Genomic DNA, 1,153,433 nt, shown 5'->3' with positions numbered 1-1,153,433 from the left:
CTCACTATGTCTTCAAGACTTGAGGAAAGGTGTCTCAGTGAGATGAGAGGGGTGAGGTACGGGTTGGGAGACCTCAACAGGGCCTGGTCCCTAACAGCAGCCAGCACATCAGCAAGATGCTCAGGAGGAAAGGGTGCCTCCCCTCCCAGCCCCGGCCTAGGAGCAGCTGGGCTTGACTGGCAAAGGGAGAACCCAGCCTCATGGCCCCCTGCCTGCCCTCTTTCCCTGCTGTGGATTTTAGCCGTCTTGTGTCTTTGAAACACAATCAAAAGCTTGGAAAGTGTAACGTTCGTATCTTCTTTTTATTGATGAGGAAACACCCTGAAAGATGATAAACTTTAAAAAGTCAAGCCAGGAGAAGCCCTGAATGTGGCATTCACTCCTAAAAATGGCCTGAGGAAATAACTTTAAGCAAAACTTAACTTTGTTTAAGAAATCACTTTCTTCCAAGAATACCTGTTGAAGATAAAAATTTCAACGTGATTAAGTCAACATTACTGTTAGGTGCAGGGCTTTGGATTAGGCAGACGGGCTCAGTGAAAAAAACCAGACACAGCCTTTGCCTTCTGATTCGAAGGAAGATGCCTTCTAATTGGTAGAAACTTGGGAACCACATTTCTCTCAGCTCCTGTAGGGGAATATTATATTTCTAAGTAAAGATTTTGTCCTTCCTTTGAGATGAGGCCTGACTTGCTTGGGAAAAGAACTCACTTTTACACTAGGAGAGAAACATGGGTGCCCAGTGAGTTTGGGTTAACCATGAGATGAATAATTGCCTGTTGATCTGTGGGCAGATCAATGCCCATAAAAAGTCACCGAACAGAAATTCCGGGGCCAACTGACATCTGCCTTTAGTCCCACTCCTTGGAACACCACCGTTCAAGGTGGCTGTCTGTCAACACGCTGCTGTGCTGTTTATGCTCCATTTCCTCGTTCAGTGCTTTTACTGCAGGAGCACGGACCCAAGGACCCTCCTGGAGACACAAGGGGACCTGCCCCTCTGATCTGGTCATTTTGGTCAATTGACCCAGTCAAATGACTGGCCTTGAAGAGCACTGCAGACTGATGTAGGCAAAGCTGTCAGAATCATTTGCAATGATTGTCCCTTCGAATGCCCGGTTTATTCACTCACTCCGTCTAGACTACAATTTCCAGAGTCTTTAGTGACTCATTTTTCAAGAAAATGCAAGTAATTTCACTTTGCTTTGCCTTAAGCACTATATAACCTAATATTTAATGTGCACAAGTAATACTACGTGTACCCCAGCAAAAAGCAGTCTGCAGATATCCCAGAATATCCTAATTACCCATTAACCCGTTCACGGAAATCTTGGTCTTGTGAAACCTCGTCTTAGAACCCTACTCAAAGCTACAGCACTGACCTGAATACAGCAATGCCTTTAATATCTCATATTTGGTTTACAATGTCTTAAAATGCCATAATTTGACTTTAGGTTGCCTTTGAGGTAAACGCTGTCTGTTCCTCTAAAACTTAACATGCTGTCTTGAAAGACTAGAACAGTCAAACCGTAATGAGTGATGGTTCAGGGTGCCTTAAATGATCAAAATGCAGAGCCTGTAGGAAAATGCTGGGGATTATTCTAAAAGGAGCCAACTATGAGCACATAGGCCATCCGGGGATTTGATGACTACGTCATGCTTCAAACAAGCATATGTGGGTATAGGAGCAAAAACCCTTGTTTGAGATTCTGTATCTCTGGGGCTCTTGGGAGAAAAGTCTATCCTTTTTCTGCCTACAATTATCAGAGAACTGGAGTCAGGGGCAGAAAACATTCAGTGGAGTCACTTTGTTGAGCCCATTGTAGTGTTGGGGTTACATACAATGTAACAATGTTAATCTTCATTGTGGAACACTACTTAATGGACTAATAGGGTGTAATTTCAAAATGATTTCCTGAGATAATGCTTCAAGACTGTTATTTCTGCTTATTCTATACAATCATTTGACACATGTCTGCCCTGACTTGGAATTTACCTTTTCACATACATGTTTCCTGTTATCTAACCAGAATTTTCTTAATATTTTTTCTCATAAACCAATCTTTTCAATATACTGTTTTCTGTCAAGTTCCTCATTTCTACTCATTTCTTACTTTTTTTAAAATAATTATTTCAGTGCATGCTTATTGAGAGTCCTTTATGAGCCAGATATTTCTTTATATTCATTATATATGTTTATATATAAATATGTATTTACTTACATATATTATAAGCAAATATTTTAAATAAATTATATCTTTTGGACAAAAGCATGGCAATGCATGAAACAAAGTCCCCGTTCTCGTGGAGTTTATAGACTAGGGGATAATAATAGCTACAATCATCAAATGCTAATACCCATCACCTCCTTGAATTCTCTTGTTAGTTTTATAAGGCAGGCATTATTATCCTCATTTTGCAGGTGAGAAGAGTAAAGCTCTAAACAGTGAAAAGAGCTGAATCTTGACCTGCTTCTGCATCCAGCCTACTGTGGCGGGTTACCAACATCTAAGGGGAGAGCCCTGCCTTACTTCTTCTCGAGTATCTGCACTCATGCGTGCACGTGGGCCTTCTCCTCTCCTTCTGCTAACAATCACTCATGTCAACTGCTTTCCTTTATCATCTCTGGGTCTCCTCGGCCGTTCCCGTTCATACCAAACAACTACTGTATCTATATTCGTGATTACTTTCACCACATGATCACCAAATGGGAAAACATCTGTAACATTACGGGTTTCCTTCCTCTCTTAATTATGGGTTTAGCAATCAGAGGAACTTTAATATTTAATAGCTAAGCAAAACACTTAATGATTACAAAGTGATGTTCCACTTTTGATGTCAAATCAGAGTTAAAGTGAACTCTAAGCAAATCGACTCTGTGTGCCCGACACACAGGCAGGCCAGCGGCTGGAAGAAAAGAATGCATTTAAACTCATTACCAATGACCCGCACAACCAACACAGGCCTCCGCTCGGGTTCCTGCTTTGCTTTTTGCTCATGAATTATACAGGCAATTTAAATCACGAAGAAAAGCAAGGCCTTGCATTGTCAATACCCTTCCACATAACCATGATACAGATGAGTTGATAAACAGGCTGCTAACGATATTAGCATTTTGCAAGGTATGATTCAGTGTTGTTCGCCATAGAAAGATCCTCCTTTTCTTAGAATATTTACCTTCTTCCCTGATCTTGCTTTGCCGCGGGTAAGTTTTGGAGGACCGCCAAAATTATTCTCCTATGATAGGTGACAGATTTCAGGAATTATCAGAGTATATCACTAAGTGATCTTTTTTACATTAAAATGAAATACTGGGCCTGCCTAACAGATAATTCCTTTTCATAATAAATTATCAGAAAGATCCCTGCTTATAAATATTTATAGAGGGTCACTGACAGTAGTTTGACGCTGCCAAACCTCTTTTAAAATGAGCCACCTAAGGGTTGATTGGGTTCAGATTTTGCTGGGGCCATAAGCATGTATTGGGGGCGGGGTGGGTTTCAAGATTTCTGGTTAGCTTCTGGAGGATTACTCAGGGCAATAGAAGATAGTAGAGCCAGAAAACCCCCACACCTCTTCAAAAGACAATGTCAAATAAAAATGATGACAAACTCCAGGTTTCATGCAAGGGAAGAAAGGAGATCACAGGCTCTAAGGCTGGAGGCTGCAAAGGCAGCTTCAGATGAAGGGTTCGAACCAACGCACATTGGGGCACATTTTTACACATTGCTGGCATAATTGGGCAAAGCCCCATAACTTTACCTCGGCACAACAATGGAATTTATTTACTTTTCACTGGGTGCCAGGAGACTTGGTTTAGAATATTGGTTCTTTAACTAACTAGGTGGCCTTAGATTAACAAATTAACCTTTCTAAGTATGTCTTCTACCACTTACATGTTAGAATTGTTCAAGGATCAAGTATGATGTGATTTATCTTCTTGTTCATGGAGATGCCCACATGTAGGTTTTATTATTCACTTATAATTTATTATTACTGGTGTTATTATTATTGTCACTAATACTTATTTTCTGAGGCGAGGTAGTTTATATGAGTTTTCTTAATTGTTCTCTTCCCTCCCTTTGGGAAGATTGTATTTCTTTGCCCCGTTTGACACTAGGCTTGGCCATGTGAATTCTTTTAGCCCATGAAATGTAAGAGAAAGTGATTTGTGCCCCTTTAGGATGGAAGCTTATATAGTCATTACATAACAGTTTCATGACTCTTTTTCTACTGTCCAAGGTCAGAGTTTCCCAGACAGGCTGAATCTTTCAAAGGTCCCACAAGGAAGACACATAGAGCAGAGATATGGTTGACCTACACCTGCCATGTAAGGTGAGTTAAAACTAAACATGTGTTGTAAGTCACTAAGAGTTATTTATTACTGCGGCACAACCAAGCAGAAGTGAGTAACACATGGGGTTTCCAGCACGGGGGTCATGGGAAAGTCGCCAAGTTTTCAGTCACGATCCCATCTACCTCTAAAGATTCTATTCCAGCCTTCCAGTGATACCAATAGCGGTTCCAAATGTTGAGGATGCCATCATGGTACAACAATAGAATTTCTCTGGTGCATAAACAATGAATTCTGGAACACTGAAAAAAAATAAATAAATAGAATTTATTCCCAAACTGTTTTTATTTCTCGGTCACTTCCCATTACCCACTGTTCACCCCGCGCTGAACGCACCATCCATTCTTTGTATACAACATCTAACCAGGACAATCTTGCATGCCGTGATGAATTCATATTAAGAATTATTAAGAAAATGGTTGAGAAAGCAGAAAGCATCCCAAGAAAGATCTGTGGTAAATGTATAGGAGAAGACTGTATGGTATTTGTCTCCAGTGAGCAACCTGCAAACCCTTGTCAGGCTCCTACCATGGTAGCAGTTGTAGAAAATCTAAATGTGATTAAGACATACACCTTGTCCTCCATGAAGCTATGGGTGAAGGATGATGAGATACCGCATGAGTAACCACAACTGAAAGAGAATGTGATAAATCCCACAGAGAGGTGCTAACTTCTACAATATGCTGTGAGATCACAGAGGAGTAAGAGAGGGCAACTGGCTGGGGTCAGAGATAACTCATCAAAGTAGCTGGTCTTTGACTTGCACTTCTGCAAGTGAGCTAGTGTCTAGAGGGGCAGATATGGAGGTGACAAAGCATTCCAGGGGGTGACAGGACAACAGCAGAACAAAAGCATAAAAGTAGGAAATTAAAGTTAGTTTCAGGAAATTGTGAGCAATTCAATTTGATGGGAGCATAGAGTACATGAAGAAATAGTGGGAAGCAAGGCTATAGTTCATCTGTTTGGTACTGAAGAACAAGGAAAGGGTGAAGACCTTCTTGGGAAGACATTCCATGCCTTTGAAACGGGATTGAATGATCAGAACTGTATTCATTCTAATTTCTACACAAGCAAAAGAAAGGTGAAAGTTTTGACTGGTGAGTAAGGATTGAAATGGAAAGATCAAGACTTTCCAGATGGTGACCCAAGTACTTACTTGTATTTCACTCCCTTCACACCCAAAGAAGCACAAATCTATCAACCAGCCAGAGACTTTGATAAATTTTCACAAGATGGAAATTTAACAAGATCATATTTGTAGACAAAGAGAATGTAGAAAGTCCTCACTCAGCATCAAAAGTTGTAAACACTCTTTGTGGTAAACTCAGGAGAAGCTCGAACCTCCAGACTGAGTGAGGAAGAAGGGGATGGAAACTAAATCAAAATTCTGGTGGTTACTGAAGGTCTATGAGTCAACCTTGTCAATATGTACCCCTACCACTTCTCAAGCACTTACCATGGGGTATTTACCTCCAAGCGAAATCTGGGAAACTCCTCTCTAAATAGGTGATAACCCACCGAAGGAGGGCTGAGGCTCCTAGCCTTTGGGTTGTAAAGGCCCTCCTCACTTGAGTGGAATGGAATGTAAGTGAACGAAGCCATATTTTCTCTCCTAATGAGTGTCTGGGGGTACCGTCTGAAGTCGATGGATGACGAAAGGTGTGAGCACAGTATTTAGAGCTACAGACGTAAGCAAAACAAAATCCAAATTTTATAACAAAAAGGGAGAAGTGGGAGAAGTGGAGAGATGCTCAGGTAGGCTGGATTTCTCATCTTTCACAAGGGGATGGTACCGGGTACATTTACTATTTTTTCAGCACCCAAAGAAGTATTGCTACAATCACATGATTTAGATGTGCAGAGGTAGCCACTGGAAGAACCAAAATACAGTGTCTTGGGGCGCCTGGGTGGCTCAGTGGGTTGGGGCCTCTGCCTTCGGCTCGGGTCATGGTCCCAGGGTTCTGGGATCGAGCCCCACATCGGGTTCTCTGTTCAGCGGGGAGCCTGCTTCCTCCCCTCTCTCTCTCTCTCTCTGTGATCTCTGTCTGTCAAATCAATAAATAAAATAAAATGAAATAAAATAAAAAACTGTGTCTTCAGGGGCACCCAGGTGGTTCAATTAAGCGTCTGCCTTCAATTCAGATCATGATCCCAGGATCCTGGGAACAAGCCCCACATTAGGCTCAGCATGGAGTCTGTTTCTCCCTCTCCCTCTGCCTGCCGCTCTACCTACTTGTGATCTCTCTCTATCTCCCTATCAAATGAATAAATAAAATATTTACAAAAAGCAAAAAACAAAACAAACAAACAACAACAACGACAAAAACCTGCGTCTTCAGAGAACTGAAACTTGGATCAGGTAGAAGAATGAAAGGACTGGGGGAGGAGTATTTATTTTATTTTACATCCTTCTATTCTTTTTGAATGTTTTTAACCATGCACGAATATTTTCTGTTGCAACTTTAAAATGGGAAAAGAGATCATTTGACTTTTATTTGATGCACAGATGATAAACATTACCAGTAAGTTCTTTTTTGACCCTAAGAATTCATGGGAAAACTACAAGTATCAAAAGTCCACTATGAAATTCTCGTCCTTTTCATGTTTATGAACTGGCATTAGGAGATTCTGTTGTTGTTATTCTCCTGTCTTACATGGTTTCCTTCTCTTAGAAATAAAACAGTGTTCTCTTTCTGCTGAGTGATCCCTACACTTGGACTTTAACATGTCAATTTATTAGCAATGTCTGGTTTTATGGTCTCCAGGAACCATGAGCTCCAAAACAGCATTGCAAGAGCTCTGGGTGTTGTTGGACCAATTATCAGGAATCCAAAGGAAAAAAAAAAAGACAGATATTCAGTGTTAAATGTGTAGTTGTATGTAAAAAATACTATAGAATATACCTAAAAATAAAAAATAGTTTAATTTAGACATACTTAATCGTTTCAATTTTCTCTAGCCTGCCTGACTGTACACTGAAATTTGCATGAGAGGGGCTATGAGGAAAGATTTAAATGAAGTTATTTTCCTAATAAGATTTCAAGTAGGCAGATGTTTGCCCCAAGGAGCTGTTCAAACAACAGAACTTACAGAAGAACATCATGAAAGCCAGAAAAAAAGTGCATTTCAGTTCTCCAGTTTTTGCATCATTTTAAAGACAGATCATGGTCCATTTGAATTTCCAATGTACAGTTTCTGAACCGGCAAAATTAACCTTTGTCCAGTGATACATTTTCCAGTGAAAAGACCTGGAAAACTCTAAATGTTTATCCTGAAAATTCTCCTGAGAATAACATAGCTTTAAAAAATGTTAATTTATACAGATATGAACTACTCAATTAGGCTCATGCTCAGAACAGACTTCCCTGACGAGAGCCGCCTACCATCTGTTAAGTCAACTATTCCCATTTCCAGTGATCCCAAGTTCATCATTTTAGCTGCTGGGATTGAAATTCTCAGTCAGTCATAAATATCATCTGTTCTATCCCTCCAACCTCCTCCTGCGTTCACTTAGGTCATTATTTTTTTCCTTCCTTTTTAATCAACAAATTTGAAGGCAACACCACAGAAAGGATGTATAAACAATTTCATTTTCTTGGGCGATGGCTTTGAAATGACCACTAACTCAGTCTGATGGTCCAGAAGGCTGTGTGTTTTCCGATTCGCTAGAAAGAAACAAGTAACAGGTGGAATAGAAATCCAGAGTCCAGGGAGGATTGGAGGAAGACCTCATTTCCCATACCCTTCTCCAGACTGAGTCACTTCGCACCAGCACGTAGTTAACTTTTCCATTCTAGAAGCTCTGACAAAGTTGGAGATCCCATCAAAACTAGCAGTTAGGGGGCACGTGGCTGACTCAGTGGGTTGAGCCTCTGCCTTCAGCTCGGGTCGTGATCTCTCATCTCAGGGTCCTGGGATCAAGCCCCATGTGGCACTCTCTGCTCAGGAGGGAGCCTGCTTCCCCCTCTCTGTCTGCCTGCCTCTCTGCCTACTTGTGATCTGTCTGTCAAATAAATAAAATATTAAACACACACACAAACTAGCAGTTAGTTACTGGAGTGGGTAGCATTTTTATTGCCACTCCTTAGTCTAGAATTTTTTAATCTGGGAAGCTTCCAACAAACCCCTAAAGAGTTGTCACCCTAGCCAAATCTCTCTTGTGTCCCTTCAAAGCCCTTTTGTTCTCTTCTCTTTGCTGGGGAACCCTAATAGTTAAGGTGAAGTCCTCCTTTTCATGTACTCCATTCCCTGTGCTCCATGTCATAGAACTTTGTTCTATGGAAGGAAGGGCCAAAAAAGGTCATTTGGTCCATTCACCTAACTTCAAACAAATGAGGTAAAGATTCATATTGAAAAAGACCTCTCAGGCGCCTGGGTGGCTCAGTGGGTTAAGCCTCTGCCCTCGGCTCAGGTCATGATCCCAGGGTCCTGTGATCGAGCGACGCATCAGGCTGTCTGCTCCGAGGGGAGCCTGCTTTCTCCTCTCTCTCTGCCTGCCTCTCTGCCTGCTTGTGATCTCTGTCTGTCAAATAAATAAATAAAATCTTTAAAAAAAAAAAAAAAAGACCTCTCTCCTGAAGCTTCTCCTGAACTGTACAAAATTGGATCAGATGCCTTTCTTCTACACCCTGAGGCCCCAGAACGTGCCTTTGTCATAGAGATTACATCATAACCACAATATCTGCTTCCTTGTCTGACTCTCCAAACAAACTTTATGTGCTTTGAAGTTAGAAGTTCCAGAGTCTTCCTTGTACCCATGTCATATGCCCAACATATGTGGCTCCCAATAAGTATGTTCATCCTATATATAATCCCATGTGTATATGGGCCCACACTGCAGGTGTTCTGGGCATGGCTCTTGTTAGACAGATATAAGGATCCTTCTCTTCTCTTGCTGACCCTTGGCTTCTGTAAGTTTCCTCTTGTCCAATAAAACCAATTTCTTAATCTACACTCTGTGCTGCTGTTAGAATTCATCAGACCCTTGGTGCAGGACAAATGGTAAAGCAAATGTGACTCACTTTTTACACAAAGTTACACATTTGATATCTCTGACACTGCATGTTTTTAATAGAAAGTACTTTTTTAGGCCAGCTCAGCCTCCTTTTATTAACTGCTTAATACCTCCTGCCTGGTCGTTATAAGATCCTTTAAAAAATGCATATATCCAAAAAAAAAATGCATAGAGCTTTTATACTCCTAGAAGGCCAATTATCATAGTACTTAAGCTCAAGGACTTGGATCAGATAGGCCTGGATTTGAGTTTTTGCTCCACCACTTTCTAGTCATGTAAAATAATCACCCCGTCTGTAAAATGGGTATAATAAGAGTGCCCATTTCACAGGCAGTCTGAAAATTAAATCAGCTAGGCCACAGCGCTGGCATGTGATGAAACTTCATTAATATTGATACTGTGTTGGGGTGCCTGAGTGGCCCAGTTGGTGGGGCACCCAGCTCGTGATTTCAGCTCAGATCACGATCTTGGGGTTGTGAGATCTAGCCTTGTGTCAGGCCCTGTGCAATGCATGGAGCCTGCTTGGGCTTCTCTCTCTCCCTCTATACCCTGCCCCCATGGGTTCTCTCTCACTCTCTCTCTAATAAATAAATAAATAAATAAATAAATAAATAAAATTGATTCTTTATCATAATTAGTGTTTCTGGTCAGTGTCTTTCTTGACCTTTGCGTGTTCACCCCTCTTGGGGACACTGACCCAGGAGTTGCCTTTCAAACTGCTTGTTTGTTATTGACGATTATGCCAATTCTCTGCTGTAATATTATCTTGTACTTCATCATCCATTCCTTTAAAGCATGGCTTGCATTTTATTGTTTCCTCAATGAACACCCCAAACATTTCATTTCTTAATGTTTCTCCTGTCTCTGTTTGTCTCCTGAGAGAAGGGCTGCCATTTCCCCGGCTCTCTTCCCACGAGCAACAAGTGCGACATGTTTTATCAGTATCACCATTCCCACCATAAAGACATCACTACATCTAATGAGAGGACCTTCTTCTCCTTTTTCTTTTAAAATTTTTATTCCTTTTCTTAAATCATGAAAGTATGAGGCTCAGAGGGTTAAGCTCCTGCCTTCAGCCCAGGTTATGATCTCAGGGTCCCAGGATCTAGCCCCGCATCGGGCTCTCTGCTCAGCAGGGAGGCGGCTGCTTCCCCACCTCTCTCTGCCTGCCTTTCTGCCTACTTCTACTTGTGATCTCTTTCTCCCTGTCAAATAAATAAATAAAATCTTTAAAAAGAAAGAAAGAAAGAAAATATAAATGGGTTAGACAGGAGATTGGTGCTAACAAGGATATGGAGAGAAAAGAATCCTTGCGGGCTGTGGGTGGGAATGTAAATTGGTGCAGCTACTGAGGAGAACAGTTCAGAGGTTTCTCGAAAAGATTAAAAATAGAACTACCATAGGATCCAGCAGGTCCAGTTTGGGGCATATATACAAAGGAAATGAAAACAGGATCTCAAAGAGCTATCTGTATCCCCATGTTCACTGCAGCACTATTCACAATAGCCAAAACATGGAAACAATCCAGGTGTCTGTCAATGGATGAATGGACAGAGATGTGGTATGTGTATGTGTATGCACACATGCACACAATCAGATATTATTCAGCTATGAGGAAGAAGGAAATCCTGCTGTTTACAACAACATGGAAGAAATGTGAAGGCATTATCCTAAGTGAAATAAGTCAGAGAAAGACAAATACTGTATGGTCTCACTTATATGTGGAATCTGAAAAGTACTGAACTCATAGAAACAGAGAATGGAATGGTGGTTACCAGAGCCTGAGGGATGGGGGAAACGAGGAGATACTGATAAGAGGGTATAAACTTCCAGTTATAAGGTTAACAGGTTCTGGGTATCTAACGTACAGCATGGTAAGCATAACTAATAGTACTATATTATATACTTGGAAGTTGCTATGAGAGTAGATCTTAAATGTTCTCACCACACACGCACACACCCACACACAAGGGTGATTATGTGAAGGGATGGAGGTTGTTAGCTAATGCTATGGTAGTAATAATCTTGCAATATATAAGTGGCTTCACTTAAGTGTTTTATACCTTAAACTTACACAATATTATATCTCAATTATATCTCAATAAAACTATGGAAGAAAGTATGAATGTAATCTTTGAAACTAGTTAAATTATTCAAAAATGTATAAAGAAAAATTTACTAACCATTCCTCCATCCATTACCACCCCAACTCCCAACCTGAAATACCCAATATTAATAATCCATATCTTATGATACTTTTGTGTTATACACACAAACACACACACGCACATGCACACAGACATCTATATAAATATATACACAGAAGGACAGATGAGGTGTTACTCTTGTTTTTCTCCTTTCTCTTGATTTTATCAAAATTGGATTATACTATATAGTACATTATTTTGCAACCTGTTTTCCTTGTATAAATATAGCATAGATATTGTTTTTTTAAAGATTTTATTTATTTATTTGACAGACAGAGATCACAGGTAGGCAGAGAGGCAGGCAGAGAGAGAGGAGGAAGCAGGCTCCCTGCGGAGCAGACAGCCCGATGTGGGGCTCAATCCCAGGACCCTGGGATAATGACCTGAGCCGAAGACAGAGGCTTTAACCCACTGAGCCACCCAGACACCCCAGATATTGTTTGTAATAGCCTAACAGAAATACATGGAATTGATGTACTATATTTATTTGAACTTCACATTATTGATAGACATTAAGATTGTCACTAATTTCTATTCTACTACAAATAATGCTGCGGTAAATAGCATGTAAAGATGTAAATGATAAATAAATGTAATGATAAATAAATAAATGATAATAAATTTAATATTATAATATTTATAATATTACATTATAATTTATTATAATAAATAAATAAATGATAAATAAATGTAAAGATACATTACACATGTATCTTTTAAGCACTAGAACCCTTAATCCTTGTTTCTCTTACTCTTTATTCCTTCCTAGAAGTGGGGCTGTAGTCAGAAGGTATGTGCAATGGGGGAGGATTTGCTAGGAAGCTAACAAACTTGAACTTCAAAGCCCTGGTTGCACATGTCCCTTAAATGCTCCCAGACTTAGTCTTGAGCTTGCAATGTTCCATTACTTTTCTTAAAGAATAATGAATAAAAAGCTAAATGAATGAAGGTAATGTAATGTAAGCTTTGGCCCCACGAATCCCAGACCCTCCCTAAATATGTATGTATTTCATTTCAACAAATACTGGCAGATTCTTTTCCCAAAGTGTAGCAGCAATTCCTGCATACACCAGCAATCTAGGAGAGAGCCCCCTGGTTCACATACCCAATAGCACTGGATAGCATTGCATTTCAACCTTCTTGCCAGTTTGATGGGTAAGCGTGGGGTATTTTATTCCTTTACTGTATATTTTCTTTACTTCTGCAAGTATAAGCACTTGCCATATATTTATTTGACCACTTAGATTTTTTTCTGTGAGTTTTTTAGGCATTTTTCCATTGTATTTTAATATTTTTCTCATCAGCTTATAAAAGCTACTATATTCAGGGCACTTCTGTAGATAAGGGATAGAGCCATGAACAAAATCCCTGAGTTCACTGAAATGTACTGCTTAGTGAAGAGAGACAATCTAACATCAAATAAACAAGAGTAGGAGAAATATGTCAAAGTACCAAAGAGAAAAGAAAACAATGGGAAGGGAGAGCCCAGATGACGAAGGCAGCTCTGTTTTGTAGGTTGTTCAGGAAATAGATAACAGCACAGCAAAGATCTTAAGCAAAGATCTTCAGGTGGAACCAAGGGAACACCTTTGGGAAGAGCATCCCAAGGGAAGGGATCAGCAGGAGGGCAAGGCTCTGAAATAGCAACAGACACTGTATGTCCACGGAACAGAAAGGAACCAATATGGCGGGGCCCAAGTAGGCAAAAGCAGGGGCCTAGAGGCGGGTGATGAAGGCAGGAAGTCTCTGCCCATCAGATTATGCTGGGCCTCCTCAGCTATGGCTGTTACTCAGCAAAATGGTGAGCCAGGGAGAGTTTTCATCAAAAGACTGACATGATTGAATTTATAAAGATCTTTCTGCGGCTAGATAGCAAATGTACTGGTTATACTGTTGTCTATCACATCTATAACCAATGCAAATATTTCCCTTAGTCTAGTATTTGTCCTTTAAATCCATGTTGGGTTCTATTGAGTATTAAAAAATGAAAATTTTATAGTACATGTTTTAATATACATTAAACATAAATTAAATTTATAAGAAATGGAATCTCTTCTTAAATTTCTTATAAAAAAAAACTCTTCAAAATAAAAGCTGTAGACAATTCTTAGTTTTCTTTAACATTTTTAATATTTCCCGTCATTTAAGTTATAAATACAGGTGCTAGAGATTCAGAATCTAACAACACAAAATACTATCCCTTTTCTCTATGTCAGATGGTTTAGAATCACACTTAAATACACATTTAATGCTTCAATTTGTTTAATTATTGGGAACTTCTGAGATACAAAACTATTTTATTGTTCAGAAAAGGAAGATGGGGGGCGAGGAGTCAAGATGGCGGAGAAGTGGCAGGCTAAGACTACTTCAGCTAGCAGGAGATCAGCTAGATAGCTTATCTAAAGATTGCAAACACCTGCAAATCCATCGGCAGATCGAAGAGAAGAACAGCAATTCTAGAAACAGAAAAACAACCACTTTCTGAAAGGTAGGACTGGCGGAGAAGTGAATCCAAAGCGACAGGAAGATAGACCCCGGGGGCGGGGAGGGGCCGGCTCCCGGCAAACGGCGGAGCAACAGAGCACAAAATTGGGACTTTTAAAAGTCTGTTCCGCTGAAGGACATCGCTCCAGAGGCTAAACCAGGGCGAAGCCTACACGGGGTCAGCGTGGCCTCAGGTCCTGCTGGGTCACAGAAAGATCGGGAGTGTCTGAGTGTTGCAGAGCTTGTGGGTATTGGAACGGGGAAGCCGGCTACAGAGACAGAGCCGACAGTGAGCTCGCAGCTTGGGGTTACCTTGAACCGGTCACAGGCTCGGTGAGCTTGGAGCATGGCTGGAGGTCAGACAGACGTGAGTAACTGGGCGCTGTTCTCTGAGGGCGCACTGAGGAGTGGGGCCCCAGGCTCTTGGCTCCTCTGGGCTGGAGACCAGGAGGCCGCCATTTGTATTCCCGTCCTCTGGAACACTACAGAAAGCGCTCAGGGAACAAAAGCTCCTGAAAGCAAACCCGAGCGGATTACTCAGCCCGGCCCCTGATAGGGGCGGTGCAATTCCGCCTGGGGCAAAGACCCTTGAGAATCACTACACCAGGCCCCTTCCCCAGAAGAACAACAAGAAATCCAGCCAAAACCAAGTTCACCTACCAAGGTGTGCGGTTTCAATACCAAAGAGAGCAGCAGAATTCCGGAGGAGGAGAAAGCAAAGCACGGAACGCATGGCTTTCTCCCTGTGATTTTTTAGTCTTGCAGTTAAACTAATTTTTTTCTTTTTCATTTTTTTTCTCTTTTCTTGCTAAAAATTTGTTTAACTTTTACCCTTGTCCTTTTTAACGTTTTTTAACTAGTTTATCTAATATATATATATTTTCTTTTTGTTACTTTTCTTTATTCTTTTTCTTTTTTTAATTCTTTTCTATTTTTTTTTCCTTTCTTTCTTTTTGAACCTCTTTTTATCCCCTTTCTCCCCTCACGATTTAGGATCTCACTGATTTGGTTAAAGCATATTTTCCTGGGGTTGTTGCCACCCTTTTAGTATTTTACTTGCTCCTTCATATACTCTTATCTGGACAAAATGACAAGGCGGAAAAATTCACCACAAAAAAAAAAGAACAAGAGGCAGTACCGAAGGCTAGGAACCTAATCAATACAGACATTGGTAATATGTCAGATCTAGAGTTCAGAATGACAATTCTCAAGGTTCTAGCCGGGCTCGAAAAAGGCATGGAAGATATTAGAGAAACCCTCTCCGGAGATATAAAAGCCCTTTCTGGAGAAATAAAAGAACTAAAATCTAACCAAGTTGAAATCAAAAAAGCTATTAATGAGGTGCAATCAAAAATGGAGGCTCTCACTGCTAGGATAAATGAGGCAGAAGAAAGAATTAGCGATATAGAAGACCAAATGACAGAGAATAAAGAAGCTGAGCAAAAGAGGGACAAACAGTTACTGGACCACGAGGGGAGAATTCGAGAGATAAGTGACACCATAAAATGAAACAACATTAGAATAATTGGGATTCCAGAAGAAGAAGAAAGAGAGAGGGGAGCAGAAGGTATACTGGAGATAATTACTGGGGAGAATATCCCCAATATGGCAAAGGGAATGAGCATCAAAATTCAGGAGGTTCAGGGAACGCCCCTCAAAATCAATAAGAATAGGCCCACACCCCGTCACCTAATAGTAAAATTCACAAGTCTTAGTGACAAAGAGAAAATCCTGAAAGCAGCCCGGGAAAAGAAGTCTGTAACATACAATGGTAAAAATATTAGATTGGCAGCTGACTTATCCACAGAGACCTGGCAGGCCAGAAAGAGCTGGCATGATATTTTCAGAGCACTAAATGAGAAAAACATGCAGCCAAGAATACTATATCCAGCTAGGCTATCATTGAAAATAGAAGGAGAGATTAAAAGCTTCCAGGAAAAACAAAAACTGAAAGAATTTGCAAACACCAAACCAGCTCTACAGGAAATATTGAAAGGGGTCCTCTAAGCAAAGAGAGAGCCTACAAATGGTAGATCAGAAAGGAACAGAGACCATATACAGTAACAGTCACCTTACAGGCAATACAATGGCACTAAATTCATATCTCTCAATAGTTACCCTGAATGTTAATGGGCTAAATGCCCCTGTCAAAAGACACAGGGTATCAGAATGGATAAAAAAACAAAACCCATCTATATGTTGCCTCCAAAAAACTCATTTTAAGCCCGAAGACACCTCCAGATTTAAAGTGAGGGGGTGGAAAAGAATTTACCATGCTAATGGACATCAGAAGAAAGCAGGAGTGGCAATCCTTGTATCAGATCAATTAGATTTTAAGCCAAAGACTATAATAAGAGATGAGGAAGGACACTATATCATACTCAAAGGGTCTATCCAACAAGAAGATCTAACAATTTTAAATATCTATGCCCCTAACGTGGGAGCAGCCAACTATATAAACCAATTAATAACAAAAATCAAAGAAACACATCAACAATAATACAATAATAGTAGGGGACTTTAACACTCTCCTCACTGAAATGGACAGATCATCCAAGCAAAAGATCAACAAGGAAATAAAGGCCTTAAACGACACACTGGACCAGATGGAAATCACAGATATATTCAGAACATTTCATCCCAAAGCAACAGAATACACATTCTTCTCTAGTGCACATGGAACATTCTCCAGAATAGATCACATCCTCAGTCCTAAATCAGGATTCAACAGGTATCAAAAGATTGGGATCACTCCCTGCATATTTTCAGACCACAATGCTCTGAAGCTAGAACTCAACCACAAGAGGAAGTTTGGAAAGAACCCAAATACATGGAGCCTAAACAGCATCCTTCTAAAGAATGAATGGGTCAACCGGGAAATTAAAGAAGAATTGAAAAAAATCATGGAAACAAATGATAATGAAAATACAATGGTTCAAAATCTGTGAGACACAACAAAGGCAGTCCTGAGAGGAAAATATATAGCGGTACAAGCCTTTCTCAAGAAACAAGAAAGGTCGCAGGTACACAACCTAACCCTACACCTAAAGGAGCTGGAGAAAGAACAAGAAAGAAACCCTAAGCCCAGCAGGAGAAGAGAAATCATAAAGATCAGAGCAGAAATCAATGAAATAGAAACCAAAAAAACAATAGAACAAATCAACGAAACTAGGAGCTGGTTCTTTGAAAGAATAAATAAAATTGATAAACCCCTGGCCAGACTTATCAAAAAGAAAAGAGAAAGGACCCAAATAAATAAAATCATGAATGAAAGAGGAGAGATCACAACTAACACCAAAGAAATACAAACTATTATAAGAACATACTATGAGCAACTCTACACCAACAAATTTGACAATCTGGAAGAAATGGATGCATTCCTAGAAATATATAAACTACCACAACTGAACCAGGAAGAAATAGAAAGCCTGAACAGACCCATAACCATTAAGGAGATTGAAACAGTCATTAAAAATCTCCAATCAAACAAAAGCCCAGGGCCAGACGGCTTCCCGGGGGAATTCTACCAAACATTTAAAGAAGAACTAATTCTTATTCTCCTGAAACTCTTCCAAAAAATAGAAATGGAAGGAAAACTTCCAAACTCATTTTATGAGGCCAGCATCACCTTGATCCCAAAACCAGACAAGGATCCCATCAAAAAAGAGAGCTATAGACCAATATCCTTGATGAACACAGATGCGAAAATTCTCACCAAAATACTAGCCAATAGGATTCAACAGTACATTAAAAGGATTATTCACCACGACCAAGTGGGATTTATTCCAGGGCTGCAAGGTTGGTTCAACATCCGCAAATCAGTCAATGTGATACAACACATCAATAAAAGAAAGAACAAGAACCATATGATACTCTCAGTAGATGCTGAAAAAGCATTTGACAAAGTACAGCATCCCTTCCTGATCAAAACTCTTCAGAGTGTAGGGATAGAGGGCACATACCTCAATATCATCAAAGCCATCTATGAAAAACCCACCGCAAACATCATTCTCAATGGAGAAAAACTAAAAGCTTTTCCGCTAAGGTCAGGAACACGGCAGGGATGTCCATTATCACCACTGCTATTCAACATAGTACTAGAAGTCCTAGCCTCAGCAATCAGACAACAAAAGGAAATTAAAGGCATCCAAATCAGCAAAGAAGAAGTCAAATTATCACTCTTCGCAGATGATGTGATACTATATGTGGAAAACCCAAAAGACTCCACTCCAAAACTGCTAGAACTTGTACAGGAATTCAGTAAAATGTCAGGATATAAAATCAATGCACAGAAATCAGTTGCATTTCTGTCTTGTTAGAAGAAAGAGAAATTAAGGAGTCAATCCCATTTACAATTGCACCCCAAACCATAAGATACCTAGGAATAAACCTAACCAAAGAGGCACAGAATCTATACTCAGAAAACTATAAAGTACTCATGAAAGAAATTGAGGAAGACACAAAAAAAGGGAAAAATGGTCCATGCTCATGGATCGGAAGAAGAAATATTGTGAAAATGTCTATGCTACCTAAAGCAATCTACACATTTAATGCAATTCCTATCAAAGTACCATCCATCTTTTTCAAAGAAATGGAACAAATAATTCTAAAATTTATATGGAACCAGAAAAGACCTCGAATAGCCAAAGGGATACTGAAAAAGAAAGCCAAAGTTGGTGGCATCACAATTCCGGACTTCAAGCTCTATTACAAAGCTGTCATCATCAAGACAGCATAGTACTGGCACAAAAACAGACACATAGATCAATGGAACAGAATAGAGAGCCCAGAAATAGACCCTCAACTCTATGGTCAACTAATCTTCGACAAAGCAGGAAAGAATGTCCAATGGAAAAAAGACAGCCTCTTCAATAAATGGTGCTGGGAAAATTGGACAGCCACATGCAGAAAAATGAAATTGAACCATTTCCTTACACCACACACAAAAATAGACTCAAAATGGATGAAGGACCTCAATGTGAGAAAGGAATCCATCAAAATCCTTGAGGAGAACACAGGCAGCAACCTCTTCGACCTCAGCCGCAGCAACATCTTCCTAGGAACATCGCCAAAGGCAAGGGAAGCAAGGGCAAAAATGAACTATTGGGATTTCATCAAGATCAAAAGCTTTTGCACAGCAAAGGAAACAGTTAACAAAATCAAAAGACAACTGACAGAATGGGAGAAGATATTTGCAAAGGACATATCAGATAAATGACTAGTGTCCAAAATCTATAAAGAAGTTAGCAAACTCAACACCCAAAGAACAAATAATCCAATCAAGAAATGGGCAGAGGACATGAACAGACATTTCTGCAAAGAAGACATCCAGATGGCCAACAGACACATGAAAAAGTGCTCCATATCACTCGGCATCAGCGAAATACAAATCAAAACCACAGTGAGATATCACCTCACACCAGTCAGAATGGTTAAAATCAACAAGTCAGGTAATGACAGCAGCTGACGAGGATGCGGAGAAAGGGGAACCCTCCTACACTGTTGGTAGGAATGCAAGCTGGTGTAACCACTCTGGAAAACAGCATGGAGGTTCCTCAAAATGTTGAAAATAGAACTGCCCTATGACCCAGCAATTGCACTACTGGGGATTTACCCTAAAGATATAAACGTAGTGATCCAAAGGGGCACGTGCACCCGAATGTTTATAGCAGCAATGTCCACAATAACCAAACTACGGAAAGAACCTAGATGTCCATCAACAGATGAATGGATCAAGAAGATGTGGTATATATACACAATGGAATACTATGCAGCCATCAAAAGAAATGAAATCTTGCCATTTGCGACAACATGGATGGAACTAGAGCCTTTCATGCTTAGCGAAATAAGTCAAGCAGAGAAAGACAACTATCATATGATCTCCCTGATATGAGGAAGTGGGGATGCAACATGGGGGCTTAAGTGGGTAGGAGAAAAATAAATGAAACAAGATGGGATTGGGAGGGAGACAAACCATAAGTGACTCTTAATCTCACAAAACAAACTGAGGGTTGCTGGGGGGAGGGGGGTTGGGAGAAGGGGGTGGGGTTATGGACATTGAGGGGGGTATGTGCTTTGGTGAGCGCTGTGAAGTGTGTAAACCTGGCGATTCACAGACCTGTACCCCTGGGGATAAAAATATATGTTTATAAAAAATTAAAAATTTTTTAAAAAAAAGAAAAGAAAAGGAAGATGGAAAGTTAAAAAAACTCTGACTCAGTACCCTTTACTCTGCTTCTCACGAACATCAAATGACAAGAGTTCATCACAATGAAATCTTGCTATCTATAATAACAATAATTTTCTCATTTCAGGACTGCGCATGAACATATAAAGGTAAATATATCAGAACTCATGTTCTTTAAAAGATTAAACTATGTGTACTATAAATAAGTGAGTTAAAGACAATACTAATATTTAGAGAAAGGAGAAGGAAAAAGCTTATTTATCACCTGAACAACAACAGTAAAAAGTTTTTTACTAACATTGGAGTCTGTAGTTATTTACGCTTTCAATTATGTATATAAGTTTGACTTTGTATTGAAATATTAAAATTAATGCTTCAATATGAACCTGAAATTGTCATACAAATTAATACTGAATATATAAAACCATAGCCATAACAAATATGATTATGGGATTTATCATTCTGGCTTATTTATTCAAATAATGTATGAATACCAGAAGATTAGACAGCTCCCTATTATCTTGGATTTCACTGACCTATTTTCTGACCTTTAACATACACAGTTTGCAAAAAATTTGGTTGTAGGACTTAGTAAATTTCAGTCTGACCCAATTCTTCTATATTTATGTAGGCAGAGTCTAAATCATAATAGATATAGCATCAGATGTAACTATGGTCGATGTCCTTACTAATAGAGGGGAGCAATGGCCTGGATAATGCAATAAAGCATGTAATGCCCTGCTCTCTCGATTGTCTCAGGTTGAATGGAGATGACAGCTGTCAGAGTGAAATAGGTGAGTGGGTAGGATGTGTGCCAGTCCTATGGTCTCTGCCCTGGGCTGAATATCCTCCCCTGAATAGTCCTGGACACATCCAGACTTAAATGTCTATACCATTGCTCTCTTCTGTCTTATTTTCTTTTCAACTCCATCTTCCATGCATCCTGCAGAGGAGAGAGCTTCCCCTGCTCTTCCCCATAACCTTTGATTGCCTGCTCTAGGGACATCAGAGCCACACCACCACCCAACAGCGTCCTATCAGGGCGATGGTAGGGGAAACTGTGGCTTTTGCCACCGTAAAGAGTGTGAAAGGAAAATGATGGGGAAGGAAGATCACATTTCCTTCCAATCACAGCTTACGGGACAACTACGAAAGGCACTTACCACCAGAAGTTTCATAAACACCCATAAGTGAGTTCTTGCCCCCTTGTAGTGCTGACAGCTGTTCTTGAGCCGACTGACATATAGTGCTCACTTGGGAACCACGCAAGTATGTCCTTCCATAGGTAAGCCCTAGGGCCACCCGAATTTGCTTTTTCTTTTACCTTGTCGTGGTTGTGACTTGCTCTTCTTTTCTCTTCACTTTGTAACCCACTGGACAACTCCCTATCCCACCCCCGCCACTGCCCCAACACACACACGACAAGCAACTCAAAGGGCTGTAGTTCCCACAGTTTCCTCCCTCCTTATGGCTCCAAAGTCAAGCACCCAGGCTCCTTCTGTTTTCAGACTTTTAGTCTAATTACTTGAGAAAAAAAATCATTGAGAAATTAGTAATGTCACAGAACCTTCCAGAATGCTTACCTTTCTGGTCTCCAGGCTGTTGATCCTGCTTCCATTCTATCACAACAGCAAGGAGGCCAGGTCAGGCCATCTTTCTGCTCCTACATATGAGCTTTCTCAGAACCCCCTCTGTGTGCTTTCAGGTGAAGTTATTTCTTCCCCCAAGCTCTTCTTCCAGGATCTTCCTTGATTTCCTTTAGGCTAAAATAAATACCTCTGACCCACATACGAAACATACTTTTGGATATCACCTCAGACTTTCCCTGAGCTCTAACTGGGCAAGGAGAAGAGGTCACCAGCATAAATCGCACTGTGATTTTTTTAAAGTATTCTTTGACATATGTCTCTTTGATACACACTTTGCGTATTTTGGAGAAATGAGAAAAAATAAACTTGGCAAAACTGGGAGGGACCTGGCAACAAGTCCAGTCCTGAGCATATTCTCTGTTCAGAATCAGACTCAAGAAACTACCCTAATGGAGTAGAGGAGACCCAAATGGGAACTCTAGCCGCTTGGCAGGACCTGAATTATTGAGCCATGAGAGTAAGGTTTGGTGGGAGATCGGGCTGTCAGGTGCACTAGCAATCTTCATGCAGGAAGGGCAATTTACCCCCAGAGTCATCCTCCTAAGGAAAGTCCCCATCCCACCTAAGGGAAGCGCCACCTCTGAGAGAGGCTGGGTATCACTGAGGCTGACAGGCTGGAGGTGGGGGTGGTTTAAGCCACAATCATATGAGGAAAGGCTGGTTCAGAGTAGGAGCCCTCTGTACCACCACTCCTCTGCTCAGACCAAGCAGACATGCCTGTCACCAATTCTGAAGATAAACCATAGAAGAGCCTGGAATCCAGAGGGATTGGTGTCTGTCTCTGTCATTTGCTTGCTAATTTCTACCCCATCTTTCCCTTTAACAATCCTTATTCTAAAGGGAATATGAAAATCCTATTTTAAAGGTTTCATAAGTCATTTGATAATAAAAGTGAATAGTAATATCTAACATTTACTGAGTACTTATTATGGGTCAGGTGTTTTTCTAAATGTTTTACCAATGTTACCAATGTCACATCATTCTTCAAAAATCCTAAGAGGTAAGTGCTATTATTACTCCTGTTTATAGATAAAATGTTTAGCTCAAATTGCAAAAGTTCCCTTTCTTCCCCAATGAGCTATATTCCTTCATTCAGAGAACAAGTTATATATTCAGCATCTACAGGGTATAAGGCCATGTTCTAGGCAGGGGTGCAAAATAGATAAAAGACAATCCCCTTACCACTAAAAGTTGTTAATAGCCTAATGGGGGTTTACTGATAAGGACAAATTTTTAAATTTTGAATTCAATATGATAGATGGCAGTGTAGGGGCTATGATAGAAAAGAGGAGGTTCACCAACCCGAGATGAGGGTAAGACCCAGTATTAGGGGACATGTGAGATGGATCAGGGAGGATCTGCCAGAGAAGGGGATAAAGGCCGAGCTGAGTCATCCAGGACAGGGAAGGGCCAAGCAGTAGAGGTCTGGACCAAGCAAAATGACAAGCCAGAGAAATGAGCTGGGACCCATATCCTGAAAAATAGATATATCATGCTAACAAACTGGGTTTTTAATTCTAAAATTAATGGAAGGCCCCAGAGTGATTTTTTAAATTGTAAAATACACACAGCGTAACATTTGCCATTGTAATCATTTTTAGGTTCGGTGGCAGTGTTCAGTTCAGGGATGTTAAGTACATTTACATGGTTGGACAACCATCACCACCACCATCCATCTCCAGAATCTTTTTCATCTTCCAGAGCTAAAATTCTCTAGTCATTCAACAGTTGTCCCCATCACCCACCCCCATCCCCTGGCAACCACCACTTGACTTTCTGTCTCTATAAGTTTAACTATCTAGGCCCTCATAGAGGTGGAATCGCCCAATGTTAGTCCTTTCAGGACTGGTTTCATTTCACTTAGCATAATGTCCTCAAGGTTCAACGCATGTTATAGCACATGTCAGAATTTCCTTCCTTTTTAAGTTTGAATACTGTTCCATTGTTTTCGTGTACCATATTTTGTTTATCCACTCATCCATGCACTGTACTTAGGCTGTTTCCACCTTTTGACTATTGTGAATAAATGTTGCGATGAACATGGGACTCGAAACCTCACTGAGTCCCTGCTTGCAGTTCTCTGGGGCATATACCCAGAAGGGAAATTGCTGGATCAAGCGGCAATTATATGTTTACTTTTTTTTAAAAGATTGTATTTATTTATTTGACAGACAGAGATCACAAGGAGGCAGAGAGGCAAGCAGAGAGAGAGGAAGGGAAGCAGGCCTTCGTCCGAGCAGAGAGCCCAACGCAGGGCTCAATCCCAGGACCCTGAGATCATGCCCTGAGCTGAAGGCAGAGGCTTAACCCACTGAGCCACCCAGGCACCCCTGTTTAATTTTTTTTTGAGGAACAGCTGAGGCATTTTATGTTCCCACCACCAGTGCACAAGGGTTCCACGTTCTCCACATCCTCATCAATGCTCAATGTCTTCTGCTAGTTGTTGTTTTAATAATAGTCATCCTAATGGGTATGACGTGCCATCTTATTGTGGGTTTGATTTCTAGTTCCCTAATGACTGCAGTGGTAAACATCTTTTCATGTGATTACTGTACATTTTCTTTGGAGAAATTTCTATTCAAGTCTATTGCTCATTTAAAATGATTTCAAAGCAGGGGTGATATGATCTGATTTGCATTTCAGAAAGAGGTCTCCAGTGTAGAAAGAACCATGCATGGCTCAGAGAGTGAGAGGCTGGAGTTCATCCAGGAATGACATGATGAGGCCAGAACTGCACTGGTGGTGAGGACAGTGAGGAGAGGATGCACCTGGGATGTACTAAGAGCATAAAATTAGCGGGAGTTGGCAGTGGGATGAATGGGAAGAGGGAAGAGTCAGGACTCGTCCTGCAGGGAGCTAGGCTTAAGGGAGCAGTCCTGAGACCTCTCTCTGCACAGGGTTTTACCGCATTCTATGAAGCACCTGGCCGGAGTCTCTCCAGTCTTCCCCTTCTGAATTCTCTAAGGTTCTTCTCCTTCTTCCTAACAGATCCCCCAAACCATTTCCCTCCCTCTTTCTCCTTACCTGGTCATGAATCCAGTCCCCACAGTTCTGCTGCTTCTAGGCTCATCTATCTCTATCACCACTCTATATCCCTTTAAATCTATTATTGCCTCTTTTCTGGCTTTGCAGGGGAAATCAACCCCTTGATGTACTTCAGGCTGGAGAAACGGAGGAGGCAGAAGGAAACCAACAGCTCTGAGGCCACAACAGGAGAAAACAAAGAAATAAGCATTTCTGTCTTTCTTTTGACTTCATAAATCCTAATTCTCTCTTCTTCAATGAACCAATAACATCTCTCACACTCTATTGTAATTATTGGCTTGCTTACCTGTCTTCTCAGGAAATTTGAAACTGAAACATATTTATAAATAATATTTATATTATATTAATAATTTACAAAGAATGATATCAAATCCAATCTAAGCTGATCAGGGCCAAAATATATGCTGAAGCCATGAGAAAGAAAAGATTTTATACTTCTTCCTGACATATGCTTTTTAATTTTCCAAAAAGGAAATTTTAACAAATATTATAATAAAATAAAACCAAGATATCAAAGACAAACAGTGAGGAAAATGTAACGGGAAGTGCTCAGGTTTTGTGGTAATTCACACTGAGGAACAATGTTCTAACCCCATTAATGTATCTAAATACAGGGAACAGCACTAAATACTGTGCTGAAATGACTGTCACTTTTTTTTTTTAAGATTTTATTTATTTACTTGACGGACAGAGATCACAAGTAGGCAGAGAGGCAGGCAGAGAGAGGAGGAAGCAGGCTTCCTGCTAAGCAGAGAGCCCAATGTGGGGCTCGATCCCAGGACCCTGGGATCATGACCTGAGCCGAAGACAGAGGCTTTAACCCACTGAGCCACCCAGGTGCCCCAAGACTGTCACTTTTTAAACCCCTTTTTAGATTATAAATTACTAGGTGGGGTCAAGAAAGTAATAACAGAGATATATTTTATTAGAAAATTATATGTCACCTGTGATATGGGTTATCATAGTGAAATTAGCAAGTCTTTGTCAGCAATTAGGATTTTCATCAGAAGAAGAAAAGTAGAGCTGAGATATTTTTGGCTTTTCATAAACATTTTAACTGAGTAAGCTTTTTCATTCCTCTCTCCAACCTCCCCACTCCTCCGCCCCCTCCCTGGCTTCTCCTCCTTCTTTAGATTGAGATTTACCATACAGCAATAAAATCCACTGCCAAGTTTACTCAGTCAATAAAAGTAGGTTTTGAAAGTAGAGATTTTGTAGACTGGTGTTTAGAAGTTGTCTCCCTCTCTCTCATCCCTGAGAAATGATCTAACATCAAAATATGAGGAAACAACCTTTTGAGTAAGAGCTGACAAGGTGTTATGCTGCTATTCTGGAAAAAAAAGAAAATCAACCTTACCTTCAGAAAACAGAATGTGTTTTTTCTAGTTTAAATAAAGTTGCAAGTGGGCAGATGACAGTTTATGGGAAGAACGAGTGTTTCGAACCCTCCAGCAGGATTTTACATGGAATAAATGCCTTAAATAAAAATCACATCTGTAAACTACAATGTCACATAATGAACAGGACACAAATTTTCTTCGTGAAGTTAAATCAGTTAATCAGTGGGCAAAGCTGAAGATGCATGTTTGAGCTTTTAGTGTTAAACTCACTGCCTGACCCGCCAGTTTTACAGAAAAGTTGATCTGAGGTTTTGATTTCAGAAGCCAAATCAGTTGCTTTTAGATAAGAAAAAACTATTGTGTGGTTAGTTTGGAATCAGAGGAGTTGACAGTCTCAAGGTTATATTTGTGATACACCAGTAGGTCCTAAAATACCTAACGGTGCAACACGACTTATTATAATCACTGATTTTGAAAAATAGAAGGCTAAAATCAATAAGGAAAAAAAAAAACTAAAATGCTGATTAAAAAAATAGGGAAGGGACAGGAATATCAGTTCACTAGAGAAATGAAAATGATCAAGAGCATATGAAAAAATAATATTCAACCTCCCAAAAGTGAAATTTAAAAAATTCTAATATAACAATATAAGAGCTTATTAAATTAGTAACTATGATAAGAAATAATGATACCCTAGTTTGGCAGGGTTCTTGGCAATACAAATTAGTATAACCTTTCTGAAAACCAGCTTGATATATATATATCAGGAGTCCTTAAAAAATGCATCCATTTAAGGTCCATAATACCCCTGCTAGGAAACCAACTCAAAGAAATAGAAAATTGGTCAAGTATTTACTTACCAACAACATAAACAACCAGGCTTTTAAAAAAAGAAAAATGGAAATAGTCTAGGTGCCCTTGTGGCTTAGTTATTAAGCATCTGCCTTTGGCTGGAGTCAAGATCCTAGTGTCCTGGGATCCCTGCTCAGTGGGAAGCCTTCTCCCTCTCTCACTCCCCTGTTTGTGTTCCCTCTCCCACTGTCTCTCTCTCTCTCTGTCAAATAAATAAATAAATTCTTTTAAAAAATGGAAACAGCCTAAATGTCCAAAAATAATGGAAAAGTTAAATCAATGATCATTTATATGTACTAGGAATATCATTCCACTATTAAAAACCATATTAATGAAATAGGGAAATGGTCATGACACAATGTTAGGTGAGAGCAAGGATATAAAAGTATTATAATTTAACATTATATTTGTGTGTGTGTGTGTATGTGTGTGTGTGTTTATGTCCATATGTTAAAAACATATATCCATACATGTAAAAATAACCCTGAATTGACTAAAATTTTTATGTCTATGCAGTGATAAAAAAAGAATGGAAAAATACATCAAAATTGTAACCAAAGTTACCTCTGCTTATGTATCAACAAAATAATAGAAAATAAATACATCAAAATTGAATCAGAAGTGATTATAATTTTTTTGCACTTTCCTATGTTTTCCAATTTTCCTGTGGTGAGCAATATATGTCTTAGGTTTATTTGCCACAGCTCAACCCAACTAACTTAAGAAATAAAGAAAATTTATTGGCTTTCATAATACAGTGGTTCTGAAATAAGCATTGCCTCAAGGGTGGCTAAATACAGGAGCTCAAAGTAGTTTATCAGGATTCTATTTCTCTTGTCCTAAATTATATTTTCTGTGTTGACTGCTTCTCAGAAAGGAGTTCTTGGGGTCCCAGTTCTAGGAGTTAAATATTTTAAGTTCAAGTCCACCTGCACAGCAAAACTTCTAAGATCCATTCTGATTGGTCTGTCTTAAGTCATGTGCTCAAAATAAACCAATTGCCTGTCGGGAGAATGCCGCGTGCTGATCAACCCGGTCTCTGTGCTCTGTCCTAAGTCTCTGTTGGAGCCATACCCATACCAAATGGAATGAAAATTGGAAGACACAGATTCCCAAATAAAAATCGAAGCTGCTGTCAAAAAAGGGAGATAAATAGTGAATGCTGAATACAAACATGTATTCCTTTTACAAGGGAAAAAACGTAACTCCTAACTTTTTTTCAAACCCCAGTGCCCTGGGACACCTGGATGGCTAAGTGGGTTAAAGCCTTTGCCTTTGGGGACTTTGGGGTCCTGGGATCAAGCCGCGCATCGGGATCTCTGCTCAACAGGGAGTCTGCTTCCCTCTCTCTCTCTACTTGCCTCTCTGCCTACTTGTGATCTCTGTCAAATAAATAAAATCTTTTAAAAAATAACATTATACACAGCTAAAAACAAACAAAAAACAACCCAGTGCCCCTCCTCTTTTCCATTAATTCTGAATCCGTTCTCCTTTCTCACCAGTAACGATTGTTGGTCTGTTAACATCTTCACAGGACAGAAATGTTTTCAGTTTGCCGATGGGAATGTACTGCTCGTACACTTAATAATTGCAAGTGCTATTTCTCATGAATATTTAGAAAGAATGACAAGGTAAAAGTCATGTTTCCTGTTGAGACTTCCAAGTAAAATTTTTAGTGATGAATTAAATACTATTATTGTCAATTCCTCATTCTATGTCTTTCCCACTGTTCCATCAGGCCATTCTGTATAAAACGACTCTGTCATGTTGCAGGGTTGTTTTGCAGCATCATGAGAGAGAAAGAAAGAACGATAGACAGAAGAGGGAAGGAGAAAGACACTAGGACCTGAGCTTCATCTCACCTAATACTACTTCGCCTCAGCTGATGATGTTGGTAATGTTTGCCAATTTGGTAAAACAGCTTTCACTGGGTGAATTTTGAGATGTATTTCAAATATATTCTTCTAACTGAATCATTGTTCATTTTTCAGGAGCAGTACTTTTTGAAATATAATGCAGACTTTTCTTTTAAACCTTTCTTCATTTGCCTAAGTGAATTTGGTGAGTACATCTTTCTCTGCTTCATGAAGATAATTTATTCTGGAAAAGTCACTTGTTAAATGAATTCTCATAGGTAAAAAACATAATTACCATGAACTTTTATGAACAGCGATTTACACTAAGACAACACCAAAGCCCATAAAATTCAGCCCAATTACTTCAACAGTTTAACATTAGTTAAACAACCTAACAAGACCTTTTGCTTCATTAATTACACCAAATTATGACTGCTTACCTATTCTCATTAAGTTCTTGCACAGCAATCATGTAACATATACTTACGATTATTCTTACAAGTAAAACCCATTGGGCACTCAATGTTTATATAACTCAGTCTTTATTGCAAAATAATAATCATAATCATAACAGAAAAAAATCGCTGGAAACAGGGCAAATTATTTCACACTCACCAAATTATCTGACATCCTTAAGACATGAGATTACCAAGGCCATAAACCACAAAACACTAAGCCTCTGAGAGAGTTGAATGTATCACATTCCATCAATGACTATGAATGGGGCTACAGGATGCTTCTGGTCTGGCAAGGTTCAGCTGCCCATGTGATATTAAAATCCAAATCTATCCTTATAAATGCAATGAAATGACCCGTTCACCAAAGCGGGTGTACCTAGGGCACCTGGGTGCCTCAGTAGGTTAATCATCTGCCTTCAGCTCAGGTCATGATAACCAGAGTCCTGGGATTGAAACCCACAATGGCTCCCTGCTCAGGAGGGAGCCTGCTTCTCCCTCTTCCTCTGTGCTCTCTCACTCTCTCTCTCAAATAAATAAATAAAATCTTAAAAAAAAAAAAAAAAAGCAGAGGTACCTAATGAAACTTTGAAAAATAAAAATCAAATTCATGGCACTGTATTCCATGTCACATGCCCACTCAGTAACATCCTACAGTCTAAGTTTCAGACTACTTACATAATAATCACAGCAAGCAGCGAGCATTATCAATATCTTTTTAAAATAGTGGGGGAGCTTTGGGGTTTTTTAAATGGTTTTTACTTATTTGAGAGAGAGAGTGAGAGAGAGAGCATGAGCTGGGGGTAGGGGCAGAGGGACACGGAGAAGCAGACTCCCCACTGAACAGGGATCCTGTCATCTCTGGGCTCAAACCCAGGACTCCTGGATCATGACCTGAGCTGAAGCAGATCCTCAATGGATTGAGCTGCCCAGGTGGCCCTAAATAGTGGGGGTTTTTTCTTTTTTTTCTCTTTTTCTTTTTTTTTTTTTTAATGTTTCATTTACTTGAACTAGTTGAAGAGATTTGTTTTTAATTACTCAACTAAGTATCTCAATTTCCCACCCCATGTTTAATCAGTAAAAACACATTAATGACATGTCATCACAATCATTATTCTCTCTAGGGAATTTGCTGAACTTGATTGTCTACAAAGGCAACTGTATAGCAGCTTCTATAATCATTCTGCCCCAGGCACCTACCTTCACTACAAAGGTGACAGAAAACCAAGCTCTGGAGAACTCTCACTCCATCTGTACCTCCCAGTCCTTTTCTTCACAACTGTAAATGAGTTCTCAGTTCTTTGCCCAGCTTTGTGACTGAGGATACTATCCTGAGAAAATGCAGCCCAAGGACAAAGAGCAACTCTAAAATAGCAGTATAACCAACAACACTTGAATCTCGTTTCTCTTTTCAAAGAAGCATGTAAAACAGGAAATGAGCCTTAGCCTTTACTTTTGCCTGTCTTGGGAGAAGTTTATGAAGTATGAAGTAAGAAGAAATGAAAATGAAGAAAATAAAGTATGCTTCAGATTGCAAAGGTAACGAAAAGAGAGGGAGGGTGTCTAACACTGCAGAAGCAGCTTCAGCCACGCTGAAGTATTTCAAAGACACACACCACAACAGCGGTGACCACTCCATGTTTGGTTCAGCCCATCTACAGTGCGTCAACAGGCTTTTTTCTAAAAGTGTGTGGACACAGTACTTTGAGCTGAGATCTGTAGCTTTAGCCTTCTAAAGATGATATCTACAGGTTGTCATGGTAACTCACAGGGCACCATCTTTAAAAACATTAAATTCTGAGGAAAAAATACACACAGAGAAATTTCAGCCTTAAAAGCCATTCCCCCAGACAAATTGTCCATTAGCCTACATATCTCTATCCTTTTAAAGCTTTGCTTTGATTTTTATTTTCATTCCACAGTCAATGAATACAGAACCCTGAAACAAGTGAAAAAAAAAAAAGTTTGAATTCTTTTATTACAGATTTTCCATAATAAACTCTACATTAGCTTTAAACTGAATGAGCACCACCTCTACCGCCCACACTTTTCTTCCTTTCAATTGCTTTTTTTTTCTATATGAGCTTTCCCCTTTTAGCAATAGGCACAACCTTTGTTCTCTTAATATTGTCCTGTACCCGATATTAAAGCAAGGGACTTCTTCCTTACTTTGAAACCTCAAGGTCTGGATGTCAATCCATTTGTCAATAGTTTGGGGACACAGTGAGTTTCCCTCCTCACCCATAACACTTATTTTTGTGTCAGTCATGTAGGATTTAGCAAGTTTGGCCTTGAATCTTGCTGTACCTTCACATTAGTACCTGCTAATCCTCCAGCTGGATTATGACGTTTTGGCAGAATACAGAGGTCTCTTACAGCTCATTATATCTTTAGAGATAGAAGCACTGTACACAGGCACACAGTAAATATTTTATGGCTTAGAACCCAACTTTAAGGTAAAGGCACTGAAAGGATCATCTAGATCATCAAATCTACCCCCTATTTTCATAAATTAAGAAAGTGAAACAAGGAGAGGTAAAGTATTTAAGTCCAAAGTTATGACTAGTTAAAAACATGTACTTTTGATGTTAGCAAAGGGAATTCCAATCCCCATTCTACCAGTATGGGGAAAGCAAAAGGAGGTAAAACTAAGATTCTTTATTCACAAAACAAAATTGCTAATAGCCATTCCTGGATTACATACCTAATTAGACTGTTGTTTTGAGGGTTCCAATTCAGTAATACTCTATTCCGGAGGGAATGTGTTAAGCATTATCTAAATATGAGGTGCTTTTAAAAAAGATTTTATTCATTTATTTGACAGAGAGAGAGAGGGAGCGAGAGAAAGAATACAAGCAGGGGGAGTGGGAGAGGGAGAAGCAGGCTTTCCGCCAAGCAGGAAGCCCAATGCAGGGCTTGATCCCAAGACCCTGGGATCATGACCCGAGCCGAAGGCAGATGCTTAACAACTGAGCCAACCAGGCGCCCAGTATATGGCATTATTAAGAAAAAGTGTAAAAATAAATAAAGCATGTGAAGAAAGATGAATGTAAAAATAAAAAATTAAATAATTGTTAATATTGAGCATCCTTTTATTCTTAATTCAGAGGCAATGTCATTGGGAAAAATACTAAGATTTTAGACTAACGCATCTAGAAACTGGGGTTAAAATAACCAGCATAAGACAGTGGGCTAATAAGAAATCTAGACTAGACACAGAGAGTATTTCAGAGCAGGTTCACCTTCTTCTCCAAATTTCTTTGTGGTTAAGCTTTGTTGGGAAGCCCTTCCAGATAGAATCTCATGTGTGTATGTGCCAGGAAATCCTTATGTTCTGTTAGTTCATTTGTATCTGTACTAGAAACAATGAAAGGAAATTATTAATGGGAGGGCAATGCAGGTAATTAGGAAAGGACCTAATAAAAAACATGTAGAGATTACAATGGTGTGTGTGTGTGTGTGTGTGTGTGCGCGCGCACGTGTGTGTGTGTGATTTAAATTCCTCCTACATTAATTAAAAGGAAAGTTGACTAATAACAACTTACATTTATATAAAGCCCTTGCAGTTTACAAAATTCACATTTAGCAAAGAAGAGCTTCCATAAATCTCAGAGGGCTGGAGGAACAGGTGTTCTTGTTCCTGTTTATTGATGGGGCTCAGAGTGGTTAAGTGATTTATACAAGGTCACATGCTGAGTTCTGACACCAAATCCAGGGCCTGCATATTTTAGAGAAAGACTGTTTTGCTTCTCCATTACTTTTGTGGGTCCCATTCAAGCCTATGTCACTTCCCAAAGACTGCGTCCTAAAGATTGAGCAGATGTGAGGAAAGGAAGTAAAACAGTTGTTTCAAAATCAGTTACTGGGTTTGGAAAGGAGGTTTGAGGGTTTAAAGTGAAGTTTCAATCAATGAATCACTACCCTACACGTCTCCTGTTACAAAAGATCACCCCTGATTAGTTAGAGCTTCTACCAAAAAAACTACATTAAAGAAGAAATGACTGGTACATCTAGACCAAACTGTTTCAGGGGCCATGTTACTATTAATTTTACTAGTGCAATGGTAACCATGATCCTTGATCATAACTCAGAGCAAAGTTAAGAATAACAATTACCCTTATAAACACATTGCCAATGATCAGTAATGATTAGAGGATGGTAATTTAGCAATTGTACTTATGCTAATAACCAGTCATGGGAGTTTGGGGGAAAAAATTAATGAATGGATTTTCAGAGACCTCCTAGAAACATGATTTAGCATATGGATCCTTGACATTGAAATCTGACTGGAAAAGAATGAATGACAAGCTGGGGACTAGCTTGAACAAGGCTCAGGAGAGTCCTAGAGCTCAGTTGTATCCCAGCACTCACCAAGCATTGGTTAATAGATTCAAGCAGGACTGAATAGATTCTGACACTGTTGAAAGTCAGATGGGAAAACTGTCATCTATAGAATGATAAATAATTGAAATGAAAGGAGCTAAGAAAGCTTGTTGGGGGACGCCTGGGTGGCTCAGTGGGTTAAGCCGCTGCCTTCAGTTCAGTTCATGATCTCAGGGTCCTGGGATCGAGTCCCACATCAGGCTCTCTGCTCAGCAGGGGGCCTGCTTCCCTTCCTCTCTCTCTGCCTGCCTCTCTGCCTACTTGTGATCTCTCTCTGTCAAATAAATAAATAAAATCTTTTAAAAAGAAAGAAAGAAAGAAAGAAAGCTTCTTGGATCTCTTTTAAAAAGATAGCAATAGGATCTGGGGCTTAGAGATCTTACAATCAGTTCCTAATGTATCTTTTGCAGTCTAGTTCAGTGCTGGCCAGTACAGATGGGTAGTGTAGCCATGACATTCTCATGCAGGATGCAGACACCTGCAGGTTTGGGTTTAGATGTATGTAAACCTGTGGGTAATACTATGAGATTAAAAAAGCCTGCTGCAGGGACTCCTGGGAGGCTCAGATGGTTAAGCATCTGCCTTCGGCTCAGGTCATGATCTCCAGGTCTTGGGATTGAGCCCCACATTGTGCAGCAGGAAGCTGCTTCTCCCTCTCCCTCTGCCTTTCCCCCTGTTTGTCCTCTGTGTCTCTTCCTCTCCGAAATGAATTAAGAAGAAGAAGAGGAGGAGGAGGAAGAGGAGGGGGAGGAGGGGGAGGAGGAGGAGGAAGAAGAAAAATTCTTTAGAGGTGTGTGGATGGCTCAGAGGGTTAAGCTTCTGCCTCAGCTCCGCTCATGATCTCAGGGTCTTGCGATCCAGTCCCATATCCTATCAGGCCCTCTGCTCAGCAGGGAGCCTACTTTCCCCTCTCTCTGCCTTGTCTCTCTGCCTACTTGTGATCTCTCTCTCTCTCTGTGTCAAATAAATAAATAAAATCTTTTAAAAAAAATCTTTAAATCATCTGCTGCAAATAACTATTTAGACTTTTATGGGATTTCTTCTTTTTTCTCTTCCATTAACTTTTACAGTTTGAGAGAACATTGACTTTTTGTTTTACATTATCCTCTCCATTCTACATTGGTGGCATTTCTCAGGTTGAATGAAAATGGTGAGAAATGAAAATATACATTAAGAATAAATAAAGTGGGGCACCTGGGTGGCTCAGTGGGTTAAGCCGCTACCTTCTGCTCAGGTCATGATCTCAGAGTCCTGGGGTCGAGTCCCGCATCGGGTTCTCTGCTCAGCGGGGAGCCTGCTTCCCTCTCTCTCTCTCTCTCTCTCTCTGCCTGCCTCTCTGCCTACTTGTGATCTATCTCTGTCAAATAAATAAATAAAATCTTAAAAAAAAAAGAATGAATAAAGTCACAGTTTAATTTATGGAACCCACACCATGGTCCAGTAATGTACTAAAGCACTTCATCCTGAAGGGGTTCAGAACGTGCCAAGACCAAATCTGTCACTTTGCCATATGGATTATTTTGAGTTGAGAGAAACCAAGACCCAATAGACCAAGGAAAAGCTCTTATCTCCCCTTTAACTGCCTAAAAGAAAGTATAAATGTCCCCATTTGTGGGGGAAATATATATTTATAAAGGAAATTTCACTTGGAAAGAACACCTGTTCCAGGAAGAGCTACTACTAGAGATTAAGATCTTCTTCCTCCTGAGTGACTTTATCTGCATAACAAGGCAACCTTTGTTTACCATACATTTCCTCCTTTTAACCTCCCTCAAATTACTTCCTCCCTCTAAAAGCCCTAAACCCCCAACACTTTCCCTAGCTCAGGATGGTATATAAATCTCCATCATTTGGATGCCTTTTGAAGTCTCATATCTTTGTGAAACTCCCATGTATATGTACTTAATTAAATTTATGTTTTTTCTTCTGTTTCTCAGTGTCAGTTTAGTTCTTACACCAGCCATAGAATCTAGGAGGGTAGAAAGGAAGCTTTTTCCTCCCTACAGTACATATTGTCTTCTATAATCTTCGTATCAAACTTAACAGGTGGGTAGGATCACTTTCACATCATTAATGAAGAAATCCAAGCTTCATACAGTCAAATTAATTGTAGTCAAATTAAATCGTTAAATTGGAATTTAAACAAAGTCTGTGTTCTGGTTTTGTTTATTTGTTTGTTTTTATAATTTTTTATTTTTTTATAAACATATAATGTATTATTAGCCCCAGGGGTACAGGTCTGTGAACTGCCAGGTTTATACACTTCAAAGCACTCACCATAACACATACCCTCCCCAATGTCCATAACCCCACCACCCTCCCCCTCCCCCTGGCAACCCTCAGTTTGTTTTATGAGATTAAGAGTCTCTTATGGTTTGTCTCCCTCCCAATCCCATCTTGTTTCATTTATTCTTTTCCCACCCCCCAAACCCCTCACGTTGCATCTCCACTTCCTCATATCAGGGAGATCATATGATAGTTGTCTCTCTCCGATTGATTTATTTCACTAAGCATAACACCCTCTAGTTCCATCCACGTTGTCGCAAATGGCAAGATTTTATTTCTTTTGATGGCTGTATAGTATTCCATTGTGTATATATACCACATCTTCTTTATCCATTCATCTGTTTATGGACATCTAGGTTCTTTCCATAGTTTGGCTATTGTGGACACTGCTGCTATAAACTTTTGGGTGCATCTGCCCCTTCGAATCACTACATTTGTATCTTTAGGGTAAATACCCACTAGTGCAATTTCTGGGTTGTAGAGTAGCTCTATTATCAAGTTTTTGAGGAACCTCCACGCTGTTTTCCAGAGTGGTTGCGCCAGCTTGCATTCCCACCAACAGTGTAGGAGGGTTCCCCTTTCTTTGCATCCTTGCCAGCATCTGTCATTTCCTGCCTTGTTAATTTTAGCCATTCTGACTGGTGTGAGGTGATATCTTATTGTGGTTTTGATTTGTATTTCCCTGATCCTGAGTGATGTGGAGCACTTTTTCATGTGTCTGTGTTCTGTTTTAATGTCTGACCTATACTCCCCAGCAGTAGGAAGCAGAGACAAACCAGTGTCTTCGTATGTCAAGAGGCTAGACCTGTTCAAAGGGCACATGGTTAGAATTTGCTCATTCCTTTTATCTGGAAATGGCCTATAGATGTGAGAAAACGGGGTTTGCCCCAGGGCCCACAGAGTTTGTCTCTGCCTGCCTTAGTGATAAGGGAAAAACTGTACTCTAAGATGGCCGACCAAACCAGCAAGAGAATTCCAGTCCCAGTCTCAAAGCCCTTCTGGGTGCTTCTTCCCTGCCCTGTTTCCCACGTGTACCAAAAGTACAAAGTATGCAAAAGTAGAAGGGTATATATTACCCTTCCTGCTTGTGCTCAGGGCTCAGACCTTTGGAGAACACTCTCCTCTGAGCCCACTCGTGTTAAATAAATCTCCCATCCTCCAAAGTCTCCTTGTGCTGCTTAGTTCTTCCATCACGACCCAGTCCGGGTTCCATAACATTAGTATAGACAGGGCCTTTAAACACGGTCTCATTTATAAACAACAGAATATTTCAAGCAATGGACAGAAAGTCTAGGATTCAGCTGGGTTTCCTAGGTGAAGGTAATAGGCTTAGAGTTTGAATCTGAAAAAGGACCTCTAAGCAGATCTAATCAGTTTAATCAGAGGACAGATATTCTTCATGTATCCATGATTTCTCCTGTGCTGACCTTGAAGTTTATAGTCTGAAGAACCCTGGGCTCCTGTTTTGTTTTGTTTTGTTTTTGTTTGTTTGTTTTTTGTTCATTGTCTTGTTTTGTTTTATTTTGTTTTGTTTTGCAGTTTCATTCTCCTCTACTCAGGTGAAGACATATTGGGTCCTCCAGGCTTCAGGTGTTCTTTCTTCTGACTCTATGTTCTCCCTCCTGGAAATCTGACCCAACTATCAGCACCTACATATAGAAACTAATACCTCCCAAATGGGTATCATTGGGCTGCACCCCTCCTCAGAAGATCAGACCCATATACGCTTACTTGAATTCTCCTCAAACATGTCTCAGAGAAATCTCAATCACATTATGACCAACATTAGTTAAGTGATCTTCATGGAAAGTCCTGATTCTTTTCCAGTGTCCCCCAGTCTCAATGAATGGCACCATAACAAGCATTTCAGGCAATGAAACCAGAAGTCACCCTGATGCCTCATTTTTCCTCACTGCTCTATCTGATCCATCTCCAAGACCAGTGCTCTTCCCCTGTCTTAACCACCCTCTGTTCCAAGCTATCATTAACTTCTCAGCTCTTCGCCTGACTTCTCCTATGTCCATTCTCAAAGACAAATCAGTTCATTTGAGAGACCCCCACTTAAAGTCCTTCCTTCAATTGCCATTTTTCTCTGGAAAATGTATATCTCTTCATGTGGCCTGAAGGACCCATGTGATATATAGTGCCTCCCCCCTTCCCCGGCCCTCCACACACACACACACACCCCTGCAGCATCATCTGCCCCATGGTCCACCATGCTCTTTCCATTCACTTTCTTTCTAACATCTTCCCTTGCTGGGATTTTACACATGCTATTTTCTATATCTGGATGTCTTCTCTTTCTTCTTTGCCTAGTCAACACCCAATTATTCTTCAGATTTCAGTGAAGCCTTCCCTCCCTTCCCTAGCTAGATCAAATCCATTTATTACAGGCTCACTTAAATTCTGTAGCTATTTTTTAGTTGTAATTAAGCATTTATTTGTGTATTCATTACATCAATATCTTTCTCCCCAATAAGATGACAAGTTTTATGATGGCAGTCTATGTTTTGTTTGTTTGTTTATTTTTTTAGCTCACCAGTGTACCTCCAGTATCTATTTACTAATGCTTAATTTGTTTAAAATCTAACTGAATGACAACTGAATAAATAAATGAATGAGTTATGTTGTGGATGTGTTAAAATTCTGTAACTCACTATAATCCTAAAATATTAAAATCTCCTTTTAGAATCAAGTTTTGTCTCATGTCCTTTTTTGAATCTCACCTTCTCAATGAGACTTACCCAACAATATTATTTAACACTGCAATCTATTTTTATGCCACCCACCAGCACTCCCTAAGCCCCAAGACCAGCTCTAAGTTTTTTTCTTTTTTCTGTAGCTTCATTTATCATCTTACAACACACTGGATAATTCTGCTTATTTATCATTGTTCTGTATTTTCTTAGATTCTGTATTTGTCTACTTGTCACCCATTCATCACGGGGGCAATCAGGGTACATATATTTTCTTATTTTCTTTATTCTTTTTTTTAAGGTTTATTTATTTGAGAGAGCTTGAGCAGCAGTGGGGAGGGAAGCGGGGGAAGGGGAGAAGGTCAGAAGAAGAGGGTGAGAGAGCATCTCTAGCAGACTCAGTGCTGTGGACAGAGCCTGATGCAGGACTCTATCTCAGGACCTGGAGATCATGAGGTAAGCCAAACCAAGTCACTTAACTAACTGATCCACCCAGGTGCCTCTTATTTTCTTGATGATCTGGCATTTGTGGCCTCACTGACCTGAACGTAACGTTCCTCCCATGTTTAGACAATTCTAGAGCTAGCCAAGTCTTTGCCCGGGGCATATCTCTCATATGCAAACTAGTTAGTCCGGAGCCCACATCCTAGCCATCTCCTTGAACTCAGGCACCAAACAATATTCTTCAGCCCTAGATCAACTGAGGGCAAGGTCCCGGACAACCAAAAAAGCCGCTGTGTCCCCAAACCTGCTGGAATTATTCAAAGTAGCCAAACCCTGTCCTGCCTTGAGTTTTCTACCGAAAACACAACAAAGGCCCTGCCTATGCTTTTCCCACACTCCTTTTCCACCTCGTGGCTAGCGTTTTTTGCTTTCACATATGCCTGCATGGCAGGGTGGGGTCCTTCTTCTCAGGAAATGCCAGTAACAAAAATTTTCTTTCAATGACATTAGCCTCATCATGTCATCGCTCACTCACCTCCCTACATTAAAATCCCACAAAGTGGCATCTGGGTGGCTCAGTGGGTTAGGCCTCTGCCTTTGGCTCAGGTCATGATCTCAGGGTCCTGGGATGGAGCCCTGCATCAAGCTCTCTGCTCAACATGGAGCCCGTTCCCCCACCCTGCACACCCCCTCCCCCCCGCCACTGCCTGCCTCTCTGGCTACTTGTGATTTCTGTCTCTGTCAAATAAATAGATAAAAATCTTTTTTAAAGTATTAAATAAATAAAAATAAAATAAAATAAAATCCCACAGATAAAATTGAGGCAATTATATTATTATTTATTAACCTGGTTCCTTCTTTCACTAATGGAAAGCAAACTTAATAAAGTTATGGACCTATGTCTGTTTTGTTCCTGCTTCTAGTGCCCAGAGCAATTCCTGCTACATAGTAGAACTTCAATAAATACATGTTGAATGACTGAGTGAGTGAATGAGCTAATTAATTAATGCTTCTGATCCACTTCTGATACAATGCTACTTCAGACTTTGAGCTCCCCTAGGACAGGAATTTTATCCTACTCCCCTTCATGTGACCGGGCCCTTTCTCAGGATCCAGCAATTGGTTAAAATCTCAGTAACGATTTGTTCTAATTCATGTAGATACTGCATTCTGTTTAAGTTTTGATGGTCCCAGAGCTCTGAGAGTGACCCTTCATGTTCTGTGACCACCAACGGCTCCTGTCCTCATGAGCAAGGAATCTTCTTTCTTATACCTTTTAAGGGGTTTCGCAACCACAGAGTTGTATGAGTTGTGATCAACAGAACTTGTGAGAACAGAGTCCTACTCAGCCTCTAAACCCTAGGTGTCCTTGAGCAACTGAGTTGATCATTATGCAAAGCGTCTAGTACTATCTTCCCGAATATACAAGTATGGGAAAGATGAAGACACAGCATTTAATGTCTTCAATATGGATTACATTAGTACCCAACTAAAGGACTTCTCAGGATTTCTGTGAGCTTTATGAGTTCATGGTCCATCTATGGTTGCCAAACACAACTGCAATTTTTCAGTCTCATTTCATTTCCCAATACCCCTTCCAAATGATAAGGCAACTTTCTGTGCTTAATCTTTACCTTTGAGGTATGTAAACAGATGCCAGGCTGTACAACACCAATGTTTAGATTACATTGGTTCAACTTCTGTTTACATTACTGTATTCTTTAAAATGGTCTAAGTCCAAATCTTATAAATTCACTTACACAAAGGCAGTCTTGGAATTCCAGCATTCTCTCTGTAAATCTAAGAAGGTTTTGCTCCGATAATAGCTGACATTATTGAGCACTACATGTCTCGTCTTTAACAAATGAGGAAAAGAGGTACAGAGCAGTTAAGTCATTTGATCTAGGTCACACAGCCAGTAGGCAGTAAGAGGAGGATTCAAACCAAGGTAGCTGTCTCCAGAGACTATGCACTTGGTCTCCTACCCACACTGCCTTTGCGGGTTAACTGAACTCCATGACTGAATTCTTACTGACTTGAATCTATTCCCGTTTCTAATTATATATCATACCAATACATTATGTTTATGGCACATGCTAAACTTTTCCTGAGTCACATATTGTTGATAAGTGAATATAATCATCCTAATTATAGATCAGAAAACAGACATAGATAGAGCTATAGTGGCATTGAGGGAGCCAGTGGCCAAAGTAGGGTTAAAACTCATGGGTCTGGCCTCCTGGTATTTTTATCTATCCTTTGATATTTAAATTCTACTTGATTTTTTTAATTTCATGGAGGTACTCAGGGGCTGAAGGCAGAACCAGAGTTCTCTTCTGGATAAAAGTAGTAGCTTTTAAGGCAAATTCCTTTCCAGACGTTTTAGTATCCTGAAAGAGCAGGCATGTTTCAGGATTCTGGGCTCTTTCCATTAGCATGCAGAAATACTATCAGCTGCCTAAATTATTTTCTAATAAACCAGGTCTTCATTATGTCCCAATTGCCCCAAGTGTGTACTTTGTCAGACTCAGATTTTTAAAAGCAGGTCAGTCTTGAGTCACTTTAGCTAACATGGATTTCTCCCTCCCTATTCATTTGCAGCCCTCCTTTCTGGGGCTCTATCTCTCTTTTTCAATATTTTGGAAAAGCTTTTATTCCTTTTAATCCCTTCAGCTCTTTTTAGCACAGTCAGCAATTTTGCAGACCTTCCTTCCTTGCTCTTGGCTCCAACCCTCTGTTGTTTGCACTTCCCCAGTTTATTGGCAGCATGTTTTTTTGACAAAGCCGTCTTGAAATTGAATGGAATGCTTCTTGTTTTAAATTTTCTTTCTCTGAGGAACCTAGGTGGCCAGATCTCTAGCACTGCCCTTTTCATTAACCTCCTATCTGCATTCCTACTGTAGTGTAACGTAGTTATACATTCAACATGTGCAAATCAATATGGGTTGAATTAAATTAAGAGAAAATATTTTGAGAATAGTTGATCTTTGAACAACACATGGTTGAACTATGTAGATCCACTTATGCAGAATTTTTTTTTTACAATACAGTACTATAAATGGTAAATGTATTTTTTCTTATGATTTTCTTACTAACATTTCTCTGGCTTACTTTATTATAAGATCAGAGTATGTAATACATAGAACATACAAAATACGTGTTAATATTTTTGTTATTGGGAGAGATTCAGTCAACAGTAGGCGATCAGCAGTTAAGTTTTTGGGATTTGGGATTTGGGGATTTGGGGATTTGGGAAAGTTAAACGGATTTTTGACTGCATGGGGAATCTGCCCCCCTCACCCCCTTGTTGGTTGAGGGTCACCTGTATAATAACATGTGGAGAAAAATGTGCCACTAAAAGGCAATCCCCTTAGACTACAGTCCACAAAAAGCATTATCACAACTTTCTAATAACCTTCCTGGGGCACACATATGTTACTTTCGGTTCCAATAAATTTTCCAAGTGTAAAGGAATAAAAAAAAATCAAAAAGTCAAAAAGAAAAGAGAGAAAATATTTTGGTATGCCGATATATCATCCTGATTCAAACAAAGCAGAAAAGAAATTATTTTCTATTCAAATTCCAAATTGAGTGTAACTTTAAACAATAAAGTATTTCCAAAACTGACAGTTATTGATAGTTAATATTATATTATTTTTCAGATATGCACTGGAGTTCTACTTTTCTTTGATTTAATTATGTTGTACCCCAGACTTTAACAGTGTCTTTTTTTAAAGTAACAAGAGCTCCTGTAATTCGATGCCATACTTTTATTCAGCTCAAAGACATCTTATCTCCCAGAAAAATCTGACTGCTTTGTAAATAAGGAATGAAAGACCAAAAAATGGACAAATCAGACTTCATTATTTTCATTTTGGTGTTTACTGTTTATTTCATGGCAATAGTAAGTGTTGGAGCCATTTTATTTTATTCTAAGCTTTTATTTATTCATTTGAGAGAGAGAGCACAGAGGGAAAGAGAGAAGCAGCCTCTCCACTAAGCAGAGAGCCCCAGGCAGGGCTCAATGCCACGACCTTGAGATCATGACCTGAGCCAAAGGCAGATGCTTAACTGACTGAGCCATCCAGTAGCCCCATTTGGAGCCATTCTAAATATCAGTGTACTCCTAGCTGTACATCTAGAATAAAGTGCATAGAAATGATCTTGGAAAATCATAATTTCTCTTTTATTTAGTGTATTTATTTAATAAACCCTGGAAATAAACATAGAAAATATTGTGCTTCATCCAGTGGGGGATATAAACATTGCTCAGCTATTGCCAGAGGAATCTTTCAGAGCTACATCAGGTCTTGTCTCATTCAAGGGGAGAGGCAAAGATGAAAAAACTGAGCCTTGTAGAAACTGACCTTTGGCTCAGCATTAGAGTTAGGAATGCTCTGCTAGAATGATTCCCTTATACCCAGATGTTCTTGCGTGCTAAATGACTCAGCTCCCTCCTGGCCCTCCGCTTCCATGTTCCCACCCTCTTCTTACAGTCACAGGGGCTTCCCTAGCCTTCTCTGAAAATGCCAGCCAGGCTCCTGCCTCAGGACCTTGGTCATTTCTGTCTTTGTTTCCCCAGCACGTTCCACATGGCTCAACTCAGCTAGTTCTCTCCCTCTGCCAAATATTAGGAAGACCTCCCCTGAATACCCAAAGTAAAACAGTATCTCCCAGCCCTGCACTCCGCATCTGCTTTGCCCTACCTTATCTTCCTGCGGAGCATTTATGAGCACCCCATAGTATGTATTTGCATGTAACTTACAGGCAAGCTCCACGTGGTCTTGACTGCCACGTTTGCCATGGGACCCTCAAACCTAGAAGAGGGTCGGGCATTTTCCAGGCACTCGGGAAATGGTTACTGGATTAGTGAATGATGTTACCCTCCTTGACCTCCCAAGTCAGATAAATTATGAAGGCAACTATGTACAAGTAACGCAAGCATTGGACCGTGTGCAGTGGAGTGACAGAGACAAGAGCTGAGCTTGGGCTCAGTATGAAACCAGACAACCTTCGTGTTAGAAGCTGAAATGACAAAAGGTCTTCCAAGTGTCAGTGGCTCGATTTGGATTCCTGCTCCAAAACAGGGTCAGGACAGAAGGCTGGATGCACGTTTAAACATCCCTCCCCCATCGAATGAGGGGTGGGAAGGCGCTTTCAGCAGCACCTGCTGCTGTCTGAGACAGCCATCATCTCAAACATGCTAGACATTTGCACTGCGAAGTCCAGAACGGCCTGAATGGATTTATGCCAATCAGAAGACATCTACTTTTAATATATTATAATGGAAGCAGACTTCTCTAGGCATGCTGCTGAGACAAACTTTCAAAACGGATTTATAGACACCTAGAAAAGTGTATGCATGAGAAGAACTAGGATTCAGATAGATCTCTGGCGCTTGGCCTCCCAAGGTTAAGAAGGACAGCTGGCAAAGCCCTTGGCCCATTCAGTCTCCTTATGAGATTCAAAAAAATGTATTCCTTTCTCCTGGGGACTATGCAGCATGTGCCCAGGAAATGGATCCCTTGTTCAATCTCTGTTACACAGGGGTCAGTTCTTTGTGGTGGCCCTAGACATAGCAGGATGTCTCAGACAAATTAATTTTACTGCAGCCACTCAGGATTTCCTTCCAGAAGCCATGGATGGCCTCTGGGGCTCCAGCTTTCTGAGTTCCCCAGCCAAAATGAAGGGCTCTAAAATGGCAAGGTCCTTCTCTCTTAGGTCCTCCCACATTGCCCGGATGACTTGGAGATGGATGTCTAATCAGAGCACCTGGTAGAGAGGATCTTCTTTTCCACTTCATGCTGTCCTCATCTGTCTCCAAGGGTCTTCGTCTATCTATGAAAACGTTTTTGGGGTGTTTGGGGGGCTCAGTGGGTGGTTAAGAGGCTGCCTTTGACCTCAGGTCATGATCCTGGGGTCCTGGGATCAAGTTCTGCGGGGAGTCCACTTCTCCCTCTCCCTGGGCCCCTCCCCCTGCTCATGCTCTCTCTCACTCTCTCAAATAAATAGATAAAATTTTTTTTTTAAAGTTTCTGTGCAAACCAAGGCCACAGAGCATCTAGTATAAAAGCATAAGGACTCGGGCTCAGATCTGACTTCCAGGTTGGCTCATGTCACTGAGAAAAATTTCTTAATTTTCATAAACCTCAATTTCTTTACCTTTAAAATGGGAGATGTTTGTTTAAACTTAAAATTATAAAATGCATTTATAAAGTGGGGAGAAGATAATACTAGTTATTATCATTGTCTGTTAGCTATTATTATTAATATTAGTATATTTGACCATAATTCATGTCCAGTTGTAATCATGAAAAAATAAGATTTTTGCTCGGAAAAATGGCAATTCCACACCAGTGTAATAAAAACTTTTATTCCAAATGTAACTTACATAGGCTTATAACTGTAACTGACCTCATAACATTTTACATACATTTTACACCTTGGTGTGTATGGTTTTTCTTTCCCTGATATCAATATAAACCTATCAACTTGCTTTTAATTTACTATTTGCTCAGTATTACCTTTTTTTACTTTTTTTCCACCATTTCTGAGCCCTTTTGTTGAGTATGTCTCTTTAAATAGTATATCCTAGGTTTTTGAAATCTGAACTAAAAATCTTTATTTTCCAATTGTAAATTTAAGCCATCTGCATTTATTTTATTTAAAAGCTGTAACTGGGATTAGTTTCTACAACCTTATTTAGTGCTTTCAACTTACCGTATTGTTTGTTTTCATATCTTCTTTTCTACCTTCTATCAATTATGTTTTTTTTCATCTTTTTTACTCTCTCCTGGCTTAGAAATTATATGATCTACTTATTGACGATTACCTTTAAATGTTTAGTTTGCATACTCGGCCTAACAGAGTCTAAATTTGATTGGTCTCTTCCTCCAGAACACACCTTTTCCTCCCCATACAGCCAATGTTTACTTACACCAGCTTCTTGCCTCATGGTTGGTTCTTGTCTAGCAGCGATTCCTCTGGATACAATTTTCTTCTTTATGGAGTCCATTCTTCAGTAGTTCACTCCTGATCCTTTTGGCATTAAAGTCCTTTGTTGCCAAGACCAGCACCATCACCCAGAGGAGCTACAGCATCAGCTCATGAGCTTATGGCTATGGTCTCTCAATCCATCTCTGATCTTGGCAACTGGAGAATTTCATTTCTGTCTTGCAAGCTCAGCTATGCATTTAAAAGAATGTTATATCATTTTCTGCATTTCGAGGTATTTATAACTGGAGTCTAGTTTAATGAGATCAGAAGTCACTGTTTATATACTGTGTCCTGGCTGGTAGGTGCTAAGTGTCAGAGATGGAAAGATGGAAACAGTTTGGTCCTCAAGGAGCTTACAATCTAAAAGAGGTAGTAATGAATTAGGTATGTGCACTAAAGTTTTTTAGGCCTTACACATGCTATAATTATGAGATCCCACACTAGACTGAGCTTCTTAAGAATAAATATGTTGTCTTATCTTCCCATCCCTAGTATCTAGGGAAGTATTAGCAGATAGAAGGTGTTCAATAAATGTTGCCTGAGTATGTGAATAAATTATAGAAATCAACAAATCTTTTCACCGTTGCTTATTCCCACTTTTTAATTTATAAAAAATAAGATGTTTATCATTTTCTAATGACAAATGAAATTTTTATGGAGGTTTATTTGAAAGATGTTTAATTTGTATTGTACAACTAACAACTGAGTCCTCACTCTCTATCAGGCATTAGTCTCAAAACCGTCCAAGCACTAACTTATTTGGACCTGAAAATAACCCTATGAGGTAGGAATTTTGTGACCACGCCTGAGTGGCACATTTGAAGCTACATTGTGATCTAATTTAAATTAGTCTGACTATAGCTTCTTCTCTTTGGTTCTATGTATGTATACATTTGTCAGACTACAATTTAAGTGGTAATTTCTAACTAGTGATTATCCTTGTTTTTACAACTATGGTCTATGTTTGCAGAGTTTAGCACATTTACAACTTGATTACTGTCTTACTGATTGATTAATTACCACTGGACTAGAAGACCTACCTCATTTCCGATGACTCTACATGAGGCTGATTTTTACAGCAGTTATGTTGCTCTTAAAGTGCACAGCTAGATCTGCCTTAGATCCATGTCCCATCTCTTATCCAACCATCTTGTAGCTAGGAATGGCACAGGAGAACTACAGCAATTAGCATCCCCAAGCACTTACCAAAAAACCACTTAATAATAATTGAGAATTCTAGAATTTAGCTGGGAACCAGATTTCAGTATGTTGCTTGGTAGAATTTACTTTTAAGAATTGGGCCGATATTAGCCAATACATTTTCCTGTCAGCTTTATTATTCTCCATGAGTTCTCAAAAAATCGTTGATAGTCGATGTGGAATTTCTTCTGAAATTAATTTCAGTACCCAAATATATCATGTTTCAATAGTCAAAAATATTGAAATTGTTCCAAGGGGCTAGATGTTATTTTATTCTCATGACCTTAAATGTCCTTTATTGATAATTGTTCTACCTTTCCTGGCTTGAATTTTGTCTCTCTGACAGAGAAAATGTAAACAAAACAAGAATTGAACAGCTTTGCAAAGGCACAATCTATGACTGCCATCCTCAGAGTAATAGTATTTTATGTTCACTCAGCAAATATTTACCCAGCACCCACTATGTTCCAGGCAATATTCCAGGGACCAAAGATAGAATTATAGACAAATGGACACAAATTCCAGATTTCATGGTGCCTACAGCCTGGTGGTATGTGACATGAATCTTTTTCTACTCCGAACTCTCAAGGACCCCAGCAAACCTTTCTAGTCCATTCCCACCTGCTCTTGCCATCTCTGTCACTACCACCAGCAGACATACAGACATAGACACACATGACCCTAAGACACACCAGACTACGGTCTATCAATGGTTCTGGATCCAATCACCCATGTTCCTGCCTCTATGCCTTTAGGGTAGGCATCATCTCTACCAGAAGGGACTTCAACTTCAGTCCTACCAGTAATGCAAAACTGTTCATGATTTTTATCTCTAGGCTGTCTTTACTCATCCTAATGATGAAGGAGTGTTGGAAGAAAGGCAGGCAGGGACAAGGGTCACCCCCCCCCATAGGAAACTACTTTTAAAAGGATTTTATACCACCCTGGAAGGAGCCCTCTACCCTTTCCCTTATGATAGGTAGATGATAAAAATCTGATTGAATGACAGGGGCATGAAGGGTTAATCAAACTAAAATGCCACCAATAGGCCCATATAACCCCCTAGACTTAGAAGCTCCATGGCAACTCCATCAGGTCCCCTCCTTTTTCGGGAGCTTTGTACTATTGCTCAATAAACTTCACTTTGCTGCCCACTACTATTCATCTGGTGTACCTCTCCATCCTTCAAAGTGTAATGATCAAGAACCATGGGCACTAAAGAAAAAGAAGTCCTGTAATATAAATACAAACACACGTCTTCCTTTATGCTACCTCATTATATTTTGGAGGATAATGATAGCATCTTTTACAATCTGCCTTGGATTTGGTTACTTGTATATGGAGATATACCCCTACTGGACTGTGAGAAATAGTCAACATTTGTGGGTAACAGACTCTTTTCCCTTTTCCATCTTCAAATTCCATATGAAGCCTGAGCAGCACTCTACACAGAATATGTTGTCAATAAAACTCAGTAATTGTACAATTATGCCATCTTTTCTGTTATATAACTTAATTTTCACTTTTTCCCAGTTACTTATTCTTGCATTCAAAGATATTTAGTTAGTACCTACTAGATGCCAATCATTCTCTCAAGAATTTGGGGATACATGAGTAAGAAAACCAAACAATAATATTTTTAGCTTAGTTTTGGAAGTATTTAAGTTGGAATCCATGAAAAATCACCTGTCTCTAAGGACTGATAAGACACTGGGGTATATTATTAAAGGAAGTGCAGGGTTTCTTACAGAGACTGTTAAGTGCAGTTAACTTTCGGTCTTGAGGTATCTGAATGAAATGTTCCCTGGGGGCAGCGGAGTGAGGGTTTATTTCATAATGATCCCCCTTCAGTTTTATGAAAACCCCCGTTTGGTTTTATGAATTAATATGCGTGAGGGCAAACAACCCAGTGAGGCTGTTCTCCCCCCTCACCCGTCATTATTCATTCGAACAATGATGCCTGTGAAAGGCTTCTAGAACAATCATTAATTGTGGGAACTGTAGTAGGTTTAAGACTTCCATCAGCCCTTTAGACCTCATCTAAAGTAATCTATTTTTCCAGGAGCTGAAAGAGTTTAACAACCTGGAAAGGTCAGTTCTCTAAAAGGATCTCAACAATATCTGGATTGCAAGCATTTTGTGACAAGGGAAGATACAAGATGATTTTATAAGGGGGTAAAAGAAAATCCTTGAATAGCAGAAAACTCCGATTAGCTTTTTATCCCCTACAGAATAGTGCCCCGAGAATGTCAGAAGGCTTGGCCAAACTGTAAATGCACAAAACAGACCAGAAGAGAGCCTGGAATCATAAAATGGTCACTCCTCAAAACCCGTGCCGGGAAAGAGGTGGTTGGATTTTCTGCAGCCCTGCTAAATAGAATCTGCTTCTCCCATGCATGCCCTTTAAAACCTTTGGTGCTAAGACACCATAGAGATGAACAAAGACTAAATCGCCAAATAAAGGACTCAACATTGAAGATCTTTGTGCATCAACAACCAAGTTCAGATGCCTTCTGCCATCTCATCCTCTCCTTCCCCCACCCCCCACCTCCACTTACTTGCCTCCTCCAACCCCATGCAGGGGTGCCTAGGAGCAGGTCTCCAGAAAGACCGTTTCTTAAGCTGACCTGATCATTTGCAGTAATTACAGTCCTAGAATTTCACCATTCATACTTCTGTACTCTCTCTTGAACCCCAGCGTTATTTTTTCAACTGAATGACTTTAAATGGCCTTTGTCTCTGCGTTGCTGAAGTCAGAGGAATTAGTTGCTTCTGATCACTGTTTTATGCCAGGCAGATGCCTAAGTGAAATGCTGAACAGAATGATCTTTCTGTCATTATCACTCAGAGAATCCGGAAAGTCAGTCCTGACCGGGAAAAGAAATATAAAAGTGAGTTAATAAAATTGTGTATCTCTGAGCCACTGAAGAGTGACTGCATAATTGGAGAAGCTCAAGCATTCTCCGGATTCCAGGAAGACCTGCTCCTTCCCCAGGCTGTGTAAGGATCTCCCTTGCTTTATTCAGACATATTGTTGGGATGTGGAAATGCCTCTCCACCTCCACATCAAGCACAGACTGTCATTCTCCCGGAAGATCGAGCAGCTAGAAGGTCAAAGCCATCCCAGAACAAAATATTCCACTCGAGTTTCTGCCTTTATCTGGGCCATTGGCAGTCAGCCCAGCCATGAAAGGAATGTAGCTGGCCTGGGATGAGGCAAGGAATTCCATCAAAATGGATTATAGGAGAAATGAGCTATGGGGGATAGATTATGGTTTAGGGCTTCTGGCAGAAAGAGGAAAGAGGCCTAGAAATGAGAAGAGCTGCCACCCCCCGAAGCCTTCAGACTTTCATTTATTTTAATAGGATTTCGGGGGAGGCTGACCCTCATCTTAGGTTGGTTTATCACTTAGGATAACCTATTCTTCACCATAAATTCAAACATTTCCCTTAGATTCACTGACATTTGGGGAACATGATTTTACACTCCATTCATTTAACAACACTTCTCTAAGACTCACAGCACCACAGGCAGTATCTACTCTGGGCTCCAAGCTTCTTCCTTCCAGAGAGACTGACAGACACCTGTCTCACACGCAGCTTTGCATTCTGGGGGCGGGGGGGGCATCAAGAAGAAACAACGAAAGATATTAATAAGGTGATCTCATATTTTTCATGGATAAAGAAAATAACATAGGGCTATGCGATAGATATATGTGACTTCTTTTGTTGTTTGCATTTTTCTTTTTTTTTTAAGAGATGGGAGATTGGGACTGGTTCTGCTGAGATGTCTTTGAACGTGGATGTCAACAGTAGGAACAGCCAGCAGCAGATACCCCGGGCAGGAGTCTATAATGGAGGTTACAAGAAGTAGAATATCTAAAATGGAACCAAAACTTGAAATTTAAATATGAAGAAAAACTAGATTTGTTAAAATGGACAGAAAACCCTGACATTTCATAAAAACGGCCACTCAAAAAAAGTAAACTATTCTAGAAGCAAAATAATACAAATTTAAAATTTTATAGGTACCAAGTCCATGATTTTCATGTATACTATGGATATATTACATGTACATCTCATATGCATGTATATCTCAAAGTAAAATCCATTTTACCAAAAATGATATGTATTTTTTTAAGAAATAGAATTAATTCTATTTCATAACTCACTTCTGTTTTCAGGTTAAAAATATCATAACAGAGACGCCTGGGTGGCTCAGTGGGTTAAAGCCTCTGCCTTCGGCTGAGGTCATGATCCCAGGGTCCTGGGATCGAGCCCAGCATCGGGCTCTCTGCTTGGCGGGGAGCCTGCTTCCCTCTTTCTCTCTACCTGCCTCTCTGCCTACTTGTGATCTCTGTCTGTCAAAAAAAAAAAAAAAAAATCATAACAATGAAGAGATACTAGTCACCAAATTTAAAAACCTGAGATGATTTTGTCTATGCCAGGACACTGGCTACAACAGTCAACTCCCAGAAGTCAGCAGATCTTTACAAAGGCAAATACAACCTTTTCCCTAAAGGAGTTCAAATTTTGTCAAGTTGTTTGTATTCTCATAAAAAGATATCATTAAGGAGGGGCCTGGGTGGCCCAATCAGTTAAGGGTCCAATTCCTGACCTCAGCTCAGGTTGTGAGTTCAAGTCCCTCATTGGGCTCCACCCTACACATGGAGCCTACATTAATAATAATAATAATAATAATAATAATAGGATATAACAGCTATGTGTGAGGCATAAATGAAGTTTCCTGAAAGCATTAGGATGTAGTAATTCATTCCAAAAGAATTTGACAAAGATATATAAAAGGTATTTAATAGGGTATAAACCCATGGAGAATGACCTCACTGAAAACTGTAATTCTGTTTTTCTGGTAAAACATTAGGAAAGCTGACCACAATCATTTCTAAATTATTTACTTTTCATCTTAACCAACTGATTGGCTTAAAGGTAGCATTCAATCCAGAATCTGTGCGTGGACAACATAGCATCCGAATTTCCTTTTGATGCTCTGATTCCAAAAATATTTCTAGCAAAATTTTTTTCTATTTTGACATTTAAAGATGGATTTTAAATTTTTATTTATAAAATAAATCCAGTACACATAATAAAGTTGATTTTTTTATTGTACATGTCATTTTGTTCATTCAATGTATGTTTATTGAGAATCTGTTAGTATTCATTCAGTAATACACAAGAAGGATGTAACTGTTCTTTAGCTTGTTTCTGGTGTATCTGGGAAGACAAAGCAAATGCTATATATGAAGGACTTGGAAGAAGAAACACTGTGGGTCAATGACAAATGAATGATACACATCAAGGTTCACTCCAAGTTTTTAAATTGTGAACCATGAGATGAAGAGTGAAGTTTAATCAATGGCAGCTTACATAGTTAATTTGACACCAATTTGATGAGACGCATAATATTTTGCTACATGGTAAAAAGACATGAGTATTAGTTACTTAACACTAACCACAGAAATGACTGTTCTCCATATTTTTTATGCAAAACAAATATTTATTTTATACACTTTTTAAATTATTTTATGTATTTGTTTATTTTATACATATTTATTTTATTTATATTTATTTTATACAAGCAAATAAAACTTTTTTTAATCAGTTTTCTCTTCTAACTTTTGAAACTCTACAACATCTGTAATCAGTGTTGACAGCTTCCCTGATAAAGTGTAAGCTTGACCACACAGACACCCTAAAACCTCACGAGTTCTATCACAAACTGTATTGCCAACATTGGAGAAACTCTTCCCTTCGGAGTTCTCTTCTTCACTGTGACCTTAGGGCGCAGTTTGCTCGGAACTCTCTCCACCCCCAGCCCTAGCAGCAGATCCAGCACCATTCTCTCAGGCTCCTTTCCTGCTATTGAAATGCAGAGGGACAGTGGGGACAGTGGCCACTTCACTGTGCATGGAATGTGGGTCAGAGTAGACTTGAGCTTCAGTAATGCCCAGTGTCCTACTGCTGAACTTGAATGAGGCCAGGTCTACCCAAGCAGGAACAATGCAGTCCTCAGCAGCTGAAGATGCTGACAGATGCCACAGAACCAGATTTCCCAGCCCTGGGGAGAGGCTAACACAGGCTTGACCTCTGTGTTAGTCTGCCTGGGCTGCTGTCACCAAATGCCTCCAAATGGAGAAATTTATTTCTCGTAGTTCTGGAGGCTAGGAGACCAACATACAGGTCTAGCAGGTTTTGGGTGCTACTGAGAGTCCTCTCCCTGGCTTGTAGACTCCTGCCTTTCATTGCAGTACCTGCTGGCCTATCCTCTGAGCATAGCTAAGAGAAAGAGGAAAAGAGAGTGAGTGAGAGAAAGAGAGAGGCCATCAACTTATAAGGCTATCAACTCTATAGGATTAGACCCACTCTCCCTTACGGTCTTATTTAACCTTAATTACCTGCTCAAGTCCTATCTCCAAATAGTCACATTGAGGATTGGGGCTTCAACATACATATTTGGGGAATGCAGGGCACAATCCAGTCCTTGGGTGGCCTATATTTCAAGAAAAATTCATGCCCCCTTTTGCTTTCCTTTCCTGCATGACCGTCCACACCATCTATGCTCTGTGTGCCTGAGACTCTGTTTACAAACTGCACTGGTCAAAGTGATAAATCAGTAGGAATGAGTTGAAGTCCCAATTCCTCCAGGTTTTATTAAGGAAGAAAAGAATAAATCAGAAATAGGGATGCCCGAACTGAAACACACACCACTAAGTCATGAAAAACGTAAATAGAATAGGCTAGGGGCTTGGGGTTTTGTTGTTGTTGTTGTTGTTGTTTTTAAGATTTTATTTATTTATTTGACACAGAGAGAGAGAGATCAAAGTAGGCAGAGAGGTAGGCGGGGGGTCGGGGGGGAGCAGGCTCCCCGCCGAGCAGAAAGCCCAACACAGGGCTCAATCCCAGGACCCTGAGACCATTACCTGAGCTGAAGGCAGAGGCTTAACCCACTAAGCCACCCAGGTACCCTAGGCGAGGGGTTTTTAAGACAATTTTCTGTACTTCCCGCTGAAGTGCAGTTCCCACCTGTTTCACACCTGTCATGTATAAACAAGCAGGCACTGAGGCCGTGGGCATTGTGTGGTGCTTGTTTACCCTGAGATATAGCCAACAGAGATAAATATCTTTAGGGAAAAGTTTCACCCGCTCTGAGGTCCCTGAATCCTGGATTCACCGCAGGGAACTGATTCTTACAGAGAAGGAAGAGCATCTCCCAAGTGTGCTCTGCAGAGCTGTAGACCCTGCATGAGGAAAATTTATGTAAGTATAGGAAAGACAGGCGGTCTGTAGTATTTCTATTTTGGTCATTCTTAACAATGTCAGTGGACTGAGAATTCATAGCATGAGGAGACTTGGAGAATTTTGGTCAACACGGTGTTCTCCAAACTTACGTGACCAGTCTTCTTTTTGTTATCTCTGTGGTAGGCATTATTCATGATCACCAACATCCAGCTGCCCCCTTGCTTCTTCCTAGGCACACCTTGCAGTCGGGCAAGGTTAGGTGACTGGTTCTGGACAATGGGTTGTGAGCGGAAAGGGCATGAGAGCAGGTCTGAATTCTCCACTGACCTCACTTCACCCCTTCACAGAGAGATCAGAGGCTGTGAAGGCTGAAAACTGAGATAGCAGAACAAGATAAAAAAGGTCTGGGTTGAGGCACCTGGATTGGGGCATCTCAGCTGGTTGAGACTCAGACTCTTGACTTTGGCTCAGGTCACGATGTCATAGGTCATGGGATCAAGTCCTACATCAGGCTCTGTGCTCAGTGGGGAGTCTGCTTCTCTCCTTCTCCCTCTGCCCTTCTGCTCTCTCCATATGTAAGATAAATAAATAAATATTTTTTTTTAAAAAAAAGGACCTGGATTTCGGAGTACCCCCACAGAGGACAAGCACTGTGGAGAAATATCCTACCAGCTGCAACCTTTGCGTGAGCTCTACAAGTTAAGCCCTGAAATCAGAGGTAAATTTTGTTACGAGCCAAAAAATTTCAAATTGTTTGCTATCACAAGTTAGCTTAGCCTATCCTGATTAATAAAGACCTAGAAGACTCAGCGGGATGATACATTTCTGATAATGATGTAATAAGGAAAAAAATCCAATTTGGGAGAGACTATTTTATGCTTCAGTGCAGAAATATCAGATTCTATGAAAAAGTGACAGAAGACCATAAAGGAAAATAATATATCAAGATAACTAGATGAGAAAAATAGGAAACATGCTGACATAAGAAAGGATTACAATAAAATTTAAATTACATACTGGAATTTAAATTCAACACGCTCTCCCATAAAGCAGGGGAATAATGAACAAAGAGACAAATAAACAAAAAGAGAGCCAACGTGGTAAAAATTAAAACCAAGGAAGAAAGAATAAAGGAACAGAGCCAATAACCAGAAACATAACTGAAGAAAATGTGTCTCAGTTGAAATTTTTGAAAGTTTGCAAATTGAAAGCATTTGACAAGTGATGATGCATTTAGATATATCTCAAAATATTCTAAATAAAAGGATTAAAAAACACCATAAGATGTGGACCTGTCTCCAAACTGTGCTCTGGCTAGAAATGAAGAACCATAAAGTTTATTGCTAAAAGGTTTACACCCCTACCAGAAAGGGTAGTTTTAGGTAACCATATGTGGTTCTCCCTCTTCCCTAATAACTAATCAATGCAACTGAACAGCTTCCACTCAAGAGTTCTTGTCTCTGTTTTCTTTTCTTTTTTTAATATTTTATTTATTTATGTGTCAGAAGGCAGAGCGAAAAACAGGTTCCCCGCTGGGCAAGGAGCCCCTATGCGGGACTCGATAGCGTCCTAAGAGATCTTGCCTCTGGACTGATCTGGCAGAGACTCGATGACAATGTAGAGGTTAGATGCTCTACAAGGTAGAGCATCTGACCTATACAGTTCCTTCTTTATCTACTTCCCCTCCCCTCAGCCTTCTCCACCTCCCACTCTATTCCTAGCACTTCCCCTGTTCCACTTAAACATCCTTCTCTTTTTGGTATAGGGTATCTGGCCTCAGTTTTGTAGTTACTTTATTGTGTATCATTATTTCTCATTGTGTATAATTATTTTTTCATTGTAAGCAATAGAATCATCTAGAACACTTATCTCCCAGGAATAGAACTGTTCTGGGTGGTTGGCTTTCTTCTCGGGACACTGCTAGTTTATCATTGAGCAATGTAATGCTGGGTCTCCTTGTACCTGATTATCATGCATGACCATCAATCTCCGTTCGGTTCTTTCTTCACATGGTATGGTTTCTACACTTTTCTGAAACTCTGGTTTATTCCCAGTGCCTTACAGCCAACCTTTATTATTTATATGGTAGGAAAAATATCTGTACTGTATAGGAAAGCTTATGTTTAAGAGATAAACAGAAGCATGATACATGTCAACAAAATTATGCAAATGGTAAAAAATTAAATGGGCCTCAGAGCCCTCAGTGGCCATATGATATGCTAGCTGGGAACAGAGCAATACATGTGCGACCACTGAGAGGAAAATGTCATGAGCCAAGACTCTTACATTCAGCCAAATTATTCATGTGCAAAAAGTCTTTGTCATAAAACTTTCTAAAGAAAGCTGTTTAATATCATTCATCTGACAAAAAAAAAAAAAAAAAAAAGGTACAAAAACTTAAGAATCCCAAATGGGAAATATCCTACAAGCTATAAATTGGCTAACATCCAGTCTCAATAATTTCTGTAAATATGGATAGTAGTTATAAAGCAAAATGTAAACATAAAAATTCCTCCCTGAGTAAAATACGTGGTACGAAATGTAACCTTAGGTTCAATGCCCAGATTAGGTTAGCAGAGACGGAGCAGTGGCTGGGGTGGAGACCATGTGTTTTACATTTTGTGCCTAGGGACCCAAAAGATACCATTTCTTCTTGACTTTTCATAATCAGAAAAATAGAAGGGTACATTGTTGGACTGTGCTTATTAGTAGTAAGATTAAAAACACTGACTTAAATTGCATATGGAAACTTAGAAAGAACAGAAGTGATATGTAAAGGGATATTGATCTGAAATCAAATTCTTCTAACTTCTGGGAATTTCTCATCTCACCCTAATCTCCATTAGGAGATCTCCTCATCTGCACCCTCACCCCATCCCTATCTCAGAACAACTCCTTCCTCCTAAATCTTCCAGCTTTCAGTATATATCCACAAAATCAACCTCACTCTGTATTTTTTTCTTCAGTCACCTGGGAAAATAACTTTTCTGCCTACACAGCCCTACCTCTACCCTAAGCTTCGCGGTTGACAATCTTCCTCATATTGTTTGCGTTAACAGGTTGTCTACCTGTCCTTCTAGAATACAAGGCACACAGCACCCAGTGAAATTGCCCCTCTCTCCCAGGCACTGAATCCAGAGCAGTAATAAGCAATATTCCACTCACCTGTTTCTGTATCTGTTTCCTATTTCTCCCAAGCTGCTTTGGTATCTAGCTAGTTCCTGATATAATACATCCTTAGAAGGGATCCTTCCAACAATTAATGCTCCCCATCTCACCTCCTCACACTAATAAAAGCAAAAAACAGAATAATGTTAATGGTGAATAATAACAGCCAAAGGAAACCCAAAGCAGCATGCTGGTCATATTTTCTATTTGGATTATAGTGTCTATTTGCCTAGACCGTTATTTCTCCCAGGCCTAATGCCTGGAGGTATGTGCTAATTTGCCAAGCTGCTTTAATATTTAGTGAGGAGCCACAGCCGACCAATAATTTTTAATAGCTTGTCCTCTATTGATTTCAACCCACACATTAAAGCGCCTAATAAAAATTTTAAAAGGATAGGTGAAGGGACATAAGGACAACAGAAAGTTAATAGCTTTGTCCACCTCCATTTGAAGAGAAGATGATTATTTCAACTTCTATGCAGAGTTTGTGTAATAAGACAACTGCTGCCTACAAACATCTTTCAGCCATGTTTTTTTTTAGATGAGCTTAGACAATACGTAAGTTCTTTAACTGACATGGTTGTATTCCTTAGCAAGCTCTAAAATAAGTAATTTCTGATGAGGTATAGGTGGGTTTGTTTTATAAATCAAAAACCCTTGTGGGCAGAGCCATGAAATTTAGAAAGAAGAAAAATTTCCCAACAAATGAATGACACTTCAGGTGTTGACTCCATGGCCACCACTGCTGTCACCACCACTGCCACCACCGCTATAACTATCTGACTGAACAGGAGCTACAGAAGGTGAAGCAAAAGATGGAGCCTTAGGGGTGCCTGGGTGGCTCATCTGGTTAAGAATCTGCCTTTGGCCCAGGTCTTGAGCCCAGGGTCCTGGAATCAAGTCCCTCACTGGGCTTCTGGCTCAGCAGGGAGCTGGCTTCTTCTCACTCTGCCTGCTGCTCTCTCTGCTTGTGTGTTCTCTCTCTGTCAAATAAATAAATGAAATCTTTAATTTTTTTTTTTTTTTTAAGATGGAGCCTTAAAACTGGAGGAATATATTTGTAGTTCCAGCAAAGTTACTGAAGCTCAGGCCTGAGGCTTCAAGAAAGATGGCACTCTTCTCTGGCATGCACTTGGGAAGAAGTAACAGAGCTAGCCAGTACACATCATTTTAGAAAGGAAGGTTTCACTCTGAAGCAGCCCTCAAATTTAGTAGAAATAACAAGTGCCATATTTCTTTTGGATTATAGATATGGAAGCTTACCCCAACATGGACATAGAATAAGTCCTCTTTCAAGGAAGAAACTCTCTGTAAATTCCCCATCAGCAAGGACAGGTCCTGTCTTTCATAAATCCGTAGGCCTGGGCTTCAGGGATCAAGCAGAGGCACTGCACACAGATGGCTCAAAGTTGAAATGAAACTTCTTCTACAACTGCCCCTGGACAAGTTAATTAAAACCACTCTTCGTATTTTTTTTTCTTAGCTAAAAAATTGATTTAATAGATTATAAATTAAAGTAAGGATAGCCTTTTCAGGCATCTTAGACATAGGAACATTTTATTATGGCGTATACTATGTGCTGAAGCAGTGCTTTACACAGGAAAGTCTTAACAGATTTTATAGGGAAGTAGTCACTGTAGTTTGGGATGGAAGAGGAAAGATCCATAAGTAGAGTGACCATATTATTTCTCTGCCCAAACGGAACACTTTTGAATGACAAAAAGGAAACTCTTGCTAAATATACTGAGACAACAGGCATAAACTGTGCATATTTCAGACCAACCTGTGTTTGTATGGTCAGTAAACACTTGATTTAAGGTTTGAAGAAGAGTGGAAATGAAATGCCAGAAGTGTCATGAGATGCAAAGGCTGGGTGCCACGTGGGTTTTTGTTGTTGTTGTTTTTTTAAGATTTTATTTATTTGACACAGAGAGAGAGATCACAAGCAGGCAGAGAGGCAGGCAGAGAGAGAGAGAGAGGGAAGCAGGCTCCCTGCCAAGCAGAGAGCCCAATGTGGGGCTCGATCCCAGGACCCTGAGATCATGACCTGAGCCAAAGGCAGAGGCTTTAACCCACTGAGCCACCCAGGCACCCCCAATGTGGGGTTTTTATGAATTGTAGTAAAGAAGCCTGATCAGGGTGCCTCAGTTATTTAAGCATCGGATTCTTGGTTTCTGCTCACGTCAGATCTCAGGGTCGTGAGATTGAGCCCCACATCAGGTTCTGCAGTGTGCGTGGAGTCTGCTTAAGATTCTCTCTCCCTCATCCTCTGCCTTTCCCCCACTCACACTCTATCTCTCAAGAAGGAGGAGGAGGAGAAAAGCGGAAGAAGAAGCAGCAGCAACAGCAGCCTGATCCATCCTTGATAAAGAATTCTTTTGAAAGCATAGTGTATGATAAGGATAGAGGTAGACAGAAGGATTTGGGTTGCAAAATACTTTAAATGCCCAAATAGCAACTTTGTTTTATCTCTTAGACCATAAAGAGTCATTGGAAGTATTTGAGGAGAAGAGAAAAATGCAAAAGTAGTATATTCAGATCAGTTTAGCAGATTGGAATATAGAATCTAAATGGGTAGGTATGATCTGGGACAGAAAAGAAATGCCTGCAGTAAAAAATATTTGGAAGAAAATTTGAGAGGACTTAGTCCTAACTTATTGTGAAAAAGTAAGAGGGAATTGAACATCATTTCATGAGTTGAAAGCTATTCAATAGAAAAAGCCAAGACTAGTGATAAAAATTGATGATACATTATATGTCACATGATTTTCAAAAGTGTCTCAACATGAAAACAAAATACAGAAGATATTCCTTTCTTGCTAATTTGTATCCACTGGGAAGTTCTCAGCAGGTGATAATACCATCACAAATGAAGATGCTTTATAAGATGCATCCCTGGGACCTTGACTTTAATCTACATTGAATGACAGTTGGAGAAGTGAGCTTGTGCCAGAGTTAGGCCCAGTAGTCCGATTGGTCAGGAATGGTCCGAGACCATGCATCAAGACCAACAAAGCCAGATAAGAAAGAGAAAGTTAAGTTTAATTATGGATACAAGTAGGCTAGGAAGGGTAAGATTCTATCTGGGAAAATGGATAATAGAAATGAGGGACCCAGACAAGGACTTTGGGGAAAAGTTCTCTGGGCCAAGAGTGAAAATATGTGGAGGATATGCCAACCCAAAATATGCCACTTTGTCATAAGGATTATTTTGAACTGAAGGCAGTTGAGAATTAATAGAGAAAGAGTTCTCTGCTCTCTCCTTATCTGCCTAAATTCAGGGCATAAATTTCCCTTTAAGGGAGGTGCCTCCCTCTCTAGCCCTCCTCACTAGAGAGGAACAACTCTTATCATTGAAGATGGGGAGTTGACATCAAGATGAGTTTACATAGGGACGCCTGGGTGGCTCAGTTGGTTAAGCAGCTGCCTTTGGCTCAGGTCATGATCCCAGCTTCCTGGGATCGAGTCCCACATCGGGGTCCTTGCTTGGCAGGGAGTCTGCTTCTCCCTCTGCCTCTGCCTGTGTTCGCTCTCTCTCCCTCTCTCTCTCTCTCTGACAAATAAATAAAAAATCTTTAAAAAAAAATAAAAAAGATGAGTTTGCATAAACAGACCTCACTAAAATAATTTTTATCTTCCATTAGTTCCCCGAAATACTTCCTAGTTATTCCCCACAATCCATTGTCTCCTGAAGCCCGAATCTTCCTTCTGCTAAAAGGTATATAAACATCGGAATCTAACTTTTTTTTTTTTTTTGAGTTACATTTCTTTTCTGTAACTCCTGGGCATGAAAAACTGTAAGATGTATGGTCCTTTCTTTTTTAATTTGCAGTCCCCAGGTAGAGAACTAAGAGGGTAGAAAAAATATTTTTCCTCCTCAATACTCATTTTAACCATGAGAAAATCAAGGAAATCCCAATTTACCTAACTGCAAATCTCTTGTCCTTCCCAATAAGATATACTGGAGCTTCCTCTCTATCACACCTCCTGGCACAGGCAGGGAATGGTTTCAGAGAATGGATGTCCTTGGAGTCACAGGAGACAAAGGGCTCGAAAGGCTGGCTGGGAGGGAAATAGGTGGAGAACAAGGCCCTTTCTGACTCTAGCAGGATTATTTTAAAGCAATTTGCCACATAATTTCTCCACAGCTAAAATCCTTGAGGACCAACAAATTAGCTGAGAAAGAGATAACTGGACCTATTAATTCTTTCTTTTTATTATTATCTTAATTGTGTCCTTTCTCTTCGCTAGCACATTGGTGTGATATACACACAAAAAAAGCCAGAAATATCACATCTTCTACTCTTAGATCAACTGAATATAAAGTAATATTGAATGAAGAAGTCATAATGAAATATGTTGAAATGATGTCCTGTCCTACTCATCTTCTCTTGCCAAAAAATGTATAAATAAATAAATAAAATAAAATAAATTAAACTCTGAAGGAATTGATGACCAGTGACAGTCTCTACAGAGCGCTGTAAAAATCAATTAAACAGAAGCGGAAAAATGCCTCAGAGTGTAATTGATAATATGATGAGACAGGAAAAAAATTACAAATATGAAGTTAAATCCAAAAATTCTTACTTAGAGAAAATGCAGAGGCTTCTCATATCCCACAGGACCAATCTGGAAAACTATTAGTGTTTGGAGAGGCGAGAACCAGAGAATAATTATTGTTGTTTGTTTATTCTTGACAGTTTTAAAGGACAATTTCTCTTGGGGGAAAATTTCTGTTCCCTACTTAGAAGTTCTTTCTAAACCCAAGAATGTTCCAGGAAAGTTTTTTGGCTCTTTCTTGAACTTTGGAAATGGATTTTGCATAAACTTGCATAATCTGTTTACCAAATTGTTTCAGTAGATTATCATTCCCCAAATTCAGAGGTTTAAAAATATCACTGGATATGAAGCACCATCAGAAAAGGAAAAAAAAAAAATCAATGTTACAAAGATTATGTGCCAGACCCATGAATGAAAGGCCAGGATTTTGTCCATGGTGGTCTCTGAATTGGACAGCTGCCATTTTCAGTATTGAAACCAACTCATTGTTGATGTGATTTTTCATAAAATGTTAAAATGGTCCAAATACTTTCTTGAAATATAGCCCAGTCAATTTAGGCACTTAGATCTAGTTAAGCACTGGTTGCCAGGTTTTCCTAGGGTATTATCCACTAAGCCACACACACTGCTAAGAAAACCTTAATTCCTATGACACTTTTTAAAGTTGGTCAAAAGAATTTATTTTTTGCATAAGACCACAGTTGTCTGTTGTTTCACTTTCACTATTAAGGTTTAATGATCTTTGATGATTTCTATCATGAGAATTAAAATATTAATGTATTTGGTACTAACACTATACAGTATTTCAATTCTTAAAGAACTTTTCTGAATCATAAGGTTATTTCAGGGAAGATAACTCAGGAAAATCAGATACCTGAGATGTATTTCTCTAAAATTAAGGTAAAATTATTGTACCCCATTAAAATTTGTAATCTCTTGTTAATGAAGTTTAAAAAGACAGCACATTTATCCCAGGGAAGCCAGGGGAAAGGAAGTAGTAATTATCAGAATATATGCACCAAATCATTATTCTACCTCATTCCTTATGCATTTAAACTGTCTCTCTCTACCACACAAGTCTTTTGTAATAAAAGCAGTAGATTTTGATAGCCTACTTAATGTAAATTTAGATGCAACCCACAGCTTGTTTTAAAAGAAGAAAAATCTTAAATTTTATTACCAGAGTTGCCAGATTAATTAATGGCAGGAGGGTTAAAATTCCAGATACATGTTGGTCTTGTTAACACGTAATTGATTCCAACTCCTCAAAGACAGTTCCACCTTTTTATGCCAGACATCTAGGATGTAAAATAAGGTACGGTTCATGAGAAATACAGCATAGCAAGATGTGTCTATTCAGGCTTTGTTCATTGATACCTTTCAAAAGTTATTTTTAATCATAATAAGAACAACAGATACTTGAGTGCCTATGTGCCAAGCACTCTATAAGCACTGTCTTCTGTAAACCTGACAGCAATTCTATGTGATATGAATGAACATGTTCCTTATTATACAAATAAAAATCTTGTGACCCAAAAAAGTTAAGTAACTTGTTCAGTGTAAGTCAGCTGGTAAATGGCATACCTTGGATTTGAATCGATACAGATGACACTCAAGTCTGTGATTTATCACTGAACAAGGCAGTAGTCATCAAATCATCTGATACATTTCTTCTGCAAAGTCAGAAAACTTTTTAAATTGGACAAGATATTTCACTAGCATTTTTCTTTCATTACTCTCTAGGAATGATGAACCTGCCAGCCAAACGAGGCAAAAGCTTATCAGCTGCTCCACTTTGAGGAGAATGAGGCTCTCAAAATACATCTATATATTTAAAGTCTTGTATCATTTCCTTATCATGCCCATCGCAGTTTTATGATCTGTATGAGAAAACATGTCCCATCTCTCCCCTCTGGCTGGCGGGCCAATCCATAGTGTCCTACCACAGTTAGATCCCTATCTGGAAAAGCACAAAGACCGAAAGACATTTCAAAGACCCCTTCTCTGAAGCCTTCCTTAGTTCTCCCAAACAAAATGAGGCAGTTCCACCCCTGTGCTTTCTTATCACTCAGTTCTTACCCCAATCAGAGTACAAACCACAGCGCATTCTGAATGATCTGCGGGTGAATCATCTTTGACGCTAGACCACACTCCAGGACTGTCTCTCAGGTTTCAGTGAATCTGTTGGTGAACACAGGAAATCTATTTTTCAGTCTTCTGTTTTCCTAAAGCATATTGCAATCATGGATTATTATTGCAATTTTCTCCTCAAGAGCCTGTCCAAATTATTATTCTAAGAAACAAACAAACAGAAACAGTGCTCTTAGCTTTGTACATGGGAAAACCAAAGATTAGCCCCAAGCAATTGATCACAAAGTCACAAATTGTCCGAAGCCTCCTTCAGGAAAGAGTCCTGAATAATAGAGAATTCACAAGACTGCATGGTGTTCCATTTCATACTATTCTGTACCATAAATGTTCCAAGGAACCCTAATGACTGTGAAAATGCAAAATTAGTACTTAGTCTTTTGGAAACTAATTTTGTGAATAATTTTATTTTAATAGCCTAAAACTATGGTTATGAATGAGGAACCACTTTAGAAATTAATAGTTTGGTTGCTGAAACAAAAAAGTGATTAACTCTATATCATTAATTAAATTGCATGGTACCACTATATCACTTTCAGACAGATTAAACAATGAATACCTTGAAAACTGTAAATTATATACATCCTGTAGACCCTAAAATAAAAAGGAAATTAAAGACTACTTGGCAAAAGCAAACTCAGTTTCCCCTTAAGGAAAAACATAAAGAATTTTTAAAAGATGAAAGATTCTCATTTGTGCTTCCTGATAATTTCTACAAATAATTCAGTCTTACTGAAATGCACCGTTCCTACTTAACATTAATAGAACATTTTCGTGTGTGTGTGTATTTTTGTTTTTTGTAGCATCAACGCAACCAGAGCTTTAAGCTTTGTTATATTAAAAACAAATTATTTGAGATTTTAGCCAGCTCCTATTCTGCCTGGAGCCATGAAATAAAAAGTAGAGGCAGACAAGATGTAGATACTCCAGACATGGAAGGCTCACTGTAGTACACTATAGTCAGAAAATTCCAGAAATTTGAACCTAATCTAATGATGTTCTCAGAGAAATCCTCAAGATGCAAGATGCCTATTTCCTACCTAAGCAATTTCCAAGGTGCGAAATCCCAAACTGGATGAACACTCAGCTACCACAGATGCTACCAGGAAATTGTTTCAGTAGGGAGTTTCTTTTTGCCCCTGTAATGATGTCTCTGGTGGGTTTATATCTTCATGTGTAGACACGTGCACAGTACAGGTTTAAGTGCTTAAGTATTGTTCACAGGTAAGGGAAGAAGGAAAAATATGCAAGCAATTGTATGAATGTAATATCAGTGTATGGTCAGTAGCTGAACCAAATGGACAACAGGGGACAAGCAGAAGAGGGGGAAGCAGACTAAAGTGACTGAGTGGTTTACTAATGACCTGCATTCTGTCTTTTGGAATGCACAAGTCATTATTTCTTTGGAATGCATGACTCAAAGAAATCCTTTTTTTCAACACCAGAAGCAATAATATTTGCAATAGGCAGAACAAATGACCCCCTAAAGATTTCCATGCCCTAATTCCCAGAACCTGTAAGTGTCATCTGACATAGCAAAACGGACTCAGCAGATGTACTTGTGTAAGAGATTGAAGAAGGGGGATTACCTTGGATTATCTGGGTGAGACGAATGTAATCACAAGTTAAGCAGCAAGGGTAGGATAGAGAAGGAGATGTGATGACGGAAGCGCAGGTCGAATGGATGCGGCCATGAGCCAAGGAATGTGGGCTGCCTTGTAAATCTAAGAAAGGTGAAGAACGGAACAAGCCTCTTCCAGTAACTTTATGTTAGTTCTGCAAGTCCTATGTTTGAATTCTGGCCTCCAGAACAATCCGAGAATAAATTTCTGTTGTTTTAAGGCATTAAGTTTGTGCCAATTTGTGACAGTGGCCATTGAAAATGGATATAGGGTCTTTGCTGATTTTTTTTATTGTGGTTTCCATTGCTCTCTTTAAGACAAACATGCATTTTCTTCCTATACAGAATGTTCTTTGTTAGTGCCCTATTTTGTACCATAATGTAGAAAATATTTGTAAATTAGTTTCATAATATGCTCTTATACCTCAGGGTTTCCTTCAACTTAAAAAGTAAGAAGTATTAAAAAGACCTGAAGAGTCATTCAGGAAGTGCTATATGCAGATCAGGACCCCTGATCACAAAGTCTGCACCAGACAATTAATGTTAATATTCCCTATCCATGGGCTCTTCCAGCAATGTGTCAGGGATTTTTCTTAGCATTATCATCATTGGTGATAGTCCCCATGGAGAAATGGGACAAAAGAAAAGGTAAATAAATGATCTGAAAGGTCAAGCAGAATTCTGGTACCTATCAGGAGCATAGTGACATTTTTTTTTCCTGCCCCCTTCTCCAAAAAGAGGTCTCTCCACTGGGATTTCTAACTCTAGGGAAAAAGAATGGATCCTGTTACAGGTTGAAAGGGTACTTCCTGACAGTCAGTAATAGTGCCTGTGTTTCAGAAGTCAGAACAACAGGGCCAAAGAACATGCTGGATTGTCTGTGCAGCATATGGTTTCAGATGGAGAAGAAACTCTGTGTAGTTTATCACCAATTATATTCCTTGAGGTGGCTGAGTCTATTACAGGGAACTCGCAGTTACTTGAACAGCTGGAAATTATCTGTTATAGGTCCTTTTATGTGTCATGTACTCTGTTTATATTGGAGATACAGACATGATTAGGACACAGCCCTCCACAGACCAAGATAAGGAGAGTTACCATGTCCTAAGTTGGAATCTTGGCTCCATCTCAGAGTAGGTGTGAGAATTTGAGCAAGTTCCAGTGTTTCCTTCCGATTATTTTTAAAGCAAAAATATTAAAATCCCCATCATCTGATTAGGGTAGTTGGATGTTGCTTCCATTGAGTAGCTTAGAATTCAGTGGGGAGATAGACAGACACACAGATGCCTAAACGCTCCTAGCGAGGTATATGCGTGTACATGGAAGCACAGAGGACTTAGCTGGAGGAGGCCTTGAAAAAAAAATTTGTAGGACATGGTGGAAGGGTTTGCAATCAAGACAGAACACTGATGTATCAGATTTAGGGACTAAGGCTCCTCTAGGCCCATTTTAGCCAGACCAGTCCTAATAGAGCATCCCATCTATTCAGCCTAAAGGGACAGGCTGACCTTCCGTGGTGCTCTTTCTTGTTTGCAAGTAAATTGGAGCTAGTAAAATAACATACACTTATTCATTTATTCATTTATTCACTCAGCTATTATTTGTACAGAGAAGTAACAAGCTTCAGCCAAGCTGAGGATTTTACCAAAATGCTAACGCTAAGGCAGGAGTACAGCTGCCCCTTATTCCAGGCTTTGATTGAGCCCAATTGAATTGATTAGCATAGATTCCTTTCTCCTTCCTCCACATAAACCTGCTAGTGTAGATTCAATGTTAATCAAAATATACCTCAAACAATGAAATCGGACCAACTTAAATTAAGTGGAGAAGCTATGAAATAATTCCTGTAATTATAATAACATTGCAATCTATTCAAGAAATTTAAATTACATTGGGATTCCCTAACTGGATGTCCTTTGTTGGCCATTTTATTAGATGGCATAATTCAATCTGTATTAGTAGACCTCCATATATCAAATGAGAAGCTGACCGGCAGATCAGTTTATTTTATATTCATGGAGCAGCATTCCTTACTGAATTGTCCTGGTCTTTTGTACAATTTGAGTGATATTCAGGGTGTATGACTTATTGGAATAGAGTAATTGTTTTAAGGTCTTTTAGAATCCTTAAATCCTTATATTCAAGCAACAATTGCATTGAGGTCCGTTTCTCCACTCTACCTGATTGTACTTTTCTCACTTCTTTACACTGCATCTCCCAAGAGCATTGTCCAGTACATACTCTGCAAGCAACTGCACATCTCAAAGTCTGTTTCTAGGTAACCCAACCTAGCTCATGATTGTCAGTCAAAATGGCCCCTGTGGGAAGCTTTACACAAATTTTAATCATTCTGTCCTTGCTCAGAACCTACTGAGAATTCCAACTGAAGATCTGTTTTTAGAACTAGAAGCGTATTTTGTAGGAGATCTACCCCAACGTACCAAATCTTTACTATCTTATGCATATATTTTTTGGAAACAGCCAAAAGTTATTCTAAGCTGAGTCTGAAAAATAAGTTTTGTGATTAAGCTAGAGTCTACTATTTAGGACACAAAATTAAGTGCAGCTAAAATGTCTTGGGGATAATTTGCCTAAATGGCAATCAAATTGGTTTGAAAACAATATCTAAAAAGATGTTAAAAAGTGTTTTTAGTAAGAAGAACATCGGTGAAACAGATACGTAGACTCCCAAGAGAATTACTTAGAATGAGTAATCTCATGTCCCTGTGTAGCCTCCACCATTCTTATTAAAAATGCCAGTTCCATCATTTTATAGTTATGAGGTTGCAGCCATAAAACACTAGTTTTTAGTCTATTATTCCCCCCTGTAATCATACTTTAAGAACTAAAGAGCTCCAAGGAAAAATGGGACTGACTTTAGGACCTGGCTTGGAGGTTCCAAAGAAATGAGGAAGTTTAAGGAGCATTTGGTATTTTTCCTAAGGCAAGATTTTGAGCATATTTATAGGTTAATTGCAGGAATTGTGTTTTATCCGTCTATCTATCCCAAGCTACCTATCCCAGTGCCCCTTGCAAACTGTTGTGCAAGTAACTCAAATATTCAATAACAAGAGAAATTCTAGAGACGAGGAAGCTTTCTGGGCCCCAGCTAGTAAAAAATATTGGAAATTATAAATAAAATATTATAAGCATAATAATTTATTATTATACTTGTGTAGCTTTTTTGTCTATGTAGCATCCCTTGTATTCTCTCACAACTTCATATTACCTTTAGTTATTAGCTGAACCCTAAAAATTTAAAGGAACCATCTGCTTGTTTGTACTATATGAGGGGCTAACTCCTCAAGTAAATCTTAGTAGTAGAAGAACCCAAGAAATAAAGACAGTAGAGGTTATTGCAAAGAGTAAAGAAAGGCTGAGTTCTCCCTAGGGTCTGGGAGTGGAAGAAGGGAAACAGAAGGAGACACCTCAGCCTGAAAACAGGCCCCAGGCTTCTCAAAGTAGAAAATTCTCATGGCTCACCAAACATGAAGCACTGATGTAGCTATTACTGATGGCATATGGTGAAGTGTCAAAAAGAATAGAGTCGACAATTTGTGCTATGCAAAACAGGAAGGCCAGAGGTCAATATACACGGGGAAAATCTTCAGGAGGCAAAATGAGAAAAAAGCTATGGTTGGAAAGGAAGCATCAGATCATTTAGGACCATAAAGGATGTGTTGAGGGAGGAAGCATTCCCAGGAGGAAATGAAGGCTCAGAGACAGAAAGGGCCTTGACATCCATGACTGCCCTATGGCCACCCTGTAGCCGCCCCACTGTAGTCAGATCCTAGTCACAAGTTGTTGTTAGAAGGTATGTGGGCCAGACCCAGGCCGGGCACTGGGAAAGATACAGATGTGCATAGATGAGCATACCCTCCAGAGCTTCCATAGCAGGGCTGCGGAGAGAAAACCATGAATCTGAGAAAGCCTCCTGGAGGAAAACCTCAAGAGAAGCCTTGAGAGGTGGTCAGGATTTTGATAGGCTGCTCTGAGCAGAAAGAGCACCAGGGGCATCAAAAGTAAGCATGATTTGTGTTCTGTGGGACAGAAGAGACACACTGGATAGTATGAGAAAGCATGACCAAATACATAAACACCGGGGCCAAACTGAGACAATCAACAAGCCCAGATGCACCCAGGACACTCTCTGGTGGTGGTTGTCACTTTTCTTGCAGAACAACCTGTTGGCTGCCAGTTGCTTTTTCTCACAGAGCAAAGCACCGACAGATATGCAAGGCTAGACCCTTCAAACCAGTCTACAACAAGGTGGCTGCGAAATTAGACTTTTCACTGACCTTTATCCTCATTATTAAAATACATGCCCTCTGGGGTTCCCAGCTCAACCGATAGCCGGCTTCTCCTTCTTCCTCTGCCTGCTACTCTGGTATTTGTGCTTTCTCTCTGTCAAGTAAAATAAATAAAATCTTTTAAAAAATAAAATAAAATAAAATAATACATACATTCATACATAAATACAATACAATACAATATGTGCCCAAAATTGGAGACCTAACGTGCAAATGTTTGAAACACATAGATGAAGCAGCACGTTGTGTTAACTGCACCTGCGCACCCAATTCCTGGTATGTCCCCACCCCTACGTGCTTAAACGTGGCTCCTTTCCCACCTGGGTTCCTTTAAAACTTTCTCTGATGCTGTTCAGGGAGTCGGTCTGATACCTTTGTCGTCACTGTGTATCCCTTCAGCTGCAGCTGTTGCCCCAGTAAAACCTTGCTGTGTCTGTCCTGCCTCATTTCTACCATTGCAGGGTCCAAGGACCCGAGTCTGGAAACAAAATGACAGGCCTTCAAGAGAATAAGAGGACTTGGATTTGAGGTCGAGGATGAGGAAGCTTGTCATGGAGGGGCTGCAGTCGGGAGACACTAAAGACAGAGCCAGCCACCTGCAAGCAGCTACGATTGCCCAAATCAAAACGTTGAAGGCCTAGTCTAGGCAGCGGAAATGGGAACAGGAAAAGGGAGATTCTAACAAAACGTTTCAGAAAGTCCAACGAGATAATAAATTAACTAAGGGGGTGGAAATAGAGATGAATCCAAAATGATGCTGCTCACGGAAACTGGATTATTAGGAAGGGAACTCAATCTAGGATGTATATACGTCCTAGATTGAGTTCCCTTGCTAATGTATTTTAAACCAAACTTATATATATATAAGTTTGGTTTAAAATACATTAAATCGGGGCACCTGAGTGGCTCAGTGGGTTAAGCCTCTGCCTTCAGCTCAGGTCATGGTCCCAGGGTCCTGGGATCGAGCCCCACATTGGGCTCTCTGCTCAGCGGGAAGCCTGCTTCTCCCTCTCTCTCTCTCTCTCTCTCAAATAAATAAAGAAAATTAAAAATAAATAAATAAATAAATTTAAAAATACATTAAATCTGGCAAGGGCATGGTCTGTGGAGTGGAAGTTCTTACCTGCTTATTTCAATCAGAGGCTCAGCTGCCTCAGAGCCTCATGGAGATCTGTCTCCAGCACCTTTCTCACTGAAACTCAACTACTCTGATCTGCCATTCAGCAGCTCTGGCGAACTCCCCAGGCTTGTACAGCAAGCCAGGAAGGGAGCTGGCAAGATAGACTCTCCCTTAGTGTGGATGAGGCAGAATTTTGTCAAAGTTTATGCATTCTTTGTTTTTTCTTGTTCAGATCATATGTAGTAAATAATCTGGAAATACTGTTAGGTTCATTACAGCACATTTACTGTGAATTGTTAGGTTCATTACAGTGCATATACTATGTTCTAAGTATTGTTAATTGTTAGGTTCACTACAGCACATCTACTATGTTCCAAGTATTGACCTAGACTCCTTTCCTATCAAATCTCACCTAATCACTAATCCGATGTCAAAGATCTCATTAACCCAATTGTTTGTTCACCGATCTGTGACAAAAAAATAAAACAACCTTAAGTTCAGGGAAGTTGAATTCCAAATTCATGAAACTATTGAAAGTAGAGCAAGAATTCTGGGGCACCTGGGTGGCTCGGTGGGTTAAGCTTCTGCCTTCAGCTCAGGTCATGATCTCAGGGTCCTAGGATCGAGCCCCACATCAGGCTCTCTGCTCAGCAGGGAGCCTGCTTCCTCCTCTCTCTCTGCCTGCCTCTCTGCCTACTTGTGATCTCTGTCAGATAAATAAATAAAATATTTTTTTAAAAAAAGAATTCTAACCTAGCTCTTTTTGAATCCAAAACCTATGCTCTTTCACTCAGATACACACACAGAGAGTGCTGGTTAAAATACAGTTAAGAATAATTGCATATGGCGTAGTTCAAAATATAGTCTGGGAACACAGATGAGAGTGAACAATTGATTGGTCAGAAGTTCTATAAACTCACTTCTGAGAACTACCAAAACTAGAATGGCTGCCATCTAGTTTTAAGGATTCATTGACACCTAAATTTTTAGATTTAGAACATCTGTATTTATCACTATTTATCATTAACCATTTTAACAACATTAATGTGTGTTTCAAAAGATAATTTAGGAATTAGCCCTCATTACATCTTCATCAGTAAAATCAATACAGATAGCCCAATACAGATGGGCAAAGGACATTTTTTAAAGGAAAAATACAAATGACCAAAAACTTAATGAATACATTTCTAACATCATCAATAGCAAAAAATTAAAATTAAGGGAGATACCATTTCTTATCTCCCAAATAGCCCAGAATTCTTTTTAGAATCCAACTGATGAGAATGAGTGAAAATTATCACTCTCATATACTGTTGATTAAAATACAAATTGATACCGTCTTTCTAAAAGACAAGTTGCAAGTCAAAATCATCAGAATGTACAAATCCTTTGACCCAGAAATTTCTTAAGTACAAGCACATTCATCACGATGTGACTTAAAGCAGCAAAAAATTTTAAACAGCCTAATATCCAGAAATAATTAATGATCAAACAAAGTTGGAGGTAGCATATAAGAGAGTGCACTGCAGTTATTAAAAATCACATTATGTAAGAATATAAAATGACCTGGAAAAATGATTATAGCTCATCATTTAATAAAGAAAAGCAGGTCTCAAAATAATGTTACACTATAATTCAATTTTGTTGATCTGAGCTGGAGCTTCTTCCTAGATCTTAAGAAAGTTTTGTTTTTCATTTTTTAGTAATGAGATAATATTTCATTCCTTGTGCTTTTCTATGACTTCAAAATTTTCTATAATAAATATATATGGTATTTATGGTATTTAATTCTCAGATAAAGTAATTTAAAAATCTGATTTTGTTAAATTATCTATTATAGATTAACAGGGAAGCCAGGCACCAATTCCTCCCCTCTGGCAGGACATTTGCTCCCTCTCTCCTCAAACTCTCTCTACTCTCTTCCTTTGCATTCCACTCCTCTCCTTCTGAGAAGTGCCCAGCTTGTTTTAGCCATTGTCCTGATCCCAAATCTTTCCATAAGAATGCCATGCCTTGAGTCATATTTTCTTCTTCTCCATCCTTCTTAACCCATTCATTCATTTGTGAATTTGGCAAACGGTTATTGAATATTTACTCTGTGCTGGACAATATGCTAGATGCCCATGACACAAAGTGAAATAGGACATTTTCTATTAGAGTCAGATGTGAATACATCATATACACTAGGACTGGAGTTTAATGGGCACACAAAGGAGGAAGTTCAAAATCAGATTCAAGAGGTAAAGAAAATCAGGGAGGTATGCTCAGAGGCAGTGATACTCGTCCTGAGGTGGGCGGGGTGGGGGGGAAAGATAGGAGCTAATTAGATCAATGACTCGGGAAGATACTCAAGGCAGAGGGAATGTCTGTATAAGGTGCATAGGTAAGAAAAAAGCATATTTTCTGGGAACTTCAAGAATCTCCATTTTGCTGGACTACAGTGTGCAAGGGCAAGTATCAGGAAATAAGGTCAAAGAAGATGTTCCAAATTGGGTTACATGGATTATCAGAAGTTAGCCTTGGGAAAAAAAGGATTCCTTGACCAAACAAGTTGAGGAAACACTGTATGGTTATAAACTGTAGCCACCTCTGGTAGACTGAGAGTGCACGTTAACATACTAAAAGGTGGGAAAACAGAACCCCTGTCTCTCTTTCCCCCAGTATGCCTAGAAATACACTTTGGAAACATTGCACAAAGAGAAGAGCCTAGGACACAAAGGCCTTGTGTATTAAACCAAGGGATTGGCTCTTTATGCTGAAACCTCTGTAGAAGACTGGGAACCTCTCCAGCTTTCCAGCAAAGGAGTCCCACAAGCAGCGTTGTGATTCAGAACACACTGCTATGGCTGCAGGAAAGATATTGCAGTAGAGGGAGGGAGTAAAAGAAGGGCAGAAACCAGTTCTCAGAAAAGGGTTACAGTGATCAAGAAGAGAAGGAATATGGTCCTGAAACTAAGACTAAGCCAATGGTGATAATCAACAAAGAGATGGTGCTTTAGAGAGAATCTGGTCTACCACAGAATAAAGGAATCTCTAACAGATGGGAAACATGGTGGAATCAGGATCAATGAGGAAAACGTCTAGGACGTTTTCAGTTGTGTCTTGGTTTCTTCCTAGGGTCACTGGAGGACTTAAAATTAAGTTTGGAGCAGGGCACTAGAGGTGCAAAGTCAGTTAAGCATCCGACTCTTGGTTTCAGGTCAGGTCATGATCTCAGGGTTGTGAGATCAAGCCCTGCATCAGGCTCTTCCCTCACCATGGCGTCTGCTTGAGATTCTGTCTCTCCCTCTCCCTCTGCCCCTCCCACTCATGCTCTCTCTCTCTCTCCAAAATAAATAAATCTTTAAAAAACAAGGTTTGGAGAAAAATGTAATAAATTAAGTCTTGGACACGTCTCACACGTTACAGGAAATATGAGTGGAGGATGGCAGAAAGATCTATGAACAATATGGTTTAGGGGACCATCAGAATATCAGTCATAGATGAAGCCATGAGCTTTGGTGGGAAACACTTACAAGGAGGAGAGGGCACTTTCAAAGACATAAGCCGGGAGAACACCAAAGCTTGGTCAACAATAATAAATCTATAAAGCGGGTAAGGAGAGACCAGCGAGGAAGCATGCAAACTTTCAGATGGATATGCCAGATGACCCAACAAAGGCAAGTTTTTAACTAGAAATTGTGATCACTAGGATCTAGTGTCAGAGAGAGCTAGTGAGATATGAACTGGGAATGGTCTGCTGGCTTTCATGAATGTTGATAATCAGAGGCCTGTGTCAGAGCCTTCTCCTAGTGGGAGGGATTACAAGTCAGAGCAGGGTCAGAGTGAAATAAGATTACAGGGTCAGAGTGAAGTAAGAGACAGAGTGAGACGGGCTTGTCCTTCAAAGCGCTGATCGAGAGGGTATTAAGGGTTTAATAACATGTGGGTGTTTTGGCTCTCCCATGAGAGATAATTGAGTATATGTCCTATGCTAAGAGTTTGGGGACACAGGAAAGGGGTGTCAGAACAAAGGGAGTTTAAAGAAAAAAGAAGGGTGGTTGATGGGGGAGTTTCTGGGGAAGTGGAGGGCATGAATTCACAGTGTAGCCACTGGGGAGTAGGAGAGCCTCTGCTTCTTTGAATTCAGAAGGAGGGAGAGCTTCTAGGTAACAGGGGAGGAATTAAAAAATATGCTCATCCCGTGACTTCCATTTATGCAAAGCAAAATTTTGCAAAAGGTGTTTAGAAAGCAAGAAAGGGCTTGACTGAAGAAAGTTGGGTTTCAGAGAATAATAATCAGTTCATCACCCAGAATCACAACAAAAGGAAGAATCCAGCAATGCCAAATCCATTTTTAAGCTTCTGAGATTGCAATCAACTCAATATTTTAAAAGTTGACATTAGTTTTTAAACATAGGAGCACAGGTATCAAGGCAAAATTCCTCAGATGTATGTGCGATTTATGCCATTTATATGCTTTTTGGTACACATTTTTAAATAGGAACATTTTCTTAACTATATAGACTGAGAAATGTAAACGTCAGAACCTGCTGAACTTTCCTTTTGCTTTTCCCTCCCCCAAATCTGGGATCATTTAAGGTTTAAGAAAACCACAAATAATGCAGAGATTCTACTTTTCATTTACTACTCTTGTTCATGGAATTTTCAAATTTCCATATAATAGAGTGACGTGTTATCAATTATTAGAGTAATGTTTCTTCATTTTCACCATTGATTTCCTTTTAAAGTCTCTCTCTAAGATAATTTAAAAATTAAGATATTGACTAGGTGGGTACAGGGAAGGATACATTCCATCTGACATTGCAGCAGAAATCTAAACAACCAGGTGGATTCTTACACCATGGCCTGAAGACAGAAAACAACAAGAACTCCACACCTGGAGTAAAAATGCTAAGAACTATTTTTGGTTCCCTGATTATAGTGAAATATCATTAAGTACATTTTTGCAAAGAGAAATAAAATGCACACAGAATAAAGGCAAACCAAGAAAGACGGGGCTTCTAAAATGGACTATAAACTCCACTCCCACCACTTCTTCGACCCCATCCTTAGATAAAGCAATGCTTCGGTCTAGGGACTACATGGTGTTGTCAACTCAATTGGAGAGGTTCAGACCCAGGAATCCAAGCAAGAGAGGGAAGACCTCAAGAGCAGTTGTTTTGAGAAGATCGGGAGCTTCAGAAGAGCTTCAAGTTTCCGCAATTCAGATCCGCTCATACTCCCTACAAATTCAGATTTTGACATACTCTAAGAAACGCCATTGCAGCCCTACATATATTTTTTTTTTATTTCCAGCATAACAGTATTCATTATTTTTGCACCACACCCCGTGCTCCATGCAATCCGTGCCCTCTATAATACCCACCACCTGGTACCCCAACCTCCCACCCCCCGTCCCTTCAAAACCCTCAGATTGTTTTTCAGAGTCCATAGTCTCTCATGGTTCACCTCCCCTTCCAATTTCCCCCAACTCCCTTCTCCACTCTAAGTCCCCATGTCCTCCATGCTATTTGTTATGCTCCACAAATAAGTGAAACCATATGATAATTGACTCTCTCTGCTTGACTTATTTCACTCAGCATAATCTCTTCCAGTCCCGTCCATGTTGCTACAAAAGTTGGGTATTCATCCTTTCTGATGGAGGCATAATACTCTATCCCCAGGGGTACAGGTCTGTGAATCACCAGGTTTACACACTTCACAGCACTCACCAAAGCACATACCCTCCCCAATGTCCATAATCCCACCCCCTTCTCCCAAACCCCCTCCCCCCAGCAACCCTCAGTTTGTTTTGTGAGATTAAAAGTCACTTATGGTTTGTCTCCCTCCCAATCCCATCTTGTTTCCTTTATTCTTCTCCTACCCACTTAAGCCCCCATGTTGCATCACCACTTCCTCATATCAAGGAGATCATATGATAGTTGTCTTTCTCTGCTTGACTTATTTTGCTAAGCATGATACGCTCTAGTTCCATCCATGTTGTCGCAAATGGCAAGATTTCATTTCTTTTGATGGCTGCATAGTATATATTTTTTTCTTTTTTACATTTTTCTTAGGTGTTTTCCCTTTTTTTTTAATTCTTTTCTTTTTTCTTTTTTCTTTTTTTTTCTTTCTTCCTTTTTGAACCTCTTTTTATCCCCTTTCTCCCCCCTCACGATTTTGGATCTCTTCTAATTTGGATAAAGCATTTTCTCCTGGGGTTGTTGCCACCCTTTTAGTATTTTACTTGCCCCTTCATATACTCTTATCTGGACAAAATGACAAGACGGAAAAATTCAACACAAAAAAAAGAACAAGAGGCAGTACCGAAGGCTAGGGACCTAATCAATACAGACATTGGTAATATGTCAGATCTAGAGTTCAGAATGACAATTCTCAAGGTTCTAGCCGGGCTCGAAAAAGGCATGGAAGATATTAGAGAAACCCTCTCGAGAGATATAAAAGCCCTTTCTGGAGAAATAAAAGAACTAAAATCTAACCAAGTTGAAATCAAAAAAGCTATTAATGAAGTGCAATCAAAAATGGAGGCTCTCACTGCTAGGATAAATGAGGCAGAAGAAAGAATTAGTGATATAGAAGACCAAATGACAGAGAATAAAGAAGCTGAGCAAAAGAGGGACAAACAGCTACTGGACCACGAGAGGAGAATTCGAGAGATAAGTGACACCATAAGACGAAACAACATTAGAATAATTGGGATTCCAGAAGAAGAAGAAAGAGAGAGGGGAGCAGAAGGTATACTGGAGAGAATTATTGGGGAGAATTTCCCCAATATGGCAAAGGGAACGAGCATCAAAATTCAGGAGGTTCAGAGAACGCCCCTCAAAATCAATAGGAATAGGCCCACACCCCGTCACCTAATAGTAAAATTTACAAGTCTCAGTGACAAAGAGAAAATCCTGAAAGCAGCCCGGGAAAAGAAGTCTGTAACATACAATGGAAATCTTGCCCTACATATTTTTTAACTAATTTTTTTTAACCAACTATGTCCTCTTGTGGCCTATTATGATAGCTATATTTACTTAATTTATTGTTTACACATCCCTTAAGTTATTCAGAATCCATAAGGGAGTTCAAAAATTTACAAAAAACCTTTAGGACAAAAGTAATGCTATTTAATTCTTTAGGTTTGTAAATCTACATTTTCACTTACATTATTAAGGTTGTTTAAAAGAGGTTTATTTGTCATTATAAGTGCATGGGAGCCAGGTACCATATTTTCTCATTTAATTTTGATTAATGTCATTTGATTTGTACTAAAACTTTTTGGAAGACCCTCTTCTTCCAATATTAATGAGAAGCTTTTAAAATCAGGTTTGAAGTAGACAGAACAGTGAAAGATCATGGTGCACCATCATCACAGGCATGGGTGCTGCTACCACAGAACCCTGCAACTTAACCAAGAGCCCCATAGCTCTCCCCACAGCAAGATTTTCAAGTCATTCCCACATATTTACATTATATGTTCTGGATTCAGTACCCTAGTGGGGACATTGGATGGACCAGGCATGATCACTTGTTCCCCCTTCTAGCAGCCAAGGAGCAGGAAAAGCTAATATCTGCCTCCATTCAGCTTCTATGGGATTCCCTCTGGGTAGAAAAGCTAGATGGTGCTGGGCAGCTAATCCTAACAAATATCCGCTATCAGGTACTGCTTTGTACCTGGTAAGTGTGTCTAAAAACTGTTCTTGGGGATGACATAGAAATGTGGTTTTTGTTTTGTTTTGTTTTGTTTGTGTGTGTGTGTGTGTGTGTGTGTGTGTGTGTTTACATTTAAAAATTGGGTAGGTGGGCGCCTGGGTGGCTCAGTGGGTTAAGCCTCTGCCTTCAGCTCAGATCATGATCTCAGGGTCATGGGATCGAGTCTCGCATCCGGCTCTCTGCTTGGCAGGGAGCCTGCTTCCCCGCCCCCACCCTCTCTCTGCCTGCCTCTCTGCCTACTTGTGATCTCCCTCTGTCAAATAAATAAATAAAATCTTTAAAAATTGGGTAGGGATATGGTGCCTGGATGGCTCAGATGGCTAAGTGTCCAACTCTTGATCTCAACTCGGGTTTTAATCTCAGGGCTGTGAGTTCAAGCCCTGTATTGTGTTCCATGCTGGGCAATGGAGCCTACTTAAAAATGAAATAAAAATTAAAATGGGTAGGGATTTTGTTCCAGAAAATATGTGAGAAATAATGCTAGTTCTCTTTGCTTTTTAATGCCTCAAATGTATTTCCAAATAACATTGCAAAGACATGTTGATTGTATGGAAACATTTTGGAAAAGAAAAAAAAATGCCAATTTCCGCGTTCTGAGTAATCTTTATAATTTGCACATTAAGGAGAAAATAAAAGCATAGTAGCTATTAGAATAAAAGCTTTCATGAGCTAATTTATAATAAATTAGCCCCTGTGGAGCCTAAAGAGAGAGGATGGAGTAGCTGAGACATTCCCCGTTCTACTCTTATGTCTTGGAAGCTTTAAGGCCTAAGGCAGACTTCCACGGAAAGGACACTCAGAAGTACTCAACCTGACCTGCCCCAGTAGAGGATAAAGGAGGAACGATGTTCTCACATTCAGTGGGAGAGACGTTCTGTCTCCTCTATGGTCCCTGCATCTGCCAGTTCATTTTCTCATTCACTCACTCAGTGACACACACTAAATGTGATCTCCATGGATGAGCACGGTAGACCGAATGCTTCTTTTCCCTCTGGCTGGTTTCCTTTTGGAGATGCCTGGCCTCCTCCTCCAGATACTGATGTGTATTTCTTTGGCCGTGCTTCCGGTATGCTCTTAGGCAGTGAGTACAGATGAAGCAGAAGGTCTGTACATCGATAGATTTGGATCAGGAGAACGGTCAGTTCAGTCTTGAAGAATAGTGTCACTTGACATAATCTTTAAAAGCTCTTTTCTCACCTCATCGGGGGTAAACTTACACATCAGATCAGGGAGACAGAAACCACTTTTGCAATTCAAGTTGTTTATATGAACCATCCTTTTACCCTTGGCAGTTTGCGTGGGTTAAGAGAATAAGTAGTCCAGTCAGGTCAGAACATTCAGTCCCATCTCTCATAATTAAGTTCCCCCTTCTGCAGTCTCCGTATGCTGATAACCCTGGATTACAGTAACAATTTGAGCATGTGTTGAAGGTAGTGTGAGGCATCAGTAGTTCCTTTCTTCTTTAGAATCTTTCTTATTAAAGAACTATCATATTTGACTGATTCTTCATAAATGTCCTCAGGGGCTTTGTCCTGTGCTAGACACTAATCAAAACACATTAGTCATCAAACCACAGAACTCACATTCAAAAGTAGTCTGCACCAATATAGACTGGCTACAAAAAAGGTTGGCAACATATACAAACTAGAAAGAACTGATCTATAAATACAGCTGCTCAGTAATGGGAAAGAACTGACCTATCAGGCAAAACTAAGGTAACTAACCAGTAATCACGATGATAATGACAACTGATAATGTTTACTCAGTGCCTCCTACATCCTTACATTACTCTAAGCTCCTGTGTCATATAATTCCATCCTCACTGCTACCCTATCAAGTATGAAGTCAAAGTATTCAGCGCCCTGTCTTCCATTTGTTGGGGCTGGAGGGCTGGACCACGTTGAGTCTCCATCTGACCACAGAACTAGTGGAGAAAGTGGTATTTTATTTTTATTTTTCTTAAGATTTTATTTATTTATTTGACAGACAGAGATCACAAGTAGGCAGAGAGGCAGGCAGAGAGAGAGGAAGAGAAGCAGGCTCCCTGCTGAGCAGAGAGCTCAAGGCAGGGCTCTATCCCAGGACCCTGGGATCATGACCTAAGCCGAAGGCAGAGGCTTTAAACCACTGAGCCATCCAAGCACCCCAGAAAGTGTTATTTTAGCCAATGTTGATGGGCTTAGAGGCTGCTGTGTCAGTCCCCAAGATGGAGAAGGCAGGTAAGCCAGAAAATGTGACTCCTGAGATGCAATGACTGAAAAGAAAGAGAGGCACTGTGACATTAGAAAAACTAGGCAAGGGGCACCTGGGTGGCTCAGTGGGTTAAGCCGCTGCCTTCAGCTCAGGTCATGGTCTCAGGGTCCTGGGATCGAGCCCCACATCAGGCTCTTTGCTCAGCAGGGAGCTTGCTTCCCCTTCTCTCTCTGCCTGCTTCTCTGCCTACCTGTGATCTTCCTCTGTCAAATAAATAAATAAAATCTTTAAAAAAAAAAAAAAAGAAAAACTAGGCAAGATAGTGTTCCCAAATCCCAAGAAAGGGGCTCAATGGTGCCTTGAGGGAAAGGTAGAAGAGAAAGGCCCATGGAGAAAATGATAGCGATTCAGCATCTGGACTGAAGCAGCAAAGAGACCAACAAGACCGGTGAAGAGAGATCTGTGGTTGGTGTGTTTGCTGGGGAGGCTTGATGCTGCACGTGAGGAGTTGGAGTTTTGTAGGCCAGGTGGGGGGATCAGAGCCTAAGCATGGATGGAACTGATCAGATGGGAAAAGAATAGACACAGGGATGTGCTGGGATCAGCAGGCTAGTGTGATGGATTAGATGTGGGCAAAACTGGGAAAAGGGACTTTGGTGTCCACAGGAATATGTCCACAGAGCTGTCCTTTCTCTGTCCATGACTCTTGTTAATCTGGACCTGAGCCAACAGCAACCACCTGAATTTTCAACATGTCCTAGCACCTTCTTCCATGTATTCTGATCCTTTCATTGCTGGCATGTCTCAGCTGTCAGATACATCAGCTGCTGTCATTACTGTCATTCCCTGCCCAGTGTTACTTACATCAAGCCCCGACATTCAAGGGTCATTCAGCCAGATTCTCCCCTCCATGGAAGAGAAGAAGGCCAAGAGTGGTTCATATGGCTACAGAGTTCACTGTGAGAGAAATTTGCAGCCCAAGGGGCCACATGTATCTTGGCAGTGTCTAGATAATCAAAAGGACCATCTGGGAAGGACCAGAGAACTGAGAGGCCAAAAGGCTTGTGGTGGGCTGATTAACTATCCCCAAAGACATCCATGTCCAGATTTCTGGAATTCGTGATTATCTTATATGGCAAAAAGAACCTTCCAAGTGTGATAAAATTAAGTATCTGGAGATGGAGAGCTTGTCCTGATCTTCCCTAAATGTAATGATAGGTGTCCTTGTAAGAGAAAGAGAGAGAGATTTGAGTGCAGAAAAGAAGGCAAAGTGACAGACCAGAGATTGGATTGATGTAGCCAGAAGTCAGGGAAGGCTGGCAGTCACAAGAAGCTGGAAGAGGCAAAGTGACAGACCAGAGATTGGAGTGATGTAGCCAGAAGTCAGGGAAGGCTGGCAGCCACAAGAAGCTGAAGAGGCCAGGACCCGATTCTTCCTTGGAGCCTCTGGAAGTTAACCAGCCCTGCTGGCACCTGGGCAAGAGAATCCTAAGATCATTCTGGGCCTCTATCATCTGCCACCGTAAGAAAATAAATATCTGTTCGTCTAGTAATTTGTTACTGCTGCCATAAGAAACTAGTATTGGGCTCTTCCCTCAACTGGTGAGAGAGAGAGGGAAGCCCAATTATTCAAGAAAAAAATATCCCTCTGCTGGGCCAGCTTTCTAATATTGGAGAAATAGCTTTCATATTTTCCTCCCAAACCCAAAGTAATACACATATGCATCTATTTCCAACAGGACATTTTTAATCCCACATGATTTCCTTTGGTCCGTACCTACTCTCCCACCCCAAGCACTCAACTAGCTCACGTTGCTTTCCTGCATACACTGCCTGGTCTTCCACTACACCCCCAAGTCTGCTCAGGCAGGAACACCCACTGGAACTGTCCTGTCCTTTGTTCTCCATCTCTCTCTCTCCCTCTCGCTCTCTATCTATTTTAGAGATGGGGGAGGAGCAGAAGGAGAAGGAGAGAGAATCTTAGTTTTCATTAATTTTTTAAAAGACTTTATTTTTTTATTTGAGAGAGAGAGAGAGAGCCAGCGCACACATCTGGGGGAGGGGCAAAGGGAGAGGGAGAAGCAGACTCCCCACTGAGCCGGAGGCAAATGTGGGGCTCCATCCCGGGGTACCAGGATCATGACCTGAGCCTAACACAGATGTTTAACTGACTGAGCCACCCAGGCGCCTCTGTTCATTTTGAAAATGCCTATCCATCCTTTAAGACAGCAGAAAGTTCCTTTCCAATCTGTCATATCTACAAAATAAGTTCCTCTCTCCTTTGCCTTCCCAGACTTAAGAACATTGAACACTAATCCTATTTTATTTATAATTGACTTACCAGAAGATGAGCTCTTGGATGATGGAGACTTTGTATCCTCCTTCCCAGCAACACACTGGCTATATGTTGGGTGTTGAAGGGGGTGGGGGTGGTTGTAATTGACACATAATTGAATGAAGACCTGAGCCTGTCTGCTCTTCCTTAGGCCCACATTCCAAGCTCTGCTTTTATCTCTTACTCTCCCCCACTTTAAAAAATCATATTCATATGCCCTATGGGCATCTTTAAGTTAAATGGAAAACTATTTCTTTAAATTTAGTTATAAAATTCATACCACAAGAAAAATGAGTAACTTCAGTGGACAGCATGTTAGGATAAACCAAAGCAGTGGACATTTCTGTCCTTTTGAAAACCTCCTCTAAGACTGAGTTTTGTTTCAGATGAAATTTGATCCTTCTGGTCAGGACAATCCCAAACCACTGCCTCTTTCTATTCTTAGTAGTTCTATTTAGTAGGATAACTAGACCGAGGCATAAATAAATAAGTAAGTAACTCCGCAGCTTTCCATACTGTGCATTAGATCTGCGCCCTGTATCTAGTACATGGAATCAGATTGAGGGATTTATGCCATTTATGGGTAGATGCATTTGTGAATCCAGATTAAACAGTGAAGGAAGCATGGGTTTAATTTATTGTCCTGTCATTTATGCATTGCATGACCTTAGGTAAATTCTTCAGAGTGAGGTTCAGTTTCTACCACTGTAAAATGGGATTAAATAGCTACATTTTTCATCCATTATAAGAAGGATCAAAGAATGCAAATAGGAGTTTTCACTAACTGATAACTATTATTAATATTTCCTCCTAAATGTCCACTATATTCAGAATTATGTGTCTATAACAACAATACCTTATGCATGTCCTCAAAGTAAATGTGTTACTTGTGAAACGATCATTAAGTAGATATGCCAGAGTTTTCAGTCCCTTTTCGTGCCTCTGACTCAACTGGACACCTATCCAATGAGATTCAGCCGCGTGTTTCAACCTTTGCCTAAGTAATTTCAGGTCCAATCTTTCCCACTGTCATTCTGATTATGAATCCCGTATTTGCATCACACTGTAAGTGATTCAAAAGTGCCTAGATATTTTAAGATGTATTTATCCTCCAAGAATTTAAATCTGGAAAGGTCACAGTGATGTGATGGACTATTTTACTGGGGTCAGAAAAGTGGGGCTCATCAAAAACTAGAGGATCGATGCAGGTGAACATAAAAGACAAGAAGCTGAGCCAGAGCCAAGACTCACTAATGAGCACTGCCTTCTTCCCCAACCTCGCTCCTACTAACAAGGCTGGTCCAGGTCCAGGCCCTAGATCTTTCTGATGTAGGATCTGGATGGTGTGCTGGGAGGGGACGGAACAGGAGATGGAGAAGACACCTGTAGGAATACTTGTGAGTTTTCACAATATGCACAATAAAGGGTTCCAGCAGGGGAAGCAGAGGGAAGAAAGCCCTCTCGGACTGATCAGTGAGAGAAGTTAGGAGTTTGTATTGAGAAAGGCTGCAGGGTCTGGGAAAACTGAAAAGGAACAGCCAATGTAGAATCGGACCCCCTTGAAAGTTCTTTAATAGAGGCAGGTAAAAAATGGATTTCCTTTTCATTTATATGCTAACAGTAATTGAGCTTCTCCAACTTGACCTTGTTAAGAAAACAGAAGCCCCTGGTTTTGTTAGGGTTACATAAGAAAACAGAAAACGCATTAATTAGTACTTTGTGCAAGCAAAGCAGTGCAAGAAACTTGCACGGCTCCAACACGTTCCCACCAAAACTGGATGCCAGCAAACAGCCAGTGTGGACCCTGGGGAGTTTATCTCTTTCACGGTCAATACCCTGACATTTTCCTCTTAAACAGCATGAAACCTAGTTTCCTGATTTAATTCTGCAGTTCCAAATTCTTAGCCCCAGCCTTGAGTCCTAACTACAGCCTTTAAACTCCATTCAAGTGTGACTCTCCTCCTTTTCATAAACTGACCTCTGGTTTCCTTGCCCCTTTGGCTCTCATTCCTGTGCTTTCAACTGCTCAGGATTGAGCTAGACGCAGTCCCGAGATTCTTCCTCAGATCGATGAAGTTTAGATAATGTAGATGTTTTAATTAATCAAGGAAGGCCTCATGGAGGGGGAAGAATCTCACAAGCTGTTTGAATAAGGGCTTGGAAATGGTGAAGAGATGAGGACACAACTTTAAAACAGTTGCATTTATCGGAGTTTGAATTTACATGGGTGCTAGCGGGGAAAATGGGTTGATGATGAGGTTTTCTGCAAACTTGCCTCAGTGCAGAAGTGAAAGCTACTGAAAAGGAAATACTAAGAAAGATTCACATTCTGGTCTCTTTGGAAGTGGTTATTTTCCTCGACTGATATGTATCCTACTCCTCTTTGGGAACTTTGCTCGTTGGTGAAGAGAGCACCGTAGGTGAGCCCCATTTTCCTCCACCATCAAAACCAGCAAGAGATTAATTAAACTAAAAGCTGGATGGTCTTTGGGACTGGTTGAAAGAGATAGAAGGCTGGAAAAATGCAGCAGCTGTCTCCAGTTTTCTACAGAACTCTAGCGGGAACAATTTTTCCCCTTTCTTTTCATTTAAAATTCTTTGCCAAAAGGCTCCTGCTCTGTCTGCCCATCTTTTAGCCAGGCATTTTGTGTGGGAGTGATTGAAGTGGGCAATTACATTCTCCTCTTAGCAGCTCTTCATTTTCCTTGGGTAGATATTTATTTCTTCCTGGTACAAAAAAATAAAATAAAATAAAATAAAATAAAATAGGGATTTTTGAACAAGGAGGTAAAAACCTCATCTCATTTTATCCTATTTGGATTCAGTAGACATCATGACGATGTGTGTTTCCTGATACAGTGATGATTTTTGAGAGGAAAATAGCGGAACTTTTGATTAGTGAATATGAGAGAAAAAAATACGAATATTTTTCTCAGTCTTCTGTCCACCTTCCAGGCTTCTACTACTCTCAACTGTTCTGCCTCACGTAGTCTACCAGTGAAACAGAAAAATGTTCAAAACTACTTGTTTCCAAATATCCTAGTTATAGGCTTTCTACATTGAATTCTCAGCTGAATGTAAATACCACATCAACGTATTCATCCATTCATCCCTGACTTTGTCAATAATTATGCCAAAATGTAAATTACATCTCTACCCTCACCACAGGTGCAGAACTGCCTACTCAATGTTCTTCCCTCAAACTCCAAATTTGATCACTCCTCTTCCTCTGTCCACCACGAACGAACTCACTCCTCCGAAAGGTGAGAATGGTGTACTCTTGGTGGATACAGCCCCGGTTTACTCATTGAAACTGGATCGCACCAGCTCCCAAAGCACCCTGGCATCTGAAAACAACCTGCCCAGACTTCAGAAGCTTTCCTGTGGAGACCAAAACATAATTCATGAGCTTGCTCCGGCTCTGTCACCCTTCATTTCCCAAATCACCTTGGGGAACCAAAAAACGAGACCTAAATTAAAATACAATAAATAGATATTCCCATCTCAAATTACATCAGGGCCAGTTGAAGGAAATCAGAGAAGAGATGCATTGCTGTTTCTCAGCTGTTGTTGTCTTCGCAGAGTTGACTGGTCATGCCCTCCTCCATTTCCTGATCACATGAAGAAGTGGGTGATCCCGCTAAGTCATCAAGTCATCCTTCCAGTATCTGATGTCCCCTATAGACTCACACTGTGTAAGTATCTGTATTCTGTGCCCTGTATCCTCTCTGAGGCCATTGGAGACAACTGATCAAAGGTCATCACTGCAGCCTGCATGGAGAGATGGGGCTCAGTCACATGGAAATGTCCTTTAGGTTCTCTCTGCCTAGAAGTACGTCTCATGAAGTGCTAAAAATATACATTAAGAAAGAAATTTCTTTCTTTCTGGGAAGTCATCATTTTACAAATGAAATTATACACAGACTATTGATGGAGTGAATTTCTAATCTCAGCCTGACTCCTCTGTTACCACTCCATCCTGGGCTGCCCCATCTTCTCACATCAGTCACTCCATTTAAGGAATGTAAGCCAATTTAAATAGAAGTCCAAACTAATCAATTGCTAGGATATATCTGTTGCCACAATTATCCCTGAAACAACCCCCAACATAAGGCTTTGCCTGGAAGATTTTCGAGGAAGGTGGATTGGATCAGCAAACATTTTTAAAATAAATGAACATTAATGATTTTTGCATCCATCCACAGTTTGTGTTATCTGTCATATTAGATAATGTTCACTATTTCTCCCTTCTATTGGTTAGGTAATTGAAAATGTTCTATAATCTGAGTTGCCCTAAGAGCACACAAAATGGGAATCAGAATGTCAGGAAGGAAAATGGATTAACTGCTTCACAAAATCTGTGTTTTACTTACAGGGCTCTCTGTTTTATGTTCACATGCAAGGTTAGATAACCTTAGAGGGCAATCAGCTGTAATATTCGGGATTTCTTGTAACTTTAACTGGTTCTAATTTTAAAAAGATAGGAAGGAAATAACATTTATTCAATACCTACAACATACTTTTGCTTTCACATACATTAGCTCACTTAATACTCAGCCCAATTCTGGGAAGTAGGTAATATCATTTCCATTTTAAAAATAAATGAACTGAGACTCAGAAAAGCTGTTGAGTCTCTATTAGCTCATTCAAGCTTCAAAACAACTCTGTGAGCTAAGTACTCTAACCACCCCCATTTTACAGATTCAGAAAACGGATTTTGCACTTGGTGGCTTACCTAAAACCACATGGGATGTCCGTGGGATGGTATGAATAGAAATTAAGGGTTGGAAAAATTGATCTAAGAGAAAAATAAGAAGCAAAGATCCTTGGCTATGAAAAGAATATGAAAGGGCTGGGGCCATGTCTGGCTGTGTTAACTATTTGATCCCAGGGCCTGGCTCTACTACAAAGAGCAGTAGATGCTCAGTCAAAACTTGTTGAATGAAAGAATGAATGAACACATAGTTACAGCTTCAGTCTATAATACAGAAGACTGTAGCCAGTTGTCCTTCATCTTCCCTAAGAACAGCCTGGGAGATTTAGATAAGATGAAAAAACTTGACACTAAAATTTGTTTCTGGAGGATATTAAAATTTATATTCGGAAAGTATGTCAGAAAAAGATTTCTCCTGATCAAAATGCAATGAGTTTGATATGCTCCCACCTATAGAATAAGGGATGGGTTCAGTTCATCTCTCATCCCTCTGAGATAATCATTCATTCTTAAATGTGAAAGACCCTATCCTAGCATATAAGGAAATGGCAGGCATTCCTGAACAAAAGCAGTTTTTGAAAAGAAATTCTTGTCAAATATATTTCACTAAGAGGGTGAGTCACAAAGAGGGCACATGTGTTCCCTAATTGCAGGTCTGTTGATTAGGAAGGTTAGAGCAAATCATTTGGGGGTTATTCAAAACTATGAATTTCACAACTCCTTTAGATGCATTTCTGAAGTTGGTTGAGCTAAAAAAAAAATCCATGGTCTCCATCTAGTTTTAATGCGAGGATCACACGTTTTGTGATCCTCAAACAATAATGTGGTCATTTACTAATACAGTTGGCCCTTGAGCCACGTGGGTTTGAACTGTGCAGGTCTACTTACACATGGATTATTTTTTTCAATAAACATGGCAGAGCAGTGTAAATGTATTTTCTCTTCCTTATGCTTTTCTTAACATTTTTTTCTCTTGCTCATTTTGTTGTAAGAACACAGTACAGAACCCATGCAACATACACAGTATGTGTTAATTGACTGTTCACATTATTGGTAGGGCAGTCAACAGTAAGCAATTAGCAGTTAAGTTTTTGGGAACCCAAAAGTTATATGCAGATTTTCAGCTGCACAGGAGGTCAACACCTTTACCCCTATATTGCTGAAGGATCAACTGTGGTGATTTGGAAAATGTAATGAGTGCTTTAAAGGAAATGTGAATGTAAGGTGCTCTTACCAGAGCTAGCACCTTCTAAGTGAGTGTGGTTCAGGCATCGTTCATCCCACTGGTCTTTGGTGCTTTCAGAGCAGGGATCGTATCTGTCCTAATAGTGATACATTCCCAAGGCTCGCATGGCACCTCCAGGGGGCAGAGCTTTAACAAACTCTACTGAAATGAATGAATGAACGCATGAACTCTGAGATGGTCAAATACATTAAATTCATTTTGATTTTTTTTTTCCAGTAAGAAATTTGAGTCCAGGGCAAATTAAGATTTTGCCCACAGCCACCAAGCTAGATAATAACAGAATACTAAGTATAAAAAGGAATAAAATCTCCAGAAATGGCCCATACCACTAGCTTCTAAATCTGCCCTTCTGTGGGGAGTTTTCCAATCAGCCAAGGCTGAGTCAGGAAACAGCGCTTGAGGTATTTCAATGACTTGACAATTGAATATGGATTTCACAGGTAGTAGAAAAGCCAAGAAGCCTATCTGGCGGTGGCGAAAAGACTAGAAAGGGCAAGACGCGTGAAGAGAGAAGATGGTGTTCACCGAGCCAAGGAGCTGGGCTGCCTGGAGGAAGTGGGTGTACCCGGCAGGACTTGGAGCTGCTTGGGAGCCTCAGCAGGTGCCTAGTGGAGCAAATGCTCCTCCAAGAAGGGAAACCGGAAGAGAGACGGTGATTTATTCCCTCACATTGTCCTTCGCTTTTCCACCGTGCCTCCCCACTGGCCTCCTTGGGAGCCAGGAGACAAGGCAGCCTTGGAACTATTGGGAATAGTGCTCCCCAAGTCAGGGTGCAAGGCAGAGAAGCAGAAAATGCATCTGAGAGAAAATGGGCAAACAACCCATATGACTTCTCTCTCACCTTCCGACAGTTAGCATCTCCCTCCTATGCATCCTTACAGCACATTAGGCAGAGAATTATTAGAACATACATCCTATTGTTATGCTTTGTTTACATATCTGCCTCAGCTTCTGTCTTTTGATCCCTCTAGCACTAGCTCTGGGACCTTGCAATTTTTGAATAAAAGATTTTTTGAATGAAGGGATAAATGATTGATTTCATTCAACTTCAGCAAATGTTTATGGAGCATCTCCACGAGGCCACAAAGTTCCATTGGATTCCACCTAGGTCATCTCATCCACATAATGTTCTGAAGGCATACTGACCTCTCACCTTCTCCCTGTCCCAAACTATCAAGTCTCACCATTCCAACTATTGGTTGGCAGTGTGTATGATGACAAATCAGCATGGATAGCTTATTTCCATGGTTATGAATATTAAAATCCAACACATAGGAAGCCTGACATTACACATTACATTTGGTGCTATGTGGTTACAAGGGTGAGAAACCATGCACTGGTCCACAAGGAGACATTATTCTGCCAGAGGCATGGAGGGACCATCAAGAGATTGTTTTGATGACTTTATGAAGTTAGAGTTAGCAAAGATGCGCTGGAGTCAGAATTGGCATTTTATCGAGCCTGGAAATTCAGGGAAGCTTCTGGAATTTTGAAAGGTGAGTAAGATTGAATCAGGTGCAAATAGAAAGAGAATAGTAAGACCACAAGCAGAGTTGTAAAATTGGCTTCTGCACGCTGCTCTGTGTGACTAGAGACGAGTGTGGGTGTTGAGGCTGGGACTAGTCACGAAAAGTATTGCAGACAGCCTCCAGGCAATGGGGAGACACTGAAGAGATGCTCACATCACATGGCTCGCTCTGGCTGCAGCGTGAGAGAGAGATTTAAAGTAAGACTTGATGCAGTAAAGGGTCAGACATATCCTACAGAATCAGGCAGACAAGTACTCTGGGCCTCTGTACAGGAATGCTTTCACCTCAGCATTGCTTCTGATCACACAAACCTGAAAATGAATGCAAGGTCCACTTTTTTAAAAGTTCTTGTTAAAAACTTAAAAACTTATTTTGGACTTTCAGAATATTATGTCCAAACGTAATTTTGTATTTGTGTGTGTGTGTGTGTGTGTGTGTGTGTGTGTGTGTGCTTTCTATACACTTCTTGTCACATTTCACAATTTAAGCTAGGATGGATTCAAGGTCTACAATGTCCTAGGTGCTGGATATGAAAGTCAAATCTCAAGGCTGTGAGGGAGACAGACAACTGGGTGTGGTGCCTCACCCAGCCTGGGACAGCTCATGACATGAGTCTTTTAACATCCTATGCTTCTCTCTGGTAACAGAACTGAAACTCTTTTTTCCCCTGAGCTTTAGAACACATGCTTTCTCAAAGTGTTGAGAAGTGTCTGATTGTACCGGCCATGGCTTCTCTCATAAATCATCTTGCAGTGATATGGTCATTTTCTACAAAGTTCTCACTAATTCCCCATATAATGGGAAGTAACTTATTTTCTTACTTTCAGGCAATAGGAGTTGAATCCACACTCACAGTTGCACTGTTCCTTCTATGTACTGAGAGAGACATTTTTTCAGCCAAAATAAAATCAAGCATTTATTAGATATTCTGGAGATGGTGACTATCTTGTCAATTTCGTATCTCCAGTGATTTGCATGGCATCTGGCCCATAGTATGTGGCCAGTAAATGGTAAGTGAATTTGATAAATCAAGTTGTATTTTAAAAATCCAATTTCTTAACTGAATAGGCGACCTCTCTGTTTCCAACCACTCTGTTTCTCACATTTATGCTAATTTTGTATTTTAAAGGAATTTTAAAAATCTATTATTATTACCCTCCACCGAGCTAGACATGCTGTCCTATATGCCACAATGATTCCAATATGCTTATGAGCAAACATGGGTTGAATTGGGTCTCCCAGAAAGAATGCTGAAGTCCTATACCCCCAGGCCCTCTGAATGTGGCCTTATTCAGAAAGAAGGTCTTTGTGGACTGATAACATTACAAAAAGGAGAAATTTGGACACAGACACATTCACAGGAAGACTGCCATGTGAAAAATGAAGGTAGATACCAGCGATGTTTCTATAAGCCTAAAGACATCAAAAATTGCCAGCTCACCACCAGAAGCTGGGAGAGAGTCAAGGAATAGGTTCTCCCTCATAGACCCTAGAAAGAACCAACTTTGCCCATACCTTGATCTCGAACTTCCAGGCTCCAGAACTTTGAGACAAAAAATGTCTGTTGTTTAAGCCCCCAGTGCATGGACAGTGTTAAGGCATCTCCAGGAAACGAATATGTGGCTCCTGGGGCATATCATTTATAGTTCTTATCTATACTTCCTACTTCAGTTAAATACTTGTGTATCCATATCCACATATGATTATAAAGTCTTTGATATCAAACACCATATCTTAGTCCTCTTCATATCTTGATATCTCCTGTACATGCTCATTACTCATTTGAATTAATCATGTTCTTGATTTACCCTGCTATACCCCCATCCATATCAAATGTATTTCCTTGGAACACTGTGTGGTCTTCTATTATCTTGGTTCACTGAATCATGGTAGTAGCTATGAGATAAGTTCTGCTTCCTTGTATTAACATTTCAAGGTCCTTTTGTTTGAATCTCTCATTGTTCTGCATGGACATATATACACGTTCAGCCACGAGTTGCTGCTCCTGGCAGTTCTCCTGCTGTTTTCTCATGAGCATCATTGGACACCTCTCACCCTTCAGTTTGTTGTCTTTGTTAAGCTTTTGGTTTTGCTCTTACCTATTCTCATTTATAGAATTGTGATTTGTGGTTACATTTGTTTAGTACTTTCTTTCTACTTCTTAAAGCTTCTTAATTTTAAGTCCCTGATATGTGCAAAGCATTGTACTGGACGCTGGAGATGCGTAGATGGATAAAATATGGTCCTTGCTCTCAAGAGTTTCAGCTGGTTACTTTCCTCAACAACTTTTCTTCCTAGTTCTCCGCTACTTATCATTTTATTCTCATAAGCCACATGCTAGAGAACCTAATTCTTTTATTTTCTTACTTACATTCTACTATCCAATTATGTCCTGTATCTTTCCCTCCTCTCAAAATCACGACTTTGGAAGAAGAAATAACATACTATGCCTAGAAGTCCATTTAGCCTTCTATTCAGATCTTCCAAATCACTAGAAATATATCTTAGGTTTATTTTTGCAGAAAATTCCCAGCTAGGTATGATGAAAGCAAATGCATTAGGTAGCTAAAAATAGGAGGGACATTGGGTTTCAGGCAGCTTTTCATTCTCCACTTATGACCCACGTATTTCTTGGTATTGAGTCATCAACCATCACCTGTCACTGTGTGTGTGTGTGTGTGTGTGTGTGTGTGTGTGTGTGTGTGTGTTTGGGTGGTGAGTGAGAGAATGTGGGCCACTTTCTCCTGAGGTTCTAGCAGGATTCTGCTCACTGGCTAATACTTAGAAATTCTTCTTAATATTCCTAGAAAAAGAGCATATCATTTCCTCTTCAAGCAGAGTTTTAAATCATGCTATAATGTTGATAATTTTCCCCCTTGGCTTTTTCTCCCAATGTCACATTCATTCATTCCTGTACCTTGCAACACTAGTATTGATTTTCCTGGTACTCCCTTGTACTTCTTTAGAATATATTTTTATTTTTAGCAAGCTTTCTGAATTATTTTCTTTTCATCCTCTCTAGGGATTTTTCATTCTCCTTAATAAGCTAGAGCACAGAGGTACATTCCTGACATCCTTTAACCTTTTTCTAAAAGAAAGATTAGTATGCATTTAGAGTACACATAAATGATGACTATCTCAGCAGAGAAGACAAACACAGCACATATTCTACAGGTCACTGGAACAGGACTCTTAGTTTCCACACTTCCTGGATTCATTGGCTAAAATATAATCAGAGAAGGCCAACTTTCAAGGCTCCTACATAAAGAGATCTCAGAGTGCCCACGTTAAAATAGAAATACATCTGCTCATCTCAATACCCATGGCGGGGAATTTCCAAGTAGATACTGTCATACTCTATCCTGCAGAAAGACCGTACCTGAGAAAGCTATTTTCAAATAATGCCATCTCAAAGTCAGGATTTGATTAGAGAGATGGATTTATAACCCCAGAAGTTTGCCTGAAGAGTTCTAACATTTTTACCATTACAATGTTCTTTTCTCAGAGAAAGGAGATATTTACTATTTATAATGCCTTTCATATGAAAGATAATGTCCAGATTCCTTTCCTTGTGTTTCAAGCATTTGTCCTTCAGCGCCCTGATTACTTAACTTCTTTTGATCACAAATACTTTCTAGCCCTCCTTCAACACTCAGCTGGCCTCCCAGTTCCCAGCTCCCCACTTTTCCAAACTCAGCCATTGCCTGCATATGTGTCCCCAAATCATCTTTTTGAACAGAAAGCTCCTGAGACTCCAATAGTCTATGATACCTTTTCTTGTTGTTCGACATGAACAAAGGAATGACACTTTCTGTGCTAATTAGTCAGGATTGGACTCCAAGTATCTGAATTTTTTCTACTCTTCACTTTTCATTGTCTTTAACATTGTGAAGCCCATTATAGTAGACCTACTTCCAATGCTGTTTTCTTGTTTATTCATGCCCTTTTATGTTTAATATGGGCAATTACACATTATATTATAAGCTCTTAGAAAATGAGGGCAGCAACACCCCAAAGATCTTCTCTACTAATATACACCATGACCCACACAAAATAAATTGTTGGAAGTAATGATGCCTCCTGTGTGTAGGAATGAGAGGATCCTTCTCATACGGACAAATGTGTTTTTAAAGACCTTTGTAAAAAACTGCCTTGTATTCTCCCAACTGTATAGTTTCCAATCCTTCTCCACAATTATGCATAGGTGCCTTTTAAGCTAAATTTGATCCTCTATAAATTGTCCATTATTTGTTTGGTGTTCACAGGGTCCCAACAGTATATTTGGAAAATGAGATCAATCAATCAATCAATCAAACAAACATATGATTATGTAAGGAACTTACATTAAGAGACTTTATCTTGAGCGCCAAACCCACTGGGAATCTCTCTGCTATGGCCCCCAAATACCTCAGATTGAACACAGTCATAAAGTATGCATGTCTTGTCAGTGTGGTTTCCCTGGCCTGCCATATATTATCCTCTCTCTTTGTCCAGGTCCACTACGGAGCTCTTATTTACTCCTATACTGTTGAGACATCATCTCCTTTGTTAATTTTTTCCTGACCTTCCCTATCCCTCCTAAACACATGGGGACTGGTCCATCATTTGTGCTCTATAAGTTTGTTTTTGTTTGTTTTTTTATGAATGCCTCTGATGGTTTGCTTCTCTGCCCCCATTTGTCCATGTTCTTTTTGAACACAGGCATTATGTCTATTCATCCCATCCGCTCATTTATTCAGTTAACAATTTCTTTAGCACTTAACCATGTTCAGACACTGTGTCCCATAGGAAGGATTCAGTAGGCAGCAAGAAAGTCATTGGCCCTCCTAAAAGAGCTTGCAATCTACTGGGGAAGGCAAATGATAAAGAAGAAATAATACCAAAGTGTATGATATACTCAAAACCTGGCAATATAGGATCTCAAAAAATGTTGGTAAAATAACTTATTTTTTTTCTAAAATCAATAACCACTCATAAACATAGGACAGAAGGTACTACATAAAGTCGATAGTCACATAAAGTAAATATTTTATCATGGGGCCTGATGGGTATGAAGTTATAAGAAAGTGGTGATGGCTTCTTGGCACATCCCCTATTTGGTCTCAGGCAGAGAAAGGTAGATAATCAATTGTCGAATGCTTCATTCATATTTTTGCTGTTGTTGTTACCCAACCAATGGTATTTTCCACCAAAATTTAGCAACGTCAACACGCAGCACTGGCTGCAACCAAAGACAGAACTACAGCCAGAGAAAAAGAAAGACTCTGAGCCAAACACAAAAACACTTTAATTAGTTGTTTCATTTCAAGATGTTGAAACAGCTCCAACTCAAGGAAACGAAGGCCTTTAGAGTCAAGACTGCTTCAAGAAAAGGAAAAAGATATCTCATTTATTTAGGAGTTTGATCTGAATCCAATTTGGAAAGAAAAACCTAAAACCTTTTAGAATAATAAACCTGGAGATAATATTTTGAGAAGACTTGGGCTTTGCATGAAATCTATTTTAAGATCTTTGAAATTTTACAATCAGGATAGGTGATTAAATTGTTATAGTAAATGGTTTAGCTAATACTCAGCATTGCTTCCTGTGACATAAAGTAAGCTGTTTGCATGCTCTTTATTAAAGCTTGATTTTAAAAATCTTGGGGATGAATAATTTTCTACTGGCAGATAGTTCTGAAATAAAGAATGTATCTGATAGAATTTGGAATCAGTTTTCATTTTTTTTTTAATACCAACAAAACGTGATTGAGGGAAACTTTTAATTCTTAGATTGCGAGAATGAATTGACATTAATCTAAATAGAAACTTAGAAAGAGGGTGTTTAAACATGATCTCCTTCCATGTGAAACCCCAAAGTCTTACCTTGAAAACTAAAAGATGATAAATATTGATCTTTATTATGCTTGAATCTGGAGAAGAAAGGAAGAAAAGAAGAAGAAAAAAGAATAGGCCTGTTCATAGAGGATGTTTTTGGGTTGCTCAAAAACCTGAAAGCAATTCATAAGAAATTTAGATGATTATAATTATTTCATCTATACCCCAGCAGGTATAAGATTTCAAAATTAATTATAAAATCCAAATGGATAACTATCTTATCTACATTATCTATTATCCAATTAATTTAAATTAAAGGAAATTACATCACATACTTCACTCATAATGTCTCTCCTTGCATAGTCAACATCTCTCTCCATGCCAAAAGGAAGACTCTGGGGAATGAAACTGCCTCCTGATAGATTTTCATCTTTCTTCACTCATTCATGACCATCTTCCAAATACTTGCATTTTTCCAAATATGCCATGTTTTTAATGCCTGCCTACTTTGCCATATGTTGTCCCATCTGTCTGGCTCATACTAACTCTTCCTTCAATGGTCCTTCTTCTAGAAAACCTTCCTGATATTTCTTCTTCCTCCGTGCTCTCACAGCAGCTTATAATAACCTTTCCTGATAATTTATCAGGTTTGGTTCATTTACATGACCATTTCTTCTAGTAGACTCCGAAGAGCATAGACTGTGTTCCTTTCATGCTTCTATTTCCAAACCCTTGTGGGATCCTGTAACTGAATGAATAAATTGAGAAGAAATAAACATGGAACTGGGAACATCAGACCTTCAGCAGTATTTTCACCTTGTAAGCTGAGCTATATAACTTGTTGGCCACAAACACTTTCTCTACAGAAGACCTCTACATGTTTGCAACAAAAAAGGGAAAGGCATATTTGGGTAGAATCCAACACATTTCTTGTACATACATTCAATGCACAGAATTAATGGAAATAGTATCAAAGAATATTAGTTTATACTTTTCTGAGGTAGAAATTACTCCAAGTAAGTATAGACTTACTAATTGTCAGATTTTTGAGAGAAAGAGCGCACACACGAGCACAAGTGGGACAGGGGCAGCAGGAGAGGGAGAAGCAGACTCCCCACTGAGCAGGGACCCCCCCAACACGGGTTTGATCCCACGACCCAGGATCATGACCTGAGCTGAAGGCAGACACTGAACCAACTGAACCACCCTGGAGCCCCCATCCCATCAGATTTTTAAAGAATAAATTCTTGTTTTTTTTTTTTTAAGATTTTATTTATTTATTTGACAGACAGAGATCACAAGGAGGCAGAGAGAGAGAGAAGAGTAAGCAGGCTCCCTGCTGAGCAGAGAGCCCGATGCGGGGCTTGATTCCAGGACCCTGAGATCATGACCTGAGCCAAAGGCAGAGACTTAACCCACTGAGCCACCCAGGCACCCCTAAAGAATGAATTCTTTTCATCTATTCATCAATTAGAAAATCACTTTTTAGAACATTAAAACACCCTTGAAAAACTTTATGAACATGACAAAAATTATCTCCAAGACACAAACCGATACAATTTGTACCTTACAAACACATCAGAGAGTAATATAAAATGATGCCATGACAAGTAAGGTATAAAATCAGTATTATCATTTTCAATCACATAGTAATTCATAATGGCCAGTAAATCTTCGGCAAAGCTGCATTTTGCTATCTGTACTTGTTTGTTTGTAAAATAAGAGTGGGGGTTGGGAGGAGTTGTATTAACACAGCCCTGCATACATTTTAAAAACATGTTCTCAAAAGCAAAAAAACCTTTATACTCAAATAAAGCAATTCTGTTGGGAAATTACATGTAAATGTGGAAGCTGAGCTTTGAAGCCCCACATCTCATTTTTATTTTTGAGTTTTGCTGGTCTCATATCTCACCATGCTCTCATGCCGCCACTCACATAGCTAGCCTCAGTTGGCCGCCATTAGTCTCCTGCCTCAGATGTCCTACAGTATCAATTGCTTGGCTTCTGGTACCAGCAATGTTGCCTTCTCTGTGGTTCACACCACCCCTAGTCTTCTGCCACTCCCCAGCCCCTCAACTGTCCACCCCATGTTGACATGCACAAACTTCTACAGGAAGGAACCTCCTGAGCTCCTCAGCTCCCCCAATCTATTCTCTCCTCTGCAGCAAGAGTGATCACTTAAAAATACAAACCTGACTGTATCCATGCGTAAAGCCTTTTAATGACTTACCTGGGATGTTTAGATAAAAACTAGAGTCTTCAATGATCTTGCAAGCTTCAATAGGACTCTTCCCTGCCCATCTCTATCACCATATCCTACTCCAAGCCTTCCTCACTCTCTATCTCCAGACACTCTGGGGCTCTTTGTTCCTTGGAGGAGCCATGCCCCTTACTGTGACAGAGTCTATACATGTGCCCCCTCCTCTGCCTGGAAATCTCACCCCCACCACTATACCACACGTAGTTAACTATTTTTTCCTCCCTCAGATCTCAGCTTGAACTTCACACCCTAACACTACCAGATGATGATAGGGCCTATGGATACACGCTCTGCTCTCCTAATGCCCTATGTTTGTCTTATCAGAATTATCACATTTTTGTAATTTTGCATTGACCTATATGTTTATAACCTATCTTTCCCTCTAGCCTATAAGACAGGGACTGTGGCTATCTTTACTCCCCATTTGATCACCAATACCCAAAAGGGCTTGCCGTATAGGTAATAACCAGGAAAAATGTGCTGAATGAGTAACTGGACTTCTCGAAGTAAATATATCAAATCCAGCAGGCAAAAGGGTATGAGACGCCCAAGCAAATTCATCACTCAAAACCAGATATGGTTGATTCTTGTGATTTGCAAGAGTCATTTTCTAGAAAGTTATCCTAAAGAGTGGATTAGTGAATATTGAGCCATCATTCCTAAAAGAAATACAAGTTAGGTTCCCAGGAGCCTCTGGTCATTTTCACCAGCCAATCAATAAATAACCTTGTTTTACACGCATTTAAGGCACCTTATTAAATATATATAGTTGATTCATTAATGTTGAACTCACAGACAATAGCCATATAACTCAGGCCTGAACCAAGCTTATTTACCTCTTGTCTTTTCTCTGAAGGCCCATCCCAGCCTCCCTCTGCTTGGAATGCTAGAGAGTACTTCATATCTGGGGCCTAATAAACATCAAGGTCACCAAGGGTGAAAAACGGGACACTGACTACCTGTGAAAAGGATACTTGTCTATAGCACAGGAGCTCAAACTAGAAAGCAGGGCATCACCTTGTTTGACCTCAACGGGGAATGTGCCCTCCCAGTGACACAAATGTTTGCAAATGACAGGAAATGTACTGCAAATAAAGATTTGGGGGCTGCAAATAAATCCTCATGAGCAGGTGAATTTGCAAGCAAATACAGGATCCTTAAGTAATGAGGACAGACTATATTTGTTAAAAGACGGATTGCCTGTGTGGAGCATGGTTGTATGTGTGGGCATACATATGTTCTGGAGAGCAGAGAACTGACAATAATGTATCAGTTTATTCTATGCAGTTTACAGCTCCCTATAGGAGTACAACAAATATTAAATTATTATCTCCAATTGGAGAGGATTAAGCCAAGACTCTTATTCAACTGATTCAACCACTTAATAAGGTACTGCTGTATCCAGTTATGGGAAAACACTATAATATTTGATTCTTACAAAGAATATGTAAGATGTGAAAGTCTGCCAACAGATCATTAATTATATACATCTTCTTTGTAAGAATTTAAATGTTTTCTGATCACACAATGTTCTAGAAATAAATGAATTCCTGAACAGTTTCGAAATAACAAAACCAACTCTGAATTCATTTGGTAAGTCAACAATCATGCCAACAGATCATATGTAAATAAATCTTAAGCCTAAAGGACATTTTTAACACCCTGGTTACTCTTAAAGTAAATCCACGTGAGAATTTTAGTATCTACAGTGAAAATGGCGAGTTCTGGGCTTTTTGCCACATTTCATCTTGAGTGTGAAATTTCTGACTTGCAATCTGAAATTCTTGGAATCTTATAAGCAAAATTTTTTTTGCAGTTGCGAATGGTTTTCGCATCCACAAAATTACCTATTTCCTTACTTAACATTTATGGAGGAGCAAATTTACACACATGAGGACCTTCTGAGAATCAGGACTTCAACCCACTCCAGCCCCATGCCCCTCTCCTCATCACTGCTGGCTACCCCTTCAGTGCAGAAGGCACTCCATGGCTTAGGGAATGTCACAGCACATAACAAGATAGGAAGCCAGGGCCCCCAAATCCTAATCCCAGAATATTTGAGGTAAAGAGAGAAATGGCCACCAGAGAAATGGACAAAACCTACTCCTTTTCTCTTCTTCCTTCCTTTGAGGGTAATCATACAGGTCCTTCTTCCAGAAGTTTCATGACCTCCTTCAAACTTCTTGCCTAAGCAACCTCCTAATGTCATTTTTATTTTTCAATTCACGGTGTTTTTACCCATGTATCTGAAGAACAAAAGAATAACATGTCGTAGAAGGAATATTATTTGTCATTCCTTTACCTAGGAAAGGAGGGGAGGAAGGAGCACCCAGCTTCTCCCTCACCTTGAAGAGCATGGCCTACATCCCCTCTAATTTCAAAGCATAGGAACCAACACCCTATTCTCCTTTGAAGAAGCTGCAGAGGACCGGGAAGAGCCTGACTTGTGCCCGCAAGCAGGGGAGGAGACCAGGTGCTGCACTTGAAACTGATGATGAGGGAGCAAAAGGCAAGCTGAGGGCAAAGCAAGAGCTGACATCTGGCAACCCCTCCCCACACACTCCCTGCACTCCTGGCTGCCCTAGAACTAAGGGAAGGAAAAAACAAATGGTTAACTGATAGAGATCACAGTCTAGCTGGACAGGAGTCTCCATTGGTTTACAAATGTCTTAGTGATTTGCAAGAAAAAAACAATCTTATCAATAGCAACTTCCAGAAACCCATAGACTCAATTTCCAGGAGCCCTAATATCACCCTCCCCTCCATAGTGATGTGGAAACAAAGGTAGAAGGGAACGTAAATAAAATTAAATTTCCTTATAACCTGCACCCCATTGACAAATACTTGGGATAGGTAGAGTGGAACATTCCTCCAGGAAACTCTCAACAGTCTTAATGCTTTGCTAAAGGGAAAAACCACCTTAGCTTGACAATAGCCAGGCGTCCAGGATCCTGAGAATCTTCTTTAGCATATGAAAGTCCTTTTGGACACCTCTCTACATCCCTACCTTCCCTACTCCAAAGTAAATAATCAGTCACAACCCCAGTGTCCCTCTTTCTGCCCACGGGTCCAAAGACGTCTCAAGAATTCTTTCTTGGTCATTGACTCCTGACCTCAACATTACTCCAAACCACATCCACTGAGGCACCATGGCCCACACCCTATGCCATGCCAGGGAGGGGCCATATAGAAAAAACGAAGTTGGTGTCAGTGTAAGTACTCAGGTCCTGTCCCAGCCAATAGAGCTGCCTGGAGAGGCAAGGAGATGTTTAGAGAAAGAGGCTGATTGATGATGGGGGTCCAACTAATGTCACCAAGCTGAGGAAGGAGCCACAAGTGGCCACCCAGGGTAGAAACTCATTCTTTCTTAAGGCAATTCAGGTGAGAGGGCCAAACCTGAAAGAGACTAAAAGACAGGGCCAAACCTGAAAGAGACTAAAAGACAGAAACACACATAGCCATCTGTGAGGCTATTTTTAGAAAAGAATGTTCCGAAGTTCTCAAATCTGTGTCTCTACTCAGACTTCTCTGAACTTAAGCCTTGTATCTTTCATCCTAAATGGCCCACAGGCTTCTTTTTGCTGGAGCTTGTTCAAAGAGGAACACCCCCCACCTCAAACCAATCTCCCTCCAGGGCTCCATACTTAGTTAGGTTCTTGCCCTAGCTTTCCTATTCATACTTTTAATAATAAATAGGAAATGCATAAAGAGCACTTAGTATTTTGCTGGGCACAGAGTGTGATTATCATTATTGGGAGCTGCTCAAGGGAAGGGAGGAAGGATGGAAGGGAGCACAGAAGGGAGGATGGAAGGAAAAGGAGATGAAAGAGGGAGGGAGGGAAGGAGAGACAGGGAAGTGGGGGAGGGAGGAACTGAAGACAGACCCCATCATACATATAGGTGTGTGTCGGCCCATGTCCGTGCTCACAGGCAAAGATCTTCAGGTTGACCGCACATAAGGGCCTGTGATTTAGTCTCTGCAGCTCACTCTATGAAGAGGTACTTCATCTCCTCTAATGGAATCTGGTCTTCCCCTTAGTAAGAAAATACCGGGGGCAAGCAGGTGGCAGGTGGGTTATGGGGTTGAGGAGAGAGCATTGGTAGAACGTTTGAAACTTAGATGAGCCACTTGCAACCTGGGGCATTGGAGTGACTTGTTTAATCTCAATGGGATGAACAGTCATAACTCTGGCTACCTCACTGGAAGGTACAGATGATGAAGTTCTAGAACCTAGGTGAGGTTCGGTGGGCTGAGGTCCAGAGCCGATGACCAAGAAAGAATTCTTGAGACATCTTTGGTGCAAAATGGTGGTTTATTAAAGCACAGGGACAGGACCCGTGGGCAGGAAGAGCTGCTGCCCTGGGTTGGGAGGGATGGCAGGTTATGTACCCTGCGGTTGGGGGAAGGTGAGGGAAGGGAGGTTTCAATGGAGTTTTCATATGCTAAAGAGGGCCTACAAGGTGCCGGGCCTTGCCCTTGGGGCTTGATCAATGTTGTCTTTAGACCAGCCCTTAACATTAAGACAGCTGGGAGACTTTTTGGTGGGGTGTCACAATCCTGCTATCAATCGTCTTTGTTAGTGAGATTTAGGATATTTGTAAGCCAAGGGAGACTCCTGTCTTGCAGGATTGTGATCCCTGCAATCTAACTATTTGCTTATTGTTCATGGCAGTCAGGGCTGCCTGAGGGATGCTACACATAGGACTGAGGGGGAGCGGATGGAGAGGGGGTGCAAGGTGCCAGCTTTTGCTTCGTCTTCAGCCAGCCTCATGCTCCCTTATCACAGATACAGATGTAGTGGATACTGGTCCAGACACCCCTGAAATGACCAGCAGCTCATCCCCTCAGAAGTGTGGACTGCTGATGTGCCTCTGGGGAATTGCCCTTAGCTTTCCCAAGCTCTGCCTCTCAGGGCCAGCCTACTGCAATAGCTTATTGATCCACCTTCAAAATATCTCCAGATCCAACTCCATTGCTCCACCTTCACCATTTCTAGCATAAGCCATTCCTTCATCATCTCTCATCTAGATTCTTGCAATAATTTTATCATGTATCTCTCTCATTCGATACCTTACAGCCTGAGTGATTTCTTTAAAACATACCTTGTCACATCCTCCATTACTTCCCAATACCGTACATAAAAACCAAAGTCCCTGTGATTGGCTACCAAGCCCATGCCATGTTTCAGCACTGGCTCTCCCTTCTCTGGGAACCTCCAAATCTCAAGATAACCACTCTCCCTCTTGTTCACATCACTGCAGCCATGTCCTTCTTGCTTTTGCTCAAATCATGCTGGGCATGCTCCAGACTTAAGGCTTATGATTCTCTCTGCCTAGAATACTCTTACCCAAAACGGCTCATTACGTCACTCCCCTCAAGTCTTTGTGCAAATGACTCGGATCACAGAAGTCTTCTCTGGCTACCCTATCTAAAATTGCAATACCCTGTCCCCTTTAACTGCTTTAGTTCCTCTTTAACATACATTACCAACAACATATCATATATTTACTTATATATTTGTTTGTCATCTGTCTCCTCCCACTAGAATATGAGCTACATGGGGGTAAGAATTTTTGTTTTGTTTTGTTCACAGCTATATCCTGAGCACCTAAAACAGTGTCAGACACATGGTGAGTGCTCAAGAAGTATTTATTGATGCAATGAATAAATTAATGAAAGATTAAGCATTTCCCTAACAAACAATATTTTCTTTGATTCAATGTTCAACAGAATCCTGACCTATATGTATCTGAATACATACCAACAAATGTGAATACAGTAGAAGAAATTGAACACACTGCCATGATATTATATGTCCAAAGACAAACGAAAATATCTGTTGTTAATCAAACAGCAACAATGCATTCTGAGAACTGACTTTATCAGCATCTAACTCCTAGTTCATCTCATTTTGTGAGATAGAGCCAAAGAATGACACATTTAAATTATTGTGACATCTTTTCTTTTTTGTCAAAGAAACCAATGAAGAAAGACTGAAATCTTATGGACAGATGCTACCATATATATTTTTTTATCTCTACCATTTCTGAAAGCACTAGGGTTTCTTGAGCATCCAATCATATCATTGTTTTTCATAATCAACCCTAAGCCTGGGTTTCCTTTCCAAAAGACAATTAATGATGGAAACAAATCCTCTGCTTTCTGCAATTTCCCTGGACTCGCTGTCCCTGTTCCAGGTCTGGCTTCTCAGGATTTAGATTAGACTTTTCACCTAGTTGACAAAAGGCTTTGCTGGATTCATTAGCAGAGGCATCTCCAGCTTTCGCTATTAGCCAACAATTTGTTGTGCTGCATTTGCCAATGATTACTTTGCCCTACCAAATTGTTGGAGTTCACATAGTTGGCAGTGGTTTGAAGGGGATGGATCTCCCAGCAACACCTGACAGGAAAACAAATACACCCAGAAACTCTGAGTGCACAGTGGCACTCAGTCTCTCCTGCTTTGCCAAGGCTCTCTGTCTGCTGGCCAGTCACTCTTTGAAAAGGGACAGTGAGTAGGAGACAAGAAGGAATCATACTCGTAAACTTCTAGGCATTTTAAGAAAAGTGAGTGGACCATCACAAGTCTTGCTGGGGCTTTTGCACAGATTCCTGAGATCATCTCCCTGTGGGCATGCAAGACAGGTTTGATTCAGACACTGTCAATGGAAGGCACTCCCTGATTATCCTCATAAGGTCATCACTCAAAAAGGGGTCGCTAAAAAGGGGATTCAGTGATTTGAATACTAAGAAACCTCACGCTTGAGCATTTGAGGGTATAGAGTTCTAGGAAAAAAACAAAAAATTCTAATGCTAGTACAGAAGAAGGCAAGGCAATGGAAAAGCATATTCAGTTGCCCCTAAAGCAGGTATAACACTGTGGTGTAGTAATTGCGTAGCATTAGGAAGCTCTTCAGAAACTTATTGGAAACTTGCAGAAGCAAGTTTTCATGTTGGAGTCCCTCTCTATAATTTCACAGGGCTCACAAAGAATCTGGTCTTTCTAAACTTGGCAGAACTTCAGTGGGGAGTCAGTCCTGTCTCCTCCAGCTCTGGACACACAGGTTGCTTGGGTGCTATTTATGTGTTGATTAACAAGTATACACTCTGTCGGAGAAGTAGAGAAGCATCGTTTGCAATGATGCTTCAAAGGAGCAGCTGTCTGGAAAGATGAATCAATGCCAGGATAGTTCAAGAGCCAATCCAAATACCAGTAACCGAAGTAAACACTAACAGATGACACGAACACTTGAAAGAGGAGACTGACTCTAGGAGTCCACAGCGCAGTAAAGATAGACATTGTGATATATATTTCTTCTTATTTGTTTCTCATTAAGAAATCATCCAACCAAGAATGATCACCTGAAAGAATTACCTTGGTTTCCATTATATAGACCCATCATATTGTTTTCAAAATTAGGAAGAAGAATGTTCACTCACTTTCCCATTTTCTTAAATTCTTTAGCATGGCATTCAATGCCTTTAGTGATTTTGTAGCATATGCTTCCACATTCCATCCAGTGCCACTCTCCATCATCCATACACACTATCTAGTAAAATCTGAGTGCCTATCATTCCCTAAGCTTGCATAAATATTTGCTTATTCCTTTCCTTTTGTCTGGAATTTGCTTTCCTGCAACCACTCTGGATAAAACCTTAATCATTGTTCAAAGCTCGGCTTAATTGACATCTTTGGGGAAAACCCTCCCAGATGTCTTCCTAAGCAGAATTTATTCCTTAAAGTACAATCCTCTAGCATATTGTAATAGCCCTACCTACAGCATTTGCCATACTATCTAAGCATCCCATTGTTCTTCGGCTTCTCTCTTCTACTCCACTAAGATATTTTTTGGTGGGCTTATTTCTCTCACTCATACCTCTTGCTGCCTCATTAAATGTTTGATGCAAGAATGTGTGAAAGAAAAAAGCTAGTATTTTTCTCTTTGCTCTCCTGTTTTCTTACTCTTTCATTTTACAGAAGAGAAAAACAATACGGTCCAGAGAGATTCAGAGTCCTGACCTAGGTAAAAATATCAAAGCTGAAAATACAGAATTAAATCAAAAGATCCCTGATGGACCCATGAATATGTCTAACATTAGGGCAACTATAGTGTGCTTTTTACCATTGACAAGAATCAAGTATATAGTGGAGAAGAACCACAAGCAGTATAAAGACTGAAGAAAGCAATAATATTTACTAAGATTATGCAAATTCAGTTTTAAATCTCCAGTGAAAACTCCTACACACTTTGAAAAATATATCAGTCTCCAGCAAAAAGGAGTATTCCTCTGGATCTGACCTCTTCTTTCCCCAAACTGCCAGTATACTCAACCAACTAGTCACCACCAAACCCAAGTGCTGGCCATGTGTGAATGGTAATGAAACCATCAGAGGGAAGTCATGGTGTCAGTTTTCAGGAGTGAGAGCATCACCTCAATAGTGGTTTCTGGGACTGGGGGGGTTGAAGACAGAGATTTTGACTCTGCTTTTCTCTATTTCTGCATTATAATCCTTCAAGTCCATGTGAGTGATCAAAACAATCTTTAATAAAGGAAACTTCATCTGAGAAAAAAGGAATACTCTGATGTTAATAATTTATGTAAATTCAATGAGTATAAGAATCTTGAAAGATTCTAATAATACGTTGCTCATGCCACTCCCTGAATTAGCAGAAACAAAGATGAGGCAAAGATTATTACCCATTGGGCTCCAATCCCTCCAGCTTCCAAGGCCCCAGACATTGCAGGGAATGGTAAGCAAGGAATTTTACTTTAGCTTAGGAAGCATCCCCCCTGTGAGTGACTTTCTGGAAGCTACAGAAAGTGAGAAAGTGTAATTTCATCATTATCATTATCACATCAACAAGCCCACTGATGTGTTTATAATGTACAGGAGTATTCCTAAAACATTTGGCCATAATTGCTGGGTCTATTCACAGGGCACTCAAGATTCTCCAAGAGTGCCATGGAACAGGATGCTAATGGCATGTAGCAGTGATAGAATGTCAAAATGATGATAGTGTAAGATATGTGAGATATCAACAAGGTTGATAGCAAAAGAGAATTTGGAACATTGTCTCTGTAGGAAAAGAGAAAGGCTTAGTTTAGCTAAAATGGCATTTTATTCCATAATCATCATCATCATCATCATTCTGTCCCTAAGTAGTCATTATCAGGATTCACAGGGTCAGGGTTTCATCACACACACAGGCATGTTCACACACACACAAATGGATTTAAGCAATCTCAGACTCTGCTCTGCCCGGCTCCTGTTTGGTTTTGAGTAGGTGGGTGTAGAAGTACAACTGACCCTTGAGCAACATGAGTTTGAACTCCATGGGTCCACCTACATATAGTTATTTTTCCAATAAATACAGTACATTACTGTAAATGTATTTTCTCTTCCTTATAATTTTCTTTTTCTTCCTTATAATTTTCTTAATAACATTTTTTCAACTTATTTTATTATAAGGCTACAATATATAACACATATAGCATACAAAATTTGTGTTGTTTATGTTATTGATTAGTAAGGCTTCCAGTCAACAGTAGGCTATTAGTAGTTAAGTTTCAGGGGAGACAAAAGTTATATGTGGATTTGCAATGGCTCAGGAGGTTGATGCCCCTCCACCCACATTGTTCAAGGGTCAACAGTAACTAGAAATATATATATTTAGTCTTGGCCATGAAATTAGGGATACCAACAAGAGTGATAATGGGTACACAAGGGTAAAATAATTTGTACAGGTACACCAGGTAAAGGGAATCTCTTCTTCATCATACATAAAGTCTTAAAAAGCATCAGCTCATTTCCCCTTAAGCTTTGCATGTTCTGGCTCCTATTGTCTTTTCATTTACATCCTTTACTCTAGTGTCTCAGCCATTTCTATGACTTCTGTATATTGATGAGATCTTAAAATCTGAGGTCTAGACTCAATTCTAATTGCCTATTGGGATTGAATATTGGTGTTCTGCAGATACCTCAAATTCAACACATTCAAAATCACAGGACGACAGTGAATCAAAGATTGGTAGTTTTGTTTTTAGTGAAGAGATTATATGATAATGTCCAATGACAACAAATTCAGGATACTGTTTCTCAAACTTCCAGTACCCATGAGCTAACTAGTTCATTGATATACAAAGACCAGTAATTTTTACATTTCTTAAGGGATTCATCACAATTTTAAACAATTAAAAATAAAACATTTTAAAGAAATATTAATGTTTTTAAAGATTTACTTATTTATTTGAAAGAGAGAGAGAGCGAAGGGAGGGGGAAAAGGGAGAGGGAGAGAGAGAAATTCAAGCAGATTGTGTGCTGAGTGTGGAGCCCAATGCTGGGCTCAATGCCAAACTCTGAGATCACAACCTGCGCCAAAACAAAGAGTTAGTCCTTTTAAGTGACTGTGACACTTAGGCACCCCAAAAATGTTTCTTAAATCAAAAAGAGGGATGAAACTCTTTCAAATTTATAATAGGTTATAAAAAGAATTTTTTTGTCTGTTTCACCTGAGGCCACAAGACAATAGCCAGTATGCTTTTATTCTGAAACGAGGTGCTAAACTATTTACAAATATGTTTATTAAGGGTAGGAAGGAGATCAGAGTTTGAAAAGAAAATCATACTGGAAAATACTATTGAAGTGTTGTGACATTTTCCTTCTTATCCACAAAAGGAAATGGAGAGATGTTCTATGTACCTCACTTCAAAGAGAAAGAGAAAGGAGATAACTCATGGAACTTGATATGTGATTAGAGTTAGTGGAATAAAGTAAACTTGTGTCTGATTCACAACACAAAAATTTAAAGGAAAGAAGGCTAAGGGAAGTAGAATGAGGATTGTAATTACACACTTCAATTTCCATCTATGGTGGATCAAGTGTATATGTTTCCAGCAGACAATACTTTAACTTTAAAAAACAAAACAACCCAGGCATGCAAGAAAATCAAATAACCAAGAACCAAGAGGGAGGAAAAAACAGAAGATCCAAATATGCAAGAAGATCAAATGACCAAAAAATAAGAGAAGTTTAAAAAACAAACAAACAAACAAAAAACCACTGTAACTCTTAGGTGACTAGAAATCAGTTATCAGACATGAATTTTAGAATATAAGTGATTATTATTTAAAGAAACAGGTAGCAAGATAGTGAGTTTCACCAGATAACACAATCTATAAGAAAAATCAAATGGGAATTACAGAAATGAAAAATATAAATAACTAAATAAAAATTTTGATAAATGGGTTAAGCAATATATTTAATAGGGTACAAGGAAGAGTTGGTGAACTGGAAGTGGATCAATAGAAAATACCTGCACTGAAATCACAAAGAGAAAGAAGAGAAAAATCTGCCAGAAACATATGAGACCACGTAAAAAACAAAACCAAAAACAAAATCCCACCAACCTGATAAGTATTAGTGTCAGAAGGAAAGGGGAGAAATAATGGGTCAGAAGCAATATGTGAAGACAGGCTAGCTGTGAATTTTGCAAAACTGACAAATGACATAAAAGAGTAGCAACATAAAGATTTTGAGGTTCTACCAATGTCAAGGAGTATGAATACAGAGAACCACACCAGGTACATCATAGGGAAACTGCTGAGACTCAAGTCAGGGAGACAAGGCTCATTACCTTCCAAGAGCAATAATAAGACTGATGGCTGACTTTTTGACAGAAGCTATGCATTGTCCAGAAGGCAATGAAATTACATTTTTAAAGTGCTGAAAGAAAAATCTGCTGAAGTAGAATCCTATAGCTACAGAAAATAGACTTCCAAAATGAAATTAAAAAAAAAAAAGATAAATTCTAAGTGGATTGCAAACCTAAATGAAAATTAAAAAAAAAAAAAAAAAAAGAGGAAGAAGGGAGGGAGGGAGCGAGAGAGGGAGGAGAAAAGGCAAGGATACAGACAGGTAGAAAGGAAATTAACTTCTAAAAATGAGTTTAAGAGAATACCTTCATGACATTCAGGGTGGGAATATTTTCTTATACAGGACAGAGGTTACTAACTATAAAAGAAAAGACTGAAAAATTAGGTTCATAAAATTAGACTTCATAAAACTGGGAAATTTGCTCATCAAAAACATCAGTAAGAGATGTGAAAAGAGAAACCCCAGACAAGAAGACATTCGTAATCCATACGTGTGACTCTGGATTCATTTCTACAACCCATAAAGAACTCCTACAAAACACTGAGAAAAAGCCCCAAAGACCAGTTTTTAAGTAGTAGTCAGAAGACTTATTTAGGTATTTAGAAAAGATTATATCCAAATGATTAGTAGGTTTGAAAAGGTACTCAGTATCACTAGCTATCAAGGAAATTGCAATTGGAAATAATAATAAGATATAAGCACTAGAATGGCAAAAAATGAAAAAGGTAGAAAAACATCAGATGTTATAAGGATAAGGAACAACTGGAATCCTCAGTGCATTTAAATGAATTCAATGAATTTGAAAACTGGCGGGATCTCCTAAAGCTCAACACATAAACATTCCATCACCCAGAAATTCCACTTCTAGATATAAACTCAACAGAAATCCATACCAGCCGACATGTAAGGAATGATTATAGTAGCACAACTTGTAATGGCTAAAAAATAGAAAAGTCCAAACGTCCCACACCTCATCTCCTCTGCTCTAGCAGACAGGTATTTCTGCATCTGTCCCCACCCCTCTCCATCCGCATGAGACATTGATTGCCAGCCAGAGGGAGATGCCACACTGCACAAAGAGATCAAGGATGGATTCTTCAGAAGAGATCTAAGCTGTCTAAATGAAGGGTCAAGGGACGCCTGGGTGGCTCAGTGGGTTAAGCCGCTGCCTTCGGCTCAGGTCATGATCTCAGGGTCCTGGGATCGAGTCCCGCATCGGGCTCTCTGCTCAGCAGGGAGCCTGCTTCCCTCTCCTCTCTGCCTGCCTCTCTGCCTGCGTCTCTGTCTACTGTGATCTCTCTCTGTCAAATAAATAAATAAAATCTTTAAAAAAAAAAAATGAAGGGTCAAAATTAAAAGCCTCTTGAAACACCCATATTCTCACTGACCACCTAACAGACTCTATGGTAATGTAGCTGTGGGAACCTTCTGGTTAGGTTGAAAAGAAGGGGCTCTACATCTTTAAAGAACTGATGTGTATCTATGAAGAGGTTATCTGGGAAGTGTGGCTTTCCAGTGATAATTACACAGTAGATAGAATATGTTTACCAAACATTTCTGTAACAAGCATACAAATTGTAGGAGAAGCACTGTCCATTACTCAGTTTATTAATAGACAGGAGTTAATGAATATAGGAAAAAAATTCACATTGTAATATGTAAAGAAGCAGAATTTTTCTCTTTTTATTCTATATAGCCTTTTTGGATATAAGGTTTAATGCATAGACCCATTATTAAGCATTGACATGATGTTCTTACTGTTCTGTTTTTAAAATACAACTGAGTAACATATCTCAAATACAAGCTTCTCTCCCCACTTGACTTTTGCTCAGCACTTATTGGATGCAGATCCTACAGAGAGAGTGGCATCCATACCTCCACCCTTCATAGTTACACAAGTCTTCTCTGAAGCATAGAAAAGGTCCCTAAATCACAGGGAGCTCGAAAGCTCACAGTGACCGAACTTGGAATTCAGACCAAATCTTCATATATCCCTTGCAATTCTCAAAAGCCTTTTCCAAAGTGCACATGGATGATGACCCAGAAGGTCATTCCTGATTCTCCCCAAGCAGGAGACATTGCAAGTTGTCTTCCATCTGCCCCACCAGGGGAAGGACTTTTGCACATACAGCCTGAGGGTAACATTCCAACAGAGGCTTGAAGCAGAGGCCAAGGCCAGGTAGATCAAGAACTTGGTGAAATCTCAATGAAACCTCCTTCAAACCTCATGCCACTCTTTCTAATTATGGAAGCTTGCACAAGGAAATGCCTAAGTTTCAGGAGTTCTCACCTGTCTAAAGGGGACAAAAAAAAAATCTGGCTTTGAGAGATTGCTGTGGGAATTAAATGAGAAAATATTTAGCTTCATAGGGCCTGGTACAGAGTAAGCACTGAATATCTATTAGGCTTATTATATTTATTGGTTTTATTGTTGTTGCTATCATAGTAATAATTAATATCATTTTATGATCTCAGACACCTAAACATAATTTCTATACTAGGGCACAGCAGTTTAGATAGAAATAGGTTTCCTGTATTCTACAGCTTTTTGGATTCATTTATTAAGTCACTGTGAATTTGTTTTGTTTCTCTTATTACAATGTTCATTGGATCAGAAATACATATTGAATGAATAAAAATAATGGTAATTAACATATACCAAGTGAGCCAGGAATACATCTGAGAGCTTTACATGCCTTACCTCACAACCTCCTCACAATATGGGTACACTTGCTATCCCTACATGATAAATTCACTGAAAGAATTCCACCGTATTTCTTCTGTCTACCGTCTGGTCCAAAGTTTGTTGTTTGCCACCAGGAAGGGAAATCCCTTTATATTGCTCTGCTGATGGGGTACACAAGATATATAGATGACCTGCAGGACAGGGTGCCCAGCAATGACTCTAGAGGCCAGTGAAGGAGTCCCACAGGACATGGACCAGGCCTTAAAGTATGATTAAAGAGTGACCAAGTAGAGTCAAATCAGAAAAAGCCAGGGAAACATAAGTCCTGTAAAGACTAGAAATATTGCAGAGGCTAGAGCTGAGGGAATGACAAAGGGGGAAAGGCAGTCTGGGAGATGAAAGGGCAGCCAGGGTCAACTATGAAAGACCAACATACCCAGTGAGAGTGTTGGCAATTGACATTGTAGGGATTATGGCAATGAGGAACACGGAAAGGACTTAAGCTGCGGCATTAAGTGCTCTCTTCCCAAACCCTTCCTTAGACCTGCCACCACAGGCACTGTGAAGGTTTATAATACTAGACACCAAAATAAACTGAATACAGAACACAGGGAATACAGATTATATGAAAAATGAGAAGGTCTTGCAGGAAGTCCATGATAGTGGAGCTGGAAAAATGAGACTAATATGGAGAGAAGATGTAGAATGGGCAAGGTTTAGTGGCTAATGGGATGTGGCTGGTGAATAGGAGGGGAGAGAGCAGCAAGATTTCCAGGCTGAGGGGCTCCTGGGTGGCTCAGTCAGTTAAGCATCTGTCTTCTGCTCACATGGTGATCCTAGGTCCTGGGATCAAACCCTGCATCAGGCTCTCAGCTGAGTGCGGAGTCTGCTTCTCCCTCTCTCTGTGCCCCTCCCCTTCTCCTGTGCTCTCTCTCAAATAAATAAAGTCTTAAAAAAAAAAAAAAAAAAGATTTTCAGTCTCAATGACCAATGGATGATGATGACAATAAACAAAATGAGAACACAGGACAAGGAAATACGATTTTTCTTTTCTTTTTGGTTAGTGAGGAAGATAATGGTTTCATTATTGGGCATGTTGAGAGGGAGAGAAGAATTATAAGAATTTGCAAAATTCTTAATTACCAAGTTGGCAAATATTTAAAGATTAAAAAAAAATGTGGAGGGGTTCTCTGTGAGACTACAGAAGAGTCTCCTAGTGGTTGGAACTTTGCGTTGGGTTGGACATCTTGGGTTTATGTCCCGCTGCTGTCACTACAAGCCACACAGGGTTGTGTAGAATTGTGGGTAAAATGTTAAATACCTAGACATGTTGACTATAGACTCCTACTTCTGGGAATTTAACTAAGGCAAATAATCAGGAAGGCTCAGGATATGTGGGCATTCAATATAGCATTGTTTATAGCAGCAAAAAATGGAATTAAATATACAAAAATAAGAGAGAAGTCATGGCAAAACTATATGGTAGAACACTACGAAGCCAGTAAAATGATGCTTGGTTCTGTCTGTTTACTGGAAAGATGCCCACCATTCTGAGGAAAAGGTGGGTGTTCATCTGTGTGACCAGAGTGATACCATCTCTTTCCTCCTCCCCTCAGCCACTCTCTACAGAGACCACCTCTCTGACAAGACTTCTCTGAGCCTACCTCCCACGTCACTATCATTTCACTCAGTTTATATCCTTATTATTCCCCAAGCTTCTTAAGTATCTCTATACCTACCATCAAAGAGCAATCTTGTGGGCATCATCATGGTGATATTTAAATGAGTTAATTTGTATTAAATGAGATAGCACTTAAATACATAAATATACCTGGTGTAAAATTAGTACTCAATAATTTCCAACTGTAATTAATGCTTATTCTCCCTTGCTAATAACTCTGTGTTGATTATTTGTTTTTCTCTTCCTGATGTCACTTTGAGATCTTCCAGAAGTCCCCTGTAAATGCTAGATAACACTTATGGTTGAAAATAATGAAATATATACCAACATTTGAGAAAACCAGATGGTTTATTACTGTGACAAGGAAATGGGCTTTTAAAAATCCCTTTCTGGGATGCCTGGGTGGCTCAGTGGGTTAAGCCTCTGCCATTGGCTCAGGTCATGGTCCTGGGATCGATCCCTGCATCAGGCTCTCTGCTCAGCAGGGGGCCTGCTTTCCCCTCCCTGTCTGCCTGCCTCTCCGCCTACTTGTGATCTCTGTCAAATAAATAAATAAAACCTTTAAAAAAATAAAAATTAAAAAACTAAAATCCCTTCCTATGATGAACATATTATTTATCATACATATGCATATATACATATAATGAATATATTAGTAGTTCCTTAAAAATAAGATGAGTAACAGGGTTTTCCTGTATTTAAATATTTAGAAGTTTATCAATCCTTAAAAGAGGAATTGAATAACACTAACTAGTGTTTTGAAATTAATATGTAACATATTATCTTTTGGTAAAGAAAAGAACTCGATCAGACATTCTGAAAGTTTGAAAAATACATGCCCATCCCCAAACTTAACTTACCATTCTTATGGGTCATGGGTGCTTTACTAGCGAATGTAACATGGTTTCTGAAGCAAATGCACATGGAACCACACACAGCCTGTAATCTGCTATTTAATGCAAGTCTAAATACATGATCTTTAAAATCTACCCCCAAAACTAAAGATGAATACACACACACACACACACACACACAACTTATAAATACACTCATGCCCTCCCACACACATACAATTCATGCAAAAAAAAAAAAAAATAGACCAAATATCCAGTGTCCACCCCAAACATTTTTCTTTTCTTTTTAATTAGAGAGAGAGAGACAGAAAGAGAGAATGCCCATCAGAGGCTTAACCGGCTGTGCCACCCAGGCACCCCATCCCATACTTGTAACACATAATGAAGTAGCCCAAGAGTCCCCAGGCTGGCTTAGCCTCATGGCAACAGCTAGCTTCTCAGAGGACAAGAAAATGAAATAGCATTTGAATGCCATATTTGGGAATCTGAATTTTTCAAACCAATTACTGGAAGTAGAATCTTTTCATACATTCCTCCTCTCTCCCTCCTTCCCAGTAGCCTTAGAGCCACTTATCTTGACTTCCGTTTGAAATATTACATTGTTAACGAAGTGATGGGGATCGGAGCTGGGGAGCAGGTGTGGCTGTGTGGGCTGCTGAGCTGGCAAGAATAAAATCTTACCATGATAATCTTAATAAGAAAAAATCTCTTGCACATTGGGGAAAATTAGCTCTTCTATCTTAATTGTGCTTTATTTACATGACCCCAATTTGCTTATTTCACAGTATTTTTAAAAACATTCACTAAAAATTTCAAATCCTATATTTTCATACAGAAGAGGTCTTGTCATTTCAACATAAAAAGATAAAATTAAGTAGGTTTCTGAAAGATGCTGGACCAGGACACAAAGCAAACAGTGCTAAGTAGCCAAATAATGAGAAGTAAAACAATCATAAAGCACATGCACGCACACACACACACACACACACACACACACACTCACTGATGTTAGTTAATAAAGTGGGAAATGTTACTACTTGACATAATGCAAAAAAAAGAAGAGGATTTGCTCTGTGATACTCATGACTCCTTCACAGATTGATTTTTCATTGCTTCTTCCTTTTATGAGGTCTTAGTTATATAAAGACCAGTATTATTCAAATTAATGATTTTGAATAACACACATTCCTTTTCCTGTATTTTTCCTCTCTCATCTCCTTTGTGACTCTCATAGTTTTGTGTATCGCCTCTATTGTAATGAGATGAATACCTAATTGTTCTCCCATAAGAGAAATGACATGTTAATGAGAGTATGCTAAATATAAAAGTACGCGTGTACAAGTGTTCTTTCTGTGGAATTTGGGGAGTCAGAAGGGCAGTCCCTGTAAAGTGCCGAGGAGAAATTCTGATTCTGGTTTCAGGAGAGAGACACTTGTGTTTTCATTCCCATGAAATCTATCAGAAGCCATTTTTGCATGGCCAGAGCAAGGCCGCTTGATAAGGCTGCAGTTGAAAATGCACTTCTTTGGCAAAATTTCTGATACCATAGGACAATGGAGCAGTCTTCACACTTCACGGCATGATATTTAGGGAGGAATTGGCAGTCACGTGTGTACCTAAGAAAGTCCATCCTAATTTGAGGACAGGTTTTGTTAATAAACCAGGACATAAAGGTTTATCTTCCCCTTCCAAAATAAAAAAATAACTGCAATGTCAATAAAATGCTTTTGGTTAAGCTCTGCTTGCATGAAAGTATTGCCCACAGCACCATATCTTTTATGCTGGTGGATAGCTATGCTTCAACTCCTCAAGATCTTAAGCAACATACATTTAACAGCATGACACGTTAAAGGGAGAACAAATTTCTTTTCTTCACACCAGATGGGAATAAGGAACGTGAGTGTTGTGCACAATGAAACACTATCTATAAATCTAGCATTTTATCATCCCATTTCAGACTATAAAATTAGAAGATTCATCAGTTACACCTCCACTCATGAAATATACCTGCTGAGGTATGGGGTCCCCCTGGGAAGACTGATATGGAGAACACATTCAGAGGGGTGAAGTCATACATCAGTGAGCGTGATGGGTTAGCCGGAGCTGTGACCCTGGTAGCCAGATGCATTTGCGTTATGCTGCAGGATGTCAGGAGCGTGCCAGGAAATGGAATTATTAGGAATCCGCTTATTACCGACTCTATACCTCACGGGCCTTCTGGAGATCTGATTTCATATTTTCTCTACATACAAAGACATCCACAAACAATAATATTAAGATAACATACAAAAAATATTTTGATAACATTCAAAACTAAAAAAATATTTTCCTCTTGTTAGGATCCCATTATATTAAGAAGAAGCTGTTTTTCACCTATTTCTTCTCCCTCTCCCTCCCTTCTCTTTCCCAGATTTGCTTTTTTTAAACAATTTTTTTTTAAGATTTTATTTATTTATTTGACAGAGAGAAATCACAAGTAGACGGAGAGGCAGGCAGAGAGAGAGAGAGGGAAGCAGGCTCCCTGCTGAGCAGAGAGCCCGATGCGGGACTCAATCCCAGGACCCTGAGATCATGACCTGAGCCGAAGGCAGCGGCTTAACCCACTGAGCCACCCAGGCGCCCCTCCCAGTTTCCAGTTCTAATCCACATCCAGAATCTTTGTCCTCATGTTGGTAACAGTGACAGGTGGAATTTGTATGGTGTGAAAAACGTTTAGAGCACTTCCCCCTTCGTTATCTCATGCCTGTGGCCACCTGGAGAGATTGGGGCATAAATGGCTTAATGATGACCAACAGCTGGGAGGAAAACGTAGCTATTCCCAATACTTTGCCAGTGTTGGTTTTTTTCCCCTCTCTTGAGGCACACTTAATGTGCAGGTGATATTAATAAAATGGGTAAAATAACATGTCAGAGATTCTTTGCTTTTTGAATTCTTTTTTCTTTTTCTTCTTGACAGAATATCTGTAGAACCCAAGGAAAACATCTCTGGCCACTTTCCTCACTGAGTCATATTAGATGGGCTTCTTGGCTACTTCATGCCTAGAAAGTTTACCCCGATTTAACTGATTTGAGAAATTAACCATACATAATAAACCACTCCAAAATGTAGTAGTTTAAAAAAACCATAAGCACATGTTGCTTTGGTAGCTCACTGGCTTAGGAATTTGGGAGCAACTTAGCTCAGCGGTTGGACTTGAAGAAGTCATTCATGAAATCCCAGTGCGATATCCGCCATATCTGCAATTATCAGAAGACAAGAGTATCAGCTTCCAAGATGGCCCACTCACATGACCAGCAATTGGTCTGGCTGCTGGTAGGAGGCCTCTGGTTCTGTCCACATGAACTTCTCCCAGGGCTGTTTGAGTGTCTTCAGAAGTAGAGCAAGTAACCCACAAGAGCATTTATGACCCAACTTCCAAAGCTACACCATCATCTCCACTGGGTTCTATTTATTACACAGGCCAGCCTAGATTCAATCTGTGGAAACACCTCATGTGGGAGGTCTTAGAGGCTGGTATGATTACCATGGATTTCCCTGTATGAGCCACTGAACATTCCATTGCTCCCAAGAACCCAGAATGTCTTGAGGAGTGCACATGCTGACAGAGGGGTCATGCCATTTTGCTGTCCAAGTGGTATTTTCATTCAACATCACCCTCATTCTTACTTTCCCTGGGGGGAACTATCCTTCCAACCCCTGGTTACCATGGGTTTTACCATGTAAAACCATCCTGGATTTACATGTCCCTGACTCCCTAATCATGGTTTGTTGGTTCGGGAGTAGGTAACTGATCCAAGAGGTAGGGGGACATTGAAAATACCATCCCCATGGCTACCACTGATTTGTCCAAGTGGGACATCTGACTCAAACTAGATCCATACAGTCCCTCCCTAGGATTTTGAACTCAAGATCAAAATAAATGTGAAGGATGTCTCTCTTCTTCTAATGGTTGAAGTATAAAATACAAAACTGCTTCACATGAAGGAGCTGGTGAGAAAGACCAGAAGAGAGCAAAGCAGAGATCAGTGAAGAAGACAGAAAGCTGGGCTCCTACCAATCTAAATTTTGTCTGGTCTTAGTGGGGAGAAAATGTACTTGACTTTGTCTAATCTGCTCATTGTCTCCTTTATCTTCAAGCCTCTCTTCTAGTGGTACTGGGTTGAATAAAGGAAAGAGCTCACATGGCCTTGTGGCTCTGGAACACAGAGGTTCTTAGAGCTCTCTGACTCCTCTGACCACTCGTTGGTGGCCTCTTACCCATCTGATCACTGCTTACCCTGACAACATTCACAGCTGTGGGTCCTGGATTGTGAAACTCATGATTTCATCTCTCTGCCGGCACTCCTAGCAATGACTCCCCTTTGCTGGCCAATGACAAGGCCTGCCTCTAGCTCTTATTGGCTGTGGAAAATACAGTGCCTCTGCAGCATCTCCCTGAGACCTCAGGATCATGGGATCTTTCCACAGCCCTTGGAGCCTCCTGGGATATCAAACAGAAAACCTTTGTCCTCAGCACTTTCTTCCCCTCACCTAACAGGCCTAAGCCCTGCCTATCTCACCTCTCCTTTCCAGTGTGGACCCGAGTCAGGAGGGGATGGTTTCTCTCTCTTCTACTTGAGGCTTCCCTTACATAAAATTCTAAGATCTCTCTCAAGCCTGAACTTCAAGCTTGTTATGCCACCACAATAGTGACAAATCACCTTTCTCTAATCCTGGGAAAATAAAGGAAGGCTTTAAGGGGAACAAGGACTTGAGAGGAACATTTAAAATAAGCTTACAGTTTTGGGACGCCTGGGTGGCTCAGTTGGTTAAGCGGCTGCCTTCGGCTCAGGTCATGATCCCAGCGTCCTGGGATCGAGTCCCACATCGGGCTCCTTGCTTGGCAGGGAGCCTACTTCTCCCTCTGCCTCTGCCTGCCACTCTGTCTGCCTGTGCTTGCTCTCGCTTCTCTATGACAAATAAATAAAATAAAATCTTTAAAAAAAAAAATAAGCTTACAGTTTTAAGGGTACCTGGGTGTATCAGTTGGTGAGGCGTCCGACAATTGGTTTCATCCTGGGTAGTGATCCCATGGGTTATGAGATTCAGCCACCTCAGGGTCCACACTCAGCAGGGAGTCTGCTTGAAGAGTCTGCTCCTCCCCCAACTCATGCTTGCTTACTCTCTCTCTAAGATAAATACAGAAATCTGTAAAAAATAAGTAAGTTTACTTTTAAAAAAAATAACTTCTTTAAGCAATTTGAGTTTTCTAACTAAACCCAGATTCCTAACTAATGCCATCAGGTGGGCAAAACAGCCTAGTGACATTCATTCAGTCACTCAGTCAATTAGTCAACAATCTAGGAACTTTGAGTATGACCTATCACCCACCATTAAGTTACTCATGATCTAGAAAAAGAAACAGATATTTTTAAAAAAAGGAAAAGAAAAATACAATTAATTCATTATGATCCCTAAGAGAAGGGTGATCAAAAGCCACCCACAGACAGGCAGGTGGTTAATTCTGTCAGAGAGGAGTGACATTGCCTTCCCAGTATTGAGAGACAATGGATCAGCTCTGTAACCTGTAGAGCTATTCCTTCCCTAGGTTGCTGATACAATGTATTAAATTTAAATATTTGCTTCATAAGCCAGAATCCTAAGTGGGACAGAGATCATAAAAGATTTTATCATGCCTTATGTTTGGACTATGCAGGCATACAAACACACAGTACAGTTCTGCCCATGATCCAAGCTTTTGTTTAGTTTAATATAAAATGCAAGCAAAATAATAGGATGTGGTAGCAAGGACTCAGAGATACAGGCACACCCACACACTGCTCTGGGATGCTGGTATGATTCTTCTTCTAGAAGTTCCCGTCGCCTCTGGGCTTCCCCTTGTGTGACTTGCAGCACTGCTGGCTACATCTGTAATGGCCGTCACTATAAGAATATGATTCATGTCGGGGCGCCTGGTGGCTCAGTGGATTGGGCTGCTGCCTTCGGCTCGGGTCATGATCTCGGGGTCCTGGGATCGAGTCCCGCATCGGGCTCTCTGCTCGGCAGGGAGCCTGCTTCCCTCTATCTCCCTCTCTGCCTGCCTCTCCGTCTGCTTGTGATCTCTCTCTGTCAAATAAATAAATAAAATCTTAAAAAAAAAAAAAGAATATGATTCATGTCATCTTATTCACTGCTTACGTGTCCATTTCATAGCATGATCTTGGCCATAGACTGAATGCGCAGTTAGTAAATGTGTGTTGAATGAAGGATGAATGGACACAACTTTTTACAATGGCAATTTGGTTACATGTGTCAGAAGTTCTTAAAGTCCTTAGAGATTTAACCCAAGGAATTCGTAATGGATATATGCATGCAATTGTTACAGAAATGTTCAGGGCAGTGTGGTTTATGCTAGGAGAAAGTTAGAAAGAGTTGAAATGTACAAAACTGAGTTCTGTTTGAAAAAATTTTGGCATTGTCTCAGAAAGGGCTACTATGCAACCATTAAAGATGACAATATTTATAATAAAATCACATTTTGGTAAATCTGTGTTTACTGTGTGTGTGTATAAGTGTACATGCCAAAAAGATCAGAAGAATGGGCAATCGTATGTTAATTGTGGTTATCTTTAGATGGAAAATTTTCAGTCTACTCTTGTCATTTTATTTTTGTTTATCCTTATTTCCTCAATGTTCTAATAAAATGACATGTATTTCTGTTGTCATAAGAGTAAAGCAACAATACCAAAAAATGGGTTGACGATCTCATAGCATGACCCCCAGGAGGCCAGCTAAACGAATTCATCATCAGTATCCCCATTTTCAATAAGGGCCTCCCCCAGTCTCCTTGAGAAAGTTATATCCATGTGCTTGTCCAAGGTACTTACAACATGATTTACACTTGTCTACTCTCCAATCCTCCTGCTCTCCAGCAGATGGGTTGGGCAGCAGTATATTAGGTTAGGTACAAACTAGTCTTCAGTGAAGCATTCGTTTATTGATGCCAATACTGATCTGGGCTAAGACAACCCTAAGACCCTTTGTGCATGCAACCACCAAAATTCAAAGAGGCTTCCCTGCTGAGAGGAATCCCAAAGAAATATAAACCAGCACTAGGACGTTAGACCTCTTAGCTCTTCCCACTGGTGTGTCACTGCTCAGCAGGTGTGTTGATTTGGGACAGGGCTCATTCTTCCTAAGCCATTTCAAGGTGGGTCGACAGCCTTAGATCCTAGGGACTCCCAGAAGATCTGTATCCAGGCATTTGGTACATGGACTAAGAGAACAGAGGGTCTTCTAATGACAAAAACATGAATTACCAGACTGTTCTTCCTGATTGCATGGGGGGAGATATGGGACAAAGGAAGAGAAGTTGATAACAGCATTTCCTCAGCAGAAGGGGTAATTGCCTCAGGTACAGCCACTGATAAGGGAAGCACCACGTCTAGTCCCTTGGAGCCCAGTTTGAACGTCTCCTGCACCTGCGCCACGGCCACTGCTACTCTCCCCAGCCTCGTTTCTCTGCATATTCCACCTCACCCTGTCCTCACTGAGTTCTTACTTGGGCACTCATTTTTTGGAACTGTGCCTTCTTCTCTGAAAACAGTTTTAACTCATCTTTTTCTAAAGGATTCATTTTTAGAAAATGAAATTAGGGATTAAATTCCTAATGAAATGATTACTTCTGTAAGTGACAGAAATGAAATGCCCTGACAAACCTTGCAAGATAATTGTTCCTTCGGTAATGTTTACCATCATTACCTAGCCTGAATTTCAGACTTTTCAGCTTTCACCCCCAAAACAGAGCAACACAATTAATCTGATTAAAAAGGAACCATTTATAGTTACAAATTGCCTTTCATCTTGGTTTGATCAAAGCACTCCACTGATGATAACTTGTTATAATTTACTATAATTTTTATATTGCTCGTTACTATCAAACCAAGAGCTTTAATCCTTATAGTTATGTGGGGGTTGTTTTTTTTTAAACTGAATTACAAATTGAGGTGTCACACAAAAGTTACTTAAGAATTTTTTTCTTTTTCCACTCAGCTTCCAAGTAGTTAATCCAATTTTCCAGGGTTCTAATTACAATTCTCTTGCTGGGGCCCGAGCTCATGAAAACTTGTACAAAGATAATATACCGTGGTTTAGGAAGTGAGGGGAGCAGGAAAGAAGAGGAGGTTACTAAATTAAAATTTGTATGAATGCCTTAGATATGAGTTCTGAGTCTTTTTAATAGAAATGACTGAGTCCCCTGCACAGACCCTAAGAAGATGCCTTCTCAAACTAAAAGACAAAAACACAAAAATTTTCTCCCAACTTTACTTTACATGCTCTTTTATCCTTGCAAACTCATCTGATGCATGCTTGCTGGGCTGCTGTCTCGTGCAAATTATGCCGTATCAACTGCATAAGAAAGGGCTCATGACTTTCTGTGTATTCAGTCTACCCCATAATGCTCTCAGGGCAATGACCAGTTCTCTAGGAGCTTGACTAAATAAACATTTAGTCAAAATGTTTGAAAAGTATAGACCAGAAAAATTACTTCTATCCAATGCAAATAAAAATAAGCATCTAGATGCATTTTTTTCTGCATCTTATGAAGCCCAAGGTGATTCCTTTTTTCTAAATAAAACCACATTTTCTTATTTTTTAGCAGATTTTATTTATTTATTTGACAGACAGAGATCCCAAGTAGGCAGAGAGGCAGGCAGAGGGGGGCAGGGAAGCAGGCTCCCCACTGAGCCCCAAAGCAGGGCTTGATCCCAGGACCCTGGATTCATTACCTGAGCTGAAGGCAGAGGCTTTAACCCACTGAGCCACCCAGGTGCCCCTAAAACCACATTTTCATCCCATGACTCAGATTTTTTCTTAGAAATTGACTGCCAAATCGGCTACATTTGGGGATTCGGACTGGTAAGAAGGGAACCGAATTATCTTTCTAGAGTGGAAGATAGCTGTTGGTATGGGCACAGAACAAAGGTCCTTTTTCCTTCCTTCCGGGTTTCCTGACACAGCCTAGAACATGACCAGATCTAGAAAATGCCTCAGTTTCCACCACATCTTGTTATTAAATGAGCCCAGGGTGAGAAATTCCCTTTTGACACATTGATTATTGGAATCATAGCAAAATCTCCATGGCTTTTTGGGTACTTTTTGCATCTGCTCAATTCCCCAAGTCTCAAATTCCCTCAGATTCAATGTGTTGAAGGACAGTAGCTATTAATATTATTTGAGTAATAATTTTATATTTACATAGTGACTTAAAGTTTTAAAATATTTGCAAAGACATTGTATCAGTTTGTTAGGGTTACCATAATAAAGCTTAACAGACTGGGTGGCTTAAACGAAGGAAACTGATTTTCTCACAATTCTGTGTGCTAGACATCTAAGAACAAGGGGCTAGCATAGCTGGTTTCTCCTAAGGTTTCTCTCCTTGGCTTGTAGATGGTTATCTTGCCACGTGTCTTCACAAGGTCTTCCCTTTATGTGTATCTCTGTTCTAATTTTCTCCCCTTTTAAGGACAATAGTCATATTAGATAACAGACACCCATAGGACTTCATGTCACCTTGACAACCTTTTTTTTTTTTTTTTTAAGATTTATTTATTTTAGAGAGAGAGAAAGAGCACGCACCTGCCCAAGCTGGGGTCAGGGAGAGGGGCAGAGGGAGAGAGATAATCCCCAAGTAGACTCCCCACTGAGCACGGAACCCCATAAGGGGCTCCATCTCACAACCCTGGGATCACAACCTGAACTGAAACTGAGTCAGACCTTAACCGACTGAGCCACCCAGGCACCCCTTAACTTGATTACCTTTTAAAAGACACTATCTTCATATACAGTCACATTTTGAAGTGCTGGGGACTAGGACTTCAACATGTGAATTAGGGGAGGAGGAGATACAACTCAGTCCATAACAGGCATGATTTCATTTCATAGCCTTCATTAGGCTAAGAACTTAAAATTTAAAAAACAAAACCATGTTACCAAGCCCATCCAAACATTAGGTAGTATAGCTAAAATTGGGCCCCTGGGGCTCAGATTCCAAAATACCGTGCTCTATCTACTACAATCTTCTGCCACTCAAACCAGTAGCTTATGTTTAACTGTCCGACATTCAAATACAATACCGGTATCTCACAGAATCTTCTCAGGACCGAGAATTATACATCACCCAAGGAACCATTTGGCCATCCTTTATACATCTCTACTTTGAAAGGCCTGAGGGGTAGGAGAGAAGGTTCTAAAATTCTCCAGCAGCCTACTCTTTACCCACAACCTTTCAGTAGGGACCTTGGCACTGTGGATGCAATAAAGAATCATCTGACCAAAGTTTGACTCTCAAGGGGCACCTGGGTGGCTCAGTTGGTTAAGCAACTGCCTTCGGCTCAGGTCATGGTCCCAGAGTCCTGGGATCAAGTCCCATATTGGACTCCCAGCTCCATGGGGAGTCTGCTTCACCCTCTGACCTCCTCTCTCATGCTCTCTCTCACTTTGTCTCTCTCTCTCAAAATAAATAAATAAATAAATCTTAAAAAAAAAAAAAAAAAAAGTTTGACTCTCAAAAGTGTCCCAAATTTTGGCTGTGACTGAGAGGCAAGTGTGTCCAAAGGAGCAGGATGAGAATTCATCACTAATGTTGATCCCAACTCAGGTACCAGTTAAATTTGAGAGCAGACAGAGGAATCTAAGGGTAAGGGACTACCAGGGTGAGCAGGTGTTCCTGAGTCCCTTGCAGAGTCAGGCCAAGAAGAAAGCATCTGCTCCCATCATTCCAAAGTACCTGTGTGGTTCTTATATTTTAAATACCAAGAGTACTATTTGTTTGGAAAATTTAAAAATGTAAACAAAGATATTTGAATGCCCATTGACAGTTACTGCTAAAAACAAAAATAAAAACAAAATTATGCTGAGTGAAATAAGTCAAGCAGAGAGAGTCAGGTATCATATGGTTTTGCTTATGTGTGAAGCATAAGGAATAACATGGAGGACATGGGGAGATGGAGAGGAGAAGTGAGTTGGGGGAAACCGGAGTGGGAGACAAACCATGAGAGCCTGTGGACTCTGAGAAACAAACTCAGGGTTTTGGAGGGGAGCAGGGTGGGGGGTTGGGTAAGCCTGGTGGTGGGTATTAAGGAGGGCATATATTACATGGAGCACTGGGTGTGGTGCATAAACAATGAATTTTGGAACACTGAAAAAAATTTTAAATAAAATTTTAAATTTAAAATAATCAAATGTGTGATGCAAATGATTGTGTTTGGTGCATGTAAAACTTTTTCTACGTGTCCTTATACAGAAGTCAGGAGACCTTAATTCAAGTGCCTGGTAGTGTCTGTAAGAAAATCAGTAGATCTCACTGGATTTCAATTCCCTCACTTATAAAATACAGACTGGAGGATATGATTTTTAAGGTTCTTTATAGCCCCAACTTTTTCTGCATGAATTCAACTTTGGACTTTTTTTCAGTTTCACCTTCACCAATTCCTCAAAGATGGAGCTGGTACAAAATGCAAAAGCTACAATGTCTTTTTTCAGTCCTAAGTCAATATTATCCTCCCATTCTCGTGAATTTCTCATGGCATTCACTGAGGCACAGGGACTGACCTAGCAGTGTAGGAAAAGAGATGAGATCCATTGGCAACACGGGCTAAGACAGCAAGTGCTCACACAAAACACGGAGAGAAAAGGTGGCTGAAGCAGACCCTAAACAGGGAGCTGATACCCAGTTTAGGAAGGACACAAATCTAGGAAAAGCCAGGAGCCACAGCTTCCAGATTTGGATCCTCAAATTCATAACTGGAAATCTGCAAACAACTCAAAGCAGGTTGGGATCAAAAGGGCAAGGGGCAGAAGAGGCCAAGTATAGAGAGTGTCTAGCTGAGGGGAGAGGAAGTGACACACAAAAGACATGCCACTTTTTTTTTTTCTTTTATCTGGCCATCTGTGCCGGAGTTTACTTCCCAGAGATAGATAGAGTATCTTCTGTTCCAGTGTTCCTCTAGAAATTCGATACTCCATCAAGAAATGGGTTCTATTTCTTCTTCCTTGAAATTTGGGCAGGTATAGGCCTTACTGGTAAGCAGTAGGATGTGGGAGAACTGACGGTGATTTCTGACACTAAGTTATAAACATTGACATTTTTTGCTTGCTCACGAGGGCACTGACTTTAGACCCCCGAAGCCGCCATATACGTGCCTAACTGCTCTGAAACTGCTATGCGTATGGAAGCCCAAGCTAGCCCATGGCAACAGAGCCCATGGGAAAGAACAGCAACTGCGCCATGGGAGATGGCCAGCCACGGCTCCGGCTGCTCCAGCCCTGTTTCCATCACTGTTTGGGGTCTAACCACTGCCTGGCTGCAATTGCGGGAGAGATCCCAAGCCAGTAGCACCCAGCCAAGTCCTTCCTGAATTTCCAGCTCCCACAAGTTATGAGAGATTTTAAAACAATTGTTGTTTAAGTCACTAAGTTGTGGGGTGAGTCATATCAAAACAACAAATAATCTATAAAGCATCCTTTATTATTTCCCACCTCCCCTCCCCAGTTCTGCTTCCAGTCTGAATTCGTCAAGCTCCGTCTACACATTCAGTCCTTTTCTTTCAATATAAACATTATACTATAAACTGAAACAACCGCACAAGCTGATCGCAAGGTCTCGGTGTCATTTTCTGCTCTCTTCATCAAGAAATAAATAACCCTAGTACAGCCATTTCTCTTCCTGTTTATATACAAATATTTTAAGCACTGAGCTGTCCCAGTTGTTTATATTCACATCCATATTATCCCAAAACAATTCGAAATTCAAAACATGTAATAAATCAGTGATTTATTTGTCTCAAATTTCTCTTCTCCCAGAATCCATTTATTTAACCAACCATATTTTATTGAGTTTCTCATTTGGAGGAGTGTGTGGTTTGTCTTGTTTTTATCCTTTCCTTGGTTCTTATCTTGGCTATTAAATAGGATTATTTGCCAAATTGATATCTAAAGGCACTTCATTCATTAGGAAAATAAAATAATAATGGTTCATCAGTCTAGGAAAAATGCAAAGGAGAAAAGATCAAATTTTATATTATGATTGATGTAGGTAGTTGAGTTGGATGTGTTTATCAAATCTCTGAATATAGATAAATGCTCTTAAAAGCTAACTTTCAGATGAAAAAATTGTTACTTATCCTAACTGCTGTTAAGAAAGTGACTGCATTTGTTCAGTACGAAGAAGTGGGAGTGGGTTTGCAGTTATTCCTCCCTATGACATCCCAACCCATTTTTAGTAAAATCAACCAAAATCATAGGAAGGAAAACAGCATGCCATTTAAACCTGTCCACATTAGCTCTTCATAAGTCAGAGAAGCACAATCATTTAGTGTAGTATTTTTAGCATCAAAAAAAAAAAAAATCCCCATCCTCAAAAAAATGTTCATTTATCCTTGAAATTGTTTTTGCTGTCACCACATGATGAATTCTGAAGAAAGGCTTAAATATATTGTTGAATCAGTGTTGATTTAAACATAGATCGACCTCCCACATAGCCACCATCTCTGAGGTGCTGCTAGAACGGAAAGAAGCTAGAAAGAAATGATCAAAATTCCCCAAAATGAACCAATCCTCCCTCCGCCCAAAATGCCCTTCTATGGAAAACCGCAGTCCCTCCTCCACAGAATGTGAAGGACTTTGGTCTACAGTGACACATAAAAGGTATTGCTAAGGGAACATGTTCTAATTTTTAGAAATCTTTTTCGCTGCTATCAAAAGCATCTTTCTACAATAAGAAAAAGACCAGAGTTACGCCTTACACTACTCAGGATCTTTCTCCCTTGGCCTCAGCATTTGGGGCTGGAGATACTATTTGTGGAATGAGGCTGAGGAAATGAGCCAAAATGAATTTCAGGCTTGCCAGAGCTTACAATCTTAATGCAAATTCAACAATTAGCAATGCCTCAGCTGTGAAAGCTGGAAAAAATTCCACACATCAGATGGTGAGAGAGGCTGGTTGGGAAAATCACTTCCATTTTACTGTTGTCATTCTGTCATCTCGTAACTCAACTCGTAACCTTGACAGCGGACCTTGTCCCTGTGAGTTAAAAACTCCAGAAAGGTAACCTTCCTATTAATCTAAGCTAGAACTATATAAATGTAACAAGAGCCTGAGTGGGGAAAGAGTTTTAAAATATGACATGAGTTTTAAAATATAAAACAGGACTGTATCATCAGTTTCAAAAACAGCCTAGGTTAATGGATATCATCGAATGCCAAGAGGATCCAACTAAATTAAGATGCTTATAAGAATAAACAGCTCTACTGTATCCTTGTCAACTTAAACTATAGAGCATGTGTTATGTATAAAGGCATTTTTGTTTGTTTCTTGAGATTTTTGAAGCAAGCAGACAACACACACACACACACACACACACACAGCACACTCTATGGTCCTTTAGCCCTGAGTATGTTAGGATCTCTTTGCTTTCACTTTCCCACCTTGGTCTTTTCTTAGAAAGAAGGAAAAAAATGTAGCTATGGATGAATATGTGACTATGTTCCCCCACTCTTGTACGGAAGAATGACAAGCTGATATGACAAGCTGAGGGGAAACACCTGGAATCCTAAGGACTTCACATGCTAAACACATTTATTCCTTGTGGGGTTTCTCCCCAGATCTTTTCTTCCTAGTTCCCTTGTCAATCATTTCAGGTGATGTCAACTCTGTGACTGTCCCCAAAGCTGACAGCCACATTCCACCCCAATCTTCCATTCAATGACACATCACAACCAGTCTGGGAGTAAATCTTGCTATTTCCCTCAAAAACATTCCTCTTTGTAACCTTCCCTCATTGTCTTCCATCAAAATATCCTCAGTTCCCATTAGAAACTGTGCTTCAAAATGCAAATTTCAAAAATATCAATTTTTTTATTCAGGTATAATTATGTTATATTAGTTTATTATATTTAGTATTATACTATTATATTTTATTCAGGTATAACATTGTATTATATTAGTTTCAGATGTACAATATGATGATTCAATCATTCTATACATTTCAAAAAAACCCATTATTTTTAAGTAACACCACCCCGCTATTTTTCTTTGTCCAACATCTATTCAGCATATATCTTAGTTTGGATTCTCCCTAGTGCAGAGTTTAAGAAAAAATCTGGATACAAGTAGTTTATTCAGGAAGTGATCCAAAGACTCAGAGTACAGCTCTGGGGAAGCGAGGCAAGGAAAAGAAAAAGGCACATGAAGAGCCTTTAAGCAAGCAGGTTACCGCCGTGGGCAACAGCACCTCACTCCAGCTGGTGACCTCCTGAAACGCTGCATTTCACACCCATCCCAGAACTGTCCCACCAAGGAACAGTTATCCACTTACTCGTATCCCTTCCTGTTTGAGTCTTATGTCTGAGATTTTCTGAACTCCCCAGAACTTCTGGCCTGGCAGGTACACAGGTCGGATGATAGCCAGAGAACATCCTCTGGCAGAAAGACCCAGACACTTGAGAGAGAAAGTCCTTGGTATGGTTGGGAACTGCCCGCCAAAGCTGCAGGTGATTTTCTGAGAAGTCAAGGGGCTACAGACGGGGCGCCTACGATGGTATCCACTGCAGCATACCCCAAACGCTCAGTTAGGCACACAGTAGGTAGTTGCATTCACCAAGTAGGTTTCCAAATACTCTTTCCTCTTTTATGCTCTATTGAATTATGATCTCTCCTTGTATCTTTACTGGGATACAACCTTTAACCCAATCATTCATTTACACATTTTTTAATCTGTGCAAAAAGCTTCCCGTCTCCATTCTGCAAACACTTGTTTTGAACCCAATTATCTCAGTGCTCTTCTCTCTCTTATGCACTGTCAAGGCAATTTACTTCAAATGAGCAAATAGCTCCAGCTCATGGCCTTGCTTTTGAATCTTGGAAAAAGAAACTCAGATATCTTTCCCAACCATGGGTCTATACTACGGGTGTGTGTGTGTGTGTGTGTGTGTGTGTGTGTTTCCAGAAATCTAAAAAGTGTTTTAATTATTTCAGATTCACAGTATTTTCTACATCTTCTATTTACATAAGAAAAAAAGAAACATATTCTTTTATACATTAGCCTCTTATTCAATCAGCAAATAAGGGGGCAAAAAATTTCATCACAGCAAATTCTGTTGGTTTTATATTTAAATCACAATTGCCACTTTGTGAAAGAGCTTATGGTGAAGTCCAGGCAGAACTAGAAAAAAAAAAGTCAAACATTTACCCAAAATCTGAGCTACCATCTAGAAACTCATTTTACCTCTCATATTAGATATCACCTATCGACTTTTCTTTTTCCTATTATATCACCCTCGTCTTATAACCCAGGATTGTTTATTTTTTTTTAACTTTTTTTTTTTTTAAGATTTTATTTATTTATTTGACAGAGAGACATCACAAGTAGGCAGAGAGGCAGGCAGAGAGAGCGAGAGAGAGGAGGAAGCAGGCTCCCTGCTGAGCAGAGAGCCCGATGCGGGACTCGATCCCAGGACTCTGAGATCATGACCTGAGCCGAAGGCAGCAGATTAACCCACTGAGCCACCCAGGTGCCCCAACCCAGGATTGTTTATTAAACCCAGGTTTTGGAGACTGTACCACTTCATTAATCTTCAAAAAATTTTTCCACTGACAGTGACTCTTTCAATGTAACTATTATATCTAAGAATTTTGGAGGCATAAACATGTGTTAAGGACTCAGAGACACTGTTTCTCACCTTCTGGTATGGCCAAAGTATTTCTTCTTCTCAAAGTTTGGAGAGATAACCTGAAGGCTATGGATGGGAATATACTGTGGTGTCTCCTGTCTGACTCATATTTGCAATGAACCTGCTTTTGGTTTGTTGGTAATAAACAGGACATAATCCTTAAGCAGGTGTCAGAGAAGCTCTACTAATTTATGTGGCAGGACCCAATCTCATGTGAAGGTTTAATGAGACCCTCACCTGGTATAAAGTGAGCCTGACATCTGTTATAGAAGATGGCTCAGAGAAAAGCAGAGAAATGCGTTATGTGAAGAACATATATCCTGACTTTTGTTTTAACTGACAAGGATGACCCTAATACAGAACGAGGGGGTAAGAAAGGAACAATCACAAAAGACTAGTGTGGCAAGTATTGATCTATTATATACTTTCTAGTCATTGTAATAGCCTCCAAACATTCCCCAAAAGGAAAGCGTGACATGGATAATTTACGTGCCCATTGAAAGTAATCTTCCAAGCATGAATGGCTGAAGGATTATAATTTCTTTTCCCCCACAATCATCATAGGTCTCCCAGAGGTCATACAAATAACCAGCATCCTTTCATCCTAAACACTACTAAGCCAAGGTTGAGATATGAGCCTATTAAAATCTGGTTTAAAAAGAATTTTATTTTGCCGATGATCTCATTTATTAATTGCTGACTGCCTTTTAAAACCTTCAGTGGAAGACAAAGAGACCTTCAAATCCTTTCTCGGAAAATTAAAGCTTTCATTTAAGGACTCCAGATGGGCTGTACTTTAAGTATTAAAGTTCAAATGCTTTAACCACCAACAGATGAAAAGAAATTCTACCCAGTTTTGTTCCACAATTGCCACCCAGTCGTTCTTCAATCCTGGCCAAATTAAGCATCAATTTAAATTAGATTTACTCACGGGACCCTCGACAATCACAATCAACACAAGATATTAGGGAGTTTAGGAAATGGGTCTATTAAATGACAATTAAAGCTGTCAGCCTTCCAGAGCTTATTTTCAGTTAATTTGATCCCTAGTAGACAGTCGTATTTGACTGCTGTAAACAAAGAGGTCTGCTAGAACATACACGCCGAGAGCCCGAGCTGATGGCTTGAGCCCTGGCGATGGCATGCCTCGCTTTCACATTGAGGGGGCTTCAGCTGCTCCGCGGAATAAGTGCCTTCAAAATCACCTCCTGTCACCTGCTTAAGTCCCTCCTGAAAGTCCTAACATTCACCCAAAAAGGAACTTAGCTTGTTCCTTTCAGAAAAGTGAGCAAAGAGGTCCTAGGGAATGAGCCCAGCTTTTCATTTTTGTGTGAGGTCTCCTGGAAATTCTTTAGGACCAGGTGCTTCCAATCTGACACATGGTCAACAGCGCTTTTCATCTAGAATAGGCTCAAAATGGGGTATCAAAAGTCTTAGATTATCCATACCCTTTGATAGGGTATTTCTACTTCCAGGGATTTATCCCAAAGAAAACAGATCCCTGCACAGAGATTGATGAACACGCATGTTTGCTGCACCAGGAGGCATGGGCAAAACGTAAAGCAAGTTTGTTGTTGCCATTCCCCCCACACCATTCTCCTTAACCTTCCCCATGGGCCAGGCCAGCTTTCCCTCCTTGAAAAAAGCCTTCAGTGCCACTTCCTCTCAGACATCTACCTCAGGATCTGTGCCCTCCACAGGACCAGAATTTCCAAGACCCGGACTTTTCTTCATCGAGACCTGCTTGTTTGTCCCCTTGCCTGTAAGTTCATGCTCTCTGCCATCCTCCGGGCTAGAAAATCAGCTGCATTTCTCATTCTGAGGTATTAATGGATTAATGTTACCCTCTACTGTGTAGTCTTTCATGTTTTAAAATGAGACCCTTCTGAACACAATGCTTTCAACCAAAAATGGGATTATAGTGGGAATTTCAGGCTCCACATAAACTCAGCAGTTAGGATGGTTTAAAATCCTCTTTAAAATATATTTTCAGCATGTGTGTATGTATGTGTTTGTTTGTGTGTGTGTGTGTGTGTGTGTCTTAGTTTATTCATTATGTTCATTATGGAAAGATATTTGAGCTTATTATAGGAAATGTTGGAAATAAGAAAGAGCAAAAGGAAGACAAATTCATCCATATTCCCTACTGTGCAGAAATGACATTTTTAACATTCTATTGTGTTTCTTCCCAGTCATAGTAATATGCACAAATTTGTTTCTTTTCTGGAGTCATAATTACAGTATGTGCAACTTCTGCATTCTTTTCTCACTTTGCACTTGTATTTAAGAATGTCAGAACAGGGGGCGCCTGGGTAGCTCATCAGTTAAGTATCTGCCTTGTGCTCAGGTCATAATCTCAGGATCTTGAGATGGAGTCCTGCATCGGGCTCCCTGCTCAGTGGGGAGTCTGCCTCTCCCTCTTCTTCTGTTCCACCACACAGCTTATTCTCTCTCTCTCAAATAAAGAAATAAAATCTTAGAGGAAAAAAAAAAAGTCCATAGTTCTACCCTGAAAAGGCCTTCAATGAGGCCCAGCTTTACAATAGTATATACCCTTTCCTTTACTCACCATTTTTCCTGCTGTGAATATTTCTTTCACGTAGTCTTTCTGGACGTCTCATTTCAATCTCCAGATTAAACTGGAAGCCTTCACCATATTTGGCTGGTAAATAAACTTCCCCAAATAAGAGCACTCAAACCCACTTCTAGAACAGGTATGTATTAAAACAAGGTGGATGCAGCGGATGTAGGACACGGCCAGGAAGTCACGGTCAGAGCCTGCAGTAGCACCAAGAGCCACCCTGCCATAGCTCCCCTCCCATGGCTGCTTAAGGAAGTGGGCCACTGCCCTCACAAGACCCAGCCTCCACAACCCAGTTCTTTTAAACATCTTTGGCAGCACCTGTGGTAAGCCCAAGGGGAACAGAAACTGTTCTCGTGTGTCCCAAGGAAGGCTCATTCCTACCACCAAAAAAAGTATCTTCTCTCTACTTCTTTGCCCCTCTCTTCACTCACGGGCTTCAACTCTGCTTAGCCACACCCACTTCCTTGGCTCACAAACAAAATGTGTAGGGTCGAGTTGGGGGCTTCTTATGTTTGTTGATGATCTGGTGAGCACATTCCCATTTCTATCTGGGCTATATCTTTCTAGTGTTGCCACTGACCATGTAGGTAATCCAAGCATTTACCTTGTAAAATCCTACTTGGTAACCAATAATCATTTTTCTTGCAGCTTCGGATTAAATTTTTAAAGTACAGCCAAATGTTTCCTAAGGAAACAAGATGAAAAGATTTAACATTATTAGAATCAAACCAATTAGTCATATGTTTTGAATAGTGTTCAAAAAAGACATTACAAGGAGAATGGATGAGAAGGGATGAGGAGAATTATTAGATCGCAGTTGATCTGAGTATTTTATTTGTAAATAGCATGTCATTTTACTAATGGAGTTGAATTACATTTAACTTTCCTATAAATGTTGGTTTGTATTAAGCTGAAACATGTTGTAAAGAGCTTTTTACTGTTTTTGAGCAAGCAAGACTGCCTATTAATAAATGCTTATAAGGAGTATCAGATTTCCAATAACTAAAAACAATATTATCTACTCAGAGACTTGGAAGGAAGTAAATTCTCAATGTCTGATGATTGGCATGCTTTCTATATTTTTCATGGGATACTAAGCACATAGCATGGTGAAACAGTGGGGGGAAAGAGCTGCTTTTCCCCATCCAGTAACTGCTAACCTGCCTCAGCAGCAAGTGGGGTGCCCTGAGCTGCCTTGTGAAGAAAAGCCTGCTTCTCAAAGGGGATGCAGAGAGCTGGGGATAATGGGATTCACAGGAAGTCAGAGCTTTTTTCATGAAGCCTTGGCAGTGACATCTATGTGAGTCATTGAACTGGCCATCATTATTCTTATTGATCTCCAGTCCAGCTCTATTCAACCTTCTAATAAAAACAGCTGAAGGGGATGATCAAATCAGGATAAAGAGGCAGAGGGAGCTGAAATGGCCACGAATATGTATTATTATCCCCATAATGACCTAATGGATGTGTAACTCGGTAGAGTAAAATGAATGGTATATTTCCTTTTTCCATTCTTATATGGTCAGAAGAAATCCAGGAAATGGTATAGGATCTCTATTTTCAAAACAAATACTTATTATTCCATTCCATTTTTTACAGCTATCCTTATTTTTTTTCCTTTTTCTATAAGCTTTTTCTCCAAGAAGAGTTCCCTGTTAGAAATATTACTGCACATCTATCTAATGAAAGTATCATTTAGCTTTTTCATTATTCATTATTTTATGGGATGAATTGACCTTTTCAGTTGTTGTAAAAGTGATGCACTTATATATTTTACCACAATAAAAAAAAATTAATGATGCTCTGAAAATGCGTGAAGAAATGCCTGAAATTCTTTTTAGAAATTCTGGGAAATGAGGGATTTGGAGGAATTATTTAAATCACAAATGGTAAAAAGACTCATCATTTACTGGTTAAAAGTTGGCATGCTTTAAAAATCTCACAAAGTTTACAGGTTATGAGACCCTTTCCCTGGCCTTTTTTAAAGGCATAAAGTATGCTCAAGACTTGCCCTTTCCCAAATGATTTAGGATTAAGTAGAGAAGAGCAGGCCTTAATCACGGTTAGACGACAAAGAGGGTCATCTTTTGGCTTCTTCCTCGGCACTGGTTCCCAGCAAGCAGCCATACTGGGGATTTTTCAGTGTCTCTCAAAGGACACCCACTCAATCACATTCATGTTCAGTGCACTGGAAATTTTTCTTTGTAGATACTGGTAACTATTCGCTTTTATCCTGAACCACACAGCAGCAAAATGCAGCAAGGCAAGAGAGACGAATCTGAGTCCCCCTTATTAAGTGTTGGTTCTGTCAAATTTCAATCTTTGTACTGATCTGTCCTCAATCCTTGATAATACTTACAACACCGCACCTTGATTTTCACTTTGTGGTTTCAGGATAAAGAGGTCTTAGGCCAAACCCAGCCAGCCAACACTCCCAGCACATGATCTAAATATTATGCCATCCTGTTATCCCTAACATAGCACTGTCTTGAGATCAGGACTATGTTTAATTCACTTTTTTCTACCTGTGCCTGGCATATAGTAAGCTTCAATAAGTGTTATGACAGAAGGAAGAGATTGGATCTAGCCATATAGAATAAGTCAATGTGCTTCATCCAGTGAATTTTTGAAACAGCATCCTTGTTCATGTATCATATGTTGGATTCTTTTTTCACCCAAAAAAAGATTCTAAGAAAGTGCCAAAGACCATAGACTGAGTACAGCACTCATGTCGGTAGAACAAAGACCCACAGTAACAATATTCTGGCGATATTTTTGCCAAAGGTGCATAGTCTGAATTTGACTTGAAGAAAACACAGATAGTCTCAAATTGAGGGAGATTTTACAAAATAACTGACTGGTATTATTCAAAAGTATTAAGGTCACAAAAGATAAAGAAAAACTAGGGAATTGTCCCAGATTAGAGGAGACTAAGAAGTCAGGACAATTAAATGCAATACACAACCTTGGATTGTATTCTAGATCAGAAGAAAGAGATTAGTGGGACATTTGGAAAAATTTTTAATAAGACCTATAGATGGGTTGTGGTAGCCTATGTTAATTTCCTGGCTTGGATCATTATACTAAGATTATGTAAGATGTTAACATTTGGGGAAGCTGGGTGAAGGGCATATTGGATTGTTTTATACTATTTTGTTACTTATTTTGTATATCTGGAAGTATTCCAAGTAGACAAAGAATTTTAAATTAAAAGTTCTAAAGATCGAGATACTGGATTTCAGTGAATATTTGTGAGCATTTAATGCATTTCTGAGAAAAAAGAAATAAAGATCACAAAGTTGCTTGCATTTACTTTAGATCAATGGGTAACTTGAACAGTTTGCCATTTTAATTAAAGAGAGAACAAGACACAGAGTGGCAGAAAGACAGACAGTGAAAGACATCCTAAGTTGTTATGTCTGAATTGATGAAGTGTTTCAAACAGAGCCAAAGCTTCATCTTGGAGCCACACCAAAGAGGTCATTGCTGTCCCTGTCACAGCCACATCTATGCTACCAGAATCAAAGGGAAGCTTTTCTCTGATTGGTTGGGTCAGGCTGCTAATGAGGTGAAGGTCATGGATTGGATCTGCTGTCACAGCCTGCCCAGTACCGCTCTGTCTCTGGGCGTTCTGCTGATCACAAGGGAGCCAGGTAAGGAAGCTTGACGGCACCGGTGCAAGGCTAGCTCTACTGCAGAGACATAATTAAAACATACGCCCTCCCTATGGTTACCTTTAAATATAATGGACACACTTGAATAGAATCCCTGTCATCTAAAAATATGCCTCTAAAAATAACTGCACTGGGAAAGGGATCCCTCATTAGATTCACTTTTCCCTGTCGAACTTATAATTAGGGGACCTGGAAGAGTAACGCTGATTAGCCTACTACGTAATCCACAGACACACAGAAATTCTTGAGAGCCCTGTTACTTTAGTGGAAGGATGTGATAGCTTTGAAGGCATGCTCTCTGATTTATTATCTGTTAGGTAGACACCAAAGTACTTAAAGAAAGAAGCTTGCTCCTGACAGTTACACATCCTTCAACTTTCATGTTCCAAAAAAAGTTATTGAGTGGGGGCTTCTTTCAACATGATTTTCCCTAAGCCTCCTGTTTACTAGGAGAGCTTCCCCGTAGTACTTAGGATTTACAACTTGGAAGGAACCACCAGCTGGAAATTCACAATTCCAAATATCAGTCCATTTTGGAGCCAAATGCAGCTACAGAAGTAGAATAGGTTAAACCATATGATTATCTTTGGAAACATAAACAAACACAGCAATTTCAAAGTACATTTACTTACACGGTCAAGTTAAAAAAACAAAGTTAGTGGGCTTCACTCACTTCCACACGCCATTAGAGGAATTCCATCTATTTTATTTAAAGAGTTATTACTTTGAGAGTTTTTAATGTGAGGATTTGTGAACTTCACAGGGCCAGGTGACAGGGAAGCGCATCTGAGTGACAATGCTGCCCCTCTGTTTTCTCCACTGAATGGAGGATTTTCAGGTCCTCCTGGCACTTACTAGGCAAGGTGAAGTTTAGAAAAAAGCAAATAAAAAAACAGTATGTGTTTAATCCATTCTTCTTCTCCTGATATCAGTGTACTCAGCAGATCTCAGGGAAATCACCTGGTTCACTAGGGTAAGACTTGTTGGTAGTGCCTGTTGATAACAGAGATAATACAAAAACTAGAAGCATATTCTCCACCTAACATTTGTGAACCCATGGTCAAACCACTGCTCTGAGCAAAGCTGAGGATAGCTACAGAAATCAGTGTTAGAAACCAACAACTGTGGAATAGAAAAAAAGTAAAATCCTTCAAGACTCCAGAACCACTGAGTTGTAAATATTCCTAAACCCAGGCTTAAAAAAACAAAGATGCCAGACCATATTATACTAAAATGGTTGTGTCATTTTTAGATGAAGCAATTCACATTCAACCACTCCATCTTGATCTATGTTTTCCCATGGGTGGACTTGAATAGACATCTCTATGTTCCTTCTTACAGACTTTTAGTGTCCAAAGAATGGACTAATTTTGTATTTCTATCACCTAGTTCCTTTACCAGCTATTTCAAACATAGGAACAAGTAGTCTGAATTATTTTCCTCTCTGGAAATAGTTATAAGTTTATTTCACTACACATATATACAGTTTTTAAGGAGAAGTGGGGGGGGAATATTACATGTAATGAATTGGTCCATGAAATAAGATATAACACTGTTGTCTCTGAGAAAAACATAGAATATGCTAAAGGAAAATTTATTCATGACATTTGTTAAAGAATGTTTAGACAAACTTAATTCAAGACCTTGCAATAGGTGCAGGGATCACAGAAATGGATTTTATAGTAAGAGAGAGGGCTTAGGGTCAAGTCAGAATACAGCAAGGAAAAGTAGAAATTTTATAGCGAAGGAACTAGGTGGAAGGCAGGGGGGGTCAGTGGATGAAAAATTACTAAGTGGGTAGGGTAATTCTTGATAACCTGGCCTAACAGGATACTTGCTAAAGGCAGGCCAGGGTGCTCAGTTATTATGTGGGAGGTAGTTAGGGGCGAGAACCCAATTAGATATGGAGGGTGATCCAATCTTAAGGATAGGGGATTGGCTAAACCAACTTAGCAAGATTCTTGCTAAAAGACAAACATGGAAACCTTAAATTTAAGGCATGGTTGAGAAGAAGATTCAGATTCAGAGGAACCTGACAGAAGTTTAAGAATAGACTGTGTCAAATATAACAGGAAGGTACCCACTGGTGAGGACCCATTCTCCCTGTCCTGCAGGCTAAGCCCACGAGGGCACAGGTGGAATTACATTTATTTTTTGAAAGACAGAAGATCAGTGAGGACCTCCATGCAGGGACTGAACAAACTTACTCGACCTTTTTTTCCCCATGCTTGTATTTGGGAATCATGAAGAATGTCTTTTCACAGTTTATTCAGCACATTTGCACACATTATTTCCTTTATTTTATTTTTTTCAGATTTATTTATTTGTTTATTTGTGAAAGAGAGAACAGTGGAGGGGTAGAGGGAGAAGAAAAGAGAGAATCTTGAGCAGGCTCCATGCTCAGCGAGGAGCTCGACACAGGGTTTAATCTCACCACCCCGAGATCATGACCTGAGGTGAAATCAAGAGTCAGATGCTTAAATGACTGAGCCACCCTGGCACCCCACATATTATTTCAGTTTTTTAAAGATTTCATCTATTTACTTGTCAGAGAGAGAGGGGGAGAGCACAAGCAGGGAAAGTGGTAGGCAGAAGGAGAAGCAGACTCTCTGCTGAGCAAGGGGCATGATGCAGGACTCAATCCCAGGACCCTGGGATCATGACCCTGAGCCAAAGGCAGTATCTTAACCAACGGAGCCACCCAGGTGTCCCAAGAATATTTTATTTAAAGTAAAGAGTATGATTATCATTTTAGAGACGAGAAAGTTGAGACTCAGAGGCTATGGTAACCATGGGGACATAGCAAGGACCCACCCAACTCAGAACTGTGCCTCCACTTTCTTGCCCCCCAGGTGAGAGTCTGTTTCTGACAAGCATCCACACAATCATGGCTATGCCTTTTCTGCTAGATCATTCGGCTAGATCATTCCATTTTTCCTCTCAAAATCCACAAAAATAGACATTTGCTCAAGGAGTCCCTCTCAGTCATATTAAAATATCACCTCAAACTGAGCACAAAGTATCCTTTGCTTCCCAATGATCAACTTAATAATATAATGGCCTTTGATGGAGATAGAAGTGATTTTACAACGTAAGGTTGTAAAGGCCATGGGACCTTTTAACCATGGGACCAACCAACCAGGAACTCACATATAGATGCAAGTACATGGCATTCAAGCTTTGAGAAAACTGAGGAAGCATCGCGATGACCTAATAAATTCTGAGTCTGAGTGGACAAATCCCATGAGGTCCAAAACATCAAGGGAGCCACAGTGCCAACAGATTCAGGCGTCTGTGTGCAAAGAGTACTCCAAGAGGCAGTGCTTATTCCCTCCTGGAGTAGCACACCTACAGATACTTTTTTGTAAGTGCAGATCATAGACCCTTTGCCTCAAGTCCTCAAATACACCCAGACCCATAGAGCCAAATTTGCAGGGCAAGCTTCCGAAAATCTATAGTATTATAAAACTCCCTGGGAGTGGGGAGGGCTTCCGATGCCTGCATCCAGTGACAGAATTTCCCCCACAGTAAGAGAGAGCCCGGGGAGAAATGCTCTGTCCCATAATGCCTACTTATAGCTCCAAATGCATGCCGGGCCCCTGTTGCCATGAGACACAGAGACGTAAAAGGGACCAAGAAAACCCACCAAAATGGCATAAAGACTACTTCAAAATGAAAACACCTGCACAAACAAGTAAGGGGGGGGGAAAAAACACCTTTAAACTTCCCTCGTTTCAACAGAATTTTCTGAAAATTCAGCCTCCGGGGGGGGGGGGGGGGAAGCCTAATCCTTAGCACCTAGAAAATGTTAGGATTCTGCAGCCATAAATCCTCCTCCAAGGAGCTTCCAGCCAGGAAGGAGAATGACCACCCACACAAGTACCTAGATGAGAGAATGTATAAATGTGTAGCGAGCCTTATCAGAACCTCCCATACTTCCCTACTGAAACTCTAACTACCAACACCTGGCCATTATGCTGATCTATAAAGTTTTACCCCTGGCGACTTGGAGCACTAGTCTTTCTGGAATGCTGCTGCATGCATGTGTAATACAATTTTCTCCTGTCGATTAAAATTAAACTTGATTAAAATTTCAGACTGCCCATTGATTCACTCGGACCCTGGTTGGTAGAAAAGTTTTCCTGACAGACCTCCAACATCACCAAGTCATGGAACTGACCTTACTCATCAGCAAGATTTCCTATTATAAGAGAAAAATAAACCCCAATTTGTTTAAGTCACTAGTAGCTGGATTTTCAGCAACTTAAAGCAGAAAAGAGAGCTGTCAATTCACCCTGCTCATTCGTGTGAGCCCAGGCACAAGATAACTGCATCCTCCCGCCCCCAACCAACGTAACAGGAAAAGTCATAGTTCTGACTTGGACCTCAGAAGGATTACACAAGAAAGCACAGCAGCATCTCCTCTGATCTGTTTCAACTCTTAACATATTTCACTCCATGAACTAATGCAGGTTAGTTTCTTATACTTGCTCCTTGAACAACCCACAGCAATGCTGATTGATCTGAAAAAATAGACAAGTGTAAAACACTGCCACGGTTTGAAAAAACTCCTTTATCCAGCAATGCCTGACTGCCTTCGGCTCAGGTCATGATCCTGGGGACCTGGGATCAAGCCCTGTGTTGGGCTCCCCAATTAGAGGGGAGTCTGCTCCTCCTTCTCCCTCTGCTCCTTCCTCCTTTTGTACTCTCTCTCCCTCTCTCAAATAAATAAAAATCTTTAAAAAAAAAAAAAAAAAAGCCCTCCTTTCTCTAACTGTTCCTATTATGAAAGAAAATGTTCAGATAAGGCGGGGGGAGCTATGTGTTTTCATGATTAAATGGCACTGTCCACCACAAAGTCTTCAGTGTGTTGGGGAAAGTTCAGAGCTAGGGGATGGTAAAGGGTGGATGGAAAAGCTAAAAGGAGTCTTTGGGCTGAATGGAGGTTTCTTCCAGAGTCCACAGGAGAGGAGGAGGCAAAGGTGGGAGTAGGCTGAGTTCTCAGTAAGTGGGTTGAAAGAAGCAGGATGAAAGGATGGGAAACAATGAGCACCACCCCCAGACCTGTATCCAAGTGGGAAGGGTTCATGAACTTCGAGAAATTAAACGGGAACTTGAACTACAAAGCCCAAACCTTTAAATTAACCTGGCAGTTGGCAAGACTAAAAGAATATTTTCGCATTATAGAAGCTGTGTGGAAATTATTTGAATCTTGGTATCTTCATCCACAGAGTAAAAGAATGGAAATAAGTGGGTTTTAAGATTCTCTTAGCTCTGAGATCTCCTAATTCTATAATTTGTCTTCGCAAGAGGATTCTGACCACAGCTGTTCAAGTTAAATCCGTATCCCTTCCTCCAGCCTGAAAAAGAAAGTCCACAAGTTTGAAAAGGTAATTCTCAAATTATTCCCCCACAGAATAGCTAGTGCATTCATTTCTAGCCCAGTAATTGAGCCTCATAAATCAACAGGTTTAGTAATTCACTCTGTAACTTTTTTTTAAAAGCAAACTCTTTTTTTTTTTTTAAAGATTTTATTTATTCATTTGACAGAAATCACAAGTAGGCAGAGAGGCAGGCAGAGAGAGAGAGAGGAGGAAGCAGGCTCCCTGCTGAGCAGAGAGCCCGATGCGGGACTTGATCCCAGGACCCTGAGATCATGACCTGAGCCGAAGGCAGCGGCTTAACCACTGAGCCACCCAGGCGCCCTGTAACTTTTTTTTAAAGCACTCGCCACATATCAGACATCGGGGGTGCATTCAAGATGCAAAGAGAGATCAGATACAACATCTGTTCTCAAGTTACTCAGTTAGCTCAAGCCAACACATTTTCCAAAATCTATTCCAAGTATTGTTAAATAAATGAACGAATAATTATTGTAACTCTGTAATAATTATTCTAAGAGAAATAGTCTCCCCTCTTACCAGCACCCTCTAAGGTTGGTATTGTAAAGAAAAGCATTCTTGTCATTTCTCTGGTTGGGTGTTCCCATCTTGGCACCCAGTTGCCAACAGTGAGAGTGTGGGCCAATATTTGATGACTATCAGAGCAGGGCACACCTACCCTTTCTCGATGCTTTCTTGCCCCAATATAAGACTAAACAATAATAAAGGTTTAGGTAGTTCTCTTTGTTAAAGGGTTCAGGAAATATTTCCAAAACCTGACACAGTAGAGGAGTAATGGTGATGAATGGGATCAATTACTATACCACTGGCCACCTCACTCTCTTGAACTCCCAAAAGGAAGTGGCTCCTCTCCTAGTCCATTCAGAGATGTCCTGCATGGATGGTTCATATTCTTTTCCAACTCTGTTTCTTCCTGCTGTTTTCACCTTTAAAGTTGCATCCCTAACTAGGGACCTAGAGTTATAGTCTGACCCCCTTCCCCAGGGTATCCCATACATCCTGACAAATAAATAAGTTCCAGGACTCTGATCAATTTCTGTTTCTGGCAGATTTCACAATCTTAGGCACCCAATAAATAGCAAATTCTTTCTCCCAGGCATAATTTCTGCTGCTATACAAGTGAAAAAATGGTTTGCTAGCTCCATTCTAGGAAATGATGAGCTTGTGACCTTTGGACTTAGGTAGGCAGTAAAGGTAGGGAATCAGTAAACTTTCCTTGTCTTAAAGTATCCATATATAACAGTAACAATAACCCCCCAAAAAAGAAATACAGTGGGCTAATTTCCTTCTATTGGCAGTGTGCATTTTTCCTTCTAACATTACTTTAAGAGTTAGTGCTTGTGTTTTCCACTACACTAAGAATAGAGATGTACAATCTGATGTACAATCAGATATTGATAAACAGCCTGAGAAAAGAGTGACTCCCCTTGGTGAGATCAAGAAAGTCTTCATAAACAATGTGATATTTAACTTGACATTTGAAGGAAGTTCACCAGGAACAGAGGTGGTATAAGGGTAGAAAAGCTTGAGGTCCTATTTCAGGCAAGGGGAAAATATGAGCAAGGCACAGAGGAGTGAATCTGCCTGGTGCGTTGAAGACACTAGTAAAAGCTCGCCATTCTTAAGCGCTTTGGGGGAATCTTAGACTTGTTTCTCCTCCAGTCACTACTCTAGGAAAGAATTCTGAAGGCCTATACTACTTTTTTTTTAATTATTATTATTTTTTTATTTGACAGACGGAGATCACAAGCAGACAGAGAGGCAGGCAGAGAGAGAGAGGGAAGCAGGCTCCCGGCTGAGCAGAGAGCCTGATGTGGGGCTCGATCCCAGGACCCTGGGATCATGACCTGAGCTGAAGGCAAAGGCTTTAACCCACTGAGCCACCCAGGTGCCCAGGCCTATACTACTTTTGAGAAATAGCAATAGGAGATGCTGAGCTGATCCCCAACTAACTTTATAAACATCCTCCTAGTGTTAAAGCTGTCTAGGGGATAACAGATGCAGAGTCAGGAAGAAAAGAACAAAGCCATGTGCAACACTCTTTCTGCATTCTATGTCCCAGATGAAAAACATAAAATCCAATTCCATCTGTCATTCCATGGCTTCTTAAAGCAAGTAATTCAATCTGATCCTTTTTTTCCCCCCTCCAAAACACATTTAAATTGAAAAAAAGAAAGAAAGAAGAAAAGAAGGAAGGAAGGGAGGAAGGAAGAAAGAAAACAAGGGAGGGAGAGGGGGTTACTCTGTAGGAAGGACAAGATCAAAGAGGCTACAACACAGCAAGATGGACGTAGAAGAGAGACTATGAGAAGTACCATAAGAAAAGTATAATCTAAGAAATGAGGGATAGTATCTAAATAGAGGAATCAGTGAAGGCCTCCTGAAGGAAGTAGCAAGCAAGGTCATGAAGGTTGGGTAGGAGTCTAGCAGGTGATAATGTGAGGAGAAGGCAAATAGAGCAGAAGGAGTAGGATGCAGTGGGAAAACCCAAGGCATGTGTAGAGTTGTCCAGTAAAACTTTCTGGGATGATGGAAATGCTCCATATCTATACTGTCCAGTATGGTAACCATTAGCCACATGAGGCCACTGAGTGCTTGAAACTTGGCTAGTGCAACTGAAGGACTGAACTTCTAATTTTATGTAATTTTAATTATTTGAAGTTTAAGTAGCCAGTGTGGGAATAAGCAAAGTCCATCAAATGATAACAGTCCAAGGCTATTTACTCAGTGTCTGCTCTAACAAGGAAGTCAGCCACTATCAATTGTTCTGGCAGAGATTCAAAGGCAGGCAGAGGAAACTTTATAATCAAAGAAAGGGAAGGCTCCCAGTATGCCCTGAATGGAGGCTATTGGCACAGTGAAGCTGTAGGAAAACTAATTACAAGTGTGGCATCCTTTGTGATTGGTTAGTGATACATCTTTGGCTTTCTGTGATTGGTCCTAAGTTAGAAGTGGGGGCAAAACTCAGAGAAGCTGTCAGCTATGAGTCAAGTCCCGGCCATTTGCAGGGATTATTACGGCCTTATTGTCTGACTTCCTGTAGTGTTGCCAGTGATAGTGGTCTGACTTCCTAGAAGTTTCACTTATAGATAGCAGGCTAGCTTCTTGGGTTGGTGACTGTAGATCATAGGTTGGCTTTCTAGGCTTTTGTTGCAGATTGTGGGGCTTGAGTTCTACTTTAATAAATGGTCCATCCATTATCTGTATATTTGCTCTCTCATTGCTAGTGGCTAGTGGCTACTGCATTGGACAGTGCAGTTCTATAGACAAAAGAAATCCAGTTTGGTGGAACACAGGATGTGTTTCAGAAGACAGTAAGAAATAAAGCTAACAGAGGTAAGACCAGAATATGGAAACCAAGTGTGCAAACATTAGGAATTTTTATTGGTTTCAATATGAGTAAAGTATCATGGAAAATTTGAGAGTGGGAAGCTACATGATCACAGCTTTGCTTTATCAGGATTAATCCAATTTTTATATGTAAAATAAAACTAAGAGGGAAACTTAGAAACAGAGGGACCAGGTCAGCATCCTGTAATAGTTCAGAGAAGGGAAAATGGCATTGCAGGATGCAGGGAAGGTAGATGGAAAATAACAGAGGTGAAAATAATCTGAATGTATAATATGAAGTTCTTGAAATCTGATTGGATATAAGGAATTAAAAAAAAAAAAAAGATTTCCAAAGGACTTTGGAGCCCAGAGTAGAAGATTAGAGCTCTTTTAAGGACTAAGGAAGTAAGGAAATAGCGAGGTCGGAGGATGGAGCACAGGGAGGGTAAATAATGAGCATGGGTTTCAGACTAGTAAACCTCAGCAGACTGAAAACGAAGAAAAAATAGGGAAAACAAATCAGAAGGAACCAAAAGAAAATATGCCTTCAAACAAGAGAGAAAACCCAAGAAAGATTAATAAAAGGATATGCCAATCCTAAATTATTTCATTAAGTAAATAATTATGCATTCACTTCAAATCCATAAGTTATGCTTGAGAGACAGTTTTCAGATGATCACAGTTATATTGGAAGAATTCTGTTCAACATAAGCAATAATAACAGATGTCATTTTTTTTTAAAGAAAAAAAAAACCTGATTTTGCTCTCTGCTCTGCTGGAGCTCTATTAGTTAATTAAAATAAATGAATTTAACAAAGGTCCTTAGTAACATGCCACATTATTGATTAATAAAGTCTTTATAAAAAGAGGTTGCACACTCTTTTCAAGAGATTTTAATTAAAGAAATATGCACTGGCTTCACAAAAGGAAAGATCGACTGCTCATCAAGGCTTCGGGATCAACTAGCACCTCCCCTTCTTGGTTAATTAGTCCAACTTGGTTCACAGCAACTTTCTTTTCTCATTTCATTGTATTCTTTATCTTGGTACTTTTTTTTTTTTTTAAAGAATTATTTATTTATCTATTTATTTGACCTAAAGAGAGATCATAAGCAGGGGGAGCAGGAGAGGAAGAAGCAGACTCCCCACTGAGCAGGGAGCTGGACATGGGCCTCAATCCCAGGACCCTGGGATCATGATCTGAGCCAAAGGTAGATGCTTAACCGACTGAGCCACCCAGGCACCACATATCTTGGTACTTCTGTTTCAAAAGGTTCACATTCAAGTGTATCAGCTCCCTGTTTAGCTGACACCCAAGCAATCGGGACCCTTCCTACTGCTGTCCCCCACCCCACCACCAACAGCCATAGCTATCGTCTTTCCAACACCTTCCAACATCTCAAGTGGAAACTGATCAATGACAAACCAGATTGCTCTAAGACAACTGGTAAGATTGAGAAAGATGTCCCATTCCAAGTGGCCGTTCTTGTGTGAGATGGCACAAGGCAGAGACTCTTGCTTGATTCAGTGCTACCTATGAGGTTCCTGATACAGTGTGTTCCCTCAAACCACTTTTGCTTAATGAACTACTACAAAGAAACAGAAAGAAAAAAAAGCCTATAAAACAGGGTGAAAAACCCATGTAGGCTACAGATCCTCAAAGATCATTGCCTTGTTCAGTTATTCAAGTATTTGCTGGGTACCCACACAGGTCAGAGAGTATGCGATATCCAGGTGCCTGATATACAGTGATGAATATTCTCTAGCCCCACCCTCCATAAATGCATTAATTTAAAGTCTGTGTCATCTAAGCAAAATTGACGATATATCATGCTTAATTCCTGTGCTGCTTAATGCATAGCACTGCCTCAATAAAGTATTTAAAAATCTTTATTGGAAATAAATAGTGCTGAAGGATACCACTGTCATTTCCCAAAAATGTCTGACCCTTCCTGTTTTCCAGATCTCTCACTCAGTGGTTTTTACAAGATTTGATCAAAAAGGTGATATCACAGGTCAGATATTTTATAATCAGAAAGTAAAGGCACCAGTTTAGAGAACATGTCTTCCAATAGGCTCATAACAAAATCCAAACAAGCTAAAAATCGAATGGAAATTCCTCTTCTCGCTAATCCTCCAAGTGAATCTTTGGAGACCAGACATATAATTTCACTAATATTAAGTTTTCCAGCATGATTTCCTCCAACTTCTCTCCTTAAGTCAAGATCCTCTCCAAAAACAAACCAAAAGAAAAATTGAATATTTAATCAATTGTTATCAAAAACACATACTTCAAGAGAAATAATTAAGATATCCTGATAATAAATGCAGAATAATAAAATTGGGGTCATTTATCTTTGGTTGCTTTTCTTTCTACATTCTGAATAATTCACTGATAGCAAAGCACTCATAAACAGGATTTGGTTTGAATCTGTCACCACACATTTTCTGAGCAATTTCAGTTATCCCTGGGTATAATATATGCTAATCTGGAGTTGAATACAGCCTCAGGTATTATAACATTTGTGTTCTCAGCCTGAAGGAAAGGCATTAATTAACCACAGTTCTGATTCTCCAAGCCAAAATAGAATATCACTGCTGTGGCGATCCCGAAAACAGTAGTCCTATCTGAACATTTTCAAACTTCCAAAGGAGGTTCTAAAATTGGATACCATTATGAAGGCAATGACCCACAACCTTCCTCAGTGGTAAATTCTCTCCCTGGGATTTTTGCCAGCCTGGCAAAAAAGATCAATACAATATTCAGATAGATTTATTTCCAATAGACAAATAACTCACATATGGGAAAGTCACTTAATGCAATTCTGAGCTTTCAGACTCCTCCACATCATTCTGCTCCCATGATTGCATTTCTTGGAAGCAGGACAGGACTTAAGGGAAGTCTCCGAAGCCCTTGGATGCCCCTTCTATGCTCTGATCTACCCTTCTCAGTGCTCTGTGTCAACCCTCCTTGAAATCCCATCATATGAATGGATGCTTATCTATCCCCCTGGGAATGAGGTCAGCACTTTCAGGAAGGAGGAGGCCTGGTAAGGCCAAGAGAAGTGGATGTTGGGTTCCTTCTCATTTCAAAGAGACTATCTATCAGGCGGTTTTTGGCAAGCAAAACAACCCAACTCGGATAATATAGGGAGAAAGGAGATTTAATCAAAACACTCCACAGGACTGAGGAGACCAGAAAACCAGGCCTGGAAGAGATACAAATAGAAAATACAACCTTTCTTGCATAGGAATGAATCATCATGAAAATAGCAATGAGGGTATTGGAGAAGCAGCCCTCCACACTCCCCACACTCCCCACCACCGTTACAGGCTCCTAATATGGGCCCTGATTCCTCTTGGCTACACTCAGTATTGTGATCCCAAGCCATGAGGGCTCTCATACCCGGAAGTCCCAGAGAAGCAGGACAGTGACAGCATATGAGCCCAAGGTGAGGCACAGGAGAGCCATTCCACAGGCATAAAATGAAAACAGACATAATGACAAGAATAGAATTGATGCTGTCAAAAATCAAATTAAGTCCAAGACACAGTGAACAAAGGCTGTTTATTCACAAGTTTGCAGCAAAGGAACCAGCTCTGTCCTCATTGTTTTGTCTCAGTAAGGGTAAAAGAGCATCTGAAGGAGAGTAGGCTTTATCAAGTGAAAATAACAAATACTGAGAGCATGTTCAATTGGGAAGCATTCTCTTAAGGTGGGATTTTTGGAAGTGGGGAGATTTTCTAGTTGGTCTTCAGGCACATGTGATGGTCTTTGGTTGGCTGCAAGGGGACCATGGACATTTAAAAAAAAAAAAAAAAGGGATTGTCCAATGTCAGGATCAGAGAGTTTTCTGTGCTGACTTTTAAGAAACAAGAGTGGGTCCAGGGAATCAAGGGGGTGCTTTGAACGCAATGGTCCTCGTGACAAGGTGACTGCCAGAACAGGCAGTTTCTCAAAGTTTCAGAAAGAAACTGGGTCAGGAACCAAGGGTGTCCTCATGTAGCACAAACAGAACTAGAGGAAGCAGGTGCTGGGCGACACTGACAATTATTTTATGGCAGCTGTCTGCCACCTCAGCTGGATCTTACTCCAGCCATAGAGGCAGCAGTTCTCCTCAGAAAAATATCTTTATCCTCTGTGTCTTGCCTTGGTTTCCATATACTCCTACTACAAGAGTCTTATCACTTGGGATCATGGGCCTTGTCCTTATGTTTTCCTCAATGCAGTCAGATGCTAAGAACACTTTGACATGGAAGTAAGGATGCTACACAAAACATGGGTTAGAGACTGTGTGTTTGTATCTTCCCCCTCCAAAAAAAAAAAAAATTCTTAGGTTGAAACCCTAACCCCAGTGGGATGGTATTAAGAGGCATAACTTTGGGACATAATTAGGATTAGATGAGTTCACCTTAAAAGAGTCATGAGAGCCTGCTTCCTCTTTGCACTCTGCCAAGTGAGGACACAGGGAGATGTCAACAGTCTGTGAGTCTGGAAGAGGGGTCTCACCAGAGCTCAACCACACTGCACCCAGACCTTGGACTTCCAGTCTCCAGAACTGTGCAAAATAAATTTCTGTTGTTTGCAAGCCACGCAGTCTATGGTATTTCTGTTACAGCATCCCAGATGGACAAAGACAACATATTTGGACTAACACATCACTAAAGCTACCACTAAAAGGATAAAAGACACCAGGCGGTCCCTGCTACTGATCCAATTATACAAAATTACAGAATTGTTCTTCAAAATGGCCCAGGGAGACTAAAATCTTTCAAGGTAATAGTTGACCCTCTATCATCTCTTCCAGTACTACTATATGTGTATGTGTGTTATATATGCATGCACACACACACACACAGAAGTTGAGGATCAAGTTTGGAAGGGGTAGAAAGAAAGAAAAAAATAAATAAATAACTGGAAAAAAAGGCTGTGCTGTCTACATAGCCTGATGAAAATTTTATGTAAATATACATACTTGGTTCCTATTTAGCTTTCAGTAATGACCATTACCTTTAACATTCCATTAGCTTTTTGCCATATTCCTTAAGAAATTTCCCAGTCAACATTCTCATGCATAATTTATCTTGAATGCTGACACCAACCTCTTTGATTAAGTGTCTCCTACAAATACAAAAAAAAAAAAAAGATACGTAAAATTGTTCAATCTGTCTGCTTCTGTAAATTAATTTAAGCTTCTTGAGAAAAGAAGTATCCTAATACAATGCTTATCACACTGAGAGTTTTAAATAAATATGAAATATCACTGTGTATGAGACACCCACATGTTTGAGAGAAAGCACCAACAAAACCGCCTATCAATTCAGAAGGATTTAACATACAGTTTGAATGGCATGTATGTATTTTCTCTGATATTTTCTGAAAATGTAGAAGAGAGTGTTAATTTTTCCAAATACGTTTTCTTTTGCTTCCCAGCAAAAGTGAGCTTGAACAAAGCAGCTTTCCATCTTCTCCTTTATTAAATTCACATCTGTACCCAAATTGTCCTTCTCATTTGGAGTTTCGGTGTTCCGATTATTGTTGCCTTTTCTTTGTTGTTTTGCAATTGCATAATGTGGTGGTTGCCTTGGTAATAGAAAAGTGGGCTCAAACCTTTTCAAATCATAACCATCTCTATTCCATGTTATTTATTGGATTTTTTTCAGGTATATTCTCCTTTCTATTTTTTTTTCTCTTTATGAATTTAAAGTTACTCCTTCCTTTGTCATCCTGATTTCCATTTCCTAAATACCTCTCAAACTGCCAGTATTTCTTACCTATTCTATTCAAATGGAAAATCAAGCTCATGATTTTATATGCAATTGAAAAATAGACATTTGCATTCGCATTTCAATCAGTATTGTGACTGAGCACCACATTCCACGTCACGTGTGTGCACACAGCCATTCACAGGTACCTTGTCTGTGAGTTACCCTGCTGCACGGTCTATGGTCTGGGGTGGAGGGCAATTGAGAATGGAGGAGTTGGGGAACACTTGTTACAGAATTCCATGGAGTCCTCAGCCAGCTTCCTTCTGTAAGTAGGCAAGGTTGCTGAAAGCCACAGACCTCTGCTCTTAGCTGCTGTGTGACTGGAAGAAAGACTCCTGCAGTGGCTATTCAAAGCTCTCTTTTTCTCATGGGTGGCTGTGGAAAGAGGCTGCACCTTAAATAGAAAGCAGTAAAGTCCCTCAAGTGTAAAGAGACACCGGGTTCTGATCTGCAGCCCCAGCTTGAGCACTTAAGAGCAGGAATGGCCCAGAAGCACACTAATGATTCGTGATTATCAGCATACCACACCTATGGAATTATAAAATTTCAATGAAGAAGACACTTGGGGAAATTTTGTCCAAGACTTCTGTCCGTAGATCCCCAAATTTCCATACAGTAACTGGGAACTGGGCTAATGGATCACTCCAATCTTATGTGAAATGCAGGCTGCATGTATGTGTTTTTCTGAAGAGAGAAGCTGGGGCTTTTTTCACATTCTTATAGAGGCCTGTGATAAGCATAGCATATGCCACAGCTTGCATAGGACAGTCACGTTTATGCCCATGTCCTGGCATAATTATTAATAATGTTCCATTTCACTTTCAAAAAATAGTTGAAAAATTGTATGGTCTCTCCACTAATTTGGTCCAACCTTCCACTTCTGCACAAAAATTCTGGTACTATTATATACTTGAAAGTTGCTGTGAGAACGAATCTTTAAATTTCTGACCGCACACACATGATAACTGTGTGAGGTGATGGATGTTAACTAGCCTCATCATGGTGATCATTGTGCAATTATGGGTGTATCAAATCATTGCATTGTCCATTTTAATCCTACACAATGTTGTTGTCAATTATATCTCAGTAAAACTAGGGGAAAAGTGATTAATTCTGAGAAATAATCATTTCCACTAGCAGAGTATATTCTGAATCAAATTTCCCTGCTGATGTCAAGAATTGGCTTTGGTTATGGTTACTAATGTATTTTGAAAAGGAAATCTCATCTGTATACCATCTTGGATATTTCCTAGTACTTTCTCAAGATTTCTGGAAAAAATCAGCTATCCAATGATGTCATTCCCCTACTTCAAATCTTTCACTTGTTCTCCAAAGTTTAGGAAGTTAACTCTAAATTCCCTTTTTAAATACGAAGGCCCTTTATGACCTCTCCAGCTTCATTTCTTGCCGTTCCTGACCCACACTCTTCAAGGCAGTCATTCCCAACACAGGATTTCCCAACCACACTGCTCTCCCAGGCCTCTCTTGCTTACAAAGGATGTCACTGCTATTCTGAGTCCCCTTCTTCCTCTTTTTCTTTCATCACAAGTGTCCCCTCCTCTAGTGAACTCTCCTCTACTCTCCAGTGAATGAGCTACTTCATTTTTATATTTGAATAGCACTTCTCACAGAAAATCATCATGTTTACTATTATAACCATCAGTTACTTGTCTGTCTTGATAAAATAGACTATAAATTTCTGGGGAAACTGTTCCTTGTGATATTCCCAGCATCTAAGACATTGCTCTTAAATGTGAGTTGAAAAAGTGAATGTATATATTTTGACCAAACAGATTAAGAGGAATGCAGGGAAACTGTGAGGAATAACAGGGGAAGCAACCCAGGTATGAGACAAGATGGACTGTGGAGATAGGACAGGAGAACGCTAAGAATTTCTATTCTAGGAAAGATAGGATATGAGCTAGCCCATTTTCACATATATCACACATGATCACAATTATAAGGAGGCATATTTTTTTTTAATTTTTTTATTTTTTATAAACATATATTTTTATCCCCAGGGGTACAGGTCTGTGAATCACCAGGTTTACACACTTCACAGCACTCACCAAAGCACATACCCTTCCCAATGTCCATAATCCCACCCCCTTCTCCCAAACCCCCTGCCCCTAGCAACCCTCAGTTTGTTTTGTGAGATTAAGAATAAGGAGGCATATTTGAAGGGATATGCTAGAATTCTGTCAGAAGAGTATCCTTGAACAACACAAAGAAATATTTTTGCCATAATGGTGACTCTACAAAGACTTCCTTAATACATTTTTTAAATGTTATCCCTAGAAATTTTAAAAATTAGATGAAAAACCATCTTGTTCGGGAGTTTGGGTAAATGTGTGAGATGGTCTTATAGGGTCTCACAGAATTTAGAGTTGCAAATATCAGTGAGTCCACCTACCTGAGTGAGGACAACACAATGGTGAAGAGTCCAGACTTTGGGTCTTAGAGAGCTGTTTAATCCTAGTTTCACTACTTATTTCTTACTTACTACTTTAATACTTACTAGCTATACGGCTTTTGCTATCATCAGCATTACTGTCTCATGTATAAGGAAGCTGTGGTCCTGAGAGACACAGTGACATAGCTAGGGTCATATAACCAGGAAGTAGTCAAGCTAGGACTAGAATCAGATATTCGGATGTGCAATCCACTCTGTCTATGACATGGGGGCTAGGAACTAAATGAACCAAATACTGCCTAGTTCTTATACGGATGGTATGGCAGCACATAGAATGAAAAACTGCATTAGGAATTCAAAAACTGGAGTCATGTAAACCTGTAACTTTTATTAATGAAAGGATTAAAGTTTCATTTTTGTTAGCCTAAACTTTAATTACAAAAACTAAACACTTTTCTTGCGGTAGGCTATTTGAAGCCCTCCTTTGTAGCCCCCAAAGTTTTCACGTTGCTTTCTTATTTAAAGTTGGGACTTTTAGGGGTGCCTCGGTGACACAGTCATTTGGACAACTGACTTGTGGTTTCCAGTTGGGTTGTGATCACAGGGTGGCGGGATCTCAGGATCGAGCCCGGCGTCAGGCTCCATGATCTAGTAGGCATCTGCCTCTCCCTCTGCTTCTGCCCCTTCCTCCACTCATGCTCTCTTTCCCTCTCTCTCAAGCACTCTAAAATAAATAGACAAATCTTAAAAAAAAAAAAAAAAAAAAAAAAGTTAAGACTTTTTAAGGCAATTGAAAATTTGGCATTACAACCTCCAAAAAAGAACTGAAAAATTTTTGGCTTTCCAAAGTTTATTGCCTGCAAAAAGCTTTATATCTATTATTTAGAAAAAGCTGATTGATGGAGTGTTTTCGCTTCCACCTAGACGCTTGATGTCAAATAGATCGAGGGAAAGCCATGTGACTATAGTTCGCACACTATGCTTAGGAGATATGTATGTTTTGTTAGACAGCTGGAGGCCCAGAGCTAGAAGGTTTAATGTTTAATATTTTTCTTTTGCTGAATACATTTGGGAAGTGATTTTTAGCCATCTTTCCCAATCTCATTTTTTTACTTTGTAAATTTTTTTCTAGAATAAAATGTAGCTAAAATTTTGTTATAAGATGGAAACTCAAAAGATTATAAATAAAAAATCATAAGGGTTCATGGACTCATCACTCCATTTATATTTATAGAATTCATATGTCTCTAGCATTTTTTCAATGATTATTTCATAGCAAGGGAGGTCGTTTTCTCTCAGTAATCTCTGTCCTCTAAAATTCAATTCACAATAATCTTTTTCTTACTACGTTGAATGGATTGTCTTCTTCTCCAGTGTGAAGAATATTTTTAAAAACTTAATGACTAGGTGATTGCAAATCTTTCTGCTGCTATTAGAAATAATGCCTCATTTTGGGCTGAATATTAAGAATCTTCACTGTGCTTGCTGTTTAAAATGTCTTTTAAATGTCCACAATTGAATTACAGCCTTATGTTCAATCATGAACCATGAAATTAGTTGGTATAACCAATGTTCTGCAACTCAGGGCCTGAAAAAAAAAAAGGCTATAATTCAAAATTACCAAAAAGTGTCTCAATTAAAACTGAGCTCTTATACTTTCTAAAGACATTGATATACATCGGTTACTCTACCAAAAGGTAAAACAAAACGTAAAATATTTCCACCCATATGCATGATTATTTTATAAAAACAAGCAAACTTTTAAACCAGATAAAGTAGATTTTAGTGACAGAGAATATCATAAACTTAAGTTTCTTCATTTCGATGTGTTTTTTAAAGATTATTTATATATTTATTTGAGAAAGAGAGAGCACAAGCTGGGGGGAGGGGAAAGGGGAGAGAAAAGCACACTCCCGTTGAACAGGGAGCCCCACTCGGGCTTTGATCCCAGGACCCTGAGATCATGATTTGATCAGAAGGCAGATAATTAACCAACTGAATCACCCAGCTGCCCTCTTTATTTCTGTTTTTCTAGTGAGAGTTGGCATATGTTTACACATTAATACTTGTTTATATTTTGGGTGGATTTCTGATTCATTCAGTTAAGTGCTCATCATGTCACACCAACTCAGGATATTATACAATGATCAAGCAGACTACTCTAAGATCTGAATTGACTAAAGTCAGCCCATTCCTATAGCATGGGTTCTTAGGCAAAGACACTCCCACTATGTGACAAAAGCAGTTACCAGGATCTGGATCTTTGCTACTCAGCAGAGGTCTACAGAATGCAGTGTAGACACTGCCTGGGAGTGTGCTAGAGAGGCAGAATCTCAGACCTTATCCTGGAGCACAATCCACACTTTAACAAGATCTCAGGTAAATCAAATGCATGTTAAGCTTTGAGAAGCAATGGTATAGTTTATTGGCCCAAAAGTGTAAATTTCTCCCTTAATTGCCCAAAATAATACCTAGGAAGAAAATTAAGCAAGTTTTAGGAGAAAAAAAGTTTATGGCACCTACGATGTGCAACTTTAGACTTTACCTCATTTAATCTTCATTAAAAACCCTGCAAGGTAGTTTATCACCATTTTTATAGGGGATGAACTAAGTACCTTGTTAAAGATTACACAGCTAATAAATGTTGGAACAAAGGTCCAAAACAAGGTCAGTCAGGCTCCAACACTTCCTATATCTTTTCCATTAATAACACACCACCCCTTATCTTGCTCATTTTTTATACCACTAAAACCATTAAATGTGTTCAATATGGGCCTTAGATTGAACTTTATCATCAAAATCCATTTATTATATTCACTTGGTTTGTCACTTACATTTTCACATTTTGTGTCCAAGGCTATCCTGCCTTGGTTATATCCTCAACACAGCAAACTGAGCTGTTTGTCATACTGCCAAGGTCCATTGATGGCACATCCTTTTCCCTTGACCTCAGAATTTATCTTTTCAATAATTTATGGATGCAAATATTTTCAAGGCTTATTGAAGACAAAATGGTCTCAAAATCTTATTGTCAAACATCATGGCTAAAAATTACATACAAATCCTGCAAATTGTGTCCCACTAGCTACATGATTGAGAATTATCAATCTTTCCTTTTGGCAGGGAAGAGAATGACATATAAAAAGTTCCACCCTGGTCACCTGTCACACCATTGCCCCTCACCACCTAGAGATACACTGTAATTCAGTCATCCACCACATTAGATTCTGGATCTGGTTTTCAAAAATCAGTGGCATGTAAGATTTCTAATCCAATGGCACATAAGGATTTCTTCTAGGAAATCATAGATGTCTGGTGACTAGGCTGCATCTTGAATTAAAATGTCAACTTTTTTTTTTTCCTTCAGAGAAAGAGTCAAGTTCACCAGTGAATGAACTTAGAAGCAACCAATCAAACCTATTATACTCTTTATTCATAATAAAATATTCTATGGCAACAAATGCATGGTCACTCAAAGATTTACCTTCTTTCCACAGATACTTGATTACAAGAGGGAACAGGTGGAAATTAAAGTAATTATTTTGTCATATATGCCATGGACTTTTAATGCCTCCTCTCTTTACCAATGGAAACGAGGACATCATTGCCTTTAAATCTGATCTGAGATCAATCTGATCTCAGAACCATTTCAGAGGCCTGTCTTTTCAAAATCAGTTCTTGTGGAACCACTTCTAGTACTAATTTCTGTGTCATTTCAAAAAATGTATAGATTATTCTTCTAAATTGGGTTCTTAAACTACTTCATTCCTCTGTCACTAAGCTACTCATATGAATAGATGGGTATTATTCCTGGACAACTTTTTGTACCTTCTCTAGACGTAACATGTGTTGGCTAAACCTATTTAAACTTTCCTTTCTTTAATTATATTCATTAATATAATAAATATATGTATCTCAAGTATCAATTTTGGAGTGATTTATTTAGAATCATATTTTGACCAAATCTTTCATTCCTAGTAACTTGAAGTCAAAGTTTTTCATTTATGAAATGAAACAGCTATATTTTATCTTCAGCTATAATCACTGCCTATAGATTAATTTGGGGTAGTAACATTAATAACAATTAAATTTTGTATAGGACATTGCTATTTACAAAGAAATTTCATGTGTTTTAGATGTTACTTCAGATGGTTCAAAGTAAGTATATCAAGATGTTTATAAGTGACTATATCAAGAAATATTTTCCACTTCAGTTTCCACATCTTAGAAATCTGAATGAATCTAAAAAGATAAAAATATGGAGCCACTCTAGCTGAATGCTCACTTGTGCACATGACAGTCTCCTTAATAAACAGTTATTGCTGCGGAACAGTGAAGTGCTACAATTGCCTTGTTTATTCAAAGCAACACAGATTTCTATTTTTGGTCTCATTCAAAGTGAACTCAGAAATGCAAATAGAGAGTTAAGCAATCAGAAGTGCTTCCTGTTACCACTAGAAAAGTTGAGTTCATGATGAAAGCTGCTAGGTCAAGTCTCTACACCAAGTAGAAGCTAATGATTCCATAAATATCTAGTTAGCTTCAAGTACAACAGATCCCTACGAATTTTGAAGTTCTATATTTAACTTTGGATTTCTAGAGCCCTTGCAAACCATCACTTAGAATCACTTACTTTTCCACTCATGGACAAGAGCTCATCTTATGTGAAGAAAAAAGATCACTCATGCACCGTTGGTGGCAATGCAAGGTAGTACAGCCATGATGTATGAAGGAAAACAGTATGGAGGTTCCTAAAAAAATTAAAATAGAATTACCATATGATCCAGTAATTACATTACTAAGTATTTGCCAAAGAAAATAAAAACACACTAATTTAAACAGATACATGAACCCCTATGCTTGTTGCAGCATTATTTATAGTAGCCAAGATATGGAAGTAACCCAGCTGTCCATCTCTAAATGAACGGATAAAAGAGATATAGTATTTATATACATACAATAGAATATTACTCAGTCATAAAGAAGAATGAAATCTTGCCCTTTGCAACAATATGGATGGATCTAGAGGGTATAATGCTAAGTGAAATAAATGAGTCAGAGAAAGATAAACACCATATGATTTCATTCATGAGGAAATTAAAAAACAAAACAAAGAAAAAAAGAAAGAAAAGAGAGAGAGAGAAAAAAAAAAAAACCAGACCCTTAAATATAGAGACTAAGTTGGTAATTGCCAGAAGGGAGATGAGTGGGGAGATGGGTAAAATAAGTAAAAAGGATTAAAGAGTACACTTAACTTGATGAGCACCAAGTAACATATAGAATTGTTGAACCATTATTTGTACACCAGAAATTAATATAACACTGTATCTTAATTATACTTGAATTAAAAATAATAATAAAAATACAAATAAAAAAGAATGCATTTTAAATATACACATTTATGGGGCCCCTGGGTGGCTCAGTGGGTTAAGGCCTCTGCCTTCGGCTCAGATGTCATGATCCCAGGGTCCTGGGATTGAGCCCTGCATTGGGCTTTCTGCTCAGTAGGGAGCCTGCTTCCTCTTCTCTCTCTGCCTACTTCTCTGCCTACTTGTGATCTCTGTGTGTCAAATAAATAAATAAAAATCATATATATATATATATATATATATATATATATATATACACACACACACACACACATTTATGATGAGAGAGCACCTTTTATTTGCCTATGTATTACACTAAAAAGGCAAATACTAACCTACTAAACACTGAAGAACTTCAACTCTCCTCATAAACACAAGAAAAGTGCTCTTCAAAAGACAAAAACATAAGATGAAATACTGATTTAAAGAAATAAGTGGTGAAAAGTGACAGCCCAGTCTCCAGAATCACAAACGGTGCTCTGACATGGTAGAAATTTCGTAGAAAGCCCAGGGACTACCTTTGTTAAAGCTATCCTCAAAAATATTTTTTTCACAGATGCTATTGGTGCCCATCCACAGGTGCTTTTTTGGTGAGGTCCACTCATTTCCCAGCTGTGTGAGTGTTGGCTGCTTGTGGCTCACACTTCATTCTGCTCCACAGACTGCCTTTCACTGGAGGAAGCCTCTTGACCTGGAGATTTCTAAGAGATGACATCCTCCCTGCAGAGGTGGTCCATAGCCAATCACAACTGACGTGAGGTGTAACAGTCCAGCTTCTGAAGCAAAACTATGTCTGTGGTACAATTTATGCTCCAGAGCCCCCTGTGGAATTAGGCTGATGCTAAACTCCTCCCAAAGCCATGTTTTTGCCTAGCCTCTTTTACTGCTCTATTCTGTTTCCCTTAGTTTCTTACAGGTTACTCCTGAGAGCTCACCCTTGATAATTCATTTACATAAAAACCCTGATCTCAAACCTCTCCTCTAAGGAAGCCTACAAAGAAACTATTTCATACTCTTAAATTTTCATTGTTGATGACAATAAAAACCGGCACTAAAATGTAACATGGCACAAATAGATCAATGAGACAGAATAAGGGGACTAGAAATAGATCTATACCCCTATGACGAATTGAATTTTAACAGCATCATCAGAGCAATTCAGTAGGGCAAGAAAAATCTTATCTAAAAAATGTACTAGAACAACTGAATAGTCCTATGGAAAAGAAGTGGACCTTAACCCTTAACTCACAACACATACAAAAATTAATCTGAGATGATTAATAGACCCAAACTTTCAAATTAAAGCTATAAAACACTTAGAAAAATTTTATAAAAATACTATCTAAAAACCTATTAAAATAATAATCAGGAAGGGGAAAGGAAGGAAGCACAGATGAAACAAGACTGGCAGGGTGCTGATAGTTATTGAGCTGGCTGATGGGTGGTTGGGGCTCATAATTCTATTCTGCTTATACATGTACATGCATATGTATAAACCCATACATGGTGAATTGATTTTCTACAAAGGTGCCAAGGGGAGTGAATAAGTTTTTCAATAAATAGTAACAGAAAAAACAGATAGCCATGTTTAAAAAAAATAAACAACAACCCTCACTGACTCACTAATCCTACAAGAATTATTTCTAAATCGTTCTCAGACCTAAACATAAACCCTCACACTATAAAACTTCTAGAACAAAATATAGGAGAGAATTTATGTAACTTCTGCATCACAAGACTTCTTACATAGAATACAAAAACATGAACCATAAAAAAATCTTGATAAGTTGAATATTAACAAAATAAAAAACTTCTGCTCTTCAAAAGACTCTGTTAACAAAATGACAAGGAATCCCAAGAACAGGAAAAAAGTATTCTCAGTACATATTTCTAACAGAGAAATATCTAGACTATATAAAAAAACTTCATGATATGAAGGCCAAAAACCCAATATAATCATAGGTAAATGACATGAACAGTTACTTCACCAAAAAAAGATATTTGAGTGCCCAAAAAGAACACGAACAGATATTCAACATTATTATCATCAGAGAAATGCAAGTTAGACCATGAAAGAACAATATAACCGTGAGAATGACTAATATTAAAAACGCCTAGGGGCCCCTCAGTGGCATAGTCAGTTAAGTGGCCAACTCTTGGTCTTGGCTCTGGTTGTGATCTCAGGGTCCTGGGATAGAGTCCCACTTCGCAGAGCCTACTGCAGGATTCTCTCTCTCCCTCTGCTCCTGCCCCCACTTGTTCACAGGCTCTATAAAATAAATAAATGCATCTTTTAAAAAAACAGAGAAAAAATAAAATAAAATAAAATAATAAAATAAAATAAACAGAGAGAGAGGGGCACCTAGGTGGCTCCATGGATTAAGCTTCTGCCTTTAGCTCAGGTCATGGTCTCAGGGTCCTGGGATGGAGCCCCACATCAGGCTCTCTGCTCAGTAGGAAGCCTGTCTCCCCCACTCTCTGCCTGCTTCTCTGCTTACTTGGATCTCTCTCTTTCAAATAAATAAATAAAATCTTTAAAAAAATAAAAATTAAAAAACAGAGAGACAATACCTAATATCTCCAAGTGCTGATGAGGGTATGGAGAAACTGGAACTCCTTCGTGTTGCAGTGGGCATATAAAATAGTCCAACCATTCTGGGACAAGATCTGATAGTTTCTTACAAACCTAAACCTACACTTACCATACTCAAAAACTCCACTAGTAGGTTTTTATCCCAGAAAAATGAAAATATATCATTTAAAAAAAATTATATGAAAAAGTACAGCAGCTTTATTCATCACAGGCAAACTGGAAATAGTTCAAAGGCCCAGCAGTAGGGAACTGAATGAACACTACCTGTGTGCAGTCAAACAATGGGGCAACAGAGTGGAGCAAAGAAGAAACACCACTGGCAAAGAGCTGATAGTTGTTGAAGCTGGCTAATAGAAAGATGGGAGTTCATTATACTATTCTGTTTACTTTAGTGTATGTTTGAAAGTTTCCATATAAGTATTTTCAAAATCATTTTCCAAAAATTATTAAAAGCATCTATTCATTGAGTTTATAATTCCTCTTCTGAAAAACTTACTCTAGAAAACAGTCAAAAAGAGGAAATAAGCTACATGTGTGCAAATATTCATCTGATCTGATTTACAGTGTTGGAAAAGTTGGAAAGAACCTAAACAGACAAAAACAAAGAAATGTTAAAGAAATCATACTTTATAGAATATTATGCAGATGTTATAAACCGTTAATATAAATGATAGCTAATATTTATTGTGTACTTTTGATGTGGTAGGCCCTATTTGAGCAGTTAACCTATCTAACATGAATAATATGTAAGAAAAATAGGTCTTTTAACAAATTTTATCTGCTACACACCACGAACTGTGCTAGGCACTGGGAATACAACAGTGACTGAGAATATGCTATCTTTAGTCTCATGGAGCTTTGAAAAGCTTGTCAGAAGATACGGATAATTTAAAAAATAATGACAAAAAAGAAAGAAACAATTACAATACAATGCAATAAATGCATCAAGAGGAAAAAATAAAATGTTAATCTTTTGATTTAAGCAGCAAAGTGAATGGGTAAGTGCAGTTCCTCTGTGGCAGCTATGTAAGGGGACAAGCAGTAAAGGACAAGTATTTGACTTCTCCAGGTGATGTAATTACAAAATTAATTTTAATATGGAATTCCGTTCATGTTGCTACAATATTTTCACTGTCATAGAATTAAATCACATTTATATCAGTCAGCATAGTCATGAGTAGGATTTGTTGCATGGTAATTTTATCATCTTTTTTTCAATCAAACTAGTTTGTCAAATCTTTCTTGGGCTCTTCCTACTAATCAGTGTTAACAGAAAAGGGATTCATTGGTCCTGATTCACCATATACTGAAAGTTTGACCTAGTTAGTCTACTTAGAGGAGTTCTCAACCTGGCTGCACATTAAAGTCACCACAGGAGCTTTCAAAACCTAATGATTGATGTCTGGACCCCACCCCAAGCCAATTAAATCTGATCTCTGAGGGAATGGCATGTTGATCTACCAGAAGAGCCATGGGTCACTTTTTCCATTTTTCCCTAGGTCTTTGTTGAGCTCTTTCCCTTCAGGAAGTTGATTTCCATAATTACTCTATTTTTGGCTGGAAAGATAATTAAATGTACTGATGGAGACACGTTGAAAAGTGATTAAACAAAATATAGGCTTTCTATTCATTTATCCATATTCTAAACTCTTCTGCTCTGAGCAGCACACATTTTAGATGGCTTAACCACCCGCAACAACGCAATAGGGCACCAAGCACAACTGAGAAAGCAGAGTAGGTTATTTTCATCAACCAGGATTTTCATCATTTCTCAAAACACAGAAAAGACAGTGTACGCAGACAGTGGAGAAAGCATGTGACCTAAAATAACATCAGAGCTCAGAGAGGTGGACACAACAGGCTAAAATGTGGAAATGTGGATAGTCCTGTTGCAAGTAAAATGGCAAAAAAAAAAAAACCCAAAACAAAAAAACAAAACCCAATAATTCTCCTGGTCCCTTTTCCCCATCTGTCCTCCCAAACATCCCATGTGCCAACTCATGCTCCACACAAAGAAATGAGATGACTCAAAAAGAGCTTATTCAGGGGGGTGAATAATGCCCATGTCTCTTCATTCTTCTTCTTCTTCTTCTTTTTTTTTTTTTTAATTTTTATTTATTTATTCAAGAGAGAGTGATAGCAACAGAGAGCACAAGTAGAGGGAGCAGATGAGGGAGAAGCAGGCTCCCTGCTTCAACTCAGGGCTTAACCCCAGGACCCTGGGACTGAGTCGAAGGCAGACTGAGCCACCCAGGTGCCCCTTATCAACTCCTCATTCTTTGTGAGCTACTTTCTCTTCTTTGTTTTTCCTCCCTGGCTGCATGGAGGTGGGGCGTGCAGCGGCTGACCCTCTTCTATGTTTTTGCAGGTGGTGGTTGTACATTTTGGGGAGTTCTCGTGTGCAAGGCAGGGATAATAGCAATTTAACTTGCTTGATACAGTACTTAGCACAGTAGCACATGGCTGTGGATACCTAATAAGCCATGGAGTAAAATTAGCCTAATTCTGTTCAGATTCCTTGTTTCATCAGCCTTTGGGGAGACAATGATAATTAGTTGAAATAGCTGGAGAATAACACTTAATCATAGAAAACCAATGCAGAAAAATTACCAAAAACAAATTGTCTTTGCCTAAGGTACATTTCTGTCTGTGAAAAAGAGCAAAAGTAAGCAACCTTGAAGTCCTCCAAACCTTAATGTGCCAAAATGTTGGGATTTTTGTTCCCCTTGCATTTTAGTATAATCACTCTGGGCAGACATTTAACTCAAATTCTCAGATGGGTCATGCTTTCCTCTGACCTTATCAAATAATTAATGTGAGATTTTTGTAGAAACCTCCACAGCTTATTTTACTCATTAATACAAAATATAATTAAATGCACAGCAATGACTCTCAATTAATTGCTCAATTCTTTCAAGTTTAGAGATAATCACTTTTTCTTAAATACATACAGACTGATACCATTTTTGATACACTGACTCGCATAATGTTCAACAAGGTAATTAAAAACAACAAAAAAGCAAGCGTTGTCTAAAATAATGAAACTGTTTTAGCTCCTTGATTTCAAATTGAGCACCCTTCTGAAATTGAAAAGTATGATTAAATAAGAGTAGGGTTATAAAGTGTGGGTGGGTAGATACAAGCTGTCCTTTTTCCAACCTGGACAGCCATTTAAGGCTTGTCGAATATCATTAAGGTATCAGTAATGGAAAATTGCCTTCGTAGCAAAACTCAACACTCAAGGTAGGGAAACTTCATACACTTCAACCATATAGTAATACGAATGCACAAACCCAACAAATATTAGCTGCAATGCATTTATTTTTTTTTTTAATTTCCATGCTGTCATTTTGTAACGATGCAACCCCACATTCCCACACTACATAGGTATGGGACCTCTGGGTTGCTTCTGCCTGCCAGCTTCCTCTATCCTAGGGCTGCGGCTCACTTCTTAAACAGACTCAGGGCCTGCATGGCTTGACTTGGGCTCTTATTTGCTTTTACTTTTGGAGAACATCAGCAAGATTAATGACAGCTTTAGCTTAATGGCTATGCAAAATTATAACTTTGGTTCTGCCTCCCTATTTCCACCTTATATGCTCTTTAATAAAGTCATATATTGCAAACACCAAGCCAAGGAAGGCAAGCAGCCTGTGTTTGTGGAGCACCTGTTACTGCACACCTCCAGGGTGAGAAAAACAGGAGTAGGAGGCACACCCACAGGATTGCTAATGCTAGTGAGCCAGAGATGCTGAAAATGAAATCTATGCCAGGGAGCCATCTGCCTTTGACAAAGAACTTGCAACCGTGTCAGCAGTGAAAATCATTTCAGAGGCCCAGGCTGAAAAATCAGCTCTGACCTCTCAAGAACAAAGATCAGCATTGCCTCTTCTGCTACAGCTGGTTTAATGTAACACCGCCCCTGCCCCCCAGGTAATGTTTTCAGAGTTCTAGCTTCTTTTTGACTTCACACATCCTTTTTGCCTCTGGAATATGAAATACACTGGACTTTCTGAAGCCTGGCTTTTAAAGGAATGGATCTGAAGTTCTTTCTCTCCCTCCACTGTGTCTTGAAGTTTAAAGGCAGACACGCTTGGCTGCTGGGGGATGGCTATGGGGTGTTGTGCTTGGTACTTAAGGCATTGATTGTATGAATGAGCAATGCCTTGAACTACACTTGATAGTTGTCAGTGAAGGTGGAGCTAAAACCCAGAGCCTAACATAGTGGGATTAGTTCAGCAGAGTTTGCATAGTCTCTGCACAGAGTAGCTGTCCAAAAAAATTTGTTAAGAATGAATGAAAAATTGAATGGACTTGGACCAATGCGTGAAATGGTGCAATCATTCACCACCTACCATTTCTACATGTCTGGGGTTTAGCTTCTCTACACCTGCTTCAGGCCAGCTTTTCTTTCCTTCTATATCTTTACAGTAGAACCCCAGAACCTCTTGTGTTTCGGGCCTGCAGTTTCCCCCTGACTTTTCCAGAAATTCTTCTATGCCCTTCTCCCCCTCCTTCTTCAAGGCCATGGCTCCTTCCCCTGAACCTGCCCCAGTCTACCTCACATAATGCCTCCAAAGGGACTATCTGAAGAACTGATAAACCCTTGGTTTATGTGATTGAAATTAACCTAAACAAAGTCAATTGTAAATCAGAGTCCCAGTCCATGTCATTTTTATTCCTAACAAATTTATTCCTAACAGGCTTCTCATATTACCCCATTTTAAACTACTTTAGGTTGCTTGTATGAAATAATTGATTATTTTTAAGGAAATAACGGCAACATTTATCTTTATAAAATCCATAGTCTATGTAGCTGTTATTTTATCTCCATTTTTAAGAATGCTGTTGTTCATCTTTTCCTATAGTGTGGCTCCCGAGGGGCCCTTTCCTGTGGGTATGCCTCTGTGGGGGGCTCCACGGAGTGTTTGGAAAATAGAAGCACAGAGTATTCAGTGGAAGAGACAGACCTATGACAAGACAATTTCGAAAAGCTGCACCTGAACTATCTTGTAAGTAATGCATTGAGCAGCATGCCTCACTTTGATTGAACAAGTGTGCTTTGAGAAAAAGTTTTTTTAAATGTCAAGCACCAAATTCTTTAAACAATTCTACACTTCCTTGATTCTGGTTCTAATTTTCATCCAGAAATCAAACAGAAGAGTCTATTTCAAGGCAATATCTGTTGCCTCAAACAGATATGATCAGAAAATGATATCCAACAACTGTATCATTTATATTTTGTAGTTGATGATGATTCCATAGAGGTGAGCCATTGAAAAAAGAAGAAACCAGACTCCTATGCTGAGCACAAACATGGCTTGTTCAGTCAGTTAGTAGCATTATATCTGAATCTTAGCTCTCACTTTGACCTTCATGTTTTTAGTTGTTTCTCTTATTGGTAGCAGGGAAGGTCCCAGCTCAAGTAAAAATACAATTCAGACATGCACTAGCAAGCCTAGGGTTAGAGAGGTGCTACCAGGGGTTACTTGCATGAAGATCTGAGGAGACTCAAGCCAGAGAGGCAACAACTAATATTTGGGGGAAATGGAGACAAGGTGAGAGGGACAGAAATCCGATTTCCAAGATAAGAGGCCAGTCATTGGACTGATGGGAAGCACAGTGTGATAGCCTACAAGCTCAATTTCCCAGGGGCTCAGTCAAAGGATTATGACAGAGTACCAATGAAAACCAAAGGTTCTTTTTTTAACTATAATTTAAATTGGCATGAAAAGGGCAAGGTTGTCCCCCATATTTGTGCCAGGAGCTGCCACTTGCTTTTCTCGGCCAGAAATTAATCAAAAATCTCCTGTAAAATAAGAATGACAAGAAAAAAATACTATTTTTGCTGCACTTATCTGGCTTTAGGCAGTGAGCTAATGCTTTATGTACATTGTGTTCATCAAAATATCAGCAATCTCAACTTCAAGAATATTCAATTTAAGCTCAGGCACCAAGTACAACATCTAAACATTGCTCTGGTCTATATGAGAAGCCCCAGTAGCTCACATCTTCAGTGAGCATCTATGCCTAGATGCTGAATTTTATATCTATAGTAGCTGGCCTCCAAGATAGCCCCAATGATCTCTCCTTCCTGGTATTTATGTCCTCATATAATTCCCCCTCCTTGCTGAATAGGATTAAACCATGCAACCAGTAGAATATTACAGTAATGTTAGTGTTTGACTTCTCAGATAGGTCATAAAAGACATTGCAGCTATACATTTTTCACCTCTCTTGGATCACTTGTTCTGTGAAAAGTCAGCTGTCATGAAAACTCAAACAGCCCTATAGATAGGATACATAGTGAAGAACAGAGAGCTCCTGCCAAAAAGCCAGTGACAAGTTGAGGCTTCCTGCCAACAACCTTTTAAGTGAGCCATCTGGGAAGCAGATCTTCCTGCCCCAGTCGAGGCTTCAGTTGACTTCATCCCAAGCCAAAAATTTAACTTCGCCTCATTAGTGATCTCAAGCCAGAACCAACCAGCTTAGCTACTCTGAATTCCTGACCAATAAAAACAGTGAAATAATATATGTTTATTAATTTAGGCTACTAAGTTTTGGAACAACTCATTACATAACAATTGACAACCAATACCGATTTTGGTACTTTCATACTTGAAAATGAGGTACCAGAGTAACAAGCAACAAAAAGTATGGATGTGGCTTTGGAAAAGGCAGTGGGCAGAAGCTGCCTAGACTCTAGGGAGAGTACTAGTGACAGCCTCAAGTGTAGTGAACAGCCTGCTGATTGAAGTCAGACTAACTTTGAAGAAGGGATGAGCGGGGGACTAAAGGAAATAGAAAAACATATTGGAAACTGGAGAAAAGGGATGCTCATTATATAATGTTAGGAAGTTTAGTGACACGATTTTATGCAGTATGGGGAAAGGAGAGAGTGTGCCATGTGACAGGGATGACCTAACAAAGGAGATTTCAAAGCAGAGTGCTAAAGGTGCCACTTGGGTGCATCTGGCTTCTTAGAGCAAAATGCAAGCAGAGAGACATAAGCTTAAAAGAATGACTTTTAAACAAAAAAGAACCAAGGACTTTCTGGTTTTAAAGAGTCTCAGCCTCTCAAGATGACTAACAGTGCTAAAATTCAGAATAGCTTCCAGGCAAAGATGAAGCCCAGGACATTACTAGAAAAATAAGGTCTTGTGATAAGTCAAGGGTGTGGCTATAAACGCCTTTGTTAAAACCTCATCTAGATCTAACATGGTGCCTCAGACAACTGTTCAAACAATAGGGCTTCTAAGAAGCTTAAGGATGAATTTCTTGAACAATCTCAGCAGAAGCCCAAGTTAGAGGACTGAACTCAAAAAGATTTGCAGACATCGTTTTTGCCTAAGAAGAGTATGTCAACATTTTTAAGACTACTGTACTGGCAGAAACACTATTAGCTTGGACAGAAAGGAACACAAACAGCACAAAATGAAAACAAGGACTTCAGACTCCCCAAATTCAACTTCCAGCAAGCAGACTTGAAAGCTACCCAGCTACAAACCTGACTTACCTTTCTTGGAAAAGAAGGAGTGACTCAGAGAGCAGAACCAAGAGTCAGAGAGCAGATCCAAGAACCACGGAGAAGTAGAACTGCATCCTAATTAACTTCCAGAATATACCTACTTTGATTTGAGACCACCAACACTTAGGCATTTCCTGTTTTCCATATTTGTAAACAGACACGACTAGTGTAGTTCTTTTGCACCTATCCCACCACTGTCCTTCGGGAGCATTATGGGGAAATAGCTTGCACCTTTAGGTTCACAGGTGTTCAGATCAAGAGCAACTGTATTCAAGGAGCTGTATTTCAAAAACTGCCTGAGAAGCTGCATCTGTGTCTGAACCTGATTTAGGTGATGGGCTTCTGGACTTCAAGTGGAGGTTGTAAAAGAAAGAGACTTCAGGAAGTGCAGCATGAATATATTTTGCATGTGAGACAGTCATGAGTCGTTGGGGGCCACTAGGTAGACTGTGGTAATCCCCCTTCCAAATGGTCCCCAATGTTCCCTGACTCCTAGAATTTATATCCTGTGTAATTTCCCCAACACTGAATAGAGCTTACCTATGTAGCCACTAACATATTGCTGAAATGACAGTGTGTGACTTCCAAGGCTGGATCATCAAGACCTTGAAACATCTACTTGGATCACTGCCTCAAAGGAAGTCAGCTTCCATATTATGAGGACATTCAAGTAGCCTTACAGGGAGGATATTTGGATGAGAAAGTCAGTAATGTGCTCATGGGCTAATAAACATCTTCCATTCCAAAAATAATCGTGTGTGTATGTGTGTGTCTGTGTGTGTGTGTGTGTGTGTGTGTAATTTTACCATTATAAAGAATGTGTAGAACACAATTTATACTTTCTAAAGTCTAAATAATCAATAAAACAATAATTCAAGTTCCGATTTGTAGTGTTTGCTGATATCCAAGTATAAATATTCCCACCTGACTGATTTCAAGCCACCAAAATAGTATCACTGAATGCAGAGATAGGATAAGATTAAGATGTGCAATAGGACACAACCACATAATACTTCTGCCATCAGATACAAAAGACATAAATAATCACAGGAGCATCAAATAAAGGACAAATGTGGTAAAACCATCAGGAAGTCATGAGTTTTGAGTATTCATTACCCTTTGATTTAATGTAGTTTATTTAAGTTTACATAATTTAATTTCTTTTTTTTTTCATAATTTAATTTCTAATAATAGTTATATTTAACCATTGGCTTGCAAAACTCCTAAAATTTAACAATTAACTCTTAAGAGCAGATCTGAAGCATCTTCAGTACCCCATTTAGCTGAAACTTCCTGTCAACAGCTCTGTAAGTGAACATCACGGAAGGAGACCTTCTAGCCCCAGTCAAGTCTTCCAATTCCTATAGCTCCTAGTAACAGTGTAAAAGACCCTGAGCCAGAAGACCCAGCTGAGTCACCTCTGAATTACTGACCCAGAGGTTCAGTCAGATAACAAAGGTTTATTGTTTAATCCACAAGCTATTGAGGTGAATTGTGGCTTAGCAACAGATAATAACATAGTGGCAGCTTCTCCAGACATAGGAGACATTGCCACATTGAGGCAGAGAAAAAGGGAAACCCTTAGGAAGGTAAGAGCAAAATTGTATGGGATACCCTTGGCACTTCTGCAAACACCCCTAGAATTACTGGGGGGGGTGGGATTCAAGAAGAAATTTAAGTGTTTCAAGGGGTGTTTTTATTTCCATCTGTTTCCAGAGAGCATAACTAACTATTAGTTTTAGCATAACTAAAATCACACAGCCAATAAGCCAGTGAGAAGTAAAACCCAAACCCTGGTGGTTTGAGCCCAGATCTCAGGGAGGTTGCAACAAGATCTTTAAATTTTAGAACACTTTATTATTTATGAAAAATTTGATTCCCACAACAATCTGGTGAGGGAAAAGGAATAGTTATTTCTACTTTATAAATTAAAAAATTGATTTTGTACATCTATTACCAGAGCTGAAATTAAAAAGCATTTGAACCTTAGTGCACTATACCCAAAAAAGACAAAAAATAAAAGTTAATATGAGTATAAAATATAATCATGTTTAATTGTTAAATTTTGTAGTATAGAAAATAAAAATTCAGAATTCAATAGCCTTTTATGTTACTAGTTTTTCTATTTACACTGCGAAGAAAAGAAATAGGTAACAAACTAAACTTCTTTTTTTTTTTTTTTTTTTTTAAAGATTTTATTTTTATTTATTTGACAGAGAGAGATCACAAGTAGGCAGAGAGGCAGGCAGAGAGAGAGAGGAGGAAGCAGGCTCCCCACGGAGCAGAGAGAGCCCGATGCGGGACTCGATCCCAGGACCCTGAGATCATGACCTGAGCCGAAGGCAGCAGCTTAACCCACTGAGCCACCCAGGCGCCCACAAACTAAACTTCTATGGCCAATAAATATAGATAATATATTTTTTAATTTATTAAAATTTCACTTACTAAAAATAGAATTTCTTTTGGGTCTTATCCAATTTGATCCAGGACCAGTGGGTTCCTATTAATTTGCATGATTGCCTCATATAGTATTAATATATTTCCAAGCTCCTCAATTTATTCACTTTAACAGCTTTCCATAAGCACTTCAAATGAATAGTAACACAGTTTTGTTTTCCAGATGTCATTTCATGGGTCTGAATAATTCTACCAGACTTTTATGATTACATCAGTTCAGAATAGTGAAGAACAAACACCAAATTTAACTTGAAACACTTTTAACAAATTCCATATTCGTTTTTCTTCTTAAGATCTTACTATTTATGTATTTGGTACAATAAATGCAATGATGGAGGTTCCATTAAAAAGGCCTAGAATTTGAAAGCCTGGGATGTTCTCTGAGACTAAGTTTGGAAATAGGAACCAAATGGCCCACCCTGAGAGATGGACTGTGAACGTGATGATTCAAAGAAATAGGTTGTATCTAAAATCCAATCAGAAATACTAGAATGTGGCTGCAATCCAATCAAACTGATTAGGGTAGGTAGATTAAGGCCTGAAGATGATTGTGCCCAAAAGAAACTGCATCTAATCAATTGCACTGTAATTTGTAGAAGAAAAAAGCGTCAAGGAGCTAGGATGGTCTTCATAAGAGTCTGGAAAAGGGGGAACAAATATGCAGGGAATCAGGTGAAATATGTTAAGCTGCACGTTCATTGGTAGGAGCCACTGAAAAAGTTACAGAAAGGGAGTATACACCCTTACTGAGCACTTAAATATTCCAAGTTCCATGTTGAATACTTTTCACAATATGCCATTCATGCCCATCACAAGACTGTGAGATCGGTCTTGTAATCTTCCTTTTAGAGATGGACAAATGGAAGGGTTAAGACATTGCACAGGTTCATACTGGTATGTAACAAAGCTGGAATTTGTACCTTTTAATAATCATAATTACAATAACACATAGCAATTGATTACTATTGTAAGTGGGTCAAGACATTTCTCTAAATACCTAGCTGTATTATTTCTTTCTAATGGCAATTCTGTAAGGTAGATACTATAATTAATTTCCCAATTTTATTTGAGGAAACTGAGGCACAAATAGATTGAGTGAAATGCGCAAGATCACACGTATTGGTGGAGACTGAATTGGTTGAATCCAGACAGTCTGACTCCAGAACCCAGGCTCTTCAGCCCTCCCTTCTGCTACTTCTATCAGTCTTGCTCATTCTCAAAGCTGTGCTGTTACTCTCTTATGTACTGACTCCTAGAAGCCTCCTAAAGAAAGACCTCACAGACAGGCCCTGTTTCCCAACTTCAGAGTACAAGCCAAGGCTAATCACATACAATAAGATCATCTTCATAACATAAATGTATATAAATATTGTAGCAGTAAATATTTAGGAGGAGATACAATAAATACCCATATGTTCTAAGGAACAAACTTAATAGAACCACCGTAGATTAATTTTATGAAAGTATTAAAGAATAAAAGGTAATTACAGCCTGACCAAATCCTAGAATCTTAGAATTATAAAGAAGTGTGGTTACAATGTAATTAGAAGGGCAAATGGACTATGAACAGAGAGAATATTTGGCCCTGTGTTGAGCTTTAGGCTACCTCCACATTATGAAGCAAGGAATTGGGCTCAATAGAAATGATTTCAGGGCACTCTACATTACCTGTTTCAGAAGTAGAGGCAGGCTATTGGCAGTTTTTCAACAACCATTCACCTCCTTGTGTACTCTAATTGAAGCCAGTTATAAAGCTGCTTAAATTTGTATTTAAAAAAATGACATCACTGTTGAGACAGAACTTCAACAATGAATTTTACAAATACAGAATTTTTTAGAGTATGACTGAAGTCATTCCTTTTTAAAAAAAATATTTATTTATTTATTTGAGAGAGAGAGAGAGAAAGAGAGAGAGAGAAGGAGTGTGCACATGAGTTGAGGGGAGAGGCATAGGGAGAGAAACTTGAAGCAGACTCCCCACTGAGCATGGAGCCTGATCTCGGAACCTAAGAGATCATGACCCCAACCAAAACCAAAGAGCTGGACACATAACCAACTGAACCACCCAGGTGCCCCTATTCTTAAAGATATAATTAGTATATTATACTTTGTTTTCATCTATATGCCTGTTTATTTACCCATCTACCAAACCTGATTATTTAGCGTTCTGAACTTTTGCTGAATTAAACTTCATTTCCATTGGTAATGTTTTTTACTTAAGTTCTTTTACAGACATTTGGGTAGAAAGATGAACTAAGAAGTAATTCCTTTGATATTCTTTGATAATTTCATAATGGAAGAAATTTGGAATCTGAGTGATTTTCAACTAAAAAAAAAAAGTCCCAGTCAGAACTGGTTAAACCCTTCCTGACCTTCTAGACATCTGAATACTCTTCTTCCAACTTAACTCACTTTGTCCTAACCAGATCCAGACTTCACTTCAGAATTGATCAGGAGAGTTTCTGCTCCACTAGACTGATTGTAATACTATCCACATATAGTTGTAAAAACAAAACCTGTTTCCCTCTCCCTCTCTACTCCTCCCTCTCCCTCTCCCCTCTCTCTCTCTCTCTGTCTCTCTCATCTCTCTCCTCTCTCTCTGTCTCTCATTGTCTCTCTCTGTCTCTTCCTGTCCCCCTCACCATCCCTTTCTGTGTCCCTTCCTCCCTCTCTCCCTTGATCTCCTCAGCAGTTCAGATATTCTCTTCTAATGATCAATTTGGTTTCTGGTTATAAAAATGTTCTATTCCTATTTGGAGAGAGAAGCTAGAAGGAGAAGGCTATCTTGGATTTAGCTGAGCCTAACTGATTCAACAGCTTTCTTATTATAAGCCATGCTCAAAAGTTCTTTAAAAATGATTTTTTGAAAGATTTTATTTATTTGTTTGACACAGAGAGAGGCAACAAGAGAAGGAACACAAGCAGGGAGAGTAGGAAAGGGAGAAGCAGGCTTCCCACCAAGCAGAGGGAAGTCCAGGGTTCCATCCCAGGACTCTGGGATCATGACCTGAGCAGAAAGCAGACACTTAATCATTGAGCCACCCGGGCACCCTTAAAAATGACTTTTAAGTAACAAAGACATTTAAAAACAGTGTATGGTAATTCAGGCCATATTTTTTACTGGTTCTGTTTTAGGCTGATCCAGATATGGCCAGTGAGTGCAGGAAAGTTAAAAAAAAAAAAACAAAACAAAAAAAAAAAACACTAAACATTGACATGAAGTTCTAAAAACTAATCAACACATTATGCATCGTACATGTGTATATGTGTGTGTGTTAGGCAGTCAATGGCATATAAAACATTGGGGAGCATGAACAACAGAATTCAGCATGCAGATCATATAGGGAATGTACATTTCAAAATTTAAAACTAAGTTTGGTTGTGTAATTAATTATCCAAACAGCAACAGCTGATAGACCCAGAATAGAAAGAGTTCAAAAGAACTAGGATAAACATGTAAGGGTTTATAAATAACATCCATCTGTTATTAGTTATATCTCATAGATGCAGCAAATCAACACGTGTTCCTCATATCAGTTACTGTTTGTCCCAAAATATCGCTCTTGCCAAAGCACCTTGGTGCACAGTGATTGAAGTAAATAGGCAGAGAGAGTACTCTTCAATTTTTAGTTTGTAACATTTCTAGATGATGGTACATTTCCTTTCCATCCTCCTTTTATACTGGGCTAGATATGTTATCTTTATTTGTAACCACAGTGCCAACACCAAAAACTGAAATGATGGATGTAATGGGTCAGAGTCAAGCATTTTTCAGTCTGTTGTGTGACACTGCTGCGGGCAACTTGGTTGCTAGAATTCTACGGGGCAGGTTAGGAACAGAAGAGCCTTCCAAAGAGCCAGAGGACTCAGCAGTAGAAGAGGCTATCATGGACTTCCAGGGAACTCATGGGTGAAATGGTTTTAAAAACATTGACTTAATAGATTCTATTCTAAATCAAGGTCTTGCCTCAGCTTCTGCTAAGTTTTATGTCCATGATCAAATTATTTTCCTCCACTGGTTTCACTCAAAGTGAAATAAAATTAGTAGTATCAGTTTCCTCACAGAGCATTGTTTAGAATAGTTGCCACTTACGGAAAATTTTAAGCTTTTGTGAGTGATCAGAATGAATGAATGAATGAATGAAGTGATTCAGAAAATAGATGCAATGTGAGAACACTGCAGGAGGACTGCACTAATCAGGAAGGAGTCTTAATGCTGATGAGCCTCCAACGAACCTTGAGGTGTGGTTGACTTTAAACAGGAAAGCTGAAGATGGGAAAACATTCCAGGTAAGGGAAGTAGCAGGACCAAGGAGGGGAGAAAATGATCTCTAAGACATGCTAGAGGACCTAGTAAGACCAACTAAGGTTTGCTCTGACAGCCTTCCACTTTTGGGGCCAAATAAATTTTTCAAGAGAGGATAATATTGAGTTTTCCTTCCTAGCTTTCTGATTGGTAACTTTTTGACACTGAAAACTGTGATCACTGAATCTCATGAATCGCTTTACAGACAGAAGTGCAGAAGATACCTCTGAGATCATAAGCACCAACACCTAGAGTACCTGTAACACTAAACAGGGAAAATTGTACTTACTATAGTAAGGTCCCTGTGCTTTTTATGCAGCACAGAAATATATTGTCAGTTGCTAAAGGAGACCATTAGTTTAAAAAAAAATCTTGCCAAAAATGAGTTTAAGAAAACATTAATGAATGTTAATGAACTGTTTTTATGGTACCTATTATCTAATGATTAATACTTTATCAATGAAATATTTCTCATCTCATTTAGCCCCCTAATTTATTTAGATACAAAATAAAGGAAAATTGTATACCTATGTTGAAATTTTTTCCTCTTGGAAATTGCTGTTTAATGGTGAGATGAGTGCTCAGAAGCCTCTCCATTGATCCCTCCCTTTTCAGGGTACACAGAGTCCTTCTATAATCAGCACCAGATGCCACAGAAGATGTGATGTAACACTGACCTGTGGCCTCATAGCATAGACCCTGGTGTCTTAGGGGAAGTGACTTGTTCCAACTCCAGGGTATTCACCATATTTTAAATTTGATTAGTTCTGCTCTTCACTGTTTTTGTGTGTGGGTGAAATATACATAACATGAAATTAACCATTTTAACCATTTTTAAGTTCAGGGGCATTAAGTACATTCACACTGTTGTGAGGCCATTACCGCCATCCAATTCCAGAAGTTTTTCACCCTCTCAAAGTGAAACTCTATACTTATTAAACCATAACTCCCCTTTTCCCCTCTCCCAAAACCCTGATGACCACAATCCTACTATCTGTATGAATTTGACTATTCCAGGTACTTCATCTAAGTGGAATCACATAATAGTTGCCTTCTTTGTGCTTATTTCACAGAGTTTAATGTTTTGAAGGTTCACCCATTGCCTTTCACTGCTTTATCCATTAAGAAAGCCATGTTCTTTCTTAACCTTGTGCGATTTGTTTATATCTTTATGTGAGATTATATGGACTTTCACCTCCTATCAATACGGAGCATACGAGGACATTATAGCCTCCTATAATATAAATAAATAATACTGTATATTTTGTCCTTGAAATAGAAACAGAGAAAGAGAGCTGGTCAGTTGACATTGCCTCCAAGGATGTGGGCAAGGAACCTAGTAATGGAATCCAGAAATAGTAAGCAGGAGCTGGAGGTGAGGGGGATTATGGGTGTTTCCCCTGGTCCATCCAACTTTACCTTTCTGTTTCTCAATGAGGAAGAAAATCTAGACTTGATTTTCTGCTGGTATAAAGCTATTATTACAACTAAGGAGAAGAGAGTGACAGAGAAGTACACATTTCTTAACTGCCTTGTCAGGAAGTGATTTTCATCTTTTCTGCTTACAGTCCATTGGCCCAAACCAAGTGCAAAGCAGTCTGGGAAATGCAGGAAAACATGGATATTCACTGATTACCAAGATAACCATGATATTATCCATGGGATTGCTTAAGGGGAAAAAGATTGTACTTTCCTTTTGGTATTATGGTCTATACATATCATGTTCTTATATTTGAATACACACAGGATGACAGCAAAACCCATGACAAATACAAAACACGTGCCTCCAGTTTTGTTTTGTTTTTTAAGATTTTATTTATTTATTTGACAGACAGAGATCACAAGTAGGCAGAGAGGCAGGCAGAGAGAGAAGAGGAAGCAGGCTCCCCGCTGAGCAGAGAGCCCGATATGGGGCTCAATCCCAGGACCCTGGGACCACGACCTGAGCTGAAGGTAGAGGCTTTAACACACTGAGCCACCCAGGCACCCCATGCCTCCAGTTTTTATCTGCAATTCCAGGTTCCCAAAAACTCTAGGCACCAAGGGTTCTATCAATAACTAGTTTGAAGGGAAAAAACCTGACCTGACCAAAAGTGAGGCAATTTATAAAAATATCTGGACCTAAGGTTTTATTTAAAGAGTTGCAAGCCTGAATAAAACATATATGAATTCGAAGAAAGAATAGAGACTAAATTGGAGTAGCAGTTTAGATATATTCAATTTGTCCCTAAGCTTTTAGTCATTTGCCATGTAAATCTATTAGCTAACATTTATTATTTCCTGTGCAGAAGCATTGTTCTAAGTGCTTTGCATTTATTAGGCCATTTGAGGTTCTCAGAAACCCTTTGGTGTGCTATTAGTGTCTTCATTTACCAGACATGGAAACAAAGTCCCAGTAAGTATAGGTAAGGTCACCCAGCTACAAAGGCAGTTAGGGATAAATGCCAGGTAGCCTTCCTCCAGAAGCCCTTACTTACTACCTTACATGGCTCCCATATCATATTTAAAACCATATGAAGAAAATCTCTTCCCACAGTAACATCATTACAATGGTAGTGTAGTAGTTTTCTGCCATCTCTGCCACCCTCCACCCCGCCCGCAAAGAACAGGGATTTTGACCACCACTCACAGGCAAGGCCTTTATGGAAGTCTGGGAGTTCAGTGGAGAAGTCCCAGAACATCACTGGAGCTAAACGAAACCCAAGATCAGGCACACTGAAGAAGTAAGAGCAACACTCTCTCTTTACCTGTTTTATCCCTCCCCCTAGGCAATAGAGCTCAATGCAAGAGACCTCCTCTGCCCATGTTTTCTACCGCAAGGGAAAAGGAGGGTGTGTGCATGAGCCTCTTGCTTTCCCAGCTGTGCCAGACAGTGCCAAGGATGTTCATTTCTTACCCCCCACTCCAGAATAGTGAATGGCAAACTGTGTTAGTGGGGGATAGTGAGTAGCTGGGAGGATAGCAGCCAGGGCTCAGCATGCAACATATCAAAAGGACACGTATCCTACGTATAGACTCCACCAGGAAGCCTGCCTAGGAGCCACTAGCAATGCCTCACTGGCTGGCCTCCCCCAACTGGATTATGGGCACCCCAATGCTCTGAGAACCCACCTTCATGACCCTCCCACCCTATAGCCAGCTCTATATACATCTTCCTGAGGGCAAGAGTGGCAAGAGAGAGAGCCTTTGCAGACAACTAGCAAACATATCCTAAGAGTTGTCCCAAATCTGCAGAATGGGTAGAAAGCACCAACCTGAGCATTCAGTATCACCCTAGGGAAATAAAATAAGAGGCTATCAGGGTCCGGCCGGGCTGTACATTTAGGGAAGGCAAATAATCTTAAGAGGTCCCCCTCCAAGTGGGACTAAGAAGTGTGACACAGGTATCCATTGAAACGGTCTGAGAAAGCCTCAGAATCCTTAACACAGAAGATTTCTGAAACCAGTCAGTAAAGACTGAAGGAGGTAACTACTTTTATAATGCCAAGACAGCAATGCAAGTCTTCAAGGAACATGAAATACCAGGAAAACGTGATGCCACCAGAGGAATACAGTAATTTTCCAGTAACCAACCCCACAGAAATAGAGAATTCAAAACAGTTGTTTTAAGGAAGCTCAGTAAACCACAAGAAAACACAGAAAGATAGTTCAACAAAATCAGGAAAATAGTAATGAACAAAATGAGAAGTTTAAAAAAGAGACAGAAGTCATAAAAAAGAACCAAACATAAATTCTGGAGTTCAAGAATACAATGAATAGAATGAAAAATGCACCAAACAGCATCATCATCAGACTGGACCAACCAAGGGAAATAATCTGTGAAGTAGAAGACAGGTCAATTGAAAGTATCCAGTTAGTGGGGGGAAAAAAAAGAAAAGAAAAGAAAAGAAAAAAAGACTGAAATTGAGTAAGGAAAACCTGTAAGATATAGGATTCCAGTAAGAAAACAATCTACCCATCTCTGCATCACTGGAGTCCCAGAAGAAAAGAGGGGAGGGAACAGAAAGTTCATTTAAAGAAATAATGGCTATGAATTTCCCAAATCTGAGGACAGATTCGGACAGCCAAGTTCATGAGGCTCATAGGTCCCTCCAAAATTTCAACCTCAAACTATTTTCTGCAAGACACCACTGTCACAAAGCTGTCTAAAATCAAAGACAAAGTGAGATTTTTTAAAGCAGCAAGAGGGGGAGAAACATCCTCACATAAAAAGGAACCCTAATAAAGCTATTAATGGGTTTCTCAGCAGAAACAGGAGACAGTGGCCAGGCCAGGGGAGAATGGGATGATCTATTCAATGTATTGAGAGAAAAAACTGCCTTCAAGAATACTTCATCCAGAAAAGCTGTCCTTCAGAAATGAAGGAGAGATTAAAGATAAACGCAAGCTGAGGGAGTAAATCACCACTAGATCTTCCCTACAAGAAATGCTGGGGTTTCTAAAGCTGAAAAGAAAGAACACTGATGAGTACCATGGAAACTTGAAAACTTATGAGACAAATCATCACATTGTATACTTTAAGTATATTACAATGTTATTTATCAATTACACCTCAGTAAAACTGAGGGGGGAAAGAAAAAACAAAAAACTTTCCTGACGTCCCATGGCATCTTTACTTCCCCTGCCATGGCACTCACTTCGTTGCTAGTCTTCGTCTAACAAACACCTCCTGAGCATCAATCACATTTCAGTCTCTATTGAAAGGATGGGAGTAAAGCACTAAACAAAACAGTTTCCATGGTTTGGATGGCCTACTACTTATTTGTGACTTTCCATAGGACTTGAAGTTCTAGGATGGCAGAAATACAATCCATCCTACTTGGAAGGTTTAACATATCATAGGCTCTTCATAAGTATTTGTTCAATGAATATTGTTGAGTGACAAAAGCATATCACTTTAGCATAAATCTCACATCCTCAATTAAAAATGCTTTTCTTTAGTTAAATTCTGCTATTGTTAAATAAGCCAGTGACCACTGAAAACACCTGAGTGTTCCCTTGTAACAAAAATTCAGACATCTTTGGTGTCATATGGACATAGGTGCTACATCAAAGCAAAAAGAAAAAAATAAATATGAGGAATATAGTTAGAGAAAATGCACTTTTTATCTCCCATTCTTTGCCCCTTCTGAGAAATAAGCCTTGTGGCAGACATCACACAGATAAAAAGGATGTCCAAAAAAAAAAAAAAAAAAAAACCTTTCTTTGAATATGAATTACGAGACGCCTCATAGCAATACTTTTCTGTACCCCAGTCTACATGACAAAGGAGAGTGTTAACATAGAAATATGCTTCAGAATCTGGGTGATTCATCATCAGGTAGATTTTAGGCCCCAATCTTCCTATAGTTGTTCCTCCCAGGATGAAGGTGGAAACTACCCCAAAGTCACCCAGCCGGTGTTCTGCAATAAATGGAGCCAAACAGCACACTTTACTGGTAACCAGAATTCTACTTAGCACCAGTTAAGTTCCTTCCCTCTGGGAACCTGTTTGCAAATTCCACTTGATAAAGATAATCAGAGACCATGCTACATACCCGTGAACCAGGCACGCACAAAGGCTCACCCAAACGTTCCTCATTTTTTACTTTAACTCTGGCTTTCACTTTTTATTTTTCCCTATTTCTCTTCTCCCATTTTTGTTTAATGGACCCCCTGTGAGCTATTCATGGAAATTCTTAAAACTAGGAGGAAAACTGATTACTAAGATTTATGAGGTTGTGATGATTTATTCACCTCTCAAGGAAAGAGGCAATCCATCACATTTTGAAAGGCCGGACAACAAGTTCTGCCTATATTTATATGACATCATAAAGCTGTTTTCTTGAAGAACGACTAAGCTACCAACTATAAGATGAGGCTGCCTTGTTCCGGCACAGATTCTGAATAAGAATAGTTTAGAAACTGATGTATTTGTTTGCCACTGAGGACATTTTCAGCGGAAAAGAAACTCAATAGTATGATTACTTGGACTCAATGTTACTTAACTTTAAAATTTTTTTTATTTAAATCCAATTTAATTGACATACACTGTATTATTAGTTTCAGAGGTAGAATTTAGTTATTTGTCAGTTGTATAAAATACCCAGTGCTCATTATTACTTCAAGTTCCTTCCTTAATGCCCATCATCCAGTTTCCCTTTCTCCCCACTCCTCTGGCAACCCTCAGTTTGTTTTCTATAGTTAAGAGTCCCTTACAATTTGCTTTCCTCTCTGTTTTCCTCTTATTTTATTTTTCCTTCCCTTCCCCATTTTTCTTAAATTTCAAATATGAGGGGTGGCTGGGTGGTTCAGTAGTTGAGCGTCTGCCTTCATCTCAGGTCGTGAACACAGGGTCCTGGGATCAAGCATCGGGTTCCCTGCTCAGTGGGAAGCCTGTTTCTTCCTTTTCCACTCCTACTGCTTGTTTTCCCTCTCTCACTGCATCTCTATCAAATAAATAAAATCTTAAAAAAAGAATTTCACATATGAGTGAAATCATACGGTATTTTTCTTTCTCTGACTTCTTTCACTTAGCTTAACACCCTCTAGTCCCATCTACATCACTGCAAATGGCAAGATTTCATTCTTTCTGATAGCTGAGTAATATATTCCATTATATATTAGCATATTGGCTAATATAGACATATTGGCTATTGTGGATATTGTTGCTATAAACATTGAGGTACATTCAATGTTACCTAATTTTTAAATAAATTCTTTTAGGCCAGCATCTTCCCCTTGACCCTACCATGGGCCAGCGTCAGCCTCACTCAGGAATGGGGAAGGTGGAGAGGCCAACTGCCACCAGGGTATTGTTTTTTTCTAGGGGTCCTTCCCCTTTTCTTTTGGAGGTGGTTCTAAACACCTCTTAAATCAAGGTCAACATCCAGAGGTCAGCTCACCTTTCCTTCTGCTTGGAAAGTCTGAGGTTCTCCTTCTCAAAGCTTCCCTGTCTCTTCTGGCTCTTATGGCTGAGCTTTCTGGGCCAGATCTCCAGAATAAAAAGTGGTAGGTGGTATGGCTTTTGCCAGGAGAACAGGAAGAAGGAATGGTCCCTCCAACTCTTATACGTAAGGTTAAACTCCAGTGAGACCCACCTGTCGAAGGCATTGGCATCTACTCAGGAAGAGTCCCTGTTGGCTTCGGATCCTTCTTCCATTACCCCCTTTCTTTGCAATGCCCCATGTAGAGAGCCCATAGCAAGAGGAACAGAAGCCAGACTCTGCTCCCAACTTAGTTCCTGGTCAGAATGGTCCAGCCATACTAAGATGTTTACCAGAGGAATAAAGTCCTGTTTGTTCTCTCTCTCTCTCTCTCTCACACACACACACACAGAAGTTCTTGTTTTTCCACCCTTTTCAGTCTAACAGGTTACAAACTTAATATTTATATTTAATGCATCTTAGAAGGTTGCCTATTTCCTAACCTACTTTCTTGTTTACTATCTATATTTAAAATACCCCATGAATTTTGCCTCTATCTTAAAAGCTACCATTTTGTCCATCTACAATTTTTATCCATCCTGCTCTTCTTTCCAGAAGAATTGAGTATTTTCAAATACGTATTAAATAAAGCAGAGATACAGAAAACATACCACTCAAGGTACAGAGCAATGAGAAACCTATGGAATTAAATGGGCTATAAACACTTCAGTGATGACTGACTTACTATCATAGATCCTATCTTATTATAGATCTATATGTCACAGCATCTTGTAGTCATTTTATTAAAATGGCTCTACCAGGGGTGCCTGGGTGGCTCAGTAGGTTAAAGCCTCTGCCTTTGGCTCAGGTCATGATCCCGGGGTTTTGGGATCGAGCCCCGCATCAGTCTCTCTACTCAGCAGGGAGCCTGCTTCCCCCCCTCTCTCTGCCTGCCTCTCTGCCTACTTGTGATCTCTGTCTGTGAAATAAATAAATAAAATCTTTAAAAAAAAAAATGGCTCTACCAGACTGATATTTGCTGCCCAATATTTGCTTCTTCAATAGTCTGAGCCACTTTAGTTGCATTCTGGGTAGAGCCACCAGCATAATATTGGACTGATTTTTTTTAAAAGTTCATCAAACAGTTCCTAGTGTTTGTCTTCAGTCAAGATTTGATCATTTGGTTTAAGAGAATACTTGTTGAAGAAATTCTTATTCACTATAGCAGTGATGTCAAGGAGTGGATTTCTCCCAGTACAAAAAGACTATTTTAACTAATGGGCATCATAATATCAACTACCTGTCCCAAACAATGGCACCTGCCTCTGATGCTCTGTATTCATGTGAGCAGAAACAGATACCATGGCAAATCCGTGTCTGCTCCAGCACCCAGTGACAGAAAGTGTATCCTCATACACACCTTTCTACTAAACATCTACTGTGGGCTATGTTCTATACTAGATGTTGCAGATTCCTTACCAGCCAGGGGCTCATGGAAGCTCACAGTACAGTAGGGAGACAGAGAAGTAAATACATAATTATAACAAAGTGTTAATTACTAAAAACGAAGTTGAACCTTGCCCAAACTGAGAAGTTCAAAATCTGGCTACATGAAACGAAAAGCCTGAGTTATGTCCATTTCTGGCTGTTAGCATTAAAGGACTTTCAATCTTTTACAGAAGCAAAGTGATATTGTAGGAAACTCCAAATATGAATAAAAGAGCTATTTTCAGTACATAAATTGTAGGTATAAAATGTGAGGCTACTGGTCAACCTTTTCTCTTGTGCTCTTTTGAAAGCTTTCCGCTTGTATATACTAGTCCATCTCAGCCATCTAGTTTATACTAGAAAACAGTCTGATAAGTGAAACCCTAAGATGTTAATGGCTGGTCATCTAAAACATCATCATACCAGAGGATCTGCATACTAATAGTTTTAGAAATAAAAGCCATAATGCACTACTATGAATTACTAACTTTAGATTAGCAAGGAATATAGAGCTTTATCTCTAAATCTGAATATTCTGCCCTGATTTGTTCATAGCGAAATATGCAGGCATTCATCAGTCTATCCAGATGATACACTGGCCCAAGCCACATGCATTCAGAAGAAAATCATTTGGTCGATTACAGTTTTTAATCTAAACATTTGTGATACAGAATTCACGGTGACAAAAACAAAATGATCACTTTATGTGAAACTACTACCACCAGAAATTATGGCAATCATGGGGAAATCAGTTATATTTTTTTAATGTCCTGAACCATATTTATGTTTTCTGTTTTTCCTTTTCACAAGAAAACTCAGGGCTCTGATAAGGCAACTTTTAAAGAAATATCTTAATATATGCACATCCTTAAGTAAGGATATATTTATACCCCTCAACTAAGTATAACCTTTGCATGTGGTGAGATTTCAACCTTTAAACAGCAAAACCCCAGACGAGTAGCAAGCAGACAGTCTGTAATTCAAGCAGCTGCTGCTAAGAAAAAATGCAATAAATACACTCAAGAAGAAACTAATGGAGTAAAAAACATCTTTTGACTTAGAAAGCAGAGTTCTCCAAGTACCTCTCAGATCGGAAGCTGTACTAGCAGAAGTTTTTATAGGTCACTCAAAGCCAAGGTTATCCAGAAATCCCCTTCTAAAATAAAGTGAAAGAAGCTGTCCAATTTTATCCTTGGAATATGCAAACCCCAGTCATACCTGTGCTGGGATTTTGGGAGCTGAGCCCAAGGGTGAGTGGGTAAGTCAGAGTCCTCAAAACAGGAACATAAAAGAGATCAAAAACAACTTCCTAGGAAAGCCAGAATTTTAAGTCTAAATCAAATGTCTGACCAAAGGCTTAGGCATAGAGGTGAAAACTGTACAAGACATTGGGATGGTCCTTCAAGCACAGAGACAGGGGCAGGGAAGATGTGTTGGAAGAAAAACTGAAACTCCCTGACTTGACTCTTCCTAATGCTCTGTAACTTCACTGTGAGGAGGAAAGAAAGCAAAGACAGGGCAGATTTAAACCGAGGAAGGCCCTCCAGTCAGAAGCTTCACAGCATACATTTTAAGAGAAAATGTCCCCAAATGAAGACAGGGTTGGGCACTACTGGGTAAAGCTCAGAAACCCCAAAGAGACAGAAAGAGTATCACATTTCCTTCAACCCCATTCAACACATTTCCCACAGTGCTGTATTGTTTTGGTTTCACTAAACTTAATCCCAAATGCAAAGCTTCAGCTCATTAAAATAGCAACACCTAATGCTCTCTGAGGCTAATTCAGATGATTTCAAACCTTCAGCAAAACCCTTTTAATAGTTTCAAGCAAATTACACATCAAAACTGGTATTGGGGCTGCCTAGCAACAAAGCTAATTGCATAAGATAAATTCATTGCAAACCTTTGGAAAAGCAGAACTTCATTCAAATATGAAAGCCCCCCTCACAACCCACACACATAAAAAAAATTTTTTTTTAAGATTTTATTTATTCATTTGACAGACGGAGATCACAAGCAGGCAGTGAGAGAGGAGGAAGCAGGCTCCCTGCTGAGCAAAGAGCTCGATGCAGGGCTAGATCCCAGGGCCCTGGGATCATGACCCAAGCCAAAGGCAGAGGTTTTAACCCACTGAGCCACCCAGGCGTCCCCACACATAAAATTTTAATGTATAGTGTGGAAACACCAGACAGAATATCTTATTGGACTACTATATTTAATACACTGATTTATGTGAAAAATCGATTTCCCTCTGCAAATTGCATGTTCAGCACAACTAACACTTAACAAATCTCTTTGTTTACCTTTTCCCACCCCCTCCATGTCATAACATGTATTCTGATTTGTGAACTGGAGTTGATTTCTTTTGAAACCATAAATATTTCTTTATGGCATCATCCATGGCAGTTATCTGCCCTGCTGGTTAAACCACTAGCCCATTTATGGCACTGACTTTAATGGAAAGCCTTCAGATAAGCCAGGACAGAATTCATTCCTTCTGACTTGTTCTTCTAAGGATGAAGAGCATAGTCTTATTTATTCTGCAAAAGTATTTGCTTACATGCTAACAAATCTACGGTAAAAAAATCAAGAATATCCATAGCCAGTGCCACTGGCTGTTTTTTACAAAAGTAAGATAAATCCTAAAATCTCATTCATTTTACTATCATTAATATTAATAGAACATCCTATGGTAGTGATTGTGCCTTCATAAATATCAAATATATCTCAATGGAATGTTCTCTAACATGAAAACAACATAAAAGTAAAAATAAAATTTTATTATAGCCTGATACCGGTTTTATTTGGAAACTTTGAGGATTAGGCATTTTCCCCACCAATCTAGAAGTCTGGAGATGTGATGATAAGTAATTAATGCCCTATTACATCCCTATGCAAGAATTCATTAGTATTCAATAAATACTCATTAATAATAGTTCTTCTCCTCCTCAGGATATATTAGCACCTATTAGTTTTCCTTTATTCTTTATTACTCACTTGAAAAAAGATTCTAAACAAGCTTATTTTATTCTTTCCAGCTTCAAGTACATAAAAAACACTTCAGTGGAAAACAAACTGCTTTCTCGTCTTTTGAAAGTAAGATTGAATTGAATGTCCCAGATGTTGCAAACCCTACATGTTGACCTGTGGAGCTGTTCATTCTGCCTACCACCATTTAATTATTTTTTAAATCAGCATAGAAGCTTCTCACTATAGTGTTTTAATTTATTACACCAATATGTACTAAAGATTTATAAGATAGCCTCACCCTTCCCATTCTGTCATGAGTGATAAAAGCTTAAAATTATCTATTAGGGAAAGGCAGCACTAGACACCTGAGTAATGTTCCACATTCTAGAGACATTTTTGAATTACAGATTTCAGAAAACAAGATGTTAATCATCCTTATGACATTTCAGAAATCCCCAGTAAGTTACAACATTTTCTACTTGGTAAACTGGACAAGGCACATAAGAAACAATCACCATACACCCTGATGAGACTCTGAAGAGCTAATCTTACCAAGGATAGACAGACTACTTCTGGCAAAACTTTAGGGAACTGTTTTCGACCACAACAGTGGGAAAATAACTGGACTTGGTGAGCAAATTGGAATTGGCATAATATTTCAGAGGAGTCCCATTCAGGAGTACTTTGATGAACACAGCCAGAGCATTAAAAGGCTGTAGAATTTAAAATTGAAAAGCCAACATAATTATCTTTACCATTCTCTGAGGTTGTGACAAAACAGTCTGAAATACTCTTAAAGTTGAAATAAATATAAGCCTATTTCTACCCTCAGAAGAGGCCCTTTCTGACATATATTAAAACTGGACCTCCTGAGGGCCTCCTGTAGCAACTGCTGACCTACCTTATAAATGTCAAGATCAGCTATGCATTCCAAAATATCCATGTCTCTTCTGTAGCGTCCTTCATGAACAATCCCCGTTTTCAACCCACTACCAAAAACAACAGTGTGCAACGCTGGAAGAAAATTGTGCAGTGGTGTAAAGACCAGCAGCACAAACTGAACAAGAAGCTGACTTTGTTAACCCCTGGAGAATTAGTGAGAAAGGGGATTTTTTAAATCAAGAAAGAATGATTCTGGTTTTTGTTTCAGTCACTGTTGTGTTTCTTCCTGTCACATTCCTTTCTGCCCTGTGCATTTCCTTCTGAATGCATCTGATGAGGTCAGTGACACTGGAAGGAGGGAGCTCTCCAGAGTAAGATAGTTTAGGTTTTCTTTCTATAGATTTTGGTAAGATGATTTAGGTTTTCTTTCTATAACATTTTGGAACAGGGTACGTTCAAGATCCTCTTGTGTAGAATGGGGATAGCTAACACTATCTTGTAACTGCATTGTGAAAATTGAGAGAGAGCACATAAAATTTTCGGCACAGGGGCTGGCACATAATCAGGGCCCCCAAAATGGTAACTGTTACTACTTTACACATGTTGATGCCCAGTTGGTGCTAATTGGATGGACAGATGAATGCATTGTTGAAATAAAAGAAAAGTCAGCGTCTACAGACAAATAGCTCAGTTGATGTAGACATAAGCCTTCTAGTCAACCTGTTCACCATCATTTATCCATCTGGGAAGACTATGAATACCAGAAATGTTGAACCAGAAAATACCCAGAAAAACACCAGCCCAGCCGACCATCATAAGAGAACTGGAATCATCCAGCAGTTCAGTCTTTCCAGCTCTGGGTCTAATTTCCTAAAATTTTGAATTCCTACAGAGTTTTGAAAAGTCATCCCATAGAAATTCCTCCACTCAGGGGCACTCGGGTGGCTCAGTCAGTTAAGCATCTGCCTTCGACTCAGGTCATGATCCCAGAGTCCCAGGATGGAGTCCTGTATCAGTGGGCTACCTGCTGCACAGTGGGGAGTGGGGGGAGGGTCTGCTTCTCCCTCTGCCTGCTGCTCCCCCTGCTTTTGTGCTCTCTCTTCCTCTCTCTATCTCTCAAAAAATAAATAAAATCTTTAAAAAGAAAAAAAAGAAATTCCTCCATTCAGGGGAGCCTCCTCTTAGCCTTTCTAGTATTGGAGATTTAAAACTATCTAAAAATCCATTAGGCTAATAATGATATAGGTCTCATTTTTATCACAAAGCACTGGCAGAGAGGTATTATTATCTCTAATTTATAAATTAAACTGAGAAAAAGTTCTGATAACTTGTCCCAATCATATATCTAGCAAATGGTAGAGCCAGGATGCAAACTCGGGTCTTAAATCATATTTTTTGGTATGGTTTCACCATTATTTCAACAAAAATATTTTCAATACCAACTGTATGTCAAGCACTATTTAGGTACTATGGATATAAATCTAAATATTACAACATGACTCTATCGAAATGTTTACAATTTAGAGGTGCTTGGGTAGCTCAGTTGGGTTAAATGGCCCAACTCTTTATTTTGGCTCAAATCATGATCTCAGGGTCGTGAGACTGAGCCCCATTTTGGGTTCTGCACTGAATATGGAGTCTGCTTGAGATTCTCTGTCTCTCTCTGCCTCCTCCCCTGCTCATTCTCATTCTCTTTCTAATATAAACAAAAGAAGATGCTTTAAAAATGTGTATTATTTAGTATAAAAAACAGAAAACAACACTCAAAATCCTTCTTCCATGTTCCAAGTAGCTTATGAAAAATGTAGATCTCTGGGTCCCACTCCAGAGCTCAGATTCAGTAAGTCTGGGTTATAGGCCAGGAATCTGTACTTTTACCCAGCCTTCCTGGGGTAATTCAGGCCACAAGAGACAGGTTATAATGGAGATATGTCCAAAAACAGAAAGGAGGACACCCTTGGAAAGTGTGTCCCTACACTGGGGATTAAAGGACCCACTGGAGTTCCTAAGGAGGAAGAGGGGGATTGGAGAGAGAACTATTCCCATGGAAAAACAGACCTGACCCACCTTTTGAAAGATGAAATTCACTGATGAAAAGGTGGCAGTTCACTGTAACTAAACTAAGGGAGTAGAGGGGAAAGGGTTCAGAGGAAGTAACTCTAGAGTAAGTCTAGATGGACCCAGAAAGTAAGTCTAGATGGGCCCAGGAAGTCAGTCTAGATGGGCCCAGATCCCTAGAGACCTTGTGGGCTAGGCCCAGAGCTGAATAACACACAGAGCCCAGGGCAGCTGGGGTGGACCAGGTGGAGTCAAAGGAGCAGGTGGCCTCAGATCTTTAGTTTGTGCTATCTACAGAATTGTGGAAATTTATCCCTGAATAATTAGATTTCCATTGGAATGGCCTGTTTCTGTTAAAATGGGTCTCTAAGGAGGATTTGAACCAACCCAGGAGCAGACTTTGACATACAAAACACATATTTTAAGATGAAATGGTGAATCTTCAAATTGCTTTTAAGTCAATACAACCTACAAAGCTAATGAAAGCACAGCAAAGGCGAGACCCAATTAGTGGCTCTTAATCTTCTACACTTTACCTCATGGATCTGAAGTTCTTTCCCTCAGGTATGCTGAGCACATGTAAAATCCTTATACCAAAGACCTTGTGCTGCTTAGAGGCCTCCTTAATCTAAATCGCTATTGATATTCCCCAGGCTCTGAGCAGAAAGAGCCTGCTTCTTACACCATGTGTCCTCCATTTCAGTCATGGGGAATGACATCTGGGCTCGATAGTCTTTGGTTTGAGGAAAGTGAAAATAAAGGAATAAACTTATCTAGATAGAGAGGAAAAAGACCCCAAAACGTGCAAACTTGTAACACAGCATAGTTTTTGATGGTTAGACAAAGACAGATGGCTGACCTTGGAGTCAGAGAGATGGAATGGCTCCATTCAAGCCGTCTGTGAGACCAGGAAACAGCAAGGTTGGGTTCTCTGTCAACCAGCCAGGGGAATCCTGTCATGGTCCCTCTGTCAGGGCCAAGATAGGAGGCTCCAGGAAGCAGGAGACATTACCTCACAAGTAGCAGTCCTGTGTCTCATGATGTTTCTCAGTAGGACACTACAGACTTTTTTTTTTTTTTTCATTTTTTCTGGACAATTGTTTCTCTTGTAAGACTTTACCATTTACTCTAAAATATTAGTCATTTCTGGTGCTTGCATATTAAATACCAAAAGTGGCATCCAGTCATTATGGCAACCTAAAAGCACTTCCTATGTTTCCAAACTCTCCTGGTGGCAGTAGCATCCCCCTGTGAAGAACCACTGAGTAGAACTTAAGATCCCTAGCAGGGACCTTCAGCGTCATCATGGTTCCACACCCCCATCTTGTAGACAGAGAAAGTGAAATCTTCTGCAGACTTTTTTAAGAAGGAACAGGCCCAGAACCCAATTTTCATGGCTCTTAGGCAGACATCCCCCAAATCTCAATGCTGTCAAACTCTAAAAAGAGTCTCCAACTTCCCTCTGGTATCTCTCATTCATACCCTCCAAAGACTCTCTCTTGATTACAAAGCAAGTGTAAATCTCTAGGGACTTCTTCCTTTGGCAATATGTATCAGCCCACTTTTTCTCAAACTTAAGTTACTGGCTGGTGGTGAAGCCAATAGGCAAAATTCTGTGCTTGGAGCTAGAAGAAAACCCAGGCATCTTCAGAGGGAGAGTGTGGGCAAGATTAAAAGGTGCAGGAAATAAATAAATAAATAAATATGTATGTGTGTGTGTATTTAATATTATATATAACTATATATTATATATTATATTTAATATTCTATATATAACAATTATATATGTATAAAATATATGTATATATTTGTATATGATGAGAGAGAGAGACTTAGTCTCATGAAGTTTCAGAATGCCAAGGATAAAACAATAACTTAAAAGCTTCTAGAAAGGTAGAACAAATTTCTTCAAAGGAATAATGATCAGATTGACATCATAATTCTCATCAGAAACACTGAATTTGAGTACCAATGGTACAAGTAAATATCACTGCCCAGTAGGTAAACAAAATCTTCAGCATTATCTGAGGAAAAAAATTTAGAAATTAAAATTCTATATCACTCAAATGAGAAGATAAAATAAAATGCCTAAGTGTATGTATATATGAATGTGTACATACACATATATGCAATAAAAAAGTTTATCTGCTATACAAAAAATACTCTAAGATGCATTCCACAAAAAAAAAAAATAAAGAAGAAGAAAGAAAAAAAGTCCTAGAAAGACTTTGATTTCACAATATAATGAAATAAGCACAGGAGTTCAATAAAAAGAAATGTAAATCCTGCATACCAGCCATACAGCACACCTAGAAATCCACTGAACTTGTTGCTTCCAGGATGTTTTAGGACTCAGGGTGGGCCGTCACTCCCAGGTGAAGCAGAGGGAGTGTTTCTCTGGCTTTGGCCTCTTGTTCACAGAGGGTTTCCAATTCCTCCTCTACAGCAGGTTATGTGATCATAGAGATGCACTGAAGAGGTCAAACTCTTAAAATTTTTTTGACAATTTGAGCTTCCTTCACAGAAAACTTAGTGGCTTAAATAATATAGGAATTACTCATGAAATTTAAAAAATCCTGAGGTTGGCAACCCCTAAGGCTGGCCAGTGTAGCAGCTCAAAGGACTCCAGGACAAGAACTCCAGGAAAGCCAAGCCTTCTCTTATGAACTTGCTAAGGTCTTTGTGCAACGTATTAGGCAAGAAGCATGGGCATGAGAGAAGGGTCAAAGGGCAGATGCCAACTGTGTTTACTCTGCCTTTAAGAACTGTGCCCAAATTTCCTCCAGATGATTTCCACATATATCGCATTGAGCAGGCCTCTCTCTCAAGTAAACCTGGTCTACATCAGAAGCTAGGTAATGTCATTTTTTAAAACTAGGTATAGTGTCATGCCAACAGAATTATAATTCTACTAGTAAGAAAAATGTATGTAAATAATCCAAATTGGGTATTCATTCACTTTTTAAAATAGGCTTTAATATTTAGAGCAGTTTTAGGTTTATAGAAAAATTGAACAGAAAATACAAAGGTCCAATATATGCTTTCCACCAACACACACACACACACACACACTCACTTAATTTCCCTTATTATGAGCATTACTGTGGTTCACTTATCACAACTGATGAATCAAACTGATACACTATTATTAACTAAAGTCCAAGTTTGCATTAGAGTTCACTCTTTGTGTTATGGGTTTGACAAATGTATAGTGTCAAATATCCAACAATTTTTTAAATATATCAGACCCTCAAAAAAGTGGAAGTGGCCCTAAGTTTTCTTGACCTCAATTAGACTCTGCTAAGAAGACTATCTTCTAAAAAGATTTTTCGTTTCAACAAACAGTATGGTAAGCAAGTTACACAGTGTCTGTAAAAGACACACACACACACACACACAAACCTTTGTGTTACAATGAAAGAATGACAAACATTTGTGTAAAGGGTCTGACAATAAATATATACATATGTATTTAAGATTTATTTATTTACTAGAGAGAGAGTGAGAGAGAAGATCACTCTTCAAGATCTTGATTTCAGGGGAGGAGTCAAGATGGCCGGAGAAGTAGCAGGCTGAGACTACTTCAGCTAGTAGGAGATCAGCTAGATAGCTTATCTAAAGATTGCAAACACCTGCAAATCCATCGGCAGATCGAAGAGAAGAAGAACAGCAATTCTGGAAACAGAAAAACAACCACTTTCTGAAAGGTAGGACTGGCGGAGAAATGAATCCAAAGCGACAGGAAGATAGACCCCGGGAGGAGGGGCCAGCTCCTGGCAAGCGGTGGAGCAACGGAGCACGAAATCAGGACTTTTAAAAGTCTGTTCCGCTGAGGGACATCGCTCCAGAGGCTAAACCGGGGTGAAGCCCATGCGGGGTCAGCGTGGCCTCAGGTCCCGCAGGGTCACAGAAGGATCGGGGGGGGGGGGGGGGGGGGGGGGGGGGTCTGAGTGTCGCAGAGATTGCGGGTATTGGAACGGGAAAACCAGCTACAGAGACAGAGCCGACAGTAAGCTCACAGCTCGGGGTTACCTTGAACCGGTCGCAGGCTCGGTGAGCTCGGAGCGCGGCCGGAGGTCAGAAAAACGGGAGTTACTAGGCGCAGTTCTCTGAGGGCGCACTGAGGAGTGGGGCCCTGGGCTCTCGGCTCCTCCGGCCGAAGACCAGGAGGCCGCCATTTGTATTCCAGTCCTCTGGAACTCTACGGAAAGCACTCAGGGAACAAAAGCTCCTGAAAGCAAATCCGAGAGCATTACTCAGCCCGGCCCCTGGTAAGGGCAGTGCAATTCCGCCTGGGGCAAAGACACTTGAGAATCACTACAACAGGCCCCTCCCCCAGAAGATCAACAAGAAATCCAGCCAAGACCAAGTTCACCTACCAAGGAGTGCGGTTTCAATACCAAGGAGAGCAGCAGAATTCCAGAGGAGAGGAAAGCAAAGCACAGAACTCATGGCTTTCTCCCTGTGATTTTTTAGTCTTGCAGTTAAAGTAATTTTTTTTTCATTTTTTTTCTCTTCTTTTGCTAAAATTTTTTTTAACTTTTACCCTTTTCCTTTTTAACGTTTTTTAACTAGTTTATCTAATATATATATTTTTTCTTATTGTTACTTTTCTTTATTCTTTTTCCTTTTTTAATTCTTTTCTTTTTTTTTTTTTTTTTTCCTTTCTTTCTTTTTGAACCTCTTTTTATCCCCTTTCTCCCCCCTCACGATTTGGGATCTCTTCTGATTTGGTTAAAGCATATTTTCTTGGGGTTGTTGCCACCCTTTTAGTATTTTACTTGCTCCTTCATATACTCTTATCTGGACAAAATGACAAGACGGAAAAATTCACCACAAAAAAAAGAACAAGAGGCAGTACCGAAGGCTAGGGACCTAATCAATACAGACATTGGTAATATGTCAGATCTAGAGTTCAGAATGACAATTCTCAAGGTTCTAGCCGGGCTCGAAAAAGGCATGGAAGATATTAGAGAAACCCTCTCCGGAGATATAAAAGCCCTTTCTGGAGAAATAAAAGAACTAAAATCTAACCAAGTTGAAATCAAAAAAGCTATTAATGAGGTGCAATCAAAAATGGAGGCTCTCACTGCTAGGATAAATGAGGCAGAAGAAAGAATTAGCGATATAGAAGACCAAATGACAGAGAATAAAGAAGCTGAGCAAAAGAGGGACAAACACCTACTGGACCACGAGGGGAGAATTCGAGAGATAAGTGACACCATAAGAAGAAACAACATTAGAATAATTGGGATTCCAGAAGAAGAAGAAAGAGAGAGGGGAGCAGAAGGTATACTGGAATTTCCCCAATATGGCAAAGGGAATGAGCATCAAAATTCAGGAGGTTCAGGGAACGCCCCTCAAAATCAATAAGAATAGGACCACACCCTGTCACCTAATAGTAAAATTTACAAGTCTTAGTGACAAAGAGAAAATCCTGAAAGCAGCCCGGGAAAAGAAGTCTGTAACATACAATGGTAAAAATATTAGATTGGCAGCTGACTTATCCACAGAGACCTGGCAGGCCAGAAAGAGCTGGCATGATATTTTCAGAGCACTAAACGAGAAAAACATGCAGCCAAGAATACTATATCCAGCTAGGCTATCATTGAAAATAGAAGGAGAGATTAAAAGCTTCCAGGACAAACAAAAACTGAAAGAATTTGCAAACACCAAACCAGCTCTACAGGAAATATATTGAAAGCGGTCCTCTAAGCAAAGAGAGAGCCTACAAGTGGTAGATTAGTAAGGAACAGAGACAATGTACAGTAACAGTCACGTTATAGGCAATACAATGGCACTAAATTCATATCTCTCAATAGTTACCCTGAATGTTAATGGGCTAAATGCCCCAATCAAAAGACACAGGGTATCAAAATGGATAAAAAAACAAAACCCATCTATATGTTGCCTCCAAGAAAATCATTTTAAGCCTAAAGACACCTCCAGATTTAAAGTGAGGGGGTGGAAAAGAATTTACCATGCTAATGGAAATCAGAAGAAAGCAGGAGTGGCAATCCTTATATCAGATCAATTGGATTTTAAGCCAAAGACTATAATAAGAGATGAGGAAGGACACTATATCATACTCAAAGGGTCTGTCCAACAAGAAGATCTAACAATTTTAAATATCTATGCCCCCAACGTGGGAGCAGCCAACTATATAAACCAATTAATAACAAAATCAAAGAAACACATCAACAATAATACAATAATAGTAGGGGACTTTAACACTCCCCTCACTGAAAATGGACAGATCATCCAAGCAAAAGATCAGCAAGGAAATAAAGGCCTTAAACGACACACTGGACCAGATGGACATCACAGATATATTCAGAATATTTCATCCCAAAGCAACAGAATACACATTCTTCTCTAGTGCACATGGAACATTCTCCAGAATAGATCACATCCTCGGTCCTAAATCAGGACTCAACCGGTATCAAAAGATTGGGATCATTCCCTGCATATTTTCAGACCACAATGCTCTGAAGCTAGAACTCAACCACAAGAGGAAGTTTGGAAAGAACCCAAATACATGGAGACTAAACAGCATCCTTCTAAAGAATGAATGGGTCAACCGGGAAATTAAAGAAGAATTGAAAAAAATCATGGAAACAAATGATAATGAAAATACAACGGTTCAAAATCTGTGGGACACAACAAAGGCAGTCCTGAGAGGAAAATATATAGCGGTACAAGCCTTTCTCAAGAAACAAGAAAGGTATCAGGTACACAACCTAACCCTCCACCTAAAGGAGCTGGAGAAAGAACAAGAAAGAAACCGTAAGCCCACAGGAGAAGAGAAATCATAAAGATCAGAGCAGAAATCAATGAAATAGAAACCAAAAAAAACAATAGAACAAATCGACGAAACTAGGAGCTGGTTCTTTGAAAGAATTAATAAAATTGATAAGCCCCTGGCCAGACTTATCAAAAAGAAAAGAGACGGGCGCCTGGGTGGCTCAGTGGGTTAAGCTGCTGCCTTTGGCTCAGGTCATGATCTCAGGGTCCTCTGATCGAGTCCTGCATCGGGCTCTCTGCTCAGCAGGGAGCCTGCTTCCTCCTCTCTCTCTCTGCCTGCCTCTCTGCCTACTTGTAATCTGTCTCTGTCAAATAAATAAATAAAATCTTTAAAAAAAAAAAAAAAAGAAAGAAAGAAAAGAGAAAGGACCCAAATAAATAGAATCATGAATGAAAGAGGAGAGATCACAACTAACACCAAAGAAATACAAACTATTATAAGAACATACTATGAGCAACTCTATGCCAACAAATTTGACAATCTGGAAGAAATGGATGCATTCCTAGAAACATATAAACTACCACAACTGAACCAGGAAGAAATAGAAAGCCTGAACAGACCCATAACCAGTAAGGAGATTGAAACAGTCATTAAAAATCTCCAAACAAACAAAAGCCCAGTGCCAGACGGCTTCCTGGGGGAATTCTACCAAACATTTAAAGAAGAACTAATTCCTATTCTCCTGAAACTGTTCCCAAAAAATAGAAATGGAAGGAAAACTTCCAAACTCATTTTATGAGGCCAACATCATCATGATCCCCAAACCAGACAAGGATCCCATCAAAAAAGAGAGCTATAGACCAATATCCTTGATGAACACAGATGCGAAAATTCTTACCAACATACTAGCCAATAGGATTCAACTGTCCATTAAAAGGATTATTCACCACGACCAAGTGGGATTTATTCCAGGGCTGCAAGGTTGGTTCAACATCCGCAAATCAGTCAATGTGATACAACACATCAATAAAAGAAAGAACAAGAACCATATGATACTCTCAATAGATGCTGAAAAAGCATTTGACAAAGTACAGCATCCCCTCCTGATCAAAACTCTTCAAAGTGTAGGGATAGAGGGTAAATAACTCAATATCATCAAAGCCATCTATGAAAAACCCACCGCAAATATCATCCTCAATGGAGAAAAACTGAAAGTTTCTCTACCAAGGTCAGGAACACGGCAGGGATGTCCATTATCACCACTGCTATTCAACATAGTACTAGAAGTCCTAGCCTTAGCAATCAGACAACAAAAGGAAATTAAAGGCATCCAAATCGGCAAAGAAGAAGTCAAATTATCACTCTTCGCAGATGATGTGATACTATATGTGGAAAACCCAAAAGACTCTACTCCAAAACTGCTAGAAATTGTACAGGAATTCAGTAAAGTGTCAGGATATAAAATCAATGCACAGAAATCAGTTGCATTTCCCTACACCAACAACAAGACAGAAGAAAGAGAAATTAAGGAGTCCATCCCATTTACAATTGCACCCCAAACCGTAAGATATCTAGGAATAAACCTAACCAAAGAGGCACAGAATCTATACTCACAAAACTATAAATTACTCATGAAAGAAATGGAGAAAGACACAAAGAAATGGAAAAATGTTCCATGCTCATGGATCGGAAGAAGAAATATTGTGAAAATGTCTATGCTACCTAAAGCAATCTACACATTTAATGCAATTCCTATCAAAGTACCATCCATCTTTTTCAAAGAAATGGAACAAATAATTCTAAAATTTATATGGAACCAGAAAAGACCTCGAATAGCCAAAGGGATATTGAAAAAGAAAGCCAAAGTTGGTGGCATCACAATTCCGGACTTCAAGCTCTATTACAAAGCTGTCATCATCAAGACAGCATGGTACTGGCACAAAAACAGACACATAGATCAATGGAACAGAATACAGAGCCCAGAAATAGACCCTCAACTCTATGGTCAATTAATCTTCAACAAAGCAGGAAAGAATGTCCAATGGAAAAAAGACAGCCTCTTCAATAAATGGTGCTGGGAAAATTGGACAGCCACATGCAGAAAAATGAAATTGGACCATTTCCTTACACCACACACAAAAATAGACTCAAAATGGATGAAGGACCTCAATGTGCGAAAGGAATCCATCAAAATCCTTGAGGAGAACACAGGCAGCAACCTCTTCAACCTCAGCCACAGCAACATCTTCCTAAGTACATTGCCAAAGGCAAGGGAAGCAAGGGCAAAAATGAACTATTGGGATTTCATCAAGATCAAAAGCTTTTGCACAGCAAAGGAAACAGTTAACAAAATCAAAAGACAACTGACAGAATGGGAGAAGATATTTGCAAACGACATATCAGATAAAGGACTAGTGTCCAGAATCTATAAAGAACTTAGCAAACTCAACACCCAAAGAACAAATAATCCAATCAAGAAATGGGCAGAGGACATGAACAGACATTTCTGCAAAGAAGACATCCAGATGGCCAACAGACACATGAAAAAGTGCTCCATATCACTCGGCATCAGGGAAATACAAATCAAAACCACAATGAGATATCACCTCACACCAGTCAGAATGGCTAAAATCAACAAGTCAGGAAATGACAGATGCTGGCGAGGATATGGAGAAAGGGGAACCCTCCTACACTGTTGGTGGGAATGCAAGCTGGTGCAACCACTCTGGAAAACAGCATGGAGGTTCCTCAAAATGTTGAAAATAGAACTGCCCTATGACCCAGCAATTGCACTACTGGGGATTTACCCTAAAGATACAAACGTAGTGATCCAAAGGGGCACGTGCACCCGAATGTTTCTAGCAGCAATGTCCACAATAGCCAAACTATGGAAAGAACCTAGATGTCCATCAACAGATGAATGGATCAAGAAGATGTGGTATATATACACAATGGAATACTATGCAGCCATCAAAAGAAATGAAATCTTGCCATTTGTGACAACATGGATGGAACTAGAGCATATCATGCTTAGCGAAATAAGTCAATTGGAGAAAGACAACTATCATATGATCTCCCTGATATGAGGAAGTGGGGATGCAACATGGGAGCTTAAGTGGGTAGGAGAAGAATCAATGAAACAAGATGGGATTGGGAGGGAGACAAACCATAAGTGACTCTTAATCTCACAAAACAAACTGAGGGCTGCTGGGAGGAGGGGGGATGGGAGAAGGGGGGTGGGGTTATGAACATTGGGGAGGGTATGTGCTTTGGTGAGTACTGTGAAGTGTGTAAACCTGGCGGTTCACAGACCTGTACCCCTGAGGATAAAAATATATGTTTATAAAAAATTAAAAAATTAAAAAAAAAAAAGATCTTGATTTCACTTTCTTAGTATATATACCCATCACTAGGTTGCTGGATCAGATGGTGGTTCTATTTTAATTTTTTGAGAAACCTCTATACTGTTTTCCATCGAGGCTGTACCAATTTACATTCCCAACAGTGCTCAAGAGTCCCCTTTTCTCCACATCTTTGCCAACATCTCTTCTCTCTTGTCTTTTTGACTAGAACATTCTATCGGAGGTGAGGTGATATCTCATTGTGGTTTTGATAATGGATAAATGGATAAAGATAGGATATATCCATTATATCATATATGTGATTTTATACATATATATATACATATATATATGATGTATAATACACACACACAATGAATATTATTCAGCCACAATAAAGAAGGAAATCCTGACCTTTGTGACAACATGAACGGGACTTCAGGTCAAATACACTCAGGCAGACAAAAAAAAGACAAATACTGTATAGTTTCACTTATATATGAAATCCACAAAAGCCAAAATCATAGAAACAGAGAGTAGAATGGTGATAAACAGGGATTGAGGGGTGGGAGATACTGGGAGATGTTTGTCAAAAGGTACAAACTTCCGGTTATAAGATGAATAAGTTTCAGGATCTAATGTACAGCACAATGATTATAATTAATAGTACTGTTTTAGATACTTGAAAGGTGCTAAGAGAGTAAACCTTAAAAGCTCTCACCACAAAAAAGAAATGGTAATTTTGTGGGTTTTTTAAAAAATATTTTATTTATTTATTTGACAGAGAGAGAGATCACAAGTAGACAGAGAGGCAGGCAGAGAAGGGGGGTGTAAAGTAGGCTGCCCGTTGAGCAGAAAGCCGGATGTGGGGCTGGATCCCAGGACCCTGAGATCATGACCCGAGCTGAAGGCAGAGACTTAACCCATTGAGCCCCAAGAAATGGTAATTTTGTGACATAAAGGTGTTAAGTAATGCTACTGTGGGGTTCATCTCTCAATATACATGTATCAAAATAACACATGTATACCTTAAACTTAACAGTGTTATGTGTCGATTATGTCTCTTTACTACTGAGCCTAGAAATTCCTAAAGGGGGAGGGGGGAGGGTGACATAAACAGCATGGGACAAATAATCAGTCTTCACAGAAGAGATTACAATAGCCAGTCGAGGCCTGGGAGCCTGGGACCAGCGATTATACCACTACTGTAAGAGACTTGTAAATCTAGCTGAGGAGCAGGCTCCTGGCAGATAAACCAAATAGTACTCCTACACATCAATAATACTACTATTTTTCAAATGTACTAGACTTTATTGTAATTAAATTTTTATTTATTTAAAAGTATTACTAAATTCATTTATAGAACCTTATATTTTCTCAATTAGTATTAGAAGCGAATTCCTCCATATTTAGAAGTATACAGTCTTTTTAATTGTGAAAATGAGATTCTCATACTTAAAAAGTTAGGAACTACTGTGTTAATAAGTATTAGAGGCTCCATTCCCTGACCATGGTGTATTAAACAAAAGGAGAAGGGAGGCAGGGAGAATGGAGCAGTCCAGGCACACCATAGAAAACCAAAAAAATTCTTCTAAATAATACTTCTATTAAAGAAAAAAATCAAATAAACATTTTATAAAAATGAGCAAGAAAGTTACATATTAAAACTTCTAAACTTAATATCAATTCTGATGGTTTGTAATTTTTGGAAGAGACCCTTGATTTTTTTTTTTTTTAAAGATTTTATTTATTTGACAGACAGAGATCACAAGTAGGCAGAGAGGCAGGCAGAGACAGAGGAGGAAGCAGGCTCCCTGCTGAGCAGAGAGCCTGATGTGGGGCTCGATCCCAGGACCCTGAGATCATGACCTGAGCTGAAAGCAGTGGCTTTAACCCACTGAGCCACCCAGGCTCCCCGAGACCCTTGATTTTAAGTGAAATAGAAAATATAAAGTTATCAAGACTGATTTTAAAAGAAATAGAAAAGCTGAATGTTCTTTAAACATATGCAATATTGAAAAAGATGATAAATAGCCACATTCTTACAGAGCTCTCCCTTCAAGAACAGATAATTCCTATCAAATTTAAACTATTCCAGAGACTTGAGAGATACAATTTTCTAAGTAGTTTTTCAAGACTAGCATAATGCAAATCCACAAACTGGGACAGAAACAAAAAATATTTAAGAAAATCATAGGCTAACATGATTTACAAATACAGTGCAAAAACATAGTACTTTTGACAATAATAATTTCATCTTTCTATTAAATAATAATATAATGGTTAAGTGGGGCTTATTCTAGGAAGTTTTATTTTATTTTTTTAAAGGTTTTGTTTATTTATTTGTCAGAGAGAGAGAGCACGCATAAAAGCAGGGGGAGTGGCAGGCAGAGGGAGAAGCAGGCTCCTCACGGAGCAAGGAGCCCAATGCTGAACTTGATCCCAGGACTCTGGGATCATGAACCAAGCTGAAGGCAGACACTTAAGTGACTGAGCCACCCAGGCGTCTGTCCCTAGGATGTTCTATTAGAAAAATCTACATGAGCAGATTAAAGGAAAAAAACTCAGGTTATTTCGAAAGATTAAAAAAAAATTAATAAATTTCACCTCACTTTCATGATGGAGGAATTATATCTTAATACCAAATGATTGAGCAAATATAGGAGAAGACACCATAAATGAATTCGATAATACTTTTAAATGAATTTGACTTTCCTTAATCACAAAAGCTAATTTGATAATGGGTGACAAGCAAAAGACTTCAACAAATGACTGAGTGAAACAGTAGAAGGATGTTATTAACTTAATAAATTCTGTGTACCCCAGGTTATGCTGAAATAACAGAAAAGACCCCAAAATCTCATTTTTTTAAAATAAGAACATAGGTGTATTGTTCTCATCTCATGACAATTGCTTGTTAAACCTGGCTTTGCTCCACATCATATTTTTGGCTCAAATATTCCACTCCCTTGTTCTTTGTCACACAAGCACATAGATATCTGTATGAAGATGTTCGTTGAAGCATTATCTGTAATAAAATTTGGAATAACTTAAAATCTATAATCAGGGGAATAATTTTAAAAATTTGGTAAACTCCTACTTATGGATAAAGGAAGTTTATCTTTAGGAATTGATAAGATCTATGAATGCTAAGAAAAAGTTCTGGAAGGATACATAGAAAATAATGGAAGTCATTCTGGGCAAGTTGTAGACTTGGAGAAGGGTGATGCCAGTGTTCTCTTGCTTTACACTTCAATATTGTTTAAACTTGTTGTACAGTGAACATATTACATTTTACTTGAAATTAAAAATAAGAATTTTGAATATTTTATGTCTTTGTATTTTCCTGTCTTCTTAATTTGATGTATACTTCTGTATACTCAGTTTGCTTTATCAAGTTCTTCTGCTTCTAGGAGATTTTATATGTTTTCTGCTGTATTGTTTATTACATAAAAGTTTAAAATGGTGGTAACAATTTGTCTTTATAGATTATATACTTTATCCAGATATTATCACTTTCTATATCTCTGATTCTTTGAAATTTGAATTCTACTTTTTAGAAATGTGTGCTGTCATTCCTGCTTTTGTTTGTACTTGTTGAGTGTATGTAGCCTCTCACTTTATTTGTACCCCTTTCCTAGTTACCTCAGTGCTTCTCCCAGATACTATATAGCATTGATTTTAAAAGTACAACTGAAACTTCAGAGTTTTAACAAAATCTTGAAACAATGAATTATGGTTCAAATTTGGTTCTTTGAGAAGGAAAATGCTTAGTTAGCCATTATGTCTTATTCGACAAGGAAAATGTTACTGAAATTTTACATACTCATTATCCTAAAATTTAAAATAAATATACACATATTCTTTAACTTGTTATTATAAAGTTGAATTTCTGTATCAGCCTATTTGCTCACAAGAGAAAAGAACTTTCCTAAAACATAAGAGTTTGTTTTAATTATTCTAAGAACTGTTAATTTGTAACCCTGATGCAAAACTGTTTTCTATAGTAAACTATTTATTTAAACTTATTTTGGTAATAAAAGGAAAAAAAATAAACTGTGTGTTTTATTATGTGGTAAACCACATTTGTCATAGGAGATGAATTTTAACTACTAATATATATGTAACTATGATGTCACCAAACTGGTGCTAATTACTTCTCTAAGGGACTGTACAGGTTTTCTAAAAAAAAAAAAAAAAAAAAAAAGATTTAAAAATTAATTTTGGGGGGCACCTGGGTGGCTCAGTGGGTTAAGACTCTGCCTTCGCCTCAGGTCATGATCCTAGGGTCCTGGGATCAAGCCCTGCATCAGGCTTTCTACTCAGCAGGGAGCCTGCTTACCTGCCTCTCTCTATGCCTGTCTCTCTGCTACTTGTGATCTCTGTCAAATAAATGAATAAAATATTTTTTAAAAAAATGAATTTTGGAACACTTGAAATAAAATAAAATGAAAAACATTTTTCTTCTGGTATAAACTACTTTAAAATAAAACACAAGTGATTCTAACAGACTAAAACACTAGGCAGAGCCTCAATTCGCCATGTCAATAATACTAGTATGATGAAAAACAATGATTTAATAAGGTTATCTTATGGGTTATTTTCAAAGAAACTGAAAAGGATGATGAATGGAAAAATGGAAATCCAGGAAAAGAAAAGAAAAAAAAACATGACTAGATCTAGTCCTCTATCACATTAGGATTCACACCTGCTGACAGGGTAGCTAAATTGGAAGAAGTTTAAGTACTATCCAACACATTCTACCAAAAATCTTTGCCCTCCAGCAAATCAAGGCCTTGTGATCATGTCTGCGTTTGTGTCCAAGAGAAGGAATAAATAGTGAACTAATCCTCTATCAAAGCCCAGGCACTGTGAAAGATACTAGAATAAAGGAGGATACCTGTAAACCCCACCCTACTGAGCTTACAGTTTAATATACTTGCCTATTATCCGGGTCTGCACTGTCCAATATGGTAGCATCAGCCAAATAGAGCTACTGAAATTTAAACAAAATTTGAAATTCAGTTTGTCAGTCACACTAACTGTATCTGACATGCTAAATAGCCAAATGTGACTAGTGGTTACTTTTAAGGCAGTGCAGACAGAGAACACTGCCATCATTGCAGAAGTTCTATTGGGCAGTGTTGCTCTAGATGTGTGGTACATATGACTCGGACAGCGTTTTGAAAAGGATAGGTCATTATATATGGTGACAAAAGCTGTTACATGATGAAAGGAACCTGGTTCCTGACTAAATCTCCATGCAACCAAATTTCCCATAAACCTGGACCTCGGAATCTTACGTGAAAGAGAAATAAACTTACTTCTTGAACCACTGTATTTTGGAGGTCTATCTGTCATAGCAAGTTTAAAATTAAGTTTTATCTCAGTTGTCAGCAACCCTGCTTTCATATGCCCTTACCTTAATTAAAGCAACCTGTGCCCTTATATCAGCTCATCCCTTCAACAAGAGGATAGTCATCCATAAAAATAATTCACACTATTGTGTTAATGACTGAATTCCAAAAGCTAGCATATATTGTGTTAATCTTTCTTGGAATCATTTTTTTTTATTAAGAGAGATGCCAGAAAAAGGGGTGGGAAGGAATCTCTGATGGAGAAAATTTAAATATTAACAACTCAACAGAAGAGAGATGTGTTGGAGTCTGAAACTTTCTTGTCCTCTCTCCATATATTCACAAGTGAGTTCTCTATATATAAAGGGCAGCATTCAAAATCAGGATTTAATTGCAAAATTTACTTATAAGGAAAAAATAAGGGAAGAGAAAAATCCTTTTCTGTGCTGTTTCTTTGTAAATTAATACTGGAAGGGGTAATCCAATGCTTCTCAAGCATCGCAATTCTGTGGCTGTAAATGAGGCTGTGTTACATTTATGGCCTTGTTAGCGCCATGAAGGAATCTGGCAAGAATTTCAGTACTTTTAAAAGCATAACACCTTGCATACAAGATCTACTCAATAAATATTTGTTTAGACAGTCCCCATTAGGTGACTTACACCCTTGAATTAGTCCAGTCAGCCAGTAACTTCTTTTGTTCTGAGTCAAGATGCTCTCTCTAACTAGCATTTTTCTCTGCAAGATCTACTTGCCAAGGACATAGCTGTGGCTCATCTCTATAACCACAACAGCCAATACAAAATGAGGGGAAGCTTCCTTTCCTCTGTGTTATAGTTAGGTAAGGTGGAGGGGTCCAGACAGCAGGGTTGCTGGGTTCTCTCCATTGACCCAGATGCCTTATTACAAACCTGAGTCTGGTTACATTGGCCAGATCTTATGGGGGAGCTCTCTCACAGGGATTTCATCGTCCCTTCCTGCAATGTGATTTCTACTGCTCAACTCCCATGCTCATCCCCCAGCTCCCTTCCTTGGGCTCAAGTGGATGTGGTTCAAATTTTGTTTTTCTCCAGGAGGCTACTTGGCCCCAACCTAAGTCTTACATTTATTGTGTCTTACAGTAGCTGTTGGTCAATCATGTTGTAGCTGTGCCTTACAATCTGGGTCAGAGTTGTTCATATTTTGTCACTTCAGTTAAGTGATATGTACTGCTCTATAAGCATATTGAGCTGAATTGCCATTTAGAGTGTCTTCAAGAAGATTATTCTATGATTCAGCTTTGATATGAAATGCTACTGTATACAAAGAAAGGAACAGAAAAAGAAATGGGACATAAATATGATTTTAGTAAAGCAAAGTTCGTCATTGGTGGATGACTGAAATTCATATTTCCTTCCAAAGACAACAACAAAATGCTTTGTAGGAATGCAGAAAGGAAGATGCCCGCAAATAAATGAAACTATGTTATATTTTGTTACTATAATATGTGGGAAAGAATTGACAATCACACTCAAGCAACGCATGTGAAGGCAGGAGAAATGGTCAAAACCATCAGAATGGAAGAAGAAAATTTTAAAGCAATGAGAGGCCAATATGTATGAAGCATGCATCCAGTAGGACTAGGATTAAAGTATCAAAATTAGTTTGTCAGACAATTCCTTCTGAGTTTGAACATGAACTACTTAACTTCCAATACAAGTAATTTAATTGAGAAAAATATGAAATGGAATTTAACCAAACAGGACACCCTAATGAAACCCAGCGTGCTTTGAAATTACATTATCAATGTCATGAAATCAAGAAATCAAAATCATGAATTTAGGTAACAAAAGGGGCTTATTACTGTAATACTGTACAAGACTACCAATGGCCAAATGTTCGGCTCCATATTTAATTATACATCACAAAAATCTAAGAATAAGAGATTTCCCCCAAAGAACAATAATTCCTTTAAAAAAATGCATAGCAGCTGAGCAGATGGAGGACAGGAGACTAAATTCCGCTAGGAAGGACCAGTAGCACTAAGTAACCCATCAAGTGTGTTTAGTTCTAAATGTTTTTAATACGTGTGTGAACAATTATAGCAAGGACAGAAGGACAGTATCAAACTTATTAGTGGATTGGCAGAAAATCCCAGAGGAAATAGCAGAGCATTCTTTAAGAAACGACGCATCATCAAGGCTCTTAAGGGCATAGTGAATGACACTTTAAAGAAAAACACAGGCATTGATACTCTGAGTTGAAAGTTGGAAATCGTTTGGAAGAGTCAAATCCAGAATAAGAAGAGTTTTAGAAATAATTTAACCAATCCATTTCATTTTCTTTTCCTTCATAAAGGAAAGAGTGATACATGATTTTTTTAAACTACGTTAAATAAGTCTAAAAGTCTCTTCAGTATCTTTAAGTATAAAATAAATTTTCAAAAATCACACAGAAGCATTGTGTCATGGTTTAACTTAAAATGTTTTATCCTTTTTAGTAGTAATAAGATAATGGTGCATCTCTGAATCAGTGGCACCTTCAATTCCATGAAATATAACACACTTTTTGGCTCCTTGCATTTCTGGTTAGTTGTAACAGGTTAGGCAACCTCAAGTACATATCTTAATTTTTTTTTTTTTAGATTTTATTTATTTATTTGACAATCAGAGATCACAAGTAGGCACAGAGGCAGGCAGAGAGAGAGAGGAGAAAGCAGGCTTACTGCCGAGCAGAGAGCCCGATGCGGGGCTCAATCCCAGGACCCTGGGATCATGACCTGAGCCGAAGGCAGAGGCTTTAACACACTGAGCCACCCAGGCGCCCCTCAAGTACCTATGTTAAGTATGGCCATTTGCAGTAGTGAAAATTAAACTCCAAACTCTAACTTTGGGGAGACTGTCTGGCTTCTCCAGGAGTTGTGTATACACACTCCGCTGGGCAGTTGATCTCCTTCAGCACCAAACCATGGGCTCCTTATGGGGTTCTCCTTAAAGAATGAGAATATCTGGTGACAAATTTATAAAATAGCCCTTTACATTTGCCACAAACACCAAAATAACTGACATTTTTTCACCATTCAATAAGCATTTTATACTATGCTCTAAATATGACACTAGCCAGCTCTCATTTGAAGCAAACTTAACTTTTGGTATGGTCTTGCTATTTTTGCCCTAACTCATCATTAGCCAAAATATTAAACCTCAAGGTGTTTAATTAGGGAGGCATATTTTCATAGTTTCATAATCTGTGTAAGAAATAGAGTCAGGTGAAGGCATAACAAATTGTAGTCACTCTTCCATCGAATGTCATAGTGCTCACAGAAGCAGCCTGCTGACAAGCAGGATAAGGCTATTTTTAGCACATCACCTTTTTAGAACATTTGTGATTGTTAATTATGACCATTTGGAGCTCACAGATGGCATATGAAATCGTAACATTCTGCTTTAGATAATGAGGATGGTGGTATAATAAATAAATCATTGTGAAATCAAAGGACATTGTTGGTGCACAGCATGGTGTATTTGGTTATTTACTGCACATAGCACCTTGGTTGTTAATAGTGCTTTATACCTGATTTCTAGCCACCACTGCATCTGCCACTCTGGTCTCCCTTTGACACCGTTTCCATCATGTCACCTCTCTACTTATAACCTATGGTGTCTCCTTTCTGCTGCCCCATCAATCCTGAGATCCTCAGTTTGGATTTAAAGACTCCATAATCAGACACGATTTTGACAGCTGAAACATTTTTCCATGGTTCCCAACAGGCAACTCTCCCCCAGTTAGTACATTCTTCACCCTGGTTCCCTATGCCTTCTGCTCATTGCCAGTCATATTTTCACTGATGATCTCCTCACATAAAATGCCTATTTTCCTTCCTTCTGCCCATCAAAACTCTCCCAGTTCTTAGCATAGAACCATGCTATCACAAAACAAGTGTTTACTTTACCAAGTATCATCATTTTCTCCCCTGAATTCCAACTGCACAGGAAGTACCACATAGTTTTACATTAATTGTCCCATGATTATGTCACCATATAGCTCTTAGCTCAAAAGAAGGCAATGTTCCAAGTAGAAAACCTGGCATGTTCTTACATGGCTTTCTCACTACACCAAATGAAAATGCTGGTGAGAGGAGGAAGAGTAGATGATTAATAGATACCTGTTGAGTATCTGATTCAGAAATAATCTTTAGCAAAACATCAAAAGATTAGGCTTTACAGGTTCATTCTCTCTCTTTTTTTTTTTTTAAGATTTTATTTATTTATTTAACAGACAGAGACCACAAGTAGGCAGAGAGGCAGGCAGAGAGAGAGGAGGAAGCAGGCTCCCCACTGAGCAGAGAGCCCCTGAGATCATGACCTGAGCTGAAGGCAGAGGCTTAACCCACTGAGCCACCCAGGCACCCCTACAGGTTCATTCTCTTAAAAGAGAGGAAGCTGAGTGCAGCAAGTGGTGTAGAATGTTGACTCTAATCATATAATAAATCATTGTTCAGAAATTAACCTTTCTGTAAACTGCCAAGCACCTCTCCAAGCTTCATGTCACAGCAATCTAAAGTTCCAGGGTTCAAATAACCAATTTAATATCTGAGGCTTTCCAAGGCTAAGGAAGACTGTGCGACCAAAGAAAGGGATTTATTATTTAGAAACCATTAGCTCTTGGGGCACCTGGGTGGTTCAGTTGATTAGGCATCTCCCTTCAGCTCGGGTCATGATCCCGAGGTCCTAGGATCAAGCCCTACATCGGGGTCCCTGCTCAGTGGGGAGCCTGCTTCTCCCTCCCCTCCCTGCTTACGTTCTCTTTCACTATCTCTGTCACTGTCACTGTCTGTCTCTCAAATAAATAAATAAAGTCTTTAAGAAAAAAAAGAAGAAACCATTAGCTTTTTGTTAAAATATTCAGTGCCGCATTTCACATTGACACAAGTATTTGGCACAGTGTTTCAGTTATTATTATTCACTTAACACTTTGGTGTTCCTACCACTGAGATGAATAAAAATCACATTCACACAGGGAGTTATCAAATGTTACTTGAAAGCAAAGAATGAGGAGATTTGATTAGCTACAAAGTGATTTATATTTGGAAAACTTAAATTTTCAAAACAAAAGTTTACAATGAACTGATATAAACAAAAAGAGAGAGGAGATAAAGAATCCAAGCTAAAAGAGGTTCAGGAAACTCAGCGAGATAGACGGTAACTTACAAATTAACTTGAGCATCCATTTGTCACATCAGGTCTTGATAAGCTATGTCTCAATGGCCTTAATTTTGTTGATGTAGAAAGGATGTAGTCTTCGTAGGGTGTGTGTGCATTCTTGCTGAGCAAATTGGAAGTGTAAAATGCATACTCTGTGGGCGACTGTTTGCTTGAGAGAAATTAATAAATTGTGTGTTGACGAAAAAGCAGAGAGACCAATCTATTGAAAATCTAATTACTTATTAACATTCCCTACTCAAAATTTATCCTATGACACCAATTTATTTGATAACTTTGATATTTTCCACCTCAGAGATTTCAGATAATTAGATACATTGGATTTTAAGGTAGGTAGAATTTATTTTATTCCATTAATCCCCTGACTCTTCTTTTTTCTTCATATTAATTTTTTCTATAACTATTCACACAAATTTTGGGTGACTCTTTTCAACAATATTTTTACTCAGCCTTTAAGAAATACTAGATGAAAACCTATGCTGTGGGCTCTGAGGATACTAATTAATAAAATACAGAAAAAATAATTTCTTTATATATGAAGTGAGAGTGTTTGTATGCAATTGAATAAAGTTAGAACTGTTGTTAGAGGAAACTAACTTGTGCAAAAGAATTATATACCAGTTAACCCATCAGTGATTGCTGTGGGGAGGACTAATCTTAAGCCTATGTAATGAATTCAATTGCTATTGTTGGTAATGGATCCACATTCCTATAATGCTCCCCCATATAGTTATTTATTCTTGAATTTCCTTCAATAAAAGATGGTTTTCATTTCTACACTCTTGTTAAAATACAAATAGTTGGGGCACCTGGGTGGCTCAGTGGTTTAAGTCTCTGCCTTTAGCTCGGGTCATAATCTCGGGGTCCTGGGATCGAGCCCCGCATCAGGCTCTTTGATCGGCGGGGAGTCTGCTTTCCTCCGCCTCTCTCTCTCTGCCTGCCGCTCTGCTTACTTGTGATTTCTTTCTGTGTCAAATAAATAAAACTTAAAAAAAAAAAACTTTAAAAAGTACAAATAGTTCTGGGAGAGATAATATGCAGATCTAAATTCACACAAAAGTAAAAATATCTAATATCAACTGATATCAACTCTTTCCTGAGAAAATTTATTCCATTGCACAGCTGATCTAAGAACTTGGAGGAACCCATCATGAAAGAAGGAAAGGATGCAAATAATCTGGGATATGCCAAACACAAATTTCTCCTTATTTGCAATCTTACCTGTATTCCCACTGTCTGGGACGTTAGCAGAATTACTCTTAAAAGTTTTCAATCTTAAACCCCATGCACTGTCAGTTACTTGAGTCCCAGGAAAAGAGGTTTGCAACTAGAACCTAAATTACATGCATAATCAAATCTTTACATCTTTAAACATATGTATATGTACATATGTTTCAATTAAGTGTGGAGGCACCTGGATAGTTCAGTCAGTTAAGCATCGCACTGGATTTCAGCTCAAGTCATGATCTCAGGGTCATGAGATGGTGCCGAGCATTGGGCTCTATGCTCAGTGTGGAGTCTGCTTGGGATTATCTCTCTCCTTCTGCCCCTCCCCTTCCTCGAGCTAAATAAATAAATAAATAAATAAAGTCTTAAAAATTAATTAATTAGTTAATTGCTTAGTGAAGTTTCTGAAGTTCAATCCATGATGTAAATTCAACCCAATCACTTTTTTGATAAACTTGGGGGTGGGGAAGCAACTAAGCCTCCTCAGATGGTCTTGAATTTCACTGACATTGTCTGAGTTCTCCAAGCTATGGAGAATGAACAAATGAATAAGTGAAAGAACAGAGAAACCAAAGGGCATGAAAATGAGTAGAAGCAACCTGGTAAGTAAACAGTCTGATTATAGTAAAATCATTCTCCGTAAGTGACTGCTCAATAGCTATAGGCTTTATTTTATTTTATTTTTAAAGATTTTTTTTTTCTTTTTAATTTGAGAGACAGATCAGGAGCAGAAGGGAAGGGTGGAGGGAGAAGCAATGCAGGACTTGATCCCAGGACCCCGGGATCATGGCCCCAGCCAAAGGCAGATGCTCAACCAGCTGAGCCACCCAGGTACCCTAGGTTTTAAATATAACTAAAGGTCCTCTGGGTCAGACCCTTCACTTGGTAAGATATACCATGACATCTGGAAAGCCTAGGAAGAGTGATGACAGTTGCATTAAAAAGTAGCACTTTCTAATCCATTTCTTCCAATGGAGGTGAGTATACCCATAGCACAGCTGCTTGGGGTTTCAGCCTTCTTGCTCATCACACTGAGAAGGTCTGAGACTGATGGGGAATGATCGTGTGGTGGTGTAAGACATTATCTGAAAAGCCCTTGTCCTTCATTGTGTTTGCTTTTACTGGCTTGTGGAAAGTGAAAAGATTCCTATTATGTGCCGCTCTGTGGTAAAACCTCTCATTTCACAAGATATACATGTGTGGGTTTCGACCCAAGTTGTTCCAGCTACCCAAGAGGTAACTACTCCATATGCCTTAACCTCTGATTTATCACAGAAGAAATAAACACACTCTTAATAATGGGAAATTTGACAGAATCAGAGCCAGAATATTTAAACAAAATAATTACTTGTCTGAATTATTCAGGATAAGAAATTTCTCCCCTTAAATAATGGCTTAACCAGGCCCATTTAAATAGCCCTATCAGTGCTACTAAGTGAGACCTTATTTTAATAAGTCTAAAAGATTTAAGGAAAAGAGGGTTCATTTTAAAATTGTTGAAAAGATAACTAGTTAACTAAAAACAATGACATAAAATGTTGAAATACACTTACATAGCAAAAAAAAATGCTAACTGAAGATATGGATCTTTCAGTAGGAAGCAACATAAAATTCTTTTGGGCCCTAATTTACCTGAAGAATCTTTTGCCATCACTTAAAAGACTTTCATGTAGTCAAAATCAATTTCTCACACTCCCTGGGACTATTTTGTTGATTTTTGACATCCCACATATGCAAAATCATTTACTCAAAGTGACTAGAGAAGTGGAAAAATTAGAGTTTCATGGTTTACGAATTGGAATTTATACAGATTTTACAGCTTTGCCTTTAAAGAAAGGGAAATGTTTTTTGCAGTTAAGAAATCACTCCAACAGATGGGCCTATCTCCTCTATTTTTATTTCTAGTTGGCTTACGGGTGAATTACCCTGGACATAGTTATAAATTTGAAATTATAGGAACTGCTGAGGGGTGATTTTTTTTTTCCTGGCTATAAAATACAATGAGGACACAGCTGCAGCATCTAGAAAGTGAGGAAAGCTAAAACCATAAAAATAATACTACTTCCTCTTCCTTGTTTTGGATGCAAGCTCTGAAACAAGAATGAGCTTATCTGGTTTCCCATTATTTATAATGATTAATCTGAGGCCACATTCCCAGAAGAGTAATTAGCCAGTCAATTACTTCAGTGTGAATCCAGCATTTCTGATTAAGTGTAACTTTACAATTAGAAGTTACCAAACATCCAATAAAACATAGTACAGGATATCTTTTAAAATGAGGTGGGAAGGGTGTGGAAAGAAGTAAAATATGAAAGCAATCACTGGTTGATTTAACTCCACTGCAAAGAGATCTCGGGACAATTGTGAATCACCTATTGAATATGAGTCAGCACTGAAATTCTATCTACTTATCTTTCTACATATGTGTTTGTTGGGTTTTTATATGTGTTCTTCCTGCTCTGTGCTCAGACTGTAACTATCTACTTTGTACGTTTTCATTAAAAGCTGATTCTTCTGACATTCGATTCATTTCAGGACCACTTTCCCCAGTATCTCCCGATTACCTCCTATATACTGGTGTCAGGGGCAGGGCTCTGAATAACCATTTTCTTCCGCCCCCCCCTTTTTTTTTAATTCAAGTATGATTAACTTACAGTATTATATTAGTTCCAGGTTTATTATGATGATTTCCAATTGTACACATTACTCAGTGCTCATAAGTGTGCTCTTAAGCTTCTTCACCTGTTTCACCTATCGTCCACCACCTCCCCTCTGGCAAAACCACCAGTTTATTCTTACATTTAAGAGTTTGTTTTATTTTTTTCCTCTTTAATTCCATATATGAGTGAAATCATATGGTATTTGTCTTGTCTTTCTCTGACTGACTAATTTCACTTAGTATTATACCCTTTATATCCAGCCATGTTGCAAATGGCAAGATTCTATCTTTCTAATGGCTGAGTAATATTCCTGTGTGTGTGTGAGAGAGAGAGAGTGTGTGTGTGTACACAACACACCACATCTTCTTTATCCATTCATCTATGGGTGGACACTTGGGTTGGTTCCATATCTTGCCTATTGTAAGTAATGCTGCAATGAACATAGGGGTGCAGATATCTTTTCAAACCAGTGTTTTCATTTTCTTTGGTAAATATCCAGTAGTGGAATTACTGGATATTTCTTGGTAACTTTCTTTTTAATTTTTTTGAGTGTCTTCTATACTGGTTTCCACAGGGACTGTACCAATTTACACTTCTAACAAGGGTGCCCAAGGATTCCTTTCTCTCTACATCCTCACCAACACTTGTTACTTCTTGCGTTTTTTATTTTAGCCATTCTGACAGGTATTATCTCAGAGTTTGTATCTCATCATGGTTTTGAACTTGTATTTCCCTGATGATGAGGGATGTTGAGCATCTTTTCATGTGTTTGTTGGCCATTTGTATGTCTTCTTTGGAATAATGTTTATTCAAGTCCTCTGCCCATTTTTGATTGGACACTTAAGATTTTTTTGTGATATTGATTGTATAAGTTCTTTATGTATTTTGGATACTAACCTCTTATCAGATATACCCTGGGCACTTTCATCTCTCATTCGGTAGGTTGTCTTTTTTGTTTTGTCAATGGTTTCTTTCCCTATGCAAAAGCTTTTAATTTTGACGTAAGCCCAATAGTTTAATTTTGCTTTTGTATCCCTTGCCAAAGGAGACATTTCTAGAATACTTCTATGGCTAATTTCAAAGAAATCACTGACTATATTTTCTATGGTGTTAGGTCTCACATTTACGTCCATTAATCCATTTTTAGTTTATTTTTTTGTATGCTATTAGAAAGTGGTCCAGTTTCCTTCTTTTGTAGCTGTCCAGTTTTCCCAACACTAACTCCATTTGTTGAAGAGACTCTCTTTTTCCCATTGTATATTCTTGCCTCCTTTGTCACAGATTAACTGACCATATAAGCATAGGTTTATTTCTGGGCTCTCTATTCTGTTCCATTGATCTATGTGTCTTTTTTTGTGCCAGTACCATACTGCTATGATTGCTACAGCTTTGTCGTATATCTTCAAATCTGAAATTGTGATACCTCCAGTTTTGTTCTTTTTTTTTTTCAAGATTTCTTTGGCTATTTGGAGTCTTGTGTCGTTCCATGCAAATTTTAGGATTATTTGCTCTAGTTCTGTGAAAAATGTTGTTTTGTGTCCTGTGACTTTACTGAGTTCATTTATCAGTTCCAGTAGTTTTTTGGCGGGGTCTTTAGGATTTTCTATATATAGTATCATGTCATCTGCATATAGTGAGAGTTTTACCTCTTCTTCACCATTTTAGATGATTTTATTACTTTCTCTTGTCTGATCGGTATGGCTAGGACTGCCAGTACTATGTTGAACAAAAGTGGTGAGAGTGGACAACTTCATCTTATTCCTAATCTTGGAGAAAAAGCTCTCAGTTTTTCATCATTGAATATTATATTAGCTGCGGGTTTTTCATATACCGTTTTTATTATGTTGAGGTATGACTCCCTCTAAACCTACTTTGTTGAGACTTTTTATCATAGTGTTTGTTATACTTTGTCAAATGCTTTTTCTGCATCTATTGAGAAGAGATGATCATATAGTTGTTTTTTGTGTGTGTGTGTTTTTTTTTATCAACCCTTGTTAATGCGATATATCACATTGATTGATTTGTAAATACTGAACCACACGTGCCTCCCTGAAATAAATCCCACTTGGTTTTGGTGAATTATTTTTAATGTATTATTGAATTTGATTTGCTGATATTTTGCTGAGGATTTTTGCGTCTATATTCATCAGTGATATTGGCCTATAGTTCTCTTTTTTGTAGTGCCTTTATACAGTTTTGGTATCAGAGCAATGCTGGCTTCAGAAAATACATTTGGAAGCTTTCTTTCCTCTTCTATTTTTTGGAATAGTTTGAGTAGCAACATTGACTCTTTAAATATTTAAATATTTGGTAGAATATTCCTGTGAAGTTGTTTGGTCCTGGTCTTTTATTTTTTATTGAATTCAACTTTCTTGCAAGTAATTGATCGGTTCAAATTTTCTATATCCTCCTTATTCAGTCTTGGGAGGTTATACGTTTCTAGGAATGTATCTATTTCTTCTAGGTTGTTGGTATATGATTTTTCATAATATTCTCTTATAACCCTTTGCATATCTATGGTGCTGGTTATTTCTCCTCTCCAATTTTTTTTAAAAGATTTTATTTATTTATTAGAGAGAGAGCGAGTGAAAGAAAGAGCACAAACTAAGAGGAAGAAACAGACTCCCCACTGAGCAGGGAGCCCAATGTAGGGCTTGATCCCAGGACCCTAAGACCATGACCTGAGCTGAAAGCAGACCCCTAACCAATTAAGCCCCCCAGGTGCCCTTCTCTTTCCATTTCTGATTTTCATTAGAGGACTTTTTTTTTTTTTTAAGAGTCTGGCTGAAGGTTTCTCAATTTTCAACTTTCTTGATCTTTTCAAAGAAGCAGCTCCTGGTTTCATGTTCTGTTGGGTTTTTTTAGTTTCTATTTCATCTATTCTGTTTTATTCTTTATTATTTCCTTTCTTCTATTACCCTTGTGCTTTATTTGTTCTTCTTTGTTTAGGTCCTTTAGTTGTAAGCTTAGGTTATTTATTTGAGATTTTTCCTGCTTCTTGAGGTAGATCTATATTGTTATAATCTTCCCTTTTAGAACAGTTTTTGCTGCATCCCAAAATGTTGGACAGTAGTGTTTTCATTTTCATTTGTCTCCGTGTATTTTTTTTATTTCCTCTTTGATTTCTTGGTTGACTCATTCATTGCTTAATAGCATGATATTTAACCTACATGTATTTGTGTTCTTTCTAGATTTTTTTTCTTGTGATTTCTAATTTCATACCATTGTGGTCAGAAAAAAATGCATGATATGATTTTGAATTTGTTGAGACTTGTTTTGTGACTTAACATGGTTTATTCTGGAGAATGTTCCATGTGCACTTGAAAAGAATGTGTATTCTGCTGTTTTAAGATGGAATGTTCTGAATATATCTGTTAGATCCATCTGGTGCAATGTGTCATTTAAAGCCACTGCTTCCTTGTTGATTTTCTGCCTGGATGAACTATCCATTCTGAGTGGGGTGTTAAAGTTTCCTACTATTGTTGTATTACTATCAATTTCTTCCTTTATGTTTGTTAATAGTTGCTTTATGTATCTGGGTACTCCCATGTTGGCTACATAAATGTTTGCACTTGTTAGATCTTGTTGGATGGTTCCCTTTATGAATATGTAGTCTTATTCTTTGTCTCTTATTACAGTCTGTTTTAAAGTCTATTTTGTCTGTTGTAAGTATTACTACCCCAACTTCTTCTTTTTGCTCCATTTGCATGATAAATGTTTTCCATCCTTTCCCTCTTAATCTACATGTGTCCTTAGGTCTGAAATGAGTCTCTTACAGGCGGCATATAAATGGGTCTTCTTTTTTATCCATTCAGTCACCCTGTGTCTTTTGATTGAAGTATTTAGCCTATTTACATGCAAAGTAATTATTGATAGGCCTGTACTTATTGCCATTTTGTTACTTGCTTTACAGTTGATTTTGTAGTTTCTCCCTGTTCCTTTCTTCTTTTGTTCTTTTCCCTGTGGTTTGATGATTTTTTCTAGTGATATGCTTGGATTCATTTCACTTTATTTTGGCACATCTATTACAGGTTATTGATTTGTGGCTACCATTAAGTTTGCATATAACATGCTATGCATATAGCAGTCTATATTGAGATGATGATTGCTTAAGTTTGAATCCATTCTAAAAATACCAAGTTTTTACTATTGCCTTCCACATTTTATGCATATGATGTCATACCTTACATCCTTACATTCTGTGAATCCCTTGACTTATTTTTATAGATATAACTGATTTCACTTGCTTCTGTGCTCTAATCTCCATACTGATTTTATACGCGATTAATCTACTATTTTATTATGTTTGTGTGTACCTGTGAAAATTTTTTCTTTCCTAATTTTCTTATTCCTGATTATGGCCTTTTCTTTCCACTCAAAGAACCCCTTTTAACATTTCTCATAAGGCTTAGGTTTAACAGTGAGAAATTCTTTAAACTTTTACTTGTCTGGGAAATTTTAATCTCTCCTTCTGTTCTGAATGTTAGCCTCAGTAGATAGAGTGACCAATAGAAATGCAAGGAGAAATGAACAAATTCACAATTATAGTCAAGTATTTCAATACCATTGTCAATAACTGAGAACAAGGAGAAAGAAAATTACATCATCAACCAAATGACCTAATTGACATATTTACAGTACACTATTCAAAAACAATAGGATACACATTCAGAGCACATGGAAATTTTGCCAAAATAGACCATATTCTGAGTATTAAAACAAATAATTCCCAGTAGACTCATAAGTACCCAAGTCATGCAAAGTATGTCCCCTGGATAAAATGAAATAAAATTAGATATCAATAATAGAAATATCTCTAGAATATTCCAAATATTTGGAAAGAAAATAACACACTTCTAAATAACCAAGTGGTCAGAGAATAAATCAAAGGGACAATTGGAAGTATTTTTGAACTGAATAGAAAGGAAACCACAAATCAGACTTTGTGGGTTGCCACAAAAAGGAAAATGAATAGCATGAAAATTTTATATTAGAAATGCAGAAAGATCTTCAGTCAATGATTTCAACTTCTACCTTAAGAAACTGGAGGAACAAAAGATGCCCAAAGTAAGCAGAGAAATGGAAATAATAAAAGAGTGGTAATCAATGAAATAAAACAGGAAAAAATTGTTTTTGAGACCAATAAAATTAATAAATCTCTAGTCAGGCTGATTAGAAGAAAAAGCGTGAAGACCCAAATTACCATTGTCATGAATATGACACTGCTAATTTCATAGAGGTTAAAATAAGAAAATATTATAAAAATAATTTGAATTAAATGGACAAAGTCTTTGAAAGACACAGAATATCAAAGCTCACTTAAGAATAGATAATCTGAGGAGTGCCGGGGTGGCTCTGTCAGTTAAGCATCTCCCTTCGGCTCAGATCCCAGGGTCCTGGAATAGAGCCCTGCATCAGGATGCCTGCTCAGAGGGAAACCTATTTCTCCCTCTCCCTCTCCCATTCCCCCTGCTTGTTCTTTCCTCTCTTGCTGTCTCTCTGTCAAATAAATAAATAAAATCTTTTTAAAAAAAATAATAATCTGAATAGTCCGGTCTTCTTTTTTCAATTTTTTTATTGTAGTAAAATACACATAACATAAAATTTACCATTTAACCATTTTTAAGTGTATAGTTCAGTGGTATTAAAATACTCATAACAGTGTGTGATAATCACCACCATCTATCTCAAGAACATTTTACACCTTGCAAAACTAAAGATTTGTACTAATTAAATAACAACTATCCATTCCATCTTTCCCCCTATCTCCTGACAACCACCATTCTATTTTCCATCTTCATAATTTTGAGTATTCTAAGTACTTCATATAGATGGAATCATCCAACATTTGTCTTTTCGTGACTGGTTTATTTTACTTACATAATGTCCTTAAGTTTCACTCATGCTGTAGCATACATTAGAATTTCCTTCATTTTTAAAGCTAAGTAATAGTTTATTTATGTATATACCAGATTATCTTATCCATTCATCCATTGATGGACTCTTGGTGTGCTTTCACATTTAACCTATTGCGAATAATACTTCTACAAATATGGATATACAAATATTTCCTTGGGAACCTGACATTGATTATTTGGGGTATATACTGAGAAGTGGAATTATTGGATCATATGTTAATTCTATTTTTAACATTCTAAAAATACACAATGCTGTTTTCAAGTGTCTGTACTTTCTCTAATTCTCATCAATACTGCATAAATATTCCTTCTCAAAATCCTTGTCAACACTTGCTATTTCCTGGGGTTTTTTGATAGTTAGCCATACTAATGGGTGAGAGGTAGTATTTCATTGGAGTTTTAATTTGCATTTCCCCAATTATTAATAATGCTACCTATCCTTTTATGTGCTTACTGGCCATTTGTATGCCTTCTTTGGAGAAACGTCTATCCAAGTGCTTTGCTTGTTTTTGAATTAAGTTGTTTGCTTTTTTGTTAGTGAGTTTAAGAGTTCTGTATACATTCTAGATATTAATCCTACATCAGCCATATGATTTGCAAATATTTTCCCCCTTTAGGTGGATTATTTGTTTTGTTTTGTTGATTTTGATGGACAGGCTTTTTTAGTTTTCATGAAGTCCAATTTGTGTATTTTTTCTTCTGTTGTCTCTGCCTTTAGTGTCGCATCTAAAAAATGATTGCCAAAGCCTTAAAAATCTTGAAATCCATAAAATTCTTGCCCTCTATTTTCTTGTAAGAGTTTTATAGTTTTAGGTCTTACATTTGAGTTTTTGATCCATTTTAAATTCATTTTTATATGGTATTAGATAAGATCCTAACCTGATTTTTTTGCATATGGATAACCAGTTTCCCCAGAACTATTTGTTGAAAAGATTCTCCTTTGCCCATTGAATGGTCTTAACCTGCCTGTCAAAAATCATTTGACTAGCTATGTAAGGGCTTATTTCTGGACTCTATTATATTCCACTGGTCTAATTTGTCTGCCTTTATGCCAGTACTACATTGTTTTGATTACTGTAGCTTTGTAGTAAATATTTAGATCAGGAAATGTGAGTCCTCCAGCTCTGTTCTTCTTTTTTTTTTTCTGTATAAACTGCATTGGCTATTCAGAGTCCCCTTGAGATTTTATATGAATTTTAGGATAGTTTTTTTTTTTTGTATCTGCAAAGAAAAGACATTAAAATTTTTGATAAGAATTTCATTAAATCTGTACATTGCTTTGGGCTAACATTATTAAGTCTTTCTATCCATGAGCATGGAATCTGTTTCTTTTTTTTTTTTTTAAAGATTTTATTTATTTATTTGACAGACAGAGATCACAAGTAGGCAGAAAGGCAGGCAGAAAGAGAGAGAGAGGAGGAAGCAGGCTTTCTGCGGAGCAGACAGCCCGATGTGGGGCTCGATCCCAGGACACTGGGATTCTGACCTGAGCCAAAGGCAGAGGCTTCAACCCACTGGAGCTATCCAGGTGCCCCAGAATATGTTTCCATTATAAATGTCCTCTTTAATTTCTCTCAGAATTTTTTTTTTTAGTTTTCATTGTATTCCCCTCTTTCATTCCTCTCTTTGGTTATTTCCTAATATTCTATACTTTTTAACACTATTATAAACGAAATTGTTTTTGTAATTTCTTTTCAGATTTATTGTAAGTGTATAGAAATGCAACTAATGTTTACTTTGCAATGTTTTTAATGCAACTAGTGTTTACTTTCTATCCTGCTACTTGGCTGAATTCATTTATTAGTTCTAGTAGTTTTTGTGGTTTTTTAAGGCTTTCTATATATAAGATTATATTATCTATGAATAGAAATCATTTTGCTTCTTTTTCAATTTGGATTACTTTTATTTCTTTTTTGTGCCTAATTGTTCTGGCTGGAACTTCTTGTACTATGTTAAGCAGAATTGGTGAAAGTGAATATCCTTGTATTATTCCTGATCTCGGGGAAGGTCTTTAATCATTGCATATGATGTTTACTGTAAGTTAGTCATATATACGACTTTTATTATGCTGAAGTAGTTTTCTTCTATTCCTAGTTTGTTGAGGGGTTTTATTATAAAAGAGAGCTGAATTTTGTCAAAAGCTCTTTCTACATCAATTGAGATGATCCTGTGGGTTTTTTCTTTTATTCAATTAACATGGTGTATTACATTTGATTTTTACATGTTGAAACATTGCATTTTAGGAATAAATCCCACTCAGTTATGGTGTATGAGCCTTTTAATGTGTGTTGAATTCAGTTCATTAGCATCTCATTGAAAGGTTTTTCATCAATGTTTATAATGTATATTTGTCTGTAGTTTTCTTATAGTGTCCTGGTATGACTTTGGTATCAGGGTAATGCTGGCCTCACAGAATGAGTTAAGAAGTGTTTCTTTTCATGTTTTTGGAAAAGTTTGAGAAGGCTTGGTATTAGTCGTTCTTTACATATTTCATGGAATCCATTAGTGAGACATTAATTTAAAACCTCTTCTTTATTAGGAGATTTTTTTATTTTTGATCCAATCTTATTACCACTTATTGGTCAATTCAGAGTTTCTATTTCTACATGATATAATATTGGTAGGTTTTGTGTTTCTAGGAATTTCTCTATTTCATCTAGGTTATCCAATTTATCTCATAGTATTTTCTTACAATAATTTTTTATTTTTGTAGAATCAGTAGTAATGTCCCCATTTTCATTTCTGATTTTAGTAATTTGAGCCTTCTCTCTTGTTTCCATAGTCCATCTAGCTAAAGGTTTGTAAATTTTGTTGGCCTTTTCAAAGAACCAACTTAAGTTTTCATTGTTTCTAGATTGTCTTTCTAGTCTCTATTTTGTTATTCATTGTTTACTCTACTATTTCCTTTATTCTGCTAGATTTGGGTTTAATTATTTTTCTTTTTCTAGTTCCTTAAATTCTAAAGTTGCCTATGTCTTTTAAATAAACTGCATTTGTATGTAAAAAGTTTCTGACAAAGCCAGGCCTAGATGGCTTCAGTGGTGAATTCTACCAAACATTTAAAGAAGAAGTAATACAAAGTATACATGATCTCTTCCAGAAAATTAGAGAAGAGAGAATAACTCCCAATTAATATAGGAGACTAATATTATTCCAACACCCAAGGTGGACAAAAATCTTAAAAGAAAAATAAACTACACGACCAATATTTCTCTTGAACTTGCAAAAATTGAAAAAAAAAAAAAAGTTGGAAATTGAATCCAATAATGTATTAACAATCACAACCAAGTAGCTAACTTTTGAATATCAAACATGTAATTCACCATAACATTAAAAAATATATAATTTATAGATTCATTTGTCCAACCCAACATCTATCATAACAAAAATACTCTCAGCAAACAAATAATTGAAGAGGATTCCTTCAACTTGGTAAAAGATGACTATAAAAAACCTAGTTAACATTACACTCAATTGTAAAAACTGAATGTTTTCCCCCCTAAAATCAAAAGTAAGACAAGAATATCCATGGTCACCACTTCTTTTCAACAATATATAGAGGTTCAAACCAGTGCAATAAGACAAGAGAAAAATATAAGTTATCTAGACTGGAAAAGTGGAAGTAAAATTATCTTTATGTATAGACATCATGATCATCTATGTAAAAAGATGGAGTTTCAAAAATCCTATTAAAATCAGCAAGTTTAGCAAACATTGCTGGATACAAAATCAATATACAAAAATGATTGTATTTTTAAATCTATCTACAATCAGAAATTACTATCCAAGAATAATAATATCATTTATATTTGTAAAAGTTACAATTACTTAGAAATAAATCTGATAAAATGTGTAAAACTATACACTGAGAACCATAAAATATTGCTGAGGGAATTTAAAGAAGATTTAAATAATTGGAGAGATATACTTGTAAAGTCAAAAGTGTCAATAGTGTTAAGACTTTAATTCTCCCAACAATAACTTGAAGATTTACTATAATCTCGATCAAAGTCAAAGCAGAATTTTGTGTTAAAATTGATGAGATCATCTAAAATTCATATTGAAATGCCTAAAACTTAATAGCCATAACAACTTTGAAAAAGAAACAAGTTGGAAGACTACCTGAATTTAAGACTTACCGTAAAGCTAAGGTTATTAAGACAGCATGGTTTAGGATAAAGATGTACAACAAATTAATGAAAAAATATAGAATTCACAAGTAGACATATGCATAGAAATGGACAACTGATTTTTTACCAAGGAGCAAAGACAAGTCAGTGGAGAAAGATAGTTTTCAAGAAATTGTGCTAGCTACTGGGTATTTTCTCCAAAGATACAGATGTAGTGAAAAGAAGGACCATCTGTACCCCCAATGTTCATAGCAGCGATGGCCACAGTCGCCAAAAGGTGGAAAGAGCCAAGATGCCTTTCAACAGACGAATGGATAGAGAAGATATGGTCCATATATACAATGGAGTATTGTGCCTCCATCAGAAAGAATGAATACCCAACTTTTGTATCAACACGGATGGGACTGGAGGTGATTATGCTGAGTGAAATAAGTCAAGCAGAGAGAGTCAATTATCGTATGGTTTCACTTACTTGTGGAGCATTAGGAATAACATGGAGGGCATTGAGAGATGGAGAGGAGAAGTGAGTTGGGGGACTCTGTGGACTCTGAGAAAACAACTGAGGGTTTTGGAGGAGAGGGTGGTAGGGGGTTGGGTGCCTGATGGTTGGTATTAAGAAGGGTACATATTGCTGGAGCACTGGGTGTGATGCATAAAATTAAATTAAATTAATAAAATAAAATTCTAAAAAAAAGAAAAATGGTGCTGGGACCATTGAAAATCCACATGCAAAAAACACAAATTTTAATCCAAATTTCACACCATGTACAAAAATTAACTCGAAATGGATCATAGACATAAAATAACACTATAAACTTCTAGAAAAGAACACAGGAGAAAACCTTTGCTTACCTTAGATTCGGCAAGAATTTCTTAGATTTGACACCATAACCATTATTTATGAAAGAAAAGATGATATACTGGATTTTATCAACATTGACGATGTATGCTCTTCCAAAGACACTGCTAAGAAAATACAGACAGACCACTATCTTGGAAAAACTAGTTGAAAATTCATAGAACTAAAAAAGAGTTGTATCCATAATACATATTTAAAAATCTCAAATTCAGTAAGTAAACAAAACCCAATTTATATATTTTATTTTTTAAGATTTCATTTATTCATTTGAGACAGAGAGATAGACAGAACATGGGCAGGAGGAGAGATGGAGGGAGACTGAGAAGCAGACTCCCTGCTGAGCTCAGAGCCCTATCTATGTGGGGCTCAATCCCATGACCTGGAGATCACAACCTGAGTTGAAGTCAGATGCTCAACCATCTGAGCCACCCAGATGCCCCAACAAAACCCAATTTAAAATGAGTTAAAAATTTGTACAGTTCTCCAAAGGAGATGTATGGCTAGCAAATAAATACATGAAAGGTGTTTTAAAAAAAAAAAAAAACAACTTTAATAATAAAATCCAAACACCTTAAAAAATAAAAGAAGTTCAACACCATTAGTCTTTAGGGACAGGCAAATTAAAACCACAACAAAACTATACTTTAAATTGAAAAGTAGATGATACAAATATCAGAAAGAGGAACTAGAGGAACTAGAGGAACTAGTTGAGGAACTAGAACTTTTGTACATGCTTGGAGGATGTAAAATGCTAAAATCACTTTGGGAAAACAGTTTGAAAGTTTCTTTAATAGTTAACACATATACCTAATCCATGATCATACACAGGTATTTACAAAAGAAAAATGGAAGCAAAAATCCACATAAACACTTGTATACAAATATTCACAAAAGTTTTATTTACAATAGCCCCAAACTAGAAACAACCCAAATGTCTAACAACAGGTGAATGAATAAACAAATTTTGATACAATCACATACATCCTGCTCAGGAACAAAAAGAAATGAACTGCATATATTGAAACAACACAAAAGAATCTCAAAATAATTATGCAGGTAAAAGAAGCCAGACAAAAGGGAGTATATACTATATGATTCCATTTATATAAAATCCTAGAAAAATCAAACTTATTTTTAGTCATGTTAAACAGCTGAGTGGTTGATTGAGGGAAGACAGGGAAGAGGAGGAGGGAGAAATTACAAAAGAGTCCAAGAAAACTTTTGAGGATGATAGACATGATTTTATCTTGATTGTGGTTATAGTCACACAGATAGATATAAATATATGTAAAAGCTGATCAAATTGCCGAATTTAAATATGTGCAGTTTATTGTTAACCATACTTCCAAAAAGCTGTAAAAATTACAGCTTATTTTAATAAATCAACAGGTTAGTAAGGGTAAGATTTTAACAGTACTTGAAACCATCACTATTTATCATATACATGAAAGCAATCTCTCACTTTGTTTTTCAAACAGGTGACACACTCTAAGTTATTTTGAATTTGCTACATTAGATGAACATGTTATTAACAAATTTAAAATAATACATCATGATTTTTAGAGACAAATGAAATTTAAAATGTAAATTTAAGTATACTTGCAACTCAAAATATACCACAAAAAATGTTTTGTTTAGAATATTTGGGATCTTTATAGTTGGAAAAAAATAATCAACTGGCTTATTTTTATACATATTATGTTCTATTTCTAAACATAAATACAAGAGTGACTGAGTGACTAAGTCATGAGTTCTATTATCCAAATATATTCAGAATCTCACTGTTTCTCACCACCTCCATTGTTCCCACTCTAGACAAACACCCTCATCTGTCCTCTGGATTATTACAATACTTTTCCACCTGTTCTCCCTCTTTCCCTTACCCTTTCTCTAGCCTATTCTTAATGCAGCCCCCAAGTACCTTATGGCAGTCCTTTGTTCAAGTCTAGCCAATGGCTTCCTCATAGAAGTGAGAATTCTTACAGTGCCCTTCAGGGCATTATTAGTCATACTCCAGTTATGCTGGCCTTTCTCCTACTCAGACATGCCCACCACATTTCTACTTCAGGTCCTTTGACTTGCTCTGCCTGAACATCTTATAGCTTGTCTCCTTTTCTTCTTCAGAGATTTCCCAAACATCACCGACCTTTACTCCCTACCTCATTCTCTGCCTTGTTTTGCTAAATAACATCAACATTATCTGATATACTGTATCAGATTTATTTAGTGTATTGTATTTAGTGTATTGTATTAATTGTACTGATTAAGTGTATTTAGTGTATTGTATTATTTAGTGTATGGTATTAATTGTACTGATAATCCTAATTATTGGCCTTTAAGTATTTTGCACATTTAGTAGATCCTCCCAAAAAAGGAGGAAGAATCCATATTCACCCCCCTCAAACCTGGGCTGGCACCCCTCAAATTCCATTTTGAAACGGACAAGACTTAAATAATAACTTCTTGCTTGATTTTTTTAAAACTGAATTTGCATCAGATGCCATTATTGTCCTTTGATAATGTGAGTCCTCAAGGACTCCCAACATTAGATTTCCTTGCATGCCCAAGATTTTAGAGCAAGTATTTAATTCAAGGGTGATCAGAGAAGACAGTGTGATTTAAAAGAATGGAGTAGAATTTCTTACCAAAATTTTTTTCTCTTATGATAACAAAACTTTCATTATCAGTCATCTCGTTTGGTTCAAAAGCTCTGTTTTTAAGAGTCATCAATTTCATCAGCTAAGAATCCCTAATTATCAAATTACAGCTAAATTGAAAGCATTATAAGAATTAAAAATATGTTGGGGGCACCTTAGAGGCTCAGTCAGTTGAGCATCTGCCTTCAGCTCGCATCATGATCTTGGGGTTCTGGGACTGAGCCCCACATTAAGCTCCCTCCTCAGCAGGGAGTCTCCTTCTCCCTCCCCCTTGCCCCTCCCCTCTGCTTGTGTTCTCTGTCTCTCTGTGTCTCAAATAGATAAAATCTTTTAAAAAAAGAATTAAAAATATGTTCTCATCCCTGCCCTCAAAAGCTAAGAATTCAGTTGCCATAAAATATTAGTAATCCCAGAGGCGCCTGGATAGCTCAGTGGGTTAAGCCTCTGCCTTCAGCTCAGGTCGATTCCAGGTCCTGGGGTTAAGCCCCGCATCGGGCTCTCTGCTCAGCAGGGAGCCTGCTTCCCCCTCTCTCTCTGCCTGCCTCTCTGCCTCCTTGTGATCTCTCTCTGTCAAATAAATAAATAAAAATCTTTAAAATATATATACATATGTATGTGTATATATATATATACACATATATATATAATCCCAAGAGGAAAGGAGAGCCCCTAAGTGATCTTCAGCAAAGCAATCTCTTTTTGCCTAAGAAAATAAATGGCTAAAATAGTTACTAAATATATATATCTTATATATATTTTAAAATAATTCTTCCATATCTCTACTCTTATTTGAATCATGACAAGAGAAAAGACATTCTCCGAAATAATATTCCCATTTCATTGACTCTTCTGGCAGGAGCAGCAGGCTACCTGTCACCACCATTCTCATGAGCTCACATCAGCTAGATTATGATTGGTCCACTATTACAATTGTTACACAGAATGCCAAGAGAGTCAGCAACATCACTAAGATAAACAAGTGAAAAATAGAAAAAGTATCTAAACCAATGCTTGTCCATGAAAAAAAAAAAATGATAACACACCTCATTACAACTGGATAATTGTGAGGCCACCAATGCACAGACATGTAAATTGACTGTTCTGATCAAATAAGCTAGTCATGGTGGAAACATCATGTAGATATGTCAACTCCCTCTGAACAAAGCTGGCATATAGTCATTACAAGAAAAGATCCTGTGCAACTAAGGTTTATGATCCCCAACTATGAAGTCCACGTTAGTAGGATATAAAGGGCAGGGACATGACCAGATGAGAAGGGAGTGAGGCAGAGAGATGGAAGTTACCATTACCAAAGGTGCCCTGTCTTAGACACACACACACACACACACACACACACAATGTCTTTTCGAAAATCAGGAAATGGAGAGAAAAAAAATCACATATTCGGTGGACAAATTTCTCTTAGGAGGATAGACTGCCCCCAAAGGACTACTCTATTTATTTAAATTGTGTAGAATCATTAAAATCCTGATTGATAGAGCAAATATGGAGAGCTACACTCGCTTCCATATGACTTTCTAATGAGACTGACATTAGCCCAAAAAAGCACTTACTCCATGAAACAATCATACAAGTACCTTCTCTTTAATTGAACCCTGCCATTCTTACCTCAATAGAGGAGATTTTTTTTCTTACATTTTTTAAAGAATCTATCTTAACACTTCCAGACAGAAAGAATCCATTTCTTGAGTGAGAGTAAAATAAGGAAGTAAGCTCATTATCTGTGTAAGTGAAGCAAAATTAAAACAACTTTACATCAATTATCTGACCAAGATAATAATCTTCATCCTCTGCTTCACTTCACACATGTCGTATGTCTGTTTTCCAAGATGTAAAATTTTAGAAATAATAGAATACTAAAAATGCCTACCTCCTAGGAGTTTAGAAAAATTAATGGAATTTAAGTTAGGAGGAATGCAATTATCTTGCCTGGAATTTGGCTAGTCCAGCTAAATTAATGCCAGAGCTTTTTCAAAAATGTGCCACGAGACCCGTAAGATTAAGGAATACAATAGCTACTCATGACCTCAAGTACAAATCGCCTCAAGAAAAGGTCCTCTCAAGTCAGGTGTGACCCCTTGTCTAATGCACATGACCAGTCACCAGCTACAGGCTAGTGGAAAGAATAGTCTCCACCTCATTTACCAAAAATTCCTTTAGCGATAAATCAGCAAAAATGTACTAAGTGCCAATGTGAAGGCAACCTGATCTCCTGCTGGAGGGTCTGCTCACAGGGGATTGTTAAACTCAGCATTGCAACCTGCTTAAAAACCCTGATTTTAAGCTCTGTGTTCAGAAACTCTGTAACCCTTAATATTTGGATCAATCAGAATTTCTAAAAGCCTCTGCTCCCTCTAACAACTTTGTCCTACAAATTACTGCTTCTTATTAACCTACATATTACAGCATAAAAACTAGTAACGTTACAAAATTATCCGTGGTTGGATTAATGAAAGCATTCATACAGCTCTCTGATTGCTGTCTTTGGACCATGAGCTTGGAAATTTTTCCATGTACTTCTATGTTTAAGAGCGAATTGGATACTTGTCTCAATTCTGCATTTGAAAAGCTTGTCTTTGATTCTTAACCAGGGTCTTTTCTCCTGGGGTTTTCTAGATATCCATTAACCCCTGACATTTTAAACAATATTTGGAGTAAAGGATAATAAAGGATTTGTCTCACTTCACTTTGGGTTCTTAACATGTAGCTTTTGAAACTCAGAATGTCTGGAGTGATAGGAGTGTCTTTATTATTCATGAGCCCTTTAGATCACACCTGAGTTTCTACTAATGAGATGAATCAAGATAGAGGCTGTTACCAGAAAACAAAACAAAACAAAAAAACAACCATGTGACTGAAGGCTAGGGGTCTTGACCCAGCCCAGGTTCTGGGGGTAGGAGGAGAGCTACAGACTGAGTTCTGCCCTATAGCCAATGATTCAGTCAATCATGCCCATGTAATGAAACACCAATTAAAAACTCCAGACACCGAGATGTAGGTGAGTTTCCCAGTTGTTAAACACATTGATAGACTGATGTGGAGGAGGTGATTCATTCAGACTCTGTAGAGAGAAGAAAATGGAAACTCAGTGTTTAAAATTCTCTCAGATCTTGCCCTCAGAGTCTTCGTTTAGCTGGTCCTCATTTGTATCCTCTATAATACAACTGTGCTTGTAATTACACTTTCCTGAATTCTATTAGTTGTTTTAGTCTAGTGAATTCTCAAAATCCCTTAATTTGTAGCTGGTTGGTCAGAAGTATGAGTGGCCTGGGGACCCTGAACTTGCAGTGGGCATCTGAAGTAAGGAAGCTTTGTGGGGAAGGTGCTATTAACCCTGTGGAGTCTGACACTAACTCTGCATGGTTAACTAACTCAGACTTGTATTATAACACACTGAGAATCCATATCTGTTGTCCGATTTTCAAAGGGCTCTTTGACCAAAAACTTACATTACAAACCATTGCTCTCAGAGTCCTAAGCGAAGAGTTTTCCAAATGGATGAAGTGTTCTTCAAGAAGAAGTAAGAAGCCTCATTAGCTATGGAAAAGAGTCGGGTGGCTTCTAAAACTTACAAAAGATGGCTATTAAGTTATCAGAAATCCTGCAGCTGTTTAAAAGCCTGAGTGTCTTAAATCCTCTTCTACCCTAAACCTTCCAAATGAAGAAAATAAAAAATGAAAGTAGAACACAGGGTTTCCGAACACAGAAACTCAATACCCAGCTCTTAATCTTTTCTACCCACCACTTCCTTCTCACTCTGCTTTCTAAACTCCACCCTATCACCTGCTCCCTTCCCCGTCTTTCCCCATCTCAGCAAAGAAAACATTCATCGTTCAGGCCATCAACCCTGGAATCCTCCTCGTCTCCTGTATTTTTCTCATACCCCACATCTTCAAATCCTTCAAGAGATATTCAACAGCAGACAATATCTCATCTTCTACTGCAGCAGTTCTCAAATCGTGGTCCGTCGATTCCTAGGAGTCCTCAAGATAAATATGGGGGGTCAACAACATGTCCACTAAAGGGACAGTCCAAAAGAGTGAGCCCATCACTTGAAGGGAAAATTTTTCATAACACTCAAATATTATTTGTCTTTTTCACTGAATCGATACTTGCAGTGATGGTGTAAAAACAATGGTGTATAAAACTGTTGGTGCCGTAGCACAAATCAAACCAGTGGCACCAAGTGGTATTAGTATTCCTCACTGCCATGAGCTCACAAGAAAAAGGAAAGAAAGGAAGAGGCCCTCAGTTTCATTTAAGAATGCCCTTAATGAGGGTGCCCTTTAGTTAGACACTCAACCAATAAAGCCACCCAGGCACCCCATCAATAATGAGTCTGGAAAGTGTCTGCCTTTGGCTCGGGTCATTATCCCAGGGTCCTGGGATTAAGCCATGCTTCGGGCTCCCTGCTCCTTTGGGGGTCTGCTTCTCCCTCTCCCTCTGCCAACTGTTTTGTCTGCTTGTATTCTCTCTCTCTCTGTCAAATAAATAAATAAAATCTTTAAAAAAAAGAATGCCTTAATGAAACTATCAATTTTTTATTTTAATTGTATTAAGTATCAACACCTAAATACATGCTAGATGATAAAATGGAAAATATACACCAAGCACTTTGTTACACGCTGAAATACACTTGTGCAATTATTTGTTGCAAGCTGAGCTAACCACTTTTTTTTTTTTTTTTTTTTTTTTTTTATTTCCAGCATAACAGTATTCATTATTTTTGCACCACACCCCGTGCTCCATGCAATCCGTGCCCTCTATAATACCCACCACCTGGTACCCCAACCTCCCACCCCCCGTCCCTTCAAAACCCTCAGATTGTTTTTCAGAGTCCATAGTCTCTCATGGTTCACCTCCCCTTCCAATTTCCCCCAACTCCCTTCTCCACTCTAAGTCCCCATGTCCTCCATGCTATTTGTTATGCTCCACAAATAAGTGAAACCATATGATACCCAACTTTTGTAGCAACATGGACGGGACTGGAAGAGATTATGCTAACCACTTTTTTTAATAGAACACCACTTTGACTTGAGAGCTACTGATAAACTGTCACTCACATTGATTATTTGCAGATATTTTCTTGAAAAATGAACAAAGTGGGCTTGTCATTTCAAGGAAAAGAAACCACAGAAATTAGTGCTAACGTAGAATTGAGATTTCAGAGGGAAATTAGAATTTTTTGAAAACTTATATCCACCAGTGTGGGCTTAAATCTTCCCAATACTTAAAAATGTTTTTGATGAGATCATGATATTACTAGCAAATGTGATTTTTATGTTGTACAATAAAAAAGTCCATCAACATTTAGAAAATCTGCATAACTCAATATTCAGTGTTTTCCAAATGACCAGTTCATGATGCTATCCAATTAAGCATATGTAAAGATTTATTCACAGTCTGAAACAGACCAATGGATTTTAAGGTAACTGAGTACAAAAACTTCATTGATTTGGTTTCAATGAAACTAAACTGCGTATTGAAGCTAAACTTGAAGAACTATTACTTATAAATTTTGCTAGAATATCATGGAATATCCACTGTTAACTGAAAACTCTTCTGTTTTCCAAGTACATATCTCTGTAAAAGTAGATTTTCTTCATATACTTCAACTAGTACAATATATCATAATAGATTGAATGCAGTAGCAAATATGAGACTCTAGGTGTCTTCTATGAAGCCAAACATTAAAGAGATTTGCAAAAGTCTAAGGCAATGCCAATAATCTCACAAATTTCTTTTTCTTTTGGAAAATACATTTATTTTTCATAATAATGTTAACATATTATAGATTTATTACTGCCATTTTTACATGAATCAATAATTTTTTTTTTTTTTAAGAGAGAGAGCAAGTGCATGGGTTGGAGGGGAAGGGCAGAGGGAGAGAGAGACTCTCATGCAGGCTCCACACTCAGTGCAGAGCCCAATATGGGGCTTGATCTCAGGATCCTGAGATCATGACCTGAGCCAAAATCAAGCCACCCAGGCACCCCATCAATAAATGCATTTTTAACGTCCTCGGTTTTAGTTTCTAACATGGTAAATATTGATAGATAGAATCCACATCAACTAAAACTTTTTGAGGTCTTCAGTAATTCTTAGAAGTGAATATAAACAGCCTCTGAGACCAAAATGTTTGAGAAATATTGCCTCACTGTTGCCACTCTGTTCCAAGCCATTATCATCACCCTCTGAATCTTTGTACTAATCTCTTACAGATCTCCCTGCTCCCATCTTGTTTCTTTGCATAATATTCCCAAACCACATCCAGATTCTTTTTAAATGTAAATCAGGTCATGTCATTTCCCTGATCAAAATCCTCCACAGGCTTCCTTCCAAAATCATTTAAGGAAAAAGGTGAAGTCCTTATTGGCCTACTAACATTAGAAGTGATCTTTACTGATGTTCTGCCATCACACCCTCCTCACAGCTGCTTGCTGTTCCTGGAACAAGCGAGGGGAACAACACCCAGCTCTTTCCTCAGGTGAGAACTCATTTCCCTCATGTATCTACAACAGACTGCCTCTTTGCCTGCTGTAGGTCTCTGCACACCTTTTATTTCCTTGAGGTATTTCAAGATCAGTGTGCCTTCTATGACTGCTTAAAATCACAATTTTCCCGGCCCCCTCTCCTACTATCTTTTTCTCCATATTACTTTATTACCCTTTGATACACTGTACAGTCTACCAATTCTTTTTTCTGTTAATTGTCTGTTTCCCTCCACAAGGAGATAGGAATTTTGCCTGTTTTCTTCCTATGTTATCCCTGGCACATAAAGGACACTCAATGTATTTTTGGTAAATGAGTAAAGGAGTGAGAGAATGAATGATAGCATATGGGAAGAGCAAAACGTCTCCAAAAGTTCTGAAGAAATGTCTCCAAAAGTTCCAAAGAATTTAGTCTAATCCAAAAGTGGTCTCAAGGAGTAGTCTAATCTTTTTTCTGTCTTACCTTGAACCAAGACTAGATAAAATTAGGGAGTAAGCAAAGTCAGGACCCTCTCTGAGTCATATATTAATGCATCCAGCCCGATGACCATCCCATCCTCTAGAAGCTTCTCTTGCACCCAGTTCCTCGGTTTTGCTCATAGCTTTGTCAATGAATTCTCCCAGCAATGATCTGTGATGTGTCCACCCTGGCTTTGGCCTCTGGGTGCACAGTCCTCCCTCAGGCTAGATATTAGATGTGCCTTCAGAATCATAAGTTGGGGATGACAATGAGGTTGTCATGCTATGTTAGCTTCCAGGTACTCTGACAGCTGGCCCTAGCATGCCTCAGAACCCTGGTGAACAGGTTGCAACACTCACAGGTTGTTTGTTGTGATAGCTACCTGCCCACCTGGACCATCTGGAGGACTTCTTACACTGCTTCTGCTTATATAAATATCCAAACTTTGGCCTTGGTTAGATTATAATGTCAATAATACTGTATCTCACCTGTCTTTTCTTTTTTTTTTTTTTTAAGATTTTATTTTTTTATTTGACAGATAGAGATCACACGTAGGCAGAGAGAGAGAGAAGAGGAAGCAGGCTTCCCGCTGAGCAGAGAGCCCCATGTGGGGCTCAATCCCAGGACCCTGGGATCACAACCCAAGCCAAAGGCAGAGCCTTAACCCACCCAGCCACTCAGGCGCCCCGACCTGTCTTTTCTTTTTAAAGGGTCTCCTGATTCACATTACTCTATGCTCTATGACTCCTTATATCGGTCCCTAGAGCAGTGTTGTCCAATAGAACTGCCTCAAGTGATAGACCTGGTCATCTCTGCATGGTCCAATACAATACCTACTCACCAAATAGGTCTACTGAGCACTGAAAATGAAGCTACTACAACTGAATTTTAAATTTAATTTAATTTTAATTAATTTAAATTTGAATAGTCACATCTAGCCAGTGGCTACTGTATTAGACACTGCAGAGCTAAAATTACAGGCCAGCCTCATGCTTTAGACTCTTCAGAATTTCTAGTGTGGGACCACGGAGGTCTTTCTCTACCAGCCTTAAGTCACCGAAGGCATTAACATAGGCTTTACAATGCAAAGACCATCTGCATTTTTAAACAGTGGCCTCTTAAATACCTTCACTGTTTCAGGGATGAAGGGAAGAGGAACCTTACACTAAACAAACCAAAAAAAGTGAAATATTTCCAAATACATGTGAGGCTAGAATTGTCATCTGGAAATAAAAACTTTTATTAACTTCCTCCATGACTTCCTTCCTCTCTGAATTTGTGTTTGCATCAGCTTATTGATCACTATGCACACCAGAAAAAGTATTTGGTTTATTACTCTTCTAAATCACTCTTGTCTTTTTGTAAGCAACCGACCCTTGCTTCTAGTATTGACGTTTTAATGGATGAATTATTACCACTTTTCCAAAGTTAAAGAAAATTGATCCAAACATTTTAAATGTAAAAATCTATATGTACAACCGTTGGACTGGAGAGATGAAATGTCTATACAAATGAAACAATTAAAAGTGACTTTACTAGAGGTCATCTGAAACCTTATTTGGATATTCAGATCAAATCCAAGGACAAATCTATACAAAGAATTTAAGTCACACTCCAAAAAGTTATTCTCTGTCCATTTAAGATTTGTGCATATTCATATATATACATATACATATACATTATATGATGTGTGTATATATATATACACATATATATGTATATGTACATTTGTGCATGTACATATATGTGTGTGTATATATATATGAGGATAAACCAAAACAAAGAATTCTGAAAGTTCTTTATGCTGAATAATATAAAAATAAATAAAAATCATGACATGAGGGGGCCAGATATCTTACGTACACACACACATACACACACACACACACACACTGAAGCTGGTTGTGTTCATGGAAATAGTGATGATAGTAAAATAGCATACTATCTTTACCCTTTGATTGTTGAATTTGCCAGTTGTGCAAACATCCAAAATGGTGAGTGATGTCATCCAGTCACTTGTCTATCCCACTGTTTCACTGCAAATTTCCTACTGCTGTAGCTAACTATTACCATTTTCACTGGGAACTCTCTTATGACCCCTAAGCTCTGTGACTCTAAACTCCCCTGAAACTAAACTTTAGAGTCAATTTATGAATCTGCACGCTCTCTGGAAGCAATAGGTGGAAATAAGGGAATATATCAGGAAGGAAAAAGTTCAGATAGCGTTTTCAATTGCTGGGTTGCTGTCTAGCAGAGGACTTTCCCCAAATGAGGAAACTTTGAGATACATCTGCAGGAAGCAAGCCCTGGGCACAGCAGCCAGATGTGTGTTCATATTTCCTTATCACTTGTCCATCAGCTTCACTACTTTTTATTGAGCATTTTTATGGGGGGAGGGAGCTCTACCTAATGTCTTATTAACCTCACAAAAACCCAAGGAGGTAGTATTAGTTATATTCATTTTACAGAAAGATGTGGAGTCTAAGCAATAGGCCTAGAGCCCCTAGGCTAGTAAAGGGTTGAGTTAGTTCACAGAGCCTGTCGAGTGACCTGGAAATTGCTTTCTTCCTCTATGCAGATTATTTCATCACACAGATAATGTTCATGAAGGTCATTAGGGGTCATCTAAATATCTCGCTTCATTTCCTCCTGTCTCATAGTCTGACTGAGTGAAGAGAGGAAACAGCTGGGTTAATTCCTAGGCGGCAACACCCAGGAGAGCTTTCAACAGAAGTCTAATTTTATTTGAAAATGCTACAAGATCACTTACGGCAGAGACATCCCCCAAATGAATCTATCTTAAAGTGAACACATCAGCAAATTATATTCATGTTTAAGGAAAGAGGTCTTGTAAAGACACACCCATAAAATATGCCGTTGCATTTCTTTGGAGTGTTTTCAGGAGGTGAAAATAGCTAAAGAAATTGGCCAGCGTTCCCTATCACACGATATTCCCCACCATCTGCTGCATGTGCTCATGAAGACGGTACTCGGTGCTTAAAATTCTCATCAAAGAAAATGTGAATAACCAGTTTACAACCTGTGAGAAAAAGGGAAAAGGATGCCTCCTTCCCACTGCCGCAAGTTCAGATTTACAGCTAACACGTGTAGCTGTGGGTGGCTGTGCTTGTTTCTTAAAAGAAGATAATTGCACACACCACCAAATAACAAAACAAAAGGGGAAAATGTGTGTGGGAGGTGGGAGTGAGATGTTAGAATAATTTAATTACTGTCAGGTGGTTTTCAAGCTGCACTAGGGGAAAAAAAAAAAAAAAGAAGAAGAAAAAGCTCTGAAACAAGATCTATTACCCAGAAAACAATCTAAGCTTCCATCTCAGCTCATTTTTACTAAACAATCCCAAAGTTTTCAAGAATTTGACAAACTTTAGGTTGTATATGAGGCAGTTGCCTTGTGCTCCTGAGCATAAAGCTAATGAGGTTAAAGTCTCAAGTTCATTTAAGGCCCTCAAGGCTAATAACTTTCACTCTATTCTAGGACTACTAACTGCATATTACACACTGGTGAACACCGAGACCACCATTTATAAAAGCAACTTTCTAGCCTCCTACAAACAGTATGTTTGGCCCAGGGTTCAGAGAAAGACTGGAAATTAACCAAGTATTTGCATGAGGCCCAAAAAGGAGGCAACTCATCCTACAGTGGTGATGAGGAAAGTGTAAGTAGTCACTGCAACAACAGAAAGGAGAGGCTTTTAAAAGAAAGAGAGAAAAGACATGCGTCCTTGAAGTCTAGCTAGGACCTCTGGTCCATGCGGCACTTAAAGGGCTTGGGCTTTAAGGATGGCATTACAAGGTTACCACGGGTATAGCAAGTGGCAGGCTCAATCTGTGCCCTGCACTAAAGAGATACAACAGTGAGCAAGATACCTAGGGTACCTTCTGGGGCCCCAAAATTGTGAGGCCTCAGAGGCCAAAAGAGGAAGAAGACCTGGAGGAGAGGTCCCTGTGTGTTGGAGGCATGCACCGCCATGAGCCCTGCAAAGACGGAATTCCATGTCCTGGGACTGGCTGGGAGCTGGAGTCCGTAGGGATGTGGCTGTTCCACAAAATTGACAAAAGTTGTAGCAGCGGCAATGGTCTGGTGAGCTCAAGAACTGAGAGTCCTGGAATAGCAAGAAGCTGTCATGGACAGAGGTGACCAGGTCATTCGGGACAGGCCTCAGCTAAGGAGCATGGTACATTGATTCAATCATCTTCAGAATGTCTGCAGGCTGAAATAGAAGCCAGCTGAAAGAGGTCCTGACTCTGAAGAGTACTGGCTTGAGGGACAACCCACCTCTACTCCCCACGATCCACCACAGCCATCTCCAAATCCCACACTCAGCTTTGCCTCAGAACTTGAAACCAGTTGAAGATAACTACAGACATGAATACACATACACACATGCATACTCTGTGCCTTGTAATAAATATACCCATCACTGCTCCCCGTCAACATGGTCACAAATGTTGGCATTGGCAATCAAAGTGTTAAAAGAGTATCACAAACTAGCCATGAAACTGAGGTCTGTGGGCATCTCTGAATGAACAGAAAGTCACAACTGTCATCTTGACACACTACAGAGTTAATTACACACTAATAAAAGTCAACAATGGTTATACCATTACGGCTACTGAAATCCAAATGGCATTGTTTGTTTGTGAATTATTGGATTAAAGATATTAGGGCCAGTGAATTAATCCTTCCATTCCTTTTCTTACACACAGTGCAGCGAAGTGCTTGTTTACTTGGCAGGCTCCCTATTAGTCAGGGAGAAGCGCTTGGGCTGAGCCGAGTTCCTTGGTTACAAGTACGTCATGTGCCACACTTACACCAGGAAATACAGGGCTCTCAGGAAGTGCATTTGATAATGAAGCACTGAGAGCCAAAATTAGCCAATAATCGGCATTACTCTTCATCCTGAAATGATGCAATCTTTTTTTTTTTTTTTTTTTTTTTTTTTTAACAAGGTAGTTAAGTGATGGAGATCAGCCTGCTGGACATATTAGATATGTTTCCTAGTGTTGTCGCTGGCTGGCTGATTTGAAACAACCAGGTTTTAATGACTTCCCAAGGTTTCAGCTTCTCTTTTTCAAAATATTAGATAGAACCATTGGTTTTAGAAGTTCATATGGTGGTGAATATTTTGGACGATAAACTCTTTAATGCTAGGGACAATGTTTTTATTCTGCTTTATATCTATGGAGCACAATGCTTAATCTTCAATTAATGTTTGCTAAATTATTAACAGTGAGAAAATAAACAAGCCCTATGAGTCACTAGATGATTGGGCAGGTTTTCTTCTTGCCCACTAGCATTATTAAGCACAGAGAACAGGACTACCTCAGTAACACACCCTCTCCTCCTCCCAACATGAAGAGAAAAACAGCTTAGAATATCAGGATTCTAAGACCTACTTGTTTCTGATTACTTGTTTTTGGCAGGCACTGCATAAATACCAAAGAAACAGTGCTGAAACTGAGGAGATTTTTCATCTCCATTCCTAGAAAATTCATAGGAATTATTATGTCTTGTGGTAGATGAGTACAGCTGTAATTCTCTCTACCCTAGAGGGCACACAGCAAATATACAGAGGCACCACTCCCGGGGAGCAACAGAATCCGATTTCTGCCCTCTAGTGATTTATAATCTAACACTTGAGTGACTCTTGGCATTAAGAAACCATTAATGAGCATGGAGGGTTGCACAGGCTCGGAAGTGAAAAGAACTGGGATTGAGATCTGTCACTTACTAGCTGTGTGACATTGGGCAAATCACTTAACTTCTCTGGGCTTTGGTTGTTGTAACTATTTCCATCTTTCAGCTTTCCTCTAAGACACAGATAAAATCAGGCATATTCTGAGAGGCTCAGTAAACCATAACACAAATTATACATGTTATTCATTATTGTTTTATAGATGTTTCTTTTTGTTAATCTAGAAGGTAGAGATCTCAACTGCAGGAAAATGTCCAACTTAAAAAGCAGTAATTCTGAAAGATATAACTGCAAATTGGTGTGAATGCCAGTACAATAGAGTGAGTCAAAATCAAATTCTGGATTTACCAGGTGTCCGGAGCTAACAGTGCACACCAGAAAGATAATGACATCTTTTGCACAAGTGTGTTTTGAAAACGAAAGTGTTCAGCTCTTAGTTCTGGTGTCTCGAATATCAGAGTGATTTTTTGACACCCAGAAATGATAACAATTGGCATTTACACAATGTTGATCTCATGTACTTGTGTTTTTTCTTTAAATTTCAACACTATTATCTATTCCATAGGCAAGTTTAGCTTTTCATATAGGTCTAAAAATCTAATGACAAAACTGTGCTGATGGGCTTGCATGAAAAGTACTACTGTGGGTAGCAACAAAAAAAGGCTGGAAAGTGCAAAGTGCGAGACCCCCCATAACACTGGGCTCTTGGCAAATTTATGCTTTCTTATAAACCTGGGTGCCTCCTCTGTAAAATAAGCAATTTTTGTGGCATTTTTAATGACCCAGTTCCTCCAGTAATTAAGAAACAAATTCTTTATGCATTTTAGTACTTTTCTATTCAGAATAATTGTGTGTTTTACGGGGAAATATATACACAGTTGCCATATATTTCGCAGGTGTCTAGTTAACCTTTCCCTTGCACAGTTGGACTGCTGGTGTCTGTTCATTGGAAACCCTTTCATTCTCTTATCTTATCTTCTATCCCTCTCTCTCCTTCCCTCTGGGTCCTCCTGACAATTGCCGCGCCTCTCCTGACACGGAAGCACCATGGAAAACAGATGGTGCCCCATCTCTCCTCTCCAGGCTTTGTTGAGTTACATCCGCAGAAATACATGGGGGTAGAAATGTAGGTCCTAAACACATTTTGCTTGTCTTAAGAAGAGATAACTGCCCCTTTCTGCACTGTGATCAAAGGGAAGCTGTTCCACAGAGGGTCCGGTGAGGCATGCCTCTGGATACTGTTCACGGTTCCTTCCTCCAAGCAGTCTGTCTCCATGGAGACAGACAGGCAACAGAAGAATCAGGCCAGGGCCAGGTGGGGACCAGGAGCAGCAGGGGAGATGCCAAGAGTCAACAGATGGGAAAAAACAAGAAACACTAAATGGGAGACTCAATTGTTTGGGTGGAAGAATTTACCTTCTAGCTGATTTTTAAAATATTTCCTCATCTTAAAACAAGAAAACAAACAAGATGGTCCGTAGGTGAGTAAAACTAAAGCTTTAGCTGTTCATTCCATATAATTTCCTGAGGGTCAGAATATTCTATAATCATTTCAATGTTTATCATGGTAGATCTGCTTGATTTTCATTAAGCAGCATTAGTGAGAAAAGTAGATGATCATGAAAACTGTTGCGTTCACTTGGCACATGATCATATCCCCACTTAAAGCCCTCATCAAGCTGCACACATGATATGATCTATAAAGCTCTTGGCTTTCTCTAGCATCTCATTAATTTCAGAGAGTGATTTCTAACGATCGCAGAAATTGTCAGAAATGTTTTTCTTCCTTTGTTGCTTGTCGCCAAGTGAGAACAATGGTTGTAATGACACCACACGTTTCAACATGTCTTTTCCTAATGAGTCTTTAGGGGGAAATTCAACTTAAGAGAATTAAGAAAACAGTCTGCTACTTCCCAGAGCATCAAAACCATAGGAACATGGCTTTGCATGCATAATACCACATGACTGTAATGTCTGTAAGGGGGCTTATATTCCACACAGAATATGAGCTACCATTGCTACACAGTACAAGTATAGTATTGTTTGCACATGCCAATATAAAGTCTTCAATAACATATAATTTGCTACCATTGCTAAGAACTAAGAATAAAAGGGAACTGTAAAAGATCAAAGCACAAAGTCTCAGCTTTCCTTCTGAACAGTTCTGTGACATGTCACATGTCACAGAAAGCAAATGTGCTCAATAGTACAACTTTTAAAAGGCAGGAGTGTGTTCCCTTTGCTCCAGCACCACTCAGGATTAACCTTAGCCATTTGTCTTATGGTCAAAATAAAATAGTGAATAATAATTGGTGCAGAAAAAATAAGGTAGTAAACGAGGCCCCTTTATGTAAAACCTTCTGTCCTCTAAGACCAAGAGTGACGTACCACATGGGACTTGAGGAGCCACTGTGACAGCCAATGTCACGGTAGTGAAAAGGGAAATGAGAGTGAGAGTCCCAACCACATTCCCAAGGTGATGCTTTTTAAAGAGATGCCCTTGAGTTTATGTCAGTGACATAACACCTATTTTATCATATTGCAATTCTGTTCTGTTACATTGTAAAGACTCTGGATATGGCATAAACCTCTGATATTTTAAAAGACCTAATAATTCACTAACTTAGGAAATACTCTAACAACCAAGACATGAAAAAAAAATAACTTTTTGTGCTCAGTGTTAGAGTTTAGTTTAATTTGTGATAATCAAAGTCAGTCCTTCTGTAGGATTTGAGTCAAGTGGAAAGATCTATATGCTCCAAATATAAGTCCTATTAGAGTCAATTGTAGATTCTGACATTATTTCCAGAAGAACACTATTAAACTTAAAATTCTAGAGATGTGGGCCACCTGAGTGGTTCAGTGGGTTAAGCGTCTGCCTTCGGCTCAAGTCGTGATCCCAGTGTCCTGAAGCTGAGCCCCACATTGGGCTCTCTGCTCAGTGGGGAGCCTGCATCCCCCTCTCTCTCTCTGTCTTCCTTTCTGCCTACTTGTGATCTCTGTCTGTCAAATAAATAAATAAAATCTTTTGGAAAAAAAAACATTCTGGAGACACCTGGGTGGCTCAGTTAGTTGAGTGCCCAACTCTTGGTTCTGGCTCGGGTCATGATCTCACGGGTCATGAGATCCAGCCCCCTGTCAGGCTCTGCACTCAGTGGGGAGTAGTCCGCTTGAAGATTCTCTCCCTCTGCCCCTCTCCCTGCTCATGCTCATGCTCTCTCCCTCTTCCGTACCCTCCCTCAAATAAATAAATAAATCTTTAAACAATTCTTAAAATTCCATCACCAAGAATTAAATTATAGTAGTAAAAATCAAAAACAAAATGGTTAGCTAAATGAAGATCCTTCAGGCAATATGACCAGAACAAATAACACAGGTAGAGATAATGAGATTGAGGTTAAGGGACGGAGAAAGAGTGACATTTTATTGAATGCCTGCCATGCACACAGACTTGAGCACTTTCCATGCATTAAACTCTTTAATCCTCAGAACAAATTATTATTGCTCCCATACAACATAGTAGTTCACACAGCCAATGAGGAGCAGAGCCTGAAATCCAGCTATACTGATGAGAGAATTGGGGTAGTTGGTGGGTGTGGAGAAAAGTCTGGAGAAGGTCCAGTGCATGAAGAGGTCCCGGGACAGCCAGGACAGTAGTAGGCTAGGTGTCAGAGGAAAAACCTCCAAGGCAAATTACACTGAAGGGATGACTCAAATGGAATCCCAGCAGTGGCTCTACTTTATTTCATGATCATGTTGAAAACTTTGAAAGAACAGAGTGGAGAGTGATCCATATAGTGGAAACTACAAGTGTGCTTCGATCTTCAGATACTTCAAAACCAGTAGTAAAATGCTATTGGAGGGTTATTGTAAAAATTAAGTGGGGTAGTACTTGTAAGTGTGATGAGCGTATGTATAGAAGTGTGATGTGTGTGTATATGCATGCACGTGGGAGTGTACGATGCATGTGAAGGAGTGTGGCATGTCTGGGTGTGCAGGGTAAAGCCCATTTAGCATATCATTGCTTTATGATCCTCTATTCACTTACCTGGAAGAACAATCAATTACACTTAAAACTATCTACCAACTCTGAGGCTGCCCCTTAGAAAATAAACACAGCTGTGCTAACTGGGCTCCTTTTAAATTCAAAATGGGCTATCAAAACAAAACAAAAACAAACAAACAAACAAACAAAAAAACGCCCAGCAAATCTTATAAGTCTTTTAGAAGCAAGTTTTCCCCAGAAGTTCCATTTAACAACTTTTCATATATTTTCTGACCTCCAATATTCCCTATAACCCACTCTAACTTTTAACTGCTGATTTCAGTTCATATTTCACTGACAAGCTAGCCACAATTATACAGGAATTCTCACTTTTTCCATCATCACCTCTACCTGCATCTGTACCCAAATGCTCTGCCTTTCTTCCTGCTACAGTTTTTGTTCCCATCAAAGGCAAACACATGGATGTTTCCCATCCTCTCTCTCCTTCTCAAGGATTTCTGCAACTCTTTTGATTCATTAGTCTTTCTCACTTCTATCAGCATGCAAGCATGCTCTAAAATTCCCCATCTTTAACAAATGTCCCTGTGATCTTGCATCCCTCCCCAAAGAGTGCTCATATTTCTCTGCTCCACATTACAACGAAACTTATAAAAGTAGTTGTCTAATATTTATTGCCTATGTTTTCACTTCTAGTCATCTCTTTGGCCCCTTCTGTAGGGCTTCTGTCTTCCCTTCCAACCCAATACCACTGTTCATAAACAACCATCAACAACTTCTATAATACCAAGGAAAACCTTCACTTCTTTGACCTCATTTTACTTTCAACATTAGTCTTTGGAGTTGCACTCTCTTCTTGAAAAATGTTAATCTTTTAACTTCCATGAAACCAGCTCTTTAGGTTTCTTTCTATCTCATCACCCATTCTTTCTTAGTTCCTTTGATGGCCAAAACCCAAACATATCAAAACACAAAAACACAATATATCAAGACTTATGGCAGGCTGAGAAAGCAGTGCTCAGAGGGAGACTTATAGCTTTAAGTACCTATATTAAAGAAGAGAAAATCTCAAATTAATAACCTGACATTATAGAAATAAAAGGACTATAAAAGCATACTATGAAAAATTATTTGTCAACAGTTTGATAACTTAGATAAAATAGAAAAGTCTCTAGAAAGACTTTCTCAAAACCTACTCAAGAAGAAATGAAAACTCTAAGTGGACTTATAACAAATAAACACACAGAAATAGTAACATAAAACTTACCACAGGGGCGCTTAGGTGGCTCAGTGGGTTAAAGCCTCTGCCATTAGCTCGGGTCATGATCCCAGGGTCCTGGGATTGAGCCCCACATCCGGATCTTTGCTCAGCAGGGAACCTGCTTCCCCCTCTCTCTCTGCCTGCCTCTCTGCCTACTTGTGATCTCTGTCTGTCAAATAAATAAATAAAATCTTTTTTACCACAAAGAAATGCCTAGGCTCAGATGGCTTCACTGATGAATTCTGCTAAATATTTTAAAGAAGAAAACCAATCCTTCACAAACTCACTCAAAAATACAAGAAAACACTTCTCAATTAATTCTGTACAGTCATTATTTCACTTTTGCCAAAACCAGAAAAAGACGATGTAATAAAATGAAATTATATCCCAATGTCTTTTATGAATATAGATGCAAAAATCCCCAACAAAATTTTAGCAAACTAAATTCAGCAACATATAAAAGGATCACACACCATACCAAGTGGGATTCATCCCAAGAATGCAAAGCTGGTTCAAGATAGGAAATTTATTTTAATAAAATAGGGGGAAAAACAACATAATCAACTCAACAGAGGTGGAAAAAGCAGCCAACAAAATCCAACACCCTTTCATGATAGAAACACTCAACAAGCTAGGAATAGAAATGAACCTCTTCAAGCTGATAAAGAACATCAATGAAAAAACCCACACCTAAAGTCATACTTAATAGTGAAAAACTGGTTTCTCTCTAAAATCAGAATCATAACAGAGATTTTTTTTTCTGATTTTGCCCCTTTTATTCCATGTTGTACTAGAGGTAGTATCCAGGGAAATTAGGCATGAAAAAGAAACACCAGGTATCCATATTAGAAAGGAAGAAATAAAATTATTTGTATATAATGTATAAATAATGACAGCAAAGTTGCAAGATACATGATCAATATACAAAAAGTCAGTTATTTCTGTATATGAACAATGAGGAATTTGAAAATGAAATTAAATAATTCCATGTAAAATACTGTGAAAAAAAATAAAATTCTTAGATATAAATTTAACAAAAGAAATTTAAGACTTCTACATTGAAATCTATAAAATATTACTGAAAGAAGTTAGAGAGGATCTAACATCAGGTCTAATCTGATGTTCAGATTCATTGTGATTCTTAAAATACTGGTTTTTTCACAGGAATTGTCAAGCTGATCTTAAAATTCATATGAAATCCAAAGGACCCAGAATAAGCAATTTTGGAAAAGAAGAAAAAAGTTGGAATACTCAAACTTCCAAATTTCACAAGTTACCACAAAGATAGAGTAATCAAAAGAATGTGGTATGGCATAAGAACAGATATATACATCAATTCAATAGAACTGAAAGTCCAGAAATAAACTTATGTTTTTGTGGTCAACAGTATTTCAACAAAACTGCCAAGATAATTAAAAGGGGAAGGAGTAGTCTTTCAATGACACTAAGACAACTAGATAAACACATGCAAAGTAATGAATTTGGACTATCTCACTTATACACAAATGAGCTCAAAATGGATCAAAAATCTAAATGAATGAGCTACAAATATAAAACTCTTAGAAGAAAACACAGAGAAATAAATCTTCAGGTCATTGGATTAGTCAATGGTTTCTTAAATGTGACACCAAAACACAAGAAAGAAAGGATGAAAAAAATAGGTAAATAGAACTACATAAAGCTAAATCCATTGTACTGCAAGTGCTACTAGAAAGAAAGTAAAAATACAACTCACAGATTGGGAGAAAAGATTTGTAAATAATATATAACCACCTTCAAAAACAATAAACAAACAAATAAACAAAAAAACCACACACAGAGACCATATCAAATGCTGATGAGAAAACAGAAAAACTGAAATCCTTCTTCTTTGTGGGTAGAAATGTAAAATAATACAGTCACTTTGGAAATCTGTTCACATTCCTCAAATTGTTACAAAGGAACATTATTTAACAATTAAAAAGTGATACACTGATACATGCTATACAGAACAGATGAATTTTTTTTTTTAAGATTTTATTTGATGGAAAGAGAAAGCTAGAGAGGGAACACAAGCAGGGTAGCAGGAGAGGAAGAAACAGACTCCCCACTAGCAGGGAAACTGACTCTAGGCTTGATCCCAGTATACCCTGAGATCATGACCTGAGCCGAAGGCAGATGTTTAACCGACTGAGCCACCCAGGCACCCCAAGACAAGATGAATTTTGACAACATACTAAGTGAAAGAAGCCAATCACAAAAGACCACATAAGGTATGGTCCTATTTATATTAAATGTTTAGAGTAGGCAAATGTATAGAGACAGAAAGCATATTATTATTTGCCAAGGATTGGGAAAGGGGCGAAGGGTAATGGCTTGTAATGTATGTGAGATTTTTGGTGGAAAGGTAGTGATAAAAGGTTCTAAAATTTTATTTTGGTTGTGGTCACACAACTCTGTGAATATACTAAAAATTGAATTGTATATTTTAAGTGAGCAGATTTTATAGCATGTAAATTATATCTTAATAAAGGTGAGAAAAAGGGAGCCTGGATGGCTCAGTTGGTTAAGCATCTGCTATTGCCTGGGATCAAGCCCTGCATTGGGCTCCCTGCACAGCGGGGAGCCTGCTTCTCCCTCTGCCTCTGCCCCCCACCCCCGCTTGTGTACTCTCTCTCTCTCTCAAACAAATAAATAAAATCTTCAAATAAATAAATAAAAGTGAAAAAAACAACCTGGGAACCAAATGCCACATATTTAAAGGGAAGAGACACAAGTTTCCAGGATAAGATGCAGAGAGAGAAATACATGTCACTTAAAAATATTTGATCTGTTGGCAGCAAGGACTGTAAGAGTACCTTAATTTTAATTTGAAATATACTGGGAATTCCTACATAGAAAATAACTCATAAATTATATGAGAGAGCTATGTATTTATGGACCCCCATCTTGAAAGATTTGTAGGTAGAATGAAAATGAATTCAGATTGTGACAACACTCAAACCCTTCCCCTAGGGCTTTGCACTACATCCTCAAGAAACATAAAGATTACACCATAATAAAGATGATTATAAAAGTAGAGGGAAGGTCTGGCTGAGGATTACATCTAAATTTCCTCAAAACAGCAATTCCAGGTTACTGCCAAAATATCTATGAAGATATAGCACTTTGGGCAAAATACAGATTTCCTAATAAGATTTTTTTTATGTACAGGGAATTTCATCCATTTGTTTTGATTTTTTAAAATAGACTTTATTTTTTAGGGCACTTTTAGATTCACAGCAAAATTAAGCAGGTATAGAGATTTCCACATTTGTACAGCCTTCCCCACTACTAACCCCCTGCATGGCAGGGGACATACATTAACACATCATCTCTACCTGAAGTCGGTAGTTAAAATTTGGGTTCAAGCTTGGTGTTATATATTCTTTGTTTTATTTTGTTTTGGTTTTTGTTTTATATCTTGCTATTTCTGCCCAAGGATTTGTCATGGACATTTTTTTCATATCCATATACATATATCTACTTCTTAAAAAACCAAATCACTTCTTAAAACACAAATCCATAGTATCCCATGCATTGGTAGGTATGGATGTACTTTAAGTAACTGTTTCCCTACTGATATTTGAGTACTCTCTAATTTTATGGTATTATTCTAAGAATATTCTGGTAGACAAATTTGTGTTTTTCTCTTTTAAAAATTTTTTTAATTAACATATAGTGTATTATTTGTTTCAGGGGTACAGGTCTGTGAATCATTAGTCTTTCACAACACCCAGCACTCACCACAACACATACCCTCCCCAACGTCCAACACCCAACCACTCCATCCCCCTAGCCCCCCTCCCCTCCAGCAACCCTCAGTTTGTTTCCTAAGATTAAAAGTTTCTTATGGTTTGTCTCCTTCTCCAGTTTTGTCTTTTTCATCAACAGATGAATGGATAAAGAAGATGTGGTGTATACATACACGAGAGAACATTACACAGCCATCAAAAAATAAAATCTTGCCATTTGCAATGACATGGATGGAACTAGAGAGTATTATGCTAATAAATACGTCATTTGGTCTTGTATATTCTATGGATTTGGAGAAACGTATAATGGCATAGATCCACTATTGTACTATCATACATGACAGTTTCATTGCCCTAAAAATCCTCTGTGTTCTGCCTATTCCTCCTTCCCTCCCCACAAACCCTAGCAATCACTGATCCTTTACTATCTTCACAGTTTTCCCCTTCCTAGAATGTCATATAATTAGAATCATATAATGCATAGTTTTTTCAGATCTGCTTCTTTCCCCTTTAAGCTTCCTCCATGTCTTTTCAGAGCTTGATAGCTCACTTCTTTTTAGCACTAAATAATATTCCATTATCTGTATGTACCAGAGTTTATTTATCCATTGACCTTGCTTCCAACTTTTGGCAGCTAAGAATGAAGTTGCTATAAACATCGTGCAGGTTTTTGTGTAGATGTAAGTTTTCAGGTCATTTGGGGGAAATACCAAAGAGTGGGGAAATACCAAAGAGATCTATTGCCACCCAGGGTCCTGGGATTGATCCCCGATCCCAGCAGGGAGCCTGCTTCTCCCTCGGCCTCTGTCCCTCCACCCCGCTAGTGTTCTCTCTTACTCTCTCAAATAAATGAATTTTAAAAATCTTTTAAAAAAAACTGTAAGATTGAGTCATAAAAATAAATGTACCTAAAGAGGAAACATCTATTCTAAATCACATTGTCGTTTGACAAGGACTCAAGTGCTAGGAGAGGTTTAAGAAAGGAAATTGTAACTTTGGACTTTTCTATACTAGTGTTATTGGTCATTTATGAAAGTGGAAGACAAATATTCTCTCAGAGACACAAGAGCTCTGACAAGCTGTTACCCAGGTAACCTTCTTTCAAAACCTACTTGAACTCTAAGATAAAGCAAATTAAGAATTCAGGCATGCAGAAATTATTGTGTAAGAAGAGGGGTGATAAATATAATTTTTTCCTACCCTCCCTGATTAGAACATAATCTCCCACTATAGGTCTCTAGAACTCTGTACTTTCTGGATGACATATGTCACAGTTGCTGGCGTATACATGTTGCTGTAACTGCTTGATCTATGTCTGTCACCCCCACTATACTGTGTGGTCCTTGCAAACAGGCGGTATGTGCTATTGCTCACCTTTACAGGTATTCCTGCCAACAACAGGATGCTGTTACTTCTTTGTGAAGAAAAAGAACCTGGCACTTCTTCTGTTGTTATGTCTTCACTCAAATGTAATTTATCTGTGACCTGTGTCTCCTTTGTTAATGTCTCAAGTACCAGGACAAAGCTGCATTTATTCCTGCACAGTGCCCAAGCTAAAGAGTCACTCAATTCATATTTGCTAAATTATTGAACACAATTCCCTGCCACACCCTCTCCCCCACCTTACATCCCTGCCACACTCTACAATCAAAGGCCATATGCTTTTTCACACTTCCATGCCATTCTTTCTTTCTTTCTTTCTTTCTTTTAATTTTATTTATTTGAGAGAAAGAAAGGGCAAGAGAGTACAAGCAGGAGTGGCAGAGGGGGAGAGAGAAACAAGCTCCCCACTGAGCAGGGAGCCTGATGTGGGACTCAATCCCATGACCTGAGCCAAAGGACCTGAACCAAAGGCAGACACTTTAACCAACTGAGCCAGCCAGGTGCCCCCATTCCATGCCTTTATATATAATGTTTTTGCCTCTGATTTCTTGCCCATCTTTTCTGCTTCATGAAGTCTCAGAGTCTTTCAGCCAGCTCCAGCCTTGTTTCCTCTGTCAATACTTGGGCAGAATTTGCTGCTTCCACAGCAATTGAACTATGTCATACTGAAATTATTTGCTCATTTGTTTGTCTAGCACATGAAATGGTGGGCTTCTGAGGGCTATGATTTTTACTTTCCCAGCTTTAGGTACCATGTATCCTAACTCATAGTAAATGCTCATTAAATATTTGTTTTTTAAAAAATGAACCTACTGATGGAGCCTCATGGGCATGTAAGTAGTTGTTTATCTATTCAGAAAGGTTTCATTGGGCCAAATTTGAATTAGCAAAACAAAAATAGATACCGTGCATTGAAAGAGAGTGTGCAAATGATAAGGAGGCATTTCCGAATTTACTTGAGCTTGGTTTCAGTATGAAGGAGGATTTTGTCCTCCCTGTGTGTCAGAGGACACAGAACTTTCCAGGTCTGGTAAATGCAGCTAAGCTCAAGATTTAGGTCCATCACACTGAAATTATTTTCTATCTTTTGGTTACAGTCATGAAGTTTTACTGCTTTTAGGCTCTTCCCTCAACATTGAAAGATGAAAAGAGGAAAATTCTTCAGTGTCTCAAGCATTTTAATTAATAGTTAAATCAAGAAATGCCCCTTATCAAAATTTCCCTTGATCTGTTGTACTAGGCTAATTTTCTCTGTCATGTGAAAAGTGCCATAATTTTTGGTACTTAATGGACTTGAAGTTTAATGGGAAGATTTAGTTAATCTTTTAAAATCTAATTTTAGTTAATATATACTTTCTTAGCTATAGACACTATAGTTAGATTTGCCTGGTCTATAATTGGTCTCACTTTTTTTAACTTATTTTTGCTGAGGTTTTTTTTTGTTTTTTTTTTTTTTCCCTGCTCTTCAAAGAATGAGATAATCTAACTCCACCTGCCTATTGATGAGAGTTTTCATGTTTCATGTAGAGTCGCCTTTTAAGTAGCACTCCTGCTGAGAAACTGTTTGCACATAAGGAGAACCGAAGTGTACAGCCTTGCCTGAGAGAACGCAAACAATCTGGGTTGGACAAAGGGATCTGAATAAACTGAGAAGCAACATAACCTAATAGACCCATAGGTCAAAATATGCTAAAAAGAATTCAAATTGCTATTATAAATTCATCTGGAAAATGTCCTACAAAAGTCAGTACTTTCAATCTCACATAAACGCATCCTATTAAAACAGGAAACGCTAAGGTATTACAAGAACAGCTTCACCATTCTTTTAACATAACGGAAATATGAATGTCCTAGAAAGCAGTCTTCAAATCTTATCTTTCACAATGCATATCCCTTTTATAAAATTTGGAAAGTTCTAGAAGCAGCCAAACAGGGAAGCAGCCAAACAGGGGAGCCAAACAGGGGAGCAGCCAAACATGCTGGCGACACTATTTCTTTTACATAAGAAAAGGTGAGGTATGTTGGTTCTTGCCTACATTGTTAATCAATCAACTCAATTACCACCACAAATATTGCTGATGTTTAATTACTCTTCTTACTTCTGATTTGATCTCTGCAAAGAAAAGGTACTAGAATAGGACTCAGGGTTTCAGGAGTCTAGTTTCAATGCTGCTATATGCCCCTGGGTAAATCCTTTCATCTTTTTGGGTTCCAATTTCTCTATTTATAAAATTAAGAGGTTGAATACAGTTATTTCAACTTTGGTTTTGTAACTAAAGTCAGTTATATAAAACTGAGATTTAATCATGATCTGGAAATAAGATGAAAATGACAAAACTCAAGAGGATATTTGACTTAAAAGACAAAAAACAACATTTAATTCATAATTTGCCATGTCACCATATATAGATAAGACTGGTGTCAAAGGCCCAAAAAGAAAAATGGTAAAACTTTAAGCCAAGAAAGGCAAATAAATTGCTGATGGCATGCCAACACTACCTGATTGGTAGAGGCTGTCTAGAGAAGGATATAGAGGGTTTTAAGGCCAAGTCTGAGTTCAGTGGGAAAGAATGCTGTGATTTATTAGTACTGTCTACTGTGGGCTCAGAAGAGAAGAGTAGTAGCGTATGCAGGATATTTGCCACATAAAACAATATTCTAACCATGCATAGTAGATTCCTGTTATTTGTGTCTGAAGACTTAGAACGGCCTCTATTCTCAATGCAACAGCCTATCATTTGTCACATGAAATACAGCAAAATGGAACTTTAAAATGGAAGTAACTTCTTTCTGGCTCTTAATTATTGTGTAAATATAAGATTCAAGCAGAAAAGCTAGCTGCAGCTCCATTCATCTTTTGTGTAGCAGTAGTAGAGGATCTAGAAATTTATGGGGCACACAGCTGCCCAGAATAAGTACTCCACCTTCAGCCTCTCTTGCAGATAGATGGGGCTATTTGACTAAGAGCTAACCAATGAGATATCAGAAGAAGTGATGTGAGCAGCTTCCAGGTTGTGCTCTTTCCCCTTCCTGCTGGTTCCAAGGCCAACTGGGTGAAGGGGAGCCACGAGGGAATGATGGTAGGGTAACACCTGGAGTCACTATATTAGCCGTATCCTGCTGACACAAGGAAAGTTAGTCTGATGCTCAAACCACTATAATTTCAAGTCTCTCTTAGAGACACGTACCTCACCTAATAAAATAGTTAGTTTGGGGTATGGAAATGTGCACAAGAAGCACATGTCTTCTTACAGGAAATGTGATTCAGGAGAAAGTCATTCCCATTTTATGGATATTCCCAGGCAGTTAGCATTCCCAGGCACCAGGTAGCAGTTCAGCTGCCAGGCAGAACTTGCACATGTTTATTTCTTATACTGGGCTACATGGGTCAAAGCCAGCCAACCATGTGTTTATAAATAAAGTTGTTGTTTTCTTTTTTTTTAAGATTTTATTTATTTATTTATTTATTTGACAGACAGATCACAAGTAGGCAGAGAGGCAGACAGAGAGAGAGAGAGAAGGAAGCAGGCTCCCTGCTGAACAGAGAGCCCGATGCGGGACTCGATCCCAGGACCTGAGATCATGACCTGAGCCGAAGGTAGAGGCTTTAACCCGTTGAGCCACCTAGGCGCCCCTATAAATAAAGTTTTGTTGGAACACAACCATATTCGTTTGTATGTTGTCTATGTCTGCTTTCTGAGCTACAATAGCAGACTTGAGTAGTTCTGACAAAGACCATATAGTGCACAAAGACTAAACTATTTACTATATGGACCTTTATAGAAAAAGCTTATTGGTCCCTGATTTAAAAGATGAAAGCCTTGGACACCTGGGTGGCTCAGTAGTTTAAGTGTCTGCCTTCAGCTCAGATCATGATCTCAGGGTCCTGGGATGGAGCCCCACATTGGCTTCCTTGCTCACTCAGCCAGGGAGCATGCTTCTCCCTCTGCCTCTGCTGCCACTCCTCCTGCTTGTACTCGCTCTCTTTCTGGCTGTCAAATAAATAAAAAAATCTTACAAAAAAAAAAAAAATTGAAACCTCTCAGCCACAGGAACTCTGAACTAATTTCAGATATCACTTTGTTTTTAATTTCTTTATGGCAATTTGTCACATCTCTGTGTCAATATTCCATATCCTACTTTCAATTTATCCAAATTCTATATTTTTTATCAAAGAACCACTTAAAACCTTGTAATCTTTCCTCACTTCTCTCCCTAGTAGTAATTGCACTTGAGTGCCACTTAACCCAGTGGCTATTATTCACAAAAAGATACTATCTCTTCCCCAAGAATTAGAGCATTACAAAGGGGAGCTGGGAAAACTAGGAGAGTGAGGCACAATCTCCTGGCTGCTATGTGGTTTAGTGACAGATTTCCATACCTAGTCTCACAACCAGTGAAGTACAGGTTCACTCTGAATTCAAAGGTCACTGAGAAACAGTGCCTTTCCAACACTGTGAAAGAACATGTATTTACAAGTGGAGAAAACAAGACTTCATGTCAAATCCAAGAATGTTATGGGTCTATTCTAGCAGAAGTTTTAGGAGATAATCCAGACTGAGTCTTCAAAGGTGAATTTGAATTGAAAGGAATTTTAAATAGAAAGAAAAGTGAGACTAATGAAGAATAGCCTGCATTTATCTCAATAGCAGTCAAATAATCAAGGGAAAAGCAAATGTGTTTCTAAATGTAAATTAAAAACCACACATGTCAGAAATGGACATCCAACTAACAGTGAAAAGTTCAAAACGTTGTCTCTAAAATTACTGGGCTCTTGAATTCATTCTTTCAATATGTTTAAAAAGAAACATTAAGAATTCTAAGCTATTAAGAGGTGATGAAGTCTTTGCAAAAATAGCTATAGATCAAAATTAAGAAAAGACAAACTCAGTTGATATATGTGGATAAATCTACACATAAAAAAGCTGTGCCTGTATTTTAATACGTTTTAAATTAAATTTATTTCATATAACCATCATCTATAACATGTCTTAGTACCTATGAGACTTCAAAATCTAATTAAAAACAAAATATTCAAGTTCAGAAAATCCAACATTGTTGGAAATAGGAAATGTTTTAAAATTATATATAGCCATGTAGATATGCAGAATATGCACTAATTTTATTATACTTACCATCCTTCAGAGCTGAGCTATCTAATATGGTAGCTACTAACCACATGTGGTTTTGAAATGTGGCTAGTCCAAATTTAGATAGCAGAAAATACACACTGAATACTGAAGACTTAGTGCAATAAAAAGTGTAAAATATCTCCATCTTATACATTTTGATTACATATTGAAATGATAATATTTTAGATACATTGGATTAAATAAAACACACTATTAAAATGCATCCTTTTTCAGCTTTTTAAATGTAATTACTAGAAGACTTTAAATTACGTGTGAGGTTGGCATTGTATCTCTGTTGGACAGTGCTAGTCTTGAGTATCGCAGAGTACACTCTCGCTCAGAGAAACTTACCACCACAACACTGGTACTCAGTAAATGTAAACTGTGCTGGATAGCTCAATGAGATTAAAAATCATTCTGTCTACGCTCAATGAATCTAGCAAATTTAAAGTCTCTAACCAGAAATTCAGAAATAAAAGGTTCCGATCCCACTGTTCTCCTTGCTTTTTCCATCTGAATTTTATTGATTCCAAAGGGAAGATCTTCTATGTGTGCAGAGCAAGATGGGGTATTAGTTATAAGCTGGGTGGGAAAGAGATGGCCCCAAATAGCACAATCAACAAGAGAATGGTATCCATGTGGGACACAATAACTACACTTGGGATAAAATTTGATCCAAATAACCCCTTTAAAGGACAAATATTTAGTCCCTTAAATTATTTCTTTAGGTGAAAACTTTTTCTAGTGTTTTACCTTCACAATCAGCTGAGGGTATAGCTTGGTATAGAAATCAATGAAAAAAGGCTTCTACAGAAAAACACTCATTGCTTCCTAAGGGTCTTCACTGATAGGCTCTCCACAAATAACCAAGATAATATTGCTTAGAATATGAACTCTAAATCATCATATTACAAAGTACTTATTTTACTGTAGCAGTTCTGAAAGGCTGACTTGGTTTCCTGGCCATCTAATTTTACCCTAATGAACTATTTTATTCAATGAATCACTATTCTTGTAAATTCTTCTACTTAACAGAACAGAAGGTGACAGCTAACAGCATGTGCCGGCTGACAGTGCCGGCTTGCCTCTAGCCCTGTTGCTCTGAATGATTTACTCAGGATAGAGATATTTGACCCTGCAGAAAGGCAGTCCTTTGGATTTCCTCCTAAGGCCCACTTGAAAGTTATCTCCCACTGCTCTTTTGGTGTCAGGCCTTGCCAAGAATAAAAGTGCTGTGTCACTCACGCCACTGGTTCTTTGTCCCTAAACAGATGAAAAGTCCTTGTTTTCACTTCTAAGATGTCAGAGAATGAAAAGAGAGAAAAGTAATTTCAGTGCCCAGAAGTAGGGATGCCTGTGTGATCATTTCCAAACAATACCAGTCACTCTGAGATCAATAGGAGAATATGAAGGCTGATGCTTCTGTTTCTAATTCACAGGTAAAGAAATACTTAACTTGTCAAAAAAAAAAAAAATCCATACTTAATTACTATTTTTTAATTTAATGAGAGACCAAAGGCAAAAAGAAGTTGTGTTACATGTTCAGAACATGGTTTCAGGGGCACCTGGGTGGCTGCATCGTTAAGGCTCTGCCTTCGGCTCAGGTCATGATCCCAGGTCCTGGGATCAAGCCCCACATTGGGCTGCCTGCTTAGCAGAGAGCCTGCTTCTCCCACTCTCCCTACCCCTGCTTGTGTTGCCTCTCTCGCTGTGTCTCTCTCTGTCAAACAAATAAAATCTTTAAGGAAAACAAAACAAAACAAAACAAAACATGGTTTCATTCATTAACAGGGATCGTGATCATGGAAATGACAACACTACCTCCTACCTCCAACTTAACCAACCTGCAGCAGGATCACCCAGCTATACCTAACATACAATTAATTGCTTGGAGGTTTTTAATACTTGGATAGAGGTGAGCAGTGATGTGCATGGCAGCTTTTAGTTCTTGGACTGACGAAGGTTGAGAAGGGTTTACACAGGGGCCTTGGGGAAAAAAAAGTTGGGAAAGACAGACAGAAAGAAAGGATAAAATGGTATCTAATCCCAACCAGCCTGAGACTAGGTCGAACCTTCCCAAGAAAGGAAAGGAAAGGCCATTAGGATGCGGGAACTTTTAAGATTCTGGATATAAGCTTGAAAATGAGAAGGACAGAGAGTAGCTCCAACAGTGTCCAGAGGTGTGAGCAGGCTAAGATGCAGTGAGGCAAGCCAGGGGCAGCCTGGTGTGGGGCTGATGGATCTCTCATCAACGGCGGCTGAAGGAGTGAGCACACATATGGGAAGTACCACATTTATCGATTTCCTCTGTCTGTATCAGTGTCTTGCCATCAATTTCTTCCTCATTTTCCTGCCATCCCAGTCTTAACAGCCACAATGTCAACACAATACCTTTTTTTAAAAGCCATTCATTAATAGTTTTGGAGAATGTGATGGATGGGAATCACTGTTCGTTACAACCTCTGTGCAGCAGCAGCGAGCTGTAGGACTAGCAATGGACACAGCAGCAAAAAGAGTGTTGCGTTCCCACCCCAGCACAGCAAAGTTCTCACAAGTCCCACCTACAGGCATTGCAGCCTGGAGCTTCCTGGGGGGAAGATTCCTGGGGTGCACAGAGAGGCAAAAGATTAGAGGTCTTGATCAAGAACAAAAGTGAAACAAAGTTGAAGAGACTTTGAAGAGGGGCTGAGGTCAGCCACCACTTTCACGTGTCCTCCTTCATACACGAAGCCTGGAGAGGCCGACGTGCATTCAGATCTCATGCGACTTTTCCACCAGAGAATGCAGCAGGAGTCAGTAGGAAGAAAGAATCCCCAATCTAGGAGTGAATATATAACATATTAGTACATAATATATGTATAAAATAGAATAAAAAAAAGAATAGAATAAAAAATAGAATAAATAAAAATAATAAATAAAATAGAATAGAATAAAAAAATAGAATAAATAAGATAGAAAATAGAACATACTACTACATAAAAAAGAAGAGCAAGAATAAAGCTGGTTCCATACATTAGATGGGAATTTTTCATTAGCGTATACATTTCAATATTAATCTCATATTACCCAGTAGATGTATTCATGAACATAATAGTAAATTTTTTTGAAAATTAAATTATCTTTTAAATTCTCTGGGAAAGATATTACAAGGAATTTGTCGTAACACCCCTCATTAAAACATCGCCCATTAAATGCATCTATTTTGTGTAATTGGATTTTTACATCCCATTTTCTCAAAATGAAATGTAATTTATATTAAATTCACCATATTTTATCAGGTACTTAATATGTGCCATGCTTTGAGCTAGGTCCTAGGGATTCAAAGATGAATAAAACATAGTTTTTAACCTTAAAGAGGTCATGGATTATCAGAGACAATATTTATGATAACATGTAGAACAAAGCATTAAAAAAGAAGCGATTAATTCAGCACTAGTTGGAAGAAAGCTGGGAAAGTTTCATGACTCTGAAGCTGGATATTAAAAGATGACGAAAAATATGCCAGGTAATTCAGAAAGAAAGGGATGTTCCAAACATAAAGAGAATATGTACCTGGTTGAGGAATTATTTATAATAGCCAAATTGTGGAAGCAGCCCGAGTGTCCATCAATAGATGAATGGATAAAGAAGAAGTGGCATATATATATACAAAGAAATATTATTCAGCCATAAAAAAGAATGAAATCTTCCCATTAATAACATGGATGGAACTAGAGAGTATTTTGCTAAAAAGTGAAATAAGTCAGTCAGAGAGACAAATATGATCTCACTCATATGTGGAATTTAAGAAACAAAACAAACGAGCAAAGGGAAAAAAAGAGAAAGAGATAAACCAAGAAACAGACTCTTAACTATAGAGAACAAACTGATGGTTGTCAGAAGAGCGATTTTAGGGGGATAGGTGAAATAGATGATGGAGATTAAAGAGTGCACTTATCATGATGACCACTGAATAACATATAGAAGAGTTGAGTCACTATATTGTATACCCGAAACTAATCAAACATTATATATTAACTATACTGGAATTTAAAAACTTAGATTCAAAAAAAAAATCTACCCGGTAGAAACTAGATAAAGGATACAGAAGACCTCTCTATGTCATTTAATCAAGTATCTACGAATCTATATTTCAAAATTAAACATTTTAATATGCTAATTATCACATGTATTAATATGCATGGTAATTAGGAAAAATAGCACAAGTTATCCTGGGTGAGGGATAGGGATGGGAGGATGTTGGGCTCAGTTTGTACTGCAGAAAAATAATGCCAGCAGCAAGTAAAAAATTCTTGAAAGAGTGGAAAATAGAAGGTAAAAAACTGAAAGAGGTATTTTTGAGGGAAGACAAGCAAAAGTCTTCCATGATTCTGATAGAAGAGATAAAGAGAATTTTAAGATTGGGGTAGAAATGCATGCTGTTAATCATTATAACATAACTAAGGAAGTTTTTATAGTGAAAGATGTAACTATTGAAATTGAGTATCAATACCCAAGTGTGACATGGTATTGGAATTCAAGAACAAGGTCTTATAATGTGAACTTCCTTTGTTGTTTGAGAATTTTCAATTCTGCAATAGAAGGCAGAAAAACAAACAGGATGGACCGAACACATAAGAAATGTTAAGCATGGTATAAATTTTAGTAGGTGAAACTCATAGGATATGTTGTTTTGTGCACATAATGAGTAAGAAAGTAATTTGTGAGATACAAGTAGAATTCATGTGATATGTTAAATTTTGACATTGTTAAGGTAGTTATAGGTTAAGGTAGTAACCTATAACACATGTCAACAATCAGTGGAACAAATAAAAAGCAATAGTGCTGTTTAGAAAATGAAGGGCATAAAAAGACGAAATCAAGCCACCCCTGAATTGACAGCTATATCACCCTCAAAATCAGTCACTCAGGAGTGACATCCAGGATGGCCTCAGGCTGACCCAATGTACACTCTACCCAAAAAACACACATAAGACCTATGGCTATTTAGCAGGCTAATTGACAAGCCACAGCTATGTACAGATGTTCTTGTCCCTGAGTGGCTCCTATAGAGCAAGTACGTATCATTGGCCCAGGACCCCTTCTTTCTGTGAACCCATATGTCCAACCTCACCTCTGGTCCTCATAAGCAGAACTTCAGCAGGGAGAACTAAGATGGCAGAGAGAGACAGAGAAGCTATGTGAGCCTTCTAAACCCCAGTCTCAGGTTTCATAGTCCTTTCCTCTGCTACTACACTAATCCAGGAATGTTAATTTACCCCATCTCTTTGCCCTTGTTTGTTATTATATGTCTCAAATTGATTTAATAAGCCATGTGATTCCAGAACTGTAATTTGGTCTATGAGCCTTTTTGCCCTTTGACTTCCCAGATAACATGCCTCATAACATACTTGGAATACACAAAGTAGTTCTCCATCTGACAGGTCTGGACTAGAAGATTATAATCACTCAGGTAGTTGAGATAATCCAGCTAGGCCCCAATTATCTTGGTTTAACATGATTAGTTTTTTGGTGTATGCAAGCTTTCAACAAATGTAAAACCCCATGGGTTATAATCAAGGCCCCTCCTTTGAAAAAGTACAAGCTACCTCTCTATATCTATATCTAAAACCACAAAGCAAACCTTTTCCGGACAAAAACCATGCCCTATTCTTCACTGTATCTCCACACCTTTCCTATCACCAGCCACAGGGTACATACCTACTGCATTTTGCTGAAATGAAGACTAAGTTTCAAATGAAATTGAAGCCATGATGGATAAATTAGGGTTTGCTCATACAACAGAATATTTTGCAGATTTTTAAAAAGAGATGAAAAACAATTTACAAACTGCTATGGAACAATGTACCAGATTCACTATCAAGAAAAAAAAAAAATCAGTATGAGGAGCAGTTTGTATAGCTGTTAATATTTTTTATTTTTAAAAAATGTAGACAGATATTTGTAAATGTATACAATTTGTGGAAGGATACATGGTACATTGATTTTAGTGGTTGACTCTAGGAAGGGGAACTGGCAATTGAAACATGTAGCAGAAAGAGGACTTGCTTTTGTTTTTATGTTTTTAAAATTTGTGGAAGTTTGCATTCATGACATTTCCTGAAAATAAAGATGAAGTAAAATTATTAAAGATACATTTTTAATGTCAGATTTTTTTCTAAAATGCTCTTTCATCATAAATATGTAAAATAATACAGTAAACAAATATATTTCAATTCATATTTATATCTATAGTGTACTGTCCTCCACTGTTAAATGGAAGATTTTTCATTGGAGATTTGTTGTAATTCCCAAAATAAAAGGCTGTAGATTCTAACTATGTTGTATATTTGGTTTTATATTTAGAACAGTTTTCTTTCAAGCTAGTATGTCACAAGAAGCCCTTAGCCCACTGAACCCTGTTCAATTCTAGAGTTTAGTTAAACTCCAGGTTAGTCATTTGCACAAATCTCACAAACCAAAAAAACTTTTCTTCTTTTATCCTTTCATTCTGGGAGGTAGTACTTCGGAGATTAAGACCCAAATTACGAATTTTACCCTTCAGAAACAAGACTGAGAAGAAAATGAAAGAAATACACCTTAGTTTTCTCATCTCTAAAATGTAAATAATAAGAGTAACCAGCTTGATAATACATATAAAACCCACAAAAGTGGTAATTGTAACTAACACAGCTTAAAGGTCGAATGAAGATATGCTAGTTCTATGTAAATATTTATGTCTAGAAAACTTAAGTTTATTGTCTTATTTAAGTAGAACTATAAATGCCTAATGATGCTTGGTGGTGACTGTTATCTTCCTATCACAGTTTGGCACACATCTCTCCCAAATATCTATGATTACTTCTTTGAATTGGAAGTGGCTCATCTCCTAGTGTATTCACAATTAACTGTTTCCAATGGCTTTGGTAAACAAAATTAACAAAATTATTGTTTAAATTTCTTGCACAGTTGTAAAGTTCTAATCCAAATCTAAGAATTTAAAACAGCTTTTTAAATACTGGTTTTAAAAAAAAAGAAAGAAATGGGACGCCTGGGTGGCTCAGTTGGTTAAGCGGCTGCCTTCAGCTCAGGTCATGATCTCAGTGTCCTGGGATCAAGTCCCACACTGGGCTTCTTGCTCGGCGGGGAACCTGCTTCTCTCTCTCTCTCTTTCTCTCTGCCTGCCCTGTCTGTGCTCGTGCGCTCGCTCTCTCTGACAAATAAATAAATAAAATCTTAAAAAAAAAAAAAAAAGAAAGAAAGAAAAAGAGGCATGCTATATATTAATCTTTGAGCATTGAAAAACTTGGACTAAGATCTTTAAGAGAACAAGAATACACATTTGGGAGGAAGAGCATTAAATCCATCTTCCTAAGGACTGATATAAAGATGAATTATAAAATTTTAAATTTTTTAAATTCATCTGATTTGGTTAAAATGACCAAGTAATCACCTATAGTCCTTTTTTTACTACTTTTATAAACACAGGCAGGATGTCATTTATTTAGAGCCTTCGCAAAGAATCACGTTGGTGTCTTAAACATTCCAAAGAGGTTTCTACTTCAATGACTAGTCCTTGAGAATAAAAATAAACCAGACTAAGTCACCTTCAGGTTTACATGCTGTGAACCAACAATTATCTAATCATTTATTTTAGTGATGACTATAACACCAACTACTTACTTTGAAAGTGGATATGCATGGTAGTTTGTGAACATTCAGATCTATGATCCTACCAGGCAGGGAAAAACAGATGGATAGAAGAAAAGATTGAAGATGCACAATTGGACAAGAAGGTCGGGTGTAGCATAAAAAACACAACAGGGCCAGTCATTGGAGAGCAACTACCCTGCAAACCCAGACCTTGACTGATGCTCATTCTCAAGCCCACTCACCACCACAAAGGGACAGAACTAGCTGCCGCTTCAAGAGGCTGCTCTTTACCTAGCAGTGACCTGCCTAGAAGTAAAATGTGGGGGTGTGAGTGTGGGTAGGTGTGACAAAGCAGAATGCTTACACAGATCTCCTGTTACATAAAAGGGGAGGGGGAGAGGCCAGGGAGTGGGGAGGATAAAAGACATATCTGGAGGAGCATGGGTGAAGGACCACCATTGGGAGGAGATCTTTATTCTATGACTCAGATAGGGAAAGAATCAGGATGATTTTCAAATTCAATTATTTCTGAGACCTAGCTGATTTTTAGTCCACTAAATTCCACAGCTGGAGTAAATAAACTATGAAATCTGTTCAGGTTAACAATGAAATAGTATCAAAACACATGCTTTAAAAAAAAAAAAAAAAGAAAGAAAGAAAGAAAAGAAAAGAGAAAAGAAAAAACAAAACCCAGAAAACTCAACAAGTCCTCTGTAGCCTAAAAAATAATAAGAGAACACGTGTGTTTGAAATGAGGAAAATTATTCACAACCATCTTTACATCATGTAACACTCCCTAAAAATGTTTATTTTATATATCCACTAAATCACTCATTTAATGTTTTCCATAGAAGAAGTACATTTCATGTGATAAAAGCCTTGTTCCAAGCTGGGATTGAAGAAGAAACAAGCAGCTAGGGAAGCCCAGGCCTTCCTTTCTTCATGAAGATGTTAGCCAAAGCCTGAGGAGACCAAGAATGCATACCACCATTGTCAGGAAGAAAGCAAGAGTCAAGACTCGAAGAACAGAGAATTTCTAGCCACCTCATGAACAAGGCTAGTCACTCCTTCTTCCTGTGAGGAGAGAGTGAGAGAGTTCACATTTGGAGGCTACAAGCATCTAGTGGGTAGAGGCCCTGGATGCTACATACCCAATACATTCCTGAGAAGGTAGAAATGTTGGCAAAATCCCTGTTTTACAAAAGTAACATGAAGAGTGTGTTTCCCTTCATAAGCTTACATTCTAATTAATATGTGTTCCTCACTGTCCCCATGAATCTCCCACAAACTTGTAGCCTGGTCCCTAGAACATACCAGGCACTTTCACACCTTGAGGTCTTCATTCATCCTGTGCCTTTTCCCTGAGTTCATTCTCTTCATTCCCACCCATCTTGTCTTCCCCAACTGTTGCAATCCTTTTCATCTTTGAGGTGATCTGCAGGATCCTCTCCCTTTAAAGTCTTTCCCCAACTCCGCATCCCCATGGGGAAACTAATTCTGGCACTCTCAGTTGCTTTATCACCTTGGGCAATTGAGTCTCACTTTCCCATCTCTAAAGCAGGAACTTACCTCCTCAGGGCTAGTGTAAGGATGAAAGCATGCATTCATACCTGGTTGCTAACTGGTGTGTAATAAATGTCCCCTTCCCGTCTGCACTCTGAGACTGAAACTGAACTAATTTCCTGTCTCTTTGTTAAATAAGCTGGGACCAAGCATATATTCCTGTGACGATATTAAAAAATACTGAGACAAGCAAAAATAACTTAGCTATTTGCTCTAGGAAATACTTGTTCCTGGAAGATATGACCGTGAGCCAACTAAAATAGTTTACATATCAAGAGAGAGTTTACTCATCAAGACTCATTTCGATCCCCTTGCCTCACCGTGCTTACCAATCCAAAACTATTATGTCACACTGCTGGTTTGACTCCGTTTGTAAACCTAGCTTTGCTTAATCAACACATCGTTTCAGAGATTTGACAGCTGACACCTCTTTGCCTTAATTGAGATTCAATAGCACTTTGCTTAAACTTCTGTTATAGCACAGGGCCATAACTTTGTTATTGGTGATAAGCCAATTATCTTCCTTCCTCTATAAAGCGGTTAGCTTCCAGAAAGCGAGATTGTGTCTTTTTGTCTGTGATTCCAGCGTTCATCTTCAGTTTGCCAACAGTTGAGCCAGAAGATAAAACAACACATTTTTCCTTGAGTGAATGAATGAACGGTCATCCTTGAGGTCACAAATCTACTTCTAATCCACCAACCTAGTGGTTTCACGGAGTCTGATCCCCACAGAACACTTGGCACGTTTCAAAACATTTTTTTATTGCTGTGAGGCGGGGAAGGGGGCACTGCAGTCATCTGGCGGATAGAGGCCCGGGGATGCTGCTGGATCTCCTACAGTGCACAGGGCAATTCACACACAAAGAATTAGCCAGCCAAAATGCCAAAACGGCCAAGGTTGAAAAATCCTGCCTTAACCTGGCATATAGGCTGAGAAATCCTGTCCTATCCTGGCACTTTCTCCATTCTGCTTTGCTCTGGTGAGGCTTATCTGGAATGCAATGTACCAGCTCCCTGCCCTCCCTCCACCTCTGGTCAGATTCAGCCAGTGGGAAGTACCAGCAAGGGATCAGAATATAGCAAGGGAACAGGGACCAGGCACTTAGTTCCCCAGCGCCCTGCCTGGCAGACCACAGGTGCTAGGGGGCGCTTCTCTTTCTTGGGTTCCTCTACGAAAGCCACCATCCCTCCCCAGAGGCCTCTCTGACAAGCTACAGCTCTCCCCAGGTTCTAATAACTGTCCCCATCCCTTTGCCCCATGGGCTTTGTCTTGGTAAGTGCTTCTTCTGTTGATAACATTCACCATCCTTAGCTGGTTTCCCTAATCCTGCTTACACCCAGGTAATTAGCCTCTTCCTTAAATGTTCCTCCATTACTCTACTTGGGTGTGCAATCTGTTTTGCAAGGAATCCTGACTAATACCCCTACTAGGGGTAGACACCAGGTAAAAAGATGGCAGAACACCTCGAACACCTCTGCGTCTGGCTGGTAAGTCTCATGGCACAGGAGTAGCAAATCTGATTCAACATATATTAACAGAGTGTCAGGGCTCCTTAGAAAGGACATTTGTGCCTCTGAAAAGGCTGTTTTCATTTATATCTGTTGGGAACTGATGTGGTCCCTAACCACGGAAACTCAAGGGTGCATTTTTAAAGTTGTTCCTGAGGGAAAAGGAGAGAGAAAAAAAAAAAAAAGCAGCTTCACTTCTAAGCCTTAGTAAAGTGGTTTTAGGGTGGTAAAAACCCATTATACTTTAGCAAAAACAACCATATCAAACTATAATATGTATACTGAATGGTGAACACCATTCCAGTAGCCTCTCTAGCATGTGGGAATTGTGAAAGAAAAACGGTGAAATAAAATTTTTGATCTACTTACCTCAATTCAGAAATCGTTGAAATTTAGAAACTTGTAAACAAAGTAGGAAAAACCCAACAGAACAAACAAACTTTTCTCAAAGACCAAAAGAACCTATGATTACACTGATTTTTAACTTAATTTAATATGTGTTGCAATATTTACTGAGGCCCTTCTATACAACTAATATTCAGAAAAGAGACGGTATTTGAAATGGGAAAAAAGCAGCCTAACATTTTTACTAGTATATGGAACCACAAGTCCAGGTATAAATCTTTTAAGCACTGTCAAACCTGGAAAGGGAGAATTATATAATAGAATATACAAGAGCAGGGCTGGAGGTCCTTATGCAGATGCAAGCTGATTAAAATTAGCACTTCATGAAATTGCTTTCTTTCTTTTTTTTTTTTTTTAGATGAAAAGTGATTCTAAGTGGGACACAGCTATAAAAGTAAAAAGTCCTCATTTTTCAATCTATGCTAAAGGTTCTTTCCACGTGTGACCTTATTTGGGGATTTAACGTACGATTACAAATATGCAAAGGACTTTTAAAATTGTTTTTCCTCTTGCTTGTTTGGTTTTAATGAAAAACTGCCAAGATTACGTGAAGGCAGAGTAACTAGCATGACAGAGAATTCAAATAGTAAGTTGAGGACTTTGAAAGCAGCCTAGCTTTGGAAAACGACTGAACTTTGGGAGCCATGAGTTTATCTTTGAGTCCTGAAATTGCTGAGGGGATTAGGGGAGAGGACGCATGTGCCCAGAGCACCTCTCAGTGCCTGGCGCTCAGGAGCCGTTTATTCGTCATTAGTGTCCGAGAGTGACCCCTCATTTAGCGACAGCGCTGTTATTCCATTCAGCAAACCCCGGGTGCACACCTGTGATGCACTAGGTGCCGCCCAGGTGCCTGCAAGGGGTTTCTAATTGTGTAAGTACAAAAATAGCCTGAGTCAATTGGAGTTGAAGAAGAGAGAGGGTAAGGTCCAGCAGGAATTTTAATTGAAATTGAAATTCCCCTTGGATTGCTGATTCAGATCCATTACTACCATCACACTGCAGAGGCTGTGACCTGGTACTCCTGAAAAATCATACTGAGAGACAAAAAGGAGGGTCTGTCTGAAGACTGCTTTATTCCATTAGGATTTCTAAGATAATACACTCTTCTGAGATATCTTCTGCACACGATCAAGCTAATTGGTGCACTGCCCTACTAACTTTGTCTATTACTCCCGTGTATCTTCCATCCTGTGCTGGGGTTGTTTCTGTTTAAGCCTGCCTTGTTCTGCTGACTCACCAGCATCAGAAGTACATGCTGCCTATCACTGACACTTCTCAGAGACACACAAATTGGACTGAAGCACTGGCAATTAATATTTCCACTTTTCTCAGCGTGACATATACAATATTATAAATGGTACTCTAAGTGTAGAAATGAAATGAAATTATGGGACAAGACGGGGTTTTTGGAGACCAAAATCAATGACAGGTGCACTTTACTTCCAGGCAGGCTTATAAAGGAGAGGAAAAGACTAAGGCATAATGTAGGATAAGGCGCATTTTTTTAAAATCACCCCTCTTTTCCTCCCAAAAGAGCTTGAAGCAGGAGGTAGAATAGCATCCATGCCATTATATCATTTTAAAAATCCCTAAAAGAATATGATGATTATTTTATCATTTAAATGTTTTTATCATATACAATCAAATATAATTTATGATTCAAAAGTCTTTTTTATAATTTATTTTTTAAATCACATTTTTAATGTGAGTTCCCAACCTATCAGTCACTAACCAAGCCCCAATTTTACAAAACCTCTTTAGAACCATACAATGGAGTTTATGTATAGTTACTGTATTATATGTAGCCACATAATGGTTATTATAATGACGGTAATAAATCCAGAGCTCTCAAAAGGCATCCAGGCCCACACCTGGCTATTAGGAGTTGACCTCTCCACACCCTCCTCTCCCTTGTTTCCAGAACTCAGCAGGGGTCTGAAGCACAACAATGGCTTCTTCCCCACCTCACCTTGCACCAGGCATCCTACCTCTCACCTCCTCCAGCTCTTTACTCAAATGTCCCTTGCGTGAGTGTTTTCTTGGTTGCCTTTCCTAGAAATCCTAACACTCCCCACTCCCCTGCCTGCTTGATTTTTCCCCTTAGCACTCTCCATCACTTAACATATTATAACATATCATCAACATCCCTTTTCTCCAACGAATATGTAAACATAGCTTGCTTATTAATCTACCTCCCTCTACTAGAATGTCAGAACCACAGGGGGATTTTACTTTTGCTTTGTTCATTATATAGCTCCAGGGTCTAGTGCAGTGCCTGGTACCTAATAAATGCCAGATATTTTTGTTGAATAAATGAAAGAAACCTTCCCCTCCTGAATTTGGAAGTCCACATTTCCTTGCAAGTTCGCTGGGGTGAACTACAAAAGCATTTTACATTAAGAAAATTAACAAAATCTTGGAAATAAAGGATATCTGCTTATCCTGATTTAATGTCATATTGAATCATTGTCTGATAGATCCATTCAGACATTGTTTAATTCTCCAGGGGAATGTATCTTGATTTGTCATATCATTTACTATTGATTAGGGTCCAGACTCTATCAAGTTACATGGTGACTATCAGATTTTTGTCTGCTAGAGATTAAATAAATCTGTACAGAGAAACAATAACCCCAAATGTCATATTTTTATTGCATCGTTGGACCTAAACCGTTTTGTATCTAACCTAGCAATCTTTTCTTCCTTGCCTCAAATGCATTTTGAACCAGCTCTACCACCATGCTGGTTCTCTCGTCAAGGAGTTAAATAAGTCTTTAACATGTGCTTAGTCTATATTTGTAGAATTGTCATGTTTTAACTTTTTTCTTTTCTTTTCTTATTTTTTTCGGGTTGGGGTTGGTTAAGGGGAAGGGGGGGGAGTGCAGAGGGAGAAGGAGAGATAAAATCTTAAGCAGACTCCCCACCCAGTACCAAGTCCAAGATGTTGCTCAATCTCAAGACCCTGAGGTCATGACCTGAGTGGAAATCAAGATGCTTAATGGACTAAGCTATGCAGGTGCCCCCATATTTTAACACTTTAGAGATAGTATTTTAGCAGCTTTGAGGACCACACCACCGAGATGTCCCAGTAAATGATGAAGCTCAAGTTAAGAAAGGCAATATTTAGGTTGTTATTATTTTTGTTTGATTGTTGGACTATTTGTGAGCTCAAATCAATTTTTTAAATGTGCCCACTGTAAGAGAGAGCAACTCTGAGATCTGGGCCACTCACATTTTGTGATTCTGAGTTTACTTGGCTAATGCAATAGTAGTGAAGTGTCAAGCTATTGTCCAGGTGTTTGGAGATGAGAAAACCCTATTCCTCTTGGTGTGTGAGTTTAAAATATTTTACTACACCTGTGTGTATTAATAAAGTAAATTATAAAGCTTTGTAAAGGAGCTCTGTTCTGATTGTGTTATAGATACTAACAAGGCCTTACATAAATCTAATATCACCAAAATCCCTGGAAAATAAACTAAATTTCTAATACTTCAAACGTACTATCACCCCTTCCCCAAATTGATGAACAAACCACTAGTGAACTCAGAAACTGCTAGCTCAGAATGCTTTTTATAGGAAGCCCCAAGTTCCTATAATCAAAGTGATTCCTGGGACATATGAGACTTGTTTAATCACTTTGGTTTAAAAGCAGCTGTATATCTGCTCCCTTGTTTTCTCTATGTAGAGTACACTATGAGAAAACATGTCATAATAGATCCCTATTTGTTTTCTCATGAATAGACTATTTAATCTCAATTCCCCAAAAGCCTTATATTGGTTTACTGATCAGAGAAGCCAACATATTTCCATATAAGGTTTTGGGTTATGAAAACTATAACATGATGTATTCAAGTAAGCAGTTATAATTCTGATAAATTTTTACTTTGGCAGTGTTTATGTTTTATAGTGCATCTTACACATAACTTTCAAGACCTTTAGTTAACATTAAGAACCGAATACACTGGTAAGTTGAGTTAATGAATAATCTTTGGCTATCTGGATAATTTCTAATAGGACAGAATACTATAAGATTGGCCAGAAAACATATACATTGTGTATGTATTTACATATACATGTAAATAATACAAGTATACATACCTATATACCCACACAGGTTTGCTTCCTATTACAATATGTTGTAACATGGCTCTACCTTGAGGTTATGTTAAGCAGGGTTTCTCAACGAAGGTACTACTGGAATTTTGGACCCATAATTCTTTGTTGTGAAGCACTATCCTATGTACTGGATAATATTATATACATCCCTGCCCTCTACCCACAAGACACCATCAGCACAGCCCACTGCCCTCCATGTCATAATAATCAAAAATGTCTCCAAAATTGGCAAATATCCCTTGGAAGAAAAACTGAGAACTACTTCATTAATGAAGGTGTTCATTTTTGCCACATTAACAATGTGGTAAAATGATCCCTGTGACTACTGGAAGTCATGCTGGATTTACTCTGACTTTCTAAAATGCTCAAATGCAACATATCTACTCCCCATCCTCCCACTCTGCTCTCTCTGTAAAGTGGAAGTTAGTTAATTCAGTTAAGAGTTAAAATTAAAATGGGTGATTAAGACGGTAGGGACTAGAGTGGCAGAGAAATTACACTGTGTTTAAAAGGTAACGGAGAGTTTATTAAGCGAAAAGTATTTTGTCCTAAAATTAAGTCTGCTGTTCTGGAATATGAATGACAATAATGAAGGTTCAAACTTGAATGGCTAGATAACATGTAGAAGGACTGAAGGTTCAAAGTTGAATGGATAGATTACATGGTAAAAGGAATGCAGAAAATGGTTTTGTTGCCTTGGTTTGTAATAAATATGAATAATGAGCCTAAATGTAAGCAATGACTTATGTTCACAATTTGGCAAAGTTGGCACAGTTTTGATAAAATAATTCACATTTAGAAAAAAAGAAAGAATTCTGTTAATCCTTCATGGCCAAACGTTATGTTAGCACAGAATTAGAATTTGTCTTTCTTTCCATTAAAATTGATCTTTCCTTTAAAATTGGAGTATTTGATCTACTCTTAACAAGGAGTTAAAATTGGAGTATTTGATCTACTCTTAACAAGGTTATTATGTATCATCTATGTACTCTGTTCAGATACCAGAGATTCTATGTCTCACCAGAATAACTTATTGTGCTTTGGCTGATTTAGTCATGTCCTTGATTGTTGTTTTTTTTTTTTTTTTTTTTTTTTTTTAATCCTCACTGAAGGAGCTAACATCCTGATAACTTCTTCTGTACTTAATTTAATACACTCCATTTTCATTTTGATTAATAAGTAGTTTAGCTAAAACTATCCATGTACTCAGGCATCTGATTCTTTTAAGGAATGGCCCATCTTCCTCTCTTTTCATTTTTGTTTTTTCAATATTAGATTCTAAAATTAGGTAACAAGGGGTGCCTGGGTGGCTCGGTGGGTTAAAGCCTCTGCCTTCGGGCTCAGGTCGTGGTCCCAGGGTCCTGGGATCGAGCCCCACATCAGGCTCTCTGCTCAGCAGGGAGCCCGCTTCCCTCTCTCTCTGCCTGGTTCTCTGCCTACTTGTGATCTGCGTCTGTCAAATAAATAAATAAAATCTTTAAAAAAAATAAAAATAAAATAAAATTAGGTAACAAAATGTCAGGTGTCTTTTTTTAACTGAGGTGTAACTGACATACAATACTAATTTAGTTCAGGTGTACACCATGATTGTGACTTGTGTATACATTGCAAAATGATCACCACAATAAGTCGAGTTACCATCTGGCACCTTATAAAGTTTATAAAATGTTATTGACTCTATTTTCCATGTCGTACATTATATCCCCATGACTATTTATTTTACAACTGGAAGTTCGTTTTTCTTAATCCCCTTTGCCCCTTCACTTCCCCTAACCACCTTCTGTTCAGGCAACCAGCAATCTGTTCTCTGTATTTGAGTCTTGGTTTTGCTTTGTTTTGTTTTGTTTGTTTATTGTTTTGTTTTTTAGATTTTACATCTAAGTGAAATCATGTAATAATCATCTTTCTCTGTCTGACTTATTTCACCTAGTGTAATAACTTCAAGGTCCACCTGTGTTGTCACAAAGGGTAAAATAACATTTTTTTTTTTTAATGCTCAGCAGTATATATAAACCACATCTCCTTTATCCACTTATCCATCAGTGAACACTTAGGTTTTTCCAGATCTTGGCTATTAAAAAATGCTGCAAGGAACATAATGGTGCGTATATCTTTTCAAATTCTTGTTTTTATTTTCTTTGGGAATATACCCAGTAATGGAATTGTTGGATCATATGGTATATCTAGTTTTAGCTTTTTGAGTAATCTCCATACTGTTTTCTATAGTCACTACAACAGTTTACATTCCCACCAATAGTGCATGAGGATTTTTTTTCTCCACATTCTCACTGACATTTGTTATTTCTTGTATTTATGATACTAACCATTCTGACAGGTATAGTAGGGGTGATATCTCACTGTGGTTTTGACTTCCATTTCCCTGATGATGAGTGATGTTGAGCATCGTTTCATATGTCTGTTGGCCACCTGAATGTCTTCTTTGGAAAAATGTCTATTCAAATCCTTTGCTTATTTTTTAATCAGATTGTTTGGGTTTATTTTGTTGTTGTTGTTGTTATTGTTATTGAGTTGTATGAGTTCTTTATATATTTTGGGTATTAACCATTTAAGAGATCCATGATTTGCAAATACCTTCTCATTTCAGTAAGCTGCACTTTTTTGTTGTGGTTGACAGATTTCCTTCACTCTGTAAAAGCTTTTTAGTTTAATGTAGTTCCATTTGTTTTGCTATGAAGTCAGGAAGCCCTGACTTTCCAGTGTCAGCAGATGCTACAGCCCCTGGCCCCCACCTGTTCCAGGAAGGTGGTGGGAAGGTTCTGCCTCTGAGCCTACCCACCTCTGCCAGGAGGTCATATAGAGAGTGCAACAATAGCATCAGTCCATGCCTCCATCTCTGGGGGGGCATCTCACCCAGCTTCTCCCCCTCCAGCCAATGCCACAGCTCAGCAAATGAATCACCTTCACATATAATTTAGGTGCTTTTCAAACTGCTGGGGTTTTTGCTGGGTCTCAGGGTGAGTGACACTGCATATAATCTCTTCAAGAGGAGAATCTCAGTTTCCTATAGCACTTTGGGATTCCTCCCCTGCACATCAGCTCCATTGGTTTTCCAGGCCAATCATTCTGGGAGCTCATCTTTCTGGTGCAGATCTTAGGGCCGGGGTGCCTGAAGTAGGCACTGACCCCTTGGGCCTGCTGTCTGTTGAAATTCCTTCCTAATGTGTTGGTGTGCTAGAGATGGGGGTTTTTTGGTCAGACCTTATCCCAGGTCTCCAACCCATCTCAGTGTGGTCTTTTTATCCTTTGTTGTGGAGAAGAGTTCATCTAGTTTTCCATCTTTTTCAGAGGGAAATGATCTATATATAGCTATAAATTTGGTGTGTACGTGGGAGGAGGTGAGTTCAGGGTCTTCCAACACCACCATCTTGGACACCCCCTCTCAAAGTGTCTTTTATACCTAAACTACCTTTAGGATCTTCCAAAGGACTCCTGAGAAATCACAAAATTTGGGGTTTTATTTAACTAATGTATTAATGTCCTGTTGCCACTGTAACAAATCAGTGCAAACTTAGCGACTTAAAATAACACAGATGTACTCCTTTACAGTTCTTAGGATCAGAAGCCGAAAATGAGTTTCAGTAGGCTAAAATCAAGATATTGGAAGGTATGTTTCTTTCTGGAGGCTCTGAGGGAAGAATCCATTTTCTTACTTTTCTCAGCTGCTAGTGGCCACCTATCTTGCTTGGCGTGTGGCTTCTTCTTTCATCTGCAAAGCCCATCACCAATCCCATCATTCCATTACATTCTCTTCTCTTATCTCTTATAATCCTAATGATCATATTGGGCAGACCTGGAATAATCTCCCAGTTCCTTAATTGAATCATGTCTGTGAAGTACCTTTTTTCATGTAAAGTAACATATTCAAAGACTCCAGGGATTAGGACATGAAGATCTTTGGTGGACATGTTATTCAGTCTGTCACACCTTATTTAAAACAGAGTATAAGAGGGGAGTCTGTCTGGCTTGGCTGATGGACTCTTGATCTCGGGATTGTGAGTTTGAGGCCCATGGTGGGTTTAGAGATTACTTTAAAAAATAAAATCTTTAAAAAAAAAAAAAAAAAAAGATGGGGCACCTCAGTGGTACAAGCAGTTAAGCCTGCAAATCTTGGTTTCAACCCAGATTGTGATCTCTCTCTCTCAAGTAAATAAATGAATCTTTAAAAAAAAAATTTAAAAAAAAGAGTACGAAAAATAGTTACGTTTTCTGGTAAACTCCATATTTCTTGAGTAGCACTATATCAATATAAAAGTTATAGGGAAAAGTTGTCAAAGAAGGTCAGCTTTCCCTGGGTTAATTTTGTACAAGTAAAACATTACTAAAATAAATAATTTTGTATATGTAACAAATCCACTGGATGGCATCTAAAACAAACAGGTCAGGTAAGTTTTTTAATGATTCATAGAACCCATGATATTACAATGTGGCACAACCATGCAACTATTCAGTCAACTTTCAATCTGATGTTTAAATCATAAAATACAGGTTTATAAAATAACAATAAACAATATCTAAGGGTAAATAGCATTTCTCAAAAAAACAGGCATGATGCAAGTGTATATCAATGTAGCTCAGGTAAAATGTATTTATATGTCATCTCCCTTTTATGTTCCAGTTCACTAAACAAAGTCTTACTTACTAAAGTCTTCTGTTCTACCTGGAGTACATTACTACATATTAGAATATGATATGTTCTTTTTACTTAAGAGCATTTATCTCTAAATTTCACATGCTTTTTTTCTATTTATTTTTTTCATTTTAACAGTATTAGCATTAGTGTTAAGAATATTCTCTCTTTATCCAGATTTGCACTTTTCAAAGGCAGATTGAAAGATTTTGAAGATTTGTCAATGACTCTGCTACCCATATATGTTCTTATACCAGAGGGAACACTGGTGAAATCCTTATGGAAGAATTATGTAATATATATAATCCAACAGAGAACTTCACTCCCCTTTATTCTGTGTATTGGTTATTGAAACAAATTAGCTACATTCATTCAGCCTTACCATCAACTTGTGGTTTTTGCTTTTCCTTCTTTGTCTGAAGACTAATTAAGACTCCAGACAGAAATTAACTCTGAAAAACCCAGTCTTAGAGCCTTATAGAAAGAACTGAACCAGGTACTGTTCACTGTAATCACTACTGATATTTCTTTCTTTAACTATTGATATTTCAAGACATATACTCATGGGAACAGGCTTTGGAGCTTCACTTAACATTACTTAGTCAACCATGAAACTGTCCTGGAGAACTGATCCGGGGCATCTTAGATGCTTTTGAGTTCAGAAGCAAATGACTCCCAGGAAAATCATTCTGCCGAACCAATATCCAGTAGAAAAAGACTTAAGTAAAAGTAGGATGTGCTAAACTAATGAAGGAAATGTCATGTGGCATTTTGGGGGGTGAATATTTTTGGAATTACATTAGTCTACATGTTCTATTTTCTCATACATATATAAGGAAGTTCTTTATCGTTAAAAATCTATAATTCTCAAATTACGTTTTTGTAAACTGAAATTGAAATTTAATATTCTTTAAGTAGTATCTGGTTCTCACAATTCTAAATTTTAAAATTCTGGTCTTCAGAATTCAGGAACAAATACTTTAATTGAATCTCCTTTTCATAGCAATGTAGGTTTTTGCATAAAGCCAGTACAAATTTATCCTTCTTTGTACACAAAAAAATCATTTAACAAATATTTATGAGTCCATACCTAGAGTATCATACTTGAGAATAAAGCACATTTAGTGAGCTTTGACAAGCCCATCATTAAGGAACAAGCATTGTACTTCATGTGTGGAACCAGTGCCCACAAATCTTTCTTAGGAAATGGTCTGGTACCTGTCCTATGGCTGTCAGGTTCCTAGATTTAATAGCAATGAAGATCAGGAATCTCAGCAGTTTGTGGGGACTTTAAGGAGACAAGAATTTAGCCTAATGTATAGATACTACAGGAGAAAACTGTGGACATTAATTTCTTAGGCTTGGTTTTCTAGAGTCAAAACACAAGAACCAATAAGAATTTTTGCTGAATAATTGGAATAATTGAAAATGCCACCTGAGATTCCTTCTAAAACTTCTAGACTGAAGATAATTCTCTGGGCTTGTCATCCATCGTTTAGCACCTGTAAGACTAGGTTCACTAATACACTCAGAGGCTCATATCTTTAATTAAGACTTCTTACTAAAGCTATGTAAATTAATCAGGCCAGAACACAAAGTGATAGCCTCTTTTTTGTGTGATCAAAAATAATCCTTAGAGACTTAATGATAACTTGAAAACTTCCCTGTCCTGTATATCGTTTGTTCTGGTATTTTTTTTTTTGAAAGGTAAAATCATAACCCTCATACAAATATGAAATGAATACATAGCAATATTTATTTAATGTATGAGAGAATAACAACATATTCCAATAGTGTCAAAGAAAAATTCAAAGACCAACATATATGTAGACAAGAAGGACGCTGACATAGAGTTACAAATAAATGCAAATTGGCTTCTTTTGGTAGAGGGGTTGGTGAGGGGAAATCAATTGTCTCTCCACAAGACAGAATTCATTTGCATGTTTATAGATAGAGTCATTTGCATTGCTAGTTATTAAAACTAACGGAGTTGTAAATAGCTCAAAGTCAATGAAAGGTAGAGATAAACCTGAAGGGTGCACTAGAATGGATACTTAATCATCACTGATTTATATATTTAGCCCATTTCAAGTCTTTCAGAATTTTTTCTGACACCTATGACATCCCATTTTCCCTCTTTTTGTAGAGGGCTTCTGAGCTCACTTATGGAGTGTGGATTGGTTCCTCCTCCCTTTCCTCTGAAAAGACTTCCTTAACCATATTAGTCCTAAGAAATCCCAATAGGAGTACTTCCTTCCCACTAATTTCTTCACAGCTGAGCACAGTTCCCCAGGGACTACCTCGACAGTCTCACATACCCTTCCTCTGAGGCTCCAGTTGGCTGGCTCCTTGGGGAACGCTGAGCCTCAAAAGAAAATATTGACATGAACTAATAAACGCTTTAAAGGCAGCTTATGTCTCCATTGGTGAAAAAGAATGAAACTCAGTGTTATTTTAATAATTTAGCCCCATCCAAGGGCTATCCAATTAGACAAGCACCCTAAGAGCTGGGCCACTCAAAAGTACATGGTGTGCAGGCTGGGGAGAGAGGAAGACCCTGGCAGCTCAGGAGCCTGGCCTTTTCTCCAAGCTTTCCCTAAGAAAAGAACCTTCTGTCTCCGCCCTAAGGCACTTCCTTTTGTTCTCTGTAAACTATTTCAAGAGCTACCATCTATTTCAGTGATGTTAGGCTCTAAAGGGAAGGTTTGAAGTCAAGGCATCTTGGTTAGAGTCACTCCTTAAAGGCATCACATAGATATATGCAAATATATGCAAATAGGCCACACAATGGATTAATTAAAGTAAAATCTAGTAGTCTTAAATAGACACCAAATAATAGTCCTAAGAGAGGCAATTAAATCTATTGTTTACAACCACTCTTTTGTTAGCTGATTTTTTTTTTCCCAAAATTAAGAGGCAAATCATTTTCTTTCCTACTCTGATAGAAAGGCAAAAAACATTGCATTTATTATCTCCATCATTGTTGTCCAGAAAAATATAGTTGAACAATGTCCATTAACAAGAGGAAAAAATAATTCGGAAATGGGGTCACGGCTAAGAAGACTTTCAGAGTCTGACCACTCACCAATTCAACCTCATCTCCTCCCTCAACTCCCCCACTCCCCCACCCATACCAAATGTCAGCTCCCCATATACTGAACTTCTGGCAGTCCCACCATCCCATCATCTCCCAATCCCCCCCACAGGGCTTCCATGCTATTCCCTCTGCTAGGAGAAAGAACACAGAGCCTGCCTTCAGGAACACCCAACGCAGTCAGGGGAAACGACAACCAGCAGGCAATTATGTAACCCAGCATGCTCAGTGCAGCAATGGAAATGTGAACAGAGCATGATAGGAGCATGAACAGGAGCACCTATGGCAGGCGGGTGGGTGGTCAGAGAAGATCCTAAAAGATATCACACTTGAGCTGAGGACTAAAGGAAGTATAATTGCTAGAAAGGACACCTAAAGTAGAAGATTTTATAATCTGTATTTGGAAGAGCTACAGGGAGTTTTGGGTGTGAATGGAGTGAGATGAAGGGCTGGGTTGGCCATTGTTATAAGATAAACTGAGGCATGTTAAACTTTTAAGAGTCTATCTGAGCAATTCCAATCAGGCAGCAACAAACTGGAAGCAGTTAAGAGCACACTCCACCTACAGAAGCTCAGGCAGAGACTTTTATAGAAAAAAGGCAGAAGTGAAGTAAGGAAATTATTGATAACTTATTGCATAAAGCCTAGTTGGCTGTTTGTGACTGGTTATCCTTGGGTTTTGATTGCATAACCTTGAGGCATTTATAGGCTTAAATTTTTGTTTTCTTACATAGACCACAACGTCTTTAGTGCCACCTCAATCTAATGGCCTGTTTGTGTAATTAGCCTAACACCATAATACGGAGGTTGCACTTATTTCATCCACTAGGGAGAAGGGAGCCACTGAAGAGCTTTCACTGGGTGATAGGATAAACTTCTCTTCTAGGATCCAGCCTCCTGTCCGCATCTTCACAGAAGGAGAAAGAGCAATGTGTTAAGAAAATGATACCAAGTTCAAAGGCTGTTATAGTAATACTTGGGAGAGACTGTGGTGGCTTTCATTAAGGCAGTTGCTGTGGTCAAGAGAGGGGGGCACATTTTAAAGATATTAAGGATGGAGAGATTTAACTGGACTGATGATTAATTAGAATATGAACAGTGCTAGGATAAGAAAGAACTAGAAGTTAACTCCCAGGTTTTGTGCTTGGAAGTTCTGTAGATATCGGTGTTCTGCACTGAAGTAGAGGTAGAGGAGGGGAAGATATTGAGCAGTATAGTAAATGTATTGAGAAATAAGGACTTGATGTCCAAGAAGCAGATGGAGTGTGAGCTTAGTAATAGTGGAAACATAAGAGATTAGTTGCCAACACAGGAAAAAAAAAATAATGGTGGCCAAAGTAGGGCAGTGACAGCAAAGATTTAGAAGCGATATATTCTAGATATATTTAGGAAACAAATTCTTTTTCTCCCTTCATTCTCTAACCATTCAAATACTAGTCACTGGCCCAAGACTATGTTAATTGTCTTTATGAAATGAGTAATCACAAGCCCCAAAATTTTGGATGCTGAAGACTTTGGCTTGTATTATCAATATCTTTTTCAATTCTCATATCTAGAGCTTTCTTAAAGTTCTTACAAGAAATAGATCAAAGCCCTCCCATTTCATGGGCACAATGGGGTGATTTACCCAAATTGCATTACCAGTTGGCAGCAGACCTACAATCAGATGCCCTTCTAATACTGTACCTTTCCACCACACTCTGCTACTGCTGAACTTTCAACCTGGTGTTTACTTCTAAGTATTTAACACAGCCTTCTAAAAGTATACAGAACATCAAGAAGCCACACTTGAAGACATCCAACCTTATCCCCCAAGGTACATTAGAGCTCAGATCATGAAATGAATAGTTACTTACTTATGCAGAATCAATATATTCCCTGGCTAAGATGAGTGATTGTTTTTGGAAAGAACATAAAAGAGATCTAGAGTGAGTGCCACTGACAGATAGAAAAGCAAAGCTGGGGAAGGGGACACCTACAGTAGAACAGAGAGAAAAGGCCGGCTTCAGTCAGGCCAATCCCTCAAATTCACAGCATGGCTCACCCCAGGGAAGAGTGGAGACATGGAATTAATATAAGACCTTGAGACTAATAACCTGGAGATGGAAATATTCAGGAAACCCCAATTTCTAATCTGGGTCCCCACATTCTAAGTGTCCTCTGAGTTTGGATCAACATCTTCATCAAACAATTTTTAATTAATTAAAATTATATTTATGTCCCAAGTTGGGAGTTGACATCCACCCAAGAACCTGATATTCCAATGGAAAACTTATAATCAAAAGGGTAATGTGGTCTTAGATTAGGGTAAAAACCACATAATGTGTATAGTTTATCCAAATCCCTAAAGTGGGTCAGGTTTATTCAAATTATTTTATCATGAAGTGAGAAAATGAAACAGCCGTATGAATATAATGAATCTAAATTGAAACGCTGTATTCTTTATGAGCCACTTCTCCTTTCAAACTATGTCAAGAACAAGTGTTCGCTAAATGCATTCCTTTTAGAAGCTGTCTTAATGTGGAAGTGAAATACTGTATATACTCGCTATTTCCATGGTAACTATTTTCTTACTAAATGGAAATAGCATAATCAACATTTAAAACTTTCTATTTCCTGAAGCATTCCTCTTGTGTGAATGTGTTTTATACATAAGTTACATGCAGTGTCTCCCCCTTTTCTTTTTCCTTTTTTTTTTTTTGAGAGTGAGAGAGAGAGAGAGAGAGAGCGCGAGCAGGGCTCGATCTCACTACCCTGAGATCATGACCTGAGCGGAAATCAAGAGTCGGACAATTAATCAACTGAGCCATCCAGGCACCCCTATTTTCTCCTTTTAATTAAAAGTAATTTTGTTAAATTTGGCAGCTATGTATAGGAAGAATGATATAGTATATTTGTTGCTCGGTTGTTTATGAGATATATTGCTTTCAGATTTAAATATTTTGCTATAATAACTGACATATTTCTTTTCTAAAAGTGTTAGAATTCAGAGCTTTGAAAAAGATAATCCAGTTAGTATATGTCCTAGATGCATTTGGTAAACACTACAAGAAATGCTTCATCTGTGCTAAAAAAAAATAATTTTTAGAAAAAGATTAAATCCTATCTCTCATACAGATAAGAAAATGAATATGTGTTTAAAAATTTTATTTCACTTATTATAAAAGAAGTAGGTCATAAAGGTTCTCTCTGTGAACAAACCTTGGTCAAGTTCCTCTGAGCCCTGAGCTCAACTAGGCCTCAGCCTCAGGCCTTAGTCCATCATGCCCCAGTGTCTTCTAGTTCCCAGTGTTGGCAGGGGAACAATTGTACCTTCTAGTTCTCTTTGTCTTTTGCAGCCAGTTAGGCATCAGCTCTCTCTGCTCTGCAAAGTCCGTTATCACCTGTCCATCTGTTTCCTGACCTTCAGAATTTGATTCATGTCTCCAATCAGCAGTCTACTTTCCTGTTCTTTTTGTCCTTGTAGTTCATTCCTACACATTCCTTTACTGTCATTCAAAGGAGCTTTGAGAAGAAATAGAGACAAATGTCTGTATTTAATTTATATGTTTAAACAGCTTTTTGATGATTGATCAGTACTCTTTATATTTTTAAGACCTCAATTTTTTTCTGTCCCACATTTTGCGAATTTTCCCTCAATTTGATATTCACTTTCTAATACTGAATATAATGTTTTTTGATGTACAGAACTTTTCTGTTAATGTAGCAACACCTACCAGTCTTCACAGTAACACTTTAAAAAGCCCTCTGCACACAAAAGCCAGACAAACATTTAGAGTGATTTCTAGTTCACCTAAAATTCAATTGGTTTGTTTTTGACTTACCTAGTGTTAGGTTCTGGGTGAGTTATTTCAGAATGGTTATTTGTGTCTTGCTTTGTTTTGTTTGAACTTGCAGTGTACTACAATTTTAAGTTGCTGGGCACATTTTTATACTTAAAAATCACTTTCAATACAAATAACACCCCTCCAAACACGGAACACTTTCCAGAACATGTAGCCTGAAGAAATTTTAAGACTCATGCCTTGTCCTACCCCAACTCTCATATCCAAAGAAAATGCCAAACTATTGCTAAGTGTACTTAAAATAAGCTAGTTTTTCTTGCGATGAATGCATTAATATTTTTCTTTAACTTCCAAAGTTACCAACTAAAGTAACTTTACAGCCTCAAAGGTCACTTTCAGTTCAAAGAAAGAACTAAATCCCAGCCCTAAAATACTTCATAGTCATCATGAGTAGAATGGGCAGTTCACAGTTGCCAGAAACAATTCTGTCACCCAACTTGTTTTAGAAAGGAGCACTAAATGAATCCATTGAGTATAAGATTAAATTGTTGTTAGATAATGACATCCCTCCAATAGCTGACAGAATGTGAAGGAAAATTTGTTTTCTCTATTCACAATATTCTGACACCAAATGTGTGGGGTTTTCCCTCACATTAAGTAATTTCCCAACTGGACACCCAGGGGGTATCCTACAATCCAATTCTGACACTAACTACACACCTAGAGTTAAAGCAGACCCCACAAGTTAAGGGCTCAGTTCCAAAAGATGACTCTACTTCAGACACCAGTCGCAAATCCTAATTGCCAACTGTACTGCTGACCAATTGGCTATAAATTGAAGATTCCCTACATCCCCTCCTCATATTGAATAATACGCTGTAACTGCTCACAGAATGCAGGAAAATATTTTTTTATGTTCCTTTTTATTATAAAACATACAGATGAACAGCTAGATAGAGATACCTAGGGAGAGGACTAGAAAAATTATGAGTTTGAGAGTTTCTGTCCCATGCAGTTTCAGTGCTTCACCTGCCTGGCCCAGGGATGCCATCACCAAACCAGGAATTCTACAACCCTTATTTTTTAGGAGTTTTGGGGAGGTTTCATTACATATGCATGATTGAGGAAACAATTGGCCATTGATGATTAAATCAATCCCCAACCCCTCTCCAGGTCCAGGAGGCTGGTGGATGGGGCTGAAAAATTCTAATTACTTGGTGGGTTCCTTTGGCAGCCTGCCCTCATCCTCCAAGAGTCACTTCAATAGCATAAACTTACGTATAATTGAAAGGTTTTTACTGTGAATAACAAAAGATACTCCTCTCATCCCTGTCTCTCAGAAAATTACAAGGGTTTGGGGAACTCTGTGCCAGGAACCAGGGAGAAGACCAAATATATAGCTCATTATATCACAATATCCTGGGATGTGAAACAAACACTTAGTTGAAACAATTTTAAGAGGTAGAATGAAAACATGTCAGAGACTACTTCAAATAAGGACAGTTGACATACTTAATGACTCATGCATGAATGAAACAAGCCCTTCACATCTTTTCTCCAGGCATAATCCCTTAATGATCTGATTGGGGACTATTAAATCATTAGAGATAGGATGACAAGCATGCTTCACATCCCTTTGAAACATTCCAGCACTATGCATGCACTCTGAAGTGTCTACGGACAGTAAAATAAAGGGAGGAAAGCACTAGTTTTCCCAAGACAATGGAAAGATTTGGGTGCTGATCAGGCAGTACATCTACAAGAGAGTCCAAAGGTAACAGGGCAAGAGATACCAATGCTAGGATACTGCTCCCTCAAATCACCAATTTACTCCTTGCGCTAAAACCTAGCAATCCAGTGAAGTAACACTGAGCAGGAAGACCACAGGGATTGACATGCAAATAAGCACTCCTGGCAACCCACACGGAATCCTGCCCCGGGAGGAATGTTTCGAGTGCTCATTTGCATGTCAGTTACCAGAAAGTATTTTCAGTTCACAGCCATTTTAAAGCCCTCCTTGTCAGAGCCTGGGAACAAGCTGAAGTGTCTGAACCAAAGTGACCAGGCAATGAGTTCCCTTCTGTAACTCATAGGAATACAGTATGTCTTCTTTGGAAACAAATATTCTCTCTCGATGTTTACCATGCAAATGGAGCAGAGTCTACCCACTAGTGTGTAATATCTCTTGTTGAAGAAAAGATCTCTGACCACATCAACCTCTTTTCTGCCTTAATCTCTGAATTCTGAGGTCATGGAGCATCCAAATGAGCTCCTCTTCTCGGAAAGAGTAATATCTCACTCTTCTGTTGTGGCATCTGCTTCCTATTTATAAAGGGTACACTTTGAGAAAAGAAATGTTTCTTTCTTTAATCCACAGCAGTATTTATTGCTTCAGGGGAATTCCAGTCTTATCCTTTGGCAAGCTCACAGCTCTCAATTTAAACAAGCAAATCAAATGCATTTTCTCTCCTTCTTATGAAAAGGCTATTGTTAGCAGGACTTTGTCTCTCAAGGATAGCCATTTCAATTATTTTAAAACAAAAAAAATTAAACAAACAAACAAAAAAAGATAATCTTAAAGTCCTGGATCTACCCTAGAAATTTCTTTCCCACAGCATCTTTGTAATCAGCACAATTCAATCAACTTCCACTATCGTTGTTCTTTAAGTGACCACTCTGGGTGAGCTGTACTAGTTGTGAAGACTATTTACGTCTAGACTCCAGCCTCTGAGAAAAAAATAAAAGGTGGGTCCATATGATAATGTACATTAAACACTTTCTAATACAATCTCATAAATAGGATACAGATTTCTCCTTAAGGACAGAGCACCAGGAGAACTATAGGTTGTATGATGGTGAATAGAGATGTAATTTAGGATGGTGTGCTTATTAAAAACAAACAAACAAACAAACAACAACAAAAAACAGGGGCAATGACTCTTTTCTCTGTACTAAGGGAATGCTTTATAAAACTGGACAGATTTGGCAATGAATACAGATGAACTAGGAGCCTCCAACTGTTTGTGCCTCTTTGGTATGTACAAGGCTAGTTGTTCAGAAATGCGTTCTTAAAGAGTGGCATAATTATTTTAGATATGCTGGTATAATGGACTTCATCAGTCTCTTTCACAAAACTCATTTCAATGTGCATCTATTACCAGCTATACTCAGAGGATCCTCTAATGTTCAATTCCAGCCACTTTTACCAGTGACACTCAAAAGGTTTCTCAACCTCACAATCAAGGACTATGCAAAGAAAATACCTAGATCACACAATGATTGTTTATGTACAATAAACTTCAAATACCACCTCCTTAAGGAATGTCTAGGTATGTATCTATTGCTTTTAATCCCAACTAACTCATTTCAGTTTATTAGTTCGGCTCCACACAAGAGCAATGCAAATATTTTTTTAAGCATGCAAACAGTAAATCACATCTTCCCCCACTCATACAAGCCAGTGCAAATATTTAACATTTATCTTATGTTTCTTACTATCAAAGCACCTTCTATCATGTGAGAGATATACATTTTACTTCTACTCACTATATAAATGAAAACATAGAGATACAAAGAGAAAAATAACTTGGACTATACATACGGTCTATGACATCGCTGACGTCTGAATTCAGAATTTCTAAGGTACAGTCTCAAAAATGAAGGTATAGGACATACATGTCTTGGCCAATTAGAGCCAGAGAATGGGAATTGCTTGTTCAGTGGAAAGTGTGTACCTTATAAATATCTTATAAGTATCTTTTCCCAGAAGTCATTTGTTTCCATATTCTTCACCAAACGGTCTGAATAAAATAATTAATGACCTAATTATTTAAGATCTTTGAAGATCAGTTAAAGAGAATCTAATGAATGGATTAAAAATTTTGTCCTTTTTATGAGTATTATTATTACAAATCTGGTTATATATGGAGTTTTTTGAGCATTATTAATCATTCTTATGTGCTAAGAGAGAAGATTTAGACTTTCCTTTTAAAAAGTTATCTCTTAATGTTTACCAGGCCACAAAAAAACCCTACTAAAATATTCATTATATTTGTAATTACTTAGTAACCATCAACGTATTGAGCTATTTGAAATCATATTTCCTGGAGACCAGTTGTTTTCCAAAAGAAAATCTTATTCTAGATAATGATCATTTCATTTTAGTATGAAATCAACTGCCTTCTTAAGGCAAAATCCTGCCCAAAGCCACTGTGATTTTGAACTCTAGAGAGAAATCAATCCCAACTGAAAACTGCCCTCTTCCACACAATCTTATTTTATAGGGAATACAGCTTCAAAACATGGTGTTTCCCAAATACTGGGGATAGATAGATACTATAATCAAAATAAGACAAAAAGATGGGGTTTACTATCATATATTAAATAAATGGTGGACCTTGGCTACTTTTTTTTCCTAATTCAAAAATTTAAACACATTTCAGTGCAATATTGACTGAAATAACATAAGGATTTTTCCTCTCATTTTATTTTGGCTCCCTCTCATTGCCAATATTTCTTGGTCTGCCATGAAACAGGACTTCAGAGGCAAATTACAGAAGAAATAGGATAGTTGTGAATCCCAAAGAAAGGAATAGAGTTGAATGGCATGAATACATGGGGTTGGGAGAGAAACAAAGTGAACTAAACGAAGGGAAATGTCCTAATCAGAACACATCTAGAAATGTAAATCTAGTCAAGGCAGCTCAAATAGAGGTGTCACAGGATCTAGGGAACAAAAAATTCACTGGGAATGGAATATGGGCACCAAGATTGCTCTTTATTTCTCAAAGCCACATGGCTTCCCTCAATTCTACCTCTTTGCTCTGACCTCTAGTTTTCCAACTTTCTCTTCAAAACTGTTGTTTCTTCTTTCCTGAATCATTAACAGGTAGGTGGCTCTGGTTCTGCCTGGTACACATTTCCACCCTAGGTCGATAAGACTAATTATTTCAATATGAAACATTTCCTTCATTTTGATTGGCCCCATGTAGATCAAGCCTCCATCCCTTTGCAGTCAGCTCTGGTCAAGGGCAGAATCATATGGCAATAAGGTTGCCCCTTCTGGACTATATATGAAACAAGATATTTGAAATGAGGCTGTAAGAAGGTACAAAATGATAAGTGTCTATATATTCTGCAATGGAATAAACCTTGCGGATTAATACAGAAATAGCTACTTATTTATCAGGCTTAATTGTTATCTTGTGAGGCTGAATTTGAGACCAGGCAGTGAAGAATGAAAATGAGACTGATGTTATAAAGTAATGAAATACGTTTCTATAAGAAATCAAACTCTCCTGAACAACCAATACGTCAAAGAACATACTGGAACTTATGGGATGCAGCAAAATCAATTTTCAATAGCCAAGTTCATAGCAATGAATGCCTACATTAAGATCAAGAAAGATTCCAAATAAAAACCTAACTCTATGCCTTAAGGAACTAAAAAGAGAAGAATAAATCAAGCCCAAAGTTAGCAGAAGCAAGGAAATAATAAACAAAATTGACAATCCTTTAGCTAGACTAATCAAGAGGGGAAAAAGAAAGGATGCAAATCAACAAAATTATAAATGAAAACAACAACAACAACAACATTACAACTGATACCCCAGAAATTCAAAAGATCATTAGAGGCTACTTTGAACAACTGGGTGGCAATAAACTGGACAACCAAGAAGAAATGTAAAAATTCTTAAAAACATACAGTTTACCAAGATTGAATCAGGAAGAAATAGGAAATCTGAATGGACAAATTACTAGTAATGAGAGTGAATCAGGTATCAAAAATCTGCCAATGAATAAAAGCCCAAGACCAGATGGCTTCACTGGTGAATTTTACCAAACACTTAAAGAATTAACACCAGCCTTTCTTAAATTCTTCCAAACAAATGGAAGAGGGAACAATCCCAAACTCATTTTATGAGTCCATCATTGTCCTGATACCAAAACCAGAAAAGGAAATGATTAGAAAAGAAAGCTACAGGCAGCCAATATCTCTAGGCCAATGTAAATGCAACCATTCTCAATAAAATATTAGTAAACTGAATTCAGCAGCATATTAAAAGATCATTCAACATGATCAAGTGGGATTTATTCCTGAGATTTAAAGATGGTTCAACAGGGACGCCTGGGTGGCTCAGTTGGTTGGACGACTGCCCTCGGCTCGGGTCATGATCCCGGAGTCCCGGGATCAAGTCCTGCATCGGGCTCCCAGCTCCACGGGGAGTCTGCTTCTCTCTCTGACCTTCTCCTTGCTCATGTTCTCTCTCACTGTCTCTCTCTCAAATAAATAAATAAAATCTTAAATAAAATCTTTAAAAAAATAAATAAATAAAGATGGTTCAACATATGCAAATTATCCAATGTGTTATACCGCATTAACAGAATGAAAAAAAAATCATATAATCATCTCATAGACACAGAAAAAGCATTAAACAAAATCCAACATCCATTCATGATAAAAGTGCTTAACAAATTAGGCATAGAAGGAATATATCTGTCTATAATAAAGGCTCAATGGTGAAAGGCTGAATGTTTTTCCTCTATGATCAGGAATAAGACAGGGTGCCCATTTTCAGCACGCCTATGCAATATAGTACTGAAAATTCTAGCTAGAGTAATAAGGTAAGAAAAAGAAATAAAATATATCTAAATCAGAAAGGAAGAAGCAAAACCACCTATTTGTAGATGAATTTTATATATAGCAAAATGCTAAAGACTCAACTAAAAAATTATTGTATCTAATTAATGAATTCAATAAAGTGGCCATATATAAAATTAACATACAAAAATCAATAGCGTTTCTATACATTAACTGAAATTTCTGAAAAAGAAATAAAGATCTCATTTACAATGGCATCAGAAACAACAAAATACGTAAGAATAAATTTAAATAAGGAGGTGAAAAATCTCTATACTGAAAACTACAAAACACTGATGAAAGAAATCAAAGAAGACATAAATAAATGGAAAGGTATCCTGTGTTCATGGATTGGAGGAATTAATATTCTTAAAATGTCAATACTGCTGAAAGCCATTTATAGATTAAATGCAATCCCTATCAAGATTCCAAAGACATTTTTATAGAACTAGAGAAAATACTGTTAAAACTTATATGAAAATGCAAAAGACCTTGCATAGCCAAAGAAACCCAATAAAGAACAAACTAGGAGGTATTACATTTCCTGATTTCAAGTTATATTATAAAGCTAGTCATCAAAGCAGTATGATACTGGCATAAAAATAGACAAATAGGCCAAGAGAACAGAACTGAGAGCCCAGAAATAAACCCAAGCATATATGGTCAACTAATATTTGACAAGGGAGCCAATAATAACCAATGGAGAAAAGACAATCTCTTTAATAAATGGTGCTAGGACAACTAGATATTCACATGTGGAAGAATCATACTAGACCCATATTTTATACCACTCACAAAAATTAATTCAAAATAGATTAAAGACTTAATTATGAAAGGACTAGAAGAAAAGAAAGGGCTAGAAGAAATCATAGGAACATAGTTCCTTGACATGGGTCTTGACAATGATTTTTGAAGATGTCACCTAAAGTACAAAATAAAAAATAAACCAATGGGATTACATCAAACCAAAAACTCCTGCACAACAGAAGAAATGACCAGCAAAGTAAAAAGACAACCTACAGAATGGGAAAACATATTTTCAAACCATATATTTGATAAGTGATTAATATCCAAACATGCAAAGAACTCATATACTTTAATAGCAAAAAAATAAATAACCAAATTAAAAAATGGGCAAAAAACCTAAGTAGATATTTCTCCAAAGAAGATATACAAAAGGCCAATAGGTACATGAAAAGAAACTCAACATCACCAGTCATTAGGAAAATGCAAATTAAAACCACAATAAATATCACCTCACGCCTATTGGTATGGCCAATCATCAAAGAGAAAAAAAGATTCAAAAGCTGGCATGGATGTGAAGAATGTGAAAACCTCTGCACTATTAATGGGATTGTGAATTGACACAGCCATAATGCATAACAGTATAGGGGACCCTCAAAAAGTTAAAAATAAAGCTACCATGTGATTTCACAATTCTACTACTGGGAATATATCCAAAGGTAACGAAAACACTCAAAAGATATCTGCACTCCCATGTTTATAGCAGCATCATGTACAACAGTCAAGACATGGAAACAACCTAAGTATCCATCAATAAATGAAATAATAAAGAATCTGTATATATATATATATATATATATATATATATATATATATATATATATACACATATACATATACACAGAATGGAATATTAACCATAAAAAATGAGGAAATCCTAACATTTACAACAACATCACTGGGCCTTGAGGGCATTATGCTAAATGAAAGTCTGACAGGTGGTGCCTGGGTGGCTCAGTCCTGTAAGTGTCTGCCTTTGGCTCAGGTCATGATCCCAGGACCCTGGGATTGAGCCCTGCACTGGGCTCCCTGCTCAGCGGGGAGCCTGCTTCTCCTTCTCCCTCTGCCTCTCCGCCTTGCTTGTGCTCTCTCTCACTCTTTCTCTCTCAAATAAATAAACTCTATCTCAAATAAGCTCTATCTCAAATAAATAAAATCTTTTTGAAAAAAAGGCAGATATAGAAAGACAAATACTGTATGATCTTACTTATATGTGGGCTCTAAAAACAATCAAACTCATAGGGAAAAAAAAGATCATATTTGTGATTAGCAGAGGTGTGTGGTGGGGGGGGGGGAGTTGGAGGAAGGTGGTCAAAAGTTACAAACTTCCAGTTATAAGACTGATAAGTCCTAGGGATGTACTCTACAACATATACAACAAAATAACTATAGCTAATGCTCCTGGAACTTGTTAAAGGAGTAAATCCTAAGAGTTCTCATCATAAGGAAAAAAAAACTTTATTCCTTTTTTTTTTCTTCTTTCTTTTTATTGTGAATATATGAGTCTATGGATGTTGGTCAGATCTGTAGTGATAATCATTTCACAATATATATAAATCAAACCATCATGCTTTCTGCCTTACACTTATACAGTGATGTATGCCAATTATTTCTCAATAAACTGGGGAAAACCATTCAGTTAATGAAGCAGCATGACAGCATTCAAAATCAAAAGCAGGATTCTCTGGAGAATGGGCATAGTGATACGGATAGGAAGACATGCATATTATCTGTTTAGAACAGAACATTAATTATAGCTTTGTTTTTTATATAAGGTAGAAATGAAGAAGAATGCCCATGGTTACACCTTGAAGACAATAATGCCCATATGCTATGCTAAAGAAATAACTCTTTACAAAATACCATAAATAAAATAAATAATACTATTTCTATTTAAAATGATTAATCATGGGTCAGAATGAAGGCATTCTTAATGGGTATCCACAGATCACAAACGCAGCTATCCTCAGATACAAAAACAGAAGTATAAATCTCTGATCTCTTCCAGATTACGATAATGTACTTATGAAGATGAATGAATCCATTTCTTCTATTTGATATGAAACTCCTTAAAGGTAAGAGGAAATACAGTAGGCCCCTCTCCCTTGTACCCATGGTTTTGTTTTCTAAGGTTTCAGTTACCTGCAGTCTAGAAGCAGTGACCTGCCTTCTGACTGTCCTCAGAAGTAACCTCACACTATGTCACAATACCTACTTCATTCAACTCACTTTATCTCATCGAGTGAACATATCACCATCTCACATCATCACAGGAAAACCAAGGGGGAGTGTAGGACAATAATAAAGGTTTGAGGGGCGCTTTGGTGGCTCACTCAGTTAAGCGTCTGCTTTCAGCTCAGGTCATGATCCCACGGTTCTGGGATCAAGCCCCACATCTAGCTTTCTGCTTAGTGGGAGCCTGCTTCTCTCTCTCCCTGCCGTTCCTCCTGCTTGTGCTCTCTCTCTGTGTCAAATAAGTAAATAAAACCTTAAAAAAAAAAAAAAAGAAAAGCTTAAAAAAAATTTTTTGAAAGAGAAACAAAGACCACATTCACATAACTTTTATTACAGTTTATTATTTTGTTACAATTATTTCATTTTATTATTGTTGTTAATCTCTTACAATGGATAATTTATAAATTAAACTTTGTCATAGGTATGTATGCATAGGGAAAATACATAGTATATATAGGGTTTGATACTATCTGTGGTTTCAGACTTTTACCAGGAGTCTGGGAATATATACCCCACAGATAAGGGGTGACTACGTAAAATTCTTTGTAAGCAACAAAATTAGTAAATTCCAAGATGTTAAGTAACCTTTATTTAATATTTCAAATATATATTTTACCAAACCAAGAGTACTCACATTTTGTTTTACCCAGAACTCATTCAAAGCAAAAATTTTTAACTAATTCTCCATCCCAACAGTTACAATATTTTCCAATGTGCTTTAAGCAATAATAATTAACTTGGAATTGGTATGCTAATGGAAGACTTGAAGGGAACTTTTAGAATGCCTTTTTCCAGATCTATGGCTTTGAAATTGCCTTGACATTTCACATATTGACCTAGGATGTACATAAATAAGTTTACATATATTTATGCTTACATACACATGATATGCATATATGCAATACTACATATATATATTAGGTATGCATATATATGAAATAAAAGTTTTACAAAACAGTACTTATTCTTCCTATACACAATATTCTCTCCTATTTTGCTACATTCAATTATATTTCCTCTTTTAAATTACGTTGATCACAACCTATTTAATTGATTTCAAAGCCGTTAATAAGTTGCAATCTATAGTTTGAAAAACACTGCTCTCAGACAATTAAACATTGTACTTTACAATTAGTTTGATACACATATGGACAGACTGTTTCACTTAGGAGGTGATAGCCAAAACCAATATATGACTTATATTGGGTCTATAAACTCATAAATGTTCTTCCTAGTAACCCATGAAGGCTTTCTCTATAAATTAGTGTGGTTGGTATCATTGTAAATCTTATAGGCATTTCCTTTATCTGCAGAAAGTATCTATTTTCAAATGGAGAAAAGAATCCCCACTAAAAAGCAAACTAAATCACACAGTAAATCTAATAGAAAGTGATTAATGGGATTGGTTGTCAGCATAGTCCAGCTTCCTTCCCTCAAGAAGTGTGAATAGGACCTCAAATCCATCTTCATTAATATGTTACCACTTAGTGTGGTGTTCTAGAGATACATTTGCTAGTTAAAAATTAATCAGAAGAGTCTTTACTAATAGTGGAAGAAGGGATAATGCATGGGTAGATCTGCCCTGCATAGAGAAAGATTTCCAACAATGACACCACAGTATCATGCCTTTAAGATATAAGAACAATGGCCTTTATGAAATCTGGATAGCATGATAGATTTTTAAGAGTGCAAATCTTCTTTAGAAAAACAAGTTTTAGTCTTACTACATGAATAATACCCAGTACCTCCCTTCTGGTCCATATAACCTTAAATCTTCCCTATCATAAAATGCCCTGTGCTTGCCCTTCAGAATGTTCATCATGACTGTAATTAGTTACTTGATCATCATTCATTTTATGTCTGCTATCCCACCTAGTTGGATAATTAATTCTCTGTGGAATGCACAGTGCCTAGCTGAGTGCTACCACATCAACCATTTTCAATAAACACTTGCTGACTGAAGGAGTGAATGGAGGAATGAAAGTGAATAAACATATTAGAAGGTTGATGATCATGCATTTTCTCTTCCTTCTTCTAGGAATATCCTTCCCACTTTCTTTACCTGAGACACTTCCATTCATTCTTTTTTTTTTTTTTTTAAGATTTTATTTATTTATTTGAGAGAGAGAGATCACAAGTAGGCAGAGAGGCAGGCAGAGAGAGAGGGGGAACAGGCTCCCCGCTGAACAGAGAGCCCGACGCGGGGCTCGATCCCAGGACCCCGAGATCATGACCCGAGCTGAAGGCAGAGGCTTAACCCACTGAGCCACCCAGGCACCCCTCCATTCATTCTTAAGGATACAGTGCAAATGCTACCCTTTCTATGAAACTTTCCCTGATCCAGTTACTATTCTTGACCAGTCACCTTACTAGACCATTGTTCATTTTCTTTGCTCCTATTTCACTGTGTATTACTCATCTCTAAGAGTGTCTGTTGAATTGTACTGTTACCATTTCTTTGCATGCCTATTTTTGGCTTCCTCCACAAGACTGCAAAGCCCTTTCAGAATGAACATTCATGAACCAAAAATTAGAAGTTGGGCATAAATTTATTACCTTATCTATAGTACTTTGCACAGATGTTGACCATAATGAACTGTGTCTGTCAAAACCGATAGTTTCTGGAAATGTAATGTCATTTAGCTAGTCTACGCCAAAACGGAATTATTACAAGGTATTAGGCAGCTAACAAAATGTCTAGAAGAGGCAGGCTGTGTAGCTTGGGAGCTACTCAACCAACAATACTCAGTTGAACTGAGTAGAACACTCAGTTTCTCTATGATCCTGTTCTAGCTGAAACCTCACTGCTGGCCAATGACAGGATCTGTAGTTCCTTTGTCAAAGTTTCCCCAGAAGAACCAAACATTTCACTACCAAACTTGCCAGAATATTCAGTCTCCTGCATATTTACACCAACCACTTACCACTCACTTCTTCTTTCCAAATCTCAACTACAAAAAGGAGAACATGCACCACTCCAGAAGGTTCCATCATAGCACAGAAAGCCTGTAAGCCATATACTGAGGCACAATTCACACAAGTTACATATGGCTGAGGAAGCATAGCTCATATGTGAAATCTTAACCTTAGAGGAGTCTAAGAAATGTAATTTAACCTTCCTGCCTCAGTGGTTCAGGAAGCCATAGTAAAAGGGGCAGGAGTGGGTGATGAGTGAGCCACTCTGCAGTTCCTCTCACATACATGCCTAATAAAAGTCAAGGAGGGAAGGAACACATAGAAGGTTGAAACATGAAGATCATCTTTTCTCCTCCATATTCTGCTATTTAAGGTTTTCAAATTTAGCTTTTGAGTAACAAAACGTATCATTATTCCTTCAAAAATATTATTTATGTTCTTCTTTTCAGGCAATTATTTCCTTTGTTCTGTCTTTAGCATATCACCTTTTTCTAAATGTTTCTAATGCTCATACCATCTACGTACTTTTTCAGTTTGGCATGTGATTTGACATATATTGCATTCCTTTTCATTTGTGTAAGAACATGAACCCTCTGATTATAACACATAATGACTCTGACTAACAACAACAACAAAAGATCCTCTCAAATGTAAAATCATAATTCTAAGTTATTTCCATCAGAACAAATAAATTGGACATAATTTCAATTTCTTCTTCTGTACTTGATACCTTTATAGCACATTAGAGACAACAATTAAGTTATCTAATTTTAGTATATTAAGTATAGCACTCTTTTGTCAAAATTCGTAAGCCAAAATAAATTAATTTTTACATGGGTTTTAGTTTTTGACCCCCAAAGATCCAGCCCCAAATTATAGTGAATTTCCAACTCATGGCTTTTATGCACCCAGACTGCATTTCCAAGGATAGAAGTATGCTCAGGGATAGGACTTATTCTATCCCTATTCAGACGCTGACTTCTTGAGTGATACAAGTGAGATATATAAGATATAGTACTCTAACTAAGTGTAATAAATAAACTATAGGAAGTGTTAGAAACTCACCCACAGGACACCCTCCCACAATAAAATTATTTGATCCAAAACTTCAATAGTGTTGTTGTTGAGAAACCTTGATAAGCTGAGACCTGGTATATGACTAAAATTTTGCTTGGTGGAAGGATAAGGGGAAGATAGAGCAGGGATCAGGGAATGACAGAAGACAATGTTCCAGGAAGTGAGAACCATTTACATGAAGAACCTCCACACTCCCTGATTCACCAATTTCTCTTTTATTGTTGTAAAATACACACAACATAAAATTTACCATTTTAACCACTTTTAAGTATATAGTTCAGTGGCATGAAGTACTTTCACATTGTTGTGCAATGTGCACGTTGTTATGAACAAGGGTGTATAAGTATCTGTTTCAGTTCCCAAATTCAATTCTTTTGGATATATACCCCAAAGTCATTCATCAATTATTTTTATGTCTCAGCTAATTTCCTGGCATCACTGCAGTACTTGGTCTATGATAAGAACAACACCCACAATCCTTCCCATCATGACACTTACATTCTAGTGAAGGAAAACAATACATGAATAAGATCATTTCAAGAGAGTTCTATAAAGAAAATAAAAGGAGGTGATGTGGTTGAATATTCCAGTTGAATATGACTGGAACTTAGAGTGCTAAGAAGGGAGCCATAAGTAGGAAAGGTAGGAGAAGCCAGGTAAGAACCCTACATATTTATGGGCAATGAAAAGTTCAAGGGAGCTAAATGAATTACTCAATGTCACACAGCTAATAAATTCTACAGGCCAGGCCAGAACTCAGTAGCTCTACCTATCCTTACTCTATAGATTTTCTTTAGAACAGCAAAGTTGGATGAGGGCACATGTTTCTCAAACACAGCAACCTGCACCCTACCTCTCACACATCTGATCTTTTCCATCTGCTCTCATGATTCCTCCAGAATCAACACTGTGAACGGTAAGAGGACATTTTAATTTTCTGCTCACCCACATTTATTCTATACCCAGCTTTGCTGCTGGTATTCCTCTTTGCTTATTTACAGAAACCTTTCACAAGTAGAAGATAAAATAGTATATTGATTCTAAAAAGAAATGTCACATTTCTCCATAGTCCAGCTTTAAAATAAACAAATTCTAGTCTGTTAAAAAAAAAAAATCACGTATGACCTGAGTAAGTAATATCTGACAAAATAGTGAAGCATTCTGTCGAACAATAAGAACACTGTTTCTTCTAACCCTTGCTTTCATTCAAGGTCATGTGCAACTTACATAAATATTACATGAAACCTGTTTTGCAAGAAATCACTGTCTATGACGATTTATAGAGACAGAAATACATTGGCAGAGTCTACCCTTTCAAATGCTATGGGCTTTTAATTTCTACCAAGAGGAAGAAAATGATCCTTTTTCACTAGGTAAACAGAGATATTTTTTCATGTAGGATTAAGACCTTAACACAGCTAATGTGTGCAGCCAAGATTTATCAAAGGTTCTTTACGAAAGAATGTGTCAAGGGACAAGATGTGTTGTAATTCATTTCAAAATCCAAACCTCATTGGTTGGATAAGCAAGAATAAGTTATAACACAAGTTTATATCAAGACAAATATATAAGATATTTTTCTTCTTTATTCTCATTTAATCTTTTGCTGTAATGTGAGCTGTTATAGAATTATATAGCAAGTAGTTATTCTTGGCTTTAAAAGCGCTTTATAAAAGGAGGCCAATTTTGCTGAATATATTTGCTCCATCAACAATTAGTTGCTGAACAACTATTATATGTAAAGCACTTTAATAGGTGCTATTAAAATTGTTATATGTCATTGTGAAGCAAAACATTTTCCTACATATATTAGGTGATTGGTCTAGTATAATAAAGAAAAATACCCTGTATGAAAAGATTTAACATGCTTTAAAGAAGTTTTACATTATTATCAAAAATCCCATAATTACTGCCAAGAGACCTCTTATTTTTATCATTTAGAATCAACCTCAGATACAGCACTTTACAAATACACTGTTTAATGTAATACTACAACAAATAAAAAAGGGCTTTTCATTGCCTTTTCCCTCTCTTACAGTTCTGCAGCCTCCTTTTTGCTTATTCAACGCTCCACTCCTTTTTATGAAGTGCTGGGCACTGTGGATATCTTGAGGATACAAAGGTGAATAAGAAAGACAAGGTTGCTCTTTCGTTAAGTTGGCAGTCTGGTTGGAGTGACAAACAAATGACATGAAGTTCACAGACACTGTGACAGGGAAAGTAGATGTTACCATTGGGGCACATAGCTGGAACGCTGAAACCAGCACAGGATGGAAAGAAGGAAACGGGGAAATGACAGGGAAAGCATTCCAGAGGAAGACACAAGTATTTCACCCATCATGAGCTTCTCCATAGTCTCACAATTACCACAGGGAGAACCCAGATTTTGAACTGAGGTTTTGAACCCCATTCCATGTGACTCTTCTGTAGCATACTGCTAACTTCCTCCTCATCCCCAATTGGCTCACTCTTGAGTTGGTCTTGCTTTCTTAAATCTCTTACCTAATGAGCCTAAGGGGGCCCAAGGGATTGTGCTTCCCAATATATAATGTTACCTCCATTACTCTTAATTTTTTGCTGTCTTAGTGTTAGGAGTGAATTTCAATCTCTAGAGAGACTGGAGAATTCTTCTGAATCCCGGCAGGTTTGCCCAGGTCCCTGACTTTCTGTCTAGTCCTTGCCAAATTCTCCCAATCTCATCCCTACCCTTCCCAGGGATCAAGTGTCCAGTGCCCGATAACTTTCATTATGGGATAGGCCCAGAAAAATCTATCCAGTTGAGCCTCAAGGAAACAAATATCATTTCATGAGAAAAGTAGCCATATCCCCATGAACACTGTAATACAGGAGACACTGCTAAGCGTCCCTCCCTCGGGGTGGGATGTGTATCTGTAAGTGTAACAAATACAAGTCATTTCAAGCTTCCTTAATTAAAAAAATAATAATAATAATACTTGGAAAGAAGTTGTGTAGCTCAAAGTGAAGTGAAAATCCAAAACACCGAAGTCCAGAAAGACCAGAAACCAGAGCTGTTCTGGGTACTGTGGTTGCAGGAATAAGAGCACCAAAACCTTGGGGCGCCTGGGTGGCTCAGTGGGTTAAGCCGCTGCCTTCGGCTCAGGTCATGATCTCAGGGTCCTGGGATCGAGTCCCGCATCGGGCTCTCTGCTGAGTGGAGAGCCTGCTTTCCTCTCTCTCTCTCTCTCTCTCTCTGCCTGTCTCTCTGTCTACTTGTGCTCTCTCTCTGTCAAATAAATAAATAAAATCTTTAAAAAAAAAAAAATACCTAACCACTAGACCACCAGGGATGCTGGTAGCAGGAATGAAAGAACAGTCTCTTCAGGAGGCCACTGCTAGGACAAATACATTCCCCAGTGTATTCCCCAATATTTATACTACTTTGAATACAATGGGGAATGTATTGAAATTGAATATTTGAATACATTCAATTTGAATTCAATTTAATTCCTTCAATTGACTATTCATTCATTTTCCTTCAATTCTAGGGAGAAGGCATCAGGTTGGCTAAGCTTAGGCCATGTGTCCACCATTGGCCAGAGGAAGATAGGTACCACTATTGACTATATCCTGTAAAAAAGAAGTGTTTATCCAAACCACATTTGGAATGCTGTGATCACAAAAAGGGAGAAAAGATACTGAGCTGCCAAAATAAAATTGTCCACTATAGGAGTCAGTCTTCTTGCTGGATGAGTTCTCAGAGTCCCAGTCTTGTGGATTCCTAGTCTATACCTTTCTCTGTGCTTAACTGAATGAAGTTTCAGCATGCCTTCTAATTGGTTCCACATGGTTTCCAAAGCTCTCAATATATGAATACCAGGAGTCTTTGAAATATAATTCTCCAATAAGAAGTAAGCATAAATAATGGAAAAGAATCTATTTTTCTCCAGAATGGTAGATTTTTAGATACTAGAAATGTAAATAACAATGAGAACCCACAAAGAAACCTCTTTTTTATTTAAAAAAAAAAAAAAAACCACAACCCTGTATAGTCATATCATTTAGAGCAACACCTTAAGGAAAAAAAGTCATGCCCTGTGCCTTTCCCAGCACTTAACAGTTAGCCAAAATATTAACTAATAATCCCTCTGCCTCTATTGAGCTCAGAATCATTTTTTTTATATTTTATCATTTTACAGTGATAAATATTTGTTTTATTTAAAATTATAAATACAGGGGTGCCTAGGTGGCTCAGTCAGTTAAGCATCTGCCTTCAGCTCAGGTCATGATCCCAAGGTCCTGGGATCAAGTCCCACATCAGGCTCCCTGCTCAGAGGGGAGTCTGCTTTTCCCTCTCCCTCTGTCCTTGCCCCCAACTTGAGCTCTCTCACTCTCGCTCTCACTTTCCCTCAAATAAATAAATAAAATCTTTAAAAAACAAAATAATATAAAATAAAATTACAAATACAGAACACCAGGTAATTTTACAAAGATTAGAACTCTGATTTCTAATTTCCATTATTCTCCTCTGTATATTTAAAATTTATAAATATGTATTGGCTGTAGAAGATTTTTTTTAAAAAAACTAATACTCAACACACTATCTCTTAATATTTACATTACATATTGATCTATTTTCCTATTTAACCATTTAGAACTCCTAAATTTGTTCAGAAAATTAACTCTCACAATTACTGTTAATTGTTCTTGCATTTTACTTTTGCATTGATAAATATTATGTATACTTCAATCGTTTTTTGTTAAAATTGCAACTTTCTTTAAGTTTTTATTTTAATTCCAGTATAGTTAAATACAGTGTTGTATTAGTTTCAGATATATAATGTAGTAGTTCAACTATTCTGTACAGTATTCAGAGCTCATCATGTTAAGCATACTCTTTAATCCCCATCACCTATTTAATCCACCTTCCACATATCTCCCCTCTGGCAACCATCAGTTTGTTCTCTATTGTTAAGAATCTGTGGGCCCCTGGCTGGTTCAGTCAGTAGAGCAGGTGACTCTTGATCTCAGGGTTGTGAGTTCAAGTCCCACAATGAGTTTAGAGATTACTTACAATCTTACAAAAAAAAAAAAAAAAGACTTTCTTGATTTATCTTTTTTCCCTTTTATTCCTTTTTTAAATTTTTCCTTTATTATCTTTTTATTATTTCTTTTTTATTTCTTAAATCCAATGAGTGACACCATATAGTATTCATCTTTCTCTGCCTGAGTTTTTCACTTAGCATTATACTCTCTAGCTCTATCCATAATATTCCAAGTAAATATATACCATCTCTTCTTTATCCATTCATCTATTGATGGACACTTGGGCTTGTTTCCTTAGCTTGACTATTGTAAATAATGCTGCAATAAACATAGGGGTGCATGTATTCCTTTGAATTAGTGTTTATATATTTTTTGGGTAAATACCCATTAGTGTGATTACTGGATGATAATGTAGTTCTATTTCTAACTTTTTGAGGAATAGCCATACTATTTTCCACATTGTCTGCACCAAGTCCCACCAACAGTACACAAGGGTCCTTTTTTCTCCAGATTTTCAACACTTGTTGTTTCTTGTGTTTTTTGTTTTAGCCATTCTGACAGATGCAAGGTGATTTTGATTTTCATTTCCCTGGTGATGAGTATTGTTGAGCATCTTTTCATGTGTCTGTTGGCCATCTTTGGAGAAATGTCTGTTCATGTCTTCTGCCCATTTTTAATTGGATTATTTGGTTTCTGTGTGTGTTGAATTGCATAAGTTCTTTAAATTTTGAATAAAAACCCTTCATCAGATATGTTGTTTGCAAATATCTTTCCTCATTCAGTAGGCTGTCTTTAGTTTTGTTGATCATTTTCTTTGCTGTACAAAAAATTTTTACTTTGAGGTAGTCCCAATAGTTTATTTTTGCTTTTGTTTATCTTGCCTCAGGTGTCATATCTAGAAAGAGGTTGCTATGGCCAGGTAAGAATTATTTTTATTGAGGTATAATTGACATACAATATTGTATTAGTTTCAGGTATTCAATATTGTGATTTGATATTTGTATATATTACAAAATGATCACCATGATAACTCTAGTTAACACTTATTACCATACATAATTACAGATTTTTTTATGATGAAATTTTTAAGATCTACTCTCTCAGCAACCCTTAAATATGCAATATGGTATTATTAATTATAGTAGCCATGTGGCACAATAAGCCAAAATTTTTTAGCTGTTTTACTATTGCATTTATTATGATTCCTCCAAATAAACTGCTATGAAGACAACACTTAAAATAACATCTTTTCTTTTGGGTCCTCCATGAAAGCACAGATATCTTGAGGTATTAGCTCATTCTGTCTTCCCATGTATTTCTTTAAAGAATATCCACAAAAAAGACAGAAAATACTATCCATTTTTTGTTTTTGTTTTTGTTTTTTTTAATTCTCCTTATCCTTGAGTGCCTAAATGCTGGTCCTTGTGACACTCTCTAGAGTGAATTTCCTAAGACTTGAAATGGGAAGCCCTGATATCTATTACTATGACAAAGCTTAGTAGGGATGAGCCTGAAGAAGAGAGGGATAATGATGGCAATAATTATACTCAACCATGCACATTGAGCCCTTACTGGACACCGGTTGTGTTCTATGACCTCTGTATGCTATTGGGAATGATCTAAGACAGAGTCATAATTACAGGAGAGAAAAGAAATAATTACTAGAGTCAAGTCCTTGAGTAGATGGAAAGGGATGGGAGCATGGGATCTAGGGTTCAAGTGGAGAAGTTGGCCTTAAGTAGGAAAGGGGTTGTCCATCCATAATAACATTGCTAAGAGAGATTGATGGATTTGGTTTTAGAAAGATGAAAGATCCTCTGATGATGGCTGCTATTTCTCAGAGAGATCAGAAGAAAAGAGAGAAGGGTATGTAGCTGTTGGAGATAAGAGGAAAATGACAGGCAACAGGGCTGCCACTATTACCTTTTGCAGATATAGAAGACCTTGTCACTAGAATCTAGGGAAGAGGGGAAAGCTATAAATCCCATACGGAATTGGGAAGATTTCTAAAGATACCCTTTCCAAGATACCCTTGAGGCTGTCCAGAACCCTTAGGGGATGACTGCAAGTTCTCAAAAAGCAGACTGGGGCAGGACAAGGAGGAGTATTTTCTAATATTATGACCCTAAGTATATACTCCACCCCAGTAGATAGACCTTCTTTCTTTCTTTCTTTCTTTTTTAAAGACTTTATTTATTTGATGGAGAAAGAGAGATCACAAGCAGGCGGGGGGGGGGGGGGGGGGACAGGCTACCTGCTGAGCAGAGAGCCTGATGCGGGGCTCGATTCCAGGACTCTGAGATCATAACCTGAGCCGAAGGCAGAGGCTTAACCCACTGAGCCACCCAGGCACCCTGTAGCACCCCCCCTACCGCCCAGTAGAAACTTCATAATATTTTTTGCTTCAATCCTGGGACTACACACTTCTTAAGGTAGGGTATATCTATGCTGTATCTTCAATAGTAGGCACAAAGCCTGGAATGGAGAAGATGTTTGCCAAATATTCTATGGATAAACTGGTGAATAGATAGATGGAATGATGAATAAAAATTTATGAGATTTTTTTATATTATTTATATATTTCTGATTTGCCTTATAGAATTCTGTGTCACACATGTGTGATAGTATCATACTTGGCTTTTGACCAAGCTCCTACTCAAAAACCAAAGATCTCCCAGACTTTTCAGAAGGATATTTTCACTAGGCCTAGAATGATACAAATTTTCTGTATTATCTACACACACTTATAACCATCTGATCTATCCTTCCTTATCACTTACTGGCTTGGTATGAGATATATTCTAATACTAAGTTCTTCCTTGAGCCCAAAGTCTGCTGGCGTGGTCACTTCAAAATATGTTCTACTCTCTTTGATCTAAGAAGTTACCTTAGTTGAGATGTCAATTCAGGTCACATGACTAATGTCCTCTGTTTACCTGATTCAGCATCTTCAACCAGCAGGTATTCTTTTTTGGACCATGAGGGTACCTACTATACCTCTTGGTAGGCCAAAAGGTTCCAATTTTGACTTTTCATTTATCAAAAATCCTACCTATGCAACCCAGAGGCCATAGCATTGTTATTTCAGAAAAGCAATGTCTTCTTTTAATGCCTTAAATTCGTCTCTTCCAGATAATCTTAGGCACACAAAGAAACTCATTCTTAGAGAAAGAGCTTGTGTCTGATTTAATATCCTCAGCACTTAGCATGGTATCTATTGAAGGACTGAACACATGACTGACTAATGAATAAACACTGAATTATTCTAATGAATGACCCACTCTGGTCTTTGGAATTCAATCTCTGTTCCATGCTGTAGGAAAGGCAGCAACACAGAATCTTTATCTCAATAACTGACCTAACTTTCAACCATAGAGTTTAATGGTCTTTCCTCCAAGAATTAACCACACATGATTATCCTTCCAGTCCAATTTACTCCCACCCAGTAGGGGGAAAAAAAAAAATCAAACCACTTAGGGATTCTCAGTGTCTAGCATTGGCTGTTCTCAACTAAGAGAGGGCAAAATACATTCACTGCTTCTTCCAAACTCTACAATCTCTAAAAGGCAGCTACTTTCAATTTTCCTGGAGCTGTTCTTTAGTTATAACTTAATAGCATCTCCTGTACATGATTCCTCTTTCTAACACTTTCTTCTATAGCCTACATTAAGTTTGAAATGCTTTTAATGAAGTGCCTGGGGAAGTGGGTGGGTACAAGCCCTAGAAATTATGTCAAGCACTACTTCCTTGTGATAGTTACAGATTTTCTTTTTGTTAAATATCAAAATCAAAATAAGCACTACCCAGCCCAACACTGTGAAATAATTACAATGATCTACTTTCCCATTTAGCTCAAACATAAGCCAAATTCAATATTTTTCCTATAGAGGCAAAGTATAAGAAATTGTAAAAGCAAAGAACACCAGATTATAAGTCAACGAAGAGAGATTCTGTTCTAATATTCAATTTGCCTTGATCTGGGGAAAAGCATGTAACTTCTTTCACAGCTTTCTCCATATTGAAAATAAGGCATTTGCTTCCTACTGATAAAGAATTGTAGTGATATGATAATTGCTCATAAACCTCGTGAATCTTAATAACAGTGAGTATCACTTTACTTAACCAGTAATAGCTTCTTGGCATCTCCTGCACACGATTGCTCTTTCAAACATTTTCTTCTGTAGAGTCTACATTAAGGATGAAAAGCTTTTAACTAAGTGCACAGAAAAGAGAGGCAGCCTTTTTAATCATTCATAGAAAGGAATTAATAACAAACATTTTTAAAACATCTATAATTAAAACAAGTTATGCTTTAGGGGGAAAAAAAATCCATTACTTTCCCAGGGAAAGAGAGGCAATGAGCCAGTGCTGAGTCAATTTCTATGAGCCAGGCCTTCTCCCAGGTTTTGTCCACTGCTCTTCTTATCTGAATCCTCACAACAGCCCTTCAATGCAGTTTTGTTAGCCCCTTCGTGATATAGAGAAGATGCTAAGTCATTAAGACACCCAGCATGTATTTTAATAAAATACACCCAGCACATATTTTAATAAAATACAATTAAGTATTTGTAACACTATTGCTTTCAAATATAGTATAATAAGATTTTTGGATCTCCTATAACCAGAACTCTGGCTTCTCTCCCAGATTTCTATCTGACGGATAAATGAAGGGTAAGCCCATCTCAAGGAAGCAGGGAACTGGAGGTCAACACAAAGACTTAATACACCGAACCACCATAAAGATTTCCACTCAGAGGGAAGAAACCTAAACATTTACCTACAAGCAACAGCCTTTTCAATCATTTATAAAATGAATTAATAACAAACGGTTTTTAAAAATCCATAATTAAAAAATCTGTGCTCCCGACACAGAGCCACCACCCTATACACGATATCCAATGAAACGCTGAGAAATCACTATGGTAAGTTTAAGTCTTTCTCTGCAATGCTGTAGTGTTCTGATGTTGATTAGATCTGTTTTAGGAAGTAAAATGTTTAGGAACCAATTACATTTTCTTTGCACATCTCAGTCATAGTGTGAGTCAATATTCAGGCCAACTACAAAATGATTACAAAGTCAGCCAATGCTGAGGGCATGAAGTCTATGAATCAAAGAGACCACCTGGAGATTTTCCTTCTATCAACCAAGATCATTGGCCTCAAACAACTAAGTTAAAGCCAAAAATGAATACACTCTCACTGCTTTCCTGCAGTGTGGTTTTGGGTGATAAAACATTCATTTTCAGTTGTATGGTCTTAACACGCTCAGAAATTAGACTTTACCATTGAGAATATTTTCCTTTAGATCACATTCTAGACAGCCAACTTTTCACATGTGTGCCACCAAATTTGGCCATTGAGTAAACTTTTCTAGTCGAAGTGCTTTATATAAAATAAAATGTCGAGTTAAAAGGATTGTAAGGCAATGCAAATAGATTGGACTGAAAAGATAAAACTTGCTATGAATAAAGAGATAATATCATCCAATCATGATTAAAGAAAAGGTGTGTATTTATTAAAACAGGTGGGAATTTTGCTAAAATTTAAACAGGACAGGAAATTGCTCTACTCAAATTGTGACACAGACCTGAAAAGCAAACAGGTCCAATGAAATAAATAGATATTTTTGTAAGCCCTAAGAGACATCACTCATTTATTCATTTGGCAAATATTTACTGAGCCCCCACTATGTTCCAGGTACTTCCCTAGGTACTAGCAATGCATAGGTATAGATATAGAAAGCACCTTCCCTCAAGGAATTTATATTTTGGTTAAGAAAACAATAAATAACTAAACCAAATATAGGTCAGAGAGTTATAAGTACTATGAAGAAAAATCAAAATAAAGCAAGGTAAGAGGAATTAGGCAGGGGACAGGAATTTTATATAGAGTGACAGGGAAATCCTCTCTGATAAATTAATATTTGGGTAGGAATTTATATTAACGGAAGAAGAGATTTCATGAAATTACCTGAGGAAAAGAACATTTTATGCAGAAGAAACAGTAAAGCTCTGAGGTAGACACAACTTTGGAATGTTTGGAGAATAGCTAATAGGCCAGTATGGCTTGAACAGAATAAATAAAAGGGGTGACAGAAGATAAAGTTGGAAAGTCGCCAAAGGTCAGTCCATGTGTGACCCTATAGGACAAATTAAGACACTGGGTTATATTCAAAGTGGGACAGGAACTCATCGAAAGTTCTGAGCAAGAGAATCACTAGACTGTATCTCTGTTTTTAAAAAAAGCTCCAACTGCTGTGTGGAAAATAGACTAAATGAACTGGATTTTTACCTAACTATATACAAAAATAAATTCCAGATGCACTAAAATCCTAGATGTGAAATATAAAGTTTAACTCTTCTAGGATAAATCGTGAGAATATACTTATGATTTTAAGATACAGTAGAATTTCTGAAACTAAGCACATCAAAGGAAAAAAGAGGGAGAGAGGGAAGCAGACACACACAAACACACACACAAAGAGAAAGAGAGACATGGAGAGAGAAAGAAATATAAAGGAAAAGATTGAATGTTTGACTACTTTAAATTTTTAAACTTCTGTTATTCAAAGGATGTCATAAACAAAGTGAAAAGACAGTCACAGCCCAGAATAATGTATTTTCAATGAATGTAACTAATAATATCCTGAGTATATCAAGAACTCCAATGTCAATAAGAAAAACAACATAGTAGAAAAATGGGCAAAAGCTTTAAATAAATATTTCAATGAAGAGGACAGGAAAAAGGCCAGGAAACATATAATAAGATGCTCTACCTCACTAGTAATCAGGAAAATGCACATTAAAACCATATTAAGAGGGGCGCCTGGGTGGCTCAGTGGGTTAAGCCGCTGCCTTCGGCTCAGGTCATGATCTCAGGGTCCTGGGATCGAGTCCCACATCAGGCTCTCTGCTCAGCAGGGGGCCTGCTTCCCTTCCTCTCCCTCTGCCTGCCTCTCTGCCTACTTGTGATCTCTCTCTGTCAAATAAATAAATAAATAAAATCTTTAAAAAAAAAAAAACCATATTAAGATAACTTCACCCATCATATTAGCAAAAACCAAAAAATATGACATTATCAAGAAATGACAAGAAGGTAGAGAAGCAAGAACATTTCATTCACTGCTTGTAGGAGTGAAAAATTGAAACAACTGCTTTGGAGAGAATCTGACAATATTTAGTCAAGTCAAAGATGTGCATACAGTATGACTCAGAATTTAACACCTATATATCCCAAAGAAACTCTTACAGGAGTGTACAATGGATACAATGCAGACACACAAAATAATGCTCACTGTAACTTACAATAACCAAAAGTTAGAACAACATAGTTGTACCTTAACAGGAGAATGAATAAATCATAACATATTTAGATAATAAATATTAATATAGCAGTAAAAATGAATTGTGAGCTACATATTTCAACATAGATAAATTCTAAACAAATGTCCCTGTGCAGAAAAAGAGCAAGTTACAAAAAAACTATGCACAAAGTTTAATGACATAAAAAGAATATGAATATGTAAAGAGAGACAGAGAGACACAAAAATAATGAATACCGAAATCAGGACGAGGACGTGTCTGTGTTTACTTTGGGTCTCGCCCACCCGCCATCTCCCCAACCACCCAAGCAGCATATACCAAGTTGGGATTAGATGGTAAGAAACTTTTTAGGGAAAATGGCTGTGAAGGATAAAAGGGAAGGAGGAGGAGTAGGCAGGACACGTCACACCAAAAGCCAGAGTTGATACCTATGAAAGGAGACAGGGAAAGAAGGATTGGGTGGGAAGAGCTCAGAGCAGTAGCATTTAAGAATACTGTAGCCAGGGGAAGGAAGGGAAAAAGAAAACAGGAAAGGGAGATAAACCATAAGAGACTCTTCATCACAGGAAACAAACTGAGGACTGCGGGAGGGGAGGAGGGTGGTATGGAATAACTGGGTGGTGGACACTAAGAAGAGCACTTGGTGGAATGATCAGTGGGTGTTATATAAGATTAATGAATCACTGAACTCTACCTCCAAAACTAATAATACAATATGTTAATTAATTGAATTAAAAAAAAAAATGTCATGGCCAGGCCAGTGAGGAGTCCTTAAGTTAGTGATCTAACTCACACATGAATGGGCCTGAACCTGTATTCCACTGAGCTCAGTCATTGCTGGGAGCAGCCTGGAAGAACCGAAGACAGTGGTTAATTCGGAGGAGAATCATCTGGGATCATCATCACTATGGTTTTCCAGCTGGGGATGTGGGTGGTCTAGTTTTCACAGGTGTCATATTCGTTCTCTCTGAGCGAGAGTATAAGGGAGGAGGATGTGATCCAGGGGAGATATAAAAGAGCTCTAAATGTATTTGTGATATTCTACTTCTGAATCTGGAGAGTGGGGATGTAGATGTATACTTTGTTTAGTCTCTTTATTTCAGGCTGAGGGTGGGAAAATGGGAGGTTAATAGGTTAATAACATTGGACAAGGTTTTCCTGATGTTTTGCTGTAATGTGGAGCACAGCAACAGGATCGAGGGAGCCTTCTTGGTCCTGATTTAGTTTATGGGTAAATCTGATACATGAAAAGGAGGGAAAGATGTAAGAGTGAAGTCCTTAAGTGCTAAGAGAGGATGGGTTCCATGCACCGGAGGAAGGAGTTGCCGCTAGGTCAGAACAGGTAAGTTTATCCACCCTTGAGAAATCAGGCTGGACTTGCGGGAGAGATGCAGGAAAAATAGATTTTGTGGTGGGAAGATGAAGACATTCCTTAATGACTGCTTTTATTTTCTCAGTAAAAGAAGCAGCCAAATGATCAGCTGATTGTAAGGCAGAGGAAAGTGGTTTTGGAGGTTTGAGGAGAGTTCAACTGCCAAGGAGTCCCAAGGGCTCACTTGAGGTTTGTGGTCAGAGATTCAAAATGAAACCAGTTGGCATGGTTGTGTGCTTTCTACCAGCCATAAGCAGGTGCTAAGATGTAGGCTCGAGGTTGGCCCAGAGGGCGGAGGATTGGATTTAACCAAAGCAGGCTTTGCCAGGTGAGTACAATGAAGAAAGGAAAGGTAGAGGGATTTGGGGGTACAGGGAAAGGCAGTATCACAGTGATGGACTATGGGAAGGGAACATAAGGCATCTTTTAACTTTTTCCTTTACTTTGTATTTTCTGAAAGATGGAAGTTACAGCTAAGAACTTGATAAATTTCAGTTAAGCATTTTCGGCAAGATTACTTTGTAGGCAATGCTGTGAATTTTGTATTACAACACATCAGGAGGCACAGAATGTCTGGCCATCCTACTAGTTTGACGCTATAATTGATCTCCATGAGAACAATAAATAACAGGGGTAATACTTTGCAAATATGCCAGCTCAAATATATGAATCTCTTAACTGTGTGTCCAAAAAAAAGTTTAGTACCCAAAAGTATGATGCAAACACAAAAACTTAGAGACCTGCTGTTTCAGAAGGTTATAGCATTTTTGACACTGAAGAACCCACAAACCAGAGTGAGTTTTAGAGTCACGGTTATTGAAAGTGCAGGATCCCAGAGTGGGGGAGAATCATGGAGAATAGGAGGAAGCTATACCTCATTTTATCCCTTTCCTCACTTTACGCCTGAAACTAAATAAATCCACTTTCCAAATCTAAAGGTTCTACCTCTTTGTGGCTTTTGTCACTACATGGTGAGATACCTCTTTCATTTATATTCCAGAACTCTGGGCAATAGGTGGTCTCTTTTTCAGTTCATCTAGCAAGTTTATAATTTTGGAAATTATGAGGGGGCGGGGCTATACTCTGAAAATCTTCTTCTGTGATCTTATTGTATCCCCTTGAGTATTTGCATTATTTATTTTTTTTTAATTTTTTTTTTTTTAAGTACAGTTTTTTCCAATCCTCTATTAGCTCCTGTGACATGGTGACTGAGCTTGGACATCCTCCATCAGGCTACTGTAGCTTCTTAAGGAGGGTATAATTTTCCTTTGTGTTTTCTACTTCCAAAATATACTGTAAATTACAATCACTTCTTACTGTCCCCACTACTAACACCCCAGTCCAATTCTTCATGTCTTGCCTGGATTTCAGCCACAGCTTCTGAATGGACTGGTCTCCAGCTTCTACATCTTCCCCACCCTCACCACAGCACCCTGAAGGATCCTTTTAAATTCCAAGTCAGATCCTGTTACTTCTCTTCTCCTTTTCCTTGAAGGGTTTTCCAGTTCACTAGGCATAAAAGTCAAAGCTCTTACAATGGCCGACAAAAGCCTTACAAGATATGGCCTTACTCCTACTCTTTGGGTAGGAGTTGCTCCTACTCTTTCTCTGCTTGGGCTATTCCTATTCTTTCTCTGCCTCTGTCCTATGCTGGCAAAGGAAGTGATAGGTCTTGTTTATCTGAAAGATGCTAGGTGTGCTCCCATGTTGGGGTCTCCGCCCTGGCTGTTTCATCATCCTACAGGACTCCTTCATCTTGGCTTACCTTCCTGACTTCAATTCTTTGCTCGGTTGTCATTATCTCAATAAAGCCTTCCCTAACTACTCTATTTAAAACTATAACATTTCTGGGGCACCTGGGTGGCTCAGTGGGTTAAGCCTCTGCCTTCAGCCCAGGTCCTGATCTCAGGGTCCTGGGATCAAGCCCTGCATCGGGCTCTCTGCTCAGCAGGGAGGCTGCTTTTCCCCTCTCTCCCTCAGCCAGCCTCTCTGCCTACCTGTGATCTCTCTGTCAAATAAGTAAAATTTAAAAAACAAAAACAAAAAACTATAACATTTTTGCCTGCTCAGGACTTTTGTTTTTTTATATCGCTTTATGGGTTCTATTTTCATCTTTACCATCCTACCTAAATTACATATTTATTGTGTTTATTACTTATGTACTGTTTGCCCCTCCTGCTAGACTATAAGACCCATGTGCCAGAGATGTTTCTTTTTACTCACTGATGTGTCTCAAGTGCTTACAATAGTATCTAGAAGACAGTGGGTATTTAACAAACATTTCTTGAATGAATATGGAATAAATCTTTTTTTTTTAAGATTTTATTTATTTATTTGACACAGAGAGAGATCACAAGTAGGCAGAGGCAGGCAGAGAGAGGGGGGAAGCAGGCTCCCTGCCAAGCAGAGAGCCCAACGCAGGGCACAATCCCAGGACACCGAGATCACCACCTGAGCCAAAGGCAGAGGCCCAACCCACTGAGCTACCCAGGCACCCTGGAATAAATGATTCTTAAAATTATCCTTTATCCAAGATTTGTCTGTTTCTCTTTTGGCCACTTTGTTTTTACTGTTTCTCCTCTGTGCTGTTTATTTCTTCAAATATCTGGCAGTCCTGAGATACCCATTTATATTTATGAATGAAGGCAGCTATGATGCTGTATCTCTGCAAGTACAAAGGTCTGTTTCTGTTATGCTATGTTATTTATTTATTTTAAAGTCTGTTTCCATTAATGGGGGGCTGGTGACAAGCAAGCTTTCACCCAACCCTACCAACCCACACAGCCCCGTCATCAGGCTGAACTGATAAGGGCTATATCCTGTTTGCCTATACCAATTCCACACCACAACAGAGCAATTTAGCCTGAGAGTAAACAGAGGAGGCCAGGAACTCTGTGTATTAATAACGGAGAGAACAGGAAGGAAGGTAGAGAAGGCACATCTGTTCAGAAGATATCCCTTCAAGGAGTCATTTCGGTGGGTCCGTCCTTCACCTTTCTTTCTGACTATACCATGTCTCCAAGACTCTGCATGAGGACCTCTTCTTTCTCTCAAGGGATAATTCTCTGCTTTAGGCTTCAGCACATATTTGGCATGAAGAGCTCTCCAGTCTAGTTTATTTCACTGCGTAACCCCATCATTTTTCAGTCTTCTAGAAATTTTCTACCAAATGGACTAGACTGTTGCCCAACCTATATCATGTTTTTCTGTACCTATGATGACTCTATTCCCTTTTATATGTTTTAACTAGGGTCGTCATGGAATTTACGGAAAAACATGTAAAAATAAATCATTAGTCCTCTATCTTGACCAGAGACAGAAGAATCTCTGAGGACACAGTAGCACTTGTGGAGAAAAAGAGAAAACCATTTATCTGAAGAAAAGAAAACTCATAAGTTTCACTTCAGTTTCTTTTTCTTTTTTTAAATTCAAGTAAAATCACACTTCATATGTTGAATTTTAATTTAATGCTTTTAAACATCCAAGCAGAAACTTCCTCTGTGAACACCAGAGAATGTAGATATTCTCATATAGCAGAACATGGTCTTCATCCATACCATCATCAAAATGATGGATGGAAAGGAATGAGAGGTGATTAAAGACATCAAATATTTCTACCATTCAACCACAAAACCCCACAGACCGATATCTGGTGTATACGTCATACAAATTCATGTATCTGCTTTATTTTAGAATTCTTTATAAAGATTATATAAATCCCTTACTTCAATATGGTCTTTGTATTTGCAATACCCAAAAGACAATGGCAAAACTGATTTTATAGCACACTCTGCCATTTAAAAATACAATGTATTTTATCCTTGGTAATAACCACAAAATGATAAACTGACAGTTTGTAAATGTATGTCAAATTTCTTTTGTTATCACCAAATTGAAAAATATTTCTAAATGCATTCCCTGGTGATGACTTTGGTATCCTCAAATCTTTGATTCAACTATGTTAGGAATCTAAAGAAATATACTTTAGAATAAATTTCTTGAAGATGGAAAATTTCTTATAGATTTAATTCATTCTAATGGTTAAACTGTTCCTTGTTTCCCCAAGTTAATTGTAAAATAGAATAAACATGAACTGGATTACATTACAACAAAAGTGATACAGGAGACTATGATGTTATACATAAATTGTCACTACAGGCACAGTCTCTAGAAAAAGCAAAGGTTGTTACAATGAAGATAGGTGCTGTTCTTTGAAGAGAATGCAAAGCTCTCCAAGGGGTCATTTACAATGTTTCTTCAAGGCACTGATCTAAATTATTCTTACCTTAAAACCAATGAAACAGCAACAGTCATTAACAAAGTAGGTGGCAGCCTACCTGGCTTAATTGGAAGGTTTCCTCCAGCTCTCTCTTTTAATGGAATGTCATAGTGCCATCCACAAAATCTGACCCATTCTTTGAGCCTTTCAGGAGGAGCCTAGTAAATAATGAGAAGGTTCTGGGCAAAAAGATGGAGCTTACAGCTAGAAGGGAGCCTAACAGTCATGTATATTTGATTTTTACCTCCAATTATTATCTATGTGACCTCTACCAATAAATTCTTTCATTTAAGGCTCTTATAAATCAAAAATCACTCAAACTCTCTTAAGTAAGAAAGAGAATCTATTTCAGATTTAGTGAAGCTTCATAGGAAACCAAAAAGAAAAAAGAAAAAAAAAGCAAAAAAAAAAAAAAAAGGGCAGGCCAAAGATGGGTAGAATTCAAGGTAACTTTGGGAGTGACCACTTTCTGACTTCCGTTTGTCTCAGCATATCTGTGCTTCTTGGAACATGTCTGTCATTTTCTTTTGGGTTGTTCAGATTCCTCTGCTTACTCGTCTTAAGCCTGACCATAAATGGCAGCATCCTCATTAGGCCTATAGATCCTTAAGTCAGTGACTTACTGCCGGATATTTTTTATTTTTTGGTTCCACATCCAGAGAGGAAAAACCAGATTGTGGTAGATAATCCCTTCCTACCAGACCGATCTACTGGATTCCTACATCACTGGCAAGCAATAAAGACCAATTCTAACCAAGGTATTTACACTGGCCCAATATCTGCAGCCAGGGAGAGAGTGATCACACAGGAAGTAGGTCTATCCAGAGGGGCCAGGCAGCAGTGAGGTAGCAGGACATGAAAGGCTCTAGTAAACTTTCTTCATTTCATTTCCAAATCTGCAAAACCTGGGCAAGCAATCTGCTTCACAAATTTTGGGGGCAATTGAGTATTTTTGTTGACTTTTTACTAAATAGACTTAAAATGGTGTATTGCTCTTTTGGTGCTTTTTGGCAAACACTATCACTTTATTTACTTGATATAGTTGACATCACTGATGGTGATTATGTTGACATTTGATCTTCATTGCAAAATTAGCATACATGAGTATTGGCTCCAGAGTACATAAACATTGCCTGGAATTTCAGAACATCTCACTGAAACAAACATATTTGACAATGCACGTTTGCAAAACATTTTATAGTTTACAAAGTGCTCCACATGGAGACCATCATTTCATGTGGTAATCTGCAGTGGCCACATACGTTGCATAGGCTTCCCTTCCAAAGTCTTATGTTCCTATTTCTTTTGTTTTGAGGCCAGAGCTCTGTTCAGTGGCCTCAGATATGCTGGTGCTGTTTCTTTAAGAACGAAGGCTGCCAAACACTTAATTCATGATTCAGTTTAGGGTTTTAAAACAATAAAAATAAATCCATAGGTGAGCCCAGTGTTCACTGGCGGAAAACACTCAGAACGGAAAAGCTCTGGGAAGTCGGGGAGTTGGAGAAGCCATGGCCTAATTTTAAAGTAAAGCAGAAAACTTAAGAGATTAACACAGTTTAGTTCAGAAATTATCTTGAGTTTCTTGATTATCCAAATATCAAAGTGTTACCTTTTACTCTTGCTTATCCAAGGAAGGTATTTTTTACTAATTTAAAATTAGTAATTTTAAAAATAATTTTTAAAATTAGTAAATTTTTAAAATTTAAATATCTTGGATAATGGGGTACCTGGGTGTCTCAGTCGGTTGAACGTGTGACTCTTGACTTCAGCTAAGGTCATGATCTCAGGGTGGTGAGATGGAGCCCATCAGGATCTGTGCTCAGTAATAAGTCTGTTTGGGGATTCTCTCTCTTCCTCACCCCTGCTGCTGCCCCCACTTGCACTTGCACACATGAATGTGCTCTCTCTCTCTAAACAAATAAAATCCTTTTAAAAATATTGTATAATAACGACCATATTTGCGTGACTTCAGAGGTGAAAAAGTAGCCTACAGTCTTCTTACAATTATCTTAAAGAATCAGGTGCCCTGGTGACTGTCTTAAAGCCCCATCCACAAATTATTGCTATACTCCTCTGTGGGTTCTTCCTATTTACAAAAAAATACTGCATGTAATTGCACTAGTGAATTGTATCCAGGATTCACGTTTAAGTATGATTTTTAGGGATACAGTATAAAAGCAATCTAATAGCAACTTGTGTTGGATGTGTTTCTTATCAGCTTCTCAGTTTCCAAACTCATCAAATATTGAAGTTCTTGGAGCCAAAACCAACCCTCCAACACCTGAAACATTTATTTGGAACTACACTTAGAATATAAAGAGCTAGGACAGGAAAGAAAAACAAGTCAATACAACCACAGTGTTCTGTTTTTCCCAGAATGTGTGTTCTGAAAGAAATATTGAGATGCAGTCAAAGACTGAGAGTCATGTCTGTTGTTCTCCAGTTCTTCCGACCACCCCTGCCCCCGAGCAAGTGGTAGCAAGTGCTGCATTACCACCCACTGCAGGAAGTCCCTCTCTGGAAGCATGAGTACTGGGAGCCACATCCTAGATCACTGTGTGGCTTAGCTTCTTGATCTGCCTATCTTAGAATGGCATCATAGAGTAATGTCTGACTCACTTACTTCAGCCGGCTGTCTAAAGTATAAAAGAGAATCACCTAAGTGAAACTATTTTGAAGAGCTGAAAACTGCTGTACAAAATCAGGAATGAAGTGAAGGTAGGCTATTTTTGCTCAGAACACAAACATTGTTTCTGCTCTTTGCCACTGAAGAGAATCCTCAAACTAAGTAATTTTCTTTTCTTGGATATAAACGCTTTGGGAAAGAATGTTCTTACTGTGATATATTCCCTCACCTCCATCCCACTAGGCCTTTCAGAATGCTGTTGACATTTTTCTCGACATATTTGAGGATTTTGCTGACATTTTCCTCAGGGCCCTTGCAGCTTCTGACTACAGCACAGTGCCAGAACCAGACCACACGTCTTAAGGTTTTGTTATGGCGGCACCCACATCTAGGTACCAAAACCCAATCCCTTTATCCAACATAGTCTTAAAAAACCACTCCAAAAGTTAGTGGCTTAAAATAATAGCACACATTAATTTTGCTCACAAATTTTCAGTTGGGGCAGGGCTTAGAAGGAATCGCTCCTCTTTACTTCACAGCATCATTTGTGGCTGCCTGACTAGAATCTGGAAGACTAACTTTCAAGATGACAAATGGGTGCTAACCACTACCTAAGGGCTCATTGCAGGACTGTCTGTGTGGGCCTCCTGGAGATGCATTTGGCTTAGGCTTTCTGATGGCATAATGGCTAGGTACCAAGAGCACACAGCCAAGAGACAGGAAGAGGAAGTTGTTAGTTTCTTAAGACTTGTGTCTGGAAACTGTCATAGCATCCTTTCTACCATATTCTCACTTTCTCTTGTCTTATTGCATTGGTAGAACCATCCAGAACCATGATATATAATAATATTGATTCTGTGAAGATTTTTTAGTTTATTCCTAACTTGAATGGTAATGATTCTAGTGTTCTCAATTAACTGCAATGATGGAGTTACCACTGACACATGCATTTTTTATGATGCTAAAGATACTTCTTTAGCATTTTATTTCTATTTTACCAGAACATTCTACTAAAATAACACTGAATTTTTATCAAATGTCTTTCAGCATCAGTGAAGACATATTTTTTTTCTCTTTTGATATACTAATCCCATGAATTAAATTAAGATATTTTCAATTACTGAATTCTCTTGAATTCCTGGCATAACCTGATTTGGTAATGGTGACTTATTTTTTAATATTACTGTATTTATCTTATATTTTATGAGTCTGTCTTTCACACACCAAATTAAAAAGTCCTTGAAGTCAGAAGATATTTTGCTATTTATTATTGTTTTCCCCAGACCAAATAAAGTGACTAGTAACTAATAGGTCCTTAGAAATATTTGTTGAATGAATTAAATAAATTATAGGAGTACAATAACTATTTTTTGAAGTCTTCTTAATCCCATTTCTAAAGAAAACATTGCAACCACGAATAGCATAGTCTTGATCACTTCCTTCTCTCTGTTGTGTACATTAGTTAATCAAGGTTAATGTATATGCAGCCACAATGCATATACATTATGACAGGATGCTATGTCCTAAGAAATCTGTTTATAGGAGTCAAACCATAGCATATGACCCCCCCCTACACACACACACACACACAAACTGGCAGATTATAATATAGCCCTTTTGAGATAGCTAAAAGGACCACTTACAGTGATGGTCAGTAGCTCCTAATTATTGCTGCTAAAAAAATGTTCTTTAATGTTTTCATTCCTGATGGTATACCTCCCTGAGTACTAAAGGTTCTGAATCTTTTATTTTGTTCTTCATGCCTTAGTAGCCTAACAGTAAGGAACCAAATTCAAATTTTAAATACATTGGCCAAAATTTAGTGTGTTTCTATGGCTGAAAATATGCTGCTGGATCTAAAAAGTAGTAGTAGTCATAAACAGTCATCTTAACCATTTAGAAAAGACATGACCGCTGTTACTATCTTAAAAATCAATACATCGGGCGCCTGGGTGGCTCAGTGGGTTAAGCCGCTGCCTTCGGCTCAGGTCATGATCTCAGGGTCCTGGGATCGAGCCCCACATCGGGCTCTTTGCTCAGCAGGGAGCCTGCTTCCCTTCCTCTCTCTCTTTCTGCCTCTCTGCCTACTTGTGATTTCTGTCTGTCAAATAAATAAATAAAATATTAAAAAAAAAATCAATACATCTTTCAATATAAATAAGGCAAATGAAAGCCAAATAGCCAAATTCAAGCCCTGATTCCAGATCTCTATTCATGAACTAATATGTAAGTGTTCAATACCACTTGAATTCCATTGCAGATTATTTTTAAACACTTAATAAAACTCCAAACAGAAACTAAGAATAAGAAATTTAGAACTTAATAATACAAGCTTTTAGGGGGAAAAAAAAGTCTATCTGTAAATCCTAATAGAATTCTTCAGAGGTCATTTAAATTACAAAATTTAGAGCTGATGACCTAACTTCTAAGCATGATAAATATTAAAACCTAATTAACGTCATCATCTGGAGAAGTTAGAGCCTCTACAAACATGTTTCTTCCACATGGCAGACTCTACATAACTAAACAATCTTAGGATTGGAAGGGAATTGGAAGATCACTTAAGTATTAAATGGGATAGTATAGGTGAAATGGGCATATGAGAGCCTAATATAGGACCTGGCATTTTGTAAGCACCCAATAAATATTTGAATTAAGTCTATTCCCATTGTCAGTGATTAAAAATAATTATTTCAGATAAAGTCTCTACAATAAGAAACATTGTTTGCCACAACTCAGAGAATACAGATAAGCAAGTACATACATTAAACACACATAACAGTTTTGTACAAGTAGACAGAAAGCAGCACTGAATTTCAAGTCAGAAAAACTAAATACGAATCCCAGTTTTACCACTAACCAGTTATCTGAAGTTGGAAACTTCATTTAACTCATCCAAATATCCATTTTCTGACTTGTAAGAATGGGAGTAATCATCTCAATCACATACTGTGCGAGTTATTATAAGCACAAAGTCAAGTAAGATAATTCATTGGAAAGAACAACATAAATCTAGGATATTAATGTAATTGCTGTGATTATATTAGTATGGTTTCTCTCTCTGGACACTGAAGAGTAGGTTTGGAAAATGACATACAAATTCATCTGTAACATTACAGGAAATTTTAAGAGAGCTATGGAAATTAATACATTTTTGGAAAGTAGTTTTCCAAGGATATACTCTATTGTAAAAACAATAAATCACTACAAATCAGATACAACAGATAAATTTTACACTTAACACAGTGAATGCTTCAGGGTCGGTGCAGTTTTCCTCAAAGTTCAACTTAGGGTTTATAATCAAACAGCTCCACAGCAGCAAGTAGAAAGGAATATATCAACCATCTTAAAGCCATCCAGTGACTCACTAGAGAGGTTCCTCAATTCTGGAACAGTTTTGCAAATATTTTTAAAATACCAGACAAATTGGCTAAGATGTAAAATATAAATCAGCTTTGGGGAGGCTGATATAAATAATGTTGAAAAGAAATTAAATATGTGCTCTTAATTCATCATAAAATAACTTCCAGAAAAACATGATAGGCTTTAAACATAACAGGCTAAATCACACATCAAGGTACCTTAGCAATAATTGGACATTTTATTCTTCACAATAAAATGCTAAACTATGAAGCATGGTTTCCTAGTAACAGCAGTAATACTAGGTAAATAAAATAGAATTCAGGTTACAGCAATCAGCAACCATTCAGCTTCCAATGAGAGGTTGAAATCATTTGGATACTTACTTTTTCATTTCCATTATCATAAAAATGAAACAAAAAGAAATTGACTTTCCAAGTATAGAATTATATTTTCAAAATTTGGAGTATGCATTGAAGTGGTGCCCCTATATTCTCTGGACAATCTGGCCCTTCTTGGCCACTGCATAATCATCCCCAACTAGGTTGTTCTTACCCAGTGAGTGAAGGAGAAGGCTTCCTACCTGACATAAATTTGACGGGCTGAGACCAACCTCAACTCTACTCACTGATGTGTGAAATACCACACTTAAAGTGCTTTTTTTTTTGTTCACTTGTGGTTCTTTGTTTTGTTTTGTTCTTGCCTTTTATGTAAGTCTTTCTGGTCCCAAATCTCAAAAATGCAAATGTTCCAATATGCACACTCATGTCTCCAGCATAAACCCTTCAACCAAATTAAATCCTGGACCTGTACAAGAATTGTACTAGGAAAAAGAAGCAGAAACTGATAATGTAAGAGATGGTTTGTGTAAATAACTCAGCTGGTAGCTACTACTGAAATGCAATGGGCCTGTATTGCTCCATAATATCAAAGGAATGTAATGCTAAAATCATGAGAAAATGAAGAATATAGATAGGATTTTTCTACTATACTTTTAAAACATCTTTGATACTCATAGCCAGTCATTTACAACCAATCACTAGCAGACAACAGAATGGTAAATAAAAAAATAATAGTGGAAATACTCAGACATATGCTCCCCTATAAATTTTATATGTATTGCTTTAGACATGTAGAGATAGGCAGAAATATCATATTTTATAGAAAAATTACTATTCCTGGAAAGTAATAATGTAACGTATGTTGTTTTGCAAAACACATCATGTTATATAAGAGGTGCACCATATGTTCATGTTTTGGAACATGCTATGCCATAGGCATAGCAATCTGTCTTGGTTATCTACCAAAAATCCACTCCCCTAATCTTCCTTCCTAAAGATCCCTCTTTTGTTTTGTTTTGTTTTGTTTTACTGGCCTATATCTTATTAGGAAGAATATTCTAAATCCTAGCTGAGGAGTAAAGGCTCATTAGTCTATTCCAATCATGGTAATCCTTTGCCATGAAATGACTGGCTTAGAAATAAGCATGTAGTGCAATTCTGATCAATGACACAAAACAGAAGTCCACTGTAGAGCCTTCTTTACTGATTAAAAATAAAAAGACAGGGGAATCTGTGTGGCTCAGTTGGTTAGGCATCTGAGTCTTCATCTCAGGGTCATGAGTTCCAGCCCCAAAGATTAGGCTCCATGCTCAGTGTAGACCCTACTTAAAACATTTTTTTTTAAGACACAGAAAAAACTGCTCTCATCTACTCAACAGTGTTTTGTCTAGGTGCAATGCCTGGAACTAATGCAGCTATTTTGCAACCACTAATAATGGATGATCCAGTATCCTCTGGATGGCAGAACATAGTAATGGAAAAAACGCAGGTCCTTTACCTCACTGAGCAGCTAGATTAACCAATCCTGGAGCTCTTTTGCCTCTGGACTTCTTATTATGTAAGATAATACATATTAGTTAAGACCAATGAATTGGGCTTTTTTGTAGCCAAAAGTATTCTAACTACTACAGAATATATATTTATCACAGCAAAGCATTTGAAAGGTCTCTTGCGTATCCCTGTATATTCAATGAAGACATGTGGATTGAACAAAGGTTTAATTGGGCAGATTAATAGATGGTTACATAATGGAGGGAAGTCTTTGGTAGTCTGTCTCAGTTCTTTTTGCCTTTAGCTTCTTCTGCCAAACTTTTTTGTAATCAACAATGAATAACTATACAGAAGACATAGCATATGTAGATAATTTAGCAGAGAGCAATAATGTGCTAGATGACAGAATCAGAACTGAAGATGTTTCTTCCTAAGGAATGATATGAATGCCCGATGTTTCTATCCTACCTCAAGATTCTTTTCAGCTCTTATCCACCTCAGCTTATCTGTGAAGTTTTTCCTTATCTCCCACTCATAGGCACAGTTTAACACACATATCCAATCCCAGTCCAGGCCCTTGTCTCTACCACTATCATAGCTTTCACTGCACCTTAATATATATTTGTTTACTTATCTATGCATGTGAGCTCCCGGAAAACAGAAACCATGCTTTATTTATCTTTGTACCTTCAGTCTCCCATTTGGTGCCATTGGCAGAATAAATGCCTACATGAATACATAAGTGAATGAATGAACAAATAAATGAATTGATTGTAAAGAAACAGTTTTCTTTACGTGAAGCTGAAGGACAAGAAGAAAAGAAACAAAATTGAATAGTTAATGGAAACTACTGAAGAACAGGAACAATCTGAATTTAGACTCTATATAACACCTTATTCAAAAATATTTTAGGAGGCTCTTCTTTCACCTGACTGAGCCTTCCTTTCTTTCATTTGTGACTTGTCCCCATGTGTGTGTACACATGCATGAACATACAATATAACATTATAGGTAGCCACAATTTTTCACAAAGACCATCTTTGCAAATGCACTAAATAGACTGAATTATGCTTTAAACAACAATCACTGTGCATTTGCAGTTATTATAGAAATCATTGGTAGCCTAGACAGAGTAATTTGTGCTTCAGGCCCTGGAAAGTCCTGTGCCTTGATGGTGGTGATGTAGAATACTTGGAATTAAAATCTAATCCCCACATAATTTCCTATTCTTTCAAAGGGTGCTGAAAATGTTTACTTCCCACTGTCTTCTCCAATGCTGCTCCAAGTTCCCTTCCAAATACATATAAACCTGAGATATAAGATTTATGCTACTTCTTTATGATACACAACTAAATATATGTTTCCTAGAAAACCTAGCAATTCAAAATAAAACATATGTATATGTTAAGAATCAAAAGCTTATATCTGAAGAGGAAATAGAGATGTGTTATTTTCAGAGTACAGCAAGAAAGCCAAAGGAATGATATACCAATACTTAGTTGGAACTCAAAGGCACAGCCACTAGAAATCAAAAATAGGCCAACAAAACTACTGACCAAATCATAAAAGCAAATTAATAACAGAGTTTCATTTCATTATCAAAACAAGGTTCCAAGTTAACCCCTGAACATGGAATGAGCTCTTGCTAAACATACTTGATCATCCTCATTTAGAGTGTGTTGTGAAATCAAACTGAGAGTTGGCAGGAAAACTGAACACCTGAAAATTCATGTATGAGCCTTCAAGAAGACAAGTTTAAATTGTCACCTGAAATTTACAAAATGTGACTATAAGGTACTTGAGTAGTTATTTTTGCCTAAACTTAATCCAGTCAAGAAGTTACCAGCCTCTATTTTCTCAGACTATGGTAACCACCACTTACTTCAGCTCCAAGTGAAAATTATTTGTTAGACATATAGTATTGGGAGATAGCCAGGATAATAGCATCTCTATGTCATGTCTTCTACCATTGTACAATTTTGAGAGATTTGAGCTTTGTTACAGGGTATTAAATAAAGAAAAGGGAAGAATGAACATTACACTAACTTACGTGTGTGTGTGTGTGTGTGTGTGTGATAGAACATAGAAGTTCAAATATTAAATTTTTAAACTCAATTCAGTAATCACTAACTGAGCTCACACTCTATGTACTGTTATATATTTTATGCTTTGCTGTGTATTGGTTTTTTTAAAAATCACATTTATAAGAGTCTTGCACTCAAAAAATCTTATCCTCTTAAGGAAAGTATAACCGAATGATGAAGTGTTTCTCAATGTATTTTCAACCACAAAAACACTCACTGTGAACTAGTCACATCATGATCCCATGGACCTTGGGTCTTAGCCTGATGTCAAATGCAGTAAGACATTTGGGGAGCCTGGAAGTGAAAGACTATTTTGCATAAGGCAGTTAGGCTAGAAGGCACAGGGCAACCTCTGGAGGTTTTATAATACTGCCTCCAAATTTTTTGACATGTCTCGTGTCAAGAAGTGGGGTCTTCATCTCTACCCCATGATTCTGAGTAGGCTTGCAACTGCTTCAGTCAAGATGAATAGAGCAAAAGTGATCCTGACTTCTGAGGCTAGAACAGAAAAGAACAGATACTGATTCTCTTTTTAAATTCCTGCTTTCCAGATGCCTCCTTTGAGGAAACTCTAAGACCCCAAGGGCCATGTAATGAGAAGCCCAAATCCAGGGAGAGGCAACACATAGGTCCTCTTATTGACAGGTCCCAAATGACTCCTCCTTTTGAGTCATCCTAGCTGAGATGCATATATATGAGGGAAGAATCCTCTGGTTCTGTGGTTCTCAAATATTAGCATGCATTAGAGTCACCTAAGGGCTTATTAAAAACATAGGTTGAGTCCAACTGCTAACGTTTCTAATACAGCATATCTGGGATGGGACTAGATAATTTAATTACGTCTACATTTCCCGATGATTCAAGATGCACTGCTGTAGATGATCAAGTTACCATCCATTGATGAAACTCTAACATCATGGAGCAGAGAGAAGCCATCCCTGTTCTGCCATGTCTGGATTCCTGACCCACAGAATCTATTTACAGAATTACTCCACCTTTTCCCATTCAAGAAGGTATATTAGAATGAAGATTAGTAAAATGACATTATAGGACACTTTTAATTCACTCTAATTGATTTCAAAGCACAACATTCACAAAGTTTCATGCTTTAATTATTACTGTGATAGAACACAGTTTACACGTGATTGCAAAACATCACTGCTTACTCCTCACATCTGGAAGATTACCCTATTTAAGAGCATGAGCTTTGAAATCAGTGGAGCTGGTTTTGAATCTCACCTCTGCTACTTAAATGCTAGCTCAGCAACTGACAGAGAAGGAGAGAAGCCTAAGGGGTTTGTGTGCCTGGGTTTAAATCCAGGTCTAGCACCTTCCAGATGTGTGTGATCTGAAACAAGATACTTAATCTGTGTAAGCCTCTGTTGCTCCAATCCTAGAATGGACTGAGAAGATTGTTGTGGTCATTAAATGAGATAATGCTTTTAAAACAGTTCGTGGGACTGAGATGTCAGCCCATAACTATCTTATGAAATGGTGTGTGTGGCCTTTTAACACTCTGAGAATTAGCACTTCCTCTACAAAACCATGATAACAATCAATATCAAACTCATAAAGTGATCATTAGGATTAAATAATAAACAATACTTGCCCAATAAAAGGCAGATGATGATGATGATGATGATATTGCTATGAAAGAGGACATTACCAGGGACAGAAAGAATGAATGAGCAAGTTCTATTCCAATAAAATAGAGCTTGCCTGTGTGGGTGTGGTGACAGCAATACATAGACTGTTTTAGCCCAGCACTAATCAGAGAGTAAAGGAGTATGTGGTATTAACATTTCCATGATAGAATCAAAGGGATTCCTGATTATCTATTCATTTACACTCTCAAGCTAAAGTAAGAACTGCAATAAATCATCATATATTTTGGCCACTGTCTTGTTAGCAACAGATCTTGGGAGTTGTGAACCAAGCCCCATTCCAGCAGTTGTGAATCAAGCATTTCTCAATCTCCAGCATCTATTCCTCTTTCTTCCCTCAGTACCCAAAGCACAGGTTTGAGGTGCCATTTTTACTAGACATTGTGCTACTGAATTATTAGATGGGCAGAAAATCCAAAAGAATATTAATCAGTAGTGAGTATGTTAGCTAAAAACTCAGTAATGAAGAGGGACTTTTAAAAACAAAGAATCTGGGGCACCTGGGTGGCTCAGTGGGTTAAAGCCTCTGCCTTCGGCTCAGGTCATGATCCCAGGGTCCTGGGATGGAGCCCCACATCGGGCTCTCTACTCTATGGAGAGCCTGCTTCCTCCTCTCTCTCTCTTTGCCTGCCTCTCTGCCTACTTGTGATCTGTCTGTCAAATAAATAAATTAAAAAATCTTTTTAAAAAATATATAAATAAAATAAAAAAATAAATAAAAACAAAGAGTATTCAGGGCCCTACGAAATAAATCTATAGTAATGTAATGATGGGTGAGGAGATTGCAATTTTGATGCAAGATTTTTTCAGTTAAGTTAAACCACAGCTCACAGGAGATCCCTTCTTCTAAGGGTGGTCTGGTGATTACAGATTTTACAAGACATAGATATGGCTTCCTTTAAAAATCATTTCTTACTCATGATGTGTTTCATTCTTTGTGTAACTAGAAGAATGCTGAAAGAAAATTTAGGTAAATATTTTCCTTCTCTTGGGATGGGGAAGAATTTTCTAAGCATAAAGAAGTAAAAGGGGTCACAAAGGAAAAGATAGATTTGACTACATAAGAATTGAAACCTTCCATATGTTAGGAAATGCCAAGCTAAATGAAAACTGAGAAATACCATCATCCACAAAGCATTCATGTACATAATATACAAACCAATAATAAAACTCTTAGCATCTCAGTAGAAATATGGTCTAGAACTAGACATAGATAATTTATGTTATTAGTGGAAAAAGAATTGCAAACTTAAACTACATACATTTTTCCCCTAATAAATTAGCAAAGATTTTGAAATATGTTAATATTTTATGTTGGTGAAGGATGTTAAGACCAAGATTCTAATAGCCTTCTCAGAAAAGTGATCCAATTTTTTTGGAAAGCAATTTGGCTAAATGAGAAGTAATAAAAATGCTTTCAGTCCTTGGTCCTGTGAACCCACTCCTAAGTAAACTTGGAAAATTTTCCTGTGAAATAACCAGAGTTTCAGACAAAATCTGAAGCATAACTATATGTACCAAGGCTTTCTTTATAAAAACAAAATTTATAGAATAGCTTATACTTGACATTATGGTTAAATAGTCTTCTATTTCTTATGAATATAATGCAGTAATATAAAAAATATTAAATTCTAGTGATTTGAGAAAGCTCATACCAAAAAATTAATGGAAAAAATCAAGATATAGAACAGGATTCACTGGAGATAGCTTCTGAAATTTTTTGGTATTGGCTTTTTGGAGTGCTGCATTGAAGTATATTCTGACACAGCATCTGGGCTCAGCAGGAAAGAAGGCTGTGATCAGTAATATCTGCCATCTGCATAACAGGTAGGAAATAGCAGCACACATGCATTATATCTGCCATCCTTAGTAGTACATGCAACATAGTCCTAATCACTCATCAGCATATCAGTCATGTGTGCATGTGCCTGCTCATGCGTGTACGTGTAGGTGTGAAACCACTCCATTTAACTGTGATTATCTTTAGCCTGTGCTATTAGGATGATTTGGTTTTAAAATGCTTTTTTAAAATTTACTGTATTGAACACATATTGATTTTATATTATTATTTTTTTAGATCTTCAAATTGTTCAAATGATTTTTTAAAGATTTTATTTATTCATTTGAGAGAGAATGGGAGAGATTTATTTGTTTGAGAGAGAGAGCACAGGCAGTGGGGAGAGGGAGAAGCAGGCTCCCCACTGAGCAAGGAGCCTGACTTGGAACTCCATCCCAGAACCCTGAGATCATGACCTGAACCGAAGGCAAACATTTAACTGACTGAGCCACCCAGGCAAGCCGTTCAAGTGATTTATTTTATTTTTTTAATTTTATTTATTTATCAGAGAGAGAGAGGGGGAGAGAGTGAGCACAGGCAGACAGAATGGCAGGCAGAGGCAGAGGGAGAAGCAGGCTCCCCGCTGAGCTAGGAGCCCGATGTGGGACTCGATCCCAGGACGCTGGGATCATGACCTGAGTCGAAGGCAGCTGCTTAACCAACTGAGCCACCCAGGCGTCCCGTGATTTATTTTTTTAAGCAAGATACTACATTCATTCTGGGGAAGGTGACAGGAGTAAGGGACAAAAACATAGGTAGAGAGATTTTGTAGGGGTGTGTGTGTGTGTGTGTGTGTGTGTGTGTGTGTGTTGTGTTTGTGTTTGTTTTTGTTTTCCAGGAAGTAAATGTGTTATTAGAGTTAGGAATATCTTTCCCAGTACAGGTTCCTTCAAAATTTCTTCAAATCTGCTTATGAATAAGAATGTGACCTTTTGTCTCCTATGGAAATCCAAGCACTTGAAGGAAGATTTCTGTGAATGAGCTAAAAAAAGAATCAATTTTTGTCCGTATAAATAGCCAAAGGTCCTAAAACTAATAAGACCACCTTTGAAAAGGCCAGTCTTATGCTAAGCTTTTAAAATTTTTAAACAATTAATGCCGCTTTTCTTTTTCTTTACTAATTTGTATACTTCTCAGTCATCCTCACTCTCGAAGCTGATTTTGATATTTTTAAGTTCTGATTTCTTAGCAGAGAGTAATTACTAGGTGAAGAAGGAAGCAGGTATGGTTTCTTGGCTGAATTTCTTCCACCTTATGAGGCTGTCTCAGAATTGGAAGCCATAAGCTTCAGGGAGTCAGAGACAAAGGGCCCAGATGCAGCTCTCCCTTTAATTAGCTCTGTGACATGAGACAAGTCATTTTCTCTGTTCCCTCTCAGAATTTCCACATTGGTAATATGAAAATACAGTGTTACTGTCCTCCAGGGCAGGATACGTGAGGATAAATTGAGTAAAAGATGCAAGGTGTATAAGTTGACAGGAGGCCATCCTTCCTACTGGGTCTCTCTCCCCCATGGCAGCGTACAAATCCCTCCTAAGGTGTTAACTGATAATTAGGATGTTAACTAGCAGCCAAGGAGTCAGGGATTTTTGAGTTGTTAAAAGTAAATTAAGTGGGATTGTCTCCAATTTCAGAAATGGACAGTGTTGGCAAGATGTCCAGTGCTGACCCCAGGGAGTTTGTGGGGAGGATGTCTGGCTATAATTTCCCAAATCCTCGCCCAATTCTCTTAAAACAAAATCCATTATGACAATCATATATTGCCTTTTATTAAGTCCTTTTCGACTATAGTTGAGTGAATTTGTCACCTTGCTCAAAGATGATGTTTGCATTCCTCTGCCCCTTCATTGTATACCTATGTTCCTAGGAACATCCAGATAAGTGTTAAGGTACTGTTAACCAAACTGAGAATAGAAACAAACTGTGTGAAGTCATTACTGGATAGGCTCCCGATAACTGGTGCCTTCTTGGGGAAAATTTAAATATGCAAAGGATACTCCCAAATCAGAGTGAGGACTCTCACTGCATCAATGCATAGGCCCCTTTCTCTTGCCTTCCATACCATGTCTATATCCGTTGCAAGCTGAACAAATGCTTCCTCTGTGGAGGCACCACACCATACCTCCCTAGTCATTGGTGGATAAAAGAACAACATGCCAAGAGTTTTCATGGGCTGCATTACATCAATTTGGGAAATACTTATGTTTCCAAATTATGGAATTGCAAAACAATTATCTAAGCTCAAATATTGAAATATGAAGAGTCTTGCTTTGCATTTATTTAAATTTTTGGTGAAATATATAAGCTAGATCTTATGCTTTATATATAAAACATCATAATTGCATTAAAACTACATTCTAGGGGCACCTGGGTGGCTCATTCATTAAGTGTCTGCCTTTGGCTGAGATCACGATCCCAGGGTCTTGGGATCAAGTTCTGCATCGGGCTCCCTGCTCGGCAGGAAGCCTGCTTTTCTCTCTCCCACTCCACCTGTTTGTGTCCCTTCTTTTGCTGTGTGTCTCTCTCTGTCAAATAAAAAATAATATCTTTTAAAAAACCTACATTCTATTTTTCCTTATTATGGAGGTACAGGAAGACCCCAAATTCACCTCCCATGGATACACAGAATCTACAATTATATAGAGAGCAAATCCTCCAGAAGAACTGAGGGCTGACTGAACAGCTTCAGCACAACAAAGGGTATCAGGACCACATAGGTAAGGGTAGAAAAGATGGAGACACAGTAATGAGGGGAACCTCACTCCCTATGAGACAACATGCAGTGGAGAGAGATATCACCAGAGGGATAGCTTCACCTGCCCTGGGGCACAGCAAAGAAACTGTAGTTTAAAGGACAACTAAACTATAAGTAAAGGAAATCCACTTACTCTAACCCTACAGCATCCACCTGTCTGCACCCCCGGCACAGTTCAGTGTGGCAAATTTCATTGTTGTCTTATTTTAAGAAATTGCCCCTGCCACCCTGATCTTTGGCAACCACGACCCTGATCAGTTGGGAGCCATCAACACTCCGGCAAGGCCTTCCAGCAGCAAAAAGATCATAACATGCTGATAGCTCAGATAATGTACTTTTTAGCAGTATAATATTTTTATTTTTATTTTTAAGATTTTATTTATTTATTTGACAGAAAGAGAGAGAGATCACAAGTAGGCAGAGAAGCAGACAGAGAGAGAGGGAGAAGCAGGCTCCCTGCTGAGCAGAGAGTTCAATGCGGAGCCCGATCCCAGGACCCTGGGATCATGACCTGAGACGAAGGCAGAGGCTTTAACCCACTGAGCCACCCAGGCACCTCAGCAGTATAATATTTTTAATCAAGATACATATATTTTTTTAGACATAATGCTATTATACACTTACCAGACCACCACTAAACATAACTTTTGCATGCATTTGGGAAAACAAAAACTTCATTTGACTTGCTTTAGTGCAACATGTGTCTTATGGCAACTGTTTAGAACTGAACCCACAATCTCTCCAAAGTAAGCCTATATTGAAAATTGCGAAGATAACGGAAGCAACCCAAATGCCCACCAACAGATGAATGAATAAAGAAGATGAATATACACAATAGAATACTACTCAGTCATAAAAGAGAATGAAGTCTTTCCATTAATAGCAACATGGATGAACCTAGGGGACATTATGCCAAGTGAAATAAGTCAGACAGAAAAACACAAAGCCATATTGTCTCAAGATCATTGACCGCTAGTCAAGAAAAAATTCTTGAGACTTTTCACTGTGCAATTTAGTAAGTTTTTTCAAGTAGCATAGGGACAGGGCCCACAGGCAGAAAGAGTTGTACTCTTGCAGTATGAAGCTGGTGATTACATGCTTAGTGCTCAAGGGCGGTTCGGGGGGGCAATTATGCAGGGAGTATGAGATCATAAATGTCTTCCTCGAAAATTCTACACATAAAACTATTTTTTGCAAGATTTCTCTGGTGTTTATTTCAGCTCGATATTAGCTATCAATGAGATTTACACGCAGTCATGAGACCCTTTAAGAATATACCAACCAGCACTTATTCAATCCTTATCAAAACTCTGCAGGCTATCAGTGAGCCTTCTGGGCTAAAGGTGAACATTTGTCTGCTTCTATCCCTCATCAGTGTGATTTCACTTGGATATGGAATCTAAAAAACAAAACAAGAGAACAAAAGAAAACAGACTCACAAATACAAGAAACAAACTGTTAGTTACCAGATGGCAGAATAGGTGAAGGGGATGAAGGGTTACCAACTTCCAGTTATAAAATAAAATAAGTCATGGGAACGTAATGAACAGCATAGGGAATAGTGTCAGTAATACTGTAATAACTTTGCATGATGACAGATGCAAACTAGACTCACGGGGATCATTTCATAATGTAGAAAAATATCTAATCACTCTGATACACACCTGGAACTAATAGCATATTGTTTGTCAATTATATTTCAGTGGGAAAAAAAGTTTAGTCTGCATAAAAATAATACTTAACCTGGCTGGTGGGGGGATAAATTATGTCCAACATTCTGGAAAGCAATTCAGCCAAATACATTGGAGCTTTAAGGGTTCTCATGCCATTTGATCCAGTATACTTTCAGGAGTTTTTCTGAATTCAATGATCATGTATGTAGACAACTGTTATTATCTAAATAAATTCATACATATTATTTATAATAAGAAAGGCAGCAACTAAATGTCCATAAAATAGAGGAAACTGTGTAAATGGTGGCACATTGTGCACTATTATGGATATTATGCATAACAATGCAGCCATTAAAATGATAATTACATACATTTTAAATAAGAAAACATGCAGACATAATCATAATTACTATAAGGTTATAAAACTATATACATAGAATAATCCCAAACTGGTTAATATTCAATATATGCTTAACAAAAGAAAGGACTGAAAGAAAACACACAAAAAATGTTAACAAGGTTATTTCTGGGTTTGGGTGAATTTTGTGTTTTAAAATTTTTTTCACATTTTTCTAAAAATTTAAATAATGATCATATAATATCTTTCAAATAAAAAATTTCTCCACCTCCTCCAAATGAGATTTTCTCTGAAAGATTACAATTTTTTAATACAATATCCACCCAAAATGTATGCATGTAAAAAAAAGTGTCACATAGCATTTTATGTAAAATTAAAGATATTTCTTGATAAAAATGTCATTGTGGGGGCACCTGGGTGGCTCAGTGGGTTAAAGCCTCTGCCTTCAGCTCAGGTCATGATCCCGGAATCCTGGGATCGAGCCCCACATCGGGATTTTTGCTCATCGGGGAGCCTGGTTCCCCCTCTCTCTCTGCCTGCCTCTCTGCCTGTTTATGATCTCTCACTGCTAAATAAATAATAAATTAAAAATCTGAAAAAAAAAATGTCATTGTGGAGCCTTGAAAAGAAAAGCTTATCCAAAATAAAGAACGTATTAAGAATGCTTAAATGTTGTCTGTGTATAACTTTAAAAATAAATACTTATTTCTACTAGAATCGATTTATTAATATTTATATTTTGCCTGACAGAAGTGATGTGTTTCCAGTTATTCAGTCTTCTCACCAGTGGACATCATTCTCCAAAACAGGAATAGTAAAGCTAAAATTTCCCCCTTTTATTTTTTCTGTTTACTTCTAGGCATTACTATGATTTACTAGGGGAAAAAAAATCTTAAATCATCTTCTTAAGATCAAGTCACAACTGATTCAGAAATTGTTTGATTTACATTGGTCCCATAGTATCATCTCAGTGATGCTTGCAATGAAATAGGTGATCAATCCTGCATATGGCCAACCAGACACAGGGTTAAACACTTCAGTCCATGTTGCCTTGGAACTGCTGCCAATAGGCACCAATTAAGCTTAATGGAACCATAGGAAGATGAGCATAATGGTAGCATGCTTTGGAGTCCCCAGAAGATGCAGGGGTACAAACTAGCATCACAGACATAAATTAAACAAATAGAAGTGGGGCGAGAAGGTACAGACAGATGTGAGGGTCAGCCTGGGCTTTGGTGCATGAGTTCTCTATGTCAATGGCTTAATCTGGTGGAAACTTCCATCCCAGTCTGGACTGGCAGCATCTCAGCTGAAGTGGGATAGTGTGTGACCCCTGGTATGTTATCTAAAGCAATAGAGATATGCTTTTTCTTCCTACGTGGCCAGGTGACCATACTTGATAACAGACCTCTTTCATAGTGGACTTGGACTCCAGAAAAGCAGATTGAGATCATTCTCCACCCCCCCACCATGCCCTGATTTTTACTCTTTTTGTCCCATTCCCTGCTCTGATCAGACCCAACTTTTCTGGGTGAATATAAAGGGAAACAAACAACAGTATAAATACCTTGCTGAATAAGTTTGACAAATTTGAAGAGCACAGTCAATGTTGAGGAAATAGGGTTAATGTCCTTAAGTTTTAAGACAGTATGGAGATAAGTCACATATTATTCCCTTACTTCTTACATCTATATACTTATGTTTACATCTATATCTATCTATATCTTTCAAAACAAACATTTATTGAACATCTACTACACACCAGGCCCTATCTAAGCTACAAGGCATTTGATTTGGTAGAAGACACAGACATGTTAATAAAAAAGGGTATTTCTGGGGCACCTGGGTGGCTCAGTGGGTTAAGCTGCTGCCTTCAGCTCAGGTCATGATCTCAGGGTCCTGGGATCGAGCCCTGCATTGGGCTCTCTGCTCAGCAGAGAGCCTGCTTCCCTCTCTCTCTCTCTCTCTCTCTCTCTCTGCCTGCCTCTCTGCCTACTTGTGATCTCTGTCTGTCAAATAAATAAATAAAATCTTTAAAAAAAAAAAGTTTAAAAAAAGGGTATTTCCACAGTGTATTGGTATTGTATCAATACTGTGTATTGTATTAATCAATATTGTATCAATATTGTATCATTACCAAGTTACAAGCTGAACACACCAAGACAGGAATAATTAGGTCTAACCAGGACGTGTGGGAATGGTCCTCAGTGTGATCTTTGGGCTAAGCTCTTTAGGTTAAACAGAGTTTGCCCTGAAGGTAAGGGTAGAAGGGAACTAGAGACAGAGAAAAGGTATTCAAAGGTGCAGATGAATGGACCAATAATGATGTACTCAGGAACTCCAAGTAGTTCACATAGACAATAGGGTGCAATGTGGGTAGAAGAGGTAGCGAAGGACTGTGTTTGCCAATCTAAGCCTCTACACTTCTTCCTGTAAGTAAAGAATAGCTGTTGAAGTATTTAACAAGGATCCAATCTGCAGATCAAAGTGAGTATTCTAGAAGCAAAGGCGGGGGGGTAGATTGAATGGGATGTACACTGGGAGGCCAGTTAAGCAGGCAATTGTTAAAGCTCCTATGGGAAATGTCAGAGGCCTGACTGACTTTAGACTAAAAGAGGGTAGTTTCAAAAAGAAAAGAAGAAAAGCATTAGATGTTTAAATTTCAAAATCTGTTGTACTAAAGCTGAGGGCAACATGGGGATTAGAGAAACTGAGAAATGGACTAGGGAGGCCAGGATGCAGCCTTCATAAGGAGAAAAGAGAGGAGAGGGGGTGAGGGTGGGATCTATATGCACAGGCATGTGTTATATTGCATCTAATTGGAAATAATGCCCTTTACCTGGAACTAAAACCTATTACCATGGCTTGACTGGAAATAAATGTAGCAATACATTCTGATGTTGCAGAAAAAGAAATAGGAAGAAAAGAGAAAAACTCATTTTGTATAGATTAATCTTCTATCACTGGGGCTTGGGTCCTGCTGTTTAGTAGCAGGACTAAATCTCTCTGTTCCCAGATCTCTTTTGCTGCAAAGGCTCACACTTGGTTGGTCTCAGAGGCAAGGAGGATTCAAATCACCTGTTCAGCCTTCCTATAATTCCTCCAGGGACCAGAATGAACATCAGATCCTTTTAGAAATTCACAGTCTACCCTGCCCTTGACCTCAGGAATTCCAAGTCATTGTGTTCTGATCTTCCTCCTCTTGGCTCCAGCCTTATATGCCCAAATGGAAAGAACTCCTGTGTTAACTCTTTCCATTTGGACCTGAAAGACCCAGCTAGGTCCTCAGCTACTTGCTGGTCCCCTCAGGATGGTATTTTAGGAAGGTCATTCTGGATACTGAATGACAATGAATTTGAGAGAAACAAGAGCAACAAGCAGGTGGTGATTGCCTGGACTAGATGGTGGCTACACTGAGGAAGAGAAAAATACAGATTTGAGAGATATTTGCCAGAATTTCAGGGGCCGATTCAAAGGGGGTGACGAAGGAAAAAGAAGAGTCAAGGAAAACTTTCAGGTTTTGATCTAAACAATTAGGTAGATGGTGGTTTCATTCATCAAACTAGAGTACATAGGATATAGGATGTTCAGTTGTAGACCTTGTGAAGTTGAGGTACTTATTTGGCCTCTAAGTGGAGAAGTCTGGTAGTCTGGAAATCCACACTGGGAGGTCAGGAGAAAAATCTGAACAGGATAAATAATTCTGGTATCATCAGCATATAGATCACAAAGTTAGTATCTCCCTAGGAGAATGAATAGAGCACAAATAACCAGAACCCAGAGGAAGATCCAGATTTTAAAAAAATTAGAGAACAAAGGAGACTTTGGAAAAGAAAAAGAAAGTTTACTTGAAGGGACAAGACCAACCAGGAGAGTAAAATGTATTAAAAAAAAGTACAAGGAGCAGGGTGTGGCTAACACTTAAAACACTGCTGAAAAATGAAATAAGATCATTGCTGAAGTGTTCATTCATTTGAGAGACATGGAGGCTAGTGGTGACCTTGGAGAGAGCAGCTACAGTGAAGCAGTAAGAATACAAATAGAGATAAAAATTGGAGAGGAGAAAAAATGGGAAGAGAGAGACCAAGTATAGAAACATGTTCACTAAGTTTGCCTGTCAAAGAAAAAGCACAGTGGAGAGGGACATGTAATGAAGATAGGGTATAACTGAGAAGATGAGGCATCATCATAATAATTGGAGAGCAATTCTAAGGCAGCCATGCAAAACTAAACGTGAACAAATGTGGAACAGACCATAACAGTAGGGCGTGGAAGAAATCGGAGGAAGAGAGCAAATGTTATGAACCTGGGTGATTGCAGAGCAAGTACCAACAAGACACGGAAATCAAGAGAGCTGGGTTCAAATTCTTGCTCTGGCACTTGCTAATGTCTCCTCATGCATAAAATGGTGGATAATCCTTACCTTTTTCAGATAATCTGCAAAAAAAGTATACTTGCCACATAGTAAAAACTTGGCACACCTTAGTTTCTTTCTTTCCTTTTTTTTTTTTCATTTGCAGGTTAAAGCAAAGGAGCAAGAAGACTTTAATAGTAGGATATATGTACGTAAAATATAGAAACCTCGCATAAAAAAGAATTTTTGTATTTTCATATTTAAAGTACACTAAGGTGAAGTCCTACAGTAATGTCCATACCTTGTATTTCACACCACTTTAAAATGTGTCCTGTCATCTCATTTTAGTCACAAAACAAGTCTATGAGGGAAGTAGGACAAGTATTCTTATCCCTTGTTAAAGATGCAGAAACTGGGGCATGCTGAGGTTAGGGAACAACCCATCCTCGGTTGTTAGCAGTGGAGGCTGGGCTCAAACTGGTCCCCAGAGTTCAGTGCTTTGTTTAGGAGCCCATAATATGCAGATAAAAGCTAACTGCAGTCTCAGTAGCACATCTAGAACAATGTTAAGTCAGAAATTATTTGGTACTTACTCCTCAGTTTTTAGAAATGAGTATGTTAAAGTTTCACTCAGCTGCATTTCATATCATCACTACAACAATTAATTCTCTGGTATTGAATTCTCCTTGCCTCTGAGACTAACCAACTATTTTCCTTTAAACTAAGGAGACAGGGAAGCAGAGAAGTTTAGTACCCCAGCAGCAGAACCTGAGCCCCAGTGATAGTGTGAAGAAAACAACACACCTATCCAATGATGACACAGTAACCATAGAGAGGAATTTTGGTTAAAATATCCAGAAAAGGAGCACCTTGGTGGCTCAGTGGGTTAAAGGCTTTGCCTTTGGCTCAGGTCATGATCCCAGGGTCCTGGGATCAAGCCCCACATGGGGCTCCCTGCTCAGTAGGGAGCCTGCTTCCACCCCAACCCTCTCTGCTTGCCTCTCTGCCTATTTGTGGTCTCTGTCAGTTAAATAAATAAAATCTTTTTTTTTTTAAGATTTTATTTATTTATTTGACAGACAGAGATCACAAGTAGATGGAGAGGCAGGCAGAGAGAAAGAGAAGGAAGCAGACTCCCCACTGAGCAGAGAGCCCGATGCGGGGCTCGATCCCAGGACCCTAGGATCATGACCTGAGCCGAAGGCAGAGGCTTTAACCCACTGAGCCACCCAGGCGCCCCATAAATAAAATCTTTTAAAAAAAAAATAAAGTAAAATATCCAGAAGAGAGCATTTCTAGTAAAATGGAACTGCAAATGAAGACAGAGATCAACCCAAGCCATACTATTTCTACTACTGCTATTATTAGATATGCATCTACTAGATACATATAGATGTGTAACTATGGATATATGGAGATAGATGATAGAGAGATAAGTAAATAGGCAACAGCAGAAGTAATAGCACTACCAGTAATAGCAGTACATGGGAGAAGTCAATTTCATCATTTCTTCTACTCCCCAAAAAAGACATAACACAAATTTATGATTTTCAAACTTTAAAAAATGAGACCCAAATGAGTAACCTGGAAGATCAAGTGGAAGGAATTGCTGGAAAATTTCTATTCAAAGGGCTACTACAAATTATGAAAAAAAGAAAAATTAGATGAGGTGGGCAGACTTAAGGTACATAACACAAAAATGATAGGAATTCCAGGAAAAAAGTTGCAGATTGAGGATAGATTCTAATTAAGCACAGAAAACTAATGTCCCTGAGTTGATGGAAGAGAATAGATTTGAAGGGCTTGCTGAGTTCCTCATCTACACATAACAGAGGAAACCAGAAAATAATAGATTACTATCACCTAATCTAGAAAGAAAAGTACAGCAACCCAAGAATCCTAAAGACCTCCAAGATACCACTTACAAGCCAGGTTAAAGGAAAGGTATTTGCCAAAAAGCCAGAATTCAGATAGTTCCCACTGAAAATAGTACTCCATACATACCAATAACCAAACAGCAAATTAGTAAGAAGAAAGACCTTAATAAGAAGAAAGAAGAAAGAAAAAAGGAAAGATGAAGACAGAAGGGAACAGCAGTGATTTTAACTTTGCAATATACATACTTAAATTTAAATAGATAATAACTGTGTATAAAATACATCCTAAATAAAGATCATCAGGGGAAAAAACAGTTATGCTACACGTGAAAATCCTATAGTTTGGAAAGTAAAAAATTATCTCAACAAAACCAAGGAAGTAGGGTGGTAAAGAAGAAAGAAGTAAGGTAAAAGTTTTCTGGATGTCACATTTATATGGGGGAGACTAGTATGAGAAAAGTAAAAACATTCTATAACTGCCTGTTAGATTGGGGCAAGTCTCAGGGTAATTGGGGAAAACGGTTTCTTATTATCATGCAATAATATATAAACAGGGATTTATGAGTGTTGGGAGAAGGATAACTACTAGTTGAATGGAATACTGCAGAAGAACTTCTAAATTAATGCAAGGGGCAGGAGCAAAAGGCAAATAATGGTATCAAGTCACAAAAAATTAAGAAAAAACACTAAAGAAATCTTAGAGTAAAACTAATAGGTACCACAATGAAATTAAAGAATAAAACATGATAATGATGATACAAAACTCTGAAGAAAAATATAAAACATGATTTGTAATGCAAAAATTCTTATTAAAATATTAACATATAGGGGCGCCTGGGTGGCTCAGTTGGTTGAGCGACTGCCTTCGGCTCGGGTCATGATCCTGGAGTCCTGGGATCAAGTCCCACATCGGACTCCCTTCTCAGCGGGGAGTCTGCTTCTCCTGCTGACCTCTCTCCTCTCATGCTTGCTCTCTCTCTCTCTCTCTCAAATAAATAAATAAAATCATTTAAAAAAAATATTAACATATAGACTTCTGCATTTTATCAAAAGAAAGTAATTCCCTCTGATCAAGTAGTATTTACTCTGGGATTTCAAGAATTTTTCAAAATCAAAAAGTTTTAGTAAAATAGCAAGAAAAAGAAACAACTTGAATATGGTAAAACAACTTACCAACGCTTATCGTAAAATATTTCAAAATTATGAAACAATAAAGACTTTCTCATTAAATTCAGATATGGATGCTTGATAACACCATTACCATTCAACATTGTTTTAAGACCCTAGAAAATGCAATAAGACAAGAAAATGAAATACGCTGTATAAATTGGAAAAGATTAAAACTTAGTTTATATTTACTGATGACATTACTGTATACCTAAGGAATCCAAGAGACCCCAATGAAACATCACTAGAATTTAGTAAGACATATAGTAAGATGGCTGAATGCATAATAAATGAAAGAAAGGTTGAATCCATAATAAATGTACTAGATAATAAATGTTACTAACATATACTAGTTTTTTCCTCCATTTTCACTAGCTACTGAAAATATTCCACTCACAGTGCTAATGAAAATGATTAAAACAAGAACATAAGACCTGCATGAACAAAATAATAATATCTTATTGAATGATTTTATATCCATAGATAGGAACACAGTATGATTAAAATGTCAAATCTCTTCAAATAAATATATACAGGAAATTCTGAAGGGATAAAGAGTTTGGGTAATATAATATTAAAGTCAGTATAGATGAATTAATGTCCAAGAATAATGGGGAAAAGTTATTTATAAGAAAAATGAAGACGAGGGTTTGCCTAACTGGGTATAAAAATATATACTAAAGCCACTATAATTAAACAATACAGTACTGACACAGCAATGAACAAAGTAGATCACTGGAACAGAAGAAAAAAACCCTGAAATACACACCAATATATAAGGAATTTAATCTATTGTAAAGACAGAACTTCCATTCTATGAAAAAAGTATAACTTAAACATTAATAATGTAACACTGACAATCCATCTGAAAGAAATAAACTAAGACCTCTATCCCCTACAATGCTGACATGGAATCTAAAATGGATAAAAGACTTACATGTAAAAATAATATAATAATTATTTTATAAAAGGAAATTTAAGGGTTGGGAAGATGTTTTAAACCAAATAGCCCAAAGCTCTAAAAGTCAAGAAAGATATAGCTAAATAAGTGTGATGTTTAATTTTATGTGTCAACTTGACTGAGCCAAGAGATGCCCAGATAGCTGGTAAACCATTATTTCTGCGTGTGCCTGTGAGAATGGTTCTCGAAGTGATTAGCATTTGAATTCATTACACTAAAGATCTGCCCTCACCAATACTCGAGGGTGTGATCCAGTTCTTGAGGGCCAAAATAAAACAAAAAGTGAGAGGCAGGGCAATTCCCTCTCTGTTCTTAAGCTGGCATGTCACCTTCTACTACTCTTAGATTTTTGGACCTCCTGGCCTTCAGGCTCAAACTCTATTATACCACTGGCTTTCCTGCAGACAGCAGATCATGGGACTTCTCAGTCTCCATAACATGTGAGCCAATTCCTGATGAATCTCCTCTTATATCTATCTATCTATCTATCATCTATCCTATTGGTTCTATGTCTCTGGGGAACTCTGCACATTTATAACAGATTAATATCTTCATTAAACAAAGATCTCATAGAAAATCATAAAAACATAATGGAATATGACAACTCTCAGAAAGGCAAATAAAATCATTAGTACACATATGAAAGGAGGTTTAACCTCCAAAGAAGTCAGGAATAAATAACTAAAGTAACAATCACTTAATTAACAGTAATTTAAAATGATGATGATATCTGTTGCTGTTAAAGATCCCATATAGGAGCACCTGGATGGCTCAGTGGGTTAAGGCCTCTGCCTTTGGCTCAGGTCATGATCCTAGGTCCTGGGATCAAGCTCTGCATCGGGCTCTCAGCTCGGCGGGGAGCCTGCTTCCTCCTCTCTTTCCGCCTGCCTCTCTGCCTACTTGTGATCTCTGTCTGTCAAATAAATAAGCATAATCTTTAAAAAAAAAAAAATCCCATATAAAATTACCTACAAACAAATTGGTAAAAATACAAACTGTTATAGTATTTTGGGAAAACAAGTGGTATGTCTATTAAAATTTAAAATACACATGTTTTGGCCCAGTAGCAATAGTCCTAGAAAATAAACATTTCCAGTATATATAAGAATATGATATTTATGTAACATTGTTTTAGTGGCAAAGATGGAAACAAAGAAAGACCGATCCATTCAGGAATAACTGAAAAAACTGCAGTGCATCTACAATATGTAACACCATGAAAACCATTAAAAGAATGAATTAGATCTTCACTAACTGATTTGGAGGGATTTCCAATACGTATAGTTAAATGAGGAAGGCATAGTGAAACTGTATATGATAGAGTATCATTTTCTTAAAATGAAAATGACTCTCCTAAAACCCTGGTTACTATATACTGTGTGTGTGTGTGTGTGTGTGTGTGTGTGTGTGTTTCTTACAGTTCCTCTACCCTCTGCACATGACACTCCCTGCTTAGAATGCTCTTCCCTCTGATTGTCTCCTTCCCATCCCCACTATCAGGCCACTTTCTCAGGCCACTAGGCTTCCCTAGTCCCCAAGCTGAGTTTAGGTCCCCTTCTTATTTGGCTCCTTACATCTTCTCCCTCGATCACAGATCTCTTGACATGTTATAGTGCATGTATGACCAAGGAATATCCATCTTGTTTACCCTCAGCTTCTGGCATAGCTTCTAACACATACTAGGGGCTCAAAGTTCAATCAATATCAATTGAATGAACAAACAATTCCCTTGTAAGATTCTCAAGGATACAGCCAACATCATTTACTTCATATATTATCTTCCTCCACTTCTGAGATTGGAGTCAGGTTCTACTGCAAGGACTACTTATTGAGTATATGGAACATGATAGGAAGTATCATAGTTATGATATGAAAAAGAACTAGATAGAGCAGACTTAGAGAATATTCAAGATGATAGGTCGTCTATGGTGTTTAAGAGAATAGGAGAACTTTTAAGGACTAGAATATGTCATACTTAAGTCTGATTTGAGACAATTTTCCTCTGTAAACCACTTTAGTGTTGAGGGATGAATATACTTATAATTAGAGCTACTGCTGAAGAGATTGGTTTCCACAATCCTATATAGCCTGTGACAACCCATCCCCCTGACCCCCAATCTATAAATCAGGCATGGACACCAGATCTAAACATGTCTAATTTTATTTTCTTTCCTAAATTTGAAATTGGGAAACTGAGAGACTCTAGGGCCAAAGAATATACAAAATCAGGGCCCAATCATTGCTGTAGCAGGACAAAGCGAATGACAAGCCATAACTTGAGAGAACAGAAGGGCCCATGCATAGCACAAAGAAGCAGATAAATGAAGCAAGTATGCAGAGCTGACAGATTATCTAGTACCATAAGATATGAAGAGGGCAGCCTCATTTATCTATGTATCCATTCAAATATTTCCTGAGGATTCAAGAGCAAATAGGACAATGAAAGTCATTGCTTTCATAGGGCTTTAAGTCCTATAAAAAGGACCAATTGAAACTGATTATGGATGGGGGCACCTGGGTGGCTCAGTGGATTGGGCCTCTGCCTTCAGCTCAGGTCATGGTCTCAGGGTCCTGGGATCGAGCCCCACATCGGCTCTATGCTCGGCGGGGAGCCTGCTTCCCTCTCTCACTCTCTGCCTGCCTCTCTGCCTACTTATGATCTCTGTCTGTCAAATAAAAAAAATTTTTTTAAAAAGAAAGAAACTGATTATGATGAAGTTTCATCAATGTTACAATAGGGAAAGTTCAGAATACTATGGGAACATAAAACTGGGGAACCCAACCTGATGGAGCCCTTGGACTTTCCAGATCCAATCCTTTTGTGGTCCAGTTGTATCTTATTTCTTGTCCTTTGGCATCTATGAGATTCCTCTTTATCTCTTCAAGAATAAGCTCTATTTTCACTTGAACCAGCACACTAGATACCTGATACATTTTGTCTGCCCTATAATCTTTTTAACGCTGTCATTTTAGGAACTGTCCTTTCTTGTCCAGGTGACTCAGAATCATTTTTGTGGGGACTGATAGAAGAGAATGGAGAGAGAGAGCCTCTGTCCTTCCAGGATCTCAAGCACAAAAGACCTTTTAAGGCTGGAGCTGCTGGGACCACCCTTGCCACACTTGGAGAGGGCTTGCCTGAGCATGAAGACAGCACAGAGGACGGCAGAGAAGAGAGATTCAGAAAGAGACAAAGATGCCTGATGACATCTTTTTAAGTATCTCTAAGGCTTTCTAGTTACACAAGCCAATATTCATTTTGTTTCTGAAGTTAAATGAGTTGCTTTCAGTCACAACTAAGAGCATCCTTATTAATACAGCTATTTCTGAATAAATTTCTGTTCTGTGCACAAATTATCTCTGACCCAAATGGCTTAGTGTGTTTGGGGACAGGGAGGACAAAACTGACTTGTCCTTGTCCTATCTTTCCCTACTCTTTCCTACAACAAATGGGTTGTAGTAACTCATTTGCATAATACTTATTGTGACAGTTCCTCACATGGTTTCCTGTGGCCTTCCTACAATTTCTGTAAAGCGGGTATTATTACCGCCATTTTGTAGTGGTGTTCCAAGGTTGATTAGCTACAAAGTGACTGATTTAGTACCTGGAAAGGCATTCTTGCACCATTCCACATCTCGGATTCCTACTCCCTCTAGATTCTGTCCCCTCCCATGCCAGTGCCACTATAATCAGCCTCCAGCTCCAGCCCTACTCCCTTGAGGTATCAAGTGGAAAATGCCCACAGGAAAATTATGAATCTATTTAATTATCTTTTACAAAGAATTAGAATCATAGCATAAATTTTATTACTCAGCTACAGTTTAATTTTAATATGCAATTTTTTTGATAAGTTAATATTATAATCAGATTTTTTAAGAACCTTAAATCATGCCAAGTTTTTTTTTTAATGAGTTAATTTCCTCATCTCTTTTTTTTTTTTTTTAAGATTTTATTTATTTATTTGACAGAGAGAAATCACAAGTAGGCAGAGAGGCAGGCAGAGAGAGAGGAAGGGAAGCAGGCTCCCCCGCCGAGCAGGGAGCCCGATGCGGGACTCAATCCCAGGACCCTGAGATCATGACCTGAGCCGAAGGCAGCGGCTTAACCCACTGAGCCACCCAGGCGCCCCCAAGTTTTTTTTTAATGTAGTGAATAAATGCATATTTTTTGAAACTCGGCAAAAATATCTGAAAATAGTTACGGCAATAACACACATAGGTATTCATCAGATGACAGACAGAAATATTATTTTATCCAGATTCCTTCTCTTAAGAATACAGAAGTCCTGAGCAAAAAAATAAAACAAAGAAAACTGAAACTATTTATTTTGAAATGAAAAATTTCCTGTTCTACTGAGAGATTGGTCCTTAAAGCTGTAGGATTTAGGGAACAGAATAATTTTTTGCTTCATTACTCTAAAATATGCCAAAGAAATAATAAATTTGGATTGGAACATTTAAACAATTATTTATTTTAAAATTTCACTGATGATTAAATTTATGTTAAAATTCACTGCACTTTATTTTCTTGACAACCTAATAAAATGAAACTCTCTCTTTCATATTCCATTATATTTTAGTCCCCTAGAATTCCATTTGGATAGTCTTTTGTTTTCTTGTGTCCATCTTTGAAGAATGATATCATCAGTTTTGCAAATGCAAGCCCTCCACTAAGTCACCTGCTAAATAAGCCAGACATCATCACCACTTAATTCATTTTTACTTTGATGAGCTATTAATTAAAGCTTTATTTCAAAGTATAAATATTACTATTTGTTGCCCATAAGATATCCTGGTATCATTTGTTAAATCTTCGTATGTGCTCATGAACCACAATTTCTTCATTAAAATATCAGTGTATGAAGCAAAAGAAACAAATCTAGAAATTTTTTTTAAAAGATTTTTATTTATTTATTTGATAGAGAGAGCGCACAAGTAGGCAGAGAGGCAGGCAGAGAAAGAGGAGGAAGCAGGCTCCCCGCTGAGCAGGGAGCCCCATGCGGGGCTTGATCCCAGGACCCTGAGATCATGACCTGAGCCGAAGGCAGAGGCTTAACCCACTGAGCCACCCAGGCGCTCCAAATCTAGAAATTTTTACTAAATCCATTCTGAACACCCTCCCCTTTTTTTTTGGTTAATTTAAGCTAAATCTATCTAAGAATTTTTCTGAATTTATTTCCATCTCACTTACCCAAAGCTTAAACGTGAAAAAACATACAGAGACAGTAGACTCAATTCTGTGTGCAAAGTATTGTCAATGCAACAGGATTTTGAAGATTCCTCATCTCTCAAAATTTAAATCACTTAATACTGTTGAGAGCCGGCACTTTTGTACCTCTTTGCATTACCACTGTCAAATGCTAACATCTGGTCATGGATTAACAAAGCCGATTTCCTGTTAGCGTGAATCACTAAAGGAATGGAACAGTGAATCAATGTGTTTTGGTAGGAAAGTGGAGAGGCAGGAAGAAAGTTCAAAATGACCCTGTGGAGCTTTTGAGCAGCCAGGGAGCATCAGGAAAGCTCTGAGCCACTAGCCTCAGAGTAGGAAGGGGCTACAAGGTGGGGCAGGTAGAAGGACCTTAAAAGAAACCCACAAAAAATTTCACCAACCTCACATTTTAGACAGCATTAATTCTATTTAGTGACATTTTCAAAATGTATATGAGGATCCAGAAGACATTGAGAACTATGTGGGGGAGGTAGATTATTCTCTTAATTAAGCTCATGGAGATAGCTGGCTGACTTCAGCAATGAAATGTAATTTATTCTTTTCTCCATTCTCTCCTATGCACACTCTGTTACACCTTCCTGAACAAGCTGAAAATTCAATAAATAAATACATTCATTAATGATTTAGTGTAACCCAAAAGGAGAGGAAAGCTGCCGGAGCCACTCCACAGGTCTCCCACTTTGCCAGTACCGATTACAGTGGTGCAGGACTGACAGCACGAACCCGCCTGTGGGGGCTCGGGGCTGCTGTGGCCACCGCTGCTCTTTGCAGCTGCTGTGGCTGGAGCCATCCTAGAGGAGCTGCCTCTTTGGCCTTAAAATTGGCACACCCATGGTGCCTGAGAAAAGAGAAATTTAAATGTATTCACGTTAAGTTCTTCCTTCTTCCCTGTCATTATGCAATAAGAGATGTTCTAGTAAAATTCAAGACATCAGCTTAGAATATGTTAATGCTCATAAATTAAATTGCTCACAGAAGGTGATCAATTTTTAATGTTTACACTCAAGATGTTCTTTTTAATTAACACTTAGCTACATTTGTACTCTCTGTTCACCTCAAAAAATGTCTGAACTTGCAGAGAACTGCAATAAGTTGTAAGACATCAAACTGCAGTCCTTTTCAAAGTAGCACCCTTCAACTAAAGAGAAAGGGCTGAGCTTCAGAGACTGACATCATAGAGACCTAACTTACTCTTAGGAAATAGTGGAAAGCTACTTCAAGTGGGTAGATATTTTTGGAAAGTCACCCATATTTGTCACATGAAGATGGAAACTGCCCATCCGTAAAAGCCAATGATACATTCTGAGACATATACATGAAAATTAAAACTGATTTCCAAATCAAATGAGAAAAATCTCATTATATAGGAATCCACTGATTTATACATAACATTAATTGATCACTTGTTAGCCATATAGGACTATAAAAAGCATTGTTTACTAGCTGTGTTACTTTTAGAAATTCATCTACTCATCACTAAAAATGGGAATAATACCCACATGATGGTTTCCCATGATGATTAAATAACTTATGAGGAGTGCTTATCAGCGCTTTGTGTATATTACATACTAAATAAATATTTATTTCTTGTGTATCTTACTGTACTTATTTGCATTGTGCTTCTTGGTACTTTCTCTCTAACGGTGAGAGTAAGAGTATGTCAGAAAATACGTACTTATCTCACTGTGGAGAATATTGATTCTGATACAGTCTAGGGTCCTGCTCCAAGATAGGGACAAATGAGGGAAGCAGAACCAGGGCTTTGAAGTATTCTGAAAAGGAAAAGTATAATGTGTCATTTTTAAAGAAAAGCGAGTCTCAGTAAAAAACAGAAATTCATGGGCCATGAGGGTCAGAATAGCTTTCATGGTGGTGCTTCTGCCAATTCAATTCTATAGAAAGTAAGAGCAGAAGAACATAAAGAGGGAATAAAAGAATAATTTTCAAAAATATGATAGAGTCTTCTCATCCTTATATTCTCTCTGTCTGAATTGCAAGTTTTTAAGGATCTGTAAGAGTATCTCTCCTGGAGGGATCTCCATGTTTGTCCTAGTTTTCTGCGAGAAGAAATTTCAGGCTTCGAGATGATAGTAACAAAGAAGAGTTGGCACCAAAAAGGGTGGGTGGGGCCAAAATAGAATTTGCAGACTGAGGAAAGTGTGATTTGGGTAAAATGGATGGAAATTTTTATCTCTGCATATGCTCAAACTAGCTGTTGGGTTGGTAACATATTAAATTATAAATGTATAATTTTTGTACTGGTGCACTAACCTGCCTAGGAAGTTTTCAGGATCTATATTTGGAAAAAACATCTGAAAGTGTGAGTTTTTCCATCTATAAATAACTTCTATGTGTAATTCCAATAATTTACACAAGTCTTACTTTCAGATGCCTTTGGAAAATTTTGGCTAATGACTTATTTAAATTATTATTATTTAAACCCATAAAAAATCAGTTGTCCACTAGACAGGTCAATGAAATCATACACCCTTATAATACTTAAAACCAAAGCTATAAGAGAGCTTCCTGATCCCCTGTTTCTTGGATAGCCATTATAATGTGCCACATGTTGAACCAGAAAAAATCATTTTATCTAATCACAATCCATCTACTTGTATTTTACCCAATTTCCCAAATACTTTCTAAGTATTGCAATGTGAAAAAAAAAATTCTGACAGCAGGACAGACTATAGCCATGTGAAGTTTTATCTTCTGAAGTAGGGTAGTTTGAGACTGGTAGGAAAGTAAACCCCCCCTCCAAAAAAAAATTAGTCTTCAGTGACTTTTTTGTTAGTCTAACAATGCATTTTAAATCTGGATTTGTGGAGGAAATGATGGTATTTTATAAATAAGAATCTTAGACCAGCAAGAATTCTTTTAGTTTAGGATTTTCACCCAATTGGAATTAACACCTAACATTCCTTGAAATTTTTATTTTTCATTGTGTTGAGCTATTTCAGATTTCCTTTCTATCACATCCAAGTCACACTGGGTAGTTACACCATCTAACCTGTAGAAGAACAAGAGTTGAAGTGTAAAATAAGAACCCTGATCAATGTTTTGTAACTTGCTGCACAATAGATCTAGCTGAGTAACTTTCAGAAACATGCAATACCCATGTCCTGTGCAGGTCAGGTCCTAGTATTAGTAATTTTACTAACTCTACCCAGATGACTTTAATGTGCAGACAGAATTCAAAGCAACTGCTTCTGCTACAACTTTTTTTTTTTTTTTTTTTAAAGTAAAGAGCCTTTCAAGGGCATTGTTCACTGTTGTTGTTGTTCACTGTTCCCTGAATATGAAGAGTGGTCAATAAGTTAGATTCTCAACTGTTTCAACCCATTGGGGGTTGGCAGACTTCTTCTGTAATAGGCCAAATATCTCAGGGTTTGCAGGTCATAAGGTCTCTACCACAATTACTTAATTCTGCTGGGCTCCATTACAACTACTGGATCCTGTCATTGTATGCATAACCAGCCAGAGACCAGATGAAACATACAGGCCTGGCTATGTTCCGATAAAACTTTATTTACAGAAACAGGTGGCGGATGGGTTTGGCTGCTGGCTACTAGTCATAATTTGCTAAATCTTTCAGTATATCACCCTGCAATTCAACTCCTGCAGCCTTTTGCAATTTTATTGTTGTAGTCTTATTTTATAGTTTCAAAACATTATTTAATGCAAAAATATTGCCATGGACTAAATAACTAAGTAACTATTATATATGATTATTAAAGAAACTGCGTAAATAAGAATGACCTAAATAATAACCTATGCACTTTTGATGAGATTACCATCTGTAATGATGTCAGTTATTAGGGGATTTAATTACACTTTATCTAGGCAGGCTAATATAACTTTATAAAGTATGCCTACTAGGTACAAAGTGATTAAATAGAAATTCCCTAGTGCTACAACTACTACAGTAGAAGAACTGTTTAATTGTTTTTGTAGAAAGTACCATGGTCAACGGGAGGAAATACTTGGTATATACAGGGCCCTCTTCCTTTCTAGGAAAGACATTGCCAATCAGTTATAGCTAAGACTAGATGCGGCTTTGCAATATTTCCTGATATTGCTCAAGGCAGTCACTACAAATCAGAGTTAGCAGACAAGATGAAATCTATGTGAGGTTCTTAGCCCACTAGGAGATGTTTTTTTCCAGCTCAGACAACAAGCAGGAAATTATTCTTCTCTCCAGGGGTATAAACACCCTTCCCATCACCGCAGCGAAGAGTTAGCTGATCTCACAGAGGGAACATTAAGCCATGTGTGCATGTCAGAGATTCAGGGAACTACAACAAGCCATGTCTTATCCAAAGCATGGGGTCGGCATTCCACATAGCATATTGGGATGAGAGCCAAGATTCCCAAAGAAATCAATCAATAAAATTCTGTAATTAAAGACTAATTTAAGTGCATGCCAAAGGAAATAGAAAAAACCTTTCTACCATTTATAGAAAACAAAGCCTGAAGCAGAGAGTTTGGGCAGCTGCTATGGGACTAGGGAAATGAGGGGCACACAAAAAGTGATCCGGATTGGACCACAACTTTTTCCTTAGCCACACTCTGATGACTGATGGTTAGCACTATCACCCGGGCCACCTTGGTTCTCCTCCATGTGGTTTCTCATCCCCCAGGATACTAGACCAGTTTCCTTACATGGTGGTCTTTGTAGATATTCCAAGACCGCAAAACCTAAACCCACAAGCCCTTTGAGGCTGAAACAGAACTTACACCCCTCTTTACCTACATTCCACTGATCAAAGTAAGATTTAAGGGGTAGGAAAGAAGACTCTATTTCTTGATGGACAGCTCTGCAAGATATTGGGGACATCTTTTCAATCTGCCACTCTTGATGGAGTTGTAGCTTTATTTAATACATTCTTCTGTTCTTTCACAAAATCCTGAGTTAAGCTCTTCAAACTATTATGAATAGCAGGACCAGATGGTCTCTCTGACACCCACAGTGGCCACAATGGATAAGAAGTTGGTTTAATATAATTCTCACACTGAAGCTTATTTCTAAGGGTGCATCTCACACATTTGCCCTCCTTTTATATTTGATTTTGTACAACCCTAATATTAAAAAGAAGAAAGGATCAAATCCCTCATGGAGTCCCTTGCTAGGTAGAGAGCCTGCTTCTCCTTCTGCCTGATGCTCTCCCTGCTTGTGCGCTCTCTTGCTCTCTCTCTCTCTGACAAGTAAATGAATAAAATCTTTAAAAAATAAAAATAAGAAAGGATTTTAGATCTCATTTAATTCCAGAATAAGCCCGGCTAGCTCAATTGGTAGAGCATGAGACTCTTAATTCCAGAATAAGCAGGGTTTCAATTCAGGGGGGGAAAAAAAAGTGACTTTTACTTCATTAAAATAAGAGATTAAGACCCATGGGGAGAGAACTATATTTTTCTACAACAATGCTATGTTTGATTTTGGGGTTTTTTGGGGGGAACATTTACTATCTGGTTATAATTACTAATCTGGTTATAATTAAGAAGAAAGTTAGACAAGCAACATGACCAATTCCCTGATTTCCTATATGAGAAACAGAAATAGGGAAGTCAAGGCTCAAGGTTACAGAGCCAGCTAATGGCAGAACTGATGGCAAAAGACAAAACTTCACAGTTCCAAAACAGTGTTTTTCTCATTGCTCCATTGTCACAGTTACCTGGATTTAGGAAAAGTACACTAGTTTTTATCCATAGGCCTTGCTGCTCTGGCAAGATCAGGAGTCAGCACATTTTTTTCCATAAAGGCCAGATAATAATTATTTTAGGCTCTTCAGGTCATACAACATTTTGTCACAACTACTCTATTCTGTTGTTGCACAAAAGCAGACACCATTAATACATTAAAAAATAAACATGCCTGTATTCCAATAAAACTTTATTTTAAAAAAAGCTGTTAGTAGGCCAGGTTTGGCCCATGGGTCATAGTTTGTCAACCCCTCTGCCTGGTTTAAAGTTTAGACTATTAAGAGCATGCCCCATTCTTCACCCCTTCCTACATTCATACCCTTGCCATGACATCATTGTGGGAGGTTGTATAATCCCTACATCATGACTTACACTGTGGCCTATCCACCCCCTCCAAAAAAATTCATATGTTGAAGTCTTAACCCCCAATATGTCAGAATGTGACTTTATTTGGAGAAGGGTCTTTACAGAGGTAATCTAGTTCAAATGACTGGGTAAGCCCTAGTCTAATGTGATTGGCATCCTTATAAAAAACAGAAATTTGAAGACAGACATGCGTACAGGGAGAGTATGAATACAGCCATCTACCAGCCAAGGACAGAAGCCTGGAAAAATCTTCCCCTCACAGCCTTCAGAAGAAATCAACCCAGGTAACACCTTGATTTTGGACTTTGGGCCCCCCAGAACTGGGGGACAATAAATTTCCATGCACCACCTAGTCCATGGTACTTCGTCAGAGCAGCCCTAACAAACTAATACTGCCTGTGACTCGCTCTGCCCAGTGATGCATGGCTGGAAGCAGTTGTGCGCAGGTCCCCAGCCTAGGCCTTAAAACACTTCACACTTTTCCACTTGCCCTCTTACAGCTCTTGACTGACATGAGAACAATTTCCTGCTGGTTTAAGGAGCATGAAAGACATTGGAAGCAGAGCCACTCCAGCCAAGCTCAGCCTCCAGCTGACCCGCAGATATAAGCAACAATATGTTGTTTTTGTTAAGCCACTAATAGTGAATTGATTTGAACATTAAATCTAACATTAGATCCATTCCCCAAATAGGGCTGTTAATATCCAGTATAAGACTATGACTTTTTTTTTCCTGCATCTTCTTTGCTTATTCCACTGAAAATTTGAAGTCAATGACTAAAAAACATTGCTCACTGCCTTTACTCCCACCCTCATTCCTTTTTCCTCCAGTGAAAATAGCAATGAATGAGCACTTGAATGGATTAAGAATCTACTTGCCTGATTTCTTTTAACACAGGGGAGGCGAATCGCCCTGCAATCCTACTCCTTATGACAGTTGTAAAATTTGCACTGCTATCAGCAGTCTTAACTTCATCCACCAGGCTGTTCCTTTTTTTTCCCCCAGTTTCATTGATGTATAACTGACAAATAAAACTTGCATACATTTAAGGTGTACAACAAACTGATTTGATAAAGTGTGGTTTTGTTTTGTTTTTTAAGATTTTATTTATTAATTTGAGAGAGGGCATGAGTGGGGGGAACAGCAGAGAGAGAGAGAGAAGCAGATTCTCAGCTGAGCAGGGAATCCAATAGCGTCTCCATCCCAGGACTCTGGGATCATGACCTGAACTGAGGCTTAAGGAAGAGGCTTAACGGACTGAGCCACCCAGGTGCCCAATAAAGGCTGTTTCTTAAGAGACGTATCCTTAAAGAGGTATTTTGTTGTTGCTGACTGAATAATGCAATCCATTTAAAACACATGGAATTACAAAATATTCTTTGAACAGAGATACAGCAAATTCTTAACCTCTTTAGTACTTTCAGTCTTCAGAAACTGACCTGATCGCCTAAATGGGCACCTGGGTGGCTCGGTCAGTTAAGCTTCTGCCTTCAACTCAGATCATAATCCTGGGGTTCTGGGATCAATCTCTGGTCAGACTCCCTGCTCACCTAGGGAGTCTGCTTCTCCCTCTCAGTCTGCCCTTCCTCCAGCTTTTGTGCGTGAGCGCTGTCTCTCTCTCTCTTTCTTTCAAATAATAGTAAAAGGAAGGAATGGAGGAAAGGAAGGAAAGATGGAGGGAGAGGGAGGGAGGGAAGGAGGGAGAAATTAAGAAATAAAGAAAGAGGAGCTGCTGCGTGTGGGGCGGGGGAGGCGGGAGGGGAGCGGAGCCGAGCAGGGGGAGGGGTGGCCAAAAAAAAAAAAAAAAAAAAAAAAAGAAATAAAGAAAGAGCAAGCGAGCGAGCGGGCCTAACATTTTTGGTCTTGGTTTTTGCTCAACAGGACGAACTGAGACTGATGGGTGTAATTAGTTTTCTAGGGTAGCATGGTACCACAAATTGGGTCACCTAAGACAACAAAAATGTATTGTCACACAGTCCAGAAGGTTAGAAGTGCAAAGTCAAGTTGCCAGGGGGGCCATGCTCCTTCTGAAACTCATAGAGGAGAATCTGTCCTTGCCTCTTCTGGCTTCCGTTGGCTTGCAGCTGCTTCAATCTCTGTCTCTGTTTTCCTTCACAGAGCTGCCTTCACCCTGTGATTTCTCTCCCCTTCCTGTAAGGACACCAGTCATATTGGATGAAGGGTCCACTACATACTGCCTTCTGCAGTATGACCTCATCTAACCTTTTACCCAGAAGTATCAGTCAGAAAATTGTTTAAAACAAAACTGCTCTGGGGGCACCTGGGTGGCTCAGTCAGTTGAGTGTCTGCCTTCCGCCTGGGCCATGATCTCAGAGTCCTGGAATTGAGCCCTGTGTCTGGCTCCCTGCTCAGTGGAGAGCCTGCTTCTTCTCTACTTGCTGTTCCCCCTGCTTGTGCTCTCTCTCTCTCTCTCCCTCTCTCTCTCATTCTATCTCAAATGAATAAATAAAATTAAAAAAAAAAACTGCTCTGACTGAAGAAATGGTAGGCAGGTTTTGCAAGCCTTTCTACAAATCACTGAATGTGAGGGTGGTCTTGGGGACCCCTGAAGACATAACTCCTTGTGCAAATATACCTCATTGGAAAATGTCAGATTGTGATCAGTCATTTCTCCACAGAGTATACATGTGATCAATCTATAGTACTATGCTCTATATTACATTTGCTTGTGTGTAATACGTATGTGAAAAGTTCTCAAGCCCACATATAAGTGGACAAGTCATAAAAACTGGTAAGACCTTAAGCCAGGACCCCCATTTTTGATGAAAGGATATCAATGTTACCATTGGCTCAATCAGTCTTTACAGGGCATGGACCTGTCCTTAACCAGTCACAAAGAAAACTTGTTCTCCAAGCTCTTGCAAAACCAGAGTTCACAATGCCAGCTGAAGCCTTTGTAATTTTAAGACTCTGAGAAAATCTCATAACCTCTGAACCTTGGTTTCCTTTTTGCAAGCAGAAAAACAATAAATATCACACTGAATTATTATAAAGCTAAATGAAGATAATATACATGTGATTGAATAAAAATACCAAAGTATGGCTCTTTGCCACTAGACTTGCTGAAGAGGATCCTGTCTTTCTATCTCATCTTCTTTCCTTTCCTTGTCTTCCAAGGACAATTCTGCCTATGCCTGGTTCATTATTTGGAATCTGATGGTGCAGAATAAGAAAAGACAGAAAGCACAGAAAGAAAAGAGTACATAAACAAGGCTGGGGAACACATTTTTCAGGAAGACTTTGAGAAAGGTAAGTCTGACAACCCCTGCAGAAGAAGAGAAAGTACATTGGTGACAGAGGGGGGAATTTTTTAAAAATTATTTTTATTAACATAAAATGTATAGGGCAGGGATTTTAAGAAGTGCTGAATCCTCTTCATAATATTTGCAGATCACCAGTATAGATCTGAGCAACCTCAAACAGTTTGCTGCCCAATTTCTGTCAAAACCCTACTTGAGAGAAATGATACAGAAGAGTGCCTGAAGAATAGACTTTCTATTTTCCTATAGATTAGGCCAAATCAGAACAGAAAACTTCATAAGCTCGTATTTGTCTTGCTCCCCAGAAATTCTTTCACTGAGTTTCACTTGAGCTGTATGTCCTTAACTTATATCAAGGGAATAATAGACTAAAAATGTATTGTACTCAGGGATACTTTTTCAGTGTGATGTTAATACTCCAGAAATTTCCCTCAGAACCTAATACCAGAAAGATCTGTTTCTCTAAAGAGCTAATATGTCTCTCCCTTCTGCACACTGATAAGCACATAATTACAGCTATCATTAAGATCAGAGTCAAATTTCTAGTCCAACTTTTGTAATGACCTAACCTTTAAGTTTTATCTATTTGCATCTGGACTGCCTTCTTCACCCCTGCATGATGACCAAATCAGGCCATTAGGAGCAGAGGGGGATAAAACTACCAGACAGGAAATTTTGAGTTTGTTGGGAGAAGACAAGGAAGTTAACAGACTTCCTTTATGCATGTGCAGGAGACAACATCAGTGGAAGTAGCCTTAAGACAGGCAAAAGTAAATCAACATGAATTTAGGAACTCCAGTAAGCCAACAAGAATAGGGGAGTTTGATGAAGCTTTAAGAGTCAAGGCTAAATGAAAGAAGCTTTTTATGAAACTTGACCCAGCTTAAAAGAGCTGAGCAATAAAAACAAACATAGTGTTATGGTTTTAGGATCTATGCAAAGAATTCAATTCATAATCAGGTGGCTGCAAAGTGTACAGTTTTGATTTTTAAATACCAGGGGATTGAACCTTGGAGTCCCACCAGAAAAGACTAAGTGTGCTTAAGGATTTAGAGAGGTTTAACCAGCTGGGGGTGAAAAAGTTTGCAACCGAAAAATCTAGGCAGTTATGTTAAGTACTGTGCCATGGAGAGTACCCATAATTTATCTCTGTGATTATAAAATCAACCCTAGACCTTAATTTTTTAAAAAGAATATTCTCAAACCATTATTGACTCCAGGAAGCAGTACAATGAGACTTCTTTTTGAGGGTCTTTTTATTGGTTTCATGAATAAAGGCAAGAATGTTTGTGTCAGCTCAGGTTTATTTATTAATCAAATAAACTAAAGACACACAGAATCACACCTAAGAAGAACCTTAGAAATGATCTAGTCCTGCTCCCTCATTTTTTTGGCTTAACTAAAATTCACAAAAGCCAGAATCATATAGTTCAGCTAACAGCAAAATGCTGAAGCCTTTGGATTCCAGCATAAGCTACCTGTTCTGCCCAAAACATTACCAATGCAACTTCTACAGATGAATTTGAAGCTGCTTCGGTGCAGAAACCAAGACTCACAGCTCAACTATTCCTCATACAGAACAACAGTTCACATTTGCCTTTTTTTTTTTTTCAGATAAATTATTCCCATTTTAACTCTTTTAGCTTTCAAATTCCAGTATAATTTGCATACTCCATAAAATTCCCAAGTGACTTCCTTGAGTGTATGTGTTGACAGTACAGACAATTTCATCTTATGACTTGTTACAGCATGTCTTTATGAATCTCCTCTGTCTTTTATAACTCAAGATTGCCTTTTATAACTCAAGATTGCCTTTTAAATCTCCTTGGACCAATATTTCTCTATTTTCACTAAGGTTTGGTTAGCTCTTTAAAATTCAAAAATGTAATCTGTAACTATAAATATTTTCCTCAGCAGGATAATCATACTTTGCAGTTCCTTGGTAACTTACTTTATCCTTTCAGCTTCTTCCATCCCCGGATATTTGCAGAAAGTCTTATTTGTCTTTATTTTCATTTCATAACTATCTCTTCTACCTATGGAACATCTTCAATTCAAGGAAAGATGCAAAAGAGAATCAAAGTTGTCTTAAAGTATAGCAGATACATTTTTAGGATCATTACGAATCCTTGTTTTGCTTAGAAATTTTGTGTACTATTTTATCTTTTTAAAGATAATGATAATGCAAAATCATCATTAACATATTTTTTATTTTTCCTATGGTTATATGGTCTATTGTTTTCTCTCTTTTTTTTTTTTAGATTTATTTATTTGAGAGAGAGCACAGCTCACATGAGCGAGTAGAGGGCAGGGACAGAGAGAGGGTGAAAGAGAATCCCAAGCGGACTCCATGCTGAGCTCAGAGCCCACCACAGGGCTCCATCTCCCAAACCTGAGATCTTGACCTGAGCTGAAACCAAGAGTTGGACGCTTAACTAACTGAGCCACCCAGGTGCCCCTTCCCTTATTTTTTAAAAATGGTACTTTTGCTGTGTTCTGTATAACTGAAACAGAAATAAATTCACAAAGAACGATTAATATTGTTTTGCAATGAAGAGTTAGACAAAACAAGTAACTGATTTTCTCAGTCAAACTCTAAAATAATGGAAGACCTTTTGTAAATTAAATTCACCAAGTCTTAGATGAACTTCTGTCTGCAAACTTTGAGCAGATACAGTCAGAGTAATGACTAGGAATTCCTCAGAACGGCTCTTATCTTTTCCATACATTAGGCTCGCTCTATGAAATTGACTATAATATATGAAGCTATTAGATTCAATTTTGTTGTTTCAACCCCTGTTCTACAAATTAGTCACCATTCAGAATTCACTTAAACTAAAATGTGGATTACTCCTTTAACACCAAAAAGTTTCTATATCTTCTACCATCTATAAAATCCGTTCACAAGCCTTAGAAAAGATGAATTTCATCATTATGGTAAATTACAAGGGCATGATTTTAAGCTGTCTTCAGAGTTCTTCCTGGAGCATTTCAGGGACACTTGCCTCGGGGGAACACTTTCTGACATCCAGCCAGTGTAGCCACAGCCCAAACTTTTAGTGCTCTGTGATATTTGCATTCCCGTCCTTTTTCCTCTTCCTGTAGTATCACTTTCATTATTATAACTCATGCATAAAGGAACAGGGTGCCAGGGGAAAATATTACTAGAGTAGGACCAAAAAGGTTGTGAAAACGTTGTTGCTTACTTATTTCTCTAATCAGAAAACATCTCTTTCTCCATGTATGTATATACATACACACATATGAATATATATACCCATATATGAATTAAAAACTTATATGTAATTAAATTACATTTTCATGTTGCTGTATTCTTCTGAATATCAATACATACATACATAAGCTTTTAAAATAATGAACTTTAATTTATTGCTAACTTCATTAAACCTTAAAACTTTTAATGTGCATATGAATAGTTAACAAACTGTTCACCTGGGCCACATGGGTGGCTCAGTCGGTTAAGCCTCTGCATTCAGCTCAGGTCATGAACCCAGGGTCCTGGGATGGAGCCCCACATCAGGCTCTCTGCTCAGCAGGGAGCCTGTTTCTCCTTCTCCCTCTTCCACTCCCCTGCTTATACTCTCTGGCTCTATATCTCTGTCAAATAAATAAATAAAATCTTAAAAAAAAAAAAAAAGCTATTCACTTTTTTCTCACATACAGAATATATGCAATTTTACAAATACAGTATCATATCTTTTATCAGGCCTGGCAGCACTGTCTAGCACTGTGCGCTCAAACACCAATCACTATTACAATGATTTATTCCTACCCAGACTGGGAGAGATGTTGATTAGCATGATAGCATCAGTGGCTTACATTTTTCGAATGTTTGTTATATGCCAGGATGAATTTTACAGATGAGTAGGTTGAAACTGAGATAAAGAAGATCACCCATCCAGGGTCACCACAGTAGAAAGCAATCTGCCACTGAAACCCTTGAAGGGTGTTCTGCTAATGCTTAGTTGTTCTTGAGTGAAAACCAGATATTCTTTGCCTTTTATTTATTTATTTTTTCTGGCCCACACCATTCACAAATACAACCCATTTCCTTTACAATGTCCTCTCACTGCACATCATGAATATTTTGAAAAATCTTCTGTCTTAAACTTTCCCTCTCCCACCTTGGGTTTCTGTGTCTTCCACATGCAAAAAAAGGAGCATACCATTACTCTTTGAGAAGTTAAGATTCTAAAATCTCTTTCCCCTCTTGACAATTTCTCACATGGATTCTAAATATTCATCATCTCACATATAAAAATGGCAAAAAATTATTTTTTAAGTAAAAGCTCATATCAGTTCTATGAAGCACAGTTTAAGTTTTGGTTAGTCTTCTTTTAATAATTATTTTACTCTATTTCAGCAAATATATCCAAATATATCATTATTGTCTTTGATGATATTTTCAAGTCGTCCAGGTACTCCTTCCAGTTCAAGAAAAATTCCAGTTTTTCCTCAAATGAGACGTCCTATGTTATAGAACTTTTAAATCTCATCAGCCACCTATAATGATCTCATCAGCTGGGTACCTGGGTGGCTCAGTGGGTTAAAGCCTCTGCCTTCTGCTCGGGTGCTGATCCCAGGGTCCTGGGATTGAGCCCCACATTGGGCTCTCTGCTCCATGGGGAGCCTCCTTCCTCCTCTCTCTCTGCCTGCCTCTCTGTCAAATAAATAAATAAAATAATTTTTTAAAAAATCTCATCAGCCACCTATAATATTTGTAAATGTTTAACTGTTTTCTAGGCCTGTTGTATTCTCCCATGTCATTGTAATTACATATTTTATCCATGATGGGACACACTGTTCTGGACAGTTTCTCTTAGTTGCTTTATTACTGCTCTTCACATCCTCCAGAAATATGTTGGGTTTATCTGTAGTATTCACTGGTTTAGAACTTGTCTTTCATTGTCGTAGCTAATTACTTCTCTGCGATCCTGGTTTTTGCTTGCATTATTTCTCAAAAATATTGAGTCAATGTTCAGGTCAGTGTTCAGTAATTATTTTAGGCATCATGTTTTCCATCTCTTTTCCACTTTGATGTTGCAATACTCACTTGTTCACAGAGCATGGAATTTTGAACATGCTTCTTTGTTTGGGAACTTAAATTCTTGAATTCTGCTATTTTTCTCTTTTTAGCTGACACATTTTTTTTAACTGATGCTATGATGCTATTTCCTCCACTGTACCACCTTTCTAGAATGTCATGTGCCACTTAATACAGTGATTTCTTTTTATAGTCATGCTTGATTTTTTCTTGTTAACCTCTTATGATGATCATTGCACAATGTATTAAAATAGATCAACACATCATTTTAAAAGTATTTTCTAGTCCTCCAACAGGATTTGCCTGGTGCTTCAGGTTTGAACACTAAATGATAATGACCAAAAACAGAAGATAATTCACATTCATAGATATCTGCAAGTAGAATTTCCAAGTAAATGAGAGAAAATCTTTTTCAACATACCAACTTTTCTTAGCTAGAGCACAGTATAGTTGTCACCCCCTTACCTTGATGCTGGGAGTTGTAGTTACTGGACATTCCCGAACCAGGTAGAGCTCAGCCTTGAAGCCTACCGATGCTGCAGCTTCAAACCTCAGTTACCTGGCCACGTAAGCAGGAAAGCTGAAATTTCCTTTCTTACCAACTGTCTTTCTTCTTTACTCAAACTACAGAGAACAGGTAGGGCAAATATAAAATATAGACCCTGCTCTAGAGGTTAAAATGGGCCAGTACTATGGTCCAATTTGTTTTGAAATGGTTTTTCTCTCACAAAGAGACCTCCTGCGTCTTTCTCCTTCAAGCAAAGAAAGTGACAAATATGCCCCAGACCACTGTGCCCTTCCACATGGTCCTTCCCAAAGCAATGCAAGCTCCTTTGACCACCATCTCTCTTTTACAGGCTTTTCTTTATATTTGCATAACTTCGAAGTGTCTGTCTGCATAATAAACAGCTTGGAGGCTATATTGGAGTTTCCATCTCTCACCCAATAAAATCTTCTAGTTTTGAAATAATGAAATTTGAGATATTAGGGAGATTATACTCTGTAATCCTGCCCCTAGCTTTCTTTAAAATTCAGGGGGTCTAGGAAACCAGATACAATTTCTCATAGTCCTCAAGACCTAGTGCTCTGCATCACTGCACCCACGTGCTTTCCACCCCGATTCCACCAACGTTTGTTGAGTAATTTCTCTGTATGTGGCTCTGTCTGGGATACAGCTATGAAAAACCAAGACAAAAACTCCTCCGCTCATCCAGTGATGGAAGGAACACCTACCCTAAACAAGATGATTGAGTTAAATATTTACGATAGACAGTTAAAAGTGTTAGGGGAAAAAACTAAGGAGGAAAGGGAGATGGGGAGGTGACATGGCTATGGCTCTGAGGCGTCACTCAAAGCCTTAAGGAAGGAAAGAGAGTTGCAGGTAAAGCGAACAGCAAACTCGGGCCTTGAGAGAGAGCAAGGGGCCTAGAAATAAAAACCCAGCATCTATAGCACTTAGATCTCCCATGGCTAATATTTTCCTCAAATCAAGAAAAATATGATATAAAGTTAAAGTATAAAAGTTCATATTTTCTTAAGCTTTCCTGACCCTTATTGTATCTGGTATCACTGAGCTGTCTTAAGAACTTCTGAGCACACAGAGGGCCTTAAAAGCTTTCTTCCACTTTACCTGCAGCTTAGGCCAGTTATTCTAAAAGCAACCATTTTAGATCTACTTCTTCTGAATGTGTAGACCATAATAAAACACTTTTTGGATCTATTTGGGTTTTCTTAGCCCCCCCCCTCCACCCCCTCCTGTGATCTTAATTGCTCAGAGGTGACATCTCACTGACAGCTGCAAGGCCGCAGACCCCATGCCAATCTCGCCAAAATGAAATCATTCAGCACCCTGAGGGTATCTTGGCCTTCTGGATTCTTCAGTTCAGGCTGAGAAATGCGTGCCCTACTTGGACGACCTGAACCACAGGGAAAGAAGCTAACCTAAAGGAGTTTCTATTGCTCTCTTTCTACACTTCTGAAGTTGCCTTGGCACCATGAAGGGCAGGCAGATCCTGCCCCCTGACTACTGAGCCTGAAAATTCTGTGAGATGAAACAGCACTAAGGGACAGGGGACTTAGAGTCACAGTACAACAAAGTGGAGGTGTACATGCAAAGTTCAGCATGCAAATGAGCCCAACTGGATGGGTGGAATCCACAACAAATTTGTGAGCTTAAATACTTTAGGAAAGAGTCAATTCTCAGATCTAGACAGTTGCTGACATGTGGCAAAAAACGCTTAATGATGCCAAATTGGATTTTTAAAGAAAAGACAGAAATCCAAGTATTTTGTATGAAATTTCCTGACCCTTGAATGTTGGCAACTAGTAATTCAAAAAAGAAAAAAAAATGCAGAAGAATAATCTTTGATCTCATCAATCATTTCCTATTTCATGGTGTTCATGGTCAACTGAAATTCAAAAACAAGAGAAGGAGTAAGGATAGCAAATAATTTCTAAATTGCATGCCAACTCTGATTTATTAGTTATGGTTACCCTGAGCATTGTGTTTAGGATTCAGAGGCTAGTTCTGGGTCAGCCGAAAAAGTACCGTGTTGCATTATTAGTTCTGAATGATGGCACGTAACACATGTATTGGCCATTCTTCAGGCACACTCTCCCCGTGACGGTTATGATTGGTGATAGAATAAATGTTTTCAGCTACTCTTACTTCTTTAACTCTTCAATTTGGTGTTTTTCTCTCAAGTTCTCCAGAACCTGGGAAAATAGAGTGCTGTTTTTCAATAAATACGAGAGCCCTGCCAACAATCAGGTGTCTTTGCTTGTAATTGATGATGCACAAATCAAGCTAACACATTCAGCACTAAGATGAAGGGGAGATAATCAATTTGATTTATCATTCAAATACCTATGATATAATTTATTCAGAGTTCTGGTGATGTAAAACTATCAGAGCAGAATTTTACTACCGTAGACCAATCAGGTGTCAGATCATTAAATATTTTAATCTGTGTTGATAATCTAGCTATTCAGTTTATTACCAAAATAAATTAGCTATTAAACGATTTACCAAAATGAGTTGTTCTTTAGAATTAGAAGGCACTTTAATATAAAGACTAGATATTTTTATTTTAAAGTGAAACAAATAAAATCCAACACTGGAAAGCAACCCAAAGACAATTACTTTTTGGTGTTTTAATTCTTGACTGGGAGAACGAAACCAACAAAATAATTGAAAAATATTATCCTCCATGAGGTAAGGGCATTCAAGTGTCTAGAAATATATTTTAAAACACACATCCATTTATTTTTAACTCCAGAAGGAATTTCTTTCTAGAAAAATAGTAGCAAAATCTATCATATTGGTTCTTTCTGTTAATTCACTCGGTTTTCCTTCAAATAACTCCTCTACCAAAATTCTATTCAAAATAAGGAAAGGTCCACAAATTCCATTTCCAATAGTAGCTAGCTCAGTACTAACATAAACTCTTAGAGAAAATTGGGTAGCTGGTAATGGCCTATATGGTGAAGGAGTTTGATATAACAAATCCTCTTCCTAACCCCCAAATTTCTTTCCCATTAACATGCTGTCAAGGCCTCAAATTCATTGATCACAATCTTTCTGAATATATTTTAACAACTTCTTATTACAATATCATTAAATGTGGAGTATTAGAATTTTTAAATTTCCGTGTTTTTGAGACTGTAAGGAAAAATTTGCATTTCCTTAGAAAATTATGCGTTGTCTATAGCATGCTCTTTCACTTACTTGATTCTGACTCTATAGGAGATTTATTTCCAATTCTATAAGCTGCAGGCAGCTGATAGCACTGCAAAATATTTCTTGTCTGTAGACATGCAAGTAAACTCTGACTGATGGAGAGACCCACACTCCTACCTATGGAAAGACACAGTCTGTTTCCATTGGTATATTCATTTCAATAGTTCTCATCTAGAAATATATCTGTTCTTTTGGATTCTTCTCTGAATTGCTTATAACATCTGTTTTATCACTGATCAATGAGTTAGTTCAGATAGCTAATCAATGTTTCTTTTATATTTATATGAGTTGTGATTTTCCCTATTTTTGAAAATTATCTTTTAGTAGTTTACTTATTAGATTAATGTAAATACAATTCTTAATAAGTAATATCAATATCTATCCACATTTATAAAAAAATTAAGCCTCCAATTCTGATTAATGAGGTTTTTTTGTGATTTTATTTATCCTATCAGAACTTCCATTGAAAAATCTGTTTCTGAAGAGTTTATTTTGCAACTGGGCAGATTTCCACTCTTTTTTATACTTAAAATCTTATTTCACTTCATGGTTTAAACAAAGCAACAAAAAATATAAACAATTTGTAGGGGGGAAACTATGCAACAATTATTGAGAGTTGCTCTATTATAGTTTTATTCATTGTTATAGGCTAGCTGTGGACCCTCCCCCTCACCCCAATTAATACATTGAATTTCCAATCCCTAACACTTAAGAACGTAACTGTATTTAGAGTTGAGGTCTTTAAAGAAGGGATTCAATTAAATGAAACCATTATGGTGGGGCCCTAATCCAATAACTGATATCACTATGAGAAGAAACATCAGAGGTACAACGCATGCGCAGAGAGACAATCATGTGAAGAGGCAGAAAAGACAGTGCTCATCTGCAAGCCAAAGAGAGAGGCCTGTAAAGATCCTTTACTTATGGCCCTTAGAGGGAACCAACCCTGAGAGCACCATGATATGGATCTCCAGCCAGGACTATGAAAAATACATTTCTATTGTTTAAGCCATCCAGTGTGCAGTATTTCATTATGGTAGTCCTAGTATACTAACAGATTCATATATCAGGCCAAGGGATCTGGTGTGTGCCTCACTATTGAAGATCTCTTTTTAAACGCCATCCAAGAACAAATTCACCTCTATGATATTGACCATCCCATGCAAAGTTAGTCAGTCAAAGCTCATACTCTAAATCCTCGAAGAGTTTCTCCCATGTAACATCAATGTTAACAGGGTCACATGACCAGTGTCCCAAGCTGCTTTGGTAAACGTGCCGTCCAATTCAGCTGAACCTTCAGTCTCTCAACATCAGCCCTCTACTCTCATTCGGTTCCAGATGATGGAGAAATCCATGGTGTGGTGAAGGAAGTGGGTTGAAATGATGTATGAGTGAAAGTAGAGGTGAAGACCATCAATTGACTAGCCACAGAGCAATCAAAATTCCCCAGAATAAAGAGGAGGAGAGGAAGACCTAGAGCCAGAGGCCAGAATACTTTCATGAATGTGGGAGAATAACTTGAAGGTTGAGATTAGCAAGATGATAGCACTCCTGCCCTAAAAGTACTATAGTCATGAAGGAGACATACCAGCAAACAGATAACTAAAACATATGATCTGCACAAGATCAAAGCATGCTAAGGGAGCCCATAAGAGATATATGCATTCCAGTCTGGGTCAGTGCAGAGCATAAAGAAAGGTAGCATTAAGGGAGACCTGAAGAGTGTTTATTCAGCAGGATCCAAAGAGAAGCACCAAATGTGGCCAAGATGAACTTTCCAGTCACTGGATAAGTACCTCTGTAAGTGGAGAAGAGATGATTGATCAGGCCCGTCATAAACTAATGAAATCTTTCCTGGTGCTCACTAATCAATACTCTTGATTATCAGTTTATCTCTCTGAGTACCCTAATTCCAGCACAGGAACACCCCAGACAGAGAATGCATGCATTCCAGCAACTAGAATTGAATCTCTCACACTAAATCGCTTAGGTCTCTTGTGAGTAGATTCCCATGAATCATCTTCCCTAGGCTTATTGGCTCAGAAAAACTGACACGGCTGAGGGCCAGACCGGGTGCCTTGCTAAATTCACCAAAGGTAATATCTCCCATGAGGCTTCTTGAAAAACTTGTAGCATTCTCCTGGAAGGACCCTAACCTTCTCTGTAGCCCCTTTGCAGTTTTTAACAGTGGGCATTGCAAGTATGAATTGGATGTCACCAATCAGTCCTGTGGAAACATAAACTCGTTTTATTCTTATGACTACACATACTTTTCTTTGACAAGCCCTGTTGCTGCTCAGTACCAGAAAAACTGAATTTGGTTCAGTCAGAAAACTTAACCCAAACTGTAAATTTTCTAGTTGCTTCTGATTTAAAACTGAGATCTCTCAGGTAAATATTCAATCAGATGCAACTATAATTATGAATGATCATTGTCCAGTTCAGTGTTCTCTCTCTGCCTATAATCCTCCTCCTCTGCTATGGACTGCATGTCTGTGTCCCCCCAAATTCATCTGTTAAAATTCTCACCTGAAAATGACAGTATTAGAAGGTGGGTCTTTGGGATACTATTAGGTCCTGAGGGTAGAGCATTGTGAATGGGATTAGTGCTCTTATAAAAGAGATGCCCCCCCCCCCAACCAGAGCTCCCTAGAACCTTCCCCTTTATGAGCATACAGTGAAAGGTTGACCATTTATGACCCACGAAGCAGGCCCTCACCAGACACAGATCTGACCATAACCATGTGGGCACCCTGACTTCAGGCTTCCAGCTTCCATACCATAAAAAATAAATGTGTGTTGTTTGTAAACCACCCAGTCTATGGCATGTGGTTATAATAGCCAAATAGACTGAGACAGTGTTTATTCATCTAACTCTCAGGAACCTGTAAGGGGCTCCTGGTCTATCAACCCTGTGGTGTAATACCTAAAATTAAGACCCAATATTACATGCTCCTTTACCATATGATAAAATTGGAAGGGCCTCAAACCACCTAATCCCCAAATTCTCTTCCTTACTCTGCTCCATGTATAAGGTCCCCCAGCTGAAAACCCGCCTTACCAAGGGGACTAGGCACAGCAGCTGCTTATCCCTGAGCAGTGGATTTCTGTTCCCTGCCCACCCCCAGAAGTATTCAAAGCCAATCACATCCTCCCACAGGAACCAGGGGCCCCTCCTTCCCTTGATACTACAAGAGTTAGCTCCCACCACCCGATCATTTCCTCTAGTCCTAGTGCAGCCAATGCAGCTTTGCGAGACAGGCTGTATCCTCCTTCCCTGGGCTGTGAGTACGTGTAACTAATTAGCTACGGGCATTTCAGCTGTCCAGTGTCAGGTATCCTGTGTTTGACTGTCCCTATAACTCTAAAGCAGGAATCCTCTTACCAACAGGACCAATAAGAGATTAAAACACCCAGCAGCAGCAGCAGCAGCAGCCAAGGAGGAAAGGAGATTCGGTTACATGACTGACTGCATTTTGTACTGGGACCTTTCTTTAGCACGATATGGCTGTTAAGTCCTTACTTCGTCTGCTCACTGACACCAGAGTTTCAATACTCCAGCTTCTTTGGAGTGGTCCTTTAGATGGTCTACAGCAGTTCTGAAAGAAAGGCCTTAGGGCAGCTTCCTGGTTGGGCAATACCCAATGAGTGGTCTATACCACAGTCTTAGTATATAAGGCGTTGTCCACCCTGGGAACCTTCTTGTTCCCAGGAAGGGAATTGCAGCATTAGCTGGGTAGCCCGCCAAGATCTCAGCTACCTTCCCTAGCTGACCCCAAACCAACAGGAAACCTCCAAATTTGCCCAGCCTGAATTTGGCTCCAGAAGAAGCTAAAGGTGACTTCTGTTTCTCTTAATTCACATTGCTGTCTTATCAGGACCCTTCTCGCTCCAAAGGCAACAGAAGGTCCTGCAGATTCTGTTGCTCAGAAAACTTTAGAAATGGTATGCCAATTCTTTACTTATTTGCCTTCAGCTGCAAACTTAAAAGTGAGGATTTAGAATATGTTCCCCATGTACAGACGTGTGGTCAGAATAAATCTGCGCTCAAATGCCCTCTTTTTCTCCTTTGCATTCCCTCTTGCAGCTTTCCTTCCCTACAAAACTTCCCAGTGAGTGGTTCTGTGCTCACTTTCTTTACTTCCCCCCTCACATTCACCCTTTGTTGCAGTTTGATTCCAATCCCTGAAACTCCTCTCTGTAAACTCACATTTATCTTCAAATTGTCAAATTCAATGATAGTTTATGTCTTCGTCCTATTTGACCTCATGGTGGCATTTGACACCGTGCCCACTCCCTCCTTAAAACTCACCTTAGCATAAGTGATACCACCCATATCTACTTGTCCACCTCCTTCTCTGACCATTTTTCATCTCTTGCATGCAGGATCTCATCATCCAATGATGCCTCAGCGATGCTGCCATCACTGTTCAGAGCCTGATTCTTTGTTCTATGCTCTTCCAGGAACATATGTCCTCACCGACTGGCCATGTTTAAGTCTCTGCTTTCCTTCAGTGACCACTTATGACCCAGTGCCTCTGACTCCTTGTTTTCAGCTCAGACATCACTGCTGGGCTTTGGACCCGCAAATTCTGTTCTGTATTTGGCATTTCTACCTGAACATTGCCTACTCACTCCATATTCAACCTGAATTAAGATCCCTAGTCCCTCTGTATTCTCCTAGTTGAAAGCATAATGGTTCAAACAATGACTTAGCATTTCAGGCATTCTAGACTCTGTCCCTTCTGTCTTCATCTTCTGAGAGTTTGATTTCCTTCCTACATATATCTTGAGCTATCTTCTTCTCCTCGTGCACTGCCAATTTCAGGCCCTTGTCTTTTTTTTTTTTTTTTTTTTTTTTTTTTTTTTTTTTTTTTTTTTTGCCTGATTATTGCTCTCTCGGCCTCTAGATTACACAAACCCTTTTTTCCTTCCCAAGCACAAGAGTGATTTTCTAAAACTGTCAATCTGTTGTTCATGGGAGGTCATTTTCCTGCTTAAAGCCCTTCAGGCTCCCATGACTTTCAGGATGAAGGTCAAATCCCTCAGTCTACCACACAAGACCCATCATGATCCAATGGAGAGAGTTTAATACTCTGGCATCATACTTCTCTTGTTAGAGGTGAGAATGAAGACATGTTACTTAACCTTCCTATGCCTCAGTTTCCTCCATGAGAATAGAGCTAGAAGATTATTGGGAGAATTGAGTGAGTTGAGACATATGAAGTACTTAAGGCAGTGCCCAGCACATAATAGGCAACTCGTTTTTTTGCAGGTATTATTACTACCACCTTTCTAAGCTTTTTCTTCCTTTCTCTTTGGCCATACTGGTCTACTTGACATTTGTGAAAACAGCTTGTGATTTTATTGTTTTGGCTTTCTCACGGTGCTGTTGCCTTTGCTTAGAATGCCTTATCCTCCATCCTTTATCTAGCTAACACACACTCGGTTTAAAAACCGTTCTCATGTCCCTTCTTCCAGGAAGACTTCCTTAATGTTTCCACTTCAATCTCATTTAATTTGCACTGTGCTTTCATAGCCCTTCCTAGATACATTTATCTCAGCACTCAGTACCCTGCATTAGACTTGATTAAGTGTCTGTCTCCTGTGTAAGACTGTGTGATTCTTAATGATAGGATACAACTTTCTGGTAGCAGTTCCAAGAATAACGTGTAACACTGTTGAGCTGGGGTTCAATAAATGATTGCTGGGTGAATTAAAAAAACAAACTTCTTTTCATCTGGTGCTCAGAGACACCAGGCCAACTTTGCTTCCCAAAAAACCTTCAAAATTATTCTTATCTCATTCCTTCCTCTATTAAAAATCCCAATTTCTAAGCAGTGCTATTAGCTATCAATGATGAAACTGAGCAAGTCAACTGATAATTACAGTTCAGTATACATCTAAAGGATATTTGTAATTTCAAATACAGCACTTGTTAAGACAATGAAATGAACTTTTACTGATGAGACTTAAAGAAGTATAGCAGTAGGAAGAAGTGTAGCATGATAAAGTTGGGAGGACAAATTACTAAGATTTCTTAGCAATCTTCAAGTAACATTAAATGGGCGTCCAGCATCTATACGTAAGGAAAACTGAGGGCTACGGTATGAGGCATTCAACCAGGAAAGCATCAATAAACTTTATAATTACTCTAGCTGCTGAGATACTTGAGTAATATCAGTAATAAAAAAACAACACGACCATAGAAAGGAAAAAAATCTTGATATATGCTATAACATGCTAAGTGGAAAAAAGCCAGATACAAAAGGTCATATAATATATAATTCTATTTATATGAAGTGTCCAGAATAGGCAAAACCACAGCTACAGAAAGTAGATTAATGGTGGCCAGTAGCCAGAAAAATAGAAAGTGACTTCTAATGAATACAGGTTTCTTTTGGGGCTGATAAAAATGTAGTGATGATGGGGGCACAACCTTGTGAATATACTAAAAGCCACTGATTGTACCACTTTGGATGGGTCAATTTTACAGTATGTGAATTATACTGCAATAAAAATCTGTAAGAAAAAAAGTGATACACCAAAAATTATTACCAACAGGAAAAAACAGTGTGAGTTATTTATCATTGCTATTAGAGGGTTCACAAATAAAATCACATTTTCTAAATATGACGGATTATGTAGCCAGCCATTTTAATAGCTTATATAAAGCATTTTTACATTTCTCTTCCTCCAGTTTCCCAGAAGTCTTCTGCTATATTGTAACCATTCGTTCACAGACTCTAAAAACTATAATTGTCAGTTAGTTGGTGTTTTTATTTCTGCTTTAAACTTCAATTTTCTTTAAATAATTTCTATTAGTTTATAATGCTCAATTTAGCTCATTCAATAAAAATTAAAACCTGCAGTATTTTAAGTAAAATTCAAAGGTTCCTTTTGACCACTAGTTTCACTTTTAAGATAGACATTTTAACTACTCACTCTGATGCCATGATATGCTGTAATTAATAACATTTAATAACATTTTATTAATTAATTAATAACATTTTATATTTCTCTTTATTTTCACAGTAACATAATTGATTATTATTGTGCACTATAAATGTCAATTGTACCAAGGCATATACTGAAACATTCTTCAGGTAACACAAAAGATACATTGATGCTTTGCTGGTAATCACCAACCACTTAGATAATGCAAAGTTGAAAGAGCACTAAATCAAATATTTGTTAAATGTCCACTACGTAAAGCTATGGCTCTCAACATTTTTTGTGCTTGAGGGGAATACTTTGAAAACCAGCTATTTTAAGCAACACACTTGAAGAGATTAAACATATCCCCCAAATTATACTGCAATCCCAAAATATAATGTCTCATAGTATCTATGAAAGTGTACAGTCATTATCACCTTATACCAATAGGATGGTAGTCATCAAAAGAATAAAAAAACAAGTGTTGGCAAGGATGTGGAGAAAAGGAAATCCTTGTGCACTCTTTGTGGGAATGTAAATTGGGGCACGTGCTATGGAAAACAGTATAGAGCTTCCTCAAAAAAAAAAAAAAAAGAAAGAAAGAAAAAAAAAGAAAAGAATTACCATGTGACCCAGCAATTCCATTTCCAGGCATATCTCTGAAGGAAATGAAATCATTATCTCAAATAGATATTCATACCCCATATTCATTACAGCATTATTTACAATAGCTAAGACATGGAAACACCTAAATGTCCAACAATGGGCAAATGGATAAAGAAAATTATATACAGTATAATATATAATATACAGTATAATATATAATATACAGTATAATATATAATATATATAATACACACACAAAGGAATATTACTCTGCCATAAATTAGAAAGAAATATTGACACTTGTGACAACATGGATGGAACTTGAGGGCACGATGCTAAATGAAGTAAGTCAGAGAAAGACAAATACTGTATGACCTCATTTATATGTGGAATCTAAGAAAACTGAATTCAGAGATATAGAAAACACATTAGGGGGTGCCAAAGTTGGGGCTTGTGGGGGTGAGAGGGTGTAAAAATGGGTGAAGAGGATCAAAAGGTACAAACTTCCCATTTTAAGACAAATTAATCCTATGGATGTATAGATTGCATGGTGACTATAGTTAACAATACTGTATTGTATATTTGAAAGATATTGAGAGTACGTCTTAAAATTTCTTATCACAAGGGAAAAAACTGTAACTATGTGACATGAATGTTGACTAAAATTATTGTGGCAACCATGTCACAATATGTACATTATCAAATCCTTACTTGTACACTTAAAACTAACACTAAACTAATAGGCGTACAAACAGTAACTTCAGTGCACGTAAAACTATTAAGATAATTATATCTCAGTAAACCTGGAAGGAAGTATATAGTCATCACAGCGTTCAGAATAACAATGTTCATATTTCTACCTACTGTTCATGGCAAAACGTCAGCTATTTTTTAGCATGCGCCTCTAAACTCCTCCAGCCTCTCTACACCCTCCCCACGTCCAAGCAAGCCCTCTTGAACCTCTTTAGCTGTTCACAGCAGCACTCCATCTCCCAGTACCAAAATCATAATTCTATGATTATACAAAAATATTATACATGTATTATTTATTATAAATTAGCACTCACGATTTTGGAAGCCAAGGAGTCCCAAGATCTGTGGTCCGCAAGCTGGGGTCCCAGCAGAGCTGATGGGGAATTCCGATGCGAAAGCGAGCAGACTCAAGACCCAGGCAGAGCCAGCACTTCAGCTGGGAGTCCGAAAGCAGGAGAAGCCGAACGTCCCGACTCAGGACAGGCCGGCAGGGGGAGCCCCACCTACTCTCAGGCCGGTCAGCCTTCCCGTTGCATTCGCGCCTTTAACTGATTAGATAAGGGCCATCCCCAAGGGAGAGCAATCTGCTTTCCTCAGTCTACGCCTCCAATGTTCATCTCGGCCAAAAACACCTCACAGACACACCCAGAATACCATTGGACCAAATACTGGGCGCCACGGAACTCCATGGACACGCAGAATTCACCACAGCTTCTCAAGCGGAGGGAACGTCCCACAAGGAGTCGGTCACAAAACTGAGGGTAGAGCTGACGAAGCAAATTCGGAAAGAGGCGTTCACCCGTGGAGGCAAGAACAAAGGGGGATCTCGTGTCCCACGGAAACCACGCCCCTGTGGCGCTGAGGCTTCTGGGAGCTGCTGCGGCCGCCGCGGCTCTTCCGCTCTGCTGCTTCCACCCAGCAGAGAGCCGGGCGCCTGCATTCCCACTGAAACCGCGGGAGCACGGAGGCCGGGAGATGCTCGTTGTTGCTCTGCAGCTGAAGCCAGCGCCCACACGTGATCTGTTGCTGAAAGCACTGCCTGGGCAGGAACCCGGGACCCTAAATCTGCCTGCTTACTGCTGCTTCTCTACACAAGTGCTGCCACAAGCAGGGAAAAAAGGACTTCTTCCCCCTTCCGCCCTTCGTCCATTCTCCCACCCAATGCCTTGGGTGGGCCATGGGCAGGACTTTCGTATAAGCTCTAAGGCAAAGAATCTGGGAAATATCGTTTGCCATCTTTGGATCCGCTGCGGTTCAAAGGAGTTAGGAATGGGGCAGAGAGCCAACAGCCACATAACCAGAACAGCCCCTATGATTACTTTCTTTTTTTCATATAATTTGTCCCTCATGGAGAACCAGCTTTACTCTTTTTATTCCCCAAATCTCACTAAAAGCAAGCTGTTGTGTGCAGCACACTTTTTGGAAGGTTTTGTGTAATTTACATAATAACAGGGGAGAAAAATCTCAAAATTAGGTACTAATTGTGACTGTTCCCACAAACCAAGGGGAAAAATACATGTAAACACTTTCATAGGGGTTCTCTTTTGGTCACACTCCAGGTTCCAGCCTTGTTTGTTTTCCCATGCACAAAGTCTATCCAGCTCTGTTTCCGGCAGCCCATCTCCTCTTCCCCAGATTACATCCCATACTCTTTGCCTCTCTCTGTCTCCCAGTTCACTTCTACCTCCTGGAAGATTGTGGATCGGTCTTCACTTGACAGAGCAGTCCAGCTTCCTTGTTTTCTCACCCTTACCCATCAAAGTACTTTTAAAACTATAATATCCATCTATTCCAGAAATGAATTTTGCCAACTGCTCTAGATGGAAAAAGCAATTGCAGTCCATTTTTGTTTTAAATGGTCATTTCTTCTTTCAGTTATTCAAATGATTTTTCTTTGATGCAGTTTTCATAACGTCAAGCCTCTTCTCATTTGCTGCAAATGATACCTTGCCTTTTACTGTAGGGTCCCAAGCACTCAACTATTTCATTACAGCAGACATTGATTGCTGTAACCATATGCATCCTTAGTTACACAGTAACGTAATTTTTACATGTTGTTGAAGATTTGGTGGCATACCAGTGAAAGTTGTCATCTGAAGTAGCAGATGACCACAAGCATGGTAGCAACTACTGTGAATAACACGTTAGCGCTTACTTTCGAGAAATTCCCAATCCCTGTCAGGAAAATAAGACCTATATACAAAACTATAAAATGAAGCAAAACATTTCGAGATCTGTGATTTAGAAAAAAGCAAAGAACCATGGGAGTTTGGAAATGGCTTTTGTAGGAAGTGGCCTCAGAGCTAAACTTTGGAGGATAGGTTTGGACAGATAGTGAGAGGGAGGGAAAGGCAAGTGCAGGTGGAAGGGGGCCATAAGAGGGGACTTGGAAGCACAAGAATGCAACCACCTCTGAGAAACTGTATGATTTGCAAGTATCTTCTCCCATTCAATAGTTTGCCATTACGTTTGGTTGATGGTTTCCTTCACTACACAATTTTTTTTTTTTTTTTTTTTTTTTTTGGTTTGAGGTAATTCCATTTGTTTATTTTAGCTTTTTTTGATCCTTGCCTGAGAATACTTGTCCAAAAACCATTGCTAAGATCAATATTAAAGAACTAACTGCCGGTGTTTTCTTCCAGGAATTTTATGATTTGGTGGGAATGCAAATTAGTGTAACCACTATGAAAAATAGTGTGAAAGTTCCTCAAAAAAATTAAAAATAGAACTACCATATGATCCAGCAATTCCACTTCTGGATATTTATCCGAAGAAAATGAAAATACCAATTCAAAAAGATATATGCACCCCTATGTTCATTCCAGCATTACTTACAATAGCCAAAATATGAAAGAAACCTAAGTATCCATTGATAGATGAATGGATAAAGAAGATATGGGATCTATATATAATAGAATGTTACTTAGCCGTAAAAATGAAATCTTGCCATTTTTGACCATATGGATGGATCTAGAGGGTTTTATGCTAAGTGAAAGAAGTCAGACAGAGAAAGATAAATGCTGTCTGATTTCACTTATGTGTGGAATTTAAAAAACAAAATGAGCAAAACAGAAACAGACTAATAGGTTCAGGAAACAAACTGCTGATTACCAGATAGGGGCAGGTGACATAGAAGAAGGGGATTAAGAGATACAAACTTTCAGTTATAAAATAAATGTCATGAGGATATAATGTACGGAAGAGGGAATATAGTCAATAATATAATAACTTTGTATGGTGACGATAGTGGCTAGACTTGGGATCATTTCGTAATGTGTAAAAATACTGAATCACTATGATGCACATCTGAAGCAAATAGGATATTGCATGTCGATTATATTTCAACAAAAAAGGAGCTGTGAGTAGTTAACTCAAGAAAGTCTTGAAATTCTAATTGATCTAAATGACTTTTATTCCTACCTTCATTTGTTTCTAGAGGGTTAACAATCTCTACCTTAGTGATAAGCCACAAATTTAGATGGATTGCTTTATTCTCATCTATCTCCTTCAGATTTAAGAGGTGGAAGGTTAAACCCTTGTTCATATAGATGCAGACTATTTGCAAAATACCTGGGAATCCTCTGGGGGGAAATAAGGGTGCTAAAGCAAACAGGGTTCACCTATGAATCTGGGTCAGGTTAAAGAGGAAAAACCCTGGGATACTTAAGATGCTTCATTTCTCCTTAGTGTTCGTAATTAGTTCATCTTAACTCGTTTTGGGACCTATAAATCATCCTTACCGTCTTTCATTAACTTCCGATCTTCCTAAAATTGATTAGGTGGACTCTGCTTTCTTCTGTGTTTCCAGCCTTATTTTTTTTTTAATTTGATAATTTGTTTGATAACATATCCTGATATCCATTTCTCATCTAACATGCTGTTTCCAAATAAAGCCTGAAACTCTAAAGCAGATTCATGACTGCTTTCCTCCTCTTAGTAGTTCTTAATGCTGGGAGGTATTACCCCCCACAGAAGGTATACGGAAATGGAAATGTGTAGTCGTTTGTGTAGTCACAATGACTGCAGGGTAGCAATAGCATTTGGTGGGGGTGGGGAGCAGGGCCAGGAATGCTAAAATTTCTACAACTTGGGGGATATTATCACAGAATAGATTTCTCATCTAAGAAGCTAATAGTCCACTTGCTTCCTTTGATATCTTTTTTTTGAAGATTTTATTTATTTATTTGACAGAAGAAAAATCACAAGTAGGCAGAGAGAAAGGGGGAAGCAAGCTCCCTGCTGAGCAGAGAGCCCAGTGCTATGCGGGGCTGGATTCCAGGACCCTGAGATCAAGACCTGAGCCAAAGGCAGAGGCTTAACCCACTGAGCCACCCAGGCACCCCTTGATGTCTTTATTTGTAAGTGTATTACAGAACCCCAAGCACTTCAGCTGAATGGACCAAATTATTTCCCTTAGCAGTTTACCATCATGCCTTGTGTGGGTTTTTTTGTTTTTGTTTTTGTTTTTGTTTGTTTGTTTTTTTTTTTAATGAGGAGCTGAGAGGAGCTTGTTGATATAGTAACAGATTTATTGTTCTGGTCCAGGAAGGCAGAAATTCAGACCTAGATCCCCAATAAATCACTCCCTGCTCACATGTTGTTCCCTCCCATAAGGTAATAGGAATTATGCAAATTGTCTTTATCCATCATCACCCTGCCCCCTCCCTGTCCCCTTACCCCTTGAAGTCAGAGATACACAGAAAGAACCATAACAAAATGGAGGCCAAAATAGCACTTCATAAATGGCTGAACAAACGCCTGATATATCAAGGAGAGTTTTTATTAAAAGTTCAGATTGAGGAGCACCTGGTTGGCTCAGTGGGTTAAAACCTCTGCCTTCAGCTCAGGTCATGATCCCAGGGTCCTGGGATCGAGCACCGCATTGGGCTCTCTGCTCAGCGGGGAGCCTGCTTTCTCCTCTCTCTCTCTGCCTGCCTCTTTGCCTACTTGTGATCTCTGTCTGTCAAATAAATAAAATCTTTTAAAAAAAAAGTTCAGATTGACGATTAAAGTTTATATGCAGCGGCCTATGCTCAGCTTTCTACTCCTATTCCACTCCCATAAACAAAGACAAAACTTTCCAAGGGGCTGACTTGAGGAAGAAAGGGAAAGAAGCAGAGATATTGGCTATGTAGCTAAGGTAAGTTTCACTTTAATTTATTAAGTTGGTCTCATTTATCAGCCTGAGACAAATGTAGAAGGAATCAGAAATGGAAAAAGAAGGAAATCCGAAATCAGAAAGAAATCTGGCAGCCCAGAGACACGGGTCCCATCCAGTCTACATCCTAGAGAGAGATGAGAGAGAAAGAATATACAAGAAGGTAAACAAGGCTGAATTCCTAGTTGTAAGAGTAGAGCTTCCTAACACTGTAGTAATTCTGCTCAGTAGGAAACCATGATCTAAAGAATGAATTTGTTTCTTGAGATTTCATTTTATTTCTTCTTTCTGGGAGACAGAGAACCAAGAAGAGGGTTGGCAGAAATAGGCCTCAGAAGATGAATGGAAGAATTTTCATGCCCTATATCTTAAGCCTTTATGTACTTTTTGGTCAAAGGCAGTCATATATAGTGTTATAGTGAATCTTGAACTGAAATTTGGCTTGAAGGTGTGAAATGCATTCTGGGGCAAAAAATGAATCCATATGGAAAATTACAAAGGATGGGTATAGTGAAGAAGAGAAAGGTTGACGATCTAGGTATAGAATTGGCAATATTTGGTTACAAAGCAGTTGCAGAAACTGGGAAGAGGAGGGAGTCGAGCTGATTACCATTTTTCAGAGCAACTGTTCACTAAAATGCAAAAGATAGGGTGGGGCATGTTTGGGGCAAGGAAATTTCTTTCTGGTAGCATCTTAAATCTGGATGAAGTGAGGTATCTGGATGGAGTGAGGTATCCTGATGAAGATAACCAGGAGGCCGTTGGTGTATGGGTCAGGTACTCAGTAAAGAAATCTACACCATTTATTTTCTTGTAACAGTAAGCTCCTGTTTATTCTTCAGGGCCCAACTCAAATGTTTGCTTTTACTAACCCATATAAGGCAGAATCCCATGTAATTGCTCCCAACACACTGTATACACATTTGACAAAGCATTTATCAGATTTTTTCAGTCCTAATCATTCTCCAGTTACATAAAATCCTAGATCATTATTTTTACATATTTACATCACCAATACTTTGCACAACCTAAATAATGCTCATTGAAATAAAATTAATATTTTTTTACATGGTTGAGACTGTTCTGTGATATTTGGTATATGCATGATTCTTGAGACAACTGGTAGGTTAGTAAACTAGTCAGTACTCTAGTCATTGGCCTTCCTTTAGTTCTTTGAACAAACCAGACTGACTCTTATTTTAGATCTTGCACTAACTGTTCCCTCTGCCTGGTATGCCATTACAACAGTTCTTCCTATTGCTATTCCTTATTTCCATAGGCTCTCCTCAGAGAGACACTCCAGTCTAAAGGAACGTCAACTCATACACAACCATTTAGCCTGTTACTATGTTTCTCTTTCTTCATTGCACCTATCACTGTCTGATATATTTATTTGCTCATTGTCTGCTCCCATAGACTGTTAGGTCCATGAAAGCACAGAACTCCTCTGTCCTATGCACCACTAGACACCTAGTGCCTAGAACAATAGACCTCCAATAAATATTTATTGAGTGAATAAAGGAAGGGGGTCAGCACCAAGGGACACAAAAGAGGTTGCAATAAACATTTGTAAAAATAATAATAATAATAAAAACAAAACAAAACACACACACACACACACACACCTTTGAATTTACTCTAATTTCATTTGCACATGGGGAAATACAGACTCATGTGGTAAGTGACCACATCTTTGTGGATTTTTTTTTCTCTACTTAGTTTTCTCACTTTAGCGAATCCTGAAGCAAAAACTTAAAGATCCCGCTGTCCTTTATTTTCACAGACGAGTTGCTTTGGTGACAACTTCAGTGGTGACAGACGGGATTCTTTCTAGCAGCTCTTTGTTGAAGATTTTATCTTATTTAGTGCTGGGCATGAATATGAACAAAAAACCAGGCATGCCATGATTGTGGTTCAAGAATCCCCTCTACAGTAACACAAAAACAGAACATCTGAAAGAACCATATGTGGTACAATCCTTGCTGCCTGCAGAAAGATGTGACCAAGACTCTGTAACACCCTGACTGCACAGTTTGTAAATTGCCTAGTTAAGTCTGGACTCAAACTGTGTTACCCACTTTTAAACTGTGTTAAATTTCTTAATACTTTAGAGTTGCTAGGGTGAGCCCATTTACTGTGACAAAAGGATTACCTTTAAGTTGGTCTTTTACTTTAAGTAAGTAATATTTCTTCTTTAATGATTCTAACAAAAGAGGGCTATAGTTTATTACCTATGAACGAGAAAAAGAGGACTCTAAGGCATACTGGATTCTGAGAGGAGACACCAAGAGTTCACATGCCTTACAGCCATAGCAGGTCGGGAGGTGGAGATCATTAGGATGATGAGAGCTTAGAAACACCCATGTCAGATCGTGAACACCTATTCATAAGTTGATCCAAACGTTTCCTATGGCATCTTTAAAAGGATCAATATTTCTCCTAATTTGCATTATTAAAGAAAGATTTACCTTTTTGAATAATCATTTTAAAATCAGTAATAATTCACTGATTATTAGTGATTAAAATCACTAATAATTCTGCATTAGTTTAAGAACCAGAAAATAGGGGCGCCTGGGTGGCTCAGTGGATTAAGCCGCTGCCTTCGGCTCAGGTCATGATCTCAGTGTCCTGGGATCGAGCCCCGCATCGGGCTCTTTGCTCAGCGGGAGCCTGCTTCTCTCTTTCTCTCCTTGCCTGACTCTCCGCTGACTTGTGATCTCTCTGTCAAATAAATTAAAAAAAAAAAAAAAAAAAAAAGAACCAGAAAATAGCAAATAAATAAGGTGTGGCCTTTGATATAGACTACAGGTCTCCCTAGTTCTGTAAATTCGTATCTGTAACCCAAATAGTTAGAAAAGTTCTTCAAAAACCTCTTGTATGTCAATCAGTACTTTTAAACCATGTGTGTTAATACATGGTTTATTTAAAAAAAAAAACTACCATAGGGCGTAATAATGATTAATAATGATTAATAATTAATAATTCCCCATCAAAGGGTTTCACAATCATGGCATTAGCTATTAAAGAGTGATTTTTTTTTAAAGATTTTATTTATTTATTTGACAGAGATCACAAGTAGGCAGAGAGGAAGGCAGAGAGAGAGAGAGAGAGGAGGAAGGAAGCAGGCTCCCTGCTGAGCAGAGAGCCCAATGTGGAGCTTGATCCCAGGACCCTGGGAACATGACCTGAGCCGAAGGCAGAGGCTTTAACCCACTGAGCCACCCAGGCGTCCCTAAAGAGTGATTTTTAAAAGTACCAAAAGGATATTTCTTTTCCAATTGCATCCATTTTTATTCATTTGCACATGTTTAAAGGTCTTTCTTTAACATTTTCTCATATTCTTTTTGCCAATAGGGACTAACATTTTCTCCTGTCTTTTGAGTGTGTGTATGTGTGTGTGTGTGTATGCTATTTCATCCCCATCTTCTTCTGGAAGGTCAGGTCTACAACAGCAACAATTCTTGAAATTTGTCTCCATCTCCCACATTTCATTCTTCAAGGATCTCTTGAGATTTTTGGCATCTTTGCTCCACTTAATTTTGTTTTAGAATCTTTAACTAGTGGCCGAGTCCCAAAAGACCCATCAGACTTCACATGTCTTTACTGACAAATAGACATTGGATTTCTCATTGATTTTAGTGATCTCTTGGGAGGTGTGCTCCCTGAAGGCAGCACTTTACTTTTGCTGAAAAAGGCACAATAAGGGGATATGGAAAGGTATATCTGAGTTTTAAAACTAGCCACAAAACTGACATTGGGTCAGTACTCTTCGTAGAAATGATTCCACTTTATATCCAAAGTGGCATTATTTTATTCTTTACAATAATATCCAAGAGAATTTTGCTGTTATTTACATTCGGTCTTCTGTCATAAAGACAAATAATTCGTGCAGGAGGGGTTCTTGGAAAAGAACTTCCTTTGTATCCTATGGATAGAAATCCTATAGATAGGGTTTCTTTGGGGGCTCTATAATTACTTCTTTGGAGGTCTTCAGTTACATCTCCTTAAAAAGCATCAGGGAAGACAATAGGCAACTACAAAATCATTTTGTTCTGTTTTGGGTGGGGTTTTTTTGTTTGTTTTTGTTTGTTTGTTTGTTGTCCCCCCCCCCCAAACTGCCAGCTACTTATCCTTTGCATTTTCTTATCCCCACACCTCTCTGGGCCTTACTTCTGAATCAAACTCCTTTCCCAAACCTTTCCACTGTGACATCTGAAAACCTCTTTGCAGGACAGTCGCTCCATTTTGTTATTTTAATTAAAAATCAATTTCCTCTATGGACACAGTGCTTCCCTTGACATGCACTCAAGTGGAGGCTGACCATTTTTCCAAAAGCTAGGTTACCACAGAATTTAAAAATGGGCTTGCACGCTTTTAGTTCAACATTGCCTATTCCAAATCATTTCAAGTCATTGCTCCTCAGGTTTGTGTGAAGACCTTCCTTGAGGATCTTTCCATCTACCTGTAGTCATAACCACTACCACATTAATTTCCAGGACTTCCTCTCTTCCCAAATACCCATCATTGTTTTATTTGCCTTCCCTTCAATGCCCATGTGATTAACTCATCTAACATCTTAACCTCATATGTTCTTGATTCCCTAGGCTTTGACAACCTGTACTTCTTGAATTCGCCCTCCACCACCTGTATCCTAGAAATTTTTATCATCCCAACTGCTCTATCTCAAAATTCATAAGCTTTAGTATCCTTACTCTCTGATTCTTATTTTGATCCTTGAAAATATCTTATTCCTTACTTCTATTTAACTTCCTCTCTGAGCTGAGAATGATCTTTTTCCTATTTTCCAAATTTATCAACTGTTCCTGTCTTAACTTTCTTATTTGACTAAATTGCATGATATGTGATACAATACCTGATACAACCATGCTTAAGCTAAGATCTTTAGCTTTCTTTATCATCTGACGTGGAATGCCTGGAAGAGTCTTAATCCTGCATCGATACATTGTCAATGTTTCCCCTCCTATACTCAAGCTGTCGGATACTGCTGGGGAACATCTAGCAACCAAGAAACCGATGCTAACTGCAAATATACAAACTCTGATCTCAGCGGCATCCTCAGGAATGACAATAATCTTTGCATGTGACCCTATTCTGCTTCTTTTCCCACCCCCATTCTCTCTTTAAAAAAAAAAATTTTTTTTTGAAAGATTTTATTTATTGATTGTTAGAGAGACAGTGCAAGCTCACACAAATGAACTTGCAAACCAGGAAGTAAATGATTATGTGCTCTCAACTTCCTAGTTTTACCTTCAGTCCAGAATAATACTTACTCCAAAAAGGTAATGGGAATCTTGGCGTGAGAGTTCTCTGTTCTGTGAGATTCTTCCCAGGGACTTTTTTTCACTTTCTTTTAATAGATGCTTAATTAAGCCAGTCATATTAATTACAAGAAACAGCTTTCACTGATATGTTATATGTTTAACAGTATGTTCTCAAGATGGAAGTTTGTTTCTTTTTCAATTAATGGGAACGTAATGGATAGTTTCAGAAAACAGCAGAATCTTACTGAAAAAACCATGATTGGGAGCTTCATAAGAATTTTGCTTCTAAACCTGTGCTCTTACTGTATACTTACTGTTTGGCTCTTCAGAGGACCTGTTATTCATTTTCCAAATAATTCATATTTTAATGTATTTACATAGGTAGTTTACATAAAGGTATTTCTAGAAATCATGATCATTTTCAACCTGTCACATGATTCTCTATGGTTTAATTTCTGTGAAAAACAATTAAGCCAGTCTGGAACCCAGCTATAATGACCTCTAATTTTGTAGATCTCTGACTTGTTCACATTTTCTATGGTTTTTCATCTATGGCATCTTCTAATATTTGTTTGGGTTCAAGAGCCCACAAATACACAGGGTTTGGAATGTACAATAAACAAGTATGAAACAAGGAGGGTGGCAGTTGACACAAGAAGTTGTAACACATAGTGTTCTCAAACACACCATCTTGGTTGCCTTCTCGCACTACTTTTATATCTCATAATTCAAAATTCTGGGGAACTGTCTCTGGCATGTCTCTTCTCATCATAAATACATATAACCAATATATCAGGCAATACCAAATATTTTTTAAAATGAAATAATGAATGTCCTCAGAATTGTGGCAGCTTCAACTTACTTGATGATTATATATATAAAAATATACATTATAGGGACGCCTGGGTGGCTCAGTTGGTTGGATGACTGCCTTCGGCTCAGGTCATGATCCTGGAGTCCTGGGATCGAGTCCCGCATCGGACTCCCAGCTCCACGGGGAGTCTGCTTCTCTCTCTGACCTTCTCCTCGTTCATGCTCTCTCTCACTGTCTCTCTCTCAAGTAAATAAATAAAATATTTAAAAATATATATATATACATTATATATATTTATCTATAAACATACATTATATGTATACATAAATATACATTATATATGTCTATAAATAAATATATATTTTTATCCCAAGGCTATACGTTTATGAATTGATTTTTTTTAATTACATAATTTTTTAATGTTACACTAGTCTGTGATCACTTGTTTTATTTATATAAAATCTGAGTCATGTTCAAAAAGACTGCTCAGTTTTAATTTTTTAATATGGAAGGAAAAGTTTTAAATATTAGGTGAAAAAACACAATGCATATCTGGAGTTTCTTTTCTTTGCCAGTTGTTACTTCTTAATTACACTAATTTGCAGGCCATAAGATGCAAAAAGGTTTCATTTAATCATGCCATGAAGTACGGAACATTCAGTTGTTCATTCATCCATTTCACACATTTCACAAGTGCCTACCAGGCACTGCAAGTGAGAAGAACAACTACCATCCAGGTTCCAAGCACTGCAGTGGAAGGAGGGAGGGAAGAGATGAATGCATTTTTGTTGTGTCCTGCTTACTATGGCTGATGTGACTCATAAAACTAACTAATTTAATTCTTATAACAATTTCCTGGAAAAAGTATTATTAATTCCCAAAAAACCCACTAAAATCCAGATTGATTAAGTGACTCTCCAAGTCACAAAACCAATATGCAACAGATCCATAAATCCAAATCGGGCTTGTCTCACATCAGAGTTGCATCCTATCCACCACACCCAGTGACCTCCCTGGGCTTTGCAAGGTGCCACAGGTACCAAGACCGTAACTCTGCTGAAGGAGACAGAGACACTTCCATAAAAATGGGACAGCTGGAGTCAAGTCTTGTGGCATAAGCATTAGTCATACGGGTAGATACAGTTGTGAAAAGCTTTCCAGATGATGGGAGGAGCATGTGAAAGACATAAAGACTTACGATAAATGTCAAATTTAAGGAACTGCAAGTACTTTAGCACAAAAAAGTCACTGTAGACTCTAGAGGCAGGCTGTGTAGAATCAAACCTCAGCTACTACACTTCTTAGATGTAGAACTTTGGCAAGTATTTAACCTCTCTTTTCTTAACTATAAAATATGGATAATAATAAGACCTACCTAATAAAGTTGCTGAGATTAAATGACATAATATATATGAAGTATTTTATGCAGTGGCTGAAACCCAGGGAGAGCTCCATGAATATTACATGTTCTGAAATAACTGGAATTATAATGTGCAAGGGAAATAGTGATAGAAGATATGTTTAGAGTTGAAAGGTCAAGGCCAGATCATGAAGTGCCTCCTATTACATATAATTGGGAACATCATAGAGGATCTAAAGTTTGTGTTTAGGTGTGTATTTGTTTTATATAAAACTAGTTCTAATTTATTTAAAAAATCTTTGTGATGTCAGTGTGAAAAAAAATTAGGAGAAATGAGATCTGAATGAAGGAGGTTGACTCTCTAATTGATGCAATAAACTAGGGAAGATACCATAAGGATCTGAATGAACTTACTCAGTGGTGATGAAGAGGAACAATAGGCCTAAAAAATACTTAAGAAATAGAATCATCAGGACTTGACTCACAGAAAACAGAAGTAGGCTGGAGGGGTTGGTGGTACCAATCAGAAAGACATGGAATATAGGAGGAGAAGCAGGCTTTGGAGAAGGAGTTTTTATAGCAAAGCACCTCATGTCTTATTAAAACAGTTAAAGAAGTTAATTTATTCAGTTGTAAAATACAGGTACTATTCTATCTGAAAGAGTGACCTGGAAAATTGTGCTTGAGGTTTAAAGTTAAAAAAAGAATACTCCTGTTATCAACTAATTTAGTCATGGAGAAAAAAAAAAAACACACCTAAGCTAACATCTTATTGGATAAAACTAACAACTGGTTTGATGTCATTCACATTCAACTTATATTTTATACCTTTCCCAACACAATCATTTTTAGATAAGGTATAAATTAACAAAAAGAGAATACACACAGAGATTAGATCATATTTATTATTTTATTAGTCAAGAATGCAAAATTGGGTGTTCATATCAAGCAGGAGTAACTGCTGCATATCCCAGAATAGAGTCCCTTGTCTCCAAAAGTCCCCATGTGACCATATAAATGCTGATGACACTGTCTGACCAAGATAGGGTCTCATTAGACCTATAATGTTCTATTCTTGCTTTGTCAATGACTTATACTTACTCTGGGTTTACCTATCTAAGGAGGAATTACACTAACACTTTTTATACTTCTATTTTTGGAAATATATAAAGGCATAGCTATCTCCTGACCCTTACTCCGAATCAACAAAACAATTCTCTTAGGGGAAGCACATTTTCACCATACTTCTAAATCATTATAAGCATTGAACAAGTGGTAACTACCTATAGTCAAGAGGACTATTACACACTTAGAGAATTTGATTGTAGGTATTTATTTTTAAAACAAATCCTTTAATTCTGATGCATTAAGTCAACTGCTAGTTATCACTATCAAGGTCAGCTTTTTGGTGGGTAGTAATACGTTTTGGAACATTTATAGACTTCATGTTTCTTCTGGAACATTTATAGACCTTAATGCCTGTGTACTAAAATTTTTTGAACTGTTATCTTATAGAAAAAATTTCCAATAATATAGTAAGAGTAAGTAGAAGATTAAATATTAATCTCATAATCATTAATCAAGATGTTAATGTATGAAAATTAATATTCTATTAAGGTATTAACGTTTATCCTTCAAAATTTCAATTAAAGAGTATGACTAGGAGAAAGCTGTTACATTGTTCAATCACAAGGACTGCACAGAGCAATTTCAGCACCAGGGATAGTAATCCTATTGGATAACACTGAAAGCCATAATACAGATGAATAAAGGCTAAGGGTCTATGGGGTTATGGACATTAGGGAGAGTATGTGCTTTGGTGAGTGCTGTGAAGTGTGTAAACCTGGCGATTCACAGACCTGTACCCCAGGGGATAAAAATATATTATATGTTTATAAAAAAAAAAGTTAAAAAAAAAATCTAAGGGTCTAAATTCAAATTACTTGCAAGGTTTATATGAGTCAGTATGACATGATAGTTAAGAGCATAAGCACAGGGAAAGATTCCATAAAATTTTTTTGTTGTTTGTGCTATTATTTTTGTTACGTGTGAAGCTGATGCAATAAAAAGATAGTTAAATTTCTTCTTAGTTATAGACACCAATAAAATATGAAAAATTAATGACCTTAAATATTTCTTGTCTCATACATGTTAATTTAAAATACAGCACAATTGATCACCATTTCTTGATATTAGCAAAATATAAGAAAGAAAAACATTAAAAATTATTAATTAAAATTCGATTTGCAATTGCAAATTTGCAATTGCACTGCAGAGGGGAAAAAAAAAAAGCACAAAATTTTAAAGAAATATTATCTTCCCAAACATAGGCATAAGTTTCCTGTATATTATAAATGTTCACAAATTTTCATTGGTATATTTTCCCTGTGTGCTCTGAAGAATAAAGCAATTAGTGAACTGTTGATTAACTATAATATATATATTTAATATTATAAGCATTTTTAAATTAGAGTAAAAAAAACCACCAAAAGCTCTAGAAAGTTAAAGTATATTAGTAATTCACATAGATTATCAAAAGGTGTAAATGCCAATCCCACGAATAACTGTAAATTCATGCAATTTTTAAGATATAATTGTTCCAAAAAAGTTGGTCAATTTGGAAAAAAGCCATTAATATATAAATAGGTATATTTAAATTAGTACATATTCATCATTAGAAGCTAAGTAATCTGGGTTTAGGACAATTTTGCACGTGGCCATTTATTTGTTTATATGCCAACAACAATTTAAAAAAAATTTTGAGGCCACCAACACCCAACATATTTGTAATGGATGGATTCACATCTATGTTGATGTATCATGGTTATTATGTCAATTTATAGTTAATTGGCATCTAAGATTGATACTGGACCTGGGAAATTAGTACTCAAAAACCCAGTTACCAGGAGTACATAATGGAATGGCCAGAATTCAGTAAACACACAGGTGTATAAACCAAAGTTTCATTAACCCAACAGCCTAGAAAATCTCCCACAAACTGAGGGGCACAAAGTTTTGGGGAGAACAAGTGTACAATATTTGCAGAAACAACTTGAAACTGAGCCTGACCCCTTCCTGGCATGCGATTTCTCCAACATGATGAGAACCAATCCTCAATAGGTCTGGCCTGAAGTTCATTGGTGATCATGTCAAACATCTAACTAGTCACAGTGGTTGGTCACTATTGAATGCAGAGATAGAGATACCTGATGTCAGTAATTTGTCCTTATACACAAGGGGACAAGAGTTTTGCCTAGCATTCACAAACACAGTGTTACATTGTAATTTATCTATTAACTACCTTTTGCCAATAAGTTAGTAAACTTGGGACATGGAAAATGAGAAGAATCAGCAAGTTCAATTTGAAATGAAATTGTACATATTGAGCATCTAGTAATGAATGCATGAATCACTAATTTATAGGGTTGTTTTCCTTTCAAAATATTTTGTAGTATCATGAAAACATGATGCAAATCCCAAAGGAAATTTATTTAGAGATTTGACAAAGCTTTACCTTACTGTTCAATTAGAAAATGGATGATAGGAAAGAGTCTTCTAGTTGGTTAAAGATATTTATTGACAAAATTATCTGCAGAGAAACTGGCTGTTTGGCTCCACCAATATTCCCTACCTCAGCCATTTACTCCTGAATATCCATTCCTGAGGGACTTTCCTCCAAAGGAAATGTATAAATGCATTGAAACTGAGGCATAAGGGGCGCCTGGGTGGCTCAGTGGGTTAAGCCGCTGCCTTCGGCTCGGGTCATGATCTTGGGGTCCTGGGATCGAGTCCCGCGTCGGGCTCTCTGCTCAGCGGGGAGCCTGCTTCCCTCTCTCTCTCTCTGCCTGCCTCTCTGTCTACTTGTGATTTCTGTCAAATAAATAACTAAAAAAAAAAAAAGAAAAAAAAAAGAAACTGAGGCATAAGAGTTGTTTTAAGGTATTTTGAGTATCTCAATTTTGGTTTCATGTTTTCAGACTCTTGACTGTTTGCCCAATTTTGCACTGCCTTCTTGATGTGTTCTTGAAGATTTGTGGTTGCTTTGACTCTCCTTTTCAAGTTGCCTCAACTGTAGCTTGTCTCACCAGTTTTGATTCCTAATCATTTGATTCCTGAATACTAGCTCTGGGCATTGAACCTCTCTATCCTCCTTTTAACTCTCCCCACAGTTTGTCAGATACTTTATTAACATCAGTTTCCTGCTCTGAGTCCACAGTCATGACTCACTACTTCCTGCATTACCAGAACTGAAAGAGTAGTATTCATTCCAGATAGCTGCCAGAATGAATGCTATTATTTTCTCTGTAATACTCTACTTTTCAAAGCATGATCACGATTTATCTCATTTGCTCTTACAACAGTGTTACTGTAGAACAAGAGTTATTCATTCCCATTTTATTGGTAAGGAAACTGAGACTTGAAGAGCCCAAATAGTTTGCTTAATACTAAATAGTGAATATTCAATAATGTGAATGCTAATTTTAAGGAATTTAACCTTCCTCAAAATTCATATCTTAAGGAATTTAACAGCCATATAGAGGAATGATTTCATTCTGATTTAAAGTCTTTGATCTTCTTTCTTTAAGTGTTGAGATAAGCAATTATTGTATTGGGTTGTTGAATTTATTGAATTATTAAATTTCTGCCTTTTCTTTCCTCCTTTCCTTTATCTAAACATTTATTGAGTACTTACCATGTATCAGCCAATAATCACAGTACACTGCTGAAGATTTAAAGAAAAGATGAAGTCCCTGCCTTCAAGTATCTACCAACCGAATGAGGAAAAAACACATAAGAGAGTGCATGGGTGGCTCAGCCTGTTAAGCATCTGCCTTTGGCTCAGGTCATGATCCAAAAGTCCTGGGATCCAGTCCAGCAAAGGGCTCCCTGCTCAGCAGGAAGCCTGCTTCTCCCTCTCCCTCTGCCTGCCCATCTGCCTGCTTATGCTCCCTTTCTCAGTCTCAATCAAAAACAAAAAACAAAAAACAAACAAAAACCCACATAATAAATGACCACACCATCATATATTTTTAACATGAAAATAATTACTGTATTAAAATATCATCTTATGTTAAAATAGCATATTAACGTAAATTTTGCTAATTTATTATCTGTGTTCTTTATTAGAATGTAAGCACCATGAGGACAGGGACTTTGTCTTATTCATTACTATATTTCTGGTGCCTTGGAACTATCCATGGCTTGGAGAACACAATAGATATGTGTAGTAAGGAAGAAGATGTTTCTTTTCTTTTAGGCCTTAAAAAAATAATTAATCATATTATGTTTCTAGGGATTGAAGACTACTAAATACACAAATTCAATGTATTTCTCCTAAAGTTTTGGTTCTTTAAAGTAGAATTTCTTTTTTAAGTTTTCTGTCTTTATCAAACAGGCCATTTGAGTTATATTATTTAATAGATTATACAATCTTTTATTTTTTAATTATTTTAAAAATATTTTATTTATTTATTTGACAGAGAGAGAGACAGAGATCACAAGTAGGCAGAGAGACAGGCAGAGAGAGGGGAAGCAGGCTCCCCACTGAGCAGAGAGCCCAATGTGGAGCTCGATCCCAGGACCCTAAGACCATGACCTGAGCCAAAGGCAGAGGCATTAACCCACTGAGCCACCCAGGCGCCCCTAGATATACAATCTTTTAAATATAGACTACCTTTCATTTATTTAATGAGAAATACGTACTGCTAGAAATATATAATGTCTCCTTGAAGTCGTCCTATTTCATGCTTTCATTATTTGAGACTCTTTAGAATGCTTTTAAGTGAATTTGTAATGAAATTACAGAGTTGTTACTTGTTTATGTAATAATATTGGAGAATTAAGTTCTTATCCAATTATTAGTCTATATGACATTTCATTTTCTGTTAATGTTTATTGAGTAGTAGATGGCCAAAAAGCTCAAAGGATTGATGTTTCAATTATATTCACTATTTTACGTTTATAGTTGTGGTGTTCTAACTTCCACTACATTTCTGCTCTGTGTTCTGTTTTATAGGTGATTGTATTTCCTTTGGCATTTCCCTTATTTAAACGTCAAATAGATTACATTTTACAATTCCAGAGTACTGAAGCCATGTCTCCCTAGTAAGCTTTCAAAATAATTAACAGGATTGTTTACTTGAGAAAAGCTAATATATGTTTTATGTTGATTCAATATAACACATTTTCAGTTTAGGCATTAGTGGAGGTATTGAGACAATAAAAGACATTTTGAATTTTATAAATATTCTGAGTTAGGACAATTCCAAAGGACTAATAGATAAGAAAAAGAAAGTAGAATTATAGAAATATCCAGTCAATTTACATTTTAATACCTGGAAGCTATATGGAAAACCTTAGTAATAGCTAAGTTTACAGCATATGGGATGCCTGGATGGCTCAAATGGTTAGGAGTCTGCCTTTGGCTCAGGTCATGATCTTGGGGTCCTGGGATCGAGCCCTAACAGACTCCCTGCTCAGTGGGGAGCCTGCTTCTCTTTCTGCCTCTCTCTCTCTCTGTCTGTCTCTCATAAATAAATAAAATCTTTTAAAAAATAAAAAATTAAAAAATTTTAAAAAGAAGTAGTTTATGGCATATGCATAATGCCAGTAGTGGTGTGGGTTCCTGTCAATGTTAAAACTAAACACACACACCTGAGAAATAATTTGTAAAATTTAACCCCATGAAGTTCCACTGTCTCTTAAAAAAATAAAAATAAGGAAGAAACTCTGTCTTGGCCGGAACTTAAAGTACTAAACTTTATTCACAAAAAAATCAATAACACAAAAGTTCAATGAAAATGAAAGGTAGAGAAAATCAGATATCGAAACAACAGAACAAAAGTGTAGTTTATATCCTCAGATGCATTTTGGTCAACTTCTGGTCAACTTTCTAGTCAACTGTTTTCTATGGATTAGTAAATTTTAAAGGATTATTTTGCTATTATTATTTGCTTATTCCTTTGACTTTTTTACTTTTATAAGGGTTCAGAGAAAAAAATCCTATTTTGTAATATGTCTCCTCTAGTATGGAGTGAAAAAAACCCTGAAAAACGAAGAAAAAATACATAGCTAATTCGGCTTAATGTTTTTAGCAGAGATAAAAAACTCAAGTTTGAGACACAAAATTCTTAAAAGCCTTACAAAGCAAGCAAATATAGTATATATATATTCTATATATCTTTCTGTGTGTGTATGCATATATATATTTATCTATTAAAAAAAAAAACTAAAGAAGATAATGTTGTCCTTTCCCTCTCTGAAGAAAGGGGAATCAGATCAATGAATAAAGAGATACAAGTGGGGGCGCCTGGGTGGCTCAGTGGGTTAAGCCGCTGCCTTCGGCTCAGGTCATGATCTCAGGGTCCTGGGATCGAGCCCCGCGTCGGGCTCTCTGCTCAGCAGGGAGCCTGCTTCCCTCTCTCTCTCTCTCTCTGCCTGCCTCTCCATCTACTTGTGATTTCTCTCTGTAAAATAAATAAATAAAATCTTAAAAAAAAAAAAAAAGAGAGAGATACAAGTGGATATTAGTGTACTGAATTATATAATCTGAACACTCACAAAATGCTACTGTCTTTTTGTGTTAACAGAGAAGCACAACTTCTATCATCTGTTGAGTACTTATTACAGACATTGCTTTAAATGGTTTATATGTTTTATCTCTTTAAATCTTCCAGGCAATGCATATGTGACTGATTTTACAGGTGCAGAAATGGGTTCAAAAGCAATTTGTCTGGATTTGAACCCAATCTATCTGATTTCAAGACCATTCCTTTAGCCACTATCCCATACTGCAAAGGATTACTTGGGATTAGGGTGGGAATGGTGAAACAATAAACAATGTTTGGGAGAAATGCTGTATTATACAAGGTAACCATGGGAGCCTTCTGTTGTGCTTACGAAAGAAAAATAGAGCGATATGAATTATGAGGGCAAATCATGTGGCCATGACCCTAATGTGCTTGCTGAATGTGACTAGCCCTGAAACCTGCTGTTATATCTTCTTGCTGCTGCTAAATAAATCAGACTGAGTCTGTTTTTATTAAACAAAGACACTAGCGATAAAGCTGTGGCCAACATATGGCACTCCATCTACTTCTCACAAGCATAGATTAGCAAAGAGAAAGTTTAATATATATATTCATGCACACTTAACAGATATTCAAATGCTAAATATGATTAAGCTTCTGGATCACTTAATATGTCCTTTAACCTTATGATTATGTGATTTAATAATTGTTTTCACATCAAAAACCAAGAGGCTATATACAATATATATCTCAAATTCTGTAAGATTAAACTCTCAAGAAGTGAAAGGAAATAAACGATAGTCCCAGGAAATCAAACATAAATCTGAGCTTGTCTCAATGTACTACCTGCTAATTGACCATTGAGGTAGTTGTTTCAAGCCATTCTTCCACTGGTTACTCCACAGTTGCTGGCACCAATACAGAAAGGCTGTAATCCAAAGTTTCATGCACTAGTACTGGGGTCTGAAATCGATTATATACCCCATCTCCTGTTGAGCTAAAGTTTCCTAAAAATCTCTGACTTTGAAGAGATTCTATTAATGAGATAAATTCTAAAGGACTCTTGGACATTTACTCATAACATTCTTTTCCTGCTTCTACCCAGAGTATATGTTTTTCATTATAATTATATAGACATATGATAATACTTTCAATAGAGACTAGGAGATTGAGACTGAGACACATAACAAATCCTTTGCCAGAAAAGCATAATAAGGAGTGATATATTAATGGACTATGAAATTAAGTTTAGGTTAATCTTAATGAATACAATTAAAAACAATTTATTCACCCTAAGCAATTTTTGTCTAGAATTAAAGTGATTCCCAAGAAACAGAAAGGCTAATGGAGTTTTTGTTTTTGTTTTTGTTTTTTAACCTTCATAGACATAGAGATATAAAACCAGACTGACTCTGGAGATTACCTCTCGGTGAGTAGCTTTCACCAAAACATGCAAAAACGTGATGACTTTGTTCTTTTAAAATAAACTCTCCAATCTCATTATCTTTCATTTGGTAAATTTGGTAGAAAGGAACTATTGGCCTCAGTCCAGGTCCCAATATAAGCCATGTGGGTTAGTGAAAAGACCTGAAGCCTTGGCCAGCTATACCCTAGGGGATCAAATCCCAGTTTTGTCACTTGAAGTATGACCTTGCACAACTGACAAACTCTTTTCATATTAGCTTCCTCATTTGAAAAATGGGAACAATAAGACCTTACTTGCAGGACTATAGTAAGGAATAGAAATAGTACATGTAGAAGTACATAGGATAAGAAATGAACAGTCTATGACAGCTATAATGGTTGACAACAATCAACCATAAACTCCATCTTTAATGTACGTTCAGTGTTTATTAGTATGAAAATAATTATATGTGTTCTTTAAAATTTTTTTTTTCAGTAAAGGGAGTATAGGTGGCTATATATATTGTCATGTGAATTTCTTATCTTTGGAAAATGACACAGAAGACAGAAACTATTAATTTATTAAATGAAAATTTGTCAACCTAGGCTACTTGAAAACAACAGTAAAAAAGCCAGAATCTTTTTTTTTTTTTTAAATGCTAGAAATGGGTACCAATTTCAGGTCACTTTCACCTAGGTGGTATTTTGAAATGTATTCATGAAGGTGGCATTTAAGCTGGAAGGAATTTCAATAGGAGGGGAGAGGAGGACAGAGCTATAGATAGGAGGAAGGACACGAGTAAGTCACCAAAATAGGAAAGCACAATTTATTAATTGGAAACAGAGTGATTCAGTTTGGCTAAGCATTGTTTCCCAACCTGGGGACCTAAGAAAGTGATCCATGAATACTTATATGGCTTATATACACCAGATATTGTTTATGGACAAACACCAAACACATTTATGTTACATGTATGTATATTAGTTTCATAGGGCTGCTGTAACTTTTGTTACCATAGAGGTGGCTGAAAATAACAGAAATTTATTCTCTCACAGTTCTGGAATCTAGAAGTCCAAAATCAAGGTATCAACCTGGTCATGCTTTTCCTGAAGGCTCTAGAAAAGAATATTGCCTCTTTTTGTCTATGACTTACTTCACTTAGCATAATACCCTTTAGGTCCATCCATGTGGTCACAAATAGCAAGATTTCTTTATTTTTTAGAGTAGAGTAATATTCTATTAGATAGACAGACAGATATCATACTTTCTTTATCTGTTCATCTATTGATGGATGCTTGTATTGCTTCCATATCCTGGCTTTGTAAATAATTCCACAATAAACATAGGGGTGCATATATCTTTTTGAATGTGTTTTTGTTTTCTTTGAGTAAATTCCCAGAAGTAGAACTAGATCATATAGCATTTCCATTTTTAATTTTTTAAGGAATCTCCATACTGTTTTCCATATCTGGGAAAGACAAATTATCATTTGATTTTACTTATATGTGGACTCTAAAAAACAAAACAAAGGAACAACCAAACAAAACCAACAGACTTAAATACAGAAAACAAACTGTGGTTGCCAGATGGGAGGTAGATGGGGAAATGGGTGAAATAAGTGAAGGGGATTAAGAGGTTCAAACTTCGAGTTATAAAATAAGTAAGTCACAGAGATGAAAAGTACAGCATAGAGAATATAGTCAATAATACTGTAATAATGTTGTATGGTGAAAGATGGTGACTACACTTTCTATGGTAGCAGAGTAATGTATAAAATTGTCAAATTGCTCTGTGTATACCTGAAACAGATATAACAAAGTATGTCAAGTACACTTCAATTAAAAAAAAAAAAAAAAGTCCTTCATTGTCTCTTCCTAGCTTCTGGTGGTTGCCAGCAGTCCTCAGATTTCCTAGGCTCAGAGTAGCATAACTTCAATCTCTGCCTCTGTCTTTTCATGGCCTTCTTTCCTGTGTCTGTCTTCACATCATCATCCTTCTGTGTGCCTGTTTGGCTGTGTATCTCTTCCCCTTTTTTTATAAGAATACCAGTCATATTTGGTTAAGGGCCTACCTAATCCCAGTAGATCCTCATGTGAATTAGATAGGATCTACAAAGGCCTTACTTCCAAACAAGGTCACATGCCCAGATCCCAGGCAGGACTTGAACATATTTTGTCGGAGGGAGGAGGACACAATTCAAACCATAACACAGTGTGTGTGTGTGTGTGTGTGTGTGTGTGTGTGTGTGTGTATTCAAATATATATAATTATTATGATTTTTAAAAAGCAGAAATTATTTAAATAGCATTATTGAATTAAATATATCTTTTTAATACCATATTTTTCTCAATGGATATTCAAATAATAAATCTCTCCGGGAAGAGTCCAGGAGTCCACAGTTTTTTTTCTTGATACAAAGAGTTGTACTTAAAAATGTTGAGAGTTATTGTTGTAAGTTTCCTGTCCAGAACAGAATGAGGTAAACTAGAAAGTAAGTTTAGGTATGGAGAGCCTTTGGTACTAAGTAAGATAAGGACTCTGGGCTTCCTTTATTTGGTAAAGCGAATTATGGGTGACTTTTTGAGCAGATGACACATACGCACATAGATGTTATTGTGATTAATATATTAAAAATTCTTACCACACTACTCTGTGCACCAAAGTGGAGCTTTAGGAAAATTACCATGTACAGGATGGACTGAAGAAGAGTGAATGTGGAGACAAGGAGAGCGTAGGAAGTGAGTAGGATCTCATTGAGGATAAAAAGAACAAGACACATGCTGGGCATATTGCCAAGGAAGAAGGGACAGAGGTCTGACCAATCTGATGGTGAACATGTATATGTGTGTGCATTCGTACATATGTTTATGTGGATATTTGAGGGTATATGTATGCAGTATGATGTTTGCGTGCTTTTGAAATTCAACAGTACCTATTATTTCTGTACCACTCATTTGTTACTTTTAATGTTTTGACTTGCTAATTACATGGAAAACAATTTATTTCAGCTAGTCTACTTTCCTGTACACAGTAGGCCATCAAATATTTGTTGGCTGGTAACCATCAACATTTTAGCCATTCCAAATCCAGGTCCAATTTGTTAACAAATATTGAATTTCTATTTTGTGTGTGTGTTTTCTGTTCAGGACAAAAACTAGTCAGGTGAAAAAGATAGAAATAAGTAGTTGGAGGAAAGTTGAAATTAAAATTTGGTGAAGAAACTGTAAAAAGGCACTTAGCTAGTCTACATGATTTCAAGTTCCCAAGGCAGGGCAAATTATATACATTGGTCCTGACAGAATCTGAAAACTAGATCATGTTGAACAACTCTCAGTGGTCTTGAAGAAGTCTTGGAGAAGTGCTGGAGGATTAAAGTGCCAAAGGGGAGAAAAAGGAGATAAATTCTTGAAAAACCACAGCAGGTAGCTGAATATTATCTACAAGTAAGATTACAGAACGGTCTGTTCATTAGAAAAGGAAGCAGTAAGTCGTGTCATCACATTAAACACATTTTCTTGTTTATGATGTAGTTATTGGAAAAACTGATAATAATTCCTATCTCTTTATAGTTTTTACTTAAATTTCTCCCAGACACAGAGACAGTGAATCTGGATTTCAGCTCGCCAGTTGTCACGTTCCCTTATGATACTCTTCTGCACAAGTTACAGTAACATGAGCTAGTTGTTAGCATAAGGTGGTAACTATTTCATAGTTGAAGGATTATATAAAACAGGTACTTATAAACAACTTAAATCAGTGATCTTCAAACTTTTGGTTATGACTTACAGTCAAAGACTCATTTTACATGATTATCTAGTGAGCACACATGTACATATCTATGTGCATATACGTGTATCTATGTGTATGTAATTTAAAAAATAGATATTTTACATTCTGTTTGATACTTTACATTCTGTTTCACTAAACTGCTGGTTGCAACCTTCTAATTCTATTTCACTATTCACTAATGGGTTGAGGTCTATAGTTTGAAAAATGTAAATTGATTTCAATCAGAATGTTTCTAGTGACAAAACAGCTGTTTGTATCCTGTTTCATCAAATATTTGGATGAAGATATATAAGGTTTGTGCTAAAGTTTGCAGATAATATAATAATAAGACAAATTTTTGCATGATAAAAATAGGATTAAGAAATTCCCAGCAAATTAAATTTACATGGAAAATTAAACAGAAAAATGGAATAAGATAGAAATAGAATTAAATTAAATTTAAATATGTACATACAATTCTGCACTTTATATCTCAAAATCTATATGTGAGTGTTGCTGCTTAGCAGCAGCATGTCTACAACAAAACAAAACAATAACAATGAAACAAAAATCTTGGTGTTTCATTTGATAAGAATTTTAAAATGAGGGGAAGGGAACTGAAATTATTTGGGAATCTACAATATGCCAAACAGGAATCATTGGTGCATTAAATGAATCATTAGTGTCACATTGCTGTAAAACCTAGAGCCAAACTAAACAGAATTGATCTGGGGTTACATTAACAGGAATTATATTTCTAAAGGTTGAGGTTTGTTTAAGAGTTACTTTCTATATTATACTGGTCCAAACCTATTTACCTGAACACCTTTTCAGATGAAGTTTAGAGGATAGCTAGAAACCTGTTCTTTAAAGAATATGTTAAGGGAATGGGGATATTTAGCCTGGAGAATTGCTGTTTTCATTCATTCATTTTTTTTTTTAACACCTTTATTCAATGGAAATTATAAGCCAGCCATGTTAGCAGCTGAAGACACAAAGAAAACCACAACATTGTGTTTTCCCACAGCCAATGAATGAAAACATTATTTACTGACCCTTGTTATTGCATTAATACCTTAAAGGTATTAGTTCCTTTCATCCTTTAATCCTATGAATCTCTACTTTGGGTTGGATAAACTATGGCTTTGAAGATAAGTCATTTGTCCAAGATTACACAGGTAAGTGGCTCAGAAACTGGAATCCAAACTCAGGTTCTACTATACCAAGCATGTATTCTCAACCACTATGCAATATTGCTTCTTGATATGTTATTTGCAATACCAAATCACTATATTGTACCCCCTGAAACTAATCTAACACTGTGTGTTAACTGTACTGGAATTAAAATTAAAAAAATATTGCTCCTTAGAACTCAGATGCATGGGCTTCTTATCTTTGAAAAACTGCCCTTTGAAAATAGAGGTATGCATCTATTCAAGTAAAAATGTACACAAAATTAATATTCACCACATACAATGGCTTTAATCTGGAGAGTTTAAAAAAAGAACATTTTAGGTAGGTTCTATTATTATGTAACTGCTTTTATTTCAAAAATATTGTTAATGCAAACACTAAGCTATTTGTACATTTACCGGGAAATAGGCTTTATAGGCTAAAAAGAAACATACCTGCTGTCTTTTCTAAACTTTATGCTTTTGGGGATAGTATTGAAAACACATAACTGTGTAATTATAAAGACTTGTATGTGGTTATAATTGGTTTTACATGTGTTTATAGGTCATTCAACACATATTGTGCCTGTATACTAAAGGTACAAGGCCACATTTACTATGTGCTGGCAGCTGAGTTCAAGTGATTCATTGAATTCTCACTTCCTTATGGGGTAGGTATTCTAGGAGCTAGGAGACTAGCTTGATAAATTGAGTAGACTGTGCAGGTGGTAAGTTTTGAGAATTATTCCAATGCTTGTGCATTTTCCACACTACCATACTGCCTTCAAGGAGCTGACAGCATGCTGGAGAGTATTTTTTAATTGGTAAGCTCTTTTAAATATTTCTGATATTGAATTAAGTATGCAACAGAAGTAGGGTCTTCCTACTTTGAAAAGGTTATATCCTTTTAACCCACTCCCTGTCTCCACTAAAGGAAAATGAACAAATACAAAATGAATAAGAAAAACAAAACCAAAGTGCACACACATACTGCTTAAGAAACAAAACAGAGAAAATTAAAATGAAAATATTAAGATGATGTTAAGCTATTCATTTGGAAAGGAAATAGAAAGTTCAGGTTGTCACTGTCTCTCAAAGCACTCATGCAAGAAGTCTAAAAATAGCAAGAGGTAGAACCTGCTGCCATATTTTTTTATACACAGCAGGGTGAAAAAAAAGCTAGTGTGATGATCTTTCAGTCTGGATTTACATATTGAAGTTATATCATTTTTGATTTACAAATGAAAATTGTGCTCATAAAAGTAGATAACACTATAAATAAAAGACTCTATAGGCAGTTATATATGTTGCAGGGTTTTTAAATTATAGCTTATCTAAGTCACACTATTAAAAGTTACTGGTTTTGCAAGTTTTTCATAGTTTCAATCATTTAAGCATTTTATAATTCAATTGCTATTTAATATAAATGGACATACCAATTACCACTTCTTTCAAAAAGATTTTTTTTTTGCTAATAATTCAACTCAATTTGCTAATTCAACCAATTCAGCGCAAATTTAAAACAACTAAAAACTAATTGTAAGTGCTGGTTTTGAGGAGCTTTGTTATACATAACCTATAGTACCTTAGAATTTTACCATGTTCCAATATCCTGAAAGTTAACTTGACTAGTTGGCCCAGTTAAATATGAGTAATAACTGGGTTATGATAGATTTGTATATTGACTCTGTTTATTTGAGATGACAATTAGAATGACTTGAACATACCTCCAGATACCAACTATTTCTGGTGGCTTGTAATATATCTTTATTGAAAAGGGCATACTTCATGAAATATTAAAGAAAATTAATCCTTCATTTCAAAGGAGAAAACAGCAGTCATGCCTGTTTAGTTTTAATTCAGGACTAGCAGCAAGATTACTGTATACAGTTTAATTTTCTTAAGCAATAATATTTTTGTTTTATATTTATATTTATACAGGTATAGTAATCTACTTTGTTTTGCACATTAAGACTGGTGATGAGGATTACCTGTATTTTTAGATACTTTCAAAAACCTCTGAACTGTACATGACTAAGGAAAAGGGAGGCATCATTAGTTGGCATCATACCTGAAGATCTCAAGAGATTTCTGAAATATGGGATATGTAGCTCCCACCAAACGACCATATAGTGTCACTCAGTGCAGCCTTTTTAGGCTGATAGGTGAGTTCAAGAGCTGTTTGTTGTTCAGAGCTCCATCCAGAGCGGATCACTGTTTGACAAGTTCTATTTTAAGTCGTGCCTGTGTGTGCAGGTGTCAGCCTCTTTCATAGCTGTAGAAAAAGACCCATTACACTCCATCTGTAGCCTTCCCCGACAATGCAAGATCTTTCCCCGTGGTGCGTTTGTTTCTGCTTTGCCAGCCACTTTTTATTTGGGAAATTGGGGGATGGGGGGCGCTAGGCGGGTAGTACTGCGAGGAAGGACGAAGAGGGGCAGAAAGAGGTCGTCTGCCACTCCCCTACCTTACAAGGCACGTGGCACTGGCAGTGGCAGCTGCTAGATGCAATGATGAAGACGAAGATGATGAACCTCCTCTTAGCAAAAGGATATTGAAGGAAGGAGGAGGAGGCAGCGAAGGCAAGACACACACTCACTGTGTCCTTCCCTACAGGGAGAATCCACCCTCTAGGGAAAAAGTACAAGGAAGCCACTACCTGTCCCGCCTCTACCAGCTTGCCCCAGGGTCTGGCATTGGTCCCCATGCACCTGCTCACCTGTCTATCCGCTCAGGGTGGTTGGGGGAGGGACGAGGGGTGTCGGGGTGGGTGGGTGGAAAAGAGAAGGAGGGCAGGGCAAAAGAGGGGGTGCACCAAGGGCTCCACCCCCGGAGACTCTGCGCAGGCGCAGTGGCCGCTACCGCAGGCAGGGGGCGGCAACATGGCGGAGTGAGCGGCGGCGTCGGGGCTTCACAACAACAGTGGCGCCCGTAGCAGCAGTAGCAGCAGCGTCAGTAGCGTCGGCCACAGCCTGAGCTTCAGCACCGGCCAGCGTCGTGGCCAGCTGCTCGCCCCTCAGGGCTTTTCGGAGCGGCGGCCGCATCTCCGCGGGGGGCGGGCCGGGCCGGACGGACCGGGAGGGGGAGAGAGAGGAGGCAGCGGTAGCGGCGGCGACAGCGGTATAGCTGCTGGGCGGGCACTGCCGCTCGCCGGGCAGCGGTTAGCGGCGCAGCCACCGCCGGGAATAAGCCTGGGAATAACCCACCGCCTCCGCCGGGGAGGGCGCCGGAGCGGGCCGGGCTGACGCGCAGGCGGGAGCGGGCCCGGCGCCGCGGCGCTGGTGGATGCTGGGGCTCCGAGGCGACGGCCGGGGGGCGGGGGCCGAGGCAGGTATAACGGTACCGGCGGAGGCAGCGCCTCTGCTCTTCCCTTCTACCCAGGAGGGGGGCAAATGGCGAGCGAGAAGCCGGGCCCGGGCCCGGGGCTCGAGCCTCAGCCCGTGGGGCTCATCGCCGTCGGGGCAGGAGGCGGAGGCGGCGGGGGCAGCGGCGGTGGCAGCAGCGGGGGCAGTGGGATGGGAGAGCTGAGGGGGGCGTCCGGCTCCGGCTCGGTGGTGCTGCCCGCGGGGATGATTAACCCTTCGGTGCCGATCCGCAACATCCGGATGAAATTCGCAGTGTTGATTGGACTCATACAGGTCGGAGAGGTCAGCAACAGGGACATCGTGGAGACGGTGCTCAACCTGGTAAGGGAAAAGGCGTGCTCTCCATCTGCCTCCCAGCCCCCCATAGCTTGCCTCCCCAGCCTCTTGCTCCCACCCACCTCCACCCCCAGGGTCGCACACGCTGCGCGTCCCTGGGAGCCCCGATCGTCGGGCGGGTATTGCCCAGCGGGTGACCTGCCTGCGCGCAGCCTTAGCCACGCCACCTCCCAGCTCTCCTCTGGTCCTCTCCTGCCTCCTGAGTGCGGTGCCCAACTTAACACCGCTTATTATCACTTCTCCTGACTATGAGCAGAAATTATTCCTTGCCGTGCAGGTTTTGGGTTGACTTGAGAGTTTAGTTAGGGGGGAGAGGAGGCCTCCTTTTCTCTGGGGTTCTTTCTTCTACACTCTTAATTGTCTGTGGTGTCGCTCTCCGAGGATGAAAGCCTTGCCCCTGGAGCCTAAATTCCCCCGTGCTACCGAAATGTGAGAAGCGCATTAGCTCTAACTTGAGCAGCTGGGGTGTGATGTTTTCAAATGAGGAAAATGATGCAGTTTTGCATCTGCCTTTAAATATATTCAGAGGCTGTGATGGAGAGTGTTGTGGCTGTATTTTGCATGCCCCCCCCCCCTTTCCCGCCCCATCTCTTTTTAGGCAGCCTTCTTTCTTTGTAATATTGCCCTGGGTATGCTGACCTCTTAGTCATTTTTTTTTTTTTTTAAATGCACACAAGGTGTTAAAATGTGAGGGCACCCAATCATACAGGTTGGTTTCTATGGTTGCCTTCCGAGAGCGTGGCATGTGGATAAAGACTAAAGGCAAGGTGTTAAATGAAGCCGTAGGTTTTGGTTTCTTTCATGATAAGAAAGAGTTACTGCAGAACTGTGTATGACTTAATGTTTTGCGCTATCTACAGAGAGGCTAAGAAGCGTTCAAGATGTCAGGGGAAGAAATGAGAAGAAATAAAGAAAGCAGAATCATAAATTGCGGATAATTAAGAGTAGTTCATTTTTAATGTTTTGCAAATGCAGTTTTGCTGCAGCAAAGCTTTTAAAGCAGTTTCCTCTGCAATATCTAGTCTTTGATACACTGTTAAGGTAGGGTTTTGGAAGACAAGGCTTAAATCAGGAGCGGATCAGTTGACTTGTGTTTGGTGTGGAGTCACAGAAATGTAAAAATATGTTTACAAGGAGATTTTATAACACCTTTATAGTCTGATTTTTCAGCCAAGCAATTATTTTTATTTCATCTATTGGAAAACTGAAAGAAAGCTGCAAATACAGCAGTGGTGCCCTGAGACGTGGATTAATGTCTGTGGTCTTATGAACCTTTTAAATTCACAGAAAAGTTAAAGCTGCTTTTTCCCCCTTTTTTGCTAGTATGTCAAGTCAAAGAATATGTGTTTGCTTTGTTATATTATTACTTTTTACATAGAATACACCTCTTTCTACTCTACCTGTCAAATAAATCACCAAAAAAGTCATTGTAAGTTTGGGAGAATGTCACCTGGATATAACCAAATTCTTTTCAAAACAATGACAGAAATATTGTTTCTTTTAACCAGCTGCAAATAGGAGATCAGTACTTGCCTTTTTAAAAAACAAGCAAGATGAAATCTCAAAATATATTAGTATGTTAGCAGGTACTGTATTTCTGTAAATTTAAAAGAACCCATATAAAGTTTTTTTTCCCAGTTTTTACCTAACCAATACCATTTTTTAACCTTAGGTGATGTGATATTAGGTTATTTTAATAAGTGTTTGTATGCTTAGTACATTTTAACATGATAAGAGGCAATAGAGCTCTCACAAGCTGGAAACTGATTTGAATGTGTAACCAGTTTGGACTCTGCAGCAGTAGTGATGTATGCCAGATCAGTTCTTAACAGATGGGGTTCTATACATATACAGTTAGGTTAAGAAAGGAAGTGAAATACTTCTTTTGAGATAGAAAAGAAATTTAACTCTCTTAGAGTGCAGTAAAAATCTGGCGTGAAGTCTCAGTATGCAAACATTATGTTAGAGATTAGCTTTACTGTTAAGCTTAATTGGAGTAATCAGAAATAAGGTAATACTGAAATGTTATATCCCAAATCCACATAAGACCTTGTAACTCATTGATTTTGGAATAAAAAAGGTTAGGTTTAAAATTTCTTTGTACATATTTAAAGGATGCAGTAGTTCTTGAAACATTTGGGGAAGAGAATATATGACAAAGGGAGCTATTTGCTATTAAGTTGTTAATTATATTGATTTTAGAATACAAATTGATCACTTGAAGGGTAATATTTCTTGAGCTGTAGGTTTAGGGCTTTATCTTTCTAATATACTCATGAAAAAAATGTCATGCTTAAGCTGATTCTGAAAATACTTGGAAATCATAGGCATTTAGAAAATAATTATCAAAACAATTCTGTTTACTTAATAAGTAAATCAGTAAAATCCATTTAGGGAGCTTAGTGACTAGTTAGAAGTTAGAAGCTTCTAATATTATCTCTAAAGTGAGTTTTTTCAATTTTCAATCTTAATTTAAAATATTAAATTAAAAAAGTAGGTAGAAATAGTGAAATCTCTATCACAGTGCCATTTATGACAGAAAAGAAAGGAGGGAAACTGATGAAACTTCAAAACAAAACAGTTTCTACTTAAACAGTCTTAATCAGTCACTTTTGCCAAAATATTTATCTATTTTTCATGTACATTCTATATCTCTAGATAAAATGGGAATACTAATACTTGATTTTCAGGTGTTATTTTTCTCTTGCCTTGCCCAAAGAATTAAAAGTTTTGCTGAGTGAAGTTTAAGTATGCAGTAAAATATAGGGTTTCTACACAGTCATAGCTGTAATTTTTCTGCTTTTGTTTGCCAAGGTAGAGCTGTTTCCATTAATCATGTGGGTTATGAATTTGTCGAAGAATCACAGATGTAAAGAGAAATAAAGTGATTAATTTCAATTGTAGATGGATATATTTTGTATAATGATAGTGATAACTTGAAATGTTAAAATATAGCACCCAATATTTATATTTACAGAATCAGGAAGATGAGTAAATTAATTTATAAATAATGTTACAATGATATTATAGTGTCAAGAATTTTGCAGTGTAGCTGTGAAAGAAGCTGATCATCAACAAACTTTGACTTTAGGAAGAATTATTTAATGTAGCAGTACAAGAGAGTCCTAACTCTAGATAAGGAATTTGGTTGCCTGTTTCAGTTATAAAACAGGCATACTGCTTAATCGAGTGCTTCTTTTGTAAACACCTTTAACATATGTTTGTATAAGGTTTTTCTTTCCTTGAAGTAAATGCTATGTAAATATCATGTGTTCTTTGTTTATAAATGAAAGTTTCTTTTTATCAAAGATTTTAATATAAACATAGTTTTAGAAAAGATAAAATAGAGGATTGATATTTACTTAGTGGAAGAATTCAGGTTTGAATAGTTGTCTTAGGTAGTATAATTCTATAGCATTTGATTAAAAATTTTTTTCCCCAAATTACAGTGCTATATCAGTGTATCTTGTAAAAAAAAAACTTCCTCTGATAATTTCATTTTTTTACATGTGAATGGCATATTATATTGAAAACAATATAAGATACTTACCCTGGATTTTGTGGGCAAAGTTCCTCTCTTCTCTTGCATATGAATTATAGTATTTTTGTTAATAGGGAATTTTTAAGTGATTCTCTTGTGATTGAATGGGACAGTAGCTTTTCTTAGAATTTTTTCCTTTGTAGTTTGAAAATCAGAATCATTTTCCCTTTAAAGATACATAGAATTTCACAAACAAAAGGTATATTCTGCATTTGAACTAAATTTATTTTAAAAATATGTAGTTGCATCTTGGAATCATGGACGTTCGTAATATTAACAAAATTACATTTACCTATATTAAAAGAGAATTTCCTGCATTTTAGTTTACATTGGCATGTAAGTCATTTCATATTAACTTGAATTATTTTATTTTTGCTATTGAGTATTGCAAGTTAAATTAAGAATCCATTTGTAAGCATTGGAAGTTACACCATCAAGAGTTCTGAGATTTTCCACAGAAAGATTCATTTAGTCATGGAATGACACCAAAGCAGTATGGATAAGCCCTGAGAAATGTATAGAATTGTTGAATCATTATACTGATGTAACACTGTATGTTAATTATAGTTGAATAAAAAAAGAGCAAAGTGCAAATACTCTATAGCCAGATTATGATCAAGGCATATTAATTTTAAATAAGTATTTTGTATATTGCTAGTCAGTTTTTGGCAAATACTATGCTGTTGAATAAATGTATCTCAAGGTTCTGTCTTCGCTATGCTTTCCCCAAACACAGTATAGAGAAATTCATTGGAATTTATTCAATTGGAATAAAAAAAGTTAGGTTTAAAATTTCTTTGTACATTTAAAGATGCAGTAGGTCTTTAAATGGAAACTTTTGGGGAAAAGATTATATGACAAAAGGAGCTATTTGTCTTATCCCCCCGCCCTCCATTTTGGATCACTGATGTGCTACTGTATCCTAAAATTGAATCATCCACATTTTTGACTGTTTATTTAAATATTATTTTGCATCAGTTTTATAGGCTTCTAATTTTTTGCCTGAACTTTTCATATTTCATGCATTGTCAGCATACAGGTATCCCCTGCTTTCCAAAAGTTGATGTTTTGCCATTTCACTTTTCTGAAAGACCTATGTTTTTTTTTTTTAAAGATTTTATTTATTTATTTGACAGAGAGAGATTACAAGTAGTCAGAGAGGCAGGCAGAGAGAAAGAGGAGGAAGTAGGCCTCCCGCTGAGCAGAGAGTCCGATGCGGGACTCGATCCCAGGCCCCTGAGATCATGACCTGAGCCAAAGGCAGCGGCTTAACCCACTGAGCCACCCAGGCGCCCCAGAAAGACCTATGTTAATACCTGTTTTTGTTAACCAAAAAAAATCTGAAGAAGATTTTTGCTTTTACAAAAAAAACCATTACTGTACCAGTAGTAGGTCTTTTGTCTTTTTTTTTTTTTAAAGATTTTATTGATTTATTTGACAGACAGAGATCAGAAGTAGGCAGAGAGGCAGGCAGAGAGAGAGGGAGGAAGCAGGCTCCCCGCCGAGCAGAGAGCCCGATGCGGGGCTCGATCCCAGGACCCTGAGACCATGACCTGAGCCGAAAGCAGAGCCTTTAACCCACTGAGCCACAAGAGGGGCACCTGGGTGGCTCAGTCAGTTAAGAGTACAACCCTTTTTTTTTTTTTTTTTAAAGATTTTATTTAGAAATAGGTCTTTTGTAAAAGTGAAGTAGCATATTGCCAACTTAAGGAGAGTGGGAGATACTCTTCATTTTATGCATTTCGGCTTTTGAAAGGTTTCACAGAACACTCTACTTTTGGGTGGTGGGGGAACCAGTATCTCCTTCTCCAGAGATACACCTACCACTCTCAAATATTTTTATTTATTTATTTTTCTACTGTTGTTATTTATGTGTGTTACCCCTCCTATGCTGTGAACTCCACAAGGGCAGGAGGCTGTTTTATGCATACAGATGGTCCTTGACTTAACTGATGGCTCAGTAATTTTTAGACTTTACAATGGTCCAAAACTAAAACACACTCATTAAAAACCATACTTAGAATTTGACCTTTTCCTCGGTTAGTGATATGTAGTATGATACTCTCTCGTGATGCTAGGCAGCAAGTCACCTCCCTATTAGCCACTGGATCATGAGGGTGGACAACTGATATACTCAGCCATTCTGTACCCATGCAACCATTCTGTTTTTCTCTACTTTCAGTGTGTAGTATTCAATAAATTACAGGAGATAATTCAACACTTTATTATAAAATAGGCTTTATGTTACCTTTATGTTAGCCTACCCAATTGTAGGCTACTGTAAGTGTTCTGAAAATGTTTAAGGTGGGCTAGGCCAAGCAATGATGTTCAGAATGTTAGATGTATTAAATGCATTTTTGACTTTTGATATTTTCAACTTACAATGGGTTTATCAGAACATAACATCATAAGTTGAAGATACATATTTATCTTTTATGTTTTGGCTCTTGGGTAAGTTAAATGCATTTTGAGTAGGAAGGACCCTATTATTAGGCAGTAGAAGACCAGTTTCTCAACAGTCAACAGTAACGTCCAGACCCAAGATCCTGAAATAAACGAGACTCATTTAATGTATTGCCTAGTTTCGTAACTAGAAATGTGTGTTAAATATGTATGCATTATGTAGACCTTACTATATAGGTAAATGTTATTTTTAAACTGACACATCGGAAGAAGTAAGTATCTGATAAGAACTTTTCGTTTCAATAAACCTATGTATATATCAAATGTATAAGCACATGACAAAGATTATGTTCTTATTAGCAAAGAATACATATAATGCTTTGAATAGAAATTAAAAAGTTATTGGGACACCTGGGTGGCTCAGTCAGTTAAGTGTCTGTCTGCCTTTGGCTCAGATCATGATCCCAGTGTCCTGGAATCAAGTCCTGTATCAGGCTCCTTGCTCAGTGGGTAGCCTGCTTCTCCCTCTGACTGCCCCTCCCCCTGCTTGTGCCTGTGCTCATGTGCACTCTCTCTCTCTCTCTCTCTTTCTCTGACAAATAAGTAAATAAAATCTTAAAAAAAATTAAAGTGTTTTTGCAGTATGTCATATTGCCAGGAATAGTGGACATCTTTTGTTTTTGTCTCTCTGGCATACATTTCCCTTTTTGATAAGGGCACTGTAGTTGCCTTTGAGGAAGCACTTACCTGCCATTTTTAGTTCAGCTGGTTTAGGTGGGCTGGGTATCTAACCCAGGCATGGCCAGAATCACTGTGATTGGCTCAGGGTTGAACATTTAACTCAAGGGGAGTCATAGGGTCAGTCATAGGACTTGTGCTGAAACTCATTCTTTTGGGGATGCTAAATTGGTATCATCCTATAGTTGTGGGAGCCTGTATTAGAATTTGACTTAGTATAGGGAGAGAGAGAAATATGTCCTTTTTAAAAAAACAAAACAAAACATTTATTTGAGAGAATGTTTGTGCATGAGTGTTTGCGCATGTGCATGAGCAGGGGAAGGGGCAGAGGGACAAGGAGAACCTGGAACAGACTTCCTGCTGAGCATGGAGCCCAATGGTGGGCTCCAAGCTGGGCTCAATCCTAGGACCTCGAGATCATGACCTGAGCTGAAATCAAGAGTGGATGCTTAACTGACAGCCACTCAGGTGCCCCAAGAGAGAGAGAAATACATTCTTGATTCTGCTTGAACCTCTGGCTTTGTCTGTGCCTATGGAGATTATTTTCTAGCCATTAAATTCTCTTTTAAAGTTTATTATTGTTGTTAGCTTCAAGTCATTTTAAATTGGGGCTCTGTCACTTGTTAATGGAAAGAATCCTTCCTAGCATAGACTTTAGTAAATGGAAATGGTATGTTGTAAGGAATAGACTTTAAATGTCGAAATGGAGTAGAAGGCAATGAGGACTTTGCTTTCCCCTAGCAATTCCTTTTAAGGAATTACAGAACAGCTGCTTTAAATTGTCACCTGGGTATCTTTGCCCATGGAATTACTGAGTTGGTAACTTTAGGGGGATACTTTAGTTTTTGGTCACTTTTTTGTGGCCTTTGATAATGTTTTAGAGGAGGGCAGCTAGCTTTGGTGCAAGCTGGCATGGTTGAAAGACAGGAAAGAAAATACTGGGAGACTGAATGTTGTTAGGATATTGAAAAGATGGAAATCTGGATTAAGCTATATCTTGACAAGATTTCTGGCTCTGATGCTAATTCAACCAGTTGACTGAAGGTAATTGACCAAAAATTTGTTAGGTTTGAGAAAACTACTTTGAGAAGGGCACGTGGGCGGCTCAGTTGGTTAAATGACTGCCTTCGGCTCAGGTCATGATCCTAGAGTCCTAGGATCGAGTCCCGCCTTGAGCTCCCAGCTCCATGGGGAGTCTGCTTCTCCCTCTGACCTTCTCCTCTCTCATGCTGTCTCTCTCAATCTCTCTCTCTCTCAAATAAATAAATAAAATCTTAAAAAAAAAAAAAGACTTCAAGAATAACTTCAAGTCTGGGAAACAAAGATCTGTTTTCCTTTCCTTCTAAGGCAGTTCTGAGCTTTAGTAAGAGGAAGTTGGCTGCTAAAGCAGCATAGCTGCTGGATGGAAAATCTAAGCTATGAAGGTGAGCAGACAAGTGAGGTCTTCTGAGTTAGTAGGAATGAGTACATCTGAATTGGTTGAACAAGCAACTGCATTGCCAGGATAAGAAATTCTTGCTACTCTAACCAGTAGTGTACCATGTGTGCTTCAAATTAGTGACCATGGTTTACCTTTGCCACTCTTCTAAGTGCAAATTATTATTTATGTTCTTTACCATCCTATATTAAGTATCAGGGAGGTAGTTAAATTTATTGTATAACTACATGTTGTCAGATAATGAGGTACCACCAAAAAGAATGCACATTTGGACTTGACCAATTCATAACATAAAGTTTTATTAGACTTGTAGCTTGATGCATTAACTTGACATTGTCTTTGTCTCTTCCTCACTCCCTGCTCACCCCACACCTCCATGAGGTGATGAGTATGTTTCCTATTGTGGCTATGGTAGTAACATCTTTTTCTTCTAAAGATTTTATTTATTTATATATTTTAAGATTTTATTTATTTATCAGAGAGAGAGAGGGGGAGAGAGCGAGCACAGGCAGACAGAATGGCAGGCAGAGGCAGAGGGAGAAGCAGGCTCCCTGCCGAGCAAGGAGCCCGATGTGGGACTCGATCCCAGGATGCTGGGATCATGACCTGAGCTGAAGGCAGCTGCCCAACCAACTGAGCCACCCAGGCGTCCCAAGATTTTATTTATTTATTTGACAGACACAGTAAGAGAGGTAACATAAGCAGGGGGATTGGGAGAGGGAGAAGCAGTCTTCCTGCTGAGCAGGGTGTGGGGCTCCATAGGACCCTGGGATCACAGCCCAAGCCTACGGCAGACACCTAACAACTGAGCCACCCAGGTGTCCAGTAGTAACATTGTTAAACATGGGTATTAAAGAATTATGTATATATGGAGAAATGAATATATACATGGAAAATTATGTATACATACCTTATGGGCAGCCAAGGGCTAGAATGTTACAATTTTCTGACATTTTGGCTGTATAACATCCATTTTTTCTGCTGCTAACAGTTCTAGATTTTTTGAGACTCCTCGGGAGTCATCCCTTCTTGATTCTTTGTTTATATGGTTTGGGGTTTCTGTGGATTCCTTTCTGCTTTCCTGAATCAGAAGCAGAAACTGGACCTGGCTCATCAATAAAACTTTTGGTTAAAATTCTAGCTGCACATCTGAATAGCTTGGTAACTTCTTTAATTCTGTCAGAGAAAGATATTGACCGTTAGTGTTGACAAAATGTTAGAATATAAGTTTGTATTTGACTGGCAGTCTGTCACCATGAATCAGGGTATGCTTGAGAATGGACCTATCACAGAGGCACCTAGAATGAGGAGATAGATTACCAACAACATCTTTGGAACCGTTCAGGTCAGTTGTATCCCCTGACCTTTCAATGCATTAAGCTAATAAATTTCCTGTTTTGCTTGAGCCAGTTTGAGTTGCACCCCACTGACTCCTGACCAGTATTCTAAATAAAAAAAACAAAAAACCCAAAAAATCCCCAAAACCTTAGGTATTAAGTATTATAGGACGAGTCCTAAGAAAAATATTAACTTGGCAAAGGACTGGGTATATTTCAAGAAAGAAGTATTAAGTATTTAGTATTAATATTAAGTATTAGGTATTATAGGACGAGTCCTAAGAAAAATATTAACTTGGCAAAGGACTTGGTATATTTCAAGAATACATATTGCTCATTGATATAGAAATTTATTTTCACTAATAACATAATAATGTACAATGAAAAACAAGTGATTAAAAAATTACCATTGTTTCCTAGGCATGCTAAAATAATCATTTTTAAAAGATTATTTATTTATTTGAGAGAGAGTGGGTGCGAGTGAGTAAGCATGAGCCAGGGGAGGGGCAGAGGGAAAGGGAGAAGAAGACTCCCTGCTGAGCAAGGAGTCTGACCCCAAAGCTGGATCCCAGGACCCCAAGATCATGACCTGAGCTGAAGGCAGACACTTAAGACCCACTGAGCCACCGAGGTGCCTGGATAAAGTAGTCTTAAATGATGTTGTAGGGTATGTAAAATGTTAACAGCTGCTCTGAATGACATTTTAACCCTATGTATCAAGAGATTTAAAGATGTTCTTGTCATTAATTCTTAGTTCTTTAGGCTGAGGAAGAATTACCTGGGGACAGGTATGAGGGATAAATGTAGTTTTATGATATAAGAAAAAATTGGCAACAACCTAAAAGTTCAACAGTAGGAAAAGGTTAAATGAATTATTTTACATCCATATTATGGGATATCACACAGCCGTTAAAACTTTATGTGCCTCAATTTCCTTATGGGTAAAAGGGGATATTTACCTCAAGGCTGTTGGGCAGATTAAATGAAATAGTGTATGTAAAGCCTTTGGTACACAGTTTATTTAGGGCTTACTATTATTAACATTATTCTTATCTTGAGCCTGAGGATCATCTGATCATAGAAAAAAGACAATGATCTAAATAAAACTGAGCTGTTCTCTTTTAGTTTGGAGTACCTGACCCTGATGAACCTGTCAGAGAAAGGATCATAGGTACTTACAGATCAGGCTCTTCTGGTGAAACACAGGAGGTCTGTTCTCCAGCATCCTGCATTGTCTGTATTAGTGCCTGAGGTAGTTTTTCCTAATTACCTACTTTGAGTAAGGTAGATGGAAAACTGGGGAAGGAAATAGATAGGAGGTAACACAAGTTTCTTTGCCTAGAATCAGTTCTATCTCTTCCTTTCCTCACATGGCTGAATTTTACATTTAGATGTAGTAGGACATGATTGGTGATCCTAGTAAATAATTCCTCCCTCTGGAAGTATTAGCTTAAATATTTAGAAGACTTCTTGAGTAACAAGCCAAAGGGGGAAGTTAGGGGATTAAAAACTATTTTGTGATCTGTTGTTTTGGAAAACAATATTAGCCTATAGGTTAACAGCTCTTAACTGTTTAAAATCCATTTGTGAAATTGTACTGTGTTAACTAGTCCTCAGAATAACTTCTTGTTCGGATACCACTCTATAGATGTGGATACTAAGGCTGCAGGAAATGTGTGTGAGGTAGTTAGATAAGACTGTCTAGGTATTAAGTAGTAGAGGTGGGACTCAGGCCTTCAGATTCAAAAAAGCTAGAGTCCTTTTCATTATTAAACAAAGTGAAGCTGCTTAGAAATCATCCCAAAGGCCAGCACTATATGGAGAGTGATGTTGGTAGGGAGGGTCCAGCCAGTCTCAGTGAGCTGGTGCTATGGTAGGGAATGCTGCCCTTGGAGGACTCAGGACTAGCTGTTTACAGGAAATCAAAATGAATGTAGGACAGTTAGATGGATTTGTATACAAAAAAGATTTTAGCAAAAGTTATTGTGAACTATTTATTTTTGAGTTTTTGGGAATAATTGATTATACAGTGTTATAAATGGTAACTAATTTTGAATTGTTGACCTTTTCTTAGGCTACTTTGAACCAAAATAGTAGCATACATTAATATATTTATCTTATATAGAGAAAGTGGATATGTGATATGTTAGTATTAATTATATGGACCACCACATATATCATATTTGCATGGATAAAACAAATGAGTTATAGAAGGAATTATTCTAGGGTCTAGGTAATATAAGTTCCAGTAATTGTGATTCCTTTTTCAGTTTAAGAAAGTAAAGAAAACATTGATTAATAGCAAATTTTATGGAAGTGTAAATGTCTAGATACATTTATCTTTAGCAAATACCTTCATATTCTGAGAGATATAACCTGCAGCTGGTTTAAAGATGGAATACATGTATTTCTACAGTTATCTTAAAATTTTTTACTTGTGGGGAGGGATTGGCATTTATAGATTGGGTTTGGTTTCATACTTTATGTTTTTAATATTCTCTCCCAACCCCATTGAAGTAAATGTGGGTTTACTTTAATATAATAAGTCAACTGTGGCTGAAGTTAAGTGGCTTGTCCAAGTTTGCAAAGCAGTTTAGTTGGAGAAATGAGACTAAAAGCTAGAGATCCCATTTCCAGGTTCATTGCTGTTTAAAATATATAGAAACCTTTGGGGCGCCTGGGTGGCTCGGTGGGTTGAGGCCTCTGCATTCGGCTCAGGTCATGATCCCAGGGTCCTGGGATCAAGCCCCGCGTCAGGCTCTCTGCTCAGCGGGGAGCCTGCTTCCTCCTCTCTCTGCCTGCCTCTCTGCCTGCTTGTGATCCCTGTCTGTCAAATAAATTTAAAAAAAAATTAAAAAAAATATATAGAAACCTTTAATGATGATGATGACAGTGATAGCAGCTTACACTTATTAAATCCATACATGCCAAGCAGTATGTTAAGCATATGATATGCCTTATCTCATTTTACCATCTTGTTGTTAAATGTAAAATCTTCAGTGAAATAAAAATAGTCTTCTAAGTTACACTAAGTCTGATATCTTAAAAGAGAAGTGTTTTGAGCTTCAGTTAAGCAATATTTTATTATAAAATGTCATAAAACTATTTTACTTGATTTGTACTAATTTTGTATAATTTAATTACCCTTTTGAAGTCCTTGAATTTAAATTATTTAAAAAATCTTATGAGATAGGAGTCATCACTGGAAAAGTGTTCCTTATATTATATTGACTGTTACTTGCTAAATAATTACTGCATTTCTTAAGTCATCATATTTTTCCAACTTTCTCTAAAAAACACCTACTTGTGTTTCAAGATTTAGTTCTCATCCCCTACTTAGGCCATACCTTCCTGGAGCTCCCCCTAAAAGCTCTTCCTCCAATCTTGTGCTTTCCCATATCATTTTGTACATACCTCAGAGTCAGCACTTGCACATTCTATTTTAAATATTTGTTTACTTGTCAGACTACCCTAGAGACTCTGAATCCCTTGAGATCAGAACATTGTGTTATTCACCTTGGTTTCATGAGTACTTATCGTAGAATCTGGAATTTTGTGCTGCTTATTGAACTTGGTTTTGGAATGAGGATTTTTTTTTTCACCTTTGATATTGTGTGCTTGTTTTTGACACTTTTGATTTGGGTATAAATCTTGTCTTCGCAAGCTTTTATGGTTCTTTCAATTTCTATGTTTGCCTCATTTGTAACATTTCAATTTTTATTTTTCTTGGGGCGGGGGAAGATAAAGATTTTTAGGTGTGTACATGCATGGTTTTTATGTTTAAAAGAAAGTTTAAATTTGAAATGGGTTATAGGGTTTTCAGATCTGGGCAAAAGTCTAACTCTATCTCTTACCTAGGCGAGGAAAGAGAATCAGGTAGATTAAGATCCTGTGGTCTTTCACAGACTAGGAATTAACACCTAGATTCCCTGACTCTTCATCCAGTGCTTTATCCATTTTATCTTGGTGCCTACAGTTCCGCTTTGCCCCAGCTCATATCAAATAGAAGCATGCTTTTTGTTTGTTTACTTGTTTGTTTTTTGTTTTTGTTTTTTCACTCAGGCAAGCTCAGGATACTTAAATGACCATTCAAGAAATTACTGAGTAATCCTAACCTAGTGTTCTATTGTCAGAGTAAAGATACTCATTGGGCATATAAAAAAGAATTTTTTACGTAGTCCCTCCCTTCAGTAACTGGAGGTTTAGCACCAGGAAATAGAATAAGCAGATACATTACAATGGTAAATAGTGATATTATAAAGATTTACATAAAATGCCATAGAGACAATGGACCCACTAACTTTCTGTGGAGGATTCCAGGAAGGTCACCTTGTTAGGTGACTTTTGAACTGGATTTTGAAGGACAAGCAACTGTTTCCCAGGATATAAAGGGCAAGAATGGAAAAGCTTTCTATAAAGAGGAGGTAGCTTGCACAGGTCATGAGGAAGTGTTTCCATGGTTTTGTTTTCTACTGTTAACTATAATCTACTGTTAGATCAACTTCATTTCTTTTTATAGAAATCCCTCTATTTTTATTCCATGAGTATTCACATTTTTTTCCCCCCTCTCAGGCTTCTCAGGGGAGGTATAAAATTTATTAGAGTCCAATTCAGTTAATTATTTCAGGAGCTCAATGTATATAGATAGGAATCTTACTTAAACTTACCCAAACTTCTGATAAATTGGCTCTTTGACATAGAGGGGCTTATCTTTTTCCTGTCAACTTTTCCTTTCTTCTGACTGTTATACTATTGTGTAATAATTATGTACACATAGTAGGCATTCAATAAAAACCGGGTGAATAACCAGAACTTCTTAACTATTCCTAAATTGGAACTCTGTACCTATTAAATAGTAACTCCCCAGTCCTTTTCCCTCAGGCCCTGGGGACCATCATTATACTTTTCTGTCCCTATGAATTTGACTATTCTGGGTACTTCATGTAAGTGTAATCATACAGTATTTGTCTTTCTGAGTCTGGCTTATTTCACTTACCATATGTCTTCAAAGAGTAAGAGTTTTTATTCAAACCAGTCTCCATTGGCAACACAGATAAGATACTCTGGAGACTATATTTGTATGTTACATTTATAAATTCATGATCTGCATGATCAGTCTCTTTGTTGATCGAACCAAAAGAACGTAGTCCCCAATAAGAAAAAGTAATTTCTATATGACTCAGGTTCTTTACTCCTATTTCTTGAATATTACGTGGAATAGAGATATATAGACTATAGTAGTAGTAGTAGTAGTTCTTTAAAAATTTACTCCCATAGTATAACTGTTCTTGATCCTTTTATTTTGGAACTTGTCAGAAAATCAGCATAGAGTTCTTACCCTGTAAATTCTTAGTATTTCTCTTTCTTCTCTTTATATTACAAAGCCTAAAATAATTTACATTTACACTGGTAAGACAGTCTCAGAGGGTGAGGGAAGGGAAGAGACTCAGCAGGCCAAGCCAGAATTCTCTTTGAGTAGGCACAGGGAAAGACAGACCAGGGACATTCGCATATGAATAATTCTTGTCACCTAAAAAATTAATTAATTATGGAAGATGGCAGCTAATTTGTTACAGTGATTTCAGTTTTTTATGGAATACTCAGTAGTGATTTTTACCTCAATTCCTCCTTCATTTAAAAAAAAACAACAACCTGTAATTTATTTTTCCTTGAGAATTTTTTTTTTTTTTTTAAATGTGCTTCTATTAAAAAAATCTGTTTGGGTGCCTGGGTGGCTCCATGGGTTAAAGCCTCTGCCTTCGGCTCAGGTCATGATCTCTTGGGGTCCTGGGATCGAGTCCTGCGTTGGGCTCTTTGCTCAGTGGGGAGCCTGCTTCCCCCTCTCTCTGCCTGCCTCTCTGCCTTTTTGTGATGTCTGTCTGTCAAATAAATAAATTATTTAAAAAATCTGTTCAATTTTTCTTATCTCTAAAATTTTTCTGTCATGTTATGTACCTAGTTACAAGCTTCTAGAGAGCATGCCCATATCTGTTTGAAGTCATTTTATATAATATACAGCTTCTGAAGATGACTTTATTTTTAACCCCTTTTCCCTTTGTTTTTAACAAATAACATAATTTAGCTATTTTCTTTTATACTGTTTCAGTATAGGTCTAGCTTATCTTTCTATTTCCAAAGATTTTATTTTTTTGAGAGTGAGACAGCAAGCTTTTGTGTGTGTTTTGTGGGGAGGTTATGGGGAGGCAAGCCAACTCCATGTTGAGCACAGAGCCCAATGCCGGGCTAGATCTTAAGATCCTGAGATCGTGACCTGAGCTGAAATCAAGAGTCTGGTGCTTAACTGACTGAGCCATGCAAACACCCCTAGGCCTAGCTTATCTTAAATAACTTACTAAAGGTTTATCAATCATGACTATATTTATGCTATTTTAAAGATTTTGTTTATTTGACAGAGATCACAAGTAGGCAGAGAGGCAGGCAGAGAGAGAGAGGGAAGCAGGTGCCCTGCTGAGCAGAGAGCCTGATGTGGTGCTCAATCCCAGGACAATGGGATCATGACCTCAGCCTAAGGCAAAGGGTTTAACCCACTGAGCCACCCAGGTGCCCCTATTTATGCTATTTTAAAGTCTAATGAAAACTATGACTCATTGTATAAGCTTGTCTTTTCATATATTTACTACTTGTTTTGAAGTGCTATCTCTTTTTGCTTGTCTGTAGCTATACTATACAGTGTAGAAGCCACTCCATTTTGGGACTATTGAGCACTTCTTAAAATGTGGCTAGTAAGAATATAGATGTGCTTTAAGTTTAAAATACACACCGATTTTTAAGACTTAGTTTGGGGAAAAAAAATATATAAACTCTTATTCTTAATTTTTATATTGGTTACATGTTGAAATGAAAGTTTTAGTTATATTGCCTGTTGGGTTATTTTATTATAAATAAGTTATATATATATAAATATACAGATATTTATATATATATGTTACCCTCACTTGTTTAATTTTACTTGTTCTAATGTGGCTATTAGATAATTTTTTAATTATATATGTGGCTGACATTATATTTCTCTTATTTTTTTGTCTATAGCTAATTTAAATATTGGGTATGCAACTAACTCAGTAATTAGGTCCTGTAGGTTTTAAATTGAAAACTTTGGGAAGTAAATTATACTTTGCATGATTTTCTAAATTTTCATATAAGTTACTTACCCTTTATCTTTGGAGAAAAAAAGATTCATGCTTAACACTGCTATTAGAGTATGTTCATCAGTAAGAAGGAGATGATAGATTCACATTTTTAAGCTCTCATTGAGGGAAGGGATATGAGAAGAGATTCCTGATGCCTGGTGATGGGTCTGATACACTGTAAGCATTCAATGAATATTAATTTAAAATAATGTTTAGGTTGAGATTTGAAAAGGTAGTTGATGATAGGATATATGACACCTATATTTTATTGAGTAAAGCTGTAGCTTAAATATACCTGTGTAAATTTGTGCCCTGTGGAGAGAGAAGGTGAGTTTGGTTTTCAGTGCCTACCTACTGTCTTGAGGGGGAGGAGCTAGATCTCTCTGGGCATTTGTAGTTCATGAATAAGAGAGAAGGTGGAGGAAGAGATGAAAGGAACGGTACTGCAGGTGTTGGAAGTTATTTTGAATTTTTTCAGTCTCATAAAAACAGAATTCTAAAAATTACAATATTTTATCAAAGTAGAGTTAATGGTTTTCTGAAATGTAGAGGAAAATTCAAACTGGCTTGAGAGAGTTCAGTATCAGGATCACCATAAATAAGGCTTTTCCTTTAACTGGCTTGGTCTTAGTACTATATTGAACTTTTCTTCCTCTGAGGAAATTCTGTTCCCTCCCACCACTGAAAGGATGCCGGTTTTTCCTTTCTGCACATCAAATTATAGTTTTTCATTTACCAGCATTTCAGAATTGAAAGAATGTTCCAAACCCCCCCCCCCCAAAACTGTTAGCAGCTAGGTCAAGTATTAGTATATGTAATAATGCACCAGCTATTTATAAGGCAGCATATTTACTTGTCTTGGTTTTTAAGAGTTGAGATTTAATGATTCATCTTTACAAAGGCATGACTTTTCACAATGTAGTTTTCTTTGGAGTATCTGTACCTATGAATAAAATATGCTAAGTTGTGAATTTTCTCCCTAGCTGTTAATCTGTTCATATTTACTTGCTTGTTTCATTGCTATTATTGTTGAAGTCCTCCACCTGGCAGACAGCAGGCCCTAACTGGGTGGGATTGTAGGTTCAATCTTTTAACCATTGACTATACTAAGGTTAGATTCAAATGGAAATGTAATCCATTTTCTTAGTCTCATTAGTATCACACAGAGACTGAGTGAACTAAGTGGTCACAGTTCAACAGATTGCCTGAATGGTCATGGAATTGTTTTTGAACTATTAACATTTTCTCATCTGGGCTTTAGAATCAAGAACATTCATTTTTGGGATAATTGACTTATTTTGGGGATGGTTTGAGAAGCTGTAGAAGAAGCATTTTTCTCTGTGAAAATACTATTTAGCTACTTTTTTAGGAATTATGTTGAGCAAATTTATGTTAGTCAAATTTGCTGATTTTTAAAATTAATTATATTGGGCTTTTTAATTCTAGAGATAACATTCAACCTGATTAGTGATTGCACTCTGAAAGGTAAAGTATTTTAGTTACTGCATGACAAACTGTCATTCAGAATGACAGCTGAACCCACTTACATTGAACAATTGTGTTGCCAAACTGAAATAAATTGAAGATGACCTGCTTAGAAAATATGGGATATAGACATTTACAACATAGATTACAGTTCCAGAGAGAGAGTGGTTGAGGTTTTGGATCAATATGATAATGTATTTCGTATCTTAGAGCCTTAATTTATTATCTTCGTATGTAAAAGGAATAAAGATCTATTAATGGGGAGGTAGTTTATGGGAATACAATTTAATAATTAGATGTATCATATTTGTGATATATGTTGCTACTTGTTAAAAAGGGACTCTGTTAATGAAGTTTATTCCTGAAGAAACACCAGAGATCTTATAAATGCTTTGCTTTGTATTATGATACTCAGTAATGTTTAATATATACTGTTATCGAATTATAGCATTCTATAGTTGACTTTATTTTCTGATTGATTAAATTATTCAAGTTAGAGTACAGTATTTAATTTGTAGTTTATCTAGTTCTTTTGTTTGCCCTTTCTCCCTTCCCTATTTAAATATTGGTCTATGGTATCTGACTGTATATACTCATTTTTAGCCTAGCCTCCATCTCTGACTGTATATCCATTTTGTTCAAACAAATATTTATTGAATATTTGTATTCATGTATGTAATGTATGTATGTAATGCTAGGCACTGAGGATACAGTGAGGATACAGTGATCAAGACAACACCCTACCCTGGAGTTTTTCATACTGTATCAGGTGATAAATACAGGCAATTAAATGTTTAAATTCCTATAATAGAAATAAATGAGGGTATAGTGTGCCACACTGAAGAGAGTGACTTACTGATGAAGTCAGGGGAGGGCTTCATACAAGCGGTGGTGCTTGAGTTGAGGTTTGAAATATGGCTAGGTCTGTCTAGAGCTGTGTAGTCTTTTGGTAGCCACCAGCCACATGTGGTTAGTGACCACAAGAAATGTTCTGAAAGCATAAAATGCACACTTGATTTTGAAGACTTGGTATAAAAAATGTAAAATTAGTAATTGAAAAATATTTGTTACATGTTGAAATGTTACTTTAGATATATTGGGTTAAAAAATGTAATTTAATTTCTCATGTTTACATTTTCTTACAATAGGATCAATAAAATTTAAAACTACGTATGTGGCTTACATTTTTACTGGGCAGCCCTAGTTTAAAGGGGAGCATCTCAAAAATAAATGAACCATTGGGAATACAGAAATAAACTAATATGCTAGTATGTTTTCTTTCTTCATATGTATGGATATGTATATACATAGGTGTCTGTGTATACCTATATAACATATACTTGTACATACAGATGCATATCTATAATCTTATATTGTTTGAGCCACTCATATTTTGGGTATTCCTGTTATGTGTCAGTATACCACCTCCTAACTAATGCATTGACTTAATAGCAACAATTTAAAAACCACATATCATTGAGGAAAACCTTGTTCTCCCTACTCTGGTAAAAATTGCCTAAATAATTCATGGAGATCAATATGGCAACAAATTAAAATGCATTTTATTGTCAGCAAATACTTTGGAAGGCAAATTGTAAACATTGCTTCAGAGTTGAAGAAACAATTACAATAAAATGTAGGAATTTGTTTTGTAGGAGTTGGATGAAAGTGCTGTTACTTCTAATGTGTTTTGCTAGATATTTGCTTATATTATTTGCTAGACTATTTCTTAATAAAATAAATGACTGCTTTTTGTGAATTACTATTTTAAAATATATGTGAAAATATACTTTCTGGAAATCATGTTTGTTCTATTTACCAAAATCAGAAATCAAGAAGTAATCTTACTTTTACCTGAAAAATAGGATATACAGTTTGTTATTTACTTGATTTATCAGAATCAGGGTCGCCTATTGTATTTAGATCGCTAATTTTAGTATTAATTATCAGGACTTCAAAGATTATCTGGTTTTTAGCTATAGAAACTTAGGCACAGGGAAGTTACTGATCTAATCTTAGCTTCACAGTTTTTAAATTGCCATACCTTAGAACTAGATTTCAGGTCTCTGAATTTCTAGACTAGCAATTACTCCTTCTATTATATTCAACTTGAGGTTGTTGGATTTGGCTGGTGTATTAGTTTGCTAGAGCTGCTGTAACAAATGCCACAAAGTGGATAGCTTGAACAACAGAAATTTATTTTCTTTTTTTTTTTAAAGATTTTATTTATTTATTTGACAGAGAGAGAGATCACAAGTAGGCAGAGAGGCAGGCAGAGAGAGAGAGAAGGAAGCAGGCTCCCTGCCGAGCAGAGAGCCCGATGCGGGACTCGATCCCAGGACCCTGAGATCATGACCTGAGCCGAAGGCAGCGGCCCAACCCACTGAGCCACCCAGGTGCCCCCAGAAATTTATTTTCTCACATCCTTGTGAAGGAATAGCCAGGGGAAGAGCATTGTCTAGTTTACCAGGTGATTAGTTGGCAAACACTTGACACCCTCTAGATCAAATTAATACTGGAACAAAATTGGGACCAACAGGTGCTAGAAATCGTGGATTGGCAAAGAACTGTTGTGAGAGGCTTCATGGTGATTCACAGCAGTGTCCAGAGTAGAGAACCCATCATAGCAGTGTTCTAGGGCTGACTTGGCTAAAGGCTAGCACTGTCAATTTGGGTAATTGTCTAGTTCTTGAGAGTTGGTGGTGTGTGTTGTGGTCTTTCATTATAATTTTAGAATATACTTCAGCAACATTTTTGGATGCTTTTAACCTTGAAGGAGGAGATGAACTAAATATTTTTATTTCTTGGGACCTAAATTGGCCCATATCTAGGATAGTATAGTCAAATCTGGGATAGAATGGGATTGGAAAGATGTTTCATTTCGTCAAATTCTGAAAAGAGAGACCCATGTATAAATTAAAAAGTAGTAAGTAATGTGATCAGGCCTTTGTGGTTTGACTAATCAGAATTCAGATCCTGGGGTTCTTTTATTTCTTTTATTTCTCCTATGATCTTGACTCAAAATGTGTCTTAGAATACAAATCATAGAAGAGAAAGTGACAAACTATTTGCAAAAGTCAGGAAAAATTTTAAGGTGGAGGATCCTTTTGAGATTGACTTTGAAGGGTGAGCAGGAGTTTGCTGAGTGGATAGAGTGGAGTGAGAGCATTCTCCGTCTGGAAATTTGAATCAACATAGTATGTTTAAAGTAGTACCTTCTTTTTTTTTTTTTTTTTTTAAAGATTTTATTTATTTACTTGAGAGAGAGACAGTGAGAGAGAGCATGAATGAGGAGAAGGTCAGAGAGAGAAGCAGTCTCCCCATGGAGCTGGGAGTCCGATGCGGGACTCGATCCCGGGACTCCAGGATCATGACCTGAGCCGAAGGCAGTCGTCCAACCAACTGAGCCACCCAGGCATCCCTAAAGTAGTACCTTCTTTCTAGGAGTATTTTTCTCTCCTTGCAAATTACTGCCTATCCTTTAGAACTTAGCTTAAGCTTCCATGTCTACTGGATTCTTCTCTGACTCAATTAGTTCAGTAACTCCATGACATAGGCACTTCTGTACCCTTTCTACACATGAGATAAGTGAAGCTGGGTGAATTTGAAGCTAAGGCCTTTGGGCAATGTGGAGGAAGAAGTTTTGGCAAGAGAGTGAAAAGAGCAAAGCAATCCATACATTCCCTGTAAATTGATTTGGTGAGATAGAATAGTGTTGTCTTATTCTTTCAGTACTTCTTGTTTCTCTCCTGAAACAACTGGATCGGTGAGAGAAGCTGACTTGTTCAGTGGGGAAGTGTATATAAATAGTGTTTCTTCTAGCTCCATTGTGTACCAGCTCATTTTAGGCCTTTTATACCTATGAGCTGATGTATCTGACTATATTTAGATTTATGAATTAATGTGTAAATGCTGTTTGAGTCAAGTCTGTTTTTGTATCCTGGTTTTCTGTAAAGAGCTTGCTTGGCCTTTGTGGTAAGACTAATCTGAATTCAAATCCTGACTCTGCCTTTTCTTTGCTTTGTGACCTTAAGGCAAGTATTGTATCTCTCTGAGCTTCTGTTTCTCTTTCTCTTTATGTTTGTAACTACATTGCATATGTGTGTGTGTGTGTGTGTGTGTGTGTGTATGAAAATCCATAAATACGAAACGAAATAGGTTATTTTCCTTCTTATTCCTTTCAAGTGGGAACTGTGTATGTGAATTCTATATATGACTGATCATTATATTATTAACAGTTTCTGCTTCTGTACCAAATGTTTATTTAATACGTTGCTATGGAAAATGTGGCCCCCAAAACAGGTTTGTGTATTTGTAAAATGTTTCTTGGTCTAAGAGGAGATAAGGAGCTTGTGCCAGAATAGAAATCAACTTTGTAGGTACATTGTTTATTTCAAATAATTGTTTCTTTTTCCATAACAAAGCTTGCTTTTGAAAGAAGCCGAACATTGATTCATGTTCTGATTCAGTCTCTTCATTCATGGCTGGTACTCTGAGTAGCATGAATGGAGAGCACTTTTGGATGGGATATTTTTTTTTTTTTTAAAGATTTTATTTATTCATTTGACACAGAGAGATCACAAGTAGACAGAGAGGCAGGCAGAGAGAGAGAGAGAGGAGGAAGCAGGCTCCCCGCGGAGCAGAGAACCCGATGCGGGACTCGATCCCAGGACCCTGAGATCATGACCTGAGCCGAAGGCAGCGGCTTAACCCACTGAGCCACCCAGGCGCCCATTGGATGGGATATTTTGAATAAAGTTTAGTTATGTTGTTATTCTTTTCTCACTTGTGAAAAAGGTTTGCTATTGTTAGTGAAAAGATTATTGATTTTCGACTTGGAGTCTAATCTTTTTTTTTTTTAATTAATTAATTTATTTAATAGATCTCTCTAGAGAGAGAGATCACAAGTAGGCAGAGAGGCAGGTAGAGAAAGAGGAGGAAGCAGGCTCCCCACTGAGCAGAAAGCCCTCCTCGGGGCTCGATCCCAGGACCCTCAGACCATGACCCAAGCTGAAGGCAGAGGCTCAACCCACTGAGCCACCCAGGTGTCCCTTGTTACTAACTAGTTGGGCAATTCATGTAAGTGTCCTAGACTTTATTTTGCCTAACTGAAAATAAAAACTGAGTTAGATAATGTTTGTGGTCCTCTCAGCCTTAAGCATGCTAATAATCCATCATCTTTCAATTTTTTTTTCTTTTAGAATCAGAACATAGGACTGATATTAATGTAGGAAATAAAGTATACTGAGATAGAAACATGCTTTAGGAAGTTTTTTCCCCCCCCTGAAATCAGTATTTTTATTAAGCTCCTGTCAACTGTATGCCAAAAAGTTGGTCTTAAAGATAAAATGATAATAAAACTTTATTTTGTTCATAAGTAGTAATATCCTGGAGGAGATAGACAAATATATAATATAATAGGTAATATGTTAGTGATCTGTACCCAAAATGTTAAAACAGGAGGCAAACATTTTATATAAAGATCCAGGCATTTTAGGCTTTGTGGGCCATATTGTGTCTATTGCAGCTACTCAACTTGTTGTAGTGGAAAGTCAGCATCATTAATTCTCTGACCTCAACTAGGTGTCCTGTGATTCAGTTCAATTCTGACTAACAACTTAGAGTTAGTACAAACAATATAAACTAAGGACTTGGTCCCATAAGTCTCCATTTCAGATGCTAGCTACAAGTGGGGCTACCGACATTTCTGCCTTGCTGAGTACATCCCCACCCTCAAGTTCAGTAATTTGCTAGAATGACTCACAGACTCAGGAGAGCACCATACTTACAATTAGTTTCATAACAACTCAGGAATAGCAAGATGGAAGAGATGTAGAGGGCAAGGTGTTAGAGGTGGGGAGTGGGTGCACAGAGCTTCTGTCCCCTTTCTCAGCACCGTTTCAGCGCATCATGTGTTCATCAACCTGGAAGCTTCCTGAATCTCATTGTTCAGGAGTTTTTATGGAGTCTTCATTATGTAGGCATGATTGATTTAATTATTGACCACATAATTGAACTCAATCTCTAGCTCTCTGGTCACATGCTTGGTCTTTTACAGCTAGCCCCTCTTTTTAAACTATCTAGGGACTGACTATGAGTCGCCTTGTTAGCATAACCTTAGGTATAATAAAAAGGAACTAATAATGGATAACAGAAGACACCTATGAAATGCCAAGGGTTTTGAAGGTATGTTCCAGAAACTGGGGGCAAAGACCAAATACATATTTTTAATTATACTGTAGTCAGTCTTAAATAATATGTCCATGAACAGACATGGCTCTGTGTTTCAATAAAATCTTACTTACAAAAAAGCAGCAAGCTAGAATTGATCTGGTGGCAGTAGTTTGTAGACCCTTGCTCTAGGAAAATGGGAATGACTTCTCCAAGAAGATGACATTTGAACCGTATTTTCTCTTTCTTCAAAATTTTTTTGTTGATGTTACACTAATTTTATAGAATTTATAAAAAAGATCTTATTTATTTGTTTGAGAGAGAGAGAGAAATCACAGGTGAGGGGAGCAGAGGGGAAAGAAGAAAGAACCTGAAGCAGAATCTATACTAAGCATGAGCAGAAACCAGGAGTCGGATACTTAACTGACTGAATGACCCACAGCACCCCTAATTTGTAGAATTTTAAAAATTATATGTTACAACATTAGTGGTGTAATTTTAATGAAAAGTTCAGTACTACAGTGGTACTACCCATAGAGAAATTCTTGTTTGAGGATGCTTGGTGGGTGACCAAGGAAATTTTTCCACACATTTATCCTGATTACTAATGTGTTTTAGTATTCTTTGAGGAAGACTTCAGTTCTCAGACATTAATTCCTTTTCACTCCTATAATTAAGAAGGCTTTGAATATTGTCTACCAGATAACAACTGGTAGGTAGGTGTTATTCTGCTGAGTGACCATGATTTTTATCATATTTCCTGATTAGTAATATTTTGTCTAATCTGTTATCATTAGGATGTTGTTTCCCATCTATTTTATGTTGAATCCCACTTTTTTGGTTTTTTTTAATAAAAAGATTTGGAGACTTTCATTTGAGTTTTATCCCTTTGACTAAGGGAGGCTGTTTGAGTTCCACATTATGAGAGCTATGCAATAAGAGAATAGAAAATTGGCATTTACTGCTGAATAATGGAGATTAAGACATGAATATTTAAGAACTTTTGGTTTTTGCCTCTTTTTTTCTTTCTTCCAGTGTATGAATCATATACTTTGGTTGCATGAAGGTTTCACATGGAAAGAATGATCATGCTGATAATTTATCAATTTATCTTGTTAATTTTATGTCTTAGTATGTCTGGAGTTTCAAATGTGCATAAAGATAAGCATTTGGAAGGCCTCTAAACAAGGAATATTGGAAATGGGCTATAACTGACTGTTTTAACAGGGATGGCAAGGGGAGGGTTTGGGTTTACTGTTATCCAGGTGTTTGGGTGATGTGCCCACAAGCTTAGGGTAGGGAATGAAGAGAATTGCCCTTAGAAATTATGATGAAAATGAGGGTAATGGGAAAAAATCTAATCTTTTTGGGATAAAATAAAAGCAAAGTTCAGAAGAACCAACGTGAAGCTCATTTTTTTTTTGTGAGTAACCACAGATGATTTACTAGGATCATCCTTAAACTGAAGGGGCAGTTCCTTAAGTATGTTTCTGTATATGGGCCACAGCAATAGTCTATCAATCAGTAACACATGAATAGCTTATTCACTTGCTATTTCAACTGAAATATTTTTTAAAAAATTGAATACCTATTAAATATTGTTGGTACTGAATTAGGCTTATATGGAGTTAATAATAGAATAATAATAATTTTTATCCAGTACTTTATGCAGAAGGCTAAGCGTAATAATCCTATGAGATGAAAGTCCTGTTACCTACAATTTAGATACAAGGAAACAAGATTAAGTAATTTATCTTAGGTCACACAGGTAGAGTTGGCTTCCTAATGCCCAATCCTTTAAACAGTTTTTTCTTTCCTAGTAGATATAAATTTCTTAAGTCTTATAAGAGAAATACAAAGAATTAATGGAATTTCTGAGGAGGGGTGGGTAATGTCTTTGGGGAGTGGGGCCTCAGGGAAAGCTTTATAAAGGAGAGACATGCAAGGTAAAATGAAAATATAAGGTGAGTCTTGGGTAAGGAGGGCATAGGATATTAGGTCACGATATGGAAAGTTATCTGAGACATAAAGTTGATCTATTTGTTCATTGTGGCCTTTTGCGAACTCTTCATGCTGCTTTTTTCTCTGGAGAAAATGTTTGGATTTTTGAGGCTTTGTAGTTGTGGTATTTTACTTTTAGGAAACTTCTTTACTTCTGCTCTACTTGTTTGTATGCCTATCAATATGTTTTTAAGCATAAATATGAATGGATGTAGATTATACTTGATTATCTTAAGCAGAATAGGTGGTAATATTAACTGCTACTTTAAGATTATTTATTTATTTATTTATTTATTTATTTATTTATTTATTTAACAGAGAGAGATCACAAGTAGGCACAGAGGCAGGCAGAGAGAGAGAGAGGGGAGGAAGCAGGCTCCCTGCTGAGCAGAGAGCCTGATGCGGGACTCGATCCCAGGACCCTGAGATCATGACCTGAGCCGAAGGCAGTGGCTTAACCCACTGAGCCACCCAGGTGCCCCATTAACTGCTACTTTAAAGGAACTGTAATCCATCTTGATAACTGGGAGGCATTTAGCTTTCCAGATCAAGGTTCATGAAGGTCAGGATTTCCTGTGCCTGTCATTCTACCACTTAGATTCTACTGTTCACATTTTCTATAACTTGTTTTATCACATATGTATCCATCCATCAGTCCATCTTGGCTTTTTGTTGTTGTTGTTGTTGTTGTTTTTTATATATACATTTCAAATTAGGTTGTAGCCGTACATATGTATCTATTAAATCAGTTGTGGTCTCCCTATACACTCCCTCCCCCAAATTACATATGATGAAAACATCAATCTTAAGTATAATATTTAATGAGTTTTGACAAATGCTTATATGAGGATAACCCAAACCCCTGTCAAGATAAAGAATATTATGGTCACCTCAGAAAGTTTCGGCCTATCCTCTACCAGTTAATCTCTACCCCATATCCCCCTGGGCATCTACTCTTGAGTTTTTTCCCACCACAGATTACTGTCATAGAATTTGTTTAAATGGGATCTGACCATAGGAATGAACCCTTCTTATTAAAGCTTTCTTCATTAAACATAGTACTTTTGCATTTTTTCATGTTGTTTCTCAGAAGTTTGTTACTTTTAATTGCTGAGACTGTCATGTAAGCATACCATCCTTTATCCACGCTTGTGTTGTTGGAACTCTGGGCGTTTCCAGTTTGGGACCATTATGGATAAAGCTTCCTTGAACATTCTTATACAAGTCATTTGGGGATTTGCAGTTTATTTACTTAGGGTAAATTGTTAAGAAGGTAATTGCTGGGTCAGAGAGGTGATGTATATTTGGTTTAACAAGAACCTGCTAGACCTTTTTCCAAATGGTTGAAGTCTTTTGTACTTCCAACACTATGTGAGAGTGCCTGCTCTTACCAGCATTTTATGTGGTCAGTACTTTTAGTGATTCTCATGGATGTATGTTATTTCATTGTGGTTTTAATTTGAACTTCTGTGGTAGCTAATGATGGTTAACAATTTTTCATGGTGATTTGTACATATTTTTTTGAAGAGCCATTCAAATCTTTTGCCATTTTTAAATTTAAAAAAAAATTTAGGAGTTCTTTATTCTTAGATACCATTCCTTTGTCAGATTTGTTTTTTGAAAAATTTTCACAGTCTTGGAATTTTTTTATCTGTAACTGTCTTCATGAGCAAAGACTTTTAAATTTTGATTAAATCTAATTCATCAATTTTTTTTATGGTTTTTGCTTTCTGTGTCTTTAAGAAAATTTTGTGCTCACTACAGATGATGCACATATTCTTTTGTGTTTTCTTTTAGAAGCTTTATAGTTTTAATTCTTTTGTTTACTCTATAATCTATATAAAATTTCTTGTTTGTGATATGAGTTATGGATTCAGGTTTTATATCTTCCTCATATTGATCATCCATTTGTTTCATTATTACTTGTGGAAAAGACTTACTTTTCTCTTTTGGATTGCTGTAGCACCTTTGTAGAAAATTGAGTGATGTGTAAGTGTGATTCTGTCTTGTTCCAGTGATCTATTTGTCAGTCTATGCCAGTACTATGATATTTTGATTACCAGAGCTTTACGATAAATTTCGAAATGGGTAGTTTGTACATTCTCTACTTTTCTTTTTCCAAGATAGTTTTGAATTAACTTTTGTTAATTTTTTCTTTTTCCAAGATGTTTTTGCTGCTGTTATGGTTTCATTTATATAAACTTTTTAGGATCCATTGTCAGTCTGCAAGGAGACCCAGAGGATGTATTACACATAGGTCTGCAGGAATGTATAGCTTCATTTGGTGGGTTGGGGAGAGTTGACTTCTTAAAAATACTGAGTTTCCTGATTCATTAACATGGTGTATCTCTTATTTGCTTGGGTCTTTTAAAAATTTCTCCCAGCAGTGTTTTAGGGTTTATAATTTAGTGGCATTATATATTTTTTGTTACATCTATTTCTAAGTGATTTATTGATGTTACCTGCTATTATAAATAGAATTTTAAAATTTCATTTTTTAATTTGTACTCACAAATAAATCGATTTTTATATATTATAGTCTCTTACTTCACTAAAATCACATATTTGTTTAAATAGTTGTTTTGTAGATCACTTAAGATATTCTCTGTAAACAGTCAAGTCTATATGTATCTAGCAATGACAGTTGTACTTTTCCTTTTCTGATCATTATCCTTTTTTTCTTGCCTTACTATACAAGCTAGGATCTTTAGTACATTGTAGACTATGTGAAGAGAGTGGGCATCCTTTAATTTTTCAGGATATTAGGAGGAAAATATTCATTATTTGAAGATTAAGTGCATTCACCAATACTGTGTTAGTCAAAGGTTTTTCTAAAAACCATTTCTCTGGTTGAAGAAATTCCTTTTATTCCTATTTTATAAAGAGTTTTTATCATGAGTGGGCAGATTTTGTTAATTTTTTTGTGTTGAATGATACTCTCATCTGGTTTTTCTTCTTTGTTGTATTAGTATGGTAATAATTATTTTTTAAAACAACTTTCATAAGCTATAATTTACTTACCATAAAATGAATCTATTTTTTGCATAAAAGTCAATGACATTATTTTTCCATGGTCATTCTCAGCATAACCATAATGTACTTTTATTACATTTCTATCACCCCCCAAAAGAAAGCTCAAGTGCACTTATATATTCACACCTCCAGCCTCCAGCAATCCCTAATTTATTCTTTCTATATTTACCTTTTCTGAATATTTCATAAAAAGAGAGTCATACAGCATGTCATCTTTTATATGTTTGACTTTTGCCATTTATCTTATGAGGTTTACTCATGTTCCTTTTTATTGCCAAATACTCATCCATTGTGTTTTCTTTACATCTGATTATCGCTTTACCAGTTCATGGACATTTGAATTATTGTTGCCATTTTAGTTTTATTAATAATACTCTTTTATATAATTGTGTACAAGTCTATGTGGACATCTATTTCTGTAGATATGTAGGAGTGGAATGCTAGGTCATATGGTAAATGTGTGTTCAACTTTTTAAGAACTGCCAAATTGTTTCCCAGAATGATTGTACCATGTTACATTCCCAGTGGCAATGCTAAATTGATTTTTTAAGTGTTAAAACAACTTTACATTCTTAGGATAACTCTGCTGTATTTTCCATCTTATATATTGCTGGATCTGGCTTGCTTACAATATTTAAGGATTTCTATGGCTGTGTTCATGAGAGAATTTGGTCCATAATTTTATTTTCTTGTAACGTCCTTGTTGGGTTTTGCTACCGGGATTATCATAAAATAGGTTGAAGAGTGTCCCTTTCTCCTGTACTATGAATAAGTTTCATAGAATTCACCAATGAAAACATCTAGGTCTGTACTTTTATTTACTGGAAGGCTTTTTGATAATGAACTTAACTTTTTGATAAATATGGGCTATTTGGATTTTCATTTATCTCGTGTCAGTTTGGAAAGTTGTGTTTTGCAAAGGATTTGTCTGTTTTATCTAAGTAATCAAATTTGTTGACATAGTGTCATTCATAAACATTTCTGTAATTGCTTTTAATGTCTGTAGGGTTTGTAGTGATAATCCATTCCAGACGTTGACAATTTGCATTTTTTTCTTTCTCATTTATTTGAGTTAGTGGTTTATCAATTTTATCAATTCATTTCAAAGAAAAAATTTGGCTTTGATAATTTTTCTTTTGTTTTTTATTTCATTGAATTCTGTGCTGTATTTCTACTCTTCTACTTGTTCTGTTCTTCTTTAAATGCATAAAATGAAACTTTAGGTAAAGGAGAGCTTTTTCTTTTCTAACGATATATAATTCTCTTTAAGAACTGTTTTAGCTCATCTCACAACATACAGGATTTTGATCAGAGACATTAGGTGTATTGTTTTTGGAGGCATTTCTAAAGTTTTTACTGTTATTGGTTTCTTTTCTTTCTTTCTTTTTTTTAAAGATTTATTTATTTTAGAGAGAATGAGCATGCAAGCAGGGGGAGGGACAGAGAGAGAGGGAAAGAAGCAGATTCCCTGCTAATGGAGGATCACAATGGGGAGCTCAATCCCAGGAGCCTGAGATCATGGCCTGAGCACTTGAGGTGCCTGGGTGGCTCAGTGGGTTAAAGCCTCTGCCTTCAGCTCAGGTCATGATCCCAGGGTCCTGGGATTGAGTGCCCCATCAGTCTCTCTGCTCAGCCGGGAGTCTGCTTCCCCCTCACTCTCTGCCTGCCTCTCTGCCTACTTGTGATCTCTCTGTCAAATAAATAAATAAATAAATTAAAAGGAAAAAAAAGAGTTGGAGTTAACTGACTGAGCCACTCAGGAGCCCCTTATTGATTTCTATAAATATTTTTACTTTTCTATTCTAGTCCTCTTTTTTTTAATTGGTACTGCATTTACAATTATATTAGATCTTTGATTTTGTCCTACAGGCCTCTGAGTTTCTATTTGTTTTCTCCCTCTCCTTTTTCTTTAGATTAGATAAATTGATTTATCCTTAATTTCACTGACTTTTTTATCTAATATGCGTTTAGCTCGTCTTGTGAACATTTTTCTTTAAGTATCATAGCTTTCTGTTCTAGATTTTGTATTTGGAGCTTTGTAGTTTGTACTTCTCTGTTATGATTTCCAATCTTTTCATTCATTATGAGATTTTTTTTTAAACTTCCATGAAGACATTTATAATAGTTGATTTAAAATCTTTATCTGCGGGACGCCTGGGTGGCTCAGTTGGTTGGACGACTGCCTTCGGCTCAGGTCATGATCCCGGAGTCCCGGGATCGAGTCCCACATCGGGCTCCCAGCTACATGGGGAGTCTGCTTCTCCCTCTGACCTTCTCCTCGCTCATGCTCTCTCTCACTCTCTCTCTCTCAAATAAATAAATAAATAAAATCTTTAAAAAAAAAAAAATCTTTATCTGCAAAAAATGAACAGATGGAACACTATATCAAAAACTAATGAAGTATTCTATGATGGCTAACATAACATAATAAAAAAATAAAATCTTTATCTGCTAATTCAGGATCTGGGTCATCTCTGTGTTGATTTCTATTGATTGTGCTTTATCTTATGAATTTTCCTGGTTATTTGTATGTTAAATAATTTTGGATTGTATCCTGAACACTGTGAATAATGCTGTGTAGAGATTCTCATTTTGTTACGCTCTTCTGAATTTTGTTGGAAAAATTTTAAGGTGTGTGTTTACTTGGATAAACTCAAACTGCAGAACTCAGTGGTTGGCAACAGTTGAAATTTCATGAATGCGAGTAGTTATTGGTTCAGCCAGATATTTATCCAGAATTTATTTTGAGGGCTTCTTTTCTCTAGTGCTTTTGTTTCAAGAATTGTTTCTGTTACGTTCAAACTGCTGGGTTTGTCCCTAATAGAAGCCTGTTAATTCATGATGTAGATTAGGGCTTTCCCTAAATAAAAACTTGTAAGAAACAGGGAATTTTATATAATACCATTACTGTTTTATACCTATAAACTCCATTTCTGTTCTTTTACATGTCTGCCTTTGGTTGCTCTTCAGCACCTTCAGAAAGCTGTTTTTAAATAATTTGTCCAGAGTTTATAGTTCTGATCTGTGCTGTCTTAAGAACCAGGTCATTATTAGCAGATTCTGCTTCTATCCTAAATTAAAATAAAAGACAAAACTTAATGTGCCTACTAGTTCACCCAACGATTATAGAGTCTCTTATGTGTGCTTGACAACATAGACCCCTCCTCTCAGGGTTTTCACATGTCCATAGGAGAAATAAATATAAACAAGTGTGAGAAATACAGTAATAGAAATACCTGCTTGGAAAGACAATAGTGGAGAAAGTGATTGATTCTCACTGGGCTAGGCAATATGGACACACTGGCAGAGAGTTTAAGGGATGAATTCTGAAGGAATATTATATCTTGCTTAGAGTTTGAAACGTTAATAGGTGTTTTTAGGCAAACAGGGAGGGAGGATGGATGTACTATGCTTTTAAGTTTCAATATAAGGATGTTATAAAGAGGCGATGTAAAACGTAGAGCTAAGTTCAGCTGGAAATTTTAACTTCTCTTGCCTTTCTTCCTTCTGTTATGTCTGACTTTAAGATTTCCTCCACTTAAATCATTGGGTGACTGCTCTCCTGATTTACTAAATTCAAATGTGACCTGACCAGTTTTCTCTGTGTTCTACAAATATTTAACATTAGCCCTTTAACTGGGAAGAGTTGAGAGCTAGAACATAAAAAAGAACCCCTAGGTTTTTAGCCTGGTCCTGAAATTCTTCAGCATTTCAAATAGCTGAGGCAACAAATGGGCCTTGATCACAGTGGTAAGCTCCTGGTAGGAATTAATTATTGTTTAAGAATTGATCAGTGGGGACACCTGGGTGGATCAGTGGGTTAAAGCCTCTGCCTTTGGCTCAGGTCATGGTCCCAGGGTCCTGGATCGAGCCCCACATCTGGCCCTCTGCTCAGCGGGAAGCCTGCTCTTCTCTGCCTGTTTCTCTGTGATCTCCGTCTGTCAAATAAATAAATAAAATCTTAAAAAAAAAAAAAAGAATTGATCAATGAACAGTGTTAAGTCCCCCTATCAGCTAGTCTATTTTAAAGTATTTATTTGGGGGCGCCTGGGTGGCTCAGTGGGTTAAGCCACTGCCTTCGGCTCAGGTCATGATCTCAGGGTCCTGGGATCGAGCCCCGCATCAGGCTCTCTGCTCTGTGGGGAGCCTGCTTCCTCCTCTCTGCCTGCCTCTCTGCCTACTTCTGATCTCTGTCTGTCAAATAAATAAATAAAATCTTAAAAAAAAATAAAGTATTTATTTGTGTCAGGGATCTTTGCTCTATTTGTATAAGAATTTTAATAGATGCACATTAGAAGCCTATTAATTCATTTTACTTTTACTAATAGTTCCAGGCTCATCTTAATGTCTAGATTAACTGTCCAAGTTTGTAGTTGCTGAGTCCCTTAGAACATTGGCACTAAGAACCAAGAAAATCTTAACCATCCGTCTGGGGAAGGGGTTAGCTTCAAATAATTTTGAAACCTGGAGTCCCTTAATTGGGAGAAAAGGAACTAAGATGAAATGAACAAATCAGCAAGTGTTAAATTTTTGATGTGGTTAACAGATATTGGAGAAAGGAATAGCATCCTTCAGTGGTTACCAGTTACTCTTAAGGTAAAGCTGAAAATTCTTCATATGACCTGTAAGCCCCTACATGATCTAATACCAGCAGAGCTCACTTGTCTCATCTCTTGCTACTCTTCCATTCATTTTTCCTTCCTCTTCCCCCTTGTTCTCTGCACTCCAGCCACACTGGTATTCTTTTATTATCTTTAATTAGAGGTTCTTATTATCCTAGGGCTTTGGTAAACCTTATTATCTCTGCCTCAGATTCTTTTCTTCATTTCCCTCTTCTCTCCTCCTAGTTACTTTCTCCTCTCCCAAATTAATTTTTCAGATATTTCATGGCCTCTCCAAATAAGTTAAAATGCATTAATAATCTCACTGTGTTAGAATATAAGCATTATGGCACCAGGAGTTTTCATCTTAACTACTATATTTTGAATACCTAACCTAGACCTTTGCATATGGTGTGTGATTAGTAAATATTTGAATGAATAAATGAATGAATAAATCCAGAGATGAATGGATTATTCAGAATCCCATTTAGTTAATTTTCAGCGAGAAATAAATCTGCCAAAAATTAGTGTGAAGAATTTATTCCTACCACTTCCTATTAAAGTGAGGAAGTAAATCTTCAGAAATAAATAACCAGTTGCTTTTAGAGATTTATGGTCTCATTGTTTGAGTATGATCCCTAGTTATAATGAGTAATGCCTCGCAATCTGTAGTACTTGTTATATAGATGAAGCCCAGTGCATACACTAAATTGAACTATAATAAATAATGCTATGTCTGGCTTTTCACTCAGACTGTTACAAAGATAGTTATGTGTAAGAAGCATTGTAATTCTTTCAACACTCTACATTAGTTAGATTTTTAAAAAATTATGTTTTTCCTTAGGGGTTTGAGCAGCATTTTGATTATCGTCCTTCCAAAGAGATATGCAGAAACCAGTAAAGGTTCATACAGTTAAAGCTATTAAAAATATGTTAGATGAAGTTTGATAGTTTATATGAAATACTTTGAAGGGGTACCTATATTAAACTAAAATGATTTTTACTGACTTTAATGAAAAAATGAGAAAAGTTAGCCCTTAATAGGAAAGATTTATTTCAGATGAAAGAAAAAACGTTTTGAGGACTAAGAGTGAGACAGACGTAGAAATATTCTAGGAAGTGAGGATGTTGACAGTTCATCCTTGAAGACCTTTTAAAAAGAAAATTAGAAAATATTAGTTGCAAAAATATTTCATTGAATAAAGACAACTAGCTTGGACAAGATCTCCTACTTATTTCCAGTTGTGATTATGTGATTGTCTAGTTTCATTTATTGTACTTATTTTCAATGGGCCACATAGAATTATTGCAATGTTCAATCACTGTTTTTTTTAAGAATGAGATTTAATTTTTATTTTTAGTTGTTTTTTTTTTTTAAGATTTACTTTTTAAGTAAGACTTGCTTTTATTTGGAATTTGAGATAAAATACCACATTTTATCTGAAGTCTTTAAAACTTTCACATGATTTTGGGGTGCATGGGTGGCTCAGTCTGACTCTTGGTTTTGGGTCAGGTCATGATCTCATGGGTTGTGGGATTGAGCCCTGTGTCTGGCTCCCTGCTCAGCAGGGAGTTTGCTTGAAAGATTCTCTCCCTCTGCCTGTATGTCCCTTATGCTTCATCAAGTAAGTACATCTTTGAAAAAAGGAGAAGAACTTCCACGTGATTTTTATTCTCCTTAGAGAGTCATAGCAGCAGAGGGACACTTATGACTTTGAGACTCATTTCTCAAAGAAGAGCCTCTGCTAGAAGATATTAATAGTTAGGAATAGATTGGGGTTAGAAACCAGTGAAATCACAATTTAATTAAAAATATTTTCTGATTTAAAAAATATGTTCCCTTAATGAAAAATTCAGTTTATCAGAAGTAATAGTCATCCATAATAGTGTCATCAAAAGTCTATATTTATAACTTGATATAAGTTCCTTCTGAGTTTTTGTTTGTTCATTTGTTTGTTTTGGCTTTGGTAGGCACTAGGCAAAGTAAATACCTCATCCATGTTGGTTTGTATTTGTGATGTTGAAACCATGTTGTTATGGGTGGAATTTACTGCCATCTCCCCAACAACCATAACAAAAAGGTATGTTGGAGTCTTAACCTCCAGTAATATAGAATATGACCTTGCAGTTGGGTCTTTACAGTTAAAATGTAGTCAGTAGGGAGGGTCCTAATCCTGTATGACTGTTATCCCTATAAAAGAGGAAATCTGGACACAGACATACATAGAGAGAAGCTGATGTGAAGGGACACAGGGAAGATGATACAAAGATGGTCATCTATATGCCAAGGAGGGTGGCATAGAACGGATCCCCTCTCATACACCCCTCCCAAGGAAACAACCCTGTTGACACCTTGGTTCAGACTTTCAGACTGTGAAAAAATAAATTTGTTGGTTAAGCCACCTAGTTTGTAGTATGTTGTTAGTACAACCGTAGCAAACTAATACATACATATAAAATTGCCTTACAGCAATTTTATAATTACCTTATATCTTGATTTTTGAAGTTTTCTTATATTTGTTTCTTTGCTTATGTTGGGTATAATCCAACTAAATTATGCATTACTTGAGATCTGATTAATATTTCTCTATCCTTTCCCTATAGCATTTTGTATAAGATGTAAAAGATGTTTGTGTGATACAAATAGGCATGCTTTTGATTAAAAGAAATTATGTAGAAGCAGCACTTTGTCCAATATGGAATTGGGGAGAAAGTATTTAATTTTAGGCTTTTTTTTTTTTTTTTTTTTTTTAGCTGGATGAACTTGGTTATTTTATGATCTTGGAATTTGATATATATATGTATAATATTTATGTAATATATAATGTTTATATATAAAAGATTTGTGGTTGGATTATGTAATTAGAATTTTTATATTAAAATTAACATAACCATATTATAAGATAATTAGTATAAGAAGAAAACAAGATTACTTATTGTTCCACCACCGAAACACTATAACTACTATTATTTTTATTATTTTTCTTTTAGATTTTCACCTATACAGAGAACTGGTCTATTTGTTTAATCATAGTCATGTGTGTTTTTGTATATAAATTTAAGATTTTTAGCTAATATGTTACAAAAATTTACTTCTTACATAGCTTTGTCAACTAATTTAGAATGGATGTATTATATCCTATTTGTGTATATAATGCATTTTTGTAACTTTCCTATTTTTGGATATTTAGGTTGTTTCCAGTTGTTGACCATGACAGTCATGCTACAGAGAACACTTTTGTGCATAAATATGTTTCCACCATTAGGATTATTTAGAGTAATGAAATGTCTTTCAAGGCTCTTCATACTGTGTTTTACAAAAGAGTTGTACAGTTTTCAAAGGAATTATTTCTTACATATTCTTTTTTTTTTTTTTAAAGATTTTATTTATTTATTTGCCAGAGAGAGAGAGAGAGAGAGAGAGAAAGAGCATAGGCAGGCAGAGTGGCAGCAGAGGCAGAGGGAGAAGCAGGCTCCTCGCTGAGCAAGGAGCCTGATGTGGGACTCGATCCCAGGACGCTGGGATCATGACCTGAGCGGAAGGCAGCTGCTTAACCAACTAAGCCACCCACGCGTCCCTTTCTTACATATTCTAATTTGGAACCCAATTTGCAGTACTTATTGTTACTTGTTTTGATGTGCATAATTTTAATAGTGGTGGTTCAGCTGCAGCTTACCCATCTTTTTGTTAATAATTTTTTTAATCCCATGATTTTAGAAAAACCCTCCTTTTACCATTAAAAAAGTGTGAAAAAGACATATTATATATAACATACATATTAACATATATGTAAAATTTGCATTACTTAAAGTTTTGACCATCAGATATTTCATTGATTAGTTGTTATAGGAAGGGACCTTGTGCAACAGGGAAATCAACTGAAACTGTAAGGTAGGAATTTAGACTCTTGGCAGATGGGTGAAAGTTCAAATCACTGTATTTATTTCTGGTGCATTTGAGATGGTTTTGGGTAGTATGGGCAAATGATAATGTTTATATTTGATAGTTGATAATGTAATGCTTATAAAAAAGAATTATTATACACTGAAACAGAAGTTCAGTCAGTGGCTAGAGATGAATGCACACATCCAGAGATGAGGACTTTCGTGAGCTTGTTAGGTGTTGGGGACCTCAGCTGTAGGTTTTCTCTGCCCCTGACCTTCTGGCAGTGAAACCAGAGTTAGCTCAGGAAACCAACAGAGAATCCTGTTTTTGAAACCAGATAAACTCAGTGAGCATTACGTTTTAAAAGTTTATTCCCCAGAATATCTGAATTAGAGCACAAAGCAGAAAGACTATTTCTCAGTCTTACCTGCTACTGGAAGTTAGCAGGACCTGAGTCCTTAATACTCTGCTAGGCTTGAGGCTGAGACTTTATTACTTGAGGCTCTTGGGGTTTGGAAAAGCAGGGATTCAACCTTAGATAAGTCACTTGCCCAAGATCGTATTTTCCATTTGAGCTGGTGTTAGAATTGTGATCTACATCTTAATGCTCTCTTCTTTTCTAATCTAGTGCTTTTGGCTGTATAACATCATCTTGAATGTTAAGATTAAGTGTAACCTCATAGTTACTTCACAAAGTGTGATTATTGCTATAAAATCTAAAAGATAACCACAACTTGGAGAAACATTTTTGAATAGATGAATCTTGATATTATACAAATATGCAGTTGCATTAAATAAAAAATTTGGTATGGTTTTATTATTTATTTTACTTTAATTTTCATCCCATGGGAATTAGCTTGCCCCATTTTATTGAATTTCTAGCAATGTTAGGGTTAAGTGTTGAATGGATGCTGATAACCTGAAATGGTAGTCAGAAGAGTTGGGCCTCTTAAAGTTGTATATCTGTATAATCTTGACCATGATGGAATTTATATTCTAGTGAAGATCAGCTTGGTTTTCGAAGTGATCTGTGGCAGACTTAACTTTTACAGTTGCACTTTTGAGTTGTTACAGTAATAATTACTGAAATAAGAGAGAGAACTTAACAGTTGTCCTTAATTTTATAAATGAGGAAACATACCCAGAGGTTATCAGAATAGAATGATAGGGGCACACTGGAAAATCATGCTTTTAGATTTGTATATTTAACAGATTTGGTTTTAGAAAAGTTTACTCTTAAGTGTTTATAAGAATGTGTGTGTGTGTTTTCTGATTATAATAGCATATATGCTCATTGAAGATCATTTTGAAAGTTTATGTGCAGGAAGAAATTAAAAATTAACAGTAATCTCTTCACTCTATATTAATCACTGTAAATACTTCAGTATATTTGTTAATACCATCATATAGTTACTATTCAAAATGATGTGGAATCAAGACTGCAAATAAGGAAACATGTATATTCTGCTGGTCCATTACCTTAGTTGTTGGCCTTGGTTGTAGGGTTTATTACCATTTTTTTAAATTAAAGATTTTATTTGTTTATTTGACAGAGATCACAAGTAGGCAGAGAGGCAGGCAGAGGCAGAGAGAGGGGGGAAGCAGGCTCTCTGCTGAGCAGAGAACCCGATGTGGGGCTCGATCCCAGGACCCTAGGATCATGACCTGAGCCGAATGCAGAGGCTTTAACCCACTGAGCCACCCAGGCGCCCCCCATTTTTTTTTTTAAATCATGAAAGATCCCTTTTCTTACCCTTTCTTCTTTCCAAATTTCTACTAAATTATTTTTAATAAGTAAATATTACTTTGATTTATAAGGGGATAGTTTAACAATAATTCATTTATCTACACTCAGTGAAGAACAAAGGAAGATGATGTTTAGGTTAGCTAATATACTTTTAATTCTGGGGTACCTAGTATATTAGACTTTTTGTAGTATTAAAAATGGATTGAGCATTGCCCATTTGACTCTATAAAGGCCTAGGGTCTCCATGAAGGGAATAGTTGGAGTAGATGCACTGTAGTAAAACCCTTTAAGGTTTAAAATGCTGATACCCTGATTCCATTGCACGTTGGTATGAACTCTTTCTTCCTTATTATTATTATTCCCCAAATGATAATTATTTTGCTTTCTAGACCAGTAAACTAATATATCAAAAACTTGCATGTGAACATAGTTATTTTACTGTGAATAATTTGAGTTGCAGACATGATATCACTCAAAGTTACCATATTCTTTTGCCTAATATCCATTTTATGAGAAACTGAAAGTAAATATATTCTTTGTATTTTTACCAATCTTATCCTAATCAAATATTACTGAAGCTGTTGTCAAAAAATGTGTTTACATTTTAAGGTTCTCACTTTGAGGCAGAGTATTATGAAGCTGTTTTTCAAAGTTGCATTCATTGTTGTAATTTTTGGCAACATATCCATCAGTTTCTATTATCTGAAGCTTGTATGTGGTAATACCAGTTGCAAATACCAACAAAAGGATTTTCTGGTATCTTACAGGTTTTATATTTACTTGTTTGGTGCAGCTCCAGCTGACCTTATTATTATAATGAAACCAATGAGATACATAATAGCTTTTTCAGAGTGTTGTTTGGCTTACTTTCACTTCTTTTATGTAGACACACCTCCAGTTTCATCCTTATCAGATATTTTTCAGTGTAGACTTGATAAAATCATGTAACTAAAAACAGCATGTCTCTTACCTTACTGTAGTATTAGAGAAATATTGTAAATGCTTATTCTGATAAAAACCAAATAAAACTGAGGTAAAATTTAGTTCTGCATTTATTCTTTAATAGTTTCTTTGTAAGAATAATACTAAAAGTTTTTTTTGATTAATATATTTATTTAATCTATTTGTGTCCTCACTGACTCAGGGATGACAAAGCTATATAAAAAGGGGGCATAGAAATTAAGTTAATGATTTTAGCAATTTTAATTGATACTTGAATAATAAAATAACATTTTAATTAATACTTTTGATACCTTTATTATTATCATTTTTTATTATTAGTTTTGGTTAAGCACAACTTTTTAGAATGTGATTTCAGATTTGAGAATTAAAATACATTTAGTAATTAAAATGAGTTGTATTCACTTTGACAGAAATGCTATTCTACTGGTAACACTAGATACCTTGAGGTTATTTCTAAGCCAGGTTCTTCTTGTAGTTCTGCACGGCATTCTTCCTTGGGCATTGCTCAACATACAAACCTCTGTGAACAAGTTTTCTCGCCTGTCAACTCAGTATGGTGCAGTGATTCTGTATGTGGTCACCAGATTGCATACTTATTTGCCAGGCACTGTGATGGGAAATAGCAAGTAAATACTTGGCTTTTGGGTACCTGGGTGGCTCTGTTGGTTAAGTGAGTTCTGGGATCGTGCCCCCCTTCGGGCTCCCTGCTCAGCGGAGAGCCTGCTTCTCCTTCTCCCTCTGCTGCTCCCCCTGCTGTTTTTTTTTTCTCTCTCTCTCAAATAAAGAAATAAATAAAGTCATAAAACAAACAAACAAAAAAGCAAACAAAACCCACTTAGGTCACATTAATCTAGTTATAGACAGAAATTGAAAAATAACAATTATGCATAGATAAATGCTTTCATAAAGATAAGCACAAGGTATACTGCTTAGGAAATGGCACTGAATTGGGGGATGGGTTAGAAAATGTTTTTCTTTAAGAAATAACTCCTGAGTGGAATCTTGTTACCCGGATCTAGGGAATTAAAAAGGGCATTTCAGGCATGTGCAGAAGCTTAGGGATGTGAGAAAACATAACCTTTTCTTTTTTTGTCCCGTTTCTCCGTCATGGGATCTTTTCCCATAAAAACCTTTCTTTGTATTCTCACCCTTTCCCTCCAGTTCTTTTACGTCCTTACCTGAAATCTATTAAGTGCTTTTTCTTTTTCCAAGTTCCGGTGTGCCTCAAGATCAGCAGAGAATCTGGCGTTCTCCATATATTTTGCTTCTAGATCACTTTTTAAAAGTTACCCTTTTCTAGCAATCCCTTTGTACTTTGCAATCTGTGCTTTACCTGCCATATCATCCTTGTTACATTATCTATTAACCTGTAGAATATTCCTCAAGGACTTTTGTCACCATTTTCCTTTGTGGCCTATCTTCTAGGAGTCATGGATAATTTCACCTCATAGGTAAAAGTTTCCTGCAGAGTATGCCTCTCAGTTCATTTCTGTTCTGACAACTTACATTTTCATACCACTCTAGCAACTGGCCAGCCAGACATCAAACTTCAGAATCACCAGAGCTGTTGTTTTAAAAATCTTAAATGCTATAATTATTTATTCTGATATCAGTATATCTTTTATGTTTTCATTTCCAATAACCTGACTTTTGCCCTGATATCTAGTTTCTTAAATCTCTTTCCTTCATTCTTCTTTCTGCCAAATTCAGATGCAATTGAATATTGTTACAGATATGCACATACGTGAGAGTCTTTAGCTTATTTGACCTTGCCACTCTTATTTTTTGATAATCCCATAAAAATACATACATGTGTGTTCTGTATGTTAGTTGTAAGTTAGCTTGGCAATGCGGGGGAGAAAAATCCCATAATTATCTTGATTGGTATAGTAGAAACTCATGTTTTTAAATACTTCTGACTTCTTGGTGTCTCCCAATAATTTTTTTAATGGTTCTAGTTTTAGTATGTGTGCTGTCAGTCTTTTTCCAGTGCATATGAAGACTGGTGATCAGGTGTGCTGCAATAAGGTAAATTCAGATATTGTGCATTTGGTAATTATCTGCTGTTTCTCATCTAGTCCCCATTCTCAATAATAAAATAATACTTGTGAGTCACTCTCCAACTTGTGATCTAGAATAATACCAGTATTGTTGAAGCCCCATGTATCTTACTTCCCAATCCTGTCTTCCTCAGAATAACTCATTTTGATTATTACATTTATACTTACCATTCTCTTCCCTTTCATATGGTTTTAAAAACATGTATATGTATATATGAGTACATCAGCTGTTTGTTGCTTAGCTATGATTTTTAAAAAATAAGCTTTATAAAATGGAAGCCTATATGTGATTTTCTGAAAAAAGTTTTTTTTGTTCTTTTGTTTTTTGTCTTTTGTTTTTTTAGACTCAACATCATGGGTTTGAATTCATTCATTTGACTATCTTAAACCTCTGCACAATGCTATGAGATAGATACTATTTTTATCCAGACCTTACGGATGTGGAAGCTGAGCACAGATGTATATTTAAGTGACTTGCGTGAGGTTATGCCTGCAGTTAGTTTCACTGTCTAGTTTTTAACCCAGGAAGTGTATCTCAATGTCCAGACTCTTAACCATTACATGGTCTTTACATTCACTGCTAATCAGAGATATATTTATTTTCTTTTTGTCTCTCTCTCTGTATTTACTGTATTTAAAATACCAACAGATACCTACAGGCAATTAAGAATCAGATGGACAGTACATTTCTTTCTTTTCTTAAAAAATTATTTATTTATTTATTTATTTATTCGTTTGTTTATTTATTTAACAGACAGAGATCACAAGTAGGTGGAGAGGCAGGCAGAGAGAGGGGGGGAAGCAGGCTCCCTGCTCAGCAGAGAGCCCCATGCGGGGCTCGATCCCAGGACCCTGGGACCATGACCTGAGCCGAAGGCAGAGGCTTAACCCACTGAGCCACCCAGGCGCCCCTGGACAGTACATTTCTTTATCAGCAATGTCAGATTCCCTAAGATAGTACACTGATAAAATGACTAAGGGGAAGTAACTTTGAATGTACCAATGTCTTATCCATACATATTAACATTTTAGAATAAGATAGAGATAAAGACAGTTTCAGGCATACAGGGATCAGAAACTGTCCTGTCTGTTGATTATTGCTGAAAGAATTACTAATGATGTATTCTAGCAAGAAGAGCAGTGACCTGATATAAAATAGTGGGATACAGGATGTAATGATGCACAAAGAAAGCTGTAAAACATATTATTAAATCTAAATAGAATTGAAAAAGTTACATAGGAGTTGGAAGAGAAAGAAGTATAGAAAAAACAAAATAGTAAGCTATATTTCTTGTCCTTTTTGGGGGGAAGGATAGATACACTTGCTAATGTCAGATTCGGCTAGGAAAAAATAACTAATGATAATCTTCATTTCACTAAGCATTTAGCATATAGTAGATATTTTGTAAAAATTTTACAGGGATTATAAGATATACATATATTTTGAATATGAGTACATACTTGTGAAGGTGTGTAAGTCAGTCCTTCCTGCCTTTGTTTTCCTCTCTTTTAGACAACCAGTGTTTTAATTGTGCATTCCAGTATCAAACTGTTACTCTGAGGAGGATATCTCTCTGCCCATTATTAGACGTTAGGAGCTGTAATGTGTGTTTTCCTTGGTCTGAAGAAATGACCATCAGCTCTTCAAGCTGGTGCAATATCATCTGTTCTGGTTCTTTTATAGTACTCAGAGCATTTGCATCTATCCCTGGGTAAGCAAAGCCCAGTCCAGAGGCAGTGTCTATTCCTATTAAGACCTCCCTTTGTAGCCTCCAGTACTACTAGCATCAGTCTGATCTGCCACCAGTTAGGGCCTTCCCACTAGGGAATCTGCCACATAGTCATCTGTAGTCTCTGTCTCATTGACTGGCAGAACAGTTTTTATTGTCATTTATTGTCATTGTACCCTTCAGAGGGTACAAGAGTAACACGTTTAGATTTAGACCAACTCTGCATTGCTATAGTGCCCCCATGTCTACTCATTTCATGGGTCCAGATGGCCAACATAAGTGAGTACACAGTGATATCTGCTTATTGATTCCAGTCATCTTCTAAATCTGAAAGAGTTCTTCTGATGGCCTTCAACGTGTCCTATGCTAATGCATTTCTGATATTCTGATAATGACTTCCATAGGGCCATGCCCAATGTGAACATCCCTTGTATAGGCCAAGTTTCCATTGCCCTCATGCCTAAGCATAGGGGCAGGCCACTGGCCATTGCCTATGAGTCAGTAAATACCCAAACATAGTGGCTTTTCTCAGTGTTCAATTCTTCCATCACTACTAGGAAAAATGCAGTTCGGCATACCAAGCTGATCTGTTTTTACCTTTTCTTCACTCAGAGTGATAATCTTCCAAACAGGATGTTGTCCATTCACCTTGGAACTGCTAATACAAATCAAGGACGTCTTTGTTGGTTAGTCAAGAACTGCTTATATAGCATTGTCCAAGTAGCAATAAAATCCAGTTTTTTCTCACACATTTGCAGAGTCAGCCCTAGGGGAAAAGAAACTCCCGGCTCCTGAGAACCCCCTCTTTGCATTTCCCAGGCAGCATGATCCTGTATAAACCATATTCATTTCATTTTGTTACTCTTCTGTATACTGCCATCCCCATTAGTGTGTTTCTCTGACATCATCCTCGCTGTTATGGCTATTTCAGGTTCCAAGATCATTTTATGTCCTTCAATCATAGGGGTGACTTCAGTAAGTAATGTCCAATAGCAAGGTACTGAATGCCCCTCAAATGGAAATTCTTTAGTCCAGCGTTCTAGTAGTCATTGCTGGGAGGCACTCACAGGCTCTTGCCCTAAGCCCTTGTCTGTGCTCCACATGGGGCTATTACACAGAGAATTTGCGGCTACCAGCACTCCAGCTTCTATTCCACGATGTGTGGACTCAGGCAATCTTATTGGTTCCTATTTAGCATGTCCAATTAATATTGCTTGGAGGGCAAGATTTACATGCCTTGTGGTTTTTCAAGGGAAGTGTTTCCTAGTCAGATATAATGTCTATCTCCATAATACAGTTCGATAAAAAAGATGCAACCACTTCACATAAAGCCTGTTCAGACATACCAGCTCTGCTACAGACCCTTATCTTAATTCCATCAACTCTTATATTCCCAATGTAGCTTCTGTTAGGACTTTATCCATAGGTTTTAGTTTTTGTAATGTTAGATAAGGAAAGGTGTTCCCCAGCCAGACATAATATCCATTCCTATTAAACGTTCAGGTAAAGTTGATGCAACTTTTTTACCTCATAACTGCTTAAACATTTCAACTTTCATATCATGTTATATCATGTCATCCATTACATTTTTATGTTCTCTTAATCTAATTTTAGCCCAGGTCAGGGCATTATCTGTTGGTTTTAGTATCACCATTTATAGGATTTCTGTATAAAGGAGTTCTGGAAACTTCTCTTTTTTACCCTCTTATCATTTTATCCACTCTAGTGTGAAAGTCTTTGGGTTCCCAGCAAGGGATTGATCCAAGGGACCCTGCCGTTTTGTCAATCTTTATTTTGATTCATCTGCCTAACAACTGTCCCAGGGTATTGCAGATAAAGTTTCTCATTGTAATCTCTGCCTTCTGACTTTTAAAATTTTTTCAAAATGTGGTAAATTGGGGTGGATTTGTTTGGGTCTCTATAATGTTGGCAGACTGACAGAGGATGTGTTTGGCCCACCCAGCTTTTGGTAGTGCTGTATTAAAACCTGTTTTTTGTTTTTTTTTTAAGATTTTATTACTCATTAGAGAGATAGAGACCACAAGTAAGCAGAGCAGCAGGCAGAGGAAGAGAGAGACGCAGGCTCTCCGCTGAACAGGGAGCCTGATGTGGGGTTCGATTCCAGGACTCTGGGATCACGACCTGAGCCGGAGGCAGCTGCCCAACCAACTGAGCCACCCAGGTGCCCCTTAAAACCTGTATTTTAACCTCATCACTGTCCATTTTATTTATCCCACATTTTAATAACCATCTAAAGATTTCCACCCTCTTAGTTTGAATCCTCTGACTCTTCCCTTTAGGATGATTCTTTGTTTTATCTCTATCAGTACTTGCTTTATTCATCTTATTTCTTAATACCTGCTTAAAATTTCCAGCTTGTTGGGAGAAGTCCCTTGACTCTCCCTTTAGCCTCTTCCCATTCTCTAATTAACCTAATGTTTTTATTAGCATCTGTAAAACCCATAAGGGAAAGCTGAGTCACCAAATTTAATAAAGCTTCTAGAACTGTTTTTCATTTTTGCAGTAATCATGTTATATGAGGTGGCCATGTGAAAGAGCCCCCCTTACCTGCATTTCCACAACCTGGGTAATGGGTGTATTCAGTGTTGAGTGTCCTGGTCATCATAAAGCTAGTCTAGTATAGTTTGTATGTCAAGCATATTGGCTGCTTCATCTGGGGTGTTCCACTTAGCATTTATGGGGAGTGGCAGGCTGTCTTTCTGAGGGTAAACAGGCTTTATAGTGGCTTTTATCCAGTCTTCATGCTAGCTGTTCCCTCAAGAATAACTTCCTGTGGGTATGTCTGGATTACCGATAGCCATTGGTGATTCTTCCGTGGTGAGCTATGCATCCAATATCAGCCTACATACGCTCTTCCAACTCTGCATCATTCAAGACCAGATACTCCTAAATTAGTCATTTTCATAATTTTATTAAATGTTCTTCAGGACACTAATGATACCAGCTTACAAAATGAAACAAGTTCACACTATTTCCATTACTTTCCTGGTTTTGTCCTCCCTCCATGTGGACTACCTTCTTCATGACCAAAGTTCTTAGAAGTACTCTCTATTGTTTCTGCATAATTTTTCCTTTGAGAAGTGAATTTGAGGCTAGTGACTTAAGCCCAGACTGACTGAAATTTGAGTTTGGTCTCTCATCAAGGTCTGACTCAACACTTTTTACTAATGTTATTTTAGCTATTACAGGTAACAGTAACCAAGAGATTGTATATTTTGTCTTTTTCTTATTAGTTTGCATTTCTTTACGCATCCAGGGAACCAGTTCTCAGGGAGTTGGATTTACCTGTATATTCCTTTGTTAACTTTTCCCTTTAGCAACTGAGCACAGCATAACTGCTGTTCCATACAATGGGTGACATATGGCCTCCTAGTAATCAAAGGTTCTTCCCCACCCCTCCCCTTTCATCCTTTCCTGAACCACAGGTTTCTGTGAGCCAAGCCCATTCTAGTACGTTTCATTTCTCTGCCACCAATTATAATTCTGACACCGATTCAGATTTCTGATTCAATTTCGGATGTATGTTTTTCCATATACCACAAAGCAGTTGACTCAGTTTGGACATTGTCTACTTGGAGATAGTGTCAGATCCCACAGATTAAGGGCTCAGTCTCACAAGACTGCTTTCTCCCCAACCCCAGAAGCCAATTTTAAGTCTAGGTTGACACCTTTGCTTCTCAACAACTGGCTATAGATTGGAGGCTCCAACAACCCTTTCTTGGGTTCAATTAATTTGCTAGAGTGGCTCACAGTACTCAAAACAGTTTACCTGCTAGATTACCAGTTTATTACAAAAGGACATAACTTAGGAGTGACCAAATGGAAGAGATATACAGGGCAAAATATGGGGAAAAAGGCATGGAGCTTGTGTGGTCTCTAAGTGTGCCATTTTCCCTGAATCTCTGAGTGTTCACCAACCCAGAAATTCCATGAACCCCAGCCTTTTGGGGTTTTATGGAGGCTTTATTACATAGACATGATTGGTGAAGTCTTTGGCCGTTAGTAGTGATTGAACTCCGTCTCTAACCCTTCTTATTTCCTCAGACCTGTACTTGGGAATGGATGCGAGATCTAAACTGAAATTTCTAACCCTTTAGTCCCAAGGTTGGTTCCCTGGCAACCAGTCCTCAATATTAGGTTACCTAGAGGCTTCCTCAGAGTCATTTCATTAAAATGACAAAAGATACCTTTATTTCTCTCTTCTGTTAGGAAATTTTAAGGAGCCTATGCCAAAAATGGGAACAAAGTACAAATAAATAAATATATATATTGTTTATACATATATATCTATTATTATAAATCACATTATCACTTCAGGTCAGCTCTCAGAATAGAAACTGTAGTTTCTACAAGGTCAGAGACAGACACATTCAAGGTCAGAGACAGACACATAAATTCAAGAGTTAGACACATAAATTCAACACAGACACATAAATTCAAGAGACAGACACATAAATAATTGGAGATTTTAACACTTCCCTCTCCATCCAAGGAAGATTACATTCATGAAATTTAGCAAGGGTATTGAGTACCTTAAAATATAATCAAGAATGGATCCTATTTGTATCAGACTCTAAACCCTCACATTAGTAGACTGTAGCTTCTTTTTTTTTTTTAAACTTTTTTTTTTTTTTTAAGATTTTATTTATTTATTTGACAGACAGAGATCCCAAGTAGGCAGAGAGGCAGGCAGAGACAGAGGAGGAAGCAGGCTCCCCGCTGAGCAGAGAGCCTGGGATCTAAGTAGATCCAGGACCCTGGGATCATGACCTGAGCCGAAGGCAGAGGCTTTAACACACTGAGCCACCCAGGCGCCCCCCGTATCTTCTTTTTAAGTGCACATTAAACAATAATGAACATTGAACATGTTAAAAGCCAACAAAAACAAATCTCAATGAATTCCAAAGAAGGGAAATAATAAAAACAGCATTCTCTGATCACAATGCAAAATGTTGAGAATGAACATACTCATTCCAAAAACAGCAAGGAGTAAAATGATTCACAGAAAACCCTGGATAAGTACCATCAAATGACAGAACTAAAATAATTTAGTAATGAGTTTGATGTCCTTTATTCAAAGGAAACAATCCATGAATTGGGTGAGTAAAGAACCTCACAAGCAGGGGAACACACTTCCTGAGGAGTTTTGTTTAAGAAGGATTTTTATAAAGGATTAATACTTGCATTTTGGAAATGGCATTATTGCCTGAGTTGCATGTCTGAGCTTATTTTGAAAAATTAAGGAGCAAGGAAATGAGCATAGAGCCCAGAATTGGCTTGGCATTTGGGGATGGGATGACTGGATATATTGTATTTCCAGTCAAGAGTAGCATTTACAGGAATAACAAAAGTTCAGTTTGCTGAAGTGTAGTGTTCTGGGCAGAGATGCCTAGAAATTTCTTTTTTATTTTTTAAATATTTATTTGAGAGAGAGGGAGAAAATTCATAAGGGGGGCAGAGGGAGAGGGAAGAGCAGACTCCCTGCTTCTCAATCCCAGGACCCTGAGATCATGACCTGAGCTAAAGGCAGATGCTCAACCAACTAAGCCATCGAGGTATCCCTAGAAATTTATTTCATCTTGGGCCTAGGAATTTATTTCAACAACAGAAAACACAGATGATAGAGAAAACTTGATATATTAGTGATCAAAGTAAGTGACAGTACTGTGTGTGTGTGTGTGTGTGTGTGTGTGTGAGTGTATAACTACATGATTGAAATTATATATGGGGAAGAAAATAAAATTCTGTGTATGCTTTTTTACAAGAGATTATAAGTGGTAAAAGGACAGCAAATGAACCAGGTAATTAGCAATCCTCATTCTCCCTCTTCCTACCTCCCCCAAATACCAATTTATTAAAAATACACAAATATGACTTTCAGATAAAAAGGATTAAGACAGTCATCAACTGATTACATTTTCATTTATTCATGTGGAAAGAATGTAAGTAATTTTAATTCCACCAAGTATGTGATTGTATGTTCCCTTATAGTTATACTATGAAATTTTCATCCATGTACATTTTTTTCCTTAACTTGAATTTTGGTCTAATTTAGAGTTAGTTAGGTTGCTTTATCTTCTAATCAAGAGCTAAAGGCTGTGTTCCTAACTTCTGTGAATTGCAGGATGTTTGGAATGTTTGCTGTGATGAGAAAGGAAATTAAAGGAAAAAAACAACAATGGGCAGTTAGACCAGTGGTGTATGTCACTACCACTGACAAGCTTTGTCATTTCCTCTTGAGAAGTTACTCGTTTCATTAATGCTCTTTAAGGCCCTCTTGTGCCTTTTGGGAAGCAATTCTTGTAGGTTAGGGATATCTCCATATTTTGCCTCTATAGAAAATATCAGTGCACTATTTGATCTACACACTAGCTTATTTATTTCGGTAAGTCTACCATTGAATAAAATAGTCATGGTATTTCCAGTGGGTGCATATCATGATAAAGATCCTAGCTGATTAAAGATCCAAATAAAGAGAATTTAGAATATACAGTGTTTGCCTAGACCTTAGAAATTACTCATTTAAAAAGAGAGTAATAGAATAAAGTATGTGAATTTACAAAGGTGAGACAATGCAATTATGCACACGATAGAATCAAAATAGAGCTATTTAAAGAATCTTAAGAGAATTAAAAGTGATTCAGTGTTTTATCATGATGCTTATTGTCTATAATACTATAGTCTATATAGTATTATATGTCTATAATACTATAGTCTAATACTTATTGCCTATAATACTACAGTAGAATGCATAGTATTCTGCTAATGTTGATTACCATTTATGTGCCAGGCATTGTGCTAAGTGTTACAGGTGAAATGGTGAAATGTATTTTGGGGCAATTCTCCTTTTTTTAAAAAAAATTTATCAGGATTTGTTCTTGAGTGGCAATAATTCTTTAAAAAAATTTTTTTTTTTTAATTAGGATTTGTTCTTAAGTATCTTTTCAAGGATTTTTATATAGGAAATAGTCTTGAAAGAGATATTTAGGGGATAGGGCAGACTTATTTTTTTTTTTTTACCATAATAATAAAGGTATCTCTGTCTAAGGCAAAAACGTGTCAGGCTTGCCACAGCCCCTTTAAAAGATTGGAGTTTTTATATGTGCACCATCACTTGGGCTTCCTGTGCATCAGCCCTGTGGACTTTGGAGGACAGAGGGAACCAATGGAGGTGGGAAGCTTATATAAGCGGTTGTGCTTGAATAATAAAATCTTTTGTCTGTGACCTGGGAATCACCTATTTTGCCAGCATTTATAAAACTAGCTAATTGGTTACCTTGCAAGTAGGAGAAGGTCTCAGAACTTTCACGGTTCTGGACCCAGTAGAGACTGGGTTTTGATCTTACAAGATTTGTTTTCTAGTGGAGGGAATAGTCAAACAGTTACTTACTATATACTGTAATAATTGTTATGATGAAGAAGCACAGTTTGTATGGAATTACCTAGCAGGAGCACTTAACCCTGTTAACCTGGTTAGGGAGAGTAAGGAAAGCTTTCTGGAGGAAGTAACATGATAAGAACTGGAGGATAAGCATAAGCTACCCAGGGAAAAGACAGGGTTGGGAAAACGTTTATACTTCTTAAGATATATGTATAATTGCTTTAGGCTTTTCTTTGTTTTGTGTTTATGAGTTACCTTGCTATCATATGTTAAACTCCTGAAAGACGGGCCCCATTTCATATCCCCCACAGGTTTCATTCTGTACTGGATCCTCATGTAAAGGTATATTTCTTTATTTCTTGTAAGCTGCATTTAGTTGAGGGATTTTTGTTTTTGTTTTTGTTTTTTGTCTTAAAAAATATATGCAGTTTGACAATCCTTGTTTTTAAATTGGAGTGTTTAATTTCTTTACATGTGATATAATGATTGATATGTTTGGATTTATACTTACCGTGTTTGTCGTGTCCGTTCAGTATGTTTTTCCTTACCTTTCTTGACTTCTTTTGGATTTAAATAGTTTTCATAATTATTCAACACCCCTATTAACTTTTAGGAATATATTCTTTTGCTATTCTTTTTTTTTTTTTTTTTTTTTAAAGATTTTATTTATTTATTTGTCAGAGAGAGAGCAAGTGAGAGAGCACAGGCAGACAGAGTGGAAGGCAGAGTCAGAGGAAGAAGCAGGCTCCCTGCGGAGCAAGGAGCCCGATGCGGGACTCGATCCCAGGACGCTGGGATCATGACCTGAGCCGAAGGCAGCTGCTTAACCAACTGAGCCACCCAGGCGTCCCTCTTTTGCTATTCTTTTAGTGGTTACCCTGGATATTATAACATACATCTTTGATTAATTGAAGGGTAAAATAGATCCATTCTTTTTATCCCTCTCCCCCATTTAGTGCTGTTGTTTTCATTTATCTTAATATCTTATATCTTGGCATTGTCATTATTGATATACACAGTAAACAATTGTTTGGATTTACCTGTATAATTTTACTGACTTTTATTTCTTTCTGCATCTCTAAGCATCCATCTGGGATTATTTATTTTTTGCCTAAAAATACATTTTAGTATTTTCTTTATTGAAGGTCTCCTCGTTATAATCTGAAAGCTTAATTTTTTTTTAAATAGCTTTGAAATTTCTTTACTGTTATACATTCAGATAGTGTTCCTGCTTCATTTCTTCCCCCTGTCCTTCTGGAGGTCTACTTATACATATGATAGACCTATTCATTGTATTCTACATCCTTTCTTCCCCTCTGCTTTCACCCTTACTTTACTATTTGCGTATGTCTTTTAATACATGTTCTAGCTCACTAATTCTTTTTCCAGCTGTATGTAATCTGCTGTCAGACTTATTGAATTTCTGAATTCAGTTATTTTTCAGTACTCTTATGGTTTCCTGTTAGGTGCTGAAATCCTCAATCTTGTTTTTTTTTTTAAATTCCTGGAACGTATTAGTTATAATTTTATGCCTGATAACTCCATTATCTTTTCATCTGTGTGTTGAAGTGTACATATCTAGTCACCTAATACATCTTTTCTTTTACTTGGCTTTCATTCCCATCTTATATTTTAGTAGTGTGTCTGGCTGTTTTTTATTGAGGCTTGAATAAAGTACATCAAAAAGTTGTAGAGCTAATTTGAGACTTTGGGTGCTGTTATCTTCCTCCAGAGATGATGACTTTTTGTTCACACTGGCATCTAGGCCTGAGACCCTAGCAGTCTTAGATTGCTGAGATGATTTGAATTGATAATTGGTCTCTGTAAGGGCTTGTCTGTTTTTTTCTTTTTAACAGATATAAAATTCACATTATTTATAATTCATTGTAGCCATTTTAAAGGGTATGGATTCAGTACGATTCAAACATCAGTACAATATGGTGTTTAGTATATTTATAATGTTGTGTAGCCATTAGGACTTTCTAGTTTCAGAATATTTCCATATTCTTGTATCTCTGAATTCCTGATTTTCCCATCCTCTAGCAACTACTCATTTACATCACAATCATACAATATGTAGTTTTTTTTTGTGACTGGCTTCTTTAATTTAGCATGTTTGGGTTATTTTCTTTTCCACCTTTACTCTAGGGAATAGCTCTTCAAGGTTGCAAGCAAAAAGCTTGTGGTGTTTGAAAGGGTTCTTCCGTTGTAAGTCTTTAAACCAGTTTTTCCATGGATATGTCAGTATTTATATTCAGGTTCTCAGCCTTTCCACTGTTGCTTTTGTACTGGGCATTTGCCTTGAAGGGAAAAATACATTTAATTCTGGGCTGGGCTTATTTCTATGGACTTTCTTTCTCTATGGATCTGGCTTTGCAGTTCTTCTATCTTGGCAGCTATCTGATGTCTTCGAATATTGTTTTTATATTTTGTCTACCTTTTAAAATTCTGCTTGAGAGCACAATGAGATTGGGTTTTAGAAATTTTGGTGAAGGACTAAATTCCTTTATTCAATTAGTATTTATTGAATGGCAGATATATACTAGGTACTGGAGATAATAGCAAACATCAAAACAGGTAAGAGTCTCTGCTCCCATGGAGGTGGCAGTTTAGGGAGAGGCTGTAGGAAATAAACACACACCTAAAATACGTACATAGTATGTCAGATGGTGAGACTTTATGGAGAAAAATAATGTGGTTAAGGATAGATTTCTGGAGTATTCACGATCTTAAGTAAAGTAATTTAGGGAAGAACTCTTTAATGAGGTAACATCCAAAGAGAGACTTGAGGGGAGAGCCAGGTGGATACCAGGGGGAGACCACAACAGGCAGAGAGAACAGCAAGTAGACACAAATGAATGGAGAGTGTCAAGATTGTGGCTGAAGCAGAGTGAAGTTGATGGATTAGATCTGAGAGGTGAAGGATGGGGCAGATCATGTAAAGTGCTGTATAAGTTTGGGTTTTATTGGATTGGGAAGCCATTGCAATGCTTTGAGCAGAAGAGAGATATTATTTGTTTAGGATCACATCTGTTTAGGATTGCATTGATCCTGTTAAAACTTGTATTGAGAATAAGGCCTGGGTGATGAGGGTAGATGAGAGAAACCCATGAGGAGATTCTTTCAGTAACCCAGACAAACGATAGATATTGTTTCAGATTATGGTGGTACCAATACAGTAGTAAAAATTGATTAGATTCTAGATGTCTTTTTTTTTTTAAGATTTTATTTATTTATTTGATAGACAGAGATTACAAGTAGTCAGAGAGGCAGGCAGGGGGAGAGGAGGAAGCAGGCTCTCTGCTGAGCAGAGAGCCCGATGTGGGGCTCGATCCCAGGACCCTGAGACCATGACCTGAGTTGAAGGCAGAGGCTTTAACCCACTGAGCAACCCAGGCGCCCTCTAGATGTCTTTTGAAGGAAGAGCTAACTGGATTTGCTGGCTTTTTGGAATTGGGCATGTATGAAAAAGAGGAGTCAAGGATGACTGAAACTTTTGTACTAATTGGAAGGATGAAGAGTTTATCGTTGACTGAGACTGGGAAGTTTGTTAGAAGATATAATATGGGGGTGGGATGGCGAGAAGATCAGGAATTTGTTCTTGAACCTGTTAAATAGATGTCCATTTCCCATATAAGAGAAGATGACAAGAAATTTTTTGATAGATGAGGCTGCAAATAGTTGAGCTAAAGATACACATTAGTGGGACACCTGGGTGGCTCAGTTGGTTAAGCCGCTGCCTTCGGCTCAGGTCATGATCCCAGCATCCTGGGATCGAGTCCCACATCGGGCTCCTTGCTCGGCAGGGAGCTTGCTTCTCCCTCTGCCTCTGCCTGTCACTCTGTCTGTCTGTGCTCACTCTCGCTCCTCTCTCTCTCTCTCTGACAAATAAGTAAAATCTAAAAAAAAAAAAAAAGATACACATTAGTGAGGCAATAGTATCTACTTGGTTCTAAAAGCTATGAGAATGAATGACATTATCTAGGAATGAGTATGGACAGAGAAGTGATGCAAGTACTGGCACCAAGGACAATTCAGCTTTTGTAAGTTCCAGGGATGAAGAGGATTCAATAACAAAAAGTAGAAAAATAGGTTGGTAGGTTGAAGGATGAGGTGGAGTCAATGATTAAGATGGGTTAGATTTTAGTAGATTTGCATGCTGATGAGACTGATCCGGTAGAGGGAATGATCCAGCCCCTGATGAGGCAGGGATACAGATGTCAAGAACAGTTCTTAGAGCTATTTACTTGAGAAAGAGAATGGGCATGGAGTATAGAAGGCACAGATGGAAGCATTAGCTGTTAAGAAGTTGGAGAAGGAAGAGTAAAATATCCCTCAAATGAGATCAGAAAAATGAAGTGGGCAACTCCATATAGTTTACACAGAGTTTTATTCAGGGTAAATAACTGACAGGGGAATCAGGTAGATGGCAATCCATGGTAGTTGCGTAGTTATTCTCTGTGTAGTTGTTCTCCACAAAGTCTGGACCTTAGTTGACAGATTTTATAGAGTGAGGGCACAATAGAGGGCATTATAGTGAATCAAAGGATTAGTTGACAGCTAACCTTTAATTAGATCTTGTGACACCACCTGGAATGACTGTGTTATCTTCCAGTCCTGACCTTGGAGGGTTCTAAAGTATGTATATTACTCTCCCAGGGGCCAGAAAATGTAGTAGAAGATTCCTGAGAGAAGTCATGGAGCCAGCGTGAAGAGATGAAAGTATAGAGATGGAGTCAGTGGTATTAGCACTCCTACAGTTAGGTTTATATAGGAGTCTGGATAGTTCATCCCTAAGAAGAAATGAGAAGGGAGATGATATGGGTATATTTGCACAGTTAATGTGATAAAGATGACAGTTATTTCCTGATTGATTTTATGTTGTTAGTGCAAAAGGAAGCTAGCTATCACTAGAGTAAGGATGGGGAAGGAGGTCTTAGAAGTTTAAACAGAGAAGAGAAGCTATAATATGGTTATATAGGAAAGTAAATAGTCTTGGGAAGTGTAGGGTGGAAGAAGAGCACTGAGATAATGTTACTTTCTCATATATAAATTGAAAAAGTTTAGATCCAACTCTAAAGTTTTTATGATATTGTTGGGGAGGGAAAATTTTCTTTCTACTCACTAAGGTTCTAGCCCCAAGTTGATTGTGAAATTAACTGACAAACAAGATTAACAGGAGAAAACAAATACACAATTTATTGGTATTTTTACATGCATGATTCACAGAAATGAGGTGAAACTCAAAGAGAGATTATTACCCTTCTTGAGGAAGGAAAGAGGGTATGGAATTCAAGGGACATTACACTGTGGGGAAGTGACTAGGAAATACATGGGCGAGCTAATGGAAGATAAAGGTTATTTTGGTAAAGTTTGTTTATGCAGACTCATTTTGGTGTGGGCTTTCCATCTTCAGGGATAAGAGTTGCTCTTCTCATCCTAGCATAGGAGAGGTGGGATATTTATACCACTTTCACAAAGATATATTTATGCCTTGCTTTTAGACAGATTGTGGGAGAGCAGAATACTCTTCCTATATTTTTTGCTTATTAATTGCCATCAATTTAAAATAATTCTTATGCCAGAGTGGCATATTTTGGGTGACACTTCCTGACCCCCTTCAGTATGAATAAGTGTTGACTACCGCACCCCGAATCTATATAGATTATTGCTTTTATTTGCTGTGGCTTACTTTCCAAACAGTAAAATCAACTCTTTGATATTGATATAATATTAAACTAAATTGTGGGTAAATGTAATATTAATTGATATAAATGTGACATAAAACGCAAACTTTGTTTCTGGCAAACCTTATTTTGATATTGATTTCTGTATACAGCTTAAGTTATATATTAAGGAAGTTGATTGCCTAGTGGGACTTCCTATGTGAAGTATAGACTGACCTTAATACTTGTAGGAATTTCTAAGAAATATTTACAGAAGCTTAGCTTAAGTCTGTATCTTCATTTCAGGAATTACTCATTTTAGTTTAGTTGATGTTTAACTTGTGCTTAATTCTTCATGGTTATAATATTGTAGTTATAAGTAAAATTACTAATTTTTATGCCTGTGTGTATAATGTGTGTTTATGTTTTCTAAGATCAAACATGGGCACCTAGATGGCCCAGTCAGTTGAGCATCCAACTCTTGATTTTTGGCTCAGGTCATTACTTCAGGGTCATGAGATCGAACCACTTGTGGGGCTCTGCACCAGGCATAGAGCCTCCTTAAGATTCTCTCTCTCCCTCTCTTCTCTTTCCCTAAAAAAAAAAATAAATAAACAGATAAATAAATAAATAAATAAAAACACAAAGCAAAGACTTTGTGATTTTTTAAACCATCTCAAGGTTTTTGTTTTTTAAATTAATATTCTTCTGATATTTAGTAATATTAACATCTTGTCAACCGATGTATTGATCAGCACGTAGTGCTAATGAAGTTAAAGTCATGGATATTACTCCTTTCTGTGCTGCTAAGTATTCCTCTTTATTTTATTTCTTTTTTGGCTCTCCATCCTATACTGGAAAAAGAAGGTAAACTTAACATGTATTGAGTACCTAGACTAAGCTATTTACTGTTGCATACTTTACATAAAATAGCTTCTTTAATGATCCATCATCCCTGTGAGATAGGTGGTATTATCTCTTAACTGAGAAGTTACCTGTCAAGTCATGAATTCAATAAGTAGCAGAATTGGGATTTGAATCCAAGTTAGCCTATCTCCAGAGATTGTGCATTAATTAATTGTGGGTCAGTAAAAAGCATTTTTTTACATAATATTGAATAATAAGTGATGGTTTATTCACTAGCCTTATGCTAGTGAATTGTTTCTCCTCATCTTTTCAAGTGTCTTTTTAATCAGTATCTTCCTGGGTTCTGTCACCTTTCTTTAATTTTTCATTTTATTTTCTGATTGGGAATTTGATAAACTTCCATGTTTTAGATTTCTAATGAAGGGAGTACTTAGGATCTTATGGAATGGAATTAGAGATGGAAAGTTTAATGACACTAGGTTCACTCTGGATTCTGTACCTAAGAGATAGGTTGTTTTTGTAGAAGAATTGGCAGAAGTTCTTTTATCAAATAGGCTGTAGGGCTAGAAGTTTGAAAACTCTAAAAATACACATTATTTAAATCCACTTTTAAAATACTGGTATCCCCATAACTATGTTAAATACTTGTTTAATAGATATAAGATGTTTTCAGATATTTCAGTGCATACTATATAGTTGTTGCTCATGGATTGGTCAATAGGACAAATGTGGGTCCTATCATTTGGCAGTTTATAGTCTAGTGTTTATATATAACCCCTGAATCTGAGAATTATTATACCCTCCTAAATATAAGTTCAAGAGGGTAGAATATAATTGATAATAAAATTTAAAAAGTTCTTTTAAAAAAATTCATAGAATTGGAAAATATGTAAAGATAAAAAAATTTATAACCCCTAACTCAGAGCTACACTTTGAGAAACAATTTTGATTTAGTTCCTTTTCTCTATAAATTTAGTAGTACAGATTGAACATATGTCTCATGAGATGAAAGATCTACTTGCTATATTTCGCTTTTATTTTCAGTCTTTTCTCTCGTTGTCTGAGGGTTGTATATATTATTCATTTTCTGGCTATAAATCACATTGTGGATTTTTTAACCAAATGTACAATTTTAAAATTTTCTAACCCATGAAATTCTGCTTTAACAATTAAAATTTCTTTCTGCGTAAATATTTCAGGCTTGCTTTTTAAAACTCTTTTCCCAATTTCTTGAGTTAAATGCTTGATTCATTCATTTTTCTTTGTTGCTTCCTAATGAAAGCCTTTTACGGTAGGAATGCCTTCTCATTGGGATATAAACAGTTATTTGACAATTCAGATTCTTGTCCTGGTTGTTAGTACTGATAGAAGTCATCTCAAGTAGCTTTGTGAACTCTAGGAATCAGAGAGTAATGTTTTATTGTTCTAGCCACATATTTTTTATTTCTTTCAAACAAACTGGTTGAACTGGTGAATCTTCCTCTCTGTATTTACCTCATCAGGTAATCCTGGCAGTTTATCCCGTGCCTTATTTATAGTCTTTTAAATGTTACTTTATCCTCCTCGGGTCTTTGGATTATACATTCTGCTCTTGCTTTGTAACACCACAGTTTTTGCATACGTCACAGCTGTCTTCTCAGTAGGGATTGTACAACTTTGTATTCCAGAGCCAGAAGATCTTAGAGATCAGATAATTTTGCTCTATTCTTTTATATATAGTGATGTGGAAACTGGGGCTCAGAGGAGAAATAAAATGATGTACCTGGCATATTAAACTAATCTATTTCTACTCAGAGGTTTTAGCAGAGCTTTGATTTAAAAGCAGGGGTCTCTCCTTTCATTTTATCCCTTTGGGCTTGATCAGTACTTCTGTGAGAAGCTATTGTAGGATTTCATATGGTGGATTCAGATAATTTAGATATTCAGATAATAAATAAGTAAAAATTCATCTTGTAAAAAGGTTATTGAGAAACAGTGTTATGAGCTAAATGTTTTTTAGGAAGATGAATTTGGCAGTGATATTCACTGGTGACTTGAAGTAGTGAGATACTGTAAGGATGCAAAGTAAGAATTTTGAAACTCTTCGGTGTGGTAGCTAGGGAAAATGAAGGGTTGAATGTGAGATATTTGAACAAGGAAGAAAATGAAGGATTGAATCTGAGATATTGGAGCAAGGAAGAAAGGAAGTAGGGCTTGACAATTGGAATAGAGAAAAACGCAGACAAGTCAAAGGTAATATAAAAGTATCAAGTTTGTATGAAGAGGGAAGATTAGGTTTGCTCTTCAAGAAAGTAGTTTTATTTTGGGGAGATAGGTTTTTTTTTTCCCCCTTTTTATTCACTATGTATTGCAGAATGGATGGTAGTCATTTTCCAAAAAGTTGAAATTTTGAGGAGTGTGTTCTGTTTATGTATGTGTAAATGTATGTCCATACATTACACACACGCACGCATGTGTATATAAATGCATTCTGTATAGGTAAAAATCAGCTCTTAAGTTCAGTTAAAACTTTTTTTGTTCTTGTTTTAATTTTTCATTCAGAATATAGATTTTATGTTATTTCTATGGGAAAAAAATTGTAAAGAAAGGAGTGGGATTGGTGAGGCCTGTGAAACCTTGAGCAGTTCAAGAAGATTATTTTATTAAGGGTATTTTACATAGTAGTTGACTACCAGTAACCCATGATTTGTATTAATCCATCTTAATAACTTTATTTTTTATAAAATGAACCCAGTAGCACATGTAACTAGTGATTTTTTAAAAAATTTCTGAGTTCTAGAGTTCTAAGATAATTTAATCATGTAAGACATTAAGAAAGTGATAATGAAACATTAAATAAGAGTAGAAATATTTTTTTTAATTTTCCTTTCACAAACTAAAGCTTTATTACACTCATACATATGCAGAATTTACTTTAAGTGTCTGACTCTTGGTTTCAGCTTTGATCATGATTTCAGGGTTCCAGCCCTACATCTGGTTCCATGCTCAGCAGGGAGTTTGCTCATCCCTCTCCTTCTGCCCTTCTGCTCCTATCCCTGCTCTCTAGCTCAAACAGTCTCTTTCTCTTTCTTTAAAATAAATAAATAAAATCTTTAAAATAAAAATATAAAAAATACATAAAAATGTATTTATTGTTATAAATGATTTCAGCTGTTCTTGTAATATGTTGCTTCTGTATTTGATCCCAAGAATGTTTAGAAAACAAATACCAAAAGCCAACAGAGTATAGAACTACTTTTTACTCTTTTTCAGTATTAGTATTTTAGTTTTCTTTTATGTGAACTATTGCATTATGTCACAAGTAATGTCGTTAAGGGATGTGTAATAAATGCTAATTAATTCAAGTCATGTGGCCTGCAAAAACCAAAAATCATGAGAAAATAAGCCTTAAGAAAGATAAAAGAAGATTGGCTCAGGTTTAAGAAAGATCTTCTTATGAAGATAAAGAATAGTTCTAATTGTAAAAATACTTTATTTTTTCTAATTTCTAATTTTATACATATTTTAAAACTTAAATTCTACATTTTAAGACTTCATATGTATAAGAGTAAGACTCAATTTTATGTGCTCTGTGAGAGAACTTACATAATACTTATTTGACTATGTATAACAGATTTATGTATGCAACTTTTATTTGTCTCCTCACAGAGTTCAGGTATATTGATGATTGGATTGTGATAGAATGTAGATGTTTTTCTTTTTATATAATCTTTGAGATTGGAATGGAATGTAAATGTTTTTCTTTTTATATAATCTTTGTAGATGTTTTTCTTTTTATATAATCTTTGGTTGACCTTTATTCATCAGTGTAAAATTCATCAGTCATTTTACAGTTACATTTAAATTGAAGCAAGTAACTAGAATAAAGTTATATTTTTATATCAAATAAACAACTCTTAAAACTCAAAACAACTCAGATTTCAAGTATTATTTACAATTAGAACTTAAAATTTAGAAATGAAATGCATTATGCTCTCATATAACTTTTGTGCATTAGACTTTGATGTGATTTTCTATACAATTTTCTTGTAAATAGATACTACTGCGTATGTTTGTGTGTACATGTACATAAACACAATAAAATATATAATGAAGATTATTTTGAAGAGGTTTTTATGTTTTGTGGTAAAAAATGGAATTTATTACTTTGCATTAGAATCTATTAATATATTCAGTTTGGAAATATACATTTTAGGTGATTGATTCATTAGCTACTTGAATTTCTTGGGCCTCTTGCATGAAAGTTAGAACATTATGTACCAGGCACTGAGGAGGACACTAAGAGATACAGTAGAGAGCAATGCTAGGACTCTGTCTTATAGAAGTTTATATTTTTTATGGGAGACAGATAACATACACATAAAATACAGACTGTAATTAGTGTTGTGAGTGAAGCAATGTTTCTTGATACAGAATAACGAAGACATATTTTAGGCATAGTAGCCAGTGAAAGAGCACTGCAATCAGAGGAAATGGTGAGCAAAAGACCCAGGAATTGGGTTGGAAACAAGGCCTATCTAGGAACTGTTCAAATCTGAGTGATTGAAGCCTGTAATGAGCAAAGGAGAGAGCAATGTGAGATGAAATTTGTGAGGCAGACGTGAAAATTTATTCAGGTTTTACAGATTATTGGAAATAGCTTGGATTCCGTTAAAAGAGCAGTGGGAAGCCATTGAAAGGCTTTCAGTTCCAGGAGTGATGCATGTGTTGTGAAAGGGTCATCTGACTGCAGTGGAAAGATATAGGAGTAAAGGAAGTGATACCTGATGTAGTATTCTGTTCACTATAGCTACACAGTGATTTTTTTTTTTAATTCCTAAAGTGATGAAACTAGAATTAAGCAGGAGGTTTGTTTCTTGCTGTTTCCAATAACTTTGTTTCCATTTGTAGAGTATTAGTAAAAATGGGTGAACCTAGGTTTTCATTTACCTTGGGTAAATATCTAAGAGTAGAATTACCCGGATATATAGGTATATGTATATTTAACATAATGAAAAACTTAGCAAATTGTTTTTCAAAGTGGTTATGTCATTTTGTATTAACACAAGAGACATGTGGGAGTTCCAATTATTTCATATCCTCTTCAGCATTTGGTATTATTAGTCTGTTTTTATTTGATTTTAGTGGGTGTATACGAGTAACTTACAATGGTTTATTTTGTATTTTCTTAATGTCAAATGATGTACCAAGGATCTTTTTTCATGGGCTTATAGAACATTTTAAAAAAGATTTTATTTATTTATTTTAAAGAGATAGAAAGATAACATGGGCAGTGGGAGGGGCAGAGGGGAAGAGAGAGGCAGAGAAGCACAAGCAGATTCCATATTCAGCTTGCTCTCATGACCCCCAGATCATGACCTGAGCTGAAAACCAAGAGTGAGACGCTTAACCAACTGAGCTACCCAGGTACCCATTTAAAAAGAAGTGGGTTGTCTTTTTATTATCAAAATGTAAGAGTGCCTTATATATTATATATTCTGGATAGTCTTTAATCAGATATGTGATTTACAAATATTTCTTCTGGGGCTGTGGTTTTTCTTTTCATTTTCTTAATAGTATATTAATTTGTAGAAGTCCAAATTATCAATTTTTTAATGTAGCTTGTCCTTTTGTGTGCTGTTTAAAAAATATTTGCCTAATCTGAAGTCAAGAAGTTTCTTTCGTAGATGTTTTATAAGTTTAACCCTTACGTTTATGAATAGTATAAAGAGACAAGTTTTACTTATTGGCATATGGATGTCCAGCAGTTCCTCACTATTTATAAATACTGTTCTTTCTCCCATTATTTATTTTGACACCTTTGTCTATATTCAGTGGATCATGTATTGATTTTGTTTTCTGATTTGTTTGGTTCTATGTTTGAACTTTCTGTTATGTTCTGTTAATGCATATATTTATTCTAATGGCAATACCGTATTGTCTTGATTTATGTGGCTTTGTAGTAAGTTATGAAGTCTCTCAAGTTTATTCTTCTTTTTCAGATTGTTTTGGTTATCATATGCTTCTTTACTTTCCAGATACATTTTAGAATCTATGAATTCCTAACAAAACGACAGCCACAACTGTGGCCTTGATTGTATAAAAATAGGGATGGAATTGACATCTTCCAGTCCTTGAATATGGTACATTTCTATATCTGCTTAGGTTTTTTTCCCCTCTCTCTTTTAAAAAACAACAACAACAACCAAAACCAACATAGCCGTGTTTTGTATTTTTTAAAATTTATTTTACAGAGAGAGAAATTCAGTGTGTGCAAGCTCGTGAGGGGGAAGGGCAGAGGGAGAAAGAGAGAGAGAGAGAGAGAGAGAGAGAATGAATCTCAGGTAGACTTCCTGCTGAGTTTAGAGCCTGACCTGAGGCTCCATCCATGACTCTTGAGATCATGATCTGAGCTGAAGTCAAGAATTGGACACTTAGGGCACCTGGGTGGCTCAGTGGGTTAAGCCGCTGCCTTTGGCTCAGGTTATGATCTCAGGGTCCTGGGATCGAGTCCCGCATCGGGCACTCTGCTCAGCAGGGAGCCTGCTTCTTCCTCTCTCTCTCTCTGCCTGCCTCTATGCCTACTTGTGATCTCTCTTTGTCAAATAAATAAATAAAATCTTTAAAAAAAAAAAAAAAAAAAAAGAATTGGACACTTAACCAACTGAGCCACCCAGGTGCCCCATGTAGTTTTGACTGTACAGACCTTACACATATTTAGGTAAAATTTTATCTTGAGTATTTCATATTTTGTACTATTTTATTGGTTTTGGTTTTAATTTATTCTGATTATTCTTTGTTAATACAGAGAAATTTAATAGATTTATGTGTACAGAATCTTAAATCCTGAGACTAGTAAAATTCTTTATTAATTTGAGAAGTTTTAAGTAGATTTCTTAGTAGTTTCTAGGTAAATGATTCTCAGGTTTGTGAATAAATATAATTTTACTTTTTCCTTCCCAATATGTATGTCTTATATATTTACTTTTCCTGGCATTTTGCATTGCTTTGAACATCCAGGATAATGCTGAATAGAAGTGGTTGGAGAGGGGAATATCCTTGCCTTATTTCTGGGAAACATGCAGTCATTTAGCCTTAAGTATGATGTTAGCTGTAAGTTTTCATAGATGACTTTTATAGGTTTGTGGATGTTCCTTTTATATTCCTAGTTTGCTGCAAGTTTTCATAATGACCACTTTTGAATTTTGTCAAATGATTTTTGTTTACCTTTTGAGATGATCAGATGGCTTTTGTTTTTTAGTCTTTTGATATGGTGAATTACATTGTTTGATATTATGATTGGTAAGTTCACCTGTATTCCTGGAATAAAATGTCCTTGGTCATTTTTGTTGTTGTTAACATGTTGCTGTATTTGAATTCCTGTATATTTTGTTAAGGTGTTTTGTGTCTATTTTCATGAAGATTATTTGCCTTTAGTTTTCTTTCTCTGATAGTTTCTTTGGTTTTATTGTCATGGTACTGTTGGCTTATAAAATAAATTTGTTAGTGTTCCTTCTTATAAGATTTTCTGGGAGAGATCACATATAATTCATGGTAATTCTTTGTTAAATAAATTGTCTGGATCTGAGGTGTTGGGGTTTTTTTGTTTGTTTGTTTTGGGGAGTTATTTATTTATTTATTTGACAGAGAGAGAGAGAGAGAGCGAGCGCCACCAAGTGTGTGTGTGCCCTTGCGCATAAGCAGGGGGAGTGGCAGAAAAGAGAGGGAAAAGCAGCCTTTCCACTGAGCAGGGAGCCCCATATGGGGCTCGATTCCCAGGACCCTGAGATCATGACCTGAGCTGAAGGCAGCTTCTTAACTGAATGAGCCAACCAGGTACCCCTCTGAGAAACTTGGTAACTACAGATTTCTCTAATAGACATAGGACTGTTTAGATGATCTCTTTCTTCTTAAAGTAACCTTTGGCAGTTTGCATCCAAATAATTTGTGTTTTACATTTAAGTCATCAAATTGGTAGACATAAAATTATTTAGAAGAATTGCTTATTATCCTTTTAGTGTATGTGGGATCTATAGTGGTGACTTTTCTTTGTGTCAGTGCTAATTTGTATTCCACTCTAGCCTTTCCCAGAGCTCTCTGCGACCCCCACTTTTGGTTCATCTCCTAAATAAGTTGAAGAACCATTTGGTTTCATTATTCTCTCTTGTTTTGGCTGGTTTTTGTATCTTTAATTTTTCTTTTGTTGTGGTTATATTTTTTTATTTGACTTACTTTATGTGTAATTTACTCCTTGTAGCTTCTAAATGTAGAAACTGAGGTGACTGATTTGAAATCTTTCTTCTTCAGTAAATGGATATTTAATATTGTAAATTTTCCTGAAGCACCTTTTAGCTGCATCCCATAAATTTTGGGATATGTTTTCATTTTATTCAGTTAAATTTTTTTTTCTGCTTTCACCAGTGATGTCTTCTTTGATCAACAGGTTATTAAGAATAAGTTGCAAAATACTTTAGTATTTTTTCCCTGATGTATATTTAGTGATTTTAATTTTATTTTGATCAGAATTTTAAACTTTATTGAGATTCCTTTTGTAGTCCAAGTTAGTCTCATCTTGGTGAACATTTGATATGCACTTTAAAACAATGTTTTTTCTGCTCTTTCTGGATGGCATGTTTTATATGCCTCCCTAACAACTAGATCAAGCTGATTAATGTTATTTAAAACTTCTATATCTTTACTGATTTTGGGGGGTCTGTTTGTTCTCCCAACTACTGAGAGAGGAGTATTAAAATTTACAACAAAATTGTAGATTTGTTTTTTCTCTTTTGTTCACTTATTAGATTCATTCATAGTTGGGATTGCTGTCATTTTGATGAATTAGCCCCTTCCTCCTTATGAAAGTTTCTATTTTTCTTTTATAAAGTCTGCTTTGTTTGATACCAATATCACTACAACATTTTCTTTTTTATTGTATTTACATAGTGTATCTTTATTTTTTTATTTTTTATTTTTTTTAAAGATTTTATTTATTTATTTGACAGAGAGAGATCACAGTAGGAGAGAGGAAGGGAAGAGATCACAGAGAGAGAGGAAGGGAAGCAGGCCCCCTGCTGAGCAGAGAGCCTGATGTGGGACTCCATCCCAGGACCCTGAGATCATGACCTGAGCCGAAGGCAGCGGCCCAACCCACTGAGCCACCCAGGCGCCCCAGTGTATCTTTATTTTTAAAGATTTTATTTATTTATTTGATAGACAGATCGCAAGTAGGCAGAGAGGCAGGCAGAGAGAGAGGGGGAAGCAGGCTCCCTGCTGAGCAGAGAGCCCAATGTGGAGCTTTATCCCAGAACCCTGAGACCATGATCTGAGCCAAAGGCAGAGGCCTTAACACACTGAGCCACCCAGGCGCCCCTACATAGTGTATCTTTTTAAATCCTTTTCTTTTTAAACTATTTCTGTTTTAATTCTGGGGTCAGCAAACTATTGCTTATGTGCTAGCCACCTGATTTTATAAACTTTTTTGTTGGAACACAACCATACTATATTATTTAGGTGGCTGTCTTCAAATTACAAATTCAGAGTTAAGTAGTAATGATAGAGACCATAAGGTCCTGGAAGTCTAAAATCTTTATTGTCTAGCTCTTCAAGAAGACATTTGCTGACCTCCATATATATATATATACATATATATGTGTGGGCACATACATATGTATATATATATGTGTGTGTGCCCACGCATATATATATATGTATATATATGGAGGTATATATACACATACATATATATATATATATAGTATATGGAATATAATTTGGTCTTGCTACATTTTATACATTCTTATAATCTCTGTATTTTAAGTGGTGGTTTTATATTATTTACATTTAATGTAATCATTATGGCAACATTTCAGTCTGCTGTTTTTGCTGTTTAATATTCACATCTTTTTTTGGTTTTTCTTTTTCCTATTTCATGTCTAGTTTTGGATTAACTGAATATTATGATTCCATTCTATATTACTATTGATTTATTAACTATACCTATCTTTTCTTTAAAATAGTTCTTTTAAATTAAGACTTTAGCATTTTAGAGCAGTTTTAGATTCACAGCAAAATTGAGGGAAAGGTACAGAGGTTTTCCACATATCCCCTGATCCCACACATGCATATTCTCTCCACTTACCAACATCTTCCACCAGAGTGGACATGTATTAACAATAGATGAACCTACCTGGATACATCATAATCATTTAAAGTCCAGTGGTTTACACTGTGGCTCACTCTTGGTTTTAAACATTTAAAAGTCTAGTGGTTTACACTGTGGCTCACTCTTGGTTTTAAACACTCTTGGATGTGACAGTGTATAAAGACAAATATCCATCATATATACAATGTAAAGTATTTTTACTGCTCTAAAAATCCTCTGTGCTCCACCCATTCATCTGTCCTTTCACCAACCCCTGGCAATCACTGATCTTTTTATTGTCTCCATAGTTTTGCCTTTTCCAGAGTGTCATATAGTTGGAATCATACAATATACAGTGTTTTCAGATTGGCTTCTTTCACTTAGTGAAATGCAATTAAGATTCTTCTGTATCTTATCGTAACTTGATAGCTCATTTCTTTTTAGTGCTCAATAATAGTCCATTGTCTGGATGTACCACAATTTTATCCATTTACTTACTGAAGGACATCTTGGTTTCTTCTAAGTTTTGGTAGTTATTAAAAGCAAATTATTAAATTATTAATTTCATCTAATAAAATTTTAAGTTAATTATTAAATTAATTATTACAAATACTATAGACATCTGTGTGCAGATATTTGCATGAACCTGAGTTGTCAGCTCCTTTGAGTGCATACCAGTGAGTGCAGTATGGTAAGAATATGTTTAGTTTTGTTAGAAACCACCGAACTGTCTTCCAAAGTGGCTGTACTGTTTTGTATTCCCATCAGCAATGAGTAAGAGTTCCTGTTGCTGCACATCCTTGCCGCATTTGGTATTGTTAGTGTGTACTGGATTTTGGCCATTCTAATAGTTGTGTAGTGACCTTTTTTTCTTTTCTTTTCTTTTTTTTAGGTAATTCTATAACCTTTTGCTTTTTTTTTTTTTTAAGACTTTATTTATTTATTTGACAGACAGCACAAGTAGGCAGAGAGGCAGGCAAAGAGAGAGGAGGAAGCAGGCTCCCTGCTGAGCAGAGAGCCTGATGTGGGGCTCAATCCCAGGACCCTGGGATCATGACCTGAGCTGAAGGCAGAGGCTTTAACCCACTGAGCCACCCAGGTACCCTGATATTGTTTCTTTTTCACATTCAGTGTTTCCTAGAGTTTACAATATACGTTATTAACTTATTCTCCATCTTCAAATGATATATCACTTCAAGTATATGGTTGGAACCTTTTAAATGTATACTTATATTTCTTCCTCTGCTGTCCTTTGTGCTATTGCAGTCATTGCTTTTACTTCTGTATGTTTATAAGTCCCTTAATACATCATTGTTAGTTTTCCCAGTTATTTTTTAAAGAGTTTCAAAATGAGAAAACAAGTCTTTTGTATTTAACAACAAACTTAACAATTTCAGAATTCTTTCATTTTTTGTTATTTCATATTTCCATCTGGTTTATTTTCCTTCTGCTGAAAGAATTTACTTTAGCAATTCTTTTTTTTTTTTTTTTTTTTTTTTTTACTTTAGCAATTCTTGTAGTAAAAGTCTGCTGGCAATGAATTCTCTCAGCTTTTATTTGTCTGTAGAAGTTTTTATTTTGCTTTTATTTATGAGATGGATTGGGGTTTTTAGTATTAGCCTTAGAGTTACAATTTGAAAGTATATAGTGGTTTGGCAGTTAAGATTTCTAATTTTTACTTTTTTTTTTACTCATTGGATGACTGCTAGCATCTAAGTGTACTTATCATCTGTTTTAATCTTATTAAGTAATTATAAAAGTGGTTATACCACTTTTGATAAAACTTCATGTTGTTTTAAATATATTTTACTTTATTATTATTATTTTTTAAAGATTTTATTTATTTATTTGACAGAAAGAAAGATCACAAGCAGGCAGAGAGGGAGGCAGACAGAGAGAGGGAGAAGCAGGCCCCCCACTCAGCAGAGAGCCCGATGCGGGGCTCAATCCCAGGACGCTGACATCAGGACCTGAGCTGAAGGCAGAGGCTTAACCCATTGGGCCACCCAGGTGCCCCTATTTTAAATATATTTTGAGAAGGCTAGTTATTATATGAAAGTCACTCACTGTGCTGTGAAGTGTGTAAACCCGGCGATTCACAGACCTGTATCCCTGGGGCTAATAATACATTATATGTTAATAAAAAAGAAAAAAAAAATCATAAAAATAAATAAATAAATAAGTAGAATAGAACATATCACCTTTTGGTCAAAAATAAAGCATTAAAATATTTAATGTTGAAGTTAGAGCAATAAAGGCATTCTTTCCCTCAAAACATTATCCTGCTAAACAGTAATTGAGGGATGCCTGGGTGGCTCAGATAGTTAAGCATCTGCCTTTGGCTCAGGTCATGATCCCATGGTCCTGGGATTGAGCTCCGCATCAGGCTCCCTGCTCTGCGGGAAGCCTGCTTTTTCCTATCTCGCTCCCCCTGCCTGTTATCCCTCTCTTGCTATGTCTATCTCTGTCAAATAAATAAATAAAATCTTTTAAGATTAAAAAAAATAAAAAGAAAGTCACTCACTTTGTTTTCTCCTTCAAGCCTTAGAATTTTTATGGACTATATTTATAGTATTTGCTATATTCCTGGGTATAGTTATTTCTATACCATAGAAGGATTACCAATATGAATTACTTTTAAAATAATTTTTTTAAGGACTATCGTGAAAGAAATAGGAAACAAGTAATTTTCTCTTTTTCTCACTTGAGTTTGTCAGCTGGGTTTAAGATCATTAGCTTTTATTATGTTCATATCCAAATTATAAAATATTTTCCTGTTACATACTAAAAATTTATCTGAAAGTCATTTATGATACGTGTATCAGATCTTGAAGATTCAATGACTGGTGGAGGTATGTATTTATGTGTGGGGGATGGTCTCTTTAGTTTTGGTATACTTCTTAATTCTATATTAAATTGACAAGACTAGACAAATTCTGATGCTGACACTAGCTTTGGGACCTTGGGCTGGTTACTTAACTTATGCTAACCTCAGTTTCCTTGATTGAGATGCTATTTTACAAAATTGTGGTGAATTAAATGAGATGATACACACAAATTATTCAGCATATCAATGGTCACGGAGTGGTCATTTTAAATATCATGTTTCCACTTTCTTTGTAAAATTATAGATAAGTTTATCTCAAAGATTCCTTTTTTAGAGGTTAATAACTCAATACTTTTAAATTTAGATTGTATCTGTTTCTAAAGTAATTTGATTGGCTTATAGGAAAAGACATCTGTGTAGTAAGAGGAAGAAAATAAAATGTAAGCAGGAGGACAGAGTAGAGGAAGGAAATGATAACAAATGTAGTTATCAAAGTTTGAACATTATATTAATATTTTCTCTTTAGATGGACCATACTTTTGTTTCTTTGTATGTCTCATAATTTTTTTGTTGAAGAATGGACATTTTGAATATTGTCATATGGAAAGGCTGGAAATCATATTCTTTCTTTTTCCTTGTATTTGTTGTTGCTGTTTTGGGTTGTTGGCTTAGTGATTTTCTAAAATATGTTTCTAAATCTGTACTCTCTGTTGTGTATAGCCATTGAAGTTCTGTTTGTTTGGTGGTGCTGATACATTAGTTTTTTTGGAATTTTTTTTTTTTTTTGAGAGAGAGAGAGAATGAGAGAAAGAGAAAGCATGAGCAGGGGAAGGGGCAGGGGGAGAAGGAGAATCAGACTCCCTATGGAGCAGGCAGCCCAATGCAGGGCTTGATCCTAGGATCCTGGGATCATGACCTGAGCCAAAGGCAGACACTTGACCTGCTGAGCTACCGAGGTGCCCCTCAGCTGATGTTTTGACACAGTTATCTTCAATGTCTTGAGCCAAGGAAAGAAAAAATGAAAAATCAAAAAATACTCTTCCTGCCTTTGTAGATTTGCTCTTGGGGCACTCCTGCAATGCTTAGTCAGGCTATTTGCAGCTCTCTTTTAGCATTTACTTCCTACTTGTGTAGAATCTAAAGGCCAGTTCCAAGTGAAGGCTTAGGGTCTTTTTAGGCTTTTAGGCTTTTTCTGAATGTGCAGGCTGCCCAGGAGATATCTAGGTCTTTATGCCCACACATACCTTCTTTCTGCACATATTCTTTCCCAGACTTCCAGGTATGTTTTTTGTGTATTCCAAGTGTTGTCTCTAGCTCAGGCTGCTGCAGCTAATATCTGTGCCTTTACATGCTTTTAGCAGCATGCTTTCAGCAGGTCAGGTGTCCCCTACCTGGAGGTGTTCTAAGTTTGGTGAAATAAAGACAGTTCTTTGCACCTGTCCTTGAGGGAGCTGCCAGATTGGTTGAGACCCATAAGCTTGAATATAAGGTTCTTGCTACTTCTCTGGAACTAGAAAGCAGTTCCCCTGGAACTTGTACAGGATGCTGCCCTCATGACTATTGCCCTCCAGGGTTTGGGGGATTATAGGTGGGACAAAGAACAATAGCTTCTTCTTCACTACATCTTCCCCTGGCTGGTGTACATTTTTGTCTTGACTCCAGAATTTTTCAGAAGTTGATTTTGACAGTTTTTGCCAGCTTATTAGTTTTTTAGGGAGAACATAGCCTTAAAGTTTCCAATTCTGCCATTTTTTGGTGGTGGTGTTATTTTTCAAAGGAAGATGTTTTAAACTGATTTCACTTGAAAATAGAAACTGGAAGTGGAAATACGATTAAGCCTGATTTTAACAACTAAAAATTGTATGTAGTATACTTAGTGCTTTACTAAGTCAAGTGTACAAGTCTTCTAAATTTTACTTATTAATCCTTATATATTTTCCAAGTAATAGAAGGAAAATTAAGGCAGCTGAAGACATAATCAGGAAAGAGAAAGTTATCTCTGGCTTTGTAATCCCCAGTGGAACATTTAAAAAGTTATGTGGCAGTAAGGGCAGTTCATTACTGAAGGGGAAAAACTTGAATAATCTCGCTTAAAACTTGATGATTGGCCATGAATCAGACCCTCTTGCTCCACCCTCCTGAACTCCCATCTTGCCATCTTCCCATTCCTTGTTAAACACTGAATAATTTTCATTGGCTTGTCACTGTGCTTATGTGAAGATGCAGGGGTAGTTAGAAATGGTCCTTACCCTAACAAAGTTTACTAATGTGGGGGATAGAAAGATACCTGTGAACATCTATAGTATTATGTCATGGTTGCTATGGTGTGCGTGGGTGTTACTGGGAATTCAGAAAAAGGCAAACTGTGGGTTCTGGGAAGGCTTTCTGGATTAAGTGCTATCTAAACTGGTATTTGGAGGCTTTCTGGATGTTAACAATGTTAACAAATGTAAAGGTTGGAAGAGAACTCTGTGTCACGTATAGGGAATAACATATATGAAAAGTTTTAGATGAAGTTAGATGCAGTGCAGAAATATTCCTATGACTGTAGCTAGTAAATGGGAAGTAGAGGAAGCTGGAACTGAGGCGTTAAATTGTGACTTTATAGGCAGTGTTATCTAGTTTAGAATTTATCCAGAAAGATAAGTTGCAAAGAAATCCAAATGGTTACTAATTGATCTAATTAATGAAGAAGAATTATCTCATATGATTCTAATAATCTAAGATTTCAAAATAAAGGCATTTAAAAACTCTATATTTAAAAAGATAAAAGATACTTAAATTGCTAGTAATTACAAACTTAGTCCTTTCAGAAGGTATTTTCCAAGTCAGTTAGATTTTATATTCTAACTTTCTATATAGTAAATTTTACTTCTTTATGTAAATAAGAGTAACTTCATTTAAAAAGCTCAGCTATGGTATTTATTTTATATAAATTCCTCTATGACCAATTCTTGGGTAGGAAGCACCATTGTGGACCTCTTTTCTTATAGTGGCAATACCTTTTAGAATTTTTTTTTTAAAATTTTATGATAGTGCTTTATGAAACCAAAAGCAAAATAGAAAAACTACAGTGTGAGTAAAAAAAAAAAATCTTAATTTTAATCAACTTTGCTTATTCCATCATCTTCCACCCGTTTTTTTTACTCTTGGTTCATCTTTTCCTTCTTCCCATAGATAGATTTTGATTTGGAGGTTACAGTTACAAAGTTTTGATTTTCAGACTGTAACAACATCAAACATTGTGGATGTATTCATACTAAATTATATGCTTACACATGGTTAAAATGATACATATTATGTTATGTGTATTTCACCACAGTTTTTTTTTTTATTAACATATAATATTTGTTTTAGGGGTATAGGTCTGTGATTCATCAGTCTTTCTTACACAATTCACAGCACTCACCATCCTTTTAGAATTTTAAGAAAAAGGCCTAGAAGAAAAGAACTCTCTTAACTGTACAAATAGAGTATTGCAGTGACATGTTCATAATTACAGGAAGTCTTAATTGATTTATAAATCTCTTTTATACTAGGGTAACAGTGATTTTAACTTCTTTTGGTTTATGTTTTTCAGCTTTGTTGTGTAGTGTTTATTGCTAATTTTCCTATAATTGAGCCTTCAAAGTCTTCTACTTTCTTGCTGAAATAACCTTAAATAAATTAGTTTTTTTTAAATTTATTTTCAGAAAAACAGTATTCATTATTTTTTCACCACACCCAATGCTCCATGCAATCTGTGCCCTCTATAATACCTACCACCTGGTACCCTGACCTCCCACCCCCCCCGCCACTTCAAACCCCTCAGATTGTTTTTGAGTCCATAGTCTCTCATGAATTAGTTTTTTTTTTTTTGTTTATTTATTTATTTATTTATTTTTAAAGATTTTATTTATTTATTTGATAGAAATAGACACAGCGAGAGAGGGAACACAAGCAGAGGGATTAGGAAAGGGAGAAGCAAGCTTCCTGCTGAGCAGGGAGCCCGATGCGGGGCTCGATCCCAGAACCCTGGGATCATGACCTGAGCCGAAGGCAAACGCTTAACGACTGAGCCACCCAGGCGCCCCTGAATTAGTTGTTTTTTAAAAATTTTATTTACTTACCCATAGAAATTATTTTCTCTTCTTTTATTCCACATACAGTTCATACAACACTGATTTCTTTGTAGATCTACTATGATACGCCTTGTGTTTTTTATTTATTTAAAGTCTATACTTCTAACTTCATAGGAAGGTATTTAGGTTCATTTCTCATCTAGATTAGACTCCTGGATCTGTCATTTTACTTATATGTGACCTTGTTCGTGCTGTTTAACCTCACTTATTTTCACTTTTATGAAGACAATTATGCATTTTCCTCAAAGGATTGTTAGAGAATAGTTTAAATAATGAAAGCCAGTTATTTCTACTTTTTCTTACATGCTTTAGTTGGTAAATGTGGAACCACTCATTTACAAGTAGGGAATAAATATTTCTCTAATCTTGGAATGATAGTTTTGTAAGTATTTAACCTTATTAACACTAAAGTATTAAAAATTACAGTGAGGTTAGAAAGAACATCTGAAAATACAGGTCACTTTACAACATCTACAATAAATATTTTTACAGCTTCTGGCAGAGAAGTCAGAGATCCAAACTGTACTCTTTTGTAATTAAATGAAGCATAGAAAGGAGCATTGTTTTTTTAACTGTGAAAGATGAAACCGTAAGCTTCCTAAAACAGAGGACTCATTGTTAGAGTTATACATATTAATTGTTGATTCCTTTAAAAGCAGACTTTTTTTTTCCTTCTAACTGAACCCATCTCTGTTATTTACACATTACATAATGGTTGTTGGTTATGCCAGACTCTATGGAAGCACTTACAGTTCATTTAGGAGATTAGTCTAAAAAATTCTTCAATATTCTCCCATTTTAGTATATACTAATTCTTATGCACATTTATTCAGAGATATGTAGGCTTAAACCTTAGTTATCTCCTTCTATTAGTTCAGTTAGTAGTAAGTGTCCACATCATTGATTTTCAAACCTGTTTGTTTTTTTCCTCCCGCTCTATATGGTTCCCTTTTAGAGCATCTCTTCTGAGTTATTAACCATTGGTCTACAAGGGTCTTAAGTAGTGACCCAAGTCAATTGGACATATAATAGTAGAAAAGTCACCAGTTCTTTGATAAGACCATGGTATGGTGAAAAGATGTTTGAGTTGGTTCTTATAAATCTACAATTAATATCTAAGAGAGTACATGTTCCACAATAGTTTAACTTGCTGGAAACATAAGGCTCAAGCTATTAATTTTGTGGTACTTCAGACATACGTGATTATATGACCACTTTTTTTGTTGTTGTTGTTGAAGTTAGGGTCATAAGAGAACTGCTAATAGCTAATCTCAACTGAATGTTAGCTACATGGCTAATTTTGTTCCTAAGCACTAAACACCATTACTTTATTTAATCCTCATAACTACAACACTGTTAGATAGGAACTTTTATTCCCATATTTAGATAAAGTAACTGAGACTTAGAGAAGTAGAGTCATTAACGTCACACAGTAAGTGGTACAGCTAAAATCTGAATCCAGGAAGTCTGAATTCAGAAACAATCTCTTAACCATTCTAGTAGCTCTTTTTGTTAATAAGACCGAAATAGTAAGAGGAGTTGAAGTTGTTTCATACACAGAGGTAAAACCAACCTTTAACCCAAGAGAATATCTAGGTCAGTTAAAAAAAAAAAGAAAAAGAAAAAAAGAAAAAAAGTCAGAGTTAGGATGAGGGTTGGTTTCTCATATAGTTGAGTTTTACAGCTTTTACAGAGAAAAATACCGAGTATAATTTTAAAATTTGAGAATATTTTGTTTTTAAATTCTTAAATTTAAAGACTTTAAAAATATTCTTAAATGAGATTATTGCTTGTATGGACTTGTTTGAAGATGGACTTACTGGGTTTTGATCCTGGATCCTCTGTCTACTAGTTTTGTGATCTTTTCCAAGTTAAATTTTCTGTGCCTATTCTTCCTTATCTGTAAAATGAAGATAATAATAGGTCCTGTCTCATAAGTTGTTAATAATTATTTAATATATGAAAAGCCCTTAGAATAGTGCTAAGTGGTATGTAAGCTTACTTTATGGTATTATTATTATTATTATTATTAATTATATTTATCCCATATATCTACCCTTATAATGAACATTTTTCTTTGATAAAAAATTCTATTTCGTGAACCTAATTTCTGGTACCTATCTGCCCCTAATTTTATTTCCCCCTTATTTCCATTTTCCTGACTACTTTATATCTTCTTTTATGCTTTCTGTAACTTATGAACCAATTTCAACTTTTGGGGGAATAAGGTAGAGTGTGTGTCTATATATATATATATATATATATATATATATATATATATATAGACACACACATATATACATACATACATATATACATACATACATATATACATACATACACATATGTGTGTATGTGTGTGTGTGTGTACACGCACACACATCTTTATTTCTGGAACTTAACACTATTAGCACATGGGGTTTTTCTTGTCCATAGATATATCCCTAGTTCCTTGAACAGTAATTTCTAATTTTTAATAAATAAAATATTAACTGAATGAATGAATAATGCATGTATGATTTCAAATTTATTAGGTATTTTGTATGTGGCTATTATTTTCTTTCTAAATTTTCTTCTATAGACCAGAAAGATACCTAGTTTTTCAATGTTCTTCATTAAGAATAGTACTTATAACAATATAATTAATATGTCATGTGTGATTTGAACAATAGAGAATAAGAATGTCATTACATCTTTTATTCTATGTATTCTATGAGTATTTATCTATCACTGTACTTAAAGTAGGAAAGAGTAATACTTTTTTAAAAGTTTTTATTTAAGTTTACTATTGAAGTAGAGTTGACATACAGTGTTTATTGGTTGCAGGTATTCAACATGGTGATTCGACAATTCTGTGCATTTCTCAATGCTAACCACACATGTAGTCACCACCTGTAACCACGCAATATCTTGACAATATTATTGGCTATTGACTATTGTATTGTTCGTTTCCATGACTTACTTATTTTATGACTGGAAGTTTGTACCTCTAAATACCCTTTATCTATTTTGCCTATCTCCTTGCTCACCATCTGTCTGGCAACTAAAGTCAGATGTGAAATAAACGAAAAACAAAGGAACAAACAAACCGAACTCTTAGATACAGAGGACAGTAATACTTTTGACTCACTTGTTGTAATGCCACAAGCCAAATACATTGCTGTTAAATCATCTTTGTATATCAATTCACAATTTTTAAAGTAAAATATTATGATAGTAGGTATATTTTAAACATTTTAAACATTGATTCTATCATTTGAATTTTTACTCTAAGTTTGCTAGTATCAGTCTTATTTCTTTATCTTCTGTACATGGTGATTAGGCCCTTTGTTTCTTTTCTGTTACATCTCATTTGTTAGTCTAGTAATATCACAAAAGAAAATGAACTTCATGTCTTAAAATTTATCCTTTGTGAGTTCTGCATTTTCTAATGATTATCACTTTTTGGAGCCAAATTCTTTTTTATAGGAATTTGTCCTGAATCCTATCCAGTAGTCCTCTGCACCATTTTGCTCCATTTGATTTGAAATTACCCTTTTCCATTTTTAAAACTAGACATTGCTAGTTTTCATTCTTACAGCACCCTTAATCTGTAGCTTTCAAATTTTTATTAAAAGTAGTGTTAGACTAGAAAACTTGAAATGTTTTAGAGTAGCTATGCTATCATGCAGGTTGAATTATTATTTTTATTTTATTGTTATAAATAATCTCTCATGTTATCATTAGTTATTGTTTCTTTTTGTTTATTTTCAGCTGGTTGGTGGAGAATTTGACTTGGAGATGAACTTTATTATCCAGGATGCTGAGAGTATAACATGCATGACAGAGCTTTTGGAGCACTGTGATGTAACATGTCAAGCAGAAATATGGAGCATGTTTACAGCCATTTTACGAAAAAGTGTTCGGAATTTACAGACTAGCACAGAAGTTGGGCTAATTGAACAAGTATTGCTGAAAATGAGTGCTGTAGATGACATGATAGCAGGTATGAGGTTATCTGACAGGATAATATACTTAAAGTGTTTATCAAGAGTCACATACTTCTCTTTAAATTCTATTGGTAATATAGATTTGTTGGAGCTAACTTGATTTAAAATAGATAGTAGAAATGTATGGAAAATTTGCCGTGTATATTAAGGGAAAACTTGAAGAATGGAAAATACCTTTTTCTTTATTAGACAAGCATAATTCTGATTTTGCTTTTCCAGGTTTTAGAAAATCTCATTACATGGAATAAATAACCACGAAATCTATCAGAAAAATAAACAGTACCTTTTAACATAGTACTTAGTTAAATTTTACATAATTAAAATTTTACAATATGTATTACAATTCTGTATATGTGCACTTTACCAACTTCAAGCTCCACGCTTTTCAGTTTTGCATATATGGAACTATGACAGGAGGAACTAATGTCCTTAGGATAAGCATGGTGAATTTTTGGAAAGTATCTCCATTTTACTTTGATATTCTTTAGAGAAACTTTTGTATTAAACAGATATAGAATACAGCATGAAATTTGCCTGGATAAGATAAAAATACTAATTTTCGTCCTTGTTATGTGTTACTTCAAATATGAAGTCTATGATTATTCATTGCCAATCCTTTATCTCCCTGCAAGTTCATTCTCCTTTATTGTTAGATGCACTTCAATAGAAATGTTTTGAAAGATATGGTCTCAGAGCAACATTATTCCCAGAAAATAAGCTTAGTGTTTAAAATGTTCATTCTTTTAAGCCACGAATCTTCAGCATATGTCTCTTCTGATATAAAAGAGTTTTCATAATTTTAAAAGTGCTAATATAATTCCTCACAATCTCGTATCTGATTCTTAACAAGTAGTTCAGATACTGGAGAATCCTCTATCGTATTTTGATTTATGCATAATTAATTTTAATATTAGTAGAACAAAACATTAAGAAGTAATGGAGTGAAGAATTAGTTAAAGATGAATGTCTCTTAAACAATATTTAAACATTTTTGTTTTTTTATAGACTATATTAAAATAATTTCTGATTGCTTTCAAGGTGGTATCTATCTCTAGAGTGATTTAGCATTCTCTATATTGGTTATTAATGGTTAACTTGATGAAAAATGAAGTTCAAACTTAAAACCTTTTAATGATGATATGTACCATCTGTAAACCATTCTGTAAATTCTAGCATTGTTTAACAGGAATTTATTTGCATAAGCTTTTATGTTTGGTGCTTACATGTTGTATAGAATATCATGTGATCTCTGAGTCCTCATATCAGGGTTTAATCCCTGAAGTTTTTTTGTTTGCCTGTTTGTTTTTTGAAATAAAGTGGCTACCACTTTATAAAGTGCACTTTAGAAAATGAGCCACAATTACATACATGGTAATTTACTGGTACATAATTCATGAGCTTTGAGATATAAGATGATAGTAAGCTTGATTAGTACTGCAAAAGTTCGTATGTTCATGTTTTCTATTATATAAAGCTTCTTAATTCTCTTATCTTTGCTTTTCAGTAATAATACTGGTAACACAAACTTTCACTTTTTGTTATTTTATCATTGAATAAATGCCAAATAAATACCTCTACCTTACTTTTCAGTAGAGAAAATAAAATTTATATAACCATAGTAATGAAGTACCAAAAACCATGACTAAGTTTTCACTCTTGATATTTATACCGTGTCACGTTCAAAGAGGTACTTACAGGCTTTACTAGAGGGTAGTAAATATCTGTATATACTAAATTGATAAGAGAATTTCATAGCTGAGTATTTTTTCTTCTTTAAAAATTTCGTTCAGAAAAAAAACCTGTTATAAAAAAAATTAAACTGAGCTACTTGTTACGTTATATATACAATAAGTAAGAAATTTAATAACTGTGTAATTAAATATGAATTTAATAGGCTACTTTTTGTGACCCACATATAAGATGGGATAACGTTTTAGAAAAAGAAGTATAATTTTTTAGGAAAGTATTTGTAGGTAAATGTTAAGATATCTATGAATTTGCCATTGCAGCTAATTGCCTGAAACTGCTTCTTACTAACTTAGGGCTTTAAGGTGCTTGATCTCTAGGTAGATTTTTTTCTTAAAAAATCTTCTGACTGATATGTAGTAACTATAAACTTTTTTACTGAATGGTGAAACACTTTATTTCATTAAAAGATCTCTCAAAAATGGCATATCAAAAGTGACAGTTTAATCATAGGGATTGCTTCCTTATTGTGGCATTAACCAAGATTATTCAATTATTTATTGATGAAAATAACCATTTGAAATTTCTATTTTGAAATGGGTACATAATAAATACTTTAAACTTTCAAATTCCAGGTATTAATTTGTGATACTAATCAGTAACTAATTATTTAAACTTATCCTAACTCACTTTTTAAATTAATTAATGATACGTTATTTAGAATATATATGTGTATTGATTATAATACTTTATATAGTATTTCTAATCCTTAGGAAGAGCTTTAGAGTAAGAAAATGAAGTATAAATATTCAGATATTTAGTTTATTACAAAGAATGATTGATAGAAGTACTACTCACAATGTCTAGATGAGAAAGAAATCAAGGACAATAGATTAAATGTATAATTTTCTTATTATCTGGTGAGCTGGTGTGTCTCTTATATGCACATAAACACATGAGCAGAATGGATACCACTAGTAATGTGTTTAAGTGGTACTTTGATTTAGAGACTAGTCTCTGGAGCCATACAGCCTAGGCTTTAATCCTGACCCAGCCACTTAGTAGAGTGTGTTCTTGGAAAAGGTGATTAGGTTATTTATGTCTCACTTTCCCCATTTTAGGAGGTGGCTAATAATAGTACTTATTCATAGGCCTGTTACAAAGATTTGTGTACTTAATAACTGTAAACTACTTGGAATAATGCCAGGCAAGGAATTGTTAATGGGGCAAGGAATATTTCAAGAATATATTTTATTAAGAATAGATAAATCTAAAATAAAATATGGTCGACTCTCACTTTTTTATTGAAAACAACTAATTTACAACGTTAAATCATTGTACCTTTGTGTATTTTTGCTTTCCTTTCCCTGCATATAGCAGGTGTGTGTGTGTGTATGTGTGTGTGTATTGTGGGAATTTATAAAATCTATTTTATATATTTTCTAATGAAACAATTGTAATGGTAAATCTGATGGGGAGAAAATCCTAAAATTCGAATACAGTGTGTTTGGCTATCTGAGGACCTAAAAATTGTTAATTAGAATGACTATTCATGAGGACCTTTAGATAAATATGTTTGTAGAAATGAGAATTGATAACTTTTGTCTTTCAAAAAGTGTATTACCTTGACAGATGGCAGCTCATGACTAGAGTTCAGAATAACTTTATTTTCCTTTGAAGATCTTCTAGTTGATATGTTGGGGGTTCTTGCCAGCTACAGCATCACTGTCAAGGAGTTGAAGCTTTTGTTCAGCATGCTTCGAGGAGAAAGTGGAATCTGGGTAAGCTGTGGTCAGAGGGAAAAGTACTCAGTATTAGTGCATTAATACTTAATGCTCAACAATTTGTCTCTAGAGAGCTATAAACTTGAATTTGTAATGGAAATTGTTCTCCTTAAAGAGTTTAGTAAATGATGTAAAATTAATTTCTCTCTAGTTAGAAAACAGTCTAGTGTCTAACATGATATATTGGGTATTTTTGCCTAATTTGTACAGTGACATTTCTTTTTCTTGTTTCTTTAGCCAAGACATGCAGTAAAATTATTATCAGTTCTTAATCAGATGCCACAAAGACATGGTCCTGATACTTTTTTCAATTTCCCTGGTTGTAGTGCTGCGGTGAGTTTTAAATACATGTGTTTATTTTTAATTTAGTTCTGTTAAGATATAATTCACATAAAATTCACTCATCTAAAAGTAATTTAAAGTTTATAATTATAATCACAGTCGTGATTTTGAACAATTACATCACTTTCTGAGGTTCCCTTGTGTGTCTTTGACCAGTCCCTTCTCCAGCTTCTGTTCTTTGCAACTTCCAATTTATTTTGTGCTTTTATGATTTTGCCTTTTCTAGAATTTCAAATAAATAAATAATTTTTTCTGTCAGCCTTCTTTCACTTACTGTAATGCTTTTGAGGTTGCCCATGTTATAGCTTCCAAGTAGTTTATTCTGTTCCTTCTTATTCTTAGTTGGTTACATTTTATGGATGTGCCACAGTTTATCCATTCACTAGTTTATCCAACTCACTACTTGAGTTTTCAGTTTTTGGCTATTTTAAATAAAACTGCTATGCTCATTTGAACATAGATCTTCTGTGGGCATATTTTCTCATCTCTTAAGTAAAAACACAAGTGAAATTGCCTCAAAAAATTAAAAATAGAGCTATCCTATGACCCAGCAATTGCACCTCTGGGTATTTACCCCAAAGACACAGATGTCGTGAAAAGAAGGGCCATATGCACCCCAATGTTCATAGCAGCAATTGTCCACCATAGCCAAAATGTGGAAAAAACAAGGTGCCCTTCAACAGATGAATGAATAAAGAAGACGTGGTCCATATACACAATGGAATATTACTCAGCCATCAGAAAGGATGAATACCCAACTTTTGCATCAAGATGGATGGGACTGGAGGAGATTATGCTGAGTGAAATAAGTCAAACAGGGAAAGTCAATTATCATATGGTTTCACTTATTTGTGAAACATAAGGACTAGCATGGAGGACATTAGGAGATGGGAAAAATGAAGGGGAAGAATCTGGAGTGCGAGATAAACCATGAGAGACTATGGACTCCAGGAACAGAGTTTTAGAATGGGTGAGCCTGGTGATGGGTATCAAGGAGGACACAGATTGCATGGAGCACTGGGTGTTATATGCAAACAATGAATCATGGAACATGACATCAAAAACTAATAGTATATTGTGTGGTGACTAACATAACAGAATAAAAAAAATAAAACAAAATGAAACAAAGCAAAATTGCTGGGTTTTATGCTAAGTGTTTGCTTCATTTCATGAAAAAGGGCAGATTGCTTTCCATAGTGGAAAATTTTGCATTCTCATCAATAGTGTATGAGAATCCCAGTTGATCTGCATCCTGGACAATGTCCATCTTTTTAATGTGAGGCATTTAAATGGTTATGTAATGGTGTATCATTGTAGTTATAATTTTTATATTGCCCTAATGACTGATGCTATTGAGCATTTTTTCATGTTTATTAGTTGTTTTTACATCTTTTGTGATATTTGTGTTCAAATCTTTGTTCAGATAAAAAAGTTGGTTGTTTTATTATTTTAAGTGTTCATTATGTATTTGGTATATAACTTAATTTGTCAGATGGATAATTATCAAATATCTTTGCGCAGTCTGGCTTTTCTCTTACTTTCTTAACAGTATTTCCTTTTTTAAAAAGATTTTATTTATTTATTTGATAGACAGAGATTACAAGTAGTCAGAGAGGCAGGCAGGGAGAGAGGAGGAAGCAGGCTCCCTGCTGAGCAGAGAGCCCGACTTGGGGCTCGATCCCAGGACCCTGAGACCATGACCTGAGCTGAAGGCAGAGGCTTTAACCCACTCAGCCACCGAGGCACCCCTCTTAACAGTATTTCTTAAAGTAAATAGATTTTATTTTATTTTATTATATTTTTTAAAATTTATTTTTATTTATTTGTCAGAGAGAGAGAGAGAGTGAGCACAGGCAGAGTGGCAGGCAGAGGCAGAGGGAGAAGCAGGCTCCCCGCTGAGCACAGAGCCCATATGGGACTCGATCCTGGGATGCCGGGATCATGACCTGAGCTGAAGGCAGCCAGCCGCTTAACCAACTGAGCCACCCAGGCGTCCCGAAGCAAATAGATTTTAATTTTGGTGAAGTTCAGTTAAACTTTTTTTTTTTTTTAAATTTTATTTATTTATTTGACAGAGAGAAATCACAAGTAGATGGAGAGGCAGGCAGAGAGAGAGAGAGAGAGAGGGAAGCAGGCTCCCTGCCGAGCAGAGAGCCGGATGCGGGACTCGATCCCAGGACCCTGAGATAATGACCTGAGCGAAGGCAGCGGCTTAACCCACTGAGCCACCCAGGCGCCCCTCAGTTAAACTTTTTTAAATGGCATATGCTTTTGTAATCCAAGAAATTAGTATAAACCAAGGTCATGACCTTTTTTTCTTATGCTTTCTACCAAGAGTTCTTTTGTTTTAGCTCTTATATTTAGGTCTGTGTTTCTCTTCATGTGAATTTTTAAAATATGATACGACAGAAGGTTGAAGGTTAAAATTTTGTTTGTTTTGCATAAGAATATTGAATTGTTTTCTTGACCATTTGTTAAAGAGAGAGTCCTTTGACATTGGATTACCTTGGCACCTTTCTTGAAAATTATCTGGTTAGGGGGTATGTGGATTTGTTCCTGAACTCTGGTTCCTTTGTCTTCTGTTTCTGCTTTTATGCCAATATCAGATTGTCTTTATTTTTGTAGCTGTATAGTAAGTGGTTCTTGAAATCAGGTTGTGTGAATACTCCAAATCTGGTCTTTATTTTAAAATAACTTTGGCTATTCTAGATAGCATTTTAATACATGTGAATAGACTTGTCAACTTTTGTAAAATGCTTACCGTGATTTAGATTTTTTTATGTTAAATCTATAGAACAATTTGGAGAGATTATTGAGTCTTCTAGTTCATGAACATAGTATATCTCTACCTTTATTTGTTTTCTATGATTTTTCAGTGTTTTGCAGTTTTTAGCGTTAAGTTTTAAATATCTTCTGTTTCTCTTCCTATGTGTACGGGGAGGTTTTTTAATCATCAATGTGTTGATACTAGTGTTGAATTCTGTCCAATGCTTTTTCTGATTTTATTGAAGTGAACATATGAATTTTCTTCTTAATCTTTATTAATATTGTGAGTTACAATGATTGATATTTCAGTGTTAAACCAACCTTTGTGTTCCTGGGATCAAAACTAGTTGGTAGCTATGTTTTAATATTTTTGTCCAACACTGGATTTGATTTGCTAATGTAATGCTAAGAAATTTCGCAATTATTTTTATGAGTGATTTGGGGGTGTAGTTTTCTACTATAATATCTTTTTCTGGTTTGGTGTTAGGGTAATTCCTCATATGATGAGTTTGGAATTATTTCTTTCTTTCTATTAAAGAATTTATGTAGATTTGATATTACTTATTCTTAAATGTATGCTAGAATTCACTATTGTAGCTGTTTGGGCCTGGAGTTTTCTTTGTGGGAAGGTTTTAAACTATGAACTTAATTTCTTTAATAGACATAGGGAGGTTTTCTATTTTCTTTTGAGTGAGCTTTGGTAGTTTGTGTCTTCCAAGTAATTTTTCCAGTTAATCTGAGTTGTTGACTTTATTGGTATAAGTTTATCATCATATCCTTCTTATCCTTTTAATGTCTGTAGGATATTTAGTGATGCCTCCTCCTTCATTCTTTTTTTTTTAAAGATTTTATTTATTTATTTGATAGACAGAAATCACAAGTAGACAGAGAGGCAGGCAGGGAGAGAGAAGAGAAAGTAGGCTCCCTACTGAGCAAAGAGCCCAGTGTGGGGCTCGATCCCAGGACCCTGGGATCATGACCTGAGCTGAAGGCAGAGGCTTTAAACCACTGAGACACCCAGCTGCCCAACTCCTCCTTCATTCTTGACACTGGATTTTTTTTATTGATTAATCTAGCTGGAAGTTTATCCATTTTGTTGTTCTTTTCAAAGAATTCACATTCTCAGTCTACTTGATTTCATCGTTTTTATCTAACATTGTAGCATTGTAGAGAGTATGTCTAACTTTTGACTAGAAAACTGGTTTTGATTTCAGAATCCTCTACTTCATTACTGTGGAGGACTAGTGCCTTAATGTTTCTTGGCTTACCTTCATGTAAAATGTTAGTACTTTCTCATGGAAGAGTGTTAATGTGAGCCTGTAATGAAATAATACACTTTTTCCATATTTAAGTACTATATAAGTTGTACAGATCATGTAAATATTTCTTGCTCTTCGGTTATTAGTGCATAAGTATCCTTGTAGTCTCTCAGTTCATCAACCATTCCCTTAGCTTTTTTTTCCTTAATATTTTGTTACTAACCCTTTTTTTTAGGTTATATTTTTCCATTGTAACAAAATTGTGAAACAAAAATAGGAAAATTAAAAATTTTGAAACAAAAATAATAAAGTTAAAAATCTCTTTCCAGATGAAAGTTAATAATTTTACATATCAGATTGTTAGAGTGGAGCACATATCAAATGTACATTGTGGTGCTTAGCAGGGAAAACAGTGTCACTGTCCCTAAGAAGGTATCAGTTTTCTCAGATTTATGTAATAGTTCTATTTGCATACATACATATATTTTGATATATGTTATAAAAGTGTTCTTGATCTGACATCTAGTAGATAGCAGTTTAAGGAGTGAGAAGAGCCAAGTGTTTTAATAGAAATATTAATCAAGTTACTGTCTTACTGATAGAATCAACAAAACTAGCTAAAACAATGTTTAAACTGTTTTAATAAATGATTTGAATTTCTTCAATAGGGTTGCACGTCATCCTGTTTTTAGATATTTGATCCATTTACCAGAAGTCTGTGAATATTTTCTATTAGTATGTAATGCATTTTACACATACATGCATGCACACACACAGAGAGAATTTTACTTATATGTTTCTAGGGGTGTATGGTTGAGTTATTTTCATTCAGGGAATTTTGATGGACTTAGACTATCTACTCCATCTTTCTTGGTTTTCCCTGTATCACTCATTTTCATGAAGGGTATTATCAATTAGGAATATAGTCTATGTAGTAAAGGAAGCAAAGAAGGAACTAGAACTTTTACAACTCTTATTTCATTTGGGTCATAAAAGCTATGTATAAGATAAATGATATTATTGCTATTAAATTTGTTGTGGAAAGAGCCTCAGCAGTGTTACATGGTTCAGGGTCATAAAGCAGAGTCACAGCCTGAATTAAAATTTGCTTGACCTTAAATCCAGTGTTTTGTTTTGTTTTTTAGCAATGGACTGGCTTATTTCCAGGTGTGTTATCTTTGGTACTGAACTACTGAAAAATTCAGATAGGAACTGACTTTAAAATCCTTACCATTACAGTGTTTTTGCTAATTTACTTCTGGATGAACATGATACTGGAAGTCCACAATGAAACTGAGACAAATGCTATTCTAGAGCCTCTCAAGTGTGTGTTTTGTACCAGTTGTAGCAAGATCAACAAAAATTAGTATTATTTCATTATCACTTAAGATTATATTTTTCTTTTGTAAGACTTTTTTTTTTTTCCTGTTGTAATTTGGTTCACTAGTGTTTGCAACTCTATGTGATTTGGGGCTCTTTCAGTCCTACTATGGAGGTAATAACAAATGATCTGTTGGACTGCCTGTCTTTTTCTTAGTGGAAGAGTGGTAGGTCTAAAAAACTTGAAGGGCAGCTTGACTCAAATTCTTTCCTCTATCTCTTAGGTTAGTGCAATCTTTAAGTTCTGATTTAGGGTTTAGTGGACTGGATGTTGAAACTGGTGATACAAAAAGTGTACTGGTTGGGGATAAGTCCATGATTTTCTGATATTTATACCTTCCTTGTTTTTTGATCTGTAAAGGCTATGTTTGGCCTTGGTTACTATCACATTTTCTTAAGCTGATACTTTTCTTTTTTCATTGCCTTGTAGGCAATTGCATTGCCTCCTATTGCAAAGTGGCCTTATCAGAATGGCTTCACCCTAAATACTTGGTTTCGTATGGATCCATTAAATAACATTAATGTTGATAAGGATAAACCTTATCTTTATTGGTAAGTAATGTATTTAATTTTCATACTTTCATCTTAAGTATTTCAGTTTTGTAAATATGTAACAGTTTCAAGGCAACATATCAAATAGAATGTATATGTGTTTGTGTGTGTGTGTGTGTATATTAAAATATATATAAAAATATATATATTTGTATATGTTAAAACTATAAAGACATATGTCAGTTTATTCATTTTTTGCTATTGGTTTTAGGCAACCTGTGTCACTATTTTTTTCCTTTATTTTTAATTAATTAATTAATTTTTAATTTTTTATTTTTTATAAACATATATTTTTATCCCCAGGGTACAGGTCTGTGAATCGCCAGGTTTACACACTTCACAGCACTCACCAAAGCACATACCCTCCCCAATGGCCATAACCCCACCCCCCCTTCTCCCCCCCCCCCCCCAGCAACTTTCAGTTTGTTCTGTGAGATTAAGAGTCACTTATGGTTTGTCTCCCTCCCAATCTCATCTTGTTTCATTGATTCTTCTCCTACCCACTTAAGCCCCCATGTTGCATCACCACATATGATAGTTGTCTTTCTCTGCTTGACTTATTTCGCTAAGCGTGATACGCTCTAGTTTCATCCACGTTGTCGCAAATGACAAAATTTCATTTCTTTTGATGGCTGCATAGTATTCCATTGTGTATATATACCACATCTTCTTTATCCATTCATCTGTTGATTGACATCTAGGTTCTTTCCATAGTTTGGCTATTGTGGACATTGCTGCTATAAACATTTGGGTGCACGTGCCCCTTCGGATCAATACGTTTGTATCTTTAGGGTAAATACCCAGTAGTGCAATTGCTGGGTCATAGGATAGCTCTATTTTCAACTTCTTGAGGAACCTCCATGCTGTTTTCTAGAGTAGTTGCACCAGCTTGCATTCCCACCAACAGTGTAGGAGCGTTCCCCTTTCTCCGCATCCTCGCCAGCATCTGTCATTTCCTGACTTGTTGATTATTTTATTTATTTTTATTTATTTATTTTTCATTATTTTTTTCTAATGGTAACATTAGAAAGTCAATATTTACAAGCCTCTTTTTCCAGTCCACATCAATATAGATTAGTAAGGGGATTGTTAGTGGACAAGCAAGTCCCCAACCCAGGGGAGGAAAAAAAAAACCGAACTCCTTCTAGATTTCATTACTTTGCCTTTTTACTTTCTTTGTTCTATGAACATAATTAAGATATGCTTTAAAAATATTAGTGATAACTACAGTGCAAGAAAATAACAAATAATAAAAGTAATTATTTGATAGATAACTAACAGAATAGGTTGATAAACCCAGATAGGTTGACCTGTAAGGACCAAGAGCTTGATTGTTTTAGTTTACCAATAATGCACAGTAATGAGAACATCAAACTTTCATTGACTGCCTTACCATACACTAGGCCTTGTAAATGTTTACATGTATTACCTCATTTAATGTTTGCAATGCTTTGAAATAAGACTGCCTGGGATTAAGTCTTCACTACATATTGATCCTGTGCTTTGGTGCCTTCAACTGTAAAGTGAAGATAACAGTAGTACCTGTCACATCAGATTTAATGAGAGAATTATTAAACGCTTTTGAACATTGACTGCTTCAGAAATGTGAGTGCAGAAAAATTTGAGCTATTAACAGATCGTAAGCTCTATTATAAAAGATTATGTAAGGATAGTAGGGAGAGGGAGTTCTAAACAAACGTCTGAACTTCCAAACATAAATGGGTTGAATTTCAGAATGGTCATTTTGGCAGATCATACATATATTTTAATAATACCATTATTTTGCAGAGCATTTACAATTTTTATAATACTGTGCTTAAATTCACAGCTAGGAGGAGTGCTCCCTTAGAAGAAAATAACTGTATTTCATAGACATGTTCTCTTTCTTAAATGTACTCCTTTATTTGATTACCTACATCATTTATCAAACTTGGCTCTAACTTTTTTTTTTTTTTTGTAATTTTTAAGCTATTTTAAAAGATAAAATAGAATTGGAATTAAGTTGTTTTGAAAAGAGTAGCTGTGTAAATGGTGTCTGTATTTGCTAATTTCAGGGGTCCTGGAAGGTAAATGAAGTCTACTTGGTAGGCTTTCATTGGCCATTAATCTGTTTTTATGTATTTGTGATATTTTACCTTGAAATTTCAGGAGGTTTTTGATCTATAGTCTATTTTCTCAATTTAAAGTTCTTCTTTAGTTGTTCTAAACCTTTTATGGTTTAATCTTTCTTTGGTACATGTAATACTCTTCTACTCTATGGGGAAATGAGTTTCATTTTTATAATAGTGTTTTATATTTTATTTATTTAATAATTTTTAGAAATATAGTTCTTTGTATCAGAGGATATTATACTATTCTCAGTTTTCTTTACAGCTTTCGTACTAGCAAAGGAGTTGGTTACTCTGCTCACTTCGTTGGCAACTGTCTAATAGTCACATCACTGAAGTCTAAAGGAAAAGGTTTTCAGCACTGTGTGAAATATGATTTTCAACCACGTAAGGTAGGTATAAGTAAATGTTTCTATTGAGAATGACACAATTCACCATTTCCCCATCTTAAAATTCACCTTTTATGACTTCTGTAATATTCTCTTTCATTGGTTTTTCTTATGACTCATAGTGCTTTTCTCTTCTCCTTGTCTGCATTTTCTTTTTATTTTTATGTCTAACTATTCACATAAAAAGTCTCTTGACCTCTCACAGTGTCTGTCTCACTTACTTGCTCGCTGGGATCTATTCTATGGCATTCTTATAGTAAATACTTACTGTGTACTTACTGAGTTCCAGACATTGTTGTAGGCACTAGAAAGAAGACAGTGAACAAAACAGATAACATTCCTGCTTTTGTGGAGGATATAATTTTTTGAAAATTTTTATTCAGTTTCATGATAAGCTTTCCACTATTATTCTTACCTCCAAGCTCTGTTCTTATATCTTACAGCTCTGTTATATCTTATAGCTCTGTTCTTATATCTACCAAAGATACTGCCATGTAAATGTCTTTCTGGCCCCTCATTTATTTACAGAAAATGTAACACTGAATTTACATTTCCAGTCCCATATTCAGTATGTTCTTAAGTCCCCTGTTTTGATTAAGCTGCTTAATCAAAGCCAAAGACTACCATCTTCATGGTAATGGGGACTTGAATCATCTTTGTTCTTCACCCCCTTTTTGATCATGGTATCAGTGCAACTTTCCACTCCTTTACTGTGTATCTCTGTAATATATGTCTTTAAGAAAATTCCTTAGTTGTTGCTTAAATTCTTCATATTGTTCTCTCCTTATCTTGGATCCTTTGTCTCTTCCTCTCCCAAACTATTTATATACTAATATCTGATTTATGGTCATGATCATATTATTCCACTGCTCAAACCAGTCATTTGCTTCTCACTAACTATAGAATAACTTCACCTTCTTAGCCTAGTCCTTCATGATTTGGATTTCACTTTTAGCTTTTTACTTATCCTCTTTACTCTGTCAAAACTGAACTACTCTACGTGTTTCAGTTTTTATCTTTTCCTTTTCAAATGTTCAGTCTCTGGTGTGAAAACATTTACGTGTCTCCTCATTTATGGCTATTGGTCTTCAAATCCCACCTTATTGTTAGGTTCCATTCCATATAACACCATTTCCGTGGAATCTTTCCTTGATTTCCTTGCTTTCCAATATAATCTCTCTCATTGCATATTATTTCAGTATTTCTTATAGCAATTATTTCTCTTAAATCTTTATTACTCATATGTGCATTATTTAGTAACTGTTGAAACTAAGCTATGTGTTAGATTCATCTTTGTATTCCTTCATAAACTTGCCACAGAATTCTGATCTTGGTGGATTGCTAATAATATATGTTGGATAAGTGAATAAAATATGCTTTAACAACCAAAGAGAACCCTTTGTTTCCTGAAGGAGTAGGTTCTATTTATCTGGACAGCTAATTTCTGTTGAGCAGTTTATTTTCTAGTGGTGTAAAATAAATGAGGTGTTACTGTTGATAAAGTGAGAAAGGAGGCCTGGGTGTTGTTGTGGTCATTGCTCTTTCTGGGGCAGTATGCCAAGGACCTTTTCCATGTGGCAGGAGTAAGAAAGGTAGTCATGGCAATAAAGGCCAAGTAATGTGGTTGTTACTATGTGATACATTTTTAAAATCGAAAGTTCACCAGCCTTTCTTGTTGTTCTAGCACAGTAATGTACACTGCAAAAACTAAGTTAATTATTGGATTTATAGAGAATTAGAGTATTATCCATGAGCATTAAGAGAGATTTTATGCTTTTTGACAAGGTGTTTTACACAGGTTTAATGGAAAATACAGTCACTTAGAATCCTAACTACTGACACATTCTTATATCTTTATTTAGATCCTAAAATTTTGGTACATAATTTTGTATATGTCATATATAATAATTTATGGAATATATAAATTTGCTGTATGTTATATAGAAATAATACAGTGTCTTTTCAGTTTTCAGCATGTTTATGAAAACAGTATTAAAGAGTTTTAACAATTACATTATTAATTCAAAGTTTATTCAAAGGCAAACTTATATATGAACTTTGTTATTTAATGATAGTTTTGAGGAATTGTGTATGAAGAGCATTTGCAGAAATTTTGCTTTAATTACCCTTCTATCTTATTCTTCTTCTTCCTTTGCTTTTCTCCTCCTCAATATTCTCTTGTCCCTCTTTTGCCTCTAATTCCTCTTGTTCATCCTTTTCATCTTCCCCTAAGTTTCCCCTTCTTTTTCCCTTTTCCCTCCTCCTCCTTTTTCTTGTTCTTCTTCCCTCTTCTTCCTCTGACTTCATTTGATTTAGATATTAGAACCAGTTTTTAGACTGGAGATTCAGACTTCACAGTAGTTTTTATATGTGTACATATCATGCACTATGGATTTATAGATATTTAGCTCTTTCAAAAGGTCAGGTGTTAAACCTCTAGATTTGGTAATACAGAGAGATTTTTCTTGAGGGAGTTTTAGTTAATTCTGGTAGTCCTGAATCGTGTTTCCTGAGATTGAAGGTTGCAGTGATTTCTGCTTCTTCAGTAATGCTGACTTCAAGGAGGGAATGTTGCTCTACAGCTAATGTTTTGGCCCATTAAATATACCTTTGCCTAATACCTAGTAGAATATGGATCTTCAGAGACCAGGTTGAAATGCACTTTTAAAAGCCTAGTCTGAACATAAAAAATAACAAGAGAAAATGCAGAGAAATGTGTAACTGTGTAACTAGATTTATGAGATATAATTTGCTATTACCTGGGGTTTTTCTAGAGAAATGTTCCATTTTATATATGTGTGTGTGTGTGTGTGTGTGTATAAAATATTTTAATGGACTCCATCTTTGTGTAAGAGTAACTAACTATTTGAAACTTCTCAATCTTAAAAAAAAAGGACAGAAATAATAGGAGTTCCTATTTCCACATGTTTAAGGCCAGTTACCCCTTCCAGGTTCAAGGGTCTTTTGGATATATGACAGTGAGATTGTCTACCTTCTTTAGGGCACACTCTACATTTTACCCACGGGAATATTTATCCACAGGAACAACCATAACAGAGATGATGAGCCCACGTATAGCAGAGGGATGCCATTTCTTTTTCTTTCTTTTCATTTGTTTTCTTGTTTGCTTATGATCCCATGTGTGTTTTGCCATGTATTGATGAAATTATGATTTAGGATGGGGTTTTCAAATACACATTTAAAAATTTTACCTGAGTCTAATAAAAATATTTGCTTTATGTTTAAGCAATAGTAATAGCTATTTTTATTAAAGAATATCAGTGTAACAATCATTCATTAATATATACTTGGAAAATAGCTTAAAAAGCAGTGATTCAAAATAAATTTTTATATTAGATCGGAGGTTCTTTTTTCCTTGATACAAATCACAGTTAGTTCCTATAACTTCAGTTGTCCCTCCACCAGAAATTCTGACTTATTAGATTTGAGATGACACCCAGGAGGGTTTGCCAAATGTGCCAAACTATTTTGAATTTCCTCAGGAATTTGTAATAAATACAGCTTCTTAGAATTAGAATTTTCGTATTAGGAATATGTTTTTAACAAATGCTCTAGGTGATTTTTTTTTCATCAGATAAGTTTAGATAACAGTGGTTTGAAGAGTATAAATAAGGAAAGTTAGGGTGAAGTTAAGAACCAAATAAAATTGTCATTAACCAATAAAAGCAATTTAACCCATTTGTTCTCTCTGTTTTTGTTTCTACGCTATTTCCTTATGAGAGATACATTCCCATTTGTAGCAGCTCTATATACATTGATTCTAAGGAGTCTTGGCTGGTGCAAGGCCATAGAGTGATAGAGGTTTTGAAAAACCTGTTAAGATTCTCAGAAACCTTGAAAACCATAGTATTTTATTTTATTGTTTCATTATTCAAGATAAATACATTCTTTTTTTTCCTTATTTTTCCAGAAGATGCCCTAGCTAAATTGTTATCGTTTAATAAGGTATTTAACTGACCTTTCAAAAAGAAATGTTTATATTAAAACTTTCGCTTCCTTACCTGTACCACTTACAGATGTTTGACCTTGTGTTAATACCTATGTGTTAGCTACTGTTGGTGTTTGTATAATTATCATGTTATATTTTCCTGTGAATTCTTTTTTTTTTTTTAAGATTTTATTTATTTATTTGACAGATAGAGATAATGAGTAGGCAGAGAGGCAGGCAGAGAGAGGAAGGGAAGCAGGATCCCTGCCGAGCAGAGCCCTATGTGGGGCTGGATCCTAGGACCCCGGGATCATGACCTGAGCCGAAGGCAGAGGCTTTAACCCACTGAGCCACCCAGGCGCCCCTTTCCTGTGAATTCTTATTACAGGTTTTTTTCTTGTTCTTCTTTTATAGATCTATTTTTGAGTCTTAATTAAATGGAGACCTTAGTAGATGTACAGACTATCATATGATACACAGTTTCCAGCTTTCCTCCCATTTCTTTAAAAACATTGGTCAAAACTATCAAGTCAAAGGTTGAGCTCTTTGGAATTGAAAAAGCATTTGTCTATTTTATATAAAGGATATATTGATATACCAAGAAAAGAGAACAGAAAAGTTAATTTTCCTGAAACTACGTTGATCTTCACTGAGATCAGTTCATTCACTCAACTCTGCATTCATTTATTCATTCATCAGTTTTATCAAATATCAGTGTTATGACCAAAAGCAAACTCTGTTATTCCACATCTTGTTATCTGGCTAATTAAGTGGCTAACTGTATTAATTATCTCAAGTTAATGGTACCGCAACCAAATTAAGTAAAAAATTGGAAACTAGCTTACATTTGCCTTTTTTGTATCAGCACTTTCAGTCAGTTCTGTTAATTAGTCCCTATCCCCCTTCTTTTAATTACAAATACCTTTATCTTTTTTTTTTTTTTTTCCCAGCATAACAGTATTCATTATTTTTGCATCACACCCCGTGCTCCATGCAATCCGTGCCCTCTATAATACCCACCACCTGGTACCCCAACCACCCACCCCCCGTCCCTTCAAAACCCTCAGATTGTTTTTCAGAGTCCATAGTCTCTCATGGTTCACCTCCGCTTCCAATTTCCCCCAACTCCCTTCTCCACTCTAAGTCCCTATGTCCTCCATGCTATTTGTTATGCTCCACAAATAAGTGAAACCATATGATAATTGACTCTCTCTGCTTGACTTATTTCACTCAGCATAATCTCTTCCAGTCCCGTCCATGTTGCTACACAAGTTGGGTATTCATCCTTTCTGATGGAGGCATAATACTCTATCCCCAGGGGTACAGGTCTGTGAATCACCAGGTTTACACACTTCAAAGCACTCACCAAAGCACATACCCTCCCCAATGTCCATAATCCCACCCCCTTCTCCCAAACCCCCTCCCCCCAGCAACCCTCAGTTTGTTTTGTGAGATTGAAAGTCACTTATGGTTTGTCTCCCTCCCAATCCCATCTTGTTTCATTTATTCTTCTCCTACCCACTTAAGCCCCCATGTTGCATCACCACTTCCTCATATCAGGGAGATCATATGATAGTTGTCTTTCTCTGCTTGACTTATTTCGCTAAGCATGATACGCTCTAGTTCCATCCATGTTGTCGCAAATGGCAAGATTTCATTTCTTTTGATGGCTGCATAGTATTCCATTGTGTATATATACCACATCTTCTTGATCCATTCATCTGTTGATGGACATCTAGGTTCTTTCCTTAGTTTGGCTATTGTGGACATTGCTGCTATAAACATTCGGGTGCATGTGCCCCTTTGGATCACTACGTTTGTATCCTTAGGGTAAATACCCAATAGTGCAATTGCTGGGTCATAGGGCAGTTCTATTTTCAACATTTTGAGGAACCTCCATGCTGTTTTCCAGAGTGGCTGCACCAGCTTGCATTCCCACCAACAGTGTAGGAGGGTTCCCCTTTCTCCGCATCCTCGCCAGCATCTGTCATTTCCTGACTTGTTGATTTTAGCCATTCTGACTGGTGTGAGGTGATATCTCATTGTGGTTTTGATTTGTATTTCCCTGATGCCGAGTGATATGGAGCACTTTTTCATGTGTCTGTTGGCCATCTGGATGTCTTCTTTGCAGAAATGTCTGTTCATGTCCTCTGCCCATTTCTTGATTGGATTATTTGTTCTTTGGGTGTTGAGTTTGCTAAGTTCTTTATAGATTCTGGACATTAGTCCTTTATCTGATATGTCATTTGCAAATATCTTCTCCCATTCTGTCAGTTGTCTTTTGATTTTGTTAACTGTTTCCTTTGCTGTGCAAAAGCTTTTGATCTTGATGAAATCCCAATAGTTCATTTTTGCCCTTGCTTCCCTTGCCTTTTGCGTTGTTCCTAGGAAGATGTTGCTGCGGTTGAGGTCAAAGAGGTTGCTGCCTGTGTTCTCCTCAAGGATTTTGATGGATTCCTTTCGCACATTGAGGTCCTTCATCCATTTTGAGTCTATTTTTGTGTGTGGTGTAAGGAAATGGTCCAATTTCATTTTTCTGCATGTGGCTGTCCAATTTTCCCAGCACCATTTATTGAAGAGGCTGTCTTTTTTCCATTGGACATTCTTTCCTGCTTTGTCGAAGATTAGTTGACCATAGAGTTGAGGGTCTATTTCTGGGCTCTCTATTCTGTTCCATTGATCTATGTGTCTGTTTTTGTGCCAGTACCATGCTGTCTTGATGACGACAGCTTTGTAATAGAGCTTGAAGTCCGAAATTGTGATGCCACCAACGTTGGCTTTCTTTTTCAATATCCCTTTGGCTATTCGAGGTCTTTTCTGGTTCCATATAAATTTTAGCATTATTTGTTCCATTTCTTTGAAAAAGATGGATGGTACTTTGATAGGAATTGCATTAAATGTGTAGATTGCTTTAGGTAGCATAGACATTTTCACAATATTTATTCTTCCAATCCAGGATCATGGAACATTTTTCCATTTCTTTGTGTCTTCCTCAATTTCTTTCATGAGTACTTTATAGTTTTCTGAGTATAGATTCTGTGTCTCTTTGGTTAGGTTTATTCCTAGGTATCTTATGGTTTTGGGTGCAATTGTAAATGGGATTGACTCCTTAATTTCTCTTTCTTCTGTCTTGCTGTTGGTGTAGAGAAATGCAACTGATTTCTGTGCATTGATTTTATATCCTGACACTTTACTGAATTCCTGTATAAGTTCTAGCAGTTTTGGAGTGGAGTCTTTTGGGTTTTCCACATATAGTATCATATCATCTGCGAAGAGTGATAATTTGACTTCTTCTTTGCCGATTTGGATGCCTTTAATTTCCTTTTGTTGTCTGATTGCTGAGGCTAGGACCTCTAGTACTATGTTGAATAGCAGTGGTGATAATGGACATCCCTGCCTTGTTCCTGACCTTAGCGGAAAAGCTTTCAGTTTTTCTCCATTGAGAATGATATTTGCGGTGGGTTTTTCATAGATGGCTTTGATGATATTGAGGTATGTGCCCTCTATCCCTACACTTTGAAGAGTTTTGATCAGGAAGGGATGCTGTACTTTGTCAAATGCTTTTTCAGCATCTATTGAGAGTATCATATGGTTCTTGTTCTTTCTTTTATTGATGTGTTGTATCACATTGACTGATTTGCGGATGTTGAACCAACCTTGCAGCCCTGGAATAAATCCCACTTGGTCGTGGTGAATAATCTTTTTAATGTACTGTTGAATCCTATTGGCTAGTATTTTGTTGAGTATTTTCGCATCTGTGTTCATCAAGGATATCGGTCTATAGCTCTCTTTTTTGGTGGGATCCTTGTCTGGTTTTTGGGATCAAGGTGATGCTGGCCTCATAAAATGAGTTTGGAAGTTTTCCTTCCATTTCTATTTTTTGGAACAGTTTCAGGAGAATAGGAATTAGTTCTTCTTTAAATGTTTGGTAGAATTCCCCCGGGAAGCCGTCTGGCCCTGGGCTTTTGTTTGTTTGGAGATTTTTAATGACTGTTTCAATCTCCTTACTGGTTATGGGTCTGTTCAGGCTTTCTATTTCTTCCTGGTTCAGTTGTGGTAGTTTATATGTTTCTAGGAATGCATCCATTTCTTCCAGATTGTCAAATTTATTGGCGTAGAGTTGCTCATAGTATGTTCTTATAATAGTTTGTATTTCTTTGGTGTTAGTTGTGATCTCTCCTCTTTCATTCATGATTTTATTTATTTGGGTCCTTTCTCTTTTCTTTTTGATAAGTCGGGCCAGGGGTTTATCAATTTTATTAATTCTTTCAAAGAACCAGCTCCTAGTTTCGTTGATTTGTTCTATTGTTTTTTTGGTTTCTATTTCATTGATTTCTGCTCTGATCTTTATGATTTCTCTTCTCCTGCTGGGCTTAGGGTTTCTTTCTTGTTCTTTCTCCAGCTCCTTTAGGTGTAGGGTTAGGTTGTGTACCTGAGACCTTTCTTGTTTCTTGAGAAAGGCTTGTACCGCTATATATTTTCCTCTCTGGACTGCCTTTGTTGTGTCCCACAGATTTTGAACCGTTGTATTTTCATTATCATTTGTTTCCATGATTTTTTTCAATTCTTCTTTAATTTCCCGGTTGACCCATTCATTCTTTAGAAGGATGCTGTTTAGTCTCCATGTATTTGGGTTCTTTCCAAACTTCCTTTTGTGGTTGAGTTCTAGCTTTAGAGCATTGTGGTCTGAAAATATGCAGGGAATGATCCCAATCTTTTGATACCGGTTGAGTCCTGATTTAGGACCGAGGATGTGATCTATTCTGGAGAATGTTCCATGTGCACTAGAGAAGAATGTGTATTCTGTTGCTTTGGGATGAAATATTCTGAATATATCTGTGATGTCCATCTGGTCCAGTGTGTCGTTTAAGGCCTTTATTTCCTTGCTGATCTTTTGTTTGGATGATCTGTCCATTTCAGTGAGGGGAGTGTTAAAGTCCCCTACTATTATTGTATTATTGTTGATGTGTTTCTTTGATTTTGTTATTAATTGGTTTATATAGTTGGCTGCTCCCACGTTGGGGGCATAGATATTTAAAATTGTTAAATCTTCTTGTTGGACAGACCCTTTGAGTATGATATAGTGTCCTTCCTCATCTCTTATTATAGTCTTTGGCTTAAAATCTAATTGATCTGATATAAGGATTGCCACTCCTGCTTTCTTCTGATGTCCATTAGCATGGTAAATTCTTTTCCACCCCCTCACTTTAAATCTGGAGGTGTCTTCGGGCTTAAAATGAGTTTCTTGGAGGCAACATATAGATGGGTTTTGTTTTTTTATCCATTCTGATACCCTGTGTCTTTTGACAGGGGCATTTAGCCCATTAACATTCAGGGTAACTATTGAGAGATATGAATTTAGTGCCATTGTATTGCCTGTAAGTTGACTGTTACTGTATATGGTCTCTGTTCCTTTCTGATCTACCACTTGTAGGCTCTCTCTTTGCTTAGAGGACCCCTTTCAATATTTCCTGTAGAGCTGGTTTGGTATTTGCAAATTCTTTCAGTTTTTGTTTGTCCTGGAAGCTTTTAATCTCTCCTTCTATTTTCAATGATAGCCTAGCTGGATATAGTATTCTTGGCTGCATGTTTTTCTCGTTTAGTGCTCTGAAAATATCATGCCAGCTCTTTCTGGCCTGCCAGGTCTCTGTGGATAAGTCAGCTGCCAATCTAATATTTTTACCATTGTATGTTACAGACTTCTTTTCCCGGGCTGCTTTCAGGATTTTCTCTTTGTCACTGAGACTTGTAAATTTTACTATTAGGTGACGGGGTGTGGGCCTATTCCTATTGATTTTGAGGGGCGTTCTCTGAACCTCCTGAATTTTGATGCTCGTTCCCTTTGCCATATTGGGGAAATTCTCCCCAATAATTCTCTCCAGTATACCTTCTGCTCCCCTCTCTCTTTCTTCTTCTTCTGGAATCCCAATTATTCTAATGTTGTTTCGTCTTATGGTGTCACTTATCTCTCGAATTCTCCCCTCGTGGTCCAGTAGCTGTTTGTCCCTCTTTTGCTCAGCTTCTTTATTCTCTGTCATTTGGTCTTCTATATCACTAATTCTTTCTTCTGCCTCATTTATCCTAGCAGTTAGAGCCTCCATTTTTGATTGCACTTCATTAATAGCTTTTTTTATTTCAACTTGGTTAGATTTTAGTTCTTTTATTTCTCCAGAAAGGGCTTTTATATCTCTCGAGAGGGTTTCTCTAATATCTTCCATGCCTTTTTCGAGCCCGGCTAGAACCTTGAGAATTGTCATTCTGAACTCTAGATCTGACATATTACCAATGTCTGTATTGATTAGGTCCCTAGCCTTCGGTACTGCCTCTTGTTCTTTTTTTTGTGTTGAATTTTTCCGTCTTGTCATTTTGTCCAGATAAGAGTATATGAAGGGGCAAGTAAAATACTAAAAGGGTGGCAACAACCCCAGGAAAAAATGCTTTAACCAAATTAGAAGAGATCCAAAATCGTGAGGGGGGAGAAAGGGGATAAAAAGAGGTTCAAAAAGGAAGAAAGAAAAAAAGAAAAAAAAAGAAAAAAAAAGAAAAAAAAAAAAGAATTAAAAAAAAAAAAGGAAAACACCTAAGAAAAATGTAAAAAAGAAAAAATATATATATTAGATAAACTTTCAGAAAGTGGTTGTTTTTCTGTTTTCAGAATTGCTGTTCTTCTTCTCTTCGATCTGCCGATGGATTTTCAGGTGTTTGCAATCTTTAGATAAGCTATCTAGCTGATCTCCGGCTAGCTGAAGCAGTCTCAGCCTGCTACTTCTCCGCCATCTTGACTCCTCCTCACAAATACCTTTATCTTAATTTAGGCTTTTATAGTTCTCTTACCTGAACCTTTGCAATAGTTTTCAGCTTTATCTTTAACCACATTTTCCTAACTAACCCACTCACTCACTATAGCTGGTTATTTCCTAAATTGTGAAGATGATCATTTCACTTTCCTGCTTAAAATTCCTAGTGGTACCACATTATGCAGAAACAAAGTTCAATTACTAAAGGTGTCTACACTTCTCTTTACAAGCTGGCCTTTGTTATTGCAGCTAAATCTAAACACAGAGAAAAATTTTATCAGGACTCTGTGTTATAATGTGAAGTATTAGGCTTCTTCTGCCTGGAATGTTTCTTTCCCTCCTTTTTCCGCAACAGTTTGTATTCATCCTTTAAGCTATATCTTAAGTTTCATTTTACTCTTTTAGTGACTTCTTTGTTAGCCTTCCTTCTCCATTTGTCTTGTCTTTGCCCTATGCCTTCAGTTAGTCATTACTTCTTTTGCTCCAAATCTGTGTTTTAGATATTTGTGATGGTTTTATAGTTGTTTTTATGTTTGTTTTTCTGGTGAAACCTCCTTAAGGGTTTATATGTTATCTTCGTAAGTACGCAATCTGGGTGATACTTGGCATGAAAAAGATGCTCAGTAAATTTTTTAAATGAGGGAATGACCCTGAGGAGTAAATAGTGTTAATTCCAGCAGAAAAAAATCTCATTTGGGGACATAGTGCATAAAAAAATGAATATATATTTAGTTAATGCTATCTTATTTATATGGGTGCCAAATATGTATTAAGAACTGTCCCTTATAATTTTCATATGTTGTCTATTATGTGTAATATTCACAGTCATTCCATAAAGCAGGCATTATTATTCCTCCTTTTTTAGACATGGAAGTTTTTTCAGAGAGGCTAAATAATTTGCCAGAAGCCATAGAGCTGGTAACCTGGGAACTCAGTTTATATCTGTATGAATTTGCAGTTTGTATTTTCCAGCCCAGTACACTAAATTATCTGGTACACAGGAAAAAGAGCTCAATAAATATTTATTAAATAAGTACTTTTCTATATTAGGTATCTCAGTAACTATAATAATACACCTAATATTATTTATCTTAAACTTGTCTTTGGATAGCAGGAAGTCCTCTTCTATTTAAAGACATTTTTTTATGTGTATTCTGCTTAGAAATTTGAAATTTCTAAAAATTTTTCTCCAAAATATAAAGATTGTATTTCCTGTGTTACCTAGATGGCATTCTGATGGAACATTTTCAAACTCAGTGAGGGTAACATAGGTAAATTTGACTTCTGACGCATGTAAACTGTAAGATTTTTCTTAAATTTATTTAAAGCTTCATTTTCATGGCTTTTGCCTGATAATTTCATAGTATTTAGAAATACAAGTTGTTAAATGACTGACTTTAAAGATTTTTTTCTGCTTTTAGTCAGGACAAACATATATATTGGTTTCTGATCCAGTGAAGGTTCAGTTTGTGATAATTGGAGTTAAGGATTACCTAAAATGAAAACAACTTTTAAAAAGGCCCATGTTTTAGGGGTTCAGCAGTTTGACCTGACATTTTGTTTCTATAATTGAGGAACAGTGTTGTTTGTGTTATTGTCTTCCATGACGTTTGAGTGCACAATTTTTATTTTCTAAATCAAAATGAAAGAAATTGAATTTTGTTCAAAGTTTTTCAGACACCTTGAAATAACTAATATTTTAGTGGTTGGGAATTATTACTATAGGTTTATGTTTTTGAAAATATGCTATATGAAATAATTGAATAGTATTTCTAAGAAATTTGGGAAATAAAGTGTGTATTATATATTTTTATTTTGGGGGAGGAAACTAAATCTAATTTTCCCTCCTTAACCACTGAAGGCATACTTGTTCAAGTATCTGTAAATTTTTGAATTTTTTTAATATTTTAGAAAAATATTGCTGTATTCTCAGCCTTAGAGTAAGGGTTGGAGCCACAAATTGTTACAGAACTTAAACCATTCTGTATCAAAGTGTACACTTAAAATGCTTTTGGTTGAACTTAGGAGCTATAAAGTTAGAACTTAATATAAACTCATTCCTAGATTCTTAATGCATAGTCACACATTATCAGGTTAAAAATATATAATTATACTTGGACCTAATAAATCTAAATTGTGGAATTGAAATTTCCTAAATTTCATTATAAATGTTAAAATGTTGTTCCTCTGACAGGTCTTTCCTGACCATACAATCCAAAGTAGAATCCTAGGTTATTCTTTCTCAGTTTACAGTGGTTTTGTTTTTCCCCCTTTGTAGAGTTCATTTTTCATCATTTTATATATCTTTATATATCTAATCTGTGTCTCTTTCATTATACCATGAATTTCAGGAGAGTTGGACCTATGCTCTGTCTGGCCAAAATTGGGCATTTGTGGTGCCTGGCAGAATATACATGTTATTAAATGAATGAACACAAATATATTGTATTTCCATAATATTTGGACCTTAGTATAATGGAAGGAGTATCATTCCGGAGTTCAAGGTGTTCTAGGTCTGTCTTCATCACAGATTTATTCTTTATGAGTCACTTCTTCCATCTGCAAAATGAGAAATAAGGGGGAACTTGAAATAGTAAGGTGTAATTGTTATTATATCAAGCATTTTTTGTATTGTGTATGAATGTTATGATTGCTTTTTTAGACAATAACTAAACATGACATATTAAGGTCTTTAAAATTTTTTTTATTTAAGTGGTACATGATCAGCATTGTCCACATTTATAATCGATGGAGGAACAGTGAAATTCGGTGTTATGTTAATGGGCAGCTGGTATCCTATGGTGATATGGCTTGGCATGTTAACACAAATGATGTAAGTTTTTTGTTTTTTGTTTTTAATCTGTGCTTTAATGTTTTTGAGTGTGTGATCTGTCATTGTTCATAACATGAATTGTATAAAAAATAGTTTGGAAGGAACTTAATAGTTATACTTTGAAAGTTATTTTCTTTTAAGTGAATTTTTAGGTCTTTAATATAATTAAGTTGCTAAAATAGACAATTAGTGGTAAAAAGAAAAGAAAATTGCTCAATAAATTAAGTATTAGGTCAAAAACATCTATGCAGTATTCTATTCTTTCCAAAATTTCAGTCAGTTAAAAACTGGGTCTTGTACCTTATTTGGATGTGATAAGAAGATTTTAACTACAAAATGAATAAATATAACATTTAGTCAGTATGATAAATGCTGTGGAAAAAATTTTAGTGGGACTAGGTATAGAAATTATAGGTGTAGGGAAGTGGGAAGCCAGATGGTATGAGATGATTTTAGAAGAGTTGAGGGAGCAAGTCATGTGAATATTGAGGAGAAATATCCCATTTGCTGGAAGCAGTGAGTGCAGTCTTTGAGACAGAACTGAGAAGTTAATTGAAGAAAAAAGCAATCACTTTGTCTAGAACAGAGGGAGGAATGGACAGAATAATGTTTAAGAGATAAGGTTAGGTAGACAGCAGGGAGTGAAATCATGCAGGGCCTTATGTGCAGACACAATACCTGGACTTTCCCATCCTACCCAACATTAAAAATCTTTGGAAGGTTTTGAGCAGACGAGTGATGTAATGCTGGTGCATATGTTAAAAATATCAGTCAGGCTGCAGTATTGAGAATATTTTGAAGGAAAAAAAAATGACAGAAGTAGGGAGATCAATTAAGTGATTTATTTTGTAAATAACAAACAATACTAGTTTTGACTTGCCTGTTAACAGTGAGGGAGGTAACACAGTTGGATTCCGGATAGAGAATATCTAGAGTTAAAACCTCAAGAGTTCTGTTCTCGGCTTTCCCCTGTCATTATCCTGGCCTGTTAGAACCAAAGGAAAATATGTTTTCTAGTGCCAAAAGTACTTCCAAACCCAATAATATACGAGCATTCCAGCATGCCTGGTTTTACAAAAACTTATATCTTTTTAACAAAATTCACTTCGTAGTATTGTCTGTATCTCTCCAGACTTTAATTTACTCAAGAGCAGTGTCTCTTGTTCTCTCTGGTTTTCTTCCACATACTGCTGTATGCACAGTCCATTGCTTTTGCCCTAAGTCAAGAGTACCCCCGAAGACCATATCTGAACCTTGACCTGTTTTTGCATGACCTAAGAATCTTTGTGGGTTTTTTTTTTTTTCATTTTTAGAGGTTTTTCTTTTTCTTTTTTTTTTAATATTGAGACAAACAAAAATCAAAAAAGATTATATGGTAGAAACCACATGTGGCTTGAAAAGTTTAAAATATTTATTGTCTATTCATTTATAGAACAAGTTTGCTCTTTCTGCCCTAGAAACTCATAGTGGGGCCAGAAACAGTCAATTTTTGAGAATGATTTTGCAGAGTTAGAATACATAGATGCAATTCTACTTCATATCTGCCTTCCAAAGGGGAGACTTTTTAATTATAGAGTGGAAGAAACCCAAGAGATTTTGATGACTTTCACTAACTCTACAGTTGTATTTAAAAAGGAAGGAAGGAAGGAAAGAATGAAGGAGGGAGAAAGGAAGGAGGGAAAGAAAGAAAAGAAAAAAAAGACTTAGATTTTTAAATTATTTGCAGTGGTGTACCAAGAAATGGAGAGGTCTGGGCAATAACACATATGTGCACATAACATTATGCAACAAATTCTTCAGTTTCTATAGTTTTAATTACAGATTGGGTATCTGTTGATGAGTTTCTGTCTTCATAATTCATTCACAGATATTTTGTCATTTTATTGAGGCACCAAAGGAAAACCGTATATATTTAATGTCTTGCTTACTAGTGCTAAGGAGTGTAATATCCTGTGAGGATGGGGGAAGGAAACCAGAGCCTAATATTTGGTGAGATTTTAAGAAGCAGAGATGGGAAGGGTCTTCATAAATGTGGCTTCTTAAGGTCTTGAACTCTTCCGATGGAGAGCACCATACCACGTGCTTTAGGTGGCAAATTTTGGTGATCAATATTGATTTGGTTCTGCATAATGCCTACTCATGGAAGAGAGGGAAGTGATTTTTGTTGTGTCCTTGACTTAGTGTGGAGAGATAGAGGAATATATATCCCTGGGGGAGACATTAGATTCAAAAATTAGGGCTTATGTGTTTATGGTTAACATATGGAATAATCATTCTCTGATTTAGATGAATCTCTCTATATATGGACAATTGTTAAATGATTAGAGTTTTAAAATTAGTTTTACTTTTGTAAATAAAATTATAAGCCCTTTTGCCTTTAAGATAACATTTCTATAGTGGTTAAGTGATTATTGAATAGATGATTTGTTTTGTTTTGCTTTTGTATAGATATAAAATATTTAACTGATACACTTTTTCTAAAAGTCTTTAGCTGGTCTTTATTACTTAAATACTCCATAAAGTCTTAAGTGATGCTTTCTTCTGTTGTTATTGTTATATTTTAAGGTATTCATGACAGTGAAGGCAGTTGTCTTTAAATATTTTATCATTACAAAATAATACATTGATTTTTTTTTTGTGACTTTTTAAAAAATAGAGCTATGACAAGTGCTTTCTCGGATCTTCAGAAACTGCTGATGCAAATAGGGTGTTCTGTGGTCAACTTGGTGCCGTGTATGTATTCAGTGAAGCGCTCAACCCTGCACAGATATTTGCAATTCATCAGTTAGGACCTGGATATAAGGTAGTAATAAGTATCTTGTTATAAATTCTGTGGAAAGTTTTATGTGAACTCTATGTGAAATGTGATACTATATAATATATAGCAATAATCTTCCTTCAAGGTGGTTTCAGAGTTATCTCTGCTGTTTGGAACTCAGCTGTTATTACAGGTTTCATTTTGTTTCCAAGGTGCTTTTTCTCTTTTTCACTATTTTCATGAAGTTTTAAAATTCTTTTTATTTTTTTTATTTTTTTAAAATTTTTTTAAAAAGATTTTATTTATTTATTTGACAGAGAGAGATCACAAGTAGGCAGAGAGGCAGGCAGAGAGAGAGGGGAGGAAGCAGGCTCCCTGCCAAGCAGAGAGCCCGATGCGGGACTCGATCCCAGGACCCTGAGATCATGACCTGAGCCGAAGGCAGCGGCTTAACCCACTGAGCCACCCAGGCGCCCCGAAGTATTAAAATTCTTCAGAATATTTTCTAATATTAAAGCCATGGCTTTTGTTAACATAATTCTGAAATATGCTTTTATATCTTATAAAAGCATATTGCTTAATGTGGAATTTAAAATCTCAAATTTTGAAATATAGATGAACACATGAAATGACCATTATTGTTCAAATTAGAGATAATTTGGAAAGAATAAAGATTTAAGAGGAAAATGGTGTAAAATTACATGTGACTGAAATTAATTCAGTTTTAGTTTTTACTTTTGCTCGTCCTTTACAATAGGTGGAGAAGGTCAGTATAGTAGTGAGTATCTGAGTTTTGCAAAATCAATTATTTAATATGATTTATCATATTCTTCCTGTTTTTTAACTTTCAAAACAAAGACTGAATTAGGCAAGATACTGCATTCACATATATAAATTAGTTTTTAATGTACAGTATACCTGTAATAATAAGAAATAAGAGTTTTATTTAAATCACATTAGAAGCTGCTAAACATTTAGGAGCTGAGAGAAAATTATGGGGTGTAAGTCAAAGTATTTATAAGTTTATGTCTTGCATGGAAGAGCTGTTTTCTTAAAAACAGTGTTCAAATAATCAGTATGAAGACTATATTATGAAAACAGGGGTACAAAAATAAGTCTGTTCCCGGTATATATAAAATAATCAGAATAATATTAAATGACAATAATGCTGTTATTTTTGTGTCAACGTGAAAATATTTGCTACGATCTATTTTCCATATCATTAATTTTACTATCCCTAGAAACGACTTTGTGCTTATACAGCACTTTTTATTCTGTCATTCCTTTAGTTTCGTTTGGGTCATGGTTCTGCCATGTGTTGGCTTTGCATGGGAATGTTTCTGTAATTCAGATTTTTATGAGACTGACACGCTATCTACTGCACTAACGAGGCACCTTGTAATTCAGATTTTTAGATTAATGTACTTTCTTTTGTTTTTTTTTTTTTTTAAGATTATTTATTTATTTATTTGACACAGAGAGAGAGAGATCACAAGTAGATGGAGAGGCAGGCAGAGAGAGAGAGAGAGAGAGAGAGAGAAGCAGGCTCCCTCCTGAGCAGAGAGCCCGATGTGGGACTTGATCCCAGGACCCTGAGACCATGACCTGAGCCGAAGGCAGTGGCTTTAACCCACTGAGCCACCCAGGCACCCGATTAGTGTACTTTCTGCCTCCTTTTGTTATACTTTGGCTTGGCTTAAAATATTTGAAGTGGTTTTTTTCAAGTACTGCCAGAATGATATTATGTGAATCAAATCAATGATGCATAATTAAGAAAGAAATAAAAAAAAAACCCCAGTTTTGTAAGCTATAAATCCAATATGATGATTATAGTGAAATTTTAGAAATGGTGGGAGCTTCCTGGCAGGAAAAAGGAAAAGGACTAAATATAAACAAGTTATGTAATTCTCTTATTTGGAAAGGAGCAAACATTGTCTTGAACCACTTTTCAGACTTAGTAATTTGTAACATGGCTCTTTTTCATCATAGTCTTTTACAACAGAAGTGGAAATGAGTAGTAACCCTGTGTCACTATGTTCTGTATACAAATAGTCAAGTGGTAGAGAATGTATTCCAAGCATCCTAATAACATAGACAATAGAGTACCTATATCAAATCAGGACTTTCAAAAGAAAGTACCTTGAAATTTTGGGCATTGCATAAAAAAGTATTTCATTAAGCTTTGAAATTTCCCAACCTATGGGTATAGCCCACTGAACCCCTTGGTTTGGTTTGGTTTGGTTTGGTTTTTAAAGATTTATTTATTTTAGGGGCACCTGGGTGGCTCAGTGGGTTAAAGCTTCTGCCTTCGGCTCAGGTCATGACTCCCAGAGTTCTGGGATCGAGCCCCATATCGGGCTCTTTGCTCGGCAGGGAGCCTGCTTCCCTCTGTCTCTCTGCCTATTTGTGATCTCTGTCTGTCAAATAAATAAATAAAATCTTAAAAAAAAAAAGGTTTATTTATTTTAGGGGGGGTTTTGAGAGAGGCAGAGGGAGAGAGAGTCCCGGGCCAAGACCTTGCTGAGCATGGAGCCCATGGGGCTCAATCTCACAACTCTGAGATCACGACCTGAATCGAAACCAAGAGTTGATGCTCATCTGACTCTGCCACCTAGGTGCCCCCTGAGCCCCATGTTATTAATGGAAATAGACTGTATAAATCCATGGGTGTATATGTATTTTCTCAATTTGTAAATACTAAAGTAGAATTACAATCAGGAAAAGCATCTATAAAAATTTTTGAAATTGAAGTTGTTTTCTAGAAATTCAGAGAATGAAAGGAAAGAGGAGAGGATACAAATGAAGATCAGATTGTGTTATGACAAAGAGAAAGCTGAAGTGGTTCACAAATAATGATCTCAATTTTCTTGGGTAAAATAGGAGGCAAAGTCACTTCCTATGAGTTGAAGGGTAGAAAGTTGCAGTGGAATTTTTATGGTGTTTAGGATATAGTAATCAGTTGACATTTGGCTTAAATCACAAATGAAGCTAGAATTATTGTTATATAATAATGTATTTATATTCATTGATGCAGGTTATTTGGAGCTTCTAATAAGTATGATTGTCAGTTGGTATTCTCTGTGGTTCTGGGCTTAATGTCGATAGCATGTCAACATCTGGGCTCTGAGATAAAATAAATCCCCCCAAAATAATGTCCTCAAACTATACATACTGTACAGCCTGTCCCACGTAATTTTGACTTGTTGACCGTTGGAATATTAGGTAACTTTCTTTCTGTGAAATGTCTGGTTTTGAGCAATATAGCTTGTCAGTGAATATTTTGCACTTAGTTATTTTAGGTAAACAGTAAATAAAAGGAGGGTATTACTAATCAGACAAAGCATTAGATTTGGTAATAATTTGTAAAACAAAAAAATTTCTCACTGTAATTTTTTCTAGTATGGAAAAATTTACTGTGAGTTAAGCTCTATTTGATGTGGTTATTCAGTGGCTACAAGTATCTTATACAGTGGCTTTTTGACATGAGTTTGCAAAACAGATTTTAAAGTTCTGATATTTTATAATTGTTATTGTACATTTCCTAATTATTAAGCACTTTGTCTGCATTGCTAAATTTTTCAGTACTAAAATTTTGCTTTGTGTTTTGTCCTCCCTTCAATAAAATGATAGCATAGTGATTCTTTACCAGTTTATTATATTATGATAAAGATCTAACTGATATAGAAAAAATATACAGAGTTAGTTAGTTAGTTAAAAATCACTTTGGAGGAGTGCCTGAGTGGCTCAGTTGGTTAAGTGTCTGCCTTCGGCTCAGGTCATGATCCCAGGGTCCTGGGATCGAGCCCCACATCATTGGGCTCCCTGCTCAGCAGGGAGTCTGCTTCTCCTCTTCCTTCTGATTCTCCCCCTGCTTATGTGTGCATTCTCTCTCTTTCTCTTTCTCTCTGTCTCTCACTCTCTCAGATAAATAAATAAAAATCATTAAAAAAATCATTTTGGAGGGTTTCTGATATTTGCTTGAATAGGCAAACTCCTAAGAAAGTAATATTCCCACAATAACCACTTTCTGCATGTTATATAAAGAACTATGTGAGGCTCTAAAAACTGAGTAAATGCAGCCAGGTTTTAGAGAGGTGTTAAAACATGAAACAGGTGATCAGAATGGGCTGAATTCCCTACTTTTTACTTTGATAGAGAAACTTTGTGGCCAGAAAAATTAAGGTTAAAAAGTACTTGGCCAATCAACATCACATGGATTAATGGGCGACCCCAGAAAATAGTCAGAGAAGAATCTGAATTCTGTATTTAAAAAACTTAGCTTGAATCTCTAGCCAACCCCTGAAACTGATGATCATGACATACTGATAATAGATTATAAATAAGGCTTCAAGAACGGAACTGAGACCTGAGATACCACACATAGGAGGTATGACAGTCTGTAATTGTATCTAGGCAGGAAAATGATCTGACAAAACAAAAACAGAAATACTTTTCAGAACAATATGGTCTCTACGGAATAATTTTCACCATGTCCAGCATATATATAATCCAAAATTTCTCATCCTATGAAAGGCCAGGAAAATGTGATGTATTCTCAAGGAAAGGGAAAATCAGCACACACCAAATACCAGGTAACCCAGAATCATGGAATTATTACATGAGCACTTTTAGGGAGCCATTATAACTAGTGAGGTTAAAATAATTTTGCTTGTAAGGAACTAGGAATTATCAGCCACAAAATTTTTAAGAAGTGGAAATTTTAGAACTGAAAATACATCTGAAGTTAAGAAAAATTCACTGTATAGGTTCATTATTAGCAAAATTAATATGATAGAGAAATAAACTTGGATATAGGTTGACAGAACCATTAGAAGAAAATGAAAAGATTAGGGGGGAAAGAAGAAGACCATAGAGATGAATGGTTTAGAAATGTCATATGCAATGTATAAGAAAAAATATAGGAGGAAATAATGGTAAAAAACTTACCAAATTTCATTAAAAACAAAGACAAAAACAAAAACAAACATATTTATAGATTGAAGGAACTTTGTAAACTCCAAGGAAAATAAAGTCAGGGAAACCACAAAGTGGGAGCAGAACCTGTCAACCCAGTCACTGGGCATCTGCCTTGGGCTCAGGTCATGATCCCCGGTCCTGGGATCAACTCCCACATTGGACTTCTTGCTCGGCAAGGGAGTCTGTTTCTTCCTCTCCCACTCTGCCTGCTTGTGTTCCCTCTCTCTCTGTGTCTCTCTCTGTCAAATAAATAAATAAAATCTTAAAAAAAATAGTATCTTACTTGATAGATTGTAACAAACACTGATTGTGTTTTACTGTGACTAGGATAGAGGGGTTTAGACAAGGCTGATAGCAACAGAAAGTAATGGAACTTGTTTGGAGTTTTGATAAGCCATACCTAAAATAATACTGTAAGAGGTCGGCTTTTGCATAAAATGAGGTAAATCCAGGAGGATTTTCTGTTCCTGTGAATATGGACTAAAGGTGCAAGAAGAGATTCAGAGGTGACCCAATTATTTTTGCCTGAACAACTGAATTGATGGGCTTTTTATTTACTGAGATAGGAAAGATTTGGAAAGACTAAATTTTGGGGAGAAAAGTCCAGGTTTGTTTATAGATATATGATGTTTGAGATGCCAGTTAGACATCTAAATGGAGAAGTGATGTAAGCCTGGAGTTTGGGGAGGAGTCTAGGTTGGAGATGGAACTTTAGCATTGGTAGGGTATAGACAGGATTTAAAGCTCTGAGACTGGATTTTGATACCAATGAAATGAGTTCAGAGATAAAAGATGACTGAGTAATGGGTCTTTGGAAAAGCCAAAGTTTGCAGGTTGTGGAGATGAGAAGGACCTAGTAAGGGGAAATTAGAAGGAGAGCAAGGGAGTAAGAGGAAAATGCAGGAGAGTGGTGTCCTGGATGTTTTTAAAAGAAGAAGAGGTGATTAATTATCAAATGCTGCTGCCAGGTTGAGTAAATTCAGGACTGAGAAATGGCTATTGCATCTAGCAGCACGGAAGTCATGGGTGATCTTGATTATCACACTTATGTTAGCTGAAGTGGGTGAAAGTACTTTCATTTAATGAAGACAGTAGTATTTTTTCAGAATTGAAAGAGAAACATTAGTTTATGATTGAAAGTATAGTTATTTAGTTTTGCTTGTATCATTCTAATACATTGTGTGAGAAGGCTTTACCTCTCTGCCTCTGTAATATTCTGTAACTCCCATTTCCATCATTTTGTCCTTTTGAAGAATTGTTTATATGTAGCTGTTTTCTCTGGTCTCCTGGTTATTTGCTTTTATTGTACTATACATTTATTTATGTTCAATATATTTGTAAATAAAAATTTTATAGGAAATCATCTGAGTAATATGTACTCATGTGCATATGAATATGGTTACGTACCTTCTCTGCAAAATAGTGAAGCTTTATTTTCATTTTAGTCACTATCTTTAGGGTGATACGAACATATTCAATGTATGCTACCATTTCTCAAGTTAGTTGCAGTTCTTTTGGAATTGCTTTTGAAAGGTCAGTTTTTAAGTGACACAAAAAAACAGTTCTCATTACTTTAGAGCTACGCTATATTTTTGATAATAGATGGTTTTGTGATACCTATTAATTCATCAGACATGGCTTCAAGTTGCTCTTCCTTTTCCAAAAATTAAATCTATCCCTTGAGGATGACAGTTTGCTTTCAAAAATAAAATTTAAAATGCTGTCATGTTCGATTGATAGTGGAGTGGAGATTGGGAGTGGAGAGCAGATCTCAGAGAGCCCTGAGTAGCTCTCCTTCCACTTTCTCCCCTTCAGGAACCACCACTGCTGCTTCTGGCCCCACTCACCATCACTGCAACCTTAGCAGTGAGGCCAAGATCTAGCCTCTAAGTGAGCGGCAACAAGGGCAGCCTCATATTGGCAGTGCCTGAAGGGTCAAGTTCATCACAAGGAAGTTTTTGGGAACAATAAAATGGTTCAGTGAAAGAAACAGATAAGATTAAATCAACAGGAATGATACCAGAGAATATGTATTTGTACACCAGGAAGTACCTTTGCAGTGTAGAAGATAAAAAGTCTGTCGAGTTTGATATCGTTGAAAGGATAAAAAGGGTGCAGAGGCAGCAAATGTTACAGGTCCTGGTAGATTTCCAGTGAAAGGCAATAAACGTGTGGCAGACTGTAACCTGCTAAATTATAGACACTATCCACATTGCAGGGGCCTCCACGCAATTACCAGTAGAATTTCTAGAATAGTGAGAATGGGGAAAAGAATGCAGGATCAGAAAGTACTCCTGAAGACCAGGACCTAATTCAGGCCACGGTGCCTACTTTACTACATGGGGAGACCTTATGTCTGTTGATCACAGTATTCCAACCTTCCTGTATGGGAAGAAGTGATGGAGGGTGCTGACAACCAGGATGCAGGAGAGCAGGGTTGACCAGTGAGACAGAATATGCATTGGGGTTATAAAGGACCATTCCACAGGGGCTCTCCTTGCCGAAGACGGACTAAAGAGGATGGCAGTGAAAGAGATAAGGAGAATCAAGGAGATGAGACCCAAGGTCAGCAGCCATCTCAACATTCTGTACTACTACAACTTCAACTACCAGAACACAGAAGCCCAGAAAGCCCTAAGTGACAAGAATGCAAGGAGACAAAGCTGCTGGCCCACCAGTGGAGAATTAGTCCCCTTACCAAGGCTGTACAGGGTAGGGCGGAGTAACTGCAAGCTTACTATCTCTGCCATCATCCCACCATTGGTTTGATCATCCAAAAAGAGGATGTGAATATGACGTTTCTACAATGAAAAATAACAGAAGGTTGGAGCTAAGATGCTTGATTTTTGTTCATTGACCAGATAGTTAAACTTTCTCCATTATCTCTGCAGACTGGAATTTTTATTATCTTTACCTCAAGATGTCTCTTTTTTGGTAATGGCAATTTTTTTTTTTTAAAGCCTGGTTTTCTTCACTATAGTTACAAAGGTTTTTAAATTGTCTCATGTCGGAAAAAGTTGAGATTTTTAAGAACCCCATTTTTAATTTATAATAAATGTTTACAACTTTTTTTTCCAAAAAACTGAACAAACTGCAAACACCTTTTAATAAAGTTCTTTAAAAATGTTGTAGATTTTGAAAATGTTTTTAAAAATTCTAGATAAAAGGCGGGGTGCCTGGGTGGCTCAGTGGGTTAAAGCCTCTGCCTTCACCTCAGGGCATGATCTCAGGGTCCTGGGATTGAGCCCCTCTTCGGTCTCTCTCTTCTTCGGGGAGCCTGTTTCACCCCCTCTCTCTCTGCCTGCCTCTTTGCCTACTTGTGATCTCTGTCTGTCAAATAAATAAATAAAACCTTAAAAAAATCCTAGATAAAAGGAATGTTTTGAGCAATAGACATTCTATTATGTGTATTTCTAAGGTAATTCTTTTGGAAAATATACGACTTGTGATCATATTGTTTAGTAATATTTGCTTTACAGTATCAGGGGTGGGGTGTTTGGGTGGCTCAGTTGGTTAAGCATATGCCTTCAGCTTAGGTCATGAACCCAGGGCCCTGGGGTTGAGCCCGGCCTTGCACTCCCTGCTCAGTGGGAGTCTGCTTATCCCTCTCATATGCACTCTCTCTTTCTCTCTCAAGTCCTCTCTTTTTCTCAAATAAATAAATAAATAAATAAATAAAATCTTAAAATATATCAGGTATATTACCTTAAAGCCATACTATACTTAAAATACTAGAATATCAATGAATGGTGAGAAAAGTGTTTTCCAGTGACCTAGTCCTATCTCACCTCACTAATGTAATGCCTTTAGACTTATTTTATTATCCAGTTCAAATAATTTTTACTTACTGGTCCTAAATTTAAATCTGTAATTCCTACAATGTTCGTATTCAATTATTGGATCATTTTGTGTATACTAACATGTTTTTACTCTACCAACTCAATCGAATAATGCTTCCTAGTGGTCAGGAGGGGAAATGTATAACCCAATGCCATTTTTTCATTTTCAAAGATCTTGAATTAACTGTTTTTAAAATTTCATTATATACTTATAGATTTAAATATATTTGAAATATTTTAATCTATATTAGTTATTGTCCTTTTTGAAATTAAAATTGTCCCACCTTTAAGTGATGATTGTCTGTTCTGGTTGGTTCCTTAGTCCTTTGACCTGACCCTGTAGTCTTCAATAGATTCCTTGCTATTTCCCATGACAAGATTTCAGACTCATCTTGAACATTTTGTTGTTTTCAATCCTGGAATCAGCCATTATTCCATGAATCCTTAGTTTCTATTAGTGTGAAATTGAGGACTTTGCTGTGTTTTAATTGACCTTCTCTAAGTTAAATCTATATCGCTTTTCTATATTGAGAATACAAGTTGTCAAATGTACAGAGGGTAATAGGATTAGGAAAGCCCATAGTTACACATATAACAGTCTCTGAATAGCACTACCAGTATTACTCTACTGACATTATTACTGAAAATGGTTTTTTTTTTGGGGGGGGCATATGTTCTCTTCATTCTCCTTGCCATTTCTTAATAGTTTAAATCTATTATAGGCTGAGTTGTATTTCCCTCAAATTTTTATTCTGAAGTCCTAGATCCTAGTAGCTTAGAATGTGATATTTGGAGATAGGGTCTTTAAAGAGGTAATTAAACTTAAGTGAGGCTATTAAAGTGGGTCTTAATTTAATATAAATGATATCCGTATAAGAGGAAATTAAGATACAAACATGCACAGAGGGAAAAGTATATGAAGATACAGGGAAGAGAAGAGGTTCCAGAAGGAACCAAGTCTGTTGATATCTTGATTTTAGATTTCTAGCCCCCAGAATTGTAAGGAAATAAATTTTTGTTGCTTAAATTACCTGACTTTGGTACTTTGTTGTGGGAACTCTACCTAGCAGACTAATACAGGTATGATCTACACTGTGAGTATATGTAGTTATTACATAACTATTCTCAATTTTAAACATTCTTTAATTGTAGTCCTATGAGTATTTACATATTTAAGCTTCATCATACTGCTTATATTGATGCATTTTGGCTATCTGAAGCTTATTCTGTAGTGTGTTTCTCTAGAAGGGCTTATGGGAATAGTATTTCTTTTCTTTTTTTTTCCCTGATTTTATTTATTTATTTATTTATTTGACAGAGAGAGATCACAAGTAGGCAGAGAGGCAGTCCCAGGACCCTGAGATTTTGACCTGAGCTGAAGGGAGAGGCTTAATCCACTGAGCCACCCAGGCACCCCAGGGAATAGTATTTCTTAAGAACTGCATTTCATTATTAGTTTGTTAGGGGTATTTACACTTGAAAGGCATTTGCCTCTTATAAAATTCTTGACTAACCTTTCTTTGAATGTCTTAAATATGTTACTGATTTTCTTCTGGATTAAAATGTTTTGTTGAAAGTCTGATGACAGTTTTAATATCCTTTCTGTTATAGGACACTTGTTCTTTTTGCCTATGTGTTCAAAGGATTTTTTTTTCTTTATATCTAGTCATTTTTCTAGATATGTCTTAGTCATTTGGAGTTGATTTCTCAGATGAGTGGTGTGTACTTTCAGTATGTAGTTTTGCATCTTTTTATATTTCAAATTTTTTTTCTTACATTGTTTAGTATTTGTGTTTCCTTACTTTGGTTTTCCTTTTCAGAGACCTGATTATACATGTTTGATTTACTTATCTTTAATATTTGTCATTCTGTGTGTGTGTGTGTGTGTGTGTGTGTGTGTGTGTGGTCAAATTATTTTTCGGGTTTCTTTTCATTTGAAGGACTCTGTTATTTTTTGTAGGGTGAGTCAGCAACAAATTATCTGAGTTTTTATTTTTTTGTGAATATATTTCATTTTGCTTTCACATAGCTTTTCTGGATATAAATTCTTGGTTGAAAGGTTTTTCTTTGAGCACTTTGAATGTTTTATTTCACTGTGTTCCAGCCTCCATTTTTTTTTAGGTGAGAAGGCAAACCGCCCCCCCCCCCCATTTATTTATTTAACAGACAGAGATCACAAGTAGGCAGAGAGGCAGGCAGAGAGTCAGGCAGAGAGAGAGGAGGAAGCAGGCTCTCCGCTGAGCAGAGAGCCTGACTCAGGGCTCCATCCCAGGACCCTGGGACCATGACCTGAGCCAAAGGCAGAGACTTTAATCCACTGAGTCACCCAGGTGCCCCGAGAAGTCAACTTTTGATCTTATAGGTGAAGAGTCATTTTTCTCATGCTGCTGTTAAGATTGTCTCCCTGTCTTTGGCTTCCAGCACTTTTACTATGATTTTTCTGTTTGTAGATTTCTTTGCTTTTATTTTTCTTTGAGTCCATGGGCTTCCTGAATATGCAAATTAGAGTTTTCCAAAAATTGGGGAAGTTCTCAGTTCATCAAGTTTTGAATATTTTTCTCTTTTCTCTTTCTTCTCTACTTCTGCTATTCCCATTCTGCATATGTTGGTATATTTAGTTGTTTCCCACATTTCTCTGAGGCTCCAGTAATTTTTCTTTACTCTTTTTTTCTTTTTGGTTTTTGGATTACATAATCTTTATTAATTTATTTTCATGTGTGCTAATTCTGTCATTTGCTTGTTCAGATCTTTTGTTGAGCATCTATAGAACAATTTTCAATTCAATTACACTTTTCAGCTCTAGAATTTCCATTTGGATTCTTTTTATAGTATTACTCTCTTAATTGATACTCTCTATTTAATAACTTTTTCAAAGATTTATTTACTTATTTCAGTGAATGAGTGAGAGAGAGAGAGGGAGTGAGAGTAGGGGCAGAGGCAAAGAAAGAGAAACTCAAGCAGAGTCCATGCTGAGCCCCGTATGGGGCTTGATCTCTAGACCCTGAGATCAGACCTGAGCCAAAACCAGGAGTCAGACGCATAACTGACTGGGCCACCCAGGCTCCCTGATAGTCTCTATTTAATATGACATTGTCACCATACCTACGTTTACTTCTCTAATTACAGTTTCCTTTTAGTTTTTAGAATGTATTTTTATTGGCTTCTTTGGAGTCTTTTTCTGTTAAATCTGACATCTGTTTGCTCTCACTGGCAGTTTTTGTTGCCTGCTTTTTCCCATATGTATGGGTTATATTTTCCTGTCCCATTCCATGTCTCTCAGTGTCTGGTTGGAAAATGTCCCTACTCTCTTTTTTCTTTTAAAAAATTATAATAACTTTATTGAAATGCAATTTACATATCATATAATTCACTCCTTTAAGTATACAAGTAAATTATTTTAAGTAACTTATGGAGTTGTACAGACATCACCACAATCCAGTTTTAGAACATTTCTGTCACCCAAAATGCCTATTGGCAGTCACTCCTCATTCTCATCCCCATCCTACTCATACCATTTTATATAACAATTGTGCTTCTGAAAATCCTTCAAGGAATAATTTAGTGAGTAATGATATTTATGCATAAGCATTCTTATTATGCCTTAATATATAATTTTGAAATGCTGGAGGTAATCTAAATACCAAAAATGGAGTAAATATAAGAAAATTATCATATTTTAATAATAGATTATCTTTATAGTCATTTAAATTGCATCATAATTGAAAAAAACTAAAAATGTTATATTTAATTAAATATGATGTAAGGTTGTTTTGCTTCTACAAACCAAAGTAGGGAATATGTTTTTTGCATTGTAAACTGAGAAACTTAAGGCCAGTCATTATTTAAATAAGAATATGTTTTATTAGACTTACTACATTATATTTCCCAAAAAGATTTTATGATTTCCCAGAGAATATATTAAACATCATTTATTCCATTGTAAGTAATAGGAACAAAATGAAAATAAAGGTTTTGTTCCAGACAGTAGAATGTACATACATTTTAGAATTGTTAAAATGCCAATGTGGAAAAGCTAATTACAATATTTAACAATACATTTGTCAGTATTTCAATCATTATTTTTAGAAAGCAGGTATTCTGAGTTCTTAAGCAAGATAGACATATAAAAAAAATAGGAAGAATTAACTATCTGTTTCAGACATTGCTTTAAAAATAATAGTAACCATGAGCCAAACAGAGTGATATCTTCAATGTTTTCTAGTACTTTTCACTTAAATTCATTGAAGGTTTTAAGAACGCATTATATTAGTAATTACTGGTATAAGACTTTCAGCTGAAAAAAGATTTTACTGCTTAAGTTCAGTGTGTGGTGAATAACACTGGTGATTTCATAGTCATATTTAATGGTTGCTGTGTTTCTCAAAGCAACCAACTCTTTTATACATGTTGTTAAGTAAAGGAAAGGGCACAAAAAAGCAGAAAGAAGCAAAAAAGAGCCAAAGAAAGATATTTAAAGAAATAAGAACTGAGAAGTGGTAGGTTTTAAGCAATGGTAGAAAACAAAAGTTTTGTGATTGAATTGAATCCAGAAAGAAGACCAAAATCAAGGAAGAAATATGGGTAATATATTTTTAGTCTTAAAAGTATGAGTGCAATTAAATATAAAGAGGATGTATTTTGTCAAAAAGAGATTAGAAAATAAAAATGCCAAAGTGTTAAAAAAAAGAGGAATGGATAATTTTATTTTAAATTCTGAATTTTCCCTGAATAAGGAAAAGTCATTTAAAGTAGCTTTAAAATGACTAAAGGAAAAACTGAAAGGATTCTATTTGGATGAATTTCCTTATAAAATTTTAAAATTCAGAGAACATTTGTTAAGGCATTCCTATGCATGGAGCACTGTTATAGGCATTATGGAACATGCAAAGCTGTAAATTACCTTTAAGGAACTTTTAACCATATAAGGAAGAAAAACATACAAAAAGTTAAAAAGTAAAGTTGGTTGAATTTATAGTCATGATATAATCTGAGAACAGTAAGTCCAATGGGATCATGGAAAAGGATTCTGATTGTAGGAACTGAGAAATGCTTCATAGAGAAAGCTTTAAAGCCAGTTCAGTCAGGCTCGTTAAGCTTCTAATCTTTGATTTTTTTTTCCTGTGGGGATGACGATTAGAATTTGCAAAACAATCTTTTAAAACCAATCTAATTACAAAATTCCTTAATTAAAATTTTGAGTAGAGTTGACACAATGTTACATACATTTTAGGTGTATAGCATAGTGATTTGACAAGTTTATACATTATGCTATGTTCAATACAACTGTAGCTTTTTGTCACCATATATCACTATTATAATATCATTGACTATATTCATTTTTTAAAAAAAGATTTTATTTATTTATTTGTCAGGCAGAGAGGCAGGCAGAGAGAGAGGGAAAAGCAGGCTCCCTCCTGAGCAGAGAGCCCGATGTGGGGTTTGATCCCAGGACCCTGGGACCATGACCTGAGCCAAAGGCAGAGGCTTTAAACCACTGAGCCACCCAGGTGCTCCTCATTGACTATATTCTTAATGTAGTGCCTTTTGTTCCTGTGACTTATTCATTCCACAACTGGAAGCTTGTATCTGCAGTCCCCTTTACCCATTTTGCCCATTCCTCTATTCTGCTCCCCTCTAGCAACCATTATCTTCCATATCTTGGCTGTTATAAATAATGCTCAGTAAACATAGGGGGTGCATATATCATTCCAAATTAGTGTTTTCATTTTCTTTAGATAGATGTCCAGTAGTGAGATTACTAGATTATGGGGTATTTCTATTTTTAATGTTTTGAGGACCCTCCATATTTGTTTTCTACAGTGGCTGAAAATAAACTTAAAAACTCAAATTGGAGTAAGGACCTAAATGTGAGACCTGAAAACCATAAAAATCCTTGGAAAGTACACAAGCAGTATTTTCTCTGACATTGGTGTTATAACATTTTTGTAGATATGTCTCCTAAGGCAAAGGAAACAAAAGCAAAAAAATAACTATTAGGACTGCATCAAAATAGAAAGTTTTTGCACAATGTAGGAAGGAAACCACTCACGAAATGAAAAGGTAACCTATTGAACAAGAGGAGATACTCACAAATGATATCACCGATAAGAGATTAATATCCAAAATATATAAGGAACTCATGCAACTGTACTCTAAAAAAAAAGAAAAAAAAAGTCCAATTAAAAAATGGGCAGAGGACCTGAATAGACTTTTTTTTCAAAGAAGACATCCAGATGGCCAACAGACACGTGAGAAAATTTTCAACATCACTAATCATTAGGGAAATGCAAATCAAAACCACAATTAGATATCACTTTACACCTATGGCTAAAATAAAAAAACAAGAAAACTGTGTTAGCTTAATTAATTTCAGAAAATAGTCAATCTGATTTCTGATTTTGTCAGTGTTGGAATACTGGTACTGAATGTGTTGGACTACTGTAAATAATTATAAAAATGGGCAAAATATACAAAGCATCTGTTTTTGACACTTGTCAATACCAGCACAGGCTTGAGATCATTGAGAGAAGGAGTATATTTAATGAGCTTGGTATTCACCCTTGAGATCTGACTGGAACCAATAAAAATACTTCCACATATTTTAGCTGTGGAGGTAGCTGAGCTGAGGATGTTGAGATCAGAAATTCAGGGCAGCTTGAAACAGCTAGAATATGTGGAACGGGGCAAAAGGAGCAGGCTGTTGGGGTAGGGACAAAAGTCTTTCTGAGGATTGCCTGTGCATTCTTTGCCAGGTGTAGAGCTGTACATTAACAGCGGGGGGTGGGTGGGTGGGTGGGTGGGGGTGGGGGTGGTGGTGGTTCCATGAACCTTAGCAGAAAGCAGGTGTTCCCTAGTAGCAGAAGAGAGGTAGGAGAGGTCACACAATTGTTTGAGACTGTGGAGGATCACCCCGATGAGGGAAGGTTTATTTCTAAATCCTTTGGTGGGCAGTAATTATTATAAGAATAAGTGACAGTAGTGACACAGAAGTTTTGGAGTTTTACTCTGCTGGATTATAATTACTTAAACATGTGTCCAACCAGATCATTTCTACAAAGTGTATCTTTTATGATTATGTAATATTGATTGCTTTTGCAATTTTTAAAATTTCTAGCCTTTCAAAATATCCATTCTTCTGTGCAACTGCATGCATGTAAAAAACTTTTATTCATATTAGAAGAATGAGTTACATGAAATTGCTTAATATTGGCAAATGATTACTTAATTTGATATAAGTAGTTTCTCAGTACCATTGTTAAATATTTCTTTTGCATATTGGTTGGTATCAGTGAAATGTTTCCTTCTAATATTTGAAATATTGTACTTATAGAGCTCATTCTTGGTATTTCTGCCATTATCATAATTTCTAAAGATTTGATTTGGTGGGGGCACCTGGGTGGCTGAGTCAGTTAAGTGTCTGATCACGTCATGATCTCAGGGTCCTGGGATTAAGCCTCATGTCGCAGGCTCTGCACTCAGTGCTGGAGTCAGCTCTCTCTCCCTCTGCTCCTCCCCCTGGTTGTATGCTCTTGGTCTCTCTCTCTCTCTCTCTCTCAAATAAATAAATCTTTAAAAAGAAGACTTGATTGGGTGAACAGTTATCCATTGTGTTGAAGTACTAATTTCACGCACTGAAGTTTTCTGTGCTGATCTAGTTGCCATTTGTTGACATATGTTTGTGACTATAATCTTTTCTTTACATTCTTGTTAAGAGGTGGTTGTAATTAATGATTGTAGGAAATGCAATTAAACAAAATTCATTAGTATATCAAATATTTATTATATTCAAGGAACTGTCCTAAACTTTTAGGATTAAAAATGATCATGGTTATACTTTTTATGGGAATATCCCTAAATGTTTATGATTGAAAGTTGTTATGTGTACCCGAAAGGAAATATAGTGCAAATGCTATTAAAGTTCTGTGGAAGGATGATTAATTTCAGCTACAAAGGCTTTAGGAACTCTGTGGAAAAGTTTTCTAGGGGATGCCTGAGTGGTTCAGTCAGTTAAGCATCTGCCTTTGGCTCAGGTCATGATCCCAGTCTCCTGGGATCAAGCCCTACACTCTGCTCCCTGCTCAGGGAGCCTGCTTCCTCTGCCTGCTTCTTCCTCTGCCTGCTGCTTCCTCTGCTTGTGTGTGCTTTCTTTCTCTCTCTCTCTCTCACACAAATAAGTGAATAAAATCTTTAAAAAAAAGTTTTTTATGGTTCTTGAAAAATACCTGAATTTCAGAGGATGAGCAGGATGTGATGATAGAATGAGACAGCAGGCATGCTTATAGGGATAGAAGCAAGGAAGTGTTTATGGATTAACCGATTAACCCATTAAGCCATTAATCCATAATCAGGCATGGCTTCCTGGCAGAATATAGAGTAGGTATGCTGAGTGGTTTATGGTGGAATGTGAGGATGATTATGATAGGTTGAAACCAAGTTATTGAGCATTTTGAATATCAAAATCCTCAATGACTTAGTTTCTAGTCATTTGGAATTATAAAAAAAAATTGTAGCAGAAGAAAAGATTAATCATACTTATGTACTTTCCTAGAGAAGTTTGGAAATTTAGATACTAGAGTCCGAATTATTTTTAATGAGTTCAGTTGGGTTATTCATTTTGAAGGGAAAATTCTACCATGCACAGGTAGCAACATTCTCTTAGTTATACATCAGGAAATATAATTCATAGAATGTTGCAGTGTCTTTCCCTATTAAAATCAGCAACACTTGTGACATAGAGATCCTGAAAGAGCAATAGGTATTGCCATATATATGTTATTCTTACATAATTTCAATTGAAAATGGCTATATTCTTGGCATTGATGAAGTTTTCAGATGTTAGTATTAGAAAATAACAAGTCTCTGCTCTTGTAGTAATCAGATAAACATAGTTTGGTTGAGTTTCACAGTATTTTGAATATGTTCTGATATTCTTGTTAAGTAATTCCAGTTTAGGTGATTTGGGTTCTACCCAATGAGACTTTGCCTCATTAGCAACTATGTTACAGATATCTGAATGTTCACTAAGATAAGTGTAATATGCCATTACATAAAATTTATAGTGAATGTTTTATGAGTGACATTTATGAAAAAAATATTGAACCTAGAAAAATTTGTATAATACCAAGTAGAAAAGGACACAGTAATAGCAGCTACTATTTTGAGTTGCTTTTTTAAAGGTCCTTTTATTGTTCAAAGTACTCTACTTACTATTTTACCTGTTAAGTGTGTAACAGATGAGAGCTGGATAACTTGTAGATGGATGCACATCCGGTCAGTGATAGAGTTAGGATTCAGACTTAAGTCTAACTGATTTTGAACCTAATGGTTTTGCACTGTATAAAACCGACAATACAGTCATTTTTACTTTTTTAAATTTCAAAGCTTTTATTCAAGTTATACTGAGATATAATTGACACTTAACATTGTATTAGTTTAAAGCATACAATGTAATGGATTGATGTATGTATATATTGTGAAATGATGACAATTGACACATATAGCAACTCACATAATTATAATTTTTAGTGTGTACTGAGAACTTTTAAATCTACTCTTTTAGCAATTTACATATATAAAATAAAGTATCTAATCAACATTTTGTATATTTTATCTTCAGAACTTACTCATCTTCAAAGTAGAGGTTTATACTCTTGTCTACCCTCACCAATTTATCTACCCCCAACCTCCATCTCTGATCATTCTTTGTATCTATGAGTTCTTTGTTTGAGGTTCCACATACATGTAAGGTCCTATAGTATTGGTTTTTCTCTGACTTATTTCACCTAACATAATACTCTTAAAGTCTATATGTTGTTGCAAATGGCATGATTTAATTTTTTTTAATGGCTGAATAACATCCCTTTGTGTGTGTGTGTGTGTGTGTGTGTGTGTGTGTACACACACACCATATTTTCTTTATCCATTATTATAAATAATGCTGCAATGAACATGGGGATACATATATCTTTTTGAATTAATGTTTTTGGGGTTTTTGGCTAAATATCAAGAAGTGGAATTACTAGGTTATATGGTAGGTAGTTCTATCTTTAAGTTTTTTATAAACTTTTTAAAGTTTTTAAAATTTTATTTGAGAGAGAGAGTGAACAATCATACGCACGTGCATGCCTGTATGTGTTTGTGTGAGGGGGACAGGGGAGGAGCGGAGGGAAAGGGAGCGAATCCCAAGCAGACTCCACTTGAGTGCGGAACACAAGGTGGGGCTCAATCCCAGACCCCAAATCCATAACCTGAGCCAAAACCAAGAATCGGACTCTGAACAGACTGAGCCACCCAGGTGCCCCTCTTTTTTTTAAGTTTTAGAGAATATGTCATACTGTTTTCCATAGTTGTTGCACTTACATACCCACCGACAGTGCAAAAGGATTCTCTTTCTTCCATATCCTTGACAACACTTGTTATATATTTTGTCTTTTTGGTAGTAGTCAATAATAGCTATTCCAGCAGGTGTGAGGTTAGGGTTAGGGTTGTGGTTTTGATTTGCATTTCCCTAATTAGTGATCCTGAGCATTTTTCATGTGCCAGTCGGCCATCGATGTGTCTTTTGTTTTGAAAAATGACTATTAGATCCTCTGCCCATTTTTAAATCAGATTTTTTTTGATGTGAGTTATATGAGTTTTTTATATATTTTGGATAGTAACCCCTTATCAGGTATATGATTTGCAGATATTTTCTCCTATTTGATAGCTTGCTTTTTCATTTTGTTGGTGGTTTCCTTCACTGTGCAGAAGCTTTTTAGTTTGATGTAGTCCATTGGTCCACTGGTTTATTTTTGCTTTTGTTACCTTTGTTTTTGTCAAATCCAAAATATTCCTTCATATAAGGTCACTTTACGGGCTAGAGTCTGTGTTCCTCTTCCTGCAGTTGCTATTCCCATCATTTACACATTGCTTTTCTCAGTATGATGTCATCAGCATAAGGAAGCACCACTACTTTACATGATTAAACTAGAATCTCCCCTTGGGTCATCCAACTCCTTGACTCTCCTCTTCCTTATTTAGTCTTCTTCTCTAGTGCTTTATTTTTAAAAAGATTTATTTATTTATTTATTTGACAGACAGAGATCACAAAGAGGCTGAGAGGCAGGCAGAGAGAGGGGAGGGGGGAAGCAGGCTCCCTTCTGAGCAGAGAGCCCGATGTGGGGCTCAATCCCAGGACCCCAGGATCATGACCCAAGCTGAAGGCAGAGGCTTTAACCCACTGAGCCACCCACGTGCCCCCTTTTCTATAGTGTTTTAATGTCATATCAACTCTTCTCCCAAATTCCCGCAATTAAATACTTTTATTTCTACAAACTAACTGCTGTGTTTTACTCCTTCAAGATAATTAAATCTTTCTTTTGATCTGTGCTTTGCAACATAAGTAAATAATCAAATTTTATTTGTGAAATTTTACTTCAAAATTACTGGATTAGAAACATAAATATTAAACATTTTGAGTATGTATAATTCTACCTAAATGCCTATTAAAATATTTATTTTTTTAATACCAAGGCAACCAGTGAAGAAGGCAAATTAAATTGGTTTTATGTTGCCAATATTACTATCTAATATAGTTTACTCATAATTTCATTCAGATATTACTTTTTAAAAAAATCTTTTTTTATTGTTGCCTATTTCTTTAGTACAGGAGAGACTGAAATACAATCTTTATTTTAAACCAGAACATGTGTTAAGCCCAACTGTTACCTCTAGATTAGGAAGTAAGAATCTGTGAGTTACATAAACAGATTAAATTTTGAAACTCTGAGGTGGCAGATAAAGTTCTATATTCCATTTAATTGGGAAGAGAAGGCAAGGTTCAATCCAAAGTACTGTAATTTTGTTAGCTTATTTCTTATATCAAAATATGTAAATGTGCTTACATTTAAAGGACAAAAAGTATCAGCCATAACCAAATATATATAAATTTTCATTTATTATGTTGCTCTTATATTGGTAGATGCTTAGTAAGTGGTTTGTGTCCAAGTTCAAGGAAGGGAGGCTCTCTGATACTAGTTTAAAAGTAGAAAATGGGCTAAATTTGGCCTGACATGTTTGGTCTGCACAGTGTTTTTGAACATTTGCATTAAATTACAAATTAGGTGATATTTTATAAAGATGTCCAGAGTTCATGTTTCTTTTGAAAAATACTGAAGAACTGACAACATGGTACAAAAATGGATTTGAGCTGAGCATTGAGGAGCACTTTTAGACAGGATATACATTGTCTAGACTGAAGAAATCTCCATGTAATCTGCTTCATTTATACACGTATTTGTTTGCCTCCTGTAAGAGTCCGAGTTTGGAACATTCAGTTTACACTTACTGTAACATTAGAGTAATGAAATGGGGGCACATTGGTTATATGATTTCTTTGACACTTATTAAATAAAGGTGCAGAGATAATCAGTGATAGAGTCTGGATTATAATCCAGATCACTTCAGCATTAATCCATTAATACTATGAGAGAGAAGACTTGACATTGTGTCGTGGCACTATCCCTTCCAGATCTTAATCTAACATTCAGTTTTCATAGTTGTAAGTTGAAAATAATCATAATAACATCATGTGATTTTTGCAAAGGTTAAATATTATTTGTGTTTGTCAGGTTTATATCTGCAGAGAAATTCTGACCATTTCTAACAATAGTATGTTTCTTTTTTTAAAGATTTTCTTTATTTGATAGAGAGCACAAGAGTAGGGTGAGGGGCAGAGGGAGAAACAGACTCCCCATTGAGCTGGGAGCCCAGTGTGGTACTCTATCCCAGGACTTGGGGATCAGGACCTGAGCTGAAGCCAGAAGCTTAACTGACTGAGCCACCCAGGCGCCCTAACAGTACCTTTCTGATTACAACTAGTACATCTTTGTTATTTCTTTATAAAGCAGTGACGTATTTTAATGAAGTTTTCTTCTGGGTTTCACATGACTATCTGATACTTTTGTGGATAGTGTTGTTACTCAATATGTTGATATAATTTTTATAGTAGAGGTATAAATATTTTTGCTTATAAACTTTTTCCATAGTCTTAAATTGTTTTTCTATATAAGTGATTTCTATACCAGGTGCTGTTTATTCATGTAAATACTTTTGAATGTGTTAAGCAGGAAAATTAAATTTATGTTTAAATAAATATTATTTAAATATTTAGTAATAATATTTATTATTTAAATATTAAATAGTATTAAATCAAAATCCTTTTACTACAGATTTAATAGCATCTGGCTTTATATTTTTTCTAATAAAATTATTTTAAAAATATAAACCAAAATATGCAGATGAGTTGTGTTTAATAACATGATGAGTAAAATTTAACTCCTTGAATTGAAGTAAGAATAACAAAATAATACCACTGACTAATGCCTGACGCTTGGAAGGGTCAAACAAATTGTCTATTATCTTAAATGTTTCTCTGCTTTAAAACTTTAGAGTTTTATTGTGTTACATTTAAAAAGAGTATTTAGTTTAGTTTTATTTTTTCAGAGCACCTTCAAATTTAAATCTGAGAGTGACATTCATTTGGCAGAACATCATAAACAGGTTCTGTATGATGGGAAACTTGCGAGTAGTATTGCGTTTACATATAATGCTAAGGCCACTGACGCTCAGCTATGCCTGGAATCATCACCAAAGGAAAATGCATCAATTTTTGTTCATTCCCCACATGCTCTAATGCTCCAGGTAGGTGAATAGTGGCTTAGTGTAATATTCTCATTAAGCATTAACAGTATGTATTTTACATATTAAATCTTGCTAATCTGTAGATCTATAGTTGCTTTTCTTTTTTTTTTTTTGTTTTCTAGTTCTTTGAATGACATTTTTTCTTTCTCCCTTATTTTCTTACTTTATTTTATTTTATTTTTTGGCAATATACTTTACCCTGGACTAGTCAGTCTTCTTAGTAGGGAATCTGTCATCTCGGTTACCTTGTCTGTTCCATAACCTTTGAAATAAAATTGGTTGATTAGCTCAACAGAAAATTGCTAGACACAAATATATACTTTGCTTTAAAAATGTACTAGTATAACACCCCAAATAAAAATTACTTGAAAATCTTTAAATCTACTAATAATATTTCTTATTCTAAATTGATTTTTGATTTATAGCTTCACATTTTCCATATAAAAATCTCAACTTCAAATTCAAATTGAAAGTGGTTGACAAAGATTTCAAGTTTTTATTTTATATGTGTATCAAAAATTTTGTAATTGAGGGATTTAAAATGTCTATGTTTTTAAATTTTTTCACAGAGTTACTTAGAACAAGGAAATAGTGATAACTTTATGCTTCAGAAGTTAATACACATTTTTGTTTTTGAACATAGGATGTGAAAGCTATAGTAACACATTCAATTCATAGTGCAATTCATTCAATTGGAGGGATTCAAGTACTTTTTCCACTTTTTGCCCAACTGGACAATCGGCAGCTCAATGACAGTCAAGTGGAAACAACTGTCTGGTAAGTTTTCTTTAAATGTGTAATTTCTTGTAATTTTTACCTGCTTAGATTATGCGTGGCATAGTCAATGCTGTGTAAATGTGTTACAATATTTGGTTTTTATCCCTGAAGTGCTAATAAAAGTATCTTTAGGACTAAGGCAGATATATATTTACATAATATTAAAACTTGACACTTAAAATCATAAAGGAATGACTTCCTTGATAATAAATCAAAACTTCTTACCAGATGTAGCATGATTTTAATACAAATTGAGGAGAAATACTAGTCCCAGCTTTAACCTTTAGAAATGCTTTATGGTTTGGATCATCCATGAAATCCTCTTAACTTATATAAAATTACTAGGGTAAAGTTCATTCCGAAAAAATGTATTTGATAACAGTCACATAATTTATAAATTATATATTAGTATTATTTTGTACTTATGTTATCATAATATTAGGATAATATTAATTGACATTAGCTTTCTTTTATATATGATTCATATATGAGAATCTAAATCTACCCAGTAGTATATCTGTGTTTATATAAAAATTCAGTTATTTTCTAATTAGGCTTATTTCATGTGCAATTCTGTAGCTTCTCTGCTTTTTATAAAAACATACCTAATGCATCAAATGCTGATTTAATTTTATAACAATCATTTCTATAAGAAGTTAAATGTGAATTTTTAACTATTTTTACTCCATACATTGGTATGTTTGGAGAATTTCAAGAAAAAAATATATAGGTAAACATTCATTTTTACTCCAGAAACAATATAGGAATGCTTCCCTAATATGCACATATATACTGAAGTTCTTCATGGGTTATCCAATTTTGAATTGTTGGAAAACCTAGGGAATAAAGCAAAGATGGGAAAATAAATTAAAAGTCCATTGGAATGTAACATGATTTTTTCTTACTTATTATCTAAATAAGCTATTAACAAAATTCTATTTTAATTTCTAATAATACTGTCCCTGTATTGAGACCACCTTTATGTGCAGTATAAACATGAATATAAATGGGACCTGTACATTTACAACATTCAGCTCCTGTTGATGGGTCATTCTTTCTTTTATATCAGTGTAAAGGTTGGAGTCTTGAAGTAAAAAGCTTTGAGGTAAAAAAGGAACCCTGAGATCAAGCCCTGCTGTGATACTATTTTGCTATAAGATCTTAAATAATTTCACTGGGATGGGGGTGGATTTCAACCTGGTGGAAAAATAAAACTTTAAATTTCAGTCCGGGGTCTAAATTCAAATGTTTTGCTCTTTATCATCTAAGTGAATCATCAATATACATTGTGATCAGTAATTAAAAACTTAGTAAGTTCTATGAAAAGAAGTTGGGGATGAAGTAGTCTGTAGCAAACTCCCATGTGTAATTTAAATATTCCTTATGAATTAATATTGTCTATAATCATTTTAACCTGACATGGAATTTGTTGTTTGTGAAGAAAAATTAGAAAGATTATATAGTTTGAAAATGTTATAACTAAAACTATCACAATAATTTATATCTACATGAATATCTATTATAAAATCTTAGGGCTAAAATCATATTTTAACAGTTTATCTGGTCCATTCATCCAGGGCACATGGATATTTTTCATTGCCTGTCTTCAAAACTCATTTAAATGTTTATATTTTGATATTTAAACTGTATTTATTTCATCATGGAGGTAGAAGACAATATAAGGGGACAGTATTATGATTTTCATTTTCATTTGTTTTTAGTTTTTTATATCATTCATCTTAATTTTTCTCTGTAATAAAGAACTTCCAACTTTTGCAGTGATATACATGTTCTTAGTTTAAATCCAACAGAAAACATATAATAAGAAAAGTATCACTGTGCTCTTTGTAATAACAGATACCCAATTCCAAGCTACCCTGCATTCAGTTATGTGCTATTTTGAATTCTTATCTAATACTTTTGCATTAATTATGTCAAAGCCCTTGATGTCTGAGGTTGGCTCTTTTGCGGAAAATTGTGTCTATCAGTAATAAGGTCTTTTGTTATTTCAAGTTTTGAAGGGGGCCGTTACAGATAAGTGTGTACATGAGTGGTGCAGTCTTTTGGTTTTTAAAATGTTAAAACCAAGTTATTAAATGGGACTTCTGTCTCTACTTGAAGAACCCGGGTTCTTAGTTGCAAGGCCAGAGTTGATAGAGTTTCTTGTTTTCTGGCTGTATCATAAATTCATATAGATGAATGAAATCTTGAAATAGGATATATCATCTTATTTTTATTTATTATTGTTCTAGATGAATGAGAACCTATTTGAAGTTTTTAAATTTCCAGAGAAAATTAGATATATTCTTTTTTTGAAAATCTGTTTGCATAAAAACTTACGCCAGCAATAACTAATATTTCATTACTTTTTGGAGAAATTGAACTAAGCTATATAATCAGTTACTTCTCTGTCTTCTGTGTTTTAAGGTGAAGCATTTAGTTACCATGTTTCCCCCCCACTCAGTAGGCCTTTTTTATGAAACTTTATTGTTTCTCTGGTGGCACTATTCTACTTTTCTTAGAAATCTTGATGAGTTTTACTCTACCTAGGGAGCTTAGTATTAAAATAATTTACTGAAGGAATAATTTTTTTTCTGGAGTCTTTATAAATAAGCTCTGTGTATAATTTTGTGGCTTTTTTTTTATCATTGAAGGGTATGTATTATGGTTGTTATATGTGTGGACTTTCAAGTCAGATAGTCTTGGGTTCAAATTCCGAGTTTACTGTATTATTAGTGCACCTTTGAATATGTTAACAATTTTGTGCTTCTGTTTCCACTGTTACAAAATTGCAATAAAAATAGCACATTGGATTATTTAGTTTAAATGTTATAAAATATGCAGATCATTATAGTAAGCACTCAGTACATGTTGGGTTTTGTTAGCATGACAATGGGCTAGGTGATCTATAAGAGCCTCTCTAATACCATGGCTTTATATTTAAAAAATTATATATCATTAATCTTGGAAATTGGTTGTTATAATATGGGCTGTATTACTTTATATTTGAACTTCTTTTTATCAATGTTCGTATTTACAATAGAGACTTAAGTAATTAATTAGGACATATTTTGAATTTTAGTTGTAGTGATGAAAACTGGTTTTTGAACTATCCATTTTTTAGATATGGTGGCTTAATATAGAGGATGTGTAAATGTGTATATTGGTTCTGAAGTCAATACCAAGATAATAAAAGCCTAGAAGGGTTTAAAGATTTTTCTTTAGCTTGGTTTTGGGTTTTACATAGCATCCCCTTTAGTACTTAAATTTCCAGGAATAACACATTTTGTCACCTTTTCTTTTAACATTTAGTTTTAGCTTTTATCATGGCACAAAAATATTCACCAACAAAATGAGTAGATAAATATTACTGAACTGAGTTAAATAGCCTGTGGCATCACAAACAGTATTTTTGATGTTACCTATTTTTGACAAGTAAATTAGGCCAATATGTAGTTACCATTGTGATTTCTTCTATTCATAATGATTCTTAAGCTCTAAGATCACCTTGAGTAATTCTGCCAAGTGATCAAAGCTGTTTGGATGTTTTGTCTTTCCTCAGGAACTATTTTATATTGGACTCATCAGTCTCAGTCTAGTGACTATTGACAGCAATAACTAAACAAATTGCCTTTCATTAGACACTTAATAAATAGTTAATGACTAAAAGAATAAACAAATAATTAATAAATTATTTCAAGAAGTACAACTCTAATCGTGAAATAATCTTTTTTTTTTGGTATTTTGTATCTCAGAATGACTTAGTAAATTAGAAATTTCATTTTCCTTTGATTTGGATGATCAGATACATTGTAATGACAGATCTTTTTCATTTGGTCCACCCTCCTTTTTTTCAGAACATATGTTATTTAATTCTTTATGTGATACGAAATAAATCTTCCTTATTGTGTAATATGGGAAGAATCTGCTTTGAAAAAAAATACGTTTTCTGGTGCAAGGTATAAATGGACTTTCGTATATCAAATAGCTAAAAATGCACTAATCAAAAAATTCTCTTTAGAGACAGTGTGATGCAATGAGCAAGACTTCCTTTATGTCAGACAGATTAAGACTCAAATCACTGTACTGTACTATCTGATCTTGGGTGATGGGGATTGTTCAGTTCAAGGGTGTGTAGTAGTAGTAGGTAGTAGTAGTACATGGCATTTACTGAGTACTTACTATGTGCCAGTCTCTGTAACTACAGTATCTCATCTAATACTATCTACTGATGAGGGAGAGAAAAACTGAGTTACTTCCTTAAGGCACAAGACTTAAGTGGAAGATTAGAACCAGAATCCTAATCCTGAAAGCCTGACTCCAGAGCCCTCACTCTAAACCATTGTGGGCAACTCTGAGAATCACTTTTGCCAGCTGTGGAATGGTTTTTTAGAAATGCCAATTTTATCTGACTGCAAAATGAATTAATCTAAGATAGTATATGTGAAATATCCATCACAGTGTCTGGTACATAATAGACATTGAATGTATTTTCTCTCTTTCCTCAGTAAATACTAGTCTATAGGTGTGATATAATTTTGTATTACTAAAATTTATTTCTGATGCTGTTTTAACTCTGAAAAATTTTACAAACTAAAATTCAATTTTGAGTGATAGTTTAAATGAATTCTTTTAAATATATAAATATTTTTCTCAGAAAACTGTTCTTTTTGTTTTTAGTTATGACACAAGTTGTTTGGTAGACTGTTTGTTGAAACGTGAGATACAAAAAATTAGAGAATCCATAAGGAATTTATGTCAGTGATCTGTCATTAAGAATCTTCTTGTAATGTGATGTTAATGATGCATTAATTTGTTTAGTGAACTTAACTGAAGATGCTTTTCCTTTTTTTTTCCTGAGTGAGGGAAAGGAATGGGGTGGGAAGGGGCAGAAGGTGAGGGAGAGAGAGAGAATCCCAAGCGGGCTCCAGCCCAGAGTGGAGCCTGACACTGGTTTGGATCTTACAACCCTGAAATCATGATCTGAGCCAAAATGAAGAGTTAGATGCTTAACTGATTGAGCCACTCAGGCTCCCCAAACATTTCTTTTTCTTAAAATGTATTTTGCTCATCAGTTATTTCAATGATTATCTTGAATTTTGTAACCCTCTGAATAATTAAGCCATTCCTTTAATTAAAAATTTTATTGTGAGTCATTGTAAAGTCCTGGTTAGCACTGCTGCCATGTGTAAACCAACAGAATTGCCTGGAAATTTCAGTATTTCAGTGAGTACCTAAACCAGATTTTCCCTTACACTTTGAAGTTATCTAAAAATCCTTTGTTCAACCATGTTTTCTGATTGTTAGTTCAGGGAAAATTACCTATTACACATACAGTGTCAAAATTTTATTGTATAGTTTTAATGCAACTGACAAAAAAATGAAATGTGATTGATTTCAGTAGGCAAAAGAAGTGAATCAGTACCTGTTGGTAATGACTGTCTCTCTTATAAAAATTGTTAATATATGTAGAATATAATATTTTTGTTTCCAAAAGCATTTAAGTATTTTCAAATATACACCTATCAAATTATATTCCCTTTATATTTTTTCAGAAAGAATGTATGTCACTTCTTATATTTGCTAGTTTGCCTTTTTTTAGTTTACTGAATTATTGATGAAAAATTCTTTAAGTAAAACAGATACAAGAAGTATAATTGATGTACATTATTACTACTAATAGAGGAGGAAAAAAGCAAAGAAATAATTTATTTGGTAAGATTAAATCCAGTAAAGTGGAATTTATATTGAATTTACTGTGAAAATTAATTTTTAAGAAGTAAAAAATAAAATACAGAATTCTGCCTGAAACATAAGGAAACTAATTAAATGTTCAGATAACTTCTTCTTGTCAGGCAAGTCCTTTATACTCTATGGAGTCTCTATAAAACTCCTAGTATATCTAGAAATTTAATAAATTTGTCAGCTGTCAACAAGAATGGATGTTTTGTTTTATTCTAGATTTATGACTTATGATTTATTGACTTTTCAAATAAGCTGGTGCTTTATTGTCCATTTTAAAGTGTGTGTGTTTTTTTTTTTTAATAAGGAGTGATTGCCTTCACAATGATTCTTTCTTAAAAAGTTCCCTTTAAATTTAGTGAAATGCGTTTTTTTTTTTTTTTTTTTTTGGATTTTTTTTTTAAATTTATTTATTTATTTATTTATTTATTTCTATTTCCAGCATAACAGTATTCATTATTTTTGCATCACACCCCGTGCTCCATGCAATCCGTGCCCTCTATAATACCCACCACCTGGTACCCCAACCTCCCACCACCCGTCCCTTCAAAACCCTCAGATTGTTTTTCAGAGTCCATAGTCTCTCATGGTTCACCTCCCCTTCCAATTTCCCCCAACTCCCTTCTCCACTCTAAGTCCCCATGTCCTCCATGCTATTTGTTATGCTCCACAAATAAGTGAAACCATATGATAGTTGACTCTCTCTGCTTGACTTATTTCACTCAGCATAATCTCTTCCAGTCCCGTCCATGTTGCTACACAAGTTGGGTATTCATCCTTTCTGATGGAGGCATAATACTCTATCCCCAGGGGTACAGGTCTGTGAATCACCAGTGAAATGCGTTTTTAATGCTGTGTTAGTGAGTGTTATTTCATTTTAGTACCTTTTTTTGCTCTGTAGAGGTCAAGGCTTTTGCTTTATCTTTGCTACCCCCACCCCAAAAAAATAATTGCTTTGTCAAAAGGGTAACTGCAAATTATTTGTTGCATAAATTTTGGCAACTATAAGCACATCTTTACTGAATTAGTTGCCTTAATTTTCCTCTAGTTTGTATATCCATGTAATTTCTCCTTTGATATTTCAATCAGTCTTACACAATCTTGTTATTTTTCGCATTAAATAGCATTCATTTCTTCTAACTTTTCTCTCTTTGTATTCCTTTTAGAAATAAGAAAAATTCTTCATTCATTTTGGTTTTGTGATAATCAGAGTCTAAAGCTAAAATAAATATTATTTGCTTTTACAAGAACTATTGTCACATGCTGATCTCTTCACTTTCAGAAGCCCAGATTTTCTGATGAAAAGTGGGTATAATACCAAGAGTGTCCCCATTGTTGAGGTTCTTTTTCCTTACTCTTCCCTGGTGTGATGACCAATACGTGCACTGAGTTGAATCTTTAAGAAAAGAATTAATAAGTCATCATCAGGAGATTCTAGTCAGTTTAGTATTGTAATTATATTTGTTTTTACTTTATTTTGTTTCTAGGTCCACAGTCTTATACCTATGCTGACAACTCCCAAACTTCTTTTCTAGTTATCTTCTATTTAGGTCCCTATACCCAAACCATGTAGAAAGTATCTCAAAATCCACATGCCTTAAATAAAAACCCAAAACTTTCTTCTCTGCATAGTTTCTTTTGCTTTTGATATTCTTTTTATTTTTAAATTTTAGAATTTGTTTTAAAATTTTTTAAGATTTTAAAATTTATTTGACAGAGAGACAGACGGAGAGGGAACACAGGGGGAGTGGGAGAGGGAGAAGCATGCTTCCCCTGGAACAGGGAACCCAACCCGGGGCTCATCCCGGGACCCTAGGATCATGACCTGAACTGAAGGCAGACACTTAATGACGGAGCTATCCAGGCGCCCCAAAATTTGTGTTAACTTTTTTAGAGACTTCATTGTTTTAGAGCAGTTTTAGGCTTACAATAAAATCAAGATAGTACTGCGATTTCCCTACACTCCCTTTCCCCACAAATAGATACCCTCTCCCTTAGTCAATGTCACTCACCAGAATGACTTTTTTTTTTTTTTAAACCAAGAATGAAACTAAATTATTACAGTATAATCATTCGAAGTCTGTAGCATCTCAGAATTCACTCTTGGTGTTTTACGTTCTGTGGGTTTGGACAAAAGTATAATGACATGTATCTATCATATAATAACATAAAAAGTATTTTTACTTCCCTAAAAATTCTTTGTGCTCCACTTATTCATCCTTTTGCTGCTCATACTCTCTACCTGGAAACCATTGGTCTTTTTATTGTCTCTTGTTTTGTATTTTCCACAGTGCCATAGTTGAAATAATATAATAAGTAACCTTTTCAGATTGTCTTCTTTCACATAGTAATATGCAGTTAGGATCCCTCCATGGCTTTTCATGATTCAGTGTTCATGTCTTCTTAGCACTGAATATATACATTCCTTTGTATGTAGCAGTTTATTTATTTATTCACCTATTGAAGGACATGTTGGTTGTTTCCAAGTTTGGGCAATTATGACTAAAGCTGCAAACACTTTACAGGTTTTTCGGTGGATTTAAATTTTCAACTCCTTTGGGTAGATATCGCGGAGCGTGATTACTGGTTCATATGATAAATGTATGTTTAGTTTTGTAAGAAACCTCTCAGCTGTCTTCCAGAGTAGCCATACCATTTTCTGCATTCCACCAGCAGTGAATGTGAGTTCCTGTGGCTCTTTAACCTCATTAGCATTTGGTGTTGTCAGTGTTCTGGAATCTGGCCATTGTAGAAGCTGTGTAGTGGTATCTCAATGTTTTAATTTGCATTTCCCTGATGACGGGATGTGATGCATCTTTTTTATATGCATCATCTTTTTGATGATGACGTGACGTATCTTTTTATATCTTTATTTGTCATCTGTATATCTACTTCAGTGAGGTGTCTGTTCAGGCTTGAGGTTCATTTTTTAGTCATCTTATTTGTTTCTTACGGTTCAGTTTTAAGAGTTCTTTTTATATTTTGAATAATAATCCTTCATCAGATATGTCTTTGGCAAATATTTTCTCCCAATCTGTGGTTTGTCTTTTAATTCTCTTTATAGTGTCTTTCCTGGAGAAGATTTTAAACTTAATGAAGTCCAACTTACCAGTTATTTCTTCATGGATTGTGTCTTTGGTGTTGTATCTAAAAAGTCATCCCCATACTCAAGGTCTTGTATGTTTTTTTTCTTATGTTATCTTCTAGGAGTTACTTAGTTTTGCATTTCATATTTAGGGTTGTGATCCATTTCAAGTAAATTTTTGTGAAGCATGTAAGGTCTGTTTTCTGGATTTACTTTTTTCTGGATTTACCTTTTTACTTTACTTTTTCATGTGGTTGATCAGTTTTTCCAGCAGCATTATTGAAGACACTTTGTTCCATTTGTCAGAGATCAGCCGACTATTTATTGGTGTCTATTTCTGGGCTCTCTCTTCTGTTCTATCCATTGATCTATTTTTTGTTCTTCCACCAATACCACACTATTTTGATGACCATAGCTTTATAGTAAGTCTTGAGGTTGGTAGTGTCAGTCCTCCAACTTTGTTCTTTAGTACTTTGTTGGCTATTTTTTGACTCTTCATATAAACTTTGGAATACATTATGACTATCCATAAAATAACTTACTGGGTTTTGGCTAGTATTGCACTGAACCTGTAGATCAATTTGGAATGACTGACATCTTAACAGTATTTATTCCTCCTATTCATCTACTGGACTGTCCATTTATTTAGTTCATTTTTTATATCATTCTGGAGTTTTATAATTTTTATCACTTAGATCTTGTATATATTTTGTTAGATTTACACTTAAGTATTTTTGGGGGGTTTGCTAAAGTAAATAATACTAAAGGTTTAATTTCAAATTTCACTTGTTTATAGGAAAATAATTGACTTTTTAAATTAATCTATATCCTGCAAGCTTGCTGTAATTTCTTATTAGTTCCAAGAGGACTTTTGTATATTCTTTTGGATTTTTCTATACAGATAATCATACCACCTAAAAAACAAAGACAGTGTCATGTCTTCCTTGCCAATTTGTATATGTTTTCTTTTTTTATCACAATAGCAAGGACTCCTGGTATGATGTGGAGAAGGAGTGATGAGAGGAGACATCATTGCCTTATGTCTGATCTTAGAGGGAAATCTTTGTGGCTTTCATCATTAAGTATGATGTTAGCTGTAGGTTTTTGTTTTTAGGATTTTATTTATTAGAGAGAGAGTAGGAGAGAGAGAGCGAGCTTGAGCATGGGAGCATGTGGGATGGGGAGGAGAACGTGGAGGGAGAGGGAGAAGCAGGACCCCTGCTGAGTGGCGAGCCCATCACAGGGCTCATCACAGGGCTCAATCCCAGGATCCTGGGATTATGAATTGAGCCGAAGGCAGGTGCTTAACTGACTAAGGCTGAGTGGCGAGCCCATCACAGGGCTCATCGCAGGGCTCAATCCCAGGATCCTGGGATTATGAATTGAGCCGAAGGCAGGTGCTTAACTGACTAAGGCACCCAGCTGCCCCTAGCTATAGGGTTACTAAGCATTTTTTTTTTTTTATCATGAATGGTTGTTGAATTGTGTCAAATGCTTTTTCTGCATTTATTGATATGAGCACATCATTTTTGTTTTTCAGCTGTTGATGTGATAGATTATATTAATTGATTTTTGAATCTTTAACTAGCCTTGCATACTGTGGATAAATCCCACGTGGTTGTGTTGTATAATTCTTTTTATGCTTTTTTGGATACAATTTATTATATTATGTTGAGGTATTTTGTATTTAAGTTTGTGGGAGGTACTGGTCCATAGTTTTCTTAAAATCTTTTTGTCTGGTTTTGGTATTAGAGTGATGTTGGGCTCAAAGAATGAGTTAGGAAGTAATTACTCTGCTTCGACCCTCTGAAAGATATTGTAGAGAATTGGTATAATTTCTTTCCATTTAAATTGTTTGATAGAATTCACTAGTGAACCCATCTGGGCCTGGTGCTTTCTGTTTTGGAACATTGTTAATTATTGAGTCAGTTTCTTTAATAGATCTAGATCTGTTCAGAATGTCTTTCTTTTTGTGTGAGCTTTGACAGGTTGTGTCTTCAGGTTACTGGTCCTTTTCATTAGGTTATCAAATCTGTGGGCATAGAATTGTTCCTAGTATTCCTTTTTGTCCTTTTAATTTCCACAGGATCTGTAGTTACATCTCTTCTTTCATTTCTGATATTAGTATTTTGTGTCCTCTCTCTTTTTTTTCTTAGGCTGGCTTGACGCTTAATCAATTTTATTGATCTTTTCAGTGAATCAGCTTTTTGTTTCATTGATTTTCTCTATTGATTTGCTCTTTCCAGTTGCTTTCATTTATACCTTAATTCTTACTATTTCTTCTCTTATGCTTACTTTGGATTTAGTTTACTCTTCTTTTTCTAGTTTTGAAAGGTGGAAATGTAGATAGTTATTTTAGATCTTTCTTCTTTTTTGGGGTGCATAATAGAGGTCTGAACTCAGGATTCTTGTGTGTGTGGAGAGGTGGTTCCCTATACCACTGCCATCACCAAACAATTCTCTATAACATTAGCTGGTTGTCCTACAATTTAATTCAATTCTTTTTTTTTTTTTTTAAAGATTTGATTTATTATTTGACAGAGAGAGATACACAGAGAGAGGGAATACAAGCAGGGAGAATGGGAGAGGGAGAAGCAGGCTTCCTGCCAAGCAGGGAGCCCAATGTGGGGCTTGTTCCTAGAACCCTGGGATCGTGACCTGAGCGGAAGGCATACTTAATGACTGAGCCACGCAGGTGCCCCTAATTCAGTTCTAATACTGTCTACTTGGAGATAGTGTCAGATCCCACATGTTAAGGGCCCAGTCATAGAAGATTGCTGCTATGACTTTAGGACACCACTCACAAGCCCAGATTATCACCTGTGCTTTTGACCAACTGACTATAGACTGGAAATTTGATCGACCCCCCTCCTTGGTCTTCTGATGCCAGGTGTTACCTGGACATGTAACAGACTAACTATCAATCAGAGGTTCCTACCACCACCGCTTTCAGTTGAATTAATTTGCTAGAGTGTCTCACAGAGCTCAGGGAAATATTTTAATTACTGGCTTTCTGGTTTGTGATAAAAAGATATGATGAAAGATACAGAAGAATGGTTCAATGAACATCCAGATGGAGGAAATGCATAGGGCAATGTATGGGGAAAGGGCACAGAGCTTCCATGTCCTCTCCAGACATGCCACTCTGCCACCATCTCCATGTGCTAACAGACCAGCTCTCTGAACCCTGTCCTTTTGGGATTTTATGGAGATTTTGTTATATAGGTATGATTGATTCAGTCATTGGCTCTTGGTGATTGAACTTGATCTCCAGGTTCTCTCCTTTCCTGAAAGACTGGGTGGGGCAAGTGGAACTGAAAGTTCCAATCTTCTAATCACATGGTTGGCTTCACTGGCAACTAGGTCTTGTCCTTAGCTGAATTTCAAAAGTCATCTCATTAACATGACAAAAGACACCTTTCTCACACTCATCACTTAGGAAATTTCAAGGGTTTTAGGAGCTTTGTGCCAGAAAGAGGAATGAAGACCAAATATGTATACTGATATTATAAATCCAGTATCACGACATTCGGTGCTGTAAATTTCCTTGTAAGCATTGCTTTCACTCCGTTCCAAAAATTACACTAAGTTGTGTTTTCATTTCTTTCAAAATATTTTTACTATATCTTAAGATTTCTTTGACTCATGTTATTTAGAAATGTGCTTTTAATCTTCACATGTTATGGGATTTTCCAGTTATCTTTCTGGTTTTGATTTCTAATTATTAATTTTATTGTGATCTGAGAATAGACATATATGATTTTTTATTCTCTTTAATAAATAAAGAGAAAATTTAATTTGTAAGATGCCATTTTCAGCCCTGAATATGATCTTACTTAGCGAATGTTCCATGTGAGCTTCAGAGAAATGTGTATTCAGCTGTTGTCAGATGAAGTCATGTATAGATATCAGTTATCTCCAGTTATTTGTTGGTGTTGTTGAGTTGAGTGATGTCCTAACTGATTTTCTGCCTGCTGTATTTGTCAATTTCTGAGAGAGGGGTGTTGAAGTCTCCAAGGGTGACAGTAGATTCATGTGTTTCTTCTTGTAGTTTTAGTGGTATTTGCCTCACTAGTTTGATGCTCTGTTGTTAGGCACTTACACTTTAAGAAATGTAATGCCTTTTGAAGAATTGACACCTTTATCATTATATAATGCCCTTCTTAATCTCTGATTACTTTTCTTGCTTTGAAGACTCCCCTATACGAAGTTAATGTAGGTACGTCTACTTTTTTTGATTGTTGTTAACATGGTATATTTTTTCCTATATATATTTTAAATCTGTATGTGTCTTTATATTTAAACTAGGTCTCTTTTAGACAACATATAGATGGATTGTGTTTTTCACTTTATCCTGACAGTTTTTGACCTTTAATTGATGCATTTAGATATTGACATTCAAGTTGATTATTTTTGTATTTGAATTAATAGCTGCCATGTTTATTACTGTTTTATATTTGTTCTCTTGTTCTTTGTTCCTGCTTTCATCTTCTACTGTTTTTCTGCCTTTTTGATTTTAAGTAAGCATTTTATATAATTCTGTTTTGACTCCTTTCTTAGGAGCACATCAGTTAAAATTACTTTATTAACCTTTTTAAATTGTTGCCACAGAGTCTGCAACTAATTCTACTATCAACAATATACAACTGCATGGGTATTGTGTGTACTTCATATCAACAAAATAATCATTCCTCCTTATTCCTAGTATCATTCATATATCATTAATTTCATATAGAAGCATACATAGGTATATATACATATGTATAAGTATACATGATGAAATACAGTGTTGCTGTTACTATTTTGAAGAAACTGTTGTATATTAGATCATTTAGAATTTTAAAAAAGTTTAAAAAAAAATAGAAGTTTTCATTTTACCTTCACTATTCCTTCTTTAGTGCTCTTGGTTTTCTTTATATAGATCCAAGTTTCTGAACTTTATTATTTTCCTTCTTGCTAAAGAAATTTTGCTAACATTTTTTTGCATGCTAGGTCTACTAGCAACAGATACCCTCAGTTTTTGTCTGAGAAAGTCTTTATTTTTCCTTCACTTTTGAAAGATAATTTTTCAGAGTAGAGAACTTGAGGTTGCTGGGTTCCTCCCCTCCCCTACTCCATCACTTTAAATTTTTTACTCCATTCTCTTGCATGGTTTCTGAGGAAAAACCAGATGTAATTCTTATCTTACTTCCATTCTTGGTATTGTGTTTTTTCCCTTTGGTTTCTTATACGAATTTTTTGTTATATTTGATTTTCTTTAATTTGAAAATGATATACCTAGGTATAGTTTATTTTGACTTTTATCTTGATTGGTGTTCTCTGAGTTTTCTGAATATGTGGTTTGGTTTCTGATAAAAATTTGGGGGGAAATTCTTAATCATTGTTTTTAAAAAATATTTCTTCTGTTCCTTTCTAGTATTCTTCTCCTTCTGGTATTCCCATTATGTGTACGTTACACATTTTGTAGTTGTCCCACAGCCCTTGGTATTCTTTTTCTTTTTTTAGTTTTTGTTCTCTTTGGTTTTGGGTTTTTGAGGACTCTGTTGATATATACTTGAGATTACAGATTTTTCCTCACCCATGTTCAGTCTACTAATATTCCCATCAAACACACTTCTCATTTCTTTCGCAGTATTTTTTACTGATAGCATTTCTTTTTTGTTCTTAGGAATTCCATCTCTCTGCTTTTACATTGTCCATTTGTTCTTTTATGATGTCTCTTTTATCCATTAGAGCCCTTACCATAAGGGCTTAGCATAATTTTTTCTTGAGAGTCAGACACCATGGACTTGGTAAAAGGAACTGCTGTAAATAGGCCTGTCGGAATGTGGTGGTGAGGTGTTGGGGAGAGAAAGCATCCTTAGCCTTGTGATTAAATACTGTTTTTTTGTTTGTTAGTTTGTTTGCTTTTAGTCAGTTTATGCCACTGAACTATAAACTTCACAAGTGTTTCTCAGGGTTTTTTTCAGCCCCATTGGGTGGGAAAAGATGACTGTAGTTGGCTATAGTTAGATATTTCCCTTCTCTCAGTCAGTTGGGCTCTTAAAATACCTCAGCAGGTTAGGATTGGTTAACTAGTTTCTCCTGAGGGCAGGCCTTGTTAACAGATTGCTCTGGTATATTTCAAATTCATTTTCCTTTCCCCTGGAAAGCCTGGGAGGATTTTTCTGTTGCTTATTAAGAAAATCTGGTTGATCTCCTGGAAATAAATCATACTACAAATGTAGAGTCCTCTCTATGGAGCGGCTGAAACCACTGAGATTCCGGCAGTTTGTCAATTATAGTTCAGTTTTCCCTACCTGGGCACTGTTTGCCACAGTGATTTCCACTTGTGTGTCTCTGCTCCAATAATCCATGACTCCCTATAGTTTGCTCTTTGTCTCCCAAATTTTTAGGGCATCGGTTTGCCTTGTTCTTCTCCTCTCTTATTGGATCCTAGAAGAGCTGTTGATATTTATCAGTTTGTTTAGCTTTTTACTTGATAGAATGCATGGACTTTTTTGGATTCCAGGATTTTTACTTTCAGAACCAGAAACCTCTATGTTGCTTTGTTTCATCTCTCTTTTACTACTGGTTTGCCCTGAATTTGAACAGCATTATGGAAGTGTGCAGCACAGTGAGGAAATTGAAGGACTAGCGTTTTGACAGCAGAAATGAAAAGAAGGGCCCCACAACCAGAAATTATTGGGGAAATCATGGAAAGGGAAGAACCGGGGAAGTTGCTCAATAACATTATGTATGAATTCAGCTCTGAGCCGTACCTTTGTGATTTTGATCCAAATTAGAGGTCTAACCATTACAGTAAAGCAAGATAAAGAATCAAAAGTCATTCAGGCTGGAAAGGAAAAGAATCGAACTGTCCCTTTTACAGATGACATGATTGTCTATGTAAAAAATTCTTAAGGATTAATACACTCAAAATTCTAGTAAGCAAATTCAGAAAATTTGCAAGAGACAAGTTTTTCATACAAAAATAAATTTTATTTCTGTGCATTAACAATGTATAGTAGGATACCAAGTGAAAAATACCTTTAACAGTAGCTTCAGAAATTGAAGTAAGTTAAGTATTGAAAATATCAATGTCCAAAACATGTAAGGATCTGTGTGCTGAAATCTATAAATCGCTGATGAAAGAAATGAAAGTATTAATTAAATGATGAGATGTATTGTGCTCATGTATAGGAAGACACAAAATAGTAAAGATGTCATTGAAGAGACCTGTAGATTCAACACAATACCAATTAAGATCCTGGCTAGCTTTGTTGGTTGATATACGCAAGGCGATTCTAAAATTTATATGAAAAGATAAAGTAACAAGAATAGCTGAAATGACTTTGAAGAAGAATAAAGTTGAGGGAATAATACTTACTGGCTTTAAGATGTACTATAAAGCTCTAAGAAAGAATATAGTATATGATATCAGCAAGGTGATAGACACATGTATCTATACAACAGAATAGAGTCTAGAAATAGTCTTGCACATATATGGACAATTGATTTGTAGCAAAGGTGCAAAATCAGTCTAAGGGAGGAAGGATAGTTATATGCCAAAAAATGATTCCTGACCTAACCTCACACCTTAAAAAAATTAACTCAAAATTAACTCTAAATCTAAAATATAAAACTATTAAACATGTAGAAGAAAACATATAGGGCAGAATCTTTGTGATCTAAACTAGGCAACATCATTTTAGACATGATAATAGAAGGATGTACATAAAAGACAAAAATTGATAAATTTGACTTGGACTTCATTAAAGTTAAAATCTTTTAGTTTTCCAAAGATGCAACAAAAAGACATGTTACAGACTGGAGGAATATGGTAGAAAAATTTTTACTTGACAAAAGACTATATCAAAAATATGTAAAGAAGTCCCTTAAGCTTTAATAGTGGGAAAACATAAAATTCAATTTAAAAAATGGGCTTAAACTTGAACAGACACTTGACCCAAGAGGATATAAGGATGTCAAAATAGCACATGAAAAGATGTTCAGCATCATTAATCAATAGGGTAATGTATATTAAAACTAGTTTAAGATATAGCTACACACTTACTAGAATAGCCAAAATAGATAATAGATTGCCAAGTGCTAGCAAGGATGAGAAGCAACTGGAATAGATTACTGGTGCTATTGCCAAGTGGTACAGCCACTCTGGTAGTTTGGCAGTTTATTACAAAGTTAAACATATACAGTTACCTTTTATTCAGCCTCTCTCCTCATAGGTTTGTATTTATGAGAAATGAGTGAAAACTTGTGTTCCCACAGCAGCCTTTATATGAATTTTTATAATAGTCCTATTCATAATTGTTAACTAGATACAACTCAGATGTACACAAACTGTGGTAATCCATTTGTAAAATGAAATACTAGTCGGCAATTAGAGGAACAAACTCTTGGACATACACAACTACTTGGGATGCGTCTCAAAGGCAATATATTGAGGTCAGAAAGACAGACTCAGAAGGTTGCATACTGTATGATTCAAGTTATAGGAATTGTTCAAATGTCAGAACTGTAGTGATAGATAAGAGATGAGTAGTTATTCAAGATGATGGGAGTTGGAAGGATGTGATTATAAAGCTGAGAAGGGATAGGATAAATGAAGGTTTTTCTTGGTGTGATGGAACTGATCTATCTTAATTGTGGTGCAGTTATACAAATCTACAATTCTGTCATTTTTAGAATTGTATACACAAACACAAAAGAAAAGAAAGAATAAAAAAAAAGTCAGGCTTTTTTTGCCTGATTATTTAAAAGATAATTAAAAACAACAGAAAATTCCTATAAAGCCTGAATACGAAATAATTATTTCAGCTTTTTGTGCAGTCAGCTGTTACTGTTTTCCTTATTGGATAATTTTAGCACCTCCAGGGTGTACTTTTTAACCCTGCTTCTGTGAAATAGGCTGGGCTTGGCTGAAAATGGAGCTAGCACCAGGATAAAGGACTGGCCATTTGGCCTCCCTGCTGTGGCATATTTTGATCTTGAATGGCATTGGAGGATGCATGCATAGTTAAGGTCACACATGTGTTATTATGACCTCTCTGTCTCACTTTTGAAATTTTGAGCTACTTGGGTGTTAGGAGGTTACATCATGAAATTTCTGAAGTATTCATGTATCCAATGGATTACACATTATTGTAGTATGTTTACTCAATTTTCATAAAGGGACAAGCACATTTAGAGTATTATAAGTGGTCATTTTTCAGTGGGAATTAAATTGAAAATAGTAGGCTTTGAGAGTTATTTCTGCTACAATAGAGCCTTTTTAGTAAGTATCTTTTGGCTTTTTAGAGTTATGAATGGAGCTGATCAAAAGGCTATTTTGTTCTCAAACTATGTAGATACTGTATAATAACATACAACTATGTCATAAGAGGTTTAGAATAAGTTCCTTTAGAAGTAAAAATTTTAAAATTTTGTTTCCTACATAAGAAAGATTTTGAGATATTTCAGTTATAAGTTTATAAACTTAGACTTTTTGGCTATATTTGGTCAGAAATAACATAGCAGATGAAACATAAAGTCATAATCTGTTACCAGAAGAAGGTAAAAATGTGTAATAGCCTGATTAAAATAGGGCCTTTAAAGAATACTCTTAAAGAGCCATGACAGTATTAGCAATTCCAATTTATAAGGCTGCCTGTTTCCTTATCAGGCTGTAAGAAAAGGTAGAAATTACTGAGATATTTCATGGCTAAAGGCAGGCTTAGTGATTTCATGTGCTACCAGTGTGTTCCATCTGTCCTTACATTTTACTGTGCTGCATTTCACTGTTTTCCTTATTTGACTCTGCAGATAAATGTATTTTACTTATTTCAGCATGTATCTCCACTTGATGTCCGAACTGATGAATGTGACAGTTTGCGTATCAGGTTCATTGCATTCATAGGCAGGTAGGCAGTGTTCTTTCAAGAGCGCATCTTCAGGAATACATTGTCTAAAAGTGACCATTAGATGTACCTGTAATTAGAAATTTTGGTTTAGAGCTTTCTGATTTTGAACTGTGAAGGAATTTAACTCTTCTAACTTTTGTGAGGCTTATTTTTCCCTGTGTGTCACTAGAAATTAATTGCGTTGAGTGAGAAATTATCTTGAGTATGGACTTGAGTTGATTTCTTTTACAGTTTTGTTCCTGCTGTGATCACTCTCATCTCAGAAAAGTTTTCTAGTCAAAAACATAGCATAGAAACAATGGTATTAGATATTTTGTATAATTTTAATCATCCTTTGCAAGATTTCAATGTATCTTAATAACAAATTAGGCTACATGAAAGATGAAACCTTAGAAAAAGTCAAGAGTTACCCTTACTGGGACCTTAATCTCAAAGGAACTTAATCTGCTTCTGAGTTTGTTATGGCAATTACTTAGTCCATAGTGTTTCTTAAGATATTAAAAACACCCTTTTAAAAGGGAAAGAGGTGTTGGATCTTGGGCAGTCTTTAATTTTTTACATTATATACATTATTTACATTATATCAGTATATTTAAGCAGTTCATCTAACTGAGGTACTTGGCTTGTTTCAGTACAAAGCAGATTGAAAAGTCAGTTTTCTATATTCTAAGAACTTGTCTTTGAACTGAACTTAGGTTACATATTCAATCTTAATAATTTCTGTTATATATTAGGTCTCTCCTTAGGATATATTACATCTTTAAATAATGAAATATATCAAAGATAATAAAACTTTTAGGATCACATGACATGAGTTGTCCACACTAGTTACTTTCAAAAAATAAATAATGGACAAACTGAAACAGATAAAGTTACATTAAAATCAAATCCAAATCTATATATAAATTTTAATGGAACCTAAATATAATACATATTTTTCATTAGAAACAGAAATTAGTCATGTTCATGCATAGTTATTAAATATTCTCAGGTATTTGTGGGCGAAAACTATGTGGGATTCTTTAATAATATGGACCAGAAAGCTCTAGAGAGATAATAAATATGCTGTCGTTAGAGGTATTATTATACTATTTTCTTCATTTTTCCTAAGGCCTAGCACTTTATGTTACTTGAAATGAATACTATTGTCTAATTTAATGGGAGCTTTCTAAGAACTGGAAGATGGTAATTATATTTTAAAAATAACAGTATAGATTGTTAGTGTCGTTTTCCTTAAAGGGAGACAGGATTATTAAACACCCTTAACTATTCCTGAAGTAGAATTGCTACGTATAGAACGTGATATGTTATAGCACTGTCTATTGAAAAGTTTAGCAATTTTATTTTATGAGCTAAAAGTTACTATGCTTTTTTTTTTGTCAAGTAAAAGATTCCATGAAAATCTGTTTCTAGGTATTGCTATACTTTTCAAGAGAATCTTCTATGTTGTGTATACTAGTCTTGGCTGACACAGATACTTGGTTTTGGGTTATCCTATATACTTAGATCCTCTGCAGATGAACTGATGTGTCTAGACAGGAAGTGGTATGTAGGAGATATAGGAATGGGCTGAAGTATCCTTTATATTTGCCTTTGTATCTAGGGGAGTTGGAAATAGGCAAGAATGGAGAGAAATTTTGTATGGCAGTACACAGAATTTTGCAAGTTTATTGTGAGCCCCGCAGCAATCCGATGCATTTTAGTTACTGGTAAGTTTGTTAAATTATGTTTGAAAATGTAACTCTTCGAAGATGGCCATCTATTTACTATTACATCCACCATGTCAAATATACCTATTTTAAAGATTTTTTTTTTTTTTTAAAGATGTGGTATTGCTATTGCATTCAGTTTTAGGTATAAATGTAAAATACTTTTGCTAGTGAATGCATTTGACTTTTCAATTGTAGCTAAAACTGAAGTGAAATTAACTTTATATGGGTTAGCATAGTCATGTGTTAAGATTTGGGAATAAAATTAATATTTCCGATTTTGTAATGGAACTCCACTGTGAAGAGAAGTCTGAGCTTATTCCTTAGATGTTTGAGAAAGAGTAGTGCTTCTGATAGAAAAGAATAAGAAAATCCATGGTAATTTTATATAGAGGGTGATTTATTATAAAAAATATTTTTTTGCATTTTTTTTTAATGGACCATAGGAACCATAGGCATTTCTTTTTGGCAGTGCTGGTTTTTAGGAATTTTAGTCATCTTTCCCCCTACATCATTAAGTTAAGTGTAGATAAGAATTCCATGAAAAGATTAGGACATTGTGTAATCTCTGTGCAGTAGCTTATTTATTCTTCTCAAACATTTAGGTAGAAGTATTTTGTGCAGTAGTACCTGTGCAGTTATTTGTGAAGTGGCTTTTATCATTGATACAATTCATTAAAAATGAATAGATTGCCTAATAGCTGTTCTTCCTTACAGAAACATTAAAAAATTCCCAGAGATTCTTTGGTAGTTGTGGTTTATTTGTAAATGTCTAACTTTAGGACAAGGTAAAAGGACATCTTTGACTTGTGATACCAGTTAACTTTTTTTGTGTGGTTTAAAGAAATAGAGCCAATCAATGTAATTCAATTTTAATTTCCTGTAATGAAGTACTTTATTTCCAGATATACTCCAGTTTTTTCTGACTGATGTCATGTAACCCATTAAACTATTAGTTTTTATAATAACAATAATTTTGCTATTGATTCTTTCAATGAGAATATTTCTGATTTGAACAAGAATAGCCACATTATCGGAGAAATGTGTTGTCAATTCTATTGAAACCAGAAGAGAGTAACTTGAGAGAATAAAATCACTTTTGGACTTTAGTTTTTTCAAGTTTCCTCTTTAACAGATTTTCTTAATTCCTTGCAGTAATGAGTACTGGTGAATTTAAAATATATTTAGAAATTTGTGGTTTTACTCTTTCTTGTGAATATAAATAGGTAATTTAGGGTACATTACAAAACACAGCAAATAGATATTTTAATTGCTGATGAAGTTTGGCTTGTCACTTACTATAAACTACAATAACCATATACAATGAAGGAATATATATTTTCTTAATTAGGAATGCCTCGTGTATTAATGCTGCCAGTTGAAAAATTCTCAGTATAACTTTGTAAAGTAATATATTATCAAAGCTTAATTCAATGCAGTCATTATTTTTCTTTTGTTTTCTTCTTTCATTCAACAGACACATTAAGGGCTTTATCTTTGGGCACTTATCTTTGTGTGCTTTTGTGTGTTTGTGTATACATTGTGTAATTAACTGCCACTTTCATTTCAATATTATACAGATCATTTGTTTTTCTGTTCCTGTGAGCTTTCCTGAGGGCATATATGGACATATTAAATAACATGTTGCATTTTTCTCTGGATATTTTCTAAAAAAAAAATAAGATTTTTTGAAAAATAGGTCTAAATGAAAAGTTTATTTTAAAAACAGGTGTGTTTTTCCAAAGCAATATCACATATGTATTTAAAATTCTCTAAGATAGTATGTTCTTTAAAAGAATATTATGATGAAAGTCTTTATTGTGGAGAATTGATGTATTTGTGCGCATGTTTCTTATGTTAGATTTACTTGAAGCAGGTAATGTACATATGTGCGGATGACCTTCAGTGTTTGACTATGGAATATAAAAAAAATGCATTTATGTTTTGATTTATGATTCTTAATTTTAAAGAGATGAGACTAGTTTTCTCATGCTTGTGAGAAAATATATTCCTATACAATATAAAATATAATAATCTTTGTCAGCAAAATTAGATTAGATTTGAATTTGGTTGTTATCTTTTGGCATAATAAAATTCTGAAATGGAACACTGTGTTTATAATCAGCATTTGATGATTACATAATGAAATTATTTGTACTTTACATGCAGTGCTACTCTTTTGGCATTCCTGGTTGAACTACTTAAAAGTTCAGTAGCCATGCAAGAACAGATGCTGGGTGGAAAAGGCTTTTTAGTCATTGGCTACTTACTTGAAAAGGTAAGTGATATGTGTTGATGGTTTTATTGTGTTATGTTCATAGCTGAACTGACAACCCCTAACTATATTTTCTCTATACTTTCTCTTTTCATGTACTACTCATTATTGTTGGCTCATTCACAAATATTTACTTTTATATTTTGCAGTGAGACTTAAGTGTAGACATTGAATTAAATTGGGAGCAGGGAATCTATATAAATAAGGAATTTTGAAACTAAAGAAATCTTTTTTCCTCTGTCTTTATTTCAAAGTTACAAGTATTTCCCCTTAATTCTTTTATCTAGTTGTTTCTTTGCTATTTTTACATTCAAACTAGGTTTCTTAGAAAAGTTTTGTCCATTTTATTTTACATGGATTTTCTAAATTTTTATTTTACATGGATTTCCTTAATTGTTCAGTTATAAAGTGAACAATCTTTCTTTTGTAATAAGCAAAACATTAGTTTGTGATTTGTCTCTGCTTTTCATATATCTGATTATTTAAGGTAGCTTTTCTCTAATCACTACATAATATAAGCAATACAAATTAGATGGACTTAATTTTCCTCATTTTGTGCCATTTTTGTCTTTTTTTTGTCTTTTTTTTTTTTTTAATGACCTTTGCTTTAGTCACAACTGTACTAATTCTGGTAATGAATCCTGGGTTTCTGATTATGGTCTCATAAGAATCTGGTTGTATCATGTGATTTCTTTTCAAAATTAAAGGGGAAGGTCATGAATACAAGTATTGGCCTTTTTCTTTCCTAAGGATAATCTGTCATCCACATTAGTTCTCTCAAATCTGTTCTATCAGTTAACTCTAACACCGAGCTGCTCTGAAAATGAACTATTTGAGAAATAATAGAGGTGAGGTCTCAAGTTAGAGGAATAAAATTATTTTTCCCTTCAGAAATAATATTGAGAAGACTTTTGGAGATAGTTTTTTCAACTCAGATTGCTCTGCCTTTGAAATCCTATAACCTATCTTTGCTTCTAAGTAAGTATTCTTTGTCGAAGGACTAGTGATTGAGGAGTGGTATGTTATTAAATAGATCAGTCATTGGCAGCATTTCTTTACTGAAATAATTTTTTAGGGAAAATTAAGCTTCTCATTAGGATGTTTGGTTTTATGGACAACTATTATTTTCTATCTAGAGTATTAAGAATTGTTTAGAAGATTTTATGTTGAAATATGTTTTACATGAATTAGGTATTATGAAATGCCTTTGTGATATTACTGTGTATGACAAGATCAGTAACAGGAGCTACCCCTTGAATATACTTTTCATCTATTTGCTGTGAGTTTACCAGTATAATTCTAAAGTGAGCATTCCTTTATAGTTAAAACTTAGCTTAAATTAAGAAATTCAGTGAGGGGTACCTGGTTAGCTCCATCAGTAGAGCATGTGACTCTTGATGTCAGGGTTCCAGGTTTGAGCCTCAACTTAGACATAGATATTACTTAAAAATAAAATCTTAAAAAAATTTTAAAAATTAGAAATTCAGTAAAAGGACTTTAAAAAAAGACATTATAATCAGTTCTTCTTCTTTCTCAAAATTAATATCCTTAAAATTATATTGTCAAGTTTGGTATAAAATATTATTTCATTGTGGTTTTAATTTTTATTTTTGGAAAATTTGGGTAAGCTGGGACATATTATCATATTACTTATTGTACATCCACTTTTTCTTTTTTGTGGAGTAATTATTTATGTCTTTTGCCAGTTTGCCCAATTTCCTTTGAAGACCTCCCCACTCCTAGGCTACCTGAAATCTACTTTGGACTCTGATTTGGTGTTCTCTAGATATTTCATAAAAGTGAGATCATATATTTGTCTTTTTGTATCTCATTTCATGTGCCATAATGTGTATAACTTTGATCCATGTTGTAGCATGTATCAATACTTTCATCCTTTTAATTTATATTAATTGTTGTATATGACACATTTTGTTTATAAATCCAAATGTCAATAGACATTGTGTTTTTCCCACCTTGGATGTTATGAATAAAGCTGCTGTGAATGTTCATGTACAAGTTTTTGTGTGGACATATATTTTTATTTCTCTTTGGTAGATACCTATCTGTGAATTGATTTGCTGGGTCCTATCGTTACTCAATGTTTAAACACTTGAGAAACTGCCAGATTGTTTTCCAAAGTGGCTCCATCATTTTACGTTTTCATCAGCAGTGTGTTAGGTTTCTAGTTTTTTTCACATCCTTGCCAACATTTGTTAATTGTCTTTTTTTATTCTAGCTTGTCCTAGTGGGTGTGAAATGACGTATCATTTTTTATCTGCGGTTCTGTGATGTCTAATCATGTTTAGTATCTTTTCATGTGCTTATTGGCTATTTGTATATTTTCTTTAGAGAAATGTCTTTTTAAAATTTTTGCCCATTAAAAACATTGTATTTTCTTTTCATTATTGAATTGTAGCAATTTTTTATTCTGTACACCAATCTTTGATATATGATTTGCAAAGATAGTCTTATATTCTATAGATCAAATTATGTTTTAATTTGCATTCCCCTGATGATAAATTAAGTTGAACATTTTCATACATTGTCTTTTGGTAGTTATCCTTTTTTGGTAAACACCTGTTCAGAGTGTTTGCCCTTTTTCATTTGAATTGTCTATCATTTTTTTATTGATTTGTGGAAATTCTGTTTTTATGACAGATATGAGACCTTTGTTGGGTATGTATCATGAATATTACTTTCTTGTCGCTTGCTTTTCCATTCTGTTAATGACGTTTTGGTGAATGGAAGTCCTTAATTATAATAGATGTCATGTTTCATTTTCTTTTATGATTATCCCATTTTGGACCCTAATGTATCCCAAAGCCACAAGACTATTCTATGTTTTCTTCCTAAAGTTTTGTTTTACTTTTCACATTTCTATTTACAGTCCATCTAGAATTAAATTTTGTGTAGGGCATGAGGCATAAGGTCAGATTTCTCTTTTAACCTCAAGTATGTAGTAGCTAGCTGGCCTGGTACTGTTTATTGAAGTTGACTTCCCACTGTATCACAATTTAATTTTTGCTATGAATCTGATGACCATTATATAAATGGGATCATTTCCAGAATTGATCTGTTATGGGTTTTCCTATTTGAGGCAGTACAGCACTATCATAATTTGTATGCCTTTTTAGTGTATTTTGATATCTCATACTATTTGATATCTCATAGTGTGTCATCTAGTTTTATTGGTCTTCGAGATTGCTTTGGCTATTCTTGGGTTTTTGCTTTTATGCACACACAAATATAAATGTAAATTTATATATATATATAAATGTATATAAATACACATACACACACATATATATATTCCTTTCAATTTCCATCAAAAATGCTAGAATTTTCGTTGTATTATACTGATATCTTAATATTAAACCATCCAGTTCATACATTTAGTGATTTCTTCTATTTATTTAGATCTCTTTGGTAGTTTTCTGTGTAGAAAATCTTTTTCTGGATTTATTTCTAGATAACTTGAGGTTTTTCAAACGTTGGTTTTTTAATTTGTCCCAGAAATATAGAAATATAATTGGTATTTATATCAACCTTTATATACTCTTCTTTTATATTGCTCTTCTTCTATTAATTCTAATAGTTCATTGATTTCTCAGAAGCATTTGTTTATAGAAAATCTCGTCATTGGAGAATGGCAGTTTTATTTTTTTCTTTCCAGTATTTATTCTTTTATGTTTTTCCCTTGATATTGTACTAAGACTTCCAGTAGAGTGCTGAACAGAAGTTGTAATAGTGAGCATCCCTATCTTATTTCAGATCTCATGTGCAAAGCTTTCAATAATCATCCACTAAGTATGGCTTATGCTGTAGGTTACTTTTGTAGATTCTTAAATCAAATTAAGAAGCTCTCTACTACAAGTTTGCTAAGAGTTTTTTTTTTAATCATAAATAGGTGCTAAGTTTTATCAAACACCTTTTTTGCATTATTTGAGATAATTATGATGTTTCTTCAATTTTTTCTTAGTTTAGTGAACTACATTAATTGCTTTTCATATGTTAATCCATCCTTATATTCCTAGAGCCCTATTTAGTTTTAGATCTACCCCATTCCATTCAGTATTTTTTCCTTAAAATGGCTCATGTCAGTGTCACCAGTAGTCTTACATTCTTACATCTAAAGATTCTCAGTTTTCATCTTATTTGACCTATTAACATTTCCGTTCTAAAAGTCTTTCCTTTTTGAAATGCTCTTTTCACTTGTATTTTGTGACAGCATTCTTTCTTTGTTTTCTTCCTACTTCCTTGGTCTCCTGTTTTATTCTTTCCTACTAGTGCCTCTTCTTTCTAAATTTTAAAGACTGATTTTCCTCTCAAATGTTTCATTCCTCAGTTTTCTCTTACTTAATAGCATTGCCATTCACCAAGTAGTTCAGACCAAAAATTTTAATCTTTTTGACTCTTTTCACACACTAAGTTCATACCCTCCTAATTATGTTGTCTTGGTATCAAAGCATACCCAGAATGAGTGACTGCTTCCTACTTAAAACCCTACTCCTTTCTGTATCACATTGATATCATCGTATTTCAAACAGTCATCTTTTCTTTCACTTTGGTTATCCACAATCTGTTTTTCACTTGCAGTCAGACTAGTCTTCCTAAAATGACTCAGACCTTACTGCTCCATCCTTCTGAGGGTAAATTAACAATTCTCTTACCTCTGACATCATCTCTTATCATGCCCCTTCTTACTTTGTTGCAGACACACTGGCCATGCAAAGGCCTCTCTCTTTCCCTTAAAAACTAAAGTGTAAGCATGAGTCCATCTCAGGACTTTTGCATTTTCCCATTGCTTTCATTATTCTTTTTGTAGATATCCAAAATGGATTGGTTCTACACTTCATTTAAGATTTTGCTAATGATACCTTATCAGAGAAGTCTTCCCTGATCACTCTAAATAGAATACCACCCCTTCTTACATAACCATCAGTAACTGTCTCCCTCCTCTGCTAATTTTTTTACATCATGATTCTGACTTCTTTTTTTACTTGCTTATTTTCTGCCTCTTTTCACTGGAATGTAAGCTTCAGCTTAATGAAAGCAGGGACAGTATCACTTTTGTTCTCACCTTATTGCCACGTCTTCGGCACCTAAAGAAAGAGTGCCTGCCTTAATAAATATTTGTTGGATTTAATTGAATAAGTGAAAACATTTGCATCCTTGTCTGAATACTTCAAAGAATATGTTTTTTACCTTCCCAGATGAACAGTCACTCACACTTCTTTATTTTTAAAGATCAGTTGCGGGGCACCTAAGTACCTTAGTGGGTTAAGCCTTTGCCTTCGGTTGAGGTCATGATCCCAGAGTTCTGGGATCCAGCCCTGCATGGGGCTTTCTGCTCAGCAGGGAGCGTGCTTCCTCCTCTCTCTCTGCCTGCTTCTCTGCCTACTTGTGATCTCCGTCTATCAAGTAAATAAATAAAATCTTTTAAAAAAATATAAAGTTCAGTTGCTGGGTTAATAGTATAGATAATAAAGATTCCATTTTTATTTTATCATCAACTAATAATTAGCTAATGATTAACCGTCCCTTAGCTTTATCTCCTTGTCTCAGAAGGTATAATTTAGTTATCAAGGAAGGTAGTCTAATGATGAGAGGCTTTCTTATTCATTACATTTAGACTATTTCATAAACAAATTTTGAGGTACTTTGTTTTCTTTTGCCAAAATATGAGTTTGAAGGACACTTAGAGGTTATCTGATGTATTCAATATTTTTGTTGTTGTTAATTAAAAAAAAATGATTCAAAGTAGCTTAAACATTTAGCAATTACGCTTGCTAATGAAACTGGAAGTCTAGTGACAGGTAACTTATCACTTATAGTCCCAGCAGGAAACAGCACACTCAGACTTGGTTATGGAAAAGAGTTTAAGGCAAGGCTCTTTAAAATGTTGTGAGCCTTGTTAAGGGAGATCAGCGAGGTTTGCAGAAGTGAGAGGAGTGAGTGTTTATCATAACTCAAAAAGAAAGTTACTATAGTTGTGGGAGAAATTGTACCTGACCAGAGTGTGGTCTTCAGTAAAAGAATATAGTATATTGGCCTGAAGGAGTAAAGCCAGGGTCCCTCCAACTTCATTTTCTTCTTGTCCTTTAATTTCCTGCTGGTGTCTCTAACAGTCCAACCCAACAGAAGCCAATAGCCAAGGGAGTTCCCAAGCACAGAAATAGGATGGGGAAAGTTGGGGAGTAGATCAGTATAGCCAGTAAAACATGTCCATTAAGTTGGACTTTAGAATTTTGTTGCCTGAGTCTCAATTACGTCATCAAGGACCCACGGTTTTTCCTGTATGTCTGCTCAGCTACCCATACTCGTGATTTTATTTGCTGCTGTAGCTACTATTCTTTGTGGTCCTAAGAAGGTTGCCAGGTCAGTTTAGTGCTATAGGCTCTCATATCCAGGTTGAGGATAGACAGAAGAGCTCCTTTCTCTCAATTACTTAACAACATCCTTTCCTCCAATTTGATTGCTCAGGTTAAGTCTTGACCTACTTTCAATTATTTGCTGCCATGAAATTTTGATGAATCATTGTCTACCTTTCTCCCCTCAAAAACAGCAACAGCAACAACAACAACAACAACAACAACACATAAGTTATTCATGTTGGATTAGGTTTTTGGAGCCCAATTTTGGGATCCTGAAATGAATGAAATAGATGTTGAGGATCACCTACTTTATGATGTGCCTCTACTATTTAAAACAATTTCCCAAAATTTACTTAATAATATAATGTATGTCGTGTGTGTATGTGTGTGTACGTGTGTGTATACACACACTGATTTCTGCAATAAAAACGAACATTTCTGGTGATCCCTTCCATTGTGGGCTGTTCTAAATGTGTGAAAGACCTCTTTTTACTGAATAGCAACTTGTCCCTATAACATCCATTGCTCCTGTTTGATTTAGTTACTTCTGAAGTGGATGTTATTTTTTCCAGGCTTCTGAAATTCTATTTCCAGATATGTTCCATCACAATTCATATAGCTCTTATCATAACTTATATCTTCAGTTATCACACAGAAGTAATGTCATATAGTTTTAATTTCAGAGCATGCATTTTACAGATTTGTAACTATCAATTAGACAAATAAAACTTTTTTTTTAAAAAAGATTTTATTTATTTATTTGTCAGAGAGAGAGAGCGAGAGCGAGCACAGGCAGACAGAGTGGAAGGCAGAGTCAGAAGGAGAAGCAGGCTCCCTGCGGAGCAAGGAGCCTGATGTGGGACTCGATCCCAGGACGCCGGGATCATGACCTGAGCTGAAGGCAGCTGCTTAACCAAATGAGCCACCCAGGCATCCCCAAATATAACTTTTTAAAATAGCTTTATTTGATAAATGAAAGCAAATATCAAAATAAAAAAAATTTAAAGCAATTTTGTGAACTAAACACATTAAAACAGAGTTGGACATCTTTTATCTTCTCCTAATCAGTGTTTTGTCTTATCTGTCCTATTCTTACTCTGTTCTTAAATTTAACATGAATTCAGTTAAATATCTGCTGAGGATTATGGCAGGTACCAGACAGAAAAAAAGATGAATAAGATATATCATCTTTTATTACAAGAAAGAAAGATATATGAATAATTAACAGTAATGGAAGGCAGAAGGAAGAAGTACTACTTATGGTAAAGATAACATGCTATTGGAGAGAACTTTAATTTTCTGCCTGATTGGATTTTTGAGTAGGCCAATAAGAAACAACAAGTTTGGAAAGGTATTTCCTAAAGATCAATTTTAGAATAAGAACTACCACCTAAGAGTTTAATTGCTATGAAAAAAAACTGATACTTTTTTATTAATGTGGAAGGAAGACCTCATGTGATGCTTCCAGCATATCCTTTTATAAACACAGCAAGTTAAAAACTTGTTTTCAAATTATGAATTACTTCCTCAAATGAATATATTTATAATGGCCAATCTGATTTTATATTGCTTTAGTATTCTTTATAAACACAACAATATTATTTTTTTATTTTTATTTTTTAAGCATTTATTTATTTGACAGCAAGAGGAGAGAGAGAGAGCGAGCTCGGGAGCACAAGCAGTGGGAGTGGCAGCCAGAGGGAGAGGGAGAGGCTGGTTCCCTGCTGAGTAAGGAGCCCAATGCAGGGCTTCCACAATTCTGGGATCATGACCTGAGTTTAAGACGCCTAATGGACTGAGCTACCCAGGCACCCCAACACATGATAATTTTATAGGATAAAATCTAATCTCCAAAAATGTTTATCTAGGAACATGATCTGACTGTTTTATTTCAGAGTTTTAAGCATAAAAGTAGAATTTATCAGATAATGTTCTTAAAGTCATTATTACTGAATAAAAAGACATTTATAATCATTGTAATTATAAACTTTGTCAAATTATACCTAGTAAAGGAGGGGCTAAAGCTTTATATAACTGTTGATCTCTTGTTTTAATTTTCTTCACCTACAAATAAAATGTTTTAGAATTTTAAAGTATTGTATTTTTATTAAAGTTTCTTTAAAGTGAGTGTTCAAGCTTTGATTTTTCTCTTTACTTAAATATTTATTTGCTTTTGTCTTCCATCCCCTGCTTTAATGATTCAGCTCATTGTTAGGATCATTTTTCTATCTTCTTATTAAATTTTCATGTAAAGTTATGCTTCTAGGCTTGGTTTGAATTTTGTGGGACTATTGCTTATCTACTTACCACTGGTATTTTGTCAAACATACAAGTATAATATAAAAAATCATTACTAGCCTTATCATACTTAAAACTAATTGGTCCCTACTCAGTAAATCCTTTTCCTAGTAACTCTTCCACAAATTTGCTATCCTCTGTGTTTTTTCGTGCACTTACTGACGTCTAACTTGTTACATATTTTACTTTTTTATGTAATACTAGGTCCCTGTCCTCTCCTCCCTTAGAATTTGAGTTCTGTAAGGGCAGGAGTTTTTCAGTTTTGTTAACTATTCTTTCCACAGTGCCAAGGAGAGTCCCTGGCAAATAGTAAGTACTCAACTTGCATATTTTCCATATGACTAAATGAAAAGTCCTGACTCTGCCTTTAAGTAAAGGAAATGGATGCAAGGGTTTTACAAGTTGAGGGAACATAGTAGAGAAAGCAGATGAAGCAAACTGCTGTTGTGCAAGCAAAATTTACCCAAAGAAATACTTTGTTTGGCTCACTGAAAAGTTTTCTAGTTACGAATTTTTAAAGAAATTTTTATTTTATTTTTTTTCTAGTTATGAATTTTATTTCCTTTAGGTACTTCGGGCAGTTCTCACTACTGTTTATTGTCTCCTACCGTAAAGGCATACACTGTTAACTATTTGAATATTGTGATCATATGAGTTTGTGATACCTTGTGTAGAAGTGTGAAATGCATAGCATGCTTATGAGAAAGTTATTGAGCTGCCCTTGTTAAGTAAACCTATGGGAAGTAAAATTGGTAAGACAATTTAAACTCTTTTAGACCTTAATTATCCTATAGTGATACTTGGACTTTAGTCGCTGGATAGTGGAGAGAAAGTGTGATGTGACCTGAGCTCTGGGGTTGAGTGGTAGATGGTTCTTTATCCTAGGGAGTATCAAAAAGGATCACTAGATGAGGAAGAAAACATTTCTGTAGTAAAATATATTTTTGACAGTCAAATCAGGATTATTGGCTTTTAAAGAACAGCATTTCCTCTATAATATTTTTTCATCTGAAATTATACTTGAAGGTGGTATTTTCCATTCAAAATATAATGCAAGCCTCATGTGTTATTTAAAAAGTTCTAGTAAAACATAACCAGTGAAATTAATTTTAATAATGTATATAATTTAACCTTATATATCCTAAATATTATAACTTCAACATATACTCAGTTAAAAAATTATAAAGGATATTTTGCTTTATTTTTTTTTCTGAATCTTCAAGTCTGCACGTGTTTATCACACTTACCACCTAGGACTGGCCACATTACAAGGCTCAGTAGCTATACATGGCTAGTGGCTTCTCTATTGGACAATGCAACTTTTAGGTTTGGTTTTAATTTTGGGAGGTCTGTCATTTATCTAAATAGCATTGGTAGTAGGTTGCTTACTGGCAGTTGAAAATCATGTTGGGGGTGTTTAGCAAAGAGATATGCTATATGAAGCTGTGGAAACATAAAATATCATTGAGAGAGAATGATTTTATGGGAAGAGAAACCAAATAAATAAGTTTCAGCAGTTCCCATCTTTGAACCAAAGGGCAATGGGGAGGAATTTGAGGATCATGAAAGCCAAAGGGGCAGTATTTCCAGGAAAGTAAGATGTACTTTTCATACCATGGCTAGGTTGAAAGGTTTATGCTAAGTAAGATGCATTGCATTTATCCGTGTGCAACTCATTTGTGACTTTATGAAGAAATGATTCAGTGGAATGGTGGAGTCAATTTATTTACCCATTGTTTTGGATCTTGTGAAAGCACTTCTCTTTCCTAGTATCTTGTGGGGTGTGTGTGTGTGTGTGTGTGTGTGTGTGTGTGTGTATGTATTATCATTATAATAAGTTTTATACCATTTCAGTTTCCTTTGAGATCTCTCCTTTAGTCAATTTATATAAAAATGGGCTGAAACCATTTTTATTCATAACATTTTATTTCTTTAGTTTGTGTTGAGAGTGGAATTATTTAACCTGAGTTACTTATCTGCAGTTATTCTGGAAAGGGCTTCAGGTAACAAATTGTCATTCAGAAAATTATCTTAAAAGCTAATGTTTCTGAATTTCATTAAGTTTTGAATAGCAAAAGAAATATATGGTATGTTTAAATTATTAGGTATGGCATTATGAAAAATTCATATGTATTTATTATGTCAGCAGTCTTAAAATTTGATATTCTGAGTATTTTTAGCTTGAAAATCTTTTCTTTTCCTTTAGTCATCAAGAGTTCATATAACTAGAGCTGTCCTGGAGCAATTTTTATCCTTTGCAAAATACCTTGATGGTTTATCTCATGGAGCACCTTTGCTAAAGCAGCTTTGTGATCATATTTTATTCAACCCAGCCATCTGGATACATACACCTGCAAAGGTATAAATTTCATTCTCATTCATTTTATTTTAGTGTAATATTAATAACATGATCTAAACTATGCAGTAGAAAGCATTTGGATTTTTTCAGCGTATCGTATAGTCAACCTGAAACAGTTGTGTTACTAGAATCAGCAACCAAAATATTAAATATATAAATATTAAAATAACTGAAAATTATTATATTGATACAATAACTGCATTCTGAAGTTAGTGGTTGTATTTCATATCTTTCCAAGAAAGAATTTGGTACACTGATTATTAAGACTAAGAAAAGAGAATGTAATAGGCAACTAATTATATAATGATAATTACAATCATTGTGACTGAAAATTGCTTATATTGTGAATACAGAGTTTATATCATGATTGTAAATTTCTTTGTTTTAAAATAAACATATACATTGTTTTTTATATATCAACATAATTTTTTTTGAATTTTGCATACCTAAATTTAACCCTGTTATACTCTAGTGGAAATCAGTAATGGAGTGATATTCTTCATGAGAGTGGGCTGCCTTTTATGGTTTTCAGATTCCACATAACTTTGCTTAATTTATAAAGGGTCTGACTTTTATTATTGTTCAGCATGTTAGTTGTGATGCTAAGCTCAAACTTTACGTTTGTTCACTTTTTAAACAAGTTGTTAGACTTATCTCTCTACTTACATGGTTAGATTCTGATACTTTGACAATGGGTTAAGAAAATTTGGAATTATATTAACTCTTAGGATATATGATTGTGTATATTTTTTCCAAATGTGATATAGCTGACTCATGTTAGTTCTGTACCTTTGAGCTGCTGAAATATATTTTGATTAAGGGCTTTAGGTTAGGTAACTTTTAAAATAATTTAATCTTCCTATCAGTTACTTTTGATCTATTAACTCATTTAAAATTATTTCATTGTTAATAGCTGCAGATTATCTTTATTAAAATAAGTTTTCTTAGAATGTGTTGGCTGCATATTATTTTTGTTTAAAAACATAAATACTATTTAATAAATAGTTATTTTTAACCTCATAATAAATGGTTCTTTCTTGGCCTTTACTAATTTGCATTTAAATTAGAATGTATGTATATAATATAAACTCTTGAGGCATTTTAAATTTATTTTAATGCTTTGTTAATATTCTGTATTAGGTTCAGCTTTCCCTATACACTTACTTGTCGGCTGAATTTATTGGAACTGCTACCATTTACACCACCATACGCAGAGTAGGAACAGTATTACAGCTAATGCACACATTGAAATATTATTACTGGGTCATTAATCCTGCTGACAGTAGTGGCATTACACCTAAAGGATTAGGTAAGTATAATACTACCACTCATTCATTGTACTAATACTGTTCTATATCCTGAGTACTATTATAGGCACCAGAAGTGCACAGTTATGAAAATATCACTGAACTACTGTCTTTCTTAATGTAACCTTGTATATTGAGAATTTTTTGTGGTAGAGAACTTTGTTTATAGTTCTGAAATATTACGTTATTTTTAGAATAAAGGCGGGTAAAAAATAATATTCTACCTTTTAGCTGATTGCTTTTTGTGCTCAGGAAAATATATTTGTAATATTAAAATTAGCTGAAGTTGATTATGGCCAGATGTTCTAATACTGCTGTTTCAACCCTTTGAGATAGTTACCTTTCTTTATGTTTTTCCCCCAAACTTTACCCTTTAATGTAAGTGTAGTAGAAACTAATTTAATACTTCATTGTATTGTTTAAAAAATATTGCCAGGGTGCCTGTGTAGCTCAGTAGGGCATCGGACTCTTGGTTTTAGCTCAAGCTATGGTCTTGAGGTCTTGAGATGGGGCTCTGCCTTTGGCTCCATGCTCAGTGCAGAGTCTGCTTGGGGGTCTCTGCTTCTCTCTGTGCCATGCTCATGTACATGTGCATGGGTGTGCTCACTTTCTCTTTCCCTAAAATAAAATAAGTAAAATCTTAAAAAATAAAAATAAAAAAAATCACCAGTTTCCTAATTATATAAAAATACATACTCATCATAGAAAATAAAATGATGGAGAAAAAAAATATACATAACCCAACCCCGGACATAAGAACTGTTACAAGCTTGGTGTATGTTCTTACACTGTTTTTCATTGTATTAAATATGTGAAATATTTAAACTCTTACAGAACTGAGATTTTCTTGATCTTTTTCTGTTTTCTTCTTGACTGTACATAGTAATCTAAAAGAATGTACCATTTACATATTTCTAAAATTTTGATCCTATAAATAACAGTGATCTATTCCTTTGTATATAATCATTTACTTCCATCTTTGATTTGTTTAAAATTACTGAGAGAATAACTATGTAGTATGGGAGAGTGCTTTTCTAAGCTTAATAACAATAGTGTTGAAAAGTATTGTTTCATAAAAATCTTTTTAATAAGGGAAAATAACATTTCACTACTTTAATTTTCATTTATTAGCTTATGTTATGCCTTTTATTGATAGGACTTTAAAAATTGTGTGATTTGCAATCTGGTATATTATTCTGTCATTCATGACTTTTTTGTTGCTTTTAGTCTTGATAATGCCTTAAAATTTACTGAATGTTCACCATGAGTTTGAATCTACACTAAATATCCTGTTTATTTTGTGTAGTCATTTATATATAATGTAATTATATATGCATAGACATGTTTACCTCATACACATTGGACTATGTACTAAATTGTCAGTATCACTGTTATGTCTTCAGTTTGGAAACTGAAAGCTGGTACAAAGTAACAGAACTAAAATTTGAATCATATCTCTGTGATTCAACACCTTTTTAAAACACTGTATTCTAATAGTTTCTTTACCCCAAACAGATCATATATTAATACATATTCATTTCTGCTTCAGAAAATGAATTTCTAATTTATAGAAAGTTGCAAGAGTTATACAGAGAATTACCATATTCCCACCGTGTTTTCCAGTATTTTATATTTTACCACGTAGACTTTCTCATTCTCCATTTTTATGTAATATAGTCATATATACATGCATATATTTTTTCTGAATCAGTTGAGAATAAATTATAGATGTGATACTGCATTACCTTAAATAGTTTACAGTTTGTGTTCTAAAAGGCATAGTCTTAGATAACCAAGGGCAACCATTAAAATGAGGTAATTAACATTAATACAATGCAATCATCTAATCCAAAGATCGCATTTAAATTTTACCAATTATTCCAATAATATCCTTAATCTTTTTTTTTTTCCTCTGAATCCTAGTCAAGGATTGTATATTGCATTAGTTGCCTTGTCACTTTAATATTCTTCAATATAGAATAGTTTTTTGTTAGTATTTCTTTGTCTTCCATGACTTTGATATTTTCGAAGAACACAGACAAATTACTTTTTAGAATGTCCCTTAATTTGGATTTGTTTGATATTTGCTCATGGTGATCCAGGTTTTTCATTTTTGGTTGGAGTCACTTAGAAGTCATACCAGTTCTGCCGCATCATATCATGTCAAGATGACATGATATGTCATGTCACCGAGTTGTCTTATTACTGGGGATATTGATTTTGCTCATTTGATTAGTGTGGTGTTTGCCAGGGTTCTTCATTATAAAATTAACTACTTTCTCTTTTGGAATAATAAGTATTTGGTAGAGAAATACATTGAGACTGTGTAAATATCCTGTTCTTCAACAAACCTTTGCCTCCTGGTTTTTGTTCATCAGTGACTCTTGCCATAATTGATCTTTATTATGATTGCTGCTAAATGGCAATATTTTCTAAGACATTTATTTGTTTGAATTCTATAAGAAGGAACGTATTTTTTCCTCTTCCATTTATTTGTTCATTTTATATCAACACAAATTTTATGGATTTGTTTTATTCTGTGTATTATATTGATAGTTGGCACGTTTTCTCAGCAAAGGGCCACACAGAAATATTTTAGGCTTGGGAAGTCATAGAGGCTTTGTTACAGGTAGTCAACTCTGCCAGTGTATAGCAAAAATAGACATAGTCAGTATGTAAATGAATAGATATGGTTTGTTTTAGTGAAACTTGAGAAATGTTAAGGCTTAATGGATTTAGCCCAGCAACTATCCCGTGGATTTTATCATTATTTATTGGTTAAGGTTGTCCCACATTTGGCTTGTAGGAGACCTTCACATGAGATTTTGGTTCTTTATGACAGATGTTTATAATTATATAGTACTAGCTCTCTGCCGCAAGATGTTTTTGCTTCATTTTGTATTTACCCAGTCCTGGAATCAACCATTTCTCCAAAGAGCCCTGGTTTGTTGTGGTAGATGTGGGTTTTGGAAACCAAGATTTAGGTATTTGGTGGGCTTGTTGTACTTACTGCTCTTTGAGTGGCATTGCTTCTAGGGATTCTGCGTGGATCTAGGAAATACAGGTTTATACATAGAAACCTTCCTTTCCAGTTTAAAAACACATGGTTCAAGGAAGCCTTAAGCTTATTATATTTATAGCTTTCTTCTTTCAATAGTGAAAAAAATCTGCCTTAGGTGATCTTTAATAATTTATTTATATATTTGCTTATTCTAGTTTATGAAGCAGTTTTTTGACATGTGCGCCATCACCTTCTCAGATTAGACATTGCCAGTCAGTCCTGACCATCCCCTCACCTCTAACTCTGGCTGATCCTTGTCACCTCTTTAGACCTGATTATTTCTTCGCTGCTGACCACACTAGTAGCCCATTTTGTCTCCTCACTCTGACCCTGAAGTTCCTGCCAGACTTAGTTGCCTCTTCAGCCCTGCCAGCATCTGGTGTTTCCTTGTCCTCTGCTTTTTTCTCCCATCCCTAGACCCTCAAGCCTGGCTGGCTCTGGCTTCTTCAAGGAGAGGGGAGGGAAGAAACCAAATACATATATTTTAAAGAAAAGTTACAAGAACCTGGAAGGGAATTTCTTTTTCTTTATGGGTTATTCTTTTTTTTTTTTTTTTTTTTTTTTTTTTTTTAGGATTTTATTTATTTATTTGACAGACAGAGATCTCAAGTAGGCAGAGAGGCAGGCAGAGAGACAGAGAAGCAGGCTCCCCCGTGAGCAGAGAGCCCAATGAGGGGCTCGATCACAGAACCCTGGGATCATGACCTGAGCCAAAGCAGAGGCTTTAACCCACTGAGCCACCCAGGCGCCCCTGAGTTATTCTATTTTAATGCATCTTTTTATTTATTATTTTTAATGTATCTTTTTAATCTATCTGAAATTAACTTCGATATTTAGTGAAATGTGAGGATTTTACTTGAAACACAGCTTTCTACATAACAACTTTTTTCAATACCATTTTGAACTGAAATGCTTTCTTTTTCTTTTAAGGACACTGTAAAGATAATTTGTACACACTAGCTTTTCATAATAATAATTCATTTGCAGGCACTGACTTGAGAAGTAGGGTCTTTTGGCTTTAGCTCTTATTTAACACTTTTAAAATTATTATTCTGTCAGGTGCATTATAAAAAACTTATTTATATTAATACGGTACCATAGTAATATATGATCTTAGTTAACAAGTAGAATAATAAAAAGGTTTATAAATAAAAACTTACTTATCTCCCAAGGAACCATTAGGACCAGTCTTACATTCATCTACCTCTTTTTCTCTGTTCATACAAACACCAACTTACACATGCCTACATGTAGATGCTTCAAATTATAGGAGTTTCAAAGTTCTATTTTGAATACATCATAAATGCAAATATGTAAATATGTAATAAACCTCATATGGGTCTCACCAAACTTGAAAGGATATTACCGTAAACCTGTATTTACCTATCTTTGGTCATTATCTTCCTCCCATTCCCAGCCACAGAGATAACACTATGCTCAATTTTGTTTCATGTTTTCTTTTATGTTTATTATGCCTTTCCTTACTTGAATGCTTATTACTTTTTAGTGTGCTTTACTACTTTGCTATTTATATGTGTATTCCTAAGCAATTGACTGTTTAGCCTTCTGTACTTTACATAAATAGTATCATTTGTGATTTATGTCACTTTTATATTTGTAAAATATCTGTTTATTCTATTTTATAAAATAAGGATTCGTATTATGTATATAAATAAGACTCACACATATGTGTGTATTCTTCTGCAATATCCTCTTTACATTGTACCATGTCTGAAAATAGTAATTATAGCTAACATTTATTGAATACTTATAATTAAAATGGACCAGGCACCATTCTAATTCCTTTAACATGTATTGCTTTGTTTAGTTCTTATAAAATACTCTGTGACATAAGCACTATTATTACTCTCATCCTTACAATTAAAAAAAATGCTCACTAAGATAATATAAAACTTGTCCAATTTCATTAAATGAAAGTAAGAAAATTATTACTAAGATAATGGCTGTCTCTAATGGGATGGAATGGAGCTGAAGCATGTGATCAAGGTATGGCTCAGAGCTGAGGACTGGTGTAGGGTGAGGACTTTAGTATGCTGGAACAAGCCGGTGCATAGCCAATTATTAAATATTTAGGGATTTTACAACCTGGTTTTTAAAACCATTGGTAGCCTGAGCTTGAATTCAGTCATAGTGGGAATATTTATATAACAAAAATCACAAGTCTGCCGTTATTTAATCTGATTCAAGTCAGGACCTCACCCCTTCACTCGTGTAGTTCCTTTATCTGCACACCAATCGTTAATGGATTTCTTTGCCAGGTTACTGTGAGTGTTCAGTATCTTGACCTAATACACGTGTTCATTTTATACTAATTCATTAAGTTTTACATTTACATCTTCTGTATTCATTTCACAATGAAAAACAGGTTTGTTTGTGTTTTTGAGATGAAGATCATGAGCAGATAGGGAGGGGCAGAGAGAGAGAAAGGGAGAGACAATCTTAAGTAGGCTCTCTGCTCAGTGCAGAGTTGGATGTGGGACTTGATCTCATAACCCTGAGATAATAACCTGAACCAAAATCAAAAGTCAGACACTTAACCAACTGAGCTATCCAGGCTCCCCCACAAAAAATATTATTTTTAAGAAATTAATACCGAATGTTGGTAAGGAAGGAAACAGTATTTTGTACACTGTTGGCAGCAGTGGAGCAAAAAATGTTGAGGGCGGTCTGGGAAATGAGAAAGAGATTTCTTTCTCAAGAATAAATGGAATGGATGGTTTGAGTAATAACTTGTATGTAAATATTTGTTGAGTGAATAAAAGATGTTATAAATTATACATATGGGGATTTTTATTTTAAAACTTATGAAGAAGCTATATAAATCCTTATTGCTTCAAGAAAGGCTTGATATTTAAGGGCTTTCATGGTTCTAGCTAAATAGTTAAAGATATAATTTAATTATTATATACTTTGTAAGTTACATATATCATTGAATAATCTCATTTATTGGTAAGTAAATATTTTCAGTTAATTACTTTGAAATTTAGATGTTATGATGGAATTGATAGATACACTAACTGTTGACATTCATTTTCATTTATTGACTCATGAGCATTTTTTGAGTGTCCATTATGATATGTATTTGGTATATACAGGTAACATGGGGGGAAAAAGCTGCAAAGCAAATAATTACAATAAAGTGTCACTTTTTCTGTGCTTTGTTATATACTGTGTGGTGTGAAATTGGAGATAGTCTTTAAATGAAGAAAGGTTTAATTGAAGATGAAAGAAATGTTGAGAAAACTTGGATTTGGGGGAAAAGGGAACCTATTAAATTAATAAAAGTAGAAAAATTTATGTAAACACTTGATGATTATACATTATGAATGAATGGTAATATATTATAATTTTTTAAGAAATAATTCTTTCCCCCAAATCTGACATTTGGTGAATAATTTGAAATTGCCAAAATCTGAAAATTAACATTTGGACCCTTTGATATAACTGAAGTGATATAGTATTAATACTAACAAATACTATAATCCTAATAAATGCAATTTGAAAAGAATTCCATAGTATTCTAACATAATTGCATTAAACTTATTTAATATCATGACGTTACCCCTCCCTTTTTTCTTTTCTTTATGTTTTCTGTTTTATTCTAGATGGTCCCCGGCCGTCACAAAAAGAAATTATATCACTACGGGCATTTATGCTACTTTTCCTGAAACAGCTCATACTAAAGGTAAAATAATTTTACATAATTTAGAATTGTAGTATATTAAATAAAGAGGAATTTTTGGCATTGTTTAAAATCAATACTGTTAAATTCGCAGTAATTACTTTAAATTTATGAGTAGCTTTCAAAATCCTAAAGTAAATCTTAGTGTTAACTTTTGTTAAACTTCACTTTTTGCTGATCTTCTTTGAGATCATCCATTCTAAGGGATATAAGAAATGGACAAAGAACATATGCATAAGAAATGAGCATATAGTTTTTATTCTAGAAAATGAACTGTGTGTCAGTTTGAGAAGACAGACTTACATTATGTATTTTATCACAGTAGGATTTTTAAAAGATTAAGATAAAGAGAAATGGAAAATAAAAGTAAAATATACATCAGTTGGTCCTATAAAGTTTTGTATTATTTTAAGAAAAGAATAAATGGTTAGAAAATAATAATAAGAATACAGTTAGGTGAGCAAAATACGAACTTTTGATAGTGATGGTCAGGCAAATATTAGCAACTTTAAAAGACTAGGGGCACTGGGGTGGCTCAGTGGGTTAAAGCCCCTGCCTTCGGCTCCGGTCATGATCCCAGGGTCCTGGGATCGAGCCCCACATCGGGCTCTCTGCTCAGCGGGGAGCCTGCTTCCTCCTCTCTCTCTCTCTGCCTGCCTCTCCACCTACTTGTGATCTCTGTCAAATAAATAAATAAAAAAAAAAATTTTTTTTTAAAAGACTAGGTACAGTTTTCCAAATATTTACTTAATTATGTGGAAAAAGATAGTTTATGAATTATGGCATATTTAAAGATTTAATGAAAACATCACTACTTGCAAGTTGTTCTTATTTTCTTTTAAAAATTTTCTTTTAATTTTTCTGATCATTTGATGTCTATCTTTATGGTATTAATTTTAGATTTAAATAATATACATATTTTTTAAAATTAGGATCGAGGGGTCAAGGAAGATGAACTTCAGAGTATATTAAATTACCTTCTTACCATGCATGAGGTAGGACATGGTCTGAGTCTTCTATTTTAATTATTTTATGTAAAGTACTAGAATAAAATATTAACTAAAGAATATTGGTGATCCTTATTATGCAGGATGAAAATATTCATGATGTGTTACAGTTACTAGTGGCTTTAATGTCAGAACACCCAGCCTCAATGATACCAGCATTTGATCAAAGAAATGGAATAAGGTATGATTATAATAATGGTATTACTAGCAAACTTTAATTGAGTACAGTTGTGCTTTCTAGAATATCTCCTTCTCTAGGAACTTTTGAATAAATATGGCAAAATCTCACTAAGAAAGGAATAAATGGAGAAAACTAGTATTAATCTTCTAATACTCAAACTGATGAAGTATTTAAAGAATGGGTCTTGGTCTCAAGAAGAGTAATTTATTGATGCTATAGTAAAGATTTCAAGTAGTGTGAAGAACAATTTTCTTTTTTTTTTCAGGAAGACAAGAGATCATGGTATATTTCAGCAAAAGAGAGCACAAGAAAATTATATGAATTTAGGCTGAAGAACTAGATAGTGGCCAAATTTGGAAGATACATAATAGAAAGAAGTTAAGATTTTATTTTGCTGGTGATGAAATAAAGTATTTTGAATGGGGTACCAGTTTGCTCAGATTTCCATTTTGTTAGATTTATAGTCAGCAATGTGGAAAATGAACTAGAGAGGGATAAAATTGATATAGCAAAATCAGTAGATTATTTTATTCATCAGTATTAGGGATGATGAGTTGGGAAGTGGCAATGTAATTGGAACTAGAGGACAAAACCAAGAGAGTTTGAAGTTTAGTTATAATGATTTTAATTAATTATTACTTGATTAGTATTCTTACAAACGTTGGCCTATAACGTAGCCCTTTAGGGATTCTCCTTTTAATTTTTCTGAAGTCTAAATTATTAGAACAAAGAGGAAATCTAAGTTAGACATGTGAAACTCAGTGAACTTCTCCAGGTTGTAGAAGAATTTGAAAAAAATACACCTGCCAAGGCATTTTAGTAGTGCTTCTTTTACTTGGCCATTTATATCAACAAATGACAGTTTTCTAGATTTTAAGGACTCCTTTCCAAGTCAGAGAAGCAATCACATCATTTCTATTGGATGTCCTGTTTGAGTTATCACTGTGACCTTTGAGTTTACAAGCCATGGAGTTTCTACTTTATTTGAAGAAGAGGATTACACATCTAATTATTAAGAACTATAAACATTTTCTTACTATGAGTTGAACTCTATGAATTTGCTGATACTTAACTGTTTACTAAATAATAACAGTTTCATATGGTTCAACCTGATCATATAATAAAGTTATTCTTCTTAAATTATATTTAGACTGAACAATTAGTATCTTTGACCTTAGATGCTAGTATGTCTTTTGTTTATTATATTGACTGATAAGTGAATCAATTAAAAATGTCCTTATCCTTGTGAATGATACCAACCTTAGATTGGTTAGTATGAAATACAGACAAAATTCTGTGTTATTTTGACACAGTGAAAATATGATCTTACAAAGGAAAATGATATTTGGTTAGATTTTTAGGGGACTGAAATAGTAATTAATATGTGTAGTATGAGTAGAATGATTAGACACAATGAATACCAAAGCCTGGTTGCTCATGACTGACACCTGTTAAACATGTCCTCTTGTTACCATTGTGTTCAAAACAGTGACAAAGATGCACATTTCAAAAAAATGTGAAGAATGTAGGCTTTGACTAGAGATATTGAAAAAATAGGCTTTTTAAATGGAACACTTACAGGTCTGCATCTTAGGTACTCAAGGATAACAGTTATATGTATGTATAGCTATTGTATGTATAACTTTATATATAAAATTTATATATTTTATAAAAATACTTAGTATTTAATATTTATATTATATTTTTAAAATATAAAATATAAAATATTTTATATATAAAATTACCCAGAATTTTCTGAGGAAAAATTCTGATTAATTATTTACTAATACTTATATACTATATACTAATAATTACTATATATATAGTAATTATTATATATTATATTATATTATATAGTATATAGTATATTATAGACTATATACTAATAATTACTGAGCACAAAGAATGAACTTAATTGTGGTGATATTTTAAGCGGCCTTAAGAAAGACCATGTAAGGGACGCCTGGGTGGCTCAATTGGTTGGACGACTGCCTTCGGCTCAGGTCATGATCCCGGAGTCCCGGGATCGAGTCCCGCATCTGGCTCCCAGCTCCATGAGGAGTCTGCTTCTCCCTCTGACCTTCTCCTCGCTCATGCTCTCTCTCTCTCTCTCAAATGAATAAATAAAATCTTTAAAAAAAAAAAAAAAAGAAAGAAAGACCATGTAATAGTACAACCTTAAACTCAGCAGCTAAAAATATGATATATTTATATCTGAAAATCTTTGAAGAAAAGAATATGTTAAGTACTTGTCTCAAGTAATTTAGATCATTTGCTGGCTTAATATAGTAAGCTCAAACTGATGAATTAGGATTCACATAACTATCTTATTATATTTCAGGTGAACATTCATTAACTGATTTGTCAGTAAATTTCCCATTCACACTATATTGTAATCCTGTGTTCATATCTTGTTTTGTTAATGAACAACTGTCTAGTTGTAAAGAAAATCCTATGTAATGTGCTTGAGTAAGGACCCCGGATGTTTTTATGTTTCAGTTGTTAATCATAATTTCTGATACTCCTGGGTAGATTTTAAACCTTTCTTATCCCTACAGTTTAAAGTTATTTCTAGAAAACAGGAATTCTGTTGGAGTTTCTGATTCCATATCTGAGTATAGTCATGTTTTTAGACTGTGAGCTTTTACTTTGGTTTTCCAGATTATTTTTACTGTTGAATGTTCTTTCTTATGATTTCCTGAATAGTCCTTTATCTTATATGCATAACTTTTCTAGTCTTACGCTTGGGTTTTTTTTTTTTTTCTTTTTTTTCATTACTGATCTTGGTTCATAAAAGTTCTGAAAATAGATTTCAATGTAAATACATATTCAGGAACTTGAGGCTTTTAGAAAAAATTCATCTTCTAAAAGAAATAGTAACTCTAATGTTTACCTCAATCTGTTCTTCAGTAGAGTAACACACAAATAAGAAACAGTATCAACAATATATTATCTTCTAATAGTATAAGCCACTGTTAAAACAGATGTGACTAGCTTTAAGTAATGTGTTCTCTTTTCTTAATGTTACTGAAACGATATAAAAATTATACTCTATCTTCTAATACCAACTTTCTGTTTAGCCTAGATGACTCCATCTTAAAAACATAAAACGACACTTTATTTTTTAAATAGAATTTAATACAATAAAGCACATCCTAATTTTATCATTACCACCACCAAGTTCAAAGAACTTTCTTAAATTCTAGAATTAGTTGCAAAACAATTAGTTATTATTGTCCCCTACTACCTTATGGAAAAAATGTTTACTTTTATGTTTTGGAAAAAGTTTAAAATTTTTAAATATTTATGAAAATTATAGTGGATATAGCCTTGTTCTTATGTCATGTTCAAAATGACTATATTTGTTAAATTAGGCTATATGTTAGTAGAGACTTCTTTGCTCAAAGTACCAGAAGACTTCTCAAGCCAATTTAAGTAAAAACAGAATGATGTGTTTGTTATAGAAATCTCATTAGGGTAAGAATAAGGAATTGGAAAGGTATAAGGAAACAACTTTACTTTCTCTGCTACTTCCTATATGGTTGCTTTATTCTTCCTTTTGTGTACAGACTCATGTCTGCAAACAAAACAAGGCTGCTTATAGTTTCTGTTTTAAATAATTTTCTAATTCAGGAGCCCAAAAAGTACTAGATATTGTTTCTCAGATCTTGCTCCAAGTGCTCAGAAAAGAGAAATAATTGGGCAAGTATCTATCCATGGTCCAATTAGCGATAAGCAAGAAAAAAAGGTCATCAAGTAGAAATGTCAGGGGCAGTTCTAATAGAAGGGGACATATAGCCTAACTAAGCATGTATCTTACTTAAGATAGATTTTTTTTTTCATTGTGCTAGAAGGCAATACTTAGGAGCAATGAATCACTTTGAACTTTTGAGTATTTATTTGCAGGCCAAATTAAAAAAAAATAGTAAAATTCGTTAGTTTTTAAATTTTTCTGAAGAATTTAAAATCCTGAGAGGAACTTTAGATTTTTTATATTTATAGTTCATTGTAAAGTACATAGTGCTTATATTTTTAATATTTGTAATTGCTTAAAAAGTCATTTATTTTTGTATTTTTTTAGAGTAATCTACAAATTATTGGCTTCTAAAAGTGAAAGTATTTGGGTTCAAGCTCTGAAGGTTCTGGGATACTTTCTGAAGCATTTAGGTCACAAGTAAGTTGATGTTTTTCAAAATAATGAATTGTGGAAATACCCGTTGAAATTGTATTTTTATAGTTTCATATATAATGGAACATGAAAATTGACTTTAATAATCTTACAGCAGAAAATAATAGCTTCCTATTGATTGGGGGGGAGACAAACCATAAGTGACTCTTAAAGTTGTAAAACTGTTTTATGAAAGAATGTTTATTAACAATAGGTTATAGAAAAATTTATAATTTAAGTAATATAGTTTCTTTTTATTTGTTTGCTGGGAAATACTGTTCATTTAAAGGATGTAAGAAAATATTTCATCAACTAAAACAAAAACACTTTTGGTTATGATTTTGATCAAAACTTTCCTAACAGGGAATACCATGTATATGAGAGTTGCTCTTTTGCTTACATGCTAAGTCAGTATTTTATTATTTGTACTTTTTTGTAGCATTGAGGCTTATAATGTTTTTGATTTAAAGATCTAGAATATTTCTTTTTTCCCCAAAGCCCCGAATTTAGATACTTTCAAATGTCACTTTCTGATATAAGGAATGTTTTTCGTATTATGTTATCCAGTACAAAATTATTCTTTTTAAAATTCATTTTCTATACAAATGAACCCAAGAAAGTATCATTTAATTATCGCTAGATGGGGTTCCTCTCAAAACCTCACTGTTGCCATTTCTTTTTGGTGCTTAGATTTACGAAGAGTTTATTGATAACACTGATGAAAACTACACAAGATCTAGATAGACATCTGTAACATGCTAAATAGTTTGAAAGAGTAGATATGCTTTTTATTTTGGTTCCAAATCAATAGTCAAGTAAGGGAGAATAGACATACTACAAATATAGGAAATACCTCCCTTGTAGGAAAAAATTATGCATATGTGAGGATCTGTAAATGTACTGGTTGTTTGATTACTGAGTGAGAAGCACATGTACTTTCAAAATTAAGAGAGAGGGATTACTCATGTAACTTTGGTTAAGTAAAAGAAATTGACTTGGAGAAATTAAATAAAGGATTCTAGTCCCAGATGCAAAAACTATTAAGAAAGTACATTTAAAAATATAGCAGTGTGGAAAAGATAAGCCTAACTAACCTGCAGATAAAAACATTCACTGGAAAAATACTGTTACAGAGTACATAATAATTGCAATTAGAAATTTTACTGTAAGTTTAAAATGTAAGGAATGAATTGCTTCTGAGGAAGGATTACTACTAAGCAGATGGTATAACACAGAAGCATTGGATCATGGACTAACAAAACTTTGGAGGGAAGTTTCTATTTTTGTTGAAGAAAAAAAAAATCTATACAAATAAAAATGAAATCAGAGGAAGCCTAAAGGAAGATAAATTGTGTGGTTGGCAGAGTGAGATACACAGAAGATAGAAATAAAAACAAAACGATTAAATATGTATGGTTGGAAATATAAGAGTTCAGAAGGATCAAAGAGAAAATGATTGATATTGAAGACACAGAAATTCCAATAATGGTATAAATTGAGTTTCCAAATAAAAGCAGAACAATGGGACTAAACAAATACTTAAAGCTATAATTCTGCAACGTCCTAATAAAAGATTTTGCCATCCATATTAAAAACGTCATGTTGTGTACCAGAGAGAATTTTCCTAGAATGGTCAGTTCAAAATTAAACTATTGTGTTTAAATGTAAGTCAAGAATCTTTTATTCAGCAGTGTGGAAATAAGAAGAAAATTTGAGTTGGGCATTGGACTTTTCTATAACATTTTTCAATAAAGGAAACATAGAGCAACACCCATAGGATATTGAAGTGAAGAAAATGGGAGCCAAAGTATCATTTTAGTAAAAGGAATGCTGCCAAACAGGGGCGCCTGGGTGGCTCAGTGAGTTAAAGCCTCTGCCTTCGGCTCAGGTCATGATCCCAGGGTCCTGGGATCAAGCCCCGCACCAGGCTCTCTGCTCAGCAGGGAGCCTGCTTCCACCTCTCTCTCTATTTGCCTGCCTCTCTACCTACTTGTGATACCTGCCTGTCAAATAAATAAATAAAATATTAAAAAAAAATAATGCTGCCAAATAATCTTTAACCATACAAGGAATTATTTTTCTGAATAATTATTGAGAAAATTTCTGGGGACAAAGTTCAGCCAATCAGGATGACTGGGAAGACTATAGCTAAGTACTACTGGTGAACACTGAATGAATTTAACAGTAAAACTAAGCCTGAAACAAACATTTGAATTAGAGTGACAGACCAGAATTTACTTTTATATATCTTAGTAATGTAGAAATGCTACAGTTACAATGAAGTGGGAAAGGACTAAGGAAAGACAGAAAGTAGAGTAAATCCAAAGAGTAAGAGGTTATCCATAAGAAGTTGACAAATGATGTATTAGAAACACAGGCTTACTGACTAAGATTTGATGGCACAGGGGAGATGAAAAATTAAGAGTAAATATATTGAATTTATCGTTCCTCATAATGGGAAAATACACTTGCTAAACACATAGAAGACTTCTTATTCCTTTATAGCTACAGAGTAAGAAATTTGGCAAAATTATAATGCTTTCAAGATATTAATAAGTATAAATAAATCAAAGAATAATACATGTAATGGAATCTTTAAAAAATCTATGAAAGTTGGAAGCATAATGTAAAATATGACTCTAACGCCAAACATCTGCCATGAAGATAAATGCAAAAGTTTTTCTAAGTCACCTATTTTAAGAAAAAAGAAAAACAGTTCATCACAGTAATAAAATGCAGATCTATATGCAAGAAACATACCGAAATAAAGTGATTTAGAAAGGCTGAAAATTAAAGGATATTTAAATGTTATACCACATGTATACAAATGAAAAAAGCAGGAATCATAATCTTAGCATTGGACAAATTAAAAGTCAAATCAGAAAGCAAAAAATACCATAAAGAAGGACACATAGTGTTAAAGGGTGAAACTTTCATGAAAAGGAATTTTAGGTGAATTAGTACAATTACCATTAATTTAAAACATTAAAGCAAATTTTAGTTCACCTTCATTCATAAAAATCAAAGGGGAAAGTAATATAAATAATAAGATAAATCTGATTAATATATTTGAAGTCTGTATCATGTTAATAAAATAGCTCAGTGCCATGGAATATTTATGGAAATTTGACATGGCATTGTAGACATCAAAGAAAAATTCTAAAATGTAAAAATAAAACAGAGAAGGTTCTCTTATTAACATACAGTAAAGTTAGAAAATAGGAACAAAATTAGAAACCAAAATTTCTTCTACCTAGAAAGTTAAAATTAATTGAATAACTTTTGTGTCAAAGAGAAGATGCACACAATTTTACAGAATTTTTTTCAGGATTTTATTTTATTTTTCATCCTGGTAAGTGTACACTTATTCCCATCCCCTATTTTCCCCATCCCCACTCATCCACCATCCCTCTGGTAACTATCAGTTTATCTACTGTAGTGTATAGTCTTGGTTTGTCTCTTTCTCTCTCTCTCTCTTTTTTCCCCCTTTGCTTGTTTGTTTCTTAAGTTCCACATATAAGTGAGATCATACGGTATTTGTCTTTCTCTTACTTATTTGCTTTGCATTATACTCTCTAGCTCTATCCATGTTATTGCAAATAGCAAGATTTCATTTTTTAATGGCCAAATAATATTCCTTTGTGTGTGTCTATAAAGATAAATATTTTTGTCCATTAATCTATCAGTGGACTCTGCACTGCTTCCATCGTTTGTCTATTGTAAATAATGAACATAAAGGTGCATGCATCCCTCTGAATTCATGTTTTGTATTTTGGGGGTAAATACCCAGCAGTGCAATTCCTGGATTGTAGTATAGTTCTGTTCTTAATTTTTTGAGGAACTTCCATGCTGTTGTCTACAGTGACTGCACCAGTTTGCATTCCCATCACATTGCAAGAGCGTTCCTTTTTCCTCCACATTCTCACCAACACTTGTTTCTTATGTTTTGATTTTCACCTTCTGATAGATGTGAGGAGATACCTCATTATAGTTTTGATTTGCATTTCCCTGATAATGAGTGATATTAACATTTTTTCAAGTGTGTGTTGGCCATCTGCATGTCTTCTTTAGAGAATTGTCCGTTTATATCTTCTGCCCATTTTTTAAAAAAGATTTTATTTTTTTATTTGACAGGCAGACATCACAAGTAGGCAGAGTGGCAAGCAGAGAGAGGGGCGGGGGAAAGCAGATGCCCTGCTGAGCAGAGAGCCCAGTGCAGGGTTCAATCCCAGGACTCTGAGATCATAACCTGAGCCCAACGCAGAAGCTTAACCCACTGAGCCACCCAGATGCCCACTTCTGCCCATTTTTAATTGGATTAGTTGTTTTTTAGGTTGAGTTGTATCAGTTCTTTATATATTTTTGATACTAACCCTTTATCGGGTATGTCATTTGCAAATATCTTCTCCCATTCTTTGGGTTGCCTTTTAATTTTGTTGATTGTTTTCTTTGCTGTGCAGAAACTTTGGATTTTGATGTGGTCCCCATGGTTTATTTTTGCTTTTATTTCCCTTGCCTCAGGAGACATATCTAGAAAAATGTTATTATGGCTGATGTCAGAGAGATTATTATCTGTGCTCTCTTCTATCAATTTCATGGTTTCATGTCTCACACTTAGGTCTTTAATCAATTTCAACTTTGTTTTTGTGTATGATGAAAAAGTGGTCCAGTTTCATTCTTTTGCCTATGGCTGTCCAGTTTTTCTAACACCGTTTGTTGAAAAAGCTGTCAATTTCCCATTGTATATTCAGTCCTCCTTTGTTGATTACAGAATCAATGTAAAGAAATTTGTTGCATTCCTATGCATTAAGAATGAAGTAGCAAAAAGTGAAATTAACAAAGCAATTCCATTTACAAATTTTTTTCTGGATGCAGAACTGTGAAATTTTATTTAATATTATCCTGAATCTGTATTTGGAATATTTTTTCCATTCTCTGTTGGTGGTTCAAGTTACTTTATTTTTTTAAATTTTTTTATTGTGTTATATTAGTCACGATACAGTACATCATTAGTTTTTTTTTTTTTTTAAAGATTTTATTTATTTATTTGACAGAGAGAGATCACAAGTTAGGCAGAGAGGCAGGCAGAGAGAGAGAGAGGGAAGCAGGCTCCCTGCTGAGCAGAGAGCCCAATGCGGGACTCGATCCCAGGACCCTGAGGTCATGACCTGAGCCGAAGGCAGCGGCTCAACCCCCTGAGCCACCCAGGCGCCCCAACATCATTAGTTTTTGATGTAGTGCACCATGATTCATTGTTAGCATATAATTTACAGTTGCACCAGAAACAATAAAGTATCTAGGAATAAAACTTAACTGGAGAGATGAAAGACCTGCTACCCTGAAAACTATAAAACACTGATGAAAGAAATTCAAGAATATGAAAAGAAATGGGAACACATTCCATACTCACGAGTTGGGAAAACAATATTGTTAAAATGTCTGTACTACCCCAGGATACCTGGGTGGCTCAGTCCGTTAAGCCGCTGCCTTCAGCTCAGGTCATCATCCCAGCGTCCTGGGATCGAGTCCTGCATCGGGCTCCTTGCTCAGCAGGGAGCCTGCTTCTCTCTCCACCTCTGTCTGCTACTCTGCCTGGCTTGCGCATACTCTCTCTCTCTGACAAATAAATAAATAAATAAAATATTTAAAAAATATATTAACAAAATGTCTGTATTACCCAAAGCAATCTACAGATTTAATGTAATCCCTATCAAAATACCAAAAGCATTTTTCGCAGAAGTAGAACAAATAATCCTAAAATTTATATGGAATCACAAAAGATTAGACCCCAGATGGACAAAGCCGTCTTGAAAAATTATTAAATTCCAGATTTAAGTTCGATTACAAGGTAGTAGTAATTAAACCTGTGTAATACTGGCATGAAAATAGATACACAGATCAGTATAACACAATGTAAAGCTCAAAAAAAGCTCAAAAATGATGAGGACACACTGCAGAATTAAAACAAAAACAAAAACAAAAACAAAAAAACCTTCAAAAACCTATGAGCTAGAGCCAAAGAAGTGTCTAAGGGAAATATCCATAGTTATAGAGCAATAAAAAGAAAACACAGAAAAAAATAATCAAAATGTGTAAGTTAGGAAATGAATAACCAAATAAATGGAAGGTAGGAATTAATGATTCAGGACACAAAAAATCATTTAAAAAACTGTTTTTTTTTTTAAACTCCCGATATAGATGGATAAGTCATCATTAATCAACTCAAGAAAGGGCAAAAGTGTGAATGTACAAAATTATAATTTCCATAATTAATATACAAACAGAAAATTAAAAGAATTTTACATAATAATTTTGCCCAGCTTTTCCTAGAAATTGATAAGCTAACCTAGTAGAAACAAGGAAAAGAATATGAATGAATGATCAGCTCATAGAGGAGAATGCATGGCACATAAACATTAGAAAGGAATGGAGTCCTACTAGTAATAAGAGAAATAAAGGGACACTAGTTCCTCAGTTGGTTAAGCACCTGCTTCAGGCAAGGTCAGGATTCCAGAGTCCTGGGATCCAGTCCCCCATCTAGCTCTTTGCTCAGCAAGGAGCCTGCTTCTCCCTCTGCCTGCTGCTTCTCCTGCTTGTGCTCTTTCTCTCTCTGACAAATAAATAAAATCTTAAGAAAAAAGGGAAATCTAATCTGAAACTAAATTAAGTTTAGTTTACATCAACCTAAACTTTTGATTAGTTTAGTTTCAACTAAACTAAATCAATTAGTTGATTGACATCAATATATTAGATTGGATGTGGGGGGAGCAAGCATTCTTATACATTGCTAACTGGAGCATAAGTTACTATAGTACTATTTGGAATGCCGTGTTAATTTTGATCAGTGTCTGTCAAAAATACAAATACATATACTTTTTAACCCAGCAATTTATTGCTTATACCCATTTGAAAACATGACCCTTCAGAGTTATTCATTGTTCTGCTGTTTAAAATTGGAAAGGTTAGGAGAAATCTTAAATTTCTATTAATAGAGAATTTGTTAAATCATGTATCGTTCATTCATTAAATAGAATGTCAGCAGTTGTAAAACAAAACTATTGAGATAAGTCTTAGTTATGTTGATATCACAATTACATTGTTGCATGATTAAAAACAAATAGTATATATAGATGAATATGTACTGGGTGTAGTTTTGTATAAAAGAGAGGATATAAAAATATAGTACTTCCTATATTACATTAAAATCTAGAAGCATATGTAAGAAACAAACTTAAGAACAGTGGCTCCTAGGGGCGCCTAGGTAGCTCAGTTGGTTAAGCCTTTGCCTTTGATTCAGGTCATGATGCCAGGGTCCTGAGATGGATCCCCACTTTGGGTTCGTTCCCCAGCAGGGAGTCTGCTTCTCCCTCTCCCTTTATTGTTCACTCTGCTTGTGCTCTCTCACTCTCTGATAAATAAATAAAATCTTAACAAAACAAAACAAAACAAAAAAACCAGTGGTTCCTAATGGGGAGTTGGTAGAAATGATGGTGAATGTGGATCAATTTAATCTTTTAGGCATGCAAATATTAATAACATTGTTTAGGAAAAAAACATGCAAATATTTAAAATAACAAGCAACTTAAAATCTTGGGAGAATTTTCATTCATTATTTTATTGATGGAGTTGAACTGAATAAAAATCAATGACTGATTAGTTTAAATGAGTTGTTCTTGATTGGTGCAATCATGGAGTAAAAGGACTAAGGTAACACTGAAATTAAGTGTTTTCTTAACTACTTAGCTACACAGGGAATTAAGTCCAAATGATTTCTATCAATATGATTATAAAATTAAATCTTATTGTAAAATATAATATTTAAAACAAAGCATGTATTATTTGATGGTTAATAGAGATAATGGTTAGTAAAATACATGTAATTCATTACCTTTCTATTTAGACTGCATAGGTTTGGATCCTGGCTTAGTCACACATTTTCTGAATAGTTTTTAAAACATTCTTGAGCTTCAGTTTTTATCCCATAAATGAGTAAAACCATATTGCTTCCCGCACTGAGTTTTAACGATAAATGATAAAGTAGACATAAAATGGTTAATCACAGTATATTGCAATGTGATAATTTAAATTGTTAGCAAAAATGTAATAGGTACAATTTAACATGTAATTCTGATAAAAGCAGAACATACCCTCAATAAGATATTTATCTTTAATATAAAATTTAAGTATGACATACTAGCAGCATTCAGATCAGTGAGATAAGTTTTTCTACTAAAATTATTACTATTATTGTTCAAGATTTGAAAAAAAAATTAGGGAAGAGGAAATAGGTAGTATTTATGAAGGGTTTGATTAAATACCTAAGAGCTTAAGAAAATCATCTCTAAAATTTAAGAAATGAGATATCACCCAAACTTAGTGTCTCATTTGTGTATAGAGCAATTATCTGGCAGGAAATCTTAGATGAGTCCACAGATGAAGCTACACTGAAGTCTGGTGGATTGGTCCCTCGTAACACCTAGTTTATAATTTCTATCAAGTGTCTGGAATATAGGTTGTTAAATCCGTACACTTTGTCAGCTGAACTAGAGATAGGTTTGAAATCTGTCACTAAAATTGAGAAGTCTGTTCCAAATAGTATATACAGCCGCTCTTCCCTCCTGGGGCTGGAACTTAAATCTCCTCTACGGAAGTGTGAGATGGACTTACTCACTTGCTTCCAAGGATAGTGAAACCTGGCAGTGATTTTCAATATTAATTAGGGCTAGCATCAACAGTCATACAGCATCCTGAGGTGATGTATTTCCTGATACGATGTGATGAAAAAGACACTTCATCTCTGTGGTATTATTTTATAAGAAAAATAACTCAAGCCTAGTCCAGAGAAAGCATCATACATCCCAGATTGAGGGATATTGTACAAAACACTTGACCAGTACCCTTCAAAACTGTTGAAGGGCATGAAAAACAGTGGGAAACTGCTACACACCAGAGGAGTTTAAGGAGAGATGATGACTAAATTTGAGGTAGTATTCTGGATTGGATCCTGAACAGAAAAAGGACATTAGGAGAAACTAGTAAAATATGAACAAAAAGGGTAAGCCTGGTGGGTGGTATTATGGAGGGCACATATAGCATGGAGCACTGGGTGTGTTGCATAAACAGTGAATTCTGGAACACTGAAAAGAAATAAAATTAAATTTAAGAAAAAGTCTATAGTATAGTCAATAATACTGTACCTGTGTTGATTCTTAATTTTGACATATGTCTCATGACATATGAGATAATATATTAACACATAGGGAAGAGATAATATATCTCTTCCCAATGAGAAGAGATATATTATGATGAGATAATATATTAACACAAAGGGAAGCTGGGTGAGTAATATAGGAGAACTATCTGTACTATATTTTTAACTTTTCTGTAAATCTTAAAAACTTCCAAAATAAAAAGGTACATAAAAATGAGAAACATAGGTTACCTGGGTGGCTCAGTTGGTTAAGCATTCCAACTCTTGATTTCAGCTCAGGTCATGATCTCAGGGTCATGAAAACAAGCCCCACATCAGGCTCTATGCTCAGCAGGGAGTCTGCTTAAGATTCTCTCTCTCCCTCTGCCCCCATCCCAAAAGATGGAGAACCATAACTTGGATGTATGCTTGAGGAGAAAGCCAAACTGTTCTTTCATGGAAGTAGTATTACAGTTATCCTCAGAACAGAATCTAACAAATGATTCAGATAGATGATCAAAATGCCTAAATGGCTGTACTGTAATACAGTTATGATCATTTTAGCTTCTATAAATTTTTTATTAACATATAATGTAGTATTTGTTTCAGGGATACAGGTCTATGATTCATCAGTTTTACACAATTCATAATGCTCCCCATAGCACATACACTCCCCAGTGTCTGTCACCCCCACTCCATTCCACTCCACTCCACTCCAGCAACCCTCAGTTTGTTTCCTGAGATTAAGAGTTACTTATAGTTTTTTTCCCATCTGGTTTTGTCTTGTTTCATTTTTCCCTCTCTTCCCCTATGATCCTCTGCCTTGTTTTTCAAATTATACATATCAATGGGATCATATAATAATTGTCTTTCTCTGATTGACTTATTTTGCTTAGCATAATATTCTTTAGTTCCAACCACGTCATTGCAAATGGCAAGATTTTGGTGTTTTTTGATGGCTGCGTAATATTCCATTGTAGGTATATGTGTGTATGCATCTATATACCTATGTACGTATATACATACATGTTTATATATACACAGATATATGCACACATACATATACACACACCAACACACATTCCAACACACACACGCACACCACATCTTCTTTATCCATTCATCTGTTGATGGACATCTAGGCTCTTTCCATAGTTTGGCTATTGTGGACATTGCTGCTATAAACATTGGGTTGCAGGTGCCACTTCGGATCACTACATTTGAATCTTTGGGGTAAATATCTAGTAGTACTCTTGCTGGGTTATAGTATAGCTCTATTTTCAACTTTTTGAGAAACCTTCATACTGTTTTCCACAGTGACTGCACCAGCTTGCATTCCCACCAACAGTGTAGGAGGGTTCCCCTTTCTCTGCATCCTCACCAATATCTGTCATTTCCTGGCTTGTTAATTTTAGCCATTCTGACTTGTGTGAGGTGGTACTCACTGTAGTTTTTTTTTTTTTTTGTATTTTCCTGATGCTGAGTGATGTGGAGCATTTTTTCATGTGTATAATGGCCATTGTACACATGTTTGGTTTTGATCTCTCCTCTTTCCTTCATGATTTTATTAATTTAGGTTCTTTCTCTTTTCTTTTTGATAAGTCTAGCCAAGGATTTATCAATCTTATTAATTCTTTCAGAGAACCAGCTTCTAGTTTAATTATTCTTTGCAGAAATCTCTGTGTCTTCTACCCATTTCTTGATTGGATTGATTGCTCCTTGGGTATTGAGTTTAACAAGTTCTTTATAGATTTTAGATACTAGCCCTTTATCTGATATGTCATTTGCAAATATTATCTCCCATTCTGTCAGTTGTCTTTTGGTTTTGTTGACTGTTTCCTTTGCTGTGCAAAAGCTTTTGATCTTGAAGTCCTAAGAGTTCATTTTTGGCCTTTGCTTCCTTGCCCATGGTGATGTTTCTAGAAAGAAGTTGTTGTGGTTGAGGTCAAAGAGGTTGCTGCCTGTGTTTTCCTCTAGGATTTTGATGGTTTCCTGTCTCACATTTAGGTCTTTCATCTATTTTGAGTCTATTTTTGTATGTGGTATAAGGAAATGGTCCAGTTTCATTCTTTTGCATGTGGCCGCCAATTTTTTCCAACACCATTTGTTGAAGAGTCTATCTTTTGTCCATTGGGTGTTCTTTTCCTGCTTTGTCAAATATTAATTTACCGTGGACTTCCATTTCTGGTCATTCTATTCTGTTCTATTGATCTGTGTGTCTGTTTTTATGCCAGAAACATACTGTCTTGATGATTACAGCTTTGTAATAGAGCATGAAATCTGGAATTGTGATACCACCAGCTTTGATTTTCTTTTTAAACATTCCTCTGGCTATTTTGGGTATTTTCTGGTTGCACACAAATTTTAGGATTATTTGTTCCATTTCTTTGAAAAAAATTGATGGTATTTTGATAGGGAGTGCATTAAATGTGTAGATTGCTTTAGGTAGCACAGACATTTTCACAATATTTGTTCTTCCAATCCATGAACACTGAACATTTTTCCATTTCTTTGTGTCTTCCTCAATTTCTTTCATGAGTACTTTATAGTTCTCTGAGTACAGATTCTTTGCCTCTTTGGTTAGGTTTATTCCTAGGTATCTTATGCTTTGGGGTGCAGTTGTAAATGGGATTGACTTCTTAATTTCTCTTTCTTCTGTCTCGCTGTTGGTGTATAGAAATGCAACTGATTTCTGTACATTGATTTTATATCCTGACACTTTCCTGAATTCCTGTATGAGTTCTAGCAGATTTGGAGTAGAGTCTTTTGGCTTTTCCACATAAAGTATCATATCATCTGCAAATACTGAGAGTTTGACTTCTTTGCTGATTCGAATGCCTTCTGTTTCTTTTTGTTGTCTGATTGCTGAGGGTAGGACTTCTAGTACTATGTTGAATAGCAATGGTGATAGTGGACATCCCTGCCTTGTTCCTGACCTTAGGGGAAAAGCTCCCAGTTTTTCCCCATTGAGAATGATATTCGCTGTGGGTTTTTCATAGTTGGCTTTGATGATATTGAGGTATGTACCCTCTATCCCTACACTTTGAAGAGTTTTGATCAGAAAAGGATGCTGAACTTTGTTACATGCTTTTTCAACATCTGTTGAGAATATCATGTGGTTCTTGTTCTTTCTTTTATTAATGTATTGTATCATATGGATTGATTTGCAGATGTTGAACCAAGCTTGCAGCCCAGGAATAAATCCCACTTGGTTATGGTGAATAATCCTTTTAATGTACTGTAGGATCCTATTGGCTAGTATTTTGGTGAGAATTTTCGCATCTGTGTTCATCAAGGATATTGGTCTGTAATTCTCTTGATGGGATCTTTGTCTCATTTGGAGGTCAAGGTAATGCTGGCCTCATAAAATGAGTTTGGAAGATTTCCCTCCATTTCTATTTATTTTGGAATAGTTTCAGGAGAATAGGTATTAATTCTTCTTTAAAAATGTTTGGTAGAATTCCCCTGGGAAGCTGTCTTGCCCTGGTCTCTTGTTTGTTGGGAGATTTTTGATGATTGCTCAATCTCCTTACTGGTTATGGGTCTGTTCAGGTTTTCTATTTCTTCCTGGTTCAGTTTTGGTAGCTTATATGTCTCTAGGAATGCATCCTTTTCTTCCAGATTGTCAAATTTGCTGGCTTATATTTGTGCATAATATGTTTCTATAATTGGTTGTATTTCTTTAGTATTGGTTTTGATCTCACCTCTTTCATTCATGATTTTATTAATTTAGGTCCTTTCTCTTTTCTTTTTGATAAGTTTAGCCAAGGATTTATCAATCTTATTAATTCTTTCAGAGAACCAGCTTCTAGTTTAATTGATCTGTTCTACTGTTCTTTTGATTTCTATTTCATTGCTTTCTGCTCTGATTTTTGTTACTTCTCTTCTCCTGCTGGGTTTAGGCTTTCTTTGCTGTTCTCTCTCCAGCTCCTTTAGGTGTAGGGTTAAGTTATGTATTTGAGACCTTTCTTTTTTCTTGAGAAAGGCTTGTATTGCTATATACTTTCCTCTCAGGTGCCTTTGCTGCACCTCCAAAATTTTGAACAATTTATGTTCTCATTTTCATTTGTTTCCATGAATTTTCTAATTCTTTAACTTTCTGGTTGACCTGTTCATTCTTTAGTAGGATGCCCTTTAGTCTCCATGTATTTGTGTTCTTTCCAATTTTCCTCTTGTGGTTGAGTTCTAGTTTCAAAGTATTGGGGTCTGAAAAAATGCAGAGAATTATTCCATCTTTTGGTACTGGTTGAGAACTGATTTGTGACCCAGGATATGAATCTGTTCTGGAGAATATTCCATGTACACTGGAAAAGAATGTGTATTCTCTTGCTTTGGGATAGAATGTTCTGAATGTGTCCGTGATGTCCATCTGTTCCAGTGTGTCATGTAAAGCCTTTTAAGGTCTTTATTTCCTTTTTGATCTTTTGCTTAGATGATCTATCCATTTCAAGTGAAGGGGGTTTTAAAGTCCCCTACTATTATTGTTGATGTGTTTCTTTGATTTTGTTATTGTTTTATATATTTGGCTACTCCCATTTTAGGGGCATAGATATTAAAAATTGTCATATATTCTTGTTGTACAGACCCTTTTAATATAGATATAGTGTCCTTCCTCACATCTTATTATAGTCTTTGGCTTAAAAACAAATTTTCTGATATAAGGATTGCCACCACAGCTTTCTTTTGATGACCATTAGCTAGTAAATTGTTTTCCCTCACCTCACTTTAAATATAGAGGTGTCTTTGTGTCTAAAATGTCTTCTGCAGCATATTGATGGGTCTTGTTTTTTTTTTTTTTAATCCATTTTTATCCATTTTTTATCAATTTTTATCCATTCTGATACCCTGTGTCTTTTGATTGGAGCATTTAGCCCATTTACATTTAGTGAAGCTATCAAAAGATATGAACTTAGTGCCATTGTATTTGCTGTGATGTGATTGCTACTGCATATTGTCTCTGTTCCTTTCTGGACTACGTTACTTTTAGGCTCTCTCTTTGCTTAGAGGACCCCTTTCAGTATTTCCTGTAGGGCTCATTTGGTGTCTGCAAATTCTTAGTTTTTGCTTGTCCTGGAAGATTTTTAAAATTTCTCCTTCTATTTTCAGTTGACAGCCTAGCTGGATATAGTATTCTTGGCTGCATATCTTCCTTGTTTAGTGCTCTGAATATATCATGCCAGTCCTTTCTGATCTGCCACGTCCCTGTGGATAGGTCTGTTGCTAGTCTAATACATCTGCCATTGTAGGTTACAGATTTTTTTGTCCCGAGCTGGTTTCAGGACTTTCTCTTTGTCTCTGAGGCATTGGTAAGTTTTACGATTAGATGACAGGTATTTACCTATTTTTATTGATTTTAAGGGAGGTTCTCTGTGCTTCCTGGATTTTGATGCTTGTTTCCTTCCCCAAATTAGGGAAGTTCTCTGTTATAATTTGCCCCAATATACCTTCTGCCCCCCTTCTTCTTCTTCTGCAATCCTAATTATTCTAATATTGTTTCATCTTATGGTATCACTTATCTCTTGAATTCTCCCCACTTGATCCAGTAGTTATTTATCTCTCTTTTTCTCAGCTCCTTTATTCTCCATCATTTGGTCTTCTTTATCACTAATTCTGTATTCTGCCTCATTTATCCTAGCAGTTAGAGCCTCCATTTTTTAGTGCACCACATTAGTAGCCTTTTTGATTTTGACTTGGTTAGATTTTAATTATTTTATTTCTCCAGAAAGGGATTCTCTAGTATCTTCTATGCTTTTTTCAAGCCCACTTAGTATCTTTATAATCTTCATTCTGAACTCTTTTTCCGTCATCTTACTAATGTCTGTACTGATTACATCCCAGGCAGTTGGTACTGCCTCTTGTTCTTTTTTTGAGGTGAGTTTTTCTGTTTTGTCATTTTGTCCAGAGAAGAGTAAATGAATGAGAGAACAAAATGCTAACAGGGTAACAATGACCTCTGAGAAATATACAGCAAATAAATCAGAAGAGACCTGAAACCGGGAAAAAAGAAAGCGGGGGCGGGGGAGCGGAGTATGGTCAGGCTGGTGAACAGAAGAGAGCCATACACTAGATTTTGGGTGTATTTTGGTCTGTTTAGAAGAAACTGCCTCCCCAAATTTTAAAGAAAGAAAACTTATATATACACAAAAATAAGGGTCAGTATGATGAAGGGATGGAATATGACTGTAAAGATGAAAATTTAAAAAGATTTTAAAAAATCAGTAAGTTGCTTGATAAAAGAATCATATTAAAAAGGTGGGGGAGAAAAAGAAGGAGAGAATGTGATCGAGGAGGAGACTAGAACACTAGATTTAGGGTATATTTTGGTCTGTTAGAAGAAACTTTATTCCAAGATTTTAAACAAAGAAAAAAAAATATATATATATATAAAATTTTAAATACAAATGAAGGGATAGACTTTAAAAAGGAATTGGTAAGATGTTGTTTGAAAAAAGCAAGAAGAAAGATACAGAAAAAGAAAAAAAAATTTTTTTTAAAATTTCTTTTCAGCATAACAGAATTCATTGTTTTTGCACCACACCCAGTGCTCCATGCAATACATGCCCTCCTTAATACCCACCACCTGGCTCTCCTACCTTCCCACCCCTTGCCCCTTCAAAACCCTCAGATTGTTTTCCACAGTCCATAGTCTCTCATGGTTTACCTCCCCCTCCTATACCCCTCAACTCCCATCTCCTCTCCATCTCCCTATGTCCTCCATGTTATTTGTTATGCTCCACAAATAAGTGAAACCATATGATAATTGACTCTCTCTGCTTGACTTATTTCACTCAGCATAATCTCCTCCAGTCCTGTCCATGTTGATACAAATGTTGGGTATTCATCTTTTCTGATGGAGGCATAATACTCCATAGTGTATATGGACCACATCTTCCTTATCCATTCGTCCGTTGAAGGGCATCTTTGTTCTTTCCACAGTTTGGCGACTGTGGCCATTGCTGCTATGAACATTGGGGTACAGATGGCCCTTCTTTTCACTACATCTGTATCTTCGGGGTAAATACCCAGTAGTGCAATTGCAGGGTCATAGGGAAGCTCTGTTTTTAATTTCTTGAGGAATCTCCACACTGTTCTCCAAAGTGGCTGTACCAACTTGCATTCCCACCAACAGTGTAAGAGGGTTCTCCTTTCTCCACATCCTCTCCAACACACGTTGTTTCCTGTCTTGTTAATTTTGGCCATTCTAACTGGTGTAAGGTGGTATCAATGTGGTTTTAATTTGAATCTCCCTGATGGCTAGTGATGATGAACATTTTTTCATTTGTCTGTTAGCCATTTGTATGTCTTTATTGGAGAAGTGTCTGTTCATATCTTCTGCCCATTTTTTGATATGATTACCTGTTTTGTGTGTGTTGAGTTTGAGAAGTTCTTTATAGATCCTGGATATCAACCTTTTGTCTTTGAAAGATAAAAGAATCGTAGGAAAAAAGCCATAAATTCTATGTGATTTATGCCCCTAGCACTAGAGTTTTGTAGTTCTCATTGATCAGTAAACTTGGTCTTGGCTGGATGTTCTTTCTGATCTTCTGGGGAAGGGCCTGTTGCTGTGATTCTCAAATGTCTTTGCCTGAGGTGGAATTGCACAGCCCTTGCCAGGGGCCAAGATAATTAATCTGCTGGGTTTGCTTCTCAGTAGCTTTTGTTCCCTGAAAGATTTCCTGACAGGTTTGGAGGACAAGAATGAAAATGGCAGCTTCCCAATCTCTGGCCCTGGAAGACCAGAGAACTTGGGGCCCGATTTCTCAGTGAGCCCTTAGAGAAAAGCAGTCACTCCTTTTTCCCTCGTCTCTGGCCACACTCTATGCTCACCTGGCCTGTGACTTAGTGTTTCTGTCTCTGGTACATGACCCTATTGGGAGTGTCCAAACCCAGCAGATTCCTGCGGTGTGCTCCTGTGGCACTCCTTGGGTGGGAGGGAAAGAAAGGGAGTCTTCCATATCTGCCTCTTGTTGGGTCCTTGCTTGAAGAGTAGCGGCCCAACTGGGCTGCGGATCATGGTTTATGGTATTCGTGAGCTGTGAACCCACTCCTTGGCTCCATCTTTGCAGCTGGCTTTCCTGCTCGGATACTTGGGGGCTCTGCCACATTCAGGTACCCCTGGTTTTTCTGTAATGCTGAGGGTCCTGAGACCACACTGTCCCACTGAGTCTTCCAAGCCACTGGAGTGACATCCCTCAGCAGAGCAAACTTCTCAAAGTTCTGATTTTGTGTTCTGTTGCTCCATCACTTGCTGGTAGCCAGCTGATGGAGGCTTCTTCCCATAGTGGTCTATCTTCCCATATATCACCTCAGATTCACTTCTCCACATGTCCTACTTTCCAGACAGTGGTCACTTCTCTGTTCATAGAATTGCTGCTATTTTTTTTCTTGTAGGTGTTCAGAATGGTTTGATAAGTATCTAGCTGAATTCTTGGGATCAGACAAAATTTGGGTCTCCTACTCCTCTGCCATCTTGCGGAGGAAATTTTAAAACAGTTGTTATTGAATGTTCACTGGTTCTCAACCAAGTATATTTTTTTGATATCTTAACTTCAAACCCTGTAACTTCTGAGTGACTTCTTCATTGTTCACACTGTAAATAGATCAACTTACTCTCTATGATGTTGGCTTGTTATACATTGACCGTTGTTTAACCTAATGGTTTGGTTCTTTTTGGACTGGTTGAACTAGTCCAGTTTTTCTGGCAAAACCAGTTATCTGTTATCAAAAAGTAGTGATATAGGTTCTGGGAGTATGAGAGTTAGAAAAAAGTTTCCTTTCCATCTATTCTCAACTCTAAGCTATTTGGCTTTCTTCAGGTGAATGTTGGCTCTTGTGTGTATCTGGAGTAGGAATAGAGATAATAAGATAACTGGTGCCAGGTTTTTTCTCCCATGGGAATACCAAGCAGGTGAAGAACTATGTTAGAAGCCTAAGGAAAAGACTAAGAAGCAGCAAATCTTGAGGGATCGCTTTGCTATGAAAGTTCTCTGCCTCTTATTCTCTCTCCTCTGCACCTCCCTCCCTCTGAGTAATGTTAACATTGACTTCTATGTGGGTTACCACCAGAAGGCGAAAAGTTACCTGAAATGATAGAATGATTCTTCTTCTCTGCTCTTCCAGGGCCAGAGATTGGGAAGCTGCCATTTTCATTCTTGTCCTCCAAACCTGTCAGGATAGAATGTCCTTGAACTTGTGGAAGTATGGGAATGCAGGAGTGCCATGATGGTGGCCTAGGACTTACAGCAAGCTAAGTTTTGTACTACAGATTAGTATATTTAAAAGTTCTTCTGCGTTACACCACCTGCAAGGATTCCATCATGTAAATTCACAGCAGTGACATCTGACCTCAACTGTGTAAAAGTGAAATATAACAACTCATTAAAGGCTAATAGCCAGAGACAGAAGATAAGAGAAACATCAAACTGTGTACTCATTGAAAGAGAACTAGTGGTGCCGGCTGTGGTGGAACCATTGAATTTTATTTTTAGAAAAAGCAATTGAGATTCAAGTAGAGCACCAAAATTGATAATCTGCCTTGTTAGCTCGTGATTTATTTTCCAGTTTAATCAAATTAGTGGACTGGAAGTTCCCAAAGCATGGTCCAACAATATAAGGTGAAAGAAAAGATAACGACATAGGCAATAAGAAACAAAATGTAAATAAGAATTCTTGGAGGAGAAAAATAATGGGTATAACAGGATATCCTGAAACAATTTATAAATTTTACCTAAAAATTTCTAAATTTTAGGTAAAATAATACAAAAATTCTTTCAGACATACAGGTGAGCACACAAAAGTAGGTAAATTCTTATGTGCTAAAAATGAAAAGAACAATAGAAGAAATTGTTCTTAAGAAGCAAGATAATATTAAACCATGCAGCTTGTAATCAAAAATAACTTATGGAAATGAAAAGGCAGTAAGTAAAATTAACAATTCCATGGTCATATTAAACAGATTAGATAAAACATAAGAATTGGTGGGGTACGGAGTGGCTCCTTTGGTTGGGTGCCTGACTCTTGATCTCAGGGTCATGAGTTCGGGCCACATGTTGGGCTCCATGCCAAATGTTTAGCCTACTTAAAAAAAAAAAAAAAAAAAAAAAAGACAAGAATGGTGAGCTGGAAAGTCAAAATGAAGAAATTACACAGAATGTAGCATCAAGAATAAAGATGACAGAGTAAAGATAGGAGGTTAAGAGGTTAAGAGATGAAAAAAAAAAAATGAATGAAAGTTTTCATAGAATAAAATGCCCAGGAATAAATTTAACCAGGGAGATAAAAGATCTATAAACTGAAAGCTGTAAAACATTGATGAAAAAATTAAGAAATAAGATATTATTCTATGAACACATATTGGAAGAATTGATGTTGTTAAATGTCCATATTATCCAAAGCAATCTATAGATTCAGTGCAGCCCTTATCAAAATTCCAATGGCATCTTTTCACAGAAATACAACAAATAGTCCTAAAATTTATGTGCAACCACAAAAGACCTCAAGATACCCAAAGCATACCCTCTTATGAAGAAGAGGTCATTTAATGTCTAGGTCCTCGTACTTTAGGGAATATCTCTGGTTTGTGCTACTTGCTCTCCATTGTTGTGTCTTGGCTGCTCTGTTCTTCAGGCTAGTAATCTGCAGAGGCTTTGCTCCTTGTTTGCTGTGGGCAGTGTTTGGTCTCTGGCCAGAATGTGGTGAATTTTTACTAGTTGTGCTCTGATTTGATTGTAAAATGAGACCTGACACCATCTCCACCAGAACTGAGGCTCACAGAACTCACACGTTGGGAGATATATTGTGGGCAGACACTTGTGCTGGTCTTCTGAGGGAGAGGCCTGCCTCACTGGGACTGGAGTAAGATTGACTGAGAAGGGCTCAAGTGTCCATCAACGGAAAAATGGACAAAGAAGATTTGGTATGTATATGTACACACACACACACACACACACACACACACACACGTACGTATATACAACGGAATATTATTCAGCCATGAAAAGAGTAAAATCTTGCCGTTTGCAGTGACCTGGATATACTAGACAGTGTTATGCTAAGCAATGTAAGTCAGTTGGAGAAAGACATATATGATTTCACTCATGTGGAATTTAAGAGACCAAAAAAATGACAAAGGTGGAAAAAGAAACTATCACAAAGCTATAATAATCAAACAGTATGATTCTGGCTTAAAAACAGATGTAGGTTAAGGGAACAGAGTAGAGAATCCAGAAATAAACCTGCATATATGTGCTCAATTATGACAAAGGAGCTGAGAATCTACGATGGGAAAAGGACAGTCTCTTCAATAAATGTCGGCGAAACTGGATAGCCAAAAGCAAAAGAATGAAATTGGACTCCTGTTTTACATTATATGCAAAAGTCAGTTCAAAAGGGATTTAAGACTTGAAACTACAACACTCTTAGAAGAAAGCATAGCAGTAAGCTCCTAGACATTGGTCTTAGCGATGAGTTTTTGGATTTGACACCCAAAGCAAAGCAACAAAAGCAAAAATAAATAATCAAGACTACAGCAAATTAAAAGGCTTCTGTACAGCAAAGAAAATGATCAATAAATGAAAAATCAGCCTACAGAATGAAAAAAAAGTATTTGCAGTTATGTATCTGATGAAGGGTTAATACACAGAAGATTTTAAAAATTCATGCAAATCATTTGAAAATAAACAATTTGATTTAAAAGTCATGGGGAGAAGATCTGAAGTTCCAAAGAAGACATACAAATGACCAATTGGTAAATGAAAAGGTGCTTAGCATCACTAATCATCAAGAAAATGCAAATCTAAACCACAGTAGATAGATATCACCTCACACCTTTCAGATGGCTATCATCAAAAATGCAAGAGATAACAAATGTTGCTAAGGATATGGAAAGAAAAGAACTTTTGTGTACTGTTGGTATGAATATAAATTAGTTACAGCCACTATGGAAAACAATATGGGGTGTCCTCACAAAATTAAAAATAGAACTGTCCTGTGATCCAGGCATTCTTTTGGGTAGATATCCAAAGTAAGCAAAAGCATTATCTCAAAGAGATATGTACCCCTGTGTTCATTTCAACATTATTTACAAAGAGCCAAGACATGGAAACAACCTATATATCCACATTTTCTTTTCTCATTCATCTGTTGATGGACACATAGGTTGTTATGCATATATATTAACATATATATGTAATGGAATGTTGTTCAACCATAAAAGGGAGGAAATTCTGCCCTTTTCAACAACATGGGTGGATCCTGAGGGCATTACGTTGAGAGAAATACATCAGAGAAAAACAAATACTGTATGATCTCATGTATAGAAACTAGAGAAACCAATCTCATAGAAACAGAGCATTGAGGTGGAAGCAGGGAATATGGGGAATGGTTGAATGTACTCAAAAGGCACAAACTTGGCGTTATAAGACAGATAAGTTTTAGGGACTTAATGTATAGCATGGTGACTGTAGTTAACTATTATATATTTGAGTGTTGCTGAGAGATTAGATCTTTGAAGTTCTCATCACAGAAAAAAAATTTTTTTTTTTAAGATTTTGTTTATTTATTTGAGAGAGAGAGAGAGAAAGAGATCACAAGTAGGCAGAGAGTTAGGCAGAGAGAGGGGGAAGCAGGCTCCCGCCGAGCAGAGCCCCATGCGGGGCTCAATCCCAGGACCCTGAGATCATGACCTGAGCCGAAGGCAGAGGCTTAACCTACTGAGCCACCCAGGTACCCTGCAGGAAAAATATTTTGTGCCTTTGTAGGTGTGGGATGTTAACTCACCTTATAATGGTAATCATTTTGCAATTTATACCTATATCAAATCATTATGTTGTACACCATGAACTACTTAAAACTTAAGCATGTATGTTAATCGTAGCTCAATAAAACTGGGGGTTGAATCAAGGTGATAGTTATAAGAAATGTACCACTCTGTGGGTGAATGTTGGTAGTTAGAGGAAACCACGAGTACATGACATATATGGAGTAGGGAATATATGGGAACTCTTTCTACTTTCTGCTCAATTTTGCTGTATGCCTAAAACTGCCCTTATAAAATCCATTTAAGAGTATGAGTGGTGGATAAACTGAGAGGGAAATAAGAAACGGAAAAATGTTTACATGTATTTTGGGAGTGGAGACTGTGAATGATGGTATGAGTTGGATGTGAAACTTTTCTATATCTTTATATGTTATTATTTTTAACAATATAAAAGTGTTATTTGTTTTTAAAGCTAAATGATAAAAATTGCTAGATCAGTATTTAAGTAAAATTACATAAGCTTTAACACAAAAAAGTTGATGAGGCTAAAGAGCAGTACCATGTAAGGAAAAAGGTACAATTCACCAGGAAGAGAAAACAATTTCAAATGCATTTGTACATAACCGCATAGAAGAGGTATAGAAAGCAAAATTGACTAAATTTGAAATAGAAATCAAAATGGTTTAGAAATTTTAACATATTCTTTTTTTTAAAAGAGCAATTCCAAAATAACTTCACAGTATAAATTTGAACAAAAAATCCACTGGCTCGATTCACATACACATTCTTTTCAAACACATATAACACTGTAAAAATTGTCACTTGAAGCCATAAAATTGTCTAAAAACTTAAATTGTCATAAAGATGACTTCTCACCCATAGTGCAATTATGCAAGAAATCAACGATAAAAATCAAGCTAAGACAATGGAAATGTACATATTTTAAATAATTCATAACAAGAAATCATTGTACACATTATGAAATGCTTAGAATTAAAAATTTTGAAAATTTTGTACATTTACACTTCTGAGAGTTGGCCTAAGTGATAGTGGAGGTAACTTATAGCCATAAATATTATTGTATTGTATTTATTTATTAATTTTATTGTTTTGTTTTGTTTTTAAAGAGAAAGAGCACACACACCAGCAAGGGGAGGAGCAGGGGAGAGGGAGGGAGACCCTCAAGTAGACCCTGCTGAGTTCAGAGTCTGATGTAGGGCTCCATCTCAAAACCTTGAGATCATCACCTGAGCTGAAATCAAGAGTTGGACACTTGACTGGGCCACTGTGGCATCCCTAGCCATAAATATTTATATTAAAAAAAAGAAAGATTGTTTTCCTCCAGGTTTATTTTTATGATGAAGGTAAGGATAGCTTAATATCAGAATAAAGAATAGCTATATAATTATACTAATAGATACAGAAAATTTGGGTAAAATTCAGTACCTAATAAGAATTCTTGGGAAATCAGGAACAGATGATTTCTTTAACCTGATAAGGTATATCTACTGGAAAATTACCATAGTCCTATTTAATAGTAAAATATTAGAAGCATTCCCTTTCAATAACTAATAATTAATGAAAGCCTGTTCTTCCCTCTCTGTTCAAGATCATAATTAAACAATTTATTGACATTCATAGAATAGTCCACATGAAGCTGGCAAATTGTTTTCTAGTATAAATGGATTATGTACTGGACTATAAAACATAAGATAAGTTTCAATAAATTTAAAAGAATTGAGATCAAACAAAATATTTTCTTGGACCACAACAAAATTAAATTAGGAATCAATTGCAGAAAGAGAGTTGATAAATTGCTTGATATTTGGAAAATAAACAACACATTTCTAAGAACCCCCTAGGTCAAAAAAGAATCACAAAGAAAAACAGATAATGGCTTGATTTGAATAAAACCACAGCATATAACATAAAACCAGAACATGTAACAACTTCCTGAATTCCCATGCATTGTTGATAGAAATGTAAAATACTCCAGCCATGTTCCAGAAGAATTTTCAAATTTCTTAAAAAATGTAACACTTACTGCATACCCTAGCATTTCCATGCTTGGGTATCTACTCAAGAGAAATGACACCATATGTTCACACTTGTAACTGTGCAAGGATGTTCTTAATACCATTATCCATGATAGTTCAAAACTGGAAATAATCTAAAATTCCATGGTTTGGTGAATGGATGAGGTATCATATGTCCATAAAATGAAACACTAGTGCACAATTAAAAGGAAACAAACTGCTGATGCATACTATGACATTAATGAGTCCTAAAAATCATTATTATGGTAAATGAAAGAGGCCTGATGTAGAAGACTACATATTAAATGATTACATTTATATGAAATATCCAGGATACAGATTAATGATTACATTGGGGTAGTGATGGGAGTGGGGTGACCACAAATAGGCACAAGGGAACTTTTTAGGGTAATGAAAATATTCAAAACTGGAAATTGATGATGACTGCATTACTCTGTAAAGTTTTCAAAAAACCAGTAAATTATATACTTACAAAATATGAATTTTATGTTTACATTGGTGAGTGGAGCTGCTGGTAAATTGTGTTTATGTTTTGATGGTGGAAGTATGAATATACATATTTTTGGAGGTCATAAATTGCAAAGTCTCATAAAATTAAATATAAAAGCTTTTAACACCCATCATTCCAGTTACAAGAATTTGTTCTAAGGAAATAGTCATGGATATGCTCAAAGATTTACCTACAAGGGCAAAATTCTGTTGATGGTAGAAAGAAATTGGAAATACCATATGTGCCAACAGTAATGAGTGCATATATTATGCTGTGTACTTATTATATTTAATAACTGAATATTCAAGATAGCATATATTCTTGATTTAAAGGAAAAAAGAGCTATATATTACCTTATATAGAATTATTTTCATTGCATTGATACCATCTGTATTTGTCATCTATATTTATATACATAATAATTCATCTAGCAGAACCTAAACTGATACTTCATAATGATTTTCTATGTGTTATGGAGTTATGGGTCTCTTTTATTTTTTCTTCCTCCAACATATGGTCTGAGTTTGTTACAAGAAATATTTTTTGACCATCCAGAAGAAAAGCTAGTTTGTTTTGGGAAGAGGAAAATTGGAGTCTATATTCATTGCAATGTTCAGTAAACTAATAAATGTGTAATTTGTATGAGATTAAAAGTTTACCCTTTGTTTAAAAAAAAAAAAAGAAAGAAAGAAAAAAAAAAAGAAGACTTCAGGGTGCCTGGGTGGCTCAGTGCATTAAGCCTCTGCCTTTGGCTCAGGTCATGGGATCTCAGGGTCCTGGAATCGAGTTCCGCATCGGGCTCTCTGCTCAGCAGGGATTCTGCGTCTCTCTCTCTTTCTCTCTCTCTCTGCCTACTTGTGATCTCTCTCTGTCAAAGAAGTAAATAAAATCTTTTTTTAAAAAAAGATTTCATTCTTAATCTAAGTGGACAGAAATTGCATAAAATTCAGAGGTGGATAAATAGGCCTGAAGTCTGTTTAGGTCTTAAAGTTAAGTAGGGTCAGGATGTTAGTTTCTCTCATATATGCCCTATTGAACTTTTCAGAGCTGAATGCATAGGGATTCTGTGGGAAAAAAAATCATGTGATAGCACACCCACACTCTGTCCAAGATAATGGATGGCATTTTTTGCTATCTTTTGACTGCCGTGCAACAAAATTTACTGGTAAACATCGTTTTAAAGCAAACTGCAGGAGGAAGCTGACCCATCTCTTCTCTGGTATATGCAGAGCATTCTTCAGGTCTCCCCACCCCTACCCCCACCCTGCAAGGCCTAGAATATAGCTGTTCTGTAAACATTTACGCTGTGGGAGATAATCCGGAGGGCATGGATTTCTTTAGTAACTGACACTGTCCTTGTGCAGGTAAGAGATTACTGTAAATTCTTAATTAGGCTATTCCACATAGCCTAATTTGGGTAACTTTTACCAGCTTCATATATCAGAGAGATATATTAAAGAACACTCTTTGGCTTTTTTTTTTTTTTTTTCCTTTCTGGATTAGGAGCAAATGAAAGTTTCAGTTCTCCTTGCCTTGGGTGTAGCTTGAATTAGAAGAGAAATAAAACCTTCCCCTCTATAATCCTATAGTATTCATTAGTCCTGGTATATTTTTTTTATGACCAGTTGACTTTTTAAATCTTACTTATTAAGTGTTTTGCAAACACAGCCACAAGACAAATGCCTAAGCTTTGGGTTTAGGTTATTTTGCTGTTTCCCTTCCTGAACTGAGGAGGATTAGGTGAGGGGAGACAGTTGCCTTGCGTCTTTTGTTGTGCAGCGTGGAGCTTGGAGACTGATCTTAGAAGAGGGGATTTCCAGGTGAGTCATATCCAGATATATGGTTGATTATTTTATTTCTGTATTAATTAAGGTAACAATGGCTACTCTAACAGACGAACAATGAAATGTTAGTTACTTATCACACTAGTAGTTTCTTTCTTGTTCACTGAAAATCTAAATGAGTATTACTTAGCAGGCAATTTTCTTGCAAGCTGTAATTTAGAGACCCAGGCTACTGCTTCCATCTTGCGCCTCGCTGTCTTCATCATGTGACTCCTGTGTTTCTGCCTTGGAGAAAGAGCATGGAAGACATGCATGAGTGCTATTCTATTGACCAGGCCTGAAAATGGTTCATGACTTTTCTGTTCATATTCCATTGGCTAAAGCTCAGTTAAATGGTCACACCTGGCTGTAAGAGAGGCTGAAATTAGTAGTACAATTTTGGACTCAGGAAGAAAGGAATAAGAATTGGTGAATACTAGGCAGCTTATGTCGTAGTTGCCAGATCTGAACAGGGAACAATAGAAAAATCAAGGTAATAAATGAAATATCTCGGGTTGAGAGCCAAAAAGATCAGATCTTGGATTCTGTGACAGTAATACAAATGAGAGGCATATAGCAATTCCCTGAACTAGAGCCAAGTGTTGCAGAAAGCCTCTAGTAGAGCCTTCTATCCTATTTATGGATTTAGTGGGGGTTGGGGATGGGGGGGAGACAGTTAAATGAACCAACAGTAAGTAACTAAGAAAGTTTTTTGGTGTTTTTCTCTTTGTTTGGTTTTAAATCCAATGGCAGGCCACAAATACAAGCAAGAATGAGTCCCCTTTACTTCTGTTGAATTACTTTGCTGTGTAATCCCAACATCAAGCTGCAGTACTCATTTTTAGCCGTAATTTTAAATTCTTGATATTAAAACTTATCACAGATTATTTTATAGACTTTATATTTAGACGGAAAGGATTTAAAAATTCTTTGGTCTCTGTTAGGGGAAACCAGTAGTTTTAACCTAATAAAAATAACTCATAAATGGTTAATAAGAAATCTGAAAATAATAGCTGTCAACATTTGTATAATTTATAATTTGAATATTTTACATTTTATTTAAGAAGTGTCTAAATAGTATTTTTATAACTTTACAAGATAGCTGTGGTATAAACTGGTTTGTTTTTGGTAGATGGAAGTTACTAAAAATAATTACCTGTATGATTCTATATCTGCTTAATGGATAGTACTTTTATCCCAAAGTCATGTGATTAGAAAATCCAATGTATTTCATAGTTTTTTTGTGGTTTTTTTCCCCCTTTTTCTCCAGGAGAAAAGTGGAAATTATGCATACTCATAGTCTTTTCACTCTTCTTGGAGAAAGGCTGATGTTGCATACAAACACTGTGACTGTCACCACATACAACACACTTTATGAGGTAAAATTTTTAAAAAATGTGTGATGATAATTTAAAATGTTTTTATTGGAGGGGCACCTGGGTGGCTCAGTGTGTTAAGCCTCTGCCTTCGGCTAAGGTCATGATCTCAGGATCCTGGGATCAAGCCCGCATTGGGCTGTCTGCTCGGTAGGGAGCCTGCTTCCCGCGCCCCCCCCCCCCCCCCCCCGCCTGATGCTCTGCCTACTTGTGATCTCTCTTTCAAATAAATAAATAAAATATTTGAAAAGAAAATATAAAATGTATTTAGTGGAAACCTTCTATGTAATTGGGATCACATTGTTGGTCGGTTAATCAAAAAGCCAGTAACTTTTTTTTTTAAATGAACACATGACATTTAAAATTTTTATTTTAAAACATATTCATACACATTTATTTGCCAATATTTTTGTGTTGGTCCAAGGACTTTTCTTTGAGTGTGAGTTGGCTGATGATTGACTTTGTGCAGATCTTTTCTCACATGAATCACACCCATTATGTATTACATGTTAGTTCTCTCCCTTGCCCTCTGCTGATTCTTTTCATCTCTCTCTCCTTTGCAATTACCAACATTAACCTTGAGTTGATAGTGGGTTACACTGTAGGTAAAAATGATTTGTAAAAAGCACTATCTGGAAGGAAGCTATAGATCTCATCATTTCAATTCAGAAATCCTTTTCTCACCTTTTCTAAGATATGGCCATATAACTTGAGCTCAGTATTTTCTATGAAATACAGAAAGCCAAATGTTTATCATAGGTGGGGACAGTGACCTTTTCTGGTAAAGGGCCAGATAATAGATATTTTAGGCTTTGTGGTAGTCTTAGTTTGTCTTGGTTATAACAGAATACTATACACTGGGTGGCTTATAGGCAACAGAAGTTTCTATCTCACAGTTCTGAGGCTAACAGGTCCAGTTAGCAAGGCGGTGGCAGATTTGGTGTCTGGTGAGGACTCACTTCATGGTTCACAAACCATCTTTTCACTAAGTCCTCACATAGCAGAAGTGTCAGGGGAGTTCTTAGGTTTCCTAATAAGGGCTCTGTGGCCCTACACACCTCCTAAAAGGCCCCACATCTTTTAATACCATCACACCAGAGATTAGATTTCAACAGAGGAATTTGTGGGGATACAAACTTGCAGTCTGTAGCAGCAGGCTATGTGGTGTCTGTGGAACTACTCATCTCTGCAGTTGGTGCTCAGAAGCAGCCATAGACAATATGAACCAAATGAGCGTGCTGTCCAATAAAACTGCACTGTATCTGTTTACAAAAACAGATGATATCCAGAATAGTATTTTGACCCCAGATCTGCCACATTGCTTCACTTTTATTTCACCTTTTTTCTGTTTTCTATTATTATCAGTGAATTTAAGAGTGGCTGCCTTTTAGATAAATTATAAAACTCTTTTGGCTACTGATTTCTAAGCTTAATATTGTAACTCTATGTCTGTTATTCCTCTGATTACATGATTTATAAACTCTCATCCTCTAGAACCCAGCTTTTGTAAGTAATAATAGTTTTTTAGTATTGCTCCAATATTTGGCCTACAGAACTGAATAGAAATGCCTACCCTATGCAAAGCATCTTGATTCTGATATATTTCCCTAATGACAGTAACTGTTTTGAGGGGTATATTTCCTGTGACAGTCACTCTGGTGTAAATACTTTATATACATCATCTCAGATCCCTACACAACCCTCTGAAACTGGGTTGTTTTTCTTGCCTTTTTAACAGACAAATTGAGAACCACAGGGTAAATAATTTTCTCTGTCTCACCACTAGTAAATTGTCATAAAATAAACACAGTTCATACTATAAGGCCAAAAACGACAGTGTCTACCTTTAGTGGGCAACATTAAAGTCCTCTGAATCAAAACCTTGCTACAGTATCAGATTAGAGCTGTATCTGTGTTTCTATCTTGGTTTTCTTAGACAAATCCCTTGGTTAATGATTCGTGTACATGTTTTTTAAATCATTTTTTTGTCTACATTTTTGATCCTCTGCTTGTTTTGACCAATTAGTATCAATAGAGCAGAAAGTCTTTGTAGTCAGTGAAAACTTATATTAATAGGAATGTAGCATAACAATATGATATGTCAAATTTGAAAACATTATGTACTCTTAACCTTAAGTAAAATGTCCTGTGTGTGTGTGTGTGTACACACGTATTTCTATTAGTCTTGCTGAAAGTGGCTCAACAGCAAGTGCAGCAGCATTTTTACCTACCATCTATACTCATGTGCACTCTCTTAGTGTCCAGATTTTAGTCTCTAATGATATTATACAAAGCCAAACTGCTGCTAATTCCATGTCTTAGTTGGAGAAATCTGGATAAGTTTGGATCTCCTGATACTGGTTGTTAGGTGATGCAGGTGAAGGAACTGACTTACAAGGTCTCTGACCAATTTGGCAATATATACTTTTAAAGTAGAAAAATAATCATGGTTAATTGGAAAGATGGACTAAATTATGATACTCCAAAAAGAAAAATTAACATAAGTATACAAAAAATAACAAAGAAAGATGATTTTGATATGATTGGGTAGCAATGTTGATCCCATTAAAAAGTGGAAAGGGTCTTCAACATAAACTTTACTACCACTAACAAACCAAATTGTGTTATCAGACAGGATAGTGGATGACTAATTCTAGATCACAAAGTTAAAAGACTGCACCGTTTTGGACGGTGGCCTCTGGTTGCAGGAAATTAACACTTGTGATAGGTTTGAACTTCATTCATTAACATAGTAAGTGAAATTTAACTATCAAAAGAATACTCAGCCTCAAAACCTACAGCCTGAAATGAGTTTGATTCCCCTTGTGAGCATCAGCCAGGACTTGCAGCCCGGCAAGAAGCATTTGGTTGATAATCTTGAGTTTGAAAGCTCTTTTTACTTTCATTTTCTGTCTTGGTTTGGGGAAATGACCTTAACCCCAAACAATGTGTCAAAATACGGATCACTCCAACAATAGAAAAACATAAAATCAAGTACAGAAATAATAGAGAACTATGTCAAACCCATGGTTTTGATAATGATATTTTAGAATGTGAGGTTTTTGCAAAGTTTTTAGAAGGTCATTAAGACAAGTTCAGTGTCACTGTGGACTTTAAAATTCTACATTTGATAATACCTATAGTAGAATAAATGACAATATTAAAGGACAAAGTGAGTTATACCTTTTGGCAGTATATAACAGACAACACTGTATAAAAGATGTAAAGATGGTTGTGTAACACTTAAAATGTGGCTAATGTGAATTGAGATGTGCTCTGAGGGATTTCATGTCCATATGTGGCTCTGTCTATTTTGTACTATTTTGTTTTTTTAGGGGCTGGGGTTACTTCCTATGTATATCTCTAATCAATACCGGTCAAACCTCCGTGGCCCATCTTTTAGTCATACCCTTTCATTAAAATGTTTATTTATATCTTCTTATCTATATCTCATTATTTCCCTCTCCCTTTTAAAAACTCACATAGGTTCTTAATGACAGTCTATCATGTTTTATTATTTAACAGGAGCATACATTTTTGCCTTTCTCTGGAGTATTAATTAATTGATTCTTGAAATACAGTCCTACGTAGCAACTACGATTCTCATTCCAAACATGTAGCAGAGTGTGGACACATAAAGGGCTCTTTTAAATACATGCTGGATTGAGTTTCTAAATATGTTTTGGTAATTTAAAAAAGCTCTTATGTGAATATGTGGTAGTATTCAAAATACTTTTCACATGTAGAGCCTTACTTATTTGATCTTCCTAGCAGTTTTATATTAGATAGGCAAGACAATTACCCTCATCTTTAGAAGATCAAATAGGAACTTAAAAAGGAAAATGTAAGGGGTGCCTGGGTGGCTCAGTGGGTTAAGCCGCTGCCTTCGGCTCAGGTCATGATCCCACGGTCCTGGGATCGAGCCCCGCATCGGGCTCTCTGCTCAGCAGGGAGCCTGCTTCCTCCTCTCCCTCTCTGCCTGCCTCTCTGCCTGGTGGTCATCTCTCTCTGTCAAATAAATAAATAAATAATCTTTAAAAAATTTTTTTTAAAAAAAAGAAAGGAAAATGTAAAACTGTAGATTCCTTGAGATAAGTTTTGTTTTCTGTATAATGAGGTTTCATCTTTTTGGGGTGAGGAAGTTTTGACTGTTCTCTATCATGGAAGAGTATGGCCTAGTCTTTTCCAAGCTTGTCTACAGTTATTTTTTATCTATTTATAACCAGAATTTTAGGGATTTTGTCTGCTCAGCTGTAGGTCCCCACCAGTGCTTTTTTGGGCAGATCAATGGGAAAACCTTGTAAGCATATACCAACCACTGAATGTTCTTTGGCATTTTCAGATTCTTTGGGTTTTCAAAGAAATTTCTGTCCCATGTGTCAGTTCAATCTAATTAGTAGTGCATGTCTATAGTGCTCTGTTGAGAAAATTCTGAGGCCCAATTTGGTATTAAGTGTTTCATGAGAGTGAAGGAGGTCCTTGTGGTCTATATTTATCATTTTAGTAATAGGTTAGTTTTTATTTCAAGTCAATACTTTTTTGATAGACATCTCTGATATGTAATAAGTCAGTTTCTTATCTTCTTCCTTTTCTTCTTTTTTCTCAAGTCTGAGCGGAAAGGTCAGAAAAATGCCACTGTTGTTATGGTCTTTTTCTAATCAGATGGGATCATCTCTGGCTCATTTACTTTTCTGCATCCCCAACTTTTACAAAATAGTTAGGTACAACTAGGCTCTCAACTAACTTTTATGGTTTATGCACAGATTTTTTTACCTTGCCTTGGGGTGAACCAAAAGTTTCATTCAGAACTTAATATGTTAAGTTAAACAGGAAATTAAATCACTAATATAAAATTACATCTTTATTAAGTATAGTCCCATTAGATTTTTTTATATATGCAGGAATAGAGGTATGTACAAGATAAAGCCTAAAATACAGTGAAGAGTCACATATTCATTATATATATATATATATAATTCAGTTATCCATGCTTAAATTTCATAAATGTTTGAGTACTGGCACTGTGTCAGGCACTGTGCTGATTGCTAGGAACATAATAGTAAAAAAGATGTATAAGAATGCAACACTTATAGAGAATGCATTTTAGTGGAAAAATTTAAAAAATGTTTTAGAATTTTATTTTTGATTTGGTCAACTTTTTGTCATTTTGTTTTTGAGAAAAGTTTAAAGAAAAATTCATGGGTAAGTGGCAATGAGCCACATTTTTAATAAAGATTTTTCCCCTCCCACACTTCATTTTGATGTTAGGATCCAGGCTCATACATTATTTTTTTAATTTACTTATTTTCTAAGTTTTTTTTAAATTAATGATGACATAAAGAGTCAAATGTTTACAACTCATAGTTTAAGTATATTAAGGAAGTACACTGTGAAGGTATTTCAAACAGAATAAATTTTGGATTTCCTAATTAATCCTTCCTATTATAGATATTGGTTCTTTTTTGTCTTTATCCATAATAAACAATTTGGAAACTAAAGAGTTAAAGAGTTTAGAAGATGTGGAATGACTGGAAGACACTTTAGAAGAAGATTTCATTTGATTTTGACAGAATTAACATTTCTTGCAGATTCTTTGTATATTTTGAAATAATGATTTTAAATTATTTTCTCAATGAAATTCAAATTCTTCATCTTTCAGATTTTGACAGAGCAAGTATGTACTCAAGTTGTACACAAACCACATCCAGAGCCAGATTCTACAGTGAAAATTCAGAATCCAAGTGAGCAAACAACATTTTTTTTTCTTATATTTCCTATGTTGTACTTTTCATCCCTGTGACTTATTTTGTAACTGGAAGTATGCAGCTTAATTCCCTTCACCTCTCATTTGCCCATCTCCCTACCCTCCTCTCAACTGACAACCACCAGTTTGTTTTGTATATTTATGAATCCATTTCTGTTTGTTGTTTTTTTAGATTCCACACATAATTGAAATCATATGGTACTTGGCATTTTTCACTTAGCATAGTACCCTGTAAGTCCATCCATGTTGTTGAAAGGCAAGATCTCATTCTTTTTAATGACTAATATTCTATTGTGTGTATATATATCTTTTTTGTCTGCTGATGGGCATTTAGATTGGTTCCATATCTTGACTATTATAAATAATATTGTAATGAACAGGGGTACATGCATCTTTTAGAATTAGTGTTTTCATCTTCTTTGGGTCAGTACCCAGTAGTGGAATCATTGGATCATAAGATAATTCCATTTTTAATTTTTTGAGGACCCTTCATACTGTGTTTCACAGTGGCTGCACCAAGTTACATTCTCACCAACAGTGCATGAGAGTTCCCTTTTCTCCACATCCCTCACCAAAACTTATTTCTTATTTTTTGATACTAGCCAAATGTTCTTTATTGTAATTATTATTTTTTGAAGCTAGCCAAACATTCTTTATTGTAATGCAATAGTAACATGGTAACACGGAAAACTAAATCAAAACTTTGCATAACTGGTGATTGCCATAGTTCATGATACTTATAACTCACTTATCATAAGGCTAAGTTGAAAATGAGTAAAACTTTTTAAGGGGAAGTTATGGTGCAGTTATAAATCTTGACTTCTTTTTTTGTTGTTATTGTTCATTCACAGTGATTCTTAAGGTGGTGGCAACTCTGTTAAAAAATTCCACACCAAGTCCAGAACTGATGGAAGTTCGTCGTTTATTTTTATCTGACATGATAAAACTTTTCAGTAACAGCCGTGAAAATAGAAGGTAAGCAGTTTCAATACCATAACAAAACTTTGTTCTGTAATGATATTCTCTCCTTTATTTTTAGTCTTTCAAAAAATGTTTTCAAATTTTTCCCATATTGCTAAATAATTATAATGATCAGAAAAGGCATTTTATGTTTCTTTGATATAATCAACATTCATTATATTTATATTCATTATTATATTTTTATGTGATTATGTGGGTATTATATTTTAATTGTGTCTGTAAATATACATTTTCACAAACCCTTTTTTAAAATTCACCATTCCTTTTGGTGATACCTATCTATTGTAATCAAGTTGGATTTGCTCATATTCATCTATGCTTCTCTCAATTTTTGTCTGATAACTGTTGTCATGCATTTTTGAGCTGGTTAGCTAAGACATGGGGTACAAACTAAGGCTATGGTGGCTTCATGAGTCTTTAATTTCACGAATACTTATTGAATAGTATGTATAAAGCACTGTGCTGCACAGGTTACCTTAGTATATAGTCTTGGTACAAGTTAGTGGGGAAGATAATAAAATAGTGATTAATATATAATGTATTAAGTGCATTGTGAGTGGTACATGTGATGGGGAGTAGAGAAACAGTAGCTAAATCTGACTGGGAGTGTTAGGAAACCAATTTGAAATGATAATTTGGATTTTTCCAGGTAGAAAAATGGGAGGAAATCTTTCCAGGTATAGAAAATAGAATGTGCAGAATGACTGTGCACCTTACTTTATCTAGGTCAGATTATATTTTCACTATCTAAATTTCAAAATAGTAAATTCTAATATAAATTAGATGTTTTTAATGAGTTTTTTCCCCACTAGATGCTTATTGCAGTGTTCAGTATGGCAAGATTGGATGTTTTCTCTTGGCTATATCAATCCTAAAAATTCTGAGGAACAGAAGATTACCGAGATGGTCTACAATATCTTCCGAATTCTGTTGTATCATGCAATAAAATATGAATGGGGAGGATGGAGAGTCTGGGTGGATACGCTCTCAATAGCCCATTCCAAGGTAACAAGAGATTCAGTATTTTATATCATCTGTGTTTCAGCGCAGTTTGAATGTCTGTAAACACTCTCCTGGTGCCATCTTGTGGACAATTTACCTCATGGCCCATTCCTTTATCTCACCTTTCTTTCTTGTTTTTGGTTTTATTTTCTCTCTGTTTATAAACTGTTAGAGCATGAAATGTTTTGTAGATAATTTAACTGAAACCCCAGGTTTATGAATTAGGAATTTTAGACCCCACAAATTACCCCACCTTTATTTTATAGCTTGAGTCTTAGTCAATAGCTCTTTTACCTAAAACATACCTATTGGTTCTTAAAAGAATATTTAATGAAATATACTCTGAAATATATGTTTTAAGACTTTTAAAAAGTAGTCAAAATTGCCTTTATTTCCAAGTGAATCATAATTCAGTATTTAAGCTTAATGGTATTTTTAATGGCATTATCTTTTCTTTTTAATTCTAAGAATTTGTATATCTATATTTTAAACGTTATCTGATCTTGGTACGAAAGAGTAGTGGCTTACAATAAACAATTATGTGCACTTTATATTCTATAACATTGCTCATTATGTGGCGCCATAGAAAAAGCATGGGTGTTAGAAGTTTGGCTTTTACTCTAAGTCTATGCCACAGTTCAGTTTTGTGACTTTAGAAAATGCATTTAGTCCTTTTGTGCAAGGATTAGAAAAAATTTTTTTTAATGTTTTTAAGATGTACAGATAGTAAATATCTTAGGTTTTGGGAGCTGTACAGCCTCTGAAGCAACTGTTTAACTCTGACGTGTAGTGTGAAAATAGCCATAAGCAGTATGTAGAAAACTGAGTATGGCTGTGTTCTCATAAAACTTTACTTACTGACCAGGTAATAAGCAGATCTGGTTCATGGGTCATAGTTTGTCAGCCCCCACTTTGGGACTTGATTTCCTCTTTTGTAAAGTAAAGGGGGTTTGGTTTCAAGATAATCTCCAAAGGAAGATCCCTCTCAACCTAAAATCCTATTCTCATTTAAATATAAGTCAGTATAATGTGTACCTATAAGGAAAGATTTTGAACTTTTTTTCTTTATTTTTAAGTTTTTAAAAACTTACTTATTTGAGAGTGAGCGAGAGAGAGAAAGAATGAACATGCATGCACAAGCATGAACAGGGGTAGGGACAGAGGAGAGGGGAAAGCAGACTCCCTGCTGAGCAGGGAGCCTGCATAGGGGCTAGAGCTCTTGAGTCCAGGATCATGACCTGAGGCTGGAGGCTGACTGAGCTGCCCAGGCACCCCTATTGTTTTCAGTTTTAGAAGAGCTTTTTTATTTCTGTTAAAACTTACATATTACAATATATTGGCACCTTTTATCATTACATTAACAAAGTTTAAAGTAGTATTTTATAAGAAAAAACATTGCATTTTTGTGAAAAAATATATATCGTAATTATTTTTTTTTTATCGTAATTATTTTTAAACAAGTCTATGTAAAGTAACCAATTAAAGTAGCTTATATAAAGATAAAATTGTGATGTTTTAACATTTTAAAATGTATATATTTATAGATATGTGATTTAAAAAAAATCTTAGTTGTTGGAGATAGACACATGTGAGTAAAAGATGCTGAAAATTGATATAGCAATAGTACTTTGGATATTATATATTATTAGCTGATTTTCTGTTTTAGCTGAACTCAAATATGTAGGAGTTCAACTGACATACTAGGTTAGAGTAACATTGGTTAGGTAACATTTAAAGACTTAATCTAGAAGAAAAGATTGTTGTACTTAAAAGTTTAATGTTGCTAGTTTACAGGTCATATAATAAGTCATATCTATTTTTGATGATATTTCCAATTATTTAATGGAACTTATCTTAAAATTAATATGTACTACATTTGAAATATTAAAATTTTGATACTTTTTCTATTATCATAACTTTATTTCTACTTTTTTTTTTCTTCTCAGTATGTATATAAAATGCCTTAATTTTTTCACTTATTCCTAAGGTCACTTATGAAGCACATAAGGAATACCTAGCCAAAATGTATGAAGAATATCAGAGACAAGAAGAGGAAAACATTAAAAAGGGGAAAAAAGGGAATGTGAGCACCATCTCTGGTCTTTCATCACAGACTACAGGAGCAAAAGGTGGAATGGAAATTCGAGAGATAGAAGATCTTTCGCAAAGCCAGAGTCCAGAAAGTGAGACAGATTACCCTGTCAGCACAGATACTAGAGACTTGCTCATGTCAACAAAAGTGCCAGATGATATTCTTGGAAATTCAGATAGACCAGGAAGTGGTGTACACGTGGAAGTGCATGATCTTTTAGTTGATATAAAAGCAGAGAAAGTAGAAGCAACAGAAGTAAAACTTGATGATATGGATTTATCACCGGAAACTTTAGTCGGTGGAGAAAATGGTGCCCTTGTGGAGGTTGAATCCTTGCTGGATAATGTGTATAGTGCTGCTGTTGAAAAACTCCAGAACAATGTACATGGAAGTGTTGGTATCATTAAAAAAAATGAAGAAAAGGATAATGGTCCATTGATAACATTAGCAGATGAGAAAGATGAACTTCCTAATAGTAGTACGTCATTTCTCTTTGATAAAATACCCAAACAGGAGGAGAAACTTCTTCCTGAACTTTCTAGCAATCACATTATTCCAAATATCCAGGATACACAAGTACATCTGGGTGTTAGTGATGATCTTGGATTGCTTGCTCATATGACTGGTAGTGTAGATTTAAGCTGTACATCAAGTATAATAGAAGAAAAAGAGTTCAAAATCCATACAACTTCAGATGGAATGAGCAGTATTTCTGAAAGAGACTTAGCATCTTCCTCTAAAGGGTTAGAGTATGCTGAAATGACTGCTACAACTCTGGAAACTGAGTCATCTGGTAGCAAAATTGTACCAAATATTGATGCTGGAAGTATAATTTCAGACACTGAGAGATCTGACGATGGCAAGGAATCAGGAAAGGAAATTCGAAAAATCCAGACCACTGCTACAACGCAAGTGAGTTATTCTACATGAGTTCTAAAAATGCATCGAACAGGTAACAAGTTGTTAACATTACAGCAGTAAGAGTCATTTCTTACCAGTTACACCATGTTTATACTTAATTATGGTATTGTAGTAATATATGGAGTCAAATAGTACGGTAGAGACATTTAAGATACCTGAATTGTATTTCGAGCTCTGCCATGTTTTGTCTGTGTAACTTGGTTGAAACTCTCTGGGCCTGCATTTCCTTATACAGTACAAGAGGTTGTACTCTATTAAAATATGACCTTTTAGGGCTTTACCTATTCTGATATCTTATGACTCTGTGACTAAATTTACACATTTTGTACTCAAGATCTTCATTCTGAATACTTGATTAATTTTAACCTTTTAAGCTTCAGGCCCAACCTTGTTCTGAAAAGAGGACTTGGAGCCCAGATTGAACTGATAAATGAAGGGGAAGGGAAAAGGGAACTGTTATTTAGCAAATGCCTACTATGTTCCAGGCACTGTGCTTGCTGTATGTTTTCAGATTTAATCCTCACAACCATCCTGTGAGGTAGGTAATAGGCTGAGAAAATTTGTGTTATTAGCAGTGAGAATTTTCTTTACAACGACATGGCTAGGAATCTGTTATGAGAAAACTAAAGACTCTTAGGTCTGGCAGTGAGGAAATGTTAGTGCTGCAGTTCTGGCCTCACCAGAATAAAGCTAAAAATAGATGATGTTTTCTGATACAAATTTTAATTGTGGAACTCTGAGTTTTAAGACTACTTCCTTATTTTCTAGACTAAATTACCTTACAGTTAAGAGTTGAAACATACTTTAACCCTTAATGATTTGTTTTTTGGTGGTTTTCCAGGTTTTCCACTCACCTTTAATGTCCTCAAAGACAAAATTAACATGTTTCCATTAGAATTATAAAGAGTAAACCATACCTTTCTTTGTACTCTAATGATAGTATTATATTCTGTGTTTGGAAAATAAAAACAGAAACAAACAAAAAATATCTTCTGTGTATGGGAAGGGTATTTTAATTTTTTTTTTTTGAATGCTGTTTTCCATTTTTTGTGGCAGTTGTACCACAGTGATAACTGAAAGGGAGTGAAAATACTGCATTAGGAGACTTTAAAGAAAGGAAAGCATGGTGCATTGTTTTCAACATGATAATCACTAGGCTTGCCTGGTTTTCATGTAGAGTTTGTAGGCATTTTCTGGTTTTCTAACTTATCAAATAGATGTACTGTTTTTCTAAATTGAAGTATTGTGAATGAAATAGACTTTGAATTACCTTGAAATCGGTTCAAGTAATATTTTTTTTAATCTTGTGTTTCCAGTTATAGTTAGTTGATGACATATATCCAGTACATTTCAATTTGAGTTATATGCTTTCTTTCCTAAGGAAGAAATGTGGTCTAATATGAAGACTCCATAAATAGGAGTAAAGAGGACTTGGTTTTCAATGTGAACCTTGGTGTTGGAACTGAGGTCTTTGAATGCCTTGCCTAATTTCTGAAACAGCAAAATAAAAATAATCGAAGTGGCCTCTTCGGCTCAAAAAGGTTTCTGTCTATGGACTCACCAGATGACTAATATATGTAAAATATATTAACTTACAAAAGTAATATGCAAATCTTTATTCACTCACTCACTTGACTATACTTGCTGTTTTCTTTTTGAGACGAGACATTTTTTTCGCAGTCTACAAAAGTTCACCTTGTCTTTCTCTAGGCTGTTCAGGGCCGGTCTATTACACAGCAGGACAGAGATCTCCGTGTCGATTTAGGATTTCGAGGAATGCCTATGACTGAGGAACAGCGGCGCCAGTTCAGCCCAGGCCCACGCACTACAATGTTCCGTATTCCTGAGTTTAAATGGTCTCCAATGCACCAGCGACTTCTCACCGACTTACTATTTGCATTAGAAACAGATGTACATGTTTGGAGGAGGTAGAAATATTTCTTTTCTTAAATAAGGCAGCTTTCACTTAAGAAAATGAATATTTTAAATTAGTGACATCAGTTGATCCATAAGGGAATTATATCACTGAATAATCTCAAAAATTGAACTTATTAAAAATCCAACATTGAAATTTTATATAGAAACATGAATATTTTCACAAAGGTTATAAGGCCTTGGGCTCATATCAAAAGGTACCCAAGAATTTAGGCTTTAGACAATTAAAAAGCAAAATTTTGAAATCTGGTATTGCCTATTCTCTATATAGAAGAGACTTAACAGGGCACCTGGGTGGCTCAGTGGGTTAAAGCCTCTGCCTTCAGCTCAGGTCATGATCCCAGGGTCCTGGGATCAAGCCCCACATCAGGCTCTCTGCTCAGCAGGGAGCCTGTTTTCCCCAGCTCTCTCTCTGCCTGCCTTTCTGCCTACTTGCGATCTCTGTCAAATAAATAAATAAAATCTTAAAAAAACAACAAACACAATCATTAAAAAAAGATTTAACAATAACAGTAGAAAGGTTCAGTTTTTGTTATAAGCTGTTTCCACATTTTTATTCTTTTTCTGTTAAAATTAGTACCATATACTAAATATATTCTTGGCAATAAGATTATAACATATAGTGTTAAAATAAAATCTAGATCACCTTATGGCATCTATTTTTAGAGCCTTTACCCTTAAAGTAGTTAGTATCACTTCATATATAATCACTTAAAGAGTCTACATAAATTAAATCATCATTTAAGGAAAACAAAGTCTGCGTAAGTTAAATCATTACCTTGCCTCACTTTCTGTTAATTTTCTAATAGCAAATATGCAACAAATTAAGCAGTTATGAGAGTACATCATTTGTATGTGCATGCACATAAATTAGGAAGTTGACAGCTGTTACAATACTCCACTGTCATTGACTTAAACAGTCAGTAGCATGGTCTTCTCTGGACTGAAGGATGCTTCTCTCCTTCTCTTAATTTTACTTCTGAGTTTCAAGGTGGCTAATTCATCTTCCAGCACCAGTTCAACATAGGAAACTTGCCCAAACTAGAAGGCAGGGGCTCTTCTTCTTCCTCCTTCATCCCTTTCTTCATTCCTCCTCTTCCTTTTTCCCTCTCCCTCTTCCACCTCTGTCTCCTCTTTTTTCTTCTCCCCATTTTCTTTTCCTTCTTCTCTATTCTTTCCTCCTCTACTTTTTCCCTTTCCCACTCCTTACTTCCCCTCTTCTTCTTTTCTAAAAGAAGCTCCTCAAGAAATCTCCCCCTTAGCTCTCATGTGCCAACAAAGGGGAATCACCAGCAAAGGGGAAATGAGGTTATAATGACTTGTTTATATAGAGCAATACTGGTTAGTAACCTACTAACTAGAGAAAGACCAACCTTTCCTGTACCTGATCTAGCTCAACAGTAGAACAAAATCTAGATTGTGTTAGTAGGGAAGAAGGAATAATTATTATCGAAAACAATCAGTGTCTGCCATAGAATGTTTTTACTTCTAAATTTTATTAGTTTGTCCTTAGTCTGCTTATGTGAGAAAAACAATGGTCTTTCCATTGCTAATTGCTGTTATATGCTAAATTACCTGGGGATACTAAGTAAAGAAACTGGAATACAATGAAATACATTACTATTAATATGATTATCAGTGGAGATGTATACTATAACTTACTAATTAACAATATTAGTAGTCCCCAAATGAGAGCTAGTCCACTTTCCTTCCTTTAACATAGGATGGAAACATAACATGCACACAGATACCATGTGTGTCTGTTCTCTTTCATGAGCTCTCATAAAATTCCCCAAACAGAACTTTACTTAATTTTTTAAAAGATTTTATTTTTATTTATTTGAGAGAGAGAGAGCATGTGCACAGTCAGGTACAGGGAGGGGCAGAGGGGGAAGGAGAAAAGCGGACTCCCCACTGAGCGGGGAGCCTGATGCAGGGCTCCATCCCAGGACCCTGAGATCATAACCTGAGCTGAAGGCAAATGCTTAACGAACTGAACCACCCAGGTGCCCCTAATTATTATTATTTTTTAAAGATAGCACTTGTTTTTAGGATTGGGCAAACATCTTGACACCTAAGATGTCATAGATGATAGTTTATAATTGGAAGGAGTGAGAATCAATTGACTTAATTGATCATGCTGAAGATTGAGTATCAGCTACACTAAAGATGAACTTATATCTGGCATTCCATTCAGTTGCTACATAACACAATTCACCTCATTTCCCAAATGGTAGACAACATCATTATTGCTTGTGGAGGAATTTTACCTTTGCTCTCTGCGGCTACATCTTTGTCTTCAGAGAATTTATCCTTAACCAAACCCAAACCAAGCATCCTTAGACAAGCATGTTCTCTCATCTTGCCACTATCCTGTATATGAAAAGAAGAATGACTGATTATTTTTGCTGTCAGTAAGATGCATCATGAGCAATGGAAGGCCTTTTACTTATTGCAAATACTGTGAACATTACTTGACTTCACACACAGGGAGAAGAAAGTGGCCACACCCCTCCTGGTGAACTAATGCTGAGTTGTTGGAGTGAATGAGGCCTCAGTTGGTTTCACTGTCTTCTTGACTGGATCTGTCACAGTGTTTTAAGTCCTATAGCACTTTGCCCTGTTTCCAACATTGGAGTAGCCACTGCATACCAGATACCACTGATTTCCTATAAAAATAGGGTGATGAGCTTTCTTTTCAGTCTTTCCTAAAACTGAACCTTTTGGTTGACGGGACTGGCTGTTGGCATCAGTACAGAAACCTACTGGCAGCTTTCCTTGACGAACCCTTTGACACATGGACACCATTTCACGTCTACAGCTGTTTGTGGGATGTTGGGGAAAAAGTGAAACTTCAAAATTGGAAAATAGACCAAATTTGAGAAAATTGAACAAAAAAGAACAACTGATCATGGAGTAATCTCTTTTTTTCCATTAGAAAATAGTTTATATTCTTGACAGACATCAAACTAAAACAGTGTATTTTTCTGGGTATCTAAGTTGCATGTTTTGTATGGAAAAGCTGCACTGCTGACCTTTAAGATCTTTTTCATTTTTTTATTCAGTAAGTTCTTGAATTTTTACTGATTTATTTGTATTTCCCTAACATGTCACTTCTCTGACTAGCAGTACATATTTTCAGTATGGCTGGTCTCAGGTGGGGCTACAATCTGGTGATAAACAGAAACTCCCTGAAAGGTAAACTTGGGGTTAACTATCCAGTTGTTCTAGATTACTTGAGGATGGTAAATAAGGAAAACTGATTTAAACATAAAATAACCAGCTTTTGTGAAAATAAACTTTAGCTAATTTAAATCCATTGACCTAAGTCTGGTCAACACACTTATTTTTAAAGCAGAAACTCCCATTAATGAGTTAATATATTTGGACACAAAGAAACTCTGCAAGGATGAATGTTAAGTTTTGGGTAATATGCTATCTCAATTGTAAATTATTTTCTTTTCTAATAATTCCATTTTAAATTTGCCTAGCTTTTCAATATTTTTCACTTTATAAATGTTATAGTTAACTTCTTAAGCTAAGAAAATGTTCATTTATGTTTTGTTTTTCTGCTCTTTTAGCCATTCCACAAAGTCTGTAATGGATTTTGTCAATAGCAATGAAAATATTATTTTTGTACATAACACAATTCACCTCATTTCCCAAATGGTAGACAACATCATTATTGCTTGTGGAGGAATTTTACCTTTGCTCTCTGCGGCTACATCACCAACTGTAAGTACTTTGCTTCCATCTAGTGGTGTATTTTGTAATTACCTGGCTAGAGCCTGTCCGTGTTTTCTGCTGTAAATGGATAGATTTTAAGGAGACATATTCACCTAAGGCAACTTCTCCCCGTTTCTTTTTGTCAGTATTGGGTTTCAGCTATGTGTGTTTATGGAAACAGTTCTCTGGTGATTTGATGAATACTTTTGAAGAAGAGCCATAACTATAAGTGACCTACTTTATTTTCTATATATTGCCTATTTCTTCAAATACGTATTATGGTGAACTTAAAATTTTTATTCTGTTACTCTTGAAATTCTAAATACAAGCACACGGTTATTGTGTAAGTAGAGTCATAATTCTAAATTTAGAAAAAGTCGTTAGATATGCAATACCTCATGTGAATTGAAATATTATTTCTAAACTTAGTATTATTTTAAACTATATGTGGAACTTTACATTCTAATTCTCTGAGATTTAATCTTGAAGCTAGCAAATGGCTTCCAAAAGAGAGCCAAATTAATGAATTCTTATTTAAAACTTAGGCATCTCAGAAAAAAATGTAAATAACATACCATTTTTATGCTATCTGAACAATTTTCATCCTCAAAAAACTCAACTTTTTATGGACATATGGACTGTAATAACATTTACATCTGACTTTATCTAGTTCATCGTTTATTTAAAAAGTATAGCTCTTTCTAGATAAAACATGGAAATATATTAATAAGTTTGAAAGGCATTTAACATTAATTATATATGTTTAAAATATAGTAGGTAAATGTTAACTTTATATTTTAGTTGTAGTTCAAAAAAATTTCTGATTTATATATTTATTAAAAAAAGACTCCATACTGCTTGCTCAGATAGGAAAGAATGCAGAACTCTGTTTAGCGTATTGATTGTGTTCCTGCCACTATACTGGAAACTAATCCATGAGCCCAAAAAGTACTCTCTCCTGAGAAACTGGCCCTTTTGTTAAGATATCTTTTACTTGGCGCAGCAGTGTTTCCAAATTAATCTCTAGTTTTATTACATTATTAACCAGCTTATCTTACATGATTCCTTTTCTCTCTATAGTTTTTTCAATGCCATCATCCCCAAAGTATCACTGAAATTTAAAGATTGGCCACAAAAGATTGCATGCCCAACATCTTTCCCTCCTCACAGGCACATACACTTTCATTTCACCCATGAATTTATTCAAAAAGTTGACAAAGTCAACATCATTATTAGTGCCTTAATGAAATTAGCAGCTAAGCAAGGAAATGAGCCTGGAAGAAAAATAGTTGATGGTATGTGAAGAATGTAGATATCCTGTGAGATTAATGTACCTACCATGCCTTCTCTTCAGTCTCTGATTTCTCCTGGTGATTTATCCCAAATTCAGGTAAATCGAGAGTTGTTGTCAAAATGCATTCTAACATTAAAACAGGGGAGGGTCTTTTTCCCTTCTACATATTAAAAACTGAAAAAAATCATTTTTTTCTCCTGACATTTTTCTTCATTGTATAAAAATTTTTAATATTTTCTAAATAATTATTTGTTATCAAGAAATTTTAAAAGGTTGAATTGAAATAATTTTACAATATTGTTTTAAAATTTAGTGCAGAACTGAAAATGACTCCTATATAAAATTAGTAGTATTAAAATTTGTATAGGCTTAAAATATTCATATTACTAAATAATCTTACAATTTTTTAAGCTAAAAGATCTCCATCAAGATAGAGATAATAGGAAATTACCAAAATAAATTGTTCATAAATGTTATGATTTACATACTATTTCACTGCACAAATTTACTTATTTTTTATTTTGTAATGAATATATAATAAAGATACTGACATTTTGAGGTTTGACTTCGAAAATTATTACCTTTACAGTTTAGACCACTGTATTTTACAGTTTGAAACTACTTGTTGCTTAGAATATTCCTTTTTTAAAAAGATTTTATTTATTTACTCAAGAGCGAGGGAGAGCATGAGGTGGGGCGGGGAGAGGGAGAAACAGGCTCTCCACTGAGCAGGGAGCCCTCCATGGGGCTCAATCCCAGGAACCTGGGATCATGACCTGAGCTTATGGCGGACATTTAACTGACTGAGCCACCTAGGCACCCTTGCCTAGAATATTCTTAACAGATTTAGGAATTCAGGTATAGAAATTTGTTTTCATTTCTATCTCTGTATTTCTGTCATTTTGGTTCATTAACTGGTTGTACCTATGCCTGGTTATACAACAGCTGGTTATGTTCCTTGAATAAGTTGCTTCCTTAAAAGAAACACCCAGACGTTTTGTCCTATTTCATACTAGTAGAACCATGACTATTGCTGATTGCTGAGCATTGTTTTTCTTTACTTAATTGTGTAATATTTGTGCTAAAAATTGTAATGTAGTAGAGGGAGAAAGTTGGGAAAGATGAGATCAAATAAAGAAGAAAATTAGAACTGAATATATAAAGAACGTTTGGTTTAGATTTAACCCGTAAAAATCCAAACGTGAAAAAGGAAGCATACAGGTTAACAAAAGGAAACACTGTAATGTAGATGCTATTAGAATTTCAATCCTAGAAACATTTGATACTGATGTTTGAGTGATCTCATGATTTTGTTTAGGTTTGTGTAGTTTTAAAAATATTTATGCATTATGAATAATGCAGAGGTGTATTTAATGAATAAATATGAATAATGATGGATGGCTGTGAGTGGCAAACTTTTTCTGTATGTGTCAGATGATAACTATTTTCAGTTATGTGGGCTATAATGGTATCTGTCTCAACTACTCAACTCTGCTTTTTTGCAAAAACAACCATAGACAGTTATATAACAGAATGTGTGGATTTGTCTCAATAAAGCTTTATTTATAAAAACAGGCAGTGGGGTAGGGTGACTTCTGGGTCATAGTTTACTGACCTCTGACGTAGAGCATAATCCTCAGATAAAATGCAAATATCATAGTATAATGTTTTAGTGGGAAAGCTATTATTTACTGACCATTGAAAATTCAATAGTTAGGGCTTAAGATAAACTCATTATTTCCTATTAAACAAGAACTTGAATTTTTAGAATTTTAGAAATTTAGAATTTTAATTTTAGAACAATTTCATTGAACATTGTGGTCATTATGTTCTATTAGAAGATATGTAACTTTTCACATTCAGCCATGCTAATTTTTTGTAGCATTTGACATGTCTAGTGTTGAAATTGTATTAATTTTGAGAGGGTAAGTAGAATGCTAGGTAGTCATCTTTCTCCATTTTACCAAGGTGAACAACAACATTAGTTGTATTTATTTATACTAGCAATGAACATGTGTACAGAGGTATTTAAAATATGGTACCATATGTAATCGCTCAATATGAAATATTTAGTTGTAAATATAACAATAAATATATGATATTTGTATTCCAAAAACTGCAAAAGATGGGTAAAAGCAATCAAAAATGGTCTAAATAAATGGAGACTATACCATGTTTATGGGTTGGAGACTCAACGTAATAAAGGTAACACTTGCCCCCAAATTGATACTTAGATGTATCACAGTTTCTCTCAAAATCCTACCAAAACTTTTTGTAGTTATAAAAACTATTTTTAAAAAAATTCACAAGGGATACTTAGAACACTTTTGAAAGAATCATTATATATTACACACAGTAACCATGACTCTGTGGTATCTTAGAGAGGCTTAGTTGATGAAACAGAACAAAAACACAGAAATGGATCCCCCCCAAAATACACGATTTTTTTCCCCCACATATGTCATAAGCAGTTCACATAAACAGGGTAATGCTAGGTTTTCTTTATAGTTCTCTGTTGAAAAAAATTATGATACAAAGCTCGACTTAGGAATATGTCCTTCCCATTTCTCAGTATAAGTATAGATCACAGGTAAGTGTGGAAATCTCATTTTCATCAAAACAAACATGTTTCCCATCACCAGTCAGATTCAGACATAATCTTTTTGGAGTTAGGATTCAATATTAAAGTATATGGATTTTGGCACAAGATAAATCTGTATTTTAATCTGGGTTCTACCACTTACTAGATAGGACCTCACAATTTCTTCATTATGAAAAGGTGTTAATTATGCTTATTTAACAGGGAGTTTGTGAAAACTAGGATAAGTAATAAGTGTAAAGCTCATTAGATGGAGAAGAGGCTCTTGATGTTTCCTTCATTTAGTTCTTTTTGAAACTGTTTATTCAGAACTGTGTCATGATAGAGTAATTTTCCCATTTATAAAATAATCTGCCATATTCAGAATTCTAAAATAGGATATTTGAGGCAAATTTATTTATAATGGGTGATTTATTTTGATGGCAAAGATTTACATGGTATAGTCGTTTTGTCTGCAATCCCAGTGGGATTGGCATAGTGGTGGTCTGTTTTCTGCTCTGAGATCTCATATGAATATACTAATTCCCATTAGGAGTAACATTTGTGTATTGCTGTTGTAGTATTGTCATGCAAGAAAAGTTTAGATTAGTAGACAACTATCATATGTTCTCCCTGATACGAGGAAGTGGAGATGCAACGTGGGCGGTTTGTGGTAGGAGAAGAATAAATGAAACAAGGTGGGATCGGGAGGGAGACAAATCATAAGTGACTCTTAATCTCACAAAACAAACTGAGGGTTGCTGGGGGGAGGAGGGGTTGGGAGAGGGTGGTGGGATTATGGATATTGGGGAGGATATGTGCTATGGTGAGCACTGTGAAGCGTGTAAACCTGGCAATTCACAGACCTGTAACCTTGGGGCTAATAATACATTATATGTTTATTAAAATATTTTAAAAATTATTTTAAAAATAAATAAATAAACTAAAAAAAAGAGAAAAGTTTAGATTATTGTAAGTAACATTTCAGTGGACACTTTAAGGAAAAATGTATACACATGCAATATTAGTGAACACCTTGAATTTAATATTCATTGAAGAGGCAGGACTTTTTGGAATTTTAGCTTTGCCTGGACTATTTAAAGTCTTATGTGGCATAGAAAATAAATTACAAAATAATTTCTATAAATTAGAACAATGGTTTTAACTTTAGTACCCAGGGAAGAAATTTAAACTTCTTAGTATTCAGTTTGATCAATCTTTGGTTTTGGAAAGAGGAATTATTTTTGTTGTTGTTGATTTTTTAGAGTTAGTGTTTCTATGACTAGTCAGTTGAACCCTTTCTTTTATTCTCTATATATTATATAAGTTGGTCTTTAGTGAAAGCAGGAGTTGTAGGAAAAAAAATGAAGAGAGGCAGAGAACATGGATCCAGCTACAAATTGCATAATCACTTTGTGATTTTAAGTTGATCATTTTGGTCAACCATCCAAAACAGTTTGTTTAGAATTTAATTCAGGGTCAGGTATGGTTTCATTTGTCTGTTAAGAAAAATAGTAGTGACTGATATGTCTGGCTTTCCTCATAGTTTCATAATCATGAAAGAAGAGCAATATTTTCTGTCAAAAATGATGATAAAGTCTTAATTTTAGTTTATATTTCCTTACCATTATCAGAATGTGGAGTTAATGGACTTGGAAAAATTAATTTTTCCTTTGTCTCATACTACTGAACATACTCTAGTATTCTGAGGAGGCTTTTATGTATTTTCCTATACAGTGTACCAAGAAAATGGTGTGGGTTTTTTTTTTTTTTTTTGAAATTTACACTCACTTATATTTGTTGTCAAAAATCAGAGTAGGAAAATTGATGACTTTTATTGTGAAATTTAATTCTAGCCAAACTTCTGAATATATTGAACATAATTCTTAGTTGAGACTCTGAAATTTAGTGTAATATCTATGTAATTAGCTTAGTTCACATGCAAGCCTGATTAGTGTATCAGTAAGTTCTATTCTAGCAAAGAAAAATGTTTTTTAAGTTATAATCACTACAGTATTTTATTTTATTCTTTGATTCCAGATATTTTAGAAAACAAATTATAATGTGATTCCTAAATGAAAATTCTGGAAGTTTGGTATAAATAGTTTATTTCCTTAAGTCATTTCTGCTCAAACCAGTACTGAGTTAGGGCTTTTACAGAGAAATCTTACCAGTTTTTTATTAAAATGTTTCCTTAGGCATCTGCTAGGAATATATATTTATTTTATAAAGTAGAATATGCATAATTTCTAGTGTATGAAATATATACACACATACATACATATATATCTATGTATGTATGTATATATATATTATTTGGGCAGAGTTACCCTAATGAAAAAAATAAACATTAGTCTAAATATTTGATATTTAATCTTAATCATATGTAATTTATAAAAGGAATACCTCTTCTAAGAACTTGGCTTCTAATAAAATAATTAAATAAAAATTTTAAATATATTATTTTGTGTTTCAATTTTACATTGTATTTTCATTTAATTTTAATAATTTCCTTTTCTTGTACTTTTTTGATCTGTTGTCTGTTTTGTCTAATGCATGTCCAGGGTTCTAAGGTTAGTATTACTACTTAAGTAATTTTCAGGTTTTCAGTTTTAAGTTTTATTTTTGCTTATTTATAAAATTTTTGACTTGGTTATATTTTGAGTTTCCATACCATCTTTAGGATTAGACATATCTTTGGTATATTTAAAATGTTCATTAAAAAGATTTTTCTCTCAATGCATTGATGAATTATCTTATTCACAATAACCTTTAGACTAAACTATTGTAATATAATGAAAACAAATTTCAGTCATACATACAGCCAGATGTTAATTGATTCCAATGAAAGAAAATTGGATGGGATGTATATTATTTTAAGATTTAATAATAATCTTATGTGAGTGATCTTTATTGTTAAATATATGTTATAATGTTTATATAACACTTCATAAAAATATAAATTACTTTTATATGGAATTAATTAAGAACTCCCTTTTTGGTTTTTGTGTTAAGAATGCTTTTTATTTTAAAATTTTATTTTGTTTAGTCAAAAATAACAGTTTGGCTAATTACATGGCTGATTAATAATTTTGTTAGTAATTTCTGCTATAATTCAGTCATTTTAAAAATGAAAGCATATTTTGAAGGTTAGACCTAGTAGACCACAAAAGACATGAAAATAAGTCTGTTAACTAATAAAGTGATAACTAATAAATCTTATAATTTGAGTAATTCAAATGATTAATTTCTTTGAGAATACATCTACAGATATTCTAGAATTCTAGTATTTTTGAAAATTTGTTGAGAATATTTGATACACCTAAGCAATGGCCAGATCTTCCAGTCCATTATGAGACAATTTTATTAACTGAGACTTAAAAGAGTTTTTGTGTTTTTTTTTTTTTTGCTTTTTAATATAAACTATTGTGTTGTGATCACAGATTTTTAATTTGTGCTATGAAATAATGCTGTATATCAATGAGGTGCTAGGAAATAAGGAATCTGTAGTTAAGAAATCCAAGTAACGAATTACTTCGTTAGACCATGGATACTGAATCAGCATAATATAAATCAACAGTTGAAAACAAGTTTTTGTCTGTTTTCAAGCTCATTTTAGAGAGAATGGTTTTAACACTATTTGCTGTTAAATAGAAGGAAGAAAGGTTGTTACATTTTATACTCCATTTAAAATTGAGTTTAGTTATATAGTGCTTGCAGTAGTCACCTATCATTTTTATTACCCATCTTGAGCTCAAGAAGTGTTTTAAGAAGTGTTTTGTTGTTGTTGTTTTTCAGTCAGTGTTTTCTGCTGACATTTCCATTTTAATGGGAGCCAGGAATATGTTTAGATAGAATGATGGGCATAAACAATATCAAAATGGAACATTAAATAGGAATTGATACCTATAATATATGCTTACCTTATAGTTGAATTTATCATTGGGTGAAGAAATAAGATTAATCAATATGGCTAGTGTGCCGATTTTCAGAAAAATTTAAGCAGTAGTATTTTTTATTTATAAAGCACTTCTTAATTTTCTCTGCCCCTTGTGGCATTGAGAAAAGAGGCCTAGTTATAATGAATGAAAATAATCAAAATGTTGTATAATACAGAATGAAAATTAATATGAGAAATGTTGCTGTTGCTTATAAAATACAAAGTTACACATCCCCAGAAATACTTTCTAATATTTCCTTTGAAAGCAAGAAATTATATTTTATCATGAACAATACTTTAGTGAAAGTATAGTTGTACCTAACTAAATTGTTACTGATTCTTCTTGTTGCTAGTGTCTTAAAGGTCACAAATTACTATCTTTAGAGGAATTAATGTCTTGGTTATTTTTACCCTAGTATTATTGTATATATGAGATACCTAGTGGCTTAGTTTATTCTGAAATGGGTAAGAAATTATGTATTCTCATTTGACAATCATCTCATTTTGATGCTGATTGGAAGTGCCATATATCTTTACTATTACTCATCATGCATTTATACTAAAGAGAAATTAAAGCATGTCTTTTAATAAATGAGAGTGAAAATTTTAGCAAAGTATCAATTTTATCTCTTTATTAATAAAATAAGACAAAAGTAGTACAAATAAAGCTATATAATTATTCCTAGATGTTTTTGTGAAATGACCTTAAGTTTGGAATATAGCTTTTACAAATGATAACATTTAAATTTAACCTTCATCTTAAAAATGGACTTTTCCTTTTTTCAAGGATAATTCATAGGTAAACTGGTTAAATTTGACAACCAGCTCTTTTGATATGTAGAATTAGCTTATAATTTATTTTGTTTAGAAAATATACTAGATATGCTGAACTACTGTTTACCTATAGCATGTATGTGTATGTATTATATTTCCAAATTTTAAGCAAGACTTAAATCTTCTACTTTTTTAAAGACGGAATTGGAAAATATTGAAGTGACACAAGGCATGTCAGCTGAGACAGCAGTAACTTTCCTCAGCCGATTGATGGCAATGGTTGATGTACTTGTATTTGCCAGCTCTCTAAATTTTAGTGAGATTGAAGCTGAAAAAAACATGTCTTCTGGAGGTTTAATGAGACAGTGCCTGAGGCTAGGTAAGTTTGTTAAGAATAACGGTGCATATTAAATAATTACTACAATTAGTTTTTGATGTTCTTTGGTGTGTAAATTATTGATGAAACAAGTTAATGATTAAGAGATTACCTTGTAATTCTTGACGATTACTAACTTAAAAATATTGTGGCATCATCACATTGGGGATTTCATGAGATGGATCATCTTTAATGGATTATAATTTGAAATGAAGTCAAATATATATTGAATTGTTTCAAAATCAAAAGTGCTATAACATTTTTTCATTGACATGATTTTAATGTAAATCCACTTAGGACTCCTGTTTTGGGACTAATGTAGTGTACCATAGTTGATAGTTGTCCTGACCCACAAATATGTCAGAAGACCAGTGGCATAGTTTTTATACACAGAATGCCAAAGGATAAAACTGACTATGCCAGTGTCACTGTTTTTCAGAGTAAGCAGTTAACACTAGCAAACATTACTATACCTATACTGTTCATTTACGATCCCATGTCACAAAGAAAAGTTAGCACTGAAAACTCTTAGTAAATTTAATCCATCTCTTTACATCCATTCTTCTATAGCCTACCTTTCTTAAAGGAGAAATTTTTGTATACTACTTAGACTTTATAAGGGACCAGAAAGCAATTGTTTTTATCCTAGCCTTGGAGCAGGAGTAGGACACAAGAAAGTAAGGCATTAAATAGGAAGGACATTTCTAATGTGTACTCTTTTTAAACATAACTTTTAAAATTATATACGAATCTACACATGTATAGTTTCAGATAAATTGTTCTGATCCAAGGTAGGAATAATAACTTGCTTTAAGAATGATGGAATGAAACCTACTTGTTTTCTTTTGCATTTTTTAAAGTCGGGCAGGTTAAGTGGAATCATTTCATACTCACTATAATGGAGAGACTGATCACATTGAGATCTCTCTGACAACCAGTAGGTGTGGGGTAATTTACTGTGGCCAGTATGGACATATCCTTTGATAATTAACAATAGCTGACAGTGAACTCTGAAACAGAGAAATGTTTAAAATACCTCAGTATCTTAAAACTAGCATTTATTTGGTTATTCTGAGCTTTTATTTCTGAATATATTTCAAAGCTGTAATTTCATTTTTATCCCAATATTTCCTAGCTGATTTGCTTTTTTGTCATCTACAGGAAAGTTTTATAAGTGAATAATAATGAAGCAATAATGTATCAATATGTGCTGTCTACTGTTTTAAGCACTTTATAAAAATATCAGTTCCATAAATCCCCACAGCAATCCCGTAAGGAGGTTACTATGTTTATATTCATTTTATTTATGAGGAAACTGAGGCACACGTAGCTTAAGCTGCTGGCCCAAGATCACACAGCTCATAAGGGTCAGGGCCAAGAGTAAAATTCAGGTGGTCAGATTCCAGAACTTGTAATGTTTATTACTATATGAATAGGACTTCTTAAAATAAGTAAATAAGTGAAAAGCTTATATGTATGGAATGCTTATTGACAAGGCTGTCGACTTTCCCATCATGCAGAAAGGTGGGTTAGAACTTGTGAGATGGACTGCATTGTGGTGTTCTGTCACTTCCTGAAATAGGGAGCTGTGCTCGTAGAGTCACCAAGTAGTCATGTTACTAAAGAAGTCTTACCAATCAAAACAGTTTATCAGATGTGAATATGAAGTTTCAAAAAATTTTTGTTGATCTGTGAAATTCAGAATTTTAAATGATGGAGGGAGATAGAATAAGGAAGGCATATATTGGGAGCTTCAGTAATATTTTGTTCCTGCGATTGATTGGTAGTGTATGGGTATGTTGTTTTTGTTTTTGTTTTTTCACTACACATGTTTTAAATGTAATTTTCATTACTGTATTTCATAATTTAAAAAATATTTTATCTAGGAATAATGAATGGAGAAAATGGAAAGAAAGAAAAAAAACGTTAGCAACTCTTTTCAACATGTCAGAGTCAAGCATTTATATTAATAATATGTTTTTGGTTTTTAAATAGTTTGTTGTGTTGCTGTGAGAAACTGTTTAGAATGTCGGCAGAGACAGAGAGACAGGGGAAGCAAATCTTCCCACGGCAGTAGTAAACCTCAGGAAGCTCCCCAAAGTGTGACCGCCACAGCAGCTTCAAAGGTAATTAAGCATTTTCTATGTTAAATATCATGTACTCTAAAATTTGTTTAAGTATGAGAGAAAAGTAACATGGTATTTGTAATAAAAGAGCAAACATTTAGTAATTGGACAGCTGTAGGCTTCTTCGATGCTGGCTTTTCTGCTTCATAATTGTGTTACCAAGATTATTTAACCTCTCTGAGACTTGCATTCTTTATTAAATGAAGGTACTAGTAACTTCTACTTAATAGGGTTTTTTATAAGGATATCAGTGTACATAGTTCTGAAAGTTCTTAGTTATTACTATTTTTCATAGTTAAATGTATTTTCACAGAGCTCAATATGTGGATTATGCTTTTTAAGTGGATATGTTTTTGGTGATGGATACTCCCATAATATTAAACACATATATTGAATGCCCAGGAAATGAGTGAATAGTCTATTTTGGAACATACCAGTAATTCTCATTTTAAATTAGCTCTTTATCACAAGTTTAATTAACCCTTTGCATCAGATCCAGAGTTTTATCATGACTTTTTTAACATGACTTTTATGGTCCTCCATGACTGACGCTGGCTTACTTCTCCAACTGCAACTTGTATTCCCTTTCCCTTTTTTTTTGCCATTTTAGTCACATGATAGACTTTATTTAGTTCATCAGAAGTTTTTTTTGTTTTTGGTTTTGGTTTTTTTTGCCTTCAGACTTTTTCATAGTTTCCCTTTACTTGAAGGGTCCATCCTTACTTTTCATCCAGTTAAATTTCATTCAGCTCTTGGCTTCAGCTTAAGTGCTACTTTTTGGGAAAATGTTTTCAGATAGCCTTATAACCACCCCAATCTAAGGTTTCCTCTATTTGATATTTTCATAAAACTCTGTGTGTATCATATCACACACTACACTTGTAATTAGATGTTTGATACTGAGAAACGTTTTTTTCTGCTCAGTAAGCGAAGACATGAAATATAAGTTTAAATCATTTAAATATTTCTATGGCTTCAAACTTCTGTAACTTTCAAACAGAACAACCACATATTTAATATATCTATATTGTAGCCTCTTTTTCACATCTATCAGAAAACATTTCTACAATAATCAGACCATATTTTATTGTTAACAAGTCTCCAAAGGGTTCTCCATTGCTTAGAAAATGAAATATGAACACTTCAGCAAGAATGCCTCATGTTATGTGTAGGCGTAGTAGATTGTAAGTTACTTGAGGGCATGTGCATATCTTCCACATCTTTGGAATTCCAGAGCATGTATGTACAGCACTGGCAGTACTTTGTTAAGAGAGCACTAACTCTAGAATCAAACAAGTCTGAATTTTTATGCTGGCTCTACCCCATAACTAGTTTTGTGACCCAAAACAAATTCCTTAGTCTCCTGTGCCTCAGTTTTCCAGTCTTTAAAATGGATGCAAATATTAATTTACAAGGTGTTTATATGAACTAAATGAAAAACAGTAATTAAAGTTCTTAGTTAATTCCTGACACACAGTGAACTTTCAATTAATACTAATTTTCCTCTATTGGGTCTATATACTCATGAAATGAATAAATAAATTAGTATTTTTGAGAACTTTGATCTTAAGGGAATCTGTAGCTAATTCACTAGATAATAGGGAACTTTTCAACACTGTCAAACCAACTATTTTTCTGATTACAGAACATGGAGAGAAAGTCCAACATGAAGGAATTTTGTGGTAATTTAGTTGAGCTAGTCACTGTCTCTTTAGAAAGAACCTTGGCAACAAGAAATGGTTAATAAGTGATAGATACAGAAATATTAGAGGAAAAGTGGACTTTGTAAGAAAACACATTTCAAGAAAGGGAGTCAGTGGACCTTTTATCTCCCTGTGTTTATGCATTTTTATGTGACTTTAGTAAGTAAACCATGGATAATTTTGATGTAATACTAATCCGTGTAGACTTGTAAGAGTCATACATCTTCACTGGGCCCCACTTTCTATACTTTATAAAAAGGAGTAATAATACAAGCTTTACCCTAAATTCAATTATGGTTGTAAAAACACTTTATAAAATGTAAAATGATACATATAAGTTAAAGTATTCATATATTTCTTCATCTAAGCTGTAAAATGTGTTCTTTTCATCTCTGCTGTAAACAATGTGTTATTTTCTTTAATCATCCTGTGATAAATATTATTAACTTATCATTTAAATCATATAGCTGATGTCCAGAGAGGTTAATATCTCACCTAAAGTCATATGGCTGGTAAGTTGTGGAATTATAATGGAAACCAAATAACTTAGCCATGTTCTTTTCACTATCCTGTGCTGCAGAGGAATCAAACATCTTATTAAGAGTGAAATATCATAATTGAAGTGTGTAGAAGATTTAAAAGGAAGCTTATTTATTTTTATTAGGGTAACAAGTTACTCTGTTTGCAGGAATTGTATTTGGTACTCTATACGACCTAATTTAATCCAAACAATTCTTAAAATATTGTATAAGTAATGAAGTACTAGACTGAATTTCAGGGAGCCTGGCTCTTTGACCAGTTTGCTGTGTGATACATTACTTAAAATTTGTCAGTTTTTGTATCTTCAGCTTTAAAAAGGATTTTTGGTGGTTATGATCTTTTATGTTTTTCAGCTTTAATATTAAAGCTTGATTTTTGTTTGCCTTTTTTAGCTTTTCATAGATATAACATATTTATATGTATAAAATCTCATGTAGTATAATATAGTAATCTCATATGTTGTAAAGGCATGATGGATAAATCAATCAAGTGACTCAAAGAGATCTATTAAGTAGATATTGGAAAAGTGAGGCTCAGAAAATTTTAGTGACAAGTCCAAGGCTACACAGCAGAGTTTAAGCTCAAACTCTCAGAAGTCCAAGATCCTTCTCTTTTCCACCTCAGTCTACTTTTCTGAGTCTGTTGTGGTAGCTGTGGTGTTGAAAAACAAGAACCCTACAAGTAAGTGAAACTGTGACAAGAGTAGAGAGGAGAACAGAAAAAGTGTCTTGTAATAGAATGCTATTGTCAATAAATGTTACTCGGTGATAGGGAGGTAAAGACCGTGGCTCATGAAATACCTGAAGATACTAGAAATTACTCTCCTTTCTGCATTATGCTATTTTCTTTTTAACAATTCTCTTTCTTTTTTAAGACCCCATTAGAAAGTGTTCCAGGTAACCTTTCTCCTATTAAAGATCCTGATAGACTTCTTCAGGATGTTGATATTAATCGTCTTCGTGCCGTCGTCTTTCGGGATGTGGTAAGTTATACCTGCTTGATTTCCCAGGGAAAAAATCTTCCACTGTCATTTGTGTAAAATAATTTAAATTTTATAAGAAAGCTGAAATTACAGGGGAGCCTGGGTGGCTCAGTGGGTTAAAACCTCTGCCTTCAGTTCAGGTCATGAACGCAGGATCCTAGGATTGAGCCTCGCAACAGGCTCTCTGCTCAGCAGGGAGTCCGCTTCCTCCTCTCTCTCTTCCTGCCTCTCTGCCTACTTGTGATTTCTGTCTCTCAAATAAATAAATAAAATCTTTAAAAAAAAAAAAGAAAGCTGAAATTACAACTAAATGTCCTAATGTCAGGAATTATAGGTTTAGAACATACTTCTGATTGTAGAATGATTGAGTTTTTGCTTTCCCTGAAAGCTCGTTGATAGATCTCATTTTTTTTAGATGATGTGAAATTTTGATTTAGTTCTGTGTATACTAAGATTAGGGATAACCTTGAAAAATTATGATTCACTTTGTGTTGAATCACCTACATTTTTTCTTTTGTATTCCTTGCTCCATTTCTAGGTACTATTTTGTTATTATCAATGTGCCTTGTAGTATCGATGAAAGGGAATAATTCACTAAGGTTTTACTGGCAATTACTTTTTTGAGGTGCAGCAATTACTTTTGAAAGAAGATCTACATTTTAAAAATAATAGGTATTTATGAGAATTTGAGTTACAAAAGTAGATTTGTAAAGCTTAAGGAAAAGATAGCTTATGGAAATGGTTTCTTGGAACACCCAGCTATATGATCACTTATTCAAGTGAAGATAAGATTGGACTTTTCACAAATCATGTAGAGATGTATATAGTATTTCGTAGCAGATTCAATATTGACATTATTCCTTAACATAGTTATTATTTTCCAGCTACTTTGCATTCTGTTTTTCTTATTTTAATTGATGATTTATGAAACAGAAGAAAGTTTATTTAATTATTTTAAGTATGTTCCATGCCCAATATGGGGCTTGAATTCATGAACCTGAGATCAAGAGTAAGAAAGTCTGTATTTTAAATTTATATTTAACAATAAATTGGATGAGTACTTTGTACTTTAGAAAGTAGCTAAAGCATATGTAAGTCACACAGCATAATACTGCATGGTAAGTAGATGCAACAAAAAATTTTCACTCTCTTTAATATGTATCTGTTCTTATAAATTACTAGAAAAATTATAAACATACCAACAGAAAATTAGATAGTGGGCATAAACTATAAAAGATAAGGTAACAAATAAATGATGAAGTCAGGATTACTAATAGTCAAACGAATGCAAATTAAAATAAGTGAGATATTTTTAGTATTAGATAAATAAAAAATTTTAAATAATAATACCCAGCATTGCAAGGGTGCATTGAAACATGTTCTGTTATATAGCACTGGTAGATGTTTAAATTGGATAAACTTTCTAAATAGTTAGTTAGCATTATGTGTTAAAACTCTTACAAATATTGACACCCTGTGAGATGTCCTATGACCTTTTGGTTCTACCCAGAAGTAATTTGACTTCTTGTGCTCATCAAAGATGCCTACAGGAAGGTTGGCAATGTTGCAAATACCTCACAGAGTTTCAGCTTAGTAGATCATAGTATATTCATTGTGTGGGACACTATGCAGCCATAAAACAGTATTTGCGAGGGAAATTTTGTGGCATAGAGAAATGGTCATGATATATTTTAAGGGAAAGCATCAGTACACAAAAGTTACTTATATTACACAAATACTACATTTTTATGTTGAGTGTATGTACATGTACATGTGTGCCTTTAAAAATAGAAGACTAGAGGGGCGCCTGAGTGGCTCAGTTGTTAAGCATCTGCCTTCAGCTCAGGTCATGATCCCAGCGTCCTGGGATTGAGTCCCATATCAGGTTCCCTGTTCTGCAGAGATCCTGCTTCTCCCTCTGCAGCATCTCTGTGCTTGTGTTCCCTCTCTCCCTCTCTCTGTCATGAATGAATGAAATCTTAAAAAAAAAAAAAAAGACTAGAAAAAATATACCAAGTGCTACTAATGATTATCTCCAGGTAAAAAATTTTTATTTTGTACCTTAGTCTTTTTACTTTTTTGTGTTTTCAAAACTTCTGTTGTAAACCCATATTTCTTTTGTAATTAATAAATAATATAGTAGTTTTTAAAAAATGGAAATAAAATGCATGACAGTATAAAAATCATGATGTGAGAGTCTTAGAACAATCTGGACTCTAATCCAGACTTGGGAAAAAAAATCACTAACAGGTCTATCGTTTAGAAATTATAATTATTCATCCTGAAACAATATGCCGTAGAAAGAATGTTTTTCAAATGAAGAATGATTAAAACATGGAGCATATCCTCATCTCCAAGAGGCACACTCAGATCTAACATAGAAGGGGTTTATGTTAAGTGTAACATTATGTTTAAATTGTTAGTGAATTCTGCATTGGTTATTATGGTAGATTATGATAATATTTTCTAAGACTTTTGGATGTTAAATATGTTGGATAACTCAGCAATGGTGCCTAGCTTTCTTCCTGAAGGATGGAAATTAAGTGTTCCCAGAGGTACCTTCCAAATACCATTAAGGTAATATAACTTGTGTTCCTTGAGTTTATAATGTGTTTTAGACAATTAACATGTATTATCATAAGCTTCCATTTAAGAGTTAAGAGAAACTTAAGACTCAGAAATGTTAAGATCACCCAGGTAGTATGAGGTGGTGAGAACTTTAAGGTAGACCTTTCCAAAGTATTCTCTTTTTCACCACCATATTTCATAGATTCTGAAATACCTTTTTCACTTTTGTTTATTTATTATTTATTTATTTTTTAAGTTTTTGTTTAGATTCTTAGTTTAATATTAGTTTCAGGTGTACAATATAGTGATCCAACACTTCTCTACAGCACCCAGTAGAGTGCACAATGAGTGCACTCCTCCCATCACCTGTTGGCTTTTGACAGTTGATATATTTTAGAGTCAATTGCAGATATCATGCTAAGAATTCTACTTGACTTTTGAAAATTTTGTGAATCATCAGTCATTTTTAATTGCCTTGATTTTACAAACAAATGAGATCAAAAATTAGGTTTTTAAGGAAAAATATGTGTACATTTTATATATACATGCCTATAATATGTAATAAATGACTATATATCTTGCTTTTGTTTATTTTCTGTTTTGAAGACATTTGCTGACTTAAACTCACATGAACTGCGTTTAAATCTAGGCCAAAGCTTTACATGGCAAAATTTGCTATGTGTAAGAAATAAAATTAGACTTATCATCATTGTTAAATAAAATAAAATAAAAATCAACATTGTTTTCAGTCTTTCCCAGTAAACTAAAATTTGAAAGCAAATACATTATTCTTCTATACTTGTGGTCCCTTAAATACAAAATTATATAAACAAATAATTTTAACCCTTAAAATTTGAAAAAAAAGTTTTTAACATCCTAGTTGAAGTTTAAAAAATTTTTTTTAAAGATTTTATTTATTGGAGCTCCTGGGTGGGTCAGTGGGTTAAAGCCTCTGCCTTTGGCTCAGGTCATGATCCCAGGGTCCTGGGATTGAGCCCCACATCGGGCTCTCTGCTCAGCGGGAAGCCTGCTTCTCCCTCTCTCTCTCTGCCTGCCTCTCTGCCTGCTTGTGATCTCTGTCTGTCAAATAAATAAATAAAATCTTTAAAAAAAAAGTTTTACTTATTCATTTGACAATAAAATCTTTAAAAAAAGATTTTATTTATTTATTTGACAATAAAGTCTTAAAAATTTTATTTATTTATTTATTTGACAGACAGAGATCACAAGTAGGCAGAGAGGCAGGCAGAGAGTGAGGGGGAAGCAGGCTCCCAGCTGAGCAGAGAGCCCGATGGGGGGCTCGATCCCAGGACCCTGGGATCATGAGATGAGCCGAAGGCAGAGGCTTTAATCCACTGAGCCACCCAGGCGCCCAAAGCTTTAAAATTTTTAAAGGATTTAAGAGTTAATTATATTATTGATTCAAGATTGAATAGTGGAGGGACCCGTTTCTTTAGCAGATGGGAGAAACATAAGAGTTTATGTCTTCATAATAATAAAATATGTAGGCAAGCAATTAATTTGTATAAAAATTTAGTTCTCCAGATGTTGTACTTCATTTTTAAAGAAAGAGCTGGGAATAAGCAGCACAATTGGTTTGCAGATCTGGATTTGAAAAGAAAAGGCAGCTGTTTTCATGTCATACATATGGGAGATTTTAGCTTGGCTAGGACACTTCACAATATCTGTTGTTTGCAACTCGGCAGCTTTGTAGTTAACATGCATTCATTCCACACATGCTTTTTAATTGCCTCGCATTGAGTTTCCAGTGGTAGAAATGTAAATGTTGTAGAATATCACAGTCTATCACAGTTTGAGCTGTGTTTGAATTTATTCCTGGTCAGTATCTTTGTTGATAGGATTGCGCTTCATTTTCCTTTATAATAAATAATTAAAGTATTTTATTTTGTCCCTTCTCTGTATATTTATCCCATCAGCATTATAGTGAACAGAGTATGCATTTCAAACACTTTATAAGAAACTATAGGAAAGCTGTCACCCTCAGAATATGAAATACTAAATTTATAATATTTTAGAACAAATTTAATCTGTTTTGGTATTTTTCTGTACTAATACCATTTCACAGTATTAAATTATTACTATATATTTCTTGTTTGCTTTCTTTTCTGACAAAAGACAAAAGGCACATACATTCTGAATCTTGTTTGCATTTTACTAAATGAAGTAAAAATATAAAGTGCCTTTAATGGAGTTGCTACACTTTAATGCATATTCGCGTTCCATATTCATATCATACTATTTTTTATCTGTTATCTGGGGGACACAGTAATGACTTGTAGTTCTGGTTTGAAGGATCTACCTTTACCTAGCTTAGAAAAAGGGTATTATAACCATTTACATTTGATGCCTTCGATCCAGGCTAGTTTCAAAGTAGTATTAGAGGTTATAAGTTTGCTTCTTTATCAATTTTTCCCTTACGATATAGTTATCTAGGCTTTCAAGGTTGCATACAACTCTTTATAGTTTACAAAGCTTACTTAGAGAGTTATTTTTTCTGCTAGACTGCAGTCTGCTTTTCTTTTCTTTTTTTTCTTTCTTTCTTTCTTTTTTTTTTTAAGATTTATTAGAGAAAGAAAGAGAAGGGGTGTGGGTGGGGGCAAAGGAAGAGGGCCAAAGAGAATCTCAGGTAGACTCCCCTGTGAGGGTGGAGTCCAAGACCCTGAGACCATGACTGAGCTGAAATTAAGAGTCAGACGTTCAACCAGCTGAGCCATCCAGGTGCCCCTGCATTCTGCTTTTTTGAAACTATTCTTTCTGTATCCTAACTTCACCAATTGTTTTCATACATTTTACCAATTTGTTGCACTGGAAAAACTCCCATTTTGTCATGAGCTTTTGAAGTTCAAGTCTCAACTATTGGCAGTGTTTTAGAGGTCATTTTCCCAGTGTGGGCCTGTCACTTATTTTTATCTATTTAAGTAGTCAGAAGTTGGATTAGCATTTCTTAAGCTGCCATATCACACTTCCAGCTCCTATTGAGCTTGTATAAAGTTTATGTTTTCTGTTCCCCCATTGTTTGTTTCCCCTATTTTGTACTTGTACAGTATTTTAAGGTAGTAATATGTTAGAATTGTACATGTATCTCAATTATAATTTTATTCTATTCATTTTTAAAATTATAACATTTAGAACTATTGATTTTTATCCAGATATTATTCTTTCAGCCTTCTGCTTTCTGTATATTTTATAAAAATACCTACTCTATTGTTATGGACGCAACAGACAGTGATGGTGACAAGAACAAAGAATAAATTTTTGTGGCATATTCAGCAAAATTTTAACATTCTCATTTTTTGAAATTAAATTTCAATCTGTGACTCATGATATATTTCTGGAATTTTATATTTATACCTATAAGATACTAATTAAATAACAATGTATACTTAAAAGTTTTAGTAAAAGTTAAATGTCATGTTTTGCCTCCATAAAGAAAATGAAATAGTAGTTTCTTGTACACTGATAACTTTAAAAATTTGAATGTCAGAACTGCCTTTTTATTTTACACAGGATGATAGCAAGCAGGCACAGTTCTTAGCGCTAGCTGTTGTTTACTTCATTTCGGTTCTGATGGTTTCCAAGTACCGTGACATATTAGAACCCCAGCGAGAGACTGCAAGAACTGGAAGCCAACAAGGTAGAAACATCAGACAAGAAATAAATTCGCCAACAAGTACAGGTACTATTTTTTTCTTAGTTATTTGAATTTTTATCATCATTCATCTCCTTTTTGTTTTATTTTTACACCCAGTTTTAAACTAGTCCTACTGATGATCACCTTAAGTATTTATAAGTAGGTGGTATGTAAATGCCAATTTAATACTATTTAATTCCACAAAAATGTGTGAATTTCTACGATATTTGCTATATTCTCATTTTATCAGTGCTGTTTGGGTTTTAGTGTTTTCCATATGTTAATACAAATCATTTACTATTAAGATGCAAATAACTGATACATTTTAAATATACTACTTTTTAATTATTATGAACATGAAAGTAGGAGATTCTTATACAGTAGTTCAAGACCAAGAATAAGCCAAAATATAAATTGTTACCGCCAAGTTTAAAGATAGCTACTTTCTTGCTGGCTTATTCTCTCTCTCTCTCTCTCTCTCTCTCTCTTTCTCTGTATTTCTTTTGCTGTTTATAGTTATTTAAATATCTAAATATTCTGTCAGAGATTCATAATAAGCCAACATACATTCTAAACTTTATACCAAAGTTCCTTTAAATAAAATTAAAGACTTAAAGACAACAATGAACCATCTTGGATCATATTATCTCTCTTATTTAGAGAAGGTGTTCATGTTGTGGGAGTTCTTGCATTATCAGCTTTGCCTACTCTGCTTGAAAATAATAAATACATTTTCTGGTAGCTAGTATTTTAATATCACAGGGTGCCTTCTATCAGTTGCATTTCCTGCCATGTGTTTATATCAAGATTGTTTCTTGGTTGTTTGCAATGTATCCTTGGTAACCTAGTGGTTATTTCATATGCCACTGGACAAATTTGTAGCTGAAATTGTCTTTCCTAAATAAATGCATATGATATATAAGTAAAATGGATATTTTAAAAAGTGAGTAGAAATTAGTGGTCAAATCTCTGCATCTTGTTTTCCCTGAGCATATCATATCTCCTTTACCTTGCTTTTGTGGAAATATGGATTATGTTTTAACTATAATACTTTATTGTTGCATGCAGTATTTACTTTGAACACATAAACATGATGTTACTTCATCGTAGTATACTTTTAACTTTATTCTTCAAATTAAACATTATCCTACCATTCCAGTTTATGTCTTAAAACACCACTTAAAACACTAAGGCTCTATTATGTTAATCAACTTTTGCTTCATTTTTAATGCATTCGTATCAGCTTTATATGTATAAAACAAGCAATAATGTAGTCAGCCTTCCAGTTCTGATTTTGTATGTGTATGTCTTCCTGTATGTTGCTAAAATTACTCTACTTAACAAGTGTCTGATTTCTCCTTTCTCTTAATACATAGCCTCTTTCCTTTCCCCAGAGATGCAGTCTTTATTGCTAGTACTGTTTGCATGTTGCAATAATACAGAGTTGTCATGGATCTCCAGTGGACCATGTTGCAGGTTGTTACATGCTGGCTCAAATTTGATTCCATGATTTTCTCTACAGTTGTGGTCATACCATCTATCCCTCATCCAAGTTTGAACCATGGATTCCTTGCCAAGTTAATTCCTGAGCAGAGCTTTGCCCACTCATTTTACAAAGGTAATATTGACCTCATCTCCTGACCTGTTTGGGTATTTGTATTTCATTAATTGTTCTACAATAAATATCCATAATGTAATTGTTTATAAACAAGTATTCACTTCAGGTTTCATGGAGATATGATATGTTGTATTTACATTTGGCTCTTGAAAGCTAAATACAGTTTTTATATTTGTATTTCTTTACATTTCTTTAAGTATCATCTGCAAATTAAGGATATTTAATTATATTTTTAAGAATATTCACAGTGGTGGCATTCACTAGAGATTGCAGAAGAGTCACACCTTAGTAGTGGGACTAAAATAGCCCTGAAAGGAAGGCTGCTGTAGACTCACAAGAAAAAAAAACTTAAAAACAAGCCTTGAAAATATTAAATTGATCTCTAAGTTACTTTACTTTGTCAGAGCAAAGTTCTACCTCTCTTTAAAGGACTACATAAAGTTTTTCAACAAACAACATAAAATTCAATGTTAAGCATTCAATAAAAAAATATTAAACATGAGAAGAATCAGGAAAATGTGATATATAAGCAAGGGGAAAAAATAATTCAATAGAAACAGATTCAGAAATTACAGAGATGGCAGACTTGCCAGATAAGAACATTAAAACAGCTATTATAAGTATGTTTAAAATGTTTTTAAGTTGAAAAGAAATAGTGAATGTAATGAGGGAAAAAAAAGGAATTTTTTTTTAAAAGAATCAGTTGGAGTTTATAGAGATAAAAAATAAAATAGCTGATATGATGTCTCTGGGTAAGGGTGACGTAGGATTATTCTCTGCAAAACTTCTGCTCTCCCTGTGCCATACCACCCAAGATTTTCCCGTGTACACACCCTGCATGATTCCTGGGAATATCTTACTCCTGTGACTATGTTGTATTACATGGCACAGTTGCTTTAGAAAGTTTTAAGTTTTAAGTTTAGAAAGTTTTAAGTTTTAAGAGAAACTGATTGTCCATATCCATGACCTAATAACATGAGACCATAAAGGCAGAGCGTTTTCTCTTACTGGTTACGGAAAAGGAAGTCAGAGAGACTGAGAGTGTGAAAGTGATTTGACTTGAAGTAAGTCCTTTGTTGCTGAGATGAAGGTGACTGCAGTTCAGAGACCTAAAATCACCTCGTAGGAGCTTGAGAGCGCTGCGTGGCTGGCAGTCAGCAAGTAAGTGGGGGGACTTAGCCCACAGCAACAAAGAACGGAATTCCTCCAGTAACTTGAATGAGTTTAAAGAGGACCCTGCACTCCGGATGATACCCTAGTTCAGTGTTTTCTATATATTGGCTAATGATATGGAAGACCAATTTATAGAACACAGCAGTGAACTATTTTTTGTTACATCTTGGTGAAGGCACAGATTTTTTTCAATAAATGTGCAACATTTGAACATCATGATGAAATAAAGGAAAAATTCTTTTCAGCTTTATTGCTTACAAACATCTAACTATGAACTAAGAAGAAGATTAAATTAGATTAGATTAAAAATCTGGAGGGTTTTGTATGTGTGTGTGTAGAGGTGTTCCAAAGACTTAGCTGTAGTGCCTGGAAAATATTCTAGAATAGTTACCCAGATTAAGGAGCCTGTATCAGAATATCAATGTACTTCTTTCTTTATCAAGGAAATCTTGTTGAAAACAACATTAGCTCAACTGCACAGTGTTCTTACTGGCATAATAAAATTTTGAATTACTTTAAGACTGTTGTGGTGAATTTGCTATTTTCTTTCCTGTGTAGTAATGTGGAAGCTGATTATAAATAACTGGTACGGTGTTCTATGTGATGGGTATTGAAAGGCAAAAAATCTTGTTGATGATATTGGAACAAGAGTCAACTCTTGGTGTTTACTCTTACTGAGTAAGAATCCAGTTTGATTTCGTTCTTTAAAGACTAGTAGAACTGGCTTCTTGGTCAGACCTGTAAAATATTTTTAATGAATTCAGTAGTTATAAATGGGGAATGATTGCAACATGTTTTTTTAGTAGCAGAAAAGCTCAAAGGACAAAAAGTTAGAATCTTAGAAGTGTACAATTTCTATAACTTTTTATTACTTAAAAATTATTATTTAATATAATTATCAAGAAATTATCTTGATCTGTAAGGATGATTTTGATTTTGATCATCCTTGAAAATTTATCTTCTGATATTTTATGTATTTGATAGAATGTTTTGTGTTTAATTTTCCACCAGAAGAAAATTCATACGTAAGAGATTCACGAAACTGGAATTCATTGCTTTCATTGAAATATAATTTGTATTTGATTATAACAGTACAAGATAAGTTACTGGAATTGGGCATTGATGAGCATTGAGGAAAATTTTGAAGACACAGCATTTCTATTTTCATTTTGGATAAAAGCTTAAAATGAATATTCTGAGTTTTCTGAGTTTTCATTCCATGAACATACCTCTGTGACACTATTTCCTCTACTCTGCACGATATTAAAATAAAACAAAAACAGCTTAGCTATATGTTATTCCCATGAGTGACATTATTGCCAGTTCAACTTGGATTAGATAAGTTAACAAGCAAAAAGCTCTCACTGTCACATTATCAGCCTTAAATATTTATATTCCTAGTGTTTGTATAAAACATTTATATAGGAGTCTATTTTAGAGAATCACTCTTCTGCTTAAAACTTTGTTTGTTTATGATTTGTGATGGGAAAAAGTCACAAGTATAATAACATTTGTATATATTGGTCACCTGTACACACACTTTCAGTGAACAGCATGATGAACAGTTTTATAATTATTTTCTTTTCCCAATGTTATCTTTGTTCTGATCAAATTGAAATTTATTTCTTTCTAGAGAGGCAAATAAAAACATTTGGGCTTTTGTTTTGTGTACTTAATTTTTAAAATTATTTTAAATTCATTTTCAGAATGTCAGTCAGTGATGGATTTTTAAAAAGGTGAATTTTCGCAGATAGTTTGAGAAGCACTGATTTGGACTACTCTTCAACTCCTTCACTTTTTACTTTCTCCTTTCAGCTCATTATTGAGCTTTTTAGAAAGTTCTTAACTAGCTCTCGGGCCTCTCTCTCTTTCTCTCTTTTTTTTTTTTAAATCTTTGATAGTTCCTCAGTTCAAAGTCTCTTCTCTTTTTGAAGCATTACCATAGTTTCTTCTTTGGCTTTCTTTTCTTTAGTCATTTAGTCTGTAACTGATGACAGTAAAAAGTAACACTAATGTATATAATAAAATAATGAAACATACTTTATATTTAATATTATACATTCTTATAATAAATACTTTATAATATACAATATAACAAATATAATAAAGCAGTGTTTCTTTCTAAAAATTTCTAAAGGCTTCTTATAATTTAGAGAACAAAATTAAAATGTCTTACAGTGGCATACTACTTTAGTTCTAATTTACCTGGATTATACAATTTCTTCCAAAGTAGTTACGTCTTTTTTTACTGATCTTTATTTGATTTATTGCAATTTTGCTAAAATTTGTTTAAAAATGTAAGTGATATTGGTACTTTTTTTTTTAAATTTTTTGGTAGCATTTAGAGTAAAAATATCACATAGACTTCTCCATTCCTTAATAATTAATTACAAGCACTGTCCTGCCTCTTGATCTTTGTATTTTGTTTCTGGTTTTTAGTTTGCTTTCTTCCCTATTTTTTGCACGACTGGTGCATTTTCATCCTTCAGGTGTCTCCCTGAAGGCGCCCACCTCACAGAGGTCTTCCCTGATTTCTGTAGCTGAGTAGCTTCCTCCACATGACCAGCCTGTTCTCTACCACTACATCTTCATTTCCTTTTTTGCACTGACACAATTTATGTATTTGTTTAGTTGCTTATTGAATGTGTACTTCAAGAGCATAGTCCCTGAGACCTAGCATGGTGCTCAGAACTTAATATATCAAATATTTGTTAGTAAATGAGTAAGCCAGTGAGAAAGCTAACCAGTTTTTTAAAAATAAAATGTATTTTATGATAGCCATAAAATGTATTTTATTATCAAACTTTTTAAAAATAGGAACAAGAAACTTTTATTGATAACTTAATCTAGAAGCTGTAGAAGCTTTCTGTTAATCATTTCAATTTAGGTTTAATAAGAATAAAGTTAATATTTAGGTGAACTTAAAAATAAGTATGTTGGTTTTCATCTAACAATTTGTTATTAGGGAAAAGAATTAACACTGTAAATAAAATAGTTAAAATAATATAGTACTGTTAAAAGAATCTGTACCCCTGGGGATAAAAATATATGTTTATAAAAAATAAAAATTAAAAAAAAAAAGAGGCGTATGGCATGATTGGTCTCTAAATAAGCTGGAATTTGTATGAATGTTTCTTATAGTATATTACATATAGTATCCTATATATTAGTATATAGTACTGTAAATGTTATATAGTATATTATAAATGCAACTTTTCTAGTCAAATGGAAGTATCATTTGGCAAATGGTATCTAGTTTACCAAGTGGGCAACCATTTGAAAAAGTTAATTTATATCCTTATCTATTATGCCAGATCTACTTCACATGCATTAAATTTAAAGGTAAAAATGAAACTGACTGTAATTCATGACAATTAAAGTTAATATTTGTATAAAAAGGTATTTTAAATTGTAACATCAAAAACTAAAGTTTAAAGTAGAAGATATGACTAAATCAAAGTTTTATATATTTCCATGTCTGAAAATATCAACCAAATTTAAAACAAATGCTAACAAGAGAACTTTTATATGTATGTGATGAAAGTTAATAGCCTTAATGAAGAGAAAGCTCTTAAAGATCAATTAAAAGAATGTATCACACTAAGGGGAACATGTAGAAAGCATCAAAACAGTTAACACAAGAAAATCATTGTATAGTACAGATAAGGAAAATATATTTAAATCTAATAACCAAATTTATATTGAAGGAAGAATATACTTTGATCCTGTGTGGCTCAGTCAGTTAAACATCCAACTCTTGATTTCTGGCTCAGGTCATCATATCAAGGTCGTGAAGTAGAGCTCCACATTAGACTACCCTGCTGGAGATTCTGTCTGCCCATCTTCCTCCCCTCCGTGTGTGTGTGTGTGTGGGTGTGTGTGTAATAAAACTTCAAATATATATATATATATATATGTGTATATATATATATATATATAATAATTTGTAATTTGGGCAAAATTCTGAAGGGTTAGAATGCAAAGATATGCTCTTTACATAGCATAAAAATATTTATAACCCTTACACTAGTAATTTTACATTTAGAATTGTATCTTAAGGAAACAATTAAGGTTATGCCAATAATTTGTATAGAAATATATTTACCATTAAGTTTTTATTGTATGTTTAGAAATAAAGTTAATATTTATTAAGTAAATTATTACATTCATATCAATTGCAGACTTTTTCAATATTAGAAATTTATTTTCTCTTGCTTTTGAAATCATTTTTAATGTATCTATTGTAATCCATTATGTGGATGCATTATAATTTATAAGTACTCTAAAACACTATCATCATAATACTTATAGAGCTTTTATTGGTACTGATGTTGCATAATATATATTGTATTTATTTATAGGTAAAAATCATGCACAGGTATTCCTAGCAAATATTTCTTAGTTTTACATCAACTTTTTGAAATAAGTGTCTGTTTTTGGTATTAATATATGTACCAACAAAAGCCTCTCCCTCCTCTTTCTTCCTTTTCTTCCATCCCTAATTTACTCTTTCTTTCTTTATGATTCCTTTATTATATATTTGTTGAATAAATGAATGGTTTCCTATTACATCCTAGTTGCTGGGAATATATAATAGTGAACAAAGAGTCCATGTCTTTATGAAACTAATATTCTTGCAAGGTAGATACATTTATAGAAACCACACACTTAAACATATAATTGCAAGTTGCTGCATTCTATGAATAAAATTACCGACTGTTATAAGAAACTACAAAATAAGAAACCTAATTTGATTTGTGGGTTGGGGATGACTTTTCACAGAAGAGACATTTAAACCAGCAACAAAAAGATGAGTTCAGGGACATCTGGGTGGCTCGGTCAGTCAAGTATCTGCCTTAAGGCTCAGATCATGATCCCAGGGTCCTGGAATCGAGTCTCCTATCAGGTTTCTTGCTCAGTGGGGAGCCTGCTTCTCCCTTTTCCTGCTGCTCTCCCTGCTTGTGCTCTGTTTCTCTGACAAATAAATAAAATCTTCGTTTTAAGTCTAATACGGATTTGGCCAGGCTAAAATCAAGGCTCCCCCAATACTTCATGCCTCTCTGGAGGCTGTTGAGAAGAATCCATTTTCTTCGCCTTTTAGCTTCTAGAGACCACCCATAATCCTTGACCCCTGGCTTTCTTGCTTCTCCCTCCATCCTTAAAATCTGGAACAATGTATCTTTTAGACTGTTTTTCTGTAGTGACATCCTCCTCTGAGCACAGCGAGGAAGAGTTTTCTTCCTCTGAGCACAGCAAGGAAGGGTTTTCTTCCTCTGTGGACTCATCAGATTAGATTGAGCCCACCTGGATTATCCAGGATGGTCTTCCCTTTGCAAAGCCCTTCCATTTAATGTCCTTCTTGCTGTATAAGGTGACAGTCATAGGTTATGTGAGTTAGGGCATGGACATCTTTAAGGGGAGTGTTCACTATTTTGTCTACTGTAAGTATCATAATCTGCTTACAATTTTACAAGAGCATTTTGGGTATAATGAGGGAATAGATTAAAGAGGGCAATGAGGGAATCTGTATAAACCAATTGGAGGCTGTTGCTCTTTAGGTAAGTGATGCTATTGCTTAGCACAAAGATGTGGTGGCAGTGGAGGTTGAAGAGGAAGATAAATTAGACATACCTTGGAAGTAAAAGTGAAAGTATCTGGTAATAGATTGGATGTGGGGCATAGGGTATACCAAGTTTTCAAAGATAGTGCCTGGCTATCTGTCTGAAGTTCTACCAAATGGCCATTTATCAAAGCAAACAATACTGTTAAGAAAGGTCGAATAGAATGACACTTCTGTTCTCTGCATGTTTTTACATCTAAAGCTAGTCTCTTGTAAGCAGCATATAGATTCTGCAACTAAAGGCAACTTTTAGGCATATATGTTGGCATTTTATTATTAGTGTTAATGATTGCCTCCATAATACTACAGAAATACATGATGTATTTTAATAGGAAAGTAGTGTTTTGATTTGTTTTGTTTTTGTTTTTTAAGAGAAGTGATAAAGAATACTACAGCAAGCTAGGTCAAAGGAAAGGCAAAATTTGTATGTATGAATATTTGATAATTGATACTCTACTCAAAATGTACAAGTTGGAATTGTAAACATCCCTCAGAGGTAGGACTTCTGAAAGAATGCAGTAAGGATCGCCAAAGAACTGCTCCTCCAAAAAACAATGAGAACACTAGCAAAAATTGTCAAAATCACTTTTCCCATTCACTGGAAAGTAACCAAAGGCTTGCAACAATCCAGAGAGCGCTAATATAAGAAAAACTATAGAAATCTTTATGAGAATAGCAGGCTTTTTGTGATTTAGCTTGCTGTGTTAGTATCCAGTTCTCCTCAGCTCTGTGGTGTCCTTGAAAATCCATATCCAGAAAACTGTGGTAGCTGTGAAAACCAGCAGCATAGCAGCACTGGAAGGAGGTTAGAAAGTCCACTGAGCACTGTATCAGACCTGTCTGGAAGCTCCCTGGTAAAGCTTCGTTCACAGAGCTTGTCATTATTTAACCTGATCAGAGCTTGCCTAATAAGAGAAGTCCTGGATATTTTTTGAAATAATCAGCAGCATCTTTAAAAAAAATATTGGAACTGCCCAAGGTGGCAGTACCAGTTGGGCTAAGTAGGAACCTTACCAAAAGCCTAAAGGAAAACCTGAGAATGAGATGTCCATACTCTGGGCTGTATTCAGGTCCAGGAAAGACCTGAGAAAGCCCCAGTCACTCATCTCTGGATAACCTTGAAGGCTCTGTTCAAGCAAGAAATGAAGGCTGAGGGAGAGTATTGAAAGCATGCCCTACTGCACATCCAAAGCCTCTGGCAAAGAGTGGAAGATTTTGTTTGTGCAAGATAAGTAAAGCAGTCTCTATCTAGTCATTAGCTGATGACTAAGCTAACTAAACAGAAACTTCTGTGGCTGCAGGTGTTATGGGAATATCAAGAAATATCAAACAAAATTCTATAAAATTTTATGGTAGAATTTTATAGAATTTGTTTGGAAAAGTCAATAAATAAGCAGAACAACAATGAGCCCTGTGGAAGGGTCTGATTTCCAAGATATCCACATTATATTTAAAATTTTTCAACAAAAATTTTCTGACGCTTGTAAAGAAAGAGGAAAGGATGGCCAATTCACAGGGGGAAAAAAACAGTCCTTAGAAACTGCCCCTGAGGAAGCCCTGATGTTGGACTGACTAGATAAATATTTTAAACCAGCTGTTGTAGAAATGCTCAAGTAATTAAAGGAACACTTTTCTAAAGAATTAAAAATATGAGGGTAATGTCTCACCAAAGAGTATCAGTAAAGAAATATAGAAAAGAATTCAATAGCAATCTGGAGTTGAAAATTACAATAAATAAGAATTCATTAGAGGGGTTCAACAGAATATTTGAGTTGGCACAAGAAGGAATCAACTTGAAGACAGGTCAATTGCTGTTATCTTACTCTGAGGAACAGAATGAAGAGAAGAATGAAGAAAAGTGGAATGAGAAAAGGGGAGAGCCTCAGGGACATGTAAGACACCATCAAGTGAACCAACATGCAAATAATGGGAGGCTAAGAGAAGACAAGAGGCAGAAATGGGAAGAAAGAATTTTTGAAGAAAAAGTGGCCTGATAACTTTCCAAATTTGATGAAAATCATTAGTATGCACATCCAAAAGCATGTATTCCAACTAAGATAAACTCAAACAGATCTATACATTATAATAAGAACTAATTAGAAATACCTTTTGGCTCCTAATTGTTTCTCCTGAATTATAATTTTGTCTGTTATGGGTATATTCATTGAAAATACCGAATTCCTGAAGTTGTATTCTTATACTTTTAATGTAACAAACAAAATTAAATCATATATAAATAATTGCAAAAAACTACTCAGTGCTTTTGCAGTCTTTGTTGTGTAAAATGAATAGTAACAATTTTAAATCTTACATATGGCAGCTTTTTCTTTCTTGGAATTCAGGTTAATTTTTGTGTAACTTGGCATTTTGGGATTTAATATAAAAAATACAAGTTACATATAGTTTTTTATATTTTAAATTACTCTAAGGTGATTTAATTTGCTTAGTATTACTACTTGAGCAAATAATAAGATTTTTAGTGATATACAAAAAGGAGCTGTATGTTCTTTTAATGTTATTTCTTAAGTAGTTTGGAAAATAGCAATTTGAATAATTTAATAGGTAAGACATTGAAACACTTTATACATCACTGTAAAACAAGATTTTTCAAAAAATATTGTGATAAATGAGGTCCCATACAGAAATCATTTCATCTGCTGCAGTTAACGCTATACGTTTCCTAAAATATATTAGATGTACTCATTAGGTTCAATGAAAATCAGTAAGAAAAAGAGGCATCTGGCATCCAGCTCCATGTTTCTTATAAGGTTAAGAACACTCAGACCAGTCATGTTTCTGCTTTGTGTACTAACGTGCCTCTTGCTGTAGAAACTGATGAAGAATGATCAAAAAATTACAAATCCATTGTCATTGATATAACTGGCACAGCTGCAATCATTTGTACTTTCTTGTTCATGCTTAACATCCTATTGAAGTCACTTGGGTTAAATCCTCAGAGTACTTTACTGTCCCAGAGAAGCAGTCTGGAAATGCAATATAAGTTATTCAAACTGAAGTTGATGCTATCAACTATGAGCATAAAATATTAATGCATGATGGGAAGTTAAAGTAGGCTTTTGAACTACTGATCTCTTTTTTATTTGCAATTACTATTATAAAATTTTCCAATGGTGTTTATTTCTACATAATATCATAAATTATGCTTTGCAGAGTTTATTGATTTGAATAGAATTCTTATTGAAATATCAAAAACTGCTTCATTTTGAAATCATTGATTTACCAGCCTCAGTAAACATAAAATTAGAATTATATTACTGTGTAAATATTTTAATGAGTCATTTGAAAATATTCCAATATTCAATTTTAACAAACTTAATTGCATTTTATAATTAAGAGGTCAGCATTTATATTGGAGTTTCAAGTATCTAGTAGTGAGTTATAGATTGTCGTTGTTCCCTGAGAGTTCATTGAATGGAAAAGCAAAAAAGTATGTAGTTGATGGAAAAATCTTATTATATGGTACCTTGTGGACACTAAATCAAGGATTTTATTTTAGATATTCTGTTTTTAGCAAAATTCTTATATTTCAGGTTCCTATACTACTTATATTTTTGTGTAGTTCTTAATGTAAAACATGCCATAAATAAAGACACTGAAACATCACATTAGGTTAAAGTGAAACCCTTGGCCAAATCTGTAAATCAGCCAAGTTCAGACTAGGTGCTAGATTTGACTGTATGCCTTTTGAGAATTAAATTCTGAAAGAAAATTTAGCCCATGCTGGTAACCATGCCACTGTGATTTCTTGTTAGAGTTCTTATTTTGTTTCTGCATTTACATTTTCTGTCCTATTGTTGTAGAAGGTATTTAATTTCTATTTAATTTTCTACTGATTTTCTACCACAACTGATTTTTCTCCCCAAATATATAATATATAAATGCAAACGTGCATTAAATAAATTCAGTAATACCTCCAATAGGGGCAGTAACTGCCTTAGCAATTGTTCTCATTCTTTATTCCCAACTTACTTTATCAACTTTTGAAGTATCAATTATCATCTCAATTTGAATAATCCCAAAATACATGGCTGTATTTCTTTTGACTCAACAGCTATAAATATTTCAGAGATTCTGCACTCAATTAATTTCAAAATTTAACTCATTGTATTTCTGAACAGGAGCACCTGGATGGCTCAGTTGGTTGAGTATCAGTCTCTTGGTTTCAGCTCAGGTCTTGATCTCAGGGTTGTGAGATCAAGCCCCATGTAGGGCTCAATGCTCAGTGGGGAATCTGCTTGAGATTCTCTCCCTCTGCCCCACCCCCATTCTCACATACACATGTGTGCTTTCTCTCTCTCAAATATATAAATAAATCTTTTTTAAAATTTTCTTTTCTTTTTTTTTTAGATTTATTTATTTTAGAGTGAGTAAGCAGGAGGACAGAACAAGAGAGAGGGAGGGAATGAGAAGGAAAGAATCTCAAGCAGACTCCCCACTGAGCATGGAGCCCTGCTCGGGGCTTGATCTCAAAACCCTGAATCATGACCCAAACCAAAACCAAGAATTTGATGCTCAACTGACTGAACCAACCAGGCACTCCCCCCCCCCAATAATATTTCTGAACAAAGTTTCTTATCTTTTGCTTTCTTCCTCACTTAGTGGCATGTCTCCATTGTTTTTCTTAAGCTAGATATTCCAGGAACATCTTCATTCTTTTCCTTCCTTTTTTATCCCAAATGCTATTATTCAAAGTCTTAATTTTCTGTCACAAGGTTTTATAAAAAATCTGAAACTATTACCTTACCTCTTACCTTTTCCTTCTCCAGTGCTTTGCCAGGAGTATTATTAAAATTATCTGTCTTCTCAAAACTTTCATGTAGTTATCTTAATTTTTAGTCTTGGAACAATTAGGTTTCTAATATGTCTACCTGTTTTTCTTGTTGGTCATCTGGTGTTTGAATATTATTGTCTTGTTCTACTGATTAATCTTTCCTGTTAATTCTAACATCCTTGAGCAAACAAATACAACTATTTAAGGAAAATGACAATAAAACACTTAGTTGTGAGAGATGTATATTTTTAGCCAATTTAAATGGATATTGTATATTAAGTTGAATAATATGAAAATGTTATTTTTTTAAAGTAATGTATGTATCTAATACAGTTTGAATCAAAAGGAAAGGAGAATTGAAAGAAAACTTTCTTTTGGAACTTGACAGAATTATTCTGAAATCTGGAAAAATTAATAAATTCACATACTAAGTAAATTTGGATGTCATGACATTACTCTACATTTAAGAAATTAACAAAACTGTCATAGAGTCTAAGAGTCAAGCCCTGTTGCTAAAGAAATTCCCTCCACATTATGTTTAATCCTTCAGCATGTGTGTATAAAACTTTGAAAAAATTATGATCCTACCCCAAAAATAGTATTACCAAAACAACATTTCTCTGTGTTTTTATTAGAGACTTGACCAAAGGTTTTATGAGATGTTTTGCTGAATCAAAATAGCCTATTTCCTGTTGGACAGTCTTCTGATTTCCTGTCCTAAAAACATTTCAAAAGAAAGAAACAACCAAAGTAACAAAAATCTAAGGGCCGTTTTATAGAACTTACAGATGTTCATTTTGAAGAGATTTTAGAAATAACTTACTCTGCGCTTCTTGTTTTACAAAGGATAAACTTAAATATAAATCAGAGTAAATCAAGTACCTAACATTGACTAAGTATCTACTTCATATTGGACTTGCAAGTAATTTACCTATAGTATCTTATTTTCTTCTTCCACATCACTTTATTAAGAGCTGTTATCCCTATTATACCTAGATTACATCAATTTTCAAGGTCATGATTTAGAATTTGATAACATTTTATTATATAGGGAACTTCATTGTATTAACGTTTGTATAATGAGAATGATAGGCATATAACATTTTAAAGATGTCTTTCTGTTTTAATGGATAATGTATGTGTATTTCATATCTGTATATATTTTATCTGCTTCAGTTTTCACAAATTGAAATTTATATTTATTCACAAAGAATGAATATTCCAAAATAATTGTTCTTAAAGGCACATATAGGGGTGCCTGGGTGGCTCAGTGGATTAAGCCGCTGCCTTCGGCTCAGGTCATGATCTCAGGGTCCTGAGATTGAGCCCCGCATTGGGCTCTCTGCTCAACAGGGAGCCTGCTTCCTCCTCTCTCTCTGCCTGACCCTCTGCCTACTTATGATCTCTCTCTTTCTGTCAAATAAATAAATAAAATCTTAAAAAAAAAAGGCACATATAAGCTAAATTCTTGAGGAACATTATTTTCTTATTAAAGTATTTATTCTTTTGAAATAATCATTTGGCATGCTTTTTGCTATTAACACTTCAGAATTTTAGGTGTAATATTATGTGATTTTAAAATAATATTTTTAACTAGTTTAAGTATTTTAACTATATATTATATTAATGGTTATTGAAATACCAAAAAAGGTATAAATCGACTTTATATTTTTAAGGTAATATTAGAGAAGTATAATAATTTCTCTTACATGTTTGGTAACTGACAAAGGATAAAGGGGAACTTCATATAATAATTATTTGTAAGCTGTTATAAGAAATTGTTGTGAGTACTATTTCTCCACACTTTTAAAGACATCAGTTTTGAAATGCCACATGGCTTTTAAAAGAAATAGGGTTCTGTTGAGGCTTCCCGAACAAAGTGGCAGATGTACATGGATGATATGTTTCAATCCAGTTGTGTTGTTATGCACATCCACTTAGCAGATTTTTCTTTGTTTCCCACAGGTCTTATTTTCTTTATTCCAATATGTGAGAATATTTTATTAATAATACTGAATTTTCACTTGTGAAGCTTTTTGTTTAAACCAGTTTCTTTTATTACAGAAACTCCTGCTACATTTCCAGACACTATAAAGGAAAAAGAAACACCAACGCCCGGTGAAGATATTCAGCTAGAAAGTTCCATTCCACATACAGATTCAGGAATTGGAGAGGAGCAAGTGGCTAGCATCCTGAATGGGGCAGAATTGGAGACGGGCACAGGCCCTGATGCCATGAGTGAACTGTTATCCACTTTGTCATCTGAAGTGAAAAAATCACAGGAAAGCTTAACTGAGAACCCCAGTGAACTGTTGAAACCTGCACCATCCATATCTAGCATTAGTCAAACCAAAGGCATCAATGTCAAGGAGATCTTGAAAAGTCTTGTGGCTGCCCCAGTTGAAATTGCAGAATGTGGACCTGAACCTATTCCATACCCAGACCCAACATTGAAGAGAGAAGCGCAAGCTATTCTTCCTATGCAGTTTCATTCCTTTGACAGGTGGGTACCAAACTTATTATTCATAGTGCTCTAAACACAGAAGGAAAACTAGAGTTTATTTTTAAAAATATTAGAAGGAGCTCAAAAACCTTATATTTAGTAATATAAGTATTACTAAAATACAAAATTACTAAAATGCTAAAATACAAAGAATATCAAATATCAATTTATATCAATATATATCAATTTATATCAATATAAAAACCAGATCTCATAGTAAAGCACTTAAATAATACATCTCAAAAAAGATGTTTCAATATGGTATGCAAGACAGCACGTTAAATTCAGAATAGGGAAATGCAGATTCTGATTATAATCCATCATCAGTGACTACACTACCTTGAGGAAGTACTTTTATCTTTTTGGATTTAATTGTTTCATGGATAAAATGGGGGAGGGATAGGTCCTATCTCTCTGGTCTAATCTGGCTCTAAAGTTCCTATATCATAATACTAAAAACTGTAATAACTGCTGGAGACCAAAGAAGCTTCCTTTAAGTAATAAAATTCAAATTCGAGTATTAAATCCAAGGATGGGAAAAATTTGAAAATGTGCATTATCATCTGAATATATGTGTGGAATTTTCAAAATCAATGTAAAAGCCATATTTTGAGGCATGTGTTTGAAAGTAAATATTGTTGAAAGGCATTTTAGGTTTCTAAACTATAAGGTGGCTCATATATCTGCATTCAAATGTTAAATCATACAAGGGTTTTAAGTTGAGGACCACCAGACTTTATTCTGTTCCATTATATATGCCATAAAAATGATAGTCCACAGAAGCAGGATAAAACATTTTAGAACCTAAGAATTTGTTCATGTAATTTATCCTACTATTTAAAAACTTATACAGCATTTGAAACATTATTTGAGGTTAGTCATAATTACTAATAGTACTTAACATTGATACTGGGACTAATATTTACATATTAGCATGTAAACTAAAGAATGTGTTTACCATCTGAATTAAATTGTGATTGAAGTTAAAAACACTTTACCCACCCAAAATTTATATGTGTGTGTAAGATGATTGGTAAACAATTGTTTTTTAGAGAGAAAAATTCAAGTTAGAAAATCAAATGGTTCTTAAACCGGAGTGTCAAAAATAAACACATAATCAAAATGTACTAGCTATTCTGTTTTACTTTTCCAAGACAGCCATACTGCTTTGTACAATTTTTAGTATTAAGGGTTAGAGGTATGGCAGTAAAGGCATTTTCAGTTAGGCAGATTATCTTTTTTATATATAGATATTAATTAAACTTTTACCTTTAAAGATTTTAACACCTGTCCTACACATACTTCTTGAACATTTTATTGTGAAAATATAAATAGCATCAGTCATCATCATTTTATCCATCTTTTGATATAAAGATGGATAAAAACAGTGTTTTCTACATTGAACTTAGAGAGTGGTAAATGGAGATGAAATGTTTGCAAAAAATTGTCACACAAGTTAAAATGTGTGAAGTCTCAGAATTTTAAAAAACTGAAAAAAGGAGGGTTAAAATGTAGGAAAATATTTTTTCTAACAGTTTGTGTTAATATTATATTTGGATATTCATTCATATAATTTCTTGGATGTTGCTTATGTCATCTCAGATTGATGTCCTCTATTTCACGTATTCAGTTTATGTCTCCTGGATATATGTGCATGTGTCTTTATAAGTGTATGTAAACATGTGTATGTAAGTATCTGTAATTGTATATATTTATAAAAATGTTATAGTAATTTAACTTAGGATCATAAAAATTTTGTGTTCCACTTACTTTTCAATTATATATTTAAATTTTGTTAGAATACAAAACAAATAAATACAGAGAATTATTCTGATTTGCATAAGAGAATCCAGTGAAATAAAAATTCAACATTTTTTAATTTGAATTATTCTTAGAACAATTTTTTCATTAAAACAACAAAAGTGCCAATATTCTCAGTTACTCAAAGTTTATTACACTTTTGTGAATATTGCTTTAAAAAAAATAGAACTTTCCATTTGTTCCTTGTAGCATTTGTGCAAAGTGCAGTGGGAGTGGGATCATTATTCTAAATTGCGTAAGTAGAAATGAAATCGAGGCACACAAAGCATACTTCAGTTCTTTTTAGGAAAAGGGTCTCTAGTGTAGTTAATATATGCAGTAGCTCAAGTACTATCAAATGTAAATGATGAGGTGATATTGATGAAAGGAGGGGATTGAGGTCTCAGGGGGCGCTGATGACGGATTGAACAGAAGCGGCCTTGCACTGCACGTAACTCAAGTCTGTCGTCTTCACTGCTCAAAGCCATAATGGGAGGTGGCAGTCTGAAATGAGTTGCCACGGCAAAGAGTATTATTTTTGAAATGCTTTCACACAAATCACTAGGCCCTGCATACAACTTAGTTTCATGCTTTAATGTCATCAGGAGGCACAAATTGGTGTGTCTAATTGTTTGCCACCTGCCAGCAAAATGAGCTGCCAGCCAGCCAGACGGGTTTGATTGTCTGTCAGCCATTCAATAGATTGAGAGTGACAACATCAAAAATTTAACTTCAAACTCTAGAGCTTTGAGCAGCTTTTCAGAGGCATCATCCCCACAAGTGCTTCTGGACAACTGCATTTTTCAATTATACTTCCAATATATTGCTATCATTTGCCTTATCTGTCTTAAGGTAGCTATAATTACATTATGAAGTATATAAACATATTTCTGAAGCACTAAAATCTGAAATCCAAGTTATGACATGTCTTTTAACATCAGATTGAATTCCTTGAAAATAGGATCCAAGATGACAGGACTCAGAAACAAAGTCCTGATGACTACCAGTTTCAAACACAGAATTATCATGGGTCTTACTCTACCAATAATATATTTTTCATTTTTACCTTTAGTTGAAAAATAGCTACAGTCTTAGTTGCTCATTTCTCTGTAACCAAATCATGCTTCCTGATAATAGTGCTCAATCCCAATGGAGATCACCTAGGATTTTACTTTTGTTAACCAACAGTTTATTGGTTTTATTCTAAGCCTGCTAACAATGTATTCTTTATACTCATTCTATACAGCAAATTTGAAAATAGCTTCCTAAAACAACTGATGTAATTTGAGTTATGTTAACTTGTGTTCCACATAGGGTGTTTCTCCCCACTTGGGATGGAGCATTTATGAATTTCAGTTGTGAGATTTATAATATTTTCTTTAGTTAAATTACAATCTCAATTTTAGAAACATTTAGACTTACCTAAAATAAAACTTTTCTTTCAGTATTATTTTCTCACAATGTATTATGAAATACTGTATAAATAGTCTTATTAACATATCTGGAAAGTACTGATGCTTTTTCCCCCATTTCTTCCAGTCATCACCTGTGCAGATTTTCATAAATGTCTGATTACACTGAGTGGCCCTAACAAATTCGTTTTTATGATTGCAAAGCGCTGAAAATGCTAGCAATTCACTGGTACTGTTCTATAGGTAGGAAACACTGTATATAGAGAAAATAGAGTTAGGAAATGATAACATTATCATGGTTTTATTTTGGAGAGAAGTGCTTAATAATCTCATCATAGAACACATAAGCCAAATTGCGAAGTTCCCCAACAATGCAATCTCTTTTGATAGATTTAAATATAGATTTATAATTTATAAAATACTCAGGCTGAGCTATATTTTTTATACATTAGTACCTGAGTAACTTTTAGGTTGGTGTAATGCTTTTCTCTAAAACCACCAATTAAGTTTTATCCTATCTTTTATGTTAAGATTGTAGTCTTATATGTCCACATGATTTTATTTTTGGAGATTTTGGTATATATTTGTGATTTAGGTCAGTCTTAATTCCCCAGGGATTTCTAAGCTATTTCTCCGCACCTCCCCCCCCACGCCTTAGTTTGGACAAAAGATGGAGGGGTGGAGAGGGCAATATGCTTCTTCCTTTTAACTGTTACTGTGTTTTAGAAAATTATTTTATGTCTGGGATATAACAAAAAAATCACAATTGTGTTGCTTCTCTGGATAATAAACATTGATCTTACATGATTTATATTTCATCTCTTTTGATTTTACAATCCCACTTACATTTGAATCACTGGGTTTGATAAGTTCAGGCAGAATGTTCTGTATATTTTTCCATTCAAACCTAATTTCCTCACTTTCAAGTGTTTTATTCTCTGAATAAGAAAATCTCTAAAATAAAATTTGTAAATATTATAGGACTAAAAAAGCAATATAGATAGCCTTTATATTATTAAACTTAAGGGATAAGATTCGGGTAGCTATTTTCTCTCTAGCTTTTTAATATTAACATTTTTAACATTAATGCTAAGGATGACAATTTAGGGAAAAAATAACAAAGAAATGTTTGATATACGTGATGGAATCTTCCTACATTGATTAAAGATTATTAAAAATTATAATTACTGCTGAGGACTTCCATTTCTCTTCCTTTACTAATTTTTGTGAAGTGTTTTGCTTGTATCACTTAAAGGATGAACAAGTAATTGTAAGCCAAACTGATTAAAAGTCTGCCAACCTTTACATTTCAAGGTATCTATGAAGTCTAGGCACTGAAATTCTAGCTTTCATTATGCTCCCAAGTGTCCTGGGTATAGTATTTTAAGGCCAGTTGCCGGAAGATGCAGTTTTGACTAAGCATGATGGTATCCTAATGTCCCTAATGTTGCCTTTGTCTCTCCTGGCATTTTCACAGACAAGTCAGTGAGCTGAAAAAGTATCTCTCTTTAAGGAGTAGATGAATGAAATACTCAATTATTTCTTATACATATTTTTCATTGGTATTCTAAATATTTTACAAAATAAAGACATATAAAACATGAAAATGTCATAGCAGTAGCCTTGTGATATCTGATGAGCTGCAATAAATTGTAGTGTCAGCCTAAAGTCAGTAGCATTGTTTCTTTCCTAAGCTTCAATTTTTTCCTTCCAGATAAATGTTTAGCATTTATATAAGCCTTGCTAGGGAAGAGTGTTAATCTGGAAATTAGGAGAATTGGTCATTAATAATGGATCTCAATAATAATAATAATGGATTACAAAATTAGTTGTGTGATATTACTTTTATTCTCTTTGGCTTTGTCAGCATATAAAATAATGCATTATTCCTTAAAAGTCCCATAAAGTTCCAAACCCTATCATAAGTGAAATGATCTTGTAATGAGTCTTTAAAAAGTAGCAGATAGCTATTTTTGAACTTGGTTAAAAGACCTGAGTTCCAGAAAAGATAGGACATGTCCATTCCCAAAGCTATCAGCTCACTTTAGGACAAAGAATCTCAAGTGGATTCTTTGTCTTATCTCCTAATTGGCCTCACTATTTCCAGGTCTCCACCACCCCAGCCAGTGTATCTTCCACATTTCTGCCAGAGTTATTTTTCTTAAATGCAAAACTGATAAAAATTCTGAAATAATTTTTGCTTTTTACAAAATATATTACAAAACAAAAGATGATGGACTTCTTAGTTTGAAACGTCCTTACCTTTTATCAGTGATAAGGATGTATTTTCAGTTCCTTCAATCTACTATGTTTTTTCCTATCTCTTTGCCTCACTAGGGCTTTATTACTGAACTTTTTCTCCTCTTGGCTAATTCCTATTGTGCTACTTTTAGATTCAGCTCACTGTTCCCAGATAATGCACATCCATTGTGTTCCTGAAAGATCCTGTGCATAACTTTGATCAAAGCAGTTATTGAAATATATTGCACAGTTGATTTGTTGGTTTCTTGTATTTCCTTCAGGTATCTCTAAGACATGGGTTATATCTTACTTTCTTTTTATCCCTCAAACTTGTCAGGGAAGTTGTATTCCTTTAACCTGTCAGTGCTCAATAAGTGTTACAGAAAAGAGAGAGGGAGCAGAAAGAAGAAAGGGATTCTTTTAGGGTGTCACAAACAATTACAAAACTCACTTACCTTGATGAGTCACTATTGAAAAACCCTTATCTTCACTATCTTACTTTATACATAGGCCAAACCTTGAATATACAGATAAATTAAGAATCTTTTTATAAGAGCCACAGAAATAATTAATGGACTCTCCAGGACTCTGTCCTTGAACCACTCTCCTATCCACTTGCACTCACTTCTTCGGTGATTTCATCCAATTTCCTGCCATTAAGTAGCATTTCCGTTGATGATTCCCAAATTTATGTCTCAGCCCAGTCCTCTCTCCTCAATTAGAGATTCCTCTATCCAATAGTTTTTTTCAATATATTTGGATGATTAATAACTGCTCCAACCATGTTCGCCCCTATCTTAGTTAATGGCAGCTCTGCCCTTCATGGTGCTTAAGGCAAAAATCTTTACATCTTCTTTGACTTTACTCTCACACTCACATCCAGTCTTCTGCAAATGCTGTTTTCTCTGCCTTCTTAATATAGTCAAAATATTGACTACATTTTGCCATTCCGATCCAAACTACATCATTTCTTGCTTGGTTTATTACACTAAACTCCTACTACTTTCCCTTCCCCCATTAAGTGTATCCTTAATACAACTGCCAGAATGGTCCTGCTTAACCTGAGATCAAATTCCTCCCTTGTTCATGAGGTTTTAGTAGCTTCTGATCCACTGTGAGAAAAAGCCAACGTCTTTACAATGGACTATAACAACCTATGATCAGAACCCCGCTTACCTTGGTCTCACCTCTTACAAGCCTCCACATCTTCTAGACTCAACACTAGCCTTCTTCCTGGTCCCACTACCTGTGACACTCTTTTTTTGTTTTGTTTTGTTTTTTGCTTTTGCTTTTGCTTTTGCATTTTTTTAATTTTATTATGTTATTCACCATACATTACATCATTAATTTTTGATGTTCCATGTGTTCCATGTGTTCCATGATTCACTGTTTGCATGTAACACCCAGTGCTCCATGCAATGCATGCCCTCCTTAATACCCAAGTCTGGGCTAGCCCATCTCCCCCGCCTGAAACCTTCAGTTTGTTTCCCATAGTCCATAGTCTTTCATGGTTTGTTAAGCCCTTACCAGTTTAGCCAGTTAGAATGGCCAAAATTGACAAGGCAAGAAACAACATATGTTGGAAAGGATATCAGGAAAGGGGAACTCTATTACACTGTTAGTGAGAATGCAAGCTGGTGCAGCCACATTGGAAAACAGTGTGGAGATTCTTAAAAAAAAAATTAAAAATAGAACTATCTAAAGACCCAGCAATTGCACTGCTGGGGATTTACCCCAAAGACACAGATGTGGTAAAAAGAAGGGCCATTGGTGCCCCAATAGCAGCAACGTCCACAAGAGCTAAACTGTGGAAAGAGCCAAGATACCCCCTTCAACAGGCAAATGGATAAAGAAGATGTGGTCCATATACACAATGGAATATTACTCAGCCTTCAGAAAAGATGAAAGCCCAACTTTTGCATACCATGGATGGAACTAGAGGAGATTATGCTGAATGAAATAAGTTAAGCAGAGAAAAACAATTTTCATGTGGTTTCATTTATAATTTGTGCAACAGAAGGAATAGCATGGATGACATTAGGAGAAGGAAACAAACCATGCCTGTGACAGTCTTACACTCTTTCCTGGATATCTTCTAGCTTGCTCCTCCTACACCTTCCAGTGTTTCCTCAAATACTACTATTTTTAGTTAAGTCTTCTCTAAGCAATTCTCCTTATTCTTGTCTGTGCTTTATTTTTCTCATAGCACTTTCCATCTCATATACTCTATTAACCCATTCATGTTATTGTATCTTGTGTCTCTCCATATTGGAATATAAGTTCCATGAAGGCAGAGGTTTTGTTTGTTCTATATATTTCTATATGTCAGAATTTAGAACCACACCTCACCTTACTGTCAGAGGCTCAGTAAGTATTTGTTGAATAAATGAACAAATGAATCTCAGATTACAGCCCAAATTTCTGGTTTTGAGATAGGATAAATTCAGTGATGGAAAATTTACACTTATGTGTATTATATATCGCTCACTCTATCACAAAACATAGTTAATCACTGAATGGAACATTTTGTTGATGTGAGTTAGATTGAATAATTTCTTGACTTGTGCTGTTTTGATGATAACCTTCACAACCTTAGAGTATGCATGAGTTTTATGTAGTACAGAGGAATCATCTACTTATTTATAGTTTGCTGTCTTAAGGTTATGGAGCAGAATTGTGAAATTGTGTGGGAAAACATGGAAACAATGTTCTTGAGATAGAAAAATGCAGTTGGTAATGTGTGTGTAGTATAGAGGATTCTATGTACGCAACTGTATGAATAGCAGATCTAGAAGGAGAGTGGAATATGTTAATAGTCTATATTGGTGGGTCTTAACTTTTTTGTGGCTGTATTTTTGAAACCCAGATAATTATTTGCTCACCCTAGAAAAAGTGTATGCACTTCAGAATTTTATGTATACTTTAGCATATTTATGGAATCGAAATGGGTACCCACAATAGTTATGAAGACTCCTAGGTAAGATTAAGCCTTTTGGTACGGATAGAATAAGTTACCAAGTAGAACATGTTGAGTCACTGAAAGAAGATCTTGTAAGAGCTAAAAGTTCAGTTTTCACATAATATGTTAATCAATGCATATTAATAAATGTAAACTTGTGGATTATTTATAAAGTAGATTGTTAGGAAACAGAATGTTTTGATGTGTTAGGGAATGGGCAGTGTTGAAGGAATGATATTAAGGAACAGAATGTACTGTACTCTGATTCTGTAAACCATCTGGCCATTATACTCAAAGAAGAAAGAGTAGGCTGCATGAAGTTGTAGACTGAGACAGGATCTGAGAAGTCAGTCAAAGCCAGCTTCCCACCTCTCTCAACCCAGCTCTGGTGACATGATTATCCCAGTCATTTGAACACATCAGTAGTTGGAAACTGGAACTCATAAAAGTTACTAGAGAACCTTCTTCCTGTTGGTTTTAATTTGATAGGGAGATATATAGTTTCTTCTTCTTTCCTTTTCATATACCTTCAGATTTAAAAAAAAGTTGTTTTTTTGTTTGTTTTGTTTGTTTGTTTGTTTGTTTGTTTAACTATAATTTTCTGGTCTCTCAGCCTTCCCTCCCATGAATTTTTCTTTTATGGGCATGATGCTGTTTGTCATTATTCTTGAAATCTTATGCCTAAAACTGCACACAAGATTTTGTTTATGAGGTCTGACAATCAAAAAGGATGTCAGGATTATCACTTCTTTCAAAACTGTGTAGTGTTGCTGGTGCAGACCTAGGTTGCATCAGCACTTTTGGAAGCCATAGCAGTCCTAACAATTGCTATAGATCACATGATATTCCAGGCAAAGTGCTAAACATTTTATATGTATTATATACTACATCTTTCTAAAAATCTTATAAGCTACAAACTGTTATGAGTCTCATTTTAAAGGTGAGGAGAATGGAACTTAGAGAGATTTACTTACCTAATACCACACAGCTAGAAATTGTGGAAGGTAGAATTCTAACTCTGATCCATCTGTCATTGAAAACTGGGTTTTTTAGCCACTGTTTTACTATATTTAAACGCCATTTTGCACTACCAGATTTGCTGTGTTCGCTGTCAATGAAGTGTCTGAAGACTTTCACATTAATTGCTATTGAACCAGATGCTTTCCGTTCTTAAGTAGACTGGCATTTAATGTTGTTTGTATTTATTTACAAGCTGTTGTTACAGGTTGTTGAGATAAAATTTTTTTCTCTCATTAATATAACTGTTTTTCATAATATATTTTGCATAGCCTCAGCACTTGACAAGATGCTGTAGTAGTCCGTTAATAAAAATTTCTGCCCAAATTTGGTGATGACCTGTTAATTAGGAATTTTGGGTGATAGTTCTCCTACAATATATAAATCTGTCTCACAGCACTATAAACCAGCCCGTATTTCTTATTTTATCCACAGGGATTTTAATGAGTTGTTTAAAAAAAAGTGTTATAGATTACTAATAACTTTTTTTCAGATTGAGAGTTGATAATTTTGTCTTCTTGCTGGATAGCCAGGAAAATAGTGCATCTCAACAGTTTAGAAGTTTAGAGAAGAGTTTTGACGATAAACCCAAAATACTAGTTTTTTTTTCTTTTGATAGATCAGTATAACCACCTACCTTAAATGATGTAGGCAGAGAATTATTTCACTTTACACAGTGGTAATAATAACATTTATAAGACAGCTTATGCTAAAAAAAAAAACCCTTTTAAATACAATCTCATTTAATTTCTCCAGTTATATGTGAAGTATATGGCATACATCTTGCCATATTTGCAATGAAGAACTGAAATTTAAAATCACACAACTTGAGAGTGATTTAGGTCTCAAGATTTAGTCTTCTAGCTCCATGTCCTGTATTCTTTCCATAATGTCACATGGCTTCTCAATGTAATAAATGAAGGCATTGGATGAGGAATGGCCAATTAAAGGGTTGAAAGCATAAAGTGTACTTTTGGAAATTAGATAAGATAGTTAAGAGTTCAAGATTGAGTCTAATGAATTAGATTCCACCTATAAAGAGTAAAGAAGAAAATATCCAGAAAGAGATAATGTAGAAATTTTTTGGCATGACTAAAATTATTTAAGACTGCAATACATTTGGTCACAAAAAAAGTTTTAAGTATTCCTTAAATTGAGAGTAATTATTCTTATAAATTTAGCTTTTTGATATTGAAGAAATCATTGAAGACAGCAACATAAGTGTTTCTAGGAAAAACAATGTTATTAAGGAAGCTTAAGCTATAGACTTACTTGAGGATAAGCCACTAATATGATTTTAAGTAAAGCTTTTTAATGGGACAGTTAAAATTTTTAAAATGTGTATAGGCATATTTACGAGAACTAGTTTAGTTTGGAGAGTTTTGTACTGTCAGTCATTAGTTTTCAAGCATTACATTTGAGCTTATAGCATCTCATACATCTACTCTCTAGATGAAAAAGCTCAATGATGGTTGAGTAACACTGGTAAATACTTTTTCTATGAAGTTTCAGTCTGTATACTTTGAGAAGAATGAAGCTTCACTACTTTATTTAGAAATAAAGATACTTATTATTTTAGATAAATAGTTTATCTTTTAAAATTATACTCACTTTAAAAATTTTTATATTTACTTCAGGTTAACACAATGACAAATTCAGAACTTTTTAGTGTGAAATTCATCTATGTTAAAGTAACATGGGAAACACCTGTGTTCAAAATGTCAAGTCTTGAAAGCTAAGTAGATCTTTAACTGAGTATCGAGTGTATCATTGAGTTCTTTTTCATTATAACAACTATGAAAAATAACTAAATTTTTTTTTCAGAAAAATAAACTGTAACCTTATTATGCCATTAGATGTTATTCAGTAGTCCTTGGTTAATTTTTAGCTTTACTATGAAGAAGCTTCAGAATCTGGCTTTTGGAATGGTTTTTATGTTATGATTATTTTACAAATGGAGAATATAATATGGGTAAGAAGGACATTTTATGCATATTTTGCCAAAAAACTATGCACATGCAAAATATTCTAACTTGAGCACACATTTTCCCAGTTTTTCCAGAATCATGATTATAGCCTACAAGCCATCTTAAGAAAGGTGTGCAAACTCCACATTCTACTTAAACATTTACCAAATGAATAAAAGTGAACACATTTCACAATATATCCTAATGTCCATATCCCCTTCACCAATGAAATTGGACTCAGAAATAAAAAGAAAGAAAGAAAGAGAGAGAAAGAAAAAGAAAGGACAATTAAATGTTGACTGAATATGTCGTAGCAGGGTTGGATTTCATCTTAAACCTTGTGTTGGTTATTTTCCATCACTTCTTACTTTCCAGGAGTGTTGTGGTACCTGTTAAGAAGCCACCTCCAGGTAGTTTGGCTGTAACCACTGTGGGAGCCACTGCTGCTGGAAGTGGGCTGCCAACTGGCAGTACTTCTAATATATTTGCTGCTACTGGAGCTACACCAAAAAGTATGATTAATACAACAGGTATTGTCCTTATATATTTTTGTGATACCTCATCTTTTTCTTTCTGTTTTCTTTATCTTCATTTTTCTGCTTATTTGATCTTAAAAATTAAATTTCTCTGATCATTTGGGATTGTCATAATCTTTAAGAAGGTTCTACTTTATGTTACCACCTTTTAGAATTTATCTGTACTTCTAAGACATTTTTAGTGGTCATTTTAGAGGACACTATTGTTTTTGTTTTGAGTCCTCTCAAAACACAGTGCTGTTTACTTTCAGAGTTAAATCAGATTGCTGAAAGTTATTTGGGGAGGAAGACCAAAAGATAATTTAAACATTGGAGTTTGATATATAAAAATTAGTAAACAGTATCAAGAATATCACAAAATATGTTAGTGATAGAAAATAGATTTAGTGACATTTACTGGTTGAATCCTAATGTATATTTTTTGCAAAATTCTCTAAGGAAAGGCAGAGCTCCCCTAAGAACCTGAATGGTTTGCAAGAGCCTCAAGGTGATGGGGGAAAAAATGCATGTGAATAAGAACCATTATTTGACATTGAATTAATTTATGTACTTAGATTACAGTTGTATCTAATTCATTGTCCAACATTTTCCTAATGATACTAGGAACAGAAAATTCCAAATCACTACAGATTTTAAAAGCCTGCCTAAAATAACCTTTATTTATGTAAATTTCCAGAAATGTTCCTTTTGATTATTAGCTAAATAAATCCTTACCCAAATCTTTGTGATTCCGTTTTAGGTATTTATACAACGCAAGATGATCCCTGACTTTTCTTCCCTGACTATAGTAGCCTTCTCTTCTCCAAACTGTATAGCCTTGAACTTTTCCATCTATTATCATTACTTAGATTCTTCCCATTTTTATGAATTTCATAGCTCTTCTATGTGCTTTCTGTATCTATCTTGTTTATCATACCACCTGAGTCTGACATATCATGACCAACACATTTATGGGGTTTTAGTAAGTAGAATATACTCTATCAAGCATATTTATATTAGCAAATAAACATTAGTAATAGCATTGTGTTAAAGAACATAACACCCTTAGTTTATCTATATTATAAATAAATATATCCACCTTGTCTGAAGACTTCAAAGTTTTTCTATATAGTTTATAATCTCATTCTATATATTCATTCTGCTTTCTAGAAATAGGAAGAAAAATACTGTTTTACCAAAATATATATCAAAAAACATGTTAAGATTTTGAAGATATGCCAGTATAGTTGAAAGAAGTCTACATTTAGTGTCTAATGAATAATTCCTAATTTTTGAGAGAGAGGTTAAAGGAAAATTATATTACCTCTTTTTTATCTTTATATGAAACAAGTTATATTTCCTTATAATTTCTATTTTATGAATTAATAATAGATATAGAAAGTGATGGTAGCAAGAAATATAATGATAGTATAAAGTACATAATATTACAGTGGAAAATAAAATGTAAGTAATTAAATGTCCTCCTCAGAAATATGTACAGACACACCTACACACACACACACACACACACATTTTTTATACCTACACTTAAACTGGGCCCATTGTCCAGTTTAGTTTTTGGCAGTTGTGTTTAGTGTTTTGGCAGTTTGGGCAGGTTAGTGTTGCAGCAGAATCCCAGTAGCAGTTCAGTTTTATGAGAAATAGTGTGAGATAAGATAATATTCAGGAACACTAGATGTCCCTCAACTCCACAGCTCTTTAATATATTTACATGGTGTATTATAGAAAAGTCTGTTCCAAAGTGTCATCTTGATATCGTTGAGGAGAACTCATTATTTTAAAAGCAGGTACAATTATATTCATTATAGCCCTTCTTAAAACAATCATTTTATCAAAATAAGCATTTGATGCTTCAGGGCCACAGATTTATGCTCAGTTTGTTGTAAATTATATCTTAGATGGTGAAAATTAAAATATTACAATATAACAATAAAAATAAATTTTTCATTTCTAAATTTGAATTGTTTATCGGCCTCATTTTATCTAAAATTATTTTCATTTGTTGATGTCTTTTATTTATACCCCATTTGTAATAATGTACTTCTGTTAGAATATTATAAGTAAATCAACTGGATTTTAGTGCAACAGCTATTATTTGTAATTATGAAGAGTTATTAGGGCATAATGGCCAAATGATTTTTTAATTGTTGAATTCTGTTTTGAAATTCAGATGACTAAATCTTCAAAATCAGATAGTAATGATATAATGAAAATTATTTTGTTAAATATGCTTAAGGCTAAAAATTATTATTTTGGGAACAGGTGCCGTGGATTCAGGGTCCTCCTCCTCTTCCTCCTCTTCTAGTTTTGTGAACGGTGCTACCAGCAAAAACCTTCCAGCTGTACAAACTGTTGCTCCAATGCCAGAAGACTCAGCTGAAAACATGAGGTATACATAACTATCTTTTATACTCATTTTCCAACTCCATCTTCAAACATAGTGAAACAGTACACAGTAAATACAAAGGTATAATTAAGAATTCTTGAGAAGAGCTAATTATGAATTTTGTGCTATATTGCATAATTGTATTGTTCTGGCATTTTTAAAAGTCACTCACTATATTTCAGGGCCTAAACAGAGGTGGTGACTGATGTTCAGTGACCGTGTTGGATTTGTCATCCATTGTCATATAGCATGTTACTATTTCTGTTACAGTAAAAACATGCACAAATGGTAACATGATAACATTGTGCATCTTTGCAGTGGTGATGAAAAGTTTAAAATACAGACTTTCAAAATAAATCTGCAAAATTATATATAATACATGTAACTGAATAAATGAGCATTATCTTTTTCTTCATGCTGAATAGATAAAAATTTATGGTAGCACATCACAGAGCATTCCTGGAAGATTAGTCCACAGTCTTAGAGTTAAATCACACACACATATGTGTGTGTGTGTGTGTGTGTGTGTGTGTGTATTCATGTTTTACACTTGATCTTAGCCAAAAGGCTGAGAAGTGATATGTATTCATGTTTTAAATTCAAGAATTACACAAATGCAGAGTATAAAAGCTCAGTGAAACAGTGAAGACACTCATGTTACCATCACCCAACTCAGGAAATACAATGTTCCAAGTACCCCAAAAGTCTCCACCTTGTGTTCCTTTTCCTATCAGTAATCTTGCTCCTCATTTATAATCCTGACTTTTAATATGAGGGCATCTTTGTATTTTTTTGAATTTTATGTAAATGAAATTGCACAGTATATGTTCTTTTGTTTTGGAGTGTCTTTTGTTCAGCTTTGTTTATGAGATTCATCTATGTTGCATGTAGTAATAGTTTTATTTTTATTCCTTTGTGGTTGGATACTATAATTCACTAGTCTTTTTTACTGATGATGGGCATTTTAGAATTTTCTAGGTTTAGACTATTAAAAATAATGATGCTTTTTATGCAGTGATGCTGCTTGACATTACTCTTGAGTGTGCCACACATTTGCTTGCGTGCATGTATGTGGGTTAAATAACAAGGAGTAGAATTGCTGATTCACGTGACTGTGCGTGTTCAGTTTTACTAGATAATCCCAAACAATTTCCCGGAGTGCTTATGAAAGTTTACTAATTCTGCAATGGCGTATGAGAGTTCCTGTTTCTTCATAACTTCAATGGTACTTAGTACGGTCATTCTTAAATTTTAGCCCTTTTGGTGGAAGTATTTCATCGTATTTGTAGTTTGCATTTTCCTGTGGTTAATGGATGAGCATCTTCTTACATATTTATTGGTCTTTTGGTTTTATTCTTTTGTGATTTGCCTATTGAAATCTCTTTCCCATTTTTAAAAATTGAGTTGTTTTTCTTCTTGTTAGTAATTTGTAAGGTTCTTTATGTATTTGAAAATGGCTCATTTGAAGATTATATGTTTTATATATATCTTCTCCCATTCTGTGTCTTCTCTATGCATTTATATGCTCTGTTTGGGTTCACAGAAGTTGTAATATTACTGAAACTCAATTTGTCAAGTCTTAATGCTTTTTCTATTATAGATGAAATTTTTGCCTACGTTTTCCCCACCTTATCTCCTGGCTGCTTTATTATCTTTTATATTTATACATACAGTCCATTTAGAATTGAGTTCTGTAAATTTAATGGAGGTAGAGTAATATGAATGTCAGGATGACCCATCATCATTTACTTAAAAAACTCTTCCTTCCTCCTATCTCTGCCACTCTGTTACAGATCAAGTGCCCCTAAATGCTGGATATGGCTTGCCACTCAGTTCTGCCCCATTTGCCTGTGTATCCTTGTGCCATACTGTCATAATTAGCTTTAGGTTTAGTAAAGGTCAGTATCTGGTTTAGTAAGATCTTTCTACTTTGTCCACTTCTTTTTCAATTAAGTCCAAAATATTCTTGATACTTAGCATTTCTATTTAAATTTTAGAATCAGTTTGTCAGTATCCATATTTAAAAAATCTTGATGGAGTTTGGCTATGCATGGAATTCATGGATCTAGTACAACTAAAATCTATATTGCATGTATAGATCTCCTTCAGTATTGAAATTTTCAACCTATGAGCATCATATATTCTTCGCATTTCTTCATTTTGTTTCTGAATTTTTCCTAGTAACAATATTTAGTTTTCTAGGCAGAAATTTACACGTTTGTATTTCATTTATTCTTAGGATTTTAATATTTTGTATTTATTGTTTTTCTCTAGTTAGTTTTCAAATCAATATTATAGAGACCATTTATTTATATTGTTTGAACTCAATAAAAATACTCCTTTCGAGTATACTTTTGAAACAACAGACTCTATCATTTTAATGAGTTTTGATCAGTTTATATACCTATAAAACCACCCATTACCCCAGAAAGCTCCCTTTTGCTCCATATGTAATTCATCCATCTTTGCCTCAGGCAAACACTTATGTACTTTTTTAAAATTTATTTTTATTTTTGTAATTTCTTTTCAGTGTACCAGAATTCATTGTTTATGCACCACACTCAGTGCTCCATGCAGTACATGCCCTCCTTAATACCCACCACCAGGCTCACCCAACTTCCCACCCCTGCCCCTTCAAAACCCTCACATTGTTTTTCAGAGTCCATAGTCTCTCATGATTCATCTCCACCTCCAATTTCCCCCAACTCCCTTCTCCTCTCCATCTCCCCATGTCCTCCATGTTATTTCTTTTGCTCCACAAATAAGTGAAACCATATGTAATTGACTCTCTCTGCTTGATTTATTTCACTCAGCATAATCTCTTCCACTCCCATCCATGTTGATAGAAAAGTTAGGTATTCATTCATCCTTTCTGATGGAGGCATAATACTCCATAGTGTATATGGACCACATCTTCCTTATCCATTCGTCTGTTGAAGGGCATCTTGGTTCTTTCCACAGTTTGGCGACCATGGCCATTGCTGCTATGAACATTGGGGTACAGATGGCCCTTCTTTTCACTACATCTTTATCTTTGGGGTAAATACCCAGTAGTGCAATTGCAGGGTCATAGGGACTTATGTACTTTTTAATAGTGTAACTTAAATTTGACTTTTCTAGGGTTTCATGTAGATGGAATCATACAGAATGTATTTTTGTTGTGTGTCTCTATCTTCTTCCACTCAGTTTTTCAGATTCTGAGATTTATCCCTATCTTTTTGTTTTCTGTGGACATTTAATATTCTGTGGGCATTTGAGTATAAGGCTTGTCTTGGACATACATTCTTGGGTAAATAACTTAGAGTAAAACTGCTGGTTGTATAGTAAGTATATGCTTCTCCTTATAAGAAACTGCTATTTTGCAAAGTGGTTGTATCGTATTATATTCCTGTCAACAATGTGTAAAAGTGCCAATTTGTTCTCCATTGTTGTCAACACTGGTATTGTTAATCTTTTTAATTTAAGGCTTTATAATGCCTAGGTAAGCATATTTCATTTTCAGTTTTCCTAATGATTAATGGTGAGAAGGTTTGTTTTTTTGTATGTGTTATGGGCCAGTGAAATCTTCTGCTGTTTAAAAAAAAATTGGATTGTTTTTCTCATTGATTTGTAAGAGTTCGTTATATATTCTGAATATATGTCCTCTGTTAGATTGCATAATTTTTCTGTTCACTTTTATATTTTTATTTTGTTAAAAGTGTTTAGAATAGGAACTTTCTAATTTTGATAAAGTCCATTGTTTCAAAAGTCTTTTCTGTGGTGATATGTGTCTTAGTGTCCTAAGAAATCTTTACCCAAAAGTCATGAATATATTCTTACATTTTCTTTTAAAATTGTGGTTTTCAGCTTTTATAATTAGGTCTGTGATCCATTCACTTAATTTCTATCTATATGGTGAGGAAAATGTTGGGGTTTGTTTTTATTCATTTTCATATCAGTTTTTCAGCACCATTATGTTATCTTGGCACACTGGTTTAAAATCAGTTGACCACCTATGTGTGGATCTATTTCTAGATTCCATACTGTTCTATGACCTATATGGCTATTCTTATGCCAGTACTTTACTGTCTTCTTCACTGCAACTTTATAGTAAATCTTCAAAGCAGGTAGTACAAGTTTTCTAACTCTCTACCCTTCTACAGTTGCTTGACTGTCCTAGGTTATAGGCATTTTCATATAAATTTTAGAATTTGCTTGTACTTGACAGTTTCTAAAAGAAAACTGCTGCAGTTTTAATTAGGATTTTGATGAATCTTTAAATTTAAGGAGAATTAATGTCTTAATAATATTGAGTCTTCCGGGCGCCTGGGTGGCTCAGTGGGTTAAAGCCTCTGCCTTCAGCTCAGGTCATGATCCCAGGGTCCTGGGATCGAGCCCCACATCGGGCTCTCTGCTCAGCAGGGAGCCTGCTTCCTCCTCTCTCTCTGCCTGCCTCTCTGCCTACTTGTGATGTCTGTCTGTCAAATAAATAAATAAAATCTTTTAAAAAAAAATAATATTGAGTCTTCCAACCTTTGGACATTGTCTATATCCATTCACTGAGATCTTTACTTTCAGCAACTTAATGTAGTTTTCATTGTAAAGGTCTTATGCTTACTTTTTTCATTTTTATTATTTTTACTTGTCTTTGATGATATTCTAATTAAAATTTTTACTTTAAATTTCCAATTTTGAATTAGAAGGCAAACAGAAAAGAGCCAATACTGTATGTCTCCATTTATACAAAATACAAATAAATTTATCTTAACACAGAGTAAATTGATGACTGCCTGTGTCAATTATACCTCAGTAGAGCAGAGAAAAATGAAACATGTTAACTGGATGTTTATTATGTATAGAAAGACAATTCGGGGTGCCTGGGTGGCTCAGTGGGTTAAAGCCTCTGCCTTCGGCTCAGGTCATAATCTCAGCGTCCTGGGATCGAGCCCTGCATCAGGCTCTTTGCTCAGCAGGGAGCCTGCTTCCCTTCCTCTCTCTGTGCCTGCCTCTCTGATTACTTGTGATCTCTGTCTGTCAAATAAATAAATTTTTAAAATCTTTAAAAAAAAGATAATTTATTTTTGCATATTTGACTTTATATTCTGTAGCTTTGCTTAATCCACATAATTTTAGTAGATGTGGTAGTTTAGAACTATTCTTAACTCAATAATTATATTATCTGTAGTTTCCTTATTATTTTCAAGGTAGTGTTACTTGTAGTTTTAGTGATATTTATCCTTAAGCGTTTGAAAATTCACCAGTGGCGCCAAATCAAAATGAAATTTTCTTTATGGGAGAGTTTTAAATTACAAATTAAGTTTCTTTAATGGATCAGGGACTATTCATATTTTGCTTATTGGCAAAAATATGCTTATTTGCAAACCTGATTCACATCAGCTTTGGTCATTGATGACTTCTTTTTTTTTTAATTTTTGTTTTTTATAAAGATATAATATATTTTTATCCCCAGGGGTACAGGTCTGTGAATCGCCAGGTTTACACATTTTGGTCATTGATGACTTCTAAAAATTTAGCCATCTTACCTAAATTGTTGGATTAATTGCCATAAAGTTTTTATATTTTATTATTTAAAAATATTTGTAGGGTGCCTGGGTGGCTCAGTTGGTTAAGCATCTTCCTTCACCTCAGGTTGTGATTCCAGGTTCTTGGGCTCCCTGCTCAGTGGGGAGTCTGCTTCTCCCTCTCCCTCTGTGCCTCCTTCAGCTCGTGTTCTCTCCCTCTCTCTCACTCACTCTCTCTCTCGCAAATAAATTCATTCTTTTAAAAAATACAATAAAATATTTATAGGATCTCTAGTGATGTTCTCTCCTTCATTCCAGATTTTGTTAATTAATATCTTTTTCTCATTTTATCAGTATTAGAATAGCTATTGATTTTTCAATATTAGATTTTTTCTAGAAATTAGCTATTAGCTTCTTTCAATTTTTTTGTGTGTGTGTTTTCTATTAAACTGAATTCTGCTCTTACTGATTCCTTTTCATTATTTGAGGCTTACTTTTTTTTGCTCTTTCTAGAGTCTTTGGATGGGAACTTATAATAGGAGTCTAAGCTATGGCCCATGAGTTAAATCTGCCTCCCACCAGTTTATATCAAAAATAAACTTTTATTGGTATATAGTCATATAATTTGTTTATATACTGCTTGTGATTGTTTTCACATTACAATGGCAAAGTTAAGTTGTTGTAACCTCTCTATAGTATTGTCTAAAAGCTTAAAATATTTACTGTACCCTTTAGAGAAAACATTTACTGACCCCTTGCTTAGACCATTGATTTTAGATCTTCTTTTCTAATATGAGCTTTTATTTATTTTTTTTTTTAAAGATTTTATTTATTCATTTGACACAGAGAGATCACAAGTAGGCAGAGAGGCAGGCAGAGAGAGAGAGAGGAGGAAGCAGGCTCCCCGCGGAGCAGAGAACCCGATGCGGGACTCGATCCCAGGACCCTGAGATCATGACCTGAGCCGAAGGCAGCGGCTTAACCCACTGAGCCACCCAGGCGCCCTAATATGAGCTTTTAAAGCCACAACTTTTCCTTAAAGGACTGTTTTACCTATGTTTAACAAATTTCATTGTAATATTTTAATTTTCATTATTTTTTCTAAATTTCCCTATAATTTTTTTTTTGACTCATAGGTGTTTTAGAGGTGCATTTTGAAAATGACCTTTTCTCATTTAAATGCAAAACTGTGAGATCCATCCAACTTGTTCAATAGGTCCTTCCATTTGTATTTCTTAGTGGTATTCTGTGGTATGGATATATGACAGTTCGTTCAACCATTCACTCATTAAAGGCCATTCGTTTTTTTCTAGTTTTTGGCTTTTATGAAAAAAGCTGTAGTGAATAATTGTTTTTTGTAAACATAAGTTTTCATTTCTCTAGTATAAGTGCTCAAGAGTGAGATTACTGGGTTTTATGATAAGTACCTTATTAGTTTTATTTAAAAAAACTTCTACCAGCAATGTATACATAATCCAGTTTCTCTTCATTTTTACTGACATTTGGTGGTGTCTTTTTTTTTTTTTTTTTAAGTCATTCTGGTAGGTATGTACTGATACCTCACTGTGCTCCTAATTTGTCATGTTCCTAGTAGATGATTCTGAACATCTTCTTGTGCGCTTTTTGTCATCAATATTAAAATTTCTCTTCATTGTAATATCTGTTCATATTTTTTGCCCATTTCATAATTGGATTGCTTTCTTATTTTTAAGCCTTCAGAGTTCATCATATTTTCTAAATACTAGGCCTTTCTCAGAAATGTGGTTTGCAGTTGTTTTCTTCCAGACTGTGGCTTCTTTTTTCATCCTTTTAATAGGGTCTTTGGCAAAGGAACACTAAATTTTTGTTGTAGTCTGACTTACCATGCTGTCATGTCTAAGAATTCTTACCCCCACTGAGTCCTAAAAATTTTCTCATATGTTTTCCATAAAGTTCCATGGCTTCATAAACAGTTTCACTTTTAAGTCTGTGACCCATCTTGAGCTAATTTTTGTATAAGGTGTGAGGTTTATATTGAGGTTTGTATTTTTGTCTATGATTGTTCAGTTGCTCCAGCACTATTTATTCAAAATGCTATGCCTCCATATGAGGCATGCTTTTAAGGTATTTTAAGGCAAGTCCAGAGTGGCCTTTATTCCTGGGCTAATTTTGTTACACTAAGAAAGTGTGCTGGGATTTCTCCTGAATGTTCAATATATTTAATGAGGTCTTTTCATTTGGTGGGAGGGAACACAGACATTTCTCAGCCCTTTGTGAGCTATAGGAAATGTTTGTGTTATAGCTCTTTCATAATTGTTCTTCCCTCAGAATTTGTCCTAATTCTAACCTTGGGAGCTTTCAGATGTCACATACATAGATTGTTATTCAAGTGAAAACTCCAGTTATTGGGATTATTTCTCTTTATAACTTTTTCCTCTTGGGTGTTCTGTCCTTCAAATTCTATTCACCTTGGCCTGCCTGAACTGTGGTTTTAGTCTTTTCAACCCAGAATGGTTGCTGGGTTCTGTATTTGCCCTAATAAGGGAAATACCTCCACGCAAGAAACCTGAATGATGGTGGAAATCAATTCATTTTTTTTCTTTCCTTAGGGTTTATGGTCTTATGCTACTTTTGTTGCCTGAAAGCAGCTGTCCTCTGTATTTTGTACCTATTTCTAGTTAATAGTGTGGGAGGTAATTCTAAACTATCTTATTCCTTCAAGGTGAAAAATGGAATTTATATTTTATATTGTAAATTATTTCCTTTATAAATTTCATTTTTAATTGTTTGCTGGCATATATAATCCATTTTGGTATATTGAACTAACTTTTAACTACTTATTATTCCTAATTATTTATCTATAATTCTTTCTAAATAAATATGTATATATACAGTCATTTCATCTGAGAATATTGGTAGTTTTATCCCCTATTGTAATCTTTGCACCCTTTTTTTTCTTGTCTTATAGTACTACCTAGTACCTCCAATGCAATTTTCTGTAAAAGTGGTTAGAAAAAGCATTTTCTTCATCTTAGATGGAAAGCTTTGAGCATGATTAATTATGATGCCTCCTCTCTATTTACTAAAGATACTCTATCAAATATAAGACATCTCTTGTGTTTATAATTAACAAAGGTGGTATGATTATGTGTATTGAATTTTATTGTACTCACAAATTCCAAGGATTATGGTTTAGACACATTTGAGCAGCCATTATTTGGCCTACTGCATTTCTGCTTCTAGTATTGTAATGACAGACTGTTTGATACTCTTAAATAGTTCTTCATTTCACTTGCAAACACACTCCCTTCTCTCTCTCTTTTTACATATTCTTTTATTCTCTTTTTGTTTATTTAATTGGCCTATCTTTAAATCCACTAATTCGCCTTTAACCTTATTGAGTCTATTGATAAGCCTATTGAAGGCATTATTATCTCTTTTACTGTATTTTTTAATTTCTAACATTTTTATAGTTTCTTACTTTGTTTTAAAATTCCCCATCAGTTTATACATTGTGGACTTATCTTTTCAACTATTAACTCTTAATATATTAATAATAGTTATTTTAAATTCTTTGATAGTTCTAACACATGGTTTATCTGTGATTCTCGTTCTGTTAGTTTGTGAATCTGTCAGTTTTCCTTCTTCGTATGTCTTGTGCTTTTTGATTGAAAGCTGGACATTATATAGAGGATGGTAATAACTGACATTCATAGTATTTATTCTGGAAATGGGCTTGCCTCTTATGCTGGGCCTTTAATGTTGTAGGTTAAGTCATTCTACCCAGCAACTGAGATACTGTGTTTTCTTGTTTTAGTTACTCTCAGTGCACCACATGCCTTAAATTCTTTTATATGTACCTTGTCTTTATCTGGGGGCTGGTCTGTCAGAATGTTTACCCTATTCTACCCTGATTTTTAGGCTTTCCTTTAAGCCTACATTTTAACGAAGTCCTCTACACTGTGGTGCCTTCTACAGTAGTAGGCTTCTGTTATTTGTATTGAGCACTTGCAAGCCTGGTTTTCGGTGGACATGGAGTTGTTTCCTGTTTTTCTGGTTCAGACTTGGTTTTAGGCAGGTATTGCCCTGGGTTTTGGAAGTGGGATTTTCCACTGATCCTGCCCATTTCCAAGTAGTTGGGGAATCTCTAATTATTAGAACTTGGGAATTTTTCTTGCCATCCATTAGAATAGAGTTTTTTACTGTTCCTTTCTCCAGCTTCAAACGAGTCTCTCTGCTACCCTGGAAGGGGCAGGGTTTGCTGTTCTTTTCTAAGATGTATAAGACCTTTGTTCCATAGAGGTTATGGGGAAGAAGGTGCAGGCAGGGCTTTGTGTCTTTTCTGCAACAGTTATGTTTTATTGGACTAGTTGACTGGAAAGGAGGAATTTATCCATTTGTTTGTTTTGTTTTTTTCTGTCTAAAACACATGTAGTTAACAATTTCCAACATGCACTTCATAAAAAGCTTTTATACTTATCTAAAGACATTCCAGCATTACATTTCCTAAAACTTGAAAAGTATGTATTTGGAATTTAGTTTACCATATAGAGTAAACCTCTTGCATGCAGAAGAATTCTATTTAGGTTTAGTTTTCTGTTTTTAGTTTAAGTTCATCTATTTTCTTCACCTGTACTCATGCACTTAAAAATGTATGTGATTCTTTCAAAAAAGAATAAGGAGAAAATGTTGGTTTTTAGTTTAAAAGATCATGAGGAAGTAAAGTAAGCAAGCATTTTTTCACCTTCATGTTTTGATTAGGGTAACCATAAAAAGTTATAGTGAGAAAAACTGTTTAGCAGTAGGTCATAGGGTTATAGAATCTGAGATTCAGGATGCATTTACTCATCAGCTATCTAATGTTAAATTATATTTTAGAGATGCCTGGGTGGCTGAATTCATTGAGCGTCACTCTTTTTTTTTTTTTTTAAGATTTTTATTTATTTATTTGACAGATAGAGATCACAAGTAGGCAGAGAGGCAGGCAGAGAGAGAGGAAAGGAAGCAGACCTTCGGCTGAGCAGAGAGCCCGATGCAGGGCTTGATCCCAAGACCCTGGGATCATGACCTGAGCCGAAGGCAGAGGCTTTAACCCACTGAGCCACCCAGGCTCCCCAAGCATCTGACTCTAGATTTCAGCTCAGGTTGTGATCTCAGGGTCGTGAGATTGATCCCCTGGTCAGGCTCCCTGATAAGCATGGAGACTGCTTAAGATTCTTTCTCCCTCTCCCTGTGCCTCTCCCCTCTACTCGTGCTTGCTCTCTCTTAAATATATGTATATATATTTCACATTAGAAGCTTAGTGAAAGCCAAACAAAGTATTTTAAGTCAGTGTTTGTCATTTCCTGGTCATGGTATATAGCCAGTCAAGAATTCAACTTTACAATTTACAGTTTTGCTGTCATTAATATTCTCCTAATCTTTTCTTTTTATCTGATTTTACTTAAGCAAATCACTTCATTTACCTATGCTCATATTTCCTAACTTACCCAGGAACATTTAATTAATGAAATCTATTATGGAATTCACTAGTGTAATAATTTCCTTTATATCTAAGCTCTCTTATTATGTACAGTACTTAAAGTTACATAATTATTTTCATTCTAGATTTTATTATTATATATAACCATTTTATATGATTTAAGGAATGAAGAAATTTAAGAACTTTAATGTACAAAATTAAATTAAGTATTTGTTATATTTATGATATGTTAAGGACCTAGGAGAATACAAAAAGTTAAAACCAAAAGTAAGAATTATAAATGTATTAAGTGGCGTAAGTGTAAAGGAGCTTATTAAAATAGTACTCACAACATAAGCAGTGTCCTAAATGAAAGTAAAGTTACTGTGTTTTTCTAGAATTCTAAAGCATATAACATTTGAAAATAATCAATACTTTGTAGTGAAACATGTTTGTAAGGAGATTGATTTAGAAAGTGAGACAAAAATCTTACCTTTTTCTGCTGATTAAGTTAGTTAGTCGCCTTAGCTTTTGTATGTTCTGAGGTCATTTGTTGGCAAGATTCGATGGATTTTCACACATTTTTTTCCTATCATGAAACAATTATATCTTTATTCATAAAATTTCTTAGAATCTATAAATCTCTGTAAATGAGATTTTCTTAATGTAAGTAAAAACCAATACATTATTTTGTTTTTTAAAACCATAAGAATAAAACTCTTGTGTTTTAAGTCATGCTATCTTAATCCAGGCATTGATGCTTTAACATTTCATCTAAAGCATTATTATTTTCTTTGAATATTTTGTTTTTGTAGTTGTAAAATTTGTGAGAGTGGTTGATAAATTACCCAACTTGCAACAGTAGTTTTCTTCATGGAAATCAGTAATTCTCCCTCTTTAAAGAATTTGCGCTTAGCTATCAAGAAAAATAGCCAATGTCAAAATAACATCATAAGCATCATTAATGTGACTGAAGGGAATAAAAAAAAATTGAGTAGGAGGAGAAAAATGAGAAGCTCGAGAGAATGCATTTCAGCCTGGAGTTGGCCCAAGAACTTTCCTAAATACTAAGAAGTTGCTAGAGTGTTAAGATTATAAATCTCACTCAAGACTGTACAGGGCAAATTACCCATGTCCTGAAAGTTCAGATTTTTTTGTGCATAAGGTATCTTTTACTAAATTAATGTTTCTTGAATAAATGAAAGTAAGCTTTCAAATGAAACTGAAAAATTATTAATCTTTTCCCTAAATCAAGTAAAATATGCCAATTTTTCTTACAAAATAATTTGCCAAAAAACTTCATTTTCTGGTAGTTATTACATGTACTGTTTAAAAAAATTATATTCAAAATGAAGAGAATAACTCATTTATTTTGATAGGACATAAGGCCAAGGAATTCTCTAGTGTTAACTTTTTTTTTTTTTTTACATGTTAACATAAATTTTTCAGCTATGTCTTGAGAAAAGGAAGTTCTACATTATGTACTTTTCTCAGATGAGAAATGAAATATCAGTTTTTTGTTTTTTGGGTTTTTTTTGGTGATTGGTGTTCTTTGCCTGGTGATAGAGGAGGGTATTAAGCTGATCTATATTTATATCATGTTTTTTGAAAATTTAAATTGTGTAAAGATGAGGATCACATACTTTATCTGATGTTTACTTTCCTTTAAAATACATTGTGTGGAATCTATAAATATTAATGACAACAACTAAAACTTGTCCATTTTTTTCACTGTAAAAAAGTGATGGTGCAACTTTTCCACTTAGAATAGGCTGTTGTTTGATAGCTAAATCTGGCAGTATAATTTGATGATGATTTTCTGTACTTAAAACCTTTGATTTCTTGCTGGGTAAAATGTTACATTGTTCTCCATTAGAATATTAAAATTATGGTTACAGAATGATATGTAAGAGCATCATTTAATATTCTATTGAGTTTTATACTATTGTAGGGATTCTTTTTTATCCCTTACCCTTAAGTCATTAATACACATGTATGCACACACTTATGTGATTAGTTATTAAATTAATTGAGGTTTCTATTTGATATGTATCCCAGAACAGTACTTTTGAAACACTAATTTTGAAGCCTGTAAGTCTTATAGAAACCCATAAATTATGGAAAAAAGTCATAACCTGGGGAAGAAATATACCTGAATTTAATTAGATAATAATATATTACAATAGATAACTATGATGTGAATCTTTATACATCTAAGAATTTTCTAAATTTAATTTCATTCTTATTAATTATTCTTAAATAAAAGTATTCATGCTTCACTGAGAATTTAGGTACAGAAACAAATAATAACATCTAGATTTATCCCCTGTTCATAGGTTTGCTCTTAACATTCTTACTCATCTTTCCTTAGAGGAGGGGATTATGTTACCTGGGAAGTTATGGGACATGATCTTGGAGATTAGAAGGAATGTATTAATTAATAGATATAAAAAAGGAGTTCTGTCTGTATTCACTAAAATCAGAGATAAGTTGTTATGATTATTTTATGACTTCAGGCAGCCTTCCCTTTGCAGCTTTATTACAATTTACTAGTAGTAAGTACTCTCATTAAAACAGCTATTTTCAAAGTGAGTTTCCTGGATCAGCAGTAGCAAACCACCTGAGAATTTGTTAGAAGTGCAGATTCTCACAGTACACCCAGACCTGCTGAATCAGAAGTTTTGGGGATGGGGTTCTAGGAAACTGTGTTTGAACAGCATTACCAGTGATTAATGATGTACTACATGTTGACTAATTAAACATGATAAAAAAATAAAGAAGGTGCTGACTTAGTTCAGGAATAACAGAGTAAGGGAGAATACTGAGAATTCTCTATATCTTCAGCATGTCTTCAAAGCCTTACCCAGTTCCCTTTTTCTTGCTCAAATTTTTCCTCTGGAATATTCTCTTGAGGTATTTGTGGAAGTGCCACACCAGTTTCCTCTCTAAGTTCTTTCTCTAAAGCTTTGACCCAGGTAAGAGGAGACAAAGTCAGATAGAAGTGCTAATGGTGACGCTTTGAGTGCTTAAATGATTCAGATTCCATGATTCCAAGTTGGGAAAGAAGGACTCCTAGATTATTCCCTCACCTCTATTTAATCGCCAACAATGCAGTACTTTAGTTTCAAATATTAGTAGTATATTGAAAATTATCCCATGATTAATTACCTTTTTGTCATTTAAGTTTTCCTCGCATATAGCAAAGTGTTACACAGCTTTGTGGTGGAATTTTTATTATTTTGAAGCATTGTTTAGTTTTTTGCTGTACATGTCTTCTGTGTAGAACAGTGTATGTTCCTCTAACATTATATTATTATATTGATTTTGTTTTTTAATCAGAGCTACATTTTCTAAGAGTAAATATAGATTTGTTTTTTTCAAAGTAGCTATTATAAGAGCTGCCATTATTGACATCTCACTGTGTGTGCCCAGTAGCTTTCTCTGCGCTCTATGTGCCTTAGTGCATTTAACTCTCACCAGTAGGCATCATGGTTATTTCCATTTTATAGGCAAAGGAAGTCTAATGCCCCAAGCTCACCTAGGTAGCATAAGAGAGAACTAGCATTTCAGTCTATGCAGTCTTATTTCAAAGCATTTATTTTCTAAGAGAGATAGTTAGATGTTAACGGATTATTTATTTGCTTGAGCAGAATTAGTCTTTACTAATTTTTTTTACATATACTATTTTTTTACATATATTACTTGAAGTATTTTCAAGACTGTCAAATAGTGCTTATGTGAGGCCATATAACTCAAAATTTAACAGTGAACGAATATAAATGATAATGTAGGAATTAGTAAAAAATAGTAATAGAAATAAAAAATGCCTACCTGAGCAACAGCAATTTAATTTTATTACACTGAATTCTATTTATCCCCTTATTTATCCAGCTTTTCAGGGAATTTTTAGGCAACTCTAGAGAACAAAGTTTAATTCTTTGTAACTGACACAATGATCCATGCAGTAGGTGTTCAAAACAGTTTTCTTTCATAGATAGAAGGATAGTCATGGAAGAGAATAGAACCAGGAGCAGAGTCTGTGGCCTGTGAAGGTTAAAGAATCCCAGTTGCCTTTCACAGAATATTCTACTTTTTTTTTTTTTTCTTTTAAGATTTGCTTATTTATTTTAGAGAGCATGGCAGGGAGGGGCAAACGGAGAAGGAGAGAGGGAATATCATGCAGACTCCCCACTGAACACAGGGAGGGCTTGATCTCATGACTTTGAGATCATGACCAGAGCCCAGTTTGAGAGTCCTGGGCTTAACCCACTGAGCCACCAGGCACCCCTGCTCATTCTACTTTGGCTGCAGTCTTTAGAGTAGCCTTATGATTGATGTGAAACTCTACAGGGTGTCCCCTCTACTGAAGCTGTTATTATTCCATGAGTTAGAATTGTACTTTTATGATTTTTCAAGATTTTAATTTGGAAGTTAACTTTATTTGACTTTTGTATTGAATTATATTTACTAGTGTTTATGTCTTAATTTCAACAGCATCACTGCAAAACTTGAAAGAGCTTTAGAAAAAGTTGCTCCTCTTCTTCGTGAAATTTTTGTAGACTTTGCCCCATTCCTATCTCGTACACTTCTTGGCAGTCATGGACAAGAGCTATTGATAGAAGGTATGATTTCTCTCTCTATTCTAATTATTTTAGTTTCCTATAATGTATCTATTACTCATGATATAATCTGTACTTCTGGAGGAATATTTATTGCCAAAAGAATATAAAGACATTGCTTCCACAAATTCTAATAAGATATTCATACATGCTTTCTTCTTATTTATTTTTAAAAATAACATGTTCTCATAACAGAATGGAGAATTTTGAAAAAGTATTGGACGAGGAGACTCTAGCTCTTATAATCCTAGTCTACCAGGGTTGCAGTGTATCCTTCATGAGAATGGTATGTTTACTAAACAATATGCTCTAAAATTTACTTCAAATCTAAGAGCCCTGCTTCTATAAGTGATTTCTTATTCTTATAATATTTGTAATATGAAAATTCTTAACTGAAAAAAATGTAAAGAAATATTTACCTGGAATTGATGAAGTTACTGTCTTTTTTACTCAACAGCTGCTTAAATGGAATAAGAAAGGAAAGCAGATAAATTAATTATTATGTATCAATATTAGGAGAGCAGCTTTTAAAAATACGGTTCTCTGAAGTCTTATTTCTTTAAAAAGTTCATTTTATAAATATTCAAGAACTTCAGAAAGGGGTAATCCATATCTAGATGATCCTGTGCGTAAATAATGGCTATAGGTACTATTCCTTGAATTTAGCAGCCTTATGTATGTTTTTTTGCTTTTCACTTTCTATTTACTGTCATTTTCCTATGATTATTCTATCATTGTCTCAATTGCTTTTACACCATCTCTTTCTGTTAGGTGAGACAGTAATAGTTAATAGTCAGACTGGGTTTAAATCCTTGTTCTACTACTTCCTGGGCTCTCTGAACTTTTTGAATTATTTAGCCATTTTGTAACTTAACATTCTTTCTATAAAATATAATCAGTGATAGCACCTCTTTCCCAGGGTTCTTGTGAAGATTAAATTATATAATGCATATAAAGTTCTTAGAACAGGGACACACAGGTGAGCTATTCTTTTTTTTTTTTTTTTAAACACTGAATTCTTGTTCTAGGCCAAGCATTGTCTTAGGTACTTTAGAATATATTAGTATATATAAGACAAAGATGTAGAATCTAAAAAAAGGAAACAAATGAAAAAACAAAAACAGAAACAGACTCATAAATAGAACAAGCTGGTGGTGGACAGAGAAGAGGAGGATGGGGGCTGGATAAAATGGGTGAAGGGGAGTGGCAGATAAGGTTCTGGTTATGGAATGAGTAAGTCACAGAGATGAAAGATTACAGTATAGGGGAATACGGTGAGTAGTATTATAATAGCATTGTACAGTAACAGTTGGAAGCTACATTTGTGGTGAGCATAGTAGAACATATAAAATTACTGAATCACTGTGTTGTACACCTGAAGCTAATGTAACACTGTGTGTCAGCTCTACTTTATAAAACAAACAAACAAACAAACAAAAAAAAAAAACTTATTTAAAAAAAAAGAAAAAATCCCAGGGCGCCTGGGTGGCTCAGTGGGTTAAAGCCTCTGCCTTCGGCTCAGGTCATGGTCCCAGGGTCCTGGGATAGAGCCCCGCGTCGGGCTCTCTGCTCAGCGGGAAGCCTGCTTCCCTTCCTCTCTCTCTGCATGCCTCTCTGCCTTCTTGTGTCTACTACTACTGTCTGTCCAATGGATAAATAAAATCTTTAAAAAAAAAAAAAATCCCTGCTTTGTGGAGCTTATATTTCAGCAAGGACAAGACATTTAGGTAAGTACTGAACATAATAAATAAATTATAGAACATGATAGAAGATGGTCAATGCTATGTTAAAGGATAAGTCCAACAGAGGGGTTTGGGATTCTAAAAATGACAGGGTCGGGTTGCAGTTTATTTAATAAATCACTCTCCTTAAAACTGCAGCCCATCTCTGCCATTTTTAAAATCCCAAACCGCTGTGTTGAACTTATCCTTTAACATAGCATTTACCATCTTCTAACATGCTCTATAATTTTAAGTAGACCAATGGTAAAAATTACATTTAAGCAAAGACTGAAAGGAGGTGAGTCATATAGCTTACTAGAAAAGTGTTCTAGACTGAGAGAATATTTAGTAAAATGACCTCATAATATGTTACTTTACCATAAGAAAAAAAATTAATAAACATTATTGAAAAAATAAATCTTAAATGTTTTTTTCATTCAGTATAAATCTTTTATTTTTCCTGTATATATTTTCCTAAAATGATTTGACAAATTTATATAAGTAAATATAAATAGTGGTCCAAGACATGCTAAAATAAACAGAGAACAAATTTAGAAATGTTAATAACGGGTCCTTATAGTGCTATTAAAACTGGGACACAAATCAGCAGTAAGTTTTCTGGCAGCCAAAGCTAAGGAAGGAATTATTTTAAGTTATAAGAACCACATTCCTGGTTCCTCAGTGACAGTTTGTGACAATTTGAAGCTCTAAGGAATTACTATCAGATAACACTTAACTGCTCTTTGTTGGTTAGGCAAGACCCCACACAGGTAGCCCCTTTCCAGAATTTGCTATGACCAGGCATCTGTAGACTTTCTTATTTCTTCCCAGAACCGCAGTAAGAAGGTAGGAGAAAAAGCTGGGTAGGTAATTGACAGCAGTTTTTCTCGGGCTTCCCTAAGTTTATGTAAAATATTTTGAGTTGAGTTGAAAGACTTAAGAACATATCTCTTGGATTTTTAAAAAAGTGACTACGCTAAAAATGAAACATTGGAACATGTTAAGAGTTGAAAGTTCATTTTGTGTTCATCTGGCAGAATACAATTTTATGTTGTAACTTTTCTGCATCCAAAGAGTTTAATATATCCCATTTTTAAAACTATGTGGATATAATGTTGGTATCCCTTTTTTGTGTTCAATTTATTGTGCTTAATAAAATGATGATAGTAAATGGCAGAATTTTAGATTTTGAGTTGGATTTTTAAAATTAATTAATTTATTTTCAGCCTAATAGTATTCATTATTTTTTCACCACACCCAGTGCTCCATGCAATCCGTGCCCTCTATAATACCCACCACCTGGTACCCCAACCTCCCACCCCCCGCCCCTTCAAACCCCTCAGATTGTTTTTCAGAGTCCACATTTTTTAAATAGAAGGTTGACACAGTATGTCCTCAAATTTCTGCTGATCAATACAATCTAAAAGTCTAGAAACATCTGCTGTATAACAGAACAGCGTTCTATATCCCTCACAATTTAGTTATAACTTTCCTTTTCAGACTCAACTAGTCTCTGTCCTCTTGTATGGAAGACATTAATTAAACATGAAAAAAAGTTACTCAGTATTACATTTCCTTGTTTTTGTACAACTCTTCTGGATTGGATCTTTTTTTCTTTTTTCTCTCCCCCAAATTATTCCCATCCTTTGAATTCTGTTTCAGATTCCTTAAGTCTAATTAATGTCTTCTCTTCTTTGATCCTGTGCCATTTTATTTATACAATTTTGATAAAATTATTCATCACTTATAAATAAGAAATATCTTATTGTTTATATTGTATTGTCTAGCTTAATTTGGTATGTAATAGTATTTTTTTCCTTTTATACTTGACTAGAGAATTATTTTTGTTACTGATATTGGTAGAGGTAAGTTTTAAAATGAGGTGGTCAGACAAGTAAAATGTTGGGTTCTTTGGCAAGAATTCCCAGTTTTGATCAGTCATCCACAACTGTGAACTGACTGCTTTGCTCATCCAACGTCTATTCTTGCTCTCTAACCCAGCCTCCGGAAATACATGTCCTTTCATGTTCCCATTCTTGAACATGTATTCTTGGTCCTTCTTTCTTTTTCCTCCTCTTCCATTTTCCTCCTTTTTCTCATTTGAAACACTGTTGTTCTCCTCTGAGAAGAAAAACTGTCAAACTATTATAAAAGATTCAGGAGATGTAATGATAAAAATATTTTTTGTTAGCCATTGAGTATTTAAAAATAATGCTTATGATGAATATATCCCACTGCTTTTGACTTCATCATGTATATCTAAATGTTAAGAACAAAGCTGGATTTGGATAACTGAAGATATTTTATGTCTTAAGAAAAGAGAAGGCAATTATTCTTAGTTTCAAGTAACCATAAAGTATATTTGAATTGCATCTTTATTTGTTTTATATTCATTTGTTCTTAATTTATACTTGTACTCATGTAGTTTTTTTTATAAAGTAATCATTGATATTTTGTATTGTCTACGTCCTTTAAAATACAAGCTAAAAAGGTATCCTTTCATTTTCTTAATTTGTCTGTCACTTTTATTAGTCAATCTGTGTTGATTATTATTGTATGATTCTAGAGTACTTAATTTAATATAGTTCTTAACATTTTAAGGTCATTCATTGACAGTACCTATTTTTATATGCCTTTTGATGTGTACGTGTTTTCTCGTGGCAATAATTAAGGATTTTTGGAGACAGTGGTTATTTGGAGATTGGTGAACTTTCTCTAAGAAAATCCTAGCTTTCAAAGGTGCAAACTAAAGCATAAAAATTAAAGTCGCTATGTATGCAAGTATCAAAACCCACCAGCCCAACATGACAAAACAACCCTTGGTCCAACAGTTATATTTGCTTGGTTTTCTGCAGCAATGGAGGTTGTGCTGAAGGGGTCCAGTTGGAGATTGGAGGCTGTCAGGAAGCAGATTAGATCTTGCTAATTTTTATTCAAGAGTCCTAAGGAATACAGTGAACCCAGAGTTATCATTAGTAATAAAGAATCAGTAGTCACTTAAGTTAATTAGAAGAGAAAATGTTTAGGGGTGTGTGTGTCTTAATCTCATGTCCTTTACTCTGTCTTATTCCACCACAGCAGATTGGCCCTGAGAAATCACTGTTTATATTCTGTGAGCATTATTTATGTTTGATTAAGAACTCACAAGAGTATTGAAGGTAGCTTAATTATGATGAGGATACAGCAGAAAGTCTTACAGCTACCAAAGACAGGAAATGAAAAAACAGGTAGATGTAAAGCAGCCTTGAAATGGGAGAGGAGAGTCAGTATCCTACTCCCTTTGACTCTCAAGGCAACTTTATAAAGCTTTCTATCTTGGCTTCTCTCTGTGTATTAACTCAATTTTTTACTTCTTTCTCAGACTAACCTCACATTTTTAGTCATCAGAACATGACCCAGTATAGTACCCCACCCTGACTCCAAATGTGCTTTTAATGTAAATGTCTTTCATCAGTTGACTATAGTCACTGTTTATAAAGAGAGGATCTGAGGGGCTCAGCCTTGGCTTTGGTATCTACCTCAGTTACAATCAGCTAATATTGGGGTAGATGGGAAGGGTGAAGTTGGATGTAATATATAGTCTGACTCTTTTAGAAGCTATACATTTAAGTTAAACATCTTGGAAAGGGATGGTGGCAGTGCAGGAAATACTATACTAAAGTGTCTATTATACTTTTGGTGACACTAATAAATGTTTTATTGAAGTTATATAATACTCAAGAATATTTAAGTTTCCAAGACTAGCATTTCTTTATTTTTATTTTTTAAAGATTTATTTATTTATTTATTTGTCAGCGAGAACAAGAGAGCCCAAGCAGGGGGAATGGTGGAGGGAGAAGGGGAAGCAAGCTCCCCACTGAGCAAGGAGCCCGATTCAGGGCTCTTCAGAACCCTGGGATCATGACCTGAGCTGAAAGCAGATGTTTAACCAACTGAGCCACCCAGGTGTCCCTAGCATTTTTTATATAATAGCATGGAATTTCCACTCAACCAAAAGAACATCATTGAAATGTTATTATAAAAAGAATGACCCTAATCAAGAAGTCCAGTTCACCTTTGGATGATTCATAGTAACAGTATAGCTACATAATTAGAAAAACTTGAATATGTTTATTTTAATTAAAAAATTATAGATTGAAATGTATTTTCAGAAGTTATTAAAATAACAATAATACCAAAAAAATGTACGTGGAAGATTCAGTATAGACGGTAACGAGGGGCATACTTTTTAAATAATCCCGAATTCCTCCATGAAAATCAGAACAGTAGATGTTGAAACAAAAACTACAGCAACAACAAATGAAGGTTACAATTAAACTAGGTGACAAGGTATCCCATCAATCCTCCAAAATATGACTGTGTTGAGATATAAGAGCTACAAGATAACTCATGGGTTAGTAGAAGGGAGGGAGAAAGTTGTGGAAAGCAAGATGGCTCTGAGGAAAATAGTCTATAAGTACTTACTGGTAAACCCAGAGGGTCAGTTTGAAAACAGCAGCTTAAATAGAGAGGGTTTTTGCACACTATAATAGCAGATGATTCCAAGGGTTCCATGGTAAGAGATGGGGCTAAGCCATCCAGGCCCCATAAGTAATTAACCAAGTAGAGTTCTCCCAAGACAAAGGTCCACATTGGGAAGAAACTAATATGAAAAGAATCCAAACTGAGCAACAGAAGTGCAAGAGAGTCAAAGAGAAAGTCCACATAAAACTGGGTTGTGAACACAGGTAGAGCTGATAGTTCTCAGAAAATAGGTTGTCATATTTTTGAAAACTATATGAAAACAGAAGAGGGATCTCTAGAACCTGAAGAAAGAAGGAAAAGGGCTATCCTGTAAGTTTGGGTAAATTAATTTAACATAAAACAATAAGTAACAAAAAGGATCATAATCCCACATTTTACGTAAGAAAAATGAGAATAAGTAGAATATACCCCCTCAAACCATGAAGGCAGGCCAGAAAAAAAGGCAAAATTATGTAAATGAGCTGAAAAGACATTAGAAAAGATACAGGATATGAAAGAACAATTTATATCAGAATTTAGAGAATATCACAAATGTGGTGATAGAACTTAGGAAATAATTGAAAATAAAGAGAAAACTATTTTAGAAATGAAAACTAAGTTAGAAGAAATAAAGAAGTATGTAAACTCAACAGATAAGGCTATAAAAGACATAGAAGGTAAAAAAAAATGATAAATTTTTTAAAATGACTAAAGAGACTAGAAAATCTAGGACAGATTTAGAATATTGAACATATGTATGAGTTTCCAAAAAAGAAAATCAAAGAAAAGAACTCTAAAATAATAGGATCAGTCATTCAAGGAAACTCCTGGAATTTGGCAGGGCGCTGGGGTTGTGGGGGGGGGGGGGGCGGAATTGGAGTGGGAGAAGAACCATGGAGACTATGGACTCCGGGAAACAAATGGAGAGTTTTAGAAGGAAGAGGGTTGGGTGGTTTGAATGAGCCTGATGATGGGTATTAAGGAAGGCATGTATTGCATGGAGCACTGGGTGTTACAAGCAGACAGTGAATCATGGAACACTACATCAAAAAGTAACGATGTACTGTATGATGATTAACACAACACAATAAAAAAATAAAAATAAAAGATTTTTTAAAAATATATATATAAAAAGCACACTGAATGAAAAAATTACTCAGGCAACCAACATTGAGACATATCTAATACAATTAATAAACTTTAAAGGAAAAGAAAACCCATAGCATCTAGATTAAAATGCAAATTAACTTATAGGAGAAAGAGAATCAAATTGTCATCATACTTTTTTGACAGATGTATTTTCTGCCAGAAGAAAATGGAGTAGGATATTTAAGATAGTCAAGGAATGAAAATGATGGCAAAACTGGCTTTTGTGTATAGAGACTGCAGATAAACTATTAAAATGCAAGAATTCGGGGAATATTATTCCTATGAGTTCTCCTGAGGAATCTACTGTAGAGTAAGTGTCAGACAACTGAAGCAACTACAGAGTGTAAACACAGGGACTCATGATAACCCTCAAATATACATGTATTTTGGAGAACTAACCCTTTAGTTAGTTATGTGAGAGAGAATGTGGTGTATAATGGCTATGTGCTCTGAAAACTGAAAAAGGTAGAACAGTAATTATATTTGTAGCGCCATTATTGATATTTTTATAAAACTGTTGCATGTTTTATAAAACAATTAGTAATTATTGATATTCTAATTATTTTATTTTGACAATCAGGATTCTCATTAAATAAAGGAAATCCAGATATAAAATACAGTTTAAGCAAAATCATTCTGTTTTGAATTTGAATGAGACATTATAAGAGCTAAATTATTATGTGCACACACACAACACACATACACACGCTCACACTCACATATGTACTGCAGTCCTATGTACTGTTTCACCTAGGAGCAATGACCAAGTTAGTAGCAGTTGAGTATATCTAGAGTCCAGATTGCAGACTTGAATTATTATTTGCTGTTGAAAGAAGCCAGTTTCTTGGAGAAATGGGTGATTTCAAAGCTGTAAGTGCTCTTGATTTGCCTGCAAGATTTGGTGATACCAAAACCAAGGAAGATACCAAACACTATCAAAAAGACTGAGGAACTGACTTGAAGACAATCTTCTTGGCCAAAGATGGGGCATTTTGAGCATCAGTAAATTAATAACTGCAATGTATCAAAATGCATGGGTATGTTTAAATATGTAAGTCATAAGAATGATTTTTAAAATGACTTAGTTGAATTTAGAATATAAGGAACCAGCTCATTATTTTAAAAACTGATCAGTGGGGTGCGTGGGTGGCTCAGTGGGTTAAGCCGCTGCCTTTGGCTCAGGTCATGATCTCAGGGTCCTGGGATCGAGTCCCGCATCGGGCTCTCTGCTCAGCAGGGAGCCTGCTTCCTCCTCTCTCTCTCTGCCTGCCTCTCTGCCTACTTGTAATCTCTCTCTGTCAAATAAATGGATAAAATCTTTAAAAAGAAAATAAATAAATAAATAAATAAAAACTGATCAATAAAAGGAAAAATTTATCCTGTTATTCCTATGTAAGTTACTTATGTTATCAAATCACTAATGAGGAAAGTCTTCTTTTTATAGAAAAATAAATGTATCTGATAAGTGATGGATATTTAGTTTAGGTCATTAACATCTATTAATCAGGAATTAATAGATCATAGATAGCATCAATTGCTGTTAACATCACAGAGGAGAAACATATAGACAACCAGATGGAAAAAACACTATCACCCATCAAGACTAACCACCTGACCTAATTAGTTAATTAATTAAAGCTGAATCTGATCAATTCTATATATCTAACATGTTAAATAAACTCTGCTGTGAGAATCCTATCATCAAAATTAACACTGGTGGGGCTCCTGGGTGGCTCAGTGGGTTAAGCCGCTGCCTTTGGCTCAGGTCATGATCTCAGGGTCCTGGGATCGAGTCCCGCATCGGGCTCTCTGCTCAGCAGGGAGCCTGCTTCCTCCTCTCTCTCTCTGACTGCCTTTCTGCCTACATGTGATCTCTCTCTGTCAAATGAATAAATAAAAAAATCTTTAAAAAACAAAAATTAACACTGGTGGAAATTTTGCACTACAAATGTCTTGGTTTCTTCAAAATAATTTATATAGCAAAAGAAGAGATGAGGGGATCTGTAGCTTAAAACAGCTCTAAAAGATATCTCAAAAAATCAGTAAAATTGAGTTGTTTATACATATAATTCTGTCATTTTGGTGATGAGCTTTTAAAAAAAACAAAGTGAAGGATGCCTGGGTGGCTCAGTCAGTTAAGTGTCTACCTTTGGCTCAGGTCATGATCCCAGGGTCCTGGGTCAGGTCAGCTTCAGAGTCCCAGGATCTCTCTCTGTCAGAATAAATAAATAAATTCTTTAAAAAAAAACAAAACCAACAACCCTGAAGTGATTATCATAAAACTAGATAATAGTTTGTTGAAAGTGAGGAGAATAGTGCAAGACACAAGGAGAGGAGACTTTTTGGGAAATTTGGCAAAAGTCTGTTTCTTCAACTTAATGTAATGGTTTTAAGGGTGTTCGTTCTAAAATAATTCATTAGCTGTTTTATGCATTTAACTTATCTGTGTTATATTTTACAGAAGTATTTTAATGTTCTCTAAGAAGAAAGTTATAAAAAGCTTTTAATGACATTAAAAACAAGTAATGGTGAACTATATCATGTTCATGGTAGGAAGACGATCTCACAAAGAAGTAATTTCTGTCCATGATTATCCATCACTTGAATAAGAACTTGTTTTCAGAAATCTCAGATTATTTTCATGGAATTTGATGAGTTTTTCTCTTAATTATCTATAGTTGAGTGGTTGAAAATAACCAAAATAACTTTGAAGATGAGAAAGCTATTGTAATTTTAAAAGTGTATAGTGGCCCAGGGCTAAACAGATCATTGTGTCTGAATAAATATCCAGAACCAGATCCCAACTCAGAGGGACAGGGCTGTGACAGAGCTGTCATTACAAAAGGAGATGGATGAACAATGCAGTGAATACAGCTAAATCAATTGGAAAACTTTTTGGTAATTAAAATAATTGAATCCCTTCTTCACTGTATACACAAAAAGTCATACTAAGATGGTTGAAAAGCAAAACCTCAAATTCTGTAGAAGAAAATACAGGACAATATCTGTATTTCTAAAGTCAAAATATTTTTTAATTAGACCTCCCCCCCAAAAAAGTATAAAATGTAGTGGTTGATAAATTTGACCATCTAAGAATTACTTTGGTTTATCAAAAGGACACCATTAAAAAGTGAAAAGATGCAGAGTGACATCAACAAGATGCCAAACCAGAAAGCTTCAGACCTTGGTTCCACCATAGAAACACTGAATAAACAATAATATACAGACCAAAAAAGCTTTATTAAAACTGTAAGAACCAGTTAAAAAACTGCTGCTACCAAGAAAATACTCCAAAAGTTAGAAATCCCATTGTATTTTGTCTTTGTGCCACCTCCTCCCCAGTGCAACATGACATGCATGGTCAGGAGGAAATCACTGAATTCCCATTTTTTCCCTTAGCACGCAAGAAAAGAGTACAGATTCCTTGCAACATTCTAGATTGTCTGGTGGCTGTGCAAAAGACTAATTTCTGTCTTGCCTGTCTCAAAACAGTGATGGAAATGGTGGTACGATTTCGCTAATAGTTTAAAGGCTACTAAAAGAAGTAATAGGTACCATGGCACGTTATTGACGCAGGAGCTATGCAGTTCTGTGGGCAGTTGAGGGGATGAGATTATGGGGAAAGTTTTTTTTTTTTTTTTTTTTGAAAAATAAGTTTATCTAAAACAAGCAAATCACTTTTTAAGCCATACTAAGAGCTACATAAGAGTAAGATACTCTTACTACCATTGTAATTATTACTATGATTATGGGAAAAGTTTTGAGGGGATCTTTAAGCCAGCCAGTCAGTGAAGTTCTTCCCTTACGCAAAGACAGTTCATAAAGATTGGAAGAGGTTAATTTTTTCCAAATGCCCAGATTTCCACAGAAGTTTGCAATTTATGCAAAGAACAGGGATACATGACCCTTTGAAATGAATTTCCAAAAACTGATCCTAAAGAAATGCATCCTTTGATTTTATATGACAAAGGTTTTTTTTAGCTTGCTTAAATATCTTTAATGAACTAAATGAAAACACAGATTGACAAGAAAATCATGAAAATAGTTTATTAACAAAAGAAGAACATCAGCAAAGAGATATTTTAAAAGAACTAAATAAAATTGGACTTTTAAAAATGCAACAGCTTAATTGAAAAATTCACTGCAGGGGTTCAAGAGCAAACTTGATAAGACAGATGAGAGTGAACTTGAAGACAGTTCATTTGAAATGACTAAGTTAGAGGAGCAAAAGGAAAAAGGAATGAGAAAAGTGAGCAGAACCTATGGGACTTATGGTATATTATCAGACGGATTAATATGGGCATCTATGGCAGTACCAGAAAGGACAAAAAGGGACAGAGAATGAATTTGAAGAGATAATGGCTGAAAACGTAATACAATTTCATGAAGCCAAACAAACACATGCCAAGATACATTATAATTCAACCAAGAAAAGTTGAAGACAAAGAGAAAATCTCTAAAGCAATGAGAGAAAAACTACTTGTCACATACAAAGAAGTTCTCTAAGAATGTCAACAGCTTTTTCAGCAATAAACTCGTACACCAAAAGGCAGTGGGATAATATATTTTTAAAAATACCATTAACCAAAATACTATATCCAGCGCCAATGTCTTCAAAACTAGAGAAGAGAAAATTCCCCAAATAAACAAAAACTGAGAGAGTTCATTATCACTAGACCTAATCTAGAAGAAATGGCAGAGATAGTCCTTCCACTTGAAACAAAATGACAATAACTTGAAGACACAAGAAAATATAAAGTTCTCCAATAAAGGTAAATATCTGGATAAATAGCAAAAGCTGTATTATTATAATTTTGGTTGATAACTCCACTTTCACTTCTTTTATAGGATTTGAAAAGCGAATCATACAAATATCTAAATCTTTGCTAATGGGTACACAATATATAAAGATATAATTTGTGACAGCAAGATAAATCATGGGGAGAGTCACAGTGATGTAAAGGAATTTTTGTAGGTATTGTAGCAATTTAAGTTCAGTGTAAAACATTGTTATACCTTTAAGATATTTTATGTAATCCCCATGATTACAAAGAAAATATCTATAGAATTCACATAGAAGAAATTAAAAAGGGGATTAAAGTACGTCTTTAAAAAAATTAAATGCAAAGAAAGTCAGTAACAGAACAAATAAAGGACGAGAATGCTTTAAAACATGCAGAGCACAGTTCACAAAATGGCAATAGTAAGTTCTTCCCTATTAGTAATTACTTAAAATGTTAAGTGTATTAAATGCTCTAATCAAAGGATATAGATTGGCTGAATGAATTACAAAGGAAAACAGAATTCAGTTAAATTCTGTCTACAAGAGATTCACTTTAAATGTAAGTACATTCATAGATAGAAAATGAAAGGGTGGAAAAATGATATTCCATGGACATAGTAACCAAAACAGAGCAGAGGTAGATGCACTCTATTATAAGACAAAATAGACTTTACCTGAAAAACTTTTAAAAGAGGCAAAGAAGGATAATACATAAGAATAAAAGGGTTGATTTACTAAGAACATATAATAATTAGTTTTTTATATATCAGACATCAGAATTCCTAAATATATCAAATGGAAATTGACAGAATTGAAGGGAGAAATAAGGAGAGTCTGTAATAGTAGGACATTTCAGTACCTCATTTTCAATAATGGGTAGAACAGCCAGATGGAAGTTCAGTAGGGAAACCAGATAACTTGAACAATACTTACAGACCAGTTACACCTAACAGACATGTGCAAAATCCTACCCACTGCAACAGAATAAATATTTTTCTCAAGGGCACATGCAGCATGTTTTAGGATAGACTGTTGCTTAAGCCACAAAATAAGTCTTAATGTATTTAAAGTGAAATCATACAAAGTATCTTTTCTCTTCACAGTGGAATAAAACTAGAAATCAGTAACAGCAAGAAAATTGGCAAATCCACAAAATGTTGGAAATTATACAGCACACCCTAAATAACCATGACAACAAAGAAGAAATTAGAAAAGATCTTGAGGCAAATGAAAAGTGAAACAACATACCAAAACTAAGATTTGTGCAAAGCAGACCTCATAAGGAAATTTGTAGTTATAAAAGTTTACATTAGAAAGAGAAAGATGTCAAAGCAATACCTAACTTTCTACCTTAAAGAACTAGGAAAAGAAGAACAAACTAAACCTCAAGCTGACAGAAAAAGGAAAATAATAAAGATTAGAGCAGAGATAAAATAGAAAATGGAAAAATAATAGAGAAGATGAGCAAGATTTGGCTCTTTGTAAAGATCAACAAAATTGACAAACCTTCAGTTAGACTAACAAAATCAAAAGAGAGAAGGTTTAAATAACTAAAATTAGAGATGAAAAAGGGGGTAGTGCATCCTGTGTTATTAACATAAGAAGGATTATATGGCAATACTATGAACAGCAGTATGCCAACAAATTGGATAACCTAGATGAAGTGGGTAACACATACAGAATCATGGAGAAATAGAAAATCAGAGCAGACCCAAAATGAATAAAGAGATTGAATCAGTAATCAAAAATCTCCCACCAAAAAAAAAGCCTAGGACCAGATGGCTTCACTGGTACATTATTCCAGATGTTTAAGAATACAACCAGTTCTCTGGGACGCCTGGGTGGCTCAGTTGGTTAAGCAGCTGCCTTCGGCTCAGGTCATGATCCCGGCGTCCTGGGATCGAGTCCCACATCCGGCTCCTTGCTCCGCGGGGAGCCTGCTTCTCCCTCTGACTCTGCCTGCCACTCTGTCTGCCTGTGCTCACTCTCTCTCTCTCTCTCTCTGACTAAATAAATAAAATCTTAAAAAAAAAAAAATACAACCAGTTCTCTTGAGTTTTCTAAAAAAAAATTGATGTGACTACTTTCAAACCTCGTATCATTTAAGATGGTTACTATCAAAAACCCAGAAAATAACATGTTGACAATGATGTGAAGAAATTGGAAACCTTGCACACTGTTGGTGGGAATGTAAAATCTTGTAGGCAGTACAGAATTGAAGGGAGAAATAAGGAGAGTCTGTAATAGTAGGACATTTCAGTACCTCATTTTCAATAATGGGTAGAACAGCCAGACGGAAGTTCAGTAGGGAAAGTTCAGAAAACAGCATTGGTGGTTCCTCAAAAATTGAAAATAAAATTATCAAATGAATCAGCAATATTGCTTCTGGGTATATTATCTAAAAAAAAAATTGTAAGCAGATCTCAAAGGTATATTTGTACACTCATGTTCATAGTGGCATTCAAAAATACCCAAAGGGTGGAAGCACCCCAAGTGACCACATGTGGATGAATGGATACACAAAATGTAATATATACATACAGTTGAATATTATTCAGTCTTCAAAAAGAGGAAGATTCTGACTTGCTATCATATGGATATACCCTCAAGGACATTATGCGGGGTGAAGTAAGCAAGTTCCAAAAAGACTGTGTGATTCCCTTTATATGAAATGTCTAGAATAGTGAAATTTAGGAAAATAGAAAGTAGAATGGTAGCTGCCAACGGATAAGGGAGAAATGGGAGGTTGTTTAATGGTGATAGAGTTTCAGTATTACAAGATGAAAAAGTTCTGGAGATTGTTTGCACAACATTGTGAATATACCTACCACTTAAAAGTGGCTAAGATGGAAATTTTTATTTTACATGAATTTTGCCATAATTTTAAGGAAAGACGGGGAAGATGTACTTCTAACATCAATAATTGTAACATTTTACAAAAAAGCTACAAATCAATAAGAAAATTATAATTCCGTAGACCAGTAGATAATTTGCAGTTGAGGAAAATGCAGATGGTCAATAAGAACTGTAAAAAAATTAAAGTTTAACCTCATTTTTAATCAGGTAAATGTTACAAAATGTGCATTTGTATCCAGTTGGTTAAAAATTTATATTTAGAACCCATCCCACTGGTACAAAATATATTTTTAAAATCCATGTATTAAGGGTATAGAATCTTCTACAAGTATAAATTAATGCAAACACTTTGAAATATAATTTCACGCTATCATTAATTTGAATTTGTAAGTTACATTGATTCAGCAATCTCACGTGTGTATATATATCCTCAAGTAATTTTTGCATATGTACACAAGCAGATGTAGATATAAAATATGTTGAGCAAAGATGTTTTTGCCAAGGACAAACTGGAAGCAAACTAACTGTTCACTAACACAAGAGGGGACAAATGAATGATATTGTTGTACAATGCAGTACTATGCAATAGTGAAATGCAATTTTATGAAAATAGTATTGACCAAAAGAGCTTAACACATACATAAAGATAGTACTACATTTTATTTAGAAATTCATTAGTATATGGTAGAATTTTTAGAATTTGATTCAAGATGGTTAATTTACAACATTTTTTTTTACCCTAGACAAATGGGATCAAGAAGGGTTACACAAGTGCTTCAAGTCTATAATTTTTATTTCTTAACCTGGGTGTCGATTATCATTACATTAGCAGGGGTCAACAAACTATGGCCTGACAGCCAAATATACCAGCCCTCTGTTTTTGTAAATAAAATCTTATTGGAACCCAGGTATGCCATTCTTTTATGCATATCTAAACTATTTTTGTGTTGCAGTGGCAGAGTTGATTGATTCAAAGACTAATATCCCAGAAGCCTAAAACATTTTCTAACTTGTAGAAAAAAATCGCTTACCCTTAATCTATACCAATATGCCTTTCACTGTTCCTATCAACAACAAAAAGAATAAAGAAATGATGTATTATGATTGTTTGTTGATTTGTGTACACTTTTTATGAAGTTATAAAGGCTGTCTGTGGTCCAAGGTGAGCAAAATGTAGTGAATAAAGTTGATTGGTTCCCAATTATTTAGTTTTAGACATAGAGTTGGAAATTAGGTCACATACAATATTTCTTTCTCAAGATTCAATTCATAATATTACCAATATGCCCTATAATTTACTATGTCTCTACTATAACCAAGTCCTTATCTAAGTTTTTAGTTAGCTAAGATAATGAATTAAACATTTCTCCACCTTTTTGAGTAAATGGTCACAATACTACATGAGAACTTGACCCCTAGGTAAAAGTATTTAGTTGTTACTTGTTCAATTCTAACTAGAATCTTCAGGGGTAATATTTTTATTGTAAAACTCTCAAGCAGTTGTATTCTAAAGTCTTCAAAAACATGTTTCTATAGTTTTTATTCTTTTGATAGCAGTATCAATAGAAATAATACAGTATCAATAGAAATAATACTTCTTTGGTATTCTTGAAATCAGCTGACAATTTTTTTCTAAGTTAAAAAGTAATAGTTTAACTTTCTTAATATTATGTCTTTTGCTGATAATTGTTGAAATACTACTTTTAGTTCAAATTCTGTTATTTAAATTTAAAAATATTTAGGATCAATACAGTAAATATATTTCAGTCCTGAAAAACAACAACAATAACAACAACAACAACACTGCTAGTGTTATCTCCAAAAGTTCAAATAGATAAATATGTAAACTGGATTCTAAAAGTCAAATGTTTATTAAAGATTATAGATGTTAATACATTTTTGACACAGTCTGAATTTTCAGTTTTAGTCTTGGTGATTCGTGCCAGTATCTTATAATCTATTTAAAATATTGTATATATGATTAATTTCCCTACTGCTTCTAGGAGATGTCATGGTACAGTAGTCATCTAATTTTTCTCACAATTTCTTTTTTTTTTTTTAAAGATTTTATTTATTTATTTGAGAGAGAGAGACAGTGAGAGAGAACATGAGCGAGGAGAAGGTCAGAGAGAGAAGCAGACTCCCTGTGGAGCTGGGAGCCCTATGCGGGACTCGATCCCGGGACTCCGGGATCATGACCTGAGCCGAAGGCAGTCGTCCAACCAACTGAGCCACCCAGGCGTCCCTCACAATTTCTATTAAAATTAATGTTTTAAAAGTAGCAATTGTTGTGACAACTGTGGCAATGTCTAGAGACTATTTGAGATATTTTTAAGAACATGTGATTAGTTTGAATTTTTACGTAAATATGACTGAGTTCTTAAAGCACAAGGTGATGATGTAAGCTGAAGGAAATGGAAAGCAAATTTAGGTAAGTCCTACCCTAGACACAGATGACTCTAACAACAATAACAACAACAAGAAAACCACTTTGGGAGAAGTTATATATTAAAGGGTTAGCCATATTTGCAGCTCATTCTTAAAGGATTAAAAAAAAAAGGTAGTATTGATCTTGTGAATGGTAAGATAGATAATTATGTTGTCTCTATGTTTCACAGAGATCTGATTAATAAAAAAGAAATTCAGTAGTCTAACATGTGAAAGGAAAAATCTCCCAATTTTTTTATTTGGGTGAATAATTATAACTTTCCAACATGAGATTGTGAGATAACAATCTAACAGCATTTATCTTATGCAGGAAGTTACCTTATCCATAAGCTCAGTATTCATAAGTTTTATCTCTTACATAATGGAATTATAAACAACTTTTACAGATTTTCATTTCTAATATTTTATTTCTAATGAATTTTGTGTATAATGCAAATTTTCCTTTTAAAGAATTCAGCATTTCTCTTTGTTTTCTGGTTGTATCTTAAATCCAGAAGTACTCTAGAACAAGAATTTGCAAACTTGTTCTTTAAGGGTCTAGATTGTGGACATTATCTCTCACTCTAGCCAAATGGCATCATCAAAAGAAAAATTAAATTTTTTCCTTAATAAATGGCTATAGGAAACTGCTTTTTATTTTATTCATTACATGGTGTCCTGGATACAAATTGTTTTTCGAAATTTTTGTTTAAAAAGATAAGTTTCTTTTAGCTGAAAACCAAGATCGACTGGTATAATTTTTGACCAGCCACAACTCAGTGCTGTGTTGCGTAAGCTTGAACTACACTTGGGTGCCTGGGTGGCTCAGTTAGTTCAGTGTCTTACTCTTGTATTCATCTAAGGTGATGATCTCTGTGTTGTGAGATCCAGCCTCACATGGGGCCCTTCACTGGGTATGCAGCCTGCTTAAGATTCTCTCTCTCCCTCTACCTGTCCTATGTGCATGCACTCTCTCTCTTAAAAAATATTTTTTTAAAAATTGAACTATACTGACTGTAGAATGCATTTCTCTTCCTATTTTTGATTATTACTTTTGATAAATTTGGTTAACTGACACCTAGGTATCACTGTCCATTCTGTGCCTAATTCTATGTAAGCAGCAGTGTGTATCGTTTAGTTCCTAGAGTTGTTATTGATGTTATTTTAAGAAATCGTCACTAGCATTTTAGGAAAATTTTACAAACATACACCAGTGATGTTTTGTATAACATCCCATATTTTTGCAAATGATCCATTTTTGTATTGGGGGAATATACTTCATATATTGTGCTAAATATTTAAAAAAATAGGAATTTTTAATCAACTATTTTGATTCAAGCAAAAAATTTTATGTGTAATTCAGAAATTTTATCTTTCTGAATTATGCTTTGGAGGTATTTGTTAGTAAAGAGAAGATGATCACTTGATTTTACAAATATAAAGTCACATTTTATCAAGGGACCTTATTACAATTTTCAGGTAGCTACTGAATATTGTTAGATACCTGAGTAATTAGGGTGTAAGGATGTCAAGAGATCATAGTATAGCAGAACTTTAAAGAAATGATCCTTTAGAAACGATATCTTCAAAAAGTTTTTCATATGAATCAAAACAAGATGGAAAAGAGATGTGCATGATTGATCCACCAGATCACTTAACATTAACAATCAGTGGTTTAATAATTGTGACAGCCATATTGCTGTCATATAAAAATTATAATCTGTTGTGAAGATCAGACTATCTTTTAGTATTTGTTCCATAGTATATGGTATATGTTTAAGGATTTTACTTTAAATGCATAAGATCCTATCTTGCTTTCTCTGCTTTCAGAAAAGGGAGATAATATTAAAACCTGTGAAATAACAAGGTGTTTTTAGTCAGGATTAATACTCTTCTAGTACTGTTAGTCGAATATAAAGTCCTGCATACGATTTTGACAAAAAGAACAAGAAAGGGGCAGTAACACAATGTTTTGAAGGAAAACTCTAAAATATTTAGCATGGTTTCCTCTCTTTTGTCATGATAGAATAACAGGGAGTGGACTTGCCCTCCACTGTAACCATTAGAAAATTGAACAAAGTATATAAACCAACAGTTTTTAGAACTTTGACAGTAGGTCAATGTGAACTGAAATCCCTGAAAAAAAGGAAATAATTAAGTTGGGTTCAGGGATTTCCATTAACATTTTGCCTGGAGGCACATTCTGAAATATTGTGAAAGAAGGGAAATCTGAAGTAAAATACAGTAGTCTTGGTGAACTGAGAGATAGGAACCAGAGGTCAAGAAGTTGTGGAGCACACTTTCATAGAGTAGGTAGCTACACAGTAAAATAGCTCCAGAAATCTGTGAATGGGCCCCTTGGATCTTTACTGAATACCAAATGGCACATGAACAGGGAGAATGCATACTGGCAAATTATGTCCAAGGGGCTTTGAAGTATTTTCTTTACTTCACAGGAGAGAGAGCATTATCCTAGCTCTGCCCAGCCAGAGTGGTTGGTCCTCACATTATTGGAAGTAGTGTGTAGAGTGCTCAGAAGATTAACACATTAGTAGTAGAGTTAAATTATTTTTAGAGTACAGGATACTCTAGTGTAGATCCACCCTTTAAAACACATAAACACACACACACACACACACACACACACTTAAAAATAAGCCTCAAAAGAATCAACTTGACCCACCAATAATTTAACTTCAGAGCAAAGCCTGTCACACTTTAAAACAAAGCAAGATGCTAACACTTAACAATGCAATAATCATAATTCCCAGTATCCATATAAAATTACTAGACCTGAGATGAAGCAGTGTAGTGTAGCACAAAACCAGAAGGAAATGAGTTGATAAAACTGACAGAGATGGTGAGTTTAAAAGACAAGGATTATCAGATGTCATAAAAATGTTTAGGTATTAAAGGAAAATAACACAATGTGGAGAAAAATGAACAATATAAGAAAGAAAAATGAGAAAAATTAATTTGATGGATTTTACAGTTTATTATACACTGATTACAGTAGTAACAGTGAACTATAAGATACAGAATGATATCTTTCCAAACTGAAACAGAAAAAAAAAGCAAAAACAACCTAAATATATAAATGGGGAACAGAGCCACAAAAGCCTATGGATAAATCAAGCAGTTAAGTATGTATGCATGTATGTAGATATGTATATATGTGTGTGTGTATATGTACATATGACATTGTTGTGTGTAAGAAAAGCTTATCTCAAAGGGTTGTATATTTTGTGTTCCCATTGTCTTTTTGGACATTCTCAAAAAGACAAAACTAGGGATGGGAAACAGACCAGCAGTAGCCAGGGATTATGGGTAGGGGGAGAAGGCCACTGCAAAGGAATAGTACAAGGGATTTCTTGGGATGATGGAACAATTTTGTGTTCTGATTATAGTGGCCATACATGAGTTAATATATGTTTTAAATCTCATAGAAATTTACATACAAAGTGAAAAAGCCAATTTTAATGCATAATAATTTAAATTTTAAATTAAATTTTCTATTTAAAAAATTAAGGTTTTATTTATTGGCAACCTGTTGGGACCACTCTCACTCCTGAGAGCTTTTCCTATATCTTCATTTAATAAAATTCTATTGCTTTGCTAAAAAAAATACATTTTATTTATTTGAGAGAGAGAAGGCAAAGAGAGCATGAATGGTGGGGAGGGGCAGACAAGAGACAGAAGCAGACTCCTTGCTGGGCAAGGAGCCCAAAGCAGGACTCGATACCAGGACCCTAGGATCATGACCTGAGCCAAAGGCAGAAACTTAACCAACTGAACCACTCAGATGCCCCTTTTATTAAAATTTTAAAGAGCTGTCAGAGGAGAAATGCATTACTTACAAAAATAAAAATTATTACCAACATTTAGTCAGAAATTATGCAGACCAGAAGATAACGGAACTTCACTAAAGTGCTGATAGAAAAGATTTCCAACCTAGAATTCTTTAATGAATATCTTCAAAAATGAAGGGGAAAGACGTTCACATTACAAAAGATAAAATTCATTGCCAGCACATCTGTGCTATAAGAATTGTCAAGAGATTTTTCAAGTAGAGTTAAGGATATCAGATGGAAACTTAGACACACACAAAGGAGAGTACAAAAAATATGCAGATAAATTTTTTTTTCTCATTTTTAACTGGTGCAGAAAAAGCGTTCATTAAAATTCAGCACCCATTCATGATAAAATATCTGAGAAAAAAAGGTTCCAAAGGGGGTAAACCTAACCTGAAATTGGTACCTATAAAAAAATCAACAACTGATGTTATATGTAATAGTGAAAAATCAAATGAGATTGAAAAGGGAAAGATTTTGCCTTTCTAATTCAATTTAACCACTGTAATTCAAAATGTTACTGAAGTATCAAAGTACTAGAATAAAACAAGATGTGAGAATAAAAGATACACAGACTGGAAGAAGTAAAACTTTTTAAATGCAGGTGAAATTATCATGTATGTAGAAAATCCTAAGAATCTCATACCTTACTGATTGGCAATGTAAAATGGCACAAGTTTGAAAAACAATTTGGTAGTGTTTTATAGTGAAATATTCAATTAAAATTTGACCCAGCAATTCCACAATAATTATTATTCAAGAGAGATGCAAACATATGTCCACATACTTATATAAAATTTTGTAGCAACATTCATAATAAATAGAAACTGGAAACAACTACTATAATCATCAAAAAGTAAAAAAAAAAAAAATTAACAAATGCTTGTATTATCCATATGATACAGATTACTACTCAAGAATAAAAAAAAAAAAACTTGATACTCAGAAAAATCAATGAATTTCAGAAATACTGTGTAAGAGAGCAGCCTGGCTCAAACAAGTTCATATTGTGTGTTTTCATTTTTATGAAATATTGGAAAAGAACACATCGTTTTAATAGTGTAGAATGCAGGAAAGTGCCTGGGGTTAAGGATGTAGAGAGGATGAGAATAGGCACAAGGAAATTTGTGGGGGTGGCAGGTGGGTACCTTGTACTGGTGACCACATGGACATATACATTTATCCTAATTCAAAGAAGTGTCCATTCAGAATGGTCACATTGTATTTTATGTAAACTACCCTTCAGTAAAGTTGAATTAAAATAATAAAACAACTTAGTTATTGAATATGTGGATGCATATATATTCTTAATACTTGGAAATGGTAAATATTCTATGGAAGTCAAGAGAAAGTCTAAAAACTTACTCCTTGGTTTCATAAGTCACATTTGGTTATCCTGGAGACATTGCAGAAGAGTTGTAGGCACAGATACAGTATTGTAGAATGTGGAAGTGTTTGTGAAAGCTGAACATAGACCAGTCATTGAAAAAATTTAATGATGTGAGAAGAGGAAAAATTGATAGAAGTTCATTTGGCTGCATGGAATTTTATTCATGGTGGGGAAATCTAGACCTGTTAGGAGACAAAAGGGAAAAAAAATCCTGGAAATGTAAAAATGAAGGTACTTGGTAGGGATAAGAGAAATTAGTGCAGAAAGGATATCAAGATCTAGCCACATCTGAATTAGTGAGGTTCCCTTCTTAAAGCCTTTCATAGCACTGTGTGCTTTTTCTCTAGAGCATGTATCAAAATTATAATAAGCAACCTATATGTGTATAATTACTTAATAGTGTTTCTATCACTTATCAGATCAGACTCCACCAGGTCTTAGGACCTGCCAGCATGCCCTCAAAAACACCTGTGGTTGAATAGCAGGTGGGAGAACAAATGAGATTGTTTTCTATACTCAAGTAGATTTCAGTAATTGGTCTTAATTATCAGAGAGATTTTTAGCTTAAGCAAAAAGCAAAAGTTCCTGGATTACCTTATTGCAACATTGTCTGGAGGACTTTAAGAGTGATTGTGACCAATTTTTGATATTGTACAAGAAATAATATATTTCATTATAATTCTTGAAGTTTTATCTGTATTCTTTATCTTGATACTGCTTTATTTCCAACTATACTCTTAAAACAGAAGTTAAATAAGGGTACTAAATGCACAAAAACACGTCATGGATGACATGTCGGTCAGGTTTAAACCTGATGAAGAAACCAGGGACAGAAAAGTACCTATTTGTTCATGACTACTTTTGAAAACTACGGAGTGGCAGGGGCATTGACTTTGCCAAATACACCTATTCTGCAGAAACAAACAAAAAATTAGATCCTAGTCCTCCTTGGAAGAATTTTGAACAGGGAGGGACAAAATCAAGTATGACTAAGAAACAATCTATCAAATTTCTGAAGGCTAAAAGAACAAAAAGATCTTATTGGAAAAGTGCTGTTTAGATAAAGGTCTAATGTGAACAAGGAAATATTTAAAAAGTACAGTTGAGTTTCAACTCAGATATGGCTTCACTTTCCTTACTCAATGATTATTTAATCATTGTGAATTTAAAATGTACATATGAATGCAATGCAACGTAATTGACCACTTCAGGTGCAAACTAATCCTTGCTGAAACAATTACCAACCTTTACTGGCCCATCATAAAACTGAAGTACTTTAAGGGCTACAAGTTAAAGCCCTATGAACTCACAGGAGCAGATTCTGTAAATGATTTTAATCTTTATGCTATCACCAAATACTGCTTGTCAGTTTTCCCCCCTTTCCTTCTTATTTTCAAGTTATGGAATGAAATAGAAAACTAATGCCTAAATAACTGACCAAGAGCCCACTTTCCCGCATCATTTCCTTTCCACTATCATGCACCTACTTCCCCTTGTTCCCAGGTTAGCCCAGGAAGACATGAAGGACTTAGAACCAAGCCTCAAAGAACTGTTTGTATCCTTTATTGCGGGAGTCAAAGCCTTTTTTCAATAAGGAGCCAAAAATAAATAATTTGTGGCCATACAGTCTGTCACAAGTTCTCAGTTTTGCCATTGTAGTGAGGAAGTTGACACACATAATATGTAAAGGGATGAACTTGGCTATAAGTTAAAATTTTATTTATGAACAGTGAAATGTGAATATTATATAAATTTAAGTGTCATGAAGTATTTTTATCCTCTTTTATTCTCCAAACATTTCAAAATGTAAAAACCATGGGCTTAGCTTGTGGCCCATATAAAAACAGGAGGTAGTTCACCTTTAGTGATGTTCAGACTGCAGACTGTGACCCATTAATGGTATGGTGTAATCAGTAAAGGATACCCCGATGGTATTTTTTAATGGCGTATCATTACGTAGTACAACATAGATGAGAATATAACACACAGTGAGAGGAAGTGTTTCATGAAACATTTATTTCAGTTATATATACTGAATCGTGAAGTAAAATGTATTCCTTTGATTGTAATTTTTCAAAGCTTCAAAATAATTTACTGTTCACCAGCAAAGAGTTTTTGTGTCAAGGAAGGTAAGTGTCTTAGCTGAGGTTCACATAACAGTTTAGATTGTCGGCTAAAACTAGGTCTTCACATTTTCAGTCCAGAGCTGCTTTGGCTTAATTAAAAACTAGACTCAGCTGAATGAATTCTGTAATGCTAATAAAATTGGGTAAACCCAAGTGTGAAAATATTTAGAAATGTAAGGACCTAACGGGTTTGTTACTTAACATTCAGATAGTAATTTGTGTCCACCTGCATGGTGTTTGAAATACCACTACAATCAAAGAGAATACATACAGGCACACTTTTTCCTGGTCCATGATCTCTGCTGTCCACATTTGTTGTTCCTTCTCTCTATTTTCTGATAATGAGGTCAGGTGCAGGGCATGTCACCCTTGAACATCAGTCTCCAGTCTGTCCTTCTCAGATATCAAAACGCAATTTCCCACATTACAGATGCCCCTTAATTAGCTGAAGTAGCTGCAAGTCAGGTGGACCCTGGATCCCAAGAAAAATAAAGTCTTTCTTTCTTTCCTTTTTTTAAAGATTTTATTTATTCATTTGACACAGAGAGAGAAAGACCACAAGTAGAAAGGCAGGCAGAGAGAGGGGGGGAAGCTGGCTCCCTGCTGAGCAGGGAGCCCAATGCTGGCTTCAATTCCAGGACCCTGAGACCATGACCCGAGCCAAAGGCAGAGGCCCAACCCACTGAGCCACCTGGGCACCCAAAAAATAAGGTCTTTCTACAGTAAATTTCCCCAGGAACTTCCTCATTGACCAAGTGACCATTTTTGTTTTCCTGTAACTATTTCCTAGACCTCACCTCTATCAATCTAGTATGCATTTAACTAAATGGGCCACATTTCACTATGTCTCTCAGAAATTGTAGCATTTCATAATTTACGGTTTCAAGCCCATTATTGCAAAAGACAGTAAGATATTGACTTCTTCCGTAATGTTTCTATATACAGTAATGCAAACCAAGATTATGTAAGTTTTGCCATACATGGTTGGATTTTGATCAATTTTGTTTTTGTTTTGGTTTGTTTTGGTTTGGTTTCAGTTATTTCTAAGCCAGTAAGTGTGTAGAGCTGTTGCCTCTGTGAACGTTTTCTAGAAGACTAAACTTTTCCCCTTGTGTCTCCTTCAAAGGTATTTTCCTTTATAGCTTCTTTGATTTCACTACTTTTTTTGTATATACACTGCCCCTCCATATAATATCAGCACTTTTAATCCACTTTTCCTTGGTATCCAGCTAACAGAATTTACTAGATTGGATATAAAATAGAGTCTAATGTGTGTAATGGAATCCATGAAAGCTACAGTTTAGACTCGTGACCAGTTTTAACTGCTAGAGGATGATTGTCTCCGTTTTCTCCTGCATACAGAAGGAGATGCATAATTTACATGCTACTATCCATTCCTAAAATGTGGTTCTCCCCATACTCAATAGGCTTATTCTCCTTACACTAAACCCAATCAAAGATAGTTTTCTGTCAGGATATTATTTTAACTTTGAAACTAATTACTTAAAAAGTCTATACAGGGGGCACCTGTGTGTCTCAGTGGGTTAAGGCTTCTGCCTTCAGCTTGGGTCATGATCCCAGGGTCCTGGGATGGAGCCCTACATTGGAGGGGGCGGGGGTGGTCTCTGCTCAGCAGGGAGCCTGCTTCCTCCTTTCTCTCTTTCTCTGCCTGCCTCTCTGCCTACTTGTGATCTCTATCTGTCAAATAAACAAATAAAATATTTTTTAAAAAAGTCTATAGAGGTCATTTCAGCAGCTATACTTTGCAACATTTAAACTAGAGAATATTCTTGAATTAAACATGTTTTCTATTTACATGTTTATTTTGATAGAGGACACATTAAGTCTAGATACACTGACAGGACTAGAGGAATTTGTTCATGTGAATCAGATTCTGTTTTACAAATTGAATAATACTTTTTGTGACTGCTGATCTCGGAATGATCTCTGAGTCTTTTTTAAAAGAAATTGATAACTGCACGTTATTTCAAGCTAAATCCTGTTATTTCTCAATTCCACTATTTTTTGTAATTACTGTAGGAATTACTTTAATGACATTATTTCTCTTGCCTTCTAAGTCAACATCTTATAATGATTCTGAGATAACTCTTGGTCTCTTCACGTTAAATTGATTTGTTTATCTGCTTGCAACATAGGCTTCTCAAACAAATGGCTGTTTCATATTTGTGTTTGGCATATAGTAAGCATACAGTATCAATGAAACATACGAATCAATGAATATCATTAATTCTTGGAAATTACTAGCTCTTCAGTTTTTGACAGATTTTTTGTGGTTATTTATTTGATTCCATTTTGTTGATTTCCCCAGCTGTACTGTTTCAAAAGATAATTGCTATTTATAATCTATTATTTCAGGAAGGCTTAGAGAAATAACAGCACCATTTACTTTTAGTTTATGAGTAGGTCTAATATTTTATACTTCAAGTGTTATTTTTTAAGTACAAAGCAATGCCCATGCTGATTTCTTTACTGCCATCATTATTGGATTATATTCTGTGACTATATAATTTGACTCCAAGATATCATTCTGAATTATGGATAGGTGTGAGTTTGATGTAGGATTTTCTGATATAGACAAAATAATCTTGTTAATTCAGTAATCTGTACTTCTTTGTATAACCAATGGCATATATTCCAAATAAATATTGCTTAAATGGGATCATACGCTTATGAATAATTTCTGTAACTTTTGAGAATAGCTTCAATGTTGTAAAATTTAAGGAACTTCCAAGTTCCTCCAAGTTCCAAGAACTTCCCATTTTTTACTAAGAATGAACAAAACTGGGCTGGTTACTCAGCTCTTCAATATTTTGCCCTAAATGCAGAATTTAGTAAAGAAAATCAGCTTTGGTCACATTGGAGAATTTATTGCTTTAGACACAGATAAGGAACTTTGTGAACCTTATTATCCCAGATTACTTCAACAGTTGAAACCTATATTTATAAGTGAGGTTCATCCGACTGATCTCTCCTTGAGTCTATCTTAACTTTTTTTTTCCCACTGTATGCCATAATCACAATAATCATTAAATGATTTCCTTCTACCAATTACATGTCTTAGTTTTTATTTCAAGCTCATGAATGCATTATTAAAAGAAAGGCATACAATTTCCATTTTGCACCATATTTAAGTATTTGAAAGAAAAAGAGCCAGTGTTTATCTGAACCCCAAAATAAAGAATTTAAAGGTGTATGTTACCACAAAAACTACTTTAAATTTAAATCTGTGAACTTTAAATTATTGAACATATTTACTTAAGAATGTAAATCAATGAAAGTCAAAATTTGCGTAGTTTGGAACTGTAACAATACAGATTATACATTTATACACACTATGTTTAAAAGGAGAATCTCATATTTTACAGAATATAAATTGCTTTATTTTTAAAATGAAGGCATCAGTTTAGCCATTTTATTTAACTCTAATCATTCATGTGATTTAATTGTAACCGTTCCTGTGATTTAATTGTACGACTAACTTGAAATATTTTCTACTCTTTTGAGTATTAGTATTTTTTGAGATGAAATACGGGGTTAAAACACATGTATCATTCTTAATGATTATTTGGGACTAGAGTCTTTTCATGGGTAATGTCAAAATTTAGACAAGACATAGTTTAGTAGTTTTAGAATTTAATTGAGGCTTTTTGGAATATGAAGGTGTGCAGGGAAAGGAGAAGAAAATTGGTGCAAAGAAGTGAGATAGGAATAACAATTGGTTCTATAATTAAATTTAACCCAAAGAGAACTGAGGGATCCAGATGATTTATGATAGTGAAAATGTCTCTTATTTCCCTTATTTCATCCTTTCTCATTGCTGTTGTGATTAAATCAGGAAGTCAAGGAAAGGGCAAGACACTCAGGTCAATCACTTATGTAGTGGAAACTTGAGTCTAATACTGTGAATCAAAATGCTTAATGAAAACTTCACAAGTAATTATTTTAAGTTATTTTGAGGCATAGTGCTTTATTGTAATTTTTTTCAGTATAATGCTCTCTAGAATCCTTCAGAATATATTATCTTTGTAACTAGGCTGTTAGCTCCTTGTGGTCAAAGACTGTGTCATCTCTGTGCATACAGCAATGGCTTACTTATAGTTCCATAAATAAATTATTTAAATGAAAATGTCTCAAGAGATAGCCAACTCAAAACTTAATTAATCCCAAATGATTTGGAAATTGTAATTTGTTTTTAAGGAGGTGTAAATAAAAAATGATACTTAAATGGAGCATGCAAACAGAAGTTTAAAGTCATATGGAAACCAAAAAAGGATGACATTGGACATTAGGAGTTTTCCAGAATATTTCCCCTGATACGACATTTTGATGGTCTAGCACATACTTTCTAAAGCATAAGTAACAAAAGAGTAAATTTGTGGCAGTGTTTTATATTTAATAGGTGTTAACAGTGCCATTAGAATAGTCTCATCTCAGCTCATGTTATAATCACTAATAAATATCCATGTATTAACCATCACTGTATCTTCATTTTTTTATTATAATCTATCATTGTGTAGAAGAATTATCTATGAGTTTTAGGAACTTCAGCCCTATCATTATGCAGACATTCTTAGCAGAAACAAAAGTGTAAAAAAAAGGAAAAAAAAATCCACAGTCTGTTAAATTACTAGGCTGTATCAACACAAAAAACAACAACAAAAATTAGAATTGATTTAAATAAATCTGTCAAAATGATTATTTGGATATCGTGTAACTACAGTTGCAATTAATTTTATATTTGATCAATCTACATACTCTAAATTTACAGTTTAAAAGCACTTAGACAACCATTCCCATGTGGAAATAGATTTTTAGTTCTGGATATATGGAATTTCCTTGGGGAAAGGCACAATATCAAATTGCTTTGAAATTATAATTAATATTAATATTAATTTGTAAATCTTTCAAAATATTTCATGTGAGAGTACTACTGATTTCTCACTTTTAAAAAGCTGTCACATTTTTAAAATTTTAATAAGTGCCTACGATGCCTTATTCAAAAATTAGAGCCATATGTGTCTTGTAATATAGACACACTGGGACTCAAGAAATGTAATAGGTACCGATATGTGTTATTTCATAGCATCTTCAGAGGATTATGTGGTAGTTTGTTAATCAAACACATTAATATGTCTTCAGTAATACATAGATACATTCACACTTAGTGGAATAAAGATTATAAACAGCTTCATATTAGGTGAAATGTTGCTTGATAATTGAGTTTGTGACAGTTTTTCAAGAAAGCTTTTATTTTTCCAGAGCTTTTTGGATTTGAAATTATAAAGCATCATAGATATATATTTAAAATAATTTCCCCTGCAGTTTTAAAATTCTGTAGGTGCATATGTGATTATGTGTGTATATTATGTGTTCTCTCTCTTCTCACACAGAGATGTACACACATGCACATGTACCCACACACGTTGTAATAACTAAATAGTTTTTGTGGAAGACAGTCAAGCTCATTGGTTTTATGTGTTGTGTGGCTGCTTTTGCACCTACAATGGCAGAGTTGAGTAGTTGTGACAGAAACTTATTGGCCACCAAAGCCAAAATATTTTATCTGTGCCTTTACAGAAAAAGTTTGCTGACCCCTGATATGTGTGATATGTCCAGGGACTTCAGTTTTGTTCCTATTCCAAAGACATTAAGAGTGCCATAAGTTGGTGATAACTGAGTTCTTAACAAACAAGTAAATCAGTGAATGAATGAACTCTCACTGAATTTACAGTATTTTGAGGGTTTTTTTCCACTTAAACTTTATAATCTAAATATAAAAACAAGCTGTAATGATTTAATTACACTTAAGCTTTTTCTTAGAAAATGAACTTAATGTTATTTTAGTTTCTGTAAGGTAATATAATTGTTTCCATTTGTAATGCAGTTTTAAGTTAAAATCTCTGTAGGCAAATCTTGAAATATTATATTACTAATATTACCATGCCCATATTAATATTAGTTGTAACAATAATAATTAATATTCAGGCCATTACTATTTCAAAGGATGCTTAATAGTGATTTTGTTGTTGTTGTTTTAAATGAGAAAAATATATTTGGTTTGGTAGTTCTTAACGTTTTGACCTTAATAAGTTCAGATGACTTAAACAATAAAACCAAAAGTACTCTTTTACATACAGGAGCATACAGAGTGATGATATAAGGAAACAGATTGCGTATTGCAGATAAAAAAGTAAAAGGCTGGTAAAAAACAAAGGAAATTGTTAATATACTGGTAGAGATATAGAAGTATTACAGAAATCATTAAAGATAGGCTATTTTATGGTTATGCACTGTATTTTAGAATGCTTTGTAACACAATGCAAAAACTACATAGAACAGAGAATTTCAAAGAAATTACCAGCTAGCCATACGCCAGTGACACTAAAGCAATGAAACCTAGTGAGCTTGTGTAGTTCCTTTCAAGGTCAGTGGTTCTAATTCAACATTTATTACTAAGATGAAACTATTTCAGTGCCACTTAATCTCTACTAATTTTGGAATTTAAAAAAGTTAAAATCATTAGAAAGTTATTAAAAAGTAAGTAGTCCTGGGAAGACTTGGTTTTTAAAATTCACATTACTGGAACAGTCATGTCTATTTAAAGGAAAACTAATTTGTATATCTTATTCTGAGGAAAAATGGAAAATCTAGATCTTAAAACTATTTGTAGGATTGTTACTGGTAGTCTACTAATGGGACTCTTATAAAAACTACACAATTGTGTTTTCTTCGACAGCATGCTACCTGTCTGATAGCATGGTTTATATTTATATCTGGTTTATCAGAGTTACATCATCTAAAAAACAACACTTCTAAAGCTCAACATTAACTCTTGTGCCTGTATTCCTAATTTCATCCAGAATCAAAGTCAGCACTCTCTTCCCACATACCTTCTTCTTCTTCATTTGTTTTATCTAGCTCAGGTAAAGGTGTCATCATTCACACTTGCATTGCTCCTTTACCCTAGAATTTAACCTCATATTCCATTGTCTGAAATACTGTATTGTCTCATTCCAAAATGGCTTTCAAATCTTCCTCTATTTGCGTTGCCACTGCCTTCAGCTCAGGCTTTCATTATCTTAACTAGACTTTACAGTTAAGGATTTCTTCCTATATGCTGACAGAAAGGCATCTTTCCAAATAGATGGGATTATGTCTGTCACTTGTTTAGAGTCCTTCATTGGTCCCCTGTTGCCAATGGGAAGCCACACCATATATGGCCCTGCCTCCCTGTCTCCCCCTCTGTCTTCCTTTCCACTCCTTGCCTTTTGTCCTCTCAACAACCCAACATAACATTCCAACCCTGTTTTACTAGCTATTTCATGTTTCTTTATACCTCTCATGTTTCTCTCGCCTTGGATGACTTTCCATTCTATCTTTTTTTGCCCAGACATCCAACTGATATATCACATACCCTATAAATTCTCCTCAGCAGAGTTGCTCACTACCTTTCTGTGCTTCTAACACTTTATGATCTCTGAATATCTCCTAGGATTCTATGTCATGACTATTTGTTTACAAAATCTGTGCCACTTTCCTCACTTCTTTTTATACTTAGTACCCGGCACGGTATTTAGCACATTAGACATTACACTCAATAAATGCCTTTTGAAGGAAATGGGTCTTATTCCCCTTGAAAATATGCTTGTTTTTTTTTTTTTCTCAAAATCCAATTTTTTTTTCTCTATCACCAACTACACAGTTACTCAGTGAATGATGGTCTCTAGATTTATTCATTTAATTGACATTTAATGAGAGTGTACTCAGAGCCCTTCCCTAGTCATAGATGTCTGGGGGTCTCCTCTTTTGAAAGAGGGCCCTTGCTGAAAGAAAATACTGACACTGCTTAAAAGATGAGTCCCACCTATGGGTGTGATTATTATTCTTTTAAAATATTATTTATTTATTTATATATTTATTTAGCTGAGAGAGAGAGAGAGAGAGAGAGAGAGAGAGAGTGTGTGTGTGTGTGTGTGTGTGTGGAAAGGGAAGAAGGAGAGAAAAAAAAAAAATCCTCAAGCAGACTCCCTGCTGAGGGTGGAGTTGGAAGCTGTGCTAGATCCAAGGGCCCTGGGATCATGACCTGACCAAAACCAAGAGGTTTTCCCTTAACCAAGTGGCCACCTTAAGCAACTCAGGCACCGTTATCTATGTGATTTCTTGCTTGGAGTGTGATTTCTTGCTTATCACTGTAAAGCTTCATACCCTTTATTTCCCACTGTGAGGAACATCCTGCTAGAGATGGAGTTTTCCTACAATATTTTAAAGCTGAAGGGCTCTTTTAACTTGATCTAATTCTATAGACACACAAAGTCAGATTGACAGATGAACTCAGAAGAATCTGAAAGCTTTGTAGTAAAACAGCGTCACTGTACCTTGCAGTCTTCCTTGTATTAAAAAAGATAGCTTTGTCCCAAAGTCAAACTTAAAACTTCATACTCATCCTACATTTTAGTGGGGCTTGGTGGAGTTTTGTTTATTTTGTTGTTGTTTTTTTTTTCTTTTTTAAAGATTTTATTTATTTATTTGACAGACAGAGATCACAAGTAGGCAGAGAGGCAGGCAGAGGAGGAAGCAGGCTCCCCGCTGAGCAGAGAGCCCGATGTGGGGCTCGATCCCAGGACCCTGGGATCACGACCTGAGCTGAAGGCTGAGGCTTTAACCCACTGAGCCACACAGGCGCCCCTATTTTGTTGTTTATGGTAAAGACAGATAGTTCTGAAAATAAAACTGACTTCTTATCCCTAGTAGGGGGGGGATCCCAAAAGAACTGCCAGTATTTTGGATGATGGTTTAGTTTATTCAGTTCTATTCATTCTTTGCTTCTTGCATCTGGACCACCTCAAATTTGTCCATCTAATTAATCTACTCACGTGCTTGTATGTTAACCAGTCAGTTGACCTTATCTGTCAACAGTGTAGTTCATAATATATTCAAAAATTCTTACTAGATAGTTTCTTCACTGTCAAATACCTCCTTTACATACAAACCCCCTTTGCTCACTTTGCTCCAGGTCTTAATTTTATACGGTAACTTGTGTGGTATAAAGTATTGGATTAGTATTCCTAGCCAGAATATTTATTCTGGTGAATGTATATTTGCTGGTAAATATTAACTGGCCGATACGTCTAAGTAGGTTTTTGATGATGGGGCAAACGTATACAGCTCCTTTGGGGACTTCTTCTCAGTTAACAGCATGGGATAAATGATCATGAAATAGGAATACTTAAACCTAGTATCATTTCCTTCATTATATAACTTGCACTAAATTCTTCCCTTTTCAAAAACATAATTTTACTGCTTTTGATCTTTATTTATTTTTGAATTTTATGATAGCCCTCAGTCCTACTTTTATACACTACCTATATTCTACTCATCCACCCCCCAAATAATAAAGGTCTTTCACATTTTTTTTCCCTTCTCCCTTTTTGCTTTTGCTAAAGATAGTGCTTTTTGTCCTCATGTATGACCAACATATGCTACCTTCTCCAAGAAAACTGTCAAAATCATCCCAGTTGGAATGAACCATTATGACCTTTCTCATAGAGACATATTGCCATCCTATTCATGTTTAATTATTTATATAGCTCTGCAGCAGACATCAAATGGACATTCAAGTTAGGTTCCTTGAATTTGGGTTCCAGTTCTACTACTTAACTGAATGACACCTCTTGGGCTAGTCACTGACTCTTCATTTTTTATCTATCATATGAGGTAATAATAACTAAATCAAAGTGTTGTTAAGAGAATGAAATGAGATAGCATACGTAAAAATGTTTTGTAAATGATAAAGCTCCAGGTAAATGTTAGATAATCTTAGATTTGATTTAAAGCATGGAACACGGGGCGCCTGGGTGGCTCAGTGGGTTAGCCTTTGCCTTCTGCTCGGGTTATGATCCTGGGGTCCTGGGATCGAGCCCCGCATTGGGCTCTCTGCATGAGGGGAGCCTGCTTCCTCCTCTCTCTCTGCCTGCCTGTGATCTCTGTCTGTCAAATAAATAAAAATAAAATCTTAAAAAATATAAAATAAAATAAAACATGGAACACATGGGAAGGAGTAGATAATGTCTTATCCATTACTGTAAACTACTCAGTGCTAACACTATACTTTGCTCATGTGAGTAGCTGCCAAATGAGTTGATTTGATTATGAATTTCTTGCCAGATACAAGAAGGATAAAATCAACCTGTTTGAAATATACACTTATAAAATATTCGCCTTATGCTTATATAGCTTAGGTATTCATAGCATCATGAGATAAATGTGGCTTTCTTTAGCTTATGATTTAAGTTAATATAATACCATGTTTATTCCTACATTTTAAACTTTCAAATGTGGGTACGTCTCTTTATTTAGAAAGTGTGCAAGGTTAGAGTATTACCAGACATTGCTTGTATTTTTAGTATCGCTAATAAAAAACATTGGAGTTTGGGTATTTGCTTTAGTAATACTTTTGTTAACACCTAGAAATACTTCCAACCAAAGTGATTTTATAATAGTTGAAGGTTGATAAGTCTTCCAGAATTGCCTCTGCTTATGTTCGCATTGTCAATGGTAGATTATTTTTTTCCTTTTAAGGAGAATCCATTAGTTCATTGTGTTCAAAACTAATTAGACAAAACACACCAGTAAAGGTGTGTGGATCTATGGAGTTGAAATCACAAAGGCCATACTGTTTGCAAATTGCAGTTTTGCGATCCTATCAATTTGTTGTCATGTCCTTTGAACAAAGCATTGATGGAACATTTTATATTTTCTGTATGAAATTGTAAAGATTATGAACATTCCTGTTACATAGGAGGTTTTTTAAATTTTCTTTTAAGATTTTATTTATTCATTTGACAGAGATCACAAGTAGGCAGAAAGGCAGGCAGAGAGAAGGGGGGGAAGCAGGCTCCCTGCTGAGCAGAAAGCCCAATATGGGGCTCGATCCCAGAACCCTGAGATCATGACCTGAGCCGAAGGCAGAGGCTTAACCCACTGAGCCACCCAGGCGCCCCAGGAGGTTTTTAGAAGTTCATTTTAAAAATCAGGCTGTGAGAAATTAACATAATAGCATGTTTTTCCTAATTTTTACTTTTAAGTTGTTATGTATTAAAAAAATTCTAATACACAGAATAAATATATGGTGAATAATTCTTTGTATAGTCATCCCTTATATAGCCTATAGTCTAAAATCTAAATTTATATGGAGTACATATCAGAATTATGATTCTTTTGCTATGCATAGTCCTTTGGCCTTTTCCTTAGTTTCTCTTTGTCAGAATTTCAAATAGTTGAGTAGCCAACAGGTGATAAATGTCCCATTAATCTTTTTGACTCTCTAGCTCCTGAGCATAAGAATTGCTGATCAATTACAGCAATTGTCTCTTAAATGAGCTTTTCACATCTGCCTCTTATTTCATTAGTTAACTGTCTGCCCAAAGATCTGATAAGATGGAATACTAGTGCCTTTTACAGCTTTTTCTGTCATGTGTACAATAAGGATAGGGTTGTTAGCAGAGTGGGCACAAAAGGGTATTTATCCACAACCTACGTAAATATACATGCTAGAGCCTAGAAGGCATTTGAGACTATTTACTGAAATCACCTTAAGAAGAAAAGAAGAGAAAAACTGGTTTCACTTAAGCTTTTCATTTAGCAACAACTAATGTAAGACCATGGCATTTCCTGCTATCCATGCTTTTACTGATCACGTCTGTCCTCCTTAAAAAGAAAAAACATTATTTTTTTTTAAATGAAAAATTTTAAAATCTTTTTTATGTTAGTAAGCATCATGATTATATACTCTCAACCAGGAATTGTTCTCTATCCTTAGTTATGTCTTCCTCCATTGTTGGCACTTTAAAAAAAAACTACCCGTCATGATTGGCTTTCTTATTACATGTTATCCAGCAGTTATCCTTTCAACTGGGAAACGTCCCAATGAATAATTAATGTTTAAACTGTTTATAGGAAGAATATTTTCTTATCTGTAGTATGGGTATAATAATAGTATGTAACAGAATAGAAATAAGATTTAAATGTCACTATGAATATAAGGCACTTAACACAGTGCCTCGCACACAGTAAGTGATCAATGAGTAGTAGCCATTATTTGTACAAATTACAACATTTCAAGATTTTATGAACATTGCTTAACATATTAATTGTGTGTGAAATTCATTTCTTAATATTTTAAAAAACATTTAACAATTGATAACCTATGGGCAGTTATTTATTTGTAAATTATATTAATTTTGTCTTTTAGAAGAAAATTTAGGCAGATCTTCACTGCTGATTGCTTCTTTTTCCAGGAGACAATCACATAGCAAATGTCATTGGATTCAAAGTAGCTCTAACAAGCGCACCAATTCCAATAACTACCTTCCATCTTGTTTAAATGTAAAAAAATGTCTTGACCAATAAATAACCCAAGCATGAAGTCAGTTTTTAGTATTTTTTTCTACATCTTGAATATCTGAATGTTTTGAAATTAATGCCATAAAAAATATGTGTTAGTGAATCTTTCTTTTTTTTTTAATTTTTTTTTTAAAGATTTTATTTATTTATTTGACAGACAGAGATCACAAGTAGGCAGAGAGGCAGGCAGAGAGAGGGGAGGGAGAGAAGCAGGCTCCCTGCTGAGCAGAGATCCTGATGTGGGGCTCGATCCCAGGACCCTGGGATCATGACCTGAGCTGAAGGCAGAGGCTTTAACCCACTGAGCCACCCAGGCGCCCCGAATCTTTCTTTTATTTGTTTTATTTTAGGAGTTCTAATCTGTAGAACGTTTTGTAAGTTAAAATTACATAGTAAAGCAACTTGGAGTGATGATTTCTACCACTGTAATTTCATTTTGTTCAACCTTTCTTTGTTGCAGGCCTCGTTTGTATGAAGTCCAGCACGTCTGTGGTTGAGCTGGTCATGCTGCTGTGTTCTCAGGTAGGACATCTCTTCCACTGGATTACATTAAACTATGGGAGGTGGTTTTTTTTTAAATGTCATTTAGTTAGTAGAATGTGTGTGCCTATATATGTGTGTGTTCACATATTTTTAAAACTTACATTTCTTATCCTGCAGATGAACAAAATAAGATATATTTTTAGATGATAGTACCTTGTAAATATTGATTCAGTCTCCCTCTCCGTTCTTCCGCTCTCTTTAGCTATCTTATTCTTTCCCACCTTCCTATCCTTCTATTGTCCTCTATCTGCAAAAAAAAAAAAAAAAATATATATATATATATATATATGATCTGTTACAGATCTTTTGATACCCTTCTTTACATTCCACCGTTTAAAAATGGTACCATAGAATTTATTATTCTGACATTTATTATTAAGTGTTTTCTTCTATTTGATTACAGATAATGTAAACAAAGTCTTTTTCATGCAATAGCCCTAGTATAAAATACAGCTCATTAGTGAGTGGTCTTTTATACAGTACCTTGTTGCTTTCTTTTTTTGATGTAATGTGTACATTTCAGTGTACATTCTAAAAATATACTTATGCTATTTATCTTTAATAATCAGATTTTAAAATAGAATTTGTAGTTGTTGGCTTTTTTCTTAGCAGTTATAAGAAACTATATATTATATATATATATATATATATATATATAAACATTTTTCTGATAACTGAAATTAGGGACCTAGTGGTCTTTTTCTTACTAGCTCTGCCAAGTCTCCTAATGATCCTAATTTTCATATAAGTATTAAATATTTTTTAATGTGAAAATAAGAAAGACAGGTTATGTTTGTTTACAATAAGTAGTTATTACATTTATTCCTAGCTTCCTCAGTAGCAAAATACATCTAAACTCTTTCTAGTTACTGACCTTGAGGTCTGCCCAAAGCCACAACTAACTCCCAAATAAACAATATGGCTTTAACTGATCCTTTAAAATATTAGCAAACACAAAGCAACCGAAACTTACCTATTGATTTCCAGTCTTCAGGTTTACTTTCTTCAAGAATATATTCATAGGGAAACCATTAGGTCCATTCCTTCCTTTTCAGCCAGGAAAAATAAGAAGAATATTAATAAGGAAGAAGTTAAAGAAAACAGCATTCCTGGCAGGAGTTCATCTGCAGGGCATTTGAAAATTGTTTCCTAATGCTGGAGTCCTGAGTTCAAGAGACATTCTGAGAGATCTGTTCAGACCTTTTAAGTTCCTGATGATGCACATTTATTTAAAAAAAACAAAAAAGCTTTTGTGGGGGGAAAAAAAAGGTAGCTTAAAATTCCTTCTTCTTTAGCTCAGGGTTTTACTGCAGTTCAGAGAAATAAAGAAGAATGTAGCATTAGGGTCTAGTGTCTTTGATGGCCTCATCATCTAATCATAGGTTTAACATTACTCATTTGCTGGCTCCAGGAATTCCTGCCATTAAGGGCCCTAGAGATGAAACTTTGCCTCAGATATTGATTGAAAGGAAGAGTGAGAAATTTAAGCACTCTATGCAGTGCACTTTCCTTCAGTGTTTCAGCAAAGCAATATTATAAACATGTCTCTTGGTTTGATTTTTAAGTTGAATTTTTTAAATAATTCAGAGTATATTTAAATATTTCAGGTGGTTAATGGATTAAATATACCTCATTTAAGTGACTACAAAATATATGTTTGTAAAGGTTTCCAATAGTTTTGCTATTTTGTTAAACTGAAGTGTTGCTTTCCACAAAATATTTTTAAAGAAACAAATGAGTAGTAATTTCCTTTAATACAGTTCAAGTGGGAGGACTTTATTATTCTGCTATGAAATTAGCTTGTAACATGATCTTTGACAATTGTTAATTATTCCATGGATGTATAAAATCTTGGTTTTAAGGACCCACAAAAAAATATACATGCCTTTAAAATTTCTTAACATAATCTCTCATTTTTCTCTACTACTCAAATTCAAGATGATATATATTCTGTTTTCATCCATTAGCAGGACAACCATAGCAGTAGCAGACTTCTGATAAAGAAAACTAAATACAGTTAATGATGCTAAGGCGCTTGCCTGGCCTGGCCCTCTCCAAAGCCTGGTTCTCTTCTACAGGCCTTAATGTGTCTCTTGGACGATGGAGCCGATCCCTGGAGAGTTAGCAAAGTTTGTAGGGCTGTCTGTGCCAAGGCAGAAGGCAATCCTGAGCAATCTTTAAAGCTGCAGAGTTCTGAGTTGTCCTTTTGTTTTGCCTTATAGTCAGCTTTTTGTAAACATTTACAGCTCTGTGTTATGATTTGTTGTAATATTTTGATTATATTATGTTATTATAACTCCAGTGCAAATGGTATTTTCCAGTTTATTTATTTGCTTAAAATGTGCTTTTCTTTTTCCAATTTAAATAAGCTATTGAAGGATAGAATTTTGCATGGAAACACTAGGTAGCTAAGGGTTGAAAAGAAAAAAAATGTAACACTTTTCTTAATATTTGTTTTTCTTTCATTTGCTGCAACACATTAGATGCTTTTATTTTTATGCTTTTCATTTTGGAAATTTCATGTTGAACAACTGTTATTAAGCATATCAGTTTTTCTTTCCTTCTTATCTGAGCTCCTGAATAAACTTACTATCGTCACTGGTTTGTGTGCAAAATATGGTCTAAATTTACATGAGATCATATTACAAGTGTCTGAAGGTACTTGTCAAGGATAATTCAGTTCATATGGACAGCCTTTTAAACTCCAAGGGACATGCCATCCAGTCTACCCCCCAGTGGAATTTTAGGTCTCTGTAGAGAACATATTTTTAGTTTAAGAAGCTATTAGCATTATCATTGTATCGCATTTATTGCTCCAGAAATACCCAAAATACTTTTTACTATATTTTGGATACTTTTCTTTTCCATGCAGATCTTATTGACAAGAGCAAATTTTAAGAATTAACTATTAATTCTTCTTCCCTTTTAATTTGTATTAAAGTTGTGCTTAGTATCTTTTTTTTAAAAAAAAATGGTTTCTTGTCATTTGGAAGTAAAATGAACAGAAGTAAATTAAAATAAGTAAAATAATCAATATATACTGGTTTAACAAAATCATTGCTTAATCAGTTAAGTGCAATTTTTCCAACATAGTGCTTCAGTATATCATGGGTCTGATACTGTGTTCTGTCAACCTTCTTTTTTTCTTTTTTATGTTTTGCAATCAGATTTGGTTGAGGTGCTTTATGTTATTCTATATGTGTACCTTATTTTTCCATTACATTATTCTGAGTGTATTATGGTCTTTGATGAATAGCAGATTTAGTTTTCAAGTAAACTTTTTTAGGTACTATAATAGTTTCTAATTATTTCCAGATTTTTTTTTTTAGGAAGTCTCCATCAGAGGTACTCCAGGAAAAATTGAGTGATGTTATCCCGTAGGATTTCTTTAAGTTTTCCTAAGTAAAGCTTAGCAGATGTCACTTGGATTTTTCTGTGCCTTATCTGTCAATAGAAAATGTTTTATAAATTGAGAAACTTTTATGTAAAAATAATGTCTCCCAGTATTCAGACTTTCTGATTTGAAGTACTGATTAAGCAAAATGTATGCTTAATAAATCATTTTTATTCTCATTAGAAACCCCCAAATGTATAAGTAATATAAAATAGAAGTCAGCCTTGCAAGTGTCTTCAGGATTTGTGTATGGAGTTACTAACATGAATTATTTTGTGGTTTTATTTGCCTTTATTTTTTTCTAACTATTTCATATACTTAAGTAAAAAGGACTTTAGTGACTGCACTGATGTAATCAAGGCTCTGACCCAGGACTTCTAAACACAGCACTTACAAAAGAACCACAACTGAAGAATAGTCTTCCTTTTCCAAATGATTTGGCCTTTGAACTTTGAAATTTTTCATTTTTTCTCCAAATTGATACAGTTTATTCAGATGGTACAAAGGAAAAGGACATACTTTCCTTCTAACTATAATAAACTGGAGAGGGTGGTTAAAAAAATATATAGATGAGCTAAATATGGAGACCTAGTAAAGCATATTTGTCCATGAGTATTGAAAAAAATTTGGGTGTGCATAATAAGATTTTAAGTGTAAGAGAACTAGAGGTAGACTAGATTTTTTTTTTAAAGCATCTTTGGAAATATGAAATCCTAGTTGTCTGATGAAATTATGTCACAATTATTTTGTTAGTGACTGCCTTTAGTATTAGCATTGTGATGGTTACTGAAGATTTATTGGTAATGTTCTTCCATTTCTAAAAGGAGTCTGGTATTATCTGTGAAACTTAACTGTTACGTAGCTGAATTTGAAATCAATGACAATAAAATATTATGACATGATATTTTGAGTTGAATATAATCAAATACTACATATGGTTCAGAAAACTGGTCCCGTGAAGCAATAGTAAGACTTTTGTGGGAAGCTTTATTGAGATAGAAGAAAGATGGATCTGTTGCAGCTAATGGACTTTCTACACAGCATAAGCAAGAAAGGAGATTCAGGCCAGGGAAACTGACAAAAGTCTGGTGAGAAACAGACTTATGACATGCTTAGAGTAGTGGCTAGACTCAAATAAAACGCACGATAAATTAAGTAACCATCTAATATATCTATTTGTGTTTAATTTGTGATGTAGGGAGTTAACTCATTTCCAGGCAGTATATGAAACAATGTTTCCTCAAGCGTACTTTTTTTTTTTTTTGCAATTTTATTTATTTGTTTGAGAGAGTGAGAGAGAGAGAGCGTGCACAAGCAGGAATGAGGGATAAAGGGAGAGAGAGAAGCAGGCTCCCAGCTGAGCAGGAAGCCCCACATAGGGCTTGATCCCAGGACTTTGGGATCATGACCTGAGCTGAAGGCTCAGCTGACTGAGCCCCCCCAGGCATCCCATCATCAAGGGTATTTTTTAAATAAAATATTGTAGTGTGTTAATAGCATAGAATTGAGGCTGAGAAATTGAGAAATTTCTAACTTGTGATTAGCATTGGGTAGTTCCTGGTTTGCTTTCACAAGTTCTGCCTCTCTTTTTAGAAGGGATAAAGCCACGGTTTCATTCCTGAATATCTATCTAATAAATCCCTGCCTTTTTCTCTGGACAGTGCCTGACCTGAACTTTTATCTCTGGTATAATGTCATCTCACATTAGGCACAAATGCCTCACATTAGGCATTTAAAGTTTTTGGAATTGTGATGAATATATCGGTTGTAATATGTCTTAAATATAAACAGAAGTATAACAGGAAATTGAAAATATAATGATGTATAAAGATTACTGTCGACTTGGGTTATAATAAAATTATTAGAACATTAACATTATTAGAAAATATATAGTAAAAATATAGACATTTTGAAGGAAAAAGAAAGACCACATAAGTATGAAATAATCAGAAACTTTCCGTGGTATATATCTTGGGGACAATGCCTACTGCACAATTGCAACAGGAGGGCCGACTCAACTACTGTTATTTACCCAACTATTTACGGCATCCCGCAATGAAAATTTAATCAAAGATTTAAAGAACATACAAATCAAATTACTTTTGATTATTTTCATATATTTCATTATTGGTTTCTTTTATTTCAACTCCTAGCGAAGTTAGGAGGTATAATACATTTTGAGTTAATCACTTTTATATGATAAAATATTTATTTTCTAAGCTACCTGTAGTATATGTGATACTCAAACATGGTATCTCATCCTTGTATATTAATTAATTCATATCCAACCCAAATTGTAAGTGGAAGAAAAATGATGACTGAACAGAAGTTCTGAGTTCATCTGTATGCATATAGTAAAATATGAGAAATAATAGTCCTTTTCTCATGTGTAAATTCTTACAATTTTAGTAAAATCAAGACAAAAAGAAATCAGTAAGCCTTGGCCACCTGTAGAATAATCCTTAAGAGCTATAATTTCTGTAGGAAAGGAGGGAGGAGGTAGCATATTCTGAGGTAAACCCATTTCCTTGGGTCACTGATAGATCACCTCCCTGATCCAAAACCCCTTCCCATACTTTGCCACAATATCCACGCCTTTACTTTCTTTCTGGTTATTTTGGTATGTTTGTTTTTCCCCATGTCTATTTTGCAGTGTTTACATTATATAAATTCTTCAGGCATATTAATATTACCACAACATTGAAAAATAACAAAAACAATGTGTGTGCATGTCACAGCCCTACCATTATACATTCTCTTGCTTTTTGGTGTTTTTTGTTTTGTTACTTTCGTCCTGTGTATATTTCAACATATTTTATTTTTATTTTTTATTTTTTATTTTTTTTTAAGATTTTATTTATTTATTTGAGAGAGAGAGACAGGGAGAGAGAGCATGAGCGAGGAGAAGGGCAGAGAGAGAAGCAGACTCCCCGTGGAGCTGGGAGCCCGATGCGGGACTCGATCCCTGGACTCCGAGATCATGACCTGAGCCGAAGGCAGTTGTCCAACCAACTGAGCCACCCAGGCGTCCCCAACATATTTTATTTTTAAAGGCTATTATATGATAAGTAATTTTTGGTGTCCTCTTTCTCTTCCACTGTTTTAATAAGTATAGACTCACGGTAAGTTGCAAAAGTAGTACATAGAGGTTCATGTGCCCTTCCCACAGCATTATCTTACTATTTTGCTATTACATTCATTCATTTGTGTGTATATAGATCAAAACAAGTTCATTCCTTATATTGATGTAACTACTACCATTATCAAAATATAAAATTGCTATTATTACCTTGTATCTTCCATTTATTTCTAAACTCTTTTCTTTCATAAAGCTTTTCTCATTTGTGTTATGTGGTTCTAATCACTCCATCATTTCCCTTAGCATTTGAAATAAGTATATTTAGATAGTAAATATAGGTATCTGTTTACATGTTTTAACTGGATGCTTTACATGTAATACAGGCATGATTGTTTTTATCCATTTAATTGGAAATCCCTTTAGGAGAAACATCGTGTCCAGTATTTCTTCTCTTTGGGAAACATTCCATTCAGCCAGTAGAGGAAATTAGTTACATATAGTGTCATCAGTATATTTAATATTTATGGAGAGTATTTTAAATAACAGAATATCTGTTTCAAACTATGCAAAAAGAAAGACTTCCTAAGGATGATACAGAGCCTTAAAGTCTTCCAAGGTTACTTTATGGATGTTATCCATGTCAGTTACACTGCAAATTTATACCATAACAAAGTTCATTGTATTTTTCCATTCACCATTATGTGACCCACACCTAGCAGATGGTCCAACACATAGTATATGTATTATTATTTATTAAGCTAATGCATGACTAAAGAGAAAACACAGTCCCCAGGATGATTTGACATACATACTTATATTGTGCTAAAACATACATAACATAAAATGTGCTTTTTAACCATTTTTAAGCATGCAATTAAATGGCATTAACTATATTCACAGTGCTATATAGCCATTATCATAATTTATGTCCAAGAATTTTCAATACCCCAAACAATAACTCTGTACCCACTATGCAGTAATTCCCCATATCTCATTCCTCCAGATTCTGGTACCTCTAATCTACTTTTTATCTCATTGATTTGCCTATTCTTGATATTTTATATAAGTGGAATTATATTTGTCCTTTTACGTCTAGTTTATTTCACTCAGTGTAATATTTTCAAGGTTCATCCATGTTGTAACATGCATCAGAACTTCATTTTTTGATGGTTGAATGATGTTCCATTATGTATAGTACCTACATTTTGATGGACACATGGGTTGTTTACCCCTTCTTACTGTTGTGAATAATGCTGCTGTATTAGCATTGGTGTCCGAGTATCTCTTTGAGTTCCTATTTTCAGTTCTTTTAAACATATACCTAGGAGTAGAATTGCTGAGGTATGTGATAATTCTGTTTCGCTTTTTGAGATACTCCCAGTTTTCCATGATGGCTGCACATTTTATACTTCCATAAGGAATGAACAAGTTTCCAATATCTCCATATCTGCTCCAGCTCTTATTATTTTCTCTTTTTGTTGTTGTTGTTTAATATGTTGTTTTTTGTTTAATTATCGTCATCCTGGTGAGTGGAAAATGGTATTTCATGTGGTTTTGATTTTAATTTCCCTAATGACTAATGATGTTGAGCATCTTTGCATGCATCTATTGGCAAATATTGTATCCTCTTTGGAGAAATGTCTATTCACATCCATTTCCATTTTCTAATTGAGTTTGTTTGTTTGTTTGTTTTTCATTGTTGGGTTTTACGTGTTTTTTATTCTGGATATAAAATCTTTATCAAGTCTGTGATTTGCAAATATTTTCTCCTCTTCTCTAGGTTATTGTCATTCTCTTGATAGTGATTTTTGACACACAATTTTTTTTTATTTCAGTGATGTCCAGTTTGTTTACTTTTGTTGTTATTGTTGCTTATACTTTTGGTATCATATTTTTGAACCCATGGCCAAATCTGAGTTCATACAGACTTTCCATTATATTTTCTTCTAATAGTTTTATTTCCTAGATTTGGGTTTTTGATCCATTTTGAGTTATTTCTTATATATGATCCAAGTAAGGATCTAAATTCATTCTTGTGGATGTGGATATCCAATTTTCCCATCACCATTTGTTGAAGAGACCATTCTTTTCTGTTGAATTGTCTTGGTACCCTTGTTGAAAATAATTTAAGTGTATATGCCCAAGATGATATTTAATTCAAGGGTATTTCCTGTACATTAAAGAAAAAACAGTTTTAGAATAGTAGAAGGTTATATAAAATTTGCCATTACCTCATATTTTCATTACTCAGGAGTAATAACAATTAGTCACTGAATAAATATTTTTTCAAACTACATTTCTACACATAAATGCAAAGTTATTTCTTTTGTTATTAGTATAAGTGGAAATTGTTCTTGTAACAGCAGTGGTTTACAAATTGTTTTCCCAATTGGTACTCTACAGCAGTATCGTTTGAAAAAAATGAAATGTGAGTCATGTACAATTTAGAATTTTCTAATCACCACATTTAGAAAGGTAAAAAAGACACAGATGAGATTAATTTTAATATATTTTATTTAACCTAAGTATCATTTCAACATGTCATGAATATAAAAATAGTTAAGATTTTATATCCTTGTTTTTTATAATAAGTCTTTCAAATCAGATAGATGTGTGTGTGTGAACACACACACATGCACACTTGTGGACACTTTTTTATTGTTTCTATTTTTTATTTTATTTTTTTGAAGATTTTATTTATTTATTCATTAGAAATAGAATGAGAATAGAGAGAGAGGTAGAGGGAGAAGGAGGCTCCCAATTGAACAGAGAACCTGATGCAGGACTCCATCTCAGAACCCCAGGACCATAACCTGAGCAAAAGCAGATGCTTAACCATCTGAGCCACCCACATGCTTTTTTTTATTGTTTTTAAATTGGTTTGATGACCTTGTTACTAGCTTGTGTTAATTATAATGACAAACACAATTTTACTCACAAGTAACAGTTCCTTGAGGGAGCCAACTTTACAAGTCATTGTTCAGAAGTCAAAACACCACACAAGTTTATCAATTATTTAAAATTAACCAGGTATATACTTTTTAATAGAACTCATATCAGTTCCTACTAGCTGCATTTCACATACTTGTAATAGCCACATGTGAGTAATAGATGCTGGTAGGTAGTAAAGGCCTAGGTGGTAGTCTCAAAACATGACTAAGTACAAAGGTCTTAGGATGCTCTCCCTTTCATATATGAATATCTGTGCTTTTTGTTGTTTAATATTAGTATAGTCCAAAAATAGATTAAGATTTTCCAGAATCCCAGAATATTATAGGTGTCCAAGCAAAAATCAGCTAATTGTATGTCAAAGATTCTTGCAGTGGGTTAAAAATAATGAGATCTAAGTTTCTACAACACTAACATTCTTATACTCGCTTATACACCTATTGCTACGTGATTATTCATGAATAAATATAAAATATTTAATGTAACTGTACATAATTCTGCTTTATGCCAGTGACGCATGACAGGATCTTAGCATTCAGGATTTAACACTGAAAGTTCCTTCTGTTCCTAAGTGGTAACATAGATGACTGGAATAGTGTGATTTATTATTTTACCAAGGCATGAATTGAGACTGTGTGTGCTACAAATTTAGTATGTGGGAATGAATTAGCCAAGCAGCAACAAAGCATCAACAGCTCAAAGCAACATGATTATTTTCTATTTATTCTTGAAAATAAGGCAGTTTTTATAATGATCTTTTATTGTGGGTTATAGTATAGGCCTAGGTGGTAGTCTCAAAATATGACTAAGTACAAAGGTCTTAGGATGTGCATTTTGAGAAATATCAAATGTCTATTGTATCATTAGGTTATATATGAACAGTTTTTGAGAAGTTAAACTTGCATAGTAGCTTAATAATACCCAGCATTTTTATGCCATAGTTAAATACAGTCTGGAGCTCTTAAGCTAATGGTATAATTTCCTTTATATTTATATTTTACTATATACTTTTCTTAAGTTATTGTGTTTTGAGAATCAATCTACTGATACACTAATTCTCAGCCCTAGAAAAATATGACACTCAAAGATCATCAAAAGAGTAATATTAACAAAACAGTGCAACTTAAGATAAAATAGTTGTATATCACTCATGACTCAAACATGTGATATGCTCTTCAGAAACGAATTTTGTTGAACAGAAGTAAATACCTTTTCCATGATAAATCATGGAAATTAGAGAAAGATAGTCCTGTTCTTTCATTGATTACAGACCAGTACAGGATTTGTTTTATTTTCAAGTTTTAGAAGTTATTGTTCTAGCAAACTGAAGTCCTTTAAAACCACATTAGCATTAAATCTTAAACTGCATATTTGAGTGAGATAAACCCTAATATTTTAAATGTTGCATATTTGTTTTTAGTTTTTAATTTAAATTTATAATTTTTTAATTAAAAAGGCACAAATTTTAATGTTTTTTTTTTTTTTTAATCCTGTTCTTGGGGCACCTGGGTGGCTCAGTTGGTTAGACGTTTGCCTTTGGCTCAGATCATGATCTCAGGGTCCTAAGAACAAGTCCCACGTGGTGGGGGGTGGTCCCTGCTCAGCAGGGAGCCTGCTTCTCCCTCTCCCTCTGAAGCTCCCCTGCTTGTGCTCTCTCGCTCTCTCTCTGTCAAATAAATAAATAAAATCTTTAAAAAAAATTTTTTTTTAAATCCTGTCCTAGCTTTTACTGTTTCTCTACCTAAATAGAAAATATTAAACATTGCCACTATTTTTATATTTAATAAAGTTATTTCTTAAATAGCTTTGATCTTTTTCTGATCATTTCTAGTAGCAGATGTTTTCTCACCAAGGAAGAAGTATCCTCAACAACTTAGCATATAATAGGCTTGTTTATTGTATGTATTTACAGTTATAGAAAAAAAGCTGTTTAAAAGTACCTTGTAAAACAACCTAGATTATTTTTCATTAGAAATACAAATACAAGTATATGTTTATGTGTATATGTATATGTACATATACACACACATATGAATATTTGTAATAAAAAGTGTTAAATATATTTATATAATTTAGTGATCTGTTAGGATCCAGGGAAACCTGTTTATATGATATACCAATATTAGTAAACCACTAGATGTATTTATATATTACCTAATGATTTTTCTGTTGTTGACCTTCATATTAATCTCTTTGCTATTGATTGTTCATTTTTTATATCCAATTTTACCTATAATGCTTTTAGTAAGATGTTTGCAAAAATAAACAATGAAGGGGTGTCTGGGTGGCTTAGTGGGTTAAAGCCTCTGCCTTCAGCTCAGGTCATGATCCCAGGGTTCTGGGATTGAGCCCTGCGTCAGGCTCTCTGCTCAGCAGGGAGCCTGTCTCCTCGTCTCTCTCTCTGCCTGCCTCTCTGCCTACTTGTCTGTCAAATAAATAAATAAAATCTTAAACAAAAAAACAAAAGCAATGAAAATGAGAACATGATATGTTGAATACTTGAATATTTATTTTCATATACATTGAACACACGATATAAATCTAGTTCTCTATATAGTACATTTTTACTTTGATCCTTGTACTTATTAATTTCTCTTACTGCAGAGAATTAATAAGCATGCCAGTTATAATGAACATTCACTAGAAAAATTTTTGAGGCACTTACCAACCTCTTTTAATGGCCGTAAATGATAAATAGACATTAAGGATATAGAAAGTAAAAAATCAGTTCTGGAGTTCCTGAAGACAAGATTCCAATTTAACCTCCCTTTTTAACCTTGAAATATTTTCTATTTATTTTCAAAGATTTTGAGATGAATTGAGTCTGGAAGGACATTAAGTTGGTTTACTTAATTGTATACAAAGCTAAAGGGAAAGAGAAATATGCATTGAGCTGACGTAGATGAGGAAAAACTGGTGGGAAAAAAAAAATATGTCCTGTGTCTGAGATTTGTACTAGGTCATCTAACTACCATGAAGTGATTGTTGAAGAGAACATAGGGATTTCATTGTCATCCTTCTGGAACCTATTTGTCTTCAAAGTGTTTAGTTTCAAAGGATCCTTAACTTGATATCCATTTCTCTGAAAAAGTCCTTCATCTTGAGGAAATTTTATGCATCCATACAGAAGAGTTAAAAAATTATGACAAAGCTGTCTAAAGACTTGGCAGCTCTCTGCAGGCATTCAAACCCAGTTTAGTATGTTTCCCATGAAGACAAAAATTTGATGCCTATATTTAATTTACACCTTTTCTTATAGATGTTCTTTTTTTTTTTTTTTTTTTCAGGAGTTGAATGAGTGTGTGTGTGTGTGTGTGTGTGCGCTTTCTTAAATGTCAGAAGATTTTCTGGAATCCTATGTAGACACAATTTTAAAGTACACTTTTTTCCTGACATTGTCAAAAGATTGTCTTTGTTGAAATGACAATAAGTTATTATCCCTCTGTGTACATTCTCATGTATCCATTTCCCTTGTTTTAAGTAATTTCTCTAAGTCTACCTGTCAGAGGGAATTGTTAGAAAGCTAAGACAGTGATTAAAGTGTCTTCCCTGTCCAGCCATATCCCATTTATCAACTCTCAATGTAGTTCATACGTTAGCAACTACAACACTTAGTTCCTTTCTATGCAAGTACTTTTCTTGTCATCCTTTCAATATTTTACCTAATTTTTCTTTTGAAACTCCTAGAATCCCAGTTTCATGGTAGTGTACATTTAAGAAACACTTTTTGGGGTGTCTGGGTGGCTGAATCACTTAAGTGTCCAACTCTTGGTTTTGGCTCAGGTCATGACCTCAGGGTCATGAGATTGAGCCCCACATCAGGCTTCTTGCTCAGCATGGAGTCTGCTTGGGATTCTCTCACTCTACCTCTGCCCCTTGCACTTGGACACACACTCTCTGTCTCTTTCCTCTCGCTCTCTCTCTGTCTCTCAATAAATAAATCTTTTTTAAAAACCCACTTTTTGAAATACAAAATCAAATGTGCACCAACATAAAAGAATATGATCATCGCTTAGCCTCATTCGTTACTCACATTTCTTTTACACAGTCACAATAAGTTAACACTTTCAGTTTTACAAAAATACCACTCATGGGAATGAAATGCCGTGTCAGAGCTGAAAAGGACCTTCATAATGATGTTAGTTTAGAGATGTGGATACTTCAATGATTATGGTGTAAATTATGTAATTATGATGCAGTAATACACTAATTTAGAAAGGAAACTTAAATAATCGATCAACTTGAAAGAAAATATATACATCACCTCATGACTAAATTATTCTCTGCCTGGGCCCTATCCTTAGAGATTATTCCTTTACGATTAGTACTTTTTAAGAATTCCCCCCTGTTGATTCTTTTCTTCAGGCAAATTGAGAACCATAGATTTAAGTGCTACCCTTGATTTGGGAGGATTAAATTCAGTTCAATAACAAAAATACATTACGTCTATACAGTATGCCAGACACTTGCTGCTTAGTAGGTATTTATAGTTAAATAAAATAAGATCCTTCCTTTCAATAACCAATTTATGATCTAGTGGGGAGACATATGTATGAGCAAATCACTACAAAATATAAAGAATTATATTTCAGATGGACTATTTTCTGACTAATGAAAGTATTAGGCATTGAGAAAATAATGATTTAGGATTGATCCCATTTCCAAAGTTTTAAAATAATCATTTCTTTTTAAACACTCGAAGATTTATTGCCTTGTCAGGGTGCCTAGGTGACGCATTTGATTAAGGTTCTGCCTCCAGCTCAGGTCATGATCCCAAGGTCCTGGGACAGAGCTCCGCATCAGGCTCTCTGCTCAGCCGAGAGTCTGCTTCTCCCTCTCCCTCTGCTCCTCACCCTGCTACCTGCTTAGAAAAAAAGATTTATTGTCTTGCCAACATAAACTGTTGTTACAAGTTATAGTTTTCCTATAGGACACTTTTCCCTTCACAGTCCAGGTTTTTTCTTTGCACGCCTGTGTTTTTATTTACTATTCTGTACTCAGGACCATATTTTTCTGAGTTTGGAATTTTCAAGTAAAGATGCCTAAATAATTTGTGCTTTTACAACTGTCACTCAGAAATCATTATGTAAGTTTTAAAAACATATTTGATCCTGACATTTTCTGAGAGGGAAGATACACTTCATCTTGTGAGGAATATTTGTTATCCCCTTTTCTCTCTCTCATTTAGTTTTTCTAAGTAGTTGGAAGAAAAAAATTCTGTGTTTTCTTCATTGCCTTATGAAATCTGTTTGTTTAAAATTCACCAAAACTAGGAGAGACTGAATTCTCTAAATCCCAGACAACTGGTGATGCAAACATACTTCAAATCTCTAGGTCTGGTGCGATTTTTATGGCGTAGGTCATTACTTTCCCAACTCTTCTATTGAAGCAGCCCCTTGGAATGCAGCATAGTTGGAAGGAGGGGAAGGGGACCTAACTGTACCCCATGCAGCCCACTGTAAGCACGAACATGATTTGTTCTTCGGTTTTAAAACTCGTATTTTAAATTTTACTGTATCATTCCTATATTACTCATAATTTTGAATTCAATTACTCGACTTTTTTTTCCCTCAGATGCCAGAGAGATTACTGTGTATATCCTGGGACTTCGTTTATCTCGTGCCTCGCACTTTTTTTTTTATCTCATACCACAGTTTGAAAATTGAAAACCTAAGTCCTCTTAAGGAAAGACAATTGGTAGCATTTTTGTGACCTTGGTTGTTAATGTGGTTAACTGAAATTGACTTGATAAATTGCAATTATGCATATTGGTTGTTACAGTTATTTGGGAAATTTGAAAACCTTCAGAACTTGAATTATACTCATTTAACATTAGGTGGAATCCACTTTGACCCTTACTTAAGTCAAAGCCTGTAAAATCACTCTATTCCCATTCAGAACATGTTAATGTACAACCCAGTAGACTTCTCTCATAAGGAAGAAAATACTCAAATGTGGATAGCAAATAACTATCAACAGACCCTAGAAAATAGATTACTAGGGAATACAATATTTCTTACATTTTATTCATAGGATTTTTTTTCTTTGTTTTCCATCCAATGTCACTAACCTAATAGAATTGACCTCTTGTTGCCTTAATGCTGTAGTATAGTCATTGTAGAAATTACATCATTTGTTTCTTCTGGCTGTTTAGTTACTAGAGATGAATAAAATGTGGCTTCTCCTTCAAAGATGCATTACCTAAGATCTAATCATATAGTGCATACATAAAACATAAAAAGAGTAAATTGTGGTTTAGAGACATACAGAACAACACTTTTAAGCTAGCGAATGTTGAACTCCATTTTGGAAAATCGGTATTTCAGTTTATGTTGTTTTAAAATTCTGTGTCATTTAACTATTTGATGCCTATTTCTGCTTGAGGAAAGAAAATGAGAGGTGGCAGAAAAACAAGATAGAGCCTCTTTTGTGAGCTCTGATTTAGGTAAGAATTTTGAGAAAAGAACAATTCTCACTTCAGCCTTTCTGAGGAAGAAGTTGAACTCAAATAACAAAGCCTGTCAACAGCATTATATTGTCATCAGCAAACTAAGGAATTATTTTGCCTGCTTACCCAAAAAACAACTCTGAAGTCAAAACTATATATATGGCTATGATAAATTGTCATTCAAAATTTTTTACTCTCTGTAATCTGATAAAAATTATCTATTTCCACCTTGGCAGCCGACAGCATTCCAGACAGTGGCTGCGTTGTCTGTCTGGCTCCCAGAGTGAGGCTGAGGAGGATGTAGAGGGGAACACCCGCAATGGACATGGAGCTTGAGCAAGAAATACATCTTTGTTGTTTAAGCCCCCAAGGTTCAGTAACTGTCACAACATAATCTTGTCTCTCCTGTGGGAGAGACACCCTCGTTTTGGCAGAGTACACCATCACTAGGTTCTGGAAAGAGAATGGATGAAAAACAAATGTTTATGCATGTCTGAAACTAGTCTATCTTTGGATGTTATTGATCGTTGTGGTGGATATTGTGTTCTGAGTGTTACGTTCTCCATAACCATGCAAGCAGTGTTTCCTTTTCTTCTCTTTTCTAGCTTTACTGTTGAGAAGTTAAGTTTCATTCTTATTCTTGATTCTTTGTACAAACTTTTTTTCTTGTTAGCCTTTTCCTTGACCCTCATGTTAAGGAGAATTTTATGATAATGTGCTAGGGGTTTTAAGTCAGATATTTCATTTCTGGGAACAGTTTTAAATTTATTTGATAATTTCCTCTCTTCCATGTTCCCCATTCTCTCTTCACCATTCACTCTTTCTACAGTTCCTACTCAATATATATGGTCTTTCTGTTGGAGATCCTCTAATTTTCTTAATTTCTTTATTTTTATTGTTGTATTGTTTCATCCCTCTATCTTTTTGTTGGCACCTTATCTTTTCTTCTATACTTTTGGGAGATGCTTGTGACTTTGTCTTTTAAGCTTGCTTGCTTGCTTTCTTTCTTTTTCTTTCTTTCTTTCTTTTTTTTTTTTTTTTTTTTTGTTTGCAATATCTTCATGTATCTCAACTGTGTAATTACAGATTTTTTTCCCTGTTGTTTCACTGTCTCTCATTTTCCAGGTTTCCTTTTTTGTTGTGTTGCTGTTGCTATTCCCAGTACCTCTTCTGTACTCTTATCTTGGTCTGTGTCTTTCGTGTCAGGTTGCCAACTCTAGATAATGGCTTCAAAAGTGCTATTAGTAGCGTAGGCAGCAGCTCTTATGCCAGCTCTGGCACCAGCTGCAGCACCTATAGTTTGGGCCAGCTCTTGAACAAGCTCTAGAGTTTCACACAGCTCTGGGACCTCCTCCATCTCCAGAGCTGAAAGCAGTGCCAGCTACAGAGCAGAGCTAGAGCCAGCTCCAGGGATAGAGGAAGTTCCATCATTAATTGGCAGTACTTGCTTCAGCAGCACCTGCAGAGCTAGGGCCGAGTCCAGAACTCATCCTACCAGCAACTCTGGAGTTAGAGCCACCTTCTGCACTAGCTCCAGAAATAGTGCGAGGGCTAGCTGCAGAGTTACAGCCAATACCAGCAGGAACTCTCATACCAGTTCCAGACTTATTGGCAGCTCCAGCTCCAGTTCTAGCCCCAGAGACACTATCAGATCCAGACTAGAGTCCTCTCCATCACCAGTTTTCCTATCATGTCTGGCAAGAGTCCTCTCCATCACCAGTTTTCCTATCAGGTCTGGCAACATACATGAAGTCAGCCCAGAACTAGAGTCAGTTCCACAACCACCTCTAGCATTGCAGTCTGAGATACAGCCAGATTCGGCATCATCTCTAGAGCTGATCTAGCTACACATCTAGTGCCAATTCCATTCCCAGATCCACCTCCAGCATCAGAGATGGGCAGCTCAGGCATCAGCTCCTCTGCCAGTTCTGAGCTACAGCTGGTGTGGCTTTAGCTTTCTATCCCCTTTCTTGGAATGGCATCTTTTTGTGTGTGTGTGTGTGTGCTTTTCAATGTATGTTTCATGCACTTTGTGCTTTACCATATTTTGTGTTTTATAGTTCACATGCAGTAAAACTTAAATCCTTAATCATTAAAAAAGAGAATGTTAATGATCGAAGGGTTTTATTTGTATGTTTTTGTTTTGTTAAGCCTGTGTATTAAGTGAACTATTTTCTTTTAAATGGTACTATAATACTTTGCTGCTATTCTTAAATTTTGTTAGATTTTTTCTTATGCCTATTTTCAGCTTCTTTTCCTAATCTTAAAAGCTTGAATGATTCCCAAAATTCATCCAGACCTAGGTCTTTTCATCCTCCTTGTGTTTCTTCTTTTTTGAACAATTCTTATTTAAATTCAGTTTAGTTAACATATAGTATATTATTAGTTTCAGAGGTAGAATTTAGAGATTCATCAGTTGCCTGTAACACCCAGTGCTCATTCCATCTTTAGAGGCTTTTGCCTGATGGTTTGCCTTAAACAATATTTTTGTGCAAATAATTCCGAATTCCACATTCCATTTTGATATACCATCATCACTCTAAATCCAACAAATATAAACTTAAGACAACCCTAGGGGTGGGAGGGATGGAGTGGCTTGGTGATGGACAATGGGGAGGGTATGTGCTATGGTGAGTGCTGTGAATTGTGTAAGACTGATGAATCACAGGCCTGTACCCCTGAAACAAATAATACCTTATGTGTTAATAAAATAAAAGACAACCCTATGATTTTCCTTAAATGGGTACCCTTATTTGCATAGTAATATTACCATTCTTTCTATCATTCATGCTAAAAACTTAAACTCTATACTGTTCCACTTTTTTACTTTAGCCCTTAAATCCAATTTCTTATCCAGTCCTGACATCTTTTCTTTGTATTGTCTCTTAATTTCCATTTCCCTATTCAAAACACCAGTGCATTATAAGCCCTTACTGTTTCTCTTCTAGAAAGGCATATAAAACGATCTTCTACTGTTTTCTCTGGCTCAAAAATGACAAATCACACTTCTAAAACATATATTCTTGAATGAAGTTTTGCAGTCATACACTTTCATTGGCTTTCCTCATCCTTTAAACTCTAATGTCCTTGACTTGACTCAGAGTTATTTCTGCTGTTCCTTTATCAAAGATTGCAAATTAGTGTCTCATGGGCTGAAGCACCTCACAGGTATCTTTTGTTTGATCTTTGATCTGAACAGAGTTTTTAAAACATTTTACTCTATGATCTTCTAGACGTGGTATAATTTGGGATGCATATGTAGTACCTGAATATGTACTTTGAAATATCTTCTTGAAAAATCCTATGCATATTAAAGTTTCTGCTGATAAAAGAGCATTGGTGTACAAACAGTATTATAAAGGAAATCATGTTTAAGAAGTTGTCTGTAAGAATTTATTCTTCAGAGTGTCATGATTCTTGTTAAATAAGAGTCAGTTTTCTCTCGAAGCTAATATCACAATAAATATCAAGTTTTCCTGAGAAATTTGCACATTTTGTGGGATATTGGTTTGCAATAAATATATGGGAATATACAAAATATATAAAACGATGATAATTGAAACCATTTTATTAAAATATAAGAAAAAGAGTTTGCTGTAATTATTTTCAACAGAAATGATTTTAAAGTTTTAATAAGCACTGTAAAATGCTATAGTGATCTTGTCATTTAGATGAAGTTTCATTAAAGATTATATATGATAGCTAAAAGTGGCTTTGCTAAAACCATTTAGCAAACCATAGAACCATTTAGGCCTTCGTACGATCATTACTGTCCCCAGGCTTCCACATCTCTTTTCCCAAGTTGTTGATTCTCCCTTCTGGGGAAACAGATTCATGATGCATTCTTCTATAATTCTTCACAGATTTACTTCGAGCAGAAAATATTTACAAATCCAAGTACCTACTTTTGGGGACCACATTTATTCCCAGTATATATGCAAAGCTTTAAAAAGGCAATATGATCAAGAGTACAGGAAAGGGTTGACATAGAGACTGTTTTTTGTGAAGGTAAATTTGTGACAAGTCAGCTGACTACCATGGTGTGTAGCAACTTAGCAACTTTTCTCGTGGGAAAAATTACCTATAGATGAGTGATGTGAGTGATCGATAGGGATCTTGTATAAAATGTATTAAGGAGGCATTTATTTATAGTACTATTGAAAGGGATGTGATTTTTAATCCCAAAAATGCAACTTACCAGGTATATAAAAAAGCAAAAAATTGAAATCACTAAAAGAAACCAATACCCTTTAAAAAGGGCTTAAAAAATGGCTAAGGCATATTCTAAATATGCCATTGGAAGAATACAAAATAAGCAGTATACTTTCCTAATCCAAAACACTATAACAATCACAAATTTATATTGATGACACTGTGGAACTGCCAAATGAACAAATATTTTCTAAACTAGATTAGCAAAGAGAGGTTTCATTTGGATATAGTTTTAATATTATTTTCTCCCCCCCCTTTTTTTGCAAATTCAAAAGAATTCATTCGTAACCCTTTTTCCTACGTAGTTTTCAGTCACTTGGAATGCATGTGTAACTAGAACATTTCCAAATCAATTTAAATCTCTTGTATATAATTCTGATTTTTGTTTTGCAGCCTCAGTGAAAAATCTCTATATTCAGAGCTAATATTTTCTTTCCCTGATGATTCTAGTGCTTGTATAGTTGCATGACTAGTTATTTTATTTCTTTTGGAAGGAGGCTTTGTGCTGAGAGCCTTCTGTAACCTGTGTCTCACTTTCTCAATCCAGTAAATTTCAAGCCTGAAATTTACTGGGAATTCATATTCAAAAGCATCTTCTGAACTAAGTGATACAGAGCTACTTTCAAAATTTCGATTTCTTACAAAATATTTTAACATATGTTAGAAATATTTTTAAAAGATTTAGAAATGATGTAACATGGAAGTTGTTAACAACATCAATATGATTCTTAAACCAGATGTTACTTTTGTTTACATGCTCATTTTTCTGATATTTGGTTTGATTTCTCCTTTAGGAATGGCAGAATTCTATTCAGAAGAATGCAGGACTTGCATTTATTGAACTCATCAATGAAGGAAGGTAATTAATTTTACAATTTTTAGACAATTAATCCATGTACATTTTATTCCACTAGGCAACTGCTCTCCTACCATCTGTTCCAAAAATGAGTAAGAAAATATACTTGAGTTAAATAACTTATCACACAGGTAATTAAAAGGAACAAAGTTTAAGATATAAATCATATTTATTTTTAGGGTGGGGAAAAGCATCTATGAACTAAAGGAACGAACTTTATAAGGCTTCTGTAAGATTTGAGCCCCGTCTTACTGGGTAGTAGAGTTGTTTAACACAGATCAAGTGAACCCAGTCTGCAGACCCATCTGCCACTCCATCTGTTTTCAAAGCCTTGCTCAGTGTTTGCTCCCTCAGCCCATCTCAGTTCATGTGAAGCCGTTTTACCTGAACATATCATGCTCTTGGATATCCCACTGAAAATGTGAAGAATGTTAAATATGGTCAGGTTAGGAATTCATATGCCCCATTGTTAAGATGATGCTGTAAGTAAATTTGTGTTTGGGCCCATTATTATACTTCTCACTTTAGGATAAACAGTTGTTCACTGTGATTTTTCCAGTACTTTATTGGCAGTGGATACATTGAGACAGATGTTAACTGTCACCATTTTGAGATGTATGGCTTCTGTCAGCCAATGACCTGCATCCACTACAATGTTTTTTCTATGCTATAATGTATTCTCTGGAAAATAACAACTGAGTATTTGGCATAATCTACTTACTTCTTGTTTGAAACTATATTTAATTAAGTTGATGATAAGGGAATAATGCTTACTGTATATAAAACTTATCTTTGTCCAGGGAGATGTCATGAAAGAATATTTTACAAGACATTCTTTGAAAATTAGTTTATATATGGTAATGAAACCTATTTTTAAAAAGTTAAATGCTCTTTAGGATTCCTTTTTAGTAATAGTTTTCTCCTATCACTTTATTATAATGCAGAGACATAACCTCTGTTTTTATAATTCATTTTATTGTATATTCCTCACTTAAACATATTCCATGACTGAATTATTTTTAGTCATAATAACACATCTCTAGAAGTTAGAATAAGTTTTACATTCACCACAAAGCAAAAGATGCAGGAAAATAACAGTTTTCTTTTATAATATAAATACGAATTTTACATAATAATAGCATACTATAGTTCTTATAAAACTATTTTGTGATAAAAATTGATCATGATTATTATCCATCTTAAGGGGATGAAAAATAGAAAAAAAAATGTTGCCCAGACTATTCATTTTCATATCAGTTATAGAAATCTCTCAATTCACATACATGCTAATTTTGTCAATTTGTTTCTACTGTGAAGGAAGAAAACAGAAATTATCTTGTCGTCTGTAACTCTCTGAAGAGTTAATATAATTGAATTTTCAGCACTTAAGATTATAGCTATTGTCTTAGAAAAGAGAAGGGGGGAAAATTTGCTGATATCAGAGGTTTTAGTTTTGATCCTATTTTACTGTTCAGTGATAAAGGTTGGAGTTCATTTTATTTTGCTTTTTAGGAAAAAAGTTGGAATTATAGAAACCTTCAAAATGTTCACCATAATGTTATTCGTTCTATTATAGATTTTTGTTTTCACTTTACATGCCAGTTGTTAATAAAGATGATTTTGGAACAAAAATAAAAACATGAGTAGTTATAATATGAAAGAATAGATCATGTGTACATCAATACAGCAAATGTCTATTCAGTGTCTACTACATACCAAATACTATAATAGGAGATGGGAATAGAGAAGTCAAGGAGACAAACATGGTTCTGAATTTTTGGGAAAAGGCAAATATTAGAATAACACATACCATATTATAAGGGTGCTGTGATAGAGATGGTATAGGTATTAATACAAGTATAAGACAGGACACTTAATCTAGACTGAAAAGGGTATATTCTCCAGTGGTAGGAGTATCAGGGTTTTCAAAAAACTTATCTAAGAAAAAACAACACAATAGAACAAAGATAGCATTTTCAATAAATGGTGCTAGACATCCACGTGCAAAAATATAAATCTAGATAAAGACCTTATAGTCTTCACAAAAATTGACTCAAAATGGACCTGAGATCTGAATGTAAGATACAAAACTAAAGTGTATCGAAGATAACGTAGGAGAAAATCTGGATGACCTTGGGTTTGGTGATGACTGTTTAGATATAATACCAAAGACATGATCCATGAAAGAAAGAGTTGGTAGTCTAGACTAAATTAAAATTAAATAGTTCCATTTTACAAAAGTCAGTGTCAAGAGAATGAAAAGACAAACCACAGACTGGGAGAAAATATTTGCAAAAGACACTTCTGATAAAGGACTGTTCTCTAAAATATACAAAGAACTCTTAAAATTTAATAATAAGAAAATAACCTGATTAAAAAATGAGGCAAAAACCTTAACAGACACCTCAGCAAAGAAGATCTACATACAGCAAATAAGCTTAGGAAAATATGCATGTCATCATAAGTCATCAGGGAAATACAAATCAAAACAACAAGATACTACTACACACCTAATAGAATGACCAAAATCTGGAACGCTGACAACACCGAGTGCTGACCAGGATGTAGAGCAGCAGGAACTCTCATTCATTGGTGGTGAGAATACAGAATGGTACAGCCACTTTACAAAATAGGTTGGTAGATTTTTATAAAACTTAACATAGTCTTACTGCAGATCTAGCAGTTATTCTCCCTTATATCTTCTCAGAGGACTTGGAAACTTATGTTCATGTAAAAACCTGCACACAGATGTTTATACCACTTTCTTCATAATTGCCAAAACATGGAAGCAACCAAGATGTCCTTCAGTAGATGAATGGATAAGTAGATACTCATTTATTGATGTGGTATAACCAGATGATGGTATAACCAGTGATAGTAAGAAATGAGCTGTCAGAGTACCTGGGTGGCTAAGTCAACTAAGCATCTGCCTTCAGCTCAGGTCATGATCTTAGGGTCCTGGGATCAAGCCCCATATTGGGCTCTCTGCTCAGTGGTAAACCTGCTTCTCCCTCTTCCTCTGCCACTCCCCCTGCTTGTGCTCTCTGGCTCCCTCTCTCTCTCTCTCTCTCTCTCTTGCTCTCTCTCTGTCAAATAAATAAAATCTTTACCAAAAAAAATATGTATATATGAGCTATCAAAACGTGAAAAGACATGGAGAAACCTTAGTTGCATATTACTAAGTAGAAAAAGCCAATCTGAAAACCTACTCTATGATTCCAACCATATACATTCTTGAAAAGGCAAGACTTATGGAGACAGTAAAAAGATTAGTAGTTGCCAGGGTTAGAGAGGAGGAAGGCATAAATAGGCAGAACACAGGGGATTTTCAGGCCAGTGAATCTACTCTGTTTGATACTATAATAGTGGATACATGTCATTATACATTTATTGAAACCCATAGAATGTAAAACACCGAAAGTGTTAATACTATATTAAGTGATAATATAGTGATATAGTGAAAGTGATAATACTATATTAAGTTCGGTTCATCATTTGTTACAAATGTACCACTCTGTTAGGGGATGGTGATAATGGGGGAAAGTCTGTGTGTGAGGAGGGGGTATCTGGGAAATCTCTATGTCTTTTACTCAAGGTTGCTGTGAACCTAAAATTCTCTAAAAATAGTCTATAAAAGTAAAAAAAAAAAAAAAAAACCAGGAGGTTCCAAAAAAAAGTGTATACAAATAGAATGCCATCTTCATTGAGAACTGAGAGATGGTTCTCTGTTCTCTGGGCCAAGGGAATGGTGTGATATCAAAGCCTGGAAGCAAGAGACAGCAAAGACATGTTGCTGGACATCTCTTTTTAGTCAGCCAAGAGCTATTTAAGTGCCTGTTGTATACCAGCCATGTAAAGGCAATGTCATCGCTTCATGGCAAGGATCGCTGGCAAGAGTCATGCCATGAGAGGGTTTCTAAGCTATGCTAAGGGTGCTGTGATAGAATTGAAGAGAGCTAGGCATAATCCACACTGTGGCAAATGGACTTCAGGGGCTCTAGACTGAATTTAATCAGAGGTTCAGCAATCTCATTTAAGATGATGATGTCATAGACTGACTACTAGTGGTATGAGGAAGGAAGAAGTGGACAGAATTAAAGTATCCTTTAGAAATTAAGTCTAGAGAATTGCTGATAAATTGAAGTATGAGAGGGGAAAGAAGGAATCAAGGAGAACTTGATTTCTGGCTTTAAAGCTGGATAGTTTATATTTTAAGTATAGCTTACTTAGAACAATACAGAAGGAAGGACGTGGTCTGGGTGGGAGATGGTTTCACCTTTGGTTACACTGATTTTGTAGCACCTGTGAAATCTCTGAGTGAATACACATCTTGAACGTGGGTCTCTAATTCTGCAAAGAGACAAGGAGAAGAGGGATTTGGATTTAGGTGTCCTCAGCTTCTATGTGTAAATGGTAGATAAGGATACAGATGTGATTCTCGGCAAACCTGTGTAGAGCGAACAGAGAACCTGAGGCCATTTTACTGCTGTTCCTGCTGGGAATCCTCTTTCCCCACAGCTGTACATTATTGGCTGTTTTCTATCATTAGGAATCAGCTTAAATGTCACCCTCTCAGAGAGGCTCCCTTGACCCGTCTTATTGAGTTACCACACTTCCATCACATGGCTCTGTTTTAACATTTAGTAAGATCATCTCAGATTATTTTCGTTGTCTACATCTATCTTCCCCACCAAAATGTACTTTCCTTAAGAACTTGTATCCTCTTTACTGATCTATTCCTGGTTTCTGGAATAATACCCAACACGTAGTTCACAATCACAAATATTTATTGGAGGAATGAAGGAAAGAATGGTGACTAGAATGTTTGAGATGAAATGAGCAATCAGCAAAAGGGTTTTCAAGCTAGGATGAACGAGACCACCGGATTCAGTGACGAGGCTGTCAGTGCTGATTTCATTCATATGTATGCTGGTGAATTCCTGTGTGCTCAAATGCTGGGTAGAGACCCAGGCCCTGCTGTAAGAGAGCTTACAGTCTCGTGGGGACAACAGTCTTACAATTACTGATACAATAAATGTGCCAAAGTCAAGGGTACAACGGGGAGCAGATGATTCAGGGAATGATTTCTGAGAAGGTGGTGATTTAATGAGAGAACTGGGTTCAGGACCTAGGTTGTTCTGAGCTGAGGAATGTGTGGGAGATGAGTGTTGTTCGCACATACAGCAACTCTAAGTAAGGAGTTTGGTCAAGAAGAGGATGGATAAAGTGATTGCTGGAGGTGGGTTTGAGGTAATGGGGTATTTTTTGGAAGAAAGGAAGAACTCAAGTATTTTTTAAATGGTCACTGAATACATCTCATTTAGATAGAGGTGCATGGCTTGGCCCCTTGTGGAAAAGCACTGAGAAAAGAGGCAGACAGTTATGTTGGCGTCAGGTCTCAAAGGGGTTTTTGATGATACCTTCTGTCTTCTATGAAGTGACAGGTAGGACCATTTACTGAAAATGAAGAAAATTTGGAGAAGTAGGTGTCACATTTGAGAAGAAAGGAGATTGTTGAAAATAACCAGTGTAAAAGAACAAGGGAGAGAAAAGATAGGAACCTTGGGCCTCTGGCCCAGATGTTGTGGGGCCAGATGGAAACTGCGGTCTTTGATACTGGAATGTTTTCCTCAGCCGGCCACAGTACAGAGAAGATGGGCATTTGCTTTAAGACACTCATTTCTCATACTTCAATGAAAAAACGTCTTCACTGAGTGCCAACCCTTGACCGCATCCCTGTAGGGTTATACAGCTATACCCCACCCCTATTCCAGATGAGGTGCCCTCCTGTGTTCTCATAGCACCTTCCAGTTGTCCTGGTGTGTACTTCCATACAGTGTTAGGGCCTGTTTTGTCATCGTGTGTTTTGTAGGGTTCTTTCCACAGTGCCTATTACAGCACGTCACGTATGTGTATCATTTGTATGGCATTCAAATACTAGTTCTTGTATTGATAAACTGTCAGACTCTAGGCATGTAACATAATCTCCCTCTGACATCGTTTCACATCTGTAGAAGGGCGTAACACCTTTCTTGCCCATTTTCTCTGAAGGTTGGAAATAATATATGACATTTATTATAACTTCTGCAACACAGACTTTAAAAAAGGAAGTTTTATTGTTGTTGTCATTACTTACAACATATATTCAGAATTTTGCTGACTCTCAACTTTATAGTTTGCTTCCTCTCCTTTCAATTTAGACCTTTCTCTTTCATAAATTTGAACTTGGGAGTTTCAAGTTTAAAAATATCATACAAGATAGTTGAGATGTAGTTATACTAAATACACATTACTCCATTTATCTGGCTTCTATTTGTTGAGGCCTCCTATTTGCTAAACAAAAATTAAATTCTTTATACACTCTTATCTCATTTGCATGGACATACAGTCTTTTCCTTAACTATTTCTAATAATTTAAAATGAAGCATATAAAAAAAACACTTTCTCTTGGTCGTTAGAATATTAGTTTTTAATTTGTCCTCGTAGGAATGAAGTTAAAAATCTTTAAGTGGAAATTGTTATAAATGTTTATCCTACTTAACAGCTATACTCGTGAATATAATTCATCAATCATAGCTAGAGAAAGCAATTGTGCAGTTGTCTACAATTAACAGGACAAAAACAGTTGATGAATGTGCAGCTGAATTAAAGTACTCCCTAGGACAGCCTGAAATTATAAACTGGATCATTTAAAGGAATCTAACAAAGGATCTTTATAATTAAAACAAAGCAAGGTTAATGGGATGTAAAATTGCCTATAATATCTTGGCAATAATAATTGGAATTTAAATTATTAAAATATGAATTGAACTATAAAGCAAATAAGAAAGACATTTTTAAATTATCAAATTGAATGATCCTTTGAAATGAATTTATCATTTGCCTAAAATAAACCTTCATCACTCTTTTGAAACCATATAAGATATAATATAAGAGCCAGTGTGTATTTGTGTTTGGTACTGAATTTAATGTAAGATTAGATTCCAATTTTTATTTTGTTCTTTAAAATAGTGAAAAATATATAGCTTGCATTTCTTAGTTTTTGAAAAGGAAAAGGATATTGCATCTTAACATAATTCTTTAGTAATTATATGGCCTTGATTTGAATATCTTCTTTAATTTAACAAATGCTATATAATAATTAAAACAGTAAGTTTTGGTTTGGCTTATTTAATAATCAAAGCAATAAAGTTTGAATTTATCTATTTGTATCTTTGATTTGGCAACATCTGTATTAAAAAAACAAACAAACAATAACTTCCCAAACTGTAAGATAAGAAACTTTTTTTTTTTAGAGTTGAGAGTTGGTTTAATTTTGAATCAAGAACCCCTGAAAACTTCTGGAAAACAGAAGTTCCCAACCCACCTAATCTATACGTTTTCCTTACTATGTGTTACTCATTTTACTCATGTAATAGGTTTTTAAATCATGCTGAATTTTGCAAATGAACGAGGGGGGAAATCTTGTGCTTTTACAAAATTAATTGTATCATTTAAATAGTATTTTATAGACTTAGTTTTAGACATTGATTATAAATAAAATGTTTACCTACAACTAAGATAAGCAAGCTATGTAATAATGGCTAGATTTCAAGGAATAAGAAAATAAATTTTAGAATTTAGTCATCATAAACTTTATTTGAATTACATTTTAACCATGTTTAAAATATATCTGCATATGTGTATATATTGAGATTCTTTATGAGGACAACTTTTTAAATATGCTTTCCTCCTAGGCAACATTATTTTAACTTTGGTAAGAGTTAAGTAACAATTCACAAAACACTCACAGTTCTTTATATTAAAAGACAAACCCCAAGAGTGCTCAACTTTTAGTATATTCATTTATATAATGCCTTATTTCCTGCTTATTCTTATTTCTTAAAGACATTAATTTTTTTATTGTTGATCTTAGCTTACTTATTGCAGGAAAATTACTTATGGCATGAAAATCAAGATTCAGATGACCCATTTCTTTATAGGAAACCTTGATTCAGTTTCTATCCCATTCTGACATAACTCGGCGACAGAGGAACCTAGAATTGACGTTTGTGGGTCATATGTTGATTAAATAACAGGTATGGGCAAACTAACAGGTTGCTGGAGGGACCATGCTAACATGAAGGTACAGTGTGTATGGCCATTCCAAGGATATGCTAAAGGTAAAAGGTGAGCTGAAGGAATAGAATGAGCAAGCCTGGTAAGACAAGAGAATAGCCATGGCCTGAACTATAGATTTTAGTCTACAAGCTCTTCCTAAGGTGCCAGGGGAATTTAAGTGTTGCATATAAGCTGATTATTTTTCTTTTTTCTTTTTTTTTTTAATTGTGTTATTTTAGTCACTATAAAATACATCTTTAGTTTTTGTTGCAGTGTTCCAAAATTCGTTGTTTATACACCACACCTAGTGCTCCATGCAATACGTGCCCTCCATAATACCCACCACCGGGCTCACCCATCTCCCCACCCCCTCCCCATTAAAACCCTCAGATTGTTTCTCAGAGTCCACAGACCCTCATGGTTCATCTCCCCCTCTGATTTGCCCCAATTCACTTTTCCTTTCCTTCTCTTAATGCCCCCCCCCATTATTCCTTACGTTCTACAAGTAAGTGAAACCATATGATAATTGACTTTCTTTGCTTGACTTATTTCACTCAGGATAATCCCCTCCAGTCCCATCCATGTTGATGCAAAAGCTGGGTATTCATCCTTTCTTATGGCTGAGTAATATTCCATTGTGTATATGGACCACGTCTTTATCCATTCATCTGTTAAAGGGCATCTTAGCTCTTTCCACAGTTTGGCTATTGTGGACATTGCTGCTATGAAAATTGAGGTACATATGGCCCTTCTTTTCACTACATCTGTATCTTTGGGGTAAATACCCTGTAGTGTAATTGCCGGGTCATAGGGTAGCTGTATTTTTAATTTTCTGAGGAATCTCCACACTCTTTTCCAAAGTGACTACACCAACTTACATTCCCACCAACAGTGTAAGAGCCTTGCCCTTTCTCTACATCCTCTCCAACATTTGTTGTTTCCTGCCTTGTTAATCTTTGCAATTTTAACTGGTATAGGGTGGTATCTAAATGTGGTTTTGATTTAATTTCCCTGATGGCCAATGATGATGAACATTTTCTCATGTGTATTCTATAGGCTGATTTTTTTTTTATAAATAATTTTTTTAAAGATTTTATTTATTTATTTGACAGATATTACAAGTAGGCAGAGAGGCAAGCAGAGAGAGAGAGGAGGAAGCAGGCTCCCCGCGGAGCAGAGAGCCCAATGCGGGGCTCGATCCCAGAAACCTGGGATCATGACCTGAGCCAAAGGCAGAGGCTTTAACCCACTGAGCCACCCAGGTGCCCCATAGGCTGATTGTTTTTCATGTTGGTAAAGGGAAAGCCCTTTACCTATTCTTTAGTTATTGTTGTATAGACCAACATCTGACAAACCAGAATACTTCTTTTATGATATGACTGTTATAAAGGGTCACAGTCCAAGCTGGAAGATGAATAAGAAAAAGTTCATTGTTTATGTTTGCATATATTAAATATTTAGATATTTTTTATAAACACTACTTATACTTATGAGAAGACTTCAAAACAGTCCATTATTCATTCAAAGTCTAGTTTTTTTTCATTCTTAGCACAAAGGAAAACAATAGACTTACTCTTAGGAGTAGATTGATTTTAAAAATTATTTAATATTTCTACCCAATATTTAAGGAAAAACTAATACCAATTATACTCAGTCTTCCAAAAATAGAAGAGTAAGTAATACTTTACATCTCATTTAGTGTGATTTCATCACCTTGATAATAATAACAATTACAAGAAATAAAATTACAGATCAATATCTATTGTAAACATAAGTGCAATATTACTTGCCCTTATAAAAATTGTCAAATTAAATCTATATGAAAAGAGTTATATCATAAGCAAAAGGTGTTTATTCCAAGGATGCAGAGTTGGTTTCAGATTCAAAAATAGCTATCAATGTAATACACTATATCAACAGATTAAAAAAGAAAAAAGTAAGGGTATTTTAGTAGACATAAGAAAAACATTTGAAAAATTCAACATATATTCATAAAAAACTCTCAGCAAACTAGAAGTTAAACTCTCTCAATGTAATAAATGCTATCTACAAAAAAACATACAGCTAACATCCTACATAATGGTGAAAGACTTACATAATTTCCCATTAGATCAAAAACAAGACAAAGATGTTCTCACTCACTATTTGTATTCAGTATTGGGCTGGAGGTCATGACCAGTTAAGTTAGGCCAGTAGAAAGTTCTAAGGTGGCTGATAAAAGGTACTATAACAAGTGAATTTAACAAAGTTGCATGATGATATGAGGTCAGTATTCAAAAATCAATAATAATAATGTGTATTTATAATATATGTGAAATATTAGAAGCTTAAATAAAGCAAAACCATAATGGTATCAAAAATAAGAACTACTTAGGGTTGTTGTACTTAATAACATTTGTGAAAGATCTATATGATAAAACTACAAAATATTTTTGTAAAAAAAAATTAAAAATAAAGAAATGCAGAAATATGTATCCATGGATCAGAGGACCTAACATGGTTAATATGTTAGTGCTCCCCAGACTGGTCTGTAGACTCAAATCTAATCAAAATTCCAGAAGGCAATTTTAGTTTTCTTGGTAGAAATTAATAAGCTGATTTTTAAATTTCTGTGACAATACAAAGGACCTGTGATAGTAAAAATAAAAAATGAACAGAGTTGAAGGATTGGTATAAAGATAGGTATATCAATGGAAGGGAAGAAAAAAGATCTTACAACTCAGTAATAAAAAGACAAAGTACCCAATATAAATTGGGCAAATGATTTAAACAGACACAGTAACAAACAAGATATACAGGTGGCCAATCAGCACATGAAACCATGTTCCACATCATTATTCATTTGAAAAATTCAATTTTAAACACAGTGAGATGGCATTATGCACATACTATAATCGATATAATTCAGTTGCTTGACAATACTAAACATTGATGAGAGTGTGGAGCCACTGGCTGTACCTTGCTGGTGGGAATCCATTTGAAAACCAGTTTGTCAGTATCTTAAAGGGTTAAGCAAACACTTAACCATTTGGCCCAATAATTCTAAGCTTTACATATCTTCCCAAGAGAAATGAAAACATTAGTTCACATTAAGATCTGTATGTGAATGTTCACAGCAGCTTTATTTATAATAGTGAAAGACAGGAAATGGCCCAAATGTCCATCACTAGGTAAGTGAATAAAATAACTATGATCTAGCATTATGGAATACTACTCAGCAGTAAAAGGTATGAGCCACTGAAATGCACAACATACAAGGAACTTAATTTTGTGAAGCTAAAGAAGCCAGACAGCAAAAATATGCTATCTTTGCATTTATGAGATATTATGGAAAACTCAAAATTAGAGGGACAGAGAATAGTTCAGTTCTTGGGATGGCAAGAGAAGAACACAAGGGAACATTTTTGCGTGATGGAAATGTTCTTGTTTGTAGTGGTGGCTTAAAATATGCATTTGTCAAAACTCATGGAAATGTGCATTTAATGAGAATTAATGTTATTATTTGTAAATTAGATCTCAATAAACCTAACTTAAAAAGAAAAAAAAGAACTACAGTAGTGCTTCACTGCTTGCGAAGTTCTGTAATATGACCTGCAAGGACTTTACTTCATTGGCCTCCCTTACCTTCCACACTGATCCCGGCTCCCTCCATTCACTCCCGTGTCACCCTCATATTTCATGGTCCTTTACTACAACAAAGAAGGTCCTCAATAAATTACTGTTGAATGAATGAATGCCTAACTCTGTATCTCACTCTCTGGAATGCCCTGTGAGAAGCCAAACCAAAGTGATTACGTTTCCCAAACAAGTCAAACACAATTGACTGTGCAACTTTGGGCAACTTAGTCAATCTTTCTAAGCCTTAGTTTCTTCATCAGTATAATGGGCTAATTATGCTTATCTAATAAGATATCAAAGGAGGTAAGCATCATATGAAATGATACCTATAATGCTCCTAGCCTGATAAGTAATCAATTTGCAATGTTCCTGATGCATAATAGGCACCCAAGAAATGATCATTTGTTTTTATTATTATATATTTAATAAGTGGCATGTGAGCTGGGTTTTGAAGGTTGATGACTCTATAGTACCGTACACATCCTGTCGAGAGCACTAATGGGTTTTTCTGTGTTCTTATTATGATAGTCTCACTACTCCCTTATTGGCTAAATCACATTTTATGCAGACCACTAATATACACATCCACGTGGTAGGTAGGGTAGTAAAAATGACCTTTTCAGAGGCTTCCTAGTGTATTGTGCTACTTAGCAGTCAAAATAGTAAATAAAAGTCATATGTTACTTGTTCTTTCCCTTCTTCCTAAAAGAAATGTATTTTATATTGCATTATTCTCTAGTTCTTAGAGAAGATTATATTTTTAAGAAATAAGAATAAGATATTAAATTTTTAATCAAGGTAAAAGCTCTTATTGGGACTTGGGGTCATAATATTTGGGATACTTCTGCAACCCTTTTCTTTTCGAAAAGGAACGATATCATTGAGGGAGCACAGGACTTGGGAAATTAACCAAAGAGACTCTCCTGGAGTACACAATTCTTCCTGGCATCATTGTATTATATTGTGGCTAATGGTGCTGTTATGCCTCATTTGCCTCCAAATTTTTCCCCCAAATTTTCTTTTTTTTTATTTTTTATTTATTTTCAGCATAACAGTAGTCATTATTTTTGCCACAGTGCTCCATGCAATCTGTGCCCTCTATAATACCCACCACCTGGTACCCCAACCTCCCACCCCCCTGCCACTTCAAACCCTTCAGATTGTTTTTCAGAGTCCATAGTCGCTCATGGTTCACCTCCCCTTCCAATTTCCCCCAACTTTCTTCTCCTCTCTAACTCCCCATGTCCTCCATGCTATTTGTTTACACACCATCAATCCATGTTTCTCTGCTTCTATTATTAAAAGTTAAGTAGACTAAAATGGCTTGAAGCAAGCCTTCTTTCCTTTAGTCACTGCCACATCCCTGATCTTGAGCTGGTATTTCCCAATTCACCGAGTCCTATTCCATTGCTTTTCAGACTTGTATTCTTGTTAGCATTGACTGTCCTTCTGGACATTACAATTTGGAGCTGTTTACCTGGAAGCCCAAAATTTAAGCTAGGAGATTGATTATTTGACCCAGGTTTAACCCTAACAGGAGTGAGTCTTCTGGTCAGTATTTTTGAAACTATTTTCTTGACCATTAATAGTGCATGAAATCAATTTAATGGGTTACCGCTATCAGAATTTTCCAAAATAGAAAATAGTAAATAATAGAAAAAATAATTGGGTGTATTATCTGTTCAGGAAAATATTGTTTGCTAAAGTGTTTGTTGTGTGGGTATATGGGGTTGTGATATGAAGTGTATTTCTCGTATTTTACTTTGAGACACAATTTAAAAGTCACTCTGCTAAGCTGAATTGACAGTTTTTGTGTCTTAAAACAACCTTAACATACCCTATTCTAATAGCAATGTTTCTAAATCCATATTAAACTATAATCTCAGTAAGTTATACAAATCCTTCATACTGGTATTAGCTTGTTGAGACTGGTTTTACATAGAAGAGTAAATAGCTAAGCAACCTATCACCGAAGAGATTGGAAAGGAGAAAAGTAGGAGATTTTATATAAATTGACCATTTTGGCCTTTGAACAAATCAAAAGTAACTCCCTTTGCATGTGTACCATACAAGTTGATTTACTTAATCTAGTGACCAAACTAGTATTAGAATACCTGGGGACTCATCTTAAGAAATGACCCTAACCTACAATGTTAAATACATGTATATATGCTCTTTGTAATTCTTCTAGTGGTGTTATTTCTGAGCTAGTTAACTTGGGGATTGATTTTGGGATTGTGCAAATAAATGAAGTTAACTAAGCAGTGCCATATTCCCCACGTGAAGAGAGAGACATGGAGATTTCTAAGAAATCATATCCAGACTTTCCCATCATTTACACTGTGTGAATTCAGTGGTCCTCAAATGTCAATGTGCTTTAGTATCACAGGGATGTTTATGAAACATGTAGATGCTAGGGTCTCACCTCAGACCTGTGCAGTCAGTATCTCTGGATAGGAGTTATATCACCATTTTTAATGTGTTCTGCAAGTGATCAGTACACCAAAATGTATACCAAAATTTGAGAACTATGAGAACCATATAAGAGATAGGGCAATGACTTCTTGATGAAGATCCCTATTCATTCATCTTAGGAGTCATCTAAAATTATCACCATCTTTACGCATAACTGGAAACATAAATATAATCATAAGCTAAGTGTTTTTTTTCCCCCTATGCTTCACTAAGGAGTACAATAACTATTTAGGTTCATGGCGGATTATAATATAAATTTCTACCTTTATGTATTTGAAATGATAGACTTACTTGAAGCCTCAAATAGGTGATAAGAAAATGAGTCTTCATCCAACATAATTACTTAATTTCCAGGGCTTTTTTCATAACAGTTAATTAGGTAGGGGGGTAGGTTTCAACCAGTGCTAATTCCCTCTCCTCACCGCCCTTTCTCTCTTTAATGCCTCCCTTCCATATCCAGTCCTTAGATATCAATCTCAAACTCCCAAATTGTCCTTTAGGTTTTATCTTCCTTCTTTCTACGTTTCCCAAATCAAAACTCCAGTTTTCTAGGGAATCTGAGACAAGGGTAAGTCTGATTATATTTGTATAGAATAGGTTTTCATATAGTAAGTTGATCCAAAAGCATGAATAATTCGTAGATCTTATTCTCTGGGAAAGACTTAGTGTTTTAAAAGAAAAACTTGATACTGTATGTAATTTTTTTTTTCTAACAGCCGTAGAGAGAGAGAGCGTTTTCAGGTCTCTAATGTCTGTTTTTCTACTTTTCTTTCCTTTGCACCAAAGAAACACTCAGGGTAGCCCACTACAGAGACCCCCTACTATGCCCCAGTTTTCTAATCTTTGTATTTTACCAGTCATATAGTTGAGTAAATTGGGTCTTGCCTAAAAAAATACAAAGTTTTATGAGTAGTACAGTTCATAACTAATATGCTGACTTACAAATCTAGGTTTGAATATGCAGAATCAGTTTGAGAGTCCCACCACAGCCTGATGTGGGGATTCATAAACAAATGTCAAGGTCTGCCATTGTTTTTCCTTCTTAATGAATGTAAAAGAACCAATGTATCAATGTGTACCTTTTAGAAAAGTGAACTACTATTGGGGGGCACATAGTACATATCAGACGCTTCACAAGTGTTCTCTCACTTGTGCTCATCACAACCCTATGAGCTGTTGTCCCTCCTTAAAGAAAATGTACTTTTGGGGAATGTAAAAAGTTAAAGTCAGAGATACACTTCTCAGGAACAACATGGTATTTATTCTGCTATTTTCATAAGGTGAAGACTTGTTGGCACTAAAATATTTCAAGAACCAGTAGAGCCCAGTTTGTAAACATTTTCTAAAATTTTTTAAAATTTAAAATTAAATTCTAGGGTTTTTCTAGATTTTTAAACAGTTTTTTTTTTTTTTTAAAGACTGCCTATTTATTTGACAGAGCACAAGCACGGAGAACAGTAGAGGGAAAAGCAGGCTCCCCACTGAGCAGGTAACCTGACTTGGAGCTCCATACCAGGACACCTGGGGATCATGACCTGAGCCAAAGGCAGATCCTTAACCAACTGAGCCACCCAGGTGTCCCTAAATAGTCTATTAAAGAGTATCATACAGGAAACAATTGAGCTTCTCTGACCCAACCAGACTCTACCTTGCAGTGTCACCAGAATCTCTATGCCAGATTTTGGGGCCAAAGGCAATTCTGCTCCTATGCTGTGTGACCACTTAACTTCCATTTGGAGTCTGTCTTCTTGGCTAAATAAATCAGGATCTAAAAATCTAATCTTACAGTTTGGACATACATTTTTTCCCACAGTTTATAAGATATCTGAAATAGTACACCCTCATTTTCCAATCAGGAAACTGAAACTCAGACACAAGGAAAATTGCTCAATTCATAATACTGATAAAAGGCAGAACCTAAATATAAACTAGATTTGCTTTTGTTCCCTCATTCATCATAAATAATGGAATACTAATTTTTCTGCCCTCTTGTATTGCTTTTTCTATTGATTTTTTTCTTTCATCAAATTACAGAGATTATATTTAAAATTCAGTATCTGTTAATCTCAAGTCAAAGACAAGCAATTAAATTATAACAATACTGCATAAAATTGGATTCTTTCTAGAATATCATATTTTGCCCTACTGATATCTGTTCCATTTAGAATAGATTACTTTGTTTTGTCTCTTGACTTCTTTCTTATATCCATGACAACTCTGTCTGTTTCAAAAGTAGGAATAAATAGGATTGAACAAATTGATGGGGTTTTTTTCTATTTCCTTTGGAAAATAGGCGCACATTAGAAGATAAGGGCTACTTGGAATGCCTGGATGGCCATTGGTTAAGCATCAGACTCTTGATTTTGGCTCAGGTCATAATCTCAAAGTTGTAAGATGGAGCCCTGTGTTGAACTCTGTGTTGGGCATGGAGCCTATTTAAGACTCTCTCCATCCCTCTCCCTCTGCCTCTACCCCACCTCTCTTTTTCTTAAAAAAAAAAAAAAGAAGAAGAAGAGGATGATGAAGATAATTTCTTTCATTTTCTGTATTATATAGATACTATGAGGAAGAAAATGTTCTGTAATAGATATTTCTGAGTTACCCAGCATTTTTTATTTACACCATTTTCTGTGTGCTAAATGTACCATAGAATTTCATGGTGTTAAAAAATTACCTTAATATTAAAATTCTATTTCTTCTTTGCCCCTCCTTCTCATATAACATATTTGTGTATTCATTCAGTCATTCATCCAATTAGCCATATGTTATTGGTGAGTCCATATTTCATACCAGGTACCTTGCAAATCATGTTGGCCTTAGAGATGAATAGGCACTGTACTTAATTTTATGAACTTCACAGTCTAAGAGAGAGAAAGTTGTTAAAAAGAAAAGAAAAAGTACATAAAACAATGTGATAAATATTATAATGCCAGCACATTTGAGAAATTGGAAGGTCTTTTAGCTTTTTTGGGAGGAGGGGGTGAAAGAGTTACAGGAAGAAATGGCACTTTTTGAAGTCCTGAAAGAGTGTGAGTTTTTAAAAGAGTTCCAAAGATTATTTTCTAGGACATGGAATAAGTATGTTAAAGAGGCAGTAAGATTAGAAAAGTAGACTAATATCTGTATATAGTGACTCTAACTATTATCTTATCTATTGAGTAGACATTTAAGAAATTTAAGTGTAGATAACACTAATGGCAAAGTGAAAAAATGCTGTATCGATGGAATATTATTTAGCCATCAAAAGGAACAAAGTACTTATACATACAACAACATGGATAAACCTGAAAAACATTATGGTACTAAAGCATCCAGACACAAAAGGCCATATATTATATGATTCCATTTATGTGAAATGTCCAGAATAGGTAATTCCATAGATACAGAAAGAAAATTAGTTACCAGGGGGTGGAAGGAGTAAGAAAGGGGAAATTGGAACTACCAATAGGTAAGGGGAGTTTTTGTTTTAGTGTTGTTTTTATTGCAAATTTAAGGTATATAACATATTAACACATTTATACATTGTAGTGTGATTGCTATAATAGTGATAACTAACACCTCTATCATATTATATAATTATCCTTTCTTTTTAGTGGTTGGAATCATTAAGTTCTAGTCTCCTAGCACAGTTGATTAAAATAAAATATTGTATGGTCAGTATAATGTGAGATTTTAGATCTCTAGGGCTTATTCATTGCAAGTATATAACCTTAAACAATATCTGGCCTACACCTCCATCCCCCAACCCCTGGTAACTATCATCTTACTCTCTGCATTTAGGAGTTTCGGTTTTTTTAGATTCCACATATAAGTTATATTGTACAATACTTGTCTTTCTTTGTCTGGCTTATCTCAATTGTATAAAATGCTCAAGGTCTTGAGCATTTGGCAGGACATCCTTCTTTCTTGTGGCTGAATGATGTTCCCATTTTGTGGCTGAAAGATGCTCCTTATCTTTATCCATTCATTCATTGATGGACACTTAGGTTGTTTCCATTTCCTGGCTATTCTGAATAATGATGCAGTAAACATGGGAATGCATGTATCTTTTTGATATCCTGTTTTCTTTTTCTTGGGTGTATTCCCAAAAGCAAAATTGCTATATCTTCTTGATGTAGAGTTTTTAATTTTTTGAGGAACCTCCATATTGGTTCCATAGTGGTTGAACTAATGTACATTCCTACCAACAGTATACAGGTGTTCCCTTTTCTCCACATCCTTGCCAACCCTTGTTATCTCTTATCTCATTGTGGTTTTGATTTGCATTTCCCTAGTTATTAATGATGTTGAGCATTTTTTCATGTACCTGCTTGCTATTTGGATATCTTCTTTGGAAAAAATATCTAATATGGGGTTTTTTGAGGAATGATGGAAATGTTCTAGAATTAGATAGTGCTGATCGTTGTACAACATAGTGAATATACTAAAAACCACTAAAGTATACATTTTTAAATGTCATTAATGTGAAATATATCTGAATTTTTAGAATGCTATACAATTTAAGGTAAAATAAAATTTAGTGATAATCAGAATCTTAGAGTTTACCACTGAGAGAATGGCCACTACTTAATTTATAGTGTGTACATGTCAGATTCAAAGAAATAATCTCAGAAAGACAAAGAGACAAAAAATGTGCAAATAAATTGTATTTATGTAATAAACATGCATATACATCTAAAATAGGGATTGTTTTTTCTTTTTTCTTTTTTTTAAAGATTTTATTTATTTACTTGACAGAGAGAGATCACAAGTAGGCAGAAAGGCAGGCAGAGAGAGAGGAAGGGAAGCAGGCTCCCTGCTGAGCAGAGAGCCCAATGCGGGACTCGATCCCAGGACCCTGAGATCATGACATGAGCCGAAGGCAGCGGCTTAACCCACTGAGCCACCCAGGTACCCTAGGGATTGTTTTTTCAAAGTGATCATGATATATAATGTGTGAGTTTGAACTGGACAATATTGGACAATAATGTGTAAGACAAAAATTGTTAGGTCATATTGTTGTAGAAGACAGTTACAGTATTAATTTTATACTTTGTTAACTATACCTGATAAAATTCCAAGAATAACAGTGAAAAGAATTGCATAAACACAATTCCAATTAGTGAAAGGAAAAAAATGAAAATAAAACAAAACATTAAAAAACTGAGACTCACAGAAATATTGTGTTAGAAGTAAGTACATTGTATGACAATGTGCACAATTAGGGCAAATAGACAATAATTTCCATAAGGAACAGAATTTGTGAGTTTGAATTAAAAAATTTTTATGTTCTATTTACTAAAGACATTCCTGAAACCTAAGGAATGTTAAAAGTAAAACGATAGACAAGTATATGGTGGACAGTAGCCAAAACAAAGCTTACACAGTATGCTAATATACAAAATAGGTTTTAAGGTACAAATTATTAATATTAATGAACCAGGTCATATAGCTTTTAAAAAATTGATTTTATCAGTAAGGTACTACAGTCTATACTTTTACGTTTCATAAAATAGCATCAAAATATGCAAAGCAAAAACTGATGGAACATCAGGAAGAAAATGACAAATCTTCCACCTTAATGATTTTAATACTCTGATATCAATCATCAAAATATCCGTCACACAAAAAAATTAACAAAAACATACAGGATTGGGGGCACCTGGGTGGCTCATTTGTTAAGCATCCAACTCTTGGATTTCTGCTGTGGTCATTATTTCAGAGTTGTGGGATCAAGCCCTGCATCAGGCTCCATGCCTACCTTGGAGCTAGCTTGGAGCCTGCTTAAGATTCTTTCTTTCCCTTTCTCTCTCTCCCCTACCTGCCTCCTGCCAAAAAAAATAAAGGAGAAGAAAAAAGAAAGAAAGAAAAGAAATACACAAGATTTGAGTGACATAAGTTAGCGGGTTTGATATTATTGTTAATCAGTGGGAGAGTCTGCATTGTGTGAATTAAGGTCTCCATTCTTGGATTCCCCACAAAAAGATATACTTGAGGATGGGTGCTCCAATAAAGACAGCCAGAAGGAAAACAGCAAGCACAAAGCAGTTTGGGGATTGGATATTTGTTGGGTCTTTCCGGGCCGGTAGGAGCTGTTTTGTCAAGTAGGGTGATCACTTTCGGACACTACTTCCAGTCATTTGGGGGTTGGGAGGGGTAGTTTTTGACCCTACGCAGTTTGTACTGGAATCATCATGGCAACTTTTCTCCATGGGGGGCTGTGCTATAACTGCAAAGCAAATGCATTATAATGAGTTTAGGGGCTACCCTGGGGCAGAGGTAGAAGAGGAGAGGGGCATGCTCCATACCGGAGGCTCTTGGTCTATTAGTCCCAAAGTCTTAGAAGCCTCAAGGTCAAGATGTTGTACCCTTGGGCTTCTAATGTGAGCCCTCTTTATCACCATCCTTGCTTCTACCTCAGGTCTCTATCATTCCCCATCAAGGTCTTGGGAGTTTGCCTCCAGGCATTCCTTCCACTGTCATATCTAGCTTTTTCCTAACATTATAGGCATATATAGAACTTTGCGCCAACCGTAAAGAATACATATTCACAAATAAATGAGTCACATTAATGGAGTCTGATGACACAGCCAGATCATCTCATCAAAATTTTAAGAGTTAGTGTTACCATGATATCTGATAGCACATTTACATTTAAAGACAAGAAGAAAACTAACAGCCTCATAATTATAGAAAAAATTTAAATATCTAAGTAATTTATATTTTAAAGAAAGATCAGAAGAGAAAAATATTTGAAACTAAACAGTAATGAAAATGCTAAATACTAAAATGGATGTAATGCAAGAAAAATGGAATTTGAAGATAAATGTGTAGCTTTAAAAGCTTATATTAGAGAATAAGCCTAAAACTAAGGAGCTGAATCCCCAGCTAAAAAAAAATAATGTCCCAGTTAGAAAAAACAGAATAAGCAGTCACAAAGTAGAAGGAAGTTGATAATAAAGACCAGAAATCACTGAACAGAAAAATAAGTTAAAATAGAGTGGATGAACAAATACAAAGTTTTTTTCTTTAAATAATAATAACACAGGCAAACTATGCCAAGATTGATCAAGAACAAAACAGAAAAATAAACATCAGAAATTTAAAAAAGAAACATAATTGTAGATAAAACAAACTTGGTGGGGCCTCTGGGTGGCTCAGTGGATTAAAGCCTTGGCCTTCCTCTCAGGTCATGATCCCAGGGTCCTGGGATGAAGTCCTGCATCGGGCTCTCTGCTCAGCAGGGAGCCTGCTTTCCCCTCTCTCTCTACCTGCTTCTCTGCCTACTTGTGATCTCTGTCTGTCAAATAAATAAATAAAATCTTAAAAAAAAAAAAAAACTTGGAAAAGATAATGAGGGTGCTATCAAAATGTTTTACCACTCGCTCTCACTCGCTCTCTGTCTGACAAATAAATAAATAAAAAATCTTAAAAAAAAAATAAATAAAAAATAAAAATAAAAATTTTAATGAAATGGGAAGATTCCTAGAAAATATATAAGTTCTAAAGACTGAGTAACAAGTAGCAAAACCCTAAAATTCTAAGTATGAAGGAAATTTAATCAGTAAAAATTCTTCCTACAGTAATAGTTTAAGCATATGCTACCAAATGTTCAAATAAAACACTGTTCCAACCATATACCAACTGCTCGAGAACACAGAGGGAACGCTCTTAATTCATTCTTTGAGGACTGTTTAATCCTGACTACAAAAGCAAACAAGATGTGTGGGAGAAAGGAAAATCACAAGCCAGTCTCCATTATTAATGTAGATGTGTGAATCCTAATTAAAATATTTGCAGAACTCAGTCCAGCCATGTATAAAGATATAGTGTGTCTGTGGGAGTGGAGAGCTGGGGAAGGGAGAAGGGGGAAAGTTAACCCAGGAAGGCCAAAGTTGTTCATTATTGTAAAATTCCTAAAAATGTCTTTGATTTATCCTATTAAATCCTTATTATCCTCTCAGTATGTTCAGACGCACCCAATAAAATTCAACATTCGTGATTTTTTAAAAAATAGTCTTAGCAAACGAGAAACAGAAAAGGATTTTCTTAATCTGAAAAGAGTGCAGAAAACATGCCACTTTATTTCTAAAACTTCAAAACAAGTTAATCTGGGCAACATATTTTGCAATATACATAGATTAGATTAAACGATGAAGAGGCAAAAGAATGATAAACATGAAGTGCAGCAGAGTGGTTAATAAATGTGTGTGTTTATGTGTTAAATACATACCCAAATCACTACAAACATACCTTCGAGTAAAGACAGTATTTTTTTTAATAAAGAAAAAATTTAAGTGAATAAAGTCAGAACACTAAAGACATTTCTGTGGACTCTCAAAACATGAGTAAAAGAAATTGGCTGTGAAAAAGAACTAGAAATTTCATCTCCAATGAAATTTGGTTTTATGAGTTTCCTCAACAGTCCAGATATAGGACAGAGGAGCGAGACCAATGTCTTAATCTAGGGATGCCTGAGCAATTGTAGCAGGTTGATAAGAATTGAGTGACAGTGCCAGCAAGAAAGTAGTTACAACATGGAACTACGGGATGGCAAGTTCAATGGGAAAAGAAGTGAATCTGAGCGGTGGAAGAAGGATTAAGAGAAAATAGAGGGATTAAACAAGTGCAGTTAGAAGAATTCAGAGCTTGTTTTTGCCTGGATCCAGGGGAGGGACAAATAAAGGCAAGAGAGAACAGTAAGTGTAGGGAGGTTGTAGCCAGAAAGTAGATTGTTGGAGTTTAAAGATTTAGGAAGTGAAGACAATTAGGGCCAGTAGAGTGATTTCCTGAAGTGAAGTAGAATTGAAGTTTCTAAAGGAATCATAGATTTAGGTATTTTTAGATCCTGTTAAAAAGGGACAAGGAATTGTGATATACTCTGGGGAATGGTTTTCCCTGTGGATAATGAAGTTACCCAGAATGATTAAGTCAACTAAAGATTCCTTCTCTCCATGGAAGTAAAACAACCTATGTTAGTTGATGTGTAACTCATAAGTATGTTCATTGATGCAGAACTCATTAGTGTCAGAGCAAAGCTAGGAGGACAGACTGACTTTCAGATAATTGATACAATTTCTCTGGTGTTTCTGAGGTAAGAGTCTTCCCCACCCCTGCCCCTCTCTGCCACCATGCCTCTTTGCTTTACCAATCCACTGTTTTACTCCTGGGAGTCCTACCTATTAACTGCCAGACCCAGGGCCTCTTCTTCCCTGCTGTCTTCTGTTAATCTATTTAAGTTTTGTAATCCACACTAATTTGCACATATTAGATTTCCTCCTGGCTTTCTTCAGCTTTCATGCACTAGACAAAGCCATTGAACAGAATATTCCTGTATTTCACACCTCTTTTCTCTTTTGAAGCCAGCCTAACAAATATAGACCAATTATTTCATCAAAAGTTAATATTCAGAGTTTAAGTTACAGTCTTTTTTTAACTTCTTTTCTTTTTCTACCTCCATCAGTGAATTGAAGATTATCTGTATGATTGTTTGCCTTCCAACATTATAGAGAAGTCTGAGCCTTTTTTCCAAGTATTGTGGTTTCTAACAGATTCCCCTAACCTTTTCGTTCTTCAAATGATTTATATTATCATTAACTTTTGTTCTAAAAATTAAGAAAATATTCCCATTGGAATATGCCTGTGTTCCTCTTAAGTAACTGGAGAGATTATTGCTGCATGCTTCTAGGTGATATTTCCACTTACTCTGCTGCTATGCAAGATTTTAGTTGTGCCTGTGTCATAAGGTGGGAAGTCCCTGCTGGTCTGAGCCATTATTTACCTTAAATCTCCTCATGGAGTGATGATGTCAGACCACATACGGACTTTGGGGGAATAGGTTTTTACTGAGAACTATCTTGAATTCAGTATCTACATTACTGCCTTACGAAATATAGAGATCATTCACGTGCTGATTTTTATAGAAGATGCTACACAGTTATCGCACATTATTTGGTGAAAACATAGTAAAACTTACTGCTATGTAATTCAACCTTAATATGCTTCAAAGAAGAAGTAAATTCAGTACAGACTCACTTCCAAGACATGTTATAGAGCTTTTACAAATTATATTTAGGCAATAATTTAGAAATATCAGGATACTCAGTAATGGTTTTTTGTTTGCTTATTCGTATTTATCAGTGAAAAAGATGAGTTTGCTGTGGGTAGAAAATGTAGTGAACAATATAGGAATAGTTACTAGGAGTTGCTCTTTAGTAAATACAAAAGTTAAAATGAGGTTCAATCTTTCCCATTCTGATTAAAATTTACAACAACTTGAGCAAGAAAAAAATGATAATTTATTTCATTAATGAGCAGTGGAAATAAAGAACAACAGTCTTAAAAAGAGCACTCTTGTTAAAAATCTAAGTAGAGAAAAAACTGGACCATGAATGGAGGTAAGTATTCGAATTGAATCTTGAAAGGACATAAGTAAAAGAATAGATATTATTTTGTAAGTTTGCCCTTAAAGAAAAACCCAGAAAGACTTAAGGGTAACTTCAAATGTCCTTCGATTATTACTGTTTTGTTTTGTTTTGTTTTCCTTTATTGCTATGTAACTTCCTTACTTTTTTTATGTAATGTAAGTCACCATACAATACTTCATTAGTTTTTGATGTAGTGTTCCATGATTCATTGTTTACATATAACACCCAGTAATCATTGCAATACATGCCCTTAATACCCATCACCAGGCTAACCCATGCCCCCACTCCCTCACCTCTGAAACCCTCAGTATGTGTCCCAGAGTCCATAGTCTCTCGTAGCTCATCTCTCCCTCTGATTCCCCACCTTCATTTTTCCCTTCCTTGTCCTGATGTCCTCCATGCTATCATTCAAGAAAAAAAAAAAAGTTTTTTAATCCCTCCTACATGTTCTGTGTATATGCTAATGTATTTCACATCTTTTCTTTGTATTTTTTTAAAAGATTTTATTTATTTATTTATTTATTTATTTATTTATTTATTATTTTCAGCATAACAGTATTCATTATTTTTGCACCACACCCAGTGCTCCATGCAATCCGTGCCCTCTATAATACCCACCACCTGGTACCCCAACTTCCCACCCCCCGCCCCTTCAAAACCCTCAGATTATTTTTCAGAGTCCATAGTCTCTCATGGTTCACCTTTCCTTCCAATTTCCCCCACCTCCCTTCTCCTCTCTAACTCCCTATGTGCTCCGTGCTATTTGTTATGCTCCACAAATAGGTGAAACCATATGATAATTGACTCTCTCTGCTTGACTTATTTCACTCAGCATAATCTCTTCCAGTCCCGTCCATGTTGCTACAAAAGTTGGGTATTCATCCTTTCTGATGGAGGCATAATACTCCATAGTGTATATGGACCACATCTTCCTTATCCAGTCGTCCATTGAAGGGCATCTTGGTTCTTTCCACAGTTTGGCGACCGTGGCCATTGCTGCTATAAACATTGGGGTACAGATGGCCCTTCTTTTCACTACATCTGTATCTTCGGGGTAAATACCCAGGAGTGCAATTGCAGGATCATAGGGAAGTTCTGTTTTTAATTTCTTGAGGAATCTCCACATTGTTCTCCAAAGAGGCTGCACCAACTTGCATTCCCACCAACAGTGGAAGAGGGTTCCCCTTTCTCCACATCCCCTCCAACACATGTTGTTTCCTGTCTTGCTAATTTTGGCCATTCTAACTGGTGTAAGGTGATATCTCAATGTAGTTTTAATTTGAATCTCCCTGATGGCTAGTGATGATGAACATTTTTTCATGTGTCTGATAGCCATTTGTATGTCTTTAACACAGTAATCGCTTATTGCAGAAGAAAACATTTTAAAAGATGCAAAGGGCCAAATCACTGTTTATAATTGACAAAATGACAAGAATTAATGTTAGAATGCCCACAGCGGAGGAGAGCAGTAGTTAACATGAAAGGTTTTACTTCAAAAAATACTGTTAGCTAATGAAGATGCAATGCCAAATATATAGAATTTTGAGAATTTTTTAAAAATTATAATCTGAGGCAAAGAACTTAATTTTTCTGAGCCTTAGTTTCTTATGTATAAAAATGAAAATAATATATATGTCTGAGGATTCTTGTGAGGATTAAATATTTTGTGTAAACTACATATTTTATTACCTATCTCTCAATAAGTGGTTTGGTGACAGTTATGATTGATTTCTTATCCTTCTCCTCCTCCTCCTTCATCATCCTCATCATCATCATGTGGTTTAAACCTGTCTTTATTCTCATAACTGGGCTCAGCTCAGCAATTCCTTTGCTCCCTGCGAAGTTGTCTGGCATTACATTCACCTGGGAGGCTGGCTCTGGGCTAGGAGCTCATGTAGGCCTGGGATTCTCCTCCTCTATTCTCCTCCTTGGGTTGGCCACATAATTTGAGTTTCTCTCAGCAGGGCAGCAGATTCTAGAAGACAAAGTTCCAAGAAAGGAAGGCAAAATGTGCAAGACATCTTACGGCCTGGACTCAGAAGTCACAAAGCATCACCTCTGTTATATTCTGTTGGTCACAGGAAGTCACAGGCAGACCTAAGAGCTGCAGAAAATGACTCCTCTTTTTGATGGAGCAATAACACTCTCACACTTCAAAAGAGCATGTGGGATCGGAAATACTGTTGCAGCCATCTTTGAATAACCTCTGCCCTTTGCTATAAAAGAAATATGAAGAAGCTCCCTGTGTGTACATAAGAAAAGGTCTTCAGGGGGTGCCTGGGTGGCTCAGTGGGTTAAAGCCTCTGCCTTCAGCTCAGGTCATGATCCCAGGGTTCTGGGATCGCACTCCCCACATGGGGCCCTCTGCTTAGCAGAAGCCTGCTCCCCCCCGCCCCCCGCCTGCCTCTCTGCCTACTTGTGATCTCTGCCTGTCAAATAAATAAATAAAATCTTTGAAAAACAGAGAGAGAGAAGAAAAGGTCTTCAAAGGATATTGCTAAGTGAGAAAAGCTAGGTATAGAAAAGACTGTATAGTACACTAACAATAGTGTAAGGAAGTTGGGGGGGAGAATGTATTTGTATTATGTATTTTTAAAAGTCTCTGAAAACATGTAAGAAACTAATAACAAATGGTGCCTGATGTGTTTGGAAATCATGTGTCTAGGTGATAAAGGAAGGCTTTTCACTATATGGTTACATACTTTTTCAAAACAATTTGGATATTCAAATAACTTCTATTGTTTAAAAATGAAATTTATAGATTTCCTAATATATGGCCATCTAGATTTTGTGTGAAAATTTACTTCTATGATAGTGAATTCTTTTGTTTTAACCATTTACTTCAAAGGTGGTGAATTCTGTTTTAACCATTTAAAACACTGTCAAAAAGCCTTGATTCTTTTGCATTAACTACATCAAATTAAGTGAATCATTCTTTCACAAGACACACAGTACTTACCACATAGAGGCATTGTTGTAACATTTCTGTATTTCAAATGTCTTTGAATTATAATTTCATCTATCTTAATTTCATAATGTAACTTTAAACTTTATGCATAATTAATATTTCAAATACTGAAACTTGATTATTAAAAAGTAGTATTAACTGAAGCTATTAAGAATAATAATTCCAAAGGTATCTTCCTTTTTAGATTACTATGCCATGCTATGAAGGACCATATAGTTCGTGTTGCAAATGAAGCTGAGTTTATTTTGAACAGACAGAGAGCTGAGGATGTACATAAACATGCAGAGTTTGAGGTAAGGTTTTTATAAAGAAGGTTTTTATAAAGAAGGTTTTTTATAAACTCTTTTAAAGCAGTTCTTTTTTTTTTTTTAAAGCTTTCGTAAATGCCAAACACAGAGCACTAATTTTTTATTTTTTATTTATTTTATTTTATTTTTTTTTTAATTAATTTTTTATTTTTTATAAACATATATTTTTATCCCCAGGGGTATCATGCTTAGCGAAATAAGTCAAGCAGAGAAAGACAACTATCATATGATCTCCCTGATATGAGGAAGTGGTGATGCAACAGAGCACTAATTTTTACCTCATTTACAACATGCAGAAATTCTTCTTACAATATGCCTAACCCTTTGGTAGACTGAAGTTGTTCTGATGTACTCTTAAAGGCAAATAAGATTTTATGATGCAATTACTTTAGTAATTTTTAAACTAGTTTATACATCACTTAGAGATGGCCATAACAAGTTGTTATATGAAGAACCTCAGTTTTACCAAATATTCCATAATTTATTATTTATCAATATATCCATCTTTGGGTATATCCAATATACCCAACCTCTGCTTCATTTGTCAGAGGAGACAGCACACACTTGTCACATGAGACTGCAACAACCTTATTTTGAAAAAAAAAAAATAACAAATATTTTAAACTTTGATAAAAATACATTGACAATTGTGTGTTTATCAAAGTATCATATCCCTTCAAGAGTAAATACTATTGGATATTTATCAAGATATCCTGCTATAATCTGGGTGTCAGAGAAATCTTTAGAGTGACCGAAGATCACTTCAGTTGTCTTATTGTTATAATCGATATTTCACTGACAACTTAAGCTTTGCTATTATATGGTATACATGTAGATCTATACATATATTGGGAATAGAATAATTTTAAAATCCTCATAAGTACCTTGGCTAAAGAAAAAAATTATCATTTCTATTTCACGTGCAAAAACTAAAGTGTATTGAGATATTGTATATTCTATACTAATAGGTTTTATAAAAATATTTTTATATTTCCAGCATGTTAATAATTATTTGCCATTACTTGAATTGCCTCAATTCAATATCTTGATTTCAGTGTTTTAAATTATAGTGATTACTTAATTCACTCAATTTTTGACAAAACTTGGTTTCAGAAATATTTAGGTGACCTGCCATTTGGCTTAGGTTGAACTGTCAGTGGCCCTGAAAATACTCTTCTTCTTTCTTTTTTTTTTTTAAATTTAATTTAATTTTTCCAGTGTTCCAAGATTCATTGTTTATGCAGCACACCCAGTGCTCCATGCAATACGCGCCCTCCTAAATACCCACCACCAGGCTCACCCATCCCCCAACCCCAACCCTTCCAAAACCCTGTTTGTTTCTCAGAACCCACAGTCTCATGCTTCATCTCCCTCTCCGTTTTCCCCCAATTCACTTTTCCTTTCCTTCTCCTAATGTCCTCAGTGTTATTCCTTATGCTCCACAAGTATGTGAAACCATATGATAATTGACTTTCTCTGCTTGACTTATTTCACTCAACGTGAGGCAGGAATCTATACAAATCTTAGAGGAGAACATAGGCCTTGAAAATAATAAATAGGGCGCCTGGGTGGCTCAGTGGGTTAAGCCACTGCCTTCGGCTCAGGTCATGATCTCGGGGTCCTGGGATCGAGTCCCGCATCGGGCTCTCTGCTCAGCGGGGAGCCTGCTTCCCTCTCTCTCTCTGCCTGCCTCTCTGCCTACTTGTGATCTCTGTCTGTCAGATAAATAAATAAAATCTTTAAAAAAAAAAAAAAAAAAAAAAAGAAAATAATAAATAACCATCAATTTATTTTCCTGATGCAACATGCAAACAAGTGGGGCATGGCTGGAAATCAGAGTCCAAGATTTCAGTTTTGATGAGGTTTTTATCTCAGTAAGCCAGCTCTCTTAGTCATGCAAGTTGATGCCCTCAGTCTAGTAATCTCTGACCTTGCTAGCTGAAAAGCATAAGACAGAGAAATAACTGTTGTCACTCTCATACCCAACCTCTGCTTCATTTGTCAGAGGAGACAGCACACACTTGTCACATGAGACTGCAACAACCTTATTTTGAAAAAAAAAATAACAAATATTTTAAACTTTGATAAAAATACATTGACAATTGTGTGTTTATCAAAGTATCATATCCCTTCAAGAGTAAATACTATTGGATATTTATCAAGATATCCTGCTATAATCTGGGTGTCAAGAAAATTTTGACTTATCTGTTCTTTGAAGAATATGTTTAGATATGAGATATGTTAGGAGTTGAAACAAAATAAGGATATTCAATTAACTAGTGACTTCTGTTAGTAAATAAGATTTAGAATATTAGCTGAATCCCCTGCAGGATGAGTTTTGAATCATTCATATATCTACTAAGAAAATCAAGAAATTTTGTGGGGATATAAAACGGTTAATATTTATTATATGAAAGCATTTAAAACAGATTTTTAAGCAGCTAGATATTAGTTTTAACACATATTTAGCCAAAATGGAATTAAGCTGAGGACAGTGGTTCTCAGCCTTTTTTTCATTAGTGCCCCCTAAAGAATCTTTTCTAATCTCCCTCTCCCAGTAAAATTTTATTTCTATAATATGCTGCATATCTGTTTGTGTACTATATATGCATCTGTGCTTTATACGTAGAAAGGATATGGTTTTTTCTTATTCTCAATACCACTTTTTATGCCCTGGGCATGAGTTCATTCCTGTTGAGGATGCATGTCAAAGAGTGATAAGAGACTATGAAGTGGACATGAAGACTCAGGGCTTTTTAGATTATGTAAATAGAAAATAAAATTACATAAATCAAATTTTGAGAGTATCATCATTGCTATTTAATGGATGTATTTTTTTAACGGAAATGTTTAAATTTGTTCTTTTTAGGTTAGAGCTGTATTGCTAAATGCATTGACTTTGAGTGTGTGTGTGCATGTGCACGCTTAAGTGGTTTACCAAACACTTACCACTTTTAAATTGTAAAAGATTTTATAAAAGCCATGATATTTCATTAGGACTTTTTGGGAATTTCTCTGTCTCCCATATAAGCCTGTGATTAAGAGATAAAGTATATTTAATTTGAGATGGGTACTTCACAGTTTTTTTAGTTAACCATTGTAATTGTTAAGGAAGAAAAATGAAAATTTCATTTTGCTCTCCAATGAGCTAATGAAATATTAACCTCATTATGGAGGCAGATCATTGTACTAATTGGTGATTCCCTGTACAAAAAGATAAATTGGAAAATGAATTAATCCTTCTTAGAGTACTGTAAGGTTATTTCTCTGAAAGAGATGACTTGTGGTAATAGTCTGCATCAATAGATAGACTGAAGGGATATGTTCAAATTCTTTCCATGAAACAAATTTTTACGTAGTAAAGATGAATGTGAATCAATTATATGTATTTTAGATGTGAGGCTTTTTTTCCTCTAGTTATATGACTCATATTATATGCTTGGTAAAGTTAGAATTTACGATCAGTCCACCCTATATAAAAATTACTATACAAAAAAATCAAACCTAATTAAAGAGATGTTCATCTTCATGCTCATATTGATCCTGTCTGATACATAGTGAGATGGATACCAATTAGCTATGTCACTGATACTGGTGAGCATAAATGCGGACAGTGGACAGAACAACTGATTATTAGAAAAGATGAGAATAAGAGGGTTGTTATCATGGGAACCTTTGAACACATTAAATTCTAGAGTTGGGAGAGATTATAGAGAAAACTTTAGCTTCTCATTCTTTAAATATGAAACTGGGGAAAGAAAAGAATTTTCACAAAGTATGGAATAAATCCAAATCTCAATTCCTAAGTCATTCCTTTTCCTTGTATACCACATTGCCATTCATGAAATTGGAAAACTAGAAATAAAATGGCAAGTTTTGGATCTCTATATAATTTTCAAGAATATAATTCTCATTTTAAGTGTGGCATATACCATATTGGTTAAAATAATAATTAGATTTATATTTTTAATAAACCATTCTTCTAAAATTACTACTTTGGGAACATATTAAAATCAGACTCAGAATTTTAGGAGCCTTAAAGATCATTAATTACTTTATATAATTCCATCCAAATTATCTTCTATATACTTCATGTATAATCACATAGCACACATCTTTACATCTATAATCACTTTGAAAAGTGATTGTAGTGACCATATTCTTTCTGTTTTACTTTCCTTAAATTAAATTTTCACAAGATTGTGTTATTACCCTTCAATTTAAGGTCAGATATCGTTCCTTACTTGGACACCGCAGAAGTTATACATTGTTAAACATTATGCATTGTTCGTATTTTTTGTAGTCGCAGTGTGCCCAGTATGCTGCTGATAGAAGAGAGGAGGAAAAGATGTGTGATCATCTCATAAGTGCTGCTAAACATCGAGACCACGTTACAGCAAACCAACTGAAACAGAAGATCCTTAATATTCTCACAAATAAGCATGGCGCTTGGGGAGCAGTTTCTCATAGGTGAGTTTCACAAATTTACAAGTAAATAATAACTCACAGGTTATTTATAATAGTTAGAAGTTAAAGATTATAAACTTTAAAATTATGCAGAAAAAATGATTTAAAGCATACAAAATTGCTTGAATTTTCCCCTGATATCTTTAGTAATTCCTTGTTAGAATCCTTCAGGAGAAAATCTAAACTTTTAGCAGAAGCTCCAGTGCAAGCCATTTCTAATTTAACAGTAATATGTAATATAAAAAAATTAGGCAAGTATTTTAGACTACTATCTCTTACATGATGTGTGTTAATTATAAGTGGCTTTTTTTCAACTTTGAAGAGTCAACTCTACCTAGTAATTAAATTTATATCATTCTTAATTTTTCTTAAAAACAGGTAGTAATAGAAACATTTACTGTGTAGAGGTAACACATTTTTTAAAACTTTTCTTCCATATTTTTCTATTCAGTCTTTCTTAGGAAAGATTTTTATTTATGATATCATAGTAAAAGTATTTATGATTAGGGCATTTATGATATCATAGTAAAAGTAAAACCAAAATTGGTTGTTTATGAATTACAGATGTTCTCGCAGAAGTTTTGTGGGCATAAATTTTTTTTTATTTCCTCTACACAATGAAGTTTTCTAGAAAAATAATAGTGAGGCAGGTCACAATATTTCGATTGCTAATATTCTTCATTTTTAGATTTTCATTTTATTTGATCCTATTAAATATGTGCTTTGGTGAGTGCTGTGAATTGTGTAAACCTGGCGATTCACAGACCTGTACCCCTGGGGATAAAAATATATGTTTATAAAAAAAAAAATAAAAAAAAATATTTTCTGAAAAAAAAAAAAATGCTTTTAAGTCTCTGGCAGAGTTTAGGGGTTGGTTAACTGTGACCAGCACACTACTAAGAAAACTCCTGATAGAACTTACTCTCTTAGTTGGGGAAGAACATCTAGAATATGACCATGATACTGTTTGATCATCTGGCCTGGTATTTCAAATATAAGATACACTTGGTAAATCTTTATAATTTTTGTATTTAAGGCAAAATTATAACTTAATGACCTTAAAAATAATCAACACTCAATATTTCTTTCTTATAATAATAGTGATACTGTGACACCTAGATTTATTGAATGCTTATTGTGTGCCAAGCATCATATTAAGAATTTTACATGAATTATTTCATTTAACCTTTAGAACATTTCTATTTAGTTTGGTACTCAAATGTTTTCCATATTATATTGAGGAAACTGGAGCTTTCAGAAGTTAAATAAAAACTTACATAGTATCACACAAGGAGAGACCGTGTTTTAGTCAGAGTTCTCCAGAAAAACATAAAGAACCAATGGGATATATTTGAGACATAGAGATATAGGTATAAATATAAATATAGAAATACACATAGATTTATTTTAAAGAATTGACTCACATGATTATGAGGGCTGGTAAGTCTGAAATCTGTAGGATAGACTGGCAGGCTAGAAACTAAGGCATGAGTTTTGCTATAGTCCTAACACAGGATTTCTTCTTCTCCAATGAACCTCAAGGTTTATTTTGTTTTGTTCTTATTTTTGTTTTTTTAAGGCCTTCAACTAATTGGATGAGGTCCACCCACATTTTATCTTTTATTTAAAGTCCAGTGATTATAAATGTTAATTAACTACATTTAGGAAATACCTTCGCAGCAACATCTAGACTGTTATTTGACCAAACAACTGAGCACCATAGCCTAGTCAACTTGACACATAAAGTATAACATCATACATGGTAACAATATATGGGCATTTTGCCTAGCTCGAGACCTTGTCTCTCTTTTTTGTGTTTTCTGAATTGGATTTATCTTCTTAGTTATATACAATCAGGACTGTAATATAATATTGCTAATAATTCAGGTGATATGAGTCAGGATATTGCCTTCAGTGTTTAAAGATGCATGAGAACTTGAGGTCTTAATTATTTCATCATCTAATTAGGATATAGTTAACAGAGAATCACCTCCATAGCTGCAGTCATGAGTCAGGTGCATCCTCTGTTCAGCTAATCCTTTACTGGGTTTCATTAGACTGACAGAAAGACTGGCAGCAGGACCCCTTAGATATAAAGGTAGATTCTCTTCTTTCCTGCACATTAATTCCCAGTGACTAACAAAAAACACACACAATCTTTCTGTTAATCATCCTTTCCTAAGTAAGTCACTGAACGCTAAATATTTAAGAATAGGTTTTGTTCTCTATAATCTTACTTAGTATTTGACTAATTAATAAGACTCAGTCATTAGATTGCTTCTCTTTTTTGTTTTATTCACTCTTTATTGTAGCTTTTACAAATCTCATGGCTTAAAAACACAACCACTACGTTGATAACTCCCTAGTTTATTATCCCTAGTCCAGATCTCTCACTCACCTCCAGACTTGTTTATCCATCTACCTATTTGGCATCTTCTACTTAGATACCATACTTCAGGTGACGAAACAGCTCCTAAGACTTTCTCCCAAGCCATCTCTACCTCAGCCGAGGGCAGCTCCATTCTTAAATTTGCCCAGGCCGTAAATGTGGCTTTTCTCCTAACTGCTCCTAACACATCACATATTGAACCCTGAGGCACATCTTACTGACTCTGTCACAGAATATGTCTAGTACATTACCCTTGCGGTCCCCTTGATCTAAAATGATGCCATCATTTCTCACTTGACTTGTCCCAGCAGCGTTTTCAATAGTCTTCCTGTTTCTGCCTTGATCCTCCTAAAGGCCATTCTCAAAACAACAGCCTGGGCGAATTTTATTAAAATGTGTATCCTTTTGCTCCTCTGCTCAGACGTGCTGCGCAAGATGGTAACCATTAGTCACATGAGGCTATTGAAATTTAATAAAAATTAAATTTAATTAAAAATGTAGGGCCACCTTTCAGGTACTCAGTAGCCACATGTGGGTGGCAGCTAGCATATTAGACAGCACAGAACGTTTCCATTATTGCACAAAGTTGCACTGAATGGTGTTGCTCCAGAAGTTTCCTGTATCACCAAAAGTTAATATCCTTACAATGACCTACAAGGACAGAATGCGCTATTTTTGATAGAGTGTTCAGAGAAATCCATTCTAATAAAGAACCACTTGGGCAAAGAACTCTCTGAGCATTTTAAACAGAGGGAACAGCCTGTAAAAGAAGGAGGTGCTTGGCCTGTTCCAAGAGCAGACAGAGACCAGTATGGCTGCCGTGGAGTGAGCCATGGATGAGAGGTTATGATCTTTGTTAACTCTTTGACCTCCTCTCCTGCTACTCTCCCCTGGCTCATTTTATTCCAGTCACTGTGGCTTTTTGCTGTTTTTCTGGCTTTTAGGACATGCTTATTCTATTTGGAATATTTTCTCCCAATCTATGCAGCTCCCTCTCCCACTTTCTTCCAGTTTTAATTCAAATAGTACTTTCTCAAAAAAGCCATTATCTGTAGCCACTTCTTCCCCCCACGTGTTTTGTATTGTATTTCTCTGCTTTATTTTTCCTTTTCCAACATTTATTACTATCTTACATATTATGTATTTACTTATTAGTTGTATTGTTTTGTCTCCCACGAGAATACAAGCTCCATAATGGAAGGGATTTTTCTCTCTTTTGTCCATAGAATACCTCACACCTAGAATAATGCCTGATACATGGTGCTAAATAAATATCCACTGAATAAATTAATAAATGAACACTTGATGTATACCTTTTTTACAGCGATACTGGTGATGGAATGGAAAATAAATTAGTCTGTTGTCTGGGATGATTTTATATTTTGAATGAAATCGTGTTATTAAATAACAAAATGTACTTAGCCTTGCATAAAACCAAAGCTTGGGTTCATCTGGAAAGTGAGAGGAGCAATTCTCATTTCACTGGATTATTTAAATGGTAAACTGAAGTATTATAATGCAAAATGCTTAACACAGTAGCTGACACAGAGTAGACTTTTTATATTTGTTAGTCTCTTTTCTTTTTTGTTAGCTCTTTGAAAAAAAGCCTTTTTTTTTTAAATTTTTTTTTTTTTAAGATTTTATTCATCCACCTGACAGACAGGGATAGGGATCACAAGTAGGCAGAAACACAGGCAGAGAGGAGGAGGCAGAGACACAGGCAGAGAGGAGGAAGCAGGCCCCCTGCCGAGCAGAGAGCCCGATGTGGGGCTCGATCCCAGGACCCTGAGATCATGACCTGAGCCGAAGGCAGAGGATTAACCCACTGAGCCACCCAGGTGCCCCCAAAAAAAGCCTTTTTAAAAAGCCTTTTTTTAGAGCAGCTTTAGGTTCACAACAGAGATTTTCCTTATACCCTCTCCCAACACACATGAATACCCTCTCCCATAATCGTGGTCATTCTCCCAAATGGTACATTTTTTACCGGGACTGAACCCACATTGACACAGTATAGCATAATCACCCAAACTCCATAGTCCACCTGACGGCTCACTCTTGGTGTTGGTTATGTGGGTTGGGACAAATTATCCCATATATCCAGCATTATAATATCATATGGAGTATTTTAATTGCTCTAAAATTTCTCTGTGTTCTGCTTATTCATTTCTCTCCCCCCCCCCCACCCTGGGCAACCACTGTTTTTTTTGTTTTGTTTTGTTTTTAAATCTATAGTTTTGCCTTTTCCAGAATGTTATATAGTTGAAGTCGTACAGTATGTAACCTTTTCAGATTGGGTTCTTTTACTTAGTGACATGCAATTAAGGTTCCTCCATATCTTTTCATGGCTTGATGGCTGATTTTCTTTTAGTGCTGAATAATATTTCATTGTCTGGATATACCACAGTTTATTTATCCATTTACCTACTGGAGAGTGTCTTGGTTGCTTCCAAGTTTTGGCAGTTATGAATAAATATTTTGGGCAGGTTTTTGTATGGACATTGGTTTTCAGCTCCTTTGGGTAAACACTAAAAACCATGATTGCTGAATGGTATGATAAGAATATGTTTAGTTCTCGGGGCACCTGGGTGGCTCAGTGGGTTAAGTCGCTGCCTTCGGCTCAGGTCATGATCTCAGGGTCCTGGGATCGAGTCCCGCATTGGGCTCTCTGCTCAGCGGGGAGCCTGCTTCCCTCCCTCTCTCTCTGCCTGCCTCTCTGCCTACTTGTGATCTTTCTCTTAAAAAAAAAAAAGAAGAATATGTTTAGTTCTGTACGAAACCACCAGAGTGTCTTCAAAGAGGCTATAACATTTTGCATTCTCACTACCAATGTATGAGAATTTCTGTTATTCTGCCTCCTCACCAGCTTTAACTATTGTCAGTGTACCAGATTTGGACCATTCCAATAGGTGTATGTAGTAGTGGTATCTCATTGTTTTGATTTGAATATTCCTGATGACATATAATGTGGAGCATCTTGTCATGTGCTTATTTTCCATATGTACATCTTCTTTGGTGAGGTGTCTGTTAAGTCTTTGGTCCATTTTTTAACCAAGTTCTTTGCTTTCTTATTATTGAGTTTTAAGAATTCTTTCCATGTTTTGCATAACCATCCTTTATCAGATATGTCTTTTGCAAATATTTTCTCCCAGTCTGTGGCTTGTCTTTTCATTCTCTTGATGGTGTCCTTTGTAGTGCAGAAGTTACTAATTTTAATAAAGTCTGGCTTCTATTGTTTCTTTCATGGGTAATATCTTTGGTGTTGTATCTAAAAAGGCACCACCCATCTATACCCAAAGTCATCTAGGTTTTCTCTTCTAGAAGTTTTATGGTTTTGCATTTTATATTTAGGTCTGTGATCTGTTTTTAGCTAATTTTTTTTGAAGGATGTGAAGTCTGTATTGTATTTCTGGGTTCTGTGTCCCATTGACCTATTCGTCTGTTCTTCCAGCAATACCATATTGTCTTGGTTAATGTGGCTTTATGGTAGTTTTGAATCAAGTAGCATCAGTCCTCCCACTTTATTCTTCTCCTTCCAAAGACCTTTTTAAAGTAATTTCCCATCAGCCATCAATTCATGAAAAGAGATTTCCCAGAACCCTCTAACCCTCTAATATATAGCTATAATTTATTGATCTTATTAATTTAATGAACAGATAACTCGTGTTAGCATAGTGGTAAAGAAGACTTACTCCCTGTCCTCATTTAATTCACAATAGTCAAATAGAAGTGACTGATATTAAACAAAACAAATGATTATAGAAATAAAAAATGTAAATACAAACTCTGGCAATTACTAGGAAAGAAAAGTACAGGGTAATCTAAAGGAGAGGGTATAACGAATGATCTTCATGTTAGATCAGGGAAAGAGAAGATTTCTTTAAATAAGTTCTGTTTGAGCTAAGAATGAACAGGGAATCATCACAACAGGTGAGGTATAGAACATTCAAGAGAGAGAAATATTAAACAGAGACTCAGCTTAGAAATAATAAAATGAACGGAAAGGAGGCTCATATTTCTAGAGCTTAGTGAGCAGTGGGGATAGTGGCTTGAGATAAGGCTGGAGAGTAACATATGAGCCGGATGATTTAAAGTCTTATAGATCATGTTAAGAATTTGTGACTTTATCCTAAGTGGCATAAACAGCAGTGAAAGGTTTTGAGCAGAAGAGTAACGTGATCTGATTAATGTTTTAAAAGATCAGTCTGACTGCTTTTTAAAGACATATTGGAAGTAATAGGGAAGTATGATCTCTCTATTTATATCTGAGTTCAAATATCACCCCTCCTGTAGCATTCCCTGACTTTCCCTATTTTTCTGAACCCTACCTCCTCCTATTTTGTTATTATCTGTATTGCAATTATCTTTGCTACACCACTTAATGTTTTATAGCTGTGCGGATACACATGTCTTCCAATAGACTTGTAGCTTCCTAAGAGGAAGGATTAAATGGTACAGTTACATCCCTGTTATTAAATATATGTTAAATCTGAAGGAGTTTCATTCCTATAATGTTATACTTGCTGTCTTACCCAAGAAAATGTTGAATTTTAACTTAAAATTCCTTTTATCTTTTGACTCAGTGGTCTTACTGGCTCTAACATACTTCAGCTTTTGAATTAATATTATTGCTCTTTATTTTTTCCTGAGGAGGAACTAGAATCTGACAGCCCTTTAAAAATGCATATTCAAGAATTAATGTTTTAAAATAATCCTTAGTATGTATGAATAGTTTTTATTTATCTTATATTTTTGGATCATATTTTCAGTTTCTTAAACTATATTGCTTACTTAAAAACTGGGCAAAGGACTTGATAGGCATTTTTCCAAAGACGATATAAGAATTGCCAACAGGTACATGAAAAGATGCTCAACATTACCAATGATTAGGGAAACACAAATCAAAACCACGGTGAGATATCACCTCACACCTGTTAGAATGGCTATCATCAAGAAGACAAGAGAGAACAAATGTGGCAAGAATGTGGAGAAAAGGGTACCCTTGAGCAACTGTTGGCAAGAATGTAAGTTGGTGCAGCCACTATGGGCAATAGTATGGAGGTTCCTCAAAAAATTAAAAATAGAAATACCATATGATTCAGCAATTCCTATTCTAGAATATATTCGAAGGAAACGAAAACATTATATTGAAAAGATATCTGGACCCGCATGATCATAGCAGCATTATTTACAATAGCTGAGACATGGAAACAATTTAAGTGTCCATCAATCTGTGAATGGATCCAGTTTTGTGTCATATATATAGGAATGTGTGTGTGTGTGTGTGTGTGTGTGTGATGGAATGTTACTCAGCCAAAAAGAAAAACAAAACAAAACAAGGGAGTCCTGCCATGTGCAACAACATGGATGAACCTCACATTATGCTAAGTGAAATAAATCAGACAGAGAAGGACAGATATTATATGATCTCACATGTGGAACCAAAAAGAAAGAAAGAAAGAAACAAAGTCATAGAAAAAGAGATCAGACTTGTGGTTACCAGCTATAGGTGGTTGGTGGAGGGTGAATTGGAGGAAGGTGGTCAAAACGTACCAACTTTCAGTAGTAAGATAAATAAGTACTGGGGATATAATGTACAACATGATGACTAGCTCACTGCTATATGGCACATATGAAAGTTAAGATACTAGATACTAAGCATTCTTATCACAAAGGAAAAAACCATTTTTTCCCTCTTTTTTCATGTCTCTGTGAGATGATGGATGTTGACTAATCTTACTATGGTAATCATTTCACAATACACATAAGTCAAATTATTTTGCTATATACCTTAAACTTATATCATGCTGGATTTCAACTATATCTTAGTAAAACTGGGGAAAAAACTGCATAAGCCATAACAACCTAAATTAAACTCGAGATTTTAATAGGCTCTTGAGTAAAAATGCACATAAACGCACACACACACACACACACACACACACATATAATCCCAATTTTTAGTGTACATTTTCATATAGGCATTACTATTGAGTTTTTTATAGTAGAAGATTTTATTGAGTGCAGCTTTGTAATGGGAGTCTCTCAGTGGATACTTCACATCTAATATCTTATTTTTATTCTAATAACTTTATAAGGTAGGTATTATTTTTTCCAATTTGCATGTAAGAAATGTGAGTCTTGGGGCACCTGGGTGGCTCAGTGAGTAAAAGCTGCTGCCTTCGGCTCAGGACATGATCCCAGGGTCCTGGGACCAAGCCCCACGTCTGGTTCTCTGCTCAGTGGGGAGCCTGCTCCCTGCCCCCTCTGCCCATCTCTCTGCCTACTTGTGATCTCTGTCTGTTAAATAAATAAATAAAATCTTAAAAAAAAAAAAAAAAAGAAATGTGAGTCTCAGAGAAGTGGAGTAACTGGCCCAGTGTTATACAACTAAGTAATAGGAACAGGATTTGAATCCAGATCCATGTAACCCTAAAGCCCATGGTCATTTTAATAATGAAATTAATTTTTGTATTTATTGTAAAAATTATTGATTGGAATAATGAAACAAAAACACTTACTAAACTGAATAAGACTAAAAAATCTGGGGCTTTCCCACCAACAGTGTAGGAGGGTTCATATGATCTCCCTGATATGAGGAAGTGGTGATGCAACATGGGGGCTTAAGTGGGTAGGAGAAGAATCAATGAAACAAGATGGGATTGGGAGGGAGACAAAACATAAGTGACTCTTAATCTCACAAAACAAACTGAGGGTTGCTGGGGGGAGGGGGTTTGGGAGAAGGGGGTGGGATTATGGACATTGGGGAGGGTATGTGCTTTGGTGAGTGCTGTGAAGTGTGTAAACCTGGTGATTCACAGACCTGTACCCCTGGGGATAAAAATATATGTTTATAAAAAATAAAAAATTAATTAAAAAAAAATCTGGGGCTTTAGAAGGTATTTTTAAAGTTTTACAAGTCCAAGATAATGGTCTAAATGGACAATAGAACTACTGCCCACAGAAGGCAAGATAGAACTTGCAATCTGTGGTAGATTGACTGCTCAAACAAAAATAAACACACATATATTCTTAATAGGTGGCTAACAGGGTCCAGTGTCCTACAGCATAATATTTAAGATATCCAAGATATAATCCAAAATTACCTAATATACAAAGAACCCGTGAAATCTTATCGTTTCTCAAGAAAAGATAATTAATAAATATCAATCCAAGATAACCCAGATATTAAAAGTATGAGAAAAGTACTTTAAAGCAGCTGTTAGAACTACCTTCCATGAAGTCAAGTTAACATTTTTTAAATGAATGGAATGACAGAAGATCTCAGAAGAGAAATAGAAAGTATATAAAAGAGCCAAATGAAAATAAATAATGTAGTATCTGAAATAAAAAATGATTTAATGAGCTTAATAGTAGAATGAAGATTCTGACAGAAGAGAGAGTCCATGAGCTTGATGATAGATCGCCAAAATTATACAAGTGAAGAACACAGAGAAACAGAGTGGGGAAAATAAGGGAAAGAGCTCCAGTTACCTGTGGGACAATATTAAAAGGTCTAAAATTCATATCACTGATGTCTCATAGAAGGAGGAGAAAGAGATTCATGCAGAACAATTACTAAAAGAAAAAAATGGCTGAACATTTAACAAATTTGGTGAAAGATGTCAAGTTAGATATTGTAGAAGCTCAGGATAAGCTCAGTAAAAACTATACCCAGACACATCATAATCCATCTCCTAAATACCAAAGATTAAAAAAAAAGATCTTAACAGAATCCAGAGCATATAAACATTATGTATAAAGGAAAAACAATTCAAATAATTATCGCATTTCATCAGAAATCATGGAGTCCAGCAATTGCCAAACCAAAATTCTTAATTTAACAAAAATACCCTCTAGAAATACAAACAAACTAAAAATATTGTCAAATGGTGGAAATCTAAGAGAATTCCTCTCTGCCAGACATGTTCTCAAAGAAATGCTAAAGGATGTTCTTCAGGCACAAGGAGAAAGAAACATAAGGGAACTTGGAAATCAGGAATGAAGAAAGAGTTGTTTTGTTTTGTTATGGTTTTTCCCACAAAGATGCAAAGACAAGTTAGTGGAGACATTACAGTCTGTCTTTTCAACAAATAATGCTGGAACAATCAAATATTCAAATGCAAAAATTAGACCCTGAACTATGACTTGCGTCTTATGCAAAATTTAACTTTAAATTGATGTAGACTTATATATACAATGTAAATTCTAAAATTTCTGGAAGAAAATATAGGAGGAAATCTTTGCAGCCTTGTTCGTGTTGGACAGAGTTATTAGATACAGCACTAAAAGCCTGATTGATAAATGAAAGAGAAAGCGCTACAGTGGACTTCATCTTAGTCTGCTTGGGCTACTATAACAAAAACACCATATGGTAGCTTATAAACAACAGAAATTTTTTTATCTAACAATTCTGGAGGCTGATAAGTCCAAGATAGAAGCACTGGCAAATTTAGTGTCAGGTGAGCCCACATCCCAGTTCATGTAGATGGGTGCCGTCATGCTGTATCCTCACAAGATGAAAGAGTTGAGGGATCTCCGTAAGGTTCCTTTTATAAGGGCATTAATCCCATTGAGGAGGACTCCACCATTATTACCTAATCACTTTCCAAAGATCTCACTTCCAATACTACCACGCTGGGGATTGGGTTTCAACATAAAATTTGAGGTGGGGGGGTATGGGCTGCTGGGAGGACACAAAAACATTCAATCCATGGCAGGCTTTATCAAATTAAAAACTTTTGTGTGTGAAAGAAACTGTTGAGAATGCCACATTCTCTCAGACTGGGAAAACTGCAGACTACAAATCACATAATCTTGCAAAGATCTTATAAATATAAATGGATGGAAATATTAGTATATATATTTACCCAAGTATAATAGTGTACAAGGGACTTATAAGTGTGTGTGGGGGGTGTGCGTATACAAATATATACATATATTTGTATATATGTGATATGTATGTATAAAGAACTTTTCAAACTTAAGAAAAACATTACAATAAAAAAGCAAGCAAAATATTGGACACTTCAGCACAGACTATATAGATGACTAATACCTACATGAAAAGATACTATCCTTGGCTATTAAGAAAGTTCAAAGTAAAACAACAGTCAGATGCTAATACTTATCTATTCGTATGACTAAAATTAAAACAAAAACCTTACAATACAAGAGCTGGCAAACAGGTGAAGTAGCTGGAACTCACGTACATTGCCACTGGAAATACAAAATGGTGTTGATGGACATCTAGGTTCTTTCCAATAGTTTGGCTATTGTGGACATTGCTGCTATAAACATTTGGGTGCACGTGCCCCTTTGGATCACTACGTTTGTATCTTTAGGGTAAATACCCAATAGTGCAATTGCTGGGTCATAGGGCAGTTCTATTTTCAACATTTTGAGGAATGTATCCTATTTGGAAAGCTGTTTGGTGCTTTTCTTATACAATCAAACATCTACTTACCATGTGACACAACAATCCTACTCCTAGGTATTTACTCCAAGAGAAATGAAGACTTAACATCCACACAGAAAACTTTCACATGAATGCTCATAGCAGCTCTATTAATAAATGCCCCCCCAATTGAAAATAGCCCAAATGTTCTTCAGCTGGTGAATGGATAAATAAATAGTACATCCATATAATGGAATAGTACTCAGCAATATAAAAGAATCAACTCTTGATACATGCAACAACCTGAATGAATCTCAGGTGTATTCTACAAAAATGAAAGAATCCAGACTCAAAAGAACACAATTGTATAATTCCATTTATGTGACATTTGGAAAAAGCACAACTGTAGGCAAATAAAACATATTGGTTGTTTCCAGGAGTTAAGAGTAGAAAGAGAATTTGACGAGTAAGGGATAATGTGAGCGAGTTTTAGGGGAGGATTGAACTGTTCTATATCTTAATTACAGTAGGTTTCATGGCTATGCTTTTATCAGGATTCATAGAACTGTACACCAAAAAAAAAAAAAGCGAATTTTACTGTATATAAATTAATAAATGTTCAAAAAGTTAAAAAAATCAAAGGCCCAGAAAAGTCTTTATAGATGACTCTTGAGCTGTGAATACTAATATTTATCAAGGTATATTCAATTTTTAATATTGAGAATTATAATAAAATATTATAAATCTACTGTTTTAAAGTTAAATAAATTACAACTTAGATTATCTCAATTATTTTCATGCCACCGCAGGTGTATTTGTCATATAATTTTAAGAATGTAAGTTAGATTTTTCTGTACCTAATACCCACTATATGGCCTTTTTTAATTATATAGTTTTTAAAATCCTAAAGTAAATGTAGTAAATGTATTATTCTCTAATAAAGATTATGAAATGTTCAAAGGGAGGAAAAAAGAACTTTCTCACAGCAATTTTTAAGTAGTTTAAAGTGTCAGGATTTAAATTAAGAATGTGCTCTATGCTCAGTGAATACAGTTGTTACAAACTGTGCTGCCAGGTGTATTGATTGCTAAGGGTTATACTAAATCTACTAATTATGATCTCCATAACAATGTGAGATATAAGATGGGGAAAAAAACCTGCTTAGAAATAAAATATATTTATATCACAGTCCACATTTGTTTAATGGCTATGAAGTTTTATAGAATGCTTATCCCTTAGCTTCCTAAGAGCTATGCAAATGAACATTTTCAAGTGGGAAAATGACATACTTATTGGATTTCAACCTGATATTCTACACCTTCAAAACAAGAGTTCCCATACTCACTGTATCATGAATTTAAAGTCATAAAGAATGAGCAAGTAGTGCTGTGGAGTGAAGACTGGAAATAAATTTTGGCTTTAAAATATTCTGAAATAATCCCATTAACTTTCACTTCCTGGTTTCACTTCTATTTCCCTTCTCTTTAAACATTCTCTGTTGCCATCTCTAATGGGTAGAAACTACAGCCACTGCTCAGGTATTTATTTAATTCAAAACTAATTTGCTCTGAGTCCCCTCCATGGGACTGTTAGAAAATTCAATCTCAGTTATTAATAAGTCCCTATATATACATTCCTGGATTATGCAGAGATTCTAGTAATCTTATTAATATAAAGTCCTAGGATCCTCATTTCACTCTGGGCTCTAGAGATATGCTTAATTTATGCTTGAAGGGAGGTCTGTTTCTGGACAGAATGAGAGATGAGGTTCTATATTAATGCAAGGAGCTGTGGCACCTAAGGTACAGCCTTGTATGTTCCTGCTATTTCACTGGAAGTAGATGTCCCCCAAACCCTTTTCAGGATCCTCTTCATATATCATCTTCTTAGTCTTGGAATAAACTCAAACCTTGGATACTTCAGTCTCTTCGCCACTCAAGCCTTTATGGTCTATCATCTCTTTAGGGATAGTTGAACTACTTTTTAAAAGGAGTGTCTCTTAGGGATCCTAAGAAGGTAGAGGTAGCCTCAGGTCTCCTAGATTCAAAATCTTTCTTGTTTTGGAGGGGTTGGCATACAGTGAAGTAGAGATTTTGCTTATTTTTCTCATCCATGTAGATTCCCTAGCCCAAACCTTTCTACAACTATCCTGGGACATCTGTTTGGAGCAAAGGTTCTGTAATCATGGAACATATTTTATTTTTCATTGGTAATTTGAACCTTTGACTTCAACTCACTGTTTTAATTGAGATTACTAATTCTAACTGCTCTAATAGAAAACATACATCTAAGGGTTGTGATGACTTAGTAATTAACTAGATAGGAAAGAACCAAGGATGTTGTCCATGTTACTTTCATGATTCTGTGGGTAAATGGTGGGGCCATTCTTAGAATTGAAAAACTCAAAAGAACTGGTACAGATGGGAAAATGAATACTGGGTTTGCCTTGCCTGTGGCATATTCTAGTATAAATGTCCACCACAAGATTGAAACTAGAGCTCCATTTGACATTAGGTCACTAGTTATGCATGTGATAACTTTCTCAGGCATGGCCAAAACATTTTCCAGTACAAATTTCATCTCTCTTTTTCACCCAGCAAAGGACATGTAGGAGACATCCTTGATTTACTTCTTTCTTCTATCCTCCCTCTCCCCATACAGCACACATACACAGATTTTCCATCAACAGGTGCTGTCAGCAATATATATATGCTTTCTTCTTCCAAGCACTGAAAATAGTAGATTCTTCCAGGGTTGTGTTTTGCTGGGTAGGTTCATCAAGGGAAAGGAGAAAAGATATTAAGATACAAGTAAGAAAATGGTTGTAATGATAGATTGTGTACTTAGTCTAAGGTAGTTCAGGAGGGAAAAAGGAGATTGGTAGGCAGATAATTAGTCAAGAAAACAAGGTTGATAAGCTGAAAGAATGGGAAGTTTTAGGATGTTTTAATATAAGATTTCAGAACAACAGCATACAAGATTAACAAATCCAGAATGGGGTCCTGAAAGTGGTTAAGTGGAATCAATTGAAGATAATGGTAATGAGGAGGTCAATAAACTGAAAAAAAGATGGGACCTTGTATTTGGCACTTATATTGAATTACCCAAGATAATTTCACTACTTGGGATGGAAAGGATGATTGTCAGCATCTTTTAAGACTTCAGCAAATAAAAGGAATGACAGAGGATGTTGGTATAGGACTCCAGGTGGAGAGAGGAATAGATGGTATTGCCAGATTCAGCAAGAGCCTTAAAGGAGTCTCAAAGTTCACCTTTCCTAAAGTTCAAAGTTCACCTCTCCTAAAAATAAATGAATAAATAAATAAATAATATATAGCTATAACTATAAATATAATTATATATAACTCCCTGTGATAGTTCAATTTTATATATATACGCACACACATATATATATGTATATATATACATATATATATAATATTTATAAATATTTGGCAACTCCAAATAAACAAGAATAGAAAATATACTATAGGATGGATGGCAGAACTTTAAAAAGTCTATCAGATCATTTTCTCTGATAGAAATCTAATGCAGATCACATAGGCAAGAGCAATGATTTGAAATGATGAGGTGATATAAACCCATAGTGGTTGCACAGGTCAAGACCAAAAATGTCTATAATTTGACTATGAAGATGATTACACTAAAACCTTTATGACCCAGTTGATTGCCAGCCAATTATTTCTGTTGCTTTTTTCCCTAACATATATAGGCTTTTTAAAAATTAAAATGATTATTTTAATAAGTCTCAGAAATAAAACACTCTATAAAATGCTTAATACATGGAGTTAGAGTTGTATAAAATACACAAATGAAGAAAATAGTAAATAGATTATAAAATTAAAAATCTCACAATGTCTCACTTTCTTAGCATGGAAGTCATTAGGTCTAAAACAAAAAATAAAGTTTTGGATTTTCACATAAATGAAACTTCTCCTTGACTTAGAGATGGCATAAAGTTTGAAATTTTTGACCATTTGCAACAAGTGCCTGGAATTAAAGGGAGATGATCACAATCCCTCAGTCATTTATTGGGCTCCTAATTACCATATGCATTTGTGAAACTGTAGGAAATATTTCTCAAGCAGTAACATCTGTTGTCTTGGCAGATGGTGTTTTTGCTGGGATCATTGAAGATGATACCTTACTAGGCTGTTGAGAAAAATCTCTGGACTCATTTAATGTGATTTTTTTTATAAGCTTGTATGTTAGACATTTTTAGTTAAATACCACTATATTCCCTAATATAGTATGTTCAACCCATTGACTTTTTGAAAATCATAAAGAGACATACAAAAATGTTTAATAATTTGAATTCAAACAGTATTTTTCTCTACAAAGATCTTCTTTTTATAATTGCATATCAGATACCACATATCATATATATTTTTGTTTATATAAATGAAATGAGTAAATTAATTTCCAGTGGCATTTCTGTATATTTTATTCATGCTACAGTTTTATGCATTAGATTGTGAAGTGTTTTTTGCTGCTTGTGTTCACAAGTACTTTACTGTCTTTTGTCAATAATAAGGGTTGCCTTTTTAGTTGGAAAGTGCCATTGCCCTAGAGTGCTATATTTTGAAGTCATCTGTCATGGATACATTGTAGAGAGAAGACTATTTATGTTTATGGCATTTTAAGTAACTGAGTTAAACCCTTTGGAATATAGAGAAATGGCTTGTTTACTGTCATCACTATTCACTTAATCTTGTGACCCTGACATGATAGCATTCCCATAAATCTCCCTGTGGGTAGTTCAATAAAACAGATGAACATCAAAATGTAATGATTGTTTCAGCTTTAGGAATTAACTATGTGATGGAATAAATATGGCCTGCATAGTACTATTACAGAAGGATTTTACCACTCCCTTTCTCTAACAAGCAATACTAGAAAATAATCATGTATTATAGTTTGTATTCCATTCTTAGATAATATTTGCTGTATCTAGTAGTCATATCATTAAAAGAAAAAATAGATAAAAATCATGTATATTATGACATTATTAAGGCAGTTCAAATTTGTTGGTGTATTTAAGATTAAAAAAAATTTTTTTTTAAGATTTTATTTATTTATTTGACAGACAAAGATCACAAGTACAGAGAGGCAGGCAGAGAGAGGGGAAAGCAGGCTCCCTGCCAAGCAGAGAGCCCAATGCGGGGCTCGATCCCTGGACCCTGGGATCATGACCTGAGCTGAAGACAGAGGCTTTAACCCACTGAGCCACCCAGGCGCCCCAAGATTAAAAATTTAAAAATTGTTTTCTGCAAGGATATTTTAATATAGCTTTCGATTGTGTTTTCAATGTATTACATTGTTGTTATTTTTTCTATATTCACTTTTTAAAAATATTTGCAATTATTTAATTTCTCAAATGTAAATTTTTTACTTCAGTAGTTTCTTACCCCACTCATTTTTGTAAGCAACTATTAAGGCATTGAGGGAAAAAAATTGAGGACATTGATACATTCAAGAAAAAAAACTAATATGCAGCACTTAGGTACATTAATGGAAGAAACTAAAAGAACTTAACACCCAGTTCTCACTCAACCATATTCCAGGGATCATGTCCACAAATTGGAAGAAAATAAATTTTGCTTCAACATCCTTTGAAAAAGCGAATGCTGTTAATACTCTTATTGCTTAGATAATAGATCTATAGGATGAAACAATCTTAAAGATGAAATGATCTTAAAGCAAGTTACATTTGTCTCCCAATTTCCATATGTAAAAAACTTTTTGTCAGTTTGGTATGGTAAAACCTCTCTAATCCTCTTTTCCAATAGGATTTTGTACTTTGACTACTATTAATCCAATTTACATGATAATGGTAAATTCTAAACACCAAAAGTGTGATGTATAATGTCAAATGGGGGTGCACAACATTTATATTTTTATACAGGTTATTAAAAAAATATATGTAACACATCTATTAGAAAAACCCTCATAAGCATTTCAGCGACCTAGGCAGAAAATTAAGAACATGGAAAGCTCTGAAGCCTGTCAGAAAAGAAGGCCAATTACTAATATGACACAAGACCCCAGAAAAATAAGGTGAATGAGATATCTTTACTAATTAAATCTTTGACCATTAGCATCAAATTGAAAAACAATCTTCCACAAAGAGAAGTTGGTATGTATTACTACATACATAATCAGCTACTTTACTTTAGGATTTGGTAACTAAACCCTAAAAATACCTCCTTTTATTTTAACAGCCTTTCAAAGTGATAAAGACCCCTAAAAATTTGATTGTGGACAATGGTAAGACAGAAACTGTTTTCTTTTATGTGGGATTCTTTTCTGTTAGCTATTAATATTCAGTAAATAGCTACCAAATACAGTCAAGCACTCTATAGATAAACACAGTATTCAGAGCCAGGGAATATGGGGTATTACATAAAAGATTTTTATGCATTTTCAGTCTTAACATAAAGCTTAAGACTTAAGTATGGCTGGCTTCTGGATGAAGAAAGATTTTAAGAGCAAAACAATAAAATACAGCAAATACAAACTATCATATAGGCATTTTTAAAGTATATAAACTAGATTTATCCAACTGAATAAACTGAATGTTTTTTTACAACACTCTAAGATACATTTTTAAGCAGTAAATTAACAAACATATGAAGTAGCTAGCAAGATAACCCCTTAACTTCTTTAAGAGCATTTGTTAAATATATGGTAATTAAGTAGATAAAGTTTCACCTTTCTACAAATTTGATGATGTCATGGCCAGAGTTGGGTGAGTATTGGTTCCAAATATTAATAGTTCAAGGGCACTTAAGTGATGAAGACCTTGTAATTATTCCCATGAGGAGCATCATGTCTGTGATACTTAGTTTAAAATAAAGTCAAGACTTTCTTCTCTGGTTAATACCAATTACTTTTTATTTACCATGTCCCAGATTATTTTGCATTAAATTTCAACTTTTGTGATCTATAAAATGATAGTCACCTCACAATTTACATATGCTTTTGACTCTTTGTGACTGAGCTCTGATTTGGGTATAATTCAGGATTTAGGGGAATAAAATACCTTGAATTTGTCTCTTCATATTCCTTGAATTTCTTCAGTATGTATCTCTATTCTGATCCACTTGAAAGCCAGCCATTGAAATGGATGTCTCATCCATCTTCCTTCAACCACAACATTACTTGTTTTTATTCTGGGTATTTATTATAAAGCCCTTTACCATCAGCAACACTAGTATTGTTTCATATTTTGAAACAGTCTGCACTCCAGATATTTTAAAGTAGCTCTTTGATCTATTTTGAACATTGAACATTTACATTAATACATAGTACATGCCTCTTAAGTAGGTTCTGAAGATTAAAAACATAGTAATTGCATATGTTAGTTATTATTATTATTATAATTATGTCACTCCTTGCTACCTATTTTCTGAAAGGGGTAACTTCTTACCTTTATAAAAATTCTCTAAAAGGATCTAACGTATATCTAAAACATAGTATATTAATTCAGCTTCAGATGCTGGGGTTAGAAAATATTGTTTGGAAGGGTCCACTGTTCCAGCCTCTGCCTGTAATCAGATACTCATACCATCCATGACATATATTTGTTGTTAATGTGGAACTGCGCTGTATTTTAGTTCCAGGCATTTTTATGGGAGCCTACCAGTTTGGTTGAGTACCAGAATACCATAATGATTATCCCAGGAAAAAACAACAACACAAGAAAAACAAAATTTTAAAAAAATAAACACTTGGGGGTGCCTGGGTGGTTCAGTGGGTTAAGCTTCTGCCTTCTGCTCAGGTCATGATCTCAGGGTCCTGGGATGGAGCCCCGCATCAAGCTCTCTGCTCAGCAGGGAGCCTGCTTCCCACTCTCTCTCTCCCTGCCTCTCTGCCTGCTTGTGATCTCTCTCTCTCTCTGTCAAGTAAATAAATTTTTTAAATCTTTTTTAAAAAATCTTAAAAAAAAAAAGAGAATAAACACTTTACTGGCCTTTGTTTAAAATGCTGAACTGTCAGATCAGAATTTCCAACTGTCCATTTGACTATCCTGTGAGGCCTTATAGTGAATAAAACTGAGCTGAAGTATTACCACTCTTGGTTTAGTGTCTTCCTTCTTTGTGCCTCTATGACTTTCTTACTTGGTTTATGTCCCTGCCATATTGTATATTTATTTTTTTTTTTATTTTACCGTCAAAAACTTTGTACTCTTCAGAAATTGAAGTTCTTGGTATGTTCAGAGTGTCTGGCATATAAGAAGTGATCTGTAAATGAGTATCACTGAGTGAGTCAGGAAGTGAGTGAACGGAAGGATAGAGGAATACAGGAGTTTAATGTATCAGTGATTGGTCTCAGAGAATTCCAAAATTTTACCAAGTGGTTCCAAATAATAATTATTATTGGATAATAAAGTAATTATCATTTGGGCATATTGGCTAGCATTTCAGAAATTATTGTTTGGATAAAAAGGGTCTCCAAGGTGTCTCAGTCAGTTGATTGTTGATTTGGCTCAGGTCATGATCTCAGGCTTTTAGGATCGAGCCCCATGTCTGCCTCTTCCAGCTCAGCCAGGAATCTGCTTATCTCTTGTCTTTCTCTCCCTCTGCTCCCTACCCCCATTGTGTGCACACACTCTTTCTCTCTAAAATAAAAGAAATCTTAAAAAAAAAAGCTTGGATAAAGAATTGAATGAGTACATTTTGCTTCTGCTTCTACCTTTAACTCTCTGATTTGCCTTGAAGTACGGAAATAATGAATAATATTATTTAGGATATTTTTAATTATTTTAACTCTGATATTTTATATATTTTGGTAAAATTCTAATTTTCAGTGTATCATTTAGTAAACCTTGAAAATAATAAGAGTAAACAAACTTATTTAATGTAAATTTTGTTATTAAAATTATTTTAAGTATTAATTAATTATATGAATGACATTATGTTGGCGCTTTAGACTCAGACAGACTTGAATTCAAACTTTATCTCCAAAGCTTCAGATCTGTTCAGCTTTGACAAATTTCCTAGCCTCTTTAAACCTCAATATTTTTCATATGTAAAATGTGACATATTTACCATCTCATAAAATTGTGGACCATAAATTAGAAAATGAAATTTTATAATTTTATCAAATGATAATGAATAAATACATGAATACCTCAAGTTGGTAATAATTTTGAAGCAAACCTAAGTAATAACTTATTGGCATTTTTACTGTTTTTAATTTAAATATGTACAGAATTATATTTGATCATTAGTATAATTATCAGCCTATTTCAGACCCAGAACACTTAAAAGATATCTTTACTGTTCTGATCTCATTATTTATCTTATGGTTTTCATTTATATTTCTCACTGTTATCTAAATGAAAATGTATACTCATTGGTTTTGTACTTTTACAAATACATAGAAATATATGGCTAGAGTATTTAGTAGAAATAACTTCCCCAAATAAAACTGATAGGATTCTTCATTAGTACGTTTTTTCCAAGTGAAAGAGTATTAACTATAATGCTGTAAAGTCAAGAATTCTACCTTTGACTTTAAAACTTTCTGGCAGGTTTGTTAAAAATACTGAAGTTAAAATGTGTATTACCTATTAATTACTTTGGCATTAATTTCCTAGCCTTTCAAAGAAGTATACACACGATTTTTGGTGACTTCTACTAGATTATGTGTTTGTTTACATAGTTAAAATATGATTTGAAACTCATGGTGTACATTGATTTCTTTTATTTTTTTTATATCTATTTATTTTATTAGAGGAGGGAGGGGGCAGAGGGAGAGGGGGAGAATCTTGAGCAGGCTCCACACCCAGCCTGGAGCCCGATGTGGGGCTTGATCTCACCACCCTGTGATCATGACCTGAGCCCAAATCAGAGAGTTGGATGCCCAATCAACTGAGCCACCCAGGTGCCCCAATTTCTTTTGCTTTTTGATTGGAACCTAAAACATCTAATTTGATTCTAAAGTTTTCAGTCATACCACCTCATATCCCATATTCATGTGCCCTTTTACTTGCTCAGCAGGTTCTTGTTAACCAAATGAAATCTCAGACAGTTGCACTTTTTTGTGGAGTGGTTTAAAAAAAGAAAATCTTAGAAAATCCTCTCTTATTTAGTCAAAGAATAAGATTATATTGGGGCGCCTGGGTGGCTCAGTGGGTTAAGCCTCTGCCTTCAGCTCAGGTCATGATCTCAGGGTTCTGGATCGAGCCCCATATCAGGCTCTCTGCTCAGTGGGAGCCTGCTTCCCCCTCTTTCTCTCTGCCTGCATCTTGGCCTACTTGAGATCTCTATCAAATAAATAAATAAAATCTTTTTAAAAATTATATCAAGCCTTCATCCTCTTGACATTTATATGTTTCATTCCTAACTTCCACTACATAAAAGTATGTGCAACAATGATTGTATGTAATACAGACAAGGGATGCACCTTATTATGTTCTTTTGAAAATATCTAGCCAGGTGGGAAGTTAACTTATGTTCCCAGAAACGTACACAAAATCATAGTGATTAGAAGGTCAGAATTTGTAATAAATGATAAAACTTTGGCTTTATAACAACAAATCTTGAATATCTTATCAGAAAAATTAAGGAATTTAGGGAAAACTAGCCATGTTTTCTAAATTAATTTTTTTATTCATAGTTAACTGAACTAGTATGGCTGTTTCTGTTTACCTCATAGGTAAATTGTTGTATCTCAAATATTTGAAAGGTATTACCATTTTTTTACATTAGAAGCATTTTTTTTTTTTACATTAGAAGCATTTATAAGGGTAAATGTCTAACTAGGATGCAGTTTGTCAGGAACTAACGGGGGGGATGGGTGTATAAGCATAAACCTGTCATTGTTGTTGTTTTTATTATCTTTTTCTTAATTCCTTTTTTTTTAACTCTTGTTTTTAGTCAAGAATAGGGAAAGAAAAATGACTCATTATTTCCATGATCTAAAGGTTTTACCACAGCAGCTGAGCAGCTCACTTTTATTCAACGCAACATTAACTTTTCCATTAAGGGCCCTGTTGTAAAGTACAGAGCCCTTAAGCATTATGAAGTTGCTGTCTGGTGTTCGTTCGTTGAGATGGCTGCTATATTTGAATGCTGGAATCATTTCAGAGTGAAAGTCTTCATTACTTTTTAAGAATGTTTCTTTCATCTTAAATTTGGTTAAATTTAATTTCACTGCTGTGGATGAAATGTCTGTAAATAATTTTATAAGACTAAATTTTTTTCCTTATTTACAATTTCTGTCACATAAACTACAATATAATTATGATGTTACTATTATTCATAAAGCCCAGATTAGTATGTGTCAGATCCTACTTGAGGAAAAAAACAGATACTTTGGTGTCACACATGGCCTAAGTTTAGTTCATTTTTCTTCTTTTCTTCCTTAATTCTAGCAATTATCCCGGTTGTCTATAGAGTTGTGCAAGACCTGAGGACTAGGTCTCCAGGAGGCTGGAGTCTTCAGGTGACACTGAGGGTGGAAGAAATAGGTTGTCCTCCCCATGGATGGGTTAAGCTGTTGAAGAAGAGGGGGATTTAGAGTCACAGAGCAATTAGGAAAAGGGGGTGTGAAGTTGTGGGCACATGCTTTAATAAAGGGAGACCACAGAAGAGTTGTTACAATCCTGCTTAGGGTGGACAGTGCAGTACCCCACTGAGAAGTTGGGAGGCTCATTCACAGAGCAGTATGTACAATGTCTCTTCCTGGCAGATTTTCAGGCCTTGTTCATCTTAGTAAGAGGATAAATTCTATGGTGAGGAAAAGGCCATGGGAATCCAGTACCCTTTGTTTTCAGGTTTAAAGAGCTAAGAAATAGGGAAAACACGGGTAAGAACCAAGTTTATGTTTCGAGAGATTTTGTTTGTTGACAGGTTGGTTTCTGTGTTTGGGAATTTTATTTTATTTCACCTTATCTTATTTTGCATTTTTACCACACAGAGATTAAGAGACAGACAGACATCCCTACCAACTGTGGAAGTGAGCTACCCTGGTAGCAGGCTTACTGATGTTGATCGAAAGCCCTATCAGGCTAATGGGTAGGAAGGACCAGCAGCAGAGATGGTGAAACACTAGGTAGAAGAAAAAGCTGATTTAAACACTGACCAGTGATTGTGGAGAGAAACACAAGGCAGAATCCATTTCCCTGCCAAGGTAGGACTAAATTGTTGAGTCTGGCAGTAAGAAAGAACTATACTTTGGGGATTAGGGTTTGATAGGATATCCCCTTCCCGTACAGCAATAATCCCTATTCTCTATGGTTTGTTTGGGTGGTTAATTTGCCCCAAATGCAAATGTTTCCAAACTTGTACATTTGAAACACATAACCATCATGAAGCGACAAGGTGCTGCCTCTCATTCCATAACCTTGTTAAAATTTACCTCTTTTAATAAATAAGCCTCGGGGCGCCTGGGTGGCTCAGTGGGTTAATTAAGCCTCTGCCTTCGGCTCAGGTAATGATCTCAGGGTCCTGGGATCAAGCCCCACATCAGGCTCTGCTCAGTGGGAAGCCTGCCTCCCCCTCGTTTTGCCTCCCCCTCTCTCTCTGCCTGCCTCTCTGCCTACTCGTGATTTCTGTCTGTCAAATAAATAAATAAATCTTTTTAAAAAAAAAAAAAGGAAAACTCTCTCTCTCTTTAAAATAAATAAATAAATAAATAAATGGGCCTCTAGCTCAGATCCCAATTGTCTTTACTGATCCATCCAGATATTTAGCCTTTGGACTGCAGTTCTTTTCTCGGCCAGGGCTTTACCATATCATATTGCCTTGGAAGCTACCTGACACGTGCCTTTACAGTAACTTCATGATAAATTCTGATACTTCCAGCCCTGACTTTATGACCTCTGTCATGCCTAGATGTCATTTATGCTATCAAAATAAATAAGTAACTGGGGCGCCTGGGTGGCTCAGTGAGTTAAGCCGCTGCCTTCGGCTCAGGTCATGATCTCAGGGTCCTGGGATCGAGTCCCGCATCGGACTCTCTGCTCCATGGGGAGCCTGCTTCCCTCTCTCTCTCTGCCTGCCTCTCCATCTACTTGTGATTTCTCTCTGTCAAATAAATAAAATCTTTAAAATAAATAAATAAATAAATAAGTAACCACAAACATACATACAAGTACACAGACTCTCTCCCTGCCAAAAACAAGAACACACATTTGGGTCTTTTCATTGAAATTCCTTATTCTTATTCTGATCTTCACAAGCTCTTTACTAATCACTCTAAGAGAGCGGCTTAGAGGACAGAGTGTCATCCTATCATTTATCTTTCTAAAAACCATCATAGTTATTCTGATTTCAGTGTAGCTTTAGGATTAGAACAAAATTAAAAGAACAAAATAATAATTCTGATAATGATCTATCAAAATTGAATTGATATGTCATTGAATCTTACTGTCTTGGGGAAAAATAAGTTTAGATCTACAAAATGATGAGTAAGCTTCTGTGTATATATATGTGTGTATATGTGTGTGAATCTAGGAGTAGGCCTACATAAACTAAGTTAAATCTATTTTTCTTTCATTTTGTTTTGTGTTTCAGAGTCTCTCTTTCCAGAAGTTTCTCTGGCCCTGTTGGCTGGCATGGCCTCTGAAAAACAAAACCCTAATAAAGGGTTTCTCCCCCATAAGCATAAATCTGTTTTTCTAGTGAGCTAAAAGAGACAAGTTTCTAACTCATAGGAATGAATGTTTGTGGTCAAACTCTAGAAAATACAACTGGTCATTGTAAACATATTTTAGAGGTTTCCTGGTATATTTAAATATATCATGACTTTGGCCGGCCATTTAACATCGTTTGCTTATTAAGTTGGTTTTGTAGTTTTTCTTCATGTGCTGGTAAAGAATGCAAGTAAAATCAGGGTTTGGGGCATCTTTAATAGATTTTATTTTATAAGTAACTCAGATTGATAGATATGGATTTCAAATAAGCAGCGAAATAGACTACAGATTATCACAGAGTGAAAAAAGGCAAACATAGACAGTTTGTTTTCTTTTTTACTTTAAAATGTGACACATACAGAAAAGTGCATATATCACGAAACAGACCAGTGAATTTTCAAAAACTGAAAACATCTATGTAGTTATCCTAGATAAAGAAACAGAACATTACCAAACCTTAGAAGTCTCATTTGTACTTCTACCCACCCAACTACCAATAACCAGTATCCTATATTCTAAGACAATATATTTCTTTTACCTACTTCTGTATTTATGTGAATGAATCATAGAGTATGAACTCTTTTGTCTGGTACCTTCTACTCAGTATAACATTTGTGAGATTCATCCCTGTTGCATAGATAGTAGTTCATTTTGTGAATATACTTGAACTTATTATACAGATTTTGACTAGTATGAGTCATATTGTTGTGAACATTTTAGTATGTGTTTGTTTTCATTTTTGTTACTTCTTTGATGAAAAATCAACATATTTCTATTACGCATGTATCTAGGATTGGTTGTTAAGTCATAGTATAGCTTATGTTTAGCTTTACAGTGTAACAGTTTTCCAAAGTGTTCACTTAGTCATTCTATATCCTCTCTAACACTTGGCATTTTTGGTCTTTTTCATTTTAACCATTCGGGCCAAAGTTAAATATATTACCTTATAGTCTTAATCTGAATTTTCCAATAACTAATCAATTTGAGCACCTTTTATAATGACCACTTAAATGTTTCCCCATCCACTTTTGTCAAATGTCAGTATAAGTCTCTGTCTGTTGTTCTCTTGGCTATCTTTTTATTCTTACTGATTTGTAAGACTTCATTAAGTTTTCTGGATCTATGGCCTTTTTGTTGGATGTATATATTGCAGAAATCTCCCACTCTGTGGGTTGCCTTTTGCTTCCCTATATCTTGTCCAGATTATCCATTTTTTCTTTTATGGTTAGTGATTTCTGTTTCTTGTTTAAGATATCTTTGCCTGCTCCAGCATCACAGAGATATTCTCCTAGGTTTTCTTCTAAAAGCTTTATTGCTTTGCCTTTTCACATTTAGAGTTGAAACCCATCTGGAATCATGTATGGCAAGTGGTGGAAGTCAAGATTAATGTTTTACCATATGGATATTCATTTGACACAGCCCTATTTATTGAAAAGATCATTCTTTCCCTCCACTGTACTAAAATGTCAATTTCTGGGCCTGTCTCTGGACTTTCTGGACTTTCTCTTCAATACTATTGATCACTTTGTCTATTCCTGCACCAGTTCCACACTGCCTTACTTACTGCTGCTCTGTAAATAGGTCTTGGCATCTGCTTGAGCAAGTCCTTCAGCTTTGTGGTTCTCACAGCTTCACTTGACCATTCCTGGTCTTTTCATTTCCACTGTAGTTTTTTGTTGTGTTTGTTTTTTTTTTTAATTTGCTTTGCCACTTTCTGCAAGAAAAAAAATGTGTTGGAATTTTGATTAGGAGTGCATTGAATCTTTGGAACAAGCTGAAGAGAATTGACATCTTTAAAATACTGAAATATAAATGTTATCATTTAGATGACCTTACAACTCTATTCATGTAGGTCTTCTTTAATTTCTCTCAGTAGTAATTTGTGGTTTTAATGTGGAGGTATAAATCTTTCCTAGGATTTATTCTTGGGTATTTTTTTGTGAAACTGCTGCAAATGTTTTAAAAATTTAACTGTGAGCTTGAGACTGACACATGAAATATAGTTGTTTCCTTGCATAGACTTTTACCCACTTCCAAATTCAGTTCTTAATTATAATAACTTGTATATTTATTAGACTTCTTGTGGACACACCATATCATCGGCAAATACTGAATTTTACTTCCTTTTTAATCTGCATACTTTTTTCTTGGTTGTTTTTCTTACTTTATTCTAATGGCTAGAACCCCCAGTATAATATTGAAGTATGGCACCACTTGTCTTGTTCCTAATGGCAAGGAGAAAGTTTCACGTATTTTGTAGTGATTGTGGTATTTGCCAGAGGATTGTTTGTTGCTTGGTAAGTATTCTTTATTAGGTAAAAGAAAGTTCGCTTCCCCTTTCCGTTTTGGTTTGTTTAAAGTTTTTATCCTAAATAAATTTGTAACTTTGTTGTATGTTTTTTCTTCATCACAGTATTCATATGATTTTTCTCCTCTTCTATGGAAGTAGTGAGTCGGTTGATTGGTGTTATAATAGTAAGCTATCAATGGGTGATTATTAAAATAGAAAACAACTTTTTGATTGAAAACTTCTCAAAAGTTCAAGTGCCTAACCTCTAGCGATGTGTTTGGCACATAGATTGCTGTGTTTGTTAGCTAACTGGTAATTCAAATAATATGTCATTTGGGAGAATATGCCTTCTTCCATCCAAGTTAATATATATTAGACAACAATTCTGTGAAGTGACACATAGCAAGCCATTGTGCTGTGCACTGCATAGAATATGAAGATGTGTAAAAATTAGTCTCGGCCTCAAGTATGCTACCTCAAGTAGTTTAGTTTATAAGATCATCTCCAACAGTATTTAGTTATATTTAAGTGACCCATTAACTAGACTGTATGCTTTATAAAGACATAGATGAATACTCGGATTTTTCAGTTCCAAGGAATAACACAGTGTTGAAACAGCCAGGCTTATCTCATTACATTAAATTATTCAGAATAAAGTATGAGAATGGTAGTAGTTACAGATAAGACTGCAAAATAGAGTTCAAATTCAATCAAGGAAGATCTTGTATGCCCAGCTAAAGATTAGACCCGGTTGTGTAGGCAACTCAATTTTATAGATAAGGAAATAAGTCTTGAGAGGTCATGACCTGCTTTTGGTGATACTAAATCAGAACTGGGAGTGCATTTAAAAAAAAGAACGCAATCTTCTTGGTTCTTAATGAAATTTTCTACCCCCTCCAAACAAGTTCATTTAACTAATTTTTATAATGGTATTACTTTATATTCATAAAAATAGTTTGTTTCTTGTCATTTTAAAATTTTTTTGTATTCTTCTATGTCTAATTATATTTAATACCCAGTTATAAAAGTAAATGGAACCCTTGAAACAAATAATGCATTATATGTTAATGTAAAGCCTGGCAGGGACAAAAAAATTTAAAAAAAATAAAAACAATTCTGTAATGATAATGAAAATACATTTTAATGTAATAAGCCACCAGTAAATAAATAATAAAATGATAATTAACATTCACACACACACAGACAAAAGTAAATGGATGAGGAGCAGGGGGGGAAAAACAATTATTCTTTGGCCATGACAGATATAATAGGCATTCATGTCATATGATACTGAATGTTAAAATGAGGTCACAGGGCACTAGAGAAAAGGAAACAAGCAATATAGTACCTCAGGGTGATGAATGTGAGGGGAAACATCTTATATAGGGTACTAGCCAGGATATTTATCATGTAGGGCTGAAACTCTGATGACATGATAACAAGGTTTTTCTATAGTAGTCATGATACCAGAATCCCATAGAATCTCTTGATGATGGCTTCTTTATCCCATTAGCTCAGTGCTTTCTTAAATAAGAAGCAAATGGCTATGAGAGTCATTGGGAATGATGAAAGTGCCATTACTTATTACTTTTTGGTACTGTCCTTGTTGTCTTAATATTCAGAACAGATCATTTAGTTCTATTCTATTCTATTTAGCATATATTTAAGTACCACAAAGTTACTTAGCTTTTACTTTTTAGTCGAAAGTACAGCAAACAACATGGGGGCTTAACTGGGTAGGAGAAGAATCAATGAAACAAGATGGGATTGGGAGGGAGACAAACCATAAGTGACTCTTAATCTCACAAAACAAACTGAGGGTTGCTGGGGGGAGGGGGGTTAGGAGAAGGTGGGTGGGGTTATGGACCTTGGGGAGGGTATGTGCTTTGGTGAGTGCTGTGAAGTGTGTAAACCTGGCGATTCACAGACCTGTACCCCTGGGGATAAAAATATATTTTTATAAAAAATAAAAAATTTAAAAAAAAAAGTACAGCAAACATAAAAGGAGAAAGTACTAAATGGATTTGGAGTAAATAATTAGTTGTTATTTTTATGTAGTATAATGCCTTATGGTTATTAAGTTGTATATTTCAGAAAACATTAATGCATCTGAAAACGGTCAATTAGATAATTATAAAATGAATGAATTAATGAAGAAAATAACTGAATTGTTACTAGTATTCCTGCACAAACCTGGGAGGAAGGAAGGCATGATTCCTTTATTATTCACTCTCCTTTTATCTTAACTTTACAATAGGTTTACATTTCCAAAAAGTGTTATAGTTATTTATAATAATACCCACATTAATAATAACAAAAATATCTACATTTTGTAACAGCAGCTAAAAACTCGTAAGCTAAGTTGAACTAAAAATGAAAATGGCTAAACTTTAACAACAAAGAAAACCTCAGGCAGGTTTACAAACACCCCTAGTTTAGACTACTGTGGGCATTCTCCTGGCTTAGAGGCCACAGTTGGTACACAGGATATATTTTACACAGCTCTTTTGCTTGAAAAGACATGGAAAGGAATAAGAAAGCTATCAAAGTTGAGAAAGCAAGGCCGTCTAAGTGGCTTGGTTGGTTAAGCCTCCAACTCTTCATCTCAGCTCAGGTCTTGATCTCAGGGTCTTAGGTTCAAACCCTGCATTGAGCTCCACACTAAGCATGGAGCCTACTTTAAAAAAAAAAGTTGGGAAAGCCGAAAATTAAATTATTCTTAAAAATTGACCTTGATGACAAGAATAATGTTGGTAAAATTTCTGTCAGTATTTTAAAAGAGGAAAAGGGAAAAGAATACCAGGAAAAGAGTCAAATCAGTATGTGTATATGTTCAAACATTTTTATATGTTGGAGGTGAATGGGTATTTTCCTCTATGTTTGGAAGAGTGCTGAAGCAGCCAAGCAGATAAATATTGGGCTGTGATGTGATGGGCTGGACTTATGAGAGTCCCATCTGGAAAGATAAATCTATCACAAGGCCCAGGTGGTTTTTAGAACTAAGATAAAGATTGAAAAGAAAAGAGATTCTAATATCCGGACCCCCAAAATACACGGATTTGGGACAGCATGCAGTGACATAACTAAGACACCAAAGATAAGGTCAGCGAATAAAAAGAAAAACCGTGAACATTATGAGTATCAATTTTTTTTTTAATTGTATTTATTTAGGGGTGCCTGGGTGGCTCAGTGGGTTGAAGCCTCTGCCTTTGGCTCAGGTCATGATCTCAGGGTCCTGGGATTGAGCCCTGCATTGGCTCTCTGCTCAGCAGGGAGCCTCCTTCCCTCCCCCTTTCTCTGCCTGCCTCTCTGCCTACTTGTGATCTCTGTCTGTCAAATAAATAAAATCTTTAAAAAAAAATTTATTTATTATATGAGCCACCAGGTGCCCCATGAGTATCAATTTTAAATATTAATGTTAGTACCTTGTTACTGAATCATTTTCATGTTCTAGAGAGCCTTTACTTATCCTAAACTTTTATAACTAAATAGATTCTTTCTATCTTTAGTAAAAATCGCTAAGTACAAATTACATCTCTTAGGCATTAACCCTTGACGTCTCCAAAAGTGCCTGATATATAATTAAAAGAGACATAATTTCATCACACAGTAGGTTATAGCCTAGTTTTTATCAAGGCTCCCTACTTATGCTTCTTTACAAATCAGAGTATGTTAGCACCTACACTAGAATTTTAAAATGTTTTTTTAAGAAATTACTGATACACTTTCAGTCATTGCCCTTATGCAAATGGACTACCTTTTTTAGAGAGATAAGACTATAATATTGTGCCATTCCCGAAGTTAATTATGAGCTCACTTGGGGATCACCAAACAATTTAGTCTGAAGATTTTATCTACTTTTTCATGTAACTTTTTCTTTCAAAAATACACTCCAGCCACTGTTGCCTCAGATATTTTATGTTTGAAACTCTGCATTGATGGCATACATTTTCTTCTAGCATTATTTTTATTCTTCAGGTAAACCTTTTTGACTCTTTATTATGTTAAAAATTTTAGGGAGTTTTGGGGCACCTGGGTGGCTCAATGTGTTAAAGCCTCTGCCTTCGGCTCAGGTCATGATCCCAGAGTCCTGGGATCGAGCCCCACATGGGGCTTTCTGCTTGGTGGGGAGCCTGCTTCCCCCTCTCTCTGCATGCCTCTCTGCCTACTTGTGATTTCTGTCAAATAAATAAATCTTAAAAAAAAATTTTTAGGGAGTTCTAATTTTGGTAAATTTGATAAATTAAGGTTGGCATGAGTATATACATGTATTGTCTACAGAGTACTTCTTTTTGATTATTTACATTGTAAATTTTAAATATTTTTTGTTTTAACTTTACAGTTTTTCATAGTAACTGATTTTTTTTTGTTTTGCTTTTCTATTGTTTTGATCATTTTACTTCTGCCAGTTAAAGAATACAAATCATATGTTCTAGGTTTGTAACTTTAAGAAATTAATATTTTCTTTTACTTAACATGTTAGTTGGAAATGTTTTATCTGTAATATGTGCCTAGTACAATAAAATCTCTTTTGATGTTATCTGCTTCATACTGAATGGACAGGGACTGAATCCATTTATCTGGCTTTGTATAACTTTTACCATAATGCCGTGCACATATGGAAAGGGAATCTTAATAAATAACGGCTAACGTGTATGATTTACTTCATTTCCTCATCCCTTCCATTTTCTCATAATGTTTTATATAATTTTCTTTAGAGATCCATAGCAAATGAGATAGTACTTCATGTATAATTATTTTAATGTGACAGATTTTTAACCTAAGTATATATTTAACAAATATATAATAGAAAACATATAATGTTTCTAAATGTAAAGCAAATATACTTATTTAACATATATGATATAACTTGAATGCTTTCATTTTGGAAAAATTTTTAAAGGCAGGATTATTCCATAGTAGTATTTCCTTCTGTTCATTTCTTGTAGATTCTTAATACCACTTATAATAAAATGCTAATTGTGCCACAACAAATACTTAAACTTTGTTTGCAAAGCATATTGATTTTTACTTTTTCTACTTTGAATCTTCCAGAACATGACATAATTTTGAGCAAAATTCCTATATTTTTAAGTTAGCAGGATTTTCATCTCTGTAGTTATGAATTCAGAAATATTTAAGTCCTCTGTGCCCCCAAAATATTTCTACTGTGCAGTCTAAAATTCTTTCAAAATGTCTGTCATTCTGTGTTGTCAGTTTTAGCTGTTGATTAGCAAATGAAGCATTTTGTGTATTAAGTAGTAATTCACTCTATAATTTTTATCACTGCTTAAATGTAAATATTTAGAGTAACTTAGAGTAACTCTAGGATAATCTGAAACTAGGATTAATAACTGGGAAACCCAGGAGATAATGTTGGACGAGCTAAAATTGAGAACAAAGTGAAAAGTAATAGTTATATTAAAAAGTTATATAAAAAAAGTTGAACTCAATTTCTCAATTAACTATATTAAACCATTCTTGGTAAAATGATTAACCAACAAGGCAAGTAAACCTGAATTTCATCTGATCATTTTATTTTCTGAACATTTGTTTAAAAATAGATTGAGCTTTTTTTATGATTGTTGATAAATGTGGCTGTACTCAGCTTATAGCAGAAGATCAATGTTTTAAAAATTGAAACAGTATAGGTTTGTATTGATTAATGTGGCTAAATCAAAACGAGAGGTTTTGTAACGGCTTTCTTAGACAGGCTACTCCCCAGTAATGGCAACCTATCAATTTTAGCTTTCTACTGATAAATCAGCTTGAAAATTGGATGTCAAAATTTTTTTCACCAAAGGAGTGATTTTTCCATGCCCTTTAACCTTTTCTGATATATTAGATTGGTTTATAAGACTAAGCTCTATCTCACAAAAAGCAGTTGTCAAATTGACATTGGATAGATTTTCAAATGATTGTGACACCTATTTTTTATCCATGTTTACAAAATAAGCATATGTACAATTATCTACGATCCCCTCCACAACTGCAGGTCTCTCGTTTTTTCCTGAAAAAACTTCAATCGCACATGACAAAATTGTGCATTTTTCTGTTACGGGATCTTAGCAGTTCAAAGGTCAGAGCCTCAACTGGAAGATTAGGAAGCAGGCTTCCAGAAGTACTTACTTTTCACTGAGTTAGAGACATTGATGGTTTTCATTTTGTGAAATGATTTTTTTCTTTTCATTTTTTTCTTTTTATTTCCTTCTAACATACTAATGGGCTAATTAAAGGCAGTTCTCCTATGTTGTTATATGGTCAATAGTAACTTGGTATGTTTTAGTGACAAAAAAACAAACACAAAACCTGACAACACTTTATTTCTAAGGAACCAATATTGAGGACTTGAAATAACACTGGTAAAGATTTGATTAACAGCACAGGATAACAGGCTTAATTTGGATTTAATGGGGTAGACTTCAGTGACAGCTGACAGTACTATACCTTCATGCCTATATAGCTGACTTTAAGTTAGCCTGAGAAGGTATTGATTGTGAAGTTTCTGTTGTATAATTACTTTTTGCTAAGGGGGAAAAAAAACCCATGGTGTATTGATCTAGATGGGAGCATTTGAGTAGCAGTTTCCCTTGGCTAACAGTGAGTGTCATCTTTCAGCCATGATAAATTGTAACGTTCTGGCTCAGCATAATTGCTTTGTGGTGAAATGAACCTCCTCTACCCTTCTCCTTTTCCCATCAAGGAGATACAGTAATCATCTTTATCTCAAAGCCATGATTTACTGAACTAATCATCCTCTTAATAGAGGAAAATCTTTGCCCCAGAGCACATCCAGTTTTTGCTGACTGAAACAAATGCATTATGAAACAATGGAATTTTTTTTTTGAAAAATTCAGATTCCACAATTATACATCTTTTTTAATCAATTATCAATGATTCCTCGCCTATGCTTTTACCCATCTCTCCATTCCCAGACCAGTAGTTAGACTTTCATCTTCCATTGAATCTAAATTAAAAAGGAAAACAGAAATAGTCAAATTTTTATGTGCTTATCTTGGCAATAGAATCAATAAGTCCAGTTTTCTGAAATTTACTACATTTGACAAACATAAAAATTTAGTTTATTTAGTTTAAAACCGTTTTGGAAAGTCTTTCTCTTGGCATAACACTTTTGTTTTTTTACAGTTTTAAGCAGTAAACATTTCTTAGATTTTTTTTTCTTGTGCCATTTATCTCCATTCAAAAGTAAATAAGATGCCTTGAATGTGAAAAACACATGCATTTCCTACCAGTTCTGGAAAACTCAAATAATTTGTATTATTTGTTAGCTTTTCAACAAAGATGTTTAATGTGCTATCAATTTTTCATTAAGCCTATGTTATATTTTGCTGAAAATAGATCTGTAAATACTTGCCAGTACTTTAATATTGCCCCTGGGTAATGACTTTTAGTTAAGTAATGTTATTTAAAGAATATCTGGCAGTCATTTTAGATCATTTTAAGACTGCTGTGAAGGGTTTGGATAAAGGTCATTTTCAATGATTGCGCTTAGTTAAATAAATGTGAAAGGTTTCACAAAGGGAATCTTGCTTTTCAGTGTGCTGTCATAAATTTCCTCTTAGCACATCTGGGAATACCAAGTAAAATGTAGTTGTTTCTGCCTTGAAGGCAGTATATTTTATATTTTCCTTCTCTTTGTTTATTTTCTCCCTATAATTCTGTTTATTCCCATAACTGAGCACAAAGCTTTCATTTTGTCATAAATTAGATTCACCACTCTTGACAGTTTGTGGAAACCCTTATATGTATTTCTCCAAATGTTTACAAAGAGTAAGTTTTTTACCAAGACTTATTAAAAAGCATTACCTTTTCTTTTCTTTTTTTTTCAACAATCCCCCTCTAATGTAACCCTGGTTCACAGTTTGCTCCCACTCTGGCCACAGCTGGGCTCTCGCTGTTCACAGCTGAAAAGTGAAATCAATGCTGGGTCTAACAAAATGCAGATGAAAGCCATTCTGATCGTATATAGTCATTTCCCGTAACTTTATCAGCCTTCAGTTACTTATGTGATCTCTGGAAATCATTGTTTGTTCAAGTAAATACAGTCCTAACTTCTGTGTTGAGATGTGCTGTCCTCTAGGAAAATAATACTTCCTTAATGCCATAAACACTGTGAATAGCTCATCATTATAGGTTTCTAAAATAACTATTACTTTTGTTCTCCTGAAAGAAATATTACAAATCTAATCAAATCATTTATCATTTGAATTCTGGACATTTAAACTCTGAGCAAAGATGTCTCTATTCTTAATGTTAACACAATTTAAAATTCTGAAACAAAAAATACTAAAATAGCCCAACCCCAACCATCATTGATCTAGTATTTTCTTGCATATTTATTTGAACACGATTGGGTGGAAAGCTGTATTGTAGCTGAATGCTTCAGAGGTCACGGAACTACAATGAGTTTGATGGAAAACAGCCTTTCTCCTTCCTATTTTAAATGGTTCCTACTTTGATTACAAGCATTTATTATAATTATCAAGAGATTAGGCTGTTGTTATAGAATCCTTGTAATGGAACCATTTAGAAAGAATATAATGGCAGTTTATTGGATTCTGCCAAAGAAAAGAGCACAGATAAAGTGGTCCTTTTTTGCAAATGGTTCAACTGCTAGCTAAGTATACTAATTTTATTATTCTATCTTAGTTCATTTGCTTTGGTAGTTTATGTGACTAAGGGCACAATTTTTTCTAATAAAGTACCTGTCCTTTAGTCTCTTCTATGGTTTATTTCTTTTGTAGGGTTTCTATATATATTTGTGTGTGTTTTCTGAAATAAGAAGGTCCACAAACACATAGCACACAATACTCTCTAATATGTAATCTTTGTTTTGGAATTTTCATTTGTACACTTATCTTTCCTAAGATGGCTTTTTAGTATTAACTTATATATTTTTTTTAATTTATTGGTGTATAAGAGGAGTCCATTCATTTATCACCTCTAATTCTTCTTCTTCAAGCTTAAGTAAAATGGGCCCAATGAAATAAATATGGGAAGACAGTTTGCAGACTTCAGACATATTCAGTGCTAATATCTTTTCTATCAAAATCTTTGTATTTGACACTCAGGTTAAATATATACTGGATCTTTCCTCATTCTTCAAAAACAAAGATTTGGAGCATAACAGCACTTTTTCCTTTGAGACTTTATCCATTTGGAGGCAGACACAGGAAAATTCAAGATACAGTACTTTGAAAAATACTAAATTCAATTAAGTAGATTTTCGAATTTTTTTTCCCCCAGACTGGTGACTGGTGAATCTACAATGTTTGCTCAACTACTAAAGTAAACCAACTGTTAGGGAATCCATGCCTATAGAGAAAAGGAACTATGGCATTAAATATTATCTGTCCTGTCAGAGGTGCCAGGGTGGGTAGCAGACTGAAGTTCAGGAAAAATGGTTCTTGTGAAGTAGGTGACTGGGATGGGGGATGATAATGCTATTTTTAGAGATTATAAACTTCCTGAAATCAAAGATCACCTAGTTAGGTACTTTGTGCTATTAGGTATCTTGAGCTATTAGGTATCTCAGAAAAAAAAATTTTTTTATCTAAGTCATGATTTTAAAAGTAGCAAAAGAAATACCACTTCTTTTATAGATCTTATTTTTCTTCTTTTAAATTATACTCATTAAAAATAAATCTGTGATTTAAAAAGTGGTGCTTCTTTTGCTACTTTGATTTAAAAAAGAAAACAATTTTCTAAAAAATATTCTTGAAGACCTATTATGCTCAAGATACCTGTCAGCACAAAGTACTTATTTACTAGGTAATCTTTGTTTTCAGAAAGTTTTTGTTTTTGTTTTGTTTTTTATTATGTTCTGTTAGTCACCATACAGCACATCATTTGTTTTTGATGTAGCGTTCCATGGTTCATTATTTGCATATAACATCCAGTGCTCCAGGCAATATGTGCCCTCCTTAATACCCATCACCAGGTTAACCCATCCCCCTACTCCCCTCCCCTCTAGAAGCCTCAGTTTCTTTCCCGAAGTCCATAGTCTCTTATGGTTCGTCTCCCCTTCATTTTTCCTTTCCTTCTTTTAATGCCCCCCATGCTATTCTTTATGTTCCACATATAAGTGAAACCATATGATAATTGTCTTTTCTGCTTGACTTACTTCACTAAGCATAATCCCCTCAGTTCCATCCTTGTCAATGCAAATGGTGGGTATTCATCCTTTCTGATGGCTAAGTAATATTCCATTATATATATGGACCACATCTTCTTTATCCATTCATCTGTTGAAGGGCATCTCAGCTCCTTCCACCGTTTGGCTATTGTGGACATTGCTGCTATGAACATTGGGGTGCACATGCCCATTCTTTTCACTACATCTGAATCTTTGGGGTAAACACCTAGTAGTGCAAATGCTGGATTGTAAGGTAGCTCTATTCTTAACGTCTTGAGGAACCTCCATACTGTTTTCCAGAGTGGCCATACCAGCTTGCATTCCCACCAAACAGTGTCAGAGTGTTCCCCTTTTTTCACATCCTCGCCAACACTTGTTGTTTCCTGTTTTGTTAATTTTTGCCATTCTAATTGATGTAAGGTGATATCTCATTGTGGTTTTGATTTATATTTCCCTGATGACTAAGTGATGTTGAGCATTTTCTCGTGTTTATGTTAGCCATTGGCTTGTCTTCTTTGGAGAAGTGTCTGTTTATGTCTTCAGCCTGTTTTTTGTCTGGGTTATTAGTTTTTTGAGTGTTGAGTTCGAGAAGTTAGAAATGGACCCTCAACTGTATGGTCTACTAATCTTTGACAAATCAGAAAAAAATAACCAGTGGAAAAAAGACAGTCTCTTCTATAAGTGGTGCTGGGAAAATTGGACAGCTACATACAGAAGAGTGAAACTGGACCATTCCCTTACCCCATACACAAAGATAAACTCAAATGGATGAAAGACTTCAAAGTGAGACAGGAATCCATCAAAATCCTAGAGGAGAACACTGGCCACAGTAACTTCTTTCAAGACACATCTCCAAAAGCAAGTGAAACAAAAGCAAAAATGAACTTTCATCAAAACAAAAAACTTCTGCACAGCAAAGGAAACAGTCAACAAAACTAAGAGACAGCCCATGGAATGGGAGAGGATATTTGCAAATGACATTACAGATAAAGGCTGATATTCAAGAGCGATTTTCAGGAAGTTTATAATCTCTAAAATAGCATTACCATCCCCCACCCCAGTCACCTGCTTCACAAGAACCATTTTTCAGGCTGTTACCTATACTGGCACCTCTGACAGGACAGATAATATTTAATACCTCAGTTCCAAGCAAAACAGATGAACATAGGATAGAAAAATAAAATAAGATAAAAACAGAGAGGAAAGTAAACCATAAGAAACTCTTAAACATAAGGAACAAACAGGATTGCTAGAGGGGAGGTGAGAGAGGAGTTGGGGTAAATAGGTAATGGGCATTAAGAGGACACTTGTCATAAACACTGGGTTTATGCGCAACTGATGAATCACTAAATTCTGCCCTGGAAATTAATAATATATTATATGTTAACTAACTTGAATTTAAATAAAATATTTTTAAAGGGCAAAAAAGAAATAAATCATAGATTTTATATATACTTGAAGAGTGTCGAATTGTATTATCTCCACTTCTACCTATCCCATGTCATCAGTGTTCACATTATTGTTTTGTTGATATTGTTGATATATAGTAAGAGCAATGGTTTTATTCCTGCAACTTACCTGAAGTCTTAAATCACTTTTCATATGCCAAAAGGAAGCTTTACATGTAATTTAAATGTTTCTCGATAAAACAGCTCAGGGTAAGGGTGTGCCGAGCCTTCTCATTAATGAATTTCATGTACATTATACACACCGGAGAATTTGAAATTGCAGTTATATGCCAGTTAACATAGATATGGAGTGATAATACAACAGAAAAACATAATTTAGAAAGACTTGGTGAATAATGAGGATAGTTAAAAGTGTACAAAATCAGGGACTCAGTTGGTTAAGCACCCAGCTCTTGATTTCGGCTCAGGTCATGATCGCAGGGTTGTGGAATCAAGCAGTGCCTCTCCCCTAAAAAAAATGTACAAAATCTTTATGCATTATACAGATTTACCCTGATTTGTTATTTAATTCCATATTAATTTAATACTAAACTTTGCTTAAAAGAACATAATATGTATGTATATGTGTATATATATGCCAGTGGTTTTCATAGATGTCTATTTAGAATTGTAGGTCCCATGGGTGTGTGTGTAGATGAATAAGAATTATGGAAATGTGGAATGTGTAGGGATTTCAAAAGGAAAATTTCTGTTCTCATCATAATGCTTTTAAGAACTACACCTAAAACATTAAAAAAAGTGAAATCAGTGGGGCACCTGGGTGGTTCAGTCGGTTAAGGGTATGTCTTTGGCTCTGGTCATGATCCCAGGGTCCTAGCAACAAGCCCCGCATGGGTTCTTTGCTCTCCCAGGGAGTCTCTTCTCCCTCTCCTTCTGCCTGCTCCTTCTCCTGTGTGTTTGCTTTCTCTCTCTCAGTCAAATAAATACAATTTCAAAAAAAAGTGAAATCAAGAAATTTACACATATGAGTTGAAGACTATCTCTGTCATGGCTCATCAGACTAGGTTATCAGGAAAGTATTTCTTAATTCTAACTGAATTACATCTTCAAATATTATATATGTTAGTTTCATAAATTAATTATTATATGCAACTGAATTTAGTTTTTCTTTAGATCTCAGGTGTATGCATATCGTATATAATGCTGCTTTCATATTAATTTGACTGTAGACATTGCTGGTATTAGAATCTGTATGTAAGAGAGATGTAAGAACAATAGCAAGTAGGAGACATCACAAACCCACTGTTTCTTTGGGATGTTATATAACAAATCAATGAAAATGAACTTTTCCACAAATGCCATTACTCATATTTTATATGCAGTATGTTTTATTAATTTTATTTAGAGGAACCCAAGAAGGCTAATAAGATTATGATTTCATCATTTATGAAAATGAAAGCAAAATAACTTTAAGTTTAGGGTGCCTGGGTGGCTCAACAGATTAAGCCTCTGCCTTCAGCTAGGGTCACGATCTCAGCGTCCTGGGATTAAGCTCTGCATCTGGCTCTCTGCTCAGCAGGGAGCCTGCTTCCCACCCTCTCTCTCTTGCCTGCCTCTCTGCCTACTTGTGATCTCTGTCTGTCAAATAAATAAATAAAATCTAAAAAAAAAAAAAAGGTTTACGTTTACTTACTAGGACTCTAATATGGCGACTGAGTAATACTATTGGAAAATAAAATAAACTTTGTATCCATTTAGCATTTGGGCCAAATGAGAATAAAAGTTTCACTTCTAGGATTTGTTATAGATCTAATCCTTTTAAAGCTCTGAAAACTGTAAATTTTTTTATATGTTTGTGGACAATATATTGGGTGATAAAACAGTGTGAGCCAATATATGTGGCTATTTGTTGTCTCTATCTCATTTAGTAAAGTTTTTGTACATTTCTTTGCAGAAATATTAATTTATTTGATCAGGAAATACTAACCCAAACGAAATGCTACCAGGAGTCATCCATAATACAAAGAGCCACAACATACTCTTTTTCTAACATCTGAAAAATTATGGCTTGCAAAACATAATCTATCCCAGGGGTTTCAGATAAAAGCCATCCTAACGATAGAAATAGCAGATCAAAGTTGCCATGAGACCTGGAGAGATCTGAAAATAAATAAAGTCAGGTATTTAGATACATGGGATTTTCTTTATCGTACATAATTTCATATTAAGAATGGTAATCTTGCCCAGAACCAATGGCATTTTGAGACACAGAGTTAAAGACTCAGTAGAGTCAACAGCATTCAGAAGAGAAGTTCAGGTAGAATACATTGTGATTGTAAATGACCTTCTAGGTCACAGCTGAACATTCCACTGCTTGTTTCCTGTTATAGTTGTATTGGTTGACTCTCCAGAGCTAGCACTTGTAGCTAGCCGGGACCTCAGGCTGAGTCCAAATTCAGTAAGAATCCACATTCTTTCTGAGCAGCTGTTTCTTTACAACCTCACTAAACTATCCCAACCACTATGACTAGGTTCCAATTGTACTTAGTCAGTGTAAGTTGTCCAGTTATCCTAACACTGAAAGATAGCAATTTTAATACATAATTGCCCGCTGTAGTACCTTAGAGAGTTAGCCTAAAGCAGAAGAAGCAGCTTCCTCTCAATACACATTCTTAGCACATTTAAAAAAAAAATAGATTTTGAAAATTCTGATAGACTCCTAAACTTAAAATTGAAGAATTCCCACTGAATTTTGCTTTCCTCCTATCTGAAATGAACTATAAATGCAGTGCTCCAAAATTAGTAATTATGTAAATCATAGAATAAGAAATAAGTGATAACAGGTTTCATTATCAAGCTTTTAATTAAAATCCTATGGTATGCTTTTTTCTTTGAAAGTTTGTGTTTGGTAAAAGTTGGTATTCAAAGCATCATTGAAAGACTTGTTTGTTTTAGTATATGTGCTGCCGAAGCGAGCACAAAAGACTTGTTTGTTTTAAAAAGTTTTCCAATTATCATATTTAGGTAATTTAAATTTAGAGGCCTTTTTTATTTGGTTAGTTTCAAGCATTTATGGAAAATTAAGGAAACTCTAAAATGTCCTTATTTAAAATTTTTTGTATAAATACGACCATTGATATCCTGATTTGAAGCTAAGAAGTTCCTAGAACACTGAGATAATTGGAAATACAATTTTAATTTCTCTGTTTTCAAATGAAAGGAAACAGCAGCAAATCCCTTGTCTATCCTTGCATTCTGCCTCCCATCTATTTAGATTTGTTTTTTATTAGACATAGCAAACCTCGACTCAAGTTATATCCTTTTAGGAGAAATCTCTCTAACTGGCTTATTTTCCCTATGGATATTTGCTAAGCAGTGCAACTACCACTCTTACTGCCAAGAGTTTTATCTTAGAGACCAGAAGTCCATTGTAGGTATTCTATTCTAAACTTTTTTTTTTATTATTTTTAAAGACTCTATTTATTTGAGAAAGAGCAAGAGAGAGAAAGAGCATGACCGGGAGTTGGGGATGGAAATGGCAGAGGCAGAGGGAGAAGCAGATTCCCCACTGAGCAGGGAGCCTGATGCAGGACTTGATCCCAGGACCCTGGGACCATGACCTGAGTTAAAGGCAGACACTTAACCAACTGAGGCACCCAGGCACCCTGTAGGTGTTCTATTCTCATATGCAGCATATCGAGGTAACTAAGGCTTATCTTCTATTTGAACTATATTATATCATCACACTTAAGCAGATATATTAGGAAAATAGCTCATCTTCCACTTCCAAAAAGGACAAGGTCATTACTTCTTTGTAAAGCCAAGGACTAGAAGACTGAAACCAAAAATGTTCTAGTAATTTTCTCTCTCGCTACCTATCATTGATGGATTGGTCTGTCTCCACCATACGAAGGAATACTTCAGTGGAGCATTATAAGATGTGAAAGCACTGCTTCTAGGAACAGAAACTTAGGTATTTCTTTATCTTTGAAGAAAATGATTATCTCCTCAAGATACAAAGGGGACATAATTCTCTCCTTTCATCCTTTCCTCCTTTCCTCTCTCTCTGTTTCCTTTTTTATAATCTGACATTGGAGCTTGAAGTATATATATGATCACTGATGAAAATCTATGTCACAGTAAAGCTAATATTATAAAACAGATTTTCTTTGGTTGTTATAAAGATTTTCCAAATCAAATGAAAAGTAGCGCAATACCAATTTACAAAAAAATTCTAAGAATTAACAAATTTATTTTTCTTGCTATAAAAGCAAGAAGGAGCTCCAGTTACCCAAATTCATTATAAAATTGGCCATTTTCTTTGTGCAAATGGTTCTAGATCTTGATATCTCCTCCACATAACATATGCATACACATAAACATAGAACATAAGCACATTCTTGGGAGATTTCCAAATGTATGCTAAACCTGGGTCTTGCTAGTTTAACAAATTCTCTGTTAAATAACAATTTGTGATTTCTGCTCTTACCTTTATTGTTTTCCTTTTTCTACTTATGTTAAGTTTACTTTGCTCTTATTTTTCTAGTATTTTGGGGGTGCAATCTTAGGTTACTGGTTTTCTAATGTATCTTCTCTTTCTTTTCTCATGTAAGTATTTAAAGCTGTAAATTTCTATGATTGCATTAGCTGCATCTCACATTCATTGTACTTTCATCATTAAGTTTGAAATCTCTTGTATAACATGTATACGTATGTTGTTTCATTTACAAATATTTGGAGTGTTCATAGATCTTACCATTATTTATTCCATTGTAGTCAAAGAACATATTTATTCCATTGTAATCAAAGAACAGTAATTTCAGTTATTCTAAATTTAAAGATTGTTTTATGGACCTGTAAGCATGGCATATTTCGGTAGACATACCATGTGCACTTGGAGATAATATGCATTCTTTAGTCATTGAGCATAGTGTCCTATAAATTTAAACTAGGCCAAAGTGGCTGATACTATAGTTCAGATGGTCTGTGCCTTTACTGATATTTTTTGTTTACTAATTCTGTCTACTGAAAGAGAGGTATTAAAAACTCCTAACAGTATAATGGGGTTATCTCTTTCTCCCTTTAATTCTGTCACTTTTGCTTCACATGGGAACTCCATTGGCACTGTTTTTCCAGCATTTGCTCGCATAGTGTCACATTTTGGTAATTCACACAATATTTCAAACTTTTTCATTATTATTATTGCTGTTGTGGTGATCTGTGATCAGTGGTTATGACTCGCTCAAAGCTCAGATGATGGTTAGCGTTTTTTAGCAATAAGACATCTTATAATTAATGTATCTTGTTTTTAGACATAATGCCATTGCATACTAAATAAACTACAGTATAGGGTAAACATAACTTACATGCACTGGGAAGCCAGAAAATGCACTTTACTTACTTTTTTGTAATACTCACTTTATTGAGGTGGTGAGTCTCCAAGTTATGCCTCTATTATGAGGTTCTAATATTAGCTAAATACACATGAATATTATGTATTCTTGAAGAATTGACCCCTTTACTAAGGATGTCTTGTACACAGCATATAGTTGGGTATTGCTTTTAATCCATTTTGGTCTCCATTTTCCAATTGGAATAGTGTGTTAATATTTATATGATTAGATTTAGTTTATAATTTTAATGTTTGTTTTTCATGTGTCTTCTGTGCTTTTGATATGTTTCTCCTCTCTGTCTTCTTTTGGATTATTTGAATATCTTATATAATTTTATTTTAACTTATATGTCAGCTTTTTAGCTGTACTTCTTTGCATTATATTTTTTTTAGTGGTTGATCTGGAGATTATTTTATACATCTTAATTTTCAGTCTACCTCGATTTAATTGTCCACCACTTTGTGTAAAATATAAAAACTTTACATCCATAAATATCCATTTATCTTCCCCATCCCTCATCCAAAATACTTTGTGCTGTATTTCTTGTATAATATATAACACCTGCATACATTAGGAATTCCACAAGAGCATATCATAATTTTTGCTTTGATATCATATATATGTTGGAGAAATTAAGGGATAAAATAGTTATGTATATTATCCAAGCATTTACTATTTCTAGCACTCTTTGGTCATTTCAGAAGATTTAAGTTTCCATCTGGTATTTTCCTTCAGACTGAAGAATTTTCTTTATCACATCTAATAGTGCACATCTGATGTCAGTGGACACTCATACTTTTCCTCTTGCTGAAAAGTCAATTATTTTATCTTTATTCTTGAAGGATAGTTTTCCTGGATATAGAATTCTAGGCTGGTAGTTTATTACTTTCTTTATGTACCGTAAAGATGTTTCCACTCTGTTTCCTGCCTTCCATATTTTCCCATTTGTAATTTGTAGTTTGTTCTTTTTCTCCAGCCACTTTCATGATTTTATCTTTATCTTTAGTTTTGAACCACCTGACTATGATGTTCTTATGTGTGGTTTTTTTGATCTTTATGTTCTAGGAGATCACTCAACTTCTTAAATCTCTGTATTTATATCATTCTGAATGTGGGAAGTTTTAGGCCATTCTTTCCTCAAGTAGCTTTGTATTTGGGGGACTCCCAATTATATGTTTGATAGACCTTCTGATATTGTACTACAGAAACCCAAGGCTCTGTTGATTTTTTTTCAATTTTCTTTTCAGGTTGGATAAATTCTATTGATCTATCTTCAAGTTCACTTTCTCTGTATTTCCATTCAACTCTTAAATCTACCCAGTGAATATTATTTCAGACATTTTACTTCTGCATTCTGAAATTTACATTTGATTCTCTTTTACATTTCTATTGCTGAGATTTCCTATCTTTCATTAATCATGTATTTTTCTTTACTTTATTATACTGTTTTAAAGCCCCTTGTCTAGTAATTCCTAGACTTGAATTATCTTGGGGTTGACATTCACTGATTACCTTTTTTCTTGAGAATGGGTCATATTTTTTCTGACTCTTTGTAGCTTTTTGCTGTATCACAGAAATTGCAAATGTTATGTGATGAGAACTGTGGGTTCTGGTACATTCCTTCAAAGAATGTTGAGATTATTGTTTTAGCTTGCAGTTAGCTAGGTTAGACTCAAACTATAAACTCTGTCATATAAACAGTGGGTTGTGGCTCACATCTTAGTTCAGATTGCTTTTGTCTGTCCTACACATGTAGTTCAAGAGTTAGCAAGGGTCTTGAACAGAACTTAAACATAGAATTGGCGTTCTACTTCACAGGAACTCTCCTTTTCATGGTTCCCACCTTATTTTTCAGCATCTCTGTTTACCTCAAGGTCCTTCCCCCTGGTCCCATGTCTAGAAGCAGACTTTCTATTAGAGTTCAAGTCACCTTGCACCATTTTCCTGACTGTAGCTATCCTTCTGACAAAAATACCTCAAAAATACCCTCAAAATATTTTAAATTTTTTTTAAATAATTTAAATATTTTGAGGGTATTTTTAAAAATATATTAAATAAAAAATATTTTACCCTCAAAAATAAAGAACTCTTCCTGTGTTGATCACTTCCTCGTTTTAACTCCCCTTCCAAAATCATACTGTTTCATTTATCCTCCACAGCTCTCAGGTCATTGTTATATCTAATTTCTCAGATTTTATAGGTGTGATCTGTGGAACATTCAATTTGTTAGTACTCTTCCAAATTAGAGGCAGAACTCCAATTAAGAATGATTTTTCATTCCCTTTTTTTTCTCACCACTCTCACCACTCCTTCCCTGCCTCTGCCTTCGCCTTTGTATTAACTCATCCTATTGGCTCTAGCTGTAAAATATATTTCAAATGTGCCCTCCTTTCCTGTCTCCATCTTGACTCCTTCAACATCCTCCTTACCTCTTTTTCAGGTTTCACTTAACCTTAAACCATTTTTTCCTCACACAGAAGCCAGAGTAAGAGAAGTATAAATAAAATCTTATTATTATTCCTTCTATAGATTCCTTCAAGACCCCAAATGATCCTGTCCCTGCCTAATATCAGAACATATTTGATGCTATTTTCTAAGCTTGAACTTCACTAGAGTTCCTTTTGTTACTCAGACGTGCGATGCTCATTTCCAATGCAATGCCTTCTGAGCTAGCTCCCTCTACAGTCTAGAACCTTTCATTATTGGGTGGCTGCTGGGTCTTTCTCATCAATGAGATACTAGCTCGCATGTTAACTTCTCATAGAGGCGTTCCCTAAACGTATTGTATAGAGTATACCCACTCACTCTCTATTCCACAATGAAGCTGTATTTTCTTTGTATGTATTACCATTATCCAAAGTGAGGTTTTGTTACTTTTTTACATACTTATTGTCGATTTCACCATATGAGAATGTAAACTTCATGACAACACAGACCTTTTCAATCTGGTCACTGTTGAATCCCTAGTTCCTAGAAATAATGCCTATTTTAGAATAGGCATTAAGTATGTATTTATTGAATATTGAACCTGCAAGTTGGACTGGTATATAACTTCTTGAGCCTCCTTTTCCATCTATAAATTAGAGGTTGAAATACATATTTCATAGAACTGTTGTAAGGCTTAAATGTTATGTTTAAAGAATGTAATGTGGTTCCTGGTTCATATTTGTTGCTCAAAAAACAGCACAATGAGAGTCACAAAAAAGAAAAGAGAGACATCTCTTATAACCTATTTTTTCAGAACTAGAAAAATTATATATTTTTAAAGGATTATAACAACCTTGAAAAGGACTTTGAAGAGAATGAACTTTGGAGTTTAGAATATTAAAGATGATCAAAAAACTTCATGCAGGCCTATAATCTGGCTCAATACTTCCTCTTACCATTCAACCCACACTAATCTTTCTTTTTCTGTATTTTACCATTTCTAGTCTGAATTTCTAGTCTAGAAGGTTCCTGGGAATGTTTGAATGAGATTCAAGCTATGAGATAATTGAGACAATCAAATGAAGATAAAATTTATTTATCTCTTCACTCAGTTATGGAACACTCCAATATAGGAAAAGAGGAGAAAACCATGAAGAAACCATTGTTATTAGAGTTGGAAACTTTAGGATTATTCTTTTTCAGTGTAGCTGTATTAAAGGGTCAATATATCTCCTTTCCTTGTCCACCCAGTAATCCCTCTTTATCATTTAAAGGTTTATTCCTAGCTTCCATCTCTTTGATCTCACCAGTGGAGTTCATAAGTCCTTCACATATGCCCTCAAAGTGCTTTATTGAAACATCAATTTCCACATTATATTGTAATTGTTTCTATCTTTGTCCTCCTCTCATAAGACCATAAGCTTCTTAAGCAGAAAATGCTCCTAACTAATCTTTCTTCCTTTGTTCCCAAACACAGTTACTAGAGCATGGTAGTTATAGAGCAAGGCACTATAACAAGCACCATTTCTAAACACTTGCCATATAGCAGTGATCAAAATAGCAAGGTCTCTGCCTTCATCAGCAAGGGGGAGGTTGCATGAATCAGCTATCATAGCCACCAGCCATTGGCTCATAGTACATAGTGTTTTTAAATGAGGAATCACCATATCATGGACAAAATTCCAAAGTATGATGCGAGGGCTGTCAGTGTTAACTTGAGTCAAGTATTATGTGGTCAAATGAGCTTGGGATGTTGAGTTGGGATCTTGAGTTAAAATTAAACAGTTTTGTTTAATGCAGACTTCCACTTCTGTAGAAAACTCATCACCAGAGCCCCCAAACATCTCAGTTAATTGAATCTTTCTGTATGGAACTGTATTGTGAAACATTTGTTACTGGCCTCTATCTCTATCTTGAGACAGCTGTAAGAGAAAAGTTTCTTGGTATTTTGCTAAGAGTTATTGCCATCTTTAAATAATTACTTTGGAAAGAATACCCTTTTAGGGAAGGTAGAGGCCATTTTTTATCGGCTAAATTGTACATTTTATCCTTATTTTTTATATTTATATTCAAAAATACTTCTGTTGGAAGTCAAATCAGTAGATATGGATGGTGAATTGTGAACTGTGTGCTGCATTTTCTAGTCACTTTTTTTTACGTCACGTTTTCAGCATATATGCTGCTCTTATGTAAAGGAAGAAATGTAAATTGAGTAAAACTGAGTAGCAGCTGTCCATCTGTAATTATAGGATGTGAATATGTGTATAGCAAATCTTATTTTTTAAGTGTACAAATTATTAAATTTACGTGAACTATTTAAATTTTGAAAATTGAGTCAAAATAAATAAAAGTAAAATGTCATGCAAGAAGGTTATCTGAATTTGGGGCACCTGGTTCCTCAGTTGAGCGTGCAACTCTTGGTCTCAGGGTTGTGAATTCAAGCCCCACATTAGGTGTAGAGATTACTTAAAATAAAATCTAAGAAGAAAGAAAGAAAAAAAAGAAAGAAACTTATCTAAATTAAGAAAATAATTTAAAACTATTCCAAAAGTAACAAAAAATTTCAGTTATTCCATTTTTTTTAAGATTTTATTTATTTATTTGACAGAGAGAGAGATCACAAATAGGCAGAGAGACAGACAGAGAGAGAGATGAGGAGAAGCAGGCTCCCCGCTGAGCAGAGAGCCCCACGCGGGACTCGATCCTAGGCCCCTGGGATCATGACCTGAGCCGAAGGTAGAGGCTTAACCCACTGAGCCACCCAGGCGCCCCCAGTTATTCCATTTTGATTAAAAAATTACTTTGAATATAATTATAATAACTGAGCCACAAGTATTGAGGTGAATATTTAAATATATGTAAGTTATGTAAGTGTACAAGTTATGCTACCCTTTAGAAAAATATGTTCTACCAGAACACTAAAAATGAATTCAAAATTAAATGTTATATTTAAACACCAGTTTGGTTTTTTTTTAAGATTTTATTTATTTATTTGACAGACAGAAATCATAAGTAGGCAGAGAGACAGGTAGAGAGAGAGGGGGAGAAGCAGGCTCCCCGCCAAGCAAAGAGCCCAATATGGGGCTCTATCCCAGGACCCGGGATTCATGACCTGAGCCGAAGGCAGAGGCTTTAACCCACTGAGCCACCCAAGCACCCCTAAATACCAGTTTAAAAATAATTTGAAAAGTATTCCTCTATTGTGAATATAGTTCTTCAAAATATTATCTACATTAGTGAGAGGTAAAAATATAATGAAAAGTTTGCTGTATGAAATGTTTGCTCAGCTAGTGGGGTGCTTTTCTGTTTTGTCTATTTTTATAAGACTGTTAGTATAACAAATAAAAATCAGGGAGATAAAATTACTTTTTAAAATATTTTTAAAGATGACTATTTATAGGGAAAAAATCAAAGGGAAGGGAGCATAGGATTCGGTTGTTTTCTGAATGGGCAAAATTAAAAGCATCAACAAAGTTGAGAGCTTTTGAAAATAGAAAGTTAATTATAAAACTAATAAACTTTTTCAATTAGTTTTAAAATAAATGTGTTAGATAACTTTTTTTTGGATGTTGACATTTTTCTTTGGTGGGCCTCATAAAAACCAGAAAGAATCAAATATAAATGCTCCAGCTTGTATTTGATTACTGAAATAATTGTATAGCCTAAAGCAAATTCACAGAGGCAGACTAAGTTGTCACTGTGTTCTTAGTTTACTATGTTTTCCTATTTGTTACTGGCAAATCATTCCCCCCTACAATGTGATGATAAGCTATTACTAAGAAAGTGATATCTTAAGTGCCAGTATTATTATTATAAAAATATCACTTACAAGGTGATATTTTTAGTGCCAAACATGTTTAAGAATTAGTAGTTTTGCTCTGCCTTTGAAGATTTCTCTCTGTCAAAATTTGTTTTTAAAAAGTTAAATCTAATTTTTAGCACTAGAAAACACCATGAGAGAACAATCAAATTACAAATATTATTGCACAGCTGTTATTTGCAAACACTGTTTGAAGTTTGTCTTTCTTCATTTAAAGTAGTCTATTATTGGGGGCACCTAGGGGGCTTAGTCCTTAAGCGTCTGCCTTCAGCTCAGGTCATAATCCCGGGGTCCTGGGATGGAGCCCTAGGTTGGGCTCCCTGCTCACTGGGGAGCCTGCTTCTCCCTGTCCCACTTCCCCTGCTTGTATTCCCTCTCCCTCTGACTCTCTCTCTCTATGTCAAGTAAATAAATAAAATCTTAAAAAAAGAAAAAGGTACTGTGACATTACCAATCTGCCTAAGACAAATACCTTGATCCTTGATCTCTTGTTTATAGTCTGAGAGAGTGAGGGTGTACATGTATGAGGTAGCAAATGAAAAGTTCTTGAGATTCACCAAAGTACAATAGAATGTTTAATTGTCAAATTTATAAGCAAGAATATTTTTCAAGAGAAGAATGGCATGTGATACAAAATAAACATAGAAACATAGCATACAGAATAATACACAATTAACTGCTAATTGGATAAGCATGAACTTTATTTTTTTAAACGTGGACATTTTAATGAGAGGAACAGCAAAAGTCTGAAGAGAATAGAGATTCTAAATAATGTGATAGGGGTGATGAAACTGGAAAGAAGGTTACTCTGTGACCCGGCAAAGCAAGATTAAAGAATTCATTTCCATATATCTGTCACCTCAATTAAATGTTACATTAAAAAATATTAGACCTTAAAAACATATCTGAATTTCTGGAAACTTATTGTTTTAGTTTAATAGAAATGAAAAACTAAATGCACTTTTGTGTACCTAGTGATATAATTACTGTTTATTGGTAGACTTTTAACAAGTAGTGGGTGAAAACATTAATTAATATTACCCCCATATAGATAAGAAAAGTAATACTCAAACAAGTTGTCATTCTTGTGACAAGTGACAGGACTGGGATTTGAACCTAATTCTTACTATTTTTCCTCCTATTCCTGCCTCTTGCTTATATGTACTGTGCACTGAGTTGAATACTTCACATGCATTCCTTATGACAATTCCATGAAGTAAGTTTTATTTACCCCCTTTTATAAATGAAGGAACTGAGGCTTAGAGAATGCAGTAGTGAAAATCACAAACTTAAATAATTTTAAATAATACCAGACTTGTAACTGTTATATAACCAAAGGAACCCCTTTTATATAAAATTTTTGTAACATTTAGGAAACATTTATTTAGCAGTAATAGATACAATTTTAAAGAACATCGAAATTTATACAATTTAGTATGATGATATCCTTCAAACTTAAGTAAATCCTTTTCTGTGTGATTTCTTATAGTGATCAATTTCTGAAGTCTTACAGGGAAGAATTTTTAATTATAATTTCTAAAAATACTTAAGCCTATTCACCATAGCAGTAATTATCAGGATCAAAGAATATCTATTTTCTTCAAGTGTGATGATTGCTGTACAGAATTAGATGTTTCACAAGTAATTTTACAATTTTCTCAGTTAAGATTAAGGTAATTATTTCTGTCCTAAGATTGCTTTAAATTGAAAGTCTAGCTCTACTAGAAGAGAGAAAGAAAAGGAGTGTTTATAAGCTCTAAAAAGCTTGGAATGTTATTGCTCCTTTTCCCCCCCAAAAAAGGCTGAGTCAGAAGGATAGTTGGTTCAAGGTGCAGAAAGAAAGAATGAAAATGCAATTAAACATTTGTGCATCATGTGGGTAATAGAGACCACATTGAATGAAGTTCTTTTTTTTCCTTCTTCCCTTTTTTGGAGATGACTTCCCTGCTCTACTCTCCAGCCCTGCCTCCTTGTTTAATTGCTCATAACACTGGAGCCACTTTTTTCCCCCCACAAGCCTTAATAAAATAAAAGTTGTATATCAAACTGTCCCTTAAACTATTTCACTGTTAAAACCTTTCCATTCACTCCAACCAAATCTTTTATGAAGGGTCACACCTAGTGACCTCCTTAAGAAACCACACTTACTGGAATTGAGATTGCAGTGCCCTGCTGGGGTTGTGCTTCCTCTTTAGCTATAGATCAAGGGCACTCAGAAACCAACTCTACTGCTCTGTGTGGCTACTTGACCCATAATTTCATTTCTCTTCTTTCAGTTGAGACTTACAATTTACAAGTATTGTAAATAAGTATTCTGTGAGAATCGAGCCCAGTTTCCTGGACAACACACTTAAAATAGCTGCTCTTCCATCTTACGACAATGTACGGAACCTGACCAGATGCTGCTGGGCTTTTTATCCTCATCTGTCATTTTCACACTGAAAACTATCACTTAAAGTCTATAAAACCACTTTATTCCTTATGATACCAGAAAACCAGGCTCATAGGGAGTAATGGTGCACCCACAAGGCGAAAGTAATCATCTGAATTTTTTTTTATCTTCAGAAAACTGCTGTCCCTGAAGAAAAGAGAGAAAAAAAAATTAAAAATCAAATAAAACATCTAGTACTCTATCAAAAAGACTTCTCTTTCTGCAACATTAAAAAAAGTAATATAAGCTTTCTGATGTGATTAATTATTTTGAGGACAGAATGAAGATTTTTTTCTTGAATGATTTGCTCAGCCCTTTATCAAATAGGCAAGTAGCCCTTTATCAAATAGGCATGCATCTATCTTCAAACTTACAATAGAAAATATCCTCCTTCAATATTACCAGGTAATATTAACATGGCTTTTCAAAGCTCATTGTGAGTAAATTAAGAGGGTTTTTTTTTTTTTTGTATAATGTTGTTTATGCTGAAAGGCTTTACTTTTCATGTTATGTGGCTGACATAATATTATGATATGTTAACCAAATGATACTACCTTTTTTTTCCTTCTGACAAAAAGTAAATTAGGATCAAAACTAATGAGAAGTGCAATACGTTGTCACTTCCATAAGCAATATGGGAAAAAGGAAGGCAGAAGGTAGCAAAAGCTACAAATGGGGTCATCTAAAGAGAGCAGCAATATAAACCAAAAGTTAGATCGAAATGGAGTAAAAATAAGAAACCCATATTGGAAGCAAATTTTAGACAAAAAGTTTTCTTTACTGCCTACTTTCTTTTTCATGTCTTAGCTGTTTGATTTGATTGCTAACAAAAATGTTCTCATTGTTAAGTACAGCTGTGCAGTCTAACATGTGCTTTAGTAATATTCATTATTTTTTCATCTGAAGTTTTATTTTAGTTAATTGGGAGTCTTGCATAATTCGTATACATTTATCAATCACTGTCTCCCTCCTTTGTGAATCCAAAATGTTACAGAGTTTCTCAAGACTCATCATTCATAGTAACTACTCCCCACTGATATGCATGGGAGCAAATGATATAGCCAAAAGGTTGGAATGCATCCCCAGGGGTGTATCTGGCATCCTGGTTATGGAATCCTGTCTTTCCTTCCAGGTTCAGTAATCATGTGGAGAGGGAGCAGACTAGTCTGGCTGAGAAAGGATGGGCTGAAGATTAGGATTTGGCTCTCTGAACTTTGACTTTACAGTGTCAGAATGTGAGAGCGCACTTTTCGAAGACAGGAAGGATACATTATTCAGGAGCATCACCAATTAATTTGTAATTTAAATGAGCAGGTATAATATGCAAGCTCAGGTTAGAGTGGATGCAAACATGTCAGAGAAAGAAGACTATTGAAGAATGACTCAGTACATGACTCAGTACATACATAGGAAAAAGTCAAAACAGTAAAATTGGCTTAAGATAATATCAAATGTATGTGTGCAGACATATTTGGATATGAGTGTGTGCACACATACATGCACTTAAAGCATTAGGGCAATATATATCACTAGGAACTGACTAACAGCACACAAGGCATGTGAAATAAAAGGCAAATGATTTTTCATATGGAGGAGAACTAAGGGTGCCAGTAACTATAGACTTCTTTTGGCCAACATACTTTGTAATGATGTTGCATTAGCATACTCCCACATGTGTATATATACATTAGCAGCCAGTTGGTTCCCCTGTTTTTATTACTATATCTTTTTATCTCTTTCGTTCTTAACACTTACTTAGAAAAGCTACCTATAGATTTATTTGCTTTCTTACACTATGAAATAGACTGAAAGCTGCACAAAGACAGGGATCATGTTAGTTTATTGACCTCTGCACACCTAGTTCTTAGCCCATGGCCTGGCTTATGGTGGGTGTCCAATAAATATTTCTTGACTATATGATAAGCATACACAATAAGCACACAGCATTCTATGTATTTCGTGGTTATTATTTTTGATTTACAACAATTAGTTCTGCTTATTAAAGAAGCAGGGAACAGCTGTGTGGGTGCTTTCAGTGTGGTATCCTCAAGATAGTTTGATTTCCTTGGTTGCTTTCTTTACAGTTTGAAGCAGGGGAGCCGGAGTTAAGAAGTCAGCCATCCTGGGGACAGATCCTAATTCTCGCATCTACTGGTTGCTTAATACTGGGCACTTATTTCACCTCTGCCTCTACTTCTCTATTTGCAAAATGGGTTAATAATAATACTCCTCTCAAAGTGAAAAGATCAAGAGTGAAGTTGTCCACATTCTGTGCTCAGAAAAGTGTCTGGAACACAGTAAACACTCCATAAATATTAGACCTTGAAAAAGTATTGTTAATCTAGGAATTTGCCCAGCTGGGTTAGATTAAACTACAGTGACATACACATTACCTTCATTCAGTTCATCACAAGAAAAGTTTATTTCTCACTTCTACTCCACACCCAACATGAGTCTGCAGGGAAACTCTTTCACTGATGTCATTCATTCAGGTTACAAAATGATGGAAATTCCATACCAGTGCATATTTTCTTGATCACTACAGTGGAGGGAAGGGAACACGGCAGGCTGTTCATTGGCTCTTAAACATACTTCTGGAAGTGACTCACTTTTGCTCGCATTTTATTGACTGAGAGGAAGTCACGTAGACATGCTGTATTTCAAAATGGATGGAGAAGTACAATCTCCAGTGTGTCCAGAGGAAGAGAAGATAACAATTTTTTAATCATAGTCTGCCAGTTAGTGTTTTCTTAGATCCTGGTAGGACTAAAAGTCATTCACAGAAGTCCTGACCTCAGTGATTACCACCAATTATTTAGCCAAGTATAAAATTCAGGTTCTCATTTTATATTACATGTATATTTAGCAAAATATTTCTTTGTGCCTTTCACTCTTTTTTCTCAGTTCCATTGGATAATTTTTGTTACCAAATACCAACTAACCAATTAAAAATACAGTCATGTTTTACCAGGTAAATTCAGTTTTCTCCCTAGCTTATGAAGGTATCCATTCCTGGGAGGGCAGGAGGGATCCCTTTTACAGAATGTAGTGCATTCTCATGAGTCTAAAATGTAATTATCAAAAATTTCTTGGAGAAAAATTATTTCCTGAGCTCTGTTTATGCTAAAATAACACCAAATTTAATTTAATGAATGCCATTGCAGTTGTAGTAACATTCATTATCATAATACAACCTAACTGATGATCTTCTCTTCATTAATTACTGGCTGTTGACCCACTCTTTTCTAGCAATTAATTCACTTTCCTTGTAAAACCATGCTCATGAACAACACATACATATGATACTTAGTGTTTCTATAATTCATTCTTGAAAGGTAAAAACAAGGTTACAAGAACTAAAATAAATAAATACATGGAAATACATACGATATCACATTCACCCTCCTAGTTGTCCAATTGGAGGTAGCAGACATGACATTTTAACTGCTATAAACTGGCAAATCCAAGCAGAACATGAGTGCAGCATGACTCCCTACACATCTTTGGTGATGCTTGAACAGTATCTCCCATATGTGTTCACCTGGCTGCTCTCCAGGGCAGGGAATCTCAGTGAGTCCTCCTTCATGGAAAGAAGTGTCTGTGCACCTAACTGTACACCTGAAACTCTCAGAGCATGCAGAATATATTGACCTAAAGAGGTGTACCACAGAATACAATTTTTGATCATGCTTATAACTCCTTTCTGGAGTTTTTCTGAAAAACTTAGTGGAGTGGTTCCTTTTCAGTTTTGTTTTGTTTTTCTGGAGTGGCTCACAGGATATAGAATAATATGGCAAAGTATAGGTACGTACACTGAATTTTTTATTTTTAATTTTTATTGAATTATAGTTGATACACATGTTCCATTCATTTTGGGTATGCAACATATTCAGAAGGGCTATACATTATGCTGTGTTCACCACAATTGTAGCTGCCCTCTGTCACCATACAACAACTACAGTGTCATTGACTGTATTCCCTAGGCTGTACCTTTTATCCCCATGTCTTATTCATTTCATAATTGGAAGCCTGTATTCCGCATTCCCATTCACCCATATTGCTTCCAGCACCCTCCCTTCTGGCAGCCATCAGTTTATTCTCTATATTTATGGGTCTGTTTTTGTTTGCTTGCTTATTCATTTGCTTTTTAGATTCCACATAAAGTAAAATCATGTGGCATTTGTCTTTCTCTGTTTGATTTATTTCACTTAACATAATACCCTCTGGGTTCATCCATGTTTCCACAAATGGAAAAATCTCATTCTTTTTATGGCTGAGTAATATTCAAGTGTATACACACACACACACACACACACACACACACACACACACAGACACACTATACTTTATCCATTCATCTATCAATGGACACAGATTGCTTCCTTATCTTGGCTAATATAAATAATGCTGCAGTAAATATAGGGGTGCATATGTCTTTTTGAATTACTGTTTTCATTTTCTTTGGCCAAATATGCAGCAGTGGAATTACTGGATTATGTGGTATTTCTGTTTGTTTGTTTGTTTGTTTGTTTGTTTTAAAGATTTTATTTATTTATTTGACAGATCACAAGTAGGCAGAGAGGCAGGCAGAGAGAGAGAGAGGAGGAAGCAGACTCCCTGTTGAGCAGAGAGCCCGATGCGGGGCTCGATCCCAGGACCCTGAGATCATGACCTGAGCCGAAGGCAGAGGCTTTAACCCACTGAGCCACCCAGGCGCCCAAGTATTTCTATTTTTAATTTTTGAGGCCCCTCCATACACTTTTCCACAGTGGCTGCACGAATTTGCATTCCCACCAACAGTACACAAGGTTTCCTTTTCTCCACATTCTCACCAAACTTGTTATTTCTTATCTTTCAATGCTGACCATACTGACAGGTATAAGGTGATATCTCACTGTGGTTTTGATTTGCATTTTTCTGATGATTAGTGATGTTGAACATCTTTACATGTGTGCTGGCCATCTGTATGTCTACTTTGAAAAAATGCCTATTCAGTTCCTCTGCCCATTTTTTAATTGGGTTATTTGTGTTTTTGGTGTTGACTTTTCTAAGTTCTTTATATATTTTGGTCAGTATACCCCTTATTGGATATATCACTTGCATATATCATTTAGCACTCAGTAGGTTGCCTTTTCATTCTGTTGATGGTTTCCCTTGCTATGCAAAAGCTTTTTATTTTGGTATAATTCTAATAGTTTATTTTTGCTTTTGTTTCCCTTGCCAGAGGAGACAGATCTTTAAAAAATGTTGCTAGGTCAATATCAGAGAGCTTACTGTCCATGTTTTCTTCTAAAATCTGTATGGTTTCAGGTCTTACATTTAGGACTTTAATCCATTTTGAGTTTATTTTTGTGTATGGTACAATAAAGTAGTCCAGTTTCATTACACCGAAATTTTAAGTGGAAGGAGTGATAGAGGATCGATTTAGTTAAAGAATCTACAAACCTGTAAACTGATAAATTTCAATGGGAGTATGGTGAAGAACATGTAAGTGAGAATGAAAAGAAGGGACTATATCTGTTATATATGTTTTGCTACTAGAATATATCTTTAGCACAAAGAACATTGCCTAACATGGAATAAATGCTCAATAAATACTTTTGTTGAATGAAAACATTGAAGAAGGAAAAAAGTGAATAAGAGATTGTAAAGAAAACAGAGTGATGATTTTCTGAATTGGTAGCTTGGCACAGATGCCAAATATAATGGTGTTAAAATGTAAGCCTTTTGTAGGCCTATCATTCTGCCAACAGAAGTACTTCCAACAACTCTTGAGTTGCTGGTAAATAGTATTATTGATCAGAAAAAAAAAAAGTGGAAACACAAGGAGAGAATGATTTATATACTCTAAAAAATTTCTAAACATTTTTGGATCAGAAACTGTTTTGAGAAAAATGTTATTGAAACTGTGGACCTCTTTCCCCAAAATACATATGTTCATATCCCACAAAATTTTGGATACCATTTCAGGAGCTTTGTGGACACATAAAAGCCCTCCATCATTCATCAGTGATGAATAAGTTACCACATACTCCTTTTTAAATAATGGGACTGCTAGATATAATACAGGAAAGTAGGTTTCAGAAATTTCAAGAAAATAGGTACAAGTCTCATGACCAGAATTTCAACAAACAAAAAAACTTCAGTATTTATAAAAGGTTTTAAACACATAGTAGTGAAAATACAATAGAGAAAATGCCAACAAAAAAGAAACCAGTGTGAGTGAAAAACACATACAAGGAAAAAGAAATGCAAAGAGGAACACAAGTGCAAAGGAACAAACACAGAACTGTGAGATAAATGTCAGAAAGACCAAAACCCAGAAAGGGCAGAGATGTAGTCTACAAAAATCATATAACTCCTCCATCAGGTTCCATCGTGGCAGGGAAGAGACTTTCTTCTGTGTTGACCTAGGAGGCCACTGTAGGTGCAAAGTACTGCTTTACTTTTCCTACAAAGTACACGATTTGCTTGTGTAATCAACCTCTTATGAGCTGTCCACTGTTCCTGGTCTCTGTGCTCTTTTATACGATCTATGTTCTCCTGCACCGTCCAGGAACATGGCTTCTTCCAGATTATACAAGGCCAAGGCCATAGGGATGCTTATTTTGGCCTCTTGTTGAGTTTTCTTGGATCAGTATAATTTACACATTTTTAGGGACCTGTTTGTGTTAGGGTTTTCAGACTCATCAGAGGAGAATATCTATTGAACAAACCAGTATGTTTTTTGCTAGTATTGACCATCTTGCAGTAACTGATTACATTTTAAGAAATAAAGAAAGGGAGGGGGGAAAAGTCCCCTTTTCTACTAGGGTTGGAGGAGGGAGGGGACAAAAGGCACAGAGTAATGAAGAAACTAGAAAGCTACTTTGTGGCACACATTCGTGGATTTGCAAGGAGGACAAGGAAGGAGCTGCTGGCACACTCTGCAAGTTCAGAGACACCATTTCTGTCACAGTCTAGGTAAAGGTTAACTTGGGGATTGGCCTGTTGTCGGGGACTAACAGTAATTTTAGAAGATCATCCAAAGAAAGCACAGCTCTCAATACCTGCTGGTATTTCGTCAGTGTTCAGTGTCAACAGTCTTTAAACTAAAAAGAGTAAAATAAGCATGATTTAAAAGGAACCAATAGTTCCATAGAAGAGTTGATATCTGTTCAAATATTGAACACCCTAAATATGATCCAAGACTGACTCAATAATCTAAAGTAATTTCCACATAATAATGGGAAAAATACCAGAAGAACAAATCAGAGAACAAATATCTCAAACTTCCCATCTTCCTCCTTCAACAAAAATAAGAGGATGGATTTTAGATTTTAGAAGTTACAGATAAATATTTTTCATTGTTACTTAGACTTAAATTTTTATGTGAATCAAGAAGAGTATTACTCATTTAATTAGCATAAGGACTTTTTTTGTTTGTTTTACTTTAAAACAGTGAAAGAGAAACATACTTTAAAATAGAACAAAACACAGAAAATGCGTTTGAAATGAACAGGTATGGGATTTCGGCATTAGCAATAGTGATTTGAAAAAAAAGATATGACAGAATGCAGTTTTATCAAATCACAATTTAAACTAGTTTGTGATATTCGAAGGAAGAAGAACTTCCAGTAAAATGCAGCATTTACTCCGTCATTTATTCTTTGAATTTTGGTTACTAGCCGTTAAGTGTTTATGTCCCTCCAGGAGAGAAGGAAATGAACTGGCAGTGTCCTTTTCCCCCCGACAAACAGAGAGAAAACTGGTGTATTCTGTATTATTCACTTGCAATTCCATCCCTGACCTCACTTGCCCCATATGCAGTATTCTCTACCACAGGTACAGAAACATAGCTGCTTGCCTGAGCATTGGTACAGGAAGGTCTTCCCCAACTGAAATAGTGATGCAACATGGGGGCTTAAGTGGGTAGGAGAAGAATCAATGAAACAAGATGGGATTGGGAGGGAGACAAACCATAAGTGACTCTTAATCTCACAAAACAAACTGAGGGTTGCTGGGGGGAGGGAGGTTGGGAAAAGGGGGTGGATTATGGACATTGGGGAGGGTATGTGCTTTGGTGAGTGCTGTGAAGTGTGTAAACCTGGTGATTCACAGACCTGTACCCATGGGGATAGAAATATATGTTTATAAAAAATAAAAAATTAAAAAAAAAAGAAATTAATCTTAGGAATAAGGATCCAGGATCCTTCTTTATCGAGAGTTCTTTGGGGAACAGAGACAGTGGAGAAAAAGTGTGGTTTTCATCATGAGAAGTAAATAAATATAAAGGAGGTATAGGATATGCTGAATTTGGAAATTTAAAAAGTTGACTCATTTAACTTCATTATCTGTGTAAGTGTATAGGCAATTTTACATATCGAAATACTGCAATCTCAGTATGGTGAGGATATGTTTAAAACTGAGCTTTGTTTTGAGATAACTGTAGATTCACATACATTTAAGAAATAAGACATTCCTCTGGCAATTCCACACAAATTTTAGGATGATTTCACTTATATGTGAAACATAAGGAATAGTGCTGTGGACCACAGGAGAAGGGAAGGAAAATGGAATGGGAAGAAATCAGAGAGGGAGACAAACCATGGGAGACTCTGGACTCCAGGAACCAAACAGGGTTACAGAGGGGAGGGGTGGGGGAATGGGGCAACTGGGTGATGGGTATTAAAGAGGGCATATGTGGTGATAAACCCTGGGTGTTATTTATACGCAGCTAATGAATCGTTGAATACTGCATCAAAAACTAATGATGTACTATATGGTGGTTAACTGAACATAATTTAAAAAAACAAAATAAGACAGATCCCATATGCCTTTTACCTAGTTTCTGCCAATGGTAACATCTTGTAGAACTATAGTGTGATATTATAGCCAGGGTATTGATACAGTCAAGATACAGAACATTTCTATTTTCACGAGGATCCCTCACATTGCTCTTTTATTGGCAACACCCACCCGATTCCTGACTTTCTTTTCCTAAAACCCCAGGAGACACTAGTCTGTTCTTCATTTCTTCACTTTTGTCATTTCGAGAAAGTTACATAAATGGAATCATAAGGTAATTTTGCGCATGGGTTTTTTTCAATCAGCATCCTTCTGTGAAGATTCATCCGGGTTGTCCTATGTATCAATAGTTTGTCTTTCTTTCCTGCTGACTAGTATTCCGTGGTATGGATGTACCACATTTGTTTAACCATTTACCAATTGGAGGACATTTGGGGTGTTTCCAGTTTGGGGGTATTACAAATACAGCTGCTTATACACATTTGTGTCCATGTTTTTCTGTGAACATAAGTTTTCATTTTTCTAGGATAAATGTCCATGAGTATAATTACTGAGACAAATGATAATTGCATGTTTAATTTTTTAAGAAAACTGTTTTCCACCCTAACTATTCTATTTTACATTCTATTCTATTTTACTCATTCTTGGGTCATGAGTGACCCAGCTTCTCTGTATTTTTACCAGCATTCTGTGTTGTCACTTTTTATTTTATTTTAGCAATTCTGATAGGTGTATAGTAAATATCTCATGTGGTTTTAATTTTCCTATCCCTAATGGATAATATTATTGAACATCTTTTCATGTGTGTATTTGCCATCTGTATATCTTGTTTCGTGAAATGTCTCTTCAAGTCTTTTGCCCATCTTCTATATGTATAGTTTAATTTTTTTAGGTTTTAGGTTTTTAGGTTAGGTTTTGAGAATTTTGCATATATTGTAAATTTTAATTCTTTGTCAGGTAGGTAGTTTACAAATAGTTTCACATACTCTTTTTATCTTAATATGTTCTTTTGTAGAGCAAATGTTTTAAATTTCTGTTTAGTTTGCTTTATCAGTTTTTCCTTTCCAGGCTTATGCTTTTTGTGTCAAGTCTACAAACTCTTTACCTAGCCCTTTACCAAAGATTTTCTCCTTTTCTTACCCCCAATTTTTATAGTTTTACAATTATACATAATTTAGAACCATTTTAAGTTAATTTTTTTAAAGATATGAGATTTAGGTCAGGGTTTTTGTTTGTTTGGTTGGTTTTTTGTCTCTATTTTTTTTAAATTTGGGGAGTTTTTTTTTTCTTTTTGCCTATGGATGTTCAATTGCTCCAGTACAATTCACTGAAAAGATATCTTTCCTGCATTGAATTGGTTTTTAACTTCTGTCAAAATAAGTTGGTCATATCTGTGTAGGTTTATTTCTCAGTTCTCTATTTCATTAATCTCTGTCTATCCCTTGACCAGTATCTCACAGTCTTGAACTATTTAATGTCTTGAAATCAAATAGACTTGTTCCTCCCATTTTAACCTTCTATTATATAAATTTTAAAGTAATCTTGTTCATATCTACTAAAAACCTTGCTGGAATTTTGATAGAAATTCTGTTAAACCTGTATATCAATTTGAGGAGAATTGATATTTTTACCATGTTGAATTTTCCAATCCATGAACATGGTATGGCTTTCCACTTTATTTAGATATTATTCTCTTTTTTCATCATTACTATGTAGTTTTCATTACACAAGTCTTCTACATGTTTTTTTTTTTAGATTTATCATTATTTCTCTTTTTTTGTAATTTTAAATTAAAATTTTCTTTCACTGTTCATGTCTTCATTGCTAGCATATAGAAACACAACTGATATTTGTGTGTTTATCCTGTGACCTTGTTAATCTTAGTCATTAGTTTCAGGAATTTTTGATAGATTTTGTGTGATTTTTTACATAAACAATAATGTGATCTGGAAATAGAGACAAATTTTATTTCTCCCTTTCCTATATTATATTCCTTTTCTTCTTTTTTGCCATATTGCATTGGCTAAAAATTCCTGTAGTATGTTGAATAAGAACTGTGAGAGAAGATATTTTGTATTTTTTACAGTTTTAGGAGAAAATCCTTCGGTCCTCATTTTTAAGTATAATTTAGCTGTAGGGTTTTTGTAGATGCTTTATGAAGTTGAGGAAGTTGTCTTTTATTCTTTTTTTTTCTGAGAATTTCTTTTCATGGATGCATGTTGAATTGTGTCAAATTCTTTTCTATATTGACTAATGTGGTCATATGATTTTTCTTCTTTAGCCATTAATGTGGTGGATCATATTAATTAATTTTCAAATACTGAGCAAAACTTGCTTCCCTGGAATAAACTTCGTCATCATGTATAATTTTTATTATACATTGCCTAATTCTATTTGCTAATATTTTATTAAGGATTTTTAGTCTATATCCATAAGGGATATTGGTCTAGTTTTATTCCTTTGTGCTGTCTTTGGTTTTTATTTTGGTAATACTAGCTATAAAATTAATTAAGAAATATTTCCTTCTCTTTTTTTCTAGGTGAAATGATGTATAATTGAGGTCGGTTTTCTTTAAATGTTTGATAGAATTTTCCAATAAAACCAAATGGCCCTGGAGATTCTTTTGGGGCAGTTTTAAATGTATTAAGTTTTCTTAATAGTTACTGATCTATTCAAATTATCTATTTCATATTGAGTGAGTTGTGGTAGTTTGTACTCTTTGAGGAATTGGTCCATTTTGTTTAAGCTGTCAAATTTATGTGTGTGGAGTATTTCATATATTTACTTATGCTTTTGATGTCTTCAGAGCCTGTAATTATATATGCTGTTTCATTGCAGATATTGGTAATCTGTCTTCTCTCTTTTTCCTTTATCAGTTTTGTTGGTATTTTTTAAGACTCAGCTCTTTGTTGTATTGATTTTTCTCTATTGTTTTTCTGTTTTGAATCTTGGTGATTCCTATTTTTATCTCTCTTTTTAAAAGATTTTATTTATTTATCCAAGAGAGAGGAAGGAGTAAGGAGGGAGAGAAGGATCATGAGAGGGGGGCAAGGTAGAGGGAGAATCAGAATTCCCACTGAGCAGGGAGCCTGATGCAAGAACCCGGGATCATGATCTGAGCTAAAGGCAGAAGCTTAACAAATTGAGCCACTGAGGGGCCCGATTCTCAATTTTATCTTTATTATTTCCTTCCTCTGCTTGTTGCTCTTACTTTTCTATATTCTCAAAGTGAGAGGTTAGAGTATTTATTTGAAATATTTCATCTTTTCTAATGTATGTATTTGTACTATAAATTTTCCCATCATTATTATTTTAGCTGTGTCCCAGAAACTTTGATATTTTTATCGTAATTTTTATTCAATTCATTTTATTTTTTGTTTTCCCTTGATTATTCTTTTTTGACTCATGAGTTATTTAATAGTGTGTTGCTTTAGTTTCCAAGTGTTTAGAGAATTTTTTTCTCTTGCCTTTCTGTTACTGATTTCTCTTTGTTCCATTTTGTAGGATTGTACCAATTCTTCTAAGTTTGTTAGATGTGTGTTGTGGACCAGCATATGGTCTATTTTGGTAATATAGGTAATATAAGTTCCATCTACACTTGAAAAAAATGTGTATTCTGTAATTGTTAGTTGGAGTATTCTAAATATGTTGGCTTGTGATGGTATTGTGTTCTTCTATATCTTTGCTGAGCTTCTAAGTGTTCTATCAATTGCTGAAAAGAAGGGTATATATTCACACACTATAACTGTGTATTTTTCTTTGTCTCTTTCAGTTTACCAGTTTTTGCTTGACTTGGTTTGCAGATCTGTTGTTTGGCACATACACATTGGGATTTGTGTCTAATTGGTAGATTGGCCCTTTTGTCTTCATAGGGTCCTTCTTTGTCTCTAGTAATTTTACTTTTTTCTGTAGTATGTGTTTATCTGGTATTAATATAGCCATTCCTGCTTTCCTTTGATTAATGGCTGAATGATCTTTTTTATTCTTTTATTTTCCACCTGTCTATATTAGTATATTTGAAGTCTGTTTCTTATAGACAGCTTTCTTTTTAAAACATTATTTTTTGTTGTTGTTATCCTTGTTTTTTATTGCTCTGTTTTTCCTGTCTTCCTGTGGATTACTTGAACATTTTTTGGAATTCCATTTTGATTTATCCATAGTGTTTTTGAGTGTATAGCTTTATATAGCTTCTTTTAGTGGTTGCCTTTTTAGTGACTGGATATGTATTTTTTCACAGTCTACTGTTGATGTCATTTTACCAGTCCAAGTGAAGTACAGAATCTTTACTTCCTTTACATCCCTTTACCCTCCCCCACTTAGAGTATATCTGTCGTAAATATTACCTCTACGCACACTCAGAACCACAGCAGATGGTGTTAAAATTTTTGCTTAATAATAAAACATAATTTAGGACACTAAAAAAAGAAAAGGAAAACCTATATATTTACTCATATTTTGCTTATCATGTTCTTTTTTGCGTCCTGGTGTTCCAGTGTTCCTTTTATCACTTCCTTTGTGTTTATAAGACTGCCTATAGCCAATTTTTAGACTAGCCCTGATGGCAACAAATACTTCATTTTCCTTCATCTGAAAGTTCTTTATTTTTTATTCCTGAAGGATAATTTCACTGGTTGCAGGAAACTGAGTTGACAGCTCTTTTTTTCAGCACATAAAAAATACTTGGCTATTTTTTCTGGCCACCATAGCTTTTGATGTAAAATATGCTGTCATTCTAAGTGTTTTATATCTGTAGATGAGGTGTCATTTTTCTCTGGCTGTTTTGTAGATTTTTTTTTTCTTTATCCTTTCTTTTCAGATGTTTAATCATGATGTGTCTTGACATACATTTCTTTAGATTTATTATATATGGAGTTTAGTCAGTTTCTTTAAATCTATACATTATGCTTTTGGACTGGATTTAGGAAGTATTCAGCTATTTTTTTTTAGGGACTGTTTCATCCCTGCTTTCTTTCCTCTCTCCTTCCAGAACTCCAGTGACTCAAATATGTTAGATCCCTGAGGCTTTGTTCATTTTTTTTTTTCAGTCCATTTGCTCTGTTATGCAGATTGGGCAGTATCTATTGTTCTATCTGCCGTTTAACTAGTTTTTTCATCTGTCCCTTCCATTCTGTTGAGCCCATCCACTGAACTTTTCATTTTGGTTATTATATTTGTCAGTTCCAAAATATTTGATGCTTTTTTACATCTTCTAATTTTTTGCTAAGTGAGACTTTCAGTTTCTTTCCTGTGGCTTGCTATTTTTTTATTTGCTCCAAACATGTTCCTAATGTTCAGTGAAGCATTTTTCAAATCACACATAGTTTAGAACCCTTGCCAGAAAATTCTAACATCCCTGTCATCTCAGTGTTAGCATCTATGGGTGACTCTTTACATTCTGTTTCAGATCTTCCATGTTCTTGGTGTGACAGGTAACTTTGGATTGAAGCAGGATATTTTCTTATTCTTTTCTGAGATATTTTGTATCTTATTAAAACCTCCTATTTTAGTTGACTTTCCCTGACATCACTCCATTAGGAGAAATGGGGAAGCACTGCATTTTTACTGCCAGGTGGAGGTAGAAATCTAGTTTTCCCACTTGAACTCTGCTGACATCCAGAGAGTGAGCAACTCCTCATTACTGCTTGGCAAGGGTGGGAGTTCCCACCTCCTGTGTGGTGTCCACTAGTGGGGGTTGCCTCATTTGTGCTGATCAATGGTGAAAGTCCTAACTCTCTACTAGGCCCCCACTGATAGCACCACAGTGGGAGGGAGGACACCTCATTACCGTCTAGCTGGGGCAGGGGAGAGGGGTGGATTCCAGGCCCTCCACATGGTCTCCCACCGACCTCATGAGGGTGCAGTGCCTTGTTACCAGTCAACAGACATAAAGTCCTGGTTCCCGGTATGACCTTCTCTGATACCACCTGGTGAGGATGTTAGGATTTCACCTTGGTTAGGTTTCAGATGTAGGCTTCCCACTAATACTTTTTGGTGTGAGTAAGTGGGTCCATAGTTTCTCTTTGGTGTTTGGCTGGAGTACAATAGTTGTCTAAAAGTTTTCTGTCTTGTTGGGCTGTACCTTTCTTGGTTCTTTGGCTAGAGAAACCAGGTTTTTGTTGGGGACATTTTATTTATTTATTTATTTATTTGTTTATTTTGGTCTACTCCCATTAATCTGCCTGGGTTATTAGCCTCTTTGCTTCAAAGTTTAGGATATATTACGCAAAAAGATGACCACGGGTGTTGTTTCTTAGGCCCTGGGGTTGTTAGCCAGTCTGTCTTCTGCTTTCCACCTTTCAGAATCTTGGTATATTTGTTTTACATACAGTGTCCAAATTTTCTCATACTTAATAGGAGGAATATAGAAAATATGTGTATAATTAGAAATTTGAGATAACATTAGATCTGTCTCTCCTGCTGAGTTCAGAACTTAACTTTGACATACTCTTAAGAAAAATCTTTATGGCAAGATTTAACAGGGTCTTCCTTAAACCACTAGGATTGGTTTTATTTTTAAGGATAGAAATGGTCCTATTTTATTTCATTTTATTTATTTATTTAGAAAAAGAGAGAACACAGTGGAAGCAGGGGTAGAGGCAGAGGGAGAGGGAAAGAGAGAATCTTAAGCAGGCTCCATGCCCAGCATGAAGTCCAGTGCAGGACTTGATCTCACAACCCTGAGATTATGACCTGAGCTGAAATCAAGAGTCGGACACTTAACCAACTGAGCCACCCCCCGTCCCAGAAATTGTCCTATTTTAAATTAGTGACAGAGGCACTTATAACCCTTATTTCTTACAGAAAAATACAGTTATTATAATTATAATGTATAGAAAAGTATATTCAAATATACGTCAAACCTTATAATTTTAATATTCGTTTTGTATAGCCCTTACCTTGTTACGTTATTTTATAATTAAGTAGTGGAAAACAAAATTATATAGTTATACAATCCAAAATGTTTTTCAAAAGTAAATTATTTTTTTTTTTTTTTTTTTTTTTTTTTTTTTTTTTTTTTTTTTTTTTTTTTTTTTTTTTTTTAAAGATTTTATTTATTTATTTGACAGACAGATCACAAGTAGGCAGAGAGGCAGGCAGAGAGAGAGAGAGAGAGAGAGAGGGAAGCAGGCTCCCTGCTGAGCAGAGAGCCCGATGCGGGACTCGATCCCAGGACCCTGAGATCATGACCTGAGCCAAAGGCAATGGCTTAACCCACTGAGCCACCCAGGCGCCCTCAAAAGTAAATTATTGTTCTCAGTGACTGTACATGTCTGTATATCTCCAAAGTACCAAATTGGTATAATTAATTCATTGAATATTTATTAAAAACATTGTATAAAAAACAGTATGTTCTGTCTTTGCACTAGAGAAACAATGAAGAGCAAAACATACATAGTTACAGCTTTAATCAAATGTAGTATTTTTTACAATAAATGGCAAAATAAAAATGAAATCAAATCTTTTATGAAAGCATTTTATGTGTTTTTATGAATAGTGCTGCTCAGGAAAATTAGAATATTATCTCTTTAGTATGGTACTCCAAATACTGTAAATAGAGAAAAACAGACTTCTCAAACAGTGGTATTTATCACCAGTGTTTATTGAAATTAAGTTGAAAACAAAAATTATATCATGAAACATTCCATTGATATACAATGAACAGATTTCAGTATCTTCTGAACTATCTCTTGGATTTTTAATATTGGTTTAGAGCGTAACATGGTTTCGGCAATGTTACCCAATGAAGGCTATGATTGTTAATGGTTTATATTAGCTGAAAGCGGTAAAATCATCCAAGGACTCTGTTAGTGTTAGAATAATAATTTACCAAGACAATTACCACATACTGGAATTTTTTGCAGCTCTAATTCAGTATTATTAATAATGGATAAAATTGCACTTTTCTCAGGTTGCTGTGGGCAGCAGGGAATTACTTCAATGAATATTTCAGCACATTATTTTAATCATTGTTCCACCAAATCCAACTGGGCAATATTTTATGGTTCTTAATTCAGTCTACTAAGAAACCATGGTCATTAAATTGCAAACTATTTGTAGTGAGGTCTATCCTGTGATTTACAAGCCTTGTTAAAAACAGTGTAAAAGAATGAAAACTGTGCCATTAATACTTGTAATTTGATGCTGCATTTGTTACTAAACTCCCCATGATTAATGTTTTCAGTAGATGGAAGAACATTGTAGAGAAAGCATAACTGAGTGTTACAATGCTTAAAATACGAGAATGTTACTATTTTAAGTTTTGGTCATTTGTACAGGAAACGTATGTAAACACAAATGTAAAAGATAAAGATCTCCAAAATCATCTTAATTTTCCATTGAGACCAAGGAAATGAAGCTTTAATGTTGTGTAAAAAATGTATTTCCCATTTTACATTGTTATTAATAGTGATGACTGTTTATTTCCTCATTCCTAGCCAACTGCATGATTTCTGGCGTTTGGATTACTGGGAAGATGATCTTCGCCGAAGGAGACGGTTTGTTCGAAATGCATTTGGCTCCACTCACGCTGAAGCCCTTCTCAAAGCTGCAGTAGAGTATGGTCAGTACCAATGCCTCTTACACAAAAATATTCTGGATATGACATGACCCTTTGTGGTTGATAATTCATTTCTTCCTAGCACTTAAAATTCTCTAGGTTGTAAGTCAAAAATACTGTCTTCTGCTTTATCCTTCGGCATCATGCAGGTGACGCTTAACCAAGTTTTTCGCCTGTGATGTATTTTAGACCTTTCATCTTCTTAATAGAGTTTATATAACTCTATGTAAGACTCGGCATAACTGATTATTACCCAACATCCATCCATCTCATACAGCCTAAACCAAGAGTAAAGTGAATTTCTTTTTCAGTGCCTTTTCAACTTTGGTGACCTAGACAACAAGGTGTAAAAAATATATACAATTGTGATCGCATACTCAGACTTAAATATTTTTTTGTATAATTTGTATATGTGTACACACACTAATGTATACTATGTTAATATATATATATATGAAATATATATACACATATGTGTGGTGTTTTTAGGAATATATATGCACATATTTGTGTATTTAACTGAAATAAATACCTTATTAATAATCTTATTATGTAACATTTTGTATTATTATTCTATTCTTTTCAGTCTAAAAAATAAAATTAAAATAAATAAATAAATAAAATAAATCCTGCTACAATATGTCCATTTAAGTTCCCAGTCCTCCACTGGGTTGCAAATAAAATTTTAAAAAGACCATCTCACATTAAAGATATCAATTATCACACAGTAAAACTAACCCTAATTTGTCCTTTAAAAAAGTATAACAGGGATGCCTGGGTGGCCCAGTTGGTTAAGCAACTGCCTTCAGCTCATGTCATGATCCTGGAGTCCCAGGATCTAGTCCCGCGGGGCTTCCAACTCAATAGGGAGTTTGCTTCTCCCTCTGACATCTCCCCTCATCTTCTCTCTCTCAAATAAATAAGTAAAACCTTAAAAAAAAAATAAATAAATAATAAAAGGTATAATAAATAGAAAATACCAAAATATTTTTATAATTTAATAAAAATACTGCATTTTAAAATTAAATTAATATTTTCTGTCTACCTGGAAATCTAAATAGGATGGTTTTGTCCCATTTTTAAGTTCTCTAATAAGTTTAAGTGTGATTTATTATCTCAAAATTTTATAAATTCTATACACTAAGAAAATACCATTAATGAATACTGTTTATTCATTTTTGTTATTAACCACTTTTATTCTTACAATTACTTTGTTATTATTATGTTAATTTTCATTTACTTGAATGTGATAAGTGAGCCATCTGCTTTAAAATTTATGTAATTTATAAACATTCATAACTATTCATGTTCTTGATGGATTAAACAGAGAAAATACTTAATCCTGTTAAAAAGAAAATGTACGAAGCTTTTGCAATTTGTTGTGCAAATAGTCTGTGAATTGATATAATAACTTAGTAAGAGTCAAACATAATTAAATAAACACATGAGGATTTCATATGAAACTTATGCCTAAGATAAAAATCACAGCATAACTTTATATAGTAAAAGTAACTAATGGAAAGAATATACTAGAAAAAAATAGAAAAAATTAGGAAAAAACCTTACAGTAGACCAGTACTATAGAGGATTTCTTTAATCAGCAAGAGAGATCACCAAAGGGATTTTAGCACTTAAGGCATTTAGCACTTAACTTGAGGTATTGTATTTATGCTTAAAATGAGGTATTATCTTTATGCTCTACAAAAGAGATTTTTAGAAATACCTACTTCAAGTGGCATGCTTTATAATATGAACTTAAAATAATTTAAACTTCATTGCATATACCTAGTAACTTAGACTTTTTCACCAACTCATCCCGTTTGAATTCATCCCATTTGAAAACAGAAAACTCTAGGGGCGCCTGGGTGGCTCAGTGGGTTAAAGCCTCTGCCTTCAGCTCAGGTCATGACCCCAGGGTCCCGGGATCGAGCTCCATGTCGGGCTCTCTGCTCCGCAGCGAAGCCTGCTTCCCTTCCTCTCTCTCTGCCTGCCTCTCTGTCTACTTGTGACCTCTGTCTGTCAAATAAATAATAAAATCTTAAAAAAAAAAAAAAAAGAATCTGTTTTAAGAAAATAGAAAACTCTAGAGATACTTTATAGAGTTAGGCTAAATTGATATTATTTGTGATGATGAGTTGCCAAAGGTTTAATTATAGAGGATCCACATTTTACTACATTCAGCATTCTATAGGTTCTTTTAAAGAGTGTCTTAGAAAAAAAATTGGGATTCTCTGTAAAAGTGGATGCTTTAATTTATAAAATATCTCTATTCTTAAACCATTGTTAAAGCCTATCAGAAACAAATTTTAAAACCTTTTAAGACATCTGGTTGTCAGGTTTTGGTAATATAGTATCTATTGTTAATGAACCTAAAATGAAAATAGTCTAACTTTGAAATTGAAGGAAGCTCTGGGTGATACTAAATATTCTCTGTGTGGTATGAGAGTATTTTAAAATATGTAGCAGTTTATGAATTTTAAGTACTGAATCATCATCATCAGTATTCAGAACTTACTATCTCTCCTGAGTTGGGTTCTTTGATAGAAGGAAACAGGGGCATGTTTTTATTTTATTCATATCTAGAACAAAGACCACATGTATGCCATAAAACATCCAAGAAAGCTAGATGGTACCCATGCCAAATTTATTATCACATCCTTTTTCTGGATTAAGGTCATGTGATGGAAGACAAAGGAGAACTAAAACAATTCTACCTGCAAAACAATTCAAGAGCATACCCCTTCAGCCTTTATCACAGTTCACATCAGTGGACTTTTAGAACCCTGTAGACAGTAGGGAGTAAAATATGGAGGATTCTGAAGAGTGAGTGGGAGAGTACTCCCTGGTGTGATCTGTTCAAAGAAATAGAAGGAGGTGGGGCATCTGTGTGGTTCAGTTACACGTCTATCTATTGATTTCAGCTCAGGTCATGATCTCAGGGTCATGAGCTCCACATGGGGCTCCATTCTCAGTGGGGAGTCTGCTTGAAATTCTCTTTCCCTCTGCCTCTCCGCTTCTCTGTCTCTCTCTCAGTTAAATAAATCTTTAAGAAGAAGAAAAGAAATAGGAATTACAAACTGCCAAGAGAAAAATGTATTACTGAATCATCCTCCAAGCTCTTAATGTGCCTCCTAACCTATAAAGTTCTTTCTTCAGAACAAACAGGAAACAAATATCAGTAATTATTATAAAGCACTTCACCCAATAAAAATAAGTGTTGAAAACCTTAATTGAAAACATATTTTGTGTATTTTGAATAAAGCTTTTGTATTCACATACTACTAAAATATTCATATAAAAGTCAAAAATTCTGCCCATCATCTGGCCACTCTGCCTGCCTTTAAACATTTAAATATGTTTTAAGTATCTTAGAGTCTAGTGGTATGTAGACTAACACCCAAATGATTGAATGATTTGGTTTGTGTAGACATAGAAAAGGTATATTTTTTGTACAAACCTCCACATTTTGAGAGGACTTGTAGGACAAATTGAAATTCAATATGTTCCTTCCTCTATTTTAAATATTGACACTACTTCAGTTTCCCTCTGCATTCTAACTTGAAAGTTGAGCATTAAATACACAGAAACTCTGCTATAATCTCTGGTCAAAAAAATTTTGTATTCCTCTACATTGTGGCAAAAAAAATTCTTTTAGGAACAGAAGGAAATATTATGAGTGGAACTTTCATTGTGGCTAGAAGTGTTTGAATCAGTGATCAAAGTTTTCAGAATTTTAAACAAGTTGTACAAGCTGAGGAGGTAATCTTCAATTACATCGATAGGGAGTACTTACATGGCCATCAGAGCAGCCCCTGGGATTTGAACACTGGTCAGGTCTCTCTGTTCGTTCCTGGCATACTCAGCTTCCACACTGTGAGCCTGGATTCATGTAAGAGAACTGAATCTGAACTAGCAGACTTAATATTTTCTTTAAAAATTTTTTAATTATTTGATTTTTCTCTAAATTCAGACATTTACATTAAATTATAGTTAACTTTCATGGGATGGGCAGGAACATTTAGCCATAATTTGAACATTCTTTTCAGACAATTTATGTGGAGTCACAAAGAAAATATATTAACAGGGCGTTCTTTTATATGAGCAAATAATCAGAATTGGCTGTATTTTCAAGAAGACAAAAAGGACAATAATTTTGTTTCATATTGACTTTGGAAAGCTTTCCCTTCAAGTTCATTATTAAAACTTTTGGTTGACCTTTTTCTGCTGGAAAACATCTTTAATACTGATGGAGTTTTTCATGCTTCTTAGTAATACTAATGAGTTGAATAATTTATGAGGTTGTCATGTGCAAAAGATTTGGTGTGATTTGATATACTTTCCACCTTGGTGTTGGAATGTGATTAATAAAAACCTAGAGGCATGCGATTTTTTCCTGATGCTTAATGTTCTAATTTTATATGTATTCAGTATATTATTTAGGTATTTTCTAATGGTAAAATTTCATATAAGTGCAAATTTTATTGATGACTGAATTTTCAGACCATAAGGAAGAATATAAAGAACATATTTTCAAACTCATAAATACATCTTCTAACTTTCTTCTTTGGGACAAATTAGCTAATGAGGAAATGGTTGAAAAGGGAGGTTTTGTATATTGTTTATATGTTTAAATAAAACCTGAAGTGGTCAACTTCTGGTACATTTTTGCTGCTTAAAGATGATGCTGTTCAAAGGATAGTGCAGAATCCTAATAAGTTTGGTTGTCTTTGTGACTGTCGATTATCATTTAAAACTCTGTTTCCCTTCCATAAAATTATAGTGGAACAATGTTTCATCAAAGCCTAAGATTGCAAACTCCTCCATGTCTGTGATCAAAGACATCATCTTAAATAGGTCTGATCAGGCATTGCAGAAGAGGGCAGACTGCTTCAGCTGGAAGAAAAAAAAACATGAAGCAAAGATGACAAAGTTAATCAGTCATTTCTTTGGCAATAAATAATAAGATATGCTGAGAACTGCAAATGAGAATATCCTTAGGTTCCTCAGAGATGTGTCTCCTTAACACCTGATTTATCTAAGCTTGTGAAGCCATCAAGATATGACCTTGATGAATAAAAAACAGCTCTGTAATGAATCTGGAATTAAATTAGTTTTGACGATATATGCATGGCTACTGTAATGTGCTACTTGCAGAAATAAGGAAAGCACTGAGAATAAAAAATTCTAATGCATCTATAAAAATTGTTCAGAAAAAAGCTAATTATCTGACTTCTTTTTTAAGAGTTTACAGTTATTATCATATTTGAGAAATACGATTTTATTTCTTTACTTAATAGCCTATTGTTCGTCTTGTGTAGAAACACTAGCAAACATACTGTTCCTCGATAACTCCATTTTAATTGGTGTATTATTAATTGACTCTCCATATTTGGAATGAACTAGGTGATCTGATTATGGTTAAAATAATTCACTGAGAATTGAATGATGTAAACTCTTCGAAAAGAGAGGGAGAAAAAGAAATGTAGGGGACCATCTTTCAGCTCTTTTTGGTGCCAGTGTCATATTGTAATATCATAGCATTCTCTTCAACCTTTGATTCTTTTTTTCTTTTTTTTAAGATTTTTTTCTTTATTCATTTGAGAGAGCACATGAGTGAGTGAAAGCAAGACTGGGGAGAGTCAGAGGGAGAGGGAGAAGCAGACTCCCCACTAAGATGAGACCCTGAGATCATGACCTGAGCCTAAGCCAGATGCAGAACCCACTGAGCCACCAGGCACCCCTTTACCCTTTGGTTCTTATAGTCTCTTAAAATAATTAAAACAAATTATATAATTGCTAAGTTGTAAGATATTCTTATCAAATCCACTTCACAGACTATATAGCATTTTTGTATCAACAAATGTTATGGGGCACCTGGGTGGCTCAGTGGGTTAAGCCTCTGCCTTCAGTTCAGGTCATGATCTCAGGGTCCTGGGATCGAGCCCCGAGTTGGGCTCTCTGCTCAACAAGAAGCCTGCTTCCCCCTCTCTCTCTGTCTGCTGCTCTGCCTACTTGTGATCTCTCTGTCAAATAAATAAATAAAATCTTAAAAAAAAACACAAAAAACAAATGTTCTAACAACTCCGTTTTGTGTTGAAGATTCGGATGGTAGGCTTTAAACAGATTCAGAAAAAAATCAAATAACCTTACTACTTTAAGAGCATTTATTGAATTTCTTCTGCATGCTAAGCGTGTGCTAAATGCTGGCCTCAGAGTTTGAGACAGTTTCTACCTTCTAGGAGCACACAGTGTAGTGTGGTGCTTTGTAACAGTTGGGGAGGTACACGTGTGTTACGAGCATCTACTGAACAGAGACTGCTGCTAAAATATCCTGTCATGCACAGGAGAGTTTCCACAGAACAATGACAATGCAAATTCAACCCTAAATGTCACTAGTCCCAAGGTTAAAAAATCCTGGTTTACTGGAGAGAAATAGTTATCATAGACAGAGGTAGTCATAGTCGTTCATAAAGTAGCACAGGTGGAGAGAGTGACTAACTCTGAGTCTGGTGAGTTGGAGTAGACTTTGCACAAGTAACTACTTAGGAACTGTCTTGTGAGAAGATCAGGTAAGCCAGGAATGGCAGTAGTTAAAGAAATTACCAAGACATGAAGGCATAAAAGAGCCTAACGTATTCCTTTAAATGGCCTCAATATTTTGCATTTTGTGCTCAGCCACTTCATAATGATTTCAGAAAATACCTGATTTTAGATGTGTCATAATCTGCGATATAAACCACTTGAAAACAGGAAATGATATCTTCTATTTATTTCATTTAGAGTATCCACATTAATTCAATTTTGTGCGTTTAGTTGCTGGGGTTCTTTTTTTTTTTTTTTTTCCACTGCTGCTTTTTCAATTTAATTGATAATTGATTAATTTCAGGGTATACATATGGTATTTTAGCCACATCTTTTCATCATTTTCAGTAATAACATTGAAGGATGGGAGTCCTGTGAAATAGGTCTACAAATATGGTGTTTTCAAATTTTGAAATTTTTTTTTTATGCCAGCACTTTATTTCCACTTAAAGCATCAAAGGCTGTGTAAGATAGAGAGCTGACAAAATTATATTATTGCTGAGTGGCATAGAACTGTTCATAATCTTACTTATATCCTTTTAGACTAATTTTTCACTAAGTGTATACACAGTTGGCATTTAGAAATAATTACAGCACACTATGATAAATATTTTTTATTGATGTGTATAAAATGCTGTCTGAGCTCAGTGAAGGGGTTTGCCTAACTGAAGAAATAAATTTTAGCTGGACTTGAAAGGGTGAATAGAGATCTTCCTGAGCCAGTAGGTGAGAAGGTGGCCATGTGGAGCAAGGGACCACACCACATGACATAATGTGTCCTGGGAATGCAAGATGGTGGTGTGTGATGGAACACAGGACAGTGTGGGGACATAGTACAAAATGAGGCTGAAAGACCTGTTAGAAACCATTTTGTACAAGGACTTCTCACTAGGTAGAGCCATTAACGAGTTTTTATTTCAGAAAATGACAGACCAGAGAAGTTAGGTGACATGCTAACTAGTAAGTGGCAGAGAGAACAAAAACTCAGTCTCAACACCCTTCTCTTACTGTACAGTGTGTTCCTGTTGGTACATTTGGAATTTTCTTAACTGCAAGAGCGTTATTGAGCATTTCCCCACTTTAAACTTTACCTGTTAAATTTTGGCTTACTCTTGTATCCTATAGAGATATACAATCCATAAAAACATATCATATCACTACAGATGAACTTAGTGTCATTTATAGAATGCACTTCTGTGTCATTTACAAAAATGTACTTTAAAATATTCTGGGTGTTTTTAAAAGTGCTTTAAATAACCAATATCAGCTCCAACCTCTTAGCTATTCCAATTTTTTTAATACCTAAAAAGAAATTTTTGTTTATTACTTTTTTTTCCCCATGTCTCTGAGCCAGTTGCTTATCTAGCCAAAATACCTCCTACTCCCATTTCCCAGGGTTTTAAAGGAAATTTTGCACACGGAAGTGTGTGACAGGCTTTTCGAAGAAAAAACAAGCATCATTCCCCAGGTTGATACCACCCACTGCCAGGGGAAGCGTGCCCACACTCTCAACCCTCCTTTAAGTTGCCCGAATCATCTTTTCTTTCATTCCCAGGAGAGCCAGAACTTTCTTCCATTCTACTACTCATCTACCATCTACTCCTCCTGACTCATCATGCAAATATTCTTTAATTCTTTTTTCTTCCTTTCTTCCTTCTTTTCTTCCTTCCTTCTTTCCTTCCTGAAGAGAAACATGCTCGTTGTAGAAAATCTAGAAATGCCAGAGAAGTACAGAACAAGGATAAAAGTCACTACAACCATGTAAACATAGCTTATTTTGCTCTTTTCGATGGACTTAATTTCATACTACTCTTTTTCTAAGCGCATTTTAACATAGGAGCCATTATTCAAAGATGAATAATGCATCATTCTGCTTTGTGTGATATTTAGAGGTTTCCAAACTGCCCCAAGTTTTCTATATGTTTTAGCATTTTTTCCCACAAGTAAAGTGTGCCATGTGATTTTGAATATAATAAAATCCTAGTTCAAATATTTAAAAATTATTCTAACTTCATGGCTAATCAAAAGCCTCTCAAGTAGTATCCAGTCTAAAATGCACAGGGATTCCACATTTATCATCATGTATATTCTTAAAATATGATTTATCAAATTTCCTTTAAAAAGCACAGAATGCAGTTTTCTGCATTCACTCCATTAAGAAGTTTATTAAGTTAGCATTTTATACTTATACAGTGGTGCACTTAAATTCAATAATATTTTCTTGCACCTTTTTAATTGCATTTTTTTCAGTTCAAAAATGCTATTTGAGAATATTCCCTTTGTTGGTCTGCTCTAAGAAATATTGCTTACATATGAATATTTTGAATTAGGAATAAATGAAATTCCATTTTTGCTGTCAGAACCAAATTGTAAAAATGCATTGCATGTCTTGGAAAATCAGTATACTCTATTAGCAGGCCTGTCAATATAAAAAGTGCATTCCATTTCCACCTCTTGCTCTAATAACCTTTTCTGTGTTACTCTGAGGCAGTTCACATAATCAGAGTATATTGTCAGCTTACTGGAGTTGGGGAAGCATGAAATGAAAATCACGTTAATATTGATCCAATTCTTTTACTTGCAAGTGTCCTTGATGTCCTTTTCCACTGAGCAATAACTGTTGATGTTAGGTAGCCATTTTCCTATTTTATTTCTTATAGTCCAGCAAATCGTTTACAAGCATAACTAATCTGAATAAGAATTTACCACTTAGAATAATTTCTGTGAACACTTTATCTTAATTAATGCCTATACTGCTAATTCTGCATTTTACTATTCCACTGAATATTTTCTTTGAGAAAGGCATACCTGCAGATATAGTGTTTGTCTAGTTTGAAACAAAAGTCTATGCAAGTTCTTCATTGGTAAAAACACAGACTCTGATTTTATGTGCTATAAGAATGTGCTAAAATGGACCATAAGTAACATCAATGATTGATTTAGGCAAGGATTACTATTTTGGAATCAAGTTCATTATAAATTTGAAGCCTGGTATCTTGGGTTTTTAGTTTTTTGGTAGTTTGGATAATACCTCGTTCGGTTATTAAATATATTCGCAGTCAGCAAAAATGAAGTGGGAACCACAGTTAAATCTAATGTATTCAGATTAAAATACCCACAACTAAGAAAGGAGGAATTTGGTGGCTGAGAACTGTCTGGATTTCTTCTCTGTGTTTATTAAGTCTGGTCAATAACCATTCAGATTTTTACTTAAAGTATATTTGAAACAGCAAATAAAAACCATCTATTTCATTTGTGAAAATACTTGCTTTCGTAAAATGATTTTGTGTTGATGAAGTGAATCTCCTGACTCAGCACTAGGTATAAAAGAGGAAAAAAGATACCTGAGATTTCTAGTCATTCTATTAGTAGAGTTTCATTCAGTATCACTAATAGGCTTTTATCATTAGGATGTTTCTACTGCAAAGTATGAGGGTTTTTTGAATACTGTTCTATATAAAACATGATTTCTTTTAGTCCTTAGTCTTTAGTAAGTCTCTCCTTTTATGTCAGCATTATTTATGTTTTTTTGAGGAAAGAAATGCTACATCTCTGTATAAAGGCAAACACAAAATTTAATTTTTAATTTAAATTATTGACAATGAAACAAATTTACTTTTTACTAAAATAGTAAAGTATGTTGTGTGTATGTGTGATATATATCACACACACATGCTTTCTTGTTAAGGTCAGAATAATATATTTTGAGTCATAGTTTTCTCAATATAGTAAAAAATGTTCTTTCAACTTCTTTGAAACGTTCGACATTATAAAGTTCTCAGCAGTAGATTGATTCGTACCTATTATTGCATGATAACATGTCACCATATCTAATGTAATTAGTTGAGAGTTACATTTATCTTAAAATCTTTTCTTTTTAGTGAAAATTAAATAATATCTCTTAAAGTTACTAAAAGCACTGTTCTATAAAAGTATTTGTGGCTCTGATTTCAGCTTTAATGAGGAAAAAGTAATCTTTATTTTAAAATACCCCAAGAAATTCATGTCATTAATACTTCTAAAGGAAATCATTTAGGTTTGAAAATGAATTGCAGCATTTTTTATATTATTGAAGTATAACTGACATTGAATTGCAACATTTTATCTTATTTACATAGGGGTAGATTTTGTCAAAACAGATTTTACAAGCTAGAAATATCATGAAGTTGTATATATTGAAAAGAATTTTTCTTTCACAAAAGAATGTCATTTGTGAAACTGACTTCCAGATGTTTAGAAACATTAGAATTGTTCCTGATGTTACATTTAGACAAAATTGAAATAAAACTGAATTTCTCTTCCGCCCATTTTCTTCCAGTGATAGAAGGAAAGTATATATTAAATGCATTATCTATGTATAATTCTTTAAAGCAAATTCTGATAACAACCTTGTTGAGAAAGCTGTTCTTTTCCTTCAGATATCTAAGATATTAAAAATTCTTATATCTTAACATACCGATATAGAAAATCAAAAACACATGTCAAATATACTGATGCTTGTGTAGTTTTATTTAATAATATCTTTAAATGAATATTGTGTTTATTGGGAGGAAACAGTTTTTTAATGTAAGCTGTTTACACTCCATTTAATTTCACAAACACTTCATGGGACCTGTCCACAAGCTATACTTCCTGTCTTCAGGGAGCATACCATCAGTGGAGGAGATGAAGGCTCATATTTCACTGTAGTGCATATAAACAGAGTAATGACAGCATGGCAGAGGGAAAAAGATTAATCGCAACTGAAGGAAAGGAAAGCATTAGTTGTTGAATACCCGTTGTTTGTTAGGCACTGTACTGAAACCTTACATGCATGAGTTATCTTGAGTTTTTTAATCCTCACATCAGCCTGCTTTTTTCCTCCTTCATATAAATGTTAGAAACATTATTATAAGCAGTAAAGCACTGGCTGTATTCTTGTTCAGTTTTGAGTTGTACACTTAGTAAACTCCTCTAATATTTCTTCTTATCTATTTTACCAAAATCTTAACAATCGTTTTGATAGCTTATTATATAAGTAAGCTTTTCACACATTTCAAAGTATTTTAGTATCCATTGTCTCATTTTAACATTGCAGTAACCCTGTGGGAGTTTGGTTGATAAATACTTACTTCCTCTTTCACAGGTTGAGAAAAAGAAGTCCAGAGATTGGCCTAAATATCTTTTAAAAATATGTTCTTAATAGACGTTCGGGAGGAAAATAAAGTTAGAATTGCAAAGCTCATATCCAGCATTTACAAGACTATAAAGGACATAAAGAGAAATAATTTACGTAGTGTGCATATAAAATGATGACCATATGAATTAGGCTTCTGTTTTCACGTGCTCATTCGACATTATCGATTGCCACTTTGTTTGATATTTGACACATTTTTAATAAGATAATACCCAAATAAAAGACTCCAGAAAAAATATCAAAAAATCATGATAATATATTTTGACTTATTTGTAAGATAAAAAGTTTATACGGAAAAGGGAGTAATTAGCTACACTGAATCTTGAAGGACAAGGCAAGTAAGAGAATTCCATGTAAGAGAAATTACATAGGTCAGATTTAAACGCTTGAAAAAGTGCTGCATGTTTGGGAACAGAAGCATCCTGCTCTTGGGGAATATAAGATGTGAAGGTACCAAACTGGTAAAATAAGGTTAAAGAAGTAGGGGCCAGATCATGAGTCATAGACCATGTATTTAATTGCACAGATCAAATAAAATTGAAAATGTATTCTTACACAACAGACTCACATTAGATGGACACATACATACATATTTTTATATAATTTTATATTTTTAATTAAAATTTTAATAAACAAATTAAAGCCATAATTCTATACTTAATGCAAAATAAATAATAGTGCAAAACTGGTAAGAAGCGGATGCTCTGCTAAAATTGGCATGTTAGGGGCACCTGGGTGGCTCAGTGGGTTAAAGCCTCTGCCTTTGGCTCAGGTCATGATCTCAGGGTCCTGGGATCGAGCCCCACATTGGGATCTCTGCTCAGCGGGGAGCCTGTTTCCTCCTCTCTCTCTGCCTGCTTCTCTGCTTACTTGTGATCTCTGTCAAATAAATAAATAAAATCTTTTTAAAAATAAAATAAAATAAAATAAAATTGGCATTTACAGGCTTATATCTTTCCTCTGTGTGCATTAGCTACACATATTATTTACGGTTTCCCTATCTCTATAAATTACTTTTCATCTTTATTAGTATAGATGTTTTAGAGCTGTATAGAATTTGTATAGAATAATTCCTTAAACAGATAAACTACCATGTAGTCTTTTTCTTTACATTAACTATATTTGTCAATAAATAAGAACAAATAAAATAACTTCTTCACCTGACTGTCCACTTTCCAGATAGACATATTCTCTGAATATTATTAAGATAAGTTAACGTTGGGGCACCTGGGTGGCTCAGTGGGTTAAGCCGCTGCCTTCGGCTCAGGTCATGATCTCAGGGTCCTGGGATCGAGTCCCGCATCGGGCTCTCTGCTCAGCAGGGAGCCTGCTTCCCTCTCTCTCTCTCTGCCTGCCTCTCCGTCTACTTGTGATTTCTCTCTGTCAAATAAATAAATAAAATCTTTAAAAAAAAAAAGATAAGTTAATGTTTCCAACTTGTCATTTCTATATTTTAACATACTTATTTACAATATAATAATAATAAAATTATAGAGTAATTATTAGAGTATAATAACAATCCTAGAAACATTTTAGTTCTCTTGTTACTTTGGTTTTAAAATACACTTTGTTTCTATGGATCCTATTTGTTAAAATAAATTTATTGAAAGAAGAACTTTATTTAGTATTGTCTAATACATTATTCTATACTAGATAATGTTTTTACCCACAGAACTACAAGCATATATATTTACTAAGAAATCTTATGAGTATAGAATGTTTTTCTGTAGTTGTTATTTGTCACACGATATGGAAAATAATGTAAAAATAATTTTGGATTTGAATTAATCTATAATTTGGTGGTATTTTATTACTTCTGAACCTTCCTAATTTATGGCATTTTGATGTCTTCTTAGTAAATAAGTATATATGCCTATACTATCCAACTTTTTACACATAATTCACATTTTGAAATTCACATAATTCACAATTTCAGATCACAGGGAGATCTGGTGGTTTGTAGTATTCGCTTGTTAATTTCTTGATGAATGGCTAAAGAGGCCAAGAAGTGCACTCAGTCCAACATGTCTTGTGAAGATAGATTATCTCAAGGAAATTCTCTTCCCAATCAGATTTTGATTTGTTGGGTGTTAAACCAATTCTTTCTAAGGACAGTGTTTATAAGCCTTGTAATGAGACAGCCCTTTGAGACCTTACCTCTTTTTACTTGTAATTTTGATGAATGAAACTCTAATTCATAGAAGATATTATGATTGAAATGCACCTTTGGATCTTGTACACTTTAATTTAGATAAATGTTTCGTGCAGTACCATAAAATCAGAAAGTTTACTGAGCTACAGACTGATAACATTTCAACAGGGATGGTGAGTTCAGTGTCGGTATGGATCAGCTTACTATATGTCTCTTAAAGACATAATTGTTTTACTGTTTTAAAACCAGAGAGGATAAAAGTGAAAGCTTAATACACATTTCAGAGCTCACCTTTCTTTGACTACATTGACTTTATTTGTAGATTTTAATTTTAATAACACAAGAGTAATGTATATTTCTTTTCTTAATGACAAAGCAGATTAAACATGGTTGTCCACAAGGGGAAATTTGTTTTATCAGGCTGACTCGTACTTAAGGAGTTTTATTGATTATTTCATATAAAGAACCAAGTTCTCTTTCATGTAAATACATAAATTCTCCAATTGGTCCCCAAACTGGAGGCAAATCACCAGGACTTTCTGAAAAATCTTGGGATTTTCAGGTTAAGAAATATCCAGAGGTAACTTCTATGTCTCATTTGTTAAGCTGATTTGAGGGCTCGCTCCGTGCCAGGCAGTGTGCTGAAAACTAAGGAAGCAAAGACTGAAGCTTGTTGCTATAACTGCAGTAATAGGATTTATAAGGTGTGATGAAATCATCAAGGAAGGGGCACACAAATTTACCTTAAGAAATCAGAAACAAGAAAACAGAGTGGGTAGAGCTGAACTCTGTTTGGGTTATGTTTGTTACAAGTCTGCTGGGTGCCCCACACTGAGGCTTGCAGAAACGAGCCCGGAGCCCTGTGGAGAAGACAAGCACATAACAGATAACACCTGTACAATGTGGTAGAGTTCTGTGTCAACTGTGAAAGTACAGAACAGTTGGCTAGGAAAGGCCCCCAACAAAGGTGAGTTTGGAAGATCGAATGGAATGAGCCCCAAAAAGGAGAAAGGAAGGAATACACCATATAGAAGGAATAATATTAGCCCAGGTAAGAAGGTTTGAGGAGCTATAAATGGTTCATATTGCTGATGATAGAGAAAAGATAACGCAAAGCTGGTATTGAGAGGATAAAAGGCCTGGCCCAGCCATGCTAAGGAGTGTAGATTGGGACTCCTATCATATAAGCCTTGCATTGAGTATATTGATTGGGAGGAAACATTATGCAGAAGGCAAATACCTCCACTTATTTTTGCTTTGTAATAATCACTCTGACAAAAATGTGCGGGATGGTGTAAATAATGGAGCTATGGAAGACCTCCAGACCAAAACAATGGTGGCCTGAGCCCAGGCCATGGCAGTCACCAGGATGACCCCTAGGTTCGTGGCTTAAGTGGGTTGATCAAAATCGGGGCAGGTGGGGAACTAATAGATGATTCATTCAGTTAGGGAAATGTGGAGCTGCGAATATCCAGCGGCAGATGTCTAATAGAAATATGGCTATAAGGACTTCAGGAGAGGCTTCTCAGTTGTTAATGATTGGATTCGCCTCTTCTGTTCTCAGATGATGCAAGCTCTGAGTTTCTTAAATTAAGTTACTACCCAAGAAGCAAACAAGTTATAAGGATACCTACCCCTGGAAGATTTCTGTTTCACTGGCTTTATATCATCAAGAAACCAAATAAAATTAAGATAAGGTTCTGGAGCATTCAGTAATCAGTCCTCAGTCTTTTATTCCAGAAGTAAGAATTATCTGAGGGCCAGTGAGAGAAAAATATACATATAAACCATTTAATGCCCCTCACCTGCCATGTAGCATTGAGTTGTAATAATACTGTTTGTTTCTGAAGTACTTATCAAAATATATATTTAACAATGTATTACTTGATGCTGTGATGCTATATTTTAGCCATGCATTCTAAATGCTGTTTTACAGTCAGAGCTAGGATGACAGACTGTACCTCTGTGACAGTTACATTCTACAGTGTCTTTGTGTCATGACTGTGTTCCTCGTGTGTTTTTTACTCCTATATGTGCTACTTTTGAACCAACTTATTCATGTTTTAGTGAACAGACTTGGCTCTGCGTCACTAACTAAAAGAAGCATGCAAGTTGCAATGAAAGAGACTAACACTTTTACAATGCAAGTGTTACGGCAGCTAAATATACTTCCAAAACAATGGTTGAGCAGATACCACAGACCGTAATGGGCTGTCAGAAGTCCTATATTGGGCCTGGGAGAATGACCAAAAGTATTGTTAATTGTTAACTGGAGGGCATTTTGGTCAAAGTCATGGCAAGATTTGGAGAGCAATTGCATATGTACACAGACACTTTATAAGTCCCCAGAACTGTGATACAACACTACCATGCAGGAGTGATTTATTAGGCTCCCATTTTCAGGAATATATCCACCACACCTTATAACATGTGTAGGTATTTTCCCAGGAAATGCTGCTTCCTTGAAGCCTATATACTAATAGTATGGCTAGAATATAGTAAATTACATTCTCTTCCAGGCTGAATTCCAACCTCAAGTGATATGAAATACAAATACATATATATATATACATATATATATATATGTACATATATATATTCATATATATTTATATATATAAATTTACTTGCTATTCAGATAATTTTAGAATCATCACCACCTCCAAAGGCGGTTGCTGAAGTGGCTATTCCTTAAAATATTGAAATGTAATATTGAAATATAAATATTGAATTATATCTGTTAAGGAGTCAAATCCACAAGGAATTCAAATGCATTATAATTTCTAACCTTTACACTGACTGATATGTTAATGCTAGGTCAGCTTTGGCGATATTTCAATTTTTATGACTTTGTTTTTGGATTTTTGGCCTTCTATTCTATTTTATATAACAAAATAAGGCTATCAGTTCCGAAAACCATTATTGCTTTCACTGACTGTGAAGGAAATAGCTATTGTGCAGTCCATTTTGTGTGGCCGTCATTCCTAACTCCACCGTTTGTAACTTCGCAGCGACAATCACTGCCCTCTTCAGATATGGACGCGTTCTTGTTTTCTTCATCCTTATCTACTTTCAAAAATGATCTGATCATTTGATTCTCTAATTCACATAAAAGTATAATTATACAAAATTGTGTACTTTTATGTATCAGAAAACCAAGCTTGTGATGAGGTGCAGATTTTTTATAGAAAGTGGTGATGTTAGAGCCCCAGGATGTGGATTTATAGTCTCTTCTCTACCACTGGCCAACTCCTTGTTCCCTCAGTGAGGAATGAGCTTTTTCGGCCTGTTTCCTCCTCTGTAAAATAAGGGTAGGTGATTGATTACACTCCTGCCCCCCCCCACCCCGCCTTTCTCAGAGTTATTTTGAACAGCAAACAAGATAAGGTAAAAATGTTCTGTAATTGTAAACTCATACATAAATGCAGCCTATAATTATAAGAAAGTAATAGATTATTTTTAATACTGAAGGCCAAATAATCATAATCACCTAAATTATTATATTTCCTCTGTGATTAGGCACTGAAGAAGATGTGGTGAAGTCCAAGAAAGCCTTCAGAAGTCAAGCAATAGTGAATCAAAATGCAGAGACAGAACTTATGCTGGAAGGAGATGATGATGCAGTCAGTCTCCTGCAGGAGAAAGAGATTGACAATCTTGCAGGTAAATGTTTAAATATCTTTCTTCTGTTTGTTGTAAGTAAGAAACACATGCAAAGTTTATGAACTTAAAATCTATCTCCTGGCGAATGAGTTGGTGCCAGTGGTTGGAACGATACTGAATCATGTGACCGTTAATAATTTACTTCATCACAATCGCCGTATTGGAGAGAGAGGAAAGTGCTTATCAAACAAATATATAATTTACTACTAATGAATGAATAGCTGCATCTACTTTCTTTGGACTGAGGAGCAACTTTTTAATATAGGAGAGATAGCTTATAGCAGAAGTCCCATCTAACTGCCTGAATAATTGGAAGGGGACAGAATAATAGTCTCACTGACTTACGAGTGACTCTAGCCTGCTAACAGCCATGAAAATGGCCACTTCAGCCAGCAGACACTCAAATTTGCTACCACTCTTTGGAATGTCCCTGATGTATTTCTGTATACCCACACTGCTGATCTCCACCATTAGCAGACACTGTTTTTACCCTGTCCTGGTGCCGGTGTCAGGTCGATTGAGAGCAGTATCTGCAGTGACCATGTGGGATATGGATATATGGATATAGGTCTGGGCCCGTTACCTTGTTTGGGTTTTAAACTACCTCTGAGAATCTGTGAAAACACATTGCTTCATGAAGGTGCAGGTATAATTTTATACACAATTTTGGAGGGTTCACTGACACCTGGAAACCAGTCTATAGAATCCTATCCTAAATTTCAAGTTAAAAACTCCTGCTCAAGTAGTGGCTGAGTCTTAACCTTAATTCTGTATTTCCAGCCCATACAGTGCTATGTGGCAGATAGCAATAGAAAAGTGGACTTGTACTCATCATTCAGTTTACAAAATTGTACTCCTATTTCCAGAAGTGTGCTGAAAATTATCGGGCTTTATGAAAGCCTCCAGTGATGTTTCTGTCAGTTAGAGATTTCTCTTTTTATCAAAGGGATGTTCTTATTAATTGTAAACTAGAGATGGCACCTTATTCTCTCTCTTCTAGAAAATGTTTAATAAGTTACTCGAATGCCAGCTCCTAGATATACCTATGTCACTAACATTTCTGTGTGATGAAAATTATTTGTCCTATTTAAAAGTAATCCTAAGTCTATGAACAAACGTTTGCCTTGAATTCCTAAGTAAATGTTGAAGTTTGGTTTTATTGTTTTTGTGGTTTGTTTTAATAGTTCAGAGATTTTCTCTGAGGCCATTTGGAAATTTAAGCAAATGAAGTCTGTGATTTCTTTTTGCCCACGGATTTGTTTTCTCTTTTTCTGGTCTTATTCTTGATCCTAAAGAACGAAAGAAAATTTATAAACATGATTTATGACCTTTTCAGATAATATGTCATCTTTCCTCATCCACATATGTTGATAAATAGTTTCAATCATTATATGGTTTAGTTTAGACTCTCTGATCCTTAGTTCCCATTATAAAAGTAATTAATTAGGGGCACCTGGGTGGCTCAGTGGGTTAAGCCGCTGCCTTCGGCTCAGGTCGTGATCTCAGGGTCCTGGGATCAAGCCCCACATCAGGCTCTCTGCTCAGCAGGGAGCCTGCTTCCCCTGCCCCTCTGTCAAATAAATCAATAAAATCTTAAAAAAAAAAAAGGTAATTAATTAGTTGATACAAAGTTGGCTGATACCCTGAAGTTTATTGTAATAAGATCTGCCCCAAACTACCAGAGGCAAAATCTAATAAAGACTCATAACTTCTTTATATTTCTCTCCTTTGATGGTAGCTAGAGTAATTATTATTATTAATTTATGCTTATAAGCAAAATTCCCAAAACAACATTAAGTTAAAATATCTAAAGAATAATGAAAGTATGCTTGCAGTAAATTATTTAAAAATCTAATTGTGTGGCTCTTGACCAACTCATCTGTCAAGACTCCTTTAAATTCTCTCTTTTAAGTAGACTTTTCTTTGAGCAGATCCACTCCTACCCATTTCCACCTGGTTCTAATTCATACTCTTTTTGCGGAATCCTCGTGTCTGATAAATCTTACAAACTGTCCTAAAATATTGATCCCCTATCTAGTCTATAATGTTCCTCTTTAAAATAGCAGTCCACAAATGTTACTCTCAGCTTTGAATTCAGTAGAAAAGAAGGAAGGGATGGACGTTTTGTGAAAGAAGTAAGGGTACAGGAAGTAGGAATGTATAGATTCACTTTATAAATGCTGAGGCCTGTTAATTAGCTAGACTGGTGTGATAGTGACGTCACATAAAAATCATTTTGGAAGTTAATTACAAACCACTATTGTTAGATTTTTAAAAATCAGCTGTTAATAAAATTTCAGACCACATAAATATGTAACCATTTTGTTGTCTTTGTCTCAGAAATTAAAAGTTGTTAAAGGATAATGGCTTTCTTATAGGTAACTTATTGTTCTAAATAACTGAACAGTGCTAAGCTGCCTAGAGAACACTTTCATGATCACAGGAGACCTAAGTCTACAGTAAGATCCAGGAGATCCTAAAATCTGTGCACAAAATTAATATAATCTATACTTGGTATCTGGAAATATTATATAAAATAACCAATGCCCATTTTCCACTTCTGAGATGAAAATTATAGGTTTATTTTTTTCATGACTCAGTGACACGGCTTGCATATTAGTAATGTAAGAAATGTACCTTCAAAAATATACAAGTAGTTAGACTTCTTAGACTTTAGATTTTCTATGAATGAGGACACCATTTTTACAATAATAATGGTAAACCTAAATCTGCTGAATAGTATGATTCATTTTCCTGTTCTTAAAAAGCCCTGTTTTGCTGACAAGCACACAGATGAGGAGATTATGCATTATAATTTGTCAATATGCAATATTTCTTAATAGTCAAGTTAAATTTCAGGGAAAAAAGATATTAATTAGAATAGAAAACTAAGGGAATGTACTAATTTAGTTAAGATTAATTATATTGGGGGGTTTAAAAGATAGGATCAGTTTCTGTTTATAAAAAGAAAAAAGAGAAAGAAGAGTAGCTAGCATATCTTACTAAGTAACAACCAGGCAGCATTCAAAGAGCTTTAATATTGACAGTAACTCTATGAGCTTGGTACTATTATTACCCTAATTTTACAAATGAGGCTATAGAGACCAAGAGAGATTAAGGAAATTGTATAAGGTTAAGAAGTAAATAAAATAATGTGTTTCCTTAAAAATACATATGTTATTATTTGAATTCAAATATGCCAAATAGTATATTTAAATATGCATGTGTATATACTTAAAGATTCTTCTAAAATGATGTAAAGACAAGATCCTCAGCCTATACCTCAATTTTGACACTAGTTCCATTAAACTATATTTAGAAGTCTAAGAATATGCATAATAATTTATTTTAGTTTTATGTATCTGTTCTCTAAAATCATTCTGGTAAGTTAAAAAATTTGATAGATTTTAACACAATTTTATTTAAATATTGACTCTCATGTTTTTTCCATTTGCTTTGGAGTTGTCTAGTTTTTTTGTTTGTTTGTTTGTTTGTTTTAAAGATTTTATTTATTTATTTGACAGAGAGAAATTACAGTGTCTAGTTTTAATAAAGATAAAATGGTCCACCAAATTCTACAGACTTAAATGTCATACAATTTTCTGTTTCACTTTTAGTTCCCTTTCTTCCCAAGCTGTTCATCTCAAGAGGCAAGTTAAGTGTGTGTGATTATTAATTACTCAATTTATTATGCATTGTAGCAAATGGCTAATATAATTATAATATAGAAGTATGCAAATGAATTAAGCAATTATTATATTAATAACATCTAACTTAATTTATTTTAATTGCTTTTTTAGTTTGTAGTGACTCACCAAAGTGAATTAGCACCTAAGACACCATACATAACTAAAAATTTCAATTTACTAATTATATTGTTATCTAAAACACTGAAATTAATTAGTATAATTCAACTGATTTTAATCTAAAATCCCAATGTATACTTTAATTTGAAACTCAACGTGGCAAGTTATTTCTGCAAACAATTACTGAGTAACTAAAATTTAAGATTAACTAAAATTTATGTGAAATAAAAGTGAATGATATAATTCAACTGGTAGAATTGTGTTCCGCTCATAAAATGTACCTCATTTTTTTTTTTTAGAGCAGTAGTTCTGTCACATACACCAACTGAGAGTAGAAATATTTTCCATAACAGACTTGGAATATGTACAGATTTCTCTATTGTTACTACCAAATATTACTAATTTTGTCAAATTGGGGAATTCTGAATTCATCATGATGGTGGTCCTTTATGGTTTATCAGCTCTGCAAATTATTAAAAACAAATTATCACAATTTTAGAACATTTCATCACACCAAAAAAGAAACCTCCATACCCTTTGGCTATTCTACCCAATTTTCCCATGTCCCCTCCACTGCCCTGGAGGACCACTAATCTACTTTCTGTCTCCATAGATTTAACTCTTCTGGACATTTCATATAAACATAATTGTATAATATGTAGTCTTCTGTGACTAGCTTCTTTTACTTAGCATAATGTTTTCAAGACTCATCCATGTTTTAGCATGAGTGTCCCTTTTTATGGTGAATAAATGGTGACTATTCATTGTATGGATATATCACATTTTGCTCATCATTCATTAATTGATGGACACTTGGTTTGTTTCCACCTTTTTGCTACTGTGACTAATGCTGCTATGAACATTCATGTACAACATTTTATGTCAACATATGCTTTCATTTTTCTTGAATATATACCTAGGTATGAAATTGCTGGGTCAAATAATAACTCTATTTTTAACTTTTTGAGGAACTGCTAGACTGTTTTCCAAAGTGGCTGCATCATTTTACATTCCTATCAGCAGTGTCTGAGGGTCCCATTTCTCCACATCCTTAATGCTGGTCACTATCTGTCTTTTTTATTATAGCCAACTCTGTAAGGTTTTGATCATGTCATTCTTAAGATACTTACACAAGATGCCTTTCTATATGCTTTTTCTTTCCTTTTAGACTGCAAATCCCTTAGGTATGGTAACCATATCCCACGTACCTTTGAACCATGAAGAAATCTTCTAATACAATTACTTGTCCTAATAAGGTTCCCATTGAAAAATTCAGTGTAGGTTGGAATAAACTAGAGAGCTGAGATCGTTATCTGGTTAATTTATACCAAAAACAAACAAAAAAAAAAATTCTGAACTATTAAAATTGAGTTTTTAAGGGCTTGAATTATCAGATCATTTGCTCATACTAATTGAATTATTGAAATTACTCAACTCATCACTTGACTTTTCCAGGTAAGAACTAAATTAATCTTTCTTCCATCCCAGCTTCTGCTAATTTTATCATTTTAACTAAATGTTCTTAAGGTTCCCATTTTAAAAGTCTAGATACCACTGTGACTCTTAACCAAAAAACACCTTATCACTTGGAAAAGATATTCCATTACCAAAGGATTATAATGTTATTTTGAATATTTAAAAAGAGTAACTAGTATAGAAAACTAGCAACATGGGAAAGAAGTGTTGAAATATAAGACTTGGATTTTTTATATGGCTTTTTCAAAATGGTACATTTATAATCCTTTTCACACATACACATATACACTATATTCCATGCACAGAGTCAAAAATCCAAAACTCAGAATTATATGAATTTAAGAATAAAAATACATAGAAATGGGGTGCTTGGGTAGCTCAGTGGGTTAAAGCCTCTGCTGTCAGCTCGTGTCATGATCTCAGGGTCCTGGGATTGATTCCCCCATTGGGCTCTCTGCTCAGTGGGGAGCCTGTTTCCCACCACCCCTTGGCCAGCCTCTCTGCCTACTTGTAATCTCTCTCTGTCAAATAAATAAAATCTTTTTTAAAAATGCATAGAAATAAGGAGGACATCTACTAAGAGAAACAAGATGCAATTAATAGGAGATTCTCCAAAGTGATGGAGAGCTTCTCTGCAGGACACACGTTTAATGCCCTAGAAAATTCCCAGGTTTACTTTCACTGTTGTTAAGATGGCTATACCTTTCAGACTGTTTTTCTTGTTGCTCACTGGTCAAAGCTTTGTCTGTTTTCTTTTATCTTTATTCTACTAATTCAAAGTGAAAGCAGGGGCACCTGGGTAGCTCAGTCAGTTAAGCCTCTGCCTTTGTTTCAGGTCATGATCACAGGGTCCTGGTGTCAAGCCCCATAAAGGGCTTCCTGCTTAGTGGGGAGTCTGCTTCTCCCTCTGCCTCCCCCACCCCCCCCATACTCTCTGTCTGTCTCTCAAATAAATAAATAAAAGCTTTTTTAAAAAAACCCACACAGGGGCGCCTGGGTGGCTCAGTGGGTTAAGCCGCTGCCTTCGGCTCAGGTCATGATCTCAGGGTCCTGGGATCGAGTCCCACATCGGGCTCTCTGCTTAGCAGGGAGCCTGCTTCCTCCTCTCTCTCTGCCTGCCTCTCTGCCTACTTGTGATCTCTCTCTGTCAAATAAATAAATAAAATCTAAAAAAAAAAAAAACCCACACAGACACAAAATGAAAGCAGATATCAAATAATTGGGGAGGGGGTGGAAATTTGGTTAGAATTTGTTTTAAGGTTAACCATTCCTATCTCCCTAAATCTCTATTTTATTTCATTCACTCACTGATTTGCCTACTATTCAATATTTAGGATGCAGAATGCTGGGACTCAGAAGCTGATAGAAAGAAAAAAAATCAAGAGAATTAGCCTACCTACCACTACCTCGCAGGAACTTCAGTAACCAGGAAGTTAGAACATAAAATATGTCTACCCTAATAAATGAAAGTCGACAATTAAGATGATTAGATAGATAATTAGGCCTTCAAAAGTTCTAACTTGGAATGTTCAGATACCAGAGGCAAAGTTGTTTATATACAAATTGAATGTTACCTAAAAACTGAGCAAAGAAAAGAGGATAAAGTAAAATATGCAGCATATAAGAAGGAAGAACTCAAGATTCGAGAAAATTATAATCAAAATACAGGAAAAGCAAAATTCTAAAAGCTGAGAGTTTTTCAGAGAAATACGTGATTAAGAAAGAAATACATTTGAAACTAAACACAAAAAAAATTCTTATAATTGTTTAATGGAATAAGAGAATAAGTACTACAGAAGGAACAAGTTCAGTGTTACATAGATATAGATAAACTCATAGTCAGATCAGATCTGCTGAAGCCTAACTGCTCTGCAATACAATTCAAATATGCTTAATGAACAGTGTTTCCCTAATAAAACTAGCATTTTTACAAGATTTTTTCATATTTATTTTATGTAGTTTTAGTTACAGAGTCAAACTAGAATTGAATAAATCTGATATTTGTATTTAGGAGAAAAATGTCTTTTAAATGTTCTGCATTCTCTAAAATACATTTTGCTCAGTATTTCCCCCTTAATTTTTTAAGCCCATGTGTATTTCAAGGGAAATTTAATCCATATGTCCCTGACTCACTCACACTTAACTCATCAAAATATTGTTTAGTAAAAGCTATTTGATGTTGAAAAAGCCTTATGAGTCTTTATAAGTCTTTTTTCTCTCTCTTTGAATTAAGTTGCTCTGCCACTCATAAATAGTATACCCAAAGGGGTCACATTCAGCTTCAAACACAGAATTCGCAGAGCTCTTGAAGACAACAATAACGCATGCCCATTGCCTATAAAAGCTAAAATATTTAAATTTCTAACCTAATTTTTTTATTCACTTAAAGGGTTCTAAAAATAAACAAAAGCTTTACCTTGACTATCTAGCCTTTTTACTCTCTCCTCGCAACTTTACAGTGTCCACAAGGCCATTTATAGCCTGCAACATTTTGCTAGAATCCATATTTTGTTTAGTGTCAAAAAAAAAAATGAATGTCTCCTTCAACCATGTAGTTAGTCTGTAGGAACACTTTTAAAGGGACTCTTCATCATAACGCATCCCTGCTAACCAAACTATGTAAATTTAAAATATTATAAAAAGACAAATTCAAGTATTATTTAGTAGACCATCAGCCATGATTCAGATTCTATATAACATTCTTACATCTTTTCTTAAGAGGCCATCCTTTGTTATGCGTGCAAGTGTTTCACAAACCACAACAATGCCTATTCTTCCTAATACAATGTTCTAGTTGAAACTCATTTTTATTTTTTACTTGCTTCTCTGTACAGAGGATTTCCCATAAAGTAACTCTTCTAAGACTTATACTTATTTTCAACCTGAAGAGCAGAGGCAATCAAGAACAGAGCTATCTTATCAGTACAGCAGATCTCTCCTACATGCAGGGGACTAAATTCTCATTCAAAAAAAATTTTATATATATATATATATATATATATGAATAAACATATTAATCACCTACTGGAAATATACAGGTCACCTTGTTTGTCACACTTGGAGAAAAAGAAATGTGAGGTAATTAAACTTTTTTACTGCCAAACGTGGAGAAGAGGAAGAGATGAGTAACCATCATTGCACACTGCCACACCTATGAGGCCTTGCTCCAGAAGACTCTCTCCAAAAGACTTTGGCATGAATTCAAACACTATATAAAAATGGATTTCACCACTACATTTAGAGCCCTACTATACAAAAGGACAAATAAGTCTTTCTGTATAGTGCAAATATTTTATTCATTTGATTATTTCATTTACATGGCTTTGTGCAAAATGTCCTTAAGCAATATTTACATTGCAATCAACTTATAAGTAGTTAGTTATCACAATAGAATCTGCTCCATCAGTTCAAATCATCATCCCAATAAATATAAGTGTAGAACATTTTATCAGCAAAAAAGAAGAGAAATTCAGACTGAGTTGCCTGTCTAAATATTGTTAAGCATTCTTTTCCAGATAGAATGTTTAAGCAGTTCAGTTAATCAGAATATGACTGATTACAGGATACCTACCTGGTTTAATTAGTAAGAATAATTCAGTAACCAGTAAGAGCATGGGACTCTTGATCTCCAGGTTGTGAATTTGAGTCCCACATTAGGTGTAGAGATTACTTAAAAATAAAATCTTTAAAAAAAAAAAGAAGAAGAAGATGATGATGATGATGACTGACTGCAGTGTTTTATGCTTTTTTGAATCCCAAAAATTCTATTGAATTTTTCTTTCATTTTAAGTCACTAAATAAAACTGCTAAGTATAGTTGTAGTGTTATTCTAGTTCAATTTGTATATAAAATAGGAACATTAAGAACCAGATACCATAGAAAACTTTCTTAAAACATCTTGCATCTCATATTGGGCTAGGAGGAGGAGTCTCAACTCACCAACCAGTTTTAAGGGGGAAAGCAAAATGAACTTGATAGTAGTAGTAAAAAAGTATGCACCATTGGGCAAGTGAAGCTGGGAGACATAATTTACATTTGTTGAAAGAAAACGATACTGCAGGTGATAACTTCACAACTCTAAATTAAGTATTACAGTTCATTTTCAGATGTGGAAATTAAGGTTTGGACATTAAAGTATTTACTTATGATCACATCACAAGCAGAGATGAGCTGAGATTTATTAAACCCATTTTTCTGCCTTTGTTAAACCCCTTGTTCATTCTACTATATCGGTGTTTGCTTGGTTTTTAATTACAAGTTTCAACCCATTGGTGTGTAAGCAAATCAACTACATGGATCATTACCAGCATTATTTGTAAATGAAATAAAAGAGAAAAGAATAAATTTGAATACAGAATGTCAAAATTCATTGCACACAGTAAAAATAAGAGCTGAAAGGACCTGCCAAGTCTTTATTCTCTGAAGCCAGATCCCTACTTGGTTGAGGTTGGATGTGGTTATCCAAGCAAAACAAGTGTTGATATTGGATATTTACTAAATGAATGACATTATGGTGGGTGCTTAAAAGTAAAAAGATACATATGATTAAAGTTTCTGCTTCCAAGGACGTTATAGTCTAGAGGAATAACAGACAATGAAAAACAACAGCAACCTAGATATACAAAGGAAACCACGTTAACACAAAACAGGACCCTTGACCACCATGTGTATTCTGGAACGCCTTCCTAGAATAGTGTTTCCTATCTTGAGTCCAGGAACATAAGTAAAGGATTTAGAAAGATTTAAAGACTTGTTGCAGACTGTGGAAAACATCATATACTAAAATACCACCTTCCCTCTGAAACAGTAGTTCTAAATTATTCAGGTAAAAGTATGAGGCAAGAAGTCTCTGCAGTTGAGACTAACTAGCTTGCTAGGGAAGCTTTATGTGCCATGAGGAACCTGGATTTTTATCCTGAAGGCCATAACGAGACACTGAAGGATTTTAAGCTGGCAATGATAAGATCCTATTTATTTATTTATTTATTTATTTATTTATTTATTTATTTATTTTAAGACTTTATTCATTTATTTGACAGAGAGAGAGAGAGATCACAAGGAGACAGAGAGGCAGGCAGAGAGGGGGGGAAGCAGGGTCCCTGTTGAGCAGAGAGCCTGATGTGGGGCTTGACCCCAGGACCCTGAGATCATGACATGTATATGTGTGTGTGTGTGTGTGTGTATATATATAATATATATATATATACATTATTGTTATTTTTAATCACTCAGGCCACTGTGTAGCTCAGTACTTTAGGATGCCCACATTTGAGGTAAAAGGCTGTTGTCTGAGCTCGAAGAGATGGGAGCATGAACTAAATTTCAGTTGGTGGTGGCAAGAAAGCAGAGGGGACAGCCTCAAAACAACACTAAAATGTCAACGACTGATGCCGGGCTGGGTGTGAGGAGTAAGAACGTAAGAATGAGGGAAACAAAGCCTGAGAGAAGGAATGATATACATACTATTAAATATGTTTGAGAATGTGAAGATGCAGGGTTTCAGGGGAGAAGAGAATGAAGACGCTTGGTTCAGTTTGGCCAAATACAAAGGTTTAGAATTTGACACCCAAGTTGAGCGTGGAGTTTACAATTAAAACCACTGAAATCACCCAAGAAAAGTGAGACTACATAGGAAGAAGAGCAGCAGGCCAAAGGCAGAGTCCACCAAGGATACCACGGAAGTCAAGCAGTAAAAGAACAATAGAGACGGTATGCTGTAGAAATCAAGGATCTCTCACTGAACATTTTTAAATTGATATTCCTTGGAACACAGGTGTTTTGAAATGTGTTAATGAGGGGGAGAAGTATAGCTAAATTCTGGGTTTAAATATAAAATGTTACACAGTTTTTTTTTTTAAATTGATGGATAGACTTTTCTGAGCTTTTAACATATTAATTCATGTATATTCTCCTATCACTCTGGCCCAAGTAGAGGATGAGAGTGACATAAAAAGGAGTGAATAGGAGTGAGGAACTAAGAATTAGAAACTGATATGTAGAAGACTAACAAAGGAGAAAAGGAACAAAGATAAGACAGTTGCTAGTCAAGGCAGGATGGGTAGGAAACCACCCCTGGTAGAGTGAGTAACTGCTTGGCACAGGATGGAAGATACATTTTCTGAAATTGGAGAAAAAGAGGTATTGACAGACGCAGAGGCAGAAAAGTCTTTAGATAGAAGAGGGCATCAAGATCAATGACAGATTTTCTTTTTCCTCCAAAATACAAAACTTTCATTTCTTTATATAGTCAGGATGGAAAAATGTTCCTATGTGAATTTTCTAGGAAGGAGCTATGTATTTCACCGTCTTCTCCACAAGATGTGTGACCACAAAAAGGGATAACTGCTTCACAGACGATAATACCTGAACTCTAATCTTTGATTCCTTAAACATTCCCGAAACATCTCACGTTCACAGCTATGTATGTTTTCTTTTTCTTTTTTTTTTTTTTCCAAGATTTTACTCATTTATTTGACAGAGAGGGAGAGCACAAGTAGGGGGAGCAGCAGGCAGAGGGAGAGGGAGGAGTAGCTTCCCCGCTGAGCAGGGAGTCCGATGTGGGGTCCGTGTGGGGCTCGGTCCCAGGACCCCTTGGCTCATGACCTGAGCCAAAGGCAGACACTTCACTGACTGAGCCGCCGAGGCTCCCCAGTGTACGTGTGTTTTCAGTTGCATCTCACACTGCCCGGCCCCGGACTTTATACATCCTAATCACTGGCCAGTCTTCCTTATTCCTGTTCACATACTCCATCTGGGTGTTTGTTCTAACTCTTCTGCCCTGCTTACAGTGCTCTTCTCTCTCATATCACCTGTCCACACCAACCCACCCATTATATCTCACTTCAAATGCCGATGCCATCATCCTGTCCCAACTCCACCGACCCCCAAAAAAGGCTGGATGGAAATCATCACAGTTCAGTGAATGTCTATGGAATATTTATCTGGCCCTCTCTTGTTGAGAGGCAGAATGCATAACAGTTAAATGCTCTGACTTTGAAGTCACATAACCAGTCCGAATCTTGTCTCTACCATTTACTAGTTGTATGGCCTTCCCTAAATTACTTCACCCCTTGATCTCATTTTCTATCTGTAAAATGGACACAGTAGCAGTACCTCTCTCCTAGGTTTGTTGTCGTGAGGAGTAAGTGAGATCAATTCATGTAAAGTGCTTTAACAATCCTCAGCTACCCTTCCTCCCTTATGTCCTAGTCATTCCTATGTATTTCTTATCTTTACTATGTAGTATAAGCTCTTGAGAAAAATTCATGTCTTATACTTTACTATATGCTCTCTTAGTACCAAAAACAGTGAATAATTTTTGTTGACTACATGAATGAATGAGTGAATGCTGAGTTGAATATCCCTCTCTAAGCATTTAATTTACAAGAAGGAACTACTTGGTAGGAACGATATGGCAGTTTTTAAATTATGCCATTTAAAAAATAATGGTATGCGTGGGACCTAGCTAGATTGACCAATTACATAATAGCTCTTGTTGGTTTTCAGCATCTTTTATTTATGTTTTCTCCGAAATGCAATGTCTTTCACATTTTTAAAGAATAATTTGAAGTCATTTCCAGAAAAATAGAAAGGATGTGATCTGTTAATGTAAGTGGCCTTTTTGCTCTAACATACAAATGTGACAATCTCTTTGCAATTCCATAAAGACAGATTGCATACTATGTGACAGTTACTGTGTTAGATAAGAAGATATCGCCCCTTTCTGTAAGTAACTTATGCCAAATGGGAGAAATAGACTTCAAAACACATATATTTAATATACTACAAGGCTGCAGTGAAGATGCACCCGGGAAACCATGGGAGCATGAAGGCAAGGCACTTACTCCAACCAAGGGATGCAAAGAGTACCTCCTAGTCCAATAGATTTAAATCATCTCCTCTGGTTTATTCACTCATCTATTCTAGCAGGAATTTACTCTTCTCAATCATTAAATGATATCCTAGTGCCATAAAAGAGTCACTACCCTTCCAGAAAATGAAAAATGTATTCCATATGTTGAACTAAATGTGATGTAACTAGAAACACAAATCTCATCTGGATCACCTATTGAATCAAAAAGAAGAACAAATTATCACCATGGACATTAAGACTATCACTGTTTTTGAGTATATTTTTGTGCTTAAAAACTCATTTGTATTTTACTTAGACTATATATGCTTTATAAGCTTTTTTCCCAGTAAAATCATTCATTGCCTTTGTGGAAAATGCACTAGTTTTGTTGATTTATTTTTAACACAAGATTATCTGTTCTACAAATAAATTGGAAAGCCTAAATGGTAAGTTAAAATTAGAACCTATCAGATTATCTCTTGTTACTTTTAAAAATTATTTACTATAAACACAATGAATAAGATGAGTTGTTAGATAATATTAGTGCAAAAATAGGGTGCCCGAGTGGCTCAGTGGGTTAAGCCTCTGCCTTTGGCTCAGGTCATGGTCTTGGGATTCTGGGATGGAGGCCCACATGGGGCTCTCTGCTCAGCAGGGAGCCTGCTTCCCTCTCTCTCTCTGACTGCCTCTCTGCCTACTTGCAATCTCTGTGTCAAGTAAATAAAAATAAAATCTTTTAAAAATATATTAGTGCAAAAATAAGTGTTCTACCCTGATGAACAGATATTTTGTTAAATGCAGTCTTCAACTGCTCTTATATAGAAGGTTCTACTCTTTCCGTTTCTGTTTCAGACCGTGTTGAGTTTTACCAGAGGTAGGAGTACTTGGATCTGAAAACACTGATTTGGTTCTTAAACACCTGTCTCATTTTGTACAGTAATAAACTAATACATTAAGTGCACTATGGAGATGATTGGTTATTGTCCCTCTCAATCTAAAGATAGATTATGTTCAAAAAGTCACCAAAGACCATAAAGAAACCACGTCTTGGGCACAGTGAGCTTTGTATAAAATTTGGGTTTGTAGGGATCCTTGGGTGACTCAGTTAAGCATCTGCCTTCGGCTCAGGTCCTGATCCCAGGGTTCTGGGATAGAGTGCCCCATCGGGCTCCCTGCTTAGCAAGGAACCTGCTTCTCTCTCTGCCTGCTGCTCCCCCTGCTTGTGCATGTGAAACTCTCTCTCTCTGACAAATAAGTAATAAAAATCCATTTTTAAAAATTGGGGTTTGTAATGGAATGTGTGTGTGTGTGTGTGTGTGTGTGTGTGTGTGTGTGTGTGGGTTAGGGAGGGAGGGAATACTGCTAGAAGTTAAATTCGTATTCTTGAGCTACGTATTCTCTTAGTTGTTCACATTATATTTTTTTGACTCAAGTATAAACATAACAAACTCAAACATAAACTACTTTCATGCAAGAAGTTTTTGAAAACCTCAAAGGACTATTATTCTGGTAGTATATTTGGACCACTATCAATATTCTCTGTACATAAAGAAAAGAAACATTGTCTAGAGATTTTGTTACTATACTTTCTTTTTTCTTGGGGCATTTCAAATGCCTGAAATCCAGCGAACTATCCTAAATGATAGAAATCTCAGATCTTCTGCAACATTTCCCCCAACTCCCTCTTCCCCAGGCACACACATAAACACCTCCATTTTCTTTGTGCCTAAAGCTTTCCTAGGATTTCAAAACTAAGTTCCAACTTTCTCATACTCTTCATTAGTTTCTTTTAAGTTGTTCTGAGAGTGATGCATGTTATCCTTTTAATTCTATGGGAGAAATATTTTTTAAGATTTTTATTTATGTATTTATTTGAGAGAGAGAGAGAAAGCAGGAACAGAAGGGGGAGCACAGGCAGGAGGAAGGGTCAGAGGGAGAGGAAGAAGCAAATCCCAGCAGGGAGAGAGCTGAACACAGGGCTCGTCCCAGGACCCCAGGACCCTGACCTAAACCAAAGTCAGACACTTAACCAACTGAGCTACCCAGGCACCCTAAGAAATGTTTTCTTTAAGTTACATTGTCATACTTAAAAATAATAGAAGTCCAATGCAGACAGATATCTTACATATGCTCAGTCACTCGTGCTAGGAGTTATTTTCCTACAAATTGAATCACGGTATAGAAATAATTGTAAGAATCATTTTTATTTTTTTTAAAATTTTTTTGAATGCTAAACACAAAGGATTTCAGATTAACTCTATTCCTTTTAAATAATGTCAGGATTTTAAGTTTAATAATTTATAAAGATTAGTCAATGTTTATTACTCCCAAATAATTGTCTTTTAAGTGTCTGTAAAGCAAATTGAGCACGTGGTTTCGAAGTAATTGAGGTCAGAGAAAATCTACATAGTTAATAATACTTTTATTAATATTAAACTAAGTTTAGGAAGTATTCAAGTGATTCTAAAATACATTGTAACTTCAGACATACTAAATACAGTTTGGGCCAATTAAAATTCATCAAATAATTGTAATTGCCAATTTTATTTAAACTTCAATTCTTTGTCCCTATATACTCTTGTGGTACATTATATTGAAATTCATAAAGAATCTTAGCCTTGTTTGAAAATTTAATTGCCATAATTGCCTGTTAATACCTAGAATGTTATTGACACCCCTAAAAAATGACTAATTTCTCTTTGTAAGAAAAACAAAAGCAGTCCTTGACCTCTGGAAACTACCCTGAGCCTTGAAAGGAAGCGCATATTGCCAGGAATTAGCCTAGAGCTCACAGCTAGGCCTTGGTGTTCTCCTGTTGGTCATAAACAACCTCCCAGAACACCAGGATCAGACAAGGTCTCATGATGATGATGTGAAGCAAAAAACGACTTTATAAGTCATGGAAGTATAGACAAAAGCAAGGTTACACTGCAGACCACCTCAATACCAAACAGCCCCCCCCCATCTCCTTTTTAATATGAGGGACTACCACTTCTCTGCTAACTATAGCATTAGCTAGATCTGGTCCTCCCTCCCTCTAAATGAGATTTATTAAGACCCATAATCGCAGAATTATCCCTGCTTCCTGACAGAGCCCAATCCAGAGCAAAGCCATGCTCCTTGAACCCTTCCCAGAATCGCTTCACCAAAGCCCAGATCCTACAAAAGTCCTTTTTGACACTCTTTCTAGGTTGCCCGTGTCTTACTCACTGCAGTGAGCAGTAAACCCAACCTCTTAAACTACAGATGTGTTCCCGGTTGGTCTTCGACAGGAGAGTATCGACACATCCATACCCCCTAAACTATGAATATTGAACTAGTAGTTAAGTAAAAATGATATAAAAGAACCTTGTAAACTCTAAAGCTCTATTAAAAAGTTGGTGTATTAGTGAGATCTCCAGACTTGGAATTTTGTTTTCAGTAGAATCATCCAAACCCACAAGTATTTTTTAACATTCTACTTTTAAAATACATTTGATGAATAGTTCCCTTTTCAAATATAAAACATATGTACTTTCGACTCTAGGTTTACCATCTCAACTGATTAAAGATGCTGTGACTCTAAAGAGAAGTTCATTCATTTGAAGTCTTTTCCTTATGCTTGGGTAATCTTTGTTCTAGGACAGACTTTAAATTAGCATTTAAATTAATGTCAAGTAATATCCTTTTCCTTTCAAAAATAGTAATGGATCAATATTGCTTAAACACTATGTTGTCAGTGCTAGAAGTAAATAACACTTATGAGTTCCTTTAGTTACCACTTTGCATGGTGGAATTTTAAAGGACTGTATTGTATGCATCAATACAGGGGAGGAGGTTTGGTTCCATCTATTTGTTTAACTGCACTTTAACAGCCATCACTTGACTTCAGTGTGTGCTTGAGAACAGTATTATAACGTATCCTTTTATTGCTCTAGTAATGATTGGAATGGATATATCTACATTCAGTCTTGAACTCACCACACCAAGCAAAGTTAGGAGGTTAAATTTGTACCCAGTTATCTTCTAGAACAAAATCTGCTCTATCGCCATCTCTCTGGCATCCAGAGAGGCTGCCCTTCTTAAACTATTTTTATTTGAACGGGGATCCCAAGCTTTCAGATAACCAGATCTTCCATGTAAGATCTGCTGGTTTGTGATGGTGTCTTATGTAAACATTTTCGTATCAGATCCCTAAAATCCAGAGGCTCCCCCAAAAGGGATTAAAACATAATCCCCTCTCTCTATTGCTGTAGTGGATTAACTCTGTATTCTCTCTGATGCTGGTTTGCTCCCTGAAGGCTACAACAAAAAGATTCAGTGCTCCTTAAACATAATATGGAATTGGAAGTTGTAATTGGAGATTTCCCAAAGACAGGGGTAAAAACGACACACTATGAAGGCTGAATGTTTCATGACGCGTCTTTTTTAAATAGGGACCAGTTCGAAGTCCTTTTATAAACCCCCAGAAAATCTCAATTCAACAGAATAAGATTGGAGTAAAAGCAGAAAGGAGGGCAGTCTTCTCTCAGAAATGTAGAGAGTTTAGTAGAGAGAATGCGTTCCTCGTTAAAAGTTCACGGAGATGTGTCCTTAAAAATTCGTAATATATTTCAGTAAATCAGTATGTACGGTTTTGATAATGTGTTCAGGGATTTTTTTTTATGCCACCCCAATTTAATTGTTTGGATATGTTAAATTACTTTTTAAGAGCAAGGAATAGCTCGCCATTTTAAATGTTTGTGACCATTCTACGTCTCCAAATGCCAGAAACCTCTATTAAACCAGAAATCAGTAGTCGTCAGTGTACAGAATGACGACTTTACTGAGGTTTTAGCAAGGCCCAGCGACATTTAAGAAGACACTGTTTTTGATGTCAGTCACGGCGCCTTCTTTCTCACCTCGCCCCAATCAAGAATAAGCTTTCTGGATTTCTCCGAAAGGGAAACAGGGAAGGTGGCATCCAGAAGAGCGTCCTGGTGGCGGAAGGGTTAAGGGAGCGGTTCGAACCGGCCCGAGCGATGGGGGATTCCGAGGAGGGCGCGGGAGGCAGGAGGCGCCTCGGAGCGCGCGCACAGACCCTCCAATAAACACAAAGGAGGGCCTGGGGAATAGAAACCCAAATCCACTTGTAATCGTACAAGAGATTCGGGCATAATTACTTGAGCAACCTAGATTAAGATTGATGAGCCTTTAAAGTGGCGCTTCAGATCGACCGCCTCGCCCTTTGGAAAGAAAAACCTTGTGGAGCCGAGCTGGACCCCGACTCCGCTGGGCTCCGCGGCGGAAACCCGGGCCGGGAGTCCGCGCGCCCCGGGGCCGGAGCCCCCCCTCCCCACCGTCCCCAGTGCGGGCTCCTGGAGGACGGGGAGCAGTAAACTGAAAGAAAGGGCTTGGCGTTAGTCAGAGCCCGGCGGTCAGGATCTGGGGTGAAGGCCGACACTGACACAGTTTGCTTCCGTCCACCCCGTTGAGCGCGGCAGAAGCCGGCCGATTCCTCTGTGTGCCTCCCGCAGCGGGAACGGCCGGGCTTTGTGCAGGGCGGTCGCGGGTTAGGGTGTGCTACTCCCTGGAAACGTGAACTTTCCGGCAGTTCCCGCGCCCGGCGGGGTCGGGCCTGCTATCAGTGGCCTTGGCGGTGGCCAGAGGAGCCGGTCTCCCCGGGAGGAGCCGCCGCCGAGGGGCCCGAGCCTGAGCGGCCGCAGGAGACCTGCCTTTTTATTGCCTTTATCCTACTGTTAATGTGACTCATTTGACTATATGCATTTCAGGGCGGGCGGGCGGGCGGGCGGGTGGAAGGGAACATAACGCGCCCTAGCTACCAAAAAAGAAGAGGAAAAAAAGGGGCGGGGGGAGAGAAGGAAGGAAGGAAAGAAAAGAGAAGAGCAGAGAAAAAGAACAAGTAATTTCTGATTTCCGTGTCTGTATCTTAAGTACAGTATGGCCAAGAAAAAAAAAAAAAAGCCTCCCCTTTTGGGGAATCTTCAAGGGCAGCTAAGTAATCCCCTTCGAATTTATACTCTAAGACATAATTTTCAACGTTAACTCAGACTGAGGGAATTCGAAGGAAGCACCTTAGTAGGCACACTTTCTAAAAATCTCTTTTACTGGAGATTAGTTTCTCTAGTTTTCCAAGTTGAGAGATAGTACTTTAAGGACGCTTTTCTAAGAATCTTCTTGTTCAAGCGTCTTACAGTTTCATCACTTTTGATTGTGGGTGCGAAGATCACTGTTAACGATTTTTGTTCTTTTCTATATAAGAAATGTACTTAATATCTTTGTGTGCGTGGATATGGATGTGGCGCGCCCTAGGACGCTGATATTAATCTTACTGCAAGATGCAAACCCGTTAGTACAGTGGAATTTATATATTTAGATCCCATACCCCTTCACATCCTCCCGCCCATCCTTGGGGAACGCTGCTGCCGAGTGGAACGGCTTTACAGGATGGCTGGTCTTTGGGGGCAGTGCTGACTGCCTACGATCTCTTTCGGAAAGCCGGTGGTGCTCAATGGAGAATCCCGAGCATTTATAGGATTTCTAGGTGGAGGTTACAGACTCGCTTGCTAAGGGTCACTTATTCGGTATCTTGACCACTTGGGGTTTTATGGGATTATTTATCTCTACTCTTGTTATAAGATAATGTGCAAGAGCTAAGCAGACCTTATCTCACATGAAAGAAGCTGGCCGGGTTACACTGGCACCATTTTCTTAGTGCATCTTTAAAAATAAAGATCTGCGGCACCCTTTGGGAGGGAGCGGGAGAGGGCCACAGGGACTGACTCCCGTGCCCTTGTCTTTCAGGCCCAGTGGTTCTCAGCACCCCAGCCCAGCTCATCGCTCCTGTGGTGGTGGCCAAGGGGACTCTCTCCATCACCACGACCGAAATCTACTTCGAGGTAGATGAGGATGATCCTGCCTTCAAGAAGATCGACGCGAAAGTGAGTCAGAGTGATTCGTGTGCAGTACTAGTGGCTTTCTGGCAGGAAGTGGTTTTCGATTTTGCTTGGTTTTAAATGACAGTGGGGGAGGGGAGCACATTTCCATTTTTGTCATAGGAAATAAAATGAATGAAATAACACATGCTCTATTTTATGGGATTGAAAAATATATTAATGATTTTAAATCCCGTGTTACCAGAGCATGCACATTACAGTCTCTCCATGAGTGCCTTTGTGTGCGCTTGGGTAAATTTGGTAGGTAAGCCAATTGTTCCAAAGTCTCTGGGGTACAGCATCCCAGGCTCTCTGGGAAGACCAGGAGGGGTCTTCTGAAATATTTTAAGATGACTTTTACTTTCCAACAGTGTAAATTGCAATGTGAATTACTATTCATTGAAAGGTTGTAAGGAAACTGGGGAGCAGCAGCGTTTAGATATAAATTCCTCTCCATTATTACATCAGTTTTTCATCTCCTGAAGTGAGAATGAGTTTTACATGTGAATTTAGAATAAGAGAAACTGATTGTTTGAGAAGCGTTGATTTAAAGTGTATATAGGTATATGGGTATATACTAGCAATCAGATGTTTAAAGTTCGTGTTCTTCTGTGGGTGCCATGCCAGAAAAATACCTACTTGGACAGTATGAAGTACATAAATATTTATTTACTATATCTTAATGTATAGATTTTAACGCCTGATATTAGGATAGCTCTACACCCCTGCTCTTTTTATTGAAACCAATTTGATTGTTGTTTTAACTTTTATGTTCCTGTGCAGTTTGCAAACTTTTTTCCTGAGGTTAAGAATTCAAGTGTCATGCCAGATATTCAAGCATCAGTTTATAAAGATCTTTCTGTGCGGTGTTATCAGAAGGAACTATTCTAATATCGTCAAAGACATATGCGCCCACAGATCCAGAACTATACTACTTATATGTAATTTTTACATAGAGATAAAGTATCATTAAACACTTTGTAGAAGAGGAACTGAAATTCTAAAATTCATTCCCGTCTGAATTAACCACCTACCTTGAGGCCTGTAGGTGATTAGTGCTCTCAGCACTTGTTGATATTAAAATACTTGGAAGGACAGTCATAGGACTTCTTGCACTTCCAGCTCCCAAAGGCTGGAATGTTTAAAGTGGGTATGAATGTAGTGTATTTGATTTTTAAATAATCGAAAGTGTGTCTTTATGCTTTTATCATTAGTTTGCCCTTTGAAGTAAAAAGAAATTTGGGATTTCTGATTAACTTCCTCAGCTAATGGAACACTTACTGCATAAAATAAGATTTGACATAAAATGGTCAGAAATAATCTTTATTTGGTTAGCACAGTTATACACATTTTGAAACTTTTATTATGACTTGAAGTTCACTTTCTCTGAGTTAGTCTAATTTTTAACTGAGCAGTCTGTACCATCATGACATAGTTTTTCCTCATATTATCAAAAATGCTACAGAAATACTAATCTAGAAGAGCAAGCTTTCAAGGGTAGATTTAAGTGTGTCTGTTGTAGAAAGAAATAGTCTTATAAGTAAATCATTATCTTGTGTAGCTGTACAAAGAGTTTTCTCCAGGATTTTAAGGTTTTATTTTTAATTTCATTAGCATACTCCTTAAAATGTTTAAAATACTCGAGTGGGTTGAATTTTCAAAATGGAGCATTACCTTTTTTGATAGAAAAACAATTTAAAGTGAGACACAACAACTTTTATTTTACTTCATTTATTAGCTTCTAATTAAATAAAAACCAGCAACAGAAATTAAAATCTAAATCACAAAAGTAGTTATCCAGTGTATTTCAAGTGCATTTTTCAAATATATAATTCAGATATTCAAGCGTTATTATATAAGCTGAATTCAAATTTCTTTGAATATATTTAAATAACATTTCAAGTATATTTATGGAATGTTAGAAATAGAACAAGCATTATATTTGAAACAAAATGTAAACTTTTTAAAGTTCAGACACTTTCAAAAACAGATAAAAGTACCAGGAGGAAATCTACCTTTAAATGGTATCTTTGTTAGTGGAAAATGTCTGGCAGTCTCCAAAACGGCAATTTAACTTCTGTTCACCAAATCACAAAACACCAACATCCACACTTTCAAAGACAAAGTGAGATCACAATATTTGTTACAAATCAAAATATACATTACACTTTCCTTCAGATGGCATATCCAAATCGTGTTTACTCACAGACAGATGCACCTAAATCACCAGGATTGCTATAATCCTTTGAAAGTTAGGCAGAGTGTTCGCTGTGGTCTTGCATTACAGCCAGGTTGTTTTCCCGGTATTACTGTGTACTTTGCAAGGGAAATCCTTTGTAAAGAAGTCTTCTAATACTTGTGGGTTTGGGTTTTTCTCCATCCGCTTTCCCTACTTCTTTTTCTCCCCTTGGAGGGGTGGGTGAGATGATGCCTACACGTTGTATTGTTACTCCTTTTTAAGGAAGAAATTGTTTGCACTGACAAGTGGGATATTAGGAATCCAACAGGAAGTTTACACTGAATCAGATCTTTGAGAAGAGTAATCACATTTCGGCTCTCGATTAAATTGTCCTCTAAAGTTTTTCCAAACTTTTCGGGTTGGTCAGGATCTCTCTTGCCAGTCGCCACGTTTGTTTGGCAGCGTTCTCCAGAGCCGAATGAGGTTTGCCTTGAAACAGATCTAAGTTCGGTAGGAAGTAGTGAGGACACCGCCGGCACTGCAGGCAGGAGATAAGTTGCAGCAAAATCCCGTTAAGCCGATCACCCAGGCAAGACTCGTCCCAGTCTGACTCCCGGGGATGCTTTTCACACTCGTAGGAAACCAAAGTCTTCATGTGGTAATTGTTCAGGGGCTGGCCTGGCAGTTCAAGGTGACGATCCCGTAAGGTTTTGAGGATGGAGAGGCATTTCTTTCTGCAGCCCCCCATCTGCAGTCTGTTCTCTGCTTCCGCGAACTGCAGCACCCAGGCGTCGCTCTCGGCCGAGCTCTGTTTGCCGGCCAGGGAGTGGCACTCCTTGGACAAGAGATTGAACCCTTCCGCTTTGACCTCCGCCACCCGGTTGGGTCCCGGCCAGGGGATGTGGGGAAGTGGCCAGTGGGCAGCACTCCTCGGCCAGATCCCGGTGCATTTAAAAGCCGGGGTGATCTGCACCACGTACCTATCTCGGATTCTCAGTTTCACTTCGCTGGTGTCTGCCACCATCTTTACCACATCCCTGTAGCTACATTTGTCTACTGCTTGAGCCACCAGCGTCTGAAACCTGGACCGGATTTTGCGCGCCGAGAGGTAGCCGGAGGCGGTAATGAATTCCACCCAGAGGGACATGCTCCTCTTGCGCCCGTCGCTCAACTTCAGCACCGCGCAGCCGGGCAGCGAGCCGTCGTCCACAAAGTTGAACACCCCCATTTGGTTAAGGTAAAGCACCACTTCAAATTCGGTGGGGGAGATGACCTCGAGGCCCTCGTAGCGGTTGTCCATCTCGTTGAGAGAGCTGATGAACCGGGGCTCCTGCACTTCCACTTCTTTAAGCACGTCGGAAACTACTTTGCAGACTTCCCGGATAGTTTTTGCAATGGCAGCTTTCCTGGCTTGGCATTTCTCATTGTAGTATTTATTCAGATGGTATACCAGCTTGGCCTGGGCCGCGATCATGTTGGGGCAGAGATCCGGATTGTACACCGGAGTCTCGCAGTAAGCTGTGGGATCCAATGCGGCTGCTAGCGCTGGAGCCAACTTCGGTGGAGAAACGGGCCGCCGCGCTCAGAAATGTACCCAAACGCTCTCCGATGTGTTGCAGCGGTGGGTTCCTAGCCGCTGCTTTCCCCTTCCTTTTATCTTTGAGCCCAGACGGTCTTAAAGTGAAAGATTGTTCTCCCCCCTCTCTCGGTCTTTCTTCCTCTTTTAAAGAATCCTTGTGTGAGAGAAACGCATGGAGAGATCACCTTCTCAGTAATGAAAACAAAAGTTGCGCTGAGACCCAGCAAAGCTCTTCCAGTAGTCAAAATAATCAACCCTTTCCGTATTTATTTACGCTTTCCCGTAATCATTGTGTATGCTGGACTGTTAATCAGATGGAGGAAAAGTGTGCTGAGTGTGTCGGGGGTGAGTGTGAGTGTGTATATGTCAGAAGAAGCTGCTGTTGGTTTGTCTAAGAGCCCAGATGCACTCGTGTGGAAATTATAAAGGCAGGGCCAGGCAGGCTGGCGGCCAATCGCCACTGGGCTCGTCACGACAGCCTCCTTCAGCTCCAACCCGGCTAATTAATCCCCCCTCATGGATATAGGCACACAAACTAAAGGTAGGAGGCTGCTGCCGGCAGAAAACCACGCAGGCCACCTAGACAGTTTTGGAAATCAAGAGGAATCTCTCAGCTTTGGTATTAATTGAAGCATATTGACGTTTTGAAAAGACTTGGCAAAGTGGTTCTCTTCTGTGTTGAAAACCCTGCCTGTCTTTTTGCAGGGGAAATGCAAATACAGGTGTATTAATGGCCATCCATCAATTAGTGAACTAGATGGGGTCTTCTAAAACAAAAGTCAGTAACTTGCATTTAGGGTAAGATAATTAACGTCTGGTAATCCTTGAGGTCTTTTTAAATGCAGGTTGAGAGTTTGCTCTTTCATGTATATGTAAGTTGGCTTTAGATGGACTGATGCCTGTGTCATTTGGGGGATGTTCCTATATGTTAGAATGGGGTTTTGGGTTGGGTTTTTTGTGCATGTGTGTTTGGTGGTTTTTTTTGTTTTTTTTTTTTGTTTTTTTTTTTAACACTATGCAGCGTTTTATCTCTGGTTTTTTTCCCCTCATTTGCAGTTGTTGAAAGGAATATGAAAATTATTGCTTTGTTAGGTGTTGTCTACCCCAGTTTAAGTTAGGATGTTTAAAAAATGTTTAGTGTTACTCCCCCTCTCCCCAACTGCAGCCCTCTTTGTACTTTGGTAGACTTGCCCAACATAATCAGGACAGTAAGCTTTGTATGCACTGATGGGAATATTTTAAAAATAACTTATCTCTGTGATTGAGAGATTACTGTAATGTGAGTTCATAGCTATGTTTTAATATGTGAAATCAAAGCAAAATCATGGAGATGAGACCTACTGGCAGATAACTGTTCTGAAAATGTTCAGGTTTAGGGTTTCTGGCTTGCTTATTGATGTATAATTATACCTCCTCGCTTAAGTGTCCTTAGTGGTGACCTGACAGTAGACTTCTAATTGTTATAGGATTTCATGTGATTTGGTTGAGGGAAAATGGGTAAGATTTTAAAAGAAAATTAATTTGCAGTCATCCAGAGCTTTTAAATTTAAAATATCATTTGGAATACTTTGAAAGAAATCAGCATTTCTGCATTTTGGAAACTTGAAACAGGAGGGGGAGAATGGATTTATATAGAATATGCTTTTGGTTTTTGTTTTGTTTTGTTTTGTTTTCTGGTGGTACCAGTTGTGTCCTTAATGTACAGGAAAGGAAATAAATACTACTTAGGGATTATGTAGTGGTTTTAAAACCTAAGCAGATTTTTTAATGCCTACCTTTAATTTAGATGCCATCTCTTTAACAATATTTCCAGCAAAATCCTATAACTCCTGGTAACAGGTCTGTAGGCTCTTTCTTTCAGATCCGCTTTCAACAAGATCTTGTTCCAGGCTCCTACTTTTTACTCCAGCATTTGCTTATTTATTTATTTATTTGTTTGTTTATTTGTTTTTGCACAGGTATGAGCGTCACAAAGCCATCTATTATTTCCTTTTCTCCTTATCCAAGAGTAATAGATTCCAATCTAGCTTAAAATAGTACATGAGAGTTGGGGCTCATGGCATCCATCTACTGTTTTCCCCAGGAACCTTCTATTCCCTTAGGAGCAGGGATTGGGAACAACCCGAACAGCCCCTCCCCACTTCGCAGGCTTTGCGGGTGAATGCACTGCTACCTTTTGGCAGTTGGAAGAAGAGGAGGCAAATCAGAACCGGAGAACCCACGGCCCAGAAGGCGAAGAAGTGCCTTGGCCTCAGGGGGAAAGCCGCGTCTGGCTCTCACCCAGCGCAGGTTCCCTCTCTCGCTGGTCCGCACTCCGGAGCCAGCCTTCTTTTCCTCTCTCTCTTCCATAGGGATTGTTTCCCTGTGTGCCCGTCCTTTTAAACCTTACTTGGTGTCCTCGGGTTCTCCACTGCTCCAGGCCACGGCCCCTGCCCGCGAACCTCTCGGCCCCGACCGCCCCCCTTGGGCCCACGTGAGGTCGCAGCCAAGCCCCGCGCTTTCCCGTCGCCGGCCGCGGGCCCCTGTGCCCAGCGCAATCTCCCTGGGGTTCAGAACAGAATTGCTCGGCCAGGACCTCGTCCCTCGATTTCTTGGGCCACCTGCAAGTGTCCCCGGTTGCCGAGGACGTGCAGCCTGGGACGCGGAGGCCCCGGAGCCGTTTGGGGGGCACCGTGGTGCGGCGGTCCGGATGGGTCTCACGCGAAGGACGCGAGGGGCGCCGGGCCGGCTCGCTGGAGCCAGGCGCGCAGGTGGCGCATCTTCGGGGCTCACTGTGTGGCTTAATTGGGTTAAAGCGAAGCTAAACACCGAAGCACTTTGTGCAAACTAATTGGTGTAACCGGGGCCTTTTCACTAACGATTTGCACTTTGAAGAAGAAAAATGGATGGTGAGAAAAGGACTAAGAAACTCGTTAGTCGTAGAATGTTCCAGGGAAGTGAAGTCATTCTGTTTCAAGGACGCCAGGACTGTGTTTTCTGGGCTGCTTCCTCCAGCACCCTTCACATTGGGAGCTGACAGTGATTTACATAACACAGGATTCACCCACCCGCTGTTATCACTGCAGGTGAACTGGGCGCCCTAGAATAATACTCCAGTGCAAGTTCTGCTTGTTGCTGCAACACAGTGATTTTCTATTACACTGAACACGTGAAATGAATTGCCTTCTGTAGCTGAAACCTTTCAGTGATCTTAGTAGACACCTCTCATTGTGGAAGGGAAAATTAAACTGTCCGAGGAGTATGTTTTTCTGTCCCTTAATTTTTTTTAATTGAAATGACCTATGTAGAGGAATTTAACATATATGGTATATTTTTATGTAATTCGGCCGCTTTTAATCTAGGCTTTGGAGATAGTTTTGTGGGAGTAACTTATTTTATAGTAATTTTTTGAAACACCTTTGGCCTATTGAACTGGTTATTTCAAATGAGGATGCACTACCTGGGGATAGCTTAAAATCAATTTATTTACTTATGTGAAAAGTTATAAAACAACTCTAATGATCCCAATCTTACTTATATATATATTTTACTGTAAATATAATCTTAGTACTAGAATAAAAGCTTCTGTGTGTCCCATGCTTTAGGAGATAAATGCTTAATTGTTTTCGTCTTACGCTGTGCAGGCATCTTTGACACGAGCTAATAATAGAATGATAATTGAAGAAAACTGACCTAATTGAAGGGGGGGAAAAAAGCCAAGAATCTCATGATTTAATGATAGTTTGAATGATATTTGGGATTTGACTTGAGTTTTTCATTTCATTTACTTAGGATACTAGGCAGCCTTGATTTAAAATGCACCGTTTATGAAAAGAATCCCAAAAAGTCACAAATACCCTTATCGTACATGTTAGTAGCATTAATGAATATAAAACAATTAAATACTGTGATCCTTAACATTTCCAGACATTCAAAATAATAATGGCAAAATATTTTTTTCCTGAAGTATTGTTGCTTAAGTAACTTACCCGCATTCTGTAAACCTACATAATTTATATGGGATACACAAAGTAATGCATAAATAGTCACCTTATTAGGTTTAAAGAAAAACTATTATGTTGAGAAATGTAGGAATGCAAGGTTTCTGTGTTTTTTTAAAAACTAATTTAAATTTGAATTACATGTTCATAAATTTAAGGCACTGTGACCTTTCATCTAGAAAAATGTATCTGTTAGGGAATATGCATATACATGTTAAATGCTCAAATAGATATTGTTTTGTGTTTTTCATATTTGCTGGCTGCTCTTCTATTCACAAGTATTCATGAACTTAAAGTTTTATTTTTTTAATATGTGCTTATTACACTGGGGAGATAAAAAGAATATGAAGTTGAGTTTATTAAATTATTTATCCCTACTGCTGGAGTGGCTTTGAAGGCTCATTGTACGCATCTGATTTCTGCCTCCCCCCACTTCGTTTTTTAAATGCACCCAGGCTATTTCATCTGCTTCATTCTGCCAGACACAATATATTTCTTTTTTTACACTAGAGAAATTAAAGACAGATATTTGTGCAGGGTTTTCTTTATGTGTCACATTAAATAAAGTAAAATAGAGGGAGTTTCTCTGGTAATCTAATTTGATGGCATCTCTACCTTTTTTCCTGTTGTGACTCCTTGTATAAGAACACTTGAAAAAAAAATAGCTTGAGAGCTTCCAAAGTTTCAATGATTTCTTAAAACACTTACTTCTTATTTTAATATCAGGCTTATGACAAAGTAAAGCAGAGAATTGAGGTCACTGTTGACACAATTTAGACCCTGTTTTGTTGTTTCAGCCAGCGCATCCTGATGATTGCAGTTCTTTAAAAAATTATTTCCTTAATCCTTCACTTGAATGATCAGGGCTGTGGCCTTGGTTTTGCTCACCCCCTGTACCCATCGTATAGTCAGCATTTGTTGTGGGGACCACTTCTTTTCCCTACAATGTTCCTTAGTAAATTTGTTATTGGTGCTAATAAACGTTGGAAAGAAAGTCAATTTGAGATGAAAGATGGACACTGGAAGCATACCTTACCAGAATTATGACCACTGCTGGATTTGCAGATTTGTAGTGATTCTGGATAATTCTGGATAAAAATGTTTCTTTTGGTAGAAGAAGAAATTGAAAGCCTGGGTTATTTAGGTAATCGGCTCACTTTCCCCACTTCATTTGAATGTATACATAGAGGTGTAGGATATTTTAAGTTGCTTGTGTAAATTGAAAAATCTGAGGGGAAGTTTATTAGCCAAAAGATTTTCTTATTGCTCAAAACAGATTGTTATCTTTCTTCCAAAAATGTAAGGATATTGGGGTTAGTCATTTATTTATTGAGTATTATGGAGGAAGTGTTGGTTCCAATAGTCCAGTTCCTCATAGACCCTTCAGAAAGTCACTGTCCTCTTTATGATGTAGAAAATTCAAATTCACTTTATGAGATTTCAGCCTCTGTTTTTCACTCAGATAGTGTAGAAATATTCTGACGAGATAAATGGGCACACGCAGTTCCTTTCTTTATGAATGTATGAAAACTAGGGACTCCTCAACCCATAATTCACGCGGATTTATAGACATTTGTGTATGTGACCACAGCCTTAGTACTCTTAGCGCATTAGAGTTTTATTGCTCTTAGAGAAAACAATGGAATCCGATGCGATTAGTGTCTTAATCTGTACATCTGTAGTGGGTCATCTTGGACTGCAGAGCTCTCATTACTGTCCCATACTGTATGTGATTAAGCCACAGGAAATATTCAACATGACCTTGAGACTAGAGTATGGTATGTAGATAATCAACATTCAGTGATTGCATGTCTAAAGTAACCTTTTCTACATCCAATTTACAGTTTTGGAGCTTACTTTTTAATGAACAAAGCAATTCCTCTACTAGGATTTATTTTTTTTAATGATCAGCAACTGGAGTAATAATCTAAAAGAATAATTATATCAAATGAAAACTATTACCTTGTATCATATATATTTTATGTAATAAAATAAAAGCTTTATAGAAAAGGAAGGAAATTCGTTTATAAATAGGAATTTCATTTATAGCTTTGCATATATATATAGATATATATGATATAGAGATATAAACATCTGAGAATACACCACCTAAATAATTATTTCATTTTCACTTATGATTATTTTCACTATTCTAGTAATACACATTTTAGTGTACAAATGCGTATCATTTCTAAAAAGCCTAATTTTCCATGACTTATCAAAATATCAAATCAAAGTCCTAGTAAGTAGTTAATACTTTTAAATCTACATGTTTATTCATTTTGTCTGCACATCTAGATCAAAAAGCATGAGAGTGCAGAGTTTGTAAGACTGTAGTCTTTCCAATAAAAAATTGTGAAACCACCAAATAGAAAGTATACCTTTATTTTATTTTTATGTGAAATCTGTTTTTATTATTTAAGTCAAGTTTATTGATGTGTATTTTATGTACAGTACCATTCTGTTCCATGGTTTTTCCACATGAATGTGCCATCCTGTGAATTTTAGCAAATATCTAGAGTCAGATCATCTGGCACAGGCATAGAATATTTCCATTGCCACAAAAGTTTCCTCGTGCCCCTATTCTTCTTTTTAATTCATAAATTTTATGATTCGTTTATATGCATCTGGGTGGTTTACTTTTATGTCAAAAAATCCTTGGGTTGTAAATCTTTATTTATTCCTCTAGAATTTACTATTTTATCTCACTTCTAATTTAAGGTCAGTTTTAATCTAGTAGCACTGAAGTGAAGGCAGAGTACAAAATGATATTTCAGATAGGCAAGCAATCGATTTGCACTTTTTTGTGTTCCGTAAAAGTTGTTTAAATATAATGTATGTCACCTTAATGCTAGGTAAAAGATTTATTTTTCAAACGAACTGCTACTATATGTTACACAAGCATGAGTGTGTACATTAGACTTAAGAATATAGTTTATATTTGAATGTCAAATGCGTAGTAAACAGGGATTCCTCATATAAGTTAGCAACATTTGAGGCATATTGGTAATGTTACTAGCTCTCTGTCACTGGAGAAATGAATCACCTTTCAGTATTTAAATTACATTGTACTTTACATTTTCAGTAAATTAATCCTCCCTTTGAGTGGTGGGGGACAAGGCCAAGGAGTTTGTTAGAACTAATATTAATTAACGTATGCACATTCTTGGAACATATGCTTCTAATCCTAATTTTATATAAATATACATTGTCATTTAAATTTCAATGGTTATAAATACTCCAAACAAAGAATTCTTAAATTGTAGGAAAGCAGACGTATTCGTTGACCAAGATGCTCTTTCAAGTATTTTGCCTTTTTTACAACTTGGAGTAGTCCAACTAGTCTTCTGTTATTTTCCCCAAGATATAAAATTATTTAAATGTTTTCTGTTTTATATTTTTATTTGGCAATTACAACGGAGATTTTAATGTTATGCATGCTTACAGGCCTATTAAGAAAGAAGTTATTGCTTTCTTAATAATCTTAAACCATTTTTAGAAAGTATACTCTTTTTATGGTTCGCAAAATAGCCTGTGCATGTAGACACACACACACACACACACACAGAGTATTTCAGATAGGAAAAGATTGAATTGGCCTCTATACATTTATTTTAATCTGTTAAAGGGAAGCAACTACTAAATCCAGGATTCTTGTGGCCACCAGGACATAATATCACATCTGCAAGATTGGTCCATGATAACCTAGACAGTTTTCAGTAATATCTTCAGAGATGACGCTAAACAGAGTTTTTAAATAATAATAACCGGAAGTTCTGACAGTGTATATACAGATACACACACTGTGGCAATTAAAAGCTTATCATAAGCTTTTAATCGCAAAATTGAGAAATATAAAACTTCGCTAGCCATTCTCTCTAAACACAAATATACTGCTCAGTCACCCACATGCATAATACGTATGTGTATCCATAAAAACACTTTCATAGATTTAAAAATTGTTTTCTGCTTTCCTGCAACAGATGATGGTTAAGTTTTTTGCAACCTGAACCTGTATTTGATAAGGAAATTGCATAACTCCCTGGGTGGGGAGCCGGGGTGGGGGGTGCTGGGGGGGTGATTTTAGGGTTTCTTTTGGTTTGGGGGTTTTTGCTTTTTGTTGTGTTTTTTTTTTTTCTTTTACTAGCAAATTCAGTTCTTCATTTGTTTTGCTCTCCACGCTGCATTAGCACAGTTTTCCCCTGTGTGCATCTGCCAGTGTACAATTTAGCCACGGGCATCTGTAGACCTTGTGGTGATCAGTATTGCAGGCAAAAGCCATATGTGTTTAAATAAAAAAAAAATCTCTTTATTTCATTTGCTGTTTTAACTGGATGGATAACTTTTGTGCCTCAAGACAGAAGAAGAAAAAATACAGAAATAATTAATTGCCTCTATTCTTGAGGCAGTTCCATTTCCCCCTCCAATATGGAATGCTTGTCAGCTTTCCTGATAAATGACTGCATGTATTTGCATAGATTTTACATTAACACAAAAATTAGTTTTATTTGTGGAAAACTAGTTTACATAATAATATAAAACCTAGTGTTATTGATTATGTTTGCAAACATTGATGATTTTTTAAAGGGGTCATAGCACTCTTATGTTTCAAAGATCTGATCAACCTATTTTTTTAACTTACATTTTCTTTTGCTCTACATGGTTTTGCGCTAACAAGACAAACGTATGAAATTTTAAAGTCATAAGAATTCTTTTCTGGGTGTGTTCCTCACAACTGCTTCAGACCCGTAGTTAGTAACCCTCGTTCTGGTAAAAAGATTCTTGATTTTAAACTTCAGCCGAGGATTATTTTAAAGACTTAGTACCAATTACAGACACCTCAGACAGTTGGAGGATTGCATGTGTGGGAATGATTTCAGTTTTCATATTCATGTTATCAAAAGGATGGGCACTATCATGGGTGTGTGTGGTTGAGCTCGCTCCTGAGACACTGTGCATTGTTTGCTATCAAATTTAAACGACAACTGAGAACTATTCTCTCCGTCTTCGGTCTGTTTCTTTGAGTATACTTACCCGTTGATGACCCTAATCCAACCTTGAAAAAACACAGTGTGCCCGAGCCATGTGGGTGCTGCAAACCATTCTCCCTCTCTAAGTGGCAGGCAGGAGATGTTTATTCATACTGTAGTCTGGCATCTTGTTGTCTAGAGGCAACCTGCTAATTATGTGCTATCATTGTATTATCCATGTTACGGAAAATTCAAATATGTTCACTGCTGTTAGTTACATCACAAAGCTTTTCATAAAATATACTTCCTCCTCCAGAAACCTGCTACCCTTAATGGCCACCTAAAGCAAGAGTCTCTCTGCCACTTCTTGATTCTGGGACACCCTGGGTGCCAGCTGTCACAGCTCAGCTAATGATGACAAATGCCCCGCTCTATGCAGATTGCAGAGTTTGCAGGCTGCCGTGAAAGGCAACCAGATTACCTTTCCTCAGATAGTAACTTAACCTTTTAAACTCATGTCAGAATGAAATTATCAGCTGCGATAGTTCCAATAGCTGTATCTTTAAAAACAAAAATCAGAACAGGATCAAAACACAGACTCCCTTTTAAAAAATTTTTCCGAGTTGGGTATCATTTACATGCCTTGACCCTGGAAGGCCGGGATACTCCTAAATGAGGAACTCTAGGGAAAATATACTTTACTGCCGCACCAGAATGTGTATTTGAACTCTGCGTGTAACTCAGGTAGTGTGAATTATTGAGAGCATTATCCAAATTGTTTAGTCTAGAAAATAGGCTAGAATAAGTGGAATTTTGAGGGAAAAATGTATTCTTTCTTTCTCTTCATCGAGCAAAGAGTGGTAAAGCCTCTGTTCTCCTGCTGGGTGTACTGGCCCAGCCTGTTTGAGATAAATTTTTATATCATTTTTTTAAAACTGTGGATTATTCCAAAACGATTTAGAAAATGATTGTTGCTAATGATTGGTTTTCCTATTTTCAAACTTGAGCTTTTGTTTTAAGCTGCTTATTTCTTCTATAGAAATTTGTTATTACAGTTATTTAAAAGGATAATGGTGTCTGTGTGGCTCAGTCCATTAAGTAAGTGTTAAGCATCGTACTCTTGATTTCAGCTCAGGTCATGATCTCAGGGTCCTGAGATCCAGCCCTGCCTTGGGCTCCTCACTGAGCATGGAGCCTGCTTCAGATTCTCTTTCTCCCTCTCCCTCTGGTACTCCACACCCCCCAACAACAACAAAAATTAATAATAATAATGAACACTGTTAACCATGATGTCATGCAATGCAGGGGATAAATTGCCTATTAAATGAGATAATACAATCGCAACATTCTTTTAGATTTACAAAAAACTTTTATATGCATTATTTCACTTGATACTTAAAATAATTCAGTGAGTTGAGAGTAGATGGTGATAAGAAAGGGGGAACAAATCTTATGAGTATTTGATCACATTTAATCTTCACAACAATTATTAGTCCCCATTTACCAATAGCGACTGAGGCTTAAACAGGTTAAGTGTGTTAGCAAGGGTAATTGCAGAACTAGGTTTGTCTGACTGCAGCTGCTCTCAACACCACAATATCAAGACTGTATGTGGCAGAGATGTAGATGTCTGTGCGCGTGCGTGAAGGCATGCCTGTCTGTGCTGTCTGTGTCTGAGGTAATTTTTAGCAACTGCTGCTGGGATATAAGTAAGTGTTATTATGAAAAGAAACTACCAGGCTTACATTTCCATTAAGAATATGATTGTTTGATGAATTTTAAAGATTAAGTTCTTTATTAGGAGGCTTTTAATCAAGTAAATAGTGAGGCTGTTTGTATGTTATAAATCTTTATTTTATGAAAATAATGTATTGATCACATAGAGAGAAACTATTTAGAAAATACATGTGCTGCTTAATGAACATCAAATTGGACTATTTCACCTAAAGAAACATTTCATAATAAAACCTATGATTAATGGGATATACTTTTATAAAAATGACAAAGAGAAACAATTCAGCAATTAATTGAATAAAATATCCATTTACTTTTTTTATACATATGATTTTACTTGGTGATATCAGTGAGTTATACCAGCCATGGTATTGCACATCTTTCAGTTAAGACACATTAAAAATGCTCTTTCATCATGAATTTAAAAAAAAACAGTTGTTTCTAAGAAAGCTATTTGTTTGCCAGTTGTTTTTATTCCTTACTAAAATTTTATTTGGTGCAGATACTACCATATAAGGAATTTTATCAATGATGTGTCTGTTCATGTTGTGAACGCTCCATCTTTATATGTTTTAATTATAGAATTCTATTTATAATTACTAATTAGCACTAATGCTTAGTAAGTTGCAAGTATTTCACTGTATATAAAAATTATGTAGAATTTACAATGGCCATCTCATTAAAATATATTATGCAGTTAGTGCTAGGAGGAAGAACCAAATTCTACTCCATGAGTCAGATATTTTATACCAGGGCAATAAGGAAACTTTAGAGGAGAACATAATGCAGCCCTCCTCGTTAACTACCTGAATCTTCCCTACAACATTACTAAGGAATGGTCATCCAGCCTCTACTTTTACCTCCACTGATGACAACTTTATTATCTACTCAGCTAACTACTCGCATTTACAGACAGTTTTGATAGTTAGAAAGAGATGCTTCTTTTTCTTTTTTAAATTTTATTTATTTAAGTAATCTCTACACCCAACGTGGGGTTCAAACTCATGACCCCGAGATCAAGAGTCGCATGCTCTTTGACTGAGCCAGCCAGGCATCCCAAAAAACTCTTCTTAATACTGAACCAAACTCTTTTCTCCTTGAAACTTTCACCTTTTGTTGTCTTAGCCTTACTCATTTAACAGAAATAAGTCCTTTATATTCATCATTTAAGGTATCAAATTGAATATCCTCTGACCTTCAGCCATTACAACATATTTTAAGTCATCTCACCATTCAAGACCCATTCTCATACATCGTTTTCTTCAAGTGAGTTGTGTAAATTTATCACTCCCAGAGTAGATTGGGAAATGTAGAGTGGAGAGGCTTCTGTTAAGTGAAACACACTCATATTCGCTTTTGGGGGTTGTCTTCATAATCCTGTTGATAAATGCTGAGCTATATGCCAGCAGATACCATATTTGTTTAAACATATGTTTTGGAGTCCTAAGTACATGACTCTTTAATGTTTCCAACTCATTTTATCTTACCATTTTTAGCTGTTTCTCCTGTGGTTTGACTTATAAGTTATGCTGTTGTTTTGAATAAGAATAATAGGCATAAGGATTCTTTCTTAAAAGTTGTTACAGAACATTCATAGCAAAATGGAAATTGACTATAATGAATCTACTGTTTTTGCTCAACTAAGTATACAAAGAGGCTAATCCACTTAAGATATGTGGCTAGATTAGACTCACCCAATATTCCATAGCCTTTATGTAGTTTTTTGCCAAACACTTGAAATCCTAATACTAGTTTCTTATGACGTTATCAAAATATGTAACTAATAAGCCCCATTTGGGATAAAGTGTACTTTATATATTTTGACCTATTTATCAGTTTTGCTTTGTCAGCCTTTTTTTGTCTACAAAGAGCATCTACACATTTCCCATAAGTTTGAAGAATGCACAGAAAAACCAATAAATTTTTAATGTAAATAAATATGTTCATAGAGTCTTATAATGTTATTGGAATAATTTTCATATTGATCCACTAATATTTGGGTGATAATTTTTGGTAACAATAGTTTCTAAATAACTGAATATGGACAGAGGCAAATGCTTTTTAAGAGTGATGTATTTAATAAGTTAAAGCCAATGTGAAAACATTTTATTAAGCTAAAGTAGTTTCACCAATCAGGACCCATTCTTCTCTAGTATTTTCTTCAAAAGCAATGCCTAAATCTGAATATATAATAACCCAGAGTGAACTGCTGAATGTAGAGTAAAGAAGCTCTCCTTAAGTAATGAATACATCGCTGGAAAAACATACCCAGAAGATTAAGTAATAAAAGGTAACCTATATTAAGTATTTTGATAAAATGCACTGTGAATTGTGTAAGGAAAAAAAAAAGAAAAAACTTTTTAAGTGATATGTTATTTTAAAGCCTTAAATTTCTCTGAGTGGAAGCTCATGTTTTTATTTGCCAAGTTTTTTTTTCCCCCCCAAATAAGGATATTTCATTAATACATTATTTACTATTGTTGTGACATCTAGGCAATAAAACACAGAGAGAGCTGGCCTCAGATTTGGCTTTCTTGCAGTTTGTGTCTCGAATGGAGAATAAGGAAGTCCAGTGTTTTTACAAAAGAAACATTCTCAAGTGAAGAGTGGCCCCATCTGTTTCATCTGGTGGCTTATGCAATAAGAGGTGTTATCGCATGACTCTAAATGCACAAGCAGTTGTTTTATGAACTCTTTTTGTGCTTTGAGGAGTTTATAAGTTGCTTCCCTATTGTGTGTCAGTCCCAGCTGACCCAAGTGCATTCTGCTGAGCATATTTGGGGGATAATTAGAACTAATGAAGCCTGGAACATAGCTAATTCTCTAAATGATTTATTCTTATGCTCTTGTCTGAGTCCTAAGAATTCTCCAAATCATAATCTAGGCCCTCTGTTTTTGCTAGCACTGTGTTGATACTGCTACTCGATTTTTATGTTTGTTTGATGGGCATTGAAAATAAAGATTGTGTATTTGAAATCCTGAGAAAAATGGTTCAGAGTAAAAGTTTGTGGTATTTGCTAGTCCCCAGAGGTGAGGGGAATGCCAGTTCTTCATCCTCTTTTGTTTTTGTGTGTATATCAAAAAGTTTATACGGCGCCTGTGAGAGATAAGGGGAGAGACGATATCAAGTGATAAGAGCCTCTTTAAAAATTATGTACCCTTGGGGAATAAACCTGCAAGCAAAAGAACTGAAAATCTCTAATGGAAGTTCCCTATTAGGTTTCCTGAGGAAATAAGAAAATTTTTAAAAATCAGCCTTCATGTTTCAAAACCGGTTCACTGATATGGCTTCACAGTGTTAGCCCTGTTGAGAATGACATTTCTCTCATGCCCTCGCCAAGTAGTCAGTGATTCAGTGGCTTGAAACACTTGAAATCCCATCAACTTGCTTTCATTTCCTGTTATAACTGTTTCAATGAGCAGCACTTTTGTTGTGCAGGTTAAGATCTGGTAGCTTACGAGGGTGTCCTAGAATGAGGACAGACACCATTGCCAACACAAGAAGGCTATAACTTAATTAAAGGCTCATGCTCAGGAAATAAGATACTGAAGTCCCTTCGAGTAGGTAGTTGTTGTAGCCTGTGTCCGATTCGCTCTCCTTTGTCTGGAAACTCTAACATAATTCGTTGTTGAGTTACCACTTTTATCTCGTGATCCCAGTATATACAATTCCCCCTCCTCTAGAGCACAGATAATAAATACTTTGAGACCAAGTACCGTTCCACTTCACTGGATATATGGAGACACCTAAGAGTGAGATCGCCAGCTCCACAGCCCAAGGAATGACTTAGGAACCAGTCGGAGATTCCCTGATCTTCATCACAAAATGTTTAATGCTTCCTCTAATAAATCCAAGTCTTACTGTTCCTCATCTTTAAGCCCTGCTGGAAAGTCACCTAAACCCTCAAATAATAGTCTTAGAACACTAAAGGAAAAAGTTGCAGGTGATTGTTATTTCTTGGGCTTGAAGAACATCTTTTTTTCTCAGTTTTCAATTCTTCTATCTCTAAAAGAGACAAATAGGCTTGATCAAAGTCAATAAATACTGAGTTCTTATCATATGCTAGGTACTGTTCCAGATCCTTGGTCAGTGTTACTGCACCTTCCTCTGAACAGCGCTATCGTAGATTCTGCTGCTGTCATTTCATTGTTGAGAAGCTGAGCCACGGGAAAACCAAGTAAGTCCTCCAAATTTGCAGAGCTATGAATTTGCAGAGCCAAAGCTGTACAGCCAGCCCCTCTGAATCCAGACTTCAGAGCCTGCTTTCTTGGTCATCCCACTACACTTACCCTAGTTTGTTTTCCCTTCTGTAATATAAGGGTAATGATACCTATATCAGTATTGCACAGATTAAATAAATTAATACACATAAGGCTTAGACTATTGTCTTAACTTGTATTCTCCAAGTCCATACAGTAAGTACAGAACTAGAATTCTAACCCTGCTTTTTCTGCCTCTAGACCCCTGAGCTTACCTAGCATAGCACTGAGGTGAATCTTTATTGAATGAATCATGAAATGAATATCATCTGTCCAGTGGAAAAATTTGTTAATTTTACTGGCTGTTTTGATAGCCGACAGCAGACACTCAATGCTGGTTGAAGGAGTGAATGATTATCCTATAACCGCTAATAAAATCAGTATATTGATGACTCTCAAATTTATAGCTCTAGCCAAGACCTCTTCTCTCAACTCCAAACACATTTACGCAGCTGTCTCCCCCACATCTTTTCACGTGTGGAAGATGTGTATCAAACATAACCTCTCCGAACTGAACCCCAGCCTGCTTCTCCCGCAGGCTTCCCTGCTTCGGCAAACAGCAGTCCTTTTTGCCAACAAGTCGGCTACCATTCTTGACTCCCCTCATGCTTTCGTAGCGCAAATCTGGTGCGTCAGCAAGTCATCCAGAATCTGATTCGCTCTCACCAACGTTATCGCTTCCATCCCGATCAAATCACCATCATCTCTTACGTTTGCTTGTAGTTATCCAAGAGGTGCCTCGGTTTCCTCCCTTATCCTCTTCTGGCTTTACCCTCTATACTCTTTTCTTGACGTGGCAGCCAGAGAGATCTGTTAAAACTAAGGTCAGATCATACCACTCTCAAGTTCACAATTCCCTAATGGCTTCCCACCTCAGAGTAAAAAATCTAAGCCTTTATTAGCCCTATGACCAGCACCTTGCCCTTCTGTTTCTACCCCCTTTACCACCTGACATCATTATGACTGTCACCATTACTGTGTCTTCACCAAGCACCCTGGCACCCACTCACACCAGGACCTGTGCATTTGCTGGTTCTTCCGTGTGGAGTTCTCTCTGCTTCTGGTATCTGCATGACATTTTCCCTTATGCCTTTCAGGTGCAACCTATCTAAAAATGAAATACATACCCACACAGTCTCTCCCTGTCCCCGCTCTGCCGCCTTTTTCCCCTACCACTTACCACTATCTACATATGTTTTTACTTATTTATCATGATTAATATCTCTCTCCCCACATTTAAATCTAAGCTTTTAATGAAGGCAAGGATTTTGTCTCTCCATTGCTGCGTACCAAGGATCTAAAACAGTGCCTGGCTTATGATGAGTGCTCGATAAATATCTGTTGTTGGGAAGGGGTGGAGGGAGGGAGAAATGGGTATATAAAGGGAAAAAGAAAACAGGAAAGAAAGAAGGAATGAAAGGCGATCACCAGTTAATTCTGCTGCATATTTTGTTTGTCATAAAGCTATGAAAACTGTACTTAAAAGTTGTAACCTAATTCACAGATCTTAATGGCATCCTGACATCATTGACCTTTTCCTCGTTTTTGAAATTTTACTCTCTTCACAAAGGGAATAATATTAGTTATTGAACTAATATTAGCTATTCTGGGCAGGGCCTTACGCTAAACACTTTAGGTATGCAGCAGGAGACTCAGTGGGATTTTTCCTCTGGTCCCAGAATTGGAATCCGGGGCTATGTAGCAAAGAAGCAACTACTGTCTCATTTCCTAAAGATCTGAAAACAGTTGAGGCTAGACAATGAGTATGCATTCCAGTGGGGAGACATTAAGTTAGCATATAAATATATAAGCAAATAAACAACTGTGTAACATGTCAGCTGGTGATGAGTGCCCTGAGAGGTAGGTATTACCATCTCATTTTTGGAGACGAGAAAAGAAGAGCTTAGAAAAGTTAATTAAGGGCCTCTGGTTGGGGCTGGGACTTGAAACCGTCCTTTGTGACTTCGGCATCCATACATTTAACGGTTGTGCTCTACTCACTGTATCCATTCATTACCCTGTTTTGCCTCTTTCCTCACTAACTCTGAGTTTTCACCATTAACTTGATTCCCCTTTCTCTTTCAGCTCTAACCCCTTAAATATGGGTGTACTGTTTAGCTTCTCCTCGTCTTATGTTATACAACTTGAATGATCCTCTCTGTGTAGATGCGTCACGAATCTGTGCCTTTAGTCCTGACCTCTGTTTCCCTTTCATCGTCATTTTCTCCTTCTTGGTGGACACTTTCCAGATTGATGCCCCCATTCTCTCCATGTTGTTCTGCCGCCTTCTCAAGTAGTCAAAAGCTTTTCCTGAGAAGTGCTGTATCTCATTTCTCCCTTTGTTTCTGTCATTGGCTTGAGTCATTGCTGTAATTGCAAAGACTTGACATCCGAGTCATCACTGACTCCTTTCTCGCCTTTTGCTCTTTCTCTACTACCCCCGTGCTCTGTTCATCAGCAAGTCTTGTGGATTCTTATTTTTTCCTGGTATCTTTCTCATGTATTGCTGTCATACCCACACCATCACCCAGGTTCAGGTCTTTATCAATTTGTTACTCGCCTGTGGCTCCCAGTGCTGTCTTCCCCTTTTCTAGGCCATCATAAAGAAAGCTGCTGGACAGACTTTCTCAGACACTTCTATCATGCTACTCCCCTGTTAAAAACCTTACTTTGACTCCCAATTCTCAGACGCGGAAGGGAGGGAGGAGGAAAAGGAGGGAAAGAAAAAAGCCACTCCTGGCATTCAAAGCTCTTCATTATTGGGCCACCGCAGTATAGCAATATTAATTTCTTGACACTCTACCTTGAACTCTCTGCTGCAGATTATTTTCCAAACATAATTCTTACATTTCTTTCTCTACCTTTTTACCTCTCGCTCTTCACCTATCAGAATTGCATTCCTTTCTTTTAAAGTCAAATGTATCCTTTCTCTGATTTTCCCAAATAAAAATGATTTTTCCTTCTCAGTAATCTTATATCACTTGACTTTTTTAAGTCAAGTGCAGATGAGTGCTATCTAAAAAAAGTATTTAAATTTGTAAATGTCTTTTGTCCCCAAAATATATTTAAAATTCCTGGATGATAAGCAAAATTTTATCTTATTTACCCTTGCCTCAAAATACCCAGCATAAGTCTGCATGCATAGTAAATGACTGACACATAAATGTTGAGTGGATGAAACTTACCGTAATCTTAAGGTATCAAAAATGTAGGAGGAAGATTAGGGCATGTTTGGTGTTTATAAGAAAAATAGATGACAGTGATCATAGTACACATTTCATCTGTAGACCAGCCCCACAAAAAAATGGGCAAACTAATTTTCAAACATTATATTTCATCCAAGATTACTATTAATAATATAACATATAAGTCTATTGGACAAACTGGCTGGCTTCTATTTGCTTTCCTGAGAATTATTAAAAACCAAATTTTGTTAAGTACGTTGCACAGCCATCTCAAGGTGCCACTGTTCACCTGGTGCCATAAGACGATATAAGGGAGCAATTCCTGGGGCTCTTTCTTGCCTTATATTGCCACACATGGCAGTTCCGAACCTTCCTTTATCATCTGATAGTCTTCCCTAAAGACACTTACTGCTCAACACATTTCAAATGAGTGTCTTCATTCAGGAGAATTTAGAGAGGTTTTTTGTTTTGTTTTGTTTTGTTTTGTTTTGTTTTAAGATTTTTATGTATTTATTTGACAGAGATCACAAGTAGGCAGAGAGGCAGGCAGAGAAGGAGAGAGAGGGAGAAGCAGGCTCTCTGCTGAGCAGAGAACCCGATGCAAGGCTCAATCCCAGGACCCTAAGATCATGACCTGAGCCGAAAGCAAGAGGCTTTAACACAATGAACCACCCAGGCGCCCCTAGAGAGATCTTAAATAAATATTTTTAGCACTCCAGTATTCATGAGTTGTGAAATCTCTAGTATTAAATATGTATATCAGAAGTATTTGAAAATTATAAAATTATCATCTGGTTGTTGACGGCAAATGGATATCTTACCTTGGCATGAGTGTACAGCTGCACAGGCTTGCCCTGTTTTAATTGTGTATGTATAGAGTACAACAAAAAAAAAATGCAGTTGTAATGTTTTCTAAACTTCAGCTCAGGAATGCGCAAAAACATTCCTTTATAATTCCTAGGCAGAGGACTCAGGGGAAGAACTTTTTAAGTCATTCAATTATCAGATATTCACTGAGTATCCCCTGTGCTCTTCACTGTGTCCTGATGATACCATCACTGCCTTCATAGAGATTTTAGGCTAACAGGAAATTAAAAAACAACTTGAGTGCACAATTACAATTATTACAATTACACTGAGTGATTAGAAAAGGAGAAGTTTCTAGGGGTCATAAGACGGGTATGTAAACACAATACAGGAAAGCTTTCTTTTTTTTTTAATTTTTTTTATTTTTAAGATTTTATTTATTTATTTGACAGGCAGAGATCACAAGTAGGCAGAGAGGCAGGCAGAGAGAGAGAGGAGGAAGCAGGCTCCCTGCAGAGCAGAGAGCATGATGCGGGGCTAGATCCCAGGACTCTGGGATCATGATCTGAGCTGAAGGCAAAGGCTTTAACCCACTGAGCCACCCTGGCACCCCCCAGGAAAGCTTTCTGAATGAAAAACCTCAAGGATGAGTAGATTGGTCCTATCAACAGACCTATCAAGCATATATATATATATTTTTCTCTTCCCATCCTTTTGTTCTCAAGCATTATGCTAACTAATACAGTGGAGCTTATAGCCTCCACTGTGAAAAGCAACTGCCTGGAAAAGATAGAAAACTCATAAAAGAGTATTTGGGTACATTTAAGCTGCTTTTCAGGTTTCTGCCTCGAGTGATAGGTATAGAAACTCTACCAATGGAGATACAGAAATATTGGAGCAAAAAACACGTTTTCTGGGAAGATGAAGAATTCAGTTTTAACTACTGAACCTGTGGGTTATCCAGGTGGAAAAGTTAAGAAAGCAGCTAAATGCAGGACTTTAGAGCTTAGGAGAAAAGTCACATTTTCATCATATTTTGTGTAGTGAGAAGCATGATAGTGCTTGAAAGACATCAGGAGACAATATAGAATGAAAAAGGGTTCAAGGACATTATCCTAAGGAGTACCAACAGAGGATGATGATCCAGGACAGGGGAATGAGAGATGATGCTCAGAAAAGTAAGGAGGAAAACCAAGAGACAGGATTCTCTTAAAAGCCAAAAACAAGCAAGTTTTAATAAAAAGGTAGTGGATACCCACTCAGCTACCACATGAAGTTTAAGTAAGATGAAAAGTTCTTTGTCTCTCTACACTAGTTTTTGCAGAATGGTAGAGACCAAATGCAGATTCCAGTGAGGTTGAAAAGTAGATGGGAGTAAGTGAAGGGTAAAATACACTGTCAAGAAAATGAGATACAAAGGAAAAGTTAGAGATATTGTGCCAGTTATGGAGGGATGCAGGATAGATTTGAAGAAAGACTTTCACCTGTTTAGAGCAGAAAGGAACAACAGAAGCAAGGTTAAACTTGGAAAAGAGAGGGCTAATACATGGAGGCCTATCTCCAAGACCAGCAGAAAGAAATGGTATCATTTTCTTGAGGCTGCAATGAAGAGATGGTTCCGTTTTCCTTGGAAGTAGACTCTGCACAGTTACTAGCATTACACGTTGTTTACTGTATTCCATATGGAATACAAACAATGGATGGTGAGGGTGTTGGTTTGGGATTGGCAGGAGGAAGGTCTAGAAATATACCAGGAAGAAGCTGTTGCATGTTGCAAGGTAATTGTGGAGAGAAAGAAGTTGATAGTGGTTGTTTGAATAGTTGATGGAGTATATAAGTCGGCCTCAGTTTTCTCTTAGCAGTAGAAAGCGCTGGGACTTCAGTAATGATTGAGGGTATTGGATGTTTTAATCATCACTAAAAGGGATAGGAGGTAATACACTAATCAAAAACAAGTAAAAGATGAAGGAGAAAGAGCGAAGCCCCACGGTGATGGAAACCATGAATTTGCAGTGGTGTCCATTTACATAAAGTCAAAATTATCCGTATCATTTAGCCAAAACGTACAAGAGGGGAAAGACGAGGTTACAGAATGAGGGTATATGGAGAGTTTATGGCTAAAGGATATGGATGCAAAAAAGTTGAAGAAAAGAGTGATGGACATTAAGGAGGGCACGTGATGTAGTGAGCATTGGGCATTATATGAGACTACCGAATCACTGACCTCTACTCTGAAACCAATAATACATTATATGTTAATTAATTGCATTTAAATTAAAAATAAATAAAATGTCAGTGACTAGAACGTTAAAAAAAAAAGGTACTTACATGATTACACTGACAGACTACTAGTTCTAAACTGGAGGGAAGAAAATGTAGTCAGGTTGACAAATGGCAAAAAAAAATGGAAAGATGAAGAAACTAGAAGTCTTGTGGGGTTTAGCATATTTAGCATATGGAAATACAGGGCTTCTCATTAGCATAAAAAAGGTTCTCTCCATCTCTACCTAAAATCTTAGCACATCTCGAAATCAGATTTGAGTTTCAGATGAGCATTTCATTGTTTGCCTAAACAAACATCCTGTACTGTATCTGGAAACCCGAGATGAGAGTGAGATGTAGTCAAGTAAAAGCCTAGTGAGATGAGTTATTAAAGGTAGGAGGCCGAGTAGATCACGAAGCAGAATGTGGCCATCCACAGACATAGATCGTTGCAATTCAAAGAAGTCAAGGAATTTCAAGATTAAACTGGAATAGACTGAATACTGAATATATGAATATTGAATTCTCTAACAGTGGTGATAAGATTTTGGGGAGGGGGGGGAAAGAAGAAACTTTGGAAAAGAAAAAAAATAAAAACACAAATTGAATGAATGGAGAGGAAAAGAGGCTGAGTTACCAGAGCCTGCACAGAAGGAAATAAATGAGCCTGAGAGGGGTTGCTGGAATACTGGGAGCCAAAAGACTACATCCGAAAATCATTTCTACTTCATTGCTTTGAGTAGTACTCTTGAGATGTTTAATAAAACTTTTTTTTCATCAGCAGCTGATGAGTAGAGTTTTAATTTGCTCCTGTAGCAGAAAAAATAGGCTTCTTTAAAAGACCCTGATATATGTATGAAACTTTATTCAGGGACCAACACAAGTCTTTTTTTTTTTTTTTTAAGATATATTTATTTATTTGAGAGAGAGAAAGTGTGAGCACACATGAGCAGGGGGAGGGCCAGAGGAAGAGGGAGTGAGAGAAATTTAAGCAGACTCCCTGCTGAGTGCAAAGTCCACAGTAGGGCGCGATCCCATGACCCTGAGATCATGACTTGAGCCAAAAATCAAGAGTCAGAGGCTCAACTGACTGAGCCACTCAGGCACCCAAGAAGTCAACCCAAGTCTTAATAAACTTGGCATATCTGTTTCCATCATATCTGTTTCATTTAAGCTATATAAAACTGCCAAATAAGCTATATGACCTTTATTGGGGGTTAGGGTACCCTCTGTCCAGTTTCTTGCCATATATAATGAGAGAATTGGGATACATGATTTCTGAAGCCTATTGTGCACATCCACTTCTAAATCATTTAGCTCTCTGTATTTTATTTAACTTTGAGGTCAGCAGAAAATATCAGCATTTTTACCTTTGAAAATAGACTTCATTAAATGCAGCATATATATTCCTGGAAAGTTAGCTGCAAATTATATTCTTATTATTTGAAATATATTTAAATGTATTTCATAATGAATCTTTTATAAACAAATTATTGGTCTATACTTTTAATGATGTCTTCATTATGTATCATTTTTTTTTTTACATTTTTTATTTTTTTTATTTCTTTTTATTTCCAGCATAACAGTATTCATTATTTTTGCACCACACCCCGTGCTCCATGCAATCCGTGCCCTCTATAATACCCACCACCTGGTACCCCAACCTCCCATCCCCCATCCCTTCAAAACCCTCAGATTGTTTTTTCAGAGTCCATAGTCTCTCATGGTTCACCTCCCCTTCCAATTTCCCCCAACTCCCTTCTCCACTCTAAGTATCATTTTTAAATTAAAACTTTAGTTACTAGATAATTTTCTGAAGATTTTATCTTTATGAGAGAGAGAGAGAAAAAACAGGGGGAGAGGCAGAGGAAGAGGGACAAACAGACTGCACACTAAGTGAGGAGCCCAATGGAGGGCTTGATCTCAGGACCCTGAGCTTATGAACTCAGCTGAAACCAAAAGTCGGATGCTTAACTTACTGAGCCACCCAGACACCCCTACTTACTAATTTTTAAAAAGACGACTCTAACAATGCCTGGATAGCTCATATGGTTAAGCCTCTGCCTTCAGCTCAGGTTATGATCCCAGGTCCTGGGATGGAGCCTGGAGGCAGAGCTGAGCAGGGAGTCTGCTTCTCCCGGAGCCTCTGACCCTCCCCCTGGCTTATGCTCTCTCGTGCTCACTCTCTCTCTCTCTCTCTCTCAAATGAATTAAAAAAAAAAAAACCTTAAAAAAATTAAAATTAAATAAAAAGACAACTCTACATATTTTTATATAACTTTGGGGAGGATATAGTGAATATGATTAAGAGTAAGAACTAATGAAAATAAAATATAGAAAAAAGTAATTAATCACGTTAAATGAATTCATTGCATCAGGGCAATAAAAGAACCTGTAGGTTTGATTGAAGAACTAATCATCATTGAGAGATTATAAAGAATGAGATGTATCAAAAGTCCATATATGGGCAAAATACTAGGAAATTTTGTACTTGGTGCCTTGTTCAACATTGTTAAGAAAGGTATAATGAAGACCTAGGAGAAAGACTCAAGAGTGCCTCAGATCCTTTTGATAAGCAACTAGTTCTAAATTTATTGAAATACATTTGTATTCTGATAAGATATATGTTATAAACCCTAAAGTGGTGTCTAAGAAAATAACCTAACTTTATATAGTTTAAAAAATCATTAAAGAGATTACCATGTTGCCTTAGAAAATATTAATGCAAAAGAAAACAGTAAAGGAAGAACAGATGAAGAATAAGACATGAGACATGTAGAAAACAAAAAGCAAAATGACAGACATAAATCTAGCCACACGAATAATAACATCAAATGTGAATGGGTTAGACAGCCAATCAGAAAGAAGACAGTCAGACTGCCTTTTTTTTCAATTTAATTTTTTTTTAAATTAAAAAGGCAACAAAATCTATGTGCTCTCTACCTACAACTACATGCAATCAATTATACTTTGATCCAGTTTAGATTTAAAGATAAAAATAGGTTGAAAATTATAGATGATAAAAAGGGATACCATGCAAACAGCAATCCTAAAAGACTGCTATCGGAGTGACTATACTAATAACAGGAAAATAGGTTTTGACGTAAAAAAAAAATCTTAACTAATATAACTGCACCCAAGTCCAAGTGCTCAAAGCCAGTCACTGAGACATCATTGCTTTGTAGCAAGGAAAGAGTTTATTCAAGAGGCAGCCAAAGGAGGAGGAGATGAGATGGGAGGGCAAGCCTCAAACCCATCTCCCTCAAGGAGGACAGAACAAGTTTTCTGTAACCATAGTGGTTGAGATTACGTACATGTTGATGGAAAGGGCAGGGAAACTTGTGATTCTTCGTGAGGAAAGATGGAGTGTGTGCACTGAGCAAATATATATGTAACATATGTCCCATGTTCACTGTAGAGGAAGACAATATCAGAATGAGACAAAATTCAGCCCCTTGACCTCAGGAGATTAACTGCAGACAGGGAGAAGAGGGGTTGCATATGCTCTGAGAGCTGGTATAAACTGCAGGGGGTCTTGGGCTCCTTATCTTGGGTATGGAAGGCAGGGCCTTGCTTGTTCCTGGGCTGGAACTGCATCAGTTGATCTTGAGTCCAGGCTTCTGTGGGAACCACCAGTGGATTTGATAGTGGGATCTGAAAAGACACAACAGGGGATCAGGGGAAACAACCCTCTGAGAAACAAATTTTAAACTTTATGCTATTTTCAACCTCATTAACCCTGTGGGACACAGTGTCATTTACGAGAGACATTTAAAATGATAAAAGGGTTAATGCATTGGGAAGATAAAACAATTATAAATGTGTAGACACCCAACACAAAGCCCAAAATACATAAAGCAAAAACGGACTGAAATGAGGGGAGAAATAGTTACTTAATAATAGTTTGGAGATTTCCATACCCCACTTTCAATTATGGACACACAGTAGATAGTAGATTAACAAGTAGATTAGATTAAGTAGACAGCAAATTAACAAATCCATGAAAGACTTGAACAATAAACTAAGCAGACCTAATGGACATCTAAAGAACACTCCACCCAATTACAGGATTTTTCTCTAGTGTACATACAATGTTCTCTAGGCTAAACCATATGTTAGGCCATAAAAAAAAAAAAAAAGAAACTCCATAATTTAAAAGCATTTAAATAATACAAAGAATTTTCTCTGACACAATGAAATTAAATTAAAAACCAATCTACAGATGGCACAAAACTGGGTTAGTGAATACTTTGACATCAAGATATATAAATGATACAGAAACCACATCATGTGACTTGAAGGAACTGGGGCTAGGTTAGCCCACTGAAGAGACTAATTTGGATTCTAAAGATAGGAATGGGGTAGGACATAACAGTTGCCTCTAAAAAGCCTGTCATTTATAATAAAGAGTATATTTATATGTGGTCTTCCAAAGAACACAAGTAAGACCAATGGATGGAAGTCATAGCACAAAATAAAGAAGAATATTCTAATAGTACTTTCCAATGAGACATAAGCAGTCTTGTACTTTCATATATTGTGTTCCTTAAAGTATGTTTTAAAAATCCTACATTGGAAGGTCAAGCAATAACATAAAACAATGTTTTGAAAAGGGTTCCATTTCCACAAAGTTTTAAATAATTACAAATATGATTCCTATAAAATACCTTTTCTTAAAAATTCCAAGAAAAGCCTTAATAGCAGCCCCAGGTTGATAGACAGGGTTGAATATAAGAGCTTAGAACCCGAGTCAGCCCATTTCTCTTCTTTCCCAAAATCATACCCCCTTCTTCCCCTCACACCAAATTTAACAAATTTCTAAATAAATTGTTGTGTAATTTCCTTGTGCTTTTGAACTTCTCCTTAACTTTATCAAGCCAATTCTTAATTGCCTGAATTTCTAGAGAAACATATGAACAATTCTTTCTCCTAAATCTATGTTCTAATCATACAAACTGAATTATTTAAATAGCAATTCAGAGCTCTTATTAATATAGACTCTTCAAAAATGCAGATTTGTACCAAAATTAATGATATGAAAGACCAAGATCACCTCCAATACATTAGCTCATAAGTAGGGAGCATTGTCAACCAAAGTTATTCAGTCAGAATTCTGAAGAAACTTCTATGGGGAAATTGAGGAGGTACTCCTCCTATGCACACACACACACAAATGGACTGAAAAGTGTAAGCCTATTTCATCAGCTATTCTTAACTTCTGTAATTCTCTTCATTCAGACAGTGTTTTTATCTAAGAACAGAATTTTCGAAAAGATTTTAATAAGAAAAATGGTTTCATTTATCATATTCTCCCAGAAAATAAATTATACTGGTGGAGTAAGCTAGGCAAATTCTTTTATACCCTAGGGTTCCTTTAGCACATTATTCTTTCAGTGAAGTCACTGATGCCCTTAGAGTGCTGAGAAAGGTAACGCCCAAATTTTCTGGTGTACCTATAAGGCACTAATTTACACACCAGGAAGGTCTGTATAAATCTGAGCATGGCATCTTTCAGCCATTTGTTTCCTAAATACCAGCCAATTTAGAAAGACTCAGAACCTCAGAAATGAGAAAGATATTGGCATATTTTCTCTTTGAGTGAGGGCAATGAGATTTCATTTTAAAGAAATCTAAAGTATTCGGTGTACCTAGGAGACTTTAGATTACTTAATTATAATCGTATATATTATATAACTAATATATTCATACTTTTCCATTAATTTTCTACCAGATGTTTAGAGAGGTCTATTTAAAATCCACTTGAAATAAATATTTATGTTTATGGCTTACTAAACTTTCATTGTAAGATTTTTAACTCATATTTTGTGCCTTGAATGTGTCATTTTATTTATTCATGCTTTTTCCTGGAGATGATTGTTATTTTAGAAGCCAAATTATTTAGTGACAGATTTATAACCTTGATCTTAGCATATTTTTATTTGTATGAAAACTCTAATTTTTAAGGTCACATAAATCAAATTTCATGAAGGAAGTGGCCTGGAGATGCTCAGTAGACATTTTCCTAGGCATGAAGAATTATCTGTTTATGTATGAGATAGATATTTCACTTGTAACACCCAGTCCTCCCTGGGTTGAAAACTTTTTATGGCTGATCTTGTCTTTTGTGTGTCCAATAAGAATTACCAAAATATCTTCCATGAGATGAGGCAAATATCTGCTAGTTACTGTTTAGTTTCTTCCTCCTGCAGGCACGTTGGTTCCAGTCTAGCTCCCAGGGCAAGGGGGCCAAGGCAAGGGTCCTCTGGTGTCGATGACTGGTGGGGTAAACCTCACTGACACATCATGACTGTAGCACATGAAGATATCAGGGTTTATTTATTTCAGAGGTGGTTATAGCAATATAGATGATGATACACTCTTCTTAAAGCACTAGGAGCCCAGGGATTGCACTTAGCATTTTTTGAAAAGCTTCAGGATAATTGAAAGAGAAGTTGAAGAAAACAAATGTTCCAATCTCTTTAATGAATTGTACTTTCTCCCTGACCACTGAACTTACTCACATGCACCTGAAAACTATTTTTTGCTTCAGATCTGCATCTTCATAAGAAAATTCCATAAGAATATGAGATACTTCACAGAAAGTATCTACAAATACTAAAAATAAATTTGTCAGCTACATTAAATGTTAGTTCCTGTTATACTTTAATTAAATGATATCTGTCTTCACTAATGGAAATATAGCGTGCCAAATGCTCCATTAATTTCCTTTTTTTTCCTTGATACCTTGCGGTCAGCCATGCCTGATACAAGAGACATACAGACCTACACTTCTCCGATGTTATTAATGAGTTGTTCATGACCTTGTGGTTGAGATTTGTGTGTTGTTTTGGTATTTAAAGCAGGCGTCCTTAGTGGAATGTATGTGACCACGTCGGGCAATTTAAAATTAGCTATTATTCCCGGCTCGGATCTGTAACATAAGTTAATCATAATCACTTGTGGGGGAAAAAAAAATAGTCTTGCCATCAGCAAGCAGTTTTGTTTTGTTCTGCTTTTTGTCCCAAATGAGAGAAAAAATGGATGTAATGCTCTTTGCCATTGCTTTCTCCAGAAAAGCACAAGATCTGTTTACCTGGTTGAAATTCAAATTGTTTTATTATGGTGTCAATTCTTTGGTTTTGGCAGCACTTCTAAAGTGTCTATTCACAAAAAGACTACCCTCGTGAATGAATGCTAGTGTTGACACCACCTAACAAGCAGGGATTATGTGTTTACAGAAGAAGTCATATGATAGGTCAAGTATAAGAGGCACTTCTCAAGAGCACTTCAGCACATAATGAGTGACTGACTAGAAAGCGCGGAGCTGCCACTCTTTGGCTGCGAGGCCGCGCTGATGGCTGCCTCTCTTCTCCAAAGCTCTCTTGATCATGTTCAGCTGCTCTGTTCTCATGTGGGGAATAATAGTAGAGTAAAGCTGCTTTTCTGTCTCATTTTTCTTGCTAATTTACACATTCAAGCCATTTTTTGTTTGCTACCCTTATTTGCTATTCCCTTTTGTCAAGGCACTGTTCTCTTTTTTGCCTCGGGCCTAAGAACTAATTTGAGCTTCTATAATTACTTCATGTTTTACACCTGTCTGCATATCATGCACGCCCCCCCCCCCCCGTCTCTGTACTTAAGCTGTATATTTCCTTGCAGAAAAGCTAGTTTTCATATACAAGGAATCCTAAGTTTCTCTCCTCAGACTTCTTCCAGAAGAAACACAATTAAACTGTTGAGATATCCTCAGAATGCAGCTGACCTCTGGAGTTCATGAAGGACAAATGAACGCTGTCTGCTCAGACAGTTTGTGTTAAGACATTGTTGAGTGGAGAGCCTGAGCTTTGTTCCTCGTGAATGAAGCAATGGTTGTAGTCATTTTAAAATCATTAAGACTCTGAATGCACAGTATCATTCTCCAGTGTTTGCTCTACAGCTGCTCTTCTACTTTATAGCGGCTTATTAAATTTGGGTCAAGCGTCCTCTGAAGAGTATCACAATGAAGAAACTGTTCTAAAAGTTACCTGTTTAAAAAAGGCAATTGATTAGATTTTTAACTTAAGTGACAGCTGCAATTCATTGCCTGTTCTCTGTGACGTCCTGCAGCCAGGGCCGCCCTTTGTCATTTGGGCTGCATTTTGTAAGGGCTTTCCTGAATAATCCAGGGTTGCTTTCCACTCAGAGCCTGCTTCAATCCAATTAGGAGTTTAACAAGGGTCAAATTAAGGAGACTTTACACTTCATGTTTGCATCATTAGCCATAAGACTGTTCTGTGAGTGCATGACTGTGTGTCAGGGAAGAGGGGGAAAGGCGGCGAGATGGGACAGACACAGAGCTGTCATCCACCATGTGGTGTGCCCCTTCCCTGATGGAGGCTCAGCAGGCTAGCAACAACATTTCCAGTTGTCTTTGGGGTTGTTGCCTTGTCAGATCAGCTGGTATATAGTTGTTTGGAGGTTACGGGTGCTAGCTAGGGCTGATGAAGAAATGTTTTTTGCCTACTCCTTTCTCTTCGGGTAGCCCATTGTGATTGGACCAATGACTGGGAAGACATGAAGTTGAACCCTCTTGAGCATTCATTATTTTTGATGAGATGACAACTACCGAGTTTTGTGTTCTCACTCCTCGTGCTGTTTCCTGCTTTTTTTTTTTTTTTTGAAAACATAATTGTTCATTCTGTAAGATATTATCATAGGGAGTGGAAACTCATTTTTTCAGCGAGTAGTCTGTTTTAAGGTCCGGCAAAGATGCGTTCCTTGCCCTTCAAGACAAGAGGGACCTCATGATCGTCTTCTTCAGTTCGGCAAATACTTAGAATAACTTGGTGTTTTAGCCTGTCCGAGGCCATCGAGGTGTATTTATGTTTCCTCATGTCCTCTAACTCTGTGATGTCACCGTGAAGAAAATGACCTCGTTGGAAAATAAAAGACAACAGAATTCCGCGACTCAGCGCTTCCACACTTGGGCTGTTGCTGGACAACTGTTGCTGTGCCCTTCAGCAGAGCTTTGTGCTGAGACACACAAAGTAAAGATTTATCTAAAAATAACACTTTCATTGTTCCTTTCTTACCTCCTCAACCCATTAATAGGTACTTTAGTATCATGAGAGTTTTCATAGTTTAATCCCTTCTCAAAAGCTTTTCAGAATAAAAGCTCTAAATGGTCCTCAGTATTAATTTGATGTGACTTCTGTACAATATGGTTTAAAACTCTCAGAGGCACATTTTTACCGCTTACCCTTTTTCACTGGAGCAGTGCGTGGAAGATACCAGCTAAAATGTTTTGTGGGGCGTCTACTGTGAACCATTTTTGCTACTTTCTAATAATATGCTTTCCCAATTTAAAAAAGTGTCATGATGATGTCATTCTTAATCCTTAAAAATACTGTTTTGGGTTTTTGCTTGATTTTTTTATTGTAAATGCCTTCTTAATGTTGACATTTCTCAAAGCTGTATTTTTAGTCTCTGGTTTGCTAAGAACTAAGGACCAATTATAAAGTGAGCCTGGTAAATAGCAATCAGGCTAGATTATATGCAATCGGTTACATCTTTGTTTATATTTGGACCACAGCGGCCTGGAACACAAGAGCTTCCAGTGCTAATAACCAACTTCACCCTTTTTGTGTGCTTAGCTGCTTTTGAACACACATCAGTCTTTCTGAAAAAGTGGGATATGGTAAATGTATTTCTTGCTGTCTGCAAATCTTTTCATAGTGGCCCCGTGCATTCCATACCGAGTTCCCTTTCCTCAGCTTCTTGTATGTCTGCGAAGCTTCCAGTATATGAAACAAGACTGTTAATTCTTTCAAATTCCAGATTCCTTCACCGAATTTTAATGTTCACATTTTCCAATGGGTTGTGTGGGTATGCGCTCATACGTGAGTGTTTACAAGTAAACATCTTTCTGCAGTGAACAAGTTATTTATTTTTAAAAATGTATTTGAGTCACCTACTAGTGCAGAGAGTACTGTTTTTGGTGAAACGGTGGAGAGCTGAAAGAACACCACCTTGCCCTTTGGAGCTTTAGTGTTGGAAGAGAGGGGAGAAATCAAAGAAGCCCACAAATATACATAAATTTACGGTCAGGAATATACTCTTCTTGAGGAATGTGATCTGATTGGCGAGTTGGGGGGAAGATTTTCCTAAGAAAGTGACTTTGAGTTGACCCGTTGAAGACACCTTTGTACTTATGTATTTTCATTCCAAAGAATCGAAAACATTTGCACATACACCTCTGACTCAACACTGACATAGTGAATCTTTGCACTGATCATCTATTAATTGAACATGTAGAAAAAGGCATCTAAAAAGATATAAATAATTGTAAGTTCAGAGGAAAGCTTCAGGCCAGCTTTAGACTATGTTCGTGGGCAGGAAAGAAGCAAGTGACTTCTTCTTGAACAGTATTTCTTTCTTGGTTATATTTTCTCTGGTGTATTTTTTTTTTTAATTCGTTCTACAAGGCTTAGTACATGATTTATCTGCTTACCATGTGGCAACAGATTGGAATCCACTAGTGTGGAACGGGTGGTGCCCTGAGCCCCTCCTTTAGACTGGAAGAGCGGCATGTGCTCATTTCTTCCCAGCGCCACATTCGGTGACCTCACCTTGGCAGCCTGAAATCTTCCGTGGTGTGAGTATTTATACAACAAGGATTGGCAGACCCTCCAGAGGAGCCTCACCACCCCCCGCTGGTTTCTCAGCACATGGTTACATCCGCTGTAGTCCATGGGATCTGGACCTCTGGGGCGATTTGGGGAAGCAGTCCATAAATTCTCATAGCTTCCTGTCATTCGTATACAGGGGTTGGGAATGGAAATTAGAAAACATCAAACCAAGTTTGGGGTGTTTTTTTTTTTTAATTATTTGAAGTTTTATGAACATACAAAACTTACAGTTAACTAAATTCAGTTTCTCACTATATAAAAATTTTGCTGATACTGTATACCTTTTGAGGTTAGCAGTCAATAATACCTCTTCACCACAAATGAGATGATGATTCCCTTTTTAAAAATAACTGCCTTGGGGCACCTGGGTGGCTCAGTTGGTCAAGCGACTGCCTTTGGCTCAGGTCGTGATCCCACAGTTTCGGGATCGACTCCCACACCAGGCTCCCTGCTCGGCAGGGAGTCTGCTTCTCTCTCTGACCTTTCTCCTCTCATGCACTCTCTCTCTCCCAAATAAGTAAATAAAATCTCTAAAAAAATAATAACTGCCTTTTAAAATAAATAGATAAATAAATAAAAACTGCCTTTTGCACGTGTTTAGTATTTTCCAGTGTAATCAAGGACAATATAAAGTTAAGGGTATATTGTAAGCCTGTAGACTAATGCCCTCTATCACTGTTTATTTTTTCCCTATAATGAATCAAAAGTTTGTTTTGCTTTCAAAATGAGCACATTTATTGTTTTTAACTTCATATACATGCACACTTGCTAATGTTAAAATGCAGGCAATTTAAAATAGTTTTTAAAATTTGTGGCATGGAATGGCTCAGTCCACTAAGCACCTGACTCATGATCTCAGCTCAGGTCTTAACTCAGGGTCATGAGTTCAAGCCTCACGTTGGACTTCACACTGGGCATGGAGCCTACTTCAAAAAAAAAAAAGAGAAAAGAAAAACTTAAAATAGTCCTTGTCCAACAGCCCAGAAATAAAATTTGTTGACATTTATAACACCATACCTTTTCAGTACCTTTCCACATACAAGTAGATGTATTTTTATAGATGATGGTATACAGATTATTTTTAACTTGCTTTTTCACACAACATTATCATATACATAGACTTATTTATACATGTATCTGTATGTCTGTATATACATAAAATATAGAGACACATATTTCTGTTTCAATAAGTATTTATCTACATCATTCTTTTTAGTAGCCATATAACATTTCATTGTGCAAATACAATAACCAGTCACCTCTAGATTAACATTTAAATTATTCTCTATTTTCAACAATGAATAATTTTGTAAATACCCCTTTATACTATGTTCCCCTATTCCTCAGGACAATTTCCTAGAAACAGAGTTGCTGGAATGGAGAATTCATGTTTTGTTTTGTAAAAGGCTTTTACATTGTGCCTTTAAAACTGTGCTTGAAAGTGTATCTCGGTATATAAAGTAGCATATACATGCACACATTTCATTGACCCCTTATCGGCATGGGATATTATCACTAATACTAAATTTTGGTAACCTGGTTATCAAAATGGTTTGGTGATATACTTAAAAATCTTTATTTCTTTTTCATCAATAGATTGTGAGCTTAAAGTTGTCTAGTGAAGTGTTAACACATTGTCCAATTATCATTACTCTTTCAGAGAAAGAAACAAAAGCCAATTCAAAATGTGCAAATTTTAAGTAAAGGAATAGGACTACAGCTTTAGGTAAAAGGGCTGGAAGGATGTATATTATAATTATATTATCGAGGATGAAGGAAACAATTATGAATATTCATTTATAATTAGATTATTGAGATAGTTCACATTCTTTATATGTAATCCCGAATGAATATTCATTTTAAAGGAAATGTTTTGGATTACAAAATAAGAATGTGGAGCATCTGGACTATAGAATGTTGCCAGCTAAGTGGAATTGAAAACAACAACACAACCAAAAGCACAGCACAAGCCAAGTAAAACATATCTATAACAAACTTGGGCCAAAAGGCTGCCAATTTATAAACTCTGCCAAAAGTTTTGTGGCTTTCTTCCCATGCAAAATAGTTCCTTACCAGTTCTTAACTAAAACTGGTTTTCCATTCCTTTACCTAAAACTTAATGAAGCTTCAGATACACACACATGAAATTTTTACCCCTAAGTGTAACTACTGTATAAAGAATTTCTCTAATGACGGTGGAGCTGAAGAGCACCTGCTGCCCATGGACTGAGCATGCTCAGTTCGAAGGTTGGCGGAGTTCAGACTCCTCCTTTCCGCTCACACCATCCGGCCTCATTGTTGGCTTTATTTGAAACTTCTATTATTTTTTTTTTAAGATTTTATTTATTTATTTTACAGAGAGATGGAGAGAGCACAAGTAAGTAGGTAGAGCGGCAGTCAGAGGGAGAGGGAGAAGTAGGCTCCCCATTGAGCAGAGAGGCTGATGTGGGGCTCGATCCCAGGGTGCTGGGATCATGACCCGAGCCAAAGGCAGCCGCTTAACCGACTGAACCACCCAGGTGCCCCGAAACTTCTGTTTTTGAGCATGTAAAAATAAAATATAAAACCCCTTTTATTGAGGGGCATCTGGGTGGCTCAGTCGGTCAAGTGCGTCTGACTCTTAATTTATGCTCAGGTCATCTCAGAGTTGTGAGATCCAGTCCTGCTTCCTCTCCAGCGCTGGTCCTGGAGCCTGCTTCTTAAGATTGGCTCCCTCTGCCTTTGCCCCTCCCCACTTGCTCACAAGACCCTGCATGCCTGTTCTCTCTCTCTCTCTCTCTTTCTGTCTGTCTGTCTCTCTCTCTTTCTCTCTCTCACACATACACACACACAATCCTTTTATTGACGGATAATTTTCATTTTAAGTGGAGTGTTACTTTTCAGTAATAAATACAAATACTACTGTCCAGAACATAATTTATTATAAATTGCTGGCTAATATTAATTGACTTTTAAAAGTAAACCTATAAAGGGGAGCCTGGGTGGCTCAGTGGGTTAAGCCTCTGCCTTCGGCTCAGGTCGTGATCTCAGGGTCTTGGGATGGAGTATCTCATCCAGCTCTCTGCTCAGCAGGGAGCCTGCTTCCCCCTCTTCCTCTGCCTGCCTCCTCATACCTGTGACCTCTCTCTGTCAAATAATTAAAATATTTTTTTAAAAGAAAATGTATAAAAACATATATTATTGTAAAGAAAGCAAATGGGCAAGAAGCAGAATTCAAACTAATATTTTTAAAAAGACTTTATTTATTTATGTGACAGACAGATTGCAAGTAGGCAGAGAAAAGAAGGTGAAAAACCAAATTCTTGTAATCACTTGACACCAGATCTGTATCAATTCATCCTATTCTCTTAAATCTTTCCAATTTTATCTATTAAATACGTGTGATTTATTATTTTTTTTGGCACTTGTTAAGTTATTGGAAAGATTTTTTTTTTAGATTTATAAGCCTGCTTATTAGGTTTTTGTGGTGTTTGATAAATCATATATATGTGTATGTATATTAAGTTAGCAATAGTAATTTGAAATTATTACACAGAACTGTGACCAAAAAAATTGTCATAATTAAAACAGCCAACGCTGCACAGTTAGGCAAGCTTGGCTATAAAGACATTTTTTTAAATATTTAATTTATTTATTTATTTGACAGAGATCACAAGTAGGCAGACAGGCAGGCAGAGAGAGAGAAGAGGAAGCAGGCTCCCTGCTGAGCAGATAGCCCAATGTGGGACTCCATCCCTGGACCCTGGGATCATGACCTGAGCTGAAGGCAGAGGCTTTAACCCCCTGAGCCACCCAGGTGCCTGGATATAAAGACACTTAAATTTGCAAATCTTGAGTTTTCTCATCCAAAAATTGGGACCATTAAGAGCTACCTCATAGGATCTTTGGAAAATTTGAATAGTACTAAGAAGTAGCAAATGCCTAGCACCCAAAAAAAATTAGCATTCTGTTACTCCCTCATTCATTCCTTGCAACATAGAGGATAAATCCAAAGTAAATTACCCCCTAGGTATTTAGGGTTAGCATTTCTAATAAATTATTTCGTTCCAATTCTTTAGAACAAATAAGGCCCCCAAATAGTCTCAGGTCATACAACTGGTTAGAACTAGCGCTGCCCAATTCATTCCCAGCTCTACATCATTTTTAAAGTTATGAAACTAGAGTTAGAAAGGAGTGTAAGTAATCTAATTTCACATAGCAAGACTTCTTTTTAATACTTACCCAGTCATTTCAGATGTGTAAAACAATACGGATCTCCTGTTAATGTTTCCCCTTGTACCTAAAATACACTCTCCTCCCTTATTTATCCTTTACAGTCCTGTTTGCTGAACCCTCCTTTCTCCCCAACTACCCAGGACTAGAGTGCTTCAAAGCTTAGTTCTTGGACCTCTTCTCTTTCTTTTTATAGTTACCCCCTTGGTAATCCCGCTCAGTCTTAGGGCTTTAAATATCTTCTGTATCCCGAAATTTTACACTGTATATTTCTAGCCTGAATCTCTGTGTTGAACTCTGATATTCAGCTGCCTACTTGTCATTTCTACTTGGGTGTCTGATAGTAAATCAAACTCACCTTGTCCAAACCTGAACTCCTACTATTTTCCTTTCCTCCTGCCCCGATCCAAAAAAACTGTTCTGCCTACAGTCTTTCTTATCAAAGTTCTTGGAACTCCATCAGCCGGATTGTTCAAGCCAAAACCCTGGAGTTATCCTTGACTTGTCTCTCTCCCTCCTACCTCATATATATAGTCTCTTAGCAAATCCTGTCGTTTCTACCTCAAAATATATGCAGGATTTTACCACTTCTCACCACCTCCACAGCTACCACATGGGCCAGCGTCTTCTGGGTATTCTTTAATTTTAAATGCACCTTTTATTGTGTAATGCTCAGAAATGGCCTGATTAACATGTTAGTTATATCCGTTTTCTGTCATAATCATTTGTCATAGTGGTGGCTCAGTCGATTAAATATCCAGTTCTTGATTTCAGCTGAGGCCGTGAGCTCAGGGTCCTGAGATAGAGCTCCACATCAGGCTCTGTGCTCAGCGAGATGTCTGCTTGAGAGTCTCTCTCCTCTCCCTCTACCCTTCCCTCCACTCATGCTAACTCACTCTTTCTCTCTCTCTCTCTCTAAAATAAATAGATAAATCTTTTAAGAAATAATAATTTTGTCTTAGGATTATAAGGACCATTTGAGTTATATTACAGTGTAGACTAGATATTTTTATTTATTTATTTTGTTCGATGTTTTTATTTATTTATTTATTTATTCTGAAGTCTTATTTATTTTAGAGAGAGTGAAAGTAATTGGGGGGAGGGGCAGAGAGAGAGAGAAAGAATTCTGAAGCAGACTCCCCACTGAGTGTGGAGCCGGATGCTGGGCTTGATCTCAGGACCCTGAGATCATGACCTGAGCTGAAACCAAGAGCTAGCAGCTCAACAGACTGAGCCCCCCATGCGTCCCAGGCTAGTAATTTTTAAATTATTAATTGTTTAAATATTAATGTTGGTAGATTGGTGTCCCCGTCTAAAGTAATTGTAAGTGCCAATCATTTGTTGAACATCTTCATCCACAACTTTATCATCACAACCCCTTAAATATGGATAGGATTATCTCAATTGGAGATGAAGAAATAGAGGCTCAACCAAGTGAAGTAATTTGCTCAAGATCACAGAGCTAAAGATTAATAGAACTAAGCAGTAGAATTCAGATCTGTTCAATTTCACTGACTATTTTTGGGTGACCAGATATGGAGACTTAAGTGTGGGAGAGAAAAGGATACATTCAAGGGTTTGAAACTCTGAATATTGGGAGGAGGTAAAGGATAGGACGCCTGCAAGCATTAGCCTGGAGAGGGTACTGCCACATTCTGAGGGAGACAGTAAACCATATCAAAAAGTTTACACTTTCCTATCAGGCGTGAGGAAGGAGAAGCTGATAAAGTGTTTTAATCATATTTACTTTTCCAAATAATAATCACTCTGACTTTAGTACGAAGAAAGAATTTGAAGACAACAATGCTGAAGGAGGGGTTTTTGATGGCCTAACCAAGGGTAGTAGCAATAAAAAGGAGTCATCCAAGGGGTGTGTTACTCTAGTAGGGGCACTAAAAAGCAATATTGTTTGAAATTGGACCGTATGTGGGTACCTTTACTGAAACTTATTTTAATGCCCAATGTAGAATTTTTGATATTTTTCTCTTCTTCTAGTGTGTTATTTATTTTAAACAAAGAATTTTATGGCTATTAGCTATGGAGTGAAGATCTGAAGATGAGACCTCCTGTCAGTCTGTGCATTAGAGGGGACTCGGACTGAGTTTTCCAAGTGGAGTCTTAGCCCTGTTCCTGGTTACCCAGAGTAGAAATGGAGTGTAGTCTTCTCTTTAGGTAGGTGTTTAAAAACAAAACAAAACAAAACAAACAAAACCCCGAGGTTTCTGGAAGAGCTTGCCAAGTTCACCCCTGTCTTGAACTGTCAGTGAAAGCATATGGTTTTGCTTTTAATTTCTAACACACATTAGTTACACTATAGGTACATGAAAGGAAGCCTCATCTTCACCCACCCCCCGATGACAATTCCAGTGTGGGCTGCATGAAACATTATTTATAGAGAATTGCCTACATGTAAAAGAGTTTGTTCATTCCTAAATATTCTCTACTCCTGGATTACACCTGATTAGCAGAAACTGTGATCCTGGATCACCATGTTGGCCTCTTTTCTGGTTAAATTCCTTGGCTTCACGGAACAGACTTCATTCAAATTACCTCAAGAAAGAGGGACTTTATTGCAAGGCTATACGGTCTAGAGTGATAAAACTAAAAATCTAAGTCAGTTCTAGGGACTGATCTCTCCATCCATCTTCCATAAACCAGTTGGTCTGCTAATCTACGAGTGCGTTCTTTTTCTTCTCCATAAACAGATAAGCTCCTTATGCTTACTCATAGCTTTGGTTCACTTGAATTTTCAGCTTTGCCCAGATCTCACTTCGGCTCCCCTAGCCTCTCATTACATCTGTTCCTAGCTGCCAGGTACACCGTTCTTTCTGTGTTTCTTATTTCCAGTACTCTACGGGAATCTGATTCACTGAGTTCATATTCTTGAGCCAGGCCAAACCACAGAGTATTGGCAACCCTAAGGATTAGCTGCTATTGATTCTGCCGGGGGAGGCTCCTCATGGTCCTTGTAGGTGGGCCCCTTGCACAGAAACTATGGATGAGTTCCCTGCTCTCGGAAGCCAGGTTGGGGGGTCTCGCTTACTACCTCTCAATAGCACTCATTTGCTTCTAACTTGTGCTTTGAGAAATACTGTATACTTTGAAATTCAGTGTAAGGATATTGTTGAGATGTTATTTATTGCACAATACGGTGCCCTTTTTGTGAAAACCCTTGGCATAAAGTCATTTCTAGCTTTGTATTAGAAATAATTATGCGGTTATTCCTGAACCGGTTTGTTTTATCTTATTAACATTGTTGTGCATTTATTACTTCTTTTTCCAAATTGGCTGTTGGGAGTTCACGGGTCTGTAGCCCAAACAAAGGAAGTTTAAATGATTCTATGGTATGCTTTGTATTGTTGTTACCAGTCTTATATCGAGGTTTATTCTCTATTTTTGACCTCTAATTCAAACATTTTATGTACCTTGGTAAGTTACTTTACATCTTTTCAGAAGCAAGCTATGTGTATAAATTATGTAAACCTTAACATACTCAGGGACATGTTAAAGTTGCTAGCTAGTTTTTAGTTAAACGTGACCTAATTTTAAAGAAAGGAGCAAATAATTTGAAAATGTTAATATATCACATTTTTCTCTATTTATGTAATTTTAAAATCATCCAGATGCTTTTCTAAAATACAAAAATCCCTTTGGGGTTAGAAATATCCTTCAAATAAAGTTTGAGATAGAAAAAATCTTATTACACATTAATCTGCTTTTGGCACTCCTTAACTATTTGTAACATTGTGATTGAGAAAGTAGATGTGTAATAAAATTAGTATACATTTAAAATTGTTTCCACATGAACACGGTTTCAAAACAGCAGCCTCTACCCCTCCAACAATAACATACTCCTAAAATTATTTCCTTTTTCTCCCAGACTTGACTTTTCAGCTACTCCTCTTTAAAAGAGAAAAAAAAAAAAGAAAGAAAAGAAAAGAAACTGACATCAATTTTATCTAAAAGAAGCCCTTGAGGTGGAAACTGAGGGAAGGCTGTATGAGTTTATAGCAGACAAAATGTCGCTTACATTTTGCTGTTCAGTAGTTTGATATACTCATTTGCTGATGTGAAATGACGAGGGCTTACAAAACAGGGTTTTGTTTTTTAGCTGCCTGTAGACCTGGTGGGGCCTAACAGAACCCAGTCAGCAGGTCATTAACTCTGGAGAAAACAGCTTGCATTAATATGCTCTAATCCGGTATAATTAGTCAAATTACTGCACGCCGACCAGCTTGTCATGTGTTGTCAGACTTGGCATGCACGCTGGATTGCCTGGGTCCCTCTGGAATGCCACCCTCAATCAGGGAAAACTGCTCATTTGTAGTGGTCTTGAACTCTTGATAGAAAACCAAACTACAGCAGCAGTCGTGGAGGAACTTTTATTAATTCTTTGAGTGAAAATATTTTCTCATCAAAAAGAATTTGGTATTTTGGTGATCGAAGTGCCATCTTTTCATTTCCCTTATTTTCTGTCGCCGGTCTATGTAATACTCAAGTGAAATTAACATTCATGGGAGAAAAAAGATTGAGAATGAGTAATTACCAGTTGGTCAGCTCTAGTTGCAGTATATGGGGGTGTGAGTTCGTCTGTGTTTGTGTATGTGTGTTGGTGGGGGGGAGGTCTTTTTCCAGTAGGGTAAGAGGTTATTAAACTCCAAAAGGGCTATATTAGCATAAATTTACAAGAGCTCTCGTTCTGGCAGCAGGATAAAAACCTGTGTTACCTTTGCATTAACACTGAATTGCTTGTTGTGCTTTTGGCAATGACAGATAAGTCAGTGTAATTCCCCGTTGCAACAGAAATGATGCTCCAGATTCTAAACGCATCCTGAAGATGTCACTGACAATAATCTTCAAAGAACGGCCAGTGAAAGTGGGCTGTATGTTTGTAGGATGATATACTGCAAATGACAGGAAGAATTATGTGAGTGAAGACGAATCTGTAACATATTATTAAGCAATTTCACGAGAATAACAGGGATAAAAGGATAATGGATGAGGGTGTCATTATTACCTTCATGTAGAGGGAAAGCAAAAGCAAAGGTAGAGAGACAAGATTAATTGAGGAAGGGTGAAGCATTCATTGCTCATCAGCTCTTTTGTACTCTTTGCTCCTGAAATTCCAGACTGGGGTGGGGGGGAAGGTGCTCAGAGCTGCATTTTAATGCAGCTGGCAAGGAGGAGAGAACTGACAAGGCACTTTTTAGTCCCCTCCCCTCTTATCAAAAAAACACATAATCACTATCACCTTTTGAATGTTCTGAAGCCACCACAAAAATCCAGCAGAATATTTATCCTTCTGTTAGCAGCAGTTTTCATTATTAGTTATACCTTGAAAAAGAAAAATGATAGAATTTCAAAATGCATTTTTCCATGTATTGCCCCCCAAATTGTTCTTTTAAATTTAGAGATTCACATTCAGTGATGAAACATTTCATAATCCATTAGATTGTTATTTTGATCATCCTAAGATCATTAGGTTAAGAAAATAATGCTTTTTATAATCCATTTTGTTTGTTCCTTTCATATTCTCAGCACATTTCCCTTTCATGTAATACTGGTTTCTCTTAGGTAACAGTAAAGAGCAAACACATTTAAGTGAAGGTGTAATTAAAAATTTTAAATGCTAACGTCTTCATTTCTATTTTCCTCTATTACCTGTTTCTTATAACTTCTCATTTGGTCAGTTATTCCAGAGCACATGGTATATCACATGCAGTTAAGGTACAATTATAATATTAGCAACCATTGCCCTTCTGGTTGCAGAACTGTAGCACAGGTGTTTTGCTGGAATCTGAGAAACCTTTTGGGACATGGATTCCCTTCTGATAGTAATTTGCACCTCGTACTGAGTTAACCTTAAATGTTGCAGGAACCTTAAAAATATTTTTTTGTGTGAACTGAGCCTATAGGAGAGTCAGATGATCAAATTACGTGCTTAAATCTGCACCCAGTGGACGTACTCAAGAGTTGAAGACTAATTTGAGTATAAGAAGCCTGAATTTCATCCTTGTCTACATAATGGGTTCATATATTCAGGAAAGGTAACAAAGGGTCAGGATTCGGGTGTCAGCGAGAACTGAGAATTATTCATTGTTAAAATGCAGCTGGCAACCAACAGTTTACTGTGTACATACACATACGGGCGTGTGGAGCAGTAATGTTACCAAATACTACTATGTTTTCATTGTGTAATAATTTCCAAACTGTCTTCCTATAAAACTTTTCGTATTTGATCCATGAAATAGTCATTTTTGATGAGCAGAACCAGAATTCCTATTTCATCTCTTTAAATGGGAAAACCGAGGAGCAGAAAATTAAATGAGTTTATCTAAATAATTCCATTGTAAATGATGTTGCTAGGAATAGACCCAACCTCTTCAGACACCTGATCCAATGTTCTTTCCTTTTGCTGTTTGATTTTTTAAAATTCATTATTTATGCCACACTCTGATTACATTTTACTACTTTTCATGTATGTCTGTCTGAAGCGTTTCTTCACTAAGGGAGCTTCCTCTGCCTTGTGTTTTCCATAGAGCGAGGAAGAGAAACTAACATTTGTCATGTTCCTAATGTATACCAGACACTGTGTTAGACACTTACACGCCCTACATTACCTAACTTAATATTCACCAACAGCTAAGTGAGTTAGATATCATTATCACCCCTTCACCAAAGAGGAAACTAAAATTCAGACATGTTCAGTCATTTGTCAAGCTCACAACCAGGAAGTATCAAGGATGCAAACCCAGGTTTTCCTGGCTCCGAAGCTCGTGATCTTTCAAACACCATATGGCCCTTTACTCTTGTCGACATTATATCATATATGTGCAGTCAAAATTACACTGTCTTTTTGCATCAATCCCATATTTTAGAACTCTGAATGTTTAAATTCAGTGGCTTTTTTCTGTCCTAGCGTTCCTTGACTTCTGCCCAGTATTTGACACTGAGCTTCCAAAATCCTCAGGAGCACTACTCTGCTAATTCACTGGCCCTGAAGTCTTTCTCACCAGCTGCTCTTCCTTCTGCTGTGCCCTGCATGTGATTCTCCCATTCTCCAAGGTGTGTTTTTTCCACCTCCTGCGTTCTCTCCCGTAGAGATTCAATCTCTCGCCATGCCATAAGCTGTCTCTCTGTGCACATGATGCCAAATACCTCTTTGTAGTCATGTCTTCTCACTGTAGTTCCTTTTCCGTATTAGCTACCTGCTCTCTGAACAGCCCTCTCTGGATGCTTTGCTTGCCCCAAGCCAAACTCATCATTTTCCTTTTCTTCCCAAATTTCATTTTCCTGATTTTAGAAGATACCATCTTCCTCTAATCACCCAGGCATTATTGCCAATTGGAATTAGTTAGAAGCTTTTTGTTTTTTTCAGGATTTTTATTTTTTATTTTAGAGAGAGAAAGAGCACATGCATGGAGGTGGGGGAGCACAGGAAGAGAGAGAGAGGTGCGCTTAAGCAAATCACATTGAGTGCAGAGCCTGATGCAGGGCTCAGTCTCATGACCCTGAGACTAAAGCGGAAACCAAGAGTCAGATGCTCAATGGACTGAGCCACCCAGCCTCCCCTAGAAATTTTTTAACTAGTTAAAACCTCTCCTGCCCTTTTAGGCTGCTGAAGTCCACCCTGATCCCTTCTCCATCTTTTACAGACCAGCCACTCTTCAAGGCCCTCATCAAATATTATCTTTAATAGGAAGCTTTCCCCAAACCCATCAGATGTACGTATTTCTCTTTTCTTTAACTTTCCAAACATGTAAAAAAGTTGTACCCAACTTTTCCTGGCTCCAAAGTTCATGAAACCTAGCAAGAAACTCGGTCATATTTGTTGACTTGAATTAAATCAAGGTCCCTAACAATCTCAAGTATTTTTAAATTTATATCACTTTTCCTTATACTTGGCTTTCCCATGTCAAAATTTAATATTAACCTTGTGATTTTTTTTAAGATTTTATTTATTATTTATTGGACAGACAGAGATCACAAGTAGGCAGAGAGGCAAGCAGAGAGAGAAGAGAAAGCAGGCTCCCTGCTGAGCAGAGAGCCCGATGCAGTGCTCGATCCCAGGACCCTGGGATCATGACCTGAGCCGAAGGCAGAGGCTTTAACCCACTGAGCCACCAGGCGCCCCAACCTTGTGATTTTTAATTTTACATTTTTAAGGGTTTTTTTTTTTCTTGTTGAGTTTGCATCTGTACATCCTGATATATTGTCAAATAGTTGCCATTTGTTGAACATGGACTTACTGAGTGACTTAAACAGACCAGGCACTTTGTTCTGTCCTGAGTATGCCGAAGTGAACTCGTCCCTGTGTTCAGGAAGTTTCCTGCTTAGTTGGGATGATAGTGTTCTTTTCATTTGACATTTGAATCAATTTCATTGAACTCTTACAGGTACATTTATGATATGGAAAGAAGACAGATCTATAGAGCACTTTATTATGTTTTACTTAGAAATACCTAAATCTTGATTCCTTATAATGACCCTAAAATGTAGATATTATACAACCTCATTTTACACATGAGGAAACAGACTCTTAGGGTCCAAGTCATTTGCTCCAAATCACAAAAGCCGTAATGCAGCAGGGCCAGGAGTGGAACTGAAGTTTGTTTAATGCCAAAGTCCATGCTTTTCTCCTGTGGCACAGGACTCTACATGTCTTTGTTCTAGCAAAAGGGATGTTAGATGACGGGAGTTCTTTGACTCATGACTTTATCTAGTTCCTTGACTTTTAGAGAAGGCAGGAAGCATTAGTCATAATTACGCTACATAATGGGTAGAATGGTAATACTTATTGCACTTAATGGAAAACACACCCCTGTGGTTTTATGAGAAGCATAAAAGCATAAAGCAACTTACTACTTTTGTGCACAAATGCACAGTCAGGGTGAGGACACCCAGTTGCCCTTCTTGCTAGCACTAGCCACCTGATTCTGATTACTGGTGTAATGTGGGTCAGGGACAATGTACTCTGTGTCCTACCAAGCGTTTGGGGGACTCAGGTTGTGGGAACTTCATAGAAACTGACACTTTCTTCTATACTTGCTGCCACTCCGACAACTGGAGGAAAGCAATTCTTAAGTGACTGTAAACCCAAATCAAGTGCAGAAGATGACAAAAGAAGCAGAATTGGCTCCTTTCTCACCTTCGCAAATTTTGAACTCCACTGTGAAGAGGAGAAATGAACATCAATGGATTGACCAATACAATGCTACTTCGCCTTCTAAACAACTTTTCAAACTGCTTGTTAGATTGGATGCCTGGATTTCTTTTTCTTTTTCTTTCTATTTAAATTCAAACTTCCCTTAACTCTCAAGGCTTCTTTTGTCTTCTCATTCTAAAAGCTGTTTTATGAATCTGGTCTTTTTTGGGGGGAAACATAGAGGGGCACCTCAGTCAGTTAAGCGACCAACTCTTGGTTTTAGCTCAGGTCATGATCTCAGGTGTATGAGATGGAACCCTAGGTAAGGATCTGTACTCAGCAGGAGTCTGCTGGAGAATCTCTCTCTCCTTCTGCCCTCCCCCTTCTCTTGCAATCCTGGGCTCCTATACATGCATGCTCTCTCAAAAATAAATAAAATTTTTTTTTAATGTTCTTTAAAAATGTAGTAGTTTTCTCATGGTCTCACATTATCCAAATTTCAAAATTCTAGTCTACTTAGCAGGGCCCAAAATGATACTTCTTAGTATCAGATAAATTAGGATTTTAGTTTTATTTAATTGCTTGTAACTAATAGATTATTTTAAGTTTATATTTCAACTTTTAAACTTAAAGGTGAGCTCATTCCTGTCTCTGTAATGGGCTTTATATAGAGACCATCACACTGACATTCCCAAATATTTCTACAGAAATGCTTTTGATGATAATGTCGACTCCTTTAATATTCAGATTTCCTAAGGATCCATGAATGAAATATTAGTTTCATTTACTTTAAAATATAATATTAGCCTTTTCAATAGCATTCAGTATAATGTAGGCGTGAGTCAGTATGCTTTGCAGAGGAAATAAAAAGCATAACTTAATCTGATGACTTCGTTAGGTAGAAGTCAAGCCTCAAGTGCCTAAAATTGATACAGTCGCCATGTATAACAATGCTTCAGTGATAAAAGGCATTAGGCAACTACATCTCTCCTGTTACTGCCAAGATTGGAATATTTCTTCCCCTTAGCTCCAGTGGCACTGAGGACAGGGGATTCTGAATAGAATAAGGGCCTGTCAGGGAAGATGTGCCAGTGGTATCTCTAGTGAGGAGCAGGTAAGAGTATCCAGTGTTAGAAGAGCCCAGTGCCCATAAATCTAGGACATCTTGTCAGTAAGGCTCTCAGGGACATCAACCAAATGACCAGTTGACTTTTTTTTTCTCCTGACAACCCTAAGAATTGGCTCCTCCTCTCCGTTTTCCTGGACCAAACATTACTTTCAGCCTGATTTTCTTTCCCTCTTGACCCCACAGAGGAAAAGGACACAGACTTCTAGCTTCTCACAACTCTCTTCCTTAAACCAGAGTAAAGTTCTCTGGAAGTTTCTAAGTGTCCTTATTGTTTCAATTTGAGACGTTGCCCTTAAAACTCATTATTTATTTATGAGATTCCATAAAGCCAACTTTTTAGATTTTTGACAAATTTAAGGAGGGATCCTTTTATTTCTTTACATCTCTGCTTTGTCCATAGAGGAGAAACTTCGGCACAAGCTTTTGTTGCTCTTCCCATGGGAAAGGAATTTCTACTCTGATTTTCCAGAGCCAGAAGTATTCACTGGGCCATAAAAATTCACTACTGGTAGGGTCGGTATAATGTTAAATTGTCAGTGCTCCCATGAGGTAAACACATCTGGACAGAACTGATCCCTCAAGGTAGGCTAGCCAGCCCGTTTTCTTCCATTTTATTCCATAGAATCATTAAGTTGAATAGATTCCTCTTGAAGTCTAGCCAAATATTTCCCCACAGGGATATTCAGGTACATATACCCCAAGAACTCTTTTCATGCTGGGAGGTGGAAGCCCTGCTTTGGCTTCAACTCCATACCAAATTCTTTAATCTAACTCTTGGCAGAATAACCTTGCAATGGTGGGGGGGGATAATCTCAGCTATTAATTAAAAAAAAAAATCTTAGCTTTGTATCTAGTTATTATTCTCTCTTGTATATTTTCTCAGTCAAGAACCCTACCAGAGAAAGCAGAATATGATAGGATTTAGGCAGCAAAATGCCACCGACAAATTCTAATCCTAATTCCATTATTGTCACAAGTATGAACTTTCAGGGGGCATTTGGTTGCGAGAAATAGAACTCAAACTAGCTTAATCTAAAAGATCATTTATTTTAAGCCGTTAGGAGTGGTTCATAGAATCCAGTGACGAGTAGAGCTGAGCTTGACGAGAGACTGGAACTGAAAATTGGGAAACCCAAATTTCCAAAGAATTGGAAGGTCTAGATTTCTCCCTTTCTTGATGATATGGTCTCCTGTCTCTGCTGCTGCTTACTTGTCACTTATCTGCACACATCCCGTGTCCCCAGATCTCCCTGTCTAAAACCCAAAAGTAGCCACTACGGCTTTCTGCAGTTCACTGCCTCTCCAACACCAGCTAAAATTCCAGTTTCACATTCCAGCAAGAGGAGATCTCACATAGCCTAGCATCCTCAACCGATGTTCACCCTGGTCTAAATCAGCTGTGGGTAAGGAGAGGCAGGGCCACACATCAATGTAATTTGCAGGGCATATTCCTGACAATATGGGAGTACTTCTCAGAGAAAAAGGGGATCGTTGGGACCCATGCTCCAGAAAGTTCCTCTCTTTAACTATTTTGGTGCTTCCTTCCCTCGGTATACTATGCAAGAAGAAAGAAGGAACAAGCAACCCAGTTTGGAGGATGACAGGATTCAAACATGAGCTGTCAACAGTGGGTCAGAGAGAGGCAAGCAAGACATTTCAAACAGATAGAAGGAACAAGGCTGCAAAAGCAGGGAGAGGCAAAGCACATGGGTTCTGAGAACAGCAGAGCTTCCATGGAGTGTGTGAAGCAGGGGCACAGGGGTGGGTGCTGGAGGGGACTAAGGGGTTCCTGGAGGAGGGAACTGACAGGCAGCAGCAGTGTAGCTATCAGATGCCAGGGCTGGGGGTCAGGCAAGTCCAGAGGCCAGGGCACCATGGAGGCCAGATTTGAAAAGATCCAGGTGAGGGTGTTAGTAGTGGAAGTGTAGAGGAAAGGGTAGATTTGAAACATAGTTTGGAGCTAAAATCATCAAGATTGAGCCACCCACTGGAAATAGGGAGTGAAGGAACAGGAGTGTTTACAGATAAGTCCAAATTTTAGCTTTGATTCCTTCATGAATAGTAGTGCCATTCACAGAGATAATGATAGGAACTTACCCCTATGATAGTTACCACTTGCTGTGAGTGCTTGTGTTATCCAAAAGTACTACGCTAAAGACTTTTCTATTATTATTATGTTATTTAACTTAATCCTCATAATGTCTCTATGAATATTATATTATTTTCACTAGTTTAGAGGTAAATACAAACTTCGAAGAATTTAGGTACTTTGCATGTGCTCACATAACTAAAAATTCAAGGTGAATTTTCACATTCATTTCTGTCTGACTTTGGAATGATGGAGCACTGATGTTTACTTTTCGTAAGAAAGAAGAGCAAGTTTTAAGGAAAACGTAAGTTTTATTTTGGACGTATCGGATTGAGTTTCCCATGAAACATTCAGCTGAAGAGGTCTTGTGGACATTGGAATGAGGATTGCAACTTACAAGGAGCCTGGGCTGGACACTCAGATTTGAGTCGGTGGCTTGAAAGGCGGACTCTTGGAGGAGGGCGGAAGGTCTCGCTCTGGGAGAGGATAGCCACTTACTTGGTAGAGAAAGCAGATCCTTGCCTCTCCTGGGAGCTGCTTCACAGTGTAAAAGAGAAATTATTCTTAAATACATACAAGTCTTCAGAGTGTTCATTTTTAATTTTAAGCATCTTTCTGTATTAGTTATTGTAGCCCTATTTTTTTTTACTTTTTTATGGTTTTCTTTTTTCTTTTTAAAAGATATTTACCAAGGATTTGTCTTTTTCACTTGTCTTCTCAAAGAATCCATTTCACACTTATAAAATTTTTACTTTTTAATTTTCTAATGATTTTTTTACTTCAACTATTTTCCTTCTGCCTTTTTCCTTCGATATGTTTTTCTGTCCTTTTTTAAAGATTTAAGTTGAATGCCACATTCACCCATCTTCTTTCTCTTTTTTGACAGTTGAAACATTTAAAACTAAGAACTTGTATTGACGTTTGCATCATATTCATCATATTCTGTATAATGTTTTATTTGTTGTTTCCTGAGTGCTCTGTTGCTGTATTCATTCCAACAGTGGCAATAATCCAAATGAACCTTGGTAGGATGTCTTTAGTAATAAGTTCTTTAGGGGGCACTGGACAGAGGAAACTTCAGAGTTTCACTTGCTCCCTGTAGGTACACCGCGCGCCGCCAGCCAGCACAGAATCCATAAGGAAGATCTGTGCCATAGGTCAAAACAGAAGAGAAGGGTTCCTCCCTTGAGAATATGTTCCCAAAGAACAAACCAGATCTTTCGGACACATTCCAAACAAATGGTCAGCAATAAGCAGTGTAGTCTGAGTGAGGAAAGGGGTCCAGGGAATGCCTCGGAAGTGCCTCCCTTCACCTCCTCACCTCCACTTACTGGCTTCTCCCACCCCCTCCCCAAGGTGCCTCCTAGTGTTTCCTGTAAACTCCATTTAGTTGGACTGTCCTCAACCTATGAACTCCATAGATTATTTATTCTGGTTAGAGAAAGTTCTGTATCAAGTTCTGTGTCATTGGACAGGATTGTCATTTTTAAATCCCTTTATTTCGACCTGGTGTATTACATCAAGTTTTTCATACTCAACCAGCAGGCACAATAAAGCTAAATATTTTCCGAGGATAACTAAAATGGCGTAATACACCACCTAGATTTCATTTTTATATTATTAAAAATAACATGAAATAGCATATGTAAATATAAATTATATAATTAAATTTACTGATGGATGTATCATAGAAAACTATAAAACATGTCTCTTCCAAATAAAGTTTCCTTTACACTATGGTAAACAGAACTATAGACATTTATCTAGATGTTCCTCATCAGTACCCAAGGTATTTTGAGGAAGACTACCTGTATGAATGAGTAGGAGGCTTTTATCTGTACAGCACTATATAGGTAGGGCATGATATATCCCAATCATTGAGGTGGACCCATTTTTTTTTTTTAACAAAGAGAACTAAAATTGATATTATTTATTTGTTTATTTGAAAGATTTTTTTTTTTAATTTATTTGACAGAGAGAGAGAGCAAGAAAGGGTACACAAGCAAGGGGAATGGGAGAGGGGAGAAGCAGGCTCCCCGTGGATCAGGGAGCCAATGCAGGGTCCTCAATCCCAGGACCCTGGGATCATGACCTAAGCTGAAGGCAGACGCTTAATGACTGAGCCACCCAGGTGCCCCTGATGTCCTTTGTTTAGAATTATGCCAAGTCACAAAATTTATTAGTGACTCTTTGTTTTTTTTGAAGGTCCTACCATATTTCAGAAAGTATTTAAAAACAAATTGATGCTTATCATAAATTAATTATATACATATAATATCAAATTATATATTATATATATCAAATTATATACAGTTGTATATCAAATCATCAAATGTTTATAAAGACATATGTGAATGACTAGAGAGGTTGTTCATAAATATTACAATATGAATGAAATAAATGTGAGAAAACTTGCCCATATTTATGGGGAAGTGTCACTCTCTGAGAACTCTGAAGCAGGGCACTTGGGTTCTAGTCCCAGCTCTGCCATTGTTCAGATTTCTTATGAACTGAATGGGAGGAAATCAGCATCCCTGAGTCTTTTCTTCCTCACTGGTAAAATGGGAATAAAAACTTCATCTCTGTGCATTACATGGTGATTCTGTGATGATGAGATAAAGTTGAATATTTGAAAATATTTAGTAAACAGAGATACAGATATAAGAGCATACATTCAATACTTTTAACTTTGTTATGTTAATATTTTACATTATGTTATTATGAAATAGTCAAACAAAAAAAAAATCAAAGAATAATATAACAAATGCCATGTACCCAACACCCAACTTTAACATGTCATAAAACTCTGCCATATTTGCTTCTGACCCTTTTTATGAAAGAAATCCTTATAGGTACAAGTTGTACTCTATCGTGGCTTCATTTTCTTTTCCCTTTCCTGGGAATTCCACATTGTTTTATGGATGCATTATAGTAATTTGATCCTGTTCAATTTAGACTTCCTCAGTTTTCACAGTTGTTCATACATCCAACAGTTTTACTCCAGAAATAAGTATATCCATTATGATGGCTTCTAACAGGAGGGGAAGCCAATTACACAGATCTCCAGAAATACTGTATATAGTCATTGTCAAGAAAACCTATAATCAGACTCTATTTTGCTTGTTTTGTTCCCTTTCTAGATGTTAGTTGATGCTAAGCAAAAATAAAGAACACATTCTTTTAAGTGCATTTACACAGTAATAAAGATAGCTCATTGAAAACATATATTTTCAACTGTATTGGGGGATAGATAAACTAAGAACAGAAGCAATTTCATAACTTGATTAAAGTTGCAATTGTAAGCAAATCTGGATGACAAATATGAATATTTACTGTAATGGGAATAAGGTTAATATTTTAAAACAAGGTTGACAGGAGAAAAATTGTCTTAGTTTGCAAAAAGGAAATTTGTTTCTTTAAGTGAAAATTGAGGTCAGTAGGCCATAGCTCTCTTTGCTCCTACATGACTGAAATGAATTAAATAATGCAGCAATAAAGCAGTACTGAGCAAACTAATGACAAAATTATACTAAGAGCTTGAATAAAATCATTATATGTTAGAAACATGTATTTTGCATAAGAAAATATAAAATTTTAAATGCATGTCCACTTCACCTCGATTGTCTAAAGAGAAAACTAAGTCCCTTTCTCTTGAGTTCGTTAAGAATCTCCTGGTCATTTTCTGGGAGCAAGGGTCATAACCATCACTTGGATATATTCCAGTTTTGGTTGCTGGGTTCTGCATACTTACTGTGACTTCAGTGTGATTGGGTTATTATGAAAGACTGTTCTTTATACTATCGAAGCAATATCCAGTCTCATATGCTCTTCAGAAGGAGTATTATTTTGTAGAGGGTAAACCTGATTTTCAATTGTTTACTCTTCGCTGCATTCTCTTAAGTGATGGTAGTAACTTTTTTAATCATGTACGTGTTCTAGGCATGGAGACAGAGATTCTATATCCACTCTCTAATCCACAACAATGCTTTGAGGCAAACATCATTTTCACTATTTTTTAGATGAGGAAATGGGCTCAGAACGGTTATAGAAGTTGACCAAATTGACCAGGCCAGTAAGTGGCAGTTATCATGTGCCAGCCACCTATTTTCAGTAATATATTTCAAATAGATTACTATGTGATGTGATATTGCTCCCATTCGTATTGAATCTTATGATTCATGACTTCAAAAGTGAGGGGGCGTGGGAGTCTACCTTTAGTTAACAGAATAAGTAGTCCTTTAAGCCTGTTCTATGCATTTATGTAGACTGAAACACACACAGAGCGCTGTATTTGGCTCTTTTTGCTCTCAGTGTTAATGCCAGCAGTTACTCTATGGAAAAAATGAGTGAAAAACCCTAATGAATATAAGGTATATTTTACTGTATAATCATTTATTTACATGTGGGCATATACTGAATGAAGTGTTAACCTATACATATTACATGTACCTTTATTCCAAATACTTCCATGCAAGGTGGACATATTTATATGGTGATCTGCATGCTGCTGAAACAGCCATCTGATTCATGGAAATGATTTAATCAGAGTATGATTTTTTTAATTGCAAGTCTTCATGCTTTAGTTCTTTATGTCAGGTTATATAATATAAACATGATCCAAGTTGTAATGTTCTCCTTGGGTTGTATTTATTCATAATGGCTCTTTTTTCCCAACATCACAAAAGGCAGAGATGTGTTACAGCCATCTGAAAATGCCAGTCTTATCCTGTTTCTCTGTTCATATGTATTGGTTCTCAAGACACAAGAAATAAAATCAGCACTACTGCTCCCTGGTGATCTTTATAAGAAAATTCTTTGAACATAAGGAATTATGATATCAATAAACTGAATCAAAAATATTAAATTTCTGATATGTTGTAGCTTCTCTATGGACAAGACAGAGGTGGTCTTATATCCTTTTTTTCCGTGCCCATATTATCAAAGTAACCTTTATATGTGTTTCTCTCTAATAATGACATTTACACTTTGTTGCATCGATGTGAAGTAACAGGGATTGCATGGGTTAGTTAGATTACTTTTAATTGCTGTGTAAAAATGATACGTAATTGAAACCAAAAGCATTGTTTCCAGTCCTAATTTTTTTTTTTTTCCTCAAGTCCATCCTGTCAAGCTGAAAGCATGAAAGTTATTTTCTGGTGGTGTGATTAGATTGGGGCTGGACTCTCCAGCTGGCAGGCCTGTCTATGACTGGCGGCGGCCTGTCCCCAGTGCTTGTCATTTCCTGACATGCCTGACAGGATGGGGACAGCCGCCCCAGACAGGTTCATTAGATGGTGTTTTCTACAGCTGGGCTAAAAATAAATAAATAAATAAAAAGTCTGTGCTTTGTCAAGGCCCAAGCTGTAGGGGCCCTTCTTGTTGGTTTAAACCAGGGCCTTGTTTTGACAAATTTTGATCTGTGCAGTTTTTAGATTTTCTGACACATTTTTGTTTCCTTCCCCTTTGGCCTGCACTTTGTGCACTCTGCCTTGTTGCTGCTTCAGAATCCCAACATAGCCTTCCCAAGAGAAAAAGAACCTCAGGTACTGAGAGCTTAAAAGGAAAAACAGTGCAATATTCTATAAAATAGCAATAGTCCATTTATTTCCATGGTGATCTGCACAATGATAGGAAAAACAATCTTAGGACTTGGGATAAGCCAATTACAAGAAAGGTTAGAGTTTTTCTACTGCCAGAAACATGCCATCTCTGTGAGAACATAGTATCGTTACTAGCAGTCTACAGTCTCAGATACACTGCTCTTTAGAACTGCCACAAATTTAAGCAATCTTCATTCTTCGGCTTTTAGGAAGCTGACAGAGTTTTCCGCCTGTGCTGATACGCTTTGATGTCAGGAAGAGAAATTAGAGAAGATTATAGAATACCTGCTAATTAAAGCCAGAAATAAATTCCAAAATCAAATTTAGAAATGTATTTCTTTGTCAACGATAAGAACACTTTTAAGGTGAACTGCCTGGGCCAAAAATTGGTGCTCGTTTGAAACGTATATGCATGCAGAGTCATGATTTATCATTTTCAACCCCAAATTTAAACTTTTAAAATCTGTAGTCTTGCAGAAGGGAAAAATAATCTTGATCCAAGAAATTCTTCTTTCTGGGTTGTACCTGCAATTAAAAAGTAGATATTGACATCTTTATTTATAAACTTGCTAGCCATAGTCCCTTTACTATCTGTAGTTTCTGATAGCTGCTATCTGTTGGGAGAAGCGTTTGATTTAATTTTTAGAAAACAGAACATGCCCAGATAGAAAACATTTGACATACATGTTCATGTGATCTTAGTGCTACTGTGGTTAACTCTCTATTCATGCAAGATACAAACTGTAACACTGTTTGTATCTCTGTACTTTGTCATTGGTGTAATAAACAATATTGCTGAAAAAAGCAAGCTCCTCATTCACAGAAATCTTAGCCCTTACCTTTCCTTTGTATTGTTAGTTTCTGCTGCTTTAGTTCCCCGTCTCTATGACAACTGTTTAAATTGGGATGGGCAACTGTCATCTGGAGTATTACTGAGAGAAAAGTGTTAGTGAGCACACAGTTCCCATAGATAGAGCATTTCAATATAATCCAATTTTAATTGAGCTCCAGAGACTTTGATGTGCTGCAGAAGGTTGGGAGGGAGCTATTCCAGGGAGAAATTAAAGCAGCCCAGCAAGGCTTCACTACTCCAGACTGTCACCATTTTAAGTAAGCATTAGCATCAGACTTAACCTGCCCCTATGGAACATCTCACTTCTTTCTTCAGCTTTTCACTGATTTATTTTGCCATATGTAAAAGCAAAGCACTTTCATCTTTTTATATATGTTTTTACACCCATTTGATTAGGCTTGAAAAGCTTGTACTGGACCTGAGATTCATCTTACGCTGTCTGTTGGACTTTGCTTCAGTGGTTCATAAAAGAAAAAGAAGGTAGAGTAGGGATTAGTTTGAAATTGTCAGCTATCATATATTAAACTTTCTTTTTAATATTACTGTGTAAAACCCTATCTTGGCGTTAAAAAGTTGAGGGCAGTGTAATTTTTATTTAGCTTTGATTTACCATTGAATTTCATTTTAATGCTTAGATGCTTAGGAATTTATTAAAGGCTTGGATTTTTATTTCAAAATGCATTAAAATTTCTTTTCTTCATCACATGAAAAATACCTTTCAGGCAAAGCTGAAAGCAGCCAAACACAGGCACATCAATCCTTCATGAAGAAAGCATGAATTTATATTTTTCCATGTTTTTTCAAAATCTTTTAAGTATTTTGAAATATAATGTTGAATATACGTTAGATATTTTACTTATAATAAAAATGACAAAATCACAATGTTAATTAATTAAATGAACACTGAATATAGTGCTTGTGATGATAAAAAGCTTTGTTACAGATACGGTAAATTCGAGGAAATTATTACCTCTTTATGACAGACCTGAGATTTCTGATCTCTCTCTCTATATATATATTGGCACATTTAAAAAATTTTTAAATGTATGTTAAGAAATTAAGTAAAATTATTAGAATAATTAGAAATTAGTTTAGTATATGCATCATCACAGATACCTCTAGATTTTCTTATGTATTTACTGTTAAGCTAACGAAGCATAGGCACCAGGGTCCCTTAGTCCACAGAGCCTGTGAAAGACAAGTTTCTGGGAATTGTGTAGTGGGCTGTTTACTCAACTGTTTTAAGAGGCCTCAAAAGAAAACCACTGTAATGCCCAAGGCTCCAATATTTGTTGTGATTTTTTTTCTTATTCTAAATAAGTATTCACTTATATAACATACCTAATTTTTTATTTATAACTTTGTGTTCTTTTTCTTTGAAAAAGCATCCTAAATAATGTAAGCTTATTCCATATTTTATTTAATTACTTTACTGAATTAACCCCTTCCCCACATTGGTGGGCATTTCCCTCCATTTTTTTTTTTTTTTTTTTTTTTTTTGTATTATAAGCAATACTGCAGTCGAGAATCTAGTACACACTTTGTCTTGCTTCATCTTGCACAGGATAAATTCCTAGCAATGAGATTACTGGGTGAAGGGTGTAAATATTTGAAATCTTGATAGCTAATGCCAAAATCTCCTTGATATAAGTTATACTGATTTACATTCCCACCCTCAATATAGTGAGTGACTGTTCTCCCCACAGCAAGCTCAGTATTATTGAACATTTAGATTTTTGTCAATCTCATAGATAAAAATAGTATGTCTATGTCTCCGTATAGTTTTAAATCTTCTGTAGGTAAAGTTAATCATGTATTCAACCAGCAAAGAGACATTTGTACTATATTTTCTGGGCTTTATCTGTTTGATATGTTTTAAGCAAAATTGTACTGTATCACAATGTCTATAGGAGGCAAGTATTGATAAATAGTACAGTTTGTCTCATGTATGTATTTTTGTGTGTTAGACATCATATGGACCTCTATTATACATTATGAAAATTGCATATATATATGTATATATCCTTTCCCCCCCAATTTCCCATCTAGATTAATTTGTTATTCCTCTTTTGGAATGTCTTCCCACATTTTAGTGGCATTAGTTATAAAGGTCAGAATCTTTTAAATTTCCCTATCCACCCAATAAGAATTTTTCTGCTTTGGCATAAAAACAAAAATTATGAACTGCCTGACATTATTTAAAATATAATATAATTAGGGGCGCCTGTGTGTCTCAGTTGGTTAAGCATCTACCTTCAGCTCAGGTCATAATCTCATATCCGGCTCCCTGCTCAGTGGGAAGTCTGCTTCTCCCTCTCCCTCTGGCCTTCCCACCCCCCACTTGTGCTCTTTCTCGCTCGCTCTCATTCTCTCTTGAGTAAATAAAATCTTTTAATAAAAATAAAAAATAATAGTTAAGTATCTTAATACATCTGAGTATTTTTACTATATGGAATACTATATCCCACAGGCCATCTTCTTTGCAAATAAATTTGCTCTCTGGATGTCTCTGGTATGCATTTTTATTTCTTTACTAAGACATGAATATTGGAGAAACATACAGTAGACATCCACGGAGCTACACACATTTGCTGTGTGCCAGACACAATGCCTAGTGCCAGGGAAAACATTCAGTGTTGATAGAGACTTATAAATAACCTCTGTTTCTGGGGTAAATAATATTGGGTTTACTTATACTTTAAGTGAAGAGCAAAACTTTAATAAAAATTAGCTATTTTAATTTATTTATATGCTATTCACAGGCTTTTTTTTAAGTAGTCAAATGTAGATCAAATGTTGGTTGTTTTTGTTAACACATCTTATTTGCACAAATTCATGCTTAAATGAGTGATGATGAGCGTAGTGATTGTGTTATCTGGAACCGGACCGAACCTCTTACTTTTCTCACAACAGTCGTGGTCTGCCAGTAACCCTAAACCTACAGTGTGGTGGAGAGCACCATTCGCCCAGTCCCTGGAGCCAGAAACTCTTGCAAAGGTTCAGTTTCTTTCATTTCTTTGTGTCAGTATTAAACAAAACAAAAACACACAGGTCTTCCTAATTCTAAATATGTTTACTATCTTTCCTTTCCTCTTCCTCTCTTCTGCAACTTTCTTAGATAGGACCTCCTTTACTTCCTATTGGCAGAGTTCAAGTTTCCAGTCTAGCATCTTCCAAATCCTTCTCACCACTGCCACAACAGTCGTTCTAAAATGCAGAGTTCATGCTATACCTGTGCTCCTTTCACTGGTCTTAATGGCTTCACAGTCATTGTTAGAGCTACCATTTAATGAGAACTAAGTTGAAAATCAACGTCTCTGTGAATCCTTTCTGCCGTAAATGCTCTGGACAGCCTCTTGCCTATAGCAAGTACTTATAACTGGAGATATCTGTTAAGTACAGTAACCTATTTAATGGTGTTTTTTTAGCAACCCAGTGAAATCGAATTGTATTAATCAATTATCAAGGCTCTCTACAAAGAGATAGGATGAGCCATGTAAAAGGAGGGGGGAAAACGGAGCGACCATCTTTCTCTTGTTCACTAGTGTGTTTCCATCACCTAGCACAACATTGGGAACTTAGTAGGTGTGGACTAAGTTGTTCTTTGATAAACAAATGACATGTGATGCTAACAACCTTCCCTGGGGACAGAGTACTTGCTCATGTTGTTCAAGTGGAACATAAATGGCAAATTCTCAGCAAAACAGTATTTGCTGCAAATAGGTTTACAACCAAGGAATATAAAGAAAACAGAAGAAACAAATATAGTCTTGGAGCATTATGGTAATGAAGAATAGACTTTGGGGGGGGGGCGGTTACCCAACCCTAGAAGGACAATTTTCATTGCCTATAAAAGTTAGGAGGGCTCTAAAATCTCTTATTACCCCCTAATTACAAATATCTGTGTGAAAGACATTCATGTACAAACAAGGGATGTTTACTGAGCTGTTTACACTTAAATTGAGTTGCATTTCTTGAGGAGCTGTTATTTATCAGATAATGTAGAGTAGGAGTAAAAATACCGCAGGAAATTCAGGTGCTGAAATGTCTCCAGCTGAAGCAGTTAAGATTTTTTTTTTTTAAGAGTAAACTTCAAACATAGAACACTCAAAGCCATCCAGTAAGGGTTATATTAGAACCAATTCTTGGAAATAGCCAGATTTAGATGAACCAGTGTAAGATGGAGAAGTAGAGAATAATGGACACTGGAGAAGGACCTGGGCCAAGACCACAGCAGGGAGGGACTCACTCTGTTCAGTCCTGACTGAGAGTTTCACGAAGGTCCTGGTGGGGAAGGATTGGGAGTTCATTTGTTTGGCACATTTATGTGGTACTTCTTTTGAACCAACCTTTCCCCTAGACACTTTATATGTTATTTCACTTAATACAGCAACCCAGTAAAGTGGACATGATCATTCTTATTTTATGTGAGTGCCAACTGTGTCTCAGTTATGTTAAGGAATATTCTCGTGTTAACACAGCACTGAAGTGGTTACTTCAGCTCTCAGTCTTTCTGTCATCCTCTATAAAAGTCTAAGTTCTTTCAACTCCAGTCTGGTTATAAAAAATGATCATAGTCCACCAGACTAAGTGCTAATAAACCACATACTTTTTGGTACATACTGGTCGTGTGAGGAAATTTGTCAAGGGTAACACTAATACTGTGGTAGGCAGACACGTGAAAATAACCCCCAGTTGGGACTTCCCAAATGCAGATTCCCTACGTAAAGATTGGGCTTCATTTTTTTAACCCCTTCTTTGAGAGACACTGATTCTAGAAGAGCTCCAGCTTTGAAAAAGAAAAATTCTCATGAACCCTGTGGGTGCACCTGTGAGTGCCCAAGAATACTTGGGTTTTCAAGGGTAAACATACTTAAAAGCTGCACTTGTACGAAAATAGCTTTCAGTTGCAATTATCCCTGAAAAAGAAGTCTTTAAAACTCGAAAAATAATTCACATTCATATTGTCTTTTCTGTCCCCGATGAGCCTGGAACCTACCTGACAGATACAGGATAAAAGTTCAGTGTCTTTTGAGGAGATGTTTTTTTGAGCAGTCAGCTTTTAAAGATTTTTATTTTTTTATTTTACAGAGAGAGATCACAAGTAGACAGAAAGGCAGGCAGACAGAGAGAGGGAAGCAGGCTCTCCGCTGAGCAGAGAGCCCGATGCGGGACTCGATCCCAGGACCCTGAGACCATGACCCAAGCCGAAGGCAGTGGCTTAACCCACTGAGCCACCCAGGCACCCAGCAGTCAGCTTTTAGTACAAAGTAGGACTTCATCAGGCAATCAAGGAAGAAAAGCTATTCTAGAACATATACAAAATATGGAAACATTTAATGTTTGCATATTTTTAAGAAATTTTAGTACACTTTATTTTTTGGAACCATTGGGTTTACAGATACTTGAGCAGAGAGTACAGTGTTTCTGGTGTATGTGTGTGTGTGTGTGTGTGTGTGTGTGGTATTAGTCTTTTTCCTTCTTCAGATAAAACAGACATGAAGGTTACATCAAGCAGTAAGAGTTTGTATCAGAAAATTTTCAGCTGCAAGTAACACATGTCCTAATTCAAATAGCTTTATATGCATGGATGGATGTGTTTGCATCATAAAATAGCAAGTCCTGAATTATACTGGTCTCCAAGGTTGATTGATCCAGATACTTCTATATGTTTTCAAGAACCCAGGCTCGTTCCCCATCTCCATTCTGTCATCCTTGGTTTGTCCTCATTCTCACATTGATAACAGTGTGGCTCAAATATTTCTCCAAATCAAAGTAAGCCCGGGAATGTTCACAGGATGGAGAGAGTATCTCTTCCATTGGTTTCCTCTTAAGTATGGAGACATTTTTACTAACTTGATCTGCCCCTGGGACTGCCCCGGGGTCACGGTGTCCTGACTGAGAAGTACATGGAGTTGAAGTCAATAAAACACAATCAGTGTTCTGTTAATCAGGAAAGTGGAAGACGGGGGAAGCAGAAGTAGATTCTGAGTGAGGAAACAATAATGTCAACTACAGAGTTTATTGTAGGAAAGCATGGTAATGTTCAAAAGAGAAATCCTCATCAGGCCTTCAGAGAAACTGTAATTTCATCCAAGCTCCATGACCCCGTTCTTTTAATGTCTTTAAACCATAGACATCCATTAACATTACAGCGCCAGTTACTCTACATTTTTATTTATATTGTCACTCCTACAGACTAACTCATTCTAAATACACCTTTAACTCAGTCATTCAGCAGGTTATTTACTGAGTTTCTACAATGTAACAGGCACTGTGCCAAGCAGTAGAGATACAGTAATGGGCAGAAACAAGTGGTCAAAGAGTGGAGGAGATTACATTAATAAAATATATAATAAATTTGCAAAATTTGTGGTACGTGCTATAAAGAACTTCTCTTGTATATGGAACTATGAGAGTATGCCATGGGGGCTAGGGGGAGGTTAACCTAGCAAGAGAGGTCAGCTGAGAAAACAGTAAGTAAAGAAAGCTCAAGGATGAGTAGAAATGAAGTAGGCAAAGAGGGGAGGGGGAGATATTTCCAGAGAAGGAAGAATATGAGCATTGGCTCTGTGACAGGAAACAACATTGTATGGAAAAGAAAGAGCTGGAGCCAGGAGAGCAAAGTGGTACCAGATGTGTCTGGCATAAGAGATAGTTACATCGACGACTAGACCCATCTCTTTTGGTCTTGACTTCTGCTTTCTCAGAACTCCTGCTGCTTATGATTTCTGATGACTGACTGCCTTCTCTGTCTTTTGGCTTCTTCCCACCTTCCTGTGAGAGTTGTCTCTGGATATCTCACATTCACATCATCAAGAGAAATAATCAATGGTGTCAGCCAGTCACCATTCATGACAGCCTGGTTCTGAGAGACCAACAGGGTTCTCACAGCCACGAACTGTGGCTATCCAACTTAGATAACTACTTTTATATTAGGGGTCCATCCTAGTTCAATCACCATGGCCAGAGTTGTGGGGTCATAGGTAATCAACATGGTAAAAGGGAACTTTTCGGGAGGGGGCAACTTTCCATGTCCTGTCCAATATAAAATGAATTGGGAATCACTCTAGACTGTCTTAACCTGACTGCTTTTTAATTCATGTAGACCATATAAATGATAACTTTCCTACACATGTGTATTACTAAACATTGATCAACAGAGGCATTTATAAGTTATTACTACTTACTGTTAAATTATTGCTGTGTGCTGGGCTCTGTGCTAAGTATGAAAAATACAGAGATGTCAAAAATACAGAATTTTTGCCCTCAGTGAGCTCACAGGTTAGCAAGAGACACAGACAAGTAAACCATCAATTGTAGTAACGGTCTGGCACGTGTCATAGGTGGGTACAGGGTCCTCAGAGGTAGCAGGAGGCTCTTCTAGCTCAGTCATTAATAGGAGTTAATCAAAAGAAACAGCATGTACGAGGACACAGAAGCATGATAGAACATGGTACATTTGGGAGCTGAAAAGTGTTCAAGATGGTTAGGACTTAAGAACCAGGCATAGAGGCGCCTGGGTGGCTTAGTGGGTTAACGCCTCTGCCTTCGGCTCGGGTCATGGTCCCAGGGTCCTGGGATTGAGCCTCACTCGCATCGGGCCCCCTGCTCTGCTGGGAGCCTGATTCCCGCCCCCCCCCCCCAACCTTTCTGCCTGCCTCTCTGCCTACTTGTGATCTCTGTCTGTCAAATAAATAGATAAAATCTTTAAAAAAAAAAAAAAAAAAGGAAGAAGAACCAGGCATAATACACATTGTGGCTAAATATGGAATTTTTTAACTACTAATTTTTAACTACTAATCATAATAGTTAGCACTTATTAAATATTGTGTACCATAAGTATATATAATTTTTATGTATAAACTCTATTATGATAAAAAATTTTAAATAAAATTATTTTAATTTGTTAAAAGATTTCTCTCATAGCATAATTAGATCTCCAGTCAAAAGCAATTCTCCTTTATGTCTACTCTGCAAGTTAAGAATGATTTCACTAATGCAACATGCAGCTAATGCAAATACCCCATCTAATCCTGTATCATTTCTGACTGCACCTAGAACTTGAATGTGAAATATTTGAAAAAAGGGAAAACAATTTGTGCTAACAGCTAATAGTATCCACAAATCAGACCCTACTACCAAAAAGATTCAAAGAAAAACCTGTAATCCAGAAAACCAGATGATCTCACATAGAAGAAAATAAAGCTAAAAAACAGGAGATATGGATATAGATATATAGATAGATAGATAGATACATAAATACTAGATACACACACACATCCATATGACAAGCTATACATATAAGTGGATGTATATGTATGTATATATATGTAACTAGTTTAAAACTTGCCACCATGCAGAATAATGCAGGGGAAGTTAAAATATCCAGTATGTAAAAGAATGGAAATTCTAGAAGCCAGAAATGAGCTTCTCTCCAACAGTGGAGAGTTCTCCCTCCCGCTACTCCATTCCTCCCCTTTGTTAAATAACAGCAGAGAGACAAATACAAGATTTTAGAGTTTGCCAAATTTGAGACAATGAGAAAACACAGCCAAATATATAATAGTTACACATGGGGACATTCATGAGTAGGACAAAAATGAAGCAACCTTGCCAATATCGTTTTTTAATTTCAAGAATTTTACCGTAATTTTGAGCGTGTGCATTTGAGGATGAAGTAGTCACAGAGGACTCCAGCTGCAACTCAAAGTTTGTTTGTAAATTAAATTTTCAATATTTTCTTCAACAAAAACTGATTGAGTTCCTTCCATGTGCAGGTTCTGTAAGGAATAAAAAATAGAATACAACCTAGTCTCTACCCTCAAGAAGTCTCCAACTGTTGACAGGATGTATGGAATAAAATAAGGAAATTTAAATGTATTTGCCATGGTATGAGATACTATCGGCCAGGTACAAACAATACTCTTTTTGAAAGAGTTCATGGTTTTCTACTAATGACTATAAAATAACGTTCGCATAGATTATTTCGGACTTCGTCTACCCTGTAGCCACAGCAGTGATTTCAAGTGCAAATTTGATCATCTCAGCCCTTTGTTTAACAATAAGGGCTATCTGTTTCTTGCAGACTGCAAGTTCAACTCTAACATGAATCACATATTTCCCCATGTCCTGGTTCCTTGCCCATCTTCATTATTCTAATTATATTTTTCACCTTTCTCCTCTTTATGTATGTGTTCCAGACAGCCTGGACCCATTCCCCAAAGCACCATACTTACATACGTGTTATTCCTTCTGCTCGAGACCCTTTTCTTTCCCCCTCTTCCCACTGTCTCATCCTCCAGCAGACCGTGAATTATGGGAGGTGAAGGATTCCTCCCCTCTTGCTCACCATCAGCTCATGAAGGTCAATCGATACATCTCTGCTCAATGAAAGTCACTGAAAGTAAATAAAATACATCATGAGGATAGGCTTGGTAGAAAAGGGCTGGCCTCCTCACCCATAGACAGGAAGAGAAGGTAGGAAGAAGCCTCTGAGAAGGGTCACTACTGATGGTGGTAGCTCCATGTCCCAAACAGCTGGGTTTTCTCATGAGAGCTTAGCTCTGTGATTCTGGAGAATTTCTAGGGTACCAGCTGCCACTAAGGAAAAAGAGCTGTGACTTGTCAGCTTAGTATAAGTTTGTTTACTGTGGTCTGGTTTTTCTACTGCCTTGCTGGCGATGTTGTGTGTCTCTGTGTCTGATGGGCAGTAATTATAAGTTAGATTTGTCTAGCACTTCCTGTGTGCCAGGCACTGTACCAAGCATTTTTTAAAAGATTTATTCCATTGAATTCTCATGATCACCTTGTGTGGTAAGGTATTATTTCCCCCAAATCTTAAGTAAACTGAAGAATTGAAAAGTAACTAACTTACCTGAGCTCTCGCAGCTAGTAAGAAAGACGGACCCTCGGGTGACTTTAAATCTAGGATAGGCAGATATGTGCATTGATGAATTACAACAAAAGCAAGGTTATTAAATAAAAAGCTCTCTATGGATGGGCTGCCTAAATTTCACCCAGTTGGAGGATGTTGCAGTCCTGCTGTTTTAATCCACATATGGATAATAGCTGTGTTTATGAATATTTAACCTCAGAACTATAGGAGTAACAGCGTCTATTGTTTCATTTTCATTGAGAATATATTTTCTGTAATTCCTCATTTGCCAAATTAATTTCTTCAGCATTTTCCCTTACTTCGGAGTTAAGCCATATACAGTTTGCCCCATTTTCAATTTTATATTACCAAATTATTTCATCAGGAAAAAATTCACAAAAAGATTTGAGTCTGTGATCAATGTTTCAGTCTGTACTAGATATTACTGATTATGCTGCCTGCCCTTGACAGTTTTATTTTGATGATTATTTTCATTATTAATTGGGCAAGAGGCTAAAGTGAGACTGTTCCATCAACTATTTGAAGATTTCTTTATTCTTTTTTTTTTTTTTTTTTAAGATTTTATTTATTTGTCAGAGAGAGAGAGAGCGCAAGCACAGGCAGAGAGAGTGGCAGGCAGAGTCAGAGGGAGAAGCAGGCTCCCTGCTGAGCAAGGAGCCCGATGTGGGACTCGATCCCAGGACGCTGGGATCATGACCCGAGCCGAAGGCAGCTGCTTAACCAACTGAGCCACCCAGGCGTCCCGCAGATTTCTTTATTCTTTATTCTCTTTACTGGTCTATTGCAATCGTCCCTCCCCCCCCCTTTTTTTTTCTTATTTATTGTGTAAAAAATATTCACAGGACTGTATACCACCTAATATTGTATGTCGGCTACACTTCAATATAAAAAACCGCCCTGCACAAGTTTAAGTTTATATCTAAATCTTGTCCTAAGTTCGAACATTTTTAAAAGATATAATATCCCACATGTTCCAAATAATGCTATTTTAAAGTAAAATGTTGTATCACTGTTTCATGAAGGGGAGATAGCTAATAAATGACTTCCAAAGGCCAAAGAAGCCTTAAGACTGAAGAAAAAGGCCAACAATTCAGCTTCCTGAGAAATGGTTTCTCAAGGAAACTTACAGAGTGTCCTGGGCAGCCGCAAGAGGACTAGATCTGCAACCCCACAACCCTCTAAGACCTGTTTTTATAGCCCTAGAGGCTGGGAGTACCTGGTGAGGGACCACCCAGGAGAAGATCTTTAAGAAGAGGTGTGTATGTGATAGTCATATCTCCAGTGCAGATCAAGAATGTTATGCCCCAGAGAGGTACTTAAGGGTGTGGTTAAACAAAAAGAAAGAATGTGGGTGGGGGGCTGCTCGCAGGAAGGTGTCAGGTCACAGGGTGGTCATCCCCGGGGGATTTCTCCGAATGGGTTAGTCTGCTTCACATAGTCACTTTTCAGATGGATTCTGTACAATCAAATCTATCCAATAAACTAGTGCTTTGATTACTGTCCTCACCCATTTTAAAATACACGAATAATAAGAGGCGCCTGGGTGGCTCAGTCGGTTAAAATACATGAATCCTCTTTTTTCAAATGAACATTTTATGTAATTCCTCTTTCTCTTTGAGCTCATATTTTCATTTGATTCCCTCCCCCAAATTTATCTAAGATATCTTATTCTTGAAAGCCTTTTATTACTTACTATATTATATGAATCTGCAGAAAGTATATACATTTATGAATTAGAGTTTTAATTTTTAAATTTCTAAGATCATAAAATTTTAAATATTTAACACTTATATTCTAGAATAAGTTATTATAAATAACATCAGCTTACAACCATAGAAGAACACAAACATATTATGAACTTTGGAAAATAATCATTAAGCACAAAAATAAAATACTGTTGGCGATTCATCTGTGATTGAGATGAACGGTTAATATATCCACATATGGATATCGCTAAGACAATACTAGGATCGATATTATAGCTCCTCCTAGTTTTCTTTTTTGTAGATATGTTGGAAAATCTCGTTCACATAAATCAATAGGATATTGAAGTTTTATTATAGTAGTGTTATAATTTTTTGTACTGCTTCTAAGTTGTATGCTAAAAATCTCCCAGTGATCTGTAATAAAAAATTACTTTTAATTATCTCTCCATTGTCAGCTCTGTTAGATCCAACTTCACTCTTTGAAAGTGAATCGAGAAATCATGTGATTTGCAAAAGGATTTTTAAAAATCTGGTCGTTGAGGACATCCGCTTTTCAACCTCTCTGTCAGTATTTTAACTTACCCTTATTCGAGGCTCTTTCCCCCTCAACAAATCTCAGACCTCAGGCAATATACCAGAGAGAGTCTTCTTCACAACATTTTTTTTTTTTTAATAGGAAAGGACAATGGGGAGAAACGATGTGAGAAAGAGAACCTGTACTTCCCTGATAGGCTCAGTCTTAGCCAGATAGATTTTAAGAAGTTGAGAATCTGGGGATGCCTGGGTGGCTCAGTAGTTCAGCATCTGCCTTCAGCTCAGGTCATGGTCCCCCTGGGATCCAGCCTAGAGTCAGGCTCCCTGCTCAGCGGGGAGCCTGCTTCTCCCACTGCCTACCCTGGCTTGTGCTCTCCCTCACTCTCTCTCAAATAAATAAATAAAATCCTTAAAAAAAAAAAATGAGGATTTGGACATTTATTCTGTTAAATCGTGTGTACCTAAATTATCTCTTGGAAGGTTACTGCGTTGCCCATTGAGAAGAGGCTGTTCCGTTGTGTTTCTCTGTCAGTCCTTCCATGCATGTCTGATTATTTCTTCTATCTCCTACTTCTCCGTGCCTTTAATGAGGAAATAGCATCACCAAGACATTGTGGCGGAAACAGAGGGGAGAGTATCAGTCAGAGGTCTCACTGTCACTGCCGCTCCCTAAGCCCTCGCCCCTTGTGCCACCACAGCAGTTAGCAGTCCAAGATGATCTTGCGCTCGGTCCATTAGAGAAAGCAAGCTTCCTCCGTCTTGTGATTCGGCTTTACTTCCAGGCTTTAGAATTCTCTCTCTTCAGCTGGCGGATGGGAAAAGAACATGCACCATCGCGTGGAATGTAAACCTGAAATTACGTATGAACTATTCCATCTTGAATATATCTGTTATAGCCCACATCACTGAACACGTATACGGAATTACGAAAAGTAATGGGGACTTGTTACTTTACATTGTACTAAACCCCTTTAATTAAGCTACAAGTGCCAGTCGAGTAGATATGACGACCTCATGAACGCTGGAAAGGGCATGTCTATCCAGCCTTCCGCAACATTTTCATCAATTCTTAACAGAAAATAAAACCTGCAGCAAAATTTAGATCTTTTGTATTCAAAAAAGAAAGTATTTGTAATATTTGTTCTAACAGATGTGTTCGATGATTGGAGATCAGCACAGATACCACTAAACAAGTACTTTTTTAGGTTGCACAATATTCGCTGCCTTAAAAGGGGGTAGAAAAGAGAAAACTGATTTGACAGCCGTATACATGTTTCTGACAACATATACATGTCTGATACACATGAGTGCACAGCAACCCGATTTTTCTTCAACAGGATCATCAAATAATCTGTGTTAAGCACACATTTGGGTGAGATGGCTTACAAGGGTTCTCTATTACATTTGTTTTATAAATTGCTTCCTGAGCACCTCACAGTCTAAGTGAAAAGAGCAGACCTCAGGGTATGAGGCAGCATGAACTCTTTCTCCCTTCACTTCTTTTGGATGGTAAACAGGTGGCTCAATCTGGTTCAGTGGTCAGTTAAGAAAAAAACCACAAAGTTCCCTAAGATTTGGGATCAAGATGCTCTCATATTCTTGTTTATGACCTATATGACGTCCTAAAAATCACATTTATTCAATTTTCAGAAAACAAAACTGAATTGGGGTAGTTAGTGTCTGTTGATTAGGTTTCATAGTACATTAAGTAATTTGGAGAAGCAGGCAGGGACAGACCAGATGATACAGGAAGGCTGATTTAGGAAAGAAAACAAAAGCCACAAACCTCAAACAGAGATGAAAGTACAAGTATGTATGTAGTATAGTATAGAAAGTACAAGTTCTACGTAGTATAGAAAGACATCAAGGGGCTGTGATGAAGAACTTCAAGAGTTATTATGGCAGGTCCTGAAACTTATGGAACATAATGTAACTAGTAAAAGTATAAATAAAATACAATCAGTTTTATAGTCTGAGGTCATATTTCAGACCTGGGCTTGAGGCCCAAATTTTTATAGAAATGTGCTGTAAACTCAATATGTAACCAACTATAAATGATATTTCTTTACATTTCTGAAATGAGTACAAACTGATTAAACCCTTCATCACTTGCCTGAAGTAGTATCTTAACAGGTCATTCTGCCCCCGGTCCCAGAACCTTTTACCACAGCTTCTGCGTACCACACAGCGTTGTGTCATAAAAATCGCACTAGGGTATACCCTCTGCTGAGTGTGCGGGCTTTCTCGTTGCCCACGAGCTGGGAAGAGCAATGGAGATTGTGGTGTAGTCTAAGGGTGCCCATGGTAATGAAAACTTACCAGAATGCCAGAGTTTTATCTCTATAGTACATCATTGTTTCCATTTTACTTTCCATACTGTCTGTAGGAATTTCATGACAAAAAATTTTGTTGCTTACCAGAAATAAAACTGATGCTCAAGAGGGGTGCCGGGTGATATTCCGTGACACACCTCAGTACACATTTTTTTTTTTAAAGTGAGAGATGTCAGTGTATAAACTGAAGTCAAAATACTGCAGCCTAAAGAGCTCCCCTAATCCCTCGAGCGTGAAGGACTCCTTTTTGTGAGGGAGCGTGGTCTTTCAGGATGGGGTATAACTGAGTCTAGGGTTCCCCAAGAGTGAAAATTAGACTACCACAGAAGAGAAACCAGTTCTCCTATTTTATTTTTTCGGAGCTTAACTAAATCTCATGTCAGGAGAGATGCTTGGTGGGTTCCACCATGAAGATAGTACCTGAGACGTCTGTGGGCCAAACTAGAAAGCTTTTCCAGTTCAGCCAAGAAGTTAGAAATGCCCACACATTGTAAGATTTCTTTGTGGCCTTCCCCATATCTGTTATCTCTGTCCATTTTTCTTAGTGATTTATTCAACAAACAAATGTGTATAGAGCACCTGACGCCAGGCACTGTTTTAGGCACTATGTATTGAGCCGTAAATGCAACAGACAGAGTCCTGTTCTCTTAAAACTTTCACGTGACGGGGGAGGACAGAGATAAAAAATAAAAAGTATAAATAAAAATAAATAAGTGCTATGCAAAGAATTAAAATAGTGATACAATAGAAGAGACAGTACAGGTTAGCTGTGGTCATTCCACACTGCTTGCCTGGAAAGGCACCTCACCCGAGGGCATATAAAAATGTTTAAATACAGTATTTTAGGAGAGTTTTATCACATATGCAGTTTTGACGGGAATGAGAAGGGAAAGCAGGAGGTGGTTTGTTATAAAAAAAGAAGAGGACTCTAGGCTCTCGTGGATTTCCTGGCAGGGAATTATGACCAGTTTAGAGCATTATCTTTTATCAGCCTGTCGTTAAGGATTTCAAAAGCTTAAATATAACATAGGTTACTGTAAAATAATTAGGAAGATTTTTTATAAAGTTGTAAGTAGTTATGTATATAAATAATTTTTCTTCCCACAGTCCCTGTGGTAAGGGCTGCACACTTAACTCAGGTGATCCCGCCCTTACTCAAAATAGCTTTGTACCTTTGGATCTGTCTTTTGGAATTTGCTTCCAAATTCCCGTTTACTAGCTACTAGCAAAATAATTTTCGTTTAGTTTTATTCTCCTTTTACTTCTTGGCACCAGACCTTCCCGAGTTCCTCTGACTATCTCAGTTTCCCTTTTTTCTTGCTCCTGAGGGCCCCTGAGGACTGTCGTGGCCCCAGCTGAGGGAGAACTGATTGAGTCCATCAGCCTGGATCTGTCAGGAGAGGAAACCCGCATAGCAACTTGAACAGGGAAAGTGTTAAATGAATAATCATAAATTATACCAGGAGATTAGAGTACAGAGAATGGTTAGTAAGAAACAAAAAGAACTCTAAGGATTCTAAGAAGGGTATTGGAAAGGAGCAGCCTCTACCCTTAGAGCTGTCGCTGAACCCAAGGAAGCAGCCCCCCAGGCCTCCCTGGGGAAGGCGGGGCTGGAGCTCCCGGAAGGATGGAGAAGTCACTCCAGGGCTCTGCTCGGGTACTTGCTGGAGCTCTGCGCTCCAGAACTTTACAGAAATCTACCTTCGAGGGAGTCGTTGAAACTGTTCTTGGGAGGGGTTCTCACCAGAGGCACTCTGCTACAAAACTGCCCGGGGCAGAGGGAAGTACAGGAAAAACCTTCAAGTGGCTGGATGCGGTTGGCCATCACACGCTGCAGGGGCCAGGCCCTGGAGAAGCCCCAGGTTCTGCCGGAAGCTGCCGAGTGAGCTCGCCAGCACCAGCACTGAAAACCCCTTTGTCTGCCATGCAGTGTGTCTTTAGTGTCCTTTTTCTTTCTTTCTTTTTTTTTTTTTTTTGATTCTTTTTTTTTTTTTTTTTAATTTATTTCTTCAGTGTCCTTTTAGACAAAGCTTAACATCATGCCAGTTAGCAAAGCAAAAACAAAGGGTACGGATTTATTTTCAGAGAACGAGCAATTAAGGGTGAACTTGAGGCTGGAAAACAATCCAGTGATAACCGGCAAAGTCGGTGAGACCAGCTTTGGGGTTACAGGGAGTGCTTAAGGAGTCAGACTAACTCCTGCGTGTTTGCATGTGTTTGTGAACTACCTGCCTGCTAGAAGTAAAATAATGGAAAGGAATACAGATCAAATATACATCGCATCATTCCCAAAGAGGAGAAGAAGTAAACATGTGAGTGAAGGGTGTGTGTGTGTGTGTGTGTGTGTGTGTGTGTGGTCTTTTGTCCCCATCCTCCTGGCACAATGGCTTTCCTAGAAAGGTGCCAACACAGCTTTTGTGAAAAGCTCTCTCCTTTTTTCTGAGATGGTACTGTTTGGGTTTTCAAAACTGTTCAAAACTATCATTGTACTGTTTGGGTTTTCAAAAGACCTTAATAGTTACATTTTTTAGCAAAGTAATGGTCATGTGGAAGATTGTTTTTGTTGTTTTGGGTGTTTTATTTATCTTAAAATTTTCCCTGCTTGACAAAAAAAAGTTATCAATCTTGTATCAGTACTCTTCCCATTAAAAAGAAAATTATACCGGGGGCGCCTGGGTGGCTCAGTGGGTTAAAGCCTCTGCCTTCAGCTCGGGTCATGATCTCAGGGTCCTGGGATTGAGCCCCGCATCCGGCTCTCTGCTCAGCGGAGAGCCTGCTTCCTCCTTTCTCTGCCTGCCTCTCTGCCTACTTGTGATCTCTGTCTGTCAAATAAATAAATTAAAAAAAAAAATTATACCAGTCTGTGAAATTCAAGTCTGGAGAACATTGCATCAGATTAAGAATTTATTGATATAAATTGTGGCAAGTCACTATAACCCGTTTGTGAAATGTATAGTTTTACATTTAGAAGTCAAAGTAACAGTTGTTGTCGTTTTATGCTCAACCATAAAGATCTATAAACTTATAAACAGGACTTAAATAATAACTAAGACCGTGCACTTAAGGTTCATTGTCTCTGCTTAGACCAACCAATAATAGTAGTATTATCACTGTTTTTCAGATGATGAAAATCAGATGGAGTTAAATAATTTTTCCAAGGTCCTATAACTGCTGCATAGCAGAGCCAAGATTTCAATAGGAGTCTGCCTGGCTCCAAAACATTTCAGGATTTAAATAAATGTCTGACTGCCTCCAAAACTTTCTAGCATCTAGGGAAAGACAAAAACTGAATTAAGGATTTAGAAAATGGAATTTTCAAAATATGCAAGACTAAAGGATCATATTTTTTTTTCTAGAGAAAAGAAATGTAAAAAGGGAATTCATAACTTGTTTGCAAAGCTTAAGAAATACCATGCACGTAGAATTCAACCGGTTTTGATTTCACCGAAGCAAATGTAAATGTAGTAGATTATATATAGTAATGCAAATAGAAATGTGTTTTGTATAGTGACTATACATCGGTGTATCAGGAGGGAATGCATTTGTTGCATTTTTGACTGCAGTGCCTTTATCGAGTATGGACTTAACTATATCGTGTAACAGGAAGTGCAGATGTGGGGGTTGCTGAGTGTGTTTCACTAACTCAGTGTTCAGGCCAACCTCGCTGCAATTCCCTTGGCTTTCCTCTCATGGTTATTCAATCGCTGCTACAGTTTCTGCCATTATATCTCCACCCAAGAAAGAAGGGGAAAAGAGTGTACCAGCTACGAATAACTCATTTTATCAGCTGATACATCCCTAAGTGACTCTGGTTTTGTTCTCATTAGCCAGTTTCGGGTCAAATGTCCTCACCTCTAGTTTCAAGGCAATTGGAGAAAGCATGCCTTCGCCATGATTGGCTTAGACTGTGGATCAGACAGATTGGCCCCAGGACCAAATTCAGGCCACACTTGTTGTTATATATAAAGTTTTATGGGAACACAGCCACACCCATTCATTTATACATTGTCTGTGACTGCTTTCACTCTATAATGGCAAAGCTGAGTAGTTGTGGTAGGGACCATATGGCTTTTAAAATCTAAAAATATTTGCTATTTGTCCATTTACCAAAAATACTTGCTACCCCTGCCACAGACCAACCATGATCCATTGACTGGCATAGACCACATGGGTACTGGGGCTAACTGAGCTTCCATTAAGTGAGGATGAAGGAACAAAACAAATGTTGGAAAAGAACCAACAGCGTATGTCAGGTTACCTTGTCCACCTGATTATATACTAGATGAAAATAGAATATATTTTCTGTCTTAAGTCACAGGGTGACTTTGAACATATAATTTTTCTGCTCCTTCATTTCTTCATGAGGCAACTAAGAAAATTTAGAAAGGTAGAAATTTTGCAAATACTCTATACAGAATCAAATGATTGACAGTGTTGTGATCTATCATGAATTCAGGAAGGTAATCCCTAATTTACTGACCTTTATAGAGTACTGTCTAAGATATTGTCAGACTAAGTCTTAGACACACATTTTACTGATTGACCCTTCCCTTTAAACGATTTATTTTAGGTTCTTGCGTACACTGAAGGACTTCATGGAAAATGGATGTTCAGCGAGATACGAGCTGTATTTTCAAGACGTTATCTTCTACAAAACACTGCTTTGGAAGTATTTATGGCAAACCGAAGTAAGGCCCCTTAAGTATTTGGAAATAAATGTGCTCATATTTGGATGTTATTTATTTACATGGTGTGATACAGTCTTCATTTTTCCCTGCTATATTTCTCTCTTTGATATGCCCTCATTAAAACAAAAATAAAAGTAAAAGTTAATTTGCTTAATTAAAAATGTTAATCCTAGATTTCTCATGGATAAAGTTATACAGAAAACTGATTTTCCATGAAGATTCATTACCTCTACAAATAAATCATGAGAGGCACTTGAAAGTGATTTCTGAAATTGATGGTTAGCTCTCCTGTGGTTTTCTAAATCATGTTTTTTCTTCTTACCACAGCCTCGGTTATGTTTAATTTCCCTGACCAAGCAACAGTAAAAAAAGTTGTCTATAGTTTGCCTCGGGTTGGAGTAGGGACCAGCTATGGTTTGCCACAAGCCAGGTAATTATATCATATTACACGTTATCTGTGGTTCGTTAACATACTTTAATCTCAATATGACAAATATAAATAAGGTTATACCATTATAATTATTTTGAGAACCAAGAAATTTTTCTCTGTAAGCCATTTGTACGGAAAGAAATTAGCTATTTTAAGAATGACAGAATAGTTGGTGTATAGGTTTCTTTAACACATATGTAAATGAGAAAGCAAAAAAGTTGACTGCATATCATAGCTAGCATATAATTAACACATTTTTGCTTAACATCTTACAAAAAATATGCCAAAAGCTTCATGGTATTTGTGATTAAATTTTCTTTAATCACATGTAAGTTGTTTTTGTAAATGCTATGTATACATGCTTCTTTATGAAAATGAGAATTTATGGAGATTAATAGTCGTGAATGATTATGTACTTTTAGCCATTTCCTAAATCTTTCATCCTATTATTTTAAAATATCATTTGAAATCTTATTTTATTGAAAGATACTGATCTAATAGATAACACAGTAATTATGTGTATCACTAAATTCAGTTAGTCAAGTAACTGAATACCTCTCTAAAAATGGCTTAAACAAAAAGATGTTTTGCTGTTTGAGTCTTATTTTATAAAAGGTCTGGAGTTAAGGAGTTGTCAGTCCTGGCTCAGAGGTTCAGTGATGTGAGGAGCCTCAGTTGACTTCATATTCACAAAATCACCGCTAGTGCTCCAGACACCACAGTTTCACCAAATGCATTAGGTGGGGAAAAAGCACAAAGGATTTCTCATTGAACTTCTATGTTTTAGGAAAGAATATATTTGTCATATGCCTCCCACAGTCTTTATCTCAGGTCCCCTCAGCCTGAATGGGGTCACCTTCCTGTCCTTAAAACAATCACTGCCGAAGCAGAGTGAGTTGACTGACTTTGGCCAATCATCCCCTGGGTAAGACTCAGGGTAAACTATACCTCTGAACTCCTTGCCACCTCCTACTTGAACAAAATAGGTTTCCTGGTGGCAAGAAAGAAAGAACCGAGCTTTGGACAAACAAACAACAGTGTCTTCTTCTGCATGGCCCACTGTGTCCATGGGAATTATTGCAGAGCCCAGCATGGAGGGAAAGAAAAACTAATCTTTGTCTATCTTCCCTTAAACAGGCTACAGACATTTAAAAGACACGGACTGTGTCTTACTTCTCTTTCATCCAAAGCACCTAACACAGTGCCTAATTGCTGAGGTGCTTTCTAGGTGCTACTCAGCTGGAGTTACCTTCCATCTCAGTGCACCGGCTCTCGTATTAAGCTCACAGTGTAAGACCAGTTCACTGACATGTATGTACATGCTAGGCTATTTACTAGCAGAATGACAAGATTAAATTAAGACATTAGTGGGTAATGAAGAAGTACTTCTGTAGAATACAGGTCAAAGGAAAAATGCATTTAATCTATCAAAAAAAAAAAAAAAAAAAAAAGAAAATGAGGTTAGTTTTGCCAGACTTGTTCTTACCGAATCGAAGCTAACTCATGTAATGACTGCTTCCTTTCCCAAGTGCTTTCAAACTGTTTGTTTAATTGTCAATGCAAGAATTTTTCCAGGAATTGACATTAAGAACTGACAAATAGATTTCATCCTTTTTTTTTTTTTTAATGATCTTCTGCCTCCTGACATCTTTCTTAATGATCATGTTTCTTCAGAGATTACCAATAGGGGTTTCTCAATGATGTGTATAAGTTCCTTCCATGCTTTTGGACTTGTCTGGACCTGGGTGCATTTAAAACAACGGAAGCTCTTGTTTTCTCTCCCTTATCTATTATGAGTATAATTCCTTTGGTCTCCTTTGGTAACTTTGGTCTCCCTTTGGCTGTTGGAAGATTATCCTTCTTGATTGAAAAACTGGAAACAAAATAGATGGTTAGTAGTTTGGAGTTTGCTGTGGCTTCAAACAACCATTCTATCTTAAACCCCTCTGGTCCTTTGTTCCCCTCCCCTCAACTCATTCTTAGTTTCCTAATGATACTCTCAGAAGTTCAATTTTACGCATTTCCTATGATATATAGCCTTAGAAGCAGTAGATAGGGGAAGGAGAAACACTGAATCTAGGCTGAGTCCTGCCCCTTACTGTCTAGGTAGCACTAACAGAGCCTTACTTAGGAGGAACTCAATTCATATTAGTGGAAAGGATGAAGAACACTGGGCAAGAGGAATGACAGTTTCATCTGCTATAAAATGGAGACGGTATCCCTGAAAAGAGATGTTTTATGAATGTCTTGAGATCATAAAGTGAAGACATTTTATAAACTATTAACACATACACTCTGTACACGTATATGCAACACGTACACACAGATATAGATAAGTTGGGAGGTGGGTAGGAGGGTAGGTAAATAGATCTATGCACACATTCCCATAAACACGTGTGTGTGTGATATGTAAGTCCTGTTATATTTAGAGAATTGTCAAAGAGAAGGGACGATGTCTGGATCCTACCAGTGGAAGCCTCCCAGCTGAGAGTATTATGGTAGAATCACCAAGAGCTTCATTGTCTGTTTTGTTTTCTTGACATTGGATTTTAGCAGTTTAAACAGAGTTTATCAGACTCTAGGGAGCTTACTCTAAACTAAATCTGTAAGATTTATAAATAAAAAAAAGTTTACCAAATTCAAAGGCAGGTATACTGCTTGAATAATTGACTTCGCTTATCATTTAAGCCACTTCTTGGGCAAGCCCTTCAAAGAGATCACATTACAGATCAGATTGTTGCTTTTTGTTCATTCTTTCTTTCCTTCCTTTCTCTCTTTCTTTCTTCATTTTTGGTTTATAAACAATAAAAACTAATTTCTTGACATTCTGGTGGCTAGGAAGTCTAAGATCAAGATGCCAGCAATTTTGGGGTCTGACTAGAACCTACTTTCTGGTTCACAGATGACCATTTTCTCCCCATGTCCTTATATGACAAAAGGGAGCTCTTTGCCCTTAATTCTTAAAACAACCACATTCCTAAAACAATGTGATTCATATCCCATTTTACAGAGAAGAAGACTTTAATTTAGATAAGTTACTTATCTTGCCCAAAATCATAGCTCATTCTCAATTTCTATCCTGTGTCATCTGTCACAGTTTCCCATGCTGGTCATAAGAACAACACCTTCACCCCTGCAAAATGATGGAAAAATACTGGCAAAAATATGCCCATATTCTAGATTCCATGTTGATTATTAGCATTTGGTTAATGTATTTTTCTATTCAGATGGTACAATCAATTAACTTTGGATTTAATCAGATTCTTCACTTACTAAGGATACACCTGGTTGTATCCATAGGATTGCTGATTTTAAATGGTCACCTTTTGTTATGGTACATAATAGTTTTTATTCTCAGGAGGGCAATTTTGTCTTCACCTTATCCCCTGCTTCTAAAAGCATCCTACTATAGCCCCAATACATACCAGCCATCCTCATTCTACTATCTAAAGTTATTATGGGTTATTTGGGAAAGCCCTATTGATTTACTCTTTTCCATTTTTCTTCTTCATCTGGTTGAGTTATTTAATTTTTTATCATCACCTTTCTCTTCAGCCATATTTTCTTTCAGGGTGACAAGTAATTCAAGTCATGTAGTATCGAGAGCCCACTATATACTAAACATTGCTAAATGCTCAGCATATAACAATAAGTAAAACAAGGCTCCTGCTCTCAATGAGTTTATAGTGGGAAACACGGAGCAGTAAATAGGAAAATCTGATCCTTTCCCCTGACCTGCTTTTCTCAATTCATTTCCCATGGCCACATTCCTCCTCACCGTCACATACTCTAAGAATGACATAATAACTTTCCCCCATAATTTCCATTATTTATACTTGATAGGATTTGTTTGGTTTTTGATCTGGTGGTGTTTTTGATGGTCAGAATTATTTCCAGATCAACAATTTTCTTCTTTAATTGTTTGGGTTCAAAATGTCAACAAAAGAATTCAAAACTTTGTTATATGCATTGCTTTTAGCCACAGGTAAAAATTTTAGTCAGAATAGTGAGAATATGATTATAATTGTAATACTGTGCAAATTAGACTAGGCATACAATTATAATAGTAGCACAATGAAAATTGGACTAAGCATAGCTTATTAATTCCTTGATAATTCAGAGACTAGCTTTGCATGTTGCCATGACAACATCAGGATCAGGGCTAAAATTTGTAACATGAAATAGTTATGTGAGTGGAAGTATAGCTGGGAAGATTTTGAATATCGGTACCAGTATGGATCAAAATCTGGAAGCACTGTGAAAATCATTGCAAATTAATTGAGGACTGTACTGAACTTTAGACTTGAAGTATGAAACATACATACCATTTACCATTGCACTGAAGTGAATCATTAAACTCATACAGTTCCTTTGGAGTCAGTAGGAGTCAAAATATATGTTGCTAAGACAATTCTGCAAAAATGTCAATATTTTAAACATTAAGTTACACCTAATGATTCTGAAATTCTTAATTCAGATTTGAATTTGAGATAAAAAGTTCCTTTCCATCCCTCTTTTTCTTCAGCTAACACATATTTTAACTCCTACTATGTACAAGATGGTACCTATTAGGATTCCATGTGAATAAAAAATTTGATACTAATACATGAGACAGAAATAGTCTTAAGTCTGCAGTTCACAAACGGAGCATGAAGGAATGGGATGTCACCGTGAATTCACAGGGTGCTGGAGGTCAATTCATCCTTTTCAAGGGAACACAGCAACATCTCTCAATGCACAGACTATTAGCTGGAGTTAGTTCTACATTTGAACATTAGATAGCACTGCACTCTTTCCCGTGACGTCTTAGCTTTGTGAACCAGTTTTGGGGAGTTGCTGTGATAAGAAACAAGAGCTGCATGAAACTCCATGTGGAGCAGGGGTGAAGGTGGTGGGGTCTGATGTGACTCTGAGGCTTCAGAAGCTCTGCAGTATCCACCAGGGGCACACAGCCCTTTAGTAAGTATTTGTGGTTATTTAAGAATAAAGTAAAAATATTGTTTTTCTTTCAGTTTAGGAGTTTTCAAACAGCTACTGAGTTGTTAAGACATAAGTATTATTTAGATATAGCTAATTAATAAACAGAACTGTTGGGTGTTTCTCCTGGCCTCAGGATAACATGAAAAATTCCTGACACACTAAGGGTCTAATGAACTGAAAAAGTTTAGGAACCTTTGTCATAGGTAATGATCATTCTAGAAACTCAGTAGCTTTATCATACTTTTACAAATAGAGTTCACTTTCATTATTTCTTAGATAAACACAGTGAACCTTAAAACGTTCATCATTTACACAAACTGTCCCGATTTTATTCCCTTAAGCTATTCCCGTGTCCCTCCTTCTGAATTCATATGTTTTCAAAGTTCCCACCTTGTAGTTTGTATCATGAGAGGGCTATGTGTGGTGTGGGTAGAGGCTGTACACAGATGCACACTCTGTGTATGGGGGTTGGGGGGCGGTGGTTAGGAGTAGAAGTGGCCGCCATGATTATATGAAGTTTCAGTCAAATGCTTGTAAGATGGTACCTGACTACCTATACCTACTTAGCTTATTAGCATGGGAAAGATTTGCTGTACTGTTGAAAACCTGCTTAATTATCTTGAGTGTAGTTTTACCTTTTCATTCTTGTTGACTTATAAAATACCCATTTGCAGCCATATTATGCAAATAGGTGTTTTCATAGTGGTTTATCCTGAGTCTCTAAATGTATCTTTTCTGTAGTAGAATTTTTGAAGATTGCTAATATCTGCAATTAAGATGTATTTTAAATTTCCCTAAGGATAAACCATGAATTACTTTAAATGGATTGATATTAAACCAATGTATTAGTTAATATTGATTTTTAAAAGTCATTACTTAAAAGAGACTACGTTTGTTATGGTTTGCTTAATTGCTAGGAGGATATCACTGGCCACTCCTCGACAGCTTTATAAATCTTCCAACATGACTCAGCGCTGGCAAAGAAGGGAAATTTCCAACTTCGAATATTTGATGTTCCTTAACACTATAGCAGGTAAGACATCTCATTCTTTCATTTCATAATATGTTTGTGTTCATCAAAATCATCGGTAATATGACTTGATGGACTACATTTTTTTCCCTTGGAATTCAAATACGGCATTAGAATAAATATTGAAGCACTCATGTTAAATGTTATCAGAAACTTCACAGGCTGGTACTGAGGTTTTAGATGCATTTGTTGTTGAAGAGGCTTTTCCTTGCTCTCCTTTTGCCATTTCCTTTGCTGACAGCTTTGTCTGAAGGTTTATTAGAGTCAACAAACCATTGCCAGAAAGTGTCTGGAAATAATAATGGGAAAATGTAATTTCCCTACTTTGTCATTCTCAGCAATAGCAGCTAGACAGGAGAATAACAACAGGATTCTGCCTAGTACAGATGTCACCTGGATTATGGCATGATTGGGTTACAGGATCTTTTTTTCTTGAAATCTTCAAATAAAAATATAAAATCAGATTGGCTTTCTAAATGATGAGTAACTGCCATCAACCTCAGCAGTGCCATGCTTGTAAATTAGAAGAAGGCAGTGGCTTTGTTTTTCTGCTAAATCACAGGCTGTCAGTGGTTAAACATGTTTATGAGATTTAAGTACCTCTTTCTTTTTTCCTAAATTAAGCTCCAGAAGCCCTTCTTGTTGAATTACAAGAAGTTTACTTCTATAAATCAGGCTCTACAAAAACTTTTTGGAAGCAGATGAATTGAAGTAACTACATAAATACACATGCTTCCCTTTGGTTATTGTTCTATTATGAATAAAGGCTCAGAAGCATGAATTTAGAGCCATGTTCTCTGAATAATTGCTTAAAAGGATAAGTGTGTAATAGCACTCTTTAAATCGATCATATATGTGTGAATATGGATGCTTTAAGGACATGCATATTAAATATGGGAGATATAGATTTGTATTAGATAGGCAGGAGAACGCAATTTGTGAACAAAAAGGAATAAAAGAGTTGTTGGAAATGGTTTTGCACTTTAATCACTTAAAACATTGTAATGTTAATGCCTTTGCTAATAGGAAACTAGAGGTACAACCAAAGGATTATTGCATAAATTTTAATTTTAGTATTTATTAGTATTTATTTAGTATTTATTTTATGCACATATATATATACACACACGTATCTTTATGATATTCCCATCACATAGTTGTATATATACGTGTGTGTATATATCTATATATATATATCAGTGTGCATGATGTTTATATCTTGAAGAAACCTATTTACTCCCTCAAAGACACAGGAAATGGGTTATACTGTTTAATTAGCATTTCTTACATGGATCGAGTGAACTTAAATATCCGAAATGTAAAAAACTTCATTAGCATATTCAGCTAAGAGCGTAATGTAGCAGAAAGAAGCTTCAGCGCCAAAGAGAAAAAAGACAGAATCTCAGATATGCCAACTTTGTCCTAGAGCACAGGTGGAATGTCAAGTTTTGACCCCATCTTAGACTTCAGTCTTTCCATACCATATTTAATATGTTCACCTCTGTCATAATAAGTGGTATGTTTGGTCTTCTATCACCTCATTTTATATTATTGTTTTTAAAATGTTTCCTTGTTTTTATATTTTGTTTTTCTTTAGCTTATACATTTTTGCCCACTTTGTTAGTGATTTAGAATGTAGACATCTTGTTATTAATTCTCCTAGAGACAGGTTTAAATTTTTTAAACCCTCTAAAGTATATTTCAAACTAAAAAACGAATCAACATTGAATTCTCAACTTTAACTCAATTTAGTCCTCATTCATTGCCTACCTCTGTCAATATGATTTACTACCCAGGATCCATATTCTTATTAAACTCTTACTTTTTGGAGTCCATATATTTTGCATATTATGAAGGATTTCAAACCCTATTAAAATTTTCTTCTTGGTAGTGCAGTATATTACTTTCAGCTACATGGCACTTAACCTGATTTTTAGGATAATGTTCTCTTTCCAGTCTTCTGCAGTATTTTTCCATATTCGATATGTTAGGCTTTTGTGTTATCCTCGAGAAATATAGCAATGCTCATTGTCTACCATGTGTCATAGATGGTCATGTGGTTTTTTCCTTGGCTGTGCAAGCTGCTTGGAGCTGTCATATGTAAAACTGGAAGACGAGGGTCAGACTCACTCATGGCTCAGTTTCCAGTGGAGCCGGCATTCATATTAAGCTATTCTGCTAGTCCAAAGTGGGATTCTCGCCGTCTTTCTGGTTGGAATGTGGTCCAGTTCATTGTATTAAAGGACTCACCTGGTTTCTGTCCTTCCCCACTACATTTTACTGGTGTCCGATGTACTTTATGGTGTGGTATACAGTACCACCTACAGCCACTGCCCGCCGCAAGCCTGTTGCTTTCTGGGAGCTTCTCCGTCAAGCTGGGAAAGATTGCAGTGTGGAGGGAGGTATAACATTGTGATCCTTTCTGAAAGCTACACCTGGGCAAGACAGACAGTGTTGTTGTTTCATCTTGTTTTTCTGGTTGAGACAGTCTTTGGGTCTCGGAGCTAGAGCATGCAGGTTATAGGGGTATTTAAGTGCCATTTTACTCTCTTTTGAATCATTGGGGTCTGTGTTATTTGATGACACAAAGAATGTAGAGGCCACTGACTTTTTTTTAAAAGACTTTTAATAGGCTTCTCCTTTACAGTGGTTGTAACTAAACATTAAAGCCTGTCTGTTGTAGACAGTGGATTAAAAAGAAGTATAAAATTGGGACTAGGAACGCAGAGCACTTACAACTGGATGGGTAAATGAAATATACATAAATAAGAGAGCATTTTAAGAGCTGATATTAAGTGCTGAATAAGAGCTGTAAATAATGGATGCTGTGAGAGCTAAGTAGAGTGGAGGAATTTTAAATATGTGTTTGTCTGGGCAGGGAAAAAAGAGCAGAGCTTTACAAATTTCTGCCAGTCGGATATGTGATGTGTTCAGTGGACATGAGAATCGTATCTTGGCTGGAACAGAGAATAAGAACAGATAATATTGGAGCTATCAGGAAGAGCCAGATTGTAAAGAGCCTGATCTTGGAATCTTAGGAGTCAGTGTGATTTTGGAGTGGAAGGGGATGCAGGTGGAGTTTTAGGAAAATTAAGCCGGTAACTGTGTATGGCCTGAACCAGAAATGAGATAGCCTAAAGTTGGGGAGAGTTGATAGGAGAGTTTGACAGGTCTCCAGATACGAAGTCAATTTATTCCGTTCTTTTTGTAAATAGTTACTGAACACACACTCGGGTGCTGACACTGCAGGGAAAACTAAAGTATGGTTTCTGCCTTTGGAGAGAGCAGTGTAGTCAGCAAAACACCCGTGCTCACCAGCAATCCCAGGAGAAGTGATCATTATTAGAACGGGAGAATCTACAAAGCCATTTGGAGTCACAGTTCTAGACGGCGTTACTTATAACTAAGAGATCAGGAAAAGCTTCTCATAGACAACGTTTAAATTGGAAAATGTAGTATGAGAAAGAATTCAGTGGAAAGTCAACAGAGGGCATTCCAAGAGAAAAGAAGACGTGGGGTGAAGAGCTGGGTTAGAGTAGTGGTAGCAGGTATGGCAAAAAGAGAATGAGAGAGAGAGGGAAAGAGAAGTGCATGACTCCGTATACGGTGTCATTATACAAAAAGTAGAAATCACAGTGCGGTGTTCTAGTTCAGTGGTTGACAAGTGTGGCGCCCTGACCGGCAGTGTCAGTGTCACTTGTCCTCAGCCTCCTCCTCAACCCTACTGACTCAGAAACCCCGGGAGTGGGGCCCAGCTCTCTGCGCTTCAGCAAGCCTTCTAGATGGTTTTGATGCATATGCAGTTTGAGCACCATTGCCCTAGCCATTTAAGGCCTGATTATCAGAACAATATTTGCATATAAAGACATTTGGAACGTACAAGAGGGCACGCTGTTATGTGCCATTAACTGTCCTAAAAGTTTACAGAATTGGGAGATGGGCTGAGCCAGTCTACTCAAGGGGGAGCCTTGTAAAAATGCTGGGCTTTGAATTAGCTCAAGGATTTTGTCTACGATAATGATGATCCAGGCAACATGAACCTTGATACAGAAATAGAAGGACAGTTGGAAAGAGTTATGAATGTAAATATCCTAAGGAACCCTCCGTGGATATATCCTGCCAGTTCTTCCCTGGCCGACATTCTGAAATTTTAAGTAGGAGTACCATCTTGTATTGCGTACCAGCACCAAGGGTTTAGGTGATGGTTTTATAGAGAAGCTCCACTAAAGAGAAACTGAACCCCAGGGTTGTACAGCAAAGGCCTCAGCAGGTCCCACAGGGATGCAGGAGCTATATATCTCTTCAGAGTCGTCTTGCCTTGAAACAAGAAGGCCAGGCCTTCATTACCTCCTCCACACTGCTGTCACTGGATGCAGGCTCCTGGGAAGGAGACAGACCCTGGGGAGGGGGCTTTCTTCTGACAACGGCAACTCCTGGGGAGAACTTAGCTGAGTATCACCAGCCACAAGACTGCAACATGGTCACCAACCCGGCATCCAGGATACTCGTGGTTCCCAGAATCACCTGGAGGGCTTGCTGCAGCTCGGATGGTTGGGCCCCATGCCCACAGGATCTGACTCAGTAGTTGAGGGTAGGGCTCAAGAATTTGAATTTCTGACAAATCCCCAGGTGATGCTGATGCCACTGTTCTAGGGTCCCCACTTTGAGGACCACTGCACTGTATCTATATTCTTTAGAAGACATACCTAAAGATAATCGTATTAATCTTCTATAGCACTCACACCTTCTATGGCACTGTATGTATCACAGGTCTGTATTACATTTATGGCGATGTGACCTTAGCATTTCCTTCTTTCCTCCCTTTCTTTCTTTCTTTCTTTTTTCTTTTTTTTTTAAGATTTTATTTATTTGACACAGAGAGAGAGAGAGACAGTGAGAGAAAGAACACAAGCAGGGGGAGTGGGAGAGGGAGAAGGCTCCCCGCTGAGCAGGAAGCCCGTTGCAGGGCTTGATTCCAGGACCCTGGGATCATGACCTTAGCCGAAGGCAGATGCCTAACGACTGAGCCACCCAGGCGCCCCTTATGTCGGTTTTTCATCTTTCTAATGAGATTACGATAATGCTACAGAGAAAAAAAAAAAAAAAAGTTTTGCCAAGTAAATATCCCTCAAATTGGACTGATTTAATATTTAGGCTTTGCAAGTGTTGTGCTTGATTGTGTGATCTATTATGTGAATTTACTAGAATTGCTAGATGAGAGATTCTTTACATTTCCTGGATTAAAGAGAAGGGTTACAGAATGGGAATCTGGAAAGAGGAAACAATCTTTCTTGGCTTCGCATTTTTAAAAATACAGGCTAATGTCACTTAGTAAATCTACATTTTCTGTAAAAAAAAAAAATTTGGTTCCTGTCTTACACTTTCAGACTTCCTTTTTCTCCAAAATATTATTTTAACATAAAATATATGTTAACATAAAATGTTAACATATATTTTAACATAAAATATATTAACATATATTTTAACATAAAATACAAAGTATATTTATGCCTCATTTCTTGCCCTCCATTATTTTGCTATTCTTCTTTCTAGATGCTTTTAAAAATGAGACTCTGTATAAAGCATATAACAGCAGTGTCTTAGTATTGATGCATTATTAAATTTTCTTATACCCTCATGTGATATATGTATATGCACATAATTGCATATAAATAAACATTTTATATTATATAGGTGAGTTTTGTAAAACTACTTTACATAGTAAAAGAAGTTTATCAAAAATTCAGAAAACATACTGTTTCTAAAAGACACCTAAAAGCCCATACATATTTTTATGGCCTTTGATTTCTATGGCCTTCTTATAAATTTAATACATACTCACTATAGAAAATTGGAAATATGGGGGTGCCTGGGTGGCTCAGTGGGTTAAAGCCTCTGCCTTCAGCTCAGGTCATGATCCCAGGGTCCTGGGATTGAGCCCCGCATCGGGTTCTCTGTTCAGCAAGGAGCCTGCTTCCTCCTCTCTCTCTCTGTCTGCCTCTCTGCCTACTTGTGATCTCTGTCAAATAAATAAATAAAATCTTAAAAAAAAAAAAAAGAAAAAGAAAAAGAAAAAAGAATTGGAAATATGGGATAGAGTAATTAAAAGATTAACTTACTCATAAGCCTAGCAGTGTATACATCCCATTTAACAGTGTTGGTGGTTTTTCTCCTTTTTCTATGTGTCCTATCTCATTGGGAACTTGCTACACTTAGAGGTTCATATTCTTCTTTTTCAATTTCATTAAATATTCTTGGAAGACATGATTTTTAAAACTGCATGAAAGTCTAGCTCAGGACTCTGGAATAATCTATGTAACTATTCTTGAAACCCATGCCTTTTTTTATTTTCAAAGAACTTAAGTTTTGGAAGATTTATGTAGAATAATTTTTTTTCTTTTCTTTCTTCTTCTTCTTTTACACATAGAAGAAGTTTTAATGATGCTTAGAGTTCAAATAAAAATGTGGCTTCAACCTTTAATTCCTGGCGTGGACCCAATTTTTGTTCATTGTGTGCTGAAGAATACAACCTATGCCTCATTTTATACCTTATTAGATACTGCCATGAACAAGACGTTAAAATCTGGCATTCTTGCATTTATGAAAATAGCAGAGTGATTGCTAACAGAGCTTTGTATAAATGATTCTGTTAGGTCTGAGAATTAAGGTTTTTGAGTTGTGTTTCATATGATCAGCTAATGAATTCAGCACAACTTCCCCAACCCCAACCTTTTTCTCCTGTTTAGCATTTTCCACTTTTTTACTCTGTGATGTACAAGCCCTCCCTGGTTAATTATGTATATATTTAGCTACTGCATGTGTTGGGCTTATTATTGTCATCTAATTAGATGTAACTTGAACTGCTTGCTTCTAGAAAAATCATTAAAAATTCTTTCCTAATGACCTAGAGATGACAAAATGTCTGTAAAGTGTGAAGAAGCAGACAAGCACAGGAACATCGCTCTTAAAGAGTGTTAATCCAGATGCTGCAATCATCTAATTAAACAATATTTTGCTGTCATTAACATTTTCACCAAGGAATTGCAGTTATAATTTCTTTGTCAGCTGTCTCTAGATCACTTTACCTTCAAAACTAAAGTGCCATATAAAAACATTAAATTGGATGGTTTAATTAAAAAGTTTTTTTTTTAAATGAAGAAACAGATCCAATGTTTCTGAGATCTCATTTACTGTGCTTCACTTTTATTGTTTGAGTAGATTAGTGTCATAGGCTTGCAATATTTAATATTCATCTTCTAAGATAAAACCTTATAAGCATAGTTAGGTTAAAGAAAAAAAATCGTCACTTACCACTGCTGGAAAAGGATAGAACCCTACCAATTATAGCACAAGGTTATTTACTAAACTTCAAATTATCCTTAAAAAAAAAAAAAACATAAAACAAAAAAAAAACAAAGAACAGAACAGTTCATAAATAGGTACCTCCAAGTAACAGGTATTACTTTGGAAATACTTCACTTCTTTTCCTAATTTAGTAAACAGTCGTTTTTTTGTTCATTTCACAAAGATATTCAGTAAAATAATTAAGTAACAACGCTAATTCCTGAATTAAAAATCCGAAGTGCCATTTATTCTTTTTCATTCCATGTGATTTTTAAATACATTGTGCATTTTTAATTTAAATAAAAAATTTATATCGACTATCCATGGAGTAAAGGTTTTATGTAAAAATTTTTATTTAAAGAAGTTTGGCTATATTAAGCACACTGATTGATAAAATTTCTTCTGTTTATTAGAATTTGAATGTTACTATCAACTTTAGTAATTTAAATATTGCTAAATTTTTGTTAGAATTTATTTTGAAGGAAACTTCCATAGATTAGTAAAAGTGAATTGCAAAAAACATAGGACGGAGCAATTGCCATAAGCTGTAACTGATGTCATCAATCAATTTTGTGTATGTGTGTTTTAAAGATGATGGTTTCTTTCTTTGCCTGTTTTGCAGAAATACCATTATATTGTTTCCTATATTAGAAAGTCACTTCTTTTAAGAAGCTGGTGTCTTCAAATATGGTCTTTATTTTTATGCTGTTTGTAGTTATATGATACAATTAAGTACTAAGACAGTATAAGTGGGCTTTTTATTTATTTTATTTTGATAGGTTTTTTCCCTTAGTATATATGGAATTAAACCTTATCAGAAAATTTAAAAACAATTATGGTATCTCATTTCCAACTATTTTATTCCTATAAGTAATATAAATATATGTTACAGAAATAATAACAACATTATTCTATAAAAATACACTTATCTACCGAAAGACCTATTTTTCATTGAAACTTGCAGATTTTTTTTTAAGACTTTATTTATTTATTTGACAGACAGAGATCACAAATAGGCAGAGAGGCAGGTGAGAGAGAGAAGGGAAGCAGTCTCCCTGCTGAGCACAGAGCCTGACTGTGGGGCTTGATCCCAGGACCCTGGGATCATGACCTGAGCCGAAGGCAGAGGCTTTAACCCACTGAGCCACCCAGGTGTCCCAAAACCTACAGATTTTTAAGTAGAATGGTAACCCAGAAACTGACAGGGCCCTAAAAATGCCATGGGCCCAGTTTGAATCCCAGAAATAGCTCTGCCTAGCCAATCTGGACTCTCTGTATCCATACACATATAGAAAAAAAAAATGCCAAGAGTCATCAAGCATCCTAGGCTGACATATATGTAGCTGTCAATAATACATTCCAAATTTTAGAATGTTATACTTTGTACTCTACAGTGATACTGCTTTACCAGAACATTTTCATGCACGAGACCTTAATAAAGATTCCGAACTTGTGTGTTTTCTTATCAGTCTGAATCTTCATAGTGGACTTATAAAACAGGTGCATTCGTTGGCTGAGCTGTCTAGCTGCAGAGTCTCCTTCTAGCTTATCATGCAGGTTCACAGTGTCACTCTCTCTCATATATACTGTTCTCACCCTACATAGCCCTCATCCACCAAAGACACCAGCCTGCAATTTTCCTTTTTTTCATTTGGCTATTTGTTCACCTAAAATTTGGTTCATCTTATCCCATTTTTATCACCTCTGTATCCATTCCTTCAACAAACATTTATTGGCAGATGGTATGTTTGAGATTAAAAATGAAACAGAACTCTAGACTCTACATTCACGCGTTCACGGAGTGATGCAGAAGCAGACAAGTAAACAGTGATGTGTATTAGCAGCAACCCCTGTGTCGTGTTCGCATGAGCCCTGTACTGGGGGAACAAAGGGGACCCTAACCTGCCTCTCACCTCAGTCCAGGAAGTGCAAAGTAGAAGGAATGTCTTGCTTTCTATCTGTTACCTCCATCAATTTACACATTTAAAGCAATATATTACTTTGTTATAAAATGTGGATAAAATGTTAATGTATCATTAACAGATAAAATATTCACCTGCTACAATGTTTATGAAATGAATGAATGAATTTGATCTGATGCTTGTAGTAGCAGATTTAGTTCTCCCTTGGATCAGGGTTGGTTTTTTTCCTATTATACAACCACGTTAACCAATTGCTACAAAAAGTAGGTATCATTTAATGACAATTCTTGATGCCAAATGAGATCATGTATGCATATCTATATTACTCTTAGGCTCTGTGTGTTGTGGGCACCAAAGCATTCATTCTAGGTGAAATCCGTATCATTAAATACTGGGGAAATCGCCCTTTTGTATGAATTCAAATGGGAATTTAGAAAGTTACCCATGATCAGATTATAACATATTTTTGCAAAAACAAAACAAAACAAAAACAAACAAAAAACAAAAAACTTGTGCAACAAAAGTTTCCTTTGGCCCCGTTTCTTTAAGAGTGATTCTCTTAATTTCATCCTATGTATTCCAGTACCAGTTTATGGGAGTGAGCCAGTTCCGTGTGCTTCCTAAACTTTCTACCTTCCCACTGTGCTTCCATAACCTACCTGAGCCTCTTAAGTCATTCTATCAGAAAATAAACAACAAACCCAACCTAAGGTGCAGCAACTCTCCACTGAAGTGAAACAACATAACACAAAAAGAAAATGTGTGAACCAACCTAAAAGAGTGAAAAGACAATACGCAAGACATCTGCCTCTGAACTTCTTCATACTGGCTTCAGATGACTTGTTAACTTGTACATTCTCAAGTTATTCTTGTTTTTGTAATTCTTGGTATAAGCTCAAATAATATTCTTTACACTGGCGATGTAACTTCTAGATATATAATCATTGTAGTAGAATACCATCAAATAATGTACAGATTGGCAGGATTCCTCATCCGTGATCACTTTCGGGGGTCTTCACCAACAAAGCTCTGCTTTTCAGATGCCGGTAATGTCTTCATCAGAATCCACAGAAAAGAGAATGGAGGTCCCCAGGTGGCAGGTTGCAATGAGTCAGGACCAGGAGTGGGACATAGAACTTCTGCTCAAGTTCTATCAATTAGAACGGAATACCATGCCTATAGCTGCTTGTAAGGAAGGCTGAGAAATGTGGTCCAGACCAAGTAGAGAAACGAATTACAATAAACGGCTCTCAGTCTCTACCACAAGTCTATATTCTAGAAAGTAGTTCTAGTTACTCGTGTCTTAACTATTATTGAGTGAATTCACTTGAAATACATTGTGATTAGAGTGCTTTTGATTAAACCAAATTTATTAGTTCAATAAATAAGTTACTCTCTTCTGAAATCCAATAGTTTCCTTATATAAGAACAAGAACAATTCATAAGCACTTAGTGCATATACAGATTTTCATTTCTCTTTTTCATTACTAGGACGGACATATAATGACCTGAACCAATATCCCGTGTTTCCATGGGTACTAACAAACTATGAATCAGAAGAATTGGACTTGACTCTTCCAGGAAACTTCAGGGATCTATCAAAGGTAACTTTTAAATATATTGAAGTCAATTTTCTTCATAAAACTTTATTCTCAAAGTATTTCTACCAGGTATGTATATGTATCCAATATAGCCAATTAATCTTTATAAGAAAGAAAACCTGGGTCTTCTCATTTTGTGGTCAACATCTAAATCTCATCAATTCTTAGCATAGGTATTAAGCTACAAGAAGATAAATGAGTACTAGTATAGGGAAAATGCAATACATATTTAAGAAAAAGCAGATGTAAGGGGAGGTTGCTCAGATATCCTTCGTTGTAAAGGTCAAGGTAAAAAACCTGAAATTAGAACAAGGTGTGGTTGCAAATTATTTCTGTGATATATTTCCTAGGTGATAAGACATGTAATCTTGACCATAACACACACCACACACACACACACACACACACTACATAGGGGAACATCCTAGTGAAAAGAAAGTAGGACACAATAATTCATCACAGATCTGTTAAGATACAAGAGAGAAGATTTGGCCCTAAAACTGGCAAAATAAAAATTACATAATGGGGGATAAGAATAAAAAGCAAATTTGCTATTAGTTTACCTCATTTGTCCAGAGGAGACTTAAGTGGAGTACTTAATTATTGAAAGTGCAGTAAAGGATTAGGAAATGAGCCCCCCAAAATCTTCTCTGTAGCCTAAGCTGATGTCAGAGCCAGACCATTAAGTTTAATATGTATACTTCAGCCATTTTAAGCCTCAGCCCCCATTCACTGAATTTTATTCTTTTAAAATTTTCTTTTATTTTTTCAGTGTTCCAAGATTCATTGTTTATGAACATGCAGTACGTGCCCTCCTTAGTACCCACCACCAGGTTCACCCATACTCCACCCCCTCCCTTCCAAAACCTCCAGTTTGTTTCTCAGAGTCCACAGTCTCTCGTGGTTCATCTCCCCCTCCAATTTCTCCCAACTCACTTCATTCTCTTTTCTGTCATACTTGGTGGACATACTTGGTGGCCATACAAGGCCATACAAGGCGTACGGGTGAATATTTGGGTTGGGTAGGGGGAGGGCTGAGAGCATAACCATTGCAACTGGTTTAGAAATGATTCTGCACATGGTTTTTCACTCAGCACACCTTCTCTTGCCTGCTCTCTTGCCTTTGAGAACTAGACCTACCTAAGCTGACGTTTTGTATTCCACTGCTTACTAGCTATGTGACCTGAAGTCACTTTTCCTTAGCCTGCGTTTCCACATTTGTAACAGGAGAACAGCACTACTATCCTAAGCCACACAGTTGCAAAAATCAAATGACATGTGCATCAAGAATGTGACATGGTTCTTGGCGCATTGAAGCACTTCGTGATTATTAGCTATTAGTATTACACATGGAATATTTCTCAGCCCATTTTGAAGCCCGTGTACTAATATTTGCATATCCTGATCTATCATTCACTCTTTCATTCTGTTATTTTATGTGACTTCCTTATCTAATCTCCGTTGCTAGCTCACTGCTAATTTTATTTATGATATTATAGGTACAAAAGGGCCATAAGAGGTCAGTTAGTCTACACCTTACTGAGAGTCCCACATCTGGGAGAAAACAAAGTACGAGCAACTGAACTCCAATATGGTTTTCAAATATAGTAATTTTTCCAGTTCAAATAAACTGAACAAAAAATCTTGTGTCATTTACCATGGACAAGTATTTAATTATTCAGGCCCAGGTAGATAGATGGAAGTACTGTAACTCACGGGGTCTGCCCCCTGGAGCAAATCCAGTTATAAAGTATCTGAATCATAAAACCAGTCTCTGCAAAGTAAAATAATAAGGTCCAATATTTTATAGAGAGATCTACATAAGAGTAGTGGTTAGGAATGAGAACGCTCGAGCTGGATGGACTGGGTTCAAGTCTTAATTGTGCCACTTACTGGCTTCAGGGTCTTAGACAAGGTTAATTATCTCTTTGCCTCAGTTTCTTCACCTGTAAAATAGGGACAATAATAATAGGCTTGTTGTGAGGATTTGATGAGTTAATAAGAACTAAACAAAAAAAGTGTAAAGAACTTGGGATAGTGCTTAGCCTATCAATACTAGTGAACACCGACACTGTATGTTTAAAAATGATGTAAATCATTGATAGAGGTCATATGTTTTGAATTCTCTTTCAAATATTGATGACAAATACATACTGTTATATTCATATTAGGATCTTAATGTTTGAAGATAGACATTTTTGAAATGACTTGCCAAAGTTACGGTATAATCTTTGGTTATAAAACAAAACCAAACTAACTCATCAGTGTGAGGATAAAAACTGTCAGACTAGTTTTTTTGTTTTAAAGATTTTGTTTATTTATTGGACAGAGAGAGATCACAAGTAGGCAGAGAGGCAGGCAGAGAGAGAGAGAGGAGGAAGCAGGCTCCCTGATGAGCGCAGAGCCCGATGCCGGGCTAGATCCCAGGACCCTGAGGTCATGACCTGAGCCAAAGGCAGAGGCTTTAACCCACTGAACCACCCAGGCGCCCCTGTCAGAATAGTTCTTTAACACAGTCTTGTCCATGTATGTTTTATTTAGCATTATTCAAATGACTGTTATACACTAGTCACTATAAAATATATATACAGTACAATTTTTTAGATTCTCAAGTAGCATGATACATGGTATTAAAACCTCAAGAGCTGACTACCACTATGGCTATGTTAGATTTTTTTTTTTTAATTACTTTAAAAACAGGGAAGGAAGGCCTTTTTCTTTGAAATGAACTAGAATATTGTGGTGATAGGAAATTCTCAACTAAGTTTCCTTTACTTCCTCTGTTTATTTATTTATTTTTAGTCAATAAATGTTTATCACATACTTCCTATATGTCAAGCACTGTACTAGCTGAAAGGATCTACAGGAGTTGATAAAACAGACTTAGTCACAGCCCTTTTTGGGAAGAGTCCAGTCCAGAGTTGAGATGAAAACTCAGGTAGTTACCAGAAATCTGAGGCCAGCATATCGACAGTGTAGTGGAGACAGTACCAAATTGGAGAGTTCATACTTAACTACTCGAAGACACGGGACTCTAGTGTTCTTGCAACACTGTCCCAACCAAAGAAAGTACAGCCTTCATTATGATTAATATAGATAAGAGAAAGCATACAGTAAAGTATTTACTAGTAATTATGGATTTTTAGTTTATCATACAAAAAATTTTAGTATATCATATAGAAAAGATGACATAAACTAAAGGAGGAAATCACTCTTTCTAAAGTAACTAGAATGTGTAAACATTCTTCAGGTTTTTAATGCTGAACCATTTAATCTGTGTTCCTTTTGGCAGAATATTTCCGTTTGTAACTCACGTGTGCTTTCCTGAGTTTATATAATGTTAAGTAAGTAGAAGAGGTAAATAGACAAGGCAGAGTGAGTACTAACCATGGAGTCCTTCATGTTGTGAACATTTGAACCCATGAGCTCTTAAAAGATAGATAGCTTTTTTTTTTTCAGTTCTGCTATGTTCCATGCTTTAGTAATTTGTTCTTTATATTCTGTCAGACTAACATGATAGGAAAATGTTAGCAAATTAAAGCCTCCTGATGTGTTAATAAATTACTCTTGCTTTGTTCCCATGCTTCATTGAATTTCTTAATAGGAACTTCTTACAAATGGGCTAGAAACTCAAAACTATCCTGTAGAAAAATCATTAATAAACAATATTTTAATGTATGAAAATGTGTCATATTATACACCTAACAGGAAAGTGACATTTAAAGTATAATAATATAATTGGAAGGACAAACTATTAATAATGAAATATTATTGTAATGAGATGACCACTAAGAAGCACATGAAATTCTTGTAGGTATAATCAGTACTACAGTAAGAAATTTTTAATGGAAAGTTTGTTAATCTTCAGAAGCTCAAGCAAGAATTTAAATATCTGAATGTTGTTATTAACCAGGAACCCTCTAAAAGATCTCTAAGAGCAAAAGAAGTTGTTCCTAAGCAAAGATTGTGACCCGTGGAATAATTTGTAGTAATGAATAATTCTAGAATTTGTTTCATTAAACAACATTTGAAGCCCCAAATGATTTTTATGTTCTCAAATCTTTAGAATCTATTCTTTATTTGAAAGAGTAAAAAATTAAGAATCTTTGAAATATACAATAAATAAAATATATAATCCTAAAAAATATCAAAATATTTTCATCTTTATATCCCCACACTACACTGGCTTCATGAAATTCTATGTCATCAGTTAGAACTTGTGGACAGTATAGAAGTAAAACAGGTGCCTCAGTTCCAGACCTCACATCATACAACCCAATGAAAGAGCGAGTATCTCACCAAAGTCATGCTCACGGAAGAGAGAAAAACTTTTCTTTTTTAGAAACCCCAAAAATGCCTCCTAGTGTGTCATTGGTGCTGCTTAACAGCAGTAGAATATGTTCACTGGAGATGAGATAAGCCAATTATTTCCCATGGTTGGAGTCAGTGGTAGTCAGGATCACACCAGACACCTGTCAAAGAAGGATGGGCTGAGAGTTGACCAAAGGAAATTTGGGTTTCTGTTTCCTAAAGAAAGGGGACTGAGTTGTGGTCAGCAAACAACTCTCTGTTATAAAGTGGAAAATAGTGTATCTGAGAGCTTCTTCTTTCCGATTTCTATAATCTAGAGAATAGCAAATAAATTACAGGTTTATATGCACCGAGCTACTTCATAAAAGGAGCTTTGCAAGGTGCTAAGAAGACTTTAAAATATAGTCCTAACCCTCAAGGAATAGTTACTGGTTATGAGGGAAAAACAGCCGATAGGCAGTAGCTTTTTATTACATACATACAAGTTTAATATATGAATATTAGGTGGAATCAGAGATAAATTTGCCAAAAAGCTCATGAAGCTTAAACTTCAAAGCCCCTCAAGTTTCAGGGGCTTCTTACAGCTTGTCCCTCATTTTATGTTCACAGTCCTGGTTTATTCTCTTAGAGCCCCTCTGAGAGAGAGCTCTGTGAACTTCTTTCTCCTCTTCTTTAACATAAGCACAGTAGTACTTACATAACACGGTTTCTGAAAGACTTAAATGCACTAATGTAGGAAAGGCACCTAGTGGCACGCCTGGCTCGCTAGTGGCATTCAGTGACTGGGAGCTACAAAGCCAGTTTCCGTGACTGTCAGCTGAGGGTTCACTGTTGTTTGTGCAACTGAAAAAAATATAGGGAAAGATTGCTTGATTTAATTTTGCTCTAATAAAATAAAAAGCAATACCTTTTAATAAAATATAAAGTCACATTTTCATGCAATAAGTAATTGCTTTGGCATCTCTTTAAATTGTCAACTTCTCTGAACTATAAACATCGAGATGCTGAAGTTAAATATTTATTGAAACTTGAGAGGCACATTTATTTAGACTAAACTATTTTATTATATTTATAATATTCATGTTCTTTCCTTAACCCAGTTCAGTGAATGAAGAGCACAGGAACAATGAAAATTCTTTATCAGTAAAATTTACTGGATCCCTCATTTGATTAGGCCTCAGACTTTCAAGTTTTATTTATTACATGTACAGGTTAGAGGTTATGTTTCTCGTTTGGCATGATGGACAGCAAATGAAACAATATGTCATTGACTTATCTCTTCAATATTCAACCAGCAGTGGGTGTAGACAATTTTTCCCTCCATGTATCGAGATTTTCCTTATGGAGATGTGACCTCGTGGTGAAATCTATCTTAAAACATGATACACACCAGTGCTTGAGTTATTTACATATACTCATATGAACTTTGCTCTTAAATTACAGTGGTTACAAGACTTTGACGTGAAGCGCAGCCTCTGCTCATTAAAGTGTAAATGGAATTTTCCTATTTCCCAGTCATGCCCTCTGATAAATGAAATAGTTTCATCACAAAGCCAAGTCCTGCTAATATTGACATGAGCGTAAGACATCACACACACACCCATTCACTGAGTGGAAAAAATATATTTTGTTAACACAGGAGTTGTTTGACTGACAGATGATGATAAGCATAACCATTTTCCCAAATTATTATGCCACTTAAAAAAAGGAAGTGATAATGCCTTGAGGCTTTGAAATGTGAGAATGCAAATGGAGGCACTGAAGTGTGAATACTCTTCAGCCATGCACCCCTGATACTACTGCCAAATGTCTATATACCACATAGAGAAGGGTGTGCGTCGTTAAGGTGGGGAGTGCTCGATTCAGCAATGTGGTGCAAGTTTCTGCAGTTATTTTGTCTTTCTTTTTCATCTTCGGTTAACAGTATCTAAAATGAAATTCATTCTATATACCCTAGTATAACAATCTCCCTAAATGCTTGGGTTTTAACAATAGTGTGTGAAGAATGGGCAAAATGATTAAGTGTATTAGTAGCTGACTATGATGATAGAAAACCTGGTAGAAGACAGAAGGCAGATTCTATAGCATCTGCCAAAAAGCCTACTGCCAAATTTGAAATATTCTAAATATATGTTGAATGTCACCTTAACATACAACCCAATCTGAAAACTGTTTTTGTTAGGCTTGCTTATATTGAAATGTTGAAGACAGAATATTGATTGGCAATATTTGAATACTGTCTTAAACTCATGGAATAAGCCAAGATGAGGGTCCAGCTTGGGGGGGAAATGCAAAAAGGTACCAATTTCAGAATTGGATTTATTGAAGTAGATAATTTTATTCATTTATTTGTTCTTTCCTTACACAAACCTTTATTCCACACCTGTGTTTGCCGGGTACCGGAGATAAAAAGACAGAACTGGTCCATGCTCTTAAGGGTTTACAAGTCATGTTTGGTTTACCTGGTGGCATATTAAGTTCTTTTCCTTCTAATTGAAAGGAAAAAAAACAAGTAAGTGTAGACAAAGAACAGACACTGTGGTAACCAAAAAGAGTAAGGTGCTCTTTGTTTTTATCTCCACTGTTTGTTGGAGATATGTAATAGGGCATTTTGAGGTTTTACACAGAAGTCCCAAACTGGTCGCTTGCTCCACCTGATTATACTAAATGTCCTCCCTTAGAGTCTCTTTTCTAGTTCTCTCCCAGTTAGCCAGTTGTTCTTCCCTTTCAGAGAGAGAGAGAAAGAGAGAAAATACTAGAGCCCATCCTGCTTTCAAAACTTTAAGCTGTTAGGGTGCCCGGCTGGCTCCCAGTATTTGTACTACTTGAGACTCTTGATGTCAGGGTCATGAGTTTGAGCCCCATGTTAGGTGAAAGATTACTTAGAAAGAAAGGAGGAAAGAGAGAGAGGGGGAGAGGAAGGAAGGGAGAGAAGAAGAAAGAAAAGGGAAAGGGAAGGAAACAAGGAAGGAAAAGGGAAGGGAAAAAGAAAAGAGGGAGAGAGAAAAAGAGACAGAGGGGCAGGGAGGGAGGAAGGAAGAAGAGAGAGAGAAAGAAAGAAATGTTTAAAAGAAAGGAAAACTTTAAGCTGTTAGAGGAGGAGCTGGAAACAATAGGAGCGTTTCTGTAGTGTCTGCTCTTAGATACTACCTACAGAGAAGGAAAGAGAGCTTGCTTGCGCACTTTGGTGTCACATCTCAAGTACAGCAGCATCACGGCAAACCTAGGCCAGAGTCTGTCTCCTTTAACCTTTCTTTCCAGCTGAAACAGGAGATCCAGTGGAGATGATCTTGAAACTCCTCAACAGGCTCATCATTGTACTACTTAATATTTAGAAAGCTTTTAGAACTGACACATGAAGATTTAAGGTACTTAATTATACCTCCATTGCTTTTATGTCAAAACTGGTTACTTTTCACTAAAATATTTAAAACTGATTTTCTTAGGAATTATCCTGGGACAGTGATAACACCAGCCAGTAACTGACAGGTACTTATTATATAGCCAGGCACCCTGCTAAGCATCTTCCATAGATCTTCTCATTTTATCTTCACAACATTAGGATGAATTGCACGGGCTTTGTAAGTTGCATTTCCTTGCATTTGTTACCTATTATTTCTCTATAGTAGGGAAGTAGAATATACTTTAAGAAAATACACACACAACCAAACTACAGTGATTAGTTAATCTTCTAGGTGCCCTCCACCTTTTCTAAATGCCCTGCACTTTGGACAGCCATGTGATAGGAGCAGAGGGTGCAAAGAAATATACCAAGTCAGCGATTCTTTACCTCCAAAGACTTCAGTCCTACATGGAACAAACATAACTGTGAATATGCTAATACGTTGTGCTCATCAAAATTCAACTTTGGCTCAAAGTCTGCTTCCCCATAATGTAACTAGTCATGTTTATTTACCCTAGGAAAAAATATGAAAAGAATTGCACTCAAAGATAGCCAGCAAAGTATAAATCTTAACACTGACTTTTATTAACACTTCATTACTTCAGGTTCCATTTTTTAGGCATGTATGTGGGAATTATATGGTGATTAGCTGAAATTCACCTGATGATGCCATTCTGTGCATAAAATTGCAAAGGGGGGACTTTGTCTGTTTAAGACAACAACCTTTCTGGGGCCCCTGGGTGGCTCAGTAGGTTAAGGGTCTGCCTTCAGGTCGGGTCATGATCCCAGGCTCCTGGGATCAAGTCCCTTATCAGGTTTCCTGCTCAATGGGGAGCCTGTTTCTCCTTCTCCCTCTGTGATCTCTCAGGGTAGTGAGATCAAGCCCCACATCAGGCTCTGCACTGAGTGTGGAGCCTGCTTGAGATTCTCTTTCCCTATCGCTCTGCCCCTCCCGACCTACACACACTCTCTCTTGCTCTTTTTCTAAACAAAACAAAACAAAACAAAAAACCCTAAAATTTATAAAAGTTTAAATGTTCATATTTGAAAGATTTTTCTGGGTCCTATAACTGAGAAAAGCCCTTAACATTCTATATGCAGGATAAACCAAATTTTTTTTTTAAGATTTTATTTATTTATTTATTTAGCGAGGGGGAGACAGAGAGAGAGAGAGAGAGAGAATGAGCCAGGGAGAGGGGCAGGCAGAGGCAACTAATTTTATAATTTTATGTTTTATGTATATTCTTCAAACTTTTTCTCTGAATAGTTAGCAAAAATATATTACTTATGTACTCAGAATTTTTAGAAAGCTATTGATAATACTATTTTTATAAGTCATTGATAAGACTACGATGCTGATATTGCTATGATGCTAATGGCTTTTTTCAACCCTAGTACTCATAATAATGATTTAATATTACCTGTAACCCATTCTCCACAAACCTATTGGAGTTACCTTTTTTTTTTTTAAGATTTTATTTATTTATTTGACAGACAGATCACAAGTAGGCAGAGAAGCAAGCAGAGAGAGAGGAAGAGGAGGAGGCAGGCTCCCTGCCAAGCAGAGAGCCTGATGCGGGGCTCGATCCCAGGACCCCGGGTTCATGACCCAAGCGGAAGGCAGAGGCTTTAACCCACTGAGCCACCCAGGCACCCCTGGAGTTACCTTTTTAAAGCTTAACTCAGATCTTGGTTATCTCCTGCTTAAAGGCATTCAGTGACTCTCCCCTTCACTTACCATAAAATTTTCATTTATAGTTCATTTCCCTGATCTGCAAAACCATATGATATGCCTTTACCTATTTTCTCACGTCATCTCCTAATCCCTTCCTCTCGTCTACTGTGCTTCAGTCACACTCTCTTTCTGTTCCCTGAGCCTGGTAGTCAGGCCTCTCAGAAGCCTTTGTACTAGCTTTTCCTCTGTCTTGAATTCTCTCGTTTCTGAACTACATATAATCTCTGCCTAGAGGTTCTCCTTGAGAGATGCCGTCCGTATCACCCGGTCGCTACTGTCCCATTCTGTTTTGCCGGTAGAGCACTTACCTCTGATATTTTTCTCATTTACCTAATTGTTTATTTAGATTCTATCTGTCTTTGCCTCTAAAGGCGTGCGCACACGCGCGCGCGCGCACACACACACACACACACACACACAGGAAGCATCATGAGAACAGCAACCTCATTTATCTTATTGTAAGCCTAGAGTAATTACTGACACATAGTAGGCACTCAATATTTATTGAATGAGTTTATCTGGGAGTTTTTTCCAAATCAGCCTTTTCAATTAGATGCAAAGTATGCAGTAGTATGAGTATATCATCACTTATTTAACTAGTGCCTTACTGGATTAGACTATTTCTAGTTTTGTGGGGAGTTTCTGTTTCATTTTGTTTTGCCATTTCAAGCAATGTTGCAAGAAATATAAATATCCTTGTATCTGAATCTTTCCATATTATAAATTCCTCGAAGTGGAATAATTGGATCAAAAGCAAGTGAATATTTTTAAAAAAATATTACCACTTTGCCCCACGAGAAATGTATACCAATTTATATTCCCACCAACAGTATTATGACATATCATGTTTTGCTATTTCCTGGCCAACACTGAGTATTGTGAAACTTAATTTTTGACAATCTAATGAATAAAACTCGTTTTTTTTTTGACGTTTTAAAACTTGCCATGTACTTCTGATTTTTAACTATAAGGAAATAAAATCAACTTAAACTGGCTATAATTTAAAAACAGAAATTTTTTTATTGGCCCACATAACTTAGGATTCAGGGATTGGTTTGTTCAGGAAACTCACCAATGTCATAGGATGCTGCATCTCTGGTATTTTTCCTTTCCATTTTTCGTTTCCATGAAAAATGGTATTTTTCATTTTCAGACAGGCTTCACTATGTTATAGTAATTCCACTAGAAAAAGAGAAAGCTTCTTTCCCAGAGAGTCTCAGCAGAGTTTCATTAGAGCAACTTGAATCATCTGCCCATTTCTCTACTAATCTTAGTGGCCATGTGGATAGAATATGCTGATTGCCAATTCTGGATCACATGCCCACTGAGGGAATCAGATAATGGAGTCAGCCCACCTGAACCAGATATACCAAGAGTAGGGAAGGAGTGGTTCATAAAGGAAGAAGGAGTAATGCATGGTGAACAGAAAAAGAATAGTTATCCATTATATTGGATATAATTATATTGTGTGAACTAGTGCTGTTTTTCCTACATATATTGAAGATTTGCTTTTGTAAATTGCCTGTTCATCTCATTTGCTCATTTATTCAACTCGATTATTCATTAGTTTCTTACTGATTTGTGAGAGCTCACATTTTAAGGAAACTAGCCCTTTATCGTGAGGGCTATAAATATTTTTCACTTTGTTATTTGTCTTTTGATTTTGCCTAAAATTTTTGTCTGAAGTTTCCTTTTTGAAATTTAAATGTTATATCATCAGGGACACCTATGTAGCTCAGTCAGTTAAGTGTCCAACTCTTGATTTTGGCTCAGGTCATGATCTCAGGCTTCACACTAGGTGTGGAGCCTGCTTGAGGTTCTCTCTGTCCTTCTCCCTCAGCCCCTCGTCCCCCACGAAATTGATTACATACTTAACTAATGTTATATAATCAGATCATTCAATCTTCATTCATTCAGCATTTATTACATACCTGAAAAGAGCCAAGTAGTGTATCAAGTGCTCCGAACATAGAAATGAGTAAAAACCATTGCCTTGAAGGGCTAGCCTTCTGGTAAAAGGAAGTTATAGATTTGCCTATTATCAGAGAATGTCATTTAGGGCTTCACAGATGAAATTTGAGCTGCTATGAGAAGAATACATTGAAATTCTCTGGTCAGATAAGAAGAGAGGCAGGGCATTTCCTTGAGCACAGAAGCATGTGTGGGTATGATTTCTATGTTGTCCTGAGAATTTTAAGAATGATGATACATATATATAGCTCATGACTGAAAAAAAAATGAAAGGACAAGAATTCTTTTTTTTTTTTTTTAAGATTTTATTTATTTATTTGACAGAGAGATCACAAGCAGGCAGAGAGGCAGGCAGAGAGAGAGAAGAAAGCAGGCTCCCCGCTGAACAGAGAGCCCTATGCGGGGCTCGGTCCCAGGACCCTGGGACCATGACCTGAGCCGAAAGCAGAGGCTTTAACCCACTGAGCCACCCAGGTGCCCCGAAAGGACAAGAATTCTTGAAGCCTCTTCTCAGGATTCCCAAGCTCTTGGTTATTATAATGAAAGATAACAAGATAACTTCAATATGTTAGAAGCTCAGATGTGTTGAAAGTATTGAGATGAAGTCAAACATCAGTCAGCTATATCCCGCTCCCAGCTGTATCTGGCACAAAGCTTTAGCTGGTTCTGCAAAACGTAGAGCCTCTGACTAGCAGTGCAGTCTTGACTGGACGTTTCTTCATTGTTCTCATCTATACTGTGAGGGAGCTGGACTTGCAGGCCTGTAGGGTGTACTCCAATTTCTGAAGATCCATGATGGTTTAGGAATTAAGTACGCGGTTATAGACGAAAAAAACAACATCAAGATCAGAATTTCCTATTTCGCCATGAAATGGCACTGCAGTGTTGTGGAAAGAGTAGAGACCCACGTACCTGTTTCCTTTTCATGAAATTAGGTTCAGAATGAATGCCTTGCCCACCTCAAGACTTACACAAATCAATCCAGAAAATGGATGTGAAAACAGTATCTGTTGTAAGTACGTAGTACCATCAGCATTTGCAGCAGAGAACACTAGCAATAGTGAGCTCACAAACATTTTATATATGTAAGTAGAATCCTAATACCATCAACATAATGAGCATTTTCAAGTTTTTTTTTTTGAAATACCAGAATTCAGTTTTATTAATATTACTTTAATTGGACCTCTGATTCCTCTTGAAAACCTTTTTTAGTCTTAAAAATTATAATCTATTTTAATGGCATTGACTGCACCTCAAGTCAGTCCACATTTATTTTTTATTTCTTTATTTATTCAAATAATCCAGCTATGTGCCCAGACTTTCACATCCCCTAAAGTTCTTTGAATGCTTCATAAAGTACCATTTACCCAATTAGTATTTTTTATTTAAATCGTCTTTGTTGTTTTCACCTCTTTAATTTATATACCTATCCCATAAAATGCACTTGATAAAACTTGTAAGGTTTCATGAAAGAGAATCGTGTTGATCAATCAAGACTAAGAGAACAGAAAAGGAAGGAAAATAGGAAAATATAATCAAAGAAAAAGTTCACACTCAGAAATGCATACCATAAGGATTCTAACCAGAACTTTTCAAGGAGCCCTAGTGCTATGGCCTATTAATAGTTATTATGAAAACAAAATATGATGAGGATCTAGTAAAAATAAAAAATGGTAAATACTGGAGTGAACAAGATTAACTAATTCTGTTTATAACATTTCTCAGAGCCTTTCATAATGTAAATCTCCATGAGTATCTGTCAGGATCTTTGTTCCATATAATAAAGACAGGGTTTTTTTTTGCTTTTTGTTTGTTTGTTTGTTTGTTTTCAGGAAAACAAAGCTTTTTGTGGTACTTAAGACAGAGACAAATTTCTCTCTTTAATATTCAAACAGGGGAAATTGAGTAATAAAGTAGAGAATATCCTCAACACTGATTCTTTGATAAATTCTGTTGTTTTATGTAGATGTGGTAATGTTAATATGTATGATTTTCCATCAATTTTATATTGAAAATAGTTATTTTGGAAGCTATGTAGGCTTTGTAGCAGTTTGAGAAACTGAATTATAATAAAAATGCTACATAGGTGGAATTTTTGTTTTTAATTTTTGCCTTGTTGTCTGCATTATTTTATTTCTTAGTGTCAAGTCATGGCATACAAACCAACAAAAACAAAATCATAATACATCTAATAGCAAGTTCTAAACTTTCAGGTAAACCTTTTCATCTGGGAACACTTAAAAAGCATAGAAGTGGCCGTTCCTAAAAGCCTACTGTTTGAGAGAAAACTGGTAATCATTACTATGGCAATTATGGTAAAAATTGAAAAAGATTACAAAATAAGCTTCTACATTTTATTAAGCAGAGTTTTACTGTTTCGCCGGATTTCCTACCTTATTCGTTTGCTATATCCAAATGGCTTTGACACTGCATTATTTGCTCAAATTTTAAAAGGATAACAAACACAACCATATCAGTTTATACACAGGTAAGTAGATCACTATAGGCAGGTAGATGATAGATGGACAGGTAGACAGGGGGCAGATAAATAGATAGATATTGTGTGTTTGGATCCCATAAGAAAATACATCATCTGTGATGATATTTTTGTTTTCCAGACATTTTCAAGCATTTTGCCTTCAGATGAGTTATTGCTTCCTGATTACTAGAGCAAAATAATAGAAAAATAATAAGTACAAACTAGATCATTTACATCTTGTTATATACAAAATTAGTTTCTAAATGTATTAGATAAAAATTCAAAATTGGAAATTCATTTTAAGAAGTTACTAATGGAGGCATGTGTATACCTTAATACTGTGCAACTGTTTCCTACAAAGTATTACTCTCTGTCAAACACTCCAAAACAATGACTTTGATGAAACTCAAGTAAAATAAAAAGTGTAAATATTTACTTTATCCTTTTTCTGGTAGTTGGTGAGAAGCTGGAAAAGATTAAAGGGAGGACTTGTTCCTTTTTCAAGAATTTTTGTGTGAACAAACAAAATCTCAGATAAGGTCAATCCTTACCTATTGGAAGCCATTTTATGCATGTGAAAGACCCATTAGCCTATTCAAGAGAGAACAAAGTATTAAACATTTTAAATGCTTTGAAAAAATAGTCTTTTAATATTGAGAAAGAAAAACAGATGTCTGCACATTTAGAAAGTACAAGATATGTTGGCTCTCTTAAATGAAAAACTATTTCAATTCAGGAAGAGCTCACATTCCTTCTACTATGGTAACTATCCTTTTACCAAAAATTACTTATATATTTGTTTTAAGTGTTATTAATATTCTATGTGATATTTAATGAAATTATATTGCCTTTTGATATCTATGCAAAAAGATTTGAGAGATGAACAGTGAAATTTAATGTAGAATAAAATGTAAGCCTTAGAATATTTAAAAAGTATATTTAAACCAAAGTTCTTAAACATTTTTAAATAATTAAACATTTTCAAAAATTTTTAAAAATAATTAAATTGTTTAGTTTTTGTTAAGTCATAATTAAGTTAAAGAAAAATGAGCGTAGTTTACAAATAATTTTAGTATTAAAGATAAGAGCCCTTGCAAATAAGAGTTTATTATGGAAATTCTAACAGACCTTTAACTGCTGACATCATTGTGTTATTTGAATTAGTCCCATAGGACCAAAAGAAAAAGCTTACAAACAATTTATAAATGAATCTTTCTCTCTTGTGTAACATTATTTGTCCCATTGAAACACTAATTTTCTACTACTTCTCTTGTTAAAATTAAGCCCTGGGGGAAACTTCATAGTTAACTAGTAATATTAAATTTTGAATAAAGGAGTTCTATATTATACTTAGTGTTCATCTTGTTTTCTCTATAAATATTTATATATAATAGTATGCATCCTAAAGCAAAATAACGTAGCTATTAGGTATCATGAGAATGGACTCCATGTCCCATAAACCAAAATCAAGAAATTGAAGCTAAAACAGTTTCTTATTTGAAATCATGAGGACTATATGCTAGAAATTCTTTTAATGATTAGGTAGGTGTGCTAAGAAGTTTGAGGCAATGATCCAATTAACCCACACTTTTTTGAGGGGGGAAATAATCTATGTATATTGTATCCTGAGCATTTTACTGTATGCTCCACTCCAGGGATTAATGTCATCATTGGGATGATAGGAAGGTCTTAGTGGCTTTACAAAATGCTTTCTAGGAACTTGGGAATTGTCTGGATTATTTTCATCAGCCTTAGGTTTGTAGTTTCACTTAATAAAGAAGATGTATGCGCCATTTGTATAATAAAAAATGGAACCAGCCTTCCAACAGGGTTTCCGTGTGGGTGATTATTATCTTTTGCACTGTGGGTGGCCCTTTGGTAAAAGGAGGTTTTCTCTAATATGGTTGTTACATGGTCAACTGCTTCACCTTCTCCTCCTTGGATTTCCTATGATCAAGCTAAACATTCATTATGGTTATTAATAAGTAGGCAGGACAATGACATTAAAAGTCTTGGTTTTGCCTTGACAGTTTAAACTGGATCATCCTAGTAATCCAGTTTACTGAAACTTTTAGTAAAATCCAGAAACTTCGCAAAATTCAGAGACGTCTCTTCCTGAGAGATTGTTGACGTGTGTCATGATCCATAATTAATATTAAAATCAAATTTGATAAAATATAATACAAAATTTTGTATGCTCTAGGGTTAAAATGAATTAACAGTAAATACTTTTAGCATAAAGAGTTATAGCATGCTTAATATAACTGTATTAAGTGAAATGCTTCTTTTCTCTTCTTACAGCCAATCGGTGCTTTGAACCCAAAGAGAGCTGTGTTTTATGCAGAGCGTTATGAGACATGGGAAGATGATCAAAGCCCCCCCTACCATTATAATACGCACTACTCAACAGCAACATCTACCTTATCCTGGCTTGTTCGAATTGTGAGTCTCTTCATTAAGTTACTATACCGTTTTTTGTTTTAAACAAAGATTAGAGGCCAGTGAAGTAGAAACGAGATTTCAAACTCTAGTAAAACCTGAATCCTTTTTTTTTTTAAATGAGTTTTCTCATTTACAAAATTGGGTTAGGAAGATAGATTATTGTGAGCTACTTAAGCCTAAACCAGTTATAAGAGGAACCAGACTCTTGGAGTGCATCCGTAATGTCCCGTTTCTTTTTTTCACCGATGGTCACAAGCTGGCTCTCTTCCCTGGCCCTCTCCAGCTTGCTTCTTGGGCAGTATGCTTTAAGAACAGTTTCTAAATGTTTTGAAGACTTTCTCTTTCTCCTAACACATTCAAGTCTCTCTGATCTTTCAAATACAAGTATACATCCATAGGTACACACATACGTGCACACATACGTACACACACACACACAGACATGCTTCCTTGCACCCTGGCCGAACCTGCAGTTACTTCCCAGTTCTCTTTCTTCAGAGCCACATGTCAGCACAGCCTCCACTAAACTGCACTGTCCTGTGCTCCTCTCTGCTTTATCACCTCCCATTCAATCTTTAGCCGGGCTGATTTAGGTTCCACACCTACCCCTTTACTGAACTGTTTTTGCGGAAGTCACAAGTGACGGGGCTAGAACTTCCCATTTCTTACCACAGTGTATTTTAAGCTTTTGGCACCATTCCTTACTCTCTCCTTCTTAAAATTCTTCCCTCTCAAGGTGCCTGGGTGACTCAGTTGATTAAGTGTTTGCGTTTGGCTCAGGTCATGATCCCAGGGTCCTAGGATGGAGTCCCTCCCTCATCAGGCTCCCTCTCAGTTGGGAGCCTGCTTCTCCCTCTCCCTTTCCCACTGCTTGTGTTCTCTCTCTCTCAAACAAAGAAATAAAATCTTGAAAAAAAAATTCTTCCTTTTCATGACTCCTCAGACAGTATCCTCTCTTGGTTCATTTCCTGTCATCTTAACTGCCCTACTCAGTCTCATGCTCAGATTTTTTTCTTCCTCGATGTTTCTGTGCCCTAGGATTTTTCTGTATTCTTTATCTGGGCTATGCCATTTAATTATAAGCTAATGCCATCCAGCTTCTGTCTTCACTGCAGGCGTTTTTCTTGGGCTCCCAGCTTTTATTCTCATTTTATTTTTAATTCCAAAAGTGCCTACTGGATATTTCTACCTAAACACCTCCTAATACCATGTACACCATTTCCAAAAATGAACTCATCTTTGGTTCTTCCTGCATTTCCAATCTAAATAAATGGTGTGATCATTCACCCAGTTGCCTGATCTAGATATTTTCTCTATTTTACCAGCCTGTTATATCCAGTCAGACATCGCATCAGCTAGATTTTACCAGCTAAGTATGTCTGCAATCTGTCCCCTTGCTCTATTAACTCTGGCATTTCCTTAGTTTAGGTTCCCATTTTTCTCATCTAGATGAGAAAAATGCCCTTAACAAATCTTCTTGCCTTTAGTCTTTAGTCTTGCTTTCTTCAAACCAGTCTAGTTAAGAACAGTTACTGGAGTCAGATGGTCTGAATTTTTTTTTTTTCTATAAGCAACTGAGGAGTATTATAGAATGTTAAACCAAATCTATAAATCAGTGCAATCAACAATGTCTTCTCCCCTTACCAAAATATACCTTAGACCATTCTGTTTCATGAAGCTGATTTACCTCAGAAACACATAGATAGAGTACATGAAAATGGGTGTATGTGAGACCACATTTTATATTTTCCAAAGATTTTTTTTTCCTCTACCTAACTGACAGCTTTGGTTGGGAGGTCCTTCTCAAATATTCTTTCTGTTATGGGGACAAATTGACTTAAAACAAATACAATGTGAGTATCTTTTAAGTAACTTTTAAATCACTGATAGGTAATATGTTATACACAATTACTGTTATTACAGTAAAAGATTTGTCAGATTTGTGACTCAGTTTAACTGAACAGAAATTTTATATTTTTATCATCTTAAAGCAGTACAAGTAGTTTTAAAAAGTTTAGATCTAACTAGCCTATTAGAAAATAAGCCCAAATCTTATTTAAAAAATAAACTCTGTAATTATAAACTAAAAGAAAATACATAAAACTTTCTTTTTTAGACCGAAGTTATTAGTCTGATTTGTCCACAAGTTCACCTTAATTACACGAGCTTAGATTCTTTTATAAAAATGTTTCTGAGCTAATGTTTCTTAAGAAAATTTTTTAACTCTAACAATTTTAAAGAATAAGAATTTCTATTTCTGTTAATTTTTGAGGAATATAAGATTCAAATAGGTCCCTGGTTACCCCTATAAACCAATCAGAACAGAGCACTTTAGTTTATGGGTTGTAATAATTTTTTAAATACTCTCCAGATGTAGGAAAATACTTCACACTCACACAGGAGTTAAAAGCTTTTCTGAATTACAGACACACTGGTATATTGAGAACTTATAGCTGCTATCCTGTAATATCAGCCACAGGCCAAAACAAAACACAGAAGACAAAAAATTACCATTCAAGATCTCAAGGAGCTGGTGTCCTTTACAATGGACATAAAATATCTTCTTATTTGATTTGGGCTCACAAATAGGCAGACAAGAAAACAAAAAGACTAATAAATTCTCTGATCACCAAATGGCGAGATCATAAAACCAAATTCTTGGTCATTACCACCACCAATGGGAAATGACTGATTAGCAGTGCATGTTATAAATGTTATAAACAACAAAATGAGCAGAAGGGATTAAAAAAAAAAAAAAAAGCCTAGAGAAAAAGAGTGTCAATAAAGTTCAAGTTATATTTGCTGCCCAGAATTCACTCTACAGGGCAAGGAAAGACATACCCAGGCTTACACTGCCTTTTAGATATACTTCCTAATCAGCCCAGTCTATTTGGTGACATAGAGTTCACGCTCAAAGGGACTTCCAAAACTGTTAGAGAAGGAAATTTTTAGAAAGCAGTGAAGCCAGAGATACTCATCCTGGGAGGCCTTTTCACATCAAGGATGTCTTTGGATTCCATCAAGGACAATCATTGCTAGTGAACCATGGCCATGGGGAGAGTGAGACACCTCTTATTTTGGTGATTAAAAAAAAAAAAATGTCCGAAATCGTTTCAGAAAGAACATTATCATAAAACTGGATTGTTTGATAATTAATTGAGAGTATATATGTGATAACATTTTGACATATATAAGTTGATATTCAATAGTTTATGTGTAATCAAATTAGTCTGAAGTCAGATTTATTACTTACTTATGTGAGTCTGTAAAAATACTTGCTATTAGGGCACCTGGGTAGCTCAGTCGGCTGAGCATCTAAATCTTGGTTTTAGCTTAGGTCATAATCTCAGTGTCCTGGAGCTGAGCCTGTGTCAGGCTCTGCACTCAACAGGGAGTCTGCTTGAGGGTTCCCCCTTTCTCCCACCACCTGCCCCTCCCCCCGACTTGCACATGTATGTGTGTACTCCCTCAAAAATAAATAAATAAATCTGTAAAAAAATACTTGCTAGCAACAGCTTGATTTAAGACTTGAGTATCCCTGATAAAGTTAAATTCTTTCTCAAATCACAAATCACAATTCATCCTTAAGTTGATTTATTATTCCAGTGAAATGGAGTACAAATTTGAATCAGTATAAGAATATGGCATAAATTCTGTTCATATTTATTCTATAAATCCCTTTTAGTATTATCTATAACAGTGCTGCACAATAGAAATAAAATGCTAGCCACTTACATAATCTAAAATTTCTAGTAGCCACATTTAAGAGTAAAAAAAAAACAGGTGGAATTAATATTAATACATGTATTTGTTAACCCAGTATATTCAGAATGTTATACTTTTTTTTTAAAGATTTTCTTTATTTATTTGAAAGACAGAGATCACAAGTAGGCAGAGGCAGGCAGAGAGAGAGGAAGGGAAGCAGGCTCCCTGCTGAGCAGAGAGCCCCGACACAGGGCTCGATCCCACGACCCTGGGATCATGACCTGAGCCGAAGGCAGAGGCTTTAACCCACTGAGCCACCCAGGCACCCCAGAATGTTATACTTTTAACACATAACCGATATAAAAATTTTTGAAGATATATTCTACTCTTTTTTGGTTCTAAGTCTTTGAAATCCAGAATGTATTTTTATATTTATAGCACATTTGGTTCGAAGGAGCCATACTTCAGGTACTCAATAGTCACAGTGGCAAGTGGCTACTGTATTAGAACAGATCTATAGGATTGCTTTTATGGGGATTCATTTGGCCAACACATCTTGTGTCCTGCTGTTATAAATAAAAGTATCCCATTCTAATAGCTTACTAAGTGTTTAGCCTAATGGCCCAGGGAATTGTGATTTCCTCACTCCCATCCCATGGAGTTTATGAAGTAGAAAATACATTAGAATTCATGTCACTTAGAATTTGTTCATAAAAACAAAATACAGAGTAAGTAAGTATTTGCCCTTTTAACTTTCAAGCCTTTTGCACCCAAAGTCATTAAACTCTCTATTAGTTTTACTCAATATGTATAGTACCAACAATGATAATAACTGTTTTAAAATGTTAATCAACTACATAACTCATTTCTTTTAATTAAAAATATTATTTTAGACAAACTACCAGTGAAATACTCATCTGAATTACAAGATTCTGAAAAGGCTGATTCCTTGGTAGCTGCCATTGGGCAAATGATGAATGAAATATTAGAGTGGAGTTTGGGGTTTCTTCAGATATTAACTGGTATAAAGGGCACATTTTACTTGGAATGTTTTTACTTTAACTCTTACCCTGAATATATAGCATGTAACAGACCCACAGAAGTAACTAAATCTCACCCTCTGACCTCTACATCCCTCAGCGACCTGTTCACCTCCCAAATACACTGTCTTCCACCGAACTATTCCAAACTCATTTGTCAGACATTTAATCATAATCTTTAAGGAGGTTAAATAGGTTGTGCAACAAAAGTTCATTTATAAATCAGTTGTGGAATTTGAGACTTTTAAAAATAAATTATGGGTTTTTTGGAAAGCCTACCCAAGAGTCTGAATCTTTAAAAATATGTATTTGTAGTGAAAAAAATAGTAGAAACACTTCCGCAGGTATTGTAATTAAAGCCCAAAGATAATGCTCCTGAATAAAATAGGGTTGTCATGTTTATCTTGAATACTGATGCTTACGGACAATGCAGATTTACTTAAAGATGAGGAATTCTGGTTTTTTATTATTTTTTAATTATTATATAAGTTTCAGGTATTATACAAGTTTCATCTTTCTTTATAATTTGACATCTGTGTTTGCTGCAAAATGATCACCACCCGCAGTCTAGTTACCATTCATTGCCACACAGCTGACCCTCTTCACCCACTTCAACCACTGCCCGAAGCTCTTCCCCTCAGAACCACTAGAGTCTGTTCCTTGTATCTATGAATTTGTTTTGTTTTACCCTTTTCATTTATGGTTGTGTGTGTGTGTGTGTGTGTGTGTGTGTGTGTGTGTGTGTGTTTTAGATTCCACATGAGTGAAATCATGCAATATTGTCTTTCTCTATCTGATTTATTTTGCTTAGCATGTAATACACTTAGGGCCCATCCATACTATTTCAAATGGGACAGTTTCATCCTTTTTCATAGCTGAGTAGTAGTGCTCTGTATAAATTCACCACAGCTTCTTTATCCATTCACCTATCAATGGACACTTAAGTTGTTTCCATATCTTGGTTATTGTAAATAATGACACAATGAACATAGAGGTACATGTATCTTTTCAAAGGAGTCTCCTTGTATTCCTTGGATAAATACCCAGAAATGGAAGAGCGGGGTTATATAGTAATTCTATTCCTAATTTCTTGAAGAATCTCCAACAGATAAGGAATTTTTAACCAAAAGCCTGGTTTAAAATAGGTATGTAGGTCAATTAAAAGAGACTTTTTGAAGATTCTAAAAGATACTTCTGGATTCCTTCAAAAGGAATGGGAGAAAACACATTTCTGGATTAGGAATGCACAGTACAAATAATAGCTCCTCCATTCCCTAGAATATGACCCTGAACTTTCTCATATGTTAAACAGAAGTAATTATACCTACTCTGAAGGATAATCACAAGGATGAGTTAAATGAAGTAATACAGGGCTGAGCACAGAAAATGTGCCCAGTCTTCTTCGTTCCCTTCCCTTTGATCTTTATTATGCTTCATGTCACTCCAAGATACACATTTTTCTTTGGTAGAATTGTGTTCCAGGCACTGCCTTTCCCCCCCCCCCCCCCCCCCGCCAATAAAGGAAGGCAAAGAAGAAAAGCATAGCAGAGAGGGACTTAAAAGATTCTTATGAGATTACTCTGCAAATACAGAAGACAGAAGAATAGAGGAATTGAGTGAAGAGAAGAGGGGCAGGGAAGAAGGTTAGATTGCCCAAGACAGAGTTCATGGGTCTGTCATCATTGAAAGGCCAAAAAAGGGGGCGCCTGAGTGGCTCAGTGGGTTAAAGCCTCTGCCTTCAGCTCAGGTCATGATCCCAGGGTCCTGGGATCAAGCCCCGTATCGGGCTCTCTGCTCAGCAGGGAGCCTGCTTCCTCCTCTCTCTCTCTGCCTGCCTCTCAGCCTACTTGTGATCTCTGCCTGTCAAATAAATAAATAAAATCTTAAAAAAAAAAAAAAGAAAGGCCAAAAAAGTTGTTAGTGTCCTCACAGGGGATAAGGTTCTGATAGAATGCAGTAGGACAGATACAACTACCCAGTGCAGGCCTGGTTGGTTGGGTTTTCTAGTACTAAGACAGGGTCGGAAGATACGAAGTGACCTTAGGGTAGATGGAATTAGAAGGAGGAGGTCCATCAGCCATTCATATGAAGAACCTAACAGGAAGCTCGTAAAATGCAACAAATGCCCACATTTTAATTTCTGAAATTTCTGTTTAATTTTTTTTCATTTGTACATCTTGCAAACCAAAAGCTTTTCTGGTAGAATGATAAATTATCTAATATGCTAATGTACACACAGAAAATAGTTCAATCAGCATATGTTAAGTAAAAAAATACAGAAGTTTCTTAAGCATAATATAGCACTTAATCGTCTCTGTTAGTGAGGCGTGAGTCAAATGAAAAAAGAAAAGCCTTCCACTGTGCCTTGAAGGTAATAAGGAGACACATGGAAAAAGGTAATCTCTACGGTAATCAGAGCTTGAAAGATCAATACTCACTTAGAAACAAATAGGTTATCAATTTCCATTCGTATTCTACCACTGTCGCAGCTGGAGGCCTTCAGGAATAATGAGAATCTATGTCAGTAATGTAGTATGTGACCCTAAAACAGTTGTTAATCAGATCTTTTTAAAAGCTACTTAAAACTGTGAAATGTAGAATTCTTTCATCTTCTCCACCTTTGGATGCCACCAGTTTCATAAACTTGATGACCAAAAGGAAAATAATTCTTTAATTTCAGATTTCTTTGTACTATGCACACCTGTGCTATTTTGGGCATGCCTCTGTTAAGGTTGAAAACCAGGAAGGATTTTATAATTTAGGTCAGGATAGAGGTAGATCAGCTTTTACTGGCTGATGATAAAAAAAAAAAAAAGTAAGGCTTTGCATGTATAAATGGGTCTTCACTCACATCTGTATAATAGGTTAAAAATTGTAGAGACAAGTGCCATCCTTCTAAATTAATCTCTGGCTACACCTGCAGAGAGAAAGAGAAAAAAAAAAACCCACACCCAACATCGGCATCCTAGAGCAATGAAGAAGTGGATTCTGAAGTTATATCGTTTTGGTCAAACAAGTAGTTAAAAACTGACAAAAACTATCTTACTCTTACCCAGGCATACCTAATCTCCCAACAGTAATTGTATGTTGAGGTGCATTCGAGAAACCTTTATTGAACACTGACTATGAGCCAAGCCAGGTACTTGGTGCTAAGGATACAGACATGGATAGGACCTAAGGCAGCACGCGTCTGGCCAGGTTGTCAGTCTGGCGTGAAGCCCAGCCCAGCAGTGGGGACTCGACACAGTACATAAACCTGTAGTCATTTTTATAACTGTGTCAGGTGAGACACTTCAAGCTTTCTCAATATTATTTAATTGTCTATAATGCCCATAATTATCCCCTAGGTGTTGTCCTTCCCAATTAACATAGATGAAGGACCTGAAGCAGTTACTTAACACGAAACTTAAGGTTAAATAACTTGCCTAAAAGAGGTTAATGGTTTGTTCCACCAAGATTCCAACTTACATCTGTCATATTTCATTCAGTTTGCCATTTGCTACTTCTACCATGGTTTTTACCCCCACTTGAACTTTGTGCCATGATATGCCGCATTAATTACGTAATGTTTATTAGTTAGCTAAAAAATCTGCAAAGCAAATTGATTAGTGAAGGACATCTCATAAGATTTTTCTTCCTAACTTAATTTCAGTGACATCTATTTGTCTTTCATATCACTTAAAATCATAGACAGCAATATGGGCTTCCTGGATGCAGATCTGATTTTCAGGAGAATCAGTAATACAGACCTTCTCAATATATTGTTATATCATTCTTCATCCTATCTCTTTAATCACACCTTACTGTCATCTGATAGTGAACATAAAAAATCGGTGATCTATTACCAACTTTTAACACTGATGATGTCCAGCCACACTAAATTTCAGGAAGAGACTGAAGAAGATGAATGGTTGTGCCTGTTGGCCGGCAGCTGGCCCTTACAGCCAATGACAACAAGAAAAGTTTGAAGGGGCCCAGTAATGTTTTATAGGTATAAAAGAATAATGGGGATTATATACTGAAGAAATGTAACTGTTCAGGAAAACATCATGTAGACGTCTTAGCATTATTGAACCTAGGGGATGACATGTCATTCATCCTAGACTTAAGAAAGAATGAAACCATGGAAAAGAATATAGATATTTATCTGTGTTATACTTGTAGTTAAGTAAGAGATCCTTGGTAAGAATAAATGTTATTCAGAAGTGAACTTAATGGCATCAGAAATAATGTCTCTCCCCCAACATAAAAAGTATACAGAAAGCATTAAAACTAAGTGCATTAGAACCATGTGATAGTCATTCTTAGGTTTCCTGCTATGGGCATGTACTGGGTGGCAGATACTGTGTTTCTATGAGGTGACAGTGACAGAGTACCGAAAGGACTAGAGTTATCTAGTCTTATTATGTGCACTTCACTTTATTTCATTCATTTCTTCACCAAATTATACATGGAGCAACTTCTGTGTACCAAGTATTGTTCTAAGTGTTGGAGATAAAACAGTGAGCATGACAGGCTTCTGTGGGGGCTGGGGAGAGATAGACAAGTTACAAATCACTTACAAAACAGTGTGACAAGTGTTCTAGTGACGTATTTAGAAAATATAGGTTGTATGTGAGCATACTGGAGAGCTTGGCAAATCAAGGAAAATCTTTCAGGAGAAAAGTGACATCTTGGCTGGGGCATAAAGGATAGCAAGCACTTAGCCAAGCAAGGATGGTGAAGGGAAGGGATAAATTGGTACCAGGCAGAGGGAACATCCCCTACAAAGGACAGAAAGTGAGAGCAGTGTGTCACGACCTGCGAATGTGGAGAAGGGAAGGTGACAGGTAAGTTTCCAGATCATTCAGGATCTTTTAAGACAAGTTGAGTGATTTAGAATTTCTCTGAAGAGCTCTGAAGAGCTACTGAAAGATTTTCAACAGAACTTTGCATTTTAAAAAGATCATCAGACCATGATGTGGTACATGTACTTTTAATAGATTTTCATAGGTAATAGAAGATGGCCATTCCCTCCCTACCCAATTCCACAGTGCAGTGATCAGTGCCAGAGTGATATTCTTCGGCGGTATTAATACGTTACGTATGGCCTTAGTTATGAGAAAGAACATCTGACTTACAAACTGATAATAATTCAAAATCATTCATCATTAAATCATTAGAGCACTAGAATGCCATCATCTTACCGATCAGAAGATGAAAGCCCAAGAAGCAAAATGGCCCTCAGTAGCCCAGTCAGGCCCAGTCAGTCACCCCCTGACTCCTCAACATAGGCATCTTTCCAGGACCCTGCACTGTTTCTACCTCACAGGGGTTTCAAAGACCATCATATTTTCAGTGGAACAAGGCAACTGCCTTCAGGAGGGTCAAATTCCTGATTCTTCTTCCTCTTTTCTCTTAGGAACCTTTCACAACCTTCTTCCTCAATGCAAATGATGGAAAGTTTGACCATCCAGATCGAACCTTCTCGTCGGTTGCAAGATCTTGGAGAACTAGTCAGAGAGATACTTCTGATGTAAAGGTGGGTTCTTTGATTCAATAATAGTAATTTAATTTCAAAATATGCAGAAATCTTGATTTTTAAAAATTTAATTATATGTATAAGACAGTTTTGTTCCATTGTATTTTAAAAGCATGTGGTACATCTAACCTAAAAGGAAACTAGAGGAAATAATTTTGAGCATCACAGAAAACGATTCAGAATTCATTTATATTATTCAGTTAAGGTGTTTTCATAATTTCAAAAAATTCCTATCTAATTTAGATCGAATAATCTGGAGATGGAAAGAAAAGGCCATAAATTGCCTTTCCTGCTGTTAACTCAATATTTGGCCCATTCCATAAAACACAGCAGGAATTGGATTTGACCTTAATGTGTCATATTGTTATAGCTTGCCCAGCTTTGGGTTTACGTAGCCTGGGGCAATTAATAAAGCATTAATGACAAGACCCATTTAAAATGTAGGCTTTTCTGTACGGCCTTAGCTTTTACTTGACTGTGCCTGGGGATACCATGCAACAATACACATTAGATTAAACCAAAACACACACAATACCCAGGAACAGCCAGAGCGCTGAGTAATTTTACAGTTGGTACTATTTAACTATTGTTAAATACTAATGTTTGTTATTCGTTTATATGGGCTTTTGTTTCTTAAAAAAGGTTCTATTCAAAACAGTAACATACATTTGTTCTCTCGTTTTTCTCTTTTATTCTCTGATACTTGATCTGATCAGGTTATTGCACCACGTATACGTGTTCCTAAAGCCTCTTTCTTCAAGGCAGTTTTTTCCCTGTCACTGCCATTCATATTGTTAAATATAAAAATATTATGGAGTTACTCCATTTAGGGTCTTAATCCAACAAAAGGCAGTGAATTAAAGTCAAAATTATCATTTTCATATTTGTGTTTATCTATTGCAAACATTTTTAAAGGCAATCACAGTGTTACTGAAGTGTAAGAAAACTGATTGAACACAACTTTGTTCAGCTCTTTTTGAAAGCAGAAAACAAACAAAATTGATCCATGTAGCTTCTTCATGTATTTTGTCCGATTACTATCAAAGTTTGCATAAATGAATATTAATTTGTGCATATAACATATTCATATTTTGACAATAAGATAATTTAACATGCATCCTTACTATACTAAACTATGAAGGCATACAGTTTTCTCCCAGCAGCCTTATAAATTTGCTGAGGAACTCTAAACTCTAAACTCTAAAGCATCCGCGAACTGTCATTTAAACTCCTTTCCAGTGAAATCAGGGAGAGAGTCTTGTTTTTTCTTTTGTAACACACTCAGAATTTACACAGAAAATGAGGAGTCCAGAAGCTTCTAGAATTAGCCTAATGTTCATAAAAAGCCCTTAATAAGTATTTTGTGTTTGAATTAAATATTATTATCTATATTTTAAGGCTTCCTGTCATATTTAAGGTTATTCATATCTTAATTCAGAGCAGTATCCACATTGTACCAAATTATATCAAATGAAAATGCTTGCTCACTCTTATCAGACATCATCACAAAAAAGAAAATGGGCTTTTCAGCTTAATTCAAAGACCTACCCTCACAAACCCACACAAACCCACACACAGATCAGAGTTAATCATTCTAATTTATGTGAGTAGATACAACGTTACACCTTACTTTCTATACTGAGAACTTTATTGATGCTTCTCATCACCAAAAATAACTCACCAAGGTACAGGTCAGTCTCCAATGATCAATATTCCTATCAGGCTTTTCCCTCTACAACTGCTAGGATTTCTCCCAGAGTTTTCCTGTTCTGGTACTTTCAAGAAACGCTTGCGTGTTGTTACCAGTTGTGTTCCTTTGGTTCCGGGGGGTCACATCATCAAAGACAAAGACCAATGTGGCTGTCGCTAAATGGGAGGTTTTTTATTTTTTATCCTCAAGCAGCTGTGCCGAATACAAACAGGACTTATTCCCCCACCCCCGAACTTAATTAGTTCATAAGAAGCTCATTCCCCAGCTTGACATTGCAGGGATTTTTTCCCCCATTTTCAGTTCTCTTTCATATTTTATGATAACATATCGTGAATATCTTTCCATGTAGACCCGTTCTTTTTCAAGGCTGCACACTGCACGCATACACGATAATTTATGTAAACAATCTCCTATTTATGGGTAGTTTGTCTTTCTCTGCGATTGTTCCTGTTCAACACAAGGCTGCAGTAAACACCCTTGCATGTGATCTTGATGAACTTTGCGTATACGTGTAAAGGATAATTTCTATTAATGGCTAAATGGCTATATACATTTTTAATTTGGAAAGATATTGCCAAACCATTATTCCCAAAGATGATAATTCACTCCCTAGAGCATGTGTGAAGATGCTTCCTTCCCCACGCCCCCCTCATCATTATTATAATAAATAGTGGAATTTTTGCTAATCTGGTGAGTGAAAATAGAGTTGTCTTTGTTTGGGCTTGCATGTCATTAATTGTGACTGAAGTTGAGCATTTTTCATGTTTCGTATTTCAATAATTGACCCCTAAACTTAGTCATATTTTTTCCCATTTTTCAGTTGGGTCAAATATCTTTTTCTTATTGATTTGAAAAAGATCTTTGAAATCGCATCAAACTGCATTACAAGTATTGTTTCTCAGTCTTCTTTCCTCTATTTTGTGTGTATCTGTGTGTCTGTGTGTCCAAATGTGTCTGTCTTTCCATGTATGGCATCAGAATTTGAGAGTTCTCATTAAGGAAATGTTAAAGAGGTTTTTTGGTAATACTGGTAGTAAATTGAGACTTTCTAAATTCACATTTAAATGTATTGATTAAAACCCATGATATTTTTTCTGTCTGAAATAATACCTGATTTAGCAGGGAAGAATATGTTACCAAGAGTAATAATAGTTTTGCTAACCATGTGTTAAAACCCAAGTTTTTGATTTCTTATCCCCAAGCTGTTAAATAAAGCATTGGATATAATTTTAAGGAAATGAGTTTCCATTTATGAAGAAAAGTACGTCTGCAATATCTCCTAGCTTAGATAATCATATAAGAAAGAACTAGAATGGAGTGGTTGGTTTCATTCTGTCTGTCTTTATTAACATCAGTCTCTTCCTGTGGTAATGCATACAAGCTGGGCAGAGATGGAGTGTTGGTGAAGTGACCTTTCGGGAGCCAGGTCCCCTGAGTTAAGTCAGACTTGTTAGTTTTTTACTTTATTTTTATTTTCTTTTTTATTTCTCTCCTCTAGTGTAGTCTTCGTAACAATGACATTCAACTCACTGGAGTTCTCACACTATGATTCCTTAATGCCTTCAAAAGTTGTTATATTACTTTTGAATAGCTATGTAGATGTCAGGAAAGGTAGCTGTGACAAAATGTCATTAAGGTGACATAGTGTAAATTAATACAGTTAATGGAGGTGCTCGCCACTGACTCATTGACCCATTATGAGCTCTTGTGGAATTAACGAATGCCAGGGCATCAATCTTTTGAAAAAAAGGAAGAAAAGAGATGGCAGCTTTAAAACCTTGCAGTGAATTATATTAGAAAAGTGAAAACGTCTGGGTTGGATTTGATTTCACTAGGAAGCCATAAAATGGTATGCTCTCTCAGCAAAATATATTAAACTGAAATGTCAGATTTGATGCAATAGGTATACAATTATGATAGTGTTAATAGTGGTCTTCTATCACTCTAAGACATACTTTCAAGTCCAATTTCTCAGCAGCTTGAACTTGTCATAAGCTTGTAAATTAGAAATTGTGTTTGAGGATATTTTCTTATTATTGACAGAACGTATATAACACTATTAACTGTACCGTAGGGTTTTAGTATAGCTGTTAAAATAAACCAGAAATCACATTTACGGACAGAAAATGCCTGTTATAATATTCATCTTGCCATTTCTTTGATAGTATTTGGTGTCTTTCCGCACTGTTTTTCATTTAGGAAACCTTAAACTACTTGGACTGTTTGCTTAAAGGGAAGCTAATTAACAGAAATCTATCAGTGGGAATAGAGTAAGCAGGAGAGCTCTTACATGAAGTAGACAAGTTGGTCTCTGAAGTGCCTTCTGAAGGAGCGTGCTTCCCAGTTACAAGAGGAGCATGCATGTTTTCGGAGTGGTTCTCAATGGTTTTTAAACATGCTTTTTGGTCATTTATTTGGTAGTCTTCAGAACAGCCCTGTGAGATAGCTATCGTTGCTCTCGTTTTGTAAAGGAGATCCACAGGTATTAAGTGGCCTGCCTAAGTTCACACAATAGGTAAGAAGGAAGCCAAAACCAGCACCAAGGTCTCTTTAGTTATTGGTAGTACCTTTTCATTGCTTGGCATGCTGCTTTAATTCTTTTGCATGACCATATCATCACATCCAGCCCTTTGGACTAGCTCGGAATCACTGATCAATCAAGTGTTCCTTTAGTCATTTTTTGCTGTGTAACAAACCACCTCAAACCCTAGGGGCTTAAAAAATACAGCTGTTTCTTTCCCTAGGATTCTGCAATCAGAGTAAGGTTCATCAGGTACAGCTCAACTCTGATCCACCTGGGGACCCCTGGAGGGGGGGCCTGTCTGGGTCTGGAGGATTCAAGGTGACCTCACTCACTTATCCTTTGCTTCAGCAAGGATGGTTGGAACTGCCGGAGCCTGGCTGGCCCTCTCTCTGAATAGTCTTTCTAAGAAAATCACACTTCTCTTCACAGTGGCTTGCTAATAAGAGGATTAAAACAAAACAAAACAAAACAAAACAAAAACTGCAAAGCTGCTGAATGCCTAAACTTGAGAGAAACAGCATTCTGTTGGTCAAAACAAGTCACGGGACCAGCCCAAATTAAGGAAGGGGAGCAATGAACTCTGCCTCCCAGTGTGCTGAGCAGCAAAGTCACATTTCAATAGGACATGGAGGTTAGAGGGGTGTTGGTGGCCCTCTTTGGAAATAGTCTCCTAAAGCCCCTTCTCTGGTCACAATTCATGTTCCTCTTAGATGCAAAATATACTCAACTTGTTAGCCACATTACTGTATCAGGGTCAAAATCTAGTATCTCATGGTCTGTATCAGGTCCAGATACAGATACAGTGCAGAAATTTCTAATTTGGACACCTGGAACCTGGAAAGGCAAGCTAGTGGTCCCATGTACACTCGGCATAGGGTGGTGAGCCCGGTAAACCTCAACAGACCACTCCAAAGGAGGGGATGTGGAAGGTCCAGAGCAGCGTCTGGTTCTTGGTAATTACAGCCAGGCACGTGTTGCCAGTTTCCTGGACTCTGGGGTCAGGTCCTCTGAGACCTTGGCTTTGCCCTCTGGATCAGCTTTCCTCTCCATGAAAAATAGCCCTTGTCTGCAGCTGAGTGGCTTTCTCCAAATGCTTCCTGATCATCGAAAGTTGGGGCCAAGGCATCTTTCAACCTCCTTTAAAATTTTGTGGACTTTCTATGTATCAAATTATAGTTCATTATGAGAAAAAACGTGCACCCAAAAATCCTTTTGTTAGGATCCCCTCTGTTTCTGACTATGAGTTAAGATGCTGTTTACGATGCCCTTAGGATTCTCAGAATCCCTTTGTGTGGCTGAGTGGTTGTACAAACCACCACCTTAAATTTTGCTGAGCCCTTATAAAGGGGTTTATAGCCACGCCTTTTACCCTGTGGCCACATTTGATTTGCAGCACCATGGAATCTCTCTTACTCTAAAATAAATAAATAAATCTTTATTTAAAAAAAAAATCTTGCCCAAGCTGGCAAGAAGTCCAGGTTTAATATCTATTTAATTCTGATGCACGTAAAATAGCTCTTCCTGGTAGAAGAAGAGATCATCCCAAAACTGCCTCCCTCTTACCTTCAACTAACCGCTCACCTGAAGGACCTCTGCTTAATCTAACACAGCTTGGAAACCGTGGCCTTCAGTATTGTTTTTATTACTATTTCATACCTGAAACTCAGGAGATGATAAACACACAGCAGTAATTGATTCTTCTTCTTTTTTTTTTTTGTATCTCAAACATTTGTATTGAGCATCTCTTTTGTACTAGACACCATTGCTAGCTAGTGAGTGGTGTGAACCAGTGAGCAAAACAATGATCTCTATTGTCATGAGATTTCCAGTATAGTGTGACACAGGAGCCTAATATATATTATATATATATATATATATATATAACATATTATATATATAGTATATTTCATGGATAAGAATATATTGACTATTGATTATATGAATATTGAATATGAATATATTGAATATATAATATTATATTATTATATATTATAGTTGCTATGCAGGAAATCAAAACAGAATGAAGTCATACAGAATGATAGGCTCGCTTCTTCAGAAGGCAAAAGAGAAACTATAAGAGCAGAGACCCTGGATTTAAAGCAATCAGTTTTGATTTGGGGCTTTACCACCTATTTCCAGTGTAGTCATTAGCAAATTACTTAACGTTCTCTCTGCCTCAGTGTTCATGTCTAGAAAATGGGAAGAATGAGAATACCTACCTCATGAAATTTTCGTGATGACTAAGAAAATCCATATAAAGCACTTTACAGCAGTGCCAAGACATAGCATAAGATACAAATAATAAAAATAATAAATTAAATAAATAAAAACATAAAATGCAAAATAACATAAAATTTTTAAAAAGATACAAATAAATTCTATGTACTATTTTAAGATTGAATGACCAGAGGTAACATTTCAGCTCATTCCTTGTCTTAGAGCACAGATAGAGTAATTGTCATCTTCTTGGACTTCACAGTTAAATATCCCAGATGAAACTCACTTATTCATGAGGTTTTTCTTTTTTTAAATAAGCAAATCTCTTAAATTATATAAATATGAATATAAATGATATCCTAATGTCCTGTATTTATATGCCAGCATTAAATTTTAAAATGCTATTTGAAACAAGATCTTCTAATCTTTTAAAGATTTAAAATAAACTGAGGCATTAAAATTAAAATTTACACCCACTCTACTGCTTTAACAACTTCTCCCTAGACTGTGTGATTTTACTGGTTCCTTCCCCTTCAGAAAAAGAAAAAGAAAAAAACAAAACAAAACAAAAACTTCCCCAGCTCAGGATTCAGCGTGCAGACAGCTTTAGTCCCACATGGTTCTGGTCTTTTGAAGTTTTTAGGGGCCTTGCAGTTAAGCTGAACTTCAGGAATTTCTTTATATTTGCCTTAAAAAATGTGTCTGTTTGTGACTGTTCCCTCTATTAGAAATCTGAAAGCATTTCTTCAGCCCTTCAAACATCAGGCATCTAAGAGCTTTTTCCAGCATCTTAATCAACACCCTGATTAGTGAGCGTAGTTTGGCTGCCCAGACGGACTGGAGTAGAGAGCACAGCCTTTACCAAGGGATCATCCTGAAGGCCCTAGTCACGCTACTTTTTCATGTAACTGGCCTTGATTAAAGCCTTCCAGAATGTTCCCTCCTGCTGAACTCCGTACTTTTCCTCGTACCTTTCTAGGTAATCATCAGGCGTGACCTTCCTTAGCCTTCCTTTTCCTCCTTAGTGGCCACCAGCTTTTAGCCCCTTCTTATGCTAGAGAGTTTGAATTGAAAAAAAGTAGGTCTTCTTCCACTTCTGCAGTTTGGGTACAACTTTCTCAGCAACTTTAAAACCAACTTTTTCTGTATTTTAAAGTGAACTCTTTTACACTATTAAACCTTTTATACCTAACTAGGATAAGCAAGATAACATTTTTTTTTAACTGCGAAAATTGCCCCTCAAAGGGTACAAATTTTATGATGGGGTTCATCCTTTTTCTTTTATTTAATAAAGTCCTTCATTGGTTATTTTCCGATCTTGAGGCATTTTCCCAACCATCTGCATATTGCCCCAAGGGATTTCTAGTTATATTAAAATAACTTTACCTAATATCATCAATAACTTAATATTTAATGAGCACCTGCTGCATACAAATTATAACACCAAGAGCTATGAGGGTTCAACAAAATATAAGCCTCACAAAATCAGGCTTGAAAATCTGCTTTTACCCAAATCGGTATTAATGTAGAATCCTAGGGCTTTGTTGCCTTTCTGATTCTAATTTAATGACATTTAGGAAAATAGTATTATGGTGGTAAGTAGGTTAATAATAACCATATAGTTTATGTGACCCTTTGCCATAGGGAAGAATGGAAAATAATATATTTAGAAAACATTATAAAGCACCAAGATAGTCAAAGATAAATTAAGACTCTTTGGGCTGTTTAAATAAAAAATAAATCTATATTGCTTTATCCTTGTGGCTATATCTCTCTGTGTGCCCTCCAGGAAGCTTAGACAGTCTAGTTCTAGAGATGGGACATGAACACAAATAACTGATAAACGGCAGGAAGGGAAATCCCTGACTCCTGTTAGCCTTCGACATATAAATCACACTCCACAAAGAGCGACTCTGTGAGCTTACATTCTTTCCCACCTTCTGGACCATTTGGAATGCTGTTGTCGTGCTGTGTCACATAAAGAATGGGTAATGGGCAAACAGTGATATTCTTTACCTTTCTCTACATCTTTTAGTAATTGTTCATGCTTTCCCAAACCATGAGAGTAAGATCAAAAGAAAATTATAAGTTTTCCCTTAATGCACTGAAATAATAAGTGAATAAATATTGTCTTGGTCAGCTTAGGCATCTATATTTTACCATAAATGAGGGAACTTCTAAACAACAGAATTTATTTCCCACAGTTGTAGAGACTGGAGGTCCAAAACTAAGGTTGCCCACGTGGTCAGGTTCAATGTCTGGTGAGCGTCTGCTTCCTGGTTCACAGACGGCCATTGTCTAGCTGTGTCTCACGTGGCAGAAGTGGGCTCCCTCCTGTAAGGACACTAATCTCGTTCGAGATGGCTCCAACTTCATGACCTCATCTAATTCTAATTAACTTCCAATGACTCCACCTCCTAATACCATCATAGAAGATAGAGTTTTAACATTGAATTAATTTTTTATTTTTTATTTGTTTATCAGAGAGAGGGGGAGGGAGAGATACTGAAAGAGAGATCGCAAGCAGGGAGGACAGAGGAGGGGGAAGAAGCAGACCCCCCCCCCTGAGCAGGGGACCTGATGCAGGACTCAATCCCAGGACCCTGGGATCATGACCTGAGCTGATGACAGAGGCTTAACCAACCCGAGCCACCCAGGCACCCTCAACATTTGAATTTTAGAGGAACAGAAACATCACATCATAACAGTTACGTACTTCTGATTGCATACAGATCAATGAGAGCTGGAATGATGCTTTACTTCTACCTTCTAGTCTGTGATCACACACGCCTTTACCAAATTGCTCCTTCAAAGCAATATACTACACACCATTGCGCTTTCCCAGCCCAGAAATCAGCTCGTTATAGTCACTGCTGATAGAATATTTCTGAAGCAGTCTTTCGCTCCTGCCTTGCCCACCCACCAAACTATATCATGATTTGTAAATAAGGGTTTTGGTTTACCTATTGGTTTTTCTTTCAGCACTTTCTCATTTTCCCCTTTTACACACATGTCACTGACAATTTACACGAGTTTGTGTTAATCTCACCATAATTCTCCTTTCCCACACTCTCTTATGGCCTCGATGTCTTACACATAGTTTGTTGTTAATGAATGAGTATCACACAGTGTGAGCCACCTAATTCCCTCTGTTCTTTGTACACCCGTCCTCACCTCTGTCGCAGGTTGTCCTCCCTGGTAAAGTCCCAGGACATGTCCCATTACTGTCGCTTGCGCTTGCCCTTCTCCCCCTTCCCTCCCGGTGCCCTTACTGCTTCTGGTTCCCCTTCTCCCTGCATACACATAGACACCCAGTCTCTCCTCTCCGGTCCATCCTTTATGTTGACACTCAAAGTCTTGGTATAAAATAAATTTGTCCAGAAATCTAAAATCCAAACAGCTTAGCTTGTCATGAAGCTTCTTTCATCACCTCTTCCGTATAACTCTCACCAGCCCATTTCCCCCATCTTGACCTTTATCCCCCAGTATATCCTATACTCTACTCATACTCAGTCCTTACCACTTCCTGGTAATACTCCCTGATGGTCCCCTTGCCCCTTCCCCCCGCCTTTATCTTCAGGCATAGTTGAATTCAAATATCTGGTCTCCAGTGAAGTCTTTGCAGACTTGCCCCAAGTTCCCTGACTTCTGCTCTGCGTTCCCTTGTTCTTGGTTCATACTTCTTTCAAGCTATTATTATTATGTAGTATAACCATCTGTTTATGCATTTACCCTGTGGACAAGATTATAAATTCCTTGAAATAAAACCATCTCTTGTTTGTTCTTCTTTCTTCATACCTGTCACAGTGCCCTGTACTCAAACTTTATTATTTTTTTTTTATGGTTCACATTTATCATCATCAGAATGGATAATTATCAAATTCTCACAGAATATTAGAAAGATAAACACCCACTTATGCTATCATGGACAAATGTTGGTTTTAGCAGGAGAACCCATAAAGAGAAAGGTTTTGTGTATGCTTTTCTTTGAAAGTTAATAATTTGATTTATTTGAAGACATCAGTGTTTGGTGGTGTTTTTTGTTCTTTGTTTTTTGTTTTTTCTAATTTTTCTGTGAATTTCTCAAGAAGACCCAAGCGAGAGTTGAATTTCAGGCATTGCATTATCCACATTGATCATGACACAAATAAATGATCTTATGCTTTTCACAATATAATTTAAAGTTAATTTAACCCTCATCTTGCTATTTGAGAAGATTGTTGTTGGGTTTTTTTAATTATTGTATAGATGGTATACATAAAAACTATAGTGGTTTTTGTTTTCATTTTCTTCCAGTTGCTTTAAAAGGAAAGGGGGGACAACAAAAAAGGTCATAAAAATAGCTCATTTCTATACCAGATTTATTCCAAAGAAGCATAAGCCTCATGTTAGACATTGTGCGTCAAACAGAACTTTGCCTTGATTCAAGTTGTTTATACCATCTCTATATCCAAGTAACACAAGTTGTCTTTGCATCCAGTTTATTAAAAACCAATACCATTCAGGTGCTGTGCTACATATTTAGAAATTACTCTCACACTGTATATCATCTCTTCATTGTGTTTACTGATAGGTACAAAAGTAATTTTGGCAAATTATGAAATAAAACTATGAATCTTTTTATAAAAATCATGTATTGTAATTGCCCTTGTGATCAAAAATAAAAGTAAAAGGTATGACATTATTTCTAACCAATACTGGCAGCAACTTTTTTTTAATTGGATATTTCCTTAATAATATTCAGAAAAGTTTGGTGAGTGGCATAGTCTTGTAGGTATAGCTTTACGTATTTGTTTAAGAATGATATTGTGAAGGGGCGCCTGGGTGGCTCAGTGGTTTGGTCTGCTGCCTTCGGCTCGGGTCATGATCTCAGGGTCCTGGGATCGAGCCCCGCATCGGGCTCTCTGCTCTGCAGGAAGCCTGCTTCCCTCTCTCTCTCTGCCTGCGTCTCTGCCTACTTGTGATCTCTGTCTGTCAAATAAATAAATAAAATCTTTAAAAAAAAAAAAAAAGAATGATATTGTGAACTACTGCGGGTCCTGTAACCCATTTCTCTTAACCAGTTCTGGCAAGATAAGATTGAAAGTCTTATAAACATAAATTATCAAATAAAATGTTCAAGAAAAATATTTGTTTTCTCTTTCCTTCTCCTCTCTTCCTTCTCTTCCTCTTATGTAAAGAAAATCAAATGAAGAATAGAATTAGGTAATAAAATATTGAATTTTAGTAAAGAAAGTATTTAATCCAGTTCATAGTTAACAAGTTATAATACTTTACTTCAACTCTTTTTTAAAGTGGTTTAACGTGCCACATTTTTATTCCTGGCAGGAACTAATTCCAGAGTTCTATTATCTACCGGAGATGTTTGTCAACAGTAATGGATACAATCTCGGAGTCAGAGAAGATGAAGTTGTAGTAAATGATGTTGGTCTTCCTCCTTGGGCAAAAAAACCTGAAGACTTTGTACGGATCAACAGGATGGTAAGAGAGATTTTATTAAGCTTTGAGTGGTCATCAAGAAGTAAAAACATTGTTGTTCTCTTTTGTTTCTATTAACAAATTGCCATTTAACATCTATAAATACAAGGTTAAAATTTTAAGAAAAAAGAAGGCAAGCATTTTACTATTGTCTTTTGACATTGTTCTTTATTGTGGAGTGGATTTTCCTTTCATGAAGACTAATAAAGGAATGGTAATTCAGTTATATTTGCTCCCTTAGGAGAAGACAGTCAGATGAGCATCTGTTGACTAAGAGAAGATATTCTAAAATGCTTGATATAAATGTCCACTTCTTATTTTTGTCTACCAGCTAAATCTGGACTCTTTTTTACTCATAAAATACTCAAAACTAAATAATTTACATTTAGAACATATTTGCATGCAGGAAATCATAAGCTGTGAAACATACCTTCAAATATCCTCGTGGGGCACCTGTGTGGCTCAGTTGGTTCAGGATCCAATTCTTGATTTCAGCCCAAGTCATGATCTCAGGGTCCTGAGATTGAGGCTCTTGCGGGACTCCGTGCTTGGTATGGAGCTTGCTTAAGATTCTCTCTCTCCCTCTCCTTCCGCCCCACAGCCCCCCACTCACGTGCACGTGCACGCACACACATACACACACACATTCTCTCTCTCTCTTAAAAAGAAAAAATATATATATATAATATACTTGTCCTTAAGAGAACACCCATCTAGTAAACATTCTTAAATTGAAAAATGTCATTACTTTTTAAATCTGTGTGACAGATATCTGGCAGATATCTAGGTGTTCAGGTAAAAAAAATGTGTAAATAGAATGTTTGCATGTGGGTATTTTATAGATTTTGATATATTTTATCCATATTTCAGAAGATTTTAATCTCAGTGTTGTTATGGTATATGGAAATGAACCACTTTGCCAAACAACCTCCTTAGTATACTATTATTCTTAGTAAATTGAGGAATTAAGAAAGTCAGTGACTCAAAATAAATCTGTTCACTCACTCCCAATTTTTTCCAACTGTCCTGTAAATATATTTTACTTTGTTTTTACACCCAATTTATTTGAATCAGAATCCAAATAAAGTCCATATTTACAATGGAGTTCACATATTCCTTAGTCCATTTTTTTGGTAAGACTTACAGAATTCACATATGTCACACAGATATAATTCACCATACAGTTCACCCATATAAAGTAAAAAATAAATAAATAAAAGGGTTTTCATTTATTCACAGAATTATACAACCATTACCACAATGCCCTTTACTAGCTTCATTGCTCTGGGTAGATTGTGGAGCATCTCTGGTCCTCACATTTCTCATCTATAAAATATGAATAGATACCTTATAAATTTTTTTAAATTGTATTTATTTATTTGATAGACAGAGATCACAAGTAAGCAGAGAGGCAGGCAGAGAGAGAGGAGGAAGCAGGCTCCCTGCCAGGCAGAGAGCTCGATGTGGGGCTTGATCCCAGGACCCTGGGATCATGACCTGAGCCAAAGGCAGAGGCTTTAACCCACTGAGCCACCCAGGTGCCCCACCTTATAAATTTTTTTAAATCATTACCATAAAATTCATTTTCTTTCGATGTACAATTTAATAACTTTTAGTTAATTTACAGAGTTGTGTGACCATCACCACAGTCTAATTTTAGAAAATTTCTGTCATTCCAGAAAGATCATATGCCTATTTGAAGTCACTCCCCATGCCTACCTCCAGCCCAGGCAACCACTAGTCAACTTTCTCTCTCCATAGGCTTGCCTTTTCTGGACATTTTATAGAACTAGAACTATATGATATGTGTTCTTCTGTGTTTGACTTCTTTTACTTAGCATAGTTTCTGAGATTAATCCATGTTGTAGCACATATCCGTAGTTGGCTCTTTTTTGTAATGGTAGCCCATGGATGGAGAGGCCATTGTTTTGTTGACCATTCATCAGTTGTTGAACACGTGGGTTTCCACTTTTTGGCCGTTACAAATAATGCCGTTATGAACATTCACATACCAATCTCAATGTGGACATAGGTTTTCATTGTTTTGGGGTATATACCTACAGTAGAATTATTGAGTCATGGTAAATTTATGTTTAACTTTTTAAAAAATTACATATTTTGCAAAGTGATTGTACCATCTTACATTCCTACTAAGGGTGACTCTTTCACCTCCCCTGTATCGTCACCAACACTTGTCATTGCCTGTTTTTTTTTTATTATTATAACCATTCTAGCGGATATGAATTAAAATCTCATTATAGTTTAATTTCCTTTTTTCTAGTGACTAGTGATATTGAGTGTCTCTTCATGTGCTTTTTAGATGCCAGAACATTTTTACATATATATTAATAAAACATTAAGTAGTGATTCATTATAGATACAACCTTTGTGTTCCTCATTAGTGAAAGAAGTTCATGTGCCCCCAGAATTAATAATTTTATTAATAGTATGCCTAATTGAAAAAGAAAAGGCTGTTGTGCTTCTAAAAGCAAATCCCCAAGACAGCATCAAATACAGAACTTTGTGAATATAGGGAAAGATAATTATTATGGATAAGAAGCCATCAGGTAATTAGTATTCATATAAACTAAATAAAAAAGACCATATACACTTGACTAAATTTGCAGAAAAATCATAAGGCTTCATCTATCTAGATCCATGAATACTTTTCAGTAATAACTTATATCTGTAGTTGCCCAGAGTACCTCTATTGCATGTAAATAAAATACAAGAAATAACTTACTCCTGATACTAACCTTACCAGTTACTATCACGTGACTGATAATTACCTGACTTCTGTTTATATACCTCCTGTATCTTGTCTTTCTATCAGCGCAAGTGCTGCTGAGCAAACTTTAAGACAAAATGCAGTGCTTCTTTAAAATAAATCTCACGGGGCGCCTGGGTGGCTCCATGGGTTAAAGCCTCTGCCTTCGGCTCAGGTCATGATCCCAGAGTCCTGGGATTGAGCCCCGCATCAGGCTCTCTGCTTGGCAGGGAGCCTGCTTCCTCCTCTCTGCCTGCCTCTCTGCCTACTTGTGATCTCTGTCTGTCAAATAAATAAAATCTTTATAAAAAAAATAAATAAATCTCACTATTTACTGTCACTGCAAATACGGATTTATCAAGTCAAGTGTGTTGTTAAGCCAAGTACATATAGTGTACTAGGAACTTAAAGATTGCATACGATATGATGAATTAACTGTCCTCAAAGATCTTCTCTCACATATTCAAAAGAAGTAAATTTTATAACTGACCGAAATATGAGACATAAATACTTGTGCTTTTCAGAAAATACCATAAAACATTTTCAGAAATGCATTGTACTTATTTGTAGTTCTTTTTTTAATTGAGGTGTAATTGACATATAACATATTCTTATTTATATATTACATGTATAATTATATACATATTACATATTATGTGTTACATTTTTATTATAATAACAATTTCCAACTTGTTTTTGTGAAGAAATTAAAGAAGCAAGGCATGGGGGTTTTCTCTATCTTAAACCAAATTCCTGTTATCTCATCGGCATTCATGAGTCAGTGAAGACTTTAACTAAATCTCTACTCCATGGAATGAAAGGCTTTACACAAAATTCTGCCTACTGGAAAAAAAATCAAAGTGCCGCCATCTTGCTTCTCTGCAGCAACGGGGTGCACGGCCAGGTTAAATCGACCATATGTAGGCAGTGCCTGTAGCACAGACTGGGTGGCTTGAGAGGTATTTATTCTTCCTGTCATCTTTGCCTGGGTTTTCCTTGAAGGGTCCCAGCAGAATGGGAAGGGAAGGCTGCCTTGGTATAAACAAGGCTCTGCATCTATAGCTGCCATTCTTGGTTGCGTCAGAATTCCGGCGAAGGGGCAATGGGAGGTGCTGCCCCTGAGAACAGGGCTAGGGAGCCACGCTCTCAGAGGCCGTCTTCTGAAGAGTAGCTGTGTGTCTCCGCAGCTGCCGTCTTCCCTCAGTGTCCCCTGCGCTGCTTTCCATAGCCCACAGTTGTCCTTCACAGGACCTTTTGCTCCAACTTCTGGTCAGTTTTCGGGTCATTCTGATGGGAAATGATCACGCTGATGTCATGCAGAATTCATGTCAAGACCCCTGTGTCAACACTAGGAAACTTAATCAATCATGTGCCTCTCTCTCTGTTTTTTTCTACTGAAGGAATCATTATTTGATGATTATTTCTCTAATATACAAAGCCTGAGTAACAGATATAGGTGCAGAAGGGTTTAAATTTTCCACAAATTCCATGAATGCAAATTGTTTTCAAATTGTTTTATAACATTGAAAGTTTCTAACTTTGTCCCAGCTGGGTAGCTCATATAGGATTTAGTTCTTAGGAAATGGGTTTAGAGAAAATGTACTCTAGTATATGTATAATTTGGGCTGGGATTATCTTCAGTTACTTGAAGGGGTTCTTTGTAATGAGCCTAAAGTATAAAATGAAAATGTCATATATCCCAAAGAAATGACATTCACAGTGGTAAAAAAAATTCATCTCTTTGTATGGATTAGTATTCTATATCCATGAGCATTCCCTCCTTCTTCTTTCAAGCTGTCATTAAGAAATTCAAGCAAAGAAGACGAAAGTAATACTATAAAAAGGGATGATATCACTGATGATAAATCAGTTTTATTATCTTATGGCAGCAACCGAAAAGGTATTTGATGTATTTTGTGGAAACTTGCGTATGTATACAACTTAATTTCCTTCTCTTATTTTTAAAAATGAGACAGTACTTTGGTTTTTAAGGATGTACTTTTTTTGCTTAATTGGTTTTCTGGTTATGAGAAATAGTATATATAATTAATTACAGTTGTTTATACTTTGTAAATACAGGGACAAGGACTGTGTTTTACTGAAGAACGGTGAAATCCAAAATTTGATCTCATTAGAAAAACAGGAAAAGTGATATGGACACGTTGGGTACACATTTCAATAAATTCTAAGTGCACTGAGTTCATACATCAAAAATTGGTTTAATTTACCCACACCCGGCTAGGCTGATTACAGCCGACTCACTCATGAAACATTAATAAAGCACTGTGTTCGGTTCTAACGTGATTATAATCTGACCTCTCCACAAAGGACAGAAAGAGAAAGTATCTCTGATAACATTACCCTAATGCTGGGTTCATCAATCATAATCTGCCCTTTTTTAAAATTTGTTTTAGAAAAAGGCCTTTCACGGATGTGCTCTGATAATCTCATCCGGCCCTCAGCCCAGCAGATCCCTGGTGCTCCTGGACCAAATGTAGAACAGTCTCCATCTGCAGAGCAGAGCACAGGGCACTGAGGCAGAGAAAGCAGAACCGAATGTGGTTTTGTTTTTGCTATATCACATCCTTTATATGATTTTTGTATTTTAAAGAAAAAGTCTCTTTTCGATAGGTAACAATTTGCATTTGGGGTATATCTTTATACTAAAAGAATTATATCTTTATACTAAAAGAATTATATCTTTATACTGAAAAGGATTTTCAGGAAATGAGAATTTGTGGAAGTGTTCTGCGGCAAACTCAAATTCCTGAAACAGAGTTCTTGTGCTTATGTGCCTGCTCTGCCACGGGCCAGCTGCGACTTCTTGGACGCACTATATTAAGACCCCCTTAATATAGTGGAGCTTCAGGGTACTCCTTATCTCTAAAACTGGGGATTTATTTATTCCACAAATCTTTGAACCAGCTCTGAGGAAGGCATTATGGAAGACACAAAAGAAGACTTGAACGTGGATTCCACTTGAAAGAAAACTCAAGTAGAGAAATTCCTTCTTTTATCCCAATCATGAAGGGCCTGGTACACAGTTCACACTGCTCGGGGCTCTGAAAACCCAAGCATGAGCAACACAGTGAATGGCCCTCAGGAGCTCACACTCTAGTAGGAACATTGACAAGTACACATCAGTGCCAGCAAACACTGATAGGTGCTCTAATCCATTCATTCAACAGGTAATTATTGAGTGTTTCACGTGCTGTTTCATGTGTTTGGAGTAGATGGGTGAAACATACAAAGATCCCTGCCCTCATAGAGCTTACTTTTGATCAAACAGACAATAAAATAATAAATGAGTAAAATACATAGTATATTAGAAATTAATCAATACTATGGAAAAAAAGAAGTAGTGGAAGGTTAAGGGGGCCAGGAATACAAGAGTAGGTGGCCAGGATCCCCTCACTGTGGAAGTGAGATTTGCATTAAAGACTGGAAGGAGGTGAGACTGGAAGGAGGTGAGAGAGTGGACCAAGTGACTGTCTTGGGGAGAGACGATTGCAGGCAGAAGGGCCATCTGGAGCAAAGGTCCTGTGGCAGGGATGTGCTTCCCAAGCAAGGCAGGGAGCTGGGGTGGAGTGAGCAGGGGGCACCTAATAGAATACTGAACAGCAATGAGGCCAGATCACAGAAGGCCTCGAAGGCCATCTTAAACTCTTTGCATTTTTACTCTGAGTGAAATAGAGAGTCATCGCAGTGTTGCAGCAGAAGCATGATCCTACTTCATTTTGAAAGGATCCTTCTGGCTACAGTGTAGTTATGAACTGTTGAGGCACAGGGTAGAATCAGGCATATCTGATAGCAGATTTTATGAGAGATGATGTTGGCTTGGACCAGGGTGGTAGCAGTGAAGTTAGTAAGAAGTTAATCAATGAATATTACTCAGCCATCAAAAAAGAATGAAATCTTGCCATTTGCAACAACGTGGATGAAGCTAGAGGGTATAATGCTAATATAATGCTAAGCAACATAAGTCAGTCAGACGAATACCATGGGATTTCACTCCTGTGTGGAATTTAAGAAACAAAGCAGATGAATGTAGGGGAAGGGAAGAAAAAGTAAAATAAGTAAAATAAGAGTGGGAGACAAACCACAGAGACTCTTAACTATGGGAAAGAAACTGAGCGTAGCTGGAGGGGATGTGGGGGTGGGGGTGGGGTAACTGGGGGGATGGGCATTAAGAAGGGCACATGATGTGATAAGCACTGGCTGTTAGATGCAACTGACGAATCAGTAAGTTCCGTCCCTGAAATTAATAATTCAGTGTATGTTAACTAAATTGAATTTAAATAAAAAAAATTTTTTAAAGAAAAATAATTTTAAAAAATAACAAAGTTCAAGCCAATAGCCTCGCTCAGCAGCTTCCTAGCTGTGACCATTTTCTCTCAGATTTCTCTAGTCCTATACAGGCAAGTCAATGGTAGAGGACAAGTGTGTAGACTGGTGATGGATAAAGCAGTGGAGATGCATCATTATATTTAGTAATTTCTGCTAGAAATGGGATGGGGTTAGGTGTTTAGTGCCTATTGCCAGCTTAGAGTTTAAGCCCAGGAAAAGCCCAAGCTGCCATGTTTATCTCCCACCAGACTGATATTTTTGAGGACATGGAATCCTTATTCATCTGTATATTCTCCTAGGCTAGTTTCTGGGGTAGATAGTTAGTAATTTGGGGCTGGAGAGAGATTAGAGTATTTTCACCTTGTTTATCTGTATTTCAATGGGGCATGCTCCTAGAGATCTGAGCTTTTGTATTGGTTATCATAGTATCTCCTGCCTAAAATAACTATCTAGCACATAATAGGTGCTTCATAATGAATGGATTAGGGTTGAATGAATAAATGAATGAATGGCTGTTGGCCTCCATTTGAAATCCTCTTACCCCAGATATCTTTGTAGTTCCTTTCCTCATTGCGGTCCTTAATTGTCACAGACACAAAGAAGCCTTCTCTGACCACCTCTGCCAAATTAGCAGTCCCCCCCCCCCCCCAATCCATCCATCCATACTCCTTAACTCTCTTTCCTACCTTACTCTTTTTTCTTTAGCCCTTAACCACCTTCTGACATGCTCTGTAGCTTACTAATTATCTGGGGTTGTGTTGATTTCCCCCCACTATAGTGTAGACGCTGCTGAGCAGGGATCTTGGTTTCTTTTATTTACTGTCATAACCCTAAAATCTAGAATAGTGTCAGGGCATAACAGATGCTCACTCAATATTCGCTGAATGAATGAATGAGCTTCTTTACCACCCCTGACATTTCTTCCTTCTTGTTACCAACGTATCTTTCCCATTGCTTAATTAATTAACCAATAATATTTATTAAATATTTATTATTTAATACTAGGTTAAGAGCTATGACAAATGGAAAAGAAGCATTAGATATGATCCCTATCTTCAAAAACTTATATTCTAATTGAGGATACAGTGTTGCCAGTTTGAAACAAGTGCTAATTGGTAATAACCCCATTTGTTTGTATAGCACTTTCCAATTTATATGCAAATTGATTTTCACAAGTAAATGTGTATACATTATCTTACTCCATTAAACAGGAGGGTATGGCTTTCAAGTATCATAGAAAGTCATAGAAGAATTCATAGAGTGTGAGCTGGAGAGCTCAGGAAACAAACCTTGCAGTTGAGTAAGAAGGATGGGTAAGACTGAAAAAGAAGCAGGAGGATGAAATGCTTTCAAAGGGGATAAAGGAGCAACAGAGACTCAAAGGTTGTATGGGCTGCTCTGTGCTGGTAACTGTGAATTGTCTGTGCTCCTTGGAGCCAATGAGGTATATTTGGAAGTCCTAAGAACTAGTGGGGGAAGATGGGAGCAAGGTTTGAAAAGGCCTTAGGGGTCAGTAAAGTTAACCCTAATGTGTTTTGCTAGGAGGAACCTTAGGATATTTGAAATAGAGGAGGACAATGTGAGTGTGATGGTTTCAGAAGTCTGTTCCCCCAGCAGGGTACAAGATGAGTTGGATTAGAGAGAGAGGTTGAGATGTATTGGAGTCGCCCATGTAGAGAACAATGAGAGCTAAGACCAGGGTAGGGCTAGTGGGACTGGAGAAGAATCCCCTGGGTTAAACATCCAGTAAGAAATCAAGTCCAGGGTGCCTGGGTGGCTCAGTGGGTTAAAGCCTCTTTTTTTGGCTCAGGTCATGATCTCAGGGTCCTGGGATCGAGTCCTGCATCAGGCTTTCTGCTCAGCAGGGAGCCTGCTTCCTTCTCTCTCTCAATGCCTGCCTCTCTGTCTACTTGTAATCTCTGTCAAATAAACAAATAAAATCTTAAAAAAAAAAAAAAAGAAGAAGAAGAAGAAAGAAATCAAGTCCAGAATAATTTAAGTCCCCCTACAGAAAAAGTCGTGCTATGATTTCTGGTTATCCGCTTGACTACATGATTCAACTCTCTTTAGAGAATTTTTTCAATATCAAAAGCAAATTTTTGAGGCAATAAGAGAAAAGGCTTGGAAATATTCTTGCTCTAATCTAGAAGAGGAGATGGAAATTCATTATTCCTAAATAAAAAGAATTCAGGAGAAACAAATTTTCTTTCCTCAGAGTTTATACCCCTAGCCTAGTTTCCTTTTTCATAAGTTCGGAGATGCTTTATCCTAAAGCTATCTCCAGAATACCCATGAGACAACATGGAAATTAGAATTAGGTAACTATTATCCATCTAAGAGGTATCCTCTCTGGTTTAAATCTCACTCTTTATTTCCTTCCTCCCAGATCCCCAGGGTAGAATTATGGATTGGGAATTGGTTTATCTAGGCTTAAAACAATTGCTTCTGCTTTTAGATATGCAAGTAGAGGGAAAAGAAAGCTATTAAGACCATTATAACCCTAATAGCTTAGTAATCAAGTATTTCTTTATATTTTTCCATTGTAAGTATTTGCAATAAAATCTTGTTTCAGAGTCCAAAATGGGTTTGTACGAGAAAATATACTTCTGTAAAGAACAAATAAGCAGATAGCATGTATTTAGTAACAGACTGATACTGGTTAGAATATAGTTAAGCCTCAGTGTCAGCCTTTAGCTTGAGATAGGTCTTTATGCTTTTGTCACGGGCTATCTAAAATTCACTTCTCAGGTATGCATTTGATTTAGAACCAGGGTTGACTTTTCTTTTCTTTTCTCTGGAAAAGAGATTTTCCAGATTTTCTTTTCTCTCCCCATAGTGACTAGCAAGACAGGCAATCTACAAGACATTATCTGTTGAATCTGCTATCTTATTGTTTCTTTGTCATTTAATTTTTATAATCCCCCCAAAAAAGCTGGGGCAAAATTATTTAAATAATTAAGTGTTCAATGATTCACTCTGCTGCCTGTCTAACATATAGACTGGGGTAGGATAAATAACTATAGACTTAGAGATTTTTTTAATTGAATTAAAGAGTGTTGTAAACAAGAATGAACTAATAATTTTTTAAACTGAGATGAAATAAATACTGAGAAAAATATAGAGAATGTTGAAATTGGCACCAAAAGAAATAGAGACTTAAAAGCCTTAAAGAAATGTAAATGGTAAAATCTTCCCATCTCCAAATTATCGAAGGCCATATTATTTTACACGTAAATTCTCCCAAACTTTTAAGAGATAATAAAGTCATTTCTTAGAAAGTAGTTGCAGGAAACATGGCAAGCCATCCATGAGGCTAGTGTGATCTTGATTCTAAAAGTAGTTAAATATTATCTAACCCCCAAATTTTATATATATATACACACACATATATACATATATGTGTACAATTATACATAAATATACACATATATGTATATATATAATATTTGTGAGTGTGTACATATATAATATAATGTGTGAATATGTGTGTGTGTGTGTATATAGATATAGCATGTATGAGATTTGTGTGTATATATGTGTATTACAAAAAGACTAATTGTTAAGATTAGGAAAAACACAAAGATGCTTCATATCACCACTATTGTTTAATGTAGTCGTCAAAGTTAAGAACAATTCTGTAAGAAAAAATAAAGAAATTGTCATTATAACTAATAAGACTTGCCTGAAGCAAAATCACCTTAAAGAAATCAATGGCATTTTTTTACATCATTAGTAACCAAATATGAAATGTAATTTTAGAAATGATATAATTACATCAAAACTTATGGACTGTCTGGATATTAATTTAAGCAAGAATTCCCACATCGTTTATGGAGAAAATACTAATTTTTTAAAAGATTTATTTATTTATTTTTCAGAGAGAGAGACAGCGAGAGAGGGAACACAAGTTGGGGGAGTGGGAGAGGGAGAAGCAAGCTTCCTGCCATACAGGGAGCCTGATGTTGGGCTCCATCCCAGAACCCTGGGATCATGACCTGAGCTGAAGGCAGACACTTAATGACTGAACCACCCAGGCATCCCAAGAAAATACTAATTTTTTTTTTAAAGATTTTATTTATTTGTCAGAGAGAGAGAGAGAGAGAGAGAGAGCACAGGCAGACAGAATGGCAGGCAGAGGCAGAGGGAGAAGCAGGCTCCCTGCCGAGCAAGGAGCCCGATGTGGGACTTGATCCCAGGATGCTGGGATCATGACCTGAGCTGAAGGCAGCTGCTTAACCAACTGAGCCACCCAGGTGTCCCAAGAAAATTCTAATTTTTAACATAGAAAATAATCTGTATTAGTAGAAAGACATTCTAGGACCTTGGATGGGAAAACCCAACATCAATTCTCCCAAATTAATCCATAAGTTTATTGGACTTCTCTAAATAATTAAGATGTATCTATGTACACTTATTATAAAAGTTATAGGGAAGAATAAAGGTCCAGAAATAGCTGCAATGACTGAAAAAAAAGAAATTCACCAAATGTAAAGATACATGAGAAATAAAGATAACTAAGATAAAAGAAGTAAAAAGAGTGGAAAGACCTAGAGACTCATACATATCCGAATGGATGGTTGCATGGGGAAAAGAGAGGAAGGAAGGAAAGAGGGACAGAAAAAAGGAGAAAAAGAAAGAAAAAGGTACCTTGCAACCCTTATATTAGTTCTAATAATTTCGCTGATGATTGTATTGCTTTTTCTAGGTAGATTATCATATCTATAAACCCTAGCAGTTTTATATCTTTGTTTCAAATATACACACACTAAAGATGGCATCACATACCACTGAGGAAAGGTGTGTTTGTTTAATAGACGGTACTGGAAAAACTGACTTCTACATAAACAAAAATAATACTGGATCCCTATTTAATACCACATATGAGTGAAAGTAGACTCTAGGTCTACTAAAGATCATGATTTGGAGAGTAAAACCATAAAAGTAAAGCCAATACATCAAAATTATAGAAAGTTATCTTTGTAATTTCAAAACAAAATCCCAAAAGCATAAAAATAAGGAGAAAAAAATTTGATTAACTCAAAATTAAGAATTTCTATTTAACATGTGGTTATGGACATTGGGGAGGGTATGTGCTTTGGTGAGTGCTGTGAAGTGTGTAAACCTGGAGATTCACAGACCTGTACCCCTGAGGATAAAAATATATGTTTATAAAAAATAAAAAATTTTTTAAAAAAGAATTTCTATTTAACAAAGAACAACATGGATAAAGTTCATAGACATGTGACATTTGGAGGATGTATTTGCAATGTTTTAAACCAACAAGGAACTATTACCTGAAATATATAAAGAACTTCTGCAAAGTAGCAACACAAAGACAGGACCCTCCATAAAATGATGAGCAAAGGATGTGAACAAGAAGTCTACACAAGAGGAAACCCAAATGGCTATATTAAAAAGATGTCAAATTCCTTGTTAACTAGAGAACTATAACAATGGGATACTGTTTTGCATATCTTACAGTGGCTAAATTAGAGACCTGGATAATACTAAGAGTTGATGGGGGTGTGGACATATAGAACCTTATATGCACTGCTGGAGGGAGTGGAGGCAGGGGCAGCCATCCTGAAGAGCATCTGAGCCCTACTGACTTCTGGGTCCTTAAGTCTGTACACATCCACTACAGTGACATAGCAGTCGTACTCCAGATGATGAGTCCCCAAGAAATTCTCACCAAGACCCAAAATAAGATGCAATAGAAGACATTCATCCCAGCATTGTGTCTGAAGGAGTTAGAGACAGTCTAGCGCTCACTGCTGGGGGCAGCTCTGTGCACCATGGACTTCATATGAACACAGGGACCTGGGCTGATCTTCAAAAGCAATGCTACATGGAAACAATAAGAAACTAAGTGAAATCTATAACCCTGTACCGTTGCTATGAATCACAAAGACATGCATAATATGTATACGTACATATAAGGAGTAATATTTTATAAAAACACAGGCAAACAAGAGGAGAAACATCAAACATATCACAGATACTGCTTCTGGTGGAGAAGGGAAGTGAAAGTAGGAGATGGAGATAAAAGAGAACAAATCGATTTTTAAAATTCAAATTAGTGAAAATTATTATTCCCTCTACCTCTCACAACTACATTTGGCCTTTTAGTCAATAATTATTTTACTGTAACAGAATAATATTAAGTTTCATCAATACTTTCCAAATATGTCTAGTGGTACCAATAAAATTTATTTGAAATGTTTGCTGCTTAACTGATTATGTGATGGGGTTGGTAAAATCACGCTTTATTTCTATTTTTAAAGATTTATTTATGTATTTGGAAGAGAGCATGCCACAAGTGTGGAGAGGGGTGAAGGGAGAGAATCTTCAAGCCAGCTCCTTGGTGAATAGGTCGCCCTTGGCAGGGCTAGATCTCACAACCGATGAGATCATGGCCTGAGCCAAAAACAAGAGTCGGTCACCCAACCGGCTGAGCCACCCCGTTGCCCCTAAAATCTTCTTTAAGTAGCATATCTGATTTCACTATTTTGAATTCCCATGAATACATTTGGACAATAGCTACTCCATAATTTTTTTGTTTTTGTCCTTTCATTTATTGTACTGAGGACTGAAAACATTACTAAATAATTAAACTGACTTTTTTCTTTATCAACTAGTTACACTGCTTGTATAGAATCATTTATACACATTGACCAAATCAACAGTATTGACATAACAGATACAGAATTTTAACCAACCTCGTTCTTATATTTTAGTCTTCTTTCCTATATTCTAGTCTGAGCTGTTATATCAATACAACTAAGATAGAGAATATAGAATTATGTTTAGTTTTAGTACAGAAACTACCTTTAATAAAGTCTGTTATATTTCTGAATGAGAAACATCCACAGTAATTGGTAAAAGTAAAATACCAAAACTTTTGAAAAGAAGTCAATAAAGAAGTTGAGGGAAATAAAATTACTAGTAAAATATGATCATAGGAAAAGTTACAAAGTATCATTCGGACATTTTGTAGATTAAAAAATCAAATGAAATTATCAGAGGGCTGATTTAAGAAATCATTTATTAATTAAGTTATTCCAAATTGGTGTCAACGCCTTAGAAATCAGGGTCATGAAGCCATAGAATGACTTCATTCACATATTTAGTTACAGCTGTAATTTAGAAAATTGCTTAATACGCTACACTTAGTTGAAATTTAAGAAGCTATCTCTATAGCTTTTGTTCATGTTGCTGAAATCAGTGTGCTCTTAAAATCAATAAGAAATTGATGACAAGTGGATGCAGTAAGTGAGAGGCATAGGAGCCATAAAGTGATCGACACTGCTCATGTCACAGGTATGAACAGAACTCCGTGCCTACATGTCAGGATACCTCCAGGAAGCTTATGATGTTTCTTATGCAATGAAAAGGACTTCTTTTTTTTCTGACTCTTTACAGAAGCTTAGTCTGGTCATTGCCTGTCAGTAATTTGCATTCATTTCCTACTAGCTAGCCAACATGTAAAATTGCCCAGTGATTCCTAGGCTGTGTAAAAGCAAGAGTTCATTTGTAGCCAAGAGAAGGCATCCCCTTTTTAGTAGTGTTAGTATTACATTTGAAGACTTTAGGCAGGAAAATAAGTGTATATCAAAGTTTCTAATGAAATTATTTAAAAATGAGAAATGAAATTACTGTAAAATTAAAACAGGTACTTCAAGTTAGTTTTGTTGAAAACATGAATGTGTCTTTTTAAGAAATCTATTTAATGTTTAAAAATCGTGTCCTATACATAATGGAGCCACAAGAAAGTTAAGCATTTTGAAAGAAAATTTTCAGTCGGGTCTGTGTTGTATTATTTTACCATTTCTAGGAACCGGACATCTAATACGTGCAGATAAAATGTGTAATATATGTAATGCAAAGAGTATATGGTACTTCTTTATATAGAGTATTTCAAATTAAGGAAAAGGGAGATTTAGTAAGTTTGTACAGTCTCTTACATCTTTCTTGACTCATTCATTGCAGGCCCTGGAAAGTGAATTTGTTTCTTGCCAACTCCATCAGTGGATTGACCTTATATTTGGCTACAAACAGCGAGGACCGGAAGCCGTCCGTGCTCTGAATGTTTTTCACTACTTAACCTATGAAGGCTCTGTGAACCTGGATAGCATCACTGACCCGGTGCTCAGGGAGGTAGGTGTTAAGTTCCATATTATTCCAAAAGTTTCTGTCATCTCTCAGGCACAAATTTGGCTTTCCATCTCTTTCTCTGTAAATTTCCTTTAAACACAAATTTTTATAAAACATAAATTTCAGGGTTTTGACAAATGTAGGAAAGTGAATATTATATGTCAAAACCAAGTAATGAGACCACTGTGTTCTTCTCTTGAATTATAGACACATGTAATGCACTTCAGTATTCCTATTTTACTTGTTTTATTTCAGCATCTTCATTAAAATGCTTAATGCTCTGTGCATGTTATTAATGAAACCTAGTTAAATATTTGAAAAAGAATTGTTCACATTAAAATAAGCTGCTAGTGTGCAATTTCTTAATAAAAGCAAAATTACAGACTTCCAGACAGAATGCTCAAAAAAATGTACTGATAAAATACATGAGGGTATAGTATTTTATTCCAGAATGTTCTCCAAAATACATCAATAAAAAAGATGAGGGTAGAGTATTTTTATTCCTGTATGTTCTTACCCTGAAAGTTTATAGCTAACAGTTGGGAATTATGTGCTCTACTATGTGCATAAGTATTTTTAGTGAAAATATTCATATAAAATATTACTTAAATCACTTCCCCACTGCACAAAATGACTTCAGATAGGTGAAAGACTAACGGAGCAACAGCTGCTGGGTAAGTGTCGCTGCTAGGAAGCCACATCCCAGCCTCCATTCCCCCGATAGTGGCCATCTGCTGGGTGCAAAACAAGCAATTGTGTCTACGTTTCCCATCAGTGGAATGCTTGTTTTATTTTTTTACTTTTAATTTTAGAAGTGGAAAGCTTATAGATTTGGGAAGTAAAGCTCTACAAGAAAAATCTACATCCATAAACTTGTTTCTTACATACCTCTACAAAAACAAAATGGCTCCATTTGTATGGCTTCCAGCAGGGAAGAAGAGAGGAGAGAGACTTGAGATCGGTGCTCATTGGACTCTTAGGGCTAAATAGTCAGAGAACACATTGTAAGCATGTCATTAGGTGCAGTGTTAGATCATGTTGTGCGTGTGAGGAAATGGATTGTGCCTGAAGCTGGAAGAAGGGAGCAGAGATGCAGAATAAATGAATGAGAGAGAAGACAGCTATTACGAAATTCATGGGTGAAAAAAGGGATTTTTCTCTGCAAACCATTACATTCGCCTGATTTAGTAACCCCTGTACAAACTGTAATCAGATTATTTTATAGAAGATCATTCTGAGCTTAATTACTTTTTTCACAATACGCCTTTGCCCAGTTCCGTAAACACCTTACAAATTATATTCTCCTTTTAGAACCAATAACTTTAGAATCAGGAAAAAAAAAAGCAATTGGAGGAAGCTTATCCTTTTATCCCAAGACCACCTCCAAATTGGTTTTTGACTTTTAAATACCATAAACCTTTTTACTTCTGAATAGCTGATCATACCTTTTTATCCAGTATAGAGTTCTGTCCTTGTAAAGAAAGTTGCAATTAATCCTCTTGGGGAAAATATAATTTTTAAGCATACTGTACGTAATGAAAGTACAAGACAGCATTACAGTTGACAGACATATGCAGGTTTTTAGTATTTATATGAGAGTCAGTAAAATGATAAATGGGAATAAAAAGAAAATGGAATTAGAATTGAGACTTTCTTTACATAGATATTGTGTTTATTATTTGAATTCTATAAAAATACCTGCTTCTGTAAAATTTCACATCCTTGCTTTGGACAGTGGGGGAAAAAGCTATGCATGGGACTTACTTATCAAATTATAGGACTTCCGGATGAAATACTACATGAAAATGTATAATTTTAAAAAAGTTTTAATTGGATGAGAGTGGTTCAGCCATGGTGTTCACTTATTATAAAGATGGTCTGAACAATATGTTACTGCTCCTGATTTCCTCATAGTGAGGCCAGTTGCCAAGCACTAGGCAGCCTGAGTTCAGGACCCTCTCCTTCTAGCATTCTTATTCTGAGCACATAATTGTTGAATATGGAGGTTCCACCAGAGAAACTTCCAGAGGCATTCTGTGATAGATATGTCCTTCTACCCCAGCTCCTCGCCTGCCACCCTGACCCAAAAACTCTGATATCCGTTCTCAGAATACTCTTTTAGGGAGCACACACCTGGAACACGGTTACCTTTCTTCGGCCAGCCAGCAGAGCCCCAAGCACACACCAGCACAGAGAGACATTTGCTCTGACCACGTGGACCTTTGTCAACTCAAGTCTGCTTAGGAAGATACTTTATCTCCTTAAGACCGCTAAGACATGCTTATTACATTGTAGCCACAGCAGACTAACTGGTAACAAGGGACATGAGCTAACTGTCCTTCTTCCTATTCCCCACACTTACCTCCTCTACCCCAGAACCCTAACATATTCTGAATAACGTCCTCCACTCATTCAAGGCTTGAGTGAGATATAGCTCTCCATTCTTACCATATTAGTAGTTAAAACTGAGATTCTGCGGGGAAAAAAAAAAAAAAAGTACTGCACTATCATTTAAGAATCCACATAGATGGGAACCCACCTAAAATCTGTAAGTGGTCTAGTGTTGGCCAAGACATTTGATCTCCCTCTACGTCAAGTGCTCTCTCTATAAAGAAGGATTAATACATGACATATGTTTGCCAACCTGAGAAGTGTTTATCATCTACTGTCACCCAAGAGAACTCTGTAGATAATGTAGATAATGTGGAATGAAGTGCAGTATATTCATTCTTTGGTAGCCATTTACATCCCCTTAACATATACATTTTCCCAGTGAGGAGGCCCTTCTAGGAGGCACAGCACGTTTTATGAAAACATCACTGTTGAGATCCCAGAGGACTAGCTATGGTACCATGTCTTGTGAAAGTTGATACCTACCTAAATGGTTGGACACAAACTCTTGGAAAAAGCATTATTCAAAATGTTAGCCCTCTTATGTAGCTTAATGAATTTCCTTTATTTGATAATGTTTGTCTTTGTATCTTTTAAATATTAAGATCATTACATTTCACATAGGTAAAACCTGAGGAAGATTATAGTTTCTTTTTTTTTTTTTTAAGATTTTATTTATTTATTTGACACAGAGAGAGTGATCACAAGTAGGCAGAGAGGCAGGCAGAGAGAGAGAGGAGGAAGCAGGCTCCCCGCTGAGCAGAGATCCTGATGCGGGACTCGATCCCAGGACCCTGGGATCATGACCTGAGCCGAAGGCAGAGGCTTTAACCCATTGAGCCACCCAGGCACCCTAGGTTATAGTTATCTTATACTGAACTCCAAATAGCCTAAGGAAGGTGATTTTTTTGGATGCTTAAATTAAACACTGATTTAAACAATAAATATTTAATATATGAATATTAGTATGTCTCTTGTGAAAAAATTATATGTATCTCCTATAATCTGTATATAATTTTGAGCTTTGAAGTCAGGGCTAAAATTTGAGAAATGGCTTAAGGTTATTGATTCATTCTTCCTTGACAGGTGAACTCATGAAGCAGCACTAACCACAGCAATTATGGCATTAAAATGTCAAGAAATTAGAGGTCAGAATAACAGATAATTTTCTTCTCTATGTCAGATTTAAAATTGACATTCTCTGACAGCTTAGGATCTTTGCCTGAGAAAAATATGACAGCTTAACTTATTTTATACTTGTAAAGCAGTAACTGATAATAAACTTTATCATGACAGCCTCTGGGCGGAAACATGACAGAACAGTTCTGGTACAAAGCTTTTCTTAATATCTAAACACTAGATCTGTTGGATATTAGATATTATTTAAATTGTCTTAAGTCTTGGCTTACATCATAATCTTCTAGACACGTTATTTCTTGGATTAGCTCAACTATTTGGGCAGTAATTTTAAGCTCTATGTAAAATTAATTTTACATATTAATAAAAATGATGTGATTTGCTTTATATTTTTACTTACCAAATGATGGCCACGAAAGTCCATTCATCCTATGACCTACTGAGGAAATAGAATATTCTAGTTAGTAATTATCAGGTCCCATGGTGTTCTAATTCTTTTCTACTCAAATATAGTCCATAAACCAGTAGTAACACCATTACCTGGGACTTGTGAGAACTTCAGACTCTCAGGCCTTTCCAACCTAATAAATCAGAACATGCATTTGAGGAGATCCCTAGGGACTTGTCTGAGACATTAAAGTTTAAGGTGTATAAGGTGTATAAGAAGATCTGGAAAGCTTTTCTGCCTCTCCTATAAAAGGAGAGAGAATGGTGTGATGAACCTCCATGTACCTATCACCGAGTTTCAAGCTTTTGACTGAATTGCTTCTATATCCCTAAGCCCGTGACTATTTTCAGGTACACTTGCCATATCCATCTAACCCCATCTAACTCTGTATCCACTGTCCGTCTCCCCATCCCATAGGCATCTCAGGATATCCAGGGAGAGGGGTCAAGCAGGTTTATTTTGAAAAACAAAAACCTTTCCAAGCATTTCATACACATCCCCAGTTAAAAACCATTCATCTAGGCCAACACTCTCATAAAATAATTTTTCCAAGGACACCTGTCTATGTAGTGCCAGAGTCAGCTTTGGGTGAGGTCTCCTGATTCTCAAGTCGGGGTTGCTTTAATCCCTTTACTTCCTAGGGATTTTAAAATAACAGTAATTACTAATACTAGGGATTTTAAAGTAACAGTAATTACTAATACAACTAGTTTTAGAGATGATATTCTTCTTACTTTCCAAATGATTCTTAAAAATGAGGGACACCTAATGTGTATTCCCATGTCACTAATTTAACCTGTAAGGTTTTTCTTTCTATTTTGTTTGTGCTTTTGAATTTCTTAAAACTCTCAACTCAGTAAAACTTCCAGGAATTATAAGGCAAATTTTAAGAAATCTTTCTCAGTGAGATGCCTGGGTGGCTCAGTTGGCTAAATTCAATTCTTAATTTTGGCTCAGATCATGATCTCAGGTTATGGAGATCGAGCCCCCGTCGAGCTCAGCGCTAGGTGTGGAGCCTGCTTCAGATTCTCTCTCTCCCTCTGACCCTCCCCTCACTTGCCCCTGCTCTCAAGAAAGAAAGAAAGAAAGAAAGAAAGAAAGAAAGAAAGAAAGAAAGGAAGGAAGGAAGAAATAGAGAGAGAAAGAAAGAAAGAGAGAGAGAGAGAGAGAGAAAGAAAGAAAGAAAGAACTCTTTCTCAGCCGTTTTATTCATTGTTTATTTTATCCACTTTCCAGAAAAACTTGTTTTGTCAGTGTTAAGAGTTCCAAAGGCACTAGGGGATTATGGCATAGTCAATAGTTGGTTAGTAGAGATTACAAATTAAATGTCACATTCTTTTTTTATATACTATACTCTTATAATGAGTGAAAAACATTTCATTCTACAAGTGTTTCTAAAAGGGATCAATCTTCCAATCATGGATATACTTACTCAAGCCTGTCTTCCTTAAAGTATGATTATATGGTATGTAAGAGGCAATAAAAGATGATAGAAAGGTAGAAGTCAGATAATAGGTTTTATCACAGCTAGTCGTTACAATATGAGACATTAAGTGAGTCACTTTACTTTTACGTACCTTGGTTTTCCCACCTAGAAAATGACAGCAGAAATGATACCTAAGTCTATATTTGAGGATCATATCAGAAAAGATATGGGAAGACACTTTGTAAACCATAAAGCACTACACAGATACTGGCTATCATTACCTAAAAGCATAATTAAATGTACTATCTTGGAAGAACTTTCGTTTTAATAATTCATTTCTCTATATCATCATATGTGCAGTCGATACTGCCAAACTGAAAAATGACTTAAATGACTTCTCTTCGACAGTGGGAGGTATATACACAAGCCTACCACAAAAGGCTATTTTCTGGCAAACTATTAGAACATATGGGCCATGCAATATTTATTTATTAATGCATATGTACACATTTATCTATGCTGGAAATATTAAAACACTAAATACTAAATTTTAATATTACCAGTAGTTATAAAACTGTGGCATTTTTAGTCCAATTTCTTGTTACTAATATTTCTTGGTCTTCTTAGATTATATTTTCTGCGTTTATCTCTTTCTTTGATCTGACAGGGATAGCAAAGCATTCCTTTGGACCTGCTTTAGTGAGAATATGCCCAAAGAAAGTAGGATAGATTCCTTCAGTTTTCACTTTATTTTCTTGCTGAACCATTCCTGCTACTACAGAAACCTGACATGATAAGGCTGTCAAGAACCACAAGACAGACGTGTCTTTAACCAAAACAGTTACTGTGCTGGCTTTTCTAGAAGATGAGCTCATAAAATTTATAAGGAAAAATGAATCCGCTTTTCATCCTAATGATGTAAATGATGGTATTTGTAGGGATGATACTGATGGCCGTCTGGTCATTGCTTATTCCTTCTGTGAATTTGTTATCCCTTGTCTTTTCCTTCCCCCATATCTGACTCCTTTCTACTGTCTGACAAGGGATAGCAACACCTGCCTTGTGGATCACTTGAGTGGGTTGTAGCACAATGTTGCCCATTTATAAGGCCATGATGCCTGATTGTTTTCATGTGGGGGATGTTCGCGGTTTTTCTCCTGGGCATTTATTCTGAGATGTGATTGCAACAAACAATCAAAAAAATGGCTGATAAAGATTTCTTAAAACCATCTTCATTTTTTCCCTATAATTGCTGGAAGTTTTACTGACTTAAAAATGTCAGCAAATTCAAATGCCAAAATAAAAAGAAAGAAAAATAAAATAATAAAATAAAATAAAATAAAGTAAAATAAAATAGGAAGAAACCCCCTACATTTTAAACTATGGGAGTAGAAAGACACATGAGGTATTCTTTGAAGCTTAAAGAATCGTTTGGGAGCAAGAAAAATTTTATAATCCCTAAAACTAACAAGAGTGTAGTTTCAGATGTGTTTGTTTGTATGCTGTGTTCCTCACTCAGAGCAGTGAGACTTGCATTGCAAAGAATCAGTGAATAAAGAAGTTTCTATGTAGAAATTAGTATCAAGAAAATTAATGACACACATTTGATTTTGATGAGTGAATAAATCTTTAATTTAGGTTTATCTTTTCTCCTTGTAATTACTGCAGTCCTTAGCTAGTCCATGGTCATCAATCGTCAACTAGGAAAGCATAAATAATGCAGCTAGTCCAAGTGGAATGTGTGTCATTTATGTGAGATGTGCTTTTTCTCGTCTTTGTGTTATTTTTATTGCGTAGTGTTGAGAAGTGCTAATTATTGATTTTCAGAAATTAACAGCAAATGCTTTCACAAGAATCTAAAGTCATATTTTACACAAGGAAGAAGGGTGAAAATTGCAGCCTGCTGTTTGTAATAGAAATAGCTGGAAGGGATTTCCTTATCTTCTATTAACATAGATTTCAGTTATATTACACAGTTGTTACCTTAGCATAAATTAACAATTATTCAAAACATATTGCATGCTTCAATTTGTTGAAGTAGATATTACTCAATCTAAATACCTAAGCATTTCAGTTAGATGTTGGGAGCTCATTTTTAAAGGTTTTAAACATATTGATAATGAGCCTATTTAAAGCCATTTGAAATCTCAATACAGTATATCTAAATTGCTGTTTCCCACTTATGTCAAGATCAAAAAAGAGTACTTTGTTCTGCCAAATAAATGAAATACTATTTTTTAATCTGAATTTAGCCTAATAAAAGTGTATGATTTCATTTTGTAATGTTTATACCACCACCTGGTAAACCTTTGTCTTGATGTCATTCCACTTCCAGGCAAATCTTCTCAACTTTTATTATTTTCCTTATTTCCTTTCCATGATCAGACACTCCATGTGAACTTATTTTGATGGTGAGGAAAGGTCATCACCGGTACTACGACTGGTCTCTCGTTCCTCCTCCTCCACCACCATCTTCCCCCAACTTGCATTTCCTGCATCAGCCAGCATTGAATTTCTTTATATACATTGATTCAACTGGGGAGAATTAGGCAGGGACATTGTACTGGTTCTTCTCACATTCCATAAGCATTTCTGGGTTAAGTCCTTTACTTAGGTACTACTTAATGGTCAACCCAATGGGCACTTGGGTGGCTCAGTCCCTTAGGCATCCGACTCTTGGTTTTGCTCAGGTCATGATCCTCCACAATGTGGAGCTGTGGCCTGCAGCCCAGCCACTGGCAAACTGGCACCCAGCAAGGAAGGACCAGAGGATAAGTTTTGCGTCCTCTTCCTATTTCCTGTCCTGCGCTCTCATTGGCCAAAAAGATTGGGAAGATAGAGGAGCAAGAGGTAGCCAGGATGCAGACTCTGGAGGCCAGTCTGCCAGGGGCAAGGAAGATGATCCCGCTCACTACTGTGTTCCCCCTGAGTTAGTCACAGTGTTAGGCAAATTTTTTTTTTTTTTAAGATTTTATTTATTTATTTGACAGACAGAGATCACAAGTAGGCAGAGAAGCAGGCAGAGAGGTAGGAGGAAGCAGTGTCCCTGCTGAGCAGAGAGCCCGATGCGGGGCTAGATCCCCGGACCCTGGGATCAGGACCTGAGCTGAAGGCACCCAGGCTCCCTGCGTTAGGCAAATTTATTTAAGGCATCCAGGGTGGAACAGCCACTACCTGCCACATGAAAAATACATGTACTTTTCCTACCTGAGTTGACTTATACTTATCTTTAAACATAAAAATTGATCGCTTCTCGGCCTTTTGGCTAAGATCAAGTGTAGTATCTGTTCTTATCAGTTTAAACATAAAAATTGAGTGAGCTTGCCACCAATGGCACTGACCTAATTTGAAGAAAAAATGTTTGGGACGGAGCATTTTTTTTTTTTATCCAAAGGATATGGTGCTTGCTCTTCATCTTCACTGTTCACATTCCTTTGTTAAGTGAGACATGTAATATCCTCATTATAACTCATCAGTCCGGGCAGAAATAGTACTCGGCAAGAGGATAATTCTCCTCTTTGTTTCTTTTAGGTTTATACTGAAAGAATAAAACCAAACACTGAAGCATGTAAATGAACAATCCAGAATCCTCTCTCTCAATAGTGCCTAACATAGTCTGATAGTTACAGCAAATGTGGTTCTCTTTTTCACTTGAGTTATTAAGTACTTACTGAAATATTCTAAAAATTTTGCTCGTATAGACTTAGCCTTAATGCAGCTGATTATTAAAACAAAAGGAAGCACGTTTGTTCTTCTATTGTTGTAGTTTCTATGACAAATTAGAAGCAGTTGAATATAAAATAGCATTTTTAATTTTTTATATAGTTTAATGTTTGTAAAGCAAGAAATAATAAAATGCAGATATTATTTTCTTGATTTATTTTGCTCCTGTTTTTCTAGCATTAAAAAGTAATGCTTTATATGATCTTGTTTTATTATAACAATAAACCAGAAGCAAAAGCATATCAGTTAAAATACAGTCTGCCATTAAGTAATCTTTTCTTTTATCATTTCAGACTTCTCAAAATTCCATTTCTTTCTCCTATTTGGTATAGAATTGGTAGAATTGGAGGTAGCACAGAAAGATGATATAAATCACATATATATTTTTAATTGTATGTCAAAGGTGTATTTTCTGGTTAAAAAAAAAAAGAATATCCACTTTAAAGCATTAAAATAAAACCATGCTAAGTACGAGCTATAAAATGAGATAATACAGGAAATTTTTAGAAAATCCTTTTCTTTGTCCCCAAGGAATCACTTTTGCTATTTTTATTTTCTGAAAAATTATCAATAATTAACTAGTAATTTCAGCATAGTCTGATATTTGCCTTGTGGGTAGCACAACCTGTCGTACTTTATAAAATGCTGACTTTTCTGGAAAACAATTTAAAAGATGACACAGACCAAGCAAAATGGATGAACTAGGTCATTTGACAGCTTTACCTTATTAGCTTCCTCTCACTGTCTTTCTCATCACTTAGACCTTATGACACGTCACCAGAAAGACAATACTAAATTACACTTACAAATGTAAATGTAACGAGAAGTTGTAAAGATTCTACAGGAGAAAAATGTATTGGGGTTAAAGTTTTGCATTGTGGAAAGGCAAGTTTAACCGAAGTTTTTATCTCTTGGAGACCAAAGAAGGTGTACTCTAGATAACTAATAAACACAAGGGAAGGGAGAAAGCTTGCTTATTCACCTACGTAGTAATATCTTTCTTTTAGAATATTTTGAATTTATCAGTAATTTGAACATCATTCTGAACTACCACTTATCTGTCACCACATGTAATTGTACCCTGGCTATGAAAACGTTCATATTAACAGGATACACATAATGCGTATTAGCCACAGCATATTTACTTCCTCTTCTGAGGATTTAATCCCAGCTATGTATCTGTATTTATAGAGGAGGTAGCTTTTGTTTTTGGCGGGGACGGAAGGCAAGAAGGAGATAAAAGCCATTAAGCAAGAGGTGCAGCAGGTCGAAGGAGTGAGGTGTGTGTCTCGGCCGTCGCCAACACAGATGGCCCCTTTGTGCAAATTAAAAAAGAAACCCTCATTAAAAGAGGAATAATAAAAGGTGCTCCTTCCTTTGGCATTTGAAGTATATTCTGTCCTTCATTTGCTCCCCAGCTGGGCACCTCTGTGCAGGACATAGATGATGCAGTTGTACCCTTGGCCCTGACCTTTGCGTAGCATAAGACTAAGAGAGAGCTTGTTGAAAATAAGTGAGAAAAAAAAGGAGAGCTTGATGAAAATGTGGGTAATTTTGTAACTTGGCAGGTGGGTTCTGGAGGATTTTACAAAGTGGGCCTATCTAGAAGGTAGGGAGGGAAAAACAGGAAACTGTCCGTAATAGGAACTTTCCCTGATGGGAGCTTTGTATTACATATAAGCAGGTAAAACTGAATTATGTGTCCTATGTGTGTAATGAAATGTGAAAGTCCTGTTCTGGTTTACTTTGTGCTGCTGTTCCTAACTTAGGTCACATGTTTCTCTCCTTCTTGCTTACCCCTAAAAAATTTCTTTCCTATTTGTAAAACACCAAAGATTTTGTCAGTCACATTTGTTTTGAAAAATCTACTGTTTTAAGCCTATTATCCATGCTAGATTTATATGACATGTGTAAGATTTCTGTCACTGTTTATTATATGTAAAAAGTTAGGATCACTGACTGATTCTGAGACGCTTGTCCTTGCCGCCTCTCAGCACTCCAAATTGCAGGGTGTCTTACAATGAATAGTGGATCATAGTTTAATTAGTAACATTTTCTACATTTTAATATTATATAAATTAATGATGCTTCTCACAAGAGATAACGTCTGAGATTCGATGAAGCTAGATGGACAGACTTATATCCCAAGTTTTGCTCTTCTGTCAAACATGTTATAAAAGTCGTGGGCTCACACATACACTATTGGTTCATTCTTGCTTCAGTGGGGAGTGCAGAGCAGTAGGCTCCCTAGTCACTGTTTGGCTTTCCACGGTTTCAGTGACCGAGGTCAGCCATGTTCTAGAAGCAGTGATTCTGACCTAGCCTCAGAAGGTCAGCAGTAGCTCGATGTTAGGTTGCAGTGCCTACTACCTCATTACCTCACTTCATCTCATCAGTTGATCATTTTTTAAAAAGATTTTATTTATTTGAGAGGACATGAGCAGGGTGGGGGTACATGGGGCATAGGGAGAGGGAGAAGCAGACTCTCAGCCAAGCAGGGAGCCCAAAGCAGGGCTTGACCCCAGGACCCTGATATCCTGACCTGAGCCAAAGGCTGACGCTTAATTGAATGTCTAAGCTGATACCTAACTAAGCCACCCAGGTGCCCACTCATCAGACAGGCATTTTACCGCCTCATGTCACCATCCTAAGGAGAAGGGTGAGCCCAGTACCATAAGGTATTTTGAGAGAGAGATCATATTCACGTAACTTTTATTACAGTATATTATTGCTATTCTATTTTATCAGTACCTACTGCTGTTAATCTCTCACTGTGTATGATTTATTCATTAAACTTTATCATAGGTTTGTATGTATAGGAAAAAAACTATACATAGGGTTCAGGACCATCCAGTTTCAGGCATTCTTTGGAGTCTTGGACCATACACCCCGAGGAAGAGGGCAGGACTACTGTAGACCTATAAAGCGATAGCTTCCTTGTAATACAAATTAACATTTTGGTAGTAGATTTTAAAAGGATTAACTAATACTAAAGTGTGTAGGAGTCAGAGAATAAACCAGTGAAGCAGGCCACGAGGCATGCGTGCCCAGTGGGCATTACAAAAGGGCCCCTTTGCCTTGGCACCAGACAGGTGTTGCTGTGCAGGAATGCTGATGATCTACCTCTTCTGGGTTTTTTTGAGAGAAGCCAAAAAAAATCCAATTTATTATATGTATGAAATTTTCTGACCTATAAATGTTGGCTCAAATAGAAACCATACCTGTGAGCTGATTGTAGCCCAAGGGCTGCTGGCTTGTGACATCAGGCTGAATGTAAGCTCCTGTGCCATCCTGGCTAGAATGTTAACCTTCCCAAGAGCCCAAATCTCTATCTGTTTTCTTTGGTGAATATCACAAATATCTAAAATGGTACCCAGTACACAGTAGGTGCTTAGTAAGTAAATATTTTATGAATAAATAAAGCTAGTATTAAGTCTCTTCGACACACACAGAACAGTGTAGAGAAAAATAGAAATGTGTTGATTTGTTTTTTTAAATGCTATTTCCAATTGTCTTTTTTTGCCTTTGGCTGGCCAATTCTGACTTAATATTCAGACCTCAGCTCATGTCCCTTTTCAGGAAGCCCCTTTCCTAACAGCCCTGCTGTCCCTGTGCCCTGCTCTACCCTCTACCCTCTATCGCCAGGGTCCTCCACCTGCTGTGTGCCCTGATTACTCACTCATCTTATGTCCTCATGGGCTGAAAACTTCTTGAGGGCAGGCTGGTATCTGATTTTTTATCCCTCGACACAGCGGGATAGAAGCATTTAACAGCGTTTGCTAACATCATTGTTCTTGTGGTATTGAATTGTAAAAGTAAAGCACTCCGATGTTTTCTCTACTACTGTGCTCTTCCTTTTCTGGGCTACCTTTCAGTTTTGCACTAATGTCCCACTGTTGCCCCACTTCCATATTCAGCGAATGTTTTTGGACTCTGTTAGGACTAAGTCACAGCCTTCACCTGCGAAGATCAACAGTCTGAGCAAACAGACCTGGATTTCATGGTGAAGGGGGAAAAGTGCAATGAGAATACGGAGGACATTCACTGCGATTTGGGGAGTCTGGGAAGGATTGAGAAACCTGCCCCAAGGTTCACATGAAAGGGAGGCATTTTTCCTACATCGGGAGTAGTTCTCAGAACAACCACTCAGCTGCTATGCTTCATAGATCACAGAATGGCCTGTGTACTTCCCTGGGCCCCCTCCCATACAGAGTGCATCCCTCTTAACAGAAAGAAGACATTGATGACTTTCTAAAGGTGGGGAGGACAGAAAACATGGGACGCGAGAAGTGAAGAAAATCCGTGGGTGCTCACTCCTCATTCAAGAGTGTCGGTAGTGCCAAGAAGCACTTAGAGGAGGCAGTGTGCTTTTTCAAGATCAGAAAGATCTGTGTATTTTTAAATCAGAGGTTAAGGGATTACTGGTAGACAGGATTACAAGAGAGCCAAAAGGTAAACATTGGACTAAGAACTTTTAGGTCATGAAGGCATGTGATGTGGATCACAAGGAAGAGGGATTCAGTTTAGTGTTTAAAAAATAAATAAATGGTAAGTGTAGGAAATAAGACTGTCTTAATAAGAGGGCAAAAGTCACAATATTAACTTGATCACAGCTTAATATTTACCCTAATGTCATATGAGAATAGTTTAAAATAAATACATGTGTGTACTCTGCCTCAGTCCAAAGAGGACGGGGGGTAGGCCCGCCAAAGAGAACTGTACCGATTTCTGGAAAATAGGTGAGTCTCCGGAGATTTTCTGATACAGTTTTAATACTTGCCTTTCAGAACAAAAATCAAGTCAAACAGCGTGTTTGTGGATTCAGTCCTTCTATGGCCATTTAAAGGCTACCTACTAAGTACAGACACTGACCTAGAGACTAAACTGTGTTTAATTTTACCCCTCATCTCCCCACCCCATCCCAGTCCTGTTTCTGGAGAAGTCTGAACACAAACCAGAGGACCTATTGTTATAGCAACTTCAGCTCTTCATGTTATGTGAAGTCTCTAGCTAGGGTAACTTTAACAATGAAATTACCTTTTTTTTTTTTCTTCCAGGTAATTCACAAGAGCTTATTGTTCATGATGTGAACCTAACCAGAAATGGTCTCTTCCCTCTTTTATAATCGTAAATCTTGCACTGGGGAGATAAAGTATGATGGTACCTATGTGAATACGATTTACTTAAATAGTCACACTTTGCATGTGAGTGGACACCATGCAAATAAATGGACACATTAAAATTGGACAGCACTTAAAGAGATTTAATAATTCATCCTATTGCCTCTGCAAATAAAAGAACCAAAGCCCCATTTGTGCAATTGCTAAAATATGGCAGATAATGATGCATTCATGTTTAATATTGCTAATAAATTTGAAAATTCACATTTTTATTGATAAACATTTTCTTGAAATGCAGTGTGGGCAGACAGATTGTTAAATTTAAGTACTTTATAAATGAGATTTGTAGATACTGATGCGATTAGTGGCAGCGCGGCGTGGAGAGCCATCTACCACCTTACCTGCATTCCTAAGCACTCAGCAATGAGTTTCGTATTTCACTTTTATGTGCAACCAAATTGCGCACAATTTTAGGGGAAAAATTAGCATGGTAACAGAGTAATGACTATTGTAAATATTGTGCTTCTCGTTGTTGACTTAAATTACACGCTAACAGTATTTTGGAAAAATATTTCTGCTAGTCTAGCTTAATATATTGAAATTTTTTTGCCTGTAGGATTAATATATAGAAGACATACATAAATCTCCTGTAAGATTGTGTCTTTGACATACACACAGAGAAAGGCATATTACACAGTCCAGACAGCTTGAGATCCAAAGTTATTTTTATTCGTTGGAAGCCATAAAATCTCATTAATATTTCTTATCTGCACAGGCTTTAATAAAATATTTCCTAGCTCAAGATGCCCAAAGAATTCTTTCCTCTTTGGGCTGTAAAATTTCAAAGAATTTTTGAGACATGTGAATTCATACCATATAAACATTAGATAATACTTCAGCATTGATCTTAAAACAGCATAGCATGCTAAAACATATTTTTTGTACTGAAAATTTGGCCAGCATTAATCAATCATTATACAGCAGTCTTGATGATTACCCTCTGTATTGACTGGAACATGTGATTTCCTGAATTTTATTTCCTATCACTGGTGGACTTTATGTATCATTCTTTTTCCCCAAGATCCCAGAAGCTTATTTCATTAGAGATCCCCATACATTCCTCCTCACACAGGACTTTCTGAAGGTACACGTGGTGTATTGAGTGTGAGAAGTGTTGTTTGGCTTCAGCCGCATGCATTCACCGTCTAACCCTCCCACGTTTAACCCTGGCTTCTACATAAGAATAGCCACTTGGTTAACAGAAGCATGTTTGGAAAGAGAAAGCAAAGCTTGTCTACAGCATACTAACACGTGGGTGATTCTGCACCCTCAGAGAAAGAGCACCCGGTGAATTTTCTGGACGTCTTTCATGGCTGACTTGGGATCCACTTGCACTGGCAGGGAGCGTGATGACCTCTCTCGTTGATGCATATCGATTGTGACAGTCACTCTCCTTCCCCTGCAGGCCATGGAGGCACAGATACAGAACTTTGGACAGACGCCCTCTCAGTTGCTTATCGAACCACATCCGCCTCGGAGCTCTGCCATGCACCTGGTAAGACAGAGCCGCCTGAACAAAAAGTTTTTTTGCTTTTTCTGTACCTGGGAACACGTCAAATAAAATCGTCATTTCAGCAGCATTTTTAAAGGCTTCTCGATTTACTGGTTAAACTCTCCAGGCTAAGTGGATGCCGATACCCTGTGGAGAAACAGAGGGGAGTGCGGTTCTTACCTTTAAGTCCTGCTACGCTCGCCCAGTTTGGGGTTCACAAAAATCGCGGTCTTCTCTGACTCTGTATGCCCCTGCATAAACTCATTCAGACACATCCAGGCACCAGAATTAGATTTGATTTATAAAGTAGGATGAAAATATAATATCAACACAGTATGATATGGCCCAATTTAATCTTCTGGGGCAAGGTGGGGTAGGGGGACTAGCTGATTTTAAGAAGACAGAAATACAGAGGTAATTTGCCAGGACAGGAGAGTTAAGAAAGAGCTCCAGAGCCACTCGGGTCAAACACCAGCTCTGCCTCTAGCTAGGGAATGACTTGGGCAAGGTGTTTAACCTCTCTGTTTATGTTGCAGCATCTGTTCCATGAAAGCAAAGCATCTGCCCTGAGAATTTCATGACTTAATACCGTAGAGCACTTAGACCAGCAACTGGTGTGCAATACGTTCTCAATAAATGTTAGCTGGTGTCATCATCTCCGCTAGCTCCTCATATTAAAACTTTTATTCCAGTTTTACAAGGGGAAGGGAAATATTCTTTTCATTTTAATCTGAATTTTAAAAGCTCGTTTTCATAACAAAACCGTCCTTTTTCATTTTATTAGCAAAATGTACAACATTTCCCTCTTTAATTTGAAGATGGTGAATTTTTTTTCCCGAGAAACTTCTTTAGAAGGAATTTATTTTTTAAGCTGTGGTTTTTCACTGATTTTTTTTTTACTGAAGTGAAAAATGCTTGAAGGCAAAGGAACATGTTTGCAAAATGAATTAAAGTTCATCCATTTTTCTAGGCAATTATCAAAGCAGCAAGTACCTTAATTTTAGAGTAAACAGCTCTGAAGTATGGTCCACAGTATATTTGCAAACAAATTTATAAGCTGTTATTTTGTGGCAGAAGTACTGCTGAGACCTTTCATTTATTTTTTCAGTTTCTTAACAAATTCATATCGAGTTCCTTCTGTGTGTCAGGCATGACGCTAAGCGCCGACAACCCAGAGGGGGCTGTCAAGGAATCAGTAGTCAAACTCCTAGTGAAACACATAAATAAATGTGTTTGTTTGAAAACACGTTTTTTTCTCTTTACAATGGCTCCAACAGCTTCATCCCCCTTGATTAGTCACTAATGATCTCTTGTGATTGAAATTGGTCCTCGCGTGTGACGAAGCAGAGAGGTTGACACCAAGCACACGGTTCCATAAGAACACGTAGTCACGGTGTAGACGTGGGGATGTGGCCTTGGAGCCCCAAGCCTTAGACGAAGTATTTTTAATAAACTGTACAAGAGAATATCTCTATCACTTTATTTTATGAAATGCTTTGGCAGAAGAGTTTTATTCCCGTGTTAGTCGTCTCTGTTTAATAATAATAATAAAAATACTTATCCTGGAGAAGTGCCCAGGCAGGATTCATTGCTTTCCTGGGGAAAATGGTGAGAGACTAAATTGGCATGGAACTGCTCATAAAGGAGACCTAGCCTTTCTAAGTTCGTGGAGCAGATGATTCCTTGTGTAGAAACAGTTACAGAACAGTTACGAACCCGACAGAATGGCTAGTTCCAGCATCCCCATTTTGTTTTGGTGTGGTAGTATTTATGGTGTTTTATAGTTGCTAGAATAGTAGCATTTATAGTGTCTGCCTTCTATCGAGTCACATGTATGAAAGCAAAGACTGATAGAAGGAAAGGGGGTAGCCCTCAGGAAGTGCACAGTCTAGAAACGAGGCGTCAACCACAACCAGTCAGTATTGCCACAGCCAGGACTCGGGCAAAGCTCTGACAGGGCAGGCTAGTGTATTTTAGTTACTTAGGTTGGAGTCATGTCCCCAGATCAACCAGGTAAAAAATGAAAGTATCAATTCATTCATGTTATCTTTCATGTAAACAGTGTCAGTCACTGATTTTTCACCGCCCTGAGCAATGCTGCTGTGTCATGAGACCGGTCTGTGAGCTCCCGTCTCACCCCGCTGTCTCACAAGGCTTACACTGAGGCGGGTCCTTGGTGAACTGGTGTCCCCTGTCAGCGGCTGCACAGAGAGAGCCTTTGCCCCTTTCCCTGTGCCATCCTCACAGGCTGGAAGTTGGGGTTGCTTTGCTCGCTGCTCATGCTAGCCTCGTCTGTGTTAACCTCCGTCTCCCCAGAGCTTTCACTAACTGTGTTATCCCTTCTGTTTTCTTCTGCTCTCTTCCCTTTCTATTCAACAGTGTTTCCTTCCACAGAGTCCACTCATGTTTAAAGATCAGATGCAACAGGATGTGATCATGGTGCTGAAGTTCCCATCAAATTCTCCGGTGACCCACGTGGCAGCCAACACGCTGCCCCACCTGACCATCCCCGCGGTGGTGACCGTGACCTGCAGCCGGCTATTTGCGGTGAATCGGTGGCACAACACAGTAGGTACGTGTGTCCAAGTGCGTCACTTGCTAGAGGGCTCTTAGGAGCTACAGTTAAGGTAAGATAAGTGTGCTGGGGTCTAGCCGTATGCCAGGTCTACAGACAGCGGCAGAGCAGACCACTGCCAGACCTGACGAGGGGAGTCTTGTCTGTCTTGTTCGCGGCTGTTCTGTGTTGGGGCCTCACAGAATGCTGGGCTGGGGGTTAAATGTTCAATAATATTCAATGAATTGAAGCAGGTCTACAAATAATTCTGCCCCCCCACCCTACTCTATGCCTGCCCCACAGGAAAAAAAACGGAAAAAAAAAAAAAACACTTTTATGCTATATTAAACAAAAGTGAGTTGAAATCTGGATTTCCTAGATAATGGTTTCAAATCCTCTTTCTTCCATTTCACGAATTTATTTGGCAAATATTTGAATGGCCACTTCGTATCAAATAGTCATGCACACCGGGAGTACAGCAATGAACAAGACAGACACCGTCTCCCTCCTTGAGGAGCTGAGATTCTTTGAGAAAAGACAAAATCTAAATTGTTCAGTGATTCCGTGTGTGTTTTCTTTAAACTCATTCCCAAGAGTTCCAGCTGGCAACTTGAAGTGATAGGATTCTATTATCAAAATTAGACATATTGATACTTACCTAACCAGGACAGAAGTTGACATGACCAAATGATTTAGTTGGCCAGATTCACCCCTTACAATTTCCTCGGAAACCCCAGGACTCTCACTGTCTCTAGGACTAAATGGATAAGCCGTGGTAAATTAATCTGAATTTTTCTATTCTCCTAACTTTTGTATTGCTCTGAAAAACAGTATCATATAAATCCTAGCTTAATCTAAGAGTTTCTAGATGCATTTATTTTATGTTTATTGGTGATACTATCAACATGAGGTATAACTAATTCCATTTGATCTGAAAGATGCAGCAAGCATCTTAAGAAAAAAAATATAACTTTATTATTCACAGAAGTCTGAGCCTCTAGAAGTATTTGCATTGAGAAAAAAACTATAAAGGATTAATTTTTCTTTAGCATTGTTCAAAAGTATCATATATGTTATATAATCACATGTAAAAATACTATGACTAATGAACTCAATCCAGCCCTAAATATTAATCCTCTGATAGCAGCTTCTCCTGAGCTTAAGGTCTTAAGTTTGGCTCCATGTTTTAATTTTAACCTTCAGTTGACTTGTCATCTAGTGAAAGAAGACGGAAGCCCCGCCTTCCCCTCTGCCCTGGCTCAGGTGAGCCCCGCTGTGCTCACGCCCACCCCTGCTTGCAGGCACAGCCTCGTACGTAGATTTCGAACTTACTGGTTGCCCAGAAATCTGAGCTCTTTGTTGGGTTCAAGAAGTGTTATGGTCTTCTATTCTATGTGGCTTTTTCTTGTTAGGATAGGAACATTCTTTCCATGGAAGCTAGCAGTCCCTGTTGTGATGATTTCTTTTGAGAGTATCCACAAGGATGTTTTTTATGACCATCATTCTTACAACTTACAACTATTTGCCAAATAATTTTTAAGCAGTACACCTTTTCCACAGTCATCATAAGACACTGCTTACTAGGACGTTCCTTCTCTCTCAGACTTTTGTGCTAGTTTTCTCCTTCTGTTTAATCTTTAGGCCTCAGAGGAGCTCCAGGATACTCCTTGGATCAAGCTCATCATCTTCCCATTGAAATGGACCCCCTGATTGGTACGTTAACAAAAAAATACATTTTCATGAATGCTGACTGTCCACAGATTCCTATGTAGTTATTTATCACAAAAGGTAGTTGAATGATAATTTTTCTGCCATCAAATTGATGTGTAAATAAAACTGAATTACCACAGGAGCTGTGTAAAGCATAATATGCTGTCTGGCATTTCCTTGATTTTTTAGGAGGTCATTTAAGTTTAAGTAAGTTTAAGTTCATTTAAGGTCACTTAAGTTCATTCCAAACAAGGAAAATCATTCCAAACTGTCCTTTCTTTCAGCCTGAACTATTCTTTAATAACTGTATATTATTTAAAATACTTAAAATATGTAAGGACTCAAAAAAATCATTAAAGAGAACCAACATGAAAGACATCTTTTCTAGAAATCTCCTTTCAATAGGGCCAGGTTTTTTTAATTAAAGATTTCATGTGAATTGCAAACTTAGGAACTGTAACTCTTTGCAACAGATAATGGAAATATTTTTAAATCACATACACACTAATAAGCAGATAATCCAGAACAAACCCCTTCATATTCCTAGGCCTCAATTTCCTATCTGCAAAATGACTGAGCAGGATATGTGTCGTGCCTTTTTCATGGGATCATGTAGGGAACTAAATTAGAAAAAAAAATGAAAATGGCATAAAAAAGTGTAAAGGCATATCCAATTATGGTATATCTTTTTCGATATTTCTTAATTCACCCTTCATCTTTAAACTCAGAAGTAAGCTAAAGGGCAGTCATTTGAGTTAGTTACTTTATACCCGTACACAAAACAACATTTACATGTCTTTGGGAAGATAAGATTCAGGACTGGGCATATTTTTAGAGTCTAATCCAGCTATTCCTCCGTCCAAGAGACATCAACAGAGTCACATACAGCAGGAAAGCAACCATGGAAAAATTAGCAGCTCTATTATAATTAATTAAGGACCAATTATGTAGTTTTCAAGTGACTCAGAACCTTTGATTTTCTTTTTTTTTTTTTTTGCTACCTTTCTCTGTATAATTTTTTTGGCTAACCTCCCTAGCGTTGTTATTATTGTAGCATTAGTGGGACTCTACAAATAGTAGCACTTCAGTCTAACTGGCGTGAGAGAGTGTGGGTGACCGTCTGCATCTCCTGCTTAAGAATTCAGCCCAGGGACGTCGCCTGAAAGGACAGCGCGGAGAACGGGACATGCTGGCGTGCAGACAGGCACTAGGGAAATCACACGGTGTCTCCGAGTTCCTGGCTTTGTTCCGATTCAATCCCAGTGCTATCCACTGGAGTCTCTGCCCGTCTCCTTCCTCCCAAGTCCCATCTTTCCTATTCCTCCCCTCCCCTGCCAGCCCATTCTGGAAGGGCCTTCTGTTTGTTGACAATCCAGGTCTTTAAAGCGGCTGACCTAAAGCTCCCTGTGGGGCTGCCCACATAACAACATCCCTTGCTCAAACCTCTCCCCTCTTTTTTCCACATGAATTGTAAATGCCATCAGAAAATGACAGATTGGGGCAAATAGTAAGACTTTTTTTCCCTTATATACCGTACTTCACACAGTATTTTTTCCTCCTAATTACAGAACTTGTTGGACACTAATGAACTTGTGTGTAGTGAACGTGGATAGAATTCAAGGCATTTAAATATTTTTATTTTCAATTCATTATCTGAAGTCTGCATATTGTTCTTATTTCTTGGGGGAGAAAGAACTGAAATTTCTGACAACTTTTAGATATGTAAGAGGGTTCATAAATTTCCACAGCTACTAAAAATTAAGCTTCTGTTCCCATGGGGGAATGTTAAAATGTTAATAATCTTATAACCTTAAAAACCCATTTCTAGGTAAAAGAAGCGCAAAAATATACCTTGATGAATCTCCTGTGGAATCCTCCTTTAAATTCTTTTTTCTGTGTCTGTCTAGCCAATAACTCGGGTGTGAACAAGAGGCAGATCACGGACCTTGTCGATCAGAGTATACAAATCAACGCACATTGTTTTGTGGTCACAGCAGATAATCGCTATATCCTCATCTGTGGATTCTGGGATAAGAGCTTCAGAGTTTACTCTACAGAAACAGGTAAGGTTAACCACAAAATACCTTATTCTCTTCAAAATGCCTATTGTTACACCCAGGGCTTAAAATAAAATCATGTTTAATAATGTAGGCATTTTCATCTTGAGTGCCACATTATAATTCTATCCATTCCAAACCTTTGCATGAGTCCTGATTTCATAGGACAAATGGGACCGTTGTCCCTTCCCCAAACCAAGTCCAGTAAAGGACCTTAAACCTCCCCTTAGTCTGGCCCAACCCCTGAAGAATGAAAATCACGATTGTGTTGTTTTCTAAGTCATGTCCTTAAAAATCCCAAGGAACACTCTTGTATCATTTCCCAGAAGAAATTCCGGAAAGCATCCATGGCTAGATTTGAATTAGCTTATAAATTTTCATGTTTACACATTTACTTTTCACAAATTTAGTAAAATAAAGTTAAGCTTAATACCATTTAAAGAAAAATGGCAAAATGAATTAAACCTAGTGTTTCTGTGTTTCAGGGAAATTAACTCAGATCGTGTTTGGCCACTGGGATGTGGTCACATGCCTGGCCAGGTCTGAGTCCTACATAGGTGGGGACTGCTACATTGTGTCTGGGTCTCGAGACGCTACCCTGCTTCTCTGGTACTGGAGTGGACGGCACCATATCATAGGAGACAACCCTAATAGCAGTGAGTATTTGTCTAGAAGTGTCCCATCAGACTACAAGTTTCTTTAAACATATTTTGCTTTTTTAAATTTTTCTAACAGCTTTTCCTAGGGTTATAAGGATTTTAAAATCTGAAAGCTTTAAATGGCAAAAATCTTTGTTAGAATGTCGCTATGGTCAAAGTGAAAAAAGAGCAATTACTGTAACCTTCAACTTGGGGAAAGTCCCAGGTCCCCTCACATCAACCCTGTGGTTGGCAGCCCTCCCCCAGTGTCCAAATGTCTCTATCCTTCAGAAATTTCCTTCAGTGTCACCTAGTCCATTAAACTTCATATAATTTCTCTCAAATGAAAATATTCTCTCCCTCCTCTGAATTCCTAAAAGGTTTTATCTGTGTCTCAGTGAGGACACTTATTACTTTCTACCACACGTCTAGTATCTCCGTGTATTCATTTAACGATGATTGAGTACTCCCTTCAAACTAGGCTTTGGAATGGCAAAAACTGAGTAAGATAGTTGCTTTGCTTGTGATGATTCCTAAGTATTTTTTATTCATCAATGCTCCTAAGATATCCTGTAGAGAAAAAAATGGGGGGACTGCAGAGTAAAATAATTTTAGAAAACACTGCATTTACTCTTACTCTCTAGGTAAGTTCTGAACGTCTTACTTAAACAAACATATCTATTGAAATTTTATTAACCCCCAATTTCTCAAACATGTTTTTCCATGGTATCTTTTGCTCATGGCAGTACAGTTAAAAATTATTCTTTGGAACTGTTGTTCTGAGGAAACACTAAAATGAATCATGAGGCTCTCCCTTTCCATTTTAAATTTCTGGTTCCTGGCATAGTGACACACATAATAGGGTTTTCAACATTGTTAAATGAAGGACTAGATAAGAGATTGCCTAGAAATAATCGCTGTTATTAATTACCAAGCTTTCAATAGTTTCAGTGCAAAGATTTCCTATGAAATAGAGTATGGTGTCTGTAAGGTGTTGATAATGGTGAGTACCTATAAACCAGGGCAATTCATACATTGGTCACAGCTTACACAGTACTTCCGAAACAAACTGAACTATGAGTTTGGCTCTGTTTATGACAAGACAGCAATAAGAGTTTTCTAGGAATGCTGTGTGTCTGCCACTGAAATATTTAAGAGTAGATGACAAATGGGCAAGAAACTCTCTTTCAGGTGCGTGGTCGGAGGCTGCCACCCTTGGTCTGTTCGTTCCAGCCTGTGAGAATGCTAAGGATGGAAGCCCAGGTGTATGTCTGTCTGTCCTTCAAGTCCCACCCGCCCCCGCTCTTACACATTTTGACAGGAATATTGCAAAAAGAGGAAATGGCTTTCGATTGATAGGAACAAACTCCCTATCATAGTAGAGAAAAAATGAAATGAAATATATATAGACATATAGATATATAGATATATGAATGAAGATAGTGGGAGATGAACTAGATGAGACCAAATATCACGCAAGGTTTCACGCTTGCTGCAGATGAAGAACCTCAAGGTGCATCATGGAGTAACGGCTCTTAGCATAGACACTGAGTAAGAGAAAGGGTGTGCGTTATGCATAACAGCCTCTGCTCTAAGTTGTGAACTAAGATATGATACTGGCTTAAGGGAAAAAAATATTCAGTGTTGCTTGATTTCCAGCCAGCTCAAATAGTTAGCTACCAAATCCACATTATAACAAATATCATACTCTAACTACTAAAAAGTTAACCTCCTTATTTATTCTTTTCTAAAGCTACACCCTTAAAAAAAAAAAACCCAGAAACTTCATTTTTAGCAGAATTCTAGTGTGTGTATATATGCGTGTGTGCATATGCATGTGTGGATAAGACCCTTGATCTACCACGGATGGCTTTCTTATTCTCAAGCATGGTACATTATCAGCTGTATTTCATGTAAATTTATTTTTGCGTATTTACAAATCTTCATCTTTGTAGTAGTGTAGTATTCATTAGAAAAACTTAATTAAGCAACAGGTCTGTGTAGTATCTTCCATCTATATTGATAAAAATTAGAAGTTTTTAGATAACAGTTTTTTTTTTTTTTTAAGAAACAGAATAGTGCTTTAAATCTCATTAACTAACATCTTCAAACTGGCACTCAGAAATGATGAAAATGATATTTCCAAAAAGAGGATTCATTTCTTGAAAGCTACCATCTGGTAGCTGAGATAAGATATTTTATATATCATACTGCTCTGAGGTAAAAAAATTTTTTTACATGTTAAATTATAGTAATTGTATTAGCTACTTAATTTGTGTGATTTTTCTGATGATCTTTTAAATGAAAAGATGATTAACGATGGTTGCTTTAGTCCATCGGTTATCAAGAAAAATTAAATGTAGTAATACTTAGAGTGGATAAGGTTCCTTACAGCAGGAGCTATATAAATAAAAATTTTATATTGACCCTTAAGAACAAAATTATGAATATTATATTTGTTAAGATGCAGGATTTTATTTAAGCTTTCAATAAGACAAGATTATCCTTAAGAAATTAAGAATATTATTGATGCATATCTTTTACTTTTGCCTCCATTTGTAAGAATTTATTTTTGGTCAAAACTATTGTCATGACTTTGTAAATGACTTTGTAAAACCCACCCTGTCAAGAGTTTTGGACATTTAATATGGACTTACGTCATATGGCTTTATTTCATCCATCATCCTTAATGTAAGGGGGAAAAAATGCTCTTTTAGAATAAACAGGATGATTATCTGAAGTGTTAGGCAAGCAGCAAACATGCATTGAAGGCCTGCTGGGTGCTGGTCCGATCTTAGCCGCTGGGAAAGCGGGGTAGTCAGAGTCTCTGGCCTAGATTACACTAATCACCAAACTGCTTTGTCTGCTTGAATGTCCTGAACATATTGAATACTTGTCACATGAATCATAAATTGCTATCAGATGATGTTTGGTATCATACTACAAAATGTTTGATCTTACATCTTGGGTACCAAATAATAATTACATTAAAAATGTATCAGCTTTTTACCATATGGATAATTATAATAATAAAAAATTAATCATTAGTCATATCCAATATTTGATAGACTTGACTGATTCATGTCTCCCTGAATCTGTTAAATTAGCCAACCTGGTAACACACGCATGATGAGAGAGACCACATACATTCGTCAATTCTCTCTCTATTTTTTTTTTTTTTTTTTGTAAAAGCAGGCACAGCACACACTGAATTGACTGTCACATCAGAGATCAGCCATGGGTGTTGACATAGACATAGTCCTTGCCATCAGAAAACTCACAACATGAAAGAAAAAGATTTTTTCTTCTGTCCCAGTTTAATCTATTCTAGCTACCAATTCACAGGTCAGAGAATCGGGCTGTATGTGTTTTCTATCTTTAATGCATTGCTACTCAAGACCAAAAAGCTGGTTATATCTAAATTCATATTAAAGTGTGCAGCACAATGCCCTTAGGTTTTGAGGGTTGTATATATTAACCTAGACTTGAAGGGGGAAGTCCTAGTGTGAAACACAACATGCCAGTAGCCATTAGAATTCACGGTTTGGTCTTGGTGTGGACATTGAATTTCTTTGTATGTCAGAGGCTGAATCATATTTATTCAGCACAACATAAAATGATAGGATTCACTTAATCACTTTCTCAAGATTAATTCAAGTGGCTCTCTAATATATTTGTGTCTCTTTTGCACTGTCATTATTCTTTTTTAATGGAGAGCTCTGTTAGTACCACAGAGGAAAATCTGAGTCATGTTTGTAGATTTTTTTAGGTAGGTGCAGAAAGTGTTTAGGGTTTCTTTGAGTCAAATATATTATTGTGGCTAATTCAGACATTTCAGAAAGTCTTTTCCTAATTATTTGTATATTTTTAATGGATTCACTACAAAGACGATGAACATTTAGAGGCAGATCATTAAAAAGAGTTTCAGACCATAAAAGAAATAAGCAGGTGCTACCTAGCTAGGTTTCAGCTGAATTACAGTTGTTTTATGAATATATTTTATAATGCTAATATCCAGTGTTACTCTTTCAAACTTGGGACTTTGACATTAGAAAATTTTCTTGGAGATTTAAATAGGTCCCTGACTAGATAACAGAATCACAGAGATGTGAGGGACAGATGCTTTCATCTGAAACACTCTTTTGCACAAATTCTGAAACTAATTTGGAAGTGATAAAAATTAATTTGCGCACTTTAATTGGAAGCAGCCTACTGCATGAAAGAAAGGAGAGCAGAGCAGGCAATTTGTGCTAAAAGCTGATTGAATTTTTTGTCAGGTAGGTATCTTGGACTTGGCCGCTTATCCTCCTGAGCCCCTCTTTGCAATATATTACAACCCATCTCTGACTGGTGTTCTTTAAAAGGATCAATGCTATTCCTGTTGAATCCCTGGAGCCCAAAATTTCATTGATCTTGGGACTTGACATTTCTCATTACGTGCTGTAGCTTCCAACAAGATAGTCACAAGAGGGGCAAGTCAACATTGTTGTCTCTTCAGCAGACACTTAAAATACACTAGGACCTCAGCTCAAAATCCAATTTGCTTTTAAAGTGTGTGGTTTTAATGTTTATACCAGACACAAGATGGTTGGTAGAGAGTCTGCCGATACATACATAGGACATTTTTAAAATCCTAGCCGTAGGAAACTTTGGAAGAGAATTTACTTTTCGCCTTTTCAGATCACATCTACAGATACTCGAGTGACACGAATAAGACATGATTATGCCTTTTCAGTTTCACTTTTTAAAAAATAAGTCTTCTAGCTCTTGTATGAGCATTATGCAAACTCTGAAACGAGAAGCCCATTGAAAAGGAGACTCCAGCTGTGCACACATCCCTTCCCCAGGCTCCCATTGTGTGAGCTTCAGCTCTGGACACTGACCGTCCTGCCAGCCACAGCCTGTCACTAAACATCTGCCAAATCCTGCCCCTCTCTTTGTTTGCATCCAGCCTTCTCTTACTACCGCTATCCTGGTGCCCAGCTCCATGACCACCGCTAACCGGTGGTATCGTACCAGATGAAAGCCTGGACAAAGAACAGCCCACAGATATTTTTAACATAGATGTATGTTTGCGTCACTTCCCAGACCAAGGGATCTTATCTAGGGCTTATGAAATGTATCAGAGGGAGCATGGTGACATGTGAACAATTCCTAACTCCTAGGACTCTCAAAAATGATGTCTGTAATATAACATCCTTTTCCCAGCCTCGCATCCCCTCAGCCTAACATTAGGAGACTTTATAGGATTCCTGATTAAGAAGGGGGCTGAATGCCTCCTTGGTCAGTGCCTTTCCTCCCTTTATGGAACTGAGGCTGGAAGGCTCTTTGGCTTGAGTCAAAAGCAATATAGAAAAACACAGGAGTCAACTAATACGTTTCCGTGATCAGAGAACTTCAGATCCACACCAGGAGGGTTGGAGGTGTCTCTGGGCATCATGCAAAGCTCTGCTTCCTTGGATTATACGGTTGACTGTTTGGAGAAGGTAATGGCAGGACAGTAATGTCCTTGACCTAGATCCAGGCTCAGGACTTCAAGGGAAGAGATTTGTGCTGCTACGGCCATGCTCAAAGGTGGTCAGTATCTTCTCTCCCAGAGAAAAAGAACTTAGAGTGAATGAACAGCTATCTTCTGCTTTTCAGTGAGTACTCTGTGAGTATACGATAAAATGAAACCACACTAGTGGTCATTTTCCACCCCTGGGATGTTTTTATTTGGGTCACCTGTGACCTGTAGAAAATGTGGGCCCAGGCATTCTTGATGCTTGGGCCAGACCTCCACAAGTGGCTGAGGACAGAGTCTCCATAAGGGACAGCTCATGGACACAATTCTTCCGAGCTACCATAACAATTGTCTAACAGTTTTTTTTTTTTTTTTAATAAATCTTGAAATTGGAGTACTGACTAAAATATGTATTTGGGGATTTCAAGTCATCCTGTTTTTATGTAGGTATAAACATGAGTGAAAATACCTTCCATGGGGATTCTGCAGAGAGCTAACAAAGGTGGCAGATAAAATCTGAATGTCATACATCATCGAGACGTTCATCCTCTGACTCCAGCAGAACTGCGCTGAGGGTCACAGATTGAAGAAACTCGGCTGTTTTTGTTTAACTCTTAATTCAGAAGGACCAAAGCTTCCCCCTGCGTATTAGTAGTCCCACAAATAAGGTTTAAAATAATAAGAACCATGAGTATCTTTACTTTGATCATTTCTCTAAAAGCAGAGACCATCTCACTGAAAAAGTTCTCGTCAGAGCCACGTGAATAACAACATCTAATATCTTCGTACTGTTTTCATCATCCATCCATTTTGAAAATATTGAAATGACTTTTGCTTAAAAATGAGATGGAATCTGTTTATAATAAGCCTTTGATACTTGGAGTTTCCAAATGCTTGCCTCTAAGCAACCTCAGAATCGGGCGTGTTTGTTCTCTGTCACACGTGGTAATGCCATCACAGGGAGAGCTCGTGTGTCGAGGAGATGAGGGGGGACAAGGGTGACAGCGCTGCTGTCCTGGGGGGCGCTCACCTGCACCTCCCTGTGCACAGGCCCTTTAACCCCCAGCTACATCCATCAATTGTGATGTGACAGTGACAGAATATTCCCAAGATTTTGAATGATTGTTGGGGTGTGTGACATCTGTCCCTGGCAATGAAATATCCCTGGCCGGGAAATATGCTTTCCCCCAGCTGCAGGTTTCCCAACTCAGAAACCCCTGAATAACATGTTATTTACTTTCTTCTAGTTTAAAGAGGGAAACATTGGTTTTCAGGGCCCTAAACAATGGCCCCTAGTAGTTAAGTTCCACAGTTCATTCGAATGCTCTGGGGAGACTGTAATGAAAAAAAATTTTTTAACTTTCTAAATCAGATGCAAGCCTTTGAAAACCTTATTTCCTAATAGAAAATAGATTACATACACAAGGAATAGTTTTTATACATGTTTTTCAGTTCCCTGCAAGAGAACTAAATTGCTTTCTACTTTTTTCTGTAGCCTATAAGGGAAAAGTTTAGACAACTCTACTTTATGTAAATTTCATTAAGCATGTAATTTCAGGAGTTTTCAGCTCACCAGCCTCTCCAACATAAAATAATCACTTAGAAAAATTAAGGATGGTATTACACAGAAAATCTTAATTCTCATTTTACCAGGGAATGCAAGGCATCTTTGAAGCATAATTTTATAAATACGTTTCAGACAAATCCGGGACTGCTGACCAATATAAATGGATAGTTTGCCAATATGCAAACACATCATAGCCGTGTACGTAAACTAGAAGAAGATGACACACTCGCTCGGGCTGCTGCCCTCCTCTCCCGTACTCCATCAGAGAGATGCCCCAAAGCAAAATGGAAACGGACAGATCTGGGAAAGCTCACCTAAAACTGAGCAATTCCTGCAGAGACAGAAGATGGGTGGGTCTGAAGGAGGAGGTATTGGCAAACCAGAGGGAAGCGCATTGCGTGCTTTGCAGGATGAGTTGTCTTAGTTAGAGTTGCTAAGGAGGAGCTCTTTTCCTCCAAAATTTCCCCCGATCTATTATTGCCTTCCCTCCGGCCACTGTGGGGCATAGAACTGTAGCGCCCCTGCAGCTGCTCAGTGCTGCGGGTCACATTGGTGCCAAGGGAGGGGCTATCCAGGAGACAGGCACTGTTACCAGCCCCTGAACATTCACTCCCCGCTCCCCCCACCCCCCCCCCCCCGCCCGCCGCCTCCACAGTGAGGCCCAGACATCACAGCCCAGGAGGAGCTCAGAGCAGTGACAACCCCAAAGCACAGGGTGGCTTTCTGAGAGACAAGAATTGGGAGTGGGGGGGCACCCCATCCAGAATATAATTGACAGGGAAAAACAGGTCAGCATGCAAGCAAGCAAGCACTATTTAAAAAGATCACAAACTCAACGACCAGGTGAAGCAGAATGAACAAAAGAGAAAAATACATAACTTTTTTTTTTTAAAGGCACATATCTGGGGCGCCTGGGTGGCTCAGTCGGTTAAGCGTCTTAATTTTGGTTTCAGCTCAGGTCTGATCTCAGGGTCATGAGATGGAGCCGCAGGCGGCGCCGTGATGAATATGGAGCCTGTTTGAGATTCACTCTCTCCTCTCCCTCTGCTTCTCCCAGCCCCAGCTCACTCATGCACACTCTCACTCTCTCTCTCAAAAAAGTATAAATAGGGGTGTCTGGGTGACTCAGTTGTTAAGCCTCTGCCTTCAGCTCAGTTCATGATCTCAGGGTCCTGGGATCAAGCCCACATCGGGCTCTCCCGCTCACCCTCCTGGTGTTCTCTCCCTCATTCGCTGTCCCTCTCTTTCTGTCAAATAAATAAATAAAATTTCGTGTGTGTGTGTGTGTGTGTGTGTGTGTGTGTCTATAAAGGCATAAGTCCAAGATATAAGAAAGAGCACCAAAGTTACTGGCAATGCTTTATATTTCTTAAACTAGGAGGTGAGTACAACTGAATTTATTCTGTTCTTTTAATTTTATACATATGTTATAAATATTTAACATGTTATGTAACTGATTTTTAAATATTTATTTCTGAAAACAAAGGAAGATCAGGTATCTTTGTGGAGGCTACCAAAGCAAAAAGAATTTGTGACCTTAGAGGAAGAAAATTAATCTACAAAAATGTTCCTCAAACTTCACTATTACACTGTCCTCTTTTAAGGAGAACAAAGTAGTCATTAACCTCCCCCACCCCCACAAAAACTGACTCTGAGGAATGTATTCTTGGACCCCATAAACAAGTTTAAAAAATACTGAATTAATTAGTTCATCTTAATTTTTAAAGCATATGTCAATTTTAAATCGCCACAGCATAAATTTTTGAAAACAAAGAGAGATCTCATCTTTAATAATTGGTTGACAAATATGTTTAGAAAATCATCAAAGTATGAATCTGGAATTTAAAATTTTCCATGGAACTTTTCACTCCCAAGAAAACATCCACAGAGCCCAGGGTACACAGACCCTAGTTTGAGGAATACCAAGAATTCTGGGGGAGTTGCAGTTACAAGACCAAGTTCCAACGTGCCTTTTCAAGGAGAAAAAGTGATGGTCAATAATCCATTGAAGATGAAATAATTTATTTGTAAATATGCACAGAGGCGTATTTGTGTGTACTACTTATGTTTGCTAAGCTGATACTGTAGAGTCAACTAAACCACACATCCGTATAAACCAATGTCAGACAGTATGAGTCAGCTGGAACTGTTTACAAATAAAAACAGAAATAGGCAACATAAGACATTAATAAACGTGATGTTAATGCAAAATGGAAATAGGGGGGTATTACAAGGCATTGATAAATAATTTGTTGAATTTCATTGAGTGGGTCAGGTCCAAACTGTACTGTTACTGTTTCACATCCTCCTTTCTGATCACCCCACCTTCAGCAGAATTTCCCTGCAGTGAGTCTTTTAAAGGTCCTCACATACACCCAGGATGGCCAACACAGGCTTTCTTTTCCCACCTACTAAGGGAACCACCAAGATCCCTACACAGGTTGGCACCATTAGCCCGTTCGCCTTCCACAGTGCCTCTGTGACTTGCCATTGTTTCCTTTTCCTTCACAAGTCTGCACCCAAGTCTGTAGAGACCTCTCATCTCTCTCCCAGATGGGCTTCTCCAAACGGTCTGACCCAATAAGATAATGTTGGGCGTGCCGCCCTCTCAACTTTGCTGATCCTTCTCACACTGTCTTTGTGCAGGTTATTCACCAGACATTCTGATGCTCTTTATGCGGAGGTCTTTGGATCCCTGCTATCTCTGTGCACGTAATCTGTTCTTCCTCACACTTGGCATTGTCCAGTGGGAAGCCTGGGAAAGGCCATAGTTGTTACTGATGAGTTTGCAAGAGTTCCATGTTATGCCTTACACCTCTTTACACTTCCAGCTCCGAGCCTGCTTAGAAGAATGCCTGTCACTTAAAAATCATTTACTTAATGATTGTGAAAGCACTTGGCAGTGAAAATGCTTACGTCGTGTAACAGAGCTGGACTTGTTGGCTAGCTTCGATTTAATATTAAGTCAAGTGGAAACTTAAGATGATCATCTCTTCTTTCCCTCACTACTTTCCCCTCCCCTCAAAATCAAAGCTCCTCAGCCTATGTTGTTGGAGATTGTAGGGAACATTTTTAAATGGGTAAGAGCATGAGTTTCAAAATTAGATAGTTCTGGGTTCAATTCCAACACTTGCTAGCTGTTTGAATTTGTGCAGGTTGAATAACCTTGCAAAGCCTTGGTTTCTACGCTATAAAATAGAGATAATAACAGTACCTGTCTCGTATGACCTTTGCCATAATTAAATGAGATAATGCATATAAATGCTGTGGCAGGTTTGGTGTCTGTTCTTAACTATAGGAAAAGCAGGGTAGCTATGTGTCATGATGTTGTTACAACATATCTGTTAACTTACTCGAGCCACCTGAATGACCCGTGTTGTAGGGTTACTGTAGTAGTTAGTAGTTTACAGGTGAGAAAACCGCAGAGAGGTTAAGCCACCGGCTCATGATCACACGGCTAGTAAATGCTCTTAATAAGCATTAACGATTTTTAAATGTTTGATTTAATGGTGTAGCCCTTCGTTTCTGGCATCGGTCTGTACTAACCCACTGCTACTGTTTCCTTGCAGGTGACTATCCTGCACCCAGAGCTGTCCTCACAGGCCATGACCATGAAGTTGTCTGTGTTTCTGTCTGTGCCGAACTTGGACTTGTTATCAGTGGTGCTAAAGGTCAGAAGGCATTTCCTTCATTTTAGGTCTTTTAAAACGGTACTGTTTACTCAAGCTAACTGTGATTTATGATTTATTGCCTTTGGGAGGCTCTCTACAGACAATGGAATCCTTGGGTTCCTTGTAACTGTTTTGTTTTCTTATTAATATTTACTAGTACTAATATGGAATATACATAAAATTTTATGTGGTACTTTGTGGTCACCAGCATTCTAGCCAGGACTCTGGTAAATTAAACTGCAGCACATCCCTACGATGCAGCCATTAAAAAGAACATATAAAAGGTGGGGGAAGGTACCGTGAGGCAATGGGAGTCCTGGGGGCATCAGGTTGCTTCTCAGACATAACCTTGGACCCACCTCCCACCAGAGCCCCTTCCTTCCTAAGGCCCAGGGCTGTATTGAGGTTGGTGGGAAAGGAAACATGATTACTTGGGGGGGGGGTACTTTTTGTGGAAAAAGTGTGGTGTCAAGAAAAATCAGGAAACTCAGATTCCCTTCCTAGATCAGATGCCCAATTCTCCTTGGTGAGGCTCTGGGGCAGGAAGGAGCCTGGGGCTCAGGAGAAATGGCAGAATACCAGAGGGGCTGAGTGGGTACTTGTGGTGGCAGAGCTAGGGAGAGAGAAGGCTGGCAGGCGGGCGGGCCGGTGGATTTGCCATGTGTATTTTATTCTGGGGGTAATAGGAAGCCACTGAAGTTTTTTTAAGCAAAGTGATGTGATGATCAGATTTGGTTTTTAGGAGCTTATCCTGGCTGCTTTATGGAAAATGGATGTAATGCCTGAAGGTTAGAGACTGTTTTTTTCACTTTTGTATCTAAGAGTAAATGACCCTGTGGACACATAGGATGTTTTCAATAAATGTCTTTTTAATCAAAAAAGGAAAGAGCAACAATATGTGTAACGTTATTCTATCCTGTAAAGTGAAAAGGAAAAGAAAACCAAGACACATAGTAGGTATAGGGAAAAAATGGTATTTTCTAAAGGCAGCAGGTGATATTAGAGGTGATTGCTATTTTCTTTTTCTCCCGAATTTTCTTTTGGTAATCAGGAAAAAACTTAGCCTTATAATGCCCCTGTTTTGTAAACTACATATCTACTGGAGTCATTGGAACAGAAATGGAATGCATTAACTCTCTTTGTGAGGTGGTTTTGTTGGCGGGTGGGTAATACCAAACTATATGAACCAGTTATTTCTGTCAACTTGCCTAGTGAAATTTTTTTCTTATCAACACAATTTCTCCTTGGGGAGGGGTGGGAGCAGAGGAAAATAAGTCACTCCCCAGCCTACTTTTATACTCTTGCCTCATTGTTTATATTTACAGACAAAACGTGTTTCAGTTGTCTGAATTACTTGATTAAGTATCTTAATTTTGCCTTTTACATTTTGTGTATGGATTATGGAGAAGGTAAAATTCATTTGATAGCAATGTATTTATATGATACAATGCTGAAGTTTTGATGATACTCAAGAAAATTAGCAGTTGTTTTGGTCATTCTCCTAAACTTTTGAGAAACATAACTAAAAAAGAAAACTTCCAAAAACAAAAACTAAAAAAGAAAACTTCGGGACATACAGTCTTCTCTTGTCACATTATCTATGAGGTGTATCCTTTTTTATGAATATTATCTCATGAAGGAAAAGACCAAGTATTTCCCTAGATAAAAAGTTGGGAAGATCTGTGTGTGTTAACAGCTCCCTGTATTCAATCTGGGTTTTGTTGTTGTTATTGTTTGTTTATTTTAATATATAAATATATATATATTTTTTAATTCAATTAGCCAACATATAGGACATCATTAGTTTCAGTTGTAGTGCTCAACAATTCATCAGTCGCATCTATGATCTGTTTAAATATACCATCTGTGCTTGGCTTCTGCCAGCCTTACCTCTTTCCTTTCTGCCTTCTTGCAACAAATCAGAGTGTACATAGCCAGGTAGGGTTTGTGGGTTAGTGAGTGTTCATATGTGACTTGTCGTGAATGACTGTGGCCGTGGATTTCTTCCTTCTGCAGAGGGCCCTTGCCTTGTCCACACCATCACTGGAGATTTGCTGCGAGCCCTTGAAGGACCAGAAAACTGCTTGTTCCCGCGCTTGATTTCCGTTTCTAGCGAAGGCCACTGTATCATATACTATGAACGAGGGCGATTCAGCAATTTCAGCATTAACGGGAAACTTCTGGCTCAGATGGAGATCAACGATTCAACCAGGGTAAATCTTCATATTCAGTGCTAAACAGGGACTGAAGCCAAGAGATAGATCGACCTTCTTACATTAAACAATTTATAATAGAATTTCTCAGGTATCCAGATAAATAAATGTGTGCTGGTTTGTTTTTTAAGATAGTATGTATTTATTTGAGAGAAAGAGCATGGGCGGGGTGGAGGGGTGAAGGAGAGAGAGAAGCAGATTCCCCGCTGAGCGAGGGGATGGAGGCAGGAAGGGGCTACCCTGAGATCACCACCTGAGCTGAAGGCAGAAGCTGAACCATCTGAGCCACCCAGGTGCCCCAAATGTGTGCTGGTTTTAAAAGCCTGTAAATTCATGTAGATGAGTGCTTTGAACAAACCGAAAGTGCATTTAATCCCAAGTAGTTAACTCAGTGAATTAGGTTTTAAAGATGATAGCTTTTGTTTGATTAGAGGTCAGACCCCTAAGGAGATTTTTCTTCGGCTCCTTTATATACAGTGCTGCACCCCTGACATTAAAAGTGAGTTGATTGTCAAAGAATCTTACCTTTAGGGCCCCAGACCACAATTACATGTTCCAGACTGCCGTTCACTCAGAAATGAATTGTGATGGTTGCTTTATCGTTATTAGAAACTGTTTTTGAAATATGCTTCTGCCATTTGTTCTGAAAGTCTTGACATTGTTAATGTTCAGGACTTAACAAAACATCATGTTACTTAATTCTCAAGTTCTTCCTGAATTAGATTGATAATATTCTCTCTGGGACCTCTGTTATTTTGTAACAGTAATTGGTTTTAATAAGACCCTTTGTTTATGTAAGAACCCTGATGAATTCCACATTGGAAATTTTGTGGACTGGACTTCAGGCAACTTGGACAAATGGCTAAAAGTAGATAATAATTACGAGAGAACTGGATGGAGGGCTTTTCAGTAATGAACATTGACCATCTGGGAAAAACTGAGAGAAATTGTTGTTTCTCTGCCTTTTCCAAAGGCCATTCTCCTGAGCAGTGATGGCCAGAACCTGGTGACCGGAGGCGACAACGGTGTGGTGGAGGTCTGGCAGGCCTGTGACTTCAAGCAGCTGTACATTTACCCCGGATGTGATGCTGGCATTAGAGCAATGGACTTGTCCCATGACCAGAGGTGAGCCCCATCAGGGAGAAACGTAATCATGTCAGGACTGTCACTGAAAGTTCTTTACATTCTACCAAGGGTGACAGGTGCTGTGAATAAGATTCCAGCACCCAGATGGAAGAAAGACTAGCACTGAAAAGGGTACGTGGAGGCGGGGAGGAAATGCTATAAGAAAGGATTCTGGTCAGAAGAAAACAGAGGAGGAAAGTCAGAAGGGGTGGTGGGCGGACACAAGAAAGGAAGACATGGGTCTCAGGAAGAACCGGCACATGCAGATACTGCCCAAAACAGAATTATTCCCACCGACGTCTCTGTTCTAAGATCCTCACCGTGTCTCAGACAGGCCCCCCGGCTTCCATTCTGAAAAGGAGATTCATGCTTCTCTGCTCAGGTGTGTTTCAGCTTGAGACATGCTTGTAGCTAGCAATGCCCCTAGAACTGACCTCTGTTTGAAAAGCTACAAACACTCACCTGTTACTGAAACCATCCCTCCCCCCACTTTCTTATGCACATATTCTTCATTTATGTTATTTTGTTACAGTTTATATATTTCCCCGAAACCCTACAACCTTTTTTTTTTTTGAAAGAATTGATGTGAGAGTTAAGCAATTAATAAAATTTTCCATTTTCCCTCGGTTGGCAACAGGATTTTACTAGTCCCTAAAACTCACCTTGGGGTTTACTGTAAAGGGAAAAGGATACTTGGAATATGAAGTCTAAAATTTCTAACAATTTAAACAATTTTAAACTCTATAATCTTAACAGGGTATGTAATTTCTTCTTTTTTCTGTATATTTATCAGAAATAAAAGCTTATTAACCAACTTTTTAAAACTATACGTATATTCTTTATAAAGATAGAGGTTTCAAAATATTATAAACAGTAAGGCTATACCACAAACTTAACAAAGCACCTACACAATCTAGTAAAATGGTACTGAAGTCATCAAGAAAATACAGTACCCCTTCGGGAAAGAAGTATTTTTGATATGCAGCCTAGCCTGTCTTTAAAGTAAACTTAAAAGAAGCAGTGTTCCAAAATGCTGCAGTCCCTATTCATGAGTAAATGGGAATGCTTTGTTGCGTAATTAGGTGTGGATACCTGAGTGTTTCTAAAGTATTTGAAATAAAGTGAGTAGATCCAGTGTTCTCCCTGACATTCTTACGCACGCGTGTATTCATGCTGCCAACATTCGCTGTCCTCACAGAGTAACGCTACCAGGTACTAAGATTACTGACCCCCTAGGAGCTCAAATAATCATAGTAATTGTATATGAGGGAGGCAGGGACGGCATGTCAGGAGAAGGAGGTGACTGACTTCTGGAGGGGTGAGGAGGGCTTTATTCATTAGGCATCAGGAGAGAGGGTCGGTGTCTCCAAAGAGGAGTGAAGAAAGACACTGTTCAGGTTTCTATTTCTATGTAAATCTCATCCCTAATTTCAGTTATTATTGTGTCTTACACTGTCCCTGATACGTTAGAGCAGAAGCACATGCACAGAAGTGATATACACACACTGAAGCTACTTCCCCGAAAAATACTTACCTGGTGAGCCGTCTGGTCCAAAACTAAACAACACTAGTCTGGCAGTCTGGGTCTGAGCAGGATCGATTCAAGTTCTCCAGGGAGAACCAGGAATAAATGGTAATCCCGTGTCGATGGCCCCAAAACGAAGACCCAAGGGGAACTCAGAGATGGTAACAGGGTGTAGTAGAAAGGAGCAACCCCATCAGGGAGCTCACCTCACTCTTAACGACTGTCTCTGCTCTTCCAGGACGCTGATCACTGGCATGGCCTCTGGTAGCATCGTAGCTTTTAATATAGATTTTAATCGGTGGCATTATGAGCATCAGAACAGATACTGAAGACAAATGAAGAACCAAAAGCCAAGTCAAAGCTGAGAGCACAAGTGCTTCATGGAAAGGCAATATCTCTGGTGGAAAAAACTCGTCTACATCGACCTCCGTTTGTACATTCCATCACACCCAGCAATAGCTGTACATTGTAGTCAGCAGCCATTTTCCTTTGTGTGTTTTTTCACGACTGAACACCAGCTGCTACCAAGCAAGCTTATATCATGTAAATTATATGAATTAGGAGATGTTTTGGTAATTATTTCATATATTGTTGTTTATTGAGAAAAGGTAGTAGGACGCGTCACAAGAGACTTTTGACAATTCTGAGGAACCTTGTGTCCAGTTGTTACAAAGTTTAAGCTTTGAACCTAACCTGCATCCCATTTCCAGCCTCTTTTCAAGCTGAGAAAAAAAAAAAAAACACGTTTGATACTTTGTACATCAGATGCATCTTATTTAAAGGGATACTTTTGTAAAAGTAAAACCTTGTATAAAGAACAAAACGTTTCTTAATTTTATTGTGGAGTTACAACTTGCATGTTCTTTAATCCTGATGTCTTGATGGAACAGGTGCATTCACACTATGAAACAGAAAGATCTGTCCAAGGACACAGCTTGTATGAAAGGGTTGAATTTGGGCTCAATCAGTAATTTTTGACATTCTCACCAAATATGGTTTGCACTTTTTAATCTAAATTCATCCCTTCTAAGTGAAATTTGCTCATAAAGCATTTGGATACTAAGCCATTATTTGCCATTTTTGCTACTTTATACAAAGAAAATTCAGCCCTACCCTTCATAATTTGAAGACACAGCAGAAAGGGGGCTTAGGGATGAGGTCTTGGTTTTTATTGTATAAATAGGAGTCACGATCATTAGTTCCATAGTAATGACTTCCCAACTCCTGGACATCTCTTCCAGAGTCATCCTGCTGGCTTAGTGTGTGTACATTAGGGGAGGAGAATCTGATGCTAACTATTTTTGGTTCCGTTTTTTGGGGTGGTTTTTGTTTTTTGTTTTTTTGGGGTTTTTTTGGTTTTCTTCCTCCTTGGTTCTCAAATAGCTTAGTTTCTTTAATAACGAGTCTGGCTTTATTATAACAATAACTGAGGTTATTCTTTTAGGTTCTTGTGCAATTCTCACCTAAAGCCACATTCTTAGCCTAAGGCACTTCATCTTTTATGATATAAAATGATGGGTATCAAATGATTTTCCATACCTTGTACTGATCAAGTTATACGCCCAGGGGTATATACACTTTATTCATGTTTCTTCTTTGTATATTTGGTGGCTGTATCGTCATAGATGTACATATTGTGTCGGTAGGGCTATGAGGCATGTTCCAGGAATGTAATTTTCTCAGAATTTATACTCACTTGCAGTCATTTATTTAAAAAGATACAACAAGATAATGGGTTCTTTGTATTGGCACTTTGCACCAGAAACATATCATTATTTATTGACGTGATTACTTATTTGTCATCCACCTTGTATTAGTAAGTTTTAGCACTGAATTCCTTCTTCATTGTTGTTTGTATTTATGATATTCTGAAATTCTGGGGGATCAGCGTAATGATTAAGTTATTCATCACCAGGCTGTAAGCAATATCTTGAGTTTGTAGCTTAGAATTGGGAGGATACTGAACATCTGGAAGACAAGTTCATTTCATCTTGAGATCATGGTGAAATATTTTGGATATATAAATTCCTTAAGCTATTGTAACCATGTTTTATTGCAAAGATGTAAAATATGCCAGATGTGTGTGAGTTGGAAATCAAAAAAAGAAAAATAAAATATGCAAAGAATTCACTGATTGTTTCACATTTCATTGGACACTTCACTAACATGCATTCATTATGTTGTCATACAAGTTTAAGAAATCAGCATCACCTCATATAAAGGCCTACGGCATCTCAAAACATGAACTAGAGTCCTAATGAGGTTCTGTAATTTGCTGAAACGTGAGCTTCTCTGCTTGACCATCTGGCAGGGATTTGGGGCAACAGTGACCAGAGGGAAACAGCCCGGTTGTTTCTTCCACATAATCCACTTTTTGGATTATTTTTATTTTATTTAAAAGGAACTAAATGCAGGTGATGGTGAAGGGTATATTTGCTCATTACATGAATATTATCAAATAATGCTGTTCTCAATCGATCCGTGCTTTCTAGAATTTGTCGTGGACCAGGCATGACACGGGCAGGGACTGAGCAACCCGCAGGAGCTGAGCAGCTGCCAGCAGGGCCGAGGGGGGGGGGTGCGGGTGGGGGGGGAGGGGGTGCTGAGGGGACTCTATTTGGCTGGTTTGGCGCGGGCAGTGGGGTAGCAGCCCAGCCAGCCCAGGGAGCGACAGAACTGCAAGCAAGCTTCCATCTGCATACTCCAGACCAAAAGGACAACCAACCGCAGCCTGAGAAAGGCTTGCTCCTATCACTCTCCTCTCTGTCCCCCAGCCAGACATCTGTCAGTCATCATAAGCCCAGCCAGCTCCCTCAAACCGGCCTTCTGGCAGCCCATCGGTCACTCAGTCAGGCTGGCTACTGGTGGCTCTTTAAACCAACTCCCTGCTTCTAGAACCATCATCTGAACTGTCACCAAAACCTCCTGACCAGTAGCGGAGTCTCCAGTCAAACTCCCTGCTGCTGGTGGCTCTGGTTCACTACCACCCAGTCACATACCCAGTCATCCCACTGCTGAGCACCCTAGCACTTGCTTTCTGTATTCTTAAACTCTGGTGGGGTGGGGGGCGAGGGGGAGCGGGTGCAGAGATTGCCTGGGGAGCTTATTTTTAAGAGTGGAACCTAGGCCCCTTTTCTCCCAGGCGATTCCACTGTGGGTCATCCTTGGGCATGTTTTCAACATCACTAATGTGAGGGATGAAATCCCAACTCAGTAATTGAGCACAGAAGTTCTTCAGGAGAGAAACATTCTCATTATCCCTCTCCGGCACCCAGTACATCAGGGGCACCCGCCTATTTCCAAATCCCTGAGAACTTCCCTGTGCCTTGGGCCCTATTGCCCCCCCACCCAGAGAGCACTTCATTGCGTTTACTATCTGAACTTGTTGCAAATCGACCTAAATCAATTAGTCGTGATCAATCTTTTGGCAGGGAAAGATAGCACCCAAACCGCACGTGCGCACTATATTATGATGCAAACAGTTTTCAGGACCAAATTCTACCACATGTGGAGATAGCTTTTCACCAGTGTGGAGCCCAGTGTGGGGCTTGAACTCATGACCCTGAGATCCAGACCCGAGGGGAGATCACAAGTCACATGCTCAACTGACGGCATCACCCAAAGGCCCCTTTCACAAACATACACTAGCAGTCAAGTACAAAACCAAGCATAGAGTTCTTCTGGGTGGTGAATTCCAATGCCTTTTTAGATGACCTGACAACCATTTGTGTCAACATTTTAGGAGAAGGATCCTATCAGCCTTATGATGCCATCAGAAGGCTGTGATGCCATCCAGTGCAATCATTTGGGTATCAGCTTCGGGCACCCAAACTAAGGGTATAGACTAATGTCTTCAGTGGATTCTTATACCTGGTTGTGAAGAGGTCGGAAAGGTCTCTAAAATACCGTAGCCAGTGCATATTGAATTCACACATATTAACTACCACTAATTTCATCAATGAGAGACCATGTGTGGCATCCCTTATGCTAATTAAGGCGACAAAAATTTCCCCCACTGAAAAGCAGTTCTTGGCATTCACTATCCTAACTTAATAAAAGCTTTTGGTTTCCTCTGGAATAAGGAAGTTGGAGCTCTAGGCCCTGACGTATATTGAGACCTTGCTGATTAAATTATCTGGGGCATGAATCTCTGATCAGAGCAACTGACCACCCCTTAGAATGCAGTATCAGGGCACCTGGTGTCTCAGTTGGCTAAGCAACTGTCTTCGGCTCAGTTCATCCTCCTGGAGTCCAGGGATGGAGTCCTACATCCTGTTCCCAGCTCCATGGGGAGTCTGCTTCTCCCTCTGACCTTCTCCCCTCTCATGCTCTCTCTCGCTCTCTCTCAAATAAATAAATAAAATCTTAAAAAGAAAAAAAGTATGTAGTATCAATTAGCGAATACTATCACAATGGCTACCGTGGATATTTTCAAGTAAATTACAACATCATAATACTTCTACCTATTGTTATAGATTCAGCTCATGTGCTCCCTTCTCCGTGAGGCTTTCCCCGCCTGCTGCGTTAGCTTCCTCAAGCCTGGTATGTCCCTCTCACAGCACTGAGTGGTGTGTGGTCATGGCTTACTTGTCTCTCTTCCCTGGTGGCTGTGAGTCTCCTGGGCAATGGCACCCTTTTATCCCACAGCCTTAGTACAGTGTTGGATTCACATAGATTTCAATAAATGTAGACTTGCTGAACATAACAGATAAATACCAGATCCCCAGATAAAAGTGATAAAGTTGGCTGGGATGTGATACTTCTCCCCACTACTTGGGACTGCCCTCTCCTGCCCCGCTCATCACCACCGTCATGGGCTTTATCCATCCGGGCTCAAGGAATCACTGATTATAACAATTCCCATAGCTATAAAAGAAGGAATAAATTTTCAAATTACTGCTTTTTACTCACATTCATCCAGTTGGGAAAAAAAGGGGGGAGCTGACATGATTTGGGATAAGAATTTCTCCTGGTATTCTGGTCAGTTTGAGCGCAGAAGAGCATGATGCAATAATGGGGCTTCTCACTCCGGAAGTAAACTTTAAGTTCCTTCCTTTAATTAAAATGGATATAATAGCATCTACACTACAAGTTGTTGTTTTTTTTTTTAATTTTAAGATTTTTATTTATTTATTTGTCAGAGAGAGAGAGAGAGAGAGAGAACACAAGCAGACAGAGTGGGAGGCAGAGGCACAGAGGGGAGCAGGCTCCCCGCTGAGCAAGGAGCCCGATGCGGGACTCGATCCCAGGACCTTAGGATCATGACCTGAGCCAAAGGCAGTGGCTTAACCAACTGAGCCACACAGGCATCCCCTACAAACTGTTTTTGACAATCAGATTTCATAACGTACATCTATCCGCTGGTGGAACACCTGGCTCTCAGTAGAGTTCGGATGGACATTGCCTTCCACAGTCTAGTGAACATGTTTCATTTCATCTGTTTGGCATCCTTTTCCTATTTGTCTTCTTCTTTTTTTTTTTTAAGATTTTATTTATTTATTTGATAGAGAGAGATCACAAGTAAGCAGAGAGGCAGGCAGAGAGAGGAAGCAGGTTCCTTGCTGAGCAGAGAGCCCGATGCGGGACTCAATCCCAGGACCCTGAGATGACCTGAGCCCAAGGCAGAGGCTTAACCCACTGAGCCATCCAGGCACCCCCCTATTTGTCTTCTATGCACTGGTTGGGAGGGGGTACTTTTCCTCCCTTTCCTGTGATAAGGTTTACTGGACCCTAATCCTTGGGACCTCCTGGATTCACATCTGTCCATATCACCTCCATTCTGGTGAGTTCAGTGATTGGACAAGGGTTGACTGGCCAGAGCCTTCCTTGAAATTTGGATATGCGGAAGTGAGGGAGAGAAGTCTTCTCCTCTGGTGTCACTAATCTGTTCCTGAGAAACCAGTGACTGCTAGCAACCATGTTCTCCATCACACAGAGAAAGCCTGTTGTCAATAGGTGAGGATAAAGCCATGAGAAATGAAAGATTATGTGCACTCGTCCATTAGCCACAGCCCACAAGCCCCTAAATTGCCCTCATTCTAATAGGTGGCCCAATTCTGGACCCCTGCTTTACTCAATGACCAAGAAACATCCCCCCCCTTCACCTGCCCTAATTGATCAAAGCTGTATTTTTGGTGCTTGAGAGCAAATGAAAGCACCCTTGACTAATATAGCCCCCTGTCCCCAGCTCCCTACCTCTGCTGAAAAAGATGGGACACAGTCTACATTTGGTAGTAAAACTAAGCCTTTTCCCAGCCTATAGTAGGACCCAGCAATCCCATGTTTAAGTAAAGACCCAAATGAAATTGCCTGTTTTTTTCCATCAACAAGATCTGGGTGGGCAGGGGGAATGCCCTTAGCAACTTTGTTCCTAATAACCAAACATAGATGTTGACTAGAAAATTCCAGACACGAAAGATTATATACCAGAGTTTACACAAAGTCCCACACCCGGTGAAGCTGGCACAGGCTGTTACAATTCAGAACGGGGATTACTCTCAGTCGGAGACTGTAACCGGTAAGGGCCTGGGAAGGGGGCGCCTGGGGGGCCAGAGTCCTATCTTGGGGCTTTAGGTTGTCTCTGGTGAGCTGGGTGTGCTACCCTGGGGCATTCTCTTTGTGAATATTCATTGAGCTGTATGTTCAGTAATTACTTGTGTACTTCTCCATGTGTATGTTATACATGAGTAAAAACATACTTTAAAAAGTTAAAAAAAAATGTGCCCTGCCTCACACTGACTCTTGTGACCACTCCCTATTTGTCAGACATAAGCTTGTCCCAAAGTCAGAGCTGGTGACCACCTCCAGCAGCAGCCTTTTTTTTTTTTTTTTTTAAATTTATTTAATCTGACAGAGAGAGACACAGAGGAAAGGGAACACAAGCAGGGGGAGTAGGAGAGGGAGAAGCAGGCTCCCTGCAAAGCAGGAAGCCCGAATCAGGACTTGATCCCATGACCCTGGGATCATGACCTGAGCAGAAGGCAGACGCTTAACAACTGAGCCAGCCTGGCACCCAGCAGCAGCCTCTTTCTCCGGGGGTTTGCAGGTCTGCCATCTTGGCTTCCCTGTCTTGATGAGCACTGTTTTTCTTCCAATGACAGCCTTGGCTCCAGTGCCTTCTCCTCAGGGACGTCCCCTTCCCCTCACAGGTGGTGCCCATCTCTGCACACAGGATTGCTTACACACACACGTCTCCTTTTGCACCCATCTCCCTGTCTTCTCACTGCTCACTGACACACATCTTCCCTAACTACAAGACAGCTCGACTGGCGGATTGTTCCTTTTGCTGTCCTGGACATTGAGCACAAAACTATATTGTCACTGTCATTTATGTGTCTGTCTTTCCCACTGGACTGTGAACCTACATGCTAGGCCCTTGAAAATGTTGATCGAGGGGCACCTGGGTGGCTCAGTGGGTTAAGCCTCTGCCTTAGGTTCAGGTTATGATCTCAGGGTCCTGGGATCGAGCCCCATGTGGGGGGGGGGGGTCTCTGCTCAGCAGGGAGCCTGCTCCCCACCCTCCTCTCTCTGCCTGCCTCTCTGCCTCCTTGTGATCCCTCTCTCTCTCTCTTTCTGTCAAATAAATAAAGAAAAGAAAAGAAAATGTTGATTGAATGAATTAATAAACCAATGAACAAGTAAATGCATGGGTCATGTTTGGGAAAAAAATAATAGACTTGGGATTTGGAGGCTTGGGTCTGAGTCCAAGCTCTGTGACCTTGGGCAGGTGACTGAATGTTCGTGAGGCCAAGGCTTTCAGGCATGTGATAGATAGAGCCTTTGCACAGTTGTATGCTTTGCTGCTCATGAAGTGTTAGAGAACTGTGAGGCGTTACTATCGGACCAGGAAGCCCCAGGCACCAACTCAAGGGCTTGTATGACAGAAGCAGAACTCACGGGGGAGGCAGGGACTGTGGACCTTTTTGGATGGAATCTGAGCCCTCCATGGAAGAGGCTGAGGCGGCAGCTTCCCAACACCCCATGCAGACATAAATTTGGATTTCAGCTCTGTTTAGCACCTGGTAAGAAACAAGAGATTTTGTTTGGTTTCATTCTGGCTGGTTGGTCTGTTTTTATAATGCCCCTTCTTGATCAGTACAAAAACAAAAACAAGAAGCCACTCAACACCACTGGGAGATTCAAGTTCTTAGCCAGACCTTCTCTGAGCAATGATTCTCTTGGGTAATGACATGTTTTCCCTGTTTGCTTCTAAAGCGAAAACCCTGGTAGGGAAAGCTGCGGTTGGAAGCTTGGACGCCTCTGGACAGACTGTCCTCTCCTCTGGTGGCAAGATTCCCATGAGAACTGCTGTGAGGGCAGAGCGGGCTGTGGCTGCTGCAGGCCCAGGGGCTCTGGCTAGAGAGGTCTGAGCCAGCACTTCCCAGGTAGCCTCGGGAAATGTTGAGTTCTCCATGCCTGGGGAGGGCTGGGGGGACAGACCGTGGCCCCAAGATATTCCTCCCAGCCTTCCCCCTTTGCCTTACAAGGAAGCTGATGGCCAGAGAGGTCATGACTCCTGCCTCATTCAGCCATCCATGCGGTAAAAGTGACAAGGTTCCCACCCTGCTCCCCTGCCCGCCATCCAACCCCCAGAACAGCCAGGAATGGGGCAGGCTGGAGAGACACTGGCCATCCTCTGCTAGGGGGTGCAGAAGACGAAGAGTTTGGGATGAGGGAGGCCCTGGGTACATACTGCCAGGGTCACCAGCCGCGGGCAACGTAGCCAGTACCCCCAGAGGGCCAAAGAGGGGGGCAGGCCTGGAAACACCCCATGAAATAAATCAGCACTCCCCAAGCCTGATCTGAAGGTCCAGGACAAAGATACCTGTGGTCTAAAGTGAAATCAGACAAATAAAACCTGGGGAAGGGATTTGTCCTCCAGCTGAAGTCACTCAAGCCTTCCTACTCGGAGACGACGCCTTTCTGTGCACTAAACACTTCCTTTCGAATGAAATTAAGGAAACAGTAAACAATCATTGTTCATGTCCTTCTTGATCAAATGAAGTTGGTATCCAGAATGTTTCTGAAATGCTATTTCCTGAAATCCCCAAACACCTGATTTAAGAGCTGGCATTTGCCCTCAGAAACAGAGCAGACACAGAAATTAAAACAGAGGCAGGACACCCGGGTGGCTCAGTGGGTTAAGCGTCTGCTTTCAGCTCAGCTCAAGACCCCAGGGTCACTGGATCAAGTCCCACCTAGGCCTTCCTTCTCAGTGGGGATCCCATTTCTCCCCGTGCCTGCTGCTCCCCCTGCTTGTGCATTCTCTCTCTCTCTCGTTTTCTTTCTGACAAATAAATAAATAAAATCTTTAAAAAAGAAAGAAAGAAAAGAAAATGAAAGAAGTCCAGGAAGCAGCAGTTCCAAGGCCCAGAGGCCAAAGGTACAAGAGGGCAAGGGGTACCATCCTCTGCCCAGAATTAAGCCAAAGCAAACTCTCTTAGCAAACAGCACTTAGAACCAAGTTTATGTCTATCGGACACAGCAGCAAGCCACTGGCTCAACCCTGCCCATAGAGAACATACGGTTCACCCAAAATCCCCTGCCGCTCCGAAGGGGCCCCGCCCGGTCTGCACTGCTCCCCCAGTCCAGTCTTGAGAGGTGCAGAGCCAGGGGAAGGGATGTGAGCCTCCAAATCCTGGCTCCATCAATAAATTCTTCCCTCACTTCTGTCCCAGAGTCACCTGCAGGAGAAAGAGCCCCCAGAAGCCTTGGAGAAGGAGTCTCCTCCCCATCAGCCAGGCTTCTTACAAGCAAAAACCCAGCTCCAGGGAATTAAAGCAGAAAAGTGTTTTATGGAAGTGTCAGAAAGCCTCCTCTGTTTCAAGCCGTGTGGCAAGCCAGATGCCCGGAACCCCCTTTTCAAATTGGAACAACGAGAATGTTGGGTCAAATACAAAAGCTCTCGTGGAAATGCATCTGCTGAGTTGGCACAGAAGGAACATTCCCCAGAGGCTAAGCCCAAAGTGAAAGTGGGAAGACAGGTTGCCCACAAGGCACTGGTTGTTTGGGGGTGGGGGTTGGGGGGAGGACAGGAGGTTGTGAGGCAGTGTCCTCAGCGCAATGGGTGGCCCTGCCAGGCACTGAGGACCCGGTGGTGGCAGGAGACTGTGGGTGTGCTAGTTTATGGCTCTTGCTATGTTTTGTTGTGTGTTGTGTGAGGAAACGCGAGACCAATGGCTTCCTCGGAGAGCTGCAGTGGTTCAAAGAGCGAGGCCTGAGGGTGAGGCTGGTAACAGGCACAAAGCACAGGCCCACTCCACAGGGATTTACAGAGAGAACAATAGGAACCGGGAAGAAAAAGCAGCTCTGCTAACCAGGAGGGTTGTCGCTGCTGTGACACAGGACTTAACTTCGTGGTGAGCTTTCAGGCGGGGCCAGCCAGAAGCAGAAGGGGAGAAGCATCATCAGAAATACACAGAGAAGGACGCCTGGGTGGCTCAGTGGGTTAAGCGGCTGCCTTCGGCTCAGGTCATGATCCCAGGGTCCTGGGATCAAGTCCCACATCAGGCTCCTTGCTCGGCAGGCAGCCTGCTTCTCCCTCTGTCTCTGCCTGCCTCTCTGTCTGCCTGTGCTTGCTCGCTCTCTCTCCCTCTATCCCTGACAAATAAATAAATAAAATCTCAAAAAAAAAAAAAAAAGAAATACGCGGAGATATTCCTACTGAGTGCCTGGGGGGGCTCCACACCATTGGGTCACTTCAGTGTGCTATTTCTTCCCCTCTCAGCAACAGCCATGTAAGGAAACCTTATCCGTCCTATTTTCACATAACAGACCTGAGGCCCAGAGACATAGGCACACACAGAGGGGATGCCTCATCATAAATTCTGAAATTAAGTCATCTTTCAGTGTGAGACACTGAGAAATCAAAACTCCAGTAATCAAATGAGCTCTGCCTTTTCAGGAGCATGGGCAAATGCCATTTTTATTTGGCCTTCTCTATGATGGTAGTGGGTAAAGTCCAAGGATTTAATGGGAAAGCAGCTCAATGAGGGGTCATCCTTGGAAGCACTAACTCAGCGGGACTGAGGTTTTCGGCCTTCTGGAAATCTCACCCTCACTGGCACACTGCAAAGTTCAGTCCTGCCTGGCCCAGGACCTCCCGGACCAGGGCCAGAGGCCGTGCTCCCCCAATTTAGTGGTGAGGGCACATCTGGTGGTTTTGAAAATCCTGAATATAAGAAATGGAACCATGATCTCTCGTGAGGGTCTAGAAGCTTCGCTGGTATCTTTGCTGGGAGTGAAAGCCGCCCTTTCATCCGTTTATTCATTCATGTGACGAAGTTTTAAGCCTCTATCATTTGCCAACTTTCATGTAAGGTCCTGGGTTCAGAGTGTAAGTAAAAGGGGGTGACAGTTCAGTGGGGAAACTAAGGAGTCACTCACCGTTTCCGTATCAAGTGTCACTGCCAGAAACGTGATGGCAAAACAGGCAAAATGACAACACAGCTCTCATTCCGTAGCATTGTGTCATGGAGTGTCGAAGAGTGTCATGGATATGTCAAAGAGCAATAGTAAGGCTATTTTATTTTTAGAGAAGCCAAATCCAAACCAGTGCTCTAATAGCTACATAATTATACTCTAAATTAGTGCTCAGTCTCTACTCCTGCCAAGAGAGGTCTAGGGCCCAGGCCTGAGGTCCTTCCCAGCAGCTTTCTTCATGTAGGATGATCAGGGAAGAGGTCCAGGCTAAACTAAATGTTCCTAGGCAGGAAGGATCAGGCCCTAGGGGATGGGCTTCAGCTGAGAAGGAAAGCAGAACGGTGGGGTTGGAAGGTGGGGAAGGCAAGGAACCGCCTCTGGGAGAAGGCTGGCTGTGGGTGGCTCCCGGTGAAGACGGGGAGCCTAGAAACTCCTTCCTCCCTTCCCTTCCGTTCCCCTCTCCTCCCCTCCACAGCCTATTCCCCGCTCCCAACCCGCGCCCTTCCCGCCTCTTAATCCCCTCCAAGCAGCCTCCACCTGCTTGCTGCGCTGAGCCTCTTCACCCCACTCTCATTCTGAGTGATTCTCCAGCCTCCTGAGTACGTGAAGTGCGTTGGAATCCACAACTGCGTTGAGGGGATGAACAAGCTGATAATCAGAAGGAAAGGTGGGGGCGCCTGGGTGGCTCAGTGGGTTAAGCCGCTGCCTTCGGCTCAGGTCATGATCTCAGGGTCCTGGGATCGAGTCCCGCATCAGGCTCTCTGCTCAGCAGGAGCCTGCTTCCTCCTCTCTCTCTCTCTCTCTGCCTGCCTCTCTGCCTACTCGTGATCTCTCTCTGTCAAATAAATAAATAAAATCTTTAAAAAAAAAAAAAAAGAAGGAAAGGTGGGAGTTAAAGAGAGATCTCTTGGAAAGCATTGGGCACTGAGGAAGGATGTGATAGAGCCTTTTCTACACAGGAGCACCTTTGTTGAACTTGAAATGGAAAGTTAGTGCCTTTATTTTACATAATTGGCATAATTGGATATCAAGGTATAAATGAGTGTGACTTCAGAATGAAAATTCTGGGAAGTTGGTATTATACCAACCAGAGTTCCAGTAACCCTGTCCTTAACTATCACCCAGGGATTGGGAAAGCTGGAAGCCAGTAGATACTGGGATCACTACTTCAGGACAGTGGTGGGAGGAGCACGGGGAACACAGCAGGGATCCCTGTGGGCTGGGGCAGCCTTCCTGGAAGACGGGTGGCAGGAAGCTGGGGCCTCACAGGTGGGGACTTTAGCCCCAAGAGGATGTACAGGAAGAGAGTAGTGACTCCCACCCTTGGGGAAGCATACTTGGGGCATACCACAGGCAAAGCCTGGTGTTCCTAAGGGGCTGACCTGCTACATACATGCAGCTGAGGGAGGTGGTTCCGATGTGGATGATTCTGGAAGCAGACATTGTACAGGGCCCACCTCAGCCCTTCAGAATTTCAGGAGCATCCCATGACACTTTGGATTCAGGCAGCGGAGTCTCTGCCATTCCCCCAACTCTGAACATGTGGGTTTCCTTTAGGGACTCTGAAATGAATGGCACAGAACGTGGCTGCCTATGTTGTGGTGGGAAGTTGTTTGTTTCCTAATGCTTAAATTTCACTAATCTGTGATAATACAGCTGGAAACAAGCCCCGTGTTTCCCGTTATAAAGTCTGTTTTCTTCCTTGTCACTGCTTCCTATACGGGGAGCACAGATCTCTGGCTAAGGGATGGGGAGCACAGAGCTCTGGCTCCTTAATTGGAGAGATCTGGAATGTTTTCCTCTTCTTGTTATAAAAAATAAATCTACCTCACTGAAACTTCCAACCTTATCCGTAGCTCTGCCCCTTAAAGGAGAACAAACTTAATGCTGTTCCAACAGTACCAGGAGTACCAGGAGTCCACATTTTCCTTGGACAGCATCTGTTACTTACATGACATTCCTCAACAACAAAAACCTCACCGTTAATTAGAAGAATACCACCTCCCCACCTAATTTGACAAGGGAGCCCATAATCAGTTCATCTAAAAGTGAATCCCAAACGCTTATTTATAAATTGAAAATAAGGGAGGTAGAAACAAACCCAAAAATTCCTGTTTCTGAGGACTTCCAATGGCCATCTACAAAGTCAGGAGATCATGAGTATCTATATTGATTTTGTGGAATCACAGAAGTGGAATCCAGATTTTATAATGGCACTGATGTTTGGTCCACAGACAGGTCAAAGAAAAATGCAAATAGTTGTTGCATTATCCTTGCCAGATTTCTTCATAATGTAAAAAGAAGTAAGGAAGTGGCCATTGTTTGGAAATGAGATCCAGTTGTTCCTCATATAATATAATGAGAAATCCAGACCTGAAGTTCTAAGGAGAAAACTGGCACAAGTTTAGAGGAGAAAACTAAAAACTATGTAAAGTAAACGAAAAGGCATGTGAGCTATTGGCACAGAGATATTGGGGTAACTCTTTGAGAAAATTGGGTAAATTACACTTTTATTTTATAAAGAAAAGTACAGAATCAAAAGAGCAAACAGAAATTTTAAAAATTGGCAAAAATCAGAGCAAATCATTTAGATTCTATTTTAGCAATATGGAGGTTTAGCCATTTAAACACCATTGCGCTACAAAACTTCTAAAAATACAGCAGTTGACAAAAACCCTAGGGAGGTCACCAGAAGGCAAAAAACAAAGCTGAGTCATGAATCCAGAGAGGTAAATTCTACAAATGACCCAAAGATCATTTGCAAATCCCCAGTTTTTAAGGCCCCATGGGGAACAAAAGATAAGGCCTTGACCCATCAAAGGAAAGAGCTAGACCAGAGCTACCCTCCCATAAAGCCAGAATTCCAATTCTTTTTTTTTTTAATATTTTATTTATTTATTTGAGAGAGAGACAGTGAGAGAGAACATGAGTGAGGAGAAGGTCAGACGGAGAAGCAGACTCCCCGTGGAGCTGGGAGCCCAATGCGGGACTCGATCCTGGGACTCCGGGATCATGACCTGAGCCGAAGCCAGTCGTCCAGCCAACTGAGCCACCCAGGCGTCCCCAGAATTCCAATTCTTAAAGTGGAAGGCTAGTCTTAAAATGCCCAGGAAAAAAAATAAAAATAAAACAAACAAACAAACAAAAAAAACCAAAGCCAAGGAATTTTTCTGTCTTGTCTTAGCTCTGTGTAGAGAGGGAAAAAAGTCTCCATGGGCAGTTCATAATCACAACCCTGCCCACTACCTGTTTGATGCTTAAAGCCCAGAGTCAATTCTTCCATTCAAAGAGGTCCTCAGGGCACCTTGGTGTCACAGTCAGTTGATCATCTGACTCTTGGTTTCAGGTCAGGTTGTGATCTCAGGGTGGGTAGATTGAGCCCCGTCTTGGCCTCCGGACATGGTAGGAAATCTGCTTTAAACTCGCTTTTCTTCTCCCCCTGCCCCCCTCAAACAAATAAATAAATCTTAAAAAGAAAGCACACACAAAGAGGTCCTGGTTTGGTATTTCCCTGTGCATCAAAAAATAAATCCAAATCACTCCTGGAGAAACAGACAAACAGACTCTGAGTCTGCACCAACTTCCTATGGAGAAGTTTGCATGGAATATAAGCATACATACACACACACAGGAAGCATGCCACAAAAACAAGAATCAATCATCAGAAGAATTACAACCTAAGTATTCAGTATTATGGATATTGGAATTGTCAAAATCAAAATAGTTTAAATGGTTTAATATGTTCTGTATCTTTTAATATGTATTTTATATCCTGAATTTCTTATGGTTATTTTTTTGACCCAAAGGGGAAAGGAGAATGAATATGAAAAACACACTATCCAAAAGACCAAGCTGGTTTCAAAAAAAAAAAAAAAAAAAATCAAAATTCAAGGAAAGAAAAATGCAATTAGTGAAATATAAAGCTTAATGGACAGGTTACACTGCAGATTAGACTCGGCTAAAGAAAGAATTAGTGACCTGAAATTTAGCTCTGAGGAAATCAACTAGAATTAAAAATAGAAAGCTAAGAGATAAAAGATACGGAAACGTCTAAGATAGAATGAGAAGTACTACATGTCCTGCTGAATTTCCAAAGAATGGGAGGAAAGCAATATTCAAAGAGATAGTCATTGAGAGTCTTACAAAATTGGTGAAAAACGTGAATCTTCTAAAGCAGGAAACACAATGAATCACCAAAAACAAAGAGACCAGCCACTTCTCCTTCATCTGCAGAAGCCATTTCCTGCCTGGAGGTATGAATATCCCTAATCCCTTGCCTTAGCCTACAGACCCACTGTCTCTCCTCCAGTGTATAGAGAAGCAAAAAGAATAACATTAAAGTTTGTTTGGGTGGCTCAGTCAGTTAAACGTCTGCCTTGGGCTTGGGTCGTGATCTTGAGGGCTTGGGATCAAGTCCCGTGTCAGGCTCTCTGCTCAGCAGGAAGTCTGCCTCTCCCTCCGCCTGTTACTCCCCCTACTGTGCTCTCTCTCTCTCTCTCTCTCTGACAAATAAATAAATAAAATCTCTCTTTAAAAAAAAAAAAAGCTTGCTTTTGTTCCTTTCTTTTAAAAAAAAAATGAATAAAAAGAAAGAAAGCTGATAGGCAATATAAACACAAAATTTATTTTCTGGGGACTTTGTTTAAAGTGGCTGATCAGATGAGAAAAGGTGATGAATCTCAGTGGAATCTCAGTGAATCTCGTTGATGAATCTCAATCGACAGTTGTCCCCGGATCAGTGAGACTTCAGAATTGCCAGGGAGCACCGTCTCTCTTTCCACACCTCTGTTACTGAAACCATACCACACTCTACCACATCCCCAATTCCATTTTGATTGTTAGTTGGAAAAAAAAAAAAAAGCAAAGTTCTGGCTTCCGTTTGCCATCTCTTATACATGCTAAGTTTTCCTTAGGCAAAAAACCTTAAATGTAATGAATTCACTAGAAGATTCTTAGGTATTATACTTGCCGTTCTGTCACCTCCAATCGTCTCCTGCTTGTTTTTATTTCTGATTGTTACCAAACCCAGAGCTAGAGGACTGAGACCATGTACACAAAGAGAAGGTCCTTATAGGATCAGGGTAAGGAAAACACTCAAAGACTAAGCATCCGTAGACTTGGCCTACATTTTCCACAGCTGTTTGGAAAGCAGTCAGGATTAATAATGAATAGCTATCTTTCTGGACTTCATCGGGGGTGCCCCATGGAAGAATGGGTGCTCAGTGGCTTTAAAAAAAAAAAAACTCCTGAACACAGCTGGAGGGATGTGAAATGATACCACAGAGGGAGGGCTTTGGCTCAGGTAGGAGTCCTGCTTTCTGGGGGACGGCAGTGAGGAGTTGGTCTTCTGCTGGAGACCTGGAGAAGTAAAGCAGAATATCAAGTGGCAAGAACAGGAATCACCAGTCTGACTGAGAAGGAAATGGTGGATATTCAGTTTCAAGGGTTTTGCTGAAAATACAGCAAGGAGGAAATTTCCTTAGAGACAATGTTGATATGATGATATCCTGAAAATGTACCCTAATAATAACACATCTATGGATCAGATTTTCCTGCAGGGCAAGAACATCGTGATGTATAGGCATGCCCTTGGGGTATGGGCTGGACCGGGACAAGAGTGGGGAACCCTCACAGAGAGTCAAGAGGGGCAGAACTCAAGTCTCATTGGAGTAACTCCCTAAGTTGCACCCGTGAAGGGTTTCACCAATTTTTCAATCAGGCAAGAAATAGTACTTTTCACATTGTGCAATTATGGTTTTCATTTCCAAGCATGGGTCTTACCATTGCTTTCTACCATAAAGTCCTAAATTCAAGAAATTCTCCAGGTTTTATTACAGGGGTCTCTGCACAGAGAGAAATTTATGGCACCATTAAGGACAAGAGTTTGGTTCCCTAAATGGGATAAAATTAGAGAAGCAGCCTCCAACCAAGATTCACCAATAAAATTGTGTTAGTCTGCTCAGGCTGTCATAAAAAAAATACCACAGACTGGGTAGTTTAAACAACAGAAAATAATTTTTTTAAGTTCTGGAAGCTAGGAGCCTCAAGGATGCTTTCTGGTGAGGTTTCTCTTTCTGGCTGGAGATGGCTACCTTCTTGCTATATCTTCGCATGGCCCTTACTCTCTTGTGCTCAGAGGAGGGGTAGGGGTGGGGGATCTCTGCTGTCTCTTCTTATTCCTATAAGGATGCCAGTCCAACTGGATTAGGGCCCCACTCTTATGACCTCATTTACCTTAAGACTCATACCTTATTACGTCCTTACAGGCTCTATCTCCAAATAAAGTCACATTCTGAGGGGCTGGGGGTTAGGGCTTCAACATAGGAATTTTGGGAGGACACTATTCATTCCACAGCAAGAATATTACTTTATGGAGGGTCATTTTGTGACACTTGAGAATATGACAAAACCCCAGACTTGTGTATCCCTCCCAGCTGAGTAGAGATGCATTGCCTTTGCTTTCACTAGACATGATTTTGAATCTTCTACTGCTTATCTGCGAAAGCGGTCTTGGGAGAAAGTTCTTCCACAGGGTCTTTGTAAGGGCCACGTAAGACACTGTGTGAAAAATGTGTGGTCTTGAACCCTACAAATGGGAGATAAATAAAACATTCTACTTTGGTATGACCCTTCTTGATCATTCTATATGATCAGAAGGGCATAATCAATATGGTACGGTTGGATTGGGTCAAATAAGGAACTTCTAAGGCTATACTATCAATCATTTTAGGGTAAAACAACATGAATCTATTTCCAGAGTATTTGAGGGTTAATTTTCTCATTTTGGTTCCCTTGCACCGAAACATGAACAGCAGGACTACAAGAAATGTGGTTTTTTGCCTTATTTTACAAAGCTGCCTTCCTTTTCCTTCCAAAAGTGAAAAAGGATTAGGATTAACAGTTAGAAAAACTAGTGCATGTGTGTCTTTCATGAAGAGAAGGCAGAATTCACTTACTCAGTTAGTCATTTTTCTAACAATCAAACACTCTATCCCGAAGCCCTTTAAACTGATATTGTGTTGAATGATGTCACTAATGTTAATTGACAGTTTGCTGGAAACCGTCTCTTAAAAACTCTCATTTTCTGTTCAAGACCTGTTTATTTTGTTACAGAATTAGAAATCAAGGAGGAACTTCCAGAAAGAAAAAGTGTGTATGTGTGTGTGCATGCCTATGTTCTGGCTTTTATACTAGGAAGGCTATTTGCAAGGGGGGTGGGGGGGGGATCGAAACAAGTAGAAATGAAATTAGACCTGTGTTTATACAGTTCTCCACATTGGCCCAGGACTTATTTTTGAAAGTTTGTAAACTAGCCTTCCAGTTTAAATTGAATAAGTAGGTGCAGCTGAGTAAATGGAGAGACCTGGTTTTGCGGCCATGTGTTTTCACTTTAAAATTACATTGAAGAGGAACAGAGGGGGTTAGAAACAAAAATAAGAAAGAGAGATATAAGACAGACTAGGTTTAAAGGGAAAATGTGAGAAAATGAAGAGTCAAAACAGAAGTCCTCTTTGCTGGGCCCCCAGGGGCTGGCAGCCACTCCACTGAAGGATCGGGGGAGAGACGCCTTCTGAGAGCCATCCCACAGACCCGAGGACGGATGGCAGAACCTGGGAGAAGGGGAGGGATTCTCACACTGCCAGGTGAAGGCCTGGACTGGGGCAGGACTTTAAAGGAGCAGGAGATATTCAGGGATGGACTGGATTTAAGAGAGATCTCTCCAGGAGCCTCCCCATAGCCTCCCCCAGGAAAAGCTATTCATCTGCTCATCTTAAAGACCAAACTTAAAACTACTGGCTTGTTCCTGTAAGTCAGAACAGTGACTTTCCCTATAGCTACTAGTTAGAATTTGAATTGTGTCTGCCCCAAATTCTTAGGTTGAGGTCCCGAGCCCCAGGATCGAATGTATCCATATTTGGAGATTAGGTCTTTAAAGAGATAACTGAGTTAAAAAGGAGCCTGTTAGTGTTAACCCTAATCCAATAGGACTGTCATCCTTACAAGGTGAAGACTAGAACTAGTCATATGTTCATGCAGAAGGAAGGCCATGTGAGGACACAGTAAGAAGGCAGCTTTTTGCAAGCCAAGGAGAAAGGCCTCAGGAGAAACCAGGCCTGCCAGCACCTTGATCTTGGACTTCTAGCCTCCAGAACAGGGAGAAAATAGATTTCTGTTGTTTAAGTCACAGTCTATTGGTATTTTGTTAGGGCTCTTTTAGCAAATGAGTTTACTACTGAGGAAAACTACTCCCACGGCACTAAAGGTGGGTAGTTTTCTTGCCTGTCCCAACAGGAAAGGAATAGGTTGGCTTCTTAACTTAATACCAGTGCAGTTGCTTAGTTTTCAACCTCCTTAACTGCCCAGGGTGAGTTGTAAAAGCCATCTGGGAACTGTATAGTTATTCATGGACTTCTGGGTCATTCTAAAAGATGTCCATCAACTAACCCATAACCTGCAGTGTCCCTATTATGGGTTGAATTGTGGGCACCTCCCCCCCCAAAAAAAGATATGTTGGAGTCCCAACTCTTGATACTTCAGCAAGTGACCCTATTGGGAAATAGTCTTTACAGAGGTAATCAGGTTAAGATAAGGTCATTAGCGGGGAAAAAAAGGGGGGGGGTGTTCTAATCCAATATCACCGGTGTTCTTCTAGAAAGAGGAAATCTGGACACAGACAAACACAGGCAGAAAGCCACGTGAAGACAAAGCCTGAGATCAGAGTGATGTTTCTACAGGCCAAGGCCAAAGATTTTGAGCAAACCACCAGAAACTAGGCAAGAGGCATGGAATAGATTCTCTTTCATGGCCCTCAGAAGGAACCAACCCGCTGACGCCTTGATCTCAGACTTAGGACTTCCAGAATTGCAAGACAGTAAACCCCCATTGTTCAAGGCCCCCAGGTCTGCTGTACGTTATTATTGCAGCCCCAAGACACCATTACAGCCTCTCTGTGCAGTGTTTCTCTGTTCATCTCCTGGAAACGTGACGAGAATCAGCCCCTTGTGTTCCAGCCAGCATCTGTTGTTCCAGGCAGCTGTGAGGCCGGATGGTTTAACATATTTGGAGTATAAGAGTAGATCTCTTCAGACTCATCTCTCCCCCACCCTCACACCTAATGGCTCTGATTCGCTCTGTCCCTGACCCCCTCATCAGCTTCCTCTCTCCAGAGGTGCCCTCCATGCCCACAGCTATCCTCACTCCTCATTTTAGGTTTTCTTTCAGTTGTCTTTTCTAAGTCTTCCTTTGGGGCACCTGGGTGTCTCAGTCAGTTAAGTATCTGCCTTTGACTCAGATTATGATCTCAGGGTCCTGGGATCTAGCCCCAAGTAGGGCTCCCTGCTTAGTGTCTGGCTCCTTGCTCAGTGGGAGTCTGTTTCTCTCTCTGTGCCTCCTCCTAGATCATGTTCTCTCTCTCTCTCTCAAATAAATAAATAAAATCTTTAAAAAAAAAAAAAAAAGTCTTCCTTTCTCACTCCTACCCATGCTGCCTGCAAGCCCTCTAGAGATTCTGTCTTTTTGGATCCCCTAACTCGAATCCTGGCATGTATCAGTTAACATTCATTGAAAAAATAAATAAATGAACATAATATTGAATGGTGTAATGTAAAGACAGATGTACTAATCTACTACTATGCTATGAATTACCCCAAATCTTACAGTTTATTCTCTCACAGTTTCTGTGGAATAAGAATTGGGAGGAACTCCGCTGGGTTTCAGGCAAGCTATTGGCTGAGGCTGGCTAAAATAAAATATGAAGTTCATTTAAGTAGCTGCTGGAAGGCTCCAGCTTCTTGTTGGCCATGAACATCTTACCACCACGTGGGGCTCTCTCCCTGAGCACCCTCAGGACATGGCGGCTGGCTTCTGCCCAGAGAGAGCAACTGAGACAGAGCCAAGATGGAAGCCACAGTCTCTTCTTTTCAGCTTTATTAAAGTATTTTGACAAATTAAAATTGTATATATTTAAGGTGTACAAACTGATATTTTGATATGTATAAATACTGTAAAATAATCATCACAATCAAGATAATTGACAATACTTCACATAGTTAATTTGTGTGTATGTGTGGTAAGAACACCTAAGATACACTCTCTTAGCCAATTTCAAATATACAATATAGTACTGTTAACTACAGTCAATAGGCTGTTCATTAGATTTCCAGAATTCCTTCCTCTTGTATAAGTGAAACATTATAGCCTTTGATGAACATCTCCCCATTTCCTCCACCCTCTCCCAGCAACCACCACTCTACTCTGAGCCACAGCCTCTTACAATTTCATCTCATGACATGCTGTAACTTCTGCTGTACCTCTGGATACGGTGCGTGAGGAGATTAGCCAGGATGTGACCTCCAGGAGGTAGGACTCATTGGTGCCATCTTGGAAGCCCCCTACCACAATAGACATAGGGCTCAAATCCCTGACTTTCCACTGACTGACTCTGGACAAGGCTGTTACCTTTATGAATCTTCTTTCATTGATTTTTTTTCTTTAAGAGACTTTTTTTTAAAGATTTTTTTATTTATTTAAGATCAGAGAGAGATTTATTTACTTATTTAAGATTTATTTGTTTGTTTGTTTGTTATTTTATTTAGTTAGTTCTTTCAGACAGAGATCTCAAGTAGGGAGAGAGGCAGGCAGATAGAGAGAGAGGAGGAAGCAGGCTCCCCGCTGAGCAGAGAGACCGATGCGGGGCTCGATCCCAGGACCCTGGGATCATGACCTGAGCCAATGCAAAGGCTTTGACGCACTGAGCCACCCAGGCGCGCCTCTCCATTGATTTTTATTTGCATAATGATATTAATAATTGCCAGGTAACTGGCTATTGAAGTAATCCTATATGTTGTCTCATTTGATCCAAACCTCAGTCCCCAGAGGCAGGGGTTACTCTTTCCATCTTCATAGATGGGGAACCACTGGCTGAAATTCAGGAGGTCCCCTAAACAGTAAGGTGACTGAGCCTATGGATTTGCACTCGGGTCTGTCTACTTCCGGAGCTACCTTGTTTTTTGTGTATGGAATTGGTGTTGGGTTCCATCATCCTGATGCCAGGATGCTTGTGTTCTACTGCCTTTTGATCTTCCCCTGGCCTGGAGCAGCTTTAGTTCCCCGAGGCCCATTTTATTGTCAGACAATTCACACACTGTCCTCCTTGGGAGAGAGTCTGTCTGTGAACAGAGGTGGGCTGTCCTGTCTCTGTAAGTCTGCAGAGATCACCCCTGACCCGACGGCATAGTCCCACATGCCACCTAGGCTCACTGGCACTGAAGTCAGGTCACAAGCTGTTACGCTTATTGCATCTTTTTTTCCAAATGTTTATTTCTGTTACTTCAAGGAGAAAGTTCTAGAACAAGCAAGCCTGCGGCTTGCGGCCATTTGCAAGAGGCCAGCGACACCTCCTGACTATAGCAGTCCTGTGAACAGAAGTCACTTTCTTCTGCCCTGGCTGGGTAGGAGGGACAGGGTAATCACATTTGTGACAAGAGGCCCCAGCGTGGGCTCCCGCACATCAGGAAGGACCACAGGCCCTGAGCCTTCACACTGAGGATCTCATCTCCCCAGTCCCTTAGTGATCGCATTTCTGGACTCTCTGGATTTCTTTTCAAAATCTACCCTGTCCACTCCTATCAGCAGAGCTGGCCGCTTGGCTGGCAGAGGCTGGAACTGGCCTGTGAGGGCCTGTTTGCTCCCCCTGATGGGGCCTCCTGGATCTGACCTGCTCGCCCTCACTCCCACAGAGAGAAGAGCCCATGCTGTGGAAATGCCGTAGAACTGCATCTACACCTCTTTGGAACTGAGTTTGGATCATTTTGCTTGACATGACTGCCACCTGCCCTCTCCCCCTCTTTCCCTTTCCCTACCCTGTTTATTATTATCAGGAGAAAACAATAGGCCCACATTTAAACTTAAAAGTAGGAGACTTGTGTTTCAAAAATCTGCAAACATCTCAGCTTCTAGACCACTCTATCCTTCTCTCCCCACAGCTCTGGGGAGCCGGAGTACAGAGTACAGAGTACTGAGCCCAGTGTGCACAGTCAAGGTGAAGCCCAATCTGTGACCTTCCTGAGGAATTCTGGAAGGTCGTGGCAGCTAGCAGGAATTTCATAAGTGGCCTTCGTTCTGTGCGAGGATCTGAGAGAAAGGCCTTGGGGGGATGCGGGACTAAATTTCCTATGTTAGGTGCTGCGCTTATGGGAAGGGTGCGGGATCAGGTAGACTAAATAGCTTCAGGACCCGGGATTTTCACACCACCGTTGTTCCCTAAAGTAGGCAAAGCAACTGACCAGCAGCAAGCATGATGTGTTACATCGTTTGGGCCTTTATCTTGTGATGCCAAAGGGACCTTCAGTCCAGCAGCTCCCATGCCAGGGACACTTGTCAGGAGGGCGGTGAGGAATACCTAAAAAGAGCTCTGATAGGGGCTAGGTCTTCCTAGCAGTGGCCCTTTGGACAAGGCTCACAAGATACTGAAACTTTTTGCTCACCTCTATACTAGGGATAATAGCGTCTACCTCGCAGGTTTATCGTGGGGGAGAAAACGCATGCGCAATGCCTCGCTTGTCGTAAATGCTCCACTCAGTTTTCCTTTCCCTCTTCCCTCCCGAACCGATTCATCCAGGTGCGGCGAGGAAGGACCGTAGCCAAGAGGTCATGTGAGAGATGACAAGTGTAGACATCCCTGCGACTTCTGTTCTTGTGCTCCCGCTGTTTTCAAGTTCCACCGTCAGAGCCTCACCCTGGGAGGTTCAGGACACCCTAGAGTGAGCCTCTCTGAAAAATAAAGTTGCCACTCGCTGACCAGCCCACGTTGCATTTGATTACCACATAATGAAATGATTTTCCTTCCCTCTTTTATTTCCTCTCTTCCTTTCCTTCTGAGACAAATGGAAAAATAATTTGATCCCCTTGAATCTTTGCACCCTGGGTATTTTCCCCCTTCACACCGAGCACCGCCCCTTGATAAATGAGAACACATGTGCTGAAAACCCAGCCTTCACCCTCTTGACTCAGGGTCCTCCTCCTCTTGGGACTCGGCTTTCCTTTCAAACCTCCTGAATAAATTCATCACAGCAGGAAGAACATTGTTTTTCTTCAAAACGTGGGGGAAAAAAGCAAATCCCATATCACAATTATTCCATTTCAGAGGGAAAAGGCTGCCCTTTAATCTCGAAGTTTCTTCCCTTCAACTCTGAAGGCTGTGGCCGAGGTGACTTGCAGGCTCAATACAGCTGCTTTTGCAAAGTCTGCACTGATTCATTACTCAGGGAGCCAAAGGGTGACACACGCATATTTTGGATATTACCCCGTGGGCTGGATGTGGGGAGCTTCTACTTCTTCATGCGTTCACAGGCGGACGCTTTCCGTGCAGTTTTACTTAAAAAATAACCCTCAATACGGTTCTTTCATTTGAAGGTTGAACTTTCCAAAAAAAAAAGAAAAGAAAAAAACCATGCTGTGAATCTAATATGTTGTTTCTCTAGCACCCTAGACCCCCCCCCCCAAAAGAAAACAAAAAGCGCTTTTCCTTGAACAAAAACATGCAATGAAAAATGCCCGACGCCGTGGAACTCAAGCCCTCTGGTTTGACCATCTTCTGCAGCAGACATCAGAGAGGCAGGATATCTTCTTGAACCAAAACATCTGCTCAAGAATTCCTATAAACTTCCTTACACTTCATTTTAAGAAAATCTCCTGACACTGAGCATACGTCTCCCTTGCTGCCAGGCGTCTCTCTGTTTACACAGCCTTTGTTTACATGCGACCCTGTTAATAAAAATCTGTATTTATCAGATGCACTCAAGCACCTCGGAAACTCACTTTCTTTCAAACGGAAGAACGATCCGGGCGGGAGTAAAAGGAGCGGAGAGTGGTGTTGGCAGCCCTCCATCGCGCGACCATTTATTGTCATGGAATGTAGCAGAAGACGGTTCCCGCTATTTCCTTTTGATTTCGGTGTGTAAATCTGCTCTCACCTCAAGCCTGATCACGTGACAGTGCAGACACACACATTAACCTGATTATTTCTGTCTGAGCTGTGTGTCAAATGTGCACTCGAAATTGCACATTAAAATGTGCCCCAAAATAGTACCACCTGCCTGGAGAAGTATCATTTTCTTTCACACAGACAGACCCAAATGCGTTTCTGGGAATCTGGGATTCCGCCTCCTCTGTGTCGGGTAGGAGCCCTGACTGGCCTCCAGCTTCCCTCCCTGGGCAGGAACGGACTCTGGAGGCCACTGGGGATGTCTGGGGCTTCCGTCAGAGCACTGCTTCAGGTACTGGAGAGCACCTTCTCCCTCTCAAAATGGGGGACAATAGAGGCCAGCACAGTGGGGAGGAGTCGGTGGGGGGGGTGTGGCTGGAGCAAAGAGAGTAGAGAAGGTATAATGCAAACAACCACAACCGCCAGAAGAGCTTCGCTAGAACCAGAGAGATGAGCCCGGGGAAGAAGAGAAAAGAATAGAAAACTAAAAAGACAAGAGTTGTTTCAGTTTTAAAAGGCACAAAGAAAGCGGGACGAGGGACAGCAACATCAAATTATTGTGATTCCTCCTGACAAATCAGACAAGATGCATTTCAAACATCTGCCATGCTCTTGCCAATTAAGAGAAGAAAAGGAAACTCAGAAGGAGAAAGAAAAGGGTTTGGCCCTTTCTAATCCTGCCAATGTAGTGGCATTGCTGTGAGCTTTTATTCTCAAGGTAGCTCTTTCTTGACTTAATAGCTTCTTTGCCCAGAGAAGAGGGTGTCATCTCATCCCATTTCTGGGCCCAGGCTTGCACACATGCCATTTCCTGGTATCTGGGGCTGTGTAGAGGAACCACACACAAACCTGAAAACCCTCCTAATTTTTCTTGGTCCTTTTATGCTCCAGATGTACATAGCTTTAAGAAACTGAGCATGGAAGACAGTAGAAGATCTTAGCAGTTAGGGTAGATAGAATCATTCAGGACCATGACTCGTCCATCAGTGTCTTTGTTAACCCAGAAGGCTGAAGACTGGGCAACTTTCCACATGCTTTGGTGTAGCCTACACTGTTAAAGTTCTGGGACCCTTCATCCTTAACCCTGGCCATGATTTTGCTCCCATTTTCATGTTAATCACACTCTTCACAAATAACCAATGTCCATCTTCACATCTTCAGCTCTGCTCCTGTACCAGAACTCTGTAAACCGTTCTTTAGTCCTTTCCTAGGTGTTGGTTCCCTCCACCCATATATCTCCTCACAGTCTCAAATGAGTCATCCAGCCAGGGTCCCAGCCAACATCTCCCCTCTGCATTCTGCTGCTACACCCCTGGCTGTGAGGGGACTGTTCTCACCAAGGTCTTTGTGGGAAGCTGAGTAATGGCCCCCAAAGACATCCACATCCTAAACCTTGGACCTGGCGGAGGTGACCTCACATGGCAAAAGGGACTTTGAAGACGTGATTAGCCAAGGATCTTGGGATTGGAAGGTTATTCTGGATTATCTGGATGGACTCTAAATGCAATCATGAGGATCCTTATAAGAGTGAGACAGAAGGAACTCTGACACCGAAGGAGAAGGCACTGAGACAACAGAAGCCAACACCAAAGTGGCCAGGTTCACCGCCAGCCATGGAACCTCAGCAACCTCTATAAACTGGGAGAAGCAAGGGATGCATTTCCCTGCTAGAGCCTCCAGAGGACGCAGCCCTGCTGACACTCTGTCCCTACCCCCAAAGAGACTGATTTTGGACATCTGACCTCTAGAACTACAAGAAAATACGTTTTAAGGCACCAAGTTTTTGGCCGTTTGTTATAGCAGCCACAGGAAACTAATAGAATCTTCAAGAACTGATCAATAAGACATCTGTTGGCTATCTTTCAGTTTCCACATCTACTGGCAGAAGCATTTGGTACAGCCGACCATGCGCTTTGAACCCCCCTTCCTTAGAGACTCATTTCCCCTCTGCTCAATCAAGAGCCAGGTCCAGGGATTCCACCCAACAAGCCATGTAGGCTCTCCTTTTGCCTGATCTCCTCCGTGTCCTATCCAGACTGTTTCTAGTCCCATATTAGCATCCACTTTACCCACAACTCACTGCTGCCAACTTTCAATGTTACATGGTACAACCTAATAGATACAGTTGGAATCATGCTAGTGAAAAAAATAATTATTGGGTGTAAACATTTCTAAATATGGCAGAATGTATGCAAGCTTGTTTCAAACCTCCTCCTCCTTTTTTTTTTAAGATTTTATTTATTTATTTGACAGACAGAGATCACAAGTAGACAGAGAGGGAGGCAGAGAGAGAGAGGAGGAAGGAGGCTCCCTGCTGAGCAGAGAGCCTGATGTGGGGCTTGATCCCAGGACCCTGGGATCATGACCTGAGCCAAAGGCAGAGGCTTTAATCCACTGAGCCACCCAGGTGCCCCTCCCCCTCCTTTTTAAAAGTATACCTGAGACCCCAATAAAGTGGCTGGTGTCTCTAGAACTCCAAGGGACTGACCGGAAGGAGGACAGTCACCCTGCTTCTTCTCTTCCCCCCATCCTGCTCTTCCCATCACAGACTGTCATTCCCTTCTAGTGCCTTAGTTCTCTGGTCAAAATAGTTTTCCTCCAGGTCACCACAACCCAGATGCAGTTTGCCTCAGCCCTCCATTGATAGAAATATTCTCAAGTCTCTCCTGGAGGTCATTGTGAGAATCCTCCATCCTCAAAGGAAGAAACTGTAGCTCCTCAAGATTGGATCTTCTGATCGATTAGCCAGATCTCTTTAGCATGGTGAAGGAAGTCCTTTCCCTTCCCTGCAGTTAAAGTCCATTCATTTTAATTCCTACCCAAGCACACTCCTCAGTTCTCTGAGATTGAATTGGGGGTCAAAGATTGTTATTGTTGAGGATACAGACATCAGGATGGTCTTTCTTTCTTTCTAGTATTAGATTTATTTATTTTCATTTTTTAAATGTTTTTTTAAAAAAGACTTTTGTTTATTTATTTGAGAGAGTACGCAAGCATGAGGAGGGAGAGGGACAAGCAGACTCCATGCTAAGCATGGACCCTGACATGGGGCTTGATCCCATGACCCTGAGATCATGACCTGAGCTGAAATCAAGACTCAGCCACTTAATTGATTGAGCCACCCAGGTGCCCCTCCAATATTAGATTTTTTTTTTTAATCTACAATAAAATCTACAATGAAACTATAGGGACTGTAACTCCATTGGGCAAAATAATTTCTCTTTGCAAGTTCATAAGGGTCTTTGTATTTCTTTCTATTTCTATACTCCCATCCCTTAAGTCTCTCCCTTTCTCCTGTATTACTATCTGTCCCTGCTGGTCTCCCAAATCATCCATCAAAAAAGCTCATCTGACTGCATCCGTGTCCATTCCCATCGTGACTTCCCACAGCCTTCAGGGTATCCTCACTGCCCTTGGTCCCATCCGCCTTCCACACTCTGGGTTCCAGAAACTACTCAGTCACTTACAGGTGCCAGAAATACTAGACACCAGGCCTTGGTTCTCATGCTTCTCTGGCTCTCAAACTTTCTTTCCCTCACTGAACCAATGGTACTTCAGACACACACACTTAAAATTTTTGTTGTTGTTGTTAATTTTTAACTCCCTATTTTGTAGTAATTTCAGACATAAAAGAAGTCGGGAAACTAGTAAAAGAATTCCCCAAATGTTAACATTTTACAGGAAACAGTACAATTACCAGGGTCAGGAAAATAACATTGATCCAATTCTATTATCTAATCTATATACCTGCATCAAGTTTTAATAATTGCACCCCCGATATAGTTTTTGTGTTCCAGTTTTTCATCTAATAGTACATCTCACATTTAGTTGTCATGTCAACTTAGTTGCCTGTACTATGGCCCATTTTTTCAAGCTTCCTTTCTCTTCCATGATTGTCACACTTTTGAAGGGTGCTGGCCAGATTTTTTGTGGAGTCATTCTTAATTTACGTATGTCCGATATCCTCGTGATGGAGTTCAAGTTATGCATTTTGGGCAAGAATGCCACAGAATTACCCTGATGCCAAAACCAGCCAAGATGTCACAAATTAAAAAGAAAATCAACTGAGACCAAATCTCTCCTCAATACAGATGCAAAAATCCTAACAAAGTACTAGTAAACCAAATCCAGCAACATGTACATAAGGTTATATACCACGACCAAGTGGGATTTATTCTGGGGATGCGAGGTTGGCTCAACATATAAAAAAATTATGTAGTAAATCATATTAACAGAATAAAGGACAGAAAATACATGATCATTTCATTAGACAGATAAAATACTTGTCAAAATCCAACACTCTTTTTTTTTTTAAAGATTTAATTTATTTATTTGGCAGAGAGATTACAAGTAGGCAGAGGCAGGCAGAGAGAGAGGGGGAAGCAGACTCACCACTGAGCTGAGAAGAGAGACCGATGCGGGGCTCAATCCCAGGACCCCGAGACCATGACCTGAGCCGCAGGCAGAGGCCCAACCCACTGAGCCATCCAGGCGCCCCCCAACACTCTTTTGCTATAATAATACTCAATGTGCAAAAATCAGTTGCATTCTTACACATGAGCAATAAACAATCTGAAAGTGAAATTAAGAAAGCGACTTCATTTACAATAGCATGCTTAGATGTAAATTTAACAATCCTTAAGTACAAATTTAACAAAATAATACATGTATACTGAAAACTGCAAAAATTGTTACAAAAAATTAAAGTTCTAAATAAACGGAAAGATGTTCATGGATTAGAAGGCTTGATATTATGAAGATGGCAATAGTCCCAAAATTGATTTACAACTGTGAAGCAATACCTACAGCACTCCTCATGGCATCTTCTTTTTATTGTATTTTATTTTTTTACAACAATTTTTCAGAGCAGATTTAGGTTCACAGCAAAATTGAGGGGAAGGTACCTTGATTTTCCATTCCCTGCCCCCCACACACCTAGCATCCCCCACTTTCAACATCCCTCACTAGAGTGGGACATTTGTTACCACTGATGAAACTATGATGATACATCACAATCGCTCAAAATCCATAGCTAACATGATACTGCAGTCTTGGTATTGAACATCCTATGGTTTGGACAAATGGATGATAATGTGTGTACTATTACAATATCATACAGAGTCTTTCTGCCCTAAAAATCCTCTATTGTCTACCCATTCATGCCTTCCCACCTCTACCCCCTACCACCGAGCTTTTTACTGTCTCCATCAATTTGCCTTTTCCAGAATGTCATATAGATGGAATCATACAATACGCAACCTTTTCCGATTGGCTCCTTTCACTTAGTCATATGTACTTAAAGTTCCTCCCAGTCTTTTCATGGCTTGACAGCTCATTTCTTTTTAGCACTGAATAATACTGCTCTGTCTAAACGTACCGCAGTTTATCTGTTCATCTGCTGAAGGATATTTTTGGGTGCTTCCAGGTTTTGGCAATTATTAAAAAGCTGCTATAAACATCCATGTGCAAATTTTGTATAGATGCAAGTTTTCAACCCCTTTGGGTACATAATAAGAGCACAATGGCTGGATTATAATGATGGGAGCATGTTTAGTTTGTAAGAAACTGCCACACTGTCTTCCAAAATGGCTGTACCATTTTGCATTCATACCAGCAATGATTAGAGTTCCTTTTGCTCTACATATTTTCCAGCATTTGGTGTTGTTATTGCTCCATATTATAGCCACTCTAATAGATGCATAATGATATTTCACTGTTTTTTATATTTGTATTTCCCTGATGACATAGAAAGGAAATGGAGCTTCCTTTCCTATGCTTTTTGGTCATCTGTGTATCTTCTTTGGCAAGGTGCCTGTTAAGATGTCTGGCTCATTTTTTAATTGAGTTATTTTTGTTTCTTGTTGAGTTTTAAGAGTCCTTTGCATATTTTGGGTGACAGTCCTTTAGCAAATGTGTCTTTTGCAAATATTTTCTCCCAGTTTGTGCTTGTCTTCTCCTTCTCTTAACACTGTCTTTCACAAAGCAGAAGTTTTTAATTTTAATGAAGTCCAGTTTACCAATTATTTATTTCATGCCTTTGGTGTTGTATTTAGAAAGTCATTACCATATCCAAGGTCATGTAGCTTTTCTCCTATGTTGTATTCTAGGACCTGTTGGCTTCTTTGCAGAAAGTGACAAGCTGATCCTAAAATGCACATGAAAGTTCAAGCTACCCAGAATAGCCAAACAGACCTTGAAAAATAAGAAAAAGTTGCAGGATTCATGCTTCCCAACTTTAAGACTTTTAACAAAGAGTAATCAAGACTACGTGGTACTGGCATAAGGATAGATATCTAGAGTAATGGAATATAACTGATAGTCCCGAAATAAATTCATACATTTACATTTACATACATACATTTACATACATTTACATTTACATTTACAGTCAATTGATTTTCAGCAAGGATGCCAAGACAATTCAATGGGGGAAAAAATAAAGTTGGATCCCTACTTCACACAATAAATGAAATCATAAGCCTCAATGGAAAAGCAGCTACAACTAAAAAACCTTAAAAGAAAACTTTGGAACAAATCTTCAAGACCTTAGATTAGGCAAATGGTTTTCCAGACATGGAAAGCACAGGTGACAATAAATAAGTAAACAGATATATAGAGAACTGAAGATGACATCAAAACTCAAACATTCAGAACTGCAAACAATTTCATCAAGAAAGTAAAAAGACAGCCTACAGAATGGGAAAAGGTATTATCAAATCACACATCTGTTAAGGAACTTGCATATAAAATAACTCTTACAACTCAAAAACTAAAACACAGGTAAACACAGGTTAAACCCAATTAAAAAATTGAGGTATAATTCACACATTACACAATGCAGTGTTTTTCAGTAAATGTATAGGTTTGTGCAAGCATCACTACAATCCAATTTCAAGATATTTTCATTACCCTGAAAAGAAACCCTGTACTCATTAGCAGTCCCTCCCCACCCCCTCTGCCACTCCCGGCTGTGCTGAGCAGAGTACTGACCCCAGAAGACACTGAGCTCTGGTTTGTGGCTGGATAAGGCAGTGAGAGAAAGAATAAAGACATGAACAAACACTGCTAATGAGTGCTAAGATGCAAACTCATCAGAATACTGCTTAAGAAATTCAAAGTTTAGCCAGGTGGTTGCCAGGTGTCCTGTATACTTGTTTTCTGTCCAGATTGGATATAGAAGGAGAAAGAGAGAAGAATCAAATACACTTCTTAGGTTTCTGATTATGAGTCCATTGGTAAATGGTGGTACACACACTTGGCCTGCAGACCTGTCTAGAGAAGACATGTGGGTCTGGCTGTGATGGGTTGAGGAACTCCGTCTCCCCAGATAATTCAGGAGGAGAGTCTGGGAGGCAGCTCCGCATCTGGGTTGGAGGTCCCAGGAGATGGATGGCTGGAGATGATGATGCTTTGGGAGTCACAGGCCTGCTCAGAAGGGTTGAACCCACAGGAGGATGAGCAGAGAGAGAAGCAAGGAGGAAAGAGAAGAACGCTTACTGCACCAAGGTGTCAGATGTCCACGGGAGGACCTGAGCAAGAGCATCCTGGGAAGGCATTCAAGGAGAGAACAGTCTACAGAGCCAAGAACTAGAGTGTGGTCCAGTTAAGACTGAAACGGGTCACGATGCAGGCATTGCAGGGATGTGGCTGGGGCAGGAGGCGTATTTCCGAGACTTGAATTGTAGGTGGAGCATGTGGAAACGGAAACTTTACCCATCGTTCATTCTCAGGTCATCTAAGTGCCAACAGAACAGGAACCTGCTGATTCTTCTTGGAACTTCAGGGTCATTTGGTAATTTCGTTTTAAAGTCCGGCAAGATCTTGAATATATTTATACATCCAGACAGATGGAGACTGCAGAAAGGAAGTGATTTGGTAAGAGAGGAAACCACGGTAGCAGGAGACTAAAGCTACGGGAGGAGAGAGGTTTGGGAGTCCAGATAGAAGAGGGCTCTCCAAGGGAGGGCCGCATCTTCCTCTGAGACCAGCGCGAGGAGGAGGGAATGGAGAGGTGTGCCTGAGCTTGAGGAAGCAGCAGAAAGTTGGGGCGTTCTCCTTTGAGGACCTCCTCCATCTTCTGTGAAGCAGCAGGTGAGGTCACCGGCTGGAGGGAGGGGGAGAGGAGGGCAGGAGGAATTGGGACGTTCTTGGAGAAGTGAGGGGGAACTGTCTGGAAGAAGAGGGCCACTGAGTAGCTTTGGAAGAAGAGCTGACACAGGGGTGGGGATGGGGGGGTGGAGGGGCGCGGGTTGGCAGGGGGTGGGGTGGGAGGGTGGCGTCTGTGATCTCACTCTGCAGCGCCATCTTGTGGGCACTGCTCCAGCAGCCCCCCAGGTGCGATGCCCTAGGTGGGCAGGATGGAAGGAAAGGGGCAAGGACGCTGATGTGAGCGCGGCTGAGGTGCTGAGTTGTGGTGTAGGGAGGGACCCGGGGCAGCCTGCCTTGCTGGGAGAACAGCCCGGGGACGGGAGGGAAGGAGACAACTGGAAAAACAGGGTTTGTGGCCAGCGAGTGGGGATGAGGGAGTGCGGAGTGTCTGCGAGAGCAGCCCGGTGATGACAAGGCCTGGGTGCGGCTGTGGGTGTGAGCGGCTGAATTTGCCGAGCCAGCAGGGGTGTAGGAAGCCGAGCGGGGCATTCCAGGACACCAGAGGGGGCGGCCTGACCGCCGAGATCTTCGCTGAAGCCAGCCAAAGCAGTGTCCGGTGTGTCAGAAGTCAGCCCCTGCCCTCCGGGACCGTGGGAAAGGGCGAGCGGGAGGGGGTCCGGGCGGGGACGGGTGCAGGACTGAGCGCAGGACAGGGCTTCAGGGCCCACTGTGCCTTAAAGCTTCGCTTCATTCCAGCATTTTTTTTTTTTTTTAGTTCTGTAACTTGTTGATTGTATTTAGCTATGTGAGCTCTGTCGTGATGTTTGCTGTATTGTAAAGCCCCTGCGTCGTGTGGTGGGTGCACATGTGAGCCCCGCACGGACCTCTGTTAAAGGGGAAGGATGCTCACGGAGCCCCACTGTTAACTCTGAAGTGGTCATAAAGCTGTACAGACACTTTAGGCTCGTAGCTTTTAAACTCAGTTGTGTGCATTTTATACCCACGATATTCCTGGTAAGAGTGTGGTGCCCAAACAAAATCACCGGTTCCCTCACAAAAATAGTCCATTCTGGGCAGTGTAGCTTCCTCTTACCTTGGCTTCTTGCCCTTTGCCTTACGACCATTCAAATTCTAGTTGCGGCTTGATGGAGGTGAAACCTCTGTATGGTGAGTTCCAATGGCAGGTGGTTTCCACTCCCTAGAGAGGTCTAACTTCTCTATGCCGGACTGGCTGGCGGCTTACAGCTCTCAGCTGAGCCTCTCATGCCAGACTGGACGCTGCTAAGGAGTCCTGCCCTGCCCGAGGTCACACCTTCCAGGGGCAGCCCATATCTGCTGATGGGTCATCTGGGGAGTATAAAGCCCCAGCCACCTTCCCCTCAATGCGGGGCGATTCTGAAGGATCTGCCGTGCTCCAGAGCTCCCGGGATGGTGGGTTGAGGTCTTTGTTGTGACTGCATCTCAGTTCAACTCCTTTCTCTGCCCACTTCTGCTGGCTTCACTCCCTCCCAAGCGTCAATCCCCAGCGCACTCCCCCATGAGCTTTCTGCATGCAAGTCTTCACCTCAGAGTTTGTTTCTGCAGCAATTGCCAGATTTAGCAAGTAAAGCTGCAAAATGCCCAGGTCAGTTTGAATTTCAGAAGAACAATGAATAATTTTCTAGTATATTTGGCTTATTTTAGCTGGCTCCCCTACTTCTTAGGGAGCCCCAGTTGAGTTAGGATGTGAACATTCCTGAGCATCGTAGGTTATGGAAGAGGAGCCCAGCGGTTTCTATGGCCATGAAAGAGTGGAACATTTACCAAGGGCATGAGAGCCAGGGACATGTCAAGGTCAATGAGACGCCACATCTGAGGATGGGTGGAAGATAGGCATTGCTAGTGGAGCTGAACTATTTTCAGGAGTGGAGGTGAAACTGAACATTTCTCCAAGAAGAGATCCCACACTGCCTAAGTGGAGGGTAACACCTCAGATGAGGCTGCCCACAGAGCACAGGGAACCAGACTGAGCCACGTACCACTGTGATAGTGACCAGCAGAGATGGTCTCCTTTGGGCATGACAGTGGCAAAGCCAGGTCTTACTGGAAAGGGAGAGTCTCAGCGCCAGATCACACTGCCTCCTCCTCTCAAAGCAGTGAAAGCCCCAGTTCAAGAATGAAGACATTTTCATGATGAAGACTGAGTTTTAGATGCCAACACCGAACATTTTAGTAACCAAGAGTGATGGAAACTAATGGAATGTGGTCAAGTTGGTGTGATGAGGGCATCTGGTCCTTAGTTAGAAGGGAGAGTTCAACATGGACTTTATCAAGGGCTAGTTATTGGAAAGAAGAAACCATTTCATGTTTATATCCAATGAGTTATGCCCCCAATAAATCAGTTACAATTATTATTATCATACCAAAGGGTTTTGGCCTGAGAAACTAAGTTTTCTAATATCCAGTGAAGATGTCTGTTATTCATTCTGACTGGAGAAAGAGGAGAAGGGGTTGTAGCTTGGGGAAAGGACCATAAGCCCTACTCCTCATCCAGCCCACTCCATTCTCCTGGGCTCTCAGCCTCCTCCCACTGCACTGCACTCTCTGGGGCAGTCCCTTGTAACCAGAAATACATCCAGGTCTTCCTAAAGAGCTTGCCTCACTCTTATGCCTTCTTCAAGGTCTTCTTCCCATCCTTTTACCCAAGCCTGCAAGTCACAGTGGTGTGGTGTAGTCAGTGGGGCTGTCTTGGGGGACATGGACAATCTGGTTGATTCATGCCCCTCTTTACTTGTCTGGATCCTCCTTGACCACTTAGCAGCACCTGAAGTAGCTATCTGTGGACTTCTCCTCCAGAGTCGTTGCTCTTCTGAAGTATAAAGACTCTCTTACCCCACTTCCTATCTTTGTTGATAACTCTAGGTACTCTTTCTGCCTTGGGGAAGGTACTCATTTCCTTAGCGTCCTTGCCAACACTTGTAATTGTCTGTCTCTTTATTTTAGTCATCTTGGGGGGGGGTGAAATAGTATCTCATTGTGGTTTCAAAGTTGAATTTTCTAGTGACTATTGATGTTAATCATCTTTTTATGTGCTTCTTGGCACTTATGTATCATCTTTGGAGATATCTCTATTCAGATTTTGTTAGACCTGCTTTTCCGTTACATTACATGTCTTTATTTTTGCATTGTAAGAGTTATGTAGATATTCTGGATGCAATTTTCTTATCAGATATATGATTTGCAAATACGTGGCCTTAAACTGGTTTCTTTCTTTTTTTTTTTTTTTTATTTATTTTTTTTTTTAAAGATTTTATTTATTTATTTGACAGACAGAGATCACAGGTAGGCAGAGAGGCAGGCAGAGAGAGGAGGAAGCAGGCTCCTTGCTGAGCAGAGAGCCCGATGCGGGGCTCGATCCCAGGACCCTGGGATCATGACCTGAGCCGAAGGCAGAGGCTTTAACCCACTGAGCCACCCAGGCACCCCAAACTGGTTTCTTTCACTTAGCTTTTGAGTGCTTTTGAGATTCCTCCATGCTGCTTTGGGAATGGTGGTTGTTCCTTTTCATTGCTGAGTAATACCCCATTATATGGATGTACGTGGTCCATTTATCCATTTCCTATTTGATGCACAATTGGGTTTTTTTCTCTCATTCTTAGCTATAATTTTTAAAAAGCTGCTACAAATATCAGTGTACAAATCTTTCTGTGACTATTTGTTCTTACTTCTCTTGGGTCAATACTTACCTTTTGACTTTTGAACCTCAGGGTGGCTGTGAGACTAGCTGAAAATCAGAAGTCCTAGCATAACAGGAGAAGAAAGCGGATGCATGGGATAGCGGGAGGACTGCAATAATAACCCAAACATAAAACCCTGTCTTTTGTTGTACTGGTCAGAGTTCAACCAAGGAAGCAGAATCAATAGGACACACACACACACACACACACACACACACACACACACACCCTTGGAGATTTATCATGAGGAATTGGCTGGATAAGCACATAAGAAATCCAGAGAGGAGGCCTACAGAGGGGGAAATTCAGAAGCAGGCAGGACCCACAGGCATGGGTGCAAGCCACTGTCCAGGGAAGGCCTAAGCCTTCTTTTAAGGACTCCCAACTGATTAAGTTAGGCCAACCCAGGATAATGTCCCTAACCTCAAGTCAACTGATCAGGGACTTTAATTACATCTGTAAAATCCCTTTTTAGCAGCACCCAAATTAGTGTTTGAGGGAATAAGTAGGAGAAGGTAAGTGTATCTTACGAAATGGCTACCGCTTCCCTTCTGTCCTTCACAACTCCCAACAGAATGTGTCTTATAGCCCACCCTGTGTAAAAACATACTGGAAAGGAAATTCTAGGATATATAGTTCACCACAAAGCTTTCATACCTGGGCTGCACAAGAGTCTCTAACTGCTCCAGTTCACGTCATATGACCAATATTGGCCACCAGGAAAAAAGGGTAGAATGGTGGAGCCTGGATGTATGGACCATCTCTTGACTAGGAGACTATGAACCCGAGATGGATAGCTCCGCAAGATCATATGATTTGGGGGTGGGGGAAGGGAACAGGTACCCAAGGGAATTGAGGGTGCTGGAAAAGGCAACGCAACCCACATCTACCCATAGGACCAAGTACTGTGCCTAGTGCTCAGAAGGCATTCAGTGGGTGCACCTGAAAACTTAGGCAGGGACAAAAGGGGAACACACAGGTGGCATTAACACCACCACTTGGCCAGTCGCTGCCTTGGGCTGGGCCTGGATGAGACCCATGAGAAAGGCCAATCTGTTAGTCCCTGAGACTGCCACACAGGTCCTGGTTGCTGCACATCAGGACTGGCTTCTCAGCACATTAGCACCTTTCCAATTTTCTGAGACAGTTGTTATTTTCCAAGACATGTTCCCCATCTCCACAGCAGCCCCGTGGCTCGTTTACCCTCAGTTTCCTCTGGAAGTCTTGGCGAGCACTACCTGGCTTCAGGGACGGGACTGATGGTGGGTCTAACGTCCTCTACCGCCTCCTCCTAAGGGGCTTTAACTTCTCCCTCGGGCCCCCAAGGAGACGAGTCCCCACGTCTGTGGGTCATGTTTAGCCAAGGCAGCAAGTTTGTAACTTTAAGTCCCCGCGGGATCCTCCTGTTGCTAAACCTGGGCCAGCAGAAATGGAAACCGTGCTTAGCTCCCTCTCCCATGGACTCATCAAAGTTGCACCATCCTTTTCATGGAGTGGTTGCGGCGGGGAGACGAGATGTCACTGTGCATACATCCTGGTCCCATCCTCAACTTTGTCGTACGCCCCCTGGCAGGAGAAGCTTGTTTTACTCCTGTGTGTACGTGGCCCTGGCGCCCAGGACGGCAGCCTGATTCTAAAGGGCATCGGGCAAATGGTTGCTGATGAATAATGAATCAACGGGAAAATGAGTGAGGGAGATCAGGAGGAGCTGCTCTTCCCTTCCTCTTAAGCACAGGCAATCACTGAGCTGAGGTTAGAAACTGTAAAGTGTTGGCTGCGCCAGAGGGGTCGGGGGTGCGCGGCGGCTGCCTTCAGCTCAGATCATGATCCTGGAGTCCCAGCATGGAGTCCCACATCGGGCTCCCTGCTCAGTGGGGAGTCTGCTTCTCCCTCTGACCCTTTCCTCTCTCATGCTCTCTCTCACACAAGCTCTCTCTCAAGTTAATAAATAAAATCTTAAAAAGAAAGAAAGAAAGAAAGAAAGAAATGGTAAAGGGTCATCCCCGTGCCCGGAGAGCGGTAGGGTTGGCAGGTCTGCAGGCTTGTACACCCTCCCCTGTCCTCTCAGTTTGCGTTGCGCTCACTCTGGGTCATAAGGACGCACATTAGACATACCTTTCATGGGCCTGTCTCTCCCACTAGACTGTCAGCTCCATAGGAAGGATGGGAACGGGGCTTGTCTTCCTCTCATGGCCCTCAGCAGGCCCTCGATATGTGCTGAATGCATGAATGTGTTCTTCGTGGTGTCTGGCAAGCATATTTGGTTCAAAATACCAGAGCTCCTGAGGAAGACAAATGATCCCTGCTATGATCATTTTCAGTTTAAATGCTAGTTCTGATTTCCCCGTCGACTTTAAATAGGTGGTGTTTATTGAGTCCTTGCTAGGTGACAGGCATTACGCTCCAATCTTTACTTTAAAAAACCCTCACAGGTCTCTGTGAAGTAAGCACGGTGCTATAGCTCATTTTAAAGCAACGGAAACAAAAGAACCATGAACTTCAGTACTTGCCCAAGGTCACAACATTGTAAGTGGTGAAGCCCCCTAATAATAATGAAAGACACCTGCCCTGTCTCTTGTGTCCAGCCCAACAACGCAGTCAACTGACTCACCTCAGGCCTTGGAAGGCAGGACAGACCCCGGAGAGGAGCTAATTCTTCTTAAAATCCATCACCTTGATATGTTACTCCCTGAGTAAGCCACCCAAGCAACATTCTTAGACTCCCCTCAGCTCCAAAAAATCTTATATATATACTTGCCAAGCGGCCCGGCAATCCCACTCTTAGGTATTTACCCCCAAATAAGTGAAAACATATGTTTTCACAAAGACTTGTAAACAAGTGTTCATAGCAGCTAAAAACTGGAAACAACCGAAATAGTCGTCTCCTGGTGAATGTACGGACAAATTGCAGAGCCTCCCAATAAGGGATCCTGCTCTGCTGTAAAAGGAATGAAAGGCTGGTAAGAGAGCCAGGGGATGAACCTCAGAGGCATTGTGCTAGGTGAAATTAACCAGACACAAAGCCCTATATACAGTGTATGATTCCATTCAGATGACATCCTCAGAAAGGTAAAACTGTAAGGACAGAAAACAGACTGATGGTTGTGGGCGGCTGGGGTATAGGCTGTGGGTATGCCAAGGGACACGGGGAAACTTTGGGGGGAAAGGAGTGGAAACCCGATCATGGTTAATGCCCAGCTGTGTGTATCTGTCACCCAACTATATACTGGAGAGGAGGTCTGTACGTTATGCCTTAGTAGTCCTGATTTTTAAAAAAAGCAACATTTTCTTCTTTATCCCAATGTAATAAACTTTGTTTAAATCCCTTTCCTTTTAAATTCAAGCAATAGCATCGTTCTTGAACATACACCATTTTTAAATAACAATAGGAGAACCCGACTTGAAATGTGGGCGCTGAACCCACCCCACTGGGCAAGCAAAGCACACTGACCCATATTCCACTGCAGCGAGAACTGCTCCTGCTGCCCAAGGGGCTAGGGTGGCTGGGGAAAGCATTTAATCCAGGAGTGTGTTTCTGCAGCTTTGTGTTAATCAGATTCCACACGACCGCACTGACCTTTGTTCTCCTTCTGGCGGAATCTCCTACGTTGGGGGGAAACCTGGTTAGCTTTAGTGAGTGTCGCAGGGTACAAGCTAAACCGTATTCACCCCCGGATTCAGACGTGCCTGGGAGAAACAGAGGGGACGATAAAGAATTGATGCCGGGCTGAGCGGCAGAGCCGGGAGCTAAGGGACAGGACAGCAAGTGTGCTGTCCCTGCTGAGCCCCACCCCCAAAAGCTCAGCCCCCCCTGCTCCTGGCCGGGTGCCATGGCCCCGGGCAATGGAGGCAGCAACACAAATAAATAGGAGAGCTGTTTCATTAAAATCTCCGTAAGACGTGGGGAGCTCTGGGCGCAGTCTTCTGTGACCTCTGGAACAGAGGAGGCCACGTGTTAAAGACAAGATTGCCCCTGAGGCCAGTCTCCGGAGCGGGGACAGGGACAGGGCAGCCGGAGGTCAGCCGGGGCAGCCTCCAGCTGGAGGGCGATGTCAGGCCTCCGCAGCATCAGCAGCTTGGCGGCTCAGAGACGGAAGCTGCCATGGGGGGAGGAGGGACCTGGGGCAGCAGGAGGCTGGTGCCCACTGTGAGACAGCAAGTCTGCCGGGCTCCCTGGGGCCCCGTCGCAAGCTGGGGGGACACTGAGGCGGGCTGGGGTCCTACAAAGAGGGTAGATCCAGAATTGTGTTTGTTTAAGGATGCTTTCTTACTATGATTATTACTATTATATTTACTGTTATAATTGTCCATGTCCTTCCTCATGTCCTCCAGCCTGTGGAGAGCTGGGGTGGCAGCAGCCACCGACGCTATTAAGAAACCGGATTCTGTGCTTAGCATAGCGTGGCTGTGCAACCACATTCCTCCTCTCCTCTTCTAAAATTCCCACCTGCATTATATATAAATCTCCTTAAAGTTTCCGCTTCTGCGTGCATGTCCCGGGAGCTCTGGTGCATAGCAACTGAATTAGCATCCAGGCCTGCTTAATTAATAAAATGAGTCTGGGTACATCTGCAATCTTTCCAAGCAATTACGGCTCTTCTCTTGTTCCTCCATGGAATTCAGCCTGTTAGCACGAAACAAAAACCAAAAAATAAAAAAACAAAACAAACCCCCCAAAAACCAAAACCCACAGTGCACCCAATGATTATTTTGCCTTAAATTTTTTTTTTTTTCAAATACAACTCACTTTGACTGAGACCTTTTAGGAATTCCTTCTTCTCAATTTTACCTGCTTTGCTTGGTATCTGAGAAAGCCCAGGCTTAGCACAAAACAGAGGCCTCATCTTTTTGTCAAATGGATTGTGACCTCAGGTCTGTTGCATAATCTCTCCCTGAGCATTAATTTTGGCATCTTTGAATGAAGATGATAACACTACTCCCGTAGCATCGAGGGAAGGACTGGAGACACTATGAGTGGCCCATACGGCGCATCGCAGCCATAAAGCAGACTTAGTGTTTTATACATCACACAAAATGCAGGGAAGGAAAAGAGGCCTGTCCTTTAATCCCCGATCTGCTGCTAACTTGTCAGTTGGCCTTTAACTCTCTACCTTTCCATAGAGATACTAATATGGATGCCCACAGGATTTTTCCAGCATTAAATGAGATGCTGTAGATAAAAGCGGGCTAAAAAGCAGGAATTGTAATTCAAGTTTTGGAGGTTGGGCTCATTCTGCTTCCTTCAGAGTTAGCCAAACTTTCCTTGCCCTGGGAACTAACCCCTCCTTGGCCACTGACTAGATCCATGTTTCCACAAGAGCCCACATCATGGAGTTCAGGCACAGCTCCTCTGTGCTCATCCGTATCAACATCTCCCCTCGGGATCGGGTCAGCGGGAACATTCCTGGCCCAGGTGGGGTCTCACAGCACTTCTGAGAAAAAGAAACATGCCCGTGTGTCCATAAATAAACTCCGTTGTCGGGCGCCTGGGTGGCTCAGTGGTTTAAGCCGCTGCCTTCGGCTCAGGTCACGATCTCAGGGTCCTGGGATCGGGTCCCGCATCGGGCTCTCTGCTCAGCAGGGAGCCTGCTTCCCTCTCTCTCTCTCTCTGCCTGCCCCACATCTACTTGTGATTTCTCTCTGTCAAATAAATAAATAAAATCTTAAAAAAAAAATTAAAAAAAATAAAATAAAATAAACTCCGTTGTCTTCTTTTCTTTTCCTGCTCAAGTTCCCTTTTCCGCACCTCAAGCTATTGGGAACCGCGCTGTTTTTATTTATTTATTTTGCCCATCCATTCTCTTTGGAGGTGCTTTTCCCTCTCCTCGTCTTTTGGAGCTGTCACCCTTTGTAGATCATTCTTATTAAGCATTAACTTGGTGAATGGATGAACATCACTTGGGAACAGATCTAGAATATTGCAAAACATAAAGCAGTCAGTGCAAACATCTGCAAAACTTGGCAATCTACTGTGGTTTCAATGAGCTCGGGGCCAAGTCCTTGACAGGCCTTGAGGTCCTCAGAGAATGCAGCACAGGGAAGATTTATTTGGGGAAAGGGCGAGAAATGTCACTTTGCGCTTCAGGTATGAGGTAGCATCGGTCAGCATTTGCAAGCATGAGTCACTGTCTCTTCTTACCCTTCTCAGATGTCGTCTAACTGCCCTCACCCTGATTCCAAGTCCTTGTGGGGCTTTGAAAGAAGCTTAACACCCAGAGCCATCCCTTGAGTGGCTTGGGGAACAGGCCGCCTCTGGGCTAACCCCTGCTCTCGCGTTGCATTGACTGCCCTGCCTTTCCAGCCGGCTCTGCTACCAATGGCCCCACAGGGACTGCACTCCCCTCTCCACAGTCACCTCTTCCTGAGACCAGCTGCCGCTCTGGACTCCAGCTCTGGTGCCCGCTCCAGTCTGACTCCCCAGCCAGTAGCCGGCAGGGCCTCCCGTGCCCATTGATGAGCAGCAGAACTGAAGCAGGAGGGCTGGCGTGGCTTCCCTTCTCAGTCACCGGCAGCATGCGTGGGTTTCGTCTGGGTTTTCAGAATGTGGCTTTTGCTCTTGGCACTTGCATCCTCGGGGCAGAGAGAGAGATGGAACCTCGTTCTTAGCAATTGATTCTGAATAATTCTAGGGTTGGGGGGCACACAGGGGTGTTATTTGGGGTCCAGGAAGGGGATGCCAGTGTTTGGATCTTTTTTTCCCCCATCCTGGTCTTATAAGGACAAAATTTCATGGTTTAAAGTTTGTTTTCCTATCAACTTTGGACCTTGAGACGTTAATCGATGATAAAACGTTACCCCAAGTTTCAGAGTCAAGAACAATTTTTAGCACCTTATAAAATCCAGTACCTGCAAATCCAGCACCAGCATGCATTGAGCGTCTAATCTGGCCCCCACAGCGGAGCCATGACTTTCATGGGTCTCGGACACTTTTGCTTTCGTGATCTTCTACCTCCATGTACGTAAGTCAGTGAGCAAGCAAGCAAGCAAATAAACAAATGAGTAAACAAAGAAGCAAATTTAATTAATTAATTAATTAAAAAATTTTAAATACCTGTGTTGGCAGAAGATAAGCATAATCCAGGCTGAGTTCATTACTATTATCCATTGTTTTTCCGATTTAAAAGAAAAGTAGAAAACATTTTCAGTACTCCTAAACCTATCAAGGGTCCCAGGCCCTCCTCCCGCTGTGCCTAGTGGGAAGTCAGTCCTGTATCAAGGCTCCCCGAGGCTGCTCCCGAGGTCATAGTGTCTCTGTGAGCTGGCCTGGAGCCCAGAAGATTCCCAGGGCCTGCACTGTGGCAGGAGCTGGTTTGAGTTGTTTTTCTCTTCCTCTCTCTCCCTCCTCCTCACACACAAATCAGAAATTCCTAGAGGCTAGGAATCACATCTTACTTATCTTTGAATCCCACTCTCACACCTGCCTGCTTTAGATACTCAATGCGAGTGTGTGGAATGAAGTTCAATGTCTCGGATAACACTTCACAGCCACCTCACAAAGGAGGAGACTTAAAAAGTCAGTCGGTCAAAGACACTAACTGGAGGCCAGGTGTGCGAGGTGCTGTGGGGAAAATCCGAGAGACAAACGATGGCGCGGCTTCCCTCAAACAGAATGGTAGAGACACCTAAGGGAAACACTGTCTGGTCAAAGGCGTGGCACCCTGGTTCCATGGATTCCGAGCCCTTCAGCTTGACCTTGACTCCTATCATGCCCGCCTGTCAGCCCCAAGGCCTTGGACAAGTTCTTTAACCTTTGCAGAGTTTTCTCACTTTTGATTTGGGATAAATATAATAATAATAATAATAATAATAATAATACCAACCTCATTAAAAGAGTTAATTCATGTGAAGACATTAGGGTATCATGTGACTCAGGACATAGAGTGTTCAATATAGTAGCTCTTCTTAATTGTTATGATCTTGTCTCCTATCAGTGTTGAATCATCATCTATACCTTACTGGTTCCATCCTTAGTTCCAGAAATTTCTGCCGGTTAACTCAAAACAGTGCATGTTCAAACCCGAGCTCCTTTTCTTAGATCAAAACACACATTCTGTGTCCTTTCTTCCTCTACTGTAAGCTCTTTAAGGGCAGGCCTGTCTGTGGCTTTGATTTTTGTGTTTCCCAGAGCCAACTCAATGCTTTTGTTTTGTTTTTGTATTTTTCAAATTTTTATGTAAATTCTAGTTAGTTAACATATAGTGCAATATTGGTTTCTGGATTAGAATTCAGTGATTCATCACTTACATACAGCGCCAGGAGCTCATCACAAGTGCCCCCCTTAACGCCCATCCCCCATCCAGCCCATCCCCCACCCACCTACCTCCATCAGCCCTTAGTTTGCTCTCTATCCAAGAGTCTCTTACTGGCTCAATTGTGAGGCATCTTCCTTCAGCTCAGGCCCTGATCTCAGGGTCCTGGGATCAAGCCCCACATCGGGCTCTCTCTCAGAGGGAAGCCTGCTTCTACCTCTCCCACTCCCCCTGCTTGTGTACCTTCTCTCACTGTGTCTCTCTCTGTCAAATAAATAAATAAATAAAATCTTAAAAAAAAGAGTTTCCTATGGTTCGTTACCAGTCAATTCTCTTTATTGTTGGGGGTGGGGAGGGTGCGTGGTGAGATAGTTGCCTAGCGACGTTCCAAAGTGACTGTAGTCTAGAGACTGGTTGATTTACCCAGAGAAGCGTGGGGATCTGGTTAGCCCAAATTTCTCTGGCATTGAGGCTTTCCCACCAAGCTATATTATATCCACCCCTCTGTTTGCCTCGGTGCTGGGAGACTTACCCTCAGGGAGAAAGGCACAGGGTTGGAGGAGCAGAAATAAATCTGGAGGCAGCCTTTTTGCAGCGCACGCACGTTGGAGCCACACAGAGCTGGTAGATGAAAGATTGTTCTTAAAGGGAACTGGGAACTTGGTCTAGGCAGGGATTAAAAACTAAAAATGCCTTGATGTGGTAGAATAACATCTTTGACACTTTCACGGAGATATTAACTGATTTTTAAAATTTCTCTCCTGGTAATCGCCCTTCTTTCCCTGTGTCCCCTCACTGCATTGCCCGAGGGCCAGGCGGATGGCACAGCCGCAAGTGCACCCTTTTGCAATACCCAGAGAGGAGGCCACGCAGTGTTCTTCTGGGTAGAGGGTCTCTTTCACAGTGTCCAGATCTCTTGATATCCTGCAACTGAAAGGGGAGGATGTCCTCCTTAGATGGCACCAACCCTGACTTCCAAACAGATCAGTACAAGCTACAAAAGGAAAAGTGATGGCCTCTATGTCATAAATAAGAAGAGAACCTGGGAGAAGTTTCGGCTCGCAGCTTGAGCGACTGCTGCCATTGAAAACCTGGCTGATGTCAGTTGTCACAGCCTCCAGGAATATTGGCCAGTGGGCTAAGCTGAATTTTGCTGCTGCCACGGGATCTGCTCCCATCACTGGAGGCTTTGCTCCTGGAACCCTCACTAATGAGAGCCTGCCTTTTCAAGGAGCTGAGATTTCTCTCTCCCATGCACTGTATGTTAGCCTGCCTACCACTGCTCTGTATGATACAGACTATCCTCTGTGCTCTGCAGACATTGTCATCCCATGCAACATAAAGGGAGCTCATGCAGCGGGTCTGCTGTGCTGGGAGCTAGCGGGCAAAGTTTAGTGCATGCACGGCACTGTCTCCTTTGAACACCCATGCGTGGTCATGCGGGATGTCTGCTTTCACAGAGATCCGGAGGAGACGGAGCAGGAAGAGCAGACTGCTGCTGAGAAGGCTGGGACCAAGGAGGAGTTTCAGGGCAAATGGACTGTTCCAGCCCCCAGGTTTACTGCCAATCAAGCCAAGGTCACAGACTAGTCCGACCGTGCAGGCTATCTGAGCCTGTCCGAGGCTGCCGCCTAGAGCGTTCTGCTGGCCATGAAGCCTGGTCTGTGGCTCCCACTGCTCAGGTCACAGGCGGGGTAGGAACCATTCCAGTCTATTCTTCCACAGACTCTTCAACAGAAAACAAAAATAAAGTTGAAATAAAGCATTTTCTTTAAAAAAAAAAAAAAAAAAAAAGAGCCTTGGTTTTTCAAAGTCTAACCCCATAAAGGTATTATTCCATGACTCCAAAGCAGACCCAAAGGTACAGGAAATCTCTCAGAGAGAAAAACCTCAAGAAAGAGAAAGGATTCCCCCTCTAGCTTATTAAAAAAAAAAAAAATGCCCCCCAGGAATGAGAAAAGAGTCCCAGGTTGGCTGTCTCAGAAGAGGCCCTGATAGTTTTCCAGGACAGAATCTTGAAAGTGAAGACTGCAGAGCTAGTTTGCAGGTGGCCAGGGCCCCATGGGAGCAGTGGGAGGAACTTATCTCAGTGTCTCTCCTTGGTGGAAAGAGCCTTGACTTGAGGGGCTATTTGGACAGGCTCAGCTGACACTAAATCCCCCCCAACTCTCCTGCCTCAGTATAACCAAGTCCATGGAACATCAACGCCACTCTGGAAAACATGGGGAGACGAAATCCAGAATAAATGGAAAACCCGATTCTGACTGACAGGGGAACAGGAACGTGAAACAGAAATAAAGTTATGGAAAATGTTTAAAAATTTGTATTTCTTAGACCACTGAATTGTGGATGAGACACATTCTGGCCACAGCAGAGACAATCCTCCAGGATGGCCAAGGGTCTGGATCCAGAGAAGAAGAACTGGAAGCTTTGTCTCTCAGGCCAGGACTGGGTGGACTCTACCTGACTATTGGACTCAAGATTTTGGTGTCTCATGTGGGCATCAGTGGGTCAGTAGCTTCCCGATGAAGAGTGCTGTCCAGCCTGGCTTAGTTTGGACTGGTTTTGTTGTCTGGCATGTAGTAGGTACTCCGGCAAATGTTGAATGAATAAATGACAGTCTGAACTTCTCTGGAGCCTTCCAGTCCCTTGCTGCTACAGGGGAATAGAACTGCTTCTCTATAGCCAGGTGCCAGGTGCCCAGGCACCAGAGCTGGCCCAGAGCTACTCAGATGCCACTGAGGGCCGGCGAGGGGACTCCTCCTCCAGGACTGAGTCGGACAGTGCCTGATTTTGGAAGCCCTTTACCCTCAGCTCTTGCCAGAACGCCCTGTTTTATCATGGCCTGTTGACTTGACTTTCTTCCCTCACTAGTCCATAAATTACTGGAGCATGACAAGTATATCCCCAGCACAATGCCTGGCAAATGTTTGCGGAATTAAATGATAATGTGCTAAAATCACGCCAGATGAGCCTGACGAATGAAGGCCAGGCAATGGCTGCACAGACTGAGCTCAGTATCGTCAAGAGGCAGGAAATTGATAATCTCTGATCTGCGCTACTTTTCACAAGGTGCTTACATTGTTAATAACCTCTATGTCTGAAGTCTCTGAATTTCCAATAGAAACGTCGATGCCAAGCAAGCCAGCCTGGCTGGTGTTCCCAGATATAAGGCCAGAGCAGCAGGCTGAGTGCCCAGGGGTCAGACAATCCCTCATGGGAGTGGACACCACAGAATGGGAGGGGAGGCAGGGGGAAGAGAGGAGCCTCTGCGTATCCTCAGTACATGCCTGAAGCTAAGAGAAGAATCATGGAGCTCAGCAAACAAAATGCAGCTGAGCAGATGTTACAAACCCCGTGAGCTGCCTCTTGAAGGTTGCTGGGGGGCTGCAACTGCAAGAGGGATCTCGTGGGTCCTCTCTGGTCCATTCCCTGGGGAGTGGGATGATGCGCAGGTTCCCCCTGGTGGCAGTCCTATGAACTGCAAGACTCTGAAGGCAGGCTGGTCTCCAGCCCCTGGTGGCCTGTCCACCTAGAGCAGTATCACCTGTTAGGCAGAGAAAAGAATCAATCTGGGGCAGGGGAGCCCGAGTGCCTTAATTAAGTGCCTGACATTGTGGGATGTCTTCTTAGTGAGTCTCTGCCCAGTTAGTCTATGTGGATTGATTTTGTGATTACATCTTGAAGTCCAGCCGCCAGGAGCCTTGATAAAATCTTTACATCTACATTAATCAGGGAATCCAGGTAAGCACCATGGAGCACTTTCCAGATGTGTCCAGCAGATGAAGGCCTCCATGGAGGAGAACAGCGCACCCAGGGTGAACATGAATTGCCAAGTTGAGGAGCCAAAAAGGGCTGAGCTGTGAGAATGGGGGTAGGGAACAGGGTGGGCTGGCATGGACAGGCCTGGAGAACTTGCTAAAACAGTGGAATCCAGGTGCTGGGGAAGGGCCGTGGGCCTCCATTCCTGAGCTCTCAGCCGCATGTGTAGGGATAGGCTCCAGACCTGGGCTAGGCCCAGTTGGCTAAAAGAGCCTCAAGACTTTCCCAATGAAGCACGAATTATTTAGCAAATTAGGACTTATTCTAAGGGGGAAACTCAAGGTTCTTTTCATCCCCACCCACAGATGAATCCTCCTATTCATTAATAAATCTTTTTGCAGCAGGTGGGTGGGTATGATCTTAACACGGTGTGTTTAACCAAAGGGGTTTGAGATCACTAGGCATTGCATGGTTCGTTGGTGGACAAGACTTGTGGGCAGATGATTTTAGTTACCATAAAACAAAAGGATGAAAAATAATAATGATTTCATACATTGAGCCCTGTTCAAGAATCTGGAGCCCCAATCATCATAGAGTTAAATCTATTTCGTCACAGAATCACAGCTTCTGTGCCCACAGTTCTTTCACTTAGGCCTCTAAAAGTTATCAGAGCAGTGATTTTTCATAGTGTGGCTCAACATTTCTCTGTGGAAAAGCATGCACTAATTAGCCAAATTCAAGATTTAAAACCGTGGGATAACTGTGCACTGCTTATTGTAATAGGCACATACCCACTGAATGGATGACTACACTGAGGCTTTTAGGCTCTTGCTGTATGTTTCATAATAACCAAGATGAGGAAAGAACAAAGAGAACCTGGCTTTCCTCCACCCATTCATGGCGAGGATGCACGTTTCACCATGTGGGGGCCTCACTCAGTGCCCCCTTGAATTCATGACTACAGCAAACATACCTTCTTCTGGCTTCTTGGAAAAGACAGGCTTTGAGAAGTGATTCCTGAGAAAAGCAATACCCCCCAATGAAAAACCGGTCATAAAACATAAAAGAGAAACTCCCCTGCTCTCACCAGCAGTAATGCGTTTTCTACTGTATCCTGCCTTCTAAAGGCTTCAAACAGTGAAAGAGCCGAATTTGAAACATTTGCCACATTAAGGCAAAATTGAGCTTAGCCAGGATCTTTATGGGTCTTATAAATATTTATACTTAATAACATCTGGGCTGAGCCTTAGTTTCGAAGCTCATGTTTGCTGAACGAGTCTCTCTTCTTCTTCTTCTTCTTTTTTTTTCTTTAAATGAGAAATGCGGTTGGGGAGGACACCTTTAGTTTGGTATTTTACAGTTTTCGTATTCATCTCTCTTAGCGTATCTCACAAGAGCCAAGACAGGGTCTGTGTGTGATTTATTCATTTTATTGCTAATCAAGAGGCACAAAGTGAAGCAGAATGGGAGAAAAGGGGCAAATCGAAGGTGCGAGCTCTCCCAGGACCAGCTCACACAGCTGAGGGTTGCGCAATTATCTGCAAATGTCAGGGCCCCAAATCCACTTTCGCCTGAATTATATGATTGACTGTCCCAAAGGTCCCGAATTTCCTCTAAATAATTGCATAATGTTCTTACTTTGTTTTAGCTGAGGAGACTTAGTCATGAGAGTAAAACAAATGTGGTTGATCTGTTCAGGGTCTCCAAACGTTTTTCAAAGTTTGATTTATTCGTTTTGGACAGGTCAAAATCAGCCGTGTTCGCCTAGCCAGAGAGCAATTACATCTTTCAAACTCGAAGGACAAAAATGTGTGAATGCAAATGAAGTCAACCTTCCATTTTCTGCACCAGGAGAAGAGAAGTCTATTCAAAACTCACTGGTATTTGGTTTGGAACTGGGTTTATGCTTTTCATCAAATTCAGTCCTCTAAAATTTTGTGGACGTTCCCTTCCAACAAAGCAAGGACCCTTGCTTTGAAGACTGATTCAGAAGATGCTGGGAACAGATTTCCTTTCCCATCCCTCTCTGTGTTTATCCCTCAGTAAAACCTGGGCGGAAAACAGGGCTTTTTTGTAGGCTCTCTGAAAGGTTCTAGGAAAAGCTGAATGTACTGCCCTTCCAAATGTCCCTGGAGCAAAAATGACAATGTAATTGATGTTGCAAGGGGCTTCCTGGCACCAATGAGATAGAGGAAGCGAGAACTACAAGAGACGGGCAGGTCAGAGAAGTAAGGGGTGGAAATGTTAGTGTTTCTTGCAGAATGAGGGAGCTGTCACCTGTGGAAAATAATTAAATGGTGAGTGCTGTCAATGAATTTGAAAGATTTGCCTCAGGTAAATCCAAATGCAGATAATTGATACATGCGTTTGTGACACAGCCACACCCCCGATAGGTACACGGAAGGCAGTTTCCGGTCCGACTTAAGGAAGTGAAGTGACTTGCTCAAGGTCACTCCGGGATTTGGTTCTCAGGGAGTCCCAGCAGGAGTCTCCGCCGCGGCTGCCCTCTAGCACCCATATTTGCATTGCATTGATCTGAATTCCTTCCACAAGCATTTTCCTTGTTTTTCTACTCACAAATGATCAGGAGTGCAAAACTTCAACAATTCCACTCTGGGGCACTGGCCTTTTCTAACGCTAAGCTCCCTCTGGGTGTCACATCAGCTCTTTTGAAAGAAGAGATAAGCCTGCACTCTATTATTAGAAGCAAATGGTTCGAGAAAGCCCTTTTTCCCACCCTCTGCTTGTCATCCAAAATGTGATGGGAAGCGAGGGTGAAACAGAAGATAAATGTCCCACTCCTTGACTTGGAAGTTGGTTTTTGTCCAAAGGTAGAGGAAGCCTTTGGAATGAGATAGCAGGTAGAATTACACCTCATTTTCCTAACGATACAGGCACTATAATAACCTTGGAAAAGTAATCCTCAACATGATACCCACAGGAATATTTCTAATAAGTAATTTGAAATCATATAACATTCCGGCTGTGGTGCAGCGCAAGGGAACCGTGAGGAGATTAGATTTATTTTCTCGTGTTTTTCTAAATGAGGCCGGGAGGCAGGAAGAGGGGCATCGCCCACTTAATGCTAATACTCTGACATTGTGTGACTATGTTCTTAGGCCCGCGTCCAAACGGTCCTCGGGCTGAGAGAAACCAAAGCTGAAAACTGAGAAGAGCCGATCTCCGAGGCCGAGATTTCTCAGCTGCCTTTTGGAAAATTGAATATGCACACGATGACCAGTGCGTCCTGTGATTTCTAAGCTGGGGAGGGGGGGAGGGGGGCACTCCGGGAATGCGCTGATGAAAGGAAACCCCAGGGGGAATCGGCAAAAATCGAGCCTTTGAAAGAGAGACTCAAATTGCAGAAATAAAACAAATGATTTTGCTTAGCGCAGTTAAAAGAAAGCAAATGCTACTTTAATTTTCGAGTTCCGCAGAAACTCATTATGCAAGTTAGAGAACGGGATATAAAAGGCTTCCAGTTGAGAATTTTAAATATAACAAAAAGTGACATTAGTGAAATATGAGGTCATGGCATCTGGTTGAGGAACGAGTTACATGAACAGTTTCACTAAATGGAACAGGAACCCTTTTAAGTCACAGCTCTCCTGCTGGACAGACTCTCAGAATGCACGGGGCCATTTGTTGGCCCTTACTGGGTCTCAGCACTAAATCGGGTATTTGACAAGCACTGTCTTGGTTAAGTCTCGTGATGTAGGAGTTATGTTTCCGGGGTTCCGAATGGGGACATGGAGGTTCAGGGAGTTCTGGCCCTGAGATCATTCTGTTGGCATGTGGAGCGGCCAATATCCCAGCCCAGGCCGGTGCCTAACTCAGTCCCAGGGGAAATCCTGGGTCTTCTGCCAAAAATCCAAGGTGACCAGCCACCTGGGAGCTCCGTGCTCCCAGTAGACTTAAGAGCCTGGCTCAGCAGGTTTATCAAAACAAGTCTTTCTGGAATGTCCTCGGAAGAGGACAAGAAGTGACCAAGCACGGGATCCTTCTTAATCACTCCAGAGCATGAACCAGAAAGGCCTGTGAAAAGATGTTCATACCAAGCTGAACTCAGCCTGAGAAAGCAAGAAAAAAAGAGGTCTATAATTAGGAGCAAGTCGTTCATTCAGGGAAAGCGAAAGGGAGCGTTTCTGACAAGCCTTGGTGCCAAGACCAATATTATCTTTTATTAAAAAAATAATTGACGCTGCTACAAGGCTTTTACGGATCCAAATTCACCATGACCAGAAGAACAGGGGGTGGGGAGAGCAGCTGAAGATAGCAACCGATTTCAGTAGCCTGGGGAAGGGGAGAAGAAGCAAACGAAATTCAATATTCCAGAAGTTAAAGCCCAGTGCTTGTAGAGAACAAAAGAAAACACGCCTAATGGAGTAGAATAATAAAGAGAATGCTCTGCTTTGGGTCCTTCAAAGATCTTTGCAAATAGTCAGGGGGGAATCCATTGCCATACACCTGTGAGGCATTATAATTTGCAGGGTGCTCTGGAGTGAACCTGGTCCCTGACAATGGTAAAAAAGCAAGGACACAATGGCTGCATTCCCAGCCTCGAAGGGATTAGGCTCCAAAGCCACCTGGGAAGAGCGCAACTCAGCAGGAGCTTGGGTGCTCTTTTTGCCAGTGGGTGGGGAATTTTCAGTGTGGTCTCGGGAAAGACGAGGTCACTCACCCCCTTCTCTCTCTACGCTCTCTCTTTGCAGAATACCTAAGGGTAGGGAGCGAGTGGTTAATAGGCAGTCAGCTATTTTTCATAGATGACCAGTTTTCAGAGGATGGGAAGAGGCTATGGCAATGATCTGGGGACATTTTTTTTTAAAAGATTTTATTTATTTATTTGACAGAGAGAGATCACAAGTAGGCAGAGAGGCAGGCAGAGAGAGAGGAGGAAGCAGGCTCCCCGCTGAGCAGAGAGCCCGATGCGGGACTCGATCCCAGGACCCCGAGATCATGACCTGAGCGGAAGGCAGTGGCTTAACCCACTGAGCCATCCAGGCGCCCCATGGAGACATTTTTTTATCAGAAGCTTGTGTTCAATGCAAAGGAGGTAACTTCAGGCAGATTGTAAATTGGACAATTCAAGTTAAACTGTTATGAACTCTTTAAATCTGTCCAACTGGAAGATTGAACCCCCCCCCAACATCCATTTAAAAACAGAAGTATAGGTGCTTCTCTTTGACATCAAATTTCCATTCTAGTTCCCTTTAAGACCCATCAGACTGGGGTACCTGGGTGGCTCAGTTGGTTGAGCAACTGTCTTATGCTCAGTTTATGATCCTGGAGTCCCGGGATCAAGTCCCGCATCAGGCTCCCAGCTCCACAGGGAGTCTGCTTCTCCCTCTGACCTTCTCCCCTTTCATGCTCTCGCTCGCTGTCTCTCTCCCAAACAAATAAATAAATCCTAAAAAAAAAAAAAAAAGACCCATCAGACTGCATTAAATTTGTGTTCTTATCTTTTACAAATACTCTTTCTTATGTTTCTGTGATAAATACAGATGTGTGTCTGTCTATTAAGTTTATAGGCTTAAAATTTTCTTCAGGATTGAGATGGTATTATGATTACGAATAAGCAATTGTTCATAACCAAATAAAGATTTCACACGTCTTAAAAAATAAGAATGAGCATAAAATTAGAAGTTCTTACTGGACATATTTCTTAATGAGATGAGAGAGATTTATGGTGTTTTGACCCGTTCTTTGTTTGGTGCCGTGGAGGTTTTGAAACCTGGGACAACACGGCAGAGGACGATTTTGTTGTGGTTGCTTGCTTTTGGTTTTGTGTTTCTTATAAAAATAGAAGAAGGAATAGTGGGCAGGAGAAATGGCAGAGGGAAAACACACAGGCTTGTTCTCTGTTAATTTTTAGGAGTGAGAATTCGTGCAAGTCGAGGAGTCCAGATAGATTTCCTTGAAATTATCCACATGCAGGCACCAAACGGGAAGGTTTGGTCGCAGCAGCCGAGGGAGACGTGTTCTTCAGCTTGATGATGACTGTCCTGCATCATCCTGGAAGGACTGACATTTCCTCTGTCTCTGGGAGTCAGAGGCCTGAATCTTAAAACTCAGGGTTGAGAGTGGAGACGTCCGCCAAGCTCGCTTTACTGCTCGGTAACTGTGTGGCTTCGGCAGATGAGAAACCAAGGTCTCTGACCCTCAGCTGCCTCGTCTTTAAAATGGCTCATTAGGGACACCTGTGTGACTTGGCCGGTTAAGCCATAAGCCGTTTGCCTTCAGCTCAGGTCATGATCCCAGGATCCTGGGATCGAGCCCTGCACTGGGCTCTCTGCTCCGGGGAAAGCCTGCTTCTCCCTCTTCTACTTCCCTGCCTGTGTTCTCTCTCTGTCAAATAAATAAGATTTTAAAAATAAATAAATAAATAAAGTGTTCTGCTAAAGCTGCTACCCTCCACAGGGCTCCTGAAAGTCTTAAGGACTCCTGTGTGTAAGAGTGGACGCTCGGTGCCTACAAATCACCTTTCCTACTCTAGAAATATTGATGATTGGGATTTAGCTACAGGGGCATTTATTGTCTACTCTAGAACTCTTAGGGACAAAACACCTCACAACAGTCCTCTGCTACCAGGACTGAGTCAGTACCACTCAGAGAATATCACTTTGTGTGTCCACATCCCTTTGACTTACTGCATCGGACACCTTTGGGGAGCCAGGCCTGCCCTCAGCTCCTTCTCTCTGTGGGGTTTTCCTTCTTCTCCTCCCACTTCCTTCTTAGTTCTTAGGAATAGCATGACCCATGGCTGTAGAGGGTGGAACACGACCCTTTCACCGAGTCCAGTATCGTGGAGCTTAGAGTAGTGTCCTGGCAACCCAGCGGATCAGGCAAGGCAGCTGGGGCCCTCCTGCCATGTCGCCACCGGAAGGGCCAGAGTCGCGCCCTCCTAGCTCACAGGGAGCTTTGGTTCGGCAACGCGCGGCCAGTGTCATTTAAGACCCTGGGCTGTGGAATCCAACAGGGGCAGGTTCAAATCCCCAGGCTGAGTTGCTGACTAGGTCACCTAAGTAGGTCACTTGACAAGGTTGGGAACCTCGGTAGGCCATTTAACCCTTTGAAGGCCAAGTTCACTTATCCATAAAACGCGGGCGATAGTGACACTTACTTCATAGGGTTGTTTGGAGAATTTGATGAAACGAAGCACGTAAAACCCTAGCCCCACGCCTGGCCCAAGTTTGCATTCAGTGAGTACAGGAGGTTCTAGCCAGGAAAACGAGGCAAGAAAGGGAAACAAAAAGCACCCCAGAAATAAAAAGCACTTCCCAAAAGGAAGAAGTAAAACTGTATTTGCAGGTGATGTAATTGCCTTACAATATTCCCATGATTTATCCTCGTTGACCTCACATTTGAATAATGTTTCTTTCCGATACATTCTGGAGTGCAATTGGCAAAACAAAGCTAAAACATAACGCCTACCTGTCCTTTTCTTTTCTTAAAATTTTCATGTAACTGATAAGGAAATCGAACAGGCAAATCGCTCTGCCCTCAGGTTTTCCTGACTGAACCAGAAGCAGGCCCCGCAGAGTTTTGAAGTGAGGCCACAGGTAGGACCTACTCCGCTTCCGGGCACCCTGGAAGGAAACCTGAGTTAGTGACTGATGTCTTGCCTGGGTCTGGTCCTGGGGCTGTTACTGCCTGTTGATGGTCCCTGGAATGAGGTGATGGTCCCTACTGAGGGCTGCCGCTTGGGAGTTTGGGAGCGCAAGGCAGCAGGTGCTCAGAAAATGTCCCAGAGGCCCTGCCAGGTGCAGCACATACTCCATGGGGAATTCTTCCCTGATCACTCCCCACTGCCCCCACCCAGGGGAAAGTGCTAGAATGTGAGGCACCTGACAGCAGGGATTTTATTCATTGGTGTATTTCCAATGCCTAGAACAGCACTGTTAAAGAGAAATATGATTTTGGTCACATGTGTAATTTAAAAAATATCTTCTAGGGGTGCCTAGGTGGCTCAGTCAGTTAAGTGTCCGCCTTCGGCTCAGGTCATGATCCCAGGGTCTTGGGATCAAGCCCCGCATCAGGCTCCCTGCTCAGCGGGAAGCCTGCTCTTCCCTTCCAACTCCTTCTGCTTGTGTTCTCTTTCTCACTGTGTCTCTCTCTGTCAAATAATTTTTTTTAATCTTAATATATATATACATATATATATTCTAGTAGAGACTCTTAAAAAGTGAGAGAAACCAATGAAGTTCATTTTAATGTATAATCCATACTATTATCATTTAACTCAATATATTCAAAATATTACTTTAACATGTAGTCAATATAAAGTTATTGTAAAACATTTTACTTTTCTTGTGGTACAGAGTCTTTGAAATCCAGGTGTATTTTACACTTAGAGCATAGCTCAGTCCACACTGGCCACGATTCAAGTGCTCAAACGCCATACGTGGCTAGTGGCTACTGTAATTGTGCTGCAGAGCTAGAATAATTGTCGGCACATGGCAAGGACTCTGTACGTATTTAAAGACTACAATTAAATGAAGGTCTCTGGGTCTTCTAGGGCTGCTGTAACAAATTGCCAGGAACTTGGAATACAATAGAATTGTATTCTCTTGGAGTTCTGGAGGCTGGAAGTCCAAGATTAAGGTGTGAGCAGGATTCGTTCCTTTTGGAGACTCACAAGAATAATCCCCCTCCTTTTTTAAAGATTCTTATTTATTTATTTGAGAGGGAGAGCGAGAGAGAGAGAGAGCGCCCTAGGAGGGGGGAGGGGCAGAGGGAGAAGTAGACTCTCCGCTGAGCAGGAAGCCTGATTTGGGGCTTAATCCCAGGACCTAGGATCATGACCTGAGCCCAAGGCAGACACCCAACTGACTGAGCCACCCAGGTACCCCAGGAATAATCCCTCCAATGTTTTCTCCCAGATTCTGGGGGCAATTCTGGACATTTCTTGGCTCGTACACGTATCACTCCATTCTCTGCCTCCATCTTCACATGGACGTCTTCTTCTCTGTCTCTTATAAGGACACTCTCATTAGATTTGGGGTCTATCTTAATGTGGGATGATCTCTTCTTGATCCTTGCCTTAATTATATCTGCACAGACCCTTTTTCCAAATAAAGTCACATTCAGAGTTCCCATGTGGACATAAATTCTGGGAGGCAAAGGGGGACATTATTCCAATCACTACAGGAACCTAGGTACTTCTATTTCTGACAGCTCCCAGTTGATTGTTCCATGCCCTGTGGGCTAAGGAAACTATCATGTTACCTTGCTGCATTTTCAACAGCCTTGCAAGGGATTATCTCCCTTTCACCAAAGAGGAATCTGAAGTTGGGGGTTTAAATAATTTTCCCAAGATCTTGTAGCTGGTAAGTAGCAGAGTTTGGCCTTGAATCTAGGTCTATGTGACTATAAAGTCCCTGATCTTATGGCCTGTACTCAACCCTCACTCTCTGGCTCTGCGGTTTATTAACTGCCCTGCTTTAAAGTCCTTTATAAAAAATATCTCCTGTGGATGCCTGGGTGGCTCAGTGGTTTAAGCCGCTGCCTTCAGCTCAGGGCATGATCTCAGGGTCCTGGGATCGAGTCCTGCATCAGGCTTTCTGTTCAGCAGGGAGCCTCTCTCTCTCTCTGCCTGCCTCTCTGCTTATTTGTGATCTTTGTCTGTCAAATAAATTTTTAAAAATCTTAAAAAAAAAAAAAATCTCCTTGAGAGCCTGGATGGCTCTGTCAGTTAAACATTTGCTTTCAGCTCAGGTCATGATCCCCAGGTCCTAGGATCGAATTCTACATTGGGCTTCCTGCTCAGTGGGGAGTCTGCTTCTCCCTTTGTCCCTACCCCCCTGCTTGTGATAGTTAGCGCTCTCTCTCTCTCTCTCACACACACACACACACACACACAAGCTATCTCCCTCAAATAAATAAATAAAATCTTTTAAAAAAAAAGTCTCCTCAATTTCTAGTCTTTGAGTCAGTGGCTTTACATCATTGTGCACTTTTCATATTTGGTCAGAATGATTAATTCTGCATAAAAAGCGTTTTTCCCATTGTGTGAAGATGTTACCATTGTTGTAAAGGGCTAAGAAAAGGACTTCTTTTCTTTCTAAAGTTGAGGAGACCACAGGGAAAGGAGAGACTGAATTCAGTCATGCATTTGGCATTCCACTGTTTGAAAATCATCCTCAGATCTGGGAGTAACATTCTGAGTTTGTGTCCAGAGGTGGAAACAGCTCCAGGGACGGGGTTGTGAGGAAATGTTTGTGACATGGATCCAGTATTCTGAGGAAGTTGCTGAGGGTTACTCCACCGAAGGGAGCATTTGTCGATCTTTCCCTCCAAATGTGTGCTTAGTATTTAAGAGACAGACTCCTAGGACAAGGAGGCAGTCGATTCCAGATAGTTCTGGTGTGGGAGGGTGACCTGGCAAAAAGCATTCAGTTGGAAGATGGGGTTACTCTGTTTCTTTTTTCATATACATGTGAGCATAAACATAGCTCTCATATTCATTTCCTATTATTTATTACCAGATTTTTATTTGCCAAAATAAGTAGAACCATCCCAGCTTTCCGCAATGGCACTGGAAGCCCCCACCACAATGGCAAGGGGTAATGGGCAGGGCCAAGGTCAGGGCAGGATTGTCTTTCCGGCGAGCCAGAAGCCTGCTACCAGCTCTTTGCCTAATGGCCAAGTGTAGTGGCATTCCAGGGTCCCTTGTCTCTGTCCCCTCCCTGGGGCTGACCAGTGGAGCCCAGGTGTCACTGACCTGGAGGAAAGACAGTCCTCTTACTCATATCAGCAGCCGCACTCAGCAGGACAAGGAACATCTATCTCACTGTGACGTTTCCAAGCCTGGGCTTGGTGTCTACACTTGGGAATTTGGCTTCAAATTTGGTGGAAGGGGCCTTGAGGGGATATGGATTCTGTGCCTCTGCTTTATGAGGACAAAAGGCCCTGGGTCCATCGAATGCACGTGTGCTGCCGTAAACACTAAAGCCAAAGCAAAGAAAACCAAACCAAAACCCAAGTGCAGACAAAACCCATTGTGTTGAGCGATACCCCATCCCCCTACCCGCGCCGGCGTAAAACTGAAACTGCACCACTGCGCTACACTGGGAAACATTCTTTCTGCCGCCTGAAATATGGACTCTTGCTCGCTTTTAAGCAGAGCGCTCTCTTCCCCGCTCTCCGCTCCCCTGCTCCAGGAGCATGCGCAGAGGAAAGGTCCGGTGAGCCCCGCGCTGACACCCAGGAGGAGAGCTCTCACCACGCGTCAACCTACTAGCAACTTGAATTTGGACTTTCCAGGAAGTCCAAGAATAACATTTCCTGAAAAATAAACTTATTTTGATTTCGAGAAAATACATTTTGTTGTTAGCAACCCAATCTGCGGTATTGCCGCAGCAGAGCGAGCGGGTGAACACACTGGAGAAACGGGGCCCGGCAGGAGGGCTGGGGGCAGGGTGCGCTTGAACTCTTGCTCAGTCCTGCGTCCTTGACCCGACTTGGCCTCGGTTTTGCCATGGGTGACAGAGCATCTGCGGGGTTGCTGACTATAACCCCCCCAGTCAAGGGAGATGCTTGCAGGTGGCAATGTTTCCGATGAGGCTTTCTTGCTGGGGGATTGCACTCAACAAGCCGAATTCCTCTTCCTCTTCCTCTTCCTCCCGGCTCCGTGCGGAGGGAGATGCGGGTTTTGATGTCCCAGGTGAGTTCTGCTTACCATGGGCAGATGGAGTGTGCTCTCCAGCTCGCAGGATTTCGTTTCTCTCTGGACTCAGGTGTAAATTAAGGGCATAAAATTCTCTCGGGTCCTTTCCAGCTCTAAACCCACTTTCCCCCCAGTAGTATTTCTTCTTACTCATCTTTGTAAGAGATATCATTTTTTAAGGGGGAAAAAACAAATCTCGGAACCAAAGAACAAAACCAACCACATGAGAGTAGAGTTTTCCTGAAATGTTGAGCAGGTATAGTATACACAGGTGTGTGGGCGTGAATTGACCTAACAGCACGGACACTGCTGTGCTGGGTATTAGGAACACAAAGACAAATAAGAAGGTCGCTACTTTCAGGGGTTTAGAATATACTAGAAAACATTCAAATGATTGGTGTTCCTTTTTATCTTAAGCTTAAAAAAAAAAAAAAAATGAACTACAGCGATGTTCTGTTCTTCCTTCCCCTCCCTCATTTATAAGGCATGTCTCAATTTTAAGCCTCTGAAAAAACGAATGAACAAATGCCAAGTGTGTTTTAGCAGAGCAGAGAACAGTGCCCGGCTCCCAGTCTAAGTGCAGGCATTGTTTACCTGTATTAAGTTAACACCCATTCGGATATGAACATATCTAATGCATTTAGCAAGGGCTCACGGGGGCCGCAACTACACTCAGAGAAAGCCAGCGGCCATTTCGGAACTAGAGAGATGTTGTGGTTGTACAGTGCTGTGAATGTACTAATTGCCACCAAACTGGACGCTTTCAGGGGGATAATTTTGTGTTATGCGAATGTCACTTCAATTTAAAATAAAACAACAACAACTAATTGCCACTCGGGCCCTAGGCTGGGGTAAGATGACTTAAACACCCGAGATCCAAGGCTGAACGCTGCCACCAGAGAGGAAGAAGGAACTCACAAGGTCAAGGCCTGAAGGTCGCTCTGTATCAGCGCAGAAGGGCCTCGTGTCCAGTGAGAATGGAGGCGGGAGGAGCTCATGTCTGCACCAGTCTGGTCCTCAAGGACCGTCAGCAGGAGCCCGTCCTCAGCCGGTCTGGCCTGCACCTGACCACCAAGCTCGCCAGGTGTCTGACGGGCCGGGCGGACTTTATTATCACTACCCGCCTCACTCAGAGTGACTCAACGTTTACCAGACAATAGCATATTTCTCTCTTGTCTCAGCACTCCTTTTGCCCCATCTATTAACTTTTTCTAGGTGTGAAATGCAAGGCCATGTGCGACGTAACATCGGTCTTACCACGTTGTTGTTTCCATTTGCCCTTTGAAGGCCTTCTGAAAATGCCTTTACTTTAAGGGTAATACTTTATTTTCACACATACGGACCCACCTCCCTCTTCCTCTTGGATTCCTTCCAGCTGGGGGATTAGGCCTCGGCAATTTAATCACCCAGCCTCGTTGACCTCGTGTCTATGGCCTGAGTAACATCATCATCTCTTTTCACAACATAATGTGTATTTTCTGGCCAACTGTTCTGTTTCTTCTCCTCCATACGATTGTGGGAAGACAATGGAACTAAGATGCCTTTAAGCTCTTGTTTCTTTTCTTTGAGGGAATGGTTAGGCTTTGTTCTTAGTTCCCTGAACTGCTCCTTTCTTTCTGGTTCAACAACACGTACTTGTCCGTGCTCACAAAATGGGCCTTTGCTCCTGTCTTGATCTTCTCCTTACTATTCACACTCTGATGTTTTGTGTGTTGATGTGTCTGCAGCTCACCCCTCACCAGGGTGTTCTGTGACTCTCAGTGGGTCCCAAATGCATTTTTTTTTAAAGATTTTATTTATTTATTTGACAGGCAGAGATCACAAGTAGGCAGGGAGGCAGGCAGAGAGAGAGGAGGAAGCAGGCTCCCTGCTGAGCAGAGAGCCAGATGTGGGGCTCCATCCCAGGACCCTGGGATCATGACCTGAGCCGAAGACAGTGGCTTTAACTCACTGAGCCACCCAGGCGCCCCCCAAATGCATTTAGGTTTGTGACTGCTCTTCAGTGGTTCATATCCTGATGTTGTCACTTACTGGCCTTTTAATTCTGGGCTCATTTCTTAATCGCTCTTTAATATAGTTTGTGCAAATTCGGTAAGGTTATGCCTGGGCAGGCACAGAAAATACATCTGGGAGGTAGTAGGTGTACCATAAATGTTTGTTAGGTTTACAGTAAAACTATTTTTATCTCAGGAAATGTTTTCTCTGATCTGAATCTCTGAAGTTAAAACTGCACATGAGTGTAAGAAAACAGTCACTCATTGTGGTAGGAACACAAATTGGTACTTTTCTACAGAGAAACTTTACCACATATACTAAACATATTAAAAATATGTAAACTTTCTGTACCAGCAATTCTAATTTGAGGAATTTATACTAAGAAATTCAATGATCTGCACAAAGATTTTGCTACGAGGACATTCACTGAGTCCTTGTTTGTATTCATAAAATATTAGACACATCTAAATGTTTATCAATAGGGGATAATTAAAAAGATCATGATATATCCATGCAAGGAATAGTATAATTATTTAAAAAGATGTAAAAGAACATTGAATGACAAGCATGATATAATAACATTTTAATTGAGAAAAGATGGTTAAAATGCACTTGGATATTTAATAGACAAAAATTAATCTTGATTAGGACACCTGGGTGCCTCAGTCTGTTAAGCATCTGCCTTTGGCTCAGGTCATGATCCTGGGGTCCTGGGATCAAGCCCCGCATCAGGCTCCTTGCTCAATGGGGAGCCTGCTTCTCCCTCTGCCTGCCACTCCCCTGCTTGTGAGCACACATGCCTGGGCGCACTCTCTCTCTCTCTGACAAATAAATAAATAAAATCTTTTACAAAGTTAATCTCGACTCTTTAAAAAATATGAAGTCCTGATGTCCCACCATTTGCCAACTATGCTTACTGTAGCCACTACCATGGTGAATGGCAACTCCCTCTTTCCAGTTGCTGGGGATAAAACTTTGGAGTTATCCTTGATCGTCACAGCCCACATCCAACCCCTCGGGAAATCCTTTGACCCCTACATTCAAAGTGTACCCAGAATTTGAATCTCACCAGAGTCACTGTGATTGTCTTAGTATGACCCACCATTGGCTCTCAGCTGGATGGGTACAGTAGTCTTTCCTCTGGTCTTCTCACTGTTATACCTCACAAGTTCTTCTCAACACCGTGGCATAGTGACCCCGCTAAGGCATTAGAACTCATCACGGAGCTCCTCTGCTCATAGCTTCCTGGCTCACTCAGAGTCCAACACATAAAATGGCCTACAAAGCCCTCCACACCTCACTCTTCTCTTATTACCTCTCAGATTACCTCTCTCTCTGCTCTCCCCTTTGCTTGATCCAGCACAACACACTTCTCATTTCTTGGGCACACCAGGCAAACTCTTGCTTCAAGCCTTATCTTTGCTCAGACCTTCTGGGTGACCTTGACTGCCTTACTTAAAACTGCACCTTGCCTCCCTCACTGCCAGTATTCCCCATTACTTTTCCCAGTTCTATATTTTTCCCATAGACTTATGACTTTCTAATTGCCATTTTTCATTGACTTATGATGCATTATGATTTCTACAGTTAAACATTTCTGATCTGGAGATGCAGCTGACGATCACTATGTCTTACAACTAGCTGGCGGCTTTTCTCTTTTCTTTTTTAATTTTCCCAAGTAATCTCTATACCTGATGTGGGGCTTGAACTCACATCCCTGAAATCAAGAGTCACATGTTCCACTCAATGAGCCAACCCCACTTTTCTTTTTTAGAGTCATGCATAGGATGATGGCGCATCATCAGTTGACGTGTGATGGATTGTTTGCAGAAATGGTTGTGATTATTCCCTTATTTGCATATCCCCCTTTTATTTTGTAGTTCCTCTATTTCCTTGCTTGCCTGGTATAGTAGCTTGCTTTGATAGAGACACTGTGGTAGGAGTGAGGGCCACTTCTTAGCCTGGTCCCCTAGAAGCCTGATCTCTCTTGGAACTTTGCTTTTGCCATATGAACAACCCCAAGCTAGCCTGCTGGATGATGACAGACAAATGGCCCAGGTGCTTCTACTATCCCAGTGGACAGATAAAATGCTGAAAGCAGAGCTGGGGGCTCCTGGGGAGTTGATGGTGGATTAGAGGAATCATCTCAGAAGAGATCAGAAGAACCACCCAGCTGAGCCCACACAAAACTGACCCACAGAATAGTGACTTAATGTCTTTTATTAGGTAATAATAACTGATACCAATGGTGCCTGAAATTCAATGAGATACATGAATAATTTTCTTATTATGTTTATAGTATATTCCCCTCCAAGTAAAATAGAAGCTTCAAGAGGGAGCTCTTGTTTTACTGATGTGTACATCTCTTCCACCCAGAAGACTCAAAAAATAGTAGTTAAATGTCTCAAATGTATGTATATATGGGATAATCTTATTTTTTTAAAGATTGGAAGGATACATGCTGACATCTTCATAGTACTTATCTTCCAGTGGTAGAATTACAAATGATTTCCCCCCTTCTTTTTGCATTCCTTTTGTCAAAAAACATTTGGATACTCAAACCTGGCAAATATGACTCATCTAGCCACTACCCTTAGGGAGATATACCTTCTCATTGCCGCACTGTGGGCTCAAGTATTTTCATGTTTGTGGCATCTGGGAGTTCTAGGGTTAATGATACAAACATTTGATCATTTTCACCGCCAAGAGGAAAACATCAACTCTGAACAACGTCCTACATTAGGGCATGGGTCAATGGAAATTGTCACCCAAAAACTTTTCCTGATCTGCTATTTCAGTTCCATACATGCTAAAATTCAGTTAACACCTCTCCTTAGCGTTAACTGATCACTCCAGTTCTTCACAGCAATTAGTACATCGAAATGGTGTCTGTTGGTTGGAGAATCAAGATCTTGACTGTATTTACTTTTTTTGTCTCAGGGTTCGTATGCATTTCTTGAACATCTTTTCTACATAGCTATTAAAAGCCAGATTCAGATTAACAAGATAACCCTTAGGTTCATGTGCCTACTCACTGGTGAACATTCATTAGTAGTGAAGAAATAGACAGTATTGATGAATGTTCACCAGTGTGTAGGCACATGAGTTGTTATTTCTTTATGTATCTTAGTGCAAAAGTTAGAGTCCATTTTTTTAGTTGAAGTAGAATTGACACCAATGTTACCTTCCTTCCTGGTGGACAACAGAGTGATTGGACAAGGCTATCCATTCTGCTGTGCTCACCATAAGTGGAGCTCCCATCTGTCACCAGTCAAGCTATTACAATACCATTGACTAGCTTTTCTATGCTGTGAGCTATTCATTCCATAACCAGTAGCCTGTATCAACCACTCCCCTTCACCCATTTTATCTACCCTCCCACCCTCCCTCAGGACCATCAGTTTGTTTTTTGTATTTATGGGTCTGTTTCTGCTTTATGTTTGTTTGCTTGTTTGTTCATTCACTTGTTTGGGTTTTTTTAAGATTTCACATATAAGTTAAACCATATGGTAATTGTCCTCCTTTCTGACTTATTTCACTTAGGGGCTATAGGACTTTTCAACATCTGAAAGCATTCTCTTTTTCACTGAAAACCCAGTTGCTTATCAAGGCATTCTTCTTCCTTCCATCCTTCCATCCTTTTGCTCCCAGACATTTGGTAAGCACCTGTTCTTTTTAGAAGCAGTACTAAGAGCTACAGAGAAAAATGTGGGTGAGAGAAAATAGGCGAACTGGCCTTCCAAAGAGGTGAGACAGGCATCCAAACACACACTTGCCCTAGAGCAAGGTGAATTTTAATGATAAATAGTGTGAGATAGTACACTGGTCCTCAAAGCAGAAATGACCCAGTTGACTTACTGGGGGTGAGGGTGGGAGTGGTTGGCAAAGACTTCACCAAATGGAGTTGTACCAGTGGGTCTTACAGGAATACTAGAACTTGACCCAGTGGAAGAGGGAGTGTTGGGGGAAGGGAGGGGCATAGGCAGCAGATGAGGCAGGAGAGAAAGAGAACAGGGATACAGAAACTCTTAATTTTGAAAAATAACAGCTTTTCTAGAATATAATGGTTTTAGCTGAGTGCAGTGGCATTTCCATGTCTGTTGCCACTGGGCCCTCCTGAGACTGACCAGTGGGGCCCCCATGTCACTGAGCTGGAGCTTCCAGTTGTGTGGAAATTCCCTCATGCAAATCAGCAGCTGCCTTAGGAAGCTCTGTCTCCCTTCACATATCGTAGGAGTTGCCCCATGAAAGTGTACACTTTAGGGGTTTTAGTATATTCATAGAGTTGTGCAACTTTTACCCCAGTATCATTTTAGAATGCCTTTATCATTTCCCAAAGAAACCCCATACCTGGCAGCAGTCTCTCCCTACTACTAGCTCCGCCTGATCCTTGGATTCACCTGTTCTGGGTATTTAATATAAATGGACTCCTACAATAGGGAGCCTTTGGTAAATAGTTTCTCTCACTCAATGTAATGTTTCCAAATTCATCTGTGTTGTAGTGCAAATCAGTACTTCCTCTCCTATTGTGTCAGAATACTATTGATTGTGTGGATATTTTGAATATACATAAACAAAACCAAATTTTGTTTATCTGTTCAACAGTGAATCACATTTGAATGATGTCTATTTTTTGGCAATTATGAATAATGCCGCTGTGAACATTTGTGTATAGGTCTTTGTGTGAACGTGTTTTCAATTCTCTTGGGCATACATGTAGGAGCAGAATTGCCAGGTTCTGCGGTAACTCTATGAACTGCCAAGCCATTTTTCAAAGTGGATGTGCCATTTTCATATCCCACAAGCCATGTATAAGGGGTTTAATTTCTTCACATCCTCTCCAACACTTGTTAGTGTCTGCCTTTTTTATTTTAGTCATCCCACTGGGTGGGATGGGGCATATCTCATTGATATTTTGATTTGCATTGCCCTAGTGAGTAATGATGTTGAGACTCTTTTTTATAGTCATTTCCTTTCTCTCAATATATCTGTCTGCTTAGCTTTTTAATACATACATTCTTCTCTGAATTTTAAAAGAGTTGATACAATTAACTCATTCCCTTTTAGCCTCATTTTGTTTTTTTAAATCTCTGGCTACCTATTTTCAGCCAATGCGCTCTAAAGAGTTAGCTGTATTTGTCTGGCTTTATTTCCTTATCTCATACTCACCCCTCTGCATGCTGCCATTTGCACAACTCCAGAATACAAGGAGATTGGTGTACCCGTGGGACAGGAGGGGCCGTCCTGCTTCTCACTCCCCAACCTCCTTTGCAATCTGGCTTCTAGGATCCGTCACTTTTCAGAAAATGCATTCCCTGTAAGGCACAGCTTCTCAGGTGTAGCCGAAACCAAATGGAGGAATCTAGGTTTTCTCAGGCAAAGGGGAATTTCACACCCTTGCCCTCCGAAGTTTTCGTCTGCTGCACCGAGTGAGTCTCTGCTTATACTTACAAATACGGCCCTTTCCCTCCCGTGACCCCATCACCAGACAGGGGGCCTGGCGGGCTCCCTCCGCTCTGCGGAGACCCCGTGAGCCTTCCCAGCAGGCATGCTAGTGTCAGCCAGACCAACAGGAAGAAAGAAAGTCAATATCGAGGGCAACTGGCAGATTGTTAAAGCTGGGCCTCGTGTGGAAGAAAGATAATGGTCTGGTGATTTCACATGTAAACATTTTTAAGATGCCAATAGCCAGCAGGCAGCCTCTCACATCAGATATCTGTGAAGAGCATCAGCCCTGGGGAAGGCAGGGAGACAGGAAACTCTTACCCTGGACGGAAAATATAGTAACTTGTATTGAAGAGAAGAGCGACTCATTTTCCAAGTGCCAGATTGTGCCTTCCTGATTTACGGCAAGACTTTTGAGGCTGACTACTCAAATCTAAAGTTACTGCAGCTGCCTCCCATGCTTGTGGCAAATGATGAAGTGGAAGACAGCGTAGGAGAGTAAATAGAGCTTGAGGGGGCCGGCTCTGGCCAGGGGCTCGGTCCCCTGTTAGAGCAGATATCAGGACTGACACTGTGGGAGAGCGAGGATCATCTTTATGGGGGATAATAAGATGGCAAACATTTAGATCGTTAAGCTGTCCCCAGCGGGAAGCTTGCTGCACTGTAGGAGGTGAACTCACATTTTTCAATTACCACGCCCCCTACACACACACACCACACAGCACACTACACACCTACACATGCCACACACATGGATACACACATACTACATGCACACAGGTGTGTGCCCACATATAAACCACATGCATAGATACACACACTATATGGACATATATACACAACACGTACCACCCACTTATACAAACACCGCACAACCTGCACACATACATATATATATACCACACACATATGCAACCATATACATATCACATATACCACATATATGTGTGTATATGTACATCATATATAATCACATATATCACATGCATATACATACATATACGCCACACACCTATGCAACCATATACATAAATATATATCACATATACCACACATATATACATACATATAATCCACACACATGCAACTGTATACATATGTATATATCACATATACATATGCATATATCACATATACCACATACATATACATACATATACACTATACATATATACACATATATACCCCACATAGCACATACATACACACTGCATACACATGCACACATATATACATATATGCCATACACATATACACCACTATATATGCACCACCTACACCACACACATACACACCCACCACTGATGTGCATTCACATATATATAACATACACCACACACATAAACACATGCATGCGTACAGGCATACACAGACACCACACACACATGCACACATGTGCACACACACCCCATATGCACATATACCACGTACACACCACACCACACACACACACACACACACTATGCACATACACCCCATACACCTCCCATACACACACATACACCTACTTTAAGGAGAACTAGTTCACAGCACCCCTGGGGACTCTAGTAACAGCCCCTGCACCACTGAGCCCCCGGAGCGGGGAGATGAGCCAGCTAACTCCAGCTGCTCAGAAGCGGGGAGCTCTAAACCTCAATGCTGGTGCGAGACAGACTTCAGAGCGGGAACGCTCCACTGCTTTGTCACAGGTTCCCTGGCTCACAGGGGGTTCATGATGAGTGGCTGTAGTTGGGACATTTCTCAGGACATATTCGTGCCCCACCAGGCAGCAAACAGCAGAGAGCCTCCTCACCAACTGTGCTTTTGACTACCTCGACATGGTACCCGTTTCTCTTATTGGGGCACACAGCCTCCCTCGTGAAATCATTTCTTGGAAATGATTCCCAAGTCTCCAGACTGTCAGAGGCATGGTGGAGGCCAAGGCCAGAGTTGCCCAAAGGCCAGTCTGGGTTGAGGACCACGTTAAGAAGTGGAAACCATGTGTATTTATGGGGATGGGGTTGGGGAGCCCCTGGGGAAGGAGAGCAGGAGGAAGCTATGTCACATCGGGGCTTGCGTGGCTGTTTTGGCTAAAACACTGACTAGAGAAGCTGGGCACTGGGAGGGGGCATAGTCTGTGGCAGGAGGCCTCGCTTGGTCCCATGAACCCTGGCCTGCCTCGTATCCATGAAAGCAAGCCCTGCTGCTAGGCTGGGGCTGGAGCTGAGTAGGATAATCCTGAGTGACTCACAGGAGTGACCCCTTGGGCCCAAGGGCATCCCCTGCTCCTGTAAGCACCAGCGCGGCCCACAGGGCTCTAGTTCAGAGCAAGTCCGAGAGGCTGGGCTTAGCTGATGCTAACGAGATCCGAGGCTCAGCAGCAATTATCCTCCAGTGACTCGGTCACCCAGGCCGTGGATCTTCACTTTCCCATTTTTATGAATGCAGCTCTGGGCATTCTAGAGACTCAGGCTGCCTAGGTGATATCTGCCTCCTTCCTGTTCCCCACCATGGTGTATTTTCATCAGATATCTCAGTGCAAGCATGTTGAGAGAGGAAGGTGAGAAGCACACGTAACCTGCCAACCGTTTTGCAGAAGAGCACTCCCAGGTATGGGCAAGTCAGAAGAACCCACAAACCCACGAGAAAGGAGAAGTTCCTGGAGCAAATCAGAGGGTACAAGTGTGCAAATGAGGCTCCCCTCCCGACCTTAGCAGAAAATTTTCAGTCTTCCAATTTAAGAAACCTTGTAAACCATTAACCCTCCTCTATAAGAAAAGTAGAAACAACAGAAGCTACTGATGAAGCAAAAATGCTTTACTCGGCAGGGGTCCAGAGGGTTTGGAAAATGTTATTAAAAAACAGAACGTCCACAATGGTGAGAACAATGGGAACCATGTCGAGAGAGGAAATTGAAAATGTCCGGGTTGTTTAGGGCCTTGATTTACCTGTTGAAAATGAAAGAGTGTTTCACATTCTGAACCATGTGCCGGCAGTGACAAGTTCACTACTTAATCAGAAAAACCCAGCAAATTAATAGGTAATTCTGACGGAATAACGAAACCTCTCTTGGGTGGAACGCTAATTATCACCCTGCTGTAGGGAGAGGTGACAACGTGGATTTGTCCAGGAAGAAGGAGAGAGAGTGCTATTTTCAGGGTCAGTGCATTTCTCTTTTCTTTTCTTTTCTTCTTTTTTTCAGAAGTGAGCAACATAGGAGAGAAAAATGATTTTGCCCTGAGAGCAATGAGCTGATAAGCTTTGTGAGGTGGAGATCCTATTCCTTATAGGACAGGATTAATGTGTGACCAGCTCTTTTGCTGGCAAAGGGAGGTAGCCCTCTGCTATTGTTGTTAAGGGGGGGAGATGATTTGGGTCCATATTATTTATGAAAGTGTCTTTAATGCCCTGAAGAGCTGTTTGCCCTGTCCTACTTCCTCCTTAGCCAAGTCGTGGGGACCTGCATCGGGACCTGTTTCATATTTCAGTTCACCTAGCACACACGATGAGGGGATGTGTCAGTCCCCCTGCCTGTCCTCCGGCACGACAGCTGCAGGTCCAGAGACCCGGATCCCTGGGCTGTACCCTGGCTTCACTGGGCAGACTCTAGGCCTCTGTCTTACCAATTCTGAGCTCCTCTGTGTTCTCTGTGTATGTTCTCATGGCTTGGAGTATCTTCGTCCTTCTCTTGGATGACTCCCACTTACACTTCGGGCCCTCAACAGGGGCGTCCTCTCCAGGAAGCCTCCTCTGAATTCTGCCATCACAGATGCTCCCAAAGCATCCTGTGTTTTTCTTTATCACAGCCCTGATTGTTCTGGATGGTACCTCTCTATTTCCTTCTTTCCTACCCAGGACCTCCAGCATGGCAGAGGCAGTAGGACGGGTTTTACTTTGTGAACTAGGATCCAACAGAGGGATTGACCTGATAAGAACTTGCTGGAGATGGGAGATGACCTGCTCTTGATGGCAGATGGGGGAGGGGGATCCCTCAGGCTGAAATTTCCGT

General features: G+C 36.9%; 3 protein-coding genes, 4 long non-coding RNA genes and 3 pseudogenes across 15 annotated transcripts; 6 read left to right on the top strand and 4 right to left on the bottom strand.

Annotated features, from left to right (window-relative positions):
• Window positions 1-4,377: 4,377 nt before the first annotated feature.
• Window positions 4,378-30,780, bottom strand: LOC116574450. Its single transcript, XR_004279317.1, has 3 exons — window positions 30,644-30,780; window positions 24,920-25,093; window positions 4,378-4,596 (listed from the first exon to the last, which is right to left on the bottom strand). It is a non-coding gene; the product is annotated as an uncharacterized LOC116574450 (long non-coding RNA).
• Window positions 30,781-287,842: 257,062 nt separating this feature from the next.
• LOC116573971 lies at window positions 287,843-303,554 on the top strand. The gene is made up of 5 exons (XR_004279081.1): window positions 287,843-287,932; window positions 288,448-288,577; window positions 295,285-295,351; window positions 301,543-301,626; window positions 303,011-303,554. It is a non-coding gene; the product is annotated as an uncharacterized LOC116573971 (long non-coding RNA).
• A 101,499-nt stretch (window positions 303,555-405,053) lies between these two features.
• Window positions 405,054-1,083,247, top strand: NBEA (neurobeachin). Of its 9 annotated transcripts, XM_032314429.1 has the most exons (60): window positions 405,054-405,879; window positions 484,936-485,167; window positions 488,538-488,638; window positions 488,879-488,974; window positions 494,819-494,940; window positions 497,314-497,440; window positions 510,897-511,016; window positions 513,673-513,819; window positions 536,073-536,270; window positions 536,914-537,047; window positions 559,652-559,760; window positions 570,636-570,788; window positions 571,929-572,097; window positions 578,783-578,862; window positions 579,792-579,854; window positions 579,950-580,047; window positions 584,129-584,221; window positions 611,803-611,911; window positions 617,568-617,649; window positions 618,524-618,647; window positions 619,466-619,658; window positions 621,643-622,659; window positions 624,379-624,596; window positions 628,185-628,338; window positions 634,766-634,774; window positions 637,114-637,294; window positions 639,287-639,417; window positions 642,535-642,642; window positions 648,739-648,907; window positions 650,385-650,480; window positions 664,130-664,568; window positions 676,340-676,494; window positions 678,763-678,889; window positions 694,322-694,449; window positions 732,136-732,197; window positions 753,095-753,159; window positions 780,908-781,016; window positions 785,335-785,501; window positions 856,093-856,217; window positions 873,644-873,787; window positions 877,405-877,437; window positions 893,705-893,841; window positions 971,528-971,645; window positions 971,973-972,075; window positions 977,973-978,088; window positions 988,843-988,955; window positions 1,005,153-1,005,293; window positions 1,015,440-1,015,559; window positions 1,027,340-1,027,492; window positions 1,042,593-1,042,760; window positions 1,058,084-1,058,146; window positions 1,058,468-1,058,557; window positions 1,060,934-1,061,126; window positions 1,062,750-1,062,821; window positions 1,064,726-1,064,881; window positions 1,065,361-1,065,531; window positions 1,076,153-1,076,254; window positions 1,078,271-1,078,467; window positions 1,079,441-1,079,592; window positions 1,081,356-1,083,247. In XM_032314429.1, the coding sequence occupies exons 1-60, from the start codon at window positions 405,586-405,588 to the stop codon at window positions 1,081,444-1,081,446; spliced, it is 8,937 nt and encodes a 2,978-aa protein (XP_032170320.1). In that variant the 5' UTR covers window positions 405,054-405,585; the 3' UTR covers window positions 1,081,447-1,083,247. The 9 variants fall into 9 exon arrangements, with proteins under 9 accessions (XP_032170320.1, XP_032170321.1, XP_032170323.1 ...); XM_032314430.1 differs by lacking the exon at window positions 877,405-877,437; XM_032314432.1 differs by lacking the exon at window positions 1,058,084-1,058,146 and having other exon boundaries at window positions 1,060,949-1,061,126.
• LOC116573972 lies at window positions 446,713-452,886 on the bottom strand. Its single transcript, XR_004279082.1, has 3 exons — window positions 452,748-452,886; window positions 450,777-450,837; window positions 446,713-446,996 (listed from the first exon to the last, which is right to left on the bottom strand). It is a non-coding gene; the product is annotated as an uncharacterized LOC116573972 (long non-coding RNA).
• Window positions 520,537-521,827, top strand: LOC116574566 (annotated as a pseudogene).
• MAB21L1 (mab-21 like 1) lies at window positions 895,551-898,086 on the bottom strand. Its single transcript, XM_032314439.1, has one exon. It carries the CDS (start codon window positions 897,486-897,488, stop codon window positions 896,409-896,411), a length of 1,080 nt encoding a protein of 359 aa, XP_032170330.1. The 5' UTR covers window positions 897,489-898,086; the 3' UTR covers window positions 895,551-896,408.
• Window positions 897,163-901,279, top strand: LOC116573970. Its single transcript, XM_032314440.1, has 2 exons — window positions 897,163-897,251; window positions 899,677-901,279. Exon 2 carries the CDS (start codon window positions 899,755-899,757, stop codon window positions 900,421-900,423), a length of 669 nt encoding a protein of 222 aa, XP_032170331.1. The 5' UTR covers window positions 897,163-897,251; window positions 899,677-899,754; the 3' UTR covers window positions 900,424-901,279.
• Window positions 1,051,405-1,051,618, top strand: LOC116574670 (annotated as a pseudogene).
• A 21,223-nt stretch (window positions 1,083,248-1,104,470) lies between the features above and the next one.
• Window positions 1,104,471-1,121,233, bottom strand: LOC116574439. Its single transcript, XR_004279312.1, has 3 exons — window positions 1,120,938-1,121,233; window positions 1,120,442-1,120,608; window positions 1,104,471-1,105,957 (listed from the first exon to the last, which is right to left on the bottom strand). It is a non-coding gene; the product is annotated as an uncharacterized LOC116574439 (long non-coding RNA).
• A 6,285-nt stretch (window positions 1,121,234-1,127,518) lies between these two features.
• Window positions 1,127,519-1,128,210, top strand: LOC116574095 (annotated as a pseudogene).
• The last annotated feature ends 25,223 nt before the right edge of the window (window positions 1,128,211-1,153,433 follow it).

Source organism: Mustela erminea, chromosome 15, assembly GCF_009829155.1.
Source record: "Mustela erminea isolate mMusErm1 chromosome 15, mMusErm1.Pri, whole genome shotgun sequence".
NCBI lineage: Eukaryota > Metazoa > Chordata > Mammalia > Carnivora > Mustelidae > Mustela > Mustela erminea.
Note: the sequence above shows the minus strand (reverse complement) of the source record. Positions and strands in the feature narration are given on the sequence as shown.

Bases quoted from the DNA above. Each gene is read 5' to 3' on its own strand.
- NBEA (XM_032314429.1), top strand. From the start codon at position 405,586: ATGGCGAGCGAGAAGCCGGGCCCGGGCCCGGGGCTCGAGCCTCAGCCC. The intron at 536,271-536,913 runs GTAGGTGAATAG...TTTTGAACATAG, and splicing joins CACATGCTCTAATGCTCCAG to GATGTGAAAGCTATAGTAAC. The intron at 579,855-579,949 runs GTAGGACATGGT...CTTATTATGCAG, and splicing joins ACCTTCTTACCATGCATGAG to GATGAAAATATTCATGATGT.
- MAB21L1 (XM_032314439.1), bottom strand. From the start codon at position 897,488: ATGATCGCGGCCCAGGCCAAGCTGGTATACCATCTGAATAAATACTAC.
- LOC116573970 (XM_032314440.1), top strand. From the start codon at position 899,755: ATGCACTGCTACCTTTTGGCAGTTGGAAGAAGAGGAGGCAAATCAGAA.